We start from the raw sequence: 1073918 nt of genomic DNA, 5'->3' as shown, positions 1-1073918 counted from the left end.
ATTATTAATTTTATTATTATCAATTTTTCTGGTCAATTGTGATTTATCATTTTTTATATTGGCTAAAAATTGTATGTATTGTAGAGTGAAGTAAACACAATGTCAGCGCTAGGTTTTTCGCTGCCCTGTGCTAATCACCTATAATATGTAGCTCTTATATAATTTATATATTTTTATTTATAAACAATGCCGCCCCTAAAATTCCAAAAAAATTTCCACCCTGTGCCATTCATCAGCACTACTGTGTACTAAACACTACTATATCGCTACTAAAATCTAAATAGTAGGTAGGTAACATTGTAAGTGTTATAATCATAGTAGATTATTGTCTCTAAAATATTAACACTATAATCTAACATGGTTTTAACTAAAACTATAGTTACCTATATAATGGGATTTAATTTTAAAACACTAAGAATTTGTATAGGACTATGAACTTAATTTAACTTACCTATTTAGACATTTGACATATAACACTAGGTATTTTTTTGAATTTTTGATTTATGTTTATAAAATTGCTGTTTTCTAAGTCAAAAACCTTGAAAATTTCAAAATACCTACATAAATACATATTATAATTTATTTTTATTGACATTTGGAGTTCAAATTTTCATGTAATTTTAGGTTGAGTTATTAAGACACTATAGTGTATAATATTAGTAATTTGTATAAACTAACTATTAACTACCTATTAAGGCAATTTCTTCAATCCAATCTCACTTTTTTGAGCGATTCATTTGAATCCCGTCGGAAAAATACGCATCATATACCTGTCAATTAGTAATTAGGTATACCAATGTATCACTTCACTAATTAATAAGCGTTGTTATAGTCTATAGATAAGAAAATACGTACATAAATAATTTATTAAAATTGCATTTTTATTTAATCACATATTATGTAAATATAATTATTATTGATCCAGAATGTATATAGTACCTACATACATAATATTAAGTAAAACGGAAATGAAAATGGAAAACTATTGGTCTGGGTGACTGCAGAGATTATTTCGATTTTGGTTTCATCTTCACCAACATTTCGATCAATTTAGTCACTCGTTCTTTCATCTATGTAAAAAACATAATAATATAAGTCAATGTTTAAAATTAATTTATTTTACCTTGAAAAATCAGAGGTATATTTTACATAGTATTATACTATTATGCTACCGAGTATTTACCTATGTTAGGTACTTACTTCTGGCGATTCCTTAAAAGCACATATAGCAAATTGCTCTGCAAGATCGCATTTCTCCGTACCTTTGACTTCATAAATAAAAACACGATATATTAAAATTATACAGAAGTTTTGAAGTATTAAAAAATATTGATTAATTATAGATATAATATTCATCATTATTTATTAAAGCACTACTAAATAATTTTACAGGAAAAACTCTCACGTCCTTTAGATTAGTAAGATTTTGTTAATTTTTAGATTCTGAACAAAGCGATGAATGTATTGATTTTACAATGATGTATGTTTTTTTTTTTGTTTGTTTTTTTTGTTTTTTTTTTTTGTGTCTGTGTACAGCATAACTAGTCGAAATAATGCTCCAATTTCAAACTATTGGGGTGGTTTCTGATGTAAAAGTGAATATCCTTGGTGCGTTATAGAGGTAAAAAGTTAACATTTTCCAACAGTTTTCAAAAAAATCGAGAAAAACAAAAAAAAAATGACGGAAAAACGGGAATTTTTACGCAAAACCAGTTTTCGACCGAATCGATTTTTTTATATGGTTGTAATTCAAAAACTAATCTGTAAATACTTGAAATTTTTACCAAATGTTTATGTTAGTGTTATCTATATACAGTTAAATTTTCAAAAATTTTTGACTTTTTTTGGGTTATTTATAGACCACTGAAATTTTCGATTTTTATGCGAATTTTTTTTTGAAGTGTCGGTAAAAAAATTTTGGATGACCAAAAAAACTTGAAAATTTAATAAAAGGTTCCTTATAAGTTGTTCTTATTGAAGCTAAAAAAAAATTAAAAATCGTTAGTCACAATTTTTTTTTATAAGCGTTTATAGTTTAAATTTTTACGAAATCTGTTGAAAACGAGAAAATTTGCAAGTAATTTTGAAGTTAAAAAATCATAAAATTTTTTGTGTTTATAACTAAGGATTAAAAATACAACACTAAGTTTTCCATTAGTTTTTCTTCAAGTAGCTATAGAGAAAATTCGAGGCATCATTATAGGAAAAATGTTTTGAGCGTTTGAGTTTTAAATTTTTATGAAATCGCGTAACGATAACGATTTATCCTCATACATATCTATGATAATATAAGGTATTATGAATTATGATAACTTCATGCAATGTTTTTAGAAAAGTTGATTAACCATGCCTTTTGCAAATGCGTCCTAATTGAAAAATAAAATATTTGTTTCAATTAATTAGAATACGTGGCAATATTTAAATATAATATATCCTAGACTGACAAATCATCTCCGTTCAGAATCGTTTTTCGTATAAAATGATACCTATCATTGCATTCAAATGTAACCTACCCTAGTCCGAGGTCCACCCCACCTCTTAATGTACAGCAGAGCGGTACCTACTTGCCCTTTTTTTTTTTTGTTTTTTTTTTTGTGTCTGTGTATAGCATAACTTGTCGACATAATGCTTCAATTTCAAACTTCAGGGCCCGGGGTGGTTTCCTATATCAAGGTAAATATCCTTGGTGCATTATACATGTCAAAAGTAAAAATTTTCCAACAGTTAAAAAAAAATCGGGAAAAACAAAAAAAAGTGACGAAAAACGAGAATTATTGTTATGCAGACCAGTTTTGGACAAAATCAATTTTTTTATTTACCTAGTTGTAATTTATAAATGTATCACCTGAATCTAAGACTAAAAAATTCAACATTAAGTTTTCCTTTAAATAACTATATAAAGAAAACTACAGACATAGGAAAAAATGTATGAATTTTAAATTTTTACGAAATCGCCTAACGACAACGATTTTAAAATATCAATATGTTGAGCGTTGGACAATTAAAAAAAAGTTATATTTTAAGTTGAAATGTTTACGAAATCAAAAACTCAAGCGTAAAATAACGCTTTGCTATCAAATAATTTTTTATTTTTAAAAATTTCCAGTCGTAGAAGCTTGAAATATAGATACGCCAGTTATTTAAATTATCTAGCATTTTTGTATACAAGAATTAATTTCGGGGTATTCAGGTAATTAAAACATAAACCACCTTTTTCACCACCCACTGTAAAATATATCCTATACATATAGGCTTACGAAGCATCTCCATTCAGAATCGTTTTTCATATATATTATACAATGATACGAAAATTGATTGCATTAAAATTTAACACACCTATAATAATTATAGTGATCTAGGTACTCTATATCTGAGGTACACTTAATACCTACTATTCAGCAGAGCGTTATCCACTCGACCATGTTTTTTAAAATTTAAAATAAGAGAATATTTTGCAGGTCGGATCAAAACCCAAATTTTCGTTTTACTTTTAATAGTGCTGGAAAAAGATTTTGAAAAAAAAAAACACAAATATTTTGAATTATTTAAATGCATATTATAGCTACTATAATTATAATATTAAAAATCGAGCTTTGATACGACTTGTGAAGTGTTTTCTTAATAAAATGAAGAAAAAATTAACAAAATTCGGCTATTCTACCGGGCGTGACTGATAGAGAAAAACTCTGGCCAGCTGTGACCTGTAAGACGTTTTATTGTACCTACTAAAAACGCACCGGCTCCGACCACATTAATAACTAACAATAAGTAATAATGTACTAAAACTTACCATTTTGGCATTTGTCGTAAATATGTTGCAATTGACTCTTAATAACAGAATTATTGATACGTTTCACGTATTCAAGGAATTTGGCAGGTTCGGGTTGCCCATTACTATTTATCTATTAGTAAAAAGAACAATTTAATTATTATTTATAACGTATTTACCTATTTAAAATAATCTATAATTAGGTTATCGACTGTATTCATAAAAATATATAAGTGTAAAGATATTCCGATATTGTATACTCGTATATTTTTGCAGTGTATTGGTTTGTTGTATAATGTTAAACTTTTGCCAGTTATTTATTTTAAAGGTGGAAACTGGAAATCCTAAGTAGACTTAACCCCCTTAAAGTTTAAAAAATAGAGTTAAGTTTCTTTGAAATTATAACGAGATTATTTTCTCTCCTTACTATATATTTACAATAGTCCTATTGACTATATAACTTACGCATTTATAAGCATACATATTTTATTTGAACACAATTTTAGCTCTTAAAAAATGTAGAAAAGAAGAATTTTCACAAATTTGTACCAACTATAGGTACCTATACGCTGAGTGTACGAATTTCTTGATTTATTATAGTTTTAATATGTAGTTATACCTTATGTATATTAAAATTCAGTCAGGTTATAGGTAAATTTATCTTTTTTATTGTACAGGTGTGTGTATATAATCAAAGATTTTTTCACAAGGACGTCAATAATTTAGCCCATATTTTTTAGTTTTTAGACTTCAATTTTTTTTTTTTATAGATCTATTAATTATAGTAGGTAGTTTATAAACATTGGAACTATTAATCCAACTTTATACATTTAAAGTATTAAAAAAGTAAAATTGGAGTGGCTAGTTTCAGGTTCAATGACTTTTTTCATTGAGCCCGATGTGCCTTTCATTGTGCATAAATTAAGTACCTATTATATAATAAGTATTAATCTTATACATATTATGTAAATATTTTCATGATTAATTTTAATTTTACTATGATAAACTAATAATTATAGAATTATTAATTATTATATCTGCTCATATAATATAGACATGTAGTACTTAATCCTACCTATGTTTTGATGATTTTCATTAAGATGATTATATAAAAAAAAAAATAGATAATTATTTTGCAGGACTGTATCTATAAGAAGCTTTATATAATATAGTATATCTTTTAATTTTGAAAATGTTTGATTCAAATTGTATTAATCAATAATTATACACCATAACATTCAAGATTCAACAAAAGCATTTAAATAGTGAGATACTTAGTCACTTAGATAAAAATTGACAAAAATAGTGTTAGGAATCTCCCTACAAAATTTACTCAGGAGCATGGGCGCAATATGGATTTTAAATTTTATGTTCAGGAGATAATCTGTATCCATAAGACAGTGCCTATTACAATTTTAAATAACTCACCAAACCAAGGTCTTCCCCGGCACACGCCATGTGACACTATAAAAATATAAATAGTATATTAATATTATATTAATACCTATTTAAAAGTATAGGTTAATATATTTTATGTTGAGAAACCATTATAGTTGGAAAAACATAAAACATAAAAAATATGAATAGATACTTAATTGTAAAGTATATTGTATAATACGTACTGTACATTGTTTGTACTTAGCTTGAGTTATATCATATTTAGTTGTTATCATTTCGCCGCACGTGCCTAAAATAATATGGTTTATTATGAATTATTATAATTAATTAATAGAATAATATCATCATAATAATGAAATAAGTTGTTCTATTTGATAAACTGAATAAAATATTTCTTATATTTATAATTATTTTATAATTGTAATCACACATTTTAGTAATTACTAAAAATAATGTTTAGGTACCTAATGCTTATTGCAACTTAACATTATTATTAACAAACTGTACGAATTACTTGATTAATATACTTACTTACGTAATAAGGGTTGTAAAATACCTAGGTATACACCAAATTTAATCAAGAATAGTATTTTGATAATATCTCTAAATTTATTTTTTTATATAGGTATATTTATTTACTATTTAAGTATCTAATATAAATGAAAATATTCAACGAATTCCTCTGAGATCAACATTTATCAGTATCTAGCGATGAAGCCTACTTTCATCTTTTTAGATCTTGTGAATAAACAAAAGTGCCGATAAACTCACTGATACTCCACGATAAACCACTTAATCTTAAAGTGGTGGTGTGTTGTGCCTTGTACCAATTTGTTCGATACTTTAAAGGAAGAAAAGATGATTATCACTGTCATTTACGATCGTTTTATTTCAATGTTACAAAATCTGCATACCTATAGATTGGATACTCAAAATATCAGAAAATTCGGTAAATTTATGAAGAAATCTCGGAAATACCAACCCCGTGATGTGCTGAAAATCAAGTTTGAGAGATTACTTGCATTTGTATTGCTGTTAACGACTACCATCATATTGATATAATTTTTAATTCATGATGTGAAATATGCGATAACCTACTGATATAAAATTTGAATATATTATAAACTGTTTTTTTTTAAATCATACCTAATTTATAATCTGTAGGTATTGTTGATTATTTACAGCCTCTCATAACTCGTTAATTGATTCCGTATTATATACAATAAATATTAGGTACATAATAGTTTATTTTAATAAATTGTCTTTCATATATTTTTAATATTTTTTACAATAAAGTATATAGACAATATAAATATTTAATAATGGTAATGTACTAATTTATACCAATAAATAAGTTTATTTTTATATGTGTACCTTTGGTATACATTTTGTATTTTTATAATTATAAACAAATATACATATCTATAAATACATTTTTATAAAATTTATATATTTGTGATGGATGGGATATAAAATTATTTGATTGATATCATTGTTTAGGACTTAAGGTACAAGGTTATAAGTTATCATATTAATATATTTCCTAATTGACAACATTGTAAAAATGTAATAAGTAATAACTAATAAAATTACTAATTATATATTACAAATGTGATATTTACCCCAATCAGCATCCTTAAAACATTTAAAAGCCACAGTGATTAATTTTGACATTAATTCCTTATCCGCTGTATCTGCATCATCGGCAGCCTGAAGTAAATAGAAATAAATATTAATAAGGAAGCGTGAATCCAAAAATATTTTTTGGAAGAAATGAGAGAGCTTTTTTCATTGACAAATGACTTAAATCACGGAGTTTTTTCATTCCTGTTATTATTCATTATTAGGGTTTGGATTTGAAGGCAAAAGCCTTTTTTTAATAATAATAATAATAAAAAAATGTGTTTCAACCTTCATTTAATATCTAAGAGAATGGATGTATTTATTTTTTGTCTTTTATACCTACATCAAAATATCAAAAGAATCAACCAAGTATTAATACAAACAATAACAAATTAATAAATAGTAATCTTAATTTAGATAATTATTTATTTATTAAATATGCCCCAATAACTTCAGTAGACGTAGAAAAATCATTTCCTATATGCAAAAATATTTTGTGCCCAAACAGTCAAAGTTTTACTAAAGACAGTTTATCTATGTACCTACATAGTATTATGTTTGTAAATTTTTTTTAATAAAAACTAGTTAAATCAATTGTAATTTATTTAGCTTTTTAGTAAATTGTGTAATGACTTTTTTATATAAATTAAATTACTTCTTTCTGACTTAATTTTATTGATTACATTGCTTTCAAATCCGAACCTTTCTTATTATGTTTAATGGGTAGTTACTAGTTAGTAGTTAGTAGATACTTAAAAATTATGGAAGTAACTCTGTTTTGTATACTTAACTGACGAATTTATCAATTTATCACATTATAATAATATGTACCTATTACCTATACTATGTTATATGAATATAATTTTCTAATACTAAATTGTGATATAAATTATAAAATTGGTATACCTACCGGCCAATACGTTTGAATAATAGAACGTTCGGATACATCGATTGACGTGTATTGACGTTCGGATAATAGAGGATTCGTATTATGGAGTTTCAGATAATCATGCAGTCTCTACTGTATAATGGTTTGTTAGCTTAAATTTCAAATACAATTTCTAAGAAGTTTTATTATATATTTATTACAATATGAGGTAAATGTAAATTGAATTAATTTTTGCCAAATAAATTTCCATGTATCATATTTTAATTTATAATACAACTACATGATTGTTAACTAATAAATCAATACCGACTTATAGTAGAACAGTATGATTTTAATTTATATGTCATAGGTTCATAGTGTATTAATAACTTATTAAAATTATTATAAAATGTTTGACAACTTCATTGTATATCTATAGTAAATAATAATTTATGTTACGTTGAATAAGGTGAATACCTAAATATTTTAGTTTTTTATAAGTTTATGTAAGAACAACTTATGACTTATGAGGAACTTTGTACTACATTTTCAAGTCTTAGCTATAAAAATTTAAATTTAATGAACTTTAAACTATAAAAAAAGTTGTAGATTATTAAAATTTGTAATTTTAACGATTTTGTAGTGTTAAATATTTGAAATTCGAACGCATATGAGTAACTTATTACTAAATTGTCTAAATTTTTAATTTTTTAACCAAGCATAAAATTTTTAACAATATTTATAGAAAAACAAATGCTTATAAAGAAAAAAAATGCTTAAGAAGAAAAAGCATTAAAAAAATATGTCTAGAATAGGATGGCCAAACTTTTTTTGGTCACGATCTACTAAAAATATACTTCACCTTTGAGAATCCACTTCCATGTTTATTTTTATTTTTTTTTTTTTATTGAATAACTATAATTATTAAGAAATATATAGAGCGTGTGGCCCTAAAAATAAATTCTAACATGATCGACTTTGAAATTGTCCGAGATCCACTGTTTGGCCGCCCCTGCAGGTCTAGAGAATGCTAATATGCAAAAATATTTGGAGAAAATAGTAAGTATTTGAAATTTTGAGCTATGGTTGTTAGTTGTTACTCATTCATTTTTTAATCATAACATAATAGCAAAAATAATGTTGTCAAATATAAGTGATTCGTAATATTTTTTAGTTTTTTCCATTTAACTACTAAAGAAAAGTACGTAGATAGAATTTTTTATTTTTATCTCAAAAAATACCAAATTTATTAAATTTTCTATTTATTATCATCAAGAGTCAAAATCATTCTAAAGAATATCTTCAGAAAAAAATTCAAAAAACGGCAATGCATTAATTATCGTTTCATTTAGAATTTAAAATTAGATAATAATAATAAAAAGTAATGACTTAAAAACAATAATATAATGGTCGGCACTAATAACACATGTCGCATTACAATAAATTAAAAGTTGGTGTAGACTTTTGTTGAAATAGTATTATAAGTAGGTACACATATATACGTATGATTTATTCTTAAATTTATACATTACATATTCCGATACTCGCCCCTTTAGATTTGCGCCTATATAAATTGAAAGTAACCAATATTTCTAATGCAATTGTTTTTAAAAATGGAATTAGTATTTAGAATTTGATGGCTCTTATACCTTTATTCAAATAATTCAAATAAATTAGACCGGCAGACCTAATTTAATCTATCTGTAACCTAGCGATAAGTTTTACGCATGTTATTAATTAAAGTAATAAACATTAAACTATAAAATACAAAAATAATACCAATAATAACATTTTTACTTACTCAAAATGTTGGTACATTTTTAAATGGTGAATTATTAGTAATTTTATTGTATTATTTATGTTATAACTTAAATAATTTATGTTTTTCTGCATAGATACTTAGGTTAGGTACTTGCCTTATTGATTGAAAACATGCAACCGAAAAGTACAAATCCTGATACCAACAACGTCTTTTTGATTATCATTTTGAGTTCAGTTGTATAAAATTCGGTACACCAAACGGCAAGCAACTAAATTTGTAGTGTTATGATAAATGTTGATTGAACGAGTATTTAAGTTATATATACTTGATACTTTTTACTAGTTATTAGGAAAAACTATAAATACTGGGTTTTATATACCTTTTCGATGCTTATTTTTATACAGTTTTCCTATTTATTATGACCTTGTAATTTTAACATCCGGCGATTTGATGGTATACATAATGTATTTTAATAGAAAAAAGTAAAAAGTATATAATATCACACAAAAATTATAAAATGCATTATTGTGCTTAAATCATATTATTTCTATTTATCTGTTTTAAAATCTCGATTTCAATCCCGAGGACGTGCAAATTCGTTCAACGTCAATGGATAAAATAATAATTTTTCTGTATTCATTATAGCTACAGATTGAATTTATAAAAATAATAATGAAAAAAATGTTATATACTATCTATAAATTCAACGTTAATTTCTATATAGCTGTATAGATAATGATCATATTATTATTATTTTTGTTATGTTTGGATCTTTTATTAGAGTATAGGTATAATTACTAATTTTGCGTATTCAATAGATATGATATTATAAGTATTATAGTGATGACCTCGAGACTAAAATAAATTTTACGATAACGATTTATCCTCAAACGAATTTAAATTTTTGTTATAATTCAAAAAGTGTTAAGTCGTAGATACTTGAAAATTTCACCAGTTATTAAGATTGGTAGTTTCTTTACATAATTTAATTTTCAAAATATTTCTTTTATTTTAATGCTATTTATTTGAAATATTCCTTTTTTTTTATGTATATCGATAAAATTTTTTTGGCTAGTCAAAATACTTGAAAATTTAACACGAAGTTTCTCATAAGTTAATTTTATAATGATACAAAAATTATAAGAAAGATAGTCAATTTTTTTTTATTAGCATTCGTAAAAATCATGAATATTTACAAATTATTTTGTAGCCTTGTAGGTATAGGTAATTCATAAAAATGCATTTGTATAAGTAGCTAAGAGTTAAAAATTGAGTACAAAATTTTCCATAAGTTTGATTACAATAATTATAAAAGAACTTAAATTTTGTTGCATTCAGGTCACTGAAACATAAACCACCTTTTTCATCACCCACTGGAAATTATATCTTAGGCTGACAAGTCATCTCCGTTTAGAATCGTTTTTCGTATACATTATACAATGGTACCTATTATTGGATTCAAATTTAATACATCCATTATACTATTATAGTTACCTACTATACAGCAGAGAGTTAATCACTTGACCACTCTATTTTAAAAAATTAAAGATGCTAAGAAAAATGGAGAATTCTCAATCTAGTTAGAATTGGCATCTATAAGTAAAAATGGATAAAAATTAATATTATAAGATACATTTTTTTTTATTAAATTATAGATTTTAACGACCTCTATGCAATGGAAAAACTCCAAATAAAATTCAAGGACATTCAGACAAAATAATTGAAACAATTAGTATTATCTTACACTTTGATCGCGTGCTGTATAGAATAACAATGACAATATTATGATGATCACTGTACCAGTGTACCACTAATCATTATATTTAGTCTACACTTTTTCTCACTGTGAATAAACGTTCTACTTGGTTTTTACTATGTCATAATTATAGGACTTGAAGAGTAGAAGGATATTGTTTTCCATTGTAATAGTGTGTGAAATATATCTACGTCAGTAATACATTTATACAGTGTTTATAAGTAGATCAATATAAGACAATAAATATAATATTATTATACAAAATAAGTTCAAATTTTTTTGAAAAAGTCACTAAATAGTTTCAAATTCTATAAATCTATAGGTACTAATATTAAAAAGAGGAAAGATTTGATTGTTTGTATTTAATAGGCTCCGAAACTACTGAACCGATTTAAATGAAATTTGGTACATAGATAGTTTAAATACTGAGAAAGGACATAGGCTACTTTAAAAAGTGATAGGCCCAAAATCAGGAGCTGCTCAAACAGACATTTTGAGATTTACGGTGGAAATTTTAGTTATTTGATATTTTAGTTTGGTTGCTATTAGTTACAATAATAATATATTTATTATTAGTGTCGGCGCACACACACAAACAATACATTACGCTCGGAATAATTCCTATTTTTTTTATCATTTTAAAATGCCAATCTACCTATGTGTATAAAAATGGAGCCAAAAATAAATAACAATTCATCAATTGAGAAAGGCTGGGCTAATCAAAAAATTCGAAATTCGAATCATATTATAGAATTGGCATTTTTAACGGGCAACGAAGTGCACGGGGTCAGCTAGTATAATATATTTTACTTTAGTTTTCATTTAAATAGCATTATATTAAGTTGGGTATTTATACCTATGTAGTATGTACTATAAAATGATAAATTCAATAAATCAAATAAATCACATTACCTTTATCAAATATTTCAAAAATAAATCTAACAATTTTTGTAAAAAAGCGTAGGTAATAGTTGAATGGTGAAAAATATTTAAAACAATGCTGACCATAATTTTTATTTATTTCTGTAAAATAATATACTGGAGCAAAGCCGATAGCAAAATAATGACTTCTGAATAATACACACTATGTAGCTGTGCATTCACATTGAATATTATCGCTATCTTTACATAAATACGTAATAAATAATAATTAATAAGATGTAAGCTTATAATATTTTATACAATACGTTGTTTTTCTATAACATGGATGATTGGGCTTAATTTGATGCATAGTTTTATCGTATACCTAATACCTATGGTATATTACATATATATAAAAATATAAATATTATAATATTATGTTACGGCCTTACGGGCAAATTCGGGCATTGTGACAAATCCCGGGAATTGTGCACGATTTCCGAACATTTTGGTCAATATAAACATAACTTTTTTAATATTAAAATTTTTTCTACATTTACCGGGCATTGTTAAGTGGGTAGTATAGTGCACTACGTACATTTATATTACGAGGAATTCATACGTGGCGATTACCTATACCTACATATTTTATTCGTTTAATACTATGACTTATGGTACCTAGATACTTATCTAATTTAGGAACGGATATACGAGTGCAATTGGACAGTCGGAAAAAATTCACTATACATGTAAAGATATGTTTATCTTAGTTTATGAGGTATCTACAACCAGCATAAATTTCTCTAAGAGAAGTGGCAAGAAAATTGTCTTATATTTAGGTGACCAAAGTTATCATAGTTATACTTGAATTCTGTTAGACCAACCGGTGTAAATGCAAAAAATCTAGCCGACTTTGTCACGTAAAGTGCAACGTACCTAATACTACATTTTATTAATAATTATTAATTAAAATAACTATAATTCATTAGTAAATAATATAATTTTATTCATGTCAAACCACCTTTAGGCAATATTATTTTTGATTATCATTCTTATTGAAAATAGTTCCAACCCATTACAAGCGGTGCAAGTATCCCATACATGATTATAATTTTTAGATAATCAATGGTTAAAGCGTAGCTTAAAATATCAAAATGATAATATGTTTGTAATTACTTAATATACTGTGGATTTAAGGTAAAAATAAGGTTTTTTTTTGTAGCAGGAAGAGGTTTTTAATAGGGGAGGTAAGTATTTTAGAACCTATCTCTGTATACGCCATTGAATATAAAATTGTATATAATCAATTTTATAAATGGCACTCATTTGATGATAATAATAAAAACTTTACATAAAGCCATAAAGGTTGCATAATATGATTTGAAAAATATGAATGAAAAATACAATGCCATGTATAAACTATTAAGTATAAAATAAATAGTTATTGAAAAATACGTCGTGATAACGATAACAGGAAATAATTATCTATGTATAGTTAAAAAGTTGATGGTTAGTAAGTGCTTATATATTTTGGACAACAGATTTAATATTACATTTAACCTATGTGTATCAACGTGACCATATTCGGTATACGTAAAATTAAATATAATTAATAGTGATAACAACAATATAAAAAAATGTACTTAACAAGTACTAGCGTACTACATAAAATCACCTAATCTATCAGAAAGTGGCACATGGTCGGACATCGCATCTTTTGGATTCCAAATTATTGGTAGGTATGTACTATGCAGTAATGCAATATATACCTATTGATGTCAAGTTCTTACAACATCGTCAAGTCTTGGATAAAAAATTGTAATTATGCTTAATAATCAGACACTTAAGTTGAGGCAAAATTCGTATCATTTATTAACACCAGAATGTCGGTTAGAATAGTTGATTTTTAGTTTTTTGTTCTATTTGTTTCATTCCTATATAGTTGACATTAATATTATTCCTAGTTATATCGATTATCAAATTTTAACGTGTTGTATGAGTTGCTGCACTTTTTGCCACTGAGACAATTTATTAGCTAGCATATTTTCAATATTAGTTTCGGAAAATTCGTGTAGTGTGCTTCCTATTAGAAATTCAACAGGAGTAAGGATATCTAAATCCACAGGAACGACAGGATCTAATAAAATCTATGGGAATTAAAGAGTGCTAATTTAAGTAACATTCTATACTATATAAATATAAATTATAATACTGTATATAATATAATTTAATTCCGTTTGTATTAAAATTTATCATAACTTATCACTATTAATCGTGAATTTGCAATAATCCGGTTTAAATGTATAATTTATCTTTATTCTTTTATAGCGTAAAAAAATGATAAATAAACTGTAATAAATAATAGTGTATTTTTAATTTAATCTAATCTAAGTATAAAAAATAATATTATTACGAATACAAGGGCATGATTATTGACTACAATGTATCAGATACAATTATTGAATTTTTATTTAAAAATTCGTTTATTGTGTTTGGTGAGTTTTGCTTCCATTCAACTTTTTGGCCAAACAATTTTTTCGATCCACGGAACATAATAGGACACTCTGGTATAGACACCGGGTGTGTTCTTATTACCGCAGTATTTTCCGAACGATGTTATACCGATTTGCGTTTGCATACACGGGTAATTGGGGTGTTTTACTTGCAGTGGACCGCCAGAATCGCCCTACGGTAAAATCCATACATTGTACTTAAATTATTTCAACTATTATAAGTTTATAGGGAAAACCCTTTATCAATCGACCACTGATGTTATTATTGTTTTCTCACCGTACACGTGTCGTTTCCATCTCTAATGTCACCTGCGCATATCATGCTATCTTCGATTATTCCTAGGTTTATTCTCGGGTTGGAACTCTGAGGATAACTATACTTACAACTGTTAATTGATATAGGAGATAGATCCACTTTTAACAGGTCGGGACTAATTGGTCCACCTGCACAGATCATTTAGCGATTGAAAGTTCGATGTTATCACATGACGACATAACGTAATTATATAGCAACAGTTTGAGATTCCGCAGGAAAATATCCGTCAAATCCGACCATGTAGTAGAGATTGTAGAACTTTAGCTATGCTACCACATTGAAGTTAGTGTCATGAGTCCAGATGTGGCTTTGTTAAAATGTTAAATATTGATTAAACATACTGGTTCTAAAGTAGACATTTATCTATGAACTGAATGTCTATTTTAGGGACTTTGTTCATGAGTGGAAGGTTTGAAAAATATATTAATCATAGACATTATACTAGAGATATTATAACTAATAGCTGCGTCTAATTCTATAAATCTGATGAACTTGCATAGACATTTTTATATGGTGGTACTCATAGGCGTAACTTGGCAGGGGCGAATGGGGACAACTGCCGCCACGACCAAAAATTAGTGGGGACATTGCCCCCACCAACTTTAATATAATATCATAGCTAATCGCAGGCTGTTCTGAGGCGCATAGTACACTAGTACCTAATATTGTGTTCATTTGCTACAAAAATTAATTTTGCTCCCATGTGAAAAGAGTCCAAGTTACGCCTATGGTGGTACTTATAAAACTCACCAAAAAAATCTGAAATCTCAATCCACTATACTGGTAGAATGATGTATAGTATAAAATTAGGCAATACTTACTGGTCGAGGTCCGACCCCAGCCGATAGCTGTGGCCTTATTAAAGCGAAACGTTTGGGCCGTGTTTAGGCATACGGGTCGCACGTAAGCTGAAAACTTAACTTCCTCTCCCAAACGGAACAGTGCTATATCATTGTACACGTAAGTAGGATTATAGTCAGGGTGTATAACGCGTTCCACGATTTCGTAGTCGACCGGGCTGGCGTCGTCAGGATCCGAATAAATGTTCAAATCGCCCAAACGTGCCCAGCTCACCATACGTCTTTATAAATAGATGTTTTGACAAATGTTTTTAGGTATTTGAAATCTTTTTACATGTAAATATTGTACACGGTACTGTTGGTACTCACCCAGCATTTTTGTTGCAGTGTGCTGCACTCATGATCCACCTGTTGCTTATCAACGAACCTCCGCAGCTCCACGACTTTTCCTTGTTGGACCCATAACCTAATAGTGCCTGCAGGAGGCAGTGTTTCAATTGGTCAATAAGATTTTTTTCTTTTTAATTTTAAACATTTGCGGACCAATATAATTATCATACCATGTGCGGAAATTCCTTCGGCTTGGCTTTGGAGCCCCCAATGATCAATGTCAATACGTTATAACAATTAAGAATTTTCGACGGCGTCCCTTCGTTGGACGTAGATGTGTCAACGGTTATGTACACCAGTTCCGAATATTGGCGACACACTGCACAGTGGTTACGAGAGTAGATCATAGTTTATTAAAAGCTGCGTCTTAGTATACGAATTTTGAACCATACGTACTTTCAGTGGCAGAATATGACGATGAAGCATTAGTGGTGTTTAAGGCTGGCTTATAATTTGTTATGTTGACTATTATTGTGGGTGAACAGCAGACTATAGGCTTGTTTTTTATAAATGAACATACCTGTGGGAAATTCTGACTTCGTATGTCCTGTTCTAACGATGTACAATTTTCTGGTTGTCTGCAGATATGATTTTTAGAATTATCCTTACCTATTTTACATATATCACCTATAGAATATAAAAATATAAACATTAAATACATAGATTTATTATACGTATATATATGACTTAATACTATATGAAGTATAAAACATAATATGTCATTTTTCGAAAAGTTGAATTTCCATTATTTAAATTTACACAATTACGTTGTAAAACTTAAATATATATAACATTTAAGTATAAAATATAGGACCAAATTTTATGTTTAAAAAAAAATCTTAACTGAATTTTAATGGGCAATTATACAACGATTAAGATGTGTTTATTTATCATTGTTTTAAATTATTTAATAGGTACCTTCTATAATAATAGTACTAAAATAATATTGCTTTATCAATTATCATCAATTAATACTTCTATTTGGGGCTAATCCCTCTTTCAATATCCAACCACTAAATTTATAATTTAATAGTTTATTGTTAATTTTAATACAAATGAATGAATAAGAATGTTTAATAATAATGTACTATTAAAACTTAATAACTTATCAATATTTTAAACTCACCTTCATACAAATTAAGTATATTTGCCTTTTTTCCAGAAATTAATATACATACTATTAAAGCTAATAAAGTTTTAAAGTATGAGCAATATTTAATTTTAAAATACATTTTTTTGTATTATTGTTGATATTGTAACGAACTGATGTGACTATGATAAATGATAATACGAATAAGCAGTTTGGTTTTTTATCCCACCACATTCTAAATAATGAAAAGGATATTTATATTTATGTGTATTATGTTTACATGAAAATATGAACATTACCAAGGTTAAAAATTTAACATAACATTAAGTACTTAACTCGAGCCAAACAGGTTATTATTTTTGAGATAAAGAAAATACCTATTGCTTCGGTCAATAAATAATAATTAATGTGTAGTATAATATGATACGAGTTCGGTATCGAAGTGTCAGTGAAATAATGACATTTTTATAACGATATTGAATATAATAGATACACTTTTCTACTTGTATATCCTTAAGGGCTATGACTTATGCACAATTCAGGTGTAGCCAAACTGTAGTTCAATTATTTATGTATTTTAATTATAATTTAAAAATAATACACATTTTAAAATAAATTAGGATTACTTATAATATAACATAAAAGTGTGAGTATAAAACAGGTTTAAAAAATTATCATTAAATATTCATTATTCTCGTAAGTTTTATCATGTTTTGATACATCATTTCATTTATTTTATATATTCATGGAATGAAAATTTAAGTTCCTAAGTTAAATTTGTTAAAATTTAACAAAAGTCTATTTCTTTCTAAGGCTGAATTAATAACATACATCTGAATTTATAATATTATATGTATCATTGCAAATATATTACAATTATTCAATATTCTATAATATAAAATATACAAAATTATCTTATACTAGGTAATACCTACCTACGTATTTACTATTTAGTATTGTTCAGTGCTGCAGTAAATAGTGGTAAGCGTTCGAAACGGTAATTGTTTACTAATGTGTGGTGGTATTTAATTATTTGAAACTTAGTAAGCTAAAAAAAAACCCTTAGTTATTGACTGTTTACTAATTGTTTAGTATCAAAAAATCCGTTTTTAAAAATATAAAATTATTTTATTGTCGTTCAATGAAACACTTCAAACTGTTGCATAAAATCATTGTCATCACGTCTAATCGCACCAAGATATGCCTACTGTATAATGTTACGAACTGGATAATCAATCGAAATATTCGAAATCTCAGGTGCTTCTGTAAATATATTGCATATCTAAATAACAAAATATTAAATATAAAATTCTAATTTCTAATATGAATATATGTTCTAATACAAAATAAAATAAAAAAAACTTTTATTAATATATTACATACTGTCAATTGAAATTATAAATTAAATAAATTTCTTTTTTTCCTCTTCAAATGAGCATGTAGCGCTGTATCTTGCTTGCCCTGACCTAACTGAACTCACACCACTGCTGAGAGCACAGCAATTATAATATAAATGCGCAATGTGAAAATGCAAAATTTTATTGGTATATCTCTATCTATACCTAACCTAAACCTATGCATAAAATATATTACTTAAACAATAATCAGCAAGTATAATATTTGTATATTTTTTTTTGTGCATCAGAAGTGTAAAGTTTATTATATACCAGGCAAACAATCGTCAAAAATAATATAAAAATTTAACGACTTCAAATTATGGTAAACAATATTATGTGGTATACGAGTACGGTTATGTACAAGAGCTATCTCAAAATGAACCTTCGATGCGTTACAAATTGTAACTAAATATGTTAATTTTTGTTAATTTTAACATTTAGTTTTAATATTAATTAGTAACTTACAATTCACTAAATGTGTGTGGGCACTTCAATAACTTTTTTGAATGTTGCAATCATTACATTATTCTCTCATAATAAGCCAAGTTCCAACCATTTTCGTTGAGTATTGTTTTACTAGTTTCAGTAAAAACTTGAAGAAAAAATTTTCAACTACAAAATTACTTGTAAATTTTCGTAGTTTTGACATATTTCGTACAAATTTGAACTTAAATAACTTATAAAAAAAAATTGTGACTAAGGATTATAACGACTTAAAAGATATCTTGTATTCAATTTTCAAGTACTTTTGGGTATCCAACATTTTTTATCGACGTTTCAAAAAAAAAAAAAAAAATACTTGAAAAAATTGAAAATTTCAGTTGTTTATAAATAGCTCAAAAAAATCAAAAACATTTTGAAAATTTTACTGTACAAAGATAACACTATTATAAAAATTTGGTGAAAAATTAAATTCAAATATATACAGAGATTTGTTTTTGAGTTACAACTATATAAAAAAATCGACTATGTCGAAAACTGTTTTTGCTTTAAAATTCCCGGTTTCTTTCACTTTTTTCAGTTTTTCCCGATTTTCTTAAAAACTAATGGGAAGTTTTTACTTTTGACCTCTATAATGCACCTGCAAGGATATTCAATTTGCTACCGGAAACATCTCCTGATTTAAATTGAAGCATTATTTCGACATTATGCTGTACACAGACACAAAAAAAACACACACATCATTGTAAAACAATACATTCATCATTTCGTTCCGAATCTAAAATATATTTATCAACTCTTTTATTCCATTAAACTGTATGAAGTATCTTCAGTTAACATTTGAAAATGCTATTTCTTCAATCCATGAAATGTATTTAGCTACTCTAGTATAAATTCCAGGTTTATCCTTGTCACCACAAAATTTCCCAAATGACGTAATTCCGTATTGCGTATACATTTTGGAATAGTTCATATGATTTAATTGAAGTGGGCCACCCGAATCACCCTATAATAAAAGATTAATACTATTTAATTATTTACCTACTTTTATACAAAGCATTACAACTTTCACAGTTCGTATCGAACAGCTGTCTTTTTCACCATTAAATGAACCCGCACATTTTATGCTGTCAGGTAATATGCCATATATTGTAATTTTGGATTGTTATTTGAAAAATAACTTTTATTACACTGCTTTATCGGGTAAATATCCAAATCTACTTTTAGTAAATTTTCGCTAACTGGTCCGGCTGAAAAATTATATTGATAATATTTACCTATTATACAACAATGACTACTGGCTTTTATTAGTGATAATATAAATCAACCGGTTTCAGTTCTTCCCCAACCAGTAGCTATTTGCTTTAATGGTGTAGCAGACAGATCTGTGTTGAGACAAATTGGTTGAACTGCATCAGTAAATACTAGGTACGTCCCTTTCTAATCGGAATAGAGCTATATCGTTGTATAGCGAAGGTGGTTTGTAATCAGGATGTATTACATGTTGCACTATTCAATAGTCCTTTGGCTTAACTATACTGGCTTTATTAACGACTCTGACTATAACTCCGAGGCGAGCACAACGAGCCATATTTCTAAAAATTAAAAAAAAACATATTTCCACGATAAATACAAAACAAACAGAAAACACACAATATTCAATTCAAGCTACTAATTAATTCTAAATTGGTATTTAATTTTTATTATACTATTTACCCAGAGCTTTGTTCACAGTGTGCTGCAGTCAATATCCACCTTTCGATAATCAACGAACCTCCGCATCTCCAATCATCTCCATATTCTGTAGTGCCGTCATATCCTATTAGTGCCTATACTAATACAGTTATGAAATTCAATAATATAGCATACAATTGTAAGTATCTTTACAACTGTTTTTAAAAGAGATGATTCAACGTTACCATATGTGGAAATTCTTTATATTTGGCCGCTGTACCGCCATATACGTTAGGCAAAAATCTATATTTCATCAATTTGTAATATTGAAAACATTCTGTAAATTATTTAATTTTTGACATTTATTATTTAATTAAAGTTTTAAAAAAATTAAAAATTAAAAAAATAAAGATTAAAGTTCTGAAATATTTGAATAAGTTAATATAAACGGGTTAAAAAGTCTGAAACTCTGAACAGTCTGAACTATTAAAAACAACGATTTTGAAATACAAAGTTATATTTTATTTAATACCACTACATATTAAATAATATGTTTCAGCAGATATGAGGAAAATATACAATTATCAAAATTTTTTTAAGTGTATAATATTTATCAATTTTTATAAAATATATTGACGTACCTTCGTTCAAGCCAAGATTTTTTATCACTCGTTGTGATGATGTGTTGATAATGCATAAGGCGATTAATGGTATGCTAAATAGCTTAACTTTAAAAATTATTTTATATCCCATACTTAATATAAAATATTTATACTTAACCTCTGAAAACGATTCCGATATATATATAAACGACGATTTGTATGATATTATGCTAGTAAATAAAATTAATTATATATTACTGTTATTGAAACTGTGGTCAGTATTCCCGCTGTATTTTTACAGTATGGGTGATGCTATACTAAAATACATTATAGGTTGTAGCTTTAGTTTATACTTTATATAGCCCTATAGATAGTGGTGGTGAGTGGTCAATGTTATAGCGGTGCTGCGCAGTACACTTGATAGTTGAAAATTACATTCGAACATTAATTAGTTTATAGTAGAATTTGAATCAACCTACTTACTTATACGATAGATTAATAATACACGATTTATTTTATACGTCATGTGGTATCTTTTAGTGACGCCACTTATTCATCATGTATACACAATTTTTTTTATCCTGCTTGAAACATGTAATACATGTATTTATTAAAATTTTTGTTTTTGAAATTTTTAACTATTTTAAGAATACTTAAAAATAATAATTTCTTAAATACTTGGACTTTTATAGATATACGCTATTAAAGGAGTAATTGTTGGCATAAGTACATACTTTTCTTAAAGTAGAAATTTGTTCATTCAACATTTCAAACATTTTTCACTTCAAAATGATGTAATCACGTATTTGTATACATACTAAAGATCTCTATAGTTGACATGTTCTAATTGAAGTGAACATTCTGAATCACGCTATAATAGGTAATTTTAATATTATTCAATTAATTTATTTTTTAAAAAAAATATTAAAAATTTGAAGTAGGTAGGTAAGTAATTTTAAAATAGCTATCATTTTCTCTATTAAACAATCTCGCTCATATTTTACTAACTGGTAGTATGCCAAAATGTAAGTTTGGACTATTTTTTTTTTATAAAACCTATAATCTATTTACATAACATATAATATAATAATAATTATACTTAATAATAATCAATAATATTTATTTTGTTTTCTATAACTAATAGCAAAACAATATAATATATTAATAATATATATATAAATATATAAGATTGTCTGTATTCCAAGAGACAAAATGTAATTCTTGTGTGATCCAACATTAAAGGGTTGAATTTCAAGGTGAAAATTGATCTGGTGGTGGATCACAATATTATGTGTGCCAAATGTGTTGAAAATTGGTCAAAAACTATTGATTTCCACGAAGTCATAGAAAACATCAGATAGACATTTGGTGATCAAAAAAAAAAAGTTCAAATTCTATATTACTATCCAAACAATTAATAATTGTTTTAGTAAAAATTTTCTGAAGAACGATACCATTATGAAGAGTTCTGAGCTAGTCTACAGTGCAATATGAGATTTTTATGAAATAAAAAGAAGAAATAATCTTTTTAATTTGATTAACTAGGTATTATTAAATATCTTCAATTATTTGAAAACACTATTTTTTCGATCCAAGATATGTATTTGGCTACTCTTGTATAAACTCCAGGTGTATTCTTGTCACCATAAAATTTCCCAAAAGATGTAATTCCGTATTGTGTATACATTCCAGTGAAGTTGTCATGTTCTAATTGAAGTGGACCTCCCGAATCACCCTATAATAATTTTAATATTATTTAACTATTTACTTTTATACAATGCATTATAACTTTTACAGTTCGTACCGAACAACTGTCTTTTTCACCATCAAATGAACCCGCACACATCATGCTATCGGGTAATATACCAAATTGTAATTTTGGATTATTATTTGAAAAATAACTTTCATTGCACTGTTTTGTTGAGAAAATATCCAAATCCACTTTTAACAAATTATTACTAAGTGGTCCAGCTGAAAAATTGTAATAACAAGAAATTACTGTAATATTGGTTTTCTTCTTTTTTTTGTATTTATCATATAAACTAACCCGTAGAAATTCTTCCCCAACCAGTTAGTATCTGTTTTAATGGAGTTAAAGACGGATCCGAGTTGAGACAAATTGGTCGCACTGTGTCAGAAAATTCTACGTCTCTTTCCAAACGGAATAGAGCTATGTCGTTGTAAAGCGAAGGTGGTTTGTAATTAGGATGTATTACATGTTGCACTATTCGATAGTCTTTTGGTTGAACTATACTGTCTTCATTAATGACTCTGTCTACTACTCCGAGGCGAGCCCAACGAGCCATACTCCTTAAAATTAAAAGAAATATAGTTCTATGATAACGTACAACATTCATTTTTTGTATACTTTTTAACTAGTGTTTAATTTAATTTTAGTATTTACCCAGAATTCGTTTGTTGACAGTGCGCTGCAGTTAATATCCACCTTTCGCTGATCAGCGAGCCACCACATCTCCAATCCTCACTATCTTCTGTAGTTTCACCAAACCCTATTAGTGCCTATAATCACACAATGAAAATAATAAATAATTCCTTACATTTATAACTATCTTGATTTTGACGAAATATATTATTTAAGATTACCATGTGTGGAAACTGTTTTATGTTAACTGGTGTACCACCCACAGCTGAATACGGACCATCATTTGCAGACTGAATATTCGACACAGTTTCAGATTGTACTCTATTCGATAATTTGAAATATTCATTACATTCTGTAAATAATTAAATTGATAGCATTTGTTTTAATTGATAAGAACAAATTTATGTTTACGTTGTAGTAAACATCCAGTTTAGTCTTAAAAGTAAGATTAAATAGGAAAAGCTAGTTATTTACGATTTTTAAATGTATTCCAAACAAAAATAAAAATGTTTTTGTTTTTATGATATTTAAAAGTGTTTGAAATTAAATGTAAAGTATAAGCTTTCAACAGCTTCTCTTCCTTTGATAGTTTGTTCAACGACTCAAAATGAAGAAAACTTAAATTAAATATTAATTAAAACATTTTTATAGTAAATTATAATACTCAATCATATAATAGGTATGCCAATATCGGACAATATCACAACTAATGAGTTCTATGGTATATAAAAATCAAACGGTTATTAGATATCAAATATACCTATTGTGTACAGAGTATTCGGAGTTTACACCTTTTATTATTTTTTTGATATTTTATAAAGAATCAAAAATATTCAAGCATTAACCGTTATTAACAATTCATAATAAGTAATAAAGTATAGAATTAAATAAAAAATTAAACATGAATTGTAATTAAAATTTTTTTTATATTTTTACATATAAAAACAACAATTTATTTTCACGAATACATTTTTTATTTTATTTATATATTTTTATTTAACTTTTTTTTTTTAACTTTTTTTAACTTTTTTTTTTAACTTTTTTATTAATATATCTGGACAATACAACAAATATTTATATAATTATTTTTATTTTACGGAAATTCTTGGGAAGATTTATCACTATATGGCCGAAAAATTATTATCCAATATTTAAGGATTTGTTCTTTGTCACTGTTGAAATAAACATAAAATAAATTTATATGTATTACAAAAAAATAATATTTTGAATTAGAAATGCACACATAAAACTAAAATTGTATGCTGTTAATTGTAATACCTCCACATATTAACAATATAATCATTAAATTATTTATATAATTTATAAAAAAAATTTTAGGTGATTAAAAAAAATCACAATAATTTTTTTTACAATATTTTTATTTGACTTTGATTAATATGATGGTTAGTGTTACACTTGGTCAATTATATTTCATTTAATTAATTGTATTATTGTACATAAGAAATTAATGTTATTCATAGAAGGTTATTTTTAAAATTTATATCAAAAAACAATTTGCCATATTTTTGTAATTGTTTTTATTTATGCCATTGTTTGATTATAGCTATAAATTAAATTACTCGAGTGAATATATTATATACTTATTAAAATGATTTACCTATAAAATAGGTACCTACTTATATACCACTAGGTTATACTACTGTTTTATAATAAACAATTATAAATACAATATCTATAAAAAATCAGTAATCAACTATTTTTAACCGATTTCAGATATTTACGGCAACGTATAATATGAATTCAGCCATATAGATATAAACAATAAGTAATAATTTGTATTGAAACTGAATGTTCGTACTTTTATCGACAGTTATTGAATTGTCTTTATTATTTTCTGCAATTAACGGTCCGTTAGTCATTATCGGACAGCAAACTATTGGGTGTAGACCATCGAAATTACATATATCAAGATAATTACTAGTTCTAATACTTTCCTGTAAGGCGGCTTTGCAACTGTTTGCACTCATGCATACATAATCCTGTTCTGGTCTTTGGCCTTTTCGACATATCTCACCTAAAAAAAAAATACAAACATTTTTAAATTAAACAAGACAAGTAACAAGAACTTGTGTTTTTTTTTGTCTGGCGCCACCTTTAGAAAATTGAATCTAGTAGGTACCCATTTAAGAAACTATTTCTGGTACTTAATTTACCTTTATTTCAGTAGTCGAAGGTTTAATTTTAATAAAAATGTTTATTCAAAGGTAATATGACGGATTTTCTTAAAATAATATCATGTTTCACAGTATCAATAGTTTAATAACAATCGTAGAAATTAGAAACATTCCAATATTACCTACTTGTATTATTGTTTCCTATACAGATAGAAAATTTTAAAATACATTAATACCTATAATACTGATACAGTATTGTTCGTTACAAATTAAATGACCATTGATTTACCAAATGAGTAGATAAAGTTTAGTTTGTTAACTTTAAGTTTAATCGTAAACTGTCAAACAGTTATTTGAAAATCCTTCTTTAAAATACAAAATTCTAAAGTTTCACTGAAATTTCATTTTAAAATTCTTTAAAAGAAAAAAATAAATTAAAATTGCTTTTAAATAAAATATTATACAATGATATGATAATATTTTAGTACTGTAGATACCCATTCTAATAAGTTTATCTACATTTTAGATTTTAAAACTCTATAATACACTAATAATAAAGTTTTAGTGAGATAATTTCTAAGACATGGTTTTTGATCTTTCACTAATAGTTGAACTAAAATATTAATTTTTAGTGTACCCTAATAACATGATTGACATACTGATTTAAAACTCAAAAATAAATCTCCTGGAAACGAACAAAGCTGCGTAGCAATACAACGAAACATTATACATACACATTTATAGAGTATATTTGAAAAATACGATTTTGACGAATAATGTAAAAAAGTGTTATTATCCATTTGCCCGTGAAAAAGAGGCGAAGAAAACAATGTTGAGTTACGGAAGATACGCGAATGTATTAAATTAGTGACCTTACATTTTTTTTTTAGTTGAACTACAGTGCATGCATAATTGCCTGTATGCGTGAGTCGTAAATCACCTCGAGATACTCCAATAAGTCGTGTACGGTTGCTCAGATCCGTTTAACAGACGAATTCAAAACCATTTTGTAATCCTTACATTAAAGGAGATAGAATTTAAGAATACTTATAACCACTCAGTACTACATAGATGTATTTATAAAGAATAATAATTTTGATAAGTTGTTGTTCAATAATTTATGTATAGTTTTTAGAATATATCTCTCAGCTGCAATAACAAATTTTTCGGATGAGAGATCATTTTCAGTTCTTAAAAAAGTAAAAAACTATTTAAGATGTAGATCTTACCACTCTCAGTAATCGATTAAATGCTTTAGCTTTATTAAAAAATGAGAATAATATGTTGAATATAATTTAAAATTTGTTATTTCTATAAGTTTAGTTAATAATTTTGATGAAAAAAAATTGTTTACGCGTTGATTTTTTAAATAAATTATTAAAATTAAACACAAATAAATGTAGTTATAATTTATGAATTTCATATTGGTATAACTTGCTTATTCCATAAGTGATATGACTAAATAGGTAATGTATATTGTATATTTCTTATATTATAATAGCTATTTTGATATTTGTATACTGCATAATAATATATAGGTAGGTCCATTTTTTTTTTATAATATGTGATTATAAACGTCATAGATTATTGGCCAGATTACAATAAAATTTTAGTGTTAAGTGGCACAGGTAAAACCATTGCCTCGAGGCGCATTTTTCCTTAATCTGGCCCTGCCTGTGTGGCGGTTCGTTGACTATCTGTATTCTGTACCTACTATACGTCTATACACCTTGGAAATTCCGGCGGTCGAGTCATGCCACCGCCGGTAGCCATTATTTTTGCGCATTCGTCGTCGTCTTCACGTGTCACATAATATAGCAGTGGTCTTCAACTGGTGGGTGATACTCATTTTTGGGTCGCATTAACTTTAAAATTGAATCGCTATAAATCTTCTTTTTAAAATAAAAACTAAGTTTATAAAATTATTGAAGGTATAAAGTAAAAATAATTTTTTAATTATTAGATTTGGAAAATTAATAAATGAAAATACAGTTTAAAAAATATTGTAATATATTATGTATTAACTGTAAAGTGGATTCCGCCTAATGTATAGTCACCGGTTAATATGGGCAAAAATGTCTGGTTCCATTACAAATGTATTCAACTAATATTAAAAAAACCGCATAATATATGCAATTTTTATTTTATCATAGCGTTAGAAGATATACATTATACATATGTATTTAAAAACGTCTAATATAATTGGGTTTCGTCAGATCTTTGAGATAGTGTTTATCGAAAGCAATAAAAAGCATAACCATCATTTAAACCTATTAATGTTTTATACGCCTTCCACCTCAAAATAGTAATTTTATTTAGTATGTTATATTTAGTTTTATTTATGTAGTAATTTAACATTTTTTTTTTCAATTGTACCTATAGTTGACATGTACAAAATAAAAGCTTTTTTGATATCATACATTTTTGTGTTTTGAACTAAATTTGATTTTTATGGGCTACTACTTAATGTAGCAAACAGTCATACGCTAGAAATCAGTACTTAATCACATCGATTCACATCGATAGCATGTAATAGATCCAAGAAAAAATTGAAAAATTAACTTAATCTATCGAATTTATTATGACAGTATAGTGCTAATACTAATATAGAATATAAATATAATTTAAGATAAACTATACTTATGAAAAAATATGTTGACCCACCAGTCCCCTTCTTTCGGAATCGTCTTTTCGTGAACGTAATGAATAATGATATATATTTTAATTAAAATTTTACATATTATTCACGACAGTTACCTTCTCAATGATCAATACATTAAAATTCTAAGATGTAAGTGGGAAATTACAAAAAAACCGGCTTAACATAAATAAAACCTAAGCAGTTTACTAAGAAAACTTTGTATTTTTTTTTTATTTTAATTAAAATTCTTGTTGCATATATTATACCTTTAGTTGTTATACTTGTTATACATTTATATTAATAATTTATTGCACACTAACACTGTACAGGTAAAATACAAAATACGTATTATAACTTATCCATATTATTTAAATATTTCAATGTTTCATAATGTGAAACCGAAACATTTTATCAGCAAACTTTTATAATTTTTGAAAAAAGTATGAGAGAAAATGTGAATACGTTTAATATATTATTATGATGATAGTACGTTGGTTCTTATTGCGATATTTATAAACATTTGAAATTGTCGATTTGTGCATCACAAAATATTAATTTGCAATGCTTGAAAATGTCATACAAGATTTATTTCTTAATAATTACAACGGTTTTTTTTTTATATTAAAATTTCTTTTATCTCGATATAAGCTTTGAATTTCAGTTTCTGCTGCATCTCTGTTCCCTTTAAATTATCTTATATTTAGAACTTATTTAGCACTAATAATACTTACTAAAGTTCTATGCTAATTAAAAAATAATCTGAATATTAATCACTTTATTTAAGTACAAAAATATATGAATAGTTAATTGCTAGATACCAATAAAATTTAGAACTATTCAACACTGCACAATTTAAATACACAATTATGTTATATAATATTATATTAAAGGTTAGTGTAAAAACACGAAAAATATACTTAAATAAAACTAGTAAGATACTTCTTAGGTGTTCTTAGAGAAAAAAACGTTCTTCAAATTGATTATGGTCAGTAGGTTTAGGGTTCTTTGTATCCGGTTATTAAATTAAATACCTAATTTCACAGTTTCGTGTATATATATTCAATGCACAACTAAACATTTCTTAAAATTTATTAAATAAAATATTTCAAAATAGTTTTTATAATTTAAATTACTTAATAATTTTATAATTTATTAAAAAGGTACTATGTAATTATTTTGGCTTGTATATAGAATAAAGATGTGCAGTACGGTCTAAATATAACCCCTATAAATATTTTTTTATTAATATTATTATTATTTAAATAATAGCTGGACATTGGTCATTAGATTTATGATACAAAATACATTCATTATTATGATAATAAGGTAAATAAAGCTATACAGTTAATGTAGTAAATATAAAATACAATATATTTTATAAACTGTAGGTACTGCAGTAATGCCCTAAATTACAATAAGTAGGTTGAATATTCCTAAAAATAGAACTTATTAAAAATGAGAAGGAACATATCGACTACATAAAAGAAATTAAGTTAGTTACTATTTATTTTAATTTAATCTATTCACTATTATCAAAATCTTAATAATTAATAGCCAGTAATGATGAATTGTATTTTGTAAAATTTCTACTAGTATATAAAATAGTAAATGCATTCATTAATACTTTAAGTAAATCAACGTACCTTTGTCCAAGCCAAGATTTTTTACAACTAGTTGTGATGATGTGTTGAAAACGTAAAAAACAATTAATATAATGTTACATAATATAATTTTCAATAAATGAATATTTTTCATTTTTAAAAAATAAAATATTTATAGGTACATCTAAACATTGTTAACAGACTACTGTGATATAAATGACGAGAGATTTCGTATGATACCCAAGAATATATTATAAAAAAAAAAAACAAAAATTGTTTATAACTTTTATAATATTAGTTCTACTATATACAATGTATTAAGTAGTGTCGATATCGTAATGATCGATATTACGTATAGGTATATAGACATATAGAATAGTTACGCAATATTCATTAAATATATGTGCGGAGTGGGAATTACCATCCAGCATTGATAATTCAATATGTATTATATTTTTTGTTATGTTAAAAAATATTATGCGTTTAGGCCCAGCTTAAATGTAGGTACACTAAATAAGTAATTGTTGATTTAATTTTGAATTTAATGAAACATTATGGTGCATGACTACCTATACTTGTTATCACAAAATATAAAATAAACACATTATTCATGGGAAAATAAAATGTATATAATTATAAGTTACAACCAAGTTATACATATAACTATAGGTATAAGACGCTCACTTAAAAAATTAGAACATTAAGTGGTTTAGAAATAATCTTTATTAGATCTGTGGATGACCAAATTGGCAAGTTTTAAATCTAACTACTATAGAAGTTCAAACAGATGATTGAAAATATTAGATAGGAAGGTAAGTGAATTTTTAAAATTATCAAAATAGATGGATAAAAGTTGAACTTACGCCTGTAAAAGGCATTCCGTTTTAAAAATAATAAAAGAAATTTGCAGAGAAGGATATAAATATTACAAAATAAAAAATATAATTATCAACTCTTTTATTTCATTTAAATATATTATGAAATATCTTCAGTTGTTTAAAAATGCTATTTTTTCAATCCATGAAATGTAATTAGCTACTTTAGTATAAATGCCGGGAGTATCCTTGTCGGCACAAAATCTTCCAAACGATGTAATTCCGTATTGAGTATACATTTTCTCGTAGTATTGATGTTCTAATTGAAGCGGGCCTCCCGAATCACCCTATAATAATTTTAATATAATTCAACTTTGTACTTTTATTTAATGTATTATAAATTTCACAGTTCGTACCAAACAACTGTCTTTTTCACCATCAAATGAACCCGCGCATATCATACTGTCAGGTAATATGCCGAATTGTAATGTTGGATCATTATTTGAAAAATAAGTTTTGTTGCACTGGTTTATCGGATAAATGTCCAATTCTACTTTTAACAAATTGTCACTTACTGGCCCAGCTAAAACATAGTAACATAACAATTTTAGATTTAAGTCAAGTATAGCATAAGTTATACCGACTATTTTAGATAATTATTTTAAACCAACCTGTTGAAGTTCTTCCCCAACCAGTTAGTATCTGTTTTAATGGTACAACGGACTGGTCTGAGTTGAGACAAATCGGTCGCACTGCATCCGAAAATTCTACGTCCCTTTCTAATCGGAATAGAGCTATATCGTTGTATCGCGAAGGTGGTTTGTAATCAGGATGTATTACATGTTGCACTATTTGATAGTCTTTTGGTTGAACTATACTGTCTTCATTAACGACTCTGTCTATAACTCCGAGTCGAACCCAACGAGCCATACTCGAAACACTTTAAAAATGTACGTATATTTTTAAAATAACAAGCACAATATTCATATATTTCATAATATTAGCATCCAATTTTTATTATAATATTTACCCAATTTGTCTACAATGCGCCGCTGTTAATATCCACCTTTCGCTAATCAGCGAACCTCCGCATCTCCAATCGTCTCCATATTCTGTAGTTTCACCATATCCTATTAGTGCCTGTACAGTTACAACAATCAATTATAGTACAAAATTAATAGTACCTATCTTTGATTCGATTAAATGTATAATTCATTATTACCATGTGGGGGAACTCTTTTTCTTTAACCGATGTACCACCAACAGCTGCAATTCCAAACGTTTGAGGAATTAATTGGAAATATTGATTGCATTCTAAAAATTATTCAATTGGTAACATTTATTTTAATAAGTGTATTTTTTAGCAAATACCCAAAATCAGTTAGAACTGAAATCATTAATCTTCGTATAATTATAAAATTTCAAAGAATATAGCAATAATTTCTAACCAGTATTTAAAGTTTATAGGAAAATATAACATTACAATATACGTATCATAAATTTTTGATGATAGGTGTTCTTACTTTCATCGGCAGATGTTGGATTTTCATTTTTAGTTTCTGGAATTTCACTTAACTGTTCATTAGCCTTTTCCGGACAACAAACTATAGGTTCTAAACCAATGAATTTACAAATATCAAGATAGTTCCGAGTTATAATACTTTCTTTTAAAGCTTCACAGTCTCTTGCATAAGTACATACAAAATCTTTATTAGATCTTGGATCTTTACGACATATATCACCTAAATTAAATATATATTTTAGCTGAAAACATTAGATATAAATCAATAATTTACTATTTGTTTTCTAAAAGATAAGACAAATTATTGCATTTTTTTTTAAATTTTTTATTTAACTTGAATTCGTGAATGTATTTAATACTTTAATGAATGACTTTTTTCATCCAAGCTTATCGTGCAAGTATTATGTATTTAACAACTATATTAATGGTTCATTAACATGTTTAATAAAGAAATATGCATAATATGTATTTCTCCCCTTAACCATTTTTATTTTATCCTTTTTACGCTTCATAGATAAACACTAGGTATACGTTATATATTTGTACATGCAAATAAAGAAAAATAAATTCAATATAGTAAAAATACATGCTACTGTTTTCTTATTTTATTTTTTAAATATCTATGGTTTATATCATTATTACTTGATTATTAATACAACATAATCTTAGCTAAAAATTTAAGCACTTTTTTATAGGTAGGTACATTTTAATAATATTGAAATATATTATTATGTTTACTGTTAAGTGTTAACAATATAGGGATGGTTATATTTGTTGCGCATTCGCCATCAACTGATAGTTGCGATGCTGTAGGTAACTGGTAGGTTAACCATTAAATATAAACGTAAAGTATATTTTATTATTTTATCTTCTTGCTACATTATAATATTATAATTTATATGTATAATAAATAATAATAGATAAGAAAAGTATTTGTATATTATGAATTTTATTTTATGTTAAAATATATCAATTTTTTATATAAAACCGGTTTTTTTCTAATTACTGTTCAATGTCAAATGATCAATTTAAATACTTATAAATAATATAATTTTTATGTACTTAAAAATGTATGACGTACTACTCATCAAATTATTATTTTTGTTTATAACTGCAATATTTATTTATTTTAAAAACAACATTAAATTTATAATTATTAATTCCTTTAGTGGTTTGCTCACAAGTGCAGTCTAAATAAATATACTTTTTTATTATAATTGTTCATTTAATCCTCTGAATCTAACAACAATCAATAATATGAAAGTATCTAGATGCATAACAATAACAGTATTTAAATTTAATTTTAAAATATAAGTTATTTATAATTTTTGTATCTATGCAGTTGTCAGTTCAGTCAGATATTAACTATTAACACTTACTACGTTGAGTAGGTTACATATTTTTGTATATAATATTAAAGATTTTGTTATCTTAACAATGTAATTATATTCAAAATACATACGGTTCTCAAAAAATATACAATCACTAGTTATATCGAATCTTTATTTGCCTAATTTGTTATGCCTGTTTAGTACAAATACACAAATGTTTAAAAATTATCAATATTAATATAAAATAAATACTGACGTACCTTCGTTCAAGCCAAGATTCCTTATCACTTGTTGTGATGATGTATTGAAAACGCACGAGGTGATTAATGTAATGCTTAATAATATATCCTTAAAAAATAAATTATTTCCCATTTTCAAATAAAATATTTATGCGAACCTAAACTCTGAAAACGATTCGGGTGATATAACCGTATAATTATATATGATAAAATGATAGTATATATAATATTAATTATACATTACATACTTTTATTTAAACTACATGTCACGCGTGTGACCAACTCAGTAGGTAGTAATATATACTTTAACTTATATAGGTAGACGGTAGGTAATTGGGTAGTGTTAGAGTAAAACTGGTGAACTGCGCAGTACATAGGTATACGAGTATTCAGTATATTATGTGGTATAGAAATCACGATTGAACGTCAATAGAGTGGAGCGTCGATTATCGTTAAGTATCTCATTTTTGACAGAAGGAGTTGAAATTATTTAGATTACTTACAGTAGATTTATATATATTTTTTTTGTAATCATATAAAATGTACTTATTGCACACATTTATTCGCATTAGATTCCGAGTTGAGCGATGAATGTATTGATTTACAATGAGTATATTTTTGTTTGTGTGTTTATACACAATAAGTAATCGATAAAATAATTCGATATTCAACTTTTAGGGGTGTTTTAGACAGAAAATTGGGTCTTGTTTGTATTTAAACATAAAATTATCATAAAAAACAATCAAAATTTAAAGAAAAACATAAATAACCATTTTTAGACTACCTAAATCGATTTATTTATTTATTATTATATTTCAAAAACGAATAATAATAGAAACTTTCACAAAATATTTATAATTTCATTTTTTATGTATGGTATAATTTTCAAAATATTTCAACTATTTTTGAGTGTTAATTGTAAACTATATAGGTATGAGAATTTTTATTTTTCAATTTTTTTTTTCTAGAAATTCCAGCTAAAAAGTATTCACTGATATAAATGTTTGAAATTTCAATACAAAGCTCCTTATAAGCTGTTTATTTCTTAATTTAAAAATATCGAAAATCTCTCGCCATGATATTTTTTATAGTAAAATTCATCAAAATCCCAAAAACATGTATTTTTTTATAATTAAAAATTCATGAAAAATTTTCTTTTTATTTCTGAGTTTTAAAATTTTAATAAAAGATTCTTCATAAGTAGGTATACTATACTAAAACCCTAAAACCATATTATAATTTGAAAAATATATACAGGCAATTATTTTTTATAGACATTTTAAGTTCAAATTTGAACGAAATAACTTATTTAAACGATAAATAGCAATGTTAATTATTTTATTATAATATGAACACATTATTCATGAAAATACTAAAAGTAAAATAAATGACTGTATTAGCTAATTCAAAAGTATCATATCAGGAAATATACTCGAGGATTTAATATGTTGTCAAAACTTAATTCACTCAGTATCGACAATATCGTTCTTCTTTTACAAAATACACAATATATGATATCATTGAATTTAAATTTAACACATCTATTATATAACAGTGACCCTCTCGACACCTAATGTACAGCACTAACTTGCCTGCCTTTTTATTTTTTTGTTTAAATGTAATTTTAAAAATTTATATAACAATATAATTTTTGTTACAATGTTGAGGTAGATAGTAGACTTTATTAATATAATATGCATAAATCATAAATCATAAATCATAAAAAATTAATAGATTATTATTATATAATTATAGTATAATTTTTAAATAATCATTATACTCTATATTTTCCAAACCTATTGTTATCATAAACTATTTTCTTATTATAATTTCACATAAATTATTCACCGAAAATAGTCCGCTCAACCGTTGTTTGAAGAAAAATTTATTATTTGTATACGACAGTTGTTCGCGCTTTAATTGTTTGTAAAAAAATAATAATTCGAAAATGTTAAAATAATAATAATATTTTAGATTATCAAAAATAACAATAAATAAATAAATCATGTAGTATATTTTGTAATTTATACGTAAGTGACAATATTACATTAGATATCATTAACACCTATTTAATTTAGTGTGAAATTTATCGTTGCTTATTGCAAACACGTTTTAAAATCTTATCGATAACTATTATCGTTATCGAACTTGAATTATCTAATGGACACAAAAATCCAACTACTAATGCGAGTTATGCAATATTATTATTATAATACTAATACTAACTGTATAAAAATTGATTATCTTTGTGGTATTGCATATAATTTTCAATTGTAAACATACAAACTATATACCTCCTTATTGATATTCACCAACTTTCTCCATAAAATATATGAGTGTAAAACTATTTATATAAAAAAAACCGATTTACTGAAATTTGAAATTAATATAAGTTATCTAAACCTATTTCGAATTAATAATATTTTGAACTTGCAAGTAATTTATGCACGAACAATTGCAATATTCAAACAATTTCCGCGTGAACATTAGATGCATGAATTATTTTTGGCAAACAATTAGTGCATATCTTGCAACTGCTACATAAAATTATTGATTGTCAGAAACCACAAAAAAAAAGCGTAGGTTTTTTGAAAACTACTGGAGAATTCTTACTTTTGACCTCTATAATGCACCAAAGATATTCAATATTCCTTCGTAAACTGCCCTCAAAGTTTTGAATTAAAGCATTATTTCGATAAGTTATTATGTACCTACGTCCTACATACATCAAAAAAAATACACACACACACACACATCAATGTAAAAGCAATAGGTACATTCTTCACTCCGTTCTAAATAAAAGTTTATATTACTTATAAATACTCCTTAAGGTTTAAACGATTTTACATAATGTATTAGGTATACCAACGTTTATCAATCAAGGGTACATAAAGGATAATAGTTAAAAATACTCGAGGAAAAAATACCACCATGAAATTTTTTAATTAATTAATATAATTAATATATAATTATACCTATACGAACTGTCTCTCAGAAATAGAAGAGTATTATATATGTAAAATTATATGATTTCATAATAACGAATAAAAAAATTAGACTTGAATACATTATATTAATTATTATTATTTATAATTATACAAATATTATTATTTAGTATTCCACAAATAATACACATCCATTAATTAATATCGGAAATCAACTAACAACAATGTACTTTATTTTCTGAATTATTTTTTAATAGTGGCGAAATTATTATTATATTACTTTAATTACTATGACAAATATCATCTCATAATAATATAACAGTGTATTTAATTTTTTTACATTGACTCAATATTATACTTATCAAATATGAATGTATTATTTTTTTTAATGTATTAATATGTATATAATTATTATAAATAGATACATAATTATGTGGTACTAATACTACGGGTTTTTTCTTTAAGCTATTATACACTCAGTTATTTTTTACCGGGTATTTTTTCCACGGGTATTTCTTTCTTGGGTAATTTTTCCTAGATTCGTGATAAGGAAATATAAGGTATAGGTATATATAGTATGCAAAAAAAGTATAATACCTGAAAAAATGTAGTAATCACTAAAGTATAGTAACAGGAGACCGAGGTGTACTATTGAAATACCATGATAATTTTTGTTAAACTATCAGCCAGTTCCACAGGGTAAACGGCTAAACTTAATATATAAAGTCGAATATAAGGTATTAATCGATCAGAAATAGTGTGCAGTTGGGAACAAAGGAACTCGCAAGCAAATTGTTTATAAATTATTAATTACCAAAAATACTACCTATAGTGGTTAATTATTTGTATTTATTTAAATATACTTATACGTCTCGCCAAGTAGTTAAACAATATGTTACAATAAGTATTTAACTTAACATTTGATCTAATTTGTTTATTTGACGTCATAGGTATTTGTAATATTATAAAAGCTTAAAGCGGGTAAGTGGGTACTGCTCTGCTGTACATTAGGTACCGTGTGGATCACTATTGTATATTATAGGAGTGTTAAATTTGAATCCAATGATGGGTATCATTGTATACGAAAAACGATTCTGAACGAAGATAATTTGTCAACCTAGAAAATAATTTCCAGTGATTGGTGAAAAAGGTGGTTTATGTTTTAAAATTTAATTTCTTTTATAATTATTGTAAGCTTAACTTATGAAAAATCTTATATTAAAATTTCAACTCTAAGCAACTTATGCAAATTTTTTTATGAATTATACCTACAATATAATTTGCAAATATTCATATTTTGGCAAATTTTTGTCAATATTTGAACTTCAAATACTAATAAAAAAAAATTGTGCATATGTATTCTTAAAATTTTTTAACCACTATAAGAATAACTTATGAGAAACTTTGAATTAAATTTCCAAGTATTTTGACTCGGTTGAGAAAAATTTATTGACACTTCAAAAAAATATTATCAGAAAAATTGAAAATTTCAGTTGTCTATAAATAGCTAAAAAAAAGTCAAAATATTTCGAAAATTAAATTATGTAAAGAAAATGCCAATCTAAATAACTGGTGAAATTTTCAAGTACCTCCGACTTTATTTTTTGAACAATAACAAATATTTTAAATCGTTTGAGGATAAATCGTTATCGTTATACACTATTTCATAAAAATTTAAAATTCAAACGCACTTAAAATTTTTCGTGTAATGATGCTTCAAGTTATAGATACTTGTAGAAAAATTTATGGAAAACTTAGTATTGTATTTTTAATCCTTAGTAATTAACACAAAAAATTTTATAATTTTTCAACTTCAAAATTACTTGCAAATTTTCGCGTTTTCGACAGATATCGTAAAAATTTGAACTATAAACGCTTATAAAAAAAAATTGTGACTTACGCAATTTTTAATTTTTTTTTAGCTACAATAAGAAAACTTTTATCGACACTTCAAAAAAAAAATCTCATAAAAATCGAAAATTTCAGTGGTCTATAAATAACTCAAAAAAAGTCAACATTTTTTGAAAATTTAACTGTATATAGATAACACTAATATAAACATTTGGTGAAAATTTCAAGCATTTACAGTGATTATTTTTTGAATTACAACAATATAAAAAAATCGATTTGGTCGAAAACTGGTTTTGCGTGAAAATTGCCGTTTTTCCGTCATTTTTTTTTTTTGTTGTTCTCGATTTTTTTGAAAACTGTTGGAAAATGTTAACTTTTTACCTCTATAATGCACCAAGGATATTCACTTTTACATCGGAAACCACCCCCATAGTTTGAAATTGGAGCATTATTTCGACTAGTTATGCTGTACACAGCCACAAAAAAAAACAAAAAAAAACACACATCATTGTAAAATCAATACATTCATCACTTCGCTCAGAATCTAAAAATCGAAATTTTAACAAGTGTAAAGATGTTAGTGTGTACGATGATCAATTAAATATTATTTCATTTTAAATTCATACTTTACGCATACAAACACACAATATAGCCATATAGGTTAGGTTAGGTTGGGTTAGGTTACTTATTATGTTATAAGTTATAGTTTATAAGTTATTAGTACATTATGTAAAGATACATTTAACAATAATTAATATGTTTTAACAATCAAGTATATCCATCATAAAAAAAACACATTCACATTTATTTCAAACATAATAATAATTGTTGATGCTTTAATAACACGAATTATTATAATATATCAATAATTTCATTTGGTTCAAGACCAGATGATATTTTCAATCCATGAAATATATTTTGATACTCTAGTGTACACCACGGGACCATCTCCTAAAGTTGTTCCGAACGATATTATTCCGTATTGAGTATGTATGCTCGAATCGTTGTGTTTATATTGAAGTGGACCGCCAGAATCTCCCTAAATAATTTGGTAAATGTATTATTTTTACTAATATACTATGCAAATATAAGTGTTTAAAAAATAAATATACCGCAGAAACGTCGCTAGTGCCTTCTAATGGAGTCGCACAAATCATTCTGTCGTTTAATATTCCATATTTTAACTTAGACCTTATGGCATTAAAACTATCATTACAAAGACTCCCGGGGACGATATTTAATTCTACTTTTAACAAATCATGACTCATTGAAACAGAATCTGAAAATTTGTACTTATTGAATTCTTAGAAGGTTGACACACATATATAATTATTTAAATGTTTTAGTATAATATATAAATTAATGTAAAAGCTAACCGAGAGAAGGCTTTCCCCAACTAGTAGCTACTTGTATTCGAGGTTCTAAAGACGGATCTGAATTAAGACAGATCGGCATTACGTACTCGGAGAACTCAACATTTTTTTCCAACTGGAACAGAGCTACATCGTTGTAACTCAAAGGGGGGTTAAAACACGGATGTATGACACGCCGTACAATTCGATAGTCTTTTGGTCGAGCGTCGTCTGTTGTTAAGATTATGTTTAAATCTCCTAATCGTGCCCAACGTGCCATATTTCTTTATGAAAACATGTACGCAAAACAAATAAAATACAAAGTTAATATTTTATCGTAAACCTGTTTATATTTTAGAAAATACAAGGCATCTTTTATTTAATTTTAGGAACAAACACTGATGAATGGTGGTCATATGAAAGCAAAAAATATAACAGATATAAAAACATTTTATAATTTTAAACATTTTTATACCTATATTTAGAATTAGTAGTATTAGGTAAAGATATGTAAGTATGAAGTATCACTTATTACTAAAATATGCAAATTAAAATATTAAACAGATAAAAAAAATCAAAGGTTAAATAACCTAAATAACTCATCTAATAGGATATACTCGTAAAATGGATGCGGATAAAAATAAAATAAAATTATATGTAATTGGTAATTATTACCTATAAGCAATAAGCATATATTATATATATATATTGATAGGCGATTGTAATTCTTAAGGTGTAATCAATTGTGTACCGTTGATTATCTTAGAATATTCTAACCCTCATGTAGTTAAAAAAGTATAAGTTAAAAATAGTTTTACCGATTTTAACCTAGATTTATGAACGATATGGCTGGTTTCTAGCAAAAGAATCACCCAATATATATATTTATAATTTATAAATATTAGACATTTACAGAACACTATCTTTTTTCAATTTTTCACAATGCGCAGCAGTTAATATCCATCTTTCACTAATCAGTGAACCTCCGCAACCCCACAGGCCATCTTCAGGCTTCTCCCCAAAACCAATTATTGCCTAAAAGTAATAAATCTATTAATCATACTATAAGAATTTAACAATAATTTACATTTAAATACGTGCCATGTGTGGGTATTCCTTTGGTTTAGCTAATGGAATATTATTTGAAATAACATCCGTATATTGTGATATTTCAGTAACTTTCTGGTATTTTTTGATGACAATGTTCATTACTGATGATTTTAAATCTGCTTCACAGTCCATCGAGTACGGCTAACAATTAAATCAATTATCAACAATAAATTATTAGTACAAGCAGTAGGCAGATAAATTATAATTTAATCACATATTTTATTATTATTCTAAATTCACTGTTAGATAGCAACTTATCATCAACACGGAAAAAACTTACGTTAGTGGATTTTTTTGTAAATCCAAACTCTGTTGTAAATTCTGTTAACTTTGCAGTCGAATTAATATCTTCCATTCTAAACTTTTTCATTAACTTAGAATATTCTTGACACTCTAAAAATTATTAATAATTTACCATTAAAATATTTTGTTAAAATATTTTTTTTTAATAAAAATATATCAATAAGACTTTTAATACTTTCGTTAACAATGCTTGGTATTTTATTCATTGAGTTATTTAAATTCTTTTTTTAGAATAGCTGGTAAACAACAAAATAATGAATTTAATCCATCAAATGAACTCAAATCAGGATATATTCCATATGCAATCACTATTTTCAAGGACTCGCAGTTTTCAGAATGCTTACATGAGTGATCTAAATCGAATCATTACCTTTTTTGCATGTATCATGTAAAAAAAAGGTGAAGTTAAAATTTTAAAGATATCCCATTATGTATTAGTTTTACAGTGATATGTAGGTACGTTCTTTGGAATATATATATGTCACGAGTAAATTATATAATTTAGGTGTTATATAAAATGGTCTTCGTATATTGAGGAATATGGATAATATACCTAATATAGTAAAATAAAGTCAAAATAGGTACCAAGGCCACATTAAGCACTGATAATTAATAATTGTAGATTTGGATTAGTTAGTGTGTTTGTTTGTTTTGTTTATTCAAATCGGTTTTCTTACAATGGGGCAGTCATTGGACTAATGAAAGCCGTCTTTCAATTATTTGGTACTGTTGAGACAATGAGACCAATTTGTAATTTTTAAAGAAATATTTCTGAAAGTCGATGATGTTGCGATGTGCCCCTAACCAAAATTTCACTCCGAGAGACAGCACGAAATTTTTCAAATTTGGTCGGTCCACCATACATCGATGTAAGTGTGTATAAAAATGTAAAACATGGAAGTGCAAATGAAAAACAGCAAAGTGAACTGTGAAGCAGTAAATATACGATAATAAGTGATATAAAAATAATCATTATATTTTCTAATAATATAGGTAAATATTATAGTATAAATATAATATATTATTCATTATATTTCAACTATACTCAACGATTAAATATTTTAATATTGTCTATATTGCCCAATATAGACCAAGTATTGACAGTTTTCTACAAGATCGATATTTTTAAATGGTATTGTAACTCAAAAACTAATCACTGTAAATACTTGACATTTTTACTAAATGTTTATATTAGCGTTATCTATGTACAATTAAATTTTTCAAAATATTCTGGCTTTTTTTAACTATTTATAGACAACTGAAATTTTTGATTTTTTTTTCAAGTATTTTTTTTTTTTGAAACGTAAATGAAAAAAATTTGGATCCCTAAAAAAACTTGAAAATTTAATGAAAAGTTTTTTAAAAGTTGTTCTTATTGTAGTTAAAAAAAAATCGAAAATCGTTAGTCACATTTTTTTTATAAGCGTTTAAAATTCAAATTTTTACGAAATATGTCCAAATGATTCAAATTTAACACACCCATTGTACGTTACTCACTTGACCACCCTTTTTTATGTTTCTTTTTTTTGTTTTATAAATAGTGGTATAAATACAAAAATATATATATGATAATTTTGTCGAAAATATAATTATTTAAAAATATTATTTTTATAAGAGTATTATATTATATTTATATAACATTAGCAATAATATAATAATATAGTTATTAATTACATATTATTATGTGTTTAAAACTAATGTTATATACGTACCTTCATTTAACCCAAGTGTAACTGATTTTTCTGATGACTTTTTGGAGAAGCATAAAATAAATAGTATAATATTTAAATGTATAAAAGTTGTCATTTTAAAAAAAATATAATAACTAAATTTGTTTATTTAGATTAGAGCAACTAGAATCTACTACACTGTGTCTGTATGAATCAGGCGAATGTAACCTTGGACCTTATTCAAAGCTATGGTTAACCCCACCATATGGACCTAAAACAAGTTTTGTGCGGGTTGCATCAATATAAAAATGTCAATAAATCAAATAAGTTATATCTTAGTTATTCTTATACCTTCCATGAGCTGTTTCATGAATAGAGTAAAAACTCTATTGGAACAAGAGTTCTATCTCTCCAAGATTTTCCTTCTATATTTTCATCAATTAATACAGTTATCTATTGGTTATTTATTATTAGATGTCCAATTTTTTTTTCTCTTCTGCAGTCTTCTTTCCTAGATTGTTTTCCATACTCATTTTCAATTATTCATTATTGAGCATAAATCTTCATATATAAACTTGCCCTGTCCGAGAAATCTTAGCATTCATTATTTTGCATCTCATCAATCATCATTTAAAATACCTTAAGTATTTTCCTTTCCACTTTGAGTATCGTCTATGTTTCTGCGGCAGAAATTCTGCCCCGTACAGTTAGGGAATAAAGTCCCTAAAATCTTAATTGACTAACTTTATTTGACATAAATAGGAGTATTTTTGTATAATACATATATTCCTGTACTACTGTATTCATTATTATAATTTATACTATGTCTAATTTCTAGTGTTCAATAATTATGTTCGATAGCAGTAGCTGTTTAATTCATTTATCATTTTAGTTTTATTTTTGTTTATTTTTATATTATTTCTTTACAATTAATATTGAATCATAATTCATGTTATTATTATAATGAGATTTAAAGAAAAAAATTACGTTTCAACTTAACTTGTGTAATAAATGTAATTTCATACATTTTTAATTATATCAAATAATTATCCATCACTTAAATAATACGAAAAATCTAAGTTAAAAGTCAAAATCAAAGCGTACGTTTTTTAAGTATTATTAATCACCATACTAAAAATCGATATTAGTTTTAACTGTATTTAGGAAAATGTTTATAGTTATTCTTTAGGCATTAAAAGTCATAGTATTTTTGAGTTAATTATAAGGACTATAGGATGTTCAGACACTATACATAGTGGAAATAATATAAAGTATCTATATATTTATATTATATACCTATAAATGAATATTACGGTAATAATAAAAAGAAAAAACAAATATCTTAATAGGTACTTTGAGAAAAGCACAAAATTCAAAACCAATTACCAAAGACATTACAGAAGAACACAATTTTTAAAAATTTAAATCGGGTATTTACATTCTGTCCATGTGACTTAAGAAGCCAGGAGTTCGCTAAGTCGCCGGTAGGTTTTGCACATCCTAGACTGAGCACGCAACTCCCGCGAACCGGCGAATCTGACGCACCTCACCGTTTATCGTTCTTACTCTTTTTGGTATTCCCGATCTTTGCATCGCTGTCATCCTGTTCGGATAAGTTAATTGTGAAAGTTTTTGGAGCCACTGACACTATTCGTCTGGGGAACAACAACTGTAATACTAAAAAACCCATACATTTGACTCCTCCCCTTGGAAAATCTTAATCGGTGACGTGGAGTAATTGATATTCAAAAGTTGCGCTCCCAGGTCAAGCACCAACCAAATCTCCGAAACTGTTAGAAAGTCACTTTAGCCGATGAAATAATCATGTTGTATTACTCAAACACCGACGCATTCAAGCACCCCCGAAATTAAAGATAAAACAATTTTAAAATAAATATTGTGAATTCAACTTAATACTTATATGTATATCTAGACCAAAACTCCTCCAAAAATATTTCCTACCTACGCCCACTTACAGCAGGGTTAGTAACTATTTTAATTTATATCTTATCTCGTTAACAGTCTTGTTCTACTCAATATTTATACAACTATATAATGGTAAATTAGTTTAATTAATATTCAAGGTTATTCTACAATTACACTAGGTACCTACCTATAGTAAAATATTACTTACCTATTAGTTTTTACTTATTAGCAACTGTTTTTACTTAGTTGTCGTAGTGAATTGTGAGTGGGAGGCATGTTGTTAGTGATTCGAATTAAATTTGACCTTTATAATTTAAAATACGAAAAATACATAGTATTAGTGCAAAATTTTGATAATATATTGAAGAATTTTTTTACAAATTTACAATTATTAAGACCGAAAAAATCCTATTTTGTGATCAGTATCAGCGTCATATTTTTTCATTTTTTCACATTTTTTTCCTTATACTTAATAAATCAAATACATACTTTACTATATTTTATTCCTAGTTTTAATTATTATTTCTTATCATTATCAGTTCTTATGAATTTTAATATAGGTAGGCACTTAGTACTTACCATTGATATTGTCACTCTATTGAACAAAAAATGGCATACCTACCTAATGATACATCTATGAATTTTATCATACACGCTCAATGACAATAAATTTCAACATTTTTCATTTACATTTTCCGACTTGTGCTTTTCTTACGCGTACATTTCATTTGACGTTGTTTTATTTTGACGATGTCGCGTTTCTCCCTTCGTAAAAACATTAACAAGTATGTAAATAATATTATATATTATAGTAGGTACTATAACTTACTGTACTATGTTTTTTTAAATTCTACCTACAGCAAAAGTTATTTAAGAATTATTAATTTATTACTTAATTTTGATTATGTGTTAAAAATAAAAATATAATTCAAAAAAAGTCATTTTTCTCAAAACTATCACATTGCCACTTACTGCCTTTCGGCTAAAGAAGGCAGTATAATAACGTGTATCGCATACCTATGAATATATTTTAAGAATGAAGATTATAATTTATATTATTAGGAATACCTAACGCATATTATAATGTAGGTTCTGTGCACGGTTTAAGTTATACTTAAAGTATATATATAGTATATATTATACTTACGGTATATCTTAATACCGTGGTTCTGTAGTATAAGATATGTAATCTTTTAAGACCGTAGCGGCGTTGACAGCTGCTGGTTAATCTAAAGCCGTTGTTATCACTTCAAACTACATGCTTGACGCGTTATCAACATTTTAAAATATAATGTCTTGACTCATGAGTCCTGACGAGTGACGACTAATAAAATTAGTAATTTTCAAGATTTTTTGAGCTTGTATTTTGTAACAATGTTGTAGTTTTCAGTTTAAAGTGTTGAAACATAAATTACAATATAAACAAAATATCAAAATATATTATAAAAAATGTTTACTCATTTATGTGTTTTTTTTTAATATAACATATTTTGTACAATTTTTCATAGATAGTAATAATAATTTAGTAACAATTGAGGTACCTTAAATTTGTATGATATTGTATTATTTATTGTTGAATTCAAAACTAAATCTTAAATTATATCATATTATTACTCGTAACTATCTTATTTAATATTTTAAATACAATATTAAAATTGGTAAATAGTACAGACTCATTGATAGTTTACTCAAGAAAAAATTATGGAAATCAATCATGCTGTCCAATTTAAGGACTTACAACTTATTTGTACATGTTCTGATGATTTCCTTGTGAATGACAAAGAATTTCAACAATGTTTAAAAGGATGCAAATGGTAAGACAATTAAATTGTCAATAGCTTTGTTAGTAAAACTAATTTTTAATACTATATATTATTAAAAAAATAAAAACAGGTCGACTGATGGTCTCAGTATTTTAACGAATAGTGAAGACAAAAGACTTCGAATTTTCAATATTGAAACAGACGAAACAAATCAATGTAAACAACTTCATAAAGTCAATGAAATAAAAGAAGGTGGTACTATATATGATTATGTATGGTATCCAAACACTATGCAAAATAGTAATGATGTAAAGTTGTTAGTAAAAGTATATAAACTAAAATATTAAATTGTTTAATACTAAGTGTAACATCAATAATTTTTAACATGGTATTTTCAGAATATTAAGTACTAGCAACCGATCACCTATTCATCTCTGGAATGCTATAAATGGAGAATTAGAAGCAACTTATAGAGTATATGATCAGTATGTTTTTTTTATACCTATATATTAATTACTTAGAAACTATTTAATATTCAATAAGATATACATGGCATAGATATTTTCCTCTTAGTTTAAGTATGGTTTAAAGTCTTTCCTTCAAACAATAGTAACTAGTAAGATTTAATTTTAATATATGATTGTTTTAAAATCACTGAGAGACTGTGGATAACTTTGTGAATATAGGGACTAAACCCCCATGTCCCTTCCCTTAATTTGAACCCGGGTACACTTATAAATAGTTATGTTTAAACTTCTTAAATTATTATTGTGAAAAATTTTAAATCATCTTATTTGACATTACAATGTCCACTAATTGTATAAAAATATTAATTTGTATTAAGTTTATCATACTGTATGTTTTCATAATATTTATTATTTAACAGTGTTGACGAAGTTGCACATGTTAACTCATTATGCTTTAACTGGTCTGGAGAAGAAATTTATTGCGGTAGTTATGGAAAATTAAATATTTTCCGTACCGACCGTCCAGGACGTGAATTTACTGAAATATCTACTAAAGCAGATTTACATAGATCAATAATATCGACCATAGTTATGAATCCAGTAGATAGGAGTATTTTTGCTGTTGGTACATATAGTAAAGATATTGGTGAGTTCTTCTTTTAAATTATTATTAGTGTAAAATTGTATATTTAACCATAGATTTTGCCTAGGTATATATGGTGGTAATCAACTTATGTACATATTAAGGGGACATAAGTCAGGAATTACCCAATTACAATTTTCACCTGATGGATTGAAATTATATTCGGGTAGTAGAAAAGGTGATAATGATATTGTGTGTTGGGATTTAAGGAATGTTGGTCAAACTCTATATTCTGCTGAAAGAACAGTGACTACTAATCAAAAAATTTGTTTTGACATTTCATCAGATGGACAATACTTAGTTTCAGGTAAAACCATATATTTTTAAAATAACTAATATTTATTTAAATATTAGATGGTTTATCAAGTGCTTTTATTTAACTTCTGATTTTTGGAATTTTTCAGTATTTTTTAAGACCATAAATAAAATATGTTCTATACTTAAATATTTAAAAATCTAAACTTTAAATAGGTTTACTTAAAAATTTTAACTATCAGAATTTGAATGTATAAATTATTAAAGAATAATAAAAGTAGGTGATTATTAAATCGTTTTGTATTATAAGTTTTTAATATTTCTATTACTAATACCTATGTATGTTGATATATTTATATAAACTACATGTAGGTCCTAATAAATTAAAAATAACATTCATATTACTATTTATTTTTAGGTAATTGTACAGGTGAAATTAGTACTTGGAAATTAAACCAAATTATTGAAAAGTCTGATGGTGCAGAAATTGTTCTTCCTTTAAATTCTAAAATTCCTGTACATAATGACTGTGTCAATGGTGTCAGGTTAGTAATAACACAAACTTTATGAACATTTATATATATATATATATTATATAGTCTGCAGTAACAACTAGTTGATATAAAATAATAATAATTTAAAATTATTAAGACTATTATTTTTTATGAAAGACGTTAATTTACAATTTTTTTAAAGAATTACAATAATTAATATCTTGTAATAAAATATTTATAACTTTATTATATTTTGTAATTGCCTAATTAACAAACTTTTTAATACTATTTTCAGTTTGCATCCAACTCTTCCTCTATTAGCAACAGCATCTGGACAGAGGCACCATGAAAATGATAACGATGAACAACAATTGAAAGATACTGATATCAGTTTAAAATTATGGGAGATAATTTAAAATTTATAAATCATATTATTCAATTTTTAACAATACAAATGATATATCAATATACAATTAATAAATAATGAATACATTGATAGTTATTGCATTAAACTAAAAAATTAATATTTACTAGCGTTATTATAAATAATAAAGATAAAACAATGACATTAATGTACTGGTATGAACATGAAATAGCACTGGATGGTGCTTGGGTAGTTGAAGCGGGTGGATCGAACCAAACATGTATTAGTGGATGGCATCTTTCAAAATAAGCAGAATTGAGTTCCACTTCCTTGTATGAATCATCAAATGAGTTTTTCAATGTTGATGATAAATAAGTAAAATCTCTAATTGCATTTAACTAGAAGTATAAAAAGAAAAAAAGTATAAACTTAAACATTCATTATATCTCACAAGTCTTAAATTATATCTAATTATCATTTAGGTAACACTATTGTTACTTTATATTAACATGTTTAGTATAGTATACCTCATTAATTTCTTTCGTTGTTGCTACACTTGAAGCCAAATATGAGTATATAAGCATAATCATTTCTTCACCTTCCCACATATTACTCAGAGATTCATTGATTTTGTGTTGTAAGAAGTTAGTTGTTACATTAATACCAATTGGAGTTGAGGTTAGTGATTTAAACACAGTTTTATAGTCTTGTGGACGTATTGGACAATCAGTTTTGAGAAAAAGGTCTAAATACCTTAAATACAATGAATATTATTTTTTATTCTATAATTTAGTTATTTCATTACTTTTTTTTATCAATATGTTGTATAAATTTACCCTGACAATATTGTTTCATTTGTGCTGCAAGCCAATGCTAATAGTGATGCTTCTCTTTCTGAAGTTGATGATGTTTTTTGGAATAATTCAAAAACTTTATTCCATGTTTCAGTTGTTCCATTTTTGACCCCACTACAGAGAGCTGCTTCTTTTACATCTGGCGGTATTCTGTTGAATGAAAATGTAGGAATTAATTTAGAACAAATTATAATTATACATGTTAATCAATTTATAAATTACTCTGTTCCATTTTTGTCCCATGCATTAAAATAGTTTAAAGCTGATTTAACACATGATTCAACATCTAATTTGCATGCCCAATTTGAAAATGCTTGCATACTAGTCTTCGTCAAATGTTGACCATCATTTTTTTCGTACTGGTCACTAACTTTTTTAAATGCTATTTCTGCATATGTTTTTGCAAAATTCTAAGGTTTTAATGTTTTATATTAGTTTTGTGTATTTGACAAATATGATTTTTAAATACTAAACATTTATATTACTTTTATTTGAGCTCCTGTATGTGGACAGCGTCTTAACCGTTCTACAACGTATGACATGCTATTTTTCACAGAGTACCATGGAATAAAATCATCTTCATTTTCTAGGTAAGACACTAAGGTAAATGGTACAGAGTGTGACAATTCTCCTGCTCTTGCTAAATTGAATGAATCGTCAATCAGTTGTGCTCTATTAAGAACATGTATAGTTTTTGGGTTGGTTTTCAGCTCGGCAATTAGTAGATTCCAATTTTTAAAATCATAATTAACCCTATAAAAACCTATAAGGAAATATATACATTTACTTTAATAAACGTAATTATTATAAAAAAAAAAAAGGCACCTATATGATATAATAAATCAATGAGTAATACAAAGCGGATGAAATATTGAATAAAATCATACCTGTTGATTGAAGATTAAATAGTACCCATTCTCCGTTATTCACTAGAGGTATAGTTATTTCGGTTTCTTTATTATTCATCCAAACAGTTGGTTGAAGATTATTAAATTGTTGATTATTTTTACTAGTGTATGTAAGACCAATATGCCACAAAGTTGTGTTATTTAATTTAGGTACATCAACTTGATATTGTTTCTGCAAAAATAATTATTATCATGTCATTTAAATAATTAGAGTACCTACCTAACTGAGTTTAGTGGATTGACTTCTTGACTATAAGTAAGTATCTATTACTTAGGTATGTATTATATCAAACATTATCAAAGATATGAACAGACCACCTTTGTGCAAGGGAAGCCTATTTATTAAAGTCCTTATTCATATATTAATTGAATATTAGCCCTAATAGCCTGGTGAACTACTTAAGTACAAAATACAATAAATACCTATCTAGTGTAGTTGATGAAATAATCAAAAACTATAGTGCATTTACTTTTTGTTTATGGTAGATAATATATTTTATAAGCAAGGTAATCAACTGTATAATAGATTGAAGATTTCATGTGTAGGTACCCCATTATTGTTGTTGAATGGATAGATAGGTAGGTTACTGTATGTACTGTTTGTGACAACTGACAGATCACCGATACTTATGTTTTATTTGAATTTAATAATAAATAATCATGACAAGAATACCTACAAGATTAATGTTATAACCAGAGAAAATTTGTTAGCATAGGTATTTCATTTTATATTAATATTTTAGAATACCTGCCAACCTATTTATACCTATTACTATTACATTTATTAGTTAATTTTCATTTATAGTGGTTAAATTAATTATTGACCAAAAACAAATTGTAAATTCCTATTAAACACGCATATAGTAGGTAGGTAATTCCTAGGGCTAGGTTTTAATGACCTAAAAAATGTAAAAAAAAATGACCTAAAACCCTAATAAATGGTTAAAAAATGACATCTTAAAATGCTAGAAAAAAAAATTATATTAATAAATAGGTAATAAATAAATAATACTGTGTATAATTATTAAATTTATTAAAAATAATTAAAATCTCTGAGTTCAAAGTTTAATAATTAACCATTGCTACTGTTCCAAAAGGTGACGAGAGACACAAAAATGAAAAACACATTATCATTATGTAAATCATCAATAAATACATTCATCGCTTTGCTCGATAAGTATCTAAAATTATTTGATTAAATTGAGAATTTTTCGTAATATCTATTAAAACTAAATCTATATAATCAATCGCGATCATAGCAGTTTAAATTAAAACTTAAAACAGTGGAGTGGACACACATCAGATTTTTAATATAGGTAAGCGTAAGCGCCTGAACAGTAATAGGTAGTTATTTTAAATTTATAGTAAAAGCTAGTACCTATCTGCTGGAGATTATACAAGGTATACACAGTTGACTAGTTCCTCCAGTAGTCATTGCCAATGAGACCAATGAGTATTATTGAATAATTTGAATATTTTTATATAGTTATATACTTTTATAAATCAACATACTTGAGTTACAATAAGATAGTTGGCATTTCCTGAATCGACATTTATTACAGGATATCCTGCTTGATCAGTCCATGACCTCATATACTCTTCAACTGTAATTGTATTCCCTAATATTCCTGATTTATAATTCGCGTCAAATATTACACTATCAAATGAATTCCATAAATTTTTTGGTTCTGCAGCTTTATACCTAAAATTAAACAATAACTATTAACTAAGTAACAAATTAATATAAATTATAATATATTAATATTAGGTATTAAATATTGTCATAAATAAGGCTTTTATGCCTTTATTAAGTACCTATTTATCTATATACCTACATGTATACTTGTATAATAATTATATACCTATATCATTATATCAAGATACTACATGTAAAATTATTGTAACATATTTATACATTATATTTATCAGATATCACCTATCTGTCCTACCTACCTACCTACTTATTATATTTCAACGAACATCATAATTTTAGCCAAAATGTACTTTTCCCATTTTGATCAAAACTTACAATTCCTTTTTTGACAAAAACTTACCGTTCTCTTTTCAACCAGTTCAGTTTTCTTTAAATTTTACAATCATAACAACTGAACTTGATAATTTTTATATTTAATTAAATATTATTGTATCCATAAATATGATTTTTTATCATCAAAATTATTTCACACAACTATGTAAAAAAATGTACTTTCATGAATAGATAGGTAGATTATGTTTAGTCATGACATTTTCATACTTCTCAATCTTATTATAAGTAAAAGGTGCCAAATTACTCTTTGATACCGCTTTAAAATTATAATAAGCTCAAACCTAACAAACTGGGTAACTAAAATTATAATTTTGACTCTTAAGTACCTACATTTCTAAACTTCCAGTTAAATGAAAACTGACTGAAAACAAGTAATATCTAAAAATTATCTTAAGTTTTTTTCAAAACTTACTTATAAGTATTCAAGTATAATATTAAAGATGTTCTAAATATTTCATCATTTAATGCATGCTTTAACATTCTTAATACTGAAGCTCCTTTGTTGTAAGTAATTGTATCAAAAATACTTTGAATTTCATCTGGTCCTTGAACATTTGCTGTGATTGGATGACGTGATCTATGATCGTAAACTAATGCTGCTTGATGTTGTTCAATAACAAATATATCTCCAATACGCCAGTCAGGTTCTGCCTGTAAAAACCATTGATAAATTGTTGTTTCATAAATTTTGATTCATAAGACGATTGAATTGTTAATATCTAACCACATGAACTGCAAAATATTCAAATAATGTGGCAAAAGCTTCATTTAACCAAACATAATTCCACCAAGAACATGTTACAAGATCACCAAACCACTGGTGTGACAATTCATGTTGAACCGTTGTAACTACAGTTTCTTTATCTTTTTCAGTAGATTTATTTGTCACCAGTAAATATGTTTCCCTGAAACATATATTTAATAATAAAATAACAACTAACAAAATGAAAGAACTTATAGTAAAAATAGAGTACCTATTTCAGACTAAGAATACACCTATATTAATTATTAATTTAATTAAAAATCAAATTGTAAATATAATATATGAACAGAATTCATTATTAAAAAATACTTTATATAATTACTAGCTGCTGATGTACCTAGATATAAGTAAACCTCGATTCGTCGGAAGTACTCTTGACCATTTTTCGAGAATACACAATATATGTTTAATTAAAACCATAAAATTTAAAGTATTTAAATATTTAGTATAAGGTATAATCAAAATTTCAACAAAGGTATGAATTATTTGATGGTCTGCATCTCCGTTATTGTTATTTTTTGTCAAAACATTGAGCTCAGGTATCTAGTCATCAAGCATTTACGTGTGTATCAGATCTTAGTGTCTAGTGAGGAAGGGAACTGCTTATTAGATATTACGCCACTGCACTTTTCTGGTATTTTTTCGGGAATCAATAAGTAAAACGATGAATACCGTGTTTGATTGTCTAGCAATTAAAATAATTTAAGTATATTTAAGTTAAAATTGGTTATATTTATTCAAACAATAAAATATTCACTATACACACTAATAAATTAGTAGCTTATACTAATTTGTTCTTAATAACCAGTATATAATATGAAACAAGATAGTATTATTATCCCCTTGATTATGCTTTATGATCTGTATATTACATATATATATATATATATATATAAAGTAAAAACGCAATTTTAATTTTCAATAGTTCAAAAATTAACTTTGAATTATTCCATGTTGTAAGTAAATAACGTTTATAAAAATATATTTTTATTTTTACCTGTATGTATTTAATCCCCAATTTTCCATCGCGCCAAACGAAAAGTCTGGAATTGCTAAAAGGCCTATTTTTGAATACGTGTATGGTATGTTTGTGTAAAGTTCCATCAGTTCGAGCAATTTATTTGCCTTTTCTTCGATGAATGTTACTTGATCGGCATATTCTGCATGCGTGTAAATATAAACTTTTTGATCTTTCGTTGTGTTCACAAATTCAGAAACCGAAAATGCTACTAAATACGTAGAGATCGGTTCTGTAGTTTGATACTTATCAGATACATAATTAGGTTGTGCTGGAGGTCTGTGTAATACAAATTTGACTTTAGAATGTAGAATATTTGAATAATTCTTTAAAGCTTATGCTTACCAGATGATTTTTATTAATATTTTTTTAATATACTTACGTTTGGGTAATTCGTTCTGCTATTGGCATGTTTGATAAAGAAATTTGTGTTTCTAATCTTGTGACTACAATTGAAAATGGTGTTTTAAATGCAGGTTCATCGTAACATGGAAACGCTCTTCTAGCATATGTAGGTTCGAATTGAGTAACAGCTAACCATCTAAAATACATACATATTATTAATTTATTCATTATTAGTTATTGTTAGTTAAGTAAATACTTTAAAATTTTAATTAAAGTAATTAAGGAAATTGGAAGCGATGATTTTCTGTAGTTGTCTTAACTGTTAAACTCTAACACACGAACAGAGGTATAGAAATTCTAACACGTTTTCATTTTAATGTACCGATTGATCTAGTGAAGCGATAAGAATTCTAATAACAGATTTTAATTTGTCGTCAAGTCAAATTCAAATCGATTTCCCAACATTTTTAAGTTTATCCTCTACCTAAATTATCAAAAAAATTTATAATAAAAAAGGAATAATTTTAAAAATTATTGGATATTTATTCATAAACTGATAGCTATAAATTTAAATTCAAACCGGTAATAATCAAATAGCAACTACCAACCTGTAAAAGTATACCTAATATTAAGCTTGGATACTTGGCCCCAGTTTTTCAACAAGTAAGTTGTAAAAATTTAATGTGTAAGACAAGTCATAGTTTTTTTCATTTTAGGAATACTTACATATAAACTAACTCTAAACTTATTGTAACTAAGATTTTAAGCGGATTGATAGGTGTATTTGTTTTACAATGTGTGTTTTTTAAAAATAATGGTTTTTTTGTTGTTATTATCTAGTTCTTACCTATATAGATTTAAAAATTAATTTAAATGACTTTAACTCGAGTAACTTTGAAGTAAATAAAATACAAATATAATTTATACAATAAAAATACGAAGCACACATGTCAATAGTTACGAATGTATCTAAAATAAAACTCACTTAGTTTTTTTACTGTTTTCGTCCGTGTACGAGCTTTTATAGAAACCACTCATGTCGTTCCGTAACTTTCCCGAGTATGCAATTTCAACTTCATACACCCGATCAGCAATAAGTCCAGGTGTCTTAAGTTGAATGATGAGTTGTTCATTTTTTTTCACAATATTGTTTCCGGCAACTTCGATGTCAGTTGATGAATTTGTATCTTTTACTTTGATTTGATTTATTGTTAAACCATCTATATTTAAAGTTAATTCTTCTGTTGTTATTTTCACCCGAATCGTTATCAACACAGTACCATTGAATGTAAAATTGTTATTTTCTGGTTCAATAAAAGGTTGTACATTTAACCTATAGGATATTGGTTCGGTATTGTTGGGCAAACGGAACACATCCATTTTCTCTTTTACGTCGGTCGCATCCTGCGCAAAAACGCAGGAGCAAGATACAATTAAGAATAAAAATTTTAACATGTTAACTTTAGCAATGCAAATTATAAACTAAAAACTAATATTATTCATCAACTACTCTTACATGAGTATACAAAAAAATATTTTATCATGGTAAGACATTTAATGATGTAATGATTGTAATTACTATGAGTCTTGACTCGAGTGTCAGATAAATACGCCCTATTAGCTATTACCTACTTTATATTTACATTGTTTATCTTTTAAATGTGTTTAATCTTTAATTTATTTTAGTATTTAAAGATAGCCAGTTAACAAGTCTAATGAAATAATAGTTTTCGATGTATATATTATACAGTCAATACATATTAACATATATTATCGTATTATATATCAATTATCAATTATCAATATATAAGTATAATATTACTGCTATAGTCCAATCTTTACTTAGGTTAGTGTTATACGTTATACTTATATTCATATAATATTCATTGGTAAAAATTGAGAATTTTCCCCTCTTAATATTTTGTGAATATTATAGTTGTAAAATTGCAGATAATTATTTTTTTAACAAAAAAATACCTATAGTATATTTTTAATTTTAATTCTACAATTATTGTCTATATTAAAGTATAAATAAGAAATCTTTTATTGTGCCAAGCTAAAATTGTCTTAATTGTGTAGTTATTGTTATTACTTATTATTTAACATCACCCCCTTTGTTTTAAGCTTTTGTGAAAACCCTTAGAGTCGTAAGTGTTCTTTAAACAACAAAGTTAATTGATTTCCTATTTCCTAAAACAATACGTGGTTACTATTTATTGTAATATTTATAATTTTATTAATTCTATATACTATAAATTTTTCAAGTGGAGTGGTATTATAGGTATGAAAAAATAATAAATAACATTAAAAAATATTAATTGTATAAATTATTTAAAAATAAAAATAAAAGTTATTACACGATAAACATAATCCTATAAACTATAATCTATATTTATTTTAATACTTTAGTAAAAAACTTAAAATACTTTAGAATTTATTCTAGATAGGAAATGACTACATATTAAATAAACTCTTACCTACGTTGTATTTATAATTATACCTATAATTTAATATAATAAAAATATAAAATAACAACACTTTTTATAAGTACCCACCTATAGTTATATAAACTTATATTATAGGCTAAATGACAGTTTAAACATAATAAAATGTGGGAGGGTTAATAAAGTCAGCATAGAAATCGAATACGGAAACATAGAAAACAATTTAAATAAATAATTTACAAATACCTTTTTAAATTTTTTTAAATATCATTTGGTTATTATTTATTTCAACAATTAATAACAGCTCGATGGTTATAATTTTACTCATAGAAACAGTAATACAAATGACATAATAGTTAATGATTACAATTTGACAGTATAATTATTAATTATAAACAATTAAAAATGAATGTTAATAAAATTAAATTTAAAAAATACCTATAATATAGATAATATATAAACATGATGATGAATTGATGAATAATAATTAAAGAGGCGTATACCTATATAATTTTCGCCAAAAACAAAAATAAAATTGGCGCAAAATACGATCCCCCTTAAAGAGATTTAGTGTTTTGGGTAAAAGTGTATTAAAACTGTTAATAATAGGGGATATTAGAATAACATAGAAATAGATCGAGGTAAATTTTGAAACAGAAATTTTTCACCTCACGAAAAATGATTATTTTGTTTAAATAGAATTACCATTGATTACAGATATGTCATCAAATTTCCGCTTATGATTAACATAAGCCGTACGAACTAGTAGAAAAGGCAGTGGCGTAGCTAGACAATTTTTTTTGGGTAGGCCCGATATTTTGTTTATGTAATAAGGATTTTCAATGAATATTTTTATTAAATAAAAAAAATAGTAATCGTGTTGTTTTTAAGGCGTTTTTAAAAATCTATTATTTTATCAAAATCGTACGGAATCGTGCTTTACCGATGCTATATACATTAAAATTTTTAACTAAAAATTTAAGAAAACTATTACGTGTAATAATAACACTTAAATCGAGTAGGTACTGAGAAGGTTTTATGCGTACTTAATTAACAAGTGCTTTGGGTATTTCGTTAATACAATATTAATATCTTGTATCTATAAGTTCGTAATTATTACATGGATAAGATATTACATGTAGCTAAAAAAAAAACAGAATGATTTTATTCTCTGAAGAGTACTCCTGCACATACGATAAAAAATAAAAATATTGTATTTATTATACAACATAAAGTGATAAGTATATACAGGGTTAAAATCTACTTATAATACACATGCTCAATAAATTAATAAGTAATAACAAAGGTAGGTATAAGTTAGATACTTAGATAAGGTAAAAAATATACATATTTTTATGTTCGACATAATATATTGGAATATTCTGAAGTACACAATATTAATATAAATAAGTATTAATATTAATAAGACAAGTATGTATCTATACAGATATGTACCTACATTCGAGCACGGACGCGACGTATTTCATCCCAGCGGTGTGCCGGACGGGGAAGCTTCGTAAAGTCGCTTACCCCCTCCTCTGCCGATCAGTACCGGACTGTCGGCCGTTGGCTACTTGCCGCCGGCACCTTTGGTCTTGTCTTTTCCAGGCGGTCGAGTCCTACGCATCGTTGCGTTCGCTCGCCGTCTCGCGCTGGGTTCGCACCAAACCGCGTGTGCGGACTGCGGACAACGCGTGTTATTGCTAAGTCCTTGTGCCGCCTTTGCTCCTTTAACGGCCTTACACCTCGTGTGGCTGTCTGTGTCGTTTGGTTCGTTGAACGTGTGCCGCCAATATATTTATTAACCGCTTATTGTTTTACAACTTTCGGTTGGCTCATCGTGCGTTACCGTGTGCCGCCCATATATTATATAGGTAGACTGCGTGGTCAAAGGCCTTTTTTCGCAGTACCGTGCGTGGCTGTTGAGCCGTCCGTGTCCCTCCCATCTGGAGCTGTTCGTTGGATCCTCTACAGTCTCATACGCATCGAAGTTGCTGCAGCCAGGTTATATTATTATTACTATATTATTGTTGTTTTTATGTCTTATATAATAGTATAATAGTATAATATTATACTACGTGTGGTTGTGTAACAAACATTTAACTATATGTATATATTATTAGATTTACTTTTATCTTGGGCGCCCGTATTGTTATTTAATTATTCTATTATATCTATGTATTGATTATTCATCTTGTTAGCGTTTTAATATATTATTATTATTTGTGAGTGCCTTAAACCCCACAATGTGTACTATTACATTTATATTACGTATTAATTTATTATATTTATATAGATAGGTATGTAAATATATTTTGGTAACCAGGGCCGCATTTAGGGGGGGGGGGGGGTGCAACGAGTACAATTGTACCGAGCGGCAAATTTTTAGGAGCAGTAGTAAAGAGGTACAAAATGTTGAATTAATGCTGATAATCGTGATGGAAATAAAAACAAATAATTTAATCATTTAAAACCTTTTTAACATTTAAACCATGATTTAGACATAATAACGCACATACCGCATTGATAAATGATATTCACTGTTCATTGTTTTTATTATTTAGTAACCATAGATTATAATAATTTTGTCTAATATAATTTTACTAGGTATTTGCTATAAGTGATTCTATTTAATATTTATGAAACAGACACGATGTTGAATTAATGACAACACTATTATAATATTATTTATTATTTATTAATAATAATATATTAATTTCTTAAGAAAAATAATTTATTATAATATGAGTTATGATTTACCTATATAATTTCTGTGAAGTGTAAATGAGTTTACTATTATACGTTATAGGGTGTATAATATATATATTATATTGAAGTACTAAATTTATTTTAATATTATTATTATTATGAAATGTTAAAATTCATAATTTCTTTTGTTTCATTAAATTATTCCTGTTTTATAAAAATTGAAAGTAATTTATCATATTAAACTTATTAAAGTGTATATTTTATATTTTCACGGGGGGGGGGGGCAAATACCCAAACATATCTCCCTAAAATACACCCTAGAGGGAGGGGCGGTGAACACTTTAGTTTGTATCAGGCGCCAAATCTTAAATGTGACCCTGTGGGTAGCCACCTTCCCGTCACCATCATCCCGCAAGTCGTTGCCTCGAGCGGCTTCGGCGCAAACATACATTATTCTTACCAAATATAAAATAGATATTAACTTGGTACCTACATAGAAATAGGTGTAACCGTTTAAGTTAATTATTAATAATTCAAATTATTATTTACATTTTTCTACACATGCACAACAAAACATTTTTTTTCTAAACTGCAGCCCATATTTGAATACATAGTATATTTCCATAATATACCTAGGTATTTTGAGACAGAGAATACCACCCACTTTCTAAAATGTTGAAGGAGCAATTGCTCCGGAATAATACCTTCACCTCCCCGCCACTGCCCAACTGGGTATTCCTAAAATATCACGTTGGTTGACCTTTTACATAATATGTTTTTATATTTAATACTATTAAATATAAAAATTTTAAATTCTGAGCAGAGCGATGGAGATGTTGTAATACATAATAATACGAGTACCTGTATACAATGTGTTCCGTTAGGGAAATTACCGACCGACGTCATACGAAAGTATAACTAAAAATGATGAAGAAATGCCTTTTAAAAGGGGGTCAGGTGAAAATACCGTGTATCTATGGTTAATTTTCTTTAGAGTTATACCAAAAAAACGATATCGATTTTTTCTAAAACTTGTGTTGTGTAAAAATCTTAGTTTAACCTTTCTTTCCCTTTTCATGGCTAAAAACACTTTCATAGGTCACGAAAATTGTATGCAAAAAAATGGTTCACGTTTTCATATTTTATTTAAGATTTACAAACAAATGATTTAATTTTCTACTATATAAAAGCAATAGAGTACTGATTACTTTTAATTTTTATTTGAATAAGTACCTCTCATAGATATTTAATTCTTGTCAAGCATTTAAACACACTGTAAATATATTTTTAACAATTAAATTTATTTTTAATAAAATACGTTATACATCAATATAAAGATCTAATCAAAATAATCAAATATTACTTGTTCAATTGGAATTAAACATTCATTAAAAGTAAACTATACTTAATATTATGTAAAATTAGGTATTGTGAGAATCGTCGATATGGGTGTCCAGTATCAGCAAAAATTGCAATAACTGATTAAATGCCAATAATAATTCCAGCAGCACACATTTACAACCATAAACCTGTACTTAACCATGCAGTGGCATTGCGAGGTTTTTTGAATAGGCTGAGGGAAAAAGTGAGTACAGAAAATGTTGTTCCACAGAATATAGTTGACCAGGAGGCGCATCTGCAGTAAGCTTTTTAATAAAAAAAAAGTGAATTTAAGTTAATATATTTATATTTAAATTTAATAATAATAAATAATTACAGATATCCTAGTGCAGCGATGGAAATGGGCCGTACCGCAGCAATTAGGGCTATTGCACGGGCTAGGAGTAGAAACAGTCCACTTGTTCTTGAAACTTTAACGAATTGGGTAGACATATTTAATTTTGATGAATTCTGATGAATGGGGCCCAAGACTACGTTACAGAAGGTACAATGGTCCCTTTTTATCAAGGTCCGTTGGAAATATTAACTTCATTGAATCTTACCGCGCATCTCTCTAGAGGCTAATGGGCCAACACCCAACATTGTATGGATTCTATGGTAATTTTTTTTGATAAAAACAAAGTAGAATTGTTATGAAATTTAAATTATAGAAATCTAATCAGCTTTTTCGATTACTAATATCATAAAATTGTTTGAATACATTTTTAGATCACTTGAGAACAGTCAAAGAAAGAGGTCGAAATGATTTTAGGCGAACAGTCGATAGACAAAGAGTTAGTTAATCTATAATCACATTATAATCACATAAATCATACTTTACTATAATTTATAACATATATGAACAACAAATTTACCTTAGCTTTGATTTATTAGGGCAGGCAAGCCGATTACAGGGTGTATCCACGCAATGATGTCACTATAAGAAATGCTTGGAATAATATTGAAAATGGCAGATATAATTTGAGTAACTTCATTAGAAATGTGGATAGTACACACCAGAACAGATTGTGAGAAATAAAATCGAGGCGCCTAATTTTCTATATCTTAAGTCATAATAAGTACATATTTTTAAAAGTAATCAACAGTTTGTATAATGTAATAATTCAATTGTATCATTTAGAAGCTATAGTACCAGGAATTTTAATGGAGCCACTTCCTCTACCAGCACCATTGGTACGGCCAAATTTTAGACCCTTGATATTGGGCCCAGTGCGCCTAACACTGAGTAACACCTCTTCAACCACTCATTCAGCCGTCTGCGGTTTTACCAGTGCGTCAATTATTCCCGTTCAACCAGAACATATTCGTGGTCAAGGAAAGATACGTGATCATATTAATAGATCTTATCCTATAATAGGTAAATGCACACATTTTATTATAATACTAAATAATGCAAAACTCATTTGAATATAATTCTTATAAAATAAGTTAACTTATTACATAATTGATCCAATAAAATATTTATAGAATATCGAGAGCGTGTGCGTGGCCCAGAAAGGTTAATAAATGCTGCTGTCAATGAAAGAGCTGCACTTCCCAACATAGAAAAAGCTTGGGCAGATTTTTATATGATGGAAAACGAAAATGGTATAGTTTAATTAAATTTAAAAATGTAATATTAGTTAATGTAAATAATGTAGAAAATTTATGCTAATATAAAAATTGTATATTGTTTTCAGAACCAGAGCCACTACTGCAAGTAGAAATTAATGATCCCCCTCTACTTCCAGTACAGAATGCAGACAAAAAAAATATTATAATAAAATTTGCTGTACAAAAAATTATTTAAATTACTTGCAAATCGTTTTAGATATCTTGGAACTATTTTGCATATAGAGCCCCCCATTTAATTTACTTATTATAAAAATTCTAGGGCTGAAGCCCCCCTCACTTTAAGGTCTAGTTACGCCTATGGCACATAGGGGTACATATATTTTATAAGCTCCTAACAACGCAACAGTTCAATGATGATTAACATTTTTACGTATTTATACCTATACTTTAAACAGTTAACAGATCGTACAGTAGATTATTAGATTAAACGAAATTGAATATAGTACTTTTAGATTCTGAACGAAGTGATAAATGTATTGATTTTACAATGATGTGTGTTTTTTTTTATGATCAACTGTTATGGGGCTAGTACAGTTCGGCCCCGAGATAACAGGCAGAATAATTTTTAACTCTATAAATAGTCCCTATAAATGAATTGGGACATACTCGGGTGATACTTTATTCTAGACGCACTCGGAACCACGGATTCATAGATAACAGGTAAACTGATTAATTATATCTATTAATTATTATATATTTATATATATTAATCCGTGCTCGGAACATTAAATAAAATATAATTTTAAGACATTCGGGAAATTCCCGTGTTCTACGAATTTAAGAAAGGTGTACACTGTTTCGAAACTTAGATCTAGTTAATTTTTTATCTAATCAAAGTTCAAACTCCTCAACACGGACTTCAAAGATATTCTAATTTCTATTGTACCCTCGACGAATTACAATTTAGTACTACGTTATATAATGGTAAAAATAATAAATAATAAATTTGGATATTACATTACTTACATTATTTTATTATTATTATATATTTTTCTTTTTTTATCATAATATTAAAACATTTAAAACTATTATTAATTACTATATTATAATGTATATAATTATTATTATTAAAATGAAAATTTTTGTCAAGCTCATGCATGTCTCTGAAATTACTCTTCCGATTATCTTTATTTTTATTTTTAAGGTAAGGAACGTTGTATTAAATTTTCAATTTTTTTTTTGGTCACCCAACATTTTTTTATCATACAAACAAAAAAAACACACAACAAAAAAAATTCTCAGAAAAATCGAATCTTTCAGTTGTCTATAAATAGCTCAAAAAATGTCAAAATATTTTTTAAATTTAACTGTATATAGATAACACTAATATAAAAATTTCGTGAACATTTCATGTACCTATTTACAGTGATCAGTTTTTGAGTTACAACCATATAAAAAAATTGATTTGGTCGAAAACTGGTTTTGCGTAAAAATTCTCGTTTTTGCGTCACTTTTTTTTGTTTTTTTTTTCGATTTTCTTGTAAGCTGTTGAAAAATTTTTATTTTGGATCTCTCCGATGCACCAAGGATATTCACTTTGCCATCGGAAACCACCCCCGAAGTTTGAAATTGAAACACTGGAAGGCACGGGGGGGAGGCATATTTTTATAATTAAATGCCATGCAAGAAACCAAAAAATAAAAATCATGCAATTTTTGACTCGTCAAGTTAGAAAAAATTGCCTACCCTGACTCCCTGTCCTTTACAATAGTCATATAATTGTTATCTATCGGAATTTGAAATCACAGACTAATTACTGAGGAGATATCTTAAATAAAACAAAATTGATATTTTACAGTAGGTAGTAGATAGTTTTAAAAAGTAAAGATTTTAAGGCATTAATTGAATATTGAGTGTCTTGTATTGTTCTATTATTAGACTATTAGAGATACACCTAAGTACCTAGATTTCACACTTCTTTTTATAAATTTATAAAATTAATCGGTAGACACTTAATATAGTTTGGACATATTTAAAGAACCACTTGGCACTTAATAAAAAGCAGAAAAAGCTGAAGGCTTACTTACTAATACCTAATGACTCAACAGCGAGGCCCCAGATATATTATATATAATATAATAATATAGCACTTCCTGTACCCGTCACCCAGTATCCACCATACTTCCATAATTCCATTGGTCATGAATCATAATTAAGCGGGTGGGGAAGGACAGGTATAGCTGCGCGTGGCTTAGCCCTTCAAATAACCAACTTAAATAATATTAATTTATGTTATTTATTGACAAATTTGGTGTAGAAAGGTTGTAGTCCGCCTTCTCCCTAAAATCAAAGTCTATCCTCGAGGGTAACGACAATCATAGGCGTAGCGTGATGAATTTGTATGGAGGAGTCTTTTTTTCATTGTGGAAAATCAAACAAGAGCCCAGACTCCAGACACAAAATTCTGAGGTGGGTTACATAATTTTGGGGGGGCTATAGCCCCATTAGCCCCTACCATTCTACGCCTATGACGACAACTGCGTTACGCTTCATGTCTACAGTTTAATATTTAATTTTCATATTTGTATATATTATATATAGATATAAATGTACATGTTAATATAATTTATTAATCCGTGGCCATGTGTGTACACTGTACACACCTAAATTATGGTCATTATAGTCAGATTACAATAATACATTTTATTGTATTATTATGTCTAGACAAGGTTGTTTTTAATACCTATTTATTATTATATTATCGATTACCTTATGGAATATGGACCTGAATGTACTTGTTTTAAATGTTTTAACATTATAGCAAATGGTTCGACTGCCGTTCATGGTGCATTAAAAATCAAAACTTTTTCATATCATTTTATATCAATAGTTTGATTAGCCATTAACTATACACAGTCTACAACGCTCTCTTGTCATGCGCCAGGCCGACAGGCGCCAGCATCGAGCATACATAATAGTGCCGTTTTCCGAAAACTAGTATCGTTTACTCTGCCCAATATTGTTTATTTTGTGCACTTACCAATGGGCCCGATTATACACCGTGCTACATGTAAAAATGTAAACTTTGTGTACCGTGGCGCCTGAAGGTAAGAAGCAAAAAGCCCGAAATATACGTACCTACCTGGACCGCACGCCACTATGTCAAACTACTTGAATAGCGCCTCTACTAAGAAATCCGAGTAAGTTCATCTGTCATTGTGCTTACGAATAACACACGACTCAAATGTGGAATTTATTGGGTAGGAAACGTTCTGGAAAATATACCAAACACACTCATCTAATTGTTTTTATTTTTTCGTGTAATGTAAATGTTATGAGAGTTAATCGACCAATTGCTGCACATTGGTTGACTGACTGGTGTGTTTGTAAACATGATTGTATTTTATACTTATCGGGCAGGTGTAGTTTGTCATTGATTGTGACTTGGATATTTTTTTTCTTGTTTCAACAGTGACAAGTATGACGACGAACTGACCGATAGAGACGATACTAAAAGGTAGGTATTATCAATGTTTTGTGACCAATGTATAACTACTACTATTCGTTGATATCTTGTTATGAAAACAATAATCAATAGAAAATCAAGAAACCTAAGTGAGAAGAAACGCAGGGATCAATTTAACAACTTAATCAATGAATTAAATCGCATGTTGTCCACAACTAATAGAAAAATGGATAAATCCACTGTTCTGAGAACAACCATCAATTATTTAAATAAACAAAAAGGTGTGTTATGTCTATTTAATCTGTTGTAAAATATAATAAATTACATGTATTAATCATTTTTAGATATATTATTGAATTCAAGAGTACATGAAATAGACAATGATTGGAAACCAGAATTTCTATTAAATGAAGAATTTACACATATAATTTTAGAAGTAAATTTTATGTTCAAATATTGTTGTCTAAACTACTATTTTGTTATTCCATTATTGTTTAGGCTTTGGATGGGTTCATTATAGTATTTACATCATTAGGAAAAATCCTTCATGCTTCAGAAACGGTCACTGCTCTTCTTGGTTATCTTCCGGTACTATTTTTAATTATTTTTAATCATTATTGCTATATCTATTATGTTATAAATTATAATGCTGTATAATATTTTTGTGGTTCTAATAAAATTATGTTTTTTTAGAAAACCATGGAAAATTTATCAATATTTAAAATAATCCATGAAGCAGATCATTCATTGTTACAAGATCGGATTATAGAATCCAGACTTTCTAAAAATTATGATAATGGTAATAACTTATTAAATATATGTATCAGTATTGCAAATATTAATGAATACCTGATTTTTTTACATTAGATAAAATTGTATTTTCTTGTCATTGTAAAAGACATGATCCATTTAAAGATAAAGAGGAAAAAAATCAATTTGAATTGGTGCAATTTTTTGGTTACTTTCAACCAAGTAGTGAAATATATCATGGTAACAATCTTAGAATTTCATCTCTATTCAGTAGTGAAGAAGATGACCTTAAGTAAGTCTTACATTATTTGAAATATAAATTATGAAGTTAAAAAATACAAAATTTATTTTTAATACGTAGCCTAGTATTTGTTGGTATTGGCCGAATTATGACTCCACAGTTATTAAAAGAACTACCAGTTATGGAGGATATAAAAAGTGAATTCACCTCTAGACATAGTTTAGAATGGAAATTTTTATTCCTTGATCATAGGTAAAAATATTTATTTTAACACAATTTCTTTCAATTTTTATCTTTGTGTATTTTTGTATTAATTTCAGAGCTCCATCAATTATTGGCTATATGCCGTTTGAAGTTCTAGGAACATCTGGTTATGAATATTACCATATTGATGACCTAGAAAATGTAATATTATCACACCAAGCTCGTAAGTAATTAACTATAAATATTTTTAGTTAATATTAATTAATTAATTAATTACTACTTATGTTTTAGTTATGCTGAAAGGCAAAGAAACATCTTGTTATTATCGGTTTTTAACCAAAGGACAACAATGGATATGGTTACAATCAAGATATTATATTAGTTACCATCAATGGAACTCAAAACCTGAATTCATTGTTTGTCATCATCAAGTCATAAATTATTTTAATATTATTAAAAAAGACAGTGAAACTAATGATGGAAGAAAAAATAGTAAAAAAAGATTATGGCACATTCCTTTAAATGAAATTGAACATCAATCATCAAATAGTGATTATGATTCATATCCCAAGAGACATTATGAGCAACAAAGTACAGATTCACCAAAAATGGTTTGTTTGTTAAATAGTTATTGTATCATATTATAAGTTATATAGATTTTGTATTTAATTAAATAGTATCAACTTAATTATTTTGTAAATAGTGATAGACAGGGTCGTCTGCTTAGGGTTATGAAAATTTTAGTCATCTCTTGGACTATTCCACTTGATCAGCTTACAAGTTAAAATCATAATACTTAAAATTACTAATTAGAATATTAATTACTTTTAATTATTAATATATTATTTTTAAACTTCAATGATATACTTAAATTATTTTATATTTAAACCATTATCCAATTTGCTAACTCAGCAATTGTCTCTGCTAATTTTGTAACAAGATCTTAGTATTTTAAATTATTTCATTTTACATATAAATTTAAATATTATAAAAATCTAATGTTCGAACATACATAATATTCTTATTGTAAAATTATATACATAATAGGTCAATTCATTTTTATACCGAAGATAATAACACAAGGTTGGTTCTACTGAACCTAAGTTTGCCATTTAACTGGTAATTTAAAGGTAAAACAAATAGAATCCTGAAATCCTCTTAAGGCATCAGATTATGTATTAACAATTTCAGTTAAAAATTTTACTTTTTGAAACATCAATCTTCACTTCTAATGTTGTTAAACGTTTTAAAATGAATTTTTAATTTTTAAAAATTAAACTAAATATAATTTTACCAAATTATTTTATAAGTAATGTTGACATATATATTTTAAATGTTTAGAAAATTAAATCTATTGAAGATATTCAAAATTCTAATTGTGAAGGTGAGTCATTGGCAGTGGTAGAAAATAAACACGATATTTCTGAAACATTAAACAATTATTTAGAAAATTCCCAATCTTCAGTTAAATTACCTGCTGGTTCAGTTTCCCCAGTAAGTATAATATTAAATATATATTTAATACTAAGTTAATCTTATTTATAACACTAATAACATAATATGTTGTATAATAGTATTCACTATTCAAATTAAAATGTGATAACAGTTGTAATTTTTAAAATACTGTTCAATTCTGGAAAAATTAAAACCTACTGATAATGCAATTTACATCTATATTTTGTACTTACTAACACCACATTAATATTAATTAAAAGTCACAGGAAAATCTCATTCAAGATCAATTACAACGTAAACAAGAGCAATTACAAAAAACTATAGTCAAACAACAAGAAGAACTAAAGAAAATAACTAAACAATTATTAATGGCACGGTGTGGAATCTTACCAACATTTATGGATGTATGTAATAAATGTTAACAATTAATATTAAGTTGTTCTAAGACTAAAAACCTATGTTTAGGATTCTTTACAAGCTTCTGAGCAAACAACTCAACCAGAGACCTCTGCCAATCAAATTATGTGTTCTGATGCCAGTGGAGAACTTTTTGAAACGTGTCCATTAATTTCTTCTGATGTTTTATTACTACACGAACGAGTAAAAACATTTTTATTTATTAATTATTTATTTTACTTATGTATTTTATTTTTAAAGAATGAACAAGTTATGCAACATTCCTATTCATCAAATATAACACAGAACATGGTCAACGAGGGAGGAGGACAATTGGATTATAGTTATAATAATCAGTCTAATGATGTTCTTTTTGAACAAAGTTCTCCTTGAAAATAATTACTATATCAAAGGTAGTTTAATTTCTCATGTATATTTCTTTAATGTTTCGTTGTTAGTACAACGCTCAATGATTTTTTAGCATAACAGTATATAAATAATGAAGTGAGTGATAATTTTACTACAAATTACCAAATATGTATTTTAAGAAAAATAATAGTTGTATAAAGGATTTAATCATTTATTCTTAATAACTAAATAGTCATTTATCTTTTAGTTTTTAATTATTTTTTACATTATTTGTAAATTATATACCCTACAGGCCACTGTATTTTCCTACCAGGTTAAGAAAGGAAAAAACTATAGCCTCTGTTTATATTTGATATTTCTAATTGTATATTATGAAAAATGTTGTGAATTCTGAATTACTGTGATCTCTTAATGGTTTTAAAATATAAAATTAAGAATATCCCAGTATGCTGACATTTATTTTTAAATAAAAAAACAAAATTAAAATGAGGACATAAAAAAAAATGTAATATTTTTAATAACAAAAAATATAATTTTTTTATTAATTTAGTAAAAACTTATGTATTTATCTCATCAACAAGAAAACTTATAATTAAGTGATCCCTTGTATTAATTTATACTATTAAAATTATTTAATTATGTAATCATAATTTTTTATCTAAATTATTATTTTATTTAAAACAATTAGAAGACAACCTAGCTATTAACTATTTAATTGTAAATATCGTAAATTATTTGATCTAATTTCTTCATACATATATTTTTAATTAAATGTAATCAGCCATATATTTTGTATATATATTTATATTAAAGTTTTTCAATTATTTAGTAGGCTATAATTGCGTTATTTGAAAAAAGATGTTCCTCTTTGTAGGTTCTGTTGTGGTTCCTTTGTTCTTGTATCTATAGTTAATATTACTTGCACAAAGACTTAACTATTTTGACTCTAAAGTTTTAAAAATATGTATCTGTCAATTAAACACTGTTAGTCATAAGTGTACATTACTTTTTTATGATTAACATTGGGTGCTATTGAATACTCGTAAAGTGATAATTTTTTTTATTTCATTTATTATTTGGTAGTTATTTTTATGAATAATAATGCGTTCATTTATATTTAACATTTCATAAGACTTTTTAGTTTGTATTAGTAAAAATACAATAATGTGCTGTTTAAAATACATACGCATTTGACTTAAGTATAAAATAACTAGATTTTTAATTTAAAATTTGTAGAATAGTATAGAATATGTTTACTTGATTTGTGTTTTAAATTGGTAATTGATTTGTGTGTAACATATTGGTGTATACAGTAAAAATCACTTGAAAGGGCTGGATAGCTATATAAGAATATGTGTGAATATAAGTAAACAATTATCATTTATTTTTATAATGATCACACATACAATCATTTAATACAATGTACTGTATTTATCAAAACTGTAAATGCAATAAATAATTTTATAATAATTCAAAAGGTATTCATTTTTGTTTTATATTTAGTAATTTATCATAATATCAAGTTGTCCTATGATTTCGGTCTTTACATATACTTTTTTACAATATACTTTTGACTGGAAAAATAGAAAATTTAACTATGTGATTTTTATTGTATATATTATAATATATGTGTTGGTTTACAACGTGACATTTATTATTTATTTTTATGGTACCTAATCTGTGTATTTTAGTTAGTAGATAATTTTAAATATTCTGTTTATTTCATACTTACAATTTAATATTAATTAATTTTATATATATTTATATAGTATATTATATCTGACCATTTGAGTTTATATTTATGTGTTGTTTCTTTTCAATTATATGTATCAATCAAAATTAGAAAAAAATATATATTCAATTTATTGTAATAAAAAGAATAAACCATGTGTTTTACCTATAATTATGTATCAACACATTAGTATAATTAATAGTTATAATTTTATTTTATTTATCTTAAGAAAAAATATAATTTTTAAAAAAATATAACATACATAGACTTATAAAAATATGAATTAAATGAAATATAAAAACTGGATAATGTCAATCAACAATTTACTTTCATTTAAATTTAAATTTGTCATTATTATCTCATTAAAATCACTTATTCAGTATGCGATTTTACTGTTTGATTAACTAAAACATTAGTTGTGTTTTCTGTTTCTTCCACAGCATTAGATTTATCTTTAAGTACTTTACCACCAGTAAATCCTGTAAAATAAAAATTAATTTTGGTAATTAATTTAATGTAAAATACTCATTATTTCAGAAATGTGTTTTAAGTCTATATGTTAATAAATTTGAGAAATATTCAATTTAACCTGTACAAATCAAAATTTTAAACTATGAATTTAAGTTAGATTAAAAGTTATAAATATTACCTAATACAAAGCATGTAACAGTGGCAAATACTCCAACTTTAGCACCAGCCAAACAGCCTAATGGACCTCCAACACAAGAGCCGACCACAGCTCCAATAAGTGGATAAGACATTTTCTTCAATTTTGCTGCTTTACGCAATGACTGTTCAGCTTGAATTACATTTTCATGTGTTGTCTCAGTATGAACTTCAATCTTTTCAACATCTTCTTTTTGATCCTAAAATTTAAGTATAAAAATATTGTTAGTTTTCAAAAAATTAAACTATTGATTATAAAATACAAAATCCTACTTTTTGATTTTTACATAAGCAAAACAAGAGATTATTCTATTTAAATTGAAAAAAATTCCTGTAAAATAGTACTCTAAATATTATATTAGTACATGTTAATTTTTGCAAGTTTTTAAATGTAAATTTTACTGCATACCTTAGGGACATAAGATTATTATTATTATTACTTATAAGATTTCTAGTAAGAAAAGAAAAAATAACAGATAGACTGACAAGATACAAAAATTGGGTGTAAGTTACATTTCTCTCACCTTCACATATGATGATGATGTTTTAAAGTTATAAATTTGAAACCAATAATTAATATAAAAAAAACATTAAGAAAAAATGATCATGAAAAAACCCATGCTAACTAAAATGTTTTCATGTTCAATGTTCATTTTCTTTACATTTAAGTAAATTAACAAGATAATAAAAAAAATGTTTCTTCCGAGTAACAATAAGTCTCAAAAATTAACTAATATAGACATACAACATAATTTTGAAACTTTTCAACTTCTGAAAATGGATAAAAAGAAAAAAAACACTGTAAAACCAATCAATTCTAAACTTCCCAAAATCTTTAATATTTAAATATAATTGTTAGTTTTCTACAATCTTTAAGAAAGTAGTAGTATACATGCACCCAATAAAAAATAAAAATTAAATTAAAGTTAATTGTGTTAATAGTTACATGTTACATTTTTCTTAGTTAGAATATTTTTATAAATAATTTATAAATATTTTTAAGATAACAATACCTTGTATCTACATTTTTGATATTTTTCAGGAGAGGATTAGATATGAGATATTGTCACTAAAGTAACAATTTTTATATAATATTTTCTTATAGACTCTAAGCTGATGTATTTTTTAATTGATAAATTTTTATGATAAGGTAGTTGAAAGTTTTGTAGTTGTGAAAGAAGAAATAACTATTGACGGAAACTATATTAATAGTAAACTTATGATACATAAATAAATATTTTTCAAAGTTTAAGTTACTAGGTATGATAGATGAAAGGTAAGCTTAATTTTAATACATACATTTACTAATTTACTGAGATCACGAAACAAATCTTGAATGCCTTTTATATCTTGCTCGACATTTTTAACATCGGATTCAATCGCCAACATTTTTTCCTGTTTTTGTTTTTCTTCTTCAATAGATACTAAAAACATACGTTTTTGATTTTCTGCTTCTAATTGTTCAGTATTGTCTTGATGCATATTTTCTAGTACAGCATTAGATTTATATTCATTTAAATCCTCATCTATACAAACCAAAAAACAAAAAAAAATTCACAGTAGGATTATTTGTGAAAAAATATTTAAAACAATTACTTTTAAACATATCAATTGCTTCCAATATCAACTGTCTGTTTGGATTCATTAAGTCATCAAAAGTTTGTAAATCAACATCAGCCACTTGATTTCTTAAGGTTTCCATTTCTCTAAGCAATGCTCTAGCACGTTTGATGGATTGTGAGGCTTTCATTTGTAATTGACGCATACTGCTACGGTTTTCTAAACGTCTTTGCTTTGTGCAACAAATTACATAACAGAACAATAAAAATAATTGCTATAACCTACAGACAATACACTAACCTTGGCAATATTGGATTTTAAGGTTTTCAATGTCTCCAATTGGTAAGGAATTGCGTTCTCGATAAAGTTTTTGATCGGTAGATCTAAATGACGAATCCTTTGTTTGGTCGTCCACAAACTTGAACTTTCGGCCATGATTATCCTCCAGAATCACGGCCCGATTGTATTAATTGTTCAATTTACGATTGTACTCATGTGATGTATAATTCACAGTACGAATATTCAATTGTAAAAGGTATGTAGCTGAACAGCGAGCATAGAATGAAATACTGTATAGAAGCAATCGTTTGTAAATTTAAATTTAATATCAATTAATAAATAATAAATGTTAACTTGTGACCAGTGTTAGTGTTTGGGATGTTGAGAAATCGACTGTGGATCGCGACTTATGAGTTAGAACAAAGTGAACTTGACTGACGATTGACGACTGTCCGATCGTGGGCTATGGCGAAGTGTCTACAATAAGCGCAATAGTGTCTAAGACTCGTAAGTATGTAATGGATATTGAATAACTGGAAAATACACAAAGAATTAAGAAATGATAACAGCAATATGTTTTCATGTTTATCAAACATTATTATCACTTGTTTTGCTTATGAACTTTTTATTTTTGTTTGTTTACCCCATATACGTAATAGAATGGTTTACCCTGTATATTCTTACTGCTGTGTAAGTGTGTAATCGCCAATTGATCTTTTTACGTTTTCAAGTTCACAAACTTTTTTTACGCTTCTCAATAACAACAACAAAATAAGATAAATGTTAATTGTTATTTATTCAACACTTCGTTCTTATTTGACTTATTACATAAGAAGTAACGGATGATGTTCCTAAGTTGACAATATTTATACCGGTAACGTATACACAATAAAAAACGCACTATTACATAGTCAGTACCTAAAAATGTAGTTAAAATGAATTGTGGACATTCTCCCCCCCTCAATATATTTTTATTACGGACATTTTGCACTCCATTTTTTTTTTAAAAAAGTTTACTATTTATTAGGTATTTTTTTAGGAAATTATTTTTTTCTCATAAAAATAATAAATTATAGATGTATATTCATTGAATCACTCCAGAAATCAAATTCAAAAGCAATTATTAAATTGTTAAATATCAAAACTGGTGTTGTTAAAAAATAATAATAAATGAATAAAAATGAACAAAGGCTGAAAAATATGTGTTTAAAAATAACAAAGAATCGGATAGGTACCTATCAAATGTTCTTTACAAAATGTATCATTTTTATGTTGGAATTTTTAGCTACTTTTATTAGTTATTAATTATATTATATGTAGACAATCTTTAAGCAACCTATTATAAATATATAAAATTACATTTACAATTATAATTTGTTATATTTATGAAAAAAAAAAAAAAATCATATTAAATAACAAATAATATTATATAAAATAGTTTACTTTAAAAGAAAAATGGGGAAAATGTCCTACTACACCAAAAACAGTCGAGAGAAAATTGTCTATTTACCAATTAAAATATAACTTAATATTAAGATAGGTACTTAACATTGAAGTGCAGTCATTGGCGATTAAATTATTGATTGAATGTTATCACATAACAATTAATACAAAATACTTTATTTCATTTCTAATTAGAAAAACTACTCTCCAATGTGAGGTATTTAATTGATATTTTTAGGACAAGTGCTGTTATGCATAATAATCGCTTAATATAATTTGTTGATGAACTGGGGGCCTCTACGTGTTTTTGGTTCAATTTAAATTTTGAATTGATTTTTTTTTTTTTTAAATATTCAATGGTTCTGAAAATAATATGAAATATTGGTATGACAGTATTGAATATACTAATATAGTACTATTTATTAACTTGCGGTATTACAAATTTCAAAGGATCAAGAATGAAGTTTGTTAGACCGATGTTTGTATTATATCAGAGATATTTTCAAGAGAATGATAGTTTCTTTAATTATATTAAAATTGTTGTTATTCCGAGCTTTGTTGTATTGCAAATTGACTATAATATAAACAAATTGAGCATTGTCTTTGTATCCCAATTAATTGTCTTCTTTTTAAGAGTTCTATGACTAGAATTATAAATTCAAAAAAAAATATGTTTGAAGTATTTATTAGAAGCGTAGTTTTATTGTAGCATATCTTGATGGCTGACTCCAATTATAGTGTGTGTAGTGATAGACAATAATTCACACTATATATTGAAATCAGGGACTGTATCTTTAGATTATATCTATATGTGTTATCTTCTAATATACAATATGACAAGTTTTAAGTTTAGAATAATTCATTTTACACTACTATTTTTAATATTAGACTTATTAGAGTGAATTAATTTACTATCAAATTTAAAGGTAATAGACAATAGTATTGTATAGAACTTAATGTAAGCTTTTTGATACTTTAATTTAAAGCAAATTATGTGTATTTTAAAATTTTAAAATATTCACTTCAAAATTACTGTTGAATAATATAATATTTATTGAAAAATCTTGAAGGGCTATTACATTTTTAAAGTCTTGCTTAATAGCTAATAACACTAAATTCTTAGTAAATGCAATGATTTGAATTGAAATGTACAATTAACATATTATAAATGATTTACCAATATTAACATGATTTTTATGCATTTGTTTTTCATAAATAATATATATATATATATTATTTTATTTTTCAGTTTATAAATGCAAATTATTTTTGAATTTTTAATGAATATTTGAATGGATTTATTAACTGTGAACTTGAGATATTTAATTACACCCACATGACATTTTTTTATAGTAGTTTATTTTTATCTTGTTTTGTTATTCTTTTAAGATTTAAATGATAAGAGTGAATGTTATTAAGCGGATTACATTTTTCTATACATTTTTAACTGACAATTTGTAATTCACTGATAAATAATCTCATGTAACTTATGATTGCAGTATTGGATTAATTTCATATTAAAATGCCACCTAATTCTATTGCAAAAACATCCCTGATTGTTGGAGGATTAACATTTTTGGGTTTTTTAGCTGGAGGAAGACTTGGTTCTATGTTTGGTAAGATTCATTCATTTTATACAGTATATTTATTTACTATATTTCTTTACAAAAAATTATAGAGTTAAGTCAGTATTTTGTTTGTATATTGATTTATAATTACATGGATATAATATTTGAGTTATGAAATGGTACAACATTATGTTTTTAGGAGCCGTTATTGGAACAGTTGTTTGTTCAATGTTAAATGCAGAAGAACAAGTAGGATTCCAAGAATTTCGTGACGATTCTCACCACCGTCCAAACAATACAAATCAAAAAGATAAAGTCAAAAAATCTAAAAGTACAAAATTATATTTTAATTTATAATTATTTTTTATTATTTATACAATTTTATTTTGTTAATAGATAGGTATGAACAAACCGAGTGTGCAATTTGTCTTGAACCATTAAATCCTTCAATTATATTAGAGCCATGCAGACACATGTGTTTTTGTGTTGAATGTTACAAAAAAGCAAAAAATGAAAATGTGCAAAATTGTCCACTTTGTAGAGAAACTATTACAAGTGTTAGATTATTGCGTCGCCCATAAGGAATATTATAATATAATGAAATTTGTTAATTAATAATTAATAACAAAACTGTTTAATTGTTATACTTTTTTGAATGAACTTATTTTTTTAAATAATTCTTGTATTTATCTAACAAATGTAATGTACTCAATATTTTTTCTCATTTGTAATTTTAACTTTTGATAACCACTAATTATGTAAAAAAAAAAAAAAATTAAAAATTAAAATAGTGATAAATAATAAGTGAAGTAAAAATGTATTGTAATTAGATTTATAATATTAATGCGTTTGTAAATATATATTATAAATTAAATAAAACCAATAGCTCTAAATTTTTAAATATATTGTATTACAAATATTTGAGTTATAAGTAGAGTAAATTTACCAACTGATAAACAAAAGCGTCTATTAAATGCATTATTATAGCATTTAATATGCATCTTTCATATAGTGCAAGTATAATAGGTTTAAAATAATTTAGTGATATTTAGGTATTATTGGTAGCCAGATATTTTAAACAATTATGAGGTTTTGGTTAAATACTGAGAACCACTGCGTTGTTGATACTTGATTGCGTAGGTATTTTATTTTATTTGATGTGTTAATGTAGTGTTGCTAGTTTATTTGATTTAAATAATATTTTATTTTTATAAAAATAAAATTTTAATTAAAAAAACCGATATGAATAATGTATTTTATGGGACGTGCAAACTTAAGTGTGATTGTATGAAGCAAAAATTAAAATTGTCGAGTCTTGAAATGGCAAATATATAATTAAAGAACACTGTTGAGCATTGTCATGGGCCTGATCCTGTATCTGTTGAAATCAAAAGATTAGGTTAAGACAAGGATTCTAAGTCCTCAAATATTCAGATGAAAATTATTTTAAATGCTAAGGAATCAAATTATTGTGACGACTGACCAGAAGGCAGGCGATGGAGATACGGATATCGAATAACTATATCTTTGGAACTCGAGACCTCCGCAAGTCCGAGAGCATTTTTATTTTGTTCAACTTCTGATTCGTAATCTTTTATTTTTATACTTTTTTTTTTTAACTCCTGTCGCAATTAATGATAAATCACAACGCCCGTGAAAACTAAAGCTTCAGACATTTGACCAGTCACTACTCGCTAGCACACTAGCGATTTTTCCAGCTAGAGCAATTTTACTCGCTGGAGTGTAAAATCGCCAGCAATTAGCATCTTAAGTAGCTCAACAGTCAACTTTAATAGCGACCGAGCAGTGAGTAAGCAACTAGACAGATTACATTGAGCGACTTTAGTGGCAGCGAGTTAATTCTCCAGCAATTAGCGAGTAAATTCGCTCAGTCCAATCGACGCTTATATCGAGTTATGTTGTATTCATAAAATGAATAGTAAACTTGTTTTGTGTTATGTAAAAAAATAAAAAATACTTATTTACAAAATACTGATTAATTAAATTGACTAATAATATAAGATAAAATAGTTAAAACGAGATAATTCATATTATATTCTATTGTAGTTTAGGTATATGTATTTAAGCATTATTTGAGGCAGGAAAAAAATGTAAAAAGAAAGCAATTAGGTATGTAAGTACTCGCTCTGCTGTTGTAGGAGTCGAGTGTACTTTGCTATTGAATAGGTCACATTAATGAAGCGGTTCACAAACTTTCTGGGGGGCACAGTGACTCATAAAAAATTATTTATAATTTATTGTTATTTTTACTAATTTCAAATTCAATCTTGTAAAAAAAATTATTTCATGTATACTGATTCGGATTCCATATAATAACTACGTAAATTTTGCAAGTATAAAAATGTATTCATTTTAATTGAGTTATATGCTTTATATTCAATAAAATTATAAAAACTTATCAATGCTTAAAGAATAAGTATTGATTTATTGTCTATATTTTTCATGATATTCACAGTAGCCGGTTGGGCACTTAAGTTCAAAAAAGGTCACCACCGAAAAATAGTTGGGGACCACTAGTGTAATGGATGTATTATACTTGAATTCAAATAATTCAGTGATCATTGTTGCATGAGAAAAACGATTCTAAGCGAAGACAGCAGTCTGTTTGCCTATAATCATAAAATTATACAGCATTTGCTGTAATAATAATAATAATAATTATAGTAATTTATATCACTATTTATTACATAACATAATATAATGTTAACTATATAAATAGATAATAGTATAAAATTATCTAATTTTTTTGGAAGTATCAATGTGTATATAAAATCCTTATTCTTGTATAAATAAAAGAACAGGCCTTTTTATGTACCAAGTTTCTGACGACACTATTGAACTTTTTTGGGATTTTTTTCACATATTTGTTAGAAATACTTACCCAAGTGTCCCCATGTCACTCATGTCTACATTTTTTGTTCGTAGTAAGGAGGGTGGGGAAGGTTTGTATTTAAATATTATGGTTCTTCAGCAAAATATTTGAATAATTTTTCTATTTTTCTATTTTACTTTTAGTTTTTACTATTCAAATAATTACATTTTAGTTAAAATATTGCACACAGGCAAAATCGAGCAATTCATTAAAACATATTTTTACTTAATCAATGAAATGCAATGAATTAAATTTTAAAATATTTATATCCGGCTCTAAAATTAACACAAAACAAAAATTTTAAATATGTAGAATTTGCTTTAAGTATTTGTAAGATGAAGACAACACAATACAGCTGTAGTGTCCTCTTAAGTATAATATATTACTCAATATTTTTCAAGCTTTCAGAAGAAACTTGGAGTAAGGTATTAAAATTATAATTATATTATTATAACACTATGTAGTATATTATAATATGAATAATTAATATCAACTGATCATAATTTTTTTTGATACAATTTATTTCTAATTACTCAAGTGTCAAGTATGCAAAATTATTACAATAATTCACAGTTTATTTTTTAAATAATTATATACACAACAAAACATCATTTTAAGCACAATAATAATTTACATATACACACTTAAACTAAACAATTATACATATAAAGTAACTTTAAAATAAATTAAATAAAAATATATGTATATATATGTACTTAATATATATATAAATATATAATTAATGGCAAAATGAAAAATGTTTATCTAGAATATAGATTTTTGCCCAAATTCTATAGATTTGTGCTTTTGAGATCTTATACAAGACACGTAGAAAAAAAACTTACGTGCATATTATAAAATACTACTCGTTAAGTGAGTTACATTAGTTTATATTTAAGTACACTTGACTAAAGTGAATAAATATTTAAAAATTTATTATAGGTTTAAAATTACCCTGTGGAAAAATTTTTCGTTCACATAACAGAAACGAAAGTACATTATACATTTTTTAATATAACGGCAATACATTTGGCAAAAATATAATACTTTGCACAAAAGAAAAACTAAAATTTATTTTTTTAAATTATAAATGCTTTTGGTAACTAAACAATTGGGAAATGCATAATAGAAAAATATTTTGGCCTACAATTAATGTTGATTGTTGGTAATAATGAGATATACTTTCAACATATCCCTTATTGCTATTATATTTAGGGAAATAATTAACAGTTTATTTAAGGTTTTACATTAAACTTTCAATCATTAACATGGGCCAAAATATTTTTCTAATTCAAATTATAATTGGCCAATGACAATTTTTAAATTGAAACTAATGCCAGTTAAGGTGAGGTACATTTAAATATTTAAAATCTAAAACTAAAGCGAGGATAGTTGCCAGAAGAAATAAATCATAAATTAAATACAAAAAAAAAAGAAAATTAATAGGGTTCATGTTTACAACTATAAAATAGGTACCTAATTAGGTGTCAAGTGAATTTTTGTTATTCAAGTCAATTGAGTGATGCTTTAAAATAATAAAACTTTTAATATTTCAAATATGTGACTTTTGTGCAAAAAAAGTAGTAAGGATGGGCTGAAAACGTTTTGAATTATTTACCTGAATTACAAAAAATTATAAGTTTGAATAAAAATAATGTTAACCAAATTAAAATTAATTATGATCATTTTCTTATCTACATAACAAATTTAATTCAGTATTATAACTATGAGCAGTTTTCATATATATCTAATTTTAAAAATTTGAATGAAATGTTTAACATTGTTATAAAACAGTATTTTTCTTAATATTTCTTATGATAAACAAATCTTCAATGTAATTATATCATTTTAAAATAAATTTACTTTATAAAATCCTAAAATTAAATTTATTACTATTTTTATCACAAATTTAATGTAAATTGGGACATTTCATATGTTATCATGTATAGAATAATTACCTTAAAAATTTTCCAACATACTAGTTTTTACTCTAAAACTGAATAGATTACATTAAACCATCTAATAATTGTTTAGAAAAATTGTACAGAACTTGACTTATAAAATTTAATTCCATGGTGGGCTACTAAATTAAACTTCATACCATTAAGTCAATTTGAAAGTAGATTAATTTTTTAATACACAAAAGCTAACTACCTCGAAGTGGAAGAATGAAAGACAGATATACTTTTAGTTTCACAATTTTTTTTAAAAATCATTAGACGTCAAAGAATAAGTCTTATTTAATTTATTTAGTATAAAATGATTCACTTATATTATACCCAGATTTTATCTACTCAAAAGTACATTACAGTAATAAACATTTGTCGACTTGACAAAAGTTTTTTTTATTAAAAGCCAATAAAGAAGATTATTTTCAATGAATATCATGAATATCAAAGTTAAATTAGATGTTTTAAATAGATAGGTAGCACATGACTGCTGATGTTTCATAATACGAACAACACACTAATAAATTATTTGAAATAAACTATATTATAAAAAAAGGATTATGTTTTTAGTACTACTTTGATATTAATAATCACTTCAATATAAATAAATTTGCATATGACAAGCCATGGTACCTAACTTCTAATTATTTACTATCAAGGTAATACACAAAAAAATAATAATAATACTATGGTGAAACTGTATAACAAAATTGTGTTTATTGAATAATTCATTGTAATACTTGATTTATCTTTATAACAAGATATATGTAAAAAAAAAATGAGAGACGACTCTAGCAAGAAATAACCACTTGAATATAATTTTGTATAAATTTACATTTTAAAATAAAACAGTTTTGGGTGATTGGAAACTTAATAATATTTTTGACCTTGATGTTAAAATCATGTGAGGTAGATCATTTTATTTTATACTGCAAATAATATTTGACATTGACTACATGATAAAAATAAACTAACAAGATAAGTAACAGAATGCATTTAAGGTAATCTATTATGAATTCCAAAAATGTATTAAATAGTACAAAAATATCTGAATTATTATTATTAAAAAATACTGTTTAGTTACAATTAATAACAAGAAATAAATGTATGGTAAGAATAAAAATACATAAACATTTAATATACAAGGTAATTCACCAAGCATGCAACTCCCCATTTTTTATAAATTTAATTATAAATTATTAAAAATTCTGATTTTTGGAATTTTAAAATAAACTTAATAATATATATTTTTTTAAATATTTTGTATACTTGTATACTATTAAAGGAATGTCCCGTGATGATATCAACTTTTCTTTTCAAATCTGATCACTTAATCCAGTAAATTAAAAAAAAAAAAAAAATAGTAAAAACCAAAATCAAATTTTAAATAGCTTTTGAGGAAATGACTAGTTCAATAAACTAACAATAAAAGATTTAAATTATAAGATGATTTGAAAATAATATTAATATTAATCTATCAATATTTTAAACTTAATAAAAGCTTTAGAGAATAAAAATGACTTAATATATATATTTTTTAATAACATATTAAGTACTTATTCATATTTTGATTTAACTAGATTAGAATTTTCTATAAAATCATTTGCTTAAAAGCTTTTATCTACTGAAAAAAAGGAGTCTGTATTGGTGCAGGACATTTTTTAAATTGTATACAAATTTACTTAGTGTACTTAAAAATCAAAATCACAACTTGGAAAAATTCATAACTAAATATAAAAATAAGGAGTGAGTAAGCTTGCAATCACTCAATATATATCTTATATAAATTATTATAAGAACCTTAGTAAAATTATATTTAATATCTCTTGAGTTAATATAAAATGCACTTAAATTGAAAAAAAAATATAAGATTAAATCTTAATAACTGTTATGTGTAATTGATCTCATTTTGTTTTTATGAAATTGGATATACACAATTAAATATTCCTTGGAATATTTACTATTTTTTAAAAATGTGATTTTCAATAATTTATAATAATATAATGAAAAAAAATGAAGGAGACGGAAATTTATGAAGTAATACAACAAAATATGTGGCAATAAATTTAAACCCAATAGTTGGGTAAAAATAAAAATAAATAAATCTAACTAATGTAAAGTTCATTAGTTGCATATTTTTAATTACTTTAACTTTAAAAAATGAAAAGTATAATCCATAACAACACATGTGATGCAAAAACTTGTTTGTAGACTAGATAAAGAAAATTGTTTAAATTAAAAATTTGGTAACATCAAAATAATTGTCAGGAAGAATATACTTAGGTTTTCAAATCTGTTAAAGAATTATTGAAGCCCATCCTTATACTATCTTAAATTTCTATCTTAACATATTTTTTCTTAAACGTTTGTTTAATTAAGTGTATGGTATTTTAAAGAAAAATATCTATATAAAAAAGAAAGGAAAACATTAAATTAACACAGTCAAATATTACCATAATCGCGTTTAGGAAATCCGTACACTGAGGAACCAATATTTTTATGTTCACGCCGTGGTCAAACATTTCCTATGACCAGTATGCTAGGACGGTAAAATGCTGCGCACCGCTTCATCTGTTGCCGGATCACTGCGTTGCAAATTCAAAATACTGTCTATGGCGCTTTGCACCTGTGCATTTATTTCTTCATCATCAGGGCAATGACGTTTGCTTTCTGATGTAGACTGCTCATCCTCCAGTTGGTGTTCACGTTTTTTAGATATAGATTCATCATTACAACCTAAAAGTTATTAGTTAATAAAATGATACTTTTTTCATTATAGACATGCAACTTACTCGTAGAAGTATTAACTGAATTTGTATTCAAATTTTGTTTTAACTGTTGTAATTGTGCAGACTCGTCAGCATCAAATCTTCGCCCCAACATAATTAATTCAGATGTTTGTACTTCCCTCTAATAACACACAATTAGTATGATTTCTAACATTCAAAGCATTTAACATAAGCCCCAGAATTATATCAATTTGCATATTTTTTTTAAAAGTTAAATGGATAGTTAGATAAAATTAACTCAATTCATGACTTAATGTTAAACTAAATGTATTATTTGTTTTGAAATGTATTTATATGGTGTTTACAGAATACAAGATTCTTGGTTGTGTTAATTATACTGTTATCCAAGAATTAAACAATTGATTTGTATTTATTAAAATCATTTTCTGTTATTATTTATACATTTTTCGAATTTTTAGAAGACACTTTTTGTTATAATTTACATGTAATATGATAAACATCAAACTTATTTATTCTCAATTATATGGTTGTATTGAGAAATTAAAAAAAATAAATAAATAAAAAGCGAATTAACTACAATAGAAAAATCATTCATACACTTCAATTATATTTCATTAGTAGTAGTTTTAATTCCAAGCAAATATGGCTATAAAATATTTTGGTTTTAAACTAAAAAAAAATTCTAGTTATATGTCAAAGAATGTTCAATGATATTATAAACAAGTAAGAAAACAGAAAATATTTTTGAAGTATATCAGTTCCCTAACTGGATATTTTGCAAATATTGATGTTAAATAAAAATATGGATAGGTCAAAATATCTTAATACTTGAATCAATCTTACTAATTAATATAGCTAATTCTACTTTTGTAAACCATTAGATGGACAGCTGTATTTTATTTATAATTTTAAATACAACACACATACACACATATATATATAGATTATTTTTTGCACATAAATACATACATTTTTTAAAGGTATATACTATAATTATTTATGGTTTATATATTATAATAATTTATATTAACTTTTTGTCAATAGAAAAATGTAAATAATAATAATAATGGATATAATTCTGAGTCCTAATATTAAAATGCCATACAATATTAGTATGATGCTTACCATGCTTTCTTTAAATAATAGATAACGATATTTATTAAATAATGACGCTTTTTTATCTAACATCTGTTTGGCAGTTGACTCAAATATTTCATCAGCCAACTCCAAATCTCTTTCTGATAATACGGCTTCATTTAAGCAATGATACCTTGATAATCGTTTTACAGCATCACTTGCTGAACTAAAAGGCGTCACAACATCAGGATTAGTTGCGCCAGCTTGATCAGCTGCTATCCGCTCAGAAATTCTATAATAATAAATATTATATTTAAGAAAACACAAGTAAAACTTTTAAGTCATAATACATAGAATATAGTATAAACTCAGCTACCTTAATTTTAACCTATAACATTTTTAGTACAACTATCTTTTAATTGCATTTCTATTTCATGAGAAAACAAACTGATTTTGTGCATACAAAGATATGGCAATTGAACACGTGGCCCATTGTATTGATAATGCATGCCAATTCATACCAGAAACTAAGTTCATTTAATAAAATTGAGTCCACTATGCAATATTAATACTTATTTAAATTCTAACATTGGTATGTGCCCAATAAATTTGTACATAAATAATATAATAATAATAATATACATATATTATAAAAAATAAATTTTATAATTCTTGTTAACTTAATTTCATCATTGATTGAATTATTTTGAAGTTTTAAAAGTCAAAGACTAAAAAAATTATTTTAAAGTAGGCTGATTTCATTAGTTTCTTTGTAGTGAAAGTATTTTCAAACTATATTTATTATTTTTCAATACATTTTTGATTAGCAGTAAATAATTTCAGAACTGATGATTTATAATGTGCATAAACTTATTATTACTTAACAAAATAATATTTTCTGTTACTTCTTGAATATTTGAGATTTTAAAAGGTATATTTACAATATTTTACGTAGTTTTGAATGAAAACTTTAATTAACATTTTTGGTTTGTCTTTGATTCAACATAAGTTCACACACATCACACAAATTATCCATTAAGTTGTCAAGTGTCTATGTAAATTATATTGAAATTTGGCCAGATAATATACTTATTTAAATTTTCTAGTAAGACATTTATAAAGTTAACAACTATTTTTTACCAAGATAAATTACACAATATAGATTGAACAAAAATACCTCTAACCTTGTATCACAAAAACCTCTCATCTTTAAAAAACATAAGTCTAGATTACATTATAAATGGAGAAAAAAATTATGATGGCTCTCTATATACTCAAATACAGAATAAACAAAATAAAAGTGGATATTGAACACTTACAATGATATTCGTTTTGAAGCACTGAAGGCAGGAAGAGTTGGAGAAGGTTCACAAGATGTTTGAGTTCCAACCTATAAAATAAATAATAATAATTGTTAACTATAATATTTATTCAATATAAGTCTTATGTTTTAAATTATAAATTACTCAGTATTTTTTAAAAAAGCAATGAAAAATAAATCTAAAAATTTAGAATCTATAAATCATTGAGATTTTTTATTTTAATGAATTATTAATATTTAGCTTATATTTTCTAGATTTTACTATAAACTTTTAAATTTAAGAAAAATCACTAATAAATTTTCTCTATTTTATAAATTAAAAATGTTTTTTTTTTTTTTATAAAACATGATAATTAAGTAAATTTTATAAATAATTATGTTATAATTTTTATTTTAAAATGATTAATTACTCACTTGTACATGTAAGGGAGACGTTGATTTATTACTAGTGGGAGGAGACGCAGTAGTTGATGTTTGAACCGTAAGAGGAGGTGACAAGGTATGAGGTGGACTTGATGCCATAGGACAAGGTGGAGGCACTAATCTTACAGGTGTAGATACCTAAAAATTTTTTATTAATTGTTTTATTAATGCTATATATATTGGATTTCATATAAACAAACTGATAAATTCTTACATAGGTAATTCCTTGTGAATTTTGTCCAGAAACAGTAGGAACAATTTTGCCACATTGTAAAATTTTTTGTTGCTCATTAAACAATCTTTGTAAAGCAGTTTGCTCACTACTAGTACGGTATTTTTTTGCACTTAGAGCTGATATTTGATTTTGAACTGCTTTTAATAACTGAATATTGACAAAAATAATATTTACTATTTTTATTTATACACAATTTAAATTTAAAATTGTTAACAAACCTGTTGTTTTTGTGGCGTAAGTTGTATAGTTTTTACCCTTTGATTTGAAATACTACTCTCAGGAGAATTCAATGGAACTGGTGTATCATGATGTTCTTTCTCTTTTTCATCACATTGAAATACCATTGGTTTCACGACAGCAGCTCTTTTTACTTTTCTTGGTTTAATAGGTGCTTTATTAGCACATGGTGGAACAACCATAGTTTTATTAATCAATATATTTGGATGAGATTGGGCAATACTATCTAAAAATGCATTTTGGGATTGAACTTCTAGTGGAACAGAAGCTTTAGGTGGACTATTTGGCCTGAATATTTTTGATGGAACTGCTAATGGACTTCTGTTATTTGTTCTATTAATAACAGATGTTTGATAATTAGACAATGTTGTGTGATTATCATTTGATTGTGATATAACGGCAGCACATGGTTTTGAAAACTGCATGTTACTTTGCTGTGGTGATGTTACAATGGTTAAATTTGGTCGATTTGGCAACATAGGTGTAAATGACTGAGAAACATTTGGTGATGGTATAGGAGAATTATATGAGGCAGGACTCTTAGAATTACTTCTAGAGCTATGAGACATAGCAGGGCTACATTGAGGACTTATCACAGATTGAATACTTCTAGGACTATGGGAAGATACTGGTACGGTTTTAGACCTTGATATTGAAGTTTGCATTACTCTTTCTGAAGTATGAATTATTGGAGTTTGATTTTGTAATTCTACATTTTTATTTAATGTAGAATTGGTTACTATTTGCACTCGGTTTTGTTCTTCATTAAATAAAATATCATTATTTCTTGAAGAATCATTATTAGATGCTACTAACAGTCGACTATCCATCATGTTAGAAACAAGTTGAATACTACTACTTTGTTGATGGTCTAAACTTGACACCATTGTACTACTGCTATGCATAACTCTAATACTATTATTTTGCTGCATAACTTTATTTTGATCTTCAACAGGTGTTGACATGACAAATTGCTGATGATTTTGTCGATTTTCAACACTTACAGGAGTACCAGCAGTGGGGAACATCAAATGTTGGCCATTAATAATATTTTGTTGTAATGATTGGGGTTCTAACACAGTTACAATTTGAAGTCGACCAGAAACATCTGCCAAAATACGCACGCCGGAGCCATTTTGTGGTTGGGTGGGTAACGTTGTATTTCCTCCTTTAAGAAGTAATGATTCAGCACCAGCCACACTCAGAACAGCATTTTGAAGTATGTGTCCACCATGATCGGCAACTAACTGAGCTAACTGTGTTTGAGCTGCAGCAGCAACACTTGCAGAAACATTCTATAAATTAAAACCAATATTGATCTAGTTAATTAAAATATTTATAATTAATAAAAACAATACTTGATAATTGCATAAATATACAAATAAGTAATATAAAACGATTTTTAATTAATATATTTGCACATCTAAAGATTAAATTTAAACAAATAATATAAAAAATAAAATAGGTGCAAGATTCATAACCCATCAAGTCTAATACTGACATATAATCATTAGGATACCACTGCCAATGTAAACAAATAGTCCCAAATAAAAAACACAATAAGCAAAATGTTCCAAGTTGAGTCTCAAATTTATTAATAGTTTATCTGAATTAAATATCAAATATTGTAGTCATATTTTAGTTGAGTTCTAATTATTATGATATAAATAAAGTTAGACTTATAAAATATATGCTAGTTGAGTCCCGATTTTTATAATGATGTATACTAGATGAATCTGCTTCTATCAGATATACATACTGCATAATTGTATAAATTGAATAGGAATATATCTTTTAACATTAATTTTTATTGTTTTTAATATAAAACTACAGCTTTACAATATGATTAGTATTGTATGAGATGTGCATCAAAATAAAGATAAATTCTAAAGATATATATAAAAAAAAGAAAAAACATTGATATCAACAAATAACTTCAGGTTTTGATTTTAAAAGTTATTTAAAAATTAAATTAAATGATAGAGGTGTACAAAAAGACGTAGTTGTTGGATATTCTCTAATATAACGGGAAAAATTTTTGATACTAAAATAAATTAAATACTCACTAAGCTTTATTTCATCCTCAGATAACAAAAAATGTTATTTTTAAAAATGAACAATTACTGAACAATAAATTAAAACAAATTTACTGAATAGCAAAATAATATTTATGAAAGATCATCTACATATTTAGCATTCTACAAATTGAATTAATATTTTGGAAACTACCAATTTAAATTAACTTATAAAAAATATTTACAATTTAGATCTTTTATACTATACAATTTACTTAATTTAGCAATGACGCCCATAATAATTTTAAAAACATGCATCAAAACAAACATGAGTGAACCATTTTATGATAGAAGTTCAAATATCTTATTATTTTTGTGTATCACTAACACATTTGAGTAAAATTGAAGTCATTTAATATGTAAATAGAAAAACAGTTGTCTGAAACAACTTTTCCAATTTTTTTTTTTTTTTAATTTAAATCCAAATCAAATACTAATGCTCTATTTGTTTACTTTTTACTACTTAATAAATTGAAGTTTATACAAAAATTCATTGTTTTTTAGTTAAAGAGTATGAAAAAATGTGTTTATTTTATTACCATGTGTATTTATTTAGTTGTTTATATTCATTTCAAGATGAGGCAATACATCCTGCATTTGAACTAACTTTACAAACTAGCAAATCCTATAATAAAGAAATATTGGGTCAAGCTTGATGGCATAAGATTCAAAATTTAGATGATCCAAATCATATAAAAATAAAGTTTAAAAGTATGAAAATGTATAACATATTTAGCCTACCTTTTTTAGAACGAAAAGTTGAAGTTTTTTTTATTATTTAATGACTATAATGCCAACAGATTATTTTAATTTAAATGCATTTTTAAATTATTTACTTGATAAATTGGACTAATTCATTGTTCCTACCATTAATTTGGTCAGATTTTTTTTTCATACACATCAAAAACTGAGCATTATTTCATTCAAAATTTAATTACATGTTTAAATAAAGCACATCCAGAACATCTATTAATATATAAAAGCTATAAAAGATGTATTTATAAAATTATAAAGTATAACAAAAATAAAATCTCAGGAAAAAAAATTAATCATCTAAAATTTGTTAAACTTTTCATCCAATTTTAATTCTATAGTATTAAATTTACTACTATTACACTTAACTTTATAATTAAAGATCAAATTCATTGTTTGATAAAAAAAGATTATTTTATTAAATTACTAAGAACACTTATAGAGGAAAAACTAGTATTTTAAATTTAAAAAACATATTTAATTATAACTATAATTATAATAATAAATTCAAATAGTCTTAATTCTGTGTTCATTGGTAGATTGAAATAATGACATAAATGAAAGGAAAAAAATTTTATTTTATTAGAACAGTTATAGTCGATATAATCAATTTTTCTCACGGGACTCAATTGAGATACAGCCACTATTACCTTATTATTTCAATTCCAGTACACTTAAACCTGGGCAAATGTGCATATTGCATAGTTTATGATGAAAAACGACTGTGTTAGTATTAAACTATTAATACATATAGAAACAAATTGTATATTCCAATTTACCTGAGTCAGCGTATTTGTTGTAATCTGTGGTTGATGTACAATCATACGTCCATCTTCTACTAAAGACAAACGAAAACCTCCCTATAAACATTATTTAAAGAATTAATTAGATTTATATTTAAAAATAATAACTACCAGAACTGAATATTTACCTGAGATGAGGAAGTAGGAGTTTGCAATTGAGCTAATAAAGGTGCAGATTGTTGATGAGATTGTGGAGGGGGGGTTGGAGTTTGTTGTATTCTATTATTTTGATTTAATTGATTTTGTTGCATTATAGGTGTACCAGATTCTTCTTCATCAATACCTAAACAAAATCAGCAATAGATTAGTCAAAATATTGAAAATGGATTTGTTTACAAAACTAACCAGACAATTTAATTAGATTTGCAAGGTCTAATCGTACAGGTTCATCATCTTGTGGCCTTGAATGCATTTTTGGTTTCTTTTTTTTAATATTCATTGACCTATTATTTGATGATTGTGTGATAGTGGATTGAGGTGATAATGCAACTAATGCTGGACCAGAACATGTTTGAATTTGCTGTAGTTGAACACTTTGGCCACTTACCAACCTCACAACCTAATATTAATTAAAATTATATAACGTATTAGTAATTATAAATATTTCTAAAAATAATTACATTCTTACTAACCTGGTTTGACTGTTGCCTAGGCTGTTGAAGTAAAATTTGAGTACCATTGCAAGTGACTTGAGCTTGTTGGGTATTATGGTTTTGAGTATTAGGGGATCTAAGAAAAAGCTGAAGGCCACTAGTTGTTTGTGGACCAACTATTACACCAGCAGTTGGCATAATCTAATTAAGGTAAAAAAAAAAAAATATTGTTGTATTAAGTAAAAAATGAATTAATTTAGGAAAGTATACTGTATTATATTATAGAGCAAATAAATAATAATAATACAATACACTTAAATTACTGAACATCTAAATAATTGTATAAATTAATAAAACAAAACTTACTTGGTTTATCAAGAAAGCACCTTGTTGTTGACTATGTATTGAGGTTGAATGATGTGTTTGTTGCGACTTAATGCTGTTAATACTAGCATGGTTCTGTACATGATTATTAGGTTTAGGTAATATTTGGGGCGGTTTATTTTTTACTTGAACATTATTTACATTATTTCGACTATTTGATTGAATAAATTGTAAAACCGGCCCATTAGTGCTCATCATCTATATGAATAAAAATATATAAGTATAATAAAAAAAATATATAACTATTATTAATTAATTATTTACCTGATGGATAACTTGTGGTTGGGGTGTAATAACCCTCTGTTGAGGAGAGGGGGTAAGTGATCGAGAAGAGAATGGTGATGAAGGTGATTGTGGTATACATTTTGTGTTTGTATCCAGTATCGCTGTAGCCTGTTGTTGTTGAACCATTGTACCAGATGTGTGCTGTTGGGCACCCATCTTAAAGATAATATTATATCAATATTAATTATTTCTACTAGATCAAAACTAATAATATATTTAATATAATTATTCCTGCTAAAATAATATTTTAGTTTTTAAATGCTAAAACTGAATGTCTAAAATTGTAAATTAATTATCATAACTTGGTGATTGGGGAAATATTTGATTAAAAGTTGAAAAGGAAAAAATAGTACTAAACAGTTAGTTAAACAAAAAGCATAATATGTTTTTGTAAGTAAATATGAACAATTGCTGCAAATGGAGCCAAATGTAGGAAGCTGATTTTTAGAGTTTAAAGGAATTCTTAGTTTTGCCAGGTTTGATGTCACCGACATAACATAATACATTAATTTATATTGTTTTATACCTGTCGTATGCTTGTTGAGTGAAGAATGTTTGAGTGCTGAACATGTTGATGTAGCACTTGTTGAAAACTTGTATGTTGATGTAATGTTGCAGCTTGTTGTGTGGTCACAGTTGGGAAAGTTGTTATTCCTTGTCCCTGAGAACTTGCAAGAACTAGTTGAGGTCCTCCTGCAAGTACACCATTATTTCCTGTACCCTAAAAATATGTTTAATAATTATTAAGTATAACGCTCAAGTTCAATAATTATTGTGATATTTTTAAAGTATTTACTGTAGTTTGATGATGAAGTGTTAATGTTAATCCTCCTGCAGCAGCTTGTTCTTGTTGTGCTTGTATATGTTGTAATTGTTGATACTGTACAAAAAACCATATTTAAAAACAGGAATATTATATTTTTTTATCATAGATATTTAAGAAAAAACAAGTAATATACCTGATGATGAGTGAGAAGCACTGAACTGGCAGGGCGGCCGTCTAATAGGCCCTGTGGTATAGAATCCACGGTGCCTTCCAGTCTGCAGCACACACCATACATTCAATTACGCTTTAGCCACCTAGAATCGAATTTTATTCGGATTTATTTTTCTCGTTGAATTCTGTCAGTTACCTAAAGTTTAAAGGTATACATTTTTAGTAAGTAGGTGTATAATTTAAAATATACAATACAATATTAATTTAATTTGATCACCCATTTTAGAGAAAAAGAAACAAATTTAGAATTATAGCAATTCATCAGTATCTATTGACTTGGTATGTAAAAAAGAAGTTAAAAATGATTATAACTAACTATCCGAGTAATTATTTACAATACTTCATATGCCTACCTATTTTATGAAACAATTTAAATCTGGTTTAGGATCTCTTAAACGGAAAATAACAGTTCAAATATTTGATAACTCACGACTAAAATCATGACGGTAAAATTGGAAAAAAGTTAGAAGCAATATTCAAAATATTAGACTCCCCAAAAGGTTGCCTGGGTGAAAAGATAAAATATTTCAGGGAGGGATGACAACAATAATTATTGTCATGTTGAAATCACAAGGGTACACCTACCCTTGAAAAACGCCGCGTCTAGAGCACTGGGATCCCGGATAAATAAAAACAGGTAAAACTAACGTAATACGTTTTTCACCTGAGGAATTCACATACGATTTGCACTTATCAGTCGATCGCGAATTATCGGACGAATCTATCGCCAGAACGAAAATCTCGACCACTCGCGCCGAAAATTCGGCATACCTACTACACGTCTTATCGTTTAAAATCGAATGGCAACGGGACGTTTTAAAAATCAAAAGCCGTTGGCGTCCTTAACGTAGTCGTAACGGACGAGCAACGGCGGTCACGGACAACCGAGACGGCGTTAAAAGTCAACACTCGAATACCCAAATAAAGATCGGAGACCGGAACACGAGCGCGTAACCCTTTATCAGCGACGTCGTCATATGTTGACATAACGAAAAAAGACCGGTTGGGGAGCGTCGACTACCGAACACGTACCGAAGCGAACGCGAGATACGTTTCTCTGCTGGTTCGGGAGCTGCTACTGTTGCTCAAAGTGCCCCGTGCGAGCGTAATTCGCCGGTGCGACTGGCGACGTGCAGCAAAAGCTCGCGCACGTCGTAACGATAATAGTGTATTATTGCGTCCGATTACGGATACTTAACGGGCTCGACACAGCAGCCGAGGTATTATTACTTTATTGTTATTGTTTTTGTTATTACGGGTGTAGGTAGATAGGTAGGTACCTATACTATTATTATTGTTATTACTTGTTGTTGTTGTTGTTGTCGATGCAAATAATATTACGTTTGTTTTTCGCTCGGTTTTTTAGGTGATACCTATTATTATTATTACTGTTGTTATCGTTATTATAACACTTTACACCCTTACCGTCTTTCGCACAACGCCAGCATAAGTGTCCGGCGATCCGATTCCGTTACATAATAATAATAATAATAATAGTAATAATAACAACAACGACGACGACGACGACGACGACGACGGCGGTCGCGATAATTCGATGGCGGCGCGCGGCACTAATGTCGCGGTAGTTCGGACAATAACATCGCCGTCGCACAACGATACACGGACGGCAATTAGTGTGGCCGATAACAACAACATAACATGATATTCACAATAAACACAACGACGCGCGATACGTATTTCGGGCACTACTACACATTATCCGTCGTCGGCGGCACGGCCACATAATTGATGATGAGCGTGTGTGTGTGTGTGTGTGTGTGTGTACGAGTCTTGTGCGACGGTGCGTGTGTGTGTGTGTGCGTGCGTGCGTGCGCTATCGCTATCGCGCGCGGCGCCGTAGTATAGTCGTTACCTACCAGCGTGCGCGCGCGCCTCCCCCCCCGTGTCTGTGCGCGCGTGTGTGTGTGTGTGTGTGCGCGCGCGCTCCCGGCGCCCCTCCCCCCGCCACACGTGTGCGCGCCCGTGTGCGTGTGTACACAAACAACAAAAATCGAACGGCCATTTTATTGTTTTGCAAACGACGACGACGACGACGACGCACGAAAGGATAAACCTGCTGCTGCCGCCGCCGCCACACCGCCACACCGCCGCCGCTACCACGGAATATCCGTCATCCCATAAAAGTGCCAGTGTTGCCAAAACAGTTTACAGAGAAACCCGTCCGATCGGCGGCGATCCGTCACGTCTACGGCGGCCGTTCGCCTTCGCGCCCCACGGTCATTGTGGCCGCGCAGTCTCGCCCAGACGGTGTACGCATAATATTGTTTATTGTTATTAATATTATTATATTATTATTACTATTATTACGGACCGTCTCGTCTGTTGTAGTTGTAGTTGTAGTAGTAAATCGTGTTCAGTGTTTACGAGTATTTACGTCGTCGTTTACGACAACAACAACAACAACGACGATAATAAATCATATCACCATTCACAACGTACGCTATCACGATATGACTAATTTATTGTGTTAACTCGTTGTCATACCTATCACACGTCCTTTATTATCGTTTTTATTGCTCGTTATTACTGCATTAGTGTAATTATTTACTAAATTAGCAGTGTTAGTAATTAGTACTAATTATGCATCGTTGCTAATCGCCAGTAATCGCGCGTGTTTATTAAAGTTCGTTTAATTAGTCCACCACGACGGATTTCGAATACCTAATAGTTATTTGTAATCGTTTAAATATTTTTTTGATTTTTCTACAGCGCAAGAAATGACATTATTGTTTTTAGGATATAATCATTTTATTGTTTAGAATTTGTGAGCAATATTAAAATTATCGGAATGATAAAACACATAAAAAGTACGGGTAGTACACCTATAAATTTGAAATTTAAAACATTAATTTTTATCTAGTTACCAACAAATTATTTAACATATTATGTATTATTGTCATATTATATTGTATTATTTATTTATATTACGTACTTACCTATACAATATAAATGGACACATTTTATTTAAGCACATCGTGTAGTATATACTAAACAATACTGTGGAGAACTGGAGAAGGAAGTAATTTTAGTAATTATAGACTATATAATGATATAATGGTATACAAATTTAAAACACACGACGTATGTATTGTATTGCAGTCCTTGCATTCCTAAGGACACTTGAATATAATATAGTTATAATCATGCATAACATGAAGGATAAAGTATACTATGTAGACGTATTTATGTTGTGATACGGAGAGAAAGGGCTAATTCTTACGTACTTAGGATTTGGAAAAAAAATAATATTTTTGTTTTTTTTTTTTTTTGTAAGTACTTTAACTATAGTACCTAACATACAGATCGATATGGACTATTGTATATAATCAATATGTATAATGGCTTATCATGGATCCACATGCATGATCAAATGCATTGCCTTATATTAATGTGCATGCATAAAAACGTAAAAATTGTCAAATTTATTTTTTTTATTCGGCCCACAGCCACTTGTTAATTTTTTGTCATGGTGTTCCGTATGACCGTATTCAGTATATTATCTTATTCATGATTGTATATTTGTAAATCATGCTTATTATATTTTTTATTAATTATCATATTTTATTTTATGAGAATAAATCTATTTTTAACACGGTTAAGAATTTGTTTATTATTAGATAATAGATAGTACTAGTATACGTATAAAGGTAAATAAAAATAAATAAATGATTTATTGCTGAACATATTTATGTTAGTATTATAAATAAATGGTAATTACTAATTTTAAACATATTATGTAAACTATATGTATACCTACGCTGCCGTGCTAAACAAAAACAAAATAACTCCCTTTTTCGTAAAAATAATATTTTTGTTTCTATAGGTAAAATTAGTGGTTTTAGTGATTTTACACCGATTTTTCATGTAAAAATAGCGTATTTCTCATTAAAACCCATCTTTAAATGAAATTTTAAATAAGAAAATATGCGGTTAGTCAAATATATTTGAGGTTTTGAAAGCGAAATATGGTAAATCCAAATACTAAACAAAAATTTGGTATATCACATAAAAAATAATGGAGTTTCCGTGTTTTGGCTTATTCCTTATACGTTCATACGTTGAAAAAAAGGGTATTGACATATTATTATAAACTCTATCACATTATATAAATTAAAAATTAATGATTATTTGATACCTATATCTATTATTTTGTAATTTACTAACTTAGATCATATTATACTATATAGACATATAGTATATGATCTAAGTTTACTTAACTGATATTAAATTGCTACGTAATCTCATAAAATTCAAACTTAACTATAAAATATGGTTCATAATTCATATTGGAACTTGAAAGTATTGTCATTGGACGCGTCTCTCCTCCCTCACTTCATCCAGCCTAATTAGAAAATATTAATTCGATTATTTAGTGTATTTATTGTACATTTTTTTCATATTTTAATAATAATAGTAAAAAAAAAAATACAATAGGTACAATAGGTATTTTAAGTTCAATTTTGAACGAAATTACTAATTTAAACAATTAATAACAATATTTTGTTATACCTTAAGAACATTATTTGTGGGAACTTAAACTTTTATGTATTAAATTTTACTATACGCAATAACCTTTTTAATTTATTTAAAAATATTATCGATTTATGGGTACTACCATTGATTACAAATCAATGGCAAAGGCGTATTTAGGATTTTGCTGCCCTGCAGGGTACACATTTTTTTTTTTACAACTGTTTAAATCGGTTTAAAAATAAAACCTTCCAGTTACATTTACTGCCCCCCCCCTCCCAACAAGTACTGTCCAGGGCACGGCTATAACCTATCTATAGCCGTGGTCCAGGGCAATTGTCCCCCCCTAAATACGCCATAGATTCTATGGTACTACCTAGTACCTACCTATAGGCTATAATATTGTTATGCGAATCTATGTTTATTGTTTTGCGATGTTTACAGAAAAATGTTATTAAGTTCAGTAAGTTGATATACCTAATATAATAAAATATATATTATTAAAAACTCAATACTAAATTCTAATAATAATATAATAATTAATAAATGCAATATTTTCGAAAAAAATTATACCTATTACCCTAATATATTACTAAAAGTAAAATAAATAACTATTATAGCTGTGTCAAATAAACATATCTGCACTTGTTGATATGGATTGATATTGATTATACATATTTATTGATATTGATTGTTTCTTCTCAGAATCAGTTTTCGAATACAGTAATGATAAATACAAATGCGTTTGTATACGCATCTATGAAAATACCTTTTGGGAAACTAATACGCATTAGCTAATTAATAATTGAATTAAGGATTTTACTATATATATTTGAATATTTCATTCATTTTCTAATAAAAAATATTAACAAAATTATGTTGCATTCCTATATCATTCATTTTTTATATAATAACTTTTTTTACAAAAAATAAATTATTAAATCATACTTTCTGTGTGTTATTAAAAGAGTTTCTTATATCTTAACTATTACATATGTACTATAATACGTCTATAGTCAGATAGTCTATACACAATTATCAACCTCCGACCCTTTCTAATATTTCAAGTAATCTTTATAATTTATAAACTGTAAAATTAAGAGCGTTGGACTTCTATTTTTACTTGTAGTTCTGTACCGACTGTACCTACTGCTTACTGTTTATATCATCTGCAGTACCACACAATAATATAAATAATAGTGTGCAACCCCATCTAATCGATTTGCTGTTTCCATAAATCATTCGGTTGTATATGAATATATGAACTAAATCTGTGACTAATTAAAATTGTTAAAAATATTATTACATTAACAAAAACCATCAAATAAATAAGTAACAACAAGGCTCTAAATAAATATTATTTATCTCCATCTCCTTTGACATCTTCTCAAATAATGTTTAAACCTTAAAACCGTTACTCATCTGTGCTTATTTTGGATGAACCAGATCTAATGAATTATGATAACTAGGGCTGTGAATTTAATACACCAAAAAACCTGAAAAAATGCATTAAAAATGTCAAAAATCAATATAAAATACACTTAAAATAATTTTTAATTTAATTTAAATGTTTATATTAATATACAGGATATTATACATTATTACATTACATATTACATGCATAAAAATGTGTTTATTTAATAAAAAAAAAAAATTATCATGTTGATTGAATTTGAATTTCACATGAAACATTTTTAAAAAATTTTGAAATTGTGTAAAACAAAAAAAAAATGTTAATCGGTGGAATTTAATTTAAAATAACGAAAAATGAACTAAAAAAGAAAATATGACTTAAAAATGCAAAAAAAAAATGCTCAAAACAATTAAAAACGTCAAAAAGTTCAAAATAAAAGTTTCATGACTGAATTCGTTGTTACATAATTCAAATTATATACTTATAAAGCTACGTTTCACAATCACCAAAATAATAAATACACTCCTGTCTCCTATAAATTTAGTATTTACAGCCCTTATGATAACCCACCGGAATCTTTTAGTCAGGGGCAGTCGCATACCTCTAACTATTCACCTAAGATTATATTCCCTCTGCTACATTCATTAACGGCATTCTTTATTATATAGGTTTCAAAATGAGCAAATTTGAACTTTCTTTGTGACTTTGTCCTAATCAATTTCTCTTCTAAATTTATTTTCTTTATCCCAAGGACTAAAATTGTGTATAGTAAGAAAAATCAAGTGTATAATATATGTAATTAAAAAGTATATATTGGCTTAACTGTTTTTTACAATTTTTCTTCATTTTATTTTTGATTTATAAATATTATATAAATACATTTTGTAGTGATGATCAAAATTGTTCTTGGTCTTGCCGTTTTTCTAGACTTGCTACAAGACCATGATGGTGCTGGTACTAGCAAGACCAAGACCTAGTTTGCTGCAAGATCAAGACTAAAACAAGACCAACACTGCAAGACTGCCAAGACTCTTGCAAATTTTGTTTTCCCCAAAAACATACTAGTGTATATCTACATTTTTTAATAATGTATAACGAAAATAATAAGAAATTATTTGTTTATTTTTAAATTTGATCAGTATTCGAGGAAATGACGAATTATTGAAAAAAAGATTAGAAATAATTGGAAATTAATATTACAAAATAGTGTTTCATACTAATTAGCAACTATCGACAAATTATTTTATTTTTCCAAAATCTATAAATAAATTACAAGAATATAACAATATTGGACCGCCCTGATCTATACCATGGGCCATAGTTAAATAACATTTATTTAGCCGTGATCTATACAATACAATATTAGTATAGACGTAAAGTGAACTCAACTATAGTATGGCTATTGCCTACTACGCTTTTCTTTTTTTTACTTAGCTTCGCGCCACTTCCGTCCGTCGAGCGCTGGATAATCTTTTTTCTATGATAATATGATTCTAAGACCGTGTTTTATGCATTGAACTCTATATGATAACTGGAATGCTCACCAGTCATAAGACCAATGTAAACATAACCGAGATAGCGTGTTAGAAAAAGACAGCAGATAAGAATGGTGTTGCTATCTTTTTTTATCACACATAGTTATATGACCAATACATTTTAAGTTCGTTGTTCGTATAACGTTTTGACTTTTGTTCTGCCTTCTGCGTTTTAAATAATAACTTTAAAAAAGACATTATATTAAAAGTGCAAAGACAATTTTTGGATCAAGTAAAAAATGTAAATCCTATACATCCAATTATTGATACGTGCACTTTAGAATTACACGAAATGAAAATAGTAAAATTTATATCTTCATATTATTGTACTTTAAGAGTCCATACTCAGTGTAAAAAATTGACACAACAAAATCAAGGTTTAAAATCATCTCTTAGGTACAAATTAAACAAACTTATTTTATTTAATCATGTTTACCCTGAGTTTTATAATATTGGTTACACGTGTTTACAAAGTTATTTTGTGTGTTATAATATTATATAACCAGTTTATATTTAATTATACTTTTATATTCAATTTTTAATTTTTTTTTGTATACAATACTAAGACTTCAGCACTCTTGTCTTTGAAAATTGTGCATGTGAAATACTTTTATATAAGCTTGATTTATTTTATAATTAATATATATTTTCATTATATGTTTTTATTTCAACACTACTGCTCATGTATGCACTTATTTATCATAATATAACATTGTTAACTTGCAGTGTATGCTTTTATTTTAATATGCTTTATGCTTAATGCTTTAAAATTTAATAAATCTATTTATTTTAAACTATTATATTTTACAATGGTATTTAAATGAATATTTTGATAGTTTATTTTAACTGTAATACCTTTTATTATTAATTTATAGTTTTATTGGCATTACAGGAAAAATATCTAGCTGAAGTCAACTCAACATAAGTTACATTAGTTAACATAACAGATCATATAACTCCAAGGTTATGAATATAGTTAAAGTATCTACAAAGTATCATAGTATCTTTAAATATTTATTTATTTTAGGAAATTTTGGCCATGAAGTATAACAAAAATGTATTGCAGATTTTGTTTACTGGATATTTCCAGTATTAATATTTCCTTAATTATAAATCTACAATATTAAGCCTAAGTTAGGAATGTAGTAAGTACAATCTAAAGTAAGTAGTAGATATAGCTCCAGGTAAATAGCGTAAGTACTTGTTATATTATTTTAAATTATAATTATAAACTAATAAACTATTTATTTATCATTTAATTATTTATATTTTATTAAATTAATAAAAAATATTTTGTGGAAGTTAAAAAAAATAATGAGGTGCAACTACATTTTAAGAACCAAACTAAAATAATATCGCGGTAAAATATGAAATTAAGATATTAGCGCCATGTGCAAGACAAAGATAGTAACACCATTAGTATGTGCTATCTCATTCATATATCAATTATTATTGAGTTCAATGGTTTTATCAGTTTTATGCCATTAATTGTGATAACATGTTATCTAATCAAACAGATAAAAAATTATAATATTTTGTACTTCCCGCGAACCACAGGGCACAGATATAGATAATAAACATTTATTAAAAATTATGTTAAATTATTGTTACATTAATTAATTAAAATATATATAATAGGTATCTATTAAAACATTTCAACTTTTATTATTAGTATAGTATTCAGTGGTCTTGGAATAATATCTTCCAGACTCCAGTATAATTCACTATGTCATTAATCACTATCACAAATTCACAAATCATAATATCATAATTATTCACCGCCATTTAGTATTTACAAAATAGTAAATACTAATAAGTAATGCCCATTGCCCAATTGATTTCAATAACCTACTACCACCTACTCACATCGCATTAACGCGTGTACTTATTATTTTGCCTTTGGGCGTTATGGATAAAACGTATGCTACTGCTAACTTTAGTAATTATAATTGTGTTATCATCACCCTCAGTGATTGTTCGTGAGTATATCTTTATTTCATAACATTTTAATACTTCATACTACTAGAAGCTTGTTAAATATTATGTATAAAATAATAATAATAATTATTATTATAATTTTTAGATTTTTATTTTTGACATTTTAAAGTAAATTATTTCGTTAATTTAAATAATCATAAGTAATTCTAACTTATTGGGTTTCATTAAAGAAAACTACTATAAAGTTCTAAAATATTAATTATTTATACTACCTTTATAGGTATATGATGATTCACCAAGCATGTTTTAACCTCATTTTTACTTAAATAATGGATTTGTTTAAATTCTAATCTTTGAAATTTTTTATTTTACTTGGGGCGTGTCTTATGGCAATACCTACTTATTAGTTTTTGTAAATTGTTAATCAGATAACAATGATGGAAACAATTGATGTATTTAAATCAAAATTTTAACGAGTAGTTTTTGAATTATTTAATCTTATGTAATAAATACTTTTTATATTCTGTATAACTACTAAATCTAATAGTTTTTATAATTAGATTAAGTTTACATTTTAATATTAAATTAACTTATATAATATTAAGGTCATAAACGCAAATTGCAAGGGTGGTGGATGCTAAGGGTGCTTAGCACTCTGAATTTTAATGCTAGCACCCCAAATCCATAATTACCTATAACTTATAGTGTTACTAACATGATATTTCTATAATAATTTCATTTATTAAAAATTCATTAACAAAATTATTTAATTTAAGTTAATTTAAAGAATATTGAATTAATCAGTTATTCACATTGAAAGAGATATAGTATTAGATAATGGAATTATTTTAAATAAGTATGCTGAAAATAAGCTTACATTTTCATTAAATTTATAATAAGTTAAATTAACTTGTTTTACATTGGGTGTTTAGTTATATTTGAGAGATTTATATTTCATTTATATATATATATAACATATATAGGGTATGGTACTATTGGGGTGTGCGAGGCCGCGAGGGCCCTCTCACGGGCTGGGTCTATTGCCTTAAAAATTTTGGTACTTAAGCCTCCCTAATATTTTTGGGTGTGATTTGCGCCTATGATTAAGGTTTGAGAATAATAAAAACTATGATGATTTGAAGATAATAATAATATTCATCTATTAGCATTTCATAAGTTGTATAATAAATACTAAATTTAATATTACATTTATTTTATATTTTTATAAAACTATTTCTAAAGATTATTATTTATTTTTATTAACTCAGTAACTACTCATATAAATTTTGATTTATTTACGTCAATATTTTTATAAAAAATTATCAGCGTTTACCGATTGGTGGTCCACGGAACTCTAGAGTTTGGTGAAAGAACCACAAGGGTTCCGCGTTCCGTTTTAAAATTAAACAAAACTTTTGTAGAAAAGAATCACAACCGCACTGCCGTTGTACGTGCGCTGACCTATAGGCTAAGTGGCCAGACGTACACAAATTTCATTCTTCTCATTAAATTGATAAAAATAGGTACTTAGATACATTGTATTTCTTTGTACAGTAAATATTTTTTAATACATAAAATAATTGTTTTAAATTTATATTTTTTCTTTCTTTTTAAATCAAGTATAAAAGTATAAATACTACAAGGTAATAATTTTCTGTTTTCAAACTAGGGTTCCGCTAAGAAAAGTATAATTAATTTTGTTCTGTGGAAAAAAAATTGGGAAATGCTGATCTACATAATATTTTGCACTAAAACTGATTGATTATAAATTTAATAATAGTGTATCGCCATTTAACACTATCTAAGTGATATAAATTTAAATTATTGAAAATATAGTCTTCAAGTATTTATAATAAAATTCATTTGATGATTGTGTTTGTTATAACATCTTATATTTATATAAAAAATTAATGATGCATAAGAAAATATATTTTCACTTATTTAGTTCTATAGAAATGCTGGTATAAGTATTAATAAAGCTTAAAAAGGTCATATATATTAGATATTTAAAAAAATACTAAACAATTTATTACCTAATTAGTAAGTATTGATATACTTATAGAAAAATATATGAGTATACCATCAAAAGATTAACACTAACGTCATATTTATGTCCTTGAAGTTGAAGAATATCTTATCTATACTTTACTAGATTGTATTACATACACACTTATATTATATTAAATATAGTGACTTGGCATTATTTAAACACAATTTCAGTTTCTGTATTGTGTTAAATTTGTTAGTATTTTAATTTTAACTAATTTCTAATAATTTTAAATTTATGAAATTAAATTATTTTTAAATACAGGTAACTTTAAATTTAATAGTTATCAGAAAATAAGTATATTTAAGAGTCATAGAAAAATATTTTTTTTTAATAGTTTATGAAAACTATATACCTACTTAATTATATTTTAAAAATGTTTGGACTTTAGTTTGTATATTTGTATACTTATATTAAATGTGGAAAGATTTTAATTAATATTGATAATAAATCATTGTAGGTATAATAGCATTTAAAATTATTTATTTATGTTTTTAAATTTACCCTATAACTTATAAATGTTGGTTTAAAATTTAATATTTACAAATTACAAAACAATATTTAAGATAGAAATAAGTATTAAACCATTATAAAAAGATTTTGTATTTGTCTTTTGTACTCTTATAAATTGTTTTAAGTTATTTATGAATACTTTTATTTATTTTTTAGAACATTGTTCATAAAAAATACACCCAGTTGTAATTATTATTCACAAAATGGATAATTCCAAAAGCAAATGTGTTTTGTTGACTGGTGGTGCAGGGTATGTTGGTAGCCATACTATTATACCTTTAATTGAATCCGGGTATGAGGTGGTGGTCTTAGATAATTTGTCAAATGCATGTAAAGGTATGTTATACTACATTTAATTAATATGTGTCAAATCATTAAACAAGATACTGTATTCATTTCTTTATAAATATTTATTTGGTAACAGTGTTTTAAGTGATCTACATATAGTTCACTTGTGTCATAAGCAATCTACCATAATTTTTCACAATCTACATGTATATCAAAAATAAAATTGTATGTGATCTAGCAAAAACTACACACTAATAGACTATTCAATTTTTTAAATTTAATTATTAATTATTCATTTATGAAAAAGCATAATACATAAAATATTCATAGAAATGTTTTTTAAAAAAGGTTCTTACACAAAAAAATAAATATTGTTATTTGAATTACTCACAAAAGGTTGTTTTTGAGTTGTTTAAAAACTTATTGAGTATTAAAAGCTATGATTGATGTATAGAACATCACCATTCCTCTAACCACCTCTTTTTAAGCATAGGGTTCAGGAGAAGCACCATTAGTATTTAATATCTAATCGTATTTATCGACTTGTAGATTCAGATCAGTGGTCTCAAACTCAAATTACCAATGGACCATATATATTTACGTTAAAGGTTAACACTTAACAGGCAAAACACTTATATTTTTTTTACTTATTTTAATACTAAATCAAATATTAACAAAATTAAAATCAAAATTTTTGAACAAATAAATATTCATTGCGGGTCACATCAAAAGAGCTCTCATGCCGGATGTGGCTCGTGGCCACATGTGTTTAAGGCCACAGGTTTAGATTATGTAAATAAAAAAAATTATGATTGATCGCCGCTTACACACTGATACCATTTATTTGTATTTATTATTCTATTCAGTTATTAATAATACTGATTCATTCATTCATTTTATTTAAGTCCTATTTAATTAATCATAATTATATTTTTTAATAATGATACCTTTTTATAATTTGTTATTAGTTTATTGCATTGTTTAAATCATTGTAAGGCATTAATTGTGAAAAAAAATATTATTTAATAGGTAATTTAAATTTAAATGTATTATTATTATAATGTATCTAACAAACCAGTTAACATTGTCATAATTTTTAAACTTTAAATGTAAATTATAAATGCAATAAAAGTAGATTTTATACTTAAAAAATTTAATTTATAATATCAAGTATTTAAAATTTTACAATAACCTTTTCAATAAAGTATAATATTAGTTATATATTTATATCAATCAGGTTAGTATCTTAATAGAGTTAATTATAACTATTTTTCATGCTTTTACGCATAATCTAATTTCTAAACTATTATTATTTATTATGCTTGCTTTTAACTTGTATATTACATTTAAATCATTATTGGGAAACAATGAGAACTTACTGATGTTTATATTAAGTGAATGATATTAAACATCATTCAGTTTTTCTTCAAATAGAGCATTGACGAAATTCATAACTGAAAAGAACTAGAATAATTTTAGGCTTTTCAAGTTATATAATATATATTTATATATGAATTATTAATTATGTATACAAATTGAAAATATTTCAAATTATAAAATTTTATTTTGTACTTTAGGTTTATGCTCTCAATTATTTATCCTATTTTTGCAGCTAGCAATTTGCTTTTTAATAAATAACCTAATGAATATGTTCATTAGCTTAATAATTAATGTTAATACAAGAAAGTTTAATTTTTAAATGAACTTTCCCAACACTTATTTACATATTTCTAAATACAACTAACAACTTGTTGTATTTTATTTTAAATATTTACTAAAAATGTATTTTTAAATACTTTTAATAAAGGAAACGAAGGACAAAATCCAGTACCTATATCTCAAGTTGAAAAATTGGTTGGTAAGCCTGTCACATTCTATAACGTTGATCTCTTGGACTATGATTCTCTCTCCAAAGTATTTGATAAGGTTAGCTATATGGTTTATTACATTAATTTATAAATCTTCCAATATATTTGTAAAAATGTTGAGTTTATACATATGTCATGATTATTTATAACTAGAGTCTGAATTTGTATGTTTAAGCATTTTTTTTACTTTTTTAAATTTTTGTTAATAATCTGGACAAATCATACTAATTGGAATTCACCTTTAAATTTTTATTTTGCATATTAATTGACCATAAATATTAATTACATATTTCAATAATATTTTCTCCAAAAACAAAGACTTAAAAGTATTATGTAAAATTAATAAAGTATAATTTAGTATGAAGGTTCAACTAACTTCAGAAAATATTGAATGATTATTTTTGATATACAAACATTTATTAACAGTCAAGTTTTACCAAAGAAAAACTTGAATATCAAATTTTAATAATTAATTTTAACAATGAAGAATCAAAACACTTTGAGTTATTTTTATTATTATTATTATTATTTTTAAACAGAAATATTTAGTTTTTCTTTATAGAATTATGTATATTTTTTAATACTATTTTTAATTTTGAAGTATAAATTTTTTTTATTGCATATTTGTTGTATATTTTAATGACTTTTAATGCACATTACATGGCATATTTTGATACTTTCTAATGTAAACAAATCCGTACTCTATTTATAACAAAACATTATTCTGACTAAAATTTAAACCTATGTAGAAAGAGCAAAATTATTTCAACTATAATATAGTAAAGAAATATAATGCTGTGAAAAACTTAAGATAAACATTTGTAGATGAATATAGACAAATAATATATAAATACAATAATACAGGTTACAGGTTAATATACAGGTTTAGTTTCCGAACATGCAGTGAAGGAGGTGATTATGGCTATTAATGTGTTGTGACAGGATAGTTATAGGATTCTGATTGTGAGTAAAATAAGAGAAAGCACTTAAGATGACTTTTCCAAGAAGATCTGAATTATTTTAATTTTTTTAAAAAGGAGTTAAATATTATCAAACCGGTGATCAGCTTCAATGTATAGTTAGGAGAAGGTTTTATATTTTTTGGAATTTGTGGATAAGCAAATACTTATAATGAATGTTCGAGATATTAAGAATATAAAAGAAAGATAATAATATTGATTATTTTATCATATATATAACAATAATTAATTGATATTTTTCATAGTATGATCAATTATATTTATTGATTTTTTTAGCATAATTTCTGTTGTGTTATTCATTTTGCTGGATTAAAAGCTGTTGGTGAATCATGTATCATTCCTTTGACTTATTATCGAGTCAATGTCTCAGGATCAATCAATTTATTTCAAGTATGTGAAGTGTAACTAGTTTAAATAATTTCTTTATTAATAAGTAATTACTAATAAAATGGTAAATATTTTATACATAATAAGTATACTAATAAATTTAATTGATAGGTCATGAAAGAACACAATGTAAAGAAACTTGTATTTTCCTCCTCGTCTACAGTATATGGTGAACCACAATTTCTTCCAATAACGGAATCGCATCCAGTTGGTCAAAATTTACTCAATGGATATGCTAAATCAAAGTATTATATTGAAGGAATAATACAAGACTTATGCAATTCTGATAAAGTATATTTCACAATATTCATAACAATATATTCATTATTTACTTTAATCTATGTGTATTTATTATTAGGAATGGTTTGTAATTATTTTACGATATTTCAATCCAGTTGGAGCTCATCCTTCTGGAATTTTGGGAGAAGATCCTACTGGAATTCCTAACAATTTAATGCCATATGTTGCTCAAGTTGCTGTTGGAAATCGACCTTGTATTAATGTTTTTGGAAATGATTATAATACTGTTGATGGAACAGGAGTAAGAGACTACCTTCACATTATGGATCTGGCCGAAGGTCATGTTAGTGCATTACAGAAGTTACAAAATGCAAATGAAAATGGAGCTATAGCCATAAATTTAGGCACTGGGAATGGATATTCAGTATTACAAGTAATGATATTTTTGTCAAGTATGCAATTAGATATAGAATTTAAGAAAATAGATTTTAAAAAATTAATGATTTTGAATTGATAACATAAAAAAAGTTATCGAATAACTAAAATTATACTTTAACACAGTGACTGCCTTAGGATAATATCTTATGACACATTTGAATGTATTATCTTACAAATTATTTCTATATATAAAAAAAAAAACAAAAATTAATAAGTTATTTTATGGATTTCATATTATACATGAAATATATTTTAAAAAAGTATATGTTTATCTGAAACTATTTTAAAAATGTTCTTACATATAAAATTAATGTATTTCATATTTATATATCAAATAATAACTTGAATAGATTACTATAAATATTTAATTTAAAAGAAATACTTACAAATAATGAATTGAAAAGACGTCCCATTAGATATACTTTGTCAGGATTAAGTCTAAACACTGTTGTACAACTATTTTATTTTAAAACTTATTATGATTAAATTTTCAAAAATTGAAAAAGTTTAAACACAAATAAATTTAAGTTTGTACAATTTGAAAAAATTATTAAGTTATTCCTAAATTATTATTTATTATTAAAATATACAAAATACAATTGAATTTTATTTTATAAAAAATAATTAACCGTCAATTATATTAAATAATCATCTTTACTAATTATTCTGTTCAGGTAATTGATATGTTTAGTCAAGTTAGTGGACAAAAAGTAAAATATGCTATTGCTGATCGTCGAGCTGGTGATTGTGCTTCATCTTATTGTGATGCATCTTTTGCAAAATCATATCTTGGATGGGAAGCTAAGAGAACTTTAAAGGAAATGTGTGAAGATACATGGAGATGGCAGTCATTATATCCTCAAGGGTTTTCTACTAAGAAATAGCCATACTATGGTTACTTTAAAATTATAAACAAATTATTGTTATTGTTTTATTATAATTATTATTACTTATACAACGTTTTTGGACATTTTAAAACTATTTAATGTTAATTTAATTTCTATATTCTATATTTTCAATTATACAATTAAATTTGCAGTTTTAATATGATATAAAATATACTTATACTTGCTTTCAATAATTTTTCTCCAACTACCTTATTTTCTTAAACTTGTATAATATATAAAGTTTGATTATGTTAAGAGATCTAATCTAATAGTCTATGCTATTTAGGGTACTTTTGTATTATTTTCATAGTTTTTCACGAGGTCTTTGGACAGACAAATTATTATTGGTGATTATATTTTTCCAGGTTCTGTACAATAATATATCCAGATCGATTGTGTATGAATTAAATGCTGAATATATTAATTATAATGTTAAATATTATACCTTAACGTCCTTAACACACCCTACTATAATCTCATATTGGGATACAGACATACAGTTATAAATAAAAACTACTTATACATATCGGGCATCATTGTTAATGTAATTGTGCCGATAAAATCGTGTTTCTTAAAAAATAAAAATAACTTACTATACCTATTTAATATTACGTACCTATGTTACTTAAATAAGCTGTCTTGAGTAAAACGTTGAGGGTTTGGGTTCAAACTTCAAAATATTTTGAGGATAAACGCGGTATAGGTTCGGCACATACCCCGCGTCCCACGCGTCTATCTTCAAAATTTAATCAGATATAAGGCCGGGGCCACACATAGCGGTTGAACCGTCCAAAAAATTCAAAATTTTTGATTTTAAATGCAACCGCCTGATACGCGTCCACACAAACGCGGTTCAACCGCGATGCGCATAGCGCATAGTTCGCGTTCGACCTCGTCATGTTGCGGTTCAACCACTATGTGTGGCCTCGGCCTAAATGAAATAAAATATTAATTACTTTCAAAAAAAATATGGTTCTTTATTTTCAACCATTTAGTTTAGTTGTTTGGTGGACAATTTATTATTTGTTTAGTAATACTACTGATGTTGTACTAGCAATGTTAATTAAATTATAACATAGGTAATTGTTAATTTTCATAATTACATGACATTATATAACGGTAATATGTGTAATTGCTCATCATCATAAAATTATTTTGTTAAAAATATAATATTTTTTCAACTGTCCATAGAGTTGTTGATTATTGAATAATGAATATTATATTAATTATATTAAAATTTAAAATAAAAACGACCACCTAAAAGTTTAAAATGGGTAGATACCTAAAATACGAAATGAAATACTCGACATCGAAATCCTTGTTAAATTATTAGAATATAGGTACTCGTATTATTGGGTAAATACTAATAAGTAATTATAATGTTTGGAAAAGTAAACGGTCCCGCGGAGTCCTCTTGTCAGCTGTTTAGAATAGGTGAACGTTATTGCTGGATAGTGGCTAATAATAAACAACGCTGTACCCGTTGTCCAGGAGATTTTCGAATTTATCGTCTTCCACTGTGACGGACGATATTCCCAATCTAGATGATTCACATTCCTTTCTAAAAAATAAAAATTTGTTTTTTCTTCTGTTTTTATGCATGTACATTCATTAGTCATCGTATTAAATCATGTATGTGAAATTTTGAATGTGAGAACTTACTCCTTCACCAAGTATTGTACATGATGTATTAATGTAATTTTTTCAAAAAAAAACGGTATTTCGTGGCATTTTACATTAAATTCGAAGATATTATAATATTATATTATATTATATTATATTATAATATTATATTATAATATTCTATATTATTATGGCTCGAAAAGATACTACTACGTGACCATCACGATTCACGGTTGTCGCGCGCCCGCGACCCTATATTTTATACAACACTGCACTATACGTCTATACCTAATACCTGTCACGAATGCCATCGGTTTTCTTTCCCCATTATTTTATCCGTGTATCCTGTGACAGTTATTTTTAAGTATTACTATTACATAAGTTTAAGTTTTATTCAGGACTACTAAATTTCCACACCACCCTATAGGGGTATTAGCATAGGCGCGTTTTTTTATAGTGGTATCGCCAGGAGCCATATTCCACTTATACTTACCTTGTTTGCGGCGCTGGGTACTTGTCCCTGGTCTGATCGTCGCAGTAACTATTCTCAAGTCGGCTTCACTGCAGACATGTCGGACACACCGCGGATGCCTTTTTCACGGCGACTGCGGCACTCTTCGACGGCACGTCGAGGGTGTTCGTCGGACCACGGACGTCTGGCCAGGATCGTACCGGTAGTCGATTTACTAACCCTGAGAGGTGCTCGCCGGGTGGTTGTCGTCAGTCGGTGAAATAGGCAGCCCACAATCCGTCGTCGGTGGAAATGGCGTGGTGGCAGCTGGTTGTCTGTCTGCGGTGCCGGTACTTTTCGCTGGTCTGATCGTCGTAGTAACTTTTTGTTCTGCTGGTCGGTTTCTTCACTGCGATTCTTCTTGGTTGTTTTTTTTCTTTTAGATGTCGAAGGCTTGAGTTGTCGAAGGAGACTGATCATTTTCGGCAAACGACCGGTACGTATACCCAATACAGTGTCAATTATTAATTCTGTATTGTTTCGTAGTTACTCGATTTTGTGGCCAGATTAAAAAAAAAAAAACATGTGCCAAAGATTATTGTTAATAACTTACTTCCGTGGTGTAGAAGGAATTATTAATTTTTGAATGTTAATTGATGCGCTTTTATTTTATTAAAAACCAAATTAACTATCAATAATATTCTATTTCTAACTCTTATATTTTTTTTACTCAGCCATTTTTACACGTAGTTGGCGAAGGGTTTTTGTTGTAATATCACTATTTTTTATCATAAATGCAAATAATAGGTAATAATAATAATAAAGAATTATTATTATCTATGGCAACAAGGACGCTAGAAACGGATGCCGTGATTTCTATTATTCTGAATTTAATATAAATTTTCCATTAAAAATTCCACACATTTTCATTTTTAACTTAATTTCTAAATGTACGGTTTTGATGATTTTTACAAAAGCACATTACACACAATATTTCTGATATTTTGGAGTTTACTAGGAGTTTATTTATGAATTAGAAAATTAGTTATATCGTTTAACAAATTTGTCTGTATTTTACAGTTTAAATGGCAACTCCCGCTTCGATATACATCACACACCGTCGCGCGTCGTGCAGTTATTATTGTTATTTTTTTTATTACTCTTATATCAAGCTTGTTTCGCAATTAATTAAAATATTTAGGCACTATTTTCGATTCTAAATTAAATTCTTCTCCTCACACAGAGATAATTAAAAATAAAGCTATGCATTATTTGACATTAATAAGCTATCTGGGTCATTTATGGATCTTATTCACTCTTAAAACTTAAATATATTTCATATACCTATTAATAAATAATACATAGTTTTTATAGATATATAAAAACAATAAATAATTAATAGAAAATATAGTTAAATGTTTATGATAATACAAAATGTTTCATTTTTATTATTTGCCTGACTTTAAATACGCATTTAGTTTAATGGTTAGTCATTTTATTAAATTATACTAGACATATTTTAGCTAAGTGTCTAGGTGGATAGTGAAATTGCATAAAAATCAAATTCTTTAACTATATGTCTAGACATTTAGTAAAATGCCTGATTTAACTATATGCTTGCGACATATATATATATACCTACATGAGATGATTTACTTAGCATATGTTTACTTTAATAATGTATTATATATTTTAATATTATAATTCATAATCTGATTTATTGGTATTGTTAAGTGTATCTATTTACTTCAACATTATTTTTTTTTTTAAATACCTTTCTATCTTTTAAATAACTTTAATATGTAATGAGATATATGAGGTAGTCACAAAACTACGTAATATCCCCTAAAAGGGTTTTCGTTTTTATTTCTTATAATCAAACAAATCAAACACAAACCGAAAGAATTAAAATTTAAAAAAAACGTAGGTAATCACAATCATTAGTATAATAATTTTAACTATTCCAGAAAAACGAGCCTTGCAGACTTGAGCAACACAACAAAATTATATTACCTAATTATATTAATTGCTTCTGCGTCCTGCAATAGAACCTTTTATGTTTAAATCTAGTTAGAATTTGAACTTTAACATTTTTCTTATCGCAATAAATTGCAATATTACCATTATAATGTTATTAATTACAATATATTTTTAGATTTATATCCATTTTTATAAATATTTTAACTAGTATATTACCACAGAATATATTATAATATGTATTAAATGTCATCTATTCTGTAAAAATACAATAATAATCTAGTCTATCAGTATGTAATATATCATTTATCTAGATTAATTTGTTAGCAATAACCAATAGCAATACATGTAATTGGAATAAATAAGTGATTAAGTAGGTAGAATAATTATTTTATACATGTATTATTTATAATTTATAATGTGTATACACTTTACACTATACACTATACATCTATACTACATACAAAAATACCTATGTACTTCTAACTGAAAACTAATTAAAAAAAAATATGTACTTAGGAGCATTTAGAAACCTAAGAGGTACAATCAACATGGCGACGGGTTACCAATTTTTAAGAGGACATCAGCTACACATCCGTGGTCTGTTGTCTTTATATATTACCAAATGTCCAAATACCAACACTCTTGCGGCAGTAGGTACAGCAACAGCACTAGTACCTACCACTAAACGTCAACATAATATAGCATAAAAATATACGATTACGATATTTTAATTGATATAAAATGTTGTATCGTTATCGTTACCTAAATGCATTTTTAATTTACATATTTGATACAAACCTAACCTAACGACAAGGATGAAACGTCCGAAATTCAATTGAAAAAAAAAACAATAATAAATGGTGTTCTACCGTTTTCAACTAGACCGCAACTAGTATGTATAGTTATTGATTTTGACCGAAACTAATAAACACCTTTCTCATAATAATTTCAAAAATATAATCAAATAAATACCTATTAATAATTTACAAATTTAAAAAGAATTAAGTATAAGTCATATTTAATATCTATTTGGCTATATGTATTCATGTATTATTTTTCATGTAGATTATAGATTGTTGGTACCTAATTAAATTAATAAAAATGATACTGTGTAAAATTATAATACCCTAATCAGAAATTGGATTAAAATAAACTGAAAAGGTATCTATATTAAAATACTATTTATAGTCATTAGTCAATAGTCATTAAGACAGTTTGCCAGTCTAGTAAAAGTAAAAAGTTCAAAAAGTCAAATATTGTTCAACAAAATAAACCTAATATGAACCATCAACTAATTATTTATAAACATGTATTAAAATGATTATCATATAATACTTATATATTACCTAGAAGTTACAATTATATATTCATTAGTATTCAGTTAACACCATTTGGCTTTTAAGTTGAATATTAAAAAAAATTGTATATATTGTACAATTTAATAGTCACCTAATCATTCATTTTTTATGCTTGATAAACATATTTTGTATAAATTTATGATAATTAGTTAAAATCGTATGTATCGTCATTGCATTTTTTTATTATTGCATTAATTTTTTTATTATTTCGTCATTGCATTATTCTTTTATTATTTTTTTCGAATAACATAGGAAGGGATATTATACTAATTTTAAATTGTTTAACTGCAAGTAAATGATCATTTTAGTTAATAAGTGTTAGTTTTTTACTTACCTACCTAGCTATAGTTTGTATAAACTATATAAGTACTACTATACCTTAAAATTTGGATTTGGTGTTATTGAAATTTATTATACAGTAGACATTTTATAAACTTTATTCAAATAATTTTAAAATGCTTAACACTGGGTATGTACACCATTATATTATTATTACTATCGTCATAAGTTAATATAGGTACCTAGATACTATCTAGTAAACTATACAATATTAAATAGTAATGAGTAAAATACTTTTGTATCTATGTTTGTTATTGTTATTTTTCAAGTTATCTTAATATTATATCTAAATAATATGAATAAATAAGTAATTACTAATTTGAGTATAATTAAGGAACTTGGGTACAATAAATAAGTTATATGATTTTTTAATTTTAACTAAATAAGTAGGTATGTCACAGTTACAAATTATTTTCATTATATCAATTAGTAGAATATCTATTCCGATAATACAGTCTCTATACAATAATATAATACACGTATTTTGTATATTGTATTTAATATATTATCTATATCATAGTCTGTAAAATAATACAATTGGAGACTGAAGTATTGGACCTATTAATAATATTATGTAGTAAATACATTTTTGGTTTAACTCTATTTTATTTAGACATTATTAAAAAATGTTGATTTTATCTTTTAAATATTTGTCGAAAATCTTGAAAATTGTTCTAATAAGTTGTTATTACTAGAATTAAATAAATAAGCTAAGTTTAATCGATAATAATTTTTTATGAACATTAAAATATTGAGTCAAAATGGTTAAAATTTGCAAATTATTTTGAAATAAAAATATCCTACCTACATTTTTTTACTTTGATAACTAAAATTTGAAAATGATACAAGATTTCATGTATGTTTTACTTATAAGATTTATAAAAAGAAACTTTAATGTAATGTGATTCATCTAAAGCTTGAAAATATAATAAAAAATGATGAAAATGAAAAAAAATCTTCAAAATAAGCATACTTTATTTTTTTAGATAAATGAAGAATAATGAGTTATTTACTTTGTGTCGTTTTACAAATATATATCCAAATTGAAAATATTATTGCGGATAATATAGTAAAATTCATAATGACAAAATATAACCTTTTACCAACGTAAAAGTTTCGAGTCTCCACTAATAATATTTTTGATTCATAACAAAATAATTCGTTATTCATATATAGATCCAATTTTCTACTACCATTCTAAAGTTGAAAATTTTGTAAAATTAGTCGCTTCACTCAGAAACTTTATAATCTGTAAATTATTATTTATTTTTTTTTAAATTAAGAAATCAAAATAATTATTAGTTAATACCTGCAATACATGCATATATACGTTTGAAATCTGTGTATAATATCTTTATAATATCTTGTTATTAATTTAGAAAATTGGAAGGGCGCACGTTATTTATTACCGGAGGAAGTCGTGGTATTGGCAAAGCAATTGCTTTGAAAGCAGCCAAGGATGGCGCCAACATAGTTATTGCAGCAAAGACAACTGAGCCACATCCTAAACTCCCGGGAACCATATACACTTCTGCAAAAGAGAGTAATATATTAAAAAAAAAATACGTTTGCTATTAATTAATTAAGTTGTAATGATTGTTATAGGTAGGTATGCATTTCCTCAAATTATTCCAAACACAAATTTTATTTTTATAAACCTTACAAATTCAAATCCAAATTTTAAATTTTAGCAACATTAGTTCAATGTATTATTTATTAATTGTTATTAGTTATTACCAACTTTTCATAAATTAAACATACATTTCTATTATACATCGTATTTTTTTAAGTATAGGTATAACATAATAATATTGTATAAATTTGAGTAGGTACCAATATAATATTTATTACGAGTTTTAATTGTATATTATTGTAATTTACAATTTTAAAAAGATAATAATAATCTATACTAAATATATTATAATTGAAGTTGTCGTCATTGAATAACTACTTTACTTTGCTCTAAGCCAATTACAAATTTAAGTTTCCTATAAAGTTCCCTGATTATATTATAGACTTGATAGTGTGATATAATGTTTTAATAACATCCAATCTCAATAGTCAACAGTTAAAATTTGTTGGTTCATTCAATTCTTTACTGTTAAATAATTTGAAATGTGCGTGACTAAACTTGAATAAGAAAACTAAAATAGGTAGGTATTAGCTTAAGTTTACAACTGAAAGAGTCGTAGGCATATTAGAATTATAAGATACCTAACTTAAAATTGTAGAAATATTATTTCACCATAGGTTATTATAAATTATAATTAATATGTGAAAAAACCAAAAAATCAAGTTAGTTGTAAAACCAATAAATACCTACACTATAATAATTATTTGCTTTCCTAAAAATATAGCTATGAACTTTAAATGCTATAACGTTTATATTATATTCTAGTTGAAGAAGCAGGAGGAAAATGTTTACCTTGTGTTGTTGACGTAAGAAATGAAAGTCAAATAATTGATGCTGTTAATAAAGCTGTTGATGTATTTGGAGGTATAGATATAGTCATAAACAATGCTAGTGCAATATCATTAACTGGAACATTAGACACTGACATGAAAAGATATGACTTAATGCATAACATTAATACAAGAGGAACATTTCTTGTGTAATATATTTCAAAATTGACCTGTATTAACTTTATAATACTATAATAATCAGGGACGTATAGCCAGGATTTTATTTCGGGTGAGATAAGCCGTGAGAAGATGTCAATTAAAAAAAAAAAGACAATAATAAGTAATTTTAATCATTCTTATTATTTAAGCAAACATTAAATTTGTTATGATATATTTAGAATATGCTTAAATGTGTATATTGTATTTATACGTAATATATAGATAAAAAAAATATTTTTGTCGTCGATGATATTTCTGGGGGTAGGCTATGGATCTTCTTTCTAGCTACGTCCCTGATAGCAGTTGAATTTTTTTTTCTAATATTTTATTTTATCTGTTTAGATCAAAAATATGTTTGCCTCACTTAAAGAAAAGCAAATACGGTCATATTTTAAATATTAGTCCTCCGTTGAATATGAATCCTAATTGGTTTAAGGATCACGTTGCATACACAATGGCCAAGTATGGAATGTCAATGTGTGTATTAGGAATGGCTACAGAATTTAAGAAATATAACATTGCTGTAAATGCTTTATGGCCCAGAACTGGTAATATTAAGTATTAAATATAATTTATAGCCATAAGCCTTTAATATATGGCCTCTCAAGTCTCAATTAATATAGTTTTAATATAGTAAGATTAATTTTTGTTGAATTTTTTTTTTTACTTTATCTACTGAAAATTACCTTTATGACCATGCATTCTTAAAATTTACAAAAATGCATACCAATCGTCAACTGCTATGGGATAAAAATCTTATGTTCGGAGTGAATATGTGAGTAAATGGGGTATACAAAAATAAGTTTCAAACTACGAAGACTGAAGAAATCGATTTATGTCTACTTTGGAGCTTGTATATATAGAAAAACTTAGACTAAATTATTCGTTTCAACTTTTGTATATAGAATATAAATATAAAAATTATTAATAATAAAATAAAAAAAACATATTTTCATATAGATACTTAACTACAAGTGTTAGATAATGTACCATATTATATCTATTATGTCTATAGTCTTTAATGTCCATACTTATTATTTCGAAAAGGTTCGACTTTTTTAAAATTATGATTTTTGTACAGCTATTTCTAGGTCATTGCAAAACTTTTACGGAAAAAATTTTTTTTTTAAATTATTTTCATTGGGTATCGTTAAATAATTGTTTACTTTAAATCATGTAAAATTATGACTTAGGAATATTGAGTATAGAAACTAAAAATGATCACCTAACTATTATACATATAGTATAAACTATAAACTATAAAACAATATATTATTATGTCAATAAAAACAAATTAGTTACAATACTACAAAATGGTTTTAATCTTTGAAAGTATTTATTTTTTATAGTAATTCATACAGCAGCTGTGGAGATGTTATCAGGTATAAATGAAGCAAAATCATATTCACGAAAACCTGATATAATGGCTGATGCAGCTTATTCAATCATTACTAAACCATTTGATCATTATAATGGAAATTTTTTAATTGACGATGAAGTATTACAACAAGAAGGAATACTAGATTTTGATCAGTATTTAAGTGATCCAGGTATGAAAAGTATTGCTTAATTATCTATAAATATCTAAATATTGACAAAATAATTAAAGTATATAATATAAGTAAAAGATTTTTTTATATTTTTTTTAGAGAACAGTGGTAATCTCATGATGGATTTTTTTTTGGAAGACTATCCACATGATGGTTTCAATCAAGGTAAAGAAGTGGCTAAAAGACAAGCTCAGCGAAATGAAACAAATAAAACAATGCCGTAGCTAGAACATTTTTTAAGGGGGGGGGCATTTAATTATTTTCACAATTTTTTAGAATGTTAGAATACTTATTAGTTATTTCTATATTACCTCGCCTTTGTTTATAAAGTGTTTAATACATATCTACTTTTTTATGACTACAGCATGACTACAGTCTACACTCTACAATTATTGAATTATGTTAACAACTATTATGACACCCATACATTTAACAAAATAATTTATTATGATATCAATATGTATTGTGTAGTAATATAAAATTTCTTTTTTTGTTCAAATATTATTACTATTTACAAAGAATCCAACATCAGTTAACGGTTGCACGCACGTGGATCGCTAAAATAGATTTTCCTTGAATTATATAAATATATATATTTATCCTCATCATATAACTAATAACAAAATGTCTGTGCAATACACCACTAATATTACCGACCAACCAAATAAAAAAAAGATTTCTGGTGGAAGGGGAGGGACATGTGCCCATTGTGCCCTCAGTGCCCCATCCTGGTTAATAGTTAAGACAGTGAAATATAGTGATGAGAATTATTAAAAAATTTAATTTCTATTATGCTTTTTATAATTTAGGTAGATACCTATTATTGTATATAATTTAGAAGATTAGTACTTAGTAATATTATTCAATTATATTTTCCAAAATTGTTTTTATTTTTAAACTAGACAATTGTACAATCTGTAAGATAATTATTTACAATAAGCACCCGTGATTAAAAATTAAATAACAAATAAAAGATAAAATAACATAGAACAAAGTTACCAAAAGTAGTTAGTTAAATTCAATTAGGATTATTTACATAAATTAAGATACCTAATAAGATTTACATTTTTAGTTGTTAAGATAAAACGTAATTGACGAGACCGGTTACCCATTTAAAGCAAGCTGTTTAGTGTGGATATGTATTATGCGTTGCCCAGGTTAGCCGACAGTTAAGGTGTAGACTTAAATAACGAACATTTTGGGCAGATGACAGTGGGAGGTGATTAAGCCAAAATTATTGTTAAATTATTTATTGGTAGGTATAATAATAATATAGGTAATACAGTCATAGGTGAATAATATTCTGAAAAATATAAAAGGCAGCTTTAATTAAAGCTATATGCCTATATATAATAATATAAATATAATATCTAACATGCATAGAGTTGTGGGGCATTGCTCCTATATTATACATTAGATCATATACTATACCTATGTATCAAATACTGTATAAATAATTAAAGGCTCCTACTCTCCAATTAATTTACTAACGCTTACAAATATTTTTTTTAATAGAAATAAGACCACACGACGTACATTCCTATTTAAAACATTTATAACAAATAATTTACAAATGTAATAAAACATGATTTTTTTTAGTTAAAAATATTTTATGTTATTAATACCTATTAAAAGTAGGTATAGTTTAATATAATACAGTTACTATTTAGAGATAATATTAATGATTTTAAGTGAAAAGGTTATTATTTTATCAATTAAGTATTAACTACCTTTTCCAATTGGTAACTTGCTCTGCTAAACATTTGTTTTGTTTTAGTAGTAAAATATATTATAGTACAAAAATTTAAGGTGAACTTCAAATATTTAATAAGTAGTCATATTGAATAATAATGAATAAATATTATTTATATTTATTATACAACAAGGCTTACAAAAAATTAAAAGTTAAATTATTTATTAGCAAAGTTTTTATTACGTTGGTAATACTCCTAACGCAAAAATAATTGTATCTCTATCCTTATCAAAAAACTTGTATCTGTTATCAGTAGTCTTATCACGCCTTTAAATATATATTATTATAACGATTAACGAACCCGTTTAATTTTAATATAAATTTCGAAATGTGTAATTAATTTATGTTATTTTACTGGTCTAATCTACTTTTTATTATCAAATACCATTTATAAATTCTTATAATATTGTAAGTCACATCATGTTTATTATTTACAAATTTTAAGTATAGGTAGTGTTTGTTCTTTGGTATTATGCATGGCTAAATAGTTATTTAGCCATGGTATTATGTACCTACTTACCAATTTAGTTGTTGTTTTGTTTTAGATAATCGTTATTATTAATTAATACTTAAAAGTTGTAATGGAGTTTACTACTACAATTTCAAATATGCATCAAGAGAATTTTTCATTTCAAAATCAAGTAAATGGGAACAATATTTCTCTATTTGATAAAAACTTGAAAAGAGTTAATGAAGACTTAATAAAAGTAAATGAATATTACTCTTCTAAAAATGATCACCTAACTGAAAATCATTCTCAAGTCATAAGAAGCGTAGAATCAAATAAATCACTCAATGAAACAATCGATGAATCTTATAATAATTTATATGATGGTTTGTATAAAATTAAAATGAATGAAATTGAAGCAAATAGAAAAATCGATGTACGGAAAGAAATGAACAAAAAAGTTAATTCTTTGAAACAGACAAAACAAAAACTTTTTAAAACACAAACAAATACTATTGATGAAGAATCTAAGCGTACCATTCGTGAGGGACTGCTTATTGACAAAAATTATAATAATAAACTGCTGGACAGCAATAATGATCAATTTCATAATAGATTACTCGAAGATAAAAATAAATTTAATAAAATGAAATTCGCCTTGGCTCTTAATAATGTATCAAGTTCATTATGTGACATAAAAAAGTTACTAAATGAAACACCACAATTATTTAGTAGTCACGGAGACAGATATAAGCTTTTTGAAATCTCTTTAAATGATTTAAAAACGAAGTCTTCAAATATTAATGAACAAGATATCTTAGCTATCAATCAACTTCAACAAAATATTAAAATATTATATGAACAGCTACTAGAAATACAAGTTAAATATAAGATACATGTTTCATCTAAAATTAATGATCATAAAAATGAAGAGAATAATATATCAACTGAAAATATACTTAAAAGCAAAGAAAATAGTTTTCATAATCAGGTAAAAGAAAAAAATGTTCTTGAAACAAAAAATAAATGTGATGAAGCTAAAAGTGACTTACAAAATTTTTCATTTAAAAGAAATGAAAACCTCGTTAAGTCTGACGAATTCTTTACATTTAAATTTAACACCAATAAACAAGTTAATGATAATAATACTTCAAATTTTTCTTTTAAAATTAACAAAGATTCAAAACCTGAAACTACTATGAACAATTGTACTTATAATTTTAAAGATGAATACAAACAATTTTTAGAAAATCATCTAACTATTCAGGAATATTTGAAAAAAATTGAAAATGGTTATTCTTCTTTTCTTTGTGATGACAACTTTAAACCTTTAAGACAGGAATTAATAAAATCAATTAATACACCAGTTAATAGTATATCTTCAGTTTCTCCATGGCATATGAAAGATAAATTTGAGAAACTTGATGCATTACTGAAGTGTAAAACAGTGAAAACTGGAAATTCTACTGTAACAGCAAATGGTCATCCAGAAGCATTAATATTTTGTAAAGATACATTAGCTAAAAAAATAATAAACATTGGAGAGCAAGTGGTTAGTGTAAAGACAGAAACTGGTTTTGAAGTTGCTTCAATTGTTACAGAGCTTTGGAAAACTCATCCAGATTTTGGTATTTTGCTATATGCAAGATTTAAGCAAAAATGTCCATGTCTTATCCCATACAATGCTGCGAAAACAGATGAAGAAACTGATGAGGAATATTATAAATCGTTATGTTATAACTATACAAATGGAGTTGTTGAGAAACAGGATAAGTATGTAAAAAGAATGACTGGTATTGTAAGATTATTTGCAGCTATCATAGTAACTGAATCTAAGAGCGGTAAAGCTTTAGGCATTGGTCAAGCCTGGATGCTGATTGCAGCAACTGTAAATTTAGTTCCCCAATTAGATGTAACAGCCATTTTTTTACATGAAATTTTGATAATTACTGGTCATGAACTTAAACAAACTTATGGAAGACAATTTATTAAAATGTTGGAGTACATAAATACCAATTATATGAAAAAGATTGATGAAGTTACACCAATTGGTTGTGGAGGACCAGTACAAAGATTAAAAACATTTATCAGTAAGTTTATTCAAGTTGGTTATATTGAAAAACCTAAAGGTATAATACCTTATAATTTTTGGTAAATGACTGTAACATAATTTTTATGCATAACCATATTTTAAATGTTTTTTTTTTTTTTTTATGAAATTAAAAATAATTTGATTCAAATGTATGTAAAATCATAAACAAATTATTCAAAATTTTAATAAAGTATACAGTTTTCATAAAACTCTAAACCTTTAAGTGATGTATTACATAAGAAGAAGCCCTATATAATATTTAATGGTATTTTGGATGCTATAGTATTAAGTAATATTGTTAGTTCCTATGTATAGTAATGTATATTTTTATTATACAATGTAAAGTTTGTAATGTAATTATTGTACCTCATAATATTTGATATTGCAAATATTTTGTAAAATTTAATAAATGTATACATTTTGTACAGTTATAGTGATGTACTAACTCATACGTTCTATACAATTTAAACATTTAAATGTTGAGGCAGAAAAATACCACTACTATTAAGGGCACAGATGATTTGTTGGAAGGAAGTGTGATAGAAAGGTAATATTATTTATAAATATGATGTTTTGAATCATTCTAATTGATAACATCTTGTCTTATTAATTATTATACAACAATGATCAAACTGATTAAAGTATATTGTACTAAAATAGTTTTTCTCAAAAGTATAGACACTTACTTGTTTTTCTTTCACAATAAATCCATTACTTGAGAATATTATTATAAATAAATAAACAACTTTGGGATATAACACAACAATGTAATTCTTAGAAATATATTACTGCTATTTGCTTGCTTAGTGCTTGTCTATTGATGAATAAGAACAAGTTACGAGAACTGAATATTACATATTTGTTTATTGACATTCATAGAAATATATTAATATTTTTTTGCACTTTTCTAATACTTATCACGTAAAAAGATAAAAAAAAACCATCATAATAACGTTAATACATTCACTTAGACTAAAAAATTATTCTATGGATTCTTATATTACTGCTAATTTTGATCAACTTGAGTGTAATAACACTGATTTTTGAGATTTGCTAGTTTTGTGCTTAGTATTTTTTTAACTAGCACACAAACTATACCAATGTCTACCTACCCTTACTGAACGCAGGAAAATATTAAATTTAAATGTACTTACTAAATGAGCCTTTAAAGATGTGTCATGTCACTTACCAATGAAGACCCCATCATTGATGATGGTTTGTTTTTATTTTTATTCTATTGTATTTGTTATTATTTCTATTCTATTGTATTTGTTATTATTTCTATTTAATTATTATCTTAAATGTCTTACTCTATTATAATCTACATTGTTAACTGATTTGGCTGTACTGATTACTCTAATGATTTTTATAAAAAAATGGGAAACTGTATATTTTGTAAAAAAAAAAAAAAAATATTGAAATCAGTAATATATAATGTTTAATCATTCATATAATATACTGTACAATTTGTATATTATAGATATTTCTTTACATTTAAAATTAAATTCTAATATAAATAATCTGACTGGTTAATATTTCAATTAAATACATAACTTTATAAAATAGACAAATAAAATATTATATAATTATAATTATCTTTAAGTAGTATTTTTTAGATTTCATACTATTAATAGAATCATAGAATAAAAGTACTATAAATTAAATTTTGATATTCATATTCATAAATGCATATTAATTAAACACTTGAAATAGTTAAATAAAAAATACATGAATTAGGTAATATTCCTCGTTATAATTAATAAATATTTAAATATTTATATTTTTGGTTATAGGAAAGGTGTAAATATTAAAAATAAATTCTTCATATCAAGAACCTTGATTAATAAATACAAATATTTAACAAGCAATTTATTTTTTTGAAAACATTTAAAATTTTTCAAAAAATATTAAAAAGATACATAATATATAGTTAAATAATGATAAATATTAAATTAAATAACAATACAATAAAATATAATTGAAGTACTACTCAAAATTATTTTACTATAATTAAAAAATATACAATAGTTATAACTTTAAACTTATTAGTCAGAAGTTTTATATAATAATTAGAAATACAAATGATTTTTTTCGAGATTTTTTTGTATCTTTAAATATACAGTTTACAAATATTTCTTATAGAATGTTCTTTATATCACACTCTTATTTACTGTACACTACAAATAGAAATGTTTAACTTTTTACTTATACCTAAAACGATATAATATATTAGATGGATAAGCAAAATAACGATTCTTTTTGATGTTTTCAAAATTTATATTGTGGAGCAGCTCAATACTACATTACATTATTTTTTGCATATCGTATAAATATTGATTCAAAAAATTTCCTAATAATTTTATTAAAATTGTTATTTCAAACATTTTTTATGTAGGTATAGTATATTGTTGATTAAGTTATTTCAACAATTATTTGGATTAAAAAGAAGCTGAATATAAGATTATAAAATATTAAGCTGACTAACATATAGGTTGATATTTTATACAGAACAAAATTAATACCTTATTGAGAGTAATATATTCTATAATACAATGTTTTTGACCTCCATAAACTAAAGGAGTTATCAAATTTAAGTAAATAAACTCCTTCCCCAGGATATAGATGACTTCCAGCATATACTTCTTTGTGACAATCTCTTCGGTAAACTGGTATTATTATTGATAATGGTGGTCGATTCAACTGATTACTCTTTTTTATGTCTTTAATTGTAACACCATTTTGTTCTAATTCTTGAAGTATTTCTAATACAAATAATTATAATATTACAAACTTAAACACATTTTTTTATTAATTTAAGTTATATGACTACAACATTAAATATTTAAGAACTAACTATACACAATAAACAGGACACCACATTTTTTATTTTATTTTCATATTTTTAACTCGCTACTTACAAAACTATATTCCGGTCCTCGAGAGAACTTACCCCTTTTGAGCATGTATACTGATAACAGTAACTAATGTTGAATATACCAAAGTTATTGGTATATAAAATTAGTAGGAACTAGGAGATGGGTGAATTTGAACACATTTTGTTCACTATTCAGGTGGGTTCTCTCGTTGGTCGGAGTATAATATGTTCCAGTAGTTATAGTTCTATATTAATTTTTCTGAATTTAATGTTAAATAATTACAAAACTGTAGGGCTCGAGGACTGCAGTCCATTCAGCCTTCCTTTAAATCCAGCCCTGGCATCATTCATTAATTCAATATACATATTTATACCTTGATTGACATTACCGTCATCATCGTCTTCCAAGTCGTCGCAATCATCATCTTCACTCTCAGATACATGCACTGAAACTTGACTAGTACTAGGTTTAACCCATTCAAAGTAAACACCAAAACCTATGTCATGACCATCAGTTGCAAACTCCCAAAATACGCAATTACCACCTTCAGCTGTAGGAACTCTAACCTATAGGATCACAAAATAAACAGTACAACATTTTTTTTAAATTGTTACTTATTTTGAAAAAACAATTAATGGTTTTCTTTAATAAAATGTACCTATCCTATTGTAACTAAAATATTTACCGTAACTGTTTCTCCGTGGTTAACTTTAATAACAGCTTCTCCTCCTTCTCGTATTAAATTAGCTTTAAATTCATCAATATCTTTTCTTGTCCACATTGAAGCAGGAAACAAAGTTTGAACAGAGCCTATAAAAATCAAAAAAAAAAAAAAAGTTACTATACAAATTGTATAAGTAATCAATTAAATACATACATTCTCCAGAAAGACACTGTCCATTTTCACATTGCTCGTTACAGATGCTTTCGTGTTCAATAATCTTATCTTCAGGAACAGTTACAGAATTAGTTGTTATTTCTAATTCTTTACCAGGTTCATAGTTTTGTTGTAACTGTTGCATGTATTGATGATAATGTTGTTCTTGTAGTTGTCTTACAAGTACAGCTTGCTATAAATAACATTAGGTTTGGATTGTTTTATCATTTTGTTTTTCTAATAAATATTAAAGCTAAATATTATGTAGTCCTTGTATTATATGATACCTACTAAATAGGAACTGTTAAATGTAAAATATTATATTACCTAATAATTAATTACATTGTATTATCATTTAACACATTTTATCTTTTACTAATGATTATCATTGTCAAATATTTAAATATATTTTACAAGAATAATAGATTGATTTTACTTCACCCCAATAAACTTTTAATAAGTGTTTAAAGTCAAAAGTTTGATAAAATTGTGAAAATCAAAAAAATATTAAAAATATTATAATAGTTAATTAATACAATTTCTAATATTCTCATAAGTTGTTATTACTGACTTAAAAATTAAAAGGAAAGTAGAGTGTGTTTCATAAATATTTTTTTATAAGCATCAGAAGTTGAAATAGTATAATTATGAGTAAAATAAAGATTTTTCATCAAAATAAATTTTCTTATTTTGTTGTAATTTATTTATAAACAAGTAACTATAGATATTTGAACCTAATCTTTTCATCAAATATTTATATTATGATTTTTTACTGATGACATAATTATCATTTTAGAATTTTTTTAACTTGATATAAGCTGTAAAATATAAATGAATCGAGAATTTCGAAAAGGGCCGTCTCGAATTTTTACCAAAATAAATTTTTCTGCATTTTTTTCATTTACATACAGACCGATATTTTATGAGCGAAAAGGGACCATATCTGCTTTCTATAGTAATGAAATAAACATCCTATTTTTAGAAAAATTTCAAAAAAGACTAATCTCGGTTTTTAATTTTAATTTTCAGATATGAGCCTTTTTGAAATTCTCGATTCAAATAGACATTTGAAATTATCAATTTTTCTAGGTTTGTTTTTTTTAAACATTGATAAAAGATATTTTCCTTGAATAAAAATCTGAAAAATGTAGAACAAAATTAATAGATCATCCATGGTTATTTATGCTGTATTTTAATAACCCAGTTACAATCGTTTTCTAGTAATAAAATAAAAATAGTACCTAAAGTAAATAGTGAAAAATAATTTAACAATAAATAGCATACGACTGCATTGAAGTTACTGCAGGTAGTGTGTAACAAGAGTATCAATTATGTACTATACTTAAAAACATTAAATAAATTAGTTATTAAATCATTACTTCATCTGGATTATTTGGAAATTGATTTTGAGCGTAAGTTAAAAACTGGCTATAGGTCTGTTTATTTAAAGCTTCTTGAATAAGTTGTCTAAAATAATAACAATAAATTAGAATCTTTACAACAATTTTAATTTATATTAATATTTTAATTACTTGGTATTTTCTTGTCTACACCTTTCTTCTTCGTCTTTTTGTTTTAATTCCATTAATGCAAGTTGTTTTTCAAGTTCTTCTTGTTCTTTTTTCATATTTTCATCACTTAAATATCATACAAATTCAATTATAATAAATAAATATAATATCAATATCATTACTAAAAAATATTTACGTAATCCGTTTCTGTTCAATCAAATCAGCTTTATAGGCTTCAACAGTATGTTTGAATAAAGTACATTCTTTATTCACCAATTTAACAAAATTAATCATTGAATTTTCTGTTGACATGTCACCAAGAGCTAGCCATGCTAATCTATAAAATGTTAATATTCTTAAATACAAATACCTAAAATATCATTATAGATTTTATTTACCTTCGATCTCTTCCAATAACATCAAATACACCCAAAGGTGGTAATTTTGATTCATCTAACTTTCCATGACTAACTTGACGTGTATATGCAACAAGTTTTAATTTATCATCATAAGTGAAATGTATAGCTTTACCTTCTTTTTCTACAACATAATAAATAATAAAGTATTTATGACTATTTTCAAAATACCTAAAATTTTTATTTTTTTTTTAATTAAATACAAAAAAAAAATAGGAGTAATACTTAAAGGTACATTGAAATTTTTTTTCATAAGTATAATTAAATCTTTAATAAATAAATTATGGTAATGAGGTACTATTTAAAAAATTTGAAAATAAATTTGATGTAAGAGATTTAATCAAAACAGGCAACCTTTAGGTAACAAAATAAATAGTATTTGAAAATACAAATATTATTTAGGATGATTATTTTTATTTGATACCAATCAAGTTATTATTAATTTAATTAATTAATTAATATAGATTTCATGTATCAACATTTCAACATAGTAAAATTGTTTTTTAAACTATTATGATGAATGACATTTTTTACATTAAAAAAACTTTTAACATACCCTTAAAAAACTTAAGCGCCAATGTATATAATTCTTTTAATGGCAAACCCCATTTTTCAACGATATCTTCTTCTTTGGTATTATTACACATTATTTAAATAAAACTATATTATTTAAAGAAATTTGATTAAATTACAGATTTGCTTAACGAATAACTATGTATTGGTTTGAAAACGATTTGTATTTCATTTATTTTCATGTAATATAATATTATATTACATGAGCACAACTTCAAAAATACACAAAAGTAAATAGTAAATACGAATAATTTATTTTATAATCGGCAAAAACTATAATGCACAGGACGGTATACAAGAATGATGCCTAATGTATTGATATTAAATTACATTTGATAAAATATGATGATAATGTAAAATAATCGCAGCCAGTTGTGTTGTTCTAAACACACTTATCTCTGAAAATAATAAAATATTGTTTGTGTGGTAGCGTACGATTCTCTAATCTACATCGTACAACCGTGGAATAAAACCATGATAAGAAAAAACTTTTTTACCTACTATTTTTATACAACATATTAACATTCAATAGTCAATACTGTCATTAAACAGTATATCTTACATATCATACAAACAAACAATAAACATTAAGCATAGTAAGTTTAATATCAATTATTTAAACACTTTATTGTCAGTAAATAGAAAATTTTACAGTATTGTACAAAAAAATAATAATAATATATATAATAATGTATATGATTTTATTTATAGTACTTTAGAAAAAGTATTTAATGAAGGGGCTGCACGAACTCAATAAATGGAATTCAAAATCATCAAACTATTAACAAAACATCAAATGTATCTCAAATACAGCAAACATCTAACATCATTTACAACATAACAATCGGCAATGGTAAAAATAAAACCACTTAGATGAAGCTTGCTTTTCATTTAAGTGGTTTTATTTTTACTATTGACGACTGTTATGTTGAAATTGTTTGTCTGTATAGATCCAATAGCTGATGATCCATTTAATGCTATAGTTTGATGATTTTTAGTTCCATTTATTGAGTTTGACGGTGCAGCTATTTTTATCGCAGTCATCGAATTAACATCATGCGTGGTGACGCTGGAATTATTTAAATTTTTTTCATAGTTGTCAATGATTGTTGATATGTTTCTCAAGTCTTTAAGAATTACTTTGATATTGTCAATATTTTTTTGTTCCTTAAAAAAAAAAAAAAAAGATTAAAATCAGTGCGTGTAGGTACATATAATTATTAATTTGATATAATGTGAGATACAGTCTGGTGACAGACGAACGGACAGCTGAGCGAAAGTAATAGGGGCTTGCAAGCCAAATAGGTTGAACTTGTAGTCAAACGAACAATTTTGGACACGACATAATGTATATCACAGAAAGTAGAATAAAATGCAAAAACTACTAGTAAGTCATCTTTAATATAATAAAATAAACAATAAATACAAAAAAAAAAAAAAAACATTATTTAAATTTTAATTAATTAATTTTTTTCGAGTAAGGTTGAATACTCTGTCCCTGCTATGTTCCCTAGCTGGAGGTGAATGTCTGGATTTTCTACTGCGTTTAATCTTTGCCATACTATATTCACTAAAAACATCTCCTGTTCTTAAAGCCGATATGAGATCGTCAAATTCTGCTTTGTCACCAGATTTACCATTTATAGAAACTTGACGACTACCAGACCCATTAGACAAAACACTAGCACCGTCTTTACAGTTTTTACGATCAAGCGTTAATTTCTTTAACTATAAAAAAAAAAAAATTTGTATTAATTTTACATGTAATAAACTCCTAGGTCTTTATTAATACAAACCTCCACTTCTTGTCTTGTCCTTTTTTCTTCTTCTTCCCGTCTCTTTTTAACAGCAAAGTTATCTTGACGTGCTTCATAAAGAGCTGTTAAGAAAGAATCAAAAATTCCAAAGAAATCATCTGGTTGGATTGTGGAATTGTCTTCCCCAAAGAATCTGACTGTTCTATCAAACTATAAAACAAAATATTTTTATTAACATTTACCAAAGAAGTAATTATAATAAAAATTTAAAAAGATGCTTACTCTAGTTTTCATATCTTGGAATAAGTCTTCTAACTCAGAAAATTTGCAGGTAACAGTAGTTAAAAATTCTTTCATTACTGGTAGGAACATATCACCTGGTACAGCAGGTTGTACTCTTTGGAACTCAATTTCTCGTTCAACTTCTTTCAAATTATTTCTTAGTTGTGACATGTCTTTTTCAAGTTCAGCCAAGCTTACTTTTGAAGCTCCTCTTACATGAGGTAAGTCTTCTTCCAATAATAAAATGTCCTTGAACTATTCAAATAAAAAATTAACTGTATTATTGATGTCATTTAAATATAATACCACAGAATTTATTGTAATATTTAATCAATAGTAAATGTATTCTGTGATAATACTACAATCCTATCATATCATATAATGTTTATAAATTATATACACTACCTTCTTATCAGCCATATCGACAATGTAATGCAATAATGTTATACCCCTAACAGAACTTGACTTGTCTGTAAGTCTGTTTAGAGATGATAAACGGAAACCCCATGCATTTCCTCTTGCTCCTTTGTTCATGTAGTTTCCAAGTGCTAATACTAATTCTAATAGTTTTCTTAAACGTCTAGAACGAGCTACTTCACGTGAAGCCTCCATAACAATTTTTGTTTTGCCTTCAACTTCTCCAGTCCAAGTAATAAATTTCTTTTTGTATACTAAACTACGAAGACGTTGATCATAATGTTGATCAATAACAGATAAGACTTTGGATTTATTACTACCAGTCTTTCTCAGATCTTCAGATGATCCTTCATTCTGTAAAAATAAGTTAATTTAACAATATAGTTTCCTTTTTTTGTTAGTTGACATTTTACTTACAGCAGCTGTTGTTCCATTTGTTGGTTTTTGATTTTGGTATGCACAGAATAGTTTATCAACTGTTTCAAGGTCAATAGATGAATACATTTTTCCTTCATCAATATCAGTCCAAACAGTTCCAGCCTCTTTGGTTTCTGGTAACTTAGCCCAGTTGAAGGATTTCAATGGAGCAGATGGTTTTGGAATTTCTACAGATCTTTGTCTGACGGCTAATTGAGGAAGATAGCCAGGTGGAGGTGGAAGATTTAATGGAGGGATTTGTAATGGTGGAGCTGGGGGTGGAGCAGGACAATTACTTTTAACTATTAATTGAGGTGGTGGTGGAGGTGGAATAGGCATAGGAGGTGGAGGGCTAATATTAACTTTAGCATCATCTGGTAAACTTCCATTATTAAGCATTGCTTCTAGCTTTCTCATCTCTCCTTGCTCGTAAGCTATCCTATGCTGTAATTCACTTGAAGTATCTTCGAGTTCAGATATCTTTTGTTTAGTTTCCAAGTCAATAGATATTTCTTTTTCCAAACGTTCTTTAATCCTTAAAATACTAGCTTCCATATCTTCCTAATGAACAAACAAAAAATATTACAATCAATATTATTGTTAGTAAGAATTCAAGAGTAAATTTTTTTGAGACCATTACAGTATATTAATTTCCAAATTTTTATTTCCATCAAAATTATATTAACCTTCTAAAAAAAATTATCAAATATAATTTATATTTACTTTTTCTTGATTTCTCAAGTCTAGTTCTTGTTCTTTTTTAGCAAGCGATGCAGTAATACTAGTATTTTCTTTTTCGAGTTCTTCAGCTTTATTTTTTGCTTCAAGAAGTTCTTCTTCTTTGGCTTTCTCTTTTTTAAGTGAAAGGAAGTGAGGATAGGCTGGAGAATGACTCAATTTTCTGCGTAGTAAATCGGACATAGAAGTAGCGCTTTGAGTATCTACTTGCTCCTATAATTATAATACAAAAAGACGAATAAAACATATTATTTATTGAGTTCATAATAGATGTATTACCTGTTCTAATTTCCTTGCTAATTCATTTTGATCTTCATTGCGAACCATATCAAAGAAATCCATATGTCTGTCCAATGTCTGATTCTGGTGTTCTCTTAACTTGATTATAATGTTTTTGAGTCCCAATTGTAAAAATTCATATCTTAAATGCAATTTGAATTCTAAACTTTCTTGTCCTGGCCCATAACTAAGAACAGCATTTATAAATGCCATAATAGCTGTTTTAACTGTCAAATCATCTCTATAGACGCCAGTGTTTCTATCCAAATCATTAATAATGCCTTGGAATCTGGCTCGTTCATGAGCAAACTCTTTATAGTCTGTCATGGCATCAAGAACTTTCTTATGGCCTCCTGGAACTAAGCAGGAAGCACCAAGAATTTCTAATACAGCAACTTTAGTACGGGGATTTTCAGTGAGTAAACTGCGAGCAATAGTACTAATAGCTGATGGATGTGCTAGTACGTGAGATCTTCCAGTCTAAAATTATAAAATTTATCTATTGAAAATGTGTATAATATATATACATAAATGCAAATATTTATTTTTTAAATAATGTGCGACTAGAGTTTACTGAATTAAAATCAATATTCTATAAGCAAGAATTGAAAAATACATATTATAATTATTATTACAATATTATTATATAATTAGGTATATTATTCTTATGTTGAAAATAGTTTTTTTATTATTAACTACTTATAACCTAAGAAAATTTTTAACATAATTTAAATAATGTAGGTATGTGTGGCACATATAGAATAATCATTCAATGAAATAATAAGTTAAATAGTCATAATATAACTTGTCATTACTTTAGAGAAAACTATCTGTCTTTAACAGAATGAAATGTTACAAATAATTTTTTTGAACAATTAAATTTAAAATGGAAAAATAAAATGTTTAACTAGCCTTTGGTTAGATTTAATAGGTTTTTATAATTTATTATAATATTACAAAACTAAATTAAATTACCTATCATTTTTTTTTTATTGTTTTTATTGTTATTATTGTTATATTGTTACTTGTTATAATTTAATATATTTACATTTAAATAACTACATGATAAAAGACAATTAACTAATTATGGTTCACAAAATATTTTATAACGTATAATGTAGAACGATAAAATAATTTGGATGTTAATACGAAAATCAAACTATTGAAGCAATTAAAAACATACAAAACTTATAATACCTAACAATATAATTATTCAATTACATTTAGCATATTATACAACTTTCAATTGAATAATTCTCATTTTAATAGATATAAATATAATAAACTTACAGAGTCATTCATAAGGGCTGTGATACAGCCAATAATTGATGTGTGCATAGCTCCTTGTCGAGTGTCATAATTCATAGATGACAAAACTCCTAACAGAGTAACTAAACCACCAGCTTGGACAAATCTCAGAACAAAGCTATGAGGCTGAGTACGTAGAGCTGTCTTTAAGGAATCAAATAACTTAGTGTTCTCCTGTTCATCTCCATTCAACGATTGTATGCGTTCAATGTAATTTTCAGGTGATTGTGACAAATCTGTTGTATTTTCTTGATCCTAAAGTGATTAATAATGTTAACGGCTAGTAACTAATAAATATCATCAATTAACTTTTAAATGAATATTTTTACCTCGGGGAGTTCCAACATAGCTGCTTTATTAGTAGCAGTTAAATCAAGTTCTTCCTATAATATAAATAATAACAAATTAATTATATAATATGTCAATATTTATAAATTTATACAGTGTTACTTCTATACCTAGTTCTAATTAGATTTTACTGCTTTATTGTTTTAAATTAATAAATTATAGACTATTATAGTTAAATATTTATATAACATATAAAAAACAAAATTAAAAACCCTAAAATAAATTTTAAAAAAACATTTGTGCAGGACAGTGAAAGGCAAAGCATTGAAAAAAAACAGTCTAGAAATAAACATAGAGATTTATTAAATTTTTAATTGTTGAACTATATTGGTAGTTTTTCTTTATAAATGAGAAATATTTAGTATTTATTTTCTTAAAATATTAAAAAAAAAAAAACCAAACAATACATAGTGCATACTATCATTGTATCATGTAAATAAGTTTAACTATTTATTATATTTTAAGGAACTAATAATGAAATACATAGGTACAGACTGCCATATATATTCAGTTGAATGGCAGAAACGAGGCCTACCTCACGTACACATATTACTATGGTTGGAGAATAAAATTACATCAGATTCGTGTGTGCAGGAAAATGTGCTTATGTAATACAATTTTAGGAAAATACACCAGAAAAGTTCGGAATCTGGGTGTAAAAAAACAACAACAACTGTCACTGCAGTTGTTCAGCAAGAAAATAAACTATATTAAGGTCGCTATTGATTATGATTGAATATAATAGTTATAGACCTGATGTTATATTTTGTTAAAACCATAACAACAAAAATAAGAATTAGCGAAATAAGTCAATGGCCACAGTAAATTTAAATTAAATTAAACTTGCCAATCGCGTGAATGCACGTTGTGACTACAATAACCTTGATTATTTTTTTGCCAGACGCATCATCGGCGAGCTGGACGCTCTCATCGGATTTTAGTGCGTTAAGGTTGGGTTATTATTATGTATTAATTGATTAATATAATCCACCGTACTATGTCAAACTTAATATAACTTTGATATTTATTAGAGTTAAATCATAAACTTACATACAAACAGCACTAGGTCCGCGATCTACCGCAGATAGATTGCCTACCTGATAAATGATAATATACTTCAGCAGTTCAGCGAATCAGAATTTTTATTCCGGGCAACAGAAAACTTAAGATAAATCTAGAACATAATCCACCGAATATTAAATAATGAATTGAACAAAGTTTGAGTCATATAGAGTTGGTATATTTAACGAGCAAGATAAATATTAGTTAGTAACATTATAAACATAGATCATTCTTATATTAATTATTTTGAAAATAGTGCTGGGATAATACACAATATAGTATGGTGTATCACATAGTACATAGGTATTTAAATGCAATTTTAATATAAAATTTTCATATCTCCGTGATAAACCATATTTATATGTTTTATTAAATTTTCTCATACATAATAACACTAATACATGGCCTACGAAAATGCAAAAAAAACCAACTAATACGCGGGCAACGCCGTGTCGGGACAGCTTGATTATAATATATATATTTAATATACATTTTTTTACAGCAATAGACTAACATAACAAGTTATACTAAGTTTTATTGTTTTACCAACAGGCAACAATACAAAAACCACGAGATGGCACATTATTGTATTTTACCCACTGTAGTAAAAAAAAAAAATGACATAACTTTGAAACTTAAGTGTTAGAAATTATAAAATTCTTATACACATCTCGCGGGGTCCGCAATCCACCACGTGTGGATTGCCTACATGATAATATACTGCTCTCATAATCATAAGAGAGTCTCACGGCAACGGTAAGCAGAATGACTATAATATTATGACTTGAGTAACTCACTGACTGATAAACGTAGAGCCTGAACAATGATAGATCGATGCTTACAATTTACACGGTACATTCGTAAAATCGTATCACAAATTTAGTGTGTAATAAATGTGTAATAAATTAGTGTGTAGCATATTAAAGTGGTGCTTTCACAAGATTTTTGAGAATCAAAACAGTCAATGAAAATGTCTAAGTTTTGAACACCGTTAAACCGAATAGTAAATAACAAATTAATCAAAATTCGAATCTATATATATAGAATTTGCATTTTTAACGGGCAACGAAGTGCACGGGGTCAGCTAGTCTAAAATAAATAAATATAATGTATAGTTTTAAGGCAATGATGTTCCCTTTTTATATCCTGGCTAAAAACAAAAAAAAAACAGCATGATTATATTGTAGGGTCAAATCAACAACAACGTATAATACACATTTATAATTTAGTATTAATACAAGAATTATGGCAAGAAATCTATCTAGTATTATAACTGTACGTAAATATTTATTCTGATAATTTATTATTGTAAATCATAATATTGTTATGTCATAGATCGAAGACGATTTTTGTTTGAAAAAAGAAAAACCGCAAAGTAATTGCAAAATGATAAACATATTAGTTTATGTAATAATAATATTATGTTCATTAATGTATCTAGTCAGTTCATACAAATTTCAAAGTACTATGCAGGTATGTACAAAATTCAAAATGTATAATGATGATAATTTTTAGGGTTATATATTATACACATTTTCAATAGATAAATTTTATAATTTTAGACTGGAAGATCTCACGTACTAGCACATCCATCAGCTATTAGTACTATTGCTCGCAGTTTACTCACTGAAAATCCCCGTACTAAAGTTGCTGTATTAGAAATTCTTGGTGCTTCCTGCTTAGTTCCAGGAGGCCATAAGAAAGTTCTTGATGCCATGACAGACTATAAAGAGTTTGCTCATGAACGAGCCAGATTCCAAGGCATTATTAATGATTTGGATAGAAACACTGGCGTCTATAGTAGGGTGACCATATTAAGAAAATAAAAAAACGGGACATTTGTTTCTTCCTCCCCAGCACCCCTCCCTCCTCCAAAAAAAAAACTGTTCTATATAAATTCATACATAATAAGCTGTATATAGTAAAAATACAAATTTAAGTCGTATCACAAACAATTATTTTCTTATTAATTTACCATTTTTTGAGTAAATAGCATAATAATAAAAGTGTTAAAATGTTATAATTTTTTAAACAATTAAACAATTTATACGTTGTTACCAATATTGATACATTTTCTACTATGTTTTCATATTTTCTAAAGAACTTATCGAATTTAACAATTTTGGGTAGTTCAAAAGGAATTTATGAAATTGTGAACAAGTTAAAGTGCTGTTTTTTAATAATTATTGATAAACAGTTTTTTCAATTGTCCACAATACATTTGTTATTGAAAATATTCTTTCTACAAATGCATTTGTTCCAAGAATAACCAAATAATTGTTAAGAAGGTGTTACAAAAAAAAATTGATTTTTTTATAGAATTTAAAATACACCACGCCATTTTTCTGTCACTTTTTTTGAAAAATTTTTCCATTTTAAGATTTTTAAACTTGTATCACATGAATTACATAATTAGATTCATCAAATAACTTATCCTCATCCAGGTTGAATTTTTTATTTTAAAATAAATATTGAATACTTTCTTTAACGTCTATTCAAACCGGAATATCTAATAATTGAGTCCATCGAAAAATTTTTAACGGTTCAAAATAACAACTCCATTTTGACTGCTGACTGTAGGCATCGACAATACTAGATATTCATAAAAATTGACAAACAAAAATAGCGGACGACCGTCGATGGGTCGTTCTGTATTCACGTCATGCATGTATAATAGTATAATATAATATAATGCAATAATAATAAAAGATAATAATTGTGTATCGTAAGCGTAATTGTTATAGTGTTATCTGTTATTTATAAATTTGGTTTCTAATTTTAAATACAAATACTAGTAAAACTGTTTAATATTTGTTTCATATATCGATATTTTTTTTCACAAATATAATATTATAATATGGAAAAAACGGGATTAAAACGGGACAATCTTCTAAAAACGGGATAAAAAGCGTCCCGTTCGAAGTTTGTCGGGACAACGGGACATGATGACCAAAAACGGGACAATCCCGTTTTAAACGGGACGTCTGGTCACCCTAGTCTATAGAGATGATTTGACAGTTAAAACAGCTATTATGGCATTTATAAATGCTGTTCTTAGTTATGGGCCAGGACAAAAAAGTTTAGAATTCAAATTGCATTTAAGATATGAATTTTTACAATTGGGACTCAAAAACATTATAATCAAGTTAAGAGAACACCAGAATCAGACATTGGACAGACATATGGATTTCTTTGATATGGTTCGCAATGAAGATGAAAATGAATTAGCAAGGAAATTAGAACAGGTAATACATCTATTATGAACTCAATAAATAATATGTTTTATTCGTCTTTTTGTATTATAATTATAGGAGCAAGTAGATACTCAAAGCGCTACTTCTATGTCCGATTTACTACGCAGAAAATTGAGTCATTCTCCAGCCTATCCTCACTTCCTTTCACTTAAAAAAGAGAAAGCCAATATATGACTACTAATTCTAATAGTTTTCTTAAACGTCTAGAACGAGCTACTTCACGTGAAGCCTCCATAACAATTTTTGTTCTGCCTTCAACTTCTCTAGTCCAAGTAATAAATTTCTTTTTGTATACTAAACTACGAAGACGTTGATCATAATGTGAAATTCTAGAAATTAAAAAAAAAAAAACATTTTATGTAATATTAAATTTAATTTATAGAATGTTACAATATTACAAAATATGAGCAAATTTGAGTTTTATGTGTGATAATTTAGAGAGTTTAAAGTGAAAAATAAATTATTATTTGTATAAAAAATTATTAATAACTTGAACTTTAAGATTAGGTAACAATTTGAGTTTTAACATTTAAAAGAAAAATAATCAAAATAAGTCAAAATATTTGATTATACTATGAAGTATGATGTATCTACTATATATATTTGAAGTATATAATATAAGGTATAATTTGATTGTTTTTTTCATATTATGACTGTAAGGCTTAGCAATTATTAAAATGTTTATCATTAATTTTCAAGCTATAAATAAGGTATTAGAATTCATATGAAATCCCTTAGTTATTAAATTACTTTTCCTCAACTTTAAATAATAATTAATTTTTTAAAGCAAAAATTATAAACAATTAATGGTTAGTAACTATTGCATGTATAATGTATATTATATAATTACATTAACATTTATAAAATGCAATCAGTTACAGACGAAAAAAATCAGCTAATTTGTGAGAAAATATTTCACTGGGAAAAATGACTATAATATACAACTAGATAAGAATTAAACAACAAAAATATTGAAACAAAATCACTACAGGTACACCAAAAATATATATATATATATTTTTCTATAAGATTTTTTCAGTCTATTCTTTCATTTTAAACAATAAGCAAATGTAAATTAAGAAAAATTTATTTTTGAAAGGAAAAGTCATCCAATGTTGGCACTACCTATTTTCAATTTTTTTTATTGATTTAACATATGAAATTGAAATAATTTAACCACTCAATAAATTGCAACACCGCTTTCACTACATTAAAAATTAAAAATATAAATAAGTTTTATTGGGAAGGCCTATATTTTACTTCAAATTTTATAATATACAAGTGTTAAATACATTAAATTATTTGGTACTAGTTTGTTATAGTTTTTTTTTTTTTTTTTTAACACATTATGAATCTATTTGTTAGAAACACAAAATGGGTGCTTTTAAACATAAAACAAGTGTAAAAGGCTATTACCCATCCAATAGTTTTTCCAACTTGGAAATTTTGTATAAAAATCTGTCAGCTCTGGCAAGACTGTCTAAATCAAAACTATGTTCTTCTAACAAAGCTGCTTCATCTGGACCTGGAGTGAATTTTAAAAGTTGTTCAACCATGTCTAATGGTAAAATGTCTTTATTATCCATATCCAATATCACTCTGACGATTTCTTCATCAGACATTTTCAATTTGGACAACAATATAGTACAATTTTGAGCTCTGCGACCATCAATAACAGATAAGACTTTGGATTTATTACTACCAGTCTTTCTCAGATCTTCAGATGATCCTTCATTCTGTAAAATTAAGTTAATTTAACAATATAGTTTCCTTTTTTTGTTAGTTGACATTTTACTTACAGCAGCTGTTGTTCCATTTGTTGGTTTTTGATTTTGGTATGCACAGAATAGTTTATCAACTGTTTCAAGGTCAATAGATGAATACATTTTTCCTTCATCAATATCAGCCCATACAGTTCCAGCCACTTTGGTTTCTGGTAACTTAGCCCAGTTGAAGGATTTCAATGGAGCAGATGGTTTTGGAATTTCTACAGATCTTTGTCTGACGGCTAATTGAGGAAGACAGCCAGGTGGAGGTGGAAGATTTAATGGAGGGATTTGTAATGGTGGAGCTGGGGGTGGAGCAGGACAATTACTTTTAACTATTAATTGAGGTGGTGGTGGAGGTGGAATAGGCATAGGAGGTGGAGGGCTAATATTAACTTTAGCATCATCTGGTAAACTTCCATTATTAAGCATTGCTTCTAGCTTTCTCATCTCTCCTTGCTCGTAAGCTATCCTATGCTGTAATTCACTTGAAGTATCTTCGAGTTCAGATATCTTTTGTTTAGTTTCCAAGTCAATAGATATTTCTTTTTCCAAACGTTCTTTAATCCTTAAAATACTAGCTTCCATATCTTCCTAATGAACAAACAAAAAATATTACAATCAATATTATTGTTAGTAAGAATTCAAGAGTAAATTTTTTTGAGACCATTACAGTATATTAATTTCCAAATTTTTATTTCCATCAAAATTATATTAACCTTCTAAAAAAAATTATCAAATATAATTTATATTTACTTTTTCTTGATTTCTCAAGTCTAGTTCTTGTTCTTTTTTAGCAAGCGATGCAGTAATACTAGTATTTTCTTTTTCGAGTTCTTCAGCTTTATTTTTTGCTTCAAGAAGTTCTTCTTCTTTGGCTTTCTCTTTTTTAAGTGAAAGGAAGTGAGGATAGGCTGGAGAATGACTCAATTTTCTGCGTAGTAAATCGGACATAGAAGTAGCGCTTTGAGTATCTACTTGCTCCTATAATTATAATACAAAAAGACGAATAAAACATATTATTTATTGAGTTCATAATAGATGTATTACCTGTTCTAATTTCCTTGCTAATTCATTTTGATCTTCATTGCGAACCATATCAAAGAAATCCATATGTCTGTCCAATGTCTGATTCTGGTGTTCTCTTAACTTGATTATAATGTTTTTGAGTCCCAATTGTAAAAATTCATATCTTAAATGCAATTTGAATTCTAAACTTTCTTGTCCTGGCCCATAACTAAGAACAGCATTTATAAATGCCATAATAGCTGTTTTAACTGTCAAATCATCTCTATAGACGCCAGTGTTTCTATCCAAATCATTAATAATGCCTTGGAATCTGGCTCGTTCATGAGCAAACACTTTATAGTCTGTCATGGCATCAAGAACTTTCTTATGGCCTCCTGGAACTAAGCAGGAAGCACCAAGAATTTCTAATACAGCAACTTTAGTACGGGGATTTTCAGTGAGTAAACTGCGAGCAATAGTACTAATAGCTGATGGATGTGCTAGTACGTGAGATCTTCTAGTCTAAAATTATAAAATTTATCTATTGAAAATGTGTATAATATATATATATATATATATATATATATATATATACATAAATGCAAATATTTATTTTTTAAATAATGTGCGACTAGAGTTTATTGAATTAAAATCAATATTCTATAAGCAAGAATTGAAAAATACATATTATAATTATTATTACAATATTATTATATAATTAGGTATATTATTCTTATGTTGAAAATAGTTTTTTTATTATTAACTACTTATAACCTAAGAAAATTTTTAACATAATTTAAATAATGTAGGTATGTGTGGCACATATAGAATAATCATTCAATGAAATAATAAGTTAAATAGTCATAATATAACTTGTCATTACTTTAGAGAAAACTATCTGTGAAATATAAATAATAAAATGTTATAAATAATTTTTTTGAACAATTAAATTTAAAATGGAAAAATAAAATGTTTAACTAGCCTTTGGTTAGGTTTAATAGGTTTTTATAATTTCTTATAATATTACAAAACTAAATTAAATTACCTATCATTTTTTTTTTATTGTTTTTATTGTTATTATTGTTATATTGTTACTTGTTATAATTTAATATATTTACATTTAAATAACTACATGATAAAAGACAATTAACTAATTATGGTTCACAAAATATTTTATAACGTATAATGTAGAACGATAAAATAATTTGGATGTTAATACGAAAATCAAACTATTGAAGCAATTAAAAACATACAAAACTTATAATACCTAACAATATAATTATTCAATTACATTTAGCATATTATACAACTTTCAATTGAATAATTCTCATTTTAATAGATATAAATATAATAAACTTACAGAGTCATTCATAAGGGCTGTGATACAGCCAATAATTGATGTGTGCATAGCTCCTTGTCGAGTGTCATAATTCATAGATGACAAAACTCCTAACAGAGTAACTAAACCACCAGCTTGGACAAATCTCAGAACAAAGCTATGAGGCTGAGTACGTAGAGCTGTCTTTAAGGAATCAAATAACTTAGTGTTCTCCTGTTCATCTCCATTCAACGATTGTATGCGTTCAATGTAATTTTCAGGTGATTGTGACAAATCTGTTGTATTTTCTTGATCCTAAAGTGATTAATAATGTTAACGGCTAGTAACTAATAAATATCATCAATTAACTTTTAAATGAATATTTTTACCTCGGGGAGTTCCAACATAGCTGCTTTATTAGTAGCAGTTAAATCAAGTTCTTCCTATAATATAAATAATAACAAATTAATTATATAATATGTCAATATTTATATATTTATACAGTGTTACTTCTATACCTAGTTCTAATTAGATTTTACTGCTTTATTGTTTTAAATTAATAATTATAGACTATTATAGTTAAATATTTATATACATATAAAAAACAAAATTAAAAACCCTAAAATAAATTTTAAAAAAACATTTGTGCAGGACAGTGAAAGGCAAAGCATTGAAAAAAAACAGTCTAGAAATAAACATAGAGATTTATTAAATTTTTAATTGTTGAACTATATTGGTAGTTTTTCTTTATAAATGAGAAATATTTAGTATTTATTTTCTTAAAATATTAAAAAAAAAAAACCAAACAATACATAGTGCATACTCATTGTATCATGTAAATAAGTTTAACTATTTATATATTTTAAGGAACTAATAATGAAATACATAGGTACAGAGTACAAATTTGTTTTATTAATTCAAAAAAAGTGTCAACGGGAACATAAAAAATAATAATAGGTAACAAAAAAAAAAAACACCAAGGTAATCATTGTAATAATACTAACATCATGCACTCAACATCCACCACAGTACACATAATATATTATTATTTTTAGCCAATACGGCAATAATGAACATTGTAACTAGAGCCGAAAGTAAATCTGACTTTTAGTCACGTTTTTGCGATTAGTAACGGAAATTTCCGTATTTATAAGTATTTATAATATTAAATTAAGATCGGCGCCCCGGTCAACAAACTCAACGATACAATGTAGGTACATCTTACAATAAGCAATAACACAAAATTATGTAATACGAATATGATGGTTGTTAAATCGTGTGTGGTCAGTCAATACTTTATAGGTCATAAAAAATAATCCCAAAAGTTCTTTAGTAGTTAAGTAATTCCCTTGAGAATTTCTCATGCACTGTACAACAATGCCGCGGCCCGCGAGTCGAATGCAATCGCACGACGAGTCGATGATATCTGGCGCGTGTGCGTGTTATGTAAGTGAAAATGCTTGTTGCGTAATATTGGAGACGATTTTTCATGCACGTCGTTCGAAAAAAAAAGAAAGAAATACAACAGCGACGATGGGGACTACGATGTAAAATTGACCGATACTTTTAGATATACAAAACGTTTAATAAGTATATAGAGGCATACCTAATCGATAGCGGATTTAGTGTCCGGGAAAAAATAGGCGGACGCTTATAGATGGACACATATTTTAATTAAGCCAAGTAAACGTGGTAGTTAAGATTTGCGGTGATATAACGTTGATAAAATACAGATAATTGATTATTTTGTTTAAAAAAACACTCATTTAAACCTTAATTAATATGAGGTGTAAAATATTGTGCAAACATAATTATAGCAATGTTTCTCAACTTGTTGTTTTTTTTTTTTTTTTAACTTAGAAATGTTAAAACAATACAATCTGTATAATTCAAACCATAAACCGATTGAAATGTTCCAGTAAAAAAAAAATCAAAACTAAAAATTTGAAGCTATGGAACATGTAATAATATATTATATTATATAATAACTTATATAGGTATATGACTATATAAGTTATTATAGGACGACATTTTTTTTTTAAATATAATATGTTCCACTCATAGGCGGAAATCGGTGGGAGGGAGGGCTTGCGGGGACTAAGCCCTCCCAAAATTTTAAGGTACAGCTACTCTAGTACAGTAGTGACATATAGATGTAATGAGCATATATTACTTAGCCCCCCCCCCCCCCAGAAATTTCATCAAATTTCCGCTTATGAATAGGGCCCCGAATTACTGTACGTTACCCTAAAAATTATCATCATTATACATTTTGAATTTTGTACATACCTGCATAGTACTTTGAAATTTGTATGAACTGACTAGATACATTAATGAACATAATATTATTATTACATAAACTAATATGTTTATCATTTTGCAATTACTTTGCGGTTTTTCTTTTTTCAAACAAAAATCGTCTTCGATCTATGACATAACAATATTATGATTTACAATAATAAATTATCAGAATAAATATTTACGTACAGTTATAATACTAGATAAATTTCTTGCCATGATTCTTGTATTAATACTAAATTATAAATGTGTATTATACGTTGTTGTTGATTTGACCCTACAATATAATCATGCTGTTTTTTTTTTGTTTTTAGCCAGGATATAAAAAGGGAACATCATTGCCTTAAAACTATACATTATATTTATTTATTTTAGACTAGCTGACCCCGTGCACTTCGTTGCCCGTTAAAAATGCAAATTCTATATATATAGATTCGAATTTTGATTAATTTGTTATTTACTATTCGGTTTAACGGTGTTCAAAACTTAGACATTTTCATTGACTGTTTTGATTCTCAAAAATCTTGTGAAAGCACCACTTTAATATGCTACACACTAATTTATTACACATTTATTACACACTAATTTGTGATACGATTTTACGAATGTACCGTGTAAATTGTAAGCATCGATCTATCATTGTTCAGGCTCTACGTTTATCAGTCAGTGAGTTACTCAAGTCATAATATTATAGTCATTCTGCTTACCGTTGCCGTGAGACTCTCTTATGATTATGAGAGCAGTATATTATCATGTAGGCAATCCACACGTGGTGGATTGCGGACCCCGCGAGATGTGTATAAGAATTTTATAATTTCTAACACTTAAGTTTCAAAGTTATGTCATTTTTTTTTTTTACTACAGTGGGTAAAATACAATAATGTGCCATCTCGTGGTTTTTGTATTGTTGCCTGTTGGTAAAACAATAAAACTTAGTATAACTTGTTATGTTAGTCTATTGCTGTAAAAAAATGTATATTAAATATATATATTATAATCAAGCTGTCCCGACACGGCGTTGCCCGCGTATTAGTTGGTTTTTTTTGCATTTTCGTAGGCCATGTATTAGTGTTATTATGTATGAGAAAATTTAATAAAACATATAAATATGGTTTATCACGGAGATATGAAAATTTTATATTAAAATTGCATTTAAATACCTATGTACTATGTGATACACCATACTATATTGTGTATTATCCCAGCACTATTTTCAAAATAATTAATATAAGAATGATCTATGTTTATAATGTTACTAACTAATATTTATCTTGCTCGTTAAATATACCAACTCTATATGACTCAAACTTTGTTCAATTCATTATTTAATATTCGGTGGATTATGTTCTAGATTTATCTTAAGTTTTCTGTTGCCCGGAATAAAAATTCTGATTCGCTGAACTGCTGAAGTATATTATCATTTATCAGGTAGGCAATCTATCTGCGGTAGATCGCGGACCTAGTGCTGTTTGTATGTAAGTTTATGATTTAACTCTAATAAATATCAAAGTTATATTAAGTTTGACATAGTACGGTGGATTATATTAATCAATTAATACATAATAATAACCCAACCTTAACGCACTAAAATCCGATGAGAGCGTCCAGCTCGCCGGTGATGCGTCTGGCAAAAAAATAATCAAGGTTATTGTAGTCACAACGTGCATTCACGCGATTGGCAAGTTTAATTTAATTTAAATTTAACTATTGCTGTGAATTTTAAATTTACTGTAGCCATTGACTTATTTCGCTAATTCTTATTTTTGTTGTTATGGTTTTAACAAAATATAACATCAGGTCTATAACTATTATATTCAATCATAATCAATAGCGACCTTAATATAGTTTATTTTCTTGCTGAACAACTGCAGTGACAGTTGTTGTTGTTTTTTTACACCCAGATTCCGAACTTTTCTGGTGTATTTTCCTAAAATTGTATTGCATAAGCACATTTTCCTGCACACACGAATCTGATGTAATTTTATTCTCCAACCATAGTAATATGTGTACGTGAGGTAGGCCTCGTTTCTGCCATTCAACTGAATATATATGGCAGTATGGCACCTCACTTTCCCAAACAAATCTCCTTTTGTCAACAGATCTATTAACTCCTTAACTTTTTGATTAAATACTCTTGCAATGATGTCTGGGCGATGGTAATGTTTTTGTCCTCGTAAAAGTGCTTCTTGGATTTCTTGCCATTTTGGATTACACGTAAAAGTTACGAATAAATCTGAGCTGCCATATAGTGTCGAACGTACGTCAGTGCATCTTGGGCTCGTTCATGCATATATCGTGGCCCTCCTGTAAAAGATGATGGCAATACAACTAATTTTCCAAGTTGATCTGCGTCAACATCTTGTCTTCCAACGGTATCTTTTAAATGAATATATTTATCTGCTCTAAGCTTATTTTGATGATTTCTAATGAAATTTAATCTTTCAGTCTCTATTTTTGCGTACATATCTACTAAATATTGGTTGAACAATGGACCATAACGAAGCAAATGATTATCTTGTTCTTTCCTTACCATTATTTTTATTAAATTTTATATGAATAAAAATTGGCAGCAGATACAGTTTTATCTGTAATTAATTTTGTAGTTGCATCCTTCTGAGAAATATCTATTGAGTATCCATCTTCTCCATAACAAAACATTAGAGGGTATTGAAGTGCGTCGTAGGATCTGTGTAATTCACTTATCCATTGTAATCGATTATCGTGGCTTTGAATAATAATATCACGTTTTTCAAACTGCTGCCCAACTATAACTAAAGCTACTTCATTACATGTTGCAGCATTATAACAGCCTTTGTGTCCATTAGCAGGTTTTCTATCAGCGTGAATAACCAACTGAAAATTAGTATTATTTTGACTTGCATTATCTATTGTGGTTTTTAACTCTCGAATATACTTATTTTCAGTATGCAGCATATTTTGTAGCTGTTTGAATAATGCTTGTTTAACTTCTGGATAAAGAGAGCATCTAAGTTATATATAATTTATAATTAGGTACAAGGAAAAAATATATTTATAATCAAATTAAACAATAAAACTAATGTGAAATTAGAAATTGTTTTTTTTTTAAAACTATGAATCAATATTTAAATTTTTATTTATCGATATATGACATGGGATAAATGATGTGATTATCTCACCAATAATTTAATAATATATTTTCTTGGAATCGGCCTGAGTTGATCATTTGATCACCCATATCGATAATTAAATGTGTACCGAATACCTGTGCTATTGCTGATTCCAAAATACAACACTTTCATTTATTATTAAATTTATTTAATTGTTGACTATTTTTTTTAGTTTCATATACTTCAAATATTTTTTTTGTCATAATAAATACAATTAATTGATGATTTTGATATTAAAGTAAGTTGCATTAAAATCTACAGCAAGTTCAACATCTACGGTATAAGTGTATAACTCAATTCACATTTTTGTATTATTTAATTATTAGTATTTTGATTTTTAAGTTAAATATTAGTATACCTAACATTTTTTTTTAAATATGATTTATTTTGAATAATATAAATAATATTGACAGAATAAAGTCATAATAAATTATAAATTGGAGTCTCCAGGGCAATATCAAGTAAGATTTAGCTCTCATTTATTTATGTTATCAAAATTCAAAATATATAAATAATAGTTTTTGTTGTTAGTTTATTAAATTTATATTATAATATGTCTATATGGCTAATATACCTTATATATTCATGCTGATAAAATAAAGTTTAATCTAACTTTGATTCATTTTTTGTTGTCTAATGTCTACACTTACTTCAGTTAATATATAATTATAAAAGTTATTAGTTATTACATGAATAATTATGAATTAATTTATGCGTTTTGTAGTAATTTATAAATAACTAAAGGTTGGCATAACTCGATTCTGGTGTTTGCAAGCCTCTTTAAAGTGTTGGTAAATAGTAATATTCATGAAATAAATATAATTAGTGCTTTATAAATATTATAATGATGTTGAAGTTTAGAGTAGTTTATTTTATATGAATAAATAGTGGTAAGAAATTAATTATTAATGGTGTATAATATCACCGAAACCGAAAATAATATTTATAAGTCAGAACGAACATAAAACAATAGAACTTGTATTAATGTATCTTACTAGTTTTACGAATGTTAAATGTTTCACTGATGAACATCGAATGCGGAATGATGACTTAACTACTTTACTATTTTTAAGTTTTAACTTTACTCTTTAGTCTTAAGCAGTTTAGCCTGTAAATTGTAATCTGAAGTCCGTGATAAAAATAGTAGAAACATTTTGAGGTTAAGTAAATTGTTCATCAGTATTCTGTGGATAAACATCATATCATTTCTCATGATAAAATAATATTTTCTCCTTAACGACTTGTTATGGTTTGTCATCTGATATCCAATTATGTTGCGTAAAAAAAGAATAAACCAAAAGAAATTAATATTTAATAATATATAATAATAAATTCTATACGTGTATGATGCATTTTCAATACTCCAATTATATTAATTAATAGCTTTATAAGGTATTTTTATAGTCATATTTAACAAAATGTAAGGCTTTTAAATTTTATTCACTATTATATTATATCAGACTTGTTATTGTAGATTATAGTTACCCTAGTGATACAACGATTTTTCAAGGACGAAGAAATCCAAAACAACAAAGGTAGGTAGCTGTAGCGTGTATGTTTGCGCGCGCGCGTATGTGTGTGCAGTATAATGGTATATGTGTATGTTTAATGTTTATCTCGCACAGCTGTTGAGGGTAAAAATGCAATAAATAAAAAAAAAAAGACAAGAATACATAATATAATATTATGTTTATTGATGCATTCATTATTTTAGATTTGATGTGTCGTAGTCCAATAATAGATTATCGTAGAGGAGGGAAAAGCGTTTAAATCTTGCCATCGCGTAGCAAGACTGGCCTCGAGTGGCGATTCTGATGACGGTGGGCTTGTTCCACCACCGCGTAAGAAAAGGCACTTGGATACGGAAGAGACCATGTTGCAGCCAACCAATGGGTGTTTGCAACACAATGGATCGGTGGATCAGCCATCGTCCAGTTCGACCGTTAATGGTTCAGCTAATGGAGATGCTCAGGAACCAAGTGATAGCTGTAATATTAAGGGCAGGTCAAGCCAGGAGATCGTTCGTCTAATAGGTCAACATTTAAAGCTTATCGGGCTTAAGTAAGTTTTACTAAGACATTTTTATTTATTTGAAAAACTACTTTATACTATATTGTGATATTTAAATTTTGTTTAAATTGTCAACTAAAGATTGTAGAGGTAATAATATACTAAATAGTAAAATATGGACTTGTAGTTTTTATCTCTATCTGTAAAATAAAATGAGAAAAACAACTGGCTCACCGTAAAAAATAGGTGGAAGGTACCTACACTTTAATTTAGCAACTTCAGAAGATGGTCAGATAATATTATTACTAGTAGGCAGTGACCCAAACATCGCCTTATTAAGACTATGTACAGTACTATTCAATTTTATGTTACTTACTGTCAATAGATGGACATTTATTAACTATCTGTTTAGTATATAATGAAATAGGCCTATGGAAAAATATTGCACTTTTATTTTGGATTCATACATTTTCATACAATTTCTTTTTAGATTCTTCTGTCTATGGTATAAACAGTTTTTTGTGTATTTTATTTAATTTATTTGTTCTTGTGTAGACTCAGAATATATCATAAAGTTATTAATTAAACATTTGAAACATAATTGGTATTTGATCTATTTTTATTAAAAATAAATAATTTTCATTTTTTTATTTTCTAGTTTCAATCCATTATTTCCTGTAATTTTCACTTCTAAATGCATATAATGTTAGGTTATATCCAACATAGAGTTCTCAACTATTTAATTTTTTTCTTCACTTGTCGCTATTTCCATTACTTAGGTTCTTTTATTATAAGACAGACTTTTTTGGCTTTGTGTTTAATGTGTTATTATGTTTATCTTTAATTTATATTTTCCAAGTAGATAAAATCGCTTGCAAATCCTAATAAATTAGTGTGGTTTCTTCAATCTGAACATTACATTAATTTCTTTAGTTGTGCATCAACGTTGTTAGTTAGTCATACGTTAGTTATGTTATGCATCATTTTTTCTATTTGACGATTAAATAATAATTATTATAAATGCATATTACTTTGTATTAAGTTAGTCATTATTTCAAACTTCTCTGGTACAGCAACTAATTCGATATCTTGTTTCTTTTATATTCTTTTTTTGTTTTCAGTAGAATACATTGTTTAGGGCAGTGGTTCTTAACCTTTTTCGAATGATGGAACACTTAAAATTCTATGAGGTTTTCGCGGAACACAGCCGTAAAATAAAACAGTAATCAAATTAATTTTTAATTGTTTAATATATTAAACAATAAATGTATAGCATAAAAAAGTTTGCAAATATGTTAGTAAAACGTCTTACTTATATCATTGTGTTTTGTTTTAAAAAACAAAATGTTAAGAGAATGAATATAGTAATACTAAATAAAATTTTTTCACTGATTTTAAAATTTTGTCAGAACACTTATATTAAGTCCACGGAACACTTGCCAATATTTGATTTTAACTCTTATTTTTTTATTTTTTTTATTAGTTGTTAAATAATCATAAGTTGGTTAACTGTTGATTTTGCTTTGCATAACCCATATTCATAATTCTCTACATAGTCCTCTGCCAATGGCTCTGTATAACTTACTAGTGTTTGATATAATTAGTTTTATTCACTGAAATTTGACAATTTGCTATTTTTCAAACTGATAATTATTCACATTTTTAATTATTTGTATTTTGTTAGATTTGAAAAGTAGTTTTGTTTTTATTTTTATTTAATTTAGCATTTATCAAAGCAATCTACCTATACTTATTTTAAATAAATACATTTTAGAATAATTTTAAAATCAATTTGAAATAGCTCATAGGAAAACTCAGTAGAGTTACCTTATAATGTTAAATTAATAAAAAACTTTGTTTGAGTTTTATATCTGATATGCTAAGTAGGTTTCTATATCAGCTGCATTTGAGACATTAGGTAGTGTAATTGTACAGAGCAAGTAGAAGATGAGGAGATTTGTATTTGATTGTAATTTATTATACTTTTAAGGAATGATAATAGCTATTTTATTTATGATTTTAATTTGGAGATCATAGTGAAGTAGTTAATGTTTTATATTCATAAAAGCTTTGGCGATGATAGGTACATAAATCAATTAAAACCTTGATTTGCGGTTGTAAATAATGATTATTTGTTTGACATGAAGTTTTGGACATAAAAGACTAAAATAATATGTGGAACTTATTTCAAATGATGATTTTAAGTCATACTTATGTTCTTATCAGATAAATTTACTGTTTAGTTTTTTGTTTATGATTGAAGTGAGTACCATAGGTAAGTATTTAGTCCATCATAAGACTCAGATACTTAATTTATACTATAATCCTGAAGTAGTCTCCTGGTTAAAGTAATAATGTGATACTTTGATTTTCCATTTGTTGAACCAAGTCATATGCAGATTAACTACGGTTTGGATTTCTTGGCTGGTGATTTTAGGGTTGTTGCTAGTCATATTCGTCGTATCAATTATAATTGTAATATAAATTAACTCCAACTTGATAATAAGTCATCAAATAAATATAAAAATATATTAATTTTGTTATTTACAGTATTTTTTAAATTTTAATTTTAGCCAAACTGCCGAAGTGTTAATGCAAGAATCTGGGTGTCGTTTGGAACATCCTGCTGCCACTCAATTTCGCCATCATGTAATGGATGGTGAATGGCACAAGGTATGTATCAATATTAATTATTAACTAATACAATTACTTTTGAAAACTTATTTATTTAAAATAGGTACCTACATAATGTTTTAAATAATATGTAATTAATGTTTTAATTTTATATTTATTTTATCTTTGTAAAAAGTCTTATTAGTTAAATTATATAACATTAATTTATACCTACTTCTTTTATTTTACGAAAGTTAACATTATTTCTATAATTAAAATAATTATAAATTTTAGGTTAGTGCAGATCTGAACGAACTTCAAGCTTTAGTAGGGAATTCATGTCAATATTTTTCAGTGAGTGTTTGTTTTTATTATTTACTTTTGTAGTTGATATTAATTATATATATTTTTATGGAAAAAAATTTGTATTACATTCAAGATTTTTTTTTAATTCAAAGAAAATAAAAACAAATTTTATTTTAGATATATTAATAATATTTTTGTGTTGTTCAAAAAGTATATCTGAGTATTTCTTATAGCTATTCATTTTAATAATATCACTTCTATTTCTTTTTTTAAGGATATGAAATTTTTAATATGTGAACAAAAGTATTTGGAATATTTAGAGGATGGTAAAGTTTTGGACGCATTACATGTGTTGCGTAATGAGTTGACACCTTTGCAACACAATATTGACAAAGTTCATATTCTCAGCAGGTTTGGCTTATTTTATAAATTAAAATTGTATGATAATTGGATCATTCTTTGTACAATCATATTTTATTTACTTTATTATGTTTTATTTATTATCTGATATTGTTTTAGCTATATGATGTGTAGTGGACGAGATGAATTAATGAAACGAGCAAATTGGGAGGGAAAAGGGCATAAATCTAGAACTCTACTCATGGATATGATTCAACAATTTTTACCCCCACATATTATGCTACCTCCCAAAAGGTAAATAATTGGAAAAATATATTGTATGATTTTATTATTAATTTTGTACATGTTAGTATGTATTAATGTAAAATGTGTGCAGTTTTATTCATTTTTTTATTATTTGGAATGTATTGGTTTTTTAATGATGTAGATATTTAAAAAGAAAAATGAGACAAGTGGGTCATTGAATGGGTGTGTTAATTTTAAAAATGATCTATTATTGAGTACGAAAAATAATTTCGAGTAGAGACGGTTTATTAGCCTACATCATTAAGTATAATTAATATTCTATTTTTCAATATTTCTATCAGATGAAGTAATTAAGTAACTTATTCAACTATAAGTAATATGGTAGATTGAAATATTTTTTACCGAGTACATTGTATTTGAAAGTATTATTTTATGTATAAAAAAATAATGTACAGAAAATGTCCCAGTGAAGAATGTTTTTGAAGTACAACAAAATAATGAATATTGTTAATTGTTATTTATACTTTAAATATAAACTTTATCCAAGTTTAAATTTAAAATGTCTTTGAAAAAATTATATTCTGTTTTTTTTAGATTTTTAGTTTGGTATGAACATTCAGACATTTAACTAAAAACTATGAGTTTGTCACTAGCTAAATGTCTACAAACAATTTTACAACCACCTAAGTACTCATTTTAATCTCCTCATTAAACATTTGGCCTCCATAGCTATACTTGGTTAGGTTAGGTCAAAAACAAGAATTAAAGTGCAAGTGGTGTCGTGACTTTGTATGTTATATATGTACAAAATCATTTAGTAGACATTGGAAGTGACATAATTTATTGGCTTCTTTCATCAAAATAATGTTAGCCAGTCATATTTGTTACTTTTAGCTTATATTCTTATTGTGTTAAATGATACAGATAGTACATTTTAAAGCTCTAATTATATGAATTGTTTCATTTTACAAATTTATAAATACAATTATCAACTGCAAAACGATTTGAACATTTCGCTATTGAAGATTTTTTTTTTCAAAATTTGAATTTCAAATGTTTTTACATAATATTATATTTGCATTAATAACTTTTGTTAGTTCTTTTATGCAATTTTCATGCATTTTAAAATTCTGTAAATTACACAAAAAGAGTAGAAATATTTTAAAAATACTTAGCTGAAAAAGAGTTAAAATTTTATCAAATAATGAAAATTATAATATCAAAATTCCATATATCTATTGTTATTTATTTTTTAATTATAACAAAATATCAAAAAAAATTTTGAGTAAAAATAGTTATTTTATGGGTGAATATGCAATGTATAAATTTGCACTTAAAAACACTCATAAATAAAGATACTATTATACACATACACAAATAAATGTCTTTTGTTAAAATGGTGAAATTTTTTAGAGTAGGGCTAGGGGGTACCTCACATAATGTTATAATGGTTTTTGAATTTTAAAGATTCACACGTTTCAGGTTAGTTTAATTATAATAAAAAAAAACTTATTAGGTATTATGTGAAAATTAATAAATTATATATATTATTACTGGTTTTCTTCTTTTTTTAATTAAATTATTTTTTTCTTATTTTAGGTTACATATGTTATTGACTCAGGCAGTAGAACTGCAAAGAAAACAATGTTTATTCCATAATACAACATTTGATGATTCCATTGAAACTGTTTCCTTACTTACTGACCATAAGTGTTCATTGTAAGTAATTTATGTTTTAAAATAATATTATAATTATGTATTTGTATATTATGTAAAAAAAGACATTATTCTTATTGCAGAGAACAAATTCCATGTGAAACCGTCCAAATATTAACTGAACATTGTGATGAAGTATGGTTTTGTCGGTTTTCACCTAATGGAAAAAAATTAGCAACTGGCTCAAAAGATGCATCCATTATAATATATGACGTTGATCCAGTATGTTAAAAAATAATTTCTTACTTGTTATATGTTCACAATACTATTTGTTACAGGAAACATTAACTGTAGAACAATCAATCACTTTAGATGGCCATTCATATGGAGTTAGTTACCTTTCATGGTCTCCAGATGGCGAACTTCTCATGGCTTGTGGGCCAGAAGACTGTCCCGACTTATGGGTGTGGAATGTTAATACTGGTGTTTTGAGATTAAAACTCTCACATTCGTCAGACGATTCGTTAACTGCCTGTTCTTGGCATAAAGATGGCCAAAAATTTGTATGTGGAGGAATCCGAGGACAATTTTATCAATGTGTAAATAAATACATAAATCAATAAATAATGTTAACTTATATAGTGCTTTTATAATAATTTTAATTTAATTATAAATACATTGTAGGATTTAGAAGGTTCTGTGTTAGATTCATGGGAAGGTGTTCGTGTAAATTGTCTTTGGTGTCGATCTGATGGGAAAACTGTGTTGGCAGCAGATACACGTCAACGAATTCGCTCATACAATTTTGATGAGCTAAGTGATCAAAATTTGTAAGTAAAGCAAAACATGTATTCAATATTTATGTCTAAATATGGTTCATGTTTAAATAGAATACAAGAAGATCATCCTATAATGTCATTCACAGTTAATAAAACTGATCGTCTTGCACTCCTAAATGTTGTATCACAAGGTGTTCATTTATGGGATCTCCAAGATAAGTGTTTAGTAAGAAAATTTCAAGGAGTTACACAGGGCCATTTTTCAATACATAGTTGTTTTGGTGGTGTTAATCATGATTTTATTGCTAGTGGGAGTGAAGGTTTGTCATTTTATAAAATTAAATTTGTATATGATAAAAATAATGTATTGTTGTAGATAACAAAGTATATTTGTGGCACATTAAGCATGAACTACCAATAGCAACATTAACTGGTCATACAAGAGCAGTTACATGTGTTAGTTGGAACCCTGTTTATCATCAAATGCTTGCATCTGTTTCGGATGATTGTACAGTTCGTATTTGGGGTCCTGCTGCTAAATACCGTAAACAAAAATCTAACAAAAGTGGTAAGTTTTATATTGATGATTTACTTCGTAATTAAATATAATGACTCATTAAAATTAATTTAATTTGTATATTTTAATTATTAAATTAGAAAACAATATATACAGGGTGATTATTTTATCATTAACCAAATAATATTTATGAATAAACAAATGTTTTTAGAATTTTGTTTTAGTAAACATTTTGTTATTTACAAATTTACAGTTCAGTATTATAAATATTATAAAGTGGTATCAATTAGTTTCACATCAAACGCGTCTTCTTAATTTTTAATGATAATCAAATTTAAAAACTTTTTCTATTAAATTAATATTTATATATAAAATAAAAGATGATACCATTAAAAAATGTGAAAACCTTTTAAAAAATATGTTAATAATTTAATCTTTTATTATACAACTTAAATGATTCCATTATTGCTAAAAAAAACCATAAAAAAATTAATTAGCTATAAATATTTGCAGTTTTATGATTAAAAAATCACACTATATCTATATGTTTTGTAGTTTATTTAAATTTTTTTATTTTGCATCCTATTTCTATTAATTTTTTTGATAATATATAAATAATTTTAAATTTAATATATTAATAAAATAAAGAATTTATTTGTATATGTAATGGACTGAATATAAATAAAGCATTTTAATTTAAAATTCATATTTTATTAATCTGTTTTAAGTTTAAACATTCATATAAAGTTGTTCAATATAAAATCTAAATTTTAGTTTATTGAATCATTTAAAATCATTAATATTGCTATTTATATTTATTGATATAAAATAAAATGTTAGTATTTTATTCATTTATAAAATAATTGAACATATTGTTAACCATACAGTACTAAATTACTAGAATAGGGCTAAATATTAACTTGTTAAATTAGTAACTACGCATAAAGCCACTAGTGATATTGCTTCTATTTTATGTCTAGCACTAATAATGTGATATTAGGTCTTTGATACTTGGAGAGAACGATTTTTCAATTCTAAAGTTAGGTACCATTTTTAATTGCAACATGAACTAACTTAATCAAAACAGTTTATGTTAAAAGTATGTTAGTCATTTACTTATTATAAAACTCACACATTCACCTTTCATATTTGTTATAATATACTATATATTTTAAAATTTGAGAGAAAATAGTATCCTAAATAGGCAATAGAATTTATATTTTTACGAATAGATTAACTGGTAAACTTTGCTTGTCAATTTAAGCCTTAAGGCCTTATTAATTAAAATTTATATTGTTTTCTTCAGTCCAATTAATCCAGTTTGAAAACTTTTTTAAAAGTTAGGGTTTAGTCTCATTCACATTTCAAATATTGATAAAAACAGAATTCACTGTATTACTATACTTAAATTTTATATTAATTTAGTGTAATATAAATTATAAATAAACTATTTTTTATAGTGAACAGCCATAGTACACAATATTTTGTATGTGACACATTATGATAAGTACATAGTTATTAATTATTGATATTAACTTATATATGTTATTTTACTAAATATATTGTGATTATCAACTATTAATATTATTAATTATAAATTAACCATTAACCATTATATTATAATATCATATCTGAAAATTCATTATTATTGGTAAATATTTGCTTAATGAACTTGTTCATTTATTTGTATGTATTAATAATAATTTATTATATTTAAGATAATATAATGTTCTTGTTTAATTGACTAAAGTAAACATTTAATATGAACACATTTCATAATTTTTAAAAGGTAGAAAATATTGTGAATTATATTTTAGTTGAATAAAAACTAAATAGATCTCAAATGGGATATTGTTAATTTTAAAAAAAATATCTGAATTTATATTTTCTCACATTAAATCACTTTATGATACCTTTTTTAAAATGTATACATTTTTTTTTTACGCAGATATAAACAGCGATTCTGGGTCACCTTCCAAACATATGTAAAAAAAATTTATTGAGACTATTTGAAAACAAATATTGTATAGTAAATTTTGTTTTGCCATTAATAAACTTTATAATTTAAAAGTATTTTTTTTTTTATATATATATATATTATGATTTAACTGTCTGTTTTCTTCATGTTCATTTACTTCAATTACAAGTTTATAGAACATAATTTTGAAAAAAAAAAAACGGCTGCTTAGAATTACTTATGTAGAGTGTATGAATATAGTATAATAAAATATAATAAATAAAGTATAATAAAATAGCAAAATTAAAAATTTGTAAATATTTTTTAATTGCAAAATTCCTAGAGTTTAAGATGTGTATTTACAATACTTATTACATATTATTTAAATAGCTTGTTATACCAATAATTTATTTTAATCATTTTTCTAATACATTATAATATATAAGTGATTTGATTTACATATATAAAATATTATGTATTATGTATTTGCCTTTTGAGCTACTATCGACTTTTAAAAATAATAAATTATGTATAAAAATTTTAACAATATGTGCATGTCTTTTTTTTACATCAATAATTTAGGGTTTTTGTATCTTCCCTTGTAATGTCTGAATAAACAAAATATTATTTCTTAAGGATGTTTAAAATCTTATGCTAAATCCATTGAACTCTTTCCTTGCCAAATATTCGAAGTTCATCAGATCACATCGTTCAATTTTACTTCCAGGACTTCCTTCATTAGATAACCATCCGATCCTGTAACAATTATATTTATATAATTATATATATTATATTAATTTTATTGTGTATAATATATAGTATTTATACTTTTCTAAATGGTGTAAGTTTCATAAGTTGGCTGATTTAATAAGGTATGTTTATTTAAAAAGTATTTGAAGTTCTCATATTATATTTAACAGTATATACTACATATAACTTCTGACCAAAAAAAATTAATTTTTGTAATAGTTTGCTTGTATGATTTTCTCCTATTTAAGTTATTATTAGTATCGCAACCTAAGTCGATACCACCATATTAAAATAATTAGTTGTATAATTTGAATAGCAAAAAAACTATTAAAACACGTATAATATAGCAAAAGTTTGTCTGCCCGTTTTAATAGTGTGCTGTTAGTTTTGATATTAGAGTGGATTAATATATTATAAAATTTAAAGGTGAGATTATTATCCTAGGGTTCTTCATAGTTTTTTTTATTGATGTTACTATTTTTAAGTAAGTTACCTATGATTATTTTAAAATGTACAGTTTCAAAAATTTGTATGTGGTATAATGGTTATAACACGTGGGTTCAACGTCCTCTTAATAAAACACCCACATTTATTTTATACAAGATAGTAAAATTGTTAAATGTAGCTAGAAAAAAGAAACTCAATTTTGTGTTTCTTTAGTTGTCTAGTAACAGTGGAGTAAAATCACAATTATACTACTGAAACGTATAAAAACTATAATACCTACAATAATTTATTAAAATATTTAATATAAGACTTAATGTTTGAAACACTATTACAAAAAAAGGGACAACTTATTGAAAGCATGTATTAAGTCTGGAATTTACTTAATTCATAATTGGTGTTAAGTATATAGTTGGTTTGAAGTTAATTTTTATATCTGTTTATTCTTTTTTATTGAAATCTCAGAAATCTTGAAATTAATCAGAAAAATAAAATCAGTTATTTTTTAATTTTAATAAATTATATTTATGATTTATTTATTTTTATCATAGATATGTTTTTGGGATGGATATAACTTTTTGTTTTTATGTTATTTATGTTATTAATGCTATTTATTGAAATCTGTTATTATAGATAATGAATACTCATTATTCTTGGTGACAATTTAAACATGGATTTAAAATCTATTTATGGCCAAGAATTCATTCAGTTTATGGTTTGTATCCAAAAACATAACTATAATTCCTCAACTTTTCCTGCTATGGAAAAATATTTAATATTGTTACTTTTAGATTCTGAACGGAGTGATGAATGTATTAATTTTACAATGATGCATTTTTTTTGTGTCTGTGTACACCATGATTTGTCAAAATAATGCTTCAATTTAAAACTTCAGGGGTGGTTTCCGGTGGAAAATTAAATATCCTTGGTGCAATATAGAGGTGAATATAGTAAGAAGTTTCCATTAGTTTTTAAAAAAATCGGGAAAAACAAAAAAAAGTGATGGAAAAACAGGAATTTTTACGCAAAACCAGTTATTGATAAAATCAATTTTTCACATATACCTTTAACTCAAAAATTAATCACTGTAAATACTTGAAATTTTCACCAAATTTTTTGTTTATATTAACGTTATCTTTACACGGTTTAATTTAATTTTCAAAGTATTCTGGTTTTTTTGAGCTATTTATAGACAACTGAAATTTTCGATGTTATTTTTTAACTGTCGATAAAAAAATTTTGAATGACCAAAAAAAACTAGAAAATTTTATACAAGGTGAGATAAGTGATTCTAATTTTAGTTTTAAAAAAATCAAAAATTGTTTGTCACAATTTGTTTTTAAAAAAATTTAAACTTCAAATTTGTACGAATTATGTAAAAATCTAGAAAATGTGCAAGTAATTTTGTAGTTAAAAATTCATAAAACTTTAAATATTTATTTTTAAGGTTAAAAAATTCAACACTAAGCTTTCCATACGTTTTCTTCTAAATAGCTATAGAGAAAACTCGAAGCGTCATCATTTATAAAAAAAAGCGGGCAAGTGGGTACCGTTCTGCTGTACATTAGGGGGTGGGGTGGACCTCGGACTAGGGTAGATTAAATTTGAATGCAATGATAGGTATCATTGTATACGAAAAACGATTCTGAACCAAGATGATTTGTCAGCCTAGGATATAATTTCTAGTGGTTGGTGAAAAAGGTGGTTTATGTTTTAATAGCCTAAATACACCAAAATTTAAGTTCTTTTATAATTATTGTAAGCTAAACTTATGAAAAATCTTGTATTAAATTTTCAACTCTTAGCTACCTATAAAACATTTTTATGAATTATATCTACAAAATAATTTGCAAATATTCATGATTTTGACGAATTTTTGTCAATATTTGAACTTCAAATGCTAATAAAAAAAAATTGTGCCTATGTATTCTTATAATTTTTTAATCACTATAATAATAACTTATGAGGAACTTTGCATTAAATTTTCAAGTATATTGATTTGGCCAAAAAAATTTTATCGACACTTCAAAAAAATTTTTTCAGACAAACTGAAAATTTCAGTTTATAAATAGCTCAAAAAAAGTCAAAGTATTTTTAAAATTAAATCATGTAAAGAAAATGCCAATCTAAATAACTGGTACAATTTTCAAGTATCTACGACTTATACTTTTTGAATAATAACAAATATTTAAAATCGTTTGACGATAAATCGTTATCGTTACGCGATTTCGTAAAAGTTTAAAATTCAAACGCACTTAAAATTTTTCCTATAATGATGCTTCAAGTTTTCTCTATAGCTACTTGAAGAAAAACCTATGGAAAACTTAGTGTTGTATTTTTAATCTTTAGTTATAAACACAAAAAATTTTATGATTTTTCAACTTCAAAATTACTTGCAAATTTTCGCGTTTTCGACAGATTTCGTAAAAATTTGAACTAAAACGGTAATAAAAAAAAATTGTGACTAACGATTTTGAATTTATTTTAGCTACAATAAAAACAACTCATACGGAATCTTGTATTAAATTTTCTAGTTCTTTTGGTCATCCAAATTTTTTTTACCGACACTTCAAAAAAATATTCGCATAAAAATCGAAAATTTCAGTGGTCTATAAATAACTAAAAAAAAGTCAAAATTTTTTGAAAATTTAACTGTATATAAATAACACTAACATAAACATTTGGTAAACATTTCAAGTATTTACAGTGATTAATTTTTAATTACAACCATATAAAAAAATCGATTCGGTCGAAAACTGGTTTTGCTTAAAAATTCCCGTTTTTCCGTCATTTTTTTTTGTTTTTCTCGATTTTTTTGAAAACTGTTGGAAAATGTTTACTTTTTACCTCTATAATGCACCAAGGATATTCACTTTTCCATCGGAAACCATCCCCGAAGTTTGAAATTGAAGCGTTATTTCGACTAGTTATGCTGTACACAGACATAAAAAAAAAACATACATCATTGTAAAATCAATACATTCATCACTCCGTTCAGAATTTAAAATGTTATGAGCGTCTAAATTTTTAATTTTTCGAAATCGTGTAACTATAACGATTTATCCTCAAACGATTTTCTATATTTATTATTATTCAAAAAGTACAAGTCATAGATATTTGAAAATTTCATAAGTTATTTAGATTGGCATTTTATTTACATGGTTTAATTTTCAAAATTGTTTGCTTGTTTTATGGCTATTTATAGGAGTTTTTTTTTTTTTATAAATATCGATAACATTTTTTTGGCTAAGTCAAAATACTTGAAAATTTAATACAAAGTTTTTCATAATTTAATCTTATAGTGATTCAAAAATTATAAGAATACTAAAAAATAACTTTTTCATTAGCTTTTGTAGTTAAAAATTGATAAAAATTTTGTTTAAGTAGCTAAGAGTTGAAAATGTAATTCAAGATTTTCCATAAGCTAGTTTACAATAATATTATCAAAGAAATTGAGCGTTGGCCAATTCAATAATTGTTTCTAAAGTTTTAATTTTTACTTAATCTAATATTCATTTGTAAAATACGATTATTTTTAATTAAATAATTTTAGAATTTTGTCATAGTTAAAAATTATAAGTCATAGAAACTTGAAACATACACCACCTTTTTCACCACCCAGTGGAAAATAATTACCTTAAAATATAATCAACCCCGTTCAGAATCATTTTTCGTATACAATATGATATCTATTTATTCAAATTTAATGAACCCATTATAGCGACCTACTCTTTATCCAAGGTCCACTCGATATCTATTGTAGAGCAGAGAGTTACCCTCTTGACCATACTTTTTTATGTGACATGTCTTTAAGAACACTAAAAATTAAATCTACACATTTTTCATTATAGTTCCTGGAAACAAGTATAATCTAGTTGATACTTTAATGGGAAAAAGTAAAAAATTTCCAGTATTTTTAAAAACAAAACAAACAATTGAAAAATGAGTTAGTATAATATTAATGTTTAAAAGAGACAAATATGCTTCAACTTTCAGAATATTTTGTTTTCGACAAAATTTTAATAATAATAATATCTATAGGCACTTAGTACCGAGGAAATTAAAAGTAAAAAATTCTCGAAAATTTAATACAAAATTATTCATAAATATTTCTACTAGTGTAAAAAAAACTATTTAGTATAATATCATATTTTTATTTTTTCAATATTAAATTTTTTTCTAAATTGGATATTAAAACAGAATAACAGTACGGAAGTAATAATTTTGTGTTAAAATTAATCTTAAATATATAATTACCTATAATTACTTAATTATTGAATTATTATACAGAATTATGATAGTGTAACTTACATAACTTCAACATTTGATTTTGGTCCTTGCATTTTTCCCATTATAGTGCCTTTTTTACTGTTCTTTACCCATCCGACAATATCGAGTTCTGTGCTTCGGTCTCGGCAATATTTGGTAAAGTAAACACCTAAATGATATAAATGAAATTATGAACATATATTTCAAAATTAATATCTAGTACATTAAAATTAGTAAGTAACTTAGGAGTGTTTGAGACTAAATTGTTTATAAATATATTTGTCTAGAATAATTATTTATTATATTTATGAGGAGTAAGTTTAATTAAAAAAAAAATAAAATAAAGTTAGTATTATTTAGTACATTTTAGCAATTTTCTGTTATGTAGAGAGTTTTATATTTCATTTTTACTGGATTAATTAAATATTGAGTATTTAAAATTTTTTAATTAAAGTGGTATAAAAAAATATTGGTTTCAACCCGTGTAAACCATTTTAATTTTTCTATCATATGAGTTAAAATATTTTAAAATGTGTTCGTATACTACTAACTAATAAGTAAGGACTAATGATATTTGGCAATAGTGTATTTATGAAACACTAATACCAAGTGCCAACTAATATACATTGTTGTTTTTTTATGTTTCGTATACTTTCAGTTACTTAATTTTATAACTATAAAGTTTATTTATAAGCTCAAGAATATGATAAGTAAAAATAATTATTTTTCTTTACTTATTGTTATAAATTTTAGTCACTAATTTCTCTCATTCGTTGTCAGTTTTAAATTCATTTTAGTTGATAAGACCTTATTATATTATTTTTTAAATTTGTTGTGAATATATTTTGTAAAGAAAAATGTTTAAAATTCCAATGAAAATAATTATGTTTAAACATAAATTTATTTTTACAATTTGTAAATTTTAAAGGCGCAAAAGAAAGCGTATAAAGCCATACTGTTCTTTTGTTCTGTTTTCTAACTTGTTATGAAATATCCTTAAAAAGTTAAGTTATGATGTTATTGTTATAAATTTTAAATAATTATAGTACTTATGTCTATAAGAATCATTTAATTGTTAGAATTTAATTTCAAATTACCTATTTATATAAATCAGTTTATTTATTTCTCATTTTTTCTCAAAGTTTTTAATATTATTAATTAAAATCAACATAATAGATATTGAATATTTTACATTAATTCCATTCAAATATAATCACAGTAGAGTTTTAATATCTATAAAAATATGTTTTAAAACAAAATAATTTTATATTATACTTATGAAATTAGTTTTCTCTTATTGAAAAAAAAAACATTGTGATTTTTTTAAATTTAGCTTTCTTAAGTATTTAAGAATTTACAATCAGCGTCGATTACTTTTCCATAAATAGGTAGGCGTTATGAAAACTTTGTAGCATTATTCTGTAATACTATAAATTATATAATAGTTTCCAAAAATAAAAATACCATAGAAAGATAATAGTTGCTTACTGGTATGATTTTAAGTTATTGTGGACATATGTAATCAAAATAGTATAGGTAGTGTTTATATAAAATACAATTTATAAACAAAACCGTGAAATTACGATACCTAGTGACAAATTTAGGTAGGTTTATGGTAAAAAGATCCTCGACTGCAGTCGGTCTTGAACTAATATTTAGTTAATTATATATTAGCCAAATTAAAATAGATTAAGCCAATCATTCAATTTGTATTTGGTGTTAGTAAGTAGTAACTGTCACTTTAATATGGATTAAGTATTGTTTAAATGAAATGTGCACAATGCAGTTTTGCTTACGATAGAAATTACGGAATATTAATAATTAAACCTATACAATTTAGATGTGTTGTATTATTAACTGGTACGTACCTACCTATCAAATTTTAAGTTGTATTAAGTGTACTAGTGTACAACTCTTTATGCGAGTTGCATCATATGCATTGTTAATAAAATCATATGACCTATTAATACAAATTAAAAATATATAAATATTTATTCACATTAAACTGTTCTTTCTTAATGATTAAGTTACACGTTCAGTGATTAGTAAAATAATATATTTATAAAATTTCGTACTAATCAATCATGAGATAGTTATCCCATGATTTTTTTTACCTATTAAAGTTATAAAATTAACTTATAATTATTTGTCTGAACACACATGAAAAGTCTTATTAAATGCCAACATTTAACAAGTCAAAGTAATTATTAAAACAGATTATTTTATATAAAATATAAATAATATAAGCTTAAATTATGCATTATATTTATATACATGTGTATAATGTAAATTAATTAAATGTATGTGAAAAAAATTTACCTTGTACTTTTCCAAATACTTCAAACTCAACTGAGACGTATGAATGACCTGACTCTTGAAGTGCCATGGTGCATGCCAAAACACAAACTAAGTCTGTCAAACCTCTTCACGATATTTTTTCTCTTACGATTTCTATTTTTGATAAGTGTTCTATATTAAGCAACACAGATGTTTACCATGTCAATTATCAACTCACCTTGAGCTCTCGAAAGTGTCTCAATACGCCTAAATTCAGTGCCTAAAATTGATGTGTATATTTACTAGTTAGTATATATACATATATATGTATTAAACAGATACAACTTATAATACAGACCTATGTAATGCGGAACTAGAATTATTCTACAAGCTAGGGGTTAGATAATATAATACAATAGTATATGTGCATTATACGTATCAGTGTCTTTTTTCTAGATCCACTTGACATGATTAACACTTGTTTAATTAATATAATATGCTTGATAAATGGGTGTGTGAAGTATAGACATTGAGATTCACACTTGCCAAATTTTTTTGATTTTAAGAGAGGGACTTACAAATCAATTTAAATTACAAAACAAAAGCCAAATTAGTCATATGATGTGGAAAAGGAACTTGTTAATAAATATACATAGTTATGTTATAATGTGTCATAATTCATAATATGAGCCATACCTACGTTGCAACTATGAAATAACGTTATTTATATGCACTGTTTACAGACACACAATATATGTCTTAACTAATATTATGATTTATAATTCATACAATTAAAATAGATTTAAGGATTTACTTGGAACATATTCTTGGCATTAAACCAAAATAGTAAATCTATATTAAATCGTAAATTCATTAACAATTACTTAAACAATTATTTTCGAAACACATTTTTTGCTTCGTGCCAGATATTTTATATAAGCTAACTAAAAATTGCATATTTCAAATAAAATTTATATGTATTATGTATGCAATGATATTCAAACTTAACATATCCATAATCCATTTTATAGTGACCAGTGACCTACAATCTACTTGATGGTAGACCCTTGGTATCGATAACTTCCATACAGAAGAGTGACTTTTTTTGTTGTTTGTGTATTATTCATATGTAGTAAGTACAGTGTATAGATATTAAAATATGTGCCTATCTACTAAGTAAAATTAACATTTATTTTTGAGTAGGTAAATTTCTGATTATATTTTATTGATAAAATATAATACGAGTATAGTGTATACCTAATATATATTAAACATCAATATTTGTATAGTTATAAATACCTAATAAAATCATACACTCAACAAAAAGTAATGATCAATATTAATAAATTACATTTATCAACCATCAATAAAACATCTTTGTTAATAAGAAAAAATAAATTATCAAGCAAAAAAAAAAAATATTATACTAATAGAAATTAGTAAATCTGGTTTTTTTAAATGAGAATTCTGTTTTCAATAATTTTATTAAAATTGTATTAAACTGACAAAATGTTAATTTATTCCATAAATATTAGAAAGTTATTAAGTATCTATAATCACAACTATCCACTTTCATAGTTATTCGTCAACGTATCTAACAAATGAAAATAATCAGTTTTGAAAATATATTTTCATTATCACAGTTACTCGTATTATTAGTTATAAGTGTTATAAACGTGTTTCACAACCTATTTGTAACCCATCAAATATTATGAATTATGATATATTGATATTGATATTTTGTTTTTTTTTTCATAATGTATACGTTATGATTTATTTAAAAAAAAAATGAAGTTCAAATTGTTTAAGGAACAAGTTGTAAGTAGAAAAGGCTTTCAAAGCTCAAAAGCGAGTTGTTCGTAATGATCCTCATATGGATCCATAAATACGTATCTAAACGTCTAATTTATATAATATATTATAATATTTTGTGCAATTATAAGTTGTAACTTGTAACCACATAAAATGTTATTTTTTTATGTAATCAGAAAAAAAAAATATCATAAATTGTTATGTATGGTTGACACATCTTGCCAGTTGGAAATAGGGTTTGAATATTTATTTAGTTCAACATTTACTGATGAAGATAAAATATCATTTGATAATTTGGTTTTAACTTTTGAGCTGCCCTAAGAATGACTTTCCAAATAAATATTTTTTAATTAAATTATTTTGCTCATTACCGATGCCAATAGCTATACCTGGAAGATCTTTTTCATCTTGTTGAATACAATACTAAAAAAAGAAGAGAAAAACGTTTATTTGGTAAATATCGCTGACTTGAAATAAACCATTCCGATATCGTTATCTAGGAAATATTAATAAATTTTCTGTGTCGAGGAATATTCATGTTACATTTATTAACGATTTCAAGTTCAAATGACTAACACCTTTTCCTTATATTCCTACGATTACAAAAAATTACACCAACAATAGCAGAAATTATGGACATTGCCGACAAAAAATTAATCGACGAAACCATTGCAAAATACTTCACCATGATCGAAAACATTAAACAAAACAAGAACGCAGCTATACAGCAGTAGAAGAATCCGAAGAATACAAACTGCAGGCTATGGCGATGTCGATAACGTTGCCGACGAAGTAATGGGAGATCTGCTAGACGCGGTGTTGGCAACGTTGGTCGGCGGAGACAAACCGTCATCGGAAAAGCCTGATCCGCAGCCGGTCGAGTGCACACCACTCGGTCAAGAAACGGCTGCCATCCTTTCCGATGATGAAATCGAGATTTCGAAGGCGACGTAATCCAGGATCCGGATGCAACCGCATCGCCGCAGCCCGCTCGACGACGACGACGCATGTTTTCCTCGGTTTGGAAAAGCGTAAAAGGCGGGCTTTGCGGTTTGGGTGTTGCATCCGTAGCAGCGACGATTGGCGTCATCCCCCTCAATATATCGGTTAGGACAACGGTGACGCAATAGGATCGCGAGATACGAGAAAAAGCCCGGCGGGAAGAGAATTTACCATAAAATCGGGAGAGTTTATCACCGCCCCTCGCCCTTACACACAACGATCATGACGTGTTGTGTAACAGAACTCTACCTACATATTTTTTGTATACAATATGTAATACCTATACCCACAGATACATACAATATATATATATTTATGTATATAATATGTACCTACCATATCTACGTCAGTGGTAACCATCGTTTTTATATAAATTTATACAGACAGTGGTGTATTTATGGTGGTCCAGGACCCCCGGAACCAATTAATAATAAAAAAAAGATAACTGAAATACTGAATGATAATTATTATGTTGAATTATTAATTTAATATTACACTAATTTATGATACGTTACGCTCAGATGTTACAAAGTGTGTACGCAGCTTTATATACCTAATGTAGATAATATAGTTAATGGTTAGGTATACAAAACTACAAAAGACTGTACTGTACATAGGTAAACGCTTTAAGTGTACAAAATAATTTAGGTGTAATTTACTTCATGGACAGTTATAAATAAAGCTACTATATAGATACATTTATTGGTGTACAAAACAAAGAGTAGGTATTAATTGATACCCACACAACCTGCATGTTTATAACGAGACAATGCGTGAAAAAGATTTAAAAAATCATTCTTAAATTCAGGGTAGAATACAAATGGATTAGTTTTTGATATTTTTAAATCGTAATTATTATATCTCGAACTCTCGATATTCTAAAATAAACAAACGCTTTTGACGAGCAAACTTTTTATGACATATTTTACAACAGTGGATACTTTTATGTATTAGATTATGATATGATATGATGTAATTTACATTGATATCTTTTATATTTAAACATTAAATAATTCATGTGTATTGTCATCCATTCTTAATTTAAAAGTGAATTAAAATTTTAATTTATACTCTATTCATAATATTATAGTGGATGGAATAAACAAAACGTTTTTAATATTTTAACGATCCCTTCAACCACAGAGCTATACTCATTCAGTTTGCCGTTTAATGCTATCATATCGTGATACTCATGGTGAGCGACGTAGTCTGATGTGTTTTATAAAATAAATTATAAAATCGCAACTTACTGAGAATGGAATCCTCGAAGAAATTATTTACTACCTTGGAATTTCAATGAATTAACAGTCATTACGCGGTCATTAGTATTTTTTATCGAAAACAAAAATAATTTTACTTGATAAAAAAACAACTTTAACCGTTAAATTAAAAAATATGAACAAAGATTGCGTCCGTATAGGTTAATAAAATGAATATTGCTATAATCATATTTTGCCGGACTATTGTTGATGTGTTGTTTTGCGATATGAATGTTGTACCGTTTAATTTTTTCTATGAACAATATTATATACATAATTAATAGTAGGTAAAGATAGTAATTACCCACTCATATTTAAATTTAAGTAACTTGGTAACAAAGTAATTCAATTTTATATTCTACGCAGATAAAGTTTAATATTTTTTACTAACAGCATTTGAATAAAACACAAACCAAATATGATTTGAATTTAAAAAGTTTGAAAATCATATGTATTTTTAAAAGTATTCATCAAACCACGTTGAAAAGTACCTACTTATAATTTATTAAATATTCTCAAGCTGAAAGAAAACAAGAAAATATTCATAACTATGTAAAAAGATAAAATAATACATATTCGTATTTTTTCGTGTAAATAGGTAATGAAAAACATTCTTGCGTTTGAAAATATTTTTATCTTCGATTTTTTTATTTCGTTAGTAAAATTTGTGTTATTCTATGGTTATTAAGATTAACTTAAAAATTACTGACATATAATATGATGACCGTGAAAATATTTCTACCTTGATTGAGTTCGTAATTATTATAACCTAACCTAACCTGGCTCAATGAGATAGCAAAATAGGCAGCCGCTTTGGATGGCACTAGTTTAGGGGCGGCGAATTTGGAATGAATCAAATTGATTTAATTTTGAATAGGGCAGTGTAAATTAAAATCGCTTAGGGCTGCGAAAAACTTAAGGCTGGCCTTGCCAGTTATTAGCAATTAACATTAACAGCAAGGTCTGTGGAAGACCATTGCGATAAACTTCATACTTCAAAACTTCTAAGTGATAAATCCGAGTTATGTTTGTGCACTGTAGTCGTAATAAGGACTAAGGAGTATCCTATCTTGGTATACATTTAATTGTGACTAGAATAAAATATATATATTTACATAAATACTATTAGGCATTAGCCATTATGTGATTAAATTAAACATTTCATGAACTATGTTTATATTTATTATTTCGTAAAATGGAGAAAATATTACACAATTTTAATTACATTTCATTAAATCCATTAAATCAGCAATAGTAATAATATTCATGAAATAACAATAATATTGTCTAAGAAATATTTTAAATAATTTGAGTTATTAACTAGCGAATAAAAATAAAAATACATCGTCAATTCGTTTATTTCAATAATGCCATAGTTTATTAGGAATTGTTATCAATATTATTTTGGAATTTTGTTGATGTGGCATACTCAGTAATGAGTTTCAGGCCGATAAAGATGTATGTGGGTGTACTTAACGCTTAACGCAGGGTGTTATACTTATACCTTACAATAAATTGTAATAATAATAATAATAATAATAATAATAATAATAATGATGATGATTATATTACATAGGTAAGTAATTAATATATTAAACCATATAGACCTATAAACTCAGTTTATACCCTAAACCGCCGTAATTATATCGATGTAGTTTACGGAGTGGCCACGGTAACGGTGGAAATCGACTATCACTGATCGACATTTGGTACTCGAGACTTCGAGAGACCGAACATTCCCTAACAAAAAATAATGAATTTTGAAACAATAAGAACTTTTTTTGAATTTGTGATATCGAAAAATTAAAAACAACGTTGCACAGTCATTATGTGGTCAAAATTTCGTCTCTTAGTTATGACTGTAGCCTTCTCGGTTTTTCCCGCGCGAAACGGTTTTCACGGACGAATTTATATAGGTATGTGTAGCGTCCTCTTAACCTAGCCGATCACGTTATCATGGCTGTCGCAGCTCGCAACATCAGTTGTCGCATTTTCTTGTGAGCTTTCGACCAATAGTTGAGTGTAGTTGAGATGGAATGGTACGTTCCGGTCCGCGGCAGATTTTTAAAGTAGGTACTTATTATTTACTATGGTATGTTTAAAAAATGAAATAAAAGACTAGACTAATACGTTTGCCTTTATGCTAGGTAGTAATAAAATATATAACTCATAATGCTGTTGTACCTACTAATTAGTCTACCGTATGAAAATAAATTTGAATTAAAATAAATTTATTAGTTGTATAAATTTAGCTTGTATGAAAAAATGTGCTTCTTTATTATCACAATATCTATAAATTATAAAGGTATTTCAATAATACTACTCTTTTTTTTAATTTTGTTTTTATAGTACCTCAATATAATTTTAAGAATTTTGTTTGCTAATAGTTCAGGTTAGCCTTTTAGATCCTAAGTAATGTGCTTACCACGATATCATTCATTGATGAATGGCACTAAACTAATTTATCAGGACGCAAATTTATTGTACGGAGCTATTGTTCTTTAATTGTCCCTTTTGACAAGTATGTGGGACCTTTCCGAGAGTTAAAAACATCGAAACGGACGTTGAGGAACAGATTGGCTGGAAGTATAATTTATGCAACATCCTATATTTTATTTCCTATTTAAATAAAAGTCGCACAAAGTAAGATTGAAATATACAACATTATTTTTATACACCGGATGTCGATGATTTATAATAATTTATTTATATTTGAAAAAATGTATTTAATATAATTAGTGAGTAGGCCCAAATATATAGCATTTACTGAGTTGAGAAAATGTCAATCAAGCACAATTATTTTATAAAATTAAAAATGTTTTGAATACCAACTTTACATTTTATTGTATTTTTATTTTTTAATAAATAAGTACAAATTACTTTATACTTAATAGTTAAATTTTAAATATATGCTAATTATGTAGTGTGGTGTGGGAGTGTGTACTATATAAGCAATATAACATACGTAATATACTTTATATTGCTTGCAAATAAATGTATCATTTAATGAGTAACACAAGTACCTACTAAATTTTTTGTGTAAATAGCTTACTTACTATCTCTTTTTTGCAGATCGTTCTATATATTTAATTAAAAATTATTATGTCACTTTTTTATATATTACTATCAATAAGTTACGTATTTTAGATGGATAAAATATAATCACGTACTTTTAATGTTATACTTGATATTTGAAAATATCAATATGGATTAATACCTTTGTCTTATATATATATTATATGTATGCTTTTGGTCAAATTTAATTAATTTAAATAATACGTTTGTAATGACTATCGAATACTTCAATACTTGTATATTTATTTTTAATATATATTATTATTTTGAAGTTGATATCTAGTTAATTGATATATTTAATTTAAATAAGATTGCATTTCTACATAAGTATGTATGTATACAACTCATAATTTATATAATGTAATTAGAATTATTTACTTTTTTAATACAAAATAAATTATTAGTTGCTAGGTCATTGATTATAAACACCAAAGTAGTTATAAATACTTATGATTAATACTTATAGCCGGTAAGTTATATAGACATTTTATTTGACGAAAAAAAAATATTAACGTACCAAAGTTAATTAATTATTAATCATTTCTAGGGCTAAGAATTATGATAATAAATTATGACTTATATATATTTTTCTTTTCGCTATGCAAATTTTGTAGACAAAATTATAAATCTATTTGGTGTGATGTAGAAATAGTTTAATACGAAAAATTATTAAATATTTTAAAATATTAATTATGAGTCATTATTAAATAATTACCCGTATATGATATTATATTTTTAAAGAATAATTAATAATTAATAATATAACTTTTAACGCATATTATAATATCACATCATATTTAATTGTTCTAAGGGCATTCTATTGTTTGGACATATTTCCATATATTTTAAAGTGTTTAAGGTCATTAACATCCTAACTCTATAGTTATTACTGATTTAACACGTACACCTTTTGTTCGTTTTTCTAATTCCTTTATTGATGTTCCCATCAATGCGCAACAAATTTTCCTCCCTATAATAGTTACCCACGTATCTTTTCCATTTTATTCTACTTTTAACTACATAAACTTTATTATTTAATTTATTAAAATTGCGAATCGTTAGTACTACTAATCGCTAAAAATGCAGGTTAATCGTGAAAGTCTAAATAAAAAATAAAATATAAATATTTCAACTCATATTATTAGACATTTTTTGTTTGTTTTTTTTTTTTTTAGTTAGTCATAATATTTAAAAGGAATAAATCAAATAATAATAAAATTTTTTTTTTATAAAATTGCGTACATAAAACGCATTTTTGAATAGTATATTATAATTAAATACAATATGTTTAAAACAGGTACCTACTTTCAAGTAAATTAGTTGATTTACTTGATAATTTTTTATCTCAAATCTAAAATAAAATTTTAATATACCTACGAACATCTGAATTACACAATAGTATTAATAATAAGGTAGACATTTAACAAACTAATATAACATCGGTGAATTTAATACATTTTATTACACTATCAACTACGAATATAATATCTGAATTGTACTATTTACAAAATGTATAACTCAATGTCCTTTTAAAATATAATATTAACACATTGGTTTAAATGATAACTAAATAATGTATGACTTTTCACAACTATAAAAGAAAAACAATAAAAATAAAACGAGCTAAATATATGTACATGATTATAAATAATAAATATTGTTTCATATAAAAAATCTTTTAATTTGAACGAACACAAAGGATTCGGTGTTTTGAAAATGATACCTTCTAAGATCCAAAAGTACAAACCTTAATATTGGTTATTGTTATGTCAAACGATTTTACTACTGTTGTTTAATGTTTCTTCAGTTTTATTTGATATGGCTGTATCACCATTTTCACTTGTAAGTAAAATTTTCTCATTTATTTCTTCTGTTTTCTCTTCTTTTTCAATTTTTATTTGCATCATTTCTTTACCTTCTTCGTCGATGCGTATTTGTTTTTTCCGTTTTCTCTTCTGAAAGAGAGGAATAAATTAATAGATTAAGGCTAAGTGTAGAAAAAAAAATGTATGCTTCTTTAAAAAATAATATTTTAATACAATTCAATACATTTTGAACGAAACAATAAAAATGTTAATATTGTTTGAAAATACGTCTTGGTTGTAGGATGAGTTGTTAAATGTTACATTTTCTTTGCATTTGTAATGAATATAAAAATTAAGAATTTGTGACATTATAATTATTAATTTTCAGTATTTTAAGATAAAATAAGTTAGGTAAGTGGGTGTTGCTCTGCTGTGTATTTAAGTGTCGTCGAGTGGATTACTGTTATAGGAGTGTTAAGTTTAATTCATTGCAAATGAAAAACGATTCTAAGCGGAGATGGTGTCATTTTTTTGCATATCTCTAACTCAGAGACTTTAAGTTTATTTCATGATGTATTTTCTGATAAGACTATTCGTAATTTACCTATCTTATTTGTAGTATCTTATATAGGTACTATACAATATATATATTAGGTTGATATTATTTTTTCAGAAAATATTGTATTTTTTGTATTATAAGTATTTAATTATTATAAAAGCTTATTAAGTACCTTGAATTAAATTTTCAAATCTTAGTTATGTAAAATATTCGTTGAATACTACTTGTGTTCGCACAGTTGTAAATAGCAAAAACATTAAAAAAATAATTGTGTAAGAATATTTTTAGATTTTTTAGTTCCATTATTAACTACACGTTTATGACGAACATTGTATTCAATTTTCAATTTGTAACTTTATAATTTGAAGATTTTATGAATGTTTAACTACAAAATACTTGTAGACTGTAGTATTTTTACTTGTAATTTATATAATTGTAGTGATTTTGACAATATTTGAAATTTAAATGTATATAAAAAAATGCTCCTTATTTATAGTTTTAAAGTTTTTATAAAGATCAAAAAACAATATTAGTAAAGTCATATATTCAATTTTTTAACATTTTAACCTAGTAAATAATTTTATATGGATATTTATAGAGAAAAACATTGAAAATTTCAAATGGGTATAAATAGTTTAAAAAAAAAAATATTTAGATAAAATGTATTACACGTTGAAAACTGTCATAAACATATAATTAAAATCCAAAATATCTATGGTTATTTGTTTTTAAATTAAAACAACGAAACAAAATTGATTTTGCTATATATAGGTACTGGTTTTGCGAAAAATTCTCGTTTTTTCTCAATTTTTTTTTTAAATTTTATTTATTATTTTGAAATAGGTATATTATACATTCTTTACTTTTACATCATAAAGTACTTACTATTTCTAATTTTCTACCAAGCACTATTTCCATAGTTGAAAAATTAATATATTTTTACTGCTCTTAAAGGTGACGAAAGACGAACAAATAAAACTCGACTAAACTTTGACAAAAAAATCCAAATATAGATAGATAATTATGAAAAATTTATGGCAATACTTACTAAGTTACTTGTAAATTAAATATTTCTGTAACATTTATTGTTCTTTATTGTTAATAATTTTAGCTTTATTAGCCGAACATTATATTATTTAACTGATCTTAGATAACCATAAATAAATATTTAATTAATTAATAAACTTTAAAAAAATGTCTGACTTTTATTTAAATATTTTTTACACAAATTATACTTAAAATATACTTTAATACAAATTGTGAAAACGTGGGTCTTCGTACAAACATATGTAATAGAGACACAAGGTCCATTATTTTCTATATGTGAATAATATAATATGTACTTATTGTACATATTGTGATGATTTATATTTAAATAGATAGCTTGTGGTTGGGGAAATGTCAATGATGTTGATGTATATATATATGGTATACATTAGTAGCTTATTATTATAATTAAAAAAAAAATAATAATAAATAAATTTATAAATAATACTTAACCATATTACAATCAGGGTTGGGCGAGATACTAACAAAAAAGTATCATGATATATTATGCATTTAGTATATCTAGATACATGATACTTTTATATTTCTAATTGAATTTTATTAATTATTAAACGTAAATTAACTACATAATACACTTTAATGTCCATAGTCCATACTTAACATACATACGAAATTATTTACAAAACAATATTAATTATACACACAATAAAAATTATCTCTATATTGTTTCATTTATTTAAGTTTTTAAAGTTCTACTTCTACAAATCGAATTCAAATTTCTTGGTACTATTCAGTACAAAAATTTACAATAATACTATCTTGTATCTTTTTATAAAAAATAGATACATGATACTTCTAAAAAATGTATCATATATATTTATATATCATTTATCATATATATCATTTATGTATCATATATATAATTGTATCTTTGATACTGCCCAACCCTGATTACAATGTAATATACAAATTAATATCAATATTCTGTATCTTACCTGTACTAAGAGCCGTACATAATAACATGGAAAATCAACACATTGTGTACCGTCTTCTTCTGCGTCTATGTAAACACCACGGACTAATATGGAGTTAGAAGAGTTTAATAAAACTAAGAAGCCGAAACATGCAATATGTGATACCCAGTAACTGGTAATACGAGCATCTGAAAAGTAATTATAGATTTTTATAATATAAGACAGTATGTATAAATGATTAAATAATTAATTAATTATTTTATTTAGAAGTTACGAATATTTATCTGTTTATGAAACTGTATGGCGTGATAAGTTGTGCTTCAAAAGTAGCATAAATACATAAAAAAAAAAAATTAAATTAAATGTTTGAATATTTTAAAAAGAGATGACACTAATGACACTATTATGTATTTACTCATCAATCGTTATATAAAATGGTTATATATTAATTAAAATAGTTATAAATATTATAAATATTACTGAAAAATTTGCATACATCTCTTTATAATTAAAACGTCAAAGAATTGAATAGAGTACACAGATAATGTTTTTTAGTTCAAATATGATAATCAGGTCAATTCTTACTAAAGTAATAAAAACTAATCTAAATAAATGGTTTTTAATGAATATAATTTCTTATGTTGTTAAGACAAAGGCAGTAGATACAGGTGCAGCTAGGTGTACTTATGGTCTTTTTAATCTTCTAATCCTAAAAAATCAGGTAAGTTGCTTTTATACATAGTATATAGGTACTATAAATACTAAATTCTAGATTTAAAGTGTGTACTTCATCTTGAGTAGGTCACTGTAATTTATATGTTAGATTTGAATTAAATAATAAATCATACTAATGAAAAATTATTTCGACATTACACTAAACTCTTTTTTAATTTCATTGAGAAAAACGTATGAGTCTTCTTTAAATTCTATAGACTTGAGTGTTATAATGAAAAAAATGTTATGGTTTTTATCTACCAATAAAGATTTTTACGTTTAGATTTTAAAAAGCTTAAAATACAGATACCGAGTAGACGCATTTTTACGAAAGCATTGAAATGATTATATAATTATAGCTTGACCTACCTCACATTTTGAAAACAAGTCGTAATAACTCACGACGCTATTTTCAATTTCTTTATCTTACCTCATAAGAGTCGATACGTGGGAGAGATATAGCCATATAGGAGATGGATCTCTCATATGATCGTTTTTTTTATATAAGTACTTTATACATTATACCGATAATAGAAAAAATTAAATAATTTTTGTTTTAAGAAAATTAGCTAATTTTTTGGGGTAAATATATATATATATCCCCTTCCTAATGAAAATTCTTGTCTACTCCACTGTTTTACCTTCTAGCGTTTCTCAAAAGAGTTACAAAATTGATCTTCTCTTTATCCTCTTCATCAATTTTCTCAATAGTTATGTATATTATTTATTTATATTTTTATTTAAACATAATATTAATTTTAAAAATATTTTGGTTCTTTTTGAGCTATTTGAAACTATTAAAATGTACTATTTTTTTTTAATTATGTCAATAAAATTTTTATTAATTACTCAAATAGCTTGAAAATTTAAATCATAGTTTTTCATATTATATTATTGTGCGTACAGCTATGAGAAATACACGATTCGCAACATTTTATGGTAGGCTTGAATTGTTTTGATAAAACAGAAGATTTAAACAAAAAATAACCATTTTTCCAATCATTTTTTTGACATTTTTAATATTTTTGAGTTTTCCAATACATTTTTAAGCTATTTATACTACAAACTTATACTCATATAATTATTAGGTATTTACGTTGGTATTGAATTATCAGTTATTAGCAATAATATTAATGATGATATAATGTTTTAACTAATAAATAAGGTAATATAATATCCATTAGGTACATTGATCTACTCAATGATGAGTTATATTCAAACCGTATTATATAGCAAAGCAACTTCCCTGGCTAGTTACAAAATTTTATTTATTGGATTTAAAAAAAGTATAATACTTAATAATCAAGCCTGGGCATAAACGAGTTAACAAGTTAAAGTTAAGTTAATTTTAACTTTTTAACTTAACTTTTTTAAATTTAATTTTCATTAACTTAATTTTTAACTTAATTGATGTTTACTGATATTAACTTAATAAATAACGAGTTATTTTTAATAAAATCTAAGTTACGTTATTTTATAAATAATTAAATTATAAATAAACCTAACCTAACGCTAACATATAAAAAAATAACTTTTTTTTAACTTATAACTTATTAAAAAGTTAAAAAAATATATGTATAAACTTTTAACTTAACTGAGTTAACCAAAAATTTTATTAACTTTTAACTTTTTCTTATTGATGCATATTAACTTAACTTAACTAAATTAAAAAAAATCATTAACTTGCCCAGCCTTATTAATAATAATTAAAAAATGAAAATTATAAATTAATTTGTACGTTAAAAAAGTTTTTTTTTTGTCTCCAAAACATAAAACCAATTTCTATCTTACTTTTAATGTCAATTTTCTAATTTTATTTTATATTTATAAGTTATAACCTATACATTGTTTAAAAAAAGAAAATTGAGTTTATTATCAAGAGAATCATAGTCATAAAAACTTTAAATTTCAAATTATATACAAATGCAATGTCAAGAACGTATTATTGACTATAGATTTTATCTCTTTTACTGAAAATATTGATAACTTTTTGGTTTTATTTTCTGTTTTATTTGTTTTTATTTTAAATTTATATAATTTCGTAATAATACTTACTAAATCTTTATATACGTTAGGTATTTTAAACTATAATATTATGTGATTTCAATATCTAACCTGGTATAAAGTGATTATCCAGCATAACCCATACTCCTCTCCACACGTTTACAGCACCAAAAAATGAAAATAGTAAGTATACATCCACAGCCAGTATTCGCTTCAAGCCATTAATTTTGTTAACCAATTTTTTTACAGCCGGTTGTAATGCAAAAGCAAGTAGTACTACACTATATCCGATAACCTAAAAATATAAATAATATAATTAGTAAGACTACGATCAGATTTTAACTATAGTAATATATACCTACTATTTTTAATAACTATTAAATTATTAAATTTATAAATCTAATTAAAGATAAACCTGAAAGTAATTAAAAGGATTTTAAGTGCATACACAAAATTGTACGCGCGGTAGTATGTACATTTTAGCAAGGTTTTAAATTATTATCATAATTTATCTGATTATTAAGAGAAAAATATTGTGTATAAAGTTCTTACTGGAGAGAGTAATGCATCTAGAATCTATATTATTGTACAATATGAGTTAAAAAATCCATAATATTTTTTTTATTGGTAAATATTCAGATAGTTTAATTCAAGATTATTCAAATTGTTTTTGCAGCTATTTCTAAAAATAAAAAATACATAGGTAGTATTTTTTTTCAGTTAAATTGTTAAAACGATAGTCGATTTTTCGATTTTGTATAAAATACAAATTTAAATTTTTTCTATTTTTATAACCTATACTGATTATCAATGATTAATTATAATATCCACGCGATTTATTTATTTAACCGATTTAACAAAAAAATTTCTGCTAGAAATCAAAATAACTTTTTTGGAGAGTGATCTCATCATTGTTTATATTATATAATATGTAATAATAATTAATTAATATGTTAATAAATAATAATTATTCATGTCAAAGTTCCTAAAATGAGAGGATTTTTTATTTAGTGTAGTTATAACGATCTTTAATTATGTCTATGAATAACAAATAGTTACCATTAATCTTTATAGTACATATTAAAAACGTCAATGGTCATTTTTTTGATAACAGTTATAGATTATGTAAAAAAAGTTTATGATTCAATATTTAATTTTTAAAAATATATTGCCATATTTTAATGTTTTATAAATTATTTTTTATAACATTTTATTTTATTAACATTGTCTTGGTTTGTATTTGTAAGATAGGTATTATACTATGTATTATATAGTTATCAACGTTTTGTAATTAAACTTCCTTAATGTTTTTGTGATATACCACTGTCACTCAAGTAAAACATACAAAGGTCAATGATAACAAATCATGATGTAATGTTTTCTAAAAAATGTTTAATTATTTTATCTACAGAAATATTTAATTACTTAATGCACCTATTTAATTAATAAATCATACTTTAATTTTGATTTAATCTCAGTTACTAATGTTAGTATATACAAATATCCGATCAAGTAGACTATACTTACCTACTGATATTTAATTCAAAAATATTTTCTATAAAATAAAAATAGGTATTGAATTCATGTTAATATAATAATATATAATACGTAAATATGTTTGATAGGTCAATGGTTGTTAAGAACTTTTTATAGAATAATTTAATGTTGAATGGTTTAATACTACATAACAGTACAATACTACATAATACGATTCTATTTATTTTTAAACTGGCTATGGTTGTAATATAGCAATGTTAAGATGAAAGATAAACGTGTGTGGTTCGAAAACATTTAATAAAACACAAACTACGATTACGGTCAATCAGAATACGGAAAAGACCAATTAACAAACGTTAAAATAAATTATTGTAATTTTTTCATTAAGCAAATGTTTTCTACAGGCGTTCAACAATTTAAGTTTCTTGCGTTCTTCAAACTATATTTTGAATTTTCCATTATTTGAAACAAATAGTTAACATATTATGTAGTCTTAACTTTATCAAACTATTACATACAATAAATAATATGTTCTACAACCAAATGACTGCAACCAAATTAAGCTAGACGCAATCAAACAATAGGAAATAAAAAAAACGATATTGATCACAAAAATACATGCAACGTTGCCGTATTTATTTATTTTTTATTCATTAAAATAAATTATAATTAGTTTAAAAGAATATTTAAAAAAAAAAATGAAATTTCTATGTATTGTTGGTTTATATATATATTGCATAATAATTAAAAAATGTTGAGTATACAATTATACGGTGCAACGACTGATATTTTGATTAAGTTAGAGTCTAGACTAACCATGAAAAAATCCGATTCGACATTGGACAATATTAGTTTATCAAATCACAGAAACATGATATAATATAATACGTTATGTAGATAACAAATAAAAATCTTGTTCATCAATAAATAATGATACGTACGAGTGATACGTGTAAATATTGGTAATAATATACAAGTATTTCATCAGATCCGTATATGTCCGGTTTTAAAGTTGCCAAAAAATTGGTAAAAAAATATTTTTTCAATGCACAATTAGGTCATTAAAAAAATAAATTGTTCTCAATTAGTTATCATCATTATCATCGTTCTATTACTTTATTTTATTGGTTCCTACTGTTTTTTATATCGTTTCTTCTATTTTTTTTTATTAAAAAACCATTTATTTCATAAATTATGAAAAAATTTACTTGTTCATAAACCATCAAATTTATTCATATTATTTCAACTAGAGACAATCCTTTTTAATACCTATTAGTTGAAAATTAGTGTAGAAGATTATAAAAATAATTTATAGGTTCCCTAACGGCACTAGTTCGAAATTTTATAAATACTTTTTTATGACAAATTTTTATTAACTTAACATGATTTTGTTAAAATAATTTAATGTGTCATTCTTTTATACAATAAATATTATTATTTATACATTACCAATGACATAATTGCGGATGTATTTTCATCTTCCGGGTATATATATTCGTCCATTAGACTCCAAACACCTCGCCAAACGATGACTACCAACGAACCGATAATACAAACGCTGAAAAAGCTGTCCAATACATACAGCCATGATCCAGTACCATCCTATAATAAAAAATATTATACATACATAATAAAAAAAATATTTATTTGATTATTACATATAAACAAATGATAAGTACGACAAATATATGACTATATTTATAATTATACCATTATTACCTAGAGATCTTAATTCAAATTAATTAAATGAACTCACTAGTTAATAAAAACTATTTTAAACAGATTTCTTAAAACTATAACTAGAAAAAAATTTTAATTTATTTTGTTTGTATTTTTATTATAAATTACCATTTTTTCTTGCTTAATTAAAATACTTAATTGTTCAGCAAAAACAGAAAAAGATCTTGTTTATTTTAGATATTTAGTAAAACCAATAAACTTTTTTAATTTATTTCATTTATCGAGGTACCTAATTTAAAAATTCTTCAGAAATAAAAATACGTATTAACTCAAGACAAACAATAATTTGTTATAAGTTATGACTAGCTTCAATAGAGTTTTGGTTATCTACATGTGTATTGTTTAGAAGTGGAGTGTAATTTATAATTAAAAACTAAAATATTTATTAAATTATATCTACATTTTACATATACACCTAGGCATCTGTTATTATTCCTTTAAAAAAGTACATATTTTTTACATAAGTTGATGTTATCAAAAATTATATATATATTTTTAATATATTTCTAGATGAATTACCTACTAGAATCTTTGTCTTGTAGTTTTCATAGGTAAAATATCTTATCTTATCAGTTTACTGGGATCGTTGGATAAATTTAGGGATTCTATAGCTATTTTTGTAAAGTGTTGTAATTATTATCTTATTACTGGACGTATAGGATTATCACGTAGCCCGATTATTGAGACAGTAGTGACCGTATTTGAAAAGTCATCTATTGAGTAATAGAATTAATGTTAAATATTCGAGTTGGGACGTTTGTAAAAAATCCCACAAGTTTTAACTCAGTTGGCCTTAATAATCTATGATGGTTGAACATGTTAAATTATTATAGTAAGACCATTAGCGTTTTTTTAAGATGACAATGACACTATGGAATCGGTTTTGAACTGGATCAAGATAAATAATTTCGCTTTCCGCAAACGAATGATAAATGATGGGATCTATATTCTAATACATATACCTACCTAACTAACATACAATAAAGACTTTTAATAGAATGAGGGATTCAAACACACTTATGAATGTCGTATTACGGACTCAACGACCTTTAAATACTTCACAGCAATTATTTTTTTACATATAGTTTAATCGTTTAATGGTACACATTTTTAAATTAATAATATATATTTATTTATTATATGTATCATTAGTTATGGACCTTAAGTTATTTTATTTAATCACAGGTAGGTATAAACATAATATTTAGTCATTTCATGTTGAAATAAAAGTTTATACTTGTGTTATAAACAAGACAGTGGCCATTGGCAAAAATACTTGTGAATGCAATTTTTTTTAATTATTTAAATAAATCAAAAAAATTTAATATTAAAATGACATGATAATTTAAGTGAAAAAAATAATAATTAAAAATGATATAATACCTATAATATATTATATAATAGAATAGCCAATGTATAGGTATTTATAAACATTATTTGTACTTTTCCAATACATTTTTTTATAGTATAACATAGTGTTAAATTACAAACAAATTTTAAACCCAATGTAGGTACTTAAGGTTCAAACTAAATTTTATTTACAATTTATTAAATTTCTTTTGAAACTTATTATAGTAATACATTTAATTAAATACTACTGTAAGCAGCCTACGTATAGTAAAACACACATGGTATAGATTATAGGTAGGTAACGGTATAATTTAATTTTTTTTTTTTTATAAAACATTTATAAATTACCAAATTTCACGAAATAAGTCTCGTGATTTCAAAATGTTAGCAAATTTCTATATTATACTTTGTAGTATTTTTGCATTAACCTACTTTTAATATTTAGACAAAGAACAAGTTTTAAAAAAGCACCGAGTCTCGTTAAATTAATAAGCAAACCTTTCAAAGAACTAAGTATAATTGTCTAACTTGAATTTAGTTTTTAAAATTTCAGAGTACTCCAGCCTAAAAAAGTCTTTATAAGATGAAATATTATTTTAAAATCCAATGCATTCCTCGATTCCAATTCACTTGCCATGATGTTGAAATATTTAAAATAAATTTTCAATAGTAAAGTACCTATCGGTGTGGAAAAATTTACGGTCAAATTAACGATTTGTGATTTATTTTATATATTTCAAAACGTCGTTTATAGTATTAAACGTTTTCCCGAATGAAAGATTGAAAAAAATAAATAGTTTTATGAGATATATCGACAAACCTTTATGCTTTTACGGAAACTCAGTAAGGCATAACGCTCCGATGATAAAAAAGAAAATAATATACGACCGTGAGAAATGTACGCGATTATAATAATTATAATTATTATATTTTTATATAATTATATAAAAATCACGAGTAGGGGTCGTGCCACAGTACTCCATATCGTCGTATTATAGTAAACATAGGGTAGTAAATAAAAATTATTGTGGCTCGGTGTAATCAATGTCGGGGAGGCAAATCTCACTCGAACTCCGATGCGAAACAGCGTCGGCACTTCAAAATATCCGTCGTAGTTATCGGTGAGTATCGCTATCGGGGGAGCGATGATGTTGCGCAGGGTCTTCATGGAGGCCAAGCTGCATATGCCGAACACCACGGACGCGGCGACCGTCGGCGACCGGGTGCCCGTCACCATGTCCATGGTGTTCCAGATGCCGCGCCACGAGTTGACGCAAGAGTACGCGAACGCCGCCGTGTAGCTCCTGGACATGACGTAGTACAAGACCGTGTGCTTCCGGGGCTTCAGGTAGCGCTTGAACCGGTGCTGGAACAACGTGAACATGAACAGCCCGATGAACCCGATGCCCACGGACGCGGCGGTGCTCCACACCTGGTTGCCGGGCAGTATGTATATGTCCATCAGCTTCCAAGTGATCCTCCAGTACGTGACCACCACGGGCGTGATCACCACCGTGGACAGTGCGGCGTCGACGGCCACCAGGGCGGTGGGCCCGTTGCCCAGTTCGCGTCGCATAGACGTCGCCATCGCTAGTGGAGCACAGCGACGGTGTCGATAACGCGGTGTGTCGCACTGGCAGAGTGTCTCGGGTGGAGGGGAAGTCGGGTGGCGGAACGACGCGACGTCGAGTGTATACGAGTAATATTCAATCGCGGGCTCAGCAGGTCAGACGGTCAAGACCAACGGCACAGCACAGCAACGGCGGCGGCAGCAGGAGAAGCGGCAGCACAGGCAGCCGGTCGGCCGGTCAGTCGTGGTCGTCGGCCGTGCAGTCATCGTCGCAGAGCGTGATCAGCAGGAGACCGCGGGAGGACACGACGAGATGTGGTGGTCCGCGTCGTGATCGTTGTGGTGCACGCGATGGCGATCGAGACGGCGGTCAGAGGACACAAAGCGGCGCGCGCGCGCTGTTAACTGACGCTGACATGGTCGGACATCACTACTATACTGCCGCGGGCGGATGGAACAATTTTGCTACTTGCGGCTTTATCTCAATCGACCGATAAAAAAAAAAAAAATTAAATAAATAAATAAAAAAAAAAAATTACACTCATAACATTAGACGGTGGCCCATTGTGCTGCGCCCTCCCCACTGACGACAAGTGCGAAACGCTTTTGTCTGGGACGTCGCATTTGTGTTGTGTCGCCGCCGACGTTCGGTTAATAATATAATATACATATGTATCCATTATTCGTCCACAGGGACAATTATTATTATTATTATTGTCTCTGTATTATATAGGTATATAATACGCGTATCCGTTGTTTCTTATGTGGTTCGCGCCATCCTGCTGTCATCGGCGATTCGCAATTTTTTTTTTTCAGTCCACCCGTCAATAAAGGTGAACAGTCGTCAATTTTATACGACACGTTAAAATGTATTTTTGTGTCACGTAAGCACGTAAATACTTTAACTTTTGTTTCGCCAATCGCGTGTTAATTAAAAAAATACTGATTTTTAGGTTGTTGAACATTTTGATCGTTGTTTTTTTAAAAAAATGCTTGAATTCATAAAACGACTAAATTCAAATTGAAACTTTTAAACTAACCGTAAGTATATGGGTAACGACTTATTTTATAAATAAATTCGTTTTATAGAAACAAAAATAATAATGTTTTATGTATTTCATATTATTTGTATCCGTTTAAGAAATCGTTCTTTTCATACCGTTAATATTCCATTTTTTACACGATATTGACGATAATTTTTGTCCGCGTTATGATACAGTTTATATATGCATTTATCTTACCAAATAACATGTTTTTCTTTTTTTACGTAATATAAACAACTTTTGATGAAATAGATTTTTCTTTCTGAAGTGTCATCATCATCATCATATCGTGATTTAATTTGTTTGTAAAATATACTAATTTGTATATTATGCAACCTTGCATGATACTTTACTATATATGTAAATATTTATGTATGTATCATGTATAATATGAATTATTATTTAAATTACGTATATAAATGTAAATAAACAATCTTTAAATAAATTACTAATAAAATTGTTATATATTATAGATTGGTATCAATGTGATTATTACACAATTTTTTTAAATTGAAATTTAATTTATAAAGTTTTTTTTTTAATATTCATATTGCATATAATTTATATGGTTATACAAGGTTTAATCAAACAATATGAAGTATTACTTGATTTTTTTAAATTATACTATTATGAGTACGCTACTAAAAATCAGACTAACAATAAAGACTATATATAACAAAGGAATACTATAAAGGTATATTATATGATTAATATTTTCCGCTGTTTACCAGACACACATGAAATATAGATCTCGGGTTCATATTCAGGCTGCTAAAAAGATCTTAAAAACTAACATTTTCAAATTATGAATGAAATAAAACAGAATGATACGAAGCAGCTATAAAGAATTTCCAAAAATGACTTCTGAAGTAACAAAAACGTTGGAGACTGTATAGATTCAGAAAGCTCCTATTTGAAGAAAATTAAATTCGAATGATTGTATAATAACTTATACACATAGTTATTATTAATAAGTATATTACATGACTTTAAAAAATATTTGGTGTTTTAACTGTAATTAACTTATTTATATGTTTTGAATAAACAAATATTTTCTATACTGATTTTATTTAAAACGAAGAAATCTTAACATTATACATTTATGTTAAACATACATAAATAAATGTTGTGAAACTTTATAACCTGAATTCAAATTATAACAAAATAAATAATAGACGAAACTGAACATAACAGAGATGGAGTCATTATTTCTTTTTCCTAATAACCCTTTATTTGATAAGCTAATAATGAGTAGTGAAATAATTGGTCAATGAAAGAACAACTACATTGTTACCTTAAACAAGGATATTTTTATCATTGTATATCAACATAATTACTACTATTATTATTATTATAATATATTATTTCTTAATACGAGATGCTTAAATGTTACGTAGGATATTTTTTGCATACACTAAGACTAATAATCTAAGAGGAAATAAAGTATTAGCTGATAGTGAATAGTGATACTCTTATAACTCAATAGTTATTATTTAATAATATTAACCATTTATCTAAGTCATAGCGAATTTTCTCTAATTAGTTGGTTAGTCGTTACACTAAAATTAGTTTCTAAAATATTTTCCTATTATTTTATGATGCGGCAATGCCTGAGATAATTATACTATTTCATTCGATGTGTATAAGTGTATCACAATGGAACAGTAAAGGTTATCAAAATTATATTTCAAGAGATAGTACTATTATGTATACAATTTTTTGTAGTTTTTACATTTAAAAGTAATAAGTGTCTGAAAAAATATATGATGGATTTCAGGTACATAGTAAATATCCAACGGCATAACCAAACCTAAATCAAACGAACTACTTTCGTCTTTTTTTTAAGTGTTGGTGTCAAAATATTTGCAGATCATTTTAAATCATTATCAAGCTACAATGTTCATATTAAAAGCAATTTTCAAACTATATTATTATTTTTGATATTTTTAATGAGAAATTATAAAACTGTGTTATTTTATATTATTTCAATTCTAAAGATAAGTCTTGTAGTTTAAATTCGTACATACAATAACATGGTGCCATTTGATAATATATTTGACATAGGCTAGTTATTATACTACTATACAACTTTCATATATTAATTATAATACTAGTTAAAAAAATTTTTTGATAGTTAAGCAAATTTACAAGAATATGTATGTCTTCGATAGTTCGGTAGGTATATCGTATATCGATTCGAACTTAACTAAATACTTTACAATTTTTATATACATTTAAATTATGCTTATCCAAATAACGTATATGTGATTGTTTTATTCGGATATTATAATCTATTGTAATAAGAAATCTGTGTGCATTGTATGCATCATCTTTTACTAATATTTGTTATTGAATACTTGTTTAATGTTTTATATACTTAGGTACCTATATAATATATTAATATATTACTGTTATCAATTGTCCATTGGAAGCTGATCAATTGTTAGACCATAGCGAAAATATATTTGAAAATTAAAACACATATTGAATATTGATGCTTTTGTTTTATTTTTTGTAGGTATAAAAAAAATAGGCGTAAACGCGTGTTCTGTTTCCCCATCTCCCACATAAATGATGTATGTACTTTGTATTTTTAAATAAAATACTACAAATCATATTCAAAATAATTACAATATTGAGTTATAAAAAAATATGATTTTTGATAAATTATTTAAATGAAAATATATTTTTAAGTATAACAATTATTATTATGGTGTATTTTTGTACTTACACTGATTATTTAATACAGTATTATTTTATTTTATTTTCCATTGAACCTAATCTTTAAAATAATAATTTTCAATTAACTTTAATTAAATTTGGACTTATTTTTATACTTATAAATGTATACTTTATAAAAATTGAACCTGCATATCCACCTACTTAAAAAAAAAATAGTGGGTATGTAGTTAAATTATCAACTACCGAGTTTACGTCTACGAAAAAAATTAAAATTATTATGGTAGGTTTATAACATGGAAGAATATACATACTATTATTACTGGGGAATTAGTAACTCGCTTCGATCATCTTGACAAAGACAGTTTTATATGGAAAAACTATTCCAAGAAAAGCACTTCTTATGTTGTTTTTCAAATTAAAGGTATTCCTAAAAAATATCGTGAGTAATTATTTTCTACCCTTTTAAATATGTTATAAATTATAACCTAACCTTGAGATAAAATTTAAAATTTTCTAAAAAAAATCATTAGATAATACCATGTTATAATAAGACTTGATTTAAAATTTGTAAGTTGTGAAGCTTTTTATAAAATCTATAGTTTAGTGTAATTTAATCACAATTTATTGGTATTTGTATATTAGTGTTAATTTATTCAGTTTTATATTATTGTGTAAAGTTCAAGGTTATGTGTTAAAATAAAAATAAAAATAAAGATAGATATAAGTATCAATTAGTTATTAGATTATCAAATTTATGTTATGATTTACAAAAATGTATAATTTATTCTAATTAAGAATAATGTTATACTATAAATATATAATATAACTTATATTATCATATGTTATTATAAGTGTTTTTATTAAATCTATTACTTCGTTTGTTTTAGTATTAATAAATTTATATATATATATCGTAATGAATTAGTGAAATCCTTTTATTTATTACACTTCGTTTAATAAGAAAAAGTTACATTAATAGATACTTTTTCAAGTATTGGTCACTGCAATTATTTTATATGTTTGTATTTTAGTTTGTGAACTTTTTTGAGCTGTAAAAAGGCTTTGATTTTTAACTTTGAGGGTGGTGTCTGGTATAAAATTAATTTAGTTGATACTTTGAGAGTCTAGATAAAAAAATTCTTAGTACTTATCTAAATAGTCGAAATAAATAAATGAAAAAAAAACAATAGAGCATTTGAGAATTAGAGAAAAATAAGTAATAAATACTAACATTTTCTTCTAAGTTATAATCATAAAATATTTCAAAATATTTTGATTTTTTAGGTACTTTTATTAGTTTTTTTTTATTTATTTAACCTGAATTTATTTCATGAAATATTATCCATTATTTATTATAAATTTATTCACGAAGTGTAAAAAAGCGATTTCCAATTTATGAAAAAATATTATTCTACTAAGTAACTACGTTGAACATTAATATGGGTAGTAAATCAATTATTATTTACTTCAATTAATTTTTATAATTATTCGTAACATATTTTTCAAAATAAAAATAAAACATTTGCATAAATAATTATAAATATGTATAGGTGCGTTCAAACATGTATATTTCGTTTATACATATTCTTAGTTTTTTTTAATCTTCTTGTAACCTACAAATATGTAAGAAACTATAACATATTAATTTATTTAATGTTGAATTGCTTTAATAGTTCATTTGATAAATAAAAAATAGAGCAGCTAAAATAATATTATTATCATAATACTTTAATACAGAATTGCAAAATTATAATTATAGTTTAGGTATTGATTAACGATTAATCAAAATAAATACAAAACTTAATTCCTATTTATACAATTAAACATAATAGTTTATCAAAGTAATTAGTTTATAATATATGTATCACGAAAATCTAGAAATCTAGGTACATAAATAAAGTGTACCTACTACCTACCCACCTATTGACATTGCATTATTATATACTAATTACATAAGAAAAATATAATATACAATACGATGTTCAAATTAATTACAGTACAGATATTATATCATAATAGCTATTGTGTTTCAAATAATTTTAAATAAAACATTTTGTTTTTAATGTCAAAGGTCAAATATTATTAGAATAATAATATTTTTAAATCAAATCCCTTTACTGTAGAATGCCAAACTCACTGATGATAGGTAGCTTAAGCTTTTGAAAACCAGAAAATAGATATTATGTTGACTAATGCCACTTTAAAATTATTTTTCTCGATATGTTTATATTTGTTTAATGATAAGAAAATCAATGGTTTATTTAACCAATCTAATATTTATACCTAGGGATTATTCGACTAGGTACTATTATTTTTTAACAATTTTGTTTTAAACGAAGAAAGAAAAAATAAAACTAATTTAAATCTTTAAAAAGACATGGCATTACGGTGGTATTACATGTGTTGCGTAATATTAATGACAGCTGGATTATAAATTATATATAAAGATATCTTACCTCAGGCCAGAACATTCTTTCAAATTGAAATATTTCTTCGGGTTTGGGATCAAATTCAAGGCCACAAGTAGGTGGCCCCATTATTGTGGCCAACATGCGAACACAACATAATATACCAATGGCAATTGTAAGAACAATGCTAGGTGGTATAGCTATATGTACATGATTTAATGTCACTTCAAGCAACCATTCCTGGTACACATACATAATCATGCCAATCACGAATCTTGCATATATATATACTCTAGAAATCACCCAAAATGCAATTTTTGAATGGTTTTTTCTTTTGAAATATCTTACTAAGGGATCACTCAATATTGATAGCAACTAATAATAAAAAAAAAATTGAATTAATATTATTAAAAAATTGAGAACAACTATTATAACTACTTTAGATTATGAATGAATTGACTATAATTAATACTTATGAATTCGTTAATACAAGCTTAAATTACGTATAGGTGCCACACAAAGCCATATTGTTTGAGTAACCAATAACTTAATAAAACGAATAGAGCGTTTTGTTAAAAAACGTTGGGCTGTAAAACGAAATACTCGTCATAATTACATAGGACATCGATTTGTTTTCAAATCAAATTGTATAATTTACTAAAATAACATATTATAAATTACCGTGATCGATATTTATATTCAACTAAGTACACACAAAACACCGCCAAAAGTGCTAGGTGCTATACATAAGCAGTGCATAGTAGGTATATGGTAAGTGCCAAACTAATGCATTAGCCATTTAGCCATGTACGTATGAGATGAATATGGAAACATGGAAGCAATGCCCGCACCAAAACCGTAAATTTAACTACCTACTTATGTGAAAATAATACGTTTACACGAAGGCTTAAAATTATTTAGGCATCCAACGTGGAAATCGAAAAAAATAATATGTAATAGGGACCTACGTGTACCTACCATATAAAACGGAGAGTTAAACCAGATATATAGAACGAGTGATGCCACATCAATACCTATCGCATGCCACCGGCGAGGAGACTCGAGGCGTACAGTATAGTATTATAATATCCGCCCAAAAAGAGAAAATATTCGACGTCGTGTCGAGCAAAGTCCACAGCTAGTACACGGTGAAGCGAAAACCAAAATTCTAAACGACCGACTCGAGTGCACATCGACGGGCTTCTAGGACTCTACGCCTATTATAGGACAGTACCTACATTTTATACATATTATTTTTTAGTTTATAATATACAAACCAATTGTACGAGGACGGACCCACCGGTGGCCAACCAAGGGTTCATGGCCGTGTGGTAGTGCACGAACAGTTGGTACGAAGCTCGCCATATGCCGATGACGAAGGTGGACGCGACGAACACATGGAGGAACACGTCGAGCACGGTGAGCGCTCGGTACGTCCACGCGGGGTCTACGCCGTACCGCGGTGGAGACCGGCGCGCCAGCTCGACTTGCTGCAGCTCTGGCCGGCGGTTCTGCGGCGGTTTCAGTCGCTGGTCCACGTGCTCGTCGGTAGCAGACATGGGACCGCTGCGGAATTCGCGAACGTCGTGCAAGCTGTGCCGAAGACGTTGGACGACGACTCGCCTCGTTACCGTCGCCTCCGCCTCCGACGCGTGCGTTTCGTTTTAATCTTATCGGCGGTTCCGCCGCGGTGTCCCCGTCGCAAACGCTACTCCCACCACCACTGCTCGCGCGAAACGAACACCACACGTGCTCGTGATGCGCCCGGACGTTTTTACGCGTTTTCCTCTTGGAAACCATCATCATCGTATAATCTATCGGGGAAAAAAAAAACGCAAACCCGGTGTCGCGGATGGACTTTGGCGCGCGTTCGGTCGTTACGGTAGCTGTACAGGTACCTAATAATATTATAATATCTAATTATTATAATATTATATTATTATTATCGCTGTTCGAACACATACTGTGACCGCGGTGCACTGCAACGGCGTGAACGCGTGTAGCCGCCGTTCGAACGATGATAATTATTACGATGATGACGATGATGGATGATAATGACGATGACGACGACGACGACGAGAGGAGAAGGAGTAACGGGAGGAGAAGGTGACGGCGGCGCAGCGTCACGCGCGCTCGCCAATCGCGCTGCAACACCGGCCGCGATAGCGGTGCTGTACGCCTAATTAATACGCGCGCACAGTAACTACTCGTTTTCGAATCGTGCGAACAGTCAGCGTTCTTTTTTTTTTTTTTACAAACGGTCAGCTTTTAAACCGTCTCCGACATTTGCCGCGTTTACTAATTCGAGTACTTTGATCACCGCACCTATACTGCGCAGGGCGTGATTATATGTCTTATATAAAGCCGGCTATATAGTTTGTTGTTGTTGTTGTTGTTGTTGTGTGTATGAAAAAACAAACGGAATGCCGTTAATATATTTAGGTGTGTGTGAATAATATTTCGAAAACAAAATCTCGTTTCTACGTATCATCGTATCAGTTGTAAAATATCACGCATTGTGTTGCAGAGAGCAAAGCGGATTATTTCAAGTATTTTTCTGTATCAATCTAGATTTTTTTTTTTTCATTCTTATCATAATATGTTTGACGATTGTACCTACTTGAAATATATATTATATTACTGCAGATATAATTATGTCTGTTATTATATAACTATAAACACAATTAATTGTAATTTGTAAATAACAACAAATCGTAGTCCAATTATGAAGATTATAGAACACAATTATAATAGATTTTTTTCAAAACCAAATATTTGCTTTTTTTTTTTTGTTGGGGAACGGGAGCAAGTGCTCCATAGAAAACTAAAAATAGAAACGTGTACGATGAAGACTTAATAAAAATATAATCCTAAAAATCTAATGCCCGTTAAACTGTTCTAATTGATCAGTATAATGTAACAATTACATAATATTCTGTTTGGTAAATTAAAAATATAAAGACGAAATTAAGTGCACACCTACGTATTAAAATATACCATATAAAATATCTTTAAAACACTTTATATGGGCGTGAAATTCAAATAAAAGTCTTGGAATACAGGCTTAAGCATATAAAACGTAATTTAAAGCACTTCCGTTACTTAAACGGTGAAATAATAAAAAAAAAATAACAAAGAAAGTATTTTAAGAGTTTCATTATTTCATCGTTAGTCGTTACACTGTGTTTTATGCAATAAATAAATCATATAGTAATCATATGAATTTTACTATATTAGATTAAAAAAGGGACATAAAATAATTCATTTCAAAAAAGAATTCATACGTGTAACAAAAAATAATTAGCCAAAAAATGTAAAAATTAGATTTGTAGTATACCTACTTATACTTTTTGAGTGGAATGATTTATATTTTTTGTGTTTATTATCAATTTTGTTAATTATCATCTTTTAGAACAGTAAGAAAAGGCTCGGATGGATCGAGGAGTTACCGAGTTTAACCAGAAGACCAAGACAAACTTTAAGAAAATTAAGAAAAACATTTAATTCTTTTGACCCATTGGCCATTTCAACGGATTTTAGAGGCTGGTAAAAGTTCAAACATTCAATAGGCCAGTACTTGCTTTATACAGCATTGAGTAAAATCGAAAAAATAAAATAATTTAAATTTAAATAATTTTGAATGTGGTTTTTGGAAGCAACTTGTAGCTTGTTCTTTAGAAAGTTAACAATTGTTTGTAATTTAAAAATGATTTCAGACTAACAGTAGATGCTTAAATTTTTTATAAAAACATTTTAACTATAATTTTTTAGAAATGATAATTTTTTTTAAATATTTTGGTTCTTTTTGAACTATAACTATATTAAAATATAATACATTTGAAATTGTTGACTTTCAAGTTAATAAAACATTTGTTTTTAATCAAAATAATACTTAGTAATTAAATTCAAGGTAATTTATAAACTATTTATACAAAAAATTTTAAAAAATTTGTCTCTTATAAGTTGTTCTAATATAAATTTTAAAATATCTAAAATTTAAACTATGCAAATTATTTGTAGACATTTGAAGTTTATGTACTGACGAAATTGGATATATTTTAAATTATAAATAACGGTTTTAATTATTTTGTTATTATTCATAAATAAATAAATCGTAGGGACTTCAACTTTTCGTTATTGTGTTTATTGTTATTTTAATAACCGCTCTGTTGTACTGTAGATGTCGAGTGGATGTGTTAAATTTGAATTATATGATTCATTGTATACCTATGTTTATAAGTAGCTCAAAAAGAGTTAAAATAATTTTAATATTATACAATGTATAGACAATTATAATATAAACATTAAGTTTTTCTTAGTTTATTTCTGTTTTTACAGATTTTTAAGAAAAGTACTGGGAAATGTTTACTTTTAACGCCCCTTTTCAAATACCAACTAAATCAAATTTGTTATGAAAACCACGTAAACAGTTGAACATCGAACTTTATTGCTACCCTAAAAAATGATGACAGACACAAAATAAAACACACACCTATTATGAAATCAATATATTCATCGCTCTACTCGGGATCTAAAATATTTAGATTAGGTTTAAGCTATTACAGTATAACCTCATTAATTCAGACCTCATTAGTCCGGACTTCGCTTAATCCGGAGAGCCTTTTATATACATCAATTACGCTAGTTTGTGCTAGAAAGATGCTAGAAGGTGTGCCTTTATACTATATGTACGTACATTTAATGATTATTTTTTACAATTATATACTATTTTTTAGTTTTAATATTGTTAGATATATATGTATTAGATTAAAATTTGTATAATACAATTTTCTTAAATTTAAAATTTACAATTTTTGGTTATTTTGTTTAATCTGGACAAACTAAAGCTCCTATTAGTCCAGATTAATGGGGTTTTACCGTTTTATATTTTATATCACAATCCTATTCGTACACAGTGTTATGATGCATTGATGCATCCGTATATCGACTTATAACAATAATAAAGTATACTAATAGAAAAATAAATTAATATAAATCTTTTATAAAATACCTATTCTTAGTAATAGATACTGAAATACTATTTACGATTTGAATCGTTTTTTACATTCAATCGTTAATAATTTAATTAAAGTTTTATGATCCATTACAGTAGTTTACTCAATTATGAGGTGCCTAGGTTCATTCGAAACCTACTATACATCAATACATCTATATAGCAAAGTGACTTCTCGGTTTTTATTAGATTAAATGTTTTTATGCTCTACAACAATACATGTTGGTCCACTACTCCGCTCATTAATATTTAAAATACTTATAACTAGCATCTTACAAATGTATTAAAATACATCTAAAAGTATAGTACTATTAAAATTTTTAAATTAAAATGATATTATTATTAAATAAAATCTTTAAAAATAAAAAGTATAATTTATTTTCCAAAACTGTTATTTTTTAATGACTTGTACAAAAATGGTTTTAAAATAAAGAGTGTACAACTGTAAACAATTAAAATCACCTTGTAAAACGTACCTAAATACTTAAATTGATTTCTTAAAAACAATTTCTATGAAACTGAATCTCGATCAGAAATATAGATGAAATAAAGTCCAATAATATCATACAGAATTAGTTTCCAAAGTTTTTTGTAGATCAATAATAAAAAGTTTAAAATATTGATGATCATGTTATGAGAGTTATTTAAAAACTTACTAAAACTATAAATGAATAACTATTTATTTTGTGATTTAAATGCGTAATTGTTAGTTGTGTACAATATATAAATACCTACATATTAACTAGCTTATCTTATAAACTATTACACAATACATTATATTTTAGACAAAAAAAAAATGATACAACATAATATACTATCATAATCGTTCTATAGTAAATAGTTACGTATGTCTGTATGTGTAAAATAATATAATATATAATAATTATAATATAAAAAAATATTAATACAAAAATATTAATATACAATCGATTTATCCACAACTTAAAGATCGTTTTTGCCATGCTGTGTTGCTTATAAATGTATGGAAACGTTCTTTTACCACGTATGCAGCCATCTTCGGTTGTCGTTCTCTGGTAAATAATCCTTTTACACACAACCCTGGTCTTATATACTCTATAAATATTAAAATATTGTTTAAAAACCAGAATAGAAATAAGATTTTATTTAAAATTTGTTTACCTTGAGGTGTTTTAAAATCTGCAAAATTCCATATCATTTCTCCTAGGATTGGAACTCCGTTAGCTATTAATGAATCAAAAGTTTTAAAATGTTCTTGAAGCAGAGTAACATGATAATCTTCACTCCACATTGTTTCTGGTAGCTTAAAATATAGTCATAATAAAAATACGTATTATTTTCAAAAGAGTTTGATAATTTTTAAACATTGACTAAAAAATATTTATGGTTGTTTTAAATTATTTTACATAGAATATTGTTCTACGCGTGATATAACTTTAAAAATATTTTGGCCTTTTTGAACTATATTTATTTGAATTTATTACTTACTTATTTTGATTAGTTAAAATTATTTATTATAATTAACACAAATATAGGTACAATATTTGTTATACCAAAAACTATACGATTGAAGGATTCTCATTACCGAGACTCATTAGTCTGATAAGTGGACTAAATTCCACGTAATTAGTAGGTACTGTATATGGAAATTTAAAAAGAAGCAATGCTACGTTTTATAATAAATTATCATATAATGATGTGTAATTTATAATAGTTATATTAAAAGTATATAGTGTTATGTTTTTGACAAAAATTAATTTAAATTAGTTTTTATTATCTATAGAAAAAAATACTTATCTTTTTATAAAAAAATTATGAGATATGATTAGAAATAGAATTTTAAATAATATTATTCATTTTTTATATTAATATTTAAAGTGATTCACTAAAAATCCATTTTTCCATTAATAATTAATTTATTCAAATTCTGATCTTAAAAATTTTAAAATAATATACTTAAAGTCTAAAGACTATGTTTTCAAATTATTGAGATTTTTGTACAGCTTAGTAAGTACATTGTAGCAACACAAAATTTTGTTTTTTCGAATAAGAAACATTTTTTTTTCTATAAATTGTTTAGTGGAAAATTTATTAGGTTTTAAAAATGATTTTACAAATATATAAAATAGATGTAATAAATTTATACCTAATGGGTCTTGTATTTATTTATTATACTTGAACTATTTTACAGTTTATAAATGTTGACATATTAATATTAATTACTACATTTTTTAAATCATAAAAATCACAATATCATCTTTAGTAAAAAAGTTAAATTACTTAATATTCTAAACTAATTGTTAAAATTTAGATATCACAATATTTTCATAAAAAATATTCGCTAAATATTTTTTTGTAGAAAATAGATAGTAGTTCTTTTTTAAAAATAATAAAAGTTTATGTGTCCACTGGACGAAGTTGAAAAAAAAATCTAGAGAATTTGAAAATATAGTTTTTAGGTATATTCATAAATTCCAGACGTATAAATTAAATGGCATGTAAATTTCTATTTACATTATTGAAAGAAAAAGTAGTGGGAATATTTAGTGAATTTTTCAATATAAAAGTAATAATTTTAATAGATAAAAATCGTATTTTTGATTTAAAATATGCACTATTATTAATAAAGCACATACCGAATGTAACCCAGCAATTGCTCCGGCACCATATTCGGTGAATAATATAGGTTTCTTGTATTTTTTTGTAAATGCTTCAAATTCATTGTATATTTGATATTGAATAAGCTCTAAATGGCCTGAATCACTATACCAGCTGCTGTATCGATTTAAAGTTAGAATATCCATGTACTCAATCTATATAATTTTCAATAAACCATTAATATATTTTTAATAGACATAATTAAATTTATAAAACTTAGAAGTGTTAGGATGTAAATATATTTTACGTAGTAGTGTAGTACAAATATGTAAGACATGTTTATTAAGAACATTAAAATATGTCACTAGAACATTGATTAATTCGTATTTTCTAAACGTGTATTAGATTTTATTCTATTTTATTTAAATTATAATAGTTATACCGCTTTAGCATTTTGAATTTGTTGACTGTTGACAAAAGTTATTGGTCTTGACGGATCGATATTTCGTACATGTTTGTAAAGTTCTCTTTCAGAATAAAATAAAAGGTTAAAATATTTATAATATATATGTATATAAACTTTTATAAGAAAATACAGTTTTTATTACATATGTATAACATGACATAAATAAAGCTGTAATATATTAATTTTTGATACAAACTACAAATAATATAAACTGCACGAAAATATGCAATTGATAAATTTAAATTAATTGAATATAACTCAGCACTCACCGAAAATATGATACAGATGAATTTAAATTGTTATGTGGTTCATTAGCCAATGACCACATAATAACACTAGGATGGTTTTTATCACGATTTACATTTTCTGTCATAACACCTTTATGGAATTTCATTACATCTGGCCCAAATATTCTTTAAACAAATTTTAATCAACAAATTATTAATTTCCTTGCCTACTCTATTATTATTTTATTTTATATACATGTGTACTCGTCTTTTTGACATTATTGCATTTGTACTATAATTGTATTAGTCAAATAAACGAGGTTACACCCTGTATAGATAACAATTAAAGTTTACTATACTTTAAGTACCTAACTTCGTTTGTCACTGATTAATTTTAAGCAAAATAATTTTAAAGTGAATTAGTGCCTACCTTAAATTGCATGCAGCACTTTCCACAATTACTAATATACCTTCTGCATCGGCTTGCTGTAATGTTTCTTCGGCGTAAGGGTAGTGCGATGTACGAAAAGAATTAGCACCTAACCATTTTATTAAATAATAGTCTCTGGCACTTAATGCATCATCATAACCTCTCCCTCGTATCTATATATAGATTAAATAACTGTATTAGACTATTCATTATTAATATAATAAACACTAAAAAATTTAAAATTTCTTGAGAAAATTATAACATTTATTAATTAAATCATATTATACGTACTTAAAATTTAAAATAAATGTAAAATATTTAAAATAATATGTACTCTTATTTAAGTTTCAATTTGTTTCTTATATTTTTCATTAAAATTAATTCGTCGGTATAGTATGTATTTTGTTTAAATATATGGGATTGTTATATAGTATATTTCATTATAATATTATATTATTGTATCTAAATAGTAAGTATTAACATTGAATGATGCTACCATGATAATGCGGTTTTAATTGAAAACTATTTTTTAAATTACATTTAAACAAAATTTTCTTGATTTTAGAATTAGAATTTTTTTAAATTTTCACATTTTTCTGTACAAGCCAGATACAGATTATTTTAAAATGTTTAACGATATAATTGTTTAATTGAAGATTTTTCACAATTTTTAATTTGTATTTAATATGTTACATTTATTTATAGTCTGCTGCTTAAAATGTTTTAAGCTGATTAGTGATTAGTAATTATTTATATTTATATACTTTAATAACTAACAATAGAATCCTCGTGTTTTCCAAATCCTCTTAAATAAATCGGTTCATTATTTAACAATAATTGTTTTGATGTCCATTGAAGTGTTCTAACACCAATTCGCAAACGATAATAATCACTTTTTTCATTATTAGTCTTCACCTAATAGACGTCATTCATTAATTTATTATTAGACACTAATAGGTTTTATAGTTTATGTACCTAACTTATATTTATATGGACATATTAAATAGTATATTACCTGAAAAGTATATAAGTATGCTATGTGTTTTTTACCAGACATAATTGGCCACCAAGGTATTACATTTGGTATTATTAACTGTCCAGAACAGGTATTCGATTCGACAACTGTATTTCGATTAGCATCCAAAAGTGTAATATTACATTCAGAAACATTATTTCCACAAATATCGACCTCGTAGTCAACAATTCCTATAAAAATAAAAATTAATTTTATATGTTTTTAAATATTAACTAATTTATAATACCTAATACATTTAGATTCCTTAGGCAATACAACTTAAATATTCATAACGAAAAAAATTATCAATGACTTACAAAATAATTATGAGGATATTTAATTTAAAATATTTTATGAGCATTCATTATCAATATTTTAAATATTTTAAGTTTAATTCTACACAATTGTAGCATTCACATACATTATTAAATACCAATTAAATTATACCTTCTAAATTATTTCCAAAACTTGTAAGTACAGTTATGTCACAAACGTAAACTTTCGGTGTTGTATATAAATGGACAGCTCTGTTTATACCAGAATAATCAAAATAATCAAACTCGTGAGAATATATCGAATAATCTTTTGGATATCTGTAAATATTATTCATAATTTTGTATAATCTAATAATCTAGTCAACGATTAAAATTAATTTCTATTTTTTTATTTAGATTATATTTAATTACTTGTATGTATTATTCGGGTATGTTGTATATCCTTGTGGTATAGTATCCGGTCTCAGTGTGTTATTTACAGCAACGACAATTAAATTAGGTTCATCATACTTAAGAAAATCAGTAGCATTACCAATAAATGGTAAGTGGCCGCCTTCGTGGTCTACACATAATTTACCATTTAACCACTGTAACCATGCATTATATACATTATATTTTAGCCAATGTATGAATATAATATTGTATAAATTAAAATTAAAATACTGACAAAATATAGGTAGGTAGATACTCATAATAATAATATTAATACAGTAAGTATATATATCTATGTATTTATGTTTCCACTTTCACAGCACCTTTTTACAAGAAAAATATTTTCTTATGTAAACTTCTGATTTTTTTTTAAACCTTTTTATAAAAAATAAAATAATTATTTTTAAGAAAAAATAATTGTTTTAATGACATTTTTATAGATATTTAATATTTTTTTAACTTATTAATACAGTACAGTATATTATTTAAAGTTAAATTTTTTAGGTAAATCATATTAATTATTATTAATTATCTATTTATTTATACAGTTTGTGTTCTTTTATTACTGTAAATATTTATTTTAGTTTTTTATGAATAGGTTTGATAAAAATCAAAAGTTTACCCAAAATAAATACTTTTGTGTAGATAATATTTATATAGTAAATATTTTTGTACGAGGGAATAATTAACAATCAAAGACTGCGTAATCACATTTTAAAAAAATGCTGTAAACAATTAACCAACATTATACTTTTTGAGAAATACTGTAAATTAAGTGGAAAAATTAATGACTTTGAGAGGAACATTTTCGCTTAAAATGTTCTTAAAAACTGTTGTTATATAAATGCATACAAACATATACTACTAATTATTTAATACTTATAATATACGAGTATTAAAATAGTGTAATATTTATAAAACCGAGATACACTGATATAATGCCGTACTTAATATCTGTTAAGCATAGGAAACCTATAGGAATTTTAAAATTCATATTGATTAATATTGTACCTATGTACAATTATCAAAATTTTCTTAAACTAAAAATTAACATAAAATATCAGTAAATACCACAATTGATTTGAAATGCACACTGCCAAAACGTAAAAATACATTCAGTTGATCATCAGTCCATCTTTTTGGTACATAAAACTCATATTGATACCATGACCAACCGACGTAATCTCGTATGGTTGAGTTTGTAGAAACATCATTGTAGCTAGATGGAACGGGCATTTTCCAATAATCACCAAGCTAAAAAAAAGAGTGGTCAAGTGAGTAACGCTCTGTGGTATAATAGGTCACTATAATTGATGTATTAAATTTGAATCCATTGATTAGGTATCATTGTATACGAACAACGATTCTGAACGGAGATGATTTCTCAATCTAGAATATAATTTTCAGTGGTTGGTATTAAAGGCGGTTTATATTTTAATGGCCTGAAATCTGAATACACCAACATTTAAGTTCTTTTATAACTATTGTTAGCCAAACTTATGGAAAATCTAGAATTAAATTTTCAACTCTTAGCTACTTATACAAACAATTACAACTTCAAATGTTAATAAAAAAAATGATGCTTATGTATTCTTATAATTTTTTAATCACTATAAGAATAACTTATGAGGAACTTTGTATTAAATTTTCAATAATTTGACTTGGCCAAAAATTTTTTATCGATATTAATAAAAAAAATAAACAAAAACGAATATTTCAAATGCCTACAAATAGCATTAAAATAAGCGAAATATTTTGAAAATTAAATCATATAAAGAAAATGCCAATCTAAATAACTGGTGAAATTTTCAAGTATCTACAACTTATATAGGTACTTTTTAAATAATAATAAATATTTAAAATCGTTTGAGGATAAATCGTTAACGTTACGCGATTTCGTAAAAATTTTAAATTCAGACGCTCATAATATTTTTATATATGATGACGCTTCAAGTTTTCTCTATAGCTACTTGAAGGAAAACTTAGTGTTGATTTTTTTAACCTTAAATATAAACACTTACAAATTTATGATTTTTCAACTACAAAATTACTTGCAAATTTTCGCAATTTTGACATATTTCGTAAAAATTTGAACTATAAACTCTTATTAGAAAAAATTGTGACAAACAATTTTTGATTTTTTTTAACTACAATAAGATAACTCATAAAGAACCTTGTATTAAATTTTCAAGTATTTTTGGTCATCCAAAAATTTTTTATCGACATTGTAAAAAAAATTTTTTAGAAAATCGATGTTTTGAAAATTTAACTGTATATAGATAACACTAATTTAAATATTTGGTGAAAATTTCAAGTATTTACAGGGATTAGTTTTTTGAATTACAACCATATGAAAAGTCGATTTGGTTGAAAACTGGTTTTGCATAAAAATTTCTGTTTTTCCGTCACTTTTTTTTTGTTTTTCTCTTTTTTTTTGTATACTGTTGGAAAATGTTTACTATTGACCTCTATAATGAATCAAGGATACTCATTTAGCCAACCACCTCCAAAGTTTGAAATTGAAGCATTATTTCATTATTTCGACAAGTTATACTGTATACACACAAAAACGAAAAAAAATCCACATCATTGTAAAATTAATACATTCATCACTTCGTTCAGAATCTAAAATATCGCATTATTATTTATTTATATATTTCTAAGTATCTACTTACATATGAAATAGTATAAATTATTTTTAATCGTTAATTTTTTCCCCAAACATTATCATATTAGATTTTATGTAAGTGTAAATATTTAAAACAATTTTCTTTTAATATAAATATTAACTTTCATAGTCGTACTATACATTCGGTATAATAAGTATTTTAAAATTAACTTACTGTTTCAAATCTCATCGTATACCATTTTTCATCAAACCCGATCAGTTGGTTTGATGGTGGAGATATTTTGAAATTCCATAAGCCATGTAGAGTACGAACTTCGCGACTTTCGCTTTCCACCGGATACAAAATATTTGCAGCTAAGGACGTCCCTACTAAAGTCACTAAAAGTAAAAACGCCACGATTTCCGATGGTCTAACCATAGTGAAGTGTGAGTTAAACATATCTGAAACGTTTATTTTACATACTTATAACTTAGGTATTAAAATAAGAATGAACATAAACATTTGTGTTTCATGGGAACATATCTACATCTGTATAACCGGTTTAAATGGCAGGAGGTTCGACCATAAAATAAAACAGGAGTATTGAAAAAAAAATGGTTGTTTTTTATACACCTACACAAAACTAATGTTTGAACGGTTGAACTCTGGAGTTTAATTTGAATAGTAATTATATTCATTTGTTCTGAGACAAACACGTATTTGTATACACATGCTAATTAAACCAACACAAACCAAATTTATTATAAATCTATGTATCCACTATCCACTCTGTATAGGTACCTAACTAGTAACTACCCAACCTATACAAAGGAATTAAATATTAATAAATTTAGTTTTATTACTTCTGTATTAGCATAAAATATATGTTTCACTTAGACATTGGTGTGTTTAGTGGATAAGGAAATGTAATTAATCAATCTAGTGATTAACATATACCAATGGTGGCTGAATAAGTAGGTATTTTTTGTTGGGGCAACTTACGAATCCGTCTCTTACTGTGACAAAATCTAAATTAAGTATTAATTTAGATTGTTTTGTTTTTGTACCTAAAAAAAATCTATTTATATTTATAAATTATAAATTTAATTTAATCATTTATAAAAAAAAAAAAAAAAAAAAAAAATACTAATACAAATTCATTCACGATCATTTTTATAAGTACTGAAAATTATCTACATTTTATTCCCCCCTACATAGTACATAGTATAAAGTATATACTAGTATACTACATACCTACTAGGTGTAGTTTTCTACCAGAAGACACCCTTATAACATTGAATATTAAATATTTGAACAAATTCTAGCATAGTAGCATGGCATCCTTAGATGTACCAAACTAAAAACCATTTGGATATTTAATATTTATTATTTAATTAATACTAGAATTTAGAATTATTTAAAATGTATTATTATTTTTTTCAACAAAATATATTTAATATTACGTAAGTATAAAACTGTAAAATAAGAATCTGTTATAATTATAACTGATAAAATATGTATATAGTTTCTCGATAAGCAGAAGGGGTATTAAAATCTTGTTTCGAGGATGCATAATGTCTTAAATGTGGAATTGCCAGCTATTATAATTTTTATAAATCAATTCAAGATTTTTATAATATTTCTATAGTATATAGTGTACCACTCACAGATTCTATAGTTCTATACAACTCTGTATTAGCCTATAATAGTATAATGTATAAATTTGAATGTGAAAAATAAATAGATATACATAATAAGACATTTATAGTTTAAATATTATAGTAAACTAAAACTGTTGACTTTAAAGCTAAGAGGACGTGATACTCGCATGTGTTGTATCTGTCTTATACACACGTAACATAGTTAAAAAGTGTTTTGTCCGGGACAACATAACTTCCTCAATATTTATATCAAAATTACCAAAATTTTAAATCGCATTGAGAAGAATTTTACCTGTGATGTAGCGTTTTTATTTTTTTGATAGTAGTAACCAATAATTTTTAATAATTAAATGAAAAAAACCTAAAGTTCTCAAACCTATAACTTTTTAATGGTAATATAGGTACTCACTTGAGAGGTAGAAGTGGTAGAACTACATAAGTATACATAAGACCAGCATTTTCTTCGGCCTCAAGCGGTTGACTGTGAAAAATATATTTTTTTTAAGTTAATTTTTCAGAGCGTCAAACTATTTAAATATAAATTATAGAGACTATATTATACTTATACACAATATATCCGCAGAATAAAATAATTGTGTGTCCACCGCATGCCATTCACGACTGCGTTTATTAATTAATAAACATTAGTTCATCATATTTATATTAACTTTTGTTTTTATGAGTGCGCCTACGACCACTCAATTTAAATCAACTGCATAGATATGAACGGAGCTAAAATTGTGAGCTCCCGTGGCGTCATAGAAACTCGTTTCTATCTTTAGTCTCCTGCCCTTTCAATACTTACAAATATAATGACTTTTTTTATTTTATCACTCGTTATTGTCCTTCTAAAATTTAAAAATCTTAGATAAGATAACATTGTAAATTTAAAAATATTATTTGTATTATTATGTATTTTATTTACCTACCTAAAAAAGTAATTTTTGTAATTATATTCATCATGCAGGTACCTATTGATTTGTAATTTACAACGCACCTTCAATGTATACCAATTACTATTAAGGTATTGAGGTATAAAGTTGGTACTAGCAGAGTGAAGTACCGTCAATCGAGGTGACTTGAAACTGCGAGGGGAAATGAAACGATTCGGTTTTTCTTTAAAGATATCAGGTTATCTCTGAGAGAAAATGGTATATTATAATTCTACCTTCATGGAAATTAAATTTACAATTTTTGTGATAATAAATGTTATTATTAACCAAGTGATTGGTCTTAGATATTACTTCCGAAAAAAATTACCAAACATTTCGTATGATAACAGCGATTTTATTGTTGCTCTCAAAAGTGCTTCAGATCTTGATGATTGAAGTCAAGCGTAAGGATTTATATATTTTTTATACTTTAAAAAATACTTCAAAAGCAGAATTTTGTTATTAGAAGTCTAAAAAAATATTTTTCCAATTTTATAGTTTAACTCGCTCAGCTTAAATTTTCTTAAAAAAAAAAAAAAAAATTGAGAGTGACTTGTAACACCAAAAAAACACTATATCAAGGGACCAAATAATTAAAAAAAAGCCAAAGAGGCAATTTCAAATTTCAATAGTACCTATTTATTGATTATGAATAGCAAATAAGATCTAGTTTGTACTTTACTTTTTTTAATTGTTGAGATCGGACAGCCTTAATTAATGCTAAACTCTATGCTTGGTAGTTGGTACTCATGCAGCCATTTAAATTTTTAGAAATAGCATTTTAACCACACACCGCCAAATACTATTTAATAGCTTATAATGGCAGTATCCATCGCATTCGTTTGCAGTGTGATAATTTTCCATTAATTAATGTTATTTTCTTCACATTATGTAACACAAAAAAAAATAGAAGAAGATTATTCTAATTAAAAAAAAAACTTGTATTATTCATTTTTCTCTATTTTTTATATTTATATAATAAAATGGCTGTAATCTATTTTTCGAAGCACTCTGTACATCAATTGAAATTAAAATAAAATATTATTTTTAATGACATATATAATAGGTACCTACAATATTTATAGAGATCTGAAAAGAAAGTAAAAAAGTCTCGCATGTGTAATTTACAATGTATACTACAATAGTGCAACATTTTATATTTTGTAGACGATTATTATGAAGGTACATATAATAATACCATTTGTACTATGAATAAATGTTTATTGATTAAAAATATTCAAAAAAATCTTCACAGCCATAAAATTTCTTTAAACATTGGTCATCATGTATTCATGTGACATAAATCACAGATGTTACAGATGAAAACATACCTATTAATACTACTACATTATAATTTTTTTAATTATCAGTGGAGTTCTCACAATATTATGTTTTTATGCTTTTAGTTTTTAGCTTTGGGTTTTACCTTTTTTTGCCAACAGGCAACAATGCTTGAAGGAGAAAATAAATTTGAAAACAAATTAGAACCTATTATACATTTAATTTGATTTTAGAAATTACTAATTTGCTTTGAAAATATTCCAAACAATTAAATAATATAAATATTTAGAAATTCATATTTCAAAAATGTACATTATTAAATATTGTATATTTTTAATAATATATTAATACTCTAGAATTGATCTAAATTGATCTAAATTGGTAACAGTAAATGTATTCAAAAAATATAAGATAACATTAAAGTTATTAATATGTATGCAAATATAGAACATTATTAAAAATAATAAGTATATTATTATAATTTACAACAATAATAAAAACAATAACCTCTTTTATGGTGTGGTAAACACATACGTATGTTAAAATAATTTATTTCATTACATACATAATAAAAGATTGATGAGATATTATCTCGGTAGTGGGTAGTTAGATGAATAATGGAATGTTCATACACTAAAATAAAATAAAAATATTTAAACATCAACTAACTATGGTGGACACTCTAATTTCTTATATAAACCAATACAATTATAACTAATAAAATAATAAAACATATTATATCTATATCATATCTTAAAAATTACACTATTTTTGCAGCTCAACAGCCTCAACAATTCAATCATAAAATTCTTACTTTTAGGTAGATACTTTTAGCTATATTATATATAAATCAAAATGTAATAACTTTGCATCAAATATAGTTTATTTACCTAAGTTTAATGAGGATGATTGGGCATATTACATGGTAACTGAAAAAGATGATTGAATATTGCGAATAATGTAAACATTCATTTGATTTTATATTAATTACTATAAGAGTATGAAGTACAGTTATTTTTATAATAAATTTAATAATTATTTGATATCATTGTAGAGTGTCTAATTCATATGACATATTAAAAGCAAAATATATTTGTTATTATTTCAATTAAAATAACAAATCTTCATCTCCTTCATCCAACATGTTACCATACTCAGCTTCTTTCATGTCTTTCTTTAGTTGTTCTTTCTTTTTATTGGCAATTTTCTTCTTATCCTGAATCTTCTTTAACCTTAAAAATAAGAATACACAACAAAATTCTTAAGTAAAAAATTAAAATAAATAATTAAAACAAAATATTATACAAATTGATTATTTTGATGCGAGCCAGGCTATGTCATATGAAATACAAGAAATTAAGTAGAACAATTTTGGTACTTGTGCATTATCGAGACTACCACATATTATGGTTTATAGCAAAGCCGTGTCCCATTTTAATTTAGCATTTTGCAAGTGAATTTTATTTATAATTTTATTAGGGATAATTAGGGCCTAGGGGTCAGTGTTGCCACTCGCTCACTACATTTGCGAGTGACATTCAAAACGAAAATATTCCTCAATTTGCTATGCTACACCACCTAAGGTAGGTCACAGGGTTAAAAATGAATGTTCATAGCCTATAATTTTGTCAACAACATAATTAATAAATACATTTATATTAGCTTTGGGTAGTTTTGTATTATTATAAATGTATTAAAAAGATGTGCATTGCACGCCATGCATTTGACATCAAGGTAGTCGCGATAACGCCCAAGTACCAAGATTTTTTGTTGATAATAAAAGAATTGCCTATATTCTATAATAGATACATCACAAATATTTATGTATATTTGTTTTTAAAGAGTTATAATAAATATACTCTATTTAAGTTAAAAACTGTACATGGCTGACTTGTGTGCAGGGATGTGAATATGTGATAGTACTACACAGCAGAAGTATAGACTGTACACTACTGGGAGGGGGGGGGGTGAAAAATAGAAGTTGTTAGACTGACAAAAACAAAAAGTTTTTGGTAGCCTGTAAACTTGATTCTTAACTTGATAAGAGAATAATGAATACCTATTAAATAAATATTTTTGAACTAGGTTTAAAGTATAAATATACCTGTAAAATTCTTCTCGCTCTAATTCATCAAGCTCAGAAATAATATATGCAAGTGTTTTTTCAATTCTGGGTATGATAACTAGAAAAGAAATTATTATAGAATTAGATTCATAATACACAAAAGAAATAGATATATTATAATACAGTATACAAGATCAGAATATACTTTAATTTAAATACATACCATGTTCAATAGCATTCACTCTTCTATTTGTTATTTTAATAACATCATCTAGAGTAACAAAAGATGTTTGCAATGATGCTAATTCAACCAAGAGTTTAATTGCAGTTTGATAATTTTTTTTAAGTTTAGCCAACTGTTGACCCCCTCTAGCTAAACCAGCTAATTCATAAGTGTCTGTACCATCCTGGTAACTTTCAAAAACAGGCAATGTCACACCTATATTAAATATATTTATTAAAATGATAATGAAGTATAAGTTAAAAATCTTTTTTTATTACCAGCAACATTATCTTTTTTAGTGCGTATTTTTATTTGAGCTTTCGTTACATTTTGCAAAACAACTTGATTAAAATCACCAGTAGTAAATTTTGCTTCAGCCAAAGAAAATGCTGCTTCTTTCATTACTTCACCCATTAATGTCTTTGTCTGTACATAAGATAGTTGTTTAACATTTATAAGACTTTATTTCAGAAAATGGTTATAAGTAATATTTAATTCTACCTGAATAATTTTACCAAGAATCAAACGAAATCTCATTTGTAAAGCATCAGCTTTTTTTTTCAACAAACTATGACCTTTTTGTGCTCCCATAAGACGCCCTTTCATCATTGTTTGAGCACTAAAACATAATTTTAAAATTATATTTATATTTCAGAAACAACAACTAATGTCATAATAGGAATATGAATTCCAAGATAGGTTTTCTTTTTTTATACATATTTTACTCATCAATAGACAACAATCATTACTATAAATGTCTTAAAATTAATTCTGTTTATTATTTGATTAAATTAATATAATGTTGGGAAAAAATCGAATGTATGTTGCCTCAGCCATTTATTAAATACAAATTATATTTGTTATTTAAGCAATGCCTCTACAGACAACGCCCAAATTCGATATCTTATCAGTTGATTTACTCACCCACGAGATGGAAATATTGGCAATTTGTCTTTTCCCGACATGATGAATAACTTATTGCTTTAAAAATTAATGTAATAACTAATAACAAATAAGATCTTAATACTTTAAAATTGAGTAAATAACATATCGAACTTATAAAGCCAATTTATCGTTATCAAGCTCCTTAAAATTTTAGAAATCTGCAGCGGATTTTTAGTGTTAGTGTACTGCGGTGTGGCAGTGAGCACTGAACAGTTGTATAGTGTGTACACAAATACAGATACACAAATACACAATACACCAGCACAGTATACACTATGTATAGTAATACTACTATAGTATTTTATTTTATGGGTGGAGCTAAATATGCATTGAAAGATCCAAGTAAAACAGCTGATCAATGATAACAAAATTAAAATACATAATAATATTATCCTTCTTGGCTGATTATCCGTCAGAACGTTTAGATAATAATATTATAATATGATTTATTAAGCATCACGAGTAACCCACGGGCATGGACTAAAATAATAATATATATCTATCCTATTTTAGTCAGTGTCTCAAAGATAGGTACATATTATAATGAACAATCACTATATATCATGGTGCTAAATTGCGGGAAATTTAAAAAACGAGTTAAAATTTGATAACAAATTTGATAACATCACAAAATATTTTTAAATTCAATGTGCTTACAGTACCTAAGTTTTAATTTTAAGTATAATTTTTTGTAAGTCCATGGTCCATTGTCACCTATTTTAATATTTAATACTAATATACGACTGATATTTATTATTAATTTAATTCTCATGATTAATTTAAGAAGATCTCTAACTTTAAGATAAAATAATGAAATTCCGTGGAAAAATCATTGATCCGCATTGCATGAAACAGTTCTACAGTAAATATGAAATATCATGTTTTTATTTTTAAATTTTAAATATTTTTTTTTTTAAACAGGTATTGTTATTATTTTATCCAAATTATGTAGAAATGTAGTATTGAGACTTAGTTCTACTAAACTGTACTTAATTGCTTTAAATGAATCAAACAGTAATCAAATCAGTGTTTGGTCTGTATTAGATCAACAGTCATTTTTTAAGGACTACGATATGATTGGTGAAACGGAATCTAATGAAATTTTATTTAGTTTACCAATTGGTATGTATTATTATATTATATTTTATATATTAGTTAATTTTTTTTTATTTAAAGAATTAAGGCTTCAACATCGATAGTTATTAGCCTGACTTTATGTATTTATTGATAACTTTAATTGAATAGGAGAGTAGGTGATATTGTGAATAATTGTATTCTACTTTTATTATTTAAAATGGTATTAAAATGTTACTTAAAATCTATTCCAGCTGTACACCATCTATTCTAATTGGTAAATTCGTCATGGATGTATTAAATAAGACTTAGATTTATATAAAAATAATAGTTTTTATAAATTACCCACTTATATTTATTTTAATTATTATTTTTATATATTTACTCATATATACATATTTAATCTAAAAATTTCTATTTTACTCAATAGTTGTAAAAATATGGGAATATTCATAGTGGGCATTAATGTATTTTATCTGGAAATGATTAACTTGATATGACATGCTTATGCTCTTTATGACTTTTCGAATACTACAACTCTATTTTTTACTGTGAAAAAGCTTACTCATTGACTGTCATATGACCGCCGACGGTCATCTATAATTCTCAAATTTTATACATTTGTGACCACCGGCGACTATAAATGAATTTGGTTTTATATTATTAACTTGTCTATGGTGCTACAATATTGTACTAAAATAAGGACTGTTGCATAGCAGAAATCATAACAATTTTTTTTATATAATATATTTTTTTTCAATTTCTTTCAAGTATATAGTATATACAAATTTGGAAGACATTGAAAAATATCCTTGCCGTATAACAAATACCTATTAAATGACCGCCGGCGGCCATGTGGGCCATGTGGCAGTCAACTTGTTAATCACTGAAGTAAGAAAAATATTTTTAAATGCTTCCAGTTACGTATTAAAGTTAAAAGAGAAATAGGTTTAAACTTTAGTTTTCGGCCAGAACCAATAATTACCATGGTTAATAATTTTAGTAAAATACTATTATTAAAACTTAAGAAAAATAAAAGTAGGTGTGTTAAAGTAATGTTTGATTCAAATTCAATTGTTTCTATTCTAAAAACAAAATAAATAAAGTAAAGAAGATTAAAAAACTTATTTGATGTAACATAAGGTTGCTAATGTTATTAATTGAAAATATTCAGTACTGATACAAAATTATTAGTCTAGTATAAATTAATAAATGTATATTTTTTTCTTTTAGATATGCTTGCATCCTCATTGAGTTCAGCAAAACAAACAAACTTAAAAACTCTCAAGATGAAACTTACTGATAAACTATCTCCATGTCTAACTATTGAATTGGATCTGGTATATTTTATTTATAAATACTATGATCATAGATTAAATATACATTTAAGCAGTGATATTGAAAACTACTGATTGAGGGGAATCATCTATTTATTTTATAAAATATCTACAATCTAAATTTAATATTAACTACCTATTATGAATAAAAAATATTAAAATTAGTATTTAATACCTATTACACACATTCACTAAATTGAAATAATATCATTTAAACTAAAGTTATTCTTTGATAATATTTTATAGAAATTAGAAATATAACAAATATAATAATAACAATGTATTAATTAAACATTAAACATTTTTCTAATAAAGTCAATATTAAAATATACTTCAATGACTTCATTAACGTTTATTGTGTTTGTTAAAATTATTTCTGTTCTTAATTAATAACACTAAACTAAACTTTCTATTTGGTAGTGAATCATTATAGATCACATTCAAGTTTTTATAAGTTTCAACTTTGAAATACATGTTTCATTGGAAATTAAAATAGCAAAAATTGTGGAAAAATATGATTAAATTATAGGGGCTTGTAAGTTGAAGAATTTGTGATTCCGTAATGCTTTAACTTCTGTTTTGTATTTATTCTTCATAGTTGCTTTAATTTTCTTGTGCTTTCTAATATTTGTTTTCATAAAAACGTTCACCGTTTTCTTCATAATAAATTTAATATGTGATATAGGATGTAATTTTTAAGCCAAGTTTAGATTGTACTGACAGTACAACCTCTAATGGACGGTCTGTACTATCTGTGATTTCTGTTGATTTTTATTGGATTGTCTATTGTACTTATTGTTCCTATGCATAACAGATTGTATGGAAAATTTTTTAAAAAAAAAATTTCCAAATTGTAGTTTATTAAAACAAAAAACAAATATTTTGTGTTCAGATTTAATTTTAATTCTATGAATTCCTAAAATTTAAATGCATATTACATCAAATTCATCTTTTGTCAAAAGACTTCTACCATTACGTCTTACACTTAGTATTCTGTTATATTATAATAGTATATTTAATCTATGATATAGTACTAGTATAGTTTAATAAAAGTTAACAATACATTATTTACTTTTTAGGAGTCTCAAGTATCTAGTAAACAGTTATGTACTCATGATATTCCAGTTACTGTTATACTACCAAAAGATTGGTCAGAATATAAGGAGCCTACCATACCTACTCATAATGTAATATTAAAATGTTTTAAATTGATTTTACTTATCATTTGTATTTAAAACAACCAATTCAACATCAAAAATATTTTGGGTGTTAATTTTTGAAGTAAAACTTTTACACTTGTACAAATGTATTATTTGCATGATTTAATTTAGATAAGTGTTGTTATGCCATCAATACGAGTAGTACGCCACATTGTTGATAAGATGAAACGTATTGGTCCCAGGTTAATGGTATCATTGGATGCTTCTGGAAAAATGGTTTTAGGAGTTTCAAATTTATCAGCTACAGTCGACACACATTTTATAGATCTTGAGATAGTTAGTGTACAAAATTCAACTGGTAAGTTTTAAACATTAAAAATTACATTTATTATATAATGTGTGCACAGATGTATACTCAAAACAAATTTGTTACCTATCAACCTTTTTGTAGGTTTTTTTCCATACCAAACAAAACTTGAATTTAAATTTTTACTAAATAGTCAACTATATATTTTTATTATTAATGGTAATAATTAAAATTATAAACATATAAAGTACCTAATTAATGTTAAGTTATTATTTTAACTATTAAAATTATAATTATAACTGTTGAATCATACCAATAAATATTTCTATTCATTAATTTCATAAATAAACATATTTAGGTAACATTAAAACGCTTATCATTTTTTGATTCGACAATAATTGGTAACTTTATGTAAAATTTACTGGAAATAATATATTTCATTTTCATACTTACTATTTTTATCGATTTGCCTTAAATAAGCATTAAAGGTATTTTAATAAGGTTATTATCATAGGATTTAAAAAAAGGTGTATATAAAAAAAATAATATTATAATTTAAATTTAAAAGTATATTTTAATTTTTTTTTTTTTTATTGTAATTCATAAAAAAGTTTTTGAGATAACTTATTTTATCTTATATAGTTTGTTGACCTGATAAATGGTTAACAACTGAGGTATAAAAAGAAGGTAAGTATTCTAGAGATGTTAATGAACTATATACCAACTGATTTTATCCACATTCTTTAATTAGCAAAATACTGCATCATTAGCTTCACTGGTTTGTGATGAAAATCTTGCTCATTTAAAATAAGTATAGATGTACTAATTTTACTTATAAAGCTATTACAAGCAATTATTTTTAATATTGGTGTAATAAATTACGTTCTTTATACCTATACTTTGTGTTTCAAATAATTAGACAAGAAATAAATATTTTGTTCTTGTATTATAATATTATAATTCATAAGTTTATTCATTATTAATCTACAATAATATGTATTCATTGATTTCAGATAAAGAAAATAAATATTCTACAATAGTTGATATCAAAAAATTTTCACAATTTTTAAATTGTGAAACATTAAACTTATCAAAAATATTATGTCATGTAGTAGAAGGATTGCTGTTACATTGTTCAATTGAAGAAGATGAATATGTATTACATTATTTCTTAAGTGGAATTGATGATTAACATTAAAATATAAAATTAGTAGGTAAATAAATATATTTTTTATATCTAAAATATTTAAAAGCATTTATTTACTTATTTTGATCCAATATCCATAATTTAAAAGAATGCAAGTTAATTATTATTTGTTTTGTGCTACATTGCTAGATATTGAGTTATTAAATTGTATGGTATGTAATTAATATGTAATGATTTTACAATGATGTGTTTTTTTTTTGTCTGTGTACACCATAACTTGTTAAAATATAGCTTCAATTTAAAACTTTAGAGGTGGTTTTCAAAGGCTATTCACTTTGGTGCATTATAGAGGTTAAAAGTATTAATTTTCCAGCTGTTTTTAAAAAAAAAATCGAGAAAAATAAAAAAAAAAGTGACGGGAAAACAGACATTTTCACGCAAAATCAGTTTTCGACAAAAATTTTATACAGTTGTAACTCAAAAATGAATCACTGTAAATACTTGAAAATTTCAACAATAAATAGCAGAGCGATACCCACTTACCACGCTTTTTTTTATTTTGAATAAAGTCGAATATAAAATCAAATAAGAATAAAATATAAAATCAATACGTTATATTCTCAAAAATATTATCTTCTATAGTTTTTGTAATAGGTGATTTTACTCTAAGATTACTCAAAAATCACAAATAAAACAATTTTAGGTGAAAGAGTTTTATCAATGATGCATGCTCATGGGTCTGAGAGAGAAAACAAACACTACGCTGGCATCCTCTTAAGTATTTACACTGCGCTTTAACTTTTAAGTATACTAAAAACTTATTTCTCAAGTTTTAAATTGTAAATATCCTTTCTATTACTATAAATTGCTATTCGATTAACATTTAAAGTATTTTCCTTTTTATAAATGCTCTAATTGGATTTCCTAATAGCTGCTAATATCTTTAACCATGGGCCTTAATAAATTAATAAGTGTTTATCTATAATAGGTATGGTAAAATGATAACGGATTGTTTAATTTATTAACCACAGATATGTAATATAATATTACTATTATTTGTGTTAATAACTGAGTTAGGTTAGGTTATATTTTTACCCTTTTTTCAGTTCCGCAACTACAGTAGGTACCTATTACATTATAATTTGGGTCCATATGTAAATAAAATCAATAGGCCCCTCCTTTTGAAAATAGAAAAAACAATATTGTTTGTTCAAATGGTATTTAGTTTTATTTACTAAAATATTTTTATTTAATGAATTGTACCTCATCTTTTTTATTTATTTTAAATACAAATAATTATAAAATAAAAAATAAAAATGAACACACTACACATTAATAATAGTCAATCAGAAACTAAAGAAGTTTGTTACTGTTAAAAAGAACAGTAACAAGTTAATTTGTAGGTACTCATTTCAAAAAATTAATTTTTCTTGTTAAAATTTTTGTGGTTGGCAAAATCGTCTATTATATTTCCCATGTTAATAGCATTAATTTGTTGTCTTTCAGTTTTAACTTTTTTTTTCACATATCTATACGTAAATAAAATGAGTAGTTTATTGACCGACTATAAAACACAGGCTAGCTGTCAAAGGTTCCGCCTTTTCAACAGCCAATAGCAACATAAAAGCGATCCCGGTTACGTTTCTTTCGTATGACATAAATATTGACACCAATTATAATATTGAGCAGTGGCGCAACTAGCACTAAATCTTAGGGGGGGTCTATTCTTGTTTATAACCCTACCTCAAAACTAAACCAAAGGTAAAATATTTTTTTTAGTGGGGCCACGAGTAGTATTTTGAGGGGGGGCTTAGCCCCCAAAGTCCCCCCTAGTTGTGCCTATGATATTGAGACACCTCACATTAGTCGGTTAAAAAGCGTGTTCCTTCGCATGACGTGCTTTAACATTTGGTGGCTTAATCAATTGCAACTAAACTATTTTTAATTTCGTCTATAGATACTACCTAACCACAAAAAAACGTTGATTAAGTTCAGGTTAGGACTAATCGCCTAATATTAATTAATAATTATTATAACAAAACGGTTTTATTTTCTTTTTTTTTTCTACATATTTTTTGAATTTTTATCTTTGGGTCCCATTATATTAGGCGCGCACATACTTGGCACACGCAACGCACTCGATTATTGCAGCACTGCGGCTCCTCTATTCCTCTGTGTAGGTACTATATTATGACGTGTATGCAATGCTTCAGTCCACTGCAGTGCTATATGAAGATGACCAATATACATTATTGAATGTAAATGCAAAAGACGTGATTTCGGTATAAAACTTATGTTCATAAAATATGTAGCCCAGTATCTATATGCCACATATTCTGAAATCCGAATCGCTGAATCTATAGCAGTAGATCCCCAATGTTTTGTGCCATTTTTTACAAATAAATATTTAATTACTAATTAACTCTAAATAAAAAAAAACACTAAATATTAAATACTCTTAATTTTGTTATTAAAACAGTAATCGGTAACAAAATTACAATAAATTGGGTTTAAATAAAAAGTATTTCGAAAATTGTGACAACTCTGGATCTTTTGTCTGCTCTACAGATAAACACTTTATATTTGGTATTAGTGTAGGTATTAGGTACTGAGCATCGTCATGCAGAGTTGATTATTATTAATTTGTATAACAAAAGTTAATTTCTATTTCAAACTTTCCAATTTTTTTAATTAATTAAAATATTAAATATATAATCTTTCGACCTCATCATCCATATAATATATATTATATACACATAAAATATATATGTATTGTATTTACTACGATAAAGAATAAGAGATCTGACGATAAGCAAATTAGCTTTAAATGTTGGCACCCATATTAAAAAACTAAAATAAGTGTTGATATTCAACATATTTAATAAATTCCATTAAAATAAGTTCGAAATTTTGTACAAGTAAAACAAAATGTGTTGTTCCCTGTTGAAGTATAGATTATTAAAAAATGAAAATAAAACCACCAGCGTTCAATACAATTGGAAAGTGCTTCAACAATGATTAACACATTTTTTGAATACTTATATATTATATATTTTAAAAGTGACTGTTGTCTGTTATAATTTTTCTGTAAACTATAAGAGGTAACCAAAAATTAGGTATCTACTTATACAGTTATATGGTGTAATCTCAATCAATGTACGTTATAATAATATGTAGGTACTCTCGACGAAACAAGACTCACTTACACCGAGTTGTCAGTTATTTGAAAATATACTTTTAAAACACGAACTTAATGCGTGGCGCACCTAATGGCTAATACTATAGATACTCGGATCCTAAAATTGTAATGTAGTAGGTAGGTATTGTATATTTGTATGAGTATAATATAATATGGTACAATAATAATAATAATTGTTGAACAAATTAGAAATAAAAGTATAAAAAAAACAATGTGAAAGTGTAATTTCATTCTGATAGATTATAATTATTATACCTATAATAACAATATTACATTATTATTATTATTATATTATGAGTTAATACTTATTTCTTATTACTTATTACATATTATTCATATGTATCAAAACTGTATGTGAATATTATAATTTATAATATTATGTAGATAAATAATACAAATTATAATAACTCGTACTTATAATAGGACATGATACCCATAACGGAGAAGAGAGTTATTGGATCACGGGTACAGGGGACCGCCGGGCCCGGCTATTTTAGCAACCCATTGAAATGAATTTTTAAAATTTGAAATATTTATACATTTATTTCTAATATTTTAATTTCCAGATTAACCATTAATTCCTCATCTATAAATTATCGTGTATGCGACACCCTTTTGTAATAGCTTGTATTGCTTGTAAATATTAAATAAATGATTAGATTTACAGGTACCTATAGCCTCTAGATTCAATTTGATAAGTAGGTATATATTGTGCATTACATTGAGTGTTATAGGTACTCCGAGTCACCGAATAATTTAAATAATATTATAACGAAATATATGACATTATTCTCAAAATTCTTTTTAATAATAAGGGTACCTACCTATTGGAAATAAAAATCAAATAATAACACAATAGGTTATTATTCTCGACTTTAATTATAGGTAATTTATGACGGTAAGTTTATATTGTTAAAAGTTGTATACACGGCCCGTTAAAACATCTAGTACAGGGGCTTAAATTTTAATTTGGGGCTTGGCGTATCTGTACCTAATGCTCTATTGTTTTTGACTTTAAAGTAGCTATATAGCATTACGGTACTTCAGCGCCTACTTCAGTAGTTAGATATTATATAGTAATGACGTGCAGGGGACATAATATACAGATCGGTACAGTTAACAAAATCTAAGGATAATGACGTTATTGCCGGCGAAGACGAATACTGCAATATATAGCGATATCTCGCGCGTAACACACGACAGGTACCTCGAAAGCACAGTAAGTTCTTATATAATATTTTATTAATTGAATATTATTATGTTTGTACAGCCTATACATCGCCTATCTGTAAACAGTATTCGGCATCATGCACTACGCGTCTACGTGTATACCTACATCGCATAGGTAATAGTGCGTTATAGTACCACACTACCACACACGAAACGGTGACGCGGCCGCGTGCGATTAGATTACCGCGCGCGTGTAATGCGGCATAATATGTATATTATTATAATAAATTCATATTACCTATGTATATTATTATTTTATATAGGTATACCAAACTACCAACTATACAAACCGTATAATATATCATACAAATCGTTCTCGCGCGTGTATTATAATATAGTTGCGCCTATGTACCTATCGTACAAACAAAGCGCATGAATTATTACTTATACAATAATATTGGTGTTATTACTAATCGTTATAACCAAACCGGCGGCGGCGCGGCCTAATAATAGTAATAATAACGACGGGTATACCTGTGCACAACAGTGGCGCATACGACTATACTGCAAAGTCGACGATTTGTTTGATTTAATTTTTATCACACTACATTATTGGTAGGTAATATTGTGTGTTGTGCGCGTATCACGGCAGTGTTAAACCTATAGATCAGCAGCTGCTAATGCCTATACCGGCCCCTCCCGCGCCGCCGATCGCGTTCGAAACACGGCGGCTTATCGGCGCGATATCGAGTGTTCGGTACACACTCCGTTTTCATATAACTGCTTCCCGCGCCATCGGAAAACTTTTATTTTCCCGTCTGCCGTACAGTCGAGCGAATCGCGCGCGCGCACCGCCGTACTCACCTACGCACAACAGCCGCGCGGTAGGTTTAACGCAGTCACGGTCAACCGCGTCACACGGATATTCAACCGTATACCTAATATTATACTTAATTCTATGTAGGTAGGTGCACCCCCCCCCGGTGTTTGCACGCCGCCTTTTTTTTCTTTTAGATTTATCGTATTTTTTTTTTACTTATCGTTTTTTTTTTTTTTTTTTTGTCTGCTCTGTTCCGTTCTGGTTTTGTCAGCGCAAGACACGCCGCAGCAGTATTGGTGGTGAACTCGTATAACATCGCAGCGGCGGCCGATCACACGCAACACTTGTGTGTCGAATAATATATTATTAATTATACCCACGTACGACCGTACAGCCATCGTCGTCCTCATTACTCGCGACCGTCATCATGTTTAACGGGTATTACGGGTCGACGTCGGAGAGCAGCGACAGCGACGCGCCGATCGACGACGGGTCGTCCGTCAAGACGATGGACCTCAACTACCTGTTGCTGGACGGCGACACCATCCAAAAGCATTTGGTGGACATGTGCGAGCGCAGCCGGCCGGACGGCATCGACACGATGCTGCTCAACCACAACGCCATGCTGTCCCTGCCGCCGGCCATCAACCGGTTCCAGCACCTCCGCGTGCTCGACATCAGCAACAACCGGTTGACGCACGTGCCCGACTTCGTGGCGCGGTTGCCGCTCACCACGCTGGTCGCCAAGAACAATCTGATCGACGACGACGGGTTCCCCAAGGAGTTCGGCTGTGCCGTCCACCTCAAGGTGCTCAACATCAGCGGCAATCGGTTGTCGCACTTTCCCCAGCAGTTGCTGTCCGTCACCACGCTCGAGTACCTGTACATGGGCAGCAACAATCTGGTCGAGATACCCAAAGACATCAACAAACTTATCAGGTGCTTGACTCTACGCCTATATAATTATAATAATATAATATGTGATAGTTATATAAGTGTGTAATGCATATTATAATTATTTTGTATTATCAGAACTGAAGTTTTCGGGTTTCGCTGTCATTTATTATGTTTTTATCTTCTGTGTTTATTGGTCACGTGTTGGTCGTGGTACTCAAAATTTCTGATAAAAATCGAATTGCGTATCTAAAATTGCCCGAGAAATGCGATCGTACGTGCAGCAAATAATGATGATATTTGGGCGCGTGCGCGTGGCAATAGTCCTTCGAAGGAACTTTATTGTACGGCTAAAATCGAATAAATATTATTAATATATTGTTATTTGTAGGTATTTATTTTGGTTTGCGTTTTTTTTTTTTTTTGGTTTTTAACAGCATCGGTTCGGTACCACATTCCGAGAATAATTTCCGCAGTTTGATACGCGTCTTCATAATAGCTATACTTATCTGCGACGTTTTGAAGTCAACAGTTATAAAGTATCTATTCACCTATTATAGTAGGAGGATTAGAACGCGAGACGTTTATAGATGAGAAGTTATAGTGTATATAATAAAGGTCTAATTCTATTATATAAGCATTTTAAATCGCTTGTTAGTACGTTATTAGTATAGTTACCTATGTAAGGGTCAATGTAAATATCTAACCATAACGTCAACGAAACCAGAGACAAACATTTCCATGTCACTGACCTTGGCCTTTTGTCGGATCAAAGTTCTTTAGTTGTTATTCTCGCATGATTATAGTCCTAATCGACAAATAGGTACATTAAATGCTGTAAATAATAATATTATTAATAATAATATTTTGTTAGTACAACAATATAATTATCATTATAATGATCTTTTGATTTTCGAATACCTACTTATAAGTACTTATAGTTATAAACTTATAAATTATGTTTTGAACTGAATTTAATTATCAAGTCATCAACATTATGAAACAGCTGAAATATTCATAATTGTTTTAATTTCAGTAAGGAAGGAAAATTAAAGTGTGGTTGAGGTGAACGTTTATATAGTGAATCTTATTGGTACCAACTACCAGTAACACTGTAGAAGAATAAAAAAAAGACCAAACCGTTAGCGTTGGCTATTAAATAATGAGTGGTATTATTTATTAGAATACAAATATAACACACTGATTTGATTAGCTGACGTAAGTAAAATAAATGTAACAACTCATAAATTTGTGTTTATAAATATTTTATATTATTAAATATTATATTATTTGTGTGATAAAAAAAAAAAAATAAGAAAATAATATCCAAAATAAATGGCAGGTATCGTTCTAAAGTATTCTTTAGACTTTAGAGGGTTGGGAGATGATGGTTAGGTTGAGGAGCACTTAATCAATTATGGAATACATATTAAATTGGATCCATATCATAATTTATCGGATATAATATAATATTTCTTCATAATTGTCCATTGAAAGTGTGTAAAGAAATTATCTGAGTTTTAATCAATAATTTTAAAAAGTCAGTGTTGTTATCAAAAGTGAAAAGCAGTTATTTTTTATTTCTTATCCTAACCTACCACAAATACTAGAAATTAAAAGTAGACATTTATTTTCGAATTATGTGTAATTTCGAAATATCGTAACCGAATTATAAATAAAAAAAATATATTGTCAACAATATCGTTTATATCACTGACTAACAAGATTAATAGGTATTAATCTGATAATTGTTTTATTTACATATATATAGTACTTATTATACTTAGTATATAACTTTCATTTTGCAAGTCGTGAACCGAGGAGGACAATTTTTCGCATTGCGTTTTCCCGGGCGTTTATTAACAATTACAACAATTTATAAAGGGGCCACAATGACATACAATGGATCTGGTCTAAAGGGCTTCATCTCCTTAATTTTTGGTTTTCAACCTGTAATAAAACATATTCTATACTAGATATTTGGATGAAAAATTTGTTGAATTATTAATGAAATAATATATTGTCAATATTATTGTTTATATTATTGTCTAACAAGATTAACTTTAATCTAAATAATTATAATTTATATTATTATATTATAAATATGTATATCAAGTACCTGTTATAAATGATAGCTTAAAAATTTATAATTTGGTATTGTACCTATTTTTGTAAGTTTATATTACTATTGTTATTGTATTATGTATTAATATTACAAAATAATTTTTAAAACTAATACACATACATATATACAAGGGCGTAATCAGGGGGACACTGCCACTCCCTGTTCACAGCTGACAAATATATTAAATTTAAGTGCAATTTTAAACTAAGAAAGGAATGGACGCGAATGTTTAACAAACTTAAAAGTAATTTGTTTTTCTCTTGTTTGTTATGGAAATAACCCTGCCAGTCTAGAACATCGTCCAGAAGTCGTCTAGAGATAGTTTTTCTTTTACTTGTATTTAAAATTGGTGTGAATCAAGAGCCATTTTTAAGTACAGGAACTTTAAACTAGCGTCTAATCGACCGGTTGTCATGTCTGAGTCAACCGTTAACGTTTAAGCACGGCAACATTTTGATTATAATTTTCCTGTTATGTTTTACCTTTTAGGTGGTCGTACAAGTGTTCCGCTGTTTTGGCAGATTTGTCTTATGGGGGATGAGAAAATATAGTCGGTTAATTAAATGTATAATATACCTGTAAGAATTGCTTACATCAATACTCAAAAATTTAATACGTGATAACTGATAGAATAAACAATTTTAAATTTTCATTTTTATATGATTAAAATAATTTAGACATACCTACATTTAGAATATTATAAATTATAATTGAATGATTAACTAATCCTGTTTAATTGTGATTTGTAATATGTATAGCTAGTCACTATAGTCTATAAGTACTTATATAGTTATATATATCTAATAAGTTCATAATATTTTATTATAGGTTGAAGTTCTTATGTTTGGGCGGAAATCATTTGTCAGATGTACCTGTGACTTTGGGTATGTTGGATAATTTGAAAGCTCTAAATTTGAGCGATAACTCACTGGAGAGTTTGCCGCCGGCCATTGCCAATCTCAAACACCTAAAATCGTTGATGTTACACAAAAACAGACTTCGTACACTACCTATAGAAATCATATCATTGAAGTGCCTCACAGAGGTAAATACCATCAAAACATATTTGGTTTATCCATATTAATTTATGTTTAAAATATATTCTTGGCCTTCTTTGGCCTTTTATCTATTAATGTGGGCTGCCGAGCAATGTCACGGTCTTCACTCTTCTTCGTTATAATTGATTGAGTGAGTACTCAAATCCTATAACTTATAAGGAATGAATTAGATACTCGGTGTATAATTATTATAAATATTAAGTTAAGAAATACGTTTTATATTGGGTACTTATGGACTATGGTTTTAAAATAATCAAATTTATAACAACAAATTAGTGACTTCTTAAGAGGACGTCGAACCCGCGTGTGATGTCTCTGTCTTACATACGTACCACATAACAAATATTCATTTGCCAATTTCAATAGTGTGCTATTAGTTTTGATATTAGAGTGAATAGACGTATTATAAAATTTAAAGATAAGTTTATTATCAGGATCCTATGTAACCTTTTATTGATATTATTATTTTTAAATTAGTTATGATCGTTTTAAAATTTATAGTTTCAAAAAGGTCATAACTTACTTAAAAATAATATCATTAAAAGGCTACGTGGGGGACCTAGATAATAATCTTACCTTTAAATTGTATAATAGATCAATTTACTCTAATGGAAAAACTAACAGCACACTATTGAAACTGATGAACAAAAATGTTCCATGTTGTATTTGTGTAAGACTAAGACAACGTATGCGGGTACCTACGACATCCTCTTAAGTGATAGATAAAGCAGCTAAATTGTTTAATTCGAATAAATTTGTAGATGTTTATAATGTATTTCATTTAGGCCTTATTTTGTAGAACCTCCTAAGAATAAAGGTAGAAGAAGGTTATTGATCTATACGATGATGAAATATTGAAAAGTTAATGCTAGGTTTTGGTATTACTATGACAATAATTAAATACTTATATTGTAACGAAAAATATGTAAGAAGAGGTAGATATTAAAAAAAATATAAGTGGAAAGTATTAAAATTTTTATCGAAAGATGTTAGAATATTAGATGAATTAAAATGTTATGAAATCGAATAAAAGTCTTTTTGGGGGGACATTTAGAAATACCAATGATACAATCATGGGCGCCCATTGGATGGGGGCAAGATAGGGCTCTTGCTCCTCTGGACAAAAAATATTAAAAACTTGTAGCTCAATAAATATTACCATATTATTATTATTATCTTTATTGTATTACATTTGAGATTTATTTTATTTTGACCCCCCTCCCCTTAAAATGTTACCTATGAGCGTCGATAGATGCAATGTTGGAAAGTGTCAAAGATAATAAAAGAAAGTTATAATATGTTTAGAGAATATAAAATATTGTGTTGTTTATATGGTTTTAAAATTTAAATCAAGTTTTCGTTTATTCTATTATGATATTATGATTTACATATTCAACGAAATGTTTGAATTGATTGATTATTATATTATGCCTTGGCGAATAGCTAGATGTTAGTTTGTTAATTATTTTAATAGAAAAATGAGTATGAAGAGCAAAAAAAAAATGTAAAAAAAGTGGTGAAGTGCAAAGGTATAGTAACTATTTTTTACTGAAAATTCAAATTCAAAAAAAAAAAAAATGACAATTCACTATTTTTTTTATAATCATTTAAAGTTCAAATGTTGACAAAATGGGATACTTAAAAAAAAAAAAATAGTTTTTTGTTGTTATACAAAAATTTTCGTGGGGATTTAAAATTGTTACTTAAACTATCATAATTTATAATATTTTTCTATACACAAAGAAATTTTCAAAATATTTCAAACTTTTAATTATTTTCTATTATTTATACCAATTATGGACCTACTCGTGCTATTTTGCGCTAAATTAGAATAAATTCAAATGTAAAATTAGGTATATAAATAAATATGATATAAATATTATGAACCGTTATTGTTATAAATTTATAATAATTATTGTATAATAATAAAATAAATTAAATTAAACATACTCAATGACAATCAGTTCAGTTGTACCTATTATTTTTTTTTTTAATTTGACATAATTTTTAATACAAATTATATAATTTATATTAAATAGGTTATAACTTTATAGGTATAAATTATAATAGGTTCTATATTATTATAGGTATGTATTTTATACATCTATTTATTTTAACAATATGATTTGTAAGAAGATAAATAGTACTTTAGTAAAATCACCTAATGTTTATGTTAAATTATATCACCTTAATAAATTGTGCTTAATTTATAGTTAAGCTTGAGAGACAATCCATTGGTTGTGAGATTCGTAAGTGATATGACGCATAATCCACCATCATTACTCGAACTGTCTGCCAGATCAGTGAAAATTAACAATGTTCAATATGGAGAACGCGATTTGCCTTACAATTTAATAGAATACTTATCAAGTGCACATCATTGTGTCAACCCCAAATGTAAAGGTTAGTATTGATTAATATTAATATTTTAGATTATCCAATTGTATAATTATCACGAATAATATTTTGAAGTGTTTTATGAACCGCTTATTTTATGTAGTTATCAATAATATGATCACGAATGAGAAAGGGCTATATAATATCTTAATACTAACTATTGTCTAATATTAAAATATCTACCCATTAAACCTAAGTTACACACACTGACGGGAAAAATGTTTGCAATACAGCGTACCTTTTCGAGGAACACTGAATAAATAAGTTCAATGTTCAGGCAATCGTCTCATGTCTGGTGTATTGTGTATGAAGTAATTTATTGAGTAAACTAAAAGGCGGTGGTTTTAATGCGTAGGTACCGTCATTAGTTTGATTTTCATTTCTTTCCGGACAGATAACTGTCTTGGGAAAGAGATCACCATGCAACCTTTAAATCAGGCATAACAGTACACTACGAGTTCCCAAATATTAATTCTGCAAACAGGTGATTGAACTATGTTTGCAAGCTAATTCGGTCATAATGACATAATGTGCCATTGAAAAAAAATAGGCGTTTTAGCTTTGACATGGTCCGTAACAGTTGCAAGTACAGAGTACACACAATTTAAAATGTACTGTGACACTAAATTTGTTCATCTCAACTTAATTTTTTTATAATTTTCCCGATTACAGGATAGGTTTTTTATTCCTCTTGTACTATAAGAGACTAAGAGAGTATTGTTAAAGAGCTATTATAAAATAGTAGGAGGTTTATCATTTTTAGAAAGAATACTCTAAGAACTGTAATTAATGAGGTAATAAAGGTATTTATAATTGATTTAAAATCATTTTTAAAGGAGGTTAAAATTAAGGTGGATCGTGGCTTTGATTTAATATTGTCTAAGAATATAATAGATGGGTACGTCACGTAGGTATGCTAGTATAAGTTTAGTGTATTGGTAATGTGTTGGATTTTTATGGTGAACTATCTAGTTCTTTTATAATGTTGTTAATTGTTATCATTACTTATACAATTAATATTGTTATTATTATTTAATTGGTATCAGATGAACATTTTGCGTTTTTGTTGGAAACTAATTTGGAGATAGCGGTGCCATATTCCCGCACATGAAAGTTGGTAAGTATGAGTTCAGTAGAGCCAAACAAGTAAAGTACCTAGGTTCAATAGTAACAGAAAAAAATGAAACTGACAAAGAAGTTGCGGCAAGAATTGTATCAGGAAATAAGTGCTTTTATGGACTCTCAAAAATACTAGGATCACGATCCTTGTAGTTAGAAATGAAAAAGCAGTTATATACAACCTTAATACGCCCAGTTGTCACTTAGGGGATGGAGACCTGGACATTAAGAAAGAATTATGAAAGAAAACTTATGATCTTTGAAAGGAAAATTCTAAGGAAAATTTTTGGACTAACGAAAGACAGAGAAACGGGTGAGTGGAGAATAAGAAAAAATAATGAATTGGAAAGTCTATTTAAAAAAGAAAATATAGTAAATACAATAAGAAACCAAAGACTTCAGTGGGCCGGACGCGCTAGACGAAGCCAGAACAACATAATAAGGATGACTATGGATGAGAACCCAGTCGGTAAAAGACCACTAAGGAGACCCCGATTAAGGTGGGAAGGTATGATAAAAAAAGACGTGTTGGCACTGAATGGTGGACCGGATTGGAAAGCACGAGCTTTGAATAAAGAAAGCTGGAGAATTTTATATGTGACAGCATGGTCTTAATGGCCTATTAACCCAGAAGAAGAAGACTAGTTTGGAGATTATAGTAGATAGGTAGGGTATTATTTGCACTTTTCATTTGGCGGGGTGCAGTAACGGATTTTTAAAATATATTTTAGTCATGCAATTTCACAAAATGCGTTTGGTATGCACAGCAATTATTATAGCATAAGTTACCTATTACAGATAATTTATTAAATTAAAATTAAACTCCTCCTATGAATAATCTATACCTAATCTATACCTGTGTCAGTGTGTGTGGTAATTTTTTAGAGATAATTTTCCCAGTAATTTACTCAAATGCACCTAACTAAAATCTTTTAAAAATGTTTTTTTTTTATATCTATATATAATAAGTAATTATTATAGTCTTGAATTGTTCTCAGATTATTTTATTAAATTTATCAGAATTGTAATTTAATGTTTTTATTTACTTTGGCAGGTGTATTTTTTGACGACAGAGTTGAACACATTAAGTTTGTGGATTTTTGTGGCAAATACCGTATTCCACTGTTACAGTACCTATGTTCATCAAAATGTGTAGTCAACCACAGAAATATACTTGGAGATAGCACTGACAGCAATATGATGAGAAAAGTTTTACTCGGATAAATTCATAAATAATTTTTAAAACAAATAGGTACCTTCTACATATTCTATTTGATGTACATGCGAATACCGATATTTAAACATACAACTATACAAGCCCCAACTATGGCTATTTAAGACCAAGGATTAAATTCTTCAATACAGATAGAGTATACAAAAAAAAACTATAAACCTATACATATGTAATTTATTTTTGATACATTTAAAAATTGATGAAAATAATTAAAAATAAACAATACTTTTATAAATAATCATCAACTTAAAAATGACAAATGTTATGTCAATCTTAAATTTTGATAATATTTTATAGATTAAAAAATATTTTTTCCTTTACTTGGGATTTTTTACATATGTAAATGGAAGTCATCCTATTAAATTCATTTAATGAGATTCATGTTAAATAAATAAACCATTGTTTTATTTTTGTTTAATAATTGTATATTTTTGTAAGACATGTAATGTGAAAGTGTACTGAATGGAATATTGACTGATATAAGTTGTTTGGCAAATAAAAATAATTCCAGTTTAATTATGAAATTATAATTTTATACTCAGTGGTATGGTAAACTTGAAATTTTTCAGAGGCAAGTATAATACTGCCATATTTTTAACTACTTGTCATAATAAATACAAAAGATACTAAATTGTTAACAATTGATTATACATACGTCATCCACATCCTTTTAAAAAAATTCCAAATTACCCTCTTGGCCCTTGCCAAATCACTATGATATTTAACATAACTCTAGGCATATTTTTTATTGTCATGTTCAAATGAAGTGTTCTCAAATATACATTATAATATGTAGATAAGAATTCAATGCAAAATGTTAGCTTATCGCCCTATCTGTTTAAACAGATATTAAAGCCATTTTCATTCGACAGAGTATTTTAAAATAAGAACAAATAAAAAACTGATTAATACATCTATTATTAAGTATTAAACAGGTACACTTGTCACTTATTGCTCTTTTAATAAGTACATAATACCGCTCAGTAGACATACTTCACTGTAGAGTAGAATAAAATGTACCTCTTATTACAATAAAAACATAAAATTACATCATTCTAAGCCGATAACTATATGAAAAGAGTTCACTAAGAAATTATGTATTATCTATATTGTCATAAACCATATTTGCACATGACTGAATATGATATTATACATGTTTCATATTATTTAAAATAAGATAGTAAGTACCTATACATTTAATATTAATTAGACCTTTTTATTTATATAATTTTAATTAAGAAAATGCATTTTTGTTACCTGCTTACATTTTCTATAAAATATTGTAAATTCATATATTGAATCTAATATTAAATCAACATGTGATAGGAATATGATAGTTAATTCTAATTAAGTACCATTAATTATCATATTAGTAGGTGTTTAATTAAACATCAATGCTTCTACTATTTAATAAATTTATGCCTATTGATATGTTTAAGTGAGTACATTTTTAAATCTTTTAAAATAAAAAAGAATGTAATACATATTGCATATTTTATCATACTTTTATAAGAAAAAAAATATTTTTTCAAATTTATTTTACGATTTTTCACGTTTCTTCTATGGTACATCATGTTGATGTTATTATATTATCTGGGTTGCAAAAATTAAATACCCACTCATTAATATTATTTCATGAATTATGATTAAATAATTATCATCATTAATAACATTAGTTTTTTTAGACAAGTTATGACTTTTTTATTTTAATAAATTCTTTGTAAATTGTAAGTGAAATTATTTCATGATATGGGTACCTACTATTTGATTTAAGCCATAAAATATTTTAAACCTTGTGTGAAATAAACAATTAGGTTATGGTTTTGTTGAATAATCATTACTCTCTCCAATTTTTTACCCAGTTATGACTACTTAATTAGGCGTATAAAATTATCACACATATTGAAAATTGTAATACATATTAAAGACTGAAAATGTGATTAAGTTTGGTCAGAATTTAAAAACTTAAATAAGTTATTCAAAATGATACTTATAAACAGTATATATAATATAACATTTTTATAATGATAATTAACTGTAATTCATTAATTATTTAATAATAATACTTAACAGAAATTTTTTATATCTCAAATGTGTTTTAAGTTGAATGGATAAGCACAGGTACAATTAAGGTTATTCTTGATTTCTTTCAAAATAATCATATTATATTCTTTTAGTACTTTAATTGTAAAATTTTATTTGGATAACTATAAATGAATTAAATTTGAAATTATTGGATTTTTTATTGATTTATTTTAATATTTTATAAATGTTATTGAATCTTTAACTCTTAGTCAATTTTATCATACCTTAAGCCAAATATAATATGAATTTAAGTGGGGAAAAATTATTTTTAACAAATTAATCTAATTAAATTAATAATTAAAGTTTAAATAATAAACTTACAAACACATTAATAAATAGAACTCAATATGAAGTATTTGATTTCAGTGGATAAAAATTAATCATAATAAATTATTGTTTGTGAATATACTTGTACTTTTTATAAATTATTCTGTAATTTCGTCATTCTCAAATTTAAATTATAATAGCCATGGCTTGAAATTATATTATATAACTGATATGTCTTTATCTTAATCTTTTTTTATGTTACATATTATGCCAAGTAGCGCTTATTTTGTGATATAGACAATTGCAAAGGACTTACATAAAATAATGTACTATATAAACCGTTGATGCTATATTATTCATGGATTCACGTACAATGTATTTAAATAGATAGTATGTTATGTTTGGCTAAGATAAGTATAAAAGTAAAATAATGGTAGTCAGTATTCACACCATAACAATATGTTAGTTCAAATTATTCCTGTAACTGAACTTAGTAATAATAAATAAATATAATAATAATAAAAAATAAATAGAACATATAAAAAGACTATTTAAATGTATGTATCATTACTTAATAGTATTTTTTCTTTTCTGTTAAGTGTTTTAACTATTAACCATATATGAAATTGATTTTTATATACTTTATATTTTAATCTTATAATAACTTTAAATAAACTTGCATTTAAACATTTTACAATATAAAAAAAATGATTACAGTAGAAAATAAAAAATAATGCACACTGGATAGTTAAACATTTTTCTTTTAAAAATGTTTGAGAAACTCTTCTGAACATATTCTTGCTCTTGCATTTATTGCCAACTTCATTTCACTGATCTCTTTGTCAATTTCTTCCATAAATCGAATGATGAAATCAATAAGTTTATTCCTATACATTTGTTCCACATGCATGTTAGTGATTAGGAATGTTATGTCATATCCAGCAATTGGTTTCCTTCTTAGAATGAAAAAATTTTCTGCTCGTTTCATCATGAACCGTGTGAATTTATCACACAATAATCGCTCAATTTCATCACATTGTTTAATTGCAATGCTCACCCGTATTGAATTTATAGAGCTTTCAATAAAAACACGTTCTCGTTCATTGCGACTGATTAACATTGGAGTCAATATTAATTCCCTGTTGGTTTGCATTTCTATTTCTGGTTTGCTATGACGTTCAACTACTTGCGAGTAAAACTGGGTAATACATATGGCAGCATCTAACGAATGCTTTACAACTGAAAGATAAGGCTTGAGTGTTGTAGTCATTGTTGAAATCTATAAAATATCAAAAATAAAAATATATTAAAGAATAAAAATAAAAAGTTTAAATAGGTAGATAATGACGATAATAAATTTATTTAAATTGTATATTATATAACACATACATAGGTACTAATGTTACTTTATAATATAAAACATAGGTACTAAAAAATGAAATGTATATGGCAAATATTTTTAAGACCATAAGCAGAACTTGATAAAGTTATTATTTTTTTTTCATAAGCTTTATTATTATTATTACTTAATTATTTGAAATAATAATGTGCTGCACTTAAACAAATACATCTATGATTGAAATCTTAAGATATTAATGTAGTGTAGATACAATTATAAAAATCACTAACCAGATTATATTCAAGTTCAAAATGTTCAGATTTAAATGTCTTAAAGATTTTAACATTCCATAAAACAATTTAAATTTAACTATAAATTAATATATTTTATAATTTTTATTAAAAAAGTATAAAGTGATATAAAAATATAAAATAATACAAGTGTCCATATTCATAACAACTACAATGCAAGCTCAGAACATCTCAGTGGGGCACTCAAAATATGGACTGGTTAAGTATTTGGTCAAAATTTAGTTTTGTTATAATAATGAAAAATTAGTACAAACATTATTATTAGTATAAAATATAATTGGATTAAATCATTAAACTGTAGCTGTGATCAAATATTAGAAATCTAAAACTTGATAGGTCAAAATTTAGCCAATCTGGCACTAGTAAAGTGCAAGTTTGAGGGAGGAGGGTACTAATTTTATATTTTGTGATGGCTAGACCCCAAGCATTAAGTTAGGTATAACATAAAATATATGTAAGATAAGTTTTGTAAAAAAAATTATAATATAATCCTTGTGGAAGTTGTATTGATGGATGCTTCCTTTCTCTTACGTTTTCAAGTCTAGTATACTAATTGTTAACTTATTTACTTATTGTATTATTTATATAAACACATTGTAAATGTCAAACATGGATAATTAAAAAAATACAAACTAAAATTATTAAACTGTTTACAATTTTAATTTTCTACCAGTGGCGTTTATACAAATTATTTTCATTATTGGCCAATTTATCACTAGTCAAACATAGCACGACTAACACAGCCATAACTTAACATTGTTTGGGGAGCTGAGTGGTTATAATTGTGACGTATACAATACAAATAAAAATTGCACAATTTAATTTTTTTATAATTATTATGTAAAATTTAATTTTAAATACTTTTTTAAAAAATATCGACAGTTTCATACATATATATACATATACCTATATTTTAATGTTATCTTACTATGAATTTAACAAGTCATCAAAGCAAGTTCTGACAATCTAACATTTCTATGTTGAAAAACGGTTTTAATCAACCGGGTTAATTAATCATGGAATCATGGTGAAAAACTGTAAACAGTGTAGATATACATACAAGCTCTAGCTTAGAGGGCCTCCCCCCTATATACATTACTGTTTTCTACTAACTTTATTAATACTGAGTACCTACTTTACAATTACATTTTTGTAATGCATTATTATTTTGTTAAGTATCAGCATTGATACAGCAAAAATATTTTTAAAAATAATAAAAAATAATAGAAAGTGTTTTTAGAGTTAGAGCTTCAGATATGAAAATCAATAGGTACTAAGTGAATATAGATGGTTAGGTTATGGTACCCATTAACCAACAGTGTATCTGTATAAAATATATATTCTTCTAATTATTAATCGGTAGTTGAAAGAAATTGGGAATGTAATTTATCTTGTAGTTATAATTAGTAATAATTTAAATAAAATTATGAACTTTTGTTAGTCAAAAGTAACCGACTAATATTACTGGAAAATGATTTAGGTTTATAATGATGGGTATGTAATGTTTATAAAATATCTAAAAACTAGAAGAGTTAAGTTAGAGTTCACTTACTTTTGCTTATAAATTATATTAAACTTGTAAATACACGTGTATATTTTTGTCAAATGTGTTGAAGAAAAAATGACAAAAAAATCCTTATAGGGTATTGTAGGTAGTTGGCAAGTTAAACATTGAAAAAATATTGAATACTTTTAAACAGACTATCGTAATTGTTTAGGTAAAATGGTTAATTATTGCTAAATTTAAAATTATAAAAAATTAATATTTAATACATAAGAAATAGAACACTGAATTTTTGAATTTATTAATCTTTACTCAAAACCTACTTAATACTTATTATTTTATAGCCGACCCCGACTGACTGATAAGTTTTGACAGTATTCGTGTGATCAAATAATGATAGCGACGCCCTCGTAAATATTGGTAAGAGATGTTAGACAGTGGTTGTGGTACTTACATATAATCATTATCAATGTTATTATTCATCGAGATAAGAATTAAGAATACGGTTCAATAATCAAATGTGTAGTTTTATCACCACAGCGGCACAGCGCACGGAGTCAGGAGTGATAAATATGTTATATGATTAACAGTCGACACGATATAATTATTCGATTTTTATAAAATAAGTTTTATAAGTATAATAAGTTTTAGATTATTTTGATTGTTGTTGTCTATACACGTACATTTTTTATTATAAGAAGAAGTAAAACGATCATTAACTATATAAAATGTTTAAGAAGTAAGTATAACCATTTTAAATTGTTTTGATAAATGTAATAATTAATAAAATAAATTCATGAATAGGTTGTTTTTAATTTATAGAAAAGAAAAAACTTTTTTTACCCAGTGTTTTATTTAAATATACCTTTATAGATTGTATGTACTTATATAGTATTATAGTACAAATATCAGAAGAAAGGTTTTAAAAATATATTTTTCTTTTTATAACTAGTTGTAATATAAAATTAATTAATATTATTTAATTTTTTCTCAATTTCTAAATAAATAGTCTTATTAATGATGAGAAGATACTTTCAGTTATTGTGATGAAATTAAATATTTGTATAATGTATTTTTTATACTATTATGTTTATATTATATCATTAATAATTTTTAATTTATGTTTAAAAAAAACCTTACTTAATAGAAATATAAAAATAATAATTCCATATGTGTTAGTGATGGTAGGAAAATTAATGTAAAAAAAGTCTTTGAAAAGCATTTTTAGCTTTGCGTAAGATTTAAAATTAAAATATTTTATAGATATTAAAAAGTTTTACTAAGTATAGTTATTGGTTATCATGTTTTAGCTATTGTTATTCTTTTTCTTCTTTTGACCTGTATACTCTAAGAGTTTTTGCCCCCATTCCTACACTTTGCCACCTAACTTCATCTTGTACTACTTCTCTCCAATTCTCATTTCCAAAGGTTTTTTAGTCTTTTTTCATCATGTTGATCTATCTTTTTCTAGGTCTTTCTCTAGGTATTTTCCCTTGTGGTTTCCATTCCAATGCAACTCTAACTACTGCTTTCTCCCCTCTTTTCATTATATGACCTAACCATTGTATCTGTTGGCCCTTAATAAAGCTTGTTACTGGTACTAGTTCTAATAAATCATACAACACTTTATTACTTAAATATCGATTAATATTTATTATATAATATATTATATTTGTTACTATTTTATCTCCTCTGCCAGTTCCTATAGTTTCATCAATGATAGGTCCACATATTTTCCTCCAGACTGTTCTTGAAAGTCCTCAAGTTTCTCTCTGTATGTTTGGACGTCGTGCAGGCTTCACAGCCATATGTGAGAGTCGATCTTATAATAGCCATATACAGTCTTTGTTTTACTTTTGTTTTTATAGACATCATTTTAGATGTTAAGAATTGTGTCAGTGCGTAATAAGCTTACTATCATTAGTTCATTAAATTGTATTACAATTAATATTAATTTAAATAAATAAATATAAAATAACAATTTAATATAATATGTACATATTAGGTATTTGGATTAAAAAAAAAAAATTATATATTACCTTTTAAATAAGTGTCAGTGATGCAACTACGAGGGTGCTAGTTAAGCACTCCCATTGTAGTGTTCCATGTCATAATTTCAAATATCTATAGTTTAAACAATGTAATTTTATTTTTAAGAATTCGTTATTATTATTTTTTCTTATTTTGCATTCTGATTATATTAATATTGTATATTGTATCGAAATTATTATTAATAGTGTCATTGAGTCATTTTAAAATATAAGAATAGATAAAATATTTTCATAATTATTATTAAAACTTAAACATTTTTTTTTTAAATATGTGCATAATACATTTAGTTCTGTTAGCATTTTTATTGTCAGATTACTGCTTACAGATTTATAAACTTGGTGTTCACATAATTATTAACATTTTTTGTTTAAGTATCATTTTAATATTTATTTAAGTTCTACCCTATTTAACCTATCTGTTTAACATATGGTATAATATTATAATTTTTCAGATTTGATGATAAAGATAGTGTGATAGGTATTCAACAGTTAAAATCATCTGTCCAAAAAGGTATTAGAACGAAAATTATTGATCAATATCCAACACTTGAGGAGTACATAGATACAATATTACCTAAGAAAGATGCATTAAGAATTGTTAAATGGTAAGTCATAAAATACACTTGACAGTATATATTTTTAATTAATATGAAACTATTTTTGTGTAGCCAAGATCATATTGAAATAATCGTGAATTCAGCCGGCGACTGTTTATTTTTCCGGCATAGAAATGGCCCTTGGCTACCTACACTGAAGCTTCTTCATAAATGTTAGTATAATATTTTATAGCTTCTAAAATTGTTTACAATACTTTATACTTATATTGTAATTTATGAGATTTTACATAATGCTACAAATTCTGATACTCAATATTCAATAGAATATAATATGACCTAGGCTTACACATTCCAATACATAATAGAAAAGGAAAAATATAACAATGATAAAATTAATGAGGTAGTTTTGGTTTTTACAGCATTCATAAAACATATTTAGGGACGTTTAGGTACTGATTAATATATGTAAGTATAAGGAGTTAATGAAATTCACTAGATGCAAGCAGCTATACAGTAGTTTTAACCAAATAAATGCACTAATACATAATCGAGGCATGGGTAGTATGGGATTTAATCTGAAGAGTGGGGAAAGGACCTATATAAGAGAGTCCAAGATAGTCCTTTTCAGACATGATTTAACAAAGTTAGAGTATTTTCAGAATATTCTATATCTGGAATCATATTTTTTGGACTTAAAAATATTTTCAATTATAAAAACACTTGAAAATATTTTGAGTCAAGAATTATTTCATACCCCAAGTTAAATCATTATGTATAGATGCTTGGTAGTCTGTGATAGTCCGTGGACCACTACAATAATGTAATAGAAGTTATTTATAAATTACTTAAATCTAAAAAAAAATTATTTATAATATTTGACTTATTATTTTATTTTAATTAACTAAAATATAGTATTAGATATTCATTGGGTACTAAGAAATATTATTTATTATTTCATGATTATAATTTAATTAAATGTGTGTTGTGTTTTATTTCTAGATCCATTCTTTCTTCCTAAAGAACAAGTAGACTTAGGTGCCATTAAATTTGTTATGAGCGGTGCCAACATTATGTGTCCTGGTTTGACATCTCCTGGAGCAAAAATTGAGCCTGTTCCACAAAATACAATTGTAGTATCCTTTAAATTGCATATTTTTAAGTTAAATTTAATACTGATGTTTTAACTAACTAAAATTCATAATAGTTATAATTATTTTTTATTATTTAAATATTCTCTTGTATAAATTTTACTAGTATTTTCTTTAACTATAAATTATTTAGGCTGTAATGGCAGAAGGCAAACAACATGCTTTGGCCATTGGAATAACTAGTCTTTCTACGGATGATATGTAATTTTATAATTAACACATTTTACTGTGGTAATTTTATAAAAATATTTTTTGTTATTTATTTCAGATTAAAAGTGAATAAAGGAGTTGGTATTGAAAACTGTCACTATTTGAATGATGGTCTTTGGCAAATGAAAGCTGTGAAGTAATACAGATATGCATAGTAAACATATTGTATCAAACTATGTACGAATTATTTTGATGTTTAAGTCGTATGTTTAATAAAATACTCTCAACATTAAAATTGTATGATAATAATTGTTAAGATATCAGGTTTTTGTTTTTACATGGTCATATTATCTCAATTACTCTTTAATTTAACCTATTTAAATATATAATTTATCTAATATTGATTAGTTAAGGTTAACATTATACGGATAATGTTGATATTTTATGTTTATAAACGAAAAATTACACATTAGCCAAAACAGATGACTAATGTCGACGTATCCTAATGTTAATACCTACTATCCATTATAGTATATATATTTATAAGTAACATATACTTTTTCCAGCGAGAGAACACACCGCGTGCCGACCATAATTGGGTTTTCTGTGCATCCCCAAACGTCATCCTGCCATAGGGAAACCGCTTTCGATAGCAGGGAGGTACAGGAGGATGCGCAGAATCGGCGCGTTCTCTCGCTGGACAGACTATAAATAAATTAATACAATGTGCATACTGCATACATAATATTTTAACGACATTACACACTCATAGATAGGAATATGTACAATCATGTTGGCCTGGTGTAATTAATTGTGTACTTGTAGGGTCTCAAGTTTGAATTCCATATTATGTATTTTTATTAGGTACTTAACTTTTGATACATCATCTTCCGTGACAAACCTTTAGGCTGTGGCTGTTTCAATGTTACAAATTAATTTGTTTTCAAGAAATGTCAAGAAGTAAAATAAGCAATTACTTAAACAATTCCGGGAGGGGGGGGGAATTACAAGAATTAATAATTCACCAGATTGAATCTGTGCCGGGACAAATCCCAATGTTTCAAGTTACACATTTTGAAAACATTTCTTGTGGCCGTTTTCATAAGCACTCATCGATTTGTATTGTTAGTACGTATATTTTGTGTACACAACTATCAGATCTCATAAATAAAAAAGCCAAAAAATATAATACATCCATCATCTTAGATATTCAATGAAAAAATTTGTATATAACAATTATTTTTCTATTATTATTATTTAATAAAAGGCTTTAGCCTTTAAATCCGATGTTACCAAGCAATTGGAGGGTATATAGTGTATACTCACGTAAAGAAACCTTTAAAAGGTTAATCAAAGACGTGAAATAAAATATTAGTTACTTTCAAAAAAATATTTTTGTCTTTATTTTGGATCATTTAGTTTAGTAATTTGATGGAAAAATTATCATTTCTTTAATGATAATCAACCATCATAATATTATCAACATCAAACAAAAATTTAAATGGTAGCGCCGAGATGTCGTAGACCCTTTTAATGTGTTCAATAAAATATGGTTTAGCCCTTGGTAGTACCTATATAATAAACATAATCTATTATATACTAACAATATTAATTAAATTATAACATAATTATATGACATTATAATGATAATAACATGTGCACTTGAAGCTCGTCATCGTAAAACTATTTTGTTGAAAGTATATTTGTTCATTATAGAGTTATTGCGATTAATGGTTAAAGTATAATATTATATTAAAATATAAATTTAAAAATACCACCTGAAAGTTGAAAACGGGTACAATGTACGAATCAAAATACTTGAAATCTTCGTTAAATTATTATAATAGATACTATTGGGTAAATAATAATGAAAAAGTTTGAAAAAATAAACGGTATCGCGGAATCCTCATGTCAGCTGATTAGAATTGATGAACGTTATTGATTTCCAATAATAATATAAACGACGCTGAGGTCCGTTACATTAGCACCACCATATTCAAAAATCAAAAAAAAATAAATAAATAAATATACCAACGATTGTTATTCCATTTGTACACATTTGTAATCCTAATATAAACATTTTGTCCGGGAGATTTTCTACGGTGTCGGAGACGATATTCCGATCGAATTGATTCACATTCATAAATTATTCGAGACGTTTACGCATTAAGTCTGCACAGCAAACTAAAAACTAAATAAAATGGATTCTGTAGATGTGTCGACCGAACAAAGTCCAAGAACATTAATCGAAGATCTGCTAAATGAAATTATAGAAACTGCCATTGAAACAGCACATAAAGAAAAGATCGCTATCGAGGAAAATACAGCAACCGATGAAGACACTTTGATCGTAGAAGACACCACAATCGTAGAAGAGACTGTGATCGATAAAGAGACCGAAATCGATAGCGTTGTCGAAGCAGTAGTTGAAGGATTTATTCTATCGGTGTGTCAATCGTCGCCTGGCGGCGGAGACGCGCCGGAAGGTTCGCTGGCGCCAACCCTCGTGGTCTTTGATATTATCGATACCGAGACGACGTCTACTGAAGCCTTCGACGAGAACGGGCCAAAAGGCGATTGCGCTGCAAAAGCTGTGACGGACAAAGTTTCATAACCGGCCAAGGGTTGTATGAGTTGTCGGAGACTAGTTATTCTCCTCGCGGGGCGTAACATCTGCACAAAAAAATGCGCTTCTTGGCCCGCCACACCGCGGCCAGACGTCTTAGCCGTTTGCGGGGGACTAGTTCTTGTGCGGCCGGTATCACTGCTACATCCAACCATCCAATCAGATCGCCAAATGTATTTCTGACTTCGGCACCCTTGGCCGGTTGTGAGACTTGTCACAGCTTTTGCAATGCAGTCGCCTTTTGGCCCTTCTTCGCCGACGCGCGGCTTCAGTAGATGTCGTCTCGGTTAGGTTAGGTTAGGTGATAAATGTATTAAAACCAGAAATCATCTTTTTTTCGTAAATACCAAATAGGTAGTTACTAGTCACTAGGTAGTATTGGTAGTAATTAGCCTCATATGTCTGATAACAGGTAAGTATCAATCCAGTGTTTAAATTCAGGGGAGAGGGCTGAGCCTCTTTAAAAAAATATTTATGTGTAGCCTTTCTAATTATATTCTAATCAATAAGTGGTTTAAATATTTGCAAACTCATTTTTTTTTACACTTATGCGTTCCTTTTATAATTTTTTTCTCATTTCAAATACTGATTAGGTATCACCGATATTTAAGGAATGTATTAATAACTTACACATTACATTACTAGCTGTACTATTATCATCTACAATACAACTATTAATTACCCATAGTTTTATCTTAAATTTATTTTAATTTTATCTTATTTAATTAATAGATATTATAAATAAGTACTAAACTACATATTTTAATTTGTCAAATAATAAATGTCATTATACAATACAATTGAGGTTGTTTATATAAAATATAAAAATTAGTTATCGTTATAAATTTATATTTTATGATACACTACCATATAGAGGTTTTTGGAAAAAAAATTGTGTTACCTACCTTACTAAATACTTTTAGAAAAATGATTGAATGATAGTTACTAACCTGTAGTAATAGGTGTAGTAATAAGTAACTATAAATAAGCATATTTGTAATATAGGCCAGTGAGGCAAATGTGCTGAGGTAGCTAAATTGTAAATTAGATTTAAAGAAAAAGAAACAAAACTCAAAAGAACGGGGCAGTCGTGGTACCTGAGTGCGGCGATACTTTTGATTGTTTTAATTCTGTTCGTGTATGTGTATTTTAATAAAAGTATTATAGTTCATTGGATCGTTTGATGATATTTGCTATCATCTTGTTCTTGTAAACTTTGAATCCGATCTGAAACCGGTTAATTTATGGTCATTGAGGATTTTAAGTCTAAATAGTAAGGTAGCGATATCGACTTCTTGTGAGGCAGATTGAAACCGGTTAATTTATGGTCTTTTGGTGACTCAAGTGTCGATAAAAGTATATCACTGAAAGTAAGTTGTGTATACTTAAATAAAATATTTAAAAAAATAGAGGCTGACGGTGTGTCTTCATTTAGGATCGTTTTCCGTATAATATTTTATAACGTGTTGGTATAATGATTTATCATTAAATTTGAATTTAAACTCTCAACTTGCTATCTAACCGTGACTTCTCTATTTTTTGTACTTATAAAATTATCGAGTAGATACCTAAAAGTTTTATAATTAATGTGTGTTTATAATTTTTCAATCAATAGATATCTACTTATTTTATTTTTCAACGATTTAAATTCCAACTTGAAATTAATTTCACTGACTTTTCTAAATAACTTTATAATGAGGGAGTTTTATAATATAAACGAAAACCTTGGATTATTATCTGTTTACTGGTACGTCATTCACACATTATAATGTATTCAAAGTTCCTTTAAATTGCTCGAAGGAGAATTCTACTGATCGTTAATTGTACGGATTTTGAATGCATCGTAATTTTGTCTTTACCTACTTCTTGTGGATGACAGGCCAGAAACAATGCTAAACTTCGGCTACCGCATGTATATGTCATGAAATAATTTATTATTAAACACGATTTACTGTTCGAGTTTAAGTCATTGTAAAACTCAGTTAAAAATAATAAATTGTTATACACGACAAATTATATTTCAATATTTCATATAGAATAGATGTTTTTCGAGTAAAATAATTTCTATTACTTCAATAAACTTAAAAGAAGGTAATAATTAAGTTTAATTTAAAACGTTTTAAATTATATTTTTCTTTCATTTCTGAAATATTTATTTTTTAAGTTTAATAACGATATTATGATTATGTATTATGTACATGTTTTAAAAATAAAAATTAGTAAACTTGAAGTATTTACTAATCCTTGTTAACAAACTAAAATTAATTATACACACAATTAAATCCTGCACTGAGTAGTGACCTAAACTACAGAACAAGGTTTTTCGTTGACATTTTAATGCTTAATATATCTAAATAGCTAGATATATTTTAATTTTATTATCAACATTTTAAGCTGAAATAAACGGGTCTAGAATATTTTACCGTCATCATTTCACCGCCAGACCAAATTTCGATAACTCTTTCTCAATTTTGAAAATAGATTCATAATTTCTATTTTGGTGTAACTCAAGAAATAATCTTTGAAATTTGCATGAAATATTTATATTATCAACATTTTCTTCATATGAAAACATTTTCAAAATATTTTGAAATCAAAAATGTTCGATTTTTTCAATGTGTTAAAAAAGATATGTGCTTGGTAAAAATCCTTAAAAAGTTAATAGAAAGCATGTTTCAAGTAGTTATACGAATTAAAAATATTGAAAATGCATAGTTACAATAATTATTATAAGCGCTTGTAATAAAAATTTTAACTAATTGAGTCAAAGTCGTGAACATTTTCAAATTATTTTGTTGTTAGAAATTAATAAGCATTTTATTTTTATATATACTCTTAACTTTTTTTTACTATAGATAACATTAAAAAAAAAAAATTAACCGATACATTAATTACATTTTTATGAACATATTTGAAGTTCAAATCTTTACGAAATTGGATATTTATCTGTATAATTTTTTTTATTTTCAAACGATTTTTGATACTTGATTGTAATTCAAAAACAAATAACCGTATTGATACTTGAAATTTTCATCAAATGTTTGTATTAGCATTTTCTATAGGTAATTGATAAAAATTTCAAATTGTTTTAGCTATTTAACGGTGGCGGTGAAATGCCAGGATAGGCTTTTGTATTTTTTCATTCGATACAAGTAGGTATAATATTAATTTTTATCTAAATTAATTAAAAAGAAGTTTGTAAATTGTAAGTTATGTCCCTTTGACACCACCAATCTAATTTTACTTATATTATCCATAGTGTTACGGTCTCCAATGCTGATTTTTCTATAAACAACAATAAATTGGTTTTATTCGTTAAGGAATTTTAGTTTTGGTTTAACATTGAAGAGAGATGTGCTACAAGGCGCTCTGAGTACTGACATTACTAATTTGTTAGTTCCCTTTTTAAAGTGTTTATAGCTATTTAAGAGCTTAGTCAAAAAACTAGAAATTTAATTTTTAATTTTGTTATTAAAAAAATACTATTTCTTTAAAATTTGAAATTTAACGATACTATTACACAACTACGTATATTTTTATTAAACTTACCCATGCAATTAATACATTTTTTAAATTATTTAGCTTAATTTTAAGCTATTTTTACCACAAACCTATTTAAGTCGTTCTACGAAGTTCAATGGGTTAGGTTAGTACACACTAACTTAAAACAAATCTTGTTTTTGATAATAGAAAAAACATAAAATATTAGGTTTTAAAATATTTATTCAATGTATTCATATAGAGAATTATTATTATTTTTTTTATTAATAATACATGTTTAAAATAGTTTTAATTTTCGGTGGGCCTAAAAATTCATTAAATACCTATTCGGTAGGCACCTACCTACCTATTATCTAGTTGAATTATCACTAATTAGGACTGAGCATCTTAAATATTCAATACAGAAAGCGAATGCTATGCTGATTTTATTAAATTATGAAAGAATGAAAAAAACATTATGAAGGATTTTAATTTCGTATGCAGATTAATACTAATTGCAATGGGTTTCACAGATTTTAATTTACACGTGGATAATTATTAATTTTCAGCCACAAAAGTTGTTAAATAAAATCTTCATTACAATTTAAATATTGAAATTAGTGGTAGTTATTGTTCGGTTGGGAATTACAATGCTTGAAAAAATGGAATAAAAAAAAAAGAAAAGAAAAGAAATACCTACCTTTTTCGTGAGTATAATTTATGTTAATATAAACTTTTGTGATGCGGAATTGTTGCACCGTGATTAATATAAAGTCAGTTGGGATTAATTCTAGACTCTTGGTCATTTGCCTTTCAATAAGCCACCCCGTTCTCATGTAAAAAAACCTACCTTTTTCCATTTTGTTCTTCTAAAAAACTTTTCTCACTTTTATCCGTTTGCCACACACAAATGTAAATTTTCACGAATTGGGGAATAACAAGTGATTCCTTCTTTTATCCTCGAATGGGCTACGATGCTATTGTAATTTATGATCCTGAAATGTGTTTAATATACTTTTTTTTTTTAATGAATGGTTATAGAACTTATAATATTAATTTTTTACTGTATTTTTTTTTTTTTTCATAAAACTTTATTGTTGAGTAAGACTACTATGCGAAATATCTGCAAGTTTAATAATATTTTAAGGTTACCATTATTATAATTCCCACTCGAAGTTTGATTTTTATATTAGGTACAAGTTTCTTAATAATTGATCAAAGTTGTCTCAGATGTTTAAAGACTGCCAATGCATAGGTGATTGCAAATAGTGAGTGTAATAAAAGGCTTCTGATAGACGATAGTATAAACGATTTATTGATTGTCTGTTAGTAAAGATAAAGTTGTAGAGCTATCTGTATATATATTTATATAAATTAGTATGTTCAGTATCCGCAATACTTAGCATTTAGATTTCTGATTATTATTTATTTCTATAATATGCAACTATAAAAATAGGTAGATAATAGATATAATATTATTATTTTTGTTTTAGTATCATAACTTATTTATTTAAAAATAATTTATTTACTATGTAATAATAATAAATGCAATTTATATTGAACTTATTTAATTTCCGTTTTAATATTAATATCAACATCTATTTTAAAAACGTGTTATTAAAATGACATTGTTGGTATTTTTTATGAACTTAAAATTAAAATTATAAATCAGTAAAATTGTTCAAAAAATGTTATCTATATTATTTTAATTAAACATGTACATGTTAATATAGATATTTTACTGGACAATAAAGAAAATTTATAATTTAAAAAATGTATTAATACTTATTTAACATATTAAATTATTGTTGTTCTTAGGTAATCAATACGTTTTTATTCAGTTGTAATGAGTAATATTTAACTTTTATGTACTGTATTGTTTACGATGTGTAATATGTTTCTATATTTTGTAATGTAGTATGGAGTTCACAGTGGTTATTTTTTTGATTTTCTGTAGTGCACATATTTAAATTTGAGCTTATAGTTTTTATCGATTCGTCCAAGGTATGGTTGTAGAATGTAATATAGTACTATAAAGGTGGTACACATTTTTATTTTTCGTAGTGCACATTAGTAATTTTGTAGTGCACAAAATGTGTCGTAGTACACACAAAAATAGCCACTGGAAGTTTATTTCTGTGGGTGATAATATTTTGTAAAAGTTTGATATAGTGCGCATCACTTGTGATCAACCCTTTAGTGAAATATTAAAACAATAAAAATTATTATGGGTGTGAGAAAATGAAATATTAAAAATAAAATAAAAAATGTAAATATACATATAATCTTTACATACCCTATATTTAATCCAGTGACCTAAATAATGACAAACGTCAGTCGTGTATCAACATTTTTTGTAGTTGAATCAGAAAGAGATGGAAGCGGAGAAAAAAAAGGAGGTTTATAACCAATACTAGAATGGAAACAAATGCCAAATAAATATACTGGGTATTAAAACGGTGTAAACAAATCTTTTGGACGAAGCGCAAACAATGATAAAAGGAAATTCTTTTCTATTTTCCCACCGTCGTGGTTTTTCACTTGACGAACACATTTTAACTGACAAATAATGCCTGGAAGGATATACTCGTAATGTCGATTCTTTTTTTGAGTAAAACATATTGCACTGGAAACAAAAAATTGTTTCACGAAACTATAAAAGTATACATATATTTTCTTTACTTCCTCGAGTCGTTCATATGAATTTTTATCACTGTAAACTTTAAATACGAAAAAAGGAGTAGAATAGTAGTTCAAGAAATGCGTTTGATGTAGCGCTTAAGGCCGATTTTAATCAAAACTCGAAGATATACAACACAACAGCATCGCATTAGAATTCTTGAGGACCGAGATGAGAAAAAAACCAAACCTAAACCATTATACTAATGATTACAAATGCCTCAGTACTTCGTATATGAATAAGTGTGCGAAGTATAATGTTTTTAATTAAAACTAATTACATTCCGGTAGGTAATTTCACCACATCTTTGCTATCCGAGTGCGCATACGTCACAGTGTCATATATATATACATACGCAATAGGTATATATATTATACAGTATGTTTAAAGTATACTTATAACAGTTATAACACTCAAAACTTTGTTTTCTGGAAAAGTTACGTCTGATGCATAAAACCTTTGACTATCTATTCTAAGTGGGTGTGGATAGAAATAATGGGAAATTAATGTATTATATATTATATATAATATTATACGATTTAATTTTAACTTAACAAAGTAGGTACTTAATACATAATAGATAGGTACAGGGTACGTTTAAATTATATGTAATTTTAATTAATTAGTAAAATATTAATTGTACTTTACTACATTATTTATCATTGATGTAGGGATTGTATAATATGCCATTTGGTGGACTATTAGATGCGAATAAGCCTCGGTGTAATCTTCAGAACTTCATTTTCTTTTGGTAATTTTGCTTCTAATCACCCCAGTTTTTTTTTAAATTTAAAGAAGCTTTAAGAATTAAAGGATATTCGTAGTGCGTATTATGATTTAAACATAAATATATTTTTAGATTATTATATTACTCATTACTTAATTGTAAAAGGTTATAAAATAAAGAATTTCTAAAGCTATTGTAATGTAATAGTAAAATTATATTCTGATAATATATACTCAAATTTTTTTTTTATACTAGTATTGGAATATTTTAAAAATGTTTGGAAAATTTAAATAGGTATAGATGTTGAATGACAAATCTGATAAAAATGTTAAGTGTATGATTAAAATAAAAAAATAAATAAATTTCGAAGAAGCTGGATAATACTACGTATTATTTATCATAATAAATTTAAAAATTAAGTTAATATTAATAATAGTAGGTGCTGGGTACCAAATGTATTTAATTCTAAAATGTCAAACAATTTATTTTATAATTACAACAATTAAGCGAGTAATAAAATTAAACCTTTTGGACATAAACCTGGGTGGTTTATTTTATATTTTTATTATTAAAACTATTTTAGTGTTTTACTACCAATTTGTAATTTTAAATAAAATCTGTACAGATGACATATTCCCACGGGGGGTTTAAACAATGCACCTAATTTGTGCTCATTTGCATGCTGTTCGGGGATTTGTTTTGAAATTAAAGTTAAAATACGAATTATACATGATGGATTTGAGTGTACCGCTCAGTAATTTTGTATCGTTTTTGTGAGTATCTTACTAAAATAAATTGTAGACCTTTTGTTAGTTGGGTTATTATTCTTACTAACTAATTTCTTAGTATTTATTAGTCATAGTTAAATATCTAAAGTTATTAGAATTATATGTTGTATAAGAAAAATTGGAAATTGAGATTATGAACTTAATAACAATAATATTCCAGTTTCTTTGTTTATTTTAACAAAATTGATTTTGTTAATTGTTTATTTATAATTTTTATGCTGCCCATGTCCCTTTGAGAGTTTAGGCCCCAAGACGAAAAGTATCATTGACTCTCCCTGCAATGTAACGTCCTTGATTAGAATCACCCTCAAAGTTGAAAATAAATTGAATTATTAAGGTTCAAAATGTGAAGACAGAAATAGAAAAAAAAAACTTTGCTCTATAAATGATCTAAAATAACAAAATTTATGTAGGTAAATTTTCATGTTCAAATAAGATTTTTGTAATCAAATAACAAATAATAAATTTCGTTATACATCTTAGTTTATAATAATAAATTAATAAAATTATTTTAATAAATTATTTAGCCAGTTCAATATGTTAATTTTGTTGTATAACATTTTCGATAATTATATTTAAATTTTTAAATTGAAGATTTATTGTTATTGCGATTATATTAAAATTAAGTAGAAACTGATCAAAATATTTTAATGAAAGTTTTGAAGTTGTAGAGAATATTCATGATTGTTGGCAATACAATGGTAATTTTGACCTTTCTACGTTTAAACTTGATTTTCTCAACGTATTTAACGTTTCAAATTAAATTCTAAATAGTTGTTTATTTTACAATATAATTTAGTACTATACATTCAGATTTTAGATCTCGCTTTTTATTATAATTATGATTTGTATAACTATTGAGTTTGATATAAAAGTATGAAAGTTGTTATTTATTTATTTAAAAATCTGAATATATATTATGTAATTAATTTTTTAAACATTCAATTAATGTTAAAGCTCTCAAAATGCAAGGGTGATGGAGATGATATCATATTTTTCATATTCATATGACAAATATAAAAACAATACTAAAAAAACATAGCTGAATCTCAGGATGTTATACACAATTATTTAGGTACTTGATACGACATGCATCTACGTGTTGACGAAGTGTTCTATGTAGGAAGTAATAATACTCTGGAGGTTGAATCTAGATAGCCTTCATTTTATTATTAATTATAAATTTAATAATTATATGCCATGTATCTAATAATGTTTCATAAAGTTGCAGAAAAGATCACCTACAGTTCTTTTGCTAACACTAGACATTTCACGATACACTAATCCAATGGTCTAACAATTTAATCTAATGTTTAACCATTAGATTTAGTTTAAGCATTTCAGAATAAAATCAGGAAACTTTAATGGAAGTAAAACTACATAATATACGGTATAAATACATAATGTTTGGTATTTTTATAATAACATGATATTTTATTTTTATATTTATGAATTTTATTGATAATGATTAATGAGTAATAATCTTTTGGTTTGTAAAAAAAATAATAATAATGAAGTTAGAGGATAGGCTTATAAATTATAATATAATAAAAAAATAATGTGTTTTAATGTGTAAGAATAATTATTATAGATATGTGTAAATAATGTAGACAATACATAATATTGTACAATTGTTATGCTTATAATAGGTTAATAAACATAACTAAGTAAGTAAATTAAAATTATAATTAATTCATTGTAATCAATTATTTGATGATTATTAATTAGTTTAATTTCTGTATTTTACAGTTCTTCATAAACTAGAAGTTTTAACTAAATTAATTTTATGTTAATTGTCGAATTGTATAGTAAATTATATATTTTTCGATCTAAATTTTAGAAAATTTATAAGTCAGTTTTTTTGCATACTTAAAAGTTGGGTTCATTTATTAAAACATAATGTATCTAGTAAAATACAAAATCTACTTAAGGGATAATATAATAAATAAATATATTTATATAAAGTCTAAAATCTTCAAACAAACCTTTTTAATTTTAAGTTACTGAACATAAAGTAACATAAATGAAACTTATACTGAATTATGAAAGTTACATTATTGTTATTATTGCCTTTTATCGATTATGTGTCACTTTTCAGATACTTTCCACTTAATTTAGAATGTTTTTTCTTTTATTTCATTTTAAAATGTTCACTCAAAATAAATAAACTAGATTTACCTTATTTATTCGTTTTTTGTTTTAGTGACGGATATTGAGTATATGCTAGACTTGCTAGTGGTAAAGGTCACATTTGTTAAACTATAGCCATGGTAGATCTATGGTCACCGACGGATGAAGTGGTCGTGACAAATACGGTTGACATCCCTGTGCCGAACCCTGGATTAATGAAAACCCATTGGACTTAGTTGATTGCTTCCTCTCCGAGGAAGCATTTTGTCATTAGGATCTTGACACATTATATTAGTCAAACGGATCAGCCGATTTCCAATTTTAGATTAAAAATGGTCTAACTGATTATACTCACATACATGATTTATAAACATTTTCATTAAAAAAAAGAAAATTGCTTTTTGAAATAATAGAGCGACCAATTTAAAGCAATGATTTACTGATTTAAATGAACTCTAACTCTTTAGGGCAGTGTATTTAACAGATTTAATGGTTATATATCTATCTTGTCTATTTTACGTAACAAGGCTTTATATGCTTATTTAAACAAGGTTTGTGGTCAATAGGTAGGGTTTTAAGGTTGAAAATCAGTTTTCTATCGAAAGATTAGCAAGATGAATCAAATTAATAAAGGGCTTAATAATTTAAATATCAACTTAAAATTTAAATTAAGTTAGTTACTTAAATATAATAATGGTTTGTGTAAACTATGGATATTAATTAAAATATTTATTTTATTAAAAAAATAAAAATAAATTATTGAATTTTATAACATATTTAATATAGGTATTATTGTATTTGTAACTACTAGATTTTTAATTTGATAATTTATTTATAGTTGGTACAGAATTTTATTGTAAAAATAAAATGTTATAATAATATTGTAATATATTATTTTCGGTACTTTGTAATATGCATTTCATCTGTGGATTTCATCAGTTGATGATAATCTCATAGTTAACCAACGGCAATAGTTTTTTTTTACAATTTCTTTTTATTCGCAAAAACGTTGAGACATTTATGAAGATTGAGAATACATCGACGTCTAACAATAAACCGAGTAGAGATACATTTTTATTCTGTTGTTTATACAAAGTACAACAATTTCTTTAAAAAAGTCGTCTAGAAACGGAATATGTAAACTTAATGAAGAGTCTCTTTTTGTTCTTTTCGTCTCCACCCTATCTGCTAACCGCAAGACCATGCGATCAGAACAATTGAAACAACTTTTTGTTTTATTTAATCAACAACTTTTCCGGCTCTCTCTAAACTTCTGCGAAACAAAACTGTGGAATACGATCTCTCGTACACACACAAATACACACAGCACACATGGGCGGATCCACCAATACTACTGCATTATGGAACTTGTTCTTTTATATTGAAGTAAACAAAATTGCCGTAGAAGAATAATAACGAGCGCACCTGCGGGTCCACGCTATTCAGATCACGTGTTTGTATGTGTATACGGTATGCGTAATACCGTAGCAAGTTCTTATATGCGTGGTCGAAGCCGTTTTGATTTAATTTACTAACGTTTTTGTGTGTGTGAGCTTACAGTCCAGGGATTATAATATTATATAATTTGCAAATAATCCCATATGTTTTGTAATGTACCTATTATTTATATAGGTGACTCTGTCTCTACGTATGCACCTATATATAGGTACGTATATAGTATTTCAATATATAATATAGGTGTACTTACCTTAAACTTACGATTGAACAACTCAGTGCTAATACCCGCTTTAAGCCATAAAATATAATTGTCAGTTAATCAGTCATAGTCGCTATAATAATATGTAAAATGTACGTACTATAGATAGGTATATTATATTTATATAAGTACTCATATAAAGTCATAACCCATTATTAATTAATTAATTTCCTTACTAAATTAGTGTTTCCAAATATTCGTTGTACGATAATACCTTACTGTGGATTTGTCGTTTGAATGTTTTGATAGTGGGTTGAAACAAGGAAAAAAGCAAATACTAGTGTAGGTAGCTATAAAATGTTTTTTAAAAATTCATATTTATATCAAATAATGCAACACATATAAAATGGTATAAACGTTATCATTGAATATTAATAATGGTAATTACATTTTCTAGCCTGCTTACCTATACAATAAACTATTGTAAGGTATTTAAAATTTGCAACATATTTGTAAATCTTTTCTTGTTTTGAGCAATCTATAATTTAATTTATAAATGTATACAACTGGAAATTTATTAGCTATACTCATTTCAAAATTGTATATAGCTAATAATAGTGTAATTTAAAACTAATTAAAATTCCATTTATTAAAAGTATTATTATGTATGATTAATTTTTAAATTTATTACCAGTTTAAGCTCATTTTTAATGATATGCAATTAAAACACGTAATTAAAAATATATATTTTAATTTTAATATCTAAAGAGAGAGAGAAATAGAGAGATGATTGATTTGACAATGATATATATATAATGCGATTTTTTTTATATAATATTTTTTTAGCCAGTAAAAATAGCAAACATTTTTATTCAGAATTTCCATACAGACTATAATTCTATTTAAGTATCAATATTATATTATTATAATAACATTTAAAATATATTTTTAGAATATCTTTTATTATTTTTTTTAATGAATCACATGAATATCACTTGGTTAATTTATGGATTACTGATTTTAATTTATTTTATTTGAATAACATTAGTAAATAAAATAAAAATACTGTAAATCTTATTAAAATGTTTTATTTAAATTAAATTAATTTAGATAAATACTTAGCTGTTTTTTTATTTTAACGTTTTTGAATAGTTATTCGTTAGCTAAAATTATTCAACCATATAAATTAAAATAATTAGTAGTACATCGTACATTATGCTGTTATAGTGCAATGTTAATTAATAGAATATTTAATGAAAATACTTTAAAAGTTTAATAAGGATAATTTTTTACTTTAATATAATATATTTAAAAGTATGATAAGTTATTTTAAACTCATATTAATCGCTTTAATGAAAATAGTGTTTCAAAATAAAAATAATACACAAGGTTTTTTTAGAATAACATTATTATTAAGTCTCTCTGTTGTAAAGGTAGGTAGGTATAGTATGTTTCAAGAGTACCTCGTTTTCTAGTAGGTAACCCTTACCATAATGGATATTGTGTTCAATTTGATTTCATTGATAAATCATTGCTCACGAAAAACGATTTTGAGTGGAGATTATATACGTACGATTCGTATGTCTGATACTATTTTACACATAAAGACTATTTTAAAATTTATTTATAAAACTATTAGCAATTATTAGTTTTATATATTTTTGATTCAATATGTTGAACTAAAATGGTATAAATATCCTAAAATTATTCTAAATACTTATCTAAAAAAAAATAAATTATACAAAATGTTTTAAGTTCTAATGATTAATTATATATTAATATTTGTATACTTCTTTAAATTTCTATTGGAAAATTTTTTATTTTTCTTTCAAATAGATATTTAATTTTGGTCAAAACTTAAACCTTAAATGACTATAAGATCTATTTCGCCTTTGTATTTTAAATAGTTTGAATAAGATGTAAGAACAACTTATGTGGAATCTTGTATTAAATTTACAAGCTTTTATTTTATTAATAACAATTAGAAAATAACTTATCACTAACTAATTTCTAACTAACTAAGTTAGCAATTTGGGAAATTTCATAAACTAAAAACTAACTTGTATTTTAACTGTTTTGGTTATTACTTGTTATGTTAAAGTAATTTAACTTTAATTAGTTGAAAAAAAGACTAACTTACCCAGCTTTGGGTCAATTATAGTATATTCACGTAGTATTGAAAATATAATATAATGTTTTCATAGGTAATCGATACCCAAACGAAAAATTATTATACAAATACAATTTTTTTATAGATATTTTAAGTACAAATTTGGATGAAATTACACATTTAAATTAATTCAGTTCTTTTGTTGAAATTCAAAAATATTTTTGTTGATACTTGAAACTTTTATACGTATATCATTATATTTAATATACCTACATAATAAAATTATTAAGACATTTAGATTTATTTTATATAATTTTAGTAAGTCGGTATTGACTTTAAATTTAATTATAATAATAACATAAATTATGCAAATACATACTATTATTAATATTATAATGCAATATTTTTGAAAAAAATTAATTTACCTAACTTAATTATATTAAATTAAATTATAATAATTTATAATAGCAATATAAATATATTTTAAAACATACTCAGTAATATAGGTGGACAGGCCGTTTTTATTCAAAACCGTTTTTTGTACCTATCCATTTTTTAAAATTTAATTCTAATTCAACATATAGGTAATAACTTATTTGTAATGATTAACTCAATGACGAGGTACACTCGACACTTACTGACTTCTGTACCTACAGCAGAACAGTTACCTATTTTTCTCCTCTTTTTAACTGTTTTTATTTATTTAAAATCAAGTATTATCAGCAGTATCAATATATTGATTAATACGATATTATATTATACTTGCTGTTAGCCATGTGTTCCACTCCCGTGGATAGTTGTTTGCAAATTGGGGGGCTGTTTCAAATCCTGTCTAGTCGTCTTATAGTTATTTCGATCATAAAATGCTATAAAGTGTACATAGCTTATACCTACCCAAAATAATAATAATTTAAAGTGTTTATAAATTCTCATAAATATACTTATTACTTATAGATAATAAAACAATTTTTTTTCTCACATTAATATCATTACTTTTACGCCCAGGATATATATTACATAATCATATTATAACGTCGTTAAATGTATAACTATAATAATGATCTTATTAAACAACAACATTGGGCATGGAATTATTTGGGTTTTAGTATCATATACAGCCAATCAGAGTGCTACTAGTCAGTACTATACTACTTTTTTATTGGTTATGTTATTATTATTGGATGCATTTTAACCTATCTTAACTACTTGAGTCCAAAGAATAAGTACGTCAGTCGTTGTTAGAACGCAGTGATCTATACTTCAACCACTCCCACTCACGCAGGACTGTTCTAAGCACCGAGCCATTGTCACATCTCATATACGTCGACAATAATAATTAATTCATTGTCGATTTTGTATATATATTCTGAGGTGGGTCATGGGCGATTGTTTAACTAAACGCTTTAAACATGTTATTTTAATTTGTTGTAATATATAGCTAAACCCGTGCACTTCGTTGCCCGTTAAAAATGCCAATTCTATAACACGATTCGAACTTTGTTTAATATTCGGTTTAACGATTTTCAAAACTTAAATATTTTCATTAACCATTTTGAATCTCAAAAAACGTGTAATACCTATATAATACATATATTTTGAAATTCAAATTTTATAGAAAAGAAAAAAAACTTATTTCGTGTAACTTATTATGTTCCTGTTTTGAAATTAATGAAATAAAGATAGACTATAGGAACACGTAGATATGTTTCGTTTTCACATAAAATAGTGTGTTTAAATACAAATAACATATTTCTATAAAAATCTGAAGATGTCAAAATATTAAACATGTTCCTTAACAAAAGTAATACTAAAACCTTCAGCAGACTCTTAGGTATAAAAGTAAAAAATTGGTGATGATACGTTGAACGGTGTGGAATCGTATGCGTGACAAAAAATCGAGATTTGCTTTTATAGTACCTATAGATTTATTAATATTGCAATATATTTTTGTTTAAATTAAGATACAGTGACAAATTACTCTTGATGTAATCAATAGACCAAGGAATAAATATTCCTTTATCTTTGTATAAGTATAAGCTTTACAAATCATTGAATTATAGATAATATTATTATTGTTGTGAAATTATTTTTGAAATATGATGTCGTATTTACTATACAATAATGCGATCAATGAGCGTAAAGAATTTATATAATTGAAATCCAAAAAATGTTGTAATCGTTGAGGTGTATTAATTTAGATATTGGAAGCTATTAGAAAAAAAATAATAAATAAATAATAAATCCAAAAATATAAAGAGTTAATATGAAGTACACATGGTTAAAAGAGGTCCTTGAAAATAGATAATTATTGGATTTACAATTTTATTTGTATACGTATTAAGAATTGAACCCTTCTCAGCCACTGAGATTGTAATTAATACCGTTTAGTTATTTCTAGATAATACTATTTCTAGCACTTCTACTCGTACTATTAATATTACTATTGTCTATTACTATTATTACTAGGAACTGAGTCTTCTACTATAAAATATGGCGTTGTTGCAATGCGCCACTGGAGGATATGTCCGCAACGTGTAAATTAATTTATACGGTTCACGGGAAAACAATGACTAATCCTATTAGAGCGGACGACGAGAGCAAGCAGCCGTCGTACCATTTTTTGAACCTTTCGAGCCAAACGAGCTAATAACGAGCGCATTTCCATTCGCGGGCGCTTGTGAACAAAAGAAATTGAAGACAATTATTGTGTCTACGTAGGTACTTATTGGTGACTGTTGTGCAGTACAATCATTTTATTTTCCTTTGAGTGAATCTAGTGTTTCATTTAGTTTATTTTTTACTGTCATATTAAATTAGTTTGAAAGAAGTAAGCAATAAGTAAATTAATAAGTTCAATTCGATCTCATAAAATGGTTATTTTATATAACTATTTTTTAAATTTTATTTGTTGGCAATTTTATTTTAATATTTAATTATATAATATATTTTTGGCAAAAATAGAAAAACTGATTAGTAGTTAAAAATTTAAATATCTATAGGACTAGTAATTATAAATGATTAATTATTATAATATAATTAGCTAGTTTTATATGTTATGTGTACGTTATACGTATTAGGTTTGTAATATAATTATTATACAATGGTGATTAGTGGAAACAATAGAGTGAGAAGACAGAATTTAAACGAATGTAACAAGAAAGAGGAAAGAAAATGAAAGTAATGAAAATAAGAGATTGTAGAAGTTTGAATAGGATGCCACTAAGATTTATTCACAATTAATAATAATGAACAGAACGCAAAAAGCGCAAAAAGTTTAAAGGCCCAATCTGTTTAACTTTCGTGCAATTGATTGGATATCTTTTATTGGTGATTGTATTTATAGTTGTATGTTATTATATTATAACTGTTAACATTTACTCGAGTTAGGTATAAGAATACTCTAATTACCTATACGCTGTACGCCTTTTGGTGGTTAGTGAATTGGTTTTTATTTGATATATATATATTTATTAATTAGTAAAATTTGATTTTATGTAACGCGTGAAAAATAAATTCATACAAAAGGATACCTAGGTAAAGAGAATCATATCGTGTTTGGTATTAAAATTATTTCACTAATTTAGTTATAAAATAGTGATTGTGATATGTGATAACATCACTAATTTGAAGTCATAATATAATATTTAGGCATACTATATTGCATTAAAAAATCATTTCAAACTTAACCTAATTTTATTTGGAAGATAAGATTTCTAATTGTTCAAAGTTATTTGGTATATCAAACGTTATTTTATATTTTTATATCAAACGAGGTTATATATATATTGGTGTCCTTGTATACTCAAAACAAAATTAGATTAAAATATTTATTACAGAATGTTGCATATTTATATTTCGTTTATTTCAAAATCAGAGCAAAATGATTGTATATTACTACTACTATTGCTATGAATTTTACTTTAACATTATAAAACTATACATTCAGTTAGATAATTCAAAAAATAAATATTCTTTATCTAAAATTGTGTTACTTAAGACTTTTAATGGTTTATATTCATTAAATAGGTATTATATTTTGCTTATTATTAATCAAACACATCCTACAAATTATTAATGTGAAATGAATAGCATTATTATTCATTTTTTCATCAAAAACTAAAATTAAAAAAAAATATTGTAATATAAGCATTAAGCTCGTAATATGATTTGTTTAATATATAATATATTATGATTTGTTTATAATAAGCTACAACAATTAAAAATTATTATAAAATAGTATTTAAATATTTAAATATTGTTTATACAATAACAATGATTTGGTATAATCAGATATTTTAGATTCATATTTATAACTTTATAAATATCCATTTAGGTATTTTCTATTTTAAACAATATTTATAATTAATTAATTATATGGTATGTGGATTTAAAAATAGGTGATATTAAATTATATTTTAAATGATAGGTTATTATTACTACTTTAATTATACCACTTGTTCACCAGTCATAATACACTTTATATTAAAAATCGTAAAAACAATATAATTTTAATTATTTATTTAAATTTAATACCTAAATAATGCGTAAATAATGAATATAATATTGTAGGTACTTGCCTGTAAAGGATTTAGCTACATAGTTCTTGTATTTACTGAAAGTTGTACTAAGTACCTATTAGGTATTTTTGTGTTTGATTATGTGTATTGTATTTGTTGTTAGAAGTTTTTAAAAATGATATCCATAAAAGTATAACTGATTGTATATGGAAATATTCGGAGTTCCGTTGGTTTATGCTATTATTATTAAAACTAAAGAAGTATATTGATTATCTAGTAGAAAAAATTATAAAATCCTATTATTTTATTATAGTTTATACTTATGAAACAAATAATTCTTATTATGTAGACAGACTGTAATTTCAATAGTAAAATGTGCTTGTACATTATTATTCTCTTCCAGATATTACATGATTATCAAATCTTCATCGTATTTGTAATTTTCAATGAAATTTAAATAAAACGATGTTTTTAATAAAGATACAATAACAATTTTGGCCAGAACGTAAGAAAATATCTGATCATTACTTATACACATTACACATGGACACTTGGTTTTTTACTTTTGGTAACCATATACTTCTATCATTTTATTATAAATCTTATTTATTTTTCAGTTAAATTATATAAGCTATTTACGTTATTTAGTAATTTATTAAAATTGGTTTTAATAATTTCATAGCACCTAATAAGTTTTATTAAAATTATATTTAAATGTATAGATAAACGTCGCAGTAATGATTTGTACTTATTTAATACATTTTATAAATATAAATAGCTACCTATTATATATTGTTATAATAGTTTACTTTTTTGCTTTGACTAATTTATATAGTACCTATCTACTGTGTATATTAAGAAGTAAAAAATATTTAAAAAAAACTGTCTGTTGTGAAAAAATTGTCTGCAATCAGTGTGACTTGAGGGGACGACAAAAACAGATTGGTTAACACTCCGCTATCCGTTGACAAATGCACCGGGAAAGAAGAAAAAATTGCTCTTCCTCTTGCGTGTAAAAAAAGAAAAAAAAAGGAAAGGAAATGGCCCTCTGATTAACGACAGCAATTGTAGCAAGTTAATTGAATATATCATTCATAGACACCCCTTACCACTCACTACCTGCTGCCATACCCACCAGTTCCATGGTAAACGACACGCAATTTGGCTACCGTCTCTGTCCACTTGTCTGTTATCATCCACCGCATTCAACAGTATTTATGAAACACAAGGGAGTCTATGGTCGTGTCCGTCTGTCCAGTAGGTATGTTGCATAATTTGTGCCTGTAGTACCACATCAATACACAATTATACTGTAGACCATTCTCTGTCTTTGAGCCTTGTCACGTTAGCATTATTTATCACTCGATTATGGATGTGTAATTATTGTCTACGGGGAGGGGAGAATTTGTGTTATCAATTACAGTGGAGAAGGGCGAGAGACAATTTTAAATGGTAGTTTTTGGACCATGGTTTCCAAAATGGTGAATGTAAATGTAAACCGAACACGTATTGTTTAATCGGCAAACTGTAAAAGTTTCCAATTTAATCGATAACGTAAAAAGTAAAAACCATTAAAACGGAAACATGTTAAGTTAAACAGACGTGTACAATTTCTACGTCATTAAAATATGGCAAAAACGTGATATTACCGAAACCAAGAACTAAATCGATAGTTAAACTTTGATAATAATGATAACTATTCAAATATTATATCTAAATCATAATTCATAAAGTGTTTAAATAGGTTTAGACTTGTTATCTAAAATCGTTCAATTTTAATACTTTCAAAAATAAAACTATGGTCATACTAAAAATATTATTTTATGCAAAGTAAAATAAATATAAAAGAGATCCTCTATCATATGAAAGGAATCGAATCTTTAAAAGTATAAACATAAATTATTAATTTTATCCAATTAAATATATTAAAAAATTACTCACAGTATTACCTATATAAAATTATATAATTATAACCTGTAGATATCGATAGTCGATATAGTTGAGTTTTTTTTTTTTTTAGATTACTAATTAATCAATATATTTTATTTTATGCTCTATGCTTTCACAGAAAATTGCGTGGTGAAAGTAATATTATAGTGAGTTATATCATATGTGTATACATTTTAAACATAAACAGCTTAAAATAGTTTTTAGAATTAAAATATTTAAAAATTGTGTATTTATATTATTATTTAGGTTGTAATAACTAACACTTTTTGTTACCCAAAATCTTCTGTACATCTTTTTTAAACATTTCAAACAATAATTCAAAATTTTGAAATATACATAAAGATAATGTTTTTAAATTTTCAAGATTTTGTATACTTAAGAAGTGTTTTGTGGAGTTATAATCTTCTGTTTTTAAAACGAGAACTGCTTTTTTTACTGTACATTATTTAACAAAAATTGTTTATAATAATATTGTGGTATTAAAATTAAAATTAGAAAGAATAGTTGAGTAACTTCGTGTACCAAAGATACCCAAAATGTTCATGATAATGTGTTAGAAAGATGTGAGTTTTAGTGATTTAAGATCTTTAGTAATTTATGTTAATTTATAAATATTCATAATTTATAAAAATAGTTTAAGTTTAATAAATACTAGATCTAATTATTATATCTATTTTATATTTGTATAAAATGATTTTTAATGGATTTTATCTTTTGTATAAACATGTTGATATCTGAGAAAATGCTCTTTTAAAATTTAAAATTTGGTAAATAATAATTAATTAAATAATTTACAGTACAAAAGGGCAGTTCTTATTAGAAAATTATAAGTTTATATCAGTACTGCACTACAATGATTATTTAGTCACTAGAAAATCAAGAATTCTATTAAACATGGAAATATATGGAAGTGATATAAGAATCTCTTATATAGAGTTTCTTTCACTTGTATGATTATTATTACCTATGTTTACAAAATAATGTATTCAATTATTTAAAAATTCAAAACGTTCATGAAATATTTTAAACGCGATACCTAATACAATAAAATTTAAAACTAAATTAATGAAATATATTTTGATAACGTATTGGCTTGTTAAATCATTTTTACGGAAAAAGGCTGATGAATAATATTTTTGAACTCGAGTCTAAATTGTCTTGAATTGATGGTTAGTATTAAGATTGCGGTAGTGCCACAATAAATCTACCAGGTTTTAATAAAAACGATTACAGCTGTCTGAAAGAATCTCTGAAGCTATTAACAAATTCAATAAGTTGCGTTAATACAAGAGCGTTAGAAATGTTAGTGTTATTTTTGCAGCTCGAGCTATTGGGTTACGCTATCAGAATTATAATTAAACTTTAAATCAAGAGTTTAATGGATGTATAATGTTGGCTTTGTGCAGAGAGTTAGCAAAACAAACGATACCGGTAGATGCTGTCAATTTTGTAATGGTTGTATAGTGTGCAAACAGAGGAATAGATACTTAGGTTGTATATATTTTACCACTCGTTTCCTACCGTGAATTTTAGATGAGATATTATTTGAAATTGTATAATAATTATTCAAAGTATTATAGTACGGCTGACCATTTAAAATAAAAACGTCTACAAAATAATGATTAATTTCTAGAGGGTTACATAAAGCTTTAAGCGGATTCTCTAAAATAGAATGAGGGCTATAGGAAAAATAAAAAATAAAACTATAAATACGTGTGGATCGCCAATATAGATATCCTCATAAAAAAATGTCTAAAAAAATAAATAAATAGATAGACCCTTACTCTATTCACTTTTGACATAGAAATAATGTAATTTATGAACATACATTTATTTATGCCGATCATTTTTATTATAAATAATACCATAACATGTAAATCGTATTATGAAACATAAAATATTATTTCGTTATTGAGAGTGACTAATATACGCTAATGAATTAGGTATAAAGCAAACCAACCATTATTATGCAATGTTAATATTGTATAGAGTTTCGTTGTAAAGAGTTTTCACTGTAAATAATTTTTTAGTTTATATCATATTATATCTAACTATGGGCAGGTATAAAATACATATACATTATAAAATTGCACATTTTAATATATCAATTGGAACGATTTTCTCATAATTTAGGATTACATTCATACTTTCATTATAATTTTCTTTTCAATATACAATTTACATTTTTGTAATTGATGATATTAATACATAGTTGTTCATATGCTACCTTAATGTTAAAATTTAACTACATTTTATAAACTTTGTAGAAGGTATAATAATTAATTGGATTTTTTTTTACTATAATTTAAAATATTAAATTACTTTTTAATGAACTGAGTATCCGCCTTAAAATTGATGCTGAAAAAAAAATAATGTTAAAATGACGCTTCTATATTGATATTAATTATCAATCGTAATTATATTCTAAGTACTACAAGTGTTGAATATTGTTAGTTTATGAAATAATTAGTTTTATTTCATAAACTATTAAATGATAACAATTGTTATAAGTGTACTATTTACAGTACAACTAAGGATTTAATATATTTCTTATTAATACCTCGTTATCGTTGTTGTTTATTAATTTATAAAGCTACCAGAAAAAAACTATTTTGATAAAGTTTTTGTTAGATATTAAGGACTTTATATAGGTCAACTTTAGCAGTACAGACACTTCATAATATAATATTGATTTTTTCTTTATGATCTAGGGACTTTATAAAATCATAAATGACAATAATTTACATTAAAAGTTACGATATTACTAAATTATATCGAAAAACTAATTTTCCCAGTAAGTGAAAAATAACTAAATATTAAAATATATATTATGACTATAGGATGATGAATTGTTTAGCGTAATACAAAAGATACCTATTTAAAATTGAGATGGTGGTTAGGATCATAGGTGATATTAAATAACAAAACAATAGAAAAAAATTACTCAACCGATATAATGAAATAAATTGGTTTATGTTTATCCTGTTAAGAAAAAAATAAATGTATGAAAATACGTTTTGTCGTTTATCAAATGGTTTTCATAAATTTCAACTTGAGATTTTAATATATTATAGATTTTCAGTCACAGCTTGATCAAAATTTCAAATTTTAATTTATTTGTGTTTATCGAGGCTATTGGAAACATTTATGAATTATCAGCTTGACAGTAATAACGGTACGTATGAATAAAAAATGTTTATAACATATGTTTTTTTAAAAATATTTTTGTATTTCAAGTACATTATAACTATAATATTTATATACCCGTTCATAATTTACTCTTTGTTCATAAAACTTAATGTCAACTGAAAATGTATCATAAGACAAATTAGTTTCATTAAGGTCTTAAGTAGTGAGTAGTGTTTGAATAATCTCTAGAAAATGGCCAAGGGGTTTTTAAATGTTCATATACAAATAAATGTTTAACTAAAATATGTACATGTTATACAAATAATGTCTTGTGTAACTCAAAATGCCACTAAAGTTTTGGTGTTAAAATTAGTAGTTTACTTAATTAATTTATTTTCAAATCAATTAAAATGAAATGTTATGTACTCGTATAATGTACTGTATCCTAAATTGTGTCAATATTTTATTCACTTAATATTTAGTTATTTTTTTACAAAATTTAGCTATAATATAAATTTAATAAATTATACTTTATATTTTTGCTGAAATGGCACATTTATTCATAGAATTACTGAATTAATATTTCAACTTTAATATATAATATATATATTGTATACCTATGTCATTTATTATTCTTATGACTAACTTTTTATCCATCTTATTCAATGAACTCCTCTTTGTAAACATATAGGCATATAGCTACTATTTTATAAGTAATAAATATATTATAAAAGCATAAAAGTTTAAAAAAAATGTAAATCTTATGAATTACACATTTATAAAATGGTGAAGAATAATATTTGCAAAATACAATTGTTTCGTTTTCTGAGTTTTAATATTTTTGAGAGTGCATTAATATAAAAATTGTACAACAAAAGATATACTTTATGATAATAAATGTATGAGTTATGACTTAATGTTAGTTTAAAGAAAAGGGGAAAAATACAAATACATATACAAGAGACATTAAATGCTATATTCGTACCCCTGTAAAAATGATAAAATCTATCGCTTTTATTATGTTTCTTTTGATTTTTGTATACACGTGATGATAAAAGATTATATATTACATTTTTCGGTATAATACCATTATTGTATTGTATTTAAATAAGATATCGCAGTTATTTCTAAAGTAAACATGTGGTTGTTGAATGATTAGGTTACGTCCAGTTATAATTGCAGTAATTATAATTTGATTCGACGGAACAGAACTAATAATATTGATCAAATGAAATATTATAGTTTCAATCAAAAATTCATCTTTCAGTAAAATTCCCCCCTAGTTATTATTATTGAAATTATTGTTAATATTATATTCTAACATATTGGTTTAAAAAATGTATCTACTGTGTATAGATTGTAAACATTTTGGTATAAGTAAAATACTTATTATCTACAGCTTACATCCTATCATACAAGTTGAATATATTTTTAAGAATATTTATTATAAATAATGTTGTGTTTATGTATACAAAAATTACACAAGTATATGCATTGTAAACTAAAATAAATCGCTTATGCACTATATTCACTTTGATGGTATCTATTTCATTGTCAATTTCAATAAAATAGACGCAGACGACTTCGAAGGCAGCATTAAAATAAACAATATTAACATATTTTATACGAATGCAGTTGCAGTTATTTATATCTATCACACTCATGGTAGTTGAATCTAAAAATGTAGAAAAATATATTTGTTGAAATGTATTTTAATATTATTAATAATTTTTCCGATGGCTATTGTATATCCGACTGTATAGGCAGTTTTAGTTATTTATATACATATACATATATGTTATATAAATATATATAACAATCATACATCAATAAAAATAAAAATATTATATGTAGTTTTAGTAAAATTACTTTAAAATAAATCATTGCTAAGTTGCTATTTAAATCAATTTGAACCAATTTATTATTTATCAACAATAAATTGTACTCAATTTCAATATAATTGTAGTGTACGACTTAAAAATCAGATTGCATACAACATTATAGTTTGATATCTCATGACATAAATAATGCATGATCAAATTTAGGTGATATGTTATCGTTCTAATTGGAAACATTCACAGATATTTACGATGATAATCGATTTTATGTTACTATCCAATTACTTACGGTTATATAAATGACATAATCCGTTTCATTAAGCCATTACATAGTTAAGCACTACTCTAAGTATAAAATATAGTAAATATAGTAGTGTATAGTGAATACACCGAAAATAAAAGATTTAAAGCATCAAAGTGCCAAATTCAATGGTGTAGACATTGGTGGGTGGTTAATGGTTTTAACTCGTCTTTCAGAATAAAAATAAAGTGTCATTTATAAATATAAAATTGAGATACGATAGTATTATAATTTATAATTTTAACGAGCAAAGGTGTATCAAATTATTGACAATTTTTAAAATAGAAATCATCTCTAGTACAAGTCTGCAGTGTTATTTATATTATCGTCGATATTATCGCAATATCACAAATCGCATTTTATTGCATATCTATGGACAATAAATAAAATAAATGTTAATATATTCTATAATGTATATAATATCTCAGTCACACGGAAATTTGATTTCCGGTGCACAATAAAGCCTATATTTTAATAGTTGTTTATTGGCCATACTAAAATTTGATAAACTTATAATACGAATAATTACAATTTAAATTTAACTTTGATTGACTAACGAGCATACCTTTCAGTTATATAATATATAGTTATAGTATCCTAGTTTTGGTAATTTATTAGAATCAAATTTTATGCATTTACATATTTTTATAATCTGATAAAAACAGCTGTCTTAAACATTTGAATCGAAGCCATAGTAAGAGTAAATAATGGTCTAAATTTGATATACCTTTTATAACTTTTCCAAAACCAATTGTTATTTTATAAAATAAATAAGTTGTATACTTAAGTCTTATGCAAGTTATCATCAGAATAAGTCCATTGTCGTGTTAAAAGCAAGTAAAACGAAGAAAAATTGCTTTCAACAGAATCAATTTAGTGTTGTTATAATTATTAATATTAGAGTGAATAGACTTATTATAAAACTTGGAGTAAGATCATGGTCTAAGTTTCCACTTCAGTTTTATGATATTTTAATTTTTCAGTGAGTTATGAACATTTTTAAATGGCAATATTTTACACTCATAAATCGCTTAATAATTGATGTATCGTAAAAATCGATTTATAAATACAGCTTTTGTTCTTCGTTTTAAGTTTTATGGTTTTATAGTAGGTCTACTAATTTTATTATTAAAGCTATTGTCCAAGTCCTTGAAAACCAATTACTAGGTACATAATATCATATAATATTTAATAGGTACTCTATAGTATTGGTAATAAATAATAATATATTTATTTAAAATAAAAATAACTTTAATTATTAAGTAAGTATAATATAAAAGTAGCTTCTTATATTTACTCTATCAAAATTAAAACGTGATTAAATGTTTAAAATAAACTATTATTATTATTATTATTATACGAGTAGTATAGCGATAATTATGTATATTTTGTAGTATTTTTATATTATCTTATTAAAAGACATTAAGTGTATAACAATTCAAAATAGGTCTGTGTAAATAGAGGCCACATAATGTTGATACCGCGCTGTCCTCTAGCGATGTACATTTCAAAGTATATAGGTAGTTAGGTTTTTTAAATATCCATTTTTATAAAATAGAAATTTAAATAAAAAAACCGTTCATTTTTCTCTAATGATTTTAGTTAAATCATTGTAACTAAAAAAGTAGAAATTTTAGAGAAAATTTGTAAGGTTGTGGAAGATTTTTAATAAATTTAGGTGTACGAATTTTATTTTGATGTCATGGATTAGTATAAATTAAAAATCGAAAAAACCAATTTTTTTACAACCATAATATTTTTCAGATGGAACAATGGAGTATTATACTATTATTACATTTGCTATCGGGTCTGTTTTTTATTTGATAAAAAAAAAAAAAAATGATAAAATTATCACGTGATTGTCTCTGTTTGGCCACTGTAATCAAATTCAACTTATTCTCCAGGGAACAAAGAAAAAACAATTAATCGAAGAGCTTGGTCTGGAGTGCATCAAAAAGTCAAAATTTATTGTGCCAGACATAAAACTAGCACAACGGTTGTCGTTCATTGATGGCGAAGAATGAATAGGAAAAGAAAGGAGTGGTTAAAGAAAAAATACCGCTTCAACCAAAATTCAATTCCCCGCAGTGAAATAGTCAATTCGCTGGACGTCAATCGCGGGTCAGCAATATTATTCTATTTCGTTATCGTACAGAAATATCGGCGTAAAAATTATCAAATACATTTTTCTCTTAAGAAGCTTCATATAATAATATAATAAAGTTACTTTATATATGATTGTTTGTGTGAAAGGTGTTTCATTAAGCTATTAAATATCATGTAAGCATGTCACGTGTACAATATTGACAATATTGTAAATTATTAAAATTTCTTATTATTTAAAAGATATTTCGTTGCAAATAAACAATTTAATAATAATATTGTTGATTGTTCTATTTTAACGTATTGTCATACAGACCAAATAGATATAGATTTTTTTCCATGATTATATGTTATCACACACTTACCTATGCAATTTAGCGGTTAAAGAATGAACTGTAATACTGTTGGACTGCATTCGACCGATAATCAGTTGTGTGATTGTCTGGGTAATCTATGACTTCCTGACATTTAATTTATTGAGCTATGTAAATTGTCATGTAGTCACATATGACTTATTTTATTCGGATTTAATCCATACGAACATTGTATTATTAAAATTTATTATAAATTATAATATAAATTTAAATAGTCTACCTATACTCTTAAAGTAGTACAAATATTATAAACATTTCGCTGTGCACTGAAACGATAGTTTGAGTAAACTTTAATGATTTAAGTTTCTACAGTTAATATTTTTAGAATTACAACAAAATAATTGCAATCGTCATTTTTAGTACAAATTTAAAAAAAAATTACTATAAACGCTCCATTGTTAGGTTAACGTTACCATGTATTTTTAATACATTTTTATTGCTATTAAGAATTATATGTGAGGAATCTTGTACTTAATTTTCAATATTTTTAAATTCATTATGTGGTTTCTTAATGCTTTTAACTAAATTATGTACCTATTTTGCCTATACATTGAGCCGTCTACCATATTATTAAGGGTTGGATGAATAATATAAAATATAATATAATATAAGTAAAAATGTCACACTATGAAGGACTGCAAAATTGGATTATAATATATTAGTTATGATTATGTAATGCAACGTAAATAAATATGTAAATAAATAAATAATGATATTCTTAGATAATCTTTTGATATTGTGATATTGATAATTAAATATTAAATTCATGTAAATCGATATTTAAAAATAGATAAAATAAATGCTCGTTATTATTATAGTAAGAGCCCATAAAGGTAATTAATTGAAAAAAGACAAGTTGACAATATGGACAGAAAACAGAGTAAGCCACTCTGCTAAATAGTTTGATTTCAAATGCATCTCGTTAAATTGAATAAGTCAGTTATGTATGTGAAAATTCAAATCCAATAATAAAACATTATATACGAAAAAATGATTCTGAATTAAATATTTTTAAGTTAATATAAAATTAATGATTTAACGATTTTTTGATTTTTTCAATTAAAATATAAAGATATAAAAAGTATAAAGTTTCACATCTCTGTTTCTAATTATTACATTAATAATTTTAAAATGTAATAAGAAGGTTGAGAATTTAATGGTCTTTTATACATAACTTCATGCATATGAAGAATTTATTAAATTCAATTTGCTAAATTTAAATTCACAAGTGTACAAACATTAATTGATAAAAATATAATAAAGTAACTTAATATGTAAGAACATTATAGATATGTTTGAAAATACATTACTCTAAGAAATAATTTGACTTGGTTTTTGTTAAAAATGATAAAAATTCATCTACAAGGATTTGGAATTGATTTTATTATTTAAATTGCATTAATTAAACTAGTTGAAGTAAAATAAAAATAAAAAATTTTATCGATTATTAAAAATTTAAAAACTTATAGGTAACAATTAAATGTGTTTAACTAAATACCAATTTATATTTAAAAAGCATAATATTGAGACGGTGATTTTTAATGGATTCACAGAATAATAAAATTATTGTATACATTTTTTCTGTAATTTTATTTTTATTTAGTATAATACTATAATTTTATTTGGTAATTTTGGGTGTACAAAATACATATTATAAATTACGAAATTTGAGAGGATAGTCATTACTTATTAATACCATTCTATACTTTAATAGTTTAATCTAATAGTTATTTTACTGGTTTTCGATAAAAGCCAATGGTTTTTATTGTAAAATAGAATGTTTATAATATAGTATTGTGTTAAAACTATATACTATTACACGATACTCATACTGTCACCAACGCGGTTCATTTAGAAAACTAGGAAATTCGTTGTTATCTGTTATGCCGCTTTGTTTTGTAAAATTCTAATACAGAAATTTAAATGTTTAATTTTAAGTATATCATATCAGATGACAAATTGTCTTTTTTAATTCTAGTTAAAAAGTTTTGAGTATAATTTTTAATTTTAATTAATCGATTCATACGAATAACAAATTAATGCAAAGGAATAATTTCATAAAATTTGCAATTAGCTTTGTATTGGAGTATAAAATTACCATAATGGATAGGCCAAGAGTTAAGCAAAATGCATAATACATAAGCGTTGTCATGAAAGAATGAACAATTTTGTAAAAACTATGGTAGATGGAGAAAAAGTTATTGTTAAAAGGCTTAAATACTAATTAAAACATCTGAATAACGAAGAAGTTTGTCGTATTTTTCATTTGTTCAAACTGCATTATGGATTTTCTAGTTTTTTAAATAAAAAATTTTAAAAGTTTTTTTCTGAAGGATGTTAGTATAAAGTGATGACTATAAAATTTCTTCTAGGGTTCATCGAATAACTTATTCAAAAGCCACCACAGTCCTATACTATTTAAGTTGAAATGCAAATATATCACTTCCCTCAAAAGCTTAAAAGGTAAAATGCCACAAACAAAATGTAAGTTAATTTATTTTTTTATTTTTAAATATTCAAAATAGGTACACTGCCTTAAAAATGTAGTTTATCCTGATTTAGAAACACCTTTTAAAGTAAATAATTATGACAATGATACCACGGATAAGTAAGTTGATTCGGTTATAAATTAATACAAAAAAAAAAAAAACAAAACAAAAATAGATAACACGCATGAATCTGCTCTGGGTATGATACTATACGTGTCCGTATACGAGCATCACTTATGAGGTAGTGAAAATGTACACTAATGCCTAACAAGAACTAAGTAAGTAAATAATGTGTATGTTACAATTTATGGGGTTATTAGAAAAATTATGTAATAGTTATATTTAATTTTTTTGAAAAAATGAAAGCGTTTATAAAATTATTTAAAAAAAAAAGTGATATTTAAAATTTAAATATCAATACATGTATTCTAAATACATACATGTAAAGTTCATAGTTCATGATAATCTTATAATAAGTATACTATTATAATATTAACATTCGTAAAGAACTAAAGTCCGTGATAAATAAATACAGTAGGTATTATTAAAAATAAGATTGTTGTTAAAACAAAATTGATACCTATCCTTATTAAATTATTAAATAAATAGATGAATATCGGTTTTTACTGGCTAAAATTTTAATAGAAGATAATAAATATGCAGTAGTTATTCTAGTATAGTATTCAGTTATAAATTTTGCTACTATACGTGAATGTTATGGGTATGTTAAAACATATCAAATTTTAAGAATAAATCATAATTAATTATTACTAACTTGTAAGTTAATTTCGATATAGATGTACCGTAGAATGGCGTGAATGGACTTATCGTGGTATAAATAGCTTAAAATTAGTGTAAATATTTTAAAGTTTTATTATTAATTCATTAATTAATAGTGGAAAGTTTCAAGATTTTACTTTTAAATACAAAAAATATATAGATAAAACTGTTTGAGGAAAATATGCTTATTTTATTCAATATATAATTTTGTTAAAATTTGAAAACATGAAAGTAAAAATAAAAATAGTATTATAGGATAATAGGATACTTAAGATGTTGAGTGGATCACTATTATGTGTTAAATTTGAATTAAACGATAGATCATTGTAGATAAAAAATGAATTTGAACAGAAACGGTCAGTCAGGTAATATCACCAAGACGTGTTTCTAAAGATATGCTTTTTTGATATAACTGTTAGTAATTTATTTTACTTTTAGTATTATGGTATGTTGATATAATTTTTTCCAAAAATATTGCATTTATAATATTTTATCAAACAATTATACCACGAATTAAGATAAATCTTAATTCGTGATTTATATACGTAGTATATTATATCAACTTATATAATTTAAAATTTTAAAACATCTTTCTGTACCTGTCAATACCATAAAATAGTAAAAATAGATGCATAGTACGTATAAATAGATTACATTTTAAAATAAATCAAAAATGTTCATTTAATAATATGATTTGTTTAAACATTTTAAGTTTCCAGGGATAATGTTTTTAAATTATAACAAATTAATGAACATCGCTAATTATTGTTCAAAAAAGTAATTTCGTCTAAATTTGAACCTGAAATATTTTTAGATTTTATGGTTCAATCATGAACTACTTATGAGGAATCTTGTATTACATTTTCAAATTTTAAGTTTAAAAACAAAAACTCGTATAAATTTCTAACTACAAAATAATTTGTAAATTTTAGAGATTTTGTCAAATTTTAACAAAATTTAACTTTAAATGCATATAAAAAAAATATTGTGACTAGATTTTCGATATTTTTTTATTAAGTTATCTACACTTACGGATTCAGGGTTGTTGTTGTATTACTTCTTCAATAATTTCTACCTAAAGAATAATTTTTAATCCACATTTCTGGAAATAACCTTAGTTATAAATTTAATAAAATGTTGGTGACAATTTCAAGTATCTATCTACTGTTATTCTTTCTTGAGTTATACCAAAAACAAAAAAGATTGATTTAAAAGTTATATTTGCGTAAAACTTCCCGTTTTTCCTTAATTTTTTTTGATTTTTACCTCAATTTTGAAAATCAAACAATTTGTACCGTCCGAAATGCTGATGACAGACAAACCAATATATTCAACTCACCACTTAATTGTTGACTATTTACATTCTACAAAGTAGCTATAGAATTTCTATAACTTTGATAATATTTATAATAATATTTCTGTATATTAAATTAAAGAGGTAGGTACGCTGTATTAAATGTTTAATTTTTAAAACTAAAAATAAAAGATATTCGGTAGAAATCTAGTTTTGTATAACTTACATAAATATTTTCATTCCCCCTTTTTTTTATAGTATTTCCCTTTACTTGTGAAATAATAATTTAGTTGTTTTCTACTTTTTAATTTCTATCAACTACGTTCAACTTTTTTCTCTTAAACTTAAATGTTGAAGCAGTAAAATCACTAGTTAAAAAGGTGACGACAAACACAAAAATCTTTTTTTTCTTTAAAACATACATCATAATAAAAGAAAAATGTAAATCGCTCTGCTAAGATTTCAAATTAAATAGAAAAGTTACAATATAATATATAATTCGAATGGTAAATAACCTGCATGAAAGTTTTGACATATGTTGGTTAAAATAAACCTTGAGGAAAAGGCATGTTCTGGATTGGCTACAAAGCACTGAGTCTCGGAACGAGTTTTAAAGTTGTAGGTATCTACTTTTAGGGATCTTTGTGTTGTTTTAACTCGTTTGCTTAAAATCTGTACTTTAAGTGCAATATCCTAATCGAGATCTTTACCTTTTCTTATTTGTGTTGCCGTTTTTTTTTTTTTATATATATAATGCACACGACAATAATTATATTATCTTTTTCGCGGTACTTTTGCTCGAGGCAAATCTGATTTCTCATCTACACGGCCGAATGGCACACTGATACTCTTTAATTGCCACGTGAATAAAACATATACAAAACTTATGGGGGGTCTTGACTTGTGGGCATTGTGCATTGCGTTTTAAAATAATTAGATAGAAAAATCGAAGCTCGCGTCGTAAATATGTCCTCGCAATAGTATACGTTACGCGTTTTTATATTTATTTTTCATTTTAATACAATATAAACGCTACCATTTGTCACACGTGTGTGCCGGTTACGGGCTATTTATCATAAGCATGAGACACAAATTAAAATTGTAATAAAAACAATAAATAAACTTGACGGATTTTTTTGTTTGTCTTCCAAGTCGCGACGCCATGTCAAACGCACGTTCCTCGTCGTCGTAGATTTTTTCAGTCTTTATTCTCTCTTTCTATTCTTCTTACAGCGTTCTGGGGTCGGCCACCTGGGGCTACGCCATCGGAATGCAATTAGTCGCAGTGGAACGTATTAATTATTATGCAATGCGACTTACGTCCCCGTGTAATGATAAACAAATGATCTAATTTTAGATAAGCAGCTTATACGGACGACTTACATTATGGTAAATGAGCTCATTACCTATATGATATAATTTAGATTGAATCAGTGAAAATAATTATTCTATAAGGAAGATAACCGACATGAAGAAGAAAAAACACGTTGTTATAGATGATTTTATTGTTAGTTTAGCTATTTGACAATTAATCGCATGGCGTGATATTAATAGTATTAATATTATTATCATAAAACATTTAAATTTGATAAATTAATTTTAAAAATTGAACATTATGTTTAGGTAATTAAGTACTTATGAATACAATATTATTATTCTTCTTATTAAAATATTAAATACATTCATGATATTATAATGGTTAAAAGTTAAATAACTAAAATAACACACATTTTGTTTCCTCGTGTATTAAGTGTCAATATGATATAATTATAATATAAGTCAAGTATAACAAAAATATAAAATTACTCAGATGATAAAATTTTATAGGTTAAACATAATATACATTACCAGATCAATAAATATTGTCTATATACACTCCTATATAATAGTTGGTTAGATCATATTTCCACCACAACTCACAACTCAGTAGGTAGGTAGCATTTATATTTTAGAAAATCTATATTTTATATTTTATTCTTTTATTAATTAAGTAATAAATTATTAATTTTGTATAATAATTAAATGTATTCTCGTTTTTTTAATTTTTCTACTATTTAATTCCTCCTAATCTTGTATAGCATTTTTACTAAAATATTCATAAAGTTGAAAAACACCTATTTAATATATTTTATTATCTTTTTATTTCTTAAATTAATATCCTAAGTATTCTAAAAAAAAAACTATTGTTCTGAGTTCTAATTCCCTCTATCAATGTAAAAAACATCACTTATTATAAGTGATGAGTTAAAAATTGAACAAATATTAAACAAATAAGTATAATTCATGTATGATGTACATAATTAAGTACCTTAAGGTAATTTATTCTTACTAAATAACTTAATTATTTTATTATTTTATTTTTATAATTTAAATTAAATCGTTATTGTTATTTAAATGAGCACCTATTCTAATTTTAAACTCATTTAAATGTTGTTATTGGTTTTCGGGTCAGTAGAAATGTGGGAGTAAAAAATATAAATTTATAAAATAATTCTAGTTTTTGATGATTTTACATAAAAAAAAATAATTATAATAATTGCAATGTTTAGATGCTAAAAAGTGATAAAAGTGATTGAATTTCAAAAAATTAAATTAAAAATTAAACTCATAATTGTAATTTGATTGCAGCCAAGGGTTATGATAGTTTTTTATATAAATCTTTAGGCTAGTGTAAATTTTTCTCCAGGAAACTGATATATTTCATTTTTCTGACAGTCTCCATTTTATTATCCTGCAACGTCAAAGTAGTACGATAAAAATGTGTTTCTTAGTCAGGAAAAGGTTAATAAAAAAAACGAGAGAAAGCCGTATTTTCTTTTAATAAAGTGCCAGCGTATAATATCCTAAAGACCTAAAACACTCACCAGCTATATGATACAAAGATAAACGTTTTATTTTGGCATGGTAACGAAATATATAAATATACTTAGGTTTTACAGTAAATCCTGAGTAGAATAAAATTATTTAATATAAAATTGAATAAAGTTTTTTTTTTATTTAATTTTTTTATTGGTCTATCGAGATTATATATAAATTGTTGTTTTAAAATACCTGGTGTATTTTCAAAGTAGAATTCGTAAAAGATTAAAAAATTAAGACATTTATACTATTAAATTGTATTGTACAAAAACTGGGTATAATAGTCAGTATAAGGTATAAATAAAGGTGTGGACGACTATTTTTATCAAGGCTATAATTTGAAAAAAAAATTAAATTTAAATATTATTTTGAATTAAAACGTTATACAAATTTTGCTTTTATAATTTGTTTGAATAAAAATGTTTTGGACTTTTTACATTTAATGAAAATTATACTCACAAATGTTATCTCCATCGTACTAACATATAATACTTATAGCAAATTTTAAATTATGTAAAATTCTAGTTATTCATAATTTTCTTCTATTGTTTTTAATATTATTTTTTTTTTATTATTAAATTAAAGGCAAAATAATTATTTGGAGCATTTTGAAAGCTTTTTTTTTAGATTTCAAAACTCAGTTATGACTTGTAAGCATTTTAAAATAGTAAATTGTTTGAAAATTATATAATACTTTTAATTTGCTTCAAATTAAAATAAAAGAAAATAATACTTCTCGAGGTGTCGTACTTACCTTTAAAAATGTCAAGTAAAAAGGAATAAAAATATTTTTTTAATAAAGTAAAATAACAAAATATCTAGTTAAAACCATTATTTTTCATTATGTTTGAATTAAGTTGCATTTAATGGTTTAAATTAGGTTGTATCCGTGGTAATAGTTGTACATTATACATTAAGCATAATATGTCAATGATTTCTGACTTTCAGAGTAAAAATTTTAAGGGTTTCCTAAATAAGTGATTCGATAAATCACATCAATAATATCCATTGGTTCGGTTTTAAATTTTAATATATTATGGCAAAAATGATCATACAACAAGCGTGACTTCGAGGTTATCAGTAGGTACAGTTGTTAACTATTTTTGTGCATGGTCGGTTCGGATTTGTAATGGAATGAGATTTTATGCAAAGCTATAAAACGAAGGAAAGAAACTTTCTTTTTTATTTTAGTTTTGTTTTTTTCTCAAAGAAATCTGTCAAAAAAAGAGAAGGGATGTACACCAATTAGATAACGAGAATCGGAATAGTATAGGCACCTAATGCAAGGGAAACGTCTTATTATAATGACAGTTGTTTAGTTGATTTTGTTGACGATGCATTTACGTTTATTCTAGCACAAATGTGTATAAAACACGAATTTATTAAGTATAACTTTAAATGTATCAATCCAAAATCGAATATTAAACAACAGTATTCAAATTCTACGTCAATATTATTAAACATGAAAAATTCGAAAAATATTACCGCGGTTATACGATTACATTAATTGTGTTTTGATTATCGATACGCAAAGGTGTTAAATATAACTTTTTGAATTTCTTACATGGTTTAACGATCTCGGCACCTCTCCGTTACTTCATTCTTCATCTGTCTCTTTAACATCTCGTCATGGGGTAGCATACAACATGTAATTCGTTTGAAAGGTATGGCTCTTGACTCTTGAGTTCTCTTTTGCCGGAAATCGATTTTAAACGGAGCCTCAGTGTTGCTGTGACCGAGCCCGTCGGTATGTACATTGTAGTATTGTACTATATACGTAAATGCTTGACGCAAGCAATATGTAAGTTTGTGTGTCGATTTCAAACGATGCTGCGTCGTCTAAGAAATCAACTGCCGGGATGTACGATTTATAACGCGAAGCTGTATGTAACACGAAAAACCGGTAACTACTGCAAGTAGTTTGAGATCTATATCATAGTCATTTCGGGAACTTTGAAGTAAAAATCGAGTCATTGGCAGAGTGTTAGGGGTCTGTATTTAAATGGGTTCTAGGGTATTTTAACAGGATATTTATGTACAGGTACCTATTAAACAAAACTCATCTATTAAAATAAAATAATTTTCATTAAATCCAAAATCGATTAATATATATTTTTGCATTAATCAAATTTAATAGTTCAGTTTATAGTAACTAAAAGTGAACAAAAAGTCAAGTTTGAAAACCAATTTCTAAAAATTGTTTAGTTTACGCTTTGTGCTATAGCTATATTATATATACTTTATTTCTGTCAAAAATTGAATCTATTTAGGTAATTGGTAATTTAGGTTCAGGTAATTTTCAGTACAAATTATTGGAAATATTTTGCAGAATTTCATTAGGTGGTCTATTTAAATGTTTTCACCATATTATAATATAAAAAAGAAAATTAATTAGATCTGGTTATGTTCATCCGGTGTTATTGTAGTAAGAGTGTGTAAGCCGTGTAAGGATGCCTAGTTTCAGAATTTTTCGGGAAAAACTATTGAATAGGCTCATTAATAGATACTCTGCTATAGATTTGAGCCTGTGGCATCCGATAAGACAGGAGGGGCGTTGATATTGACTGGCAGTTGTCGATGTTGTGTGGTGTGTCATATTGGTATACACTATACGGGTCAAAGCGGATGAACGACATAATATAATAAAATACTATTCAATATTATCAAAATAATATAATGTGTCATTAATGACATTATAGCAAAATTAAAAGTAAATATCATACTTGGTAAAAATTTTATTACATTTTACTTATATGAGATACGTACATTATTCAAGCATTAAATAAATTGTTCTAAATTGTATTACAATTGTATACGTATATATTTTAAGATTGTATATTTGTATGTGTATACATTGTACACTATAACAAAAAATTTAAAGAATTTTGATTTATCAAATATTTTGTCTAAAAATGTGTTCAATGACAGTACATTTTTATGATTTATTTTTATCGCTCCTATTAATATTGCCTTACTCTTGGCATAGTTATATATTTTATTCTCGTATAATTGATGACTTAAAATAGTATAGGTTATAATTAACGTTCCAACTTGGTTATTTTCTTGTTATGAGATATAGATATTGTTTATATTGTTATAATTTACTTAGTACTCACTCAATAATAATGTTTAAAAGTAATTTTTTTTTTTTTTTAATATAATGTATTTTAGAAAATAATTTATGAACTGTGGAGCACTTTAATTTTAGAAGTCAAGTACACGTGTATCGTTTACTTTTGCATTAATCTAAACCTGCTGAACTATGAAATGCTATTCATGGAAAAGTTTGTTATTTTAAAATGTTAATCCATTAATACAGATTGAATGACTTCTTTGGAATGATGGGAAATTATTTAAATTTAATAAGTATGTTTATTGTTTATATATATTATAATATTGCATAAGCGTCGGACGTTCAGCATTAACTGTACCTTGCAACGACAATATAGTCTAGTCTTATGCTCTACCTACCGTACTCGTTAAAATATATAAACTGTTCAAATATTGTAGATTCTAACCAAAGGGTGTACTGTTTATACCTTTGCATCTTTTTATTTCTAGTTTTATTTACTTATTCACTTCTTTCTTGCCCCTCTTTCTCTGTCTCGTATTTTTTTTTATCAGATTCAAACTGATTGCGCCCGTTTGAATCCTTCATTATGCCAAATATTGTCTGGGTGTACTGGGCGTGCAATCGTATTGTAAATAAGGCGGGTTTGGATCTACGCTGCAAATTGACTCCGAACCACTACTGCTACCACCATCCGATCCTATAGCCGAGCGCTTTTGTTTGCTCTCGGTAGTAGGCATTGCACATATTGTGTATTGTTTTCCACTGCGACGACGTCATTAGGTGCTGTAGGATCGCACTTACTGGGTTTTCAAAATTTACATAACCATTTTCATCGTCATCACTGGCACCCAATAAAGGCGTCTTTCGAGATTTGTATAGCTATCCAATAGCCAAATTATTTACATAAATTGCTAAGAATCTTCTCAGATCAGGGATGCATTATAGGAGAATACATTGAAGCAAGGAATAATAGTAATATAAGTAAAGTTACTCGATAGATTATCACTGTTGATACATGTCAATTAATTTAACTCGAGGATGTTGAAACTTCATTAGTCAAACAATTGAGATAAAAATTTATTGAACATTCTTGGAAATGAATACTAAAAAATCTTATACATATAATTTTTAAATATTTACCTAAATTATATGTTTAAGTATTCTACTAAAAAAATAATTAAAACAAAAAGTCAAGTTTTAAGGAACTGAACAAACATGCTCAAACCTCAACAGCTTCTTTCAATTCCAGCAATCATTTCAGTTTTGATAAAATCTAAAATAAGTTTAAAATGCAATTACATATATTACATATATTACAATACATTATGCTAATAACAGTTTTATAATATTATGCTAATTAATAAATAAGTGGCTAGAAAAATAAATTTAAATTTATATAAATTATAAGACAAAAAAAACTACACAACGAACGAACTTGATTGTTAAATAGTGGTTCCTCGAATAAACTAAATGTGAAGTAAGAAAGAAATAAAAAAAAATATTATGTTTAGGTAAAATATTAACAACATTCATCGCTAATACATCAATATAGATTGATATCACAACAACCCCAAAATATCGATATTTCCTTTTCTTTTTTACTATTTTGCACTCAACTATGTTATTCGTAATATTTTAAAATAATAAATATGAAAAAAATACACATGGGTGAATCCGAGTAATTCGGCTATTATATTTATTTTTGACTAAGTACATAGTTAAATTTAATTTATGAATCTTATTCATAATACAGTGAAGTCTGTAAAAATTTAATTTAAAAATAATAATTATGTGTTATTTTATTTACAGCTATTTTTAAACGAAATTCAGTTTAATCAAATATTTGATTTTCCATTAGACAACGAAACAAGTAGTGAGGCAAATAATGAGATGTTTCACGTGTCTGCCACTACATTTTAAATCTGTCACAAACAGATAATCCAAAGATAAAGATTTACCGATTAGTTGAAATAAAATTTTTGAAGATTTATTATAGAATTGCAATTTGAAAATTTAATTCATTATAAGATAAACTGATTTCTACAATATTATGTATACAAGTAGGCGACAACTTTTAAATTACAAAACTAACAAAACTTATCGAATTTATTTAACATGTTTATATGTTATCTTAATGATTACAAAATAAATGATTTATTTTTTATAATGTAAAATTATAAAACCCAATGTAGTTACTTTATGTTTTTTATATGACATAATAAAAAACTAAAAATTAACTAACAGCTTAAAATTTGTTTTTTATTTACAAAAAATTTTTAGAAGTTCACCAAGTTAACAATTCAATGAAACTGTTAAAAGTTAAACTAAATTTGTTTAGTGGTACAATATAATATTTTAAAATAATTGTAATCATTATGCAACACGGAAAAAAATAATAAAAATTATTTTCATTAATTTTTATTTTATGCATGTTATTTTGCATATACATAATAAATAAATATAATTTCGTTACGTTTATTATATTATTTAAAAATAATTTGATGGAAAGTAGAAATAATTTTCAATGAATATTCAATATTAAAATGTAATATTTTAGTAATCATTAATGACTAAGAAATGTTAGCAGATTACTGCCTATTTAAAAATCATGATATTGTATTACTTTTTTTTGTAGTTTTTTCAATAATGTAAAATGTGCCTTAAGTGATTAAATTCTTCTTAATATTGGTTTTTTCAATATAATCTTAAATAATCAGCATTTGTATTATTTTAAATTTCAAAAGTAAATACTGCTGATGAAATAACTTTTATTGGGTGAATATTTTTAAAATTAAAGGATTTGACTGTATTAAATAAAAAAATCTATACATAAAATAATTAATATAATAATATTGACATTTATATTGTAAAAACCTTAACTGAGGTTTAGAAAAAATTTAAACCTTGAAAATCGACTGAAGGTTTTTGAATTTTCATTGTGAATAATTATTAAAAAAAAAAAAACTTTTTATCTCGTGAAAAAGGTTGAAAGTATTTTGGTTTTTGTATTTTTCAAAAAGAGTTAGCCGAATAATGACGAAGTTTTCATTAAGGTATATATTTTTATACCTATACAGATTCATATATTAGAGCTTATTGAAATTGTCAATAATGTAGAATATTGTAGAATATTATGATTTTTTTATTAATTTATACTCGCAATAAAGTGCCTTAATGATATTTTTCATCGTCTGAGGAAAATGAATTAGTTAACAATAAATCCCGAAGTGTTTACAATAGCTTTATTTTTATTCAAAATAATTTATGCAAAAAAAGATTGCCAATGGTGTAAATTTTTTTAATAAGGTACGGTAATTTTAGATTATAAGATATAATTAAGTGATATATTATAAAAGTATAGTAATTTTTTAAAGAAAAACGTGAATTTTTATAATAAACAAATTTTTCATCCGTTTTATTTTTTTATTTTGTTGTAATTAAAATTTATAGACAGTTGAAATTAAATAAATATAGTTATACATTTAGTATACATTTTGATAAAAAAAATTATAAGTGAGTAATAATTCTGGCAAATACAAGATTCTTAGTAAATTTTTCATTTCTCAGTTAATAAAAAAAAAAAATTTATAGTCAAAAAATTTTTTTAAAAGGATTGAAAGTTAGAATTTTAACAAAATTCATTAAAATCTCAAAAATCATACTCTTAATTTTGTAGTTAGAAATTCATAAAAAATGTTTAGTCAATGAATTGAAAATTGTTACAAGATTCTTTACGAGTTCTAAAAACCTTTATAAAAAACATTTATTGAAATTTCAAATAAATTTTTTATGACCGTTTGAAGTTTAAATTTTTATGATAATGGTTATTCACCATATATTAATTATTTCTATACAAACAATTTTTGTGTTGAAATTTAAAAACGAATTTAGAATAAATATAGATAATTAAATTTCTACAAAATGGTTATACAGTCAAACGCGATAAATTCAAAGTTCTCTGCCACGAAACCAATGATTTACCGTGAACTTTTTCTCGGTTTCTAAAATTTCCTATTTAAATCATACAAAAATATCTTGTTTAGCTAGAATATTTTCATGAATAGCTCGTAGTTACATTTTTTTTGTTTATACATTTTTAAAATGATATAAATTATATATATAAATAAATAGTAAATAATATATTGTACTGTTTTAATAAAATAAATATTTTGAAATTTTATTTTTGTTTTTTGTTTTTGGGTTATTTGAATTCTTGGGTAACTTGAACTTTTTTATCGGTCTTTTCAACTTCCAGTTAACTAAGTTTGACTTTATTATAATTTTCTACTCATGGTATAGTTCTTTAAATATTTTGACTTTTTTGAGCTGTCTTTAGGCATGATAACTTTTTGATTTTTTTTTAGTTTTTTTTTTTTTTTTTTTGATCAATATAAATTGGTCAAAGTTTTTGGAAATTTAATACAAGATCCTTTGTAAATTGTTTTTATATAACTGCACAATATCATAAACAATTATTTTTTAATACGCATTTGATAAAGTACAAGTTTTTACAAAATTCGTTAAAATCGTGAAAAATTATAAATTATAAGTGTTTTGTATTAAATAATTATGTATAACATCATGCATTTTTATTGCTAAATTATTCAAATTAATTAATTTATTATTATTGATAAAATGTTCTTTATAAGTTTTAAGTAGTTCATTCTGGAATTAAAATATTTTTATATATATTTTTTGTTAGATTTCTTACGAAATTACTGATTTGAATGACGATTTACGATGTTAATTATTATGTTACAATTAAAAAAATATATATTCAATAGTAATTAAAACTTTTATAAATATTATAAATTTTACTATACACAATACAATTTTAAAAATATGAAGATTAATTCTTTATATATATTTAATCTAAATGAATACATCCACACTGTTTTACTATATTTACAGTAATGTATAAAATGTTACAAACTTATGTTATATGGTATAAATATTTATTATTTCAATAATTAAATACAAATAATTTAACAAATCCAATGTATTCTGAAAAAAATAAATTAACTTATCGCAGTTTTAAAAATAAAATAAATCGCTTTAATAAAAATATCAAAAAATATATTATGAAATATAGTTAGTAATGTAAGTTGACAGATCGTGTCTGCCCAGAATCGTTGTTCGTAAAGAATGATATATCATTCAATTCAAAACTAGCACTCATTAGAAAGACTACTCGATTAATGTGAAGAATAAAGGGAAGTTAAAATTGATTTAAAAATATTTTCATTGCAATAATACTGTGATATCAATATAAAAATAATGCAGTGAATTAAATAAAAAATTATAAATTTTAAATAAAAAATAATAATTAAAACTTAAGCCAGAGAAAGTTAAGATAGGTATAATTTAAGTAATCCTTAAAAATTAAACATAATATAGATATAGTAATTATTTAAATGAATATGAGAAGGTACCTTGCATAAATAAATTCTACAATCAATTTCGAATTATTTTTTTCAATTATTTTATGTTCAGAAGTTTAGTTATCCGTCATATTCATTTCTTTATTAGTTTCTATACATTGTTATTGGTTCAATTCCAGTTGTATGAACAATTTTAAAATTGCGCATCTACTTGATTAATTCATATCAAACAAGCGCTGATTTAAAATGTTAAGCTTAATTTTCAAACAACACGTGGTGGATTCAACCACAAAAGAAGATGGCACTGCATCAAACCCAAGAATACGCACACACGTGAATATTAATATTCAAACGTTATTTTGAATATGGAGATAGGCACGTTGAAAGAGGGTTAGTGAGTGTGAAACTCATATTCGTAAAACAATAAATAACTTTCCATAACATGGTTATATGTTCACAAAAGAACATTGCTCGAATTCATTTGATTTGCTTATATACGTGGTTATAATATTGGCCAGACAAAGGAATAAAGTTAATGAAATTTTTACTGAAAAATATAAAATCAATTTTCCACGTAGTTATTAAACTGCAAAACTTAGTGAAAATTAATATCGATGGAAATCGATCTTTAAATATGTTTACTCTAAAAAAATTAATATCAAACTGTTGACCATACATAAATATTGATAAACGCGGATGTTCACTTAGATACTTTAATTCCATAATATACCTATTGTTTTGTTACATATTTTTGTAATAAATAATTGAACGTATTGATTATATAGACATAATTAGTTTCACGTAGCTAGCAATCATACACTTTACAGTTGTTTAAATAGGTATGGAAATTTCATATTTTATAAGCTTTTTTTTCATTTTGTATTAACTATTAAGTAATATTAATAGGTATATACAATTAAAAAACAGTTTTTTAAATTTTTTTTTTTATTAACGTCTTGTTTAATTTAATATTTTAAGTAGAGTGATTTTTTTTAATATTTATGTGTGTTTTTTTAATAATGCTAATTTATTGTTAAGATTATCATCCTTTTTTTAGTGTATTTGTCAATATATAAAAATAAATAATATTATGGTGTTTCACTTAAAAATGGTTTTAAAGCATGACAAGTAAAATATTATAATGATTGTATCATAAGTATAATATTTGTATGGTATAATTTTAGATTTCATACATTAATATATTTAATATTAGATTCTCAGATAAGAATGAACCACATTTGTATAATTTTTCTTAGTGTTTTTAATTATTTTTAAAAATAAAGTAGTGTAATAAATGTATTAGTGTTTAGTCTTTTCATAGTAGGAAATAGAGATTGCCATTAAGCTGGGTTACTTTTTTCAGGCTAATTTATACATATTGTACTTAAATGTGTGTTTGTGTGTGAATGAGAAGAGGGTTATTTATACAAATAAAAATTCGAAAATATTTCTCTTGAAAACTACTTTATGTATATTATTTGTACACACTTTTGTATATTTTTAGTTAGTTTTTATGATTAGTTATTATTTAAACATTAAAATAATACCATTAGGTATATTAGTTTGTAAATAAATACATTAATTCTAATACCATAATTTTATTAAAGTCGAATGTCAAATTTATATAAATTAACAAACGTCTCAAATTTTGTTTTGTTTTTAAATTATTCTGTTGTATTTAAATCAAGTATATATTTGTTTTTAACTTAATTTTTTTTAATCACTCTATAAAATAATTATCCAAAATAAATGCTAGTACTATACGATGGATTTTTAGTTGATTCTAAGTGATGATTAGAAAGGCCTTCACATCAAAAGTAGTCTTATTCAGATAGTCATAGCACAATTTTCGTTTTAAGTTTTTTACAGGTAACCAGGAATAATAGGGGCTAAATAACTCAGTTACGAATAGGTTGTGATGGTTTTGTAAATGGGGATAAAATCTTTTATAAAAAGTATTGGCCAATTCTTGTGCAAAAAAATATAAAGAGATCATTAGCGTGGTTAGATACATAGTATAGGGCTTTAATGATATGAAGGATGTATTTGAATTGGGAGGTTTAGTTGTAGCTTATGTTAGAGGGTTTAGTTTGAGCTGGATTCCGTAGGTTATATAGACATCATTTAAATCTAAAAAATATTTAAATTGAAATAACCAAATACACCTTTTTAAATATAATAACCTCAATTAAAATAAATTGTAATATCATATATTTATACAATAATAACAATTATTTAATAATAAATTGAAAATTCATTCCTTTCACAAATCTCTCTATACTATTTTACTATACATACGTTGGTATTAGTTACATATGAGGATTTTGTTAAAAGTAAATAAATATATATATATATTTAAGAAATTTAATTTAAATTGTATACGTATATTTTTAAATGAATAATAGGTTCTTTTGAAACCTATATATTGGACATTTTTTTTAAAGTTAATGTTTGTGGTAGAAATTTCATCTCTTTTTGTATCAATGAAAAAAATATAATATACATTATACAGGGTTTGTAAAATTAATTTACTGGGAATCACGATTAGGAAAAAAATACTTGTACCTAGACTAAACAGTTAGTTGATTGTATGAAAACTTGACATGACAAAGATCGGAAGATGAGTAAGTGAGATAAATAAGGATAAAAAAGTACTGGAAAATTGGCATTACTGTAGGGTGAGAGCTTTGAGCGCCACAATCGAACATTGTCATCTCGACAGATGCCAAACAAAATCCCTGGTTTTAAATAAGTTATAATGCTGATTCGTATAGTTGATCTCGAAAAGAATATTGTATTTTTATCTGCGATCGATTGGCCTAAGATTTCAAAACTCAATGATGTCAGTTAGAGGTGAATTCTTTACTAAAACCTTTATGTATTGTTAGATCAATTTTTTCTTTATCAAACAATGATACATTTGGATGAATAAATTTCATGTTGGTTAAAAAAAAATAATTCTGAACTGTATTCTTTCATATTTTGTTGTTTATGGTTTTATTATGTTTTAATAAATGTTCTACATATGCATGTTTGCAAACAAAAATCTAATTACTAAAAAATGATTTACTCAATTTATATTATCACCTGTTACATAATACACGGTTATGTTTGAAATAGCTTATTTATTGTTGGTTTTTAATTATATTAAATTAATATAAGTATAATTTAAACAAATTCGAACAAATTAATTAACAGATTCAAGATAAGTAAGTAAATTTGAGATCATTTTTTTTTTGTATTCATTGCTTATTTTAAAAAGTACAAAAGTACTTTAGCTATAAATACTTATGAAATAATGACAACAATAATGACAAACCATAAATAAAATAAAAAATATATTAAGTTTAACTTTAACTTTGACTCGTACAAGCAAATTATCTATACATGATATATTCTTTTATTACATATATGATATATCATATATTACAGGATCACAAGGACACAACAATCACGGTGGCGTATAATACGGGAAGAAGTGAATTGATGCGTAATATTGATTATACAATAATCTAATTTAATTGCAGTCTTATTACTTGCAAAAGGTATGAAGTAAGTTTCCAAAAATATTTTATCGATGTTTGCTATTCATTTTATAATGAGTATAGATAGAAAATCACAATTAAATTAATGAAAATCTAAGTAAATTAATAAAATAATGATTAATATTGGGAGTATGTTACTATGAAAATTAATATTTTGTTGATACGAAAAAAATGTTATCTTGTTAATTTAAAAAAACTATTTGTTGTTTTGAAATAATACGTAACAAAATATTTTAGATTCTGAGTGGAGTGAGTAATGTATTGGTTTTACAATAATGTTTTTTTTGTTTTTTATTTTATAAACACTTTTTCTCCTCCTAAAATTGCTCAAAAGTACAAGTGTAGCATATCTTCTGAAAGGTTATGTTTTTGAGCTAGTACTTTAAAGAGGTCATTTTTGGATTTTCGAAACGATACTCGAAATAAAAGCGAATAAAAGAGAAAAAAACGTACAATAACACGATTTTGTAGTATTAAATAATTACGGACGACTAATTACGGCTTTGTTTATCACCATAGAAACGAATAAAATTAAATAAAAATGATCCTCTCGTCCGCTCAGAATCGTTTTTTATCGAACGCAATCATTGCATTCAAATCGAATACCTACAGTAAAATTACGCTATTCTGTCCGAGGACCAAAGGGACAATGGACAAACATCCACCACCGAAATGCGCTGACTTGTTTTATATTAATATAGTACAATTTTTGTATCGTTTGTCGTGACACATAAAGTTTTGTTATTCTTGTAGTTGTATCTCACTCGTAGAGAGTAACAATAAAGAAATTTTATCTAAATCCATCTTTAATTATTGAAAAATGAATGTATAATTTAATAGTTATAATTATCTTATTTTTTTATTTTTCATAAATAAAGTTACTCATAACATTTTGTCCAAGTAAGTTTTATTATTTTTACCACTTTAAGTTATCATTATTATAAAAACTGTAATTTGTACTTCTGAATTAGTGTTTAAACGAGTTATCATCAACACATTTATAAAGTTGTTTTTTGATGACGTCCAGTCCTATCTTTAACTTCTGCCACATCATACGCTCCGCTAAAATTACGTATATTTAGTAACGTGTTACGTTAATGTAAGGCGTTTCAATACATCTCAATAAAACTAAATTGCTGTTCGATTGCGTACCTACTATTTTAAGGGGCGTAATATACTCTTATCAATACCATCACGAATCTTACTAATTTACTAGTAAATTCTGCAGCCGAAGCACCGTAAAAATAAACAAGTAGACATGTACTGATTAAAATGCTGATTAGTGATGATTTTAAATGAAGTATGGAAGACGTTAAAGTTTATTAAATCCTGTGTTATTTTGTACCATGATATACTGCAAGGCATTCGGACATCAGACAAATGTTAAATCAGCGGAAGCTGTTGTATTGGATTTTAATTTTAGTTCCATTTAAACGATTTCAAATGCCTAAGTAATACGATTGAGAAATAGAAAACAAAAAAACACTATCTGATGCCATTATTAATTATGAACTATAATAATATACTACGTGAGGTCTAAGTATCAAGATGGATTGTTCAAATTCAACAATATTTTATTTAATTATGTCTCCAAATTGGTTGATGAATATACATTTAGGTTAGGTTTTTTTTTGAGTTGTTTTTATCTATAATGGTCATCGTACTAGCGACGTAAACGAAGGTGATGTATATGACATAACTCCTCGGTTTTCTGATCAGGAAGTTGTGAACTCGGTCCAAAGGGTTACTCATAATATAGCTGGTAAGACACAAACCTAGAGTAATAGAAGATTTAATAATGGAGGAACTTGGGATGGGCTTAAAGAGCCCCGGTATGACGTGTTGAGTTATCGATTATCAGTTGGAGATATAGGATTCTTGGGATCTATAGTTACACAGCGGAACTGACTAAATCATATTATGTAAGTCTAACCTACGCTTTCAATGATACTAACTATTGTCATATTATAAATATATTAAAAATAGATGCTAACATGTACTATCATTACTCACTAAAAATCATTTTTTGTATAAATTTATGTTTACATAATTAATTACAATAAATTATAATTTTATGAAAATATCATATAATTAATAAAATAAAAACTTTGAATTTTTACTTAAATTTTCAAAATAAAACTGTGAATTATTTTTAAATTGTATGAATAATTTAATAATTTAATAATTACCAAGTGTAATATGCAATATATACTTAATAGTACCTATAATGTAATTATTCTAAAATACATTGTTTGAGTTGATACTAATCCAAATATTTAAAATAAGTAATATTCGAGACTTAATATACATAAATTTAATTGAAATTCAAATAAAAAATTTCTAGTCAATGAACATTTTAAGTTTCTTTTATTAAGAAATTATAAATAAATACATAATTTATCCTTTGAACTCGTGTTTTATTTTATTTTATTTTTCTTAAAAAAATAAAATAAACATATCATTCTTAAAGTATCATTTTCTTAGAATTGTCTATACATTGTCAAATTGAGATACCTACTAGTTAGAAAGTGTAAGTACAATATGATGAAATTGGGTAAGCGTATTATCTAAAAGAAAAACACATTTGAAAATTCTATTCTATGTTTTAATTTATTCTTTTATATCTATAAGATATTTTTCTTAAAAATAATAAGAAATTATTTTCAGTGTAAGTCTTTTTTGTTTTTTATTTCATATTTAACGATCTTATAGTTTTAAATTAATAATAACTCAACAGCTTGAGTTTAATAATTATTCCATTAAATATTAGTAAACATTGTATATAATATATTAAAATAATTATTAACTGATAGTTTAATTAATAATGAAATGTCTTTAAGAATATTTTTATTGTCAAAATTAATAATAATAATCGGTGACTTTAAACATATTACAGTATTACAGTATATTACACAATATATACACAAGCAAGTAAGTATTTATGTGAGTGCAGTGTATTTATATATATATTATAAAATCATATACATTTTTTTTATGGATCTTGATTGTAGAGTCTTAACTTTTCTCGGCAGTCTATCCAAAGTCGACAGAGTGAAAATGCCAATTTATATGACAAAGCCTATTATAGTGTTTCTATTAGAACGGGATTTACATAATGGTTGCGGGACCCCATCTGCTGAACTACACTCCTATGTCATTGTTGGCTGCTCAAGACCCATAATTGAATTATTATTCACTGAAATAAGTCAGAAACTATTGAAGCAAATACAATAGCCATAAAATATTATTTACCTGAGATATAATGTGTGACAGATAGTTGTTTGTATTTACAATAAATTCAATAGTAAATTTAAAATTAGATGAAAATTTGAGTTTTAAGAAACTAATTTAAAATTATTTTCATTCGTTTTAGTAAATTAAAATATGTATTTTTAAAAAAACACGATTAGTTTTAAATAGAATATCGAGTGCAGTTTTTAGATAATAATTTAATGATTTTGCTCATAATCGTTTGAAACGAAGAAAATTAACTTTAAATTATTATTATTTTATATAAAACTACATAATTAGAATAATCGAACCTAATATTATTTATTTGTAATTCATATTATAATATAATATACCTACCATACGTTAATTGTTGTTAATGAAAATATTTCAAAGACAATGTTTTATTTCATAATGTTTAAGTTATTTTTTATGGAGATCATTTTTTACGACCACAATGCGATCGGTTACGTGTTTATTTAAAAAATATTAATTATTGGCAAAATAATTTTATTAATCGTAGGTTGAAAATACTTACTACTGGAGAGACAATTTTAAGGGAAATTAAAAGGAAAAAATTAAAGAATTAAAATACTATAAATAAATTTCTTTTAGTTAAAAGCTATATCATAAACCAATTTAAGTACGTTGATTTTTCGAAAAAATTAGGTATCTATTGTATAAGCAATGAAAAAAAAAATAACATTAAAAAAATTGGAATATTTTTTATTATGTTGATTCCAATTGAATGATTATACTATAACAGTATAGTATAACATACATTTATTCATAAAATATATAATGCTCGGTCACTTAATAGTAATTTTTAATACCAATAAAAAGTAAATTAAACTTTTGAATATTAGAAATCTCTAATATTCATGTGGTTTATTTTGATGGTTTTAAATTAGGAAATGTTTAAAATACACATTGTTATCAGTAAGTACAACAATATAAATAAATTTATTACCTTACCAAATTTGCACCATATAGATGTAAATATTTAATTTAGAACATATTTAAATTAATTAGTCTTACATTTTAATTAATAGAATATCGACCGTTTGTTTGTAGAATAGCCTTAATCTTTCATCCTCTGAAATAAATTGTATTAAAATAATGAGTTAGATTATTTTGATGCTTTTCATACGTACGAGTATTCATTTGGAAATTAAAAAAAAAAGTAATTTTTAAGTAGTCAAATAAAGTAATACCTACTGGATGAATTGTAAAATTCAATTAGTAGATTAAAAAAGTCATTACTGATACTTTATTGATTATAATATTATATATCATAATATAAACCTTTTTTGCTATGCGATTTCAATAACATAGACATTTTAAATATGTGTATTTAAGCTTTAATAGTGAATGATTAATATCCTAAAATTATTTCCGTTCCTTGCATGTATAATACCTTTGTGTACCTGTGCACGTATATTAGAACATGCTGGCATGCATTGTAGTCGCACTAAAGAATCAGTGTCTATTTATGATACGCGCAACATAGTTCTAACGAGTAATAATTACTGGATTTCCACGTCAAGACAGTGTTAGACTTAGAGCATTCGAATGAAAACTTAAATTTGAAACGGCGCATTAAATCGATCCCGGCTGGGTACTCTATTACCGTAACAATAGACCTTTGGTTGTAATGTCTATAATATAACTGCGTCGTTATTTCTCGTTAACCTTACAATGTAATGCGCCCTATCTGAAAACGTTGATTGGAAACGGGGTAGCAGTAGATATAGTAGCAAAACGGTAAATGATCATCCCTTGGACCCCCACCACCACCAACATAGCCATGGCCATCACCATCACTACCACTACACCCAAACGCTACCCACTCTCACCTAACATTCACCAGCTCACCAAAGAATGTTATTTTCATCAATTTTGTATTGCCTAGGGTGACTATTACTACTATGATTACTTTGTGCGTAAAACATTATGGTACTGAGGGCTTCACATAAAAAGGGGTGGGAAAGCTAAAAATGCAAAAGTCAATTATTACTTGTACAAACGTGCAAAGGGAAAAAGCTGGGATCTATATAATTTAATTTACTAGTGAGCAGTGTAAAGTATAATATAATATGTGTTTCTGTGTTTTAGAGAAGTTTTAACTGTATATTAACTATATTGTATAGAATACGTCAGCTGTTCAATTATATTTATGCTTACAAAACAATTTATTTATGAAAGTTTTTTAAAATCAATTATACGTACATTACATATTAATTAATGGTATTATTAATTTTTACACTACGAATGATAAATTTTTATTATAGGTACCTAATTTTAGCTATCGATTGATAAAAAATGATCGGTCTTATGGCACTAGATAATTTAATAATTATATTAGGTTTATCGTAAATTTGATAATAATACGTTTTATTTGTTACGTAGTCAAAAAAAAAATAACATAATATCTTTTTCTCTATTTCGTAAATTTTAGTTATGCTATTCTTTATTTTATGTGAGTATATATTTTATACATACCTACTTATAAAGTATAATCTTGTTTAATTTAAAAACAAAACATTTTTGTTGTGAACTGACACACATTTCATGGAATATTTATCAGATATCAATTATAAATTTCTTAATTTCTTAGTATGGCGTGTAATGTGTTAATATATTTGTATTAACAGTTAAATTATATATTTTGTAAATACACGTTAAACATACGTTTTTAAAAGTTAAATAACTTAGTCAATTGTGATTTCAGAATACTTTAAAATTATTGGGTTGTTTATTATTTCTTTTTAGATATTATAAAACGAAAAATCCTATTTATATGTCATTATGAAAATCAATTTAAATAAAGTACCTAGTTGATGATTGATAATATACAAGTAAAAACGTTGAATTGTATAAATAATTGTATATTGACGTGTTAAGTTTAAGTTTAGGCTGGAATATTGAATAAGTAATATTGTAATTCAAGTGTAGTTACATCGTATAGATATATTAATTGAAAAATAATTGGTTTATTTTATTCTAATGAGAAGTCAATGTTATAAAAAATTAAATAATAATTATATAGTAAATATTGAATTTAATTGTTTTAAAAAGTTAAATATAAATTTGAGTATAATAATTATTATTTAAATAGAATACTAATTGAATATAAAATGATTGAGTTTTATAAATACATTATCAATATTATTTTAAAATATAAACATAATAACGGTCTAAGTTTACAACTATAATTTTAGGAAGTAGTATTGTGAATGCGTTCACTCACATAGGCTAGCTTAGTTTAAAAAAAAAAATGTCAACTCATTTACTTACTGTATTTATTACAGTAAGTAAATCTTTTCTATATTAATTTAATATAAATATCTGTAAAAAAAAAATCCATAATTCAATATATTAAGTATCTTATTATTATATTCATTTTTAAAATTTTTTTTTATGTTGTTTTATTTATTATTCAGTATATAATTTGAATATGATATGTTTTTACCTACATTTTTAATTTCAGCATTTCTAGAATTATTTCTTATTTGTAAAAGTAATGAATACGTTTATATTATCAAAAATAAATAAATTAGTTTGCTATTATTTTCAAAGAAATAAGTCATTACCAACTAAAGTAATACATTTTCCAAATGAATACGTTCTTAAACTGTTAAAATCTGTTTGCAATACGTTTAGAAAAAATAAACAATTTTAATGCTCATAAGTATTAGAGAAGAAAATCCTAAACCCATCAACTCCAATTATCTTCGTTGAGAAACCTATTTCCAAACCACCTGTATTTGCAGGCAACGATAAACCCTCTCAGATGTCATTTAAGAAATGAGAACCATTTCACATTTATACGTCCGTATAAACAATAAAAGAGTCCAAGAGGAAGAAAATTGGCGAGGAATCAGTGGTGATTGTATTTTGTACCAACAAATTACATAGGATGTAGTCCGGTTACAGGTGTAAAAATTATATCATTAAATCCTCTATTAACAAAACCATACCTATAGTGATATTATTGTGTTATATACGTTAGCTGTAACACAGATTACAAGATATAGTGTACCATTCTTAAATTAGTTAAATTCATAATAAATAATTGAATTTTTTTTATGATTCTTTAAAATATTGAAATTGCAGTTATTGGTTTTAATATTTGTTATGTTTAAACATGAAAAACTAGGTTTTTGAATAATATTTAGGGATATTATTTTAATTATTATAATTAATTTTTAGCCCTATGATTATTGATTAGAATGTCTCATTAAAATAAAATCGTCGAAATTAATATTTCAACACCACAATTTAATAATTATAATTTATTTACATTAATTAATTGATTAAATGATGTATTCTTCACTTGATCTTGAGTCTGGATACAATAAAGATGTACGCATCTTCTTTAAGCATATTCAAAATATATTTTATATCTATTTAAATTAATTTAAATACATTTTAAATGTTTTATTTTAATATATTACATAATTGATGTCATTTAATGCTTTAGATATTAGCTAAAAATATTTTACTGTAACAGCAAATGGCTAATTAATGTGGATTAAAAATAATAAAAAACATCTTTTAGCGCCTCTATAAATATTAATAGAGATAACCATATTATATGATTGATTTTAGGAAAACCTTTTTACTAAATTTTACTGGTCTTAGAATTTTTTGTTTTAAAATTATTGGCCAATAGATGATATATATTTTTATTTATACTTCGTATAGATTACGAATAATCTTAAGTATACCTATCAATTCTTCGCCAAATAATTCTATTTGATCTAAGCACATAATATAGTACACTTACAATGCCATAATATAATAATATACGCCGATCACATAGTGTTATACAGTTAAAAATAAAATTTTCAGTAGACCTGTAAATGATGTGTTTTCAATGAAAGCACTCTTGTCGAACAATACCTACTTCTATCGACCATAATGGGGTGGTTGGGTATGAGTGGGTACATAGAATATTGGATGTGTAAAATATAAAAATGTTCGTGGACGTACGAAGAACACGGTAAAGCCATTATGCGCTTAGCAAAATTGAAAGTATAATAAACAATAATTTAAAAGGCATTGATGTTTTTCTCCTTCAGAAATTACATATTGATAGAAACTGGATAATATGGTTAAATAGTTCATTTGCGTGATATTACAGTTAGATCAGGTTTTATCTCACCGTGGGTGGCACTCATCCGCAGTGCTGAAATGGCGATGAAAGCATTTCGGTAGTACTTATTTGCATGTCTCCATCATGCACGTCATATACAACACTGTAATAGTAGCTCAAAACTCTCGTGAATAAATTATGTTGTACGGCGAGATACATATAACGTGGAAATAGTATGTACCTATGCGCGTATGTGCGTGGGGAAACTAAAGGAATTTAGGTAAACGTGTACATGATTTTGTTCTCTTCATTCATTTATAATATTTGTATTTTGTGTTTGCCTCAACGTCGTGAATAGTTTATATTGTCCGACGGGAGAACTGCTGAACACAACAATATTGCTACATATCCTGCCGGTGAGACGGGCCAAAGATAATTATGTAGAGCGGCGGTGGTCGTCATTAACAACATGTCTTGAAAGGTCTTTTGAATGTTTGAATAGCACAGAAAATCATTACGACACAAATGGGAATGTACAATGGCCAGATTAAGCTCGCCGTTGGTCTCGTCTAAGTATAAACGTTTCTCTAAGACAAATAATCTGTCTAAGTTGATCATTTAATTTTGCGCACCATGACGGATATTATTATAAGACTTAAATTTAGTAATTATAACTAAATATGCACGTCACGTGTATAATATATTAAAACTATTATACTAGTTACTAAATGTATACGGCTATAAATTATGATAGATTTATTTATAAATGTTATATGATAGGTACTCGTTATTATTATCAGTAAAAAGAAAATATAGTTTTTAAATTATTTAAATATAATATAATATATTTAAATATTGATTAATGTGATTTTAAACTTTTTTCTAGAGTTGTTTTCAAACCATTTTTATTCTAGTATACAATAAATTGTAACTGAAGACTCGTCATAACAACAGTAAGAAATATAATATGACTACATTAACTATTCAAAACAAGATAAATCATTGACAGTTAAGTTCCTCTATAGAATAGTTGTTGAATAGTACTTAATGAAATATCTATAAATATATATATATTAATATTGAAGTAATATTTGTATTTATAATTATATGATTATAGTGTCTTCTATTTATCCTATTCTGTGCGAAGTGATGAATGTATTAATTTTACAATTATGTGTTATTTTTGTGCCTGTTAACACATTTAGGGCAGTAAAAAACTTTATAATTAGGAATAACAAAAACAAATATATATATATATATATATATTATATGAGGAAATAGTGGATTTTAAAGCAAATCCAATAATCAATAAAATCCATTTTATTTTTTTAGTAAAATAATTTACTAATAGTTGTAATAGCTATATTAAAAATGCATAATATCTTCAAAACAGACCATTCTAAATCAGAATCGTTTTTAATGTTTACAGTGATATATTATTAAATTAAAATTTAACATACCCAGACTTATTTGACACCTAATGTACAGCAGAGTAGTACTTACTTGCCTACATTTTTATAGTATGAATATTTATTTTTTAGTAGCAGTAGTCAAAATATTATTATATTATTATCACTTGTTTGTACCTCTATTCCTTGCTTGAATATTGAAAAAAATAAATAGTATTAAGTATTCAAATTTAATTTTAAAGGAACTTAGTATATGTTATTTTGTTTACATATTATGATGTTAGTATAGTTAAATGATAATTTATTGTATTTATTTTACATACCATTGCATTTAATATTGTAAATGTGTATTGTTAAACAACTATTTACAATTATAAGAAAAAAAACATATTTCGACAGTATCTAATTTTATAATTTGTGAATGTGTGTTAAGTACCATTGAAAATTGCAAATTTATTGTAAAATAAATGTCTTAATATTTAATGTTATTGAAATGCAAATATTTTTAAAAATGTGATGAAGGTGAAAATTACACCAAGTTATAACATAAAATCAAAGTGGTAAAAATAAGTAAGGAAACTATAATCAAATTTAAAAAATATATAATTTTGAATTACCTACTAAAGAAAGATCTATGCATAATTTAATTTGTAAGTTAATCTTGTTTATTTAAAGAAAAAAAAATCGAATTTAAATTCAATAAAATAAATTGAATATACTAATTAAATTTATTAGACATAGCCACATAGGAAAACCTAAAGTTCAAATATGTAGTGTGTTACAAATATATAATGTTCATAGAATCATGAGAATAGTATTGCTTTTTACCTTATCAGAAACCATCCAATGGATGTATTCTTTACATGTAAAAATAATTACAAAGATACATTACTGAAAAAAATAAAATAAAAACACATTTATTAAATTTCTTCGATTTTAAATTATTTAAGAACAACTTGCAGCGAACTTTGTACAACATTTTCAAATTTCTAATATTTTATTATTATTTTTAACTAAATAATTGTCAATATTATATAGATAAATTTTTTAAATTTTACTGCATTTAAATAATTTTATAAATATTTTCTTCACGTATTTGTACAATTTTGAAAAAAAAAGTTTTTATGCAATGATTAGATTACTCACATTTTTCAATTTCAGTAATTCAGAATTACGAAAAGTATGGACATTGGACACTGAAGCCATATATATATATATATATATATATATATATATAGTACAACAGAGGTGTACGCCATTAAATAGATTTAAACCGTTATTTGGTCTAATCCAATTTTAACTTCTAAAGACCAATTAGGTATAGCCGACAAAGTTCAGTGATCGGGAAAGGAGAATACTCTGAAACTTTTTCTGCGCTACTAATTACTGTTCTTGGTGGTCAAATCAAATATTAGATGATAAAAATCAATTTTCGAACTATCTTTTTTTCACAAAAAATAAACACAAGTCTGTTTGACTAATTATGAAAACTATACATATATAGATGTTTGTTTTTTATTTTAAAACTATTAACTATAAATATAAGTACATAATATAGTTCAGATAAAAATATAAAATTAATTAGCTTGTATTATATTATAATAATTTAAAAGAACATTTTCAACAATATAACCATATAAATTTTCATATTATAAATTAAGAATAAAGAATAATTATAAAATAAATCTAATAAAAATAGAAAAATTGCGAAATAGAACGTATAATATTTTATGAAGATGAGTCTTAACTTTTAAGAAAATTATATTAAATTTAAAACAACTAAATATACAATAAGTAGGTTATACACAGTTCACTATTTTGATAATTTTATAAATCAAATATATTTAATATACATGAGTGAGGTTAATATTATATTATTATTTATTATAAAATATAATATTTCTTTGTTTTTTTTTTTTGTTTTAACTTCAATATGTAAGAAAATATATCATTGTCTTATTTATTAATTAAAATAGTATTCCATTACAAATTTGTGTCACAGTGAATTTTATTAATTACATCAATTTATTTTTTTGTTTATTTGACCAAAGAATAAACATAAAGGTTATCACTATTTTTTCCAATGTTTTAAATCTAATTATTGAGTCAATTTATTAATTTCATTGAAAAATAATTGTTTTGGGGTAAATATAAAGATCCACGTATGTTTAATGGAATTTGTGGTTTTTGTTATAAATTGAAGGCTATGAAAGGGTCCAAAATTTGTCCCTGAAAAAAGATCATAGTATATATATATATTGTGTCAGGGAAAATTTTCGCCATTTATAAACTAAGAAAATTCACTCAAGGGACAATCATACTAATCATTGATTCTTGTCCATTAATTTTTGGTATAGTAAGTACGAACTACGAAGAGTTTGGCTATAGCTTACCTATTCCATTAACATTAAAATAGAATTTGGAATTTGATACATTTTGATGTTGTTGAACTCTGAAACTTTGACAAGGATAACTGTTAAACTTTTCTTTTTATTACAAGTATTGCCTTGAATTATTCCTGCTCCCTCAATAATTGAATAGTTTAATTTTATTAATAAACATAATTTTTAAATGATAAAATAATTTTAAATTTACAATTCAAAATATATTGGTAGTGTTATTATTAAAATAACGAAGTGCTTTTTTTTTTTTTTCATAAAACGTCATAACATATAATGTGTAATAATCGATGAAATTTGAGGTCAAGTTTCTGAGAAATTGAAAGTAAAATGATTGTACCGAAATTGTGCTATAATGGATTTTAATTCCTTACACACAACTTATGTTCTTTAAATTATTAAAAGTATTAATTTACTACAATGTTATTGATGGTTTTAATGCAGTGCATTATTAAAGTAGTCATGATACGACAATAATACAATAAGTATCTTAGGACCTAAATATTTTATACTATTAAATATATTTTAGTTAATAAAGTATATACTATAATATATCATAATGTATATATACACATACAATTTGTTATGCATTAATTTTTTTAATTCATTTAGACATAATTTATATTTAATATATCTTGCTAACGATTCACCATACACGAATGTATGGTATTATCGCCCACGTAAAAAGTACGTAGTTTTATGTTATTACGTTGAATAAATATTGACTTTTGTTCCTGAACCTTTATACAGAATATCAAAACGTTCAAAAAACGAAAGTTGTATCACGTGTATTATTTTGTTCGCTTTCTTATTGTTTTTATTTACCCAGAATTAAGTCTGATGTTTGCTTACGGTCGTATAACACAATACAATAATGCCGAAATATTAGAGCGAATAGTACCCGGGTAGGTACGTGTCAGAAATGCATGACGAGTGTGCAGAACTAGCTGCGATGGAAGTGCGGAAGATTTCGAATGAAACGATCGTTGACAAAGACGTAAACTTTACTTAGTAAAGGATTTAATGAACGTTATTTCAGACAAGATATTTCACGAACTCAAGTCAGTTAAAAGTTTAAATTTGCATCTTAAGCCAAGCAAAAACTATATCCATTGAAGTTTCTGGTATGTGTCCAGAGTTTATCGATACTCTTAATATTTATTTCAATATGGCCATATTTTTTGACTAGGTACCATAAAGATCTATTTATGAAATTAATTCTTTTCTAAATTTCGAGTATATCAAAACGATATTTATGTGTATTTTAAATGTAATGTGACGTCTTATAATTAAAGTTTACCATCTGGTTTTAAAATGTTTCAAACATGCTCATTTTTGGCTGTAATAATATTTTAAATGTATACAAATTTGTATTTACAGGAAACCATTTTTGTACATATTATTTTATCAGTATATTTTTTTGATTTTGATAACTAATATGTAAAAAGAAACTTATATGAATAAGTAATTAAATAGTTACAACTATATAAAGTTTATAATTTTCTTAATATAATTATATAATATAGTATTCTACGTGGGCGTTTTAACTTATGTGACAGGTAGGTAGTATACGTAATATGTACGAATTTTGACTTATGAGCGTTCTACGTGTTATATTTTACATTAAAATTTTAAACTTTTACAGTCTGTAAAAATTCAAAAATACACAGATAACCAGGTACCTATTGTGTCAGTAGTCAATAGATTATCAGTCTTGTAGTTTTTCTTTTGGTAGCTGGATGAAACAATAAGATTATATGTTTTATTTTTTTGATGGAATATATCTATGTATATATTATACCTATAATATATAACAGGGCACCGTTATATTATGACAATGAAAAGTGAAATTCACGGACTAAAATAGATTTTAATTTTACATTTTTGGGGGGATATTAAGGGGGTTCCACTTTTTCTACCCCCGCCGGGTTCGGGAACCACATCCAACCAAAGGTCCACAGAGAGCGACTACTTGTCATAATTTAACTAGGAAGTTGAATACACCCGTTTACCTAAAGGGTAAGCATACACTCGTTAGGTTGACCGTCTAACCGAAGGTAGTATAATTTATGCATAAAATGTTTATGTATTATGATGAATATTACATCATATTAAAAAATAATCGATCAGATAAACATATTATAGTAGGTATATAGGTCATAATTTATATTGCACATATTACTCAAACTTTTTTATGATGACTGAAATGTTTAAGGAATATAAATAATAATCAATTATAAAGCTTTTCTACTGTGACTGAGAGTTATGAGATTCTTAAAAAATTTAACGTGAATCATATTGAAAATAATTGTTCAGATTTCGTGATTTTAACGAGTTCCATTAAAATTAGACTTTACAATTTTTATGAAAAAAAATTGTCAAGCTTATACATTTTGTATCTTAAATATTTTGAAAAATTTTTATTAATAATTGAGATGGGAACTTATTACATTTTAAGGCTTTTTATGAAGCAAATATTTTTTTTTTATTAAAAAAAGAAATTGAAGATTTCACACCTTTATAAATAATTCAAAAATGGTCAATATATTTTAAAAATATTGACGAAATTCATAACATTTTTAACCTCAAACATCCAAAAAAAAAATTAGTATAGATTTTTGGTAATTTTTTTTAAAAAATCCTATTTATAACAATTTTTCAATTTACTATTAAACTTGTATTAAATTTAAGTTTTCAAACTTTTGGTTCACATTTACGCAGTAACTGACTTATTCCTATTTTTTTTTCAAAATTAACTGTCTTAATATTTAAAATATATGCAGAGTGTAGAAAATATGTTAAAGTACATAAAAGAGCTATTCGACTAAGATTTGTGTAATCAATAATATTTAGATTTAATACGTACAATGGTAAATGGTTGTCATATTTGTATCAGTTAAAGTACATCTGAATAGGTTATTCAATCCTTCTGTACAGCTTGTTATTTTAGTGTTGTACAAATGCACATTGAAATATTTGACTGAATATACTATCATAAGGCGTCATAATATAATGAAATACTTATGGTCCACTGAATAATAAATTAGTTCAACCCATAGTTCTATCCCTCACAAATGTTAATAGCAAACGATGGCCTTCTGCCAATGCTGTGTCATATGCATTATTGTGCAATTCGATAGTGGTGGAAAAATAAGTTCTTGTGTAACTTGATGTCTAACAGGAGTTTTCATTTTTTTGCTTAAATATTCTTCAGTTAATGAATGTAGGTAATTTTTTTTTCAAATAAAATAAACGCGCATTGAAAAAAAAATTAAAGCAATAAGTGAGAAATGTTTTTTATCTCCCTAATGTTTTTTTTTTTTTTTAGTATTCTGTTATCAGTAAAGTTTTAAGGATTCATTCAATGATCAGATATCACTTTTAATTTGATTTTTTTTTAAACTATTCAGTTAATTAAAAACTTAACTTATAAAATAAAATATATTTACTGTAATATACTTACATCAATACCTACTTTAATGTGTAATACACAATTATTATTCAATTGTGGAAAATAAATACATTTTAAATTTAAGATTATAATCTGTTTGATATAATATACATGAAAATATTAGTATTATAAAATTTAGTCCGTTTATACATATCAAAAATAATGTTGTATATTTTTTTATTTCTTAACAAAACATTCATTTTTTTTATCAACATTTTCAATAGTTATCAATGTTATTTATTAAAGTTAATGCTTATAAGTTATAATATTTGTATTTTAGTAATATAATATTGTTATCGTATATTAATAAAATGTTCATTTCAAAATACGTTTTTATTTCAGTTAAATATTATATTATATTATGAAACAATTAAAACTATTTATAGTTTAATACTAAATAAATTAACATTGGTATCTAAATCTTTTTTAAAACGTGATATTTTATCTTTGATTTTTACTATACTTGTTCATAATTTTCTAGATAAGTACGATAAGTACTTTTATTTTTGAAAAGTCTTTCAATTCGATTATTTTTTCATAATACATGTGTCGTTCAAAACAACTCAATGCCACAATAATAGCTTATTTTTATGAAACATAAATTATATCTATTTAAGTTCTTAAAAGCATTTGAAAATATTTTCAGATAACCATTTTTTTTTAACTGTATTAGGACGGGGATAAGAGAGTTTTATTTTGTATAAAAGTTGTGTAATGCAATATAAAATAAATCAAGTTATACGGTAATATTATTTTATAATGTTATTTTATCTTTTCATTTTTAAGAACGTGTACCTATAAATTGATTGTACCGTTCGTATATAAATATAATTATAATGCAAAAAATATGATAATATAAAGCTAGGTATAAGTTAACCTATACGAAAATGTAGTTATTACATTTTTAAATATATTATAAAAAGATGACTATATGATAATCTAAAGATTTTAACTAAAAAAAACTAAAAACTAAAATAAATATAAATCCTAAAACTCTTAATATTGTGGTAAAATGATTATTTAACATTTGTGTAAAGTATCGAATGAAATGGTTTTACTAAGACATTTTAGATTTTTAGCGAAGTAAAGATCAATGTTTTTGAAAATATTTAAAAAAAATAATAATAATTTGTTACCCAACTTATTTCATTTTGCTTTCTTCAGTATTGATAAGTGTTATTTTTAAAAATTTAAAACAACAATTTATCATTATTGTCATAAAACTATTCTGTGTAGAAGGTTTAATTAAACAAATAATTTTAAACTATTAAAAAAAAACGAAGCTGTTAGAAAAACCTTTCAAACTTGTCGAATATAATAATAAAATAATATATTCGTAAATATATTTTTTATAATACAATTATTGAAGTCGATCAATTCAAAAAAACTATAACATTTTATCACAACTTAGAAAATATTTTATAGTTGAATGACAATATTATAAAACTTCTAAAATGTATTAAGTGCAAAAATTATGAATAATCAATTAGAATTTAAAGAGGATAATAATTTTGTCTTTTATTAATTTCAAAATATATGTTAAAAATTTATGGAGAAAACAAGATGAACAACAAATTTAAAATATTTTAGGATAAATACATCGTAGTTTTTACTAAGTGTTGCCCTTGAAAGAAACATTATTTTAAATCCAAAAGCTTTTTTATACTTATAGAACCCATAATTCAAATTAAAATATATATAAACTTGAAATTATATTAAAAGTCTATTCACAAGTCTAGTATAATCTCACATAGTGGTATTAATTGCAACATGATTAATTTCGAGATTAGTGTATTGGGTTCCGAATGACCCTTTTTAGGTAAATTGGGTCTCGAAAAAAAAAGGTTGTAAGTAAATCGAGTCGAAGTAAAAAACGAATTATACATTTTTTAATATATAATACTCTTTATTAGAAGTAAAATCAATAATAGGTATATTTTATAATTATATTTATACTTAACCTTTTTTTGTCCAGGACTCAACTTACCTAAGACTTTTTTTTCTGCAGCACTGAATTTACCACTTTCAAAATGCACACAAATTATCGCGTACCTAATTTACCTAGCCCCGTTAATTTACACTTTCCTTTATTCTTTCCTGTATTAAAAAGTAAAATATTAAATTAAATTTAACCTATATATTATGCGTCAGAACATTTATCTTGGATAATTATTATTTTCAACAGACTAAAATATATAAAATATCTTTATTTATTTATTGTTGTTATCGAAATTTCTTTGAATACTTTAATTAAATTAAAAATTATGAGCAAGTGTGTTAAATTATTTCAATATATGAATAAAAACTACGTTCAATTAATTGTAAATATCAAAACTTATACTCTGAAAATGAATAAATGTAGAGAAAAAAATTTAACAGTTTTTTCGATTCTTTCAGAATCTCAAATAATATACTGCCTTATCTCCACTTTAGAAAAAATATATTCGAAATTCCATAAATACGTTTATTAAACTTGTGGTGTTAGGTGTTCGGTTATCAAATCTTTTTAATATTGTTTATTTATTGCTTTTAATTTAGTGCTATGTATAATATGAATTTAAACACATACTCGTAGTAGGTATAATATTTCAGAAACGAGAATACGGTCTTTCGTTATTGGCAATTCGAAAATATTCTTCAATGTATAACTACACATTATAATAATATATTTATGCTACTAGAAGAAATATATATATATATTATACATCTAGTATACTATATAATATATATATATATATATATATATATATATATATTCGCTCTAACACGAGAGATGTTTAGATCTTTCCGGAATGTGATTGTCTCAGAAAATTAATGTAAGAGAATACAGCATCCAGCGGGAGAGAGAGGAGTGGTCGGATGCGTATCAGTATAGTATTACTGCATTATTCGAGCGTTGTTTTCAGAAGTCGATTTCATCTATAGATTCATTGAACGGGTGCCATATTTTATTCTTGCGCTACTGTCTTTATACTACAGTCGTACGCGTTTCACAATTCGTCATCCACGTGTTCCATTCTGATAGCATCGGTCAACCTGAAATGTCGTTGGAAACGCCCGACTACCACGGCGTGTGTGCAAGTTGAATTATTCCTGGTTGAACTCGGACCACCGACCGCGATCGCATTATCGTCACGATCGTTATTGTGACAATCAATTTCGAATAAATTAAATATATCGCTCTGACATTAGTATAGAAAAAATGCAATCCCGTGTCTACTATACGACTGTAAGAATAATTGTGATGTTCTTTTATTTTCACTGTGAACTCGTGTGCTCGTATTGAATGTAATCTTGGTGAATTCGATAAAAGTATAAAAGTAAGTCTTACTTCGCTAGTCGTATAAACCAAAAGTCTACAAAGGGTTCAAAAAACAAATAAAAATAACTAAAGTAAAAAGAGTTTTCTTACTGGAGGTATTACTTACGGTTCAGCGTCACTTAAATTGATGGTGTGTACATAAAATATATATAGGTATACATAATAATATACGAATGAATGCAGTCAAAAAAGATATTTCATTTTCAAATTCTTTTTTTATTTTAGTATTCCAGTATGATGTATATGTATAGGCAAGGTTTCAATAACATTAACTAAAATATCTAAAATTTAAAGTTTGAACCTAATCGAATATACAATAAAACTATTTTTAAATGTATTAAATATTAATTCTATGTAGTTACTAGTTTTTGATTTTTATATTTTATTAGATTTTAAGTGAAGTGATGAAAAGTATTTTTACTTTTACTTATTAATATTATTATTATTATTTTTTTTTAATAGAAAAAGTGAAATGTTTTAAGTCAAAAAGTGGCATTAATTATTTTAAACAAATTTCTATACACGTAAAACAGTTTCAGACAAATGATTAACATTCCAAATAATAACATAGCAAAATGTATTAAAATTTGAAAGGTGAGAGTATTTCTTTTTCCTTTGACTCGTGTTTTTATACCAACAGTTAGATCTCATACAATTATTAAAAAGTTAATCAAAGGTTTAAGGAAAGATATCATCCATAGATATTTGAACTTAGCATATTTGGCTATTGTAAAGTTTGTCTTTTTAAAAATTAAAAATAGTTATACAGCTATAGGTAGAAATTGATCATTATAATTAGCGAAGGTGGAGTGAACAGCTTTAAATAATTAAATACCTTAATAATACACCGTAATAATGTTCTCTCTTCACTAATGACGACACATTATCTACTGAACCACTATACAGTCTGATTGTCAGTTGGTAGTTTTTCGTCATTTTATTCACCGAAAAATCAAGTTACATGTGACTTATTACTCAGGATATTAAATATATTATTTATAAGTATAATTTAATAAATGTATTAATATACTAGTATTCTCATAATACATATAATTAATATTTTCAGAGTTGTAATCATAGCATGGTGTTTTATATGTTTACTACGGCAATGATACTATAAATTTTAAATCAATAATTTTTTAATTTAATATAAAAACTATTAGAACTCTTTCTCCAGCAATCGATAGACAATTTTTTAAATCTTTTAATTAAAAATATAATATGATTAAAAAATTATTCAGACGATCAATAATGATTTTTCATTTTAATTTGACCAATAGCTATGTTTACATTATTTAATCAAATTGTAAAAAAAATTCATATTCACAAATTACGAGTTCAAATACATAATATCATTTGAGTGTTTTGAAAAAATATACCTTTTAGAAGCTATTATTTTTTTATATTTTTAAATTATATGAAGCAATTACTAATATTTTTTTAGTTTAAAGATTAATCTACGTAGTAAATCAGAGTTAATTTAAAAAACGACGTTTCCAATAAATAACAAATTCCTAACATTGGTACTAACAGTTTGAAACAATTAAGTTTTTTATTAAAATATATTTTCTGAATATTTAAAGTAAAATTTATTCTAATATTTTATATTATTTTCATATTTAGTTTTTTGTTTAAGCATTATTATTATTATAGTTATTTGACTCTTATTTAGCACGGCTAGTTGCAGAAATATAACCCACCTATTCATCTATTGAGTCAGCGCTGACGGTTTTCTAATATATACATTAAGTAAAAAGAGTTTTTTCTTATATTATTATACGGACGAATCGTTATTTGTGAATCGTTTGTAAAAAAAATACCCACCGTAATACCATGGATATTAGCATTTCATTATGCGTTTCGATTGAAAGTAGAACAATTAACATATTATATACGTTCTTAGGGTATTTCTCCATTCTTTTTTCATTATATATACCAAGCAAGTATACATAGTATATATATATATATAATATTATACAGTGAGTGGCGAATATTTTATGAAAATGTAAACTTTTCCTCGTCGACCGACCGCATTATAATGGTCCGGTGAAAAACACTGCGCCTCGCTACCCCCTCCCCCCCTTCTCCCCCGATCCCTAAACCCCACCGACCATCATTTCTTCAGAATCTTATTTAACTGGAAGGTTCAAGGGTCCGAAATGCTCCCCCAACCAAGGGACGACTGGAGCGGACGTGGAAGGTGGTGGAGATGAAATACACAGCGAGCACTTGACGAACGCTCGTGTGCAACGAACCGTTTGGATAACGCAGCCGAAAAGAAGTCGGTAGAGACTGCTGCAAGGCCTCGGCGCACATGATATTTGTATAAAAATCAAACGGCTTAATTGCAAATCCTTTGAGCTGGTTACGCGATGAGCATTGCAGTATGTATGAAAATCCATAGACGGACGGACGGGTATGCCATACAATAATACACATATACAGGAACCAAGGAAATTTAATTTACATCAAAATAGAGAACAATATATAATATTGTATGATAACTGTACCTGCAGTGTAGCGTGTATTATTATATTATATACCTACCAACTGAAAATGTTGCTTGGTAAAAATCGTCTCAAACGCATATTATTATACTACTATAGCATTGTTATTACAGTAATACTGTTGTAATTTAAGTTTAAGGTACTATAATGTACGCTTATTTTGTTAAACACTATACTTGTTTATCTAAATATTAATGTATGGTTCATATTTTATCTATGCAGAAACAATAATTACAATATTTTTATAACTTGTTATTACCTATGTATTTTTTTTTTTTTTAAATTATTTTAAATAATATAAATATCCTTCATAAAGCTACGTTAGTTTTAAAATGTTATAATTCTATTATTTTAATAAATCAAATTTTAACAATTTTAAGTACGTCCATTATACATAGGTAACAAATGTATGTATCTATATATTATATTATGCAAATTAAATGTATATTTTAATTTTTAAATAATTCGATTGATTGAATATTTAAATAATAATTGAATAAATAGTATTGATCTATTTATTATATAAATAATAAGTGATAAAAAAAAAAAAAAAAAAAATGGATTTAGGATATTATTATATCCGTCAGCCTGACTCTCCAAAAGTAAATGTATATATATTTTTTCTTAATTAGTAGCCAAAATGTATTCGTAAATTCAGAATTTATAACCTAAAAATTAAACCTTCAATGATCATTTTATTTTACAGTGAACAAAAGCCTCAACAATAATTTATGATGAACTTCAAACAATGTAATTCAATATAGTTTCCTTCGTTGCCATAGACATATATACTGAGGAGAAATGTAGACAGACTAAAACAAGTTATCCGTTTAATAATATTATAATAAAATTATATCAAGGAGAAACTGCAGTTGAAATCTAGAAAAATCAAGGTTTCAATTGATTTCAATTGGTTACTTCGGTAGTCTCGTTTGTCAAAATCCTTTTTGGAAATTCTTCCAGGATTTGAGAATATTGAATTAAATAAAAAAAGGATCTATAAATATAAAAACGTTACTAAAAAATGGTTCCAGGTTTAATAATAAACCTTTATTCGTACCAGGTCATGATAAAGTTTTATTAAGTAATATATATTCTGCGGAATCGTTATTATCTGTTTTAGCTGTTGCTATGGCAGAAAGTAAACACTACCGTCAATTTTTACCCAACATAATAAATAAAACTACTAAATTTGTATCAGAAATGATTGGTAATAGATTCACTAAAGAGATCTACAAAAATAGAATTTATTTGCTGGTTCTTAATTTCATAAATCGAAAAAAACAGTTGATTAGATATATTATTTTATTTGATAAAGAAAACACAGCAGCTTCTATGTGTCAACAATTGTCTTCATTTCAACGGTTTGATTGTTTTAAAAATAATTTATGTTTTAATCAGGAAAGAAAATATATAGGAACTATAATTTTTTTTCTTGCTATTGATGGCATTTTAAATTGATGCAATTTACTCACAACAGATGTATTTTTTTATGCCTTCAACAAATTAACTATAAGTGTATCTACAGACTACACGTATTAATTGAAACAGTAGAAGTGGAGTTACATAAATATTATTTTCAGAGTTTTGCCATCAACTAGTTTAAACAATATTGCAAATATTGCAATATTCCATAAAATAAAGCACATTGTATTAATTTTGAATTAAAAGAGGTGTTATACTGTTATAGTATTCAGTGATTCTACAAATATTTACAACAATTCAATAGTCACTGCTTTTGTTTGAGGTCAAATGATATTTGGGAATGTTACGATCACACAAAATATCAAATTTCCAGGAAAAATGAAAAACGAAAAGTAAATGTACAGAAAAATTCTTAAATTAAAAGTATGGAAATTTGAAATTTGTTTATAGTCAAAATAAACGATGAGTGTACATTAATCATGAAAAAGTTGGTTTTAAATTATTTGACATTCTAAACTTTTTAGTTATAAAACAAAATTCATATTTAAAATAATCTTAAGTGGGTATTACTTATTGAATAAAGATAATTAATGTTACTATGTATATTAAGAAACTAATAGACTTGAGGAAGTGAATATTGAATTTGATAGTTTGGTAAAAATAATTTAAAAAAAAAAAAAAAATGATAAATAGCGTACTAATTTATAGTTTGGTTTGAAATTTAAATTTTGAATTCGAGATGCTAAGCTAACAGATCTGGTTATTATAGATTTTGTTATATAATATGAATATTGACTACATTATATACATGTGCTATAATAAAAATTATTAACTCAAAAATTAGAACTATCAGTATTTATTCAGTTATAACTTATACCTAAATTATATACTAAATTTGTTTAAAGTAGTTACATTTTAACTTATATAAATAATATGATTTTATGTTACATTTCTTTTTTTGCAAATTATTAATTTATTTTTGATTATTAATTTCACTATACATTTCAATATAAGTTATACAATTATCTAATTAAAAATGAATACATCTATAAATCATTGTAATAGTCAATCAATATTTTATCAATCTAAATATTTGTTTTTATTCAAGTTTTGATCTTTTTTTTCTCGGCTATGAGATTATTTATTCTTCAAACAGAATTCTGTTGTGTATATTTAAAAAAAATATAAAAGTTACAAAAACCCAAATGAAAATTGTATGAAAAGGACGTAATGAAAAAGTTCTCGGATTGTTTTCTTAAGTTTCATAAAGTGATCTACATTTTGGTTAGCTTTAGGAAAAGGATTTATTTCTGATTAAAATTTTAACTGCATGTCGGTTCTTTGATTTTCATTTGTTATTATTTATCTTAATGGAGTATCTATTTCCGAGAAAATTCATTATGCAAAGTGTCGTAAAAGAATATTGTAGATTCTTCACTAGTTTTAAACGAAAAACAGATACGTTAAATATGAATAATATTTGGTTTTCATTTTACGACATTTAAATAATATTATAATGGTAAATTATTTAATACTATTTTAATTTAGTTTTTATTACAATAATGTATGTAGCTTATTTTTAATATTTTAAATTATAAGTAGAGTGATGAACGACGAACGTATATTCATTTTTCAACGGTGTGTGTTTTTTGTTTGTTATCACTTTTGGAGGAGTAAAAACCATTTAGTCGGTTTTTAACTTGTATATCTTATTTTACTTAATAATAGGCAAAACAAAAACTAAAATAAATATGGAAAAACACAAATGTTGACGCAAAGCTAATTTTTAACGAAATTGGTTTTATTATTTGGTTGTTATTATTTTTTATTAATGATACACAAGGCCACCCGTAGAAATTGTTTACCATGGGTGGGAGGGGGCACCTTTGTTGATACACTCATACGTAAAAAACAAATGTTAATTAAATTATAATATTTATTATTGCATAATATTTTGTAAATTGTAAAATTATAATACACCATGGGCGTAAGTAAGGGGGGCTTTTGATGTCCAAACACCCACTGAAATCAAAGATAAAACAATTTTAAAATAAATATCGTGATATTATGAATTAAATTAAATTTTATATTTCTAGACCAAAACCCCTCAGAAGATATTTTCTACCTACGTCCATGTAATACACTACCTAGCTGTTACCCACGTGCTCTGCCTCAGTGGATAGTTGTTTACAAATTGTAGGGCTGTTTCTTTGTCTTATAGTTATTTTAATCATAAAATGCTATAAAGTGTACATAACTTATCTTATGGCTTATACCTACTCAAAATAATAATAATTTAAGGTATTTATGAATTATTATAAATATATTTATAGATAATAAAAACAATTTTTTTTTCACATTTATATCATTATTCTTACACCAGGAAAATATATTATTTAATAATATTATAACGTCGTTAAATTAATAACAATAATAATGATTTTAAATAATAACATTGGGCATGCTATTCTGTAGGTTTTCGTATCATACAACCAATCAGCGCGCTACTGACTTACTATACTTCTATTCTATTGGTTATTATTATTATTATTGGATGCGTTTTAACCTATTTAACTACTTGAGTCTCAATAATAAGAACGTCAGTCGTAGTTAGAAGTGTTAGAACGCAGTTAAAACCCCTCAGGCCCGTTCAAAACACCGAGTCGTTGTCAAATATCATATACATCGATAATAATAATTGATTCATTGTCGATTCTATATACACATTTTGAGTTGAGTCAGAGCGATTACTTAACCAGGTACGCTTTAAACAATTATTTTAATATATTATAATATATAATAATATATATACACGAAAATTAAAATTTTACAGGAGAAACACAAAACTTATTTTGTATAGCTATGTTTCCTTTTCGAAATAAATAAATTAAAGATAGTCACGCTAACTGTTACTATAGGAACACGTAGATATGTTTCGTTTTTACACCAAATAGTGGGCTCAGATATTAATAACATATTTTTGTAAAAATCTGAAAATTTCAAAATATTGGACATGTTCCTTGACAAAAGTGGTACTAAAATCTGCACCAAACTGTGAGGTATAACAGTAAAACATTTGGTGACGATACGTTGAATGCTGTGAATTTGTATACGAGACAAATAATTGAGACTTGTTTTTATAGTACCTATAGATAATAGGAAAATAATAATATTTTAAAAGTTATTATTTAACTTGCAGTATAAAATTTGATTGATTTGAATTTTGTTGATTACAATTATAAATCGTAATAATATGTCATTGAAGTTTTGAAACAAAGTTTTTTTTATAAAAATATAAGAAATAATAATATAAAGAATATAATATAATTTTGTATGCTAGAAACCAGATTTTACTAAGCTTATTTTTTTGAATGGTGAAAATAAAATCACTATGGAATAAATCTTAGAATCTTTGATCTGAAATCAATAAAAGCTATTTAAAGCAGATGAGCGGTCAATTGACAAAATGTGAAAAATATTGGTTGAGTGGTCAATCGTATAAGAGGACCATCCCTGTAACGATAACAACTCCGGCAAGCAATTTCACGGACTTGACTTTTGGTTCTAAAAATGCCCTTTTCGTTTACAATGAAGCTTTTTCATATGGTCTTCGGATTTAGCAGGACTGAAAACAATAAAGTTTTTCAAGACTAATATTACAGTGGACTTAGTTAATCGATATATAAGAAAAAAACAAATAATAACACGTTAGTACCAAAAACGTTTACCATTAATATTTTACCATCTTATATGATAAATTAGTTTTTTTTTCAATGTGACTTACTTTCAAATGAACAATTATTTTAATGAATAAGCTATACATTTGAATAGGTTATTTGATGTTATTTACTAAACATTTATAAAACTATTTTATTTTATTTTGGATTTGAAAAAAAAATATTGTATGAAATAAAAATAATTATAGTTATAAAATAAGAATGGTTATTAAAATGCATAAATCATTAAAAAAACAAAACCTTTCAAACGTTATACCTCCTACCTCGTTATAACTTTTGCTTTAATCAGGTTTAAGAATTTTACTTAAAAATGCCTATACAATAATTTTTGTGTTTTTAAATTAAATAATCAAATATCTACATGTTTTACGAATATAACTTAAAATATATGTAAATAAATTTATATATGAATTTTTAAGTATAATATTTTACATAATCATAAAATTAACTAGAGCACTAGGTACTAAATTTTGAGTGTAGAATCGTGGTTACCTTGCTTTATTCTTTCTAATAAATGTAGTGATAAACGTAAATATGTAACATTATTTAAAAATGATACACTTTTCAATTAAAAGTTTAGTGAGGTAAGCTTGTATAGTACGACATTTATAATGAAGTCTAACATATTAAAATACAATATTTTTGACACTTATAATACATTACTAGATATTAAATATAATTTTACAGTTGTTTAGCTATGGGTTGCTCTTAACAAAAATGAAAACGTATTGATATTTTTCTAGAGAATACCTGTTATATTAATACATTACAGGCTTCAATAGGAAGTAGGTAGAAAGTAAAGTTTTTTAGGCGTCTAGGTATAATAAATTAGAATATATTTATGATATAGGTATATTTTATAAAGTAAGAAAAATTGACAGATGAATAGAAAAAAAAAAGAAAATTCTAACGTGTACAATGTACATAATATAGTTCAAGAGTGTTCCATAATATATATACAACGTATATAATATATTTTATAAACATATTATTGAAGAGCGTTATTCAAAGGTTATCATAGTATACTAAATAGCGAGTATTGTGAGTAAGTAAAACGCAGTCTGAAATACTGTTTACTTCGGAACGAGTTGTACATAATATAATATACAAGAAAAGGCAAAAATATTTCATTGCGAGTTTCTTATCTTCCCGCCGCCGCACCATGTGTAGTCAATGTTTACAGCTTCTTTGTAAATATAAAAAAGGTAATCCCAATGACGATGAAGCTTTGGGTCCCTGACAATGGCAGCCAATCAGTATGTTCAGTCTAGGCGCGCGTTGTCAAAGTTAAGACGACATCACAAAAGAAGACGGTGGCCTGACAATTTAAAACATTATAATCAAACACCGGAAATTCCGCAGAACAATCTTTGATTGTCTAGTCAATTTGAAGCGGTATTGTTCGCTTACAGGTAAAATATAAATTACAAATATATAAACGTACTTACCTAGCTATGTTTGTTATTTACAAGTCTAACGTCTCATATTTTATTTTATTTTCTTTATTGCTATACTTGTTTTTTTTTTGTTTTCAAAAAACATACTAATCCACGATAAGTATTAAGACTTTGGCATGGATATCAATTTTATAAATAAATGTAAAATAATATTAAACAGAGCATACTATATTTAATATTAATAATTCACGGTCGTTTTCATTATCTATGTATTGTAAATGCCTATTTCTTGTTATTGAGATAATATTGTACTCAATTTCATTTATAGAAATATGTAATGATAGTCGATTTAAAATATTTATTAATGCATAAATTATACGAAAATACAACTAGACAATATATTATTTTATTATATTTACTCAATACGTAAATTATTTAAAAAAGAAATTGTAAACTTAAAAAAATAGAACTAAAATAGGTACATGTAGCTGTCTTAGATGAAGCTGAATTAACTATACAAATACAATGTTTTATTAAAATTGTATTCTTACGTAATATCATGGATTTTATACACACTATTTTAAAACCAATGAGATAACTTTCAATTAGAATATTCATATACATTATACATAGTTTGATAAAAATTTAGATTATCTTATTAATTTCTGTAAATAATCTAATAATCAAACTGTAAATTTTAAACTTATTTGTAAAACTTCGTTAGATATTTTACTACTACAATTTGTGTAACAGAATTTAATATTCCAAATCTTCAGCGAAAGAATAAAATTATTTTTCATACATTGTTCATAGTGAAAAAATTATTTCTGCAGAAAATTGATTAGATTTAAGAATAAGTTGTTAAACTAACAGCAATAAGAATATCGTCGACGCTTTTAAAAAAAAGAAAAATTATAATAAAAATGAGATCTCAATTTTCTTTACTGTTCTTAAAAGTTTTTACTTAAATTAAATATTTTATTCAAACGGATGATTTTTTTAAAAATACATAATAATATTATATTTTACAACACCAGTTTTTTTTTCATAATAGAAGTTGACATTTACTTGTAATATTATTTTGAAAAGTTTTAAATTGTAGATCCTAACTAAATGTTTAATTCTAAACACATGACTATACTTATTATTTTGTCATTTAAATTGCGTTAGTTATTTTGTCCTCATTTTTAGTGCATGTATTTTCGGAGCTCGGAAACCCATCATTAAGCTTAGAGCTTTTATCAAAAGGGTACAGACTAAGAGACTGAATTGTAATATCCGTATAAATATAAAGCTACTATGGCTTATTTTAAAACTTTCACTTGCAGAATGTAAAATTCAGTAAATAATATAGGTAGGTAGGTACAAAACATTTAAATATAATTTTTAGATTTATATTACTCCTATAATATTATTGAAATTCAAATTAATTTAATTCAAATTTATATTTTTGTAGATTATGATCTATTAAAAATATATAATATTACTGTCTAGTTTTTACCGAACATAGTAATTTATTATTAATAAACATATATAATTAGAGGTACAATAATTGTAATAGACACTAATATAGGTTATATTGACATATAATAGTATTATATTATATATTTTTTAATTTAATGCAAGTACGTACAATTTTTTGTTTATTATTAAAAACTGACAAAAAATTATGGAAATACATACAAAATCCTATAAATGATTCTTACCGGAACACTGTTTAATTTTAAAAGTTCAATATTTTATTTTGATCAGATTAAACAATATCTGTTTTCAAGTATCTGAATGATATAATATACATAATTAGATTTCGAAAATAGCATATATAACTTCATATGTATCCATGACTTCCACATGAGTAAAACCAATTGAATTTCTTATGTTTAATCTGAACTGTAGTATCTATATATTACACAACGGTGGATAAGTACGCGCTACAGCGAATATGCCATTGGACAGTCAAATTGATTGAAACTGAGGATACTGACTGGGTCTATTGGGGGTTACATAAGCAGTGTAATATACGTAATCCCGTGCCATAGAAGGTATTTTCATTTTCCACCGCGGTATTATAGACGAACAGTGAAAAAGTTTTAAAAAGAAGCTACTTTTCCACTGGATATTTTTATCCTAGAAGCTGGCGAATAAGTAATGTTATTAGGCCAACAATTTCTAATCCGGTCCCCGGCGATGAAACTTCTGTAATTGGTAAACGGCACGAAACGGGCTATGTCACGGATTGGCGGGCAAGAAGGGTCAAAGGAGAAGGCAATCTCCAGTTTCCATTATATTCAGACTCTTTTTCTACGGTCGTTTTTAATACAATCACAGTGTGCTTCTTGATTAAATACTAGATATAGCACCGAATAGGAGTCTAAAGCACTCGAATTTTAGCTATTTTCACTCTAAATACCAACGCATAAAATCCCTGTACTCCAAATTTTGAGCAGAATCGTTGTAAACTAAATTTGATCTGCGGATATTAACCTTGTTTGAAGTTTTAAAGATTATAAATACTATGCGATTTATATGAATGTATCTGTATTCACAAATTATAAATATTTTATCCTATTATATAAGCTGATGTTTTTGCAATTTAATAAAATTGTTTTTCCTCTCTGATCCAGCACGTAAAACATAGCAAAATGAAAAATTTCATCTAACATAACCAATCTTGTGTTATTAGCTCTGATATTATGATAATTGGCCTTTTAAAAATAAAGTCAAGAACAATATAAATGTATTTGATCGTTGAGTTGATTTTACCAACTATGTTAAGAATAGATTAGAGAAAGAAAACAAATAGTGCTAGACATTATTGTAATATACATTTATTAAAAGTTAATTATTAACAAAGATATTTAAAAAAAAAAAAAACATTTAAAAACCATTTGATTTTTCAATTTAAAATAAGATAATTATTCATAATATAAAATACTTAAATAGAAAATAGTAAATACATAAAATATAAGTATAACAAATATGAATACTTAAAATATAAAAGTATAATAATACAATTTACTTACTAAAAAATATTATGATATAAAAATTAATTTTTAGTTATTCATTATTTAAATCCTGTATGCATGTGTACCTACCATTGAAATTTACATTATTTTAAATGCTTAAATGGTGCCTATAAGCTATCATAATATTTTTGAAAAGACTAAGCAAATGTTCTATCCTGAACAATGTATTATATTGTTACTAGTTTGAGGCGTGAATATCCAAAGGAAAAAATACACATTTTTAGAATGATGACTGTTAGGTAATCAATATTGATATATTATCGATTATTAGAAAATTAATAGCACACATGATCTTTTTCGTAATAAAATGTTGAGTTTTATTTTTGAAACAATAGCTTACAAAATTTTTCAATCTTATTTCTAAATTTACTCTTATCAATAAAACGTTTGAAAATATTAGAAACTATTGAAAAGTATAAAAATATATTATTATAACAAAATTATACGTAAAATCAAGTTGCTGTCATTTTAATAAAAAACGATTTAAATTGTGAACGTTTCTTATAGATTATTATTCAAAATATTTTATTCAATTAAAAATAGACATTTGCATATAAATTCAGCCGTAAGCTTAATAATATAATAAATTATCATAGTATTTGACGTCAAGATTGCCGAGATATTTGCGCCACCGTGGAAATAGTGGTTAAATGTTCCATAACGCACATAATATTTGTGATGGAAATTTGCACTATTAATAACTGCGACGCCGTATTATTATTATAATGAGCTGGTGTATCGAAAGTAGGTCTGGTTCCGCGTGAATGCGACTTTTCGATCGGCGGAGTGCAACTAGGGAAAATTAAACCTTTAACTCTTTGCAGGCGTCATCCAATCTTCCGGGTGGCCGATTTCATTTCACGCAGATTTTTATATTAAACGCGGTGCTGTATATGCGGTGTGGTGATACCGGATTTTTTGCACGCTTCTGCCCGTATATACGATAACGACGACGTTTAATTTTCCGGGCTCTAGTCGGCAAATAATGACTATCCACCATGTATATAAGAGTATAATATGTATATAACGTATAGTACAGTATATATATATATATATATATATATAGGTTCTCGTCGATTTTTTCTTCTCCTACCGCTTATATTTTTTTTTTTTTTTTTTGAAAAATCGTCTTTGAAAATTCGCTTTTGCCACTCGAACGACCGGAAAACGTGCTAGCCCTGGTACCGGTAATGAACCTTGTAACCCGCTTAACGATTGCCGGCACGTACGAAGCTATGTTATTTTTATTCCGCGCGAAAAGTTCGGCGGCGCGCACATCACTGCACGCGGCCAGAGACAATACGCGTGCACTTCCGCGGCGGTGGCGGGTGAGCATGAGAGTTCGACAACAGCCGTTAAAATTTCGAATTTAATGGCCTGGAATCCAATGAAACGCGTACCTCCATAATAATGTAGATGGGCTACCGCATCGCCAGACGACTTATGGTTGTGGTCAACCCGCCAACACTCAGCCGTATTGATATGGGACCGGCGCGAGGCCGCGGTCGTACCCGACACCATATAAGACACTGTTCAGTGATTACTGCAGGTGTTCTATGTACAAACGCGTAAAAAAAGCACCTAAAATAATATTAATATGGATAAATCAAAAAACGCCTATACCGTCGTCGCAGTACATACACGCATAAATTAAAAAATAATATGCCGTGCTCAATGTGTTTATCATATCGCTTAACTGGCGTAGGGAAATAAACATACGAGTTGTGTGTTCAACTATTTAACCTATACTATCATCGTATAATTTATACAGTTCAGCGATATAAGTCAAAATACAAATTGTTCGTACAAAATACCTACCTTAACCCGCCGGCGGCGTCGTACTTTTATAAGTAGAATACCACCCATACTATATACCTACGTGTTATATTCTATTCTATTTTACACGTATAAAGAGTTCGATTTCGACGAAAGCTTCTCCTTAAATCGAGTTACTCCGTATTATGTATCGGTGCAGAGTCGACAATTTAATGTTTGTAAATATATATACCTATATATACATGTATGTCGGTGTTCAAAAAATTCAATTACAATCAAGATGCTTAAATTAATATATTATTAATATTGGTATATAATATGGTATTTAACTAGGTATTTTATGTTAAGAGTGGGTATTAAATTTCCTATGCTACCATATAACATAATGCTTCGGCATACTGATAGCGTATGTGTTGAGAAAGGTCTAAAAGTTTTATGTGTAACCCTCTTATTATAATACTGCTGCACACTCGGTGTCGTAGTTTTTTCCTTTTTATTTTTTTATTTAAATTTTAAACTCTATGATCAGGTAAAAATTTGAATTATTAAGTGCCACCAGGGGCTGCCAGAACCTTTTTTAGCGACCGCAAATCATAATTAAAACCACGGTAAGGTAGCCGTCCCGGTTACATCCTGGGCGGAAATTCAAAACCCGTGTAAGTTAACCGCCTTCCAGTAGTAAACTTCCGAATTGAGCTGACCCCCGCGGAAATGCACAGCGAAAGATTCATTCAAAATGCTTTGGCTATCCCGTTGTGTACGGGGTACTACGTTTCTGACCCACGTCTCACCCAATAGTCCTCTTACACGTATATATTGTATGTAAGGGGCGATAACATCAACTGAAATGGATTTTACGGTCGACGTATAGGGGAAGCTCAGGATTAATAACATTAACCTAAATAGTGGAACGATTTTCATACTTGCAATCATAAATGTATATTTTGATGATCTTAGTCCCACAGTCATTTGCATACCGACCGGTATTATGATTGAATTACCGACACATTGTGTAATACCATCTTGCATTAATCAGCCTGACGCTTATAAACATCACGCAAAGAATCCAAGTGAAATAATTTATCAAATGCACTGGTCTGTAAATTCCCAAAGAATATCGCCAGAGAGATTTTAAAAAAAATGTAACAGTATTTTTTTATGATGACAGCTAACAATATCTAATCATTAAAAATGTATAAAACAATACTTTAATTATTGGTTAAAAATTCTACATTAAATTACATACATCATGAACCATTTTATTTTTAGATAAGTTTGTATATGAAAAACTATAACTAACTATACTTTACAGTAGTTGTCAAATTTGTAATACATGCCTTTTGTCAGAAATACTGTATTTTAATTTAGGAATTCATTTTTTTTTTTATTAAAAATGTAGTATAATGAATTATTATAATGTGTTATTACACCTTAATTTTACTGTTGTTCACTACTATAAGTCATTTACTGGCGTAAAAGAGAATTTGATACAAGAAGTAGTGATATATATGTATATAGAATAAAATAAGTCTAAATAGTTTTAAAACTGTACCTATAGTATATAGAACCCAATAATTTATCTATTAGCAGTGTTTCAAGTATCTAAATAAATATTTTTTTAATTACCTACTACCTACTGAGTTGTTATTTTAAAACTATATTATACTAATTTAATTTTTTCATCATTTAAATTTCAAATGTTTTCAACAAAAAAAGAATGTGTATTTTTTATAGCTTTAACTTGCTTTAAGAACTTTATAAATCTTGAATTACATTTTCAAAGTTTTTGACCATTTTAAACATTTTTTATTAATATTTATGGGTAAATAATTTAAAAATATGTTAATGTCTATAAATAGCTTAAAATTAGTCTAAGTATTTAAAAATAATTGCATTGTATATAAGAAACAATAAATTATTTAAGAGTAGTAGAAAGTTTCAAACTTTTTCAATAAATATAATTTGAATTATAATAAATTAACAATAATCATTTAAAAAAAAATTCATTACAGTTTATTTGTCATTTGATTAAATATTCTTTATAACATTTTGATTTCAAGCATTTTTCTAGTGATCATCCAACAAGTCGAAGAGTGAAATGTTTTTACATCTCTCAAAAATAAAAAAATAAATTAATAATAATACAAATATTATGAAAAATAACACAATATATTAATGTTAAACAAAATAATCAATCTTAATTAAGCTTCATAATTAATTTTAAAATGTTTTTAGATTTTTATTTTTTTTTAAGCATAGGTACATATATATTTTTTATTTTAAAATATTACAAATTAATCAAGGATAAGACTTGACCTTACTAATATAAGTATGGTGCATGTATAGAAATTTAGATTTGTTGATTTATTAATCTATTATAAATAATTAAATAATACTATGAGTAGAATTTTATTAATTTGATTTAATATATTTCATTTTTAGTTATTACTTATGTTTTTGGAATAATTTTGTAAAATACTTTATGAAAATGATTTCTCCTGGATAACTGATTGTTTATTATTTTTCGTGGTTCAAGTTTTCTTGGCACAATTGAACACAGCACGTGTGAAGTTACTTTGAGATGTATAATCATTGTTAAGTGAAGGTGTAGTTGCAACTGGCGATAAGGGTAGGGAAACGACTCCAGATGGCGGTTAGATGGGGTAAGATAAAGAAGAAGAATATAAGGAGACTTTATTCAGATTAGTATTTTGAACAAACTTTTGTATGGGAAGACAATTTCCCACTGTAAAATGCTGTTCGTAGGCGTCATCTGCTATATAGCCACGGGGAATATAAAACTTGCTAGTTAAGCCTTCTTAACATCCATATATTTCTACCGTTATCATACTAAATAATTCTACCTATAATTTATATATATTTTGAAATAATTCATAGTAAAATATATAGATTAGCTGATGTATTTTGATAATAATGTTTTTTCTCTAAATTACATTTATTTTTAATGTATGATTACATATTTTATAATATGATCGTTATATGTTTTTAAATGTTATATTTTTTTATAATGTAATTAAGACTAGTAAGTATATTATAAAAATCTAGAAAGCAGAAACTCGAGAAATTAAAACTATTATCTGCTGTCTGTATTTTAGGTTAATGTAAAATGTATTTACTTTTAAATTCGCAGTAATAAAACGCAAATAAATCTTATTACTTATATCATTACCAGTATTTAAATAAAAAATAAAACATAAAGTATTATTATCATAACATAAAAAAAAATAATAATTTTAAACAAGGCACCTACATTAGATCATTAAAAAAAAAAAATCAGTTATTATTATATTATTTCAATAAAACACTAAAAACTATACGGTATTATATTATTTTCACGATAAATATGTCTTCACAGTTTTTTTTTACCACAAATTTGGTTTCATGGTATTTTTATAGTAACTAAAACATAATAAGTTATTTTAAATTAAATATTTTAAAATATTTATAAATATTAAAAACTAGCATATTACAATAAAAAAAATCCTATGGTCGTTTCATACCACATATAGTTGATATATGACTTGTAGTCCATCTTGCATAACCAAGATGTATTATAGCGTTCTTATCCAATTTGACCTCATCCGTCACCATCACATTTCATTCTAATTCCTTTTATCCCTTTACTTCTTGATATATTTTTTTCATCTAGGGTTTAGAGTTATGCGCATTCTATATGTTTTATTAACTATTAAAATCAAGATAAAAATTTAATATTATATATTATATTTAAAATTATTGGCACTGAAAAAAAAAAATAGTGAGGAAAATGTAAGAAGAAGCGTCTAAATTATATGTTTAATCCTGGATTCAACATTAGGGTCAGTTGATAAGTTATTTGAAATAATTTTATAAAAACTTTATTTGGTTATTAGAGGCATAAACGATGTAACGCTCAACGAGTAAGAGTGGTTATATATTATTAGTGAACGTATAATAATTATAGTTTACAGACTACAGGGCATAATACAATTGTTTTTTCCTACTCGATATTTTAAATTATATTTTACGTGTATGTCATGAGTAATGACTATCATTGAATAAAATACGCCGATATCAGCATTAAATCACCAATAAATCTGGACTCCAGCAATGACAACAAATTTAACGTCCGGTGTTCGTATTTACACAGTTTGAGCGTACATAAATCGGATTAATCGCGATCATAGTATTTATGCAGCAGATACCAATCCTGGACATATTTCGGAATCCGATACTGTTGGCAAATAGACGGAATAGGATGCAAATACAATGAAAATGCGATAAATCATAATACGGCATGGGAGCTAATCGACATTAGGTTGGCGGGGAGGGGGAAGGGAAATGGTGAAGTGAGAGGGGAGTTTTGCCGGGATATAAAACAAATCCCGAGTGACATTTTACAAGGTATTTTTTCGTTTGCTCGTTTTCGCAGTGTCTATGAGGGCGATAAAAAATATAGAGGAAAAAATATGTGTAAGGCGAAATAATGAAAACACCTTATACCAACACAGGTAGATATAGGACGGTATATAGGGTGATGGCAAATCCTCTTACCGGCAGTGGGGTGCGTCACTAGTGGCGGGGAGAGGTCTCGATAATACAAGTCCCTCACCCGACACAGTTTAAATTGTCAATCGCAGCTGCTGGTACTCTACGCGTATACATCAGGACGGAATGAAATTTTACCTCTGCCTCATATACGCGCACATAACACACACACACACACACACACATACACGTCATTTTAGATATTTTCAACCGCCGTCTCGGATGGAGAGAAAAAATATATTTTATATTATGTATATATTTATATACATAGTACCTATACATACATGTATGTATTTGTGCGTGAATACGTGCATACGTGCGTGCCCGTGTTGTGTGTGTGCATCAGTGTCTGTGCGAAAAACACAATGAATTCAATTCCGGACTATTCAGCGACTCAAAATGGGTATAAAGTTTATTTTTTTCCTCTGCAAAGTAATTTAAGTCCTATATGTATTTTTCTCGTATTATTATTATTATTATTATGATTATTATTACTTTTCAATGACATATTACTTGAACCTTAAGGTGCGTGCCCGCTGCCAGTGACGGTCATACATATAATTGAAAGGAAACGCAATGTATGAAACATACGGAATCTAAAGAAAATGCCATAATCGACCGCATATACGTATACTGGCGAAAAAAAAGATTCTTTATTTCTTTTGCCGGGAAATTGTAAAAAGAAAGCCACACGAGGAAACCCGCATCGAGTCTTTTATCTAGATACGTAATCCTATATTGAATATAATTGACTGCAGTCGACGTTGAAAGCGCGTTTTCAAATCATTCCAGTACGAATATAATAAAAGTCGAATACACGTAAATTTATCCAATTCGTGTAAGTATATACTATATAGTAGGTATTATTATAGTCGGGTATTGAATACCTAGATATTTTAAAAGGATAAAACATATCATATTAATTGTTATTATTATGAAAATTGTATAATATAATTTTGATTTACAATTTTTTTATTATATTAAAAATACTTAATTATATATATTTTATACAAAATATATTTTAATTAATCAAATATGAATACAGGTGTTTCCTTTTATATAGGTACCTTATAATATCATTTGCCATTTGAATACATTTGGGTATCAAATAATATTTTATTAAATAAATTATTATAAGTTTTATGGAACACAATTTTAAATAAGGAATTTTTGAATTGTCTAACTGAATGTATAGTTTTATAATGTTAAAGTAAAATTCATAATAATAAATATAATACAAAGACAATTCTTTTTATTAACATTTTAAGTTCAAATTTGGACGAAGTGACTTATTTAAAGAAATATAACGATGTTAATTATTTGTTTTAATTTCAAACTTTCACGCATGTTGTATTATTATTTTAAATTTTACTATGCGCGATAAGATTATTGCTTTATTTTAAGATATTATTGTTAATTTATACTTTGAATCTATTTTTAATGTTATACGGTATGTACAGAAAGCTATTAATACATTTTGAGTTGCATTAGTTGATATAATATGATAAAAAAATATATTTTAATTAATCAAATATGAATACAGGTGTTTCCTTTTATATAGGTACCTTATAATATCATTTGCCATTTGAATACATTTGGGTATCAAATAATATTTTATTAAATAAATTATTATAAGTTTTATGGAACACAATTTTAAATAAGGAATTTTTGAATTGTCTAACTGAATGTATAGTTTTATAATGTTAAAGTAAAATTCATAATAATAAATATAATACAAAGACAATTCTTTTTATTAACATTTTAAGTTCAAATTTGGACGAAGTGACTTATTTAAAGAAATATAACGATGTTAATTATTTGTTTTAATTTCAAACTTTCACGCATGTTGTATTATTATTTTAAATTTTACTATGCGCGATAAGATTATTGCTTTATTTTAAGATATTATTGTTAATTTATACTTTGAATCTATTTTTAATGTTATACGGTATGTACAGAAAGCTATTAATACATTTTGAGTTGCATTAGTTGATATAATATGATAAAAAAATATATTTTAATTATAATATAATAAATGCATTATTTTAGGAAAAGATTTTATAATCAACCTACTATAGTATTAAAAGTAAAATAAATGAAAAATAGCTATGCATATTAAAGAAACATCATTATACATAGTTAGTAATAATATACATAGGCTGACAGACCGTCTCTGCTCAGAATCGTTTTTCGTATACGAAAATGTATATATATATATATATATATAATATATATTGAATTAAAATTTAATATACCCACAATAGTGACCTACTCAACACCCAATATATAACAAAGTGTACCCACTTATCCATTTTTTTTTTTTTTATGAATGATTAATTTTTTTTCATGGTAAATAGCTTTAAATACAATGTAATTCAAGTTTCCTTTTTATCCTTACTTAAAAATTAATAAAAGTACATGCCATATTAATATATTTCAAAGTATTTAAAATTCAAATTCTTACAAATTTGTTGAAACATGAAAGTATGTAAATTATTTTGTAGATAGTTAACTCCACAAAATATTTAATCATAATGTTACACACATTTTTTTTGAGATTGAAATAAACATTTTTGATTATACTGAATTTTACTTTTTCTACATTTTTCTACAATATGTTGGTAATTAAATAAAAGCTATATAAGTAACAGCAGCTATAATATAAATTATAATATGGAATTAATTTAATTATTTAAAACATCTACGTGAGATTAAACACGGTATATAAAATATATTTTTATTAGTCATTATTTTATATTTCAAATATGATTACATATTAATATAATTATGAGTAAATACTAGTAACTACTAGTTTTATATAGTACGAATATTAAAGTAAATTAAAATAAGTTTAGTATATTATAAACTAATAATTATACTTAACGATTCTCCTATGTACGAGACACGAGTTAGATACTTTTAATGTACTTGCAATTTATTTTTATTATTTTGTACAATATTTAATTATTTATATTCTATGTACTTTTCTTTATATTTATTTTATAGATAAAATCCTTTTTATATTAAATATATTGTCATTAATTTATTTGTATTGTTCATTCAAAATACGATCTATTGGCTTATTATATTTATACATTGGGTATGGTGCGTTTTTATCGAGAAAGTTGGTCACGAACGAGATAGGTATAAAGGTACGTGCAATTGTACAAGTTTCAGTAGTTCAGGACAAGATATAGTTCCATCATTTAAAAGTTCGGACATACGGTAAACGTCCATAAGACTGAGTTTAAAATTCAAACATTTTTAGTTAAAAACCTCTTGAATATTTTTTAAGAAAGTAGAAATAATAAAATTATAATTTTTTTTTTATTATAATTTGATTTGCGTTTATTTCGAATACAATTGTAAGGTATTTTTTAATATTTCAAAATATTCTATAAAATACTGAATATTACCCTTTGACTGTAATATATACATGCATAATACTTAAGGCATGCATGAAAGGTTCATACATGGACCTTTTGATACAAAATGTCATGTAATATAATTCTATAGATACTAAAGGTATTCAATTTAAAATATCCATCAATCTATGGTTGTCAGCGTTGAATGAATACAAAAATATTGTTTATATTACAAGTGTGATATTCTACATAATAATAATATAAGTTCACATTCAATAGAAGATTTAATCTATTTACTAAAATTGAATCAATTAATATAAGCCTCAATTATAGAATATCAATTTTCTATAAAAATAATTACAAAGCATAATATTATTAACAATTTTTTAAAACTACTTTCTTTTTGTTAAAATGATTTTATTACATTATCGGTTACTTTTACCACCAGTAGTATTTCTAATGGTATATAATTTAATTTAATTTTTAATTGTCTGAAAATTATGATGTCTGATTTGTTGTCTTGCAGCTTTATGTTATATTGATCATCCAAAACTGTTAAATGGTGACCAAAATATCACATCTTTTCCATAAGGCCATAAATGATAACAATAATTTTAAAAAAGCTCAAGCTTATAAAACCAAAGTACCAAAGATGCCTGTCCAAAGTCCATTGAACGCATGCTTTTTATTTGTTACAAAACCGATTAATTATTATTGCATTATATGGTTATAAGAATTTTATTTTTAATTGTTCACCACAATACACTGATGATTCAAACATATTATAATATAAATATTTTATACCCAAATATTATTCGTTTTTTAATAGAATAAGATGATTATTCTCGTGGATATCAAGAAAAAAAGAAATTTTATTACGATTTACATTAACGATAAAAGAAAACCGGTGTCAATTTTCTAACGTCTTTTTTTTTACTTTTTTTAACCATACCCATCTATATTTTACGTTATAAAATCATAGACCAGCTCTCACCCCCCCCCCCCCCCCCCCATCTATATTTTATAGCCAAAAACTTGTACAGTGACGCAACAACAGCAAAAAGGACCAATTTAAAATGGTTCTGGATTAATCAAGTTGTCACAGATCGTTAAAAAGCGGCGATCGATATCGACATTGTTTTATTCAACAGTCTTATAACACTTATCAACACGGCTTGATTTATGATTATTATAGAAAAAACAATTTAGATAATTTATCTTCACGAAAATACTCGAATTTTATACGTAATGAATAAATTATTATTATTATTAATCTATATTCTGTTTTCTCCGTCATTTAAAATTAAATCAAAATATTGTAATATTGCTTATATAATTTATAAATTACCATAGCTGTATATAGTACATACCCTTTAATTAGTATTATATATGTGTATATATTATAATTGCGTACATAATACGTTACTGTACTAACATACACAAAAACGAGATTAACAACTGTTACATAGTTTGTCGAACATGAACTATAACTTCGGTTCTCATGTATGACATGTGTAGTAAATAGAAATACAAAAAAAAACCATACGAGGATGACCGATCGGCGAGGTTGAGTACATCGGATATTGTTTTCACTAAAACGGGTTAGTGCAGCAGTGTATGGTGGCAGTGCGGTAGCTTATTATGAATCATCGAGTGGCACTCGAAAAAAAAAAAATTGTTACGAATATCTGGATATCGTCACGTGACCCGCAATGGCAGAAACCGCAGATGGCGGAGGCCATGTGTAAAAATACTATTGTATTGTTATTACTTCCCCGCCCCAAAAAACTTTAGTTGTAATTTGATTAGCATTTAGCGAACCGTTTTAAAATCTGTCATGTGGTGTACGAATAAGGACACGTGTGCTAGCGTTTGCATATAAAATCTTAAAATTCTACTGGTAGAACAGAGTTATGAGAATATTGTTTTTTGAACGACGTATATTCTCATAAAATTAATCACAATAGGTATAATATGCCACATTGAGGGCTATTCGGCGAGCATATTTTAAGTACATTCGGTTGAAAAAATGGACCAATCCGTGCACCTATATTTTATGTATTTATGTAGATTGCTATGGTGAATAATTATTATCCGTATGTAAATATAGCTATTATATTATAGCATGGGCAGCTCAAAATTACCGGAGGGATATTTTTTAGAACTTTAAAATTTAGCGAGTCAGAAAATATAGAAAACAAAAAAAATAAAGTCAATAAAATTTACAATTTACAATCAACATTTACTTTTTATATTTATTTATTTATTTATATTTACGACGTGTAGCGTAGACCAGGAAAAAAAGGTACGTGGACCGTATCCGTTCTGTGGGCCACCATTTACCCATCCCTGTTATATAGTATACCAATGCCTTATTTTGTATATATTATGTAAGTCAAGAGTCATTTCGGATCGACAATGATGATAATATTGCAAAAAACGCATTGCTGACATTTTAACGACGCATACCAGTCACGAACTATGTATAAACTACATATATACACTCAGACGCACTCATAAAAGTACGATTATAAGTTATAACATACAAGTTAATTAACATCATTCGTCATTTTTTTAACGAACTATCTACCTAGTACCTACAGTAATTATATTTTGATTGTTATATTGCAACTAGAAATATAAATTATTATATTAAAATAAAAACTATTTCGTAAAATATTTTTTAATATTCATTTTTAGTTTTCAACAAATTATATCATAAATTTATGCGAATTGTGATTTGATTTTAATTTTCCTAATTGTCAACTCAACAATTACGTATATTCATATTTTGGCAAAATATATTTTAAACATCCAAACGTAGAGAAAATTAAATAGTTAATTAATGTTATTAAAATAATACTGCAATAAATACTTAATAATCACCGTATCAAACTTCACTAGTATTTATGGATCTGCAAGCCCTCCCTTCGCAAACAGTAGGGTATATGTCTACTCAGGATACAAGTATGGTTAATATAAAGTTTCTACATGAACATGTATTAAATAAATATAGTTATAAAACATAATTGATTGAAATTTTACTATTTCATACTGAAATAAAATATTATTATTAAAAGTTATTTACCGTATCAAGAATAGTATTTGAAAATCAACTTACTCCCACTGACAAAATAAAAACTACTGAGTGAGTTATATATATATATAAGTATACATGCATTAATTAAATACCGCTCATTAAAATTTAGAATAAAACCCCTTGAAACTTTTTAAACATTGTCAATAATAATTAGTATCCTGCTGATGAGAATATATACGAAGTATTTGGATTGCAAATCATATTAGGGACAAAAGTTTTTTTTTAAAAATGATGTCCTTTTGACATTTTCATTCACGAGCTTCGCAAATACTTGTCTGTAAAGTTAGAGGATAATGTATAAAACCATTTCTCCTTTCTTATGATCTAAAATATTCGGAATTTTTAAACTTATTATTTGTCATAAAACACACGCTCTAATGTATGAGCTAACCGCATGTAGGGGTTTCGTATGGATTTTCTCGGAATACCGTAATAAACACGTGCCAAGTCTTTTTTTTCATATATGGAAATATACTATGTTAAACCGATCAAATGCACTTCATTCCCTCTTCTAAATTAACCGAGTATTGGCGTCAAATGTAAATCCAATGTGTCAATTACATTTATGTGACTTCCTCTGATTGGATCTCACCCCTTATACAACGTGATTTATATAAAAAAAATGTTATGTAATCAATTTTAAATGCTGCAAGGCAAATATTATAATATTAAAATAGAATAAATAAAAATTCAATTTTTTTTTTTTTATCAATGTTATTTTGTCAATTATTTTGTAAGTACCACACACGTATCCATCATCCACATTTAACTAGATAGGTACATTTATGGGTGTGTCAAAGATTGACTTTAAAATTATCGAATATGAATTTAATTATACATGTGATGAAAAATTGATTCCCACATGATAAAATTAAAATCATAAAATATTTAATTGGATTTAATAAAATATTGATTAAAGTAAATTTGAAACATTCAAAATAGACAGTTACGAGTGTTGAAAATAGGTACTATAAATTGTAAAAAATAATATTTACTACATAAAACATAAAAATTAATAATAGAAATATTATATCGTTAAAGCTTTGATTATGAATAGTTTTTGAATACAGTAAAGTAAATAATATTAATTAAAGATTTGAAAGAGTACCAATAACATTTCATTTCATTTTTAAAAGAAATTAAATAATAACCGCAAAAGAATTTATAATATTTTGTCATCATAGATATTAATAATAGTCACGTACTAATTAAATAAATATTTAGCTTTTTCTTAAATTTATTATTATTTTTTAAAAATGTTATTTATTAAAAATTAGATTCGACAAAAAAGACAATTATAGCTTTACATAATATTATATTGTAAATGTTTTCTTCTAGCAATCAGATAATTATAAAATGGTTGATTTCAAAGATAGTATTAGTATTCAAACAGTATTCAAAAAATAACAAATCGATTATTCAATACATCTAATTGTTTAATTTTTTGGTTTATTAAAACATTCATCATTTTTAGTTAAAAATATAAAAGAGAATGAGAAGTGGATATTATATTTTATGATATTTAACTCTATAGTAGTTATACATCAACCACAATTCTGGTATAAATGTTCAAATTAAGATACACGTGTCAGCCCTAAACTCGGCGCAAATTACATTCATCGAAACTATCCTGAGCACGTACTATGCGAAATGGGCGTACACATCGCTAAAATAATTATGACTTTTTGAATTATATATCATTATATCAGTTATCTACCAACATTTTATTCTTCAAGTAGTCTGCACACAAAAGTAATCGAACGCGTGCCACAACTATTATATTATTATGAGTGCTTTAGTGCTTACGTAATGTACTCTAGTCGAGTATCTTTAAAGTTTTTTCGCTGTTCAATTCTCGGGAATGGAAATACAGTTTTATTAAATATATATTTGATCATTCCAACAGTCTTTTGCTTGTTTTTCTGAATAAAAATAACATCATCTTTGTATGCTTGCTTGTTTCTCTTTATGGCATCATAATATTGCCAGATAAATGTAGACTACAATATTCCAATGTTTGCTAAACCAAATTAACCTAACCAACTCTGATATAAGACTAACATAACGCTGATATATATTTTCAAATAATTTGTTCAATTTAATTTTACCCGGGAATTATTTCTTTTTAATTTTCTTTTCGGTGTGGGATGGGGGAGAGTTTGTAGTGTACCTGTAACTGTTATCAATTATTAGAAACAGTTTTAATTATACATTAATAACGTGACAATTTAGTTTATAATGTACTAATTGTATTTTAGCACCATAAATATTTAATTTTAAATTGACAGTGCAATATAATTGACACAATTGATTTATGTTAAAATCGAGAATATATTGTATAATACATTCATTTAAATGTCAAATTGACAATTTTATACATTTTTACAGAATTCAAAAATATGAAAATATAAAATCTAATATTTAATAATTTATTATATAAATGTTAACTATATAGTGCCTTTTAATTACCTAAATAACGTTAAGTAATACTGAATATTAATTTCTTTATTGTAACGTGTAAAATTGAACTCAGACGATTATAAATTTCGGTCGAGTCAGAGCTATTTAGGCATTAAAACAGTATGGACAAAAATGTACAGTAATATATATTATATAAAACATTCTTAAGTGAATATAAATACTTATAGTTTCAAACAAAAATACAGAGATAAGTCTTTTAACATTCAAGATACTATTTTTCCACCTGATAACTGTGTTATGGTATAATATAATAAATAATTTTTGTATTATCAGTTCATCAAAAGCAATACATGTTATTTTCAAAAGCATGATTGTTTTCAACTTTATAAATAAAAATACATTAAGCTTTTATGAAAATCTGGAACTTGGTATAATCAAAATAATTATTTGATAACCTATCGATGGTTAACGTTAAGTTTTAAGGCTAAAAAACATTTACCACTTATAAAATGTGTATGAAAAAGTTTACATTTACGTCGTTAGTAGGAGTATAAATATACAGCATTTGATTAAGAAAATGGTAGATATTGCAGGAGATTATATTATAATAGTCAATAAAAATAAAAACGATTCTATAAATATAAAAACAATTTTTCAAGCTTACTATTTTGGAGTTAATCTACCGAATTATCAAGTAAACTAGGTAACCTGATAATAATAATTTTTTTTTATTTTATATAATATTTGAATAAATTCATTATTATGCAAGATGGAATACTACTAAAATAAGTACCTTAACCTAAATAACTAAAAAAAATGTATAATTTAAGGCTCTATATTGATCCATTCTACTTTTAAAGGTAAAATTTTAGTTTTTATTTTTAATATTTTTGATTTGATTTTAAATCATAACTTTTAAATATATTATTAAAAAAAATAACGAAGTATGCAGTAAACAATATTATTTACATAAAATATATACATAAATATACGAAAATAAAATAATAAATACATAAGTATAAGTATTGATATGACAATAACTTATGAAGAAAAAGTAAGAAATTTAAATATCTCAAACAACTATTAAATAAATAAGTAAATAAAAAAAAATCTTATTTTAATATTTTTTGAACATTTTAATTATCTAGAGAAAATATGGAAAAACATATTAATATCGTTTGATAGTGAAACGATAAGAATAATTATTGCCTAAAAGACTATGAGAGTATCTATGGAAATAAATATAAAAAGAGAGCTGAGTAAAGAAAAAATGAAGTAGAAATAGATACAAAAAATAGAGAACGATATGAAAATAATTAATTGACTTAAGATGAGTTGGGGCACATAACCCTATGAAGATGTTGGAAAAGGATGGATCAACATAGCTTAGTGTGAAAGGTAAAAATAAGAAGAAATGATGTGGTCATTAGTGATTGTATCCATTCATTCATTCATTGTGTCTTCATATTATAGTATATTGTTCCATAGTAGCTTTTCTTCTGATATTCTTTCAGATACTTCTTAATTGTGTATTTTAATTTAACCTAATTTTTTATAATTCAGTTCAAACTGTACCCGGTAGAAAAGTTTGAAAAGTTTCCTCCACTAATTAAAATAAGAACTACTACTTATACCTAATATAAATAGAGGTTATCACTCAATTTACTATAAAAAATACCTATGCTTTATGAAAAACATGACTTATACAAACTCTGTTAGTTTAACACATATTAAAAAAAAATATATCATAACAAATTTAAATAATTTATTCTTATTACAAGTACTGAACATGATTCACAAAATACACGTAAAATATACACACGTCAAGAATTATTTAATAGTAAATGTTATGAATGAACATCTTGTTATTACACAATACATTAATATTAAGTTTTCAAATTAAAAAAAAAAAAAAATATTTAATATAGTTTATGTATAAAAAAAAAAAAATGATTATCACTAATCAGATAACCATAAATATTTGATGAACATATTTTCTAGTACGGTTATTGTTGTATGAATTACAACAAAAGTATAAAAACGATTTGATTAAAAATCGATGTTAAATAAACATTTTTCCCATTGGTTTTATTAGATTTTTCTAATTGTTAAAAAAGCACAAAATATTTTATATTTTTACCTTAAAGTAGCAACTATATATCAAAATATATATTTTACTGGAAAAATCATCTTTTTTTTTTGTAAAACGTGATAATAGTAAAAACGAAAATGTATAAAAAATGAAAATACTAAATTCTACTATCTCAATTTAAAGAAATCTACGGTAAGTCAAACCTAATTTGATGACTATCTGTATGGATTTAAAACTCAAGTATCAAGTATGCCAAATCAATTGAATAGTTTACTATGAAGGCTGCTCATAAAAATTTATCGAAAAATGAAAATAGGTATATAAAACCATCAATAATACTATTATTCGATTACAGTCCAAAGATAAGAAAGTATATATAAAGATATACAGCAATTATACCATATCATACCATATTTAGGATAGTTGTGGTACAAAATCAATTTTTATTATTTGTGTAATTATAATTTTTTTTATTTTTTCCATTAATATTAGTGGTTGTGTCTATGCTACAGGCCCACACAGAAAAATTGATCACGGGCCGCGTTTTTGACATGTCTGGTATAGACCAAGGTTACATTAATAGACATTACAATATTGAACCCCCTCACGTAAATGTTCAATGGGTTCATTACTTTCTTAAAGAATAAATAAAAATAAAATAAAATATAACACTCCATTATCTATTTGTCATGTCACGGGACTATACAACGTAGACCTACAGTTCCTCGTAAAAAATGCACGTATGCTTTGGACAAAAAAAAAATAATAAAACATTAATAACATATTACATCGATCAATATTGTGAGAGAGTCTTAATCAATATTTTTATATTAATTATTTTAATTATATTGTGAAAATTGAAGATCACCACAGATGAATCACCACTAATTTTATTTTTATTATGTATACTTACGGACGCTATATGCATAAGATAGAAACACATTATAACAAATTTATGTAATACAAAATTAACCTTACGTCATTATTTTCGGTTCTGAGTTGATTTTCGCAAAAAAAATAAAATGTTTTTAGTCAACTTTAAAACCCTGCTCTTTACGCAACTTAGAATAATATTCACTGACATTCCAAAAAAAATATAGAGTGTAAGCTTAAAAAATATTACATACGAAAAAAAAAATTCGTTCTGTGGTATATTTCCCCGATGTGAAAATATATACTAATATAATTTATAATAATAAAACAACAATCAGTCTTTACATTATTGTTTCCGAGTCCTGCTTGATATGTGTACAATATAGTTGTTACAGGATCGCTGTGATGGCGAGGGTGGTGGTAAACCGTGCAAATGAAAAATCCCCTTCTCTAACCACTCCATCTACAACCTATAACCACTGAACTACGACTGGTACGTCGGACCCGAAACCGTTCACACTGTATAATAATATATTTGTTTGTATTTTTGTAGGCATATACATTTTGACGGCCGTTGTACATGTCATCGTGTGTATATTTTTTAATTCCTCCCTCATTCCATTCGTACACCTTCGTTGGAACTATTACTTTTGTTCGGCGGCGATGCGCATTGTTGCATTTCAAATAATCAACAACGATGACACGCGCCCATAATAATCATAATAATTCGTACGTCTGTTTGTTGGCGTTGCAATAGCGATTGTACTTATGATGTATCAAACGTCATAATAATAATTAACGACTGACGCGTTATTGGTGCCAATAACGGGAAATGTCAATTCGAGTTTTAGGGAATTGACGATGACTATTTCAAAACTAGTCATTATAATAATATGACCGTAAGTGTATTCTTAATTTTTCACAAATAGATTTCATTATATTATTACGATTCTAATCATTAATCTCTGCTGATTGATTTCACTCAATATACGGCCACGGAAATATTACTGTAGGTATGACGTCTCATAGCGTATTTACATTTTTTCGTAATACGTTCTATTCTTCGTTACTTTTTATTTATTACTAACATGTAGTCATGCAAACATGTTTGTTCCTATTGTACTAATGTTAAGTAATTAAAAAAAACTGGATTTTTTGGTTGTAAAATATTTTTTTTCGTGGAAACTTCAATAAAGTTGTTGCGCAGAATAAGTACTTGAAAAGTTTTATATTATAGTGACTACTTTTAAAGATTGATAATCAAATTACAATGATTCTTTGTAAAAGTAATTTTTTCCTGTACTTTGTCTAAGTGCAAGGAAAAACTACCGACTACTATTAAAAATTTTAGAAGAAATGCAAAAACTCAATTATGAACAAATTTTAACTACCTGCTGGCACTGTGTTTATAAAGATCCATTCAGGTTATTATTTTTAAATTTTTTATACATGGTGCTTTTAAATAAAATGTAATACACACAACTATGGCATTGTCTTGAATAAATGTGTATGTATAAAGAGATGATTGAAATACATTCATAAGTACACTGTGTTACGACGTGCTTTTAATTTGTAAGTGCAATTTAAATTGTCAATGGCGTCACCTCGAAAAAAATTCCAGGTAATCCAAACAGACGCCTGAAAAATAACTGGTGTAGAGACCAACTCTTCCTTTAAAAATCTCATCTGGGATGCTGTCACTGGGTGACTTCTCCACTCACGCCTTCTGACTCTTATTCCCTTATATTTACTTATTATACGTATTGCAAATATATTGTACAAAATATACATTGTATATTACACCGTACATTTCTTCTGTATATTATACAGATTGTAAATATTTGTATTTTAAATTTAAAAAAAAAAATAATAGTTTTAACTAAACAATATTTATAAATAAAAATATATATTATATTATATTATTTTATATTATATAAAAATATAACTATACTATATACCTAATTTTAGATTTCAAAATAAATAGCGGTTTACATACTCATACTATAAACACAATCTATACCACTATACCAACTATACAAGTAGTATAATACCTACAACATATTTTAATAACACTGTTTCGTACAAAATATACCACTGCCAAGTACCAACATAAGAACGTTATTACAAACAATATTATAACACTAGAATTTTGCACTTAAAATATAAATGTATAATAGAACATATCTATAAAATTAGAAATCTCCTACGACTCGTTTAGATATGTAACTGCATATTATATAATCACCTTTATTATCCTTGACTACTTTAGTAGGAACACAATGCTGAAGGATACATAAAAAATGTTTATTTAATATCTATAATAATGCAATCTGTATCTAACAAAATTGGTACTAGTAATACTGCACGAGAATATGGATTATTGTAGATAATAATAACTTATTATGAGCTTATAAAATTGAGTTTTACTACATCATTGTTACACTGTTTTTATATATAAGATAAAAGTAAATAGTAAAATGTGTTATAGTATACTGTTGTATGTTTTAAGTTTAAAAAGTAAATTTGAATTTCCTTTAGTATTAAAATGTTAGTTTAGATTTACAGTAGGTAAGCTATAGGTAGGTAGCTAGTACTAAAAGCATAATTAAATTATTTATTTTTCGATATAACATAAAATTTAAATTTATGATAGGTACATTGTAAATTCAGCATTTATTTGTTTTCTTTTTCTGTTATTAATTATAAATAATTGTATATTTCTATTAATACGTTTTATTAAATTGTATAGTTTTATGACGAGTATCTAAGTATTGTATAAAAACAAACATTCACTAATTATTGTTTAAAACCATTAAAAAAAATTAAAATTTTCATAGTAAAATAAAATTTGGACTTAGCATATTAGAAGGATTTAGAATGGTAATAATTAATGAAGTACATAAAAAAACAGGTAATTTGTTTGTGACAGTTAGAATTTAATTTTTTTCTTGCATTTATTCATTGAATATACTCGTATATAATTTTATGGGAGTGAAAAATGATGACTATTCAACACAGAGTTCATTAAAAATTAAAGTTTTTACGAGTATTTGAGAATATTTCTAGGACTAGATAATAAAATATATTTTTCTTTAGCTAACCTTAAAATATTTTTTCAAATTTCGGGAAAATAGAGAAAAATACTAATACACATTTGTTTAAAAGTTTTTTTTTTGAGCATTTTAGTATAAAATTTGAACTTATTTTGTGATATCCATAAAAAATCTATAAACAAGATGCATCATTTAACATAATTTACTATCTTCAAATTTATTACAGCACTATTTTTTTATATTAAAGATATTCTTGTATTATCTCTATAATAAAGTTACAGTGAAATTATTTTATTATTATTATTATTATTATTATTATTATTTTTTAAATATTACTCTTATACATGATATTTTTGTATTATCTCTATAATTATTATAGTGTAATTATTTGTTTTTACAACCATTGCGCTTTTAAGTTCTTATCAATAAATTGTATTTATTTTATCTACCATTATATTATTTCTGTATATATTGCTAAGTGCTTTTAGCTATAAGATAACTTTAAATAAAACAGGTCAATAGATTTGCCTCAGCATTAAATAAAAAAATGTTTACTTACAAATTATATATTATTATGTATATCAACTATTATAGTAGATAAAATTATAAATGTATAATAAGTATTATATTATTATATACAATTATTATTATTATTAATCGAGTATATTGTATAAATTACATAATAAATGTTTATCAGAAATACTATAATATAATATACAAATTAAAAAAATACGAGCTAGAATGATTTTAAAAATAAATGTCAACAGAATTATACATATAATTTTTTCTATTCTGGCTGGAGCAATGAAGGTATTGGTTTTATAATGATGTACAGTGCATTTTTTTTGTCTAACATCACCTTTTGGGACAGTAAAAAATTTTAAGTTTCCACTTTGAGAGTGGTTCTAGAAGCAAATTGGATCTAGTTGATACCTCAGAAAATAAAAAACGGACGATTGATGTATTTATTTGTATTTTTAATTTGTTTTAGTATTTATATGTCGATAAGAAACTATAATAGTGTGAAAATTTAAAACAAAACTATAATAACATAACATTTTAAAATTTTATAAAATACCTAATAAAGATACATAATATACTATTTTTTTAAATAAATATTTGAAGTTCAAATCTTGACACAAATAACAAATTTTACTTATACAATTATGATGTTAAACTTTAAGTGCTTACTGCAATGCTGTAGCCAAAAATTATAATATAAATAATAAATAAAACACTATTTTTTTTTTATAACAATTTTAAGTTACAGTTTTGATGAAATTGGATATTTAAATGGTTAATAACATTTTTAATTATGTTATAGAAATGTAAACATTTTGTTTGTGGATACTTAAAAATTTTAACTTATAGTATATACATTTTACACTCAATGATATTTTAAAAAGAAATGTTTTTGAAAAATAAATCTGAAGTACAGCGTATTACTAATAATAATATTCACATTTATAAATATAACTAGGATTTACTCAATGGTTAGTTAGGTACATTGCAGGGCGAGCTTAAACTTGTTAGCACACTTTTATCAATTGCAAATAGATTAGCGAATAGTTCATTGCAATAATTTCTTTCATATAGATATTAAATAAGATACTTTTAATTCAAAAATGTGTGTTTTTATAATGCTAATAGGTATTATAGAATACCAATATAAATAATTTTTCTTTAAATAAAAAAAAATACATGTTTTAAAGTTTAAGACATCGAAATTTAACTTATTTTTTTGCTGTATAATACATACAAATCAGAAATTGAACATCTATTTAATACCATGCATATATACAATACCTACAAGACAATAGCCAAGAGAGTCAAAGAACTTTACTTCATATAAATTTTTTTGTAAGAAATAATATTAATATGCTGGAATGTAAAAAATCTTTAAAGTTTGTATTAAACACAATACATATGTGTATTTTATCTAAATACTTTGGGAAAACTTTTAGTTTACTCCATTTGTAAAACATTATTATGTTATTAAAAAACTTTCCATTCAAATCATATAACTATAATCCAAGAATAAAATAAATATGAAATCTAATAAAAAAATATATATATATATAGTACTTATAATAATATAATGAGTAATACTATATGTATGGGTGTTGTTAAGTGTTTTTGTCAATATTTAATCATTAAAATAAATTATTTCAAATAAAGTCAATTTTTATAAGTATTTTTTAATTATTTGACATTCCTATTTATAAACTAATTTAGAGAATTCATAAAAACATATACGTATATAATTGCATATTTTAATTAATTAAATTGTTAGTTTTTATATAATTTAAATTGTTTACATTCCTAAATATAACAAACCCGATAAACTATTTTATACACTTATTATTTCATTAATAATTCATAACTTTATTACCATAATACTAGCACATAATTATTTCTTAATTAATATATTCGTATATTGATAGGTTACACGAGATATTCATAACAACCAAGCGTTTTCATAATCGATTATTTATTTTTGAATAATATCGAAATTTGATACCATCCGGAAACTATATATAAAATGTTTAAAAACCAAGTATAATTTACCGTAATTGTAGTAACAAATTAGTGGTGTAAAAACTATGATGGTGTTTACCTTTACGACGCATAACACTAAAGAAATAAAGTTTCCTGAGCAGTATGAAGATTTATTGGTGGGGTGAGCAAATGGCACCCTCTAATCGTTTTAGGTTTTTTTCTACTAAATTATATCTTCCATATTTGGCTCATTTCAAAGCCAACTAAATTTTCACCCACAAATTTTATATTTCGTTGAACAATCAAGTATTATAAAAAAATTCAATCATAATAAAATATTTAAAATAATTGCCATTTAATGGTGTCTGCTTAATTCATATTTGTATTTTAAATTTAACTACTACAGTTGAACGATTTTTAACATAAAAAAAAAAAAAACTGCTGTAAATAAAGATTTGCAAATCAAATTTTGGTTTTTAAACGTATGAGTGCTATGATATATGGTTTTATTATGCATACAAAGGTTTTTAGATTTATTTAAAAATAATTATAAATTTTAATTTAGTTTTATGAATATTTGAACATGAATATTTTTTTTTTGTTTTTAATTACTTCTTGGGTTATGAAATATTTAAGTTAAATATTGTATGTTAAGTTAAAATAGAAATTAAATATTTAAATATTCTAATTTCACATAATACATTATTATAAATAACTATACAGCCAAAATTTGTAATTGGATATGAATACTATGTATATAATTATAATCAACTTTATTTTTAGTATAGAATTATTTGGTTTTTCCTGAAGTTAAGTATGATATATATTTATTTAATTTATCTAAAACACAATAAACCATGACTTTTATTCTATACAAAAATAAATATTCCATCAAATTAAACTAAATATTTATACATAAAAATTCTTTGAAATTGTATAGGATGTATAGATTTATTTTAGTATACATATACTTATTAATAATATATTAATCGATGGAATCTTTAATCTATATAGTACTCACCACCTATTTATTTAATTAAAATAATTACAAAAAATTAATTTTGTATATGATTTATTTAAATTTAATGGACAAGATATATAAAGATCCAGGTAGATAGTGGATACCAAAGTTCATAGAAAATCCTTGAAATTATATAATAAATTGTTGCTATAATGTATAGTTCAAATCGTTTCTGATAAATATAGAATTTATACTCATACATTAAAATATATTGAATACAAAGAAAAAAAATGATAAATTGTTTTCAATCTTAATATCTATATATATATATAATATGTAATCATTTCTTAAACCACAAATATTGTTTTTATTTAACTTATAAGTATATTTTTAAACAACCTATGTAGTCACATATTCATTTATTATGTATAGTAATCAGTAAAAATAAATAATGACTGTATTATTATATGGTAAATAAACATAATATGTATTATAATAACAAGCTGTGGGGAGACGTTTATCATTGTATTATTATTATTATTTCGTAGACCAAATGACTTGGGTATTCCTTTGTAACGGCATCGTCTCCACAATGGAGGAAAAGATATAATATATTTTTGTCAAGATAGAAGAATTTAATTTCATCTGGCAATGGTCGAATTGTGCCCTTTACAGTGCACATAAAATGTTCAATTCTCGAACAGGAAAATGTGCGGCCGGGGGTGAGAGGATTAGGATTTACTCTCAGGGGCAAGGTGAAAAGGCTCGCGATGCTTTTAGCTATTCTATTTATATCTATATATAGATTCGATTCCTAAACCAAAACGGGAACAATCGAACTGGAATAATCGTACTTTTATTGATCTCAAAGTTTTTTCTCCTCTTTTCCTCCTTACTTACTGTGAACCAAATAGTCTAGATCGGGCGTATTATGCGGGCGTATGATGGTATGCTAGTAAATTTAGAATGTTTGTATTAAACAGTCAATAAATTAATCATCGTTTCCAAAACCATCATGGTTTTACAATGGTTATCTATGGGCTATAAGTAATAAAACTCCCAATGTTTTTAATTGATTAACCATATAATATTTATATAATACTACGTAGGTAGGTACTTTATCTGTTTTTTTTTTTTTTGTAAAGTTACAATATCAAATTTTACAACCTAAAATTAACTCCAAAATTTATATTATTTCAAAATATATGATGTATATTTTATTTTATACATTGGAAACTATAATATGTAAAATTATTTCATAATACTTCGAATTGTACTATAAAATATTAATTAATAATGTCAATATATTTTAGTATAAATAATATTTTAAACCTTCAATAAGATTAGAAATAAATTATTATTTATTTTTAACTATGTTTGTTTATTTGGTTTTTATTTAACCTTTATACCTGTAAAACTTTTATTGTATGTTTAAAAATAGATCAAAGTATTATATCAACCATATTATAGTAATATATTATAAAAAGTTTGGGTAAAACTTTTGTTTGTTTAATCGATACAAAAATCATAAAATTTGTAACAAGTAACGTACATAACCTACATGAATATTGTGATTTTCTAACAATATATTATCTGTATTGTAAAAACTAAGTTAAATGATTAAATAAGTTTACAATAAACAATCATTTAGTAAATATTTTTTTTAGTATTTTAGGATTAATTCAATATTATTTTATTATGTTTAAATTTTTTCTACTTAAATTATAAAGAAATAAGCATACATTAATAAGTCATTTGCACTTTGTATTTTAATTTGTTTCGGTTCTTCATTGAAATGCATTAGTATTGGAATTTTACAAAGGATTATTGTAATATGTAAAGTAATATGTGGCAGTAAATTACTCCATTTGAAACTTGAACTTCTGTAACCAGACATTTCACTTTGATCGTAAGCTACCAAATAGATTTTTTTTTTTTTATTTTAAGAGACAAAATATTACACTTTAATATTTATTTAACATTGCCTTTAATCTTTTTTTAAACGTATATTTTATAAAAAAAAAAGCATTTTTTTATCCGTAATTTTCAGTCATTATTTGTCTTTCAAACTTTAGTTAAAGTCTTGCTAATTAAAATTACATTTGTTTTTACTATTATTTTATATTATGAAATTTGAGTGTGATTTTAGTCAAATTCAATTCTATTAAAAAATAAATAAATAAAAGTTAAGTTGGACAATTCAATACTATAACTGAATACAATAGGAAAATGAGTATTCAGATACTAGAAAATGTTATTTATAATAGCTATTGATATTATTGCATAATATGAAAAAAATATAAATTGTTTTATACGAAGATCCCTCTAATCGGTAAAAACTGAAATATAACGTTTTCTTTCTGACTTTACGACTGTGACGACAATAAGACAATAAAAACCATGAACAATTCTCATCCTCGATGTATTCACCCCGCGATGTCATAAAAAAAAATAGTATCCATATGATTTTATCATATTAAAAGATAATGAAAGTAGTTATCTAAAATTAAAATAATCTCTTTGTAAAACAAAAAAAATGCATTTTAAATTTCCTAGTTTTAATATATTTTTAATTGTTTAGTAAATGTTTAACGTAAGTGTTTTTGCAATGTTCAAAATTAAAATAACAGTAAAAGTACACTATAAGGTTTAAGTATAACAAAATAGAAAATTAAAAGGCGTTTCAATTATAGTTATCATTTATCAGAATGTTTTTAACGAGTTCAAGCTTTTTCAAATATTTTAATTAAAATATCTTATAATTATTATACCTAATAAAGAATTACCTGCATAAATTATTCTTAGACCAGTATAAGAATCGTTAGGATGGGGTCTTAGTACTCACAAATATATAAAATCAAAACAAATAAATAAATAAACCATAATATAGATATCTAATGTGTTGAAAATTAATATATTATTATTATGATAATTATTTGTTTATTTATGTATTAAGTTTGATTTATTTATATTAGAGTTTGATGTCATCATATTATTTAAAGCAATATTAAATCATCGACATTGAATGTTTATTAGGTGTTATATTGTGAATCAATCAAGTGTATATTTATTTCGTTCACAAAAAAAAAAAATCACATTTTAAAAAATTAAGGTTTTCATCAGTTTATCATCTAGGTATTATGATTTTTTTTTTTTTTGATACACTAAATTGTATAGATTATTTATTCAGATAGTAGTTATTAGAGTATACATTTATAATAAAGTATAAGTAGGTAGTTTAGAAGACGAATAATAGAGATGGATGAGATAAGATTTTTCGTTATTAGTAAGGTATCAACAACTTTTTGGTATATCAAGGGAGTGATTAAATGCAGGAAGATTTAGTGTGACGAACATCAAGGTTATCATTCTTATTATACTGTATAATATATTTTAGGTTTAAAAGTAAATTATATTAAATATTTATAATAGGTGTAATAAAGTAAGAAAATATAACAATGGTTTAATAATAAAAATAATATTACTCAGCATTTTAAAACATTTAAATATTCCTAAATTGTAAATATGTTTTTAAATAACTAAAAATTAAACAGACTTTTTTATTTAGACGTCAAATATTTATTTAAAAACAATAATACAATTTAGTTATTTATATAACTAAAAGTATTATGTAATTAATTGTACAATCTTAAAAAAAATATTGAATGTATTTGCAGTTATAAATTATGGCTTTGTGTAAAAAATATTAAATTGATAAACACAAAAACTAAAATATGTAATTAAAATTTTAATTTATTTAACAATAAAGTGTTTTGAATTCAATATAAAACAAGAATTATTGTTCAGAGTTCAGATTTAATATCATCATTTCCATTTTGCAATGAGCTGAAATTGACGAATGATTAATTACAATGACACAAATCATGGGTGAACGACCCCACTTGAGCTGGCCACATTATACGGGTGCTTATGGAATGGTTATTGGCAGAAAGGGAATTTGCCTAACCCATCATTGACCGGAAACAAAGCTTCCCCGTCGACGTATACACAAATGTATATGTCGAATAGCTACTACTGTGTTCTCTCTAGCTTTCTCTGCATCTCTCCATCCACGTTCTCTCTTACTCTCTTCATATCTCTCTCTATCCAACCATACAAATGTTAAAACTTGAATGTTTGGGGACAAAGAGGTGAAGAACAAAAAACAATCTCCCACAAAACGGTTTGGTTTTTGGTGAATTTCATTAAGGCATCAGCAGATAAGTGAAAATTCCATTGGTGACGGATGAGAGGGGGTTAGTGTGTTTTCAAAAGACACGAGTTGTACTGCTTGGATGCGGTGGCGGTTGTGGTGCAAAAGTTAAAAAGGAAACGAGATAATTGGATTTTTCGGGCAATGAGCGGGCCGAGGCTCAGCCACCACCACCACGTGTCTCGAGGGACGTTATTGGTTCTGTTGATAAGAAGATTAACACGGCGAGAGGTTGTGTGCATATACAGAGATGACAGCAAGAATGATGTGTATACGGTGTGTTCATGGTACAGTGTAAACGTCGTTATAATAGTATGTACATTATTCAAAAAACCGACAATCGTAATGAACGATCGGATCAATATAGTTATGTTAGTATCAATATGAAAATAAAAATATAATAAATAATATATAACTTTTAGTATTAAATACTATAGGTATATGACAATAAAATAAGCTTCTCTCATTCCAATTTTGAAGATTATAATATTATTGACATTGGAATATTGGATTATAGCAATTTTTAAAATAATGATAATGATCAATTACCCAAATGGTTATAATATTTCCCCGTAAATTGTAGCGAGAAAACGTATATACACACTATAACACCATAATAATAATGATATTTGATTAAAAAAAAATATCGTCACTATAATTTGATAGTAAAATATGAAAATGATCCATGTTAAGTTCCTATTAGGTTTTTTTATTTTTGTTAAACTCATATATTAACTAAATAGTTTGAATATTTAATATTATTTATTATTTAATAATATTTACTATATTGTGTGATTGAAATAAATAAATTGAAAAATTATTAATGTAAACTTTTGATGTAATATCAAATATAATATTAGTTCTCTTCAGTAATTGAAACCTACACTTATAACAATCAATTTGTTTAAAAATACCGATGAGAACTTTATAAGTATCCGCATTACGAAATGACGTTTTGAAAAATGTGTTTTTCGTTTTTTTTTATTAATGATTAAAACAGTAGATCAACGAGTGAGCCACTGTCACTATACTTTTGTCATGCTAGTAACCACACACCGCAAATGGAATAATATTTTAACGTCAGGTGACATATGACGCAGCTTGACATAATATCACATTAATTTTATTCTTGGATTTAGATGATAGAACGTGAAAAATATTATAAAACAATTGATAACGACCACAATATTGATCTTAAATTGTTTTGAATAAAGTTCAATTTAGTAAACATTTTTAGTAATATTATATTGAGTTTAATATTTAGTAATAATAGGTACCTACCTAATAACAATAATAATACATTATACTTTTGGATTATATCTAGTAAAGTTTAAATACTCTATAATACTCAGTCTGTAGGATGTTTAATACATTTGTTAAAGTTAATAAAATAGGATTGGTTTCTTTGAACCTATTAAAAATTGTATTTTATAAAATAAATAAACTTTTCTATTTACGATGGCATTTTATATTTACTATATAATAAATAATAATGACGAAAAAATATAATTTATCACTTTTTTTTTATACAGGTGCTTAAATTTATAAGCCCTTTAGTTTACCTTGAAGTGTTGTAAGATGTGTGTTCAGTTTTTTTCATGAAATCATAATTTCAAATACGATTTATAGTACATTTTTTCATATAAGTCCTCATATTATAGTTAAATGAAATCAATGAACGTACAAAATATAATAATTCTAAATTTTCAGATTTAATGTCAATTATGTATTATATAGATAGTAACTTTACATTATTTTAAATTTTCTGTAAACGAACAATAGAAATTGCTCTGTTCCGGTCATCCCGTTACGTACCTGGTCCAAGTGACACGATTATAATGTAGGTCGTTGTTTTAAATTCGGATGCATCAAACTCGGCGGACAATAGTTCTATTCACTACTACATATTATTACACCCCATTCATCACATCGTGTCTCACTGTATGACAACGCCACTGCCTTCGAATATATAATAATAATAGTTGTACACAAACAATGTTATTAATTATTATTTTCATAGCGTTACGCACTACTCGTTACAAGCCCATTTTTACAGTGACACACCGTAATAAGTTCACGGGATTACGCATCGAGGAATTCCGCTCCATCTCAATGGTACCAGACGACATTCACCCCGTCACGTATTTCCTTCAAAGCGATTTTACCCGCAGTATAACGACCTACGAAAAGGCGAAAGTGAAGAATAAAACGAAGAAAAATAAACACTGCATTTATATATATTATTATATAACCTACCTAACTAACGGTCGTTTACTTTATCTGAAAATTGTTTTTATTATTATTTTTTCTTTTTACCACGTTTTTATTCTGTCATTGACTGTATAACACCAAAAATAAAAAAAATAAACTATTTCTTCTTGAAAAAAATATTTTCAAAAATCATTAAGTATAGGTGGTAGGTAATGCGCGTCTAATGCGATTAAGCCCCATCATGGTTTTATGTAGGCTTAAGCAACATTTAATTGAATTCGGGTCTATCTCCCTATAACTTAAACGTTTCACGAAGTCTAGTGCTCGAACTTAACGATATTATTCTTAATACACTGAAATAAAATTATGTCGTTTATTTACGAACGTCATGCTTTCTTATTTGGTTTAAATACAACACTATTTACTTATGCATTCTAAGTCATTCTAAGTCAATATATCTTAAAATATTTTATCAGAATTATGGGGACTGATTTGATGTTTTTATTTAAAGAAATAAGTAAAACATTTACTAACGAATTACTTCGACAAAAACTATGCTATCACTACATAACTTTTACTAATAATTAAACAAATATTGACATGACAATATTGGATTGGACAGACAGAAAATTTCGTCAAGCACCGTTCAGTTAGTTCAGTGGAGATGTTAGAGTGACAAAATAAGTAACAACTATTTTCACATACTTAGTATTTTAACAAGTATTAATTAAAGAACTTCAAAATGTGAAGAAGATTAAATTTAAAGATTTAATGAAGAGTGATAATGATATACATACATATTATCAACCAACGTGATAAATATTTTACAGTTATAATGTTTTTAATTGTTATGTCATTGGTTATGTACTAGGTACTATTAAAACTTGACCCGACTTCCGAATCGATGGTGATGATGGACATCGATAATATATTTTACAATACCTATATATATATATATATAGTTCTTATTAGATATATATAAAACGATACGATGGACAATATTATAACCTAATGGTACTAATGCATACGTTGTTGTGTACTGAGACCAGAATGTAGACACAAGCGGTGAGTTATAATATTATTAATAAACAGTTTCACTATGGTAGATAAGAAATTTAATCGTAAACAATTGTTGTTTGCAGTGGCGTAGCCTGCGGGTAAGCTTGGTAGGCCTATCCGCTTTTCTCCAAAAATGAATGTTTTATATCATGTTTTTTATTTAATAAAATTAATATTCATTGATAGTATTATTACATCAAAATATCGGGCTTACCCGAGAAAAAGTGTCTAGCTACGCCACTGGTTGTTTGCGTTGGACAGTACCATTTTAAAGATTTTTGAATGGTTATGGATAAAACAATTGATTACATGTTAGACAACAGTTTGTATGATTTCTCAATACAATACAATATAAATAAAATTTAAAAAAATATTTTGTATTAAACTTCATTAAAAAAAAAAAAAAATACATAACCGTTATGTATTATTATGTATCATTTCTCTAGGTTTTCAAGCCATTTTATGACAAAAACTTATTCGGAATATGTAACTATTTCTCAATGGAATGTCAACAAATCATTAATATGCTTCTAAAAATAAACTGTAAATTAAAGAATAGCGGACAATCGCACGAATAAAAGTACTCCCTACTTCAGTTATTATGTTTATATTTGCTATGTTTTCAATCTTTTCATGCATACAATATTTAACTATATGTTCACGTTATAATAGATATAATTATTCAAAAATATCTCATCAAATTGAACCAAAGTTAGTAACAAATGCTATAAAATATACAATTTACTTTATTAAAGAGTACATACAATTAAATTTATTTAAACTTATCACACTAAAACAATTACACATAATTTTTTTATGTAAATAATAAATGTATAACACATCTTATTATAATATAATATGTTGTATTAAATAAATCATTATTTAGTATATATTTTATGTACATATTATGTACCTATATATTTATTCCAAAATTGAGAAAAATAAATTTTATGTTATTATAATTTTTGTAGAATGACGTTAAATATTTTATAAATTGACGAAATAGGATATTTTTATATTTAATAAAATAATAATGTGCTATTATTCCTAAAATCTGTCTGGCATTTTTACTACAACAAAATTGTACTTATCTTATTATCTACAACTGTTGATTGTTCAATAATTATGCTCTTATGCACATTTCCCCCCTCTAAAAAAAAAAATATATATATATAAGTAATAAGTAGGTAATAATTTTATGATCTCGATTAAGTGGAAGTTAAACATATATTTTGAATATTTCCACAATTATAGTATAAATGTACACGGATGAAAAAAGCTGGTTATTTGAGTTGTATTTTTATAATAATATTATATTATATCATATAGTACAAATTAAGTGCCATATAACCAGACTTATTATGTAAGTTCATTTGGAAACATGATAACAATACATTTTGGTTCGTTAACGAATATAATACAAAAATGCTGACTTGAATTGTTTTCTGTTTACATACATTTCGTTTGCGAAATAAAACCATCTATGTATACTATACTGTAGTGTAATAATCGATACTACGGAATTCTAAAAAGTTCAACCGGGAAATAAAAAAAAAATAAAATATGTTTTATTTTCGCCTAAAACTAGTAGTAGTTTGTACACAATTCAAACGCTTGTTGGTCTTTAGGGTATAATTTAACCCTTTCGACGGTTCTTGTCTGTTATTTCCCGATGGAAATCAAAATCGTGACTCTTATTTGGATTTTTGGAAAAGAATTTCTGGCCAAAGTGGGCGTGTGAAGAATATCTGGTTTAGTCGCGTGTCGACTGCCGAAAGTTGGCCATCGATTCAAATATCGGTGACTACAGAGTCTTTAAACTGCAATTTGTATATAATATACTGCTCCATGAGCTTTTACGAGTTATTAAAAATTAAAAAACAAAACTCCAGCTGCCAAGTAGTCGAAATATATTATGGTTGTGTGTACAGACAGGTTTAATTTAGATAGCGTACAAGGCTCATAAATACTGCAAGCAACGGACGCGGGGAACGCTCCAATTTGTACCACTTTCTCAGTCCAACTTATAGCTGTTGGTGATATTGTGTATTATTTTTATTTTTTATTTTTTAGAAATGTAGTGGGGTGGACGAGCGAGAGAAGGAGAGACGTTCTCAAAAGTTTCTCGGTCCCCGAGACAGACTGATGACCTGTATTGTGCTCGGACGAAAAGTTTTCTAAAGGGACCATAGTGTAAATAAATTAAAAAAGAAAAACATGGTAAAGTTCAAGTGTAGCTTTGGTACGAGCAGGTGGCTCATTTACACGTACCCGGAAAAAGCACATACACTCGCATGAAATGTACATTCAAAAGTCTTTTGGGTCATTCAGGTCATTTCTTTGAAAAGGTAGTAAAAAATTATATTTTTTTTAATAATGTGTTGGAAGATTTTAATTATAATACTAATAGTCGTTTCATATTACAGTTGACCTAGTATAAAGTGTTTGGTTTAATGGCTTTTCATAATACTACATACTACCGTACTTTACTGCCGTTACGAGTCTTCTGAGATTGTTGCTATTAATTATTATGTATATTTTTACTGTGGTTATAAAATATATTTTAATTCACTATCGATTGATTATAAACACTTATTTGTTGCCAGTAATATTAAAATATTAATACTTGAGTTATGAACTAATAGGTACCAATGATTTACACTATAAAATATTATTCATGTCTTTATTCATTAATTTAGTTTCATTTCAAAAACGTAAATAAATTATAGTTTATTTTTTACCAATCACTATACATAATATATAATAATATAACTCTCGCCATCTTACATGAAATTTTGCGATAATATAGTTCAGATATATGAAGTGAGATAATATTGTTCAGTCGAACTTAAGGAAATTCTTGGCACAATCTTAATTAAAATTCGTGTTCAATTAGAAATAAATTAATGATACATACTTGTATACTCAAATTAATTTAATTAAATTTTATGTTTATTAATATAAAAATATATTTTACACCTTGAAACTTGAATGTAACATATTTTATCGTACTATACATAATTCAAGTAGGCATAGTCAACAACTTTAATTTTAATGAGGGATATAGACGGTCAATGTTATCAAATATTGTATATAAAAAATGTATACAACTATAAACGTAAACGTATAATAGTCATTACGTTTTATTTACGATAAAATAAAATATAAGCAAGAGTAGAATAATTATAAAGCATGGGAAGCTGTTGAAAATATTGTTTTTAAAGTTTATAATACTACCTATAGTAAAATTGATCAGCTGTGTATGTCCCGCGGGGACGGGACCAAACAAATAACGACAAAAGACATCGTTGTCCCTTGTTTTTTTAATATTTTATGAGAGATAAAAAAAAAACGAACAAATTTTTATGGTGGAAGAACTTTACTCTTTTCACTCTGTTGATCAGGACGGTCGCGGCGACTGTGTAAAATATATTTATATAACCATATTTAATATATAGTAGTCTAAAGTACAAAAGTCACTAAAGTGTTATTTTTTTAAACAAAATTTTAATTTAACTAATTTCCATTTAAAACTTTCATTTTTCTTTCAGCATTAATATGAAATCAAAATCGTTACACTATTTTTAAATATTATTACGTATTATATTATACAGTTCTGAAGATATTGAGAATATGAAATCCTTTTTCTATGAATCCTTTAAAATTATAGAAAAAAACATTCACCATAATAATAAATTAGATATTTATTAAAAAATGGTGTTTGTTTATTGAAAGAAAACGGACAAATTTTCGAAATCATTTGATCCATGTCCATAATGTAAAATTATAAACCATATTAACTATACAACATTGAACATCAAAGCTTATATTATTTTATATTTTTGTATTAATTTGATTAGTTTAAAATAATTTGTATTTTCATCCTAACATAATTTGATATTTAATAATTTAAATAAATGTATTAGTTGTTATGCTTTTTTTTATTTTCTATGCATAAATATTTTAAAACATTTGAAAATTTGTAAAAATAAAAAAAGTAATTTTGCATATATTAGGATTAAAAAATGACCTATTATGAGATACTTTTGTCATAAGACTATTTTAATTATTATATATTTTATATTATCTAAACATATTAAAATGTATTCTATATAAAATGTTGAATATTTAATAATAATATTAAATATTATCACATAGAATTGTTATTTATAGAATAAAGTTCTATGGATTTATAATAAGACTTATAACCATATTTTGATCATTTTATTTAACATAATACATTATCATAAGTTGTATATAAATATTGCAACAAACGTAGTATAATAAAATAATAATAATAATATTTGAATAAAAAATAAAAGATAAATATATTTTACATGTCAAACGAATTTATTCGTTGATATTTATTTATTTTATGAATATAATTTGGTTGCATAATTTATTTTATAATTTTTGACTATATTTTTTCGTGCATGTCAATATTGAATGAAACAAGTGAAAAACTAAAGGTTTTACACAATTTGATATAAAATAATGAAATAACAAATGATTTTCCTTAAATAGTAAATATGAATCTAGTTTTTTAATATTATATTATAGACTGTAACCTTCGTATATTATATTAGCTATAACTTAGGTTATAATAGTATAATATTATTTTACCAGTGGTGTAACTTACAGAATATTTTAGCATAACACAATTAAATATCATAATCATAATTAATAACCTACATAGATTAGTAAAATACCTTTGTAATTTTTTTTATTCTATCAATACATTTTGTTGATTGAAAAAAATTATTTATACCTACTCATATAATAATATGAAAATAAATAAATATTGAATATTTTAAAAGTAATTTTAAAGTTAATTCATACATAGTACATACAATTGATAAAAATTAGGTATACAAATCAAAATGTATACTCATATTCAATTATAAAATGTTTAAAATATTTATGTTCTAACTAATTTTTCAAAATTTGAAATTATATTTCTTAAAAAAAAAATCATGGTACCTATTTATTCGCTACAATAACATTATTGGTAAAAATCATATCTTCAAAAACATCAAAATTGTATATAAAAATTAGGGTAGTTCATAAAAAATGCCTTGTTTACAAAAAATTAACAAAATAATTAAATATGAATAATAAATATTTTTGGGTAATAATTAATGCTTGATTGAAAAGTAAAATGTATTTAATATTATATCTGGTGTAAAATGTAGTGTTTTGAAATTACGTCCTTCGCCAAATAGGATAATGCGTTATAGCAGTATTAAATAGATTGTCTGATTGTACTGTGAGCCCACATATTTTTTCTACATTGACCCAATCACCTGCGTGATCTTGTTAGTCAATTGAAATATTCTTTTCCTTTTGAATTCTAATATTAAATTCATTCATAACGATAACTTATTTTTTTTCGCTGTCATCGTTTTCGTGGTCGTTAATACCGTATTTGGGCGTTCTTTAGGTCACTATAATAATAATATAGTACGTAGTTGATGGTAAATGCTCTACAGTATTGTATACAAACCTGAATCCTAAATAATATTAAGTTCTAGTCATACTCATTCTCGCAATCATTCTTCACTATGTTAAATTAAACCCGTCACAATAACACGTTTGCCGCGTTGATGTATTATAACTGTATCCGCTATGTTGTTATTATATTCAGTCACAATATACTAAGACCCACAACTAATGACGATCCTATAATAATAATATTGTCGGCCAATGCGTTCGACGTCTGCTACAAAAGATAAAAGAAACTCCAACCCCACACATCACGCACAGAAGCGAGCGCGTAGAATAATAACGACAACATAAATTCGTCTCGTTTTATCATATATTTTATAAAATTAAAAATAAACATAATAACAGATAGTATACAAAATAAAAGCGCGTGTTTAATGATTGTTTTTAAATAAAAATAAAAATGATATGGTGATGACAAGTTTTTAGTGTGAATCGCAAACGGTTATCATAAAAATAAAACTTTTAAAATATGTTTTATAATAGAAACTTTATACTACACTTGTTAAACGAAATTATTAAATCAATTTCAATAATAATTATTATTGTGTGACGGCAGCATCATTCGTAAGAAACGACTTCTAAAATGCATTTCAAAATAATGAAATATTTGGCTTTCAATGTGTTCCAACTTTCTTTGTTGTATATAAACTGATATACATGTATAAGTAAGATAACATTAATTTCCAAATCCATTTTTCTTGGAATAGGGTATAGTTATTTTTCTTATAGAACCGGATAATATTATGAATTAAGAATATAAACATTAATTGTTTTCTTGAACATCTTATCAGAATTTGAATTTATTTAATAACTACTAAGTAAAAGAGAAATAAAAATGTATAAAAACAGATTAAATAAACTACGTATAACTATCATATAACTACTCATAAGTTTACCCTCAACCAAAAAGTGCCCAACGGGGCTAAAGAAGTTTTCACTTCAAAAAATTACTATTTAGATGAAAAGTAAAATTTTACCTGCTAAGTAAAATGGTGAGTATATTGTTTTTATAACAAATATGTGTGTAAAAAAAATTCAAAATGCATGATTTATTATAAAAATAATAAATAAAAAAATTTAAGTATACAAAAATGAGATTATTTACATAACATTGTCGACATTAGAACTCGGTTTTTTATATTTTTAGTGGCCAAACACTAAAGTTGAAGTTTGTTACTAAAATTAAAACTAAATAAAAATCATCAAATCAATTTGTTTCGGATATTATTAAATGCATGTTAAATAAATTCAATTATATTGTATCAAGTAGGCAGTCACTAGTCAAGTAGGTAGGCAAGGTAAGTATATTACATTTTTTTTTTTTTAACATTGTAATTGTTAACTAGTTTTTTTTAAAAATAAATTGTTTACACACCCTTTTCATAGTAAATGGTTAACAGTCTGAAAGCAAAATTGATAAGTAATTGAAAATATTTGAAGAGTAGATTAAAACATATATTAAGGGGTCAAAAAGACAGATGTACGAGGATCAAAGAGATTCGGTATTGATAACGCTAAAGCACCGGGGGGATCGAAGAGCTAACTAATTCAAATATTTTTCGGGTGACTGTTATTATATTAATAAAAGATAAATTCGATTAAAGTCATCGTAAGTTTAATTACAAAGTTTTAATTATATTGACATTAGTTTGCATAACCTAAGATTATATAATTTGGAAATATTTTTATGAGGTTTTAATTATATTTTACCTTTAATACAAAAACGAAAACTGTTTTAACTACTGATAAATTATGTTATAGAGGGTTTGGTTGTCTAATTGTAGTTAAAGCCGTTAAAGGGGATTCGATACAGACTTTTTAAGGAGTTAAATAAAAAACATTTTCCAATTTGATAAGTGTGAGTCCTATAAATGCGTATGTAGTAAGTGTCCATAATTGTGCGGAGTCATAATGTTAAAAAAATAATTGGGTGCTCCCATAGATGTAAAAAACTCGACATGCGTATTAAACAATTATTATTAATTATATTATTTAATTTTCGTTGATAAATATCAATGTTTCGTTAATATATATTGCATCGTATAACTAATTTATCCTACACAATTTCTGAAATTAAATTCAATATAATTTTATTTAAATATTATATTTTTACATTTTTTAAATTATTTTTTGAGCTTTATATTATAAACATTTATAACTCTTATACCAAATTACGTGAACAATCACTAAACATTTAATGAATTAAAAATAAGCTAATAGTCTCTTAAACATGATTTAGTAGCCCATAATTACTGGTCCGTTAAATTTAAACAAATGTTTATGCTACTTACCATTTATGTTCAAAATTTTAAAATCAAATTTTATAATTTTTACATACCTATAATTTATAGTTCCCCAAACAACACGTCCTAATGTATGGTAGAACGGTTACTATTTATTACCTACCCTTTTTTTCTTGCGATTGTTTTAAAAAGTACTGAGATTGTTCGATTTTGATCTCTCAAAAGTATCAATTAAATTCAACTGTCTACCAAAAACCTTCATCGAAGTTGATGATCCAAGTATTTTTTTCTAGTTTAAGTGTTAGTGTCTTTAGATAAAAAAATAAAAAAAAGTACACATTATTATAAAATCAATACATTTATAATATATTGTTTAAAACTTAAAACTATAAAAATCATTAACTTTAATTACCTATTAAAAAAATATATAAACATAAATAGGTAAATAGATACTATGGAGATATTGATTTACTTACAGTTTAATTAGCATCGTGTCATAATACAATTTGTATAATGTATTTAATACTAACAAACTATAGGTAACTGCCAATTTCTAATTATAATTTACATATTATCATAAATATCATGTCTCATTTCAAAAATAAATTATTTATTAGTCATACATTTATGTCTATATCATAAAACTGTATACAAATCTTAACACATCAAACTTTTTTTTTATATAGGTACGATTTATTAGTTGAAGAATAAAACAGGTTAATTTAGCAGATTACTAGTTACTTAAATGTTATTAAATAATAACCATTTTACCATTAATGCTTTCAATGAATATACAGTCTAATTAGTGAAGGTGTAGCATGATTTTTAAAATGCGAAATCATAAATTTACGAAAGTACGTGCAATTTATATTTAAGAAAACTGTAAATCTGTTTTAAAGAATTTAATTTCCAATGTCATTTATTTAAGCTAGTCTCAAAATTGAATTTAAAATGGTATCTGCTAAGAATAATAAATTGTCAATTTATCAGATGTATATTATATATTAATATATTATATAATGGTTTTCAGGCAAAGCGTTTAAATTTAATTACAATTATTATATATTTGTCGAAAAACTGCATTACTGCGTACACATTTAAAACCAAACCAAATTTAGCTGTTTCAGAGTTGACTGTAACGCATAATACATCCTAAGCGTACCTATATATTGCCTATACTTGAAAAATTCGATTTTTGTTTTCTTCTCGATAGTAATTTTGTTTTTTTTCTACCACAAATACCGCAATCGTGGTATCGAATATTAATGTGTAATCTTGGGGGTCAATCGTGAGTCCGAATGGCACGCGGGTTAGACAGAACAAATTTGTGTGTTCGCGTTTTTTTTTTCCCCCATTCACACTCAGCCATGGCAGACAGATGGCGTCGCGTCCGCGGCCCCGGGGAGTGCGCACACGCCGATCGTAGCCCCCCAGTGAAGCACCGGTACTGCTGTGGATCACGCCTGCAGTTTAGTAGTCGCAAGTCTCGACGGCCGGTCCGAATATACGTTTTTCGCACCGTTCGACAAAACAACGGCAATAATAATAATAACAACAACGACGACGTAAACTGCCGAGAATAACGTCATCGGTACAATAGCAATAAAAAATATAATATTATTAACAACGAAAATAATAGTACTGACGTTTGCCCAATATATCGAACGCCGTGCACACGTGTGTATTATAATAATAATATAATAAATGTGTTCGGCGGTGTAAATCGATCACGACACGATTATTTTTGAATTCGAATGTTGGGAGGAAACAGATTTAATTACCGACAGACGGTGACGTGAAACTTTATACGGTACTATCATTGCTGTTTATCACCTCCCAAATTTTCTTCCGGTTCCGTATAATAATCGTTGCCTCGTCTGAATAACGCACAAGACAATAATTTTCACCACAAGACACCGCATCAGTCTCCACAGTGGCCGGTGAGTGAAAACGTCTTACATAAACTTATAATGTACTACCTATACATACAATATGATGTTATATAAATACCATAATCATCGAGCACACTCCCTACCTTGCCCAGCCCATCCCACTAACGGGGACTCTATAATATGCCATTGAAACAATTATGGGTGTACGAATACGTCATGATAATATTCTTAGATCGGACCACTCACTCGTGGTAACCTTCCGTTAATTATGGGAGTAAAATACGAGTGACTTATTGATGACAATTTTTCTATTATAAAAACGTTTAGTAGTGTTTTCATCTGCTGCGGGTACTTCCGATTCAATGCGTTTCCGTGAATATTTACGTGATTGGTGGTTGCCGGCATGTAGTTTTTCATTGTGTATTAAAACAAACAAAATAATAAGACATATTTTGTTAAGAATATCATTAAAAAAAAAGTTTTTAACCAACTTTATTTTTCACACTCATAGAAATGAGATGTAGAAATAAAATATAACGTTAAACCCATCCTAAGCTGCAAAAGCATCCGTCAAAATGATTAAATGTTAATCTAATATATAATAAAGCCTAATATTGTGCTCTAAATGTATTAATTTATTTACTTATTTTAAAATGTAAAGTATTATGTAAATGAAAACAGACTAAACTCTGACGTAATTTTCTTATACTAACAATCTAAAAAGTTCGATAAATGTCAAATATTAGATAATTTTATTACGATATTACAGAGAAAATTAAATCATAAATGAGTAATCTATCTGCATGATTGTAAGTAGTGTTTTAATTTTTTTTTTATAATTATCGGTGGTTTATGAATATAATCTTTGTAAATATTATCATGTTTTAAGGTATTCTTAAAATTTTTCAGCTCTATATTTTCAAGAAAAATTGTTTCATTTAAATATAGATTAAATAATTTGTCTAGAGAATTTTCGATAAATTTTACCTTAGTATACAGTTTAAAATACAGTTTTGCTTTCAATCGAATAGGTACATAGCTATACATTTAAACGTATTAAACTAAAACTTTATAGATATCGATATGATTAAAACTTTTAATGGATTAATTTTACTGATCAATAATGATTCAATTACCAACATAGTAGGTTTTTTATTAGAGTTAATAGAGTTATTATAGTCTTCTTGATACTATGATATTTCATATTTTTAAGCTACCTACTTGAATTTATTATAATAAATTGATAATACAATTTAAATATTTAAACGCATTTTCAAAGTAAGTTTGACTGATTAAAAATTATACTTAATAAATCAATAATTATATTTTTAATAAAATATTAAATGTTATGAAAGTGTTAATATAGTTTAAAATGGGTAGAACTTGTTTTATGTATTAATTTCAAAATTTTTTCTATTAAAAGGAAAAATTACAATTGAATTTTTGTAAAAGAATATATTTGTAATGCAAATATTTTCTAATATTTGGTTTTTGGTATTTAATAAATATTTGAACTTTGTGTTTAAAACTGATAATATTGTAAGGAAATAATTTTAAATAACTGGAATCCAGCAAATGTTTCTATACTATAACTATTACTTACTATACAATACAAACTATGTAAATATCAAGCTTTACATTAAAAATTACAAAAATAGAAGCTTGTTGAAAAAAATAAATCACAATTTAACCAATCATTAATTTTAAAGCAATAGTTTCGGTTGGTTAAATGTTGCGAGTGATGGTAGTTGAATGACGTGTTTATTTACACGCTTTTTTTTCCTATCACAAATTAGCTTCTGGTTATCGGACGTCCTAAATTGTCAGTCACGTGTACTTGGCCAACTATCGTTTGTTTTAACTAGAGTTGTGTATGCATGAACAGATGATTAAACTTTTTAAGTAGATTCTCGGTTTTCTTGGATGTGTTCAAATCCGAAGAATGATTATTCTCCTTTTGAATGATTAATAATATATACCACACCGACGGTGGAATGGTAGCGTGAATCGTAAATCGGTTACGTAGTAACTTCCCTAAGTTTGGTGGCAATGTCCTCGGGGACCCCTATGGTTTAATTGTGTGCATCAATAACCAAAAAACAGTCATATTTTAAGGATAAAGTACCTAAAGTGGGCTCTGGTGGTTCTGCGAAACCCAAAAGTCAAAGTGGTATTGAATGTTTCGAGTTATTGGACGTATTCCAAAACACATTTAAGTTTATTCCTATTTTCCATAAGCGTATAGTTCAATATGCATCTTCAGTAAAGTGTCTTAATGGAATACCACCTACTTTCAGAACATTATGACTGTAAAGAACAGCTACTTTGAAGTTCATACTGATCGAGTTGTTTAAATTCAACCAATGTGGCCGATGAAAGTCAATCAAGAATTCAAGTCCATATAAAACACTTACATAACGAGATTATATGCACGAGAAAATATATAAAGGGATTTAATTTGACGAGGCTTTCTCGATTAAATCATATTATGTACCTAGTTGATGTCAATCAGTTAACTGAGAATCGATTATATTTATTTTAAATGTTAAATAGTGTTTAATGTATATTTGCTAGGCTACCTTTTTTATTTCTAAACTTCCAATTTAATAAATCCATTACGATTCGTATGGTGCTTCAGTCCTCATAAAATATTAGAAATATATTATAGCATATATGCTGCATGAAATAAAAAAATCTTCTGATTCACAATTTTATTTTTTACTGAACGAAAATACACATTTTAACAGCATAAATATACATTTATTTGATTGATTTTACGTTTCGCAAAACAGGATTAACTTACACATTTTTATAATTTCTTACGTAAGCGGTTTAAATTTTAATATTGATTTGTTGTTTATCTGTCGTGTTTTAGAAGCATTTTTTGCAATGCTATCATTCAGTGGATAGTAATACGATTTTGTATTTATTTTCTGGTACAGTAAATCTGACAAAAGCTTTACTTTGAGTCATTAAAAAACCCTAGTACGTATTTGAATTTGAAAACTCGGTCATTATTTCCTTCAAAAATAAAAAAAATAAACTGATTCAGAAATCGATATTTTATTCATTTGTCAGTTTTTACATCATTTGAACGAACCACAAAAAACTTATTACATATATTTAGTGGGCTGTAACTTAAAATAATATATAAGGTTTTATTTTAAATGGACATCTGCCCGGGGGGTTGTTTGTCGTCTTGTTGAAATTATTTATTTCAACCTAAATAAAAACGAAAAATTAATACAACCAACAACTAAAAACTACCAAAAACAAAGAAGGTGTACACCCGAGAGAAAAGCAACATTTTTTTAACTAAGAATAAATCTCTGGGTGTGTGAGGTGAATACTTTATGAGATCATTCACATTTTCGGTCTTTTATCGTCTGTGTACAAAATACTAACTCCCCATTTATGCTCTAGCGCATGTCTCCCCAATGCCATATTATTATGCATAGAATCAAAGATCAACACTTGAGGTTTTACACCACGAATTCACATACAAGTTCTGTACGAAACTGTTGCCAAACAATTTTATTAAAACAAAACTTTTTAAAATATCTGTATAGGTCGATTACATTCCAGAACTAAAGTAGATGAACACAATTTTATGTTTTTATTTCACTATAATAAATCTAAGTTCTTTAATAATATTTTTTATTAGGTAGTATAAATTATTGTTCGATCAAGTTATTAAAATTGTTGTATATATATATATATATATATATATATATATATTATATTAGACTTATAGAGGCAAATCGAATGGTTACCGTAGATCATTTTTAATGTAATAAACTATTATTCTCATATTTATTTAACTGTTATATAAATTCCAATGAATACATTTTTATAACGTTAATAAAAAAAATAATATTTTTTTTTTTAATTTTCCTAACTAGTTGACACATGCGTTTAATGATACCCGTTAATTGTACAGTAGTTTAAATACGTTTATTTCCATTAAAGCAAAACATGCTAGGTTCATGCATTTAATTTAACTTTATTGATTTAAATTACACATATTCTTATAATTTTTACCAAATCAAATGTATTTTAAGATATTTAATTCATATGATTAAAAAAAAAAAAACAAAATGATTAATCTAATCAACATTTATATGCTATAAGTTAAATACTAGAAAATAATAAATTGTATAAATATATTCATTAGTAATTATTATAGGAACAGTTGTACAATTATTGTACGGAACAAATGACTATTTATAATTATTTCGATTTATTAATTTTCTTAACAACGATTATGATTCAAATACTATTTGTTAATGTACGATTAAAACCATTGTTAACGCATAGTACCCGCCACGGTTAAAATTTCTTATAATATTTTTGAGTTAAACTTTTTGGTAACCACTAGAATATGCCGAAAGAGTAGGGTCGTGATCCGCTTCATTCCTGTGCACATAAGGGTCACCGATGCATTTAGAAGGGTAAGAGGAAACATGTATAAGCCATTATTTCTAAAGCTTTATTTATTTTCTTTCTTTAAGTGTTGCACAAAAGCTACGAACTTGTTAACGGGAAATTTTCTATGTGGAGAAATTACACATCCAACATAAGTATGACCCTCATATACATTTCAATGGTTGTTAGTAACATAATATTATAATGGTATATTTATTATTTAATACCTTTAAAAAAGAGTGTAACTATAATATGCATATTCTGATAATATTATGTACCTATGTGTTCATGTTTTCAATATGTATCTATATGTGTACAGAGTAATCCATAACGGTTTCATAATATTATTATTATTTATAAACAGACTTTAAAGTGTTATATAGAAAGATGCCTCTGATAATTTTGCTTTTCAAAATATTTTTTTTTCAGTGGATGATTTTTTTTTTTTATGAATATACTACAAAATATTGACTACAATCTAAACAACATAACAATATGTACTAAAATAACATTTTAAAAAATAACACATTTTTTATAGCAACATACAGTGTAAAAATATATTTTATATAATAATAATATATTATATATTCTACATTAATTTACAATACAATAATATATTAGATGGTTTTGGTCAAATATTATACTGACTTATCTTAATACCAATAAAAAATAAAATAATAATAGTAATATAAGTCGATTATAAAATATCTTTTGAAATAGAAGCTGACACCGTGTCAGAGATCGTTATTCGTGTACAATGATGGTTTATCATAATATTATTTAATTTAAGTTTAATAAAATATCTATAATGCTGTGCACAAATGACGAGATACACTTAAAACTTACAATACAGTGACATTTTTTCAGTATATATTCTTTTTTTTTTGTTCGTTATACATTTTTATGTTTAAGTAATAATAATTAACGTTGAGCATATATTGCATTATGACTCGTAGTAAATTAAAGCAACTTTGAATCTGCTGTAGATTTATAATACAGAATAACTTTATGAAACATAAATTTGCACATAAATTATCGGTTGATAAATGAAAATTTAAATTTATAATAGTATAATACAGTATGTTTTACAATATGTCTTGTTAAATATTATGGTTGATAATTTGAACTTGACCTAGTTTCTTTATGAACTGTAACGATTCTTTTTGAAATAAAGTTGTAAGTTTTTTTTATTCTTTTAAAGCCAAATTGAATAGTATATTCACTTAACGAAACGTCTCTATCCACCAAAATCCTCTTTCATCCCATCGGAGAGACCTTTTCCACCGCTAACGTACTCGCTCGGCTTATTTGTTCTGCACACCAAATTCGGGGGCTTTCGTGACTCCCCCTGCCGATGTAGGCGATGTATATGCAAATTTATGCGCTAACTCGAATCCGTTTAGTTCGGCGTGTCGTTCTCTCCCTCTCTCTTGCATACACGAACAAACACACACACACACACATTCCTTCTGTATTTCATTCTCATATTGTTGGTGGAATTGCCTTTAATAAGGTTACTTGAATGCAAATTTGTATAAATAAATAACGTTTTAACTGGTGGCTAACGTGTGCGTGTTAAAGCGATAAAATTCCCTTGGACAAGAAATATTTTAATATATTATAATACTCAACCGTAATCATTGTAGAATGTAGATCATAGTATTATAATTTAATATTACTTATACTCCTGTATTGTACCTACCTAAGCTGCTACTTTGTTGCATATTATTTATTAAGCATGACAAATTATTTGATTTTGATATAATTTATTTAAATCTTACGATAAGTAATTGATAATGTTTTTTATTTGAGTGAAATTATCATTCTATTTTTCTTGTACTATAAAATATTATACTGTAACTGTTATTTAGGATCGCAACTGTGGACACGTGTTTTAAGCAACGATCGAATTGTTTCTATTATAAAAAAAAAGGAGTGGTTAAAAATGTTCCAAAAACATTTAATTAGATTTCTATTTATTTATTAATATGTTTGTTCCTAAACACGTAAATAAGAAACTTCAAACTATATTATAAAAACTATGCTAAACGTAGAAATTCATTGATTAGGTATTTAATTATACTAATCGAAAGTCGATCATTGTTATAGTTATAAAATTATAATAAAAATAAATACTGATTAAATGCATGGTTCGATAATATGTGGTTAAAACAAGTAATGAAAGAAATTGTGAATTGATATTATAAATAAATATTGACCAAATATTTTATAATATGACAATAAATTATTAAAATGTCTTTATAATCATTTCGAATATTTGATGCTTATTAGTTATGCAATTGATTTATTTTCAGTAATTAATGTTAAATATTGATACACAAATACGTCCACATTGGTATTGTAACAAACGTATATAATTTCACATTAATAAATAATTAATTAGCAAATATGTTTGATTTTCGTTAAACATCCATTTAATTATTTCTTGGTCAAATACCAAAATTATACGAATTGAATTATTAATGAAGTATAATGACTGTCTTGAGACTTTCCAACAAGTATAAAGTTCATAGTTCACATACTCAGATAACTTTGAAGCACACACCCCTTTGAACCCTTTAAATCCAATATTCGTGATTCTTATAATAACTATGGAAAAAAACCTTTTATGATGAAGTATTTTATATAACAATATACAAAGTTTGCAGTATTATTTTAATATGCAACTATTTATATAATATACAGTTAATTTTGTTAAAATTAAAAAAAAAAAAAAAAAAAAACAGGGAATGCACTTTTGCTGCTTAGTAGAATTGTAATGTCATTAGATGACTGAACAGGTTATTAAAATAAAAGTTTGAATTCAATGAGAAAATGATGCAGGTGAATTAGTATCTATTACCAAAAACAGTTTAAGATATAATAAAATATGTATATAATTACTGGTGTTTAATTGATTTGTCAATATAATATTGTTGAACTAGTTTTTGCTAAAAACGTTGAATATAAATCAATTACTAAAAATGTATTACAGACGTACTATAGAATGAACAAATAGATTCATTATATAAATAGTATACGACTAGTCTAAGCAATGTATTGCAAATTTAATTGTATATAGATAATACAATATACATATAATACATATAGTATATAAAATGGCAAAACAATTCCAATCTAAAAGATCAATATTTTTTTGAATTACAACAAAATAAATAAATTCATAGGAGTTTTTTTATCGCTTGAATATCAAGTTTCATAAATTTGATCCAATTTTAAAATTGTCATTAACTTGACGAGTTTTAACTTCAAACGATTATAAAAATCAGAACATTTTAATTATCTTTCAATATCCTAAACATACTGAGATATTAAAAATATTTATACATATCATATGCATTATGTATACAAAATTATAATATACATATTCAATAAAAATATTAAAGTCATAAAGGTTTTGCTATTTAAGTTATAAAAATAAAAATAAAATAGTTTTTGTTGAAAGCCGTTATTCCTTAAATATTATTGTATCTCCACTGATTTATGTTAGTTTTTTACAATTGTTAAATAAAGCAGATTAAATCTTCTACATATATTTAAAACCCTTAAGTACCATTTAGATTATATTTTCTTCTCAGAATCATGATAACGCACAAACACAAAACATTGAACAATGTACATTCGAAATCGAAAACGTATGTATAATATACATTAGTAATTTCTTATAATTCAAATGAAGTAATAATTTAGAGTGCATAACTTAAATATGATGTCTATATGGTATAGGTAGATATATTACTTATTCATAAAGGTATTTTAAGTTAAGAAAAGATTTATATAAAAATAAAAGTAAGACTATGTTACATGATTGTAATTCATATGTTTATAATAATAAAAAAAAACGTATTAAATAAGTATAAAAATATAATTTTATTTTCTGAAATCTCTCTGTTTGGTGATGACATACTGATAGCTTGTAAATCACCGAGCTCCTGAAATTTGGTAATCCGTCTCTGTTACGAGTTACTTATTTTCGGAACTGTAATTTGTTATAGTTTTTTTTATTAAATAAGCAGTGTGAACGGTGGAAACAACTCAGTTCATCGAATTCTCTTTTTAATAGAATCAAGATTAATGACAAAAATATATAATAACACCGTGACCTTGATGAAAAGAATATTGTGTACCCTCAAAAGGATAAAAACAAATATTGTAATTTATATAATTATTAATTTGAATAGTTATTCAAATAAATATTTATTAGTATGTAGTTATACTTTAAATCTATCTCAATCAAAAAGAATAAAATGTTTTCCAAATCAATATAGTTTACTGAAAACAATTATGAACTACATAAAGTTTCTCACGAATCGTTTATTTTTTAATCGCTAAAGCAGAAACTATTTTCGCACAATAACTTTAACACCAATTATATTCTCAGCGAATATAATCAAAATAACTGCTTTATCATCAAAATTCTTAGAAAACTTTAAATTTCTATTAATTATTATTAAAGTAGGTATTAGCGAATTGAGCGAATCTTCTTGAACGCGATGGTTTAAATTAAAGTTTTCAAATATATGGGAATTATGATTTTTTTCAACAATTACATATTATAAATATATAATTTTGATTTTGATTAGAAAAACACTCGAGATACCTACCACTTGAATAGTTTTGATGGAAATCATTTTATTAAATACATATATATTATTGTTTGAACTAAAAACGAAATTTCCATTAGAACATTTCTGTTTTACAAACCATTATTTGTGTACAAAAAATAAAAAGAACATTTTCGTAATATTGTACTTCTAATATAACTATTATTCGTTGGTCATAATAATATATCATGCATTGTTTATTATACATTCATACAAATATCAATACAAAATGAGCATATTATACTTTATATTATGTTGTTTTTGTGTATACAATATACATAATATGAATTTATAATTCTATACAAGAAGAAAAGTTTTCCATGACTTAAATAAAGAAATACATACAGCAGTAAATATTTTAAACATTCTGATTTAGTCTATTCTAGAAACAACAATGCAATTTTTATGTTGACATATTATTTTTATATTTGGTATACTACTAGTATTTGTAACTTTTAGACAATAAATAACCAATGCATAGTATATTATTGTCGTAAGATTTTGCACAATTGAATTATCAAAAAAATACATTCCAAGATTTTAGATTTATTTTATTTTCTTAAGCTATTATCGGATTAGTCAATAATTTTTACTCTAATAAGAACCAATCATTTATAACAGTTGTAGTATACGCATATGCCTGAAAATGTTTCATTTATAATTTTTACCCATTGTTATAATATTATACTGTTCTTAAATTCAGTTGAGAGTTCTAAGTTCTACTATAGTTATTTGATTAGAAACAATTTTCAAAAGAATTAAAATAATATTCATTTTTGTAAATGTTGAACATATCAGGAAGTGTAAGGGTATTCTAGTTTAAAACATTGCCGAGAGTATGGTGAGTAGTTTAGAAACATTTATGTTTTTATTGCACTGATAATTACTATTACTGACGATCATTATCAATTTAACGTCAAACAATTGAACACTGACTGAAAACCGTACAGTTATTGCTTGGATTGGACAGCAATTAATGTGACAGTACAGCGGGATACACAATGTGTGGGTGAAGAGGACAAGTCTGGCGTGTAGTATTTCGGTGACAACGTTATCGTACATTTGCATAATGTCGAGGAAGTAAAGAAAAAAAGAAAAGAAAAGTGATTATTATCCGCAAAAAAAAAAAAAAAATAAATAAAAATAAAGAAGAAAATACAGCTAACCGAGATGGGCTCTAATAAAAAGAGCCTTAGGCCTACGAGGCGGCGGTCGATGAAGGGAAAATACTCTTTTCAACGCGACGACGACGTGGGGGTTGTTTTTGTATGGCTAGGAAAAGCAGATGACGTCGACGAGGGTATTGAGGCAGAGAGTACGGGGTTGTGGAAGGGGTGGAGGGTGTTGCACGATAGTGTGGGAGCGAGCAGCGTCGGTGACGGCGACGGCGGTCGAAGAAAACAGCGAAGACGTTCGCGGGCCGATAGTCCGCCGCCGTCGGCTGTGCAATGTGTACACCCTGTTTGCTGCGAACCACCACCGTCGCAAGCACGACCCCGCCACCCGGACTTCCTTCCCCGTTTCACCGTCCTATCCCCTCTGGACGTCCTCCCCCACCGCTATTGATTTTGAAGGCAACTGGTACCGGGCGCTGCGCACTGCCGGCCCCGGATCATCGTTTCTCCACCGACCATCCCTTCCGTTCAACTCCTCCGACCGTCGCCCTTCCGACCGAACCATCCCTTCTGCCCCGATCTTCACCCCCGACGTTCAAGTGACAGTGGTGGTAGTGGTGACGGTAGCGGAGCATATTACACCGAGACGACAACGAGCGACGAGCAACTATACGTACAGCGTCCGTCCGTCGCGTGCGAGTGTGACCCAGTGTTAATGAGTTGATTCCTTTTTACCTCTAAATAAATATATGACATAATAATACCGATTTGTAGAGTGTCCAACGAATGTCTATTATAAAATATTCATACACCGATAAAGTCGCATCAATAATGATGCACTTCTACGTCGAAAAAGTGAATCTATAGGCGATTAGACGATTTTCAGTAGTTTTTTTTTTTTTTTTTTTAAGTGTTTCATCAAACGCTGCTAACGAATATCGTTGTATTGCTAGAATTCAAAATTCTTTTGTAAATTCTTTGTAAACAATGTTATTAAAATACAGAAATGGAATTATGGTGACGATCTCTATCATTCCACAGCTGTAATATAGAATTCGAACATTTGTTGCATTTTTTGTTTCATAATGGTTTTCGAGTTTCAAATACTTGTGATTTTAGAATTTAGTTTGTTTCCATTAATAGCTTTAATTAAATTTAATATTTTTATTAACAAATTGTTAGTTTTACAAATAATTTATTTAGAATTGGATTAGAAAATAACCATACCTGTAACACATTGTACCTATATTATATATTCCTAGTGAATTGATCGCCAAATCAGTACGTATTTATGAATTCAACAATGATTTGTTATTTATTATTAGGTATAAACGGTTGAATTTAGTGTGTTTTTTCATTTGTTTCTGTTAACAAGAGACGATTTTCTCATAAAGAAAATGTTTTATTTTCATCCTATTCTATTCATACGGTAGGTATATAATATATATACCTGCGGTGTCTGACGGTGGATTATGACGCTCGATGGTTTTCCGACTACAACTACATATCTCAGATTTCGTTAAACTCGCTGTTAAAATGCTATCAAATATTTATAACATAAAGCGCGTGATAATTCCAATAGTTCACTTATAAATTAAACGCCATCGACAACGAATTAGAACAAAAATCCGCCTTACATATTTACGACTTACGATTGTGTATAACTCAAGAAAGACGACGTTACGTTTTAGATGAGTGACCACTGAATGCGTTGTGATGTCACCAGTTAAACTTTTTATATTATTATGTGCAATTTATGAATCTTAAAACATCTCATAATATTATATGTGACACTTAAACTATGATTCTAAAGAGAAATTGTGTTGACGGTTGCATAAGAGTTACGATGACTCGTTAATGCTGCTGCCTTTGAAAATTAAATTGTTATAGTGAAACATAATACTGTAAAATATTTATGTTTATTTAAATACTTTACGAAGTTTTGTTATTTCATTCATATAGGCATAGGGCTATAGGGTGTCCCACGAGGACGAACTAATTTAAAGTGGTGGCTTAATGGAGTTTGTGTTACTTCCGTCACTAATAGTAAAAATTATTTGGACACTGTATAATGCATATGATTTTGGTGTACATATTTATTATTTCAAGTGACTTTTGTTTTTAAATTTATTTTTTTCTTGGTCTTTTAATTCAATAACGATTGATGTACAACAAAAAATGCTATAATTTAAGTCTCAGTAAATTAGTGTAAATAAAATGCATAAAATACCAGACAATGATTATTTTTAAAACATATAATAATTTATTTATATTTTATATATTAATTTTGATTAAAAAATTAAACTGATTATATACAAAAAAATAATTTTTTTATATATGAAATACACTATTATTTTTTACGATGAGATATTTTTTAGAAAATAAAACAATAAAAATATAATTTAGGCACTTCTATAAACTATTTACTTAAACATTATACTACACAAGTAATAAACATAATCAGATAATACACATTTTTCTTGCTTCATTACATTTTATTTTTTTATAAACGTTATTTGATAAAAAAAATAATATTTTTTGATGATTATCTTTACTACAAAATAAGTTTTTAATATGAAACATAAATAGGTATCTTATTCTATCTTAAACACGTACTATTGATATTATTCGATCTATTGTAATAGTTGACATTCTATTCCATAAATATACATATAAATACAATACAACAATTACATACAACATACATACAATAAATTGAATCATCCTATTAGCAAACAATTTTGATTTCCTTATGATTTTTGCTGTAGATATGTTTTTGTATACATCAATTTCTGATTTAAAAAAAAGAAACAACGCTAATAATTAATACGAAGGTTTTACTTTTATTTAAGATCCTGTTTAAATTTTTAGTCGCTTAATCGGAAAACCAAGTTATGTTATCTACCGTATATCTACTGTAGATACATATACAGAATTTTATAATTAAACAAAAAAATTTAACATTACCTATGTTACTTTTAGTAATTGATATATTTTATTAATTTACTATCCAAACGTGAATTCTTAAAATATACATATTGAGATTTATTTACATACAATTCATAATACGGTTTTAATGTACTTAGTATAATAGTGTACTGACGTACTGTGAACGTATAAATTACACAATAACTATAATTCGTGTAAGTTACTATAACTATAATGTCACGTGAGCATACTACTATACACATAATCCGTTAAGAAATCTCGAACACAAAAAGATATACAAAGATATTTATATATATTATCGTTCCATAAATCTATTCTATTATTTTTGAGATTAGTTAAATACGTTTCTATAACAATAGTACTTGGAACAAAAATGTCATTATCAACCATATTTATAATTTCACTAGTTTTCACTAATAATACTTCATTTCTATTATAAAAAACTAGATACTAGAAATTGAATGCTTTTTGATAGTTCAAAAGTTAAAACTGAAGAGCTCAATAAACGAATTTAATAAATATAAGAAAATATACGAATTCATAATTTTACTTTGAAATGTAATTAAATTCACTCTAATAAATCTAACAAATGAAATCTATATATAAGCGAACTGAATTTAAAATAACAAACAAATTATAAAAACATATTTATTATACAGATGTTTTTAAGTAAAAATTATGAATGTACAATTATTTTTATTGAATCAACTTGAAGAATTATATATTTTAATTATTGACATTTTTTACTTGAAATAGTTCAGCTAAAATTAAAAATCAACTTTTAAACATTATTTAATTAAATAAAATGAGGTAAAATACGATAAAAACTTCCGAAAGTTAGTTATTATTTTTTTTCGTCCAAGTAGTATGTTTTGAGTGGGTAGTTAGTTTGTTCTATTGAACCATAACATTATGATTGACATAATGTTCCATTATTTCATTTTATTATTACTTTTATCACCACTTATGTTTTCACGGTTTTATTTTTGGTTGTAAACATTTGATTCTGCAGGAAAAACCAAAAGGAGTTCAAGGTTTCTATTATGAATAAGTTTAGTACAAGCGTTATAAATCTACACTTTATTTTATTTTATTTTTTTTATCTTTCAAACTTGTTGGGTTGTCAAATAAATAAATGATTTAGCTTATCAATATTGCACGCTTGTACTTATATTAAAATGTATCTTAGGATACAAGTTTAAAAGTATTCGGAATAGATATGTATTAAAAATTACAACACTTATTTAAAAAATGTATTGTAAAAAAGTTTTATTTAAAATATAATAATGAAACTTCTAGTATCTCATATAGAATTTAGAAATGTTTGGGTATTACTCGTGCTTCGTATAGAGTTTAGTTAGATTTAGTTTAATAAAAGTATGATGTAACGAAGCTATCTCGCCGCAATAATGAAAAACTAATAAGTAATAAGTAAGAATGTACAGTACAAATACAGGCACGGTATATATATTTTGGTTTTCATTAAATGATGCCTGGCATTACTTTTCTGCTGTAGAATTGTATTGTTCTTTATAAAGTTTCAAAACTCTCAGTGTAAATGACTCGTAACCTGCAGATGAATTTGTCTCATTAAATTGTGGTTATACGGCAGTCATACATATTATAGTTTTTGACCGATCCGTGTTTAATAGTATTTTAATTGATCGTGTGTAATGTTAAAATGTTTTCACTTTTACACATGATTTCCATTGCAGCTAGACTGATCATATGTGTATTCTGTGTTCATATATTTTTTTTTTTATTTGTGACCAAGTAGCAATTAATGATGTGTAATATCAACACTAATATGTTTTCAATTTCTAGACACACTAATGAGGATTCATCGATGAACGTGTATCGTTTGGTTATAGCCAACACAAACAGTCTCTAGTCGGACACATTTTCCTCTAAATGGATGATTTAAAAACAAAACTATAATAATATTTAATTCAATGATTATTCTATTAAAAAATCATTAAAACCACAAATAAGTTAATTGTTTGGAATTTTAGCAATGATTATTTATCTATAAGTTTAAAATAAATGAGTAACTATTCCATTATATATTACTATATTATATATTCCATTATATATTATATATACCTATTATATATTACTTCTGTAAATATTAAATAGCATACGATTTAACTTTAAAGAAATGATTAATAATGATATGCACTTTCAATGTGATATGATTTAAAACCGGTTAAAAATTAATAATAATTGATTTGTGAGTCTATGGTAAATATATTAAATATAATATTATATAGGTAGCATTTAAACATACTATGCGCTTATGTGTATTGATTAAAATCAAATATTTGCCTGTTAAGTAAGTACAAAAGGATGGACGTATATACGTATCGATGTATTATACTCGGCTATTCAGTCATTGTCTTTCACAAATGAATACGATGAAGCACAACCGTACATATATAATGTTATATAATTTATAATTGAACAGTCTTATAGCAGAAATAACAATGACTTAATGTGTATAGTGCAGAATATGTATGACACAGTCACAATGATTAGAATATTATTGTGCACATATTTTGCTACTAATAAAATATTGTCCTACTTGTTAAAGATTTTTCCTTAAGTTCCGTCACAATAATATAATGTTTAAACACTATAATATTATAATATTGATTATTATGATAAACACGTCACGTTTGTTTAATCAACCTAAAACATAAATAATAATTATCAATTTTAAATTAGATTAACAATAATATTATAATTATGATTAATAATTGTTTCCTATACAGTAATTAAACGTTTCATACCTACGTAAATTATATGCTATATAATATATATTATCGTTTCCAAAATATATGTAATCGTATGTTTGGTTATGTTCAATATTAATCAAATTTTTTACGAGATAAAAGCAATAATAAAATGTATACGACGAAATACCACCAATCTGAGGACAATAATTATTGCATTACATATTATTATGCTCGTGCAATAAAACTCGTGTACTTATCTTAACGAATGTCCCTTGCACGTGTAATTTGTCCGGAGGCTGATATAGTAGAGAATTTTCCGGTCGGTTTTTATTACTCTCGAAGAGGAGTTGTAAGTCTCGGCGGCCGAATGGTCCCTGCGGGACGAATTAGACACGGATTTTTTTTTTTTTTTTTTGGTTATTTTCCTACTCATTTATCCACCAGTCCAATGTTAAACAAACGTGACTAAGATTTTATGGAGATAATTAGTAAACTATTTGTCATGCGCAATCATATTTTTTATTTATTTTTAACTCTGAACTTCCAACTGTACTGTACTATAATTTAACGGTTAAGACCAGATTTAATTTTACTCGGTTAACTTTGGAAAGATAATTATTGTTAGTGATCACACTCATAAAATAGTTACTTTAAATTATAAGCTGTTACAAACCTGCAGTTATATGTACATAATATCTATTTTAAAATGAAAAATGCTTGATGAAAAATTATATATTATAATATTATTATACTGTAATAATATTATACATGATATTCGGTCAACTCATTTAAAATTGCTCATAAAGAACTATTGAATATAATTTGTTGCTATTATGGATTTATATTAAACAAGTTAAGCAAATATACACTGTATTAAATATATTTTTATTTATTATATTTTTATATATTTTAATAATATATTATTAAATAATCTGATGGAAATATTTGTTAAATTGATTTACTATTTAAAAAAATAATATATCACTATATATAAAGTTGATTTAATAGATTTTTATTTAAAATTTAATTTATAGTTTCTTATGAATTCTGTTAAATCATAAAACTATTATATAATATTATATAACTGCTATATAATTCAAAATTGATAACAATAGACGTTACAATAAAGAGTTTATTCTCTTCGATATAATAAATAAATTAATCATAGATATTGCGCTTTGTTGTATAAACCGTATTTAAATGTACATATATTGGTTAAAAATGTCAATGTACAACAAACTTATGATCATTTACATGTATATTCTACCAAAGTATTTTCTTTTCTTACTAGAGTAGTATATTATTTTAAAATTCCATATACGTTGTTCTTGGATGATTTTTATTCAATGGCCATATTTATATTATTAGGTATTGTTATTGTACACTTGAAATCATCTCTATAACACAATAAATTTAATTACGTTCAGAAATATTTGAGAAATAATACATAATACATAATACATAAGTTATACAGATGGACGAACGATACGTAGTAGGTATAAAAAAAAATAACACCGAAAATAACAGAAGATAATAACTAGTGGAATAGTGGATATCATTGTACAATTCATTGAATCGTAAAAATTTAATTAATTTATGATTTAGGTCGAATAAAATTATTTATAGTAAATTGTGCTGTAATGTATACGAATAGAAATCGACAGTTCAGAATTATAAAAATCAAAGTGAATATTTCACACGATAGGAACAAGTTTATTACAGTAATGTTTTTGGTATAATATAATAACAAAAATATACGAGTAATAATACATTTCTAATATAATTATTAGTACCCTTAATTTATATTAATTGACATAACAGTAACAATATAATATTGGCTGTATGATTAGTTATCGAGTATTTCAAAAATATGTCTAAGTGATTTAACCATTAATTAGATGATATGCATTTTTCAGACCAACAAATTAAAAATAAAATAGACTTTTTAAAGTATTTATCAGAATCTTTTAGTTTAGTTATAATGATAATAACATACATTTAAAAAAAACAAAGAAGATATTTAAAAAAAAATACTATATGTAGTATGTATATAAGTTAAAAGTTGAAGTACCTACTTTTTTGATAGATTTTTAAACTGTAACAATGACAATTATTGAAAATTATATATGTATATACTATATAGTAATACATACATTAGAATTTTTATTAAATAAATAGAATCATATCATTTTGATTTACGAATATTCCTATGTTTTGTTTGTTTATCATTGTATTCTTCGTAGAATCATATTTTATAATAATAATTTGCCAATTAATTAAGTTACATTAATATATGCATTTTTAATTTTCATATGTTATGCACAAATCTGTAGATATTGTGTATTAACAATTAACTAGAATTATTTGTTTATTATATTTTTAATTGATTGTTTTCATATTATATAGATGAATAAATAATACTAGCACTAATTAAAATTATATTTATAAAATATTTCCAACAAAATAGTAAACGCAGTTTTGTAGAATTTTAGATATGATAATTAAAAACAAATATAAAATTTTAGTTAACATTAAAGCGTTTACTTAAATTAATTTCAACAATTAAAATGTATTATGCAATGATAAATATCGCTTCTATAAACATAAATCGATTTTTAATTAAATAAATCCAATGGCGGAACAATAATAAATACTATAATTTTGATCATATTTTTCATTCCAATATATTTTATTAATAATAATTTTATAAAATTAATGAAACCAAAACTACCTTGTTAAGTTCTAGGTATTATTATCAAAAACATTATTATTTAGTTATAAGTTGTAATAAGACATTGGTACAAATTATTATGGGTATTAATTTATAAAAAATTTAAAAATAATGAACAGTTCAGTGAGTTTTTACGTGCCAACGGAACTGTTAAAATAATAAAATTTATAAAAATAAAAAGTGTTCTCGGAAAAATGTGTGACACTTCACAAAATTCAAGTCGAGTTAACTTTATTATTATTCGTAATATAATTTCATATATCCAGTCAGTAATTTTAATTGCGTTTGCAGAATGCAAACAATACTTGACATGGATTTTTTGACCGTATCATCCCCTATTTTTATACTATAGTGGCAAATTTCGCACTTGTATAATATACTGATAGTGTATAATGTAAACACAGATTATTCCCCTGCTTAAGTAGCGTCTCACTTGACTGTAAAGTAGACTTAAAAATCCATTTGGTGCAAATATTACTTTGATAACCAATTTTTATTGTTTACAATTACTTTATATTGACACGCATTTTTGAATAAGACGATTATATTCTATCTGAGATGATCTACGATATGAAACACCGAAACAAACACTCTAATTTGGAGCAGCTCAAATCGATTTAATTATCAAGTACTCGAGAAACTGTAATGTTAAAATTTTCAATTACATTTTTGCTATACGAAGCATTTTCATTTTGATACACGTTTCAAATAACAAAACAATAAAGTTTAAAAGTCAAAATCGTATAAACATATAGATGCCATTCTTATAGGAGACGCTTTTGACTATAACGCCCAGAACCGTGCGCATTTTACGGAGGTCATATGGCACATTGAAACACGACTATTGCAGCCGCGTGCCTTTTGGGGTCAAGAGCTTCGCGTGATCAATCGTCCTGATGGGGAGCTTTGAGACTTTAAAAACCCGAAAAGCCGACATGGCATACACACAGACAGACGTTGTCGTGTACGACACATCACGCAAGCGTAAATTGACTTCAGCCCTTTTCGCTCGTTCTATAACACCCCACGCACCCCATTCGTCTTTTCAGAATTTATAAACCAGGAAACGGTGGAACAATCCAATTACAATGGTTAGGTGTGTATTGGGGAAAAAGTTTACCTTCACATTCACTATTAATATTTATTATACACCTAGTCCCCTTCACTGCTGTACAAATTCGACGTCTTCGGAATCAGATTTTTGGGATATGTTTGTATGACTTTCGGCTCCAAATACGCGTCCTGAAATAACGACGCCCCGGGGACTAGTGGGTTAGGTTAGGTTAGTGGAGTTGAGCTCCAAGTCTTAGCTTTGATGTCCATATTGTTAGTGATTACCTACAGGATTTTTCTAGTTAATTTTATGATATCAGAGTTGGGGAGTATTAAGCAAGTTTTTTGATGAAGGATTTACTAAAGATTTCATTTTTAGAAAGGCATTTGTTTATTTCTTTTGTTTATTCATCTTCTTCATATAATATCTAGTCGTAACTCTAAAGATATACAAATTATTCATCCCGAAAACGTATTTTGAAGTAAATTATCGTTTTTTAATTATTAAAAAAATAATAATAATACTTTCATAAATATTGAAATCGTGTTATTATCACACAACCGTTAAAAAAAGTTTTTATTATTATTATTTTTTTGATCCGTGTAAAATATGATTTTCCCATGAAAACATTTTAAGTATATATTTTAACAATACCGTTATCGTTATATTATCAATGACTAAAATATGCTTAAATGTAAATTATTTACTACGTTTCGTAAAAAAAAAAAAAAAAACACTCAAACGAAGTGTATCCAAATTAATCTTAAAACAAACCTCTTAAAAATAAAACAAAGGTATTGACATTTTTTTTAAATCTTTATACACCTTTTGTTATTTTTGTTTAATAATACGATCTATGTTAAACATTATGGTATCCGTTCTTATTCAAATAATCTTGTACTTACTTTGTCATTATATTTATATTTTTTGTACAACTTGCAATTTACATATTTATTTTATTATATACCGGGTCAATACTTAAAGACAAGAGGTACATCATTCAAGTATAATGAAATTAGATATTCTTAGATATTAAAATATATTAATATTATTGTTCGTACTTATTTGCTCTATCACTTTAATAATATTATAGTTTTAAGTTACGTATTACCTGAATCTATACAGAATGCATTTTTCATAAAAACCGATGAGTCAAAATTAAATTGTATTTATTTTAAGAAGAAACGGATTTTATACATAAACAATATACAAAATATGCATATATATATAATACACACACAAATACACACACACACACACACACACACACACACACACACACACACACACACACACACACACACACACACACCACACACCACACACACACACACACACACACACACACACACACACACACACACACACACACACACACACACACATACACACACACACACACACACACACACACACACACACACACACACACACACACACACACACACACACACACACACACACACACACACACACACACACACACACACACACACACACACACACACACACACACACACACACACACACACACACACACACACACACACACACACACACACACACACACACACACACACACACACACACACACACACACACACACACACACACACACACACACACACACACACACACACACACACTACTGTGTATATACAGTATAATAGTTTATGTTTTCATCATCCATCATTTTATTAAGCACTGTTATTTCCGTTCTCGAAGTATGAAGACAAATATATAGTTATACGGTTGTTGATTGCACCTCTTCATTTAATTACTTGGAAGTTTCAATAGTTACGCCGTCTCTGCCGAATTACTGTCAATATTTACATCAGTTTAAAAACTTAAACCGTTGTTTTATTTTATCTAACTAAAAATAAGTCACATTTTTTTAGTTGTAAATGCTGATAACTGCAGTACCAAACTAGAAATAATTTATTTTAACTAAACACTATAATCATAATATATGCGTAAAAAATTGCATCAATCGATTTTTAGTAAATTTATTTTTTCTCACTTAAAAAACATATCATTGATCATAAGATAATTATTATAATAGTATATGAACTACTGTTATTATTGACTTATAAATTAAATAAATACTAACCTAAATTAGAACTGTGAAAATTACTTTATGGTATAAATATCTCAAAAATTTAAAAAAAATTTTAAAATGTCTTCGTTTATTGAAAATAATATTATTCGTAATGACAATAAATTTAATAATAATCGTGTATACTATATGATACATACGTGAGATAAACATTTTATGATTCACTTTTTGTTCCCTTCTCCAAGTCCGAAAAACATAATATCAAACAAATGATACACATTACGCATATATATTATATTGTACGCACTGTGACATAGAGCCTCTACGATTCTATATTGAATAATGTCGCCATTAATGGTGATCGATCAACGAGCGTTATAATATATAAAACGTTCTTGGCAGCTGACAATCAACAGTGAGTGGGAGTCAATGTGTTGGAGCAGGATACACTGTACTATTTCGTATTCACGCAGTAGTCTATCTAAAATGCACAAATATACGAGAAGGTGTGTGTGTGTGCAAGAGAAAAATAAGAGAAAGAGAGAGACACAAAAAGAGTGATGGTGGGGAATAGGAAGAAATAAAAATGTCGTTGAGATATTTCACACCTAGAAGACTATAATATTATTATACATCTGCTTGGAAATTTCATAATAAACCTATACTGACGATTGACGAGGCGAAGGCGTAGGATGAACTGCAGTAGCATACAGGTGGTTCAAGTAACCGTTTAAAACCAGTTACATGTTGTTATCACTCTGTAATCACTGTGCCAATACAATATTATGTTGATATTGCTGGTTCAGTGTGATTGAGATAAAATATGAAATTGAACGCCAAACAGACACAAAGTTAAAGACAATTCATCCAACCTGACGTCGTTAAAGTTAATTAAATCTGTACAAACGGGGAGTGAATATTATTATAATCCTAGAGATCTATAGTGGCTTCTGTTGTCGGAAGACACAATACGTCCCGAAGGTTTTATGGACACAATCCGAGTAATGGAAAATATGTATTCAATAGTATTTTCTAAAGTATACTGCACAAAAGATCTTCACCGCACTTTGTACACCAGGTCACTATCGTTCTGCAATCGGTACTGCTTGTATGATGAAAAACGATATTTCCTAAACTCATGGATTTATACTTGATCTGTCCTAGAAGTATATGAAAACTCCGTCAAAATGTTAAAAAAAAAATAAATATTATTTAATATTTCGTATCTATAAAATACTGTACACACAGATATAAAAATAAAATGTATAATACTTCAAAAGTGATTTACCATATGTCATTTGTAACTTGGATAACTTAATTTCAATGAAATTATCAATAAATTATACAGTTAAGATAAATGTATAAATAAAATAAAAAAACTAATATTTACTGCTAACTCTGTTTTTTTTTTAAGTACATAAAAGGCAATTTACCAATCATATAGTTGTAATTAATTATAAGTAACTTGATTGCTAGAGTTAAATAACTAAAGTATGTTGCTGTTTATAACTTAAAACTTAAATTGTATTTTTGTAATATTATATATACTATAATTTATTTTACTGTTTTATTATTTTATTGTATTATTTATTACCTAAATTTGTATTCGTTCTTTTTTATTTTTATTTTTTAACAGTTTCACATATTTTAATTAGAAAAAGTTATTTGCTTTATAACTATAAATTTAAAATGTATTTTTTATAATATAATACTTATAACAATTTAATTTTAGCAGTACAACTATATATATTTTTTAAATTTTCTCTTATACATATTACATATTATGTTATACTATTTTAATTTGTTAATATTTAATAATTCAAAGAAAGACAGTATGTACTATTTTTAGGTTGTTGCGATAGGAATTTGTTTTATAAACATTCTGATATTAATTTTGTAATGAAATGAGCAAAACAAAAATAGTATACGATACTTGATATTTATATTGGGTAGGGTTTTATAATTCAAGATATTCTTATTTTTTTTTAGTACCTAACACAACAAACAATCTATTAAAAACCGTAGTTAGTTGCTAATACATCAATGGGAAAATAATATTATCAAAATGAAAAAAAAAAATTGAAGAAAATTAATGACAATAATAAATTATAATGAATAAAAAATAAAATTACTTGAAATAAATATGTTTTGTCTTTGCTTATGTTCCCTTTGCTCGGCGTTATACTTTCCCGACAATCTAGTTTCGATAGTGTAACAGCTCGATGAGTAACCGAAGGGGTACACGGATGGCTCAGATCTCGTAAATTACAGGCAGGCGACAGTATAGGCTGCTGGCAATCAATCTCAGCGAAATAATCGGTTCTGTCTGTAAGGTAATTGAAGTAAGCCGTGGCAGCAATGGCCGCGGTGGCGATAGGTAGGAAAAAATTACCGAGTTTTTCCATTTTGACGCGAAAACCCGGAGACGCGGTTCGATTTATTTCAGTGCATAATTCTTTAAAATAAAAACGCACCGTCAATTTTAGCGATCGGCGAAGACCATAAATATTATGTGTCGCAATATCGGGAAAGGGTGCTGTACACTGTACATATACCTAAATACATAAATAACACTCAGGATTTTTTCACAGGATAGTATATTATATATATATATATATTATATATATATACATATAATCAATAAAATATTTGGTAATTTCGTGACATTTTAATTTGTCACTTGCTGGAAAATTCTAGTCATACTACTATTATTTAGTGAATCACTAAAATAATAAAATTGTTTTCTACAATGTTCTTTCCTACATGATTAATGTCTAAATGGAAAGAAAAATCACTAAAACACTCTATCAAATGTTTAAATTTCAATTTCGACATGAAGAATGTATAATATTATAATAAATACTATACTACAACGATAAAATATAATAACTAACTATATAATAGTTAGATAAGTGTTTTTGCTGATGAGATACATTTTTATCATTATTAATGAGTATAGCGGAATACTTAAACAGTCATCACCACATATTAGATTATACTAACGATAAGTGTTAAAAAAAGATCATTTCTGTGTTAATTCTTTGTTTTCGTCGTTCCCCTATGTAGATTACCTAATAGATCTTCCAGGTAATATTATTATTAACTTATTTTATTTTGATTACATATTGTATTATTATTTGGTTGTGCATTCATTAAGTTTAGTCAGGTTAGATAATTATTGAAACTTTGTATTATATAAATATAACCAATTAAATTCGGTCAGCAAGTGTTAGCTTGTCTGCTTCTTCAGCCAATTAAGTTTGATAAGTTTAACAACACCCGGTTTAGACGTAATAATAAATGCATAGTCTGAGAGGTGTATGCGTTTGTGTGTGTGTTTGTGTTTACAATGAACTTGATCCACAATAGTGTAAAGGAACCGTTTAGTTGTTACAGACTACAGTCAGTATAATATTGGTCTATATAATATGTATAAATAACCAACTAGGTCACAGATTCTTTCCAGAAAAAATTGATAATATTCTCAATAGATTTGATCTACTAATATTACTGTGCTAAAAATATAATAATGAATTTTATCGAATCTATAAAAACACTGTTTATGTAATGTGAACAATATAATGCTAATAATAATAATTTTAAATGCTTCATAAACAACATAGAATTTAGACTTACACGAATTCAATATTTTTTGTTCGATAATAATTATTAATAACTAATTATAAAATTAATCACAGTGGAAATACTGATTTTTGAGTCCCTTCATAAAAAAAAAAACAAATATTGTTAACAAAACTGTTTCTGGAAATTAATTAGAAAATGCATAACATGAAGGATAATATTGTTATTATAATATCATTATATTCTAACGCTGTTTTGTATTCGATAATAATAAGTCTTGTCATTTATACGATATTATCATAACAGCACAGTCTTGATGAAAATTATTGCTCCCTTCTTTGAAATTCTACAATTACATTACACCTCGGAGTCTCACTACTCTTAGTTATATAAAACAAATATTTACTATTCAAGAAATACAAGAAATATCAGGGATTAACTCTTCTCCATAATATAATCCAAAATACAACAATATTTCCCATCATTCATCCAAGTATAGTTACCAAATTAAACGATGTATGCTTAAAATTAATTCAATTGATTTGTATTAAATATTATATTATAGTATACTATCATACTAATATTTTATATAGATGGTTCAAAAATAAAAATAAATAAATTAATTAAATAATTAAATAACAATAATAATAAAAAAAATCGTTCTCATATTAAAGAGATTAAAACACTAGAAATTTAAATGATTTCTTAGCAATTTATTAATGTATTCATTTTACTATGACGTTATTTTTTTTCTGTCATCACATTTTGAACGATAAAAAGACAAGGTTTTTAATAAGCTGTTTGTAAGGTGGTCTCAAGAATCAATAAAGTAATATACTAATATGATATAAATATATAATACCTGCTATTATAATAATTTAATACTAATAATAAAATACGTGCAAAGTTTTTAAAAAAAATTAATCATTAATAAGTCATACTAAAAGTAAATTTGGTATCTACACCAATAAACGTATTATGAAATATATTTAGTAGAATAGACTGACACTTTACCTTTGCACAGAATTATTTTTCATATGTAATGATGTAGGCAACTATTATATATTATTATATTTTATAACACATACTCGTATAATATATGCTTTATTTATGTATGAATGTAACTCATTTAGGTATAACAATTTTTTAGAAATTAATTTCTTTTCTAACAATATGAAATCTTAAATAATAGGTATCTTAAACTTTACTATACTTTGACATATTTTTTTAATGAATTAGATAAATAAGTATATTATTAAAATGAAATGCAAAAATAAAAAATAACTAAAAAGAATAAAATATAAAATTATAAAACATATATACATAATTATACATACATATATTTCAACTAAATGTAAGTACCTCATGTCCTAGTGGAAAAAAAAATAAATAAATAGTATACTATTCAAGTAAAGGTTTAAGGTCCGTTATCAAGCTTGTACGACCAAATCGTTCAATTATCTACTGTACAGAATATATATTCTACGTGTATATGTGTATATTATATATATATATAAATACTATATATAGATTTTTGGCCAGGAACATGGTAGGAAAGGAGAAAGAAAACACATTACGTTCGTTTAGTTTACCTGTAACAAATTGACGGGAAGATTGGGGAAAAAGGTACTATTATGAATACGTGGAGAGGGAGCCATGTGATCTGTTAGCTGTCGAATAACCGGTGGCGGGCGTTAAATTAAAAAAAAAAAAAAAAAACGTCAGAGGGAAATTGCAGGTTGTGCGAGGGAAAAAAGACACGGGAAATTATTCAAACGCGTGCTCGCGCTCGCCTCATAGTGAAAACGCGTCATATACGTGCCGGGAAATCTGGGTGTTGCAAAGTAATTGTACTACAACGTGACTAACCAATGGTGATTTTTCATCGACAGATGCTCGTTTGTTGTGAAAAAAAAACGTTTTATTTATTATTCACTGAGAAAGTATTGGTATTATAAACAAATACTATTATTGTATCATATTATGATACTTAAAAAATATTGAGATTAAATTACTTATTTATTTGTCAAATCCATTAAAAATTAAACATATTATTCTTAACAAATTATTTACATAGTTTATACAATTAAGTCGTGTTTTATGAAAGCAATTTATAACAGAAATGACCAATATTTTAAGTAATTTTCATAAACTACTCTAGTCTCTTACAATAAATATAATTATGACAAAATTTAACTCCAGATTGAACTGAGCTCAAAATGAATATTTTAGTTTACTTAAATTCGTAAGTATTAGATTTTTATTTTATCTTAAATACTCACGTCGTTTTTATTTTTGTTTTTTAGCGTAAAAACAATTTTTTAATATATTAACTCCAAAAGATATTTTTACTATACGCTACAGCCGTAAACCGAATTTGTTATTAATAATTTAACCGGCGCCGAGCAATCGAACGGTTCGCTGCTCACCCTATTTTGTCCTCCAGTTGATTAAATTTCTCCAAATTGTCTATTCCACTCCAATGAAATTCTACGTGTAACCGATTTTTTTTCAATAGACAAAATTAAGCTTAAATGTTTATCTTTACGAATGGTCTTATTTATATACGTTCATCATTCAGTTTTGAGATCGATAAACTTTAAGGTCGTAACTAAATATTTCATAGAGGCATAAGAAAGACGTCCCAAAATTGACGTTGGGCACTTTGTCTAATCAGTGTATTTTTGTGTAGCACGACTCTTGTAATTTTTTTTTTCATAAATATATAAAGATTATCTGCTAAAATATTCAACTGATTCATCCAAAAAGTTTTGAAAAAATATTTTCAAAGAAAAAGTTCAATGTTTTTATTATAAAATGTTGTTTTTTTTTTTTTTTTAACAGAAACATAATTAATAATATTTTGTTTTCTTAATAAACTTCTTTTTATTAGTTTATCTTAATATACTTATGAAACATTGTTTAATTCTATATAAATTCCACAGAAACGAAATCGAGTACACTGATTATACATTTTATTTTAAAACTAAAATAGTCACTCTGCTGTACAGTAGATTTTAAGTGTAGTAAAATAATTTCAACTAAATTTTACAAAATATATTATATATATTATATTATTATATTATGTTATTGTTGACTTATAAGTCAACATGAAAATATCACAAATCGTTGAACGATGCTATTATGTGTCGTGTTTAAATTTTATACAATTTCATAATTTGTAGAAATTATTAAATATTAATATACGAATGAAAAGTTTTAAGTTCACATGACTAATATTTAAAAATAATAATTATAATTAAAAAAATTATTTTTGAATAAATCGGTATTCTACGATTAAATAAAGGATGTCCTTACGATTTAAACTTCAATGCTAATAAAAAATTTATGTTGCTTTACAGTAAACTTTTTTTGTAATTATAGTTTTAAAAAAAAACTATGAGAATTCTTGTACCTATTACATTTTAACAAACTAGGTATTAAAATACAAATTTATAAATTATTAATAATAAAAAAAAACAATTTCTAAACTTTTGTGATTTTCAATATGTTGTGAAGTTTGTTAAAATTTAAATTTCAAACGCCTATAAAAATAAACTAAACAATATAATTTTTTTATTTGTTATAGTTATCTTTTTCCGACAAAAAATTATCAAAAACTATGGCTATTAGTTTTTCATTTTATACTAAAGTACAAATTATGTGGTTAACTAGACAACTAGGTGTATCAAATTAATAATCTTTATATTAAACTAAACGGGAATAAAGTTAATTAAATATATTATTTATTATATTACCAAATAAATATATTTGTTAAATTGTATTGTTTAAGTAGATTTTTTTTTAAGTAGGTTAATAGGTAAATAAATTTGGAATGTTTTTAATGTCTGATCCCAATACTTCGTCCATGTTGAGTGGAATATTGTATTTTTTAAGAACGTTGATGCATTAATAGCACTTTTTTAGTATATAGGTAATTGACTTTTAACAATAATCTCACATGGTGTGCACTGAGGAAGTTCTTTAGCAATAAGTAACTTGTAAGTTTGCCTTGTAATGACTATATTATTATATGTCGACGGTTAATTAAAATGTTTTTTTGTTCTGCCAATAGATTCAGATTTTGCAAATTATGAATTGAGTTTTTAATTTCTCTAAGTTTAGTCTGTTATTTCAACTAGTGGGTTCGTCATTTTATTTGGGTTGATTTTTTAATATATGTTTTAATGTATGTCATAAGGATTACTTACGAGGAATAGTATAATACATTTTCATATTTTTGACACATATAAATATAACGTAATTAAAAATAGCAAGTATTTAAAACTTTTAAATATCTGTAATATTATAAAAACGGTAAAAATAATTTAAAAATCAAATCATTTATCTAGAAAGTTTTAATATTAATATTTAGTATACATAATAAGTATTTTTTTTTTTTTTTTGCTTGTTTAGCAGAGGAAGCTTTGTTTGAACAATACTACTCTTCTGCTGCCATCGTTACATATTAAGTATTTACATTGATTAATTTGTAGTTATAACAAAAAAAAAACAAACAAATCGATTTCGATAAAAACTCGTTTTGAGTAAATATGGTTTTTTTCTTTTAAAAAATAAAAAAAATATCGTTTTCGTTTATCTCGATTATTTTGAAAATCATCAACTAGATTCAATTTTCTAAAAGAAACCATCCCCAAAACATTTTTATTACAGCTTAAGTTGATGTTAGACACTGAAAAAACTACATATTATTCTAAAACCAACACATTTATTGATCGATACATTATCTAAAATAGAATACTTGAACTTAAAAGTAGTTGAAAATGTCTTATCCTTTTTAGTTGGCAATCTAAAAACTTAACGTGTTTTTTAAAAATACTATTATAATTAAAATATGTTTATGTTTCTTATTATTATTATTCATTTTTTTTAATCGTTCAATTATTAAGTGTATTAAAGAATAAGGAAAGTTTCTTGTAGATATCTATTATCCAATAAGTACCGATAGTTGTACTACTAGGTATATAGAATAGACTTCATACAGTTTAATCGTTGTCAAATATCAATATATGCAAACCAATTTTAGTCGTATTCATGATTACTGTGAAAACGACCAACGACGACAGAGTACATCGGTGGTGTTGGAAGGGATTATGGGAAGGTCTGTAAGGATATGAGAGGAGGGAGGTGGTCTGCCACTGGGGTTGGGAATTAAAACGGTGAATAAAGACACGAGACGGCGGTGGGTCGCTTTTGTTCCAGAGCAAAAGCAGTGAGAAATGATTCGACGGGCGTGCGGCTGTCAGTTCGCGGGCCACCGAATCATTAATAAAATCTCTCTCACTGGATCCCTCCAGCACCCAATCTCTCGGTCTATACCCACTCGTGCTCTGGCGGCGCCGGTTCCTACTCTCGAATTTATTCCTACGAGCCCGGTCGCCACGTCGGAGCAAAACACAACAAATTTCATGACTGTGAAACCCGCGTGCCCAGCTTCGACCTCTTCCACTTACCGTCCTCCATTATTCGTTATGTATATGTATGCGTGTGTGTGTGTGGATATAAATATATATATATGTATGAGTACTTTTCTCCAGCCCTCTTCCGTAAATTCATAGAAGCGCAGTAGTGAGGAAGAGACCACAGTTGGAAAAAGCTCCGACCTAATGAATAAATCCATCCATAGTTTCGAATCAATCTCTGTCAACCACGCCGATGACGTCCATTGTCGAAAAACGTAAAAGGCACAATGTGACTATATTTCGAAATATATATATATATATATATATATATATTCGTATATATATATATTGTATCGTATAAATATACACCCAATAACATTTATGTTTCTACTGCTACCACCCCACATCAACACCCCTGCAATCCTTCCACGACACATCCAGTGTCGCACCCGTCTACACCGTTCGTTGGTATTTTCTGACACTAATAATAATTACACGTTGATTACGTGATGTATGACTATATTATATTATTTGACACACGCGCACATATACGCGCGTAACCACACGCATATGGGACACCCTCATCGCACAACATAATATTATATCATCAAATAACCAAATGTTAAAATTAGACGCGCTTTGATCGTCGCCGGCGTCGCGTTATTGTTGTATTAACAAAATAGTGTTTTCATTTCTAAGGGGTCGAGGGAACGAATCCATCCACCTAACCTCTCTATCGCTGTGTTTTCTGTAAGCTTTAGGCAGTTGCTCAATATGTAGTCATTGTTTCTTTCATACAATAACAAAAGCCAGTAGTATGCACCGAGCCAATAACCCTAGTATATCGGTTCAAGCACCCTCTGCGTAGATTGCTTAAAATGTGCGATATGTTAAGTGTGAACATAATGCACCTAACCTAACGAAACTTCAGTGTTGTACTGTAGTTCACAACAAAAATAATTTATTGCTATCGTGAATAATGATAACTTTCTGTAGTCTTGGAACTAGAAATAATTCGAAATTGTTTTTTAGTATATTATTAAAATAATCGTAAAAATTGATTTATGCAGCAGGATGATTTCATTAAAACAACAATCATAACCAATAATTTATTTTTTATTAACTTTATTTTGTGAAACTCAATGAAAGGTAGTTAAAACTTTCAATACTTGAACATTTAGGTACTCAATACAAAATAAATAATCTTTAGGTACCATGCAAATATTAAAAATACATTATCTTAAGCATTTTTAAATTTTTTAATTATCAGATTTTATTAATATACTTATAAGCTATATAATATCTTTGAAATCAATTGAAATATTTACAATGTACTATTTTTGACAAAAAAAAAAAACACTAAAAACGTAGTCTATCGTTTTATAAACATAAAACGATGAATAAACGATTAATTCTATAACCACCAGGCTTATTTATCCTATGCGTTTTTGACATGATTTTTTAATCATACATACCAGTATTTGTAAAGTGAAGTGGGGTAGTTTTAAACAATTGAGGAAAATGTAAATACAACTTTTTATAGAAAAATTATCAATTATTATTTTTTTATTAATTTCCTATCAACTGTGAAATTATTAAAAAAACAATAAAATAATTAATACGTACAAAAATTATATTTATATTTTCCCAAATAGTTTACCATTGGATCTAGATTTCTGATAACTCATAATAATAAATAGTATGGTACTTTTTTTTTAACGCATTTAGTCAATATAATATTATTATAATAATGATTGTGGTAACACGGCGTTTTAGTTAGGCAAAATAGCTACATACATTTCATGTTTAATTTTTTTGTATCTGTCACGAAAATAATTAAATACTGTGTAAAAGAGTGAGTACAAGTAAGGTGAAATTAAAATAATTATATTATAATACCTATAATATAAAATATATTTATCACGACTAAATGTAATTTTAGGTGGCAATATAAGAATTGTATAATTATTCAAAAAATTGTGTTAGGTACTTTTAATTCAAAACTGTAATTTAATTTACAATATAAATGTAGTTATTTACAATTATTTAAATTGTTTAACTAAAATATAAGCTCGAAACCTAAGCATTCAATGTTTGTAACAGCTACTACTAACTTCTTGCATTTTATTATTATTTATTTTTTTTTGCACCTTCATCATCATCAGTAACTGAAATAACACTTTTTCCATCTATTTCAAGTGGAGTGTTCATTACAAACAACCAAACTATTTTTTTTTTACTTTAACAATTTTAACTTTATCAGCTCAACTATCAAGAAAAAATAGTATTCACCTGAAGAGAGGGATATTCAAACATTGTACATACAATTAGAATGAATTATATGATGTGTTTAATAACATTCATATTAAAAAAAAAAATAAATAATGTACCTACATATTGTACTATAGTAAATAAAATTTAAAGTAGTGAATTATAATTTTTAAATATAAAAATCAGTATGATAATAATTAGTAAGTTACCATAAAAAATGTCACAATATTAAAACTATAAAAAATAATTCATAATTATTAAATAACCTCGAATTATTTACGATTTTTATAAATCTAAAATACTAAAATTATTTTATTATAAACAGTATACAAAATTATACAACATTAAACTTTATATGTTTCTCAATAATTTAAATTTTAAAACGTAAACATATACATTATAAAATCATCTATCGATGTGCGATAATCATTAACTATAGTGATAAAATATTCATTTTAATAATAATTTATGTAATCATATTTTACTATTCTGCACTGGGGTGAATTAATTATAATAAGAAAATTGTGACGATTGAGAGACATCTTATCTGTGTACCCTTTTAGACTTTTTTACATTTTAATACATGTGATTCAGTTTGATTATTATTATTAAAATTATATATACATATTTTTTATTTATTTTAAATTAAAAAATCTAATAGATCTTACTACAAAAGTTTGTCATGTATTTTTTCCTTTGTCCTATCGTTAAATATATATTGGAATGTTTTGTTGAATGACGTCTCTTGTATACAATTTTATTGTATTTTTGAATTATTGTTTTGTAAATTATTCAATGGAATAAATATAATGAGGTTTGCCGATTCGCGTTATGGTTAGCGTAACGTTGAATTTCCAAAAAGTTTAAATTTAAGTATATATGAATCACGTAAATATTGCCAACGTAGTTTTTCAGTTATTGGTCTTACACGCAAACTCATATTAATCCATTAATATTTAATCCTTACACCAAAAGAAAGAAATAATTTCGCTGACTGGCTAAATCGATTTCGTCCGGTATTTCCCTTCACCCTGTACACATCAAATAATTATGGAGCAGAATTTGTCCACTCGACCGTTTTTCGTATTCAAATAGGATTTTTTTCCTGCGTGTATTCAGTTCGTTAGGCTTGGAATTTTTTTTAACTCAAACACCATACATAATTGATGAAAGGGGAAGGTTGGTATTCATTTTTTTCATATATGCGCTGTTGTGCATTATGACTATTTACAATTTAAAAAAAAAAAAGTTCAAATACAAACAAATTTTAGCCTTAATTACGATCATTTATTTATATTAAATGTTAAAAATTTTAACTTGCCAATTTCCGGGGGGTTAGTAACTAAAAAAAAAAATACATTTAATGAAAACCTTCCACTAAAATTAATGTTAACAGGTTAAAGAAAATTAGTCAGTACAATTTACATGAAAAAAAGCCGTATGCCGATTACCGGGGTACAAACGAGATATGTTTCAAAAAGTATAAGGAAACGATGAGGTTATCGTGAAGTTTTCAACTGTAGATTTTTATCGGATCTCCATTTATTAAAAATTCTTGAAAATTTTGGAATGGATAAAATCCGAACTGACATTAAAATTATGAGCACTAAAATTGAAACAAAATATACTTCAAATTGTGTTTTAAATTGATTAATTTTAAAACTATAACATTTTTGTTATCATAGGACATTGTATGTATCGACTTAAAATACAGAGTATAATAATATTATTAGTTTATACCTGTTTTAAAATAAACACGAATTTATAGTTGACAAAATGATTTTAGATCACTAGGTGCTAGTGTTTGAATATACTATTGAAATTGTATTATTTATGTTTTTATTCAAATTTTAAGTCCTCGAATCTACAAAACGTTGTTTACAAAAAACTACTAAATAATTATCATTAACATTTTTCAAGATGCATATTAGGTTAAAAAGTATGGTTCAAAATACTTATTATGACGCAATCTTACATAATTACTCCAATATTCTATTGAAATTCTATCATCATATAATATGAAGTCAAATTTGTGTTAAATTTTAGTTTTTAAACAGTAGTTATTAATAATTTCTAAATTAAAACTACCTATCATTTACACTGTACAGTAATATTATTAATAATATACCATACAATTTTTTGCTCCAAGTAGTTCTATTTTTATTAAGGATATTCGAATAAACGATAAACCTATGTACTTAATAAAACTATAATATAATTAAGAAGACACTGACTCGCAAAGTAGTTAACACAAATATGAAAAAAATAAGGGAAAATAAATTATTGAAATATTGATTTATGATATTGATATGACGTGGTTGTTGACATTATAATACATTTATTATTTAATATTGTACTTGTTTAATAATCAGAGCCAAAACAATTATTCGACAATAATATATGATTATTTCCGTGGAATATAGTATTATCCGATGTATGGAATAAAAACACAAATTTCGAGCGTCAGAGTGATAGAATAACGTCATTGTATAATATTATACATTTATTCCGCGTGGCATATGCATAATACAACCAACATATTCATTATAAAATAAAAGAATCGAAACCAAAGGAACAATATTATATTATACGTAACTGTAAAACTTTCAACACGGCGTCGCGTGTAGTGGTGCGCTATCATAATTATTGTCAACTATAACGGTGAATCGCGAGTTGGGTAGATGCCATTGAAAATTACCGCTTTTGAAATCAAAAATCAACTCCAGTCGACTTCAAAATCGAATTAGTGTAAGACAGGTGTGCACCGAAAGTTTCACGCTTCTGATGCACACACGCATACACGTAGCGCGAATTATACAAACACTATGCATAAATGTATGACGTCGTTTCAATTAATGTGATGTAACGTGTGTTTCATTAAATATCATGTATCTGTATGTGCGTAATAGTGACAAACGTGGACTAATATAATAACTGTACTGATTGAATTTCAACGACTGATAGGACGTCGCCGGGGAATGAAAATTATAAAATAATAATATAATTTAAAAATTTACATCGATTGGTAAAATAATTTAATATGTAGGTAATAATTAATTGCAAACGTATTTCCTACGATTCAGTTAAAAAAAATTAAAATGAAACTGTCAGTTGCATAAATATTTACGAACAATCGATTGTAAACTTAATTCAATTAATGTGATTATTAAGTATATAACATTTTATGAGTAATAATACCTGTACTCCAGTTACTCCAGTTACTGGAGTACAGGTATTATTACTCCTGTACTCCTGTACTAATATGTACTTCAGATCTTTGCCGGGAGTCTATTATGTTAGACTATTGACAAAAGTTTAAACTTAATATCTATGTTTGATATGCAGAACCGTGAACTCGATTTGAGTGCTCGGTGGGATAATATTAAACTATTACATTTATTTTTACTGAGTCCTTAGACCCTCTTAAACATATCATTTATGGTTTAATTCTATGAACTAGTCGGATTTAGAACTTTACGATTTGAATTTTTTACCTCACTTCACTCTTTACTACTATCGTCGTCATGAATAACTGTAATATTAATAAGCGTTATCAGTAAATTATAATTATAATTAATTGTATTACGAAACTATTATTGGGCACTTTTATTTTTAACAAAGATAATAACTAATAACGTTTACAGCGTCGAATGAAATTCAGTTTTATAAATATACAGCATACATCACTGTAACCCACGTGAATATTACTTTGGGATTAAAATATCGACTTCATCTTTTCCCGAGTTTCACGGGACTTTGTCATTTTTATTTTTATAATCTTACAAAGATTAACACGGGTTTCATATAATAAGATACTCATAAATCATATACAACTGCTGCAATTTTGTACATTAAATGATCTTTAAAACCTATATGAAAAAGTTAATGCCTGACCATTTATTATTATTACGATAGTTCTTTTTTTTGATCAATAATGTATAATACAATCTTATTTATAAAAACTACATTTATTAATTAATAGGTAAATTATATGAGTATATTGTTTGTCATAAAAATTATCTAAAAAATAAAAATTAAGTCGTTTTAGTCTTAGGAAATATGATATATTATAACAGGTCATAAGAAATAAATAAAAAATATATATTTAATCCACACAATGTGTGACAATGAAAGATTTTTTGATGAAATAAATTTAACAAAAACAATTAAATATGGGCTACATTTTTTCCAGTTCAAGCTTTTTTTTAGTTCGGAACATATTGTAATAATACTTTATATAAATACTTTATTAAATCATTTTTTTTGTGTTTTGTTTTGTTACATTCTTTGGATATCTGGTATTACAATTTTTGTAAAAGGTCAAATATCTAAGCAACCCACGAAAATCGCAGTGTCCTCTATCAAAAAAAAAAAAAAAAAAAAAAACGGAAGGTTCTCGGGATAATAATTATTTTACTCGGGTATCCGACAATATATAATTAAAGAAGGACTACTGACGAATATACCTAGTTAATATTTTTCCCTCCCAATTTTACCCATTTTCTCATTGTGACCCTTTGAGTTCATCTATTTTTCCTCGAAACGTATTTCCTCGTGTATTTATCGACCGTGTTCCCGTACACCGCACCCTGTAGTTCAACGACCCACTGTGGAGACCAAAAATACATCAAACCGCCATTAACATTCGTGGTACATTCCCGGGGACAATGCGACTCCCGATCACGAATTTTTTATTTTTATCGGCCATTCGAAACCATACTTATTAAGTCATTATTTGTGAGAGTTACAAAAACAATTATTTGTAAATTATATTTGATTTGAATTCTTACCATTAAAGTATCGTCATTACTCATTATAAATGATCGAGTTTTAAAATAAAAAAAGTAATTATAATATTCTTTGTTATTCATATTTAAAAAAAATTTATTATTATTTTAAGTTAAGTATTCGAATACATTGCATTTAAGAACTGTAAATCGCTTCTGTTAAAAAGTTTAATAGGTACGCAAAGATGTTCACAAAACAATAGCTATTTATTATTTCGATAAGAAAATAAACGCGAACATTTCCCCAACCTTTAAGATTTCGTTAAATCTGTACTCAAAATTATAATTGTATTTATACACTAATATTATTAATTATAGATATTTTAAATATACTTTTTTGTTTTATATTTATTTAAATATCTGTACACATTTTTTATAATCATTTTTTTCTATTTACATCTAATTAAATGTATTAAATGTAATTTTTAATAAGAGTTATATTCATATATTTATATATCTCAGTTAATGTTTTTAATCCTGAGAGCGTTAGATGTATATTAGTTTCACAGTAACAACTAACAACCAATGGAAGTGAAACAGCTGTTTTACCACTAGTTACCACCGTAGTCTACTCAGCTATAAAGTATAAAGTTGCATAATATTTCATCAAAAATAGATTGTTCTAAGTTCTAACGAAAGTAAATATTTATTTTTTTGTTAATATAATTAGAAAATAGATTGCGATAATAAATATTTTTTTAATTAATAGATGTTCTACTATAAGAACTGATCTTGATAAAAACGTTGAAAAAAAAATCAGTTAGTTTATGATACACTTCTCTCTAAGAACTATATATATCGTGAACAAATTTAATTTCCCTCTGAAGTAACTGCAATTTTTTTACATAATAAGCTTTAGGTAATTCGGTTTTAAAGATAGAAAAAAATAATTTTAGTACAGTAAACCTTAATGAGATTAAAAATCCGTTTAGTGCTATATTAATGAAACCTAACAATAATACTTCGATGTTACTTCAAATAAGGTTAACCGTTTATATTTATTTTGTCGTTAGATAAATAATATTAAATTACATACAGTTTTTAGCTTTTTTTTTCTTTCGTACAAACTATACAACATAATATACTAATATCATACATAGTATGACGTATAAAATATAGAATTTAGAACACCACCAAAGCAATACTTTTTTCTTGAAATCTGAAAACGCCGCGAGCTCCGAAATAATATATTCCCGCAAACGCGGAAAATCTATTTGAAATTTACAAATTTTCTACGACCACCCATAATGACGACAACGAGATATAATATTTTATATATATATATATTTTTTTTTCTCCCCGTTTGATTCTTATCGGAATACAGCCGGCTAAAAACGCGAACGTCACAACGTAACGTTTTCAATACGAAGGGCGTGTGTGTAATATTTTTAATCCATCACTAATCCCTTACATGTGTGTTCGTGGATGGAGCACGTAAGATAATTTATGATGCATACTAATATTATTATTATTATGTAGCGAGTGTGTCTGCTCGATGAACCATTGGCGGTGGCGTGTTTACTTATTCACAAACACTGTAAGGCACCGTCGGACCCGATATGCGGGCCGTCGTAAGTTCCGTCTATGCCGCCGCGATCGTTCTGCTCTGATGCCGCCGCTTCGACGGTGGCAGCAACGACGAGACGAAATTCGTAGTTTATAATATTACCATTATTCATTATTATTATTTTTATTATTATTACAGTCGTCGGTGGAAACACATGGCAACGAGTCGAACGAAATAATAATAAAAATAGTACAAAAAAATAAAAAATAATAACGTACGGAGTATTTTATTTTATTTTATTTTTTTGTTATTTTTATTTTTTATTTTTTATTTTTTTTTGCGCCCCAATTATGTACCCAAATGTCATTTGTTTTTCCGGACAAAGTATTTTTGTCGCCGTCTGTCGCGTTTTGGGACAAAAAAATATATTCATTTAACAACGTACAATTATAACGATTTTTTAGTATCGTTAAATCCACCTCATCGATTTTTTTTTTTTTTTGTATCGTTTTTTTCAGATTCCGTCTCGTTTTGTTAGTTTAACACACAATTAGCTTGTCCGTGTACCAAAAACTATCGTCATTCTTGTATTATACTGGTATCTAATATGGGTGACTATACAAAAAAATAATAATAATAACGGAAAGATAATAATGTATATAATACCAACCAAACACAATATCGATGATAATGCATGATTGTAGTTTTTATACTGATTTTCGTTAAAAAAATATTTATATATATACAAATTATAGTAAACATATTTAATTTGTTATTCAATACTTTTTAATATATGAGAATCGTTCGTCTTTATACAAATATTATGTTGTTTTAGGACTAAACAACTAAATTATAATGTGACTATTATGTTCTGTATGACGAATGTTTACGTTTTTATATACTAGACACACACAGACGGTATTATTTGTGATGATATTGTGTCTTATCATATGTACATATTTAAGTTTCGTCTGGTGATGTGTTACAATTTATAACTAATACTTTTCCGTCAAACCTTAAACCGGTTTATAGATTATTTAACATCATCGTAAGTATTCCAGGGTGGGCCTTTACTCATATACGTGTGTATATTATAAAGTATAACTATCCTTTTTGGCTTACATAAATATTTACAGAAAGACACATTGACTGTTTATGTCAATTTGTATTTACTTAAATTATTATTTAATTTATACACTACCGTAAAATTAATGTTCAACTGCAGAACATTATACTATTATAGTATTATTATTATTGTTATTTTACTAAAATTTACTCTATTTTCTCAATAAACGATGATTTTTTTTTTCTTCACATAATATTATAATAAATGTTCTCTATCCATTGCTTTATAATATAATAATAAAGATTGTACGTTTTTGTACCTTGTAAAACTTGTCTATCGTTGATATTATTTGCATAATAGAACAAAATATTTATGAATTGATATTGTCAAGTTACCATCTCTAGTTAAATATAATTTTCAGAAAACTTTTTTAATATTTGACACAGGTGTAAAACGTATAAACTCTGTTTCAATGTAAGTGCAAGTGTGTGCGTGTATTTGTGTCCCAAATATTATTACTGAAGCGGTCCGTAGCCCATAGGGAAAAGGCGTTTCGTGTTTTTACTCAAATCGTGTCGAAGAAATAAAACAATTTTCACGCACGTTCCGCAACATACCTTAGAAATTATTATGGTTTGCATGTTTTTTTATTATTGAAATGTCGATTATAAGATTTAAAAACATTATACACGTTACTCTATTTCGCCATTGATATATGTATTTAAGACTAGTATTATGTTATATAAGTATTTTATGTATTGTAAAAAATGTTATTTTTATTTATTTATTTTTTTTTTAATCCAAACAACAGCTATTTGCTTACACACTATTTTTAAAAATATTATCAGATCAAAATATGAATATTACTTTAAAAGGCGACCGGGCGTATAGGTATAATAATATAAAACAGAAAGCTATAAAATGAAAAATAAATAACAAACCGTAAACACCGTAGACGACGCACGACGTTGACGTAATTTTACTATGTTTATGGTTTCTAGGAGTTGGTATTAATTATAACTTTATTATCGTTATATAACATCTCACTTCATATATTGTTTATACCTATGTATAGTATAATATGTATGTAGAAAATTATACCAACATATTTTTGTTCTTCATCTGAATTCTGGAACCATATGTTATACATACTTAACTATAATTATGCACATTAAAAACCATTAATTACCTGTATTTTATAGTAAGAAATTAAAACGCTAGCAAAACACACGACATACCTAGTTGTTATAAATTACATTTTGTTTAGAAACTTCATATTTCTGAACTCTGTGCAACTTATTTAATATTATCATTTATCATAGTTTTAAACAGCGGGTACCCTGTAGTGCTACATTCCTTTTTGTGGTCTCGATTTAAAATCAGTAATCACTATCAACCCTATTGATCTGTTTTAAAAAAAAAAAAAGTCCTTACTAAGAGTATAAGTAATACTGTCGAATTGAATGAGACCTTTTTCAATTCATTGATGGTGTGAAGTTTATAACGTGATAGTTTCTAATTGATGTTAACTTCAAAAGGTTTAAGCGGCGTGTGCTCACGCATATTGCTTCCGAATCGTTAAAAGTTACTTTTCACGTACACAATAATATAATACGAAATAAAATAGCGTTTTCCGTTCCTCGACATAATAATTATTTTTGAAGACGATGTAATCCGTAATATTATTGTACGCAATAAATTATGAAATAAACGCTTGACGGACTACCGGATTACAGTGGGTGACCGTCGGTCGTGCGCAGGTGTTCACAAATCGTCAAGACCGGTTTTGAACTTTATGGGTCCGGTCGGTGTAAATAAATAAATAAACAAAAAAAACGTAAACTAATAAAAACAATAAAAAAAGATTCTAAAATAAAACATCAGACACCACTTAAACCGGACCGCAGCTTTTAATTGCTTAATTTGTAACCCCGGACACATTTCTCGTGTTGATAAAAACATTAAAAAAATAAAAAAAAAAATAACAGCAAACTGGTTTCGGCCGTTTCAATTAGTAATCGTTTTGTTGTCGTCCGAAAAGAAATAATATTATGTACATAACAAACACGCTGACTATAACTATAAAACACATGGCGGTGGCGGCGTCAGTAATGGTGGTGGTGGTGGTATATAGGAATTGAGTGGTTTTTTTTTTTTTTATTATTCACATCTCTTCCCTCCGATGTCACCCTATCGTGGGCCGTGTTTTACCTAACCTAAACAATGATAATATTATTACGATACTTGTGACGTGTATCGGGGACGACGAGATGAAACCGATCTCGATCGCGTGTGGACCGGTTGCGACGGTCGTCGTAAAAATATCGCCGACGTTTATCAACTGGGCGGGCGACCGGCCACCCCGGGGAGCGCAGTGGCGCCCGGCTTGACGCATTCTTCGTCACCGTATATTATTGTATTATTATTATATTATACAGAATTCTCGCACTCGAAATATTATCCAAGCGGATTGTATAATATAATATATATATATATACTTACATTTTTTCCACCTGTACCTGGGTGTCCAAACAAACGTTTACCGGTTATTAACAGAGTTTCGTCTCACTCATATTGTACGACACATACGCAGTGCACACACACCTATTATAAGACCGACCTCGTTGCGTAGGACTATATTATATATTATTATGGCATCGTCTCGTCCCCATTGTAGCCTCCACACTCGGCGGCACAGAATACCGCGAAACCATGGTCAGTTTAAGTATTATTGGTCTTGTACAATATAATATATGATGTCACCGTAACATCGAAGACACCGCTTTACTTACAGACGAGGACGAACCACCGCCGAGTTGCGACGGATACGCGGCATTTGTACGCAATACGTACATAACGATTCTGTGATTTTACCGATTATCGTTTGGCGGTCGACGATATGACCACCGCTGTTGCAGTCTTACTTTTTTCTTTTGTCATTATAATATTATATTGTTTTGTGTTATGTTTTCTACGAAAAAATTTTGCACACGATAAGGTTCGTTTTTTGTTTTTATTCTCGCCGTTTGTCCTAACAACGGGCGAATAAACCACTTATTCACGACCTCTTTCGACTATCAATCGCTATTATACGAATCATTCGAAAAGTCACAGTGATCGACCATATTTTTAATGGATGCAAAATAAAACTGTTATAAATAAATCATAGTCCATAAAACGATATATTATAGTATATTGCACTGAATCGCTAAGCGTCGTAAATAGTCCAAATAAAAGTATTTCGTATTGTAATTTGGCATGCATTTCAGTTGCATATATTTAAGTTCTAAAATTTTTATTTGAAAATTTTATCGTGTGATATATTTTGACGTATAGATAATTTATTATATTCTTATGGATTGCCACAATTGATTCAAATTCAAAGAAATACATAAACAGTTTCATTGGTGAATTTACTGCAAATCAAATAAATGAGATTGTTGATAATTTTTTTCTTTAATATTTTTCCCATAAATAATAAATATTAAAATTTGGTCCACGGGTCGTAAAATAAATCATTCTTAACTTTGTTTCGTTGAAATATTAATTTAAAACTAAAAATAAGTCTTGTGTCTAAATTAAATTATACTCTGTATGTACCAGTGTAATCATTTTGTAAGTTATAGAATATAGGTATATTTTCAATATTTTTTATGAAACCTGAAAATGTTTTTATTAGGTATATTTATTTTGTACCATTTAAATGTTTTATCATTTTTATTTTGAATTCTCTCAATTACATTTATGATATTTTTGCAAACGTTTATTTGTTAGTCATAAAATGTTAACTCATGCTCACTTAACCGCGAAACAAACTATTAAAATGGTTTGCTTTTTATGCGCATAAAAGCAATAGAACACAAATCATCGTTTTTGAGACTATAAAATGATGACTTTTTATAGGTAGCTTTAATAGTTATATTAAATCGAAATCTTGAACATTTTAAAACTATATTATATGTTTCTTAAAAAGAAAGATCATAATGATTCAAATATAGTTTATAACCACTTTATAAAGAATAGCTATAGACAAATATATGAAATTAATCATTAGCAAGACTCAATAAACATAACATATTAACCAATTTACATAAATATATAAATATGTTTGTGAACTACTATCTCAATTCATCTACATCAGCAGTCAGCACATACTGAAATTGTATTATTATTGTAAATTCTAATACAATAATAATTCATTGCTTTCTAAAATGATCTTGAGTGGACTTTAGGTTAGTACTTACCGTTTATAGGGCGTGTTTAAAACTTTAAGTGCTCATAAAAAGAGTTTACGAGTGAAGATTTGACCATTTTATTGAAGGTAATAATGAAGATGATAGAATATTCATCTTAAATTTAATAGACGTAAAATAAAATTTGAAATCCTATCAAAAATTATTATTAAATATAATATAAGTACATCGTTGTTAATTATTATTTATGTAACTTACACGCTTAACTAAAAAGTCGACTTTTCTGTTATTTTAAATTAAGTTAGAATAATACATTATTATTCAACTAATATTAAACTTCAAGGTTTTCAAATTAAAATTACAAATTTTATATAATAAAAAAGCAAAATTATAACAAATGTTCAAACATTTCAAATCTCTAGGATTATTAAAAAGTTGAAAAAAAATGTGAAAAGTTTTTATAAAAACAAAGCTTCCCAAGAGACACTGTTAAGGTGATGGTTTTTAGTACAATATTTTTTCAGGAATTTTTATGAAAACAAATGGAAAATTAAAATAACTATATTGGTAGTTGTAAATATCTAACATATAGAAGTTACATAACATGCTATAAAACATTTTGAAGACTTATTATTATAATCAAAAATGTTCGGTGACAAATTAAATTTAAAAAAAAATAGATATATATAATATTTTTGTATAGTACCTAATAAATAATACTAAACAACGTAAATATAGTGTAAATAACGCTTAAATCCAATTTATGATTATTAAAGACTTTGTAATATGTTCATAGAACAACGAATTAAAAATAAAAATAAATCATATGATATTAATTTATTGAAGTTAAATGAGATAATATAAATTGAAATATTTCTACCTCTTTTACGTTGAATAAACTTAATTTTTAAGTGAATGAACAAATCGAAGAAGTTAAAAATTAGTTGGGCGTTAATAAGCCCCATAGAAATAACACAATATCGTTTAACATGGATTGTTGTTGTTGTTTGCTACCTACTGAATATTAAATTTTATACTGAAAGTTATACACTTTATTCTTAGCAACGTAAAATTCAACATTTCAAATTCCACGTAGCGTAATATATATTTTAGAAAAAATATTAATTTTAGTAAAATATGATGTGAACTCTGTAACAAAATGTATAATATTATTTTATTTTATTAATTAAAGCACAAGATTCTTTTAAGTTTATAGATTAATTTATGACTGCTAACATAGAAATTAAAAATACAGGAACTTTGCTGTATAAGTGTAATAATTAATGACTCATTTTGGAAATATTAATACGTTATTTTTTAAAAAACAAATCGTTTAGTGGTTAAAAAGCAATTTGATTTTCACATTGACCTTCGGTTTGGAAATTCGTTAACATTGTACACGGTTCTATGTTTCGTCGTGAATTAAAAAAAATCCAAGCACAATTATTATTTTTGTATACCAACATTTTTACATGCATAAAAAGTGTGCGTGACGGAGTACTACAACACGGATGTCATCGACGGCCCCACGGGGAAGCCCCGATATCAACGGTTCAACGGTTTTAATCATTAACACATAATAATAATAATGATATATTATACATAGTATAGTTTATTTTTCAGCCAGTGTTGATAGAAAATGATTTAACAATAAACGCAATTAGGACACACACAGCGTGTAACAGAAAGGAACAGGAAGGGGTGGAAGGGGTGTGAGTTCGGCGTGCGTGTCATGTGAACATTAACGACGAAAAAACAACCACTGAAGAATTAATTATCGGTAGCCAGATGTTGCTTAATCAATACATTGTAGTTGTTATTGGTTTTAACTCGATTAAATTACTTTCCTTGAATATAATAACACACACATGCATTCGTGGGCTGGAGGAACTTTGTATCTACATAGGTAACACGCAAAAACCATTCAAGGGGTTGTTGTGGAAAGGGACGTAATGATGGCACGGCGGGAGGCAATAATGTAATGGGAGAAGGATTACATTGTTTATTAGAGGCTATATTATCACAAGTGGTATTTTTGTTTTTTTCTTAAAGAAGGATATAAATGCACATTATTCTATTTTTTTATTTTTGTTTGTGGTCTCGAAGAGACCAAGTCGTTTAAGTCGCAATGACAAATTATATGTACTACGAGGGGCCTTCTCGAGTGCTTATTACAATTACATCCCCTGGTCACCGCACTCTAAATCCCGGATAGCTCCCAGAGGGGATCCAAAACAACCCAGAATCTCTTTTAATTCTGTAGGGTGACCCAAAATCGTACAAGTTTTCCAAAACTGTTCCAATTCATGCCAATTTTCCTTTTCTAATTTCCTAGGTGGTAGAAGTTGCCAAAAGCATATTTTCTATAATCTCCATTTATTTGAGCCGTAGAAATTCATCGTTTTACTGTATAAATTGTTGATTAAGTAATAATTCCATAGTCTACTTTGTGGTTACATAATTTTACTCTATAACCACATTTACCAACTTAATTTATTCACTACAATACAAAACTCAGTTTCACAACTAAAAAAAAAAAAAAAAAAAAAAAAAAAATTTTTGTTTTTTTATGAAATAAACAACACTCGAGATGATCGAATAATTTTTCATGCTAGTAATGTTAATATTGATATTATTATTCCTATAAAAATAAAATGTACATTAATATAATAAGTGTTAACCTTATAAAAATATATTGATCCTATTTTGTTAAGTGCTTGCATAAATATTTTGACAATAAACATCAAGCATATTGTTTTTTCTTTCATTTGTATTTATAATACGATTGTAATAGTATTTGTGATCTAAAACCCAATTTAAGGATATTTATTTGAATAACAAACGTAAACATTCACATTAAAATAGTGGGACATTAAATTCAGTTTTAGTTTCAGTTTAGTAAGATTTTTTTTTTCAGAATTCAGTTTAGTCTGAATAAACATACAACCTTTATTTTAATTATTTTTAAAGCAATTGTTTACAATAATTCGTATTATACATCGACACATCGTCATCCCTAATTCGTTTTAAAAATAGAACATTCAGTTAAAACATATTATTTACTATTATTATAGTCACTTTTGAGTTATAAAAATGTTTTTTTTTTTAAATATCACGTGTGGTTATGATTAAGTCATAATAATTTTGTAAATTTCATCAAATTAAATAACATGCCTAATGAATTTTTAATTATATCCTCTTAATTTAATTGTAATTATTATTATGCAAATTTGATCAGCACTCATTCGAAATTAATTCTGTTTGATATTAAACGACGCATAGGGTAAAATTTGATGGGAGGATCATGCTTCTCACTCAGAATGGTGGAATTTTGATTAAATTAATAATAATATACACTTAATTACACATTAGCTTAAAATATTAAAGAATATTTAAAGTTCACATGAATGAATATTTCCTTCGATGAGTTAAAAATACGAAAATATACTTGCATAAAACCAAAATATTATTTATCTCACTGAATACATTTTAACGTTTTATTCGCGATTTACTGTAAACTTACTATACCGTGTGCTTTTTAAATAATTTACTGAAATAATTACACGATTTTAAACGATTAATTTCGAGTTACGTAATTGATAGCCGTATTATATGTTCATATGCATTTTCAAAACTTGTGGGTCGCTATAATTATTGTACCTATACATTAGTTATGACTTTATGAGTACCGTGATGGGTCGGAGTAGTAGCAAAAATTTCCGTGCTAGGCAAACGTGGTGATCGGAGGAGGGGGAGAACGAACCGAGAAAATATATAATAATATTTAATAATAATAGTAATACGTAATAATTCGATCAAAATAAAATGTATTACGCGCCACCCGTTGACGTGACTTTATGCAATGTTCGTGACAGGCACGCGGAACAGCGTAGGTACGTATGGAGACGGTTAAGGTAGGCTTTAATATTATATGCACACATATAATGTATAAACTATATGTATGTGTGTGTATATAAAGTCTTGGGGAGGTATGTTTATTATTATTATTATTATTCGTATTCATAATGTCCGAAACATAAACGGCGTGTACCCACCATATAAGTACTCGTAACTACAGTTATTATATATTATATGTTGTGTATAATACTGTACGGTGCGACTAGCTTGGGTTTATTTTTCTTATTTTTTTTTTTCTAATAAAGAAACCGTGCGAGTGTTTTGAAAAATTATGTCTGATATGGATAAAAAAAAAAAAATGAAGAGAGAATAAATTAAATTGTACTCGCGCAGCGCTGCGCGAGGAAAAGCAAACGAGCCAGAGAGAGACGGCCAGAGAGAAAGATAAAAATCGTAGATTTCTCCGTGACATTTTTCGGATGGTCGTGACTGTGCTCCTACATGTAATAGCGCGCGCACACGAATATTCCCGACTGAAAAACCGACTTCATGACAATTATTTATACGTATTGTTCTTATTTGTGTGCCCGGAGGTTAAAACCGCGTGTCTCAGATAAATCGTAAAGTCGTGTATAGTAGTTGTTGTGGTATAAAGCAGAGGATCTTATTTTTATTTTTCAACGAGATAGCAGGGAACGGAGTAGGAGGAAAAATGAGATTTAAACACACATTCACACGCACAACCACGCGCATAAGGTCTCCAGCACATACACACTACTACAGTCATCGTAAGTTGGGCTTGGCTTAACGAGCAAAATTAACCATTTACCGGCTCTGTGGGATAAGCGCGAAATTCCACGATCATTATAATAATATACGCTCTGCGCATGATCGTCACAAGACAGAATTACATAAAATTATAATAATATGTAAAACAACAAAGACACCGATGACGACTTTATCAGATGTTGAAACGTTTCCTCACAAATCATTCGCATCATTTACGTCTGGTTTACTGATTCACGTCATTGGTTTTCCGTTTATATAATTAGTTATTTTTTTTATCTGTCCATCGATTATTTGTTTTATAAACAACAATAGTTCACTTGAAATATGTGTGAGAGCAAAGCATAATATTAAACGTTTGATCGTACTTCCTATTTTATTCTAACTTCTAAAATGAGGCAATTTTTTTTTTTTTTGTTTTTTAATAATATAAAATGCGTGAATCAAAAATTTAGTTATTTTTATCAAGTAAATAATAAACTAGACTGCTATAAATCGTTTAAAATATTAAAGAATACGATATTAGATGCTATATTTTTAAATTTACGAACATAGTATTATCAAATTATAGTGAACACTCAGAAATAACTTACTAACTGAGCTAACCACTTTGTAATAAGGCGATAAAAATGATGTTGTGTTTAGTTTATTACCCTAAGTGTTACGGTGAATTTGCTTTTACATTAAAGCTCTCACAACATTTAGCTTTCAAAAAGGGGGGAAATACATTCCATAACATAAAAAAGGTGTTTGTAAACATTTAATATATTATATTAAAAAATCGAAATATTTCATTTTGTATTGTCTTCGACTACACTACTGTGTTTATATTAGTGATAAACAATAATATTGAGACTACAATATTTGAAAAATATTTTAATAAAAATGATGAAGTAAACAAATATTTAATTATACATGTACCTACTTTTATTTATAAAAGTTACTCGTTATATTACACTTCCCAATTCTAAAATATTTAATACTTATACAGGTATATTTATCTATTGTATATAGATATTATATATTGAAACAACAAAATAAAAATAATGCTGTGAAATTTTTGGTTGTAGAAAATATTATGGTAGCATAATATGTTTTAGAATTCTAAGTAAAAGTTAAAAGTAGGTTATTATTATGATATAAAGTATATTATTGTTAGATATATTATAAGCTAACAATTTTTACATTATACAAAAAGAAATTATGCTTTCATTTCAACAACTGTTTATTCTCTCATATTAATTTATTTTTGTACAGTTAAAAGTTTGCTCGTTCAAATTAAAATCCATAAAATTTAACTAAACTGTTATAAGACATAATAATAATAATAATAATAATAATAATAATAATATACAATTATTTTTAAAATTGTAACATGAAACGCATCAAAAGTATATCCTTTTAGGAATCATAAACCTTTTTAAATTTCATCTAACAACAAATTTTGATCATGAATATAACTTTAAAATTTAAAAACGGTCGTATAAGATTTTTTGAATATAGAAATAATTTAAAACATAAAATACGTCATAACAGTATACATCATAGCATAATACATAATACATATTATTATATAAATGTGGATAACATTACATTTTCGATAACCAGCTCCGAAGCGGCGGCGGGTCATTGTTTGCCGGAAATCGGTGTGTTTAAGAGGGTGAATTTGTGTAAAAATAGAAAAACATAATCGTCGTCGTCGGCAGCGGAGGCCGGCTGTGATGTGTCGACGACTGAGGTGGAATACCGAGAAAAGAGCTGTACATAATACAACAATATTCACCCCCGGCGGTGGTCCTGCAGTACTCGCGCTCGTGTGTGTTTTGGAAGACAAATGCGTTGCCGAAGTTGTGTCGCAAACCTAATTGTTACACAGCGCATAAAACACGACGACGATTGTGGGGACAGATAAGACAACGAGGGGGGAAAAAGGTCTTCGTCTCAGCGCATCATGTTCGTATATTATAATGCAACTGTCTTATGGCCGTAGCAGTCGGTCTGGTGGCCAGATGGCGACGTTTTGTACATACATAAACACCACCGGCCGCGTGGGCACCGTGTAAAAAAAAAATTGAAATAGGTTCCTCCGAAACAGGTTTCAGTTATATTACGCGAGTGTGTGTGTGTCCGAGACAGATTCCTGCTCAGAGACGGTCGTTAAAGTCGACACGTGATTTAGACCCATGCGTATAATATATTTCTACGACTTGTGACGGAAAGACTTGATGCCTTTAAATAGGCGGAATATACGAGTGCGAAAATATTTTCAACAAATCTACTATACGTGCACGCAGTACGTCGAGTGAGAGACGTTATATTGCACTCTACACAAAGTAGATAACGTGGACCGATGAAAATGTCTAATTACAGCGTGTCCAGTTGTACATCAACGAACAATATTGATTAACGCCTTATACAGATTATAATATACGAATTTAATATTTACAAAAACGTTCTGAAAAGTTTCCATAATAACAAAATGTAGGTGTGTAAAATATTTTTGTTAATATGAATTGTGCGTATTCATATTTTCTTCAAAGCTTATTGCGCATTCCTTTATGTTCAATGCACCGGTTGGTATATGTAGGTATACAAAAACGGTTATCGATCATCGCTTCAGAATTATTATAATCTACATTATTAAAGGGGAAAGGTATTAGTATTTAAAATAAGTGGCAATTTCAATTCAAAGCCACAAGACGGCTGTCAGCAATAATAATAATAATAATAATAATAGTATGATGGTTCCTCTATAATGAACTTCCAAAACCAATTCCAAATGTGCCCATTGTGCAGTGTATCCAGTAATGATTAACAAACGACTAACCGTATTTGTGTTTGTCGAATATTCTCCTAGTTACCGTTTTGTAATATACAATATATTATAATATTAAACAGTGAAACGATAGAAAACGATTTCAAATTTAAATGATTAATAGGTATTGGGCCATGCATACAAATGGAGTTGTACGATAAACACAAACCGTTTACAATGTCACGATGCGTATGATAAAAAACTACTCAAACCAAGATAACTGCATAAAAAATAAATGCGTTGAATTTTTGTAGTCCTACCGGAGGGAAAAAGCTTTTCTCTTCTTATTCTTTTATTTTCGCTGTTCTTGAGTTACCGAATCGTTAGGGGATGGGCGGTTTAAAATGAGCTAACGTGTTAAACGAAATCGTAAAACAACGTCGACAAATTTAAACTGTATTGTGCAAAAGAATTACGTAATACTTTCAGTTGCGTAATAATTGATTTATCAAAGGCTGCACACTGAGGTATGCAAAAATGAGCCTTTTAAGAGGAAAAAAATATTTTAAAAACGTCGATAATAACATATTATATTATGGTACATACGGTACCAAAGTTATTTGCATATAGAGAGATGGCTGTCTGAGTTTAATTGCACGCTTTTACTGAGATATTGAAAGATATTATAATAACATGTGCACAAACTGGTTTTGTTTTTAAAAGAAACGGAAATAACAAATGTTGGTATTTTGTGTTGGTGTTTAATATAGGTAATATAATGGATACAATTGACGACTTCGATAAGATAAATAATATGATGAAGTATATTATTACATTGTTAATGAAGTTTTTATTAACCTGCACGGTACACGTAATAAACGACTATTATAAATACGCGTATTGCAATGCGTAAGGATGAGAATTTTTTTTTTTTTTTTTTTGAAATATCGTACCTCATTTTATGTTATTATTCTTTGCTCTCGATATAATATGGTGGTTGTTTTTTCAGTCGTTAACATCACTTGTGTAATAAAATATTAACGTGAACGCAAAGATAATAATACTATACAACAACAACGAAAAATATGTAACCGCCAATCGACAAATCGTATTCGCGTAGGATGTACATAAAAACGTATAGGTAAATACCGTGCTCGGTTGACATTATCGATGACAAATATTTCCATACACAAAATGTTATTTTATGAGTGAAATTTTAAGTTGAATAAATGGACGTAAAATAATATGTCGATACAATAATATTATGCATAACGCCGACGGTATCGCATCAATAATTTTCCTGAATACGAATTCGTAATCTATATTATAATGATATTGTAATAATGACGTATGCATATCGCTGTATACATATACTGCGCCTAAATGGTAACAGAGTATTACGAGCAGATGAAGTATACTACAGCATAATATACTATTATTATTATTATTATTATTATTATTATAACGGCGAGCACCGGAAATCCGATATCGGTCCAATATGTATTGTCGACGACGGACTTCCAAGTATTAAATAGTATTATATAATATATATATAAATACTTATACGTGTGCGTGTGTATAGATCATAGCCTATATTATTATATTATTATAATATTATAATAATATTATATCATCAGAAATTTACACTCGTTTAACTGTTTTGCATGTGTACCTATATACATATAGCGAATAACTGAGTGCAGGCCGATAAGCTCGAACGAGGTGCGTTATTATGCGCGCGCGTGTAAACGACCGATATTGTGTATTACTATTATGTATACCTATTACATATATGATACAACAATGTATTATCCCACCGTTAGCCCTGGGAAAATTACGTTACTCAGCCGGCGGGCCGACCCTATTAATCGGTTTTCGATTTATGCGCTGGCGTTTAATTACTGCCACTTTCCTCTTTGAGCGCACCACCTCTAAACGCCAGAATCACCGGAGACAAAGAGAAGAAGTTTTGTAATTGCTTCGGGAGATTGTGACGGCAGTCACGTAAGGCGTGGCCGTTACGATCCGGTGCAACCCTTAAATACGAAAATATAATAATAATTAAGAATCGGAAGAATATAATAAAGTATCGCGTACACCCGTTAAACTACCGATCTCATTGTGTACATTATATACATATATATAATATGTACAAGTATTACTATAAATATGTTCAGCAGTAACGTGATGCGTATTTGACGGTATTTTTTTTTTTTATATTTTTTTATTGTTTTACTTTTTAAATTAAACTCAAAAAACAAATTATTATTGTTCCACCGGTGGGGCGCGGCTGCACGTTTAAAAAATTACATCGTAATGTAGCGGCACAATATATTTCTATATTATATATTACTATGATATTATATTGTAAGTTTGAAAAAAAAAAGACGTAAAACTGAAATTAATGATACTATAGACAAAGTGCGCCGACTATAAATATAAAGTAACTATATTAAAACCATTGTATAATAATATGTAATAAGAATTTGTTCAATTAAAATAGCAAAATTACGAAATTGATGAAATGTAAATCAAATTTAGTCATATTAAATCTTATTGATCGATTACTATTGAAACCTAATCAATAACCGATAATTCATCAACATTAACCAGACTGGTGGGTGTAACTTGTTTCCAGCTAAAGTTAAAATTAAAATAATTTTTATATAGTAAAAATAACTGAGCAATAATAAAAAAATAATAAATAATATATACATTCGAAATATATTTAATGCATGTATATATTTGCATTTATTAAAATTTATAATATTATACCGTTTTTCATTATTTTGTTGTATTTTAAATAAGCTTACTGCACCTATACAACAGCTTTTAATTGTATGGAAATTGATTTGGTGGTAACATGGAATCGGTCTACATCTCATTTGGTTAAAATGATTACCTATTGGCGGAAAAAATAAAGGTGCACTTTCGATAGAATCAGATGCTTAATAGATTTAGCTACCAGAAACAATGAGTGAACCTTATTTTTGTGATATTAAACAGCTGATTATAAACAGGACAACGCTTGCCTAGTACTCGGCTGAGGATAATAGCAAAGATTGAACGAAAAACGAGTAGTGTAAACGTCCTTAGAGGTCGCTATCGGGCAGTGTGAAAGAATTACTATAAATTCGTCAATAAGCGATGGATGAAGATCGCCTCTAACTTTACCCATTAAAAATCCGAAATCGAAAATAGCAGAACCAAAAAATAATATACCTATACCCACAATCGTATAATATTATGAAATAGCGCTCGGCGAATGTAAAATATACATTTAGTGTTACAGTATGACGTGTATGGTAGATATTTATTGGAAAATAGTTTTTTTTTTTTATTTGAGAAAACAAAATAAAGCCTCTCAAATAGCCGAAGGACAATAAAAACATACGGACGACGTGAGAGTTGGAAATGACTTTGCAATGATGTTAGCATATATTATTATTATTATAATACGGTTACGATAGCTGCTGGGGTCGCATAATCTCTCCGCGATCATCCCGATTTCGTTGGCGCAAAGAACAATAATAAAAATATTATTTTAACTCGATGAAATCGACTGATCGGTGTTTGTATAAGACGGGATGCCGTTAAAAGATTACGGAGACGCTGTACGGCCACATGGCCGGCGCGCGCACACAACAAGGATGCGGTGTGTCGGGAAGTCGTCGGGCGCAGACTAAACATACATGCTACGTGTCCGAAATAATATCTTTTTTTTTTTTTTGTTTTTCTATCGAGTCCCTCGTTTGTTTACTCATGGCATACCCACTGTAAACATCACAGTTTTTTACTTATCATCGCCGGTTTAAAGGCGTTTCGGGTTTACGGCCGATAGATACGTAGTCCACCCCGCACCGCTCACTGACTGCGGCAAAGTCATAACGAATTTTGACCTTGGCATATCCGAACGAACCGCAACCTTGGACTTGAACCTCTTCTGTATAATATTACACTAGATATATAGGTATATAATGCACGGACATGATCGTTGACTGACTAGCTGGCTTGACTTGATGGTGCACACAGTGATTATCACCGTTTATGTCGTTCGATACAGTTTCATGAACACGTTTCCGGTTTTTTTTTTTTTTTTACTCATAAATCATACAACCGTGTACTGTATTAGAGCTTGCCGAGAGTCACAGATAAAATTTTAGATTGTAAAAATAAAATATATTAATAGTAAAAATGTTAATTATAATGTGTTTAAATTTTTTCTCAGCTTATCGTTATGAATTTCAGAATAAAATGATTCATTTATTATATTATACGTTATTAGTACGTCTTACTTTTGCTTTGAATAGAAAATTATAATATATAATACTTGTACATTATTATAACACAAACATTTTGAGTCAAGTAGGTACATTCTATAGTAAACACACGTATTTTAATTTAAACGCGATAATGTAAAGTGTACAATAATTTACATACAACCAGGGTAATATATCAGTGAATATAATCGCCGTGGTGCTTGTCCAACCCGTTATTCGCGTAATCTGCGACATGGATCTCTATAGTCGTTACCTCATAAGCATAGATTTTTTTTTTATTATTATTATTGTATACATAATATAAAATACCTATGTATTTATTAACACATGATTTAAATTCAAAAGTTATAATAATAAAAACCAGCAGGCTTTTGCGGGTTATGGCCAAAAATAAAAATGACAAATAAAACAAATTTATGATGTGTTGGATTCAACTGCGTGGGAAAACTTGACGTTATTTAAATTCGACGAATCTCCCTTAAATTCGTTTAATTAAAAGTTTAACTCGTAAATAATCAACTGGTTGAATTAAAGAAACTTAAGTAAAATACCTACGTTTAATTTAATTAGCTGATTAAATTAAATTATTTCTAATTTTAAAATCATAAATTGTTTAATTCAAGAGAAATAAGGATATTATTACGAACACGATATAGATTAACACGAATAATAAACGGAAATAAAATAAATTATTAAACCATTATAATATTTTGTGCAATATATTATTATAATTTGTTTGTTTATAGAAAACAACATTTTACGACTAGATTTATTGCAAATGAAGTTGTTTGAAATAAAAATCTGTTTACGTCTCGTCTGTGTATAATTGTTTGGTGCATTATATACATAATATTATATATCCTTATACTCATATGGCTAGTGGCGCAACAATAATGAAATAACAGATTCTTCTTTCGTCTATAACACATGTTTTATAAAATGGTTTCAGCTTGTGGAACAAAACGTTTTTGTTCACCAAAAGAATTCATATTATTCCCCAGTTGTCGTCTAGATTATATGTAAAAAGGAAAGTTATTTTTAAAGTGTTTATACCGTCTCTTATGTTATTTCAAAATTAAAAGAAAATAGTTTAATAGATCCGTAGTACTTCTCCGTTCCATAACGTTATGAATTTTCTATTAACATTGCGTCCAGTGAACCAAACACCTTTATAAAAATTGAATTAATATTATTGTTATACAGTGACTGCGCCAAGATAATGGTTCAATTGGCTGGTTGACTTGTTTATGATCATTCTACTCCCGTGTACGTCAATAAAATTATTGAAAACACAATTACATAAAACTACATAATACATAAATAGTAAATACATAATACATGATACCTATTATCTAATATAAAATATTATTGCTATATACTAAAAATATTTGGATTATTACATTGGGACGCATAAAAATTAATGAAATAATAAAAAATAGTATAATTTCGTTTATTTTCGTTTATTTTATATAATGTATTATACATTTATATAGTTTTAAAATATGGAGTACACTGTATAAAACATATATTCTAAAAATTCATAATCATAGCAGTATTTTTATTTTTCATAGTATATTAAACCTGAGTTAAACCATTTTTTGGTGAAAAAAAAAAGTAAGTTACAACATTTTAATAATATTTTATTAAGTTAGAGGAAACCTTTGGTATACACATAATACACTTTTATGGAACATTTTACGCAAACATAATATTGTATTAAAATAATAAAACATTAATATTTAATATCATATCCATAAGAAACACTTATAAGGCTACGCCTTTATATTTACGCGTACAGTTACCTATACAATATATTGTCTATTGACATAATATTATTGGTAAATAATATACAATTATATTACCCATCATTATAATGCTTGGAACGAATGTATTCAATAAAATATTTAAAAAATATATACGAACACATAGTGAAATTAGTTAAATTTGTTATAGTTGGGGTGCGTTAGCATTAGTTGGTTGTTTGGCCCGAGTAAATCATCAATTAGAAACACTTGAGCGATTTGAAAATAAGTTAAAAATATATACTTAGTCGTTCCAGACAATTATACTTGGAAAAAAATAATTGGGATCTAAGATACTGTTTTTAAAACTAAAATGTATATTTTTAAACCATTATTCTCGGCGTTTCCACATCCTATTTAGGATTATTAAAATTAAACTTTAAATTATAGGAATATAGCAAGTATTTTTAAAAATGTTTTAACGTTGCCGAACGGCTTTTTATTTTGTTTTTGTATCATACAACAATCGTATAAACATCATCGATATTATGATAGGTTATGTATTATGTATTTAATAATATTATATATAGGTATACTTACAGATGCCGATCAAACGATATATAAAACAAGATTGATATCACTTAAAAGAAAATAAAAGCAGGTGTATGACAACCAATGTTCTTTTTCCACGTTAAAAAAAATCGGGGCCTTTCTGTGTAACATTAGACGACGACTACGAATATCCCTAGACGGTGATAAATATATGATTTTACTCGCCCTCTACGAATCGTACAGCACATTATATACGACTCGACCTTTGACAGACGTCGTCGCTTTCGAGGGTGTCTTGTCGAGCAATAAAAGTCCGGACAGCGTTTGCGCGTGTGTGTTTACGGTGCATTCGGATTTCTGACGATTGGGAGTATAATACACCCACGTCTTATCCCGTAATATCATGACCTGTACACGTACAATAATATACTTTATTTTACATAATATTATACTATGAATATGATATGTGGCGTTTTATACGTTTTAATTGGATAAGAACCGTTTTAGTGGAACACAATGCGGCTAAATACAGACGACATGTAGTGTATATATACGCACATGTATTGTATATATATATACACAAATAACAATAATAAAAATAATAATAACATTATATAACAACGTAGGCACACACGTTGAAAAATATACATCTCTCCGGTCGAATGACACATCGCCTCGTAGTCGCCGTCGCAACACACGTATGTACATTATACGCCGGTGTATTATTATTATCATTATCAATTGGCACGGGCACGACCGCCAAGACCACACACATGAAAACCGAATACAAAACACATAAAATATATACACACGCTCTCGTCCAAACACGTAGACGCGCACACACGATCGAGCAGAGGGTATTTATCCCCTCAGACACCTCAGAGAGTGCGTGTGGGTGTGTGGGTAAGTGCGTGTGTATGTGTGTCGTCTCGTGTTTTGGGAACCCCGAATACGTATTATACGTATTATATATGTGTATACGTATAATAACGCATTCCGTGAGACACACACAACCCCTTTGCCACCGCCGCCGTCACCGCAGCCGCTGTGATTTATCGTGCGGAGCGCGAGCAGTAAATAACTGCCGCCGTGGCTGCCTCTACCCTCCCTTGTAAACGGTCGCACTTCTCCCGCGGGCTAGTGTATATAATAATAATAATAATAATAATAACAATAATAGTAATAATAATAGCGCATAGTTTTTTTTCCACTGCTGCAGCGCCACCGCGCCTACGACGTCCAATTTCGGAAACAGAAATACCAAAAATCGTTTCTGTGCGCGACAATAATAATAATCATATGACGACGGCGTGGCAACCCCGTCCTGAAGCTGCTGCAGTTGTTTGTCGTTGGATGAAAACGTGTACGCATGCTCTCGTAGGACGACAAAACGATACAATAAATAAAACAAAACGGGGGAAAAAAAAACACTCGTAAAATATTAGTAGGGGAGAAACTTTGCAGTCTAGGACGGTGATAATATAAAAGTCTATAATGATATATGTTATATATCTAGGCAGGCTATTATAGTCGACATGACGCTGGTATTTCGATGGAGGTGTCAAATGATAATAATTTAATGCCATACGGTCCAGTAGAAAAAAAAACCGAAAATAACTTTATTATCTTTATACAGCACTGAGAACAATCATGTAGTATTTTTACTGAAGTTTATTAGTTAATAAAAAAAAAAAAATAGTCTCACGTGGTAGTATATTTTGATATGAATATATAATATTATTCTTTTTTATTAGATTATCACGATTTATGATCGTTGGTAAAACGTGTACAATATTGAAAATTGAAATATAAAAACTATGTTTACATAATCAAAAAATCGTGTCTTATTTACCATAATTTTATAGAATACAAGTCTTAATAGTTTCAAAATCAAAATAAATTATGTTCATAGTTGAAAAAATAGTATGATGTTAATTTCCTGTTTGTTTTAGTATTCGTCTATTATAATACTACACTATCAAGTAAATAGATTATCGAAAAATAATGAAAAAAATATAAATAAAAATTATAATCAATTTTGTCTTTCCTATTCGACAAGTAATGTTTACCATTATTATTTTCATTCTACCGCTTATTATAATAATATTATTATTATATCGTTGTGCCTATAATGTTCTTAGTTTTTCGTAAACTTTTTTTGAAATTTGACATTCAACTGGCAAGCTATAGTTGCATTCTAATAATTTATAAAATAATATTTGTAGATACACAAACACAATACGAGTTCATTTAGAATTTTATTATTCGTTAACCGTCACTTTCATGATTAACCCGTCTGACCAAGACGAGTCGATGTATATTATAATAATATTTATACGAATAACTCGTCGTCACGATTATTATCCACCTATCGGTTATTATTATAATTTTATTATCGTCCCGTTCTTCGCGAGCCATTCCAAGTCAGACCCTCCACTCGGGGGAGTCATTGAAATTATACAACCGAACAATGTTCACAAACTGCACTATACGGCACGAAAATTATATGTATACATTGTGGGTGGTGTGTACACTATAAGATATTGCAGTGTACACTGTACAGCGATGCGCGCGGGGTCGTTACGCCGGTGCAGCAGCGTTATGTTATTATAACAATATTAAACAGAGTACAAATTCGTTTGGTCGGAAAGTATATACTATATTATGTACACTATTATATTATTATTATTATATATATATATATGGAGACGTCGGGGCAATATTTGCATACATCGTTGCAGTCGGGAGAGGTGAAGGGGTAAAATATGATTCTCTCGTGCCGACCGGAAGACGGGCGCGGTTGCCAAAATGCCGTTCCGTATTGCGGCGCCCCCCTCCCCACACAACCACTTTTGCCCGACCGCGCTCACCGTATGATTTGTCGTCGAGGAAGTCGCCGGCGTTTTCGCGTCGTCGCCAATGCCACCGAAGCCGCAAACACACGAGGGAAGAGATGCGCTCGCGTGCGAGGAGACTGCTGGCGAACTTAATTTATCGGCATCGTTCGGGTTTATTGCACGGAATCTACCCCTGCCGCAACGTTGTCCTTCTATCGTATATTGCATTCCTCGAACCACTCCCGTCGACTGACTTCTTATATGTACGTACACATACCGTCTGTAATTCATATACCAGGTTTAGGTGCGGTAAAAATAATTTCGTAATTTTGTTTGTTATATTTTTACTTTTGTTGAAAACCGCTGCAGTATCTGTTATTTTTGCGAAAATACTCAGTTTTTTTGATAAATCCCATACTTAGGTAGATCAGATGCAAGTCATATTCTAATAACTCGTACGAAGTACAGTCAGGGAGCATGGTACTCCGTTTCATCAATAGTGATCACAAAATGTTTTACGTTATGTGAACATCTCATAAACATCTAATGGAATATTATTATTAGTCTCAAATGTATAATAAGACGTTAAATATTTTTAGTGTACTATCAAATCGTATGTGTATTTGATTTAAAGTATCTTGCAGAGACGTATTGCGTATTTATACTTATAATTATAATACAACACATTTTTATTAATATTTTATTTGAAGTAAAGATTGGTTATACGCATACAGCCAAAAGTAATTTTGTTCACTAGTTACATACAGCTTGTTGCTTGTTATACCTACTCATTTTTTTGCTTTTTAATTAGTGAGTGATAGATGTTTGAAAGCGCTGTGTTTCTGGTGGTTGGTGCCAAAATATCATTTTTCAAAGACAAAATACTTTCAGATTTTTCACGCCACGACTACGTAATGAGTTTGATACATTTTACAAGCAAATGTTATTTTGACATTGACATAATGTAATTTTTTAGACGTATTGCTTTAGTTACTTTTATTAGGACTTGGAAGCCGAATTAACCCATTATAATTAAAGAACTCAAAATAGTACTAAAAATCGTATTTCAAACAAATTAAACGTTGTTAGTCAAATAAAAGTCATATGAAAATTAAGAAAACACTACACATCTATAATAATAATGTATAATTTAAATAGGATATGATGTTATATATAGCGTGGGTATGGATCTTACACTAAAAGTGTCTTCGTATTTATGACTTCACACGGATATCATCAGAATATTCAGTATGAATAATAAATATATATTATAAGAGGTATACGTCAACTATAACTCCCCTCTCGACTCTAAACAAAAACTACCTCCCGTACGTTCCTTATTTTCGGTAAACGATTCTGTTTATGCATGCAGTCATGTAAGAATCTTTATTTGCTTCAGGATTTGATAATAATAATGCAAAACAACCGTTAAGAAATCAAGTCAAGAAATGTTCAATAAAAAAGTACATCATAATATTACTACCTACCTAAATATTATAAAAAATATTATTTAAGAGTATTTTTTAGATAGCTTAACGGATATTGAGTGGACTAGTATTTGATTTTATACCACTAACAAATACTATCATATTATTACTATCATATTTTTTACGCAGTAAACGTAGTAATGAATTTGTCAATCACTGAAAAATGAACTGTATTAATTAATATTTCAACGTAAAAATAGCGTATGTATAAAAATGTATGCTAATTATAGGTAAATAAAAAAAATATATTAAAAAATGTTAGGTACTTAAAAATATTTTTGTTATTAATTTGTAATAATAATAATAGTAAAATGCTTTTAATTTTTTTATAATAGTATATTATTTTTAATAAACCATTGCAATAGTTGAAATAATAATTATAACTTTTTTAAGAATATCATCTAATATAATCTGTTCTCTTAGTCATGGATGAAATAAAATATATATAATATAGGTATAATTATATACTGGTCTGGGACACGAAATGTTTTAGTACTCCATCACACATTAAAATGCCTTGCCGTAGTAACTATTGTCTTTATCTTAGCATGGTATAATAAAATATTATAAGAGGACTCTTTCATGTACTAATACACTATGTACTTACTAAGGTATCGCTCATATAGTTAAATACATTTCAATAGAATGTATAGAATTATAGAACGTATAAAAAAAAAAAATGTAAATGGGGAATCACTTACCACCCTTCTGAAGTCTAAACCCAAAGCTAATCAATGCCCAATTACTTAAATTATTATCAGGAACAAAATCCATCGATCAAATATAACGCAATAATATAATCATGATGTATATTGTAAAGACTTGTATTGTTTAGTTTTAATTGTCGGATCATATTTTATTTAGACTGTTTATATTAAAATGTATTAATAGGTTTTTTTTTTTTTTTTTTGAACAATTGAATAAATAATAATTTATGTTACCATAGATACCACAGATGTCTTTTAATAATTTAAAAAAAAATACTGTTACTGTGCTGTAAGTAGGTATTGCAAGTTGTATTGTACAATGTATACACATCGTATAAGAATTTGAACACGAATACATGTGTGGTTTTCATAATATCGGTGTGTTAGTGTGTTGAAATGATGACGATTAACGACTGTGCAATGTGCATACATTGGACGAAATGTCTAGTCGGTAACAATACCTATAATGGCCAAGACCTTTTGTATACATTGTAATATAGTATTAAGTATAACAAACGAAGTAAAAATGAGAATTTAACAGAGTCCCAGTTTTACGTGACGCAAACGACCATTTTTTTTATTATTATTATTACTAGAAGAAGATTATTACAAGCAATGTAGAGGTAAAATAAATTACCTATTTTATTCATTAATTAACGCTATAAAGTTAGGGTTCCTGTTGAAATGCTATAGCTAAAAGTTTTTTGTTTTGTCAATACAAATTACAGTAAGTAAACGTAGGTATATATGCATGTTTCTACTCCGTCGTAATAATACAATTAATATTATTGTACGTAAAACAGTACATATATATATACGCAAGCGCAGTACCGCGTGACAATTGTTTAAATCTTTAAATACCTCTAGTTTCGATTACACGAACGATGGATTTAAAGAAACCGAAGGGGAAAATGTAATAAAAAAAACTTCTCAAGTACTTAAAAAAACAGTAGACGAGATACACGAATAGAAATAGTATTGTTCAAAGCGTTCAATATTCACAACAATATATTAAAATATATTATATTTTTTTTAATATAACTCACCTGCATATGCAATTTTAAAAATAATATATTCATAACACAATAATATGGAGTTCATAATATTATAAGTTCATGTTATAATATTATTACGAGCACTATATCAAACTTACTATTATTTCAGAAGTGATAAAAACCATTTTAGTTTTAGCTTGGGGTGCGAAAGAGACGACTGTCTATTCTGCAATTTAATATACCATCTAAACAGTTTTCGAGTCTTAGGTAAATGGGGAGAGGGTACCAGCATCGTAATATTATAATAATTCACGCGCATGCGGTCCCAACGTCATAATATTACAGCACACCTATAATACTACACAACGTTATATTATTGTTATTATTATAGTAATTACTATACGATATTCGCCTCGTTTTTCGAGTTATTTTTTTCATTTTCTTCACGCACAAACAGACAACTCAAAGCGTTTGCGATAGCATAATAATACCGCTGAGATATTTTTTCCCTTTTTTTTCGAATCACAAAGCACTGCGTATATAATTCGAACGACTATACAGCGAGTATCGTGTGCATAGTATAAGCTTGTCGTCGATGCAGTCTTGTTGTCCTCATACCGTTAGTAGTTGCTCCATACATAATATATAATAATATTGTACATCCATTAAACGTTCGTCGCTAATAACGCATGGTATCTCGGCACCAATCTCAATGGCGTGCCGTCTATTGCGGTTCCATATAAACGTCGTACACGAGCCGCCGGAGTTGTTGAACTCTCGTGAGGTAGGTATAGGTATTATATCTGTTATATATCTAAGCCATGTCGTATCTTGTGCATTTTCCGACCAGGGACCTGCTCACCGATTGGAGAAATGCCGGTGACATACCCCCCCCCCCCCAACCCCTTGACTTATTATTGGCGTTTGGTTTCTCATCATTAATACTGTTAAAATACAATTTCGTGTTTTAAAATATTTTATGTTGCTGTGTGATTTTTAGTTTTTCCATATTGTAAGAACTTGATTGATAAGAATAAAATATACGATAAAGCATTTATTATTGGATTATTTACGCCAGGATGTTGTCAATAAGTAATAACATATAGGTACAGAATATTATTCGATTTTCCCTTGTACACGATCAATGCAACAATTTATATATTTTTTTTTCTTATAACGTGCGTGGTGGTGTGAGAATAGTTTTAAAAATGCTTAAGCGGGACCCTCCCATCTTTTAAAAAAAATGTTAACTCGCCGCCATCATATTATCGAGTAAAGTGACTATATGAAATTAAGTTTCAAAGAATTTCGGTTTGTCGATGTGTACAATTGTATGCTATGACGACCACACGACCCACAAAACATTACGCGTTTCGCGGTTTCGACCGTTAACGAGTCTATGTAATAATAAAGCAACGACGTATTCACCACACTGCACATTTCGTCCGTTTGTTCGAACGACCGTATTCGATCTTGGGCGGAACGATAATATATTACAATAATAAATTGTCTATAACGCGTCACAACGACGCCGTTGCCAGTTCTAAACGATATAAGTAATTTGCATTGCTGTACAATATAATATCTGAGTTTGTTTTTAAAGCCATCGCCATGATAATATATAATATCATAATATTTTGTACCGGCTGAGTTACCGATAACGATTACCATAAACTATCCGATGCATTGAAATGCGTATTACTACGACCAACCAATTTTCATGAAGTGCGGAATTGAATTGTGGTGTTCGAAATTTTCAAGGAAATAATAATACATTCTCACAGGGCTCAAATTTACGACCTCCGAAGACACCGCACACATTTCTTACATACAATACGTTTACAAACACTTTATATGGAATAAGAAACAAATTCTTTTTACCAATATAATACAGTTTTTCCCATCGTCCGTGTTGTTCATGGATGCGCTTAAAAGGTATAATACATCAGAAGAAAGTTTTTTTGGTCGTTGGGGGAGGAGCGGTATAACGTTGCAACAGGCCTATATATATATATAAAACTATTGCCGTACTTTTGAAAAGTAATAGATTTTCTTATTTATTGCCTCGATGTTTCTTCGGATAGCTGTCTGTCTGAAAATAAAATATATATTTTGATATAGATATAAACGACCATCCGAATTATTGGTCACATTTATTATTGTAATTTTAAACAAACGCCATACAAATACATTTATCTATAAATGTGATATTTGATTATCCATCGGTAATAATGTGGATCGCGGTACATTTTAATATAACTAATAAAAGCTTAGGACCAGTCGTTTCGGTCACTGGAGCTGGATCAATATAAATAGTCTCTATAAACGGATGTCTCGGTACATCGGAACAAATTGCATAGTAAAAATATAAAGAACCACCCGAAATCGAAAAATAATCGAATATATATATATATACCGGTATATAGGAGCTGCAGGGAAAACGATTTATATTTGTAGCGGGTATCTTCTTTTTCCCTTTCGCTTCTCCGTCACCACACCGTCGGACGATCGAAAGAAAAACTTATTTCCTTTGGTTTGAAAGACGCGAACCAATAAATCTGCCGACAAATCTACTGTTTAGGTAGATGCTATACACACAGGCGACACACATATACATAATATGAATATATATATGTATTATGTATATATATTTATACGTTTACGGGATCTACCGTGCGTTTATCTGCGAATTTTCATGTCACCGTGTTTCCGGTGTCTCTTTCTTGTTGATTCTACCCAGTTTTTTCATAAATACATCCATCATCAAGTAGAGTTCAAAAGGTTTATATAAGTACATACATCTTTTCTTTTGTACTCTTGCTGATTTCAATATACCGAAAAGAAGTAGAATCTTATTTTTATTTCATTTCATTTTTTTTTTTTTTTTATCATTTTCGCAGTATATAATATAGTAGATTTATTCTAGGTCTAGGTATATATTGTATACTCGAGCAATATTATGAATTTCCCAATAACAATCTAGATTTAAAACAATTTTAAATTAACGAGTATTTTTCGTGAGAGAAAGTTTCATCTACAAGTCTATGCTAGGTGATTTAATATTATAGTATAATATATAATATATATTATATACTTCTAACAAAAATATCGAACACATACCACATTATTGCATGCATACCACTGATATTGCACTGATTTTTTGGGTCTACCTACTCCAAAATGAAAGTATTAGAGACCCAAAATAAAAAATAATAAAAATAATAAAAACCCATAAACGGCCAATTTTGGTCAAAACGAAATAATCTAATTTATTATATTTTAATGTGACATTTTAAATGGAAACTTTTTTAACATTCCGCACTGTCAAATGCTGACCGGTTGAAGTAGTCTAATGGAAATATTTTTAGCTATCTCTCATTTACATTTTGACTTTAAAACGTCCGTATGATAATCAGTCCGGTGTCAGGAAACGCTAATGTTTTGTTGTCAATTACCAACAGTGCTTTGAATACTGGCCAACAATCTCGGCGTGTTTTACGTATATTCGGGTCTAAAATTAGCGTGTCGCTGACGTAAGGGACTTCTCCCTAAATTTTCCAAAACAATATTTTCATTCATAATTCATTTTTTTTTTCATTTTTCTATTCCCCGCACCCACGATACCCACCACAAATCTCGCCAGTTGTTTTCTATAACCTGCACTGCGTGTATATACAACATACATCGATGTATCTCTTATATCATACTTTTATTGTATGCCCCTGTCTATCCCTCGCATGATAATGTTTTATTTATACGCTACAACCCTTAAGAAATATATTGCACGAGCCACATTCATGATTGCATGTTGATACCTCATGAATTACGTGTTAATTGGGGCTGGTTGCACGTATGTACTTAACTGTAGTGAGGTCTAATAATCTATGTATAAATGTCTAATATATCAAAAAACATAAAATTATAAAAAAAATAAATTGGTATAGGAAATGTAAAATCTATGGTAAAGCAGTAAATATTAAATGCAATTTATTTTATACACATTTTACTATACTTTTAAGAAATATGAAAATTTCATAATAATTATAAATTATTATTAATAGTTTGTATTCAATAGTTATTTTTCTATTGCATATTTAACTATATTCTTTTGAAATATGTACCTTTAAGTATTATGAATACCTACAACAATTTTGGAAAAAAATGTATATTTAAAAATAATAATAATAATAATTGCTAAAACAATTTATTTATAATAAACTATGGTTTGTAAATTAAAATTTCTTTTTGTATGATATTATACGGTTTTATTAAAATGGTTTTAATAATTATTAAGAATAATAACTAAAATATGTGGTTATATTTATTATGGAAATATTATATACTAATATTATGTTTTTGGCCATTAATATGAGTTTTATATTATCAAAACTTGTTGAAATGTTAATAAACATAAAACTCTCTATTTATCGTCGTTATGATTATTTTTAAATTATTAATAAATAATTTCAGAATATTTCCAAAGATTTGCATTTAAATTATATTTTAAACTTTACCAGAGCATTTTATAAACTATTCGTATTACAATATTATTATTATATTATTTATTTTATTAATATTTTACTCCGGATAGGTAAGGTAGAATTAAACTTTGCTTAAATATACCAGTATCCTACTTCATAAAATACTTTTACTCATTAGTTATAATGTAGGTATCAAAAAAGTATTGTGGTAGATAAAAAAGAAAAAAAGGAAAAAATAAATAATTTATTATACTTTTATAATTGATAATATCTTTAATATAGAATATAGATTGACAATTACTATGGAAATGAATTACTTTCAGCAAATTGTACAACTTACATATTATAATGTCTGAAATTTTAAGATAATATAAAATGTGTTATTATATTTATATAACATGTTAATTTGGCTTTGATTTTACTAAATTTATCAATTCATCATTCCTACATATTAATTATCTATATTGAATTTAAGTAAATGAGTTTTATTTTATATAATACAATAATATAATATAAATTAAATTCAATATAGATAATTAGTGTGTAGGAATAGTGAATTAATAAATTTAGTAAAATCAAAGCCAAATTAACATGTTATATAAATATAATAACACATTTTATATTATCTTAAAATTTCAGACATTATAATATGTAAGTTGTACAATTTGCTGAAAGTAATTCATTTCCATAGTAATTGTCAATCTATATTCTATATTAAAGATATTATCAATTATAAAAGTATAATAAATTATTATATTATAAAATATTTAATGGCTAAATAATTATATAAAAATAAAACTTTTTTAAATATTACTTATAATATCTTACTCAAAGTAGTAATTAAAGATTTATAAAATAATATTTATAATGAGAGTCAGATGAGTATGTTTATTTTTTTTTTTTTTTTTAAGGATAAACATAAATGTTTTTTTTTTTAAAAAACAATTATAAGTTAACAAAAAAAAAAAAAACAAACTTAATTTAAAAATAAAATAGTTACTTTACTGACTCACAAAAAAACATAATATATAATATACCATTGGTCGATAATATAATAAAATATAACGAAGTCTTCTATATTACAAAGGACATTTAGGTTACCGTAGTCGAAAAAAAAACATCTCATCTGGATGATAATTTATGAGGTGATGGCGTGGAGTATATTCCTCGCAGTGGGGCGTTTTCGCACGGTCCCGATTACCGACGTGATTGTCATTTGAGTAAAAGCAAAAGTTTTTCGGAAAAAAAAAATCAATGAGTTCTTTTTGTAATTTTGGAACTTTGTTCTGGGGAACGGACAATATACAGTAGGAAATATGCGCACTATGACGATACTATTGTTATTATTGTGAGGCGCAGTACCTGCGGAATTTTACCACTAAAACGTCTTTAAATTAAAATTCAGTTAAGTTCTCATCTGACGATAATCCGGCAGCGATTCACACAAGCGTAACCGGCGACATCGGTGGGGGAATGCATTAATCATCCTCTGGTATTAATGACGGCTTTTCCTCGTCGTGTAAGCTCATCTCTGAGGCCGTTACAACACATGCATGTTTGAAACTATTATCATAAGACATGTAGGCCGTGTTAAAAAAAAAAAAAAACAAAAATAATAATAATAATAATAATACACACGTTTGTGAAATTATTATAACTATAATACTGACTTGGAGGAATATAATATTGTTTGTTGCATATTAACAACGTGGAACAAATACGACTCGGAAAAGGATCAATAAAAATAGAAAAATATTTTATAAAAATATTTCATAAGTCGCCGAAAACCTATATTATACATCGTTGTTTTACCTGCCATACACACAAATATTATACGTACATACACAATTATTATATTTACAACGTGTCGTCTTTATTTATATATAATATTTCGAGTAGATATACATCAACAAGGAACCGTGTAGTTTTCCGGTGTCGATAGCTAACGCGACATTAATTATTAAGTATTATTATTTCGCGTTTAAGTATAACACTACAACGCGCAAATTTGGAAATTAATAATAAATGTAATTTAACGTTCGTCGTTTAAATCATACTGTATAAAATATCGCCATCGTGTTAGTTTGTTATCTGAGGAGGCTTTTCGCCGGCGTTTAACGCCAGGCGTTATCCTGTCACGGGGATGAGTAAAATTTGTAAAAAGTTGCCAAAAAAACCACGAACTGTTTTACAATAATAAAGTGTTGTGTTATGAAAAATCGTATCGCGTAGTTGGATGTACACATTACAGGAAACGTGCCAAGTACAATACTCGAACGGTTATGCGAAACGGTTGAAATGGAGACTGTAAACAATGTATGGGAAACATCTGCTCTTAATTTCATTCACGTAGTACTTTGATGCGCAAGGGTTAAAATCCTCTGCCAATACCAAATAAAAATCAAAAACCTAATTATTATTTTTTTTATCCTAGCTACTTATACAAAAACTTTTATTTATCAGATTAAATGACTGAAAAATATACTGTATAAACAACCATCTCAGCATTTCACGATATAATAACAAAAGTAAAAAATTAAGCCCGTATTATACTTTATTTTTTAACCACCTTTTTAAAAAAGAAACAATACTATTTACCTTTTTTTTCTACATTGATGTTCAAATTTAAATTTTTATAATTACATCCCTCGTTCATATAATAATGTACATTGTGCGTCGAACATATTATTACAGAATGATGAAGAATATTGTTTATTAATATTGTTAGTTTAATGTTTTATGTAAATAACCAATGAAAAGGTACATAAATTAATCACAATATTACGTTTTCATTTAGCTGGTCAACAATATTAATTGAAAAAAAAACCACGGATAATTGTTAATGCAACATTTTTTGCACTATAAAATAATTAACAAACTTCGATAATGTTTACTTAAAATTCGAATAACGTTATAATTTGTGATACAATCAATAACCATTGACAAAAAGAATAAATGATTTCCATGTTAAAACATCAAGTTGCCAGTCAAAAATAGGAATTATTCGCAATCGAGTTTTTTATAGTTAACTTTTTCAAAGAGCCGTTCCAGTAAGACTAGGATTAAAAAATAAAATCGCTTGTATAATCCCTGCGTAAAACAAGTGTCGTTTACTCAATGTGGACCTGGTTGGTTTTGATTTAGAGATTTTGAGTTTCTCATAGAAATATGTCCAAAATATGTACATTCTATCTCAACGATCAGCTGGAGGTTTTTCATAGTACGTATACAGGCTTATGTCGCACTTAACATCTTAAAACTCCTGCAGCGCATTACTATTATTATTATTACTCAAAACACTTTTTTGGCGTAAATCCCATTAAGCGTGCGTCAAAAAGACGTACCGACTCAGGGTTTTCGAGAAAAGAACGGGTCATGGGCCAATTTGGACTGGATAAAAGCGTATATACGTTATATTCACTCGCATATATTATAGTAATATTATGTATGTACACATACACACGAGTATAATACACGGGCGTTATCAAATTTGTCATATACGTGTGCACACGTCTATTTGGGACATTATGCAAAATACGATAGAAAAAAAAAAGAAAGGTTACTTGGCGCTTGTAATAATAACGACGCAAAAATAATGTACGAACAGAAACACAGACACACGTACACACGCGCGCGCGCTATATTCAGAGCCACGCATTACCGTAAATATTGAATTCGCAAGTGGACTCGGCGTGCGCACATTCTGGAGCGCGTAAGGATTTTTGCCTCTCTCCCTGAAAAAAAAAATGGTAATGGGGAAGCGAGTAAAAATAAAATATAAATAAACAACCCGCACATTTTTTATGCATAATGTAACGGCAGCAGCAGAGCCAGGGGTAGTTTTTTGCTGGAATATACCGTCGGCAGTGGCGATTTATTCTGATCAGTCGGTACTTGGTACCTTATATTATTATGCATATATAATATTATATATATAATATTCTCGGCCCCGGCGCATATGCATTATGCGTCTGTACAGCTATGAAGGCAGAATGATTATTTTTCTAGATGTATATATTATATTTGTATACGTACCGCTATAAACGTTCAAAAAAATATATGAATACGTCTGAAAAATGCGTCTGGACGACCCCAAGTATAGTGGTAGGTACTACTAGAAAATGTGCACTTGAACCGGTACTGGAAAACACATATATTTTTTTATAAATAAAGACGCAGTCTTTACCGAACAAATTCGTTTCTGGTCTGACTACGATATCTCTAAACTTTTATGGCCTTACAAGCAAATGGTAATAACAATGATGATAATATTATAAATGTGGTTTGAGTAATATTCACCCAGACCGTTAGTCTGCATTGCGAATATAAATATATTTTTATGTACGTATTTCGATTGAACATAATATTTTAATTAAGTATGACATAATAGCTAGAGATGCAATTTGTATTTGAATGTCATTTAATAGAATACTTAATAGAACAATCATGTTTTTTTTTTTTTTTTTTGTATTGAAATCATCAGATACATATTTTTGTTTTATTATTAGATTATTTAACAGTAAAAATTTTACAAAAGAATAATACCTACGTTGGGTTATTCAATTATCCGTTAGAATTAATAATAAATAATGAAAGGAAATCCAGTAATTATGATACCTGCCTAATCGGATAGTAGGTACCTATTTACAGGAAGGTAATAAATAAATTATTACCAGTCAACATTTTAACGTAGTATAACCTTAATGCTACCCTTATCCTGAGTGTAATTTTATTTAATTATTCGGCCACAGAGAAAAAACAATTTATACCTAAAGAATAAAATAAATTAAAAAAAAAAAAAAATAGTTTTATTTTTTATTTTTATTTGTTGGTATAATTCTTAACTACACTTTTTTTATCCCGTTTTGACGTAAATTGAAAACCAATATTAACATTTTTATAAAACATCTATCACAAAATATTTATCAACAAAGAAAAACAAATAGAACATTGCAGCGTTAAAATGTCAATAACTAGCAATAACACACTGTTTTACACCAAGTCGTACACACGTAACAATGTCATAATATTGTATACATTATGATGATATTATTATTGTTAGCACAATACTGATTTAACTTTATGTGTGATGTTATCCACGTAATGAGAGTTGTATGACGATAAACAGCTATAGTGGAAATAACATCCAATATCAAAGATCCAATATACAAGAAAGAAAAAATATACCATTTGCAGTATATTTTTTCGGGAAGCAATCGTAACCCTCGTCTTATCGTCGGATAAGGTCCAAATCTGTGGACAGCAGTAGAATTTGCTGATTTTTTTTTATTATTATTTCACTGAAATCTGATCACATTGGGGACAAAACCAAACGGCCTGCCGGAATTTCGTACATAAATGACATTTCTTTTTCTCTATATATAAATGTATATTGTATATATATATATATATATTATATATACTTACTATAATGTATGTGAACACATACAATAAGAACTCTATATGTATAAAGTCTAAAGAAGGTTTTTTGGGATTTCACGCACAAATAAAAAAAAAAAAAAAATTAAGTATCTCCGGCTTAAAAAATGCATATTCGTCTAAAAGTTGTTTAAATGACTTTCACGATTCAGATCGTATTACAGTTTATTTTAAAAACAAGAATTGAACCGACACTAAGAATGATTTTCCGTTTTATTAGTAGCCCACTAGCCCTCGAAAAATAGGCTAATTAATAGAATGGAATCCGTAAAGGGGTGTAACTAAGAGGGTGAAATACCATACTACATCACGGTATTTACCAATAATATTAATTTATGCGTTCACGCATTATTATTGCAGTCAATGGTAATAACAACTCAACCTCCTCAACTTGTCATCGTCCGCGTAGAAATAACACTACAGGCAAATAAATAAAACGAAATACGAAACGTACAGAATAGCCAGTGGAGCGCACATACAGAATATGTCTGTTGCATATTAGATTTTTACGTTTCGTTGCGTGCTTTGGAAACAAAACTATGGACGCAGTTATTACGAACTGATCGAATAGACCACTCGCTGTGGTATATTTAGAAAGCTTCACGATACACATCTCAAGTGCAATACAAGAATGTTTTTTTTAAATACACATTAACCCAAACATATGGTCCCCAGGGGTGAACAAAATTGTCTTTTTGTATACATAGTAGTATGGTACATACCAAGTATATTATATATCTAATATGCATTAGGTTTTTGTAAGTTTTGAAATATCACGTTTGCGCTCTTACTAATAGTATATTATGGTATTGTTAGAACATCCATACGTGTGTGTTTTACAGTGTAAAATTTATACAATTTTTGGTGCAAGAAATAATTAAAAAAAAAAAAAAAAATTAGAAATTAGATCTAAACAATGTACGACACCCTTACCTTACTATTGAAGTCGAAGTGCGGACAAAATATAAACGGTGCCTATAGATTATTGATACAACATAAATGATAATGAAAAAAAGCTTTAGGATGCCTAATAATTTAATACATATTTATGCACTCAAAATAAAATACTTTCGACCATTAACGATGCCACTAATGTTTTAATGATTATCCGTATACTATTAGGCATTGCTATTATCGTCATTAAATATTAATTACCTCAAGGATAACAATTTTCGAGTATTTTAATAATGGGAAAAAGGTATTGATTATTGCTTTAACAAAACTAATGTCCAAAAAAAATATTTACAAAACATTATTAATTGAAACACCATAGAGTGTTAAATATTTTTTCCCCCATAACGTTATTAAACAAATATTAGTAATAATGTCCATTAATTGAAAAAATATATAATTATTTACAATTAATATTAAACCATTATTGTTCACTTAAATCATTGTCGTTTAGTGTAAACTATTTAGTACGTTGTCATTACGATCAAAGCGAATGATATTGACTATTTTAATTTCCGTTTATAACGAAAATATAAAGCATAAAATCAACAAATAGTCTTTGAAGAAATTGTTTTTTCACGTCCGTACTCGGTCGTCTGTGAGAGTTTTTTTTTTATTCTTATTCCACGCAATAATCACTAAAGTTTATGCATCCGACACAGTATCATTGATTCTTACTTGCAATTATTTTCATTATAATAAACGATCGGTTGTAGGGAACAGTTGTGGCAACAATCACTCCGCTAAGTCAATAGTGTGTGTTTCATTAATACATCTCATATAAGCTATACAATATTCGGTATATATTATGTCAAAAGCAATTTCACGTCACGTTGGTCGACGTACCATGCAAGCTGTGTATAATATTAAGAAGAAACTTGTTGTATTCGGGTAGTCCTTTGTTCGGTGAATAATACTACTGCTCATATAAGTGATGCAAAACACGTTTCATGCTGAACAAAATAATATTTAGAACATCTCAACTCGTCAACGAAATATTTTAATTTCTAACCGATCAGTTTTCCGAAATCCCATAGTTATAAGCCCGCCGGTAGAAAATTTAAGTTTGACATCATGTGTGGTGATAGACATTATAATATATCGTGTTCACTGTAAAATATTGACTTGAATAATTTCTAACTTTTGAGCCTATGCCGAATATATTATTACATAGTATGATCAATGGTAGTAAATCCTTATTCCGACATTGATTTTTGAAAATTAAACCAATAATTGGAAAACCTTCGTTACTTTATAAACTATTGATTTTGTGAAAACGTAATATTGTATAATTAATAAAATGTGATCGACTTTATTGACGTGTTGACAAACACGAGTAAGCATTCTTAGCGTTTTGTCGTTACAAAAAAAAAAAAAAAATTGATAACACCCTAGTTTGTGTAACTAAACAAATATTAATATCGCTGACCAAAGGTTTAAATTACACTTGTCAACAAATCGAATTACGACTTTAACACATATTGATGGGTTACGGAAAAGTAAACTTCGAGACGAGCATACCGCGCAGTAAATAAGTGGCTGCCGAGGCCGAGCAATTTCTCAGGGATAGAGTTCGCGGCGGGAATTTTGCCGTGTTGTATAAAATAGCGTTAAGGGAAAAAGAGATAGGCAACGGACGGTCGAGGCTCGTAAGATATAGTGTATGGCGATGGAGCGGCGAGGGGAAAAATAATACACATTTATTGTGAAGTATGCGGTGCACGGGCTGGCGGGCGCCTCGCGATGGCGAACAATTCTTCATAGTCAGCGGATATAAAGTGTTGGTTGTAATAAACCAATAGAGGAAAATAATAACCTTGCGGACTTTTTCTCTGGTCCAGATTAAATCCCTCCGCCCCGTTGAGCACCGGATCTCGCGCACGACCCCGAACGACAAATGCAACCCCTCCGGCGGACGAGGACGCCGCCTCCGCGCGCACGGTTAGCCCCTGTATACCAGGCGTCGTCCACGGAATTAGTTACCCCATACAAACTCGACAGCTGGATACAGTGCTGCAATTTTTTACACACCCTCTCCCCTATCACACCACTACAACTGCCGTAATATCACTAGCACCCGACACTGACGAAATAAACACCATATTATTTTATATACCTATATTATTATAAACCAGACAAGTATTAACAGTGTGTTTTCTGTATTTTTTTTGTTTCAGGTAAGACACGAATGCTTTTTTCACTCGTTTTGTTTTCGACAGCGACGGCGGCACCGCCTTCGCCGAAGTGAAGACAACTCGAGTAATGTTAAACAATAATAAAATTCTTTTTCGTCGACCTGCTACTCTGCCGTGGGGCTGAATTGATCATCTGTGCAACTACGCAATAATATATCGGTTAGGTTCCCCTTAGAGAAGTGCAACGTTTATTAAAACATAGAGAATATAACAAATAATCGTGTTTAAATTTATGATTTTTATTTTGATTCCAAGTGTCATTTCCCGTATCTAACATTTACTGGGTAGCCAGTATTACGTTTGTGTAAAAGCGCACTTTAAATTTAACCGTTGCGCGGAAGACGTGTAGGTTATTGGCAATGAAAACTATCTATATAATGTTTATCTTTAATTCAAACCTCTGTAATTTTCTATCTGAATCAGCCTATATGCATGTATATCTGGCAAACTGGGCCGCTGACTCATCTGCACATCTCTGCAGATGATACCGTTCAATAATCGCACGTATAAAAGGAGAAAACGGCCTCCCCTTCACCTATTCCGACAATGGAACTTATGCCGGTAACTCTCCAAATAGGATTTTTTCCCTCTCCGTTCCACAACAACTACACGTCTGGGCACGTAATGATAATAATTTGGCCGTTATCCAAGACCGACCATAACGGAGCGCACTGCATGTTATCACCGCTCCCGACACAATCTCCACTACCTATCTCCATCGTGTGTGTGTGTACTTTTTAACGACCCTGCTAAGAATATCATATGCTTATATACATGGAAGGATTTTCATTGCAATTGCATTGTACCAATTGCTTTCGAGTTTCGTACGAGTGTATATATAGGTATATACCTTACCTATATACACCTACGGTATCGAAGAAATATTTTTATCTCGTTCACTCCAGCAAGTTGTACAATGTGCATTATACACACAGCCAAAGTTATAATATATATTTTTTTTTACAAAACACCCTAAACTACGTTTCGTTAGTTTATTGAAAGTTTAACTCTGCGGTTATCCACTGGCATTGTATGATGCCGTTACTCTGTATTATAGAAAATAATTTGTATACTTTAATAGTGTTGTAGGAAGATATAAAAAAAAATATATACGATAATATTATCCTTATAAATTATTAACTGTATTTATTTTTGTTCGCTAAATATATAATATATAAATAAATAGGTACCTATGTAAAGAAATCGTTAAACGTTCGTGATGTTATACATAAAATATTCAAGTTAGTTAAGTGTTCAGAAGTTTACTAAAATAAAAATAGATTTTCTTTTTTAACAATTTGCGTGTATTAACGGTATAGTTGCTGTAATTGTACAAACCTAAACTAAATGACCATATTATAATAAAATAAATATATAATTTATTAATTTTATCCTTTGACTGTAAAAGTAAAACCTGTTTTTTTATATTGCGTCAGAAAAAGTGAAATTGTAAGAAAAAAGATTCATTTTCAATTCGTCTATGATAGATACATTTATATTGATATTTACATTCATATTTGAAGTCTAAATAGTCGATTTGAGACCTCTAATTTGAACGAAAAAAACGTCAAATTTACCTATTTATTAATTTTACGTTTTAAATCAATATTTTTTTAGAAAATTAATATAGTATCAAAATCAAAACTGTTTTATTTTCAATAACATCTGTAGTCATTGTTTTAGTTCTATGTTTAGAAAATTACACCATTAAATTATAGTACAATTGAAGTATAGTAAAAGTAAAATAATAATATAACAACAACTTACCACTTTTTAGTAGTCCCCTATTATTTTTAGTTGGGCGTAGACCATTATCTGAAGATTTATTGTTTGCTTATTCATACCATTTGACTTTTTCTTTATTTTTTAATCAAACTTTAATACTTAAGTGTGTTTCATTATATTATATTTGGCATTTAAACATATTTGGTTTTCAAAACTGTAATGTGTGTTAAAAACTATAAACATGTAGAATTGTAGAGTATCAGTAGTATTACCAGTCAATAGATTTACTAATATGTACTGTACAAATACATATTTTTATAAAATTCCTAAATTCCAAGAAATTTAGTTATGAATATGATAATAGTGTGGCATACCCAAAGAAATATTTGGTTTGGGATTTATTTTACATTTAAACAAATATTAAATAATAAACCCAAAAACTGTTTTAACTATAATATAAATAATAATTGTTTAGTTATGACATATTATTTTTAATTGAATATATTTATGAAGGATGATATTACTTAATATATTCAACCAAAATATTGGACCAAATAGAATAATAATTTAATTAGAGGTAAGCTATTGGAAATAAAATTTAGGTGTCTAAATGCTTCTAGATGAACGAATTTCACTTTTTTGGAATTGTTACCACGAGTAACATCTACGAGAATGCATCTACTTTATTTATTACCTACCAGATGACCCTAACAATAAATACTGCTATTTGCTACGTACATACACATTTACTATAGAAAATAACATGATTTAAGTATTTTTATTCTCAATTATTCGCTATAAATAAAATTTTTGATCAGATGTGTATTGTGCAATGCGTACTTATTTTTAATATAATAAATATTGCCTATAAATACATAATTAAATGTCAAATAAATATCTGTTATTTTTTAACCTATACTGCTGATGCTGATATTTTATTCATGAGTGTATAAATACCTATATATAGATACAAAAGGAACATGGTTTCGATATATTCTAATATATTTTAATTCAATGATTATGCAGCTTATATTATGTACATACATATAATTTTTTTTCTATCACGACTTAACCCGTTCGTTTTTGGACGCGGTAAAGCGCAAGTTCATTTTATTGTTCCGTATTCATTGCAGGTTACGTGTATGTATAGTTTGCAATTCCACATGCAACCCTAAAATCGTCGTTAGCCCCGATTCCGAATAAATATATTCTACGCGACCCGTGAACTTGCGTAATTCTCGATTGTGAACAATACAATAGACGTGTTTAAGGTACCTACCAACGTGCCATAACAGCGTATTGCGTTACCTATATAATAATAATACAATATAATATGATATAATATTACATTATGCGTGTATAATGTACGTAGGTACTTGCCCGTGACACAGCGACGTAAAATATGCGAACGTCGTGATCCTCGGCCGATACGGTACGAAATCTAAAAATCGGTAATTTCGGGATCACGGCCTCAAAGTCATAATTCTATATAGTACCTGCCTACTCTGCTCAGCGATGATAATTATTATTACTATGGACGGTGTTATTATATTTTAAGCAAACAATTGTCTCGCGTGCGAAAAAAATGTTATGGCGGGACAGGTATCATCACAATAATAGTATGCGCGTTGGCTGCACCTACATAATATATATTGTTATGGTTATCAATAAACTATACGCTTACGCAGAATAAACGAATGACTCATTATTTTCTCTTTGCCGAACATAATAATATAATAATAATATGACGTTACCACTTACCTCTACCGCGTAACGCGAGTTTGCAGCCAAGAGACATCTAATAATTTAAATATACACAGCCCATTTTCGCAGTAGATTTTTTTTCTTCCCCTCTTAACGACACAATAAATTGAGAAATAACGAACTATAATAGTGGTGCCCGGTAACGGACCATTTGTCCTAAAACTCATCTGGTGTGCTTTCGGAGAGGTGGGATGTAACTGGGGAATACGAGCGCAAAAACTTTTTCCACCATGATTTCTATCTGTATAACGTTCTTCAAATTTTCAAAACCGAAAAATTTCCTTCCAACGTTGTAAAAATCTTTATGGCCAAGAGTCCTTATTTCTCAATAAAACTATAATCTTTACAATATGTATTGCCATAAACTTTTCAAACAATAATAAAGCCTTATGAAGTGAAAACAATTATTATTTTTATGGTGTCCAACGCATTACGAAAATATAATCAAAGTAATACTGCAATTAATATGGAATTATAACTTTACTCAATGGTCAAAATAAAAAATTATAACATATTTAATGAGTTTCAATTATTGTTTCCATTTAGCTACTTAAAATTAATTATCTAATAATGTTGTGAGGTATTTCAGGATGGCATCTTAAATAAAAAATAAAATTTAAGTGCGAGAATTATTAGACCGAAAATTCAAATTTCATGAATACAAATTATGTCAAACCGTTTCAAGTGGTCGTCAATTTCAAAATCTAATGAATAGTTATTATTTATAATTCGGAGTGCTGAGCTGACAGACATTTTTATAGGTCATAATATTATTTATTATACCTACATACATTATATACTAATATTATAAAAAAATATACATATATTTACAATATAATAAGTTGAATTAAATTATACAAATTGAAAAAAAACTATATTATTAAACACATTTTTAGAACAAGAACAGTTATGAGAAATGTATTTCCATAATATTTATAATACTATTACTGGAGTATTAATTATTATTCAATGCAATACATACATATTCGATTAGAACTAGTTTATCAGTCTTCGGTGTATGAATAATAAAGCTTAATTTACAATTACTATAGAGTAAGTACGGTGGATTTGAATAATGTATAATATTATAAATTGCCATATATCATATTTGTAATAAGTAATAACTCACTCCAACCAAGGAGTACCCATACATTTTCAAATCTATGGTATGACTACACAAAATATTTACACATTATCCTATTTATTACTATGTTTGTATAATATGTTATTCTTACATTATTAATAAACAGATTGTAGAAATAAAATATGGATAAAATACTGAAATTTCAAATATGTACTACAAGAAACAATCATAATGGTAAGAAATATGTGAATATGTGTTTAAGAAGTTTTTTTTTTCATGTAGTGATTACAATATATTAAATTATATATACAGTATATATATTTAAGTATTAAGTATATACATTTTCAAACTTGTTTCCAAAACATATTGTATTTTTTATATTTATTTTGAAGTATACCTACTTAGTCATTGGTCACTTATATAAGTACTTAATATTAAATCGAAGATATTTATTAATAAACATTGTGTCCTTAGTCGGTATTCACAAGTGAGAAAAAGATTTGTATAAAAACGGGTTAACCACACATTGTCGTTTATTTTTTGGCCCATGAGATTAAAAGTAAAAAGTTTTCTAACAAAAATAAGGGTAGAATATGTTAACAAAGGCCACTAACCTTTAAGACCTAAAATGTTTGTTTAATTACATGTTCGTTCTAGTTTTTTTTCATACAAAATGAACATTCTAATTATCCGAATTGACCCACTTGCAACATTACATAGGTACAATATAAATATTGTTCACGTCTTAATCGTTGACTTTATTGTATGTTTTTTCTAGTAAAGATTTTTTTTCTCACTACTAATTTAATAAAATCACAGGCAAGATACACAATATAATATAATATAATAATTAACTAGCTGACGAGAAATTCTAATTAATTTAAAATGCTTTTACGTATATGCAGCAGAACGTTCAGTTTTTCCATACAATATTTAATTGTTCAGTTTATTCAGATGATTTTTTTAAGAAAATGTCAACAAACGACAAAATAAATAAAACTGAAAACGTGACCGTATTCGTTAAATATGTAAACATGGATAAAAAAGAGTCCATAGGTTATGAAACACAATGGAGAAGTTATCACATTGAACGTTATATAACTACTAAACTAAATAATGTATAGACAGTTTATTATTAATAAATATTTACTTAATTAAATGTCTTAGGTACGAAAACATAAAATAAAATCGTTTTAACGATGAAACAGTGAATATGAACAATATCATCTGCTTGATAATATAAGTACGCTAGAAAATAAAAATTATTATTATAAAAAATATAACAATAATTATAAATAAAATATTTCTTTTTGATAAAACGACAAATATATATTAAAGTGTGTACTCACGCACATGATAAAAAAATGGGCACAAGTCGAATTCATGATCAATTTTAAAATAATTACCAACGTGAAAAATCATTATAATTAATATTTGTAATACTTTTTTTTAGTCTTATACATTTTTTTTTAAGTCAATCAAAACATAATATTATCTATGCGTGATTGATTAGTACAGTTTACGTTTTCGTTTACAGAAATTATAATAACCACGAATGTGCGTGTCGTGTGAAGTAAACTATATACATAGTATATGAAGGTATTATACCATATTTTCATCGGAAGCATTATTTATTTCTCTCTCACGAACTCGTTAAGAAAGGCAAAAATTCGCAAACGTCATAATAATAATACGATAGCAACGCTATAAAGAGCTTCAGAGATCGCAAATCTCGTCTAAAGAAAAATCACAACAATACGGTTGAGTATTGGAGTAGTTGGGGGACCTATTACCAAAGAATCATTGATAGACGTGTTAGCAGTCACGATGATAATCACCGAGAATCATCGATTTGAACCTCGTTATCGAGGGGCGTGCGGTGTGTCTTCGGCGAACGAATCGATGTGGATTCGGCCGCATAGTCGGTAAAGGACACACCACACGTCGTCGTCACTTTTGTATTTCTGCTCATTGAATGTACGTCAATCGACAGTCAGTCAGTCAGTCAGTGACTACTAATGTGCGAAATGTGAATTATTTTCTACCTGCATTCTACAGTGTCTGTATTATGACACATCGACTCTTATTGTATATACACACGACCACCCGTTGACAGGAAATCGCTGGGAGCGGATTACTAATAACTTAATTATTTGGTACCTAATATTCATCTACTGGGTCAGAAGATGTGCAACAAAAACGTAATTTATTCTTCTGAGGTAGTCGTCGTATTGTGTCAAACACTCATCCGAATGATTCATCATTTAGACCAAATGATCGGTGTATATAATAAAAGTATGAGACGACATAATAATAATAGTAAAAAAAATATATACACTAAGATCAACGTAATGTTGATACATCGCCCCGAAATAGTTCAAAAAATTGAATACAATAATTTTAATCAATGCCCTCCATTTCGTATTTTATTTGTATGAGTTGACTATACGAACGATAAGTCGGCCATTCACTGGCGTAACTATTCATAGTGATCAGTACTCGGATAACTGTTTTATTACACGAGTGCCAATTTCGAAAACGCGTTCTTGAATCAATGTGCCAAATGGTATACGAACAAGTTGAACCATATTATTAAAACCAACAGAATAAATTCTATTATAAATCTTCAAATAAGAAACTGCCGGTTTAGACACCCAGTGTGTAATTATTACGATTTATTGCTGCGGAATATATTTTTTTTAAAACAATAAAAATCTAAAATAAATGCGCAAAACAATAAAATAACTACAACGCGGTGAAGTTAAACTAAACTTATGTATAATATATATATAAACAAAAACGATATAAAACAAATTGGATTTTTAAATCAAACGAATTTATACATCCAAAGAAGATGAAGTTTTCTTTAAGACCGAATTATGTTCATGAGATTTAGATCGTAATGGTTTTTCTGAATAGAACATGAAATGCAAAAGAAACAGATTGGATCATGTTTTGATATTGAAAATCGAGTGTACTAAATTATATTATTTTCTGAATCCATTAAGGTTATTATTATTAAATTATATTACTAAATGGATGAGATAAAATTAAAATGCGACAAATAATAACGTGTATAGTAATATTTAAATAGAACCTGGACAATTCATATAAATTCTTTGATAAGCAATTAACTATTATTATTATTATTATTATTATTGAAGATTAAATAATGATTATAATATTGTACTTAGGTACTAAAAATTATTTCGAAACGAACTCAACAAATATTTGTAACATATTTTTTCACCACACATTTTAAAATACAATATATTTTAATGCATAAATACATGCGCATCCATTAAATACAAAATAAAGCGAACATATTTATTACCTTGAATGCTATATTGAAAAAAATATAGTTTTTTAATAACAATTTAGTCTTCCAGTAAGTTAAATTATTATTTTTAATTTATATTTTATTACATATTATGTATAACTATTTTACATTCTACATTTATATGTAAAATTATGATATGTCTAAGAATTATATACATTTTTCAATTAGCCTAATAATCGTATGTGGTTAACATGCAAGTGATGGTTTTGTTTGAACGTCAAACTTGAATAATGTATTGTTTTCTATAAGTAAACATTATAAATCTATTATTAAGATTAACGTCGAAAAAACACGTACCTTGATGTAACAAATCAAGATCGATTTTTGTTGCAGCTAAAGTCGAAACAAAGTATACATCCAGTAGAATATTATATAATAGTTGTATAAAAACCTTTAACTGAACATGTGTGTAGATAAGGTGTAATCGTTTAGGTTTCAACCGATGGACCAAAATGTACTGTTCAACCACCGATAGTGCACGAAGCGTAAGCATATTAAAACGCATTAGTTTTTTTTATTTATATATTCGTCTAAACGACTCTACGTATCCAATGTTGACAATATCCGTAACAATAATATAATAATGTAATTTGCGCTGTTGTAAAATGGTTACATAATAATATTATAACTGAAAGATCGATGCCGAATAAACGTAAAACGACTCTGTGCGTGTTGTATAATGGTTGTTAATATCGTGTACACGTCATTGTCTTAAGAAAATCTCTCGTACAACGATATGATATACATATATAGTAAATTATTATGTACACAATAATATTAAATGCAATGATAAAAAAAAAAAAAAAAAAACAAGCCGAGTTGGTCTTCGTTCTTTGTCTTATTATATATTTTTACGTGAGCAACTACTGCGTAGAACTAGATGGAAGCGTTGGCGACAACAGCAGCCGCACTATTTCGCTGCAAAAGGCGGCGTCGGCAGTCGTGGGTTCACACTCGAACGAATATGAAAATGTCTTCCAGTAGAACAACTCGGCGCGGCGTAGCGTCAGCGAAGGGTTTCTCTGTGGTTATCGTTGACGACGTTTGTTTGTGTGTGTGTTGGAGCGACTCGGCGACGCCTGGCACGTCAACCGACAGTGGCGGAAGAAAAGTTTACGTTTAATAATAATAGTAATAATAATAATAATAATAATACCAGAGGCCGGGTGTACTGGAGCATTTTGCCAGGGTTTTATACGTCCTACGCGACACGATTCAGAACACGTCGTCGTCGTACCCCGGAATAGTGTTTAAGGAAACCTGGAACGCCCGCACTCGCCTCTCTCCATAACCAACCGCCATCGGATCCTCGACACCACCGCCGCGTCCTGCCGTGTCCACGGTAAAATATAAAAAGAAAGAAAAAGAAACGTAAACAGCAAACCAAGTTTATATTTTGTTTTTCGCCATTAAGTCCGGTAAAAATCGTGTCATAATAATAATATATTAGCCCACACGATGACTTCGCGAGTTCTATAGACATCGCGGCTACCCCTGCAACGTATCACTCGAATATTTGTAAAATTATTATACGTATTCACAAAATGTAATCGTTCTTCGTGTCACGTTAGAAACAGTTTTGCTTAGTCACAAATCATTTTGATCGCAGATTATACGAACGATCGCACGATATTATATTTTATAATAATATTACACGTTCGGGTCACACTTAATCTTACCAAAAAACAAATTAATTTTAGACGAACACGTTGCAAATTTTGGTGTGCGTATTAGGTGTTTTACCAGCGTTGTAAAAATAATTCACTGCGTACAGTTTAATATTTATATTAAGTGCGACTAGTGAATTGCAATGTTGTGGATTGTTACACGTGTGTATATAAAGGTGTGTTTAGGAAAATCCAATCTGTGAAAATATTAAAATAAAAGCCCTCGAGATTACCTAGAGCGTATAAATTATATGAAAATCCGCATTGAAGAACTCGGCCCCAGATGTTACAACTCTGTTTCGACCAAATGAATAGCTCTACCTGTCAAGTATTAAATTATGTGAAAGTCAGTAGCTGAATATTAATAATAATTATTATTATAACACTATGTAGCTGTATCTTTTAATAATACGCTTGTTCGTTGGCTATATATCGTCGTACAGTGTGTATGTAGTATTATGGTTTCATACATATGCAGTTCTAAAAGTAAAGTCACGTAAATCTTCACTATTAACGTACAAAGTACCCTGTGATGACAGTAATATTACGCCAACTGTAAATTACTTTCGTTCAATAATAATATTATCCTTCCTAATCAAATTTCCATCCATAGTTACGTAATATTTTTATTTCATTGTTAAACATTTATTGCCATGACGACTAGAAAAAGTTTTTAGTCAGAGTCTTATTGACATATTTATAAGAACTATAAAAGTAATTTTTGTTTATTTTTCGTACATGGATTTTACAAATCGAGTGTTCAAAACTTTCCAAACAACGCTGAAATATGTATCTACGTAGGTTTATTTATAGATATAATATGTATCAAACCATGTAAAAATAAATACTCGTTTCAAATTATTATATTTTATATGTAAAATATTAAAGTTCAAACGGACGAACAGAATCAATATCTCTGTAAAGAATTAAAAAATTTTAAATTAATGTTAATTACCATATATATTATATTTACATAATATATACACATATAATATGCTTTATAAATGGTTGTAAAAACATACATTTTTATACAAAATAGAAGTACATAATTTTTGTTTTTCGATATGTTTTGTAATAACATAATATAATGGTAGGTACTTAGAAGATGCTACAATACTACATTCATATAAAGTATAAATAACGTTCTTACTTATAAGTTTTATATCAAAATAATTTACTCTAAAATTAAAGTTTATAAAATATAAAAAAATAATTGGTTCTAATGAACGCAAATTTAATGTCATATGTTCACGTTTATACCGTCGAAGTTGGTTGTTCTGGTCCACATAGATTATATGGCTAAACATAAACGTACTAGCTCATTTTTTTTTTTTTTTTTTAATATAATTAATACATATTTTGTACTTCAAATGCATTAAAAATTTTATATTTTCAAAAATACTTACACACCTAATCTAATACGACCAGAATGTACATTGTAAGTGGTGTTTGGAATGCTCAACTGGCGTAAACAGTCTTAGAGTACATTTGTGAGACGTAGACTACGCGCATTTGAGTATTGTATCCTCTTAAAGTATCATTATTTCTAAAATAATTATTTAACGAATTATTTTAAAACGCTTGAATAAGTCTTGTCCCCTTGTCTCCTTTTGGGTTTCATCTTAAAGGCTTGTTTTTCCACAAATCCAGTTCTTATATATATATATATTATAGTGATTATACCGAACATTAACGGACCAGCAATCTCGTGATTATTATACCATGATTAGAGTTTTCACCCTAGCCATTTCTATATGTCTCTCTTTCTCACTCTCTCTTTTCTCCCTTCCGCAGTCTTTTCGCTCCGAGGACAAAGGGATGAGATGACCGCATATTAAAAATAAAAAAAATTGAAATTACAGCTTTCCAACAGACGCGTACACGTGCAGGCAGCAAAATTACCATCGACCGTTATTACCGGACCGGAAAATCGCTTTATGCGAAACAAAGAGAATATAGCTGTAAGACCGAGCCTACGGCGATGGTGGTAAATTTAATTTCAAGTGCCGGTCAAAATACGGAAAGGCGATTTCACAATTAATATTAATAACAACTGATCCTTATGTATATTTTTATCTCTCCCAATATTTTCTGCTTCTCGTGATGATTGTATAAAAAATAATTTTCCATAGTTAACATCAATATTTTTTGGTGTCGAGTACTGGGCAATATTACTTATATTGAGTTATATTTCAGGGACTCAAAACGGAACTGAGGGACGATAAAAAATAAATTGAAATAGTTTTTTCTTGATTTTTTGTATCGCGCAGATGATATTATTATTGTCATTGTTTTTCTGTTATTATCGGGAAACCATTTTAAAAACGATTTTGGTGTGTTTTACATTTCCGGCTGATACGAAGCAAAAGTTACCACTGGCTGCAAACCGAAAAAAATAATATTATTATCAATATTTTCACATCATTGCTTTTTATTTTTGTAATACATTTTTTTATAGTTTAATCATTACGTATAATATTATACCTGGTTATATACTACGAAAATATGATGATGTAATGAAAAAAGAATAAGGTAAAGGCTGCAGTTAATAACGATAAACTTTATAAAAAAATAATAACAGCTTTGATAATAAACAGACCAGAGAAAACTATTTTTATATTTTATACTTTTCATTAATTATATAATTTTAAACGATATACATATTATACAGGGTGATTCACCAAGCATGCAAAACTTCCATTTTTTTCTTTTTGAATTTTTGGATTTTTTAGGTATATTAATAAATGTAAATATGTATCACAAATAAATTTATATACCACCTAAGAAGTGTTTTTTTGGTGATGCAAATGTATTTTTTTTAAATAAGAATCATTCTTTTTCTTATAAATTATGTATCATACTGAATATCTTAAGTCTATAACTATATTTTAATAACCCAGAAACTATTAACTTACACTGAAATTTAGATAGGCGCAAACAAATTTAAAAAAAAAAGTTATTTCCTCATCGTTTTACAATACAATATTTAAAAAAGTTAAGTCTAGTACTACATCATCACATGAATTAAAAAGGAAAATGAGGGCTAGAGTGCTTGTTAAATCATTCTGTATAACCCTAATTGAATAATTCTTTAAAAGCATATATTTTTATTTTTACGTTATGGTTGTTAGACATTTTTCTGAATTATTATTAGTGCATAAAATAAAGTATTACTGTTATGTATACACAGGGCAATTCACCAAACATTCTCACTTCTATTTTATGTATAATAATGATATTGTTCAAATTCTAATTTTTAGAATGTTCAAATAAACTTGAAACCACAATTTAAAATTCTTTAGACTTTTGAGTTTTGACATGTATATTTCTTATGGCTGGGGGCGATTCTGATTTTTGTGTGACACGGAGAGCGTTACCATTTGTGCTCGACACCGAGAATGTTACCATGACAACCGTTGCTTATGCGGTAAGATAAGATATAATGAAATAAAATAAGATATAAGGTGATAATAACCACAAGACATACCGATTATGTATCTGTACACAGTATGGGTACTCTTTTTACTAATGTTTTTTTTACTGCTTCAAGAAATATGTTATATTGCTTTTTTTTAATCAAATGAAAACCTTTTTTTTTACTGTAAATCTAAATAGCGTCCAATTTCTTAAAAACAAATTTCAATAATTCAAAATTCAAACAAGTTGATTTTTAATTATTAAAATGTTTATACTAAGAATGAAAACCCTTAAAAATAGTTTTACAAAAATATAAAATAGGGATGTTATATTGAATCTAGCGTTTACATATAGGTACTTAATTATTATAATTTTTACAAATTATGAATATTAATAGATTAATGTTATGAATCACTAAGATTTTTACTAAAATTACCATATTTCTAATATTACCGAAGCTGATTATCATAGATATATTATCGTTATGACACAAAATTAAATAACTAAAAAACTAATCATTCATATAGGTATGTGATACTCTTTAAGAAGTAAAAAATTATAGAACATTTTAAAATAAAAAGTATATAAGTATTTTGTACCTATATTTAAAAATACTAAAAATCAAATTTTGAATAACTGCAACATTGAAGAAAAAGGGTGATAAGCATGCTCAATGAATCAATTTGTATAATCCTGGTTAAATTATCATTTACAAGTTTAATTTTTTTTTTTTACTTTTACGTTATGGTTGTTATTACACGTTTCGTTGAATTGTTATTAGCGCATATTTATATTTTAATCATACGATACCGCTTTGAACAAAATGATTAATGAACTCGATACGATAAAACAAGTCAAAATGAAATATTATTATTAACGAACAATAATACAAAATCGATAAGCATGGTAGTTACGATATATATGTTTTGGACGTCCGACGAGTATTACAGTGTGACATGCAGTTACACTAAATGTATAAAAGGTACCTACTGTGTATATACAACTGTTATATTTTACCCACCGGGGTAGATTGGTCGCAGCTGCTTGCTTTCAGTATTCATTCGAATACGATGTGTTTTTATAAGTTAAAAAGCCATTAAAAATGCATAAAAGCCGCCGCGATGGTGACGTTATATAAAGCCACTGTATTATTATTGTGAAGTCTGCATTTAGAGTTTAGACCGACCACTGAAAACTACCGTGTCATCTACGATTTGAGTCCCGTAGAAAAGAATTGGTTGGCGATTGAATTCGTCAAATGAACCTTTTTGAGTGGGTCGAGGAATGCGGTCGATACGGTATAAATATGAATAATAAGAAAAGAAAAACATTCACTATCCCATATTCCCGATTCGATGATTCGTCAACGCCGGTATTCAAGCCAAATATAAAATAAAAAAATAAATTATAATAATTAAAAAAATCAAAATACTAATCACCTAAAGTTTTTAAAATGTTTTAAGGAAATCCTTACACTACTAAACGTTCTATTGTAGTAAGTTTCTCAAGTTTTCATCGGTTTTTTGGCGTCCTAAACAAATATTCTAATATAAGGAGTAATATATTGCTATAAGTATATACGCAGAGCCACCCCGAAAGCATTATATTATTATTACGTTGAACGCGATAAATCGTGAAAGAACTTTAATATAATTTTTTTTAATACAGCAAAAATATTGATTAAAAATACAACAAAAACGAAACAAAACACGTAAGTAAACAAGCGATTGTATATTATTATGACTCTACGAGAGAGGAACACTTATTGAGTTATTCATAGTTTCTCTCCATTGGATTATCGTCAGTTAATAGGTTAATTATTTTAATTTAATGGCTGTTGTTATTATATCTATTATATTATTATACGCCGTTACCTATGTCGATTGTTAAAAATTTAAAATGTACATAAACATGTATGTATTAAATATTATATTATTGTGGTTTATTTCTGTGATTTTTTTATTTCCATTGGTAGATGATAACCATTTAGGTAAGCACGAAACTACAGTTTCATTTGAGCATTACGTAATTAAAATATGTTATCGAATTGATATTTGTGTATAATATTATTACACGTCATTCAACGTATCGTACGTTTCAGCGTATGACCGTCATTACTCATTATAAACGTGCGGTATTCATATTATTATTGTAATATGCATGTGCATACGCACTTACACACATTATCATAGAAATTTGTTTTCATTTTCTTCTCTGAAATAGATCACATCATACGTTTCAATTCGACCGGCTAAACGCTCTGATTTATGAACGACCAACTAATTTGAAAAACAGTCGGAAATACGATTATTGTCGGTTACAAATGAATGTGCCCCCTAGGCCCGCGGCTTACTCGACAAACGGATATGCCGATCGTTCCACAAGATTAGTATTATTTTTTTTTCGTTTAATATTTATTTATATTTTTTATCGTCCAACATTATATTATACATTTATACTTCTGTACGTACACACTATAGCGTATAGTTACCATTTTGGTACACTCAACCGTTTGTTACGACTAATTACGGTTTAATGACGATAGGTGTACCTATACGGCTATACCTTATGATATATTATTATTAAATAGAGAGTGGAGAAAAAAAACCAAAATGAATACCGTGCTGTATAATAACAGTGTTTAACAACACGGGATACGAGCCGGCTGCAGTGGTACCTACTATAATACGTATGGGTTTCCTGAGATTGTACAAATGATTAAATTCGCGAACGGGAAAAAAGGCCGGACACGTCTATACCTAGGTAGATGCATTAACGTTATAAATAAGTGCGCTTAAGGAGGAGTGTTGCGTATAAATTAAAAAAATGTTAAATGTTTATATTACGGCTTAATATTATTATTTAATGATAATTTCATTCGGTGATCGCGACTGTGAATTATTTAGTAATCTCGTTGTATTTTGACTTCTCAACACTGCCGTTGATGGTTTAATCATGCGGGTTTCCATCTGAACTGATCTCATGCTACCGAATATTTGTAAATAACTATTTGGTTCAAACGCAATTTCGTATTGTATTGTCTTATCGTAAAAAAAATTAGTTATTATAATATCATTTTCGTTTTTAATTAAACCACCAATATTAGTACTAGCATATTCAGTATGAATAACTGTTTTTTTTCCTTTAAAATTAATTATTCCAATGGTATAATTGGAATATATAACAACGCATTATTTTAGTTTGTTATAATTTTTAAAAGTAATGATTTTAAAACATCGTATTTTCGTGAGATTATTTTAACTTCAACCGGAGAGTTATAATAAGTAACGTAGGCACGCAACAACAGTATATATTGTATTTTGATTTATTAAGATTAAAATAGAGTTTAGATTTACTTTGGACGAAGTCACAAAGGGATGGACCGCGTTAACTAGTGTTATTAAATCAAAACGCCTAAACTGGTTAATCTTGTTTGTAGAAAACAAAACAGAACTGTACGGACACTGCCGGCACGTAGCGTCGTAGCTACATTTTTGTTTTTTTTTTTTTTTTTAGAAAAACCTACACTATCTACGAATACATCTTAATCCAATTGTGTAAACGTGAAAATTTTTTAAAAAAATAGGTTGTTATAATATAAAATTATATAGAAAGTTTTGAAGGAAGGAAAACTATGATCTTTCGACGACGACGACGCGACGTCGCGCTGTGATGCGCGATTATCGAATACGCATTATTGTATAAAATATATTATTGAAACAAGGGTAAAATTTATCGTCGACAATGGAAAATAATATTATTGTCTTCTATCGAAATGCTTGCTTGACCTCGCGCAGACGTCCATCCGTTCACAGGCCCACGCTATACGCTCACTACAATTATCTTATTATTATTATTATTACTATTAGTATTACTATTATAATATAAACGCCAACAGTTATAATTATTTACATGCGCGTTTCGTAATAATTGACCATTGCCGGGTACCCAATTAACATAAATCAAAACCAATAAAATGCCACTCCGACGACAATATTGATGATACATTAATTTTTTTTTTCCGACGTCGGCTGCTGCGTAACATCAGTCGGTTCGTCTGCAGTGGTGGAATATTCTGTAGTTTGTTACTAGCTAGGTACATATATATCTGCTGTATATTATCGTATATTAAAAGTATATTAAAAAGTATCGAGAAACGCGAACGAAAATAACAACGATGATAAAAATGGACGGCCGTCGAGCGTACATAATATATTATAATATCGTACGTACGTCGTTGATATTATTATAGTATTACACTAATAACATATTACACGCCGCGTGTCTGGAGGCGACAACGACGAAATGTGCGAGCTAGACGTATTCCGTATTATTATTATTACAATACGTGTGTGTATCGTGTATGCACGCGCACGAAAAAGAATAACCGGAGCACCGACCACGCGTGTAGGTGTTTATAGTTTCCACGATCACGACAATGGTTTATCATTCGGACATCATCGCCGTACAGTATTATAATAATATTAGAATCCGTCCGACTCTGCAATTACAATAAGCCCACTGCTGCAGCGGTGTACAGCGTGTATTTAGTTGTAAGCGTGTGTGTGTGTGTATATTTGCCTCCATCACACAATGAACATAATGAATTATTGACCTGTACCTAACTATACGGACTATAGGACGTATTGTTTTATTTCCATTTTAAAATCCTATTTTTTTATTCTTATAGGTTTATCTTCAAAAAAAAAAAAAAAACTATTTTTCAACATTTGTGAATCTATTCACAGATCATACAATACTTCTATAACATAAAACGGATCTTTGGATTCTGCTGAGATAAAAAAAAAAACATGACCGAGAGGTCATATAGTTTATAAAATTAGATAGGATCTAGTGTAAACTATTTGGTTTGACCTAAAGACTATATAGTGCGTCAATCATATGAACACGATAAAAAATAATTACCGAACAACGCCTCGCTATCAAAACCATAAGTATCTGTAAAAGAGCACCCAAAAAGTATTATTGATAGAACACTATCTGCATATGACTGTAGTTAATATTAAACAATAATTAAGTACACGATATAATGTCATAATTGATATAGTGTTAATAATTTCTTTAATTACTTGTAAAGATATTCTATTAACGAATTTGTTTTTAATACATTTTGAATAATTGGATGATATTGATATGAAATACCAAATGCGATATAATATCTATAATTAATAATTATACTAAAAAAACAAAATTAATAATACAGATAAATAATATGAAATAAAATTGTAATATTTTAGTCAGTACATTTTTGTTCGAGTGTATATTATATTTTTTGATAAGTCTCTTAACAATAACCAAACTCATTGGATTATCCCAAGAAGTACTGTATACCTAACATATATCGTAACAGTTGTGTATACGCGTTGTTCTTGGCGTTATAATAATATTATCCTAGGATGAAATTCTGAATCAGTAGTGACGTCACAACCGCGATAATAAAATAATAATATTTTAACGGTGTCAATTTTCGGTGTTCAACCATATCCCCGAGGATATGTCTGGGACAATTACTCTTATCTCAACTGAATGATTTCATTTCGAAATTCTTCAACTCGCCGCTATAATATATTATGCTGCATATTATACGACTTCCGTCGCGTATAATCCTTTGCCGTTTTAACGTGTGTCGGGCATATATTAGGATTGTTGGTCACCGCAAATTCCTCCGCACCGAATGAACCTCTATAAATATAATTTTGATCATCAGACACACATAAATATTTTAATGCTTTCAAACGAAATGCATTTTGTAAAATGCCATTGTCGTGTTTTAGTTTAGAATATTCTTGCCTTCGATGTTATGCTGTGAAAAAAAAATCCCGGAGAGTGAATTAAATACTTTTAATGGCTAATTGAATAATAAAGTTATTTAAGTTTTATTTATTTTTTTTTTTGTTTAAATAAATATAAACATAGTCGTATAAATAAAATAAAACAAAATGTTGCCTATATAAAGATGAACACTATCATCAGTTCATATTTTTAATCCGTTTAGTTTCAGCAGTCTGTCTTCAGTGACCTATAAAAATGTATTCAGAAACCATCACGAACCGAGTTCATTAAACGAGATGTACGATATAAACTTGTTTAATTCAGCCTTTTGAACAGAGGTACATATAGTGATATATTTGACTCGGCATAAATTCTCGTAGCATTTTTCATTTCACGAATATAGTAATGAATCATTCTTTATAAAAATTAACTTTATATACTCGTCAAATTAATATAATTATAATGTAATTACATACACAATTTTTACTCCGTTACACGAGTGGGATTGATTCATTTACACACAAACAAAAAAAAAAATGATATTAACATTCTTTATTATTAATAACGCATTATTTTAATATTATATACATATTTAATATAGCCAGGTAATAATAAATTGTCAGACGAACGTTTTCCGTTGGGATTTTTACGAGGTCGGTTGACCAATGGTACTGCTGACTGTAATAACCTAAATTATTATTTACAAATTTGGATATATTATCCGTGTAGATATATTTTGACCGATTATCCAGCTGTATCGTAATAATAACTTTATATAATGCAGAACGCTAAATTTTGAATTTTCTATGACCCGTGTTATAAGACAATATTAAGTTTTTCATATTTATAATTTTATAATATGGAATAATGACGTACACGTGCAACTATATTTTTAGATGTCGGTAAAGCGAACCGATATTGAATTATGCTCTGGCTAAACTATAAAATTGGAAAAATCACTCAGCGTAATTGTATTATGAGCACAATAATTCAGTTAGAAACGTCAAATGCATCCTTTTCATGCACCAAAAAAGGTTTAATTTAAAAATGTATAAAAGGGTATATGACTGTGCCCCTATATGCGCGATTTTTTCCCTCTCCAACGCACTTGTTACATATGAAATACTCCTCGTATAATGAATTTCAATTAAACAATACTGTTCGGTTGTACATATGTAGTATATAATATAATACATTATACATAGATAATATACTTCCTACTCGTGTATAATTTATTACGAATGTAAATATTTTTTTGTTTATACATACATTATATTATTATTAATTAAATAAATATATAAACTGTCGTTCACACATTTTTCGATTCCATTGACTTTGGCGTATCGAAACGATGTCGAACACATCAGTATTCTCACGAATAAAATACATTTATGTCAATTCATTCTTTAGTGGTGTTATACAAAGAAATTACCTCGTATAGCTTTTGATGCAATTTAATTTGATTTCCGTAGACCCAGTGTACGTGTATACCTACTGCATGTATATTAAATTGTCTATGTTATAATGTCGTATACACTTGTGTCTTGTACCAAGTCTGCTTCCATAAATTCAATTTGAATCAGTTTCGAGAAAAATAAAATAAAATAAAATATATATTTTTTTTTACTACCAATATTAAATGTAAAATGTAAAACCAAAGGTGATATTTTAAATTTGTTTCTCCTAGAAAATAATTGTATTTTTAGTACACTAAATCCGCTGTTATTAAATTTACTAAAACTAATAAAATACAATATATAACACTACTTAATAATAATTACGCCACACTATAAACTTACAACGTAACTTAAGAATGACCTATAAATATTGTTTAAAATGTATATTGAATAAGTTCAGAAAACATAATCCACAACAGCAATGTATTTTTCCCAAAACTACACAAAATCTACCTATGTCCTACGTTTATCAATTTTGCATATTTTTCGTATGCACAAAAATTATCGATTTAAAAGTAGATATATATATGAACTTGTATTTGTAAAATTATTGATATCAATAACTATATATGGCCAAGGTAATGTTGATTAAATTTTTTAAACGATAAATATCTTGTATGAAATCCAGATCCACGAGTATAGAAAATGCACATAAATTCACGACATAATGCTGCCGTTGGAAACCTTAAAATAATAATATTATCCATTAACTGAAGTACGCGAGGTGAAATAGCTGAGGGAAAAAATATTGTTTCAAACGACCCGGGGCCTATCCGCACAGCCACTAAAAGACCTACGAATATATATTATATAAAAAAAATAATATTTATAACAGAATGGGTTACGTAAAATGAGAGAGAAAGAATACCATTATTATGGTGGTAGGTATATCGTATATATGTAGTTACTCGACGGCAACCCCTTCTAGTATAATAATATTGCAAATTCAGGCGAGCGAGTTCAATTTAAAAATCGCGTTTACGTTTACGACTGCTGTTGCTTCTATAGTGCCGGTAAAGGCAAGGGTGAGGGCGATGAGGTCTTTAAATCATTTCAGAACCGAAGTCATCGGAAAACACCCGGCCGAGGGATGGTGCAGGAAATGCAATACGCCATCGCCACTGAATGCAAGTGCAACATCTGTGTCAACACGGGCGAATGTGCTCAAAAAGCAAGGTCAAGGATTACGTCGATGCAACCGAGCGGGGAAAACGGTCGAAGACACGATATAAAGAATAAATAATAATAATAATAATACATATATGTATACGTATATATTATATACATATGATCAAAATTAATTTATGACTATCCGGGGCCCGATTCCTATGGCGAAATTAAATGAATAATGCAGCCCCTCCGACCCGCCCTCTCCACCCGTTCCGTTTGTAATGGCAAGAGTGGAGTGGGTGTACCCCTCGGGATTATTAGAGAGGAAACGCCGTTATGGTTCCCAAGGGCTCTTTGTCTCTGGGATTAAATTTTTTTCCACTACCTCTTGATTTTTCTCCTTTTTTTCTCTTTTTTTCCGTACTCGGAATCCAATCTACTTGCGCACGGGCTACACGATATAATAACGTCGCCGATATAATTAAATAATCCCTTAACGCGATTCTGGGAGCCCCTTTAATAACCTACTTTGCTTGGGGGACGTATCAACTTACGTGAACGTTTACACGACTGGAGCTAGCTGCTTTACATTTTTATAGTAGTCTTGTTTTTTTAATCATAACCAATTTCCCGTGTGCCCACTCCCTTTCGTCCCATTTCCACCGACGACCGCCATAGCGACGACTACTTGTATAGTACATATCATTATTTGAAATGGAAAAATATTTAGTTATTTTGTAGCACAATATTCAAATAGCGTTTTGGATAATAGTAAATGCAAAAAAAAAAATAAAGTATTTGTAAAGTCAAACATAACTACGAACTTCAATTTCAGAAAATATCTCTTTCATCTTAACGTATATTATGGTATAAACTCGTTGTGTATTATAGAACTTAACATAATAATTGTACACACTATAGTATATTGATAACGGAATTTATACTTTCAATTTTATAATATTATAAGGATGTCGTGGACCAATAATTGCGCGAAATACGTTAAATAAAACAGAACAAAATTTATTATTACTTTTTAACTTGTTTGTTTGCAGTTTTGTGTATGTCTGACAAATATATGAATACATAACCATTGAACTGATAAATATTTTTTAAGAAATGTACATGACATTCGAATGGTTAAATTGATATTAAAATATTCAATAAATGTAGGTATTAGAAACAATAGAAAACTATATTATGATGCTGTCAAATTAATTGTCTACAAAAGTAAATACGACAACATGTACTTTGTATTAATGTTAAGTTACTTTGTTTACTAATTGTGTGCTATAGAACTAATACGAGATAAAATACAAGCAATACGGCATTGTAATAATTGGTACATAGACGAGTTTTGTTATTGGATTATTTAATAAATTATAATTCATAAGTATAATATTCCCGCTGAAACTAAGATAGATAAAGGAACAAAGCAGAATAATATAATATTGTTTATAAATCTGCTAACTTAAAAATGTTGACTCAAACTATTCTCTACCTATTTACTGGGAACAATATCCAGTATGCCTCGGGGACTAATTATTCGGGAAGCGGTTTGGAAAATCGTATAAATAGTGGCGCTTGCAGTACCTACACACACGTGTCGAGTTAGGCTGTGTCTCGTTGTGTTTATCAAAATCATAATATAAACAAAATAAATGATTTTCTTCCAACTTTGCGAAGCGATTATCTTATCTACAGAAACTCGAAACTCTGGTTTAAAGTAATAACAAAATCGAGCGTTTATTACAAGTTATAACAGAAAAAGTTGTAAAGTTAAACACAATCTCGTGTGTAGCCGAACCGTTTTTTCTCAACCCTATTTTACATTCATTCGACGTCATTGTTATAATATATTAAAGTTTTAAGTTCACTAAACATTTAGACACTATAGGCAGCCATCTAAACTAGAATGATTGTGATCGTATCGAATATACCTATTACGAATTCGATTACTCATTTTGTAACCAGAATGAGTCTGCAATATTGAAATTATTTTTGATTATAATTAAATTAAAATAAACCCATCATTAACTTAGTCATCGTTCGCGATGGACTATACTACACCATGATTCGAGAACTGATTTAGAGATTACGTAAAATCTGACCCGACTGCTAATGGTAATTTAATATTTTTTTGCTTAATATATTATTCATTGAATTTGAGCAGGATACGTAGGTAAAACAAAAATTAATCACAAATAAAGTCGAAATAAATTAGTAAAATACTATTTTGTACAAAATTTTGTAGTACAGAAAAACATTCCTTTGTACCTTTATTATAAAATAATTTAATATACTTACGTGTTACAACTTTCAGTAGGTACATAGATATATTCTAATCCCAGTTGATGTTTTTTTTCAGTTATTGTTCTACTACAATAATTGTTCAACTATAATACGAATGTTTAGTATAACTAGATTGATTATAAATTTATAGTTAATAATGTTGTTATATCAAACTCTGAGTGTCCTCTAACTTATCTGTAATTAAATAAAAATAACACTAATTCATATTAAATTATAATTATATACAATATATAGATAGGTAAGTACTATATTATTGTTATTATTGTTATTATATAAGTTAAACGTCGTGCAGAAATTAGAAATCGCATATATAAATAATTTAAATGGAATAGTATTTTTCTTTATAACACATAATATTTATGAATATTGTTTTTATTTAGATAATTTTAGCACGTAGGTTAGTATAACTTAACGGCCACAAACTTAGTAAAAGCCAACGGAATTGAATTCAAATATTTTATTGGATATCAGGTGCACGCGCCTATTCCTAAGAGATTTACATGTTAATGCTTTGCGGAAAGGCACACGGATAATCTGAATTCCGTTTCGATACGCTCTAACTGAATCCCCAGGTCATATAAGTCGACGAGGCTTTAAATTTACCAGGGATTATTTCAAATAAAGTTTTTAAAATTTTGATTTTTTTTTTTTTTGCTATCAGCAAGTTGCAACAACCATACGAGAGATCAGAGATTATTGATTAGAAAATCATTACCAATAAAGTATAATATGGGCTTAAAAATTGACTTTGCAAACTGTTCTATAGATTATCATAATAAAAATAATAGTAATGTTACAGGGTTATCATAAATTAAATCGGTCTTTGTCGGCACATGTGCTGACATTACGTATTTGAATATGAAAAATTATTGTTATCAAGCTGTAAGAATACGGGGACCTTACTTATCCTAACTAACTTGGAGAAAAATATTAGAATAACTACTAAATAGCAACCAACAATTAAATCGGTGTAATGATTAAAATTTATACTAATGAATTATTCCGTAGCTTGTAAACCAATATTATATAAATACGTAGTTCACGTGATGCCACGTAGGTGTGCAAATTGTACGTATTACGCAACAATGAAATTAGTATGAATAATAATAATATATTACGTTGAATGGAAAATGCTTATTACGATTAAACCGCATTTTGACGTAGTGGTCGATTTCGCATAATACTCAGACGCACGATAATAAATTTTAACTGCAAATGTTCAAAATAGTATTAAATAATAATTATAATACTCACACAGACAAACATAATGTAATAATATATGTTAATAATTGATCTGCCATTTATATTTCAGGTTCAGATCTTTTAATATTAATGCGTGGAATACTGGGATAGGAATTTAAACGTAATATTTTGGTTTATTTATTTTTCTTGCCAATCGTGTTTATTTTACATTAAAAATAACAAATTCATTGAGCGTCTATGCCTATTATAATACAATAAATAATGATATTTTTAATCTTGTTTTATGTACATTTTATCTCAGCTTACATATATCTACAAATAAAATTTTTTGCTTTTACATATTATTATAATTCATAACGTTATCAAATAATTAGTATAATTTATTACATTATACTAATATCTGTAGTTACATTTATTATATTTGCAATCAATTAATAAACCGGAAATTACTGTGGAAATTCTCGTTATTTTATTGATATCAAAAATAATTTACATGGGAAATAGATCAACTGTTGTAATATACATATGCATAATTCATACATAATTATGAACTAAAAAGGCAGTTTTTAAAATGGCGTGTCAACGGTATGTTTATTTAGACCTTTAATAGTATTTGTCTTTTGTTCGTATAATGTCGTTTTTAAGAATTGCATACAAGTATATGAACAACGAGAACTTAATTTATCTTTTATAGATGTTTATTTTTTTTAAATATACATTTTTATATTATAAAAATAATATATTGGTTAGGTATATAAAATAATAATATGTATTCGTATACTGGTCATAGTCACACGTAAATATTTAGATAGATTGTAATGTAAAAATAACTGAATCATGATTAGATGCAAATTAATAATATTATTTACTTATATAAGTTTAAGAAAACACATCAGAATGTATGTATTTTATCCTACAAATATTCAATTTATTTTATAATTATTTGGTTACCTTGTTAATAGTTAGTTTCGTATAAACACGGAGCAGAAAATCATTAATATGTAAATCCCGTAGGCATACTATAGTTAATCAAATTATACAAAATATAAATCAACATTTTACCAATTCTTGTTAATACTTATTTTCTATTACTTTTTTTAATATATTAAATTAAAAACACTTTAATCTTATAAAATCGCTGCTTGGGGGTGGCGTTTAAAAAATATAGAAACAATTATGGTTTTAAATTTAATTTTTAAAGGTTTCTGGTTTTATTTACTAAATTCATATGTAGGTTTATTCTGTTGAATCACTCACTACCTAACTATAAAATATCTAATTTTATATGTTTATTTTCTTCAATGGTGTGTTTTAATTAAACTAAGTTATCTATATAACAGTATATTCAGTCGTATTTCCCATATACTCGTATTTTTTATTTTGGGTAGTACTATCATAGATGATATTTTTGCCCACTTTCTATAAATCTCTTTATTTATATTTCTTCACTTTCATTTAGGTTAATTTACGATTTAATCAAGTTTTTTAGACTTTAATAGCCATATTATTGGTAGACATAATATAACAAAATACCATTTAGATAAAAATATTTAATACTTAAATAGATGTATGATATAAAAATATTTAAGGGATTGAGAATGTAAGTATGAAGGTATTTCCATCAGTCCGAATAAGAAAACTGATATTTTCAAGACCAGGAAGGTTCTTATTGCTACAAAAAGCGTTTTACCAGAAAATTACTGTAATATTATCTTCTTTTGTCGAAACTGGTGGTTATTATTATATTGAAAAATATCGACGATATTGATTGAATCATTTTTGTTAAGTACATAAGTCATGATATAATCTTCTTTTTTCTCCTACGCCCTCATCTTATTTACTCTGGTTTTACCCGTCAAATAAATTAATAATATAATATAAGTTTCATAAGTAAAATGTATTATTCCATTGACGATTTATTGTATACATTTTAGTTTAGTTCAAATGTGGACATTTTATTTTAGAGAAATGTTTACAAAAAAAAATTTTAATGTTTCATGATTCGTATATGCGTTCCAACTCAAGGTATATTATATGTTGTTTTCATGCACCGTATTTCAACAAACGTATTTTAATTCTTACTTGATTTTATATTGTACAAATTGTATAGTTAAACGAAAATAATGTTACATAATAACATTTCCTACCACAGAAAACAAAAGAAACACCTCAAGAACACCGTGCAAACATTTTTCCATAAAGCAAAAAAATAAATATAATACACCTAAACTCTAAATCAAACAATCGCGGTTCTTATGTAACTATTCAAATTAAAATATTATTTTTATTTCTTAGCTTTAAAGGAGTGCTATAAAATAATATTGTTTTTGTACGATGACGAAGTCAGATTATTATCAATAGATTCGTATACAATAGGAAACGATAATCATCGAATAATTATTGTCTTCAATTCTGTTGAGTGTACATAAGCTGCTTTTTCGGTATAATAATATTATAATGTTATTATTAAATTCCCCCGCGGTTATGAGATCCGTGCCGCTAGTGCCCCAAGCGATTTCTCGTTTTGATAAAGAATACATATATTGCGTTTGACACACCACACACGTTTTTGTCGTCGTCGAAAACGTTGTTTTTTTTTTCAAAAATATTTGTCTATAATAAATGTGGACGAAAACAGCCAATTCGCTGCGTATTCACTGCGTTCGCATTATGCATTTTATTATTATCACATTCTATCGATACGATAGTAAACGCAGCATCACGTCGTCTGTGCCCTGCAATAATAATTATATTGCTTTTGTCCGAACGTGTCCCGTAGTTCTACCATGCTCGAGTATTGTGTGTGCAGCGTTTGTCTCAAATTGTATTTATCACAGTTGTCGGAATAATAAAACAAACAATTTTAAAATGTACAGTCGTCTTCTTCCTGTGGCGATGGAGACGAGGAGCTCCAGGTCCACGGAGACCCCGCACCACCGCACCCTTGTTTGCGATAAAGGAGTGGCGACAGGGTAAGGAATAGACGCGTAAAGGACGATGGAAGAAGAAAAAAATGTATATATATATATATAAGAACAATGCGCCGCGGTTGTCGAGTCTGGAACCCCTTATAGTGCCTGTGTGCCGATCAGTGACAACGAGCCTTGAATACGTAATCCTTATAATATACGAATGCGTCCGTCAACCACGCGACTCTATTATAAACACATCAATCGTACATTGTATTCAAATGCGACAATTTTTTTTGTATTATTCTCTTGTCCTACGCGCGCGTTGCTCGCTTATTCTACGTGTTTTCGTGTAAAAATAATCAAAAAAAAAAAAAAAAACACTTAACCGCGTGGTCTGACTGCCGGATGTCCACAGAAAGATGTTTTTCATAATGCACTCGTCGTCAACACCGACATAATATTATAATAATTGTGCCACACACACACACACACACGCATACACACCCCGACACCGTCACCGCGGTTGATGAAGACATAAATATTATCAATTGTTTAAAGGGTTGTTGCTTATGTAGTGTAAAAATGACTTTGTCATTGTGATGGAGTATGAATAAAATATAAAAAAAACCGAGATGACACGTGATAAATGTGATCGTTCTCCTAAAACTCGATTATAAAACGTTTATATTCAGATATTTATCATTGTGCCTCGAGATACAATGCAACTATTTTAATTTTAATATTATTTAAATATATAATACATCCAAACAAAATTCTAAGATACAAAAAGTCTATGTATATAATATTATTTTTATATAAGTCCTAAGTCCTTACTAATAATAATTTCTCAATTACGACAAAATAACTAAAATTAATTATATTTGTTGATATATCGATTTTTGTCGAAAAATTATCTTGAAATGTGTGTAAAATGAATTTTGCATAAATATTATGTATTTATGATATTTTTTATTTGTGTAAGAAAAACTTATGAGGAGCTTTGTGTAAGTGTTCAAACAGTTTTATTTATAAACATAAACGTTATTGTACATCATAATATACGAAAATAAAAAAAAAATAAAAAAATACAAGTATCTATAAATAATATAAACGACCAAAATATTTATAATTTATGTCATATCTAGAAAATGCAACTATAATAAATTAATATTTGATGAATATTCAAATGTCTCTACAGTTATTAATTTTTGGATTACAACAAAAAAACTAAAATCTAGTATAACGTGAAAATTACGGTTTTTGTTAATTTTTTTTTTTTTAATTTCCCGATTACTATATTATTTAGTTTAAATAACGCCCTCGTGATCCAAAGTACTATCTGAATCTGATTAACTACAAAAAGTGTCATCAAAATTGAAGATCGAAGCACATTAACTCATCCAAAAGGTGGTGACAGGCACAAAAAAAACACATAATTGTAAAATCAATACATTCATTGCTCGGTGGCTTAGAATCTAAAATATCCCGTACATTTCTGTCATTAGAGTTTTCATATTAGGTAGCCATATTATTTTATTTATGGATTACATGTTATCCGTTTGAATAAAAAAATTATAATGTATACTTATGGGTTAGGCAGGTAGGTGTATATGTTTTACATTTAGTAAACTGTACTTTTCTCACGATATTTTCCCTCTTTTAGCATAGGTAGGTATGCATGTTAAAATATATTACAACACCGATAAATTGGTTTTAATCATGCCACTCAAACTTATAATGTAAATTTCTTGTTATAAAACGAATTATAAGTATAGTTGTATTATTATTATTTTTTTTTTTTTTTGGCCCGAGGACCATAACAAGTATATTACTTATTTACACACATACATATACCGTCCACGATATTATATTCAATTGGGAGTTCGCTAACACGTTTTATTTGTATTGATACGTTTTATTAACATTCGCAAATATTCTGAAGATTTGTATGTATGTATTATTATTATTATTATATGGTTTGTAATTATTTTATCGCTACAGACAAGATACACGTATTATTATTGTCTACGCATATATGGCTGTGAAGTATATTATGTAAATCGTGTCTGCGTCGTACACAACTATAATATATGTTGTGTGGTATCGTCGATGAAACGTAATATTGATACTTTGAGATGGTATATACGTCCTCGACGTTGAACTCGAGATGCGGTCTAATACGCAATCGTATAGGTTATGTTTCGGGTAGTCGATCCATAGTCACTGGCAAATTGACGGGATGACTGATTAATGATTCGTTTATGAGTACTAAACGCCTCGACGTCCATCGAGCCACGACTTATTTGATTGATGACGGGGGAAAAAAAATAATTAACCAACGCGTACATAGGATAGCATCAATATATTCATTATTATTATCATCATTATATGGGAGCACGTCTACAAATTGAAATACAAAACAAGTGCATCACCATAAACGCGTCGTGGCCAATAAGTATGCAACAATACGATTTCCGGTCGTAGGGCAAGAAAAGAGTATTACGTCGTTTGCTTCAAGCATATTATTATTACATTTTAGAATTCGGTTACTAATGTTATTCAATAATTGAATTGCATTGCGTGCGGCGTATGCACTGCGTAGAACACTGCAAACCGTCTGGCACGGTCTAGGCTGACATTAGTGAGAATGTGTAGTCCAAATCTAATTGATTTCAAACCGATTTGCGTATAATATTACTGGAACCAATATTAATTGACGTTTTCCAACCGACGTTTTTCAACCATGTTATAAAAGTCAAATGAAATAATATTGAGGTGCTTTCTTCGAACCGTCATCATGGAAAATATAATGAAAAAAATCGTTTAAACAATATTCCGATAAAAATATCTTTATTGAATTAAAAAAAAAAAAAAACTGTTCCATTGTTAAATACATTTTTTGATTATCCTTTGAAAATAAAACAAGTACGATATTATTAAAATGATATTTTATCACCATCACGTATACCTTTGTTGACGTGTTCTGCGATTATCAATAAATTAGTGTACACCTACAATTCAAAGTATAATAATAATATATTTAATATTAATTGGTCATGTTACAAACGAATAATGAGTGCATTTCTACGAAACAATAATACTCAGTATTTACGTTTGATGAATTTCTAATGTTATTGTATTTTATTATTATTATTTTTTTTTTAATCGAACACACTCGTCACACTCTTTATTCCACGTATAATCAATATCCGATTGTAAACGTTTTTTAATCGATCTCGATCACATTTATTCTGCTAATTTAAATGTTTTCGAAACAATCGAAACATTTAATTTGTACCTTACTACTGAAATGCTAGACTGATGACTGTTAAGACAAAGACTAAATAAGATAGTAAGTTATCCCATACCTTTTTTTAGTATACATATATGCGTTATACAATTAATAATAAACTCACCAGTGGAATTTTTTTTAATAAAAATGAATAATGTACACGTATATTTTATGGCGTGTTTAAGACGAACACGTTCGCTCCGGGGGCCGCTGACACCAACGACCGGTTAAGTGCACAGGAGCTGCTATTAATAATGATAATAATAATCACAAAAAACAAAAATAATATATTTTCGGACACCTAAGCGATACTCTCGCATTGTCATCATAAATCACTAGTTTATAATTATAACATATTAACATCATATATTAATAATATTGTATAAAATATACAATGATAATAATTATTATACGGCGCAGCAACGATTGATTTCTGCAGATAGTAATATTGTCGTCGTATATTTGGATTTAAAACGCGAAAAATAATAATATTGTAAACGACAATCGTTATCTGAGGAAACGAGTCAACTGATCACATAAAAAAGCTTAGGGAGCCCTGAGGTTTTTTTTTATCATATTTCTCTATTATCGAAGAGCTCCCATTATTGGTCGCCCGGGATTTCGTGCTAAAAGGCAGGAATCGACCGTTCGCGATTTTATGGTCCATTAAACAAGGCCCAGGATGAGTATATATATATATATATATATATATGATGTTGATATTACATAACGCGTTCGTATACATGTTTTTCATTTTTTTTTTTTTTACGATCGTTATTACACAAGCAAAGTGCTCGGGTCTTACGACGTATTAATCGTTTTTATTCCGTGCGCCGCCGTCGCTGTGTGTGGCTAGCTATATATTCCTTATTCGAAACATTTTCATACTCACAAGCATTTTTTTACCGAGTCATTTATTCGAGAGCGTTTTGCGGTCTGTTCTTTTCATGCACGTACACAAAGGCGACGGTATTTTTTTCAGTTTTATTTTTTTTTTTATTATTATTATTATTATTTAAGAAAATTTACCTCGGCAGTTCATGCGAGAACAAGCGCCACCACCACATCCACATCAACGCCAATATAGTGAATGTGAAATGGTTATACATATATAGTACCTATATATTATGTGTATATAGCTGCTAACGCACTGCATTGTATCGAACCATCTCAAAGGAACTCTTTTCCGGTCGAACGTGCGCGCTACCTATAACTGCTGAAATGCATAGCCACCTACACAATATGTGCATTATAATAGTATAGGTAGTATTATGTTCAAAAAAACTGAAATAATCTTTTCGAATAATAAAATTAATGATTTCATAATACAACACGCGCAAAGGTCGTAGAATATTATACTATCGTGGCTTTGTAACACGATCTACACGGATATATATATATTATATAGTACGATATAGTTGATGATTGTATTGTATAACTGTTTAATTTGTATGACAATTTAGATGATTTCTATTACAACCTTATTGTGATGTGTCTTATGAGTTATAAGTTGAAATACTTTATATACAATACGGTAGATACTATATAACTGCAGGCGATACAATTGTCTTGAAACTTTTAATACGCATTACAATGTTGATTAAATTCGTGTATACATTTGTGTTTTTGTGATAAAAACAAGTTGTCTTGATAAAATCATTACCAACTTTATTTTCTTAGTAAAGAAAACCGTTGGAAAGTTTGTCTTTGTGATAGAGTTGCGTTTACAGTAGAATTACACACGCACGCACGTACGCACGCAACAAAATACATACATATAATATAGGTACCTATAGTACATGTCCCGTATACGTATAACATTGATACTATATTTGAAACACATGTCGAAAAAAACATGAGTATTTTGAGTAGGTATATTTGTATAATAGTTGTGAGTGTGTTTTTTAATTGAACGGAATTCAAATTTATTTAAAAATAATTGAATGAAGTTTATTTAAATTCGAACAATAATACGTACGATATAACAGTGTTCTTGATTTGTTACCTATTCTTTCGAAAATTTATGTTAATTCGACGAAATGAATTTCAATTGGCAATTGTGTTTTTATTTACATTTTCAATGATCCACTAGCAGAGACCGGCATAACAATATATGTCGTATACGTATAGGTCCACTCTTGTCTGACACCTTTGAATATTCGCATATAAATCGTTGCGTTCATATTATTCAAAACGCTAAAAATAAATAAATAAATAACCAGTTTTTTTTTTTTTTTTTTTTGAAGATGTTAAAATATACATTATTGTCCGGACCAGGCGATATTATATTACTGTTTTTTTTTTTTTTTGTAAATGGTCTATGCGCAGTGTGCGCAGAGCCGTCGCCGTCGTCGAATCCAGCAGACAACCACCTACGCTGCGGCTGGGCCGTTCATCGTCGTCGTCGTCTTCGTTGTGTTTGGAATATTACCGCGTGTTTATCTCGCGTGATACTTCTTATAGAGAGTTATGCACTGTACATATAATAAAATATACCGTCTGACAAAAACATTATCGTAGATCGCATTGGTACTACCAATTTTGAGTTGCTCTCGTATACAGCAATTTTATATTAAATATGTATTATATTATGTTACATTTATACATACATACACACGCTCTTTGTGTATGACGGCGGCGGCGAAGGCAGTGGCTGTCCGGCCCACTAGCCTGCCGGTTGTCTCATTTATTTGATGTATTGCCATCAGACGAAACCGCTCCTAAACGCTCTTAACAGCTCATTAGCAGAGACCGTGCTGGAACAGCATCAGCACCGGCCTATTTGCCGCCGAGTTATTATTATTATTATTATTATTATTATTGTTATTACTATTTCATTATTTAAAAAGCCACACGGATGCCTCTCTCCGGCCCTCCTCTCCTCACCTACAATCATAAACATATACCTCTATAGACCTACCTGGGGCCATTGTGAGATGAAAAATAAAAATTACTATTAAATCGGACGAAGAAAACGTGAGTGACGCGACAACGAAACGCCGGCATATAATATATAGAGCTGGGCAGACTGATATTTTTTCTTAATATTTTTTTTTTCCGTTGCGGGTCTAGCTCAGGTACTTGAATATTCCTATTGTGGGCGACGAATATCATGGAGTTGTCTCTGCCACCGCAAATGAATGCCACAAAAAAAAAAAAAATCACCTCGTCCTAATGGTCGTGTCATTTATAAAATAATATTCACATTCCTTAAATTCGTGTAACTCGTTATTATTATTATTATTCAGCTTTTGTCAATCCGATTTGTTTGATTATTGTCTACGTACCTAATGTACAGACTACAGGCTTGTTACTATTTAGACCAAACATAATGCCCACGTGCGTAAGTTCATTGCTCGCCGAGTCACATTTTATTTTTATTGATAAAATCATCATTATTTATGTCACAATTCTCTTATTATAACTATTGAGGACTAAGGTCAAACATTATGTACTTATCATAGTGATAATTAGACATGTTTTGAGATAAAGTCATTACTATTAAAGCCTTTTTACCATAACTATTATCCAATATATGATATATAATACTATATTTTTTCTGGTTTCACGTGGTTATTATGCTCATTAATAATATTGTTATATTTTATACTGTTCTAGTTTTTATTGAACTATGACAGTTATCCGAAATAATTAAAATAATCAATAAATTTAAAATTTGCATTACTTTGTATTGCGTAGTTGTATGAAAACTCTTTGTATAATTTAATCACTCCAGTACTATGTATTCTAAAAGAACATTTATGTATTCTGTTGTTGTTATTTGTCGTTTTTTTTCTAGAAACTGTACGCTATTCTAATTGGTTTATAACAAACGAAACGTGATAAAAGTCTTTGATAACAAAAAAAGTCTTAGGAAAAAAGTCCAGGTAAAAAGTCTGAAGCATAAAAAACTAAAGTTAAAAAGTCCGGTATTCTAAATATTTTTTAAAAGTATTCGAATATATGTTTATTTAGATAAAAAAAAAGTTATTATAGTATTAAATACAACTAATAACAATTGAATATAATTTAACTTAATATAATAATTAAAAAGCGGGAAAGTAACTTCTTAATTATAGGTATAGAGACATTGAGTGAATCTCAAAATTGAGTTGTTCACTGTAATGAAATTAAAAAAATAAAAATTTAATTATTAGCAAAAATGATTTATACTTTTTCCCATTTTTCGAGTATTAGGAAATTTCTTCTTTTGTTTCTATCAAAGTATAAACTAGATCCATATTCTAATAGAAAACTCCATAGAAGTTGCAGATGATCAGATAATTTTCAGAAACAAAACGCACATTGTAAAACCAATATAATATTTTCCATTGCTCCGTTCAGAATATAAAATACAATAATTATCATTACTATATATTTCTAATAATATAATCAATTTCATTCAAAATACTTTAATTATTGGCTATTATTTAGCATAAAAGTACTTACTAGTTGGATTTGTTGTATTTGTGATTGTTCTGCAACTATGCTGTAAACAGATAACCTATTTTCATGTGCTGCTATTCATAAAGTTTTATAATATTGTGGACAACTGAATGACTTAATGTATAGTTTAAGATTTCATGTATATTTATTTTTGTGATAATCACCATCAATTGTTGTTAAGTGAACAATTCTTATTACATTTACATTGTAATTATACGAAGGAAAAGTGGAATGTTATTATTATTATTTAATATTGATAGTTACCTCCAAAGTAAGTATAAAGTTTATTTTCGAGGTAAATCATGATTTATAGTTATACTAATTGAGTCATAAATTATTCAACACATCACTACATCAGTATTATATTTTCTTTTATTTATTAAATTAATTTGAGCAAAAATATTTTTCCTTTTACTTAATTATATAATAATAAGGCACGGACTTTTTGGTAGTCAACTGCAACAAACAACGCCATTCTTATTTGAACGTTAATAATTTCTTTTGTTTTCTACTCCAATAATAGATTATTTTATGAATATAAAAGTTTATGTCTCGTTTTTTAAATGTTCAATACAAAATAAATTTTAATATTCTTTAATCGTATTACAAGCTTAACGTAGGTATATGAAAAATCATTACACGTACAAATAATTTCATGTCAGTGTATTATAATAATCAACAATAGTTATTGCAACTTTTTTTTTTAAAAAAAATGTTAAAAATTTTCACAATTTTCAACTGGAATTGACGTACATCGTTCAACGTTTTATTGCCTCGAGCCCGTGTAGTTGTATAATATTATACACAATACACTATATTATAATACGTAATGATATAGATAATGTGGTCTAGTAAAATAACAAATAAATACTTTTAACGTTTAACCAGTGAACACAGGAACTATAACATAATACAACTACAACGAGGCGATCTCATTAGATCGAAAATCGTTTTGCGGTAATCACGTGCGTAACACTATAGCTTTGCGTATTATAATATTACGGGCTGCGGTCGGCATTAATCCTGAACTCGATGCACGCCAACGAGAGGAGTTAGTTAGACAATATATCAGTTAGTAGACATATTACAATAATGTATACACTGCGGTAGATGGAACCGGTATGGTTCACTGCAGGTATTCGGTTGTACATCGCATAAGTACGACCTATCTCCTATGTACATAAGTATAATAACGCGTAACGAGTATTGTTCGTTGTCAAACACCCGATACACCTTCCCGCAGAAAACGATAGGTAGGTATACACCGACGAATGGCGATAATATTATTGTTATTATATTATAATATGACCGCAACCGAGAAGACGATGGCGACGACGACGACTCCATTGGAATGTTTACTATAGATACGCTGGTTATTTTATTTATCATTAAAATGCGTAAGCAATAATAAAAATAATAATAATAATACGTATATAATATTATGTGCAGTGTGTGACGGGGACGGCGAGCGAAGTAGCAGAGCACAAACACTGATTCTCGGATGGTGGTGGAATAAAAATAAATAAGAAAAACGAGCAAAACCTATTCGTTAATCCTGTGCAAACATTATATTATTATATCGTATAATGATAATAATAATATGCTTACGCCAACTCGCGGTGCACCACCCTAAGCCTATGTCGGCGAAACGGTTTGACGTGCATGTAATTCAGTAGTAGCCGGGCCGCTATTATATCATTATTTTCATATAATATACGTTGATCGGATCGAGCACCGCCAATGTGTACTTCACATTATAAAACGTAGACATCGCACACGAATCGAGATATGAGTCACGGTAATTATACTATTTTTACAGTGTGCAATGCAATATTTTTTTATTATTATTATTATTGTGATTACGATATTGTGTTAAGTCGTTATAATATAATATATATTTTTAACTGCCTTCTAAACCGAGCAATTTAATAGTTTCGTGATTAGCTTGTGCAAATAAATACGTAAAAAAAAAAACGGTCTAAGCGTTACATTTATGCCGTGTGCGTGTTCGACCGTAACACAAAGCTTTACTGTAAAGTTGTTGTATATTTACAGTTAATTAAAAGTAATTGTTATTCGACCGGCTTTTTCTGTATTAACCTTCGAGAACGGTTTTATGTCCGAGTAAATTTCCTAAATGTTCAACCGATATAAAAATGTACAATGTATACACATGTGCCCGTGTTTAAAAATATATACGGTTTAGCCGGCCGGCGTTCAAATTCCGGCGGCAATAATAATAATAGGTAATAATCGCGATCGTGTTAAAATCACGTTGTTTGGCCAAAATATTCGTGTATTCATAATGATTGTATATGTATATGTTGGGTGGTTATAACGTATAGATTTATTATTATAGGTGGGTATACAATTTACAACTTACCTTTTTCGACGAACTGGTGATAATAGAACTTTACCTACCGCTTCTTATCGCTCTCTGCCCGCGGAGTAGTTGCAGTATATAGTATATAGTACTACTAGTAGTAGTAGTAGTAGTAGTAGTAGTTTACAATCGGCTTTCGTTATATTATTACACGACTCCGTCGCGGTCGGATGGACGAGGGTCTCGAACATAATGTATATATAGTAAATAGACGGGGGAGGTGCTGGGTCTTCGGGAGAGTGTGAGTATGTGCGGGGGGGGACAAGTGAGGAAACACGAGGTTTTTGGGCGGCGATAGTATGGCGGCGGGGATGAGGTGAGGTTCAAAGCGCATTTCCTGGCCGCACCGGGTCCGACCGTGTATACACTGTATATCTATTATATATACACCTATATATAATAAATAAGAAGGGACGGGCGTTAACACCGGGCGAATCGTCCCGAACAAAAGCCGGCAGACAAAGTTCACGTGCTACCCCGTCCACCGCCTTCGGACCGGGATACTTCCTACCGTAATAATTATTATTATCGAGTTTAGGGAGACTATTATATTGTATAGGTATATAATATATTGTGGATACCTCTGCTGCCACCTGCAAAACACCGTCGGGTCTTTGGTCGCTTCTGAAAATAGATATCCGAAAATATTATTAAACCGATATATATATATTGTATACGTGCAATAATACTGTCGTATGCGAAAATGATTCTGTACGCCTTTTTTACGACGAAAATTTGAATCGTGAACTCACGAAAAGCTCATAAAGTTTGAAGTAATAATATTGTTAATTTTAAGCTATCTAATTCAATGCGTATGTATGATATATGATAAATGACGTTAAAAATGATTTTATTGTTTCAATCGTATATACAATATTTTTATTAAATCGTACAAATTAAATTTTAATAGAGGTCTTTAACCCCGTTCAATGAATCTCATAAAGTCATAACTATTATCACTTTTTATTAACTCGTTTTAATAATAATAATAAAAAAAAAGAATAAGCAAGGGAATAGTTACACATTTCATTTATGCCGAATCGTTTTAACGTATACATCGCGTATACACCACGCATTTACTCGTTAACCAACTAATTTAAAGTTTATAGTTTTATTATACCATCTATTTATATTTAAATTACCAAACGTACATTAGCTATTAGTATTAGTATTAATTTTCGTTCTCGGTTCCTTGCAGCTGCTCGTACACACATATTATTATTATACAAGCTTTGCGTGCAGAAATAACTGTAATATATTGCCCAAATAAACTTTGAAGATGTGCACATTATACGCATTTGGATATGCCATTTAAGGTATTTATTGTACACACTACCATCCGCGACCGAACTGAAGTGTATGTATAGGTGTAATAAAAAAAAATAAAAATTTAAAAAAAAAAAAATGACCAAAGTTTTAAAACAATTTACTATTACAATTCCCGGCGGAATACTGCAGTATATATACATACATGCACTATGTAATAATGTCATTAAATCTAATTATAGATAAAAATCTAATTAAGAATGTTTTTGTTGTTTTTGTGTATAATAATATATTATTACGTTTGACTATACGTATACGCTCATAGTGGAAACTTTTCGGAAGATCCGGCGGCAGACGCCACACATAATATTATATAGTGTTGTGTAGTAGGTAATAGTATATGAACCGGCAATCGCTATATATAAATTCGATTATCAAAGACGAAGTTCGTGTTTTCGGAACCACCCGATTGGTTATTGTCTGGAAAAAAACGTTCCGACATCCTGGGCGATACACAATTAATTTACCGCGCTATGCCACCGACCCCGCAACTACAACAATGCTATTATAATATATTATGTTATATTATTATTATCGTTATGCATTATATATATCTATATATAATATATTAATATATCCACGTGATATTTGTTCAAGACGCGCATCCGACTATGATCGGCACGCCCATGTGTAATCGGCCCCGACCTGTTCGTAGTGCGATGGTATTCATCGCGATGGGTAATGAAAATTCTGTTTCTTCCCTTTCCTGCCCGACAACACCGTAGTACGGTAATACGCTATCGTCCTCTCCGAGAATGCCAACAACACGGTGCCTCCGCCACGCACCGTCTCCCGTGTCCGTCCGTGGCCCGTCGTGAACCGCGACAGCGCCGGGTCACCGGGTCGGCCGTGTGTGTGTATGTGCGGAGATGGGCAGATATTGTTAATTGTCCGATATTAATTACAACCGTACACACACGAGCGTGTGCGAGCACGTCCTCATGATAAATAATGCATTCCGAGTACCTATGCGCTGGCTGGCGTATATAGCTGCGGTGCACATGGCTCGACAATAATTATTATTAGCCGAGGTGGACCTTCTCCCGACCGAATTGATTTAGTGGTTATGGGCGTAGTTCCATTTCACGACAACGCGCTGCATAGTTCCTGGCTACCCCTCCCGAGCAAGCCTTTTATCTCATATTTTTCTTACTGTTATTTTATTATTAAAAAAAAAAAAAAAAAAAAAAAAAAAAATAATAAACACTCCTTCGAAACGATTATTATATTATTATAGGTACGTCTTCTAAGTACGCCGTTGTATAATATTAAAATGTACACAATCGGAAACGTTCTGAGCGTCACTAATCAACGAACAATAGCGAATAATATAGTGAATGTCGCACGAGTCAGTTATTAGGGCGTCTGGCGGTCTGGGTGTGCTCACGAGCCCGTGGAATATTTTACCACTATAGTATACCTATACCTACCTATGTAAAATATAAAACGTCGTCGAGGAAAAATGAAAATCCACCGCGACCTATATATACTATATGGTGTAATAGTGTATATTGCTATAAAGTTGCATACCGTCATTTTCAAAATAACCTTTGGTTCCGTGTCGTTTAATCTCCTAATGGTTAATAGTGCATTTGTTGTTGGCGAAAATAAATAGGGCACAGGGAAACAAATCTGACTGAATTATTCAAAATTCTGAACATGAACTTTTGCAAGAGCGACAACAAGTTTTTATAAAATGGAAAGGAATAAAGAATAATATATACATGCTTATAACATGTATATTGTATATCTTAAGAATGACTTGAGTTTATTACAAATATCATAAATAATATGTAAATTAGAATGGATGAAATAAAATAAAAGTTTTAAACATTTAGTATAAAGCTCTTAATATAAGTATAAAAGTACAATTTTTTGTATGACTTATAGTAAATCTTTTAAATCAGGTTTCCATTTAAGGATCTAAGAAAATATTTTCTAAATAATCTATAAAAAAAAAACTAACAAAGATTTATAGGATATTTATTATTTTGTACGTGCGTTTTATATAATAATGTATACCTAGTATTTAACAGCGTAAGATATTAGATAATGCGTTATTGAAAAAACATACGCTGTATAGAAATCCATTTTCTGTAGGTATGTATTATAAGTATGAATTAAGTTCTAATAATATGATATAAACAACGTTATAACAGAGTACCAGACACGTCAGTTTCTAATGTTTCTATACGCCCTAAAATTATTATCATTCTAAAAGCGTGGGTACTGGGTATAGGTAAGGTACGCGTGTGGGTACGTGGGTACGCAGGGTAAGGCCTGACAACTCTAAGCCCAACAATAACGCGACATGAATATTAAAAATACTCAACACCTAATGTATTTGAATCGGATATGCAACATCATATATTCAGATTAAATAATATTATAATATCTGTAGTTCGGCCCGACGGAGTTCAAACACTCGGTAATTTAAGGATATTACCGTGAATCGTTCCTTGTATTCGGAAATTCTTGCGCTACAGCCTCCCCGACTACGGTTTATTTATATACCTATACATTGCAACACGTATATAATTATAACGAAGTATACGTCCGTATAACCAAGCATCGCAGATACCGACTATCAAATTTTTGTTTTTGATTTTCACCGGGAGAATTCCAACCGAACAGTTGAAAGTATTCGGCAAAGTTTTGAATAATATAAATAAATAATATATAATCTGAGAATCCTGTAATGTATAGAGTGTACCCTGGAGAATTTTACCAAAGAATTTAAATGATAAATTGTTGAATCTACCATATTAATTATTTATTGATAATTCAACTTCATAATATTAAATATTATATTTACCATTACAATTTGATACCTATACTCCCCATAAGCAAAGCAGTGGGTATACAATTTATAGGTATATATTTTTTTATTTTGTATAATTAATAAAACTAAAACTTTCATTAACTGTGAACTTTGACGACTAGCAAATGTGTATAAGTTAAGCAGTATCTTTAGATTATGATTTTTTCATTACTTAGTTACCTATTAGGGCTTCGTAAAACAGAGTACCTACGCTGTAACATTTAATACCAGTTCCTAAACCTAATACACTAAAATATAACGTATTCCTAATGGTAAACGGTATGATTTCGCGAACATTTCACCATGCCAAAAAATGAAAAGTAAAAAAAAAAACACATCATAATAAATAGTGAAACCTTAATCTTCCTCACTTTATCTGCGCATAGTCGTTACATTATCGTTATTGATATGTGCGGTAGTCGTAAAAATATAATATAAATTACGATGTCTTAAAAAGGTCGAATAAAAACCGTTTTCAGAGCAATGACAGTCGATATGTGGGTTTGAGTAATTCGCGCGATATTACTATAAGCACATGTGGGGGAGATTTGATTGTCACAGATGAATTTTCTACAGTCGTCCTCGCGCATATATACATATTATATAATATATCGCGGGCTGATTCACCGCGCCGGAAACGCGCGACAGAGGGTCCGGATTACTTCTGTGAAGCACCTACGCCGACGCCGCAGTTCCCCCGTTATTCTCATTGCGTTTGAACTCAAATTATATTATTTGGACCGCTCCGTAAGTCTGCAGCCGTCTGATTTATGCCTAATAATACGGGGACTTGGTGAAACGCGTTTCCAATGTCGCCAAATGTTCCGGAGCCGCAGTCGACGCCTTTTTATAATGGGACTGTGTATTACTATTATTTTTATATAGTCGTATTATAACGAAATGTGCAAATGCGAAAACTAATAAAACTCGTATAACCCTCGCCCTCGTCCAATCCGTGAACCGTATATATAGTCTCGCTCGACTCGCACTACAACTATACTGCAGCAGTGTGCGATGATATTAGTCTTCGGTCGTAAACAAATCGCCAAAACCGAGAGGGGGGACGGTTTAAAACAGCCAACTACATCGTACACCCCGCGTGTGGCGACCGCCAACATGCGGGGGCGAAGAGAAAGACGTTTCAGGGGGGAGGGGGTTAAGGACAGGACAGCGTCTGCGATGGCTAATTAAAAGCGATTAATCAAAGCGACGAATTAGCCGTAAAATACCTGTGACATTATAAACCTATGGAACGTAGTCATATAATAATATAATAATCTAATTGTTATTTTTTATCATTATCGTCGTAAAACCAACCTGTTAAAACGACGAAAGAATAGATTTTTTTATAATTATTATACTATGGTTTTACGTTCATGTTATATACCAATAAAAATATATAAACTTACTTCTTGTGATGATATTTCTTCGATGAAACTACTGCAGATTCCGTACCACGCGTTATTTTTCCATCACGTTTGAATACGTCACATCACGATTACTATTATATAATATATTTTATATCTTATGACAAAAGTTTTCATATTGGTTTGTATAAGCGCAATATGGGTTTTTTAAAGTTTTATATTATATATTATGTTATGTGTTGTGCATATACGTAATATATTATATGATATCCGTTTAATACTTTTGATTGCTGCTGTAGCGCATATACGTATACTAATATAGGCAGGTACAACATCCTTGGGCTATATACGTCATAATAATAATAATAATATATAATATGCGGTCGAGTGGAAACTTTTTAACATGTGTTGTTTATGTCTGTGTGTCCTATTAATAGCCGTTATTGAAAATTATTATGATGGAACTTTGACTAGAATCATTTAATTACAGTATTGTGATGATTTCCCTGTAATTTATCCATGAATCGGATATTATATTTTATCGGCATCGTGTATATTATAATAGTCGTATGGAGGATAGTGTTTATAAAAAACATAAAATACGTCGCGGTGCCGAGTGCAAGAAATTAAAAATCATATGAAAACCAATACATTACATAAATACCGAGTTATTTTTATATCTTTATAAATAATAATATTATATTATAACCCAAAGAGTATAGTGGTTGAAGTATTTTTTTTTTTTAATCATAAAGACCAATCGTTTTATATATTATATTTCAAGTGTGCATGGATCTATAGCGTATAACGATTACCACATTAAATACACACACACACACATACCGATACAACCGGTGTATTTAATACAATATTATAATCTAATTTCACGTTTTATTTGACCCTCCCAAATTTCGTTTTCAGAACAAATAACACTAATTTCGCCGCACCGGGCTCCGAAAAATATTTACTACTGCCGTTATTAAGTATACCTAGGTACAGTCGTGAGCAATCATTACTATAAACGCACGTACCACGTTTATACAGCACTACGAATACCGTAGGTCGTCAGAGGGAGTTTATCCTGTCTTTAGTCCTAATATACAGGTAGAAAGGGGTGTAAAGTATAAAGAAGAAGAAAAAATAAAAACGGACGGAATAGCTGTTGCAGATGTGGCCCTCAGACTATCATTCGTGCCCGCCTATCGTTTTGGAGCACCGGTGTATCGATTACCTGGTAATTTTAAAGAGACCCGGCTACTACTAACAATTCAGAAGAAAAACGAAACAAACGCACGGTACACGCGTATATAATATTCCTGCAGCGTATAATGGGTGTTAGCCGTGGGTCATTCCAGAACCGAATCCGCACGCCCACACACACACATATATACTAACACACAGACACACATACATACTCATTTATACTACTACACGTAGTAAATGTATATGTGATTTTTTATATATATATTATATACGTATATTATGTGTATGCATGTTGTCATTATCTCGGCGGGCCAACGACGGTTTATTGAATACTTAAGTGGATTTAACCCGAATCCCGGCGTTATTATATACACGCGTATGTACCTATACATATAATATAAATATATGTATATGTAATACGTTGTGTATATATGTGTGCATAGTGTTTAGAGTGCCGTCTGCCAGAACCGCCTTTAAGTCGTTATTATTATCATTTTTTTTTTTTTTTTTTAGTCCTTTCATATTTTATTATATTGTTGTATATATATGTATAAACGTGTGGTTTGTATTTTTTTTTACGGTCCCGCGGGGCCTTTAAAAACGTGTCGTTTTCATTCCATAATCATTTCGGTCGTTCTGTGAGCGTTCACTGCAGTGTCGATAGTCCTCGCAGGCGATACGATGACGACCACTATATTACAAACGTAATTATTTGAATACGAACGCGGTAGCTTAGATTCGAATGCTATAATATGCTAGTTCTAAAATAAAACGTTTCGAACCTTCAGGTCGAGCGGTCCTATTTCACACGATTCATTTCATCGAAACGTAGGAGATATTTAAAATATTTTATATAATATGTTTACTGCAGTCATATGTTTGTAATGTCGTGGCTGCATAAAATACTTGGGTATATTGTTTCAACATTCGAGGTCAATAATACCTAGTATTTAACATTTATAGATTGAAAATCAATACGTATAGGACAGAATGTACAGCTGTCCATAAAACTTGACGAATATCTTACGACAATCTAACATTTATGTCTGGATTGAAACGACCGCAATTAGTTGCGTGCATTGGCCGTTACGTATTATAGCGTACACTAATACTAAAATTTACATCGGCCTCAGGCTAATGTATTTAAAATCATATAGATAAATCTACAAAATGAATGATACAAGAGAACATTCCACGTTCGTGGTTTAGCAACAGTCACTGCGTAAGTTGCAAACAATGCGATATATTATTACCGTTAAGAATATCCGTGATGTAGATAGATGTGTTATGATAAAGACAAAAATCATTTATAAATATATACATACGATATTTTATTAAGAAACCATTGCATTTTTATTATTTAAATCGATAATTTATTTTTATTGGTTACCACTTACGATTTGTTTATGAAATACAATACTGTTATGATCAAGCATCATATTATTATTGTACAATCTTCGATACTACATACGCAATGAATTTTGCTAGTATCCCCTTAGATATGATGCATAGGTACCTACCGAATTGTCAAGTGCTTACTTCATTATACGCGTGTCATTTGTAACGACAATCATTCGAGACGTAGGTACTTGTCTATGCAAATGATATTATTATTTTTTTTATTTTATCCAAGCAGTCGTCTGTTATAGGACAAATTACAATATATAGCGACGTCAACGCATTTTATATATAAGAATGGGGACTTTGTGATGCCGCCATTAAAAATATCGTCGATTCACGGTCGTCCATTGTGTACGTATTCTACATATTATACATTATATACGAGTGAATAATATTGTAATCGCCTAAAGTGTATATTTATAATAATAATATGCATACCATGCACATTGCGCCGTCTTCACCACGGTCGGCCATCATGCGGCGGACGACGGACTAATGACTACTGTGGACTTGGCGCTGTCGGCTGGAGATCCGATTCGGAACCGACCGGACGTACAATATACGTCAATGCTTTAGCAGTGCCGACCGAACGTCCGGTGCCTAGCTATAGTAAACGCTTCATGTTATTATAAACGGACGATGGTGACCCACGACTACGCACTCAGTGATAGGGGATTTGCGTTATGCTGGCGCCTTCCCTGATACCTGTACACTGGCTCATAGACTCGAGATGTCGAGGGGTAATGGCAATCACGGTTGTTTGCACGCGCAAAAGTCTGTGGGGAACAACGGGCGCACGAGAGTTCCGGCCAGGAGTAATGAGTCGTTTCGCAGACTAAGTGAGAAAAATGAATAAACACGCATAGATCGAAAGATAGAATGATATTGTAAAAAATAAAAAAACTTGCAATTATTGTGATCTGAGCACAAAAAAATAAAAACGTGTTCGGTTAGCAGCAGCGAACGAGCACGCAACAATGTCGTCGTACGATATTATTAAAATATACATAGGTAACGCCTTGTCATTTGTTTATTTTTCTTCGTTATTATTATTTATTTACCTAGCAGATAAAACATCACGCCATCATTTGGTTTCCCGTGCATATTGCTCATCACCATCGGGTTAAGGGGTAGAAAATCAAACATCAAGTGTTCATATTTTATCGCCACCAGCTCCTACCTTTTTAATTAAATTAATTTTCATTCTGACGATTCTCCAAACTGCCCTCTAATGTATGCAAATTTCTAGTTACACAAACGCACTTGGTAAAAAGCGCTACACACAACAAATGGCATACGCGTATACCTATTCACGTATTCGCTTATTTGTGTATGCTGTTAAACAAATATAAAATTTACATAATAATATTATTACAAATTTACGTCAGCCGTAATAAAAATTTGAAAATTAAGCGAGCGCCGTTCCATTTTAAAGGCTTAACTACACGCTTGTTTTAATTTTTATAAAAGCATATTGCATAATATACGTACGTACACGTGTTAGCAATTTTCATATACCTACTACCTACTTGCAAATTCCAATGTCCCTGTGCAACGAGTGTATATATTTATCTTTGATATTATATTTTTAAAACGAAAATCAACGGCTACGTAGAATGGCACATCATTAAACTTTAAACTTCACTGCTGTATCTCAATTTGATAACACTCATGTTTTCTGAGTAATATTTTGTCTTAACTTTAAAGTCACACATTAAAATAAATTAATGACAAAATATCAAAATTTCATGGTTAAAATGTAATCATCTATAATAACGCTAGAAATAATAAATACGACAATAACTTATAACTTTGTTTGTATACTAAGTATGTACTTTGTATGTATTTATCTTTGATTTTAAATATAATTTGAATTTTACAGAAATTAAAAACTATTGAATAAGCAGAAGGACATGGTTAATAATAATAAAAATAAAAATGCCTTTAATGATATGTTGAAAATATCCACCGAGATAATTAAAAATAATTTGTGTTAAATGCAAGTAGGTTAATGCATACACTTAGGTCTTTTGAAGAACATTTTTCTTTTTGTCTATTTCAAGGACTACATAGTATTTATTTTTTAATGAAGTCGCGGAAATGATATGTATTATATTTTTATTTTAAATTAATATTTTTACACAAACAACTATTGCATAGGTACGTAAAATAAGCGTTGTGGCGTTTATACTATGCAAAACACTATTTGTTACACCAACGCATATATTACGAGGACATGTAAAATTCAAGTTTTATATGTATTTCACGTGCTCAAAAAAAAAAAAAACAATACATGACTGTGGCAACTCGTTTTTTTTTAAATAGATTTTGTGAGTCTTTATCGGAAGACGTACCTATATCTACAGATGACAGATAAACAGATTCTTTGTAAATGCATTAAACCGTAAAGACGAGTATAACACGGCCGCACGTGGTTACAAATTAGATAAAAAAAAAAAAATAAAATAAAATAACGATAAAAAGATGTTTGTAAACTGTTTTGTCCGTCTATGCTATTGTTGGAGTTTGTATTATTTTCTCGATATGTTATTATAATATTATACGTTCGGCGTGCTGTGAAAACGGATAATAACGTAGACACTATGTAATTATTATACGTGTAGTACGTGTTCACAGTGATTAAAACAACTACGATTACACACACAATTATACCATTAAACATTGTATGAACCTAACATTTTTTTTTATAGAAGATTGTTGTATTTTGTAAAAATAGCGTTTTCTGTTTGGGTAAAAAGATTTTCTCGCGAACATTTTAGAACAAATATAATAATAATAATAACATTGTGCATTTGGCCCTCGGTCACGCATTTTTCCAACAACAGCAGTATATTGTCGCGCTGGTTAAAATGTTTTCAAATGTTTGCGTTTAAAGCCGAATTCGTGAGGATACTATTGAATAAACATTACGTATTGTCTCATTTTGCATTTTTGTGGTCAAATGTACATAATAGTATTATACCAAACTCGCCGGCAGCCGGTCGACTGTATTATTCTCTATTCTCTGTCTTTCTCTCTTTTTCTCTCTCTCACTGACGGTCTCACAGTTTCCAACACACTCGCACTCATCATACTCGTTTTTATTTCATAGTTGCTGCTGCAGGCATATATTACACTCCAACACAATTGCGGATCCATAATACAATAATAATAATAATAATAATAATATCCATACAGGTTTCGGCTCCCTAATAATATCGGTTACAAACGATATGTTTTCGTCTGAGTTGGCACAGCCATACGCGTGTACAATGTGCATAATATTCAAAAAAGGGAGAAAAAATGTTTTTTTTTTTTTCGACGAGGGTGCGTCGTCCTCCCATACGGCACATATATTTTGTATATATATAATGCATGAAAACGGCATCGTCCTGGTATACAAGTGATTGGGTGGCGGGTGGTGGTAAGGTTGCCCGGATAGGGGTATATATCGCAGCGATTACGGATTTGTCGTCACCCCCGGGGTACATGATGGATCGATGACATGCGGATGATGAGTGAGCTCACACACACGCGCGTCCCGACCTGCAGAGGCTCTTTCCCGGTTGCACTTCGTCGGCCATCCGATGCTAATATCCCGACAAACATCCATCATCGGTTTTCCATTTAAGATTATATACCGTTTTTATTTTTTTTTCCTCCTCGTCTCCTTTCCCGCAGGGTTTTTTCTTTTCTTCGAGATATTGCCTTCGCAATGGGATACACGCAGGTCGAGAGATGATATTATTCGGACCAGCGGCGGAGAGGGTATTTTTCTTGTGGCCCCGTCCGATTGAATTCAGTAATACTGGCGGTGGTGGGGTGGTCTTTTCTACGGGTCATTTATTTCATGACCCGTCCAACAATATTCGACCTCTCTTACCCACATTCATTCCTACCGACCATGACGTGAGCCCGATTTTATTCCTGCCATCCGAACAGACCGTTTTTCGCAGTCCTGGTGACAGTGGTGGTACTTGTGGTGGGGGTGACGGAGGAGGCTTCGAAAAATTCCGTCACATCCGTAAATAATACGCATATAGGATCTACGTATAGAGATTGGAAATCTAATTTATCGATGGACCTGTCCTGCAGAACGCGATTGCCATGGTTATATTATTTTCTGTATATGTGTATGGGTTGAAAAATATAAAAAAAGAACACTGCAAAAGTAGAACTTTTATTTCTGTATTATACCTATTACGTTGATAAGTAAAATAATATGTTTTTTTAAACATTAGTTCATAATCAGTAACATAATAAAAATACAAGTATAATTAGAGATATAATTATTTATTATTAAAAATAAAAATACATCACAATAATTATTATAATATTTAATTTGTTTTTTCAGTACCTCGTTTGTTAATTGCTATTTAAATTTTAAAATGTAATCGTTAAAATACATACTTCTTAATATCCATACAATATAGAGTTGGATATTCATTTTATTTAATTTATAATCAGCTATATTTATACATTAATCTCTAATAAAATACATTTTATACTGTTGGTTAAAGCAGAAACCGCCATGTTTCATTAATAGAAATAATAATGCGATATAAAAAAAACATAAATATTTATGTATTCTTTATAGTTGTAGTACCTATGTGGTTTTAGTGAAATTATATGTGTTAAAGTCAGAGTTTAATTTTTTCCACTGGGTTCTCACTTCGCTCAACTCTAATAATTAATAAAAGTAAAGGACAGAGAAAAAATAATATAATATTATACAATTTAAATAGTATACCTAGTGGCTAGTACCTACGCCATGGTATTTCATTTAGTTGGATACCCTTTGAGCCCCCATGTTTGTCTGTAGTCAAACAGTTTCTTTTTGTTTCGTATTTCTTTTATTTTTTCAGTAGTCAGCGAAATTGCTCAAGTATTCGTTTTATTGTCATCCTACAGTTTTACCCTTTAAGTGGTCTCCAGGTATCCAGCGGGTTTTGTTTCTTTCCGACGGACCGTCTAAATATTAAAGCGATCTTCTGCCAGAGAGATTTCAAAACTGAACTCAGACTAACCTTATAATATAATGTTGTATATAATATATATATTTTATTATTGCTATTGGTGTTTACTTATTTATTACAACACAAAATATACACTACGCATCACATGCGGATTAGTGTGGTTTTGAAGTGAAGAGTGGTAAAGATAGTGGTAGGCGGTAGCGACGGTATAAGCGACTGTACCTTTACATAATGATATGTGCAAATGAAAGTGATGAGCTTTAGCTTGTAAAATAGTAACGAGTTTTAGTATAATAAGACGAAAGGAGGTATAAGATTCGTATACGAAATAATGTAGTAGTGACGAAGCCTAATGTATGACACAAACACGTCGCTACACAATTCTTAGCGCATTATTTTTATACACTACAATAGTACGATAATGGTTTGGAGTATATATCGGTTTGTGAATCCCACACATGCAGAAACTTTTTTTTTTTATTCAATTCCACCGTGAACGCGTAATAATAATAATAATAATAATAATAATATTATAAGAAGCGTATATTATGCGCGTCTGCCGCACAATCTTTGTGACATACGACCTATTATTATGGTAAAGATGTCGGATAAAAATAAAATAAAAAAATGTAAAGACGATAGCGGCCCATATGTCGAAGTGCAGAAAATATCGAATTCGCAAACGCTCAGACACAGCGCGATTGCTCGCGCGCTGCAGATGATATCATCGCGTGGCATCGCATTTTATACAACGCACACTGCAGCCCGTTATATTGGATAAAATATTGATGTCTCCATTATATTATCGGTCGTGTGTCGGACCCATTGTCCGGCGTCATGGATTAAAGGCCTTATACTTTTCTCTTTACTTATATATATATATGTGTGTGTGTGTGTATAATAAAGAAAACGTATAAAAATATATAATATATATATATTGCTTTTTTTACACAGATACGGTCTTCCTTTTTTTCACGGTATACGTGTTCTATGCTACAACAGGAGGCGCATGACTGTGTCCTTCTAGATCAGCCACAGATATCCTTGTGTCCTCCTCCCCTTGACAGTTCAGGTAATAATAAATGCTCGTGGATCGCTATCGAACACTAATCTGATCCTAAGGGTGTTTTTAGTCGCCAGAAAATGCACTCGAAACACACAATAATGTGCGTCAGCAACATTTTCTTTACTTCTTGAGCGACCGTAAAACTACTCAGCTCTCCCTAAAAACATTTTATTGAATTTAAGTACGAAATTGGAAGAACAGTATATATTATTTGCGAATGTTTATAGCTGAAATTTGACATGTGTGATGTTTGAATTTTTACAGTACGATTAGTGCATATGATATACTATTTTAATCTATGCTCATAAAATACACAAACCGGGCACCTACAATACATGTGATTTTTCAGTGTAGCATTTCAATTTCGTACATTTCAGAGCGAATTGAACACCGACTATTTATTCTACCGACAACAAAAATATGCACTTTAATGGATTAAAAATGAATAGTTAAAAGCCCGTTTGTGAAATATTATTTTAAAATATAATCAATTACCAATATTGTGTTTTATTATACATTTTGTTTGTTCATCTGTTTATTTTGCATTCTTTGTGGACTATGGTAATGGATGTTTAGCCATTAAATTGTATTTTATTTATTATAATTTAATGCTGTTGTTCGTGTATATTTTTATCGTAATTAAATTACTATTATTAATGTTTTCTTAGTCTCGTGGTTTTTTCCGGTTTAACATAAATACACATTTAAGTCATTGTTAACATTATACGAATATCGTTATAAATGACAATTGGATCAAAAAATGTTTGAATCGGTTTTTTACAGTTTTTTAAGTGTCCAATACTAATAATATATTTATTATGGTGTATTTTTATAATATATTGTCGAACAATAAAGCAATAATAATACATACTAATGTATAATAAATTATACGAATCGAAACATCAAATGAATACTGAATAATAGCTTACAATATTAATATCATCTTATCGTATAGCAAACAATTATTATTATTATTACTGTCAATATTAGCAATTATGAGGAATGTCTGGTTTCGTATTGTTCATCGGATTCAAATGTTATAATAAATTAGAACAATAATTATTCAATAAGATCTGCTCGAAATGCGCAAAACGAATAATAATATAATATCAATGTAATAAATGTACGTTTTTTTTTTCGTTTTCATTATATTATGAAATTTTATTTTTTTGCATAGTATACACTTTTACAAACGTTTTCCAAATCATATTCGTTGTCGTTCTTATTTTTTTTTTACTTTTCCTGCTTTTGAAAACCGCCAATAGCCGCAGGTCAAATCTTTTCCGTATACCCCCCCCCCTTCCCCTTGACCAATGTACATTTCCCAGACACGCACTTAGGATTTTATTTTTGATTTTTTCGTCTTACCGCGGTTGAACATTGTCAGCATTGGCCATTGTCACCACTGCCCCCCCCTCTCCTACACCCACAGCACACCGAACTACGCCGAACCAGGCCCGCCCGCCCTGACCGTTTCACTTGTCTTCACCCTTCTGCCGCGTACAAAACGGGAGACGGTTTTTACGAGTGGCAACAAGAGAGAGGGACCCGCGCGCACTCTCACGCACCGCGCAGTCCTCGCATTATTATTATTATTATTATTACTAACGTTCTCACCGCCGAAACCAGTGCCGCCGTCGCCGCCGCCGTTCATCGTCCCGGCGTGTATCCAGTCAGTTAGTTTGACGTCGCCCTCCCGTGCGCATCTTCCGACCGAGTTCGTCGTCGTGGTTTTTGCGCTCGAAGTCGTATTCGTTTCGTTTTGGGTTTCGTGTATTTTTTTTTTTTTCATTTTTTTTCGCCGTTTACGTTTCGTTTTTGTTAAATTATTTGTCGTACCGTGCTTATCGTGCTATGTTCACTGTTACTATTGATCTTAACCACCGTGATTGATGAAAAGCATGATACTTGGATATCCACCGTATGGTAAGCAATCCGACGCTTTTGGCAGTCTATTTTTATTTTTAAAAAATCATTTTCGTCTCTCTACTCGTCGATTTTTAACGATGATTGTTAGAACTCCGTTTTACTTTTATCGACCGGCGTGTTACAATTTTGGCAGATCGAAATGCCTGTATACTTCGTGTGAGTGATACGATGGAGCTTTGCGAGTTGAGGACTAGGGTCAATATTTATATGATACCTTTTTTTGGTACAAGACATCAATAAGAAAGAAACTCGGCGGAATAATATATTATGTTTTATATATGTGCGAGATTTAAATCAATTTTGTATGTACAATATTATACATACATGCATTTCTATCAACGATTGCCCAACGGGACGTAAAATCGAGTTATAGACAAAATCGATCTCTAGGGATTTAAATCCCTAGCTTCATTAAATCAGTAAGGGGAGAAAAAGTCGTAAGTTGGAAAATCTAAGTCATGTAATATTTCAATTGAAATTGCAATTTAAATATTTTATATCATATTCCTAATCTCAATTCGAGAATATATATTATGATAAGTTTAGTAAAATATTAAAAAATGGCTGGTAGGTATTCCAGACTATTTCTTTATCTATTTTAATTTATAATAGGTACCTATGATAAAAAAATAAAAAAAACTATTTTTTAATAAGGAATTTATTTTGTTTGTTTAGACTTTGTCATATTATTTTAATCATTATTGATTGGTTGGGGAACAATATACTGTGTTCAGCGCACACATCTAAAATAATAAATAATAACAATAATACATAATAACTTAATAATCACCGAGTTTTTAGTTTAAATTCCGTTATTTAATGTGAGAAATATTCTAGTATATTGACATAAGCATAGGTAGTATACAAAAAATAGAATCAAAGAATAAACACTGAATGAATGCATGTGTACTGTGTATGTGGAGTCGTGCGTTTCGAGGTAGACCTAAACGGGAAGAGCCATTAATTGACCGCATTGTATGGTTGACTGTAAATCATCTAACAATAAAAAAACAAAATAAAAATCATTACGTTTAGAAGAGTAAAAAAAACAACACGTCGTAATATTATTATTTTCTAAATCAGAAGTTAAGGTATAGGTACGATAATACACACACAAACTAACCAACTAAAGCCATCGCCGACGATTACGATCGCCACACGTCTCCGTGCAAGAGTAGGATTTTACCGGAGATTGACGGCTCCGATCAAAGGATTTGTTATTTATTTTGGTTTATTTTTTTATGATCGAAACACCCTGTATGTAAAAAATGAAAAAAGATATGTGTACAATAAGAAGAATGTGGTTTTCGGCAGGGTGCAGGCGGGGGAGTATTTAATAATAATTTCGACCTGACAATGGGTGCCCCGGAGCTTCGGATGATACTGATATTTTTGTATTCTTTTGTTTTACAGGTAAGTGTTCAGATTAACAAGCGCATTGTCTGTGCTATAATGTAATATACAAACACGTCGTAATACAATGGCGACCGATAAGATGAGACGGCCGGCGACACTGGTCGACGACCGAGTGTCAGGCCGTCAAACATTGTTACGTCCGTCACCGCTGTATAAGACGACGACGATGGTCACAGCTGATCGGACGACTCCCGGGCGAAAACTAATACAAGACAATGGACCATGTGCATAATAATAATGATGATGATAATAGGAATAGTAATAATCATAATCATTATTATTATTGTCAGTATCATTGCTAACAGGGACGTGAGGGTACCGTGGGAAATTTGTGAGCGGACAATGGTCGACTGTCAATTAAAAAAAAAACAACGAAATTTCTCGCAAAACACAGTAGTAGTGTTAGTAGGTAGTAATAGGAATAGTAGTATAAAATTAGTAGAAGTAGTAGTAGTTGGATTTAAATTTCCGTGCAAGGTCGAATTTTATAGTCAGAGATATTTATAAAGCGCCGATGGCCAATCCGGTTTTAAACTTTGTGCTATACAACCATATGGTTTGTATTTAGACATCGTGAGATTTCGCCTAATATGCGTTTCTTGCTAAATTGTATGGTTTATGGTAGGTAAGAGTTAAAAATATATAAATATACACAATTTTAGTGTAAAAATATTCGTATTTATTTTAGTAGGTACCTACTGAGTTTTATTTCATCATAAATGCGTAGTTCGTTGAAGGTAAATAATAGTTACAATTTTTTAATTATCACAATAAATTAGCCAAGTTTCCTATTTTAATTATAAAATATAATATATCAGTTTTAACATGTGATAATAATAAACATTATAATAAAAGAAATAATTAACAAATGTGAAATTCCAATGACCATGCCTCCGTGGGTTATTCTAATAAAAGTAAAAATAATATTAATTAAAGAATTGTTTGAAAACTTACCGGTGCCTATTTTAGTGCGGCTGCAAAAGAATATTGCTGTATTTCTTTTGTATTGTAGGTATCGAAACTAAAATTTTCATTTGTAATAATTCAAGCGAAAAAATTACAATGATTTTCAATTATTTTGAGCATTCAAGAATGGTAATAGGTATAGTAAAAGGACAATCGTTTAAAAAGTGATAACGGTTGATCGAATATCATTAGATTTTAAATCCGATTAGAAATGGCTGTGGCCAATATGCTTTGAATGAGGGTTGTAATCCTACTCAAACTATTCTTACATGACGGAGACTGAGCATAAGTGTAAACCCAAAATATTTCTTAAAAACTCTGGGCGGGTAGGAGTTTGATCTTTTCTACACGAACCTTAATAAATTGTAAATATCCATAGAAATGCCCGTCTCATTTGTACCTACATTGTGTACACTGTCAAATCCGACGAATCGTAATGTAATATTACCTCACATGTTTCGTGTCATTTTTATCATTTTGCATGTTATGATTGAAATATGGGCAAAATTAATTATGGAGGTAACACGGTCTCGTGGGATATACTAAATATCAAAACCAAGCTTATAATTCAATTAGTCAAATTTTGTACTTTATCAATTTATCAATAATGTTTGTATTATTTATAATGCAATTATACTTCATTCGGAATACGGTATAATATTGTATAAATATAATACTTAGCTATAATAAACATTTTCTGTTGAAAAATACTCAATATATATTTTATAAAATATTGTAAAATTTCCACAAACCATCCTAAAATACACTATTAAATATCCTTTTTCTAGTGTGTAACCTTGTAATATATTTTTCGTTTTCATTTTTCTTGTTCGTGCAATACAATACTAATGCCGTGGATATTTTTACGATCTCGACATTAAAAACAATACATAATATTTTCCCTACGTACGTGCCCGTTCTGTTCTACCACGATTTATGGTCGTTTACTATATAATATTATAGTGTCGTATTCCGTTTTAAACACCCGGTCGCCTGCCAATCGTTTCAGTTCAATTGCCTCGGAATGCTGCTCATCCGCATATGCAGCTCGAGGGCAAACAGCGTATCGTATAGGTTGATTTTTTCCATATCTCCCCTTTCTGGAACCCACGCCTTGTCGTCCACCCTCAAAAAAGGGTTTACATCTGCATACGGATTTTTTTTCGTTTTGTTTTGGCAAATTATACCTTTGGGGAGGTACCTACGTATAATAATATGCACGATAGCATATATGGTGTTTTTATTTTTATCTGTCCACGGTAATTACACGCTGTCTGCTTGAAACCAGACATCTAGATACGGTTGGCCGCGGAAACAAAGCTAATTCGTTAGGAATCCCTTCAGCGGCGCGTTGTGTATTAAAATCATTATTATTATTATTTATAGCACTAAATTTACGGGGGTAAACATTACCGGGATTAGTGAGTACGTGCGTGGAAAGAGGGGATATTATTACACTACTCGGAGAGAAAGAAAAAAAAAACGACTTGTATTTAATGGCACTTAATGTCGTGCAGCTGTAGTTCCGATTAAATGAGAGAAATATATTCTTATACCACGACGCACGTGAACCCGTACTGTTATGTATAGTTGATTGATTGATATTCGAAACGGTGACTACCGGTGTCCAACACATGGCTGTTTGTGTGTGTTTTTTTTTTCGTCTTACCGGTGGTAAAAACAATAATGCCTGTTGTATCAAGCCGTTATTATATATTATTTTAAACCATCAAAGCCACCGATTTGTATCGAGATGATTGTGATCCAAGGTCGTCCGATAATGAATAACATTTCTCTTCGGCCGAAAACATGATATTTTAATTATTTTATTCATACAAATGGTTTTATTTGTATTAAACACAATGTAAGGAACAGAACATAACAATATTGTAGTAGAAAGGTCGCGGCTTACTGATAATCAACAACGAACGTATTATTTACAGCAGACCTTAGACGGTAAACATTTAAATATTACGCGAGTTGTTTTAACATGCTACAAAAGTATTTCCTACACTTGGTTCCAGTAACTTTTCGTCGACAGTCAGTGTAATATATTATCCCAACATGGTTGGCTTATTGTATACTTAGGTCGTTTGGTTAATATTAATGTGTACAAGTTTTAAAAATTAATTTTGTTCTATAACTACGTAATCGTGTAAAATGACACAATAATATTAATAACTCATGTCAGATATATCTTTGTATAAATACCTGCAAAGTAATCTTTTTAAAATTTTATTTTATTTTTGTTTTATTTAAGCCGTGTGATAATTTATTGTTTATTTCATCGAATTAAATAATAATACTGAACGGTTATATTTTTATTATAGTGTTCAAGTAAATATTTTTTTACTCTGTGAAGTAACATAACTGAGGTTGAAAAACTCGTTAGTCGGTACCAAAACGTTTTGCTACGTATTCATTAGTGACAGAGGTTGTAAATGACTCATTTCACGTCAACCCTTCCTCCCTCCACTACAATCCCTCACGATCTTTAAGAGTACACGAAACCATCTACAAAATAATACGTTCTGCGTTTCAGATAAGTTCGCAGTATATATTTTAACAACATAATGAATAGTGTTACAGTCACAGAACGCGCACACAATATTATAAGAATGAATGAATTAAAATAAGTGTAGCGAATTAAACCTTAACTTAATACCTAACCTAGACCGTAACCCAGTACTTAACTATTATTGTAATGCTTTCAAGTAAATTTTTTTTTCATTTAATGCTATTGCAATCAAAGTACAGAAATTGATAGAATTTTTCAATCTGCAGTTTTCAAGAGAGTTTTCAAGAGTTGTATTATAGAAATCAGGTTTATACAAAACGACCATATGGTCTCTTGGCTCGTACGGATTCTTCCGTCTATTAAATTCTTTATTGTCGTTTCTCGGACATCGATAGGTACATGCTAGCTTCACATAGCATAGGTACATGATTTTTTTTTTTGCTATTGAAAATAAATATATATATATCTCATACCACCCTTTTTTTCTTTTATAAGGTTAAACAAACAATGTAGATTTGAAAAAAAAATGTTTCATATTGTTACCTAAGGTATTATTAATTTTTCACCGTGTTGTTTTTTTTTTTTTTGCTACTCGCGTATACGTTATTGTTATTCCAGTTTTGTAATTCGAGAATTATCTCAACGGGACGCCCGGGCCAATTCCCCTTTCGAATCTGCATTGTGTCCATTGTTCCACATTCAGCAACATCAACAAAACAATATAACCGGCTCCATCTGTAAGCCTTTGCGCCGGCTAATAATATAAAATATTAAGGGACCATGTATTATGCACGAGCGTTTGAGGTATTCGATTTGTACGGTTTCTTGGCAGCGGTTTTAAAAGGCACGCGTGTTTGCGATTCATAATAATTTTTGGTTTACTGTAAATCGTGAAAAAACGGAATGGGAGCCACTTCAGACGTGATTCGGACGGTCGTCAAAAAGGCGTGACCTATTGTTGGACCTCACCATATTTATTTTATAGTGTACGCACACACGCGAGACGTTAGTTATTCTTTATATTATCGTGTTCGTACATAACAGCGAATTTATCGATTATTCGCGACCAGCGAGACGAATCGTAATGAGACACCTGGAAAATTAGCCATAAATACCGAGGCGGGTGCGTGAATGAATACCGAAGGAGAAGGAGGTTCTGGACGCGTCGGCCGCGGAACAAGCGTGTGCGGAGTCAGTTTCGAACGTATATTATTATATTATTTTTCGCAGAGATATACAGCTCAGGTACATAATATAATAACAGCATATTATTACCATAATAGCCGTCGTGTATGTATACACCGACCGGGTAATTAATTTTATTTTAAACTCTCGGCCATTGTTCGGGCGCACTTGACTCGCAGGTCGAGTTTTGAGAACCCTCGTTGATACGTATAAAGCATAGGGGATAACGCGACGGCAACAGCTGCTCAAGATGTCGAGTGATCTTGCGCGGACAATGTGCGATTGTCGATGCGATTAACAGCCGCCTCTTTAGAGATTCTTAGTCGTTTCGTCTCGTATTTTATTATTATTATTATTTTTTTTTGTTGATTTAGCTGCACACATATTTATCCGTTCGTGTGGAATATATAATAATAATATCCTTTCGTCCCTTTCGTTTTTATCCGTGTGTTATTTTAACGCATCCGCCTCCAACCACTGTCGCGTCGTACCGCTCACACATTCAATACGATATATATATATATATCTATATTTATGCATGGTGCGAATTGCTATCGATCCTGGGGCGGGTATATAGTATATATATAGATACACCTAATATCCGTTCTGGTTTGACGGACCACAGCTGACAACGGATACTGGCAGCATCCGGTCGACGCGTGATAACAGTGCCGGAGTTAACACGCCTACGCGTTATTGCGATATTATATTATTACTATTATTATTATTATTATATACTGCGTTGTTCTATAAACGGAATATCCATTTCAAAACTAAGGGTACGGCACCTGGCCCTTCGTATTGTCCCCCATTTCTCTTTACACGTTTAATCCCAGTTTAAAGTAAAATCAAACGCGATATGTAGGCATTATTTACGTCTTGTAATACGCTAATAATATGTTATACGCGCCGTATAATATAACATCAGCTGCCTCGGTTATGTATACATCTCGTACGAATGTATCGGATTTCAGAGGGATGCCGACGTCTAAGGTTTTTTTTTTTTTGTACTTATATAAAATAGTAATATAATTGTAAAAAAATATATCGGTACGTGTGTATAAATATAAAAAATCTTTTTAGACAAATTGTTACGTATTTTTTTAAGAGGACCATAATGTTACATATTATTTACGATTGGTATATTTGGGTAGGGAAAGTCTTGTGTTGTATTCAGGGTTGAGCGGGGTATATAATATATATTACACATACGCGTCGTATAGTATATTAATATCCACTATCGATGGAAGATAAAAACTTGGCAGTCGAAAACGGTCCCAGATAATATAACGCGGACGTATCGGCGCGGAAGTACGCGACTGTATTGAAAATGCGTTCCCAGTGTACCTAACTCACGCTGCAAAAATAATATAAGCTATCCCGGGAAAACGCTTTTTGTAACAAAATACACAATGTACAGAAGGATCCTATTCTGTTATTTTCCCCTTTCCGAGCTGGCGTGAAAAATGTCCTAAGCAAAACTAATGGATGCACGTTTTCGATAAATTGTCCCATTTAGTGCTTACAGCAGATGTTTATCCGGTCGGCGGGCGACGGTGGACTTTCGCAACACCCTGCGATGTATCTTTACACTTCTACCGAGGGAAAACCGTCATATTCTATTTCAAAAACTTATTTTCATTTCCTCTTACAGAGGTTCGGTACAGTCAAAGTAATAATAATGTCCACCCTAACCTTTTAGATCGCCCTTAATAATATGATCACAATGTCTTTAGTGTTGCAATAAAAAACACATAGTGTGCGCTGTATGTATTTATTTTACCTTCAATATGAAAGTATACTCGGAATATACACATTGAAGTACTTGTATGTAAAATATAATAATATGCAATCTAGATTAAATAGTTTTAACTCCAAGTTTACATAATCAAAAAAAGTTTTATGTGCAAACCATACAGAACTACATTATGCTTTTGCAGGATAAATGTATTATTATTTTCACCAACAATGATACATAATAGATGTCCTGATTTATACATTGATTTATTTACACAAAAATAATTTATAAACTGAGTAGAGATACAGCATTTTCATCTAAAGGTATCAGATATTGACAAAAAAAAAAGTAAATAAAAATACGGCGTGTAACACTTTGTATATTATTATATATAATATACCTATAGGTGTACTGTTATAAACACGAATACACGAAATACCTACTCTAGCATTATAAAGTTGTTGATAATATACTTTTTTTAGTCTGCCAATGGTAAACGGTTAATTGCAACGTGTTCAATATCTTACCCTAATGTGTTTTTTCTTTCTACCTGCTCCTTGACAAATGAAAACACATTACTTTTAAAAGAGTGGGTAAAAAAAAAATTTATAATAAAATACGTACGCGCACTAGGCGAGAAATAACAACTGAACAAAAGGAGTTTTTTAAAATAACATATTAGGTATATAACATAATAATGTAGTTTTGTAATATAGTTTCTCGGTAACCATATGTCGCTGCATGCACAGGTACCTGTGGTCCGCCAGGATCGTTAACTCGTTCCACACCCTTTCCGACCTGGTAAGATTAAAACCATCGTGTATGAGTATGTAACAGATTGGAAATTCATCTTTAAAAACCCTTTTTACACTTTTTTCTTATCCGCGTCCATATGCTTAACCAATATTACGTCGGGCAACAGATGACGGCGAGACTTAGCTGGCACTCGATACCGAACTGTTAATCGATGTCCCCCTTCAACACACCTGTTTGGTCATACGTTAAAAATATATCATAACAATTTTACACTATACGCCTACACATTGTAAAATAACATGAATGAATTTTCTTCGTTTAATTTTCAGCAAAGAAATCTTTTTAAATTTCTTAGGCGTAAGTATAAATATTTAATAAATTATTCAGTGCATTAAACATTTTTAAATTAACCATTTAAACAAATATTTGACTTTATAATTATTTACATTTAAATTCATTTAAAAGCTAACGTTAAAAAAATATCGGTCTTCGATATAATAATAAATAAAATAAAACGATTAATGATCATAGACGGAGTAAGAGCAAATACAAATGTGAGCAAATACAATTTTTAAAACTATTTTTTTCTGATTATTTATTTTTAACATTTTTGTAGCTGATACTATGAAAAAAAATAACTATATCAACTGAACTGTAGTAAAATAGTAAATGACTTTTGTCCTATTCTATTATGATAAGAAATTTATGTTATGAAGTGTCAACTACTGATAAGACACCAAGGCTAACCCGGAAATAATTTAAATTTGATAATGAAATATTAAACAGTAATAGTTTTATCGATTTATTTTTAGTTTAAAATAACACCGAGAGTTTGATATCTATAATTCTAAATTGCCGGATGTTATGCAATTTAAATATCACACATTCGCAACTTCCATTTATATTATTAAGAGCTCACGATAACATAAAAAAATGTATATCCTGGTTGTTTTCGGCAAGTATTACGACTAATTGGACGTTGTCTCTACTGCTTGCATCAAGAGTGTGCGCAATTAATTATCTCAATTATAACAGACAAATGCGACGTTTCTGTGCCGGGAACAATTAAGAGTTTTCGGGGATGAAGGTGGCAGGTAAGAAACTGAAACAAGGCTCCAAGTTCGTTTAATCATTACCAAAAAGCCTGTGAGAAAGTTTGCGAGCTTCCCCCCGTCCTTTATTCCATGTATTTTGTTACCGTGTGAACTTTTTGATAAATAGCTTTACGTCCGACCGATATTCGAATCGTTTAAGTCTTTTTAAACCGACTTACCTTCTACTCTGCCTACAGAAACTCTAGAGATGATAGTCCGATATTATAATAAAATTGCAATTAAAGTTTCACGTTGACGGTGGATATATATATATATAGGTCGTATTCGGTGTGTGACGTGTGCGTTTTCTCTCACAATTAGTTGGGCGCACCGGTGGCACGCTCCAGTGTGTGGTGGCCGGGCGAGGACACTACAAAAGTTCTGCGCCTTTATATACCTTCCGTGCACCGTACCGGCGAAGAGAGTTCGCAGAGTTGACAGAAAACCACCGCCTCCTTTGAGTTTATCCGGACCCGGGGATTTTCCGACCAATTAAAGTTGCAACCTAATTACTACTATACCCTTTAAGGCGGATGCGCGCGTGTATGTGTACAAGTTTATACGTACATATATTATACAGCTGAGCCGTATGCGGAGAAAGTGTGTGACGGCAGGCAGGGTAGTATGTACGATGTTGTTGGCGGGGTCTTTTGGAAATGATTTATCAGCACAGACGCCGAGGATATTATGAATCCGACCGGAAATGCGCTTAGACTGGCGAAACATCCGGTCCGATGAATTAAGTATAAGAGCTCTCTACTATGAGCTTCGTATTATAATTTACTCAGTTGGGCGATATCAAATCGAGCTCTAATGAATATTGAATTGTATTTACTTTCGATCGCGTCGCGGTAGGTTTCGCGAGTTTCCGTGCTGGCACGCACCGTTTGCAATCGGTGTTAAACATATTATTTCACAGCTAATTAATTCTCAAAAGACCACGTCTTATCATTATCATCTCATTAATTCTTCAAGGAAAATGTATGCCCTATACTGTGTATGGTAATGCTATTATATTGTTATCTATCGTATGTAATGCTGCTATCGTGGTGCTAAAGTACTAAAGTTTGTTGGTCGTATATCATGAGCTCTATTGATATTTATTTATTTTTTTTTTTTGTTGCGTATATCATTAAACGCGTTCATTTTATAATAAGTACTTATATTTTTTGAAAACATAAGAGTATTTGCCTGCACGTGTCATTACGGTTCGTCGAATTTTGATAAATGAGATCAAGAATATTTTGTTGAATAATCGTACACAATCGCCTAATTAAATCCACCGTCTTTTGGGTTCACCCCCGGGGACCTGAATAGTCTCGACGGACACACAGAGTTGGTGTAAGATTTATGGCGTCCCGCGGTATCTGCTCGGGCAATAAGCCGGCCATGCGCGACGGGAACGTCGTGTGCCGGTGGGCTGGTTGGCGAGGAGAACCGGGGAAAACCATTGTCGTTGGGCATACACAAAAATGTAATTTGGAAAAGCCGTTAATGTCAAACGCCCGAGCAACGGCACATAAATATCACTTCTTACGGCAAGTAGTGTACCTACAGGGGAATGAAACTCTGCGGCATGTTGAGCGGGGTCATTTTTCGGCGCGCTTGAAATAAAGATGATGCTAAAATATGAATTACGAGTTTTCATTAAACGCCATTTGGATGGCGGTCATAAAAATGGCCAATTGACTATGCTCCAACAACGATCCGGAGGCGTTATAAATACCTGAACACGAGGCCACTTGTGAAATATTATTCAAGTTTGTTCATTGACGCCTGTTTGCGTATAATATGTTATTTGGTTTTAAAATTCAATACTTTTAATTTGTATATCGCCAATAGCTATAAAGTATTATATTACAAAAATAATCGTGTATAAATAGTATATATTTTATAAACTACATCAATACTTTTATCATTGGTAAGCAATGTGTTATTTCCGTATTCTCACGGAACTATATTTCAATATTGAAAATAATATGACTTAAGTAATAATATAATTTAAGATTTTACGTTTTATTTTAATATAGGTTTACCTGGTTTAATTAAAGTTTAAAACGAAAAAAAAAACACTTATTTGTTCAATTGAATACAATTATTACGAAAAATTATAATGTATAAATCTATAATTTAGGTAGGTCATACGTAGTATAATTATACGTCAGATTATGAGTAATAATTAAATGTATTTTATAACTATTAAGATACTATAGTTATGAGTAATGTGCTAGATTTTTAAATAGTTTAGAATTTTTCGATTTGTAGATAAATGTATTCCTTCGTTTCGTATTATGGAACTACTTCAATTGTATTATATCCCCTTTTGTTGACCAAGCCAATAAACATACAAAAGCTTCCCGATTTGTGTCAATTTGTTCCGAACCTGGGGCCCTCATGGGACACATTCACCCATAAATCTAGAAGAATCTGACTTTTCTGTGTGTCTAAGATTATATTTTAACAAATTGATTTCAATGGGACCCAGAAGTTTTCGAATATGGTCGAAGTAAACATCTGGCATGTTGCGTAAGTTAATACCGACTTCCAAACATTGAAAAGACAGATAGGTAAACTATGAAAAAAAAATCTGCATAATTATATTGTTCGTACAGAGTATTAAATTTAACATACTAACGCACAAATAAGTTTGTAAGGCCGGATTTGCCACCCGTTTTAACATCCCCGCCACCGTTGTCGTGTTTCATAAATGTCACAGTAACAAACTTTTTCCTCGTCCTGGGAACAAAACTTCCAGAGAACACGTTGTTCGTTGCGTGCAATACTACTATATACCCGATACACAATATATATAGTATATAGTATATAAGCTATCGAGAAGCTGCGAAATCCGTTTAGCGAACGTTAAGCTGACAAGCCGACGTAGGGCGTATTCGGTTACTAATGAAATTCTAGCAAAATAAAATAAATACCAAAAAAAAAAAAGGAAAAAATAAAAAGTCCATCCCAGGGGCTATACTGACTGTGTATATACATATATATAGGTATATATATGCACGGAATCGAATGTCCCGCAGACCTAATTGTGTGCTGAGCAAGCGGTAGAAGAGACGAGGGACTAGGAGGGGCTTAACGAACCGCCCGGACCGCGATGTTCTATAACATTACAATCCAGAGGGAGACCGTGTCGTAATTAAAGGCTTCGATGGCCAGGTCGAGGTTGTGGGAAGGGGTGGGTGGCAAATTCAATGCGACTTTGTTCTCCCTGTAATTGTAGTTAGTCGAAGTTCCAGGGAGAGACCCCGCTGTAGTAGCACCCTCTGCACGTCACCGTGTACATCCGATACAACTCCGCCTCGTCCTGTCACCGTGACCATAATATTTCACTAAACCTATGTACACAGGTCGTACAAATACGCGCGCGAGGCAATAATTGGGTCCATTCATCACCAAATGATTTCACACCACTTTCCGTCCGCCCGAAAAACCGGACACAGACGGACGTTTCCCGTCCTAATCTGCATCGACTGCCCACGCTCAGCATTCCGCCAGGACCATTTAACCACTTCACGCACTTGTGCGATCGGCGCGCACGGGTGTATTATTGTATATAATTATTATATAGGCGTCGGCAGTATTACCTACTGCGAGTCATTTCACTCAGTACAACCCCCGCCCACGTATTATGGAGACGTGTTGTTGTAGTGCTTAAAAACCATATTGCCCAATTACTAATGCATTAACAACCGTTGAGTTTTTTGTTTTTTTTTATTATTATTATTATTATTCCTTTCAACGTGGCACACAATGTTGTTTCGAAGGCATATTTTTTCACGCTAAAACAATGATATCCGTTAGGTTAAATAATGAAAAATTGTTATAATATTAATAACTAGTGTAATTATGTATGCATACCGTAGTTTACCACTCGGTTACGCACATTTTATTTTATAAAATGGTTATTCGCGTGCCTTTTACTTTTTATTTTAATAAAATATGATCTCTCATAAAATATTTCAAACTTCAATCACTACCAACGTAAAATATAAATAGTCAAAATATATTTTGTGTCAAATGGAGAAACCAAAATAAATATTTAATGAAGTATTTTGATTACTATGTTTAATTAAATCGTTGTCAATTTACGTTGAACACATAATTATCATTTATTATTCTTTATACCATTCCTGTATATGATATTATAAATGCATTTCAAGACTAATATCAGTTTAAATAAATTTAATAGGTATTTTTTTTTTTTTACTCAATATGCAATCCACTTTCATGGGGCGTAACTATGCCGAGTAAAACGATTTCCCGTATAAATTGTTGGAGAACGTATATAAGGTATGGAATATAGAATACGAGCGAACACTTTTCCACTTTATTCTCGATAATTTTCTTCTCTGAAATTACACGAAATAGTGTTTTCCCCGAAGGTTGAATATACTATGGTTATAATATTATGAAGCAAGCAATGAATGCAAATTTTTAACTACAGTTCAAAGATTCTTATCAACACCATGTACCGGTGGCGCATTATTATAATAACATTCTGCTAATAACGTTCCCTGATCGTTTTTCCCGCTGACTGTAAAAGACATCCCCTCTACATCAGACTACAAGACTAAAACTGTGGATATACCTACTATTGAGAAAAATTCGTTAGCGTTTCCCGTGTAAACGATTATTATATGGGAGAGTATAGTGTACGGTAAGAACGAGTAGAAGCTTAATGGCGTCAGCTATGCTACTGAGCGCGCCACGGTTAATATGTAGTTTAATAAAAGGTCCTCTAACTCTCTATCTCTATATATCAGTCTTTCTCGTTCTCTCTCACCATCCATGTCGCTCACATACACTCGTTTCCTATCCCTTAATAGCCGCCATAATATTATCTGAGTTTGACATAAATGCTATTCAGCCTGGCTGTCGTCCAAAAGCCCTCGTGGGTCTCTAGTTCCCGAGAAAGAGGAAAACGAATTAATCGACGGGTGAGGTGGTGTGTTTATATCGAGCTATATATAATATTATATCGCAGGAATTGCCAAAAAACAAACAAAAACAAAACCTAAACCAAAAGCTATCCTCTAAATCTTTCTAAATTTTTTTTCGATTCACGTATTCTAAAAATACTGTTAGGTACTTACGTGTTTCGCCTTCAGAATAATCAGCCATTGTATTATTTTTGTTTTTTAAATTTAAATATCAGTGTTTATTTGAAGTTTATTTTAATATTCTTTTATCTATTTTACTACTATTAGTTTACAATAATTTTTTTTTATTTAATTTAATTCGTATTTTTCTTTTTTCCTCAGTCCATTTATTCATTATAGTTTAGATTTTTCAGTTATAATTTTAAATGAATTATTTTCATCAGTTTTTACTTATTTGCATAACGACCATCATTTTCGTAATAGATTTCATTAAGTTTTTCACTCAAAATGTTATGTCAACTTTAATTTCAACGCGATCAGAGTAGGGAGTCTTTCGTTGGTATTCAGTATGTGTTGAATAATGAATATATTATTGCATATAATATATATATATATATTTATATATGTGTGTATACATAATATGCGGTAATGTTGGCCGTATATTATTTGACACGCTTGTGGCCTACCATGGCCGGCGAGGTTTTTAATTACTTCAAATGCTCAGTGCCCCTCGGTGCTCGTTTAACCGACACGAAATAACCGTTTTCGTTAATTGCGTGCTCGCTGCAGGAGCACAACAGTATATAATAGTATAATATAAATATATATTATACTGTTCCTAGGTTATAGCTACCCCCTTTCCTTAAAGAAGAGCCACTGCTTGTCGCGATTACGTGTTAAACAAGTTCTGAACGAAAAAATGTATTTATTGCGTTAGCGTGTTAATATTAACGATTGTTTGTCGAAGATCGTAATGATAATGATAATAATATGTAGGTAAACGGCAGGCTAGGGTGAAGTAGTATTAAGGACTTTTAAAAACAATTCCAAACACGACAACCGAGAACCTGGTACGATCGGATAGCGTGTAATTCGACCTGGGGATTGAGTATTATCGAACTAACGAGGTGTTTATTTATTTCAATTTGCCGTTTTTATCCATGATGACGGCGCCCCGCGTTTCGAATAAAACAAAAAAAATTAGGTTAAAAAAAACAACTTCAGTATTGAGTTAATACTTAGTAGTAAAATATTTTCATATATATTGCACCTTTCAAATTAAATGTTTAATATTTTAGTATGTATATAATTGTTGTAATACAGTCGTAATAATTGTCGTATGCAGAACCGTAAACCTAGTTCGATAGTCCAAAGTTTTGTATACTGATGGAAAATCATTCATGCACGGGACTAGGTACTTAACTAATTTCTTATATTGCAAAGGCTTAAAATAAACGTTAAATGGTCGTCCTACAGTTGCAGTCCGTAGCGGATGGCGCAATTTTTAAATTAAAATTAATACAATTACTGTCGTAGAACTGGTACGGCGTGACAGGGAATTCGATTAAAAAGTACACGCCTAATCCGATTTCCAACATGGCGCGTGGTGCGACCTTTAGCGGTCCGGACTGCTACAGAGGTATTTTGCGGGAAACGAGTGAAACGTTTTCAGAGGTGAAATGATTAATACCCCTTGTCCAGTGGCGACTATTATTACACATAATTCGGTACGCCGTACAGCTGTGACGGTGGTGGCAGTGACATAATTAACAGGTCCGGCACGGAATGGCCGACAGATTTTCTCTCTCTCTTTCACATACACACACTATATTATGTAGAGTTTATATATATCTGTATATTGTACACACACAAACGTATCCCAACAAATGTGTTACTCACCTCCCGCGCTAGCCATTTGACTTTGCCCTTATACCGGGGGTAGTGGTCGAGGTGATTTGTGCTCTGTGTGTGTGCGTGCGACGAGGGGGCGGCGGCAGCCGTTTAATCCGGCATTAATCCTGCGTGGCGAGACGGTCCTGTGGCCGAGAAAATCGTCAGGCGCCCGCGTCCGGAATGTCGCCGAATTAATCTTGTGGCAGTGTGAATTGGTCTGGGATACCAGTGAGACCACCCGAGACGTGCAGTTTTAGGTTTGGGACTTTGAGATAATGTCGTGTTAAATTTATCGTATCTAATAGTATTATAGGTGGCGGAAAATTCGAACTGATGTATAAAATTAAATATACTTGACACTATATGAATGTCATTTAACTATAATATTTATAAAAAAAAGTTTCGACTTAATGATGACTTAAGTACGAAAAATTCAATATATTCATAAATTGTTATTTAATTATCGAAATATGCAACATCAAACAACCGTGTTACCTTAAATTTCTTCCTGACTATTTTATATTTTTTTTCTTTCGGAAAGTAATAAGTAAACTTTAATTTTATAAATAAGTTTTACCTTTTTTTTTGTCCATAATTTTCACAAAAATACATAAAACATAAATGTTCAACCAACACTTTTTTCGTTTTACTCAAAATCTGAACGTTTACAAGAGTAAGAAACTAGTTATCAATTTTTAATACTATTATATTTAATCTGTGTTAATATTACGCATAGTACAATCATACAATTATTATTATGTTGAAAATTGATTGTCTATTTAGTTTTTAATTTTACAAATATTAAATAAGTAGGTACTTTTTATGTATTTTAAAATATTATACATTATACTCGAGTTAAACTATATCTGGGTTAAGTATGAAAAATATTGTCATATTTTGTCAAACCTTTAGTGTCCCATAGTGTGAAAAATATCAATAATAACTGCAGAGGTAATGTTAAACTTACAAATATCTATAGAAATGTGCGATACGTGCAAAAAATGACAAGATGTGCATTTTTATTGGAAAATCATCGAAATGGTATGTAAAAATCATACCTTTATGGACACGATATTGTGATAGAAATGTGCGTCTTGGTTAGCTTATAAGCCAAGTGTAGAAAAAAACACGCAAATCCCATAATTTTTTCGTCCTGACAATAATAATACACTCGTTTTACGCGCATCGCGTTCAAACGATATAGTACACTGTTCTATATTATAGTCACAAAGAAACACGCTATCACGTGTCCGGGTCTTGTGGTGTGCTCGTTTTGATGTTGTAGGTATACGTTAAATTTTCTTCGTACCGGTGTATTTTAATATTGAACAACACTGTCTAACTGAATAAATAATTATTCTTGGCTCGTGTTACAGCATATTGTTTTAAAATATACGTTCTATAATTATCAGGTTACAAACACGGTTTTAATTGACGGGGAAAAAATTGTGGCAAATTAAATATAGGTTCCGTAAAGAAGTATCTAGTTCAATATCTACCACCCGATCATCGCACAATATAGTCACATACCGCTACCTATAATAATAGTTTTTTTTTTTTATATATGAAATATAATATTACTTTTTTTTTCTTTATTAATTCTCCTGATTTCAATATATTGCACAACTTAAAGCCAAAAAAGATATCTAGTAAATTGTTTTTAAAAAATCCGTATGTGGGTATATTACAAAAATCATTTTTTTCCTTAATACTTTATAATCGTGATATTGTTATATAACCGTAGTCTTCTTCGGTCGTCAAATTACTCTAACAGATACTTAACCGGGAATCTTACAATTGTTACCTTTTTATATTTTGTCGCCACAGTGTTAAAGGCATAGTACCTTAGTCGGGCGCCACTGCTCCATTTATCGCACGTCATCTGTACTCAGAAAACGACAAACCTACATACCTCTCCACGGGTCACAGACGCCGCAAGGACAAACTCTTGTCGTCGTGGATCTTCGTTGGTTCTATTGTTCATGAAAAGGGACTATATTTTAGTGTAGCACTCCTCTCTCGGTATTTATTTTTCTACAGTGTAGGCGCCGACGCCAGTCTGCATTTATCGATTACCAATTGTCGTTTTTTTTTTCATATTTCAATTTAATTGTCCAGGACAATGGTCAAATGTTCAAATGAATAATAAAATATTAAACATTCCGGAACCACCTCTGCGCGTAGGGGAAAAAAAATTAAGGTATCGTCCGACGAATACTATCCATCGGACATCATGTTACGACTTCGTAATGAACGAATAGGGTCCAAATACCAATGAATTTATTTGCATATTTCATTTAGGTATTCATTTTAATGGGCATTTTTAACATACTTCCAATTCGTCTCATTGTACATAAAGAAAATGTAATTTTATTAAAAATATGTGGCATTTTGAATAATTTGGTTTTTAAATTAAGAATAAAATATTACTGTAGTTAAAAGAAATTTTTTTAATATATTACAGTAAGTACATTTTTAAATTGCATTAAATCATCTTAATTAATAAATGTTTAATATGCAAGCGTTTATTTAAATATAATATATTATATTTATATTACATTTTCTTGAAAATCGGTTTCACACTTGTTCAGTTTGGCACGTATCCAAGATTTTTAATCTTGTTTATAAATAATGTTGTTATAATAAAAACTCAAAAATAACGCACATATTTTAACAAATTAATGTTTCCAAGTATTTATCTCATAATTAATCAAAGTATTCAATATACTCGTATTTGTGTAAAATTAATATAATTCATTTTTGTTTTTTTTCTTTAAATTGAAATCATTCAGTCGTGAAATTATCAAAAAACTATATGTATACCGATGCCTGTGTATATATTTTTTAAACTGAACGCATTCTTGGTTTTAGGTGTCTAGAAAAAAAACAAAAATCGTTTTCACTTCGTTAACTTTTGTTACAGACAAAAAAAATCGCTGTTTTATTTTTACAGTGCGATATTATTAAAGTGTAAAACCTTAACCGTTATGAAAGATAAAAAATTAAAATATACAAGCTAATTCCCGTTGCAGGTCAATTATTTTAGTTTATATAGGCAAATCGTGATAACCAATATAGACGAATTAACTAATAACGCTAATATTGTCCATTTATTTCGTTTTATAATGTAGGTAGGTATCCAGTTCACTACCAACGGCAATATCACACAGGAATACAGCGAGGAGAGAGAGAAAAGAGAGAGAAAGAGAAAGAGTGAGAAAGATAATTTAGTATATGGTACCTACGAGTATTTTTACGGTGTTTACAATACAATAAACTGTTGTAGAAGCAGTCGTTTTATGAGGGTTTTATTTGACAATCGGCCCACACTCTTATGATGTACCTTCCAGCTTATTTTCTTTACGATTGTTCATCATATTTGTTAATTCAACAGGATATGCCTGGAAGCCGATTTCCTCGTCGTACACGACGACATCCCATAGTGATGTACTACACCTAACCTATTAATTTACCGTCAAGCGAGATCAGAGTCGCTGCTACCACCGGGTAGTCACGCACCAGTGCACTGGCCGTGGCCGCCGGCGGAGACCGTACAGATTTTTAAGTAAAGCCCAGCGAACGTGCCGATCGTATAAGCATACATGACGTATTCGTATTTTTTTTTTTTTTTTTTGTTATTTTTCGTTATTTTGGTTTATCTCAACTCCGCTCGCACACAGGTGTCTACTTGGTAATACACCACCTACAACAGTCCACATATCTTTATAATACTGCGATATTACGTCAGCTATTTCGCGGGTCCAGGCACTGCAGCGATGCTGCCACTATAAACAACTATATACGGTGTAATTAGCGTAATTAATACGTTCGCACGTGCTAACACCTGCTGTCCTCGCTCGTATCTTCTGCCCGTGGGTCCGCGAGGGTGTGAGGGCAGCTGCTGGCTGTGGCGGGAGGGCGGTAAAACTTTTGGACACGCGTCGACCGTACCCGAACTTTCAGCCTTGGCGTCGTGTATATATGCATGTGCGTACATTGTGCGAGTTTATGCGTGTGTGTACATACGCATTCAGCGGTTGGCGTATAAAGGGTCCACGGGGAGGCGACGGAGGGGCAACACGAGATCAATAAACCGGGCGATGCGCACCGGCGGGGGTAGATGATCTCCGCCGGGCCTTCATTATGACCCCTGTGTGTGGCTGTGCGTTATTCGTCGTGACGGCGGCATAGCGGGAGAGTAGGGATGCTGTAGGCGGCGGCCAGGCGTCCGGTGTTGTGCCCGACCGGCGGCGGTGGTCGACTGTCGGACGAGTCTTTAAACAGCGATTTTGCCGACGGAACGTGAATTACTATATTATAATATGTCTGTTTGAGTGTGCATGTGTGCTTGTGTGAGCGAGTGTGTGTGTGTGTGTGTGTGTGTGTGTGTGTGAGAGAGAGCGTGTTTTTACTTTTCGAAACCATCATCGCGACCATTTTTGAAAATTGTACATAATATTAAAAGTTTTTTTTTTTTTAATCCTTTTACGCAAAATCCACAGCGATCGGTTTATGTGCGCCTACTCGTATTGTACTGCGTACGACTGACCGTGTTTTTTTTTCCTGCGCAAATGAATGGTTGTGTAAAGGGTGGTAGTGGAACGGGGTAATAGCCCGTCACAACGCATTAAGTGACATCAATAATTTATATAAAGTGGTACCCATGTGGCTGCGTTTCACAGAAGTGTACTGTTCGGTTAATCTGTACATTGGATACACGACGAACATTGCGTGCGTGTACGTCACGGCGAATTCACTAGATTCAAGATAATTCACTTGAGGTTATTTAGTAAATACCATAAATATAATATTAATAAAGCGTGTAATATGTAATATTTTACGAACAGAATAAATAAATAAAAACAGTTGAACACAATGGACGGTCTTGTGAGAAAACGTATCGAATGGTTTTCATTTTATAAAACTGGATTTGAGATTGACAAATGATAATAGCGTAGCGGAGTTTATTGATATTATTAATCGATAGTGGGTGGGTACTTCATAATAAATAATATCATATTATTAGAAACGGAAAATAATATGAAACCGATAAATATTTGAAATCAAACATTTTTGTTTTTTTTGTATAGTCCGTATTAAATTACAATAGTATTATGAGTAATAACATATTATATTATTAGTTTTACTAGTTATCACGTTACGTTATAATATTATCGTAATTATAATATCAACAAAACTAAAGCTGATGATTAGGTTTAGTTACATAAATTAATACGGTTAGTTACCTAATGAAATATATTTTTTTCACTTTATGTCAGGATAATAATTACTTTTTTGCTTAAATATTCATTCCGTCGAAGTAACGAGTTTTTACGACTGGGGTGGAAAAAGTGGGCCGAACATATAAATATTAACACCAATTTGGTACCTTTCTAGCCACTCAACATGATTATCACGGACTGGACGTTTATAAAACAGGAAATTAAAATAACGCAAGATTTACTGACGTTTCACCCACCTCAAGACAAACTCGTTCCCGTCATGTCGTTTTATACATTTTTGATGCATATACCCTTCTGAGTTATCGTTCCACACCTGCTGCAGGCCCATACCGTTTGATCAATATCGTCGGTATATCTATTATATATGCGCATTATAGGCGTACACACACCCTGTTCAAACCAGGAAGAAGAGAGACTAAAGATAATATTTGCTCGGACACGGTTGCTGTGTTTTCATTTTTTCTGGTTATATATAATTCTGGTTTACCTTACGCTAGGCAGAATAAAAATACACTGTTTTCGAATCGGAGAGAAACAATAATGTCCGTCGGCTATGAAAATATATTGTCTCAACGGAATTACTTAGCGAGCGACGACTAGTTCGAGTGAAAACTGTTTCGATTTTTCCGGCAGTTTATTAATTTTATCAACGCACACCTCAATAATTTTAAATCATTTGGGAAATGTACTTTGGAATAATTGAAATCTAAAATTCTATTAATATTGTTTACTGTGATTGTATTACATAGCGAAAAATGTTAATACTATTTAAATTGCACCTACGAACATTAACAGTTTCTTAGGTGGATAGTTTATTTGGTGCTGGGTTTTCATGCCATTTGAAGAATTAAAACGAACTACGTATTACTGCCGTTTCCATGACAAATAAGAATCGCCTTTTCAAGCAAATGCGCGGTGCAAAAAGTCGAGACATCTGCTTACGTTGGCAAATTTGTCATGTGCCATTTTCCGAATCCAATTGCCAACGACAGTTATTCTGGAATAGCCAATGAAATTTTGTGCATAACGTTCTGAGTAACAGAATATTGCGTTTCTACAACACGGTCGTTGCGATTTATCTTCAGAACAGTTGCACGGAATGGCCAAACGAAACACATTGGAGGGGCGGGTCGAGTGTAAAAAGAAATGAAAAGGAAATAATATTCGTAAACATAAGTAATATCGTGAGATATTGATTAAAAATAAAACAGAAAAGAGAAAGAAGGGCGAATAAAAAGGTGGCTATAAAAATATGTGTCTCACAAAATAAAACAAAGTAAGAAAACAGAATAATGAAGAGAAAATAATGAATAAATAATAATATAATATATATATATATATATGTATAATGAAGATTGATTTCCTGGCATCCGCGAGCGGATTCCATCTGGCCGTTTAATTACCGTGTATTCAAGACGAAAAACAATGAAAAGGAAATTAATTCTCCCCGAAGACGACCGGAGGAGAACGAACACTGAACTTTGCTCGCGTCGTCGTCGCCCTACCGAAACTTCGATTAAACTTCCTCGCATAATAGTACATATATATCCAATCGGCAGACCACCGCCGCCGCCGCCACCGTCCCCAACCGTCCCGTTTAAAATGATACCAACGAACTAGACCTCGCCGACTTCTCATATATTATATATATACCGTTACATAATAAATTATATTATTCACACATACGCCACCGAAGTCTGCTGCAACCGTATTTATGAAAATCGCATTCGGATTGCATTTCGGTCGTAAATTCACGCGCGCTCGCGCGTTAAGCGCTATCGTGACGCACGACCGAAATCAACGAAATAAATTTCGTACGATAAACACACTGTGACGGTATATAATGTGTTAATAGTACGTTCGTGTACTACAGTTGTGCATCAGTCGTGTTTAGTCGTACGATTATTCGAAAATATTGTGTTCGCGCGGTCATCATATAATTATTGTAATCAATTGTAGGCATGAATTATTATAGTGACTTCACTCTCGACTCGTTCGTTATATATATATATAGAACTAAAACCTTTCGTCTTTGTTTCCCCTAGTCTTTTATGTCCACGGTTTTTATTTTTTTATTGTCATATGAATCGTTTTGTAGGTAAAGTAGAGATACAATGTCTAATTAAAAACTGTACAATTCAAGAGAACGTAATATATAGCTCTCTGTATATGACCAACGATATTACTATTGGTGTTGATGAGTACTTTTTATTATTCACTCGGATCACTTTTGTTTTCCCTTTACAATCGAAAAAATATTTTGAGATGACGCGAGTAAAATAGTGTTTTGTTTTAATGAACACTCGGCCAAGCGTAGAAGGTAAGGTGTGTTGTGTAGGTAGGTATTATATTTTGTGATTCTGCGAGCTGTGATGATCTCGAGGTGGAAAATAAAGAATAAAAATATATATTCGCACAGCAGCCGGTAAAGCACACAAACAAAAGGACCATTGTCAAATCGACATCAGCGAACACCTCGGTAACATGAACATTATTGTTTTATGGCTGGATGATCGCCCGCGGCGTCTTGACACCGTCTCACCGGTGTACAATGACGCGTACTTCCAATTATTATTATTATTATTATTCGAACACGGATAATACACTAACACACTAACCGATGTGCATCATCGACTTCCTGCTATTCCTTGCTATTGGACGGTCTAGGTCAACAAGGACTTAAAAAAAAATGATAAAAAAAAAAAATAGGACATTCGTTTATGACCAAACAATGCTTGCCTAGTGTTTATGGTAAATTTATTCTTTACTCATTTTTTTTCTTTTTGTTCGTCGAGAGAAAACTGTTAGCTGTAGATTATAATAATATTATTATTCAAGTTTTTTTCTTCAATTGAGCATACGTATTCAGTATTCTTGTATTGTTTATTTTAATACAGTAAATAAGTTTACTGTATGTGTATTGAACGCATCTTCGACAATATTGTGTTAATATTATGCGGCTTAGTATGACATTGTTTTCTGTAAAGTTTTTCCTTTTTAAATTATTGTAATATGTACATAATTAATGTCTAAATACTGCCGATTTATTTTTCTAAATCTACTACAAATAGTATAATAACTGATGATTATTGTTGAACATAGGTACAGGGTAATTTTTATTATAATTTAATATTCACGTTTAAACTATTTAAATATTTTTGAGATAAATACTTGTTTCAGTATAACAAATTCTGAATATTAATTATTAACTAAAATATAATACCTATTGAATTTAAGGCATATAATAAATTTGTATGCACTATATTTACTATACTTATATATTATTATATTACTCATATGCAATGTATATAATATGAACTCAGTGATGTTATTACACTATATTATGAATATACTTGGTATGAAATCTATAAATACAATTATTATAGGTACGTGTACTGCTATAAATTAAAATAAATACGAATGTTTGATTATAAAACTAAATAAATATATTTTATCGTTCATTATTATTATAAAATATTATTCTTTTTTTTTTTTTTTAAATATATATTATAGTGTATGTTTAGTAAATCAAATAGCCCTAAAAATCTTTTTAAAAATACGAAAAATGAATGTCAGATCACCGATTGAAAATCAAAAGAAAAGTTGTCTGTAAAATATTACGTGTTTTTTGTTTTGTTTATTTTTCTTAGAAAAAACAGTTTTCAGAGATAAACTCCTAAGACATTTCGGATGTCATTCTCTCCTCTATGCCACTAAAACGGAATAACGATTTTGAACGCTTCCCGCCTGAAGTCGGCTCGTGATGTTTTTAACAAACTCAGCCGACATAATAACGGCCGTGTGCAGAGCTTTCGGTTCATTAAAATCAAACTTTTCTCATTACCGGGCGTTTTAACTTTGTTAAGCTGTCGGAGAGGCGAGCGGCGCAGATAATAATAATAATAATAATAATAAAAAACCGTCACCCTTTAGACCAATTTTTTTAAACGTCATCGTAACCGTGAAAAATACAATTTAATGATTTAATGATTCTTTTCTTTAACTATCTATATGTGGTATATTAATTCAAAAATATTTTAAAATGTTGTCAATTATAATTTAATTACATATAGAATTATGTCGTATTTATATAAAGGTAAAAATAATATGAATGGACTCTTTAAATAAACATTTCTCAACACTTTTAAATAAAATTGATGACGATGATGATTATGATGATAATAATAATAATAAAATACTTTAGAATTGTAATTAAAATGAACGTTATATTGTCAAGTAATACAGTTTTACCCGTTTATAATTTTTCTCAGTCACTAATGATCCGATATAAAATTTTAAAAAACACTTCTCTATGGTGTTAATGATGTGTATTTCATATTTTTATGTTTCAAAAGTATCTAAAATGTAATTTAATAAACAACTATGGTCAAAAATATATTATGTTTAATAAGTAATTACTGAAAAGAAAATACATAGCATTACATCGTGTAAATTATCAACCGTGGATGAAAAATGGACGGTAAAAAAAAATATCATGGCGTCGTAGTCATACATGGGTGATTTGCATTCTTCGGTACTTCTTCTACATTTCCGTTACACATTATAGTGAATAGTTATTATATATTGTGTTAAAAAATATTGTTTATCTTTTATTTCAATTATAACTGGAACATTTTATTTGAGGTGGTCTATTATTAAAAATTCGTTTCTTTAAAAATTAACTGTACCGCCATAGTTATTAATAATATATTTACTATTATTAGTAGTAGTCGCAGTTAAAGTAGTGGTAATTGCACTTTACTCCGTATCTAATTACATTATGAAAGTCTATACACTGACGTTTTCCCAAATATTTTGCGGTTACATAGCGCCCTCGATGCACTTCACTCTCCCTTAAACTAGCAAAACATAAAATTATTATGATCACGTTTAATTATGATTCACGAGTGTTATTTCAGGCAGAAACCCTCCTATGATATTGTGGGAAAATGGGCCAAGCGATTTTTACATCAATTAAACGACGGTCCCTCGCTGTTATAACTAATGGACTCGCCGAGAGTGTGATCCATGAAAGCCATCTACTATGGAGGTCTGTTTGCCGCTAGTTGGAAGGGGAAAAATGTAATATATATATCAGTACGAGGTCGTCTTAACGATTTGTTTGACAAACGAGCGAGGAACGGTTTTTAAGATTATTTAATCTTAAATATAGAATTTACTGCTGCGTTTCCGAAAAGAGGAGAAGGGAGGGGGAAGACAGAATGAGAATGAGAGCGATTCGGTGGAGTTGTTATCATCGTGTCCCCCACGTTTAATTATAAAATCATTATCATCCACCCGGTATACACCATTAAAATCTGTCACGGGAGGTTTGAATATTGTAAAGTGTTTTTATCCATGAAAAATAATATTAATGAACGAAATACGGAAGGGGAATATAGAACTGCTTAGTCCGGTTGAAACAAAAGACAAGGTCGGTGCTGAAATTCAACACTCTAATATATTTTTTCGCTTGTCGACTAATCGGTTTAAATCATTCTCATCTGACGGAGTTGTATTACACCGCGGCGAAGATCCTCTCGCATCGCTGACTATACTGGTGTTGCTCAAGGACTCGGTTGAAATGTAATTTCTCATTTTTCACTAAAATTAATAAAACTGATTTTGATTATATAAAATCGAACGCGATTGCATTGTAACAACCTATTTTAATTTAGATTACTAAAATAATATAAACCAAAATTGTTGAATTAAAATCGAATAAAACTAACAGACTAAATATAGTTGTTGTACATTTTATTCATTTAAGTTGTTGTACATAATAATATAGAAATTATTAAATTAAGATGTTAAGTAATATTCATATACTAAAAACTCATATCTTGATAACATTTATTTTTGTATTTATTCCAAAAAGTTCAAATTATGTAAGGTGCATAGTATACTATATTGTTGCCTGGTTTTCTTTCTCTTGTATTAGATTGACTTATCAGATTACTGGGTAAAACGATACCAAATATATACTAGTGGGTAGTATTTTTTTATGTTATTTTTTAAAATATATACATTATATGTTAAGTACTGTTCTTTGTATATATTACAGATATATTGTGGTAAATAGAAACATATTTTAAACAGACAAACATAAACATCGTTATGTCTGTATAACTAGACATATATAAAACAACAAGAATAGCAATAATTTTAGATGTCTATAGGATAAGTTTTTGTTTAATGATATGACGAGTGATCTCGTTAGGTTTAAAATTATAAATGAAAAGAGAAAAATCGAAAATTAAATTATAATGTACTAAACTGACTGCAGTGGTAAAAAAAAACTAAGTGGTGTGTTCTATGATATGGTTTTTAAGAACTTTTTTAAACCAACACGATAATACAATGAAATATCTAACTGTGGTATTTCCTTATTTTTGAAATTATATTTTTAAAGAAGAAAAATAACATATGTATGTGCAATAAAATGACCCAATGAATGATGGGGTTCTTGGAATATAACAAAAGTCGCAAGGACATCAATCTTATAAGTGACGTTGGTATGTGTCCTCGGACAAACTAAAATTACATGCCATTATATTATAATAAAAAATTATACATTTAATATTACATAAATATTTGTTATTCTTTGTATTTAAATAAGTCATATTATGTTAAATTTATATTTTCTAAAACAATTTATCATATTTTTATTGAGAGCTTAAAATTATTTATCAAAATGTACTTAATTAATACTTTATAGTTGTAAATAAAGAAACAGAGACAGAAACTAATAATTAGAAATTTGATTGTTTTTTTTTTTTTTTTGAACTATGATAATACAATAGGATACACGACGACAAACAGAGTTTCAATGACAAAAATAAAATTGAATACCATTGTATATTATATGGATAATCAATTTAAGTTGTACTAAAAGTATATATATATGTATGTACTAAAAGTATATATATATATATATAACAATAATAAAATTGAACACGTAATTAGTGTTAAAGAAATTCTATATGATTCATTTCAATCAGAAAATTGATTTGTTGCACAATATTTATATTTTATTTTCATTGTTATATTTTTAATAGTTAATGTTTAAAATATATAATAAATTACTTTTTATAAAATGTATACACAATTGATATTTTAGATAAATTATACTAAATTAAGATTCTAGAATTAAAAATATTTTGTTTTGATATGAAACCTTGATTGAATCATATTAAATAGACCGAAATACGTTTCAACTATAATTTAAAATATTATAAATTTATAAACGCTAATTTGACACATATATGTATATAAAACATAAGATGACATACGTTGGGAGAAGGGCACAGTTATAGTGACTTTGTAAATGTCACCCTTGGGGTGGTTGACAGGCAATCAAAACACATACCTCCGGCCATTCATGGGTTACCGTCCGAAATCAACCCTTTTTGATTAGTGCTTCCTGACCAGGAGGTGGTTTATCGCACTTATACAGCGCTATTCACCCTGTCCACAGCACTTCAGCTCGTCTTTCAGCCATTCAAAATTAACAAACCCCCGGGAGTCCACTTTCCGAGGATTAGTTGTTCGAGCATAAATCCTGCGACACACGAATTTACAACGTACACTGACTTCGCGGATAAACGTTTTATTTACGAGACGTTTTCTGTGTTCAGTAAATTTATCCCCGTTAAATGCATTTATGTGCTATTATTATTTATTTGTATTTATTTTTTTTTATGATCACTGAAAGCTATGAAATCGATTTCACATGGTTATGCGATGACGCTCAAAAATTTTTCTGACAAAGACGGATGATAACCACCATACTATGAGCTTTGTTTATTACAAAAGAAAAAAACTGCTAGGACGGCGCGGCGTTCTCTCGGATTTGAAAAATGAGCGTACCCCTTTATTTTTACCACTTATTTTTTTTTCGCCATCAGCTCTGAGTTATTGCAAATGCAATATGAATTTGAGGATTTCAAGAGGCTTTCACAATAAAAGTTTCTTTTTCCATCACCGTTTCTCGTGTACATAACCCTTCCGCGTGCACCGCTCATATTGTCTTTAGATAGTATTGTTCATATTGTCACATAGCTTTGCTCGTATTGACAGTTTGAACTATAATACGTTCTTCGGCTATTCTTTTTATTTTAGATTCTGAGTGGAGCGATGAATGTATCGATTTTACAATGATGTGCGTATATTTTTCTGTTTGTCATCACATTTCGGTGCAGCAAAAGCGCTTCGATTTTCAAAAATAATGGTAGTATCTGTTAGCAAAGTGAATCTAGTTGATATTTAGAAGAGTCAAAAGTAAACGATTTCTTTTTATTTATAACTTGGAAAAACAATTTTTACAAAAAACCAATTTTCGACCAAATCGATTTTGTTTTTTGGCGTAACTGAAACTTAAATTTGACACCGAAATATGTATTTTAACAAGATTCGTAAAAATCGTAAAAATTGCAAACTAATTTGTAGTTAGAAATGCATTAATATATATTTTTTTTATACAGATATGTTTTAAAAATTAAGTGTGCGATTTTTTCATAAGCAATTCATACTTGTATCATTACGCATTCTATATATTAATACCTAACAACGTAAATTTGATGTATTCATTAAGCTAATAAACTAAATAAATTTGCTAGACTATATTTGACTATCTGGTTGCCTTTTAAAATGTTAAAAAAATAACAATTAATCATTTAATAAATCGCATCATTTTATCACATGAATGTATTAGTGTATTGCGCTTATACTACTTGGCTAGTTTTTGATGCGCTCATAATATGATACACCATTTAAGTTAACAACACTAATGAATTTTATAATTGACTATCGACTGAGTCGTAAAATAACTAAACACGTATATTCCAATACTCGTAAACACTTAACGGTATTATGCGCTTATTTTAATTACCAAGTGAACGTACCATGCCTTTATTAATTTAAAATTATTCGTCAATAAAATAACTTGATGTACGAAATGTATTATTAGGTTTTACTAATCATAATAACAATTATTATTGCTAATAAATTACCGTTACAATATAAATAATAATATTTGCTTTGTTTGACCGAAGAATGAATTTAACATAAATCAAAAAGGGTGCATTGAAGTCGTATTTGCATTTTGATGAATAACGCAAATTTTCTTTATTTTAAAATTCCATTTATCCGCAAAACGGAGAAACAAAAACCACTCACTTTTTGGCTTATGAGTGTTTAAAATACAATAACAATATATAGTAATAATATGAAATGTTGAATTTTCGATTGTCGTTTTTAATAGAAAATGAAGACTTATAATAATGGGGAACTCAAGACAGACAAGTGGCTGTTAGAGAGCTTAACATAGACCGAGGGGTCGTGTGCCTCCATCGTATGTTTGTTTTTCAAGTAACTATAAGGGTAAACAACATTGGTCCTGGCGTTAAAAGCCTCGAGTCGTCGTTGTGTTTAAACGTTTTCTCGGGGCAACAAACATGAGATATTGCTCGGGTCACTAATTCTTGTTCCGGGCCTTTTATTCAGTAATAGACGAGAAATGCACCGCTGACAATGCCCCGTTCATTTCCTCACTATATAACTCACCCCCTCTAGACCAAATACATGTATATATATATTTATTCTTTCATTGGCAACGATGGAGGAAAAGGGTTGGAATAGTCAGAAAATAAATAACAGCTGTACACGTTATTAGAAACAGTAAAGTGTGAGTCTAAATTCCATCGTATTCTACGGAAGAAAATCCCTTTTATTATTTTCCATGCATTTAAATTAAACTGTTTTCACCGAGAAAACTACATTTTTCTCACACCATAGGCTTACCGTGTAATAGTAAGCTCCTGTTGATACTTTTACAACCCCCTTACTTGTGTAAAGGCTTCTGTAGAGCTACACATAAACAACTGCGTTCATGGTGTGAAGGTTATAGTGTTCTCCATTTCTTTTAAAACGATCGTTAATCAAATTGTACAGGAAATGCGATGTTTAACAAAAATTATATAAGTAACTAAAATTATGTAACGGCATTTAAAAAGAAAAAAATTCTATCTAAAAGTTCTTTAGAAATAATGTTAAGAGTTAATATTTTTCTCGTTCGGAGCATCTATAGTATTATTCATTTTAAAACAACCAAACAAAACTGTCTTGTTTGTTTTATTTTATTATTATTTGTTTTCAAGTTGTTAGTTTTTAAAAATGAAAATCAAAGAATACATATTGTAGTAATATTCAAAGGAAGGCATATTGTACATTGTCGGGTGAAACATAGCGTTGGATGTTTTTTTTTTTGTTATTAATAATATCCACGAAACAAACGTCCGAGTTCCGCAGTATTGCACACAACCGTCCATTTCGTAATTAAAGGAAGCAGGTCGCCCCCGTACTGCATTGATCACTTGCCACGCGAACCCGTTTGCCAATTATCGTGATTGAGTTTTCTGGTAAATGGGTGGAGCCCCTTTAGATCGCAATCACTATTATTTAACAACAGCCGCAATAACAACAAAAACAACAACAGTAATAATAGTAATAAAATAGGTATATCGTTTAAAGATGCTGCGCGATGATCGTATTAACTGACACAATGCACTATTATCTGAGCAGTTCTTAAGTTTGACGATAAACGAAAAGCTTCATGGAAAATGTACGATGATTCAGTATACAGTGTATCTTCACTAGTCATTTCAACTTAATTCTGTATTAAAAGATAAATTGTTCTTGATCCCTCTTCTTCGAGTTGGTCAAAATCTCTCTATTTGTTTCTTTATTTTAATGCGCGGAGGTTCTATTCACGAATCGAATCGATTCAAACTTTGTAAGGTGTTTTAATCAGGAATATTATGTTATTACTTAATCCCCGGAACGTATTAATAATGAAGTATGCGCCACGTTGTTTAATCAAGCGAGAACGTTACATTTTTGTTCTAAGCTCTTACTCGAAAAGTACGGCGTTGAGTTTAGACTTTATACTACCGTTTTGTGATGCCAGTGTCTTATTATGTGTATTTTTTTTTTTTAAATTTTTGTTTTAAAATCCTACTTTTTGTTTGCAGGAAAAGCGAACCGAGCGTACCAGCCGTACCAACACCGCGGTGACAGCAGCGACGGGGAATGTGACGAAGACACTACCGAGTTCCAGCCCAACCGTCATCAACACAGCTTACAGCACCAGTATCACCGGCACCGTAGGCCGAACCACACATACCAGCAGCCCGGTGCTCTGCTCAACACCGACACCAGCGGTACGTCAGGAAACTGTTCGGACGCGACGCTCACGGATTCGGAACTAGCGTTCACCAGGGACGCGACTTTGCAACTGCACGACGGCGGTAAGAGCGACATTTTTGTTTCCGTTACGTAGTCATAAGTTTTAGTTACCAAACATTCAATAGGCCCCAATGGACCTGCGATTCACAGATCAGTATGAATTATTTACCGAGTTGGGAGCAATTGTTGTCTCCCCCCCCCACCCCCAAATGATTTATAATCAAAATAACAACGGTGTTTTTACAAACGTTTCGGATACGATTCTATTTTCAATTTCAAGTTTAATACCAATACTTATACGATTAAATATGTTATTATGCTATAATATTTTGACTAGAGCTCACATAATTTATGTTAACTTAACTAGTAAACTTTTGAGCTTTTGACATAAAAATATTTAATATTCTGGATTCCTTACCGTAAAATTCATAAACACATATATAAAAAAAACTATAGGAGGTTCGATGTTCTTTTTAAATTGTGTGAATTGTTTTGTTTTTAGTTTTTACCTACATTTTTCAAACCGAATCTGACGCGTAGATAATTTTGAATAATATCTAGTGCACACTGCATACTTTTTCGTATCTATAACTATGTGTTCTGCACACAGCTAGAATTTTTGTCGTGTTATCAGATTTTTCTTATTTTTTCTAACGAATAATGGTCGTTTTTCAAAATTAGCGACTACCGTCATCCCCGCCAAACAACAAGCCAATAAGATTTATGTGCGTTTAAGAGTCGTGACGAAAACAGTGGGCGAGAGGAGAGTGTCCCCCTTGGGACTACTCCGTAATGGTAAAAGAAACATAGAAAAAACCTAACCTCGAGAATATCCAAACACACTTGTTATCAAAACAAATTGTTCCACCATTATGGCTACGAATAATAAGGGACATTTATTACAATTTGCTCATAGTTAATTTTTACTCTGTCGTGCTTGTTCGTTATTGTTGTAGTCCGGATAACGTTATTATTACCATTACTGTTATAAAATAATAATATTATATAAAATACAATGTCGTCGAATGTGCAAATATTTTTATTTTTATTGGTAATTTTTAAATGGTTCCATTCATTTTTTATTGTGTAACTACTATATTATATAGCGCAAATTGATAGAGTAAACCATCAATCAATTCAATATTCGATATTATTATACACATTTTATACGTATGTGTATGTATGCGTGTTGTTCATTAGGTAATTATAATTATTCTGCGGTGCTTTTAGAACGTTTTATACACAGAGCCTTCGATGGAAAATATCCAATACGCTTTTAACATGATTAACGATCAGACCGGGATGTTATTATAACGTTGTTTGAGGAGGGGGTGGTAAGAAAATGCATAATGCTAATACGAAATACAACTATATAATATAATAATATAGAACATGGCTCTACCAGTAGAAATGGAGGGGTAGAATATTGTGTTTGACCGGCGTCCATCAATTAGGGGAAATTGATGTAAGCGCTCGCGCCGTCCGTATTATTCCGCTAGGCACCGTGTGTATATTCGCGATGGTATAATACATTAGATATGATAACTGAAAATATCCGATGCCGATCGGTATTGTGTGTTGATGTGTGGACTGGTGGAAGAGAGTGGGCAAAAGAGAACGGTCGACCAACCAATGAAGTAAATCAGGTAAATTAAATTATTGTACGATATATATTATATTAATATAATATCATTAAAAAGCCCCGTCAGCAAACACGAGTATACGATTTAATAATAATAATAATAATAATAATATATGTATTTATGAAAAGGTACTATGTACACTAAGTATACCAGCATCTGAAAAATTAATTAAAAGTGCGCTTAAAGTTTAATCTAATCACTTTAACTTGATTGTCGAAAATGATACAATTCCAACGCTTATATTGTTTATTCCTCGAGAATGTAATTTATAATATATTTAAAGTTTACATCAAGGTTAAATATGTTAATTCATAATTTATTTTTGACAAGATATTTTCCGCTCCCGTCGAGAAGTAGATTAAATGATAAATCCGTGCAACTGATTAGCACTTTAAACCACAGTTTATCATTTTAATTAAAGATTTAATTTTATAACAAACTATAAAAATTGTATATTATTTGCTTTCACTGAAAAATACAATTTTTATGTAAATAAAAAAATTGTATTCCATTCAATGTGCAAGTACTTAACGAATCAATTTATTTCTTTTTGTTATCGTTTAAAAAGTTACCATAATATTATTATTATTCAATATATATTTAATATTTATACTTAATCTTATAATTTTTGATTGAATTATCCTCCTTGTAAATACAAAATAATAAAATGTACCTAAGTATTATAATTGTGTGTAGTTAGTTATAACTAAAAAATATTAATAATTTAATTTTATAATTTTAATTTAAAGGAGGTAGATAAAAAACATATATCTAATATTACAGTTGATTTAATAATATTATTTTAAAAATAAATGAATAATTTAGATCAATTTTTAAATTAATCTTTAATAATATTTATAAAAATTAATTTTATGAGAAGGTACAATATTCATATACTTAATCATAATATAATATGTAAAATCCAATTTTTAATAAATTTATTTTACTGTAATATTAGTAATCACATAGTATATCCAATACTCTTACATAGTATTTTGATTTTCCCTAGAAATTATTTGTTAAACATATTTTTTTTTAAATGGATATTAATGATTAACTTAAAGTTCATGGCTAACAAATAGCGGCTGTCCATTTGGACATTTTTATAGCGTAATCTCTTGTTGTTTGTTTTTCTTTAGAAAAGTTTTTATCCCCTTTTCTTGATAATTTCTTCTCAGGAGAGTAAATCCTATTCTCCTACCCGTTAATATAATATCATTATAATTTAATGTTTTCCGCATAAACTCATTCGGTACACAATACTCGTCGTATGTTTTTATTTCTCATTGAACTTAGTTTGCTCAATCATATTATTGATAGTTCAATGAAAAATAATAAGAAAATATTATGCTGAAAAATTAGGACACAAAATATATATTAGCTGAACACGACATACGAATTGGATATAGTTTAGTAAATACCCGGTCGGCGTGAAAAGTTCTTTTAAAGTTTAACTGTTGTTTATACGTATAACATAGTAGTTATCTTTACTTTAAATACTAAACATCTCAGTTTAATTCTATGTTGGACTCACCAAAAAACATTATTCAGACTATATTATTATGGCGTAATAGCTTAAAACGTAAAAATATAATATCATGTCTACATTTATTATAATACGATGAATCCGTTTAAAATAAGATAATACAAATATGGTATCCAATTATTACAATTGCTCCAATTGGTTCAGTAGTTAGAACTAATAATTTAATTTCACATAGTTGACTACAGGCAGCGTAGTAAAATATTAAAATATACTTATCTTGTTTTATTTTTTGAAATTACATTGCAGAGGGTAAAAGTATATATAACTAATGTTTAATATACACGAATATAGATGTAGATTAAATACAATAACTTAAATTAGTTAATATAGCCTATATATCAGGTTTTATAGTTATATAATTTGATTATATAATTTATTTTAGCTTGGATCTAAAGCGCAAGGTACATTTTTTTTAAAAAAAATCATGTAATATTAACGCCTTTACAAATATATTATATTTATTTTTACTAAGTACCTAAGTATAAATTGTTATAAATCGTATTTATAATCATATTTTATCAACGAAAATTATTGATAGATAAATTGAAAATTGTTAAAATAATATGTATTGTATAGCAAATTACTTAAAAGGAATTCCTGATTAAAATTGATTAAAAAAAAGTATGATACATCAGTAATTTTACGTTATTGGAAAGTGAGTTGAACACAAAAAAAAGATACAGATATAATTCATAATCAATTATCAGTGATTGATGTTGTTGTCCGTAATTAAATATGTGCCTCTTTAAAAGGTTATCTAATGCATAATTTATATAGTTTATATATGAATTTAGTAAAAAAGAAAGAATAAATACTCGCAGTGTTGATAATTCGGTATTACCGTATAGTTGGAAAAGAATGAAGTGTAGGTACTTGTGGAAAGGTAAACAGAAATACAATTCATAATATTTATTTCCAAAATATAATGGGTTCTGTTGGAGTATAAAATTATCAAACATACTAAAACAAAAATTGAAATGTCTACATTTCATTATGAAATATAGCCTCACATTTGTTCGATATTACTGTGTGTATACAATATAATGAGACATATGATAATATTGTAAATATATGGTAAATATCAGAGGGGTAAACTGAAATGGAACAATAAATATTTTGTTCATTTCCGGTTCAGTCAGCCAGCCTCAAAAACGATAATTCGGGGGATTTAACACACGTTTGTTTTACGGTATTTAAAGTCATTCGTGTTTCACAAATTTTAATGGCACGGCTGACACGCGACCTGAAATTTCCAAAGAGTACCACGTAGCGTTTGGACTGATGCACATGAAGATAGTAATCAATCTTTTTCTCGGTTTTAACCCACAAGCATTATGTCTATCTTTTCTGTAAACAGCGACGGGTAAAAGAGGTTTTTCCTGGTAGTATAGTGTCTATATACACTTACAATATAAATAAATATATAAAATGGAATACTATTTTTCACGAAAATGGTTTACGGTAAGCACAATAATGGTGTACATGGAAAATCTAAAATGTTATGTTATGAAAAAAAAAAACAAGCACACGGCTTAATGGCCGTAAATCTATTACGAACGTTGATGATTAAGTGATGTATTGATTTAAGCCAAATATTTCTGAAATATTTTGATTAAATAAAATAATAAAATATTTGAAAAAACCATTGAATTTTCTAAAATATACATTTTTTTTAATAAATTAATTAAAAAAAAAAATAATAATATTTATAGTAACATAACTGAAGTTTAATATTTGATAAATATTGGATTGAATTTACATCCCTTTATTTTTATGAAAATTCAAGTGATATGAAGTTTAATCTGATCCTGATACTCAAAGTTATAATGTAGTTTAGATTTTAAAAGAATAATGCTTTGTTCCATTTCGATATCAGAATACATACACTTTTTTTTTTTTTTATAACTGTATAAAGGTTGATAGCAAATTAGCGAAATTCGAAAAAAGAATATTTTCGTCGTCTGATATTCTAGGATTTACGTTTGGGGAAAAAATCATAGGGTATTATATAATTTTCTATTAAAAACTAAAATCCAATTTAAAAATCGGAATGCACGCGACCACCGACAAATGTTCTATTGAACCGTGAATATTTATTTTATTAGCCCGGCTTCGATATTATTCCCTTCATATGGGCTTTTACGTAGATTATTGCGTTATACACCATGCGAGAGATTGGGGAGGGGGTATAGAAGTCGGTGGGCGTCTGTCACTTTGAGCTACGAGCTTATCTCGCGAGTTCAAAGCTCCGGAACTCTCTCGCCCTATCAATTTCACAGCGCGTCCCCTATTAATTGGACCGGCGGCTCGTCCATTATTGTGCGCAACCCCTTGCTCGATCCTTTCAAAAAGATTCATTACTCGAAGATTTTATCGTTGGGATTAATGCGCCGAGTTTATTTCATTTCACACAAGCCCGCACACACTCATACACATACGCATATACATTATGTCTTGATGTTCTCTATAGACGAGCGCACATCTTCAAAAAGTTCTATCCGTTTCATGACAGTTCAAAATTAATAATATTTATTATTATTTATTTGTAATTTTTAATATTATTACTCGTATTATTATTGTCTGTCACCGTATATTAAATTATGTATACAGTAAATCCCGGCGGTCGAGTGCAGACAGTTGTGAATGTGCTTTGGATTATGGTACACGATATTGCAGTTTTCGTAAAATATTTTGAATAATTAAAATCCTTTATCGACCACTATTTTAAATAACTAAAATGTAATTGGAAAAACAATGTCAAAAGTGCATAAGTTGGTTATTTGTAACATCTATTTTTCTGCGTAGTTTGAGCTTACATCCATAACACCATCCTCACGTACCGAACTAAGTTTTGACGTGAACTTGACCGGTTTGCGTGGTGCAGCTGTAGTGACGTTATTTTCTATTGTTGTGCGTGACTAGTATTGCGTGTCACGCGCGTTAAACGTCATAATTCTTAAAAGTCACGATCATCGCCGGTGTGGTCGGTGCAAACATATAGTTCAGTTTGTCCAGCTGTTAATAAGGGTCCTGGAAATTTAATTGCTAGTTTACCTGGTAAAGGGGTGTGTTTTTTGTTATCTAAGTTCTCGATATGGCCCTCTAGGGTTGTCATTGTTTAATATTTGCTCCAAATATAAACCAAATTAGAGGTTTCTGCATGTTAATTAGTTGATAAATCGATATTTCCGCTTTTTATTTATATCGAGGCGATTTTTACTAATAATATGTACCTATATTTGTGTGAATAGTAATATACACATATATTTACATTCCGTTAAACATTTTAAAATGTTGAATTTATAGCACTCATGCATAGTTATGTATTTTGTTTAGCATGATTAGAGGGGGATATATATTTTTTATGAATTATTTGGATTTATATCACACAGTCTATCACTCAGTCGAGGGTTTGTCATTTTAGACCAGAAGGGTGCTTATAGTACCTCCTAAAACATAACTACTCAATACCCCAAATCATTCATAAAAACGAGCTTAACCGTAAACCACAACCGATATTGGGGTCCATATATTTTTAAACTTTAGTAAATTGCTTCTGCGCATCTCTCGCGTAAGTATATTAGTAAAGCAAAAATATTGAATCTACGAATGTTAGATATGTAGGTACCCACTGCATAGAATATATAAGTGAATGTCATAAATAAGATAGTTCCACTTTAAGTGATTTGCTTTGTAGACAAGAATTAAAGATAATAACTAAATTTAACTTAAATTTATACTATTTTGATGTACATCATAAATTATTAAATTGTATAATAAATCATTCTATTTATGTTCAAAATTATCGATTTTTTATTAAATATATTTTTTTCTTTATTCCGAAAATAATAATAATAATATTCGTATGATTTAATGTATGGTACGTACCCGTTATCATTGTCGCTATAATTTAATGTCAATAGTTTATGGACACTTATGTGATTAAGTTATATTTTTAAACATGCGGGACATACACCTACAATCTGTTAAGTAAAAAAAAAAATGTATACTGAAGTAATGTGTTGTGACATAAATTTCGATTAGAAATAAGTTGATTATACAATTCTGGTGAAAATAGAGGGGTTTGTATGTTGAACTCCAACGCATTAGGTCTTATAGTGTCTTAGTGTTAACAATAATTTACATTTTTATTTCATTTATATGTTTTATATACTTATCATCTATATATATTTATACATTGTTATATGTATATATAATATATATATTGTTTCGTAAAAGTTAAAAAATAAAACTGTAAAATGTTGACGACTTTAAAGTTACATGTGGGAAAAACGAAAAGTTTTTGGCAGATGGTTCTTACTCACAGGCTTGACACAGAAGAAGCATTTGCTAGATATTTGATGTTACTATCCAAAGTTTTAATTTTCTTTTTCTTCTATAACCTACTCGAGTTCTTACGTCGGAAAACGTTAACTCACGCAATACATACAATATGTGCGTTTATATTTAGGATTCGGGGTTTTCAAAGCCCAAGGGTTCCTAATTAAACGCCGTGGCTCATTAATCCGGTCACTAAACCTTATTGGCCTCTTAATAACAGAGGGCGCCTGAAATGGTGTGTATGTATTTGCGTGTGGGAGAGAGGGAGTAAGACAGGTAGGCCACCGGGTTACAACATTGTTGTTACTAATTATATATTTATATTCACCACGGGGAGTGGAATTTCTGTGGACAATATGGTTTTGTTGAAATACCATTGATTTTCTTAAAATTTTGCAATATTATTTTTGACTTGAAGTTCTATAAAAAAAAAAACACAAAATTATATTTAAAAAGTCCGACTTAAATAAAAATATTAAATTTTGTGCTGACATTAATATCAAAAGTAGCATTTATAGTTTCTACACATCGATTATGTATAATATCTAATATAGATGTATAAATAAATTTATAAATATCTATTTATCAATATTAACATGCCATTGTGAAAAGTTAAAACATTTTGTAATGTTTTCCAATACGGTTTTCATTCTTGATACAAAAGAAGCGCAAACAGTTGGTATTAAAGTTGTAACGCAGTTAATGCAAGCTCACAATTTTTTAACGGTGTTATCGAAATGGTATTTTATGTATTATGATATGACTCATGCACATGACAATTTTAAATTACCACCATGGTATAAATTGGTGATACCATCGATCAACTGGTTTAAAAGGAATACTTAATCGTTTTAAAGCACAATCGATCAATTCAACGATGCAGAGCGGCGGCGGCGATTAGCACTGAATTGGATTAGACAGATGAGTCCTCAAACCAACGATCTGCTTGAAACAGGGACAGATGGGAGAAAAAAACAGTTAAAAATCAGATAAAAATGTTTATCCCGCATGTTCTACACACTCATTTTCGATCAATCCACGGATCTATAATATAATACTCGAAATTCGGTCGATGGCCAATATGCACTCGGCCAGATTGTCATTTAATTGGCATTCGCGCATACTAAATATATTATATTATTATATATCACCTAACTGTACGTCCCGGAACTGTGTGGAACGCTCAAATTCGTATATTATTGTAAAGCTCGGTCAGCCGATTATTCAAAAGCCCTAATCACTCTCTCCACCCCTACCGATACAAATGCGCTCGCTCTAACACACACACACAAATTATACACGCTCACGAGTGGAAATGCTGACACTGATCCCGAGTTTGTGGGAGTGTGCAAGTTCAGCACTGCACCGGTGTGTGGGTGTCACGGTCCGGTGAATCGGGGATCGTTATTTATACGCATCGTTATTGCATACACTCACACACACGCTGTAAATTCGCAATGATATAATGTACATTTAAAACCATATACGTACTACATAGTGTACTATACTATATTATACACACACTCACGTACATACACTTGCATATACATATTATATTCCCGCTCGCTCGCTATATTTATACGTACTAATTTACTGTTTTTTCGTTAACGATATACGCGTACTTGCGCGCCACCTATTATAATATATTACGAATCGTCGTCGTTTTTCCCGCTGCTTCCTCGTACGTTTTTTTCACGCCGATATTTTATCCTTTTACATCGCTTCTACAGGTCTCTGGGATTATATAATATCATATGAAAAAAAAAAACAAAACGTTAATTCGCCATCACAGCAGTTACGCGAAGTATTGCGGTGTACGTTATAATACGATCGGTGTACACTACCGGTATTTTTTCCCAGACCTAATCCTTGGACGCTCGCTGAATTTGTATTTTGATCACTATAAATTTATTTGGAATTATAATTCTATGTACACATGACTGGTGGTCTCCCCCGCGTCGTAAGCTGCTGTAACGCCCTGGCACCGCATTAAAATACTTTAATCCGCCATATCGACGTTTAACTGCGCCAACACATCTGTAGGAGGGTAATGCTATTATAATATTATAGTATTTATTATTATTATTATTTCGGGGGCTGTTATATTATTATTATTGCTAAATTATGAACAGGATATCGTTTTGGGGTACGGAGCTTCTATCGCTGGCGTTAAAAATAACGTCTTGTTTACTCATCCGTCAGATTCGTCTAATATGATTCGATGCTCTGGACCGCGAGTCACAGTGTGTGCAGAGGGATGAGACATGTTTTTCTTTCTTAAGCTACTCCCCTCGAACACACTCCCCTCGACCGATATTGTACCCTATACCACCGGGGGTGCCTTTGCATTGTTGTTTTATCGGTGGTTGGTTGTTATCTCCGGATGGCAGCCGCCACCTTCCCCGCCGACATAATTACAAAGTACGCCTCGGAAGTGTACAGTTTTTTTTTACTCACCCCAAAAACATCGGGCCCGACGGTATCGCGTCACTGCTCCTGCCCATTTTAAATTGTTTTGTCACGTCTCCGAGTTTCACCGCCCATGATAATAATAATATATTGTACGTTTCGTATCTGTGCCGTGTATACTCACGTTAATTGCTCTGACGAAATACCTGTTTACATACACAAATGACGTGCGAATAATTGCCGAGTATTCATATTCATGATCATTGTGCTTTACGTATTCGATACTAATTCATGGTATAATAACGATATGTATTTATAAAAATGATAAAATCATTATTACAGTAGTTGAACGTATTTAAATGTGTGCATATGGTGTTCGCCTAATACCGAGTGAATAGTGTTTATCAACTAATTATGTTATATCACACTGACAGGGAAATCGATATATAGTCGATTAAATATTTTATTATGTGTGTACATGGAATCACAAAAACATTTTGTTTTGTACTTATATGTTTATATTTAACATAATAAACTGAAAATATACTAAAAATAGTAAAAAGAAAGTTTTGACCTATTATTTCGTGTAAAAACCTACGATATAGGTTAACCGAATTCCCACTTGTGTTTAAATAAAATGGATGGAAAAAATTAATTTGTACGAAAAAATCAACCCTCTGCGGTCCTCCCTAGTCCCTCTCAAAGGACCGCTGCCGTTACCATATAACGTGTTCATAAAAAGCGTTTCGTGCAGTATATGAATATCTCTTATATGTACATGCGTGTACCGGGGACCTATCCCACGCATATATATGTATGTGTGTGTGTGTGTGTGTATGGTGTGTCTTCGAAGGGTCGGCGTGATTTATGAAACGTCTAATCGATTCCGGTCGTATACTCCAGGGTTTCGATTCGAAGCTTTAACGCGGTATAATGTGCGTATACGAGGACGGTGGTTCGATTTTCCAATGCTATTATTTTTTATTTATTTTTTTTGTTATTCCCTCCTGCTCCCGACCATATATAATATATATATATATAGTTATTTGCGTGTAAATGTATTTGTGTGTGTGTGTCTTGGTTACGCAGTCTGCAGATGATTAACAATATACGTCAACCGAGACAAATTCAAAACCGGAGCGTGTAGAAGAGTCCTCCGTTCGGCAACCCCTTGTGAATTTTATAAAGGGTTGTTACTATGTATATTTCCACAATTCGTGTTTGTATGTGTATGTATATATTCGTGTGTACACATTTGCTCACTCTGTATCTCTAACTCTCTATCAGCTCGTGTAGTATATTATATACACACAGCAATTTGTTAATGGGTATAGTGCTCTTAATTTTCCCTCCATATCTGCTGATATTTAGACACTCCAAAACACGCTGTTTGCGTTGGCACTGCATGACGTGTATTCGCCGCTATATACCCCACCCCGCAACAACTGCAGATCATCACGCACGTATATCCCTCCATACGCACACAGGCACAGTGATACATTACGTGCGTAAACAAGGGTATTATTATATCGAATACCTCACGAATTTTAAAGACAATATAAAGTGTCTTGTAAGTTGTAACAACCAAAACGAGGCTATAAAAACATTTCGATACTTATATAGTCGATGAAAATAAACTTTTCTAGATTTCATAAAATAAAATACATTTTAAGACTTGCCACATATAATATCATTGGTAGAATTTTTAAACTTTTATTTCTCTTAAAATGGTTTTACAAATACTCATTATTAGAACTAATTGTCCTATAAACTTTCGACGTTTATCGACGGTACACTCAATGTTAAGTAAATTTCGTTTGCTTCTTTCGTGTAAGACGTTATCGATAATCAGTTCAATATTTATTACTCATATCATTCTTACCGTATGTGATGTATACAGGTATAACTATTTTTACGAATAAAAATCTGTTTTTTGTCATTAAAGGATGGGTTAATAAAATTTACAATTTCGTTTCATATTTTTATCATCGTTAGGAGCAAACTATTACAAAATGGATGGGCGGAGTCAATGAGTGGTGATTTTTTTTCAACACGAAAGTCGTGAGAAGCGCTTTTAATATCCGACACACGTCACCAGTAGGGGAAGAATAAACGCTGACAACGGACCCCGTGGGTCGTTATTATTGGCCCGGTGTCAAAATTTCAAACCACGGCAGTGCGGAATAGGTAAATACCGAAAGGTCAAACATAGCGCGAGTAACTCGGATGGCATTTTGAGAGGGTGACATTTGTGAGTGTACGTAGTGTCAGAAGGCGGGGAGGTTTAAGGGAAGGTGCGTCATTAGAGAGCAAAGGCCGTGGCTAGGACGTGATCGAGTTGTCAACGGTTTTCGGTCAAGTCGTTAAGACGGTGACTGAGTTCTACCCCTATCCACACCGTCCTTTTCTACTTCCTGTTTTCTATCCCTACGCCTTTATATATCCTTTTATAACCAGCTAGCCTAACGAACCGGCAACTGGACGACAAGAACGAAATTCCCTTTGTAAGAATACATGTATACACGAGGGCGCGTGCGCGCGTGTTACGCACACATTAAAAATAATAAACCGACACGACTCATTGGACAGTTGGTTCATTATGCAACAACAAAGCAATTTTTTCTTTTTAAAAATATTTCTTCTCTTCTCTCATGACTGAACTTTTAGAACATCTGTATTAAGAAATTTCATCATTATTTTAACGATGATAATAATGGACTCAAGATTAATTCCGTGCCGAGGTAAAATTATCGACAAGTAACTTTTAAAGATACAATTATGCATGAATATTATTAATCGGTAATAGTATTGCATCATAAAATCATTATAAATTAAAATAATTTTGTTTGAAAATGAATTGTTTTCATTATTTGCGTATTAGATGTGTTACGTTGCATACTGTTTAGGATGATACGAAATGAAAGTAATTACTAGACCGAACAATATATTTTAATCATAACATTTTTATAGTGAACCATGTGTTCGTGCACTGGTCGAGACAAACTTTGTCTTCTTGTGCTTTCTTTTCATTTAATTCAAAACCAGATTGTGTGTATGCAAATACTTTGAGAAAGTAACCGGGCGTTTTCTTCTTAAGTACCTAACGCTCGAGGGTTATCATAGAGACGTGATGTGCATTATACAGGATTAACAAACGAAAGCGGAACGTGACGTACCCAGATTGAATAAATGCAACTTAAAAAACAACCAACCATAAAGTTTTCGACCAAATGTTGAGGCCCCGAAAAGCCTAAGTTCAACCAGCTTGAACGATATACACTATGTATTCTTGTCCTTTGTCCAGCACATTGTTTAAATCGGAAATAAATTGGAAAACTTTTAGCCATCGTGTACAAAGTATGACAAAAGAAGGCTGAAAACTTTTTTAATTCGTTTAAATTCGTCAACTGAAATTTGGAGACAAAAAATTGGATATGACAAACTTATAATCTTATTTTATACCTATTGAAATAAATTTTATAAACATTTTATCATGCAAGTCGTATTACAAATAATTACATGTACCTATTGGCATTTAAAAAAATATGTTAATTCACTTTAAACAAACTTATGACTTATATTTTACATGGAAGTCAATAATGTGTTTTTATTTTAAATATCTATATTATTATACATTTATTTATTATTAATGCTTAAAACATAACAGATTTATTAAAAAAATGAAAATTGAAAGTCACAAAATTTATTTTGTCATACTGAGCTTTTTATGAAAAACTTTTTAACTACTGGTATAGGTTTTATAGTGTTTTCGTTAATTGTAATTTTCTCCGTTCTAGTGGGTTCAAAAAATGTAAAAAGTTTCTTTCAAAAAAAACTTTGGATGGATCGTAATAAATTGTACTAAAACTGAACTTCAAAATTTTAGCGATTGATGGTGCTCAATAATTACTGATCAAAGCAGCGTCATATTTACAATACAGTATAGTACCTAATATTGTCGTCCCCTTTTCTTCTTTATATTCGGTACTGAGTAATGTTATTGTTTCTTTTTTGGTTTTTATCACCCTTCTGCGTTAAACAAAAACCGTATTTTTATTAGCAAGCTTCAACTTATTTATATATATACATATATTTTTTTTTAAATCCGATTGTTTAAGCCACCCCATATTTATCGTATACATTATCGTAGGAAAACTTCCCCGTCCTGTTGGAAACGATAATCTAAATGTGTTTCTCTGTGCATGTGACTCACACGTCACCGAACTCTTCTCTTTCTCTCGATTTCTATTTGACGGATCACTTAATACCACGTACGTTCCTTCCTCGTGTACATAGTAATCTTGTATATTATTCCAGTAAGGTCCTAATCTGATACGACACGCCGAGACGATGTGACGCCCGCCACTCCCCTCACATAATACATATTATAGCGTACTATTTAATACTGCTCGGGATAATGTCCCTTATTCCGATTACAGACTTCACTCTTGTCGTCTTCGTCCCCACCGTTTTAATCCTGCCGCTAGCTCTCAGTATTACGCTCAGAATCAATTGCTATTGCATTGTGGTGGAAGAGAGTGGTGGTTGTAGGTGTCAAACGGGATTCGAATACTCGTTGTTATGCTGTTCGGTGGAAAGTTATCTCTAGGTTTTCGTTTGCTCCCCTTGTTCTCTTTTTTCTATAGTTCCAACTCAGCCTCGTTGAATTGTATAATATAATTTATAATGTTTTAATATTAATGGTGTGCACTGTGTGCACATTATTAATGTACACAAATTTCGAATTTTTATGAAAAAAAAAAGTTTATTATTTTGTTGTTATTTCTTTTTCATATTTTTAGTTTTTCAAACGACTAAATATAATAATTTTCATAAAAAATCTTTATTGCGTATACATATGTTAGTAATAGTTTACCCATGTCAAATAACGGTTTCATTAAAATTGCAGTTCTGTATGTCTATATTGTGTTTAAATATATAAAAAAAACATAATACTATACGATATAAGTACAAATTACAGTTTAACACCTAAAATAGTAATACCCATTGTCTAAACAACACACTTGAATTTACAAAAAAAAATTAATTTTTTTAGCTATTATTATTGATAGTTAAAACTAGTTTTTTTAATTAAAAATAAACTTAAATGAATTTTGATTTTAATTTTTGGCGTTTTATTTCCAGGTTGTTTGCTTAACGATTCATTGAGAAATCCACCAGATGTGCCACCGAGAAATCCCGGCACGATGAGTAGGTTGAACGGTCGGCTGAAGGGTTCCGGTCAGGGATCCAATGCCGGCACGATGGTACATCTTGCTGGAGACCATCAACACCCGATGGACTTAGACTTTGAAACATCCAATTGTGTCATAAGAACTGCTTCCGGGTCCGTTTACATACAGCCGGGTATGGATCATTGTAATAATAATAAGATTTTTTCTTCATCTTTATTTCTGTTCCACTTAACTGAAAATATTTAACGATATCCTCTGAAATAAAAAAAAAAAACGCCATTAGCAAACAATAACGATAAAAGACGTTTCGAGAAAAGTTGGAGGGCTCTCAATTATTATTCCGAACACTGTCGTCGTAGAGAACGCCGAGCCGTTAATAATGCATCTAGAAATTCTCCTTTTAAAAATCATACAGTTGAGTTAACACTTTCTTAAGTGGAACGGGAGGGACAGTATTTTGAACTGATTATAATATTATACGTATAGCTTGCAAAAAAAAAAAAAATAAAAGTAAAAAATAAATAAAAACCATAGTGTCATATTAAATTTTAGTATTTTTAAAGTACACCGTAGAATATATTTTTATTATGAATATAATTTATATTTTTATGTTATTATAGACATGACGAAAAGTGTGTTGGACTACAAGAATACGTCATCATGCAGTAGTCCTTCTAAGACTGATATTCATAAATCATCAGAAAGGTATGTTTAGAATATTCAATAATTTGTGGTTATACGAAACATTGTGTTATTAACGTTATCAGTTAAATTGGAAAAGTTGACTTATGGCTCATTATTTATTTTTATAATAATTTATTCTGATATCTTGATCATGATTGATTATGTACCTATTCAGTTTTTACCTATACGTAAACACGTGTCGGAAACAAGACTTGGGTGTCCCAATGTCATACATTTTTGTTTTGTTTTGGAGAGGGTTCTAAAACATAAATCAGTCATAATGAAAAGAGCCATTACGTATGGTATTGTTGGAATTACTTAATGGGGTTCGCTCTGAGAACCGTTTCGAAAAACGAATTCTAACTAGCAAATGGAAACGCCCGAAAATTGCTATTAAAAACAAAGAGGGTTCTGCTGACCACACAATTTCGCCCCTCATCGTTTCTCTACAATGATATAATTGTGATAAAAATCTCTTGGATATATATAATAATATGTAACTTATCAATATTTCTGGTGAGTACTTCATCATTGAATTGCTTTGCCAGTAGTTTACGGGTAGTGCTATAATACTATATACTTATATAGCTATATTTACTATAAGTTTCAACATAATATAAATAAAAATCAATATAATATTAGGATAATATTTACTGCATAAGAGTAAGAATTTTTTTTTCCTACATCCAAATCATGTCAGAGAATATACTGAGATATTACAACAGTATACAAAAAAACTATTGCCTAATAAAAACGATAAAAATTAATAATTGGAAATATTTTTAAAATACTTATTACTCACATAATATTGTGATGCTGAACGGAGCTTTTGAAATTCAATAATATATTTACATCCTACAGTAAATTACGATTATTATTTTATTTTTATTTTTGTTATGCCATTAAAAGAACACCATTTTATTTAATGCGATATGTGCATTTGAATAATATATACGTATAGGTATCTTAAAATATTTTAACAAAATAAATATTTTCTGCTCAACTGAGAATTTATCTAGTATTTTATTTAAAAGTATATGGTGTGATTACAGGTGCTCTTTAGGTTACGGTGTAGGCATGCCGGTACTACCAGTCAGGAATAACCTGAGACGACCGACGTCTTCTCATCATTTTTCATCCGCGTCCCGGTTCCAGTTCCAAAAAGGTTTTGCCTCCCGATGTTCATGGAAGTGCTCGTCAATTGTATTAATAATTGTGTGTTTACTGATGGCTGTTGCGTTAACTTATATAACTTGTGAGTTTTCAAAATACATTTATTTTTACTGTAATAAATATTAATTAATTTAAAAAAAAAAAACATTTTTTAATAATTTATAAAACCAGAACGAAAAAACAATTACAACATGCAAAACGTATTTTATTTATGTGAACTAAAATATATTTTTTAATTTCTATAAAAAATATGGTAGCATTACCATTACCTGTCCACTAAATAAATATGAAAATATAACATCTGTTCATTTAATTTGCAGCATCGAATCTATTGCGGTTATCGTACCAAGGTCCAGCATCGTGTTCGGTGCTGGTCGACGAGAACGGTGGAAATGGCGACTCACTGGCCATGCCGAAATCGCTGAATCACACGAAATCATCTTCGGAAAACACAGGTAGGTGGCGTCCCCGAGACCCAGTAACCCGAGCACGTAGTAAACGTAGTTTGGAACAACGTCAAAATCACCGACCATTGGATTTGCTTAACGGCGGTGATAGTGACGTTGGAGCTAACGGTGATGGTTCGGTAGTGCAGCATGATAACCCGGTAAAAAATAGTTTATCCTCTCGCATGCTTTACGCACGTACTAACAGAGCTTTGCCCCGACAAATGTACGACGCCGTAGTGGAAATTAAGTCTTCGCCGTCTAAACAGTTATCGTTCAAGAGTAAAAATCGAAAACGGCAGGCGTCTGATATGATTGTGTATCGGAAGGATTCCAATGACGAAGAAGATGATGACATCACGAGTGGAAACGTGGACATCGTGCAGTTGGATTCTGAACACCGTATCCGTGTAAATTTGACGATAGCGTCTGACGATGATTCAGCTGGAAGTCCGATGTACGCTTTGTCGCTTTCATTGCCCAGAGCAGCCAACCAGGTTCAAACCGTAACAGTCTCTCCTGCTGTTCCCGTCGCTCCTGTTGTTTCCGTCACTCCTGTTCCCGTCGCTCCTATTCCCATCACTCCTGTTCCCATCGCTCATATTCCCGTCGCTCCCGTCACAAATTCACTGAACTCTGTGCCACTATTTCAATCATCCGGCGGCGCAGAGTGCGATTGTTTCTGTCCGTGTCTTGATCAGGACGACGATGACGACGATCGAATGACCACGACTAATATCATACCTACAGACCCTTCAACATTCTCACCGTTCGATAACATGACTTCTGATACGATTTGGACGACAGAGTTTTCCACGACCGAATATCCTAAACAAACTGTGGACGTAGTTTCGTGTCCTCCTCCCGTTTTGCTGTTTTGTGACCCAGGTAAGTCACCAATCACTCATTTATACATAAGAAAGTGACAAAAATAATGGCGACGAACACCAACAATTTAAGCTGGACCATAAAAATAACTTCATATCATTTGAAGTTTAATACCCGTTTTTAATATATTATATTTTTTAATAATTTAGTTATTTGTTTGGTACATGGTGATTGAAAATATTGTATAATATTTTATTTGCATTGTATTGAATTCCGTAGTTGGTTTTGGTAGTGGTGCTTAAAACTTCTTTCATTTTTTGGTAGTTTAGATGATTTTATTTAGTATTAATATAATTAATTATTATTGCCTTACGTATTTACTCAACAATATTAGTTATTATAGTTTCGTATTAAAACGAAAATTGTAGTTTACATACTATATACTGTTATATTAATATTTTTCTGAGTTTAACAATACGAACATTGTTCATACTTAATTTACACGAGAAACTTTAATAGTTCCCATTATATACTTCACAAACATAATATTAACTTACAATTTAAATTAACTATAGTAAATGCATTCAATTTATTAATCAACAAATAATTTTGCTTAAATGAATAATTTCATTTTATTTTTAATAAATATTTGATAATTCGTGTAAATTGAATATGAAATAGGTTTAAATAATTTCCACAAGGAAATACAATTTAAATTAAACGCACGTAGTTATACTGGTATAGGCAAATTTATTAATGTTGCAATGTGCTACACAATTACTTTGTTAACTTGGTCGTTTATTGGTCAATACTGTAAAAAATGATTCACACATTTTATTTATTTATTAATTAATTCATAAATTCTCTAGTACAAGAAAAAAATGTATAATAATTAACTTATATTTTGTTATGTAGGATTTAATTACATTTTCCGTTTGATAATAAAAAAATAAAAAATAACTATTTATTTCCCTACAGCTTGATAGATTTGAGCTAAATATAAAAGTATTGACTTGGTAGCATATTGCAATGTTTAATGTGATTAATCATTTGTGGATTTTAACTTATTATTTCGTTCGACGTATAGGGTCAAAGTTATTCCCAGTAAGGACTGCTCCACCCGACGGCACTACTTTTGCACAGATAACATTAGGCGATAAAATTGACGGTGAAATACCGGCGTTTGGCTACTGGAATGTCCAGTTTTATCATCCACGAGCTGCCTACGTTCGGTTCAACTATGACTTTCCTAGAGGCGCCAGCATTGCCGTGTACGGACGAAGGAACGCACTACCCACGCACACCCAATACGAAATATTGGAGTTGCTCAATGGCTTTCAATCACGACAGACCCGGTCTACACATGTGAGTTTTTCTAACATTTTAATACGTTTGTTCATTCGCCAATATTGTATTTGTTAATATATACTATTATACTAGTTAAATGGGTTGAACATTTTCATTTTTAAAAATACAATAAAAGAAAATTGGGTTAAACATTGATCTTAACTACTATAATAAATTCAGAATAATTCAAAACAATTTTTTAATTCGTTACAAATTGAAAAAAAAATGTATTTATTTATATTTTGCTGAAATAAATAAATTATATTAGTAATTGATACTGTACAAATTTAATGTACAATAAAATATCACTTTACATTTTTTAGTTAAGATTTTAATAAAATAATTGAAAGTATGTATGCTCGTAGCGTAATATTTAAATAGACTATTATAATAAAACAATTTGTATTATATTTATTACAAAATATATTTTGTTTTGTTTATTTTTGAAAATTAAGTTCGAATAATTTGTTGAGTGTACTTGTATATCAAATATAAAATCATTAATTGATAATGATTAGTGATTTCCATCATTATAAATAAACATGACAATTCGATGTAAAAAATTATTGTTGTCGTCATTCAGTAATCGAGTTATCATTGTTGGCTACATATTATAATTACATAATTTGATAAATACGATAGTTTAATAATGATTATGTTATTGGAAATAAGGTCAAACGTTATTAAAAATGTTATTTTGTGAAATCAACTAAAATTATGATTTTATCTTAGTATAATATTTACTGATTAAAAACATATTTCAATTTAAATAATGTATTTTAATTTTACAGTCAATTATTAAAAAGGAAGTTACACATTATCTGGAGCCAGGTCACTGGTTTGTATCGATGTATAACGACGATGGAGACTTAACTACGGTGACGTTTTCGGCATCAGTATCGGAAGATATGACTTTGAGCTGTCCTAATGGATGCAGTGGTAAAGGGGAATGCATGGTAGGCCATTGTCAGTGTAACCCTGGATTTAGTGGAGACGACTGCAGTGACAGTAAGTAAACTAAAACTTTACTCCGATTATTATTTTTATTTTTTTTTTCTACAGGCGTATCTGAATTCAAACTCTTCGTCCATTCTTAGATTCATTCACGTTTTTTTTTTAAATCGTTTACTAACAATATTTTAACATTTATGTTTGATATTATATTGCTTTGTCATTATTATTTTTTCACTATGCATAACATTATTATTTGAATATAATTGATTTTCGTATTAAGAAAGATGTTAATCTCTGGTACCATATGTTACTAATATAATTTTATTTTAAATGCATAATATTTAAGGTGTGCTTTAATAGCATGTAAACATTTTTATAGCTGAAATTGTATTACTAGCCGTTCGTAATGAAATGTTCAAATAGTAATTTTTATTATTTCCATTAAAGGCGTGTGTCCAGTATTATGTAGTCAAAGAGGCGAGTACATTAATGGTGAATGCCAGTGCAACCCTGGATGGAAAGGCAAAGAATGTAATCTGAGACACGATGAATGTGAAGTACCGGATTGCAATGGTCATGGTTACTGTACAAATGGTAAATGTATTTGTGCACTTGGTTTCAAAGGGAAATTTTGTTCTGAAGGTAATGTTTTGAAAAATCGATAAAATGTAAAGCATAGTAATTCATTATAATGTGATTGAACTGTGTAGTGGACTGTCCAAATCCAAATTGTAGTGGCCACGGTGTGTGTGTTGAAGGAACTTGTATTTGCAAAAAAGGCTGGAAAGGCGTAAACTGTGACGAAATGGATAAAGATGCCCTACAATGTCTGCCTGACTGTTCAGGACATGGGACGTTTGATTTGGAAGCACAGACATGTCAGTGTGAACCCATGTGGTCTGGCGAAGATTGTTCTAAAGGTAATTTATATTTCCTTGGTTATTAATCAAGTTTATACGCAAATAAAGTATGAAAAAAAATTTAAATAACTCAACCTTGTGGTTTTTTTTTTATTAATAAGTTGTTAGTCTAATGATTATTTTAAATTTTAATTTGGATAATATATTATTTTTTAGAACTGTGTGACTTGGACTGTGGTGCACATGGCCATTGTGTAGGTGACACTTGTGCCTGTCACTCTGGTTGGTCCGGCCAATATTGTAATTTGAAACTATGTGATAACCGATGTAATGAACATGGACAGTGCAAAAATGGCACTTGTTTGTGTGTCACTGGATGGAATGGAAAACATTGTACGCTCGAAGGATGCGCGAACAGTTGTTCTGGACACGGACAGTGTCGGGTAAACAGTGACAACGTATGGCAGTGCAAATGTTCCGATGGATGGGATGGTCTGGACTGCAATACTCAATTAGAACGAGAATGTAACGATAATATTGATAATGACAAAGGTAATTATTAAAAACATTAAGATAGTAAACCCGTAAGAATCCGTTAAAAAATACTCCTATAAAATTTATACAACTGTAATTATTATTGTAAATTACCAACTAGGTATACGCATACTGCATACATTAGGGGTAAGAAGGTGGATTTCAATGATATAACCCTCCAAAAATGTCTAAGCCTAATTTTTTAATAATAATACTAATAAAATATAAAATAATTGCATTAATATTCTTGAACTTGAGACCATGTAAAATATTAATTCGGGTGTAACACAATTTAATTTAAATAATATTATAATTCACCTCAACGTTCTATAGAGCTACTTATTTTAGTATGAAATATATAATTTAACAATAATATTGTGTTTGTGCAGATGGTCTTATGGACTGTGAAGATCCCGAATGTTGTTTAAACCATTTGTGTCGTAGTAGTCAGCACTGCGTGTCATCACCAAAGCCCATTGACATACTCTTACGTAAACAGCCTCCGGCAATAACCGCATCGTTTTTTGAACGAACAAAATTTTTAATTGAAGAAGGCAGTCTACAAAACTATGTTAGACCTGATACATTCAATGAGAGGTAATTTTTAAGTATATATATTTTTTTGTAATGACTGAATAACTCATACTTTGTTGTACTCGGGGAACGAATAGGACTACTAGTAAATTACTAGAAATTCCGTAATTCTCTAAAAATGTTAAAATATTGCATTATTGAGAGAATATCGGAATGCCAGAAAATAATAAACACATATCGATGTATTATATAAGTTGAAATTCTTAAGTGACTGTGTTTATTGTGTATGGTGTTACCTTCAATGTTTGCTGTCTTGAATCTTTCTATTGAAACTGCGTTGTGCCCATGTGAAAATATCCTTTCCTCAATTTTCCAGTCTCTATTGATTAAATGTCGTTAGCATCACTTCTCGACATATGCATATAAACAATATCCGATAAAAGAAATTAAAAAATTTAATCTATTTGCGATTTTTTTTTTATCATTAAACTTATATAATATGCAAATGTTGAAAGGTAGTGCTTGCATTTAACATTACAATTAATGACTACCAAGCAGCTTAATGTGTACCTATGCTTAATGTGTACTAATAGGGATTCATATTTTTCATTAACAATTGCGAAAAAAAAAACATTTAAATAAAAATATCTATATACTTTTTTATTAACTAAAGCCTAACGCTTTCTTTCGAATATTATCTTGTTTCCAGCATTTTCTGGAGTCACTTCAACACGAGGTAAGAAATGGCCATAGTTTGCCCAGAATGGATTTTGTTTTTGTATTATTTTTGAAGGGAAATATAACTCCTTTTATTTTTTACGGGTGTTTTTATATTCTCTTATGTCTTCTCCTATATATTTCGCTTAGCAAAAATTAGCATTTTTCACTCAATCATATTTTTATAAATAATAAGAAAATTTAACTCAACAATTAATGCAATTAAATTCACATTAATTTTCGAATGAATTTATACTTTCAGTGCCTATTAATAATAAAATATTGATAGACCTTTCATCAATACTATACGATGTGTTTAATTAAATATATTTCACCATTTGATTAGGCATAAAATGAGCTTTCGCTTGCATGACCTATACGCTTTTATCCAAAAAAAACCCCTTTGTATTGTGTACTCGTCAAAGCTTTATTCTTCATTTGTAGTTGTACATGTTTGTGTTGTTTTAATAAATTGTGACGTTTTGTGTTTGGTTCCGTTAACTGGAAATAATTAGATATGTAATACAAATTCTATCACTTGATGCTTTGTCGTATGATTTATAATTAATCATTCAAGTGAAATACATTTTAACATTCTAATTTTGTGTAATCAAATTCAAAAATATAATATACACTAGCTGGGGGAAAAATACATAAAATAAAATAATTAAATTAAAATTGTTTTTCAGTTTAAAAATAAAAAACGACGTAATAATATCCCTAAATAATTCCTTTTACTTAGTTGAATATTGTTTTATTTTTTATTATTATTATTATTGTTTTAATATTTTTATGCATAGCACGTTAAATACAGTAAATTAGATTTTTTTGGTTTTTAATTCAAACTCAAGAAAACCTTAGAACTAAACAAAATATTTATTTTATTTAGCCGATCAGCTGTTATTCGTGGTCGTGTTGTTACATCAACTGGAATGGGATTAATGGGTGTTCGGGTTAGCACGAATATTGCACCCGAAGGCTTCACATTAACTCGTGAAGATGGTTGGTTTGATTTATTGGTAAATGGAGGAGGAGCTGTAACTTTGCAGTTTGGTAGAAGTCCATTTAAAGCACAAACTCAAATTGTAAACGTTCCTTGGAATGAGGTAATATTTATTTGGGCGATCGGAAATTAAAAATTATATAATTAATCTAATATTTGCGTTTTAATTATACATTGGTAGATTGTTATTATTGAGACAATAGTGATGTCATTGATTGATGATAAAGGTATTCAGCTTAGCGGACAAGCTTGCAAAGCTCACGATTATGATCTTATGAAACCCGTCGTATTAGCGTCCTGGAAACATGGTTTTCAAGGATCTTGGTCTGATAAAAGTGCAGTTTTAGCGGAATCTCAGGTTAATAGTTTATTTTTGATTTGATGTATTAATAGCTTATATTTTCAACTTTTATATTTCAATGACTATATACATTAATATTTTAACTAATATATGTATAAATAAATTATTTATATTAGGTCGTCCAAGAAAGCTTCCAGATTCCAGGAACAGGGTTAAATTTGGTTTATCATAGCTCTAGATCAGCTGGATATTTATCTACAATACAACTACAACTTACACCCGAGACCATTCCACCAACTTTGAAATTGATTCATTTAAGGATAACGATAGAAGGAATACTTTTCGAAAAAACATTCGAAGCTGATCCTGTAATAAAATATACGTATGCTTGGAACAGACTAAATGTTTATCGCCAAAACGTATATGGTGTTACAACTGCTTTGGTTAAGGTCGGATATGAGTATACCGATTGTCGAAATATTGTGTGGGATGTTCAGACAACCAAATTGAGTGGAAATGATATGAGTATTTCAGAAGTAGGCTCCTGGAATTTAGATATTCACCATCGTTACAATTTCCATGAAGGGATACTACAAAAGGGTGATGGATCGAATATTTATTTGAAACAAAAGCCTAGAATAATTTTAACTACTATGGGTGATGGACATCAAAGGCCATTAGACTGCATAGACTGTGATGGTGATAATGGCCTAAAACAGAGACTTTTGGCTCCAGTTGCATTAGCTTCTGCCCCTGATGGCTCAATATATGTTGGTGATTTTAATCTGATTCGACGTATTATGACAGATGGTACAGTTAAAACCGTTGTCAGATTAAAGTGAGGATAAAATTTATTATTAACTTCAGTTGTATTATAGCAAAATAATAATTATCTATTGATGATTTGTTTTATAGTGTTACCAGGGTGTCATATCGTTATCATATCGCTGTTAGTCCTTTAGATGGATCGTTGTTTATTTCTGATCCCGAGAGCCATCAAATTTTAAAAGTTAAAAATCCAAATAACTTTTCTGACCCAGATCATAACTGGGAACCAGCAGTTGGATCGGGTGAACGTTGTCTACCGGGAGATGAAGCACATTGTGGAGATGGTGCTTTAGCTAGAGATGCTAAACTAGCTTACCCTAAAGGTAATACACCAATCAATTATTTTAATGTTAAATAACAAAAAAAAAAGTATGAATAAAAATACAATACATTATATTGTTTTTTTAGGTGTTGCTATATCTTCTGATAATATTTTATACTTTGCCGATGGAACAAACATTCGAATGGTGGACAAAGATGGTTTAGTATCCACTTTGATTGGTAACCATATGCATAAATCACACTGGAAACCTATACCTTGCGAAGGAACTTTAAATACAGGCGAAGTGCATCTAAGGTGGCCAACTGATCTTAGTATCAATCCCTTAGATAACACTTTACATATTATCGACGATCACATGGTATTGAAATTGACCACAGACAACAGGCTAAAAGTTATTGCTGGCCGTCCAATGCATTGTCCACCCGTTGGACGTATAGGTTTAAGTACAGACCAAGAATTAGCTATACAAACTGCGTTAGTTATGCCTCAGAGTATTGCATTTGCACCTAATGGCAATATGTATGTCGCTGAATCGGATTCACAGAGAACAAATAGGATAAGAGTCATAAGTAAGTGTCGATGTTTGTTTAAAAAAATATTTTTATATATTCATTTTGGTTTATAAAACGGATGATTTATTTTTATCTCTTTAGTCGTATAAAACATATTAATATATATAATAGTGATAATTATTTCTTTCAAAACAATATTAAATGATGATCCCGAGTAGTAACTTTATTTTATAGTACCTATTATAGTTATCATATTATTAACATTTTATTAACTTTGAGTAGGTTATTATAATACAGACATCTAAAAAAATAACAAACAGGGCAAAAAATATTTAAATAGAATATTTTGTGGGTAGTACGAAATATAGTTATCAAAAAAAAAAAAAAAAAGTGGTAAGGGGCATTAATTTAAAATACCTGCTGTAATGAACAATTATTTAAATTTGGGTTTTGGTTTTATGACACATTATTGCTGTACTTATGAAAAATACAAATCTGAGTAAAAATGATCTGTTAACCTATATTTGTAAAAATATTTTATATATTTCAGTTAAATACTTTTTTCTTTTAGTAATATGGTACTTTGAAAAAATTAAATATATTATATAATAATTAATGCAATTTTATTTTATATACCTATTTATATAATAAGATTATTTCTCACAATATTACTATTATTATTATTAATTATTAACTCATAACTCATAAGTCAATACCAATGTATCGTAATACGGTATAAAATTAATATAAATATATTTGAAAATCGCATCGAGTACAGGAAAATGTAATTTATAAGGAACAGTGAAACGTTTCAAATTTATACAGTAAATATTTTGTTATATTTATAGCCAAAAACATTATCGATTTAAAAAAAAAACTGGTATTTTATGAAATATATTAAAAGAAATTTCATTAACTTTCGATGCATTTCTTTTGTTTTTGTGCAGTTTAAGTATCTTCAGACAGATAAAAAGTTACACCTCTTTGTAAAACTAAGATATTTATTGACTAATTCAGAAACCAAAATAGAATGTAGTTTTGTAGTTTATTTATTAATTATGTTTAAACACTATAGTTTCATACCTTTGAAAGAATAAAATGGTCATTATCTAATCTATTCAGGATATGCATGATATAATTACATTATACATGATTCAATTCAAAAAATTAATTTTTTAAATACAAATACAATCATATTTTTTATATTTTATACAATGAGGCATATAGGTACCTAACTATAAATTTATATTACACAACTCATGTTATGTATTTATATTTATTTATATATATTTTTTATTATTTTTTTTCTCTGATTTAAATTATAAAAATATTAATATTTTTTTATATATTTTAGGCACTGAAGGTAAGATTTCTCGTTTTGCTGGTACGGAGTCAAAATGTAATTGTTTGGACCGCGGTTGTGACTGTTATGAAGAAGATCATTATTTAGCAGCTACAGCAAAGTTCAATACGATTTCGTCAATCACTATATCTCCCGATGGTGTAGTCCATGTAGCAGATCAAGCAAATTATAGGTTAGTTTCAAAAATATTTTCTTTTTCTTTTCATTATTCATTTATAACATTCAATAAATATTTCAGGATAAGATCTATTATGTCGAGATCTCCAGAAGCGACAGTTACACGGGAATATGAAGTTTACTCACCAACCACTCAAGAACTTTACATTTTCAACCGTTTTGGCCAACATACCACAACTCGTAATATTCTTACCGGAGAGACTAGTTATCAATTTACTTATAATCAATTCACCAGTAGTGGAAAACTAAGTTCCGTTACTGATGCAGCTGGAAATAAAGTGTTCTTATTAAGAGACCATGCACAGCAAGTCAATTCAATCGAAAATACTAAGGGTCAAAAATGTAGATTACGCATGTCTCGTATGAAACTATTAACGGAGGTTAACACTCCGGATAATTATAATATAACTTTTGATTATTACGGACCATCTGGCTTATTACGATCAAAGTTAGATTCAGCTGGTAGAAGTTATGTGTACACTTACGATGATTTTGGACGATTAACTGGTGCTGTTACGCCTACTGGAAAACTTATTAGATTAGCATTTGATTTAAGCGCAAAAGGAGCAACTGTAATGGTATATAACGATGATAGTCAACCAAAAACAATGCTGATCAAGGGGACATCTGTTGAAACAAAATTAGGTAAATATTTTATTTGAAACTTGATTATGAAGTTATAGTTTAAATAAATTAGGTAGGTAATTATATATTGATTTATATTTTTTGTTTTCTTATTAGGTGGTTCAGAGGAACATACTTCAATAACTAGTGAAGGTGATATTGTATCGGAAACATCTTGGGGAAACCGAGTTACAATTGAGTCAGTTCCTTATGCTGTACTGATGGAAGCTAACTCAGTATTAGTAGAAAGTTACCCTGTACCAGGAAAATTAAAAACCGAAATAGGATCTGAGTTGGCAAATAGGTTTGAATGGAGATACTATTTAAGGGGACAATCGGGAGGCAAATTGAAGCCTGGTGAAGGTAATAATATTATCTATATAAAAATAAATAATATTATAATATATATCAAAATTTAAAATCAAAACATTCAATTTACAGCTAAATCTGTGGCTCAAGTGGGTAAAAAATTACGAATAAATGGTGAAAATATTGTATCTCTCGAGTTTGAGAGACAAACTGGGACCGTGGCAGCATTTATTGATGAACACATTGAATTATTAAATATAACCTATGATATCGCTGGAAGACCATTTAAATGGGGACCTAGGTAAATTAATATCATATTATTTTATATATCATACATATATTATTTTACTTTATTAAACTGTATCTATTTACTGTTTTTGTAGGAGCAAAATATATTCAGAAGTGGAGTTGACATATGATCGTTTTAGTAGACTTAGTGTATGGCGTTGGGGTGACCTTAAAGAAATGTATGGTTATGATAGAGCTGGTCGACTATGTGAAATTCGTTATGCAGATGGCAAATCTACGCTTTATGTTTTCAAAGATATGTTTAGTAGCTTGGTAAGTTTTTAAATTTTAACGAACTTATTATGTTTGAAATATTTAATAAATATTTATTGTATAGCCATTGAAAGTTACTACTCCAAGAGGTAGTGATTATCTATTACAATATGACGAATCTGGTGCTCTTCAATCACTAACAACTCCTAGAGGACATATACATGCATTTTCGATACAAACTTCATTAGGCTTCTATAAGTATCAATATCATTCACCAGTAAGTCCACACCCATATGAATTAAGGTATGATGACAACACAAATATTTTGGCGAAAATTTATCCACATCAATCTGGCCGTGTATCGTATTTATACGACCAACATGGAAACATTGAAATAATATTAGCTGGTACGTAAAACTACTATTTTTTTGAGTTAAGAACACATTTTAATAATTATACTTTTTTTAAAGGTCTGTTATCTATACACTATACTTATCAAGCCAATACAAATTTGGTAAAAAATATAAATGTTGTTGAACCTGGGTTTGAATTAAAACACGAAATTCGTTATCATCTGGGTATGATTAAAGACGAACGTTATTTGTTTAGTGCAAAATGTGGATTACATAATACGCACTTGAAGTAAGTTATTTTCATGTATATTATTTGAAACTATAATATGATTACTATTTTCCTCATTATTTTATTTTACAATTATTATTTTTTAGATACCAAGTAGATGGTAATGCACGTGTAACTTCCATCGACGTCACTATTGGCAACAAGGAACTTTCACAACTAAAACTGAAATACAATCAAAATATTGGTACACTAGAAAGCATTAGTGACTTAAGAATTTACAAAAATACTTTTAATAAAACTGTCATACATGATACTGCTAAACAATTTTTCTCTATATCTGAATATGATAATCACGGTCGGTTGAAATCGATAATGACTAACATCAAGTCTATGGATGTGTATAGGTACGTTTTTGCGTAAATGTTTAGTAGAGTATTTAATGTCAAAAATTAATTGACAATTTTTTTTTGTATAGAATGGAATTGGAATATGACGTCAGAAATAGAATTTCTTCTCAAAAGATTACTGTGGGCAGAACAAAAATCCAAAACACAATGACTTATAGTGCTGATGGTCATTTGTTTGAAGTGGCTGGTAGTAGTGACTGGAAGTATATATATGATGAAAATGGCAACGTTATTGGTATTATGGACTACGGTCAAAAATTGACATTGGGTTATGATGTCGGTGATAGAGTGGTTCAGGTGAGAAAGGTTTTAGATTTCTAATTTATTACAATTATTTAAAATGCATTATATATGTATTAGAATAATAAAAATATATAATATTATACTTTTTAACTAAAATAAAAATGTAATTTGTAGGTAGCTGACGTTCAACTTTATAGTTATGATACTCGTGGTTTTGTATCCAAACGAGGAGAAACTCACTTAAACTATAACGACATGGGATTACTCAGCGATGCTACTGAAAGTGACCGTTTTAGTGTTTCTTATTACTATGATCACAAAAATCGGTTATTAGGTATCAGAAATGCAGGCGAAAACGTAACTCAATTCCTTTACACTGATCCTCAACGGCCTAATTTAGTAATGGCTATACACTACCCAAGTACAGGAAGAACTTTCCATTATTTGTATGATGATCGTAACACTCTGATTGCAATTGATTCACCTGAACAAAGGTAAATTACATAAAATAAAATAATATTGCGTCCAGGTAATTAATTAACTTGTGTTTATGCTAGGTACTTTGTTGCTACTGATCAAAACGGATCACCGTTGGCTGTCTTCGATGTTTCTGGAAATATAATTAAAGAGATCACAAGAACGCCATTTGGTGGGCTCAGAAAAGATAGCCATCCGGACTTATACATTCCAATCGACTTCCACGGCGGAATTTTAGATCCGCATACTAGACTTATCTATCTTGATAAAAAGTGGTATGACCCTTCAGTTGGCCAATGGATCACTCCTGACTGGGAACGATTATCGTCAAGACTTAGTTATCCCACGGACATATTTATCTATAGATTCCAAAATAATGACCCAATTAGTTCGAGTAGCGCACAAAATATTAATTACATGACAGGTACGAAATCAAAATATTTATAAAAATATGTGCTGTATTATATTGTTCATTTACTGTGTTTTATAGACTTGAATAGTTGGTTGAAACTTTACGGTTACGATATTGGAAACATGATCGGATCATCCTACACCAGGACTCAACTACATCAACCAAGTGCAAAGGTGTCTTCTCCACAACTTACGCCTCAATTTAATGTCGTGTCTGGACTTCAGTGTATTGTAGAAAAGGTATTTAACAAATATCAATGAATGTTACGAACACGCTGGTAACTAAAAACGTTTTTGTTAATTTTTTCTCCTGAAGGAAATGTCATTGTTTGGTGAATTTGGATTCATTCCTGAGCCACTGTTGAAGATGGAAACACAGACGAGAAACCTGTTGCCGAGAGTGGCATTCCAGAGATCCATATTTGGCGAAGGCGTGTTGGTATCGCGTAGCAACGAAGGTCTAGCGTTGATCTCCGTTGTGGACGGTGACAACAGCGTGGTACAAGACGTCGTCATGTCCGTGTTCAATGGCTCGTATTTCTTGGACTTGCATTTCGAACAACACGACAAAGATCTCTTTTATTTTGTTAAGGTACATTTTTTTTGATCGAAAAAATAAGTAGTTGCATAAGATATAAAACCAACGAAAACAGCTAGACCCGAGACAATAACGGAACATGTGTATTTTTACAGGACAACGCGTTGAAGCAGAACGATGACATGGAAGAGTTGAAACGACTGGGCGGCATGTTCAATGTGACCACCCACGAGACAGCAGACGGTAAGGAACTGAGGCTTCTGAGCGCCGAGGCGCTGATTTCGATTCGGTACGGTACGGACCCGCAACAGGAACGTCACCGGTTGCTTAAGCATGCGCACAAGCGAGCGGTGGAGCGCGCTTGGGAGTCTGAGCGTTCGCTGGTGGCAGCCGGGTCGAAAGGTGCCAGGGCAGAATGGAATACCGAGGAACGAGAGGAACTGGTGAATCGCGGTCGGGTGGACGGTTATGAGGGACAAGTCATACATGATGTCAGTAGCCACAGACCACAGTTAGCCGATGATCCCGGAAACATAAGGTTCCAGAAAACGCCAAACCGGAAGAAGAGAAACAGACGGACGCATTATAAAAAGACCACCAAGGACGAATGAACGGTACTTAACTAGGTCCCAATCGGATGTATAGTGCCAACGTTTACTTATTATTTATTTACGATTATCATTATTATTATTATTATTATATTTATAATATATACTTCAACATGTTATTATTATTATTATTATTATTATATTATTATTATTATTACTACTATTATTATCTACTATTATTATTATTATTAATTTATTTATTTATTACTCGCTTAACTTATTCACCGGTCTACTGTCAGTAATTTTTTCAATATCCGATCCGCCTTACCCCGTGACCATAACCACTCTATTTCATAAATTACCCACCAGGACAACGACTTTTCGATCTTAAACATTTTGCATATTATTTTTAAATCCTTATTCCATTCATTGTCTGTGCAAAAAAAAAATCAAGATTTTAATCTATTACCACGTATTTTATTATTTATCAAATGCTCAATTTCCGTCCACTCGATACACGTCTGATCATATACATCTTCCAGGCCGTGATTTATTTTTATTGACAAAAAAATAATAACCAATAGTATCTAGTCATCTGAGCGAGTAAAATAACACAAGAATTTAATTTTAAATACTCATAGTTCTTCTTACGTCTTGATTTATATATTATAAAATATATATATAACGAAAAATACATATATTTTTGTATTGGTACACTCAGGGAACCATAAATTGGTACCATATTTCATCTGAGAATAAATATCCATATTAATCATTTTTTTTTTTTTTTTTTTTATCCTTCATAATATTATTATGTAATACAATATATAATTTGTGTTATTCAGGAATAGTTTGTTCTATTGTGATCTTGTTAAAACTTTTCTTTTTCAATAAGAAATTACACAAGTGTATGTAATTATATTTACACACGTCATTGAAACAGATGATTTGTAAATCCATTCTAACGGAAACATTTTTGTAAATAAAAATCAACTGAATTGTAAATATAGATTGTTAATTTTTTTTTTTTTTTTTTTGTGCAATTGTTTATTATTTTTGTTTTTCTTATTATTTTTACGTAATACATTACAATTAAACGATATTTATATACCTTAATGATAATGTAATGTTACCATAATCAATAACATATGTCTATTATGATTATTAGACTATGTTAATTAATTGCTTGCATGACAATTAAAAAAAAAAAAAGAAGTAGTTTATACAGTTATTCGTATATGGTGCGTTAGGCTTTATTATAATAATATATAGCAACCTACGCGGTTAACTCTATAATAACAGCATAATATAACAAACAATTACATTTAGTAACTGAAAAAAGTACTATTAAGATAGGTATATTATATTTATATAAATATATTTTTTTTTTTTAATTTATGTAATTTGCTTTACAATTAAAGAAAAAAATATGATCACACTAATAATTATACAGTATTATAGGGCCTTATATTAATTAACTGAGAAACATGTAATATATACAAAATACATGTAGAAATAGTTATGTGTTTTATACAGAACTGACATTGATTAAACATGAAAGTATTTCATGTTCTTTCTTAGCCTTAGCCTATAGATGACTTGTAAATATACTTTTTTTTTTCATGCAGACTTATTATGTACATAAATTATATATATATATATTTATAAATATGTATACTTTAAGACGATACATGAATTAGTTTGGAGTAATACATGATATTTATTATTGAAATAAAAATTGAATTAGTTATATTATGGATTTTTTATTTACATATAAATTGAAATTTAAACTAAATAGTGAAACATATTATTAAATTACCAACGCAATTACTATTACAAAAAAAAAAAAAAAACAATAATAATAATAATCAAGAATTTATTAATGAATATATTGTATTGAATATTTTTAAGTGACATAATCGAGTATACATTTATTGAATAAGTTAAGTTGGAAGTATTCATAATCTATAAGATTTGTACTATGATGGTAAAAAAAATATATAATTACTAAGTAAGTTTATATATATAAACATAGTAGATAATTGATAAATTATCCATACACTGCAGTCTTTAGGAAATTAATTGATGGTACTTATGTTATAAATTATATTTAATTGAATTTCATATACAAATAACAGTACCTACCTAAGTATTTATATACTTACTATAAACTTACATTTTATATCTTTATTAAAAATTAACATTGTACATATTTTGTACTCATGTAGTAATGCGTACCTATACACTATACATTGTGGTCTACCATATTAAAATATTACAAAAGAATGTGACTACAAATGTTTTATTTAAGGTCAAATTCAGATCATAGTTAATAGTTTCTGTGTAAGTTATATTTTAACTTTTAGGATATTTGACTAGTCCTAATTTTGAAGTATTGAATAAGTACATTATTTATTACCTATATCTAAATGTGATATTAGTCTAATAATAATGCAATATAAATAATATGAATATTAAAGTAGATAAGTTAAGAAGTTAAGAATCTTTTAAAAGTATTTTAATTAATTCACCATTGATTAATTTCACCATGAGACTTAAATGGTTAAATATTACCTATACATAATGTATGGTTTTTGAAAACGATTAGTTAATTGTTTACATACTAACATGTTATACATATTAAATTGAATATCTAGGTATAAAATAGAATAATTATTTTCTATACCCATACGATCATTTAAGAACACTAATAGGATACTTAGGTACATACCTATTTTATATTAAAATTTAAAGTTACCTACGTGGTTATTAAATATAAAGTTTATGAAGTTTGTAATTATTCAATTATAAAGTTTCCAGACTTAGATTGCTGACTTTTAGGTTAGACTAGATTTTTATGATTTATCAAAAGAGTTAATTGAAACTTTAGATAATATTTATGATAATTAGATAATAATAATAATAATAACTAGGTGCATTTATCTTTGTTCCGTCTTATAAGTTATAATATGACGTATCCGTGTTCCTACTCGTTGCAGTTTATGAAATATTTTTATAAAATATAGAAAAACATTATAGGTACCTACCTAATTTAAGTTGTTGATAGTTTTGGTAAAACACAATTACCCGCCTTTGTAATTCTTTTGTTGGTATACATTTTGTTTGTTTAATAGCATTCACAAAATGTTTATTAAAAATCAATTAGCACGCTGCTGTTAGCACGTGTTGTTTGAAATCATAATAACATTAATGGTTCCCACGCATGATCATAATTCATTCAAAATACATAATAACTGTGACAAGTGATGTTGGACGGTTTACAATTTCCACATGGGCAGAAAAATAAACAACGAACAATTTTTCATTTTAACGGCCCCTATGATAGTATTACGGCAATACACGTTTATACACTATGTATGGCAAATATAATTATACATAATACAGCTAAGTAGATATAGGTACGTCTTAGTATAAGCATGCAATTTGAAGATTCTCAATTTGTGTATACAGTCAAAGGTTCTCATCATAGATTAATTAAAATAGATTGGTAGGTGCATATTAAGTACGTACCTATTATAGACGTATGTACAATTATTGTACAATGTACCTGCATTAAAACGTTTTAAGTGGGTACATGTTATACCTATGTATTATTTCTTTACGTTGAAGTAAAAATGAATTATTTAAATAAATACAAATTTAAATCAAAGCAATATGTGGATAATATAAATGGGGATGTATTGTAATATAAAACAAAGTAAGTACAATATTTATTTGACTCATAATGTATACAAAGTTTAAATTATATAAGTGTAAGATAGGTAACTTAAACAATGACTATAATTTTAAAACAAATTCAAACTACCTACCAATAGTATAAAGTATCAAAGATAAGTAAATTAATGTACATATTTTAAAAGTTCAAATTGGTATTACTAGCTAAATTGTTTCGATTGATTTAATCGAACATGCCATATTTGTGATTTTAAAGTACCTATTAAATATTAAACTATTTATTTTGGATTAATAATTATCGGAACCCAATTAAAATAAACAAAAATATAATTATTTTAAATAATTCAAATAAAATTTGAAGTTTTTTACAGTATTTCACAAAATGCTTAAACGGGGAATTTTATTTTAGAAATGGGAAACTTTAATTAATTAATTAAATTATTAAATTAATTAAATTAATTAATAAGTTAATATTTATCTAAATAATTTGTTGCAAAACTCTATTTAATTTAATAAAAGGTATCAGAATAATATATTATATTTTATTGAATCCTTTACAAGGCTTTAAAAAACACATATGACTACATATTTTATATGATGCCTAAACCACCGCGTATGATAACATGAATTTAAAAATGTGAAGATGGTCTATTGGGAGAGATTGAAAGTAAATTCAGTTCTGATTATATTATTTCTGCAATGCATCTCATTTTATCTATATATTATTCCCATGTGGGGTCGTTAAAAATGTTAGAGGCATGCCAATTTTTTACGGAAACACGTAAATCTTAATAAAGTAAAGACGAACTTAATATTGAAAGAAATATTAAACATGATAAAAAAATAAATTAAAATAGTAATTAGGAACTAAACCTATTGTTTTATTATATACCCAAAAAGATAATGTGCAAAACATGACCGGCCAAGAGCGATTATAATTAAAAAAAAAATTACAATTCAATACATGGTTACATATTATGTTTTGTTTTTATTCATTCATACTCGTCTTTTCAATAATATTAAATAAATATAATAAGTTATTGAAATATTTAATATTATACTATTCAGTATTCACGTGTAAAAAAAATTTTACTAGGTAAGAACTTTAATCTAATTATAAACATGTAATAATGTACCTATTATATAAAAAAACATTTAACTCGTATCACGCACACACACAAATTCCATCGCTTAATTATCTATACATGGGATTATGACATGTCATCTAAAACGACAACAGTTTAGCATAAGACTTCACAAAAATAAATCGGAAGCACTAAAATATGCAAAAACTCTCAAACACTCATTCCCCATACTCGTCTGTTTATTTTAATAACTTAAAAAGAGGAAGAATTTATAGATAATTTTGGGGGAGGGGAAATTTAAACACATACATAGTTGTTACATACTTTTTTCAAAATGTATACTACCTACGTAATTTAATTTTAGTTATGAACAGTAAAATCAGGTGGGCTGATCCGTGGTATAACATTTGTACGATATAGTATATTAAACTTTGTCGATTTTTTCTTTTCCGTCGGCTAGATAGTTTGGATTACTGGTGGTAATGATTAACGGGTATTTATAAACGACCCAAAACATCGTCACCATCAATTCAGTTATGTATATCATTTTAAACGCTTTTATGAATTGAATGCAACGTGATTTCGGCTACATTGGGCCGTGTTCATTGGAGACGAATCTAGTACGTACTGTATGATGATTTGATTTCAACTGACCGGTCTGTCGGTGGTTACCGCGATAATTAATATCAAGTTTACATTTTGAATAAAAAAAAAAAAATGTATGCGTAATACAGAATGCGTCCTGTATAATATAATAATAATTGTACGACTCTCGGACAACGGCGCGTGGTAACGTATAAAAGCGGCGAACATGAATAAAATATTACGTATATATAATGACGTATATACACACACGAGTTAGGTAGGGCGTGCGACGCACGATTAGATCAACTTGCAAGAATGGGACTGCGATCGTTTTCTGGACGACTTCGGGTGCGTTTTGAATCTCATGCAGCACTGGGTCTGCCGGTTCAGACTGGACGTGCTCGCGTCGTCGTCGAGCTCGTCACAACGCCGTCGTCGGCCGTATATCTGTCCGTCTGACTTAGACGTGGTCACTTCAGCTCGGGCGTCGGTCGGGGAGGCCGACGACGGTGACGATCGGGGCGGCAGTGTGGTCGGTTCCGCCGAAGACAGGTCTAAGTCGTCGTCGTCGTCGTCGTCGTCCGGTGGCAAATCGTCGTCGGAGGACTCCGGAAAAGGATGCGGATGGTCGACTGCAGACCCTTCGCCGTCCGATCCGCCAATGTCCATGTCGCGGGTTCGCAGCGACCGCTGATCGTCCGAATCGACGCTGTCCACACAATCGGACGAAACGTAGTCGGCCACGTGCACCAGCACGGGATTTGATTTTATAGACGGCGGTGGAGGCGGTGGTGGTGGCGGTGGTGGCGGGGGCGGAGGTGTCGGCGGTGGTGGCGAGAGAGCCGCCGACTCCGAGGGTGGCTCAGGAAGTGCTACCGGAAGTAGTGGAGACGAATCGGCCGAGACGTCCTCTTCCTTGTGCGTCTCTGGCGACGACGGAGCCGTCTGCGTGCCGCCACGACCGCCGGTCGCGTTTCTCACAAATCTGTGTCTCTGGACGGCAACCACGGCGGTTGCGGTAGAAGCGGAATCCGGCTTTGGTAACTGTTCGATTTTCCTCGCAAACCGCGATAGTGGCGACGAACTCCTGTTCAAGCACGTCAACCGTTGCAGCTCTTTCTGCGATATGATTGGCGTGCAACTTATTGAATTCGATCTGGACTCTGTAACATTCACGATGGTTCATTATTTTCTCTACGAAAACGTCAGACAGTTAGATACGTTTAATTATCGTATTATCTAATTCGAGTAGAGAATAAGTTAAATATTAACTGTTATTATTATCGTTTTTGTTTTAGAGTTTAACAATTTATTTAATCGAACAGATCTGAAAAGGAAGAATATAGCAAAAGTTACGTTTTTAGTTTTAGTAGAAACTTTAAACGCATACAGATAAAACTATGAATGCTACTTGAATAATTAATATTTGTTTACTCACAAAACGATTATCTTATCATAATAATTATATGATTAATTTGTATAATTTTATGGTTTTTTTTAAAAGATATTTAAATGTATATAAAATATACCTACATAGTATACCTAATTTATAATGGTTTAAATTAAATGAGGACTAAGTAAAATCTTAAATTATTAAAATAATTAGCAAGAACAATTTATTATTTTATATAGGTATACTTTAAATTCTTTTATTAAAATAAGTGCACTAATAATTATTAATTATTTTTTTTTTAATAATTTATTTATTGTTCATAATAAACCTACCAAGTTAATATTTCAGTGTATTATTCAAAAGACCAACAAATTTTGTATAAAAATATTATATCTAATACAATATATATAATATAGTTACTCATAGTAATTATATTGATATTTAGAATTATTAAAATGATTGGTAATATATAACTTAGGTACTCGTAATAAGTGCTATAATAGATTTATTTTGATAATTAGAAACAAGTAATATTTTCAACGTTGTGTTTTTTAAAAATAAATTACTTAATATAAGCACTATCGTAATAATTTTAACTATTTAAGAGTTCGTTTAAAAAGCTTATGGTACATTTTCATTTTTCAAGTCGTGTGCAAACATATTTTATGTTATTTTTATGATAATATAAAACACGAACTTTAAATCATGTTTTATTTTTATTATTCTTATACTTAAGTACAGCATAGGTGCATTAAATAAAATAAAGTAGGTGCTTAAAATAATATCAATAATATGTAAAACAATACATATAAAGTACTAGTATTATGTTTTTCAGTTTTTGCAATGAATTTTATATTTTAGCACGTGATTCAAGTCGTACATTATTATTGATGTTAAACTATGATTTGGTACCTATTACTAAAAAAGGAGCATATAATATTTTTAAATTAATTAAATTTAATAACTGTTAAATTTGTGATTTAACCTCTTAATACTAATAGATAATACATTCATACTATAGTAGGTATTAATAATATTCGATTAAAATCAAAAAGTAAATTATTGATAATACTATGTATGAAATAATAAGTACCTTGAAATTATAATGTAACCTATAAATAATAAAAATAATAAAAATAGACCCAAATTGTTGTCAATGAATTCTCCTTTTATTTTCAAAATATTTTTATTGCAATAATAAAAGTAATTCAATCCATATAAATAAGACACAAAAAACTTCAAAACATTCTATATGATTTACGAGTGATCAAAGAACAGTAAAAATTATATTATCGTAAACTATGACATTCAAATGCTGGTGACCTTAACTGTTAAACCTTTACGAGCGTAAAGAAAAAAAGGATTATAATATTATCTTTTATATTTTATTTTTCAATCTTCATTGCTGTCATAAAAAATATTCAATTTGGTTATTTTAATTACAGAAATTACAGTGTTTTTTTGGAAATGGTAAAAATTAGACAATTTTTTTCTCAGGTTTTAAGATTATTAGATTATTATTTTTTTAAATATATTGCATTAAATAATGCGCATTAAAGAGTTTTTCATCTACCATTGTTTTATTCGAAATATTTTTATTATCTGATTAAGTTTTCTTTTTATGATTTTAATTTATTCTTATCTAATTAGAATCAGTTAATTTATTTCTATCTTTTGATTAAGAAATTATTTTATTTTAAACTACTTGTATTTTTTTTTATATATAGATTATCGTATTTTTTTTTTTTTTTTTTTGAAATTGTAACGTTAATTAGTAGATTAATGGCAAAGAAATAATAAAAATAAATATTTTGTATACCTAATATACTATGGTAAAATCCATCAGATTTAACGTTAGAAATTTCAATTTTTTTTTTTAACAATCTATATTAAATAATACAATAAGTAAATTTGATGAAACGAGAAAAATAATGACATTTCATTAAGAAAATAATATAATATTGATCATTTTGAAATGCATTTATATTTTGATAGGTTCTTAAAAATATATTATAATATTTACCAATGACCACACAATGTTGAGCTTTATATTTAAAATATTCTGATATTATTTGTATACACAATATAATGTATTATATTTATGTATTTCAGATTACACACAAATAAGATAGATTTTGAAGCTATTTACAATATAATAGATTAATTAATCACTGTTAACTGTTAAAGATTTTGTGGGCTTGTCGATCTGTATAATGGACGATTTTAGTACTAAACATACAATATTTTATCATATACCACACAATAATATTCTTAAAACATTAATATGAATAATAGTTTATGTTGCAGTGCTATGTACAAACCTCGATAATATTCTCTGACTGGAGAACGCGATATCGAGTGTCTAGCCACTTCTTGAAAAGTTACCGGCGAGTATGTCCTGATCCTGTCTTCGGCCAACTGCATGCTAATGTCCGCGTTGCGTTCCACAATGTCAAATACCGTATCGGCACTACGTTCCCATTCCAATTCTGGTAAATCAGAATTGGCCAGTGGTAGCACTCGACTCAATGGTGGTCGGCTTTCCCGGTGTTCCAACCAATACGTTTTCATGGCGCCTGGAAAACAAATTTTAGAATTAAAACAGACCAAACCAGGACCACAGCAATGGCGGCGGCCCTTACCTTTTCCTTTCACATAAATCTCACCACGCTCTTTAACCATGTACGATGCTGAAATCAGATCTCTAGTGGTTTGTGATATATGAATTTTCATGGCTTCACTCGTGGATTCCATTCGAGATGCAGTATTAACCGAGTCACCGAATAAACAGTATCTCGGCATCTTCAGACCGACAATGCCAGCTACCACTGCTCCGGAATGTACGCCGACGCGGATTTGCAAGTGAGACCCTATGATTAAAATAAAATGAGTACGTATGTAAACAAATTATTATGTGTGTAAAATTTGATACCTAATTAAATGTGTTCTCAAAAGATATCGCTTAGATATCAATCGAAACTTTACATGAAAAATTATAAATTAAAAAAAAAAAATACCCGTCGATGGATCTTTTAGATCTGTAATAGCATCAACCATGTCCAATGCCATATCGCACACTTTTTCTGCGTGATTATCTTCAGTCATCGGTGCGCCCGAAACAACCATATATGCATCACCAATAGTTTCCACCTAGAATTGTATTTTTAATTCATGTAATTGTAATATTAACAATAATAATATATTATAATGTATCTGGTTATGTGTAACCTTGTAAACTTTGTTCCGTTCTGTCAGTGTATCGAATATAGAATACATGGCATTAAGCATTGAAACCACTTCCATCGGGGTGATTCTGCTACATATTTCGGTAAACGTGACAATGTCCGAAAATAATATCGATACGCTGTCAAACATCTGAAAAATGATTTATGTACTATTAATAATCAATTCATATTTTAATACTTACTTGGCATGTGTCTATAGGGTTTTCACCCGACCTCAGTCGATCGGCCACTTGTTTGGGTATCATCTGATATAGCAGCTCATCGGTACGCTTCATTTCTTCATCTAGTTTCCGCATCGACTCTTCCAGTTTTTTTGACTTTAACTGCTCTTGGTCTAGTGCCAGCTTTAATTCAACCGACTGTTGTGTCCCTGCCAACATTAGGTCCCTATAGGGTATAACAGAAACAAAACGGGCACCCATCAATTTGTATAGTTATACACGTGTATCTCAGTAATCAGCCATCGTATACAGTTTTATTGACAACAATTATATAGGTAAACAAAGTATAATTCTTTTCCAATGAATTATTTTATTGACAACCAACCTGCTGAAATCGTGCATGGAGAGATCATTTATATAAAGGCCAGTAGTAACTAATGCATTGAGATCAGGCATTACGGGCGTACCCAAGTACATCATCATTTGCCAATTGTCCATATAAATCATTTGTCCTAAATTAATCAATGATTGTTTTTATTTAATAATGTTTTTATCATTCAAATAATATAAATGTATGACATAATAATTAAGAATCTATTTTTTTAATATAGAATTCATGCCTTTATAGTATATTTTTTATACCTTTTAATCGAAGTTTGTTTTCTTCTGGGGAAAAATAAGATTCATCGCTTAAAATGACGTGTCTGTCTGTTGGTCGATTAGAAAGCACTGGTTGAACAGTAACTAGTTCAAAAATATTGTTCGTTCGATTCAAAATCTATTTCACAAACGTTGATTATTTTTTTTAAACGTTTAAATTGTTTATTTGAGACTCCTATAAATATATTTACCGTTTGAAATTTAAAAGCTATTAAAGGTCTAACAAGGTCAAACCAATTAGTAATCCGTTTTCCAACTAAATCTGGTAAAATGACCATCAATGAATTACCAATGCTTTGAACAATCATATTGGAGCTGTATGAGAAATAATATCAGTTCAATACATGTATTTTGTGTACAGCTATTATTTCCTCTGCAGATTTAAAATTAATTATGTGTATATAAAATCTTTATGAAAAAAAAAAATTAAAAAAAAAAAAAATAGCTAAAAAAAAATAATGAACGAAGCGAAATAATATTAATTTTACGTCTGTTTTTTGTCATCGACCTGAACACAATGCAAAACGGAAATATTTCGAACAGCACTGATGCACTTATTGGAAGATGTTTTTCCTCCCTTGTCATTGTCATCGATGCTAATGTGAACGCTCTATTATCAAATTTCAATTGAAACGTCACGTGCACTGTATCCATTAAAATCTCTTCACGAACAAGTTCAATGCGCATTTCCTAAAATTATTATACACTCGTTGTAAAATGTTAACTTGGAACTTATAACTATATGGTATTGACCTTGTGATAAAAATGCCTAGCCACTTCTTTTATTTGGCCCATAGTATAGTACACGAAGCCACGGCGTTTACTACGGTAATGCAATGTCAATCCTTGTCTAGATTCGTTTTCACAAATAAATGAAGGCGCCTGCATTCTTGGGTATGAAAACTTTAGATATTCATGTAAATTGTCCAAACCTATAATCCGATTTATATAATCTTTAAAATATTTGTGCCAATATAAATATTATGGATATTAATAAAACCAAATCTAAATACATTTTAAAATATTTCATTTAAAATAAATATTTTAAGAACCCATAAATAAGTAAGCCACTATTTTTTTAATTGTTTAATAAACATAATATAATTTAATATAAATGGAAAAATGAAAATCTTTGTCACGCACGTTCTCTGAAACTGTCTATCAATTATCTTGATTTTTTTTTTTTTAATTAAAGAGTAAATCATGAAGCTAGTTTTAAGACTATTTCTGTCTGATTTCATAAGTTGATGAAAAATAGTGTTATTATTTTTTTAAATAATTGGAAAATAACATAAAGATATATTTTTTTATCCGTGTTACCAATTATTTGTTATTATTAAAAATTAATATTTTAATGAATAGTGTATGCAGTATTGCAGTATAACAGTACAAGAATGTTGATTTGTTTTTGATTCACACTTTATGAGCTGTTGTTGGTTTTTGGTCCAGAATGAAAACAAAATTAAACTTGGGTCATTCAAAAAAAAAAAAAAAAAATAAATAAATAAATAATTAAAAAAATTTGCTGCTATTAAATGGTAAAAAAAACAACGGCAGATGGTATAACTATGTAAAGTTGATGTATCAGAAATATCATCTTACACCAAATTAGAAAACCAAAATGATTATTTATCCACACGCGTTAAGTTGAATGTTAGCATGGCAACCAAATTTAACACAGATGAATTTTGTACGGATAACGAAGTGTATGGGGATAGCTAGTATATTATAAACGGCGTGGAACACTGCGTTATATACCAATGGATCTTTTTTTCACAACATTTTTTATTAGTTGTTATATCCAATCCAATCAATTTACTACAAATATATAACAATAATAATAATAAAAAAAATTAATCTAGTGTCCCTGCCATTTTCATTTTTATTGATTAAAAACTATTAATAAATAACGGAGGAATAAAATCGTGTAACAATTCATGTTCTTAATTATATGAAACATAACAAATATCGCTTTGAATAAAAGTTTCTTATTTAAAATGTACTAAAAATAAACATTAAAACTTTTTTAAATTAAATTTAAAATAAATATTCTTTTAAATAAAAAAAATAATTTAATTTAATTAATTTACTTATATTATATTAAAAATAATATAGGTTGATTATACGGTTTAACAAAATACATTGTTTATATAATTATAAAATACATACCCTTCAGGTTATAACAGGAAATTATAATAATATTAATTAAACAAATTGAATTAAATACGTTCACAAGAATTATAATATTTTATAGGTTAAAACTATAAGAAATAATTTTAGTGTGTGTTCATAATATTATCATCTCATGTTTTTATTTGTATTTGTTTATTTTGTTGTTTCATAACTGTGTAACAATAACGAACATTAATGGTAATATACTATTGGTTCTATTATGTAAGCCTTACCAGAAGAGAAGCACGCTTTGTTTTCATATATAAGTATATAAATGCACCTAGCTTATAGAATTAAGTTAGTTAGAGAAATGGAACAAGATAAAGATATGAAAAATAAATAAGTTGAGACTATGAGAGAAAGAGAATGAAAAAAATATTCGTACGCGTAATAAATAAAAAGCTTAGAAAAAAAGAAAAATAACACAGTTAAATTTTTTAAAATGCAAATATAAAAATATTAGTCGAACCATCTTATTTTTTATCTAAAATATTAAAAAAAAATAACCTGACCATGTATGTACTAATATTTATTCATAACATGTAACTGGAACGATAGTGATAGTGAACAACGATTAGCGTAATATATATATTGTGTATTATATTAAAAATATAAATTTATAAAAAAATGTAAAAAATTTCAGAACTTATGTTTATTGCATTGTTAAAAAAAAAAAAAAAACAGGAGCAGGTATACAATTATAATTAATATTTTAAAACATTTATTTTACCAAATGCTGCTATAATGAGTTTATGAACTATTTTGATTACACAAAATAATAATATAATACCATTGGTATAACAATATCGTTGTGCCCAGATTATGAAATGATACGAAACCTTATTTCTTTTCATTAATAATCAATATTATTCCATGCACAATGATAGTTTAATTTGAAGTGCATATTATTATTATAATGGAGAAGGTAGGGTTTCATACATGTGTATTGTGTACACATATTATGAACGCATATATTTTAAGGTCAAACGTGCATTATTGATTCAAGGCACGAATAAGCGTATGAATGAAACTTGTAAATCGGTACTATTAGTTCTATAAATAACCGTTATCGTGAAATTTAGATTATACATTCATGCTATAAAATAATTACAGAAAGGTATTGATTTCAATGTTAGATTAAAATACCAAACTTCTATGTATAATAGTATAATTTTAATATAGATTAAACAATAATAATTAATTTGTTGTTTTAATTGATCTCATACCATTTAGAAAGTCTCTCATATGTCGCCCCAATACCGATAGTACTCGATCATAGCCATATTGGCCGACAAAACTGACAAAATGAACTCCCATTTGTTCAAAAAATTCTTTCTCCGTAATTCCAAGCACCTTAAACACAAATAAAATACGAGTTTAAACAAATAGATAATATTATAAATACATTTAGATGAATATTTTTATGAATGTAGTTAAATGTGAATAATACTTCTTGAGATTTTTTTGCTAGTCGTGGAATAAGGGTTTCACAATAAACTTGGTGTACACTAAAACTAGGTTGATCCACATTGGCCATTCGCCGAATCTCCTCCCATCTGTCTTCGCCGTACATTTTTTTAATATATTCTGAGAGGTTTTCCAATAAAAGCCCGTACATTTTTAATCTGAAATAAAAAAAGTCGCTTTATGAATTGATATCGACGTGTTTGACCGAAGACTCGCGTTGAAAATACTGGACCAAACTATCTGTGAAATTGGTTTAAAAAAAACTAGATTATGAAACGTTTCAAATCAATGGTTCCTTTCGTAAAATGTGTTCTTAGATAATAAATAATCTAAAAAGGACTTAATAAATAATAATGTTATATATATATCAATTAATTTACCAAACACAAGTAGCACTATGATATCAAACGTAAATTGTATGAAAAAGGTCTCCCTCGTTTAATAATATATTATTTACTGAACTCAATTCTTGTTTATCAGTGACACACAGCTTGCCGCTTTTATTTTTCTCTTTTTAGTTTTTCCAATGAGTTACGAATCACAAATCACACATTACCATCAATTTTAAAATCTTTTTTGATACGATTTATATACAAAAACTTACCAGTGTATCAATAACTTTAAACATAAAAGTCTTTTGTGTTAATTATTAATCCATGCACGACAATTTTTTAAAGCTAAGTAAAAAAAAATCAACTGATTCGATCATATTTCAATCACGATTTTCCTTTTGTCCTTTATTTTGTTATATAGTATGATTATAATATGGGTTTTATTATATTTCTTTTATATATTATAATATAGATCTGTTTAGCATTCTTTATTATCCCATTTTAAATTATTGAGTAAAAAAAATACGTGACACAGCCACTGCGTTTTTATTCCTTGAAAAATACTTGTGCTTAATTCAATTCCAATATATTCTACTACACAATCGCATGTTCTGAAATCAAAATTTTAACAGTTTGCCATTTAATTCTATGCCGTGTGGCCGTGTTTAATACTAACACTTATTTAGAGGTATCATTGCGAGTGAGTTCTGAAATTACTAACATCTCATTAGACGTTTAATTTTATACCTGTGTTTTGTTAGTGACAAGTATTTATTAATTTGAAACGTTTGGCTCGATGTAAACGGGACACTATTGGTGTGCCAATTACGCGGTGGGATAGGGTGTTTCTTTTTAACGTACTTTTCACACAGGTGCAATGATTTGGAGCTATAAATTACTCTAAATGTCGTCGCCATAGAAACATCTGGTCATTGCATAAGCTCACTAGTCCAATATCCAAGATGTCGTAAATTTCCTTTCAACTATAAGAGTACGGTTACAAGATGTCGTTTTCAGACATCATTTATTTTTTTATGTCACATTATAAAATAATATACAAATCTATAAACATCTGATGAAATCAAATCTTAAAATTGATTTAAGAAAATAATTAATTAAAATTAAGTAATTTAATCTAACTATTAATTCTAACGAGATAATATATTATTTTGTCAAATTAGATAAAAAAAATACTCTAAAAAAAAAAAATTGGATTGTTTGCTTACAACTAATATTAATCCTTATTTAAATTTGAATATGTATAGAATCTAGGTTTACAAATAAAACTTAGCCAATTATAATATTAATCTTATAAACGTTTTGATCTTTGACTACTCTCTATGTAGACACATAATTGTGAGTGCACTTTTAGAAATATAAAATAGCAAACAAAAATAAAAAATGTATAGATTTTTATTTCGTTATAAAAAATTCATTCTATGCTACATTCTGAATAAAACATTATACTCAGACAATAAAAAAAGTTATTAGCATGAAAAAATGATTTCTATAGCCCCAACTTTAATTCCAAAGCTTAGAAATATTGTTCGTACTTTACAACTGTAAATTTTCAAATGATAGAATAAATTTATTTTATTTTATGTGTGTATTTTATTTTTAATGCGATGAATTATTATTATTATTTTTTTTTCATAACCATATTAAACTTGTTTCAATTTTAGGTATACACATAGTAAATCGTCAAGTTTACAATTGTATATGAATAATAATTGTATTTAAATATATAAATATAATAATTAATAAGTAGGTGTTGTTAGTTTATTTTTTATTTAATAATTTATCAATATTTTTTTTTTTCATTATATTCTTAAAAAATAAATATTGAATCAAGTTTTCATTTAATTTCTTTGTTAAAATTTTAATTATCTTATAATCAAATTATTATCCAACAATAAAATAAAATAATGTAATTTCAATCAACAGGTTTATTTCAATATTATTATGATATTTTAAAAATCACTAAATTTAAAAAATTAAAACGTAAGCTCAATAAATGTTGATTGGTTCGCATTTTGTCAATTTGAATCACACTTTAATTTACCTATACAGTAATAATAATCTACCATGCCACATTGTACCATGAAAATATGAGTTGTATATATAATTGTAAGATGAAATCGTGTGTGGATAAGCATACAATCACAACAGCAGGTAGGTATTCGAATATTCCGTGATCTATTCCGATCACGTCATGTTTGCTGTTCACAATTCGTCTCTGTGTGACCTTCTGTAGGTCCACAGAACCGACGCGACGGTTTACTAGTTGACTCAATGACGTTTGGCGATGAATTTATAGGAACCTATTACACCTTTTTCATATAAGTACGCGTTAATTATAAATAAATAAAAAAAAAAAAATTATCTGACAAATATCATATTCGGTGTAAAAGCGTTACGCGCTAAATAAAAATAAGAAAACAATTTTTAAGCTTCGGAGTGGTAATATTTTATACGATTCATTACTTGTAAGAATATAACTAGTTTACAAAAAGTAATTTTAAAAAACGAACGGTGACATTATAATGATATCTTAAATTGTTTAAACAGCATTTAAGCTATAAAATCGTAAATAAAATATTAAATTATTTAAGTTACGAACAAGACTGTAATTAAGCACACCCAGTGGATTTGTGCACTAATGGATCTCGAAAAGAATGATTTTGATGTGCAACCGTTTGCGCGGGAGTGTTGTTGGCCGACGGTCGACCTGCATACGGTTTCAAAATTATTGTCTTTTGCGCGGTCGTAAAAAAAAGTTTTGAGCTTAAAAAAAAATAAAAACAGAAAGCCGTAAAAAATGAAAAACCTCGTAAAAACAATAGTTTATTTTTGGGAAAATTGATGGCACCAAGGTATGCGTGGGCGCAGTAAAAATAAATAAATACCGCAACGTCGAAACTCGAAACGATAATAATGTCCCACGTGTAAACCGTATATACACAAATAATATTAATAATAATAACAACAACAATAACAACAACAAAAACAACAACAATAGTACGAGAATTATATTAATATCGAATGCTATATATTATAGGTACTCACGTGTTTTGTTGCACCGCAATTATAATATATTATGATAATAATAATTATAGTGTAGGCACTTAATACGTATACATATGTATAGTAGTATCGTGTGTTCGGCGACGGAATTATCGTTATTATACTCAATAATAATTATACGACTCTAGAATATTATTTATTGTGGTGTTTTTTAAAAAAAAAAATAAAATAACGAATAATGTCGCAGCTCAGCGGACGGCACGTGGAATCTCCGCCAGAATCATAGTGCGGCACGGGCAGACCGTCGTTGAAATGTGTGAATCAACCAGTGCGTGCAGCGATAGCTATAGTCGACGACGGCTGGCACTATGGGAAGTCGGCAGCGTCGGCGACGGCGGCGGCGGCAAGATAGGCCCCAAACGACATGTCCTCGGCCCTCGCCCTCTCCGATGCCATTTTTTTTTTTCCATTATTATTTCTATCGTTATTATTATTATTATTCTCAGCTCTCGTCTCGATGGCCCTGCCACGCCACACCACCTATACTCGGCGGTACTTGCACGCGGGACGTGAAACACTATACACAAATTTACGTGCGTTACGCGTTCCGAGTTTTCGATTGTCCCTGCACGAAACGTCACGGCGGGCGTACATGATGAAAAATTATAATATTATTAATACGTATTGACGAAATAATAATAATAATAATAATAATATGGGCGCATTAATAAAATAATAATGGATAATGTAACGACTGTGGCGGTTGAATTAATATCGCATGGCGTACTGGAAAATCGTTTCGCGAAACGTTTCGTGACAAGACCAGTTCGATGGGGCGCTCGGTCGCGGTGGTTTTGGCGGACGGTTCTTCGGAATTGTACTGTGGGCCTGTCAAGGCGTGTGCGAAAAACAACCCATTCGGCGAACCATGTCAAAACGTGTCACCACAGTTGAGATTCGAACGTTTTAAAAGCCACCGTAGAATGTTTTTCTAGTGTGCGTGTGTGTGTGTGTGTGTTTTTTTTTTTTTTGTTACTTTAACAAAATTGCAAATCAAATTTTGAGACGTTCAATTATTGTTATTATTATTGTTGAACGCGTGACTACAATATTATCTAAAACAAGGACGAACAGTGCATTTATTTCCGATCGCCATCCTATTATTCTTTGGATAATAGAACGTGTTTACGTTTATTTGTTTACAGCCAAATTTATTTTATATGTATAACTACGTAATGTGTCGAATTTGATATTTGTGATCGTTTTGCACCGTATTGATATAAAAATACTATACTATAATACCTAATATACATATTAATAAATAATATTATTATAATATAGTAACATCGAGTATATAGGTACTGTTGATTTTAAAATATTAATATTGTAAATAATGATAATAAACTGTTATCAAGTATTGTTGTAGTATACTATTATTTAAAGATTTAAAAACAATAACAATGTAAACCATTCATTTACCACGCTATTCCGATACGAATGTACCAACTGATAAAACACTAAAGCATGCGGTAAAAATGTTGCACATGCGGAAAATACTTAAAGAAATAATGGTAATCGAGATCTATGCTCACGTGAATGGGGTACTAGAGGGTTTGTATATCGTCAATGGTTTACTAAAACGACTATTTTTTTTCTATAAAGAAAAGAAAAGATACCAAGTGACGTTCTTAAATCTCATAAAAAGAGTGTTATACGCACAATTCTTCGCAGTGTAGAGGGTATACGGTAAACGAACGCAGATTTATCCACAAGCTGGTAAATCGCGGTGAAAATGTTTGAGGATTCTACTACTGATACACATAAACAATAGAATATTTATGGACATAACCTAAGCAGCGATTGGTCCCAAAGCTATAAATTGGTTTTAAAGTTGTAGATTTTATGCTGTGAAATAAAATCGGAGATTTCCAATAATATAAAATACATATGTCCTAAACTTCAAAATTTGTGGTGGCCAATATAACTTTTACCTAAATTAATTGATTTATTTTATGACTTTAATAAGCAGTAGATACACAAAATATGACTTTTATAATATCATTTTTTCAATGTTAGTACATACGTTAAATTATATTATATGTATACCATAATCATTAAAATGTATTATACAACATAAATGTATTTGAATTTTCTAGAATGAGAATTTTAAATATTAGTTCAAACATTAGTTTACAAAAAAAAAAAAATAATAATAAACACAATTAATTTCCATGTGTTTTTTTATTGCAATACTTTTTATATTTTTAATTTTGATTAAGAAAATAAATTAACGATTTATACAACTGAAACGTTTAAGTTTAGACGTCTGCTAAAGTTAAATATTCAAATATATTATATCACTGTTAACTTATTGCTATACCACTAAAATGATTTGAAGTAAATTCAAATTATGGTGGAAGGAATGTTACATATTATTTAATGTTAAGTTAAAAGTTACTATATAACTAATTAGATAAACTAAATAAATAAATAAGAAACAACGTACTCATACATTTAAATACAGTAGAGTTAGTCATAAACTCACAAGTAGCCATAATAAAAAGTAGAAGAGAAATAGAGGCGGGAGAATTGCGTTGAACCATGAACAGAAACATTGCATACAGACCGCTTGAGATGACCTATGAAAGTAATAAAAAGTAATAAACTTGTTTATCATGTAGGTAATCGATTTTGATGTGAATACAGTACCAGAAATAAAATTGTTTTTATGTCACCTATTATAAAGACCCATGCTAAATTATAAGATGAGAGTCAACGGACTACGAAAACATTAATAAAGGGTTCGTGGTATAGCGAGCATTCGAGAGAAAATAATCTGGATTAAATGTAGTGCGAAGGGATGCAATGCTCAACATAACTTTTGAAGAGACAAAACATTTCTACATTGACTTTTTTACCATTTTTGTTTCACTTTGATCTACAAGTAGACATTTTTGAAAAAAAGTACCTATAAAATTAATTTATTGTTCACACTTCAATAAGTTTAGATGAAATCATTGACTTCCTGTTATAATTCTTTTTAATAACATTGAGGTTTGTATTGTATTTTAGACTTTAAAAAACTTGTTTAAGAAAAAAAAAATGAAATAATCAACTGAGTGAAAACAATTATGTTTGATTTCATAGTATCACATAATAGATAAATATTGAAATAGAAATTATATTTTTTTTGATTATACTTATAAAATAGTAAGTAAATTTTAATTAAATTATAGATGTATTTTGATTTTGTTATAGATATTTTTTTTCTATTATTTTTACATCGTTATTTATTTATACATTAGTTTTAATGTTTTATAATAGTATATTTCAATTTTCGTTGATTTAATTGCTAAGTTTATTGTTATTTATTTATTATAATTTTTTTGTTTTTGTAAAAACAAAAGTCAGTAGTGACTAAAAAATTTAAAACTATACATTTCATAAAAAAAATAATTACAGTTAATAAAAAAAACCTTATTTATCTAGTTGAATATATATATATATATATAAGATAAATGATATATGTTTCAAGTTATTTAAATATTTTAGTTAATATTTTTAAATATAATAATTATAATATAACATGTGTATAAGATCATAAGAAATTATATGTTTTAATTATTATATTAATATTAATTGTGAAACTTAAATTAAACTAGCATGCATGTAGTCGTATGATTTAATTTTTTTTTTAATAACTCATAAGTTGTTTATTGTTTATACATTACATAGATAATTATAAAAATATAAAATTAAAGCATTATGGTTAATTTTTTTTTATACATTTTACATCTCGTGTACCTATTGGATAAAATAAAATAGATTCATTTCTTATTAATCACTGTTTCTGTCAAAAATAGTGAGGTGGAAGTAATGGTTTTTTATAATACGTTTAATGTCAAGTATCGACCAAGTTTACTGCAGTGCAGTCGTTGGTGAATCGTATAGCAAAACTTTGTTCGTTACCGAAATCTATGGTGGTCATAACCAAAGTTTGTCAACCGGAAACATTGAACGCGTTCGGTGGACGTAATTCGCGCAGAACGGTGACGGCGGCATGGTAGGTACCATAATACATGTAAAAGAATTCATATTATTACATTACTGTCTTAGATAAGCAAAATAATTTCCTATCGATGTTGCGCATAGCGTTACATCTATGACAATATATATATAAAAAAATAAATATATATAAAAACTTTATTTTGGTAATCATCCAATGGAGTTCGTCGATGCCACATGTATTTTTTAACTTTGTTTTCATTCAAAAATCTCTTTGAACCATCCAAAGTAAACGATAGACTTCCGAAACTTTATGACTCAACTCAGTAAATCCATCATCATCTACTAAAAGTAAACAGCATCATTGCGTTTCCACACCAGTGTTTATCTAACATATACACTATACCGTAGATATACACATTGATTAATTGAATTTCGATGGAAGAAAAAGTATCCAAAAGTATCAAAATATCTATAACATAACTAAATACCTAACTAGAATCCTTAGAGGAAAAAATCAAATATACAAAATTTGGTATTAGATCAAAATTTTCTAATTGTACACAGTTTGAGTACAGTTTTAAAATAAATTAATAAACTCAAAAGGTAAGTAAGTAATTGCTTTGCACTTTTGTTGAACAGTTGGTGTCAAGTGAACCTCGTAATTGAAGAGTAAGTCACTGAATGTAGGTTTGTGTTAAATTTTAATTCGATAATCATTGTATACGACAAATAATTCTGAACGAAGAAGGTTTTCAGCCTATATTACTAAGTATATAATATGTTGTGATATATTTATATTGTTGTTAAAATAATATATTTTATTATTAATTATACCTTAATTAATGTTTACCAATAATATTGTGTGTTATATAAATAGACTATAATAATATACGTTAAAAATTCAGGTAACCATGGATAATATTTTTAAATTACAACAAAATAAAACTAAAATCATTATGTTTCATTTAAATATCTAGTTCAGTACAGTTTTAAATTTAAAATGTCAATAATAAAACTGCGCCTATATAATTTTGTCATAGTATAAACTATTTAAGAATAATTTGTATTATATTTTAAGTCCATAACTATAAAAATGATACATTTTATAAACATTTAACTAAATAACTTTCCAAATGTTCATGATGTTGGCGAATTTTGTCTTCATTTATTTGAACTTCAAATACTTATACAACTAAATTATGTCTGCATATTTAAACACAAATTGTGTATTCATATGAACAATTATCAATTATTATTTATTTAAATGGATTCTGTTATTAAATTTTCAAGTTTTTTGACAGAATAAAAATATTTTTTTGCAATTCAGATAAAAAAAAATTGAAAAAAATATGTCAATAAATAACTTAAAAATATTTTGAAAATTTTACCTCTTACAGGATTCTTTACAAACATTTAGTGGAAATTTCAAGTATCTGAAATTGTTTGTTTTTAAGTAATACTAAAAAATATATTCAATTTTATTAAACACTTAGATTTATGTAAATTTCTAGTTTTTCCTTAGTTTGGTATTTACTTCTTCAGTTACTTTAAAAAATATTGGTAGTATTTAATTTTGACTTCTTTAAAGAACAAATTAAATTAATTTTGTTGTTTGAAACCGTAAATTTTGATATCCTGAATAGTGACGTAAATTGGTGTGCATATGATGTTATTAATTTGATTATTTATAGATTTTCATCTCGCTCTTTTCACCTCCAACCCTCTATTACAAAAATGTAAGTTAAACTGTAAAGAATACATTCTTTATAAAATAAAAAAAATGCTAATAAAATATTATTGAATTTAAAACTAAAAGTAATTCTTAACTGAATATGAATAATATTTAATAGGTATAACTATCACAGTAAAAAATTAATATATTTCATGATATAATTTTATATAATATATCTCAAATTTAAATAGGCGAGTGAGTACTGTTCTGTTGTTAGATTAGGTGTCGAGTGGGTCACTATTATGGTTATGTTGAATCCAATGATATATCATTGTATACGAAAAATTATACTGACGGTATGTCAGCATATATTTATCACAAACTATATATTTTCATGGTATGTTTTTATTTTTATATACATAAATATTAAAGTCATTTATTTTATTTTTAATATTACGGGATAGGTTGATATAACTTTTTCCCAAAATATTGAATTTGTTATATTATCAGTATTATTATAATTAACAAATTATTTTAACTAATACAGCTCAACATTTAATAAAATTTTTCTGTAAATACCGTAAAAAGTAAAAATAGGTTAATAGTATAAATATATTATATATATGTAGAGAGAAAGAGATATTATCTTAAAATAATCAAAATACGTTATAACGAATTTCGTTAAAATCCTTACTTAAAATGCATATAAATAAAATTGAGCTTTTGTATTTTCAATAGTTTTATATAGATATAAAAATAGCTTATGTGGAATACTCTATTGAGTTTCCAAGAATGTTGCCCCTATTAATATTTTATTGAAATTTAGAAAAATTAAAAATGTTTCGTGCCTATAAATAGCTTAAAAATATTATCATATAGCAAAAATGATAATATTAATGTTTGGAGAAAATTGCAAGCATTTTTTTTATTTTTACAAAATATCAAAAATTGTATGAAGAAAAATTATTATTTTACAGTGAATATCGAATGTCGTAAAAATTTGAACTTGAAATGCTCATAAAAATTTACTTTAATTTACTTTTCAATTTACTTTAAATTTTTTTTTTTTGACATAAAAAACAACGACATATTATCATTGTGAAGTCAAATACATTCATTACTTTGATAGTTATATCAGAATCCAACAATCCTACAAACTTAAATATTTTTTGGTGTTTCCAAACAACATTTACCAACATATATTTAGGTATTTGTAAATGATACATTTGTAACATCCACATTATTCCGCTGATCCTAATTTTATTTTTTCGTAACCGGAAAACTAAAAGTAGTAAATTTGTACTTAACGACATTTTATGTCTATGAGGAAAAAATAAAACAATGTCTTAGATCCGTAATCAGTAACCGACAAATTATCAATAAACATTAAACTATAGACTAGGTTGTTTGATAATTTTTGATATCAACAATTGTCAATTTTCGTGACTAAACGAGAATACTGTCAATTAAGTATTGTACCGTGTTAACAATTTTAAAAAAATGTTTCACCAATCGGGTATAATATTGTAATCGACTCGATTATCTTATTATTAATTTTATCAATATTGCTTTTGTGTTACAAATGTTTAGTGAATAATATGTCAACACTAATTATTGAAGTTTAATTTTGGAACAATTGACCGCGTGAAACTCTTTATACAGATACCGAAACGTTAAATTCAAAAACGGTCCCAGCTAATCCGGCACGCATGGCATCCCTAGACAATACTGACTGCGCATACAATGTCGAATACGCATACCGCAGTGACCTCAAACCAGTCAAACACTTAAACTGGCGATAATGACGTAATTTAACCACCAGAAAATTACTGCTATTATGATTTTTTGTTTTATTGTTATTTAAAGACATTTTTATTAAAAAGTATACTTAAAATTATGTATAAATACGCATTTATTTTTACGTTTAATCTGACAATGTAGATCAATATATAGAGTGTATAATATCATATATTCGTACACAAGATTTTTGTTAATGATTACAGAAACTGTATTTTTTTAAATGGTAACAATAATTATATATTTTTTTTTAAAAATATTGATGTTTAAATTATTAATTTTGATTTATTTATATAAGTATTTAAGTATATAGGCCTGTCGGTCTTGTCTATTTAGCCGATATCACTCATCAGACACTATTCAGGGGCAACTACTAATATAATACACTATGTTTGACACCACTGACATTGTCTGTAAATGGTTCGTTACATAAAGATAGGTCTTTTTGATTGATAATAGTTACAACATGTTTTAAAGAGTAACCCCATAGTACGTAAATTTTTTATCCGTAACACAGCCAATTTTGTTACTCGCATAAAAAATACTGTACAATACCTAATCATTTTTTTTTTTTTTTTGCAAGCGCATTTTACCGTTTTAAAATATTTCTTATTTTTTGAATAAGCAATTATACACACGTTGTAACATATTGCAACCGAGGGTTGATCGACGTCAAACGTTTCCAGCTTTTTAGCTAATGATCAGCCTCCATAACTCATACATCACGTAATATTTTGGCTAAGGACCTAACACGGTATATTATAAATATGTGTGGAATACAATTAGGTTAAATCGTTGTATTTATGAAAAATATTGATGTATATCATGATTTGTAATACATATATTTCCAATAGCGAGGACATAATATTATGATTTAACAGTTTAACGTGCCTGATTGAGTGTAATAAATTAAGTATAATTATTTTATTTTATAATATTAGAAAAATATCAACATTTTTAAAAATAATGTCAGCGTTATATTTAATGTAGAAATTATGAAATTTACCACTTTCTCATTACATTTATATCTCAACCAAATACGGACTAAAGTTAATATTTCAACTAAAAAATTCTAATCTTAGATGAGCTAATAATATTCTCTTAACTCTAAAATGTAAAACATTTTATAAGTATATTCTATACAAATTAATAGTTTGAGTAACTATAGATATGTTTGTGATCAAGTTAGTACTTATATGAATAGCTATATAAAGAGTAGTATTAACTTATTGTGAAAATGGTTTTTTATTTGAAATTTAATTTAATTATTTTCTTTGTAAATAACTATACTTAGGTACTTTTAAAACTTTATTTCATATTTAAACATTCAGGGACTTAAGAAAACGAACTTTTAAATTGATCTGTTATAAGATTAAAACTATTGTCTTGAACTCATAAACATAGGCAGATTATTTAAATGATTAACTCATAGTTTTAACATATTAATCTAAATGATTATTTGTGTACCTTACATAGATAATACAGAAATATTATTTTTATAATTCAGTAATAAATAAATATTTAAAACAAAACAAAAAAAAAAATGGGTTAATAATATTCATTTTTTTTCTATTTGGTATAGAAAATCACAGTTAAAACAGAATTGAATACGCGTATACTTTTTAAAATAATAAATTAATAATTAACAGGTATCGACAGCGAATGGCTTCTTTAGATAATCAATCGTGTAGTAAATTGGTACACACATACACCTGTATGAACAGATTTTGTAAGTAAAATAAATTTAAAAAAAGCATGGTGAAGTAGAAACCACTTTGCAGTACTGAAAAAATACTTAGAAATATCAAATCTATAAATAGCTCAAAAAGCCATAATATTTTAAAAATTTAGATAAAAATAATACAAACATTTGGTGAAAATTTCAAGTATTTACAGTAATTAATTTTTGAGTTACTACAATATAAGAAAATCTTTTTTGAAAACTGTTGGAAAACTCGTATTTTTAACCTCTATAATGCAACCAGGATATTCAATTTGCCATCGGAAACCATCCCTGAAGTTTTAAATTGAAGCATTATTTTGATAAGCTTTAAACAGACAAAAAAAACACATCATTGTAAAATTAATAAATTCATCACTTCGTTCAGAATATAAAACAAATGTTCAATTAAATTACAATTAATTAAATTCTGAAATTTTATTCTGCATCTGTTTTTGACATTTTTATTTTTAAATCGTTCTATACATTTTTAAGTTATTTTTACTTTTTCTATTTATTAAATTTATGATTATTATTACCATTACTATTAATAAACTTTTTTATATACACAGATTAATATGAATTATTATGTGTATTTTCATAGACGATATAGGTAGTTACTATAAATGAGATTTTATAATGGTTAAGTTAGGATTTAGTGTTAAATTTTAAATTGTTTATGATTTGTCATAGAGTAACAGATTGATAAATATAAGTATATCAATATTTTTTAAAGTAATACTATAGATACAATGATACATTTTATATCATATTAGTATTGAATAACATTGATAAACATAAATAGATGTTAATATATATTTTATATATAGTACCTATACTAAGATTAAATATTTTAATTATTTATTATAGATAGTATATTTTGATTTTTTGTTTCCATTATTTATTTATTTATTTATTTTTTTGATTTGTTTTCCTGTAAATCTGCTATTTATATTATTTTATTTACTTTTTAAGAGTTATAGAACAGGATTAGTGTTGAAACGAGTATTTTCAATCATATTTATTTCGATTTTACAGTTCTACAATTCTTTTCCAACGTCAACTGCAATATTTTGTTACGTGATAAAAATGGTCTATATAGTTTTCACGTTGAATCATAATAAATGGTCATACTTGTTGATTTTTTCCGTTCAACTCTATTCTATTATTCGCACTTCTGTAGATGTCGTTTGAAAACATTTAAGTTACAGCTTTTGTGTTATTTTCATTTAAAAATAAATATAATATGTATACTTCTTGCTACCACTATCGACTTCAAAACATTATAACTCAACCTCAATATCCCAAGAGTAAGATTTTAAATAACTTTATAAATAACATAACAAGTGTGTTAAGTATTATATAAAAAAAATATAGATTGTTCAGGTGTAAAAAAAAACATTATTCTCAGAAACTCAAAGAATTGGATAACTTTTGCAAAGTACCTTTTTAAGTGAACACCTTTTATCTTTTGAAATACACTTCTTTATTCTAGTGGTTTGGGTAGCGATATTATAATTTAGCAAACCAAAGTAACAAAAAATTATCTGTATCCAGTATTTCAATCATGTATAAATATTAATAAATATGAATTTTAAATAAATAGTGTATATTAAAAAACAAAAAAAACATTTTATTATTTATTTATTATTTTTTATTAGTATTACTAAAATGCCAGTAAATTAAAAGACTATAGTTATAATTATAGCATTATGAAATATACATTCATTTCTAGAGCGGATATTTATCATAAAATGAATATATCTAAAACTAGAATCTATTGCAAACTTTATATTGGTTTTACTATGTTACAATTTAATAAAAATATACAATATTATAAAAAGCAATGTAAGTGAGTACTGCTTTGCTGTACATTAAATGTCGAGTGGGTCACTATTAAAGGTTTATTGAATTAGAATTCAATAATAATAAATCGTTGTAACAAAAAACAATTCTGAACGAAAACGGCCAGCCTATATCACAATAATTTTTTTCTGAAAATATTTATTATAATAATACGAGTAGGTAGTAGGTACATACCATACAATATCAATTGAAAACACACAATTTAATAAAATCTTTTTACAAATAACGTTAGTCAGTAAAAATTGGTTTATAGTATCAATAATTAAATATTATTTTAAAATTAATCAAAATTTATAAGGCGTATTTCAAAATGTATAATAATATGAAATACGTCATAATAATTTAAGTTTTTACTAAATAATGTTTTTAAATTGCAAAAAAATAATTTATAATATATTGTTATTTAGTGTTTAAATAATATGTTATTTTGTCCAAATAATCGGAACTTAAAGTGTTTAAAGTTAATAATTGTTTTAGTATATTTTTCAGATTTTATGGTTCAAATATGAACTACTTAATATGATCAATCTTATATTACATTATCAAAACTTAGATACAAAAAAAGGTGTTATGAATTTTTAATATCAACATAGGTACCTATATGTTTAATTTTTGAAATTTTAAGAAATAAATTGTATCTTTAAATGTTTATAAAATTTGTGGCTATAGATTTTTGAAATTTTTTAACTGAGAAATCAATAAACTATCATAAGCTATGTAATAAAGTTTTTACAATTTTTATCAAGTGATTAATTTAAAATTGACTTTAAAAAAAAAAAAAAGATTGTATACTTGTGCCTATAAACAAATCAATTTTTTAAACATCTGCTTAAACATTTACATTTTTCATTAGTTTTTTGTTAATTATTAGGTGAAAATTTTAAATTAATACCATATTATGTTATAATATTTTAACCACTGTCTATAAGTTGTGAGAAATTGATCTACGTAAGTTTTATTCCTTAGATAGGTCATGGGTGTATAAAGGTATATTGCTGCGTTACATTTGAAAGTCATTATATTATTCTGAAAACTATTTGGAGTTGAACTGTTTTTGCAGTTTTTTGAGACTTTGAAATGTTCCTAGAAATTCAATTTACGTTTAATTTCCGATTGAATAGACATGATACATAGGTGTAGGCTTTAAAGTATTTTAACTATCCTTACCTTATCTTACAACATATTGTAACCTTTCTTTACATATATTTTATTCAAAAACATAAATAATACTGACTATTTTTCATTGGAGTTCCAGAATTCAAAAATGTTTAAAAAAATAGTTTAATAAAAAGGGGCATAAAATAATAATTGGTAGGTATAATTGCATTATTTTATAAAGGTATGTCAAAACCAGTGCACAATCCAAGTATGTGTTTCAATATAAACATAAATTAAATCAATTAAAACTTGGTGAACTACACGAATTAATTATCGTAAAATTGTATTAAGTGACTTGGGATGAATAATAAAACATTATTTTGATCATATGCATATTAAAACGTAAAGTTTATGAAAGTCTTATGATCTAGTTAGTATACCTTTATGTATAACAAGCAACGATATATTATATAATTATATTCATGTTTAAGTTTTTCAATTACTCTAAATTTATGTTAACGTAAAAATTATGTTCAACACTAGGTCTATATTATTTAATTTTGGTTTTAATAAATATATTTTTAAGAAAATGTTGTTTAATCTTAAGTACAATATTAATTGTTATTTTATCATCAAAAGTCGATTATTCACTTGTTTATTTATATTAATGTTCATTTTAAAAAATATATGTTAATAAATTATTAAAAATGATCTTAACAAAAAAAAATATTTCTATGGCTGGAATAAGTTCATTAAAAAATATCCAAGACAATGAAATATTTTTAAAAAATATAACAAATGTTAATTTTAAAATATTTGTTTAGTAGGTAACCAAATTATGTATTTATAATTATGTTATATATAAAAATCATTTTGAATTCCTAGTCCTAATTATTAATACAAGTTAATGAATTGATGGACTCGTAATATTATAACTAAATAATACTGTAAACACCTTATAACAATATAAATAATATATTGAAAGAAAAATATGCACTCACAATTAATTTTATTTGATATAAGTATTCAAAATATAATTAATTCAGTATTCAAAAATTGCCTAAAATAAAAATAAGATTATATTTCTATACTTCTAATTAGTATTGGCTTTTAGTTGATGTTTAAACTTTAAATTCTTAACATTTAATATAATATATGTATCTACATAATGAAACCAATCAACACTTTAAAAATAATTAAATCTATAAACCTAGAAAACAGACATAAATAAATGATAAATTAAAATTGATTGATGTTTTTTAAAAAAAATTTTATGTTTAAGATAGATTAACAATAACTTTTATTGGATAATATTATTAAAGGATCTTATCGTAGGGCATTTACTGTTTTACTTACAGTTTTAATTTTTAAATGATTGGTGTGCTAAATGTCAATTAACAATTAGTATTATACAATTATACATGTCTTATAAATTATATTAAATTTAATAGACATTCAAAAATTATTACATTTTAAAATAAGGCGATGGATAATCATTAAGAATGCTTTCAAAAAATTTAGCTGTTTTTCAACAATACATAAACTAGAACGGGGATCAATCTTTTTGTTTAGTCATTCCGGTTGGACTTAATCCAGCTTACTAATCTTAAAGTATGTTAATTTTCCTTTCATTTTTTGTTATAAGACAAGGCATTGATTTAGAATAGTATTTGAAGTTTTGAGTTTTCATTAAAGTGCTTAGCGTTAATCTGTACAAAAACAAAAGTTTGAGATATTTAATCTCATTGGCCTTTTATTTTTTGATTCCATATTTCTCAAAGGAACATTCTATAAGATCGTGGTACTGTTTTGTTATATTATATTTATCTCTCACACGCATGTCTTTACAAAATACGATTGTAGTTTTAGGAATAACAACACGTATAACAAAAATTATAGAAAACAATTTATGTTTTCTGCAGAAAATAATATTCCACATTAAATTAAATTTTGAAAATCTTATATTTAATGGTTTCCTACGGTCATATATTGAAAAAAAAAAAGGTTATAAAATGTATTAAAACATTATTTTATTACTACAGCAGTACTTGATGTTTTTGATCTAAAATCATTTTATATTCATGAACGATCTACATAAACAACATACGTTGTTTTGATATGTCACATATGTGGCACAGGAAAATAATAAATCATTGTGTGATGTCTTCTTGATAAAATGTATTCACATTTTATTACACTGATGAAATCAAATATTAAAATCAAAAAATCTTGGTTTCATGCTACAGTAAATAATTATAAAATGTAATGTAATAGTTTAACAATACATCTGTGATATTGCTTGTTCTTGATTGATTATTATTTTTATTTATTTTATTATCAACAAATTACAATATGTCAAAATAAAAATAATTTATAGTTAGGTAATAATAAATAAGGTTAGGTTAATAAAATAATAAATGTATTTTATGTATTTTTTTTTAAAATTATTTTAGGTGTAATATCATTAACTCATTATAGAGCATTTTTGTAAAAGAAATCTTCTTATTATTTAAAATTTTCTAAGAATAAATCAGTTATTTAAATTAGCATATTTAAAGCTGGTCACTATATATTTGAGCGGAGTGATGAATGAGTTCGTTTTAGAATGATGGCTATTTTTTGACTGTATCACGTTTTATAACAGAAACCAATTTTTAAATTTGAACGTTTCTAATTGCAAATTACATCAAGTCAGGACTTACAGGAGTTAAAAGTAGAACAAATTATCTAATATTTATAAAAATAATCAAGCAAAAATAATAAAATACTGAGAAACAAGAATATTTAAGCAACACTAGTTTTCAACAAAATTGATTTTGTATTTTTTTGTTTGTAAATGATTAACTTGAAAACTTAATACCATGTTATTTAATATTTTACTTACAGAAATTAAAAAAATATATATTTAGTAATAATATCACATTAGTCAAGTACATAATAATATGTATGAGTATTTGAAATATATTTTAATGAAATTGGTTATTAAATGAAAAACAATAATTTATTCTTTAACGATTTTAGTGATTTTACTGTAGGTAATTCTGAACTGATTAATAGTAAGGATTTGATATTTTTGATAATTACGTAAATTATCGTTTTTATATTAGATACATTAGATTTTTTTTTTTTAATCAGGCAATTTTTTTTCTTTATAAAATAAAAATTCTCAAATTTTAAAAATATCATGGACATACTAACATTATTGTTTGACAAGTAGCTACTAGCAACTCCAAATATGTATAACATAATTTTGTTTTATAACTAAAGCTAAAATAATAATAAATATATTACACTATCTAATATAATATGTTCCTATTATACCTATATAATATGTTCAATAAACAAATATTTAAAAATAAATAAACTTATTTTTATTCGTGAATATTTATTATAATTGCTATTTTTACCGTATACTGAAACTAATAGAAAAAAAAACTTTAATAATAATATTTTTTTAATATAATATTATGTACTACAAATAGATAGGTAGTGCTGATATTTTTGTGCTCAGAATCGTGTTTTATGTGGATAATTAATTATCACTTTTTAACATTATAAACTTATACACGTCATATAATAATATATTACACATTCTATGCTTATTTTTAATATAGTACGTCGTATATTATGTTTATGGATTATGTGTATCAGAGAACTCGTATAGAGAACATATTGTGAGTTCTTCTTATTTATTTGTAAGTAAATAAACTGTTATGTTGCCTTATGGAAGACTAATAATGGTATTACTTACGCAGTTACGCCTGTGCATAGTATCATTCATAAACAGTATTACTCCAGAAAGCCTTTGCTAGTTTGACCAAATTTAACGCATGCATTACTAATGACATCCAAAATCGGTTGAATAGTTCAACAGCGTGGGTTAAGTACAATAACGTGCTAAAGCAGACTAAGCTGTTGTTAACGTTATCCATATTAACTAAATTCGATGTTGACTGATTGTATTCAAAATATAATAAATTATGTGTGTATACTATTTCAAAAAAAAAAATAAAATTATTGAAAACTATTTTTAACAGTTTTTAGAAATGAAAAAAATAAATATTCTAAATTTCTATTATTTTATGAAATAAATAAATAATTAAAACTAACTATTACAGAATTTAATGAATTTTTAGATAAATTTAAAAAAAAACATTTTAAGAAACACAATCTAGTAAAAAATATGAATTTAATAATACGGTTCAATTTAATCGTTACGAAAAAATAATTATAATAAAAAAAATCTAAACAAATAAGTAGCTAGTGTTTAATAAAATATGTTAAGTAATAACAATTTTATAGACATTATGTATGACTTAAAGAATGAACGTAAACTTAAAAATGTATTCTTCCTTTGATAAACATTTATATTGGCACCGATGTCTGTTTCAACAATTGAAATAAGTTATTTCGAGTTAAATATATAATATATATGGTTTTTTATTTTTTAGGGGACATTAATATTGAAATATGATATTTACGACACAAACTTGTAGCGCAATCTATTTGTAAAACTACAATTAATTTTTAAACAGTTTATCCAAATCCAGCAACTATGATCTGTATGTTGTATGTATCAATATAATTGTAAGTACAAGATTTTCTATGACTATTTTGACATAGTAATTTATACACCTATATTATTATGTATGAGAGTCTTATACATACCAATGTAAAATAAAATGGCAAGTTATTTTTATTTATTATTATCCTGGTAGTAAATTTACCAAAGTATAGCTTAAAATATTTCCCATCGAATTTTATTCAGTTTATATAAAAATATTATGTACAATATCTATAATAATAATAAATATATATATATATATAATATTGTAAATAACAAAATATCCTAGTATATATAGTTATGAATAATGGTTTTTAATTTATCCACCAATTGTTAAGAAAATTATTTCTCAATATGGCCAATAAATAACGTAGTTATACATATTAAGTACACACATAATACAATTGCAGTGTCTATAAAAAATATAATAGTTACATTTTTAATTAAAATTGCAGTGATTTATTACTATTCAATACAAACATATTTGTTTAAGTATTTTTAAATAAATCGCATTTGGTATTATAATGTTATTTCATATAAACAAATATACATGACGTAACAATAACGATTTAAATATCGGCGTAATATTTTGTGAGTGAAACAGAATATATGTATAACATAGGTAGGTTTAGTTATTATATTATATATTTAAGTAATAGCTAGGTATAATATTTAGGATTTATACTTAAAAAACTATTATTATTTTATAGATCAACAAGGGCAAAATGTAGTTGAATGGGCAAATAATAATAATAATAATAATTAATAATAATTAATAATAATTATTGTAATCCAGTATTTATTAAAATATAGTTTGTAGTATTACGTGTGTTTAACATAGAAAGTTTTATAAATATCTTACACTTATTTTATGTGTGTACGTAATCGTATTTTATATTATGAAATTATAACTTTAAATTTAAAAACATGATTTATTTATTCTTTTTTCTAGACTAGGTATTAGGTGAAAATGTTATCAGTAGTAATATTTAGATATAGTTATTTAACAAATATATTTTTATAGCTTACAATTTAAAATGACAAAAGAAATTAATATTTAAAAATTATTTATGCTCTATACCTCCCTACTAAAGATCGGTGCTTACGATAGTAGAAATATTCCAGAAGCGCTTCATGCAGCAACTTTTTAGATTGGAAATTTTATCTCGTTAGTACATAAAGTAGAAATGGGTAGTTTTTAAATTTTGGAATAGTTTTCTTGAGTGCATATAAATATTGTAAATATGACTTATACATTGATAAAAATAGAAAATTTTACGATACACCCAATTTAACCATAATCGATTTTGGTCATTTAGTGGTGGTATAGTAAACCGAATACCATTCTGAGTCATTTGTAATGAATAACTTTCAAATATATTATTATAATTCTACTATTCAATTGCGAGTTGAGTAATGCATAACGCAACCTATGTATTTTTGTATCTTTTATAATATCTATATGGTTATAATATATATTATATATATATATAAATATTTTTTTAACACATATTGTTTTTGCACAAAATAGGCAATATACAAATACTCCTGTGTTCAAACAGTGGTATAGAATATTTTTAAAGATGCAGTTTCTTAACTAACAATATTCTCGATAGAAAAGTTTTTTATTAGGTTAGGATACCAGCATAGTTATGTCTTATTTCAAAGCTTACAATACTTTTGTTTTTGCATCATAGAAGATAAATAGTGTTCAATCTGGCAGAATAATAAATCATCACTTGTTTTTCAATAATTAATATTTAAATTAATATTTTTTTTTATAATTTTAACAAAATTCAAATTTTTCGCTCCTCAACAATCACTAAAATACAATGAATATAACGAAAATAGACATATTATTATGTGCATTTATCAAAAGTTGTTCTTGTTTTTTTTTTCATTTGATTAAAAATGGATAGGATGGAGCATTCACTCTGAGGATAATCTTTGCCATCTAATTAAAATTTTAAGTTATTTAAAATGTAAAATGTAAAATGATATTATTAATCATTTAAATTCTCTAGCTTTTTAAAATATTTTCATTTCCAACAAGAAAGTGTATTAAATAATACATAGATACTATAATATGGATTGTAATATAACTTTAATAACTAGAAACGCTGTATAATAATTATAACAATAATAATATGAAAAATAAAATGATTTAATTATATAGTTATAATAATAAAATGTATAGGTACAGTTAAAATATAAATAAATTGTAAAACATTATATGATTTTATTGTGCATGATTTCGATCGTATCATTTTAAAATGTAAATTTATAGATCATTGAGTAAATTTTAAAATACATTAATTTACTAAAATAAGTCAATAAATGTGGTTGATGTACCATTTTTCGTATTTTTTTGGTATACTTCGAATCGCCATTATAAAAGATTTGTTGAATGCTGCAGTAAGTTATACAATGCAAATATAATGTTTGGTTCTTTATCATACGATTAAAATCTTTGCATAACAATTTACTCGGAGAAACTGTCTTGATTTATTCATTGTAAATAATATTTACATAAACAAAAATAATATTATTAATTGGTGTATGTTACTTAGGTCTTAGATACTTAATACTTATGATATTGATAACGGCTTGCTTATTTTTGTAAAGTGTTTAGAAACGTCTATAAATTATATTCAATTAATAATATCGAAATTAGCGGTCCATCAATAATACTTACTTAATTTTACCTCGTATACTACGTCGTTATGGTGGATTTACCGCTGTAACACGTGACTTTACCTGTTTCGGATCAAAATACGGACATTATTTACAATACTATTGTAACAGTGTATCGAAAACACTTAATATACTCAATAAATGTGATTGCTTCTTCCGAATTGATATGACGTAGGTATCTATGAACGAATGTACATAATACTATACATTGTGCATGAATTACTGATAATGACTAAAGCACCGGTTGTCAAACAAGCGTGATTTTCGACACTCGAAGACTGCTGATGCCAGAGTCGTTTCGGCGGATATCATTCCGTAGGTTAGGTACAGTTGAATGCAATAGTTTTGTTTTAGTCAGTTATTCGACTACAAACTTTAGACAAGAACATGATCTCAGATCTACTATGCTAAACGCGTTTTAGAAGTCTGACTAGTTGGTACTTACCTGATGGAACCTGTAGTATAAATAAAATAAGATAATCGTTAACCATTCTGTAATCGAAAATACTAAATTAAAATAGTTAGATGAGTGAGCAATTTAATATTCGTGGATTGATGTATAAGACGGATATACAACCTTTTGGAGTGAGAAATATTACCAAATTTATTAGTAACTAGGTATATCCTATATCGTGTTGGATAGTAAAAGTTCTTATACCTCAAAAGCGGGAGTGGATCAGAGTTTTTATTAAAGAAGGGAATTAAATAAAATAATGGACATTATATCATAGTATAAATAATATCTGCTTTATTAAAATCGATATAATTTAATGTATACGATAACAATATAACTACGACCTCATAAATGTTAATGATATTACCACTAAAGTATGGATTTTGAAACACTAAAAACTATAGAAAAAGCAGTTAATAAAAATCATTTATGTTCTAAAAATACTTAAGAAAAACAATAAAATCGGTTTTTTTGAATTTCTCTTATTTTTATTCATTTTTTTAATAATTGTTTATTACAGTGGCGTACATTTAATTTTCTTATAGGGCAGGTTATCAAGTTAAGAGTAACAAATCTCTTTCTAAAGACCTAAATTTTCCTGGATGTCGATCACCGGGGATTTAAAATTTCAAATGTAGCTTATATACTTGTTTGAAAAGGTTGGCTATCCTTGCATGTTATAGGGTGAAGATTATATTTTATACATATTATGTGTATCGGAGTGTTTCACGTTTCACCCAACGTAATAAGTTCATTTAAATACCTAAATACCGGTAATTAAAATATTCAGAGTTTATACTATCATATTCATACATTTATTATAATACTTTTATAAGAGTATTGAAAACAAGTTATAATATACAAAACAATTAAAAAGACACATTGAATATTTAATTATTCTCATTACCGTTTAAATTAGGAAAATAATATATTTCAATATAAATACTCAAATAAAGAAACACTTTTACAGTTTTACTTATGACTTATGAGTATTTAGATTTTAGAATTCAATATGTATATATTTCTTCAGAACTACATTATGCCATTATGCCGACTAATTTACCAATACAAAATTATGTACTTGGGTAGTGGAAACCAAGAGTATCAAGAATTTAAGGGTTTAAACAAATTAAATCATAAAATTGACTTACATTTAGATTACTATTACAGTATTGACCATTGGTACGATATATATATATTATTGATATATATATATATATATCAATAATAGCACAAGTCACGAAATTCTGATCAGTAATCAGATAATCATGGACAAGAGATAAGGAATCAAATTTTAAATTTAAATAATATTTTTATGACTTTTGTGTATGCCATTACAAAACACAGACAAATACTACACTTTATACACACTTTAAAATATACACAATGTGTATATTTTTTTTTCTAACCATTTCAAAACTGGATTTTTTCGTCTTTGGGAAAAATGTATGCTGAAAATCTCCCCTCATTTGTATATCTCTGGTTCATTAATTCATAAAACGTTACAAAATAATTTATTATAATAAAATAGATTCATATTAACAAGATATCTGAAATAAAATAAATAACTTTAGTATATTCACCTATAGTTAGTTTACTAAAGTCGATTAAAAATCTAAAAATGTAATGATCAAATGCATAAAATCCAAATGTAGCTAGATAATGATAAAATATTTTATTTTAAATTGAGTGAATCATATTAATAGTTTAAAAAATATCGTGCGATAGAGCGAAAAATTAAATGCCATCAAAATTCCTGTATAACTAGTTATCACAGTATATTTTTGAAATTGCATTGCAAACGCAATTCATGGTATAAGATTTTGAAATACTATGAGTACTTCATGTTAATTTGACTGGAATTTTACAATATAAACGCACTAAATAAATATTGAATAATCAAAATAGAACGATTTTTAACACTACAATTACATATAAAATCGTATTTTTCGAGTTAAAGATATTTTACCATCAGAAATTAATCCAAGTTCAGTAGTCAAATAGACCGTAAATTATACTTATTAATGATTAATATATTATCTCATTAGCGTGACTTTAACTGTCATTGGTATAAATGTATCAGGGCACAAAAATATTATTCCATTATTTTACATTGTATAAATAACGACAGAAATACAATTGAATTAATTTAAAACACTTAATTTAAAATTACATTTTATCATTTCGGCAATTTAGTGACACATCTTGTCAAATAAATATTATAAAATAATCGATTTAACTGCCTATTTACGCATTTTTATAGGAATATTAGTATAATAACATTTATTTAAAAGTATTATTTTTTTAAGGCTAAAATGTTAACAATCACACAGTCGATAAAATATGTAAAAAGAAAAATGTCTTAAAAATCGAATAAAATGCACTTGATATAAAAATTGGAGTAAACATAATAGGTATGTCTTTTGGATTAAAAAATTAAAACATTAATATTAAATCTATGTACATATACTTTTTTATAATTGTGTTCAATTATAATTAATAAATAATAATAAACATGTAAATAATTTTTTCTGGTGAACTATTATAAAATTACAACGAAAATAAATAAATGCTCAATTAACTATACTAATCAAAACCCATATGTGTAAAATATAGTTTTGTTTGATGTAATGGTTTTATTTAACATTAAACTTGATAAAAGTCGAGCTACAAAATAAATTGTAGTATAGCTGATCAATGATACGAATACACGCGATATTGCATCAAAAGCTCAGATCTAATATTAAATATTATGTTATTTTTAATCAAATAAAAATATAAATTAAATTAGTTAAAAAAAGTGTTTATACTTTTTTTTAAAGATAATCTAAAATTAGAAAAAAACCATAAAAATACCGACACTATCCTTAGATTATAAATTTAAAATGAAATACGAAACAAAAAGTACTTTAAATTAATTAGCAACTCTTAAAAAGTCGATGTTCGTCAATTGTGACAATTTATTTTTTTTAGACTACCTAAAATAAATCAAATATTTTTTTTTTGCGTAGGGGGATTTATTACAAATATAAAAAGTTATACTTCATATTTTTCACCGTGAATTTATTATAAATTAAATAGGTATATTCGTGTATCAATAATTGTATCAGCAAAATATAATGATATCACAAATCGATAATATTCATGATTAACATAATACTATATTATGAAAAACAGGTATTATATGTTTTTGATATTCAATTTTAAAAAACTTTAATTTAGTCAGTTTAAAAAAACAAACAAAATGGGTATATTTTAAAATATTTTCTATACAAAATTTGCCCATTAAATACGAGCAGTTAGCATTACATATTAAAATAAATGGTTGAGAATTTCTTTGAACTTTTTTGTCTATATTACTATAACAATAATAATAGAATAATGTATGCAATAATTATGTATTACATAACAACATACTAATTTGTGTTGAAAAAAATTAAATTATAAAATAAGATAAAAATAATTTGAGATGAATTTGTTCATGTTATATTGTTTAATACTTTGTAATGGTAATTTACTGACTTCACAAATTGGAACATATATTAAAACATACCTTTTTTGTATTTTAAAATATTATTTTCGGCGTTTGTTTTTATATTTTATATTTTGATTTTTTATGTTATATTTTATTTTTGAATACCTAGTAGTAATTTTAATATATGATTACACTTGAATAGGTTTCAAAACTTCAAAAAATACAAAAAAACTTAGCTATGTTCGATCGATATAAATGATGTATAGCATTTTTAGTACTTCAATAATATCGTCAGCAACGTCATTGATGTAGAACTTTTTAGGATATATATATATTTTACCTATGATATCTGATGCAAATAACATATTACCCATAACCTAAAATAGTTTTTCACTTACGAGGTCTATAACATATAATAGTACTATAAAAAAGTGATATTGGATAACAAATTTTTCATATTTAGTCATGACTTTTAAGTGTTATGTCTTATGTACAAAATTTTTGGACAATTTTTTTTTTTTTTTTGAAATTAGAAAAAAATTAAAAACATTAATATAATATGCTATAAAAATATTTGATACTTATCCACTTATCCACCGTCTACATTGCTCGTTTTTTATGAACAGTGATGCATAATTAACTCAAGTTTTACACATCTAATGTAGTAACATATTTAATGGAAAAGTACAATTTTAATCTATTATATAGAAGTAAGTATCTATTTATTTTTTATTTTTTTTTTAGTTAATTAAAATGTATTTGTTTTATATTTTATATTTTGACGTTTGCTTTTTTGGCTTCATAGTTTTGGTGTATTACCTTTGAGCTTGTACAACTAACAAAACAAGTAGATGACGAGGATTCGTATTTTCCTACATAATATTCGATAGAACTGAATTTATATTATGTACCTATTATGTGATTTATGGTATTACAGAATACTATAACTTTTGTTATCTGTTTAATTAATAATAAGCTACTATAATTTATACATATGTGGTGGTTGTTCAATAGATGACAATCGCATTAGTAAGAAATATGTACATAATATACTTTATTGACAGTAAAATAAGTAAAATAATTTATCGTACAATATAGAATTTAAATTGCAAAAATTTATTAATTTAATAGATGTCTCTTTTAGTTATTTTTAATAAACAAAATTATGTTTTTTATTATTTTTTTCTAGAAAATTAAATTTTAGTAAAAAAAATAACAATTATGAGTACTGACTATAACTTATTATTGTTAGCTTTAATGTAATATTTAAATAAATAGTAATTGTTCAGAAGGTTTTATTATAATTAAACGTATTTTTATACTTTTCTAATAAAAACTTTTGTGTGTGTATGTGTGTGTCGAATTGTTATGATAATTAAATAACATAATAGAAAATGATCGTCAATATGCAATTTTTTTCAAAAAAAAAAAAAAAAAACTGCATAAAAATGTAAAATAAACTATTCAAGACGATTGTATTGTTAATAAAAATTACTTAATAAGAGACAATAAATTTAAAAAAAAATGTTATTCAACAAATTGAAATTTAAAATATAAAAGTATTAAAAACTTATTAGTAAAAAAAGTTATACTGTCGTTGCATTTTTTAATATGAATAATATAACAATGTAGCTCATCACCTAGTGTCTACCAGACGATTATGTTAAATTCATGCACAGTTTTTTTTTTGTTTTTGTTAATGTTATACAAAACGATTCAGGCCCACAGGTCTGTAACTATATAACTTTGATAAGGTGAATTACAATTACTTAAACTAAAAGCAACCGAAATATTATGATGTTATGATATGAATAGTCATATAATTATTTACGAAACTAGATATATAACGTTATAACTTACTCATCAATGAATTTTAATTCTAAGTGATACGCATACGAATATACAAAACTGTAAGAATCGGGAAGCACAATCGGACTATTGTACAATTTATTAACCAATTCATCAATAAAATATTAGCCAGGGGAAGCAGTATTTTAAACTGTTATTATTTTAATAATAGATAATTGTGAAACAATTCAAAGCCAATATTGAAAGAAGGTATTTATGCGTTTCTGGTTTGGTTAAGTCAGGTGTGTCCAACCTTCTTCAACGTGTAGGCCAGTAGGCCACATTCGAAACTTATATTTATACTGTGGTCCGTATAATATACTTCATGGTTATTTTGTTCATTCTGATAAATACAATAAATACGTATTTATTTTTGCTATTATCAAGTATATGAATTCTCTCGTGAATGCTTAAAGTATTGAATATTTCTTCGCAAGACACTTGTTATATATATATTTTTTTTTTTCATTGAATATATTTTAATAAAGCCATGAGTTTCATATGTTACAAAACCATCAAGCCTGATATGAATAATTATTATAATTATAAATGAATAATTTAAAAACAGTTAAAATATCTTGACAATTATTGCATGCTTAAAAAACGTAACTTGGTGAAAAATTAAAGTTTTTAAGGTTACTTATTGTTGAATTAAAACAAAATAAAAAAATAATTTAATCAAAAACTGATTTAGCACATAAAAAAATATATTACTAAACATTTTTCCCTAGTTCTTATGAAAACTATAGAGAATTTTTTACATTTGACTCTCATCACACTACTTACACTTCATAATTTTCATAAAACTTAGTATTTAGATGTTTATATAATATCATGTAAAATCAATAAACTCATCACTTCACTCGGAATTTAAAATATAAATAATATTAAAAAAAAATATACACTTCGATAGTTAATAGTTCACTTAATAGAATAACTATTGTAACACCATAGGTATAATATTATTTTCATAACATCAAGATCTGTAATTTTTATGATTTTTAAAAAGAGTTACTTTAAACAGTAATTTCTGACAAATTTTAAAATACATATCATGTAAATACAAATGACAAACATACCTACATTAGATATATTTTTTTATATTAAAAAATAGTAAAATGTTTATATTTATAAGTAAAATATGTTCATATTTTATTGATAAAATGCAATTAATTTTTTATGAAAATGTGATTTTATTAAATTTAATGAAAAAATAATATTTGTTTATTTTACATCCTAAATACACATAACATTATAATATTATAATGCAACAAATTATAAATATTTAATTCTGGTTTAAATATATTGTGGTTCTGTTTGGTAATTTTTGAAGTTTTTTCAAACAGTGATTTAGTCAATCTTGATTATACCGATGGATTTCCGTTAAACTATATTTTAATGTGAGTACCTATGTACCAAACAGAAGTGAACCAATATTATTATTTACAACAATTATTACATATACCTATATCCTCAATGACTTATAGTGGGGGTGAAGGTGTACTGTTAGTTTGACACGTTCACCCGTTCACCGTATCACTAGTGCTGTTGTGGAAAAGGGCCCAAAGCCATACATTAACAAACATAGGCTGATAGGTTAGGTTGCGGATTATTGGATCATAATAAATTGTATTGAATTAACCCGAACCTAACGGTACTTTGCTGTTATAGTATAGGGTTTCCTTCCTATATAACATACTATAACAAAATTTTACAAAATTATAATAATGATAAAAAAAAACCCCTTAACATTAAGTGGTAGATATACTGTATAATAAATTAGTTAACAACCAACGGAAAAATGAAATTTGAGCTACCTCCTCCATTTGAATATTATTATTTGTCTTAACTTAAATTTACATTAAAGTATTAAGCTATATTAAACCTATTAAGGAAACAAATATAAATCGAATTAACAATATTTATTATAATATCGTTCCTCTACCTACTTTATGAAAACGTATTCATAACTTATTTTTATGTCAACGGTTATAGTTATCACACTACTGCTTAATTTAATATGATTACTTTTTTTTACCTACTATGCAATATAAAAATAAACTTTATAAACTACTTTTGATAGTTACGAAATAGTTTTTTTCAATTCGTTTTAGTATATGACATATTATTGATAATGTGTTTTATAACGTAAAAACATCTCTAATAGCACTCAAATAGTGTAAATTAAAAATAAGAAATAATAAAGTTAATAATTTAATGATATTAATTTTAAAATTTTACGCTTGATACTCGTAAAATTCGGTTTTAGGATATGTCTATCATTTCTTATTACTCACGGGTTATAAAATGTGTATGGTGTTCCTTCAAAATGTTAAGGTTATTTTCATGCTCGTTAAAAAACAACTTTTTAAAAGTATTTCAAATTGGTTATTAAAATATTTGATTGAAAATGTATTTAATAAATTATTTAAAAATATTAGTCAATATGTATTTTGAAACATATAGATTATAGGTACTTAAAATGTATTTAAACTACTTTCAAATACTATGTATTTTTACATTCGTTAGACAATAATTATGATTTATACTTAAATATCAAAATTGTTTAGCTAATATTTTTTTATTTATTGTAAGTTATTAAAAAAAAAAACATAATTATTATAAAATAATACATATACAAAAATGATATATTATGTATAAAATACAAATTATTGTCAGCATCATTATCCTTCTAGATTTTTTTTATGCATGTATACTATACATTGTATAGTCTGTTTAATTTCTAATGCATTTCGACTTCAAAGGATTAATATTTTACATATTTTTAATTAAAAAATATAAAATAAGTGTATTAAATTTATATATCACATAAGTCTAACAAGCATGGTTGTACCTTAATCATAATATTATTTTTACTGCGTATTTTTAAATAGTAAAGCTGTACGTTTTAAAAGAATTATACTTATTTAGCTATAAACATTGAAACAGTTTTTAATATTAACAAAAATAAATAAATAATTTCTAAAATAAAATTATAAGTTATAATCTGCACTATACGAATTCATTGTTTACACTTTTTCGTAGATTAATACCCCATAGACACCTTGTTAAATGTATTTAGAATAAATTTATGTTATTGATTTTATCAATTCATTTGGTATTTAATCACTCTAAATAATTGTAAAAACAAAAACAATTGTAGAATTAGAATAATTCAATATGTAGATGACAAGTTATTATCGTTTTTTTTTTTTTTTTTTTTAATTAAATTCAAATTAAAATAATAAGTGGGTAACGCTCTGCTGTACAGAAGGTATATCCAGTGGACCTCGGATACAGAGGAGTAAGTCATTATAATGGGTGTGTTAAATTTGAATGCAATGATAGGTATCATTGTATACGAACAACGATTCTGAACAGAAATGATTTGTCAGCCTAAGATATATGTTTTCTTCGGGTGAGGAGGAAAAAGGTGATTTATGTTTTAATGACCTGAATACCTCAAAAATAAATTATGTACAGAAAATGGCGATTTGAACGACTGGTATATAACATATTTAAATATTTTACATGAAAAATCCATCATTTCTTATATTATTTAAACAAAACTGGAAAATCCTTAAATATTTCCCTGGCAATGTATAATTATATTACCTTCGTTATCAATATAGTAGTGGTTGGTTATTTTCTTATTGTATAATAACCATTACCTGGTATTAAAATAATCAAATAACAGTTATATTTAATACATTAATTTAGTGAATATTATGATAATTCGGAATTCCTCAGTAGAATTCAAACAATACGTACAAGTTACAATATTATGCTCTCATATTATAGTTTATTATTTTGCAAAAACAAAAAAAAAAAATTAATATACCTCTTCAATACGTCATTTATCATTTTTTTTGATGAAATAAAACTTGACGATGATTTAATACCTCTTTCTTGGTACCTATTATAATTATTGTCTTTAAATATCTGCGTCGTAGCAAATAATTACTTTGCTCAAATCAAAAGTCAGATTAAATGGAATTCAAGAGGGAGAAACAGTTACATTGAATTCATAAGGGTGAATTCCCAAAATGACCTTTGTCTTATTAATGTGTATGAGGATGTCGCTTTCCTTGTATTAATTGAACTGTGTACATAAATGTACAGATGAATATCACAAACTTAATAGGCTTAATGGTAATCTACCCATTAGTGCATATTTTATATTATACGACAAAGGATGACATTATTATCATATACATTCCATTGAGTCCATAATGTTAATCATTTGTTATTGTTTCATGTAAGTTATTAACATCTTTTTTTATTAGGTTTTTATAATAAAATAAGTTTTTATTGAACCTCAAAAGGTATATCCCAAAAATCAAAAAATTATCTTTAAATAATTCGTAATTATTATTGAAAATATTTAACCATAAAACTTAAAGCCTGTTTTTCTTTTCAAAAATTAAATATGCATCCATAGCTTGTGTTGTTATAAAAAAATTATTGCAATTCTTTTTAAAATATTAATTGAATATGTATAATTATAAGTACACCATGTAAATAAAAATGTCTAAATATATTAAGATAAATGTATAATATGATGCAGATTTAAATATATTGAATGGAAAATCATATGAAAAATCAATTTATATGCTAAATTAAATATTATATATATTTAATTATACAAAATTAATAATTTTAACATAATCAATTAATAATATAATATTAATATGCTAATAAATAATAAAAACATTTTTTTTTTTTTTTTTTGAAGAATAAGAATTTAAGTTCTGACCAGAAATAATTAGCTTAAATATAACCCTGAAAAAAGGTATCATTAATTTGAATTATTAAAGACATTTTAAAATCCAGTTAAGTTAATTATTAATAGAAATAGTATTTGAGTTTGGGATGTAGTGGTCCTCGGTTATTTACACTTACGCATGTTGGTTTTCTAAGGAATTTTTAATAGCCAATAGGTGATTGTTGATGAGATGGTTAGCTTGTTGAAAGTTTTTATTTAAAATGTTGAGAGGTTTACTTGAAATGTTTCAATATTTTCTATAGAAGTTGAGGCGTTTTAAGTAAATTGTTTATGAATAATGCAGTCTTTGTACATTTTTTTTGGGTGGGGAGGGGGTAGGAAGGGGCGCCTTCATACGAAGAATATTTTTAAAAAATCTGGAGTGTTTGCTACCGCTTTTCACATATTTTTAGGGATAAGCGCAGTTGGTTCTTGTAAGTATTGGGTACTTTTCATTTTTTATGGAGCTATTAAATGATCACTTAAGTATATAGTAGTGAAGTGATGGAGAAAATATTTTTGTTATTACTTTTTGGATTAAGATCAAAAAATAATACCTACGGTCAGTGACATTTTTATTTGGTAATGATTTATAAGTATGTTAGATACATTTTTAATCAAATGATCGATTTCCACAATCTCTGATAATATTATCATCAAATTAAGTGGATGAGTGGATATTTTTAACACTATTCAAATTTGTTCTAATTATAATTGGTAAGTAAAATAGTAGTAGTCAAATTCTATTTTGAGATGGAACGAGAAAAAACATAGATTTATAAGAAATACTATTTTCTGGTTGTATTTTTAAACAATTTTCCTATTGTACCAAAAAATCCTTAAATTAATATACGAGGAGTAAGGATTGTCTTTGGTGCAATATTAGAAGTATGTGATTGCCCCTGGATGATGGAACAGGATGAATGTAACAATTCATGTTTCCATATTTAATTGGGTCTGGTTTATCCATGATAAAATAGCGATTTAGCGTTATAAAAACTTCATACTTTTAATATATTTTATCTATAGATAGAGAAGAGGAGGAAGTTGGAGACAAAGATAAAGATCATTTGTTCTCATAAGTTTTATATTGTTGTTTTTATCAAAAAAAAAAAAAAAAAAATGTCAGTGATAATTTTAATTGGACAGACAATGGGTTGATTACACACTACCAATTTAAACAGTACCTATCTCTTGTTGGGTGTCTAAAGATCACCGAACGTGACGCACGCTTCCATAAGTATTATTATTATTCAAGAGACTGTAGTAGATCTACATAGCAGTTCCACTCACTTAATAGTATGAATTATAATTATTTTAATTAGTATTTGAAATTGATAGATGTGAATGTTATTCTGATAGAGGGTTAAAAAATAATTAATAACATAAAAAAAATAATCGATAAGAATGATCATACAAATCCAAACATAATTAATTAGCGACACAATATGAGTGCATACTGTATAGTTATTCACACAGTTCATTATGCGTCTTATTTAAAAAAAAAAAAAAAAATGAATCACAAATTTAAAAGGATTCCATGCTTAGAATACTTTAAATTATTATGTATTAAATCTATAACACTATTCAGTTTCACAAAATAATAAAAACAACAAGCTCCCAATAACACGCAATAATATTTGATTTAACAATCATTCCACTTAAAAAAACAACGTTTCTATGGTAATAATGTGGAATACATTTTTTACCGAATTCATTGTCTAATCACAAAAACAAAAAAATAAAAATCATAAATCAAAAAAAAAAAATAAATAGTTTTCAAACAAATAATCTAATAATCAGAGGAAATAATAAGTATTTTTCAACGTTCTAATCGATGTATTTATGTGAATTTGTCAATCTTATATGAATTGGAAATTTTTATGGTAGTGATGATAATATTATTATTGTAAAGTTATCTTGAGAATAAGGTGTATATTATGAATTTTGATTAATGTAAAATGAAAAATAATTTAAAATTTTAATTTATAACATATATATTTAAAATGTATCATAAAAATTTTGTTTTTAATTATATTTTTTATAACAATAATATGTTCACAACCCATTTCAAAATATTTACAAAAGCATCCCAAAGAGCATTCCTAAAATGCATAAAACAAATTTATATACGTTTAAAATTTATTGCAATAGAATGTTTAAAACATACTCAAAAACAACTTTACTATCAGAAATATATTGTTAGTACTACTATTATTATTATATAAAATTAAATAATATTTTAGGCCAATTGTCCAGATTACAAGACTTATATAAATAGAATAAAATAAAAATAACAAATTATATTCATTATAATAATAATTATATTATTAAATTGTTTTAATTTAATTTATGAACGATATAGATGAATGGTCACTGAATATATTAATTTATAACTATGGCTTATTTTATAGGTACCATTATTTAAAACAGATTTAATAAAGTATATTTTATAATTATCTTGAATCTTGATTATTGGACATAAAATGTACATAATCAAATAATAATACATCTTATTGTACAAAGTAAAATAATTTTTCTAGTATAAGAATATCTCTTTTATGGCTATATATTCATAAAATAAGTTATAAGGTATGGATGGTAACTCTTAGGATTATACTACACGGGATTAACGGTTTTCGGTCGATTATTGGATCTATGAAATCAATATTTACCATCCATTTGGTATATACACTAAAGTTAGGCGTATTATATGAGATACAGATTGTGTAAAGGCACATAGGCTAATACCATTAGTGTCATTAGAGAATTTCCTTGTTATACAAAGTTTTACATTTGATTGATAAGGGAAGTAATAATGGCTTTAACTACGGGTTGGACAATTTAAAACAGCTTAATTGCAGTTTACAGTTTGGAGCTTTTATCTTATACAAAATGTTATGAGATAATAAACAAAACAAATATTAATATAATAGAAAAATCATCTATTACTCTATGTCTCAATTACACTAGATAATACTATTGTTCATTATAGTAGTTCTCAACGTTAAATTAAACACAGCATATTTTGCTTTTTATATAATTTTTTTCACGATACATGAGCAATAATTTATTTTTTGTTAAAAAAATCAACGAATTTAAAACGAAATATATATTATCTATAATTATAAAAACCAGGGGGTATTATAATAGTTATCAAGTATGCTTTATAATTGAGTAGGTTACTGTTTAATTTAATTTAATGTATATTTAATTGAATAATGATAAAACACTTTAGTCTCTGCCAAGAAGGCTTGTCTTCATTTATATATATATTATTACTATTATTTAAATCGAGAAATAAATTTATATTGATATTGTATTTATGATTTTTGGAACTATAATACATAATATACGGGTGGTACAAACGCAAAATAAGTATAAATATTATTACAGGGTTGTTGTTTATACTTTATTATGAAGATAATGATAATCATTTCAGCTTTCTTGGTGTGAAAAAAATTCGATTTGAAAAATAATTTAAAACAAGTCATTTTAAAATGACTCAAATAATTGAGGACATTTGGATGAATAGTTTCAGTTTTCGTATAATTATAAATAAAAGGATAATAATCTAAGAAATATAAGTTTTTCAGTATATGATATATGGCGCTTGAAATGTATAATATGTTCATTCGAAGAAGGATTAATTTTTGTATTAGTTTCAAAACAAACTTTAGCAGAACCAAATATAGTTTTTTCAGTAGGCACTTGTGTTTTTGTATTTGGACGTTTTGTGGTGTAACCAAACTGTCTGTATGTTATACATTAATTTAATACGAGACGATTAAACGGTATCACAAACAGATAACGTATTTGGCCAAAGTTGCTGACAATTTACTGCGGTATATACCACTGTATTCGGTAAATATATTGAATAATTAAATTAAAATATTTAAATCTTCCATATATGACTAACATTGCAATATATTATTATGAATAACTCAATACTTGGCGTGTTTGTGAAACAAATATAACATTGACATGCTATCTGTAAGTTGAAATTGTATAATAATTACCTCTTTGAAGAATATAAATAATGCATAAAATACAAATAAGTTACTGTAATAAAGACTGTTGTAAAAGTGTATAACTATATGATACATTTTAGCGAGAGTTAAACAAGTTGAGTCATAACACTAGTGTAATATTATGTAAGTTTCGTAAAACTACTTTCTAAAATCATACGGTACCTACTCCTCCAAAACGTGTAAAACTTTGTATTATTTTATTTTAACAGCTGGTAACTTTGTGATGATATTACTTCTTTATTTGCGTAGCAGCTAAATTTGATAAATAGTTAGTGTTTTTATAATCATAAAAATTATCATCAAATATTTATAGTATAGAATAATTTTATACAGATTTTTGCAACAATACTTTTGCTGAACTAACGTTAGAAAATCAAACATTTTAGGCTACAAGCATACATTCGACATTAACATGCATAGATATTTTTACAAACATGTACGTCAAATACCTATTATCTTCTTATACAAATATAAACGGTATTTTTTGTAAAAAATCAACTCCTTAGTTTATAAAATAAAAATGTTTCGACTTATAAAATAAATATTTTAAATAGCTATAATTATCATAATTTATTATCAATTTACTCAATAGAACCATTAGAAGACATTTTATACACATTACACATATGCAATATGAATAACTGTAAATCATAAAAAATGTTTAATTAAAAGACTTTCAAGCTCGTAAATAGTTTTTACATATTATAATATTTCAATATTTTTTATGTTGTTATAATACTTCTCCAATCACTCTGCAAATCAATATTATTTATTATTTGTACTGATCAAACATTAAAGTTTTCTGATATGAAACTGTATTTTATGATTTTATAATTGCATAATAATTTGCACGACCATATTTATTTTGAATATACCTAATTTAATTTGTAAAAAATAAATATTTTACAATTTCATATATAGTTCTATGAATCGTAATATTTTATTAGTTTATTTTAATACACTTTGCATAAAAAAAAAAAAGAAAAATATTATTGTATTATTATTTAGAGTTTAAGTAAAATATAATAAGTGATTAATAAAACTGTAGAATCCTAATAGTTTTAATTTTATAATACTGCATGAGTTTGATTTATAGAACAAACATCATTTTCTTATATGTACATTGTGTACATACACTAAATTATAATACATAATATGTGACGTTATTCTTGTCACAACTTTATTAAAGTTATTTAAAATCATAAATCTTCTGTTATTGATTTTTCTTTTAATAATATCAATTTTGTTTCAAATAAGATTATATAGATAGAAAAGATAAAAAATAATACAACTAAAAAACATAAAAATTGGGTATAAATTATCCATTTCATTTTATAAATCATTGATGAAGTGGTTTTCTAAATGTATTTTTACTTATATAAATAAGATACATTTTAAGTTTACACACTTAATATTGCTGAGATTTTCCTTTGGTTACTTAAAAAAAAAATTATTCCATTTGACCTGTTTCGCAGTATTACAATATTTAAAATATTATCTTGATTCAGATAATATTGTGTCAATATTATTAAATTGATTTCCATTACATATTTTTATTTTAAACTATAGATGTAGCAAGGAGATTATTTTTATGATTGAAAAAGTGCAGGTTTAAAAGTAATTTTATCAGAATAAAAATATTTTAACGTTCATTATATTATTATAACTGAGAATATGTACTATGTACCTATCCAATACAATATGTATTTTAGTACTAAACTTTACTTAAATGAAATAAGTTTGCAGTATACTACTATATAAGTAATGTATTGCGTATTTTAAATAAACAAAATGTTAACAAATAATCAGTTGTACATCTAGATATACAAGAGTTAACTTAACTTTAGAAATTGTAGTTCAGATGTTTAAATAAAAACAAAACGATAAAATTGAGATTTACTTAACAGTACATTAGTACTTGATGATAATTAGTACTCTAAGATTTAGACGACAGAACGCTCACATAATAATTACTCTATGTTAAAACGGTTTTCGCTTAGATTAAATAAATGGAATTATGTTGTATTTTAGTTTTTGATAATTTAGATAGTAATATTATCAATGTAAGGTGTAATTCTACCTTCATTTAACGAACAATAATTTTATAATAAAATTATAAAATTATTAATTATTTTATTATTTGTTTTTCATTTTATAATTATTATAAAATGAAAAACGAATTATTATTTACATCATTGTTTATAATTTATATTGTTCTAGGTATTCAATTTTCGAAAACAATAATAATCAAACAATTGGCATACCTATTGCATTTTACAACAAATTGGTTACAAACAATTGTGATGGACATGCGCCAGACTAATCGACAATGGTCTCATTAGAAAACTATTTAAAATCTAATCAATTCGGACACAATAATTAGGGCGAGACTGTAGCGTAAGGATAATCAATTTCGGTTACAGATATCAATTGTAAGTGTATATATATATATAAATGCATATCAGTTGATATATACAATATTACGTTAGTAGTTTATTTATAGTTGACGACGCCCAAACACAGAACTACTCAGTTGTATCAGCATTGAAGGGATAACCGACGAAAGGTTTCAAACCACGATATCTTCATTCGTTCGACCGATTTGAAAAGTAAAATAAAATTGGATTTGATCGTGAAAAAAAAATCGCTTGACGGACGGATGACGACAAAGAGATGTTTTTACTCCAATTTTATTATTTTTATTAAATGAAAGTTGTACTAGTGTACATGTGATTTTAACGGGTGGCTGACAACGGGATCGAAATATTTATTTATATTATTTTGCACGAAAGCGGCGAAAAAAAAGGGTTTTTCTTTTTTTTTTTTTTTTTTTGGCTTATTAAATTACATTTGGAAGTTCGCTAGTGCCTATACATGGTCGGTTCTCTTCTTTGTGCGTGTGCGTGGGCACGGGTAGTGAGGGTAGGCGGTCGTAGTGCGCGAGGGTGAATTTCGGTTGTGCATTGTTTTTGGATGCGCTCGTTTCCCGGACAAAAAGGTCTATCTCATGCTAGTGGGCCGTAAACCACGCGAATACCGCCGCCTGCACCGTTCCGCTCCGTCTTGGGGGACCGCGTATATTATTTACGACGCCGTAAAAAGGTTGGCAGAAAATCCCCAGGTTTCCGCTGACTCCGGCCGGTAATTAAGTCCCCGTCCACCTGGTGCCAGCCCGTTCCGATGAACGCGAACGGCAACTACACATACACACTGTACACACCGACCGACCGGCCGTCCACCACTCGAACTCGGCTGTGGGTGCAGTATTGTAGCAGGTAACAGTATAGGTACAGCTGTACACATGTGTCTATATATGTATATATATATTATATTGTTTCACCCCACGCCGGAATTACATTGAGCTGCTACCACCTACCCCTCAAACTCGTGTCGTCTGCGATGTGCGTATAACGTGTAGATATAAGGGTGTGCGAATAAAGTAGGGGTGGTGTACACGACACCTTTACGCCCGCGTCGTACTGCCGTACAGGTCATGACAATATTCATGTGCCGCGGCGTGGACGGGGTAAGAGGAGAGGTGTCTGAAGAAAACTAGAGTGAAAACGTGAGGGTTAAATACGAGGGCGATGAAAATCATATAATATGTATATGTTACTATGTATATATATACATATACATATATAAATTGTAATATATATATATAGTACGCTCTACTCTACCCGAGTGCCGTTACGATGACGATAATATTATATTATATTATTATTACTGTATTTTTATAAACATTATCGTGGACTTACGATCGCACACTATTGACGTAGACGTTTTTTTTTACGTTATTATTTTTATATTGACCGAAGACCTATAATATTCAAATTTGTATTATTGGGTTGTTGTTCCTACCCTCCCACACCAATCACATTTGGCTGTGTTATTTCAAGTGTTCTCATCGATGTCTATCGTTCGAGGATACTGACAAAACTTTTAAAAATATTTTTTCTCTGGTACAATAGTTGATTTCAAAGGCGATATTGTAAAACGATAACGTTAGTTAAAATTCTAAATATTATCACCATCATCTTTTTGTTTAAAACCTGAAAAAAAATACTTCAAGTAAAGTAAACATCTTTGTTTGTTTCTTAGAATTTTGCAATCCAATTTCAAGATTATCAGTTGTTTTATTTTTCTCGACTTTATCATTGACTGTTTCTAACACTGTAGAGCTAAATTATTGTTTAATGAGGGTTTCTTTTATACTTTATGCAACTACCACAAAATTGTATTTTTTTTTTTTTTTTTACTAACCAGATCTTTGTTTTCTCCAGTTATGCACCTTTTGGAATGTCAAATTTAATTTTAATTATTACCTACCTACTCGTTGTTTTCTATTCCCCTAAAACTTAACTAAATGTAATGGCATGTTAAATATTCGAGAACACTGTTTTTGGTTAAACGACTGAATAACTTACATTTTTGTTTTCTCGTGCTTACACGCATATAATAATCCATTTATAATATATGAACACCTGTAATGTTAAAATATTTATTTTAAAAGGTGAAGAACAGAATTGGTAAATAGATCGACTATTTTATGCTATACAATAGGCTATTTAGTATTATTGTACTAGTAAACATATACAAATAATATGATAGGTCCGTAATAATACTATGTTCAATGTTTGTAATATTTATGACAAAATCATTATTTGTAAACAACACCCAAGTTACCATAATCTATTGATCCTATTGGAGTCCCTAAATGTATTTTTATGACAATGCATGTAAAGTGAAACCAGATCAAGTAACGGATAATGCATATGCGCATTTGTCATCTGATAGAAATATTATAATATTTGCAACACACACAAACCTAATAAGTGTAACAAAACGTCATATCATATTATTTATCTATAAAAATAGTTAGGAACATCTCAGAAATATTAAATTAGAAGGGCTTAATAATAACTGTTTGTATACTTTGAACATTGTGTTTTTTATTGCATTTATTTGAATAGCAAAACAATTAAATATAGGTATAGTAATTAATTAAGTAATAAAATAATACAGTTTAAATATAAATGCTTGTTACAGAATTTCACTGTAGGTACTACTGGTTTAAAATACATTTTTGTTTGATAGACACATAATATTCACATAAACTAAACAAAACTTACAATAATATTTATCATTGATAATTACCAAAGCAGCCAAGAAATACAATTATTTGTATTTTTTTATTTCAATTTTTTATGTAAAATAAATTAAAATATTTTAATGCTGCATATTAATACGACAGTAAAGTTTCGCTTACTAAACATAAGATATAAAAACGAAAATAGTGGAAAATAAAAGTAAGCTAACTTTATAACGGAAACAATTCATTTTCACCTTTAGGAAACATTTTATTATTCGGTTAAGCATTAACAATGATATTTAAATATACAGAATGATTCATAAAAGTTCCTGTTTGAAGTACAATACATATAATATGGTACCCATGCAAGATACATTAACCTACAGAAAGTTTGAGATTAATTTTAATTTTTATTACATATATTTCTTGAATTAGCATATTTTAAATAATATCATTATGCAGGTTCACTTTAATTATATATTTTTAATTTTAGTTCTAGAAATTGTGTTAAAAAAGGTATTAATACATTTTACATAGATATATAAAACATAAAATTATACGGTTGATATAATATTAAAAAAAAACCATACCTACATTAGTATATTTATTTCATGATTAACCTACTTACAATTTACAAATTGGTAAATATTGTAAATATGAACTATTAAAATGAATTTAAGTGTAAAATTTGTATAGTATACTACATATTAAATGTTTAATGCATTATTATTATTAAGGTTTATTAGGTCAACTATATGTCATGTGTATATTTTTGTTCGATAAAAATAAAATTGTTTTAAATTAGTGTACCCCCTCAATGTTTATAAGTCCCGTATTATATTATAAACCTTAATAATTATTATTACAGTTAGTCTAAAAATACATGATCGCAATACGTATAAGTCAATAATTTATCAAATGTTATTGTGTCATAGTAAAATGATTATTATTTAATGATGGATGAAGATAGTACATTTGTAACTTTTCGATAGCTAGTATAGGCGCGGCATATAAAAAAAATGTGTTATTACAGCAGCAATATAACGTGAACATTAATAAACATTATACATTTTGAATGTACGTGGAATAATTTTCAGTGCTTGTTGTAGTGCTCAAGGGATGTCTAATTATTACTAATGGACGATGGTAAATTAGTGAATTGATTTAAAAACCGTAAAACGTCGCTGTCGGCTGTCATCAACAGAGTTAAATTTAAATTGACAAGAATGATCTCGTGGGCAAATCAAATTTGGGGGAGGGTAAAAATAGAACAACAGTCACGCAAACATATTAATGTGTTTGCGTGGGCGTTCAGTATTTTGGAAAATAAACATCAAGAGTAAACGTTTACGTCCATTAGCCAGCGGTAGGAAATGTACAATAATATATTAGTAATTTTGAATATTATTATTTATCCACAACATATATCATGTTATAGAACTGACATATAGAAAAAAAATATGATTGATATTGAAAAAAGACCTGTGATTATACGCTACAATAAACTTGTAATCACGTATTTTTAGTAAATATTTATTTATTACATTTTTGTAATGACAACTTCTGTTTTCGATGTTAAATTCTGTACGATTGTATATAAAACATCAACTGACTAAACAATATTTCGTGACAGCACTTCTCTCATACAGTTTTAAAAGTTATTATTGTTAATAATTATGTGATTGTTTCAATGTTCGATACATTTCTAAAGACCAAAACGTTTCGCATATAATACGTAATACACGCTAAATATTTTTCTCTTACATTAGTATAAATACATTGATTGGTTGAAACATGACACATATCGATGTATGGAAAATGTAAGGAATCATTATTAAATAAATATACAGCAACACAATATTATATTGAATAAAAAAAACACAATAAAAGATTATATAACGTATAACACTTTATTTACCTGTTCGGTTTTCTTGAATTTCATTATATAAAAATACAGGTTTATATTATTATATAGGTGACTATATCATATATGATACTATATACTTATACTTAGTATTTGAAAGCATTATTTTCTTATTATTCATGGGGAAATATTTTGTACTAACGTTAGTCTAGTGTAAAATAACGAGAAAACATTTTTGTTTATTATGCGTTCCACGTATTTTTCTAGTATATATTATGACGTGATGACGGGGGTTAAAAACTTTGTGATACACTATATAGATAATTTTTTTTCTTCGCGCTCTCATCGTCTAAATAGCTTGATGTAGTGCCACTAGTCCAGACGAAAGCCCATATAACTGTACTCCGGTCCAAAGTTGTCTGGCAACTTTGCCAACGTAAATGGAATCCTTTAACAAAACATGAACACACTTGGAGCTCCTGTCTCCAAAAAACTTTGAATCGTTGGAATTAAACTGATTATACATAATGACGGATTATAAAGTGTACAAGGATTTACCTAGAAAAATACATATGTTCTTTAAGATAAAAATGATTTGAAAACAGAAATAGTAAAGAAAACTTATATACACGAGCGACGACCACAAGTCGATGAAAATTGACATTGACGAAGAAAAAAAAACTTCCGTAAATCTTAAGATGTGTATTAAAAGGCTTACTTTAAAAATAGTTTTCAATTCACTAAATCTATTTTATAAATACATGTTCGCTAAATATAAAAGTATCTATGAACCTAATTTAAGAACCAAGGGAATTTAAATAATTATGTTTAATCTAATATACTTGTAAAATGGTAGTATTTGGGAACGATTTTTAAAATTAAAATATATTTTTAAATAATGTGGTGATTATATTATGTTTAGCAAGGTAGTACTCGTATAACTGTATTTCGAATCGTTATTTTCATTGAAAAAAAAGTAATTTGAATTTGTATTTCTTGTTAGTATTATATATATATTATAATTAAATACTATTGCTGTAATATTAAGGATATAAATGTAAAAGGTTATTCCATCACAAAAGACTAATTGTTGAGACTTCAAACAAGATATTATAATTATAACTTGATGTCTGTGTATATATCTGACATTTTACTGTCATCGATTATAAAGAACTAAGCATGTGATATTGTTGTTTTACCATAACCTAGGTTATATTAAGCAAAATAATTGTATCATAAACTAAAACAGAAAAATTAAATTATACCTTTTTTAGTTTTAGTATTGATCAGAAAAAAACATGTTATTAAAAAGTAGTATAAAATTGATCATATTTTTTATTTTTACTACAACAATTATAACAATAATGTACCTACAAAAATGAATTACTTAGAAAATATGTATTACTGTTTTAACCTTTCTTGATTGTGAACGTTTTAATTTACGTTCCAATTAAAATGTCAGAATTTACACTAATTGAGAATAAAATAAAACTCATTTATTTTTAGAAAGCATTTTAACGTGCTATAGTCTACTGTTTGACTTAAAATAATATTTGTATAATAAATAACCTGAACAAATTCTGTGTCATAATTTATTCAGAGTTTAATTTCATTTTTAAATATACCAGTATTCCATCACGATAAGATTTGAATACATTGTCTTGAATCTTTGTATGATTATTTATAAATATATCGATTTACATTCCGACCCTTAATCTATATTTAATACATTTTTAATCATTAAAAATTATATTATACACACTTTTCATCTCTCATAAAAACATTTTTTTTTAAGAAAATATAAGTCATTTGTAAAAACTAAAATATACTTGTCATTCTTCAAGATGTTATAAGACATTATTTAGAGTTAAGACTATAGTTAATAGCCAAGGATTATATTAGAGAATATGTTTTCCCCAATAAATATATTGACATGACATAGATTTAAGTTTTTACCGTTAAAAAAATAAAACTAGAGAGAAATCACTCTTCTGTATATTATATTTTGGTTGTAACTTATCATTGATAATGTTTCATTATTTTTAGTAAATATAAAATTTTTATATAAAAATATGTTCTTAAAATAACTATCAAAAAATTTCTTATGTATTTTATGTATTTTAAAGTAACTGTAAAAAAGTTTAAAAACGAATCTTATTACTTCTATATTTATTTTACAGATTTTCCAAACAGTTTCAATATCTGTAGAAGGCATACATCGTGTCAAATAAGTCTTAGTACATAAAATCTTGACATAAAAGGAATGGAAAGGATGTGTGTGTTGTAAAATTGGGTACATAGCTCATATTAACCACAGATAATAAGGAATTGATGATCTTGATAATCAATACAATTGCATTAAAAGTTCCACTGCTCACCGCAACGGGAAGAAATGACGATCACAGTATTATGATTTAAATTTAGCACAGGGCAAGGCAGACGGTGAAACACCGGCTCGTGGAGACAGTGACAAAGAAGAAGACATCAGGTCTTAAACCATAATGTTTGAAATATGAATGTAACGGTGCGGTGGTTTCCCCTCAATAGTAGCGTTCAAACGTAAAACACTCATTTTCGCAATCCCTAGAGAAGAGCCCATGTATGTGTATATATTATTAATTATTATTGCATAATAAACGATGATGGCATTGTGGAAGTAATGCGGAAGCTGTTTCCGCGGCGTTATCAATTTCAAAACAAAAAAAATAAAATAAAATATAAGTATAAAAATACATTTTGTGTTTAATTATTTTAAAATTTGCATTGAGTATAGAGAATTATAATTTAAGTAATAGTTGAATGTTTCAAGTTTCTACAATTAATATTTTTTAATTACACAAAAACAAAAAAAAAAATTATAAATTATTTTACGATAAATCATTATTTTATGACTGAATATCTAATTACACCAATATTTTATCTTAAAACGTTTATAAAAAGAAAAAAATATAATTTTTTATTGATATTTTTTAATCACAGTAATAACAAACTCATAAAAATCTTGTATTCAATTTTTTAGTTTACTAGTTCCCAATGATTTATCATCTTAAATTGAAAAAATATCAAATAAAAATGTTTATTATTAACGTTAAAAATATAGAAATTATACCATAATGTTAGCAAATGATAACATAAATTATAAATATTTAACAAAAACGTTAAACGACTAGTTTTATGGATTCCGTAAAAATGTTGCGATGCACAAATATTCCTCTTTAATTAATTATTTTTTTAAATCAGTGTCAACTTGTTATCTATTACTTAATTCAATTAATTTCTTTATACTTTATCTATTATTTAAAAGTATTGGAGATGTATGTCAAGTTGGTGAGTTACTCTCAAAGTTAAAGATAAAATAATTTTATAAATGAAAGACACGCACAAAAAAAATTTAAAATATTAATTTTAACCTAAGATATTTACACATAAAGTGAGATCAAAAATGTATGATTTTGGTATGAAAGTTACAACAATTAATATGAATTGAACAAATTAGTATATAATTTATTTCTTCAACAAAGCTGTGTACCTATTTTGCCTAAACATTGCGCCGTCTTATATATTCTGTTAAAAATACTGGGAGAATAATAAAATAATAATATAAAACCGTAAAATTAGAAAACTATATATCAGTAAAAATGGCCTACTATAAAGAGCTGTATGATCATATAACGTCACTTTAGTATTGTACAACATTGTGTAATGACAAGCAAACAAATAAATTATCAAGTTGCAAGGTTATCTATTGATATATTTTTTTACTCAATTCATGTAACATGATATTTAAAAATAGCTATCAACAAAAAAAATCTTATGTAATATCCTATAACCAGGAAAGTATTTAATTATTGAAAACGGATAAGTTGACAAGATGGACTTTCAATACACTCCAGATGAGAATATGTAAAATGGGAGTTTTTAGACTTTGTAATATGATAATACAATATAGGTTAAACAAACGAATTCACTAATACGTAAGCCAACGTTTTATAAGTACCTACAACATGTACAAGTAATTTACTTTATTTTATTGCTTATGAAGTCAAGATAGCTCACTGGAATTAGAAGCAAAAATAATGAGTAGATAAAATACGGATGATGAAGGTAACAACAAAAACATGAATATTTTAGCTGTGAAAGAATCTAATAATACTTGATTATAACCTAACCTGATTATAAACAAAAATTGTATACTTTTTTACATATATATAAGATACTATAAGATACTATTAAATATACAGTTTGTTAAATGGATAGAATTGCGTTCCGATGCATTAACGTGAAAACTCGTTAAAAAGCATTGTTTGAAAATTATATCAATATTTTACTAACCACATAAAAGGTGTATTATCTGAATACGTTTAGAAACTCACACTTTAAGAGTATCTAGATGGAATAAAGGAAAATAGACAAAGTTATAGTCTATAGCAAGAGCTCATAGTTTTGGCTTGTATAATACATCAGTTGCAACAACAGAATCAAGTCACTAAGCTAATGAAACCGTATACTATTTTCACAGACACTATATGAAGGACCTTGATGTGCATAAAATACTCAGTTTTAAAGTCAGTATTTTCATACCCTATGCAATTTATAGTTAATTATATTTTTTATGTATTAAAAATTAAATTATTTATATATTCTTATTTCTATGAATTTAATTTAATTCAAACTAGGTTTATAGTAAAACTTAGGTTGCTTTTAGCAACCAATTAATAATATAATTACATTACCGTAGAAACAAAAAGAAAAAAATGAACCCCAAAAACATATAAATGTTTTTTCATGAAAGCGAAGAAGCTATCGAGCAAAACTCTATCTTTTTAATAATATTTTTATCTTGATGAATTTAACTAATATTTAACTAATATGTTCAAGTATCAAAAAATCCTTAATTTGTGTCTAACTGAATTTATGTTTAAGGAAGAACAACTTTTGTATTTTCCAGAAAATAAAATAGTATCACTACTTAGAAATCATTGTGTACGTTGTATATGTTCAACAATATTTATCAGAATAATATTTATAAATATATATACAACAACAAAAACATAATGTTATAATAATAGTTGTTGTTTACTAAATACTAATAGTATTTTTTAACATGTTTTTATATGTTTCGAATGAATTTATCGTAAAAATATACCCCGCTATAACTGCTTTTAATCATTAATTATTTTTGTAGGACAGATTTGTTATTATAATAATAAGTAAAATAATTTTTAAAAAGCAAGGTCAAAAATTTAAATTTAAACATTTTTTCTTATACTTTTTTATTAGCAGAAGAAGTTAACTAAAATATTTATACTACACATTTATTGATAAAAAGTCGGTAGTACTTTGAAAAGATTATCAGTCGATTTGTTTTAGTCTTTTTGTTAGTTTGAGGAAAAACTCGCGTTTACAAATGACAAAAAAAAAAAAAATAAAATGAGTGACTGTTGTTTTAACCAAAATTAGTTCATAGATGTTTTTAAGTTTAGTAATATTCAGTGTTAACAAACAATAAAACAACCACTATTTTATGACAATATGCCTAGAGGGATAAAAAATGTTTTCCAATATATATTTTTTTTTAATCTTAGTTATACTGATTTACCTGAAAGTATTGATATTCCCTACCGTAACAGAGGGGAAAATGTCATAAAGTTATAATTGAGTAATGGGTATGAAATGTATTATTTTATATTTATGTTAACATTTCCTTAATATTAAATACGATACTTAAGTTTTCATTGTATCAAGGTTTGATATTAATATTGTGCTCAGATTTATATCTTAATTCAAAAGTTATCAGATATAAATAGATAATGAAAAAAAGAGTTGAATATAAATAAGATATTTTTTCACAAATTGTTCTTATAAAAAAATATAATTTATTAATATATATGTTTATATTTTTTTTTGCTACTTAGAAAATATTAATTATATTAATTTAGTGTTGGTCATTTAAATTATAATTTCTATCTTAAATGCAATTAGAATTAAACTAATTTTATAATTTAATTAGAAAAGATAAAGATACAATATTTTATCTAGATAAAGTATCTTGATAAATTTATCTCATTAACATTAGATATTGCACATTGCTAAGGCTTATTATTGGTATAAAGCTAAATTACCAATGTTTCAAAAGTGATATGTTATGATACATTCGATGTAAGTCAATGATATCTTTGTTTTGTAATGATATTCTGACATATCATAATTGTATAGCAGTTTAAATACAATAAATAAATAACGGTCAAGTTGTCGCTCGCAGATAACGGTTAATTTTAATATACATATTTTATCATTGATAAAAAGGACGATTTACATTGTAGATCACATTGAAAATCACACGTTTTTGTGACAATGGGGTGCAAAGACGAGTGATCCATTTGTATTTTGTATGTCACCAGTGACCGAGGAAAAATCTAGGTCTTTGGAAATGCAAAGGCCATTGATGGGGCCTACTGTGTCTCATGCCTGATCACATCATCTTTTTCACGTCTTTTCTCATCAGCGCATGCGCACACGTCACATTGAAAATGTCTTTTGATACCAGATCCTGTGAACGACAACTTTGCCACCTTTTGAATAAGCTTAGGTAATGTTGTATTTTTTGGGATTCATGTGTTCAGAGAATTTTTTATTTGTGTTACCTTACTTACTCACTATATAACATACATATTATATACCGTTGCAAGTCAGCTAAAGTGCATGATTTTACCTTATAACACTATTATAATCAATAACATAATATAATTTAAATACAGTGTATTTGATATTTTGATCATATTCTCGAATATTCGACCTCGAGAACCCTCGAACGACTAGGAGAAATATAATAGTCTAAATTTAATATTTATATCTGATAGATGATTATTGATTTTATTATCCCGTACTTTAAAGTATAGGAAAGGATTCTACATATCTGGGCTTTCATAATTAGGCCTATGCCCCTTGAGTATACCATATTAAACGTTTTACCTTTCTAATTTAGCTTAATTTATTTTGTTTTATTTTTATATTATTACAAAATAGCGCCTAACGTCCCCATTCGGTTTATTTTTTTTTTCAAATAAACGAAGAACTGATCAAGTATGCTTGATCTACACTAAAGTGTATACACTTTACAGAAAATAGATATTTTTTATTTACATCATAATATTATTCATTATACAAACTCAATACAATTTTAAATGGTTTTAAAAAAGTATTACACGCTTACATCAGAATAAGCAAGGAAAAAAATTTCGAATCATAGAGGTACCACAGCAATAAAATGTATTTTTAGTAAATTGACCAATATTAAAGGATCAAAGAAAAAATTAGAAATTTAAGAGAATAAAAAATATTTCCTTAATCCCAGGAATTTTGTTAGTAATACATTTGAAAGCATTAATTTTTTCTTGAAAAATTATCGAAGAGCAGCACTAATTAACATTTGGTTGATAACTGAAAAATGTCAATGTATTTTCATGTTTTTAGAAGGCATAGCTCTCATATTCTATGACATTGTTTTGAATGCTTTTCAACATACAAAAATAAATAGTCCAATTTGAAAAAAAAATTATGTTAGAATTTGAAGTAATTTCTCAAACTGACTTACTTAGATTAATGCTCGAAAAACATAAACAACTTCCTGTTTAATAAAGCTCTCTTACATGAATAAAGTAGAGTCATTGGGTAGATGAATTTAAAATGATACGTCACAGAGTGAAATGGTAAGAAGTATAGTGAAATGATTATAGCCAAACATATTGACATTTATAGGAATATTAGGAAATGAAACACTAGATAAATTAAAAAGAAATGTTTGCAAATATGAACTTATAAATTTCACGACAACGGAAAATATTCATAAAAACCAATATGAAATTGAATCAGTAATAATCCAAAACAAAATAAAAAAAGTAAACATAAACCGATATAATAAAAGACAATGAAAATAACATATTACATGAGGAAATCGAAAAAGTAAAAAAAAATGCAGAGTATTTAAAATCATGACAGAGAAACAATGACAACAAACATGAAAAACATTGTAATAGGTAATCATGTACATGAATTCACAAGAAATCATACAAAAACAATTATCAATATCCTGTTTTGGAACTTAAATTCATGTCCATACAATCAATAAATTTGCATTTGCAAAAAATTTGACTTAATAATAATAATACCTACCTATACTAACAATGATTATAACATTATTTATAAAAATAATAATTTAGCATACACAATAACATGCTTAATATTTTCAACGAATAACCACGCTGAACATGAATATTACTTTAAAAACAAACCCTACGTAACATGTCAATTATGCAATTAATTTGGTCATTCCGCAACAAATTGTCGCTCAATTAACAACAACTTTAAAGAACTAAATACAAAAATAAACACAACTGATTATAATTATTCACCTTTAAATACAGCGTCTCCAAAACAAATAATAAATAAAATCAACTGTATACCCAATGCTCCTAACAATAAACGGGTTTTAATTAGATGACCAACTTTATAACTACAGTAACTTTACAACTCAAAAAAAGCAATGTTAAATTTGCTTGAAAACCAATCGTTTTGAAAATCAATATTTTTTCAAATATATAAACCACACTTGGTATGTTAAATGTGTATTAGATCTAGATAGTCGGCTAATAATAATTAGAATGTAATATATGTAATTAAAATAAAACAAGTAAAAAATAGGTTAAATTAAGTTGTTAGTGTTCTAACCTTTACAACATCAGACACAATTCAAAAAACAAATAAAACGCCGAGACACCAAGGATAACAAATACATTGTACATAAATGCTATGTTTAATAATAAAATAACACCAATAACAATTGATACGAGGGCAAACATACACTGTATTATACTGAAATTACTACCCAACGAATATATAATAACGCCGAGTACAATACTGTAGCTATATTAGGACCAGATAATAAACCAATAAGAACGGCTGGTATATAAAAAAAAAATAGAAATAATAATTAATAATAATAGATTCGATATAGATATCCACGTAAAAAAAAAATCATTCAGCTTAATTTTACTTGGTAATGATTTTTTGATTAAAAGAAAATCTATTTTTAATTTCTAGAACAATAATATTATTTCAAATAATAATATAAATATTCAACTAAGGATTAACAACACAAATACATTAAATAAAATTGCACAAATAGTACCGATAATATTACAAAGCTAAAAGGTAGCATATTCAGCGGCCTAGATAACTTTGCAATAGCTTACTGTATATCTGCAGACCTCAAAATGAATAAGGGGATAACGCGTTTAATATGCAAAGTATATGATGACAGTAGATTACAACTTGCATCACAAGTAGGAAATGTGAGAGACACCATAACCATAAACATTAAACAATAATTATTATAAAACTATATTTCACTTAAAAATAGACGAATAAATATCATAAACTTAAATATGTGGTTCTAAAAGGTTCAATTCATAAAAAGTTATTTTATTTTAAAAGTAAGATAACTTCAATTTTAAAATGATTAAAGTCGTTAGAGTTAAACAAAATTATCGAATTATTGCTGATCTAAAGACAAATAATTAGACTCAATTGCACATTATTACAACCATAACATTTACATAGAATATATAATAACAACAATAATACGGGTATACTAATTATGGTAACGGAAATAGATCACCTATTGTACTATATAATGTTAAAAAAAATACTCACTGTGTCCCAAAAACATTGACAATAATTAAAATTCCTAGCAATATAATTCACACATAAGAAATATTTTACTTTACTAAGACATAATTTAAATAGGTATAAAATATACGAAAAACGATGAAAAAAAAATTAATAATATACAAATTATCTCATACCAAAACCACAAATAGAAAAATAAAGAACTTAGAAAAATCGCTAATACATTATTATATTTAAAAAAATCATCAAATGCTGAACTAATAAAAAATAATAGAATGTTTAGTTAGAGTTAAATGCCAAATCAAAAAAAAAAAAATTATAAAGGATAATTTATTAGTTTAAGTTAAAACATAATTGTCTTTACAGAATATTGCTATATTGCATTAGAAATATAATTGTACATATTATATACTATATGCCTATATATCTATGTATAAATTTGTACATAGATATAATCCATTCCATTTATATTACCTATTTAGTATTAATTTATTACTATTCGATACAATTATTTAGTAGATTTCAAACAACAGATTAATCGTTCTATTGATTCGAAATTGTGTATTGCGTTGTACAGTCTGTTGACACCACTAAAAAGCTTATAATACACTGATAAACAGACATCTACCAATTAGGTTATTACACAAAGTTTTAGAAGAATGTAAAACTAAATACACATTTTTATTATGATCTAATATTGGGATTTTTTTCTAAAATAAATTTTGTTCCACATTTAATAGTATATCATAGATAAATTAATTCATATTTTATTAACTTATATGAGAATTATAGTTAAATAATTACGTAACAGTGATGTCAATAATCAAGTATTTTTCTATCTATTGACAACTGATAAGTGAACATTGTTTAATGTCTATGCATTTTTAATATTCGCCTGCGTAGTAATATTATGTACAAATATAAGTTTTTGTTGTTGGAAGAACAATTAATTTTATAGTATTTATTAAATTGATGTTACTAAATAATACATAACTCGATGAAATCAAAAACAATTTTGGGATCTAAGTATACAAATTATCGTAAATATTAAACTATATAATGTGATTTTAAACTTACAAATATTTTATATAGATTTGAAATTCAGTAATGTGTGGCTTAAAATTTATGAAAGTTCAGCCTAAAGTCATTTAGTTTGCTGAGAACGTAACATTTTTAATCGATTATAAATACAACTATTATTTCTAATTAATATTCGTAAATATATATCCCATAATTAAATAATGGGTATTTCACGGACAGTAGATTTAAATAATAATTATGTTAAACATAAATTTACATTTCATAGTACTTGATTGTATAGAATTTTAGAAGGAAATTCCAAAAATTCTTGTATTTTAAATACCATGTACAAAATTAAAAAAAAATAAATATTTTTTAACGTTTTGAAGTTTGAACTAAACATAAAAAAATTAGCAGCGGTCGTTAAATTTTACATAAAGATAACTAGATAAAAAAAAAAACAGTTTATTGTAAATAATGGCAAATACACATAATTATAAAACATAAGCTATGAAAAAAATGTTTGATAAAAAAATAATTAATAGTATTATAAATACTTTTAAATTTACAGTAATTGTTAATATTAAATATGAATTCAGGAAATGTTTATAAAAAGATATAATCTTAATTAGGTCATTTATTTTTTTCACAATCATAAAGAGTGAAAAAAAAAATTTGTAACTTCAAAACAATTATTTATATTATGGTTTGATGTATAATATTGATTTATTGAATTTTGTTATAATATAGCTCAATGTATGAGATAAAATTTATAAATTCGTAGATTTTATTTAAATTGTATTCTTCAATATTAAATTGCAAATTGGATTTTCTTTATTTTATTCAATTTTTTCAGTATTGTTAATAATTAAAGTTAACTAACTACGACTACCAAACTTATGAAAATACATTCAGAATTATTGTACGGCTTTTATTATATGATAATATTAACTTTATTGTAAGACAAATTACTTTTTATTTGTACAAGGCAGTTTATATGAAATCGATATAATATATTAGTTTAATAAATATAGTATTTATTTTAAATTAAATCCTAGTTTAGATTAATAGTTACCATTCAATACTAAATAGTAATGTACATTGACACAATGGTAAACATGTCATACAAACATCGTAATATACACAATAGTTTAAGTTGTACAAACAATAAATTTAAATAATTTTTTTTATTATTATTATTATTTTTGTTTTTTTGTTGGTAAATTCTATACTTTGAGATGAAAAACTAATTGTGAAATTAAAATTCAATTACCTATACTAACTCATCTATTAATTATTAATTAGGTATGTATTTTATTTTAACAATCAATCAATTTAATTCAGAAGACTACCTAGTAATTAATATAAATTTTAACAAATATACATTAATCTAAAAAGAATAGACAATTTAACTGTAAAATGTAGGTAATAATTTAATTAAATATATAAAACTATCTAAGTAAATGGACTCAAAATTATATTATAAGTAGTTGATTAAACATTGCCCCTGTAAATTTAGTTTTAAAAAAGTTTTATTAAATTTATAAAAATTTTCACTGAAGTAGCATTAAATATTTAATAATTTTTGTAAAATTATTAATTACGTTTTCAAATGATGTCTAACATATTATTGTAACATTGATAAAATATAATACATAAGTATATTTATTATTTTAATCAATACTCTTTTAACGTTTAACTAGTTCTATTAAACATTGTGATAATACAAACTTGAGTTGTTAGTTTATTAATCATTATAATTTATATTTTTCAATTCCCTTATACGAGATTTTTATTTTATTTACCGTATTATTATACTCAATTAACGTCTAAATACTGTTAGTGGTACGTCTGTGAGATTCATTAAAATGATTATTTAGTTTTCAATTGTTTCTAATATAATGATACACCTAAGCACAAAAGTGAAAACTATACTTTTCGGAAATACCTACTTAAATGCAAAATGGTAACATTACACGGCTAATAACTGCTTCAACCACCACAGAATAACCTCATTTTGGCAGAAGGTCGGCAACCACTAACACTGCCGTCTAACTTCGCCCAATCAACCACACCTCCGGAAAATACCAGTACAACACTACTAGACGTCGACATGATTTAGTAAGAAAATAGCACAAGTGACAAGTCAAAAAAACATTGGACATGGCACATATAATCATGGCAGCAAAACGATACGAATTTTATCGATCAAAACCGATGATATTTCTGACCATCGATCTATGATTATTCTATACTAGAATGTGGTTATATATAGAGGAGCATTTTAACTCTAAATTTGATTTTAAACTATAAAAAGCAAATTTTCAAAAATAACTTTTATGCATTGCTACGCGCGTGAGAAACAAGCCATTTGAAGACAGTCCTACCACAAAACACTCTACTAAAGTGCAACACACGTTACGGATCCGGGTACACAGAAAACTAGAATTCAGTTTAACTCTCGTGTAATAATCACCTACGTCTTAAAGTTTCGACAAAAACGAACACTCTTATCGAAGACGTAGTTCTATCATCAAGTCCTTATAATTAACTTCCTCACTTAGGTAATCAGTAACCAAGACTTTCGAATCTCAAAATATAGAAAAAAAAATAAATGATTACTACTTGAGTGGTTCATAGTTTATCATGACCTGCATGGGCAACAACTTTTTTCGTGTTTTTTACCGGAACTTTTAATTCATACCTAATAAGAACTCATTCAACTCATAAATTAACTAAAATCACATACAATTTTACTCAACGCATATTGTTTTAATCTATAAAAAAATGTGGAACATACATTTTACAATAATTATTAAATTACTAGATGAACAAACCGCAGTAACACTGTACAATAATATAATAATATCATAAACATATAAAAAGTATCACGGTATTGGCTCAATTAAAAATACTGTTAGACACATACAACTTAATGGTCGTGAACTCAGACTCAAATCATGATATGAAAGCTCCGAAAAAATATTACTACTAGTGGATTTTCACTCTTCACTTAATCCAAACGTAAATATTGGTGATTAAAATCTTAAAACCTCTGTTTGCCATAACTGAACTACCTATTCAGCAGCGTAAGCCTCTTCCATCATACAAATGGAATAGAAAAAGTTCAGGCTGTAATCTGAATGTGTTTCAAACCGCTTTAGATCTCAAACTTTCCACCCAAAGTAAGTTTGTGGTTCAAGACTATGGTTTTATAAGCAACTATGTACTTGAGAGTTAAGCGAATACTATTATGTAATTTTAAACGTCATTCCAAGTATCGATAGACAATTTCAGCACTACCACCCGTCTGACCGTATATCTAAGTACCACTACCCAGAATAAATCACTATATCCTATAAATCATATATAAGACATAGGAGCATTGAATAATAAAACATGATAAGCAAAAACTAAATATTATAACCAGTATATTTCCCGTAAATCACGTCTCGACAATAACGCGATGTTTCATAATTAATGCACAATAAATTCCACTTTGTAAAAAACATTTACCATATTTTTTTAAAAAAATCCTCATTAAACTCATTGAAATTAATATTGATAATATTCAGTACTTCATAATGTTTATTTAATTCATATCCAATAACTTTTAAACTTGTATTTTTAAAACACTAATAGTGTTAGTTTTTGGCTAAATTTATTTATTATTATATACAATTATGGCAAAGTAATGAAGTATAGGTAGTTGGAATATGTGTAAGATTAATTTATTGTTCCAACAATAAGAATTTAAATAAATGAAAAAAAAATATTTAATTATATTATTTAGATACCTACGCAAAGAGTTCTGAATACTACAATTGTTAGCTAAATTACAATATTATTTAAATATATACGACTTTATAACTTTATAGCTTTATATAATTTAGTTAAACTATTTAACTTTACACATATATATAATTATGAGCAGACATCGTCATTGATGAGGAGTAACGTATGTGCTAAATATGAATTAAATCAAGATTATACTAAATTGTTATATATAAAAATATATTTACAAAATATTCCGTTTTTCTGGTAACGTTAAAAACTATTCATGAATACTTTTATTGTTAATTATAAAATAAAAACTACATTTCAATGCGATATGTTTTTAAATAACCATAATATTCGCTGTATCTTTATTTTTAAAATATAATAAATCTACTGATAGTATATAATTATTTAAAATTCAACGTTTAAACAAAATACGTAATATTTATTTTTACAATATTTTAATTTTTAATTGAGTCGATTAGACAAAATAAAATTATGCTTGTTAGATATGTTATATAATCATCATAAAAAACCATTTGATTTTATAATTTGTGTATATACGTAGGCAATAAACTGTAAAGTAATAATTATTTTGGTTTAATTATGGTTTATTTGATTACGTTAAGTTTTTATCACAACGTCCAATGATTAGTACTTAGTTACGTACTAAATCTACGAAAATAAATTCTCAAAAGATTTTATTTTGATGGAAAATTAACAACACTTTAAAACATAAGTTATCGCTTAAATTAAAACTTTCTTTAATAATTTAGTTAAACGCCTACATTACAAAATGGAAAACGTTTTATTAATTTTCGCAATCATATATTTTAAATCTATAATATAAATATTGTATATACATATTATATAAGATTTGTAAAATGGGTATTTTCGTCAGTTTATTTCCAACAATACTATAAAAGAATAATGAGTAATACTTTATTTAAAACAATATTGTTTGTGTTAAATGTTCAGATATAATAACTTTTTAATTATAAATATGTTATGTATTTTTTTTTCTTTTTTTAACTTCAACTTGAATATATTTTATTAAATTAAAATATGATTAGATTTAAAATTATCAATCAGTACTTAATATCCATAAGGCATAAACGCATCTAATTCAAAATTATGTAAATTACAAAATTTAAAAACATTAAAAAATACAAATCAATAAAACTTACTATATAGTTAAGTGCTGTTAGGTTGGAGTTAAAAATAATAATTTCTCAGTTATGTGAAAAAAAAAATCCAAACATTTTTAAAAGTCTATGAACAAAGTTTTTCTCACTCAGAAGAATTCATTTGTTTAAACGTACGAGTAGGGACGGTACATAATGTGTTTCACATACAAGATTTACAGTATACGGAGACGTTTTGGGTTACCAGTATGCGATTTCGGACAAAGACTTCAATTTTTCATCGCTTTTCGAGGGTGTCACCGGAAGACGCCCAGTCGTTAGGTTTGAATGTATTTGGTGTACAGAGAATTGCGTGTTGTATCGTCCCGCGTAGTACCCATAATGGCTAAAAATCCATATAATACACATTGAAGCAAAGTCGATGTAAGTTCAGTATTTTACTATATTAATATATATAATATATATATAAATATATATACCTATAGGTATTCATTTTAATATCTCAAATAATTAATAATATAAATAAACAAGTAATTATTTAATTAGCTATATTTAGTTTAATTTTTGAGAGATACTGAAAATATAAAATACAAAATAACTAAAAATAATTTGAAAACACACGAAAAAAATGTGAGGATGAGCGAGATTCGTCCATATCTAGTATTTTGTGTATAGGACACTACATTTTTGACAAAGTACAACAAAGTAATAAAAATAATTTCGGTTTTAAATATTAAATGATGATACTAAAAATCAATATTGAACATTATTTTTGTATCAAGACGTAGGTACATTATTAAATTATTAAAGTTATTTCGTGTATGGTAACATTATGAACTGTTTTTTTTTTTTTTACAGACGTAGTAAGTATCTTTTCTTTGTATTCATGACTACTATATAAGTAGTTTCATAGAATTAAGACTGTAGTTTGAGCATTGCAAGTCTAAAGTTAGACTTATTTAAGACGTATTTGAATATATAGCATCAAATCTTATCGGAGATCACACGCACCTGTCAACACGCCTTAATTAATTACCAAATTATGCACACTAAATCTAGGTGAATAACAGTTGTAACAAGCGCCTTATGCATTTTGATTAAATCATATTCGCTCTCGGTAACTAACCTTTAATTATTTAACAAGTTAATTACCTAGCGGACGGTCTAACAACGGTTTCTAAATTTATGTTGTACCGTGTTGGTGATTTATTGTGGTATAGGCAGTTGCAATTTAACGCATAGAAACTATTTGTTCAATTTAAACAAATTTAAATCGATTTGTTTCAATTGTTATAGGTAAACCGAATGTCATATTTTAACATCACCTTTTATTAAATTATCCTCATATTTATACGTAGGTACCTATATAAGTATTTATTTAAACATGAGTTTAACTAATTTTTAATCTTAGACAATAGCTAGATTATTAACTAAATATTATCACGTAAAATAGGTACATCCATTAGTCATTATAATATCCATATTCTATGAAAATTCTGCATAGTAAAATATTAAATAGACGATGCCATTTATTATTTTTAGAAATATAGCAAAGAAAAAATGCGTCCGTCTCTTATTCAAATATTTTCTTTTTGAACAAATAAATATGTCTTAAGACAGTATCAATATTGTTTCTTTAAATACGAGTTTTATTTGAGTCATTTTATTTTATGCTTTAAATTGCAGTTCAATGCGGGCTATATGAGGTTTTATCTCATTAATTGAACAAATAATTAAGTCGGCAATGAGTTATCTCAATTTCTGCGAAGTCATATTGTTAGAAATCTGATCATTAGATCGGTTATTTTATCGATTTGACATGACATGTGTTTTACGTACAGAAAGCACAACATGGTTACAAATTAATTGTCTATAATACTTATGTGTACACGTGAACGAAAAATTAAATAACACACTTTTTACAACGTATGTCTAACAATACTGTTAGATAACATATTTGAGGCTTAAGTAGCTGAGTAATTTGTTGCCCTTTAAACATTACAATTTCGTGTATTACTATTATTATTTTTATTACTATTTGAATTTCAATAATAATACAATATTAAAACGACTATTGGGTATTAATATAGTGTTTTTTTTAGTACCTATATGAAGAAACATTTAAATGTTGTAACACTATTTTACTGAGAAATTGAGAAATTCGTAGTAATATAGTGTTCGAATATAATTAAAATTTAAATGATAATCGCGTATAATCGTACAGACAAGAACAATGTAGCTTTTAATTTACTATAACTAAAATTAAAATCTTTGAAAACTTTTCATTTACTTAAAAATAATTAAAATAAATTTAACAACTCTAGATATTTCATATGAAGTTTAAGAAAAATGAATGCAAATTTAAGAAAATCAATAAAGCGTGATGAAATTATTTTTTTAGGTAACATTAATACACAAAAAAAGCATACACTAATTTTTATATTTAAAAAGTATAGAATTTTTTAAATTAATGAGTTAGTCGAGTGTTAGGAAAATAAAGAAAATATTCATTATTATAATCATGTAATTTGATAAAATAAGCTATAATTTGTAAGATACAATAGAAATAAGTAGTTAGACGACAGTAAACAATATAGTGACTATTTAAAGAGAAGGGTTAATATATTTAAAATAATGCTCGGTAAAAGTTAAGTATTATTATTCAAACGCCGCTATATGCAGAAACAGGGAATGAAATAATCACTATCATATTTAGTACTAACAATAGATTTATATAATAGGATACGAGATGATCCTTGAAACATAGTGCAGAACTCACATAATTGACTGACATCAAAATAAAGGGAAGGAGTTATTTAAATTGTTAACCTGACTGAACTGTTGTGTTTAAACAATGACTACAGATAGATAATAGTTAAAACATAGTGATTACTTAAGTAGTCCTTTTATTTCGTGGCGAGTGGCAATTCTAAGTTATCTCATCAAAAACAAATTATTATAACTTAAACATTTTTTGCGGTGAAGTATTTGTGCAGTTCAATTCCGTGGAGAGTTGAAGATGGACAACATAAAAGAAATTCGGAGTGGAAATCTTTTAGTAAAAAATCTTTTAATATCAAAGAAAATATGAATGGAATCCCTATAGGAGAAATTATTTTTAACAAAAAAAATAATTTGATCTAATTGAAATGATAAAATATTTGCCTTTATACGACACCGTCATGAAAATTAAATTTAGAAGTTATTACAGACTAAGATAATATAATTAAAAACATGTACAACTAGCTCTAAAGTATGTATTAATTACACACTTGGTATAAACACATACATACAATTAAATTATATTCATATATTCTGAATCATACGTAAACAAAACAATAAAATCGTCTTTGTTTTTATCACAAGCAAGAACCACAAAAAGCAGCAATTTTAAATGGGTAGATATTGTCCTACCACAGATATTAAGAATGCAGTAAATTAATTTCTGTGGTTGAATAACGCAGCTATGAAACATCTAGACCCAAATAATAGTGAAATAACACAAACTACAACCATTAAACTCAAAATATTTAGATTAGTAAGTATATTATAATACGTAGTTTGGTCGCAAGCAAGATCAAAAGTCTTATTAGAAAATATAACAGCAACAATATACGTATGTACCTACATCTTGCACAGACGTAATAATTATAAAAATATCGGCAGACTATTACACTATCATTAATCTCATAGAAAATTACGATTTATAATGACTAATAACTGACCAAAAGTAATAGAATATTGTAAATGATTAACACTTTTAATCATTTTAAATTTATATTATGCAGTAATGACACTTATAATTTGGAACCAAATTGGACACTTACATTTTCCCAACACGATCATCTTATTACCTAACCTTAATCCATATAATTTAACCTTCATAAATATAAATTTATATATATATATATGTATATATCATAATATAACCCAACCAGTAATAAATAATATTATTATGAATTAATATATTATAATTAATATAAATTAATCTAGTATCAACAAATGAGTAAAACATAAAAAAATAAAATAAAATTGTAAAAAAGAAATGATTTAACCCTAAAACAAAAACTATATAATACCTATTATATTAAAATTATTTTATTAAATATTATTATTATTTCATATAATATTACTAGCTATTATCAAAGTATAAGTCAACAAAAACTTAATTTATAACGATATAAATAGATCTATTAAACATTATTCTGTGTTTTAAAATATCGCTACGAATAGAAAATTATAAGTGGAATAACAAAATGTCTTAAGTTCCAACAAATAATATTTTTTTGAATAAAATTACCAAATTTGATTTTTTTTGTATAAGTTTCTAAAATCGTTGTTAAAATCTGAATTTATAATGTTAACAAAAAATATGGATTTAATTTTTAGATTCTAAGGGTTCTAAAGGTTAAACAAATTAAATAACTTACGGACAACCTTGAATTACATTTTTAGGTCATAGCTATTGAAATAATATTTTATTTTAAGTGTTGAAACAAATTAAAAAAAAAAAAAAATTACTAAGATAAAAAAAAAAAACTTATGAGAAACCTAATATTAAATTATCAGGTAATTTTATTCACAAGTAAAAATTATTTTCAGTATGCGTAAATGTACTAAAAAAAAAATCTAAAATAAGTAGAATAATAATTTAAAATATCTATAAACAAGAGGAGATAAAATAATTTGATCCATTATATTTTAAAATAGAAAAAATATGAATTATCATACAATTTTACAAAAATAATAATATACTGAATAAATATAAATAAATACGGTATAAAATATCTTGATACATAATTAAACATAAGTTTAATTTACATACTATAACAATTTTAAACATTTTTCGGTGCACGAAAACTGTGTTTAAAATATATATATAAAAAAAAATATAGAAATGCGTTAAAATGTTCAACAGTATATAAAAGTTAACAGTTATTTTAAAGGGACAATAAAATATAATTGGAACAATGTAAAATTGAATGAATACAATACATAGGTAGTTCACATTAATGTAGGAAAGTATTATGTTCTTATAGAAATAAAAAAAAAGACTTATTGTATTCTCTATGCATAATTAATTATTTCTAAGTGAAAAACAATTGAAACTTTACTAATTTACACTAAACATTAAATTCGGTCCATATATCAGATTATAAATACAATTTATCATCAACAATTATAATATAATCTCTTTAAAAAAAGTTTTTTAAAACAATGTTATATTTTTTAATTAGGTCTTCTAAAACACTATTAATTTCCTTGATTCATACATTTTAATAAAAGTATAATAATGTAATACTATATCCATTAAATTTACCTAACTTTTAATTCGGTTCTTAAAATGTTATTAAAAATAATCAGTAATTTATATAATATTTCTTGTACAATCGACGAATTATGTAGGTTCGAAAATTATACATTATTGTATAAATATTTATAAATTATTAGTCTATAGAATAAAATATGATTGATACAAACGTATTATTTAATAATTATGATATGGAATATTTTAATTTTAATATTTAAATGTATACAATTAATTAAACTCACAACTATTTTAGGAAATTACCTTCCTTTTTTAGATCCTTTTTAGAACCAGAGAAGAGAATGGAATGTACCTATTGGTTTTACAACTTGTATGTATGTGTGGTTTTTCATTTGTGATTCTGAGTTGAGCAAGGAATGTATTAGTTTTACAATGAGGTTATTTTTTTTTCGTTGTGTCTCATGACACTTTTTTGGGCAAAACAAGATAAAAGCTTTAATGTTTAATATTGATATTGGATTCTTGTAAAAAAATCTATTTAGTTAACACATTTTGAGGTCAAATGTAAAAAATATTTAATTTAATTTTTTAAAATTGTAAAAACCAATCAAAAATTACCGGGGATATTAATTTAATATTATCATATCGTGAGTTTTTGATATTTTATCAAGGTTTAATTGTTTAGTGGATACTTAAAATAATAACATTAGTTTTTAAGAACGTGGTGTGATAATATTTTATTGATTTAAAATTAATATCATTAATTTAACATAGTATCAAACTACCATGGATCATCAAAATGCTTACCGGAATTTAAAATTTATCAAATTTCAATACTTAAGATATTTTTATATATATTTTTTTTAATATTCTGAACTTGTCGGGCAAGCTATTGGTTTATCAATGACGTGTGTATGTATTTACGATGTTTTTCTTTTCAAAAAACACTTGAGTCGTAAAATAGCTTAAAATGTAATGTTCAATTCTGTAGATTTTAAAATGAGTATAAATAAATTGTACTACTGAGAAGACATTAATTTAATTTAATTTACCAGCAGTTTTCATGGAAATAGTAGTTAGGGTTTATTAAATAAGTACCATATTTGACAAATTTTGGCTATGTTTTCACAAAACTAATAATTGCTAATACATTTTTAACTTATTGTAATTCCAATTAAAATAAAATTATAAATTAATGTTTTTTTTTTCAATATAAATTTTAGTGTGATGTTATTATTAGTTTAAATTTAAATTTTGTTGATCTGCGTCTTATTTAGTATAATTGTATAAATATTCAATAAGTAGTTAATATATTATTATTTTTTTAATTAATTGCGTTAAAAATGTATTGTATAGTTAAATAATGTGTTCAATATACAGTCTGAATAACATAATATGAACGTTTGAATTATTATTATTATTATACGAATGCGTAATATTAAAACATTATAATAACATAGATACACCCTTAGGTATAAATAGTTTTATGTTTGTACACAAACAAAATAAACTTCATGTTTACATTTTGTTCATAATACCTACCTATGCATGTTTTTATTTATTGACTTTTCATAAATCCTAGGATTTTTATATCTTTTTCTTTATAAAATAATATCTAATGGCAGTAGCTTTAATACTCGACGTTTTTATGTAGTTAGGATGTGTTGATTTACACCTACAGTATTTGTTTTTTTATTTTTTTTTTTAATATACTTTAGTTTAGTCTAAAACAATATATATTTTTATTAAAAATATATAATATACATAAATAAATAAGTATATATTTTTAGAATTGTTCACAAATAATATTTTACATTAATTATATTGGTGGAAGCAATGAGTAAAAATATTTTATTTTCTTAATTTTATTAATGTATCATTTTTAACTATGATTTTTATTTCGTAATTATAACTATGACCTTAATGTAGTTTATTAAATTGAATAATAAATATATTTTTCTCGTTTTTAATTTACTTGTCTCTGAGACTTATGGTATATGATATTAACAATTCGATCAGTAATTGTATCTTTTTTTTGAGCCAGTTAGTCAACTCTACCATTGGTTTACATCCAAGAAAACGTCTACGTGCCCATTTCAACTCGGGGGCATTCCAGCTTACCAAGCCGGTTAGCGTCCAGTAAACAAAAAGCTAAAATACACCATGCCAAATATTTACTCACATAACAAAGTGCAATGGAAGAATAAAGCTAAATTTCGAAATTTATAAATAGTTCAAAGACAATTATAATAAATTAACATAGAATAATTGTTTATTTTTTAGATACTGCTTTGCTAATGAATATGCATTGTAATTCACAATACAATTTATTTAATACATTTCGTATTATTAATCATATTTATGTGTTTAATTCGAAATCTTACTATAACATTAATTAAATACAATTAAAATACCCAATACTTACAAATACAAGTTAGATGAGATTGGGCACAACATTACAGTATATAACATTGACCATTGAATTAAATAAATATTACATTGTTTTACACAACCTTTTTTTCGTCTAGAATATTACGTATTATATGAATCTTAAATCTACATCTCTGTTCTAGTAATTAATCCTATTGTCTTTAAAAATAATGATTTTTTTAATGAAGTATTAAAATAGGACATATATTGATTTCATATATTTTATAAATTTGATAAAATAAAAATAACAATACAAAGCAATAACACTGGTCAAGTGGGTACCACAGTACTGTATATTAGGTGTTGAGAAGGTTACTGTAGAGGAAGTGATACACCAGTGTATACAAAACACGAGTTTTGGTGAAGACGGTGTGTTAGGTTATATCACAAGTATACTTTTTCATTTTATGATTTTTCGATATTCATAACAAAATAATTGATTTCACAATTAGTATTATCGTAAGTTGATTTATTGGTTATCAAAAACATTGCATAAATAATTAAAGAAACAATTAAATAATGGCAATATTTATACAATTATGGCCAACTTTTGAGTCAATAAAACCATATCATAAAACAGTGTCAATAATTTTACAGTATAAATAGATAATATCTTAAATTTAATTTACATATTTTAAAAATATTATTACGTATACAAATATGCATATAACGAAAAGTATTAGGTTCCAATCCTAACTAAGAATAATTTTTAATTATTAGAAAATAATGAACATCGTTATTGGTCATTAAAATATGTAATTTTGTCTAAATTTGAACTTAAATATTAAAATATGTTTATAAAAAATAATTCTGCTTATAATTTTTAGATTTTTTTAGTTTAAATATAAACTACTTATAAGTACATTGTATTAAATTGTTAAGCCTAAGCTATAAATATTGAAAATTTTATAAATGTTAAGTTACTAAATACTTTTAATCTGTAAATTTTTATAATTTAAATGAATTTTGTTGAAATTTTAATTTAAAATGTATATATAAAAAAAAATTATAAATATATATTTTGAATTTTTTACGGGTATTAGAACTACTCATGCGGGATAATTGTTTAGTTTTTAAGAATTTCGACCTGATGAATATTTTTTTCTGATCATTAATACAGAAAAATTCAAAAAAATTCAATTTAAACTATCTTTAAATATCTCAAAAAGAGTAAAACTATTTCGATCATAAACAATTATAGAATAAGAAAATCCAGTTTTAATATCAGTCGTACGTGATTAAAAATGATTTGTGTTTGTCTACCAAACTTAACTTGACGAAATTTTATGGTCAATACCTATTTAAATTTTAACGATAAATAATACGTGTTGCACGATAAAATGTGATATTTTGTATAGGTATATTAAAACTATTATTTTTCTCTTCGTGATTTAAAAAGTCAGAATGTTTTTCATGCAACCATTATACCTAATTATAATATTATTAAAAAATATTTAATTAGAAAACTGATTGCATTGAGATTATTTACATAATCCAGGTAAGTGATTAAAAATGTATTTGCAAATTTTCTAATTTAACTTAAACTTTAGAACTTTGAACAATTATGATTATACCATACACATTTCAATGACAGTATGTGTGCAATAACTAAAATAATATATTGTTAAACACACCGCCGACTAAATGTGTTTAGGTCGCGATTCAGCAGTATACTTAGTAGTGACTATAGTGTTCCCTAGAGATCGATTTTGGACCCAATTTTGTTTCTCGTATTTATTTATGACTTAAAGCATACGCCTACATAAATCAATTTCACTTTTTATGTTAGTGACATTTGATAAAATATGTAATATAGTTTATAGTTACATAATATTATAAATTTTAGCACAAAAAATCATTAACAATAAAAACATATCAAATTATTGCATATAATATGTACCTTATAATAAAATAATAAATACAGATATTCTATATTATTATCAAAATAACTAATATAAATATATTAATTTTTTTTCTTTGAAATTGAACGCATAAAATATAAATAAAGTTTTAATACTATTGTTTAATATATGAAATAGTTTTACTACTAAACTATTTACCTTTGATTATTATTTATTAATTATGAGAGTATAGATAGTTAGTTTAATTATTGTATAATACATCTATATCGCTGATATGAAGATGTAATCTGATCATTTATCTAGTTAAAGATTAAGTCTATAGATCTAGTTATTTAGTTGTTTTTTTTTCAGAGAAAAAAAAACCTACGTTTGTGTATTCATTATTTATTTCTTAATTTCTTGTTTTTAAATAAAATATACTATAAACAATAAGTTTTTAGTTCTGACTATAACTTTTTTTTAAATTTATACTGAATACGATATCCATACTATTATTATTATATTTTTCGTAGTTTTTAATATAAATTTCAACATTTATTTTCATAAATAATGTAACCAGCTAATAACTAATAATATTTAATATTAAAAAAAAAAAAAAAAAAAAAAAAAAAATAGATTTTATAAATTATACTTTTAGCAATAAATTAAACCGTATACAGGATAATGACCGAAGTAACTGTCGTTCTACATTTAATTATCTTGGATGATAATATTAAATAGCAATTCCCTTATTTATCTAGATGAGATAAACGCATTTAGTAGTAATAATCCATATTATAATAATCCATTGTAAAATTTCGGAAATTCATCTAATATCTGTCCCATAACTTTTGAGCTGGTCGGTTCGCGAAACTAACATGCCGTTTTGTTATTTTCTGTGGACAATCTTATCTCGGATAAAACACTACGGTAAGTCGGACAAACATCGAGCTGTCTACGCCAATAATATCACAGGTCTCGGGTACAGCCCTAACAGCGTTGATATAGCGAAGCCTGGCGGCGAACGACTACCGTTCGCCGTAAAGCCGCTGAATGAGGGGTTGAGTATTCGCGCCGGTTTTCCACCCCTGTAGTTGGATTTTTCGCCGAGTCCTCGCTAGTCAGCAACACTTCGCGCGCTGTTTTCAGTGATCGTGTTCGTCGAGTTATTAAGAAGCGCACATAATACGTACATAAACGATTTTTTTTTTTTTTTTACGTACTGGATTTTCGCAGATTAAATCATATCTACGGAGTTGAGTGTTTAACCACAATAAATAATATTTTAAAACCTCTTCGGTGTTCGACATTATTATTATTATTATTATTTATTTTATGATTACCTATCTATCTGACGGAACTGTGAAATTGTTTTGTGTTTGTGCATGTTTGTAGTTGTTTATTTTTATTTTTACCGTATGGAACAATAATCAAATATAGATTCAAAATAAGAACTTGTTTAGCGTAAGTACCAATTAACAAAGCACAATTTATAATTAGATAATATTAAATTCCTTGGAATGCTTTAATTGATAATTAGAATGATCTTTTTTATACTGGAATAAGGCATTAAATATTGATTATATTGACACAAGAAAACAAATAACCATTTAATTGTGATAATAAAACGTGGACTATTCCTTACCAAAGTGAACTTCTCAGCTAACTAAAATAATTAATTCTTATTTGACTAATTTATAAAATAAATCTGTGTATGCGTTTGTTTCAATACAATATGGAACTATATGATGTAAAATTGTTAATAAATATATTACGAATGCAATGTGTTCATACTGTGTTCAGACTTAGTATAGTTGTACGAAAAAAAGTTGACAATAATTGACTCAAAAGTAAATATTACAATTATAGCTATTATTTTGAAATTACACGAATATGTATTTAATAAACTATATAAAATACAAACATGAGTAAGGATACAAGTATCGTAATTTCAATAATAGTAATAAATTTAAATTCATGTTCTATAATGAAACTGGAAACAATGTAATTATATATCTTATAATTTATATAAATATAACTATTAATTGTATTTATTTATTTTATTTTTTTTATGAAAAGTTATATTTTAAAGAACTAGTGAATAATTCAAAAAATTAATCAATTTTATTAATAACAACTTGAGACTTTATTAAAGCTGTTAAAATTATTTCCCTACTCGTATTTGTGTATAAATAACAATTTATTAGTTTATAATTAAGTTGGGATCTAAAATTAATATTGGTCACAAAATTTTAATATTATATGTAAACAAGGAAAACATTGGAGATTATATTATTTGACTATAATGCAAATTAATTATTTTTCTTTTAAACAAATTAATAACATTTTTGAATTGAAGACAATGAATTTAACTTTGATCGTGAAAATAATTACGTTTAATGTTTATAAAGTTATAAAGTAGTTTTTCAGTAATATAATATAGTAATTTTTAAATTTTTACTTATAATTAAATGTATTTTAGTGAGGATAATAAATTAATGTACAACAGTTAATTTTCAGACATAAGCACGAATTGTTTGTGTGCGTTAATAGTAAATGTAAGAAAAAAACATTCGAATAGAAATTGTTTTGACATCATCAATATATTATATTTGAATTGTTACCACTACAAATGAAGACACAGTTGATAGGGGGGATTTACGTAATGGAAATAATGACGATAGAAATATATTATTTATGAATTTAGTGTTAAACTGTGATTGGTTGAGTACATTTTTGAATAAACGGAATCATAAGTTTTTTCTATTCCGAGTAGCTGATTATTGTTTTAGTTTTTAAGTAAAGAGCTATTCTTTTTTAAATTGCATTATACATTTTTTAACTTCATATTCTAAAGCAGACAATAAGACTATTTTTGGCGTATTTTTGGCGTACATAAAAATCAAAATTTTAAAGAGTAATTTATGAGTTATAGGTATTTAGAGTTTAGATGAATAGAGTGGATACCTTGAAAATGTTGGTCTGTTATTCCACTTACTAAATATCAAACACGTATAAGTTATAACTTATAAAGTATTCAGCCAAATTAAAATTTTTATGTATAATACTCTGAATAATATGGTGCTTTAGAATGTGAAATTAAAAATGTATGTGTTCATTCGAAAAAGTTTAAGTTTTATTTCAACTGGAAATAATGTAGCATTGTATTTTTCAAAAAAATGTGTATCGTTCAATAAAATAATCATCTTATATAAAGAATACGTTGTTTCAAATTTGATACAAAAAGTTTTGTTTTAACATGTATACAAATTAAATTTAAATTAATTGACTTGTTGTCTCAGAAGCCACCGGTTAGAACTTTATACTTCAAATTAAACATCCTCACATAGATTGATTTTAGCAGAAAAAATCAAATACGTATAAAAATATCTTAAGTAACTGCAATTCTATAGAACATAATATGACAACATCAAATAAATTTTGTGTCTATGTATGTTTTTTAGATTGAAACAATAGTATTTCTCTGAGGACTGAAAGGATATCAATATACACTAATATACAGTACAATAATTGATTATTATTATACGCGATTTGTTTTATCAACTACTTAATGACACTTAATTGTGACAGTGGTGTATAATACTTTAATGAGATACTTTTACTAATAATTTATGTAACTATGCCGTTTTTGTTATCAGTAGCTACTGTGTTATTATAGAACGTGTTGAATGATAATCATTATCATAATAAAATAAATGGTCAATGGTTTGCAGTATGCATGGTCATAATGATTATTGAAGTAACATTTATTCAACAATTTTTTCTATTAATATATTTCATTTAATCTTTTGAAAAATATCATTACCGGACTATAAAAAAATATGTATATAATATACATAAATTATCTATATTGTTTAGCATAAAAGTAATAATGTCGTCTTTAGATATTTAACATATTTAATATTGTTTGGATACATTTACTGTAAGTTATTAAAAATGTTTATTTTATTTTGATTATCACTGTCCACCATTGAGTGAAATGTTTGGTATATAAACTTTAAATAACTTTTCGCCCACCACTTATTTGAACCCTTTTGACCACAGTAGGTGGATCAGATTTACTTATTTGAACCCTTTTGACCACAGTAGGTGGGATAGATTTTACTTATTTGATTACTGATGCTCGTTCAACGCGTATTGCTTATTAGATGCAGATTAAAATTAAACAAGACGATAACAGAACAAAAAGCAACATTTGAGTGTTTATGAATATAGTAGATATCAAAATTATAATTCAAATATAAATCTAAATAAATGGTTTTGAATAGTATAAGACAGCAAAACTATGAAGGTATAACTAATATTTTATGTTTTACTCTGTCATATAAGTAAACAATAAATGATTTTTAAACGATTTGTTAAATAATTTTATGCTATATTAGCATATAACCATTTCCGTTTTTTATCATTATTAATTATATATATATATATAATCTTAGAACTCTGAATGAAGTGAGGAATATATTAGTTGAACATTGATGTGTTTTTTTATTCGTGTTCAATAACACTTTTAGACCAGGGGAAAATGCTGTAATTTTCAACTTTAAGCATTTCTTATAGTTAATTTTGTATGGTTGGTACTTTTGAATGTCAAAAATAAAATGATTATCGTCAATTTTGTCTGACAAGTGCACCATATTTTTATCGAAAAAACGACAAAACGTTCCCCTGACGGATTTACGTATTTCCATTAATTTGTAGTTTGTTGTAAGAATTAAGATAAGGTAATGTTATTTTTACGTGACTCGTATATAACTAGCTGATTATTTATATAAGAAGTTATTTTAATAATTCTTTATTTTAATTATTATTAAAGAAATGTAGAAATTTAAAAAACCAACAATATGTGATAAGAATCTACTATGTTATTGGCTGAATTATAATGATAATTAAATGTACGTAATTTTATGAACTGTATTTTTATATATTTTTTTATGTAGTATGGCGTCTAACTAATTTCAATTTAATGAACTTGAACTGAAAGGCTTAACTATAGTTAATTTTAATGAACATAGAGTTGCATTACATAAACATACATTTTTATATTCATAAACTTTAAAAAAATATTGAAACAAGTAATAAGTTACAAAGTAATGTATAAATAATTGATTAAAATTGATTTTTAAATTAAAATTGGACTTATTATGATGTAAAGTAAACTAAAAAAAAATTTAACATACCTTAAAAATAATCAGTTGGAACTAAACGGATGTGTACGTGTATTTTTATAACTTCCTTCCCTTATTTTTATTACACAAGATAAATGTTTGTAGTAAAATCCCTGAAAACATTTATGTAGATATATAAATCACTCACTCTGTAGTTTAAATACTACCAGCTGTTTTTTGTATTCTTATAAACTTTAAAGAAATTTAATAATTTTTTAGAACATTTGTACATATTTTTCATACAACATAAATAATTGGTTAATTATATTGTTCTTGTAATATTAATTATACATAAGATCAACTATGTTTTCACTGTTACCTGAATCTTATCAAACATTTAAAATATAAAAAAAAAAATAGTTTTTTTGTGGATTTTTCCTACTCTATTTTTGACTTTAAACGTCATATTGAACAATTTTTAGTACATATATTTACATATTAATTAGGACCAGGGCTATTAATGACTTTTGCATCTTTTTTTTGGAAATTCATAGACATGTTTCTTTATCTTAAAATTAAAATATGTCAACAGTTACTTACACACCCAATAGAACATGCAGGCACTGATCTTTAATAATAATAAAAAATATATATTTTCCTAAACACTGTTTTGTTTAAATAAATTAATATTGGAATATGAAGTATGTGTAGAATAAATTTCAGTATTATTTATACATATAAATTACATTGTTAGCATCAAATAGAAAATGTTTAACATCATACAAAATCTAGTTTCAAATACACCAATAAAATAAAAATTATAATATAAAAACGGAAGTATTTATATTATCCATTATTATTTTACCCTTGATTAGATTAATAAGACTAGATTTGATATACTATACAATATTCATAAATGAGAAAATCCATAAAAATGTATAATTGTTTTATTAGAATTAAAAAAGTTAGATTGATATAAACTAAACGATACAATTAATAAAATTTACGTATTTAAAATGATAATTTTAATATAATAAATAAATAAATCTAGCGTATTATAATAAAAAAACAAAAACAATAACGTAACGAATACGTCTGATATAAATAAAAACTTAATTGTCACATAAACCGAAGTATTATTATTAATGGTGAAATAAAAATTATAAAAAAGTAATTGCAAATTGAAAAATCGAATAATAAATTATTTTTACATTACAAAAAGGAGCAAAAGAGCAAAGGTTACATTTAAAAAGTGATAAAAATATCAGTTTTATGCATAAAAGATAAAACAAAAAATAAATAAATAATAGGTAGTTAATGTTAAAACAAATTATTCTTAAAAAAAGAGCTTGATTTTTAAACATTTTAAATAGTTTATTTGTTCATTGGGTTTTAATATAAAGCCAGTATTTTTTTATATTTAACTTTTTGGCCCAGTCAAATAAAAAAAATATATAAATAAATAATTTATTAAAAACTTTTTACTGTTTTACCATACTATTTTGTGATAATCTGAAATCAAAAGAATAATACATTTGGCAAACAATTTAAAAACATCTTGTATTTTGGTTAAACGTTTTCTTAATAAGTTTTAAAGAAAATTTGAGAGGAAATGAATCATTGTGGCCATATACTGAACGATGTCTAAAATGTATTATTTTCCAAGTCATAAACATTAATTATACCAAGATTGCTCCGGAAGAGTCATTATAAAATATAATTTATTACCAAACCGATTCATTATGGTGTTTAATTGCTCCACTGAAAACGAGATGACAGATAACCAAAAATCAATTTTTTAATGAGGCTTAAACGTATTTTTACTACGAAAATTATTTTAGACTTTTTGCATTGATATTGATAAGAAAAACAATATTTCATTGTGAGTAGTTTAATTTAACATTTTATAGAAATCTTGAAATAATATTAACAGTTCAAAACTTTAAAATGTATTATGTTTTAATGAAATCTGTAAAAATGCTTAGTTTGTAGATTCTTGGGATTCAATGCATTATATCGTATCTATTTGTGCATTTTATAGTGTGTAAAATATATTAATACTACTTATTTAAAATTTTATTGAACTAAACATTTTTAATGGCGATGAATACAAAGTATATGATTTATTACTACAAAACTATATTATTCAATATTATACGCATAGATGTAATATATATTTAACATAATTATTTAGATTCATTAAAACATTTAACATATTATTATGGTAATATAACCATCCCTTAATAAATAGTGGCCGTTTGATTTATTTGATATTGTTTTGATTTAAAAATGTACTCCACATAAAATTATTATATAACACCACGTGAAACCTTACAATATCTACCTAATAAGAATTAAAATTAGTATTACACAGAATGTTTAAAGTGTATTTTATTGAAATATTTAAGGTCTCGAGTAACATGTCAAATACCCATATAGTTCAGTACCTAGTTGTATCGATTAATAATGCATTTTCATATTCATTTTATAACATATTTATTCAATATCACGTCACTATCATAATATTATCCATAAAAATATAAAAAAAAATGTTAAGATAATATTATGAAGTTTTCTTATCCATAAATTGGTTTAAATTTAAATTAGTTATTATATCGATTTCTATAAATAAACGTCTCATTACTTATGTCAATTTACCAAATTAGTGTCATTCAAAAAACGTCTACATTGCACCAACTATCTATCTTATCTTTATTATTATACTCTTCAGTGTCACTCGAGACAAACTTTTATTCTCTGCTTCAAAACGATTACTTAGTCAACGAAACTCACCTTTGCCAAGTGTGTTTCATAAAAGTGACAAACTTTTTTTTATTACAATCCTGAGTATAAAAAACGAAACACTTCGTAAAAAAAAAATAAAACGTTGGTACTCGTTGGAATATACTGAATAACCTTTGACCATGGTCATATTATTATGAGTATAACCGTGCTCAGTCAATCAGACAAAATGACAAATATTCTATACGTGTGAATTTCAAAACTGTGCTTGAAAAAAAAATACTTTAAAAATCGTTCAATACATTTTTCATAATATATCATTGTAAAAATACTAAATTTCTACTATGAATCACAAAATAATATATTATACAAAGCAAGTTATTTTTTATTTAAACATTTTTCCTGAAAACAACTATTTTGATCATACAAAATTTAAACAAATTCCACACAGTATACTTATAATAGATAAAAACCGTATATGTATTATAGTATTATACTCAACTAATTTATAATAATTATTTTTCAAGTTTTTTTTAGGAAATTTCAATAATATGGCTATAAATAGAGAACAATAATAACAATTTATCAATAAAGTACATATTTCTAATAAAATATTAAGCTTAGTTTTACTTAAAATTGTTTACAAATTAGAAATATCCGTCGTTTTTTTAATTCCCTAATAAGTGATAATTACGTAACTAGTAATAATAGTAAATGATTATTATACACTTTTCGACGTATAATCTAAACCTTTATAATTATATATCAATACTAAAGTTATTTAAACAATAACAATATTTGTATAAAACAGATATTGGCAATAAAAATGTTTTTAAATAGGAAAATACATATTTCTCTTTTATAAGTGAACATAAAACATCTGTGAATATTAAAAATATAGTATGTTAACATTGTATTATTATTTTAATTTAACATTAAATATTTGGTTTAATTACATTTCAATAAGAAAAATTAAATTTTAATATTTATATGTCATTTGACAATGAATTTTATGCCTACATAGTGTACAATAATTACATTGAAATTAAGTATAAATAGTTAAGAAAAAGAAATGTCTAATACAAAATCAATACCTACCTAAGTATAAATACAAAAATATTGTTTTTAAAATTTAAAAAATGCGTGAAAAAAAAAGTGAAACATTATAATCTTTTGCAATTCTAAAAGCAAATTTGAGGAATTATTAGAGAAATATGGTATAAATTCAAATTTTACAGTATTTTTTGTACCGATATTAAATTCAGTATTTAATTATAACAGTCATTTTTCGTGGTTATTCGAATTGATAGGTCTAATTTAGTTACAGGTTTTATGTTTTAAAATTAAACAGCCTAGTTCAGAGAATTGTATTTTATGATTAATTATGAAACAAACACCAAGATAGAATACTTAAATTAATTTTAGACGAAAATGATTGAGACTAATTTAAATAAAATGTTGAATGAATTTTAACTATTAAAATTTTACTCTAATAAGAAGTGTTTCCCAAAAAATAACATCACTAACAATAATTATTTTCTTGATAAAATAACACCTTAAGATGTTGATAGTTTGATTCAATAATTGATTATTAATATGATAATTTATTTTATTATTCAGCGTTTTAATGGGATTGAAATAATTGTAAAATTTAAATTTTACATTTAATTATTTCCTAACTAAAATTATCTTTAAAGCTATGTATTTTAATTATGAGGTTGTTTTCATGTTTTACTATAAATATTTCTTAGTACATACTAATAGTGATAATATATATAATGCTTAAAGTCATCGAGTATATTAAAATTCGATAATATTTGGAATATTCGATTGCATAGTGCAAATTATAAAAAAAAAACATAATATGAGTGTGATTTAATTTTGAAATTATAGTTTTATAAAATTATATTTATCTAATTTACTATATTATATTTGTGTAAAACTCATAAACAATTTCTGTAATTATTTGACTGCTAAGAAAATAGAAAACATTAGTATTTTCTCTCCTCATTAACACTCTTGCTCCTATACTTCATAAAGAACAATACACATGTCCCTTGAGTAGTAATGCTAAGGAATATATTTATACAAAAGTTGAAACCGTGTAACTTGAACTCTGTTGTGCTGATAGTGTTTAATATTTTATGACAACTGTGGGAGAAATTCAAGAAATCTACGAAAACAGTTTTTTTTTTGTGCAAAATCTCTTTATGGAAATATTGTGAGCTTTATACATTTTTCCAGTAGATAAAAATCGAGTTCTGGAACGTGATGTCAATAGTAATATTAAATAATGGTAGTTATTTGAAATGAAAATTAACTGAATTATAAAACCATTTAATGAAGTATAAAATATACTAGACACCATAATATGCATATTTTAGTTACTAGCAATATTTTGTTGAACCCATTTACAAATTATATGTATTTTTCTTTATTTAAAATACCTATTTAAATCTACTGAATATTAGTTGTGTATAATATACAATATACATTTATTTAACAAATTTATTTTTTAACGAAAAAATATTATAATACATACTTATTTTTTTTATAATTAATTTTATTTTGTGACCTAATTAATTTATCCAAATAATTCCTCGACTTTCGATAAAAAGATATTTATGAATATTTTATAATAAGTTATCTACGTATTACTAATTCAGAGAGTATAAATTGTTGAAACACAGGTACTTAATGATATAAAGCAACTTGAAGCGTATTATAACAGCTACTGCACTATACTTGAAATCAAAAATCTCAGAATTTTGTATTTATTAATAAGAGATCAATAATTACAGCTCTTGAATAATTTAAAAAAAGTTAAACTTACAAAGAAATACTTTTTATAACATATTTTTTCGTACTTCCAACTAAACAAATTATATTGCATATAATAATGATTCGATGAAAATTAGTAATAAAAGTTACAGTGTTTAAAACTAACACTTATGAATAATTTATTTAAACAAATAAGGAATGTATTGGAATCTGAAATGTTTTTGATATTTTGAATTATTTATAGACATGAAATGTTTGTATCTTAGTCAAAAATATTAAAAATTTAACATGAGTTATCAATTAGTACTTAGTAGTATAGAAATACAATAAAAATTTATGAAAATACAATCATCTTTTTTTCATATTTAAAACAAGCGTTCAAAAATAAAATATTGAGAAAATTAGTTATCAAAATCTAAAATAACGATTTTTCCTCAATTTTTTTTTTTTTGGTTATTTATTTGTATTTAAAAATAATAACTATGAAAATTTAAAATTATCTACTTTATAGTAGATGAGAGTTCTTTTTTTTCAATGTTATTATTAATAATATTACTATAGTTTTACTTTTTATTACATAAAAATTAATAGATATTTTATTGTTGGTTTTATACATATACTTTTATAATGATAGAAATTAATATTATTAAAAAAAAATATATTACAAATAATAATCTTATAATAATTACACTAATGCGTTATTTATTGTAATCTATTATCTTTTGTAATAAGTTATAACATAATTTATGTGATAGTGATCGAGTTTGGAACAACATAGGGGATATAAACGGCACTATAACTATTTTAAAAATATTAATTCTTCTTAAAATGTTTTTCAATGAAAAAAAAAGGTATGGTAACTTCCTATAGAGGAAAGTAGTTCAAAGTAAAATAATATTTTTATAAATATGTCCATTTTAGAATAACACAATATTTGTTTTTGAGTTTGTTAAATTACTTACATTAACAATTTTCCTAATCCATAATATTATATAATATGTAAAAAAAAAATATGATAATATTATATTACAATAATTGTTAGCCATCTTATATAATATATGTATAAGTAATAATGATTGTATAGCTAAATAAATATGCATAAATGATATTATTTTATGTAAATTGTTTGTATTAAGTGTTTATTATTTTATTTTATAATAATTATTAAATCAAATACTAATTATCCATGTAAGTAAATTAAATACAAAAATAATAGAATTCTTTATTGTATTACTAAAATACAATTTAAACATTTTTCGGTCATTTCTTAAGACAATTTCACATGGTTTAGAGTGTTAAAAAATAGGTTTAAAGTGTACAAATCTGTCGTTTTTGTCAAAGAGTTAATAAATCATGTTTATTTCTTCCGAAAAGGTTTGTGTTTCTCTCGGAAGATCACGGCCTCAGGTAATTGGATTTCACGACGTCGAAAGATGGATTGAAGTAAGACAAACTGCCTCCAGCCTTTGTTTTTGCTCAATTTGGGTGACAAAAAAAAAAAAAAAAAAAAATTATGAAATCGGATATAAGATCGCATATTTCTTTTTTTTGTGCTTTTTTTGCAAAGTAGACAATCTCGTAACGTAACTACGTGAGATGTTTTACTAATATCGAGTGCATGAGTAACCGACATATTAAAATAGGGTGAATAATATATTATTTAACTATCATTCAATGTGATAATATTCTTTTGTCAAAGGATGGAGAAGTCATTTTTTTATTATTATTTTAATTTCTCATTCATTTTTATCGTTTTAATTTATAGCTATACAACGACGAATAATATTGAATATTGCATTTGTCAGCTTTCAATTTCATCTGAAAAACGCATAAATCGCGGCGAATACATAACAAATGGGCATAGTTTGTTCGTCTGTTTACTGTTTTTTTGGAATATAGACTATAGAGCAATGCATTTTACCACGTAGTCAAAAGTTAAATATCTTGAATATTTATTAATGATTATACTGATAAAATTAGCTTAAAAATGATATGATATTATGATATAGAAATCGTGGATACCTTAAAATACAATATAATTTATAATACTTACCAATACTCAATACTTTATACGTAATATTATGTACATGATGGTAAATGTTTTTTTTTTTTTTTTTACACAAATATTTATGTTCTTATTTTGTGTTATTGCGAGTATCATATAATTTTGCTAGAATTTTAGACTTTGAAATTTTAGTGTAAAACTATGTTTGGTAGTAATAATGGAAATGAAAGAAATTTGGTGTTGATGACAAAGGTGACTGACAGTTGCCACGTTCTTTATACAATGGTTTTAAAATCAACCCGTACTGTATGTAACACGAGCACATCATCTCGACAAAGACTCATGTTTTTTTTTTCATCAAGTCTTTTTACATTTTTTTTGGGGTCCTTTGGGTATTCATATAATAGGAAACAGGAGCCCAGATAATGCGTGCACAAAGTGCCCGCACGTAAATGTGGACTCGTACCTAAGGAGAATAAGACCATGCGGCGTCGGCCATTGTCATAAGAGGTGAGGGTTCGTTTAAAACTTTCTAATTGCGGATGTTTAGAGGTGCTGTATTGCGAACGATACGCCCAAGTCGTTAATAATAACGTGCCATTCCCCTCTTCACTCTTCGACCATTGTGTGATAAATTGGTAAAGCACGGCCAACTTATATTAAAGCAAGAAGAACGCGGATAAGTTACTTTTTATTTTATTATTTTAATATTATATGTTTTTCTTTGAAGATACTTAAAAAACAACTGTTTTAGCGTAATTAGCAAACTTCACGATGATAAAATGTTGGACACTTTTTTCACAATATTCTATAAAACTTGTAATGAACTTTATTTTTTTTTTTTTTCAAGAATACGATGGATAAAAATGCAATTTTTTTATACTCTTTCTTTGATCAGGATATTCATAATAATTATTATACATAGTACATAATAACAATAATATTATGTTTGTTTGAATTAAACGGACTAAAACTCAATTTGTAATAACAGATAATATACTTAAATTAAATCTAACGGATAAACGAAATAAAATAGATTTTAAAGATAAATTCTTCGTTCACCAGTAATACGTTACATCACATTTTATACATGTCAATGTTTCTATGTATTCAAACGAAGTTATAATAAATATTAATTATTATAATAGTTATACTTTTCTAGTGCCGTAAGTATTTATAGTTTATGTAGTATTATACTTTTTCAAAATCATAAAAAAATAGTTATTTTGTTTTTATCAACAATATTCAGAATACTTTAAAATGTAGACAAGTGCAAGTATAACAAAAAAAAAAAAACTTGTTATTGAAATATATATTGTATAACTTTAAAATATAACCAACAACCTGTATTTTAATAAATAATGCATTATCAAAAAGATAACATAAGCAGAATTTCACCACTATCAAGTCAACCTTTATTACATCTAGTATCAAAGCAGCAATTAAAAAATTAGTTTCTCTGTTTAGAACGCTACAAATATAGTATTATATACAATTTCAAAATATTTTTTTCTATGTTTTTTGTTGATTTAAAACTAGCTGAAATTAAATCAACAATATTATTTGTGTTAACAATAAGAAAAAAAGTCAAAAGTGAAGAATCCTACAAATCCTGCTCACGATATCTCATTCAGTGCACTAACTGTCAAGAATAAGGATACTCCAAATTTTACTGCTCATACTTTCCAAGATGTGTCCGATGCAGAGTAAACACTCCACATCGACATATTCAAAATATTGTGGTTCACTTGCAAATGTGTCCTAAGGACGGTGATTATAGTAAAGGAAGTAAAAACTAAAAATCTTATAAAATCTTCAACAACAATACAAGACTACAAAACAAATGTAACTAATCGTATCAAAAACCAAACAAAAATATGCACCCACATTCACAGTAGGTACATTCCTTAATTTAAAAACAGATATCGTAATATACATATAAGCGTATAAAACTTTATGGCTTATGCTAACCTTTTTTCTAAATTAATTTAGTTCTTATACTAACTTACTATTGTATCTATTTTCACAACAATCCTCAACAACATGATATCACAATATTTACCGCGCAGATTATATTAAATACTCCAAAGTCCAAGTATACCATCTTTAAGATACTACCTACTAATGGGAGGACAGCAATAATCGTAAAATCCTCCTTGCTGTTCTATACATTTTCACAATTCAGAGAATCACATATTCAAGCTTATGTCATACTTATTGCACTGAATACAACATTTTCTATAACCATCTCCGCGAACATTCTAATCCTCTCACCACAAACCTCTCTTCACTATCTTTACCCAGAATCCTTTTCCCTCCCCAAGAAGATTAAAATGACAATGGCCTAGGAATTGTATTCACTAAACTAACCATAATAGTATTTAACTACTCAAAATAAGTTAGGTTATATCATTAAGAAATATTCTAAATTATATTTTAACACTTCTATTACTCTTTAATAAATTTTATATTATTCACTATAATTATCAGTTATCACTGATTTTTTTTCGCTTATACTCACTTTCTATACATCAAAATGAAATTATTCAAACGGTATCACCAATTTTATTAGTATCCTACAACTCAATAAAACGATTATCACATAATCACAATTTCGTATTGTTATGTTATTATTATGTGTATCAGATCGTTGTTTATCAAAATAAAAACATAAAATATAATAATTATAAGGTATGTTTATCAAAAAAGACAAATTTATATTATACATTTGATTATCATAAATGACTCATGACAGATAATGAGATTAATTTACAAAGAAAAATTAAGATATTGTTGAAAAAAAAATATATATAATTGTTTACAAATTATATTTATTGATAATTATACGAATATTTAATAGATCTATTGGATATATTTTATATTTCGTCTAATAAGAGATACTGCAGAAATTGAATTATTTATCAAATTCAAAATTGAAATATAATCCCATATCACAATATTAAAAGACAATCAAGAAAAATAAATATAAAATGTCCATTTATTTTTGTTGTTCAATTTGAAAAGAATAAATTATTTTACTTATATATTTAAAAAATTATATTTTCATTATTCGTTGCAATAAATTTAAATAACTTATATAAAATATTAAGTGGCTCTCCACAATAGATTTATAATAGTGTTTTTATGAAAAAAATTGTAGTATAATAAATTATTATCATAGTTTAAACCTGAATAGTGTGGATTTTTTATTTTTCAAACATTTTACTATTTTTATTTATCATGTAAATACATTATAGGTTTATACCAAGATTCTAGTCAAATTAATATAATCACACACGCGGTGTATTACACTATTACTTATTATAAAAATATATCTTATGGTTTCAGAAAATTCTTTCTCAATGATTGTCATGTTCAATACCGCATGAATGAATGTGATTCGTTTATCAAACGATCTGCTTGGAATACTGAAATATTATCTATGTAAAATTTATAAAATTTCAGTGTTGTTCATATTATGTTTATTTCTTAATCGTAATTGTACTCATGAAAATTCAAAAAAAAATATATATATAAATGTTATGAAAATGAATAATTTTTTTGTAATTTAGTTGCAATAACTTAAAAGATTATTTTAACATATTTTATTAAAAAAAAAAATATTGGGACTATGCAAATTAGATTATAACATTACAAACATACTTGTTGGATACTAACAATTACCTGCCTAGTTATAAGAATGTGTATTCTTATATTTACATTTTATTATAATTTTTATTTTATTTTTCACTGGATTTATAATTACTTTCATATAGAATTTTTTAACACTAAAATACCCAAATAACTAAAATACCATATTGTCTCAACATTTTTTTTTTTACATTTATGTCATTGAAACGGCAAAAAATTAAATAATATAAACTTTTGTAAAAATACTTAATATGTTAACTGAAAATACAGTATCAAGTAGTCTATACTATTAATAGCAATTTAATTAATTGAATAAGTTCTGTGTTTCAATTAGCAACTTTTCTAAATATTAATTTGGAAAGAAACACTTAAGAAGTTTCTACTCAAATAGATTTGAATAGCTGTATTCGAAGCTTTTAATATTTTTATGACTTTAAAGCAAGTTTCCTAGAAGCTAATTATAGAAATAAACAATATTGTTCATTTGAAAAACGTGTATTTAACGTAAATACTTTAAATGCTTGAATAAATACTATGAATTATAATAATTATATACTTAATGATTTATTTTAAAATATGTATAATATTTATGTAAAATATATTTTCTTTTAGATTTATAGATTTTATGGCAAATGAAAAAAATAATAATAATAAATTGTACTATTTAAGTTATTTTGTGATAATGATACATTTTTTATTCCGAGATATTATATTGTTGTACACAATTAATTATAATATATTTAAAACATATTGATTGTTGATAATCTTCAGTTATAACTTATAAATTATATGTATAAGAATTTGAATTTTTGAAAAAGGTCAATAATAACTATAGTAAAACAAAGGAAATATACTCCGAATTGTTCTCAAACCCAATGATTTATCTCTGATTTAAAATAAAAAATAACTTTACAATACTGAAATACGAAAAGGTAAGCGAAGTCAAACAAGCGAGTACTTGTGTCTGAATTCCCTGTATCTTTTCATATTTTATTTTTATTATAAATCATATTTATATATTATTTAATTTTGTAGATGACACTCGAGGGAGAGAATATGTCTTTATATTTCTCTCCAAAGCAAACTTTGAACACTGAGTTTATGACTACTTGATTTGGTGTATTAGTGCTCACAGTTATATTACGTATTATATTTTTTAGGGTAATCAGTCACTATAATCTCAAAAATATTTATTTTAGACACACTTCATATAACTTTCAATTAGAACTCACAAAAAATAATATAGTTTTGTATTAAAAACTATGAGCATTTAATATAATATATGACAAAAAACCAAAACTACGATAAAATGCGTATTCGTTATATCATATATTTTTTTAATATGGAAAAACTAAAGAAAGTAAATTCTTTAATCCAATTCTTAAAAAAAATAATAATAATAATAATTATAAGGCTAATTAATAAATATTACTCATATTTATAATTGATAAGTATTAAAGAATCATTATATATATAATATGTATAATACTTATACACATTGTACATTATAATATACATTTTCTGATTAGATTTGAACACTATAATAACTACATAGGTAGTATAGATTCAATAAAATCTTTTTTAAAAATTTTCCAACTCAGAGTTATAACACTTGTATAACACATTATCCAAAAAATTGATTAAAAAATAAATTTAAGCTATATTAAAGACGTTCTAATAATTAAAGAAACTATAATAATATAATACAACGCATAGTAAAATTACTTTTCTATTCTACATTATTTTGATTAAAATAAAAAATCTTGGTTGTAAACTAAATTTTAAATTTTATGTTTAAATAATTTAAGATAGGTACACTAAGAGCGTGCTAGTACTTCAGTTATAATGTTTATTATAGGTCAATAGTACTTCAATTTTAGGGTTATGTTAATTAATAAACTAATAACCAAGAATAATGTAATTTAAACACACTATCAGGGAAACATTAGAAATTAATTATCGTTTTTAATAATGTTACTATAAAAATAATTTATAACACCAAACTTTTTATCCATCAATATATCTTACTCAAGTGAGCATATTGAATTGATGTGATAATTTTAAAATGTTTTAAATTTACATAAAAAAAAATTGTGGTTTTATTAATATGTTTTTAATTAAAATTCATATAGGCTATCAACCACATCCGAGCTCCATCAACAGCATCTGACACCACCACATATAATGCACACTGACCATAAACATCATCGTAATAATACATTTATTTTGCGGAGTAAAATTCTTTAACTTTTCCTTCTTTTAAAATATTAAACATTTACCGGCGGATGGCATAGAAAATATGTATATACACAATACACATCTAGTTGTAACGAGCGAGAACTCACAAAAAACCTGGTGTAGTTTAGCAATATGTTTTTTTTTTGTGGTTCTTACAAGCGGAATCAAAAAGTTTTCAAAACATTTTAAATATTCAAGAAAAGTCATAAATAAATATCTTTATATCGTAAAGTATACTGCATATTTTAGATTTATGAAAATTAATAGTATAGCTTAATTCAGTAATTTTAATCGTTCACTAATATAAATGCAATTTTTATATACATAATTCGATACACAATAATAAAGTGCTACATAAACTATAATTCATAGCAAATGATTTCATTGAAATTAAACACATACATAACATATGTGTACAATAAATGTATAGTATTTATATTTATGAGGAGAAAAAAAATTCAAGTTGACAGATATCGTCTCGTAAAATATTTGAACTTTTGTGCACCGTGTAGAATACAATAAAAAATGCATTTTTTTTTATTTTTCAATAGTAAACTTATTGATTTTCCGGAATACCAAAAGTAGTACCTATTCAAAAGCTTTGAATAATATCTGCAGTACAGAATAGGTATATGTGAATTATCAACATAAATCCGTTTGTCATAATATATATTGTAGTTTAATATAATGAAATATTTAAATTATTTATAATATTATTTTTATACTAAACATACAATTAATATTATGGTACAGTGTATTTTATTAAATACGAATTGAAAAATGATTATTTTATTATTTTATTTGTTACGTGACGTGTAAGAATGGGCTTATATTTAAATTATTTAAAATATATTTATGTTTAGAATAAATATAATGTTTTACTATCTATTAATATTTATAAATATATGAGTACATACAAAATAGGTTATAATAATATAATTATCAAGATTTAATTATTATCTTAACATTTTTCTTACAAAATAAACAACCACTAGCAGGATCGAAGAAATAAAAAAGTATAAACTTAAGTTTACTTGTTGTATACTATTAAAATACGGCTGTGTAAATTGAAAAAAAGCACTTACTTGAATTTCTTACAATATTTTTTTTTTTATTATTATTATTAAACATAAAAATGGTATTCGTCCATAATACTGTTTTAGGGCTATTTGTGGTGAATATAAATTTATTTTGATTTCAAAATGTTTGATTTCGGAATAAATCTTAACTTGCGTTGTTTTTACATTCGTGAAAAAAAGTAGTATGGACAAATTCGGTCACAGATGCAAAACACGTAGATCTGTTATGCGAAAATCCCCTCCTTGGGGACCGTGTTAACGGTAAATGTAAAACAAAAAAGGAAAACGTAGTGAATGTAAATTGAAAAATTATCATCATGTTTAAAAATTATATTTGAATCATCATTTGAAGGATTGATAATTAATGTGGAAATCCACACTGCAGTAAGTGTTAGGAATAAATCTCATTTTTTTTTTAATTCTACATATCTATTATGATATCTAAAATTCTAAACATCGTATAGATATCGTTTGTTTATATATCTATATATATTAGGTATATGCTATTCAATAATAGCCAATTTAACTGTATTTCAATGAGTTTTCTTGTTTTTTTTTTTTTTTTTAAATGAATTTAAACCTATTGTTTACTTCAGAACAAATACATTTTGTTACACGGGTAAACGTTTTAATACTAAATGTTTACGAGTATTTCCTAAGTTCAGGATTCCAGAGTTCATTGACGTTTAAAATTTGATTTTAACAGTAATATAACTATCTACTATGATCATCTACATAATATACCGATTGGACTCATAGTTGAGAAACCGGTCATGGAAGGATACAGGACCCGTATTTCCCACAGATAAACGCAGTTTTGGACCGTGATGTTATCAGCACTATTCATTAAATTGCTGCTTTTCTCACACACCTTCATAGCTACCGCTCCATTACCACATGTACAGAATATGAAAAGGGCCATATGCTTGGGGTAGTGAGTAAATTTATTTTCCTTTCTCGCGCCACCAAACACGAAACTTATCCTTTCAGCTCCTACAATGGTTGGAATGAAAAACGGTTCCTTATTTCTTGGTGTTTGAAGATGATAAGATTACGAGAATTGAGCGAAGGATATGTGTGGGCCCTATAATGTCAGACATAGAATGAACTGGCGAAGGACCCCAGAAATACAAGGAGTAAAATATGTCTAATGTTTTGAAATTAATTTATGCAACCGTTTGAATATTCCTGTACGGCGAATAATAAGCTGAGAGTTTAGTTTTGAGCTAGGTAGTTACATATCCTGTAAATTTATGAAACTAGAGGTAATTAAGTTCAATGTATTATAGTCAAACTAAGTATTCAAATACCAGACTGTATATATATATATTATAGTTTAAAGACATTATAATGTATATAATAATAATAATAATAATAATAATTAATAATTAAATTAATTTATTAATTATTATTATTATTTTTTGATCTGATTTACCACTACAAAACTCATTATAATTAAAAACAACCAATAAATTGTACAATATTTTCTTTAGCTAGTTTAAAATTAAAAAAAAAAAATGAATTAATAATATTAATTTCATTGTGGTGTAAATAATAAATGAAATATGTATTTTTTTTTAAATACCGTGAATGTTCGACTCAACAGACAACTTAAATTACTTATTTCAAATTGTCCGAAGAATATCTGTCAAACACACTTACAACGAACAAAACATAATTTTTTTTGTTAACTATGAAAAGTTGATCTTAGCATTCTAAGCCAAATTGACCACGTTTGTTCCGGTTCGAGTGTTTTCAGGAATCAGAATGAAATCCATTGTCTTCCATAACCCCCATATTTGTTTCGCAAAGGATTTCGAAATCGCATTACTTTTTTATGTTCGTTATCTTTAAAGTAAGAGAAAAATGCTGTCGAAAGTTTTTTACTCGCAATAGCCGTAGCAGTATAAATCCAAAGAAAAGTTCATACTTCGATTGTTATTCGGGCGAGTTCACATGGGTGCGAAGTTAAATATCTAAATACTCTGGTTTATGAAAACTCTGAATTTCTTCGAGTGTATCTCATTATAATATGAAGACCAACAAACGTGTTACATAATTTTTCAAAGAAAAGTCATACTAAATAATTATACAGCTTAACCGATAAAAATGTATGTTATAATATGAATAATAAATCAATAATTTAGAAGAAAGAAACACATAATTTTAATTAACCTTGAGATATAAAGATGACTATTATGAATATGATTGGATTTAAACTCAACTATTATTATTCGAAAAACACGGTTACATTTAAAACCTATAAATAATAAAATAATAATAAATTCTATCAAAATAGCAACATTTTAAACATGAAATTAAATTAATTTATGTTAAATTATATAAATTATGCATATAATATATGAGCTATGCTTAATTTCATACATTTATTTATTTGTGATTATCGACTACCACATATAATATATAATTCAATTGAAATATCATACGTATATAACTTGTATTTAGTATAAACTTAATACATTTTTTTATAGAAAATTTGTAGATATATTAATTAAGTCTAAATGAATTAAAAGCTGTTTATTGCACTTTAAAACGATTTGAATTTTATTTTAAAATCGACAAAGTATTTTATTTATCCCGTCGAAAAATGGACAGACAAGCGAATTACACTACGAATTTCCTGACTGGCCGGATGTTGAAACTGTTTTCTTTTCACGATAGCATTCTTCCGGAAATGAGATTCTAAGTAAATGTTGATTATATATACTACTGAACAGCCACAGTATTGTAGTATTTTGTTTATTCCAAATTATCCCAACAAAAATAATATAGTGATTTTAAATTGTTTTCCAACATTAGGTGAACAGTTATATTATAAATCGTATTAAAAAAAAAAAAGTTATTATAATCATTAAGATATTTTATTCTAATGACACATTTTAATTTCCTAACACAATAAGCTTAGCTGATAATGCTAAACATTAAATAACAATATTATTCATTAGACATTGATAACTTATGTTTATTAATGCATAACCATGTGAATATTATAAATAAAAAATTAACTTTTTAATGTATGCACACATTTAGTTAAACATATAAAGTGAGTAGGTACTGAGCATCATAAAAAGTATTAAGTAACGCCAGATTAATACTATGATATCAAAAATATTTACATTATTTATCTACTCTAAAGATACAATATTAAACTACGCTTGTAAATAAATAAAATATAATCTCAGTGAAAAATACTTTTTTTTTCTCTTTAAGCCTATGTTATCTATGGCAGAATGCTATTTAAACTTGATTAAATATTTAATATTAAATATGGCTCATTAAGTTTTAATGGAACAGTACTGTTTGATTATCTATTATTTTTTAATAATAACTATGGAATTAACGTAATTTTATGACCAATATATGCAGAGTTTAAAATGGTTATCAACAGAAGACGTATCAAAAATTTAAAATTAGAATCAAAAAAGAAAATACCACTTTTTTATCAAAAGATAATGTTTTTTTTTTTCAATTGCGCATTAATATTGTCTAACGATATCTGTATTCCCTGCTGCTTAATTAGTGTCAAAACGCAAAATCGATACGTTACAGCTTGTTTGTTACTTTGTAAGATTAATTGAGTATCAAATATGATACTATTTTAAATATATCAACCACTTTAGTATTATAATATTATTTATAATAATTACTTATAAACGTTAATTTAATATGAATTTATGTGGTAGACTTGTTTTCATAACTGATTTAATCGAATGCCAGAAATGTGATAAATTTATTATGTATATTAAAATTAAATAATATTTTTAACCATTTTCAAATTAGCAAATGTACGAGTATACAGTACCTATATTAAATAATTTTTACCCTATTGCATTATATAATTACTTAAAAATCATTATTCAATTAATATATCTACTAAGATTATATTAATATAATATTACGTTGAATTTAAAGACAAAAAAAAAAAAAATTGATTTATCATTTGTATGTTCCTAAACAAAAATTTTAATATTAGCATGTTGTTACCAATATATCGATAGTTATCATCATATTGTTGTATATCGATATTTATTGATATATTTAATAATTTAAAAGATTTAATACAGGATATCTCAAAAAGAAAGCTGTTTTAAATTAGCTAAAAAAAAAAAAAACATTTTATTTTTCAGATAAATAATAAAAAAGATATTTTTACAGTTTCTGTATAACATCTGATAAGAAATAATACCATTCAAATGTCCTCCCATAGCTTGTTGACAGGCTGCAATGCGGTCGAGAAAATTAGCAACAACCTCTTCACAGTTCTCTCTGGTGATATTTGCAATGACACGTAGAATTTCTTCTTTCAAATCACTTATGGTTCTCAGTTTTGTTTCGTAAACCTGGGATTTGATAAATCCCCAAAGGAATCACAAGGAGTTAGATCACGTGACCTTGCTGGTAAGTTCACATCACTTCGACGTGCAATGAGGTGATTCGAGAACAACTCATGGATCAGTCCAATGGTCTCTGCTGCACTGTGGCAGATCCTTATGATATTATTTTTCATACGTAAACCGGATGTTTTACTGAAACTGTAAATATATTTTTGTGTTTGTTAAAAAATAAAATGTGTTTTAAGCTAATTTAAAAACGTGTTCTTTTTGAGACACTTTTTATTTTATAGTTTTACAAATGTATTGAACGTCATTCAATCATACAATTATTTTTAAGTTTACTAGTATTACGTTACTAGTTCTGACAATTATTAAAACATTAATTAGATTGTGTATTTTTGATGGATAAAATTTAATTTGAATACAAAGTTGAATTTTATTGTTGTATTTTTTATTTTAACTATGAAAAATAATTTACCTATTTTGAATTGTAAGTTGTAAGTGTACAAAAATAAAATAACTAAATTAATTCAACAGTCATTTATAATATTATAATGAATTACAATCAAATCAGTTCAGTCATGTACACGAGTTAAAACATAAAACAACTCTCTTAAAAAATGTGGTATAAGTGATACTCTGACTTAACATACTGTTTTTGAAATGTTTGTTATCCATAACCATGCATTTTTTATCTAAGTTTACAGTAATTTTTTTTTTTTGAAATTATCAAATTCGACGTGATAGAAATATCATCTATATTCTATACCTTGTACAGAAAATAGGTTATTTAATAATAGTAACCTTTTTCATGGTGCATTATAATATATATATATATATGTGTGTGTATGTGTGTGTGTGTGTATAATGTGTATATATACATAGGTAAGAAATTAAGATAAAAGAGAATAGTAATAATCATAACCATTGACGTTTAGATAGGGTTATGTTAGCATAAGTATTGCCGTATGTACTAAAACGGTTTCTATGTATACAAATGAAAATCATGTACGTACAACGGTCAATAGGATAGGTTATGGTGAATAACATGAGCAAATATTTACTAGACTATGTAATATTTACATTGTAAGTGGGTCGTCTTATATCCCTGGGTTGCCGTAAGTGTATAAGTATATTAGGAATAAATCATGTGTATCCAGGTTCTAAGTATAGACTTCAATAATTTCTAAACACGTTAGTCTTATGGTTTAAATTAATGTAAATACACCAACATATTCTATGAAATACATTTGGTTATTTTAATTAAAATATTACTAAATATTAAGTTTAATCGTAGATAAAAAAATAAAATAAAATATAATTAAAGTTATCAATTATTTTTATTTTGAAATGTAGAAGAATAATATAGTTTAATATTTTTGGGTAATTATCTTAATACGATAGTTATAATCATATAGTAAATAACGGTTAATTATATTATAAATAGAAATATATTAATATGAATATTAAACTATATAGTATAAATTGTTGTTAAATTGAAATCAATAGACGTAAATAGGTTAAGTTTACAGAATATTATGTACTAGGTGTTAAGAAGTTATAAAAATATGGAAACAAGAAAAAGTAATACATAAATTAATTCAGTCTGAATCAAACTGTAATGAACACACATAAAATCCGATTTAGGAATTATTTATAAATAATCACGTATGCACGTGATATCTTTAGGTATTTTTGTGAAACTGTATAAGATATTTTGTTTACTGTAGACTGTAGAATATACTACAGAGTTAAGTTTAATTATTAATAAAAACAAAATGTAATACTATACCGATCTGTTAATGATGTTTTTAAAAGTTTTATTTAGAGCTGTTGTTATACCATATACAAATTTAAATTAACCTAAAATATTTTTTAGTTTAAAAATAAACAAAAATAAAAAAGGACATATTCAACGAGTAATTGAATTTGTTTGTAATAAGTGAATTATGCATAGTACAATTTTATCATTTAATACAATATGTTATGCATATATTATATTGAATAATTCAAAGCAGCGTTAGTTTCTATACAAAGTTAATAGCATTAGTTTTAATAGAATTATTCGAAAATTGGTATTATATAAATACTGTTTTAATCCATTTAAATTATTCTAAATAAACGGGTAGACACCTTAAAGAAAAAAAAATGGTTTCAACAAGATTTTAATTTTAATTTCTCGTATATGTATAACTATTAAGTTTAAACTTTCACTGTTGTGCAAGATTTATCAAAAGACATTGAAACTTTGTGTTGAGTTAATTTTGGTAGTTAAACACACAAATAAAGAATAGAATCACACGCGTTGGTGGTGGGAAAATATCAATGGGCTACCTATGTCCGTAAAAATATAAAGAGGCGGAAAACGTGAGACAAAGGGCAGTAAGAGATATGACCTATTGTTAGGAATTTCAAAAGAACAAGAGTATTCCGGTGTTAAAATAATAGGGTGCATCTACCTGAATGAAATAACATTGCACTGTATTATTATTTTATACTATGTTAAAAAATATTTATATAATACAATATACAATGTAGGTACCTATATATTATTATAAATTGTTGGTAAATATAAATATATTTTGTTAAATTGTGTTTCCTTTTTTTTTTGTAATGTTGTATAACTTTTGTGTTCATATTTTGGGTAAAAACCCCCTTTAATTTACATTGAAATCTTTGGCTAATATTTAGCAAAAAGTGAAATGGTTGTCCCTCATAAACATTCCCACGGCGCTACAAAATTTAATTTTTCGGTTGGTATAAATACATTTATTATATTTAATGATGATTATATTTCAAGACTTTACGTGAAAATAACCCATAAATGTTATTTATACAAATAAAAAGAAAATATTTCAACGTTGTGTTAATTTCATAGAAATAATATAGGTAGTAAGTGTTTTTATATTATTTTAATTATAGAAAGCTTATTAAAAATTAGTAGTATCATATTCATTATTCATTATTAACTAGGTATTAAACTCAAATAAAGGATATTTGATTAACGATTAAACCAAATATTTCATCAAACAATCAGTGTTTAAAGAAATACGAACATTGTTCGACTAACAGCAAATAGTTGTTAAACGTGTAATATTCGAGTAGTGAAATAACGCCTTGTGAATCGTCGTCGAACGACCTTTATTTCAATTATTGCAAGACATAATAAACGTCACCGAAACAAATCACAACCTTAACATATGTAGTTGTATACATATTAGCCAAATTAAGGGACTTTATCAATAAAATGTTCGTCGCAGCTATGAAAATTAAAAACTTTTGGATATTTGCATAAATGCGACATAACCAAGAGTGCTGTGCTGAATAATTTATAACCATGGGTTATTATGTGGACGGATGTACAAGCGAGCGTGCATGTGTTTATTTTGCGACCGCGTTGTAAGGGCGTTTTTAGCGCGTCTTGTGTAAACACAAATTATTAGTGTCAGCCGGGCGAATTGTGTACTAGAACGGGTGAAGAGACGGCTAATAGAGAAAAAAAACCAGAATAAATGCTAACTGTGGCTCTAAAGTGAATTATGAAATTATTGTTTTTGTAATTAAAAAATATGTGTGTAGCCACTAATTGACTTACAAATGGAAAAATTTATGTGAACTGCAATTATTAGCTCGTCTACAATTCTTAAGGGATTGCATCAGATGTTTTCGAGGTGTATACAGGAAAAAAAAAGGTTTTTCGTGGTAGACTTTAATACAAAAACTTTTTTTATATATAATAAAATTACAATCTAAGATCATAAATAAAACTTTGTATGTATTAGACTTAAGTGGCCCGAATTAATAATAAAAATAATTTATTATAATTTTTGCATGGAGTGAATGTTTATGACTCATATTATATACTTTTAAAATAAACGTGCAAACTTCTTGAAATAAAATGAAAAATATAATTAATTATAGTTAATGTACAATGTTATATTGTATGGAAATAACTTAATGTATTTCTTAGTATTTTAAATTATAGAATAATTGATTGACTATTCATTTTTACACAAATACATAAATATAAAAGATATGTTTTTAAAAAGCTTTTCGATATAATAATTGTATGATATAATACTCAAACATTTATTTTAAAATAGATAAATATTGAATTTAAAGTAATAATAATAATACATTATATAAATAATATAATATATATATTATTGGGTATAATGCAAACAATTTAATATGATATTTGAAAACTTAGTATAAGTTTATATTCATAATGTCACTTCTAATATTGTATGGATCCATACTTTTTTGTTTTTATTTAACTGATTAAACAACAGAATTGAATATAATTTATTCTCTGTTTCTATTTGAATACTATAATTTTTCATTTAACAACTTGTTGTTTCACTGATGTTAAACGTCTATAAAAAAATAAAAATAAAATATCACAAATGAATTACAATAAAAAAAAAATTATTAATTATAAATCAAAAGTTTTTACTTAAAATTAAAACAATAAAAAATAAAAAAAAATAAAAAAAAATGTAAATCTATTACTATAGTGTACTATGCAGTTTTTCGACAAATGGATAAATTTAAATTCATATTATTATGCCTTCTGTACTGCGCAATATAGTCTTATAGAAAATGTATGTAAGCATTTTATCTTTTGTAGGTACACCAGATGTCAATAAAAATGCTATATTGAGGAATGACTAATCAATTTATATTAATTTAAGATTGTGAGTGGTGCCAATGAATATGTATTGGTTTTACAATGATTTTTTTTTGTTTGTGTATGTGTTTATTATCACCTTTAGGTGCAATAAAAATACTGCATTTTGTAACGTTGTAATGATGATGGGTGGTTTTTTGAAAAAAATTAGATTTAGTTGGTACTTTAGTAAGAAGAGTACTTTTCAAAATAAATGGAAAAAAATTGTTATAACGATTTTGTTTTAAAGTAAAAAAAAAATTAATAATTTAATACGAAGTTCATAATAAATTGATCATGCCATAATTAAAAAAAATAATAAAAAATAAAGTAATCATTAAACATATACACACAGTCAAAAATTCAATATTTTACAAAACTCATAAAAATTACGAACATTTAAAAATATTTTGTACCTAATTAAAAATTCATAATTTTGAATTTTTACAAACATACAATTTTTAAGACATATAATAAATATTCCACATAAGTTTTTTAATATAAATTGGAAAAAAAGTTTATTTTATATTCAACGTTTATTGTTAATTTGTTAAATGTTTAAAATTCGAATTTTTAGAACTTTAGATATTATAACTATTCCATTTAGAATTTTTTAACTTTTTTTTTGTTTTAAAATTTAAAAATACAATTATTAATTTGTCATATTATTATAGTAATAAAATGTTAAAAAATATATTAATTAAGATCTCAAATTATATAGCTTATGTTAGATTAATCAAATAAAAAAAATGAATGGTAAATTAATTTACTTAGAAATTAGAAAACAACATGATTGTAATATAATATAGTGCAATGTGATTGTTTTTTAAATATTGTCTATGGTTTGTCTTAGTAATAAACTTAATAAAAATTGTATAAGAAACAGCTCATGTAAATTTTGCATGATGACTAGCATAAGATAAATGCAGTAAACTAAAACAAAACAGTTTTCTCAATGTATAAATACTAAAACCCATTTTCTAGTACAAAATTATAAGTCATAAAATTAATGAAGAGGACCGTAGTTTGGTAATTTAATAGTTTCCATTAATTACATAATCTAACATAGCTAACAATTTTAAATTTAGAATTTTTTAGTAATATAATATTCACAAATTAATATAAAACAATTGCCAATAGTTAATATAATATAGTTAAATTTTAAATATATATTTAAATAGACGTGTCGGCTAAAATATATAACCAAATAAAACTATAAATAATTTCACCTTTATATAATTATTTTCATCACCATTTTAAGTTATAACTAGTGTGTGCTTTAGGAAAATAAAAATACAAATTAAAAAAAAAAAAATTAAATTCTAATTGATGTAAAACGCGTGCCTAATCATTTTGACAGGACTAATTATGTAATATTTTATAATGGCAGTGCATTTTAAATATAATTTATGTATGAGCACTTATTCAAGTCGTAATGTGTTTTAAAACACAATGTATATATATATATATGATATAGCTTAAAAAGTATACAAAATGGTGTGTATCATTAAATTATTTTTAAAATCTTAAACATATCAACAAAAAAAAAAAAAAAAAATACTTTTAAATATTTAATTTAGTAAAGTATTTTTATTAATTTTTTTAAAACAGCTGAATATAAACATGTTGTTTAACGTCCAATATTATATCTATTTTTCACATCTAATTACTAATTATTTTTTCTGCATTGCTACAAAAAACTATCTTCGATCTTGCGTCTAGTTTTATTGATAATTTTATTGCCAAAAAACAGTAAAACCTGCTTCATAATGGTATAATCTTTATAAATATATTTTTATTTTAAACTAAAATGCATAGGTATTAGGATTACCTCACATTTTTTCAAAATAATAAATATAATTCTATATTATTATTTTAACTTAAAAATTGAAACTGAATTATCTTATCGGCATAATGTTAAAAATATTATTCATTTATTTTATTCATAATAATTCTACAACTGTTAATAATTATGATACAAGGTGCTATAAATAAAAAACAAAAACCAAACTATTTTCTAATAAATGTGAATTTTTTTTTTGTTTCGTTATATTCGGATGTTGATCGTTACGAGATAAATATTATTATCTAGCTTATTATCATCATCATAATTTGAAAACTATACATGTTAATCATCGTATAAGTATGTTCTTTATTGAAAGTTAAACCAGTGTAATAAGTAATAACTTTTCAAATAATTAGTAATTCAACTAATATACTTACATGCAAAATTTAAAACTATCATAATCTACCTTATATACCATATATATATCATATTGTATAGATACTAAAATATTTCCAAAAATTATTATTTATATAATATTTTTTAATACATAATCATAATTATAAAATAAATAAAAGTGTTGCAGTATTGAGAGTAGATTATTGTTATAAAAAGAAGGCATTAAAGTTAAAATATAATTCACATGTAATAGTCTATCCGCAAAAAATGCCATTTACTATGATATCAATATAACTTTTATTTAAAAATGATTAATAATTCAAGTAATATGATTTATTAACAATATAAAAACATACAACTAAACAGTTTTAATTAAAAAATTAAAATTTTTATGACGTGTCGCATTATTACAATCTTAAATGTTGCCAAATGTTTCGTTATTTATTGAAATATTATTTTATCGTATTTTTTTTAACGGTCAACTATAATAACGGTTAATTATTGATTATCTAAATTATTATTTTACTGTTACAAATTAATCAAAATATTTTTGAGTATAAAATTGTGTATTACATAATTATAATATATTATTCGAACAGAATATTATCAATTATAATTCAATTTAATACGTATTCTACGTAAATTATTTAATAATCTTAGAATATTAATAAAAAAATTCATTTTATTTTTATAAGTTATTATATAACTTTTTATTTTTTGATCAAAAAACTTATAATAATATTATGCATTATTTTATTGCACAAATAACTGATAATATAAAAAATATTATTAGCTACCTACAGCTAGTATAATTGTATAAATTAAGATAGCTTAACAATTAAACAACACACTAAAATAATATTATACAGTTCGATTATTAGTTATTAGAATAATTTATTTTGATAGCTGTACAAATAGTTAAAGGTATAAAATGCATAGGTTTAGTAAACTACCTTTGTATTAGCTAAACGAGTCTAATCTGCAAAAGTAATTTAAATAGAATAATCTATAAATACTATCATAACGTTAATACAATATACAATTTGGTAAGATTATTGATGATCTTTTATCATGGATTATAAATTTTTTATATACAAACTGTTGCACATTTTACAATCAATAATCCAGTAACAATATCAAAAGAGACGTTTAAAGCTCTACACGAGAAACTTGATTAGATTTAAATATTAAATAAATAAAAAAAAATCTATTTGCAATAATAAAAATCTTATTTTACTATTCTAACCTAACTTAAATTTGTACTTAATAGTTATCGTGACTTACTGGATCGTATGGCTGATCGTTGTGGAATGTGTTGATGTAATGAAGTGATAAATATTTAAGCTACTTGTTTTGTGAGTGTATAAAACAAAGACAGTATGAAATATCTTTTTGTGTACAGTTTTTATAAACACAGTAAACATAATTAAATACGTATGACTCACAATAAAAATGATGTTATATCAGGAAATAATGATATTTGCCGGCTATTAACTTTATTTACCTACGAATGTGGGAATAATCGTTATATCATAGTGAATAACGTTAATAACGGTATGAAACGGGAAATAATGTAAAAATGAACAAATAATAATATTGAATTATTTTAAAAAACCTACATACTTAATTTTTAAAATTATAAAATTTGAATTTCACATGCATAATATCTGGTCTTAAACAATAATTACCTGTGTATTTGGTCATGGACGTTAACGACCAGCAAATAACGTTAATTTTTATTCAAAATCATTTACTGTAACATATATATATATATACACATTTATATAATTCTATAAATTAGTATTGCATATGATTTATTTAATTTATAAATAAAAGAATAAATTTAATATAAATATATTGTATTCTTAATTATTAAAATTGTTTTAAAAATAAGATAGCAATTTCTAAGGTGGTTTTGTATTACGATTATGTTACTTAATTAAATATAATTTTTAATATTGAACATTTTTATTGGTATTCTATTTAACAATTTAATGTTAAATTGATTACAATTACTTGACCACAATTAGTTTAATTGGCTATAAAATTTAAATCATGGTCAATGTATTAACCTTATAAATCCCCTCAAAATGGTTCCGCTAAATATTATAGGTAGGTACTGGGAGTGGGAATTATCTATTTGGTGTAATTGTTTTCTCAAAAAGGCACAAAACATCTCTAACACTATTGGTTATTGAATATTGAAACCATTTGGACCATAAAATCGGATATATCGCAGAAACGCGAACATGGAAGAGTCTGGAAACGTTCACATTAACTTAACTGGGTAAAAAAAATACTACGCACGTAAAACCATCCCAAATTCGGATATCCGTATTATAAAGGAGGTTTAACGATACAACTTCAATGCAATAACAACGAAACCCAACATATTATATGTAAACTATATATATACCTATATGTATGAAATTAATAATAATTAAATATTTACAATGAACAATCAATGCTGAGTTTATATGACATATAACTCTCGAGACTAGTCAAAATATTACGCCTTTAACGCTATCGACCAACTCAAAAATATAAATATATGTTTTCATAGTTCACGTATTTCCCAAATATTATATTTTCTATAAATATATTATTATAAAAAAGAGGTTGAGTCGTACATGGTCTATACTATAGAGTTATGGATTATAGATATGTGATTATTCATTAAAGCTTCGAGATTCGTTGTAAAGTTTATATTCTTAAAAAAAAAAATCAACATTTAAAAAATGTATTCATCGTTTTTGAGGTTATTTTTAAATTTATTACACAGTATTAAAATAATTGTCTATTGCGAGAAATAATCCCGAAATCCACTCAGGTTAAGTTTTGTTCTAACATTATTATAGTTATTGTACTAATGTTAGAAAAAAACTATATAACTATTATAAACTAATAACTATGTACAAAACATCAACACTAATCAAAAGATTATTATACAATGTTATTTTTATTTATTTTTTTGTAGGAAGTTCAGAAATGCGTAATAAATATTATATTATAATAGTCATCAATCATCATACATTTTTTAACTATATTTTGTTTTTTGATAAATTTAAGGAATTCTAAGACCGACGGTGCTTAGTCGAAAAATTTCCGCTTGTACCCTCACAAATCTAGAACTTTGATATAAACTCGTGATATTAAATATCGTTATTGACAATATTGTTTCTTATTAAAACTTTAAAGATATTAAAATAAAGTACTTAATCACTGTTAAGTTTTTATTGTAAGTATAACAATTAAAACTTTTAAAAATATTTATACACTTTTCGTATTAAAATTCAAAAAAATTGAATACCTACTAAAATTGTTGACTAATTTATTGGTATAAAATAGCATACCTTAAAATTATTTCGGCTCATGTTTACACTATAAAATAGACAGGCCCGTGTTAGGGTAAAAGTATTCCTAGTACCTACCTAATCACTATTCACTAGTCAGTAATGTCAAATAATATATCATTCGGTATTAAATATTATCTATAATGGTTAAATATGTAATATTATCAATTATTGTGATCACATAGAATTGCATAAAACATGAGTTGGTAATTTAAATGTATACTATTATATTTAACATGCACAACATAAAGCAAATTATATATTACGAGTGTGGCCGTTAGGTTGTCAATATTTTAATTAAAAATAAACGAAAAAACACAATTTTATAACACGAGTTGTTTTCTTTATGTGTATATAATTGCAAGTGCCTCAAAATTTTAGGATTAAAAGCAAAATGTTGGATAATTTAAATTTCATTCTGTAAATGGCTGTACCTAAGTAGAATAGAAAATGAAAATGTTAGCTGAGTGGGTTCAGCAGTCGGACAAACGAGCAAACACGCGGTTGGGAAATGAAGAGATGAGAACTTTGGAGCTTCGCAGTGTCAGAGATTCTTTCTGTCTGCGTTTGTATTGAGGGGGTGGACGACTAGTGAGGTGGTGGTAGTGGTGGGACGTCGGTAACGGTGACTGTAGTAGTAGAAGAGAAAGTACCGCATTAACGTCGCATTTTCTACAGCCACCGTCTAGCGTATTCAGAACACATAGTGCAATATGGTGTGTTCTTGTACTCCCTTGCCACACCGCCCTAGTTCGTAGCCCCCACGCTAAATTAAACAACCCCTGTGTGTCTTTTTTCTTCTTTTACTTCTGCATTTCCCCCCTTTTCCCTCATCCCCAAACCATATGCCCGTTGCATAACGCATTTCCTTTTGCATCGAGTAGGCTTGAACATATATAATATATATATGTATGTGTATATATATAAACATACATAACTTGTGTCCAGACTTAACAACGTTAGGCCCGTTTGGAACGGTTTATCGCTCGCCAACAGCAAAGGAACACTTACGCGAGTGTAGCTAGTCGCCAAGTAAAGATAATGAATAAATAAAACAATATACAAAAAAATACGTATATGCGTGCTTTACATCTATTATGGTATTATTGCTCTATGTCGTGCATATTGTGATAAGTTAAAAGGAAAATATATAAATAAAACCGTATGAATGAGCTTGTTAGTAAATACTAGGGTGGTTATTTGGATGTTGAAAAACCTCCAGATACAATGCGAAGAAATTAATATAAACTATACTTATGGTTTTTGATTACAATATAATATGTTATCTAATTTATTGTTCTATTGGATATTATAAAATAAAAATTACGATAATTTTACTAAATAGTATAATAAGATGTTGATATTATATCTAAAATAAAATTATATAAAAATTTCTATCATAATAATTTAAGAAATACAAAACCCATTGCTAAAAATATATAATGCGTACCTTTATATTATACTAATAAAATAGGTTCATCAGGCACCATACAACGATATTCTAAATTATAAGTATTTAAATGTATTTATAATTTAAATTTTGAGTAAATTAACTTCCAGAACTATAATGAATGTTAATAGTGAATCATTTAGTGTTCAATTTTTAATCAAGTGCACTTAAAACATTACGCATTATTAGGATTACAATAAAAATATAACTTTGTGAAGTACTTTTAAAACTCGGGCTTATAGTTAACACACAAAAAACTAGGTAATATTTTTGTAAAACCAATAGATTTTTTAATTGTTTTTTATGCTTAGAGTCTAAATGTAATAAACGCAAAAACAAAATGTTTTTTTAAACTGTTCAACAATAAATAATAAAAATCCACGGAGATTGGTAGTTAATGATAAAAAGAGTTTGCATAAAAAAATACTGGTTAAATTATGCACTTATAATGTAACTAATTTACACAGCATCGTTTTACTGGCTTCACATTTAACGCAATAGTATATATTATATTATATATACATATATAAATATACACATTTGCCAAAAGCTAAATGTATTTTTAAAAGAGGTGGAACGCAGATCCTGCACCCTATTTTTTCACGCAAATGAGAACGTTCTCCTAAATGGGTTAGTCATTAGCGACGATTTGTGTACGTGAGCTTTAAATTTGTATTTGTATTTTTAAAAATTCGTGACATAAAGGTTTATACTATGAAGCATTTCTCTGTTAAACTACACAAATTGTGATGCTAGAACGTAAATTTAATTTCCATTGGCCACTGTCCAAACGATTAATTTTTATCACACATTAGACAAACCAAAAATTATGATCTCAGATGGTACACTGTATAGGGAAAATGAGGATTTATAGCTTTGTTCTTATTTTAAAGTCAACCCATTGTTTAGATGTTAACATAAATATATTTCTCAATTGAATAATTTTATTAACGATTTATTGTAGTTAAGTTTATATAGACCTTATAAAATACTAATGGTTTCTATGTTTATGGTAAATAGTATGTAAAATATAATTAAATGCTGTTTTTGTATCATTATTTTAAAATGTTAAGACAGTAAAATGGTTTTAAGCAATTTATCATAACAAATGTATTAAATGTATTTTAATATAGTTCCAAAATGAATACAAATTATAATCATATAAAATTATTGTGTGAAATGCAGATAATTTTGTATATAATTCTACCTTTTTTATTATTCAGAATTGTCTATTATACTTTGATAACTACATTTCAACAATGCAATTAAAATCGTTAAGATTGTTTTTGTTAATATTCATGTTTTTTGATTAGGTAGTCTAAGAACAGTTAATCATGTTCTATAAATCAGTTAAGCTTATTAAATTATAATTGACTTAAAAAAAATGATTCTATAGTAAAATTAGCACTTGGTTCATATTATCTGATCTTAAACACTGTTCTCTCTTACAGTATATTATTTTTATTGTTATTTTTTTATCTGAAATTATAGTAAAATTTAAAATAATATGTGGTATTAAATTCTTGCTACTAATGTCTGCATAGTTTATAATAATTATCACAGCTTCTTTGGAATCACGTCCACGTAGGCAATTTATTATTAAAATACTTATTTAAATACATTTTTAATGTCAAGTTAAGCTTTAACTTTTGTACTTTGTAGACGAACAAAGACAATTATATTCTTTATAAAATGATTTTAAATAATATTTAAAAATACTTTACAATGATTACTTTTATTTATTCCTATTTCCTATTATATCTTAAGATTTTTTGATAATTTTTAATATTTTTTTTCTGTATTTTCATATATCAGACTATATAAAATGAAAGTTGATGTATACTTACTATATTGTGGTAGTATAACAAACTTTTATAACTTGTATTTGTTTTTTCATTCCCGCGGGACATCCGTTACAGAAATAGTGTGAACATTCTGGAGAACATTGTTCTATGTTTACACTAGAAAAGCACCCTTAATAAGTAATAACAATGTAATTTAAAATAAACTAAGAGCCTGGTTTAAATAATATTAGAATTGAAACTTACATGACTATAATCTTGACTCTATTGATTACTATGAATACTACATAATACCTTATGTAGTATTTATATATTTTTTTCAAACTTTTATTATTGGTGAATTAGGATCATACAATTAGATTAGGTTAGGTTAGAGATTATTATTTATATATATAAATATGCATTTGATATTTATTTTTTTAAATCAAAGTATATTAAATTGTCTATAAAATTATTTGTAGTGTTATCTGCGTATAATAAATAACTTACAGACTTAATATAATGAAAGTTTATTTCTGAACTATTTTTTTTTTTGCATCAATTTCAGCCACATTTATATGTACCTATGTGATAGGGAGAGGAGAATTAAATACTCTATTTAGTGCTCCTAAACCCTACACTATTATTCACTGAAAACAAAAAAAAAAATGTCGTTGGTAACTATAAATATTATTACACGGTCACTTGTTTGACACGACCCGTCAATGTTCTTTGTAAAAATGTACGATGGATTTAAGGCCACGCAGAAAATATTCTGAACCGTTATCACAATTTATCTTTTAAAAATAAACAATTTAAAGAATGATCGAGAAACAGAGGTGTGAAAAAAAATATTAATAATAGAAAAAAGTTCCAGCCAAGAAGTCGTTAGTCAGTGGTAGTATAAGCGAGTTTTTTTGTGAATAAATCAATTACGGATAAAAGTTTTATAGTGTTTTCAACTTGTGGGTGTAAATCACACTGGATTACCGAATAGATGACCGATGTAAATCAGGATTTCCTACCCGTTTAAACCGGTCATAAAATTGGCCAAATGATATTTTAAAACGCTACCCGTATTTTAGGAGTTCTCGGCAAGTTTAAGCCAACCCGGGAAAAGTACCGGGATTGAAGTAGCCACAGGTCTATACAATGTCCAAAAGATTTTTTTTTTATCGTGTACATAAAATAGTGACGCTGACGCTAATGTATACATTATTATTTTAAAAATTCATATTTAATACATCGTTTTATGCGATGAATTCTTGTTAAAAATAATTAATTCATACGTGGATACGTATTAAAAAAAAAAAATCCTGACACGCAATTAAAAATATATATTATGTGAACAATTTATTATTAATATTTATTTTTTAATATGTTCTAAAGTTTTTCATTGAAGCAAATCTATTGAAACATATTATTATATATATTGTAGAATTATTATTGTATGGGTCATTGTATAATCTGAGTTTATACTCAAAACTAGAGCCAGGAAATCATTATAAATTAGTTTTGCTTAAAGTATCTTATTAAACAGGAAAGTCTCCAAAAATTATTACACCTTTTTAATTAGTTTTAGAATTTAGAAATAAACGTGTACATAATAATTACCTACTAACTCACTTTAAAATTCCTCACCAAAATATTGACGCTACCAGTACAAAAGCATAAATTATGTTTTTAATTAATTATTTTTTTCCATATGGGTACATATACAATATACATGCATATATTATACATTAAAATAGTTCATATTATTGGCAATATGAATTTACATATTATTGAATGTTATTGTAGTTTATATTTTAATGAAATTGAACTAATTTACGGTTGACATTTTCAGCTAGATACAGCTGTACATTTAATATAATTGTAGGTATTATATTGACGTCGATATGTGAGTTTTACTAATTAGTCGAGACGTTATAATCAATTATTTATACCTCGAGACCAAAACATGTTTTAGTTACAAATCACACAATTACGAGACAAGTATTAGGTGTACATAGGTCCAAGTGACTGGGTTAACAGTGAATGTATCTAACGAATGTTTTTTGCCACAACGTTATGGTCAATTATTGATTTGTATAGGCAGTTTAATGCAATAGAATCCTGTGGAGAATAGAAAATTTTCCCCATCTAATTTTCACTATTCTCTGAACGATAGGTATTATTTTCCTTCTTCTTCTATTTTAATCAAAACTTTTTTTTACTCACTTTTTCGGTTAACAATTTATTTATGAAAACTATTTATTTTTTTCGTCTTAAGTATATTTTTTTAAATTCTTAGTGTAATGATATTTTTATTTCTTAAACAAAATGCTAAGTTTTGAAGTGTATTTTTTTTTTACAAAATCAACCCATGATTTTCGGGTGTTGTACCTACTTCTACATGTTTTACACTTATAGTTGAAGTGTTTTCACTGTCAGTATAATGGTCTTTTATTAATGGAATTTATTTTCTTACGTAAACAAACAATGATCTAGTGAAGTATATATTACTTAAATTTGAGTATTTAACAATTAAATAATTTAAATAAAAATACAGGCTTAAATCATATTCTCAGTAAATTATATTTATAATTATAACAATATACATAATTCCTCTTATTCGAAAAGTAGCACCTTTTCATGATCAAGTTTTCGGCCCTTTCCGAGTGAACGCACAATGACCTGATGGACAGAGGTCTTCAACCAACATAAACGAAACCAGTCCACCGATCAGTATCGGCTGGACGCCTAGACGCCTTTGTTGTGTGTTTTTCCTGTGATTTTATTTTTCTGCGTGACCCACTAATCAGTTTTTTCTCTCGTGGACTCAAATGTCGGATACGGGCATTGTCGGGTTAATGGGAGGGAAAAGTGTGCAACCGCTTCGGGCAGCAATTTTTTAAAAGCGTCAAAATTGTTTGAATTGAAAACAAAAGTTTTGAAGGTTTCTTATATTATATTGTAATTTTTACTAAGAAATTATAAGTTGTTGAAAAGTTTCCAAACAAATAATAATGGTATTAATATTATAATATTTTACCGCCTACCGCAGTGTTGTTACTCCAATGACTGTTCAGCGTATTATTGGAAGACCTTAGGTTGTAGGCACTCGGATCGACACATTTTTTTCCGTCTGTATTATTTTCGAGTATGAATTGTACCTAACCTTTACAGTAGTATACACGCACTAATTATCATCTCAGGATTATTATATTTTATACTAATAAATTCAAATGATTTATTTGTACGCTGCCCATCAATTGTTGTTATTACAGTAAATCGTTTCGTAATCGTGTCAAGAGCAATTGATTAAAAATTGCACGGGATTGTAGCAATTCTTTTTAATCAATAAAAGTTAAAAGAGTATAACGTTAAGTAATGCTATGTTTTGTAAAATAACTGAGGAAAAAAATAAAAAACGAACTTATTATTTCTAAGACATCTAAAATTCAAAGTTTCTACAAAAAAGTAAAAACTAGCGTAAAATGATACATTTATAATTAAAACAAAACAAAAAAAAAATTATATAAATTATTACACGTAAATAATAAATATAATTAATTAATAAATTGTATTACCCAAACAATAATGAAAAATACAAAGTCGCGACTCATACATAATATTTATACTAAGCATTTTACAACTAGTTGTAAGAAAAATAATTTTTAATTCTCGAGACTGAGATTTTATTTTTAACATTTTTTTTTATTATTATTATTGCTTATTTTATGCAATAAGTGGATCAGGGATCAGCATTATTTGAAATATTTGAAGTATGCAATAACTTTTATTCTATCCATCTATATTCCATCTATCCAACGTTTTAGATTATTTTTTTTTTAACCAATTTCATAACAACTTTAACCGTTGTTGTTTTTAATATAATTAATTTTATTTATGATGGGGTACAAGGGTTGTATAAAGGGTGGAATTTTAAAATCATCTGCCCCCAGGCGGCATATTTGTTAACCTGGCACTGGAAACGACCAATTTCGTAATACGCCAATTCAAGTGCCAGTAACACCGTCGACCGTTGCAGTCCGCGCGCCTTGTGTGTTCGTTCGTCGTAAACTCGCTACGACTTGACCAAACATCCACGTGTTCCATGGTCTCGTGTACGGTTAATGTGCGATTATCGGCCGCCCTATTTACAGCATCAGTGAACTGTATCCTGCATTGCAAGGATTGCCGAGTATTCGATTGAAATTGGTGTTTCCATTCTTCCCCTTGTGAACCGTCGGGATTATCAACGGTAGTTTCTCTGCACCGCCGCTACCGCCAGTCCTAACATCGGCTGTCTCCATCGCCGCTGTCACCAGTTCTCAGCGCTTTAGTCTTTTATCATAAAATAATATAGCGATATCATACAGTCATACGGTATTTTTATTTTGTCGTACTCTTAGTTGTTACATTTTTTTTTCAAATTTAATTATTGTGTCCGAAGAGATGTCTTTGGCAGATTTATATAGGACGTACCTGGGTTACTATAACATTTTGTGCCCTATATTTTCCACTATTAATCACAGTAAATATCCATACCCGCTTTACTCGTTGCCCGAGTCGTCGTAGCCGACTGACTATTCTTTCGTATGAGGCCAACGGGCTTAAACAACTTTAGACGGTTGAATCAAACATAGACACGTGAACAGTTGAAAATTTAAATTGTAATAGTATTGAGTTGAGTATATTATTTTATTTATAAAATTCAGATAAAAAAAATGAAAATATGTCGAACGAACCAATACTAATAATAAAAATCAATTATACGAGGTGAACTTTATTTTTTGGTTTTGTAATGGCTGTTTTGTGGTTAAACTATACAGTCATTAAAAACAATTTATTATACAAGAGGGAAACATTTATTATTCAATATTATGTTTTATTTCATTTCTATAAAACCTATGTTATAGTTTACAAATGAATGAAAAAAAAAAAATGTTTCAATTTTAATAAACACATATCTAGTTAAAATATATATAATTTGCATTAGTCAATAGTTAGTTACATGAATTTTAAATTCACAAATGAAATCGAAGTATATTATAATATATATTAGGTAAAATATTTTAACTGATAATTATTAATTTAAATTTAATATTTAGAACAATTGTTTGAAAACTGAATTGATTTTAAGCCCTGTTTAGTGTAAGTATGTTTATTTTGTAATTTTCAAGTAAAAATATCTGTTAAATATTTTTTTTTTACAGATATGATATTAAATTAAAATGAAAAATTTAATTCTAATCATTATAAAAACTAGGACTGTTCAAAGCAGCTATTTGCTATGTTATTAAATAGAAGTTCTTCATAACGTTAAGTTAAATATTATTTTATTATAATATGAGCGGTATATCATAATAAAAACCATGTTAAGATAATACGTACAATAACAATGGATAAAACAATATCAATAATATAATATAACAAATATTTGGTTAAAATATACATGTTTCACAAACAAAATGTTTAACTTGAAATATGTCAAAAACTACCAATTATTTATTTAAGTACTTTTTTTTTATTATTTGAAAACTTATTGTTACCACTTTCAAAATGTATTTGTTTTTCAAGTCAAACTTTTGTTTGAAAAATTGTACAGTTTAAAATGGTGTATAGGTATACACTAATATGTATATTACATATGCAATAACTATCAAAACTTTCGATGAATATATATATTTTATTTATATATAATATGATTGAGAAAACTTAAGGTTGAAGTTGTACTTTTCACATTCAATAGCGAAGGCGTAAAAGAACAACAGAACTCATTAGCAAAATAAACGTGAATAACATTTAAAACTGGCATGACGTATCGTTATTCTATTGTATAATAGAACATATATTTCTCAAAAATAAATCTCTCAGTAGTACACGAAATCGAATTACTTAGTGAATTGTTTCCGGCATCAACCACCAACACACGCGCATGTGTATATATAATATATATACATTTAATATTTGCCATCTCCGGATTGATTGTATTTTTATTTACTTTAAATTACGTCGACCGGAATTCATGGGAAATGAAAGTCGGCAGGGACAGAAACATGGTAAAACCACGTTCGCGAAGAATCGTCAACGCCTTCGGGTGGTAACAGTAAAAAAATAAAAATAAAAATAAAAAATCCTAAAACGTTGACATTTCAAGGAGGAAAGTTATAAATTTACAAAACCACTGCGCACAGTGTACGCCGCTCGAATGCATTTCACGACGATATTTTTATCATTCCGACACAAATGATCCGAAAGTAACGTACCGCCGCTTTGACGGGCGTCGCAGTCGTGTCCCATAACGAGCGCGTTCTTCCACCCCCGACCATGGCTCAAGATCACCACCGATCTATGACTCGCATGCAATAGCTATAGGTACGGAATCCACCATAACAGCTACCATTTTGTCATACCGCAGAGTCGATAAATCTCGCGCCGCGGGGCATTGCGGGACAAATGTATTTTGCACACACCTTTTATTCCCCGTACCTACTCGTCTTTGCACTATCGACGCTGTATAGTGTATTATTCATATTATTTAGTAGTTTTTCAAATATCATACTACTGAATATACACGTTTTGTAAATAATGAATATTTAACTTTCACGGTCCAACATCGGGAAAAACAAGAATAGGTATATTATTTTATCATCTGTACAGCAATATTCCCGGTAAACGTATTATATGACATGTTTTTTTGTGAATATTATGTTTTTTTTTTCTAAATCATTTGAAGTTATTACAGCATAATGCAAAGAATTTGTTTACATAACGCGAGTGTCGTTTATTATTAGTGTTATTATTTTTAATCCTTTTGCATATATTTTTTTACTTAACACAGTATCGTTCTTCGATTTATTACGGAGTATTTACCTATCAATATTAATGTTTGAAAAATAACTAAATAAAATATTACATTAAAATTATTTTCTACCACCATATAGTATATAACTATTTAAAAAAAAATTACATTATTGTTATTATCATAACACACGGTAAAAATAATAACGATATAAATTTATGTTATTAATGATTGACGTGATTATTTGGATTTCATAGCAAAATACATTTTAACATCCATAAATGAAATTACAATACTGTTATCGGAACGATAAACAACGGTAGTACTATGCATATCGTGTCATGATTGTAGATGATCCATTGACATGGTTAAAATCAAAATCAAAATATGTTTGTGCAAAAGTTTTACGTAGGTATGTGGATCACTGCCAGGGTTGTGTGCAAGCTGTGCGCTACGTTGGCATTAGTGAAAAGCCAACTCCACTTCGTATCCCTAGGCAGTTTAACGCGCACAAAACAGACGACGTAATAATAATAATACCTAGTAATTATGTTACTGTAATCGCATTCCAAAACACTTTCTTCTCTATATGTTGTTACACTACCCTGTCGGAATACGCCAATTGCATGTTATTGTACTCGACTTAACGAATACGACTCGATTCCCACTGTAATTTTCCGACAGGAATTCACTCGCGATCAGTGGTTATGCGTTTAACCCAAATCAATACTTAAATAATTTCAGTTTTATATTTAATGAAAGAAAAACCATGTGCAGTATACATTTATTACGGAATAGAAATTTGAATCGTCATTAAAAACAACGAGTGCATACATGTAGTGCATTCTGACACATTAATGAATAATGACTATAATATTTAACTGTAAAACATTAATACATTTTGTTTGGTTTGGTTTTATAAACAATTGTGGTTTGAATAATTTTAAATGACATGAATATCGTGAAAATATATATTATTTTGATATTATATAAATATTTGAATATACTAAAGTGTAAACAATGTTAATTTATATAATAATTATTAGTCGTAGCATTATACTTGATAAAATTGTGGTATCTTGTTTTACATAAAAGCAATATACGTATTATTATAATATTATCCCATAACATATTTCTGATTTGGTTATTTGATTTATTTTCAGCAAGGTCAGCTACGTTAATGTAACCGTACCCTCATATTAAACGTCAAGTTATCCATCAATTTTCACACAAAAAAAAAATTAAATTGCTTACACCCACATAAACGCTCAGCAGGTAAAATATGGGTTTGTTGTACCGTTTAGTGTCTAAAACATGGAAGTAGATCGAAAAATGTATTCTAATGTTTTATATATAATATATATTTTTTTTTAACTTTTTTCCATTATCACGGGATATATATATAATAATGGTAATAATATTAAAATCATACATTTATTATGCATATATAACATATATTATAATGCATGTGATATTTTCATATTATTCACGTTATTCTATTACAATAATATTATATTATGTTTTATATAAAAAAATCTTTCTATGCTGGGCTTATTGTTGTCACTGAAAATATATTTAACCGCTTAAACTATTTTTAGCTTTTTCGAAAATCGATTTTCAGACGTTGGACGATTACCCCGCAAAAGGAAATATAATATAATATTATAAACATAGTTATTTTTTTTTCCTTTACCAGTATCTAATCGTTGTCATCCTGAACAGGGTGATAATAATATGATATTGTATAAGCATGCATCGTGAATATATGTATACGTCGTATTTACCTGTATAGATATATTACGTCGATATATTTTGCTATAACCACAAAGTTCGTATGTTAACAGATGAACGAACACTTTTCGTTAGCAACAATGACTTATTGATACATTTTTCCTCCTTTTGGATATTTTTTAAAAGTCATTCAAAGCCGAAACCGTGCGTTATTGAAACCACATGTCTAAAGTAAAACGAATGATTATATTAAGATTTTTTTTTATTAAAATTGTTGAATACATTTCTCGCTAAATATTCAATGGAAACTATGTTTATGAAAAAATAAGGTGAAAATAATAGTTCAACCATCATACTATTGCTTAAGAGCTTTACAGCTGGAAATTCGAAATTGAAATTTATGAAATCGCAATGATTAATATTTATATTTTTTTAACAGTTCGGGTTTTTTTAAAAAACTACATAAGTATGTACATGTTATATTGTTGTGAAATACAGAATACAGTAGAAAAGAAATAATTTGTAAAAAAAAAAAAATAGTATTATAAGTAATTTATACCTTGTATTTTGAACATAAATATAACTTAAGATACTCTTATATATATATATATATATATGTATATATTATTTGATTCATTTTTTTTTTGTTTCGTTATAATCATATTTACTATAAAAACTATTAATTTATATGCAATATATGTATGTATTCTTAATACACAGCTGTAAAAAAATAAAAATGGTTAGTTTATTGTGGTCATTACATTTTAATGTATTTTAATAACTTTAACCTATAATGAGTTCTTATTGAAACAAGTATTTTAAATAATCAACTAAGTATAATAATTATAATTTTTAAAAAGTATACAATTTTTAAAGTTTTTTTAACCTAAAATCTACGAGTAAACATATATAGAAATTATAAGCATTTTAAATATCTGGATTTATAAACAATTGATAGACCTTTTTAAAAACGTTTAAGTACTTTTATTTTGTTCCCTATTTTTTAATATTGACTAAAGTATAAATTTATTATTTAACTTTTGATATGTTTTAATACTGGTTAATGTAAGTTTGCTTTTATCAAAAAGTTATAAAATTGTACTCTTCAAAGTACTAAAAATACCTAACCAGTAACCATTGTAAAACCACATTATTGTTATGATAACTATGTTACAAATAATTCCTATTTTTCCCTTATGTTAAAAAAATTAATAATAATAACAACTATAGACTTATTAACATAACGAGGATATAATATTATAATAACTAAATATATCCTTAGATATTTAAAATGAATTCTTGAAAACTGTGGTTCTATTAAAAGAGTAGCATAATAAAATTAATTATTAGACATTTTAGATAACATATCTTAAGATAATTTATATCTAACTATTGTTATTAAGTTAATATTGCATCACAATCTCAACACTATCATAAAATATACTATTTTTAAAACTTAAACATTATTTTAAAAATAAAATGTAAGCTGCTGATGATAAACAAAATTTGTAATAAGTTCTTAGATTTAGGTAACTAAAACAATATTACAGAAAGAATCATCCATTTAATTATTTCAGAAATTAAAAATATTGTGTGTTGATAATATGTATATATTTATTTGTAGACTGTTTATTCTATACCAAATAATATTGATTTTTTTTTTTAAGACACTTATTTAGTATTTTATGGAATGTATACTCTATACAATATTATTTCGTCATAACATTGTTACTAGTTACTGTTTCATTGTTGTTTTATACATTGTTTTAATATTAGGTTCTTTAAAATTCCTTTGTGTCTAGAATATTGTCACAAAAACAATATTATGACGTGTAATGACATGAAACGACCATGATGTTTTTTTGAATTAACGTTATCCTTATATTCTATGAACTTAAATATGTTTAAGTTTTTTGATCTGAGCGATGAATGTATTCGTTTTATAATTATGTTCACTATAAACTTTACGAATTTTTGTGCTTTTCGTTACATCTTTGAGTACAAATAATGCTTTATTAAATTTTTAAGGTAGTTTTTGATAGCTAACTAAACATTTCTAGCTATTTTCAAGTAATTTGGAAATTATAATATAGTTATAATAATTAGTGAGAAAACGGAAATATTTATTCAACAAATTTTTGTCAAAAACTAAATCTGTCCAATTAGTAGTTATTTAGTCATAACTTATAAGTTATAAATATTTAAATTTTGATACGTTGAGTAGTGGACCAACATTTTCCTGGGTACCCAAGTGACATTCAATTACACTTGTCTAAACTTAATATATTTATAATTAGGTAATAAATTCATTTACTTATAAAACTTAGTGTTTGAAAAATTATTTTTATATATTACAAATCCAAATGAAATATTGATCTTCAAAACATAAAATATTGAAACATTATAATGATAAAAATGTGTTGTTATAACATTAACAAATAAAAAAAAAAAACAATAAATATATTTTCGAAAAAATAAGTATTAACTTTAAGACTTAGGTATGTAAAATATAACAAATTAAATATAAAATAAAATACAGTATACAAAAGTACACAAAGTCATATATAATATTATAGTCGTATATACATTTAACAATACTTATAATTAAATATAAATCAGAAATTTAACAAATACATTATTAAATTAATTATTGAAGATGTATATTGTATATATTTGTTGAATCATCCTGTATATTATGTATGTAGTACATAGCCTAGGTAATAGATATGCCTTTAAAACTCTCTCTCTCTCTCTTTCTACCTAATGCCCAAACTTTTTATTGACTTTTTTTAAGCTTTACGAGTGAAGAAAAAAATGAAAATATGTTAAATTTGATTACCCTTGGGAAGAGTTCCGCACTACCATAAATAAATTGTACTACGAGCTTCTTACCCTGGGGCATCGAATATTTTTTCCCTATTCGTTTTCAAATAATGATGACGAAATACAGATTCTCAAAATCCTAAGGCTTTGTCACGGACGTAAGGCGTATTCATTGACTTTCATTGTTTTTCACTTATCAACATACCTGTAACTTGTGTTATTATTATCTTTTACAAGTAATATATAATAGTTATAATATAATACGTTTAGCTCATGATATTTACAATTTTTTTGATTTGTATACATCAAGGGCAATTTCTTAACGATTAATATCTATTATCCATGTCCATGGATTACACAATATCCTTTTAAAAATATTTTTATTTTTACTGTTCTCATTTTTAAGTTTTTTTACTTTTTTGATTAAAAACACTTTATTGATAGTTCCTAGATTCAAAATTAGGTTATTTTATTAATAATTTTTTTAGTATATTTAGTTATGCGATATACATAATACATAATCTATACCGAGTAATAAACAAATATTTTACTGGTATACAGTTTTTCTCTATAATAATATAATTAAATAATTGTTCTAAATTCGATTTTTATGTATAAAAATTCTAGAAAATTGTTATGCTTAGAAATATAAAAATGTATGTTTTCGTACAAAAAATAGTATAAAATATAAAGAATGTTTAAATAATAAATTTTAATTTTTAAAATAATTCACTAATTAATTATAAATTAACCTGAATTAAGACTTAATATTTATAACCATAATTTGAGTTAAATTATTTTAAATGTTGATTAGTTAATGCAAAGTACTAAATAAATCCAATGGAAGGATATCGTAATATGATGTGTTTTAATATTTCAAATTTAAATAAACTAATTACAAAAAATATGTGGGAATGGATGAAATATATGGTTTATTGTACACTACTAATAAAAACTTAATTTGCGACATTTTGTACAGCTGTCAAAAAAAGTAAATACATAAAATTATTGATAGTATTCTATTATCAACATTAATTAAAATTTACAAAATATTGTATAGCTTATTGTATACTATGTAGATTTTTTTAGATTATTTTATTAATATGAGCATAATTAATTTAAAATGTATAAATAAAGTCATTGGTTGTTCTAATTTATTTCAACTCATTAATATTTATTATTTATGAATAAAAGCAATCTCACTACGTTTTATTTTACAAAATTGCTGTGTAATCGAGTTTTGTAGTGCTCAATACTTGAAAAAAAATATAGAACCAGGGCAAAATTTTACATATAGCAGTAAAAATTGTTATAATTATTATTAATCAATGATTTTTTTTTTTTTTTAAACTTTAAATTTATATATAATATATATATAGGAACTTGATTATTATTTTAGATTCTGGCAGAGCAATGAAAGTATTTGTTTTACAATGGTGTGTATTTTTTTAGTTTAATTTTATACCTGAAGATACTTCTCGCAACAGTTAAAATATTTCTATTCTCAATCATGGTGACGAGTTCTAAATTAAATCTGTTTTAAAATTGAGAGAAGAGTGATCAAAATTAAATAGTTTTAGTAATTTTCAAAATAATCAACGAAAAAGAAATAATAATAAAAGAACTGTAATTTTTATAAAAAATCACTTTTTGACAAAATTAATGTTTTTTTTTTTTTTAATTTTTATTCAAAAAGGAATAATATATATTGACTTGAAATTTTAACCAAATATTTATATGCATTATATTAATTTTACAAGCTTATTTGAAAATCTTATAATGTATCTTTGCTCTTTTTGTGCATCTTTTTATACTGTGTATGGATATTAACTTATATGTAAATACCTACACAAATATATAATATATTATGGTGTATTAATTTTAATAGCAATGTTTTAGTCAATAATAAGTTCAATTTAAGTATTACTTATTAAAACACAAATTAATTATTAAATATTTTTAAAACAAATAGTATCCATTACTCAAAATAATTTTCTTTGTATAATAATCAATCATTGAATTCAAATTTATCTCTTCTATTGATGTGACCTATTCAATGACAAGTTACACTTGAAATCTATAACATAGAACAGTGACTTTCTCAATGTTAATTTTTTTTTATATATATAATTTATTTATAAATATAATGCAAAATGAGCTATGGATATTGATGAAAAAAAAAAGAATAACACGATATCGATATAAAAAATAAATATAACGATATTATTAGTTATTACACTATAGTATTATACTTATATTACAAAAAATATATTTTATTTAGGTACTTACGAACTATTTGTATAACATTACTTTAAAATCAAAACTTACGCACTAATGAAATAGAACGTATGATATTAATTAGATAAAACAATTTTAATTAGGTGAATACATTATTCATATAACATAGGTATTATTTAAATATAATGCATATATATATAATTATAAATTCGTTCAACTGTAGATACAAGTAATTACTAAACATTATTATTACATTATTTAACTTTCATATAGGATTTAAAAGTATTAAATAAAACTTTTCCAATACCTGTGATTTATATAGCACAAATTTAAAAAATATTGTATGGTAAAATGCATTTGGAGAAAAAAAGATATGGTATCGACGGGGATGATTGCGTTTTCATTTCACGCGCAACAAGCAGATATTGCGATCGTTTCCTTAGCAATATTGCAGAGAATTTTTGTTTATTCGTACGATTATGTTATTTGTTCAGTTGCATGCAGAATAATTTAACGGGAATACCATCTAAGGAAAAGTAAAGTTATGTTAAAAATAAATAAACTGCAATTCCTATCCTCCGTAGCAGTGTTATTTGATTTGATGTCAGTTTTATTTTTATTTTTCTTATTAAAATTGAATTATTATTTGACTGTATTTGAAGAATACAAATAGATCGGTTACCATAAAAATCCGAAAAAAAATATAAGTGCTAAGAAGTATATATTATTATGGAAGGTTTTCATTAAATTTTCAATTCAAGTTATAGTATCTACTTTCTTAATTATTTGTTTGATTATCGTTTATTGTTTTTATTATTATTAAAATAAATATTAATTATTTTGTAGATATTATGATATAAAATAAATATCATAATATCATTGTTTAAACCACCTTTATAGATTTTATATTGAATATTGAAAAATACGTTATTTATGGTATGATTTAATATTGGCTATAATAGTACAACTATAATAATAATTTAACCTATAATCGTTACGTGGTTCGTACCAGATATCCACACATTCTAACCACTTTATTTGTATTTCATGATAATATTTATATTCATTATTTTTATCAACATCTCTTTCTTCTTTTGCAGTAGTTACCTAACACTCTGTATCCGTGATTTTTCCGCAAATAAATTTAAATCCCTTTTTTACCACAATGTATCGTTTTTAAACTGAAATATTTTATGATTTTTGAATATCTTATCAAAATCATTGTGTAGAAGATAAAAAAAAATTAGAAGTTGAGAAAACAATTAAATTTACTTTAAATATTTTATATCCAATCATATATCTATTGACTATGTATAGATAAAATAAAAGTAAAACAGTTATAGACGCCAATATTACTATATGCTATATGAAATTATTGATTTATTTTAAGATATTATCTACTTATACTATTTAAGCTATTTTTATTGTTATACAATATTTAGAGAAAAATTATATTCAATTTTGAGTTGTTTTAATTAGTTTTATAAGGTATAAGTACAAATTATTGTAATAATTAAATACTAATAATATACCGTAATGAAAGCGATATTTTACTTAGGTACAAATTATATCAAACTACCGTAATACTAAATGTATAAATTAATAAATAAATGATTTTAATAGCTATATCAAAAAAAAAAAAAAAAAACATAATATTTTGAAATATACTTAATGATAATATAAACTGGCAGACCGTCTTTGCTTAGAATCATTTTTCGTATACAATAATATATCATTGAAATCAAGTTTAATACATTCATAACAGTGAAACCTATACTCAACGCCTAATGTACAGAAGGTGGTAACCATTTAACATTTTTATAAATATTTATTTATATTTTTTTAAACGTATTTTTTATTCTAAATATGTAAAAATAATTTATGTTATCTAAATAAGTACATTTTTTCATAAACTATTATCTAAATATTTTAATTTTTGTTTTTTTTTTTTTTATTATATTGGATATTATTATTTATTATTTAGTATTACACACATTATGTTAATACTTGATCCTAAAACGAACCATCTAATGAAAAAACAAATACAATTTACTATTTTTTAACTGTATTTTGAAAGGATTGTCTATGTGCTAATTCAATGATGAATAAATTTTAAAAATGAGTGAAAGTCAACACAATGTATTTAATTTGAATTTTATAATTATAAATTTAATTCTATACACATTAACATATGTATATATATCTGTCTTTATTTGTAACAAAATGTATTTGTTTTCAATTATGTACATTTTATTTATATATATGTATAATATATCCATGATAATGGCTACCTACTTAATTACTTCTCAATTTATGATAGAATATATTTTTTCGATATAAAATAAATTTTAAAGATGTTCTGCGTAATGATTATTAATGGTGAATTAATAAAATCATTTTTTCATAATATTATTAATGACTAAGAAAATATTACATTTAATTTTTATTTCGATAATATAAACGATTTAGCACTTTATATTATTGCATTATTATTAGGTACCTATACATGTTTATTTATGGATAAAAAAATAATTTAATTTACGTTAAGTACATATTATAAATGATTAAGGTTTTAAACAATTATTGTTTAATGCTGACTCCTACTATCAATTGTTTTTAATATCTCAACGTAGTTGAATTAGTTTTTATTATTTCAGTTATACGCCCAAACATATTATACCATATTTGATTCGATATATATCTACCAAATACATTTTTTCATTTGTTTTAACGACTTACATAATATCGGTGTGTACGGGCGTTCGTATAACTCTACTGCAATGTCTACTAAGATCTGGTGATTTTTGGCGTGACCGTTAATAGTAAATGCGTCTGTTAACGACACTCATTTCAATTCTCTCGAAAAATTTAAAGGCAGCTTAATAAAAATAATATCATATCTTTCGTTGTAAAAGCGTACCGCAATATCAACAGACAATAAACACGCTTTTAAGAGTGATGATAAAGAGGGGGAAAGTAGAGGAAACAAATATTTATCTGGTTTAGGTTTAATGTGGAAAATGATCGTATTGGACACATGTGGGTGTGTTCAGTTATGTTTTGAGTTTCACGGATGTGATAATATAAATAAAAAAATTTTATGGTGACGGACCAACGAGAAATCGGATTAACGGTGGGTTTACAGAAGAACGGGTGACTATAGAGGTCATTTTTCATTTAGCCCCTTTTTATGGCTGGCCGAGACTTAACCGATATTTCGGCGCATTAAAGCGCGCCAAAACCGCACTACCATTGGACTACCACTACCGACACCACCATCATCACCACCACCACTTCCACCATCACCACTGACGCCACCACCGGTCGGAAAACTTGCTGATTAAATTTCTGTCTGTTAGATCGATATATCTCACCCCGTCTCCATCTCACCTATCATTATTTACTATACTATCTCTGACAACTAACAGTTTGTCGTGTAGTAAAACGGTCAACGAGAGTTGTATTATGTACGTAGCACACATTATTTAAACATTTTTTTTTCAATAAACAAGTACACTAAAAACCAAATCCACTACAAACATATTTAATGCTAGATTGTTTTTTCTCGCCTAAACATACATAATTCACGCGTGCATACATACATACATACATACATACATACATACATCCATACTTGCTTACTTAAATACATATATTATACATACCTACATAGAAACGTTAAATACTTATTTCGATATGTTTGAAATGATACATTTTTCACCAAATATTTATGTGTAAAATATTTAGCTTATAATAGTATGTATACGTGGAAAAAAATAAACATTAATAAAATAACGATGGCATTTGAATAACTATACATTAAAATATATAACTATTTAGATATTTCTTGATTATTTCAACTTCGGCAATTTATAATTTTTAATAAAAATATAATATGAATATAAATAAAATCTATGTACCAATACTAATTTTCATCCTAAACATTTTATAGTGATTTGTAATTGCTACATTTAAATCATATATTCAAAGCTATTCGTTAAAGTTTGTGATTATTATACAAAATAATTTTGTATTACAATATGCACTATCCAAAATTAAATGTCAAGTAATCAAGTAGGTACCTATGTAACATAATACGTTAAGTATTACATAAAAGACTAATTAATCACGTTAATAAAAACTTATTATTTTTTTTATTAGTAAAATTAAACGATTTATTTTAATAGTTAAATATATCTATCATATAATATATACAATATACATGATTGTATAATAATAGACAGTGTTTATACAATGAATATATTTATATCTATTGTTGACAGTTAATGTAAATTCATTCATAGAGAAAGTTTACTTATGACTTTCCGGGTAATTATGATGTAATTTTCATCGTTGGAATTATAATTTATTCATACTAAATGAAATGGACGTCAGATAATTCTCTTGGTCAACTAATGAATTCTTGCAGGAAAATATATTCAGTAGAAACTTGGACGACATTTCTATGAAAATTAAAGCTAGTTGACTGTTGTTATTATATTATTGATGATAACTGATAACAGATTTACAATTACACGTAGAAAACATTTAAATAACATATAATTTAGGTATATATATTTTAAATAGAACTTATAATAAAAAAAAAAAACTATTAATATATGATATACAAATGTCCCCAATTAAAAATTATTTAACTAAAATTTAATTCGTTTAATATTTATTAATGACTTTTCTCTTGTGTTTTGTTTTGATGTACACAATTATTTACCATGGAACTTTTCCTAAATTCCAGACAAAAAAAAAAATTAATAATAACAATAATACATAAATATAAACATGTTTTACTTTGACTTTCATCATTCAAATACATTAAAAATAAACAAAACAAACGATGGTAAAATATTAAACAATGTCATACTTTTAAAATGCTATCAAAATATACGACTTTGAAACCATAAAATAAATATTATACAATTAATTCAATATATGTACAAGTCACATAAGCATCAAAATTAATTATATTTAACTATAACCAAACGTCATAATGTAATTGGACGACAAGTTAGATAAATTTTAATTATTTTTAATTTGGTAAATGTTTTTAATCATCTTGATTTTATACATAGATTTGAAAAAAATTGTACTAAAAATATGACTAAAGTTAATTAGAATAATTTCATAAAATAATATTTAAAGATAAACTAAAATTATAGTTTATACTCTAATATAATACATTTAATCATTTTTAAGTGTTATTATTTTTATTTAAAAGATATTTTATACTGCAATATATTTCAGTTAAAATAAAAATTATGTCATCAATCGACCTTTAAAAATTAAAAAATACTGTTCGCTATAGATTTGAATGAAACAGATACAACGAAAAAAAGGGTTACTTAGGTCTTTTAATTTTAAAAAGAAAAAAAACGTTTTCAAATATTTTCTCAATAATTAAAATATTAATAAATACATTTAATTATGAATGATAGTCTTAAGAAAAATTAAAATTCATTTTTCGGTAAAATATTTTTCATAATTTAATTTTAAATTTGTGTACTTGACTATTGTTATTTATAACCTTTAAATCTGCTCTAAAAAAAAATAAAATTATTTGTATTTTTTCCTATTTTAAATAATAATAATATAAACAATCCATAAAAATATATTTAAAAAAAAAACATGGCTTGAATGGTTGGAAACAATTTTCAAGTGAAAGTAATTTGCTCACATTGCATTATTATTATTATAAATTAAAAAAAAAAAAAAAATCGATCTTAAAAAATAATTGTGTTTGAACCGGCAGTGTTTCGTTTTTAAAATACAATGACTGATAGTAATTTTCAAATTTAAAGACCCGGCTCAATAACCCACTCAATATATCTCGATATATCTTACTTTTTATTTTTTTGCAATTTATTATTCTATCATACTAAAAATAAATGAAGATTTGTTGCACATTTTTAAGCTTTTATTAACTTTGTAATAGTAACTGTCTTTTCACTGTGCTATATATCCTTGATAAGAAAAAATACATTTACAATGCATGCTACTTTTATTCAATTCAGTAAAGCCTATTGTTCGTTTTTCTCTGAACATGCATTTTCATTAAATCAGTCTCGTTAGCACTTTTAAAGCCTCTATAATAGTCTCTTCTATCAATACCAAAGTTACACGTAGTTTATAAAATTAAAAGCAGATTTGAGTCAAGGGAGACTTTTTTTTTATGTATATATATATAACTGATGGTTATGCAAGTATCTTTAATACTTCATAATATGTCGGTTGATCCATTTAACCTGGTACCTGCAGTCACTTTTTTGTTTGTTTTTTGTATATTATATTTATTATACGCTATATAATGTAATTATCACCTTTATGAGTATATTCCGATAGTTCGATAGACATACTAATATTATTTTATAATCTATCTCCTTACAAGTAATAAAAAAAAAAAAAAAAACGTATAACTACCATAGATATTATCAAAACACTATCATTAAAATTGTAGAATCAAACTACCTCAGCTCTGTAAATCTACCTAAACGACTTAAAGGATCGTCGGAATATAAAGATAATTTGAATTCTAGTAAATCACTTTTAAAGTAAAATCTAACTAAAGAAAAATTATTAAACAAAAAGTATTATCCGATGGTTACCTTTTTTTATATATAATATTTTAATAACTTAACAATCAAGAGATGAACTTATTATCCAAATTAAATAATGCGAAAATAATAAGTTACATTACAGAATATTAGGTAACTTCAAATATTAAGAGCATTTCAAAGTCTTGAACTAGAAAATAGTTAAAACATTTAGACCAATGAACATTAAAGTATTATAAATTATGAATAAAGTTCAAATTAAATATAGACAAAGTTGATAAAATACAATCAGACGATTTGAAAACAGAAGTGACTTATTATAATATACATGTTATCCTCATAAGTCAAGACGTCTACGTGGTGAGGATTATAGACGCATATAAATACACCATACGAATACTGCTCATTTATACGTACACAAGTATAGTTTATCCAATATTTCGTGTACACGTGATGTATTACGATGGTTTTAGGGACCTTCCAGAGTAGGTACCTATATTAAAAAATCATGCTTGTTCCAAAAATGATTTAGTTTTTATATTATTGTGCGTTATAATTATTGCATCATATTCAGTCAATTGAATTCTAACATATACAATATAATAGTATGAGTAAAAATAATAATAATATAGAAATTGATAATAATTTATTATACTATACCATTATATCATCATATTATTTGAGTTAAACATAGATAACTAAAATTATGTATTGAATGTATAGATTTGTCATTATTTAACTATAGTTACTATATAGCGTATACTTGCATTAACCTTTTATTTTCTCGAGAAGAAGATATTGGAGATCTTGACCGCGTAAAGAAAGCTAATTTACATTTTGTCACTATAATATAATCAAGGTTCTACGCACCGATCATGAATATTTATGTAATATTAATTTCACAGAGAGGTTAAAGAATATAATTGGCATTTTTAATGACTTAAAGTAGTTTCAGATCGTCGAAAAAAATTAGCATGTTAGGTATCATTAACAAAAATAGAATAAAAATATTGCCACTCCGTTAAACTCTATATATATAATATATATTCTATATATTATTATATAAAGTATGTTCAATAAATATTTGACTATTTTATTTATCAGCTTATGTTTCAAAAAGCTATCATTAAAAAAAAAAAAATGTTTTAAACTTTTATACTTATTATAACTAAATAGTTATCTTTTCAAATAAATAATTATTTTGCTAATGAGTAAAAAAAAAAATAGTTTACTTATTTTTCTGAAAAGTTAACAATCTAGAAAATTGAACAAATTAAGTAGGTTTAAAAAAATTAAATTAAATTAATAATCATTATTATTTTAATTCAAAATATTGCCTACAACATTAAGACGTGTAATCTAAAATACTACCATTATTATTGATTTGTGAATCATAAAATATTGTTCCAATATGACCACTATATACATCAGTTATTAATTGTACCATTTTATAGTAGGTAGGTGTAGAGGTATTTATCCTAAACAATTTTTTCAAACAATATATTTTTATAATTATTAAATAATATATAGATATATAGCAAAAAACATAATTTATTCAATTCAATTATTTTTGTATGTTTTCATATTAAATTTGGAAATACATAAAATTAATTTATGTTACAAATAATAATATTACTTCAATAAATTGCGTTTCATAAAAATATTTCATACGCTAATTTGGTTTTTGATATTGTTATAATTCGGGTGGAACTACTGAGTACATTCTCACTCTGTAATTTTCGGCTATCCAATCTAATATAAAAATTACTTATTGTTCAAAGAAATGTATAGATTTTAATATTATGCTTTTAATAAATGAATAAAATATATACATAATAATAATAAAAAAGAAACTGTAAGTAATGTAAATAAAACATTTAATACATATGTAATACATTTATTACACGTAAAATATATGACATAATTCGACGTTTTGTTAAAATAGTTATAAAAATAATTACATCAGATATATAAAAAGGATATTTGAAACGAAATTTATTTATTTAAAATGTCGATGAAAGAACAACAGTTTTTGAATGTTTTAGAACCGAGAAAAAAAATGTCTAAGTGCTAAAAGATATGTTCATTCCAAATTTTCCGTTTCTAAAAATCATTTTCCAGTAAACTTACTGAAGTAGTTTCTTTGGTAATCCATCCAATACTAATATTTGAATATCATTATCAATTTTTACTAGATTGTAATCACGAGGTTGGTAATTAACACTTAATTTAAACGTTCCAAAATTAAAAAAAAACTTTCATTATATACGCTCGCTTAATTCGATACGATTTATCAATTATTATAATGCCTAATCAGCCTTGGACAGATAGTTATGTAAAAAAAATTAAGAAATTTCGAAAAAAGTGAACCTCTTATAAGTAAGTGTATTATAAGTAGGTATATTAGTGCTAATAATAATATTAGAACTAATAGAAATAAGTTAGATTTAATTATTCTCGTTTCTATATTTAAAAAGTTTTTGAGAAAATTTTGATTTAGTAGTTTCAATTAACATTTCATAACATTCTTTCTACAATACTATTTATATATTTATTTTCCACTGATTAGAAAAAAAATACGATAATCTTATAGGCTACGCATTACTTTATGCATAGCATTACCTAGTTTTTATCTTAAGATATATGAAATCAATCAAATGCTTTAAAAACCAAGAAGAAAAACCACCCCTAGAATAGGTAACACAAGAAATCTACGTCAAAGTTGAAAAGTTTAACATATCATTCATAGTAGACGAATCAATGTTATAATGTCGCAGCAAAAAGGCCAAGGTAAAAAAAAAAAATGTCACAAATAGAAAAATATTAACAATAGAGTATTATGGAATATATAAAATGTAAACTACCCAACTTTATGTTATGGTGTCATGTAGATAATCAGTTATAAAATATTACACATCATAGTTATCTTTTAAGTATTGTTATAAAGTTGCTTATAGACACCCATGTACTGATTAGTGAACAATATAAATTATATACATGCAACGGTGTAGTTTAACATTGCTGTGATGATAGAATTTATATTTTAGTGACTCTTGTGTGTTAATATTTGTAATATATTTTCAATATATAAATAATAGTACCTAATAAAAAAATAAATTTATGTTATAAACCTTTCAAACGTTTATCCATTGATTTGTTTACATTCTTCTTTCTAATAGAAAACAAATACTTTTTAACGTTCATTTACTGCAATACAATATTTAAGATCACAACTTAATCTCAAATCAAAATGTTTAACTTCAAAAAAGACGAGATAAGCGTTGTTAAACGTATTTTTATTCTTTAGAAAATAAAGGCTGTTTGTTTCATTCATATAATTATTATTCTACAGGTATTATCATACCATATCTGTACATCCTTAATCACCTCAACATTAATGAATTTGTGATATATTATAATAATTTCATAATTTAATATAATATAAATATAATTTATATTAATTATATATATATATATATATAATATTTATTAAAATTGTATTTATTTAACAATATACTTAATTAAATAATAATGGTGACTTGTATTATAATGGTATAATGGTGCTAATATATTTGTAGTTATTTGTGAGTTGTGATACGATTTCCATAATACTATAACGATATACTATAATAATTACCGTAGGTGTCTAAATTCATATTGAATTGAGAAATTTAATTTATCTGATTAACCAATTGAAATACATTTAAAATGTATAAATTATCTTGTTTATGAAAATTAATTTAAGATTGTAAATCATTAAATATTGACGACATAATGATAATCAATAGCTAATTTGAAGTAATACCGATATTTCTTAATCGCGTGATTATGAAAATCAATAACACTAGACTGATACCTATTCTTATTTTCATATACTAGACAAAGGTTACAAGTTACAACGAACTGAATAAGTTCAAAATACTAACGACTTAGTTAGAAATTATAAATATAATCATTATATTATAAGGGACAGTTTGTGTTCTAGTACCAATAATTAATGAATATGCATAAATATTAATTAGGTTTATTTATAGATTAATTTACAGCAGACATACTAAAGTTACCATGGACAATAAAGTTTTGATTGTCGTATGTAATAATTAGATTCTGAACGTAACTTGTATAAATAATATAGAATTGGAGTGGATAATTAGATGGAATATAAACACCACTAAGTATACACATTTATAATTACGAAACTAAAAATAAAAAATAAAATACATTTTTCAATAACTTCTTTAATTTTTATTAGGAATTATAGAAGTAATGACAAATTATCTGACACAAAAATACGTATGTTACTTTTTTTGAACAATTACTCGCTATAATATTTCTATAAATTTCTATAGTCTATGTATTGTATCTTAAAAGTATATTATATTTGAAAATAATTAAAACAATTTTTTTTAAATACCATTCTATGTTATACTTAGTTGAATGAAGTGCTGAAAATCACAAATCATAATATAAATATTTATATATAATATAATATTTTAGGTATTAAACAATAAACAAAATAAAACTAAGTTTGTATTAATTTTCAAGCTTTAATTAAACGAATTACAAACTCAATTAAAATAAAATAATTATAAAAATGATTAAACTTAAATTCCTGCATTTCAACAATTATATCAATTTAAGATTTATTTAAATTATTGTATAAGTGAATAAAATATTATTATTTTTTAAATATTTTGTTTGTGTAACAATTTTAATCAGTAAGTGTATTTATTGTACTTATATGGACCAACTAATTCATACATTTCTACAGTATGGTGGTACAGCTTTTTTAGTTTGATACCAATTATTTTCAATTATTTGAGTCTTATAATAACTAATAATTATAACATAGTATTTTTGTTTTTAGTAAAAGCTTATTAAACTCACCATATATACTCTTGTACATTATAATAGAAAAATAAATGACTAAATATTATTAAAAATAGAATCTGACACGTAGATTCCTTTCATTATCGTATTTCGTAAACAACGATTTATCATTTTTTCAACAATGATATTCAACACATCCATTACAATAAAATACTTAATAAACAAAGTACAATCGAAATTTACCACACAGAAGATAAATTTCCGATTTTTTTTTTTCAAAAATACAATTTACTTCTTACTTTAAACGAGTATTTCTTAATGTTTTAGTTAATTTTTAATAAGTGAAAACTGAAATTATAATATACATTTCTATAAATTATATATTATGTCACTTTAACTTATACTTTTTTCAGTATTTTATTAAAAACAGAACAATATAAATATGATATACCATTTTATTCGAACAGTTGTATAAGCCCAATGCATATATTGAAAAGAATTTATCGTAATATAAGCATCAGCGTGGTATAATGTAAACAGAATATAATTCAGACTTTGATGTAGGTACCATTTAAGCTTGAATATAATATGCAAATATGCAATTTACCTACATATTATGCACATTATTTAGAATAAAATAGGATTTTCTAATTCCAACAATGTTATTAGGTAATGTTTGAAACAATTACAATAGATAAACACAATAGCATTAAAATAAGTGAACATCAAATATTATTCACACAAACCATTCAATTTTAAGGTCCGTTATCAAGAAATTTAATTTACATAATTATAATATAAGCTTTCAGGCAATTCTTAATGGAATAATTTATAGTTTCTAAGAATAATACTATAGTATGCATTGACAATAATTGTGAATACATAATTTATGTTTATTGTCTAAATAATATTTAGCATATCGTTATCGTGCACATATTATAGCGTAACTTAATAAAAACTGAATAATATATATCTTCTTTTTTTTTAAGTTGGGTACTTATTGGCCTATTTTTTATTAATGGCTCATACATTGATATATCATTGTCCATTGATTTTAAATTTTATATTATTATCAAAAAAAAAAAAAACATACACACATACTCATATTATTCTAACGAATTCATAAAATTGTAATAAAAATATATTTATTTCAATGATTTTCAAAAAAAAAAAAATGTCATAAAATATTATTGTTATATATTAAATAATGATATTTTTTGATACAGACAACTCTAAAAAACACACATTAATCTGTTGACTATATTTTAAAACAATTACAAGTGAACACTTTAAATTCATATAACAGGTAAATCCTTGGTGTAATAAAAAAAATAAAAATAAAAAATATTATGACAATTAATGAATTAATGTGTCATGTTTTATTAGTAATAATTTTCAAATTATTAAAAAAATCATGTTACTAAACCACATACAAAATTGTACAATACTGATTTGAAAAAAGAAATTATTTACTTTGATTCAAAATATTTTCAATTAAGATGAAAATACAATAAAAATAGTTAAATACAGTTATATTTTTAGAACTGTTATGTTATACAATTGACTGGTTACGAGATTTTAATAGTTATGAAAAAATGTATTACAATTCATTAGACATATTAACAAGTTCAAAAAAATATTCAAAATGTTTCATAGTTAACATCAACACAAATTACAATACAATTGTCACATTCAATTTTATTTATTGACAAACTATTTAGCTTTTACTTTATTTGATTAATTTTTATAGCAGTAATTTTAGTATATATTTAACTAAATTAATTTTATATTTAATTTTTCATAAACAATTTTATTTTACGAATACCTAGTAAAAAAAAAAAAAAAATTAATAGTTAAAATAAATTAAATTATTGTAATAGTAAATGTCATATTGTTCTAAAATATTATTGAGTATCATAATTTTGTTAAACAGCAATATTGTATTATATTAAAACCGTAGTTTTTGTCATACTTCAAAATAATACCTCCATTTAGACATTAAGTGCTTATAATTATTATAATTACATTTTGTCTATCTTATAATTCGCTTAACACTGTAGGAATTCCCACTTTTCCGGTTCGTCGATATAAAGTCATAAATTGCATTTACCTTTCAAAAGCAACATATCTTAGTTTATACCTATCTATCATTTATGTTAACTGAGTAAATTAATTAAATTTTCACTATTTTCAGGTGCAGTTCAGTGCTAATTAAGCCAGGACGAACAAATGTGAAACCATATTTTGTGTTTTATATGCGTGGATTTGAAAACTTGGTAAGTTAAACAAATAAATAAACAATGACTTATACCATAGTAGTGTTTTAAGACAATTTCAAAATTCTGTAGACGTTTTATGGATTTTTTCAAGTGTATTACATTGTATTTCACGTGGAAATTGAAAGTGCCAATATCTCGATAAGTCTCGATTAATATTATCAAAGGAATCTCCCTAGTATGTGTACCTTATAATTGTTGGTCTAGTGTACTGTGTGTATCCTGAGACAAAATCTGCCACGAGGTATATGATGGTTTCAAATAAGAAGGATAAACTACTAGGCTACGAAAATGCTATAACAACATATCTCAAGGCAATATTGTGATTCAAGTTTATAGATTAGTAACTTAACACCTAAGCCATTTGTTGTAAAAATAATCAACAAGATTAAACTTTGGAAACTCAGATAAGTAGATAACAATACCAACTTTTGTTATTTATCGTCCATTTCAATAAACTTGTTTTATGAAATTATCTTAAATCCACTTAATAATCCATAAATCGCTAATAATATCGAATGAAATAAACGATTTTCATTTCAGTGTATGCAGTTAGTATCTATAAATAATTATAGTTTACTTATACGGTTAGTGTATAATATAATATTATTTAACATAATACACAGGCACACAAGTAAAAAAAAAAAATTAAATTAACATTAAATGAGTTTATAAATTCTCAAAAACATTAGTATGTATTATATTTTTATTTTTTAAATCTAAAATTTCGTTCAATATAATAGTTTGATAATGGTGTATGATGATATTGAATAGTCATAAAATAAAAGATTCTCCTTGAATGGTTTTTATAATTTTGTTATAATTAAATAAATATCGTAGGATTTTTACATAAGTTGATAACAGAGCATTTATAATTAAAATGCATTTAGAAAAATGATTTATTCCTTTAAGTACAAGAAATTTTAGTTCAAAATTAATGTCATATCAATATTGTTTATTTTGAGTATGAGTTTATTACGTTATAGTTCATAATTAATGTTATTAATATCATTTAACACAGGTAATATTTTAAGCTAATAATTAAATTCGAAATGAACACATTTATTATGGTTACCTACTCAATGACTAACACGAATAACACGAAACGTACCCCACAACAGTAACTACTTCCTCGGTCTAATAAATTGGTTATTAATGACTTAAAAAAATAGATAAATAGGAAGAATCAATTTAAATCTAACTATAAAAATATAAGCTATAAGATGTGAATTTTGTTATATAAACATGCAAGTATGCAAGCCATTTATAGAATAAACTATATTTTTGACTTTATTTTAATTTAAACTAGGAGTTCTCCATTTTTATTTCAAACAAGGAAAACCGAAACTAACTACCACATTAAATACAAAAATTATTAACGAATAAACTATTATCTAATATACTTTTTATTATGAATTATTAGTAATACATTCAAATTAATTGAAATATACTAGAACATAATTCTAAATAGATATCTTAGATTTTTTTAAAAAAACACTTTTATCTAAATGAATTGAAGTTTGGGAAACTAAATTCTTCTATTCTGCATTTATCTAAATTTACAGGATATCAAAAATTATTATATATTAATCATTTTAAAAAGGGCTTTAACTGTTTTGTAATAATTATAATCAGGGAAATTCTTATACCACACATCATTAAAATATTTTAAATACTTCCGACAAATCTAGTCGATGAATATTATAGTAGGTGTATCGTGTATGTTTTTATATGGTTAACATATTTGTAATAAAATACTTTAAGTAAATCAAACAATTTATTTAAAATAATATTTTAAGTACAATTTTTGTTGATGTAATACATTTAAAATAAATATATAAATGATCGATGCATTAACGTTACCAGCTGATTTTAAACACTAAAACTATTATATTCACATCGATAATTTTATTATTATTAATAAATTGATCATAATAATTTATTATCAATAATCACTATGAATATTAAGTTATACAATTACCACATTAAATCACAAAAACAAAGTTTTTATGTAGTCTTATAAAGAAAGTTGTTATTAATGTATAGAAATATTATAATCAATATTTTGTAATTACTTGACATCCAAAATATTAATCAGACTATAGTTGAAGTAAATTTATTATATACATGACCTTCTTATAGTTTTCAGTGTCTTAAAATAAACTTAAATTGTGTTCATTTAAAATCTTTTATGTTTTCTTGTGAAATTAAGTTAAATTGTTTAACTTTCTTATCGTTGATCATTCTTTTATTTTTTGTTTTGGTATAGAGTGTTTTGAAATAATTCATAATAATACAATTGTATAAACTTACCTATCAATAAATGAAAATAAAATGCCATACATAGTTATAAAAAAAATATAAATATTACCGTTTAAAATATATGTGTGTACTTTAATATTTTAAAAGAATATATGTGTATTTATCTGTAATCTTTCCAAAGTTTTTAATTTCCATGTACATATGCATGTTAGTATTCTACAAACAAGATTAATTTTCTTAAAACGCTTGTAATTAGATTATAAATGAATTAATAATCTCACTTTTCTAAAGTTCTTCTTCCCTCGTGACATTTTAATTTCATGCTCAAACTTTCAAATTCAATTTCAAGAATAACAAGAAATGTGTTTAATATATTTTAAACGGGTGAATGAGTGATCCCACGTATATATTTGTAGGTTTTAAACATGTTGGGGCATGTCAAATAAGTTTTAATATGAGTACCTTCAAACAATTTAAGAGTCTCTACTTGAATAATGATATTTTTAATTTTGTTCATATGAATATCGAATAGTTATGTTAAGTTTAAAATACCTTAAAAAAATTATAAGTTCTAATTTAATAATATTATATAATTTATTATTATTTTGTTTTGTCTTTGTCTTTGTAACGAAAAATTAAAATATAATTGTATTTAATATAATTTATTAAAAACTATTATTAGTCCCAATAATGTTTTTAATATGTTAATTATTATAAATAATGGAATACATTGTATGTGAATTTGACTAATTTATCATATAAGCTTCACAATATTATATTTTTAATAATTTGTTTGATCATTCACCCTTATATATTAAAATACATTTCTTAAAAATTTAATATTCAATTAAGTGTTAAAAAAAAAAAGTTACAAAGTTATATTACTATTTTACATTAGCACAAATATAAAATACCAACACAAAGTTAAGAAAACTGCTTAAACTTTAAACATCTGATGAAAGTGCAAATTCAGGTTACTATAATGTGTAAGTAGAACACAGTATTATAATAGGTAGGTAGTTACAAAGTTTTCAACAGTATATTATTATATGAGACTTAAAGTCATTATTCTTATACTATGTATATCTAGAACAATTACTTAATTATAATAATTTTAGGTACATATATTATTACTAAATTAAAACCTATAAAATAACTATCAAATTAAGTTTTAAAAATTTTAAAATAACATAATGATAGTGCATCCTATATTTTTCATAATTTATATTTCACTACAAACCTTACACTGTATTTAAATTTTGTTTTTTTTTTTTTTTTGGTGATAAAAAATACATTTACATAAAAATAAAATCAATTATGAATCACGAGTTTTAACGATTTTTTTTATAATTGTTATCTATAAATAGACTCATTAAAATTAAATATGACCACAAGTGTTTCAAGTGATAATATAATTCTGTCCTACGACAAAATTAGTAGCTTATTTCTTATAAAGACATTTCTGATACTATTTACATACTTATTGCATATAAGAATAATTTTTTTTTATATAATATAAATAAGTTTTTTTAATATTTTGAAATATTTTATTTTATTTTTTTTTTTTTTATGTCAAAAATAATTAATTCAAATAAGAACATGTTAATTTCGAGCAGAAAGTCAATTAACTGATGACCATTCCCAAAGGTGGTAAATCGGTTAGGGAATACGGATCAGCGGCGACCGAAGCAATAGAAGAGGTGGTGGTAACGGCTTGCACAAAATTTGCATCGTATTGTTCTCGTCGCTAATTAAAATCAATGAGGTCGTGTGGTAGTTCCGCCAACATTGACTGACGGTGGGGTGGTATATATTTAGATAGTAGCGAATACTATAGTGTTCGAACTTTGCTCGCTTGATTGGTTCCCCTCTAGTTTTCTACCACCCACACTCTACCGGTCCCTTAGGGTAAACGTTTTAATTTCAACAACATTTTGTGTCGCACTGAAGTCAATAACACAATATTGTGGACCTCTGTCAGTGGTTAGCGGTTTTTGTGCAACAAAACATCAGTAGATTTAATCCATAGTAATGCATAGTGTCAATTATACACCGATGTGGTGGTAGGTTGCAAGGGGCTGTTTGCATTTGGCCCCTCAACCCCGCCGCAATATCAGCCATACAACTTGCGTGACATAATTGATATCGCCTTTTTTATGTGGGTGGTTAAGGTATTTTCAGCAGTGACGTTGGCAGTAACAATAATAATACTATAGCCGGAGTATAAAGAACGAGTGAAATAATAAAAAAAAATTTTAAGTTTAAAAAAAAAGATAGCAGTGTTGGTGGGCTTTTCCAAAAGCGGTGAAAATACCTGATTCTACAGTTGGGAATGAAATTAAAATCCCTTTTCGCGGCAGTGGGAATACCCTTGTCCATGAATTTTATGACAACAAACAAAAATTAACTCGTAAAATAATAATTTTGGTTGTTTCACATATTGTGTTAAAAAATCTGTATGTTTTCGTATCACTCTTTAATCTATACCATGTACATAGCCTATTTCATAAAAGTTTTACTAATATTTTACATACAAACGATTTTATATTCCAGACATTTTAATTTTAATGAATTTAAAATTTTAATGCAAATAATTTTATACTAATATTATTTTTTTAATTGATCATTATTTCACTCCAATGATTTGGTCATGATATACAAATTTTCAAAATTAATTTAAAACCAGCTTTAAAACATTAGAAGAAATTATTTATACATTTTTTATAAAATAAACTAAATAGTTTGTATTTAATCAACATTATATACTTACCTATGTTTTAATGTTTTATTTATATACATATACCTATATAGAAATATATATATATTTAAAAATTATTATTTAAATATATAAAATATCTAAATGTATGTTATTAAAAAATGATTTTTTTAAGTTAAAAAGTATACTGAAACATTTAATAACATTTAATACTTAGAACGTAATGCAAAGTTTTTTCATTTATCATTTTATTAAATAATAATAATAATAACAATGAATTGTATTAATATTTGTATATGCTATTAAAATTGAGTGCCTATATATTTTAAACAACATAAATATCGCAATAAATAATATACACATTTTTTTTTTATTTAATTATTAATTTATTTAATGGTTTGTATTAATTATAAGTTTTATCTGAATGTTCAAAATGTTTAATATGTATTTACTGAATGAATGTACATACAATGCGTATAGTTTCCTAAAACAAATAAATTATATATTTTATTTTGTCAATTATACTCGGCGTAGGTGGTTCAAAACTGTTGATTCTTATGATTAGGTTAACATTATAAATATCAGCTTTAGTAAAGTATTCGACACTGCGATTCGTGATTTATTATTCAGAAAGTTAGAGAGTATTAGTTTTACTAACTCAATTTTGAAGTGGTTTAAATCATGTTTATCGCGCCGTTTGCCAACAGTCAAATTAGGAAAATGCATTTTCCAACATATATGAATGATACTTATAGAGTTATTTCTCCAGGGTAATATTTTTCAAAAATTCTTCATTCATTTTTGTGATAGATGTACATCATTGTTTTAAATTTTTAATATATTTTATTCTTTTTAGTTTGATTTAAAATTTTATGGAATAAAATGTGAGTGTTGAATTGAATAATTGAATGTTAGTTAAATTAATTTTAATATAATAAAAAATGATAATAATACATCTAATACAAATCAATGGTTGTATGTAATATTATGTTTATCGTACTATTTGTATTACGATTCTATATTATAATAGACAAATAATGTATATTGCATGATTCATGTATGGGAGTTCAAGTACAAACAGCTTTTGGAAATAGTGATTTATTAAAAAATAAAACTATATTTTTTTGTATAATAATAATACCTATAATTTTTTTATAAATGATATTTATTGTATCTTGCCATAAATAATGATGTCCAATTAGACAAAAAATAACCATACAGTTATACATTGACCCAAGCGATCGTCTGCCATAGTTATTGATCATTGTTGAAGCGTTTTACATTTTGCATGCATTATCTTATAATAAATTAATAGTCTTATCAAAACTATATATATTTCTTTTTAAACATATAACATCTAGAAAAACATAAAAATGATTATCTTATAACGATTCACTAAATGCAGTGACTAGCAATTAAATTTTTTTTGTACATTTTTTTTTTTTAATACAAGTTAATAAAAATATAATTAAATTAAAATAACTATTTTTAATTGTTTTATAATACTTAAGCTTCGTGTAATTTATTCTATATTATATAATTTTTAATACAATAACGTATTTAATTATTTATCTACCTCTCAACATAAAATTACCTACGTGCATTCATATGTTTTAATTTTCTTTCACAAATAGTAAAGATAATGTTTGAAAGCAATGTATTATTTCATTATTTATTTCATTTTTACTTATCATAAGAAGTTTTTTTTTTTAAGTATAGGAAAATATAGGTAACATTTTTAATAACTATAGTCTTTTGTTTTAAATATGAAAAGTAATATACATACAACTAATTATCTATTAAATTAATAAAGCGTTGTTAAAATTAGTAAAATTTCACAAATTTATTAGTAGTTCAACACAAATATAGCTACTTGATAATATATATTAACTTCATCCTAACCTAATCAATTTGGATTGATTACTACTGGTGGGTTTTTTTGAAAATAGTGAATAATGCATTTTGGAGACATTTTTAAGTGGTGATAGAATTTATAAAGAATATTGTTTAGTAATAATGAGATTTCATTAAAACATTTATTTTTTTAAATGTACATGTTTTATGGTATCTACCAACATTTTGTTTTTTCCAGTTTAATATTTTAATTATTTATATTTATTTATTTTTTTAATGCAATAAATTTAAAACATAATAAAATACACTCCTTAAAAATTAATTTGAATAAATAGTTGTACACACAAGGTAAAACGAAATATGCTGCGTACAACTATTTATATTTGTAATAATATGTTTGTAAATGATTGTTTTTTTCTGTTTTGTTAATTAAAAACAAAAAAAAAATGTATTAAAAATAAAAATTTTTAGAGAAATTATCACCTTACAAAATATTAAGAAAATATGTTATTAAAACAATTAAAAAATAAAGAAGTAAACTAACTTTATTACTATAATTTTATTTATTAATTTATAGTATAATTATTTTATCATAATATGGTGTATAAAAATATATAATAATAATAATATAGCATAGCGTTATTTTTCTCTAATCCTAAAAAAAATAATTAAAAAGTTAATAAGCCACTGCAGTTGTCTGGTTATTACTTAATCAAATATTTCATGTTATTTAAAAGTTTAAAAGTTCAAAAATTATGTAAGAACTAAACATGAAATGACCAAATAAAAAATTAGAATATTGTTTTATTATATTTATTATTTATAGAAAAAAATGCTCAACATGACTTTTTCAATGTTATGTATTATACTTTAATTTTCAAAAACAGATATTTCGGTTTTTATTTATAATTAGTCTTCTATTTATCATAGTAAATTTGTTACACGTGTGTAATATTTTTTTTTCTAACCATATCATTATCAAATATTTTAATCGTTTTGGTTTTACTTAAAAAATGAAATTATTTGATTGGATTGAAATATTTTTGTTTTATAGAATAAATAATATACATAAATTAATAATACATACCTAAATAATTTTTAAAATACGTTTATTTATTCACTGATTTATATAAAAACTTATTATTTGAAACCAAAATGTTTGCTTAATTTATATTGATAGTTTACCTTTATTTATATTATTAAGTTAATTTCATTTATTGGTCTAGGTGAATGTTCACGAGTGCATAAATTGAAATTTATTCTTCTATTTTGTAGATTTATACAAGTTTTTTATATTTTACATTTCCATCAATAAATAATAAAAATGAATAAATAAATATAAATATATTGATAAATCCATACACATTATTACAATCTCGTATTTTTATTTTTTTTACATATCTTATAAATTTCGTCTGATTTTCTAATTTTGAAGTATAGATTTGTTTGTAGATTGGGGTAAGAATAAAATGTTTCCAACACGTTTAATTTCAGATTGTGTTACACATGGCAGATTACTATAATTTATTATTCTTGGTTCCCCGGCGGCGTCGGTGGCGACGACGACGACGACGACAACAACCGTTTTGGGCCAGCACGACCGGATATGAATCCGTTCATGCAGAAACAGACCACGTAGCATTAATTTGACTATAGTAGGAGTAAGGAGAAGCGAAGGGTAGCTAAACTGATAATCGCATAGCAAAACCATTGGAAATTAAACTCACTTGACGTGTATTCAGTGCCGTTGACTGCTGACCAAAATAACGAACCCGTTTATTTCGAATTATTTGCACTGGACAATTTACCCAAAAGCTCCCTATTCATTCTGATGTTTCGATGTCCCAAAGGAATAATAAACAATGCACTTCAAAAATGGTCAACAAAATTCACGTTTTTATCATTGGTTATATACCTGGCTGCCAAGTGTCATGTTGAACTGAATATGTATTTAATTAACAATTCTGTGATGAAATATATAAACTCGTTACATGTACAACTATATATACTGCAAAACTGAACTTTCATAATTTAATTTCCATAAAACAAAATTTAAAAACATAATGTCAAATTAATCATAATATTATACAAAATATAACATTTCTAATAAACTAAACATAACAAATATTTATATAATTAATTAGTTTATGAACTAGATACAATATGATGGATAAGTAAAATACGATATAATATTATGTTCGAACTTTTAAATGAATATGAAGTATAGGTATAGTAATAAAAATTAATTTAATTAATTTAATTGTTCTATTACTAAATATTTAAATTATACAATTGTTATGTTCAGTTAAAACAAATAATCAATATTATTTACAACAGAACTCTAAGTTATGGATAATATTAATTATGGTACATTTTGATAAAACTACGAACAATAATTTATTATTAGGTGCATGTATTTATTGAATGATTTAAATGTATACTTATCCTTTTCGTATTATTATTGTGACCATTTGGCTGCTGGCTAGGTAGTTACAACTGTATATTATACAAGTTTAAATGTTTAATAATTTATAGTGAAATAGTGCTTTATATTTTATTCCAGACATTGGAATTTTCTCTAACGCTAAACAAATTAATAATTTTATCCAACATAATAATAGCTAGGGATACATTTTTTTTCCATTTTATATTATACTGCTGTATAGAGGTCAAATACAATCATAAAATCCATGCATGCATAACAAAGTCATTAAAGTTTATATGATTTGAACGAAAATCCTATGGTAAGATGGGAGAGAGTAGTAGAAAGGCTGAGTAAAAATGGTTTTGGACTACGGAACAAAATGAATAATTAATAAGAATGTGCCAAGAAGAGTGAGACTATAAAATGCGTGCATTATTCAGATCCACCCTCTTGCCAACCATCTGTCACAATGCGTGTGCTCTTATTAATTAACAGGCCAGCCATACAAATTGCATATTCATAAAATCACGAGTACCTATTATGTGTTAAAGTTTTTTGGCTGTAAAAATGTTTTTTTGAAAATAATCGATTTTATTAATTTATAGTTATTGTTCTAATAATAGATAATACATTTATTATAGATGTTAATAATTAATTACAATTCAATACAGCATTTACTTGTTTTACTTGTATTATTTCCCTGAAATTTTAAGTGAAAAATAATGTGTTTATTATGATAAATACTTAATAGTTAATAATTATATGATAAAAAATAACTTTGAAAAATTTCAAATTTCAATTTTAAAATGTAAATTAAAATAAAGTTAGTATTGTTAATAAATATTTTAATGACCATACATTTTACATTTAGGTACATAATAAACAATTATTATATCTATATTGGAAATATACATGTAAAATGATATAAAACTGTTTTTTACGAAACATTTTCTTTTAATATTTGTTTATATATTTACCCATGTTATATAATATTTGCTTCTAAACATTTTTAATTTATTTTTATTAATTAATTTAATATTTTTCAGTATCTAATAAAAAATCTCAGAAATTGATTTTTAATAATGGTTTTATAGTTTTTAAAACTATCAGGTCTCTTAAATTAAGTTTCATAGTATGCACATAATATCGGCATTATTTGTTTTGCCGGGTAAGTTTACAATACAAATGAGTCTATAATATTTATATCATTAACTTGATGATATCTGAGGAGTAATAAGTCTGCCTAGAATGGATGGAACAGAAACTTGAGTACAATCGCGTGTTTGGGTATAATAAATTATAATATCTAATAATGTGTAGGTATGTGTGTGCGTGTATGCGCGCATGCACTCGTATTTGTTCGTTAATTTTAGTGAGACTAGTTTATTTAGTAATAAGGTGATAGTTGAGAAGAGAAGTGGTAGCTTTTGTTAAATTAGTGGATTAACGGGTACAGGGATCTTACAGTACTGTAGTGGTTACCGACTATCCGGTTAAATGTGAAGGAAACGATAACGGGGATCGTATAACGAGACATTTGTGGAGTCCATGCTAAACATCGCGTGTAACTTTGTCATGCAACGAAGAGTAACCGGACTTAGCGAAGAGAGAAACGGGAAATCCGGATATAACATTTTTGATGACTACCGTTATGCCACATTAAACGGAAAAACACACCCCTTAGCTCGCCGTTCAGTTGAATGTGTGTTTTCAGTTAGTATACTGTTCTTCAACCCAGTTATCGGCCATAGTTGTCAAAATTGTTTGCATGTGCTATTGATACTTATGTTGACATAAAAACTGATCACTGCATTGTATACTGGAAATAAAATGTCAAAATTCCTCAATTCCAATTTATTATTTTAACTGTCAACTATTATTTTTATTTCTATCAATAATACCCTGATATTAAAAGAAATATACGTTTTTTTTTCTAAAGCAATCTAAAGTTTATTGGTTGAAAAATATTTATAAAAATATAAAATAAATATGAAAAGTTAAAAATACTAAAAACAGTATAATTTATTTTAACATAAATAGCATATTTTTTTTTTTTTTTAAATGTAATCTTTTCGTTCAATTTTAACACTGAAAATCTGCAGCTTTCTAACTAAAAATTGAATAAGTGCGGTGAAAAAGTAAATAATAACTTTAAAAAAAAAATATTTAATACAACAAGAGTCATTAATTCCATTACTTACATAAACGTATAGGTATATTTAAAAAAAAATTCGGAAAAACAAAAAATGGTTATAAAATATGCATTTATATCTTAATATTAAATAATAAATATGATATTAAAATATGAATACAGTACAATAAATTACAATCAGTAGTATTTATAATTTATTTAAAAAAAAAATATTTTTATTGTACAAGTCATATTTTCTAAAAATAATTTATGTTATACATCATAAAGTTGATGATATTTGCTCTTGTTTCAGATTTAAAGTATTCAGTATTAAAACTATGTTGAATATTATTTGAAATAAATAAATTGTAAATGTATTTGAAAATTAGTGATTTATTTTTTTTATTAACATGTTGCTAAGTATTAATTAAATTGACTAGCTAAAATTAATTTATGAAAAATAATATTAACATCAAGATTAAATTTAAATATTTTTTAAAATAGCAGAAATTAGAAATTACAATATTGAAATACTAGAGATAATACCAAAACGTGTATAAAATTTGATACATGTTTAACGTTAACAAAAATAATGTTAAAATACTATAAAGATTATTATTGTTGTTATTAAAACATTCATTAATGTTAACAAAAAAGTGAATCCCTAAGTTCCAAAATATAATATATTTATAAACTATTTATTTATAATATTTTAAAAATAATTTTCATGTTGAATACTTTAAATTAAAAAAATATAAATATAAATTAACATAATATTATATAATATTGAGTATTAAAAAATCATTTTTTTTTTTTTTTTTGTTTTTGATAAATTAAAATATTAAGTTAATAATTTACCAAATTTACTTTACTCTCTGATTATATTGTATGTTTCATGATAATCACATAAGGTATTTTATTCAATTGACTGTAGTTTTTCTCTTCATTTGTTTTTTATAATCTTCATTTTGTTTATCACATCATATCAGATGATTTTTTTTAAGAACCAGAAAATCAGTATAAAAGTAAGAACTCAGATATCAAGCGTTCCGTTAAATAAATAAATAATGATGGAGCTGGTGACTTTTTGGAATTAAAATATTCCTTACCTCAGTAAAAAAAAAAATAGAAATAAAAATCAAAGCCATTAATAAAGTCATTCGAAACTTTCAGAAAGGAAAAAAATCAACTACATTACAGTTTTAAATAACTGAAATAAAACACATAAGAGAAAAATGTGCGCTCTTAAAATTATACGGCGGCGAAGTGTCACGATAAATTATTTGAGGTTGAAAAGAATTAAAAACAGAGATTTTTTTTTTGTTATATGAACATTGTAGAAAATCTGTAGCAGCTGAATAATTGTCTGTGGGAATTGTGGTGTATACACCGGTTCGAAGCACGAAGCTCTCAGTGTTTTTAGTTAATTCCTGGAAATAAGTTTGTTAAATCTTTTGGGAGGGAAATGACACATTATTTATTGTCCATGTCTTGTAGTAAATGAGTAGAAGGAATATATGAGATAAAAGCGAAAGTATGAAAAACTGAAATAAAAAATAGAATCTTAGTATTTACATATCATTAGAAACATTTTTGTAGTTTGATGTGTGACTATAACACAGTGTGAACCAAATGTTATTAGACATAATTCATCATAAATTGAAAACAATTATGAAGAAATAGTGTTGTGGAATATTTTTGCAAATATTTTAGTTTGGTGTTTCGATGTGTTAATTTTTTTTTTCCTTAACCAAAATATAATATTTCAATTTTTTTTTTTATGTTACCCACTGTTTTACAGCAAAAATAAAAATACAAATAATATAGTAAAATATATGAATTTGTATCTATCAAATGAAAAATTCAATATAATAAGAAGAGTTGAATTGAATCTTATTTATGTGCCCATTGAATATTTTGCCTTAAAATGATAAAAACATAAGCTTAATATTGATAGCACATTTTAAGTTCAAATACTTCATATTTGCGCTTACGTTAAACAACTTTCCTCAAGCTTACACACTTCTTTATAATATTTATATACATACTTTAAATTAAGTAACCTGTTATTAATTAAAGTGTATAATCAAGACCGCGTAGTTAAAACAAGGCATTTGTCTTTAAAAAGTATATTTAATTTGTAGCTATTAAATCCATCTCTAATGCTAGTGCTTATTCACAAGTAATTGTCAAGTTTAAATATGTTTAAACAAAAAAGGAAAATTAAAGATAATACAATTGGCTTACGAAATACGGTTGAATAATATTGTAATAATGATAATTCCACTGAAAAACTACAGTTTAATTTTAACTAATTTTAGTTAATATAAATATTGATGTAAAATAATAATAATGTTATTAAATAATATAAATAATTATAATTATGCAGCCATTAATGACATATTCATATTATGCTAATAATTTAGTAAAACCATTGGTCATAACTTATTAATATTGAAAAATATACACGAGATTCACGTCACACAAATGAATGATTAACTCATAACTTTTCAAATGCGTACCTATGTCAATTATTAATTTATTTATTCTTCAACTTGATAATGAGCCCACAGAATAATAGTTCGTGTGAGGGCCAAATATTCAATGTTAATTTTAAAATAAGTATTCTCTGTGAACTCAAATTTGACAGCACATTTTAATGTTTAGCTCGGGTATGCAAAGTATCAAATCCAAATCCATTTTTTCCAACCAAATATTATTACATAAACTAATATAATATTATAATAAGCTATATCAACATGTGTTAATTAAAAGTAAAAAAAAAAATAAGCAAAAAAATATGCATGGAAGAGAATGAACGTAACTTAAGTTGTTCAAAATCAAGTTATACACTACAAATACGTTTGTCTCCCGGTTACAATTCAAACAGAATTACATTCTATAATTTATTGTCACAATTTGTTGATTCAATCCATTAGCGCCGTCCTATTAAAATATTTTTGGAATATATTGTTTGTATAATTCGTGTGTACTTATTAGCAATGCTTAAATGCTCAAACTTTGAAGTAACGTCTTATTGTTGCTTATATTGTAAAAGCGTTGAAATTATAATACATGACTGTTGTCATATTTGTTTACACCGAACTTTCAACGACAGAACGATAGTTTGTTGTTTTATATGCTCACGTTATTACTTATATTAGTACGTCATTACATCGTTGTTTTATGCAATAGGTACCTACTGACAAAATACGTAACGCCAATCTTAATGTCAAATAATATATATTATACCATAGATATAATTATGGTAAATATCGTAATATACGATGAAGTTCTTTTATTGTAATTAAATGTTATATTATTCGATTTTTTTTTATTTTCTATTATACTAATACTAGATTGAACTATATTTTGAACGAATGGGCAAATGCGTTATCTTGAACCTAGTTGGTACATAAAAAAAAATATAATAATAAAAATAAGACTTTGAATAAGTGCATTTATAAAAAAAGATACTGTAATAATATTTAGGAGCCTTAACTATTGATTTTGACTGGTTTTTGATATTTTAATCCAACGATAGTATTTTGTTATTATACATTTGTATATACAGTTTTAAGTATGTAATTACGAAGATAAGTATATATAACTTCAATGATACTTAAACCTTTCAAATTCGACAAATCCTTATTATTATTATTTTTATTATGATTATTATTTATTTTTACACAGATTCCTAAATATTTATTTTAAATACGAATCGTAATACAACTAACAGAACGATACTTCTATAAATCCACCTACACATTCCTGTAGTAAAAACGCCTATATAAACGCCGTTTTTAACGTTTTGACAACCATTTGCTATAATTATTATTTGTATACATGATAATAGGATTTTTTTTTAACTATATAATATTATAATTATTTTATTTTTTTATACAATCTAAATAAAATAGTTCCTATAAATAACAACATTTAATATTTCTTTATACTTTACCAACATGCCATTATTATTTGTTTACATTATACAAATTATTTTAATGCATGTAAATTGTAATTAGTAGACATACAATTAATAAATAAACAGACAAATAAAGAATTAAATATTATTATTTTTGAAATATATAATTTTAAAATCTATTAAATATTAAAATTATTAAATAAACACAGAAGATTTTTTTTTTACTTCGGTTTACATTGTAACTATTATAGAAATTATGTAAGTTATAACAAATATGTGTATAATCATTAATAAATTAATAATATGAATAAAACAATTTAATTTAACAGTTGTGTGTATTTTATGTAATTAATAATGTGAAATATTTTTTTTTCTTGCACAAAATAATATAATAACTAATTTGAAATATCAAGACCTGGTATAACTTAAATCAAAATTTTAATTTTATTTATTCCACAGTAGGTAATCACTTCTAGAAAATAACAATAATACAGCTAACTGTAATAAATTGTCAAATAAACTTTTTTTAATTTTGTAATTTATTAGTACAGTGTAATAATCTTTGTTTACGAAAACCGTTTAATAGCAATCATTCTTAATTCGTTGGCACACATTTAGTCATGAAAATAGTCTATACAATAGACAAAATCATTTAATCGTAGATTTATTAATTGGGTGTCCATTTTATAATTCATTTTTGCTTTAAAAAAAATTAAAATTAAAAATTTTTTAATTATTTTTTACAATTAACATTTATATTTTTTTTCGTAAAAAATTAATGTTTTATGAATATATTTCAGCTTAAGCTATTTATTTATACATTATGTATTGATAATTTATTTTTAACGATATTGAAACCCAAAAACTTCCAAGACAATTATGGTTTTTATTTTTAAAGGTTAGAAGTTCTAAACCATTATTTTTAATAAATATATTTACTGTTAGAAACTATTTCTACGAGTATATAAAACATTTTTATGGACAATCAGTTTTATTTTTCACACTACCAACTCATATATAATTGACACTATTGTTCAAAGCATTGTAGAAAAAAGTTGAACATTTTGCAAATATAAATGAAAAAAAATAATTACACAAAAAAAAAATTCGATACTAAATAAATACAATTTTCACAGCTAGATTAAATCACATTACAATATTAGACATTATACCAACATATTTTTTAATATTATATCTTGTTTACTTAACGATTATAGTATTGAATTTTATTATCAGTTTATTGTTTTGAATAACTCAAAGATGTATTTGTTTACTTTTTTTGTGACAATTATCGTAGTGTTGAAAATTGAATAAATTTTTTATACACATTAATAAAATATTTAACAACATATTTATCTGTCGTATATATTACTACCAAATTATAACTAATTTATATTATAAAGATACGTTTTAAATAAATTAATAAATTTTCATAAAAATCCATACATCAGACATCTGTAAAAATACATGGTCAGTTAAAATATGGTCAATTGTAATTTTTTTAATGTTTGATAATTGATTAATTTTCCAATTAAAACGTAGTACGTGTAAATTATATTTTTAATTAATTTGTATTTGCTTCCTATGTATTTATGTATTTTATCATTTAAATTACATCTTGAATAATTGTATGTATTCAATAAAATAATCAATAATGCATATAATCATATAATTAAAATAATTATCAATTATAATTTTAAACTGACTTAAAAAAATATTATTAGTTTACTAGTTTATGAACTACATTTTGATGTATTTGTAAGCGATTACTAAAAACGATTACTTCAAGATAAGTAATTTATTCACTTCGCTTCGTTTAATAAATATGTATAACCACAAACATATCCAGTTAGTAATTTACTTGTGTTTAACACTCAATTCGCAAGGAAAGGTCAAGACGGCCTTAGTCATTAATCATCTTGCGATTTTACCAAGATAAAAATTATTTGATTATTATTATTTTTTTGAATTTAACAATACTATTTTTCTAACTTAAAGATTAAAAAAAAAAATAAAATACATTTTTAATTAATATATCAATTAATTATAGTAACACATTTGAAATAGTACAATTAGAATTCATATATAATTACGATTGTAAACGTGCTAGAACTTTCGTTAGGGATTAAAATAACTTTGAAATACTTTGAAATAGTAATTACTAATCAAAGGTATTCATCAAAAAAATTATGTGATAATTTAAATGCGTTAACCATTAAAAAAAATATACTTGAAATGTACAAAGATTTTTTTTCAAAAAACATAATTTACTAGCAATATTACTGCATGTTGTCAATAACAATTTTCTATTAACTGGTCACAAAAAAAAAACAAAAGCATGACGTAATTAATAGGGATTTTATAAAACTAAATTAATATTCCTGATGCCGAAACTCTAAGCACTTAACGTATTAAAATAAAATAAATTAAGAAATGGCCTCTTCACGTTTTTAATACAAATTAACAGTAATTACATTCAAAATCTGTCATTATTATCATTTTTTTTCATTTATATTCATTATTCTTTTTTTTTATTTAATTTTATTTGAATATTTAATTGTTTGCTATCACTGTTTTACAACGAGTGTTTCGCACCTAAATTTATAAATTTTTATATATAAATTAACACTGTCGATCTCTCTATGAGATATTCTCAGTGATATTTTCATTGCATATAATTAAAACAAAATAAGATATTGTACATTTTTCCATTTTAGTCAAATTGTATTCATTGAATATTAAACTAAGAAAGTTATTGATTTTAAAATAATATATACTTTTAATAAGAATATTATAAAAGCAGGAAATGATCAACAAGTTATAAATCTTTAATAAGTTTAAATCTTAGTTATTACTTATTAAAAATACAGATTAAAGTATAAATATTCAAACAAACTATCTTAGACAATAATTATTAGCTAAATAACTTTACAAAATATATATTAAATTATTAAAAAATAGTTTTTTAAATTTTTTTTTTCTAATAACCAGATTATATATTTTAAAATGAAATTTGGATTCTTTAAAAAACGCTTATATTTATTATTTTTTATTGACTAATCAACCACTCTATATTATCACTTAATTCTTCAACGAACTGAAATCTGTACTAAACTACCTTCTACGTCTTGTTTTGATATCTTTGAAATACAATTTCTGTCCCTATCATTTCTATTCCCTAGCAACAACAGTTGTATTCTGTTACTGTGTCATGTATACAATAATTACTTTATCATAACTTTTTATATTGTTATTAAACAATTTATTTTTATTATACTATAATATAATATTATTTCCAAAGTTAATGATTGAGTAAATTTTATTATTATGAAATATTTTGATATATGCAAGTATAATATTTAAAAAATAAATTTATATATTTTTACATAAAACATTATTTCAAAGACTTCTTTATCAAAATTAGTAAAAAAATCGATTTTTTTTTTAATAATATGTGACTGTGCAGTTTAATTAATTTATAATTATTTTATTTATTTTCTATATTATACAATTATTATATCAGGTTCTCAAAGATCATAAATTTCATATATATCTCGATAAAAATATTATTTCGGAAGTGGACATGTCTTATCGTTCTAAGTGAAATGTTTCAATATATATTTTAATACTTTAAATTTTTAAATAGAAAATGATTATTAATAAATATTATTTTAGTATCTAATTATTAGTTTACTATTTTTCCAAAATCAACAATAATTTTTTAATACATGTTAAAAATAGTAACCTTTTAAATTATCCTTGTCATATTTTGAACTTATTATTTCTTGAGATCGTTTATTAAAAATAAAATATTTTTTGAAAATAGGTAGGTATACATACTGGTATTTCAGTGAAAATGTATGGTAAAGTTTTTATTGGAATAACTATAACAATAAATGATCATTTTAACTTAACATCACCTATGAAGAAATGTGACGAAACGAATATTATCGATATGGGTTGGACATCCTAAGATCTTGTATTCCTCACAAAATTCTCGCATATATTTAAAAATATACTATCACAAACACTTATTCTGTTTCTTAAGAAGATAAAGTATCTAAAAATATTTTAAAAGTATTAAAACGAATGACATACCAAATGCATGTTCAGAAGAATCGTATTTACTTTATTATTTTTTTTTTAAATAATAGAGTGAATTTATTATTTAATTAATTAATTAATAGTTTAAATAGCATAAAACTATGGTTATTTTAAAATTTTAAAATTTAATAACTTGGTTCAAAATTAAAATATTACAAAAATCAAAGTGGGACCTTAGATAATATTTTAACCTTTAAATTTAATAATTGGTAATTTCACTCTAATTTCAACGAGAAAAAAATGTAAAAATAAACATAAAATTGTTCATGTTGTATGTTAGATAGACGGTAACAACACATAAGGGTATTATGTCCCATTTTACTATTTTATTACGTCAGTATATAATTCATTATAAATATAAAAAAAATCCAAGTACTTTTCTTATCCATTATTATGTCGTATAATTTATTTTCAAGTAAATTTATTTTATTATTGTTCGATTATATTTAGTTAACATCTGATTTTTTTTTCCTTTTTGAAATTACATATATATTAAATCTAAGTGGATTTAAATTTAATATTTTAAACATATTCTATGAATATAACGTTTGAAAATGAAATGATCCGCATCATTATTATCTAATCATGCATTATAACAATATAAATAACAAATTTCCCCTTAAATGTTGAATTGCAATGGATAGTATTTTACATAGGACGTTGTTATAGAAAATAGTTCACATTACCGATATTCACTATGCTTTTATGTGATTTTGCAAGCCAAATAGCATAATAAATAGCCTGCGCCATTGGAAACGTATGGTAAGTCTAGTTTGTCGATTGCTGATAGTGGCTTTTAACGGTCGCTGTAACGACTAACGGATGCTTTGTATTCTTTACGGGTAGTTGAAAGTGTCAAACATAAATCAAGCAAAATATGTTTCTAAATGCAATGAAAAATAAGTGCTGCATGGAATATGATAGATTTAAAAAGTGATTTTTATATTTATATAATTTTATTTAATCTACGTATTTCATGAAACCTTTTTTTTATATCCTATGTGTATTTTTTTTAATATAAATATTTACCTACCTATTATAATATGATATTTTAATATATTTCATAAAATTTAACTTATTACTCTTTTGGATACTACAAACAATTTTTATCTTATCATAATATTATTATTTTATTATATTTTCATTTATTAAAAAAAAAAAAAAAAAAAAAATGCTGTTGTTGACACTTTTAGAGATTTTATTGCGAATTCCTATCTTACTTGTTATGCAAAATAAGTTTTTTAAAAAAAAAATGAATAAAAGAATACCATATTTCGGTTTAATAACTTAAACTGCGAAGTGTGTAATTAAAAGAGATACTTTTTTTATGACGTCTTTATTTAACTTGATAAATCGGTATCTTATTATTATTAATAATATTTTATTTTGAAATTTATAAATGATAGTTTTGTAACTTGATACTAAGTTATCTAATAATAGGTATTGACAATATTTAATGCTTTGTTGATTTTATCGTAATGAATGATACAACTAGGTTAATTTTATGTTTCACATTATAACTTTCATAATCTTAAATAGCATAGTAATTAATCAGTAATTTAATATTACAATGAGTATCATCACAAAATAATATTTTATTATTCATACATAATTATGTACACCCACACATAGAGTCTAATGCATATTTAAAATAAATAGTTTTGTATATTTATTCAAAATTATTTTAAAAATGCTTAAACATTTATCTATATTTTAAAACTATGGGTTTTACAATTTAGAACAAATAATTTTAGTTATTATTTTTTAAGATACAATATTATGTTAGATACTGAATCAAATGTTATAATAATATATTAATTATAATTTGAATAGATTTTATTATACATAGATATTAAACATAAAATGTATAATATTTACGTGTAACATACATTTTATTGTTTCAACTAATTTTTAACATTAACCAATAATAATTTTTGGTTTCTTTTGTGATATATTTTTTATTTTTTATATCTTGTCTTTTTAGAAAATCCATAGAACTGTAAGCCAAAAATGTGTTTTCAGAAGAAAAAAAATCGGTATATTATTTTGGTGGATTTTAATATTTGGCTCAGTTTTTCTTTTTTTTTTTATACAGATACCATTGCACAGGGGTTCTTCAATAAGCTATACGTTGGCAAATAATTGTGTGCCAAGTAGGTGCCTAAAATTAATTAATATACGTATAATATGTTTAATAATATATTATTTAATAGTACTATACATTTTTTTTAAATTTAATTTAATATACCAATATAGTTATTGGACTAATCAATTGTATAACCTTACTATAATGAGACATATTATTGTGTTTTAACGATGTTTAATATATTTATACCCTAATTATATATTATATATCTTAAATTCTTGAGACTATTAGCCAATTTTCTTATTTCTGATTCATACTCACAATATTATTTTATATTACAATGCTACAGTAAATGGATATAATAATATAAAATATATACATATATAATCGTATAATAGTGGAGATAAAATTATAACATTCACTTTGAACATATAAGATATCACGCTCAATGAATAGTGAGAGAAAAAAATTTGAATAAAAACCATTATTCAGATTTAAAAATATTTGTGAATAAACGGATGGCCATTTATTTTTATTTTTATAATTGAATGAAAGGATATATTTTATTATGAATACACACAAATTTTAATGCAATATAATGTCAAGGAAATGTTACATTAAAAAAAATAAAATAAAATAATTTTATGACCATGTTATCGACAAAAAGAAATAAAATGTAATAATATATATCGTTTATAAGTTTAATTTATTTTACTGTATTATAACAAAAAGAGAAAATATGAGAATTATTTATCACAGATATTAAATAAAAGTATAAATTACATATAAAAGTATATTATACATTATTCGCATATTAGTTAAGTACATTAATTATAGGTATTTTTAGTATTATTACTAATATTTCATTTCATTGAATCATTATTTTGTATTGTGTTCCTAAAGGAATAATATTTTATAATATTAGTATTATTAATATTATATTTATAAAGATTGTTATTAAAATATAGTGCTAATTTTAAATAGAAGTATAATAGGTTAAAAAAAATGTATTATGAGATATATTTCTTCCATAGTCTTACTATTTATTATTTTCTTTTCTTTCATTTCTAAATTTTTATGGTTTTGATGGAAATGAACAAATTAATTTATTAATTCATTAATATCTACGCACTGTTTCAAAATTCAGTGGTGATTACACAAACCATTCATCGTTTTCTAAGAATCTAAAATACAAACATTTGCTAAAATTGTAATATTATTATTAAATTAGTTGTTTAATAACCTTGTTTGTAACCAAAAACTTAGACCGACTCCGTTCAGAATTTTCTTTCAGCATATACAATGATGTATCATTGAATTAATATTTAATACGTCCATAATGGAAACTGTAATAGTTAACTAAGCTACTGAATGATGAGGTACACTCAACACCTACTACACAGCAGAACGGTTTACTAAATTGATGGCATTTTCCTTAGTTTTTAGTTACTATAATCGTATAAAACTAGCATGTTGTTCGTTCATATAATGTAAATACTAAACAGTTTAAATCAATAGCGTTGGGGTCAAGAATATAAACATGCATATTATTCAATATTATCTTAGTTTACCTATATTATAATATTATGTTACACGTCCTCCTATACCTCTGGACCAAATAATTATGTAAATATTGTTATATTGTACATGAAAACAATTAAAATTAGGGATCAATCAACTTTATAAATGATAAAAAAAATGTATTAAATAAAAATATTTCGATAAAATTAACGTAGTTATCTAGACAATAAAACCTCTGGAGTGATGAAACACGATGATTTTGACAAAATGTATATTGATGGTTTAATGCTGCTTAGATTCCCAACAGTTCTGTTTCATTTTTCTATGTATCTATAAAATTATTTGCAATTTACTAATTTGACATTTTATGTAAAAATAACCTTTTTTACATAATACGTCTCAGTAATAAATTGTAAATGGTACAAACAAAATGTCTATTCTAAACAATATTAAAAAAAAAAACCACAATAATCGATTGGACAGATAGTTTGATGTAGTGCTTCACATTAATAATACTTGCCGTAGGCTGGTATATGAATATGATGGGATATAAATGGACATTGTGCTAGTCAAAATACTAGTTACATTTTTCTTCGAAATATATCATGATTTATACTAGATATTTTAAAAGTTTCTTTTTCTTCTAAAATAAACCGAAAATTTAAATAAACATATTTTGATTATCCATATTATTTTCCTGATGAAATTGGAAAATACAAACAGTATAAAATATAATACATTTATATTGTTTTTCATTATTATAGCCATAATCATATTATTAGAAATAAATGATAGGTATGCAATTATAAAATCAAAAAGCAATATAAGTTTTTCTTTAAATAACTTAATTTTACTCAATATATCTTTTGATCTGTAGGATTCGGGTTATAGTTGTTTTAATTATTATGGTATTGAGGTACAACCATGGTTATAAAGGCCCCGAGGGATAAGTCTCGGTATGATCCGTCAACCGCGATATGACTAATTTAAATTTACGTCAAGTCAAATTTATATTAACACAAGATGAAATTCTGGGTAATAATTGTGGATGAAATTGATAAAATCGTTAACAAGACTGTAAAAAAAAAATAGATTATTAAATAATGAGTAATTGTATTCAATTAAAAATCATTTAAAATGCAGCAATTCATTGAAAAAAAAAATTAAAACAGTTTTCATCTGCTACAAGTTATAGCAATTGTATGCAAGGGTAATTATAAACATTAACTAAATCATACAGTAGACTAATTATTACTTACTGAAATTGGAATCAATAAAAACTAATAACTATTGAAAAGGTTCATCAATGTTTTTTTTATTGGTTTTAATAATAATATATTGTTTACTTAGTATCAATAATATATCTAGAAATTATTCCAAATGCAAAATTGTATTTGAATATAATCATGTTGTAAGTTAATAATATTCTTCCAATATTGAAATTGTATAGAATATTTTATGATGCCAATTGAATCATATATTTTATAATTAAATTTACTCTAAACAGTACTGAAAAAAAATAAAAATATTTTCAATTTTATAATATTTGATGAAATTAAAACAATAACATTGATGTGTAACACAAAATGAACAAGTTGGTTAGTTAAGATAAGCAAAGTTATAATATTTATTTAAAAAGAATTGAGTGAAAAAATTATATTTGACTTAAAATAAAATAAAGTTTCAGCATCAAGCAATAATTATATAACAATGAATTATTAATTTGATTCCATATATTATTATGTATCTAATTACATTAAACATGAATTAAAGAATTATCTACAACGAATTCTAACCCAGCTAGTTATTCAAAAATAATAAGTTTATCTTTTGTATTTAATTGAAATATCTTTGATTTTTCATAATCATAGACAAACCGTATAATAAATTATATCTTTTTTTTAAAAGTTTAATACTCAATAATCCATATTATATTGATGTATTTATATTTATATATATATATTAAACATTTATAAATTAAATTTTACAAAATATTATGTAATCAAATATACCGTATACACTTGTTGTATTATGCTATGTTAATCGAATTTTATCATCTTATAAATTTTACTTTTATGTAAGTACATTTTACATTCCAATTGAAAGTACCTATCATTGAAAAGTTAATGACTTTCAATGAATGTGAATATTTTAATTTATTCACTTTAAGTATCCTATCTCATTACAAACCAAAATTAAATAATAAACGTCAAATATTGATTTGTCCTGAATTATTTTAAGATTTTCAATGCTTATCCTAAAAAACATATTGGTAATTAATAATTATAATTAATGTATTTAACTAATTAGGAACCATGTTATTCTTCTAATGCTACAAAACACAATAGAATAAATTTAAAAATAACGTACTTAAATATAGATATTTCAACAATTTTAAATCCATTATATTATTATAACATACATAACATTAAAAAATCTTGACTTTTGAATGTAGTATTTGAGGTAATTGTATGAATACTTTATTTTTATTATTTTCAAATAAATTATCGTTATAGCAAAAAATACAAATTGTTCATGTCATTATCCAGATATGCTATGTGGAACTAAGATAAAAAGTACGATCATATGTTATAAATAATTATAAGATTAATAAACCGAAAAATACGAATTTTCATTTTAAAATATGGGAAAAAAGCATTTTGTTATCAATAACTGTTTGCTGATAAATACTTATTTTACTTTTTAAAGTTTAAATTTATCTTAACCGAAAGTAATATTTAGCAGACTATAAATCTACAATAAATATAAAAACTACTTTAAATTTATTTTAATTGTGCCTACACATAGTGTACAATAAGTTACACCTTCGACAACACAAATCACCGTTAAATCATACTTTTAAGTATTCAATATATTATCCATAATAAATTATGCAAGATAATTTTTATTCATATTGTAAAAATATATTTTTTAAATATACAATATTATTACATACAATATAGACGTTATGAATGTTTTAAAAGTACCTAAATACTCAATACAAAAATTGTTTTAGAAACTTTTGATAGTATTCTAACATTTTATATTGCTTTGAATTATTTTCAATAATAAACAAACGATTGAAAACAATCTGATAAATAATTAAATCGATAATATTATACGCTATAAGGACTAATATATGTATATATTTTTTTTTAATTGAAAGATATTTAGATTCTTGACACAATTTACGACAAATTTAAAATTTAATACATCTTATTATAACATCAAAGTAAATTTTATAAACTACGATTATTATACACCGAAAATTTTGATACGAAAACTGTTTTTCAAGGGTTGATATCTAATTTGAATTTCCCATAGAAGTTTTGAATACGGAAGTTCAATCGAGGTGAGAAGGACATGGGGTCGTCTTTGGGTTGGAGACTGATGGCAAGGAAGGCAAAGGGCACATTGGACAACTGGAAAAACCGCATTTTATTGGAGACCAAACAACCCCCGGGCACGTATATTATCCTACGGGCCATTTTTCCCCCATGCCACCACCACTGCAACAGATCTCGTATTTTTATCGGTTTCCCCTTTCGGCTGGTCGCCGATATCCTCAACAGCTATGCGGTTACCTACCATTTGGCGATGCCGGATATAATCGAAATGAAATCCGATGGTATCCCCGTTATCAATCACGTCATTGCGATCGTTTTTCCTTTTTTTTCTGCGTTTTTATTTTTTATTTTTTTATACGCACACGCACACCCGGTGCTTTTTTATCAGTCACGGCAATCGTCTCGGTTGGCCGCGTTGCACATCCCATTTTTCTCTCGTGCCCCAAGATCCGTGTGTCATTAGTTTTAAATTTCCTCCACGCGTCTGTATACACACACACACACACTTATATGTGTCTGTATGTATGTGTGTGTCCCTTTTAACTTACAACTTATATATGTGCATACACACACACATACACACACGTGCACTCGCATAACTGCATATATTATATTATATATAGATATATTGGAAACAGTGTACGATTTCAATAAAACATCGGTTGTTATAGTGTCCCCTCGTCCATCCACAACAATAGATGGTAAAGCAATATTACTTATATCAGTCTCAGTTTGTGTGCTTGGAATGTCTTATAACTGACGACCCAAAAATTTCAAATACTCAAGTGTTTTTGAGTAATGAAACCCTCATTTTTTTTTTTTTTTTGTTAGCGAGCATACTTACACACACGTTTACTCATGTAACCGTTATGGATTGTAACAACTCGTAGTATTTGCAGAGTTTGTAGAAATTATGCGTATGCTTAGTGATATATAGAACAACGGTTAAATACGTGATTTGGAAATAATCATATAAAATTATAGTAATAAACCTTTTGAAATAAGATAATAACTTATATTTATTCAACAATAGCCTATGCCTATGTTTAATTCATAAAACTCTATTTTTAATTTCTCTAGTACATACATTTATTGACAATTGTGATAACAAACACTGCTTATTTTTGTACAAAATCGATAACCTTACTAAACGTATTTTTTATATAGTTAATATAAATTACAATACCACAATTGTAGGTTAAAATGTTTAATTTAAATAATTTCAAATAATAATTTGATTAATTGAGGTATATTGAATACAATTTTGACTTTTTGCAATAATTAATTTGAATTGACTTAAAACATAAAATAAATGAAAATTTGAGTTTTAGTAACTATATTCGTATTTCGATAAGATCATCAAACACAAGTTTATTATATGTAGCACGATAAGTGCTATATAAATCAATCTATAATTTAAGAATAGAAAAAGATGCAAGTATCTAAAATCACAATAGTCAAAGATAAAATATAAAAAAAAAAAATAACTATTATGCAATATAATATTTAAATAATACTGATTGCTAGTATATTAAATTAATAACATATTTACATAATTGTACACACCTTCTAAATTAAAAAGACATTTATATAATACACTGTTTTTTTAATTTTCTTTAAACTAATTGACTATATTAGTTTTAAAATTCTGATATAATTTTTCATAAATACATTAGAACTGCATATATATATATATAACATACACAGATATACAATTATAATGCAGTATTCAAAAAATGAACTCTGCTATAAAGCGAAATTACGACCAATAAGTAACTTTTAAAAAAAAAATACAACATACTTTTAAAGATAAATTTCACTATTGGTTGGTTAATTAAAATTTGCATAAAATATGATGTACCAATATAATATATAATTATAATATGATGGGTTAAATTAATTTACATAATGTACTCGAGCGGAAATTAATTTAAAATTTATATTATTTTATAGAATTCATTGGTTTTAAATGTTTAATATATTAACGAAGTCCAACTATATGTTTTAAAATATTGTACCGAAATAGTTGTATTAGATAATATACAGGATACTAATGTCATATAGATGTTTAAAATGATGTCTTTATAAAATCTAAATTCATTTTTGAGAGTGATATAAGTAATTTATAATATTAAATACGAAATATGATATATAATCATAATATAACTATAAATGTTTCAATTAAGTACCTAATTATACTATGTGTCGTTTTCGATCATAGAAAATATTGTTCATAGTGATAGTATGTATGCATATTGTATATAATATGTCTGACTATACCTACCTTATTGTGCTTGTGACAGTTTTGTATTTTAATAGTTATTTAATAGACCTTTTTATTTCTAAAAAAATATTGACACATACAATTTTTTGCTAAGCAGTAAACGTACAAATTATTTGTTTTTAAAATAAAATTAGATACAACTTTTTTGTAAAATAGATTTTATTTATTTTAAGTAATAAACTTTAAGCGATACTCAAAGCGTCTATAGACCATCATATTTTTTAAATACAAATGCATTGAATTCAAAATTAATGAAAATGTATTTTCCTTAAAATGTATAATGTCAATATGATATATTTGTATGGTGCTTTAAATATAAAATTCAATAATTTGCTTACTAATAATTTATTGAACTAAATATTGTGTTATTTTTATTTTTAAATTATCGTACATAGTTAGAATGAAGAATATAATATAATAATTATTTACTGACATTCAATTATACCATGTAGTAACACGTATGTTTTATCTCTAATAGTACGTGTTTATATTTATTCAATATTATGTCACTGAGTGTAGTTGATTTTCTTTCTAAAGTTTGAGAAACTAAAATCTGCAACTACCCACTTCACCAAAACCTTGCTCAAGGGCTCTTGGAACTTCGAAGAAACAATTGCATGATTAATGCCGCTAGCATTAAGTTTTTTTTATTGTGATGATCCATGCTGCAATTTGCAGTAATAAAGCATTGGTGTGTATAATGTTATTTTGTACAATATGTTGTTTTGAAAAGAGAATACGATGATGCTGTAATGGATTCGATTAAATTTAAGGAATTCAATGATTCGATGTAAAAATGTAATACATTAATAATCATTATATATATATATATATATTACATCAAATATGTTTATGTGCAGTAGGTAATTTTTATTGATTGATTAAAGAAAAAGAAGTAAACATTTACTAATTAAAATAAAATTTTATTGATGGGAATTATTCTTGTTTTACATTTTATTAAATTGCGATACGAAATATATTTTTGATTCGGAAACAAATGTAACTTAATACTAATAAATAAAATTGATTAAAAAACAGCTCATGATGAATTGATTGTAAAGTGAATAAAAATGTATAAATACCTAATTAACTCAATTTCATAAAACTAAAAAAATAATAATATTGTTAATACAATATAAAAAAAAACCCCATCGAAAGTAATATTTTATTATCATCATTCATAATATTACAATATTATTGTTTTTTAATTATGTTTTTAGTCAAAGAAAACTTTAAAATAAAGTACTGATATCTAATGTTATACTTATATTTATGGTATACTAAAATAATATAACTAATTTTAAAAATATTGATTTTTATTTTAAGATACAATTACGCTAATTGTTCAATAAATGGACCATAATATAATATTGATGATTTCAGTCGTCTCACAAAATCTAATCTAATAATAATTTAATTCGCATATTTATTAATCTATAACTTATCATTTAATACCTAACCAATCGATGAATTTTTACTTTTTTTTTTTATAACGTCAAACAAAAGTGAATGGATGCTTTATTCATTTTTTTTTTTTTTATGTGTGTATGTGAGTCTGATGTAGTTCGTAAATTGTGTACATAATACGTGGTGTAAATGACATTTTTATGTTTGGATTTTAGAGCCTCTCTTTTTGATGGAGTGGTCAGTTGACGCGGAAAAAAACTACCCCGGTGCTATAACACCTCCGCTGACCCATGTTGTTTTCCCCGCAGTGGCGCTTAACCTCTCCTCTCATTTCCCAAATGGCTGAAAATGCGGATATATTTTTACACGCATCCGATTCACATTAAAACCATCGCTTTCATACTGTATCTACCACCCTCATTCATACCGTTGACCCTTCTCCCGTTAAATCCACCGGTGACCGGGTATTATCATCATTCTCTTATCTTCGGGTTTGTTTCAAATAATATGGCACCCGTAAATCATGTGCGACTAACCACTGTCACCGCAACTACCACCTTCCTCTGGGAAACAGGAATGTCTACTATCCGTTAGAGATTATATTGCATTGGGAATATTTTCTAAAACCGATGCCGCAATGAACGTATTAATGTCCACGCACACAAATAAATTGTAATCATTTATTATTTTGTTTATTTTACCCCTCACTCTATAGCTTATCAGCCATTAATAATAATAATAATAATAATAATAATAACAATTACAATACTATTAGATGACTTATAAAATACTATTTAAATTGTGTAAAATAAAGTATAGGTACTCAATATTTACAAAACTACAAAACTAATATTAACAATAAGCTCGTATGAAGTATACAAATAAGAATAAAAAATAATAATAATAATATTTTTTTTATAAAGTAGTTATATAATTTGAATTGATTAAAACATTTGTTTTTTTTATATTATTTTGAATTTATACAAATTTAAATTAACAATATACGTAGATCAATTAAGTATTTATTTTTCATACTACCACATTGTTTTCGAATATTATATACCTTTAATATGAAAACATAAAACATATTAATGTATTTCCGATTATTGATGAATGTGAATAAGGTATTCAAGTATTATACTATATTATGCTTTTTGTTTCGATGTTTATTTTATTTTTAAGCCGATATTGACAATATATATATATATACTGCAATTACCTGCGGTACTGTTTCCCGATGGGAATGTATTTGAATTGCCAACAGTCAACAGTTAAAGACATGAAAGTAGTTATAGTTGTTCGTGGAGTAAAAATATATAAAAACGTAGACACTTTATGTAAAAATAAGCAGCTGAAACCAAATACCACATTTTAGAAATATCTTGGTTCCCAGAAATCGGACATAGATAAACTGTAAACCATTGAGTATAATATGTGTACATAACTTGTCAAATGCTTTCAATTTCTCTCACTAGTAATTTGCATCTATGTGTCTACTAGATGCAATATGTTATGTTACAATTATTATAAATTATCTTGAAATTATGCATGTTACACTAATTTTGAAGTTTTGTTAGTACATTTTTATTGTCAAGTGTGAATAACAAAAGTAATGTAGCTGTTTAAAATATTGAAATAGATTTTAAACTATATTTTATTATGCAGGTTTACGTAACTACATAAATCATAACATTGTTACAGTTCTGATTTGTTTTTATTAATGTTAGAAAATACTATAATAATTATGTTTAAATTCAATTTTTTAATTCAGCAATATTTATTTTGTTCATTAGGTATTATGTAAAAAATAAATAGCCATTTAATGTTTAGTGTTTTTTTTTTTTTTTATCTTGTTAGATAAAATCAGTTGCACATAAAGAATATGACAATATTTGGTATATAATATATAAATAAAAAAAGAATAAAACAATTATTTTAATCACCTTTAAATTAGTTATATATTCATGAATTTGTCTAAAAGGCAATTTTAAATATAATGAATTTATAAATCTAAAATTGAAATTTTTAGTTTTAAATGTATTAACTGCCTGAATAAATTCACCGGCTATTTTTAAATAAATAATATACTGCGTGATCATGTGTGAAATAAAGATTTTTTTGTTCAGTAGAAATGAACCGTATGACGGCAGATGTTTGGACAAGTATAAATATTTATACATCTATGTATGTTATAATGTGTTATATTATATACTTTTTTTTATTTCTATATAAATACATTTTTGAGTAAATTCTATCCTACGTGAATAAAGTAATACGTAATTCTATCATTGGCAAGAATAAAAAAAATATATATTTTATTCCTATAAAATTGTATAAAAGAATTACTAATAGTTACTAGGTATAACAGAATAGGCATCTGTCACTGTCACTATAAAAACTTAAGAAAGTTGGTTTGATTATTTCAAGGTTAAAACTTATAGCAAATTGTTACTGATGTTAATAATGTTGTGACAATAAACTTAAAATTTTATAAATAATACCTATGTATAGTTTTGAAAAAAAAAATATGTAATTAACACATCTATAAAAGTAATAAATTTTACAACATTTGAATTATTTTACTTCCTTTAGAAATAAAATAATTGAGTTTAATTTTTTCAGGGATATATGCTTTTATTCCTATGTAGAATTCTATACGTATAATATGTGTTGTTATAATATACAAACAAATGAATAATTTAATCAATTTTTAATACGATTAATTTGTATATTAAATGTATAACACTTAACATACTATTTTGATCAATAAAACTGTATTTCTTTATAATAATATTATTGTAATACAGTTTCATAGTAAATCATTTATCGAAGTAGAAAACATTAATAGATTATTTTTTGAAAATTTTATAAGTACATAGCCTATGCTTTTTACTCAATGTGTAATGTATAATGAAAAGTATACCTAATGTATTAATATTTTGCACAACAATATTATAATAGATTTGAACGTATTGTATTATTTCTACTAATTAATACCTACTTGTATTTAATTATAAAACATTACCCGTTGTTTTTTTTTAACATTATTTTGTTTTTATCTTTAAAGTGATTTATTAGTTTTATAATGTGTTAGATACCTACATACATGGGTTGACAGTTGACACCTGTATTAAATGAACATTATGAGTTAATTGTCATGTGATTTTTCAAACATTTAAACATCATTAAATTAAAATTAAAACGGTAATTTCAAAACTTCTATTATATATTATATAACTACTACTTATTATACATAAAAGTAATCATATTATGTAGCTTAACATACTACAATTGTATTAAAGGAGGTTTAAATATTTTTGTGTAAAACATTATCATTTTTTTTAGTTGTTATGTCAACCATGTATGTTAAAAAAATGAAAAGGTTCAAGTAACAGTGAATAAATAATAATAAAATGTGAATTCCGTATGAATCATCCATTAATTTTAAACGTGTGCCATGTAGTTTCTTCTACTCATTTCGAAATAACTCAAAAAAATATCTCATCGAATAATTATTAATAACAACAACGTATATAATCTAAATATGATTTCTTATAAAACATGCAAGTAAAACACGAATATAATAGGAATATAATATAGTACACTATTTATTAATTAAAATGTATTTTCTTATAATTTAAATATTTTACATACTATCATTATAAATAATTTATATTATCATAATTTAATATATTATTTAATGCATAAATTTACTAAAATATTATAATAAACAATTTATCTTGATTTTAATACTAATGATAATATTAATTAAGGAACTATGTTTTTTTAAACGTTACTAAAACTCTAGCTGAATGTACTCGTAATCAAATGCATTGTTATAAATAGTACCCATTCAATATCATGATACATCCCTTGTATATCTTTTATCATTTTTATTAGTAAATAAAAAGTATATCAGATCAAAGACAACATTATATAGCAACCTTATAGTTAAGCACTTACTCATATACAGTAACTACTCAATGATGATAACTGAATAAAAATATGTACGTACAGAGATTGTCAGCTTAAGACCATTAATAATGAATCTCGCCGAAGCAATACCTACCTAATCCATATTTTATGATATACACGTACATACATCACCGTAGAATATTCATTTTTCTTACACATATCAACTTATGCTGCATATGAATACTTTCATATTCACCTACCGTCTTACTCACAGAAACGCCAAATGTACATCGTTTTCTAATAAAAATAATACTATAGTGCTTTTATTTTTGGTCAATATTCTTATAAAATATACTGAATGATATAAATTATAAGCAAATACAAGAAAATTGCTTTGTGGGAACAAAATAGTCTATGTTTATTTCTTCAATACTCTTGAAAAAATTATCTAATACTGTATACTCATACGATATTGAATTATAGAAGATAAGCATTATAAAACGTTAAATACACATAGGAATATGGATATTTTGATTAAATTGGATATATTTACTAAAGGGAATATTGTATTAGATGTTTTAAAAATAATAAAATATGAATTTTACTTTTTATTAAGTTGATATTTTTTTGTATATTCATCTACTGTTTTATCCTTAAATTATGATTCAACACGCATGCGTTGTTTATAGTGAATATTTTAAAATGATTTATAACAGACGTTTTTTTTTCTTGTCTTCCCAACTTGTCATGGAAAACTTGTTGAAGTCATAATTATTATAAGGGCGTGAGTAGAAATAAAAGAAAAATAAAAGCAAATATATTTATGAACACGAAAAAAAAGAATCCTTTTAATCTTTACGGAAAGATGTTTTTCTTTTCCTCTTTAGAAAAAAATGATTACATTATTCTCAGATTATTAATGGTTAGACATATCAGAATAACTCGGAACTCCCATCAGTAGTGGGCTTATATCATAATATATACTTACTACCAGTATACACCAAGTTTCTTGGCATTATAATTTTGAGACATAATTGATCTAGGTGAACGTAATAAAATCATAATGAAATCATTAACACTTTAATGGCAAAAATACAAATATGTATAAAATAGTATTTGCACACAATAGTCATTAATTATGGTTATACACTTAGTAAATAGTAAATACAATAATTATTCAAAAGTGTGAACCATTTTCCATAAAATTATTTTAAATTTTAGTTCATTCAATAGCCACCAAATTATACCAACTTTATTTAATAACAATAAAAAAGTATATGATATAATTATTCATTATATAATATTTATCTCTAAGGTGATTAGTATTACATTATATTTCGTTAAAAGTGTGTTCGTATTCCATGTACAACTTCAAACTTTCTATCAATAATGAACAATAATTTCAATAGCAAATAATAAAATAATAATAATTATACTCTGATGGTCTAAAAACGCAATTTCAAGCGAACACCATAAGGCTACCATACTACCGTTATTTTTATAAATATATACCTAAAATCCAATTATTAATCCATTAGATATGTCATTGCTGCTGAGTCGTGGTACACAAAATAAAAAATAAAACCCAAAAATTGACCAAATCGATATAAAAGGGCAAAAAATAATATTCATAAAATAAAAAAATAAAATAATAATAATAAAAAATATATATATACATATATACATAAAAATATATGGAAAAAAAACACCCTACGATCCAGATTTATACCGCGACAGGTCTGCGCCCGGTGTGTATGTCATAATTTGTGTCTAATGTTCAATAAATTCCCGGTAACCCACACTCACACTCGCACCAACTGAAAGCGTGGGTGGGAATAGTAGGTATATGTGTGTGTGTCTGCTCACTCGTACGTGTACGTGGTGGTGGGGAGGGGGTCTCGCACACAGTGGGCAAAATGAATTGTTGGCCCCGCGAGAGCAGAGGGAACACCGCTACGCGTTATTGAAATAAGAGCGCCGGCATAATGGCGATCCCCAGGCGCGCGCGAGAATAAGGAAAAATTCCGTGGCCGCGTAGGTACGTTGTTGATGGCGGCGGGGTATGGCAGTAGAATATAGCCGGTACACATATAATATACCGTATAGGTATAAACCGCGACTCTGCAGTTCGTACGTATACGTATATATATAATATATGGTATATATACGATATAGGTGTACCTACTACCGTGCGCCCGGTCCTTATGCAGCGGCAACCTTAACCGTTTCACGCAATACCACCGCCACTACCACCACCATAGATGAATAACTCCTGTGCGTGAACCAAACTGCACCGGAGAGGTTGAGCCGGGGCGGATGTAGCTCATGAAAAATCCCATTTGTTCTGCTAGTCCATTTCCCGAAATGAATATATATGGCGTCGCGAGCTGTTGTTATGTGCGCGTCTGCGTCTCCACGCGTTATATAGGTTCGTGAGCGTGTTACCGCACATGTACCACCCTCCGATAGCGCCGCTACTGCAGCGTGTAGGATATCTAACCGTTTCTTTCGTCACCAGAGGAATCCCGTCGCTGGTAGATTTAAATTCCTCTACGTATTCTTTTAACAAACTTCCCCGCCGTCCGCCATACAGTCATCCGGCAACCCCGCCGGATATCCGTTCGTTTCAGCCTTGCCGCCTTTTACCCCCGCCGCACACCGAGTAACGACCCATATATATTACGCATACCATTCGCTTTCTTCGTGGTTACTAATATATAAGCTATGTACATGTACACATATACTGGATATGTAAATGACTGTTTCCGATGTATAAGGTCTGTGGACAGCTGCAGCTACCAGTTGAATAATCGGAAATAGTGATTTGAATTTCAGGTTATTCGGTTCTTGAATTCGATATGTTACGAATGGTACATTTTTAATTTTGTATTTATATATATCATACGATATGAGTACATAATATATTATGAACCTATACAAGTGAGCTTTAACTTCAGTGTACTAATTATAGCTGAATCAATATTCAAAGATATTATTATCAAATAAAATCTATGATCCACAGGTGTAAGACTATTTATGCGAATAACGGGGGTCTAAAAGTTCCAGCATGACTTAGATGTAATGATAATCTGAAAACAAAAATAATTTTCATTTATCTTTATACAAGCTTGATTTCACATTTTATAAATTGAGATGAGAAATCATTTGTCTATAAAACAATTTTAATACGAAATAATGACATTTCAAACATACATGTTCAATTTGCACTTGAGGTCATAATATCCCCTAAAATTAGAATATTCTTAATATCGAAAACATCCGTATTGTTAAGGGGGTTGATTTGTTTTCAATAAATGGAAGATGATTAATATACAACACATACATGTATAATGTTAACGACTCAAGGAGGATCATGTTTGAAAAAAAACGTTGTATAAACTTAGTATAAAAGTTATTATGTAATTATCGAATATATTTTTTATAATCCAGCTTCAATATACAACAATAAATAAGTCAAAAGTCTAGAGAATGCTTGCAGATAACCTGTTACTTTATGGAAAACGGAGAGTGTAATGAATTCTGGTAATAAGCCATTTGTAATGTATATAATATTACCCTATATTAGTAGGGAGCCCGTCAATCTGATGATGGTCAACGTGTTCGCAATATAATCCTCAGTAAAACTTCCCATGTTACAGTAAATATTATTTTGAATGTATAATGTATGAGAATAAATAATGCATTTGTAAATATTCATGACATAATCAACATTTATCTTGTATTTATATATTATATAATTTAAATAATGTTTGTTTTCCAGGAAAATTCCAACAATAAAGATTAATTATATTCAATTTTTGCTATCATTATCATGTTAATGGTCTTGTTTATTTCAATATTTATATACATAAATATATACAAAATAAGGCCAATGGTTTTATTTTTTATTAAATACTATAGATTTTTCCATTCTTATATTGTCCCGATATTCTTCTAGAAAAGTCATTAAATATAAACTATATCATCATACAATCAACTAGTTCGTATAACAGTGCACTTCATTGCACGTTAAAAAATAAAACAAGTGTTTCAGAACGAAGAAAAATCCACATTAAAATATATATATATATATAATAAAATAAACAACGATTGTTCATCAAATATTTTTTTTCAATATCCACTGATTACACAGTTCTCATTTGATACAGCACGTGTATCCATGACAACCTATTTAGACTTTAGAGTATAGGGTATAAAATATTCGACGAACACTTTTGACATGATTTTACCCTTTTTATGGTATACCAGAATAGTACCTAATCACATTCATTATATAATAAGTATTCGTTTACATAATATATCAATCATTATAATGTTATTAATAACGATTAGACGGCTTCATACTAAAAACATAAACGACTACCGTCAGCGCAGAAGCAATGTAATAGAAAGAATGTCGCCCAAAGGAGTTTTTATAAAAACTGAACCTTTTTAATGATGCCTCTATGTTTGTGTGAGTGACCGTTAGTATGTAATACTGCAATCGAAATTCAAGACGGCTATAGTATGTGATTTGGTACTGAACGTCGATTTCAAATGATGCTGCGCCGTCGCCAAAGATGGCCGTTAACAATTATTATGTATTTCAATTACGGCACATCGTTTGAAATCGATTTCACATTTTCAAACATTACGTCTCGCATACAGTAGTCCGAAAAATAGTTTAAAAAAAAAGTTTTTAAGTTGAAAACAAATTATAAAAACTTATTGTTAACGGCCTAACATGTATGACACATAAATATAAAACCTAATGATCAATGAAAATAGAATTCTATGAAAATTGTTAACAGTGTTTAATAATAATATTAAGTATAATAACTAGGTATTTACGTTTATCGTTAACGTGTATTAAATACGTAAAAAATTAAAATGCATTCAAACATTTAATATTTGCCTTTTAAATTATTAAAACTGAATAGTATATTAAATATATATAATACTAAAGTATTAAACTTATACTTATGATAATTTTGGCACCAACAATGGTTGTCGCATATTCCATTAAAATGTATTAAATGCATCGATGACAATTAACTTAAAAAAACGTTATTTAACCGCTCAAACATTTATAAGTTGTCGTATTTGTGGACAGCGTATATTGTTAGGTTAGGTTAAGTATCCTGATATATAATTCATTAAAAAATATAAGTAAATAAAATCTATTAATCCCTTCCAATTTCCATACTGTCAATTGTTATTTTATATAAATAATAAAACTGAAATCATTTATTCATACATGTTAATAAATTAAACATCTTATAAAACGATATTTGGTACACATGTACTTGTGTATCTTGTCTGGCTTATTATAACTAATATACTGGGATTTTTACTTTTAAAAAATCTCCATAAAGCAATATAATTAAAATGTAACAATATAAAATGACAGACCTAGTACAGACACTCATTTTCTGGCCAAGGTAATTTTAGTTTTGAACACGTCGGTTTTTCTAACAAATATATATATATATATATATACAATACATTGGTTATCCTTCACTGCATTCGTATTTTTTATCAAAATCTAAAATTTAAATACATTTCTTGGTCTGATCACTAATGTAACGTTAGAAACACCAATTTACTGCAACGTATTCTTACTATTCCTTTTTATTAATTCGCTTAGTGTGATTAGGTTTTACAATAAAAAATGTTAGATATTGACAGAGGAATAGACAACTAAATTCCCGACCCATATTATATGTTTATATTATATACACGATTACCAATGGAGTTTTTGTATTTTTGTATTTTTTTTTTTTTTTTTTGTTGCTATCATTGCAATTCAAATAAATTATCCAAAGGTTCTTGTTTTTACCTTTTTCGATAAACCTTTAAAATAGCTTATTGTGGTAGTATTGGCAGTAAAAAATAAAATAAAAAATAATGCAAGAAGTACCCAAGAAACGGAATAAGAATTCGCGGCAGCTTTATAACGGCTTTTGAACATCCATAGTTTTTTTTAGAAAAACAAATCCCCACATTGACAATAAGACATATTTATACGAATCACGTAGGAAATTTCAATTTTTTGTCGATCACGTAGAAATTTAAATATTATCAAATTTAAATTACAAATTTACTTTTTATATGAAATGTATTTAAATTCTCGGTAGGTATAAATTATTTTGTTTTATTTTCCATTTATTATTTTTAATATATATATACTTACACTTGTAAGTTAAGTACAAAAATATATTAAATATAATACTAAAAATGATGGATACATTAATTGCATTAAAAAAAAAAAAAATCGTACTAAAGAAAAATCTAACTAATTTGATACTTTAAATCGCATTATTTATCTTTTTCAATGTGAGACTGCTTAAAATCAATTGCAAATAATAATTATAAAAATTAAAACGATATGTGAGCACACTTACACGTTAAATACGATTTTAAATTGGTTCGTATAATATTAAGAATAACATATTGTGAAAACATAATTTCTATTTCGTATTAGAATACTGGTGGCCGTGTAAATAACAAGTCGGATACTACTATGTATGACACTAGAATCTTCAAGCACATTTTTCATTGAATTCATCATCACGCACTATTAAAATTTGGCCAGATAACATGCAGTTTACTCGGAACAACATCATTAATTTCAACATGACCGAGCCCTGCTATTAACACTTAACAGTTTAATAATACACAACGGCTATCTCCCTGTGGATATTCTGGCCCAACTGCTTTGTCTTTGAGCGCCTCGTTATTTTACGGCAATGATGGTAGCAAATTCACTGGGTGTATACAAAACTATATTACACGCTGTACAAGCACGTTTTTGGGTGCTGATACAGAGAATATTAAATGGATTTTGATGAAACTAATGAGTCGGAAATTTATTAAAGGCATTTGTCGATAGAAGTGAGAACCCTTTCCAACCCGCTCTCAGAGCAGGTACCCGTGTTGTCCCGAAGACCTCTGTTTGATTAGCTAACGCCTATAACTCCATTGAGTTTTGCTATATAATATTCATATTTAAATAAAAACCCTATATTTTACGCAATATTAAAGTTAATATTTTAATTATTCACAATATTCCCATCATTATAAATTTGATCTTTTTTTTTTATGTGTATGTATAATAAAAACTCATAATATATTTAAGTAATGCCCATAATAGTATTATAGCATCGTAATTTATTTATGATATTATAATATAATTTCATATACTTTTGAAATAAATATAATTCTTTAAAAATTGATCCTTAAAGAAAACAATTAATAATAATATTCCAGCATTAAATGTATCACTTATTCATTGTAGAAACTACATAATAAAAAAATTTACGGCTTTCGACTATACACAAATCACTAAATATTGTTAAGTAAAATTTAGATGGAATAATCTACCAGAGAAATGTATATTTGACCAAAAATAACTATTATAGATTTATTGTTTATGGTATTTATAATTTCACTAACTAAGCTAATCTTAATTTACCTATTATACTGTTATAGTTTTCCATGAATAAAATTATGTTATGCTGCTTGGAAAATTGTCATACTGGTAATAGAGATAGCCAGATACATATTACTGTAATATAAACCCAACAATACTACAACGGTCATACGCGATCGATTTGGGTGAATGCGTTTTTCTAGGTCACATAATATTATGATATATCATGAAGGAGACAACAATTTTAAATTACAATACCATTATTTAGTTATTCTAAAAAAATATTTTAAATTTAATTACTATTTAAAAACGACTACAATTTAAAAAAAATTCACACGATTCATAACGACAGAAGCTTATAAACAATGTGGATTAAAAAAAAAAAAAAAAACAATTCTAGGAAAGGTAATAGCTAATCAATTAAAGCTGCATAATAAAGAAGTTTCGGTTTAATCGCATTTGGGGTTATTGTGATCCATTGTTGTTATCAATTGAAATATGCTTTTAAATAATTTATCCAAATTAATTATTTATAACCTAGTGTTAGTTTGATCCGAAACGTGATTTATATACCCAGCCCACCAAAACGGAACCACTAGTTTATTGTTGTGTAACAGTGAATGTTAAACACTTGAGTATATGTGGAAAATCAGAAGGAATAATACATAAATATATTTATATATATATTATATATATAAGACTAAAGGCGATAACCCAACGACATAATAAGGAATAGCCGAGCACACAAATGCTGGTTTGTGATCATAAACTGGCCGTTTGTTTTCTTCTTACTGATTTCCTATGGGATGTGTTACCGGTAATCCACCAGCACAGTAATGATTTCGGAAATTCGTATTGTTTTTCTCTTTTATGAACGAACATCGTGTATTATTTTGTGGAAAAAAAACCATGATACACGCCAACAACAAATACTTGTTTGCTATATAACCGACATGTGTATTATTATTATTATTATTATTATAAGCGGCTAAAAGTAAACTTTTGGGAAGACAACGTTTAAAATAAAAAAACATAAATCACCTTATTTTATCCGATAGTTGAATGGAGAAAAAAGTTTTATAATTTCATAGTTGAAAGCTATCATAACAATATAGATGTTTATAGATGGTCGAGCGAAATGGCTGATGTAATAAAAAAAAAAAAACTACTTGTGAAATAATAAAACGAGATTGTTAAATAGGGGCGAATAAAAGATTGGATGAATATAAATGTATTTAAAATAAATATACCTAAACATTCCTAAAGATATAATATAATCATGAGAATGTTGATAACTTTTAATATTGTCTACAATTTATCAAAATAATGATGATTTTGCTAGATATAACGTATGTTATTTTGTGTTTAATCAAATTATTTATGACGTACAGTTATAATCATAACAGTTATCAAAATACTAATAAAATATTATATAAATACATGAAGTATACTATACATTCAAACTAATGTTATTCAATATAATACTGGATACAGATGGTTGTTAAATTATTTTGAACCGTAAACTTTATCTATACGCCATAACATGCTTACTAATATAAACTAATTTGCAAAATAGTTCAACTCTGCAAAAATTAATTTGTTATACATAGTGTATAATTAATATTCACTAACTATTCATATTATTAGTTATTGAGTGTATTAAAAAATAGCTATTGAACAAAACAATAATACATTTATAGAATATATTAACGAAAAAAATTGAGATACAATATTAAAAAAAAATAACATTTACTTACTATATTTAGATAATTTCAAATTTGTCTCAAGAACACAATTATTTTATTATTATATTTTTTCACAAAATAATTTTTCTTAGAAATTATTACACAACTGTAAAATGATTGTGATATTACACACCTAACAATAAAATATCTATAAAGAATACTTAATAATATATATTATTATACGTAATATACCATAATGCAAATTTAGTAAAACCCGTGGAATTGTTGAGTGTAATAATTGTTATTATAAAAATACTATTGAACAATATTATTATAAATATACCTATAAATAATATCTCAATTCTAATAATATCGACAACAATACAATTATAATATAATACATATAAAAAAATAGCATCCTTATTAAATCATTTATAATTTTAAAACTCATAATTGTGAATTTTTTCACTTACCCGGGACTTTTTGTCAATATATTCATTGAATACCTCCCAGCCATCAACATGATTACATAGAGCATTTACACATAATAATATTTTATATTTTAACTTATTCACCATAAATGTTTTTTTGCTACTTATCGATTGTTTCTTTTCTAATTAATAAATTTAACATAATGGTAACTTAAATAAATTAATGGTATTATTTATTACCATTTTTTATTATTAAAATAGCTGTCTATTGTATCTAAATCCAAGTAACATATGGGTTATAATAAAAGTAGATTACAAGTTACATTGTCTTTACAAAACTGTGTAAAAAATGTATATCATTAAATTTATATAATTTACAGTATAATATATATCTATCATTTTACATTATTGTATTTAATTTAACCAATGAGGTAATTATTCTCTACAATCTAGTAATTTTATATATTTTCTTAATTCTGGAATTAGAAGTGTATAGAGGGTGGTTTTAGAGAGCCTGTGGTTGAATAGACTAGTTGGTAGCCTTGTTAGCTGGTTTGTTTGTTATCTATGATACAGGAGATCCGAGATCTATACGTCCACGTAGGTTATGTGTTTGTCTATTAGTTATATCTTTTTATAACTCTTTTCTTTTATTTTTCAAAAAGGAGTTGTGTGTATTTCTGAGACTAATGATGTTGGATCAATGAATATTATGATACTACTAGTATCGATCTTATGGATGTGTATTCAATAGCTCTCACTATATACTTATATGAAGTATTTGTTTGAAAGTTTCCATTGAATATGATTCATCATCTTACATTGGTATGATGGCTAACCTAACACTACGAGTACCAACAACGGTGGACACATCCGTAAATATGTGGATTATAAGATTCTTAGAAAAGAGATATATTTTAATCTCCAAGGAGTACCTATTGTTGTACCAGTGATTTGATAATATTTGTTCCAAGGAAAATTTATTTTTTAAGTATTGAATCTGAAAAATATGTACAATATTATTAACTAAAATAAAAATTGCGTATTTTATGTTCTGGAGAAAATATTATTATTTTTTTTTTTTGTTTTTTTAAGTTTAGGAGTACTTAAGCTTATAACCATGAATCATAAAATATAGCCTCTATGAAAGAAGTATCTTATCCATAACTACTCGATAAGTATTCAATAAGTCTATTAAGTCGTCTCCTACAGATTAGTATGTTTTGTTTGATGTTGCTTACTTAAGGATATTTTAAGGTTTTCAAGTGGGTAGGTACCTATTGCGAATTTTATTGTAGTAGTTAAAGAAATATGTTTTAGATTTAGTTAAAAGCGTAATTTTTCTATAAGTTTTAATTTAAATTAGTTTATTAATAGCCATAAATGTAGATAGCTTTATAGACTACAGCTATATTATCTTTGTTTGATTATACAAATTTATATATATATATATATATTCAACATTATATTCACAGAAAATATTAAACTGTTATGTAATAATCATATCCCCGTACCTATATATCAGTGTAACAATTCACACACACATATAACACTTTTGTTTCATGGTTCAGATATATTATAACATACATATGTATATATTATATGTAACTTGATTAAAACTACTAAATATACCAAATCTATACAAAACATAAATGTATATTATTAAATATATGCATACTATTATACTTAATAACTAATATTAAATTATCTTTCAATTATTTTGACACATTAAAGGCACAATATTGTTCGTGTACAATACAATAAATAAATCATTACACCAAGTGCCTTTAATATTGATGAGTAAACATGTATTGGTAGGTATTCGGTAACGGTAAGGTTAAATTTCACTTATTTTTTAAGAATTCCAGTCGGAGCAAAAAATGCAATGATCGAATTGCATTCAGATTAAAAAAAAAAAAGAAAAAGTTCAAGTTGCACTCAATTTAAATAAAATGTTTTGTTCGAACTGCACTTGTTCTCGTCATAATTTAAAACCTATTTATTATCAAATATCAGTCAACAGTCAAATAAATAATTTCTTAAATTTATTGTGATATTGTATTAACTACAAATAGCTACAGTTTAAAAATAACAATATGAAAATATGCTAATTTTTGGAAAATGAATAAACTATAATGTTAAACTTATTTATATTTTATTTATCAATAATTAACTGTAATTTAAAAATAATAATATAAAAGTATTATATTTTAAAAATAAATTAAACAATTAAATAAAAATATTCAGTACGTTACAGCGAACTCCAAGGGACCGATTTTTATTTTCGTTATAACGGAAATTTCGCTGTAATGATATTTTGAAAATTCAAACAAAAGAAACTTTAAAACATGATTATGTAATTCAAATATAAATAAATAATTCAAAACCGAATAATTTGTGAAAAAAAAATGTATTACATTACAGATAATCGACATTTTTTTTTTTTTTTTTGAACAATGTTTGCTGTCTTAAGAATGACATTTTTTTATATTAATAATCAATATCATACAAATATCTATGTACATATAATTTAGATTCGATTTTAAATTATTAGAATTGTTTAATAACAAAATGTTTGTACAAATTGATCGGTACATACATGCAATCATCAAAATACATTTAAACGAGTACCCCCATTACGATGTAAATTATTTTGTTACGAAATATTAGTAGTTATATAGGTACTATTTGAATTTATTGATAATATATTGAGTAGCTATAACTATTGATTTTACCATTCACTAATAAATAGTTCTGTTGATTTATACACAAATTAAATTGAAATTGTTTTAGTGGGTACTTGTAATATTTTTGACATTATTTTGAAAACATAATCAGCATGCACAGAGGCGCTATACAAAATAATTTAATAAAATATGGTTAATGAGTATAAATTATAATATTTGTATGGTAATTCCAAGTTACACCTGCTAAAAATAATATAATAAAAACGTTCGTTTTCCGTGTCACTAATATTTTATTGTTGCCATAACAGTGGAAAGTCAATAACCATATTTTAGTAACATATTATAACAAAATTGACAAAATAATAAAAACAAGGGCACAAGATCATTGTCGTGTCTACTCTACTAAACAATCGGAGTAGATTTCGACCGCAAAGTGTTCATAAAATCCACTTACACACCACAACTATTTCACACAAATTGTATGTTGTAAATCGATTCCTTTAATTGTTAATAATATAGCTATGAATAATTTATTATATTATATTCATCATAGTTTAAAATATAACTTAGGTATAATGTTAAATATCAAGGGAATCTAAAGTACCTATAAAACACTAATATTTCTCATATTGATGTACGAGTAATAATGCATCCACCTTTAAACCTTTGCAGTCAAATATTTATTTCTAAACTTCTTATATAATATGATAATAAGAAGTTCTATTTTAATAATTCCAATATTGAATTCAAATTATTCTACTACGATAAACTGAATCCTAATTTAATAAAAAAAAAAAATCATTTAATTGAAGATGCATAATATTTTATATTTATAAAAATATTCGTTGTAATTAATGTTATTCAAGACTTAAATACGTTGTAGATATTTTTGTATTATATGAACTATATTACTGTTGTGTTTTCAGTTTAAACACTAATTTCTAATTTTTAGAGAATTGGCTAGGTACCTAAATAATAAAAAAAAAATGTATATATTTATAATAAATATTAATTAAACAATCAATGATCGTTGATACGTCGTAGACCACTTAGAATAGGTAGGGAACTGATCAATGTATCAATGATTGTTTCAGTTTCGATTAAAATTCAATATTTACTAATATTATTATAATAATATGATCACTATTATTTATAAATCTTAATTAAAATTTTACCAAAAAAATTATTTAAGTGTACTATTGTACTTAAGATTTTATTTTATTAAGTTATGGTTTTGGTTTTATTGCAGTTAACCACCTTATAGTAATATTAAAACCTATTCATTTGAAAAAATAAAAACAAAACTAAACGGATAAAGTATAAAAGTGAAAAGGTGAAAAAAATAATTTGTTATTAGGTAGTTCACTGTTTCATAACGTCATCGTCATTTGAAATAACTTTGTATGTTTGGTAGGTAAATAAAATATATAGAGATTTCCAAATGTTAATTTTGTGCATAAATTGTGGTTACAAGAGAGTGTTGAATTGATAAATAATAACAATAACAAAAACATTTATAAATTATTTTATGCAAAAACAAATAAACTGAGTGGATTTTAATCCGATAATATTTTTAATATGGTTGAGTATTTAATGTAATCCAAGTATTCATTATAAAACACAAAAATAGTTAAAATGTCTGAAATTCTTTGTTAGATCACTTTGAAATTACATAATACATGAATTATGTACAATTTTTAATACTTTTTGAAGAAATAAAAACATATTCAAAATTTTCACTAGTTAAATTACATTTTATATAACTACAATAATATTAAATACCTGTTAAATTTTACATGAAAAATCTACTAAAATTCCTTGATATTTTAATTAATATATAATTATATATCATTTTTTGTATCTCAAATTTGTAGAAAGTCAATTATTCATATCTTAAATATATAACTAAATTTCTTACTTCCAAAATCAATATAAATAACAAATAAATAATTGTATTGCAAACTAATAAAATTATTTAATAGTTATTAGTGTTATTACTGCTATTTACAAATGAGCTTATTACCATTCTCTACAAACATTCCGAAAAAGTAATGATTGAATGAATTTATCCAAACATCAAAGAAAGACAAATAATTTCAGACATGAAATATTATGGTTTTATCGAATCCGATTACCAAATACACTCGCTATCAATTAATATATTATGCTATTTATTTTTCCTTCAAAACAAATTCATATACTTATGATGAATTTCTGAACGTTCCGTGGTTTTTGACTGAGTAATAACTAATAATAATAATAATACTTAATAACTATTATATTAAATTGTTAAATTAACTTTAAACCATCCAGTATGTAGGTATTTTACCATCTTTTTAAATTATTAAAATTGTACTTAAGTGAAATATGGTTTATAAGGATATCTAACATCTTGGAGATGAATTACTTCCCATACTACTAAATATATATTATATTTAAAAATACCAACTTAAAAACAAACTGTGATTCTGATAAGAACATATACGATTATATACAGTAAAATATAATTAACAAAGTCATATGCTTTACACGTAAATTGGACCAAAGTTCTCATATATTATAAAATATGTAATTTTCTTTTTCACTTATACACAATATTTATTATTATATAAAAAAATAATAAATAACCATAATCATAAATTCTGTAAATTATTATTTTGTACTAACTTTTAAAAAGTGTTTGTCTGGTCGTGTTTGCCTTGATTAGTTTTCTACCGAGTAATTCTTGAAAATAAGCCTAAATTCAAAAATGATTTTAAATATTTTGTCATTAAAATTTTTATTACAAATACTTAAATAAAATTTATCTCAAAAAAATTATAAATATTAAGGTACTTGATAAAATAATTTCAATAAATTGTATAGTTTTTACAAATAAAAATTTAAATAAATAAATACACTTATATCTTTAAATTTAAAAATAAATAAATCAAATCAAATCGTATTGATACCTAACTTATTTAATAAAATAAAAAAAATTATAATAATAATATAGAAATGTGTTTAAACTAGTTAGTAAATAATAGGAGTTAAAATAATCTAATAGACAATAGTGTACAGTTGCATGTATACCTTTATTAACATCACCATTAAATCAATATGTATTTATTGTAATTGAATATAGATCAACATTTTTTTTTACCAACTAAATCAACACTGCATAAGTAAATAAATTATTATAGATTCTGTCTCGACTCGGAGTTCTAACTATCTTGAATAACATTTTTCTCAACCAAATTAAATTTGTTTTTATTTAATACCCATTTGAAGGTTTAGAAGGTTTTAAATAATTTTCCTTTCGTTGTAATAAAAGTGAAATTTTTAATTAAAATATGATATTTATCTAAGAAGTTAATTATTTTTAAGTAAACATAATATACCCATTTATAATATGTAATTAATATTTTTTACAATGCATGTGATCAATAAAATATATTGTACTTATTCGAAATATAATTTTTAGATTATCACAATGTATTTCAGTAATAGTTAAATATCTATTAAGTACAGATAGGTTAGATTTTAAATAAATTATTAATTATTACAATTAAGGATTGTTTTGTTATTTTAAAAATACTATTCATCATATTCGAGAAATGTAATCAATTATTTTATTTTTGAATAAATTAAATCAAAGTTATATTTTATAAGTTAAATTTATTAAATATAATAATTATCATATAAAACTGAATTTCCACCAAAATAACAAAAACCTATAAAATATACGTTAAAGTTATGTAAAATATATCCCTACCTACACATAAATCTAATATTGGGTAAATGGTTCACTGATTACAATAATTTAAAGTTTACAAATGTGAAATAGGAAGATGTAGAAGTTTCTTATCTATATTTGAATTTATTACTATGCCATTCCTTTTGTCTATATTTCAAAAACATTACAATTAATATACTATTTGTTTCAATGTTTATTATTGTAAAAAATTATAAAACTATAGTCGCTATTAAAATAAAACGGTGCTGAAAGACCAGTCTTATTTCAAATTTCACATAACTAGCTTAAATATAAAATATTTAAACAAATCTCTGAGTGAACCCTAATTAATTGTTTTACCTTATATTTAGAAATAGGTCAATTATTCACTTTAATATAAAAGCTAATAAAACTAAATGTAAAGTGTTGGCGTTGTACCTAAACTTGCGTTTAGTGGAGACAACAAATTAGGGTGTGGCATACTTTAAACTTAAATAATTTATAGGTAAGTGATCAATAATGATTATTACGTAACCAACTATTAATACATCGAAAATCGATACAAAAGTTATACAGCATATTACATTGTATTTAATTATTTTTAATAAAATCCTTATACTGTTATCTATTAAGAAAGCATAGACCTAGATAAGTAATTATAAGTTCAAAGAATAATATTTGAAAAACTTACAAAACTATAAAATCATATAATTATGACAATTAAATAGTTACCAATTGCCTTTCATAATATATAATATTTGATACCTAATATTATAATGTTTTATGTATTGATGGAATTTTCTGATTCAATATCAATATAATTTTTTTTTAATGGCTTAAAACAATATCAAGCAATTCATACGTAAAGTTCGCATAAAAAATGAGGTTATTAGCCAATGCCATTAAACAATTTATATTTAATAATAATAATATTATTAGTAAATTATTATAGTGGACATATTTCAGTTATTATTTTTTTTAAATTCGATTTGTGACAGATTCTGTTGAAGGCGCAAGTACCACGAATATTATTGTAAACAATTTAAATAACCAAAACTATTAAAATGATAAATTTTCTAATTTTCTAGATTAATTACATATTTTCCTAAAATACTTATATCTTATAACTCTAAAATAACTACATTTATTACTAGTACATCTGTCCATTGCACGTGATATCGTTAAAAAAATGTATCAGTATATTCGAACACGTATAGCTGATTTCTTGGACCGTGACATTGCAAAGCTCCAAGATTTGTATCAAAAGTCGTTTGTCGAGAAAATTTGTGGTGAGAAACCTATCCGAAGATAGTGTGGGACAAGTAATAGCGAGTAATAGAAAAATGATCTCGTAAAAAACAAGACATAACTGTACAATTTTCCATAAAGTTTAAAAGTAACTTTCATGTGAGTTTTACATTTATTTTTAAATTTACCTCTCAATAAAATGATATTTATTTGAACTCATATTATAATATTTATTTTTTCCTCCATTTATATTAAACTTTGACCTTTGGTTCATATTATATACTATATCAGTGGTCGACGACATTTTCTGTTCAGTGATCTGTGTTCAAAGTTTGAAGTGGTTAGCAACCAACTTTATTTATTTTTAATATTTATAACCCTGTTTAATTATATATTTCTAGTTCTCTTCATAAAATTATATAAAAATAATTTTTTTTTATTTAACTATTAACGTCAATAATATCTAATAATATATGTATCGATCTAAGTATATACAAGTTTTTCAGCGTTGAGAACAAAATTGAAATAACATTTTTTTTTTAAATATTAATATAATTGTTATTGATAATTTTTATTTATGAATAATAAAAATAAATTAATATTTTTTTATATTAATTGTATTTGATATAAACTATTTTTGAGTAAATTTTATTATATTTAAAATCTTACTAAAGCAAAGGAATTTTTTCACTCTAAGTAGTATATACCTTCAATGATTAGTATCTCATTCTAACGTTAAAAAATTGTTTTAACGTTACGTGACTAACAAATTATTTATGGCATAATTTATTATTTCACCCTATATTACAATCATTGACAAAATTGGTTCTACTAAATGTAAATTTGTCATATTTTATATCTGTAGACTGTAAGATAAAGTTAGGTTAGGTTATAAACCTATTATAGTCTAGGACCATAAAATTATATTCAGATCTTAATAGAAACTACTAATATATATATTTCGGATCCACATAAATGATTCTTCAAGCCAATTATTTTGAATAGTTTTAAAAATACATTTTTCTGATCGTGTTTATAAATATATAAATTAAATCATATTTACATTTTTTTTTTTTCATTTTTTGTTTCATTAACGTACCTTAATAAGTATAATAGTGAGTTGATAATTTATGAGTGAAATGTAAAATACAATTTAGCACATTCAGCAAATTAAATTAGAACTTGACTAAAATACATTAATTTAATTTTACATTTTAAGTGTTGAATATATTTATAATTTTATTGATGTTTATTATTATTATTTATTATTATTGTTATTTTTTATGACTGTTTATATAAGTTCTTTAATTGAGAAAAGTATTTTATTAATTTAAATCCTTCCTATTTTGATTATTAAAATATTCAATAAGTATGAAAATAATTGAATTAACTATTTAAGAATTAATGAATAAACTGAATTAGAATACTAGAACATTATTAAAATTGTTTCTCAAATATATTATTAAATTTATAACTTTATATGAATAAAGTATATATTTATCATACAATTTTATTGCATATTATTATATAGTCTCAACATTAATTGTCAAAGATTATTACACAAGTATTTATTTTTCAGATTTTTCACAACCCTTGATTTTTATTTAACTTATATAATATAAAAACTATTAAAATTTAATCATATTTAATATTTATATACATATATATGTAGGCTTCTAATATCTATTGTAACTATTTAAATTATTTAAAATTAAAACTTGTATTTTGTATGTTCTTATTGATAACTGTTATGTGTGATATACCTTAACATATATTTACAAATTAAAATTATAAAACACGTAAATCTTCTTTGAATCACTAGATGTGTCTTGTCTTGTTTGCATAATATATTTGCTTTTACTTAAATTACTTATATATATTTATATATATAAACATACGAGTATAAATATATTATGTTTATGAATAATATAATTTATTAAATTAATCACGTTCTTAGGGTCGTTAATCGCCTTAAAACAAGCCGAGCAAACATTCACATTCATGGCCCATGTACAGTAATCTCTTTGTTAATCCTTAACAATGTTAAGTCGTGACAAACGGTTCATATAGAGCGTGTGTATTAAACAAAATTATATTTTTTATACCTATGGTTTTCGGTGTATAACGTCAAATAAATAATATACAATTTAAATTTACTTTAAAGCCATATTTAAAACCGTTTATAAAATGAATTATGTTAATCTGGAATGCATTATAATGCATTTTGGTGTGAATTAGAATAACTTAAACAATGCAATATGCCAATTATTAAAAATTAAAAGTAAAAATATAATGATCAATAAAACAAAATAAATAAAACTTTAGGATATAAATGTTAAAGAATGAAATAAATTATTCTATCTCATCGAAATAATATTTATAACTACTTGTATCTAATTTTGGTATTGAATGGGAATCAATTACAAATTATTTTAACAGTATAGAAAACAAGTATTTATTGTGTAACATATTTTATTCTTACATAAATCACCGAGTCCAGTCACATTTAATTATTTACCTTAACAATTAAAATTCAAAATGTACTCCTTAGGCAGACCACAATGTTACTGTTTAGTTTTATTAACCACCTCGTTAGGTTTTAATTGCAATTCAGAATCAGTGTTTTCTAATCAGGTCATCGACAAAGTAAATATAATTAATTTAACTACTTCCCTAAAGTGTTAGTCAATGGTCAATTTATTATATTCGTAATAGTTATTCCGTATAATAGGTAACAACTCATAAATATTATTTTTAATTTGAAGATTAATAGCAAAAAAGCCCTTGTTTAATTTTTAATCTGTTACTTATCTCTGGCTTATAAAATTTCACCATTTTTATAATACAGTGAAACTTCTATTTAACGAAGTTCATAGAAAACCATCAAAAGTTGTATTATAGAGAAATTCGTTAAATAGAATTACGCATAATTAACAATGAAGACCATGATTCTGAAAAATAATTCATTAAATAGAACATTTCGTTACATGGAAGTTTCACTGTATAAATAAAATTGATACAACATATATCAATAATATTAAGATTATTTTATTTAGACTTGTTCATAGATATTTATATTTTCAAAAATATATTATTATATTTTACGAATAACATATTAAGATATTTAAAAGTACTATTTACTTTGAAATAATAAAGCTTAGTACCTTATTAATGATAACTTATCCTTATTACTTATGAAGATTCTAAATAGCGTAGTTAATTTTTATTTAAATACCACAATAGAGTGTTAATAATTTATAAACCCAATCAAAACTAAAATAGAGAGTATTGAATTTCGACCTAGTCTAATAATATACTTAAATAATTACATAAAAATATATAAGTATTTAAAGAAATAATATTATAAGATTCATAAATCATACTCTTCTATATATTTTTTAAAATAGTATTTTATATTCCATTATTTTCAATTAAAGTATAGTAAAAATAATATTATATTAGTTAATAGTAATTCAGCCAACTAGCTAATATCTGTGTAAAATATACATTTCGATAAAATAGAATTGCAAACTACAAAAAAAATAACTTACATTGAAAAGCAATACATTATTGAATGGACTGTGTTTATAATACGTTAAGTTTTGTAAGCACATGTATCAACTTCATATTATATGTTTTGAAATTCCTAAGCTTTTTGTATAAGTTTAAATCGGTTCTTACAAAATTCAATGAAAACTAAAAATAAACGTTAAAAAATGTATCCAATATATTGCATACTTAAATGTATATATAAGTAATATTTTATATGTATACCTTAAAAACATAATATAATCAACAAAATCAAAAAACTGAATTTGAATAAAGTTATTAAAACATCAATAAATTATCAAAAACAAAATTAGGTAATTTTGATAATTTTATGGTGATTGAAACTGCAGTATTTCACCAACACCCCATTTCTAAATACCCTACTCAGTGAAATTCGAATATTTAAATTATACCTATGATTTATATTATATGATTTCATAGAATATTGATTCTTTATTTAAAACTTGATAATTTTATTTTATTTATTTGAGTTAAAGCACTTAATGATAATACGAGTATTTATTGAGGATTCGATACAATGCAATAATATTGTAAACATTTTTTATTAAAATTAAAGTTTCACCCAATGTTTGTTAAATCGTGTTTTTGATGTTTTAATTATTTTTGTAAGAAATAGGATAATTTTATTCTTATTTAAATTAAAATCTTATTTGTAGTATTTAAAAAATTTAAATCATAATAAAATTCATTTAAGATTTTTATTTTACTTATACAGTGTATTTGTATTTGTAGGTACTGATGTTCTAAATTATTTATTAATTACCTATTTATTTATTCGTGGACTCAAGTAAAACGATTTTTATAATCACAGTAAATAATATTAAATTTAAAAAAAAATAAATTATTATGAAAATATTTTGTACTCTCTTCTTTAAGTTTTGAAGAAGGCAATTATAATATTATTGATACATATTTTATTAAACTCAACGCTATAACAGCTATTCATTTTGTGTTAAATGTTGATTTATTTAATTTTTAGCAAATTTACTAAATTAGATAGATAATATTGATTAACATTAAATTATTTTATTTCACTATAATATGTGTCTTTGTATTTATGATACTAACCTAAGTTTCTCTTAGAAAAACTTATGAGAAATATTTTAAATCAAAATATTATTAATTATAAAATAAAAGCCAACAATGTTAAATTTGTATAATCAATACAAAAATGGAATATTTTTAAAATTATAAAAATCCAAATAATTCATTAATTTAAAATAATAAGTAAAATAAATCAAATTTAAAAATATTATTGTATAGATTATGAATTATTATTCAAACTAAAAACAAGTTTTACCATATTAAATGGAAAATTATATATGAATTACTTCGTTACAATCAAAGTTTCTTTAAAGAAATTTTATCTTAAATTATTTATAAATTTAATTAAAATTATAAAGCAGGCAAGATATGTATATATACACTGGGTGTTGGTCAATTGTCTCACTTCACTTATCTCAACGCAAGATAGAATCGTATAATTATTTTTAATTAAACTGAAAAACTTTTTTCTTCGAATTTGGGTACATTTTTTTTCTTCAAAGTAGCCTTTACTCGTAAACATGTATTTAGTTCAAATTTTGAAAATGTGTTAAACATAAATGTGATAAAACTGTCAGTATACCAATCATATATATCTACAGTCTACACATATTCAACTAAAACAGTCATATAGACAATGTAAATATATGTAAATATATAACATTGTAATTCATTTAAACAATTATAGATTTTTATGATATAATAATAATAATAATATTTTGATATACCTATCTAAATATGGTATTTAAGAAGAAAAATGATATGCCATATGAATGAATAACTAGTATATTGCGCATAGCAAAAAATCATATTATAGTTTTTTTTTTATTATTTGTTTCAAAAACATCAATAAATTATTTGATCTTTTACAAAATACCATTACCTAGTTAAAAAAAGAGAAAAAACGAGTAAAAATAATAAATTAAAAAGAATTATTTAACGGTATATATATTATAAAAAATATACTAAAAAGTATTTTAGAATATATCATATTACACTTTAAGCAATGCCAATATCAATAATTACACTTGTGAGTTAAAACAAAAATCTATTATGCGTTTTGAAAATCATGGATTCTTATTTTTTAATGGTACTTACAAGTTACGATAAATATATCTAATTTCAATTTTGAATTTATTTTAATTATAAACTATTTTTTTACATTTATATTATTATTGTATAGAATAAAAAAACTTATAATATAAATAATAAGTTATTACTATTAATCTTATTATAAAAATAATAAAAAAAATACACCACACGTTTTTTTGCCTCTCTCCCTTCCCAAATTATTTTTTAACTATTTATTTTGTATATTTTTAAATAGTATATAGTATAATCAAATTAGAACTTTAGGCGATGACAGTATACTCAACTTGTAGAAATTTAATTTTAATTAAAATATCTACTTAAATATTTATTATACAAATGATAAAAAAGTAATGAAAAAAAACAATAACATAGGTCCTTAAAGTATATTTTAAAATAGGTGAAAAAATATTTTTAAAATAGGTGGACAAGTTTGAGTACCCCTTTGCTGTATAGTAGATTTCGATCAAGTCACAGTAACCAATGTGTTAAGTTTGAAATTTGAATTCAATAATAATATTTATCCGTATCATTGAATACGAAAATTGATTCTGAACAGAGACTGCGAGTAATTTTATATCACAAGTATGTTTTATAATATTATACTATAAAGTAATTTATTTTACTATTAGTATTATAGTAGGTCGATAAGGTTTTACTTTTTGTTAAAACTTTTGAGTTGATACTTTTACAATATTATAATATGCAAAAATAAGTTACATACATTCATAGATAATCGTTTAAAATTAGTTATTTCAAAAAATGGTTTTTATAAAGTTAATCATAATTTTTTGTTTAAATATAGAATTTCAATCAGATATGATACCCTTAAAAAAATTAAATTTATGTATTTTTAGATTTTTGGTTCAAGTATGAAATATTTGAAACCATACCTTGAAACCTTGAAGTAGGAACATTTTTAAATAGCTGTAGTAAAAACTTTCAAAATATGCGAGTGCTTCTACATTTTTAATGTCTTTTACAAGAAAAAAATTTTGTATCTATATTTATTGAAAAAAAAAAAATGTCAAATTGTGTATACATATTTCACAATGATTCGAAATCATTAGAAAATCACACCACGACGTGAAGAAAATTATAAAATGATGAATAATATGGAAATTTAGTGATAATTTCAAGTATCTATAGTTATTTTTTTTAAATTATAAGAACTTATCAAAAACCGATTAAGGATAAATAGTTATTTTACGGCTGAATATCCAATATTATAAAATGTCTAACTTCAAACGCTCATAAAAAATTAATATGACTTTCTAGGAAACTTTTTTTTTTATTATAAGTAAAATAACTTAAGAGGAATCATGCATTACATTTTCAAATCTTAGATATAAAAAGAAAATTTTTATGAATTTGTAACTACAAAATAATTTACTATACCGATACCTTACGAATGTCGTTAAAAATCTAACTTTAAATTACTGTTAAAAAAATATTGTGACTATTACATATAATTTTTAATTAATCAATTATCAACTTATTGGAACTTTATATTATGTTATCAAGCTTGACTTATCATGTAATTGACAATTGTACATCGGCATTTACAGAGGAAAAATATAAGATTTTTTAAAATTAGGAATCACTCTTGAGATTAAAAATCGAAACATTTTTTTAAACTGCTCATGACATAAACCAATACAAAATAAAATCATAAAAAAAAACACCATTTTAAAATCAATAAATTCACCGTTTCACTTAGAATATAAAAAATCTAAAAATTTTAATTTAATCAATAAGGAATTTTTTACCAGATGTATCGTCCTTTCAATCCTTTTTTTGAAAAAGCACACCGATTTAGACATAAAAAATAAGTATTTTTAGGACAATCATTATCATGGTGTATTCATTTATTTAAAATTGAATAATATAGCTACGGGTACCCTTAAAATTCTTGCGTTTATATAACAACAAAAAAATTTTAAGCATTGCACTAGCCAATATGAGATAATTCTTAGTTCGTATTAAAAAACCTAAAAAAATTTATAACTAGTGCATTGTTATTTATTTATTTATTTTATTTTATCTCACTGATCAATTTGTATAGAACAATACTTTTACGTAAACTAATATAAAATTATGAATCGTATACAAACACGCATTCGCTATAATCAATTAAAACCACTTATGAAATTGAGTTTCAAACAAACTATTTTATTATAATTATTTAAGAAAACCTTAATATGTGTTACAATTTCACGCTCATAAACTTCATTGTTTTAAAATATAACACATTATAGTTATACTTGAAATGTAGAAATAATAATAATTTTGGTTTTAAATATTATTTAAAATAGATATTTCAATTAAAATTATTAATATTTAATACATAAATTGTTTGCTTCTAATTTATTTATACTAAAATATAATTTTATCTAATAATTTTAATAATAATTCATCACCCAGTTTTGTGTTATATAGCTAACTTAGATTATAATTCTATGAAAATATATTCTGTACTTTATTAAAATATTATAAATGTATAAATGAACTATACAATTAATTGGAATAAAAGCTGAAATCAAATAATTTAAATTTAAAAAAAAAAACCAAGTAGAATATATATTATTATTATAGTATTGTGTAATAGTTTTGTAAAGTATGAAAACAATTATAAAACAACGACTTTCTAGATTGTATTATTGTTTGAAAAAAAAATATTATTTTGATGATTGTAATTTTTAAACTGTAATGAATTATCAAAATAAAAATAATTACAAGTACATTTTATTTTAATTATTTTATAAAGTAATTTCTAAAGGTTTTATGCAATACTATTAGGTACAGATCGAAAATTAATCAGTCAATATTAAAAAATATATATATTTATATATATTCCACTAATTTTCAAAAAAGTTATAAAAATCATACTTAAGAATAAGGTGTCAAAACATTATTCCATTATTGACCAGTTAACATTAAAATAAATAATACACTTATCAATGTCTCACAATGAGGTAAGTTGTGGGCGATGTGGCAACACCCGGTCACTTTATTTAATAATTATTATAAAAGAAAAACAAAATGTCTAAAATATGCAAGAGAAATATTGTTAAATAAAACAAAAATAATATAAGCCAGAAAAAAATATATTGTTGACTTTAAAATATGACTGGCAACAAAAGTTTCATTAGTTCTTTCTTCCTTTTAACTTTTAGAAGTTTTGAAAAATATTTTGCGTACATCGACCAACGTTACGTTATTAAATGGGACAGACAATAGCATATCGATCGTAAACCACAACGGATGGCAAGATAAAATTTATAATCGAGTTTTTCTATTCAATCTAAAAATACGTAACTACGAATTAAACTTATTATAAATTACATCATTCTTTTTTTGTACAAAACTCATATCCTTTTAACGGATTTCCTCGCATTGTTAACGGCGTGTAAAAAATCTGAAAAATTTTGTTTAAGAATTTTTACTAATTTTAGTCACTGGTTGTTTTGAGGTATTTTCGTTTTTGATAAAATATGTATATGTATTATAATATATCAACATTCTATCCATTATGTTATATTACACGGCCGTATTAACCAGTCATATAATTTTAAAAGCTTTAAGTTTAAGTTTTAGAATATTCTCCTTACAATCTTTCAGTAGTTTTAGTCTCAAATATTTGGTAATATTCAACTTACAGATACTCAGCTTTACGAACATAAAAATATTCAGTAAATTATTTTAAAATATATAGTTATTTTTTTAGAAATTGCTAAGTTCTATTTAAATAAAACAACAACTCACATTTTGATATTTCTAAACACCCATAGCTGATTATACTATAATATTGAACTAATTAATAAACATAATATATTATATACATAAGGATGATAAATATTTCAATTAATACAGTATAATTGTTATTTAAAATCAAGAATATCAAACTTCATTCATTTATCTTAGTTTAAGAAACGCATTATATTTTTATTACAAATAAGAAACATTTTGAATAATAAATTCCAACTTATTGTTTAACAAAAACAAACATGTTGAGGTTTAATTGTATTTGTGAACTAAAAATAAATGTAAAGCCGTGCACCGTTGACACGATTACAATAGATAACTATTTTTTTTTTTTAAATACTAAAGTTTTTAACAAAATATAAAGATATTTTAGAGCAATATATAATTTAATTTTACCATAAAATTTAAATTGACATATAAAAAATATGAATATATATATATATAAACTTCTTACCGGAAAAGTAATTTTTAAAAGGTATATCAGTTTCGTTATTCTGTATATATACATACATTAATAATGTAACGTATAGAGTGCAGATACACACACACACACACACACACACACACCACACACACACACACACACAAATATATAATATATTTCATGTTCAAAAACTTAAATTACTAAACTTTATAATATCACATAATGTGTTTAATTAAAAATCTGTTATGAGGAACACCACCGATAAAACGGTACCGAAAAAACTTAAAATGGTTATTTTCTAGAAGATCAGAATAATGGTCTTGTCGACAAATCATTTTAACAAAAACTAAAATTATGGCGAAAAAAATGCTCAGCTTATGTTAAAATAATATTATATATTTTAATTATAAACTATATATTTTTTTTTATATATATAGCAATGATTCTATGTAAGTTTTTTCAGTAATAATGCACTTCCTTTCATATATACCTGTCACATTATGGTTATTTCAGAACACATTTTATATTAAATTTAAGATGCGTATTTTTTTAGTTATTAAAATTTAATTACGATCAATGCCATTTATAGGATGTGTACCTGGGGGATTTGGTAGTTACTCCCTGGGATTATTATTGTCAAATATTCCATACTTATTATTTCTATCATTTTATTTTATCATTTAACTTTAATATCGGGATTGGTTTGATTTTATCGGTAAGCATAAATGATGTAGAAAAAAAAATTATATTTTTTTATTATGGAATTTGATTATAGTTCAAGTGGCAACCGGTTTATTGATGTCTGTAGTTGAGTCACAATCACCGTCTAGGTCAGACAGGTGTGGTGTTTCTGTCTACAGTGGGAGTATCTACGCCACCTACTGACTTAATTATATAATATTATTATATATACATTTGTTGGGTGCAATGTTGCGGTTGGGTCAAACGGCTGTGTGGTTTTAAAATAGCTTTTATATGTACCAATATACGACTAACTACATGTTCATAAATCAATAGCCTATTTAATAAAATATTGTGTGTTCAAAGCAATTTATTGTAATTTCATGATGTAATATACTTTTGAATGTTAAAGACATATTTTAACAGACCAAAAATATAAATACACATGAATTCAGTTTAGAGAAGTTGAACTATTGTCTGATACTAACAATTTACTAGTGGCAAGATAATATCTTTTTAAAGCGTTGGCTCTAGAACTATTGGGTTATAATAAACGGCTGGTTACAGTTAAGCTAACAGGCAATAATTAAGTAAAATGTTATGACCTAGCTTCCTAAGTTCCAATAAAAAAATAATAATAATAATAACTATGAAGTTTGAAAACTAGCATTAATAATTAATTACAATGCTGTACATCAAATATTCTCTCAGGAACTGGTATCGCGTGAGTTAATTATTATATTAACAGTCAATAAATTGTTCGTAGCAAATTGAAAAAAAAATATTCATTAGGCATTTTTTTATAGGTAATTATATTACAAAATATATTTTGTATCATACAAAGCTGAATCTTCAAAACATTTAGGTGTATATTTGTTTATAATGTTTTAATGTACATAGTCGTTGTTATAAAAACAAACAATATTTTGAATAGTGTACTTTGATGTTATACCTTTGTATGTTTTACAAATACTTTGACTCAAAAATTAATTATTATAATGACGTATTTTTTTTTTTTTTTTTGAAGGGCACGATTGATACATTACACCATTTATTAGTACTTTTCCATTTTAATTTATGACTAATTTCTTTATCGAATTTGGTTAGTAAACGTTTTCAATAAATGTCTACCATTAATAGACATCTTAGAATGCGTGGTTGCTCGATTTAAATTTAAAACAAACAAAAAACTACTATAATTAACCAATGGTTATTTTTAGGTAATTTGTTTTTATAATAAGATGTAATGATTAATTAAGTAATTAGTCATAAGTTATGACTAATAACACATGAACACATAAAATATTACCACTATTTAACAATAAATTATGTGTTAATTAAAATTTATTATATATTTTGATTAATTAAAAGAAAAAAATATTATTGTTTAAGTGTTCTTGTTTGTTTACGATAACCCAGTGAGATACAACTGGTTTACATTGCTAGTTACGAGAAGGTAATAATTATAGTATTTAATAAGCTGATCGCCAACAATAATTATTATATTTTCTTTGTCGAATGAAATTACATAGGTGTCTGTTATAAATATATACATTATATATAGTCAACGGTGAATACATTATTGTACAATAATGTATATTTACATATTTGTATTATAATATAGTTATAAAAAATGTAGAGTTTATTCAGGTAGTTGGTTTTAAAATTACATCGATAAGACTATTTAAATGATATTTTTATTTATGATTTTTTAGTTTTGAAAAATTCACAATGTTCAATTTACTATAAAGTGCTTTATATTTTAATTATTAGGTAGATATTTATAATAAGTTCGGGTACGTAATAATACAACAGTATTTTAAAAAGTAAATTGCACTGGCGCACTAAAACGTTTTTAGCATTAATACCTATCTTACTAATAAAAATTCTGGATAAAATAGATAGTTACATGGATTGGTTGCGCCATCCTCATCACTCACGTATACATCATAAGAACAACCTTACTGTAGCATATAATGTAACTTACTACTCATAATCAAACACATAGATTTAGATTGCCCGCTATTCGTCAGCGCAAAAATATCTTCAACCAACATTCAATGAAAAAGAAAACACTCTGGCACTCAGAGAACACAATACACATTTGATTCAGAGCTTTTTAAAATCAATCATTATTGATATTAAAATTTAATAAGGAATACTATATAATTAACTTAGAAAAAAAAAACTGTAATTCTATAAAACTGTAAATATTAGTCTATTCATATAGATATGAATTTATCATCCACAAAACTTTAATTAAAACTATACATTAGGAATGTAAATACAATTGTAGGCCAACGACTTGGTTGTTGAATCCTTTATTCTTTATAAAACAAAAAAAAACTACATAAAAATTGCATATTTCCAAAATATTTAAAATCCTATTATAATATTATTAAACTTTAAGTGTATTAAAATCACATTGGTAATTATTTTGAATTTTAAATTGTTATAACATCGTTGCTAATAGTGTAAAAGTGTACTTATATGTAACTAAAATAAACTAAGTAAATATGTACTGATATAAAACGGTTACGCTATCAGACACGTTTTATTAAGTGTGTATATGTGTTCAATATTAAAACATGATATTATAAACTCTAAATTATAAAAGGATAGGTTTTACTCAATGACTGTCTAACTGGAATTGATTAATTTACCAAGTAAAAGGCTTGTGGTGATTTTAGAGTTGTTGTATAACAAATATTACGAATGTTACTGCTAGTAACTTGTATTACGAGTATTATTAAACAAATGTGAAATAAGCACGACATTTCTTAACGTATATACTTATTTGTACAAACCAGTTTAAAAAAAAAAATAATAATAGGCGCACTACTTTACTTATTTTTGATTCGGTTACAACTAATTAAAATATTTAAAAAAAAAATATGTATCCAATAGTATTTCATCTTGTTCCAAATTATTATGACAAAATGTAATGTTAAATGCACACATTTGGATATTATAGTACAATATGTGTACCTACGCATTATACGTTATTATACTCAGTACCTTTAGTTGTAAAATAACTTGCTATTTATAACAATTTTATATAATATTGTTGCGTTTGAAAACAATTTTTATGTCGACTGAAAAAAATGCGCATACATTGGGGATTTGAGATACATTATGTAATATGTATTGTTCAGGAGACTCCGTCTGGTCAGTGAGCTGTAATATTGTTGATGATGTCCCTACGCTTTTGTCAGATTTTTCTTGTGAAACTGCGAATGTTCATACAGATTCTCGTCAGTTTTGTGCTGTTGGTCCCCGTAGAACCACGAATATACCGACTGAATTTTTTGTATTACATTCATTTGTGTGCTAACAATTTTATAATTTTTCAATTTTCTGGTAAAACTGTTACATGAAGAAGGAGTCTATAGATGGATTTTGTTTATTTTAATTTTAAGTGGATTCTAAATTAAATTTCTCGGTTTTATTATTTTCCATTATATAATGTGATCTGCTTGACCAAGAAAATGTACAATATATGTGTCTAGAATTATGTGCTTTGTTGAAAAGGTTCATTGAAGCATTAAAAATTTGCTTGCGAATAGAATCTACTTTTGCTGATCTCCTTAAAGTAATATTATTCACGAACCACAGCTTGCCAGTAAATGTCCGTAAAAACACATTTTGGACTGCCTCTATTCGACTCCAGTCACGTCGTAATAGATTTAAGCCCCTTACATTTGGCCGTAGTAGGTGAGATTCGGAGAAATGTATAGTTTGTGTACGTTTAGCTTTTGTTGTAAGGATAAATGACTAGAGTTAGTATTACGTATAGGTGCCCGCTACATAGCGTATACGCCAACAATCGACCTGAGAAAACCGACCATGTTCAGTAACCCATGTATCATGTAAAATATATTGGCTTAAGGCCCCAATACAGTGTGTTAAATGCGTAATAGAATGAAGTTGAGGTTTATATGCTAGTTAAGGGCAAAGACATGCATAGCGTAGTTTACAATAATATAAATAATTTGAAAATTGAGTGACGTGAACAGTGTTATAATTTATAATGAATGGATTAATCACTATTTAATTGTGTTTATTAATAAAATTAGAATTATAACGTGTATTTGATTATATATGTTATATTATTGCACAATCAAAAATATAGTTTTGACATTAAACGACATTTACTTAGAATCTATTAGCAATTACTAGTATGAGAATTCTCTCAAAGGGGACATTTAATTAAACTCTATCAAAATATGTCAATTTACCGTGACAACTGGTAAAAATAACTATAATATTTTAATATACCACCTATGGATATTTAATCAATAGGTTTGTTCTATGTTTGAGAGCAATGCGAGATAATATATCGTTGTATTATATATTAGCATATTTTTTGTACTAAGTTTTATAAAGTTTAATTTTTATTGAATATATTTAATTTTTTTTTTTACATCAAGTTATCACGTAAATATAAAATAAATAAGACACACGTCAACATTTATACATGATCGCTATCATTACGTTTTCAAAGTTAATTTTAATTATATGACTTGGGAATGTAATATAATATTTTATTAAAACCTTGAAAAAAATATATTTTCAGGGTTATGGTATTTTATTTCTAATATCTAACTAGTAAATACTGAATAGTTTATTTATAATATACCTATTACATATATTATTCCGTCGAAGTGTGTAACTATTAATGAAACAAATAGTAAAATGTATCAGATAATTAATGATACAGAGTAAAAAATATTTTTATTGTGATCAAATAAATTCTGAGTTTTCAAAAAAACCGTTTTTAATATGTTGATTAATTTAAATATTTTTGTAAAATATAATAGGATATTAAAATAATATTTTAGAACAAAAGTGGATAGTAGTTGAATATTAATTATAATTTTAAAATAAAGGTTGCTTTAAAAATAATATACACATTTAAAGTAAATACATATAATAATGTGTATTGCATTTTATTTAGAATTCTTACACACCTTAACTATAATCTTGAATAACATAGGTATTTGGAGTGGTCCTAAATGGTTATGGATGTGTATACATACTATAAAACCACAATACCATAAGCAATTAACAGTTTAGTATGTAATACGCTATCTTTAGTGCATGCAACTTTGAAATACTCTTTATGTATTCAAGTTTCTAAGTAATCCAAACAATACACTTATTTCTCTTGAGGCAGCATAATGTAGCTTTTAGGTGTGTTATTAATATTGACAAAATTACGACCAACGCAGATTCTAATGTGTAACAAGCGAATGTTATGTATGAATAAAAAATTACATGGAATGCAAGTTAAAACTTAAGACCAGTGATGTTATTGTTCTTATATATGTATATACTATGTATATTATTCAACTTTAAAAATATGAAAATCGTACATCTTCAAGTTAGTGAGATTGCAAAAAGACATTTCGTTGATAAAATTGGATTTTAGATTTGCTTAAAATATTCATCATTGATGGTCTCTTGAGAGTAAAAAGGAGGTGTGTAGTAATAGAAATGGAACTGAAAAAAAGAAGATTTTTCTTTAATTCGTTGATACTACGTTCTACATTATGTTTGGGTCACATTGTAGAATGAATAGGCGTCAGAATATTAAATTAATATTATTAAAATAAAAATCGTGACATCTGGTAATCAGTCTGATTTTTTTTTTATATACATATTATTAAATAGATTTATAAATTGTTTAACGATATACAATTGGATGGTTCAATTATTAAGTACTTCAATTGATTTATTTTTAAATTAAAAATGCTAATTATAATTTAAAGTCCAACAAACTTTACAAGTTTTACGACAGTGTAAAAAAAATGTGGGTAGTATATTAGTATATGTATGTGGCTTATACCACAACATATTTTTTAAAAAGTAATTTTAACACAACTATAACACTTCACACTGTTCATAGATATGAGTGTAGCTTTTAAATCGGCATATCAGTGACGACCCTTGTTATTTTTTTTTCCTCACCACTTAATAGTTCTCCGTCAATTTGTATTATTTTACCAATTTCTCTAAAAAGTCATGTTCTTTTCAAAATTGCTTTGTGTCTATAATGGTAATCTTTACAACGGTTTATCCAGTCACAGAATATACTACAATGATCTCTTGTCTCCCTATAATCTTTATTATTTGGAAAAAAGAACTAAAAACTATCAGTGACACATACAATATTTCGGGAATAATTTCACTCAAACTATCTCTACTTGAATTATTATTGTTTAAATAGCTGAAAAATCATAACTAGTTTTCATAATACATTTAAATCTATATATTTCAAGGACTATTTATAAAGTGTTTTATTTTATCTACCATGCTTAGGTAATATGTTATATTACAATTAGAAAAATGCCTCTTCTTTTAATGGTAAGCATTAAAAAGGAAATTGGTTTAATATATGACAAAAAAGACACTCGGTAGTTACATTAATTTATATCTTTGATTGATTTCTTATTACATTTATCACATTTACGGATCATAGTTACAATTAACATATTATTGTACATACAAAAGTTAAATATTTTTTTTTAACAATATATATTTATTTAATGTTCAACATTCACACAACCAAAAAGTTTTGATAATTTATTCACCTCCTTGTATTTTTAAATATCATTATAGTTCATTTTCTCTATTGTAAAAATTATAATGTGAGGAAAACATAAATTTTATTTTAAAATTTAACTGTTGATTATACACAGTGTGAAATTAAGAATTTATTAGACAACATTATTTATGTAGTTATGTCTTTAACAAATAAAAGCACACAGTATAATTTATTATATAAATATCAAAACACTGAATAATAGACAAACTGCTAAATATACAATTTTGCTACAAATATTAATGGTATAGGTAAAATATAAAATAAAAACTGTAACATTTTAAATATTTTTAAATTCTGCTAGTATATTGTATCAATTTATGCAGTTAATTATTGATATAGTGATTTAAATTATGACGTTAGACTCAGACTTTAGAATATATTAATTTATATAATATAATGTTTAAGCTAATTATTATTAATTATAAGTATTAATACTTATGAATTATGGTTGCACATTTTTCGTTTAAAAAATAAACCTTGCCAAAAGTCCATTCACTATCCACTTTATGATATTATTTTTTCTCAATCTTCTTCAAACTCATTTTTTTTATTTGATTCAGTGTATCTGCAGTAAAAGATAGTAGTGTATAAATAGGCTTATCAAATTCCACTCAGTTACAGGAAAATATAATAACTTTTATAGAAAATGTACATTTCTTGAAGCTTAACGATGTTAGTATTTGATTTTATTCTTGGTAAAAATGAAGAAAATAGAAAACTTTAACCATAGAAAAACAATAGTGCAATCAAATCCCATAGGTACCTGTTTTTAAATGCACCGTGTTTTGCTTTGTTAATGTTCAGTTTCTTGATAAACTGACGAATATAATATCATAATGAAATCACGAATCTTGCAAGCCTGTAGGGAAATCTGAATTCCTTTTATTCAGTTAACCTCTCACCAACCAAAACGAATGGTTTTTATAGTTACGGGCATAGTTTTAAAAATTTCTTATGACATAATAATTTCTTATTATTTTTAAAATTATTTCACATATAATTATGTTTAATTAACATAAATGTGTTAAATGTTTAATTTTTATAAATTTAATTTGTACAAGATATGTACTTACAATTATTTATTTAATTTAAATAAAACCATTATAAATACGAATAATATAATACATAGATTTTGCATACAGATTTAAAAGGAAATAGTATTTAATAGTTGGAAGCAACAGAGTTTGATATAGTCGATCTACTATATATTACCTTTTGTTATAATTGGCCAGTAATAATTTGGTAAAAACGAATAATAATATAATATATTATAAAATATACCTATCACATCATTTTTTTTTATTTTATTATTATTATTATTAAGGTTAAATCAGTTAAGATAATTTTAAATATGAAACCGAATCATTAGGTATATTTAATATAAATATATACAATATAATATAATTTTCAACAATAGTTAAATTATTTAAATTAAATACCAATTATTTCTACCGTATAAATGCATTCAAATATAAATCGAATTTTAATATTATTAAATTAAAAATCTTCTGAAATGTATGTTAGTAGATAATATAATATAATATGTATTTAATAGAAACTATTATTGCAATATATTATAGTATGTATTTAAATTAAACCAGATAATTACATTTAATAATTATATAGCACCTATTTAAATATTACAAATTTCTTTTTTGAAAAGTTTAGAATTAAATTATTCAATAACATAATATAATGAATGACAATTTATTATGTTATGTTAAATACCAACGGTGTTACAACTAATAAAGGTGCTGGGGTGGAACATCCCCTCTACTTTTACGAGAGAGCCCCCCCAATACATCGATAATAAATTATATTAATACGTCATATAAAATCTGACCTGCATCTAGGTCATCAAAATCCCTAGTTTGTCTTTAATTATTTATTTATTTTAGATAACCGAAATTGTATGTATGTGAACAAGTAAATATAAATAAATTATGCAGAAACATTCTATTTTGAAAAACAAATTTTTCAGTCAAAAATTTAAATTTATAATTTGTACACACTTATACAATAATTTATTTCGTATTTTATTACTAAACGATAAAAGTTAATTATTTTTGATATAATAATTTCATGATTATATTCTCTACTGAGAGAATAAAATATTTAATTTGTTACTATATTTTTCTGATAATACATTTGACATACATTTATAAAAAAACCCTGATCGAAATAAGAACATCTGTACGACCGCGACAGCTGATTTCAATCGCTGTACTCAGGCTGCGTACTAGAGTTTATTGCCAAAACGAAATACCAATTTATTCTTAGCAAACTATACTCAATATTTTCAACATATTTTATGATATAGATTAAAAAAAAAAAAAAAATGAATGGATTTTGAGATATCACTAATTTAAGAATATACTCATAATTTTATTAATTCAATAAAAATAAGTGAACATATTAATGATATCTAAAAGTATATCTTATTTCATTATGCATAAAAAAAACTGATAAAAGAACTATATAAATATTTATATTACACATTATAATATTACCATTTACTTGAATTAAGTTAAAAGTAAATAAATAATGTTAAATTTATTATTAACGAAATTTATTTAGTATTACATAAAATAAAGTGTGACATAATAATAATTAATAATCAAGTTAAAATGTTAAATACTATTTAAACGTAATAATAATTATAATATAACTATAAAAGTGGATTATGTGGTGTGAATTTAAGGATATTTGTTATACATTAAAATGTACAAAGTACATAACTATTTCATCAATTTCTACCTCGTTAATATATAATATAATATATTATTTATGTATTTAAATTATATTTTACTTATATAAATTGTAATTGTTATAGGAGGACTCTATGTGGCAACACGTACTGAACATAAGATGACCAAATGCGTGGACAATGCCCGGTGGCCAGCCAGTGCAGCTGATCGTCATGGTGTTGGTGTATTGTGGAACAATATTTGCAGATTGGGCCGATTGTCCAACTCCTTGTCAATGCAAATGGAGTTCGGGGAAAAAAACAGCATTATGCAAAGATGCCGATTTTACCGATATACCTTTATCGCTAAATCCAGACATGCAGGTACTTGATCTGAGCTCTAATAACATACGCCATTTACCGGAAGACGCATTTAAAAAAGTAGGACTCCTTAATCTGCAACGAGTATTTTTACGTGGTTGCGGAATTCGGAATGTCCATAAAGACGCGTTCAGAGAACTGAAAATACTTATAGAACTAGATCTTAGTGATAACTTGATTGATTCATTGCACCAAGAGACATTTCTGGGAAATGAACGACTTCGCGTACTCTATTTAAATGGAAACCCATTAACTGAAATTAAAGAAGTTCAATTTCCCGTATTACAGCATCTTCGAACATTAGAATTACAGCATTGTCAAATTAAGCGAATTCATAGAGATGCTTTCTTGCACTTGTCCTCGTTGGAGTCATTAAATTTAAACGGAAACCTATTAAAGTGGTTATCAGAAACTGTATTTTTGCCAATATCAAAATTAAAAACATTATCTTTAGATGGAAACCCATGGGTATGTGATTGCCATCTAAGAAGTTTTCGAAACTGGTTTGTTTCGTCAAATTTATATTCACACCCGTTGTCTTGTATTGAACCGAATATATTGTCGGGTAGTCGGTGGGAGAATATCAAACCACTAGAGTTTGCATGTCCCCCAGAAGTCAAGATTGACAGAAACAGTGTGCTAGAAGATGCTGGTAATATTACTTTTACATGTAAAGTGACCGGAGATCCTGAGCCAGAAGTCAGCTGGTATTTCAATGGACACAATATTGACAACTATACTGATCGAATGGATGAAAATCGTACGTGGCTAGATAAAAATCGAATGTGGAGTGCCCTTCACATATTCAATGTTTCAGATGTAGTGGCTGGCGAATTTACATGTGAAGCTCGAAACTCACGTGGACAAATGTCAGCCAATGTATCCTTAGCTTTACCAGAAGTAGCAGTTGCTACTACACTAAGTAAATCTAAATCTATGTACTTGGTTATAATTTGCGTAGCCGCTAGTGCAACGGTTTTATTATTTTTGATAGGCTTCACATGTTGTGTATGTCAAGTGAAGAAATCTGGAGGACGGCGCGATAGTAAGACTAATTTTAAAGGCAGTACTAGCTTCAGCGATGCAGACAAACGGCTACTCGACGCAAGCATATCGACTACACAAGCTGGGAGCTGTGAAATGCTCGGCGGCTCTTCTTGCCAAGACCTGGAGCTCATGGAACAGTCATTACAAAATATCCCATTGGCCTCTGTTTGCGATCAACAACCGGTTCACATAACTATCGAAAGTCATGATCCCAATTCTAGTTTATCACTGTACCCACCACCACCAGAATTTTCCACTAGTATTCTGCCATCAGTCAGTGGTTTTGGAAATATATTTATTTCAGTATCGGTGAGTCAAGAACCACCGGACCCTGAATCTAGGTATCCAGACTTACTTGACATGAAACACAGACAAAAACAAAGCGTTAGTGTTGGCACCAGCTCAACTCATCATCTCCCACCATCTTCGTCATACTATGCCACAATGCCGAGGAAAAAACGATTAATAGATCATCAGTCCATCAAATCGGTAATGCCACATTACGATAACATGGGTCCGAGAATCACAGCAACGGGAAGTTGTACGAACTTGTCATCTCTTTCTAATAGTGGCGAATCTTCAGACGATATACCACCACCCCCACCACCACCTTTATGCACTGGACACACTGACTACGTCGCTCTGTAATTAAAAAGATATAATTTACGTACTCGTGAAAAAAATCATTCTTCGAAGTAATAATAAATACATATTTTAAAGAATACATAATTAATATGTAGTATTTCGATATTGTTTGAAATATTAAACACTATATTTACAAAAAAAAAAAAAAACCTAAAAAAAAAACCATAATTTATGTAAAATGTTGAAAACAAAATTACATTTGAAAGAAATCTGCACAGACAAAGCTAAATACAATTTAAGAGAAGGTATTGTTACTATTGACATTTAAACAGAACATTGAAAGCTTAAGTCGTATAATCCGTCATCAATCACATGGCATTTATTATGGGGGCAGTATTATTAATAAAATAGTATTATAGGGGAAACCTGAATACAATAAATAATAATAAGAAATAGAACGAAAAAAATAATCATTGTATAAATGAAAGTTTGGTCCTGTTACTATTTGTTTGTTTGTTTGTTTATGTTCTTTTTTTTTACGAAGTCAATAGGTTAAACTTGACAATCTATAGTTTTAATACTTAAATGATAAGTATTTTATGTTAAAATGGGAGTCAAAAATCTTATTTTCTAATTAATCATGGTTTTATTATCGCTTTCTAAAAAAAAAAAACAAAAAAAAACAAAAAAAAAATATATTCATTAAGATACATTTGTTTATGAAAATATATAAATATATTGTATTTATGTTTAATTATAGTATTAGATTTTGATTAATTGTTGAGTTTAAAATTATTTATAAATATAAATTCCTGAAATCTCATTAAGTTATCAACTTAATTAATAACTTTTATGTGGTGAATATCAATTATTAATAATTAATATCCATCATTAAAATGTTTAAATTATTATTTTAAAACTTAAACCAAATAAGTTTAATTTTATAATCAATAAATCTTTTTTTAAAACTCTTCATATTAATTGATAATAAAACAACACAATATTATAAAATATAAAATATTTAAATGATTTTTCTCCAGTAACGAAGTTTACGATAAAATAATAAAAAAAAATTATATCAGATAAAATTATAAATTTAACATAAAAGTAAAATAAATAAAGATCAATGAAAGTATTGTAACGTATAAATAATATTTTTAAAACGTCATTGTCTTCAGTTTAATTTAAACATTGTACTGTATACCTTTACCTTTTAGATAAAGATAAGTAGGTAACCGAAATTAAGTTTATAGATGATAGTATTATAATATTATACATTTTAATACCTCTTGTTACACCTCTATTAAATTATAAAAGTTATATAATAGTTTGTATTATCGTCCGTTGATTTTTTAAAAAAAAATTGTTTTTAGTTAATGAGAACATTTATATTTGTTAATAAGACGATTAGACAATAATATAACAATTTTATGCATCTATCTAACTTTGTACTATTTTTAATCATAAATTAGAAAAGTAAGATTGATGTGAAAAAAAATCCTCACCACACCATATCGACCGGTTTCTATCTATTTTCCACATTAACTTAAAACAACCCCAGAAATGGTGAAACCTATTTGTATTATTTAATTTAAACTATGTTTTTTACACATATCATTTTAATTAGTTATGTTTTATTACTTTATTGTATAATTTGAAAATGTATTTATGATTTATTTTTATTTTTTAAGTAATTAAAAATGAAAAAAAAAATTAAATGTAGGTTTTGGCATATCATGTTATTATGGTAGGTATATTATGGTAGTTTTCTTAAACATTATTGTAATATCCATAAAAAATCAAATCTTAATAACAAAAAAACATAATACCCTTAATAATTTCGTTGAAATGTTTAATTCTTTGATTAACTTTGAATAGTGATTTTTATAATTATTTTCAATAGGTAATGAAAGTATGCCTTTTTAATTTGCAATAATTATATATATTCCTAAAGTGTTGTTACGAACAATTGTATTAACTTGATATGAAATAGAATTATGATGGAGTATAGTATTATTTAATTAACCACTTGAATAAAAAAAAAAATTAAACAAACATTGATATACCAAAATAAATCTTTGGATATAAAATTTTAAAATATTATTTTTCTTATGTTACATTTTCATTTATTTAGGTATTTCAATATTATTTTTTAAACGGAAAATATCAATTTTTTTTTACAAAATCTATGGCTATTGTAGCTTATGACAAGTAGATAAATAATATTGAAATCCTGTGTTGTAAACTTGACGATGTAGCTTATGAATGCATATAGACGGACCTACAGGATATAAAACTGTCTTTTATTATTAAAAAAAAATAATTATTATTGTAAAAAATTAATATTAAATGTAATAATTTTTAAGGTATTTTATTTATAATGTTTATATTAAGTTTTGTTTGCTTTCGACACTACAAGTATTCTTTTATCTCCTTTGTGAATGTGTCACGAAAAAAAATGTATTATTCTATAGTTGTGAATAAATATGGAATTTTTTTGTCTGCTTTGAAATAATTATAAATATTTATACGTATACAATATACATACACACACACATATATATTATATATATATATGCATGTATGTATGTATGTATATAAATATAATACATTTAAGTTCCTTGTTGGTGTTAATAAGTTATATTGTACAGTAAAAATGAATGTCAATAATTAAGTAAAATCTAATTCACAATTTCTTTTTTGTTGTAGATTTCATTATATATTTATTAAACATGATTTGTAGTTTATTGTAATCGTATGTGAAATAAAATGAAAACTATATTAAAAAATTGAAAATCTTGTTATTTTTATCATCTCAATTCATAACCCACTCAAGTTGGTATTTTCTTTAATTAAAAAAAAAAAACTTTATTCGACATTAAACAGAGGTTAGTATAAAAAATATACTTAAATGTTTCACAAGTATACAATGAATTATTTTCAAAGAGATGACCAATTTATTGTTCTGAGAGTATAAAGATACGATTATGTATGTATAATGTATATACTATATAATATATATATATAAAGGCTTAGGTATACATAAAAAAAAAATAAAAAATAAAAACAATGTTATTTGTTCAAACTATGTAATACACGTGAAATTGAAACAATATAATAATAAAAAACACTGGTAGGTCACTCCCAGATATTATAATGCGATTGCACTGATATTGTGTTATTGTACTCACAATGACTGAATCCGAATCATATTATTAATTTGATATACATTTTTAATTTATGAGTATTTTCACTTTTTATTTGATATTCTAAATGTCAGTTATTTTCCTTTTAATTCTCATTCATATTATATTATTATGATCATAATACAACTGTATTAAGCCTGTTTTCTGAGCGAAATGCTCTTTTTTTCGTTTTACTTGTGGCTTTTCGTATTCATTGTATAATATTACTGTGTTAAGAAAATATTTGAACATATACTATAAATAAAATGTTCAAAATAATAAAAGTGTTTTAAATCGTGCCGTATTTACAATATAAAAATGTTTATATTACATACTTATACTGGTAATAATCTCAGAAAAAAAAACAATTTACCAAAAAAGTAAACTATTTATTAAAACCAAATTTGCATTTACATACAATGTTGAAAAAATGTAATATCTTTGTTGGAAAACATTAATAAATGTTAATTAATCTTAAATCGTAATAAGTAGCTATTCCTATGAACACTAATAATTATTTGTAAGAAACATTTCTTAAAATAATTTGAGTTACATAAAATAAATGATTCTAGATGGTACATTCATAATAAATTGTTTTTATTAGGTAAATATGTTATGTACGAACTTAATTCCAGTAAAAGAAATCTTAGCTGAATCAGGTCTTAAATTACAGATTTCGTTATTAATTGATATCTTTGAGTAATTGTGTAAACATGATTCTGCACTCACAAAGTGACATATAACTGACAAAACAAGTATTATGACGGAAGTAAAAAAATATACAAGTGATTCATATAAACAGTATACTATAAGTTAAGTTTGGTGTCATGAAAGTTTCTAGAATAAAAAAAAAAATAACAGAAACTTTTTGAATATAATTTATTGTAATATCGGTGTACTTTTCAATAACTTAAAAATACAAAATAAATAAAAAAAAAATGTATTAACTGTATAACAAATAAAAGTAAAAAATTTTTCCAAAACAATAATTTAAATTTATATTAATAAGTTACTAAATGACAATAGCTATTTTCGGTTAATAAACTGTGTAATACATTTACGTACAAATAATAACAACAGGTTTAATGTATTTATTTTGTTTAGATAGTTATAGAATATAATTAGATATTAACCAGTTTTAAAATTGCATTATTCATCAAAGTCGTGATTTGATTTTTAATATCATATTAATTATTAAAAAAAATAATAATAATCAATGTCACAGAAATGGAATAATAGGTACTTTTAATTATTTGATATAACCGAAACTTTATTAATTCATTGAACAATATTATTTCTGTTAATCGATAGAGTTAAATCGTACATATATTAATAATTTAAATACCATCATTTTAATTTTGCTCGTCTTATTACTTATATTAAGTGACAGAATAAGATAATGTATTTAGAAATAAAAAACAAAATAAATTCTTGTAACTCTAAAGTATAGAAAAAAAACTAAACTTGATTTTTAAATATTGAATCAAAGTAGGACAAACAATATAAGTTTCAAAGATAAATAAACAATTATAAAACCTAATAAATGTAATATGCCTGTATTTTAATATGCATAAAAAACTGTCATTTATATGATAACTGATAAGCATAAAGAGTTTAAAATATATATTGATAATTTATTTTATAGCAACTAAGTTTAAAATTCTAGTTTTAATAAATCTTTACTTGCAAAATTATAATAAAACATAAAAGTATGCTCGACTAGTCTACTATAACAACAGAGATCAAAGGAAATACAAAATTACACATTTTTGAAATCCAAGCTCTAAATCGTAAAATGAATAAACCTGTTCCCTAAATTATGTAATATGCAAAAGCGTATTACGGGCGAATGGATATCCATATTATTAAACTATAGCTAACATTTAAGTTATATTCTTGAATTATACGATTCTGAATTTACTAACTTTGAATTGTATTTATGGTGTTTTTCAAATATAAAGTATTTATTTATTATTAAAAAAAAGTGATGTATAGTGTTTTTAAAATTATACTAAAATATTATTAAAAATATATAATTTTGTAGGATCATTTTTATTGGAAATTTAAAATAAACTTTTAACCTAAAAAAAAATAGGCAATATAGACAAAGGTTAATCAATGTTATTGGAATTAACATTAACAAAAAAATTTTTCCTATTTTACCACGAATTTTAAAAAATAAAATAATTATTCAATATAAATTCTAGGATTTTGTTATTGTTATTTTTAGAATCAAAATCAAAAACAAAATTCCTTATATATTTTGTTTAAAATGGTTTAGCATAAATTTTATTGTTCTTTATATTGTCTTTCAATTTCCACAACAACTACTGAGAGTTTGCATTTTAAGTTTTAACCATTCTAAAATACAATTGACATCCAATTTCCTATAAAAAGAAAGAATATAAAATGTTGGAGCATTTTGTTAAAAAAAGAAGTACTTATTTGGACACAGACAAAAAATTACAGCGTAGTGAAACTTACTGTTATAAGTTTTTCACTCATATTCCAAGTCAAAATAAAGTATATATTATAGAAATATAGACAATCAATATAATTGCATATAATATTATATTTTAATTCCTCTATAATAATACTATAGTTAGCTTAGGAAACAGAGTATTTCTGTAAAAAAAAATTGTCTGCACCTAATAAAAACAAAAAATCAAATGAGAACTACCTAATCTAGTTCTAATATGTAAATATTGTAAATATAAATTCAATATATTTTATTGTTTTCTAGATTACTAAATCTTAACAAATGCATAATACTTGTAATCTAATAATTATATTTTTTGTGAAATGAACAAAGACAAGCTGTAACTTGTAAATGTAGAATGTATGTACAGTCGTATAAAATTGTAGAAGTGTCTGATGTATTTCCCAAATGTAAATATGACTTAGGTTTAGGTAAATAAGAGGATCATGACAACTTTCAAAAATTGAACAGCCTAAAACAAGGGATAACACATGTTCTGGAAACTTACAAAGAACAACTACATTATAACCATGAATATTCTTAGTTTAAATCTGTGTTGTAGACCTATACTTTTGTAAAAATGTATGAACTTTTCAAATTTTAAAACTAAATCTGCTTTTAACATTTCAATTGAATGTAAAATTTGATTCTTTGTTTTTAATGATTTTTAAGAGTTGTATAAAAATGTAGGTGATTTGATTTATTTTTAACTTAGTTTTTTAAATAACTGTTTACTATATTAGAGCGTATACTATACTATACAATAAAATAACATTCACTGAATGTTTTTAAGTATAATACGATATTAAGGACACACTCAAACATATAATACCAAGAAATGGGGAAAAAAAACTGTTGTTTTCAGATTATCAGAAGCCCATATTGGTTTAAGAAGTCTATCAAAAATGATATCTATCAAATAAAAGGGCGAGTTCAGAGGCTTTCCTATCGCTAAAGGGAATATACAAAATGGCTTTAGTCGACAGTCAATGATCGTGAGTGCCTTCATTTCTTTGAGTTTGACCGTTTACACTTTATTGTATTGTTGTGTTCAAGATTTTTCTTCAATTGTTTCGACTGTATAATAACATTACATTTTATTGACACAACATTTTATGATTTGGTAAGTACATACGAATATGAATTACAATCAGACCGTAAAACATGACATTTAAAAACAACGATATAATTTGGATTACTGATGTCATCATTTTTATTTAAACCAAAAAAATAAACCGAAACAACTGCCAATTTCCAATAATTACAAAATACATTGAACGTTAACTTCTAAATAGTAAATGTATAAATGAGGAGTATTTTTACAAAAAAATAAAAATAAAAAAATCAATTAAACGTCAATTTTATTTTCAGTTATATTTCGAAATGTATTATTATTATTTTTAAGACGTTAATAATAGCAACTAAATATTAAGATGGTATACACTATAAATTATGAATATATTATTTTGTTTATATTTCATTATACTCGTACTAATGCATCAACTAAGAAACTTTGTAAGCTAATGGACTAGTAGTGAACTATGTTATTAAAACAATTTTTTTTTAAATATTATATTAAACAATCTTTACATTTTTCAATCAGGTAACTTTTGTGGTTTTAATGATTCAATAAATTTATGCATACCTGCATTTCGACGTTAAGTAATATTTTCAGACTTAAATTTATACTATTTTGATCATTTGACATTTTTTCAGAATAAGTAAAAAATAATAAAATTACGACTTCTTAATTCAATACAACTTGAGTTTGCTCGGAAATAATCTAAGTGAATTTTATTATGGATACATCATATTTTCCTACAGTAAACATCTTGTTTTATTTGAAATGAAAACTTCAGCAATTTCGAGTTGCGTAGGTATATAGTTAATTTTGAAATTTGGATACAGATACTTCAATTGTCAAAAATAATCAATAAACATCACAGTAAACAAAAAGTTGTACATTAAATGCTAAGATTTAATATGAGAACACGCTCTAAATACGCTTTATGAATCAAATTTTGAATTCAATAGCTAATAATGAATAGACGTTTTACAATGATTACCTTTGAAAATTAATATTTTGAAATATTTGTCATTTCATAGAAATAATTAAATAAAATCATTAGATATTCAATTAACAACAACTTTTTTTGTATCTTATATTTTATGTTAAATATACAGCAGAACAGCACATAATATTCATTAATATTATATCATATAATTACTATAAATGTTTATAAAAACATACATGATAATTTTTACCATAAGTATATAACAGAATTAACAGAATTTGTACAATTACAATTAGATTTGTGTATATTTTATTTCATACATTATATAAATCACGTTATTACTTCAAAAATTAATAAACATATATGTCCCCGTATTAGTATAAATTATATTAAATAAATGATTCATAAAATAATATTATGTAAAATTGTAATCTACTCTTACACTTTTATTGTATTCTATGTATATATTTTCCCAACCAACCGTATTATTAATCTTAATAATTGTAAAAACGAAACTACCCATTGTTTTAATTAATTTAAGGGATTATATTATATTTCATCGCAACATAAACATTAAAACAGTTATGTAATAAAAAAATTGTAAAGCTAAACCGAGTTCTACAGAAAATCCAACTTGTCTTCACGGCTTGAGACTAAATACGTGATTCGACGACGTCAGGTGCAATAAAACGTACTTAAGTCATTACATCAATTTGGTGCTGACTTCAAAATTTCCTTGAGCAAACGAGGAATAGTATTTGATTGGCATTTTAGCTGTGTGGCATTTCGGTAATAGCTCGTTAGACTGTGAAATTACGTTCAACGATATTTTCGGGGCAGTAAGTCGATGACGGTGAAGGGGTGAACAGCACACCAATACAAATCGTTAGTCACACGCAGTGAGCAAATGTGTTTTCGAACATATTTGGAATAAGAAAATGAAAACTGTCTTGAAGGGGTGGTAGTAGGTCACGTAACGCAGAATTGAGCTGAACAAAATGTTTCATGAGCAGTAAAAAAAGTAAATATTTTTCCTCTCGCAAAAATCGTATTTAAAAGTAAAATAAAAATTAGTTACCTATGAATAAAGTACATATGAATCAACGATAATAGTTGTTCAGACACATTTTGAAGTTATTTGATTGTATATGGGTATATATTTCAAAAAAAAATTGCAATATGTATTTCTTCGATTATAATACTATGTAGTTATACGTATAAATCAATACTTGGTTTAAACGAGTTAGCCTCACTAGTCTAATCTACTCTAAACGGGTGTCAACATTTTACCCATTAATTGCAAATTTCGTGTTATAGTTAAATTTTTAAAAAAAATGACAGCATCTGAAGAGATTTGAGAATTTAAGATTAAAATTAAAAATATTAATTTTAGATTTTTCAACCCAATTTGCTATTAATTGACCAAATATTGACACCATAGCAGTTTAGAGTCCATTAGACGAGTTTTTTGGAATAACTTCATTATCGCACTATTTATTTTATATAATTGAAATAATTATAGAAAAAAATTAATTAAGTACATTTATTAAAACTATAGATTATTATTTATAATATATTAAATTATTACCATGTTAATAAACATTTTTTTTTTGGTTAACATAGAAAAATAAAATAATATGAAATTGTGAAATTGTGAAATTTAAAGTTTAGACTAATGCATTGTTATAATTTATAATGTAAGAACTTAAATACAATACATATAAAAAATCTTACAGTACAATATATAACAAATTTAGAGAACACATCTATAAAATAAGGGTTAAATTTAAACAATTGTATTATAATAGGGTGTATTTAAACTACATACGATTATAATAGGCTATATAAATGATTAGGAAGGGTGGGCAAATAACAATCGTAATGGAAACCTTAAAAACAATAAAATAAAATTCTAGAACACTAGGACACAATACAAGGATCTAGTATTGTACACTCGTCCAGATTTGCTTATCTCTATGAATGATAGTGGTGTTTTGTTGTTGTAAATATAAAAGCAATGTTAAATTTTTGTACTTGGAAAATAATACTGAGCAAAACAAAAACTTATAGAAAAAAAAAATTGAAAAATTAACTATTTAAACTTTTAAGTGCTATACAACTTAACTAAAGTTTTCTGATCTATTTAATTATAGCGCTAGGTTCAACATTTAGAACTGTTTTCCAAAAATGTGTCAACATAAAAACAAATATTGTCTAAGTAATATATTGAATTAATCTTAAAATGTAAGAGGTATCAAATACATTAACATCATTACTACAACTATTTTTATTATGAGTTACTATTACATATTTTTCATACAATACAATAGGTAACAATTATTATGACTTTATGGGTTAATCTTACTTTTATTATTCTCAATACAATAAAAATAAAAATAAATGTATAGCTAAATCAAATGAAAGTTGGCAAACAATCAATTTCGTCTTGTGATGCATCTAAGGGTGTATATAATATCATAACATTCTGCTACGTAGACTATTTTGACTGTAATTTTTTTATTATTATTCTTAAGAAAAAATTCTTTTTTTATCATTATCTAAATTAAAAATAATAGTTTATGTAATTAATTAATACATCTTTGTTTATAATTCAAAAATATTTTATCAATAATAAACTCGATTCTTAAAATTTAATTATATTAATTTGTTTTAAACATTTCAAATTGTTTTGTGGTTAAGGTTGTGTTCAATTTTTAATTTTAATAGCCAAGGCTTTGAAATATAATACGAGATTCTCATTACGTTTTTTTCCTGCAGTTGCCTAAAATCTTAATAATGCAGTAGTTAAAATGCTATCTTAACGGCTGCGGCTGGGCAAGTCGTCTAAGGATAAGGGCACAGCAGCGATCTTTTCCCACTTACCATTAACCTTCGAAAATAAGGCACGAAGTTACAGACTATATTTTTATATTACAGGTTTTTTTTTCAGAGATAAATCACAATCTGCGCGAAACAACCTACTTGCGCGAGCTTCACTATGAATATAGGTAGTCAGTCTGGACGATGGGCTTGATCTCCATTACAGCTGTACCATTCTTGATTGCCATTGATAAGACGCATAAGTTACTGGTCAGAACTCACGGCTAATTAGTTAAAGAGGGGTAATGGACTGACAGATTATTAGACGCGTTCACTACTGAATTCCGGAGATGTATCGATAACACCGACTAAAACTATGATGCGTAGCAGTTTATCTACAAAGGTCTCAAATTTTCTGGTAGCCACCCCAGTACAGCTGTATGCGAACAAATGTAAAGCCAAAGCAACAGCCAATATTGTACCTACCACTTCACCAGTCATAGTGGCACAACAGCGACCGCCCGAGACCAGAAAACCTTTCGATACTGTGACTGGAATCAATAACACCTATAGCTGTTAGCGGATGCTTATATATATTATTTGGACCTATTCGGAAGACTCTCTATCCGTAACTCGAGGACGTTATCTATCTCATATTTCAGCCACCACCGTCGGGCCATACAACCGCAGTGGAGACGAAACAAATCAGGTTCGTTCTCTTGGCTCTGGTTTTGCTAGATGAGGAGTAACATACAGTGAACATTATAGTTATAACAATTATGTCAGCTCTACAGGTAATCACAGTTCCAAGTATTTTTCTAGTATTTCAACGATAACTTAACACTGTAACGTTACAACGACTATATTATTATCTAATTATTGTTATTGTTTCGTGATCGAGTATAACATCTATTCTATAATTTATCGGTAATTTAATAACTTTGATTTTATTATATTATAGGTAATAATATGAATGAATATATTATTCAGCCATTGGTAATAATAGTTAAAATAATTCAGTTGATATATTGCTACGTCTTTTATTGAAATTTAGGTTATTCGGTTTGTGAATGTCAAAAATAATAAACGGAGAACATATTTTACAAATATATTTCTCATTATTATTGCGCATTCATAAATTGGTTATTGATTAATGATTATTAATGTTTATTACTATTTATCACCTTATGAGTATATTATTATGTTTTACGATACATAAATGTACAACTTTCAATTAAAATAAATGCTGATGTAACTAAAATATGAGTGTATAATATTATATTTTTAAAGTCATAGTTATTTTTACAACGTCATATCGATTATAACAACAAATATTCCTAGTTCCTTGAAATCCGTTATAACCGACTTCCACTATAAAATGTTTATCCCAGAATTGAACCACTAAATGAGCCAATCACAGATAAAACCTGGTCCTTAAAAATACGAAAATTGCTTTTTTTATATATATATTTCTAGTTCATATTGGTTACACAAAAGAAAATAAAACAGTTAGTTAATAAGATTTAATTTTGTTGTTACGAGCAGAAAATCTATTATTAAAAACTAGTATTTTGTTGAAATATACCAAACGTAGATGAATTTCCCAAATTGTTTAGAAGTCGGATATGTCCACAAAGAGGCTATAAGCAAGTTACTCCTACGCTGACTCACCGGTGCACTGAGGTTTAGGTAATCAAACAGAAATACAGATATTTATTTTATTTTTCTAAGCTTTTACCAACACCAAGGCGGGTAAAGTATACTTATATAATATATCTGATTTGTTTTTAACAAAAATTAATTCCACCTACCTTATTTCTAATATAAATATAGAAGCTTAATTCTATAAAATAGTTTATCTTATTTTTAATCTTCGCGAATTTATTTGAAGGTTTGGTATACTTGTTTCATTTTTTTTAAACATCACATTATTAATTCGACTTATTTTTTTTATTCATTTCCAAGTATTTTAAAAGTTCAACATAGTTTTTCGTGGGATTATGATTGAGCTTAAGAGCTTTATAATTTTTTTTTATATTGTATACATCTATGTTGTAGTTCGTTCTTTAGAAGTATATTTGATTCATGACCCGTATTATAGTTACAGAATACAACCATACACTAATATTGCATTTATATTTATATTCTTTATTAATATGTACATTATTTTGCTTAGATATACATGAATTAAGTATAGGACAATTTGGTATGCAAAATAACGTGAAGTGAAAAATGTTTTTCTTACCTACTTCAAAACAATTGGTTAAATCTATATTTATCCAAATATATATGTCGACAATGGTAGACACCAATTGCATAACTTTAGTACCTATATCTTTATATAGAACTATAGTGATATGTATAAAGCTTATTTGGTTATGATTCCTGAATATCAGCTAGTAATTATGTAATGTTATAAATAAAAATATCATAAATCACATATTCTTAGCGAGTTATACTAAGTTACTATAATATAACAATTCGAATATAATCATTAGATCATGATAACAACTGTGCATGGACGATTTATAATAGGTAACATAATAATTGTTTCTGTTGTCCTACAGGAATCTTTCTTGAAAATATTTATATTAATATTAATATTCACTTATTGTAGTGATCATATTTACAAAGTATTTCATATATTTATACAATGTAGTTATAACTGAAACCATAATAATTTGGAAAAATGATTTCGGTTTTTACAAAAAAAAATGTAAATCAAATACTTGACACTTATAAATGTAATACATTTTATACATCAAATTTCGCAGTAGTAATTCAAAGAAACTTATTAAACAAGAAAAAAAACAATATTTAAAAACATGTATAATTTACTTCGTTAATGCATACCAACACAAAATAAATAAAATGATTAAAGAAAGTTGATTTTAAATTTTCTCATCAACAAGCTTTAATTAAAATTTTTTTTTATTATTATTATTGTCTTATTTTTGACCAATTGATTTCCATTTCAATAATTTAATTGTTAAACCACAATTACTTTACATTTAAACTGACAGTCCTAAAATTGCAAAGGAGAATATATATATATATATATACTTAGTTATCCATCTAAGGAATAACCAATTTGACTAATAGTGAAAATGTAGGATTTATCACAAATTTAATCTGAAACCAGTTCAGCTCATCTTCATAAAATACAATTTTCAAACGAGAACACATTTGGCTAAACGATGTCTGCTTAAGGGAATAATTATATCTACACTGCTTGAACGAGTGAATATATTTTTAATAATTAACTCTAATTTTAAAAAAATATTGGTATAGTTATAATATTGTAATATAGCAATTTATAATTAAGTCAAAAGTTAATAAAATCATATATGCATCAAAGTCCTTGTTGTTCACCCAGATACGGGACTGTTGGTGTATGATAACAATAATAACTACATATAATATTTCAAATTACATTCACTAACAAATTTATTTTGTCACCAAAGCTTTTGGGTGAACTTTGAAATCTTCTAAAGGCACAATAATTTTAATTTTTTAAATTGAAATCTATGTATAATCGATGCATAATATGTAATTGAATATACGTAACATTAAACTTAAGCAGTCAATAATTCATAAATAAACATGAACAATGTATAATAATACAACAAAGGAATGCATTCAAACATGTAATACCCTTAAAGCTATAAAAGATCATATATCGATAAATACGTTCGCTCACAGTGTGCCAATATCGTAATAATTCAGTTTGGTATAATACTATAATAATATAGTTTGTTTTATTTGTATTTTTAGTCGAATAACGAGGGTCTGAATATAATATGTAATTTTAGGCAATAATATTGTTGAAGAGGAAATAGTGATAGATTCACTTTAGTGACGCATTGTTGGTTGTTGTTTTAGTTTAAAAATAATTAATTTTATTATAATTGCCCACGTTGTTGAACTCCTACCCAATAACATTTTTATCAAACACGTATTTAAATAAATACCCATAAGTAGTTTTTAAAATCTACTTGAAATACAGCTTAATCTAATTTTATATTATTACTGTCATTATTTTTATGAGATTCATGATTATTTGCTATACGATCTTAATAAGTTTATTAAACAAATTATAATTATATTTTATTCTTGCCTGTTACTGCAAATGGCGTTGCTTTTTCATTATTAATATTATTTCCTACGCGTTTATGCATTACTATTATTTGGTAAGAACATTTTTTCTGCTTAAATCGCTGATATTGTGTTAGTAGGTAAATAATAATATTAATAGGCATCCTGCAGTCGACTAACAACTGGGAGGTACCTACCCGCGAGACGACCGCCTGCTGGACGCTTTATCTCGGAAACAGAGACTGATATGATGTACAACCAAGATCTCAATCCGGATAGTAAATTGCGATTATTATTATTATTTCCTTAATAAAGAAATAATGTTTTAATTAAATGTTTAAAAAAGTTGATATAGTGCAATCGATAATTTGATTTAAATCACATAAGTATATAACAACAAAAACAATTGAAAATATACAAATTAAAATTTGGAATACCAATTCCAAAATAAAAATTAAATCAAAACTTTAATAAGCACTGAACTGAATGGTGAATATATAGTAAATAGATGCATGGAACGCGTATCATATGCATCTATGTATTTCATTTTCAAATAGGTGTTATTAACGACAACGACATTCGATGTTAATACATTAATTGAACTTAGAACCAACAATTTTATATCTAAATAGATTTTTTTTTATTTACTTCACTTATTTTGCAACGTTAGTTATTATAGATGGAAATTATGCTATTTACAAAATAATAAATAAAACAAGGTATATTCACAAATAGTTAACCATTGCTTAAGTCGTTTGATATAAATATAATAATTTTAAATATTTAAATATTATAATTTACTATTTTATTATTATTAGTTTTTTTTATCGTGTTTTATATCAAACAATAATTATAATAAATTACACACATTCTTTATATAGATTTTAAGGAATAGGACATTGCTCAATCTATATTCGCTCAAACTGTCTTTTCACGAGAAAATGTAACGCGTTCAACCACTGACAAAATCTAAGGGTACAACAATCGTCCGCAATTGCATTCATCATGAATTATTATTTTGTGATTCAATCCTAGGGGATGGAAGGGTTTTTTTTAAAAAAAAAAAAAAAAAAAAACATCAACTACACGGACGTGCTGTATGTGCCCCAATAACGGCTGATAGGTTTCAATCGTCCCAAGAGATCACCCAGTGTCATCAATCCAACCCTTGAAACTTTATATATACCTAGTATCTATATACAAGAAAACTATTCCGAAAATAGTTTCGCTATTATTTATTACAATGATGATACTATTTTCAGTAACAGTGACCATTTATATTATTGTTTTTAAAACAATAATATAACATATAACAAAAATATCTACTGATAAATATTTGATAAAAAATTAAATAAAAATAATGTGTAAATCAAATTTAACAATATAGGATGATGTTTTGTAAAGCACATAGATAATAAACGCATATAATTCATATTTACAGCATTCGTTTGTCTAATAGTTGGTACTTGGTTTTATATGATCAAATAAGTGTCACAATTTGAAATATTGTAATTTATTTCGACTCTAGACTTAACAATCAAAGTTTAAACGATGTTGTTTTATCGATGTTATCTGAAATATATCTTATACTATTATTACGTGCGTTTACAAAATATTTGATATAGCTGTTAGTGTTTATTAAGGAATTGTTTACAATTGTTACCTACCATATAAGTAATGTTGATCTGGATACCTATGTAATTATATTTTCTTCAAAATGTCACATTGATAATTATTAGTTGTTTATAAATAAACCACGTATTCTAAACCTAAATAAGTAGATACTGAAGTCTGAAATCAGGAAGTCACTATTGATGATTCTATTTTCTCTAACCAGTTTTATATAATATTGTTGTTAAAATGTTGACCATAACTATACTGCTTTTTAAAACGTTATACCAGTTTATACTTTTTATTGATTAAAATATAATATTTATGCAAAAATATGCATATTACTTTAATTTAAATATTATATTTTAAAATTCATGTAAATTGTGTTGCAGTTGTTACCAGATGGCAATAAACATAATATTTAAACAAAAATAATAACTGTTAAATTGTTTACCAGATCTACTTCATGTTAATTATAATCAAAACTATTGCACGTGTTAGAAATAAAAAAAATTAAGGATTCATTAGATAATTAGAGTTCTTTTAAGCAATATAATCTTTATCTTATATTCCTATATTTTAATATTCAATTTCAGAATATATAAATATATAATAATTAAGCACAAAAAAAAAATGAACTTAATTTAAAATAGTCTTATAAAATATTTTTGTGACATCCAATTATTTTAACCGTCAATTTATTTAGGAGTAATTAATATTTAAATAAAAAATTGTAATGATAAACTAAAATATTCCCAAGAATCATTAAAAAAATAAATAATATTTGAAATTAATTTTTTTTGTAATAATATTATGATCGAATAAATAATTTTTTTTCTAAAAACTTGGTCAATAAGTTAATATTGTATGATATTTTGTTTTTTAATTTATTAATTTAATTAAATTCATTTTTTATCAAATAATTCATATAGTTAATTTTCTATTATTATCAAAGTTGTATTCAAATAAATCGAATTCCGAAAAAAATGGAATACATTTAAGCATTTGTATAACTATTTTATGAATATTCATAAATTGTATGATTGCATAATAGGTTTTTAAAAGCAAACGTATTGTTATTTAATTTTTATTTAGTAGGTAGCATGAATTCACCTTATGAAAAAATCTTTTAGAAATTCCTATTCTACAGTGCCAAATTATGCAGTCATTTTAATCATATTTTAAATGTCAGTTCACAGCATCCATTCATAGTATGGACTATAGTCTAATATTAATCTGCACAATAGATGTCTGCACTTTCTTTTAGAACACACCAAGCCTTGAAGTTTCTGGCAGCTTGTGCCCTAATTGGCTCGATATTTAATATAATAATATTGTTAAAAATAAAAAAAAACCTGTCACTGACAAAATGTAACCTGAAAATGTAGCTGAAAATTTCTATGATTTATAAATTATCACCCATGGACATGTTTATATTTTGCTTTTTGTATCAGAGATTACCTTTTTATCTTTTATTTTCACAGGTTACCTATTTTCGAAGTAATTCTTTGAAATTTATTTAAATTGCGATGTACTTGAATACTTAGTATGAGAAATAATATATGAACCTAACCTAATCTTGTATATTCATTAAATTCCTTTTATAGTATTTTATCCCGTATATGCTGCGAAGGAATTAATTTTACAATAATTATAGTCTAATAGTTATTACAATTTACCCTAAGAAGCCAAAACGTAAGTTTTGAAATTCTCCCAATATTAATGTAATTAACTGCTATAAACAAAGTTTAAATCCAACATTTCATAGTTAATCCTCAAGAACAGTTATTTTTCTAATCAAACTGTTGGTAAATTTAACTAAATTTTGAACTGGAATAGTTACACCACAGAGGAAAACAAGTACACTATTATAACTGAAAAATATTTTAATTAGATTAATTTATTTATACAATGAAACTACGTGTATATTGATTACATCTGTGTATTTTTTAAAATCAAATAATTTTTAAATTATTCATGGAAATTATTGAAATTTTTTGGTTTCTATAGATAATTTATTTTTCATTCAAATTAAATGTATTATTTTATTATAACTAATCAAGTTATTATTTATACAATTCAAAGTGCTTATATTTAAAATGTTTATATGATTTTATATTCCTTTCATTTAAATTGTACATATTTGTAGCAATATTTTATAAATGTCGGAATAACAAAATGCACATACATATTACTTTAAGTATCACTTTACTAACACCGAGTATAGGTAGTTAAAATTAAATACTTTTTTATTAGATATTTAATATTAAAAAAAGAAAAAAGACTACTCCTGTTAAATTATGTGTAATGAAATGTAAATTATAATTTATAATATTTAGTTGATAAAATAAATGTAGTTATTACAATTTAAGGCAACGGAAATGTAAAACTTTTTGCGATGAATCAGTATTTGTATATTAATTTACTGTTTAAAATGGGCTGAAAATTGGAAAACATATAACTTTCAATTTAATAAATGGTTATTAAACTGCCTAATAATTATTAACCTAATAATTTTCGTGTCAACGCTATTTCTATGATGGTATAAACATTAATTGAGTTAGCCAAGGGAAATATACAACTTGACGATACACTAGAGAGCTTTTTAATTTCAATTGGGCTCTGGAGGGTAAACTTAGTGTGTTACAACGTTGTTTTAGGGTATTTTATATTGTATGATATTATGTTGTAGACTTCAGTATGACAGTGATCAAATCCCTTAATTATTTTATGTAGGTATATATTTTATTTTAAGAAGTTTTTGGATTAAACGTTTTCAAAGTTTTGTTTACTAGAGAAAGTCATTTAAACAAAATATTTGAATTCAAAATGTCTACTATATTACTGACTAACATTATGCTTTTCAGGCGTTATAAAATATATGCTTTTTAATGATTAACCTGCATTCGGTGAGCTTTCTGACAGAGTGACATTACTTTAAAACAAACAAACTTCAACACACATCTATTTTCCAACATTTCCATTACATCTTCTTATTCTAAACTTTTCATGTGAAAATATAATATTTTTTGCAATTTATCTTATTGTGTTCATATTAATGAACAACTTTTTTACATAAGATATTTTGTGGATTATTTAGGTGCTTAAAATTGTATTTAACAGAATTTCAAAAATAAAAATTTAAGTTAAATTTAGAAGTAACTAATATTTAAAAAAATATATAACTTAATATAATAGTTATGTACCTAAGTAGAACTAATTTATACTTACAGTTCATAACTATATCTTTACTGCGTATTCTTCTTCTTCTTGTACTATTGTTCCATTAATCATCATTGCTACTTAACTTCACTAGTCCTATACCTTTTCTATTTTATGCCATCTCAAGGGATACATTCTAATCCATTGTTCTCAGATCTTTGTCATCTACGTCAATCCACAGTTTTCAGGTTCTCCCAATAGCGTCCTTGTTTCATTATTTTTATCTATTAGTACCTACTTTGCCATTTGGAATTCAACCATCAAGGTATATTCATAATATAATCGTATACTCCTAATAAATGTGAGAATATCTGTATTTTTATTTTATTGGTCGTTCATCAATTGTGTTTAGAATTCTTCTTAAAATGTTCTTAATTTTTTTATCATATTTCATTTATGTACGTCACCATATTATATTGGGAGTGAATCACTATGATATATGTGATTCTTTGGTGTTGATAGCAATTTTTATTTTTGTAGCAGTTCTTTAATTGGTCAGTGTCACTTTTTAGCCAGTAAAATTTTCTTAAAAATTCACAATTATAATAATTATAATTATAACGATTATTCAGTAATTATTACTGAACGTGTAAAATTTGATATTTGATTAAATAAAATTATATCTATAAATGTGATTTTTAATTATCCAAATCATTACATCTAATTATATGAAAAAATATACCTTTTTAAATATGTCAAAAAATTTAATAGGTTAAAAGTCAATTAAACTATATTTTTATTATCTTCGATGTAAATTTAATTTAATTTATAATTTTTTTTTATAAATAAAGACAAACAATATTTATTACTTGCTTGATATTGTATTGATTTAATCTTCAAATTCAATTATTATAGGTAATTATAAATTTTAAAGAAAATTGTACTGACCGAAAAGGTAATGGTAAATTTTGGCCGAAAAGGATGACGCTTGATTTTAGAAATGTTATAATACTCTATAGTCATTTGTTTATTAGTTTATTAATATCATAATAATTCTAATTTATTGTTGCATGCTATTTATGTTATTAATGTGAAATTCAATATATAAAAAGCATAAATAGTGTATAAATTATTATTCTGAATTTAAAATAATTTAATCTTTATCACGTTTCATACTATCATTTTTATTCATATTAACGTATTAAGATATTATAGAAAACAAAGAATGTAATATCTTGAAATGATTGCAACAATAAAAGTTAGGATAACATAGATTTTTATGAAAACCATTTTACAATCCATTAAAATACAAATAAATTGATTTAAAGAACTTATATGTTTGCCTGTCTTAGTGTTATATTTTTTCTGTGCAAAAATAAAATATTTTTGTGAGAAGCATATATTTATAATTTGTAAACATTTAACATCATACTAATTCTGTATTCATCTTCATACATAAAAATAGTAATGTAACTGAAATATTATTGATTAAAAAGTATGTCAAATTATTATTTGACTATAAAACGATAAGCATTTTGAGAGGTATTTGATAGTGACATTTTCACTGTTTTTATTTTTTCATTACATAAGAACAAATTTTAGATAATAATATGTTATTCACGTGGAAACTTGTTTAGGCGTCATTTTACCACATTATTTGTTAAATTAATCACATTAACCGACGAATGTTTATTTATTAGTACGCTGTTAACCCAGTACAGTAAAAGCCCATGGTTCACTCAACATCCCCGAGATTATAGTATACAAAATAAACATTCATTAATAATATTTCGATGAGAGGTAATGATCAGTAGTGCGATGGAAGGTATACAGGGAATTGGTGTAAATATATGTTTATGCTGGAACGCCCACTAAAGTAAATTAATATTTCTGGGTGTGGTCGGATTGTTGTGTTTTTTTTTTTAATTTAATGGAAATTTTGTCACGGTTCTATTTTTGATCTGAGAAATGTCAAGGAATTTCAAACTAATTAACCAGGTGGTGAAGAGTATAGTAGTCATTACTATTTTTTTTTTTTTAATGTAAGCTGAAAATTAACTATAATAGAAAAATGTTATCGGCTGATCGTTATCAGCAAAGAAAAACTTCACTTATAAATAAATTTTTTTTTGTATTATTTATAAATCTTAAAATGAGGACGATGGAGGATGATTACTGATTATATATAGATAAACTGATTTTATTAATATATTTTATTCAAAATCAGATGTTAATTAAACAAAATATTTATTCATCTATTATTAAAGATTATTAACTCCAGACAGATTTTCAATATCAAAAATTATTTCATTTTAAACATATTGTTAAAGAATAGTAAATTCTAAAAGCTAAAAAAATAATAAATTAGGTTTACAGGATTTCTAGATGCATCTTGAGTCATTTGATAATGCGTACATTCAATGTAGTTTGTCTTTATACTACAAATAATATGCTGTTCTAATTCTATACGTTAAAATATAAAATAATCACAACTAATATAATATTCTCATAAAGATGTAAAGTTATAGCTTACTTTTGTTAATCATTAAAAGTATTTTAAATATACTTAAGTAATATGCAGTTTTAGATTGAACAGTAAAGATTACTATTCATTTAGGTATTATTTATAAATAATTTAACTTTTATATAGTTAACTTGCCTTGGTTCTTTAAATTCATGAATTTAATTTTAATTAATGAATCTATAATGAAATTTTTTTTATAAATCCCTATAGTGAACATTTATTAACAACTACAAAATCATTAGAAATAAAATCCTATTTTTTTTTCAGACGAAAAATATATTATGTAGAAAAAAAATATTCTCACTACCTATTCGTTTTATTTTTAAATTTTCGATTTCATTAAATTTTTATGATTTTTTGTTTTCAATAAAAATAATAATATTAAGAATATTTTTTTTCTAAATAATACATTTTTCATCTAAGTGATTGTTTAATTGAACTTATATCAAATAATAAAAACAATTATATATTTAATAATGTAAATAATGAAAGATTTGTAATTATTTATTAATTTTAGAAATCACTCTGTTACATTTATAAATACATTTGAAAATTTATTTTTGATATATTTAAATCACTATAAGAACAACTCATAAGAAATAAAATTACGTTTTTAAACTTTTTGATCGTAAAAAATGTTTAATCATAATTTATAAAAAAAGTTTACAATTTAAAACGTCTATCATTAGATCAAAAATGTCAAAATATTTTAAACATTGAATCATGTATAAACATTTGTTTATTAATATATATTTTTTTAATCATTTTTGAGAATATAAGTAGGTATAGTCAATCATCAAAATTGATTTTATTAATAAATATTGTTACATAAATCGTTGATATAAATTTGAAAAAAATGGACATTTTTTACTCACAAAAGTACCTACGAACATTTGCTACCCTCAATATTGAAAATAGAAGTATTTTTTCTACAACAAATAAATTAAATCCAATATATTCGTTGCTCTAGTCAAAATCTAAAAAATCAATTCTAATGTGAGTATTAATATATTATAAGATTATTTGGAAACTATGTTAAAAAAATAAACTTTCTTTTCAAGAATATTTGATATTTTATAATTTACAAAGAGCACAAATAATAACTCTAAGGTTTATGTAAATATTGGATCTGTGGATAAACTAAAGGTGCGTTATAAATTTATATTTATATTTGTATTAGAAAGTAAATATACAATAAAACGTGATCAATTTACATAATAGTATTATAATACTATAGTGTAATAAACATACCATTTCTTTAAACAATTAACACTTATCTCAAAATACATGAATGTTTTTAAAAGTATTTAATTTTTATATTTAAAAAGAAAATATTTTTACTATTTTTCATTGTGTTTTAGTTTTATTATTTTTTTAAACAATTGAAAACATAAATATTTTATTTCTTTTTCCAAAATAGAATAATTATTTACTTATCTACTAGGTAGTTCAAAATTTACAACAGAAATTTTCATGTGTTTGGTTTTTTTTTATAAATGTCTATAAAAATTAATCACTGGGTTGAAATGATTGAACATATATAATACAAGATTCTACCTATTAAGTTGTTTTTATATATGTATAAAAAGATTGTAAGGTATTAAGTACAATTTTTTTTTTAATAAATTTAAAGTTAGAATTTTGATGAAATTTGTCAAAATCGCAAAAAAATTGCAAGCTATTTTGTATTAAAAAAACTTGTATTTTTGTATCAAGTTTTAAAATGGCAATATTTTTTAATAGTATAAATAGTATAAATATATATTATTATAATAGTATAAAAAATGCAATATTTTCAAAAAAAAAAAATTATATCAACCTAGAGTACAATAATAAAAGTTAAATTAACTATATTAATAGTTATATAAAAAAACACATCACGAACTTAATGATATTATAGGCTGCAAGATATTTAATGCAATTATTTTTATTTCGTACTTAAATTATTACATTAATTAAACTCTTATTATACGTATATAATATTATACTGGCCTATTACCAAATCAAGTCTCATGAACAATAAATTCACATTTAATAAATTTATAGTGAGCTTAATGGTGCAAATTGATCATTCAAAAATGATTCACTGGCCCATAGTTTGTTCATTAAACTTTATCTAAACATTAAATTAATCAATTTGTTTATTCAACGTACCTAATATGCATATTTTTATTATTTTAAAAAATCAATATTTGATTTTCTTAAAAGATAATATTAGTATATTAAAATATGATTAAAATAAGTGGTATATTATAAAAATTATTTTTAATAAGAGTTGCTGCATTAAGTTTATATTTTTTAAGCATTGATTGTTTATTTAATTTTATCGAGAATGTTTAGATTGTTAACTTAATTAATATTATATAACATTTCTAATAATCAAGTAAATATGATTATGGGTAATAAACTGCCCAATAATCACTCCTTATTGCTGCAAGTTTCCTAATAACTATCATAGATATATTCAAGGCCCGTCAAGGGCGATTACTGCGCAATTATAATATTGCATTATATAATATCCATGGTTATATAATTCAAAATATGTATAATTATTACTATCAGTCTGCTCCTAATGTTCACATTTTGAAGCCAATAGAAACAAGTTCTTTCTAATTATTCTTATAAAATTCAATACTTTAGTATTTAAATAAATTATTTAACATTGGAACACTGTTTTTAACTGAAATATATTGGTGAAGTGTAGTGCCTACCGATATAAGCAAAATTACTGTATCGATTGTTGCATCGAGTATCTTATATACGTTTTAATCATTTTTTATGTCACCAAACTAAAAAATATATATATATATATATATTTTATTTGTTTAAATAAAGTTTTAATATACAGCTAAATACAGATTGGAATTATGAAGTTGTACTTGTATCCATATGTACCATGGCACAATCATAAACACGCAATTTATACGTTAAACATACATTACCTATCCATAGTAACAATTATTGGATATACGTGTATAAATAGAAGTATACAATTTTCTATATTAAATATTTCGAAATAATTTTATATGTTTGAATGTATTGTAATAGGTTTAACTCCGTAATAACATTAGCATATTTGATTGATGGTTATGTAATACATCATTACGTATATCTATGATTATTACTATATATATCACCAAGTACATTATATTGTAATAAGTATTTTGATATTTCTATTAAAGTAACTTAATTTACTATTAGTATTATAGAAGATTGATAAAAATAAAACTAAAAAAAAAAATGAAAATAAAAATATTTATAATTAGCTCAAAAACATTAGAAAATTATAATAATTATGTAGTGAATGAGTGATAAAAATATTTAAGACTTTATCATAATTAAAAAAAAAAAATAATATAAAATATATTTTATAAAAATTTAGTAAAATGTCATGTATCAACTGTTATTTGTTTCTGAATTATACCAAAAAAGTAATATCAATTTTGTTAAAAACTGGCATTGAGTACAAATTCTAATGTTTTCTTGATTTGATTTTTTAATACTTATAATTTTTTACTTTTAGTTCTTAAAATATCAAATAAATGCTATTTTTAATCATAAACCACACTCCAATTTGAAGATCTAAGATAAAGTTAAATTATCAAAGCGTTTTTACCGTTTTAAAAGACGATTAAAGAAAAAAAAAATTGTAAATCAATATATTTATCACTCCACTCAATTTAAAATGAAAAAAAAAACGTTAATTATGAAACAAATACAAATTTTAACGATATAGATTTTCTAATTTTGATGTGAATCAATAAAGAATAACTGTAGAATACAGATACTTGACATTTTCTAAAAATATTTTTAATAGCATTTTCTATCAATCGAATAATTTTTTTTTTTTGTTTTGTTTTATTTCGATAAATATTAATTAAAATTTTTCAATCAGTTATAAATATTTTAAAATAATACAGCGTTCCACGTAAGTTATAGTATAACTGGAATTAAAAAAAAAGGTAATCAAAATTCCAAAATAATTGTTTGTGAACATATTTTGGAGTTTAAAATTTGATAAAATAAAATGTACACACGTGAAAGATTTTAATGTTCGTTCTGATAAATTTATAATATTATGTATTTATTGTAAAATATATTACTATAACGAATTATAAGAATTATAAGAATGTTTATATTAAAATTTAATTACAATTATATATAAAAATTTACAATTTTAAATGTAACTGAAATAAAAATTTGTTATAATTATTAGAATAATTTTAATTTCATATGACACTATTGGAATAATTTATTTTTATGAATATATTATTTCTAACTAAAAGTAAAATTTTAAACTTGAGGTTCAGAGTGTGCCCTGACACATGTTTCCTAATTGTTTTTATAATACTATAATAATACAATAAACGTGATGTTTTCGTTAAAAATTATTTTATTTCAACCTACTGAATTTAGAAAATAAGGTATATAAGGTAAGATAAAAATAATTACTTAAATCTATTTTCATGCTGGCCCCATGTCTCTTTGGCTTAAAATCTTTTTTTCATACTAGATAACGAGGTACAATAAAGATTTACTATATAATATTACAATTTTCTTTATCTTTATTTATTATCATATATAGGTTTAATATAAGTAACTTTTTAACTAAAACAATTTAATCTTATGATTTTCTACTTAAAAGAAAATTAACATACTCGTAAAAATTTATAGCAGGATAATCACCTTGGATAGATACTTAAAATTAATTAACTTTGTGATAAAGATTGAAAAAATTATAGAACTTTTTCCATTTATGCATACACCGTTAGAATACTTGTAGATGCCCACATTTAAGTGAGTTTGAAAAAAAAGTCTTCATTTCGAAAAAGCATCAACATTTTAACTAAATTTTATGATACGAATATAAGGATTTATTGATGAAATTAGATGATTAGGTGAGATTAATGCATAATGCATATATTATATTCTACTATTTTATACATTTATACATTTGAAAAAAGTTGTCTTCACGAACTTTGTTCCTTGCAAAATAATGATATCTAATGAATGATTCAGATTTTGTTTAATTCGTTATTCAATACTTTTTCATCATTAGCTGACATTTGGAACATTGTCGGCCACTGACTTTCTGTGTTACATTAACACCCGCCCGTGCTATTACTTCGTTTTCGTTTAGCGTTCTTTCTGATTTTTTTTTTATTTTTATTTTAAGGGCTGTAGCGTGATGTTATTAAGAATTGGGTTATCAATTAGTAATCAAAGCCTATTGGTAGCTACAGAGATTAGCATTTTCAAAAAAAAAAAAATAAATAAATAACAATTAATAAATAAACTCACTTCAGTTGTATTATATCATTATTAAATATTATTTAGATTACTTATATACATTGATAATTATATATTTTATCGTTATTCAGCTGTACATTATTTACCGACTTTACCATTTAAGATTGTCGTTGTTTTTATTTTATCTTTAGATGGTTTAATTTTTTTTTTTTTTAACAAAATAATTAAATACTAATCTACATTTATTAATAGCCATAGCATAAAACAAAGAATTTTTATTGTGAATTCATTTCACCTAATACGATTCAAATAAATATAGTATTGTATTATTATTAAAAATTTTAAACGTATTGTAGGTGTATCATTGTATTTGAAAGATTTTTCTGAATGGAAAACAGTAGTTTAAAACTCTACCTGATGTGATGTAATTAAATTTTTTTCGTGGAGAGGCATTAGCTTTTATTTTCGTTTAGGGAAACTGTCGAGAAAAATTACCTCATTAAAGTACCAACTAGACTCAATTTAAAACCGTTAGATATGGCTACATCCTATATGAAACTTTTGCAGATTTTTCACTGCTAATAAATGTGTCCACAGAAAATGAAAAAAAAAGAACATTTATTGTAAGACCAGTGTATTCCTAAATTCGCTTAAAATCTGAAATAGTTGAGTTTATTTTATTTTGAACACATTTGATTTATTTTACTTTATTAAATGTATTGTATATTTTTCCCATTAAAAAACAGTATTATAAATATCCACTTTTTTTTTTTTTTTAAAACTCGTTTGAAATTTATAAAACACCTAAAATAAATAATAATTTTACAAGTTATAATTATTGTAGTAGTAATTAATAATTAATTTTATATTTTATTCGTACCATTGTAAATTATAATAATCTAAAACAATTTGGAATTGAGACGTTATAGCTCAAACTAAATCGATAAAACACATTAAAAACTTGATGACATTGTTCGAACAGAAAATGTTGGTCACGTCTACGAATGTATAGACGCCTTTTGTCCTTATGTTATCTATCAAATAAATTAATGAAAAAAAAAAATACCAAAATCTTTATGTATTATGAACTAAAAACAATATAAGACATGTACAATACGGTTATTCTTTGAAAGCAAAAGAATTGACTTTGGTGATCAAACAAATGTTTAAGAATTCATGTCGACATCATAAGAAAAAGTGTATAAAACTTAATTTAATTTAGAAATTCATGTGAGTTCACGTTTTCTGCCAAATACATTATCTTTTAATAAAATATATAACACATGACACTTATGTGGTATAATTTTCTATAAAGTTGTACAGATAAAAGTTAGTATAAGTGCACACAGAGTGATGATAATATGAATAAGCTATTATAGAGACCTCGTTTATCCTATTTTTTTCTCACAAGAATAATATTAAGCTTTCCCTAAATAATCATTCAATTTATTGCACATATTTCTAGATATACATTGTATTTGTATATATTTAGATACACGGAATTCTTCATCGATGCTATAATATAATATTATGATATATATATATATATATTATAATTAATATTGAATTGACATAATTTTATCAGTCTTGTTTACCGTTTTTTAATAGGTTAGGAGATTATTACTCAATCTTAGATAATGTTTTATTATATTAATAATATTAAAACAATATCTAAACAGTATAATAATGTAATGATTGATAATGGACAAAAACCAATTATTGTATTTGCATGCATTTCCCATTGAATTCAAATTTGTAGGTACAAAAAAAGTTTAATGTATTCATCAAAACAAGTGAAATTGCGAAGTGTTCATTTGAAATTTTGTAATACGTATAGATCAAACCACCATATTAAAAATAAAAACATTATTATCCATGAAATGGAATTACAATACAAGTGAACAAATATTATAATAAACAAACTCTGAGAAAGATATCAAACATTATTAAAGCGCATAGAGTTTTCAAAAAAAAATCCGGAAAACAATATTCGCCAAAAACACAGTAATCAACAATCTATACGCGTAGTTAATAGACCTATGTATATCAAACGCGTGCGCACCTTACCCACTGACATCTCAAAAACAACAGAAAATGTTCACTACTTGGCACTTGCAGCATAACAGTAATATTCTTCCAAAATGCTGATAATGCTACGAAACTAGACAAAAATGTCGAGTTGCCAACATTTACGAAGAGTTACGAGATTGTCACAATAACATCGGCCGGAAATTAAAAGAAAAAAATCCTCACTTACATTTGTTGCAATCAAATTCTAGTTTGAAATCTATAAACTAGATACTAATCAGTTTAAGAATACTTTATTAATAGAAATGAACAATATATTCTAATATAGGTACATTTAAATAACTCTTTTATGTAAACAAATCTCAAACGTGTATTAAATTATTTAAATTATATTTAATTAATAAGTACAATAGAGAACACCACATCCTTTCTTATTCGGGATACTATAATCGATGATAATCATAATTATTTTATAAATAGTAAGTATAAAAATTATTATTTTATAAATACTAATCCTTTTGCTGGATTATATATTGTGTTTTACATTAAACTAGTACCTATGTAAATTACATCCTTATGTATTATATAACGTGTACAATGTGTACATTGTAGTTTGCAAAAACATTAAGTAAAATACGTATATTTCACATAGGTAATTATGAAAGGAAGTCATAAATAAAAATATATGTATATAGCATACATTGTATACATATAATATATCGTGTTTATGTATATTGCGCGTGAAAAAAAAGAACATTCATTTTCTTTAAAATACAAAATTAATAGATTAAAAATTTTATGTTTAAAAAATGATGTATAGATACTAGATAATCATCTGTTTCTAAGTATATTTCTTCTTATACTTTACATATAAAGTATTTATACAGCAGTCTGAAACAATTCTATTCAAATACATCATGTACACTGTACAATAATATATTATTTTTATTAAATTATAGGACAATATTATAACGAAACTGAAGTACCGTATAATGGTGTGAATAGGTTAGAATGTATCATTTAAATTATAGTCTAAATAATAAGTATAAACATGATCGAAAATAATTTTAAATGTTCGATACTAATATTTTTAGAATTCCAACAAAAAATTAAAATCATTATTTATTTTTTCGTATATAATTATCTAATATTTTAATATCAAATGTCATAAAAAAAATTAAGCAGGAATTTAAAATACTTTTAATTGTTTATCATAATATTTCTAGACAAATTAGTACAAATTCACTTTCATTACATTTTGAAGTCTTAATCATTGACATTTAAAACTTTTTTACTACTTAATACTTGGATTTCAAATGCTTGAAAAAATTATTTATTTAGTGGCTATTTTAATATTATTGAATTTTCATATAAACAACTTTTAAAGATCTTAATATTCAATTTTCAATTTTTAACAGATAACAAACGTTTTATGAACATAATATATAAATAAAGTAACATTTCTGCTACAAATAATTTAAAACGATGGCAATTATTTTATGATCATGGCTAGAAAATTTTAATGTAAATATATAGTGAACATTTTCAGTACTTGCATTTAACCGTTTTTTTTTTTTTTTTAATCAGTGAAAAAAAAATAAAATTAACTGTATCAAAAACAAGTGTAGTATAAATATTTCCATTTTCAGCTGTCTTTTAGTAGTTTTCCCAAATATTAAGACGGATTTTTCTATTTTTTGACTACTTACTCTTTTTTGTGTCAAAATATATGTATAGGTATTTTAAACAACATAAAAAATTGGATACCTCTCTACTATATAGTAGATGTCGGGTGTATTACTGTAATGAATGTGTTAAATTTAAATTTAATGATATATCATTGGATATAAATAATGATTTTGAGCAAAGACTATATTATTTGAGACCTATAAAAAAATTTTAAATATATATATACATATACATAAATTTAACTACTTAAAAATATTACTTTTAATAACTAGTTGCCTAAATAAATTATATAAACTCTAGATAGTTTTATAGATTGCAATAATTTTGTATTTAACATTATTATGTAAATTATTTTTAAACTATTCTTACCGTTTTGTTTGTAAGTTCTAAATGTTTATAATTATGTGTTTGTTTTATCATTAGGTTTCAATTCATATTTAAAAAATATAAGCTTGAGTAAGATTCAATAAAATATATTATATTAAGTCATAATTTTATTATAAAACAAATTTAATATTGTTATGATTCTTTTCGGGAATTGCAAATAATATTTTTAATAACAATATAAAATCATATAAATATGATGAACAAAAATATATCATTGAATAAATAAATTATAAATACATATAGAAGCTTATATGCTCATGTTTGTGAATACAAATACAAGAGTATGCAGCGATTTGAAATCTCCATTGTATGTAAATTACATAAAGGATTATACAATTTTTAATATTATAATTATTTTAAAATTTAATTTTTGAATTTATATATATATAATAATTACTTAAATGCTATATTATTATTAATCCAATATTAATTTTATATTTGGTAATTATCTTTAGAAAAAATCAAGTTACAATTTACATAAGCTATTTTTGATTGTGTGTATATAAAATATTAACGTAGTTTTTTAAAAACAAAAACTATATTTCTGAAATATTCATAAATGTGTGTTGTTTTATTATAAAAAACATTGAATTGGAAATATTTTGTTATTATTTAAAATAATTTAAGTTGAACAGTATTTTTACGTCTCACATTTAAAACGTTTTAGTAAATTTTTTTTACGGAATAATCAGATTTTTAAGGATATACCTACATTTTATACTATAATATCAACATAAAAGTAATATTTGTTGTATTGATATAAAAAAAAATTAAATAAGACTAAAAATAATATCAATAAAAAATACCTAATATAATATATTTACAATTAAATGAGGTACTTATGCTTTATGTAAATATATATATGGTGTATAGCTCAACAATTATTTGTATAATAACTATTCGTAACTTTCAACATGCAATGCATCTTAGCAGAAAACTTATATCACTGCAAATGTACTTGCTAATAGGACAATATATTAGAAAATAAATTAAATAAATTAAAAATATATAGCATTGAAAGTGGCACTATATGTATTTTCTTCTCTATAAAAATAAATTATTTTTGATTCTATCAATTTGTTCTAAAAACATATCAAAAAATAGTATTTATATTTAAATAATTTACTAAATCATAAACTGAACAAACTGACATATACAAAACTAAATATTTGTATAGCACACTTAAATAATAAAACCTTAATCAGTCATTCACAGTTAACAAATATACTATAAGTATAATAAACTGGGTATAAATATTATTTTTAATAACAATAAAAGTTAAAGTTTTCAAATTATTGTTACGCTGTACTAATTATTCAATTTATTGAATAAAAATAAATAAATAATGTTTAAATTGAAAAATAGTTTCTGGCAATTTTACTTGTAATTTACAACTACTAAAGTATATTTAATACAAATGGGTATTTTATTATCATTTAAAGTATTTTATTAGTTAACTAGTACAGAATAATATTAATATAACATATATTTTACAGAATACAGTACATAATAGTAAATTAAATATACTACTTAATTCATACTGAGCATATATTAAGCTAAATTATTTCAATTATGTTTCTATTAAATTGTAATTAAACTCGTCCAATATAAATTTGAACAAAAAAAAGTATAGATTATTTTAGTATTATAACTCAATTTAGTGTAAAACGAAATAATGAAATATGTATAATATATTTTTGTCAATAAAATTAAATACCAATAATATTTTATTATTCTACTAAAATATCAAAATAAAATATATTTATTATATTTGCACAAAAATAGTTCAAAAAGATTGTTAGTAATTTTAACAAGTTTGATTAACATTTTTTCTGTACAACGTTTTAAGCATATTAATACCAATATTTACTATATCTACATATATATAATAATATTATACTTCTGTAATTTGAAGAAAACGTAATAAGAATATAGTGTAAAATGATAAGTACTAATACGAATTCGATTTATACAACTGTAAAATTGACACTGGTTAGAATCCTTTTGATAAATATTTAGATTATTAATTTTTGTAATTTAATCCTGTTTCATAAAAATTGGTGTATAATTTACAATCTGATATCAGTCATTTGGTGTGTAAAGCGTTTACAATGAAACCATAATGTATGACATATATATTATATATATATAAATATATTTTCCTGGATAAATCGCCTTGTATCGATATCACTACCCCATTGCTCCCCACCCACGACCCCGCCATTTCTAACCACAGCAAAACCTTTATAATTCGGCTGGGTGGCGGTGTCTTCAATAAAGTTTCCGGTCGGGACGAAATTTCGACCTAGCGCAAAATTATTAGCTTCGTTAAATGCGTTTGGTTCAGATCCAGCGCGTACAAAGTGTTCAATTCCCGAGCGAGAGAAAGGAAAAAGGTTCGCCGTGGAACACCATTAATAAATGGCCAAAGGAAACCGAAGGAAATGAAACAGTTCGAGTGTTGCATCGATATGTTTTTGTTACGTTTCATAGATACTTGTTACTGTAAGAAGAATAAATTGGTTACTACTTTAGTGATAAACAACAATGGTCACACGTCAACAACGTATACTTGTATAATAAATTTAAGCATGGGAGCTGTTACGGAAGTTTAAGATTATATTCAGTGGCATTTTTTGTGTTCAGTACAATTTAATTGACTTCTGACCTTTATATATTTAATTTGCAAATTTTCACTGAATTCTGTTTGTAAACAATTTTTTTTCGATATCCAATGATGTTTTTAATAAAAAAAAATACTGTAAATAATATTGATAAAACTAATAACAATTGTTTTTTTTTAATGTTAATACATTTTTACTTGTACATTACACCTGCTAATACGTTCAAATCCATGACATAAATTGGAATTTTGGTCGATAATGACCTTTTATCTTTTTCTCTTTATTTATAAGATAATAAAGAAAGCGACATTCTCGACAATAGTACCGTTTTGGATGACCAGTTTTTGCATGTTAGCACACGTATACAATATACATGTATAAAATCACCAAAGTGTTAAGGTGTAAAATCATGAACTTTTTAAAATGATATTTTATTAATATATAATAACTACAAACAATATTTGTGTTCCAAACGCCGTCTGTAGAATGTTAATTAAAAAATAGCATTATATTTTGGTATTTAATGAGTTTTTATATTTCCTTTTAATAGTTTAACTAAATATCAAGTAAAACCAATTATCACTTATTTGATTTTCAAAATATTATTTTATTTACAATATTTATTGAAGTAAATAAAAGTTGAAACTATAGAGATTAAATCGTTATTTTATTTTATTATAGTTAAATACCTTTACTTATTATAGGTAGATGTTTTATATCGATAACGTTTAATAACTATATAATTGAAAGTTAATTTTAGAAATAATATTTACTAATTTAAATAATTTTAGAAATAAGAACTTGAAACGTTCTGTCATATTAAATTAAGTTGAAAGTAAGTTTATTTGTTTTTACCTACTATCATGGTAACTGAAATCGAAAAATATTTATGAGTATTCCTCATTTTATCAAGGGCAGTGATAAAAAAATTAAGTTACTAATATCAAATATAATATTGACTAAGCGAATACAATATATACTCATAAAACATAATAATTGCGATCATTCGAGTTCCAATAGTATGAATTTTTTTAACCACCCCATTAAAGAGAAAAATAAAAAAATCTTTTATTAATAATAAGAAGAATATTAAATTGAAAATGTGTAGATCGTGTATGATGTATATTACAATATATGTTCGGTGTTTAAAATGCTTTAGGCACGATTTTGTGCCAGAAAAACGTCTTTTTACTTTCTAATAAAGTGAATACTATTACAAACGATTTAATTTAGATTGTTTGATATATATTTTATGTTATAATAATTTTTTTCTTCATTATCAATTCAGCTTATAAACAAATAACAATTGTTCAATTAAATAATATTTTAAAATTAAAACACACAATTTTAATAAGTACGCAATGCTAATGAAAGTCCTTTGTTAAAATCTCTTAGTAATATCATTATTAAATATCTAATTATATTTTAATACTTTAATCATACCAATAAATTCATAAATATTCAATACATTGATGATTTATTGCGGTTTTTAATATGCATTGTTACATTTTTACTATAATATTATATGATACCTACATATTGAGTCATATACTCGTAATTATAATTAATCAGTTATCAACTCAAAATGAAATATTCAGGTAACTAATGTAATTTAAATAACAAATGTTTAGACAGTTTCTTAAGTTATTATACATATTATACATAATATAGTGTTATAAATACTATGTATAATGTCTATTGTAATAAGGTAAATTACATATCGTTATTTAATGGTGATCAATTAATTACTATGGCATAAAATATTCACTGGTTAGATAATAATATTTATGCACACTTTATTGAATATTGGAAAATCATGAATAATTTACCAAATTACCAAGTAAATTAAATTAAATTTTGATTTTCTAGATCATAATTATGGTACTTAATTTGTTATGAACATCTCAATTATGTTTTGTATAAGTACCTACATAAAATGCGTGTTTATTAAAAATGTTTTTATTTAAAAAAAAAGCATCGACAGCAAGGGTCATTGGAATTGCATAATATATAAACCTGTATACATAATATATAATAATATATAATTAAATAATATTCTAGAAAAATGCACTCATTTCAACTCAATAACATTATACCATTTAAATATGGTAACATGGATATTAATTTCTGTGTAGGTTTAATGAAATCACAGTGTTAGGTTGTAGTAATATTTATGGGGAAATAAACACATTATACGAGTATTATTAATTACAATATGTGTATTTAATCTTAATGTATATGTTATATTTTAATTTTATAATCAACTTACATATTATATTAGGAATAAATACAATTTGGAGCCTACAATAAAATCGTAACAGATTAACATTTATAAATATAACATAATCTTAAAAGCTTATTATACCTGATAAAACATCGATATTCGATACATAAACTACTATAGTTATTAAGACACATGTTTCGTAATTCATTGATACTTATATTACTGTTTTAATATAGGTTCAATGGTTCATGTTATGAATATTGAATATATCTTGAAAAGTCTTAGAATTTAAAAGTATTATTACGATAAAATAATTAAAAGTAATGTATTAATAACTTTTGATGTTACATGTTGTTATCAAACATTAATTCCAATGTCTATTCACATAATAATAATTTTTAAATAACTTATGGACTTTCATTTTAATTTAGTTTTATATTTACCTTTTTATTTTGGTAAATAACGTCTATTTAATATTGTTCCCTTAATATGTTCTCGCTAATGCCTAATTGTCGAAACTAATAAATTGTTATACCAAGTTTAAATTAAAAAAAGAAAAAAAAACTTATGTACTTAATTTAATCTAGATCATTTATGATCATTTATAAAATAATACATAATTGTATACAAAACAAAAATTATTTTTAAAACTACAGGTAGGTAAGTACTTATATTCATTCAATACATAATAATAACATAATAATATATTATAAATAATTTAAGATTTTATTATTATTATATTATATAAATTTAAACGATAGCCAAATAAAAATGTATTATATATTTTGTTGTAAGAAGTTATTTGTTAAATCATCCAGTATTTTTCCTAAAATAAAAGTAAGCAGATATATGACTAAAATAATACGTATTGACAACCCGCTTAGAATAGTATTTTATTTAGAATAATTAGGTAACCAATATTTTGAAATTTATAGTGATATTATAAAATACTATTTAAGGGTAAGGTTTACAAAGTGACAATTATGTTCAAAATATGGCAACCAAAACGTCGTTTATTATATTCACTATTTAAAATTTTGAGATAATTGCATTAATTATTATTTTATTTTTTTTTTTTTAATACATCTTTATTAAATAATATTATGATAATGATATAAGCACAAATAGGAATCCATATTCTTTTAGAAGGAAAGTGCTAGAAGAAATATCTTTCTAATAGCACAATTTAATTTTATGTCGTGTATCTGATATTTTGTTTCTTTGTGGACTAAATGTTATACGTCTTCTTTTCTATCATCTTCCCTTATTTTCGTTTATGTTATAATGTATGACATAATAGCATTATTATTAATTATTATATTTTTATTTAAATATTGGCATTAAGATGGTTTTACAACTTATCATTTCCAACTACGTTTATATACAATTAGTATTAAACAACGAATCTATGTAAAATTAATTTATAGGTTTAAGCAATATATATATATATTTTTTTTACTGTAGTTAAGATAAAATATATAAGTTTAATATTTAAATTCGTTCATTAATAAAATTATTAGCTAAATTTAACATTTAATAATTAAAAAATATCAAAAATATTTTAAAATTAAAAAACAAATATAAAGTAAAATTAATTATCAGCTAAGAGTGAACTTTATTTTCAATATTTTTCATCGTACAAATATTTTCCCTTACTTATTGCATTACAAACCATGCTTATCCAAGCATAATATATTTATGAAGTTGTCATTGAAATATATCTTTTATATCTATTATTTATTTTATCAAAAGGATCTCATTATAGACGCATTAATTAAAATCAAGTTTATAAATGAAAAGATCCAAGGCGAAAGTACATTTTTTTTTAAATAAAAATTAATATGAATCTATTCAATGCAATCAAATACTATAGAACATACAATTATATACAGTTATTCAGATCTATTTTATTTTTATTTTGGGGGAGAGGATATAATGATTATCAAGACGTCATGTCATCTGAGTTTAATTATGTAATATCACGATTGAGTTAAAATATATTGTTATATTTAAAATACAAGTCCGCTGCACGTGAAATGTTTTTAATAAAAAAAATAATACGATTTTTCGAAATAATGAATTCATTTTATTTTTATTTATATGAAACTAAAAAAAGCCTTAATTTATATTATAAAATAGAACTTCTATTTTGAATATAGTATAACTTATAAAATTATAAACATAATTCTAATCAAACATAATTGTTGCAATTATTATAGATATATAACAATAATAATTTTATCTTAGCAGTAAAAAAAAAAAAAAATTAAAGTTTTATAATTAAACAAAACACTTGAAAAATGAATGAAAAATTTCAGAAATTTAATATTTAAAAAATGTTTAATATTAAACAACAAACAATAATATATAATTTAAAAAAGAATAAAAGATACTAAAAAATGTGTTACAATAACTAATAAATAAATTAAATTAAACACTATAATGAAATATACCTATTTTTTTATTTAAAAATATACATAATATTGTATACAATTTATTTTTTTTAGTTATTAGAAATTAAATTTTGACATAAATATTTAAACTAAAAAATAAAAATAGAATTTTTTTCCTAACTGTTTCAGTTATTTTATTGTTGTGATTCAAACATTAATAATAATCATAGACATTTTAAATGTGTATATTCTGAGAGGGGCAATGCATGTATTAGTTTTAAAATTTTGTATGTTTTTTTCGTTTGTCATTATCTTTTGAAGCATTAAAAATTCTTCGATTTTTAATTTTGAGGGTTGTTTCTGGTGATCTAATCGGAACTTAAAGGTACACAATTATTTGATAGACCATCTTCACTTAAAAATTTGTTTTTGTATGCAATATTTTCTTATTTAATTCAAATTTAATATATTTATTTTAGTGAATAACTATCCTCAATGACGAGATATATTCTATAATTAATGTACAGAAAAGCAGTTACCTATGTACCCTTTTTTTTCCATTACCTTAATTATATATATATTTTTTTTACACACAATGAAATTTCTAAAAATATTTTCTAATCCTATACAATTTGTATACCACAGTCCACGAACTTAATAACACTGTTATATTATACGGTATATTATTATAAGGTAGGTAATATATAATAAATAATACATAACGTATAGGTAATATTATATTACATGCAATATTTTTGCTAATAAATATTTTAATCTAAAAAATTAAGAAAATTCTATAATAATAATAATAATATACATAAATACAAATATATTTTAAATATTCAATAATTTCACATACATTACAGCAGTGACTTACTCAATAACAAAATTATACACTAAAGTCTAAAATATTCAAAATCGATCGTAAAACAGCGTGATTTTACCAAATTTCAAAATATATTGTTATAATGTCAATTTGAGAACCAACAAACCTCACATTTTTTTTCACACAATTGATTTAAATAAGTACATTATAATAATTTAAAATTAAGGTTATGACTAATTATAAGTTATAATTGTATTTAATTTATAAAATCCTGTTATTGAAAATGTGTAAATTATAATACTATGGTTTCGTTAGTTAGATAGCATATTGTAACTGAGAATAAGGTGTCTCAAGGAAAAATGCTTATCTTACATTTATACATTTATATACACATAAATATTAATATTAAAAAATTGGATCCCATACATGACCTTACAATTTCACACATTTTTATTTTTTTGGAAAAACTCTTAATAAAACGACCATGGAATTGTTATATGAAAACTGGTCCTTCTAGCTACTACCCAGTACCCATATTATATTTTTGATTACTTACGTATCTTACATTTTGACTTATAAAAATTTTCTCATTTTTTTTTTTTCAAAAATTATCTACATTCATACTTTTGTTTACTACTGTATAGTTATAAATATTGTATAAATGCATAATTAAGAATTTTCGATGTATCTTTTTATTACATTTATATAAAATTAGTGGGTTCTGTTCGATATTGGTTATTTTCTTTACATTGTTTATCTTATTTATGATTTTTGGAGTTCAGTCTGTATTAATTTTCTAACCATGTATAAAGTAAGGCTTGATAGTTTTTTGTTTTTTCAACTATCTGCTTAAATAAGTGATTGCTGGTAAGAAAAAATTATAAAGTAAAACCAATTTTCATTTCTAGACTAAAAATTAAACATTTAAATGGTTTTATTAAAAGTATAAATTTATTTTTATTTTCAGAATATTGATTAGAATATTATTTACTAAATAATATGAATATTAATATATTGTTCAAATATTTCATCTTTTTATTTAATATATTTTAGATTCATGTACAATGATGTAACCTAGTCATTACGGGTTTCAAAATATGTATGATTACATTCCTATATTTACCACTAAAACTATTTGACTAAAATATAAAGATTTAGTTAATGGTAAAAGTCGTAAACGATTTATATTTTGGTAGTATATTTTTATAAACATTTCTATTGAATGTGGTACAGATATATCGAGTTTTATGACTGAATTGTTAATCAATTGTATCTAGACTATGTACTGCAGTGCGTCGTTTGCACTCGTGTATGACCAAACCTCACTGAAGAGAACATATTATTATGGTTAGAAAAAAATTGCTGGCTAAAAATTAATAATATTAAAATGGTACTAAAAAAAATATATTTTAGTGGACATCAATAATCTTAAGTAATTACTAGGTAAAAAAATAGAAAAAAGATAATTTTCATTTTATATTGGTATGAAGAATACAATACTATATTTCTAAATGGTTCTTATTAAATTTTAAAATCAATTAATTAATGGAAGTTAACTCATCAATCAGACAACTTTTTATATTGATATTTGTTAGGATACATTTCCAAATGAATTATTTACATAAGCCTATTAAGGGTTAAAATAAAGCTTAAAAAAATAATAAATAACAGTAATAAACAAATATATTTTAAGAAAAAAATTTATATTTTTTTTATAACACTGCAAAATATATATTTTTAGCTTTGAAGTTTGAATAGTTATTATGTGTAAAATCCATAGTTGGTTGAAATTACCAAATTATTATAAGTTTTTAAACAAACATTTTGTAAAAATATTATATTTATCGACGGTTTGTTATTTTTACTACCATAATTTATAATATACGTAATATAACATAAAATATACGTGATGCAATATAATTTATAATAAATGTACAATTTATAAACAATTGTTTTAAAAATTATTACAGTTTTTTTAATTAATAAATGTATTTAAAATAAATAAAATACTAAATTATAACATATAAGTCAGTTTCAAAATCATATATACATACAATTTTTGATTTTTAGATTATTACTAGTTTTACCTACACTTTTATAAGTTCTTATACAATTATATTATAAAACACACATTTCCAATAGTAAGTGTAAATATTATAAATAATATCCTGATTGAATATCCAGTAAAAGATTTCTATTTTTAACACCAACTTTGATTGCAGGGGTTAATTTTTGGTAACGCAATCAGTGGTAACTTAAAATTATATATTTAATAAGTAATCGATTATTTTTTTTAGACATAATTCAAATGATGTGAGGTTAACTAATATGTTTTTCAATATATACATACTGCACTTCAAATAAATAGTTCTAAAAAAAAATAAAGACATAAATAGAATGTAGGTTTTATATTTTTATGAATTATACATATATTATGTGTATAATGTATATTGTGTTAAAAATATTTACTCATTGAAAAAAAGTTGTGAACAAGGATAAATCATACAATATAATAAATAAAATGAATAAACCAAAATTATTATAAAAATGTGTATAATAAAAATAAAATAGATAACTAAGAGTTATTATAATATTATAGTATAAGTAGTATTGAATAAATTATTTGTATCATAAATAAAAATTACATCTGGGGGTACTAAACTACGAACCCGCCAAACGTCTTTTACAGAAAATATTATACACTGGTATAATTATATAACTGCCAAAAACAACTGATCAAATGACTCATTTTGTTAGATATGTAAGTGGTGTTTGACGGAGATCTGACCTAAACCTATTTCTAGCATCAACTTATTCACGGTGTTTCATGGTTATGTGGTATTGACTCAAAAGTTTGTAACAATAATGTAATATAATATTTTAAATATATCTTACTATTTTAATTAAATACTAATAGTATTATTAATTCTCAATGTACCTACCGTAATACCAATCGTAAAACAAATACTTTTTAATAGCAATATCACGAAATATACTAAGTTATATAACTGAACGGTCTGTCTCTGCTCAGAATCGTTTTTCATATACATTGATTGATTATTGAATTCAAATTCAACACATTCATTACAGTGACCCACTTGACACTTACTGTAAAGGAAAGCGGTATTCACTAGCCTACCTTTTTTGTTGTTGCTTATTTCGATTATCTTGTAAGCTACTGAAATTATTTACTTTCGACTCCCCAAAGTACCAACTAGATCCAATTTGTTACCACAATCCGTCGGTTCGAAAGATTTTTCTTACTATCAGAAGTAGTAGAAAAATGCTTTGATCTTCATGTCTTCGTTCATAAAAAATTTAACGAACACACATCATTATAAGATATTCTGCTTAGAACTTAAAAATATATATCATACTAGACAAGGTTAATATGTATTCAATTTAAAATTTCCACTGATTCATAACTTTATACAAATATTATGAGTAAATATTAGTCATATAACTATTATTAATAGTAATCTATATAAAAGTTATAATAAGTGAAGGTAATATTTTAATATGAAATTTTCAATATTTATTCTGCTATAGTCAATATTCTCCGAACTTTGAGTTCGGACTTTGACTTTTATATATTTTCTATTTATATGTCTTTCTTTTCGTATTTTTACTTCAATATATGTTTTTTATTGATAGAAAAACGTTTTAAGACTAAATAACTGACAAAAAAATGTAGATAATTCTTAAGAAAATTTTAAAAACTAAAATAAAAATTTTGAATAATTTTGCAAACTCTTTTTTCTAAAAAAAAATCATAATCATTATTTGGTAAGCCCAAGAGAATTTTAAATTATGTTGCTTAATGGTAATCTCTAATACAACACGATATTTTAATACAGTTAGCTGGTATGACTAACCGTATTATTATTAATTATGAATATAAACCGATAATAAGAAATATTATTCGTCCTGTTGTAACTCACCTGTTCATTTTTTCCCAAGAGGAATGTCATAAATATTTATTAATCCCCTTTTCCATTTGTAACAAGGCAGCTGAGGTTAGAATAAAGCTCCAACCATACGATGTCGATCCTTTTAGTGTACTCTCTATTCATTTTTTTTTTTTTTTTTACTTTTTCCATTTGTATTAGGTAGGTACCCAGAATGACTTAAAATAATATAACTCAATAGCAATTTAATCTAATTTGAATAATTTTTCTCGTATAAAATCCCAGCTTAATTCTTCCTGTTTTTATTTGTGTTGGTTATATATATCTATGAATGCTACCAATTTATATTATTATTGTTTATATATTTTCTTTTTAACGAAGAAAATTTAAATATATAAAAGATATATATATACATAATATTACACCTATATTAATCATTTCTAAAGCTGCATATCAATAATTAGATATTTATATAACGAATATTTGCTTGGCATTTTTTACATTATAAGATCCAATCTTAAATAAAAAACAAAATAAAACTAAATTATTGTTAAACAGAAACATTGATATTATCTCTTTTCAAAATTAGTGTTAACAATAGTTATCAATATCGGCAACATCCATAAAGCAAATTGGTTTTATATTTATATTGTATAATACATTATAATACACCATAATATATTATTATACAATTAAAATAATGTATGTATGTACTATAAACACAATAAAATAAATTTAGATGATTTTATCAATTAGGTATATAAATAATTTATTTATATTACACGTGTATATATTAAAAAAAACCTACATATATTTACACAAATTGAAAAGATTTTTCTATAGTACATCACTGTTTTGTTAATATATAAGTTCTTATTTGCATCAAGGACCATTGCAATGAAATTACATTTTTTTTTTTTTAATAAAAAAAGTGAAGTTAAAAAAGATAGGTACCAATATTTTTCAGTACTATACGTGGAATATATTTCTTTAATGTTATGCTCAATTTTTATTTATTTTTATTTTATTTGGTTTACAGTGGAGCGAGAAACTGTTTTTTTTTTGTGGCTTATCCTTTGTATTATATTTAAAAAATTATAGTAAATATTAATTTCCAATCATTAACATCAGAGATAACTGTTAGTAATTTTTATGATAATTAATGTACACTAAAATTCATAACACAACTTTTCAAATATTTGTGAGACTAAATATATTATACTCTGTAATTAAAGAAACTCGTTTCCAAATCGTCTATTTTCTATGGATTTATATTCACTTAAAAGTATCACATCACTTTGTATTCCAAATATAAATAAACCAACAACCATTCTGCAAAATTTATATTTCTGTATAATACCATACATTTCATTCACTAATCATAATTATTTATGATATACATATCAAAAAATGATCATAAATACTATATTATTACCTATAGTTTATTCTCTAATAAATTTAATAGATATGTATTATAATTTATTTAATTTAATTATGTAGACACTAGACAGTGATATTAAAATATACATTTTCTTAAGCTATACACAAATTTATTTTTTTTACTTTTTTTCACATTTTACTTCTAATAACGCAATGATCGGGTACATAATGTACGTGTTATAGAACCGCATACTAATATGATATTATATTTTACTACTAAAAATAAATATTTCCGATAATTGAAAACTAAATTTCAATATTAATATATGACTACATTTTATCACTAAGAACTCCACATTTAATATCCATGTATTTATTTTATTACACAATAATATGTAAGTTACCTACTAATATTAACATATTTGGCAATGAAATACAATTATTCTTAGTTGCAAAGTATTTATGATGCCTACGTACTCATTTGACCTGCATTACTTTTTATATTACATGTCTGCAAAATACCTTTCTGTTATTCGACTGGCGACCATGATACTATTTCACCACTTGTGAATTATGTAGCTATCAAGATTAATAATTAAAAATTAATCATTAATAAATGTAAATATTTTATATAGTTGAAAATTTAATGTTATTTAATACTATTATGTTTAATAAATAAATTGTATTTTATATATAAAAAAAAAATAATAATAAGAATAAGAATACAATTCTTAATAAATCGATGAAGTATAAAATAAAATATAATATTTTTTATATTAATTGTTTTACTTTGCCATGAATCATTATTGATTTAAAATAATTTTTGTTAATGCAATTATTAATTTAGATATATATCGTTTCAATTTAATTTTAAAACATTTTTATCGTTCAGGAAAAGTTCTCATAAATTGTTCTTGCAAAATTTAAAAAATATTGATAATCTAGTTGCTTTTTTATAAAAAAAAAACCAAGTTCAAATGTCAATGAAATTGAATATTAAAAAGTAATATAACAGTTTTTAATTATTTTTCTTATAATTTAAAAAATACAATTTTAGTAACTTTTTGCCATATTAATAATATTTTTTATTCAGTTATGACATTTTCAAAATATTTATACTAATAATTTGAGCAAGGAATTTTTTCACACCGTTTTACGGGATATTTATTGATGTTCATTTGTAATATATATGCGATATTTTTAGAAAATAACTTGTTTGACTTACCAGTTACCAAATTAAGATAAAATTAGTTTGATTTTATAAAATTCTTATTTTTCCAATAAGATTTTGATCTATCCATATACTTTACACAGGATTATTTTTCGTATACAATGTGATATTTCTAAATGTACACACATTTATTATAGTGAAAAACTCAATAGCGAGTTATGCTAAAAAGTTAGTATGTGACTCAGATTGATTTTGAGTATTATTTATTATTATTATTATTATTATTATTTAAATATCATGATTTTATCGTAAAATTTAATTTATTAATTATGCATATTATTATAGTGTAGTACACGAGTATTTTTAAGATTGTAGTACATTAATATTATATTTGAATACTTCCAGAGAAAAATATTTACAATGCACATTGAATAATTAAATTAAAAATTATTTAAATATTAATATTAATATTAGTAGTAGGTATATCCAACTTTTGTGATATATTTAAAAAAAATGTAACAAATAAATGTGAAAATAGTTGATGTTGAATACGTTTTAATTGGTTTTATAATGTATAATATATAATATAATAAACTATTAAAATATATTATGAACAATACTAAATCTTTCACGTAACAACATTTTTTTATATTTCATATAATTTTTTTTTTTTTTTATATGAATAAAAATTAAATCCCTTTAAGAGTATTAAAAACCCTCAATAAGTTACTGGAAAATAGTAAGTAGAAAACTCGATAAAAAAAAATGTATTATTTATGACAGTAAAAATAAATTGGTAGGTACCCTGATGATGAATGACTGGATTTGTTCTTAGTTATTTTGAATTGTCCAACATAAATGAAATAACAGTTTTTTTTTTACCTAAATAAAATATTTAAAATACTTAAATGTACTTGAATACTTAATGCGAAAGGCGTTTAATAAAAATATGTCCAGTAAACTCTTTTGACGTTGTCATTTTCAATTTTTGTCATTTTGATGCTAATGAGATTTAGAAAAAAAATCTAAATCTTCTTTGAAACTTCTATTTTAAAGATCTTAGTGATTACAATACTAAAATGTATTATTAATTTACTTTATAAAACACAAATCTAAAAATTAATATTTGTATCGTATGAATACATTTTAATATAATTTCTAAATATATTATACACCTAACAAAAATTTAAATATTTTAACGGGTAGGTACATAAATCAATGAAAATCAAATTAGATTGCATAACTTTTTTTTTATCGAATAATTGAATAAAGTTTTAAGTTTTTAACTATAAATTTTGTTTATTTACTTTTTATGTTGCATTAATATAATATGCCCAGCCCATCTATTACCTACTTACCATGCTGACAACAGTTAATATATTCTAAGATACAATTAATATAGTATTAGGTTTAGGTATTCATTTATTTAGGTATGTATTCAATTTATATAAACTAATTTAATACCATAAGAAATGTCTTATTTTTAATGTTATGTTTGTAAAATAATGACTACATGATATGCATAATGTTTATTATTTAAATTATCGAAGACTTATATAATTCTTAAGAGGACGTTGTACTCGCATGTGTTGTTTTCGTCTTACACACGTATGACATAGCAAATTTTCGTTCGCCAGTTTCAAAAGTATGCTGTTAATTTTGATATTAGAGTGAATTCACCTAGGTATTATATAATTTAAAGATAAGATTATTATCTAGGGCCTCGCGTAGCCTTTTATTGATATTATTATTTTTAAGTAACTTATGACCTTTTTGAAACTATTTAAAAATTTAAAAAAATTAAATTTAAAAATTAAAAAAAATTAAATTAAAAAAATTAAAATAAATAATATTAATATTTTATTAATATTTTTTTTAATATTATTATTAATTATATTAATATTTTAATTAATTTTTAATTTTTTAAATTTAAAATTTAATTGTTTTAAACTATTTAAACATTTTAAAATAATCATAAGTTACTTAAAAATAATAATATCGATAAAAGACTACGTGAGACCTTAGATAATCATCTTACCTTTCATTTATAAAATACCTAGGTGAATTCACTCTAATATCAAAACTAACAGCATACTTTTGAAACTGGCGAACGAAAATTTGCTATTTCATACGTGTGTAAGACGAAGACAACACACGCGGGTATACAACGTCCTCATAACTTCCAAAATATCGAACAACCAGGCATTCATCAACAATTTATCAAAAATATTTATTTTTCATAATTTTGTATAGGCTATAATAGAAAATAATTTTTGAAAAACAATTTACATAATATAAATTACATTAATTAATGTAAATTAACATGTAATATAGTACCTAGTAATAATATCAAAGTGGAAAATAAAATAAAATGTGTGATTATATATAAATAGGTCGGCATTTCTGTAGTATTTAATGACATTGACGTTTTATTAGTTATTATTATTATTACGTATGACCACTGGTCAGGTTCCCACTTTCTCTGAAAATGTCTGTAACTATAATAGGCTTATAAATTAGCGGCCAACGACTCAGAGTTGGTCATTCGATTATTCGCCATCGATATCGTTAACGAAGAATAACCATGTCTCTCTACAGGGTTATAGTTTGTGAGTAAATTACGAGTAACTTAATAGCATATTTAAATTCTTTGAATTCGTGTACATTTGCATTCAGGTACTCATATAATTTTTTTTTTATAATTTTTAGTGGTTTCATGTCTGTTAGCCTCAGCTACAGCTTTACAAAAACTCACAGAGTTATACAAATGGTCATCGTTAGATTACACATTTTCTAGTGATGAACACAAAAGTTATGCTTTAGAACGAGGAGAATTCGTGCCAGAAAACAATTTGCCGGTGGGAATCGAAGTATGGAAAAATAAACTGTTCGTCACTGTTCCAAGATGGAGTAACGGTAATATTTTTTAATGTTTACTTTAATTTAAAATAGTTAAATTACAAATACAATTTAAACAAATTAACTACATATACGCGTACACTGCAGTTGATTGCATCGATTTGTCGTGTTTAATGGATATCATTTGAATTATTGAAGTTTTCCAAAAATGTAATCAAGTTTAAAGTTTTATTTTATATATATATATGTAATATGTATATATAAATATACATATATAACGTTTTTAATTTGCTTGATAGTTAATAATGAAGTTATATATCTAATTTTAAACTATAGTTTCTTCATCACGTATTATTAAACTGTGTAAGTTGTTATTGTATTTCGAGATGCATTTAAATAAAATGTATCACGATCTTAAGTTAATAAATAAATATATTTGTCAAATATTTTTAAAACAAAACTAGAAAACTACTCGACAAATACTTCTACTTTAAGTTAAAATTAATTTATCAAGTTGCATGACAATATTATTCTCTGTACATTTTATATAAAAAAAAATAATAATAACTAAGATTAGTTAATGAATTCTTCATATAATATTGAACGATATTGAAATATTGAAGTTACTTCTTTTAAAAATTTTAAAATAAATAGATAATTTCTTTATGTTTAAATACCGAAAAATTATTCAACTATACTACACACGAGATGTTGTTGATAAATAATCAATCATGTTGTCAGTACCTTTAATATATTATATTAATTATATGTTATAATTAAAATTATTTCATTATTAAAACATAAACGGTGTAGTTTCTAATAAAACGATTAACATTTATCTTTAAATAATCTAAATTAAAAATTGAGGTAACTCAAAAATGTTTGTGGTTAGATAACTCATTACCAATTATAAATATAATTATTTATATAATATGTTTTTTTTTACATCATATACGTCTCTAATTGTAAATTTATTCTATCAAAAATTATATATATTATCTAATCGTACCTATATTTAAATTTAAACAAAAAAAAAAAAATCACTTGCATACTTGAAAATATTACTTTTTCATACAGGAAAATTTAATATATATATTTCTAGTTTAATAATTATAAAATAATCATAAAATAATTTTAACATTCTAATCAAAACAAATTAAGTCCAATAAAACATAAAACAAAAAAAAAAGGAAGAATTGGGTGATTCTAGGTTTTTCGTTTTGGGTTATGAAATTAACTATTACCAAGGAGGTAGTAGTGAACTACCTACTAATATTATGTTATTAAATTATTTTAAATTTCTGCTGTAATAGGTATCTACATTTTAAATAAATCTATAAATTATCAATTTTATATTTTGAGGTGTTCTATAAACAAAAATTGTGTATCGTTATTATTTTTTTTTTTTTTTGTAAAACATTTTAATTAAAAAATACTTTCTTAATATTAAACAACATTCTAAAATCTATAAAGTCTAAGAGTTTGTTTTAAAACATGTCTTTTTTATAGTTCAAAAACGGCGAAAAATGTAATTCCAAGCAATCGTTTTGCGTAAAGGCGAAAAGAGTTGATCGGTGTGTGTATGCTTCGACTATTGTTATTTTATTACAGCCTGTGTGAATTTCCCAAGAGTGAAATGTAAATGTATACGCTAGAGGAAATGTCCTTTTACCCTACCTTATCCTTAAAAACCGTACTACAGGTCTCTCTGGAGCCATTGGAATAAAAAGAGCGTTTAAAAATTTTGTTCTTGCACATCACTACCACTCTTCTTGTACAACTATTCACAATAAAATGTCAATGGTTTGAAACGAAATGCATAATGTGATAAAATAGGTACATAATATTATTATAAAAATGTGTAAAGCATTATATTTATATTTCAAATCAGTTAAATAAGTTAAATATATATATGTTTGTTTAAGAAAAAATTACGGTACGTGTTTATCATTAAATTTAATGTATATTTGGAAAATATAAAAAATTCTATATCAAAATTATAAATTAGTGTAGGTATTCAGAGAAATTTTACTGTAGTTTTAACCAAACTGATAATACCTTACTGAATTATATTATTTTTCTAAAATTATTGCGAGTTATTAAAACATATTTAACATAAAAAAACATTTAATTAACCACGGTGTTTATATGCCATAAACAGTTTGTTTTTAAAATACAAAATCAAAAAAAAATTTATGTATATAAATTGAAAATAATATTTATTATCATTAATGTTTTTTTGTCTACCAATGTTTTATTTTTATAAAATCAATATGAACAACTAATTTTTAAATAAATGAATTGCCTATTTGTGAGCCTGTTTCTCATAATTCGCGTCATTACAATACTTGCCAATATTAATGTTAAATTGAAAATATGTTCGTAAATAATTTACTAAACTAAGTTAATAAATTGCTGAATTTCTTCATTGGTTATTTATATTTTGAATTATTAAGCTATATATTATACCATGCAAAAATAGAATTTATTATAATTATTATTATTATTTATTATTTTTTTTTTTATGGTACTTTTGAAATGTTGACAAATGTATTCATTGGATAAATAAAAAATTAAGTTACACATAAAAACCATTAGGAATCATTCAGGAATACGAGAAAAAAAATAAAAACAATATATATGAGCCCCTATTATAGCTTCGTTGCCGATTTTTCAGGACTTGTTAATGGTACAATCAATCGTGGGATATCCTATGGGTTTTAAATCGAGTTATCCATTATTTTACAAACTTTTTAGTTTTCACATGTTTTGAATTACTTTTAAAAAAAAAAGAAAAATTTATTGTAGAAAAAAAAATGATATCTCATGAGACAATTTTTTAATTTATAAATTGTAATATTCGATATTAAATAAGATACCTAAAGAATATTAATTTAATATTGATTAAATTTGTAATCATTCAAGTATTTATTATTTATTCAAAAACTTAAATGAGATTGTATACCTCTATACATTTTCTAAAATATTACCTATAACACCTATTTACCACGATAATATAATTTTTCATGTGTACTCAAGATATATAAAAATCAAACTATAATTATAAAATTAATATAGAACTAATCTTGCATTATAGGCATTATTTTTTTTACTTAATTGGATATATTATTTATGCACCAAGATTTAGTGAATCAAGAATAATGTAACTGTGACTTTTTTTCTACTTAAGTTGAATTTTTCACTGCAGATATAACACGGTCAATATGATTTAAAATCACACCTTTAAAAATCAATTTAAATGAATATAATTTTCTCATTTGCTAAACATATACTTATTACTTCATTACCAATACCTATATATATTATAATATTTATTATTTATTTTATTATAATAAAAATATAGCAAATATAGCAATATAATTCCAATATTAATATTGAGACATAGAAAATGTAAAATTTAGAAACAATTTTAACTCAAACTCAATCATATTTTTCGATTAAAGAATCTTACATAAAATATTTCTATTATAACTTTGAATATAAATATTTTCATACTATCGTGAATTCCGAAAATTCTGAACTTATATTCAAGACTCATTAAGTTGTATTGTATGCATATAATAAAATCATTGTAGTAAAACAAAATATTAATATACCAAATATATACCATTTATATACTCGGGTCAAGTTTAATCGTGAAAAAACAAGGACCAATTGCACAAACTACTAGACGTACAATCAGACGACAAAAAAAACTAATCTTGTATCAGTATAATTATACGAACTAAGGGGAAAAAACAAGAATTAAATTCCCTTAGATCAATTATTTTCTTAAATTGTAATCTTACAACCTTGATTTTACTTTGATATTATGATGAAAATTACTGTGGATAATAATGAGAGTATTATTAAAAAAAGAATCATGTACTTTAAAAATGAAAGGGTTCGATCTTTGTCATAGAATTTATACTAATAGATCCTACCAAAATTCTGTAGTACATAAATCGTATGTAATTTAAGTCTGGAGGTATAATGTTGTCATTGCTTCAGGCCGAGTAGTTTAATTGACCTTCGACCACAAGTGGTTAGTATGCCGTGTCTAGATTGAAAATCGTTTTCAGGTAACTTGGTGTAAAATTACATATTGCACATTTTATCATCATATAAACAATTTCGTACAAATTATGTACCTTCTAAATCCTAGTAAAGATGCATTTTAAGAAAGGTATTACTCCATAACTATCTAATCGCTAATACAATTATAGTGAAATAATTTTTAAATGAGCCAACAGTATTCATATGAAGAGATACATCAATAGTTAATTATTTTATTTTACTTTTTATTTAAATTTAATCTGGTATTTTTCTTACGACATCATTGTTCGAGTATTTGTTTATCATTATATAATTCAGTGTAAGGTGTACTAAATCACAAAATAAATCGCTTTATAGTTGGCATATTGCATATAATGTAAATTAATGATACTAAAAATAAACAAAATTGAGAAATTTAAAGTATTTTAATTTAAATATATTATTTTCTGTTAACAGAATTCTAAATTTATCATTTAATATTATTCATGTATCCATTCATTAAAATTATTAATATCTTACTTTTTTTTATTTCTTTACTAATCAGCAAACGTTCTACTTAGATATTGAATGCTACATAGACACTTATGGTAGAAACATTTATCTGTAAAAAAAATCTATTCGATTTACGATTATAGATACATGCAAGTTGAATGCTCTGATAAATATATTATAACTTTTAATGTAGTTGAATTTAGATGATTCGTAACCTAAAGCGTAAAATAAAGAGTTCAAACGATCTTTATTTTATATAAAGTTTCATTCAACCGTCACTAACCTATAATTGTCCTATAGATATCCATGCGATTTCTATGATCCCTTTATGATTGATCCATATTGTAAATATGTCATTATTTTTACATAATATGGACATGCAATTATTCGTATACGTATACGTTTAGTACTTTTTGTTTTTGTTTTTTTAATATTATTAATGCAAATTTAAAAACTTATGTTAAAAAACATTTTTTATTTTAATTATTTAAGTTTTTAACACACATTATATTAATAAAATATATATTAACCTACATATATTAACCTCAACATTGAAACAATTTTTATTTTTTTTATTGTAATATAAAAATAAATGCCCATTGATAACATATTATATAAATAAATATAATAGTTCTGTAGTTTGTGTTAAAATATTTATAACGGAAACACAATAAATTTAATTTCAATATTATTTTTATTGTTGTTTAATATTGTTATAAATTTGTCATTTTATATTAAAGCAGCTATAATGATTGCATTTATATAAAAGTATATGAAATAATATTGATTTTTTGTACAAATTGATCAATTATACGATAAAAGGTAAATTCGTAATAAAATGCTGAAAACATATATTTTCCTTAAAATTCTACTGTTCATAACATGGTTATTAAATAAATAATAGTCTTACTCCTAAAGGCATAATTATTTTTTATAAGTATTTAAGTATTCAAGTACAACTTTCGTTATGTAATATAATCAAAAATGCTGAAATTTTCAAAAATCTGACATTGCGTTATTAACGAAAAACAGTTCATAGTTTTTAAAAGAATTCCAATTACAAAATATCAAAATTCGGTAACAGTGTCAAAACTGTAGAAGAGGTGGGCACGATGTTTTTGGCGTTTACGAAGAAACAATAATCTAAAAAGTAAAGTAAGAAACGAGTGAAAACGTCGTCCAAACTAAAAGCGCTGATAACTGCATGCTCGTTGCTCAGATAGAAAAATATTACACAACTTATTTATTAAAATAAACTATTTATAAAAAAAATCATGGACAGCATTATGTATAAAATATTTAATTGGTACATTTTTCTAATCTATATAAATATCATTTTTTTTTTTTAAACGTTTGTATATTATTACCTATTTAATGATGACAATTTATGTTTTTAATGAACTTTTATAATTTGAAAATATTTGTTTGATTTTTACCAAATCGTTAACATTAAGTTCTATGACATTTATAAATAAAAATAAGTATTATGATGATAATATTAATTCATATAGCTTATTTATTACATCAAAATTTATTTTAATTCTTTCTGGTGTACCTAAATAATTTCTGACTAAGTAATGTTAATTATACATTGGTATAATTTTTTATCATAAATATTTCAAAGGTGTAATATATTTTATTTAGTTAAATTCTTTTTTTCCTGTTTTATGTAGGAGTATAATAGTTAGTAAGTTACATTTATTAACAAAATTACAATTGGAACAAATTGGTATTCAATTAATTTGTATGTAATTTCTTGAACAAATTATTGGCAGAGACATTTTGTTTTATTGTTGTTAAGACTGTATAATTAACGCAACAAAGCAGCGTCCTTTCTCGGCTTTCTCCCATTCAGAAACACCAAAACTTTTGGCAGAGGCGCTAAAAATTATGAGCTGTCATTGTTTGCCGTTCAAGTTTTTACTACCGAGATAATTATTTTTGCATCCTATGCTTTTTACGCTAAACCAATACCCCTCTAGCAATTGAAAAACTTGCTTTTTGCAAACAATATTCTTATCCGCTTAAACTTAGGTATTTTTCTTAGTGACCTCTCACTTTTTCTCCTCATTGACTTTATAATGTATGCATTATTTTTTTTTCCATTTTTATTACTTATAACTTATAAGACAGTGAAGTAAAATTTAACACTTTTTTGTTGACTTGTACAGTATATTATGCATCTATTCATATACTTAATACCTACCTATATTTATTATTTATTATATTTTAATAACCAAAAATCATTTCATTATTGAAATATATACATAAAAAATTTAATATTCTATTAATATTTTTTATCGAATTCAAAGAAGTTTTAAATTAATATAACACAGCATACATTTTTAATTTTGTAAAATAATTTTATTTTTTATTTCTAATAATTAATTTATGAAATTAGCTGATAAAATTAAATTAAATAAATGATAAATGATTGTCCATATTTTTCAGTTTAATAATATAATTATTATAATCCATTTATTATCAAATGGATATTTTAAATTTAAGTCATAATCATAGTTCGCTTTTTATTCAAAATAGAAACGATGAGTTTGTAGGAATTATAAATTTTTTTTAAAATTTAATTTTAAGATTATGTTGATATTTATTTTAATCTTCTTATAAATAGAAAAATTGATAATAGAGAAATGCTTTTTATCTTGATAACTAAAGTAGTAAAATAGAAGTAACATATTTTCAATAAACGTAGATGATTCTGAAATGACAACAGTATGCATGAATTTTCCTCTTTTACAGTCAACAAACGTGATTCCCAAAGTCACAACATACCCAAAATCTACTAAAGCACATGATTTGAATACACAATTTCGATGCATATTTAAATGATTTATATTATCGTAAAATATAAATACATATATAATATTTATATACAATGACAATTTTAGTATTGACCAATAATATTTATAATAATAATATTTTTTTATAAGTATAAATTCAAAGAATTTAGGTAATACATAAATAGGTAATAATCTAATAATTGAACAAACTAAATGAACTGCTTCATTGAACTTTTTCGGTAGTTGGTTTTTCATCAATGATTATATTATTAATTAATCATAATCTCGATTTTTTCCAAAAAAATTCCAGTGTCAAAAGTGTATTATTATTATTATAAACATCAAATATTTGTGTTCATCTTATTATTCTTGCAAAACAATTTAAAAGAATAAACAAGCTAAACAGTAAATTTGGTCTCTAAACAAATATATGATATTATATTAATTTTTTAGAGATATTCTCCATAATTTATCAATTAAATGTTATTCAAATGTCTAGTCATTAAGAAATTAAAACGGTTATTTATTACCTTCAGATCAAACAAGGTATTTCATATCCTATGAATACAATATGTATAAATGGTTAGCTATAACTATGTTTGAAAAGCACTTAGAGAAAAGCAAAATATTAAATAAATTACTAAAAGGTTACAGTATTGTTCTCTTTAGTATCATCGACATATTACAGTAAAACCCGTTTAGCTTAACACATAATTGTTTCCTCGATAAACAATTCATTTTGTTCGTTGTCACTTCGTGGTGAATTGAAAACAAGGTTTGGATCAATGAAACCTTTAAAATAGTTTAAAAACATTTTAACCTTTCCGAGAAACACAAACAATTCGATGCATGGAAAAACACGTACATCCGTTTCCTGGTCACAGTAAAATGTGTTTGTTCGTCGTACGAACGGGAGCTGGTTCTGAAAATAGCATAGCTTGAATAGGTTTACAGTATTTACACGCGACCCGCACTAATTGGTCGATTTAGTGGGTCCATTTTCGATGTTTCCTAATTTGTCCAGAGACCAGACAATAGATCAAAATCTCCTTGGCTATCGTGGCTGATTTGTATACCTACCACAGACCTCACAAACTTTGGCAATAATATATTTATATTATTCTGACAATCAGATGAATCTAATATGGTTGACTACAATATTTAGAAAACATTACAGCATTTATATTTCGTGAATTTTAATAATATAACTAAACTAAAATAATTCAATTAAAGTCGGTAATTTAGCAAATATTTCTGTAGTGGAATAAATTGTATTTACAAAATATATTCAATTAATCATAACCGATTGTTATAAAAAATGTAAAATAACTGATAACGTTGTCATTTATTGAAATTTATCTTAAAATAAAATATACAGATTCAATATTTAATATCATAAATTGGTATCTTCTTAAAAAAAAATAATAATAAATTAATTAAATTCAAAATTACAGATAAAAGAGATTAAAATATCTATTTTATTATCAATATTACATTTTAGACTACGTATTACTTATTTCAATGCAAAAAAAAAAATATAGATACCAATGGTTGTATAATAAAATCAATTACTCAAACATCAACATAAATCATAATAATATAATAATATGTAATTGCATATATTAATTATAATATAATAATATGTAGTTACAAATATTAATAACATTTCAACAATATATAATTATTATGATTAAATAATTCCTTCAACGTTAATTGGTTTTTCGTTACCTAGTTTAGTAATATGATTATAATAGAATAACTATTTTTAATGAATATTAATCACGCACTTTGCATATTTATTTATCTTTATGGTAGGTATACTTAATACAATCATACAACTATAATATGAGATTATGTTAAATTTATTGAGGGTATTCAAATAATTTTTTACGTCGGTAATGTTTTTAAAAGATAATGTCAATTGATCATGAAGATTATGAACATAATATGAATATATTATTCGAAAAATAAAAACTATTATTTATTTTATCATGATTTATTGTTTGTATTGTAATTAATATTATTTCTTATTATGATTATTTTATTTTTTTATTTTAGGAGTTCCATCTACGTTAAATTACATACCATTGGACGTAAGTTCAACCCAATCACCAAAATTGACACCATACCCAAATTGGGCATACAATAGAGAGGGAAACTGTGATGGTTTGACAACTACCTACAGAGTAAAAGCTGACAGCTGTAACAGACTTTGGGTTTTGGATTCTGGAACTGTTGGAATTGGTAAGTTTAATTTCAATAAATTTTTAATTCGACAGAAATAGAAAGATTTAACCAAAAAAATTATATTTATTTTAAATATATCAGCATATTACGTATATTAAGTGCCATATTTACGTCATATTATTCGCGTATATTTAAAATTATGAACAATTAAGTATTTCAATTCCAATTGGAATATGCCACGTTTAGTTAACCCAAATCCTATGTCATTAAATAAAATTCAAGATAGACATTGTGACATAATATTTAGCAAACTTGTTATAAACATATTTTAAAAAAATTATATGACACATGACAAGTGTTTACATTTGTAGTAGCTTTATTTCTTAAAGAATCTGTATAAAAATGCAATCATTATATTTCTTATTCAATATCACACGATTCTTGACTATATTTTTTTTTTCATATTAACTGTGTTAATAATAATATTATGATCATTGTTCATGCATTTTTTATTTACACAGTTCTATTCGTTTTTCAGCATGTTTTTTTGAGCCATATATGGTTTGTATAATATTTCCTCAGCTATTCACAACATACATAATGACGGTATTAGTTAGCCAACAGTTTTTCACGTCGAGGACGCAGATATTAAGATTGCGTTAACACTGTTATTCGCTTTAAGTCCGTTCACTTTTATACACAAACATCTTAGATACATGGGCGAAAAAGAATTAGAAAGAAAACTATGGTATGGGGGAAGGACAATAAAGTAGTAACCAAGTTACTATCCATGAACAATCATCCCTCATCTCGTTGGGCAACGAAATTGATGGCTGTTAATTTATTAATCAGGTGGTACGGCCTTACGCCAAATAATTGGATTGAACAATTGCTTAACGGGTAGAAAATGTATTTTCTCCCTATGAGAGACTAAATTTTCAAACAAGTTTTTGCAATAGGGTTTGCAGTCTGCCGGTATCTTTCTTAAATTACGTTTCATTAATAAAATCCATAACGGTTTAATGTAAGCTGAACCGTTTTGAATGTTTAAATATTCTCTGTTTTTAACAACAAATAAGTTATTAATGCAGTTTTAAATTAAATTATTACAAATTATTTATAAATGGTCAAGAAGTAACGTTTTAAATATAATCTACAAGTATACCTAATAACATTCTCTATTGATTTTTTTTTTTTTTTTTAACAGGTAATACAACAAAGCAAGTATGTCCATACGCTATCCACGTATTTGATTTAACCACAGACAAAGTATTAAGGAAATACAATTTAAGACCAGAAGATACAAATGATCGTACATTCATTGCTAATATCGCTATTGATATTGGATCTAAAGGATGCGATGACACGTTTTTGTACGCATCTGATGAGCTGGGCTACGGTCTAATATCTTACAGCTGGGAATTAAACACATCGTGGAGGCATACGCACAGTTTTTTGATGCCTGACCCATTAGCGGGAGATTATAATATCGGAGGTAAACATTAAATGTTTTTCTAATGCCTTAAATGTTTAGTTTTAGTTAATACATTGAATAAATTATATTTATTTACTTACATTTGAAAATTTGAAGTTGATTTCCTATTTAAATTGATGTTTAAATTATTTAATATTAACAGTCAAAAACAGTGTTTTTTTGATAAAACCTATAAAAGAAACACATCATAATATTAATAACTTTTTCGTTCTGCTTGAAACTTAAAATAAAATAACAATTCTTAATTAACTTATAAAATGTAAAAGTTTTTTTTTCCATTGAAAGTTTCAAAATAAGATGTTTAATTGTTAATTAAGTTTTCTTATTTCTGATCAGAATTTCTAATCTTAAACATTATATTCAATACACGTAACTATTAATAAAAATAAAAAATGTTTTCATATTTTCAATTATTTATGGTTTATATCAATTGGTCTAAAACGTATTATTTTATAAAAATATTAAAACATAAGGTTCGAAGAATATTTTACTTATTATTGAAAAACTTATTTCCATAGTTGAGTACATTTGTTTTTATTTGCATATTATAAATTTTCAGGTATCAACTTCCAATGGGGAGAAGAGGGAATATTTGGAATTACGTTATCACCAATAACTGAAAGTGGTTTCCGATTATTATTCTTCCACCCACTAGCCAGCAACCGTGAGTTTGCCGTTTCTACAGAAATTTTACGTAATCCCAAACTCACCTCTGAAGAAATATATCACGATTTCGTTGTACTACCATCCAGAGGTGCTGGTGGTCACATTACTGCACACTACATGCACGATGATGGAATTCTTTACTTCAATTTGATCGACCGTAATGCTGTAGGCTGTTGGAATTCTAGACTTCCATATGAACCTAAAAATTTGGGAATTATAGATGTGGATGACGAAGCTTTGATTTTCCCCAGTGACGTCAAAGTAGATTCGTTAAACAACCTTTGGGTTATTTCTGATAGAATGCCCATTCATTTATTGTCAAAACTGAACTTCAATGATATCAACTTCCGTATTTTCTACGCACCTGCCGATACGGCTTTGGCTGGTACAGTTTGTGCAAACAATATCCCTTATACTCCACACGAACAGTCAAATTATGTCACCTCTAATGTATATTAAAAACAAAAAAAATAAACCATTTCAATATCCATTTTGTATAATATCCATTATAATACAAATAAATTAATTTAAAAAAAAAGTTATTAGAAGATAACCAGTGGGAAGTGGAAAATGTTTCTTTCTATCAAATGTTCATTTAAAATTGTATAAAACAAAAAGTATTGAACATTGTACATTTTACTGTATTTATTTTTATTTATTATCAAAAATGTATTACTAAATACACTTAAAAACTTAAATTAAAACCACAAAAATACTTTAACCTAGTATTAAATAATATTTCAATAATATTATTTTGTAAATATCTTGCTGTAGTGTAACCACGATTTACTTTTTAAAATTATTTAGCTTAAAAGTAAATTTAAAGTTGTACATTATAAAATTATAGTGTATATAATTCAATATTTCTGTATCAAATAATCAACAGATATGTACAAACAATAATTATTTATTTTAAATAAAAATATACTGCTCTTATAAAATTGTTGTGTAATTTTTTTGTTCATAAGAACAATATTTTTAGTGTATATTTATAATGTACCTATAATAGTCCACACAAAAAAAATATAATAACACCATATTAAATTTGCAGTTCACACTCATTCGTCATTTAGTGCGCAATCATTACTATTACTCATGTAAAATGTTGAGTTTAACGTATATAATCTTAACAGAATTTATCGAGTGTTATACTTATCGATGCACTTTTTAAATCAGTACAAGAATTTAGCATTTCCTCGTCCAATTTTCGTCATACTTCCGAGAAATGGTAATTTTAATTTAATATAATATAAACTGAAAAATATATAACAAATTTAACATTTCTCAAATCACCATTTCACATGTTGACCTTTTTACTCAGATAAGATAAACTCATTATACCAGCTAACAATATTTCAAAATCAAAATGAACCGTATCACACATTATGATAGTTAACAACCATAAGTAATCAAAACTATATTATCTATAAAGAACAATAATAATTCTCAATAAACTACGATCTAAAAACAATAAATAAATATTACCGAAAAAAATGACTACCTCTACCACTACCACTCCCAAGAAAACAAAATATTTTATCTATTCAAACCGATACTCTACCCTAACCGAGCGTGTTCCAGAGCCGACCGCCTTTATTGATATTGTAAACAGAGGAACATTGATACCTAATCAAATTGATTTAAATACACAAAGCCAGGAGTAACAACACTCTTCCGTATATTCACAGAGGAAAGAAAATTTTCCACCGGTATAATAGCCATTAAAGGCGAAATAAACTTTTCCGAATTACGAAATGTATTTTCACATTTAATTGGTCCCGACAGTTTTAGTTGTAAATCAATTTTTACACACCTTAAATTCGAACCCAATACTCCAAAAAACTACTGAACAAAAATTAATTTTCTACATGAAAACGATGCGTGATGAAATGAATTTTATTAACCTAACTTTAATTTGACAAAACATTTAGATAAGTAGTAAGAAATCTGCATCCTTTGACTCTTGTTTCAGAAATTAGTTAGACATATTTAAAAGAAATAGGCCACTCTATTAGAAAAATAATCAATATACTTTACAACCAAACCGAGAATTTATTACCTATGTTTTTCGTCGATCTATAGCTTAATTGAAGCAATAATGATGTTTTTGATATAACTTTAATAAATACTAATTCATACTTAAGTAAACATATTATAAGAATCACAAAAGAAACCACAAATTACCTTGTGCATAAAGTATCAATCTTATGGTCACACTAAAAGCTATTGCTTCCATTTCCCTCGATGTGTCAAATGCGATGTAAATCATTTCATAGCATTGTGTACTAAACCATGCGAATTTCTTACCATTGGCGTGCTATGCAATGGCAGTCATCAAACTATAATGCTGACGAAACTATAAGACATACATTATTTATAAAGAACTCCAACAACGATGCAAACATCCTTCCATTTCAAAATAAGCCTTTAATAAATATCAACAGCAGTCGCGACATCTCAATACTCAGCCCAATAGCCAATCAACAAATTATTCATACACAAACATACGTGACAAATTCTACATAGGTGTGACAGGTAAAGACATAACTTAAAAAAAAATTGCCAATTCTTCTTCCACTAACCTAGAAAATATTGCTTAATTCTTAGATAATTTTAAATATATAAAATATAAATACATTTAACTATTACCTCGTCCTATATGATAAAAAAATTAACGTTATTATACAACTCTCATTCGCCATCATTCCTGGCAATCCTCATTAAGACTAAAAAGACAGTAACATTGTTACCTGCTTATATAAATTTAAAGAATTTAAAAGTGTGGAAATAAAATTTAACTGCTATTTCTGACAAAGTATCTCCACTGGGAGGTATATATTCAATCTGTTATTACTATGATGCATACAATTGTATCAATCTTGTTTATTGTTCAAATTGTAACTGATTACTAAATAAAGAATTATGTTAAAAAAAAAAATCAACATCCCATTTGAATTTAGCAATAATTTGAACTTTGCATTATCTTAAAAAAAAATCATTATAGTATTATTATTTAATATCATTAATTTAAAATCTATGATAAACCGTAGTTACTGTAAAAATAATTAAAATGAAATATCGGTTTCTATAGTTATAAATAATTGTTTATACAACATTAAAATTTTAAAACTTGTTTAACAACAGCGTTTAAACAAACAACGACAAATGTTTAGTATATACTTTACCGATCTTTCATATATATTATATAATATGGTTCAATTTAGATTGTATTTAAATCAAAATAGGATTTATCTAGGACATCATTTGACATTATATAAACAAAAGCATTTTTTTTTTAAAAAAACTAACACTTAAAGCGTTATTGTTTTATCAAAATTTAATTATACTTGTCAAATAATACTGTGTATGTAGACACCCTCTTCACATTAGTCGTTTTCAAAATTCATGAATTAGCGTCTTATTACTATTATAAGGTCCATAATCATTTAAAAAATCATCAAGTGGTTCGACTCATATTCTGTATTCACTTACTAGCTATTTACTACTTAAAAATGTAATGTAATAATATTTCAGTTGCTAATATTTACTTAATTATTGGTCTCAAAATATGGCCATAACATTTTAATAGGTACCAAACTAACAATTTATCAAGGTAAAATACTGAGGTAAAAAAAAACATTTATATTTAAATTGCAAATTAAACATATTTTAATTATAAAATAAAAATTAAGAAAACAATAAAATAATATTTTATTATTTAATGAATATTCATTTGATGACACAATTCGAAACTATAGTTTATTAAAACGAAAAATAAAAAAGCACGGCATAATTACTTTCTTTAGTCGTTATACGAGCGTTTTTAAAATTTTTTTTTTTCACATCATTTCTAATCGAAATAAAACGATATAAGTTTTAGTCGTATATGTTTTTATATGTAAAAAAAATATATCTTCGTTGTTAGAATATTTCTAAACATGGAATGTAGCTTTTTCGTAGTATAAATAATAATAATATAATAATAATAATACCTAATACATTTAAAACAGACATCTTATTGAATTGATAAACAAACGAAACTTATTGACAGATACTACTGGTTGCAGAATTATATTTGAAGGGTAAATAAACACTAAACAGTATAATTTAAAGTAAAAAAAAATTTATTTATCGGAGAGATGTACGGAGTGTTAAGAATCTTAAAAACAATTATTCATTTTAAAACTAATATAACTACATCATATTTTATAAATGTTTCAGAAACTATCTGCCTAGTGCATAATTGAACGATACAATTTTGAGCCTAGTGCATATTAAGAAAATAAAAGTCAGACAGCCTATAAAAATTTTCCAAAATAAGTAACATAAAGAAAAAAATAAATACAATTGTAGAATGAATATATTTGTTATTTTACTAAGTATCTACAAATAACATATTGATACTATAGGTAGGTACCCTTCTCGCTTTGAATATTTTTATAACTGAGGTCAAGACATGAAAAAATGTTGAAATATCATAATATTTCTTTTGATATAAGAGAAAAATCTATTAATTTTTCTCTAAGTCATAATGGTACATTTATAATAATTATTATTATTTTATTTTTTGCTATGAAGAATTCAAAAGCACTTCTTTGATGAAAAATTAGATTTAAATAAGTACCTATAATATACTGAATAGTTTTTATAATTTTAATCCTTTATGGAAATTGTGATAACTTAGAATACACTTAATATAAATTTAAGACAATTTAAACTCAAGAATGCGATTTAGAATTAAAATTTAACATTTTTTGCTGTATTTCATTTTTTAATTTTTACAAAAATAAATCAATTGAAACACTCTTTAACCAAAAATGTATATGACCTTAAAATCATACAAATTTAAGTTTACCCACTCTGATAAGAATCGTTAAAGTTATAAAAATAAAAACCAAATTTTTACTTTTAACGAGTTTCAGTACATGACTATAATAGTAAGTAGGTATTATTTATTTATTACTATTAATATATTATTATTATCGTTAGCATACTAATGCGAGTTAATTTTTTTTTTTTTAATTTAACATATTATTTTCTTTATGTTTGTTTGGTAGGTATGCTAATACGAACAAGTTTATGTTTTTATATAGTATATACCTATAGTATGTCCTATATACAATAAAATGATTTTTGCATTAATTATTTTAAAAAATACCATTATTTATAATAAACTATAATATGTAATATGTGTATGTATCTATCTGTATTGCGTGAGCCAATTAACGATGACATGTTTTACATTCAAAAGTAACGATGTAATTTGTTTGAGGGAAGCAAATTAATTTTATTACAAAAGGGGAGAATTCATAAAACTATATGAAATATTTCTATAACATGAACTTAAATATACATAGCTTACTAGAAAACTATACTGAAATACATCACATGACTCAAATCATTTACCTACCAATGTTTCGTGCTTATGTGAAAGAACGTGCTATTATCATCAAATGTAATTTCAATTAAATGATCTGCAAGAACTCATGAAAACCAATAATTTTGTATTGGTTAAATGTCAAAACCCAAGTAAATAAGCAAAGTAAACTTATGATGACTGGTTTAAAAACGTTTAAAACCTATAAGTCACGCTAAACTCAAATAAAACGTGTTTTAAACTTAATAACTATTTTACTAACTTAACAATACAACAAAATAACTATATTTACCAGTAAATATCAATAAATAAAATAATAGTTTATTTTATAATTATTTAAGTTTAACTTTTTTAAATATATTTCCATTTCTCTTATAGTAACCAATAGTTTGAATAATTTGAAAATAGCCGTTGGGAAATCTTAAAAACATCATAATAATATTAAAATCATTTGCAATGACGAAATATTTATGAAGGATTAAAACTAAAAGGGCAGGTCAGGGTTTCCAAAACAAATTATAATATCAGATAGAGTGAGCTTGGTATGATACATTTTAACAATAATTAAGACTTATTGTCCCTAACCTTTGTAGAAGGGAAGCTATAGAAGCGGGGAAAAGCAAATTTGCAATTCAAAACTACCACCGGTGGCTCTATGTAGGGAGGGTCCCAAATATTTGAGTCCACCTCATCGTCATAACACTATCAGAACCTTCATCATTATAACCACCATAGCTATCCGTTAATATATAAGTCCAAGTGAGTGTGTATGTGTGTGTGTTTGGGGTCCGGTTGAAATTGTCTTGCACCTCTACCCTTCCCGCCAACAAATCGACGACAGTCTAATTCCTAGGAGCTTCTGTTTTTGCTTGGCTATTCTCGAACACCGACCTTTCGTATTTCTGCGTCCTTTGTCCTTAAGGATTACCGATGACACTTTCCTAATCCCATAATCGTTAGGTTAAGAAAAATCATCGGATAAACAACACTGCGCAATACCACAAATATACAGTAATGGTATACCTAAATATTAATTGTGTTTGGTAATTTTTAAGTTCAATTAATACAATTTTTTATTTAAATTAACGATTAAAAAATTAAGAATAACGACGAATATAGAATGAATCACATTGCAAATAAATATTTATTTAAATACTCTACTATTGCACCATTTGACAAAAATATTACGTAAATCATTAGTTGTTATTAGTGAATAATCAATACAAGTAAGGTGTAATGCATCAATATTAAAAATCAAATTGTGTTTAATGCAATACAATGAGTTTAGATTATTTTGAATTTCAGTTAAAGTAAAATATTTATAACTAATTAACTAGGTTCGTTTAAAATTAAATTTTAATATGATATTGAAATGCATAAAAAAATATTTCTTTTTATAACAGGAAATTAAAAACAATAAACATAATATATCATTCAAACATCAACAAAAATTATAACTATAATATATTATGTAGTTGAAAATTTCTATTACAAAACAGCGTTTTTAAATTCATATTATTATGTAGCACATATAATAATAATACATATATTTTAAAAAACATTAATACGCTTTGAGAAAATAAGTGTTAAACTTTATAAGAATCATCTATTATATATGTAAAACACAGTAACGTGCAATGAGCGATAAAATAATACTACTTGTTAAATATCTAAAAAAAAGTATTTTATTAATCAAAATAAATTACAATTTAAAATGTATTGATAATGATAATTATCCGATATGTAACGGCAAAATATTACGTTTTTAAAATTATCGATAAGCGCTTGGTACAAAGCATTCGAGTTTTAACCTCCATAGTATTATAAAAATATGAATATCCCTTTCTTCCGCAGCGGGTCATTCCTATAATAACGATATAGGCAGGAAATCTAAAATATGAGTGCTTTTTTAAAGAAGTTGCCTATATTAAAGAATGTAATTTAATCTCTATTAAAAAAATATGACAAATTGTTTTAAACTGAATACTGTTTTATAAATTAATAAATACTAAATACTATAGTCATTTTAACACCTAAATTTCATTTTCATTTAACATAATACATGTTAAACATTTTATTTCTTCCCTTTTTAGCTGAACATACACAGCTTACCTAGCATGTCTTGACCGCACGCCACTGGTAAAATGTGATAAATTATATTAAAACCAAAAAAAAAAAGTGTAAATGTAAAGATAACTACTGTTGACCATTTAATTAGTTACATGCAATAGTGAGAAATTAATGAACTTTTAACTATATACTTATTGGAAATGTATATTATTATAATGCATATAGTGAAATCATAAAATAATTTCATAATGGCATGGGTTGTTAAAATCATTTATCAAATTCAACTAAATACCATTAAAAATTTCAGAAATTTACTTCGTATATAATATTTACTTTTACAATATTATTACTGTCAGTATAGTTAAATATTAGCGTTTACATACGTTAAAAAATAAAGATATACATAGGTAAACTATAATATACATACATTACTATTCATATAATATAATAAACTTCTATCTCTTTATTATATTCTATAATAAAACTTTGATACTAAAAACTTTGCATTTTATGAGAATTTGATATATTTTTATTGTCTGTATAATATATTATAATATTATTCTCATCATTTAAATACTTTTTAAAAATATTATTTATTACATTTTAATAAACGTTTCTGTAGTTGTAGCAGTGCATAATTCATGCATCATTTTTCGCATGTTTGGTTAATTGTTTATAAATCACATACCCAATACTTTTTTTTTATTAGTAATACAGTTTATTTTTTAATTTATCGATTTAATATAAATTATTTAAGTTTAAAATTGAGTCAATAACATAATAATATTTTCAATAAGTACATTTAATGATACTCTGACGTCAAAATAATAATAATACTATAAACTCTGTGTAAGGTAACACAATTAGTTTTAAATTCGATTACTGTAGATACTAGAAATACGCACAATTAGTTTACAATGTTGTGTACATCTTAGTTTTAAAACCTATTTTCATTTTAAAAATGTTTCAACTTTTATTATAACTGTCACAGGCTATTATTATAGTCTGATTACAAGTAACGCGTGCTCAAAAGCAATGTTATGCGTAGGTAGGCATCAGATTAGGAACCTCGTCATTTATTACGAGAAAATATGTCTAGAAAGAACAGTGGCGGTACACTGTCACCTAACTTATATCGTTTTCGATGGTGTATATCTTTATTGCGTTCGTTATAATAATAGGATTAAGTTAGCTGGAAATAATTTATTCTTTTGAATCAGTTAGACACTGAGTGCGTTTAAATATGTGAGACTATATTTTAGCAGGGCCGATATACGTGTTACACACTGACACCTTATGTATAGTAGACCGTCACGAAAATAGATATTAGAGAAAATGTCACGAGGCAATGTATCTATCCATTAATTAAACCACAATGGATAGCATGAAAGAGACACATGGTGAACTACTAAAGGCAATCCGAATACAACAATAGCGCAATATTAAATGAGTATATAGATATATACGCGTATGTTTGTGTGTGAGTAAGCATCGTGCGTGCGTGTGTCACTTATACCACACACTTACACACGCACTCACATACATGTATACGACTATTATAGTACTATAATATATTATAATATATATATATATATGATACTACTATATAGTAATATATTTAAATGTGTATAATATTCTCCGTCCACGTTTAGCCTAGCGATTGCTGTTAATAATCAACACAATATTATATAGTACTGCAACTGTAACAACAATTATATATATATATATATTATATCATAAATACATACTGTATTTATTGTTTCAGCAGTACTGCTATGTTATATATGAATTATTAATAGCTATATATTATACTTCTAAAAACATAGATGAAAGAATTTTTATCCTCAACTCTGCAAGAAGCGACGGAAAAAAATCGATATGTTGAACTACCTATAACATATCAAACATATTTTCCTAATAAATATCTACTGTAAAATTCCATTTTAAAATTTCTCCTGAAAATATTGCGATTAATTATTTTAACCATTTTGATACACGCCCATAATTGATCATTATTTATTGATAAGTAAGCCTAAGTTAAAAAAAAAAAAAAATATTTTTATAGTAGAACTTACAATTTACATATGTCGAAACTCAAACGAAAAGTTAAAAAAAAACGTCATATAGTATTTAGTTGAGGCATTGCTTTATGTCTTTGAATACATGAAAGTGATGATAAATTATATTATAATACATATAATAAAACTTTAATTATATTATTTTATTTTTTTTTTAATATGATTGTGCGATGTATACAAACTTAAAACTTTTATAAATATCTCAGATGATACTTTAAAATACAAACAAACTGTTTTCCTTAATAATTGTACATTTAAGAATTTTTAGAGTATTGTCCATAAATATCACTTTTCTGCCACTTCCATGAAAATGTTAGTGTTAGAACTCAAATTTGTAAATATTTACATAATTATACCTTATCGTTTATTAGTTTATTACCTTAAAATGTATATTATTATATAACTTATATTTTTTTATGAATATTTAGAATATTTAAAATTATTTTTATTTTATCTTCTATTCGGTTTATTTAACATATTCTCACCACTGAAGTTTTATAGAAACACATTAAATATGTGAGCAGAATTTTACTTATTAACAAACATTGTTTTCTTATATTTTTGCATTCCAATTTGTTGGTGTTATCCATGTAAAGTGCAACAAAAACACGCCCACGTGTTTACTTGTGTAAATTAAACGTAAACAAAATATTTGCACCTTTGCACATTAGCTTAACACATTTTAGAATATTAGACACTACAAAGGATACACATTAAGGGTTGTAGATTTTTATTTTTATTATTAACCTATTCACATAATGAAACTACCATAGCCATAATAATATGTACATGAGTATTAAGTTAATAGTACAAGTAGGTACGTATATGTAAATATAGTTTCGTGTGAATGCGTATGTACTATAATTTATTTAAAACATACATTAATATTTAATGTTATACTTTTATTTAATAAGTCAATAAAGCTTGATATTCTAAGGTATCTAGGAGATATCTAGGGGAGGTCTAAACCCCCTCCCCGAAATTTGTTCGTGTTATATTAGGTAGTTAGGTTTAGGTATGCTATACTAAATTACTATGCAATATTATAATAAAATTAGAACACAATTTTTCAGCTTAAAACCCCTACCGAAATTAATTTCCAGTTACGGCCTGAATTATATTTATTTCCGATAATCAAATAATCCTTTTAAGACATCAAACTACTTAAATTACTTAATTCAAAAATTTACATCGTTTTTAAATATTGTATAATATTGTGATTTATCATTAACATTAAATACATTTAATGCATGAAACACTCTTATGTTCATTTGATACAAGTTTAGTATAGGTATAACAGTGGATATCCGACCGATATTCCGACCATGAATAAAATTTCCTTTTCCAAATCAAAAGATATGAGACCATCGCTATTCCATATCCATTATACATTTATACATAACTAATCGTTAGTATACAACCAAATGTAAAACAAAATATTTTGAAATAACATATGAAACGAAATAAAACCACATATAAATATTATATAAAAGCAAAATAAACTCTTTTTAATAGCATTTTGAAAAATGGGTCAACAATGATTGGAACGATAGAAAATATACATTCAACATTTTACGGTTTATACCGTATCTGTTGATATATTTGATCCACACTTAAAAACCTCATTTAGCACACATCTTAAAATGAATGACTAATATTTGATCTCTGTATTCTTTAACTCATCATTCAAGTTTAATACATTTTTCAAATTGAAATTGGAAGCAGACATTTAATTAAAACTCACAAACCAGAAAATATTATTTATAGATTTAAAAAAATTGAATTACTTATTTCGTATTATTATGCTTACAGATGTATAGATAAAACATTTAGAAAAATTAAAAAAAAATCATTAAAAAAAAAAAATATTTTTTTTTCTAAACTGTTGTTTTTTTAAGATGAAAAAAATTCTATAAAATATAAATTAATATAATTTACATAGCTTTAATTGAAAAAAAGTAAACTGTATTGATTAGTTAGGTACTTATGTTTGTAGGTAAGACATTATTATTTATTATATATGAATATTGAAATACCTATGATCCATAAAACATGACTTAATATATAACATAATTCACATAATACTACATTCGTATAATATACACCTACTAATACGAAATATTTCTTGTAGAATATCAATAACAAGCAGTCAGCAGTAGAATGTTTCAACGGAATGCAGTTAAATTATTAAATAACGTCACACTTGGTCGTTATTTCATTGGATACAGAAATAAGTAGGTGGTAATAAATACAATTTAACAATTTTTAAATGTTATTAAATTTTTTAGTGTATAACAGTACATTATGTTTCAGTATAAAATATTAATATACATTACGTTTTACAAACCAAATTACCTTTTGCGAATTATCATTGTAACATCGAGTATCTAATTCAACTCCAAGATATCTCTGAAATAAACTTAGCATCATAACACTAACAACAGAAATTAAAACCAAGGTAAACGCAAAAATATATCATACGAATAAATAGTTTTTTTTTTATTATTAAAAAAATAAAGTTTTCCAGATACGATAATCTAAACTTGATGCTATTTTTTAACATTATTAAGTAATAGATAACAATAATTATTTGAAAAATGTGTAATGATTTTTAATGGGTAAAAGTAATAAAATATGAGATATAAACACTAATAATTAGATACGACTGATATGGGTAATTATTTGGTACAGTTATGTGTATTATTATTATTGTGTAAGAACATCATTACTGCGTTCTAATTTGATTCGACGAAGAGTAGGATTGTCACTTAGACGGGAATATTAAATAATACTTGATATTTTAGTTAATCAAAACAGTTGAAGGACAGATTTTTTTATAAAGCTTTTATTTTAACCTGTGCAAAACGCGTTTCAAACAAATAAGGACGCATTTGTAATGTTTCTTAATATTTTGAATTGGAAAACTTGAATTATTTCGTTTATTTATATTTTTGCGCAGTTTCCCTGAATAAAGAAGCACAGAGTACCAAGAATAGTAGATTTTTTTCATAAAAAAAGAAGAGATGATTTCCAACTTAGAAATAAACTTGTTGATTAAATAAGAAAATAAATACAAAATCTTAAATCGGTGATAACTTGTAACCTCGTTGTAACTTTGACGGAATAATATTTATATAAGTATAATACATACATTGTACACGTCATAATAATAAACAGAAGTAGAATAATACGCACACACGGCACGAATAAAGAAAACGAAACACAATGACCCAAAACACTTCAACATACGTGGTTACCCATAGTTGCGTACCCACCTTGCTGTATCATAAACCCACAATGTATATTTCATCGATTAACAAGCACTAAGCACTACCTCCGACACTCCGCAGCATCTCACAAAATGATCACAACCACTGGACATTTAAAGCGTAGTTGTACTTTCATTCTTTTATGACACCGATCATTGACCCTCCTGCGCCCGTCGCATTTTACGTAATTGTTTTTTTGTTTGTTTTTGTTTTAACGAGCAGCTTCGTGTTTTTATTTATTCTATTTCTGTGTGATTTTATTCTACTGCAGTATTATTGTATAGTAATTGTAGAGTAATAATAGACATTGACCGATAATGAGAAATCGTATGTTTATCTATTAGTCCACTCATTTAACGATTTTTACTGGAGTTAAATCGGAAAGTTTTGAAACTTTGCAGAAAAATATAATAATATGATATCAATTGATACCAGGAATTTTATTCCTACATTTGTACAAACAATAAAATGCGATTAAAAAAAAAGTATGATAGTATTTTTCTAGTACCCGCGTTCGATACGTGGGTAATGCAAAAAATGATTGTCGAGGCAACGATACTGCACACGCTTTCTGTATGCATATTTCTTTTGTTAAAATAACTAATTAATATTTATGTATTACGCTTTTAACTTCTAACAATGTATTAAAATATGTGAATTTTAAGTTGGTTTACTTTTGATTGCGTACTTCTAATGAAACCTCGAATTAAGAATACATTAAATAAGTTTTCACATAATATATGCTTTTCTTATGTGCCTCAATTTAACCTTTTAATTTACACGCTAATTGTAGTATGTAGTTTTAATACAGTATTATTTTAAACAATTAATTTACTTTTTCTGTCTCTGTTTTGTATGCACTTAAGACTTTAATTACATCATTATCTTGAGAAAACTCTTGTTAAATGATCAAAACTATGTTCATTTTAATAACAAACATGTAATGCTCATTAACTTTTCAAAATGAAAATATCAACATAAACCTACAGTTTCATTAATGAATCAAAATTAAAATCTGTTTAATTTTAGTACAATATAACATTATTATAGTCAATTATTGCTGGTTTCAAAGCTTATTCTTATATTTTAAAATAATATTCTCTCGAACTTCTGTCACTATTTACACAAATTTACAATGATAACAAACACAGATATACAACCATGGACTTTCAACTTACTCAACAGAATATAAACAACCCTAATTTAGTTCCTGTTATAATAATATTATGTTTATGTATTAAATGCAATGATATACTTACACATATTTCATTTTGTTTGATTTAATTGTATTCTTTTAAATCTTTGTTCACCAATGACCGCATCTATGAGAGTTTTTTATACTCAAATCAAATACATAAATAACAAAATAATATTTCTGACTCCATTATTCGATTAATTTAGTCTCTACTTAATAAAAGATATTTTTTTACATAAAATTTTTAAAATAGTTTAAATCAAAAGTTGTATTTATAAAATTATAAATACTATAAAATAGTAAATTATACCTATTACTATTATTTTTTTTCGTAATTCACAAAACACAATCATTTGTCATAAAAATTATAAAATGTATGATCTATATATTATTGTAATTATACTCTACTATATAAAAATACTTATTATAAAAATATATTATTAGGTACCACAAATAAAAATACAGTTCCATAGTTTGCAAAAGAATTCAGCTTTTTAAAAATTCAGACACCAAAGTAGTTAAATCAATATTAAATCTCAAATGTTTGTTTATTTTATAGCAACTACTGTTATAGCTATAGAACTATAATATTTACCAGCTCTTGTTGTGTATAATTAATAAATCACCCAAGTTATTTAAATTATCAACATAGAAAAATAATTGACAGTATATTATTTTAATTAATTCAACGTCAAAACCTTCTCAATTTTAAAATTAAAAAAAATAAATGTACGCTATTATTTATTTATTTTTTTTTTTTTTATTAAAAATTAATATTCATTGATTTTTGAGTTAGGTAGGTTGGTAAAATAATTTTATGTTTATTTTTTGATGATACTGTGTACAATGTACATAATATATATTTTTAACTAATTTAAATGAATTATAATATATACACGGTCATATATGTATGTTTAATAATATATAGGATCCCATGAGACAACATTCTATACCATCGGTTTACTTTACAAACATATCATTAAGCAAAATTAAAATTACAAATTAAAAGTCAATAAGATACAATGTTTATGTGATGTAGTCGCGTTTCACATCGCTCACCTTTCTATGAATAGTGTTTATAAATCATTGCGATTAAAACCTGTTAAGTAATGACCTAAAGCTCGAGTTGCATTATTGTTGTCATATTTAAAAGTTTACGTAAAAAATGCATACAGAAGGATTTTCATACCGTAATATCAAAATATAGATGAAATTAAGAATATATTTCTAGCATAATAATAATGCCGTCTATATTAATAATACAGTTCAAAAACAATTATTGTAACCACTATAGGTACTAGTATATTTGGTATTTAAATATCCAAATTAGATCAAAAGGAATATTAAGAGTAAAATATTATAATAGAATATACGGTATTGTATGATATTTTTCATAGTTTTTCGTGTAGATTTTATAAAATATTCTAAATTAATAAATACCTATTACGTTTTAAGGTCTAGGATATATCAGATATATCACCGCAGTCGTTTCGCTGTCAGACTTTTCATCGAGATCGTTTCACCGCTGGACTATTCACCGCAAACGTTTCACCGCCGCACTATTATCCGAGAAGGGTAAACCTCCCCACGAAATATCGATAACACAAATAATGTACTATCATTTATACACAATAATACTTATATATTATAACATTTTTTTCAAACCTCGCCACCCGACATTTTGTTCATTCCTGATTAACGTACGATACTTCGAGTTTTAAAACATAAATTTCGACTTATTTCTCAATTCAAATCAGGTACATTTTATCACCCCCACACTGGAATTCACAGTTTTAATTTCCGTTTGTGAATAAATATGCAGTTCATAGGCGTACGCGCGGGATATGCAGCCATACGCTTGCATACTCTTGGGGATAGACGGTTTTTTTAGAGAACATAATGGAAACAAAGTCCCGCAAAACAACACTTTTGGGAATCTGTGTTCATGGCTTAATATTATGTGACAAGAATTTTAAAATTATCATATGCTTTTCAATAAACACTACTTTCTAAAAATATGTTTTTAATTTTTAAAATGAAAAAAAAATTTAAAAACATATTTATTTACTAAGCGATTAAAAGCATTGATAATGAAAATAGTTGTTTTAAATATTTTAAAACTATACTATAAAAATAAATTTAGGTACATTTATTATACTTTTGGGTACACATTTTATCAGCCACATACTCTGCGACCAAAGTTCTCACATACCCATGATGCAGTTACACTGAAGGGTACACAACACATATTATTTCAAAGCTCTTTTATAGTCCTTGTGTTCAAACGTCTGCAGGTCTAAATACTAAATAAAACATTATTCATATCTGTTATGTATTTATTCATTACATGTAAGAAAAAGTACTGTTAACTATTAACTAAGACGAAAAAAAAACATTTCAAAATCATAAAAACTATACAATTTATTTGAAAATATTTTATAAATTGAGTAGACCTATACACATAATAAATTATTAAATTATATGCTACAAAGTTAATATAGAGAATTCAGTGATATTAACATATTAGAAAAAATTAGGTCAAAATTGGTACTCAGAATTCTAAATTATTATATTGTTATACAATTTTAATTAATTATTAATTAAACTGATTAATATATAGTTGTAAGACTCCTTGTAATACCAGCGTACAACATAGATAAGTTATAAGTACCTATGATTTATTTGATAACCCATTGGCCATGGTCTCATGTACATCATTATACAATATTTTCAATCAATAATTTAAACTCACTGTATAATGGTTTTTAACTGTCTTGATGATAAAAAAATAGTCAAACAAAAACATAAAAAAAATAACTGTAAAAGTTAGTGTCTAATGTTAAAATAATCATGTCGAACTCAGTGAGCGGTTGCGATGAAAAGCCTAGTGGTGAAAAGTTTAGCGGTGAAACGGTGTGGTGGCGAAATGGTCTGCGGCGAATAGTCCGTAGGCCAAACGGTCACGCGAACCAGCTGCAGCAAAATGTCCTAAGTTCGTACAAATATCGTATGTTTAATTCAATGTTTAACATCCTATAATTATATTATATACAGATAAGTACCTACGGAAAAGATTTGAAATAAAAAATAATAATAATTGATATAAAGATTAAATATATATACATAATTTTATGTAGTAACCAGCATTTTTTTAAATATTCAAAATAAAACATGAGAACATTTTTTGATTTAAAATAGAAAAAGAGATAATTATAAATACTTCTATTTTCATTTTTTTTTTTCATTTTTCTTCTGATTATTTTTACCTACCAATGTTAGAATAATTATTATTATATTTTTATTTGAACCGGCATATTACTAATTTTTGTAGTGTTGGGTTTTTGTCCCTTCACAACTCGAGTATTAAACTAAATTTTGAAATGATTGAAATAAATAATATAATTTATTAAAATAAAATAAAAATATTTTATTGTTAAATAAATAACATTATTAAAAACAAATTATTATTAAATAATTAAACTCTTGTAAAAAAAAATAAAAATTACTAGTGTCAATTTAAGTTTTTCAATCAATAATTTAACTAGGTAAGTATTGATAATTTATTTTGAATTTCACGTGTTTCATTAAATTCAGTATGCCCCATACGTTATGATCATCAATATTAATTATGCATCTAATAATTAGTGATTGCTTCGAACATTTGACAAAATGAAATACCTAATATGTATAATATATTTATATAATTATATCAACTAGTATACAACTAGTAAATTGGCATTTCAATTATTGTTTATTTGATTTGTTGTCTATTAAACATTAATTGTATTTTCAACACATTTGCAATAAATTCGATGGATTTTATTATTTGTATGGAAAATATATTTCATATAATGGATAATATAGAAAATAATTACAATATGTATGCATAAGTTATAAGTCCATAGTTATAAGTTGCGACTAAATTTCTATAACTCAACACCTATAAGTATAATTTTATGTTATCAATTTATAATTATTCTACACTTTATAGTACCTATGTTTAAATATTGTTCTCAAACTCCATCACAAGCAATAGTTTAAAACAGTTGAATAATTTAATTTATTAATTTATGTAAGTATTGATTAAATTATGAGAAACAATTAAGAATAATAAATAAAGACTTTTTTTAAAAAAAAAAAACATTTATTTAGATACCTACCTATTATGAATAAAACTATATAAAAGTAATTATAAGTAAACAATTTTTATCTAGGTTATTTAGTAAAACAACAGTTAGTTGATTATAAATTAATAATAAGCTAATAAGTAGTCATTTAAAAGTAAACTTAATATATTTAATTTATTTCTGATACATTATTATAATATTAACATATCGTATTATTTATTTTTTAAGGTATCGATTAAAAATATATTATTTGTTTACTTTGATGCATAATCGTAGTATACTCGTATTACCATAAATTACTAGTCATATCATTTATATCTCTAAATGACACCCACTGATTGTCTGTATATTTTTAAAATTATTCCAAGTATTGACTCACATTCCGGTTGCTATAGATAAAATGCGATTTAAAAAAAAAAAAAAAGTGGCCACCGCGATTCAGCTGTAAACCCAACCAAGTAATAAATTGTCCGTTAGCGTTTTATTTATTCACGTGCAAAAATATAAACTAATGATATGGGTTTTCAATGTTTTCATTATTAAACAACCCTAGGGTAAAAATGGTTATGAATTTTGTTTTTCATCACGTCCGGCCGTGTCTTATCGAGTGGCTTTCCTAGGTGATAGACGACGACCTCGGCCGTAAATAATTAATCATACAGAATAGGTCAAAAACCATTCAGTTTCCCATATACCTCTATCCATGTTACAGACCATTATACCCACAAATGGCTAAGGGGAGGATGTTGCACCCGGGGCTATTTGTGCCACACGCAATCGAGTCCTTTCAATAACCTTGGACTGGGTGTGGGTTTTCTCATCGGTAACGGAGTCAGTACAAATATAAGTGTGTATAATAAAAATAAATCGGTACCACCAGCTTGTTCCGGTTAACCGGATTCTCTTCATCCGGTCTCCCCGCATCTCTCACCTTGTTTCATCGGCATATCCTGTAGTTATTTTCTCACATGTTATATTTCTCATGAGGACATTGTTATCTTATCAGCTAAACATTTTTGTAGTTTTTCATTTTCTGTCAAGGACAAACTTAATAGTACATTTTTCCTTTTTTAACTATAAAACATCAGAATTATTGAATGACTTCATATAAACTTTTACGGTGTTTTATATAAACACATTTTATGATGGTTGTAATCCTTGAAAAATATCTTTATTTTCATCTTGCATTGTTTTAAGTTGTATTGGATAATTAATCATTCAATTATATTGATATGAAAACTAAAGAAATGTATTCAATTTTCAAAATGTTTTTTTAAAATTTAAATTTATAAATATATTAACAATTATTAGGTATATACTAAATATTACAAAAGCTCTGAAAATATTTTTGATAATTAAAAGTTATGAATTTATTCAATAAAAAATATTTCAAATTTATCTATAAATAATGAGATCTACTTAATTATTGATAAATATATAATATACATATATATAATTTTTTTTTTTTTTTTTGAATAAATTTAAATTTATATTTTACTCGTGAGAATATAACAGCAACGTGAATACTGACTATTAGAATGAAAAATTACTGCAAGTACTATCAAATATTATAAAAAAAAGATTTTCATGTTTCTGAATTGTAACAAATCTACTGTAATATTTAAAAATTACATATTACTTTATTTTATAAATTATAATTTTTTCACACAATCAAAAAAGTGTAATGTGGTGAAAAGTTTAAAAGCAAAAAAAAACAAAAAAAAAGTAACCAATTTATTACCTTTTTACTATTATATTTTATTCTCATTCATAAAGAAAAAATTCCAACAGTCCAAACATATATTACAGAAGGATAATATAGCTTTGTCCATCGTCATAACAAATGTAAATTAATTCCGGTTTAGCAGTGATTGAAGATCGGTCTGCATGGTGTTCTAGCTGGTACTGTGCAGTCCCCAAGGAGCCATATGGACGGTCCATCTTGTTTGCAGGTAAAAACTCGCACATCGTGGTTACTGCTCGTATATAGTCTGCTTTAATGCCAAAGCTCATTATTTTTCCCAGTCAGTTGTTATCATCACACGTATTGTTTTTGAAGCACATATAGTAGTTAACTAGTGTGGTAAGGGAATATAACTATATGTAATATGAAGAAAGATATATATGGAATATATATATATATAGATATATTATTTTTACAATATCCCGCCCATCACTATATATTTGATACGACTAAGGCTTGTTTCTAGTAATGAGATAGGTCAGTTTTTTATTACTATAATTATATCCAATGGTTTTCCCATGTATGTTTCTGATCTGGTGAACACGTTTTATTATATTATTTATTATTATTATTTGTTATTATATTATATTATAAAAACCCATGTACTATTCCGTGCAGCTTATAAATTTACCAATAACAATTGTAACTGTCGTTAAGTGTCGTTGTATTAAAATTAATTCTAAATTATTAGAGTTATTATTATTTGTGGTTTATCAATATGATATATAATTATTAATGAAACTATTTAGAGTTTCTTACTACACAAAATAAAATAATTCTATAATTCTATAAGTAAACCTAAAAATTACACACATTATTGAGTGTTATTATTCACATTTCTTTTTTCAGACAAACCACAATTATATATTATAATTCATTACTATCTCGACTAGGCAATAAGCATCGTAATTCGTAATGGATCACATTATTTATTATATTTATTTAAAACAATATTATATACAATCTATACCTACTAATAAGCACACTAGGTGAGTTATATGAATATAATGAACAGAAATGAATATACATAAAATCATGTAATAGCTTTCTATCAAAATTTTTTGACAGTTATAGAGAAAATTAAGGAGATAAAATGTTTTTTGTGATTAGTAAGCCTGAAATATCAGGAACAAAAAATAATAGGCTAATAACCGAGACATATAGTTATTGTCTTATAATCTAAATTCTAATAATTAATATGGATGTATATAAACTATAATAAGTACCTAAAATAAAGAGTAATACAATATGAATAATAATGATATTTATGAACATTTTTTCAAACTCACCTCCCCCCAAACAAAAATAAAAAAAAATTCCTGCATTCACGCCTGATAAATTGGTTGATAAAATTCTACATTTTATCGTTTAGTAACAGTGTTTCTTTAAATCTGTCTGTACCTATTAAATAACGCAATGTTTTATATATACAGTATGTTTTTTTTTTTAATTTGAAGGGAATTTAGAATGTTAACTGTGTGTCTATACGTAAAATGTTACATAAGGATCGCTAACACACAGTTTTAATGCCTTAGACAAACTAAAAAAAAAAAAAAACTTGACATCAATTGCATGGTAATAGACATACTATATATGTATTGGTCGAATTATTGAGTAACTCTTTTTGATAATGTTTGAGCACTTTAGTATTATGTAATAACAACAAAAAAAACATTGAATGTAAAAATGTAATAGGTACCAGTTATAAAAAATATACAAAGTAACTTAAAAGTAAAATAATCATTATTTATTAAAAAAAAAAAAAAAAATATTAAAACATTAATTTAAGAGTATTTTGTTTTTTTAATTCAATTGACTAAATTAAAGATTTAAAGACGCTAAATATAATGAAAATATTCGACTGAAACGATATAGATCAATAAAATCAATTTTTCAGTTTTTTTTTTTTATCTGTAAAATATACAAATGTACCTAAGTTATAAAAGTTAAAATTAAAAATTAATATTATATGTCAGAAATGTACAGTTTAATATTTTACTCATGTTTATTTTAATCAAATAAACATGAGTAAAATATTGTCACATATAATATGATATAATATATATATATAATATATATATATATATATATGTATATTATTTATCTGTAATTTGTATTCTATAAACATATATATCTAATAATTATTAATACACTTTTTTACTATGACTGACCATTCATAAAATACTTTACATATAAAAACTCAGTAGATATAATCGTTATATTTGCACGGGTCCTTTATAAATTTATTAATTTATTTGATGATAATTTAAAATAACAATCCATCTTACAAAAAATAAACCCAAGTGGAATTTTAAAGTAATGAATATCAAAAAAACTTGTAAATTACACTACAACTGTTTTTATTCACAAATGATCTCCAAAATTAACTCTCAGAAAAAAAAATGTGGCTTTCCTTATATCCCTGATAACTCACTAACTCGAGCTCACTACAAAACCACGTGGTTTTACTGAACTTACTTGCCAATGAGTAATTTCCCCTTCACGTCAAATACGTCATGTAATAAATAAAAGATATCTAAATTATTACTTATTGCACTCGAACTGTATTATATGGGTACAGCTTTTATATTTTAATAAAAAAAAATCGTACCTATAATCGATTACCTTTAGTATTATACATGCATATTATTATTACATAATATAATATATTCAACGTTTAACAAAACTGTTATGCGATGCGAGCCAACAAGGACAGCCGATTCATGCGAACAACAAGATAAATGGTTTGCACGTGATATGGTTATTACTACATTTTGGATATAGCCGTTGACGCATTCGCATAGTATTCGGCAACACAAACTGCTTCCGTCATTAATTCGATCAACCTTTTATACACATGTACAGTGTACACATATTTATTTTTTCATCATTTAAATCTGTGCCTCTGCTATTCCGGAATTGAAGCCTGTAATCGTTTCCGTCAACGTTTCCTCTATTTTGGGACCTCGTTGTTTCATTTCCGAAATCGATTGGGATTTGGGGTCACGCTACAGTCACAAATATATTATAATGGATTTATGAATATCACAGTGGCGTTTACATAAACGTGCATGAGCTCCTCTACACGGTAACCCATCATATTTCACGTATATATTATTGTTATTTATTATTATTTATTATAATAATATATAGACATTATGTGCGTTCATAGGTAGCGATTGGAAAGCGAGTTAAAATACAAAAAAAAAAAATACATTTACATAATCGCTAATCTTTTAACTGATGCTGAAAAATTTAATTTTCAAAATACCTTCACATTTGTTTATTTGTATTGAAAGAATATTGTTTGTGTGGTCTATATTGTGTTGATTTTAGGGTCGTTATAACAATAGATATACACTATACCATATAATATATGTATTGTAATATGCAAAATATAGGCACATGTATAATAATATTGATGAATATAAATATTTTAAATACCTACACATATATCACATATTATACCTAAACTGATATAAACAGTTGTTCAGTTATTTACGATAAATCTGTAAAGTAAAAATTGTGTAGAATACACTTGGATCGATTGATCCATATGCACAAGGGAATTAAATACGTTGTCGTGGAGTGCCCTTTTTACGCTGTAGACATAACAGTGACTAAAATACTTATTCCTAAGCTAAAATGAAACAAAAACATTTGACTTTCTTCAATTTTATTTTTCGTCTGTACCATAATTATATTATAACATTTTACCATGCGTTATTTTTATAATAATCAATCCGGACGTCACAAAATAACGGAGTAATTAGGTTTTTATGGTCTCAGCCTAAATAATTAAAAAAAAAAAATGTTTACATAACTGAATAATTTTCTGATTCATATTTTTGAATTAAAATAACTGTATAATATATATATATATATATATAAAGAAAAATTGATATTTTTTGTTTAAATACTACATTTTATTTATATTTTTTAATTTTTATAAGAAACGTTGAATATGCAAGCTTGAAAATGTATCTATTTTTACATACATCATAATTTGCAAGTTTTTGTAGGATTGACAATTAATGTTGTCAACATTTTAACTTCAATTTTATTATTAAAATTTTTTTTTTGTTCCGTTGTAAGAATAAATTATAAGAAACTTTGTATTACATTTTCTAATTTTTCACATTTTTACAAACACACAACTAACTGTAATCACTAATCATACATACATTTAAACAAAAATTAAAATATCTACATGCTTACAAACAGCAGGGTAAGAACAAAAATATTCCCAGAAAATATATTTGGTTAAAATTTCAAGTCTGTATAAAAAAGTATTAGAAATTTTTAATTTTGACTCTCGACCGCCCTTTCAGAAAAACCAACTAGATCCAATTATAATATAATAATTACAGTATATAATATTATATTGTTATTATCCATTTATATATTATTATAAAATCATTTATTAAAATTTGCTAATACACATACGCAATTTTTTTCTAACACTTACTAATGGCGTTTTATAATACACTAAGTACATTTTATATAATATGTAGTGTATACCTATGTAATTTAAATTTTTTTCACATTAAGTGACAGAACCTCATGCGATAAAAAAGCGAGATTTTAATTTTAATTTTATAGGTCAAGACAACATACTATATAAATTATGTTATAATTATAATAGTTAACTTACGTGATATGTTTAACAATATTTCAATCTAGTGCTTGACTTAGGAATTTTTCATAAATACCTTCCTATAACTGCATACTTTATAAAGTATAGTATAAAAATACATTTCCTGTTATTGACCTATCACTAACAGCAAATTATGTTATAAATATAATGTATATCGAGCATATTATAATGATAATATAAGAATACCTACTATATACGTAAACCACGCTAAACAAATAATTACATCTGTCATTGAGTGTAAGCTATTTAATATCACTTATATTATATTATTTACTTCTATATTAGTCATGATTCTTTCGTTAATAGATACATTTCATATAAAAGCTACCACATTCTTAGAATGCATTACCATCTTATAATTGTATTTTAATATATTATTATATTATTATACCTATGAAATAATTTAGTATATCCTCAATTGGAAACATATATTTAATTCGTTTGTGTTATCAATAATATTATATAAAACATTCAAAGTTATGCTTTGTTACTCAGTATATTACATTTATTAATATTTATTTTTAGTTAGCCCATAAAAGTGTAAAAAATATCAATTTAAAATAAACAGTGGTATAGAACTTAAGTATTGAGAATTATGAAAAAGTGGCTACAAGAAAGCTAATGATTTACTGATGATTTAAAATATTTACCTCAGCAAAATACAAAAACAAAGCAGATGGTGTTATACTTAAGAATTATTTATTAATGACCATTATCAATGAAAATTCCTTGATACATCTCTAACATGAAAACCATTCGTTTTTGGTAATTTATAAATAACCATAAATTTGTGGTGGATTTATTTCTAATGGTGTAAGTTGCTGCATTTTATTATCGAAAAAAATGTTTGCATTCTATTAATAATCATCAAAATAAAAAACTTATATAATATTTTAAGTAAATAGGTAACGATTGAGTTAAAAATATAACAATAATACGTTCATAAAAATAGTTTTGTATACATTTTTTTTTTAATTTTCCAATACATCAAAGTATACATTTTCAATATTAAACAACTGAAATATGACTAATTTTTATTTCATGATTAAATTATTCTATTACATTTAAAACTACTGTGTTGTGAGACTTTTATTATTTTTCTATCAATATAACAATTTTATCGGGAGAATTCGTATATTTTTCAATCAGTAGGAAATCTTAGAGAATAAGTAATATTTAAATTTAGTGTAATGAACATCTCTACAGCTCACATAAAAAGTAGAATTAAAATATTCATCTCATAAAAGGGTGCATATAAATTACATGTAAATAAAAACTGTTTGAATTTTTCTCTTGCTTTTGCATTTCACCATTACTACGTGTACCTATGCCCTAATGACTGACAGTAGTATTCAACATGTAATCAACACTTATTATTAAGAGGTATGTAACTCGTATGACATACTTAACACTGCTATGATACGTTACCCGACATACTATAACGGCGTTACAAAGAAAATGTTATAAAATATTTTTTTTTACAGTATGCCTACCTCTAACATCGTCCTATAAAATCAATAAATTTAATACAAGTCACTAAGTATTCTATTAAGTACCTATACCGTGTGTATTATTTAATAATCGTAGAACTGATTGGATAGAAGCCTTTGTATCGTCGCTATACTCGCTTTCGATTTAATCTCCCAATCTCTTTTTAGTTCCAAACCAATACTCTTGAAAAACCATTTTCCTGTCTTAATACCAACGCAAGCTGGATCATCAACTCAGCAGTATAAACTTTTAATATACAGTTGTATTTAGAAACTTACTCAAATAAACTTGATCAGGTAAATAATAATTTACCAATTATTAAGTTGTTCGCAAAATTGATCGATAATGGGGATAATAGATTCATATATCGCGTTTAATATAATACAATACGTCTATAATATACCATAACGAATACAGTAACACAATAATATTAGAACTAACAAGTTGTAACGATAATTTCTACGTATACTTATTAGTATTGTTAAAATTTAATATGTATATATATATATATATTATATGTGCTTTATTTATATACATACTTTACTTAATTATACAGTATACACATTTTAGTGTAAACCAACTTTTAGTTAATAAGAAATTCATAAGCAGCCACATATTATAGTAGAAGACAGATATGAATTTAAATAATTTATTATAGCAAATTAAATTAATAATTTATTGATGTAACAAATAATTTTTATGTATAACTTAACTTATCCTTTATCATTTAGGGCTGTAAATAAAACGCAATACAAACCATTTTTTTCAATACATTAAAAATGACAAGAAAGTATTTATAAAATACCTTAAACCAGGAAGATAAAAATTCTAAAAAATAAATCACGATAGTAATAATCTTATTTTAATGAAGTTTAAAGTAAAAAAATTAAGCTTCAAACTAAGTACCTACATATAACGTTAATCTAATCAATAATAATTGTTATATTTATTTTTGTATTTATGTATATAGACTTATATTGAATAAATAAATACAAAGAAAAAATAAAGTTACTATTATGTAAAATAAACTAAACAACAATATAATAATGTAAAATACTAAAAATATTTCCAAAAAATTAAAGTATTTGATTGATCATTTCAAATTTCTATACATGATTTAAAAATCATCACTTAAATTCAACATTATACAATAAGCTAGGACAAAATAATTTGAAGTAAGCAAATTTAGAGTCTATTCTAGTGAAAGTAAAATATATTAAAATAAATATGTGTAGATTATATTCCTTAATATATTTGAAGCGCTATCTGGTTGAATATGTTTTAGTTATCTTAAATTCAGAGTGGTGCCGCTGACGTTGAATATAAATTATTAGAAATATTATAAATATTATTTTATTTTATAGAATCAATTATAAATTTTCCAAGCAACAATTAATGTTGATTTATGATAGTGCTGAGTATAATTTAATGTTACTGTAGCATAATACATTGAATTTTAAATCAATTAAATATTCCTGTATAAATATTTATATAAAATAAAATATAAAAATGTTGAGAACTCAATAGGATATATGCATAACTAACTCTTTACCATTGTTGTAATTGTATTGTAATTAATTATATTATAAATTTTTTTATTGTATTCAGAAACCCCGAAGCTTAGTTCATATTATTCATTATGTACAAAGTTTGAAGTGATTATTAAAATAGAGTTTTCTGTAAAGTTCCAATATTTTTAAAAGCCCGTTAAGGTTATTTAATTATTACATGAATACTCTATGATTAAATGAACAAAGTCAAAATTTTCGTTACTAGTTGTATTTTACATACATTTTCTTTTGTTAAATGTTCGGTCATTTTTTTTTTCTATTTTTATGAACAGTTTTATAATTTTGTTCACACAATTCGGTAATCCACAATAACCATTTTACTGAATTTTAATAAAGCTCAAACTTATATAAGACTATGCACCAATACTATTGCACCGGATTCTGAATGACTGGTTAGTCTAGGTTTTATCTATTAAACGGCGTTATAACTAAATGGTTTCAAAAGCCAATATATGCTTTGATAGAGTTACAGAGACATTAAGTTCCTTACAACCTTGTCAATCAAATTAACCAATCAAAGATTGATAATAGTTAAATTTAATAACACTGGAACGATTCATACGTAATTGATTTATAGACTAATAAAACGGTACGGATACAGTATTACTCGTACATTTGCTCTGTAGTTATATTAAAATAATATTTCAATATATAATTTAGCTATTATAAACAACAACAAAAAATGACTTATGAAAATTTACGATTTTATTATTATTGTTCTCTGGAATGATGCCGTGACCATGACCGTTTAGGAATTACCAGTAATTTCCAGAAGCACCTACAATCACTTTCAATCATTGTCAATCGCCAATAGTATTTACTGAAAGGATAAATTGTAGGATATATGTGCGTGTTGTTGATGTTAAGGTTTTTTACCGTGACTTTGTCAGTAAGTTGATGTTATGTAGTCAATATTCACTTGAACTACATTGAGTAATGTTATCTATACATATATGTAGGTACACAATTTTACATTAGGTCGGAGAGATAAAAAAAAATATGTCATAGTAGAAGGTAAAAAAACATCAGAGTTTGACTTGCAGTAACAAGTTTTAGCACTTACATAGTTACATATACTTACATGTGAATACGATCCATTAAAGTTTCTTTATGGTTACTATTAGCTTTTATTTTCTAGTTACTTAAAATAATACGTTTTAAGAAAGTAACTACTATTGTTGATAAAATTATAAAGTCTTGAAAACAAATAGGCGTGAAAACAAATTATGTAAATAGATAAGTTTACTTTATTTAGATATAACTTTTAATATGATTAACAATTGTTTTCATTTATATTTTTTTTTAATTTTAAGCATATTTAGATATTATACAACTATAAGTCATATTCTGACTAATTTCTGAGTTCAATTTTTGAAAATATACATCAATATTACATTTTTTCTTGTTCAAATCTATATTATTACTATAAAATATAAGATTCTAAATTTTACTGTTATAGGTAACTATGATATTAATTTAGAAATATTTTAAATTCTTAGTGAAAAGATCAAGATATTGATTTTATAATACTGTATCTTCTTATTTTATTTATTTTTACCACAGCCTATCTGGAGTGCAAATATCGTATTACCAAAACGAAAATACGAACTGTAAACATCGGCCACCGCCCACCACTGTACTACTTATTAGTTAGGTTTTTCTATAAATATGCGTATATTTAACGAAATCAGCTTGTACAAATCCCTTCTCAATCAAACATAGTATATTAGACTGTGAAATAAATATAGATAATTAGATAAAATAAAAATAAAAATACCCCAAAAAAATTTTCATTTGTTGATTTTAATAAAATATTATAAAAACCTATTGTTATTTTATTAATAATTATATCAGGTAGAAGAAACTAATATTATGTACTATTATTGTAAGCAGTGTTAAAAGTACACATTTATCATTTACATCTACTTAATCATTACATTTTGGAAAAATAACCACAAAAAACTGTATTTTAGTTTTTTTTAAATATAATATTTTTATGTAATATATTATTATGTAGGTATCCTATTTGTACCATTTCTGAGACATAACTTGTCCGCATTAGGTCCAACCATAGCTTGATCCATAGTTTTGCCTATTATTTAGGTTAAACTGGTTAAAACATCTATTGCATTTCAATATAATTAGAAAAAAAAATTAAAAATTATATTAAAAAAAAAATAAAATTTTAAAACCAAAAATAAATAACCGTAGAAACTTGAAATGTTCAATAAATCTACACATATATTAAAATTGTTTATATTTGATCAAATATTCAATTGATAATTTTTGATCTATTTCTAGACATTTAAATTTTTGAAAATTAAATACGAGGTTCATCATTATTTAATTGTTTATTATTAAAAAATATTGAAAATAAACACTCGAGCAATTATTTTTATAAGTCTAGAAAGACTAGATCATTTACATATTATTTTATAATTGGAAATTCATAAACAGTTTTCGTTTTTTATAACTATGATTTGAAATTTTCATACTTTACTTCTTATTAGTTTTCTACCTACCACAAAAGTAAAAAGTGTAGAAGAAATTTTCATTATTTTTTTTAAAATATTAAGTTACAGTGTTTGCGATATTAGATATTTACCCAAATAATAACAACAAATATTTATGTTTGTATTTTTTGCAAAAATATTTAAATTTTTTTAAGATATTTATGGATATTTTAAATTTTAAATTCTTTTATTATTCTGTTTTCTATAAGTTATGGTAACAAATTATTCACAGTCAAATTTCTTAAAACTTGAATACAATATCCCATATAAGTTATTCTTATATGTATATAAGAATATCTTTGTATAAAAAATACATAGGCACAAATTTTTACGTTGTATATTTACATTTCCAAACTATTTATAGATTTCATTACAAGTTATTATCGGTAACAACAAATGTTAGGTTACTGAAGATAAATAGGCTTTACAATGATAGGAGTAAAGAGCTATCTCCGTCGTGCCCTTTAATTTGGTTACGTCAATATCTCACAATCTCTGTCTAGCAAAGAGTCTTCCACGAAGTAGTGTGACAATATAGTGTCAATTCTTGGTACTCGCTGGAAATAAATAAAATGTAAAAGTTTAAGTACAAAAGCCATTCGTATTTTCTTTATCTAATCTAATTATTACATTATTTGACTTCAATATGTTTTATATACGTATCACACTAGCTGTTTCTACTTACCATGATCCGATGGAAAATGTATCTTCCGTCACATGTGTGTATCTTGTGTCGTTATCCAACTTCTGGATACTCTAATTTACATTTTAAATGAAAATAATGCTATACTTTTGTATATGAATCCTGCAGGCTGCAGAGTCGTCAGTTTTTGTTCGAAGCGTGTGAGCAATTGTGAAGCGATCAACTGTCGGCCGTCGTGTGTACTTGAGTGAAACAGATAGCTGTTGGGTTTATTCCGTCGAAAAAAAAAATACAGAAAGAAAAAGATCGCCATCGAGCATGTGGCAGATTATCACTTTGTCGTAGCTGCTAACTGACCTTGTGTTTGAAACGGAACCATAGAAGTACCTACCACCTATGATTATATTTACAAACATAAACATAGCAGATAATACAATTATATTTCACAAAACGTACATACACATTAAAACATAATCCAGTTACCTTAATAATAACGTAAAGGTTTTGTACTTTGGTGTAATTCAATCTAATTCAATGTCCCACACCACACTACCGTGCGTGTCTATTATATTATTTAGGTTCGGGAAACTTGTAAACTAAATAATTCTTTGATAAACATTCAAGATTAAATGTATCGCTTGAAATGTAAATGCAAAACAACATACCTATGTTTTAGATTATATCATAAAAATAATTATTATTTTGATTTAATATTATACAGAGTAATAATTATTTTATCAAACAACACTCAATATTTTGAAATATACAGTTATTAATGTTTTTAAAAAATATGTTTTCACGTGATTTCTAGTTGAAATAAAAATAATTTTTTTTAAAACTTTTTATTATTTTTTATCATTATATTTTATTAAATTTTAACTTTTTTGAATCACAACATACATCATTTTGTAAAAAAAAAATTTCCATAACATAAATAGATTTTTAAATAATGAGCGTTAGATAAAAGAATCACCCAGTATATATATTGCTTTTATGTATGTAGTATATTATTGTAAACACTACATAACAAAAATCATTATAATAACAGATATTTTGTTCATGTGTAGATAAATATAAAATTATACACAAATAATTAAATACTAAATAGTATAAAATAGGAATCAAAAAAGAAATAAATGTATTATAGGTTAATGAGAAATGTTTACTTTTAAATCAATTCATAAATTCTACACAATATGATATATTTATAAAATTAGCATATTGTATAAATGATTTTTGATTTTTTTTTTTATTAAAATAAAAGATATATTTACAGTCTAAACTTATAAAAGCGCAATAAGTAAATTAGATTAGTTAACAAGAGCAAGGAAATAATATTAAATTATATGAAAACATGAAGGATGAATCCACTCATTAGTTGCGCTTCTGAAATATAAAAACAAATTTATTTATTTACATTTTATTATGTTTTTTAAATAAAGTATTGGTATTATTTATCATTGTTCAGTATAACATTTTTTATGTGTGATGACACTAGTCAGAAGTGATATTAAGAGATTGTTAGAATTTTCAGTTCGGATACGAAGGAAGTTAATTTTTAGGGATAGTTATTAGTATTTGAATAAGTTTGAACATTTTTAGAAATATTAGGTTTGAGATTTTGGCTAACATTTTTATATGAACTTGAGATGACTTTTTACCCATTCCAGAAGTACTATTAATAGACTTACTTATGAATAACATTTTCGTTATTTTTTTTTAATGTTTTTGTTGTATGTATAAATAGTTGTATAAACCCCCCCCTCCGTGTATATAAATTTTAAAATTAGTAAAATATAAACTACTTTCAAAAAAGTCTTAGATATATTAAATTCTTCAACTATAAAAATCGATCGATGCCTCCACTAGTTTTTCAAAAGATAAGAAAAATGTTACGTTGAAAACTATTTGAAATAATATTATATTATAGTTTTCAAAACCGTTTTTTCCAAAAGTAATAATTGATTTTAAATTTAAAAATTGTCAACACAGTACTATTATACGCAGAGGAATGTGAATCGTATAACCAACACCGTTTCTGTATATTATACTATTAAGATTTTTCGCCTTGCGTGTAAAAAGGGCAATAAATTTAAACTCAACCTGAACCAATTAGTTAATACACAGACGTGAAAACATCCGTTTATATACCTAATCTGCATAATTACATTTTACCAATTTTACAGTTTTTATATGCTTACGATATGAACAAGTAAAGTAATAATTAAAACTTAGATTAAACTCTTCGTTATATACTTACTGATGGATTAAAGTAGTTATGTCTTATACCTATCATAAAAATAAATTTTAATTAGCTAATTGAATTAAAACGAATCTAAACGATAATTTAACTTTAAGTTTGTAAATAAATGTAAATTTTATAAATACACGAATTTAGATTTGATACATTTTTGTTAGTTGAAGTAAATAAAAATAATAATAGACGCAATTAAAATAAAATATAAAAATTATTAAGAAATAAATGTATACGATTAATATTTAAATAACTTTTTAAAATATTCTTTTATAAATTAAATTAAATTTAAAACTAGAAAATCATTTTTATCTACACATTACAAAAATGTATTCTGTACCATAAACAAAAATGTTAAACTATTATAGTCTTAACCAATTAATCCATTTGGGATTACAAAAAATAATTTATATTTAATTTAGTCTAATTGAATTGAACATTTTCAGTAAATTTTATAGTATAATATGATTTGGAGTTATTATTAATTCTGTATTAAATCTCATGTAATATCAATAAAATAATATACTCAATTTAGTATATGTTAACTATAAGTTTTAACATTTAATACAATTTAAATATCTTATTGAAAAATCAACAACATTTTATATTCAAACTACTATACTAGGCTAAATAAAAATTAATTAGGTTCATTATATGTATGTGTTATTATTAAGTTCAAATATTTATTTTACCACTCATGAGTCATAACTTTCAAGCTTTTAGTGTCTAGTTACAGGACATGAGTACTTAAATTGAAGGTGATACTACACATTTTATTATTAAAAAACAACTAAAATTTGTTTCTATTAATTTATTAACACAATAAATTACTCAAATTTAAGGTACAAAAAAAAATAAGAAACCTATTTAAAGTAAACAAAAAGAGGTATTCAGATTTCTATAATATTTAAAACATTGCAAAATGTGTTGGAAAATTTTTTTCTATTAAAACCAATGATGAAAAAGTATTCTAAAATCAAATTAAAATATTGAAAGGTGAAAAAAACTAATCAGGAAAATAGTGTATACCTATAAAAAGTTTTTCTGAACACTAACTTAAAGATATAAATATACAAATGAGAAATCACAAAAAATCTTGGAAAGTCTCGTTGAAGAAAGTCATCACTATCTAACTATTCAACGATTGAATTATTACACACTTAAAAAAAATATGTATATAAAAACAACATTATCTTGTACCGTTTTGTAGTAACAACTAACAACTATACTTCTAATATAAACCCACGAATAAGTTAATATAAGAATATTGTTCTATTTTTTTTCTTGCAATAACCTATACTATAAAAGCAAGTCTCGATTTTTGGTCAAGCATACAAATTCACACCGTTCAACGTATCGTCTCCAAATATTTTACTGTTATACCTGACAGTCTGCTGAAGGTTTTTAGTATCACTTATGTTAGGGAACATGTCCAATATTTTGACATTTTCATATTTTCACAAAAATATGTTATTTGTATCTGAGCACACTATTTGGTGTGAAAACGAAACATATCTACGTGCTCTTATAGTAACAGTATGTGTATCTTTATTTCATTTATTTCGAAAAGGGATAACATAATAAGTTACACAAAATAAGATTTATGTCTCTCCTGTAAAATTTTAATTTCGATGTAGGTATATGTACTATATATTATAATACTCGTATATTAAAATAATTGTTTTAAGCGTATAGTCAAGCAATCGTCTACGACCCACCTCAGAATGTGTATTGTATATGGAATCGACGATGAATCAATTATTATCGTCAACGTATATGAGATATGACGACGACTCGGTGCTTCGAACGGTCCTGTGGGGGGTTGAAGTATATATCACTGCGTTCTAACTATGACTGAGGTACTTAATCTTGAGACTCGAGTAGGTTAAAAGGCATCCAATAATTATAATTACCAATAGAAAAGTAGTATAGTAATTCAGTGTTGCGCTAATTGGCTGTATGATGCGAAACCCCACAGAACGCCATACCCAATATTGTTGTTTAATGATCATTATTATTTTTATTTATTTAACTATGTTATAATATTATTATATAATATATTTCCCGAGTGTAAGAATAATGATATAAATGTGAGAATAAAATTGTTACTGTTATCTATAAGTATATTTATGAGAATTTATAAACACCTTAAATTATTATTATTTTGCGTAAGTATACGAGATGTACACTTTTACATTTACGATCAAAATAACTATAAGACAAAGAAACAGCACCACAATTTGGAAACAACTATCCACGGGGAGAGCACGCGGGTGACAGCTAGTAATATTATGAAGTTACTAATTTTTTAAATATTTATACAGTTTATTGCATTTGTATGGCAGTATTTATTTATAATAAATACAAAACACTGAATTCATAGGTCATTAGTCGCAATTGGATTATTATATATTGGTTATTAGTAATTATTTATATGTGTACCTACCTACAAGTGTTTTTTACATAGGCTGTAGACTGAAAAATGATTAATTTATTTTAAGATCTTAAACGAAACGAAGAATTGATTTTACAATAATGTTAGATCTAGTTTATAGAGGTTAAAATTAAAAATTCTCAGTATTTTTTAATAATAATGAAAGACAAAAAAAAAAAAATAAGGAATAATTTTCAAACAAATCGACTTTTTTTTTTTTTTTTTTTTTATCGAAAACGAATAATTGTTTAAAATGTTCAATTTTTCTTAGTTTGTTTTTCCATGACTAGTAATTAAAAAATTCGCTAAGTAGAAATTTGGTTGAAATACTTCGTAATACAAAGCTCCTATAAGTTATTGTTTTTCTAATTAAAAAATATCTATAGTTCCATTACTTTTTTGCAAGTGTTTAAATTTAGAATTTCGATAAAATTCGTAAAATCTCAAAAATATACTAATATTATTTGTAGTTAAAAATTTATAAAAATATTTTGATTTATTATATATCTAAGTTTTAAAAAATGAATTCAAGATTCCTCATAAGTAACTTAGATTTAAACAATAAAATCTAAAAATTATTTAAACTCAAATTGTTTTTTATAGATATTTTAGGTTTTAAGATGAAATTACTTATTTCAACTATATTAAATAACAATGTTGATTATTTTGATATAAATCAAAAACATTACTTGTGAAAACATTACTTGTGGACTATGGTATTTACATAAAGATGATATTACATTTTGAAATATATAAATTGTAATAAAATATACTAAGATTATAATAAATTCGGAAAAAACTATGTCAACATACCGTAATACTAATATTTAAAGTAAAATAAATTACTTCAATAGGTAGCTACATAAAAAAAAAAAGAAATAGGTACTTAATACCTTGAAATATACTTAGTGATATAAGCTGGCAGATCATCTGCTCAAAATAATTTTTTGTACCTATACAATTATACAATTTGTCATTGAATTTAAATTTAACACTCCCATAATAATGATCCACTTGATATATATTGTACAGTAGAAAGTCACCAAAAAAAAAAGAGGTAAGCAAGTGTGCTTACCTGTTTTTTTATTTATGATCAGTATTCAGTATAGAATCGTGTTTTAGCAAGAACTGAGAGATGTCCGCTATTTTTTTTTTTTTAACTCCCTTTACTTATTTTCAAACATACATTTTTAATTTAATATTGTAATTTATTATTTATAATGAATGTCAAATATATTTTATTTTTTTTTAACTGTCATAAAACAAATTCAAACATATGCACACACACACACCTATTTACATAAATATATTCAAAGTATACTTGACAAGCAATTTGTTGATATTAACCTAATTTTTAGCTATCTCTACACGTATTTTGAGAAACTTCAACCACTATAATACAATATAATATGGTACATAAATCATAAAAATAAAATAAACTCTTACAACCACATTTTTATCCTTAGCAATAAAATTATAGATTTTATTTTTGTGTAAATATACTTATGCATAAACTTTGAAAGACTTATAATTTAATCAAAATTTATCAAATTTAATGAGTAAATAAAATATAAATATTACTTTAAATTAATTAAATATTATATTAAGTTACATTAAACAACGCTTTGGTAGATTTTAACTATAAATAAGAAGATAAATTATCGTACTATAGCATTATTATGCAAATAATCCATTAAAATTGTATATTGAATTAATTTATTGATGCTTTGAAACATTTTTTTCTTAACGAACGATGATAAGTATTATAATATGTTTATACGTATATACGTATAGAGTTATTATTTCAACAGTATATAAATAACTTATTAATGATTTAAATTTTAAATCATAGCTAGAGAAGGGCTTCTAAGAATTTTTTTATCAACTATGCACTTTGTAAATAAGCATATCAAAATAGAACTATGATCTCAAAATATAATATCAAATTATAGTAAAAATAATAACAATTTTTAGCTTTTAGGTGGAATAATTTAAAATTTAATCTATTAAGAAGAAATAAAATAATAAATATTCGTGTATAAAATATTTTGTTTTAATTAAATAAATGTCAACTTTACTCTTTTCGTAATTTTTATATACATTCTCGTAACATTACACAATGTTAGAACGTTCTTTTTTTAATTTGTTTTTCAGCTTGATCTTCATCTTAAAATTTTCTTTTTGCTGCTTTCATAAAAATCCCATTAAACCACTCTTGTTCTTTGGCTTTAGGCGTGTCTTTGATGCGACGTTTATTTTGGGTTAACCATGTCTGTATTGCTGGTCTTGGGTCCCAATTTTGAAAAGCAGGCATGTTAAAATGAATAAAAAGATATTCATTTTCCGTTTTTACGTGCAAACTTTGAAGGTTTATTAATTTAAGAGTATCCCTTTTACTTATTAATCGTTTAATGTCAGCTCTGTGAGGTTAAGCAACTATAACGCGAATAAGTAAAATAGTAATATTTTTGAACTGTTGAACCCATATAAATGTTACATTGATTAATACAATGGCATTTTTTGTATCTCTTTTAATTTATTTTATGTTTCAATAAATCTGAATACTCCATATTTAACTAAATCTAACCAAGTTAAAAAAAGAAAATGACAATAAAAATATTTTAAACGATAAAGAATATATAGTTAGAAGAGAATATGGATACGCATGATGCGATGACAACCAGTTAATTGGTGTTTTTCCAATCGGTAGTCGGTACTACGTATTTTTAGAATATCCAAATTCCAATTAAGAGTTGGCTCTTCCCTACGATTATTTTTAATAAACAAGGTTAATATTTTTAAAGCTTAAAAATACATTAATATATGAACTACTATTTGCTATTTTATCTTATTAATTAACAATAAATTATAAAAAATCAATCACGCAATAATTGATTATCGAGAGTGTATCTTGCACCAAAATACTCAAAATAAGCCCAAGTATGCTTTACAATAAGCCTTGAATTTTAAATAGTCTTAATTTTTATGAAAAATTGTATTTAAAAAAAACATAATATTAAGAGCAAATTATATTAAAATGTATAAATATTATTTTTTAATTGTATTAAATAACATTTAAACATTTTAAACTAATCGACTACAACAATTTAAAATAATGTATCGGCATAAATTATATAAATATGTATGTATATTATTAAGTTTTAACTGATCACTTTATTATTTTGAATGATTATTTTTTTCTAATTTTTATATGTTATTAATCCTTAAACATGGTTATTGTAAAATTATTTATAATTACTGGTATAGATTGTATGTTTCAAAAAATACAAAAATAAATTATTCTTAAAATGTATATATATTTTAATATATTGTTAAGAACATACCTATTTAATATATAATGTATAAATAAATGTTTAATTAAATTCAAAATAGCATAAAAATAGTAATAATATATTTATATACATACATATATTATAACTATTACTACATGTACATGTACATATTATTATATTGATAATATAATACATATTATTTACAAAATAATTTAATTATAAAATTATATAGGTACGTCCATCAACGAATCAAAATAATAGTATACAATAATTATTAGGTTTAACTAAAACGATAAAAGATCTACAACCTTGATTACTTTTACATAACATAATAGCAAATCTCTACTTTAACAAAAAAAAGTATTGAAATTTTCTAGTTTTTAAAGTTAATAGAAACTATTTGAGCAGACAACTATAAATTCTTCTTTTAAAGCTACATTCTAGTTATAATACCTGTAATTTATTATGCTTATACTTTGAAAAAATCTAAAATGGTTCAACATAATACATATTAAATATATTTTGTTCTATTCTCTACAAAAAAAAAAAAAAAAAATTGTTATTTAAAGATCTCTGTGTATAATACTGATTAACTATCAAGTTATTAAATACATTCACAAAATAGTTAACAAGTAATCGAATATAAATACCGGAAAAGAACTTAGCCAGTTATCAACATCTTATATTATCATTAATACTTGGTGTTTTCGAATATTGATTAATTTATATTCTATACAGTAAATACTCTTTCATAACTAGATAAATAAAATATATATTTCTAACCATTTTTTATAATACTAAATATATCATTAGCAACATCAAGAACATAAACAAGTATCGACATGATTGTTAAATTTATTATACACTATTATAGTTTAAAATTAAAATGTTAATTCAAGCTTAATAAAATATTTTAACTGCGTCTTGGAATTAATTTTCGAAATTCCTTTATCAATATTATTTTGGTGGTATTTAAAATTAAATCACTTATAACTCTTATTTTATTAAAGTAGCGTGCTGTTTATTTTTCATTACATTAAAAACCCGTGAGATATTAATAATTGTGTAAAATATTAGTACAACCACAGTATTAATAATTTTAAAATTAACCAAAATCAATTCTAAACTTATATTTGTTTCCTTATTTTGTATTAAGTACCTCATTATCTATTTTCACTCGAACACGTACTGATTTTGATTGTTTTGCAGACCTGCGATATATGGTGATAAAACATAAGAAATAAATTAATTTCTACTCTTGGTTATTACACAAAACAAATTTAACTTATTCTTCATGGTTATAATTTATTTGTTCAGTTATAGGTATCTATATGAGTTACAATTTAAAGTTGGATTTAGGGAGTACAAGAACCAGACAACAGTTTTAACTTTGTATTCATTATGTATGTAAATTTTAGACTATAATAAGTTTTTATAATCACGTATTGTGTTTAGAGATTTATTTTTAGTGGTCTTAAATGGTATAAAATTATGATTTATTGTGTTCTTAATTTGTTTTCACAGTCCTGTAAATAACATTTATGTACGTACGGTTTTGTACTCGTATTCTATATATATGTTAAAGCACACGATATATAATAATATAAAAGTAAAGTGAGAAGTATAAGTAAATTAAATAAATAATAAATACATACAGATATATTAGAAATAATTTATCACTAATTCGGGTGAAATTGTATCCAATATAATAATTATTTATATTTATAATTTATATATTTTTTCATGGTACAATAATAGGTAATAATAATATAATATAACATTATGATTTTTAGATTATTTGTAACTCACTAAATATTATTATCCGTACTGTATCATTTTGTTGATAATTTATTAAATTTAACAATAATATGTATAATAAAAATAAAAATGTCAACATTATTTAATATAAAGGGAAAACTCATTTTTATGGGTAAACGAGGAACCCTTCAAAGAATAGTGAATACAATCATGTTGTCACATAATTTATTATTATTGCATTGACTTTAGTATAATATGTCTGAAATAACGTTAAGATTGATAAACATTTGTAAAATAATATTTTCTTAAGAATCAAATAAACTCAATTAATTGATAAAATATCAACTGTAAAAATTATATACTATAGATGGTTCGATTATAGTTTCAACGAAATAAATGTATTATTACTTATTAATACATATAATATTACTATAATTTTTATTAAAATAATTTTACTATAATCATTATATTTAAATTACTTTTCATGTTCTGATTAAAATACGAAATTTATCAATAAAGTGTACAATAATTAATATTTAATTAGTATATTATTTAACTTAATAAGGTTAATCATAATAAAAAAATATATATATATACCGCATAATTAAAATTTTCACTTACAATTTTTTTGTATACTTTAAATACATATAATTGTATAATGACAATTGTTTAAATTTAAGTTACTAATACGTTTTATACAAATGAGTGATGATAATTAATAATTTACAGCACAAAATTGTATTACCTATAATTGTGTTAAGTGATAAATAAATTGCATTGATTATAGGCATTCATAAATGTTTAGAATAACTTGATACGTGAGAAAACGATTCCTATAGGTACTAAGGTGATAAATGTGTTTAGTACGTTCGATTGGTTAGACATTAGCAAAATGTATTCCATGAGAAATGTCGATTACCCGTTCTTGGGTCTGCAATCTTTACGACTGAATACGTAGGCAAAAGGGGAATTGCAAATAGCGAAAACAAAAAGGCAATGATATGGAAATATTATAACAGATAACGAGTGCGGAAGATACGTCCTGCGTACGCTGCCTTTGTTGTAAATCTAAATCTCTCTGAGTACTCCTTACAACGATGCTTGCGTTCATTATTTTTCTCCATGAAACACGTTTTCCTTTTACCTTTTTTTTTCTTGAATTTTATGCTGCTTTATACTTTTTTATTTACCACCAGTTTTTCATCACCAAACCAACCCTATTTATTAGTCCAAAAATGCAATGTTTAACAGAAATTCAATAGCTACATAGTTTTGTTTCTATGGAGACTAACCATAATCATAAGAAACCATAAGAAAAACGGTATGGTTTTCAAACACTTACATTTTTATATTACTTATAACTTAAACGTGTAACAGTTAATATATAATAAATTATATATTATATAAATAGATTTTTACACTATATAAAATATTATCGTCGTCTGGGTAATATAATATTGGAAAACGAAAAATTAAATTCCCACATGAGGTAGTATATACGCAAAGGTTAGCACAGTTTCATATTTATTCTTATTCCTAGAATTTACAACTAATATGCTTGTACACTGGTTGGTACGAATTTTGAATATACATATTATAAAGCAATACTATTTAAATATAAATATATGTAATAATATAATATTACATACAATTATTTTTAAACTTATTTTTAAAAAAGTGAACTAATTTATAACGACTACACTTGAATATTTTTTTTAATTAAACAATAATTAATAATACACGTGTTAAAAATAATAATACATGATGTCATGATATAATAATTAATAACATCCTAATTCCTATAAATTTAGCATAGCAATTCAAGTGTACAAAAAGCCACTATACGCAATATACAACATTTTCTCAATAATAAAAGTATTTAAGATTTACGCTTTCATAATTAATTTTTTCCTCGAAGTATCGTTCATTAATTATTTAATTATTATTTCTAACAATCATAATAGTGTGTCATAAATTATTTAAACTAAAACCAATTTTCCAGTTTTATACTATATTAAAAACACCGGTTCCTTATTTACATCAAAAACGAAATTATAACTTTTCATAATGAAATCTAAATTAAATTATGAAATTACAAAGACATTTTTCGTAAAATATTGTTATTATATTCATTATAATTGTTTAAAAGAAAAATTGTATGTTAAAATACGAGACCCTACTTATGCTTAATTTTTATTAAAACGGTTATGTTATCTGAAATAGTTATTTTATGCTATAGCTGAAAATTTCTAGATGATACTTCTCTCATACCACCTCCACCTTAGGTAACCAGAATTCCTGGTGATTCATGATGTTAAAATTGTCAATAATTATTATTATCTGTTTATACAAGCAGGTTTGATAAAAAACGTTATTAGTTTAGAATACGTCAAAAATCTATACCTCGGCTTTTTTATTTATTTTTCTGCATGATTTTTTTCTTTCTTATTTTTTTTTTATTATTTTTATACCGATGTATCAATACGTCGCCATGACATATCGATCATAAGTGACTTTGATTAAAAATGAAAACTAAATAATAAAAAAAAAAGATAAAATGTACATTGCCTTTAATAACATGTCAACAATAACCGCAAAGGAATGTTAGTGTAATGCTTTTGGAAATGTATAAGATGATAAATTTAAGGTCGGTTGAAGAAAATACATAAGAAAATAGTTACGACATAGATAGTTGACTATAGTTACATAATTTAATACAACTTATAAGTATGTAAAATATATTCATTGCTATCATTCCAATAACACTTTGCTAAATACATTATCCGCTAGACTAAAATAAATTGTATTTACTCGATGTATTATAAGGCGAAAATGAATTTTATAACTATTATATCTTACATTAAATTCGTAATTTTATTTATAATTACAATTCTGATATAATATTGTGTTTGTTTTTATTATTAGCTAAAAAAAAAATATCAATTATAATATTATAATATGAATATTTGAAGATTTTCACAATTTTTTTTTCTGAACAGTTATTTGCTATAGTACTATTAATTTATTGAAAATTTTTAATAGAATGATAATAAGCTATAGTTTTCCAATTAATATATTATTTATTTTTCAAGACTGTACAGAATAAGTTAAATTAAATATAACTGTAAAAGAAATGTCTAAAAAATTAACATTTTAGCATAATGTTTTACGTATACTAATCGATTATTTGTTTTATGATTTTATGGATAAACGGTTTTTTATTTAAATTCTACAATTTTTATACCCAATAGAACTTAAAGAAAATCTGATGTTATTAGATGTACAATATATCTATTAAGAGGGTTGGTATGAAATTCTAAACACTAGTTTGTATACGAAAATTATATAATATAATATCAATTATTAACTATTGAAAAACAACACTTGGATTCTATATAATGGTTTCTATTTTTCAATAGTTAACACAATAAGTTATATTATTTTATATTTATCATTACAAAAATAAAAGCACATGCCCAAGTATTATTTTTTTATATTTTTCTGATAAAATGAATATAAATTATAAGGCTAACTGTACAAGCACATCTGTTTAATTATTTGATCCCAAGAGTAAGATTTATTTGCTTTTAAAATGAATATACGACAGAGTTAATGTGAAACGTTGATGTTATATGGAGTGTAAACAAAGTAATTTCAGTGTATACAATATAATAGTATGCGAAACGAATCGTTAATACCCAAAAAGGTACTCTCAAAACGTTGTTTAATTATTATTATTGTAGTTTTAAACGATTTCGTAATTTAAAAACAAAATATGCTTTTAATAGTACTATAATGATGTTTAGTGAAGTCTTATAATTTTATAAATAAATAAAAATAAAATTCTATTTGCGTATATTATAATTTTATTTATTTTTCAGTTTTATAAACGTTACAAAATATATTCTGAATAATTATGTTTGTACTCGAAATTCTTAGTAGAACATTAATAATAAAATTATTTAATACGATGATAATTGGTAATCAAACAATCATTAAACCATATACATATTTTAAAAATTATTTCTTTTTTATTGATCTTTTAAGCTCGGTAACTATAGCTATTAGCTTAAATTATTATTGTGATGACTGATGTGTATGATAAATGATAATATATTGATATATTTGATATTAAATATTTGAAAAATCACATTTTACACAAACACTTCAGTTCCGCTCAAAGCTGTATCTTACGATTAGATTAGTGCAGATGAAACTTGAGTGCAAAACTAAAATATAAAATCATATTACACTATAATTAAATTATACATACATGATATTATGTAAATATTAAAAGGTCATTGAAAATTAATGACTATGATTTTTGTTTAAAATATAAAAAACCGGAAACTTAACACAAAAATTTCCAAACTAAGAGCCTTATGTATAATTCAACCCAAGTTAAATTCTAATTTTTTTATTAATAATATTCAATTTTACCTTTTGAGATACCCAGTCATTTAGAAATGAATCAATAATTTAAATAATAATATTCCATTTTTTGAAAAATTCGTTACATGTTATAATTTTGTGTTGTTATAACGACCTAAGTTTTAATATTGATTTATCTAGTTACTTACCTACCTTTTTGTTCTTGCTTTAAATCCATGACAATTCCAAAATAAAATTATAATTTTTTGAAAAAGTTCCCCTTTTAAACAGAAAAATTATGGTCCAACTATATAAATAATAAACGTACTGTAAGAATCAATTCAAAATTTCTAACTTTTATTTTAACATAATATTGTGCTTTAGGTAGGTATAGAAATATAAATAGAACTGAGTAGAAGTGACGCGGAAATGAGAGTGTTTAGATGGATGAGTGGAGTGGTAACAGAAGATAAAATAAGGAACGAATATGTGAGAGGTAGTATTGGTATAGTGTCGGTAGACTGAGATGGTTTGGGCATGTGATAAGGCGAAAGGAAACAAAAACAGTAAAAGTGGTTATGAAAATGAACATCGAAGAGAATAGAGGAAGAGGAAGACCAAAAAAAAGATGGTTAGATACTATTGAGAATGATATAAGGTCTGTTGGTATGTGCATAGGAAATGTGGAAAATCGGGAAAAGTGGATGTTTAGAACAAAGGTAGCCGACTTCAAATAATTGGGAAGGAGGCGAAGAAGAAGAAGAAGAAGCAAGGTATCTAATTTTTGATATTTTGATTTTAAAATCATCGGCTATAGTACAACAAAATTATCTATTTTTTAAAATTATCTTAAAACTGAAATGGACAATTTGGTCTACCGTTAGAAATTTTACCGTCAAAAAAATAAGACACGACACTAGTTCAAAGTATATTTGATATTTGACAAACAAGAGATGTTCGAAAATAAAGTTATAATAATCATCCGTTACCTATGTGCAGTGCACATCTGGTTTTTACATCATCGTCTCAAATATTTATTTTTTATAATAGTTACATTAAAAATGATATTAACATATTTATATTTTTAATTCTTACTCGAAATTATGATATAATATGCAACATATCAAAGTGAATGTCCACTTACCTGAAATTCCAAATTGTCATTTTTATCAACTTAATTTTTTTTAATTCAAATATTAGACAAATAATTAATTTTTAATTAATTTCTATAGTTTAATTTAATTCAAAATACCTAGCACATTTTTTCTTAGGATATTATAATTTACTTATTTTTTTTATTAGTTGATATAATAATATGATAATAGTCTATGTTAAAGTATTTTCTGATGTATAAGAAATTCATGTTTGTATGGGTGTATTATAATTTTCAGAAGGTTTTTGTGACAACAAGATGGATTACTTTTACACAGTTCCAATAAAGATTTTAATAAACGACATTTACTGGTGTGTATGTATTAAGTTTTACGGTTGTGACGGCCGTTAACAAAAGTCAAATGCATACTACAAGCAATGTCCATATTTTATTAGCAATCCATCCCTCTCTCACCTTAACAGTAGCTTTAAATATTTCAAAATATGTTTAAAAAATCAGATAGTAATGAAATTGTCTTCTTGTGTGTCACTAGGGTAGATCAATATATGTACTCATATATAATATATATATATAAAAATATTTTTATTTGTTAATAATGTTTAATACGTATTAAAATTATAGTAGATTGATATATTTTTTAAATTTATATTATAATGTATTGGTAGTCACTTACCCTCTTTTTTTATATGTTAACCGATAAAAAAATTGATGAATAGATAAAAATTAAATACAAGTTTCTAATATTTTGTTTATTTCCAAATTAAAAAATATCGAAAATATATTATAGTCATCCATCATATTTTTTTTTTAACTATTATATAGTTTGAGTTTTATATTATGTACCTATCAATTTATAATTGGTAAAAAAGAAAATAGTATTGCGTCGTTAACTTTTGTGCATTCTAAATTTCTATAATAAAATTGTTGAGATCTCTTTGACACATCGCAATGGTTATAATATGGCTTGTATTCTACAGTTAATAAAATCTAAATTTATAATAATAATTTTGAAATATCTCTATTAATTGCTGAATTAATGTAAAAATTATCAATAATACAGCTAATAAAATAATAATTGTAAAACATTATCTTAATAATGTCAAAATATATTTTAAGTATAATAATTATTATTAATATCGATATGAGCTAAGTGAATAATAAACTATTAACTACAAAATAATTTTATCACAATCATCATTGATGCTAAAATGTCACCATTGTGCAACTATAAATTGATAAATATATTTATTTGAATACAATTACATTTTTTTTTTTTTTTGCGACATTAAAAACTATTATAATTATTTAACAATTATTAATCTTAATGTAACGATGTTATTGAATTACACAATAGATTATAATCTTAGAAATTAAATTTATCGATTGTATATATATGTATATACATGAGTGGAACAAATGGAAAAGTTTCTGTACTACAAAGCCATAAATTACGAATTAGCTAGAATTTTGCGTTCTTTAATTCATCGATCGATGTCAACAGAAACTTTGAGCTCTTTGTAGTTCGATGGGTTAGTAGAAAAGAATTAACGGTGTTAAGATACATGGCTCTTATAGTCATTGATTTCGAATTAATAGGTTTATACACACAATGAATACACACTTACATACACAAATATACACCAATATAACATCATATACGCACACACATACCAAAACCCTTTTGTGGGTTTAGAGTTCAACCGGCTACCGTGGCACAAAATGGTGCTAACACAATTGGCCAAGTTTGGCCGTTTGAACTTTTCGCGATAGATAGTTTTGACTAAAACGAACGACACGATCGCTATGGTGGTGGTGGGTGTGGTGGTTGTAAAACACCGTCGAAAATTCTTTGAACAACAATATCAGACACGTATCGTATATATAATGGCACATTGTAGATATAAAATATAGAATTAGATCGTCACATTTTTATAATCTATTAAGTACGATATAGTGGTATATTTCACTGATTACAAGTATTAAGATTTAACTAGTATTACATGACGTTTGTACGTAGACAATTCAATTATTTAAGAATAGTTAGATTCATAAAAGTGCATATAAACTGATTCAATAAAAATTTTTAAAATAATTTTAATCGAATTATCGAAAATTATATATTTAGGAATACATAATCCATTAATGTTGGACTATCTAAAAGGGTAAATGTAATGTTTCAATTTTTAAAGTTAAAATCACAATTTATCCTGTACATTCATCCGAGTAGATTGTGTCTGTTATTATTATGATATATAATCGAAATCGTATTTATTTTAAATAAATGATACTTATCGTTGGATTCAAATTTAACACTCCAAAATAACAAAATAACAGTGATCCACACCGCACCTAATGTTCGGAGAGCGGTACCCACTTGACCACGCTCTTTTTTAAATTTGTATAATACATTTTCAACGTTTATGATGACATTTGTCATTCTATAAAGCTATATTGTTCATAATACGGAAAACCATTGTTTCTAGATGTTTTTCAATTATTGTTAGTAAAAATATTTTTGTTATATCTAAAAGCTTTAAATTGTAATGCAAAGTTTTTTATAAGTTGCTATTATACTAATTTAACAATAATAAAAATACACATGCATAATTTTTTTTTATGATTATTTGAAATTTTTATTTTGATAAAATTTGTCAAAATCACGAAAATTTAAAAAATATTTTGTAGCTAATCACATTGAATTCACTGTTGCTCATAATTAGATAATAATGAAACCAAAACTCTAAAAAAATCAAGAACAATTTTTGTTATAGTTATATAAAGTTTAAACTTGGACTAAATTATACCAAATTATTTTATATTCATATTATAAATAACAAAATTAAATTATTATTTTGTTGTAATTTAAAAACATTCGTGGGGACTTGAAACTTTTACGTATATTATTAATTTTAATTTTCACAAAGATATTTTTAAAAACATGTAAATTAATTAGAATAGGATATTATTTATTAAAATCAATTTATCGTAATACTAATACTGAAATTAATTACTTTTAACAATAAAAAAAATAAATATTATGAAATATATTTAGTAAAATAGGCTGATAGACCGCCTTCGCTTAAAATCGTAATAATACATTATTGAATTCAAAATATTAATTAACAATATCTAACCCAGCTAACCAACTACTTACGAAATACCTGCTTTAAATCAAAATGGTTTAAACTCCACTAAGCCATTTTATTTTTTCTTTAGTATACTTTTTTTTTATTTTTGAACGATGAAGGTTATTTTATAATAATATTTTTAAGGTTATTTTTATAATAATATTTTAAGTTTAAATAAGTAAAGAAGTGGACTGTAGTGAGATACTTCTGTAGACTTCACTATACTAAACTTTAATCAATTAAAGTACAATGTACAAAGTACCTACTTAAATTACAGTTTTTTTTTCACGAAACAGATTTTGGGTATGACTAAAAATATCTCATTATCGTTAAATTTTACGCTTTTTTTGGTTCTAGTCTGAAAATAACTTTCTCATTTTTACTACAGTAAGTATTGTGGAAATAAAGATCTAGCTATTCACATAAAATGTGTGAGAAATCTTTCAAAACTATTATTTTAATATATATATATATATATGAAATTGCAAATGCGTCTTAATAAGAACATAGGTACTTATACACTTAGCTATGATTTTAGGTAACTGATAATTTATTTTATTTTATTCTTTTTAATTGAAATATTTTATTAGCTACAACCATTGATTATAAATATTATATAATATATTATAATCAATGCTACAACTGGAGTTATAACACTAGTTGAAATTTGCAGAATATAAATACATTTTTTGGTATAACTAAAATTGGTTGGGGGGCTTAGCCCCTCTAGCCCACCCCTTAAATACACCCCTGCATCTCATTAATTAAATTACCTATATCAATAAATTTAATTATTTTAAACAAATTTATAAAATTGAATCATTTAGGACATTAACTATCGTCACTGGAATTCATATAAAGGTGAATACAATGTTTTAAAGTTTTCAAAACAAAATTACCTACTCAGTAAATTATTGAGATTTATTTTTAGTTTACTAAAAAGTAAAAAAAAAATATTTCCAAAATTATTCTAAAATATAATCTTACTAATTTTATCGCCACCGCCACCGCTCTAGTGTGTGGGTACCTTAATAAAACATATTTCATACTGCTGTTTTTTTTTTTTTTGTCTACTTAATCATGTCTAAGTTGTTTTAAATAATTGTTTGTTGTCTTAATAATAAGATAATTTCTTGTCAATTTTTGATATTATTTATAAATTTCATATTGTTGTTATTCGTTATATTTTCAAATTTTTGTTCTGAACTCTAAAATTAACAAACAAAATTAAAACTTTTGTGACATTATAATTTATGTCAGTTACATAAATATCCGTTTTTTGGTGTTGAATTAATAATAATAGAAAAATAATATGTTTATCTAAGTACAGATGTTGCGACTATAAAAACCATATTTCACCAGAAATAATGTTAAATGTCATCTTTATTATGCAATTTATTAAATATAACATATTTAAATTGTTTGTTTTTACTACAATATGAATAAAAAAAATTCATAACTCTAACACATTATTTAAAATGACATGGCAAGTAATATTTATATAAGTTAATTATTTAAGTATTCAATTATCAATGATTAAATTTATGTGATAGCTATAATGGGGAATTTTGTATGGTAGATATCATTCCCGATGGATATTTTAAAACTATAATTTTAATTTAACTTTTGAACTATCAATACTATTATTTAAATTACATCAAAAACCTGCGTATATAGTTTTACTATTACTGTTAGGTTAGGTTAGGTTAAGTAAGTAAGTACGTGTAAGTGATAGTGTGCAAATAGCGCCTATCATAATGGTTATATCAAGTTTCCTATGAGTCTATGACAATTTCCAAGAAAAAACTATAAATTTAATGTATCCACAGGCATCGATAATTCTTATATTATTGTACAAGTCTCCTCCCCCCTTTAGTCACTTATAATGTCAACATATATAGTATATTATTACGAAATTTAAGTTACTTCTACATCAACTTCTTCTCTAATTAGGGTCTTATTAATTATAAAATTGTTTAAATGTGATAAGTTACATAAAATAGGTAGCCATGTGTAAGTTAGTGGTGTACTGAATAATGTAGTCTACAACACATAAATATATTTTCTTAACTGTCAACGATAACTTCATAGTTCATTGAACAATTATTTGTCCGGTTCTCTTACAACACTTTCGAATTCATTATTGGTATAATATCTATCCACGAATATCTTTATTAACACCCAAATTTATACCTAGCTACAGTAAATAAAATAATCCAAACATTCCCTACGTATTCAATCGTAATCTATAGGGATTAATTTTCCACAAATACGCTAGTCTAATGACTATAAAGACTATATTAAACATCTACCTCCAACATACAATAAAATATATGCCTAAAACATAATCTCTCTATTGATTCTTGTAGCTCAAAAACTCAAACACCTGAAGCAATTTGCGTATAAGCAGTAAGCAACTATATGAGTGTATATTGTACAAGCAATAGCTCACAATATAAATAATTTAAGTCTCAAAATATTTCAATGTGTTTTTTTCCTTTTCAGCACCGTTATGCTAAAAATTTACTTTAAAAAACTACCCTTGTATCCTATAAACTTCTTTAACTCCTTTAGCTTGGAATATACTTTTCGCCCTCTTGGCTCAGATATCACCTTCATTGAAATTACTTAAAATTCAATTTTTGTTTTGTAAGATTACACGAATTTAATAAAAATTTGAACTTCAAAGGCTTAAAAAAAAAATTATGCTGATGATAAAATAATATTTTTTTTAATAGCACTAATAACAACTTATGATGTATGAAGTACCTGTTCATACTTTTTATCTAGTAAATAATATTTTATTGATATTTATCGAAATTTCGTCAACTTTTAAACTTCAAATGAACATAAAAAACGTCATATTTCCCTAATTTTAAATTCTATTAATATCTATTTTATAGGTTTTTTTCTTTATTTTTGCGCTATCATTGCCATTGTACACTAATCTACTAAATATTTAAAATATAAACTATACATCATATTCTTTATATTATATCTATTATCTATGTAAAAAAAGTCTCAATTCTTAAAAATATTTGAAAAAACTAAATGTTTGTGAAATTACAATTCTTTTTCTTACAATTTCTTACAATTCTTTTAATTTCAATAATTAAAATTTATAAAAAAAATTATTGTTTCATCGATCTTTATGGAAAAAAAAATTAAAAATGTTAAATTTTTATGGAAATTAATAAAATTCTTAGAAAATTGAATCGATCTGATTACAATATTGTGACATTAACTATATTTAGCTATTTTACATAAATTATTTTTACGAACTCTTGAAAACTATCATATGATCAAGTGAATATATTAATAATATAATAAATAAATAAGCCAATATAAATTATAAATTACTTGACCAAAGACTTATCCAAGGTTATTTTTTACTCTTACAATTATTTAATTATATAAAGTATTCATATATTTTTCAATACATTTATAGCTTTTTTTAATGTAAATTAAATTTAAAAATTGTTTCTATTTAATCTACCTCTTTACATAAAAGGAAAACGGTTAGTTATAATTGTTGTGCTTTATTAAGAAGCTTGTGCAAAACAATTCTACATTGGATTATTTTTGGATTTTCTGGTTGCTGATGGTTATGAATGTAATTTTAGTTGCAGAAAATTTCCAAAGACAAATGCAATTACTGTTGGGTGGAAGTCATACTTTTACAGCATGTCCTAAAATAGATCATTATTTTTTATAAACTAAAAAACGAAATTAAAAGGTTTGTTATGTTTTTAACATGTAAAATGTTTTATTATCAGATTAATTATCGATTAGTATGTTTATTTAAGTACAGATGTCACGGCTATAAAAAACTATATTTTTCAGAAATACCGTTACACAGAAATTACATTTGTTAAATTTATCATACTGGAATTATTATTGTTTACTCTTATGGTAGGTATAATAAATAAATTATTTTATCACATTATTTCAAATACCATGTATCACACAATATTCAATCTATCCATTTATATTTGAGTTTCAAAAAAATTACCATTTTTTCTGTGTGATGATTATGATTTATTTTTTAAATATTATACAATATTGGGACATTATTTGTTTTAGATAGAAGTCAATTATTCATTTTTATACATGCGTGTATTTTCAGTGATTCTATATGAATATTGTAACCATAAACAGTAATTTAATATTAATTATAAGGAACTTAACGAGTAAAATGAAAATCACCAAACCTATTGTCGTCGCCAAGGCGTACATTATTATTATTATTATTATTACGTATTATCATATTATATTATACATCCCGCCGCCGCCGCCACCGACTAGCACACACACACACACACACACACACAGCACATCTCCGTATCTATGTTTGTATTGTTTTATTTTTGTTTAATTGTATCAGCTGTATTGTGAGCTATATAATATGTAGATTATCCGCGAACCGATATCGGCCGCCGCCGTCTCGCTGGAACGATGTTAATTACCAGGGCCGCCCAAATCCACCAGTTCGTTGCACGCAGTCAGTTGATCTGATGGTACATATACATTAAGTGCCACCTTAATCATGTACTACCATAATTACAGCGTGCTTTGCGAAAACTGTACCATCAGATACTACCAAAAACCACAATAATTACCATCGACCATTACTTCAACGCGGAGGATGTCAGAGCAGCGTACAAATATACCCCGTACACAGCTGCAAAAATCGACAGTATCCGTTCCGATTCACTCTACCGGCGACAAACAGTCTACCTGAAGCCATCTATAGTTGGTTAAAACTGGTAACTGGTTCCGGTAAAGTGAATCATCGTACTTACGCCTCACCGCTTTCGAGACTGCCGTGCCGCCGTCCGTAGTATTTCGATAGCCGTTAAATTTTAGTCCTCTGATTTAGGGGCCAAAAATAATATTGGTCCAAACTAAATCAGACGAGTAACTACCATTTCACCTCCGTACCGCGCCGCCTTCGAGACCACTACAGCTACCGTCCGCAGTGCCGACCGCCCTCGTTTCGCCTTACTCCTCTGAGTTAGGGGCCAACTAGTATTGGTCCATACTAACACAGACGAGTAAAATTCATACCGTGCCGCCTGTGAGACCGTCATAAGCTACCGTGTCCTTATCCTCAGTGCCATCACCGTCAATACACCTCAAAGACCACCATAGCCGCCGTCTGCAGTGACATCATAATAGAGCCAGTCATCCCGCCAGTAGCACTACAAAAGATTCTACCATACTGTGAATCAACCAATAAAACGCCAAATATTATATCTTTCCTTGTTAAACATTTGTTTTTATAAATGTCAAGTCACTTTAAGTGATATAATTTCAATTAAAAGAAAATAATGTACTACTTAATAAATTCCGATACAATAAACAAAATAACAATTTGTATGAACTGTAAATAAGAAAAAGTCATTTATTGTTACAATGTTTTCGGTCGGTTATATTTATAAGAAAATCATAAAAAACTAAAAAATATCTTTATAAATACTGTCAAAAATATGGTACCTAATTCGGACATTCCGAAGTATTTATTTAGTTACCGATTGGTGATTGATACTAATGTCAGGTTGTACCTATTACTTCTAGTTTTCTGATAAATAACCTTTAATAGCTCCTATATTAATTAAGCAATAGCATGATATTACCAGTTGCAGTTTATCATATAGTTAACTTATTTATAAAAACTAAAATCCATGTAACATAAAATAATATTGCATTTAAAAATAATTTTTTATTTTCATTTATATTTGTTCTTATTTATCATTCTATTATTTATTCACTTAATAACAGTTGATGGTATAATTTTTTTCGTTTCCTGTCAAAGATATAGACCAAAAAATAAATAACTTTATCATTTTGATTAAAAGAGATGTACAACAATTAAAAGTTGGATTAGTTATAACTGGAAGAACCTATAAAAGTTTTCAAAAAAAAAGAACGTAAATAAAAAATATTTAAGTAGGTACAATAAATTATTATTAATACTTATTTCTCAATTATGTTCTTCAAGGTTTTAATTTTACAATAACAAATACAGCAATAGATATGTACCTATATCATTGATATATCAATTCAAAAGCATTGAATTAAGTAAGAAGCATTATTATTTATTATTTATTACACAAAAAAACATACATCATTGTAAAATCAATACATTCATCACTTCGTTCAGAATCTAAAAAGATAACATTCTTTTAGTAGAATATTATTTAAGAGACATAAAAACATTTTATCATATTATTTTTCCTATTTGAAGCCAGCTGAAATGTTCATGTAAATATGTAATATGAAAAGCCTAAATATGTAATACTCCTTAAAACATAGTATCCCTTTAGTTCTTTACATTTTAATATGAACATAATATATGCATAATTTTAAAACACCGTTCAAAAATATTGGCGTATAAAATAAATATCTAATATTTATGTGCAGACAAGAAAATGGAGATAACAATTATTCTTATATAAGCAATATAACTTCACTCCATTAATCGATTTGATAAAAATATATAAAATCACTGGTATCATAATTAATTATTTAGACCTATATGTGAAAAAAAACGCTCGTTATAACTATTTTCTTAAATTATAGTTTTAATATCAATTGAATTGTAAATGGTATGATATAATTTTATTTAGTTTTGTTATAAGAATAAAATAAACTTATAAAATATGTATTTTTTTACATAACTTCAGTTACCGAAAGGTAAAAATTATTTCGTTTTATTTCTAATTCTCTGAAAGTTGACCTCAAGATATTACACATTATTATATCATTATAACTCACTTACCCACTGTTTAAAGAATAAAATGTATGCAAAAAAAACTAACATTGAGAATAAATATCTTACATAATACAAACATTTTATTTCGATTAAAAATATAGTATTTTTTAGCCGGGCATAAAAAACTTTCCACAGAAATACTCGACATCGTCACTTCTATTAAAAATGAAGTTGATCAATTAAAAGTTGCATTATATATACTTTGAAAAACCTATGAATCTTTTAATGATAAAAAGCGTAAGTATTAATGCATAATATATAAATAATAAAAATATACTATGTGTACCTAATACGGGCATATACTTAAAAGAAAAATTTTTCTTAATATTTATATAAATTAATTTTTTGCATTCTAATCATGTTCTTCAAGTTTTTGATTTTACAAAAACAAATAAAATTTTGGACTTTTACATTATTAGATTCTGAACGAAGTGAAGAATGTATTGATTTTACAATGATATTGTGTTTTTTTTTTTTTTTTTTTGTGTCTGTGTACAGCATAACTAGTCAAAATAATGCTCCAATTTCAAACAATGGGAGTGGTTTCCGATGTAAAAGTGAATATCCTTGGTGCATTATACAGGTAAAAAGTTAACATTTTCCAATAGTTTTCAAAAAAATCGAGAAAAACAAAAAAAAAATGACGGAAAAACGGCAATTTTTACGCAAAACCAGTTTTTGACCAAATCGATTTTTTTTTATGGTTGTAATTCAAAAACTAATCACTGAAAATACTTAAAATTTTCACCAAATGTTAATGTCAGTGGTATTCGTATATAGTTAAATTTTCAAAAAATTTTTTTTGATTTATTTATAGACCACTGAAATTTTCGATTTTTTTGAGAAATTTTTTTTAAAGTGTCGATAAAAAATTTTTGGATGACCAAAAAGTTTTGAAAATTTAATACAAGGTTCCTTATGAGTTGTTTTTAATGTAGCTAAAAAAAATTAAAAATCGTTAGTCACAATTTTTTTTTATAAGCGTTTTTAGTTCAAATTTTTACGAAATCTGTCGAAAACGCGAAAATTTGCAAGTAATTTTGAAGTTGAAAAATCATAAAATTTTCTTCTTTTATAACTAAGTTTTGAAAATTTGGTACAAGGTTCTCCATAAATTTTTCTTCAAATATCTGTAAAAAAAACTCTACCGGATTCAGACAAAAAAATTTTATGAGTGTTTGAAATTTAAATTTTTACAAAACCGCGTTAAATAACAGTTTAGCCTCAAACGATTTTTGATATTTGTTATTATTCAAAAAGTATAAGTCGTAGATACTTGAAAATTTTACCAGTTATTAAGATTCGCGTTTTCTTTACGTGATTTAAATTTCAAAATATTTTGACTTTTTTTGAGCTATTTATAGACAACTGAAATTTTCAATTTTTCTGAAAAAATATTTTTGAAGTGTCGATAAAATTTTTTTGGCCCTATCAAAATACTTGGAAATTTAATACAAAGTTCCTCATAAGTTATTCTTATAGTGATTAAAAAATTATAAGAATACATAGGCACATTTTTTTTTTATTAGCATTTGAAGTTCAAATTTTGACGAAAATTCGTCAAAATTATGAATATTTGCAAATTATTTTGTAGGTATAATTCATAAAAATGTTTGTATAGGTAGCTAAGAGTAGAAAATTTAATACAAGATTTCTCATAAGTTTAGCTTACAATAGTTATAAAAGAACTTAAATTTTGGTGTATTCAGGCCATAAACATAAACCACCTTTTTCACCAACCACTGGAAATTATATCCTAGGCTGACAAATCATCTTCGTTCAGAATCGTTTTTCGTATACAATGATACCTATCATTGCATTCAAATTTAACCTACCCTAGTCCGAGGTCAACCCCACCCCCCTAATGTACAGCAGAACGGTACCCACTTGCCCGCTTTTGATATGTTGACTTTACACGATTGCAATGAAAAAACAAAGCACGGCATGAGTCCAATAACGACCACTAGTACAAATATGACAACAATAGTATTTATCTATACTTATAAATAGTAACAAATTACAAATTAAAATGAAAACATTATTTACGTATTTATTTTCAGGAACAAGTAAATGGTGCTGTTACTAGTTCAGCTATAGATAAATCAAAAATATATGCTATGTAAGTATCAATAATAATTCCAATCTCTCTTGCTGACAAATACAAAGTTCGTCTTACATCTTATACTGCAGTATGATACATTTTATAATAAATAATTATTTATTTAGTGATAGATATTGCATTTATTTTGGTATTGAAATGTTACCACGATACTCGTTTTAATATAATTCTTATTATATTAATATAATTTAGCGAGTTGATTCAATCGGAACATATTATATAAAATAAATAATCATAATATTAAATTAATTATCAACATTGAATACTTTTATGGAGTAATATTTTATTTATCAAAAAACATTTATAAGGTATTTTAAAAACCATTCAAATACTAAAATATTTTATAAATAATTTTAAGTTATTAAAAATTATAATTTTTTCATACGAAAAATGAATAGTTCATTATTTAAATAAGTATATTTAAAGTTAAAGTTAGAAAAAAAAAGTAAATTCCACTCCACTGAGAATATTGAAATAATTAGATACTCAACATAAAAAAAATAACATAAAAGTTTTTTCTATAATTATAACTAATTCGTCCACAATGAAATATTTTTGTATTTTGAAAAAAAAATTGATACATTCTACGAAAATGAGTGTTATAACTGCTAAGATCATCACTAAATATGAAATATTTTCAATTTTTCATATTACAAAATTATTAATATGTGCAATAATGTACAAAATATATACGCATAAATAAATTTTTATATTGTCTAAACGCGTACATAATCGATGGTCACTCATCAAACATAGTCAATTCACAGAAATATGTAATTTGTATTAAAGCAATTAATTTTTAATATATTTATATCTATTTACGAAAAATCATGATTATTTTCTGATATGATAAAACATAAATTATTTGTTGTTAAACAACAACATTTTAAATATTATCAATTTGATAAACTAATAAGCAATTTATTCATTTTTCTATAAATGATAACAGTTAATTTGTTAATTTAAACTTCATTGATCACAGATTATTTTCTTGAAATAGATTTAGAGGATGCTTAAAATATCACCTTTTTTAAAATTTACTCTTTTTAGTGATTCAATATATTCTAATCATTTTCACTTTTTTTTACAGTATTGTGGCTGTACCGATTCTAATAGGTATACCTAAATGGTGTTCAAACCCTTCACAACTTTCATATGATCAAGTAAATATATTAAAAATTTTTATAATAAATATTAAAATTACATAACTTGACAAGAAACTTATCTGAGGTCATATTTCCATTTTACAATTATTTATAAATAAAAGTATTTTCAAATAATTAAAAATTAACATACTTATAGTTTTTTAGAATACGAATTTATTTCTAAATTTGTATCAGAGTTCTATCCACCTCTCTTTATAGTAGCTATAGCAGTTAGCTAAAGCTTATAATTAATAAATTATTTTTAATATTATTTCGTTGATTTTTTCACGGAGCTTATGTAAAAAAAATTCTACAAAGAAATAGTTTTACGACAGTTAACTATGAAAGTAAATGTAGGTGTGGAAAGTATCCTCTGAACCAAATTATTAATGGATGGAAATCAAGTACTTTCACAGTATGTTCTAGACTGTATTAAAGTTAACCGTTTTAATTGACAAACTGTATACATATACATATATATATATATATATAAACAACTATAAAGTTTCCTTTTGCAGGGTTATAATAGGTATTCAAAAATATTCTTACTATACACGATCATAAATATATGCATATTGTGTTTATATTAAATAAATATAATTTTTTACTGCATTGATGATGCATATTTTATTAGAAACACTATATTTCTATATTATACAATTTACAAGTACAAAAATATATAAAGAAAATACGCCTAAAGTCAAGTAGGTAATAGGTTTAAAGTATAATATGGTATTTACTTTACTGTGTAATAATTTAAAAAGAATAAATTAAGGGACTTGAAACTGTTACTGAATATTCCTTTGATATTTATTTGGTTTTAAATGGTATAAATACATTAAACTTTTTACCTGAAATTATAATGCATATTAGCACATAATAAATATTTTTATGATCATCTAAATTTTAAATAAAAATGTTTATTCTATTTGTTACAAAGTTTTAATCCAAATTTCATTTTTTAATTAATGGATGATGTATGACACAACGTTTACATTAAAATAGTGTATTTGATCAACTGTTACTCTAAATAACATCCAGATTCGAATGTCCAATACAGTTAAGTACATGTTACTCGACCTAGACAAACAACTGGCATGGAATAACCACATCCGTACCAAACTACTGACACTTAATGCCCGTTTGGTCATGTTCAGTCCTCTTCTATCTAAAAGTTTTAGCACCATTCTTAAAACTAAAATACAAACATACAAATCTCTTCTCAAGCCTATTTAGACTTATGGACTACAGCTCTAGGACACAGCAAAAAAATCTAATACTAACAAAATCCAAACGTTCCAAAATATAGCAGTTCAACGCCCCACCATTATATCTCTAACCAAACACTACTTAAGGATTTTAATATAAAAACTATTGATGAGAAAACACTCTTCTTTTATACATGCATTCACAAGCGACTTCTAAATCATCCCTCAACCCCCTTATAAAAAATCTATTCATCTCAACACTATACCTGCAGAGAATTCTCATCGAAAACTAAAAAGAAAGTGGTGGCGTGATTTACTACAAAGATAACCCATATCCCCAATCTTTTCCAAATAAAACACAATTAAAAAAAAATTCATCGAGAAAATTGCCTCTAATTTTTTTGACTGCTTAATTAAGCCATTCATATTAACTCCCGTCTTTAGCATAACGTAAGGTTATTGTGATTTTGTGTGTAGATTGCTTATTTAAAATTGTATGAAAATTAAGTTTCAGTAAATTATTTCAATAGTACGCAATACAGTATATAATATTTTTTATATTATTAGCTCTTTCAGTAATGATTGTATTTTAATGAAGATATGCACAATATCTAAGTTTGCAGTGATAAAACCTTATAAAAAAAGCTGACACTTACAGTAAAATTGTAATTCGACATTATTTTTTTTAATAAATCAATTTTAAAAATTGATTTATTAAAATTTTAAAAGTATACAAATCAATGATAATTTTTTATAATTTTTAAGTAATTTTATTAATTTTTAATGCATAATATATTAAAATATTGAACAAGCTTTTAGTGTAATTTAAGAAATTTTAAAATTTTAATTTTTTTTTTTTCAAAGTGGGTACCGCTCTCTGTTGTATATAGGTGCCCTGTGGATCACTATTATACATAAGAGTGTTAAATTTGAATCCAATGATAGGTATCATTGTATACGAAAAACGATTCTGAACGGAGATGATTTGTCAACCTAGGATATATATTTTTAATTGGGTTGTGAAAAAGGTAGTTTATGTTTTAATGACCTGAATACACCAAATTTAAATTCTTTTATAATTATTGTAAGCCAAACTTTTATATATACGATCACATTTATTTCCGGTTACTATTTTTTAATATATTTATTGTGTGTGCTTATAAGTTTGATAATTTGTTTTTGCATTAATTTTAGATAAGATAAAGAAATATTAAAATTTAAACCATAATTTTATATTTATAGTGCTTATGTTTTTACGTACCTATTTATGAAAAAAATTTAATAATTTCCTCAGGATATTTTTGGATATTTTCTAGAGAATATTTTGATATATTTTGGGCATTTAAAACTGGGCCCTACATATCATATATAATTTAGTAAAACTTCTAACCTCATAACATAGGTAAATCTAAAATAATTTTAACGCAATTACATGAAGTCATATATTATACATCAAAAAGTCATGGGTAAATCAGAACATATTTTAAAACTAAAATAATAAGTATTTCGTAAATTTCAAAAGATGACCAGCAAAATTACATTGAGAACTAGAATTATTGGCAATTATCAAAGAGCTGGAACAAGTATTTTCTATTATTCGTTAGATAATTCAAAGATTTATTTAACATTTTTAAAATTATAATATGATTATTAATTATATTTTAGATAAAAAGTTTTATTATTTTGATTTCAGATGCATTATCAGAATTTTCAATAATATTAGCATAAATAATAACTGAGTGTGCTTTTTCATTTTCATTTTTTTTTTTATTTAAAAAATTTAATTATGAGTTAAAATTATAATTTATTTATTTAGCGTATGGTTTGTGGTTACATGCATTAGAATTATAATATGGTAACGTACAGTAAATTTAATTAATTAATATAATATAATTAATTAATGATAATAATAATATATTATTATAATAATATATTATTATAATAAATTATAATAATATATTCATATATATATATATTTAGATGCTAAGTAGAGTGATTCAATTTTTTTTTTAATATGAATGTTTTTTTTAAAAAATTATTTTATTTATTTAATTTTGTGCATGTTAAAGTTTAAAAATATACAAGAATAATTTGGATGAAACATTTTACATTAACACTCATGTTCATTTTCAGAGCTTGCCTAAAACAATCAAAAACCCTCCAAAAAATATTATTAATATGTGTAAATTTATGAAAGAAAAAACATGGAAGGTATTTTTTTATATGTTTATGTTGCTCTTCAAATGTTACTATGTACTCCTGTTTCTTACTGTTATTCTAAATAACGTTCTATAATATTGTGGCATAAATTAAATATAAAATAATAACGTGTATAGATGAATGAATAGTTTACTATAAACGTTATAAAGTACATCGTGTAACTTATTTCACGATAACTGAAGTATTAATGTTAACAAATAATAAATTAATAAATCGTTAGGTGTTTAATATTCATTTGTCAATATTAAATTTATCAAAACTTGATAGTGGCTTTTAACAAAACGGAAAAAGAATATATTAAAACCACATGTATCAAAAAAACAAAATATTTAAAAATAACAACAAATGAATAATGATCATTGCTGTCATTTGCTATATTATTGCTATCGTTAAGCCATTAAAATTAATAATTGGACAAAAATATGAAAGTGATACTGATGATTGGCAGTGACGTAAACCAAACATGAATACAGTAGTTTATTATATATATGTTATAACTGTTAAGAGCTTAAGATATAAAAAATCATTATTTATAAATATAAATTCATATCAAATATTAAATACTGTATCTTATTACAATTTTTATAATCAAAGGTATAAAAACAACCTTGCTTGACCCTAATAAAATTGTTTACAAACGCATTCGATTCCAATACATAAAATAATTGGTTATTAATATTAAAACTCAAGGATAAAAAAAAATTTAGGACACAAACATCAAATCTATTAATCAGTTTTTTAAATCTGATATAATATTACTTAAATTAAAATATTTCATACATAGACACTTGACTTGTGTTATATTATATGAACTGAATAACTACCATCGATGTATGTAAATTAATTATTAATTTAATAGTATATTATATCACTAGGTATTGAAAAACTTGTCCCCCGTGTAGCTAAATTGCATATCTAGAACGCCTTGAGATCATAATTTCAATAATTAAATGATGAATAAAAATTTAAAAATTAATGTATTGGTTTTACAACGTGTGTCCGTCATCGTAATCACTTTATGGGGTGGTAAAAATACTACAATGTTCAACTTTAGAGTGGTTCCTAGTTTTCTATTAGTAAATTCAATTAAATAATTCACAATTTTTCTTAATACTATAAAAAAAATATTTAGAATCATGAAATTAACGAAAATAAAATATTAAAATGTCAAAATATTCAGAAATATATAGTACAAAGACTATCTTAAATTTTTTGGAAACCATTAAAAAAAAAATTATTTTTTTAACTTTTTTACAGAAACATTAAATTAAATTAAAATATAAAATACTTGTAGTTCTTGTACCTGTGAATCTTATAAAAAAAAAACAAACAGAATTATGATATCTACGTTTTTTTATAAGATATCACAATGCGTAAATCCTCACGGATGTAATTATGTCTACTAAATAATTGATCGTCTAATATTTCATATAATTTGAATAATACTATTCTACATTAACCTTTAGAATATTGTGTCATCGTAAATTATATTGATTTTTCGAAGTTCTTTCTAACCTTTATTCATTGAAAAACACAATTGCACTTTTCTCAAAATAATTACTTTTTATTTTTGTTTTTTGGATTTTTTTCATGTTTAATGAGACTTGTAAAATGTATATATTTCACCTAATTTCCTCAAAAATTCTAGCATTATAACTGGATCTACACATTTACAAGACTATTAAAATCAATAATCTTTGTGACACTGTATAACCAGTGAACATTTCCTATAATTTCATAGACTTTAGCTTCTACTATTATTGTATTATCTAAAAATTTTACAATATACAAGAAATAAATCATAGAAATATATAAAATAATCTATAATCAATTATAAAAGAATACAATTGATTACATAAAAACAAAATTTATCGATAGATAATTAATTAATTTTTAATATTTATTCAAAATGTCTTAAAATTCCAAAATATATAAAATAATACACAGTAAAAATTATTTGAAGAATAAAAACTTATAACGTTTCATTGATTATTACTTGGAATTTAAGGGGGAAACATAATAGTGTCAATGATTCTAAGAGCTTACGGGGATAAGAGGACGACCGCGCAGAGTGAGTATGCTGAATCGACATGTTTTATCAAAGAAGAGTAGGTACTATAGGTACTTGAATTCCGCTGATTGCGTTGCCAGACGTTACTCTATATATTTCCCACTCTTTGATGCCTTATCCATATCCACGGCGAACACATAATTATAAAAATGAAACATTTCGTAAAGAGCTATGAGTATACATCAAAAACAGTGACGTATTTTTTTTTAATTTCCCAATATCATATATTCTATTTAAATTAAATTTGTATAGCAAATTTCATTGAAGATTTTCTATTTAATGGTTATATACTTAGAGTTTTTGAAATATTTATGTTGTAAATATATAACTCGATCCCAGACATTTAATATTTAAAAAGGTAGGCAAGTGGGTACCGCTCTGCTGTACTCGTACATTAGTATACATGTATAAAAAATAATTGCCTTTATATTAAATTTTTATATTTTATGTTTCAGTATAAACTATTTATGAGGAAGCTTGCATTAAATTTCCAAAACTTAAATATAAAAAGAAAAGCTTTTATAAATTTCTAATTACAAAATAATAATTTTTGAGATTTTGACAAATTTCGTCAATATTTTAACTTCAAATGCATTTAGGCAAAATGAAGATGTGTCTATAAAGTAATTTTAATATTTTTAATCTCCATCTGTCCAGTAAAATAAAATGTAAGAAAATTTGTTGTTTTTTTTATATTTTATTTTATTTTTGTTTTTGTTTTTGTTTTTGTTTTTGTCTACCATCGTGTTTTGGAACAGTTTGAACAGTTTAAAATTGTTTTGCTTTACAACTTTGAGAATAGTTTTTGTTAAAAAATTGGATCTAGTTGGTACTATAAAAGATTGCAAGTTTTGTTCTTATCAAATTTCAAGATATAAAAATAAAAAGTTGATATCTTCATATCATCAATACTAACTTGCAATATCAGGTTTATACTGTCGTAAAAATCAATCTCTTTAATGATAAATTTACTTAATTTAAATTAAACAATAACTAATAAATGATTTATCAATACATTTATATATTTATCACCAATATTGATAAGCTTAGCACCTAAATATTTTTTAAAAAAATTGTATTAACCTATGACTCAATTAGAAATATTTTTAAATATAACAACTTTTAAAAGTTGTGAATATTAATATTTAAAAATTAAATAGTAGGTAATTTATTTATTATTAACTTATTTTAATGATCAATATGAATTAGTATAGCTAAAAATACTAAAAGTAAACTACAATAATATTGATTAAAATTTAACAATAATATACTTGTACCTACTAAATGCATACAATACATTGGTACTAATATAAATGATACAAATATACGAACATCTAAGTAACATATTAGACATCATGATTCATTTATACATAAAAAAGACATTATAATTATTTATTTCATTTAATCATTGCATTAATAAATAATAATTAACCCATTATTTGAATACATAAATACACATCTTCTTGCAAAATTGCAAAGTATTAATTATGTGTTACAGTTTCATATAAAAATATAATATATAATATTAATGCGCAATTTGTGATAAAAACCCCACTTTTATTTTGCAAATTAGTAAATACTTTTATACACAGTTATTTTATATTTTTTTAATAAAAAGATTCATTCAATTTTTAGTGAAAAGCTTTACGAACATTTGTCATTCTTTGTAAGCTACTCAACCGTTCACGCCATACATGAAAAAGGAATTTAAAACTTTCTTAAATATACGTATATATAATATTTTATAATAAGTAAATTCTTCACAACTAGTTAGGCAATGGCCATCATAATATAATGCCCACATGAAATTTTGAATAATATTAATATTTACAAAATGTCATAGGTATACAAATTATATGAATAATATTTATTTTTATTATTATATTAAATATATTATTGAATTATTCGTTATTGATATATTACATTTAAATGTGTATATAATTTTATAATTATTACATCGTGTGATATACACATACTACACAAGCACATCATACTGGCATACATAAATAGATACCATATTAAATAATAATAGTACGCTGCAATGGCGGCTCGAAGGAAGTATATTTGAATCATGCGGTTTACAAAAATATAAATGAGTGGGTGGATATTTCATGATTGGTAAAGTAGTCTGAACAATTTTTAAGGTTGATGATTAAATTTTAAATATAATGTATGTATAAATGTACTCAGCGTAAGTCGTAGAGTAACAGACAACAGTGCCTTAAGCTAAAGTGTTGTAAGTAATTAAATAGACATATTATTTAATCGCCAATGTTTTGGTAACGTAATAACGGTAGGTTATTTCAAAAATAATTGTTGCTTAAATTTCTACTATGAATCAAATAAAATGAGTGTAAAATAACTTGACAAACTGGAACTGGCATATAAAGACTTGTAATTTGAAACATTTAACAAAAAAAAAAGCGTAGAAGGAAGGCAAAACATCAAATATTTTTTCACTACATTTAAGCAAGTAGGTACCTACTTTTGTTTAAAAAACTATTTTAAAACTATTTTTAATAGAAATACTTATTATGACTTACACTTTGGTGTTTAAAATATAAAATACTTGTTTTGCTTAAATTTAAGTTTAAATTATGCAAAATATATTTCAATATATTTCAAATATAGGGGTAAATTAAATTTGAGCCCATATCTGTTTTATTTTAAATACCTACCTACATAATTTACATAATTTTAATTTTATTACTGAATTATAATATGTTAGGAATGTATCAATCATTAAGTATAAATAATTAATTTGGTAATTAAATATTGTAAATAGCAAATATTATTAGGCATTTTAAATTTATGAATACAGACGTCAAGCCATATGTTCGAGTAAAATAAAATACATAAAATACTATTTTAGTTTATCAGTACAATTAATACCAAATATTTTATACTTATAAAAAAGTCTACAAGTTCTGAATGTAAGGAAATAGAATCTGTTGAGATGGATCAAGGAGTCTATGGAGTGTATATTGGTTATTTCTACACATCTGTGTTCAGGTTAGCTATATTTATTTTATAAATTAATTTTTAAACGTTTATTTTATTTATCATGCTTTACACCAAACGACTATTATTTAATTTATAAAGAATATTCAAGCCCAGAAAAATAATAAACTAAGTCTGTTAAAAATGATGAAGGTTTAAAATGTGTACCTATGTCAACTTGTACCAGTACCTATCTAATTCTACACAGAAATGTCCTGGTAAACATAATTTATTTAATTAAAATAATCCTCCCTATTATAAACGTATTTACACATTATGTAGTTTGTAATGTTTGTATTTTTTATAAATGTAAATATTGTAAAATAGAAATCTTGTTTTTCTAGATTATTCAGTTGAAGATTTAAATTTGAATAATAGTATGGACATAGATTTACATAAATCAAAAAAAAAATGTTAATGATACAACTTTGATTTCTCAATATGTTTTAAGTTCATTACCTATTCAATTATCATATTGATTTAGAACCTTGTCAGAATGTCAGCCATTACCTAATGAATTAATCAGTAATATACTTCCTGTAAAACAGACTCTATAGGTTATAAACTTAAAAATCATGAATCATATTAGATACTAAGGTAAAGAAACTGCAAATCAATTACCAACAGAACAATTATGGCTTTCCTACTTTTCTACTTCTGACCATATATATTGTAGTTCTAGGAGATTGTAAATTGCGCCCATAGTTAGCAGGTAGTGAAAATAGTATATCACATAATGTCATCGGTTTCAATAACAGCTAAGGAAATACGCAAAAAATAATAATAATATGCATGGTTTAGACTAGAACTAATGCTCACAATAGATAAGTACTTGAAAAGTTTATAATTGTGAATATGTATTTTATTATTTTAATTACCGCTTAAAATCAAATGTATGATAAGTAGGTACCTACTACCTACCTAGGTAACTAATATAAAAAATAAAAAATACGTATTAAGAAAATTATTGCTTACCTATAGCAGCTAGTAGATTCTTTTAAGAAAGTAAAAAAAATTATTGAATTCTTGTTAAAGGTATGACTTTTACAATAATATTGGTCAAGCAACGTTTTGTCGTTTTGAATACCTACTATTTTTCCGGTTTATTAAGAAAAAACTAAAACCTGACCAAACAAACAGTAACACAACGAAGCAAGTAAACAATAACAAAACTTAAAATTACAGTTGACAGTAAATATTCTCAAAATGACAAATTTGAAAATAACGTGAAACCTTATTTGAGATTTCCATTCAACGGTACCAACCAGCAATTCGGTTCGAAACTTCGAAATGTAAACATCGTTACGACAAAGTTGCCATAAGCAACATATAAAATTTAGAAAAATATTATTATTGAATTTGTGGTCAGCCTGGTGCTTTCAGTCAATATGGTGGACTGTTTTCGAGCGGCCGAGGTGTACATTTTGATTCTTATTTTCATCTATTCTGTTATTGAAATAAATATGCGACGAGTGTATTTGCACATGCATGCACAGATAGCAAGTCTCGACGAAAGCATCGCATGTATAATGTTCTTCAAATATCTGAAGTATCGTGACACTGCTCCATCCGTAACAGGTAATATGATTTAATATCTAAGTAATATACTTATATACGTATAATTTCTAAGTTGTTTGTAACCTGGGGACAGCGAAGTTAGAAGTGTGATCGTCAAGCACCTAGTGGCCGTTTTCGTGAAAACCAGGGGCTCTAAAGGTTTTACTACCTTTTTTTGTTAATGTAGGTACATTATGTATTATATATTTTACGCGGGAAGGCAGTTGTAGAAGCCCCGAAGAAAATTCGCCACCGGGAGCGTGACGGTCACATTTCTAATTTCGCCGGCCGGTACTTTTATAAGTACCAACCCGTAATTACTAATTATTAGGTACTGTATTAGGTAAGACCAATATTAAAATATCTTCTTCGCATAATAACTCATAATCTGAACAGCGAAGGTAAATATTAATGATGTTATGTAAACTAGATAAAATTTAATAGCCAATTTAAAATAAACCGTATATAATTATAATTTATAATAAATACCTACAAGTAAAAAAAATTATTATTATACTTCAATGTAATAATTAAATTCTTAAAATTTCAGACATTCTTCATATTATATTGTTCACTCACAATCCACGTGAAAATTATTATTTTTTTAGAACTATCTTTTTTAACAAATAAAACACTGATAAAATAAACATAATTTACCGATGATTAGGTATACTTGATGTGTGACGTAAAAAAGATAACATAATATACAACTAACTACCTACTCTTTCGACATTCAAGTTTGTAAATAGGTTAGGTAGGTATTGAAATAGTGTTAGACAAGAATTATATTAATTTATGGAAATCAGTATTTTTTCGTAAAAAATTAATTTACATGGTATATTTCACATACAAAATGACGTATGCTAATATAATATGATTTATAAAAATACTATATATCTTTATATCTATTATACCTGTTCGGGCTATTCATATAATAACTAAATAATCTATTTTCAGAATTAGATACCTATTACATTCAATACACGCATATATAATAAAGAGTGATTATTTTATTAAATTTACACACATTACTGTATCGTCTGTATCAGTTGGTATAAAAAATATTATTGAAAAATGTATGATATTGGTTGCTATATTTTGAATATTTTATCATTTTAACCAGTCTTTATTTTTTTACCAATATGTTTTGTGGTTAACTCACTATAATATAACTATGTAAGGTAGAGGTATCTAACTTTTTTATAAGTGTATTAAGATCATTCAATTATAATATGGCATAATAAAATATAAATATAATATAGTTTTAATTAAAAAATTAAATTGTGTTTGTAGTTTCACCAGGTATTATAAAAATAAATAAAGTATTTAAAATGTAATTAATAAACTTATTTTTTTGCGAAATGAAAATTATAATAATATAATATTTTTCATAATAATGTGCGTTTATTTAGGTACAGTTATAAAGTAGTAAATGTATGAGTGTTATACATATATATCCATATTTACATATTATTTTTTTGTATTTATTCAATATATTTAAAAATTTCTTAAAAATATTAGCTCAAATGAACATAATATTCTTGTCTAACAGCAATATTTTATTTTTACACACAATATTTGACTGCATTTCTTAGACCATGATATCCTATTTTCAAAGTGTAATGACAAATTTCTACTCGTGAATTAAATTATTTATTTACAACACCACATTAATTGAATGTTGACATTTATCTAATTGTTTTAATCTTATTACACTCATAAAGTATAATATGAACGTTCAGATATCAGATAACATTTAAACTTTGATTATAAAATGTTAATAGCGATTGTATTTTACCATTAAATTTTATTATTCAGTAAAATTATAGTAGGATGTATGTCTATTTTTTGTACTTTATATGTTAAGAAAAATTAAGAAACATTAATATTGCACATTCGATAATGAAATGTACAAAATTGTATTGCCTATTGGTAAACCCTTATTAATAGTAATTCATTCAAATAGTTAATTATTAATTAATACACTTTGTATCATATAAAAACAGTCAAAATGTTAAACAAAAAAAATTACAACATTAAAAAACCAAGTTAGGTTTAAGTTTTAGTTTTAAAATAGATACATAATGTAGTTAATGACTTAATTAACGTAAAACGAAACATTTTAAAATAAAAATGTCTCTTATGTCATAATATTTAAAAAATATTATCAGAACCATACAGGTATTTGAGGTATTATTATTTGAACTATATAATAATAATATATATTTTCATAAGCGTGCAATATTATTAAGGTTTTAAATTTTCATAAAATTTATTTTCTTGAAATATTTCATTTCAATGAAAAATAAAAATAGATATTATATCTAAAAGTTTATAGTTTCATCAACTTGCAAATGGACATTTTTATAAGTTGGTTTATTGTATGAAACATATAGAAAATATGTAACATATTTACATAAAACGTAGAAGATATTTTACAAATATATGATATAATAATACCATAATTTACCTCCAAAAAACATAACGAATACCTAATCAATTAATACTAATTTATCATATTTTACGCAGTTACACATTTAAAAAACTTAATTTATAATCATTAACATATTATAATAGTTCGTAAACCTTAGTTGATATAAAATAAATGATAATTTATTCACTATCAATATTTTCTGTGTATAATCAATACATTATTTCTAATTCTAATTATCTACAATTGAACATATTGAAAAGTTTATAAGAAAAAAAAATATTTTTCAATATTTTATTAAAACTTTTCAAGAAGAGTAAAATTTTCAATTTTGAAATATTTCAAACTCAAAACCCTAAATACAAAAACAAATATGAATTATTATTATTATTATGTTATAAAACAATTATTTATTATTAATATCAAATATAGTAATAAATATGTTGATAAAAAAACCTTTCAAATTTGGACGTACATAGTTACTAGTAAGATTTTCTGTGCGTCAGTGTTTAATATAGTGTTAATTTTATTTTAACCGTAACATGTGTTGCATACACAATGTATTTATAAATTTATATCACTGATAATAGACATTTAACCTGAATTGCGATAACCGTTAAGTAACTTCTCAGTGGTCAAATCTAGCTTCTACGTCATTCATAAGACAATTTTAAAAAAATATATCGATAGTATTGAAAAAATACAATTAGCTCAAAATGTCAATTTCCTATAGAACATTTTGATGTAATGACTCTATAAGTTAAATATTTTGATGAGTTTAAATGGTGAATAAATTATGAATTTAAATGTTATCATTTTTAATATAGATAATAGATATATATAATTTGATTAAAGGTCATATAACTCGTATAATGTTAACATTTTAAACGAATAAAAAATGTTTTTAAGTGTATTCTGACATAGTGACACTTAAATTAATTAGCCTTCCGCTCAATCTTAAATTAGTAAAATTAAATAAATAATAAATTAGTCAACACTTAAAAAAGTAAAGAAATTCATTCAATTTCTGCCGCACTATTGACTATTATATAAAATAAATAGAATTAATTAGTAAAAATAATCAAATTGTCTAAAATTGTTAGATTTTAGTAGTACTTACAACTTATACTGTAGAATAAAAATAATGACGTAGATGGTCCTTAACGAGATCTAAAATTTTAAATAATAAAATACATCGAAGCATTATCGTGACACACGTTAAACACGTCACATATTCAGAAGAAAATTTAAATAAAAAAATAATAATAATAATTTAGAAAGTCCCTTTGCTTAATAGTAGAGTATTGTACCTCATTATTGAGTAAGTTACTTTAAAATGTTATGTTAGATTTGAATTCAATAAAATATAATTGCACACGGAAAATAATTCTATGTAAAGACAATGTATCAATTTCTATCTAAAGAAGTATTTTTCAATTTATTTATATTGCCTTATCGATAAATACTTTTTCTATTAGTTATACTGAATTTGAAACAATTTTTTGCTAAATCTAATATCACATATTATAAGTATATTATTACTTTAGGGTTATTTAGGGAAATAAACTTACTACTTAGTATTATTTTATTTTATTTTTGTATAAAATGATTAGGTTTCTACTTTCTATACACTTTTTCTATTTCGTATAATACAAGTATTATTATCTAAACAGAAAATTTTTTCTTAACATTTTATTTTACTGGACAGATGGCACCACTTACTATTTTCTTATTTGACCTGAAACAAGATTTATTAAAAAAAATGAATACAACTCCATTCGACAATAATAGATACTTTTCCAATAATAAATCTATTTTTCACCTATAGGCTATAAATAGAGGTATTATTTAGTATAACATGCGTATTAATATGTATGTTAAGGTGAATATAATTATAGTATAACATACTTCAATACTTTAACTTTATTTTTTATTTAAATATCAAATTTTGTCAAAATAAGAACAAACAACAAATTGTTACCATAAGACCTCTAACGAGGAACGTTTTATTAAATTTAACCTACAAAAATTGTTCATCGTATATAAAACAAAAAAAAAATAAAAATTTTCAAACTTCTACAAATAGTATAAACAGTCAAAATATTTTTAAAATTGTATATAATATATTGAATTTACTTTGAATAATAAATTTTAAATTACAACAGAAACAAAATCGATTTTTTCATAGACTGGTTTTACGTAAATGTTTCCATTTTTTTTTTTTTTTTTTTTTAATGGATCTTGTTTATTTTGAAAATTAGTGTGTTTTTATTTGTTGACTCCTTTAAGTTCCAATTTCTATCTATTCTATCAAAAATTTTCCAACTCAAATTTGAATTTAAAACGGACACAAAAGTACACATACATAACTATATCATGGTAAAACCAATAAATCGTTTCACACAGAATCCTATGACAACGAATTACAACGTATAATGTATATTTATAATTTATTAATATATAACTACATATTTCATTTATTAAATTATTAAATTATTTTATATTTAATTTTAGAAGATTACAAAAATAGTTTTTTAATTTAATTTGAATTGTTGTAATTATACTATTATAATATAGTTTTATTCTCTATTTGTCATAAACATATTTTTCGTGCTGTATAAACTATGACGTGAATAGAATACATATTTTATTATGTTCGTCAATAAATTATATTATTTGTATTTTTTAATATTTTTAATTGTAAAAACACTAATGATTAATAAAATGTCAGTGCGTAAGTAGAAAAGTGAAAACAATGATGACGTTTGTTTCTAATTGTTAAAGAAAAAAACTATTATTATCTTACTATCTAGTTCAATAAAAATAATATATATATTTTCGACAACAAACCTATTTATTTAAAGGCCAAATTTTCTTATCAAATGAATTAAAATAAAACTAACCAAATAACTTCACAATCGTTAGTACTTCATATAGTAGCACTATTATGTTATTCTTACGCAAATAGATTAATTATAATTTATAATATAACGAACCATATATCATAGGATTTTTACCAACAAAAATTTAATTTATTTTAAAGTTAATGAAACTATTATTTTTATACTTAAATACAATGCAAACAATTTATGTCAAAAGAAATCATTTGGTAGATCAATTTTCGCAATATACCTAATATAATTCTTTTATCCATTTTAACATAACATTTATTGTTGATAATTTCCTATAGATATTTAAATAATATTTAAGCATTTTCAAAATAATAACTATGAATAGTAAAAACTTATGTGTGCCTCATCACTGAGTTGATCACTATAATGAATATATTAAATTTAAATTCATTGATAAACCATTAACTACTAAAGTCATGACGTAGGTACCGATTGACTGACAAGTCAATTCACCGACACACCATTTTCTCAACACTCGATTTTCCAACATCCGACATCTGATACACACATTATATTTAGTTCAAAATGAATTATACTAAACAATTTCATTGTTTTAAATTATTTGTATAAATCACAAACATTGTTAAAGACAACTATCTGCTATACACAAAAAAAAACCTAACCATATAAATTTCTATAGTCATAAATGAAAATGGAACATTATTGCGTCCAAGTACTCCAAAATACAAATCACACCATGTTATAGCCTAAAATTATAATTTAAAACATTATTCAAAAATAAAAATATATTATTATATAACATTCAAATTTATAAATGTTATACCTTATTTTGCAAATGATAATCTTCCTTCTAATTCTTAATAATTAGTTTTCATCTTTTGTGGCTGATAGTAGTTTTTTGTGCTATGAGGTCAAACTTGAAGTTAGTTTGTTGGTTTTTTAACTCTTTAATTAAAATAAAAATTGTTTGGATTTAGTACCTATACTAGCATATTTCAGCTGCATGCCATCCTTCAAGGTGGTTTATGGTTCTTTCTCTGTATTATTGTGATTCTACATATTTCAATCAAATACCAAATATAGCTGGATCCAAGTAAATTTCTGTAGATCTAAAATAATAATAATAAAAAAATTCAGTTTTGCTTATATAATTCTAACAAATTACGTAAAAATAAATAACCTAAATTTACCATCCTTAAAAACTCTATTACCAACAGATGTCGTATAAATCCTTTGGTCCCAAGTATAAGGATTTTATCATCTTAACCATAACATCCTGTAATAATATAATTATAAGTAATAGGATGCATGCTTGCGAAAATTTCTGAGTTATTAAAACTAACTTATAAGATTTATTCCTCAAAGCTTAATTTTTAGATATTTTTAGTTTTTAGTACGAAATTTAATTATTTTTGTTGACAAACAAATGAAAAAAAAATGTTATTAATTATTGTAATACCCCTGTGATGTGCGGACTTACACTTAAAAAGGTATAGTTTCTAAAGCAAGTATAGCAGCCAAAAGGAGTTAAACATTTACATAATCTTTTTGCTGGACAAGTGGACGACGTTGGACTTAAGTTAACTAGTTTCATATAAATACCCAAAAGAAAATCTTTTCCATCATTCATTGATCACCAATCACTATCAATATTTAATTCAGACAAATAAAATTACATAAATTTAAACAAACTCATTTTAAGTTTATTTTAAAATCACATTTATCCATATATAGGATTCCATGCGATGAATTTTTGACATTATAGCATTATTTAAATCTTATCTTGTGTATTGCTTTATCTAGTCGACGTCTACACTTATCAATACATTAGTAGTTAGAGTCTCTTATTCTATTAATTCGATGTATGAAATTATCCAAAACTGAAAGTTGACCATCATGTTTAGAATTAATTATACAAACCATGACATTTTAAATTTAATATTATTAAATAACTAACCAACAATGCATTGATTACTAACTGTCAACTGGCAAATGCTGAAATGCCTATAATATCATACTGTAATTTTATCAACATTTTGGTTGTATATGTAATATTCTAAATATTATTTTTGTATTTTATGAAACTACGATTTTTAACTGATTAGAACCATTTTTATCGGATATCGATTTTCTTGTCGGTGAAACAAGTAGTCGGTTAATTGGGTGTCAGACCTGAATCACTAAAACATTTTCTAAGTGATGACGGTGTGTTAGCTTCTATTTCTAAGAATAGGTACCTTTTAAGTTTATATATATTACTATTATTAATCATTTATACTTTTATAATTCTTTAAGCAGTACAAAATGTTAAAGTTTTTTTTACTAACACCTCTCACTTATAATATACATACATCGGGGATGGTCAAATTGTAGCTCTCTTCATAGTTAGATGTTGCTCAGGTCTTATTTATAAAATAAAAATTTACTTACTATTATAATATTTTAACTTTTTGGAAAGCGTTTATTAAAATTTATCAAATTATACAAAATGTACCTATCTATAATCATTTTAGCTCTTGGCATAATTGTATTTGTCTATATGACTCGCGAACACGGTTATGTTGCCCCCCCCCCTGATATATATAATAAATTATAATTAATATATGAACCTTTGACAACATAATAAACATTTAATTTGCTATAAAAAAAAAAAAATGAGGTCATTAATTGAGATAAAAACTATTTTCTTTTATGAATTGGACCAAAATACACTCATTGATCATAATCTTATCAAAATCGGTTGAGTAGTTTCGGAGTGCATCGCGGACACACTCGTAGTACACGAAATTTTTATATAATATATTATAAACTTATCATTGTTTATTTATTTATAAATCAAAATCGACTTACCATAGAACGGTTAAAATAGGTAAATGCGGTATAAACAGCTATAAAAAATAAAAAATAAAATTATTTTAAAAATTGAATATAATGCTAATAATGGAATATTTTAAGTTAAATAGTTAATATTTTTTGAATAATAACACAAATTAAAATAAAACATTATTATTTTTGAATATTCAATGTAATATTTGAAATTCAAACGCTCATAAAGAATTTAAATGGCTTTCGCTATTTTTTTTTTTTTTTTTTTTGATTAAGTAAAAAGAAACTTGTAAGGAATCAAATACTAAAATTATATTCAATTAACTTAGTTAAAAAAAAAAAAAAAAACATTATAAATTTTTAACTACATTATAAGGAGCAAATTTTCCTGATTTTTATGAAATTGGTCTCAAACTTAAATAAAACATTTTTTTTTTCAACAATGGAAAGCAAAATTTTATATTTAATGATTTTTCAAGCTTTTTGAATTATATTATTATAATAATATAATAAATACAATTTTTTAAGTTCCGGTTATACTACTTTAAAATCTATAAAATGTGTTCTAAAAAGACATGTTATGAAACATATTTAGTGATATATGCTGACAAAGCGTCTCCGCTCAGAATCGTTCTTCGTATACTATGATATTATATCATTAAATTTAAATTTAAAGCACACACAACGATGAGGCTCGATAAGTAATACTGAATTAGTACCTAACCAATTACTATACGTCCAGAACTAAACAAGTAACAAATACTATAGTAGCAATACTATACAAATAAAAAATGATACATACAATTTTTTTCTTATTTTTAAACTATAATAAATATAATTTAAATGCATTTTTATAGTGCACTTTTTTAGTTCTTTAAGTCATTCTTGCAATTTTTAAGGGCATTTTTTGAGATTTTTTAGGGCCTTAAAATCCCAACCCTAATGATGACTCGCACAATACTTAATATATAGGAGGAGTACAGAAGAATGGCATCTACTTGCTTAACTTTTTTAATTATTTTTCCTATAATTATAAAGAAAAATATTGTTAATTTTTTTTTACTTTTGTTCATCACAAATAAATATATATATATATATATATATATATATATCTAATTTGTAATTTTAAGTCACCTAAAATTAAGATTGAACAAGGTCGACGCATATTAGGTCTCTCTCTCAATTTTATTGGCCGATGTTGGTAAATAGAGTTAGGGTGTATTTTTAAAAGCATTAGTACGCAAATATATAGTAAATATATACGTTTCTCCCCCTCCCCCCCCCCACAGTGAACATTTTCGAAAATTCCTTTGATATTTGATTACAACTATTTTGAAAAGTGATGACATGCAGGGAAAATATCATTGTTAAATTCATTCATTAATCTTCTTATAATCTAAAAACTATAACGTCATTTTTATTATAGGTAATAATTAATTAATGCGCATTTATTTTTTTTATATGTCCATGAACTTTTATACTTTTCTTCCTTTAATGCATGTGATTTTATAGATTATAATATAAACTCTTATAAAATTTATTAAAAAATGATAAGTGTCCATGAACTCATTTTTAAAAACGCTTACCATTTATACGTCTTAATTTTATAATTTTATCATACCTCTATCGACTGAATATCGTAATATGAAAACAAAATAGATCGTCATTGAAATTTCTCAATATTTCCTGAGGAAATATAAAAACGAATTTTTCAGATAGATGTTTCAAATTTTATTTTTTTACCTTACTTTAAGAACCCCGAAAGACTTTAAACGTTGATAATTTACACCAATTTACATAAGTATTTAATGAATTTATTTTTCAAAAAAGAAAGATACATTTTCTAATTTATTATAATATATATATTAATATAACTAAATATTTCATGTTAGAATATTTACATTTGTTCAACAAAAAAGGATTAATTATATAACAGTGTAAGTATAACATTGCAGAATAATATAATATGACCAAAAAAGCTTAATGACTAATTAGTCAATAATACATAATAAATACCTATGATTATGTTTAAGAAATAAAAATAACTACGTGGGAAAGTTGCTTCATCTTTGGCTTTTGATACCTTTCAACTTCAAATACCTATAAAGCTATAAAAAAAAGTATCAATGTATTTTCAATATATTTTTATTGTTATATAAGAACAACATTTGAGGGACATGTTTACAATATTTAAAACTTTTTAACTACGATCAAACTTTTATAAACTTAAATCGAAAAATCAAAGAACTCGCTTTACTGTATAGTAAATGTTTAGTGTAACCAAGGCCGCCCGCAGGGGGGGCCACGGCCCCCCCCGCTCTTTAGGATAATTTGTTTAAATATAAAAAAAATAAAAAACAGAATTTATGATAAGTGTATTGTTTTTTCGCTGGCCCCCCCCCCGAGAAAAATTTCTGCGGGCGGCCTTGAGTGTAACTCATTATTGAATAGGTTACTGTAGTTGATATGTTAAATTTGAATTTGATAATAAACCAATGCATAAAAATCAACAATTTTTACCAGAGATGGTCTTTCAAATTTTAGTCTAAATATCTAAGGATATTTAATTATATATTTATGCTAGTTGTCCCATACCGCTTGTCTCATACATAATATTGCATGGAAATAGAGAAAAAATAAAAATGTTAGTATATCAATAATAATTATTGTTTTTACTGACTACCATAAAATAGTGCAAATAGGTTCATGATATAAATAGATGAAAGCATACAATTAATCCACATATTTTGAACATTTCATTGCAAATAGTAAAATGTATAGTATACGTAAAATGTTTAAGACCCCATAAATAATAGTTTTAAATTATAACAATATCACGTCTAGTGTTACTGCAATTTAGCTACTCCCCTCATGTTTTCACAGTCAACTTGTATATTTCCCGCTCATATGCTTACTGTAAATACTAACTAATATTACAGATTGTAATGGTAGAAAAGATAAATGGTAAAAAAAAAAAAGTTAAGTATAACAAAATAATTAACATTGGTCAAATATATTATATTTATTATATTTTTTTGTTTCCATACTAACTACTTATAAACTACCTTGTATTAAATTTTCAAGCTTTTTAACCGAGTGGAAAATTGTTTATTGATGTTTGAAAAAATATTTATCGGTGTTTAAAACTCTTTATTGTATTAACCGTTACCTGCGTAAGACTAAATGACGTCAAAATATTTCACAAACCTCGATGTAACTCATTTAATAATATTTATTTCCATATCTAGTAAATATTTTTATGTAGTTTTGCTATAATAAGCGCATAAACATAATTTATTTAACGAAAACATTTAATTTTGTCGTATATTTTTATATTAGTTTTTATTTATGAATTATAAAGTTAACGAAGTATTTACAAATACTTAAACAGTGCAACCTTTTTATTACGACACTCTAGGATAATCAAAAAATAAATAAATCCACTATGGATAGTTATTATAATAAAAAAAATTCGATATAGATTAATAATGGTATATGAATATGGAATAAAAATGATAAAATAAATAGTATAGTACAGGGGTGGCCAGCGAGAAGAAACTCGAGAGCCACCAAATATATTAATAAATTTGGAAGAGCCAAAATATAAAAAAAGAAAAAAAAAGTCACATTATTATATAGTATATAATTTCAATTTTTTTTTGTTAAAATGTTACGATAAGATGCGAGCCGCGAAGTCTATGACGCGAGACGCGGTTTAGCCACCCTCAGTGTAGTGTATGGTACACAAAATTGATATTTGTGATATTCTGTTAAGCGTCTCATCTCGTATTTAACAATAACCATCTGAGCCTATATAGGTACAATAGAATAAATTGTATGTTTTAACCATGTTAACCATGAATATAATGTATTAGAATTTTTTTATTTTTTCTGAATTATTGCCACTATAAAAGGAAACGAAAATACGTCGTTATACGTATAATCCCGGCCCGTTTAATAAAAATACTGAGAATATTTTACTTTTGACCCACCCCCTCCCCCAAAGTATCAACTAGTTTCAATTATCTACCAGAAACCATAATCTAAAATATATATCTTTTTATTTGGTACCCAAGTTCACTTGACCCTATAATGTACTCCCTTTTAGCATGACCCCGAGAGGGACAATTACCTAGGTCAGATTGCTGAAAACGTAAACACTAAACATGTATCATAATACGATAATTTTAATATTTTGATATTTAAAATCAAGAACTTAAAAATTTGATATTATCTAACTCCTATTTAAATTTAAACTTTTAATAATTTTGAATTTATCCAAATGGTTAATCTCATACTATGTAGAAGTAGTTATCTAGTTCTGCTAATTTAAAAACAACTAATATATGGCCTGTTCAGTGTCAGTTTAATAGACCCTTACAGCTGAAAACAACTACAAAATTATCTAAGGATACGGAGAATATAATACGTATAAGGCATAAGCGAGTCCGAATTATAGCACGTCATTCAATTTACCACGGTCATCAAGTCCCAAGTATCTTCATGTTTACTGTAGGTACTTGCATTATTTATATTATCTTAGAATTTTTTTTTATTAAAATATTATTATTGTAATTTATTTTTAAATCGTATATTATTAATTAACACCTATAAACTACTAACTATGACTACTGTAACATTTTTTTATACAAATTATAATACTTCTATCAGTTCTATCGTCACCATATTATATTATATCATTGATAATTGAACACATTATTCTATATAGCATGCCGTATTACCACTACATTGTATTAAATTCTTAATAAAATATAATGTAAAGTAATTAATCATTCATTTATTTCTAAAATAAAAATATATTACAAAAAAAGTTTAATTTTAAAAACCATAAGAAACTGTTAAAATTAATCTTGTGAATCATAATGCACCAGAAATCGCGATGTTTGTGTACGCATATTATGATAATTTGCCGATATCAGAGTTAGGTTAGGTTAACCAGTCTCCGTGATACTAGATTCTGTAAGTTATATTTTTCAAAAAAAAGACGTAGAAAAATTATTGTTTATGCAAAATTCAAATTTATTCAATGACGTTTATAAAACAAACTATTATAATTCCAAATAATCGAATAAGAAAAATTCGACTAGCTTACGGCGTAATACACTTCAATTATTACTAACTTATATTATCTGATTTAAATTATTTAAATTTATTTGAACCAAATGAACTCAATTGTTATTCATCAGATGGTATTTTAAAATGCAATTATCAACTCTAAAAAACATAGACTGTGGCTAATTTTTAACATAATATTGTCGTTAATTTCATTTATTTTAGAACCTTTCTGACCTTTGTTGAAGCGAACGCCTGATATACAAGTTATTAGACATAAATATTGTAATCTCTTCCATTGCCCTATAAAGAATATTAACAACTTATATGCATATATTCAATAATACACAATTAAAATAACTGATAATGATAAACTGATAATAGTTTATGTATTTAAATTGCTATAAGAATGTGTTTTCAGTTCTCGTCTATTGCTCCAGCATTTCACATTAGTGTTTAAATACTGAAAAGTGTGTCTTTGACAGTTATTAATAATTATTGTATTGAATAGAAAGGTTCACGTATTGTGATTATTTTTTTTCTAATATGGCGAGTATTGATGCTTGTTTATCAGTCACACAAAAAATACTTAAACAAAAAAAGGTAATCAAATGTATTTATATTTGTAATTCATTAATCATTATTATTAATTTATATATATTATTTTATTTATATAATATAATCTATTTTAGTACACCTAAAATGAATTAACTTACCCTAGCTTGTATTTTCAGGTATTGGGGTCAATAAGATACAAATTTTTGTTTCATATATTTGATTTTTTTTGTTTTAATTACCTATCTATATTTTAACGAAGTATATACTTTAAATATGTGAGTAATTCACGTACTTACTTAAAATGTAAATGTTTTGCTAAAATTAACGAATGTTGATATTTAAAACTGAGATAGCAATCAGTTCATGTTTTAAAAAAAATTTAAACTGTTAGCCATTCTTTCCTTGAATGTGGTTTTTAAATAATAAATAAATAAATTATCATGGTCGAATTTTGATTTCAATGATTTATCATTAATATTTTTCACATTTCAAATGAAATAATCCTCCAATAACTTATATGGTTTCAACCTTTAAAGTATCTACATTAAAACAAAGTTAAATAGTAAGTTAGTTCATACTTCCCTCATCCAAAAATCATTATTATTGAATTAATCTGATTATATATTTCATACATTTTTTTAAATCTATGAATATTTTTTACAGACTTGCAGAAAATTGTATAGTATCCAACATCTATTGTCTAAAAGGAACCAATCATCGGTATCACAAAATGACCCCGATAAGGTAAATTTTTAAATTGATATCACCTATTATTGAACATCAAATACCGCTAGCTTAGTATGTAGCTATAATACCACGATATATCTTATGATCAGCACCACCAGTAAGTAATGAAATAAATTAGCATAGAATAGAAAAAAATTATTTTCTCTACACGAGACACATACTCAGAAATACAAAATAGATATTACTTATTCTTGCGTGAAATTAAATATTTTGTCATAAATTATAATCAAAACCAAAATAAACATAAGATAATTTTTAATTATTGCATACATTTTTAATAATTATTATTATATTTATTATTTATATACCTCTTCTTTATTTTCTTAAAAACAGTAAAACTTTTAAGAATTTTAAATTTTTTTAAAAAAACCTTTTGATATCTATCTAACTATATTAAATCCAAGATAGGAATTATAAACTATAAATACTTTAAATTTCTATGAGAGATTATATACAAAATGTATATATATATCGAATGTTTTCTGATGTATTAACTGATTCATAATAAAAAAAAGTCTGGCCATATTTGTAAAAAAAATAGTGTCCAATAAAACATATTCTAAATAAGAAAATATATTTCCAATAGTTACCGATTATGTTACAAATCATAATATACTAAATAAAAAATAATCACATTTTTGTTAATTTTCGTTATTAGCTAGTTAGTTATATAGTAGTTATACATCATTAATTTCCCGAGTTTTTGATTGTACACTATATATACTGTGTACAATGCTAAGGATCGTGAAGATTTTAATTATATTTGAACTAAATTTAATTTGTTTAACTTAATACTGTATTAAGGTATACACTGTATTGTCTTACTTTGATCGATTTTCTACTTGATCCTTCATAATATTGTATTTCGATATTTAGCTAATATAAATATAATAATAACTAGGTAAATAAGTTAAATATTGTATACGTTACTTAAATACAAATTTAAACGTAAAGAGTTGGTATTTTTCTATAAATATTCTAAAAAAAACATCTTTTTAGTTATGTATATATTATAATGGTTAAGTAAAATAATAATTAAATATTAAATTTAATTATAATACCGTAACCTGAAGTAAAGATTTTTGTTTTTTTTTTAGTAAGAAGAAATTTTTTAGGATCAACAAATATTTGATATTAATTTACAATATTTATTTCAGTTAAATGAAATACATTAGTTTTAATAATATTATGTTAATTGTTTACTCGGACGTCATAACTCGTTGCGAATGGTGTTAAAAAATAGGGATGTACCTATTCATGTATACATTGTTTTGAATACAATCTTATTTTTTTTTTATATAGACGTTTTTTTTAACAATATTGTGTGATCGGAAATAATCTGCTATAATATTCAGTAAATGATAAAATTACGATTCCTTATTTCAATAACATAATAGATATACGAGTATATCTGTTACGTTTAACAGATATATTATGTATATGCAATAGAAGTATTTTTATTACATCAATAACTACATAATTTGTATTTCAATGAACTCTAGTAATCTATAATTAAATCAATTATTAAGTATACAATATGTATTTATATTTACAAAATAATAATCATCAATAATAGTATATAATGATACTAAAACAATATGTAATTAATTACGAAATTAAATATACAAATATTTATTTCACAACTAAATTATATGTTATTATGGAATCATCATTTAAACATTTTCTGACATGCATAATAGTATTCTGTCATTAAAAACATTTTTTAAACATGTTTGCATTTTAATTTTGTTTATAGTCTGTAAAACCAGATATCGACATCACATTATGCAAATCCTCGAAGCTTAATGATAATGTCACCAATATTCTAAAAAGTGGCACCCAAATTAAGTTTGGTACTATATTCACGGACCATATGCTCAAAATACACTACGATAAGCATGCAGGTGGCTGGCAGAAACCATACATCACACCCATGGAACATCTCCACTTACATCCCGCTGCTAAAGTTCTTCATTATGCCACTGAGGTAAAATATATATCTAAATAAATAAATAAATTTATTTAATCTAAACAACTATAATGATGAATATCCAAACATACGCGTATTACTTGTTTAATAAGGTTTACAGAAACCTATTATATTAAAGGTCAAAATAGTAATCTGCATGATAATCAATTTGCTATAATTAGAACTCTCCGTCTACCAGTAACAAAATAGTGGAGTAGTGTTTTACTTGTTTTATATTATTAATTCGAATTTTACAGAATCGCTGAAAAGAAAATAGGTAGTGGGTATGGTATATATTAAAATAAGTAACTACTTTTATCATAGCCAGTATTTGAGTAACCAACATAGCATAATATTATATGGATTTCGCAGACGCCCGCAATGGTTATGATTATTGCTTTATATTTTTCTAACCCATTTTGAATGTAGTTTTATTCTTAGTATAAACATTATAATAACTGAGAACTGCGCATTCAAATTTTGAATTAAGTAAATAATGAGGTTCAAAATATTCAAAAAAAATTATTTGTTTAAAAAAGAAAGGTTCTCGTTTGAAAAACAGAAGTTTGCCACCACTAGATACGTCTTAAGTAGTACAACAAATCTCAAAAATTCGAAAACATGGTCTTTATTCATTAAATATGTTTAAAAGTTAAAAAAATCATAATTTTAATTAATTCATTATTAAAGAATAAATTAAATTAAGCACATCTTGGTAAATCAACATGCACTTACACGTACAAAATTATTTCAAAAACGATTATACAATATAATAACAATTAGTTTCAAAAATTAATGAGTGGATGATATCAATGTTAAAAATAACATGAAAAGATGTCCTATCTTCATAGATATTATTCTTGGAAGTAATAATTTTTAATAGAAGCAAACAAATTACTAGGCACTTATAGGGCTGCAAATAGTAAATAAAATAAGATTTCCATTTTTTTTTTTTTTTTTTTGATTTATAAAACTATAAAAGTATAAAAGTGCTTTTTTTTCTTATGCTCGTAAAATTAATTTTAACCCATTTATCAACGTTATACAAATGATAAATTTTCAATATTGATATTTTTAATCCGCTTAGATTGTTTTATAATTAGGCACAATTTTCAAGTATACGCTAGGGGTAGATAACAATGCGTATACCTACTATACTTATTTATTAAATTTTATACATTTTATAGGCGTTAAGATTGCACTGTTTGTTAAGAAATATAATAAATAACATCACATAATGAAATGTACAATATTGCTCACCAATGACACTAGTACCTACATTATCTCCGAACTAACATATACATTATATTATATTTTCTTTTTTCTGTAAATATTATTTTAAATATCTTTAGGTGTATTTTAAAACCAAATTTTCAATACAATGGTAAAATCTACACTATTCTATTAATAATATTTATACTGCATGATTGGTAAATACATAAACTGTTAGCTACAAAAGTAATTCTTAGAATTAATTTTATAGTAACTAACAAATTGTAATACAAATCATGTTTTAAATTAGTTTTAGTAGGTAATAATAATACAGTAGTCAGTAATTGTTTAGTATAACCTGGTGTTAACAAGCCAACTAGGAAATTATTTTAAAACTTAATGATAACATTATAATATTATATAACTATACGACGAATATTTTTTATCATAACTGAATACATGTATAGACATTTAAACAATTGTTTAGGTAGTATAAAAATATATATCAGTAGATAACAATCATTAGCAACCATAAACACTAAAAATATAGCACACACGATGAACATGCATGCTCAATGCTGTATATACTGTATATAGGTACCCACGTCATAAGTTTTACACTATCAGACGATAAAAATAAAGAATGAGCACACACCAAACGATATGATAGCAAGATATCTGCCGAGTAAATATGTATTTGACTTTTGAATTCAAATTCTATAAATTCTAATGCCACCGCACACTAATTATATAACTCAATATACAAACATTGTATGAGTACGAAAAAGTAGAAACTAGACATTTTTTATTTACTATAAAGTTATCAAAAATAATAACTAGTAAAACTAAAAAATTATTAAATCATATTATACCCTCTGCTTAACATCATTTTAAAAACTCATAGGAACAAGAAAAATTAATTTTAAAAAACGTCGAATTATTTTTAGTTATTATTTTTCTCTTATTACGAAGATATATTATAATTATTTCAGTGACGGTAGTTCCGAACTATATTTCATAATAATATAATATGTATTTTGAATAACTTTTACAATTTTAAGAGAAATTCTACAGATTTAGTTTTTTTTTATATAGTTATCCTAGCACCTAAAAATTATTTCAATGAAACTGCGTCGTATTTAAACTCTCTTAATATTATAAATATGTCCATGGCAATTGTATTATACAAACATATAAAAATACAATAACTTATAAGACACCTTATTAATAACGTATAATTCAAATAGCAAACACCAATCCAATTATACTCCATATCATACTCGGAAATGGAACTTTCAACTTAATTATAGGTACCTACAATAATTAATCGTGTTGAAATAGATCTCGTGCACTATTAGTCTAAAAATTATACTATTAGTTAAGATAATAAATTTCCGCATCACCTTGACATCTATTCCTATTTTAATATGTTGTTTTATTGCGTGGTAGGTATTCGAAGGAATGAAGGCATACAGATCGGAACATGGCCACATGAATCTATTCAGACCGGAACTAAACTTGCAGAGGTTAAACAAATCAGCTAAGCGAGTAGGCCTACCAGCAGTAGACACTGACGTATTACTCAAAGGTATTGAACGCCTAGTATCTATCGACAACGAGTGGCTACCTGTGTCTGCACCGCTCAGTTTATACATTAGACCTAACCTCATAGGCACAGAAGTAAGTACCTGGCTCATTAGAAAAATAAAATCTTTCCTGGCAAAAGCCAATCAAGTATATTTAAATACATTTTCACTAACAGACCTAATTGGCAATTATTTATTGCCCTTGCCCCTTCACGTTTTACTTGAATGGTGATATTAATTCGTAGTTTGTACCTATTATCTTTTCCCATCGCTTTTTAGAAACTAATGCTCCTGATACGAGCATTCTGAGTGCTATTTTTAATATTAAGTTAATTTATATATATTACAGTCTCATTTATAATTTATTATAATTTCCCCTAAGTCATAAGAAATCAGAAACGATCAAAATATTTCTTCTACGTTCTACAATATTAACAATGGTCGTATCAACTGCCACTATTCACAACAAATCCTTTAAAATACATTACATGCTAAAAAATCCGATAAAAATGAAGATTAAAAAAAAACTTGTATTATCCTATTGTAAATTATAGTAAAACATATTAAATTAATGACAATTCCGTATGCGAATAATTATTAATTTTTACATCTATAATGTTGGTGTGATATAAAACTCATTGCTGAATAAGTTGTTCCAGTACATTTATGAAACTACGTCAATGTTAATGTATTATCTATCCAAAGTAAAAAATAATTTTATAAAACGTATTTTAAACAGATATTATGCAATTTTTATTAGGGCACACTAGGAGTGGCACAAGCAGATACAGCCCTTCTTTACGTGATAATGTGCACAGTGGGATCATATTTCTCTAATAAATTCAAGTCTGTCCGACTGATGGCCAACCCAAAATTCACCAGAGCATGGCCTGGTGGTTGTGGTGACTTTAAAATAGGCGCAAACTACGCCACCACATTATACCCTCAGGTAAGTGTCAAACTCAAGCCGACATACACTTTAATTTCTTAATAAGGTACAGCGTAAAGTAATACATTTTGTATAAGACAACTACAACATAATTTTACAAAATTGCAATGATTTGTATACTAAAAAAATAAACTAAAAATAATTTATGAATATTAATGTTTATGTTCCTATTAAATATAAAATTTTATTTATTCATATTCTAGTAAGCTTATTAAAAGTTTTTCTAAAAAAAATATTTTTTTTTTGTTAGTTATTTCGTGTTTGAACTCATAATCATATAACTTTAATAAATTGAATAATATCTACGATACATCAGTAGACCTAGTTTGAAACAAATAATTAATTTTTAACCACATAACGTTCAATATACTATATAAATAAAACTATGCATAGTGAAAAAATAATTAATTATTAAATTATAGATAACATTTCTAGGGTTGAACTAGCAATGGTAATTACTAATTGGTAATGAATAAAATTCAATAACTTACAGTAGCTTAAAAATAAGTATCAAACAAATTTGATAAATCTGTTAAAATAGACAAATGTATCTCTGTATTCATTAGCAATTTTTTTTATGTTTTATATTTATTCTAAGAATTTGCATTTTTTGAGTTTTTTTTCTATTATACTATCTAAAATGCAAGTTTTTGAATTTAAAAAGGTTAGTAATTGTATTTTATGAAATATGATGTAGAAGTATTTATGTACTCACGAATGTATTGTTATTCACTATTAATATTTTTAATTAAGTAGGTATATACACTATTACACTAATAATTTTATTATATTTTATAAATATAAATACACGACGATAAACTATACACTATAACAATTAAATTTAACAATTTTGAATATAAAAATGTTTGAATGTGTTAGAAATTATCACATTTACTATATCTACTTGATTGAATGCCTACGATTAAAATATTATATATAATTTAATTAGTTCACATGATACTGATAAAAGAAAAATATACACAAATCCCGGGCGTGGAATATAATTGATAAAGAATATAATTATTTTATATTGACTCACTGCCATTTAAACATTAATTTGTGAATGATGAAATAATTATTTATCCAACTATTATTATATTATCAGTTTTAGTAGCTAATGCCAAACTATAGATTAGGCCTATTTCATAAATAGATAAATAATATTAGTTTAAAATGCTAAATTCTATTGACTATAATTATACTCAATACTCATACACTAGTAAGTAGCTCTAAATACTGTAAAATCAGCTTCTGTTCAAATGTAATACTTAATACTTACAGCTATTAACAATAGGTGGGTACCTAACGATCAAATTTAACTAAAATCACAATTCACAGGTATCGATTAAAAAAAAATATACAATGTACCTAGGTACCTACCTATTTCAAAAACCTAAATTATACTCTCCGTTTTATTTCATAAGCACATTAGCCAGTCATTAGGTTTAGATAACATAAACATTTCAGTAAAGTAAATTGATATAATAATAATATGGAATAATAATTTAAGTAAGTACTATGCACAAAATAGCTATCATGCATATAATAAATTTAAAATTTAAATTTTTCAATTTACAAAAAAATAGGATAGTTCTGCCTCAAAATTAAGCTTATAGTAGAGTACAATTAATTAATTACAGTTCATGGTTTAAAATATTAATAACGGTCACTTTCAAATTTAACATGCATTACACAATACACATGATCTGATGCTGAACCTAATCAGTAGATAATTAGTTTAAAATCTAATATAAATAATATGAATATCATAAATAAAGATGTCTGTTTTTCACTCATAATTATTAATAATTTAGGTATTTTCTTTAATATAGTACATGCATTGCATTTATAAGAACTTGAGCCTTAACTTCTACATATGTTTTATAAAAAACCAATATAAATATTGGTGCATATTATACGCATATCTTATATTTGAACCATCGATTACAGGAATTAGCTTCAAAATTAGGTTGTCACCAAATGCTGTGGTTATATGGTGAAGACCGACAAATCACAGAAGTTGGTGCGATGAACGTGTTTATTTTTTACAAAAATCAAAATGGCGGTAATTAAACCCAAACTATATTTTAATCCAACCTCAATAATATTAATTTATACATTTATTGAACGTCTATTAGACATATTACGATAATTACCATTTGTTTATTACTATACAAATATATAATATTATGTTTTGTTTATATCTTACAGAAAAAGTATTAGCCACTCCACCATTAAACGGTATGATATTACCAGGCATCACCAGACAGTCAGTATTGGATTTGACTAAAGAATGGGACGAATTTCGTGTTGAGGAGAGAAACTTCACAATGGATGAATTAATTGAACTGAATGAGAATAACCAAGTAAGCAAATAACAATTTGGTTATTATATAAAATTAAGCATTAAAAACAAAAAAAAAAGTCAATTCAGTACCTAATTATTATGATCAATGTTATCTTGCGAAAAAATGTACCGTAATAAGCAGGTATATTATATTCTGTAAGTAGTAAGTACACGTTCTCATTTCTGTTAATGTCCATTAACAATAATTAATATGATACATTTTAATATTGAAATGTATAACTCAAAATGTTACCTAAGAGTAGATAGATTGAGTAATTAAATTTAAAAGCATAGGTATTTCTCAAACGAACAAAAGAATATATAATATATATATTATAACTATAAGAACCCCTATAGTATAGCGATTGTACAATTTAAATAACTGACTGAATATCGTCCCTTAATATTCATCGTGTTGATGAAACATTCAAGCCACGTAGGCTACTATTTAACATAATTTCTATTATAACGTAATTATTAACAGCTGTGTATTTATAATCGAATATATATATATATATATAGAGAGAGAGAGAGAGAGAGGCATTTATACCTACTCTAAAAAATGTTAATGAAAGTATAAAAGTATTGTCATTCCGGTTTAAACTATTTCTTTCGGACGTTTTAGATACTCGAGTTTTTCGGAACTGGTACAGCAGCAGTCATTAGCCCAGTATCTTCCATATTATACGAAGATGCTGACGTGCAATTACCGACCATGGAGCAATCAAACCCGTTGTATGAGAGGCTGTTCAAAGCGATTACCGACATACAGTACGGTCGGGTAGCGCATCCGTGGGCCAGAGTAGTGGACGAAAGACCGCATTTGTACGAATCTCAAAATTATAAATATGCCAACTAGAATCCATTATGATAATACATCAATAGATCGCACGACACTCGATAGCGGTCAATAGATGATAGTACAGTAAACGACAATATTATATTATATTATTCACAAAACGTTTATTTTTTTTTAGAATCATAATAACTGACAACTATAACTACTTATCTACGATAGATAGGCTAGGTTTTTAAAGCAAAAAAACGATATACTATTTTAACGATGAAATAAACAAGTCTACTTGAGTCTGTCTGCAAGTAAAAATTAGCAGAGCAGCGAAACAATTTTATTCATTTCACAGTAGTGTGTTAGTATGTATAATGTAGAGCCGTTTCATAATTGAATCTTGATGAACACATTTTACCATTAAGTCTACATTAAAACAATAATAAAACAGTTAATTATTTTTTATGAAAAACAATTATTTCTATTTCAGTTTCAAAACCTTCCTTGTGATAAAATGTTTATTTAAATTTAAGTAATTATTAATAACATTGTTATATAATATTGGAGGATATGGAAAATGTTAAGAAAAATAAAAAATCATTTAAAATAAATTATTTCACGTTACAAATTGTCATACCTACTATTTAATATATTGACCGCTATCTATCGACGGTATAATTGTTAACTAATGTTTATTTGATTTTGTTTTTAAAAAATTATATTTTTATATTTTATACTTCAGTTATTCATCAAGAATAACTATTACATAATTACCTGCAACAACAAAGCTATTTGTTCTATGTAACTTTTTAGACGTTTTTTATATCAATAAAAATGAATATTTACCATAATTTTATTATTATCGTACCTACAAATAAATACCTACGTATATTATTTTTATTTACTAACAACTGCGCCTTAACTAACAAGCCATAATATTGTGTTTAGGTATAATTAATTGATCAAACCTCTACTACAAGTTACAGAGTGAAAGTTGGACATAATTTTTAATCAAAATAATTGACAGTTTAAACCTATCACAAAAAAAAAAAAAGGTTTAATTTTTACTGTGATGTCAGCACAAAACTCTGTTTATTTTCTGTTTCTAGGCTTGAGCCTACGAGTCATATAAACAAAATACTTTTGAGTAATCTTTGAGTAAGTCCCCCCATAAAAAGTATACCTATTGGCTATTAGAGAATAATATTAGGGTATAACGTCATATCAATTTGTCTAAATATTATCTCAAAACTATTTTATGACCATTTAAATTTAAAATTATTTTTTTATTATTATCCAAGTAAAATATAAAGTCGAAATATCAAACCCTCAAAAATACTATCCTCTGTAATTTTTGTAATAGATAATTTTACTTTGAGATAACTTTAAATAATTCACAAATAAACAAATCAAAAAAAAAAATGTGGTCAAATGGGTACCACTCTGCTATATAGTAAGTGATGATTAGATCACTATAATATGAATATTTTACATTTGAATTTAATGATCTATTGTTCTACACGAAAAAATATTTTGAACGAAAACGATCTATCAGCCTTTTTTGTCTATAAATTATTTTTCAATGGGCATGCTCATTTATCATAATGTATTATAGTAATTTATAATTAATAAATAATACAAAAATATGGTAGGTAGTTAATTTAGTGGGGTAACGAGATGTGGGAGAAAAAGTACTTCATTTCATATTCCATGTCGTATCATGAGAAAAATGAATGTACAGTGTACACACAAAAAAAAATAATAATAATAATAATAAATAAATAAAATAATTTAAATTTCTATACCTACCTGTTGACTTAATGGAAAATATATCTTATCGTATATTAATTAATTTAAAATTCGATTGCATATTTTATGCATTGTAAGTGCCTACGTGTACAGTATACCAACACATTTTAATGGGGGACATTCTCCTAACTCTATGTTTTGATAATTATTTCTTTTTAAGTTATAATACACTACAACACAATATTATACCTTACATTAATCGATTAAAAATTAACGGGCCAACGGTGAAGTACCAAACACCATAACCAGACCACATATTTGTCGAATTTTTTATACCTAAATTTATAATAATTTTATCATAAACAATAAAACTAACAAGATACTATAATAATAAATGAATAATGGTAAAATACATTCACTTCGTCAAATGAACGAGTACAGGTTATCGATAACAAGTGAAATAATTTAATATAATACATAAACAGTATTACGTATGATGAATATATTATGATACCTACTAGACCCGTGTACATAAGTCCATACATAAGCACAAGGGGCCAGGGGGGACCACACATAAAGAAATCCTGCGCACAAGCCTGATACTTACGAATATGATTTGAAAAACACAAATACTAGTACCAAAAAAAGCTGTGGTCTTAAATTTTTTTGATTTTGATACATTTGTTAAAATTTGAACTTAAACAATTCTTATTTAAAAACATTGTTTCAGTGTTTTTTATCTTTTTCATTAAACTCAAATTCTTTTATCAGCGGTAAAAACATTCAAAATTCGAAGTACCAATAAATTTCTAAATTAGTTGTGTCGTTATGGTATAAACGTCTTTATTCACAAATCACAAACATTTTTTCATTCATAAATCGAAAAAAAGTTGAAACACTTAGGTTCTATATAAATAGCACAAAGAGCTCAACTCAAATACTTTTGATATTTGTATCATAACTAGAAAATGCTGATTAAATACGAGTATTTAATTTTTCATTATTAAATTATAAAAAAAAAAACCATTTTTCGTTAATTAATTTTTTTCCCCGAATTATTTTGAAAAGTACATAGGAACTTTTGACCTCAAAAAAAGATCACCCAAATTTTCAAAGGCATATTATAGTATAGGAAACATATTGTTATAGACTTTGTAAATCGATATTCTTTATTTTTCATAGCCTAAATAAGTACTACTAAGATTTACTTAGTGCTAATAATTGTAGTTTGTTAAAACAAATATGTTTTAAATACATATTTTTTCAAATACATCAACTCAAAATAAAACTTGTTGATCTAGAAAATCGATTACCAATTAACTATCTTAATAACTATTCCATTTATATTAACGATAAATTTCACTTTCATGAGAAATATTTTTCAAACAAATACAAATTATTACAAGATCACAAAAGCTTTCTTGCTTTTCTTTTATTAAAATGTAAAAAATCAATCAAATATTAACTCATTAATAACAAAATTATAAAATAGTTAATGAATAAAAAAGTATAAAATAAAAAGTATCTTTCTTTATAGCATAAAATCAAAAAATAAAACTTAATACATAATATGTATAATAACAATCATTTATATCTTATAACTGTCTTCGTGCAGGGTAAGGAAATACACCATGAGATGAAGTTTGTTGTTCTGTATTTTTATGTTGACCTAAAAATATATTATTAATAAAAAGTTTTTATTTAAGCGTTGAAATAATCATATTATTACAATAAAATCAATGATTATATTTTGAATGAAAGATTAAGATTATTATACATTTATTTTAAAAACACGCCAAATGACAACTTCATAGAATCGCAAATGAAATACTACCATTCATTTTTAACTAGATATTTTATTGTATTACTTAAGTTATAAGATTAAAAATACCATATTAATTATACTTATATCACATTTTTACCTGTTATTTTAATATTCAATGGCGGTGCATTTAGTAAATCTCTGATATCCTCAACAATATCCTTTTTATAATACTCTGTTCTTAAAACAACATCATCAAGTCCTTTTGGATTGAACTCATTAAATTCCTGCCAAATCAAAGTAAATATTAAACTATAAATTGAAACATAATTCCTAATTTTATATAAAACTTCAACAAAAAAAAAAAATTCAAATTCTTAAACAACTTTAAAAAATTTAATTCTATCAGTTAGAAATTTGAGTTTGATTAAAATTCATGTGTTAAAATTATAAAATACCTAAGAATTGCAATTTAACTATTGTTAACTATTTTATATAATTTTTATGAAACTTATAAGGCCATTGACTAACATGATAATTTATAACCATTATTCAATAATAATAACTGGTTTGCCCTGTATGCATGCCTACTTAATGAAATATTTAAAGAGTGAGGGAATCATCATAAAGGGGATAGTTTTGTAGGATTTAGGAGTGGTATAATTACTTTAAATGACCTATAACTATTATATATCATTCATCAATTAAAATACATAAATATGTTTTATTATATAATACAATTATTTTATGTACAAATTAAAGTTAACTTTAATTTTTTATACAATTGTTGAACTCATTGTTTTAGACTTGGGAGATACAATTTGATAATTTTTCAATACAAAAACAAGTTTCTTAAAATTATTAGTAGCATAATACAACTTAATGGTGCAGAGCTCCTAACTATACTTTATTTTTAAAGGTTAAGGCTAAATTATTAACACTTTTATATAATATTTTAAAATGGCTATTAGATAGAAACACGCAATTTTTATTCAGAATAATAAAAATTCAGAAGTATTTTATTTACTTTGGTGAACCTTGAACATATATTATATGTTAACACAAATTAATACATAAATAAAAACTTCTGACTATAAATATTAATTTTAATATTTTCAATTACTTACAATAGAAAGTGTTGCATTGGGTGTAATAAATTTTTTTTGGAAATGATTCTTGATAAGTTGAATTTCATTTTTGGTATTTAACGGTGGCATGTTTTGCAGTTGAACTTTTATGACAAAATCTTGAAACTAAAAAAAAATGTATGAATTTAAAATAATAATATTAACACAGATAAGTTAGGTCAAGAAAAAACTAAATAATTCATTAATCAACAAAATATTTAAAACCTTTCTATACAAACTTTAAAAGTATTATAGTAGTGAATCAGTTTATAAATCTATTTTGAATCTTGTAAGTGACACAATTAAAAATATTTGCATGATGCTTATCTCACTCAATTTTAGAGATAATAAAATATCTTTTAAAATATGATAAGTAAAAAAAATATACTTATTCATACAAATTACTGGACTACGTAAGTACCTTTTCTAATTCTTTTGGCAAATCCATTATATCTTCAGCTTTTACTAGTTCTGTATTTCCATAATCCAAGTAAAAAACATTGTAATCATTATCAATTATGTCGATTATAAGAGCTCGAGAATACATAACCATATTTATTAACGACTGAACACTCACTTTATCACCAATTTTCAAATTTTTTTTAGGAATATTATTATTAGCTGAAAAGTTAAATGTATATAATATAAAATAATTAAATATACGTGCTTAATAATAAAGTTATTCTTACCATTTCTATAATATTTCAACATAGTTTTATTAAATGCATTAAAGTTTTCAATAAATTCATATGAAGCATCACGAATAAAAATTGAATTAAAGTTTTCAAAATTAGTTATGAAAACAGATGAACCGCTCTTAATAGGATGAGATGGTTTTTCAAGTATACTTTCTTTTGTCTCAGGAAGAACTAATACGAAAACAAAATTCATAAATATTACAATTCAATTAAGTAAATAATATTAAATTATTACTAATTTTTCTTTCTAATCGTCGTTGCTGAGATATAGGAACAGAAGAAACATCATTAGAAAATAATTTTTGTATTTCATCATTAATCGATAAATTGCTTTGTAATTCTTTTAACACAACTTCTTGTTTATGCCATTGTTCAGATTTTTTGTCGTATTCCTATTAACACAAATAAGGGTTTTAAATTGTTAAAAATATTGTGCTGTCATAATATTAAAATGAACATAAATACTATACCATAATATATGTTTTTCCTTTCAGTGAAGATAGATATGAAGTTATCTTAGTATTAAAGTTCTTGTTCAAACCGGCAAGTGTCACTCTACGAACCATATTTGGTACCTGAGAATAATTATAAAGTAATGAATATAGTTAATTACTGAATATAAATTTAATATTGTTTACAAAATAATGTTAAGTTTTAGTTTTTGAAACCTTGGTATTGTATATTCTACTATCAATAATTTACAAATTGTTTGCAACGTAAAAATATTATTTTAAATGTTATTACTTATTGATAAATAATAATATCAAACTATATACAATTTAGAAACAGTTTATTTTGGTATATAGTCAATAATGAAATAAATACTTATGGGTTTACGGCTTTACGTTAATACATGACATTTTGGGCCCTTAAATTTAATTCCCGGTAACATAAAATAGCCCAATTCACCTTTGCTGCTAGGATAACAAAAGCAGTTGCCTTGGAACACAAACAATTTTTTGGGGATTGCTTTAGTGACTAAGTATTATTTCTCGTAGGGTCGAAAAATATATTTTACCTCGGTTTAGCACTTTTACATGTAGTAACTGATTTCTAATACAGAATATTACATTTTGTATAATGTAATATTCTTTTTTATTATATTTATGATAACTTTCCAAAAACAAATTCTATGTATGAGAGTATTTTTATATATTATATTGTTTACCAAAAAGCCAAGCAGCATTTACTTATCATTAAATAAAAATAAAATAAAATAGAATCAAAATTTTAATAATAAAATCTTTTTCACTGTTAATTATGTGTATGCAAAGGCTGTGGCAGTGAGTTCTAACCAGGGACTAAGATCTTATTATATACAATAATACAATGATACAATTTAAAGAGAGCTATGGTATGAACCACAATGTAGAGAAGAGAAGATGATAACACTCAGTTTGGTCTGGAAAAAAACTGGCTTATTTTTTAAGGCAATTTTATAGTTCAATAATATCCACCAGGAGTACCACAAACTTTGAAAGCCAATTGTTTAAATAATTGTTCAATAATAGCATTATAGCCACTACGCAATTATGCATAATACCATAGTGAATAAATAAATAAATAAATATTGTATTTGAGATGAAAAATACCTGTGTGTGCCTATGCATATTTATTGGTATTTTAATGTAAAGTATTCATATTGCAAATCACATTTTGTGTTATAGCTTCATCGTGTAGATTAAATGATATAATTTTTTAAATTTTAATTGAAATTGAGACACATGGTTTTGGTGCTGATCATTTTTGTTTTAATGAAGTTAAATATTTAGGGTAGTTTGGAAAAATTGATGGTACAGATCTGGGTCTTAAACTAAGATATTTTTGCTTTGTAGTTCTATGCACGAACCCTCGTGACATTTCAATTTCAAAATGTGTCACTAAATCATCTGATTGAAAATGAAGTGCACAAACAAAATCCTTACAACAAATCTTTTTATCTTTGCGTGGAATCTTCCTTTCCCAAATATTTAACAGCTAAATATCCTATAATAGTTCATATAACAATGCGTCAAAAATCTAGTTTTAAATGTAATTTTTTAGTTTTACTTATAATATATTTGTTTTAAATTTAAATTTTAAATGTTTAATTTGTCTATGTTGTGTACAATTTCCATGTGTATGAAACATTTTAAAATAAATGTTAATTATCATATAGTTATTAATAAAATTAATAATTTTCATTTTAAACCATAGTATTTAAAGTATCGATATCAGCAATCCAAGAGGGGGGGCAGGCTATAACCATATTACCATATTATATTAAATATTATTTTATATTATATTTAATTAAAAATTAATATTAAATTAAAATATGGAAATTTACTCACAAATCAATATTTCTTGTTATTAGTTGTACAACAGAATATTGAGTTAAAAATATATTATTAAGTATTTATTATTTTTGTTTTTTGTTTAGCCTCCCCAGATAAAAATTCTGGCACGCCACCACTGAATATGATCTAGAACCTTTGGAGCTCGAAACAATGTTTTTTTTTTTTTTTTTTTTTTATTTAAATATAAATGATATTTACAATCTGTGTTTTACATCACAATAAGCAAATTGGATAATTTATGCACATGTTCAACTTGAAAAATATGAAGAGGGAGGCCAACCAGTGATGGAACCCAACGTGAATTTATTTTAGATTAACAAATCTCTGCAATATTTTTTTTTGAGCCTATGAATGGGATTTATGGGATGAGTAGATGAGATTTGTGATACTAACGGGTTAGTATGGGAAGGTAGTTTGTACAATGTTATATTTTTTCCTTCAATTCCATTAGTATATCCTGATTTACAGCCTAGTACACAACATTTATTAGGTATTTTTAATTAATGAATTTACCTATTAAACTTTTGAAAAAAATATTAATTATTGTTAAATAACTCAATAGTCAATAACCTATGTTTAAATGAACAGTCATAGTTCTTACAATAATTCTAATAAATTAGGAACAATATTGGGAGGTAATTTCTATTTTAAATTTTAAAATACTGTTTGTTATGACTGGAATCTGGAAGTCTACCTCTATATATTTATTTTACATATTATTAAGTCTATATTCAATGTACCAAAATAGTAAATAATTAATATAATCGTCCCTCAAGTAATGTGGTGGTATTCATGTTAACTAAATTAGTGCCGTCAAAAATTGTGCCACTTTTTTCACAGAGTATTATCACCTTCTCTATTCTATATTGTGGTGTGAACTTAAAGTAGATAATATAAACCAGTTAGTTAATAGATTTAGTTATGTATAATTATAATTAAGTTTTAATTTATCAGTAATTATGGTCATCTAATCACTTGGGCTTATCTAGCTAAAGGATATATTAAATCTAAATTTAATGTAACAGTACAACAAAATGTTCAATGCAAATTCAATATTCCTATTAGTGGTAATGTTCTTTACTGAATTTTAGTTGTTAAACTCATCTAACAGAATTGTTCAGAGAATTTTGCAGGATAATTTTCAATTTTTCCATAAAAAATTAAATTGTGCAACAACTTGTTCTGAATGATTTAAGTAGAAATATTTAATTGTATAACATGTTCCGACAATTGTTACATAAAAATCATGTAGTTTTGCTTAATTTTATAAGGTCAGATGAAGCACATTTTCATAAATTTAGTGTGATTAACAAACAAAACTACCTACTGTTTTTAAGTTTAAAAACAACTTGTAACCTTAAGAAAGGCTTTATCATTAAGAATTTTGGGTCTGTATTTTTTTGAGAAAAACAATGCAACTGAATATTAAATTAATATCTGAAAATTATGTGGAAATATTGAATAATTTTTTTTAAGTGGAATTACATGGATTAGAAATACAAGATCACAAATTAAAGTTCTAACAAGATAATGCTACAGCCAAACTGCGAGTGATCAATGAGTATTCTAAAAATAATATTTCTAAATTGTATGATCTCGCACGATAAAATTGTCACATTCTCCAGATTTAACACCTTATATGGTTTTTTTGAAATCTAAGTTTTTATCAATAAGTTGCAAGCATTATTTATGTTAAAAGAAAAATTAGATGGGTAATTACAGCAACCAATGTAAATATGCAATTACAAAGAGATATGGATAGCATATTTTAATATTTGAAAAATCATTACTAAAAGCAGTTAATTTTATGTTTACTTCACAATTTCAGGTAAATATAATCTGTAAATTATTTTATTAAGTTCTATTCAATTGTATTTTTACTTACCTTATTTAATGAAACATAGTTGGGTAATGAAAATATATATTTAGGTGGTATCATATCAATTTGACCAATATCAATTAAAGAACATTTAATCCTATTTGAATCATCCATAGATGACATTTGAACTCTAGCTCTATAAATCCCATTAAACTTTGTAGAATATACTGCAACAATATCATTGGGCTTTGGGGTTATTGGTTTGTAATTTTCACCTATAAATAAAAAAAGATTTTAGTATAAACAAGTTCAGTTTAATATTTATAAAATATTGATATACTAATCAATTAAAAACAAAATATTAATAATAAAAAATTCTAATTTTAAAATAAAATATTCATAAATCATAACACTCATAAGTCATAACCAAACCTGAGCCCAATAATTAAGCTTATCATAAATCCATATTTACCAACATCAAAATAGTATCACATAAAGCAAAATATTAAATCCTATTTTTTATCTATTAGTTTTATATACATAAATATAAGCTTAATTTTTGTTATTATACCTGCTATTACACATACCCTCCCTTTCTTACTAAGTTCTAGTTCACTAAATTACTTATAACATATTTTGTATCTTTAGTATGAACATGTTGATAAATCGCTTATCTCCGTATTGTTATTTAGTTTTAGAAGTAATAACTGTAACTAAAAGTTATATCTTACTATTTTCTTCTTTAAGTTGGTCTAGAACATTCTTAAATTCTTCATATAATTTTATTTTCCTTACAAAAATATTGTCAATATTATTTCCAAATAAAAATTCAACACGATCTCCGCTCAAAATTTGCCAATTATTAATATTTGAACCTAAATAATGAAACATACACTATATTATACTATAAACAATTTTAAATACATAAAAAGATACAATAATAGTTAAAAAAGAATTCAAAAATATTTTTATTTTTTTTTAATTACTAGACAAATATTAATAAATAACAATTCCAGAAAAAAAAATACAGAGAAAACTAATACACACAAATTAATCGTATAAATGAAAAGTAATAATTATAAATATTATAAAATTAGAGATTACAAGAAATTATGAATAGATGTTCTTATTATTAATCTTACCATTACTTTTTGTTACTTGAGCTGATTTAGGCTTATTAGAAATGTCAGATTTATTACATATCTTGATTAAATCGTCAATAATATCATGTCCATTACTTTGCTTAATTAAATTTACTTCATTTAAATAATTGAAATTACCCTCATCGTACCTCTGCTCAAAAAATATAATACATTTCATATCCATAATTATATAAATAGCAAACAGATTAAGACAAGTAACAATTTTTATTTAGAACGATAATTAGATAAAATATCTAAAAACACAACTTATCCATAAGAGATAAATTAATTTTAAAATTAAATGAGTTACTTATAAGTTAGTCACGTCTTAGCTATTAAATATCAAATGTTTTAAAAGTTTATTTCAAATTCAACTAATATTAATTAATTTTTTAGACTTAATGGATTGCATTACTATTATAAAATATATCTTAAATTAATTTATGATTCAATTACTTAGCATCATATTAGATATTTATTATTTGAGGCCAAAATGTAATTAAATAGATTATTGTTGATACAAATAAACTAAAAAATGTTTTTATTTACTAAAATAAAAAGGTTAATGTGGGGTTTGTATAAAAAATACAACCAAAAAAATAAAAATATTAAGAACTGCCGAAGTTAATAACTATCAACTAGATAAGCAGATAACATTCTATTAAAATGGTAAAAAAAGTATAACTTACTAAAATTAATGGAATTGGATCATTATGCCACAAGTTATAAAAATAATCTTTAACATCTGAAGTAATTATTAAATCTGTTGTCCCTTTAAGACCAACCTTTACAGCTAAACCAGGTATCTATAGATAAATACATTAAATATATTAATAATGTCAATATATAAAAATTAATACAAAAACAAATTAGATTTAAAATTAAGATATTACATTTTTTAAGCTACTAGGAAGTTCAAAGATATTTTCAGCAAGCACATTTATATTTTTCCCAATATCAATTAAAAATACTGAATACTTCTCTTCACATTTATCAAGTACTTTAGCACGGAAAATTTTATCTTCAAACTTCACTCTTACAATATCCTTATATTTAGGCGTTTCTTTTACAACCATATCTAAAATAAAAAAAATATTATTTTATGTTCAAGTGTCAAGAATACATTACACACATTTAAAAGTTGGCAATATACAAATTACAACACTCAATAAAACTTATAAATTAAAATTAACCTATACAAGAAAAATGATTATTATATTAAATAATTAATAATAATAATTACATTAATAAATTAAATAAAAAGTAAAAAGATTGGCAAGTGGTTACCGTTTCAGTATGCAGTGATGAGAGGGCCACTTAATTAAAATTTATATTTTTTATATATACATCCTATATTAGATATTGTATGTCATTATTATAGATGTGTTAAATTTGAATACAAAAATAGTTATCATTGTATATGAAAAATGATTTTGAATGGAAATGATTTGTCAGCCTAGGATATATTTTTCATTGGGTGGTGAAAAAGGTATGGTTAATGTTTTAATGACCCAAATATCCCAACATTAAATCATGTACAGAAAATGACAATTAAAACAATTAATGTATGTATCAAGTTTCTATGACTAGTAATTTTTAACTATAACAAAAATCTAAAATTATTTTATGGTAAATTATTATTTTAAGCGTACATTTTGGCATAAAAATTTAAACATAAGATAAAAAAATTATAATTCACCATGCTTAAACTTCTTATATAACTATTTTAAGCCAAACTAATGAAAAACCTTGTATACATTTTTCAATTCTTAGCTACTCATGCAATATTTTTTATAGATTTTTAACTACAAAATAATTTGCAAATTTTCAAATATTTTATGAATTTTTTACTCAAAACTACTAGCAAATTTTTGCAATTTTGACACACCTATTTTGTAAAAAATTGAACTTTAAACACTTTAAAAAAAAAAAATGTGAGTAACAAAACCTTGTGTTAAATTTTCAAGTTTTTAAGGGACCTAAAATTGTTTATGGTTATTTCAAAGAAAAATACTTTAAAAAATCGAAAATTTCAGTTTTCTATAAATAACTCTAAAAGAGCCAGAATATTTTGAAAATTTAACTATACAATATAGATAACGATAATATAAACATTTGGTGAAAATTTCAAATATTTACTGTAACTAGTTTTTGTGTTACAATAACATAAAAACATTGATTTTGTGTAAAAATTACTATTTTTTGGTCACATTTTTTTTTTGGTTTTTCCTGATTTTCATAATTTAAGTATAGCAAAGACTAAAATATTCAACATAGTTAAAAACTGATTTAGCAAAAATATTCTTGTTTATTCTTGATTGTACTTAGTTTTTGTTGATTTTAAAAATTACTGGAAATTTTAACTTTTGACCCTCTTCCCATCCAGTACTAACTAGATCTAATTTGCAACCAGAAGTCACCTCTAAATTTAAAAATCGAACCATTTTTGTTGTCCCAGATGATGATAGAAACAAATAAAAAATAATAATAATAATAAATGTCATTATAAAATTTAAACATACATAACTCCGCCTAGAATCTATAAATGTATTATAATTATTATGCATGTGTACACAAAAAAGATAAAAAAATTATAAAAATTGGTTAAGAGTGCATAATAAATATCTTCTATCTTAATCAAAAAACCCCATTTCAATTAAGATTATCCAGATGAAATATTTAATGTTTTCAATTTAATATGAAGATGAAACACCACAGTGTGTGTGCTTATATAAATAATTACAAAATACAATTTACACATAATAGAAAAAGTACAAGCCCATATTAATAAAGTAGTTAACTTTAAAATGAACACAACTCATTAATAATTTCCTACACACACATGCATCAATATAATCAAATATGTTATAATTGAAAATTCAAAAATAAAGTCACTCTGTTCAAGTATGTGTGTATCCTAAGTATATCTCATAATTGAGTAAATCACTATGATATAAACGGTGAATTCAAGAAAAATGATTTGCATACAAATAATGGTATAGAACTGTCTCAGCTTGGACAAAGCCTCTATTCTAAGGCTATTTAGTAATATTACTCAAAATCTAAAATAGCTTAGTTATTTTTAATTTTAACATTAATTAAACAAATTTCAAAGTTGGATAGACAATAATATTAATAACAAAAATGTTTTCTTAAGATTAAAACTATTTATCGTGTAGATATTATTAATAATTTATACAACTATAACTATTACAATTACCTTTTGCCATTTTAGCATTTATAATCACACTATAATTTTCTGGAATAGTACTATTTTTAGAACTTTTACACAGGTATAGCTGGTTAAAATCTTCAAAATGACTACAAAAAACAGTATCACCAGTACTCAGTTCAATATTTGATATGACTTCTGGTTCAGATGAGTTTATTAACAATGTCTCATTTTTAGTAATATCTTGAGCTTTTTGTGTAGATTCTTCTGTAAATTAAAAAAATAATTAAAAATATATCATAATAAATAGTTAATATATTGACTATAATAATCATTTAAAATTAGTAGGGACTTATAGAAATATTCTCTAAGTATGAGAAGCTACATTAATTTTATGAGTATAATAAAATGAACCACTAACAATAATATTATATTGTATAATCCAATTAAAAATATCCACTCTACTAATATATTAAGTACAGACGACTTATTGAAAAAATATTAAAAGATTTAATAGGTATCAATAGCACAATAAAACATATACAGAGGATGATTCTTTTATCAAACAACACTCATTATTTCAAAAAGTATAGACTTTTTAGTTTTTCAAAATTGAAGATCCATACCTTTCTAGAATTTTAGAACTCTTCTAAATTTTCACCCTTATATTTATTAGGTAAACCACTATCAACTTTTAATTTTCAAATGACAACCTATACTTAAAATTTCATAAATTAAAATTTTCATTTTTTTCGTTAATCCGTTAATGAGATATAGCTTCTCAAAATTGGGTAGTTTTGGGAAGTGTTTATTTAGTGTAAATGTGTCATAACTTTTCAGTAGATAAGTAGTAATATTAGTCCAATTAATTATAATTATATGATGATTGATAATAAGCTATGGCAGGTAGTAACAGGTATAAATATTATCACCTCTCTCAACTACACCATGAGGTCGGCGATATTGAATACATTACTAATAAAGCTACTGGATTTTACAAATAAAAATCTCAGTTTTGACGGTGCTAATTAGTACTGATGTATAACACCTAAAAACCTTCAAAAACCAATCAACTTTGAGCAGCTATAACTCACCGGTAGATCAACAAATGTTAAACATTTTACGTAAAAATTCATGAAAAATATGGCTGTATTAGTTTATAAAATTATTAGCATAGTTTGCCATTTGAAAATTAAAAGTTGATAGTTTTTTATTATTAAATATAAGAGTGAAAAAATTTTTTATTTTATTCAGTTGTAGAAAAATATGAATCTAAAAATATGAAAAAAAATCTATACTTTATTACTTTTTGAAATGAATGTTGTTCGATAAAAAAAAAAAATCACCCAATATACAATAAAAAATTAGCTAGAGTTAAATAAGAAATATGCTTTATAAAAATAAGTAATTAAGTTTAAACTAAATTATAGCTGAAATATAATACACTGAAATCGATAACTTGGTCATTGAAAGAAGTAGGTATTTGATTAGTTTAAATAATATAAATATTTGTTGTTTAATAATAATAAAAATGAACAGAGAACAAGATTAATTAAAAATATACCTTTAGTAACCATTGGTTTGCCTAAAATTTTAAATAATTCTTCAAAAATATCAGAATTATTTTTTCTTTTTAAATTAGCTTCCTTTAATCCATTCGGGGTTCCTTCATCATATTCCTAAAATTATAATATAACTTATTAACAAACTTATTAATTTATAATTTAATAATCAATTAATTTAAACATACATCTGTAATTATGATAATTAATAACTAAATATTATGCAAAAATAATTATTATAATACGTGTTATTTTATCCAAAATGATGAAGAAATACCCTATAAAGAGGGATCTTACTTTATTTTATTTTTTAAGTTATGAGTAATTTAACATTTTTTAACAAAACCAAATCTTTTATTGAGGTGTTGGTTTATGGAGTAATTATTAAAAAACTTTAAAATAAAAATAAAATTATGTTTAAATGTTGAAAAGTTTTAAAGAAATAATAAAATGCATAGTAGGTTTGGTAATAATAATTCTTATAAATACTAACAATATACAAAAGTTCGTCTTCTAAATCTTCTAAATATTTTGATACTAAACTATTTGTTTTTTCAACTATTGGTGATCCTTTAATTCCAATTTTTACACACAAACCAGGTATCTAAAAAAAATGTATAATTATATGAATTTATTAACTATATTATGTATTACTAGAATTATTGTATTTCGAAATTATTTTTACTAATGTAATAACATAAAATTATAATATAGAACTACCTTTTTTAAATCTTCAGGTAAATCAAAAATGTCATCAACATGAACAGTCTCTTCATTTCCAAAATCAATAAAAGATATATAGAAACTATTGTTATCAACTTTTTTCAATACTTTTGCTCTATACGTCATATTATCACTAAACATTGCTTTAACAATATCTCCTACTTCAATGTCTAACTTTTTTGTTTTTGCTAAAATAAAATAAATATATTAGTTTAAAGATGGATAAGAACAAATATATTATTACTATATACATTTAACAAACAATTAATGAGTGTACCATTTTTATAATAAATATGAGTTAGTTTAAAAGTGTTTTGTACTACAATATTTTTAAAATAATTAATTATATATCATGAATTTTTAAAATAGAATTGTAGGTTAAATACAAAAAGTATGTTCCATAGTAATAAAGAAAAATATCTTATTATTAACTTATTTTAAAACACCAATATAATAATAATTTATCCATACTTTGAATTATACTAAAATTCTTAAACATTTGCTAATATTATAAAATTAAAAATGAAGATAAAAAAAAAACAAAACAAAACAAAAATTAAAAATTAAATTTTTTTCTATGTATCAAAAATACCAAATTTTAAATTTTGTTACAAATTATAGAATTTAGTATTATTTTCTAAGTTTTGATATCATATAAACAAATTCACATTTGCAGCAAAATTCACTTTATATTTTTCATAAGTCATAAATGTATAAAGCTACATATAAAAAAAAACTAAGTAAATGCTCTGCTATACTGTAGGTGTCAAGTATACCTCATTAAGTAAATCAAAAGGTGATAAATTCCCAGTAATTTTTAAAATTAACAAAAACTAAGTACAATCAAGAAAAAACAAGAATTTTTTTGCTAAACCAGTTTTATAGTAGTTTTGTGATAAATTAGAAATATTTGTATACAAAAGCAGAGCTTGATCTAAACTATAATCATTAAGTTTATTTTATTTAATATTTTTGCATCATACAGATTTTCATAAATAAAAATATTCCGTAAATATATTTACGTGACTTTCTCCTAACCTAAGTATAAAAACCAATGAAGCAAAATATATAATTGAACTTTCTAATCAAAAATAGAAATGTATTTAGCATACTTAAAAATCTCATGAAAATTAGTTATTGAAACTTACTGTTATCTTGAAATGTTCTGGTAGTCACATCATAGAACAGCTTTAAATATTCTTCAGAACTTCGAGAAACAAATACTGAAGTTGAATCATGAAAGTAGCGTATATGAACTAAATCTCTGTTCTTAAGTGGTCCTAATTTAAAGTCAATAACACCTGGTGAGTTTTTGTCTTCTTCAATTTTTAAATGATCATTTTCAGCTATAAAGTTAAATTATAAATAATTAGTATATTACCTATTTCAGAATGATTTTAAATGGTACAAAATAATAAAAAACAATATAATGGGAAAATAATTCACAACTTTAAATATTTTAATATATACCTCAACACTTCATATTATATTATTATTGAATAGGGCGGGGACAAAGTGGCCGAGTGTTCTAAGGCATCGGTTGCGATGAGCACCGTTGCCGGTTCAAACCTCGGTCACGAGCGGCATCTCCTCGGACAAGTCATGGTGTCTAGAGACAGAGGCCGCCATCCCCCACCCCGGGCATGGCAGAAACCTATGGATGCCCAAATAGAAATTCTGCCAAATAGGCATCCAAACTAGGACTTTGGACCTACTTCCGGCTATATACGCCATACGAAAAAAAAAAAATTAAAATAGGACGGTTCTTTTAATGAACAACAATCATTATTTTGAAAATATTTTATAATACTTTATTAATTTTATATTCTACAGCAGAATATTTTTAGGAGTATTTCGATACATAAAAATAGAAATTAGGACAATTAATTTATGAATTATAACTTTATAAATATTGAAAGTTTAGATGGGATGAGTGGAGGTGCTTGGCGATTTCATGCAAAGTGTTGGTTAATTTAAACTTTAAATACTTGGAAAAATATTCTGCACCTAAATATAAAGTTAAAAATGAATGTCATCATTCAAAAATATAAAAAATTATAACAATAAAAATTATTTTAAAAAATGCTATTTTTTATTATTACACAAGTATTTTTATGTCCCGAGCTAAATAAAATAATTAAAACATCATAATTTGATATCTCTTAGAGAATTAATTTTGAATACTAACTTGTAAAACTATTTTTAGTTTCTTTTGATATTTTAACATTTTCTAAATCATGAGCTTTGGTACATTCGATATCAACAATTTGTGCAACACTAAGATTTTCAAAATTACTGATTGGGATTTTTTCAACGGGTAATAAATTTAATAGTTCAGTGTTAACTATTTTACCAGATTTCAATTCTTTTAGTTTAATATTTTCCAAACCATCAATATTTTCCTGGAAAAAATGTTAGTTAAAAATTAATAATAATAAAAGCTTAAATTATTTAAAACTTACAATACATAGAACTGTACTATCATTTATTAAGTTATCAAAAAACTTTTGAATTTCATCTGTTGTTTTGGCATTTGGAGGAACTTTAATCGCTACTGGAATTGGTAATTTGGTCTAAAGTAAAATAAATTTTATTAAATTAAATTAAAATACATAAATATTAAAACTTTTTAATATACCTTTATTTTTAATTCATCTGAAAGTTCAAATATTTCATTTGAACTAACAAACTCTGTATTTCCAAAATCAATGTAAGAAACGTGGAATTTGTTATTGTTGATATCTAATATTTTAGCTCTATAAAAATCATTAAATGAATTTGAAAATACTTTAACAATATCTCCTATAACTGGATTTATTTTAGTATTACGATCTAAAAAAAAAAAAAACAATTTTTTAATACAAATAAATAAAATTAACAAACCATATTACAAATTATTGATACTATTTTAATAATTTAATTATGTACCAGTAAACTGTATACTTAATGTATATATATTTTTTTTTTTATTGGCCATTGGATAATAAAATTTTGGATTTTAAAAAATGGATAATAAATTTAATACAATGTACACAACACAACTAACCTTCACTATTCATGGTCTTTATAATTATAGGCAAATTATGCATTTCATAATCATCATTTGCATCACTTTTTACAGCTTTACATAAATAAATATTATTAAAATCTTTGAAATAAGAAATAATACAATAATCCCCAATTGTTAATGTAATATTTTGGAAATCGATGATTGAACTTTCACTAGATTTGATTGTTGTGCCTTTGTCTTCACATTTGCTTGAAATTCCTGTTAACATTTAATAACAATAAAAATAAAAACCTAAAGGTAAATCTAAGATATTTTAAATATTAAAAATTAATAATATCTTACCATTATAAATTAATTGATTTTTATTTGATTTTAAAAACTCTTCAAAAATATTTTCAGAATTGTCTTTTCTCCTTAGAGTAATTTCTTGATATCTATTGGCATTTCCTTCTTCAAATTCCTAAAATTTATAAAATAAAATAATCATAGTTGATTAACTAAGTAATGTTTATTTTTCAGCATTTCTACATATTAAAAAAAAAATGTTGTCTCAAGCAAAATATAGTCACAGTAAACAAAATACAGAACAGTTTTTTAACTATTATTACACATATAACTAAATATAAGATATGAGTTTTGTTAATATTTAATTTTTATTACATAGTATTTCTAAAAATACAACTTAAGACTTACCAAGTATAATGGAATTCTTTCAATATTTTCAATAAAAACAATTAAGTCCTGTGTCTTTTTTATTAAAGGTTCTTTAATTCCAACCTTTATAGCTAATCCAGGAATCTATCAAAATAATCATATTATTAAAAAAACAATACTAGACTATATATGTAAATAATAAATGTCTATTAATTTGGGTTATTAGCTTATCCATCATTTTCATGTTTTAAGTGTTCCTAATTTCTTAAAATTTAAAATATAGTTAGATGAGTGATAACTGATAAGGTATAAAGAGATAAAATTATATTTTATGTAGAATATAAAATTAATTTAGAAAAATTTAATATGTAAGTAAAAATATAAAAAAAGTCATACTTGTTAAACAACCCAATCATTAATATTGAATACAATTAGTCATAGAAACTATCATATTTTAAGTATAAGACTAAACATAGGCCAATATTCTTACTTCTTACTTATCTTTGTCATTTATATCCAAAACTAATTGGAGTCAGCCACACTCGTGCTATACAACCCTAGTGTTTTCACTCACCTTTACTTTACTCAAACCAACTATTTTTAAATTATTCTCTATTCTATCCATCTCTTTTTCTGTTATACTCTAACGTCTCTTTCTTTCTTCATTGATATCCATAACCACTCTCTCACTACTTCCAAGTCACCTCTCTTAATATTGCCGAATCACCTCAACATGTACATCTTCATTTTTTCTACAGTAGTTGGCTTTAACTTCACTACTATCTTACTCTATCCTATATAACACTTTAACTATTAAACCGTAATAATAAGCAAAACTGAGAAAATAGAAACCTAATCCATAATATACTTAATAATATTTCCAAATTATATAACCCGTCCAGCGTATCTTGGCCATCTGCTGACGTCACAAACTTAATACTACTTATGTACTTTTAATTATAAGATAGAAATCATAGAAGTCGCGGATGGCCAAGATTAACTGAACGGGTTATACACAGCAAATAAAAAGAAACTAAGAATAATGAATCCTAAAGTGCACCATACTAAATCATTGATAGAACAAAATAAAAGAATTAAGTATCTAAAAAAAGAAATGTTTTTAAATTCTTTAATAAAAAAATTATTATATCAATATAAAGTAAAAATAACAGACACTGGCCCACAACGTAATGAAAAACTCTTTCAGTTAACACAAAATTATAAGCACATGTTCATCATTTAGGTTTCAAAAATGCAATTAATTTTAATATCAAACCTTTAATAAATCATCTGGTAGTTCACAAACAGAATTTGACTCAACAAGTTCACGGTATCCAAAATCAATATTTTTAACACAAATCAAATTACCATCAATTTTTTTAATTTTGGCACGATATTGAGATTTTTTACATAATACTTTAACAATATTTCCCACACTTAACTCTTTTTTACATACAGCAGCTAAAAATTCAAAACATTGTGATTTTAATCATTTGTAAAATGTTTAAGAAATTTTAAGTAATTGTGTCAAAAAATGAACTTACTTTTATCATTTATCAATTGTATCATCACATCATTTAATAGCTGTACATTCTTTAAAATATATACACTTTTCATATCTTCAAAATGTTTTAAAAAAACTATATCATTATTTTTTAAATCGCAAAGTTGATTATCATTATTATGAACTATTGAAGTATTTTCATCAAATTGCACAGGAGTAATTTCTGATTCAAAAAGTGAAAATAATTATAACAAATAAAATAAATGATAGATAATAGAAATAATAACTTTCATAATATTAAATAATATTACCAGATTGTACTGATAAGTAATTCATTATATAATTAGAATTAATATACGATCCATTTTCTAAATCTTTCAACTTCACATTTTCTAGACAATTTTTAGATTTATCATCAAGCTCCTAAAAAAATATATTTAAAATTTAAATTTCAAAACTATAATGAATATAAATATATTATATAAAATACTATAAGTAAAATAATATTTTAAGTATCAATATTTGTATTTTTATAAGTATAAAATAATAAAAATTATCTATCTATTTAGTTACACTAAATAAAAACATAAATATGGTTATTAACATTATTGCTATATTTAAATAATTTAAAAATCTATGTTTTCTTATTGCTTATATTAAGTATATTATATATAATATATATTACGTACAACTACAAACAGCTTTCCAATGTCACAAAACATGTTAAACATATTTTTTATTTGTTCAGTAGCTTGAATATTCTTTAAATCACAGAGTCCTATTTTAACAGCTATTCCAGGCTGAAATTATAGACAAATAAAAATACATATAAATAAAAAATGAATAATGTATGTTTAAATAATAATTGTATAGATATTATTGACAGTAAAACAGACTTTCAAACTATTTGAAAAGTACTGAAACCAGTTATTTGTTTAATAGTTTATTTGTCAGTTCAACTACACCAGATTTTGTAATATGAATTAAGTAGCAATACTTAATATAGGTACAATCCACCAATTTTACTCAACAACATTATATAGTTATTATCTCATGTTTACCATGTTTATTAAGGTAAAATTACAAAAACGTTCATACATCTAACTTAGAATACTTACTTGGTCATATTAATGTTTATAATTTGTTTTTTGTTTTAAAATGAATATTCTAGAAAATAATACTGTTAATAACTAATTTAATATTATTAAATAATTAATAAATTTTTATATAAAGCTGATCTACAGAAGCTGTTTCATAATTATTATTTTTAAATCAGATAACTTAAAAGATGACCAACATTCCATTAACCACTTTACAATTTGTAAAGAATGTAAGAGTTTTTTACTTTAATTATTGCTCAATATAAGATCCAAGATTTAAATGATACTTAATGAACAGTGAACACATTAAGGACATCATATAAGTAATCAATATCATTTATTAATATTGATCTAAAATCTAAATACTATCTTATAAAAATACGTCTTTATACTATTTATAATTTTAACTAGTAATGGTATTAAATATTAGTTATGGTTATGATAATATAGAACACTCATTAATTGCAATGTAATATTATAAAACAGACTGAAAAAAAAAGAAGAAAATCATTTTGAAAATGTTTTCCTTTTATGCATAATATACATAAACTTAATCATCAGAATTTAATGATAATGTACATATTTTTATGAGTCAAATAAAGAAAAAGACATAATTTGAAAAATAATTGTTACATTTTTGGCCTCACATTATGAGATGGATAAAAGTAATAAAATATTTTATTTAACCAAAACCACCTTTAAATAATTAAAATAATAAATTATAAGTAAAAAAAAAATTACCTTCTTTAATTCATCAGCCAATTCATAAATAACATTTGATGGGACTGTTTCAATATTTCCATAATCAATGTAGAAAACATCATAACTTCCATTATTATTTTTTAATATTTTTGCTCTGAATAAACCATCATTTTGAGATGAAAAAACTTTGACAATATCTCCGACAATAGGATTACACTTAAGTATTTTATCTAATGGTTAATATATAATATATAAGTAAATTAATTAGTAATTTATTGTAGAAAAATAACTATAAATATACTTTAAATAAGGTACTTATTAGTTACCTAACTCTGATTACATATTGTTGTTAAACAAATAGTATAAAAATAATGAATGTATCAGTTATTAACACATTCAGTTAAAATTGAACAGTAAAATAGAGAAAAAGTAATAAATGTTTGCAATGAAAATTAGTTAGCACGCACAGTGGTAATATCATTTGTAAAAAGAGTTAAATTTATGCTTATTTTGAATAAAGAAATAACATTTGAAAAATTACAATAAATATTAAATATACTTTAACATCTGTGGACTTGTATTAAACTATGAATATTAAAATTTAATCTATAAAATATAGATAACTAATATTAAAGGTGGTCTTAAATGATTAAACCAAGATAGTCAGTAAAAAACTATAAAGTACCAAAAATAATAAAACAATACTCAATTTTTTCCAATCTGCAAATTTCTTAAATTTTAAAATAATTTATTTTAGTTAATAGATATATAAAATATAAATTTAATTTAACCTGTACTACAAGCAGTTTTGCACAAAGTGTCAAAATCAAAGAAATTATAACTGCCATCTTTGTCACTTTTAATAGCTTTGCCAACATACAAACAAGTAAAATCTTCAAAATAAGTTAAAATGCAATAATCCTCATTTTTTAATGGTATATTGTTTAGTTTTTCCTGACTAAAAGTGCTACCTTTTCGGTAACTACTAGATAGATAAGAGCTGTAAATAAAAATTTTCCTATTAACATATGAATCAAATAAATGACGTATAGTAACCATTAAGTAAAAAATAAAATATTTATACCTCGAATCGCTATTACTGTGACCGTTGCTCATGTTTTGAATACTTCTAATTTTTGAATCATTAACAGAATTAATGCTAAACAAATTAAAAAAATAATAAGCTACAGAAATTATAATAAAAACATTATGTGAACTTAAGATGAATTGTAAATTAAAACATATTAATTAAAAACATAGTAGGTAATCATTAGATATGGTGAAATGTCAAAATTATCCAGTAAAAATAATTCATAACCAAAATATTCCATATAAAAATAAATATAAAATATCTATTACTGTTATGAATATTATGATAAGTTATACATGTTGTTCATTATTATTAGAGCTAAAAATTATATGCCCTAAAAACTTATTAATTATATATACACTATGCCCTAAAAATAACCAAAATATGATCTGAAAAAAAAAATTATTATTATTCTAAAATTTTATTTTATGCTGCAAATAATTTAAATTATTGATAAAAAAAAAAAATGTTTTCAATATTTTAATTTATCTTTATCTAAAAATAAATAACACAATAATTTGAATGATAGATATTTTAATTTTTAGCAGAAATTATTACATTGAAAAATTTATTCGAACAACCCATACCAACTTAATGAGTAAAACATTATAATTTTTAATCTGAAATACGAGTCATATTATCTCCATGCCTGCTGAATACTGATACTCAGAAATTTAATATAAACAATGATAATATTGAACCATGATTCAATGATTCTTGATTTGTAAAATTAAAAATGTTTTAAAAACGTACAAAATTTTAAAATATACTCCGAGAATGCAATATTTACAAAACAAAATCCCATTAGGTATAAAATTTCAGTATAAGCCAACTATATTTTTTAAAATAATTTTATAAAAATAAAATACAAGTACATAGAAATTCAGTCTTAGTTATTAGAATGATATTAACGTGTAACAAAAATTAACAATATTCACTTTATTTATTTTTAATATAAAATTTCAAGATGTAAATTTTTTTTTTTGGAAGATTATAAAAGTTAGTACAACAACCTATGATACATTCTAATGAATTTATAAATGAGAAATTATTTATTCAGAAAGAAATTACTTAGCAATTAACTTCAACAATTAAAAATATGATTATATTTATAAGTATGGTAAATATTAAATAATACTTTTTTTTATTGTTAATATTATTCGGAATATTATTAGTTATTACATAATTTACTCATAGAATATTTTTCCAAGGATTATTTAGTTTAGAGTATTTTGTACAGGGTTATTTTGACATAAAACCACTAAATATAATAGAAAAAAAAATAATATCTACCTCAATTCATTGTTATCATAACCATTTTTCATATTTTGAACAATTTTCTGTTTTGAATCATTAACAAAGTTAATGCTAAAATAAATTTAAAAATTAATGATCTACAGAAATAATAATAAAGGCATTATGTGAACTTAAAATAAGTAAATAAATTGCATATGAGTAAAAGATTATTAAAGAGAGCACAACAAAAATAAAAATAAGTTTTTGTTTGGCAAGAGGTTTTAAGTTTCCTTAACAAACAGAGAATAATTAATTATTGAGGATATATGATGCAAAACATAGGAATTTACACTTTAAGTGCTTTAAATTATGTCAACTTAATATGTAGTTTTGGACATAATCACAAAAACAAAGTCACGAAAAAAGAGGAAACTAAAAACCAATTGTATCATAGAGCAGAGATTCCCGATCAGGGTGCCTCAGACTTTATCTAAAAATCTTGGAATTTTTCGCAAAAATTATTTGAAATATATATATTTATAAGGAAAAAACGATTTCATGAAAAATATAGCACTAAGTAATAAAACAGACTATACTATAAAACCTGTTATACTTCATATAATTTGTAGAAATATAGTGATGGTCAATCTATTTCAACTTTCATTCCAATTTGATTGCTATTGATATCTACTATTGCATTGCTAAATAAAAACAAAGAAATCTATAGAGTGCCTCCAGATTTTTAGAAAATGACTAAAGGTCAGTTAGTCAAGAAAGATTGGGAACCTCTTTCACAGAGTATATAGTTTATATGATATGTACCATACTGAGTGGACAAAAATATTTTGGTCATACACTCTTGGCCCAGTATTTTAGATCACTAAATACATGTGACATTTGTCAGATACCCTACAACATCAGCCAAACACCTAAGCATCCAAATTTGGAGCTTATCCGATATTGGCATTGAACATGTTGAATATGTCTAAAGTACTATTTTGAGAGATATTTAAAGTAAAGATTTGTATACTATTAAATTCTAAGCTTTCTCTGCTAATAATAATAAAATATATTACACCCACTGAAGAATAGTAAAATGAATTAACTTACTCTTTTTTTGAATCTAATAGTTGTTTTTCTTCAACACCGCTTTCCAACTTTTTATCATTACAGTGAACATCAACAAGAACAGCACCGTCATGTAGATTCTATTAATGAAATAATAATAATATTAATGTAAGTAAAACAATACAATCAAAACTAATAAGTATAAATAATATTATTTATATTAAAAAAAGTTATAACTCAATAATTACACTATCTCGCAGCAGGGGTTTTACAAAAAATGTTGTTTTCTTAGGAATGAAATCCTTAAATTTTATCGGTAAAGCCTGTAATAAAAAAATTATTATACATAAGAAAACAATATTTAAACATTTAAATAACTTTTACTTACTAATGGTTCATATGTAAAAAAATATGGAAGAACAAACAGATTTTCTAACTTAGTTTGATAAACAGAGCCAATATCAATTAATTCAATTCTGGTATTGTCAGTTAGAAATTCATTGAAACTAATTAATTTCCCTCTATACCTAAATAAACACAATAAACAATTTATTAGTATACATTTTGAATGTTGTATAAAGTAGATAGTTTAATATTGACTAAATTACCATTCTCCTTTAATTTCAACAGCAACAATTTCGTATAATTTAAATGTTGTAACTTTATCATAAGAACCACTCTGTAATGAAATTGATTGCATGTCTTTCAATCGCTTTTCCATTTTCTCTTTTGTTGTTGCTATATATATATTTTTAAAATCACTTGGAAGCAAATGAATCTATAAAAATCAAATAAATATTAAAATCTTTAATATTTAAAAATCATTATTTTTATTAGTAGTTAAAAGATAGGATTTCTGATATTCAGTTGCTTAAGATATAAATGTATGTGGTATATTTCTCATCCTAAGTTAAATTTTTATTTTATTTTTAATATTATATATACACATATATATGACATATGTAAATACATAAACATACATAAGAAAATACTAATAGACAGACCAAAAACAAGATGGAAAGATGAGGTAGAGAAAGATATCAAAATATTGGGAAAAAATATACATTAACAATAAATTCTATATATATTTTGTTCTTTAATCAATCTCCATTTTGGATAGGTAGAAATATGCCCAAATCTACTAAATTATATTAATTGTGATAGACCTGCATAGGTATTATGTAGAAATACATTTTTATTTTTTAAAGAACCATAATGAACCTGGTAGAACTAGGATATATACCATATAGGATAATGGTATGTATAGATAGGCAATTCTATCTTGAGTATTATTGCAATAATTCATTTTTGTTTTAAATCATTATTTTTTAAAATTATGATGAAATAATTGTATCACCAGATAATTTAATTTTTTTTTTTTTTTTTTAATGAAATATACCATCTATACTGGATTAGTAGAATATGTATATGTGAAGAAAATAAAAGAAAAAAAAACATGGTAAGCATAGTTAAGAAGTCGTCCACTAGTGACCCTCAGTTAGGGAGATTGAAAAAAAAAAGTAAGATCGTCACACTAAAGATCACTGCACCACATTCTTTCCAGTCAACGATGATGGTTATCGGTAAGAGTATTTAGGTTGTTGATTAGTGGATTATACTCCGGCCTACGAGAGATTAGTGCCGTCATGCGCATGTAGAAGATGATGTAGAACACTATTTTCCCCACTGTCCCGCTGTCTAAGCGATTGAGTGGGAGATGTGCAAAATCGAATAAGTTTTGGTACTGATCTCTAGAATAGTATGGTTTTACAGATGTAAGAAGAATCGCAAAATATTAAATTCTTCTTTGTTAATTTAATATATAAATCACAATGGAGTGTGTGATTAGAAATAAATAGAGGAACATTAGCAAATTGGCATAGTTATATTCTAGTAAGTTTGAATTTTGTTTAAATTTGATTTCTTAGCCTTGCCCCGCAATTAAAGAGTAAAGACCGTATTTCTAGATTGGTTTTAATAAAAACAAAATATTTTTTTACCTATATATTGACAGTTGTTTTATAATTTTTGTTTAACAAGGTTTTGAGCACTCAGAAACAACATTAGTCTTTTGGATTTTTTGAGTTGATTCCAAGTTAACCTTTTGTCTAAAGTGAGGTCTAGGTAAATAACTGTATAGGTTGAAGGTATAGGAATGTTATCAATTACTGTAACAGGTGGGAAAGCTCTCTTTATCGTGAAGGTGGTATGAATTGGTTTAGTGTAGTTTAATTTAATTCTCAGTTTGGTATACCATATTGAAATAAAACTCAAATGGGACTGCAGATTGGTAGAGACTTTAAGGAATTTTTGTAGACTGTGATTAAAGCTTTCATCAGCATAATTAACAACGGTTTCTTGTAAAATGGGTTAATGTGAGGCATAGATGTTAAATAGTATAGGAAAAAGAAAAACACCTTAAGGTATGCCTGCATTAGGTAATTAAAACGGGTACAACACGATTGCGAACGTTTTACCTTTTTTATAACACGATTGCAAATGAATGACGCTTATCAAAGAATTTTTATTTTTTTTTAAAAATTTTCCTTGGTAGGAATTCCCAGTTTTTCTTAAATATAAAATGCGGCGTAGAAAGCAAAAAACCCTTATTTTATTAGATACTATTTGATTATTTTTTAAATTATTATTTAAAAATTTGTTATTGACACCAAATCTGACAACACCGCAAAATTAAAGTCAGGTAAAAACGTTCGCAATCGTGTTACCAGAAAAGGTCCGTTCGCAATCGTTCCATTCGCAATCGTATATTACCCATTAAAACTATTTTGGAAGTAAAGAACCAAAACAAACTTGAAAATAACAATCAGTTAGATAAGACTTCATTAGAAGAAACAACTAGGATAGGAAAAAATTGCTAAATTTGAAAAGAAGACCATCATGCCATACCTGATCGAATGCCTAAAAAATATCTAAGAAGTCACAAGAAAAATATTGTTTATATTCGAGAAAGGTTGAGTTTTATAATTTAAAAACAGAGTGAAGTATGATAACAGAATTGGTATTAGCTCGTTATTACTACCAGCCACTGAAGTACAATAACCAGAAAGAACCATTAAAAATAAAATTAATAAAATTTTAAATAACTTCAAATAGAAAACCACAAGTCTTGAATGTTTGTGTCTTCTCTATTGTACCTACCAAGTTATAATAACAACTATTTATAATTTCTATTTTATGAATAATAAGCATAAAGAATGTATACTTGTATAAAAACAGGTGATAAAAAAAAATATATTTATTGTTGCCTATGGATCATCGAACAATAGTACAACTAATTGGGGAAAATATTAATATATTACAGATAATATATTATGTTTTTTTATAAAATAACACAATACGTGGAATATAACTCTTCAATAATAATTGAGATCAACTTCACACTCATTGCACTTAGGTATGTAAACATTTTAAACCTGGATCTGCAAGTTATGACCAGTTAAAAAGTTAAGCAAGCATGTAGCATGTACACATATTAGTTCTACGTAGTCTTGTATAACGATAATGATTAGGTACACAAAAATAATATTTGAATAATAAATAATGTTAATACCCACTCGCCATATTATTAAACATGAAAAACCACGATTATAATTTGTGAACATACCTCAGTCCACGTGTTCATAGGCAAGAACTCCAAGACTTGTTTGGACGTAAGAGGAGTCAACCCCATTTTTATATGTGCGTGTACTAATTAAAAACAAAAATGATATTTAGAATAAAAGTAACTAAAAAAGGGTAAAGAATTTTGCAATAATCGATGAATTTGATTATTAAAATGTCTGCATGACCACAAATGCGTACGAATGGAAACGAAGAACGTGACACTTGTGGTTTGTCATACACAAAATGTCAAATAAAAGGTATTCCTGTCTTCTGACTATCTGACTATATTTTTAGTTTCGACATTGACCGTTGATTAAATGGAATAGCGCACGCCGCATACCGAACCTGAAAAAAGATAACCCTGAAATGTAAAAACCACAGTTGACCAATTACCGGAAACCACAGACTTAGATAAATGCCGGAAACAAATAACCATGCACTGTCTTAAATTTTATTAATGAATCGACAATTTAAATGATTGTTATCAATAATATAACCGTCAAGATAATAAAATCACTAACATATTTTGTACACAATGATATTACGTATGTTACGGGTGGTTACGGTAATTACTAATTATGCTACATCGGAAAATAACGTTATTCGCTGGTTATTCACTTATGAATGTGGAATCATTATTTTCTTGTATATAAGTTAATTACATCTGTATGAATATGAAATGTTGATTATAATTTATAAGATAGATTTCCAATGATCAATGATAAGGTGACAGCTAAACCAATGGCCGTAGCCATTTCCCTCCAAACAGGAGATACCGTTTTCCTCCACTGACTCCACTGTCCACTTTCCACCTCCAAAAATAGTTGGTTTCCATTTTCCTCCAAATTAACTCCAAATTACTAATAACTAATAAGTCGACCGCAACAAATTATTGTCTGTGGCGTTTGTGTAGTGTGTACACACTATGCATATTATATAATAATATAATATTGTTTCTTTTTTTTCGTATTGTCAAATATCGTAATATAATAGAATACATATATCAGTGCCGTTGCTATTATATATTATAGGAGTGTTAAATTTGAATCCAATGATACTTGATAGGTACCATTGTATACGAAAGATGATTCTGAACGAATATGATTTGTTACTTGTTAGCCAAGGATAGTGTAGTGATCTCTCACTATCGTTTATAAATGAGTGCTTGACATCTGCAGTTGGATCAAGTTGTCGAGAAAAGATTACGGGTTTTAAAAGTGAGACAAAGACACAATGTTAATATAAGAGTTTATTAAAATTAAAGTTACAATTTGTTACAATAAAACAAGTGTATAAGAATTTGAGGACAGCACGTTAAGTAGCTGCCCGAGAAAAAGTTAATTTAAAATTTGGACATAGACTAGCTCTATGTAGATGTGAAACTAATTCTAAAAACTAAGACGGACAGAGGTCAGAGACCCGTATTTATATGGTTCTCTGTACCCCTTGGTTGTACATGATAGAGACTAGGAGATGGACAAAAAGGTGTGTTATAGAATGTTGTCATTGTAGCTACAAAAAGTGGTTTTGCGCCCAAAACACTTAACCCTGGATCGGACTTGTTGTTGTGCTATTATACCAAGGCGTGCGCATCTATGATTTATGTGCATGGCTTGTTAGTTGTTTGTCAAAAGGGAAAGAAAAAGTTGTTTGTGACTGTGTTTTCCCATACGCTTTGATTCTTGGAAATTGCCATCAAATTTAATTACATATTGCTACGAGTATGATAATAAAATATTTAAATACGAAGAACCTTGTAGTACATGTAGATAAGTTAAAATAGAAAAGAAAATAGTGAGACGACTCCGTCGGCTTACTACAATAGGATATAATTTCCAGTGGTTGGTAAAAAAGGTGGTTTATGTTTTAACGGCTTGAATACACCAAAATGGCAAAATTTAAGTTCTTTTATAATTATTATAACCTAAACTTATGGAAAATCTTGTATTAAATTTTCAATTCTTAGCTGTTTATGCAAACAATTTTATGAATTATACCTACAAAATAATTTCCAAATATTCATGATTTTAATGAATTTTTGTCAATATTTGAACTTCAAATACTAATAAAAAAAAATTGTGTCTATGTATTCTTATAATTTTTTTATCACCATAAAAATAACTTATGAGAAACTTTGAATTAATTTTTCAAGTATTTTGACTCCGCCAGAAAAATTTTATCGACACTTCAAAAAAAAAATTCTTAGAAAAATTAAAAATTTCAGTTGTCTATAAATAGCTCAAAAAAAGTCATAATATTTTGAAAATCAAACCATGTAAAGAAAATGCCAATCTAAATAACTGGTGAAATTTTCAAGTATCTACGACTTATACTTTTTGAATAATAACAAATATTTGAAAATAAATTGTTGTCGTTACGCTATTTAGTAAAAATTTAAAATTCTAACGCACTTAAAATTTTTCCTATAATGATGCGTCGAGTTTTTTTCTATAGCTACTTGAAGGAAAACTTATGGAATATTAGTGTTGTATTTTCAATCCTTAGTTATTAACACAAACAATTTTATGATTTTTTCAACTACAAAATTACTTGCAAATTTTCGTGATTTTGACATATTTCGTAAACATTTGAACTATAAACGCTTATAAAAAAAAATTGTGACAAACGATTTTTGATGTTTTTTAACTACAATAAGAAAAATTCATAAGAAAACTTGTATTAAATTTTCCAAGATTTTTTGGCCATCCAAAATTTGTTTATCGACACTTCAAAAAAAAATTCTCAGAAAAATCGAAAATTTCAATGGTCTATAAATAGCTCAAAAAAAATCAAAATCTTTTTAAAATGTAGCCATGTGTTAATAACAATAGGTAATAAAAATATGTGGTGAAAATTTTAAGTATTTACAGTGATTATTTTTTGAGTAACAACCATATAAAAAAATCGATTTGGTCGAATACTGGTTTTGCGTAATAATTCCCATTTTTCCGTCACTTTTTTTTTATTTTTCTCGATTTTTTTGAAAACTGTTGGAAAATCTTTACTTTTAACCTCTATAATGCACCAAGCATATTCACTTTGCTATCGGAAACCACACTCGAAGTTGGAAATTGAAGCACTATTTCGACCAATTATGCTTTATACTGCAGACACAAAAAAAAACACATCATTGTAAAATCAATATATTATTCATCACTTCGTTCAAAATCTAAAATTTATATACAAAAGTGTTATAAAGTACGTAATAAGTAGGTAATAAGTAGGTATTCAAGCATTGCACAAAATTTGAGAAGAAAATTAATAGTGCCACTTCCCAAAAAAAAAAAAAAAATATTCTGGCTACGGCACTGACATATATCATAAAGGTATGTGTAATATTATATTAATATACGTAACAGAGAAGAACGCGAAACGCGCCCGGACGAAACCGTTAGTACTTTGTAAAGATGCATCAACATTCAATAATCTTACGAAATGAACCTTAATTTACATTTCGTGATACCATTGATTACCTATATAGTAAACTTACTCTATATATTAACAATGGTGGTACTTATCGGTTATCGCGACTACCTCTCTTTAATCTTCATACCACATTATTTAAAAAAATTATCAACCGTTATTAGCAAAATTATGGGCATAATTTTTTAACCCTGTAACCTACTTAGGTGGTGTTGCATAACAAATCGAGGGATATTTTCGTTTTGAATGTCCGAACGAGCATTTGGCGACACTGACCCCTGTAGTGATCTCCATAGAAAAGTAAATAGATAATCGTTTAAAAATGAGTGCTTGACGTCTGCAGTTGGACCAGTTTGGTCGGAAAGGATTAGGTTTTTAAAAGTGAGACAAGACACAATGTTAATAGAAATGTTTATTAAAGTTAAAGTTAAAATTGTATATAAATTTGAGGACAGCACGTTAAGTAACTGCCCGAGAAAATAGTTAATTTAAAATTTGGACATAGACTAGTTCTATGTAGATGTAAACTAATTCTAATTCTAAGACGGACAGAGACCCGTATTTATATGGTTCTCTGTACCCCTGGTTGTACATGATAGAGACTAGGAGATGGACAAAAAAGCGAGTCAGTGATTGTTGTTATTATAGCTGCGAAAAGTGGTTTTACGCCCGAAAGTTAATTAACCCTGGGTTGGACTTGTTGTTGTGCTATTACGCCAAGGCGTGCGCATTTGTAATTTATGCGTACGGCTTGCTTGTTAAATCAACTTCTTAAATCGAAAGGTTGTTTGTGATTGTTTTTCCCATACGCCTTGATTCTTAGAAATCGCCAGCAAAATTAATTACGTATGGCTAAGAGTTTGGTTATAAAGTATTTACATGCGAAGGTCATGTAAAATAATTAAAATAGAAAAAAATAGTGAAACGACTCCGTCGGTTAGGTTAGGTCAATTTAAATACCTAGCATTTATAAGTCAATATGAATAACCTAAAAGAAAAGCTACTTATATCATAGACCTTATAGTTTATACTATTTTTAGGGTTCCGTACTTCAAAAGAAAAAAACGGAACCCTTATAACATCACTTTGTTGTCCGTCCGTCCGTCCGTCTGTCAAGAGCGTTTTTCTCAGGAACGCGTGGAGGTATCAAACTGAAATTTGTATATGATACTCAGGTCTACTGTCCCTGGAAGCTGTAGAAAAATCAACCTTCTAAGCCAACGCAATCAAAAGATACAGCCATTTAGGCCGCAAATTTCCGCAAATTTTCGAAACTCGCACGGGAATCAAAACCTACAGGGTACTTCCCGTGAACTTAGAATCTTGAAATTTCGTACGAAGTCACGTCATATAGTACAGATATAGGAAAAATTACGAAAACCGTAAATTTTTAGTTTCATCATATAAAAAAAAAAATATTTTTGAAAAATATTTTTGACAATTTTGAAAATTTCAAAGTTACTACTCCTTATCTCATGAACGCGTTGAGGTATTAAATTAAAATTCATATTAAATACTTAAGTCTATAATACCTTTAAACTGTAACAAAATCAAACTTTTATGTCAACGCAATCGAAAGAAATAATAACAATTTAAGCCGCATATCGTCCGTCCGTCTGTCAAATTTTCGAAACTCGCACGGGAATCAAAACCTACAGGGTACTTCCTGTGAACTTAGAATCTTGAAGTTTCGTACGAAGTCACGTCTTATAGTACAGATATAGGAAAAATTACGAAAACCGTAAATTTTTAGTTTCATCATATAAAAAAAAAATATTTTTGAAAAATATTTTTGACAATTTTGAAAATTTCAAAGTTACTACTCCTTATCTCATGAACGCGTTGAGGTATTAAATTAAAATTCATATTAAATACTTAAGTCTATAATACCTTTAAACTGTAACAAAATCAAACTTTTATGTCAACGCAATCGAAAGAAATAATAACAATTTAAGCCGCATATCGTCCGTCCGTCTGTCAAATTTTCGAAACTCGCACGGGAATCAAAACCTACAGGGTACTTCCTGTGAACTTAGAATCTTGAAGTTTCGTACGAAGTCACGTCTTATAGTACAGATATAGGAAAAATTACGAAAACCGTAAATTTTTAGTTTCATCATATAAAAAAAAAATATTTTTGAAAAATATTTTTGACAATTTTGAAAATTTCAAAGTTACTACTCCTTATCTCATGAACGCGATGAGGTATTAAATTAAAATTCATACTAAATACTTAAGTCTATAATACCTTTAAACTGTAACAAAATCAAACTTTTATGTCAACGCAATCGAAAGAAATAATAACAATTTAAGCCGCATATTTTCAAACTCGCGACTACTTGCGAGGGAATTAAAACCTTCTCTGTAAACGATATTTGATGTTTATTGAAAAAATACAGCCGTGAAATTTCATTTTGCAATAAAAATAAAAAAAACTTTTACTTATATACCTACAGGTTTGTACGGAACCCTCGGTGCGCGAGTCCAACTCGCACTTGCCCGGTTTTTTTATAGTATAAGGTCTATGACTTATATATTTTACCTGATATTACTAATTAAAAAAAAAAAAAAAAAACGTAATGGCTAAAAATATCGTGCCAAAAGACTGGTTTATTATAAATTCTGTGTACATTGAGTACCTACATAGTACATACAATACTACATAGTAAGTATAGTATACATTGTACAGTATACACACTACACAGTCTTGTTAAGTAGGTATTCAAATACGTTTTTTGTAAATTAAATAGATTTTAAATAGGTACTCTATTTTAATTCTAGAACACTAAATACTTTTTTTCATTCTAGTGTTCAACTCCAAATTCCAATAATACCAATTTTTCATTATGTACTATTTTAGATTTTGTTTCTAAAATATTATTCTATAATAATAATGGTTTTAACTTCTGAGAATTTAGAAATAACTAATAAGGTTTCTCCAAAACACAAGCACATAACAGAATAACTGAACACTAAACCCCCGTCCCGTCTACCCCTCACTCCCATAGCTAATGGGTCACAGTCCACAGACGACCACTGCTGATTAGATTGGTTTTTTTCTTGAATCTATTTTTAGTGTTTTCTCTAATTTAAAAGTTGTAATAATGTATATTAATCATACAATATTAAGTAGAAAATTAGTTTTGTATTCCTTGACCTTGTCCCTTATGGTTAGGTTATTTAAACAAAGTATTGGTATTTAATATTTATGTTCAAACATTTCAAATACTTTAAAAGAATGTATTAAGTATTTGAATACGTATTTTTAATTTTAAATATAATTGACGAACGACTGTATGAAACTAAATATTTTAATACGTATTCTGAATATATTTAAAAAGTAATATTAACAAGACTAAATAAAATATACACAATAGGTACGAATGTACGATTTAATTTATTCTGTAGTACGACTTTTAACTTTTAAATTTAAATAATGGCAATACTACATCACGTCATCACCATCACCTATGACCTATGACCTTCTAAATAGGACTTGTTAAACAAATGAAAACAATTTTCCAACGCTTGATCAGCGCGCATACGATATACGTTTGGAGACACGTTTTGCTTGTGTAACCAAATACCAAAATCGCTAACGTGTGATATGCATCCATGTGAAACGAGTCTAAGCCTCTAAACACCTAAAGAATAAGAATGTTTAATTGTATCGTAAAATAAAGGGAATCGCAATGATTTTTGTGCTACTAGTTACTACTGTGTTTTACGACGAAAATAGAAATAGAGCAGGTACTTGGTAACTATTTGGTAACTTGGCACTTACAATAAGTATTTTATGCTTAAACGTGTCCGGCAATGATTGGTGAATGGTGATAAATGCATGCAATTTAATTGCTTTAAAACAAGAAATAATCAGGGTTGCAAATTCAATGAAAAAACTTAGGGTACTGACTACTGATGCCCATCTATTTTTTTTTCATAATATTATGTAGCAGCATATTTTGTTTCATAAAATCAATGGTAGTAGAAATCTGTATTAAAATGTAATACTTGACTAACTTTTTTTAAGTATTCAGTATTTTACTAAAGACAGTTACTAAGGATATAATTAGAATAGGTATTTTAAACAAACAAAAATGACTATTAACAATAAAACAGTATAATGACACTTACCTAATAGGTATTATTGGTATTAAAATTAATAAATGAAAAAAGAAAATAATTAGTAGGTATATATCTAAAATAAAATAAAAATTAAGACAATAGAATGATAAAAACATGTTATTATATAAAAAAAAACCTTAGTCTTTAAAGCTATTTGTGACTAATTTAAATGATTTACTATTTTTCAAAAATACAAAAAAGTATAAATAACATTTTGAATACAATACATTGAACCAAGCAATAAAATGTATGTAGAATTTTCAATAATTTTTAATACATAGTTAAGTTTATTCGAAATTCACAAGTGTCTCAAGTGATCAATTTCATCTGAAAAAACATCAAATTAATATTTAATTTTTTTATAGTATTAAATAAAATCACTATCTCTCAATTAATAATAATTGAAATTAGTGTACATAATGGTTATATATTATATTAACAAAATAAATGTATATTGTATACCTATGGTTGCAATACGTTTCCCAATTGTCTAAGGTCAATAATATTGTATAACTTTTACTCAAGCTTTAAACAATATAATCTTATCAAATAGATCATCTATAGCATATAGGTAAGTTGCATATAGGTTTATTTAGTTAATACTTCTTTTGTAGTATATTCTGTTTCATTAGCAGTAATTTTACTAAAATCATGTTTTTAAACATTTTATAATAATGTATAATGTAATAGGTAAAAAATGTCAATAAAAGAGTTAAATTTAATAAAATATTCTAACCTTGATGTTTTTAATGTTATTTCTGAGGTTAAAGAGAGATTCCAACATGTACTACTATATTTTTCATAACCAATAGATTTAACGTTATCATCATGCAATTTGACTGATTTGAGTATAAACAGTTCAGTTGAAGTATAACCACTAGAATCACTTAAAAATATTTATGTTTAAAATCATTTTAGATATTAACTACAATTGTATTATTATATTTATTATTTATTTTACATAATATTAAATAAAAAAATTGAGTATGTTTTTTATGTAAAGTATGAGTTTTTTTCCAGAAAAATTAAAAACAATTCTTTTTTTATTTTAGACAACTTTTTTATGTATGTGATGTTCCTACATTTTAAATGTTGAAAATCATTTATTTAGTTAATTATTTAAATAAATATATTATAAATAAATTTCTTACATTGTAATAGATGAAGCTGTTAGACTGTAATCAAAAAAATATTTTAGGCAATGTTTTGAACATTTTATACACTTTGAATATTCAAACCTTTTGTTATAGTAATAATAATAGGATGAATCTAAAAAAAAAGATATATAATTTTATTAATATTTATGTAACATAAATAACGATGTAGCTGAAATAGGTAGGTATCAATAGAAATGCAAAACATTAATTTATTACCTTCTCCATGAGTTTCAATTGACTTACAACTATAGGATAATATTTTGTTAACAAACTCCAAACCTGTTACACTAAAAATATCAATAAAATGCAATAAACTATTTATAGCATACTTAGACAATGTCCACATAGACTTCTGAAAATGTTTTGAAGAACGCATAATCCTAAAAAATGTAGATATTTTATATAATATAATAGGTAGGTAGGGTACATGTAAAATTTAAATTATTTTTAAACTTTGACACCAAGGTATAAAGTTTGTTTTAATAAAAACTTTACTTACTTCATTATAAATTCACAAGCTAAATCTGCCACAACAATGTAAGGTAAAGTGAATAATTTTGCTAATAGCATACCTTTAGACTTTAAGAATCCGTTAAAAATGCTATTATGTGAGTCAATGTATCTGTCTAAAGTGTATGTGATGAAATAAGGCATTCCTTGAACTTTAGAAAACTACAAATATTTAATCAAACGATAATATAAGACATACATTTAATTAAAATATACATGGAGTTAGATAAAAAATATTCACAGCATTATTCCATTTGCAATCAATACATGATGAATTGTAGCCAGCCATCTCATAAATATTTTTCTTGGATAATACAAAACATTTTCGCTGAATTAAACACATGTTACAAGTAATTAAATTATATTTTTGTAAAAATATTAGAGCATCATCAAAACCTTGATAACATAATTTAGCGAGCATCTAAAAATAATTAGTAAGATTAATGAGAATAAAAATACATTATTAATTTTCATTATACCTCTGGTTCTGGTGGAAACATTATTCTAGCTACTCGGAAACAATTTGTTTTAGTTACTTCAAAACTATTATTTGATATCTTTAACTAAAACAAAAATAAATTTATTATATTACCTATTTTATATCTTTTTTTTTATAAATTTTACAATGATTATTGATTACTTATTGATCATCTGCAAATAAATAAATATATTTATAATGTCTATCTATATATTTATAGACTAAAGAACTACTAGACTATTTTTATTAAAAGCTATATCACAGATTAAATTTAATCTGTGGCTATATCATTAGATTCATTGAAACTCGCGAATGTTTAAAGTTTTTTTACAACCCCTATAACTCGCTCTAGGGTGGCTCACAATGATCACACTTAAATTGAGTTTTGACTCACAAAATTAAATTATTATCATATTTATTTAAATGGATATAGAATATAGATAATACAATTATTATAATTAGTATAAATATGGCATATTAAAATATTTATATACAATAGATTTAAAAAAATTTTAAATAATGATAAATTTTAATTTGAATGAAGTCTATAATCTATGTTTTTTTTTTTGTTTTTTTATTAATAATAATATGACGTTTATTATTTTTTTTCTTGTGATTTATAATAGTTCAAAAATTTATACTGTGTATACTGTGTATGTAATATTATTAACCATGCAGGATTATATATTTATATCTTATATGTTATATACTATAATATATAGGTATACGTATACTCATATAATATAATAATGTAACTCCCTCACCCGATGTTTTTTCTAGTTGCACCACTGTAACTATAATAGTGATGAATATATACTTAATTGATTCTTCAATTTTATTAAAATACCTATAGATCAGTAACAACAAACAGTATAGGTCGTGCGATGAGTCATTAAAAATTGTCTACTTATAGATAGGAACCTATTTACCTATACTTTACCACTGCTAATATCTATGTATAGTAAGATAAAATTATCTTCAATAAATATAAATAATGAATGTAGAATATAATTAAATAGGAAAAATTTGACTTACTAAATACTTTTGAATAGGATTGTCGCAGGGACAAATATCAGTAAGACCGCTAAATGGTGAAATAGTTATAGTATTTTTATCAAGTATAGGTAAATTGTCAGTAAATCCACCGTCAATATACCTGTATTTACCAACTAAAGGTGGCACAAATCCAGAAAATACTGGAATAAAAGCACTAGCTAATAATACCTGAAAAATAAAATGCATCATTTAGGATATTTTAATTTATAGTTTAAAATTATCTAATTATTCATATTTAAGTATAAACACAACTATTTTAACTAGTAATGATAATAAGTAGTAATTACAGTCAATTATAGACTATAGTCCAGGGGTGGCCAAACAGTCGATCGCGATCGACCGGTCGATCTTGGACAATTTCAAAGTCGATCATGTTAGAATTAATTTTTAGGGCCACGCGCTCTATATGTTTCTCAATAATTATTATTATTCAATAATAAAAGAAAAAAAATGTATGGAAGTTGATGCTCAAAGGTGAAGTATATTTTTAGTAGATAGTGACCAAAAAAAGTTTGGCCAGTGGCCACCCCTGCTATAGTCATTTAGAATAGGCTACAGCTGTTACAGGTAGGTAAATAGTTTAAATTGGTTATATGTTATACTTAGAACTGAATTATAAGTTAGAGTAGTTAGTAATAAATATTAATTTTACCAAGTAGGTACCTAGGTAGTAGGAATTGACAAGTATTCATGCCTCATGGTATCTTAAACTATAATACATTTTTATTTATTTATTTAAAGTTTAAATTAATGACATAGCACAGCAAATAAACAGTAGACAGGGATACTATTCCTAATCTAACCTAAACGTTGGGCTACTAGGTACTTGTTAGTTAGCACTCTACTTGACAAAACTTAAAATATTAAATACCTAGGTACTTGTTTAATGTATTAAATACTTAGAAAAATATTCCACTTCAGAATACAAAATAAAATACTTTTGTACAGTAATTCAAAAAAATAATGTAGGTCAGGGTATTTCGGCGGTGGGTGTTTGTCCATCGTCCCTTTGGTCCTCGGACAGGATAGTGTTATTTTACTGTAGGTATTCGATTTGAATGCAATATGATTGCATTCGATAAAAAACGATTCTGAGCGGACGAGGGGATCTTTTTTATTTAATTTTATTCGTTTCTATGGTGATAAACAAAGCCGTAATTATTTTGTACTACATAATCGTGAAGTTGTACATTTTTTCTCTTATAACCGCTATTATTTCGAGTATCATTTTGAAAATCAAAAAATGACCTGTTTAAAGTACCAGCTCAAGAATATTATCTTTCAGAAAATATGCTACATTTGTACTTTTGAGCAAATTTAGGGGGTGAAATAAACATTGTAAAACCAATACATTCCTCGCTCCGCTTAGAATCTAAAATGATAAATATAAAAAAAATGACAACCAATATTTTTATTTTTATGTAAAGACTTCAAGATATACAAGAAAAGTATATTATATCTGTAACCTATATTGTTAAAAAGTAATATAAATCTTATGATTTATAATGTTACTTACCGTCAGATCTAAAACAAAACTTTCTAGTATTTCCCTAATCTTAACCGAAGTTTCTTAAGACACGGTGCCATCCCCAACACTATTCAACATATACTTAGTGAAACAACCCACCAATCCAAATACTTAAATAGCTGAAAATGTAAACAACAAAGTCATATTCTTTATTCTTATTTCCTCTACTATAATCTCAACATTTCTATAAAACCACCTCAATGATTTATCACACTGATATAACTGGTACGCTAACTGGCGTGTTAAAATCTATGAAAATAAATCTGTTCTCACTAATTTTGCTCTCTGTCATAGCCAATCTCCATTTGTATACTTTAACAACGAATCTATACCAAAATTATAAAACTAATATCAAATAAACGACTATCTACTCAGATCTACTTTAAACAATAATTCTAAAATATCCCTCGACCCTCAAAACTATTAAATACATATTTATAATCTCCCGCTTGAACCTATATGGTTATAATGATTATATGGTATTCAACTCTGGAACTCTTTCAAAAAATGAATGTATAAAAAATACATATCTTCCAATAAAAAATCTTAAGACTTATTAGTTATTACTAATGCGCCTTTACATGCGTCTCAAGACTCAAATCACACCCTTCATATTAACTCCACAATCACTGATACAGCCAAACTTAATTACTCTAAATTTAGAAAAAGCTTTTAAAATCATCCTAATTCATTAATATCTATCTCCTTATCAGAAAATCTCCTCCCTTCCAGCAAGCTTAAAATTGAAATAAAAAAATAAACTAACGTCCAAGTGTCATCACTGGATGGTTCTTTCTCTACGTCCACAGACCACAAGCCCCTATAAATGTAGGTATTTCCTTATGCTTATTGTACTACATGTGTACAGATTATATATTTATATAATTTTCTAAGTACGAATGATAAAAAAAAATAGCAAAAAATGTCAATACTATTTGATTGATGATGGTCGACAAATAAGAGAGCCTGTTTAATTTAAAATAAATCATCTTGTATATTAGATAACTATCTAAGAAAAATGTAATTAATTTAAATTTCTTACTTGTATTACTTCTTCCTTGCTAGAAAATTGAGACATAATGACATTTTTACCATCTGGCACTCTTGTTAGTGACACAAATAATTTACCACTTACTCGTTTGTGCGCATCATCAGGTAAATCCTATACAATGAAAAAAAGCTATAATATATTTAATTTATAAAATTATAAAAAATTTAAGAAAAAAAGTTATTTAACCTTATTTAGACGATTGTATAAATGTTCTGTTATGTTCATAGAAGGACTAAATGGACCTAATGCTTTTGATCTTGATTCTTTTACAATATCTAACATTTGACGTGTCATCAGTTCTAAAAATAGAAAACATAAAAAAATTTTATAAGTACTTTTGTGGCTATGTATAATTTACATGTGGAACAATAACTTAAAAGACGTATTTTTATTGAAATATTTAGTAGCGGACCAGCTCGAACTGCTCAAAGGTACGATGATTTAAGTAACTCGTTAACTCAATGAACTTTTATAACTTCCGAGGATTGAGTCGATTAAAAACTAGAGAGGTGAGAAAACGGTCGTAATGCGAATTAGTGATTAGTAGCCACTAGCCACTAATAACTAATAATTATAAAAAGTAATAACTATAGTAGGTTACTATTTTCTAATAAGTACCTTTACGATGTTAGGATTTATATGAGAATTTTAATTATCTCATATAAAAATATGACACTATATAATGTTATCCGCTGTAGCTTTCTTGTCAGATTAGTGTACATTTTTAACATAATCGTTATAAATGGATAACACTGGTTTCATAATTTAGGAAAATTATAATCATCCTTTACAAATACCTAGCATGTTTTTGAGTACTTACATAGGCGTACGCGAGGGGGGGTTGCCGGGTAAGCCATGGCATCCCCTGCGGGTCTGCGACGCCAGCTTGTTTTTTGTTTTTTACTTTTTAGTTAGGAGTTTATAAACAGAAATCAGTTTAGAAATTTTGACTGTTCAGGCTACGTATTTTATTTATTTAGAAGATTTGTTAGATCTTAGATGATTTGTACCTATAACGGTCTTGAAAAATCGATTTGATCAGGAAACATTAAATTTAATTAATGCAATTGGTCGTTTTATAGAACTAAAAACTGAAGAATTTAACATAGAATTATTTTCACGGAAGTTTGTACTTAATATTGATAAATTAGAAGGTGAATTAAGACTTCTACGTTCTTTGCCCGATTTTGTAGCAGAACCATCAAACAAAACAATTCATCAGTGGTTAGAAAAATTATCAACAAGTAAAAATTTTGTTAATGTAAATAAAGCGTTGAAACTTTTTACTACCATTTCTGTCACAAGTTGCTCTTGTGAAAGAGCTTTTTCCAAACTAAGTTTGGTAAAAACAAAATTAAGAAGCCGCATGTTGCAAGAAAAATTGGATGCAATGATGTTGATATTTGTAGAACAAGAACTTGCATCACAGATAAATTATGACGATGTAATTGATGAGTTTAAACATTTGCATCCTTTTGACAGAAGATAAAAATTATAATAAAGTATTAGCTAAATTAAATTCATATTAATATATTAGTAATAAAATGCAAAGTTTAAATTATATTTTAACTTATATATTGACTATAATATATATATTTACTATTATACTATTATTCTGAGAACTTTGTAATTATGTAATACATTTTTTTAAAAAAAATTCTGATTTATGTTTTTTTGAAGGGAGATACTAAAAATTGAGTTATTTTTAAATATATAGATATCCCCTGCAAAGTCTGCGCACGCTTATGAGTACTTATTATTATAATTCGTTTTGACAGTGGGACTTAAAAATTGTAAGAACCACGGTATTATATTAATTTAGTAATTAAAATGTAAATAAATGTTGGTACTTTTCGATTATCCTGACAAGTCTCAATCCCATTATCTCGACTACCTCCTCAAAGTCTCGACCAACATGAATTTGTCATTTATATTATTAATATAATGTATATATAATATATTATAGAATAACTTGTATTATTACATAATCACATAATCGCGACTACTTTTCTTTATACGACATAATTTAAAAAAATGAATTAAACATTATTAAAACTATTACAAAAAATATAAATAAAATTCATATTATATACTATATACATAGTCACATACATGATTAACGTGTACCTATATTAATATATTATAAATAATTACTAGGTAGGTATAATGTAAAATTATTATAGTATAAATTACTAAATTAGTACCTATCATAAATTCATATTTCATAATTCATAATGTTCACTGTTCATACCATAATATACAGTTTAATAATAGTAGGTACCTATAGTTAGCTGTTTCGGTTGGGGTTATAACTAAAAATAATTTATTAAATTTATAAAATTACTAATGAAAAACTTACCTAGAGGTATGTCACAAAGTAGACAGCACGCAGAAATGGCACCTGCGGAAGAGCCACAGATTTTGTTTTCCAAAAGGTATGGTGCATAAGTTTTTAAACATGATGCCACCCCTATGTGGTATATGCCTAAAAATCCACATCCAGAAAACGATATATTCATATTTTGTTTATAAAAAATAGAGAATGTTAAATAAATAAGATATACTAAGAATGAATAATAATTTATTCTATATTAATGTGTAAACTCGTAATTTATTATATATTATATATTATTAAAACAATTTTAAAGTAATAAATTGAACAAAAACTTTTAGGATTTATGACTGTTAATTTTATGAACTACAAATAACTGAAATAACTATCGACCACAATTAAATATTACTGATTAGTGATTAACGAAAGAGATTTTCCAATTCTTTTTGAAAATCTTATGGATCATATAACTATAACAACAATAGCGTACATTATTATGCCCCTTCCAAATAATCGTCATTTATAATCACTTTATTTTTATACTGATAATCTAGGTATATAATATTAATTAATGAGCGATACGACATAGTCGCAATAATAAAACATACTCGTTTAAATTTATTTAATTTTATGCATTTATGGCATATACTGATTATGTATTTATATAATATTCATATTGATATCTTCTACCATTAGTGCATCAATATTTAATGCCATCTATAGATCTAAATTAGAATCTTTTAGTAATATTCACTTAATGTATGTGCATCAGAAACACTCGTAGACTCGAAAGTTCATTTATGTTAAACATAAATGGTTGGGTCATGGAGTGGAGGAAGCTTTGTCTATTATTATGTTTTCGGATAAAACTACCGATATGTGTGTGTGCCATGTGAGTTTTTGTAATATTAATAATTTATGACCAGTTATCACAATATATATAAATGTATAATACCTAATATTTAATTATAATGTCATTATTCATTATCTATTACATTTCATCACAATTTTTAATAGTTTGAACTGTTTGGAGCCATTGAAGCCATTATCGTTTTTATGTTACTATTTACTTCATTAATTAGTAATTACTAACCAATTCCCATAAGTAACTATAAAAAGACTTACACTAAAAAAGTGAAATACTATTATCTAATAAATAGTAAATACACCATAATAAATATTATTTACTATTTCAACTACAAAATTACACGTAAATTTTCACGATTTTGAGATACCTATTTTGTAAAAATTTAAACTTTAAACGCTAATAAAAAAAAAAAAGTGAGTAACGATTTTTTATTTCTTTTTAACTACAATCAAAATAAATTGAGAACTACTTATTATTAAGATTATACTTATATTAAGATAATAACTGACAAAAAACCTTGTATTAAATTTTCAAGTATTTTGAACAACCCAAATTTTTTTATCAACATTCCAAAAAAAAATTACTTTAGAATTTTTAGAAAAATCGAAAATTTTAGTTGTCCTTAAATACCATAAAAAAAATCCATAATATTTTGAAAATTGAACTGTGTAGTGTGTATATATGACACTAATATAAACATTTGTCATTTGATAACTTAGGTATGGAAAATCTTGTATTACATTTTAACTAAAAATAATTTGCAAATATTCATGATTTTGTCGAATTTTTATTATTATTTGAACTTCAAATGCTAATAAAAAATTTGTTGTGTCTATGTATTCTTATAATTTTTGAATCACTATAAGACTAACTTATAAGGAACTTTGTATTAAATTTTCAAGTATTTTATGACTAGCTCAAAATAATGTTTTCGATGTTTGCAAAAAAAAAAAAAAACTAAACAAAAACAAATACTTCAAATGCTTATAAATAGCCTTTAAATAAGCGAAATATATTGAAAATTAGATCATGTAAAGAAAATGACAATATAAATAACTGGTGAACTTTTCATGTATCTATGACCTATACTTTTTGAGTAGTAAGTAGTAACATACATTGAAAACCGTTTGAGAATAAATCGTTATCGTACGCGTTTTCGTAAAAATTTAAAATTATAACATTCATAACATTTTTCCCATAATGAGGCTTCGAGTTTTCTTTTAAGCTATTTGAAGGAAAACTTATGGAAAACTAAGTGTTGAGTTTTTTAACCTTAGATATAAATACAAAAATTTGTTTGGAAGGGTTTAGCGTACATTGTGAATATTAGCCCTCCTAGAATTATTTAGTTCCGGTAAATTGTTCTTATTATATTGAACTTGTAGTCAATGACAATGAAACTAAAATTATCAATGTTACCATTAGTTATTATTTAACAACAAATACAATTCAATTAATCAATATAATTCAATTTATTCAAAAAACACATTACAGTGTCAATTTTTCTTAATTTCTGTAAACATAATACATTTAGCTCAAGTGCTCAACTATGACACAAAACCGTTTTTTGTCTTTGGCAATATTAAATATTGAAAAAGATTGGTATTTCAAATAATATTTTTAATTTTTAAATACATATTCAAAAACTAATAGACGTTTGGAATTACAGTGGTTAAATGCCTGATTCCACGCATTCTAAGTCACTCCATAAATTATATTTACAAAATATGGATACAGCTCATAGCTAATAGGGATACAAGTATATGCAACTGGTTAAACTGGATATAAAACCTGGGCATTATTTTATATAGTTCCATTCATAACTGAGGTGTAATAGTTATAAAAAAAAATAGGTAATAACTAATAGGTACCATATAGTATAGTACTATAGTAGATCAATAGATAACGTATATTAACGTTAGTCTTTAATATTATTATCCTAATTGTTTACTTAATTTTAGTAATATTAATTTAACTTATTTTATTTTTTTATTTATACTTTTTATTTATACATAATACATATTAATATTTATTTCATGCAAGTCTACCTACAATCTGTGTTTTGTTATTCTAACTACCTAATCTAGCTAGTCATACGAAGTATAATATAATTACATTACCGATTTCGTAATATTATCATTGTTTGCAGGTGGTGATATTCTGTTAAAATATTTACTTTCATTTAATATAGACAATAGACTAAGCTTCTAAAAGATGTTTATAATAATTTACATACCAAGTGTCATTGTGTCAACGTTCATTGCCTACGACCTCAAACCCATCACAATATCACATAATAATAACCAACTTTAAAATTTAGGTAATAGATACCAAATACTAATTACCTAGGTAGGTATCTAATATTTTAATTTTTATCTATATAATATTGATTAAATTTATTATTCAATGCCAACAACTTTTAATAACTATTTTTTTTTTAAACGTAGTAATGTGTATTCACTAACTAAAAGTCTTTTATGCCATATAAATATTTACTAACATCTAAACATTAAATACAAGGTATAATTTATGTGTTATAAGATTACCTAGATATGTATTATTAACTATTATTTAAATTAAATAAACTACCTAGGTACTAAGAAAGTAAGAACTAGTTACCACTTACCAGTAAACATTTACGAATTATAATCGAAATTTGATGTCTTAATGTATTATACTATTTAATTATATTAATTACTATTCTAATTATATTATGTTGTATTATTGTACCTACCTACTGTTTAGGTGCATACCCAAAATTTTTTTTAGAAAAGTTTTAATTTTATATTTAAACATAGGTAAGTTGTGAAGACGTATCACATTCTTATTTTAGCATTCAATCTTCATTTTAGTTCAATGAAACATGGAAGAGAACCATAATATGTGATAGGTATGTTCATATGACAACCATATTATTTTTTAGAAATCTCGAACACATAGATATAGCGAGTATATTTTGCCTTTATTATGGTAAACGGGGAGTTTCAGAATTCAAAACATACCACTTGTTGTTGTGTATTATTAATCTCAACGCTTTTCAAATGTAGTTGTTTTAAAATAGGTTATATACAATTTAATAATTTATTTCAACATTATATTATGTAATATGTAGATATCTATATATTCATTGGTACCGAATACCGATACTATATATAGACTACCTATAGCAGGGCCGCAGCTAGGGGGGACTAGGGGAGTCTTTTGCCCCGAGTTGCAAATTTTTAGGGGTGGCAAAATCTAGCTGAATGATGGAAAGAGGGGTGGCAAAATTAGAGCTGACCCCTCCTATAATAATGTGTGGCTGCAGCCCTAACCTATAGTTCAACTAGGTACGACAAATTTTATAGATAATTTAAGTGGGTGGGGAGGTGGGTGTAGACACCTTAGGTTTAAAATAAGTAAAAAATAGACCTCCAAGTTCCAACTACCATGTCTCAATTAAGAAACTCGAAAATTTGTTTATAATTATTTAGTATCATGATTCGTGACTATGGGACCAATGGGACTATGGACTATGGGACCCAACTATGGGACTAATCTTTCGTGGTGCCCTTACTGAATTGTATTTTTTGGTGCTATATTTTCTTTTTATTTTATTGGTATAATTTTTATAATATTTCATTCTTACGCTTTCATCAAAATAATGCTTTATTTTTTAAATTATTTATTTATAAGAGTTAATGAGTTATAATAGATACAGTTATATGTCTGTATGTTTCATACACGCAAAAATAAAATATATATAGTTATATACTTATATAGGTAGTATTGTAGTAATGGTAGTATAAATGTAAAAGTAGTAGGTACCAACACTAATAAACAAACATAAAGTCGCAATATTGGTAATATAATATATATATATAGGTGAATACATTTATTTTCTTACCGAAATTGGAACAAAATCATTTGAACTCATATTATTTAATTTCTGTTTTGTATCAGCAATTCCTAATACATTTAGACTTCAGTCATAACTATTTAACAAGATACCCAAGTTATTATGTATTTACATGCAATATCAATAAATTATGTATAATATTTTACAAAAGAACAAATAACTAATAAGTACGTTTTAACAGTGTCGGTTTGGCCCATCCGGCTACCCGGCAATCGCTGGGGGGACCTGGACGTTTTATATATTAGGGGCCCATATCTAAATGGAAAAGAATATTAAGTTAACTTGCGATATTTATAAATATTATGAATGTAAGAAACCTTTTTTTGTTTTTTGTAAGAGGACCCTTGTAAAATACTGTACCGTCTGTACCGAAGGCCCAAACATAAGCCAGACCGACACTGAGTTTTAACTTTTAAACGTTTATTTAAAGGTATACGAATCCAACATTCCAAAATCCGTCATTATTTGCAACTTCTACCGCATTTGTGGCTTATAAAGGTTATAATATTATAACTGTCTGCATAAAACAATAATATTTGTATAATATTTATAATCTTTTTAACGATACAATAATTTTTTTTTAAATATAAACTCCAAACTAGTAAATAGCCAAAATAAATTAATTTACATATTATGTTTTATATATTATATGATACGACCAATGGGGGGGGGATGGTCCCTGTGCTCCCCCTTGGATACGTCACTGGTTCTTGGGTATACTACAACATAAAAATGTGTCATAACTCATAAGTGATTGACATTCAGATGACGCAGCACCACAGCCTTTACTGTTACTGTTCAATAGATTGCCATGTTATTAATTCTTTGAAGGTAATGTATATTGTGTAGACAATATTCTTTGATCACAATTAATTATTAATTTGGATTTTTAAATGTGAAAATTAAATTTAATCACATTTTCATTAAGTAACTTTATTAGGAAAATGTATGGTCATATTAACCTTAAACTAAAATAAAATTTTAATTTTTTTTTATTCTTCAAGATTGGGTTTCAATAGATTCAATTGAAACTTTACTATCAACCTGAAAATTCCCTTTTAGTAATGATAAGTATTTTCAATCAATTAGATAGAAGGTAACTAAACAAGGCACTTGATAATACAAGGATAAACAAATAAAGAAAAAATTCATGCAATTTTAAACTATTGTTCTGAAATTATATGTTATGCAATTAAATTTACAACACTTTGATTAGTTTGATTTCTGTTCTACCTATTCATTGCACACTAAACTTAAAATATACAGGAATTATTAACTGCAAATCAGTAATTTACTGTTATTTAATTTCTGAACATCTTTTAATTATGTGATGATTAAATGCTATGTAGAGTTAATAATCAATGGTTATACAATATGATTGATGTTAAATATAACGCATATAATAACTTAATAAATATTAAGATTGGACTAATGGATAGCCTGTATATTTGTTTAATATTTAGTAATACTAACATATTTACAAAAATATACATTTTTCTGGAGTCAAATGTCCACTTTCAGTAATAAAACAAAAACAGACTGGTGGCAAAATATGTATAAGTTTCTTATAAAAATTTAAAAATAGTAGGCATGAAGAAAATGAATCATTCTTCAAACATGTGTTATATCAACAAGTAAAATAGTAATACAATTTTAAACAATAGACGTTAGCATTTAATTATTGACTGAGATAAGCCTTCTGTATTCTACAAACCAGTTTATAATTAAGCGCATAATTCTGTATTTCATTAAATGCATTTGGCTAGGAATAAATTTGATTTAGTATCCATAATGGATAAAATGGATAAATACTCATTAACAATTAAAATAATTTTTGACATTAAATTGTCAAGGTTTTTGCCAAATTAAATTCTTTAAATAAGATAATTTAGCTTCTGGTTCAGTCATAAACATGGAATTCCATATAGATTTTTTAATCCATATCACTCTATATCCAAGTATTTCCAAGTGTCTTTGCTTCAATCTAGAAAGGCCTCTCATTTCATTATCAGTCTTTCTCAAATCTTTTTCATTCAGAAGAAGCAAAATCAACCTAGTAGAAAAAAATATTAAGTATAAGAGTTTGAATATTTAAAAAATTTAATCTTACTTCTCATTTGTATTGGTACTTTTCAACTGGTTTGTGTCATTTAGAATTAATTCGAAATCTAATTTGTATCCATATGGAGAAAAAGAGTTTGATTTCAGATAACCTTTATTTATAATTAATTGGTTTAATTTTTTTTCTACTTCCAAGTAAAATGAACCAGTATGTTTAGGAACTAAAAAATAAATAATTAAATAAATTATTATTTGTATAGTAATATTGAAATATACTTTTTAGTACCCAATGATTGAATTTCTTCACAATATTTAGTATGAAACCATGGTACATCAAATTCTGGATAATCAATACAAACAGCTCTATTTAATATCATTAATAATTGTCTTACTTTCAATGGATATGTAGCCTAAAAAATATATATATTTTTAAATTTTACTGTATTAAAGTGATAATTTAGATGTTAAATAATAGTATAAATATTTAAATACAATTAACCTTAGCATAACAGTTATTTAATTCATCGTCCAATTTTTCTAAAAACTCAACACTAAATAAATAATCTTTTATGGGTGTAGATAGGCTATAAAAATAACATAAAGCAAGTGAAGCTCTCATAAAATTTAAGCCAGACATTTTAAATTTATCCCTAAAAATAAAAAAATATTATTAAATTAAGTGTAAAATAGTAAATAATATTAACTTTATTACCTATTAATGATTTCAGTTGCATAAGGTAGAAATTCTATAAATTGTTCACTATTAACCCCGTACAAAAAAAATAGTGTTAATATTTTTTCTACATTTTCAGCTAATAAATATTTGTGATTTTTTATGAAATACTCCAAGCATTTGTCTAACAGCTCAGCATCATACCAATCGGATGTAACTAAATTATAAGTAAGTTCTCTTATAGTCCTAGATGAAAAATCTTCAGATGTATAGTTTTTATACCTGTAAAATATTTAGTTATTAAACATTTAAAAACTAATTTTATCAAAAAAAAAAAAAAATACTTTAGGTATTGTTACTTTATTTACCTTTCAAGTATTTTATAAAAAAGTCTCGGTTCTTTAACATTATATCGATGGTTATATCCACGATACAAGGAATTTAGTTGACTTATACTTAAATTGGGTTCTTGATTTAGTATATCTAAACTTCTTTTATTAAGTGCAGTACATAACCTCACCTTAAAAATAATTTTAAAATTATTGAATTACACTGAAATATAAATGAATAAAGTAATTCAAAATCAATGTTGATCTTAAAAAACATAAGTAATTAATAATTATGTTTTCAAAAAATTTTATATTCAATTCAGTGTTCTATAATTTTCTTAAGATAATGTAGTATATGTTAATATACACAAACATTATATAACCTACATATATATATGATCTATATGAATTGCCATAAAATGCAACAAATAATGTACCAATTGCCCTCAATAAATTTCAGGTTTGTGTACTAATTGAAATCATTGCAATTTTACTGATTTTTTAAAATTCTAGGTTATAACTGTATTATTAATCATGAAATTGAATAATTTATGAATTTACTATTTAGATATAAATTAACTTTAATATATATTATATTTTTAGGAAGAATTATTAATTTATGTTTTATTTTTGAGAAAAACAGTTTTTAGAAGACTATTTTTGAAGTTCAACAATAATCGAAATCAAGTATATTTTTGTGAGAAAAATTCTGAAATCTATAATATTTAGGAATAAAGGAAATAAATACAAATATTTATTACCTTTGTTTCAAATATTGACAATATCCAATAGCCATCAACAACAACATATGAAAAACCATGTAAATTAAATATTATGTTCCTGAAAGTAGGAAAAAAATCAATTAAGAACAAATTTTTATCTTGAATAATAGTTATTAAAAAATAGTGTATTACATATTGCACCTATAAGCTTTTATTTATTTTAGTATTTTAGACTTAAGTATATTTATAAATAATATAATTTTTGATTTCAAACAGAAAAAATGTATTGAATGCAATTGGTACAAAAAAGGAATTTAATTTATACTACAAATTAATATAAAATAAATAAACACAACTTACATATTGATCTAAGAACATTGGCAATGCTGTTTTATTTTTTCGATTTATAAATGCTGTATTCAGACCTTTACTAACAATGTAACAATCATAAATATTATATTGACCAACAGTATCTAATACTTTTTTAACCATTACTTCAGGTATTTCATACCCAATGTTTTTATTAGGGTAACTTATAAAAAATGAAAATATTTTAGTAAATTTGGATGGAATTATCGCTGATACTCCGTGATCTAATTCTTCAGTTAACCAATTGATCATTTGATTTTCAAATTTATAATGTCTGTATGTTCCAGACATATTGTTATTAAAGTTCATGTACCTATATAAAACAATAATTATCAAATTTTCTAAGCTAATAAAATATGAAAACAATAATAATAATTTAAATATAATTAATTTCTCCACCCATTTTAATCTGATCATGCTACTAAGGTATATAAAAGAAATATGTTAACCTGTTACATATTCGTAAAAGTTTATGATTTTCACGAATTGAAGGTTTCCCAGATATTAGCCAATCCAATACACTTGACCAATATGCATTACAAATTTCTAAATCAGATGTCTTTAGATTTCTAATAATATTGAACAGAGGTCCAATGCATAAGTGAGAAAAGCTATTGTTTAACAAAAATTGTTTTCTTAGTAAAGATTCTATTTGTTTTCGTTGAGATGCAGAAGAAGATGGTACTATACAAGATAATAATCGAAGAACAGTGATATCAGTATCATCATCTGCTTTAGATAGCCATTTAGATGTCTCGTTGTGTATTTCTTCAAATAACTCATATGGTTCTGATTGTTTCACAATAATCTTAAACAATATTAAAAAAAAATTAAATTGAAAAACAACTAAAAAGCAATATTAGAACATGAATTTAGATTGAATAAATGATCAAAATTATTTCATACCATTTGTAGTTGTATCATATCATAAAGTGCTATTTGTTTAATAGCACCTACTAAACTGAGCAATAAAGATCTAGAGAGATTAGTATTTTGATTAATCCAGTAAGGACTATTTATCAATCTCAGCACTTTCACTATACATTTAATTTTTTCATCGTGTTGAGGTTTGTTCAATAAATTGCATTTAATTTTTGAAATAAAATTATCCATGACAGATTTATTTAAAAACCATGGTAAATTATACAAACATATGGAAATATGTTTAATATCTTCATAAGTGTCACATAATTCTAAGATAACAAATAAACAAAGTCATAAATGAAATGAAATAATTGTTTTTAAAGTTAGGTTATATATGTATATAAATATTACCCATTTTTTTTAAAACTATTGGCCAAATATCTTTTAGAATATACAGACCTAAAAGGTCTCTATGAGTCACAATTGTTACTATAAATCTGGATAGTATACAAGATTCTATTTCTTCTACAGGAGTAATCATTAATATTTTTTGCAGTTTATGTGATAGTTTTAAACTTACTGTAGAATTAATATCAACTCCTATTTTATGTAAGCACAATAAACTGTAAGATAAACATTGGATGTTCATGAACTCATAATGTTCTTCCATCAAATTTATCAAGTTCAAAAAATCATTATTTGTTAAAATGTTTTCAAAATTATATTCAGGAGTGATATCAGAATTTAAATTTTTTTCAAACATGCATAGTCTGTAATATATTATTTGAAGTTCTCTAACCATTGCTATAGCCATAGAAATATTTTTCCAATTCAATTTATTCTTGTTATTTTGCAACAAATCAAAAATCTCTTGTAAAGATTTACATTCACTTATTTTTATTGCTAGTATATCATTATTATCTTGTAGTATAGTACTTTTAATATCTCGCTTTTTTTCAATATCCTCAGAGTCACTATCAGTTTCATCTCCTCTAAAAGATTGAAAACAATATTTCCTATGAAATTGCTGAAGTGGGAATACTAATTTTAAAGCATTTATTTCATACAATTTAGTATAAACAGCATTATAATTTTTAGTTTTATATCTTGTTGTCATGTGAATAATTTTGGTAGTTATTTTTAAGTTTATACCAAACAGTTTGAATAATGTCATTTTTCCTATTAAAGAAAAAAAAACAAAATATATTCAACATTATATTGTAAATTGCATCTTGATCTTTCTAACCGCAATGGCAAAATGTAAATTTAAAATATATTTGATTTTATTACTACAAATCATTATTTTAAAGAGGTCAGATTAATTAACATGATTAGTCACGTTCATGTTTGTAAAATGTATTTTTCATACTTTAGAAATTATATAAAAAGTTAATTTGAATGTTTTGAGACCACGGTTAGTTTTCAAAATTTGTCAAAACATGTAGCTTTATACTTATTATTAAACATAAAAATATCAATACTTACTCATTTATGTATTTTTATATAACACATGATACAAATTAAAATAAAATATAATATTTAATATTTTTTTTTAAATTTAATTTCTTTTTATTAGTATTAACTAGTATATCTTTATTCTAGTTATTATTATACTATGAATATAATAATTATTTTTTACCAATATAAATTTTTAATTAATTTTGTGCTACAGTACTTAATTAGTTTACCAATCTTACTATTTAAATTTTAAAATTTTTAATGCATTTTAAATTTTAAATAATTTACTCTGTGTTTTAATCTTGTGATTACTGAATACTGATAAGAAGTCGTGACATGTGTTTGATAACAAAATTTGATAATGATCAATCGTACCAAGTTTTCAATAAAAATTGAAACTACTTTGTTATTTGATGACATCATCATGGTAAACGTCATCTCCGGTCATACTGAATGTATTTGAGATTCAATTTCATCTTATCAACAAATAATAGTTTCTCACTTTCTTGAGTTTCTCTGCTTAGTATATTATAGTACTTTTTATTCTTGTTATTGTGTAAGTTGTTACAAGTTTTAACTTTCAAGGTTTAAAATTCTATTAAAAAAAATAGTTTAATTTAACATATTATATTATTTATCATTTAATTAAGTTTCATTCAAAGAGTATTTTTGTTTTAAAATTATTTTACATTATTACCATTTATATTGACTAAAATAATTATTAATTATAAGTAACAGATCATTTATTATTTAATTGTTATTTGTATTTACTATAAATTATAATAAAATAAAATACTCAAAACTGTTGTAGTTACCACTTTTAAATAACAACATGTCTGAATTAAAAGTTAACAGTGAAGACATAGAAATTGTATTTCAACGGCTTAGAGCATTGCCAGCCAATAAAGTAAATATATCAAAAACATTACTATAAAATAAATAAAATAAAATTTAATAATATATAGAGTAAAAAATAAATTTTTAAACTACTTTAATATTTAATAAAAGTTTTCACTCAGCACTTTAATATGTATAATTTATTAGAATATGAGTTGATAACAAATTGTGTGTAATACGTTAGAATTTGATCATTGAGTGGTATTATAAAAATCTGATGATTTATATGTATGTGCATTATATATGTATTTAAATTTAATAATTATTTTGGTTAAACAATATTAAAATATATGTATAAAATTTAATGATTTCTACTCAAATAATTTATTTTATATTTGTACAAAATCTTTTATGGTTATTAAATGTTAACATTTTTATTTTATTTGATTAAATAGTTTCATAGATCTTATGATTACTGTTATTTCACATTGTTTGAAATTAGCAAAGTATGATGTTCAAAATTTATTTTTATCGATAATTAATTATTGTATAATACCTGTGTACCAGAAAACTTATAGTAGGTATTGATTAAGCATTGAGAACAATTAAATATTATGTACAATTAAGTTTTTATTATTCTTCAACTTTTAAAACAAGTATTAAATAATTCTGGATATTTACCACTCCAACATCATTGGGAACGAATGAATCTATAAAGTAATCAAAAATACAATTTCGTCCACACAACCATCCTTTTTATAATTGTGTCTCATAAAGATATGTTATCTTAATTAATTCACTCTCTAATTAATACTAATGTATTCTCAAATGGCACCAACTATGAACTTCTCAATTTACCTTACTGCGTGAAATCAAACAAAATATTTGTGACTAGACTTTTTTCAATTGTCAAGGAAATATGAAATCATTGTTTCTAGACTAAAGATTGAGCACACAAGTCTCAAATAGGTATTCAATTGCCAAAAAGGACACCAACATGCACTACATGTGGGGTTCACACTGGAATTAAACATATCTTCACTGAATGCTGTATATAAGCCAAGAACAGAAAAAATATCATGCTCTTTGAAATCATTCGGTTTGTTATTCAATCAAATTCATCATCCTCACTAATCTACATAACCCTCCCCAATTTATCATCTAATATTTAAGTAATTTTATTATTATGATTTGTGTATCATTATACTACTATGTTGTCTATAAGAATGTGATTTAATATTATCAATATAACCTAATGATCTATTAACTGCTGGTTTATTTAAAAAAAAAAAAAAGAAATAATGTTTAAATGTTTCAGACATGTTTTGACTGTAATTCAAAAAATCCAACATGGTCGAGTATAACATATGGTGTGTTTATATGTTTGGATTGTTCTGCAGTACATAGGAGTTTGGGAGTTCATTTAACTTTTGTGAGGTCTACTCAATTAGATACAAATTGGACATGGTTACAAATGCGGCAAATGCAATTAGGCGGAAATTCAAATGCTGTAATAATTACTTTAATTTGTATTTCTCAATACATTTAACATTGCATACTTATAGCTTATATGTGATATATTATAGACAGTTTTCTTCAGGCAACATAATTGCATGTCTAAAGATGCACAACAGAAATATAATTCCAGAGCTGCTCAATTATATAGAGATAAACTCTTACAAAGTGCTAAACAAGCAATGAAAACTTATGGAACACAGGTAATTTTTTATAAAAAATATTTTATAGTAAACTAGCTATGAAAGTATGAATTATAGTTTTGCATTAATTGTACAATAATGTTATATGTTATATTCATTGTACTTATTTTAAATATCCTACATTTCTGTCTGGTATATAATTCTACTTTACCTCAATAAATTGATGTTAAATATTTTAATCTACTTAAATTATACATGCATTTCAATACAAAAATCTGTTGCATGTTATTATATTATTAACACAAATATAATCATTATTTATATTCATGAAAGAATAGCCTATACATAACATGTTTGCAGTAATTTTATTCATTAATGTTTATATTTTATTCAGTTATTTTTGGACCAACCACACGAAACAATTGAAGTGAAGCCAATAGATTTTTTTGAACAACATACAACTAATGTTAATTCATTTAATGACAACTTAAGTAACAATTTTATGCCCTTTAAACAAGTATGAGTATTCATAATTCATAATAATCACTTATATTAATAAGTTTTAAAAAATAAATTATATTATTTTAGGATAATGGTGATACAACATTTCAAGGAGGCACTAAAATCTTAAATGATGCAGCTCAAAAATCAATAGATCATAAAACTTTATTAGGTGGTCGTCAAGCACATAGTAAAAGATCTGGTGTAAGTAAACAGTATATCCAAGAAGTCCCATTTTACATTTTTTTTCAAAGCAAATTTCTTTTGTAATTTAGATTTTAAATTTTCAAGATAAAATTAAATTAAAATATTAAAATAAACTAAAAAAATCAAATTGTGTAATTTGCATGTAATTTGCATTTAAATGTATTGATTTGGTATGGAGATACTTAGGGCTAAGAGATACTTCTGTAACATACTATACAACATAGTTATAAATTAACAATTTATTAAATACTAGTTAAGTAACAGTAAAATACTGATTACTTATTTTGTTATGTTCTGAAATTTGTTTCATCAATAATAGCTTCTAACAGACTTGAATTAAAATTATTCTTAATATACAACTAATATGTGGTAGTATATAATAAGAAAGTATTTACTGTATATATATATATAAAATATACATTTATTAAAAAAATATTTAAAGACATTTTTTTTTTAATATAAACAAATTAATGAGTTACTATTTAATATTTAGCGTTTATTACAAAGCATCGATATTCAAATGTTAATATTCTTAATACATTATATTACAATTCTTTAGTTTACATTTTATAAAATAGGCTATTAAAAAATTAAAAAAAAAAAAAAAAAAATCATTGTAAAATAAAATAAATATATTTGATTTTAGTTGGGAGGAAAAAGATTAGGCATGGGTGCTCAGAAAATACATGCTAATTTTGCTGATATAGAAAAAGAAGCAGAATTAGCTGATAAAATGAAATTTAGTGAACCAGAAAAAACAGTAAATACAGAAAAATCTAATGAAGACCAAGAAACTCAGGTATTTAAAACTGAATATATACATGTTTATAGTGACCAAACTTACAGTTTAAAAATTGGTTTTTGATTGACATAGATGTCATCAATGAGGTTAGCATATCATGATTTAAGTTTAAAGAAAAATAAAGAAGAGGAAAAATTAAAACAAATTGATCCTAAAAAAGCTGCTCAATTAGAAAGACTTGGTATGGGATTTACTTCAAAAAAGTATGTTTACTATTTACTATACGTAAACACGGGTTGTGTAAATGTTTAACTAATATTATTTTATTATTAGTATTGTTAGTCATTCAGCATTAAATGATATGACAGCACTAGATAAAGAAGTAAAAAAACAAACTACATTAGACCATAATGAAGATCAATTTTATGATTGTTTTGATGAAGATAAAACTCCTGAAATGATTTTAAAAATGATGAACAAGTAATATTTGTATATTTTTCTTGTAATAATGTTTTTAAATTAATTAATTTGTACCCTGATCTAGAATCTAAATTAATTGACTCTGTATGTTATATTAAATGATGAAACTATTTATAATTTAAAGCTATAGTTGATGGTAAATTATCATTCATTTTTATTCTTCATAATTTTAGTAAAAATTTAATATCTAAATAAATAGAATTATCTCCTCTTCACTGTTTAATTTGTTATTATTAGGAATGTGAATTAAATACATTTCCATGTTTATTTTGCTACATCATATAAGATAATGAATTCAGCCAATTTAATTTTTTTATTTTTTATTAATAATACCAATATAAACTCTATTTTTTTCTTAACTGATTAGGCTGTACAAATGTATATTATCCTAATCAATCTGGTTTAAATTATCAATAATGTTTATGTTTAAAATATAACTTTTATAGTTTTGATGAAACCATTTTATTTTTAGTTGAGTAATAAACAAGTTTTTATCTCATTTTAGTATTTTACCAAGTTGACTATTATTGTATTATTAGTATACATTAGTAAGATTAAAACTAAAATTATAAAAAAAAATAATAAACATTTACCAATAAATTTTAGTTTTTTTTGCAAATGTACCTATTTTATGAATTTTAAGATCATATTTTATAACTTTTTAATGCATTTAATTCACAGCCCTGTTTATAACCCTGATTTAATTAGATTTCTTTTTGTCGGGCAAAACTAGTTGATTGAGCACTTGATATCAATCACATTCACTATTTTTGTAATATATACTTTTGACATTCATAATTAACACTATATTTTTTATAGTTACAAAATTTTTACCTATAGAGCACAAAATTGGTTTTGAAATTACATAAAAACTCTTCAAATATATCAGTTAAAATTAATTAATTTTTTTTTTTACATTTTATTTATTTGAATAGACACCATCAAATTACCAGTGATGACTTTATGGACTTTGATGATTCTATTAAAAATTCAAAATCATCATATATACCATCCACTATTGATGTCATTAAAAATGATTGGGATAATATAAAACCAGCAAAAAAAGTAAACAAAGAAGTTGAAAATGATAATTGGGACTCTCTTAATGAAAGCTCTAATAGAAGACAAGGTAGAAATAATAGATTAACAAATGTAGTGTCAAAACCTACAGAAAATAATGAAGCTTTTAAAAAATTTGGTGGAGCTAAATCAATATCATCTACTCAATATTTTGGTGATAATCAAACACAAGTAAGTTATGTTCATATAACATATACAAATGTAGGAAAAATATTTGAATTGCTTCAGTGTGATTTTTGATGATTTTATCAAACTGCTTTAAGTATAATTAGGCACTACTAATTAAGTTTTTGGAATGTTATTTCCTTACCTATTAAATAAAGGTTTAAAAGAGAATTCTACTATTAATATATTTTATATAATATAAATAAAATAATTTAAAATATTATTTTATTTAACACAAATAAATAAAAATAAATATTATTAAGTAATAAACTTGAAATATATCAATTTAATATTATTATATAATTCAAGTTTTACTTTGAAATGCCTAATCTTTAAATCAATTATCTTCAAAATTATCATTTCAACCATCATCAAAATATTCCTAATCCCCATGAAAAATTAAAAAATAACAGGTAACAGTTCACTCAAAATTTGAACATTGTATTAGAATTGCTTTAAAATTCCTTCCCAATCTAACATCTATTATTAAATCTAATCTTACTGCTATATTTAATATTGAAATTAATCTGTTGTCAATAATAACTACATTATATAATATGGGAATAATCTTTCTATTTTATTAATTCCATATGATTATAATCAGTAATATCAAAAAAGCAAAATCATATAAAAATGTCTTTGTGTACAATGTTTGAAACTTTGAAGAACAAAAATTATTAGTTACTAAAAATTGTCTTTCCTTTGCTAAATGTATGTTATTGTATTGTATAATTTACGTGGTATTTATGTACTTACACAAAAAAGTATATATCTATTGAGTTTTGAATAAAATTATTGTAATATTTTCATCACGTGACTTAACTTTTAACTCTAAATTATATTTTTTAATTGTAGGCTGAGAAATCAAATCTTTCCCGTTTTGAAGGAAGTAATAGTATTTCGTCTGCTGAACTATTTGGCAGAGAAGAAATGACAGGTGTCAATTCTACATACCAACCGCCAGATTTAGATGATGTTAAAGAAAGTGTTAAACAAGGTGTGACAAAAGTAGCTGGTAAATTATCATCTCTGGCTAATGGCATGATGTCATCATTTCAGGTAAAGTAATAAACAACTTATATTTAAATTATTTATATATGTATAATGTTTATAACAACATATACATATAATTATGATAACATTTTATTACAAAATAATAATTAGTATGTGTTTTATTTGCAGGAAAAATACGGAGGTTATTAAAATTGTCGATGTATTGCATATAATAAGATATATCTAATAAAATATTTTTTAGTATCAATTTTATATAGATACATTTTGTATATATTTATTTCACATTATTATATTAGTAATTAAATCAATTTATTATATTGTTACAATAAACCATAAAGGTAGCATACTTATGTGTAAACAAAGTGTTAAAAAGTTAATGTTCAAAAATTTGTCACAGCATAATAATAAATGGTATTAATTTATATAAGAAATAATATGCATATTATTATTTAAAATATAATATTATCAAATTCTAAAAAATACATTCCTATCATTTAAATTGTTTAAATACATTTTAATTTTTAACACATTGTTTTTCATTACTTGAATTTCTAAATTCTCGCATAAGTACTCTTGCCAAACATTAATTTTATAGTATTATTTATATCAAGATTATAAATTATGGACTTCTAAAAAAATATACTTTTATTACAAAAATGATAGTTTTTCACTATTTATGTAATTATTAATTATACTAACATCCTTAATTAGTAACAAACTAAATCTTTCTTGACAATTGTATATTGAGAATACCTAACAGCTTAGCCTGTACTCCTTTGCAAAACTTTATTAAGTGATTTAATACTGTCATATTAAAAGTGCATTGTCTTCTGCTATTATCATTTATTACAACCTTATATAGTTATATTTAACATTCTTTAGTATGAATCAGCTCTTATTATGATGAGTATAAATACTATAATTATAGCAGGTAATAAATGCTAATAAAAAAAAACATAATATTAATAATAATATTATTATAGTAATTTGAATTGTAGCTTATAGACAGTGTTGGGAAGTAACTAAACCCTAAGTTTCAAGTTATTATAAAAATATTAATTTTGGTGAGATATATGATGTAAAATATGGGGTGTAGATGTAGTATTTTAAATTGTAGAGCAATAAAATTATCAAACTGAATGCTGACTGCTATTTGATTACAAAAGAATTGAATTCGATACATTTTAAAAACATTCTGTGAAAAATCATCGATGTATGAAAAATGTAATATATGTTATCAATTATCATAAGTATGTATGTTTTATGCACAAACTAAGATATATATCTTAGTTTGTGCCTACAACGATTCTGAAAGGAGACGACTTATCAGCCTAGGGTGTAATAGATAAAATATATTATGTATTTATGTTTTAAATTGGGTACTTTGTAAAAACGGCGGTTTATGTTTATTTAATGACCTGAATACCCCAAAACTTAATAGTTTACAGAAAATGTCAATTTAAATAACTGATGTATTTAAAGTTTCTACGATTAATAATTTTTAACTATACCAAATATCTAAATTTATTTAATAGTAAATCATTGTTTTACAAGTGATTTTTGTATTTCGGAAATATTTGAACTACGGATTAATTTTTTTAGACCAGAATCTAGAACTATAATGTAACGAATAATAATTAAATAACTACTAACCACGATTTAAAATATACTTATACTAGTTATAGTAATATCTTAAATCGTGCTACTAAGTAGTAAGTATTAAGTATTAACTACTAACTGAAGTCTGAATTGTGATGAAATAAAATAAAATTATCAATTAATTCGAATATTAGTTGTCCGTTATCATTTCTATGATCAATGATATAATTGATTGATAACATGTTACAATGCGTTTGTTATTCATGATTAAAATGGTCACACTGTACTTGTGATTATCGGTAGTCAGTACTAACCTCAAATATTCAATTTCAATTTTCAACACAACATTTCTACACAGGATCGTTCTTTTTGCTACAACAGTATTTACAGTTTACTTGTTGTGTCGATAGTTTCCATCCCGTTCTGCAAAAATGGTTGATGACAAGTAAGTAATATTTTTTATCCATGTTAATCCACTTAATATTATGCCGTATGCAAAATTCGATTATGATTTCTGATAAAGTGTTATTTAAACATTTATAATTTATCGATTGTTGTCCGTCGAAGATTGATGCAAACGAGAATTTCACCTTAATTATGTCTACTAGCAATATTCATATTAACTTTAATTTAATGTTTACAGTGCTCCAAAAAGGCTTCCGGCAGTGCCGGAGTCTGTACTCAAAAGACGTAAGGCCCGTACTGCGTTCAAACTCAAGTCTTTGAAGAAAGCTATTGAGGTAAGTAATATTTACATAAAACTAATTCCTTACTAATTTGAAATAATTTTATTTCATAACATATTTTATTGATTTAAATATAAATAATATTCTATAGATTCAATGTTTATATCCTAAATCGTTAACCTTTATCCATGGAGAGGATAATTATACTTAACAATATATCTTATTACATTCTATTCTATCTTATTATACTTACCTTTATTTATTTAATAATTATACAATTAAAAAGGCACTGATTTAACTAGTGATGAAAATAATCAAATGATTAGTTACTTATCTTATCAAACTTATAAGACTATTGAAATTTATATTATATACTTACAATGAATTTTTAACCATATTTGCAAATCAATTATTATTTTCATTTTGATCAAAATCAGTTAAATCTATCAAAATGTGTATTTTATTTTTATCTTAATTGTTTCATATAATATGATTCATAGTTTCTTAACTTATTCAAATCTATATTATTTCGTATATTTTAATTTTTTGTATATTAACATGTACTTACTTAAGTAATTTAAAGATATCTTAAACCTGTCTAATTATAATCATATAAAAGCTAATTTATTACCTAATTTTCTTTTTATACAATTAAATTCATACATTAAAATAAATACAATACATTTATACATTAAATTTGTAAAGAATTTGCGTTAAAGATTGTTGAAGAAAAATAATTATCTAATAGGTATTCGTGTGTTAATAAATTTTTATTCATACATTGAGTGGGTAGACTAATAAAAGTGTAAATGTTGTATTTTAATAACAATTATTGTTTTTATATTAAATCTAGGTTTAATTTATGTATTACTGACACTTGTTTTTTGTACTTCAAAATTAGCTGTTGGGTGTAAATTATTCTTTCAATACCTATTTTATTTAGTTGTTCAGATTGACATTTCCAATATTATTATTTTTTATTTAGGAACGTAAAGAACGCGTTAAAAAAACAAAAAAATACTTCAAACGCGCCGAAGCCTATGTAAAGGAGTTCAGAATGAAGGAAAGGGATGAAATTCGTTTAGCAAGGAATGCTAAGAAAGCTGGTGACTTTTATATTCCACCTGAGCCAAAATTAGCATTCATCATGCGTATTCGTGGGTATGTTTACATTTTTCAATCTAATTGATGGAATATACATTGTAATACATTTTTTATTACGATATTTTAGTGTGAATCAAGTAGCTCCTAAAGTGAAGAAAGTCTTACAACTCTTCAGATTACGCCAAATCAACAATGGAATTTTCATTAAATTAAACAAAGTAATAATACATTTAAATAAAAATACTATGTATTATTTGTTAACTTTTTTTTATTATTTTTATTAGGCAACATTAAATATGTTGAGAATTTGTGAACCATATGTGACTTGGGGATATCCCAACTTGAAGAGTGTAAGAGAATTGATTTACAAAAGAGGATTTGCCAAAATCAAGGGCCAACGTATTCCGATCACTAACAATGAAATGATCGAAAAGAAATTGGGAAAATATGGTATCATCTGCACGGAAGATTTAGTTCATTGTATATATAGGGCTGATCGTCGATTCAAGTATGCGATGAACTTCCTTTGGCCTTTCAAAGTAAGTGTAGAATTCCAATTACTTTTTTACTTATAATTGACGCATCCATGGTGTGACATCAATTTAGCTGTTGCCCCTTCCAAGTCGTCATATAGTAAATTATGAAATGATATGTTGTGTTTTCAATATTCTTATTGCTTAATAATATCTGCCTCATAAATAATAATTAAATTTAGAAAAATATGTTTATTATAAAACATTTTGATTAGTTGATGATTTATAAGTTTTATACCTTTATGATTAGATAAATTGGATAATAAGTATTATTAATAATGTGGATATTTACAGTTAGTAAATATCCTCTAATATATATTTTTATATTGGATCTTTATACTTAATTATTTTTCTAGTTAAACACCCCAACTGGAGGCTGGCGTAAGAAGACCAATCACTATGTTGAAGGTGGAGATTTTGGAAACCGTGAAGATACCATTAACAAGCTATTGAGAAAAATGGTTTAAATACATTAAATGTTTTACAAAAACTTTTTTTTTGATTTTTTTATTTTAATAATATTATGTTGTAACCTTCACATATTTTTTGGTAACCAAAGAAATATTATTTTTGCAAATTGTAATACAATTTAAGAGAATATTTCTTATCTATTATACACAAAATAATGATCGTGATAATCATCTAAAACATATCAATGATAAATTGATAAATATTCATTAATTCATTATTATGAGGTCTTATTAGCCAAACATATACTATGTTATGTAAATCTCAACCAAAATGAGATACGTATTAAGTGAGTATACTATTGAATAATATTACAAGTGTTAAATAATTGCTGAATAAAATAGTGTGGCTAGCTTTGTAGTGAATTAAATCAAATTATAGTATCGGAATATTCTAAAGCATTGATTCTATGAAAGTAAAATACTGAAATGTCTGCTAACTATAAAAAAAAAAGATAGTAATGGAAGTACATTAGGTTGTCTATCTAAAAGTCCTTTAGACTTATAGTACAAATACTTGATTAAAAGTATTACTGTAGGTATCTAATTCATGTTAAAACTTGCTATTTAATTTTTTTTTTTTTTGTGAAGTAGTGAAAATATTTTTGAGGGAAAACTTAATACTAGTAGTGAGGGAATTTCATACCCGCATGTTGTCTCCGTCTTATGATACGGACAAATGTGTTTACGCGGTTTGAGCAAACTAGCTGAATTTTGGTTCTAGAGTAAATATACCTATTATGCAATTGAATTGTGACGATATTTCTGAGGTCAAGACAGCGTATTTTTTTTAAATGTTGACGTTTTCGCTATTTGATATTTCTAAACGATATATTATATAATAAACGTATTGGAAATGAAAAAAACGCCTGTGTGTGATGAACAAAAAAGTTGCCAAAGTGGCTCTTGGATCAATTTAAAAAACATAAAATGAGGATAGAGAACAGGAGATGACGTATTCGGTGCATCTCGAGTTCTATAGGCCACTGGTCACCTTTGCACATTTTCACGATCAGTGCTGTGGGCGAACCGGTGTCGTTGCTGGCACGTTTACTCGAACACGTAACGCGCCGACCATGACGAAAAACAAGGCTCGATTTTTTAGGCCGCGAGTCAACGATTGACGACAAAGTAGTGCGCGTCGACGGTGTAGGTGACGATTTTAGCGTCGGAAGGCGGAAAAGGAAACATGGAACAGACGAATAATATATTGTAGTTAGGTGCTATATACGGAATCGGCGCGGTGGCTAAGACACGACCGGCGAGATTGCTGCTGGACAAAAAAAAAGCACCATTAGTGGATGGCGACACAATGCGCCGCAAATTCACCTTTGTGGCATCTCGTTATAGCCACAGTCACGCCGCCGAACCCTGAAACGTCAAGTTTTTGAGGGCCCGGATAGCACTGAACGTGAACCGTGTCTCATTTTAATACTAAGTATAGGTATATTTATTTAATTATAATAAAAATTTAAAACCTCCCTCAAAATATTTATCTGGCTACGCCACTGACTGTAATAACTTATATTATTATATTATAAGTTTAAGTAAGCGGAGTAGTAGACAGAGACGTATTCAGAAATTTGGCGTCCGGGTGCTAATGTTTTTTCACTCTCTTCCAATATCCAAAAAAATAATTAGTTGACTTTTTCAACATAACGAGTGCGTCGAAGTCTGTTTTTCGGCGACCATCTTATAATTATTTTTTTTAAAACAATAGTAAAAAAATATTAACCAATTTATGTTATTTTTAATTTTCATTAACAGAAAATGTGTTATGTAAAAATATGATGCTGCCAGGGACCACCGTCCCTCTAAATACCTACGCCATTAGTAGTAGACCAACTTTTTGCTGATTTCACTCCACTCGCCTAAACTTGAGTAAACTCTAAATACTTATGATTTTATAAGATAATCATAAACTACCTACCTACTTATTTAAATTTCAAAATTTATGTAGGTACCGAAATATTCCAAAAAATATTCTGTTTCAGAAGTCAGAACCAATATAAAAATTAAAAATGTAAGTTGTTGTTCGAAATAGCAAAATACTTTTAAAATAATATAGTGAAAAAGGTATATATATTTTTAAATTAGTCATTTTAAAAATGAGGCTTATGAAATATACCTACCTATCTAAAGAGTAAAGAACAAAACATCAGCTGGCTCCGCAGACCACAAGGATGTCAGGGCATATACCTGTCATCCGCACCCCCCTATCCACGCCAATGATCTGTCTGCTGTCAGTAGCGGCTCTCTCGAAAGGTTGTACAATTGTTCAAGAACTAGTGCTAGTATTTCACTTATTTCGGGTAACGCAAAAAAAATATATATTTATTAAAAAAAAAAACTTTTTAACCTACTAATATTTAAAATTTATTTTAATGTAGTTTTTTTTTTTTGTTTAGAATAGGCCATATAAAAACTTGAGTTTTGAAATGCAATCACTTCACACCAACCCCTAGGTGGTATCCTATTTTATATCTTTTATTATTATAGATTTATGTCTCAGCTTGACCCGATTTCGAGGAAACTCTTGTTGTCGATTACGCTGACAACAAAGTTAGAATAATTTCAATCCATGAAAATCTCCTAATAACTTCTTGTAATCTATAAACCCATCTAAATCTTATATCATCGTGGTACATAAAATGGAGAATTAAATTGAACCACAGCAAGTCAATTCATACTACCTTTAAGTTAAAACACGGTCTATTCCCACCTGTTACACTTAGTAGGAAACAAAAATATGTTTTTTACTACATTTCTAGCCTACAGATATTTTTAAGTTTCATTAAAGGAAAATACCTGTATGGACTACGGAGTATACTTAAAACATTATTTACCAATACATCCCTAATAAACCGTTTTTTATGAACATATACAGTACCTATTCAACGATTGTAGAATGTGAGTAGAACATAGGCTATACTTCTGTTCGTTTTACTACTTCTACTAAAAGCTACAACTGGGAAAGTGGTAAGTACCTAGATGGCCAATAAAGTATAAATTAGTCTTTAACGTGCATATTTTTTTTTACCGTATGATGAATATTTATAAGTTTATAACAATTAATACCTATTAATTTTTTTGTCATGATAAGTACATGACTCGCTGTGATTCTACTTTTTACATTAATCGAAGTCCGTGCTTCTATAAAATACTTAGGGTGGGTAGCATAAAGAACAGTCTATAAATTTGTTAGCGGCCTTGTAATTTACCGTCTCTTTAAGGTTTTTAATGATTGTGTAAATACTAAATTATAAAATGTCAAATAACACTTGGTGTTAAACTTGAACGAAGAAGACTTTTTCTTCTCTCTTTTCTATGATTTTCTTCTTGTTCGTGGTTTTTGAACCAAGATAATATTATTATCTTATCTTATCATCTAATATTGTATTTACATTTAAAATGATAAGATATATTTAATAATAATATAATTCATAGGTATTTGATATTTTGATGTTGTTAAATATTTTCAATTTTTATTTAATCATAATAATATTATGTTCTTTAAACATAACATATTAACGTATTATATAAATATTTAGTATATTATCGCCTATCGGTATTCGATAGACGATACTGTCAATGGAATCTATTAAACGTTTTTTTAGAATCAGAACAGTAATTATTTAAAGTATTGCTTAACCAAGAGATCATAATTCATAATCATCGCCTACATTTTAATGATCGTAGTTATATCGATTTGGTAGAGAAATGCATCGGATATTCGTAATTCTACTATAATTGTACTACAAAATGAGTACTCTACACAAAAATTGCCTAGCGCAACCCGGGCGTAAAAAAGTTCAAGTAATGATTTTATTTTTTTATCCATATAGGTGTTTTTGTTTTTAATTTACATTCACTCAATATTTAAAATTATATTTTTTTCATTTTAACACTAGATTTCATTTGTTATTCGGGATGAAGAAGAACGTAGACATAGAGCTGGTATTAATTCTTTACAGTTGGACTCCAAACAAGGAATATTATATTCAGCGGGTCGAGATGGAATAATACGACAATGGGATGTCCGAGATAATGTTGAAGCTTCATATTTACGATCATTAGAACATCATACTGATTGGGTTAATGATATTGTATTATGTTGTGGTGGACATTATTGTAAGTTTTTAATGGTTTTTTTTATTGAAAATAATATAGTTAATCGTATGTTAAATATATCTAAAAATTAATAAGTGTAAAAGATATTTTGTCAACAATTTTATTAAAATTAGTGTTAACATCATTATATGTTGTTATCTTCAAATTTTTCCATGATCTCTTTTAAAAACAATATTATACCTATGCTATGCTTACCATTATTCTTATGTACTATAATTGTATTGTGATTTAATTTTAATTTGGTGTTTTCAGTAATTTCTGCAAGTTCAGATACCACTGTTAAATTATGGGGACTTCGGAAAGAAAATACTTGTCTATCAACCTTACGAACACATAAAGATTATGTTCGAGCTTTAGCATATGCTCGTGATAAAGAAGTAGTTGCGTCAGCTGGGTTAGACAAGACAATATTCATGTGGGATGTTAATATGTTGACTACTTTAACTACTACTAACAATACTGTTACAAGTATGTTATTTATGAGGTTTAACAAAAAATAAAGAAAAGCTATTATTAATTATTATACGAATGTGTTTAGCTGCTTCCCTGCCTGGTAGCAAAAACTCTATTTACAGTTTGGCAATGAACAATAGTGGTACAGTTTTGATTAGTGGAAGTACAGAAAAAGTTTTACGAGTATGGGACACTAGGACAAGTGACTGTATGATGAAATTAATCGGTCACACAGACAATGTAAAAGCTTTGGTTGTAAATCGTGATGGTACACAATGCCTATCGGGTAGCTCAGATGGAACTATAAAATTATGGTCTCTTGGACAACAACAATGCATTCAAACTCTAAGAATTCACAAAGAAGGAGTTTGGGCATTAGCAGTAATAACTAATTACTTTAATTTTAAGTTATTATTTCATAAAATAATATACTATTCAAATGATTTTTCTTATGTTTATAGGCAACTGAAAATTTTTCCCATGTCGTATCTGGTGGTCGTGATAAAAAAATTTATATGACAGATTTAAAAAATCCTAATAAAGTTCAACTTATTTGCAATGAGTCTGCTCCAGTTGTAAAAATGGTTACAACACCTGATATGAGTGCTATTTGGGTAGCTACATCTGAGTCCTCAATTAATTGCTGGGTGAGCATGTTTAGAAAATAATTGAATGTTAAAAATAAAAAAATTGTTTACTATAATGTTAATTTAAATGGGAAATTTAAAATAATAAATACTCAAAAAAGTTATTAGTATTATTATTATTTCTTAATTCTAGCGATTAAGAAAAAGTGATGAAACAGCTGATTTTGAAGATGTTCCAACAGAACCTTATAATCAAGAACCATTTAGGACACTTAAAGGAGCTGCTGCTATACGAAAATATCATGTTCTGAATGATAAACGAACTATACTGACACAAGATACAGAAAAAAATGTTGCGGTTTATGATGTTCTTAAGGTTATTATCTTAAAAATTAAACTTAATAATACATTAATTTATTTAATTGATGTATATTTTTTTTGATCATGTAGGCTTCTAAGATTCAAGATTTAGGTGAAGTCGATTTTGATGAAGAAATAAAAAAACGACATCGTATAATATACATACCAAACTGGTTTAGTGTTGATTTAAAAACAGGAGTATGTTTATTTTTTATTCCTTATAACTTTAATTTATATTAGGAGTTAATGTAGTAAGAACTAAGAAACAATGTAATTTAAATAAATTGTCATTTCTTAATTTCTATTAGATGTTGACGATTCATTTAGGACAAGACGAAAATGATTGTTTTGCAGCTTGGGTTTCTGCTAAAGAAGCAGGAATTAATGTCACAGATGATAACTTAAGGGGTAATTATAATATTAATTTAATATAGTTTCTTATAGTTGAGACATATAATTTGTGTTTATTTATTAGTAAATTATGGCAATCGGATGTTGCGATCACTGTTAGAAAATTGGCTTAATCGTATTCAAACAGATCATGGGACTTCTGATGGAGCCCAGTCTACTGAACTCAATGCTCAGTCAAAACTAGATTCTCAGTGTTGTAGAATTCCTAAACATACACCACTTATGATAAGTGAAGTTGGTGGTCGGTGTCTGTATAGGATGTTAGTCAGCCAGGCTGGAGATGAAAATGATGTTTCAATTTTAAATGAAACTATTCCTTCTTGGGTTATGAATGTTATTGTTGAAAAAAGTATACCTAAAGCCCTCAAGATATCATTTTATCTTGTGCCACTATCAAATACTTGTATTAGGCCTGTAAAAAAGTATGTTTAAATTTAATACATTTAATATTCTTTATTAATAACTTTAAAAATAAAATGATTTATAGCGGTACTCTTCGTCCAAGTCGAGATCGCTTAGTGGCAAATGACTTTATTCAAGTCCAGAAAATAGCTGAGTATATCCATGAAAAGTTGTCTGAGAATGATGGAAGTGGTCCATACAACAAAACCTCAGATTGCATAAGTAATCATCTACAAGGAAATACACCAGAGAAAAATTTTGAACTCAGTTGTAATGATCAAATACTTTCTCCTACAATGGATTTAAGGACTTTGAAACATTTTATTTGGAAATCTTCAGCTGATTTAACAATATACTTCAAGGCCAAACATTAAAAAGTAATTTTTACTTCATGGTATATTTTAAATTATTATCTTCTTATTCTTTATTTATTTATTTACTTTTTTAATATATTAAAGTTCAACTAATTTTTATAAATTTGTTGATACATTTTCTGCAAATAAAAAAAATGTGTATTAATTTATTATGATATTGTTATAAGTTATAAAATGTATTTCACATCAAAAGTATTAATGTTAAATGTTAAATTCATATCACACTCAAAAAAAAAAAAAAGTGTTATTTTAACTAACTTGTATGTAATATAACCAAACATAGATTAAATTATATTATTACCATACAAAAAATATTGGCATAAAATCAAATTTAATTTGATTATACTATTTTCCTAAGACTTACAATATTGTTTGAAAGAAAGACTTATTTATTTATTTATTTTTTTTTAATTATCTCTCATTTTAAATATTTTATAATTTTAGTAACATCATAAATACATACAAATCATTTAAAAATAATTTACTTAATGCAATACATATTAAATATAATAAAAGTAGGCCTGGTAATAATTTTTTTAACAAACTGAATTGTAAAATAGTTTAATTATGTAATTTACTATTTTATTACTTTTTTCTTTCATAAAAATTATTTGTTGTATGATTTGTGATATAAATGATATAGGTCAGGGGTGGCCAACATGAATATGTTTTTGAGCCACATGGACAAATGCAATTATGCTGAGAATCAAAATTTTTATAAATACAGTGGAACTTCTATTACTCAAATTGGTTGGGGCAAAAATAAAATTAGAGTTATCAAAAATTTGACTTACAGAAAATATATAAAATATATGTATAACACTTTTAAAGCAGGGGCCAAGGCATTTCTTCGAGTTATCGAAAATTATATTTATAGAGGATTGAGTAATCGAGGTTGCACTGTACATTTTATATAATTTAATATATTTTATAAATGTTTATCGAAAAAATTTAAATTCTTAACAATAATAAGTAAATTTTGATTTTATAATTAAGATGCAAGCTACATGTGATTATGACTAGAGCCGCATGTATTTGGCCACTCTCGATATAGATTATCATTATATATAAATATTACTATGTATATAATTATGTTTAGTTGATAAAATTAATATTAATAATAATTGTACGTAACTATTTCCAAAAGGCTAAAATGAATCGTCCAGTTAAAACATAATCACTCAAATTTTTAGAATATATTTATGTAGTGAATAACTCTATTGTATTGGTACAAAGTTATTTCAATTTTTTTGGCATATTTTAGGCAAAGAGTTGAAATTATATGAGAATGTTTGATTTTTTTCCTAAAACTTGTTGAAATTATAATCAATTAATTACAGCAGACAAATTTATCAAAATTATATTATTAATGGGTAATCGTTAATTCCATTATAGGTATTAATTATTATTCAGTACTCACAAATAATATAATTTTATTTTGTTTATCAATAAAGACAATGATTTTAACAAATAGTTGAGTTTATTTACCAGTAATTATATTATGTATATTCATAATATAATATAATATTTTTATCTCTATTTTAGAATCACATATTTTTGTAGAGAATTAGATGATACTTTTTAGGTACTCTAACTGTTTTTGTAATTTTAATTACATTTAATGTAATGTCATGATTTTAAATTTATAAGTTTATTATTTTTAATTATTTATTTCGTTAAATCATTTATTTAATTTATGATCCAAAAACAAATATTTAGTTGATATGTATCATGACTGAAAATCTTCATTATTTAGATAGTAGTAACATTTAACTATATTATTATAAATTTATTCGTATATTTCTTAATGCTAATAAATAATTTAATAATGATTAAGATTAAAATAGTATGTATAATTAATTTTGTCAAACATACCTAATATTTATTATTTAGTTTTATTGTTGTATAAATATCTCTATAATAATTTATAGTCAATATTAAGTATTTCAAATCATTTTACCTATATATTATAGTTATATTCACTTTATGTTGAAGGGGGGTTGAACAATTCTAAAAATATTATTATACAATAATAAAGGTTTTTTTTATAAATATTTTACATAATTCATGCATTTTTGTAAAATATGTGTATATATTTATTTACTTACTACAGCTGAATAGTGATTATTTAATACATTAATTCAGTAATTACATCTAATTTTTGAATGCCATAATAAATATTTAATCTGACCCTTTAATATTCAATATTATTAATTATTAAATTAAAACATTCTTCTGCAAAATACAGAAATTGGGTGGTTTTATTGCTATTGTGAATTGTGATTTTGAATATTAAAAACAATGATAAATTATGATGTTCGCAAAAATATAATTTGAGTGAGTATATAATATGAATACTATATAATATAATATATCGATTGTAACTCATTAAATTTATAAATTATCGATTTTGTTTAAATTATTTTTTTCATGGGTAGTTTTTTCTTCTATATTGAGAATTAGCTATGTTTAACAGTGTTGTATTGAAGGGGCTGGAAATGAGTAATCGGGTAATGGATCTCCTTGATTATTTTTCTAAATAATTTTTGGACTCAAAGAAAATATTTGCTCATAGATGGATATTTTTAATGGTTTGCCAATAAATTTTGAAAGCTCATGAAATTTATAAAAGTTTATCACATCATTCATTATTTTTGATTGCCATACTTATAATAATTTTATATTTCTATTCACATTATAGACACAAGTAATAATATTATTTCTAGTGTTGAAGAAATATATACTTAAAAGTCAAGTAGGAGGCAAAGCATGCTTAGATACCTTTAACATCTTCAACAAATTTTTATACCTTACTAAATTTTTAGGCAATAGTTTATTGATACATTTTCATTTTAAGGACCATATATTTTTAAATATATTAATTTTTTATTCCTTTTTAAATGTAACCAATACTCTTATGGCGAAAAAAACTTTCTAGTGAAAACCAACCTATTTTACTATATAAATTGTCAAACTGATGATTTTGTTGTTGAAAATATTGTTGTTGTCTAAATCAACATTTGAACAAGTACATAGTTATAGTAAAGTTAAGTATATACTATATAAACATAGTGGACTACATATTTGGTTTATTTGGGTGTGCCTAATATTTAATCTGGAACTTATTTATCAAATAATTATATGTTGGTAGATCAATAATAATTAGATACTATAATTTTAAAATCATCATCGATATCGCATTATTTTTATTTAGTATATTCAAAGTTAATAATTCAAGAAAAGTGGTTGAATTATGATTTAGATTCAATTTTATCGATATTTTCAAAAAAAAACCATCTGCTGTACATTTACTAGAAAAGAGTCGATTCTCATATGAAAAATAATATTCTATTTTTCTGTAGTTCATATTTTAATATAATAGCTTCTACAAATCTTAAATAAATATGTTTTCGACAATATCTTAGATTCTGAGAAAAGTGATGACTGATGAGTGTATATTGATTTTAAAATAGTATGTTTGTTTGAAACTCGTAGAAAAAATGGTTTGATTTTTTCTGGTAGAGAAGTTAGTACTACGAGGGTAAAAAGTAAAAAATTCGCAATTTTTTTCTTAGTTATTGAGAAAAATAAATAAAAAAACAAAGTAAAACCAGTTTTTTGATAGAATCACAAGTCGTTATTTATAGTGTATAATTCAAACACAAAAAATCGTAGATGGGAACTTTATATTTTCACCAAATGATTATAATATTATCATCTTTTAGGTAGGTAATAATATAGTATAATCTTCATAATATTTTGATTCTTTTTGAGTTTAATACAATTTCAATTATCATTTTTTTTTTTATAACTATCAATAAAAAAATGTTTTCCGAGTCGTAATGCTTGAAAATGTACCTACCTAATACAAGGTTCCTCATAAGTTGTCTATTTATTAATAACTAAAAAATATCAAAAATTATAGTCACAATATTTATAAGTATTTAAAGATAAAACTTCGATGAAATTCATAAATTATTTTATTTTCATACCTATGTAAGATTTGAAAATGTATTACAAGATTTTATAGGTACCTATTTGAAGCGCAAATTTCGATAAAATTAGGTATTTAAACTTAGAAGAACGGTTTTAGTTATTTTGTTGTAATTAGAAAATATTATTCGCGGGGATATTTGACATTTTTACGTTTACCTATTTATTATTATACTTAATATGCACATTACACTGTGACATTTTCAAAACGATTTATTATACATTTAAATAGTGTTGTCTATTATTTACACAACGAAGGCGCATGGACTTATTCACACCGTTCCATAGTAGGTAATTAGTAAGTCGGTATTGATTCAAAAGTTAATAATAATATAGGTAGTATTATGGATAACATTGTATAGGACATAAGTAAATGTATGCTATTTCAATAATTAAATATTAATATGATATGTTCAATGTTTTTTGCAAAAATTAATTTAACTTACTGTAGTAAAATAAATTACTATAATAGCAATATAAATATATAAAAATACTTTGTAAATATAGTAATATACATATTATAATATAGTATTAATTAAAATCTCTTTTCGTATGCAATATTTTATTATTGAATAAAAATTTAACGCATACATTGATACATTACAGTGACTTACTGAATAACAATGAGGTATACACTCGACATTTATTGTACAGCGGATCATCGGAGCGTTTACCTAGGTATATAAGTACCTAGTACTTACATCTTTTTTTACAATTAATTACAAAATATCTGCATTGCTTTGTTTAATTTTTAGAGTTTGACTGAATTTTTCTTGTAAAAATATATTCAATTATATACAGTACTTTTATATGGACATTTTGGGCAATATTTATAAAGAAAAATATTACATTTTTTTAATATATTTTTTTTTTTAGTGGTTTGAAAAATTTGAGATGACTACAAAGCCCTAATCTCCTGCTTTCCGCTACTGCTGTATACATAGTTAACTATGAAAACGATCTAATTTGGGTAAGAATAGACATACCACTTGGTACTTACATAATGGGTTTGACGCTGTCCTAAGCCCTGAAGCTATAGAGAGTATACAAATATTACTAGCATTGTGACACTGTTATATATAGTTTGCTAGTTTGCAGGTAATTTATAAAATCAATATTGAGTCTAAACTTTTAATACTTATTACTTATTAGTTACTTATTACACTTATTAATATTAAACAAATTTATTCTCATTGATAATCAAAAGTGCAACTTGGGAAGCGATGGGATAAAGCCCTCCCGATTTGGTGATTTCTGGATACACACATACCTGCCTCTCATATCCATAATATTATGCCATTGATGTTAAATTCCAAAATATCTATTCAATGTCTCACTTGAGCAGACGGTGTAATAACCTGAGATATTCGGATTTCCTGGGTTGTATTATATTATTATAGGTATTATTTTTAATCCAGTGGTTCCTAAATTTTGTAGCCGATGGTGCCTTCTTTTGGATTGAATTCGCGGTGCTTTGCTGTGAGTATATCAATATTACAAGGAGCATAAATACAAAATGGACAATAATTGTTTTAGACTTTAGTAATATCATTATCTATTGGCAACCAATTTAAATCGTTTGGTTTGATAAAAATATTAACCTAGTCGGTACGAAAAAGCTTACAGTTGTGAAGCTGATTCTGAGAAATCGTATGTATATATGTTAGGTACCTATCTGAATTTATTTGATGTACCTACCATTGAACCAACAATTTATACGTATAGCAATAGCACTATATAGACTAAGAACATATATGATATAACATGTTTACATGTTAATGATAAAAATAGTTGAACAATAAGTTTGGACACAACTTTTGATAATAATAATCAGTCAATCACAAAAATAGTCCGTTACATAAACTCTTCACCTCATTATTCTTAAGCTTTTACATGTGGTCCTTGAAGGACCTTTGATGATTTTACATCCTTCTTACATCTATTTTTATCCATATTCCATGCAGATGTCTCTGAAATCCGTCAAAGCACTTTTTTTTAAAATAAGATATTTTTTCATACTTCTTAGTGATTGATTAGTGACGATAAGGTTATAGGATATTAGAAGTTAGAACGTTGGAATTTCTTACTCGATAGTTTTGTCAACGGATGGTGGATGCGGAAGTGAATGTGGTTCATACTTAAATACTTTGATACTTGACAAACTTACTAATGGAAATCTGTAGATCATGAGCCGCTGATCATATTTCTGCTTTCAAATTTTTGCGGAAATTAATATCTTTGGAGTTTTCTGGCGTAGAAGTTTGATAGTCGAAAACACTACGTAAAATCACTTAATCGTAAATTTAACCTCCAATAACCTATTGATTTTACCAACAAATCCTATGGAACTAAACCCGAGGAGTATATTCAGTCCTTAAGAAGGGTATCAAAAAATTGATACTCCCGGAGAAATATTTTTTTAATATTTAATATTTTAATAGTATCATTTTTTTAACCCTTCTTTAAAGGACCGAATTCCCCAAGGCCATTTATAGGAGTTGTTGATAATATCTAAGGGTTATAGTAGGCTAAAAAACATCAAAATGGTCATTTCATCTACCTCTATACAATGAGTTTAAAACACATAAAATTAAAAAAAAATATATAGGTATGTCCGAGTGAGTAAGAAGGATTAAATTTGTTATCAGATGGAGACAATTCAATGAAATGTACAATACTGTCTATGCAGCACATAATCGTCATTTAAAATTTCTAAAAATTGTATAAAATCACCCGGTTACCCATCATCTTTTTTATCAACGAATGCCATAAAAATGGCCTCAGAATATAGCCTTTTGGAAAGGGGTCGAAAAGTCGAATGTTCAAACGTCAAGTAGTGGCAAATAAATTTGTCTGAATATATACTTATTGGTTTTTGACACAATGATTTTTATTTTTAGTTCGTTTAAAACGAAACGATATTATAGGTATATAATAATTACGTGAATTGTTTTATCAATCCGTTTAAAATTATTCGGAAAACAAACTTTTAAAAAAGATGTGCACTTGTGCCGGGACCTTGGTTTAGTGATGTAAGTATTACAAGCACATTGCTAATACTAATACAGTAATACCTACATACCTATTTAAATATTAATAAATCTTTTTTGAATTGTAATACAACATTAATTATGGCAAAAGCAATAATAGACATAATATTTAACATGAGACATGGATTTATGACTTTATGTTCCATTAGTGGCTTAGTCCTGATTCCATAAACACAATTGTCATTTAAAATCTACTGGACACTATTATAACATTGACATATAGGTATAATACACTAACATGTACATTGTGGGCGTAGATAAGAGGGGTGTTTTGGGTGTAAAACACTCCCCAAAATTAAAAAATAAAACAATTTTAAAATAAATATTGTAAATTTAATTTAATGTATATCTAGACCAAAACTCCCTCCGAAAATATTTCCTACCTACGCCCATGAATTGTACAAGGAAATTCAACATTTAAATCTCACAAAATGAAAACTAACTACTGATTTTTCTTCTAAATATCTTTTAATCAAGTCAGAACCTAATTTTAAATAACTATTCAAATAAAAACAAATATTTGCAGGTAAATCACCTCTACGAATCTTTTTTTAATAATTAAAATTATAAATACCTACTCTAAGCAGTCTAAATTTACCTATTTTCAAAAAACTTATCAAATGGATACCTACTTGCCTTATACTTTATTGATTATGAAAATTCTGTTACACAAAATGTCATTAATAAAAATTCAAATATAATAAACAAATATTTGAAAGTATTCAAGATCGTATAATGCATCTTAACTCTAGTCTCTAGAGGTCTTTTGATTGTCTTCTTAATTTTTTTTAATAGGTAGAAATAAAAAATAAATACCTAGTTATTTATAAATTATAATTACTTTTTTTTTAAATATATATATAATAGAAAGTAGTAGTTGTAAGTGTTTAAATTTGTTTTTCAGCATTGTTATCTAAAATTGTAGGTACATTGGAAAATTAAGGTAATTGGATTTCCTATGACGGGAATAGCTTAAAAATCGACCGAATGCCATAATGGAAACCGTTATACATACGTTGGTGAGGCTTCTTCTTTAGTCTCAATACGTAAGTACTGGTGATAAGAGGGGTCTTCCATAAAACGAGTACTTTATGAACAAAAATTAATTTTTAAAATAAAAAACAAATTAGTTAAAATTATTATTATCGAAGAGCAAAGATAGTGTCAGCCGCTACTCATAACCCTTATTTGTTTAATTTAAATAATAATTTGTTTTTGACCTTTACTAGTTGAGTGTATAAGCAATGCCTTGTATTTTACATACATCGGACTCAAGTCCCTTAAAAAAATTAGGCTATTTGCACTTATTTAATTAGACTTAGCACATTAAGGATAGTATTATTGTATTATGTTTAATCTTAACTTAAGCTTACCTTATTTATTGGTTTGTTCTGAAAAACAAAGAAAAGACCTAATTGAAGATAGGCGCGTGGTAACTATTGTATTACTTTTGGAAACTTAAATTATTAGCTTTCATAGAACAGTGTTTTATGATATAACTGAAATTTTTAAATTGTTCAATACTATAAATCATTAATCAATGTTTTTATATCAGTTAAGAATATTAATTTCTATTGAAAATCTTTTTAATGAATTAATATATTATCAAGAAAATATTTTTTTTAAATCATTTTTTTATTTTCTCAATGAAAACCATAGGGATATATAGACACCGAGTGTCATATCTATAGTAGATGCATATTGAAGTGTAAATTATAAATAGAAAATAAAACCTATATTCAATTTCTAATGATTTAATTGGTAATCAGTTATTTAAATAGATATACGAGTACTGTTTAATTTTTATGTAGTGTATGTTTAAATACCCATTAAAAAAATTCATACGTCATTTTATTTTTTATAACAAATGTAATATTGGTTATATCATCATATGACTCAGTAACATACCTATGTAAGTATAAAAAAAAATTTATTACTATTATTATAACAAATATTTCTATATAAAAGTTACTTCCACCTTTTTCATAGACCGAAGAATAATGATAGATTAACAGCTACTCATTTGAAATTAATATTTGATTTTATGTATTATTTTTATTAATATAATATATTTATATTACTGGATAATATTCAAACCAAAAATCCTATATTTTATTGGCTTAAGCAATATGTACAAATTTGATTATACTAAACAGTATAATAAATAAAAATTAATTTATTGATTTGTTAAATTGTTCAATTATATACTCTACTCCAAATGAGATTATACTATATGGCGATCTGCAAATTCCGACCCAATCATAAATAATTGCTCCAGTATGCTGTTATCGATAGGTAACTAAAATAAATCGGTTTTTCATTATTAACTAAGGGTTATAACATTATTCAGGACCCATATCTATGTGTTATGAACGAAGTCATTATTATAAGTTAAATACTTAAATGCTCTTATTTGGAATAGAGTATAATAATTTTTGTTATAAGTTTATTACATTATATAAAATTTAAGCACCAATTGTAAAAAAAACTATTTTTTTTTTCTTTAAATTTTAGTAGGTATTTAAAGAGCAGTTGGAGAAATAAAAATGCATTTATTATGTTTAAAACAGAGTGTCAAATTGGGTAACTGTTTTAATTGATAGCAAGAAGCAAAAAAAAAAATAATTATAAATGATTGAATAATAAACATTCAATAATGGAAATGAAAAATATTTCCTCAAATGTATATATCATTTTACAAAATAACAATAGTATCATGGAAAAGTAGAAGACAGATGTTTAATAGAAAAGGAACTAAATAAATTTTATCCTATTCCATCTTATAAATTATGCCTAGTTATCTTTATTACAAAAATAGTTAAAATTTGTTTGCAAGTCTGTAGCATTAGACATAGATGTTATATTTCCACACATCAGGTAGTATCAGTAGATCAACACGATATTAAAGAAGAGGAATAAATAATAAGAGTCAGGCCTAAAATCCATATCTTATTATTATTATTTTTTATCATCTGGCCGCAGTTGGAATTCGCATATATGATTTTCTAAACTCCTCCAATTTGTTAACTAATTTTTTTCTTTTAAACCTAAGGGCTTCAGCAATAATGTCATTAACATAGGTTAATTGGATAGAAGCTGGACCTTTTAATGTACTCAAACAATGGAATAATGCTGTATAATCTGAAAAGAAAAATGTAAAAAAGCAAAAACATTGTTTTATTAGTAAAAAAATATACAAATTATTTCTACTATATATGTTTATTATTTACTCACAATTTCTCAGAAGGCGAATGACGCCCCATAAAAATATGAATTATACTTACTTTGACCAGGACGTTTAACTTCAATGAATAAAAGTTTCCTAACTTTTGCATTGTGTTGTTTAATGTCTAACAACTCTTGTTTGGATAATTCATCAATTTCTTGATTCATATTAGCGGTAATTGTTAATAAGTGTTGACGAACAGTACTTCCTTCTGGAATTACTGGAACATGGTTACATACATCGTTTGGCACAATTTCGTCATCATCAGTATCATCATTGAAGTTATTTTCATATGGTTCAAGAATGGGTGGAGGTGGTGACGGGCACATAGCCCTAGGGTAACATTCACCATTAACTGGAATTGGAGGTTCTTCATCTAAAATTGAAATAAAACAAAACATAAAATTATATGTCAATAAATTTAAGGAATATTTTATTTAGTTAGTTTTAAATTTTTAAAGAATAAAATAATAGTATTATATTGATTTTCATCAGGATATTATTTTATTTCTTGAATATTAACAATATAATATATTTATTATATTCAAAAAAGTAAAAATATAAAATGCTTTTCTATACTACTAGCTAGTTTAATATAATGTTTTCTTATTGGAACAAAAAACAAAAATAAAATTATGATATTCAAGTCAAACCTGTTTCTCCTCCATTAGGCAAAAGTATAGGTGGAGTTTCGACAATTGAATTAAGAGAATTGAAAGCAGCAGGTAATGGTGATCTGGGTCGAGGTGATGCACACACATGTCGTGGTAAAGGCCCAGGTTTTCGTCGTGCAGGACTGCTATCTAATGCTCTTTTTGATCCAGCTCTAGGACTTGATGATCCACTTCCTGCTCCAACCATATCAACATCAGCTTCATCTACCATCATTCTCTGTTGACAAAAAATACCCATTGTAAAATATACATAAAATAAAAGTTGTACACGAAACACTAACTTTGTCAATTTTGAAAGGGTTCCCAAACATGTGTTGTCTAACAGGCATAGATTCAACTTCTCTGAGTGGTGATGTCATACGTTTTAAATATTCTTGATAGTTACCCATTTGACTAACAGGCATTGAATGCACCAGATCTAATAATGTATGTTATATAAAATATAAATAAAAAACAAAATAAATTGTTGCAATTTTTTTTTACTTACCATCTTCAAAGAATCTGGTTTGAGAGAAATGAGAAAAATTAGTTTGCATGTTTTTGACTACTTCTAAAAGTTTACTTCTTGATATATCAAACGGATTACGAAAACCAGAACCGCCAGTTTTGTTACATTCTACATTTTTTCTTTTAGCCGTACCTACTACATAGTTATTAAAGTCGTTTAATTGTTCTCTCAGATGAATAAATTTATCTAAAATTAATAAAAAACAAAATTTATTAAAAATTAACAATAATTTAATCTAAGTAATATATATATATATTTATTACTTTGTAATTGAGGATTTGTCGTCATATCTTTTTTGAGCAATGATATGTGATTAACGCGTACATAATCGGCCAAATTTAAATTTGTTTTAGCTGTTTGTTTGTTAGTAACTTCAGTGCATAATCTATAATACAAAAAGTAAATTGTAATTATAATAAAGTTAATTTTTTTTTAGTTATACAAATAGTACCTATCGTATTCTGTTTTGGCTTGGGTTTTAAGACGTTTTAAATAACTTAATACAGAATAGCTTAATGAAGCATTGTCTGCTGTATCTGGTACTAATGAAGTCACTACGGTACTAGGCACACCCATTCTTGTTAATGCTCTTCTTAAAGGCTACAAATTGGATTAATTTTAATATTAGTAAATAACTAAATACAAAATAATACGTTTAAATTATTTACAGCATTATAATATCCCGGTGTACTTCTTAAATATGCTTGAAATTGAGTTCGCCATTCAGGAGTTTGCTTTAATCTATGCACTTTTATCAATTCATCAAGGATAGGTAAAAGTAGAGGGTAATTATAAGGCAATACAAAAAGATTAACACAGGATAAAGTTGTACTGGCTTTTAAGTAACCAAATGGATGCATCACTTCTGGAGTTTTATAACTGTTAGCAACAAAAACCTAAAATATTAAAACAATAAAAGTTGATTAATTTTAGGTTATTATGTTTAAGTTTAATATTAATTACCTGCCAACAAAGTGTAGGTTGCTTTCTTGATAAAATAAATTGCGTTAGTGGACATGGTTCCAATTCATATTTGTCAAATGGTAAACTTTCTATCACCATAGGTTCTTGATTGACACAAGAAAATTTAACTGTTGGATGAGCACATCTCGGTGGCTATTACAGTAATAAAACGTTGAATTTATTTAAATGTAAAATGTAATATATATATAATTGTAGTTAATAAATAATTACTAAAGAATTCATTGTATTTTCAGGCCAATATGATTCAGGTATAGGCCAAAATCCCATAGGAAATCCTTTTTGAGCAGATTTTGGAACATGAATTAGTTTACGACAATTATGCCAAGCATTGGAAGGAGGTTGAACAATATTGGGAATACCATTCACTTTATTCTAAATAAAAATTTGATATTAGTCATAAATTAAATACATTATGGTTTATTTGTATTATCATACTCCATTTTGATGATTTATATGGTCAGTATTTCCAAAGCCTATTTTTCCAAATTCTTCATAACCAATGTCTACATCCATGCCATTTTCTTTGTCAGTTATTGGTAGAGGTTCGGGACCAATTTTTTCAAAATTTATTACAACTCCACTTTGTATTTTCTGCACTAAACTATCAATGCATTGCATTAATACCCTTTGTGAAGTTATACAATATGATCTACCTAAACCCAAAAAAGTTTTAACATAACAAATATTTTCTTTTTAAAAATTTAGATCAGGGTATTAAATAAATAAATAATTATAAATTAAAAAATAAATTTGATACCTCCAGTGACTTCACACATAGCATCAATAGGAGATGTATCATTGGCAACTAGTCCAGTATCACGATCTACTGTTGGAGTGCCAGACATTCGTAACACCAGAGAAAATAATCTTTGATCCCAACGAAATGGTTCTCTAGTCATCTCCCATCCAGGAATGGGGTTTGTCATGGGTAGGTTAAATTCATCAACTACATTTGAAGCATTCGATAAACGCCCACCGTCCGTTATAACTACAATAATACATGGTTCCAAAAAAAATGGAGAACGACCCTGACCATAAGTGTCTATACCACTTTGCATACGATTTATATTTAGTATATCAAATACATTTTTAAGTGCAAGCCCCAAAGTAGTCATTTCAGCACAGCGTAAATTTTTTAATTGGTTCATGAATGCACCAATGTTTTCTTTCCAACCAGCCTAAAAAATAAATAAAAAAATATAATTATATAAGTTTTTATAACATAAAATATAATTTTTCTTTGAAAATCATAGTAACTGTTAGTAAGTGATAACAGAAAAATTGAATTTATAAGATATGCATACATGTAGTCTTGATTAAAATTTAAAGAGGCTAGCCAACAATGACATTTTGATAATTAGCATTGCTATTTAACTAGAAAATTGACAGATATTTATTTAAAATAAATATCTGATAATGAAAATTGAATTGAGTATTATTAGTTATTAATTCAATTCAAGGTTTAACATAAAATGTTTTTAATAATTATAGGTAAATGAGTAAATACAGCCCTTGGAAATATTCATTAATGCTCAAATAACCTATCCTAGACCATTTTTAACAAGTTACACCTACAACAATTTATTAAATATTAAAACATGATAGTAGGTATCTTTTATAAGTACCTTGATGTTGGCTGGTGGCTCTTCGAATGTTAATAACATGTATCTATCACCTCTGCTCTCCGAAGATCGCTGCCTTACCTAAATTATTAAAAAAAAAAATTATCAGTAAAACAACCACTTGTGCTTTCAGTTCATCGTGACGTGTTAAGGCGGCAAATAAGCCGAGAAAAAGGGTGACGAGAGGGTGTCTCGAGGAGCAAACCTTGACAAAGGACTCGACGGCCCCTTTGGCGATGTCCAAGAGCGTTGGCCGGCCACCCATGTAGGTCCGCTGACACATGGACGCCGAGGTGTCGATGAGGAACACTATGATAGTCATTTCTTGGGAGCGGCGGGGTAGTGCAACGGAATTCAAAGACGGTCGGTGAGATGTCCACCGCCGGAATTATGCATATTTTGAAATTGAAACGGGCGCGAAGTGGCACGGACAAACGCGACGCGTATATGACGTTATCGCTACCGATACGAAACGTGGTGCGAAGCAGGCGAGATCATACGTGAACGGCGACGGCCATTTTTGACGGTCGTCTGGGGGAATTAGGTGCTTGTGTTCGGAAAACTGCGAATAGAGCGAGAGCAAACCGTCAACAAGCAGTCGACTTTTACCATTGCGTCGTTGTCGGAAATGACTAAATGAGCTCGCCGAGAGAGGTACGTCGATTCCGCAAGAGCGCGCTGCTCCGGCGGCGCGTAACCCGTTCGACCACTGCTGCGGGAAATCAACAAAATTATTGCAGATGGAGCGTTGCGGGTGTTGCGGGTCTTGGGTGTGCAGTTTTTTTGGGCGCGGGTTGGTGGGAGGGTTAAATTGACGAGTGACAGCGTTTCAAAGTTCTAACCGATCGACGAAACGACTGGACGACAATTTACTAGCGTCACTAGGCGACTTTTGACACTTGCGACCGTATACATGTCACATAGATGGATAATTTAATGAATCGTCTATGAAATATATATTATGTTGCTCGTGACGAGTAACGATTGTACGGAGGTGACCATATTATATCGGTTAGACTGGATTTGCTGCGATTTTGTAACCGTGTAGTCGAAATAGTCGAATCGTTCGTTGTCTAGTGATTTGTTCGGTCTCTGTCCTCTAACCGTCAGATACGGGCGTAACAGAATAAAAAAAAAATGATGTTATATTATTAAAAGCAATCTCCCTCTTGTTACTCGTTTTGGAAAAAATAAAATACCCGAAAGTTAAAACTTAAAATAATAAGTGTCCTTTAGTCGAAACGATTATTGCACGCGTTCATCGACCGATATCTTGTCCGTCGTGGTGGCTGCACTGTACGAGTCAATGACATCACCGGCAAACGTTTCTGAGCATTGTGTAAAATAGGTATTAGGTACACATTATTATCTCCCGGGGGAAAACGGTCTACCGCGGTCTACGAACAGTACAAACTATTGAAACCAAGCGTCGGACAGACACGGACGACAAGTCGGTGCCGCTGCCGACCTTCCGTTGGTCGCCCCTTACTCGCGTTCTGCCTTCTGCAGTGGCAATTGGCAGTTCTCCGCGTTCTCGTTAGTCGGCAGTCACCGTTGCGACTCGGTAGTCGGTGGTGGCAGTCGTGCTTAGTGCTCTCGTCCCTTTTCGCTATGATTTTTTTCTTTTAGAATTTTCTATGCTCCGCTTGTAGTTCTAGGTAAATTAACATCGAACCCAAGTCATATTCGTATTCATGAAAATGTCAATAATATACGGTGCTATCGTTCTCAATAGTAGTAATAATGTGTATTTTCTCACTGAAATGTCTTTTCTTTGACTTGACTTCAATGATCAAAAATATATTTAAATAAAATTAAGTCGTAGCCGAAGGGTTGTTCCTATAAGCTATAGTTAATAACCATTTAAACATTTTTAACATAATATGTAAGTATTTTGGTATTTGTAATAATAACTGTTATTTTTCTAACACATAATATAATATAATATTTACTCTATACACACCCATTGTAGTAATTATACTATTTTATAATTATTTAATTATTTGTTATATACCTTGTCTTTTAGTTATTTATTAAGCAGATTTAAATTTTATCTGACTTCATTTTAAAATGTATAGATAATTTACATTTCAATAATTATTTATATTCAATTTTTAAACAACATATCTATGTATTATTATATTCTATAAATAAATTATGTACCTATATTATTAGAAATTTTAAATTAAAATTAAAATTTACTACTAATTTATTCTATTTAGGTATTAAGTTTTTAGTTAACTATTTATCTGCCAAAGTTACTAAGTCTAACTTAGATTTAATTATTTTATCCAATTTAATGCTATAATTATAATAATGTATTTATTTTTCCTAAGTATTTTACGTTGTTATCCTATAAAAAACTTATAATTATATCAGTATTTTTGTATTTTTATTTATTATTTATATTATTGGATATATTTCTAAATTATTTAATAGATATAATTGGTATAATTTAAGTTTTTCTAAATAATATTCTTTGGCTATTTTTTTTTTTTTTAGTGTTGAAAATTTGGAAATGTTTTAATTGGACTATTTATCTATACCTACATAAATATCATTATTAAGTATTAAAAAATTCAAATAATTTTAGAATATAAGTCTTTACTTGTTCAATTTTAAATATTTTAAATAGTGTTCACTATAATATATTTTTCAAAATCTTATTTATATTAAAATCTCAACTAACAAATTGTGAAGTGTTTTATACCTACTCATTTGATATTTCATTGGTATATTTATTTCTTGAAAATATATAAATAATTACATTGAATTAATTGTTAGTAGGTATGTTATTTATTATGCTAGAATATTTTTGAATATTATATTCTGTGCCTTCTAATGATTCGTGATTGGCATGCTCTTAAAATCTACCTTATTTAAATATTCAATAGAAAAGAAATAACTACATATTATTTGTACAATGCAATAATTGAAATTATATTTAGCATTATAATTTATAATTTAAACATATCACGCTTTAAAGTACGTGTTATGTTTTAATACATGTTTAAAATATAAATTAGGTACTAACCAATGTTAATATTAAGTGTTTAAAACTAGAAAGTAGAAAGTGTTCATTTAATATTATATTATGTTTCTTTTATAGTTATGCATTCGTAAAATATTATTTGTATTTTAATATTTATAACAAAAATAACTATAAATTGTTGTTTGTTTTATAGAATTAATTAATTAAAAAAAAAAATATTAAATTTAAAATAATATAAGGTAAAATTAATTATATGCAATATGTTTAAGGTTACTATAATTTTTATTAGTGCTTATTTTAACATATATATTCTGTTTTAATTATAATGTAGATACCAATGGCTTTTCAAGAATTCAATAATACAGGTTATTGGGGTAAACCTACAGCTACCATTGATTGGTGTGAGAAAAACTATGAAGTAAATTACTATGTTGCTGAAATGTGTAAGTAATTAAAACTCAAAAGTAGTTAACATTTTAAGTATAATTTAAATTTATTGAAGGGAATACTATCAGTAATTTAATGATGATAATACCTCCATTATGGGGTATTTGGGACATGAAAAAACAAAAATTTGCTCGAAGATTTTTTTTGTGTTATGCATTTATTTTGGGTATGTAAAGTTTATAATAAAACTATTAAAACTAATTTACAAAATATTTTGTTTATTTAAAATAAGTATATTTTTAGTGGTTGGTTTTGGCAGTTTGGCATTTCACATGACGCTATTATATGAAATGCAATTATTTGATGAATTACCAATGGTTTGGGGAACATGTTATTGTGTTTATTGTTTGTAAGTTTATTTAAAATCTATTTTTAATTTAAGATTCTATTTTTATTATTATTATTTTTTTTTACAGATCTATAGTAAAACATGATATGAAATCTAAGATTATTCCAAATAAACTATTATTATTAATATTAATAATTATAAGTATTGGATTTGCCATAATTTATCTTGCTTGGCCACAACCATTATTGCAACATGTTTGTTATGGAATACTAGTTGCTATATCTTTAGCACAGGAAATTAAATTAATACTAGAATTTAAATGCGCTGTCTGTAAACGTATGTTTATTGTTGCAATAGCATTATACCTGTTTGGGTTTTTTTTGTGGAATATTGATAATATACTTTGCAAAAATATTACGTAAGTTATTTTTACATTTAAATGAATTAATATATTTTTATATTATAGTTTACTTTTTTGTACTTTTAAATTAAAATAATCAGCACCAAAGTAAATGGAAAAAGCTCGACTAGATGATTTTACATATATATTAAAATATTATTAACTACTTTTTCTTTAAAAACATTATGATTATTGTTTATTAAGTCATTTAACTAAAAATATGATAATATATTATTTTATGTTGGGTACCTTACTGGAAAAATAGCCATGGTTTTATAGTTATGTTTTCTACATCCTTTTAAAGTAGACTTGTTTAGAAAACTTCTTACTATATTATGTTTGACAACTTGATTGTTTTCATGTTATCCTGAAGGTAACAATAGAGAAAAATTAGACATTTTTGACATTGTAAAAATATTTTCTTATATGGGTGTTCATATTATGAAACCTATTCATCACTATTTCAGAATAATAAAAACCGTATTTTTTTATATACATGATATCATTTTATTATATTATTTGGATTTATTTATTTTTATTTCATATAGAAAATAAGTTTTCATATTGATATGTTATATTATTTAAAAGCTTGTAATATTTTATGAAATATTACATTGCATAAAAAAAAGTAGAAATTCGTATGATAGAAATACAAAATGAACAATTTCATTATGTGAATATGACATATACATAAATAAATACATTTTTTTAGAGATCTACTAAGTATACTAGATGAAGTTTAATTAATTATTTATTTATTTTTAACTGTATAGGATCTTAAGAGAACAGATTCCAATGTTTCTTCAACCATTCACTCAAATGCATGCTTGGTGGCATATATTTGCAGGGTATGGAGTTTACATTCAAGTTCTATTTTGGTAATTATCTTTAACATATTTTATTTAATAATTTGATTGATTTAAATGTCTTAATTATTTTCATTTTAGTATTCACAGCACATATGATTACCATAAAAAGTATAAACTATCAAATTTACTTTTACCAGAGCATTTGTATTTTAGTATACGTTGGCAAAAACCTACAAAAAGTAATTGATCTTTCAATTTAAGTCCATAGTAAACAAGGATTATATTATTATTTGTTGTATACGTATTACACTTGTATGTATTTTATTAAAACTATTATGGAATTTAGATACCAATTCAAAATTAAATTATTAAATTATTTTTACTATTATTTTATTAAGAGTTACCTTATTAAATTTAAAGTTAATTTATTATTTCATAATTAATTTTAAACAAAGAACTTAATATTATTTAAATTTGTTTTGGAGCTGGAAGTGATAATTTGTATAGAATATAATTCTATTAGTATAAATTATTTATATCATTTGTATGCACCTAGTTATTTTTAGATCAGTATTGAAATCATGTAAATCACTGTTTCCCAACTTTTTAAATTTTTTGTTTGTAAACGGATACATTTTCACACATTTTAAATTTTAAAATAAATTTAAAAAATAGGTCTTACATTGATCAAAAGCAATTTACCAATGGTCAACTGAAATTAAAATCTTAAATTGGATAGTCAGTGGTTAAATTATAAGGTATGTGAATATGCAGTATAATATCTTATATTAAAAAAAATATATATATTAATGCATATTTTTTGTTTTTTTTTTAAAATCTGCATTTGCGTAATAATCTTGGTCTATCAACCTTCTATTTAAGTTTTGCATTTTCATAACTAATTTATGTTAAAGTTATAAGAAATACACAAATGTGATATATTTATTTATTTATATTATTATATTATTCTTTATTAAATAAGTTGCAGATTTATAGAATATTTTAACTATATGTTAGTAGTTCATTTAACATATTATTTTTGTTGAAATGAACTACTTTATTATTAGATTTTGGTCCATGTCTGAATTAAAATGTTTATATACTTATTTATACAACGATCTATCTAGTTAGTTTATTTTATTTTAGAAATGTTGTTGAATTTTTTTTTTTTTTGTTACCTATATGTATTTTAGTACCTAGTAAATTATACTGACTTTTAGTTTATCTAAGTATATTTGATTGATTTGATAAATTATTCAATTATATGTATTATTTTAAATAGTTTATTTATAATGAAATAAATTTAAAAATTTTGGGCATTATATTAAATTGTGCTTGATTGACTTGATTTAAACTTTTATCAAAGAGCAACAACAAAATTAATGTTTATGTATTTTTTAATGAATGTTCTTTAATTCTTTGAGTATACCTTTTTAATCAAAAGATTTGTAAAACAGCAATTAAATATTTAAAATAATGTAGTAAAAATAAACTAAAATATATCTATAATTTTGTGCTTTTTAAGGTCAAAAATGGTTAAAAAAAAGTTTATTTTATAAACATATTTTGTGAATTATAAATTAACTTAATACAGCGTAGACATGTAATATAATAAAATTTTATCATAAATAAATCATATAAAAATTATTTTTATTGTCATTATGTTTTTCCTACACATTTAATTATTAAGTTTGTATTTTTACTTAATTTTTAATGCTTTGAAAATCTTTCATATTCGTGATAAACATTTCTATTGGCTTTAAAATCTTGAATATTATTAACTATACTAATACAATTTTCCTTATCAGTTATTAATATTTATTTTATAGCTATTTAAAAAATATTTAAGATGCAAAGCCATTAAGAAATCATCTATTCATAATCATTTGAGCTTACGTGCTGTTTCCATCTTACAAAAGTACCATATAGTAAGTTTGCGTGGTAGAAAATGTATTTTATATTGTTAGCTTTAATATTAGAGTCTATTGACCTATTGTCAAACTTAAAGTACGAAAATTATCTAGGTCATTACGTATATAGGCTTTTATTGACATTTTAATTTTAAAGTGAGTGATGAGCATTTTAAAGTTTTAATATTTTACATAGCTATAACTGCATTTAAAATAAAATATTCATAAAATCCTGTGATGTTCTAGATGATATTACCTATAAGTTGAATAATAAGCAAAATACTTTACTATTAAAGTTAATAGCATTAAATGGATTCTGCTGAACACAAATTTGCTACTGTTTATATTAGTGAGAAAGCGTAGCAGGTATGTATTCTTAATGTTTTGACCAAATTCGTCAAAGCAAAAAATTTGCAATTACTTTAGTGGGCAGTAAAAAAAAATGTACATTTTATGTTTATATAATTATATCTAAGAAATATATTAGGATTTAATTCACAGTTTCTCTTAAGTAATTTATACTATAACCAGAAAATCTTAAACATTTATAATTAGTTATTTTTATAGTATTCTTATCAAATGTAAGTTACTTATATAAAAATTTGGATAAAAATTCCCTGAGTATAAACTCAGCAGGAATTTATTATATCTACTTGTATATTCACAAACTCACGATCAATACTGTTGCTATTTATAATGTTATTTATAAAACATACTTATAGGCTACATATCTATAAATCCAAGAAAAGTATTGAAAATTATTTTAAGATTTGATTCACTTTGTACATTATTATGCTATAATATTATATACTTACATTATTAAGTAACACACCATTGAACATTGTACAATACAGTGAAAAAAAAATTTTTTTTGACTTTTAGTTAATTTTATTTATTATAGACAAAATTAGTACCTATCTAATAAATAATAATCTAAAGTCGGTCTAGTGGCTTCTATAAGGTATGCACAGGTTCAAAAACAACCTGATTTTACTCGTATAATGTATAGGTACCTATATTTAATATTTATATTATTTTATCGTTACTAATTAATTTGGGATAATATGAAAATGCAGTTTTTTTTGCTAACATAATTCGATCTACTTTATTACTAATAACATAAATACATGTGGGTACTTCCGACGTTTACTTACTAATCGAGCAACTGTATATGATGAGCAGTTATTTCATATTATGGCATCATTGTCCCTTATTTGCACGAGGAAGAAAATGGATGGGTAACAACTGTTTTCTTAAACTCAAAATTCAAATTCTTATGTTAATATTATCAATAATTTATTGGTTGATGAACTAAAAAAGTTTTCTAAAACTGATAACTTTTGGTTTCAACAAGATGGTGCAACATCTCACACTGCTCGAGTATTAATAAAATAAATGCCATTCAATACATTTTTGAAAATCGCATTATTAAAAAAATGGTGATATTCATTAGCCATTTCGATCACTTGATTAGTACCTATGTGACTTCTTTTTGTGGGATATTTCAAAAGTATAGTCTGTGCCCAAAAACTTGATGATGAACTAAAAAACAAAATTAAAGAAGAAATCGCAAGTATGCCTTTTTAAGTGATACACCTTGCACTAGAAAATATACAAAGTAGGCTAGAGAGTGCTTGAGAAGAGATGGCCATTATCTTGAGTACATCGTTTTTAAAAAAATAAATAGCAAGTTTTGTACTTCATTACCTACATAGGCGTGCGCAGACTTCTGAGTTAGGTGTGACTAAATTTAATCTGAATCCCCCCTCTGTCATGGCGACCCAAGAAAAATATTATAGAAATTTCCAATACAAATTTCGAAGTGACCTTTTTGTTGGTGACTGGAAAATGTAAACAATAATTAAATCATTTTTCATTATTTCACAGAATAAATTATACAATTCATCAATATTGATTTAAAATTTTAACATTTCGATGGGCAACCAGTATATTTTTAATTATGTAAATATCTATGATTTAGATTTATTTTGTTATACTTTCTTAAGTACCAAGTTCCCATTCACGTATAAAAAAAAGGCTCAGGTGGAGCTAAAGCCCAATCAGCCCTACCCATGCGCACGCCTATGCTTCATTATAATACAATTTATTATAAAAGTGAGGTATGATGATTCGGATTTCGGTGATTTTCTTTTTTTCGTGCGCAATCTAGGCGGCCATACGTAGACGATGCGCGAACACCCGTTGCACCTCCTCTCCACAAACGACGCCGGATTTTTCAGGATTTCTTAACGGAAAACCGTCCATGTAGTAGCTGTTCCCGTGAGAGTCTCATCATTTAATCTATTCTGTGGTCTTATCAACGTCGTTGCCAGAGATTTCTCAAGGAAACTCGTCGTCTATCAGTGACGCCACAACGTACCGGCTAACTGATAATGCCGCTTTTTGGAAAGAGTTGAATATCGTGTAATGTGTGTACCTACTTACGTTTAATGCTTTTGTTTTTAAGTACAATAACTTATAATTATGGTGACCAGGCGTACTTATTTTCGCAAGACAGTACTGTTTTTTGATATAATATATAATAGTGTCCTCGATAATAGTGTTAAGTAAATGAAATTGTACTTTTTTTTTTTGAAAATATTATAAGTAGGTTAATACATGTTTATGATTTTTTATAATTTATTATTATTTTATATTTTATGGTTCGAGCTAATGCATTCCAAATTTAATTAGTATCAGTTGACACTGCAGATAATATGTTTCCTTCATATTAACAAAGTTTTGTAATTATTTATTTAAATTGTACACTTGGTATTTTTACCTTTAAAAATAACTTAAATTATTAAATTTTGGTTTAAGTTTACTTAAATTTAAAAAAAATTTTATTTGATTAGATGTGAAGGCATTAAAGTAGACGGGTAATAATAATAATACAAAAAAAAAGTAATGATATGAAAAAAATAACAAATTTTATAGAAGGAAATGGGCTATGTCGGCTATGACATGAGCAAAATGGGTAGAATAGTATATGTATACCTACGCATTGGACAATTACCTACGACAGAGGAAAAGCTAAATTTTAAAATGTACTTTTTTAAAATTGTTATATCTGGTCGTTATGATTATCAATCACGATTGATACTTATAATTTATAATAAGACTAGATATTATAGAACTCTACCTGCTTTTGTACTCTCCACCGCATCATATAGCAATATCGTACAGCGATATTTTATAGAATCCGACGTGTTAATTATTGTGTGCGTTATACAAGTTAGTAATTGCTACGTACAATGGTAATAATATGTATATTTTGTTACTTAGAATGATCGTAGACCTAGGGCCGGATTTAGAGGAGGAATAAATGGACTGCAGCCCAGGGGTCCCATGAATTCGGTGACCCCACAATTTTATGATATCGTAATGAGTAAACAAATAATTTTTCTTGTTTATGTATATGGAGTTGCCACAATGCTTCCAATTCTCGGGCCACCACATAGGTACCTAAATCCGCCCTTGCGTAGACCGTCACGGTCACTCGACCACGTGTATATGCGTGATTACTGATTACTGATTAGTATTGTATACAAAATTAATTCGCACGTTAATCCCACTATTAGAATTCTATTAAAATAAAAAAAAAAAAATGATATGGAATCACAAATCCGACGAAAGTGTATTGACGCTAAGTTTCATTCTACAAATTCAAATTAAATCCTTTGGCAAAGAAATTCATTCCTTCAAAACAGAAGAGCCATAAAATTGAAAATTTCGTGATGAACATAAACACAACTCCTGAAAATGCTAAAATATTTTTTTATTATTAGATATCAGAATAAATTTTATTTTTTTTCGATTAATCCCTCTTACTTATGAAATTGTAAAATTTAAAGTCTTGAAACAATTGATGGCGAATTATATTCGACTAAACGCCTGGAATTACAAAATTTTTGAAAACCTATTGCCTCTAAACGTCATACCACCACACAAATGCAAATTGAATCCATTACCTAACCAAGAAATTAACGCCATCAATACAGAAGAGCGATGAAATTAAAAAACATGACGTGTTAGACGTCAATACAACTCCTGAAAACGATAAAAATATTAAATTATAATTTTTTTTTTGATTAACCCCTCTTACTTCAAAAGAATTAAACGAGAGTGATATGGAACAAAAATTGATTATAAACTGCGCTTTAGAATAAGCCCTGCGTGTTAGTGTTTATAATATAACCTAAAGTTAACTAACTCTTTACGGCAATAATCAGACGAGTACAATAAGTACAATACTATACCTATAAATTATAATGACTATTACTTAAAATAATAATTGCGTAGGTATTACTAAATTGTCTAAATTATTATAGTACTTACCTTTATGTTGATGGAATTGGATCAGTCGAATACATCGGCGTAGGTAAGAAATATTTTCGGAGGGGGTTTTGGTTTAGATATACATTTAATTTAATTCACAATATTTATTACCGATGCTTCTTCAATGAAGAAACAAAATTAAATGAATAAATAAAACAATTATTTTAGTCATTCTCTTTCGCAGCGTTATCTGTACATAGACTATACCGTGCTAATATATAGTATATCCATACATTTATTCAACACTAATAAACAACGTTTCCGGTTTTGATGAAAAATATAATTAATATTTTAATAACCGATAATACACGACGAGTGAATAAGATTATTACATATATATATCTGTGAATTATTATAAGAAGTACGAATACATAGATATATTATTTATAAATAACTGCAGATACCATGGTACCTGTCCCCGTGCACTCCGTTGTCCTAAAAAGGAATGCATCCGCATTAAATTTGGTTGTTAACAAAAATAAATCTTACTATATTTTTTTATAGTAGATATATAGATTAAAATAAGTTAACTAATTATCAATATTATTAATTATAACAATAATATAAATATAATATAATCTTAGGCTGACAATATTGAATATAGGTATAGCCGTTGTCATAAATCACAATACTACGCCCCATGTTCAAATAAATAATAAATTGCATGATTTTAAATTAAATTATAATAATAATAATTATTTTTTTTTATTAATAATTTACAGTATAAATTTACCTAAAGTTTCCTAGAATGCACAGTTATTGTAATTTTTGTAAGTTATAATAGGTTATTACAAGTCGTTTCCACTAATAAAAATTATACACGTATTACCTATCTGTTTCGTCATGTATATGTACAGATTACGGAACAAGTTCTGCAGTTCTAAAATGTAGTTACCTTTGCAATGTGCGAAAATGAGTTATCCATTATCGGTAATGTAATAATTTAAGATAACATTTATATTTTTCATAGATTTCTCTTGATAGGATTGTTAATAAAACCGTTATTTATTATTTTTTGCAGTTGAAGGGATGTGACCTTATATTCAATACATGGGTTATGGGTATATATTATACGTGTTAACAGCGTATTTGGTTCAGATTTAGTAAGTAACAATAAATAAAATACAGTTCTTAAACTTGTTTAAAATTTATTTACATAATACAGTTATTAACTTTATGATAATAACAAAATATTTATAAATAGGTATATATATATATAAAAAATAAACGCAGTAAAAATTATACCATAAAATATATGATTATAATATTATGTGAGGCTCAGAGTAAAAATGGATTAGATAATAAGGTACTATAGTATATTATTTTATAAATAACTCAATAATATATATTTTTATTTAGATACATAGAAGTATTTAAATTAAAAGAATTGTTTGAAAGAATTTTTTTAAGAAATAAAGAACTATTAAGTTTATCATTGTAAAATTTTGATTTTTTTGATAATTTTAATTAAACAAATATAAAATAGTATGACTTATTTAGTTTTAGTTGATTAAATTAAGATAATATTTTACAAATGTTTTCAAGATTAAGAAAAAAATTCCATTTTCATTCTGTTCACCCCTCAAAATGCTGAGCAAAACAATTTCACGCTAAATATAATAAATAATAAATACACAATAATAATAAAATATTTACAAGAACTTAACTATTAAGTAAAAATGCCAACGAGTGTTGTAAATCAGAATATCAGAGGCAAATAGTATAATATATTATATTATTATACTACTGTCGACTATAGTATGTATTCATTTAAAATAAGATATTCGTATGCATGAATGTACTTGTTTTGCCTATACAAAACGCCGTGTCATAAATACAACGAACAAATATTAAGAATTTCATTTTTAAGTCACAAAAAATTTTGGTTTTACTAGATAATAAAATTTGCTAGATTTGTAAATAAAACTTTAACCGTTATTACGAAGAACTGGCCAGTTTCATGACTACACAATATTAAACTATAATATTAAAATATATTAAATAACAACAAAATTATCTAGTTTTGATTGCTATCATTCAGTATTTAGATATATATATATATATATATATATTTACACAATTATGATTAAACTTAATATCATGCGATGTAAAAGTAGAATAAAATAATGAATTGTCTAATAAGTTTTTTTCATAGATTTGTAAATATAACAGTAATTATAACAGTAATTTGTATATAAATAACTCTTACGAATCGCTAATAAATATTTAAATGAAAGATATGTATGCATGTTGTATCCAAGTTAAATATTCATTGTTGATTTTTAAATTTAGCACCAATTAAAAAAATAAAAATATTTTCTTAATTCAAACGCGATATGAGAAAATAATAATAATTGTCAATTATATTATGACGTATACTTCACCTACTATTCTTAAACGTGTCAAAATGAAAAAATAAATAAAAATATAATATATTTTTAAATATTAATATTGTTATCAATATCAACCAGGATATTATATTATATTACATCACAATAAAATCAGAGGATTTTTTTGGCGCACGGCGATAGTATGATGTTTAGAAATGGATTTAGTGTCGTGGAAGGCTAACCTAGATAGTTATAAGTTTAAGAATCTAAATAAATTATGACAAAATATGTATTGAACATCAATTTACGATGATCGACTGTTTTATACTTAGGTATATTGTATGTTTTTTTATTCATGGTAGACCACTATAAATTAGAGCGTTATTATAAGACTAATTGATTAAAACTCAGGGCTGTATTTACGAACGCATAGTTGCAATAAAAATAATTGCTTAATTTACAAACAAATTAAATAATTTAAATTTTCTTTCTAATATTTGTGAAACAGACAATTGTTTAATCACAATGAAATAAATAAATAAATATCATATTTTTATGGCAGACCACTTTATGGCTTTTTCACTCTGAAATACAGCCCGGCTACGAATATTAATTAGTGAATTAGTATGTAGGTGTAATCATCTAGAAATGAAACTGCAGAACAAAGATCAATGAAAATATATTTCTCTGTCCAGTTTGGCGATGGGTATAAGTAAAAAGAAAAAAACAATCAAACTGTATTTCACTTCCATCGGTTTAGCCTCACAAACTCTATGATAAATGCGCACCGACGTTACCGACGATGATGACGATGACGATAATGATAATTGAAAAAAATGATTACGACGATCGAGTGATTTATGTAGCAAAAGATCGTGACGGTCGTCATCGTGTCTCGTCGTAGTATAGTAGTGGTAGTACGTATATACCTAATATAATATAGATAGTAAGTAATATCATTATTATTATTATTATTATTAATAGTAGTCGATTAGCTGTTTCGTCTGGTCTGGGAGGCGGCGGCGGCGGCGGTCGTCTTGGACGCGATCAGCTTGTTCAGCGCCACGATGCCGGCCAGCGAGTTGTGGATGTAACCGCCGCCGGCGGCCGCGGCCGCGGCCACGCTGTGCTGATGGGCCTGGACGGACATCATCTTTTGCGTCTCCCGCCTCACCTGGTACTTGTGCAACTGGAACCCGGCCACCACGACGGACACGATCGCCGAACCGGCGAACATGACGAACAGCGCGCCGAACCCGTGAACCGGCATGCATATGCCGTACACCACGTCCTCGCGGATCCTGCCCTGGAATATGGTCACCGCCTCGCTGTCCGTCTTGGTGTCCGGCGTGAACGCCAGGTCCGATTGCGAGATGACGTCGTACAGCCCGCTGACGCCCACGTCCGCGTTGCCCGCGTCCGACACGTTCATTGAACGCCGGCGCCGGCGCCTCTGCTGCAGCTGCGCCAAGCCCGCGGCCGTCTGTTCGTCGGTCGCGGTCGCGTTGTCGGAGGACGACGGCGTCGCGGCCGGCAGTTGCTTTTCGTCGTCGTCCGTCGATTGCTCGACCACGCCGTCGTCCAGGTTTCGTGGCCCGTGCGGGAACCCGTCCCGGTTCAATGTCTCCTGAAAAAAAATCGTTTTTGTTTGAAATTATGTATCAATATTCATTTTTTTTTTTTAAATTTACGCGTAAAAGTTAATCACATAATATTATCCTAATATTTTTTTAATATTTTCTTCGTGTGTTCGGGATTTTAATCGTTTTCATTAAGCACAACGGGCCGAACTTTATTTCTGACGTCTTAATTTTAATGATTTAAATTCGACGTAATACATAATATATTGATTACATATTTAGAAAAATGTTTTCAAATAATTTTTTTTTTCAAGACATAAAAAGCTTATCACATCAAAACTATTAATATAATAGGTAACTAAAATAATTTTAAATATCATAAAATGTACATTAGGTCAAAATATGCTCAACATTTTCGAATATTCAAAATAAAATGTCATATATTGAAACTTTAAACTTCATACAAGCACGATGCAACATACTTATAAAACGTATTTACTAAAATTAAGTGATTTGCTTTCATATTATGGCGCCGACAACGAAAAACTTAAATGGCGTCATTGTACACACACAGAACATAAATCATAATACACACATACACACATACACACATGTTTAAAACAATTAATGGTAAAATAAAAAAAATATTTTGATACCGCTTACCTTGTTTTGACCTGGTAACGGTTTGTTGTGACTGGTTGTATCGAATGGAGTATGGATCTGCGCTTGAGCATTCGGTTGATCCGTATTGACTACGACCGTTTGGATGTAGTCCGCCCTATCGTTCTGTTGGTCCTTCCTATCAACTGGTCCGTACTGGAGCTGGTGTTGCTGGTGTTGTTGCTGTTGGTGAAGTAAATGTCCGGCTGATATACGTTCGTCTGTTTGGCAGTGGTCCAGGCAACCGTGTCGGCAGATTTCTACCTTGCATCGGATATGCACACTAAGTGCATCTGGGAATTTGAAGGCGTGGAAGAACGCATAAGTAATGACAGACGCCCTTTCGTCTGAAGTTCTAGCTTTCAGGAACCCACTAATCATTTTCGGTCTTAACACACATCCCTGGTCGTCAGTCAGCTGTATGACGTGCCCGCCTCCATCGGATGCTGCGCAAGACTTCACTCTCATGTCGAACTCGCCTGCGGAGGTATAACAATACAAAGGTTTATAACACCATTAAAGAGTTATTTTTTATTTATTATTGTTACTTTAATAATACTATAATATATTATAGGTTATAGGTATTTTATATTATAGGTGACTGTATAGGGCTCTACTGCTGTATCTATATTTTAAGTCACTAGACCATATAAACACGGAACACGCGTTAGACTGAAAAACTTGTCCTAGGTATATTATTGGATAGTGTTATATTTCGGATTCCGATTTTATTATTTTTTATTTAGAAAAATAATACATAGATTCATCATTATTTAGATAGAGGACATATAGCCTTAAAAATACACTAAAAAAAAATATTTTATTTTATTATAATGTTATATTTTAAATAAATCGGTAATTTCTAAAATTCTTTATGTCCATTGTATTAAAGATATTAACACTGTATTTGGAGGGAGGTAACACCTTTCAATATTTTCTGAATATAATAACATGTCATCCAGAATATAATTTTAACTACTATAGTATATTAGTTAACAGTTTTAAAATTTGTAAACTGTTATGTTTAAACTTATATAGTGCTGTTTATTACCTCTATAATCATTTATGGCTACTACTAGTGTTAACGTAGAACCCAAAGGCACTATACCGCTAACTGGTGGAGCCCATGGTCCTTTTCCGTGTTGTATTTCCATCCAACAATCGACGTTATCACCTGGTATTTTAGAAAAAAGTTGAAAAAAATGTATTAGTTATTATTATAATAAATTATGCTATGTATATATTTTATACACATGTATAATAGAAGTATATATTATTTTATGCTTATATTATATCATACAGCACGATCCACTAATTACGAATCTGTGTGATTTAAATTTAAATTGGCAAGTTCCAAAAACGAATCTGAGTGATGTTTGATTTACACAACGCTTATAAAATGAAGATTAAATCGTTCTTGCTTACAACTTATAAGTACCACGGACTAATATTTTCTTAATTTTATCGCCGTTTCTCACCTCTGAAGTCCAACTGTATAACATCCAGGTCGGCGATGACCATGGGTGGTTTGGACGCGGTCTTCTCGTAATCATTGTACCACTCGCACCGCAACCTCTTGGCCTCATCCCAAACTTCCAGCAAGTCCTTATCGTACTGGACGACCACAGTATTTTCATAGAACTGACCGTTAAGGTCAGGTTTGGTGCCGCATCGCGCGTACGCTATGCGGAACGTGAAGAACGTTTTGCCGGTGGACGGCGGCACGTACACGCAACGCGGGTCCGCGTACTGGCCCTTTGACGACACGATGCCTTCGAAGGGTTGCGTGAACTGTAAGTGCACGTCCATGTGATCCTTGCCACACATCACCTCCAATGACTGAATCACTGGCATGCCGTCGGGCCTCTCCAGCGGCCAAATATCGCTGTTACCGCCACCACCTCCACCTCCGCCTACGGTTACAACATTCTGCACCAACTGGAAAACGAAATAAAATCTCATCAGTGAATTGTAAGTCTTGATTTAGGCATTTTGACACTTAAGACTTAAGTCATGACCTATATTAATCGACAATTACAATACAGCGTATAAACGCCTTCATAACAACGGTACAACACAAATTATGCAAAATAATATAAATTAATAATTAGAATTTTAAAATATAAAATATGTTTATAATATGTATTACATTTATATTTAATTATATAATTTAGATTTTTAAGTTCGTTTTATATCAAGGTTTTAGTCTAAAGATTTGACTGATTTGTTTGGAGTTATGAAACTGGTTGCGATTAAGTTAGAATATTTGAAATGTTGTGAAAATATGGTTAGAGAAGTATATGGTATGTATATTACATGATGGAAATTCCTTTTTGGTCATCAGATAGGAGATAGATAAACATGTGTGCAGGTGACTTTAAATTAAATTGGTTAACCACAGTTGCTTATACAAATTCCTAGGTTTTATCATTGATTAATATTAAACTTTTCTTGTTTTTATATTTTTCCCCCATAATTGTTTTATATTTTTTTTTATCAGACAAAACATATTTAATTTGTTAGTTATTAAAAACATTGTAGATATAATAGTTAGAAATTTCAAATTTGACGATGTGTCCGGTGTGGTAATTTATTTGGTATACACAATTATAGGTATGATATCAGAAGTATTTTATATACAAAATAATATATTTACTATCTGGACCTGCAGACGGGTAGAATAAATAATTTGTAATTAAAACAAATTTATCATCACCATGAGTGCATTAAGTATTGTGCTAAAATAATACAAGTAAAAGGTACAATATAATATTTTGTATTGCTCTGTATTATACTATAATACGTCTATACATAAATATATTTTAAATTAATTACCGCCACTGGATACAAAGTAGACACTAATTTGATTAAAAGATATTTTATTCAATTTATTAAATATAAATAATAAAATAATCTAGGTTAAACGAAACTTGGAGAAAATTGCATATTTTAGTTTTTAAGTGCTTTAAAAAATACAAAATTACTGTCAAATTAAGCTATGTATATGGCAATAAAAAATAATTACATTATAAAATACGTCATGTTATGCTCTGTTTAATTATAATTATCAAAATTAGTATGCGATAAATTAATTGTGAGTGACAATTAAATAATAATAGTTATGTGAATTATTATAATCAAAAGTTTTATGTACTAAATATTTTTTTTTACTAATATTAAGCTGTTTATATTGTTTTTGCACATCTAACTCGTATTATTATAATTGATAAAAAATATGGAACATCGTTGCGCCAATATTTTTAAAAAACTATTAATTTAACGTTGCGTTTTATTTATACTATTATACATTAAAATAATTAAAACCACTGATTAATAAACTGCCGTAGGTTAGGTTAGGTAAAAATAATAATAATGAGTAGAAACTTTGATATAAAATATACATAATAAACAAATAATAATTAACTTATATAGTATTATTGATAGTATAAAATAACTGCATGATACGTGTTTCCACCCTACACATATTACTATATTTTAATTTTATGTTTGTCAATTTATTTAAAAACTCTTATGCTTCTTTTTTCTATAATGTGAACTATTTCAAACGGAATAAAAAAACACATTTTATTAACAAAATGAGCATTTTCGTATTCAATAATCATACAAAGTTTGTATGATAATATCATTGATACATTTTAAATAGTATATGCGTCTATTGTTATTGTTTTGATGTAAGCAAATTAATTTTAGTTCTCATGAAATACGAGAAAAGATTTAAGTGACTATTATAGCGTGTAACAATTAGTAATTTATATCTTCTGATTCATGTTAGTATTAGGTACGGGTATACCTACATAATATATTAGGTACATATTATACGTTTCACGTACCTATATAAAAGAATATGATGAATAGATTTGATTATACATAAAGTAGAACACGATTGTTTTGTAAAGGGAAAACGAATAATATATGTGGTCGATGAAAATGTGTGATTTGAATTTTAAAAAGTACAATCGTAATACAATTCAATTTTATATTTGCGATAATGGAATGTACAAAATAGATCATTGATCAAAATAAAATTTCACTTATCAATAATATTGTAAAACCATTTGTTAAACCTTTACCTAGATAAATTTTATCTTCACATGTGAACGAAATGTTTTAACATTTTTAACGGTATAATAGGTAGGTACCTTATTTCTTTTGAGTGAAACTGTCAACACTTTTAAAAATTTCTATTTTAAACTCTACAATTAATAAAAAAAAAAATTAAGTGATAAATAAAAAAAGAATAATGTATTATAGGTACTGATAATTATTGAAGATATGTATAAATTAAATTAAATTTTACTCTCTCAAATATTATATTATTATTGTGGGTTTTGATCTCATATTTAGATACTAAAAGTACATACAATATATTATATTGTATATAACTAGCTGTGATCAAATATCATCATCATATTTCCATTAGTTATAAGCAGTTTGATAGTAATAATGTTTACTCAGTAGATAAATAAAAATTTCCAAACATTTTTACGTCTTTATTACTTTGTGTACCTATATGATGTTTATAAAGAAGTAACTCATATTCTATTACACTTGATCGTTCATTAACCTCAACTTCTAGATCCACTGACCACTAAAGTATATTAAATGCATCTATATTCTATATAAATGTGTTAGGTATATAATAAAATGTATTTATTTTTATTTTTATAATAATATTAAAGTATAAAATGTCTGAGTAATTTAAATTAATTATTTAAATGTGTGTTAATTGTTAGGTAGGTATTTACGTTAAGTTTAAAATATAGGTCACTCTAATAATTGACGGTATTTTTTTAACGCAATGATTTTATTTTTTTTTTTTTGCTAATTAACGTGAAAATAATTGCTCTGCAGTTATATAATCTTTCATGTCGAATTTTATGAAAAAAATTTAGTTAACTTCGTAAGAATTTTATTGCGTGTAGGTTGTATTAACTTTTATGAGAAGATTTAAATACTACACGTTTGCTGCTTGCATATTGAATAAGTTTCATCGTTGGGAAATTAAAAAAAAGTCACATAACTATATAGTTTTATATTGCCATTAAAATAATTTAAAAATAAAATAAAGAAAATACTAAGTATTAAGAAGTGTGTATATTATAATATAATAATATGGTCGATTAACAAACTAAATTCGTCATAAAAATATGATTGTTCAATTTAAAATAAATACCTATTTTCCTGGAATACAACATTACTTAACCAATTCTATATTATGTGTATTATTTATTGTACATTTGAATATGTATGTATAGAAAGACATGTATCATCACCATTTGTCGTATAATAAATAAATTTTATTTTGTAAACTGTGAATATAACTGTGAAATTCGTACAATTTGGTAACAATGCACAAAAATATAATTTTATCGTCAATAAACACCATACATAATCGTATTTTATCCGTAAATTTGTGTAGTTTAAAAATAATGGTAAAAAAATGTATATTTATTTATAATTACGAGAAAAGTACGTCAATTATAAATATTGAAGAACTCGGTTTTACACGTTTTTCGATGGTACTTATCTCTTTTAACCTGTATGTCTAGGTACAAACATATAAATGATGTGTACAGTACACATATTATAAGCACCGTTTTTGTATTTATCAGGTTCTGAAAATATCCTGTACAAAATTAACGGTCTTCTAAAATATGTATGTATATAGAAAACAATATCATTAACCATACAATTTAAAATTAAATACTTAATATATTACTGTTATTACTACCTCATTATAAATTACTTTATGAATTAAAAACGAAATATGGTTTTTTAAGCACTATGATTTTTATTCTAGTCTTTGGTATAATATTAAATATATAATCTTGTTTCGATTTATACATATAACTGATATGTATACTCGTTCCGGTGAGTTAATACATAATGACGTTTTAAAGTACAAAAAAATATGTATAATTATAAATATTAGATTTTTTATATCACACAGCGTGTCGAATAAAATTTTTTATTAGGTATTATATTATTTCTATAAACTATTATGCCTTTAATATACTGTATACAGTATAATACGTTATATTATAATATTATATCCTATTCATGTGTTTATAATTAGGACGGATTAAAGGGATAATAATATTATCTATAATATTCCGTAGATGTATAATATACAATATATTAATAATTATTTATAAAAAAGTATTCCAATATATACTTTGTTATTATCATTTCAGTAATTAAATATCATTATAAAATTATCAAATAGTTTTTCTAATGAAAATATTTGAATAAATCGCGATCATAACATTTTCTAAAAACACGCATCACGCAGTACACAAAACACTGGAGGTTATTGAATTTCTTTGACTATTATATACGCGGTTTAAGTGTATCATTATTGGAAAATTAGCTCATAAAAAAAAACCAGTAGTTGGTGTCTTGGTTTCAAGCGTATTAAATTATTAATACGATACATATAATAATGTGTATATACATAAATATATACCAATTGAATGCTAAATAATACATCGCGCGTGTGCTTGCATTCTTCGTATACATAGAGAGATCATATAATTAGCAAACGTTAATTATTAATAACTGGAAAAGAAAGCTGACAATAATTTGTATTCGTTTAGAACGCGCAACGAGTACTACATGTATTATATAGTAATTATTGTATTGGTATTATCGTGTGTGATTCATCGACAAACGAATCGACCGAGAAATATTTTTTTAAATTGTGGCGTTAAAAAGTCTACCCCGAACGAACTACCCGAACAGATGCTGCGAACAGCAGCTGTGCATATCGTTTTTTATCTGCCGAAGCATAACATAAGTATACTTGTGATCAATTACAGTGTTTCCTGTAAATACGCAAATACCTATAAATTATAATGCGATAATATATGCTATGTGTTATCAGTTTTGTAATATTTACTCAAACATTTCAACTTATATAGTATAGTCTTATAGTTTATTTTCTCCGCGGTGTGTGAATCACGTAAGTGGAAGCTTAACGCACGCCATTGACGGTCACAGCTTGCACTGGACGAACGTATCTATATATAATATAATAGATATCTTAAACAAACAGTGGAAAAAAAAAATAAAAAATAAAAAAAAAACTTAACACAGAATATATACGTATATTACAGTCATTGCTCAATATAGGGAGCACACGAAAACCAGTTGTGTGTGTTTCATTCAAAACCAACGGTACACCAGTTTAGGTAACCAGTAAAGCACGTGACTTGAACCGCCTGCTTATGACCTCACAAGAAGGAGGAGATCAACCCCACGTCCATTGACTAACCTAACCGAAGACAATGGTCACAAAATTTAATTATCAACGTACACCGATGGAACGTATCATGGTGTATTATTATGACGTACATTACAATATTACAAATGTAAGTATTATATTTCTACGTGTCTGGGTTATTGTTATAAATGTTATCGGGATCGTTTGTGAACGCGTGAATGGCAGTGATCGATAATATCTCAGAATATATTGCAAATAACGTAATATCATAATAACACGATTGTTGAAAATTATTACCGTTGTCTCTACAATATGGCAGTACCTATATAAAATATATACCTACCATATTATGTAGATAATTGAATATAATTGTAATCGTCTGCTTGTGACTGCTGCAATGAGCGACTACGGACGCTTTTCGTCGAGATATTATTTTATCGTGAAACCGTCCCAATAACAACAGTTACGCGAAACAAAAGACACATTTTGCGTGTGTACTACATAATGCAAGCACGACATATTGTAATAGTCAAGCGTAATTATCATTGTTTTAATTCAGAGAGACGACCTATAACTACGATAAAGTATAATATATATATGGACATGAATACGAGTGAAAAAGTTAAAGTTGAGTTATCTTGACTTTATAAAACGAGTTACTTTTTTTTTTTAAGTGACTTCAAAATATTAATAATTATATTTTAATAATTTGTTCCATGATATGAAGTTACTAATAAATCGATTCATTTTATAGTCGCATTAAGTTAATTTTTTTAGTATAGTTTCTGTTAAAAAGGTCAATACGAAAAGCCTTCCTTTCCGTTATTTTTGTTGTCATCTACTCTTGTGTGTAATATTCGTACTTTAATATATTTTTGTTACTGTGTATATTGTATACAATTTTATTAAATCCATGTGTTTTAGCATTGATTATTCTAAATCAGTAGTTCTCAACTTTTGTGTATTGGCGACCCAAGATATTTTCTTAATTTTTCATGCGGTCTTTTTTTTTAAATAGCGCGTTGTATCAACGTTTTCATTTTTTGACGACCTATTGAACATTATTATTGGCGAGCCAAAATTGGGTTTCGATTCTATGGTTGAGAACCGCTGTTCTAAATAATATTTAGTTAGAAAAATTAGTTAACTTGTCCAGCGTTGTACATAATATATAGATGTGAATTTTAGAACAATATAGATTTGCGTATAAATATATATACATAACGGTATGATTCGGCGGACGTTCTAGACACGCGGGCACGAAAATAATAATATAATTCAATATCGTATACTGCGCTGACGGCTTTGCGAATATAGAGGCACACATCGTATATTATATATTATTTAGCGTACGGTAGGTGGTTAGACCTATAATAGCTCATATAGATATCTATATATTATTATTACCTATACCATCGGATCATACGTATTGAATATCGCGCGTAATCGGTTGTTCGTTGTTCGAAATCAGATATCATCGTATTATACTATTATTATTATTAGAAGTAGTAGTAGTAGTATAACTATATGTATACATATCGTAGAAAAGCAACGGTGAAGAGGAAACGAGCGCCGAGGGAACAATAACGCCTGGGCGTATATAACCTGCCGAATGATATAGTGTAATTATATTATTAAAACTCGCCGTGTCCTAGAACTTGAAAAAAACCAGTAATATAAAAAAAAAAAAAAAAATAATAATGTTTATGTAAATTAGATATTATGTATTTATGTTAAACGTCGTACGCCAGTTTTTTCCTACCTACCACTGCCGTTTTATAAAACAATATTATTATTACGCTATTTTTAATGGGACGCGTCGCGTTTCACGGACATACCTACCAGTTTCAAAAGTTATTAAGTGCGTGTATTATACTATGCTCGTCCACATACAAATATTATTATATTATATTATATATACGCGCGTGTTAGGGTCCTTCGGCTGGCGTGTGTGTCTTTGACCCGCCGTGACATTTCGACTATTTGGCGCAAGACCTACGCGCGCGGAAAACATAGCCGGGTCGCGTTCGACGGTGGCGCACCGTTGTTTACACAAACGATCGTCGTACAATAATTATTATAACGGGCGATTTCGGTTAATATTCAGCCCGGAAATGTTATATATATTAATACAATATATAGTGATAGACTCGTTTTTCTACGATGCCCAAAATGCGTACTTACGGTAAAAAAATTCCGTCCCGAAAACGTGTGACTATTTTCTAGTCACTATAATATTATTAAGAAAGCATCTGGTATATTATACGATGTACATTATCAGGTCATATCTTATATCTATAAACCCCGGCCAATTACACCTACACCCATATTATATATATATTAGCTGATCCATTTAACGTAAGACACTTGTCGCTTAAAAAACTACTAAATTTTTTGGGAAAAAATTTATTTTTACTATTTTTTATCGTCATAGTTTTTTCATTTTTCCTTTTTTAAGGACAACATGCATTTTTAATCTCTTATTCTACAGCAGGGTATTATTCAGAGTACCTACTTCGATATATAAAAATTGACTTTTGGATAAGTAAATAGTTTATGAACTATATAAGAATATTTTAAGTTAATATGAGCAGAATAGAGAAATACTATTAATATAAATGTTTATGCACTACTTATTTTATTTAAACTTAAAATGTTTATAAGTATACGCGTATAACTAATAAACCGCTAGTCCGAAATTTGATTTTTATAAAACTAAATACTCCGAATAATATTCTTTTTCGGAATATAAAATAAAAAATGTATGTTGTCATTCAAAATAGTAAAATAAGTAAATAGTTTAAAATTATTCTAAAAAATAGTAAGATATAATTTTTTTCAAAAATAAAATGTTATTTTGTAAAGATTTAAAATATTAAATGAAAGAAAATATTATACTTTTATTTTCGTAAACGTTTGTGTTTTCTGAAATAATGAGTATCTTATGTTAAATGGATCTCTCTGTATATATAAATGTCCGGGTAAAATGTATTTGTAATGTGCGTGGCGTGTACACTAACTAGAATCTAGATGAATAGATAATAAATACCTGTTGCAGGAGCATTGTCAAGGATATTTTACGCATAATATATACTGTATTAGTATACAGGGTACAATATAATATTAGATCTATTTCTAAACATATTATACGTGACTTATTTTTTGCAATCAGCTTTAAAACGAAACGAATTTTAGTATGCATATTGTAAGTTAATTTACAATAATACCCATTTGATTTTTTTGAATAAATTATTTATGTACTTGTATTTATATATTATTCACTTTAAAAATAAATATTGTCTTAGGTTTTCATAATATTAATAACATATTTTTTTTTAGTGAAAATGTTATTGTTTTATTATCGTTAAGCTGCAGGTAGACTATCGCTTCTCCGATTTTCTTAAGTAGGTACATGTGGTTTTATATTATTATATTTAGTATATTATATATAATTTTGTGATTAAAATTTTCTTTAAACTATTATTCAATAATCAATAATTACTATTGATTTTGACATTTTCTATAAATATACTTTTTCTTAAAATAAAAAATATTATACACATCATTATTATGCTAAATTAACTTAATATTGTTTGATGGTAGATAAACATCCATAGGCCTCTCCCTTCCGATCTTTGCTTCGTCTGATATATTGAGCAAAATTTCATTTTAAAAATGTATATTTGACGGCAACAGTATAAATTGAGTATTCGATCAAGCTACCCAGACATTACACTTGAAAAACAGTCTACTTCGAATTTTTTCAAGTAAAAACTATTTTCATTTTAATGTATTGTATACTGATGGATAAAATTTATTACGAGATTTATATACTTTGAAAACAAGTTTGAATTCCTCGACTTATCTTATTTAGAGTCCAATAAAAACTTATAAACAAATTTTGTTAACGTTCAATTGTTAAAATTAGGCTTTAAAAAATGTAAGTTTTGACAATTTTATGTAAGTAGTACCTAACACTTTTTATATATTAAAAATTAATTAATTATACTATTTCAGATAAATAAATGGGAAGAGTTGTTCGTAGGATTTAAAGTGTTCAAAATATCAAATCTGATTTCCATTTATAAATATTCATGAATTAACGGTAATAGTTTAATTTTTTTATACTTCAAAATAATACAATATTTCTCACGAGTTGATCTTATCAAAATTAAAAAAAAAAAAATTAATCATAGGCAATGAGCATTCTAATAAACTATAAGAGTGTTAATAGTGACAATAACTGTCCACTATCTTTAATAATATCCGGAGATAATTGACTTTGATTAATAAAAAAAGTTTCGATTAATAATACATTATTTATTGTAGTTTTATTAGTTTTAATGAAGTTTCCAAGGACCAAGGTATACGGTGACGTAGAAATCTAAAGATCCTGTTGGTAGTCTGCGTGTAATATACATTAAGTTTTATCGCGCATACCCTTCAATTCAAGTCATCCTATTTCGCTATATTATATTTCTCGAAAACACTCGTATCTTTGGATAACTTTACATGTATACCGCAATAACGAGTAAAAGCTCGCCGAAATTCTCAGTATATTCTCTGCAGTACTGCGATGTAAAGTATTTCTACATACGATGTGCCGTCGTGCGACGTTTCGGTTCGATATAAATGTATATAATATTGTCGCATTTAAAATAACAACAACAACAAAATAATAATAAATCGTGCACTTGTAGGTAACGGTAGCTGTTAAGTATGCCATCGTATATCGATATTAATGCACTCACGATGATATAGTTTAATAATATAATATATAAGTTAGTGTGTTATAAGAGTACTTACAGAAAATGTGAGGATCCACCAAGCGGTCCATACGGCGGCGGTTTTGTCACCCATCTCTAGCATCACTCTGTGAACAAAATAAAAATAATAAAAATTAAGAATAGCGTTTAGACGAGGAGGCGGAGTAGGTATAATCATCGTTATAATATATTATCGCTATTATTATTACTTTTTTTTTAAATGGCACGACCGTCAAGCGGACAGCTGAGCGCGAGCGCTACACGAGACAGCGGCGGCGGTATTAATGTATTACCTATATATTATATAGATACACGTGCGCGCACATAATAGGTATATAATGTATCCACGTATACCGTGGTTATCATACTGGTAAGTCTGCACAAGTAAATAATATAAAACAATGTATTTTATAATATAACATTATATTATTATTATTATGTGTTATATACATTTATAGGGTTATAACATTTCAAGAATTTTATGTTGATGAAATATTTCACTTATTTAGAAAAAAGAATAAACTGTAAATTGAAAAAATCATGTCTGAATATCGATCATTCTGGTTGTACTTGGAGCGATAGAATATTATTAAAAGTATATGACGTGTTGTGTCTTGTGTGAAATAAAGGTAAACCGCCGTTAACATACTCGTACAATGATGTAGAATAGTAAGTTGCCTTTTATCGAAAAATGTAAATATATAATTACATAACTTCATAAAGTAAGTTATAAACTCATAATGCCATAACACATTTTAACCTTTTTAAGACTTAACAAATTATTATTATAACGTTGGTATTTACAATAATATGCGAAAATTCAATAGGTACTGGAACACATTATTAATATAAATTACAAACTTTAACGCCTCGTTTTGATTCCAATTTCTAAATATTTATTGCTTTCGTTCGTAGGTACTCGCATACGAATAATATTACAGTAACAGCGCGTGTATACGATACTTGTCCACAATAACAGTAATATAATAATATAATACGCGGCCGTACCGTCGCGCGCGGATTTGTTGCACTCGTTAAAAACAGATAATCGTAAAAACCGTGAGCTCGCGCGGCCGGCCGGTCATTTCGACGGCCGGCGACAGTGACGACGACGACGATTGTTCCCCCCCCCCCCCCCCTCCCCTAGCCGCGGTCGGTCGGTCGGTCGCCGTGCCGAGTATATATATTATTATTATTACCTATAAACATATTATGAGGTACAACTGCAGCAGCGCGAGCCGTACAGCAGGTTAGACGTCGGCGGCGGCGGCGGCGGCGGATATGGCGCGCGAGACGTTTTTAACTGTAAAAGAGATAAAAAGAAATAGAAGAAAAAAAAAATAATAAAAATGTATATATAGAAAAAAATCGCGTAGACGGTATGGGTCGGAAGTGACGGCGACGACGACGACGACGACGAAGACGGTGGTGGTGGTGGCGGAGGGTATTCACACGACACTGACACCTGTGCGGGTACGGCGGTCGGGCGCGGGGGTACGGGGTCGGCGGGGATGGCGACAGCCGTAATACGTGCCATCAGTACGTAATTAAGTCCGTGTCCAGCCCGTCTGCAACAGTGCTGCACATACACCGCTCGTTCCCGGAATCGTTTGAGCGACGATATTATAACCGCGAGATCGCGGTTTTTTTTTTCATTTTTTTTTTTTTATATATATAATTATTATCATTTTTTTTTTTTTATTTCATTTCTATATAACGACGTTCGTGTAATACTATTATACATATATATCTATAGACTATACTGACAAACCCTATACCTATATGTATACTGGTCGAGAATTTATTTTCCCTATTTTTATTTGTATACCTACCTCTTGTATAATATAATGCACAACACACACACGAGAAAAAATAATATATTCCATATAAGTAGGTAGGTTAGGCTAGGTTAGGTGGTCAGATTGGGCTAGGTTATACATGGTACAAAATATCCGTTCGCCGTTCCGTCGTAAAATTTAATAATATGCGTCAAGAGATGGAGATAGAACACGCGCTCGGAAAACCACGTCCGGTCAAAGTCATTTACAAATTACAAAATACATATTATAATATTGTGCTCACTCTCAGCACTGTTACACGCATAAATGCATAATATATTATATTGTGTTATGGGACGCGGTATATATTATAATATATAAATCGCCACAAGTCACAACCACTATAATATACGTTTATTGAATAACCTAACTTCATGCCACGGACGCACATAATAGACATACTCATAGGTAATTAATATAAATTAAGTATTAACCAACCTGACCATCGTTGGATATTTATGGTATTTACGTGAGCTATACATCATAATTTGTGTAAATGAGCGTATACGACAACTTGCAGTCGTCTAGCATTTGGCATATTTTTTTTACAGACCAGTGCCAATTTTTTTCCCTACAGATTTATTATCAGATTTCACGACCATTAATATTGTATAGGTACCTATGTTAATTTATTCCAAGAATTATCGTTTAAGCAACTTGTATAATCTAATCTAATATGTATCACATTACCTATACTAATATTGAATATTTGTCACGAATGATTTTGCATTTTTACGTCAATGTGCAACATTAATTCTAATAGAAAGCGACTTATCCAGAAACTCTTCTGGCAAATATCATTATATTTTAGATTAGCTACAAACGTATCTTATTAATTAATTATATGTTTTTTTACTGTATTGCACGGATATAGGTGTATAAATAATTCTTAATTATGTGCTTGATTAGTGAAACGACATTATTTGAATTTTTGAACATATTGAATCAATTACTCAAAATGTCATCCTAATATCATAATAAGTTAACAAAAATCATTATTTTATCGTTGATTGATAAATTATTATTGAATACCACCGCAGTATAAAAATTTATTAATAGATCGTAAGTTTGTTATAGCTTATTTGTTTTTACAACTTTCATTTATGTTCTTAAAACTTGAAAAGATATCAATTTTATTTGAAACGAAATACTGTAAAAAATAATTCTGTTAAACTCCACCTTGAATAGTTTTGAAAACGAGATTTCGATCAAATTACCAACTATCTAACGAAAATTTGAATAAAATGTTAAATATTAAAGATGTATACTTGGTACTCATTTTGTCTTTAAAACTTGTTTTATTTAATTGAGGACTGAAAATTAGGTATACAGTTTTTAAAAATACATATATTATATATCTTAAAATAATTATTTATTATATAATCAGTGTATTGAATGATTTGAAATTTGAATGCAATGTGTAATGTACCTAGGTACTAATAAATATTATTAAACATTTAGGTACTTTTTTTATTTATATAAAAACGTTTTTTTTGCGTTTTTATATAGATTATAGTAGGTTAACTTTGTATATGTCCGTGTCGGAATTTCTGTGGATAAAGAAATGTGAGAATAATATATCAAAGTACGTTTTGAATGAGCGTTTATCTATGTGTCCTAGTGATTTTTAGAGCATAAATGTTTATATTCCTCCGCGGTATTGTCCATATAAGCCAAATAAAGAGTATATATTCATATTCTAGGCCATCAAATCTACCCACGCTCATCTCGACGTTATTATACAATACGAAAAACCTAATAAGTAATCAGTTTGATATTTTCCTCACACTAAATGACGACATGACGTAGGCAACCGAGCACAATAATACGTATATTATGTGTGTCAGATGAGTATCTGCGTTTAGAAAACACCGTACACCTTATTGATTCCGTTGAAACAATTGTCGATAATTTGATTTTTACAACCTGTGTCCGTTCTGCGGATATATATTATAACGGGCCCAGTTAGACGTTGCGAGAAGCGTCGGTGTAATTAATCTAACATCATCGATATTCCGTCGTAACGACGTGTGTAAACCACACGATTGTTCATGCTGTGCATATAATAAAAGCCGTCGGAATATTATAATTTTTGATCGACTCGGCTGACATTCGACGAGTAGCGAAATTGTTTACTTATCACGTGGGCAGCACGCAGCATTATGTAGGTGATTGATCACACGGAAACATAGTATTATATTATGATATTATACGATGTGCAAACAGACGAACAGCGTGTTACAACTCGTCGAAAACGGAAAATGAAATAAAACGGTTGGCCATAAAACCACATTTATCAATTATCATTATAATACCGCCAGGTCAGGTTTTGTTTTTAGCCTTTTACAACTGCGGGTTGCGGTAATTTTGAGATCGTCTAATATTATTTTATTGCAACATAACAACGTACCTCGTCGGAACCTCATTCGCGGAAATAACTCGATAACTCGCGCGAGCGGTCTGCAACTGGCAGTCAATGGATCCGGCCGTATATCCGGTATAATATGCCGCGCCGCGAATAGCTGCTATTATATACGTAAGTACCTGCAACGTATAATAATACGTGCATCGCTGACGCGGTGCAGGAGACATGGGCGTAATGCTAATGTTTTTTTATGTCCGTCATCGTGTACCTACAATAATTTTTCTGTCGCGTGATTTACTTTCGTTGACCGCCGGTGTCTGCAGCCGTGAAAAATTAAATGAATAGATCGGTCAGAAAAAAAAATAAAAGAGAAGAAGACCAATACTAATAATACGTCTGTACCGCAGTGACGAGGAAACTCGTGGACGATAAGGACGGAGACATAATGCGTATAGTACGAAAAGAACTGCTGCAGCAGAGGAAACGAGGAACGGGTTTTCGCGCAGCCTCCGTTTTAAGCGCGTCGGATAAATTATTAAATCCGCTAAAGATTCTCGGAAAAAATACGATGTGCGTGCAGAAACGAGTCGCTCTTCACAAGGTGTGTCGCGCGATAATACAGTGCGCGGCATCAATGAGAAGCATTTATCCTGCAAAAAAAAAAAAAAAAAGAAAAGAAAACGATACATATGTGCGCGCGTATATAGGATACAATGTACGTAGGTATAGGTAGGTATATCTAGATAATATAATATGAGGACTTTATTTTTTTCCGTCGACAAATTATGGTTTTCTTCGACGATAATATTTTTATTTTGTCATTCATTTTAATCGGATTATACGTATATATACTGACACATCAATATACGCGATATCGGATATACCTGTCTTACACCCATATATATATATAATCATTGTTTATTTCGTTTCGTTTTTCATTTGTGCGGCGTATCGACCTACTTTCAGTAGTCGTGTGTACGCTGCACATGTGTGTATATGATGTAGGTACGCGTATATATTCGTATAGAGCTCCCGTCGGTCGGTATCGGTCGGTCGGTCCGCAGTCGGCCGCACAAATCGCGCACAGCGGCGGCGGCGGGTCCTCATTGTTCGCCCGTGGGCTCATTGTCAGATCCGTCCTGGATTTAATGGATTTTAACATTGCTGTCACGTCGCGACATTGCGCCTGTTTAATAATAACAATAATACACGGTACCTGTGTACGGCTTATAAGTTTGATCCAGCCGGACGTAGAATCGTGCTGCGAGACCGTCAGGCGCGGAGTCGGCACACGAAAAGTGCGCGTAGATACACGACATACACTAACCTACACTACATGATATTACAACGAAAACACACGTTTTGCGTTCGTGTGAATGTATACGAACACGAATGAAATCGGCGCGAGAATAATCGGGACATGATCGAGATTTTATTTTCAGAAGGGCTGCAGCTCACGTTTGATTTTAGATTTCGTGATTGCGGAATGATGATATTAATATCAATATGATTATGGGAAATTCAATTTGTTTTACGGTGATTTTAATAGATAATTTTTGACTTTGACTGCTGCTCGGCGTGCTTACCATTTTTGTTTCCTAACGCAGGGAGTAGACCGTTATTTTATTTTATGATTTTACTATAAGCATACACAACGACCGTCGAAAAGACGGACCGATTTACGACGTATAATAACATTATATTACATGCTCATCAAGCGGAATTTTATCGATGAACGGTTAGAAAAATAGTTATGATCTCCCTTTCCAGCATCGCGAGACAAGTCAAATTTCCGGTCGAGTGTATCGTGGTAAAGTTGTGTTTCCGGCAGTGGCTGATGATGGTTTAACTGCACGGCAGGTGACGTCATCCCACCAGCGCGCGTGTTTGTAACACTAGACACATACATATTATAATATTATTTGGAAAGCGTGCCCATCAGTCGGTCAAATTCCGGACATTCTTAAAATCAGTATCGGACCTGTTATGAATTTCAAATTAACTGGCGGACCGTCTAAAGTTCTTGAGCGTCCACGAGCTATATGCAGCACCGGGCGTGCGCTGCACATAATATTATAATGTGGTGGTGTGCGTGGGGCACATTGCGCACGGGAAGGGGGCCCCGGGGCTGACATTATCAAACCTGTCTGATGTCCTAACCGGATTACGGGAGACAGCATTTTTTTTTTTTTTTTTTACTGAATCCGAAAATACCTAAACTCCCCACCGGAACTCTAATTAATAGACGGATAATACTTATTTTCTTCTCTCGTGTATATTTCTTGTACGTGTATATAATCGTCACCGTCGAATATAATACCTCTATACATGTTATACACGTTGTGTATACACAAATTCAATTGGACAATTCACTGTTGAGGTACAATCTCTCCGTTATACAAAACATGATCACTTTTTTTTTTCACTCTACGCACCAGAAGAGTAGTCTATAGTCTTATATATACTTTTTATTTTTCTAGTCATACGCCTATACATAATATTGACGACGACGACGACGACAACAACAACAACAACAACAACGAAATTAAAACCGTTCACGCCGAGCGAGGCGTGCGAGAGTTGTATTCATTCATTTTCCGTATTGAACTCACGGAACCATACATGATATTAGAATATTAGATTATACACGTCATGTGCGCGTATATCGTCGGAAACAATTAGGCGAAGCGTATATTAAATATTATTAGAAATTACTCGGTTTATGCTCTGAAAACATCACACCGGACACGTGTCTGCGTGTCTGCGGCGCGCGAGTGTAAGTACAAGCGCGCGTATACATGTATGACTAATAAGTGGACTCGGAAATGATTACAAGACTGGCAGAAAGTTTTGTGCGTACGGATCACCGCTGGCCGGTCGTATAAGTATATACACGGCGAACGCATATAATACATATAGTCGATTTTTTTTTCTTTCGTATATTTTTCGTCGGCGTGCACCTATACGCCTCGGGCGGATCAGGTAAGTTGATTTAGGTCAGGTGGCACACACACACACACATGCATACACGTACAGTGGCGATCGTGATGGCGAGGAGCGGCAGTGGCAACGAGTGCGGCGGCAGTGGGAGAATTATTGGCCTACGAAAGCGTCGCGGGGCGCGCGAGTCTGTATGGCGATCACCGCGGCGGGAGCATCTATAGCCTTGACCCAACGGCATTCTACAACCCGTGAGCCGGCCCGGGCCGGAAGAGAGGTGACCACAGACAGGGCATCGACTCTCTGCACGCACACACTCGCGCGCGCGCACATACACACATACACACACACACACACACACACACAATGCCGACTATACGTATACGTATACGCTATATAGAGTTTTCCCACGGCGCGGCGCACCCTTCAAGAAGACGTGAAGCATGATATACCTGCGCCACAGTACGCTGCGTACTTGGTGGGAGATGTTATGAGTTTGGCAAACTATTAAAAACTCGTTTTTCTTTTCTAATATATATATATAAATTCCGCCGTTATTATTGCAAAGCGACAAAATATTACGGCTATTGTTATTATTTTCCATATTATAAAACGTATACATATAGACATATAAAGCGTAGTGTGGTCGCGCGATGACGGTATAAGCCCCTCGACTCGTGGAGGTCATGGACGTCGTCAATTATTACCCATATACGTTTATTTAGACCAAATTTGGAGCCCAGGAAATAAAAGGTTTTAGTTCGAAATCGAGTTGATTGCTCTTTATCTCGTATAGGAATTGAAAATATATACAAATTACTATCGCTCGCAATCGTTGAATATGAATGGACAACTCAAATGCCAACTCAATAGGGGGGGGGGGGTCGCTCTGATGCACTCGCGGGACGTCTTTTTATCCGGAAGAAATCGCGTGTATAATTTTATATGACGGTTTCAATAGAGTACAGAGTACTACTAACACTACTACTACTTCTGATTGTACTAACGAGGTTCACGCAATTGACTTGTAATTTGTAAATAAAATATTAAGTGTAATGACCGTATATACATTGGTACACGAAGTGGGTTGGACCGTATATGTGTGGCTAACCGCAATGGTCAATTTAGAAGGATTAACTATAATATAACATAATGGTTTGTCGTTCGAGATTTGCTGAAATTTAAGTTTAAAAGTACTATATATATATATAGCGTGTAAACTACATTATTTTCTCGTTAATCCGTTTATTTCCGATGATACGCTTTGATACCGATCGATAATATATTTTAACGAGTTTCGACGTTGCTGCAGTGTTATTCGAATAACTGGATAATTTACATAATATACGAAACCGACATTGTCGTAGATTTTTTAGGCGAGTTCGAATATTATTGCAGTGGAATAACGTTTGATATTTTTGATTTCGTTTCATTTTTGGGAGTATGTATATACATCGATAAGTAATATATATTTATATGTATTATATACCGTGAGATCTTATAAACATAATACATAATATTACGTGGGTAGTAATGGAAACGCGTTTATGATCATTGAAACCGCAGTCAATTAACTAGTATTGCTGTACAGCGTAAATCACATAAATCATAAAACTCACACTATAACTTTAAGTCGTGTTCTAATAATAATAATAATAAAATATATCCGTGTTATTCGAATCGCTGTAGTAGGTATCCGGCAACGCGTTACTACACAGAGATTACAGACGTGTAACGGAATGCGTACACAATAAAAGTAACACGCCAATTAGTCGTGTGTCTATTAGTGGCCGGTACATCGTGTGTATATAGTATAATTCAATATAATATATGATACCGATACCAAAGTTTAAGTAGTGGGTAATCAATGTGGTACGGGGAAGAGCAAACAATATTTTGCGATTTTATACAGCACTGTGAAATCGGAAAGAAAATATTAATAATTTGTTGTCCCGCGGCGAACGAAACACACGCTGCAGAGTGAAATCTAGTGATGCACATACAGTAGGCGTACAACGTATGTATATATATATATATATAGTTATGCGTTTATCGTGATGATAATAAAATTATTAAATATAACGGAACCGGAAAATTCGTCAGACCGTCCTGAAATCGTGTGCGGTATTTATCCAAAAACCATGAAGAACGACAAAGATCGGCCCCCCGATCGTAGTAATTCCTACTGTCGAGGGGGCGGTGACCGCAGTCAACGCCGCGGTAAATGGTACAAAACGAGGTTGAACTTTTTAGACTTTTCTAAAAATCGGACAGTAAATCGATTGAACGTTGGTCCTTCATCGGTACCCCCAAACAGAAAATCATCGTATAATCTAATCACGCACGTCAACGTATAAAGTATTGAGAACCAAGAAAAACATATAACCGGAACGAGGTCGCGAACGTTGCAGTTGGGCAGGATGAATCGAAAACAACGCCAAACGAAAAGACGAAAATCGGCGCTCGATGATAACATAATATTATAACGGCGTGAACCGTGGTATACTGCGTGTAGATCATATATTTATTTATTCGTAATGTCGTGTTTTGCGCAGTAGTCAGACCCAGCTTACGTTTCGTATACCTGTATATAACATCAATAGGAACACACCGCTTTTTTTTTTAAGACGTGCACATTGCAAATATATATTATTATTATCATCGTCGTCGTCGAATGTATGTGAGATTATAGATTTATCATCGCGAGCCAGGGGCCTCAAAAAACCGTACTTTTGCGCGCTGGACTCGAGGGCACTGGGCGGCGGTTGAAGGGTTCTATAATACAACTCTCTCTCTACAGTTTATGCATTATATCTATAGATCTGTGCACATCTATATATATATATATATATATATACTCTATATTATTAACGAAGTGTGCCCGGCGGCCGCGATAATTGATGACGTATAGATAGATCCGCCGCCGCGAGCAATTTGTTTTCCTAACTATTGTTTCATTCGCAGCCGAGGAATTACGAGACCAAATTCGTCACTTACAGATGTCGACTGTTTCGGGACGTCTCGTAAAAAAGTTATCCCTGATCTACAGCCCAGCTATACAGCGTTCGTTTTACGTCTTGTCGCGACAACGACGTTTAGCTTATAATATAAATATATAATATAATATTAATGTACATCTAATAATGAACGGTCAACTTACGATTCAAGCCGGTAGTACAGTTACGGCGACGACGTCGGTGATATCGTATCCGGCGGTACCCGGTGGTACGAGTGGCGACAAACTGTAACGAAGCTGGTTGCTTGTGCCTCGATCAAACGTTTTGTCGGCTCCCGAAAACGATCATATTCCCCGTGTCACACGTGTGCAGTGTATCGGCTTTTCGTTTAGTGGTTTTCCGCACGTCGCCGGTCGCACATTACGCGCGGGCTGCGGCTTGCGAGATGACGACCACACGGATATCGCGACGCGGATGACCGCAGAAAGGAGACGGATTCGAAACGGATCGCGAGATCGCAAGCTTGACGCGGCGGATGTCGGGGATAGTCTCAAAAAAAAAAAAAATCGGAAACCCCGACAGAAACGATGTCTTGTGCACTGTTTGCGGAATTGGCCTACGATAAAATCTTACAGATAAATCGACAGTGAGTACTTAAAACCGATGTATTTAATATATATAGTTTTAAATATTATATTATATTGATAATAAAATAGTATACGCGTACGTACAATATAATATATTATGATGTGTAATATTACCGTGGTAGCAGCGCGAACACCTGTGCGGCGCACGTATTTCGTAGACCCGCGGAGACACACTACTTACTATTACCGGCGGCCTGTTCTTTGGCGTAACCGACCGGCCGACGCGACGCTGCCGGGAGACCGGGACCGCGGCGACCACGGGCGGCGGCGGCGGCGGTGCGTACGTCCGCCGTCACCGGTAAGCGGACGACGGGTAGGGGAACCGGTCCTCGCGGGAAACTGGAACCGCTACCAACCGCAATTCACGGGAATATAGCGGCACCTTTGATAATAGCATGTCTGCACACGCGGCCCGGACGACTGCATTTTTTCCCCTTCGTATATATTCTTTTATTTATCTTATTTATTTATTATTTTATTTTATTTTTTTTTTAACTCATCCGTTTTGAGCAGTATTTATCTCGCGACATACGCACACACGCGCGAGTACCTACGTACGGGTATTGATGTGTGTGCGTATGTCCTCGCTGCAGTATCGTCCGGTCTGCAGCGTATGTATATACTTTATAGCTCTTTGATCTATTATTATTTATCGGATTCCAATAACTTAATTTATATATTAAGCCCGCGCGCGATTCGCAGATGATAAATTATTATGATATATGTACACGGATCCAAGTATGTGGGATCGTCCGCGAAACGATCGGAGGTACCCATAGGCACCGCCGAATAAGCATTTTGTCGAAACGCGCCTTCGGACGAACGTGGTCCGTACCTGCACGAATGACGTAGTAATGGATCCACGTACGATTAATAAAATGTCCAAGACGCATTAAGCACCATCCACTGGATGGGTTAGGTACCTTTATGTATAATAATATATCGACTAATTCCTAAAAATAGACATTCAACTTGTACATTATAATAAGTCGCGTTATAAATCTATGTTCCTATAATATATTGCGGTACTTACTCGTCTCGTTATATAATATTATATGCTATACAGCTAACAGGAAAATCGATGTTGCCCACAGAAAATTATTTAAAATATTTACGATAATGTTTGGAATGTAAATATAATATTGTGTGCATGTGAATGATATGCAGTGTTTATATAAAATATGTAATAAATCCATAAATACATGGATAATAAAAAACTAACATTGTTTTATTCAGTTCTATATCTGTTTGTGATGATTAACATCACAATGATTTATCAAAATAAAATGAGATTTTTATTGTTTTGTAAAAAAGTTTAATTAAGATCTTATATTTGTCATAGTTATCATATTCAAAACGATTAAACATGATTACAACTGTCATAAGCGTGCAAAATGTAAATTAAATAAAGGCTAGAGGAACCAATTCAATTATTAAGACATCAATGTGGCAATATTACATGTATAGTCAGAAGAGTAGTCAATTAATTCTAAAAATCGTTTTGTACTGGTTCTATGAAACTCGAAATCAATATTCATATAGGTACTAACTTACTATAAATATTTAAGCAATATAAAAAAATAAGCATAAGCAAAAATTTGAGGAAGGCATTTAGGCATCAAACTGAAAATGTCTATAGTGAATGTAAGAATTGAATTGTATATAATTATGTATTGTGAATAATTATTGATAAGTAGGATACGATATAAGTGCAGGAGAAGGACATATTTATAGGCACATAATATATTATATTGATAGTATAATATAATATATTATTGAACATAGTTCCCAATCTCAACCGTCTTATATATTTATAATACATTAATATACAATCAAATACCATGTGGTTTATTAATAGCTATCTTATCTATACATCGTTATGCTACGAATCTCATTAAAAAAAAAAATAATATATCGGTATTTAATACGATGGCAGTAAATTCAATATGATAGATTTCTATTACAGTATATTTAAATTGTATATATTATTATAAAATCACTTTTATAACTTATAACTTAAAAGTAAGCTTCATTAATCGTACTCACATTTAATGATGCTCCCGATTATACCAGACCCACCCAGAGCATAAAATATATTATATTATATATACATTATACATATTCATACTGAACCTTTTATACACCAAGTCTTGAGATATTACAGTGGGGGTGGTGAAGCTCACAGATCACTATAAAACTATATATACACATAACTGCTATCCAAACATCATTTACACTGTACCTATATCGAACTGCATCAGTAAATAGGTAAAGACATTGTCATTTGTTCATTTGTTTGATACTCTAAGAAAAATAAATCGACAACTACATGGTGTGAATAAGTATTAATTCGTCATTCTTTTTTTTCTACTTTATTCTTTTCAAAGTTTGTGAAAATAAATATTAAAACTTGTAGGTATTAACGTAAAGTATTTAATTATTAAAATTAAAATATCAAAATTAATTTTTACAAAATTTGCAAAAAGTCTAATAAATTATAACTTTTTAAAGAATTGAATTATTTCATTTATTTAGTTTAATTCTAAATGAGCGAATTGTTATCTACCTTTTTGTTATGAAATAGTGCAAAAATCATGCTGTTCCAATACTAGGTATCCAATGTATTCGGTTGTATGTTGATACTTTATAACTTTATAAGCATCAATGGTGTACGATTGAAATATAAAATATTATTAAACTTTAAATAAATAATAATATTTTGATTAGCATATAGACTTAGGATATATTTTTAAAATAATTAAAAATAAATATAAAATTTAAAAAAAAAGAAAGAATAATAACGAGTTTTTATAATACAGCCATTACAGAAGGCAGGTCGTTGAATACTTAACATTTTGTATTAATATATTTAATATAATATTATATTATGTATACAAAGTGTGTCGTACTGGTCATATATACTATAAGTATATGCAATTTAAATTTTAAATCCTAAAATGCTGGTGTTTCGTATTAAACCATAAAAATTATGTTCAAGCTGTCTTTGAGTATGACACATTATTGGGATGTCGTTATTTGTTTTTTGGACACGCAACTAAACATTGTGACCTTGCCGAATCTCGCGAAATACCTATAAACTGCTGCAACGGTGGTTGACACAGTAACACTATATTTCTTTCTTTCTTTGTCTCTTATTGAGAGAGAGAGAGAGATTTTGTAAATTTATTACAACGGAACGCTGTCATTATTAGGTACTTATAAATATATATAGTCGTACAAGAAATATGAATAATATCCAATTCGGATGTTTCCTGAAATCTGAATACGTTTTATCTGCGTATCGGGTATTTGGTCAACACGTCATCGTGTTAAGTGGTTTGGTCACTTTGGTGTGTGATTTTATCAAATCTCCGTTTGCATTTCTCCAACGACTTTGCATAATATTAATTGCCAAGTTCACGGTTGATATACAAATAATATTCCATAGATTCTGATAATATTATGCCAAACGTTTAAATTTTTTTTATTTTTATTTAAGTAAACTATATCAATATTTATTACTTTCGTAAAAAATTATAGACTTTCGGTAAGTTGCGTTTGAATAATAAAGGTTTAAAACGGTTATAATAGTAATTTGCATCTGGTTTATTCAGCGTGAATTTTTAAAACCTATATGCGTCACTAACTACTAAATATTATAATATGTTTACATAAAATATAATAATTAATTGAATTATAATAATATATGAACCAACGACTAACTAAAAAGCCTTCGTTGTTTTATATAACTATTACATCATAAAAAATGTTTTTAATGAATGCCAAATATAAAAATTGGTGAAGTATATCAAACAAAATAATATTAATCATAGTTTGTATATTGTGAAACCATATTTCAAAAAAACCAAAAGAAAAAAATCATAATAATTACAATATAATTACCAAAAAAATATGTTTGAGAAAATACATATTATATTCTAATTCTTTATACATTTAGGTTATGCTTACTTTTATACATTTTTAATTATAACTTAAGTAGTTAAATATAATGATAACTTAATTAAATAATTATCATAATCAAATCTTTACGGCTAAAGTATTTTATTTTTAGATGATCAATTCGATTCTCAAAAATACTTGTACTTAACTAAGTTCAATATAGCTACCGAAAATCTTTCTATACTTTCTTGTGGATAAATTCTCCAAACTCCACACTTTAACAATTAATATCTTGCTTCATAAAACCTTACTAATATTTAATGTTAATCTAAGCCTAGGGTAAGCAAATTTATAGAATTGTGACTCTATCTAATTTTAAAAAAATCCAAGCTTTTCAATCTTTAATTTTTTGAAAATAACATAATATGTAGTATGTACCAATTGTACCTATTATGTGCGTCTATTAAAACCTTTTATTCAGACTTGCACATCAACACAATAACCAAACTGTTTCATTAACGTTTACGTTTTACGCTCCATTCTAATTATTTAATTACTCTGTTTATTTCCAACACTCTAGATTAGATGTTCTTAATACTCAGAGACTTTAACGCAGATGCTGTTGACGATATAAATAAAAATAATGATAGTTTTTGGATATTTTTATTAGAGTAATGTATTTTAGTTTTAGTATTATGGTAGGTTGATTTAATGCAAAAACACACAATCTATTTTATTATTATTATTTCATTATAATATTAATTATTCCATGATAAAGGTGTGAATAAAAAAACACAGTAATATAGGTAATTATAATATGATTATATAGTAAAATTTCGTTTAACCGTCACTTTGATTAATTGTCATAGATAAAAATAATGATAAATATTCATCGTTATTGAAAATTTCAGTGATGCTAAAAATAGAATTTGATAATGTGTGATAAATTCATTTAGTTACAAATCAGTTTGATTTTGATTGCCGAATCATGTGGTTATGTATCAATGTTGGAAAAATGTACATAAATAGAATGCTTAATGCTTAATGGAACCATCTACATCTGGTATACAAAAACAAGAAAAGAATGTTTTACATTTGAAAAAAAAGAAATCATTAGTAAACTTAAGAAAAGTGCTTCTGTCGTTACTTTGAGTAAAAAATTGGGTGTGTATAGTAACGTCTTAAAAAAAAATGCCAATGAAATTGAACGCTATGCATTACAAATGGAAGATGACAGCCATGATAAAAAACGGAAAACTATGAAAAATGATGCGATTCTGATTATTGCTGAAAAATCATTACAATTTAATGCAAATTTGAATAGTGGTTCTAATTTTAAAGTAAGCGTTGGCTGGTTGGACAATTTCAAAATTCATCACGGTTTAAAGGTAGGTTCTTGAATTTAACGTAGAGGATGAAAAATGTTTTTTTTTTTAAATTATTATATATTTAAATTTTTCATAAATAAAATATTTACTCACACATGAACAATTGCGATGTACGAATTTTTTTCGTTTTGTTTTCATACAAAAATTACGAAATGTTTCCATACATCCGACTAGCGGACTATTCGATTATTCGTCAGGGCTTTAGTCTGGTGCCTGACGGCAATAATCAAAGTTCTAATGTTTAATTATTATAACATTTTTAATCAATACTAATTTAGTTAAAAACTATATTAATAAATTTGCTCCCATTACTTTTGTGGATTTCGAATGGAGTTTTTCATCTTACAAGACATTGCAATCTAACAACCGGTGGTCCAATATATTCGAAAACTTAAAGGAGTCACACAATGTTTTTGAACTATAACAAAATAATTAACGTTTATTTACTCATTATTAAAATTTGTAATTTTATCAAAATCTAAACTATAATATGTATAGGTATAAAATAAAAATGTATTTATTTTGTTTAAATGGTTCGTATTCATTGTGAACTACTTATATTAAAAACGTATTTTTGTAAATACCGTAAAATAGTAAAAATAGATTTATAGTACCTACCTATAAGTAGAGAATATTAAAAAATAAATAAAATATGTTATTATTAAGTATAGTAAAATTCAAAATAGTATAAAATACATAAAAGTTTAAATTCCCACAAATAATGTTTCTAATTATACTAAAATAATTAACATATTATTGTTATTTATTATTTAAGTAAGTAATTTCGTCCAAATTAGTAATTTTTTTTTGGATAAAAAATTGGATCTAGTTTGTACTTTAATAAAGTAAAATTCACAGTATTTTTTTAAAATGCTTGTGAAAAACAAACAAAAAATTAAGGGATCGCAGAATTTTAGATTTTAGACTTTAGATTTAGAATTTTAGATTCCGAGAAATCAATTTTGATTTTTTAGTGTAACTTGAAAATAAAATATAATCTTAAATACTTGAAATGTTCACCAAATATTTGTATAAATGATCATTTTCCATTTTCTATACATAATATAATTTTTGAAATCTTTTTCTCTGTGTGCTATTTATAAAAATTAAAAATTTTCAAGGTTTTCAAGGTTCTCTATGAGTTTTTAATACCTCAATTAAAAAATATCAATCACATATGAGTAGTTTAACAGAAAATTTACCTTGTATACTTTTTTTAATCTTTGGTATGATTAAAACAGTTTTATAAATTTTGACAACAAAATAATTTGCAAATTTTCGTGATTTTGAAAAAAAATATTTAAAATTTTGAAATAATGGTTTAACACTTGGTCAAAGTATCAAGTTTTTATAATTATTCGATTTTGAATTATAATAAAATAAAAATATACATTTTGTTTAAAACTGGTTTAGCGTGAAAATTCCTGTTTAACCTTATTTTTTTTTCGTTTTTCTCGACGATTTTAAAAAATACTGATAATTTTTTACGTTTAACCCGCCAAAGAAAAATAATGTTATAATAATGTATAAATTCAGTAATATATTATTTTTGATTAATCAACAATAGTTAAAAGAACAATATTATAGTAAAACATTATCAATATGCTGATTTAAATAGTAATGGTATAACATATATACATAAGTAAAAAAAATTTTTTTAAATAAATTGTTTATATTTATTATAATTTACTATTTAGTGAATAGACGAATATTTATAAGTGTACTATAAAACTGAAAATTGTAGATAAATACATTTTAAGAATATTTCAATGAAAGTATTGTGTCTTCTTAATAAAATTATATGTACCTCAATATATAATATTATATATTATGATTGTTTTAGTAAAAAATCTTTGTAAATCGGTTTAGTGTTGTCTGCAGACTAGTTACCGCTTCTACAGTTATTGTAGGTTAGAACCAATAGTTGATTTCTAGTGTCATGCTACTTCCGCAAACCTATAACTATAAAGTCATATACTATTATACAATACCATATATGTGTCTTGTGATACGGCAAAGTGCAGTCATATAGTCTATATATTATACACATATTATAGCTTCCTTGGCCAAAAAAAAAAAAAAACTAGTCAATGATTTCAACTATACGTGTGTTTAAATAAAATTAACAAAATTTGTTATTTAATGAGCTCTATGATATCATAATTAATTTTTATTTTTGGTGCATAGGAACTATTAGTGCAGTTATATGTGGTTTAGTCCCGTTATATTTTAGTAAATGATAATAATAATTAAAACATTTTTTTAATGAAGTTATGTAGTATGTTATAATTGTTTATTTTCATTAATGTTAGTAGTATCACGATTCCATAAGTGCTTACTTATATTATACTGTTATACGTACGTCTTAAAAATTTCCGGTCCTGAGTACGACTGGTACAAGTATATTATACTGCCATATCGTATGCGTATAAATAGGTACATTGCACATTGGTTTACCTGTATGGCCAATTGGTCTGCCTTGCATTATTATTTTTTTCCAATTATTTAACGGTATATATATAAATATAACAAATATATATTATATACTAATACATTATATAATCGATGAAACAGCTTAAAGCTAATTTTTATTTTTATTATTTGAAATTTTGAATGGTAAATTTAAGTAGGTACTCAAAATAAAAATTTTACAAGATCATATTATTATTATTATGCTCATGTCTTGGATGAAAATGGTAAACTCATTTATAAAAATGTTACACGTAATAATTATGTACATAGTATAAATATGAACCTAATTGTCATTAAATAACTCAAAAACAGGTTAAACAACATGAAAGATATAAAAATATTTTATGATAAAGATTGGATGAAATTATATTATTTTACAACATTTATTTTGCTCGAAATCAAATATTATTATTTATACTAGATACTCATCTGCTTAAAGTTTATTCAATAGATATTATGTCGATGAAGTTTTAGTTAATTTAAATTGATTTTAGCCCATTTTTAAAGAAGTATGTATAAATGTGGAACAGGACTGATGGTGTATAGTGTATATATATACACAATGTTGGTATGTGACATATTTTTTACACCGCATACCATGTATATTA

At 26.3% G+C, this 1073918-nt stretch overlaps 37 protein-coding genes, 9 long non-coding RNA genes and 1 pseudogene across 82 annotated transcripts; 22 read left to right on the top strand and 25 right to left on the bottom strand.

The window, feature by feature from the left end:
* Positions 1-860: 860 nt before the first annotated feature.
* Positions 861-9788, bottom strand: LOC114130810 (uncharacterized). The gene is made up of 7 exons (XM_027995875.2): positions 9575-9788; positions 6790-6877; positions 5392-5456; positions 5198-5233; positions 3791-3902; positions 1201-1268; positions 861-1070 (listed from the first exon to the last, which is right to left on the bottom strand). The coding sequence occupies exons 1-7, from the start codon at positions 9641-9643 to the stop codon at positions 1008-1010; spliced, it is 501 nt and encodes a 166-aa protein (XP_027851676.1). The 5' UTR covers positions 9644-9788; the 3' UTR covers positions 861-1007.
* Positions 9789-14331: 4543 nt separating this feature from the next.
* Positions 14332-34436, bottom strand: LOC114130764 (uncharacterized). The gene is made up of 21 exons (XM_050200132.1): positions 33949-34436; positions 32359-32577; positions 32058-32149; positions 31866-31975; positions 31507-31775; positions 31252-31418; positions 31012-31182; positions 30063-30174; positions 25463-25678; positions 23865-23995; positions 23665-23780; positions 23308-23570; positions 23065-23231; positions 22825-22995; positions 17183-17294; positions 16453-16683; positions 16227-16375; positions 16036-16142; positions 15688-15947; positions 14828-14994; positions 14332-14723 (listed from the first exon to the last, which is right to left on the bottom strand). The coding sequence occupies exons 1-21, from the start codon at positions 34058-34060 to the stop codon at positions 14550-14552; spliced, it is 3516 nt and encodes a 1171-aa protein (XP_050056089.1). The 5' UTR covers positions 34061-34436; the 3' UTR covers positions 14332-14549.
* LOC114130808 (serine protease snake-like) lies at positions 19750-22706 on the bottom strand (annotated as a pseudogene).
* Positions 34437-39507: 5071 nt separating the features above from the next.
* On the bottom strand, positions 39508-43989 carry LOC114130806 (serine protease snake-like). 4 transcript variants are annotated; one of them, XM_027995871.2, is made up of 8 exons: positions 43510-43989; positions 43201-43429; positions 41466-41578; positions 41177-41326; positions 40989-41110; positions 40100-40359; positions 39836-40002; positions 39508-39762 (listed from the first exon to the last, which is right to left on the bottom strand). In XM_027995871.2, the coding sequence occupies exons 2-8, from the start codon at positions 43292-43294 to the stop codon at positions 39604-39606; spliced, it is 1065 nt and encodes a 354-aa protein (XP_027851672.1). In that variant the 5' UTR covers positions 43295-43429; positions 43510-43989; the 3' UTR covers positions 39508-39603. The 4 variants fall into 4 exon arrangements, with proteins under 4 accessions (XP_027851672.1, XP_027851671.1, XP_027851673.1 ...); XM_027995870.2 differs by having other exon boundaries at positions 43201-43738; positions 43798-43989; XM_027995872.2 differs by adding an exon at positions 41664-41858 and having other exon boundaries at positions 43201-43988.
* A 540-nt stretch (positions 43990-44529) lies between these two features.
* Positions 44530-49196, top strand: LOC114130812 (telomerase Cajal body protein 1). 2 transcript variants are annotated; one of them, XM_050201311.1, is made up of 8 exons: positions 44530-45869; positions 46751-46898; positions 46978-47163; positions 47246-47332; positions 47734-47960; positions 48025-48264; positions 48631-48757; positions 49002-49196. In XM_050201311.1, exons 2-8 carry the CDS (start codon positions 46786-46788, stop codon positions 49120-49122), a joined length of 1101 nt encoding a protein of 366 aa, XP_050057268.1. In that variant the 5' UTR covers positions 44530-45869; positions 46751-46785; the 3' UTR covers positions 49123-49196. The 2 variants fall into 2 exon arrangements, with proteins under 2 accessions (XP_050057268.1, XP_027851678.2); XM_027995877.2 differs by lacking the exon at positions 44530-45869 and having other exon boundaries at positions 45958-46898.
* LOC114130811 (glutamyl aminopeptidase-like) lies at positions 48926-56517 on the bottom strand. The gene is made up of 12 exons (XM_027995876.2): positions 55991-56517; positions 55043-55201; positions 54640-54939; positions 53604-53784; positions 53292-53530; positions 52345-52534; positions 50812-51004; positions 50410-50687; positions 50147-50334; positions 49907-50074; positions 49598-49823; positions 48926-49468 (listed from the first exon to the last, which is right to left on the bottom strand). Exons 1-12 carry the CDS (start codon positions 56458-56460, stop codon positions 49214-49216), a joined length of 2847 nt encoding a protein of 948 aa, XP_027851677.2. The 5' UTR covers positions 56461-56517; the 3' UTR covers positions 48926-49213.
* A 2530-nt stretch (positions 56518-59047) lies between these two features.
* LOC114130778 (circadian locomoter output cycles protein kaput-like) lies at positions 59048-71792 on the top strand. 2 transcript variants are annotated; one of them, XM_050199755.1, is made up of 22 exons: positions 59048-59453; positions 61584-61799; positions 61878-62156; positions 62268-62332; positions 62433-62617; positions 62680-62916; positions 63027-63146; positions 63239-63833; positions 65935-66313; positions 66586-66630; positions 66712-66860; positions 66924-67015; positions 67078-67167; positions 67273-67378; positions 67447-67621; positions 67691-67822; positions 67891-67997; positions 68066-68385; positions 69116-69268; positions 69490-69633; positions 69695-69829; positions 69887-71792. In XM_050199755.1, the coding sequence occupies exons 9-22, from the start codon at positions 66273-66275 to the stop codon at positions 70016-70018; spliced, it is 1821 nt and encodes a 606-aa protein (XP_050055712.1). In that variant the 5' UTR covers positions 59048-59453; positions 61584-61799; positions 61878-62156; positions 62268-62332; positions 62433-62617; positions 62680-62916; positions 63027-63146; positions 63239-63833; positions 65935-66272; the 3' UTR covers positions 70019-71792. The 2 variants fall into 2 exon arrangements, with proteins under 2 accessions (XP_050055712.1, XP_027851636.1); XM_027995835.2 differs by lacking the exons at positions 59048-59453; positions 61584-61799; positions 61878-62156; ... (3 more) ...; positions 63027-63146; positions 63239-63833 and having other exon boundaries at positions 65890-66313.
* Positions 71793-71916: 124 nt separating this feature from the next.
* LOC114130800 (syntaxin-17) lies at positions 71917-74976 on the bottom strand. 3 transcript variants are annotated; one of them, XM_027995862.2, is made up of 6 exons: positions 74837-74976; positions 74253-74764; positions 73989-74184; positions 73692-73918; positions 72376-72592; positions 71917-72205 (listed from the first exon to the last, which is right to left on the bottom strand). In XM_027995862.2, the coding sequence occupies exons 2-6, from the start codon at positions 74385-74387 to the stop codon at positions 72099-72101; spliced, it is 882 nt and encodes a 293-aa protein (XP_027851663.1). In that variant the 5' UTR covers positions 74388-74764; positions 74837-74976; the 3' UTR covers positions 71917-72098. The 3 variants fall into 3 exon arrangements, with proteins under 3 accessions (XP_027851663.1, XP_027851664.1, XP_027851665.1); XM_027995863.2 differs by lacking the exon at positions 74837-74976 and having other exon boundaries at positions 74253-74521; positions 74586-74764; XM_027995864.2 differs by lacking the exon at positions 74837-74976 and having other exon boundaries at positions 74253-74521; positions 74593-74764.
* On the top strand, positions 74956-78483 carry LOC114130802 (E3 ubiquitin-protein ligase MGRN1-like). The gene is made up of 4 exons (XM_027995865.2): positions 74956-75105; positions 77174-77290; positions 77442-77573; positions 77639-78483. The coding sequence occupies exons 2-4, from the start codon at positions 77197-77199 to the stop codon at positions 77821-77823; spliced, it is 411 nt and encodes a 136-aa protein (XP_027851666.1). The 5' UTR covers positions 74956-75105; positions 77174-77196; the 3' UTR covers positions 77824-78483.
* Positions 78484-80689: 2206 nt separating this feature from the next.
* LOC114130774 (uncharacterized) lies at positions 80690-96243 on the bottom strand. 5 transcript variants are annotated; one of them, XM_027995825.2, is made up of 17 exons: positions 95322-96243; positions 93980-94153; positions 93817-93900; positions 93547-93741; positions 93000-93176; positions 92718-92933; positions 92391-92552; positions 92104-92317; positions 91887-92041; positions 91735-91815; positions 88109-89422; positions 87870-88037; positions 87647-87793; positions 87231-87301; positions 85960-86203; positions 84877-84994; positions 80690-84820 (listed from the first exon to the last, which is right to left on the bottom strand). In XM_027995825.2, the coding sequence occupies exons 2-17, from the start codon at positions 94079-94081 to the stop codon at positions 84624-84626; spliced, it is 3645 nt and encodes a 1214-aa protein (XP_027851626.2). In that variant the 5' UTR covers positions 94082-94153; positions 95322-96243; the 3' UTR covers positions 80690-84623. The 5 variants fall into 5 exon arrangements, with proteins under 5 accessions (XP_027851626.2, XP_027851631.2, XP_027851628.2 ...); XM_027995830.2 differs by having other exon boundaries at positions 95443-96243; XM_027995827.2 differs by having other exon boundaries at positions 93980-94100; positions 95443-96243.
* A 6836-nt stretch (positions 96244-103079) lies between these two features.
* On the top strand, positions 103080-111237 carry LOC114130782 (UDP-glucose 4-epimerase-like). 2 transcript variants are annotated; one of them, XM_027995838.2, is made up of 7 exons: positions 103080-103436; positions 106112-106291; positions 108051-108169; positions 109368-109481; positions 109590-109769; positions 109837-110151; positions 110831-111237. In XM_027995838.2, the coding sequence occupies exons 2-7, from the start codon at positions 106159-106161 to the stop codon at positions 111038-111040; spliced, it is 1071 nt and encodes a 356-aa protein (XP_027851639.1). In that variant the 5' UTR covers positions 103080-103436; positions 106112-106158; the 3' UTR covers positions 111041-111237. The 2 variants fall into 2 exon arrangements, with proteins under 2 accessions (XP_027851639.1, XP_027851640.1); XM_027995839.2 differs by lacking the exon at positions 103080-103436 and adding an exon at positions 105542-105706.
* Positions 111238-116774: 5537 nt separating this feature from the next.
* On the top strand, positions 116775-122501 carry LOC114130767 (hydroxysteroid dehydrogenase-like protein 2). Its single transcript, XM_027995816.2, has 6 exons — positions 116775-116924; positions 118174-118337; positions 119193-119406; positions 119759-119964; positions 120766-120966; positions 121066-122501. The coding sequence occupies exons 1-6, from the start codon at positions 116911-116913 to the stop codon at positions 121188-121190; spliced, it is 924 nt and encodes a 307-aa protein (XP_027851617.2). The 5' UTR covers positions 116775-116910; the 3' UTR covers positions 121191-122501.
* On the bottom strand, positions 116938-122826 carry LOC126550434 (uncharacterized). The gene is made up of 3 exons (XR_007604517.1): positions 122697-122826; positions 118104-118325; positions 116938-118043 (listed from the first exon to the last, which is right to left on the bottom strand). It is a non-coding gene; the product is annotated as an uncharacterized LOC126550434 (long non-coding RNA).
* Positions 122827-122999: 173 nt separating this feature from the next.
* On the top strand, positions 123000-125482 carry LOC126550399 (mRNA export factor Gle1-like). The gene is made up of 2 exons (XM_050201840.1): positions 123000-123127; positions 123265-125482. The coding sequence occupies exon 2, from the start codon at positions 123301-123303 to the stop codon at positions 125320-125322; it is 2022 nt and encodes a 673-aa protein (XP_050057797.1). The 5' UTR covers positions 123000-123127; positions 123265-123300; the 3' UTR covers positions 125323-125482.
* Positions 125483-127300: 1818 nt separating this feature from the next.
* On the bottom strand, positions 127301-131644 carry LOC114130818 (Golgi resident protein GCP60). Of its 2 annotated transcripts, none has more exons than XM_027995882.2 (9): positions 131496-131644; positions 130922-131063; positions 130720-130860; positions 130545-130649; positions 130392-130479; positions 129013-129205; positions 128821-128945; positions 128509-128701; positions 127301-128021 (listed from the first exon to the last, which is right to left on the bottom strand). In XM_027995882.2, the coding sequence occupies exons 1-9, from the start codon at positions 131584-131586 to the stop codon at positions 127783-127785; spliced, it is 1317 nt and encodes a 438-aa protein (XP_027851683.1). In that variant the 5' UTR covers positions 131587-131644; the 3' UTR covers positions 127301-127782. The 2 variants fall into 2 exon arrangements, with proteins under 2 accessions (XP_027851683.1, XP_050057798.1); XM_050201841.1 differs by having other exon boundaries at positions 127303-128021; positions 128524-128701.
* On the bottom strand, positions 131496-151999 carry LOC126550398 (disheveled-associated activator of morphogenesis 2-like). 5 transcript variants are annotated; one of them, XM_050201838.1, is made up of 15 exons: positions 147756-147782; positions 145856-145909; positions 145509-145781; positions 144191-144670; positions 143897-144124; positions 137040-137093; positions 136693-136965; positions 135403-135882; positions 135109-135336; positions 134386-134946; positions 133957-134322; positions 133552-133806; positions 133309-133479; positions 133150-133240; positions 131496-132679 (listed from the first exon to the last, which is right to left on the bottom strand). In XM_050201838.1, exons 1-15 carry the CDS (start codon positions 147759-147761, stop codon positions 132663-132665), a joined length of 3537 nt encoding a protein of 1178 aa, XP_050057795.1. In that variant the 5' UTR covers positions 147762-147782; the 3' UTR covers positions 131496-132662. The 5 variants fall into 5 exon arrangements, with proteins under 5 accessions (XP_050057795.1, XP_050057793.1, XP_050057796.1 ...); XM_050201836.1 differs by lacking the exons at positions 131496-132679; positions 147756-147782 and adding an exon at positions 151909-151999 and having other exon boundaries at positions 132895-133240; XM_050201839.1 differs by lacking the exons at positions 131496-132679; positions 147756-147782 and adding an exon at positions 149882-150040 and having other exon boundaries at positions 132895-133240.
* On the top strand, positions 131896-132908 carry LOC126550401 (uncharacterized). The gene is made up of 2 exons (XR_007604481.1): positions 131896-132108; positions 132224-132908. It is a non-coding gene; the product is annotated as an uncharacterized LOC126550401 (long non-coding RNA).
* Positions 152000-152014: 15 nt separating the features above from the next.
* On the top strand, positions 152015-161473 carry LOC114131828 (WD repeat-containing protein 26). Of its 2 annotated transcripts, XM_027997141.2 has the most exons (14): positions 152015-152305; positions 152388-152448; positions 152628-152974; positions 155497-155596; positions 155831-155890; positions 156117-156253; positions 156362-156496; positions 158048-158167; positions 158248-158386; positions 158443-158703; positions 158789-158934; positions 158995-159203; positions 159260-159451; positions 161349-161473. In XM_027997141.2, exons 3-14 carry the CDS (start codon positions 152787-152789, stop codon positions 161387-161389), a joined length of 1728 nt encoding a protein of 575 aa, XP_027852942.1. In that variant the 5' UTR covers positions 152015-152305; positions 152388-152448; positions 152628-152786; the 3' UTR covers positions 161390-161473. The 2 variants fall into 2 exon arrangements, with proteins under 2 accessions (XP_027852942.1, XP_027852958.1); XM_027997157.2 differs by lacking the exon at positions 152015-152305 and having other exon boundaries at positions 152444-152547.
* A 187-nt stretch (positions 161474-161660) lies between these two features.
* On the bottom strand, positions 161661-169285 carry LOC114131852 (acylphosphatase-2). Its single transcript, XM_027997168.2, has 3 exons — positions 169140-169285; positions 166863-166989; positions 161661-162113 (listed from the first exon to the last, which is right to left on the bottom strand). The coding sequence occupies exons 1-3, from the start codon at positions 169204-169206 to the stop codon at positions 161999-162001; spliced, it is 309 nt and encodes a 102-aa protein (XP_027852969.1). The 5' UTR covers positions 169207-169285; the 3' UTR covers positions 161661-161998.
* Positions 169286-177674: 8389 nt separating this feature from the next.
* Positions 177675-197299, bottom strand: LOC114131813 (uncharacterized). 2 transcript variants are annotated; one of them, XM_027997122.2, is made up of 6 exons: positions 196877-197299; positions 195648-195974; positions 186256-186408; positions 183421-183604; positions 180613-180779; positions 177675-178200 (listed from the first exon to the last, which is right to left on the bottom strand). In XM_027997122.2, exons 1-6 carry the CDS (start codon positions 197156-197158, stop codon positions 178015-178017), a joined length of 1299 nt encoding a protein of 432 aa, XP_027852923.1. In that variant the 5' UTR covers positions 197159-197299; the 3' UTR covers positions 177675-178014. The 2 variants fall into 2 exon arrangements, with proteins under 2 accessions (XP_027852923.1, XP_027852930.2); XM_027997129.2 differs by lacking the exons at positions 195648-195974; positions 196877-197299 and adding an exon at positions 188963-190425.
* Positions 197300-200771: 3472 nt separating this feature from the next.
* On the bottom strand, positions 200772-211467 carry LOC114131923 (beta-glucuronidase-like). Of its 3 annotated transcripts, none has more exons than XM_050201257.1 (15): positions 211235-211467; positions 210874-211153; positions 210715-210786; positions 208879-209105; positions 207107-207289; positions 206015-206190; positions 205776-205921; positions 205329-205519; positions 205091-205228; positions 204314-204486; positions 203926-204069; positions 203633-203717; positions 203229-203405; positions 201754-201895; positions 200772-201687 (listed from the first exon to the last, which is right to left on the bottom strand). In XM_050201257.1, exons 4-15 carry the CDS (start codon positions 209101-209103, stop codon positions 201545-201547), a joined length of 1923 nt encoding a protein of 640 aa, XP_050057214.1. In that variant the 5' UTR covers positions 209104-209105; positions 210715-210786; positions 210874-211153; positions 211235-211467; the 3' UTR covers positions 200772-201544. The 3 variants fall into 3 exon arrangements, with proteins under 3 accessions (XP_050057214.1, XP_050057215.1, XP_027853068.1); XM_050201258.1 differs by having other exon boundaries at positions 210974-211153; XM_027997267.2 differs by lacking the exons at positions 210874-211153; positions 211235-211467 and having other exon boundaries at positions 210715-210861.
* A 1586-nt stretch (positions 211468-213053) lies between these two features.
* LOC114131911 (V-type proton ATPase subunit D) lies at positions 213054-215994 on the bottom strand. The gene is made up of 6 exons (XM_027997253.2): positions 215731-215994; positions 215308-215425; positions 215085-215232; positions 214807-215022; positions 214623-214701; positions 213054-213750 (listed from the first exon to the last, which is right to left on the bottom strand). The coding sequence occupies exons 1-6, from the start codon at positions 215769-215771 to the stop codon at positions 213627-213629; spliced, it is 726 nt and encodes a 241-aa protein (XP_027853054.1). The 5' UTR covers positions 215772-215994; the 3' UTR covers positions 213054-213626.
* A 125-nt stretch (positions 215995-216119) lies between these two features.
* Positions 216120-221085, top strand: LOC114131903 (checkpoint protein HUS1). The gene is made up of 6 exons (XM_027997241.2): positions 216120-216613; positions 216673-216873; positions 218059-218165; positions 219242-219349; positions 219494-219680; positions 220643-221085. Exons 1-6 carry the CDS (start codon positions 216562-216564, stop codon positions 220819-220821), a joined length of 834 nt encoding a protein of 277 aa, XP_027853042.2. The 5' UTR covers positions 216120-216561; the 3' UTR covers positions 220822-221085.
* A 4827-nt stretch (positions 221086-225912) lies between these two features.
* LOC114131646 (leucine-rich repeat-containing protein 58) lies at positions 225913-235308 on the top strand. 2 transcript variants are annotated; one of them, XM_027996925.2, is made up of 5 exons: positions 225913-226105; positions 226237-226904; positions 229813-230029; positions 232256-232445; positions 234613-235308. In XM_027996925.2, the coding sequence occupies exons 2-5, from the start codon at positions 226393-226395 to the stop codon at positions 234780-234782; spliced, it is 1089 nt and encodes a 362-aa protein (XP_027852726.1). In that variant the 5' UTR covers positions 225913-226105; positions 226237-226392; the 3' UTR covers positions 234783-235308. The 2 variants fall into 2 exon arrangements, with proteins under 2 accessions (XP_027852726.1, XP_027852718.1); XM_027996917.2 differs by having other exon boundaries at positions 225913-226109.
* A 2163-nt stretch (positions 235309-237471) lies between these two features.
* LOC114131661 (actin-related protein 2/3 complex subunit 4) lies at positions 237472-240662 on the bottom strand. Its single transcript, XM_027996952.2, has 2 exons — positions 240347-240662; positions 237472-238423 (listed from the first exon to the last, which is right to left on the bottom strand). The coding sequence occupies exon 2, from the start codon at positions 238412-238414 to the stop codon at positions 237908-237910; it is 507 nt and encodes a 168-aa protein (XP_027852753.1). The 5' UTR covers positions 238415-238423; positions 240347-240662; the 3' UTR covers positions 237472-237907.
* A 180-nt stretch (positions 240663-240842) lies between these two features.
* LOC114131657 (malignant T-cell-amplified sequence 1 homolog) lies at positions 240843-244522 on the top strand. Its single transcript, XM_027996938.2, has 6 exons — positions 240843-241037; positions 242802-242954; positions 243018-243118; positions 243906-244039; positions 244188-244255; positions 244323-244522. The coding sequence occupies exons 1-6, from the start codon at positions 241027-241029 to the stop codon at positions 244402-244404; spliced, it is 549 nt and encodes a 182-aa protein (XP_027852739.1). The 5' UTR covers positions 240843-241026; the 3' UTR covers positions 244405-244522.
* Positions 244523-292881: 48359 nt separating this feature from the next.
* On the top strand, positions 292882-295963 carry LOC126550292 (uncharacterized). Its single transcript, XR_007604346.1, has 3 exons — positions 292882-293343; positions 293923-294042; positions 295755-295963. It is a non-coding gene; the product is annotated as an uncharacterized LOC126550292 (long non-coding RNA).
* Positions 295964-316318: 20355 nt separating this feature from the next.
* Positions 316319-317361, top strand: LOC126550056 (uncharacterized). The gene is made up of 2 exons (XR_007604078.1): positions 316319-316813; positions 317140-317361. It is a non-coding gene; the product is annotated as an uncharacterized LOC126550056 (long non-coding RNA).
* A 49053-nt stretch (positions 317362-366414) lies between these two features.
* On the top strand, positions 366415-565439 carry LOC114131785 (teneurin-m). Of its 4 annotated transcripts, XM_050201294.1 has the most exons (33): positions 366415-366893; positions 481399-481747; positions 531156-531431; positions 546454-546675; positions 547124-547208; positions 548240-548442; positions 548681-548815; positions 550722-550999; positions 551773-551989; positions 552383-552577; positions 552646-552855; positions 553012-553347; positions 553719-553926; positions 554573-554599; positions 555470-555686; positions 555765-555941; positions 556061-556722; positions 556800-557035; positions 557121-557564; positions 558862-559042; positions 559109-559692; positions 559789-560034; positions 560113-560281; positions 560364-560541; positions 560606-560888; positions 560952-561123; positions 561210-561467; positions 561539-561767; positions 561888-562207; positions 562271-562614; positions 562681-562841; positions 562918-563193; positions 563295-565439. In XM_050201294.1, exons 2-33 carry the CDS (start codon positions 481738-481740, stop codon positions 563748-563750), a joined length of 7995 nt encoding a protein of 2664 aa, XP_050057251.1. In that variant the 5' UTR covers positions 366415-366893; positions 481399-481737; the 3' UTR covers positions 563751-565439. The 4 variants fall into 4 exon arrangements, with proteins under 4 accessions (XP_050057251.1, XP_050057250.1, XP_050057252.1 ...); XM_050201293.1 differs by lacking the exons at positions 366415-366893; positions 481399-481747 and adding an exon at positions 498158-498418; XM_050201295.1 differs by lacking the exons at positions 366415-366893; positions 481399-481747; positions 554573-554599 and adding an exon at positions 498159-498418.
* LOC114131900 (branched-chain-amino-acid aminotransferase, cytosolic) lies at positions 454116-939062 on the top strand. Its single transcript, XM_027997239.2, has 9 exons — positions 454116-454130; positions 928515-928659; positions 929278-929358; positions 931118-931348; positions 933992-934222; positions 934889-935077; positions 937028-937142; positions 937289-937443; positions 938050-939062. Exons 2-9 carry the CDS (start codon positions 928603-928605, stop codon positions 938281-938283), a joined length of 1293 nt encoding a protein of 430 aa, XP_027853040.2. The 5' UTR covers positions 454116-454130; positions 928515-928602; the 3' UTR covers positions 938284-939062.
* On the bottom strand, positions 568352-581921 carry LOC114131669 (soluble guanylate cyclase 88E-like). 2 transcript variants are annotated; one of them, XM_050201297.1, is made up of 14 exons: positions 581550-581921; positions 578135-578309; positions 577911-578037; positions 575266-575444; positions 575021-575202; positions 574704-574827; positions 574495-574630; positions 574238-574364; positions 573874-574078; positions 573675-573821; positions 573464-573596; positions 573113-573316; positions 572768-573022; positions 568352-570216 (listed from the first exon to the last, which is right to left on the bottom strand). In XM_050201297.1, exons 2-14 carry the CDS (start codon positions 578300-578302, stop codon positions 569351-569353), a joined length of 2853 nt encoding a protein of 950 aa, XP_050057254.1. In that variant the 5' UTR covers positions 578303-578309; positions 581550-581921; the 3' UTR covers positions 568352-569350. The 2 variants fall into 2 exon arrangements, with proteins under 2 accessions (XP_050057254.1, XP_027852764.2); XM_027996963.2 differs by having other exon boundaries at positions 573089-573316; positions 581550-581918.
* LOC114131908 (leucine-rich repeat-containing protein 24) lies at positions 648714-786219 on the top strand. Of its 4 annotated transcripts, XM_050201300.1 has the most exons (5): positions 648714-649088; positions 692993-693104; positions 712212-712293; positions 733806-733863; positions 783482-786219. In XM_050201300.1, the coding sequence occupies exon 5, from the start codon at positions 783536-783538 to the stop codon at positions 785408-785410; it is 1875 nt and encodes a 624-aa protein (XP_050057257.1). In that variant the 5' UTR covers positions 648714-649088; positions 692993-693104; positions 712212-712293; positions 733806-733863; positions 783482-783535; the 3' UTR covers positions 785411-786219. The 4 variants fall into 4 exon arrangements, with proteins under 4 accessions (XP_050057257.1, XP_050057256.1, XP_027853047.2 ...); XM_050201299.1 differs by lacking the exon at positions 692993-693104; XM_027997246.2 differs by lacking the exon at positions 733806-733863 and having other exon boundaries at positions 783482-786202.
* Positions 779451-781741, bottom strand: LOC126550210 (uncharacterized). The gene is made up of 3 exons (XR_007604253.1): positions 781412-781741; positions 781084-781213; positions 779451-779543 (listed from the first exon to the last, which is right to left on the bottom strand). It is a non-coding gene; the product is annotated as an uncharacterized LOC126550210 (long non-coding RNA).
* LOC126550209 (uncharacterized) lies at positions 818574-819791 on the bottom strand. 2 transcript variants are annotated; one of them, XR_007604252.1, is made up of 3 exons: positions 819406-819791; positions 819165-819351; positions 818574-819095 (listed from the first exon to the last, which is right to left on the bottom strand). It is a non-coding gene; the product is annotated as an uncharacterized LOC126550209 (long non-coding RNA). The 2 variants fall into 2 exon arrangements; XR_007604251.1 differs by having other exon boundaries at positions 819414-819791.
* Positions 833577-846197, top strand: LOC114131917 (protein yellow). The gene is made up of 5 exons (XM_027997261.2): positions 833577-833727; positions 833828-834034; positions 843382-843567; positions 844718-845005; positions 845565-846197. The coding sequence occupies exons 1-5, from the start codon at positions 833703-833705 to the stop codon at positions 846128-846130; spliced, it is 1272 nt and encodes a 423-aa protein (XP_027853062.2). The 5' UTR covers positions 833577-833702; the 3' UTR covers positions 846131-846197.
* LOC114131916 (uncharacterized) lies at positions 876013-877065 on the bottom strand. Its single transcript, XR_003593034.2, has 3 exons — positions 876890-877065; positions 876449-876800; positions 876013-876320 (listed from the first exon to the last, which is right to left on the bottom strand). It is a non-coding gene; the product is annotated as an uncharacterized LOC114131916 (long non-coding RNA).
* LOC114131925 (uncharacterized) lies at positions 920531-936006 on the bottom strand. The gene is made up of 5 exons (XR_003593035.2): positions 935793-936006; positions 921348-921433; positions 921138-921266; positions 920981-921060; positions 920531-920903 (listed from the first exon to the last, which is right to left on the bottom strand). It is a non-coding gene; the product is annotated as an uncharacterized LOC114131925 (long non-coding RNA).
* A 2294-nt stretch (positions 939063-941356) lies between the features above and the next one.
* LOC114131858 (uncharacterized) lies at positions 941357-968942 on the bottom strand. The gene is made up of 37 exons (XM_050201296.1): positions 968697-968942; positions 968291-968634; positions 965274-965443; positions 965054-965192; positions 964914-964988; positions 964708-964805; positions 963655-963729; positions 962356-962430; positions 962063-962271; positions 961311-961501; positions 960159-960269; positions 959781-959892; positions 959510-959692; positions 959242-959426; positions 958005-958109; positions 957654-957771; positions 957348-957569; positions 956940-957133; positions 956764-956874; positions 956490-956703; positions 955450-955647; positions 954299-954489; positions 954072-954182; positions 953581-953695; positions 952065-952283; positions 949738-949922; positions 949534-949650; positions 948845-948995; positions 948434-948577; positions 947769-947977; positions 944018-944122; positions 943783-943939; positions 943539-943718; positions 943271-943470; positions 942850-942975; positions 941883-942009; positions 941357-941629 (listed from the first exon to the last, which is right to left on the bottom strand). Exons 2-37 carry the CDS (start codon positions 968354-968356, stop codon positions 941556-941558), a joined length of 5262 nt encoding a protein of 1753 aa, XP_050057253.1. The 5' UTR covers positions 968357-968634; positions 968697-968942; the 3' UTR covers positions 941357-941555.
* Positions 968943-972744: 3802 nt separating this feature from the next.
* On the top strand, positions 972745-974134 carry LOC126550211 (uncharacterized). Its single transcript, XR_007604255.1, has 2 exons — positions 972745-973169; positions 973529-974134. It is a non-coding gene; the product is annotated as an uncharacterized LOC126550211 (long non-coding RNA).
* Positions 974135-975844: 1710 nt separating this feature from the next.
* On the bottom strand, positions 975845-987145 carry LOC114131901 (patatin-like phospholipase domain-containing protein 2). Of its 3 annotated transcripts, XM_050201302.1 has the most exons (14): positions 987054-987145; positions 986938-986977; positions 983977-984102; positions 981804-981916; positions 981609-981728; positions 979018-979206; positions 977984-978067; positions 977746-977925; positions 977494-977666; positions 977211-977374; positions 976989-977106; positions 976574-976723; positions 976300-976480; positions 975848-976164 (listed from the first exon to the last, which is right to left on the bottom strand). In XM_050201302.1, the coding sequence occupies exons 4-13, from the start codon at positions 981909-981911 to the stop codon at positions 976426-976428; spliced, it is 1341 nt and encodes a 446-aa protein (XP_050057259.1). In that variant the 5' UTR covers positions 981912-981916; positions 983977-984102; positions 986938-986977; positions 987054-987145; the 3' UTR covers positions 975848-976164; positions 976300-976425. The 3 variants fall into 3 exon arrangements, with proteins under 3 accessions (XP_027853041.1, XP_050057259.1, XP_050057260.1); XM_027997240.2 differs by lacking the exons at positions 986938-986977; positions 987054-987145 and having other exon boundaries at positions 975845-976164; positions 983977-984186; XM_050201303.1 differs by lacking the exons at positions 975848-976164; positions 976300-976480; positions 986938-986977; positions 987054-987145 and having other exon boundaries at positions 976589-976723; positions 977324-977374; positions 983977-984186.
* A 2987-nt stretch (positions 987146-990132) lies between these two features.
* Positions 990133-995573, bottom strand: LOC114131919 (FAST kinase domain-containing protein 1, mitochondrial). Of its 2 annotated transcripts, none has more exons than XM_050201298.1 (11): positions 995480-995573; positions 994145-994912; positions 993776-994062; positions 993319-993677; positions 992861-993182; positions 991818-991969; positions 991489-991731; positions 991276-991426; positions 991063-991186; positions 990826-990997; positions 990133-990768 (listed from the first exon to the last, which is right to left on the bottom strand). In XM_050201298.1, the coding sequence occupies exons 2-11, from the start codon at positions 994905-994907 to the stop codon at positions 990564-990566; spliced, it is 2778 nt and encodes a 925-aa protein (XP_050057255.1). In that variant the 5' UTR covers positions 994908-994912; positions 995480-995573; the 3' UTR covers positions 990133-990563. The 2 variants fall into 2 exon arrangements, with proteins under 2 accessions (XP_050057255.1, XP_027853065.1); XM_027997264.2 differs by lacking the exon at positions 995480-995573 and adding an exon at positions 995219-995371.
* Positions 995574-995628: 55 nt separating this feature from the next.
* LOC114131743 (ADP-ribosylation factor GTPase-activating protein 2) lies at positions 995629-1002127 on the top strand. 2 transcript variants are annotated; one of them, XM_027997047.2, is made up of 12 exons: positions 995629-995747; positions 996003-996098; positions 997347-997538; positions 997615-997746; positions 998081-998203; positions 998275-998391; positions 999041-999193; positions 999269-999399; positions 999470-999616; positions 1000552-1000867; positions 1001717-1001920; positions 1002044-1002127. In XM_027997047.2, exons 2-12 carry the CDS (start codon positions 996024-996026, stop codon positions 1002062-1002064), a joined length of 1611 nt encoding a protein of 536 aa, XP_027852848.1. In that variant the 5' UTR covers positions 995629-995747; positions 996003-996023; the 3' UTR covers positions 1002065-1002127. The 2 variants fall into 2 exon arrangements, with proteins under 2 accessions (XP_027852848.1, XP_050057258.1); XM_050201301.1 differs by lacking the exon at positions 995629-995747 and adding an exon at positions 995777-995922.
* A 1630-nt stretch (positions 1002128-1003757) lies between these two features.
* Positions 1003758-1006288, top strand: LOC114131754 (60S ribosomal protein L7). The gene is made up of 6 exons (XM_027997057.2): positions 1003758-1003919; positions 1004118-1004214; positions 1005146-1005321; positions 1005392-1005482; positions 1005549-1005803; positions 1006154-1006288. Exons 1-6 carry the CDS (start codon positions 1003906-1003908, stop codon positions 1006262-1006264), a joined length of 744 nt encoding a protein of 247 aa, XP_027852858.1. The 5' UTR covers positions 1003758-1003905; the 3' UTR covers positions 1006265-1006288.
* Positions 1006289-1009695: 3407 nt separating this feature from the next.
* LOC114131899 (WD repeat-containing protein 48) lies at positions 1009696-1018074 on the top strand. Of its 3 annotated transcripts, XR_007604250.1 has the most exons (12): positions 1009696-1010080; positions 1010176-1010395; positions 1010648-1010863; positions 1010934-1011229; positions 1011310-1011495; positions 1011629-1011811; positions 1011886-1011993; positions 1012104-1012203; positions 1012271-1012628; positions 1012694-1012985; positions 1017582-1017653; positions 1017852-1018074. XR_007604250.1 is itself a non-coding variant. In XM_027997238.2 (11 exons), the coding sequence occupies exons 1-10, from the start codon at positions 1010027-1010029 to the stop codon at positions 1012980-1012982; spliced, it is 2010 nt and encodes a 669-aa protein (XP_027853039.1). In that variant the 5' UTR covers positions 1009696-1010026; the 3' UTR covers positions 1012983-1012985; positions 1017852-1018071. The 3 variants fall into 3 exon arrangements, 2 of the variants coding, with proteins under 2 accessions (XP_027853039.1, XP_027853038.1); XM_027997238.2 differs by lacking the exon at positions 1017582-1017653 and having other exon boundaries at positions 1017852-1018071; XM_027997237.2 differs by lacking the exons at positions 1017582-1017653; positions 1017852-1018074 and having other exon boundaries at positions 1012694-1013704.
* Positions 1018075-1022599: 4525 nt separating this feature from the next.
* Positions 1022600-1027872, bottom strand: LOC114131725 (integrator complex subunit 6). The gene is made up of 14 exons (XM_027997028.2): positions 1027245-1027872; positions 1027043-1027120; positions 1026175-1026595; positions 1025853-1026070; positions 1025628-1025789; positions 1025397-1025549; positions 1025102-1025329; positions 1024885-1025033; positions 1024697-1024818; positions 1024413-1024619; positions 1024207-1024343; positions 1023905-1024142; positions 1023310-1023627; positions 1022600-1023166 (listed from the first exon to the last, which is right to left on the bottom strand). Exons 1-14 carry the CDS (start codon positions 1027359-1027361, stop codon positions 1022994-1022996), a joined length of 2721 nt encoding a protein of 906 aa, XP_027852829.2. The 5' UTR covers positions 1027362-1027872; the 3' UTR covers positions 1022600-1022993.
* A 427-nt stretch (positions 1027873-1028299) lies between these two features.
* Positions 1028300-1032792, top strand: LOC114131733 (alkaline ceramidase 3). The gene is made up of 7 exons (XM_027997038.2): positions 1028300-1028924; positions 1030363-1030474; positions 1030534-1030644; positions 1030722-1030827; positions 1030895-1031185; positions 1031941-1032045; positions 1032115-1032792. The coding sequence occupies exons 2-7, from the start codon at positions 1030369-1030371 to the stop codon at positions 1032221-1032223; spliced, it is 828 nt and encodes a 275-aa protein (XP_027852839.1). The 5' UTR covers positions 1028300-1028924; positions 1030363-1030368; the 3' UTR covers positions 1032224-1032792.
* Positions 1032793-1041130: 8338 nt separating this feature from the next.
* On the bottom strand, positions 1041131-1065745 carry LOC126549926 (uncharacterized). Its single transcript, XM_050200399.1, has 6 exons — positions 1065107-1065745; positions 1054844-1054910; positions 1044273-1044732; positions 1043846-1043968; positions 1042798-1043273; positions 1041131-1042181 (listed from the first exon to the last, which is right to left on the bottom strand). The coding sequence occupies exons 2-6, from the start codon at positions 1054904-1054906 to the stop codon at positions 1041546-1041548; spliced, it is 1758 nt and encodes a 585-aa protein (XP_050056356.1). The 5' UTR covers positions 1054907-1054910; positions 1065107-1065745; the 3' UTR covers positions 1041131-1041545.
* Between the last annotated feature and the right edge of the window lie 8173 nt (positions 1065746-1073918).

This window comes from Aphis gossypii, chromosome 2 (genome assembly GCF_020184175.1).
Source record: "Aphis gossypii isolate Hap1 chromosome 2, ASM2018417v2, whole genome shotgun sequence".
Lineage (NCBI taxonomy): Eukaryota > Metazoa > Arthropoda > Insecta > Hemiptera > Aphididae > Aphis > Aphis gossypii.
The sequence above is the reverse complement of the archived record's forward strand: the minus strand, read 5'-3'. Positions and strand labels throughout refer to the sequence as shown.

What these genes read in the sequence shown, in the direction of transcription:
- LOC114131828 (XM_027997141.2), top strand. Translation starts at nt 152,787, where the DNA reads ATGTTGCAGCCAACCAATGGGTGTTTGCAACACAATGGATCGGTGGAT. An exon ending in TTAAAGCTTATCGGGCTTAA is followed by an intron (nt 152,975 to 155,496) that starts GTAAGTTTTACT and finishes TTTTAATTTTAG; the next exon opens with CCAAACTGCCGAAGTGTTAA. An exon ending in TATTGCTAGTGGGAGTGAAG is followed by an intron (nt 159,204 to 159,259) that starts GTTTGTCATTTT and finishes GTATTGTTGTAG; the next exon opens with ATAACAAAGTATATTTGTGG.
- LOC114130800 (XM_027995862.2), bottom strand. Translation starts at nt 74,387, where the DNA reads ATGGCCGAAAGTTCAAGTTTGTGGACGACCAAACAAAGGATTCGTCAT. An exon ending in AGCAATTGATATGTTTAAAA is followed by an intron (nt 73,919 to 73,988) that starts GTAATTGTTTTA and finishes TGGTTTGTATAG; the next exon opens with ATGAGGATTTAAATGAATAT. An exon ending in TGTTACATGCTTTGTATTAG is followed by an intron (nt 72,206 to 72,375) that starts GTAATATTTATA and finishes TTTATTTTACAG; the next exon opens with GATTTACTGGTGGTAAAGTA.
- LOC114130806 (XM_027995869.2), bottom strand. Translation starts at nt 43,294, where the DNA reads ATGACAACTTTTATACATTTAAATATTATACTATTTATTTTATGCTTC. An exon ending in TTGAAAAAAGATAGTGTTCT is followed by an intron (nt 40,360 to 40,988) that starts GTAAATGTCTAA and finishes GTTTTCATAAAG; the next exon opens with AAATATGGCACGTTGGGCAC. An exon ending in TTGGGGAAAGCCTTCTCTCG is followed by an intron (nt 40,003 to 40,099) that starts GTTAGCTTTTAC and finishes ACAAATTTTCAG; the next exon opens with ATTCTGTTTCAATGAGTCAT.
- LOC114131646 (XM_027996925.2), top strand. Translation starts at nt 226,393, where the DNA reads ATGTTTAACGGGTATTACGGGTCGACGTCGGAGAGCAGCGACAGCGAC. An exon ending in GACATCAACAAACTTATCAG is followed by an intron (nt 226,905 to 229,812) that starts GTGCTTGACTCT and finishes ATTTTATTATAG; the next exon opens with GTTGAAGTTCTTATGTTTGG. An exon ending in CATTGAAGTGCCTCACAGAG is followed by an intron (nt 230,030 to 232,255) that starts GTAAATACCATC and finishes CTTAATTTATAG; the next exon opens with TTAAGCTTGAGAGACAATCC.
- LOC114131917 (XM_027997261.2), top strand. Translation starts at nt 833,703, where the DNA reads ATGTCTCTCTACAGGGTTATAGTTT. An exon ending in TGTTCCAAGATGGAGTAACG is followed by an intron (nt 834,035 to 843,381) that starts GTAATATTTTTT and finishes TTTTTATTTTAG; the next exon opens with GAGTTCCATCTACGTTAAAT. An exon ending in TTCTGGAACTGTTGGAATTG is followed by an intron (nt 843,568 to 844,717) that starts GTAAGTTTAATT and finishes TTTTTTTAACAG; the next exon opens with GTAATACAACAAAGCAAGTA.
- LOC114130767 (XM_027995816.2), top strand. An exon ending in ATACACTTCTGCAAAAGAGA is followed by an intron (nt 118,338 to 119,192) that starts GTAATATATTAA and finishes ATTATATTCTAG; the next exon opens with TTGAAGAAGCAGGAGGAAAA. An exon ending in TGCTTTATGGCCCAGAACTG is followed by an intron (nt 119,965 to 120,765) that starts GTAATATTAAGT and finishes TATTTTTTATAG; the next exon opens with TAATTCATACAGCAGCTGTG.
- LOC114131901 (XM_027997240.2), bottom strand. Translation starts at nt 984,136, where the DNA reads ATGAATATATCGTTTTCTGGATGTGGATTTTTAGGCATATACCACATA. An exon ending in ATCCTATTCAAAAGTATTTA is followed by an intron (nt 978,068 to 979,017) that starts GTAAGTCAAATT and finishes TTTTTGTTTTAG; the next exon opens with TTAAAGATATCAAATAATAG. An exon ending in GCTTGTGAATTTATAATGAA is followed by an intron (nt 977,375 to 977,493) that starts GTAAGTAAAGTT and finishes TACATTTTTTAG; the next exon opens with GATTATGCGTTCTTCAAAAC.
- LOC114131785 (XM_050201293.1), top strand. Translation starts at nt 498,385, where the DNA reads ATGAAAAGCATGATACTTGGATATCCACCGTATG. An exon ending in AGGGAAATTTTGTTCTGAAG is followed by an intron (nt 552,578 to 552,645) that starts GTAATGTTTTGA and finishes TGAACTGTGTAG; the next exon opens with TGGACTGTCCAAATCCAAAT. An exon ending in AAAACCGTTGTCAGATTAAA is followed by an intron (nt 556,723 to 556,799) that starts GTGAGGATAAAA and finishes TTTGTTTTATAG; the next exon opens with TGTTACCAGGGTGTCATATC.
- LOC126550398 (XM_050201835.1), bottom strand. An exon ending in CTATGTTGGAACTCCCCGAG is followed by an intron (nt 136,966 to 137,039) that starts GTAAAAATATTC and finishes TAATCACTTTAG; the next exon opens with GATCAAGAAAATACAACAGA. An exon ending in ACTTGAGAAATCAAGAAAAA is followed by an intron (nt 134,947 to 135,108) that starts GTAAATATAAAT and finishes TTTGTTCATTAG; the next exon opens with GAAGATATGGAAGCTAGTAT.
- LOC114131813 (XM_027997122.2), bottom strand. Translation starts at nt 197,158, where the DNA reads ATGTCTGCTACCGACGAGCACGTGGACCAGCGACTGAAACCGCCGCAG. An exon ending in GGATAATCACTTTATACCAG is followed by an intron (nt 180,780 to 183,420) that starts GTTAGATATTGA and finishes ATTACTTTTCAG; the next exon opens with ATGCTCGTATTACCAGTTAC. An exon ending in ATGTACGGCTCTTAGTACAG is followed by an intron (nt 178,201 to 180,612) that starts GTAAGATACAGA and finishes CCTCTCTTTCAG; the next exon opens with AAGAGAAAACGGAAAAAACA.
- LOC114130774 (XM_027995825.2), bottom strand. Translation starts at nt 94,081, where the DNA reads ATGTATGGTGTGTGCTGCAGACTGGAAGGCACCGTGGATTCTATACCA. An exon ending in CAACAAATACGCTGACTCAG is followed by an intron (nt 89,423 to 91,734) that starts GTAAATTGGAAT and finishes TTTAATTTATAG; the next exon opens with AATGTTTCTGCAAGTGTTGC. An exon ending in TATTATTTAAAGAAAGCATG is followed by an intron (nt 84,995 to 85,959) that starts GTAAGCATCATA and finishes GTGTGTTATTAG; the next exon opens with AGGGAAGTACAAACATCTGA.
- LOC114131852 (XM_027997168.2), bottom strand. Translation starts at nt 169,206, where the DNA reads ATGGCACTTCAAGAGTCAGGTCATTCATACGTCTCAGTTGAGTTTGAA. An exon ending in AGTATTTGGAAAAGTACAAG is followed by an intron (nt 166,990 to 169,139) that starts GTAAATTTTTTT and finishes TATATCATTTAG; the next exon opens with GTGTTTACTTTACCAAATAT. An exon ending in AAATCAAATGTTGAAGTTAT is followed by an intron (nt 162,114 to 166,862) that starts GTAAGTTACACT and finishes TAATTGTTACAG; the next exon opens with GATCGGATGGTTATCTAATG.
- LOC114131754 (XM_027997057.2), top strand. An exon ending in TTTTCATTAAATTAAACAAA is followed by an intron (nt 1,005,483 to 1,005,548) that starts GTAATAATACAT and finishes TATTTTTATTAG; the next exon opens with GCAACATTAAATATGTTGAG. An exon ending in ACTTCCTTTGGCCTTTCAAA is followed by an intron (nt 1,005,804 to 1,006,153) that starts GTAAGTGTAGAA and finishes TTATTTTTCTAG; the next exon opens with TTAAACACCCCAACTGGAGG.
- LOC114131657 (XM_027996938.2), top strand. An exon ending in GCATTAAGAATTGTTAAATG is followed by an intron (nt 242,955 to 243,017) that starts GTAAGTCATAAA and finishes ATTTTTGTGTAG; the next exon opens with CCAAGATCATATTGAAATAA. An exon ending in TTCCACAAAATACAATTGTA is followed by an intron (nt 244,040 to 244,187) that starts GTATCCTTTAAA and finishes TAAATTATTTAG; the next exon opens with GCTGTAATGGCAGAAGGCAA.
- LOC114131725 (XM_027997028.2), bottom strand. Translation starts at nt 1,027,361, where the DNA reads ATGACTATCATAGTGTTCCTCATCGACACCTCGGCGTCCATGTGTCAG. An exon ending in AAAATACAATGAATTCTTTA is followed by an intron (nt 1,025,550 to 1,025,627) that starts GTAATTATTTAT and finishes TTACTGTAATAG; the next exon opens with CCACCGAGATGTGCTCATCC. An exon ending in AGTTAAACGTCCTGGTCAAA is followed by an intron (nt 1,023,167 to 1,023,309) that starts GTAAGTATAATT and finishes TTTTCTTTTCAG; the next exon opens with ATTATACAGCATTATTCCAT.
- LOC126550399 (XM_050201840.1), top strand. Translation starts at nt 123,301, where the DNA reads ATGGAGTTTACTACTACAATTTCAAATATGCATCAAGAGAATTTTTCA.
- LOC114131661 (XM_027996952.2), bottom strand. Translation starts at nt 238,414, where the DNA reads ATGACTACAACACTCAAGCCTTATCTTTCAGTTGTAAAGCATTCGTTA.
- LOC126549926 (XM_050200399.1), bottom strand. Translation starts at nt 1,054,906, where the DNA reads ATGCTAGAGATGGGTGACAAAACCGCCGCCGTATGGACCGCTTGGTGG. An exon ending in GGTGGATCCTCACATTTTCT is followed by an intron (nt 1,044,733 to 1,054,843) that starts GTAAGTACTCTT and finishes TTCGTTTTCCAG; the next exon opens with TTGGTGCAGAATGTTGTAAC. An exon ending in TATACAGTTGGACTTCAGAG is followed by an intron (nt 1,043,969 to 1,044,272) that starts GTGAGAAACGGC and finishes CTAAAATACCAG; the next exon opens with GTGATAACGTCGATTGTTGG.
- LOC114130802 (XM_027995865.2), top strand. Translation starts at nt 77,197, where the DNA reads ATGCCACCTAATTCTATTGCAAAAACATCCCTGATTGTTGGAGGATTA. An exon ending in AAGACTTGGTTCTATGTTTG is followed by an intron (nt 77,291 to 77,441) that starts GTAAGATTCATT and finishes TTATGTTTTTAG; the next exon opens with GAGCCGTTATTGGAACAGTT. An exon ending in TAAAGTCAAAAAATCTAAAA is followed by an intron (nt 77,574 to 77,638) that starts GTACAAAATTAT and finishes TTTTGTTAATAG; the next exon opens with ATAGGTATGAACAAACCGAG.
- LOC114130778 (XM_050199755.1), top strand. Translation starts at nt 66,273, where the DNA reads ATGTCAAACTACTTGAATAGCGCCTCTACTAAGAAATCCGA. An exon ending in TTCTAAAAATTATGATAATG is followed by an intron (nt 67,379 to 67,446) that starts GTAATAACTTAT and finishes TTTTTACATTAG; the next exon opens with ATAAAATTGTATTTTCTTGT. An exon ending in AGTGAAGAAGATGACCTTAA is followed by an intron (nt 67,622 to 67,690) that starts GTAAGTCTTACA and finishes TTTAATACGTAG; the next exon opens with CCTAGTATTTGTTGGTATTG.
- LOC114131858 (XM_050201296.1), bottom strand. Translation starts at nt 968,356, where the DNA reads ATGGGGTTGACTCCTCTTACGTCCAAACAAGTCTTGGAGTTCTTGCCT. An exon ending in GTTGAAATTAAAGGAGAATG is followed by an intron (nt 965,193 to 965,273) that starts GTAATTTAGTCA and finishes GTGTTTATTTAG; the next exon opens with GTATAGAGGGAAATTAATTA. An exon ending in AAGGAAAAACATATATTATG is followed by an intron (nt 943,940 to 944,017) that starts GTATAGTATTTA and finishes TTGTGTTAATAG; the next exon opens with GAATACGACAAAAAATCTGA.
- LOC114131919 (XM_027997264.2), bottom strand. An exon ending in ATATGATACAACTACAAATG is followed by an intron (nt 993,678 to 993,775) that starts GTATGAAATAAT and finishes ATATTGTTTAAG; the next exon opens with ATTATTGTGAAACAATCAGA. An exon ending in CTTTTACGAATATGTAACAG is followed by an intron (nt 993,183 to 993,318) that starts GTTAACATATTT and finishes TGTTTTATATAG; the next exon opens with GTACATGAACTTTAATAACA.
- LOC114130782 (XM_027995838.2), top strand. Translation starts at nt 106,159, where the DNA reads ATGGATAATTCCAAAAGCAAATGTGTTTTGTTGACTGGTGGTGCAGGG. An exon ending in ACTTATGCAATTCTGATAAA is followed by an intron (nt 109,770 to 109,836) that starts GTATATTTCACA and finishes ATTTATTATTAG; the next exon opens with GAATGGTTTGTAATTATTTT. An exon ending in ATGGATATTCAGTATTACAA is followed by an intron (nt 110,152 to 110,830) that starts GTAATGATATTT and finishes TATTCTGTTCAG; the next exon opens with GTAATTGATATGTTTAGTCA.
- LOC114131911 (XM_027997253.2), bottom strand. Translation starts at nt 215,771, where the DNA reads ATGTCGGGAAAAGACAAATTGCCAATATTTCCATCTCGTGG. An exon ending in AGTGAATGCTATTGAACATG is followed by an intron (nt 214,702 to 214,806) that starts GTATGTATTTAA and finishes TTTCTTTTCTAG; the next exon opens with TTATCATACCCAGAATTGAA. An exon ending in GAGCGAGAAGAATTTTACAG is followed by an intron (nt 213,751 to 214,622) that starts GTATATTTATAC and finishes CTTATTTTTAAG; the next exon opens with GTTAAAGAAGATTCAGGATA.
- LOC114130812 (XM_050201311.1), top strand. Translation starts at nt 46,786, where the DNA reads ATGGAAATCAATCATGCTGTCCAATTTAAGGACTTACAACTTATTTGT. An exon ending in TGTTTAAAAGGATGCAAATG is followed by an intron (nt 46,899 to 46,977) that starts GTAAGACAATTA and finishes AAATAAAAACAG; the next exon opens with GTCGACTGATGGTCTCAGTA. An exon ending in AATAGTAATGATGTAAAGTT is followed by an intron (nt 47,164 to 47,245) that starts GTTAGTAAAAGT and finishes TGGTATTTTCAG; the next exon opens with AATATTAAGTACTAGCAACC.
- LOC114131669 (XM_027996963.2), bottom strand. Translation starts at nt 578,302, where the DNA reads ATGTACGGGCTTTTATTGGAAAACCTCTCAGAATATATTAAAAAAATG. An exon ending in AAACAAACTTCGATTAAAAG is followed by an intron (nt 574,365 to 574,494) that starts GTATAAAAAATA and finishes TGATTAATTTAG; the next exon opens with GACAAATGATTTATATGGAC. An exon ending in TCCATGCACGATTTCAGCAG is followed by an intron (nt 574,079 to 574,237) that starts GTTGGTTGTCAA and finishes TATACCCTATAG; the next exon opens with GGACCTAATGTTGGCAGGGA.
- LOC114130811 (XM_027995876.2), bottom strand. Translation starts at nt 56,460, where the DNA reads ATGTTAAAATTTTTATTCTTAATTGTATCTTGCTCCTGCGTTTTTGCG. An exon ending in GCAGAACGAATTACCCAAAC is followed by an intron (nt 54,940 to 55,042) that starts GTAAGTATATTA and finishes TGTATTACACAG; the next exon opens with ACCTCCAGCACAACCTAATT. An exon ending in TGGGGATTAAATACATACAG is followed by an intron (nt 53,785 to 54,639) that starts GTAAAAATAAAA and finishes TATATGTTTCAG; the next exon opens with GGAAACATATTTACTGGTGA.
- LOC114130818 (XM_027995882.2), bottom strand. Translation starts at nt 131,586, where the DNA reads ATGTGTAATAATACCAAAGAAGAAGATATCGTTGAAAAATGGGGTTTG. An exon ending in GTTATTGGAAGAGATCGAAG is followed by an intron (nt 130,861 to 130,921) that starts GTAAATAAAATC and finishes AACATTTTATAG; the next exon opens with ATTAGCATGGCTAGCTCTTG. An exon ending in ATTGAACAGAAACGGATTAC is followed by an intron (nt 130,650 to 130,719) that starts GTAAATATTTTT and finishes ATGATATTTAAG; the next exon opens with TGATGAAAATATGAAAAAAG.
- LOC114130764 (XM_050200132.1), bottom strand. Translation starts at nt 34,060, where the DNA reads ATGGGAAATAATTTATTTTTTAAGGATATATTATTAAGCATTACATTA. An exon ending in TTGGGGAAGAACTTCAACAG is followed by an intron (nt 31,419 to 31,506) that starts GTTGGTTTAAAA and finishes ACTATGTTTTAG; the next exon opens with CTGGGCCAGTAAGTGACAAT. An exon ending in AAATAGTGTTTTCAAATAAT is followed by an intron (nt 17,295 to 22,824) that starts TGAAGATATTTA and finishes CAACAATAATAC; the next exon opens with AAAAAAATGTATTTTAAAAT.
- LOC114131903 (XM_027997241.2), top strand. Translation starts at nt 216,562, where the DNA reads ATGAAATTCCGTGGAAAAATCATTGATCCGCATTGCATGAAACAGTTC. An exon ending in TTTATTTAGTTTACCAATTG is followed by an intron (nt 216,874 to 218,058) that starts GTATGTATTATT and finishes TTTTTCTTTTAG; the next exon opens with ATATGCTTGCATCCTCATTG. An exon ending in TAACTATTGAATTGGATCTG is followed by an intron (nt 218,166 to 219,241) that starts GTATATTTTATT and finishes TTTACTTTTTAG; the next exon opens with GAGTCTCAAGTATCTAGTAA.
- LOC114131733 (XM_027997038.2), top strand. Translation starts at nt 1,030,369, where the DNA reads ATGGCTTTTCAAGAATTCAATAATACAGGTTATTGGGGTAAACCTACA. An exon ending in TGTTATTGTGTTTATTGTTT is followed by an intron (nt 1,030,828 to 1,030,894) that starts GTAAGTTTATTT and finishes TTTTTTTTACAG; the next exon opens with ATCTATAGTAAAACATGATA. An exon ending in TACATTCAAGTTCTATTTTG is followed by an intron (nt 1,032,046 to 1,032,114) that starts GTAATTATCTTT and finishes TTTTCATTTTAG; the next exon opens with TATTCACAGCACATATGATT.
- LOC114131908 (XM_050201299.1), top strand. Translation starts at nt 783,536, where the DNA reads ATGCCCGGTGGCCAGCCAGTGCAGCTGATCGTCATGGTGTTGGTGTAT.
- LOC114131743 (XM_027997047.2), top strand. Translation starts at nt 996,024, where the DNA reads ATGTCTGAATTAAAAGTTAACAGTGAAGACATAGAAATTGTATTTCAA. An exon ending in TAGGCGGAAATTCAAATGCT is followed by an intron (nt 997,539 to 997,614) that starts GTAATAATTACT and finishes GATATATTATAG; the next exon opens with ACAGTTTTCTTCAGGCAACA. An exon ending in ATGGGATTTACTTCAAAAAA is followed by an intron (nt 999,400 to 999,469) that starts GTATGTTTACTA and finishes TTTTATTATTAG; the next exon opens with TATTGTTAGTCATTCAGCAT.
- LOC114131900 (XM_027997239.2), top strand. Translation starts at nt 928,603, where the DNA reads ATGGCGAGTATTGATGCTTGTTTATCAGTCACACAAAAAATACTTAAA. An exon ending in TTCTTCATTATGCCACTGAG is followed by an intron (nt 931,349 to 933,991) that starts GTAAAATATATA and finishes ATTGCGTGGTAG; the next exon opens with GTATTCGAAGGAATGAAGGC. An exon ending in TTACAAAAATCAAAATGGCG is followed by an intron (nt 937,143 to 937,288) that starts GTAATTAAACCC and finishes TATATCTTACAG; the next exon opens with AAAAAGTATTAGCCACTCCA.
- LOC114131899 (XM_027997238.2), top strand. Translation starts at nt 1,010,027, where the DNA reads ATGAGTACTCTACACAAAAATTGCCTAGCGCAACCCGGGCGTAAAAAA. An exon ending in CCGGGCGTAAAAAAGTTCAA is followed by an intron (nt 1,010,081 to 1,010,175) that starts GTAATGATTTTA and finishes TTTTAACACTAG; the next exon opens with ATTTCATTTGTTATTCGGGA. An exon ending in AAGGAGTTTGGGCATTAGCA is followed by an intron (nt 1,011,230 to 1,011,309) that starts GTAATAACTAAT and finishes TTATGTTTATAG; the next exon opens with GCAACTGAAAATTTTTCCCA.
- LOC114130810 (XM_027995875.2), bottom strand. Translation starts at nt 9,643, where the DNA reads ATGATAATCAAAAAGACGTTGTTGGTATCAGGATTTGTACTTTTCGGT. An exon ending in TTACGACAAATGCCAAAATG is followed by an intron (nt 1,269 to 3,790) that starts GTAAGTTTTAGT and finishes TTATTTATGAAG; the next exon opens with TCAAAGGTACGGAGAAATGC. An exon ending in CTTTTAAGGAATCGCCAGAA is followed by an intron (nt 1,071 to 1,200) that starts GTAAGTACCTAA and finishes TTTTTTACATAG; the next exon opens with ATGAAAGAACGAGTGACTAA.
- LOC114131923 (XM_050201257.1), bottom strand. Translation starts at nt 209,103, where the DNA reads ATGTTTAACTCACACTTCACTATGGTTAGACCATCGGAAATCGTGGCG. An exon ending in GAAAACACGAGGATTCTATT is followed by an intron (nt 204,487 to 205,090) that starts GTTAGTTATTAA and finishes ATCTATATATAG; the next exon opens with ATACGAGGGAGAGGTTATGA. An exon ending in CAATTGCTGGGTTACATTCG is followed by an intron (nt 201,896 to 203,228) that starts GTATGTGCTTTA and finishes CTATATTTTAAG; the next exon opens with CTACCAGAAACAATGTGGAG.